The sequence below is a fragment of the Copidosoma floridanum genome, unplaced genomic scaffold (genome assembly GCF_036245765.1).
Source record: "Copidosoma floridanum isolate Cflo_tuat_1 unplaced genomic scaffold, Cflo_Japanese_pri ptg000019l, whole genome shotgun sequence".
Taxonomy (NCBI): domain Eukaryota; kingdom Metazoa; phylum Arthropoda; class Insecta; order Hymenoptera; family Encyrtidae; genus Copidosoma; species Copidosoma floridanum.
The window spans coordinates 3586797-4740229 of NW_028321896.1; the positions used below are offsets into that span (position 1 = coordinate 3586797).

General features: G+C 39.3%; 77 protein-coding genes, 2 long non-coding RNA genes and 1 other non-coding gene across 176 annotated transcripts in view; 41 read left to right on the plus strand and 39 right to left on the minus strand.

Moving 5' to 3' along the window:
* The window catches only part of LOC106636878 (aromatic-L-amino-acid decarboxylase), a 3961-nt gene extending 2115 nt beyond the window's left edge, over positions 1-1846 (plus strand). The window contains exons 3-7 of the mRNA XM_089593341.1: positions 185-314; positions 468-846; positions 929-1019; positions 1128-1328; positions 1423-1846. Coding sequence (XP_089449467.1) covers positions 185-314; positions 468-846; positions 929-1019; positions 1128-1328; positions 1423-1740 — 1119 coding nt within the window. The 3' untranslated portion in view covers positions 1741-1846. The remainder of the gene's footprint in view (positions 1-184; positions 315-467; positions 847-928; positions 1020-1127; positions 1329-1422) is intronic.
* Positions 1847-8821: 6975 nt separating this feature from the next.
* LOC106636915 (peroxisomal N(1)-acetyl-spermine/spermidine oxidase) lies at positions 8822-11126 on the plus strand. Its single transcript, XM_014349466.2, has 5 exons — positions 8822-8911; positions 9179-9406; positions 9490-10358; positions 10473-10751; positions 10860-11126. Exons 1-5 carry the CDS (start codon positions 8856-8858, stop codon positions 11042-11044), a joined length of 1617 nt encoding a protein of 538 aa, XP_014204952.2. The 5' UTR covers positions 8822-8855; the 3' UTR covers positions 11045-11126.
* An 85-nt stretch (positions 11127-11211) lies between these two features.
* On the minus strand, positions 11212-21355 carry Ddc (aromatic-L-amino-acid decarboxylase). The gene is made up of 11 exons (XM_014349468.2): positions 21131-21355; positions 17715-17801; positions 16805-16925; positions 16609-16722; positions 16408-16527; positions 15839-15968; positions 14460-14608; positions 14253-14364; positions 13981-14189; positions 13706-13906; positions 11212-13619 (listed from the first exon to the last, which is right to left on the minus strand). The coding sequence occupies exons 2-11, from the start codon at positions 17792-17794 to the stop codon at positions 13413-13415; spliced, it is 1443 nt and encodes a 480-aa protein (XP_014204954.2). The 5' UTR covers positions 17795-17801; positions 21131-21355; the 3' UTR covers positions 11212-13412.
* A 4001-nt stretch (positions 21356-25356) lies between these two features.
* LOC106636956 (uncharacterized) lies at positions 25357-26088 on the plus strand. The gene is made up of 3 exons (XM_014349521.2): positions 25357-25608; positions 25692-25790; positions 25900-26088. The coding sequence occupies exons 1-3, from the start codon at positions 25357-25359 to the stop codon at positions 26086-26088; spliced, it is 540 nt and encodes a 179-aa protein (XP_014205007.1).
* A 692-nt stretch (positions 26089-26780) lies between these two features.
* On the plus strand, positions 26781-27716 carry LOC106636876 (uncharacterized). The gene is made up of 4 exons (XM_014349423.2): positions 26781-27014; positions 27127-27225; positions 27307-27452; positions 27545-27716. The coding sequence occupies exons 1-4, from the start codon at positions 26781-26783 to the stop codon at positions 27714-27716; spliced, it is 651 nt and encodes a 216-aa protein (XP_014204909.1).
* Positions 27717-31402: 3686 nt separating this feature from the next.
* LOC106646182 (neural-cadherin) lies at positions 31403-128014 on the minus strand. The gene is made up of 35 exons (XM_089593280.1): positions 127340-128014; positions 98369-99918; positions 96747-96938; positions 96343-96589; positions 96049-96268; positions 95676-95952; positions 95008-95603; positions 94750-94896; positions 94463-94654; positions 88459-88649; positions 79980-80169; positions 78468-78650; positions 76848-77037; positions 39515-39658; positions 39063-39178; positions 38613-38777; positions 38308-38445; positions 37869-38055; positions 37501-37734; positions 37212-37384; positions 36973-37122; positions 36592-36897; positions 36244-36517; positions 35963-36171; positions 35557-35889; positions 35275-35481; positions 34907-35178; positions 34615-34820; positions 34389-34531; positions 33400-34312; positions 33136-33325; positions 32807-33048; positions 32490-32705; positions 32264-32419; positions 31403-32184 (listed from the first exon to the last, which is right to left on the minus strand). Exons 2-35 carry the CDS (start codon positions 99849-99851, stop codon positions 32075-32077), a joined length of 9192 nt encoding a protein of 3063 aa, XP_089449406.1. The 5' UTR covers positions 99852-99918; positions 127340-128014; the 3' UTR covers positions 31403-32074.
* Positions 128015-135842: 7828 nt separating this feature from the next.
* Tat (Tyrosine aminotransferase) lies at positions 135843-142637 on the minus strand. The gene is made up of 11 exons (XM_014356775.2): positions 142440-142637; positions 141957-142061; positions 141800-141867; positions 140467-140625; positions 140092-140283; positions 139195-139277; positions 138999-139068; positions 138334-138462; positions 136477-136560; positions 136165-136263; positions 135843-136021 (listed from the first exon to the last, which is right to left on the minus strand). Exons 1-11 carry the CDS (start codon positions 142588-142590, stop codon positions 135884-135886), a joined length of 1278 nt encoding a protein of 425 aa, XP_014212261.2. The 5' UTR covers positions 142591-142637; the 3' UTR covers positions 135843-135883.
* Positions 142638-145196: 2559 nt separating this feature from the next.
* Col4a1 (Collagen type IV alpha 1) lies at positions 145197-158089 on the minus strand. The gene is made up of 26 exons (XM_014356834.2): positions 157513-158089; positions 156935-156977; positions 154768-155223; positions 154555-154689; positions 154373-154480; positions 153783-154004; positions 153517-153702; positions 153316-153432; positions 153077-153241; positions 152696-152998; positions 152229-152612; positions 151917-152123; positions 151685-151853; positions 151483-151610; positions 150465-150903; positions 150256-150390; positions 149667-149881; positions 149308-149574; positions 149046-149217; positions 148681-148926; positions 148220-148585; positions 147924-148145; positions 147468-147839; positions 147085-147256; positions 146695-146809; positions 145197-146608 (listed from the first exon to the last, which is right to left on the minus strand). Exons 1-26 carry the CDS (start codon positions 157530-157532, stop codon positions 146351-146353), a joined length of 5622 nt encoding a protein of 1873 aa, XP_014212320.2. The 5' UTR covers positions 157533-158089; the 3' UTR covers positions 145197-146350.
* A 518-nt stretch (positions 158090-158607) lies between these two features.
* LOC106642150 (uncharacterized) lies at positions 158608-200559 on the plus strand. The gene is made up of 24 exons (XM_014356840.2): positions 158608-158888; positions 174240-174422; positions 189554-189598; positions 190136-190357; positions 190428-190490; positions 191432-191668; positions 192153-192314; positions 192491-192617; positions 192753-192902; positions 193010-193186; positions 193291-193455; positions 193574-193923; positions 194002-194254; positions 194401-194594; positions 194713-195570; positions 195638-195836; positions 196025-196224; positions 196459-196744; positions 197311-197603; positions 197696-197783; positions 197860-198030; positions 198108-198293; positions 198627-198919; positions 199016-200559. The coding sequence occupies exons 1-24, from the start codon at positions 158790-158792 to the stop codon at positions 199580-199582; spliced, it is 5568 nt and encodes a 1855-aa protein (XP_014212326.2). The 5' UTR covers positions 158608-158789; the 3' UTR covers positions 199583-200559.
* Positions 200560-205182: 4623 nt separating this feature from the next.
* LOC106642099 (uncharacterized) lies at positions 205183-322643 on the minus strand. Of its 4 annotated transcripts, XM_089593240.1 has the most exons (22): positions 322195-322643; positions 231647-231760; positions 228760-228910; positions 225771-225881; positions 224261-224438; positions 222181-222689; positions 218862-219094; positions 218346-218424; positions 217224-218276; positions 216981-217100; positions 216683-216855; positions 216160-216529; positions 215833-216010; positions 215614-215753; positions 215097-215510; positions 214886-215001; positions 214694-214823; positions 214321-214609; positions 213543-213845; positions 208247-208435; positions 207540-207607; positions 205183-205980 (listed from the first exon to the last, which is right to left on the minus strand). In XM_089593240.1, the coding sequence occupies exons 1-22, from the start codon at positions 322221-322223 to the stop codon at positions 205909-205911; spliced, it is 5019 nt and encodes a 1672-aa protein (XP_089449366.1). In that variant the 5' UTR covers positions 322224-322643; the 3' UTR covers positions 205183-205908. The 4 variants fall into 4 exon arrangements, with proteins under 4 accessions (XP_089449366.1, XP_089449363.1, XP_089449364.1 ...); XM_089593237.1 differs by having other exon boundaries at positions 215079-215510; positions 215614-215768; positions 215854-216028; positions 216160-216855; positions 217224-218424; XM_089593238.1 differs by lacking the exon at positions 213543-213845 and adding an exon at positions 213846-213983 and having other exon boundaries at positions 215079-215510; positions 215614-215768; positions 215854-216028; ... (1 more) ...; positions 217224-218424; positions 228760-228916.
* Positions 322644-329167: 6524 nt separating this feature from the next.
* On the minus strand, positions 329168-342042 carry LOC111642982 (uncharacterized). 12 transcript variants are annotated; one of them, XM_089592681.1, is made up of 5 exons: positions 338490-338652; positions 335534-335656; positions 334976-335084; positions 334500-334724; positions 330098-330230 (listed from the first exon to the last, which is right to left on the minus strand). In XM_089592681.1, exons 3-5 carry the CDS (start codon positions 335055-335057, stop codon positions 330163-330165), a joined length of 375 nt encoding a protein of 124 aa, XP_089448807.1. In that variant the 5' UTR covers positions 335058-335084; positions 335534-335656; positions 338490-338652; the 3' UTR covers positions 330098-330162. The 12 variants fall into 12 exon arrangements, with proteins under 12 accessions (XP_089448803.1, XP_089448804.1, XP_089448807.1 ...); XM_089592684.1 differs by lacking the exons at positions 335534-335656; positions 338490-338652 and adding an exon at positions 342023-342042; XM_089592683.1 differs by lacking the exon at positions 335534-335656.
* On the minus strand, positions 332394-333616 carry LOC106642116 (uncharacterized). The gene is made up of 2 exons (XM_014356770.2): positions 333110-333616; positions 332394-333025 (listed from the first exon to the last, which is right to left on the minus strand). Exons 1-2 carry the CDS (start codon positions 333603-333605, stop codon positions 332691-332693), a joined length of 831 nt encoding a protein of 276 aa, XP_014212256.2. The 5' UTR covers positions 333606-333616; the 3' UTR covers positions 332394-332690.
* LOC149374492 (uncharacterized) lies at positions 338836-339811 on the plus strand. The gene is made up of 3 exons (XR_016293074.1): positions 338836-339165; positions 339562-339615; positions 339690-339811. It is a non-coding gene; the product is annotated as an uncharacterized LOC149374492 (long non-coding RNA).
* EMC4 (ER membrane protein complex subunit 4) lies at positions 339818-340771 on the minus strand. Its single transcript, XM_014356804.2, has 3 exons — positions 340545-340771; positions 340147-340418; positions 339818-340073 (listed from the first exon to the last, which is right to left on the minus strand). The coding sequence occupies exons 1-3, from the start codon at positions 340598-340600 to the stop codon at positions 339877-339879; spliced, it is 525 nt and encodes a 174-aa protein (XP_014212290.2). The 5' UTR covers positions 340601-340771; the 3' UTR covers positions 339818-339876.
* Positions 342043-343855: 1813 nt separating the features above from the next.
* On the minus strand, positions 343856-345319 carry LOC106642129 (tRNA-specific adenosine deaminase 1). The gene is made up of 3 exons (XM_014356789.2): positions 344658-345319; positions 344330-344581; positions 343856-344253 (listed from the first exon to the last, which is right to left on the minus strand). Exons 1-3 carry the CDS (start codon positions 345317-345319, stop codon positions 343965-343967), a joined length of 1203 nt encoding a protein of 400 aa, XP_014212275.2. The 3' UTR covers positions 343856-343964.
* Positions 345320-345375: 56 nt separating this feature from the next.
* Positions 345376-347844, minus strand: LOC106642130 (uncharacterized). Of its 3 annotated transcripts, XM_089592761.1 has the most exons (7): positions 347781-347844; positions 346589-346747; positions 346400-346480; positions 346217-346324; positions 345861-346147; positions 345591-345792; positions 345376-345515 (listed from the first exon to the last, which is right to left on the minus strand). In XM_089592761.1, the coding sequence occupies exons 2-7, from the start codon at positions 346647-346649 to the stop codon at positions 345376-345378; spliced, it is 879 nt and encodes a 292-aa protein (XP_089448887.1). In that variant the 5' UTR covers positions 346650-346747; positions 347781-347844. The 3 variants fall into 3 exon arrangements, with proteins under 3 accessions (XP_089448887.1, XP_023245647.2, XP_014212277.2); XM_023389879.2 differs by lacking the exon at positions 347781-347844 and having other exon boundaries at positions 346589-346873; XM_014356791.2 differs by lacking the exon at positions 347781-347844 and having other exon boundaries at positions 346400-346506; positions 346589-346659.
* Positions 347845-349167: 1323 nt separating this feature from the next.
* Positions 349168-350272, plus strand: mRpL41 (mitochondrial ribosomal protein L41). Its single transcript, XM_014356802.2, has 2 exons — positions 349168-349566; positions 349782-350272. Exons 1-2 carry the CDS (start codon positions 349407-349409, stop codon positions 350150-350152), a joined length of 531 nt encoding a protein of 176 aa, XP_014212288.2. The 5' UTR covers positions 349168-349406; the 3' UTR covers positions 350153-350272.
* Positions 350273-350795: 523 nt separating this feature from the next.
* On the minus strand, positions 350796-355090 carry Usp30 (ubiquitin specific protease 30). The gene is made up of 6 exons (XM_023389878.2): positions 354467-355090; positions 354124-354282; positions 353879-354042; positions 353374-353796; positions 352934-353272; positions 350796-352859 (listed from the first exon to the last, which is right to left on the minus strand). The coding sequence occupies exons 1-6, from the start codon at positions 354567-354569 to the stop codon at positions 352602-352604; spliced, it is 1446 nt and encodes a 481-aa protein (XP_023245646.2). The 5' UTR covers positions 354570-355090; the 3' UTR covers positions 350796-352601.
* A 2049-nt stretch (positions 355091-357139) lies between these two features.
* dx (deltex E3 ubiquitin ligase) lies at positions 357140-364093 on the plus strand. Of its 2 annotated transcripts, none has more exons than XM_089593556.1 (6): positions 357140-358452; positions 360786-360993; positions 361080-361382; positions 361497-361785; positions 361871-362192; positions 362277-364093. In XM_089593556.1, the coding sequence occupies exons 1-6, from the start codon at positions 358238-358240 to the stop codon at positions 362626-362628; spliced, it is 1689 nt and encodes a 562-aa protein (XP_089449682.1). In that variant the 5' UTR covers positions 357140-358237; the 3' UTR covers positions 362629-364093. The 2 variants fall into 2 exon arrangements, with proteins under 2 accessions (XP_089449682.1, XP_089449683.1); XM_089593557.1 differs by having other exon boundaries at positions 360801-360993.
* Positions 364094-365802: 1709 nt separating this feature from the next.
* LOC149374494 (uncharacterized) lies at positions 365803-374276 on the plus strand. Its single transcript, XM_089592955.1, has 10 exons — positions 365803-366153; positions 370851-371017; positions 371093-371433; positions 371513-371660; positions 371736-372016; positions 372095-372239; positions 372315-372931; positions 373010-373154; positions 373230-373561; positions 373642-374276. The coding sequence occupies exons 1-10, from the start codon at positions 365915-365917 to the stop codon at positions 373687-373689; spliced, it is 2463 nt and encodes an 820-aa protein (XP_089449081.1). The 5' UTR covers positions 365803-365914; the 3' UTR covers positions 373690-374276.
* Positions 374277-375861: 1585 nt separating this feature from the next.
* LOC106642113 (uncharacterized) lies at positions 375862-379878 on the minus strand. 4 transcript variants are annotated; one of them, XM_014356764.2, is made up of 10 exons: positions 379202-379878; positions 378745-378893; positions 378054-378655; positions 377831-377975; positions 377196-377755; positions 376981-377125; positions 376696-376905; positions 376349-376608; positions 376167-376269; positions 375862-376093 (listed from the first exon to the last, which is right to left on the minus strand). In XM_014356764.2, the coding sequence occupies exons 1-10, from the start codon at positions 379438-379440 to the stop codon at positions 375945-375947; spliced, it is 2562 nt and encodes an 853-aa protein (XP_014212250.2). In that variant the 5' UTR covers positions 379441-379878; the 3' UTR covers positions 375862-375944. The 4 variants fall into 4 exon arrangements, with proteins under 4 accessions (XP_014212250.2, XP_014212249.2, XP_089449320.1 ...); XM_014356763.2 differs by having other exon boundaries at positions 376349-376905; positions 376996-377125; XM_089593194.1 differs by having other exon boundaries at positions 376349-376890.
* Positions 379879-380005: 127 nt separating this feature from the next.
* Rpn3 (regulatory particle non-ATPase 3) lies at positions 380006-382418 on the minus strand. Of its 5 annotated transcripts, none has more exons than XR_016293075.1 (3): positions 382078-382183; positions 380218-381828; positions 380006-380124 (listed from the first exon to the last, which is right to left on the minus strand). XR_016293075.1 is itself a non-coding variant. In XM_089592729.1 (3 exons), the coding sequence occupies exon 3, from the start codon at positions 381800-381802 to the stop codon at positions 380303-380305; it is 1500 nt and encodes a 499-aa protein (XP_089448855.1). In that variant the 5' UTR covers positions 381803-381828; positions 381936-381972; positions 382078-382184; the 3' UTR covers positions 380165-380302. The 5 variants fall into 5 exon arrangements, 4 of the variants coding, with proteins under 4 accessions (XP_089448855.1, XP_089448856.1, XP_014212255.1 ...); XM_089592729.1 differs by lacking the exon at positions 380006-380124 and adding an exon at positions 381936-381972 and having other exon boundaries at positions 380165-381828; positions 382078-382184; XM_089592730.1 differs by lacking the exon at positions 380006-380124 and adding an exon at positions 381936-381972 and having other exon boundaries at positions 380165-381847; positions 382078-382184.
* A 6696-nt stretch (positions 382419-389114) lies between these two features.
* LOC106642146 (RNA-binding Fox protein 1) lies at positions 389115-432389 on the minus strand. Of its 6 annotated transcripts, XM_023389886.2 has the most exons (13): positions 431087-432389; positions 422449-422751; positions 421924-422187; positions 421755-421808; positions 415254-415346; positions 404963-405017; positions 404128-404148; positions 396660-396831; positions 394868-394950; positions 394581-394582; positions 394185-394351; positions 390053-390116; positions 389115-389963 (listed from the first exon to the last, which is right to left on the minus strand). In XM_023389886.2, the coding sequence occupies exons 1-13, from the start codon at positions 431096-431098 to the stop codon at positions 389919-389921; spliced, it is 1335 nt and encodes a 444-aa protein (XP_023245654.2). In that variant the 5' UTR covers positions 431099-432389; the 3' UTR covers positions 389115-389918. The 6 variants fall into 6 exon arrangements, with proteins under 6 accessions (XP_023245654.2, XP_014212317.2, XP_089449599.1 ...); XM_014356831.2 differs by lacking the exon at positions 394581-394582 and having other exon boundaries at positions 394893-394950; XM_089593473.1 differs by lacking the exon at positions 394581-394582 and having other exon boundaries at positions 394185-394384; positions 394893-394950.
* Positions 432390-438179: 5790 nt separating this feature from the next.
* On the minus strand, positions 438180-518496 carry osp (myosin phosphatase Rho interacting protein outspread). Of its 2 annotated transcripts, none has more exons than XM_089593585.1 (16): positions 517705-518496; positions 456600-456680; positions 447805-447870; positions 446983-447171; positions 446837-446909; positions 446364-446759; positions 446002-446286; positions 445761-445933; positions 445372-445674; positions 445114-445289; positions 443965-445028; positions 443726-443882; positions 440779-443634; positions 440396-440687; positions 438625-438798; positions 438180-438540 (listed from the first exon to the last, which is right to left on the minus strand). In XM_089593585.1, the coding sequence occupies exons 1-16, from the start codon at positions 517846-517848 to the stop codon at positions 438535-438537; spliced, it is 6435 nt and encodes a 2144-aa protein (XP_089449711.1). In that variant the 5' UTR covers positions 517849-518496; the 3' UTR covers positions 438180-438534. The 2 variants fall into 2 exon arrangements, with proteins under 2 accessions (XP_089449711.1, XP_089449710.1); XM_089593584.1 differs by lacking the exon at positions 438180-438540 and adding an exon at positions 439477-439876 and having other exon boundaries at positions 438668-438798.
* Positions 518497-521087: 2591 nt separating this feature from the next.
* Positions 521088-524196, plus strand: Pmi (Transmembrane protein Pmi). 4 transcript variants are annotated; one of them, XM_014356777.2, is made up of 4 exons: positions 521088-521264; positions 521970-522190; positions 522270-522602; positions 522823-524196. In XM_014356777.2, exons 1-3 carry the CDS (start codon positions 521242-521244, stop codon positions 522554-522556), a joined length of 531 nt encoding a protein of 176 aa, XP_014212263.1. In that variant the 5' UTR covers positions 521088-521241; the 3' UTR covers positions 522557-522602; positions 522823-524196. The 4 variants fall into 4 exon arrangements, 3 of the variants coding, with proteins under 3 accessions (XP_014212263.1, XP_014212262.1, XP_014212264.1); XR_001339060.2 differs by having other exon boundaries at positions 521089-521264; positions 522270-522738; XM_014356776.2 differs by having other exon boundaries at positions 521089-521264; positions 522270-524196.
* Positions 524197-524485: 289 nt separating this feature from the next.
* On the minus strand, positions 524486-526308 carry LOC106642101 (dehydrogenase/reductase SDR family protein 7-like). The gene is made up of 6 exons (XM_014356750.2): positions 526077-526308; positions 525811-525975; positions 525573-525716; positions 525282-525501; positions 524939-525184; positions 524486-524871 (listed from the first exon to the last, which is right to left on the minus strand). The coding sequence occupies exons 2-6, from the start codon at positions 525955-525957 to the stop codon at positions 524672-524674; spliced, it is 957 nt and encodes a 318-aa protein (XP_014212236.2). The 5' UTR covers positions 525958-525975; positions 526077-526308; the 3' UTR covers positions 524486-524671.
* Positions 526309-527917: 1609 nt separating this feature from the next.
* On the minus strand, positions 527918-530561 carry LOC111642743 (WD repeat-containing protein 46-like). Of its 2 annotated transcripts, none has more exons than XM_089592832.1 (8): positions 530401-530561; positions 530110-530339; positions 529705-530032; positions 529276-529633; positions 528885-529201; positions 528469-528793; positions 528279-528392; positions 527918-528198 (listed from the first exon to the last, which is right to left on the minus strand). In XM_089592832.1, exons 2-8 carry the CDS (start codon positions 530120-530122, stop codon positions 527995-527997), a joined length of 1659 nt encoding a protein of 552 aa, XP_089448958.1. In that variant the 5' UTR covers positions 530123-530339; positions 530401-530561; the 3' UTR covers positions 527918-527994. The 2 variants fall into 2 exon arrangements, with proteins under 2 accessions (XP_089448958.1, XP_089448957.1); XM_089592831.1 differs by having other exon boundaries at positions 529705-530047.
* Positions 530562-537015: 6454 nt separating this feature from the next.
* LOC106642134 (cytochrome c oxidase assembly protein COX19) lies at positions 537016-539873 on the plus strand. 4 transcript variants are annotated; one of them, XM_089593563.1, is made up of 4 exons: positions 537016-537671; positions 537885-538017; positions 538730-539162; positions 539303-539873. In XM_089593563.1, the coding sequence occupies exon 3, from the start codon at positions 538807-538809 to the stop codon at positions 539071-539073; it is 267 nt and encodes an 88-aa protein (XP_089449689.1). In that variant the 5' UTR covers positions 537016-537671; positions 537885-538017; positions 538730-538806; the 3' UTR covers positions 539074-539162; positions 539303-539873. The 4 variants fall into 4 exon arrangements, with proteins under 4 accessions (XP_089449689.1, XP_089449688.1, XP_089449691.1 ...); XM_089593562.1 differs by lacking the exon at positions 537885-538017; XM_089593565.1 differs by lacking the exon at positions 537885-538017 and having other exon boundaries at positions 537016-537667.
* An 81-nt stretch (positions 539874-539954) lies between these two features.
* Positions 539955-541392, plus strand: Ppcdc (phosphopantothenoylcysteine decarboxylase). The gene is made up of 2 exons (XM_014356792.3): positions 539955-540720; positions 541100-541392. Exons 1-2 carry the CDS (start codon positions 540241-540243, stop codon positions 541283-541285), a joined length of 666 nt encoding a protein of 221 aa, XP_014212278.2. The 5' UTR covers positions 539955-540240; the 3' UTR covers positions 541286-541392.
* Mmp2 (Matrix metalloproteinase 2) lies at positions 540918-678904 on the minus strand. Its single transcript, XM_014356761.2, has 10 exons — positions 678447-678904; positions 635487-635588; positions 632314-632477; positions 564452-564601; positions 563954-564096; positions 554408-554566; positions 544157-544608; positions 543771-544072; positions 543542-543645; positions 540918-542892 (listed from the first exon to the last, which is right to left on the minus strand). The coding sequence occupies exons 1-10, from the start codon at positions 678549-678551 to the stop codon at positions 542636-542638; spliced, it is 1938 nt and encodes a 645-aa protein (XP_014212247.2). The 5' UTR covers positions 678552-678904; the 3' UTR covers positions 540918-542635.
* Positions 678905-698667: 19763 nt separating this feature from the next.
* Positions 698668-712341, plus strand: LOC106642117 (beta-glucuronidase). 4 transcript variants are annotated; one of them, XM_089592918.1, is made up of 10 exons: positions 698668-698965; positions 707572-707813; positions 708715-708813; positions 708901-709077; positions 709267-709499; positions 709632-709911; positions 710552-710826; positions 710888-711149; positions 711238-711565; positions 711654-712341. In XM_089592918.1, exons 2-10 carry the CDS (start codon positions 707592-707594, stop codon positions 711824-711826), a joined length of 2049 nt encoding a protein of 682 aa, XP_089449044.1. In that variant the 5' UTR covers positions 698668-698965; positions 707572-707591; the 3' UTR covers positions 711827-712341. The 4 variants fall into 4 exon arrangements, with proteins under 4 accessions (XP_089449044.1, XP_089449043.1, XP_089449045.1 ...); XM_089592917.1 differs by lacking the exon at positions 698668-698965 and adding an exon at positions 703414-703670; XM_089592919.1 differs by lacking the exon at positions 698668-698965 and adding an exon at positions 703414-703645.
* Positions 711296-713536, minus strand: LOC106642118 (zinc finger HIT domain-containing protein 3). Of its 3 annotated transcripts, none has more exons than XM_089592920.1 (3): positions 713375-713536; positions 712934-713278; positions 711296-711595 (listed from the first exon to the last, which is right to left on the minus strand). In XM_089592920.1, the coding sequence occupies exons 1-2, from the start codon at positions 713446-713448 to the stop codon at positions 712936-712938; spliced, it is 417 nt and encodes a 138-aa protein (XP_089449046.1). In that variant the 5' UTR covers positions 713449-713536; the 3' UTR covers positions 711296-711595; positions 712934-712935. The 3 variants fall into 3 exon arrangements, with proteins under 3 accessions (XP_089449046.1, XP_014212258.2, XP_089449047.1); XM_089592921.1 differs by lacking the exon at positions 711296-711595 and adding an exon at positions 712846-712860; XM_014356772.2 differs by lacking the exon at positions 711296-711595 and having other exon boundaries at positions 712661-713278.
* A 313-nt stretch (positions 713537-713849) lies between these two features.
* On the plus strand, positions 713850-716245 carry LOC106642102 (uncharacterized). The gene is made up of 10 exons (XM_089593611.1): positions 713850-714056; positions 714136-714287; positions 714369-714556; positions 714631-714708; positions 714751-714787; positions 714853-714946; positions 715298-715807; positions 715869-715940; positions 716012-716092; positions 716159-716245. The coding sequence occupies exons 1-10, from the start codon at positions 713850-713852 to the stop codon at positions 716243-716245; spliced, it is 1506 nt and encodes a 501-aa protein (XP_089449737.1).
* Positions 716246-716443: 198 nt separating this feature from the next.
* LOC149374495 (uncharacterized) lies at positions 716444-717586 on the minus strand. The gene is made up of 5 exons (XM_089593622.1): positions 717568-717586; positions 717252-717496; positions 717040-717180; positions 716675-716972; positions 716444-716589 (listed from the first exon to the last, which is right to left on the minus strand). The coding sequence occupies exons 1-5, from the start codon at positions 717584-717586 to the stop codon at positions 716513-716515; spliced, it is 780 nt and encodes a 259-aa protein (XP_089449748.1). The 3' UTR covers positions 716444-716512.
* Positions 717587-718424: 838 nt separating this feature from the next.
* On the plus strand, positions 718425-719420 carry LOC149374496 (uncharacterized). Its single transcript, XM_089593261.1, has 4 exons — positions 718425-718538; positions 718608-718789; positions 718945-719090; positions 719175-719420. Exons 1-4 carry the CDS (start codon positions 718427-718429, stop codon positions 719407-719409), a joined length of 675 nt encoding a protein of 224 aa, XP_089449387.1. The 5' UTR covers positions 718425-718426; the 3' UTR covers positions 719410-719420.
* A 1151-nt stretch (positions 719421-720571) lies between these two features.
* On the plus strand, positions 720572-724228 carry Rnb (BTB/POZ domain-containing protein Rnb). Its single transcript, XM_014356787.2, has 7 exons — positions 720572-721004; positions 721273-721493; positions 721597-722313; positions 722396-722568; positions 722641-722896; positions 722985-723393; positions 723512-724228. The coding sequence occupies exons 1-7, from the start codon at positions 720738-720740 to the stop codon at positions 724049-724051; spliced, it is 2583 nt and encodes an 860-aa protein (XP_014212273.2). The 5' UTR covers positions 720572-720737; the 3' UTR covers positions 724052-724228.
* Positions 724229-725574: 1346 nt separating this feature from the next.
* On the minus strand, positions 725575-731438 carry sad (Cytochrome P450 family protein sad). The gene is made up of 8 exons (XM_089592847.1): positions 731367-731438; positions 729586-729640; positions 729123-729512; positions 727046-727233; positions 726417-726757; positions 726113-726337; positions 725832-726044; positions 725575-725725 (listed from the first exon to the last, which is right to left on the minus strand). The coding sequence occupies exons 2-8, from the start codon at positions 729597-729599 to the stop codon at positions 725612-725614; spliced, it is 1485 nt and encodes a 494-aa protein (XP_089448973.1). The 5' UTR covers positions 729600-729640; positions 731367-731438; the 3' UTR covers positions 725575-725611.
* Positions 731439-739874: 8436 nt separating this feature from the next.
* Positions 739875-743073, plus strand: LOC106642123 (transmembrane protein 120 homolog). 5 transcript variants are annotated; one of them, XM_014356782.2, is made up of 7 exons: positions 739875-740010; positions 740250-740387; positions 740877-740984; positions 741071-741229; positions 741306-741398; positions 741467-741684; positions 741812-743073. In XM_014356782.2, exons 2-7 carry the CDS (start codon positions 740329-740331, stop codon positions 742231-742233), a joined length of 1059 nt encoding a protein of 352 aa, XP_014212268.1. In that variant the 5' UTR covers positions 739875-740010; positions 740250-740328; the 3' UTR covers positions 742234-743073. The 5 variants fall into 5 exon arrangements, with proteins under 5 accessions (XP_014212268.1, XP_014212265.1, XP_023245645.1 ...); XM_014356779.2 differs by having other exon boundaries at positions 739886-740018; positions 740866-740984; XM_023389877.2 differs by having other exon boundaries at positions 739886-740014; positions 740866-740984.
* Positions 743074-743148: 75 nt separating this feature from the next.
* Positions 743149-744961, plus strand: Tspo (Translocator protein). Its single transcript, XM_014356848.2, has 3 exons — positions 743149-743605; positions 744298-744510; positions 744631-744961. Exons 1-3 carry the CDS (start codon positions 743498-743500, stop codon positions 744826-744828), a joined length of 519 nt encoding a protein of 172 aa, XP_014212334.2. The 5' UTR covers positions 743149-743497; the 3' UTR covers positions 744829-744961.
* Atg1 (serine/threonine-protein kinase unc-51-like protein Atg1) lies at positions 744867-753744 on the minus strand. 5 transcript variants are annotated; one of them, XM_089593613.1, is made up of 14 exons: positions 753068-753741; positions 748960-749196; positions 748789-748791; positions 748306-748395; positions 748142-748192; positions 747983-748052; positions 747720-747896; positions 747414-747648; positions 746671-747330; positions 746350-746588; positions 745869-746285; positions 745626-745753; positions 745407-745542; positions 744868-745324 (listed from the first exon to the last, which is right to left on the minus strand). In XM_089593613.1, the coding sequence occupies exons 2-14, from the start codon at positions 749113-749115 to the stop codon at positions 745251-745253; spliced, it is 2436 nt and encodes an 811-aa protein (XP_089449739.1). In that variant the 5' UTR covers positions 749116-749196; positions 753068-753741; the 3' UTR covers positions 744868-745250. The 5 variants fall into 5 exon arrangements, with proteins under 5 accessions (XP_089449740.1, XP_089449739.1, XP_089449741.1 ...); XM_089593615.1 differs by lacking the exon at positions 748789-748791 and having other exon boundaries at positions 746671-747023; positions 747207-747330; positions 753068-753740; XM_089593614.1 differs by lacking the exon at positions 748789-748791 and having other exon boundaries at positions 744867-745324; positions 745869-746246; positions 753068-753744.
* Positions 753745-753820: 76 nt separating this feature from the next.
* crcp (CGRP receptor component) lies at positions 753821-754967 on the plus strand. Its single transcript, XM_089593621.1, has 4 exons — positions 753821-753973; positions 754072-754324; positions 754384-754651; positions 754735-754967. Exons 2-4 carry the CDS (start codon positions 754317-754319, stop codon positions 754873-754875), a joined length of 417 nt encoding a protein of 138 aa, XP_089449747.1. The 5' UTR covers positions 753821-753973; positions 754072-754316; the 3' UTR covers positions 754876-754967.
* DENR (density-regulated protein) lies at positions 754899-760230 on the minus strand. Of its 6 annotated transcripts, none has more exons than XM_089593617.1 (6): positions 760207-760230; positions 755843-755971; positions 755643-755727; positions 755374-755553; positions 755120-755259; positions 754899-755043 (listed from the first exon to the last, which is right to left on the minus strand). In XM_089593617.1, the coding sequence occupies exons 2-6, from the start codon at positions 755948-755950 to the stop codon at positions 754999-755001; spliced, it is 558 nt and encodes a 185-aa protein (XP_089449743.1). In that variant the 5' UTR covers positions 755951-755971; positions 760207-760230; the 3' UTR covers positions 754899-754998. The 6 variants fall into 6 exon arrangements, with proteins under 6 accessions (XP_089449743.1, XP_089449745.1, XP_089449746.1 ...); XM_089593619.1 differs by lacking the exon at positions 760207-760230 and adding an exon at positions 756370-756416; XM_089593620.1 differs by lacking the exon at positions 760207-760230 and adding an exon at positions 756150-756346.
* Positions 759766-771533, plus strand: clu (clustered mitochondria protein homolog). Its single transcript, XM_014356849.2, has 15 exons — positions 759766-760667; positions 765968-766341; positions 766427-767216; positions 767300-767436; positions 767529-767809; positions 767883-768009; positions 768076-768250; positions 768325-768527; positions 768628-768769; positions 768855-769060; positions 769126-769332; positions 769406-769849; positions 769945-770217; positions 770298-770423; positions 770488-771533. The coding sequence occupies exons 1-15, from the start codon at positions 760535-760537 to the stop codon at positions 771055-771057; spliced, it is 4188 nt and encodes a 1395-aa protein (XP_014212335.2). The 5' UTR covers positions 759766-760534; the 3' UTR covers positions 771058-771533.
* Positions 771534-772860: 1327 nt separating this feature from the next.
* On the minus strand, positions 772861-775080 carry LOC106642135 (U6 small nuclear RNA (adenine-(43)-N(6))-methyltransferase). The gene is made up of 7 exons (XM_089593616.1): positions 775016-775080; positions 774707-774836; positions 774412-774631; positions 774197-774337; positions 773769-774126; positions 773510-773702; positions 772861-773407 (listed from the first exon to the last, which is right to left on the minus strand). Exons 2-7 carry the CDS (start codon positions 774809-774811, stop codon positions 772874-772876), a joined length of 1551 nt encoding a protein of 516 aa, XP_089449742.1. The 5' UTR covers positions 774812-774836; positions 775016-775080; the 3' UTR covers positions 772861-772873.
* Positions 775081-778791: 3711 nt separating this feature from the next.
* On the plus strand, positions 778792-783170 carry LOC106642125 (differentially expressed in FDCP 6 homolog). 3 transcript variants are annotated; one of them, XM_014356785.2, is made up of 9 exons: positions 778792-779478; positions 780561-780680; positions 780777-780983; positions 781186-781301; positions 781386-781509; positions 781591-781953; positions 782046-782247; positions 782334-782489; positions 782570-783170. In XM_014356785.2, exons 1-9 carry the CDS (start codon positions 779371-779373, stop codon positions 782785-782787), a joined length of 1614 nt encoding a protein of 537 aa, XP_014212271.2. In that variant the 5' UTR covers positions 778792-779370; the 3' UTR covers positions 782788-783170. The 3 variants fall into 3 exon arrangements, with proteins under 3 accessions (XP_014212271.2, XP_014212272.2, XP_089448835.1); XM_014356786.2 differs by having other exon boundaries at positions 781591-781935; XM_089592709.1 differs by lacking the exon at positions 778792-779478 and adding an exon at positions 779696-779988.
* A 382-nt stretch (positions 783171-783552) lies between these two features.
* On the plus strand, positions 783553-785668 carry LOC106642138 (dynein regulatory complex subunit 2). The gene is made up of 5 exons (XM_014356803.2): positions 783553-783700; positions 783789-784041; positions 784111-784334; positions 784577-784969; positions 785307-785668. The coding sequence occupies exons 1-5, from the start codon at positions 783560-783562 to the stop codon at positions 785643-785645; spliced, it is 1350 nt and encodes a 449-aa protein (XP_014212289.2). The 5' UTR covers positions 783553-783559; the 3' UTR covers positions 785646-785668.
* An 84-nt stretch (positions 785669-785752) lies between these two features.
* On the minus strand, positions 785753-789184 carry thoc5 (THO complex subunit 5). Of its 2 annotated transcripts, XM_089592764.1 has the most exons (12): positions 789074-789184; positions 788789-788911; positions 788393-788530; positions 788119-788333; positions 787967-788042; positions 787718-787903; positions 787519-787651; positions 787192-787431; positions 787020-787122; positions 786735-786936; positions 786377-786674; positions 785754-786294 (listed from the first exon to the last, which is right to left on the minus strand). In XM_089592764.1, exons 2-12 carry the CDS (start codon positions 788879-788881, stop codon positions 785978-785980), a joined length of 2001 nt encoding a protein of 666 aa, XP_089448890.1. In that variant the 5' UTR covers positions 788882-788911; positions 789074-789184; the 3' UTR covers positions 785754-785977. The 2 variants fall into 2 exon arrangements, with proteins under 2 accessions (XP_089448889.1, XP_089448890.1); XM_089592763.1 differs by having other exon boundaries at positions 785753-786294; positions 786377-786936.
* A 729-nt stretch (positions 789185-789913) lies between these two features.
* TRNAW-CCA (transfer RNA tryptophan (anticodon CCA)) lies at positions 789914-789985 on the minus strand. The gene has a single exon. It is a non-coding gene; the product is annotated as a tRNA-Trp (tRNA).
* Positions 789986-794095: 4110 nt separating this feature from the next.
* LOC106642156 (putative inorganic phosphate cotransporter) lies at positions 794096-798552 on the plus strand. The gene is made up of 7 exons (XM_014356850.2): positions 794096-794222; positions 794346-794646; positions 794715-794953; positions 797107-797256; positions 797323-797595; positions 797683-797784; positions 797873-798552. Exons 1-7 carry the CDS (start codon positions 794139-794141, stop codon positions 798110-798112), a joined length of 1389 nt encoding a protein of 462 aa, XP_014212336.2. The 5' UTR covers positions 794096-794138; the 3' UTR covers positions 798113-798552.
* Taf11 (TATA-box binding protein associated factor 11) lies at positions 795815-796952 on the minus strand. The gene is made up of 2 exons (XM_014356851.2): positions 796809-796952; positions 795815-796724 (listed from the first exon to the last, which is right to left on the minus strand). The coding sequence occupies exon 2, from the start codon at positions 796713-796715 to the stop codon at positions 796116-796118; it is 600 nt and encodes a 199-aa protein (XP_014212337.2). The 5' UTR covers positions 796716-796724; positions 796809-796952; the 3' UTR covers positions 795815-796115.
* Positions 798553-800432: 1880 nt separating the features above from the next.
* Positions 800433-803154, plus strand: LOC106642105 (putative inorganic phosphate cotransporter). Its single transcript, XM_014356754.2, has 6 exons — positions 800433-800544; positions 800712-800839; positions 801805-802105; positions 802181-802428; positions 802493-802645; positions 802846-803154. Exons 1-6 carry the CDS (start codon positions 800502-800504, stop codon positions 803152-803154), a joined length of 1182 nt encoding a protein of 393 aa, XP_014212240.2. The 5' UTR covers positions 800433-800501.
* A 3815-nt stretch (positions 803155-806969) lies between these two features.
* Positions 806970-809519, plus strand: LOC106642106 (putative inorganic phosphate cotransporter). The gene is made up of 7 exons (XM_014356755.2): positions 806970-807039; positions 807128-807249; positions 807755-808040; positions 808374-808615; positions 808674-808823; positions 808892-809263; positions 809394-809519. Exons 1-7 carry the CDS (start codon positions 806970-806972, stop codon positions 809517-809519), a joined length of 1368 nt encoding a protein of 455 aa, XP_014212241.2.
* A 4526-nt stretch (positions 809520-814045) lies between these two features.
* Positions 814046-818187, plus strand: LOC106642124 (putative inorganic phosphate cotransporter). The gene is made up of 7 exons (XM_014356784.3): positions 814046-814277; positions 814671-814968; positions 815688-815935; positions 816300-816449; positions 816519-816791; positions 817068-817169; positions 817250-818187. Exons 1-7 carry the CDS (start codon positions 814107-814109, stop codon positions 817418-817420), a joined length of 1413 nt encoding a protein of 470 aa, XP_014212270.2. The 5' UTR covers positions 814046-814106; the 3' UTR covers positions 817421-818187.
* An 861-nt stretch (positions 818188-819048) lies between these two features.
* LOC106642136 (Phosphatidylinositol glycan anchor biosynthesis class X) lies at positions 819049-838897 on the minus strand. 2 transcript variants are annotated; one of them, XR_016293081.1, is made up of 5 exons: positions 838683-838897; positions 838366-838495; positions 837991-838287; positions 819324-819497; positions 819049-819232 (listed from the first exon to the last, which is right to left on the minus strand). XR_016293081.1 is itself a non-coding variant. In XM_014356801.2 (4 exons), exons 1-4 carry the CDS (start codon positions 838817-838819, stop codon positions 837660-837662), a joined length of 732 nt encoding a protein of 243 aa, XP_014212287.2. In that variant the 5' UTR covers positions 838820-838896; the 3' UTR covers positions 836884-837659. The 2 variants fall into 2 exon arrangements, 1 of the variants encoding a protein (XP_014212287.2); XM_014356801.2 differs by lacking the exons at positions 819049-819232; positions 819324-819497 and adding an exon at positions 836884-837827 and having other exon boundaries at positions 838683-838896.
* LOC106642107 (putative inorganic phosphate cotransporter) lies at positions 821186-824580 on the plus strand. The gene is made up of 8 exons (XM_089593506.1): positions 821186-821231; positions 822099-822205; positions 822304-822601; positions 822664-822911; positions 822999-823148; positions 823327-823599; positions 823722-823826; positions 824100-824580. Exons 1-8 carry the CDS (start codon positions 821186-821188, stop codon positions 824322-824324), a joined length of 1452 nt encoding a protein of 483 aa, XP_089449632.1. The 3' UTR covers positions 824325-824580.
* Positions 826865-835635, plus strand: LOC106642119 (putative inorganic phosphate cotransporter). Its single transcript, XM_014356773.2, has 7 exons — positions 826865-827108; positions 832182-832303; positions 832893-833193; positions 833286-833674; positions 834413-834680; positions 834799-834905; positions 834988-835635. Exons 1-7 carry the CDS (start codon positions 827033-827035, stop codon positions 835234-835236), a joined length of 1512 nt encoding a protein of 503 aa, XP_014212259.2. The 5' UTR covers positions 826865-827032; the 3' UTR covers positions 835237-835635.
* Positions 838898-848488: 9591 nt separating the features above from the next.
* Mhc (myosin heavy chain) lies at positions 848489-899409 on the plus strand. 16 transcript variants are annotated; one of them, XM_089593335.1, is made up of 23 exons: positions 848489-848506; positions 860574-860721; positions 861012-861446; positions 865303-865446; positions 866952-867108; positions 867190-867413; positions 867506-867569; positions 867665-867763; positions 868295-868398; positions 874006-874143; positions 874223-874492; positions 878700-878870; positions 879558-879728; positions 881061-881240; positions 881334-881752; positions 883197-883317; positions 886420-886683; positions 888616-888825; positions 892383-892756; positions 892857-893369; positions 893995-894073; positions 894321-896402; positions 898361-899409. In XM_089593335.1, the coding sequence occupies exons 3-23, from the start codon at positions 861243-861245 to the stop codon at positions 898445-898447; spliced, it is 6075 nt and encodes a 2024-aa protein (XP_089449461.1). In that variant the 5' UTR covers positions 848489-848506; positions 860574-860721; positions 861012-861242; the 3' UTR covers positions 898448-899409. The 16 variants fall into 16 exon arrangements, with proteins under 16 accessions (XP_089449461.1, XP_014212310.2, XP_014212296.2 ...); XM_014356824.2 differs by lacking the exons at positions 878700-878870; positions 879558-879728 and adding exons at positions 875019-875189; positions 896910-896978 and having other exon boundaries at positions 898361-898453; XM_014356810.3 differs by lacking the exons at positions 865303-865446; positions 878700-878870; positions 879558-879728 and adding exons at positions 865082-865225; positions 875019-875189.
* Cyt-b5-r (Cytochrome b5-related) lies at positions 899303-902550 on the minus strand. 3 transcript variants are annotated; one of them, XM_014356829.3, is made up of 6 exons: positions 902268-902550; positions 901059-901307; positions 900599-900866; positions 900224-900485; positions 899933-900148; positions 899303-899857 (listed from the first exon to the last, which is right to left on the minus strand). In XM_014356829.3, exons 2-6 carry the CDS (start codon positions 901287-901289, stop codon positions 899551-899553), a joined length of 1284 nt encoding a protein of 427 aa, XP_014212315.2. In that variant the 5' UTR covers positions 901290-901307; positions 902268-902550; the 3' UTR covers positions 899303-899550. The 3 variants fall into 3 exon arrangements, with proteins under 3 accessions (XP_014212315.2, XP_014212312.2, XP_014212313.2); XM_014356826.2 differs by having other exon boundaries at positions 900224-900515; positions 902268-902545; XM_014356827.2 differs by lacking the exon at positions 902268-902550 and adding an exon at positions 901507-901596 and having other exon boundaries at positions 900224-900515.
* Positions 902551-902945: 395 nt separating this feature from the next.
* On the minus strand, positions 902946-909478 carry yellow-b (L-dopachrome tautomerase yellow-b). The gene is made up of 6 exons (XM_014356759.2): positions 909226-909478; positions 906984-907345; positions 906118-906530; positions 904629-904806; positions 903977-904188; positions 902946-903909 (listed from the first exon to the last, which is right to left on the minus strand). Exons 2-6 carry the CDS (start codon positions 907258-907260, stop codon positions 903604-903606), a joined length of 1386 nt encoding a protein of 461 aa, XP_014212245.2. The 5' UTR covers positions 907261-907345; positions 909226-909478; the 3' UTR covers positions 902946-903603.
* Positions 909479-914615: 5137 nt separating this feature from the next.
* Positions 914616-916964, minus strand: LOC106642111 (uncharacterized). Its single transcript, XM_089592606.1, has 2 exons — positions 916207-916964; positions 914616-916035 (listed from the first exon to the last, which is right to left on the minus strand). The coding sequence occupies exons 1-2, from the start codon at positions 916916-916918 to the stop codon at positions 915422-915424; spliced, it is 1326 nt and encodes a 441-aa protein (XP_089448732.1). The 5' UTR covers positions 916919-916964; the 3' UTR covers positions 914616-915421.
* Positions 916965-920475: 3511 nt separating this feature from the next.
* On the minus strand, positions 920476-934258 carry BuGZ (Bub3 interacting GLEBS and Zinc finger domain protein). 7 transcript variants are annotated; one of them, XR_016293068.1, is made up of 7 exons: positions 933939-934258; positions 933016-933142; positions 932599-932936; positions 932101-932428; positions 930600-931137; positions 924170-925552; positions 920476-922489 (listed from the first exon to the last, which is right to left on the minus strand). XR_016293068.1 is itself a non-coding variant. In XM_089592614.1 (7 exons), exons 1-7 carry the CDS (start codon positions 933977-933979, stop codon positions 925437-925439), a joined length of 1344 nt encoding a protein of 447 aa, XP_089448740.1. In that variant the 5' UTR covers positions 933980-934258; the 3' UTR covers positions 920476-925436. The 7 variants fall into 7 exon arrangements, 6 of the variants coding, with proteins under 6 accessions (XP_089448740.1, XP_089448739.1, XP_089448735.1 ...); XM_089592614.1 differs by having other exon boundaries at positions 920476-925552; positions 930600-930951; positions 931054-931137; positions 932101-932413; positions 932626-932936; XM_089592613.1 differs by having other exon boundaries at positions 920476-925552; positions 930600-930941; positions 931062-931137.
* Positions 934259-937408: 3150 nt separating this feature from the next.
* LOC106642108 (protein SERAC1) lies at positions 937409-941068 on the plus strand. Its single transcript, XM_014356757.2, has 15 exons — positions 937409-937705; positions 937826-937953; positions 938031-938234; positions 938316-938443; positions 938533-938643; positions 938747-938882; positions 938957-939100; positions 939173-939427; positions 939515-939707; positions 939805-939969; positions 940058-940185; positions 940255-940407; positions 940490-940636; positions 940706-940772; positions 940868-941068. Exons 1-15 carry the CDS (start codon positions 937635-937637, stop codon positions 940965-940967), a joined length of 2130 nt encoding a protein of 709 aa, XP_014212243.2. The 5' UTR covers positions 937409-937634; the 3' UTR covers positions 940968-941068.
* Positions 941069-941350: 282 nt separating this feature from the next.
* On the minus strand, positions 941351-947008 carry LOC106642109 (uncharacterized). Its single transcript, XM_089593623.1, has 13 exons — positions 946610-947008; positions 946069-946336; positions 945662-945893; positions 944456-945024; positions 943925-944092; positions 943752-943859; positions 943393-943663; positions 942988-943312; positions 942832-942902; positions 942569-942762; positions 942352-942479; positions 941729-941947; positions 941351-941520 (listed from the first exon to the last, which is right to left on the minus strand). The coding sequence occupies exons 1-13, from the start codon at positions 947006-947008 to the stop codon at positions 941374-941376; spliced, it is 3099 nt and encodes a 1032-aa protein (XP_089449749.1). The 3' UTR covers positions 941351-941373.
* Positions 947009-968451: 21443 nt separating this feature from the next.
* Positions 968452-974241, plus strand: LOC149374497 (sedoheptulokinase-like). Its single transcript, XM_089592615.1, has 8 exons — positions 968452-968877; positions 970223-970727; positions 971076-971323; positions 971682-971950; positions 972585-972722; positions 972813-972950; positions 973038-973233; positions 973829-974241. Exons 2-8 carry the CDS (start codon positions 970509-970511, stop codon positions 974016-974018), a joined length of 1398 nt encoding a protein of 465 aa, XP_089448741.1. The 5' UTR covers positions 968452-968877; positions 970223-970508; the 3' UTR covers positions 974019-974241.
* A 2012-nt stretch (positions 974242-976253) lies between these two features.
* LOC111643420 (heat shock protein 67B3-like) lies at positions 976254-977305 on the plus strand. 2 transcript variants are annotated; one of them, XM_089592618.1, is made up of 3 exons: positions 976254-976634; positions 976715-976774; positions 976980-977305. In XM_089592618.1, exons 1-3 carry the CDS (start codon positions 976422-976424, stop codon positions 977166-977168), a joined length of 462 nt encoding a protein of 153 aa, XP_089448744.1. In that variant the 5' UTR covers positions 976254-976421; the 3' UTR covers positions 977169-977305. The 2 variants fall into 2 exon arrangements, with proteins under 2 accessions (XP_089448744.1, XP_089448745.1); XM_089592619.1 differs by having other exon boundaries at positions 976259-976625; positions 976980-977304.
* Positions 977306-985876: 8571 nt separating this feature from the next.
* On the plus strand, positions 985877-986725 carry LOC149374498 (uncharacterized). Its single transcript, XR_016293069.1, has 3 exons — positions 985877-986034; positions 986362-986567; positions 986664-986725. It is a non-coding gene; the product is annotated as an uncharacterized LOC149374498 (long non-coding RNA).
* Positions 986726-995351: 8626 nt separating this feature from the next.
* On the plus strand, positions 995352-996443 carry LOC111642983 (heat shock protein 67B3-like). Of its 2 annotated transcripts, none has more exons than XM_089592626.1 (3): positions 995352-995752; positions 995833-995892; positions 996098-996443. In XM_089592626.1, exons 1-3 carry the CDS (start codon positions 995543-995545, stop codon positions 996284-996286), a joined length of 459 nt encoding a protein of 152 aa, XP_089448752.1. In that variant the 5' UTR covers positions 995352-995542; the 3' UTR covers positions 996287-996443. The 2 variants fall into 2 exon arrangements, with proteins under 2 accessions (XP_089448752.1, XP_089448753.1); XM_089592627.1 differs by having other exon boundaries at positions 995358-995743.
* Positions 996444-999188: 2745 nt separating this feature from the next.
* Positions 999189-1000280, plus strand: LOC149374499 (heat shock protein 67B3-like). Of its 2 annotated transcripts, none has more exons than XM_089592622.1 (3): positions 999189-999589; positions 999670-999729; positions 999935-1000280. In XM_089592622.1, exons 1-3 carry the CDS (start codon positions 999380-999382, stop codon positions 1000121-1000123), a joined length of 459 nt encoding a protein of 152 aa, XP_089448748.1. In that variant the 5' UTR covers positions 999189-999379; the 3' UTR covers positions 1000124-1000280. The 2 variants fall into 2 exon arrangements, with proteins under 2 accessions (XP_089448748.1, XP_089448749.1); XM_089592623.1 differs by having other exon boundaries at positions 999195-999580.
* Positions 1000281-1003025: 2745 nt separating this feature from the next.
* LOC149374500 (heat shock protein 67B3-like) lies at positions 1003026-1004117 on the plus strand. Of its 2 annotated transcripts, none has more exons than XM_089592624.1 (3): positions 1003026-1003426; positions 1003507-1003566; positions 1003772-1004117. In XM_089592624.1, exons 1-3 carry the CDS (start codon positions 1003217-1003219, stop codon positions 1003958-1003960), a joined length of 459 nt encoding a protein of 152 aa, XP_089448750.1. In that variant the 5' UTR covers positions 1003026-1003216; the 3' UTR covers positions 1003961-1004117. The 2 variants fall into 2 exon arrangements, with proteins under 2 accessions (XP_089448750.1, XP_089448751.1); XM_089592625.1 differs by having other exon boundaries at positions 1003032-1003417.
* A 6800-nt stretch (positions 1004118-1010917) lies between these two features.
* Positions 1010918-1011957, plus strand: LOC111642984 (heat shock protein 67B3-like). 2 transcript variants are annotated; one of them, XM_089592620.1, is made up of 3 exons: positions 1010918-1011262; positions 1011343-1011402; positions 1011608-1011957. In XM_089592620.1, exons 1-3 carry the CDS (start codon positions 1011050-1011052, stop codon positions 1011794-1011796), a joined length of 462 nt encoding a protein of 153 aa, XP_089448746.1. In that variant the 5' UTR covers positions 1010918-1011049; the 3' UTR covers positions 1011797-1011957. The 2 variants fall into 2 exon arrangements, with proteins under 2 accessions (XP_089448746.1, XP_089448747.1); XM_089592621.1 differs by having other exon boundaries at positions 1010920-1011253; positions 1011608-1011953.
* A 2126-nt stretch (positions 1011958-1014083) lies between these two features.
* On the minus strand, positions 1014084-1027145 carry lama (phospholipase B domain containing lamina ancestor). Its single transcript, XM_089592605.1, has 9 exons — positions 1026909-1027145; positions 1020026-1020290; positions 1017569-1017718; positions 1017232-1017478; positions 1016865-1017127; positions 1016410-1016647; positions 1016249-1016329; positions 1015482-1015767; positions 1014084-1015376 (listed from the first exon to the last, which is right to left on the minus strand). Exons 2-9 carry the CDS (start codon positions 1020133-1020135, stop codon positions 1014934-1014936), a joined length of 1818 nt encoding a protein of 605 aa, XP_089448731.1. The 5' UTR covers positions 1020136-1020290; positions 1026909-1027145; the 3' UTR covers positions 1014084-1014933.
* A 3085-nt stretch (positions 1027146-1030230) lies between these two features.
* Tbh (tyramine beta hydroxylase) lies at positions 1030231-1034264 on the plus strand. Its single transcript, XM_014361385.2, has 10 exons — positions 1030231-1030398; positions 1030683-1030836; positions 1030965-1031111; positions 1031528-1031775; positions 1032653-1032806; positions 1032890-1033153; positions 1033240-1033470; positions 1033547-1033675; positions 1033748-1033922; positions 1034005-1034264. Exons 1-10 carry the CDS (start codon positions 1030277-1030279, stop codon positions 1034157-1034159), a joined length of 1779 nt encoding a protein of 592 aa, XP_014216871.2. The 5' UTR covers positions 1030231-1030276; the 3' UTR covers positions 1034160-1034264.
* Positions 1034265-1035618: 1354 nt separating this feature from the next.
* On the minus strand, positions 1035619-1043418 carry RhoGAP1A (Rho GTPase activating protein at 1A). Of its 4 annotated transcripts, none has more exons than XM_089592602.1 (13): positions 1043078-1043418; positions 1042122-1042237; positions 1040870-1041561; positions 1040513-1040786; positions 1040263-1040442; positions 1039950-1040165; positions 1039745-1039864; positions 1039396-1039640; positions 1039053-1039314; positions 1038691-1038973; positions 1038347-1038617; positions 1038093-1038264; positions 1035619-1038011 (listed from the first exon to the last, which is right to left on the minus strand). In XM_089592602.1, the coding sequence occupies exons 2-13, from the start codon at positions 1042233-1042235 to the stop codon at positions 1037592-1037594; spliced, it is 3249 nt and encodes a 1082-aa protein (XP_089448728.1). In that variant the 5' UTR covers positions 1042236-1042237; positions 1043078-1043418; the 3' UTR covers positions 1035619-1037591. The 4 variants fall into 4 exon arrangements, with proteins under 4 accessions (XP_089448728.1, XP_089448727.1, XP_089448726.1 ...); XM_089592601.1 differs by having other exon boundaries at positions 1043074-1043418; XM_089592600.1 differs by having other exon boundaries at positions 1043040-1043418.
* A 3363-nt stretch (positions 1043419-1046781) lies between these two features.
* On the plus strand, positions 1046782-1055837 carry LOC106645486 (uncharacterized). 2 transcript variants are annotated; one of them, XM_089592598.1, is made up of 31 exons: positions 1046782-1046856; positions 1047126-1047460; positions 1048255-1048437; positions 1048538-1048734; positions 1048809-1048824; positions 1049359-1049568; positions 1049652-1049834; positions 1049904-1050017; positions 1050689-1050739; positions 1051238-1051276; positions 1051354-1051470; positions 1051541-1051633; positions 1051961-1052050; positions 1052125-1052250; positions 1052316-1052375; positions 1052482-1052619; positions 1052689-1052784; positions 1052861-1052992; positions 1053075-1053281; positions 1053346-1053480; positions 1053553-1053597; positions 1053686-1053760; positions 1053842-1053934; positions 1053995-1054153; positions 1054240-1054329; positions 1054405-1054458; positions 1054529-1054618; positions 1054692-1054823; positions 1054894-1054989; positions 1055176-1055238; positions 1055348-1055837. In XM_089592598.1, exons 2-31 carry the CDS (start codon positions 1047278-1047280, stop codon positions 1055507-1055509), a joined length of 3429 nt encoding a protein of 1142 aa, XP_089448724.1. In that variant the 5' UTR covers positions 1046782-1046856; positions 1047126-1047277; the 3' UTR covers positions 1055510-1055837. The 2 variants fall into 2 exon arrangements, with proteins under 2 accessions (XP_089448724.1, XP_089448725.1); XM_089592599.1 differs by lacking the exons at positions 1054894-1054989; positions 1055176-1055238; positions 1055348-1055837 and having other exon boundaries at positions 1054551-1054618; positions 1054692-1054773.
* Positions 1055650-1059658, plus strand: LOC106645484 (uncharacterized). Its single transcript, XM_014361360.2, has 15 exons — positions 1055650-1055658; positions 1056176-1056259; positions 1056341-1056484; positions 1056668-1056715; positions 1056791-1056888; positions 1056967-1057213; positions 1057292-1057432; positions 1057502-1057726; positions 1057792-1057872; positions 1058009-1058149; positions 1058228-1058395; positions 1058606-1058746; positions 1058821-1059068; positions 1059161-1059380; positions 1059482-1059658. Exons 1-15 carry the CDS (start codon positions 1055650-1055652, stop codon positions 1059656-1059658), a joined length of 2172 nt encoding a protein of 723 aa, XP_014216846.2.
* Positions 1059659-1059965: 307 nt separating this feature from the next.
* Positions 1059966-1061178, minus strand: LOC106645498 (uncharacterized). The gene is made up of 4 exons (XM_014361380.2): positions 1060800-1061178; positions 1060609-1060696; positions 1060297-1060441; positions 1059966-1060190 (listed from the first exon to the last, which is right to left on the minus strand). Exons 1-4 carry the CDS (start codon positions 1061176-1061178, stop codon positions 1059966-1059968), a joined length of 837 nt encoding a protein of 278 aa, XP_014216866.2.
* A 632-nt stretch (positions 1061179-1061810) lies between these two features.
* Positions 1061811-1076930, minus strand: Rab5 (RAS oncogene family member Rab5). 5 transcript variants are annotated; one of them, XM_014361367.2, is made up of 5 exons: positions 1064462-1064627; positions 1064228-1064379; positions 1063852-1064068; positions 1063612-1063739; positions 1061811-1062236 (listed from the first exon to the last, which is right to left on the minus strand). In XM_014361367.2, exons 1-4 carry the CDS (start codon positions 1064619-1064621, stop codon positions 1063624-1063626), a joined length of 645 nt encoding a protein of 214 aa, XP_014216853.1. In that variant the 5' UTR covers positions 1064622-1064627; the 3' UTR covers positions 1061811-1062236; positions 1063612-1063623. The 5 variants fall into 5 exon arrangements, with proteins under 5 accessions (XP_014216853.1, XP_014216854.1, XP_089448743.1 ...); XM_014361368.2 differs by having other exon boundaries at positions 1063588-1063739; XM_089592617.1 differs by lacking the exon at positions 1061811-1062236 and adding an exon at positions 1076909-1076930 and having other exon boundaries at positions 1063465-1063739.
* On the plus strand, positions 1073782-1076351 carry Kyat (Kynurenine aminotransferase). 2 transcript variants are annotated; one of them, XM_014361371.2, is made up of 8 exons: positions 1073782-1074009; positions 1074261-1074400; positions 1074494-1074644; positions 1074777-1075013; positions 1075097-1075340; positions 1075415-1075581; positions 1075645-1075995; positions 1076076-1076351. In XM_014361371.2, the coding sequence occupies exons 2-8, from the start codon at positions 1074261-1074263 to the stop codon at positions 1076133-1076135; spliced, it is 1350 nt and encodes a 449-aa protein (XP_014216857.2). In that variant the 5' UTR covers positions 1073782-1074009; the 3' UTR covers positions 1076136-1076351. The 2 variants fall into 2 exon arrangements, with proteins under 2 accessions (XP_014216857.2, XP_014216855.2); XM_014361369.2 differs by lacking the exon at positions 1073782-1074009 and adding an exon at positions 1074051-1074180.
* Positions 1074707-1077831, minus strand: LOC106645483 (CIMIP2 protein GA14893). The gene is made up of 8 exons (XM_014361359.2): positions 1077782-1077831; positions 1077574-1077709; positions 1077404-1077500; positions 1077148-1077323; positions 1076909-1077071; positions 1076564-1076816; positions 1076375-1076486; positions 1074707-1074736 (listed from the first exon to the last, which is right to left on the minus strand). Exons 1-7 carry the CDS (start codon positions 1077829-1077831, stop codon positions 1076390-1076392), a joined length of 972 nt encoding a protein of 323 aa, XP_014216845.2. The 3' UTR covers positions 1074707-1074736; positions 1076375-1076389.
* A 40767-nt stretch (positions 1077832-1118598) lies between these two features.
* LOC106645496 (lachesin) lies at positions 1118599-1143202 on the minus strand. The gene is made up of 10 exons (XM_014361378.2): positions 1142965-1143202; positions 1135086-1135175; positions 1129572-1129678; positions 1128700-1128885; positions 1124948-1125031; positions 1123582-1123711; positions 1123127-1123264; positions 1122589-1122708; positions 1120938-1121138; positions 1118599-1118909 (listed from the first exon to the last, which is right to left on the minus strand). The coding sequence occupies exons 2-10, from the start codon at positions 1135153-1135155 to the stop codon at positions 1118608-1118610; spliced, it is 1338 nt and encodes a 445-aa protein (XP_014216864.2). The 5' UTR covers positions 1135156-1135175; positions 1142965-1143202; the 3' UTR covers positions 1118599-1118607.
* Positions 1143203-1153433: the final 10231 nt, after the last annotated feature.

Genomic DNA, 1153433 nt, shown 5'->3' on the forward strand with positions numbered 1-1153433 from the left:
CGATCAATTATTTAAATTACAGATTCACTATGATTGTTCCGATATGAAAATAATGATCAAATGTGCCTCTGGTATTTTTTTTTTTTTTTTTTTTTTTTAATCTTAACATCTTGCGTTAGTAAAAGCAATTTTTTTTTTTTTTAATTCCTTTATTAAATATAATCGCTGATTACGATGTCTACAGGGATCCGCGAGTGAGGCAACCCTCGTTGGTTTATTAGCTACCAGAGAAGTAACCGTTAATCGGATCAAGAAGGAACATCCCGACTGGGACGAGGGAATCATCAGATCGAAATTAGTGGCTTACACATCTGGTGGGTATATACTTTGTGGTACTTGTACATTTTAAGTAATAACTTGCTTAAAACACAATCAACCCAACTAATCCCTTTTTTTTCTTTCCATTCATGAAAAAAGCTCAAGTGACGCGTGTATTTGTACAGTATGAAATAATTTTTATTGCTCAGATCAGGCGAATTCGAGCGTGGAAAAGGCTGGTTGCCTCGGCGCGATGATCATGCGGCTCTTGCCGACCGACGACCACTGCCGGCTACGAGGCGCCACCCTACGGGAGCACATCGACAAGGACATCGAGGCCGGCTTGATACCCTGCTACGTGGTGGCAACCCTCGGCACCACACCCACCTGCGCCTTTGATGACCTCGAGGAGATAGGGCCCATCTGCAGGGAGCACAACATATGGCTGCACGTTGACGCGGCTTATGCGGGCGCGGCCTTCGTTTGCCCCGAGTACCGTCACCTCATGTCGGGAGTCCATTATGCCGACTCGTTCAACTTCAACCCGCACAAGTGGCTTCTCGTCAACTTTGACTGTTCGGCTCTATGGTCGGGACTCCCATCCAAGCCTATGGCACAGAATCTCCTTTGTCCCGTACCCACGTATCAATGATCTTGTGTTTTTTTACAGGGTCAAAGATTCGCGTTACCTAACCGAGGCGTTTAACGTCGATAGGATATACCTGGCGAACAATAAGCAAGGCGCCGCGCCTGATTACAGGGTAAATATACATATATACCTACATCGACTCGTTTTAACTCTTGTACATGTGTAATTTTCATCGTTTTTTTTTTTTTTTTTTTTTTTCTCTTCAATTGAACGCAAGTAGCACTGGCAAATTCCTCTGGGACGGAGGTTTAGATCATTGAAGCTGTGGTTTGTTTTGCGGGTGTACGGAGTCGAAGGACTGCAGAAGCACATACGGAACACGGTCGAGTTGGCCAAGTTGGTCGAGACGTTCGTGAGGAAGGACGAGAGGTTTGAGGTCGTGTTTGGCGCGAACATGGGACTGGTGTGCTTCAGATTGAAGGTGAAGGGAAAACCACGAATAATGAAAAAACTTGAATATTCATAACGGAGGAAGAACGTTTGGTACGATTACGGTGACTGTTGTATCGTTGCAGGGGAATAACGATTTAACGAAGCAGCTGCTCGACAAATTGATGGCGAGACGGAGAATTTACGTGATTCCCGGGGCCTGTGGTGACAAACTGCTCGTGCGATTCGCTATCTGTTCTCGTTTGACCATGCAAGACGACATTGAGTTCGCTTGGGAGGAAATTAGCGGCCGAGCCACCGAAGTTTTGCAATCAAAGTCGCAACCGCCGTTCAATGCAACGGTCAATGATTTCGACGCTTCGAGGAAGAAATCCGGCGAATTAGTCGCCAGAATAAAGAAGCTTGAGATCGAGGATACAAAAATCAATTCAAAGAGCTCGTGAATACAGCCAATTGTCTGTAATCGTCATTTTATTGATCACTTTGCATTTTATATATTTTATCCTTGTTACAAGTAGATTTAGATATAATACCGACGAAAAAACATGTACATACGAATAATTACTAGACGTATTTTGCCTTCAATACTTATTTTGATATATTTGATTGAGTTGTATTACTTTTTCGAAGATATTACGTATATACAAAAGAAATTCATAAATAAATTAGTTTTATCATACGTATAGTTGGCTTATTTTGCATTTTTAATTACATGTTCGCTGTCAGTACGTTATATACTTTACACTATATGCTATCGACTTATCGACAATGTACAGATGCATGCGTATGTATATATGTATCTGCAAATACCGTCTAATTTCGACGGCTCTTACGAAAAACAACGGAACTCAGATTTTCCCGTTTAAAATAACATTGGAATTTCTAAGTTCTGTTGTTTTTCGTAAGAGCCGTCGATTTGATCCACTAAGTAAATAAGCTAGCGAAAAATAACAATTTGTTTATAGTAACACAAAGACAATTTGATTTTTATTTGTCTAGTTAAAAAATCTTCAAGAATTATCCATAATATCGACTGTAGTGTTTCCCTGATGGCTGTATTCCGCAAATGCTGCCAGCTGCAGTTTAATTATTTCGTAAATAATGGCAAAGCAAAGCTCTAATTAAAATTTCAAGACTGTTAACAGTTTTGAATGTAAGTTATTGATGAAAATTTATATTTCAATTTAGTAGTAATCACTACTCACTACTGAGTAGTGCCATATAAAGGATTTCATTAAACCATAAAAGTAGAATATCTAAACTTTTACATGTCGATTTTTGGGTCAAAGATAAATCGTCAACTTGCCGCAAATAGCAAAAAATACGTCAACTCTTTCTCTTCGATCCATAAGATCAGTTGCGGCTGGTTTATAATTAATAAAGCGGATCTACTGTAAGATAGTAATAGTTATTTGGATCAGCGCCATCTAGCGGTCTTCATTTTTGAGCAAAAAGTGGCCTCTAAAATTCTCAATCAGAGCAATCAGGATTAGAGCCATTTAGTCAATTATAAACTAGCCGCAACTTATGGTGAAGCTGAAAAAAGAAAAAATAACGATACATGTGTTTTTGGCGGCAAGTTAACAATCTATTTCCTACCAAAAAATCGACCTTCTATGTATTTATACTTTTAAAGATGAATTTTTGAGTAAAAGGTTTATTGATAACTTGCCGCCAAAAACACATATATTGTTATTTTTTTATTTTATAGCTACGTAAAGAGTTGCGGCTGGTTTGTAATTAACCAAATAGCTCTTAGCTCAATTGCTCTGTATGAAAAGTTTAGGGCCACTTTTTAGTTCAAAAATCCGTAACGCTAGATGGCGCTGATCCAAATAACTATTGCAGCTACTTACAGGAGAGCCACTTTATTAACTATAAACCAGCCGCAACTAATCTTAAAGATGGACAATAAAAAGTTAAGATTTTCTGTGTTATATGCGGCAAGTTTACAATTTATCTTTAAGCCAAAAATCCACATGTAAAAGTATAAATATTCTACTTATTTTATGTGGCTTGTAAAATCAACTATATTCACAAACTTACAATACCTTAGACCTTTTACCATTGACTTTTGGAAGCACAGGCAGTACAGCCCTTTGACTTTATAGTTTAAATCTACAGTTATCTTAAGTATATGATTTGTATTGTGTCACTGAAATCTTGAATAACGATCAAGCCCATACGTGAATTCTTTAGTCTAAGAGACGACCGAAGAAAAAAGGCTTAATAAAGAGTTTCAGTCACACGAAGAGTCTCCGGAGAATGAAGCATTGCATCTCTCATAATCAGAGAATGTTGGGTTCTTTGTTTATTTAAAAGACTTGAAATTTACTTATCTGTATTAAATGTATTTTTTATTTAGTAAGATCCAATGCTCCATTCTTAAGAGACTCTCTCTGTGACTGTGCTTCTTTTTTAGGCCTTTTTTCTTCAGTTGTCTCTTTTCGACTGATTAATTTACGTATATATTTGATCGTAATATAAGATTTGTGTAACACAAATTTTTATTGAAACAAGGAAAAACCAAATTTTAAAGGAGCAAATGCATATTTACAGTATCAACTGTTATGATTAAAAGTTATAAAACTTGAACAATTGCTTTATTCAAACGTTTTATCAAGATTTATGTTTCACTTTTCTCGTTGGTAAATCTTATTAGTTCACAAATTTCTCTAATATTCTTCTATTTGTGATGCTAGTTAATACTTTCAACTTGTGTGTTATCAAACTTTGTTATTGTAATATTAAAACCTCACAACATGAATGTGTGATACATTGCACTGTAACATAACACTGAAAGTTTTTTAAATCAAACATAAACTAGTACATTATTTTTAAGGATTAATCAAAATGAATTTATTATGTATAACAACTCGTTAACTTTCAATATTTAAAATCATTTAACAGTGTACATACAAGGTCATTTTAATTAAAAAATTAATCAAGGTAGGATTGGAAGGATCAAATTCTGCAGACTAACAATAAGATTTAAGAGCTGCTTGTATAATGGACATTATTTATTTGCTAAATGTAAAACAAATAAAGCTCTATGTGTAACTAACAAATTTTTTTTATTTACAAATAAACACAAACCCTTCACACAAAATTGTGAATTTTCACTTTCTTTTTATCTTAAACACCTCTGATTTAGTGAGATTAAATGCTTCATTCTTATGAGACTCTTCTTGTCTCTGAACATAATTTTTGAGCCTTTTTTCTTCTGTCATCTCTTTTCGACTGATAAATTCAAGTAGTTATTTGATTGTTTTTCAAGATTTCTGTAACACAATACGTATCCTATATAAGTAAACTGTTTATTTAAACTATAACGTTAAAGGGCCGTACTTCCGTAAGTTAATGGTAAAAGGCTTAAGGTATTGTATTTTTTTTTCATGTGGTCAATTTTATAAGCCATATAAAAAAATAGAATATTTATACTTTTACACGTCGATTTTTGGCTCGATGATAAACTGTAAACTTGCCGCAGATGACACAGAAAATTTTAACTTTTTATTGTCTATTAACCAAATTAGTTGCGGCTGGTTTATAGTTAATAAAGTGGCTCTACTGTGAGCAATAGTAGTTATTTGGATCAGCGCCATCTAGCGGTCTTGATTTTTTGGCCATTGGTGGCTCCTAAAATTCTCAATCAGAGCAATTTGGATTAGAGCCATTTAGTCAATTATAAACCAGCCGCAACTCATGGTAATGCTATAAAATGAAAAAATAACAACACATGTGTTTTTGGCGGCAAGTTAACAATCTATTTTCTACCAAAAAATCGACTTTATGTGTATTTGCACTTTTGAAGATGAATTTTCAAGTAAAAGATAGATTGTTAACTTGCCGCCAAAAACACACATATTGTTATTTTTCAATTTTATAGCTTCATCATAAGTTGCGGCTGGTTTATATATGACTAAATAGCTCTAAGCTCAATTGCTCTGTATGAAAAGTTTAGGGCCACTTTTTAGTTCAAAAATTCGTAACGCTAGATGGCGCTGATCCAAATAACTATTGCAGCTATTTACAGTAGAGCCATTTTATTAACTATAAACCAGCCGCAACTGACCTCTAGATTAGACAATGAAAAGTTGACGTATTCTGTGCTATTTGCGGCAAGTTTACAATTTATCTTTGTGCCAAAAATCGACATGTAAAAGTGTGGATATTCTACTTATCTTAAATGGCTTATAAAATCAACCATATTCACAAACTTACAATACCTTAGACCTTTTACCATTAATTTATGGAAGCACAGCCGTTTAACTTTTTATGGTTTAAATAAACAGTTAACTTATATGATATGTATTGTGTTACAGAAATCTCGAATAACGATTAACACATACGTGAATTATTCAGACTCAAGAAAAAAGGCTTAAAAAAGAGTTTTAGTCACACAGGAAGAGTCTCCTAAAAATAGAGCATTGGATCTTACTTAATCAGAGAAGATTGGGTTCTCTGTTTATTTATAAGACTTAAAATTTACTTATCTGTAGTAAATTTATTTTTTATTTAGTAAGATCCAATGCTCCATTCTTAAGAGACTCTTCCTGTGACTGTACTTCTTTTTTAGGCCTTTTTCTTCAGTCGTCTCTTTTCGACTGATTAATTTACGTATATATTTGATCGTAATTCAAGATTTCAGTGACACAATACATATCATATACTTAAGTTAACTGTTGATTAAAACTATAAAGTCAAAGGGCTGTACTGCCTATGCTTTTATACGTCAATGGTAAAAAGCTTAAGGTATTGTAATTTTTTTTCATGTGGTCGATTTTATAAGCCATATAAAATAAGGAGAATATTCATACTTTTACACGTCGATTTTAGGCTCAAAAATAAGTTGTAAACTTGCCGCAGATAGCACAGTATACGTTTAATTTTTATTGTCTATCTAGTAGATCAGTTGCGGCTGGTTTATACTTGATAGTATTAGTTATTTGGATCATTGGCATCTAGCGTTGCGGATTTCTGAACTAAAAAGTGGCCCTAAACTTTTGAAACAGAGCTTTAGCGCGTAGAGCCATTTAATTAATTATAAACTAGCCGCAACTGATTTAGTAGCTATAAAATAAAAAATTAACGATATGTGTGTTTTTGGCGGCAAGTTAACAATTTATTTTTTACTCAAAAATTCATCTTTAAAAGTGCAAACACACATAAAGTCGATTTTTTTGTAGAAAATAGATTGTTAACTTGCCGCCAAAAACTTATGTATTGTTATTTTTTCATTTTATAGCTTCGTTATGAGTTGCGGCTGGTTTATAATTGATTAAATGGCTCTAATCCGGATTGCTCAGATTGAGAATTTTAGAGGCCACTTTTCGCTCAAAAATGAAGACCGCTAGATGGCGCTGATCCAAACAATTATTACTATCTTACAGTAGAGCCACTTTTTTAATTATAAACCAGCCGCAACTAATCTTGTAGATAGACAATAAAAAGTTGACGTATTCTGTGCTATCTGCGGCAAGTTTACAATTTATCTTTGAGCCAACAATCTACATGTAAAAGTATAAACATTCTACTTATTTTATATGGCTTATAAAATCGACCATATTCCCAAACTTACAATACCTTAGACCTTTTACCATTGACTTATGGAAGCACAGGCAGTAGGTACAGCCCTTTGACTTGATAGTTTTAATCAACAGTTAACTTAAGTATATGATATGTACTGTGTCACTGAAATCTTGAATTACGATCAAATATACACGTAAATTAATCAGTCGAAAAGAGACAACTGAAGAAAAAAGGCCCAAAAGAGAAGCACAGTCACACGAAGAGTCTCCTCGGAATAAAGCATCGGATCTCACTAATTGAAAAATACACTCAATACAGATAAGTAAATTTTAAGTGTTATAAGTAAACAAAGAACCCAACCTTCTCTGACTATGTGAGGTCCAATGCTCCATTCTTATAAAAGACTTTTCGTGTGGCTGCTTCTTTTTCAGGCCTTTTTTCTTCGGTTGTCTCTTTAATGGACTGATTAATTTGTGCTTCCGCGAGTTAATGATAAAAGGTCTAAAGTATTTTAATTTTGTAAATATGGTAGATTTTATGAGCCATATAAGATAAGTGGAATATTTATACTTTTCAGGGTCCATTTACAGGTAAAAGACATATTGTAAACTTGCCGCAAGTAGCATAAAAAATGTCAACTATCTATTCTCTATTAACAAGATCATTTGCGGCTGGTTTATAACTAAAAAAGTGACTTTACTGTAAGTAGCAATAACTATTTTGGATCATTGCCATCTAGCGGTCTCAACTTTTTGGCCAAAAGTGGCTCCTAAAATTCTCAATCAGAGCATTCAGGATTAGAGCCATTTAGTCGATTATAAACCAGCCGCAACTTATGATAAAGCTATAAAAAAGAAAAATAACATTATATGTGTTTTTGGCGGCAAGTTAACAATCTATCTTTTACTCGAAAATTTATCTTTAAAAGTATAAATACACAGGAGGTCGATTTTTTGGTAGCAAATAGATTGTTAACTTGCCGCCAAAAACACACGTATCGTTATTTTTTCATTTTATAGCTTCATCATAAGTTGCGGCTGGTTTATAATTGACTAAATGGCTCTAATCCTGATTGCTCAGATTGAGAATTTTAGGAGCCACTTTTGGCCAAAAAATAAAGACCGCTAGATGGCGCTGATCCAAATAACTATTACTATCTTTCAGTAGATCCGCTTTATTATTCATAAACCAGCCGCAACTGATATTGTAGATAGACAATAAAAAGTTAAAATTTTCTGTGTCATCTGTGGCAAGTTTACAGTTTATTATCGAGCCAAAAATCGACATGCAAAAGTGTAATTATTCTACTTTTTTATACGGCTTATAAAATTGACCACATGAAAAATAATTACAATGCCTTAAGCTTTTTAACATTAATTTATGGAAGTACGGCCCTTTAACGTTATAGTTTAAATAAACAGTTTACTTATATAGGATACGTATTGTGTTACAGAAATCTTGAAAAACAATTAAATAACTACTTGAATTTATCAGTCTAAAAGAGATGACAGAAGAAAAAAGGCTCAAAAATGATGTTCAGGGACAAGAAGAGTCTCTTAAGAATGGAGCATTTAATCGCACTAAATAAAAAATACATTTTTTACAGAGAAGTAAATTTTAATTCGTACACATAAACGAAGAACCCAACCTTCCCTGATTAAGTGAAGCCAAAACCTTCTCTGATTTTTTCTCTAAGTAACTAAGTATATGTATATCGCGAGAGTGACTCGACCTTTTGTGAATTTTTTTCAAAAGAAATATAAATACTTAGTTGGGAATCAGCCTTGCTACGTGGCGCCAATTATACCGCGGGCTTTTTTAAATTGAAATTGTGGAATTTTAAACATACAATTAATACAATGTAACAAAACAGAATAACATCTAATAGGGCGCCATGATAATTGTTTTGCCGGTTGTGACAGATTATTTTTGAGTGAAAATAGTGTAAGCTATTAAATTTTCACGTGCACAGATGACGCGAAAATTGCAGGAAAAATCTATTATCGCGTAGTTTACACCGTATGAGATGCTCCTAGCGAGATCTCGATTTTCTTGTCTGGCTGCTAAATGTAATCTCAAAAGGTAAACCTCACAGTTAAACTTTGTCGGTGCTGGTGTTACGGTTATCTTCACCATTAATAACAAAAATAAACATACACCAACACTCCAACTGCTGATACTTGTTTTGTGGCGCAAAACGCGTCAAAGTATACATTAAAATGCTCATCAAATTATACTTGTTTCATTTGTGTTTCCGAGTACTTGTAGCCGATAAATCAACTGTAATTAACACTCTTCAAAAGTCACGGACTAAAGAAAAGTATTCCTAACCTCCCATCTACCCTATAGATGGCTGGCATCCTCGACATCAGGTGGCAGCGGATCCGGAAAGGATACACCGCCATGCGCAAAGATAGCGAAATTCGACACCTGCCAACTGGATCCCTGCATGATAGACCCCTGCAACCCGGAGCCAACTGTAGTGATCATCGGCGCTGGAATGGCTGGCCTGTCAGCGGCCAACAGACTCGCCCAGTGCGGCCTTAAGAACTTCATCGTTCTCGAAGCCACAGATCGGTTTGACTTTTTTCTCTTTTCACGTGATCCAGCAAATAAAAACAACTACAACATCAATGTAAAAATAACAAAAACTACAACAGTCCAGGGGGCCGCATCCACTCGTGCTGGATGGGCGATATAGTGGCTGAGATGGGCGCGACGTGGATCGAAGGCGGCTGCTCGGCCAACCCGGCTTTCACGCTCGCTGCCCAGGAAGGCCTGTTGAAGCCACCGCTCTTCAGACCTGACCCGAGCAAGGGCCTCTTTCTAACGAGCGACGGCCGGGCTATCGACCTGCCGGTCAGTATAACGGCCTATCACACCTTCAAGCAGATAGAGCAGCAGGCCGCGGCACTGTTTTCCCTCGGTTGCGGCCGCAATCACGGGAACCTGCTCAACTTCATGGGCGTGAGGATACAGCAGGAGCTGCACAACTTCCCCGAAGAGCAGAGGTACGACGCGGCCCGGGTCATGTACGGACTGACGAATTGCGTGCGCTGCCGGTGTGGCGACGACCTCTCTCTCGTTTCGGCGGACCAGTTTGGGAGCTACATCGAGGTGCCTGGGGGCAACGTGCGCGTGCCCCTCGGCTACGTGGGTATCTTGGCTCCGTTGCTGCGTGGCATAGCGAGCTGCTCGATCAAGTACTGTAAGCCCGTGAGCTGCGTGCGCTGGGGCGCGGTCAACGAAGCCTGTCCCCGGGCCCTGGTCAAGTGTTGCGACGGCGATGAGTTCGCGGCTGACTACGTTATCGTCACGGCCTCGCTGGGCGTCCTCAAGCACCAGCACGACAAATTATTCTGCCCGGCCTTGCCGGCTGATAAGGTCGAGGCTATCACTAGATTGGGCTACGGCTGCGTCAACAAGGTCTTCCTCGAGTACGAGAGGCCATTTTGGGTTTGGCACGAGGGCACTATTAGGCTCGCGTGGTCGGCCGACGAGCTTGCCGATCGCTGTGATTGGCTCAAAGGTATAAACACAGACATGTGTGCTTGTTTTACAAGTACCGTTATGGTAGCTTTCCATTTTATACTGGACGATGAGGTATCAAAGTCAATTATTCCCTATTTGGTACTCCCCGCAGGCATATCGATGATAGAAGAGCTTCCAGGGTCGCAGCACGTGCTTTGCGCGTGGGTGTGCGGTCGCGAGGCAGCAGATATGGAGCTCTGCTCGGACGAGGAGGTTGTCGACTCGATAACCCGACTCCTGCGTAAATTCACGGGTGATCCTACCTTGCCCTATCCGTCGAATCTGCTGCGCAGCAAGTGGTGCACGGACCAGTACTTTTCCGGCTCGTACAGCTACCTTGCCATGGATAGCACGGTCGGGCATCAGTGCGACTTAGCGAGCCCGTTGCCAGGTAAGCGTGATAATTTTGGTATCTGTTATTGTTTTTGTTTGAAAACATTGATGATAAGCATTTTTGGCTGATTCTCGCCCCCCCACCCTCGTTATAATCATGACGTAGGTTCGTGCGAGCCGGTAGCGCCGATTCTGCTGTTTGCCGGTGAGGCCACGATTCCCGGGCACTACAGTACCGTTCACGGGGCGAGATTGAGCGGGATCCGCGAGGCGGATCGTATTGTGCAACTGACCAAGCGTTTCGGTGGTCCACCGAAAAAACTCCCAGGCCCTAATCCAGCTTGTCCGTGAATGATTTGCATTCAAGAATCGGTGATTGTCCTTATGGAGAAATTGTTTTTTGTCTTTTCAATAAAAAAAGGTGTATTTTTGACGAGTATTGTTTCGTTTCACGGGACATGTGGAAGGTGAAGGAAATTGACTAACAAATGAATCGGAATTTCGTGATTTATTATAACTTTGACATACATTTTTTCGTACGGTTGAACGCTTCAATGACACTAGTCAATTTTTAACTTGGATTAACGTATTATTACAACAATTTCTTAACTTGCTTGTTTTATTTATCTTGTTCGTCGATTTGCTTGCATAACCTATTATGTATCGGGTCATATGTATATCCCAGTTACGGATAAGAAATTTTTAAGATGCTTTAACTTGGTCAGTTTTTTTACGAGAAAAAAAAACAGGGGTTCATTTTTATAATAGTCTTCAAAAGTAAGTATATAGACTTATTTAAATAGAAATACTGAATTATTTGAAAATAAAATATTATTCTTGTGTTGTGTCATGAATCAGATTTTTGAGTCGTTCGTAAGTTTTGTTAGTTACAAGCAATAAACATCCCTCACACATCCCCAACAACCTTTACAATTCTAGATACTTTCAATGTTCATTCAAAAATTATGCTCCTATATTAATTATTCATCTTTGAATTAATATTTTATAAGATTAATAATTCTAAAGCTAAATCAATAGGAAAGATTAAAAAAAATAGTACTAGTAATAAGGAAAACTAATTATCAGTTAAGGGTAACAAGTTCAATTATCAAGTAATAAAAAAATTATTTCATAATTGATTTACAACAGTTTTTGCAACAAAACTATGGATAATCTCGAGTGGTACATTTCTTAAATTATGTACTTCCATTGGTCCCGTCGATAATACTTGGTCGTTAAGTGCCCGCGTAGTCAGTATATACACATGACTTATTACTTTTCTAACTTTTAATTCTATTATTGTCCCAACTGCAGCAAATTTTTTAGGCTAAAGAAACCTTTTTTATATTATTAGCCCTGTACTCATTCATCAATGAGAAAATACATAGTTTCCAAAATCTTAGCAATAATTGCTTCATTATACAACATAAGCTTGGGACTCGAGCCGTTAGTACACTTAGTTCATAATATTTATAAACAATAAAGTATTATAAAGAATAACGTTTTCACTTACATTAAACATCATGTTAAAGATGTGATGTTTGTATATCATACGATTAGAATCTTAAATATGATTAACATCATTTTGGCGAATTTTTAACAAGTGATACATTTACATTTCAGAGAATAGAAGCCACAACAATATACATAAAAGAACATTAGCATTTCACTAAAATTAACGACATCTTTTTACAAATGACCACATCATGGCATTTTCAAAGTCTCACTTAGTAACGTTTATGTACATTTTTCAAATGAACAAATATTTTTTAAATAAGAATAGAACAAGAAATATATAAAAGACCATAAAGGTGTGCTTCTATCAGTAAACTCGAATAATAATGATGATTTTTATTTTACGTATTATTCACCAAGCTGTTATATTGTTAACAACAAAATGCACCTGTGGCGACTATCAACAGATTTTTCATGTAATTTTATTTTTCACGCTGTAGTTACACTTTTGATACACGGTAGTAAACCTGTCTTGTACGTCCTGGCTAAAAGTGACGAAAACTGTACGGATCGCACTTCGGTAAACACGGTATAAAAATAACATAGTATACGTCAAATGTTACATACCGACTGTTGCGATAAATGCAATCGATCTGATTGTCAAAATGCCATCGTTTGCTTAACTAAGTAAAAACAGTCGAGTTAGGTAAGACGGACCATATCGACAGTCGGACATAATAGCTTTTAATTAAGTAGAAACAGTCAAGTTAGGTAAGACAGGCGATCGACGGTCGGATATAATAAATTTCAATTAAGTAGAAACAGTCGAGTTAGGTAAGACGGTCCATCGACGGCCGGAGATAATAAAGTATCTTCCACTGATATGCATTACGAATCTGTAATTTGTAATTTGCAGGTACTTACTAAACTGCATTGTCATATTTATGTACTAATCATTTCTGTCAGAAAAAAATCCTAATATATCGCACGAGAGAGACATAACTAAGAAAGATGTATACGACGTATCAAGACAAGCCAGGCGTAAATACTATACTCGCAATTTTATAAAGTTGAGATGAGGGACATATATATACATCTACACGATATTTAAGACAACATGAGATCACAATCAGCAACAACAGCAAAGATAATATATAATCCTAGACAATGCGGCATCAGGTTTTTGTTACATCGATGGGCTTCAGGACTGGTTGCAGGTGACGGGCGAGAAAGCCTTGTAGGTACGGGTTATTCGGGCGCGCCATCACTTTGAGAGCGATTGTTCCTCGATCACTTCGTCGGCGCAACGTTTAACTTCGTTCCAAGAGTACTGAATGTCCCGGGACTCGGTGTAGCGCGAACAGATGGCCAGGCGTAGGAAAAAATTGTCCTTGATTTTCGACGGTACCAAGTGAATGTTGCCGGCTCCGTTTATTCGCTTCAGAAGGTTATCGTTTATTTCATTCGAGCCCTGATGATTCATACAATTGGCTTGTCGTGACTCCATTACGGTAATAGGAAAAAAAACAAAGGCGTACAAAAGTTTTTTTTTGTTACCTTCAATCTGAAGCAAACAAGACCAAGTACGACATCTTCGACGACCTCAAACCGGGAGTCTGACAGTACGAGCGATTCGAACTGGTGGGCAAGAGCCACGTGGTTTCTTATGTGTTTTTGCAGACCTTCGATTCCGTACAGCCGAAGAACGAACCACAACTTGAGCGACCTGAACCTTCGACCCAGTGGAATTTGCCAGTGCTGAAATATGATATCATTGATGCAAATAATTTTTTGGCAAATAAGAAGAAAACAAAATCACACGAGCGTTATACCCTGTAATCTGGTGCAGATCCTTGCATGTCGTGTTTGAGATACACTGGATCGACATTGAACGCATTAACCAAGTATGTGGGGTCCTTGAGCCACATCGGTGAACAATCAAAATTCACCAGCATCCACTTGTGGGGGTTGAAGTTGAAAGAGTCGGCTCGTTCGATGCCCTTCAGCAGGTGACGAAATTCCGGACAAATGAAAGCAGATCCTGCACAAGCGATAATTCAATCGGGTTCTTTTTGGTAGTAGTATCGGAGAAAATAAAACATACCAGCATAGGCAGCGTCGACGTGCAGCCAAATCTCTTCCCTATTGCAAATAGGTCCCATTTCGTCCAGACGATCAAAGGTACAGGAGCTGGTTGTGCCCAGTGTCGCAACGACCTGTCAACAACGTGTACAAGCGTCAATCGTTTTACTCGAATACGCCTTTTATTTTTCCATGATTCGGGGCGTTTTTGAAGCAATCGATTACTCACGTAGAACGGGACGAAGCCCTTTTCTTTGTCCGCCTTGATTGCCTCCTCGAGGGTTTCTCCGCAAAGTTGGTGCTTCTCGTTAGTTTCAAGTAATCTAAACTGTACACCACTCAAAAGGCCGGCTCGTTCAACGGAACTATGAGCTTGAACTGGAATCACATTTTTGTGTAAAAATCGATTTATGTTTACTCCTTCATTTCACGCATTCATGACTAATTTAATGGTTTCACTAGCCTCTATACCATTATACCGTTTTTCCTTAGACTACTTTTTTGCTTTTTCCCCACCCCATCAAAATTTTTCACGGTTTCGGGTATTAAAATTTTTTTTACCAATTTTCTGTCATTGTAGTCTTAATGTTTGGACTCACGTAATCAAAATACGTTGAAAATATTTTGGCAGAGACATGTAGAATCCCACGATACTTCGGGGATCCCCGTATTCACGATCTGGTTATGACGTGCAGTCTGGCCAACTGTAAGCCATGACTGCTTCTTTTTTTTTTCATCATAAAACTCAGTAAGATAATATTATACGATAGACTACTGGATGGCAATCTTTCATATCACGAAAGGCATTTGACGTTATCTTGGACGTTAAGTCAAAGTTCTTAAGGGATTAGGTGACGGAAGAAGAATGGAAAGAATAAAGTGGATCCTCAAAGGCCGTGCACTTCGAGAGACGATGAATGGTATTGAGAGTCAAAGGGGAGTAGAATAAAAGGGAGGCATCAGGAAACAAAGGTGAGTGGCTGCCATTCATCAGTTTTTTATCAAAAAATTAAGTAAAAGAGACACGACGTGATTGTACCGTCTGAAGAGGAGAAAAAGAGATAAAGTAGACTCGATGGAAATCAGACAGAGCTGCGTATTATATATACACATATATAAGCGTGAGAAAACAACTTTTCCGATTCAAGTGAAGCCTGGTATGGTATACGCGATGGTAAGTGGAAGAAGGGGTGGGGAATAAGAGGAAGGGGAAACTGGTCGGTCTGCGCGAGTAACTCTGGCAGTGATTACGCGTTGCCATGACGATAAAGTGCTGCTTGATGAAGTGCCTCAACGTCATACATTTATACACCTACACCGTCACTACCACTGCTCTGCTGTTGCAGCAACTCCCAGTATACCCGTCCACCATCCAGCAAGCGCTATTCCTCCCTTTACTCGTTCCATTCATCCAACTTTTGCCCCCGTGTGTGCTTGTTTGTTCGTGACTAGATTTTCGTCGACAATAATTGTGCTAAAGGTGTGGCTTTTGTTTTTTTTTTTTTTATTTTTAGAAGGATTTGATTTGATTGTGTTGAGGTAGTAACAGATTTTTAATTTTCTTGTTACTTTTTTAATGGGGGGTGTAGTTTATTGATTTTGACTTACCTGAACCGTACGCAACGAGTTTTCCAACAATCTCGTGATTTTTCCAGTCTGGATGTTGTTCTTTCACCTGCTGAATCTTCTTAGCTTTGGCACCTAGAAGTGCAACCAACGTAGCCTCGCTAGCTGTTCCCTGATAAATATGATTTAAATTAGTATTAAAAAACTTTAAATGGCCATAAAATAGGACTGATTAGATGTTTTTTTTTGTGTGAAACTACTCGTATTAAGAAGATATTTCGATAGAACTGTAATACAGAAGATGTTTTAAATGTTAGTTACTTTTTTTACATGGTTATGTAAATAAAATTATTAGTAACTTGTAGAAAAAATAAACGTTTTGGAGTACAACTTTTTTTTTTTTTTTAATGATTTTTCTCACCACTAAACATAAATTTCAAAATTTTATTTACAAATTAGTTTTTGATGTTATAAATTAATGGCTAAGATTCTATTTAAATGTTTTTAAATATATTGATTGGTTTTTAAAAGCTGTTGTTTAAAAATAAATTATCCAGTTTTTTGTTTCGTAAACTGTATTAATTACATATAGACGTATGTTGTCAATTTACCTGAATCACACCTCCTGCTTTGCCACCGCTACAAGCCAAGAACTCCTTTGGTAAATCAATCATTTTTCCTAGCCAATCAAGCATTATCACTTCAAGTTCCGTGCAAGCGGGGCTGGCGATCTAGCGTACATGAATCAATAATAGATGAGCTATAGTCTCTAAGAGTATTTTATTTTAAACATTCAATGTTGAAAGACTTGCCCATGTAAAGCCGATGCAAGCAATCGCGCCACTTAGCATGTCAGCAACGATAGCCGGATAAGACTGGGCAGTCGGAAAGTACGCATGAAACTTGGGACTGTGCCAGTGGGTTACCTAAATTTCACGAATTATATACAATTCAAGGGTTAATCTAGCCATTGCAAATAAATATGATGTAATTAATTGGGTCACTTACTCCGGGCATTATTACTCTTTCCACGTCGTTCATGACGTCCTGCCAATTCTCAGGCTTTTGTGGCGCCTCCTTAGGAAGCAAGGGCTTCATGTAGCCTGGCTGAACAGTCGGTAGTACCCTCCTGAAGTAAGAACAACCATATGAATATCGTGTATAGTGAATCATATAGTTAATTAATAGAAAACAAATAGTTCACGTAAGAAATTTAACACTGCAGTTACTGTGCCCACGCATCCAATCAATAGATATTTATGCTGATTGGTGGTTGTAAAAAATCAATGTAATTAACTAAGGATATCGTATTCATGTGGAAATAAACATCACGTGTTGGATAGTTTTCATGACAACATCGATCAATGACACATGAGGTAATCCATGCATCAACTTTGAATTTTAATCAGATCAGGTGTGGTATTATCAATCGGGACAACGTTCGTATGAATTCTCTAATCACCGTTTTATTGACACTCCATACTTTATCATCCCTTTTGATTTCGTGGAATGAAAAGAAAAAGGCGTAAGTCTTTTCACGGATCTTGATACTCGATCTCTCATTATCGACTTGCGCGTAGGTATACAATATAATTATGCGCAAGACTCAAACAGGAAAAGTTTATAACAGACTAGCTTATGACAGGTGGATTACGCGCTCTCTTTCACTCGTGCACGTAAATCCGCGCGATATCGCGTGTACTGCCAAGGCTGATTTTTCCTTTCTCTCGAGCAGTTTCACCTTCAAATACTCGCACCGTCGTCTGGGCGTAAAGAAATATGCCACAGCCAGCACGTACCTATACCTGCATTTAACAACATTTGCCTTGATCCAAAATGCTCGCATCATTAGCGGATGCGTGTGTATGTATTACTATAATACGGTAAGTTTATTGTACGGGAGATGCGACACACTTGCCTGTCTCTTATGTTTTCCAGGTACTCCACGATGTAGTCCGTCATCGCCTTGGAAAACTCCTTAAAACCGTTTGGATCCATATTTTACCTGAAACAGTTGGAGCAATGGGTTATAGTTACGATTCACGAGAAACTAACGATCAATGTGATAGCGATCGCTCGAGTAAAACATTGATTGTGTTCCTACATTTACGACACATTTTATTGATTCTTATTTGGAAGACGAGGAACTTAATCGCGAAAATAAGTTCGATAAATATTTTGACTGACGCGCCATGCGAAGTCTGATGATTTATAATAGTCTTAGTATTTGTTATGAATATGACGTGCGCGACATTATAATCCAATCATTAAGAGGCTATCAATCATTTTAAAAACTCCAGCTAAGATTTAAAAGGTCGTAAACATATAAGTTTCATGAGCGGATAAATGCAACACTGAAAGTGATCGTGGTGTACGGGAAAATATTTTCCTTGACAAAAGTACATCAAGTCATAGTGGCGAGCGTATATTATGGCCATGAATTATAGTTCAATGCCTTATATTTATAGGATGCTCATTTCTATTCCAAAATAATATGAACTCAGTTTGAAAAATAATGTCATATCCGTTCCGAGTCTCTTGTTAGAATGTTCTAGTACACGAGCATGAAAGCTATAAAATTCTCTAAGTCATCTTTTGTATGATTCTAATTAGAACCACCGAATAATAAGAGACCAATTAATTTGATCGTACTTAATATATTTGGTAGAATTGTAAAATTATATAATTTGAAAAATACAGTCAATCTATTAGGGTTTCTGGCCTGTTACTCACCTTCGAACGTTGATTTGTTTACGGAAACCAAATAGTGTGGGATTATTGGGTATTTAGAGAGTGGAATTTCAACCTGCTCACCTCTAAATATGAATGAATGTTTTTGAGGTCAGGATCAAAAGGTTAAGAATGATAAACATTACTTTCAATTCATAACAAAACGTATACCAGGAGTATCATTGATAAATGGTAGTGAATGACCACTACGCTTTTGCCGTTATTCTAATTGTTTTCTTTGATGATTCGTGTATGTGATCAGTTATATTTTTCATTAATTATGTCGTCACCTGTCACCCGTAAAAATGTAATAAAAGTTCTATATCTGTATTCCTTTGATATCTGATGTGTACATACATCGACGTCAAGGAAGTTCTCAATTTAGATATCTTTCTCTTTCCTTCTAGAAAACCAAATTTGTAAAAAATTTCTTAGCTTTTAATATTATAATACCAGTGATAACAGCAAGAAGCATCTACTAATTACCACTTTTTCAGTTGTCTATTAACTTATCAAGTGACCTTAACTTATCGATTTTAATCGGTGGATTTTCACCGGGAATCGGTAAAATTTTATTGATTCGGTTTACTAGACTATATCGATGCAGTTTAACATCGATACGTCAAATCACCGGAACAAACGTAGACAATAAAAGGGTTTTACAAGATAAGATAAAAGGATTACGTCTAATGAGATTAAAAAAGTGATACCCAAATTAGCACTTCAGCAGCCAAAACTCGATATTTTTGCTCAACAAGTCATGATTATAAATAATACCGCGCAAATTAAGCAATGAAGCAATAAGGATTTTTACTGATGTTGACAGATGTAGTAAAAAAATTGACGAGTCACCGAGTTTTCCCTATGACACTCGAACATTATGCAGCTTTTGAATTTATTTTCAGCACGTGAATAGTGGATTCGATTAGTAAGAGGGTGTGTTTTATTCGGTATTACGTCATTTGTGAATTCCATACATTCTGTAACTTGGGTGTTACGATAAGAATGGGGTTGCATTTTTTCTTGTTCATTCATTGACTACTTTACAGAGTGAAATAAGATTTTTCTCACGTAGAATGATAAGTAATAAAAGTCGAAAGTAGGACAGGTGCACGAAGCGAAACGGATGAAATTAATTTGTAATATGTGTAATTTTATGCATAAAATGAATAAGTCGCGCATAAAGTAAATAAACTTCGTTTTTAAATAGCTTGAGGTATTTAAAGAAAAAAAAATAACAGCTTACGTTATGTTTTCAAATGATTGTATCTCATGAATTTTTAATTATTCTAATGCAATTTAGTTGTGAAATTCTTTATAAATACGGTTTATTACAAATATGATGAGTCATGCACGGTTCATACTATCAATTATACGTAAATCCATATGATATAATGTCAAAAAAGTAAAGCTATAAAAATTCCTCTGGTGATACAGATTTTTTTATTGACATTAATGATACTAGCGAATCCGCTTGGCGACCACAAAAGGCCACCATAAACTCTGAATAAACTGCATGAATCTCATACATACATAGATATTAAATGTGCAATTTATCAAGTGGTTAATGTGGATTACATGGTAAGCGACAGGCTCAATATTGGCACATATTAACGCAAGCTTTCGATAAAGTGGCTGATCTCAAGTGTATAACATAATAATTTAAGTAATCAATAATTATAAGTAAATATCAATCTGTCGAATAATTCATAACCGAAACTTTTGGCTCGCGTAGATGATTCGCTGTCGCACGTACGCAAGTACGATGGGAGCTTGCAGCATTTTCTTGGATGGTTAACTTTTTTGCTACCAGTTTTTGTTGTTGTTTTTTTACAATACTTTCACTAATGCTAACTGCCACGAATCGATCAAGGATACCGATCAGCGATTGCTCAACAGCAAGTAGAGCGTTCAAGTTCACTTGTAACTGGCACGCGAGCACCGGTAGCGTTTCTTTTTGTTTTTTTCCTTTCTCGCGCTTTTTCCTCGTCGAGGCGTGCAGTGAATAAAATAATACATTTTCAGGTCTTACAGTTGAAATATGAATCCTGTAACACTAGAATCGACTGGGTGGTTCACGTGTTGCAGCTGATAATCGCAGTTCAATAGTATTTAATTGTAATGTGCATCATACAGTTTTACCGCCAATCGTGTTTCTTCGATTTGACGTAAAAAGAGACTTAAAACCGCAAGACAAAAATTGTTTTCTTCTTCGAATTTTAACCAATTAAGACTACCTCAAGCTGTTTTTCGTTTTATCTTATGCCTGGATTTTTGAAAAGCAACCCTCTTGCACCGGATTTTTAAAAGGTTCTCTTTTGCACCGAACAAATGATTCACGAAAGAAAAAACAAGTTGTAATAATAATCGTCGCACTACGTTACGTGATTCACTTTTAAGTTGCAGACAAATCCATTTTTTGTTGCAATTTTTCAATTTGTTTAAAGATTTTAAAACAGTCGGCCCTAAACGTAACCTGAACCGCATCCCATCTAACCATGCTTTTGCAAGCAGAGAACAGCAACAGAGAAAAAAAAAATAATAATAATAATAAAATTTGATTACCACTTTATGAAATATACTTTAGCAAATAGATTCACTTACTTTGCTCAAAACAGTCCCAACCGGAATCCCGTAGAGTGAATAATAACACTGTGCGCGATGAACTGCCAGAGTCGAGACTCGATTGCACTATACAAAGCCGTGAGCCAAAATGCAACTCACACGCTCGATAAATAGCACACCAAAAGATACAAAGCGAAAATTGGGCTTACCCAAAAAGTGCGAAGCAAAAACAAAAGCTTGCGGGCGACCGTGCGTACACGAAGGTTCGCGAGTCAGTGGCAGGATGGACGTGCTTGTGCCGCGGATTTATGCTAGCACCCCACCCCGACCGAAGCGTCACTCTCTCTCTTTCTCTCCCTCTGTCCCTACATCGTATGCTGTTGTTATTGTTATCAAAACTAACGCTTGTCAGACTCAAATTGCACAGTACACGATGCATGTACGTACTTAAAATATGGACGAAAGCTCGCGTAATGCTTCAGCAAATTAGTTAATTTTACGTTTACACATTGCGTAAATGGTCAAGCATGAGTTTACTACTTTTTTGGTGTTTGCTCTCGTTTGATTAAATTTCGCTTTGAATCCTCATTATGATATACTTTACATCATGCATCAGTCAGAGCTTTAAATTTTCGCATCGTAACAATGATTTTTTTTTTCAACCATCAATTATTAACTTGATTTGCTGTCAATCCAAGAATATCCTGTAAATTTTCTAAGCATCGCAGATACGTTAATAAGCTTTTGATAAACAATAAAATCAACTAGCAATAAGTGAGCTCGAAAATTCATTGTTGCACGTACAAAACAATCAGTTTTACCGTAATAGTATTAATTTTTTTCCATAAAAAATTACTTAAACAAATCAGCTCTGACAGGTGTTGTTAACCCTTTAAGAAATAACGTGAATCAATGCTAAAATAATTTAGAATATTGGTACGTGACACCAGCCACGTATCACCTTCTCTTGTTATCCAGACTACATCGCACCCACACACACAGCAGGATCCATTGGCTTAGTCAGAACGTGGAAAGCACCTTTAACGATCGTGTCCTTACGTACGCCTTTTGTTCAACTATTACAGTAGCGTGAGCTTTCAATTGATTAAGAAGGAGCCTCGTGCAAAGAAAGTCAGAGCTTGCGGGGGTGCGCTCGAGGCAAAATCGCGTTAGCAACTCCATCCGAGATCTATATGAACGGAGTTCGCGCTTTGTAGGTGCAGGAAAACGCTCGATCGAGTTAACGAGGGCAATTTTCAAGCTGCTGCTTTAAGGGAGGAAAAATCGAGTTGATGGTCGTTGAACACAACTTTGTCCGGATAAAAGTGCATCGATCGAAGACGCTAAGTTTTTTTTTTTTTTTTTTTTTTTTTTTTTTTTTTTTTTTTTTATCTTTACGATCGGTAACGGCAAAGAGGCTAGGTGCCCATGGAAAATCAGCAATCAAGATCTTTTTGATTCTCAAAGAACATCCTATCGAGTAGTGAAAGGCGAATGAGAAGCGCCAAGTGCCGAAAGGTCAAATCCGTACAGTCGATACGGAAAGGGTAATTGAATTTTTTTTTCTCACCCAAGGATTTTTATTTAAGGTGGCTGTCAGGATTCGAGATGTACATGTTTTGTATATAACCGAGGTTGAGATTAACTAAAACATTAGAGCACTTGATTGACACCTTAGAAGTATGTGGTTAATAGTAATAGACTTTCTCACTACAGCTCTACCAGACGTACGATTACAAAGACCAGTCTTGAATTCCGCACTGATTTTTCCTACTTCGCTTGTATAGTATCACCATCACTTTTTCGCGCTACAATGTATACATGTGTTAATATGACCTTTCTTGTACATCACAACTATATTTTTTCAATACACTACATGGATCTAATCTCAATGTGCTAGCTCCATCTCTTACTCTTGCAGTGGCTATACCATTTTAATTATTACAAATGTAAATTTAATTTATTAATTTACAAGAGACAGTACTACTAGAGTCTTTAAACTTTTGTACACACACGATTGTAAATACATATTACATTGAGTGTTAATTATTGACTAGGTAGAACCCCGAGACAATATGACACTTTTTATGCGAAAAAGAGTTAAACGTCTTAGAATTGGTATGTTTGGGCCTTTTAAAATTTAACTATAATAGAGACAGTACCTTTAACAACAGAATTTACTATTAAATTTTTTTTTAAATTGAAAGAAAATCATTTTTTCCGTCAATCACCTTGAGTAACGCTATGCGATCACTCCAAGTAAAATAATTCAAGCAGCGCTTGGTTCGCTGAAAAAAAAAAAAAAGAATAAAACGGCGAAATAGGTGGGTACTCGTGGGAGAAAGCTCTCTTCGTTTCCTCCCAAAGAGGATAAGGAACTTGGGTCGAGCAGATTTTTCATCTCACTTCCACGATTTCGTGCTCCTCTTTTCTTCATTTCTGCTGCTGCAGTCAGTTATAACATAATCCACTCTATCATTTTCCTTTTAGACATGTACATAAAAAAAATAATAAAAATTTACATCACACCTGCAGCTACTGAAACATTAAATCACAAAAGAGCCTCTGCGAGATAAAATAAATCATTTTAATGTAATGTTTTAGAAATTAGTTGAGACAAAAATGCAAAAGTGTAGTTATACAGTAATATATCTGAAAAACAAACCCTAGAATGGTAATATATGTCGATACATCCTTATTCTGTACTAATTTTATTTTCTAGTATTTGCAAATGTTTATTTTACAAATTACCTGTTTAATTTTGATGTTCAATATACTTATCAAAATACATAAAACTAATTATCCATAGCAATATGACAAAAACGTACCAGTGTCGTAGCAATTAGCTATTAGTCTTATAAACATCTCCTACAAGCTAGGGGCTCTTCATCCTCCATTCGTTCCGTACGTCGCCGCTGTTGCCATGGCTACGACTCCTGGTATAAAGGTAGGTGGTAGCAGAAGAGCAAAGGTAATCGGTGCTCTCTCTCTCTCTCTCTCTCTCTCTCTCTCTGTCTCTTCTAGGCTTCCGTTTTCTTTTTTTTTCCTCGTAGCGAGGACTGACCTACTTACTAGCACACAAGCCAGGAGAATCACGTATGAGGGATCGCTTTGGTACCAACTCGCCTGTCACTGGCAATCGCGAGGGGGTCCAGACAATTTCCCCAAGTGATTTGCCCGTGCTTTGTGGACACTTTGGTCTAACTCGTCCCCTCAATCTACACGAATACACTCTGCATGTCTCTGATGTCGCGCGAATAAAAGGAGCTTGCAGAGGCCATTTGGCAATGATTTAATCTCATCTAACCCCTGTATCATATATTATTCAATCGCGTAATCACCAAAGTTACACCAGGTGTTACCAGAGAAACTCTGTAAACTCTGGAAGTACCATTTATTCATCATTAACATTACTTGATGATTTTGCTCTTGTGCGAGCTTGAGGGTTTTTCGTAGTGAGAGAGAAAATCGTAACGACTGGATTATACAGCGTGTATTACTCTCGGACGTCACGAAAACCCGAGAATTCCATCGGTTAATGCAATGCATTATACATGGGGATCCACTGTTCACCCTCGCCAACACCTTAACGGATGAGCTACAGCCCATGCATATGTACATACCCTCCCAACCGAGTGTTTTCTCACTGTTTTAGGGCTACCAGGGAGATTTATGGCGTTCAAGTTTACGTGATAAAAGTCCACAGCTGTTTGATTTTTAAGCTTTTCGTTTGGTGATTTTTCGGCATAGGAGGCGTTAAGCGTAAATGTAAAGTTGAAAAAAAAGACAAAAAAAAAAAAAAAAAAATTGTTAACAAAGATCGGTAAAACGCAGCACTGGAGCAAGAGAAAAATCTCTTGGCACAACTCAACGAGAAACAATTGATTTCTCGCGCTATAGTAAAGGACGGCGGTGTCAAAGCGAAATGTCCTGTATGTAAATCGTTTCCCGGTTTTCCTGTCTAGTATTTTCAATAGCGAAGCGAAAATGGATGGCGAAAATTAATAAAATTCAGACCAGCGTCGAAAAATCTAAAAGATGCGGGACCAACGTGGGTAACGCGTAACCTGCATCATCATCCGACAGACGGCTAGTATAATAACCAGATTGGTTTCTCTCGCTCGCGCGCGTGTGTCACGTATACGGAACAACAAACGCGCAAACAAAATTAACCTCTAAAATCGCGACCGGCCTTTCTTTTCGTACCTTCGTCCCGTAAGATGTTTATCGTCAAGTGATCGGGAGTGTCAAAGATTGATCGGAAAATGGACACGATCAAAGAGTACATGGAGTGCATAAATTTTCACTGGATAATCGTCGTGCTGACCGGCATGTACGTTCAACTGCGCGACATTTGCCTGATCGGCCTGTGCTTCGAAGTTATTCGCGACCCGCCCTTCAATCCGTCTTACGCCACCCTCATCTTCGTCTTTTCTACGGTCTGCCTCTTGGCCGAGTATAGGCTGTGGCCCAGATCGCTCAAGGAGCCGCCCATCCAGCTGCTCATCATCTACGAGGTAACTACGTATTTTTGTGATACTTTTTTTTTTTCTTCCTTTCTTACGATACTTTTGCCGGATCTGAAATGTCAACGTTTTAGATTCTGTTTACCGCTCTGGTCACGGATTTGGTGAAGCGAATCGTGTGGGTGCCGCTGATGCACCTAACTTGGTGTTTGACGCAAGAGTCCAGCAAAGCGGTGAGCCATTTTTTTTTTTCGGACATTTCATTTTGAAGATTACCTATTGTATAAGTATCACGAGTATTAGCATCAACGTTGAAGCATTAATTTTTGTCTCTTATTGCAGTTGATATGGATGAATTCCCAGTTGGAGTTGGGCAAATATTCCCAGCTGATGACGATGGCCTCGTACATGAGGACGGACATTGCAGCAACGCACACGGCCTTTTGTATTTCCGTGCTCTCGTTTCTGTGGATGCTAGACGCCACCGAGACCCTTGATTCGCTCTTGATCGATCTCTGGGCCAAGTATTAAGTAAAAAATCATGAAAAATCCAACTGTTTTTTGATCCAACTTAAATTTTTTGTTTGTTTCTTGAATAATAAACATTGACTTTCAGGGAATACACCAAGTGCCGCATACAAAGAAACAAAAGGATAACTTTCAAAAATCCCGAAGTTACCGATTACTTTGTGTACCGTCTACTGAAAGGATGAATCAGTGTCTATGCTTATGTCTACTTGTCAAATGAAAATTGTTTTGTGCCCCGCAAATTGTCTAGAACTCGTACTTTTGTGATAGTATTTTTTTATTTTTTTTATTTTACAAATATTGAACCTTGTAAATTGGCATCGTGATAAAATTTTTGTAAATACATACATCTGTGTAAGGAAAATTTTTTAAACCTCTTTATTCAACAAAAATTTGAAGCCCATCATTGAAGTACGCGTAAAAAGGCAGGTGTGGAAATAAGCTGGAGTAAAAGCTATTTGCCGATACATACTTACTTAAAATTAGTAGATATTAAAGTATATAGGGTTCTAATGCAGTAGGAAATGAAGTAAAGTGTATCCGACGTTCATATAAATGCATTAACATCGATTCAATTATTTCCTAATTTCCACAATCAACTTCAAACGGCTCTCTGTAACAGTTGCCATCACCCATGCATGTAATCATGGTTAGAAACGCACGAAACTCTGATTGAAACATTTACGGTTAGGAAGATGACAAATTTTATTTACACGATATGGGCGCTGTTGTTGCACTGCATGAACAAGTCTTTGTTCAAAACGTGTTTTGCCGATGCTCTGGAGGACGAGCACGGCAACAATTTCCCCTTCGGACCGCCCATGACGTCTTTCATCTTCGCCGTTGGAGTGTACGCAATTACATCTAACCTCGACTTCTACCCGGCAAAATTTCGTAAACCAAGTCCTCTGTTGATGGGCTTGTACGAGGTAAATATGGAATTGTATCGATTAAGATGTACGATGATTTTCGGGTTCCACGTAATTCGTTAAGTTTTATTGAATTGTTCTGCTAAATGTAAAGCATACGTTTTGTTTTTAGTTTCTGGTGACGTCGTTTATTCTAGAATTTTCGTTAGCCTGCATTTGGGCCCCCATAGACGTTCGTATTTATGTATCTTTGACGCAGACGATCCACAAGGTTTGCATGAATTTTGCCCAAAAAGCCGTTTCGCCGGTACACCAGCACCTTATCGTGTATTTTACATTTCGTTGCCAACAGATTTTCGTACACTTTGAGTACAAGGAAGCAGCCGTGTGGTTACTACACAACAAATATCCCATGGCAATTCTATGTTACGTCATCGCCATTGGATTTTTGCTGTCCGCGCTGTACGTCACCGGATGGTCCGATGTTATCGCTAATTCGTAAGTGTATCGTACAAAATAGTATAAATGTTGGGACATTTTTTTTGGCGTACCTATAAGTGTAAGACTGATTGTGTCGAATGGCGATTTAGGGATTTCAAGCGGAAGCTTTTTTTCAATAATCCCAAGAGCAAAGCAGTGCTGAATCTTTCCAACGAAAATGTGAACTTTGACGAATCTGAAAACGACGATTCTGCAAACCGTAAAAAGATCAGGAAGAAAAAAACTCGAAAGACTGTTATCAAGGAAGCTACGCTCGAATAGGTTACCAGTTGGTATGATTTTTTTTTTTTTTAATCTTGATTTATCAATTAGTTTGTTAATGTGCTTCTAGAAATAAGATAGAGGATAAAAGTTCGATGAAGAAAAATAAAAAAATTCACACACAATTTTATATTAAAAAGAAGGCATTTTTTATTTCGTTCAAAACTGAAAATGATAAAGTACAAATGTTATTGATAATATATTAATAATCGTATATCGTAATCAATCATTTATTAATAATAATAATTAATAATACGTGTATTGAGTATACTGTACGTATAGACTATTATACGGTAATTGTACTAACGAGATGTGTTCAGTGGCAGCGCACATATACATATGTATTTATATTTATATATATATATATATTTATGTATAATTTATATTTTTTTTTCTCATCTATGTTTCTGTACATTACAGCATCCGTGTAACGACGGCTACGATAAAACATTGGGTCCTTTACGATCCCTACCAACTACGCGGTGATATCGCGTTCGGCACTGGGCATCCCGCAGATATTACTTCCCGATTTCTCGTAAACGAGTATTACTTTAATTAACGCCTATTTTCTCGACGCGACATTTATTTATCAACTTTTTTTGTTATTTTTTTGCTTAGGGCAAGGTATGCATGTTTTCGTACTTTTTTTTCTGGGCAGTGTGTAGTTGTGATAATTAAAAGCGTATAGAAAAAGTTTTTTTTTTGTCATTATCAGATATGTGCCTTCGAACATAGTTTAGTTTTTTTTTCTTCTTTTTATTATACTTAAATAATGACTAAATGCTATCGGCAGTCCTTTACATTTCTTCATTGTGAATAGGAAATATTCAGTTATACAAAGTATAAGTACACTTAAGAGTATACGTATTGATAAAAAATGTTCATTATTCGTAATGTAAGTCAACGATTCGTTCTTGAGATCATGTGGCGTTTTCACGATTTTTCCCAGCGGGAAAAAAATAATATATTAGGCATCCTTTAAACGTGACAAAGAATACGCCTCCGAAATTACTTGTCTCTTTGAGAGGCTTTTATATAAATTCGCATTTGCGAAAAAAAAAATTAATAAAAAAGTTAACAATAAAATTCTAAGAGCACATTTTAATTATACAGATAAAAAGTCTTATGTTTTCATTAATTCGATTGTTTGTACGGTTTTTTTTCGTGATTATGATTAATCGATTATTATTGAATGAAAGTATGAAACCGAGAGCGGGTAACGGATCTCGGAATGCCGAGGGCCGAAGGCGGTAATGGAAAGATTGTGAAGTGTGTGGTATTAAAGATTCGTTCATTTACATAGACAACGGTGAACCTCATCTATATATTATATAGTTAATAATTCTCTTATGCCACTGCACACACGCACGACGCAATCCAGTTTTAACGATAAACTCTCATTTCCTAATGCCAGTCTGTGGAATACTGTCGCTGTATCTTAATTTCTACACTTTTCTAGTAAGTAGGTAAAACAGTACGTGTCTTCGAAATTCGCTTAAAGAAGAATACATGGACTGAGAAACATGTTAATTTAACTAAAACGAAATAAATTAATAAAAAGATTTAAAAATTTATAACCATCAAAATGCATTCTACACAACAGGAATAATAAACGTATTTGTTGTTACTTTCGTTGAACAATCTCAAATTTAGCGTATCCTTATTTATGATATGCACTTTGTAATACGATGATTTGATATCGATGCAAGAGTTTTTCGTGCATGCAAATTGAGGTTTCGTAAAATTCGAGAACACTTTAGTGTAAATTATGATTAATACTTTATTATCCGTGAAACCGACTGCATTTTGAAGGTTCGTGCATCCCATTTAATAGTTTGTATTAAGATGGGACATCAAAATAACGCATATAATTACAAATTGACGACGACATAAGTTAAAAAAAAAAAAATATACATACGCCAAGTAAATATAATACAGAAGTTTAATGTACAAAGTCTCTTTCTCGAAGTATGACTGACAGCTTACAAACACAAGACTAGGTCAGCTTTAATCGCGGGTTCAGTGTTACACATTTTGCTTTTTTTTTTTTTTTTTTTAAATTAAAATTACGCACATGTATATTTCTCAAAAATTAATATCACAAATCGCATAAAAAAACGATACCATAATAGTACGAAAACCGGTATAGGACAATCATACAATTACATTAACTCGCGTCGTCGTGCAAAGTTGGCGACGCTGTTGAGCGCACTGACTCCTCGTTTGTATAGTATCTCTTTGTGAGTGTATTGGTGTATGTGTTAGTGTTTCTCGATTATGTGTAAGACTCTCGTCTCATTTTCTGGCCTTCATACGTTTAATTACACATTTCCTCGTATATTAATAATATTTATATATTTATATATTTATACGTTGTTTGTTTCTTTCCTTAAGGATAAACCGTTACGCGGACACCTAACAGGTAAATTGACTATCTTTTTAAATATTCCCATGAAGAATTTTAAACATTATCAGTCGATTTCGAGTGAAAAAATCTATTTCATACACGTACCAGCGACGCAGTCGAGCTATTTATTAAGGTACACATAATTTGGCCCTTCACAGCGAGAGACTCGACGGGACTTTAGGTGCGTGTTTCATACTACATTGTGTATATAGACGCGGCGAGCATCGAGTCGCTTGCATGGAATTGGCTTCATAATTATTTTTTTTCTTCTTTTTATGAGTCGCTGTGAATTCACTCATAAAAATATTTTCTTATCACAAGACAAATACTTTTCAATTTCTCGTCTAGATTAAACAGCTTTGCACTTTTTTTTCAAAATAGAGTTGCATTGTTGGCTCGAGAAAAATAATCTAGATGAAAGTTTAAAAAGTATTCTGGCATCTTACGACAAGTTACTATTTTCATAAGCATCCAAAAAAAACTAAAAAAAAAAAAGTTGGTACAATTGGATATCGACTGTGGAAAAGTGATCTCTTCAACCAAAAAAGTACGTATGATTAAATAAAAATGTTTTTTTTTTTTCATTATGTGGTGAAGTATCGCACGACGAAAACCGAGCTAATTGCTTTGGCGCGATGCTATAGAATTCTTACAGTATTAATGATAAATAGGATGAAAAGGGCGATGGCGACGAAGATGTGATGACATTATTAACACTAGTAATAAAAAATAATATCGATGATAATAATAATAATAATCTTATCTTTGCAACGATGACTTCGATCAAGGTACGACTACAATATTCAATATATATTTCGATAAACTTAAAGGAAATCGCGACTTCTAGCCTCACTTTGGGGATGATCTTATTCTTATAGAGCTACAACGAGACGTTTAACAATGATTATATTATGCTCAATAAGATTTTTGTGTTTCATGAAACTAATTTCATATTTTTATGAACATTTGTCAGTTAAGTTACACATATGTCTGTCATAACACTATGAGTTTTTTTTAATTTTTTTTGTTTTATTTCAATTTAAGGTATGTGTACGTGAAAATCTTGACTTGTGGCTGGATGACTTTAATACGTGTTTTGTGTTTAAAGTTTTTTTTTGTTTTCTTGTTTTTTTTTTTCGTGAAACATGGATTGCGGTCTTTATACTGTGTTTACTCGTCTACTTCCGATCATCATGATCGAGGAGGATAATTAAAAACCTATGACAATAAATGACGATGAATGAACGGTCTTATTTCTTAATTTTACTATATATATATATATGTACGTATACTATAATTAACGAAGGTAACCGGTTGCAGTCGAAATAATTCATAAAAACTAATCCTTAGAAATATTTTACGTTACGTTCGCATGCGAGGGACAACTACGTATACGCGCAACGCACTATAATACAAATAGTTGTTGTATCGTTTTTTAATGCTTTATATATTAATTATAGGTAATGAGTGTTTCTTTTTTTAAACCATTTTTTTTCTTATTTTTGCACACTCTTTCGTTTCTTTATACTTATTGCAGTTTTCATTGCGCGTGGCTTTACGCTTTTTTGTGTTTCAAAGCAAACTTGAAATGCAATACGCTTAACATTACTTTACTAATTTTCATCATGCCAAAGTTACTTTCACCTTGTAATCGTGCGAATCGGGCGTAGTGCTATTAATAAGACTTTCAGAAATATATAAAGTATTTGTTTATCTTATCATTAAGTAAGGACAAAATAAGCCCAAAGTCAATCATGTCTTTCGATTTTTCTCACATCGAAGATTGAACTTTAGACCGTCATGTGTTCCTATTACTAGTCCTTCAATAGCTTTCTTTTTTAAAAAAGAAAAAAAACATGCTCAACCATCATTGCACGAATATGAATTGACGATTACACTTTTCGTGCAGTCAAACCAGTAGTAGTCACTATTATTGGAATCGTAAAGTAGTTTACTCTTCTTCACTCTCATGTCCGTTAGGACCGTACATGTCAGCTAATTTATCAAATCTAGGACCCCAACTACCCAAATATTCGTATTCTTGTTGCTCATCGTCTGTACCTAGAAACAAATTTTTTTCATTTTTATAATTTTCTCTATTACTTTCAATAAACAAAACTTAGATTATAAAATAGCTTACCAGATGCTAAAGATGATAATGAGCCAGCAGTACTTCCACCCCCTTCGTATGCATAATTTCGTAAGTCATCAAATGGAGGCGCATTAGGATCACAATCTGCTCTTTTCTTGTGATCCTCAATGAATATTCCAACATTTGGTTCCGGTCCTAATGGATCTGCGTAATATAAAAATTACATTTCAAATCGTGTATCAGTTTTAACAAATATCTTGTTTTGAATACATACAGGCTACTTTGCATTGCGGTATCTTTCCTCCCATTTCAGGAATCGGCCCTCCAACTGGTATTTGCAAAGGAGTAATATCAAATGCAGTCATATCATCTTCTCCACCACCTTCATCATCATAATTAATGATATTTTCTCGAACATCATCGTCCGGTCCTGGATATTTGATAAGTGACTCACGTCTTCTATTATACACGATGAATACTAACACAAGAACTAAAAAAATGTCGAGAGTCAATAATGTTATTCTCCTAGTTCCTAATACTTATAATTTTTTAACAAAATTATGGTTGTACATAAATGAGTAAATTATTTACCGAGAATAAGTAAAAGACAGACTAAAATAGCAGCAACAGCACCCATTCCTAGCTTTAATGTTTGTCCTTCTTGAACGAGTTCGCAATTTTCTCCCCAAAATCCATCTGGACAAATGCATCGATAACGGAAGCGGGGATCTTGATTTATACATCTACCACCATTTAAACAAGGAAGGTCAATACATTCATTTTTATCCATGCATCCTTTGTTATCTGGAGACGGTACTCTTCCTTCTCCACACCTGTAACCATACCAATATTGAAAATTGTTAACTCAGTTCACGTATATTTTATTTGATATTTTTTACAAGTGTTGAAAATTTACGCACGTGCAGTCATATTCGTTCCAAAGATCAATACATTCGAATGGCTCAGGGCATATAACATTTGCACATGGCTTATTTGAAGGGCAGTTTTTATCAAGATTTCTAGCCATCGTTGCTTGTCCCCATTGTGTTCCGTTCATAGCTGGTGGTAATGGAAGATGTTTACCTTCGAGTCTAATGTCATCCAAACAACCTAATGGTAAAATTTTCATTAGTTATTTCATGTTTGTAAAAGATACTAGTGAAATGATGATAAATTATCATTACCTTTTTGATAATCAGCATAAACTTCAAATGTTCGAACTCCAGTATACTCTGCTTTTCCACCAGCGTAAACACCTTCTTGCTTGTCAACCAGAAGCCACTGATGTCCTTCAAAGGAGAAAGTTTCATTAAATCTCCGTCCTTCGCCGCCATCTAGTTCTAACATTGCAGCAGATCCATATCGAGAAACTCGTACTGTATGCCATTGTCCATCATCCACAGCCACTGCTGTCAACCAAATGTCGCGTTCTTCAGTTCTCAAGCTGTTTAAATTGTATTTGAATCGAAGTCGGCTATCTTTTATTTCTAGTATGGCATATTCTCTGTTATGTTGATCACTAACACGGAAGAGTTCACCGTGAACCTCACGAGTACGGAATCGTAATTGAATTTGAGTTGAATACTTGTCAGGTTCAAACGATAACGCGTATTTAACATAACTTTGGGGTTTGAATGTTGTTGGTATCGTTGGTATCATACAATTTGGTCCTGTCCATCCTGGATTACACTGGCATTTTGCTTCAGAGAAACTTCCAACACATGTGCCATGTTCCCAACATCGGAAAGTTGACTCTTGATTTTTACACAACTCGTCCGCTTGAGTGCACCCTGCTACACTATTTCTAGATAAGCCAGGATGAGCCATATCGTAGAGCTTGCTATTGTGGAATAAGTTTCTGATACAACCATCAAAACCTTTGCCAACCGGCATATATTTCCAACCATATTGATCAGGTTCAAATTGTTCTACATATAAACCACCAATTTGCAAGGGGGAATTGACGTTTAAGTATTCGTTGAAAGGTGGCACAGTTCCTATGGCTTGACAACTTGCGTCATTGAATTTTGGTGCTGTACCATCATCTTGTTCAGATATTTCAGCAGATTTGCAGTAATCAACAATTAATTTGACGGTCTAAAAGAAAAATTTGTATTCGTTAAATTAAGTTTTAAAAATGAAATTTTCAATTTATATTCATAAAAAATTTTACTTCAGTATTCCAGAATATATCTATTCTGTGCCATTCTCCATCATCAAGACCTTTCTTTGTTTGAACTTTAAGTTCTAATGTTCCAGAACCAAAATCTATAAGAAGTCTAGGAACTCCACGTTCTAACTCAACGGAGATAAAATCTGAAAAAATCATACAATTCAACTTATTTATTGCCCTTAACACATTGTATTTGTTTCATCCAGATTTTAGAATCCATCCATACCAGACACAAGTATTTCATCTGATTCAGGAGGTACGATAGGACCATTGTACAAAAGCAATCCATCCCCTTTTCTTGTTACAAATTCAAAGCTAAGATGACTGCTATCGCACATTTCTAGAGCTGGATACCAAGCCCATCCGTTGCCTTTAAAAGTTCTTGTTGTTTGTTGACATCTTGGGCCACTATATCCAACTGGACATACACAGCTGTAACATTAAATAATAATCATTGTAGTATAAGGTTAAATAATTATTCAATTATGGGCAAATACTCGATGGTGAACGCTGTTTACCTTAAACCGTATCGCCCTTCCACACAGCGACCACCGTTATAGCATGGACTCGTTCGACAAGATTCACTTTTACTGAAATTACGAGCTCCGCAAGTACATTCTGCTATAACATCAACTCGAACACCGACAAGAGCTGTTCTATTTGCGTTTACCATGTAAGGCGTATTGCTAATGTCTAAGGTATTAGTACAGCTTCCCTCGCATACTTCATTTTCATAAAAGCATTCATCAATTCCAACCATTGTAATATTAATTCCAACATCTTTCTCAATCTACGTGCAAAAAAAATCAAGGTGAAATTGTCATTGTTTAAAAGTAATCGAATTGTCTTAATGTAATTGAAAAAAAAAAAATTTAACTTTTTATACCTCTTCTCGGTTCATTAAAACGATTCCATTTAGTCGGACAGGTTTGTAATACGGTGATCCATGAGCAGCAAATCTAATATCTGTCAAAGGAGGATATTTTCTTCGTGATTGGACACTAAATACGTCAACATTTTCTCGTTCAACATTTAAAAGTATAGCTAATTTATCTCTTAAGAGATCAGCTTTGCTTCTTGATATGCTTTGAGTCTGAAATAATATCATTGTTATTATTAGCCAATCAAACGATACTTACACTTGGAAATGATGTCACAATTATTTTACCTTATAATTCCACACCCGAATAAAATCTTCATCAGTGATTCCCGATACCCGTATTGAACCTGAATTATAGACTGCTTCATGAGGAATAGTTTTGACTGTCACTGTTACGTTTGCCGGTACATCCGTTTGAGTATGCGTTCTATCGTACACTTTGAATTTCAAATGATATTTTCCATCATGTGTCCCCGGTTTCATAGAAATCATGCCGGTGTCTTCATTTAATTTAAACTGATCATGCTCAAGGCCATCCCAATAGAATTTTTTATCAGGCAAATCCCAGTCATCCAAATCGTAAACATACACCCTCCCAATATCTGTTTCTGGCGATTGTCCCTAGATATAATATTAGTTGTAATAATGTGTTTGCAGCATAGTTTATACATGAAATGTTATAAGGTAAACGTACTGCATAGTTGTAAACAAATATTTCTTTGGATCCGGGTTGCATTTTATTGTCATTAGTATCTCCTATGATCACTGTTAACGTACTTGTACCAGCCATAGATGGGTGACCAGCATCTTTTATGACAATTGGTATGTGATACTCTTTTTGTTGTTCTCTATCGAAGGTACGCAAAGATGAGACAACGGCCATGCCATCCCCGTTTGCACCCTCTGTAATGTTGATGATGTCATTGTTATTATGTCAAAAAAGCCATACCGTTAAAACAGTGAAATTAAACTTACTGTTATCACTTTCAACTTTAAAGCTAACTTTAATAACATCGTCTGCTTTTGGATCCATTCTGAATGTAAACGGTGGTCCATTACTTTTTGAACGATCATCATCGTCAGTGGCCAATATTTCAACTACTTTTCTTGCTGGTAAAAATTCATTTAAAACTGGTCTGTAGTCTTTCAAGAAAGTTGGAGCATTATCATTAATATCTTGAACAATCACTGTCAAAGTAGCAGTTGCGGTTTTGGGCGGTATACCGTCATCAACTGCTAAAATTTTTACCTAAAAAAATAGTCATGATGTAATACACAAGTGAGCCAATACGTACTTATCTAACGTATATTATAACTACTTACTTGATGTCTCGGTGTTTCTTCACGGTCGAGACTTCTTTGAATGGAAACCGTTCCGTTTTCAAAAATATAAAACTGTCGTTTTCTATCTGAACTTCTATCAATGGAATAAGATACTTTACTTTTTCCTCCTTGATCAGGATCCGTAGCCTTGAAAGTTTCCAAAGAATTTCCTACAGCAGCATTTTCTGGCACTGATGTTTCAATATTAGCTTTTTCAAATTGTGGTTTGTTATCGTTTATGTCTCGAAGTTTAACGACAACCCACGAATAAGCCACGTGATATTTGTCGTTGTCGTTGTCTTCGCCCTATCGACACAATACATTTCAAGTCTTGCTGGTAATTATATTTTTACATAATTTTTTAAAACAATTTTAGCTTACCTTATCATTTACTTGTATTCTAAATCTGAAACCATTACTCTGCAATTGATCCTCGTAATCTAACTGTTGAACTATTTTAAGTGAACCTGTGCCATCATTGTTACGCACCATCGTAAATTTATCTGCACCATATCCACTGTTTTCAATGACCTTTGATTTATAAAAAAAAAAAAAAAATTTTTTAAGCCACTTTTAATTTTTAGAATTTTTTAAAAACAATTGTTTTGATTGTATTTTACCTTGTATTGGAATTTATTCGTTTCATCTTCATCGTGAACAGTGACGGTCAGAATGGGCATATCTGGGAGATCTGGTCCATCAGTTTCATCGACCTCAGTAAGCCACTCCTCTTTAGTGAACTGGGGTGGCATATCATTTATATCTTTCACTCGTATTGATGCTGTCCCCGTTCCTAGATATAAATGGCAACAATAAATACGAGCAAAAATATCAATTGTAAAAAAAATAAAAAGGTGTATTATAATAGATACGAATCTTTCAATTTTTTAAAATGATCTCGAAAAATACCTTTTAAACCCCCTCCATCCATTGCAACGACTTGTATCGAATAGTCTGGTGTACGTTCTCTATCTAAACAACAGACTGCGGTTTTAATAACGCCAGTTTCAGATTCAATTTCAAAGATCGGTGAACCCGTTTCCTCTTCGATGACATTTTTTTCTATAGAATAAATCAGCTTGGCGTTCGTTCCTTCTTTAGGATCGTCGTAATCCATTGCCGTCATTGTCATTACGACCATTCCTATTTGATTCAAGTAGTACAAACATTATCAATAACGCATCTTTTTACCAAAAAATAATTATTTCATCCATATTATTTGTATTGTCGATTTTATAAATTTTACAAGATAAATTCTGTATAAACTACGAACGTACCTGCTGTACCATTCTCAGTTACATTGCCAAAGTAAACTCCTTGTGGGAATAATGGAGCGTTGTCATTAATGTCCTTGAGATTGACTTGAACGTCAGCGTAACCAACAAGACCTTCTCCACCTTCGTCTTGAGCAAATACTGTAAACCTCCATTGAGGTCGACCGTTTGGTTGATCACGGTCTAATGGCTGTAAGATAAAAAAAATACGATAAACTCAACTCGTTTATTGTATTCAATTATTTCGTGAACCATTTTTTATCACCATTGTACAAATAAACTTTAAAAATCCAATTTTTCTTCATTCCTATACATTTTACAAAACCGTAAAGCAGAAATGCCTTCTAAACTGATATCATCGGAAATGGTTTAGTTATCAGGATAGCTCGGGAAATAGCTCACTAGCCAATCTCACCGAAAAATAAAAGAATGTTATGCGTACCTTCAGTACATAGATCTCTCCAGAAGTTCTATTAATATCAAACTTGCTGTTTGCCGGGTTATCCGGATCAATGCCCTGACCAGTCAAGAAGTAAACGATGTTCTGCGGTCTATCCTTGTCTCCGTCGGTTGCAGTGACCTGGAACACATACACACACGTTCGGCCCATACTAATACACGAGATGACATGTATATATATACGAATGCACCGCGCGTGCAAACTTCCGATATTTGCTTTGAAATGGGCAACCGATAGCCGGATACATTTGATAAGTCAAAGCTCGAGCCAGTGAACCAATAACTTACCTGTAACACGCGCTTTGGTAGCATCCTGTCGTCTTCCTCGGTAATCTGAGTCCTATAAGTTGGCCGCTCAAAGACAGGTGGATTGTCGTTCACGTCTTTAACGTGGATCACGACGATCGTGTGGTTCTCCTTTAGGTTGTCCGATGCCGTCAGCTTTAATTCGTACTGGAAAATTAATACGAAATCAGTAGAGCTTTCATTTCATACTCGATTTATTCGGCACGTTTATTTGCAATAAATGTTCAAATATTAGGTTCGATTGCAATTTGAATTTGATTCCTCGTATGTTATTTCATCTCAGAGGAATCTACTTCAAAAAAATCAAAATGATAGAATTGAAAATATAGAATTACATGGCAAATCATGCTTGCGACGGTATGTGTTGAAATGTTTTTTGTAATTAAAAAAAAAAAAAAAAAAAAAAAACAATGAAAATTTAATCGTACTCACTCGCTTTCTCGACTCGTAATCCAAAGGTCCCGCAACATAAATGGCCCCTGTCATGTTTTTTACAGCAAAAGCACCTCCTAGGTTACCGCTTGTGATCTCGTATCGTATACGCGAGGCTGTACAAATTTTTCCAGTTGTACACAATAATGTAAAGGTATTTTTTACACTACTTTTATTTATGGAAAAACAACTAATAAACATTTTATCCAGCAAAACGACCTGATTAAACTTTAAAGTTGATTAAATGTAAATAAAAAAAAAATAGTTTAAAATAATTTTACCAAAATGAAATTAATTTTAATGAAATAAAATTAATTCAAGCGTAGAATCAACATACTTAATATTATTCATAAGCACCCACTGTTCAACGTAGTATTAACTTATAATTTGCGAATGATAATTTAATAGACATTGTATAGATATCAGTTGGATAATTTAAATGGTTCACTTACACTCATCGTGATCTTTGGCGGTAACAGTAAGGACGGTATGTTGAATATCTTCATTTTCATCTACCTCAGCTTCGTAAAGTTCTTTATCGAAATAGGGAGGGTTATCGTTCTTATCTGCAATTCCAATGCGGATGAATTTCGTAACTGTAAATAAAAAATCATTCGTACATGATAAGTATTACCATGGATATTCCTGCAATAGGAAAAAAATCAATCTTGCTTTTAATGGGTATGTATGGAAGAACTTTTTATAAAAAAACATTTTGTAAGATTTACGACTCAAACTTTTCCAATTTCACTTCACTGATTAAGATAATAGTCTGAAATACCGATAGAGTGAAACCTCATTCTAACTTTGTGATTTATTTATACTGCGACAAGAAATTCAATCAAACTTTTTGTTGAAAAATTAACTTCAGCTTAAACAGCACAGCTTTAAAAGAAAGATACAATTGGTTGATACAACTTAGTACAATTAAACGGACACGGTGAGGCTATGCTCACAATCGCTGTTGCTGTTGTATCACTTTATACGTACATAATAATGACACCGTAAAATTATGCCGCAATAACAGTCGTCAGTAATCTTAACTTTTTTCGTAAGGAATTTAAATTTTAGTCATACATTTTATGATGAAATTTGTATTTAAATGTCTTGGAGTTGAGTGAAGAAGTGCTTGAATTGCATGTTATGATGCTCATTATCAAAAATGAAAGAACAGCACACCATATAAGTTAAAACAAAATGCCCACCAAGAAAATGAAAATATCATGCTTTTTGACGTATGTTTGGACTACCAGTGTATATCTGTTGCCTTTTTAGTAATTCTGTCAGACTATAACATACATGAATATCGACAGTTCGGTAATAGAACAGCCAATTCATAGTAGCTGTGAAAAAACACGTGGTTGGAAGAAATTTTATGTTTTTGTAGGGAAGTACAGCTATGCTATAACTCGTACCATGATGAATATTAAACAACACCGTTTATCAAATAAATCTAATGCGTTAAAATTATGATAATTTATAAACAAATGACCATTAATTATTCAAATATAATAATAATAAATATGTGATTTCCTTAAAAAACTTTATCAAGGAATCAAGTAGAAATCTGTTGAATATTATATAATTATTCGTACACAAAAATTTGTCAATACTTACAGTTAAAATTGCAACTTTTTAAAACTAACCCAAACTACTGAGTGAAATCACAATTGTAACAAAAAAAACGGTCACTCTACATAATTGGAGTGACTTAAAAACGACTGTAATATATAAAACGAAGGTAGGGTTACAAAAATAAATATAAAAATTCTTCAATTCACGGCATTGTTATAACTTCTGGTTAAAAGCTGGAACCTCAGCAGCACTTGCTCGTTACGAAAGCACTAGTGAAAAAGCTGGGATGGAAAATCAAAAGTTTAAAAATGAAGTTTCAGCCTATACATTTGGTATAAAAAAATACTCGATTCGCATAAATTGACATTAGTTTTGAATAATACATCATTAATATTTTACAATAAGATATTTTATATTATAGCTTGGTTGTGGATTGGTCAATAAGTCAGAAGCAAACTAAGCATTACCAATGAATACCTAATAATGCGAAATTTGAATTACACTATCAACACCAAGTATAATGAAAAGGACCTCCTTAATTCCATTTATTTTATTCATTTACTTTTTTTAATGAAAACCAATTGAGCAGATTTATAATAGTAGTTTTCGTCACAGAAGTATCATCACCAGCGGGGATATTTTGCGGCTCGAGGGACCACAGGGTAGTCCCAGTTGGATGGCACTTGTATGACGAACACTGTATTTTCCGACCGAGGGTGCAGCAAACATCCCAATGTTACGAAAAATGCCACGAGGTAGAGAAAACGATATTATCATCTTTTCCTTTCCACAGTAGCTTAAATCAGTCATAAAGACTTTTTATTGCAATATTTTACGTATTGTTTAAATGAAGGAAATATTTTTATCATAATTTGCATAATTTTTAATAACAACAAAAATACTAAATATATGAATCACGATCAATCTGCATTAAAAATTATGCATCGACAGATTTACTTTTTGCTTTTACACTCGCATTAATTTATCGATTGTCAGTACTGAAAACATGAACGTGAGTCAGCATCAATGTATCGTAAATCATGAATACAGCGTTTTAAAAAAAGAACCACGCGATGTAAACAACAGTCAGGCGATATCAAAAATATTACATTAATTTATCTTTGCATAACAGAGATAACAGAAAGAAGGCCAACAGTGAGGTGGAAGTGCTGGTGAGGTAGTTGAACGAAGCACGTAAAGATAGTATTGTTACTCGATGCACTCTCTCATCATAGGTATCATGGACAATGGGTGAGAATGACGTTTCAAGAATGTATCTATTTTTACAAGATGGGAAGAGTGGAGGATCTCATGAGGTGCAAATGTACAGTGATACCATAAATTGATACGTGTGACAGGCTGCAAGGAAAATAATATAGCAATGAATCGATAGAGTTCCTCCTTTTGCCCCTCGCTTTTGAACTGTTAGCTCTTTCAAAATATGACGCGCTGTTTGTTTTTTGTAATTTCATTTTTCTGTGAAAAATCGGAAAAAGGTATTCGCAAATGTGTGGCGTTCAAGATTGCATCGAGGTATAAGCATGTAAATCTATAAAAATAATAGTAATTTCCATGCGCTACACGTATCAGGTAAGCTGAATTTAAATTAATATTTTTTTTACGCGTTTCTCTCCGTTTCGCAAGCGTAGCGTAAAAAACAGAGTACATAAAAAGTATTCGACGCATGTATGATCGACGTCGCGTAAATTTTTTCAGGAAATATTGATGTTTCTCGACGGAAGGACTGCGTTTTTCAATATTGAATGTTTAGTTAAATCGGCTGGTTGACATGTTTAATTAAAAAAAAGAAAAAAAAAAAAATAATAAGAATAATAAAAGAAGCGTTCTACAGAATTCAAGGATCTCAGTTGGCAACTTTGGCATTTGCAATATGCTGTTCGTTAAAGCAATTTACGAGAAAAATTAATTTACAAAATAACACACATTGTTCGGGGAGAAAATTTATTCAAGCGTATTGTAGAGGACACTCGACTATCGTCACCAGCGTTGACGTATGTACCATACATCACCGAGACTGAATGCAACGTGAAAAATTTCAACACCCTTCAACGATATTTCACGCTCGTTACGTGAATATGTATAGTCACGAATAAAATTCAAGCTTGTTCTACTGTTAATAATTGCAACAATGATAATAACAATAGCAATAGCAACAACAAGAGTCTTTTCACAAAGACGCATTCACAAACTCTTTACTGCTACTTTTCATCCATCGTCTCACATCCACGCCCTCCATGACCATACTTCCGCTGTACACTGGCACATCTACGTAATTATTTTTTCTTTCTCTGTTGTATTTTCACTTTATGTAACCTCGTTGATATAGCTCATGCGTACATTTGTATTGAGCGCTATTTTTGTAAGAGCAGCTCGCCCATACGAGTATCCATGGAGGATTACGAGTCCTTTAGTTGCCTAGTGGAGGTCTGTACCCATTCCCAGCTTTGATTTAATTTATTTACCGAATAGTCCCTCAAACGTCCACGCCATAGGCAAATCAACTCTCATCGAATTCCATGCGACCCTCAACTTCCAAGTCAACTAATGGGTATTAGCTCCGTATGGCCCTTGTCAAAGTAGTCACCGTTCTTCATCCGTATCCTACCTAGCGAATCTTTGTAACAGCTCTCCAAGATTGCGCACCCGTACCCGTGAAAAAGGGGGTCGCAGGATCAGTGTCGAGACAAAAGGGCCAGCTCGAAGCTGTGACGCCAGAGGTGATATCTCCTGCTACATATTATAGGCAGTACGGCAGTTTCTCCATGATTTTTTTTTGTGCTCCACTTTTGTTGTGTTTTTTTTTTTTTTTTTTTTTTTTAGGTCAACGAGATGACGCCGTGGCATCAGGGTCTCTTATTTTCCAATTCCGGATCCCCTTCCCGAGTAATCGCGATCTCTCTTCGCATCCGAGGGTCGCGGCCCTCGAATCCCCTCGAGACCGCTCGAACGGGCTTCTTCTGCCCCTTTTTGCAATTTCCACTCTTCCGATCGACTCTCTATCGCACCCCCGCCATTCTTCGGCTCATCGCTAAACCCCTCGCGAGCGGGCTCTCGCGGATTTTTTTACAAATTAACTGATTCCCGTCCCTTTTTTTCCCTCCCCTCCCGACGGAAATGAAACTCGTACCTCGTTTGCAAAGAATGCGCCAGTAAAGTGATTTCGTAACGAAGACCGTAGTCGTTAGGAAACTTTTCATTCGCGGCAGCCCCCTTTGATGGGCTTACCCCCCCTTGAAACTTTTTCCCTCTGGCTCAGGGCCTTTTTTTTCCTTCCTTTCCTTGTACCTTTTTTCAAAACGACAGTTGGCGCGAACTTACTTGCGTATGATGTATAGCTCGAGTTGTGCGATATTTAGCGCGAAATTTACCCCACCGCTTATTTATTTACCCCCACGCGTCGAGATAATTACCATACCTTCGCCTTCAACATCGTATATGTTAATAAAATTGGCTCCGCGGTGAAATTTTTACTTGAGCTTTGCTTGTGGTGATAAAGCTCCTGTTGTATTTATTTTCTTTTCGGACGACCGTGGTAAAAATAGCGTATTGTTCGAAAACACACTCATTTTATATATACATATGTATGGTTTTACAAAAGAACGAGTAGAGGTACGGTGCTTGAAAATTATTAAATATAATCATAGTATAATGAAAAAACGGATATAAAATATTTCTCATTTGTACGGAAAACGTTCAAGAAGTAGTAAAAAAAAAAAAGTAAATAATCCAGTACATTTCAAAGTACGAACATTTTCAATTAAATAATTTCATCTCTGTGCAGCTTGGCGAAAAATGCCCGGGAAAAAGCTTGTTGGAGCGGCTTAATTTTTATAACCTGCGGGTCGATGGGGTTCTGCACTCGCAGTCCCAGACGGCTCGAGCGCCAAAGACAAAGAAACGTTTCGTAGAGGCGACCGCGGAAGAAAAAAAAAAAAAAAAAAAAAAAAAAAAAGTAGAGGTGAAAAGAAAAAGCGAGTGGAGAATGAAATTAGGAAAAGCCGGCTGTATGAGTTATACCCCATATGAGTAGAGAGAGAGAGAGAGAGAGAGAGAGAGAAGGAGGAGAGGTCAGGGAAGGAGCGCAAAAGAGGGATAAGAATCGCGAAATACCAGCGAGGGCCGGCTCGTTTGAATGCGGGACTAGGCGAGCCCGGAAAGGCGGGGAAAATCCACGGAACGATTCCGTCAGGTTGCCCACATCCCCCCACTGCCACCCAGTTCTTCGCGGAATTGTTGGCGAAGCCGTGCGCATTATTATCCTCTCTTGATGGAGCACATAGCTCCATCCCTCCCGGACTTCTCTCGATGGAGAAAGAGACAAAAGGGGAACAACGAGTGGATGCTGCGAGTTGCATATATGCTTGCGGAGCAGCCTGGCTTTTCGACCCAACGTGAAGATCAACGAGATTAAAAATCCTCTGCGAATTGATTGCTGGAGAGCACCAACCCTCCTCTTTTTTTCCTTTATTGTGCACTTTTTTTCCTCTATATATACGTATAGGTAGATGCAAGCTCGAGCTCTTTTATTTTTTGTTGCTCATTCTTGGGCCATCAGTCGAATTGTTTCGTGCACTGTTGTCCCGGGTAAATCCGTTTTCGGTCTGTTGACTTTTTCTTGGCCTTACACCTATTTCGCCAGGGCTCCTGAATGCCGGATTAATTTTCGCGATGGAGGGATAGAGAGAAAGTTTGCCGTGGATAATAGTGTAGAGCTCCCAAAGGTCGACGCGACAACAAGCGATGAAAAGCCGGGAGGTAAATGCACGCAACAACGGAGCGGCCCGGAAACTTTACGAATTTGTAAACAGCGCGAGACTGGGACAGAGCGCGCACTGGTCGACCCGACGTTTGCAGCACCGTGTGGCAACACTGAAGGAAAAAAAAAATATCCTGACTCAGCTTGGAGTTGGAAATTTTTCGAAAAGTTTAAATAAATTACCCGCTCCGATGATACATGGCGATGAATTCCAAGATTTCCGCCGACTGCGTGTGTACGGCAACACGAATTCCCAACGCCGAAATAAATTTCATCGTAAAACTTCATCAAGCTGAGGCAAGTTTCCAAGTTGCCGGCGAAGAGAATTAAACGATGTTTTCATCCAGTTTGTGTAGTTGCGAAAAAAAAAAAAAAAAATCACCACACTCTTCCACCCCCCACTGCGTTATTTTCTCTCAAAGGTTTAATAAAAGATGCGTTGCCTTTGATCTCTGCGGGTCGCGCGTATTTACCTATTGCGGAACGAGAGGGGTAGTATACTCTATGTGCCAATACATGCGGGGCTGAGGCAAACAGCAAAAGTAATAAAGAAAACCAAGGAAGAAAATGGCTAGCTGGAGTTGATCCGATCAAAGGCGAAGGCGCTTCGCTGCAGGATAACAGCTCAAAAGGGAAAGAGCTCAATAGGTATAGTCTCATCGGTTCTCGAGGTCATTCGAGATCTGTACGGATATAATTTTCATTTTTCTTTTCATCCGACTCATTTCGGCCACTTGAACGCCACAAACAAATGTTTCTTTTTGTCGAGTTTTATTGCTTCTGAGTGATTCTTTTTCTGAACAATTGGAAAAAAACTATGTTGAACAAGGAGTGCACTTTGCGTACTCGTTTCGGAACATTACGTTATTTTGAGTTTGCTATAATAACGATAATAATAATCCTAACAACTGACAGGAAACAAATTGCGATAAAGGAATTATTTTCCCTCGTATTTACAGGATAACATGGTTTTTAATCCGCTGCGGGTCGGGTTGGACTGTGTACGAAAAAAAGGACGAGTCCCTTTCAAATACAAAGCTCTCAAGCATTCGGCTTTGGGGATAATACACATAACACACAAGTAAGAGCATTGGTTGCATCAGCAGCTCGGGTCCAACTACTGTAGGGTTCATTAGATCCAATGGTGTAACGCTGTTACGCTTACCGTTATACGAAATTATCCGTACCCCGAGCGCTAAGTAGCTCTTCTCCTTTACAACGTCCTTGTTATACCTATACCTCGGTATATACATGCGGTGGTAAATGCGAGTGTGTACAAGTTCCCTGTACAGGTACTAGCGGAGCGTGCCTTTGAAAGTTCGATCGTAATTTTCAATAAGCTAGTATTCCCCCCACTCGCTGCTGTTGCAGATGCTATTACCGTGCGAGCTTTCGTCGGGGACGTAAATGATGGTCATAACGTAATCTTCTCCGAGTTCAAAGGAGACGATCAGAAGACTTTTAAAGAGCCTCGGCTTTTCCGCTCGGGGTGAAAAGAGCTCGGGTTCTCCGTCTTTCTCTTTTTTTGGTGTTTAACAATTTTCTCTTTTAACGGCACAAGGGTGCTTTTGAAGAATCAACAAAGTACCCACGTATTACTTATGAGTCAGCAATAACTTTGCTTTTAATTACAAAACGGCGAACAACAAAGTTTTAACTGAAATTTTTCCGTTAAGGTACAGTGGCGTGATTTTTAATTAAAAATTACACTGCTCATTTTAGCGCATGTTCAATTTTTTTTTTTTTTTTTTTTTTTTTTTTTCATCAAATGAATAAACAAGCGTGATTTAAATACGAAAAGTATAAATTACATTTAGCGAGGCGTATGACCCACGTAGGGTGAATCATGATTTATTTTTTTTCACCTGAAATTAAATTAAGCACACGCAGCTGCTGGAGCTCTGTTAACCAGAGACCACCACGTGGTTTTCAACCAGAGAGACTCATGCTGATTTCGAGCTTATGCCGAGGAAATGTTGCAGAAAATTTTCTGGTGAATCGGAAAATCGTAAAATATTCCTGCGTAGGTTATGCATTTTCACCCTTAATTCGCGTACGTTGATTCGTGAAGTCATGAGATAAAATCATAAATTTATATAATCATAACATGCAAATGATCATTCGAGAATTCGTGTGCTTAAATTTATTTCCCACATAATCGTAGCCATTATGTTTTGTCTTCTTCTCTTCTTTCAGTATTGATATTTTACATGAGAACATACTTTTATGCTTATTTACGTAGTGAAAAGAAATGCATGTTGATCGTATATTTAAAACGAGCTCAGTGCCGACGATGCTTTGTTTGATAAGCTAATTTTCAGTAACTCGTAGTTGAAAAAATTTTAATTATATTTATTTTGTAATATTAAAAAATTTAATTTTACGAGAAAAAAGTTCAACTAACGTTTCGAAAAATGTTAATGGAAACTGAAAAACTTAATATCAGATTGAACAGAGCTTTGTCACAAAAAATAATAAATAGCGCTTCAATGCATGGTTATGTAAGACAGTAAAACTCAACGATGTATAAAAAACTGCGTGGAACAAGATCGTGCCATTTAATGATGAAAGAATGTACCGAAAGATCGGGCGAAAACTTTTATGCACAATGAAGTAAACGTTTTCGGAATTCGATATGTCAAGACAGTCAGTCGAGATAAAAAGGGAGATACTTTTTTAAGTATTTCTGGGGAATGTTTTCTTCAGCCTTTGATGTTAAAAAAAAAAAATTTCCATCGCTTGTGAAAGACACAAAAGAGGGTGGGCGAAGATGCTGCAACACAATATTAAACTGCAATGGACTGGCGCATTGTGCGAAAGTATCTCGAATTTCGGAGGTAAGCAGACAGAGCACAAGATGAGCTTTAGCTGTATGGTCTTCTGCAGTTCAAAATTGAAAACTTTTTCCGAAAATATTCGTATTCTCGTCGAATTAAGATTTTTATTTTTCATACAAAACTATAAACATTTCAAGTCCCCTCTGAACGAGCGCAAGAAAAGCTTCGGAAGAATACGAGAAAAGTTTTCCTGGTCTGCTGTCACTTAGTAAAATTCAGAAAAAATTTTCAAACTTTTTACCCCCGGACACCTAGGTAGCATTAAGTTCTTACGAAAAAAAACTTTTTAATCAGTTATGTAGTTTTCCCATGACGTTTTCACATTAAAATTTCAATTTTTTGTAAAACACCTCTGCAAGCTACAGTCTGTCTGTCGAAAATACTCAAGACACGCGATGCAATTGCTTTTCTCGCCCTAAAGCTCTTGCTCAATTCATGATCCTCAAAAAGCTGTACTTCTCTTGTATGTCAAGCCATAGTTGGTCCCATGCATCGCTACATTTTTATTTCTGACTTTTTACTTTTACTTGTACATACTTTTTTCACGAATTGTCAACAAACGAGTACTCGTTCGTATTTAAATCCTGATTCAGTAACGTATGAGTACCAGTAAAGGTTTGAGGTAGGCTTATTGTACACTTGCGGTGTTAAACGAAAGTGGTTTTATTGACATGTAATTAAACAAGATGTTGAAAAAATATAGATACTGGTTTCGTAGATCTCGGTCCACACTCTTATCTCTCCAATTAATTAGAATTTACAGGTTTGATGAATACCAGGGCGAGACTGAAGAGAAAAAAAAAGGACAAACAAGAGCTGTGAAAGGGTAATGAAACAAGAAACCCCAGTATGCACCATACCCTGAAAGTTGAAAAAAAAAGAAAAAGAAACGGGATAAGGGGAAAGGTGAAAAACCAACTAACCGACAACTCAAGCGAGAGTGGGACCATAAGAAGATTGCTGCAAAAACCCCGCGCACATAGCTGTCGTCGTCGGCTCGGTACTTATAGCAACGGAAGAGAAACAAAAATAGAAAATGCGCGAAGAAAATTCTCACCGGCGGAAAAACTCGACAGCAGCAGCAGCAGCAACTTGAACGCAGCTTTATTTGTCGAGCAGTATACGCTACTACTCGTACGATTGCCGACTGCTTCGCACGAAGAGAAAGAGAAAAATAAAAAAAGTACACGCGAGTGTATAAGCTGCAATTGCTGCGAAGGCATTCGCGATAATTTCATTACTTCGCGCGGCAACGCCCACCTACTGCGAACAAGCCATATATATTGTAGTATAGCACTTGACGAGGATACAAAAAGAAAAAGGTGGAACGTAGGAGCTTACGAAAATTGAAAACTGAAATTACGTCGGAGGACAAAACTATACGCATTTGTAACCGCTAATGTGCACGAAAATCTTGAAGCCTCTGTTGGTTGCGTGTAGTGCAGTCTTCTGTTGTTAAAGGTAAGCCTCTATATACGATTACCCTCTATTACGAAGCTGCACAGGCGAGCTTGAGTAAATGAATCATTTAGCTTTCATTGCGCGGAGATAATTAAAAAAAGAGGCACAAAGTGTTGGATGGAGTAACTGCGAAATTTCTCCAAGGTTTTTTTTTTTTGTCGTAACTTGCGGGGCTACTGGCGGGTCATTGTTTTCGTTGAAAATAAAAAAAAAATTGTGCACATGTGCGCCTATAACGGAGTCTTTTCCTTCCCCCAGCCGTCCACGCACCGTCTTTTTCTTTCTATATAACTCCTACTACCCGCACTCCATATACCTATGCTCTTTTTCATTCTCACTGACTTTCCTCTTTTCTCGCGAGAGCGTAAAATCTTTTCAACTTAAATTAAATAAGCAATCAGGGGCTTTTAATGACTGACGCTTACTTCATTTTTTTTTATTTCTTTCGTTCATCTGTTTCTTCTTCGTTTTTGATCAAGTTAAAACTTTTTTCTTTTTTTCAATTTTTTATCTATAGTAATGATGTGGGTATTGAGTAAATCAATCAACTGCATGTATTAGTTCATGAATATTACTGTCTAACGAAGCTACGTGTACATTACTACATACCTAAGGAGCAAAAGTGAAGGTTGATTGAAATCTCATGGATATTGTTTTCAGTGTTGAAGTGAAGATTGAACAATACAAGATTTAAAGTTTGTTTGCTTGTCTCCGTGTATGCTGGAAGAAAGTGGTAACTTCCTTCGTCTCACAGACACGTAATAACTCGCTATTATCAAAGAAAAATTTTATTTATTCAGGAATTTAGTTTGTATAAATTCACCTCGAATTCGAGCTTTTATACATTTATTTCTATAAGAACTCGTATCTGGTACGAAACTATGCTCGGTTACAAGACTCGCACTCGAGCGACTGAACTTTGGACCGGTTGACATACTATTTTTATTACAAATTCCATTTTACTCTGTGGAATTTCATTGAAAAAAAGCTCGAGTGGGAGCTTGCACAAAAAAATGTTTTAAAGTTCCCCTACACACCATGTGAATCGATAGTAATTCGAATCATGGAAAAAAGGGTTGAATGGTTAGCAATTGAAAAATAGTTAGAAGGAGATGAGTAAAAACAAAAGTCGTGTAACATTTTTGAAAGTTTTATGTCACTCGTGGTAGGGGTGCGATAAATATCGTTTAATCGACGAAAGTGCTGGAGTGCATTGTGACTATAGCATATAAGATGGGCAGAACATCGGGAGTCTGAAAGGGAAGAGTCCAAAGAGTGGTGCGGAGAGTTCGAAGCGATAAAAAGCCATTCGAAACGTGGTGTGAAAATTTCGCACGATTCTCTGTCATAACTTTGAAATTTCGCGGCGAGCACGGATTTGCGTGTGCATGAACGTGTGTAGAGAGAATACGTATAGATGCGTCGACACAATTGTGAAAAGCATCGTGTCACCCTTTATACTTGCACCCACTCGGTGTTCACGCAGGCGCTCACATTCAATGAGAGCAAGTTGAATTAGTACAGAGACGCACTTTTCCTTCGTTTCGACGTGATACAAAAACAAATGGGTGAATTATGTGTAAACATAAATTGGGCATAACATTTGTGAGGGAATATTTTCACTCGCATTTATGTCACTTGCTTATCTGTCTGCTTGAATGTAGAAAACACAAGGCACTCTATACATTTGTGCAAGTCACAATCGAATCGGAAGTTACGTTTCCGTTACTTATTATCATGTTGCAAGCTTTGAAAGACGCAAATCTCTGAAACACATGGCTGCTGTAGACTGCTATGAAAAAACACTGCTATAGATTATTGCAAACATCTGTTTTTTTTTTTTTTTTTTTGAAACAATTTCACTTTACACTTGAAATAAAACGATTGTTTTTAATCAACAAAATTATGCTGTTATCATCTTCATGAAGTCTATTGTTTTTGTACTTATACGTCAAGATTTCTCAAAGATAGAAAATTTATTCTAAGAGTAAACTCTTGAAGACCGAACCCTTTGCTCACTAGATTGTAATATTAAAATATCTTGAGTTAAGTGAAACGCACCTATACTCGCTGGAGCGAGGAACTTTTGCTATTAATAAACGTTTTTTTCGAATTCGTAGCTCAAACATAACAGCGTAAGTCAGACCAGATGCTACAAATTGAGGTGGATATTAATGGAGATTTCAGTTTTAACGGGGTAACTCTTATAAATATATATACAAAAAATATTTCCCAAGTCGAGAGAGTAAACGCCAGTACCTAACTGGCTCTCTTGCATGTGGTTTTCGGGAGAAAGGATATTGTTAATTAATGGTGTCCTGTAATGCATACGTGCATGGATCACCTATACGAGTATAGAATTAATCAAGTAAATGCACACCATATCCTCGAGTGGTAAACATCCTGGTCCTGGAAAGGTAATTAGGAATCCGTAAAAGGGTATTGTAAAGGTAACCATACGAAGTATATAGCTCTTTTATGTATAGACCATAGAAAAATACTATATTTTTCCTTGTGAATGTCAAAGACGCTTTTAATGGAACCAATTTAACTTAGAAGTTTGAACCAAATTTAAAATTGCCAGGACGAAGGAGACAACCAAGACAATAATGTAAAGAAGAAGAAAAAAGAAAATTATGTAGGTAGTAACACAAGGGACAGAAAAGGGATGACAACGGCACCCATCAGGAACTGGACAACTGGGGTATTAACCCTAATCATGGAGAAAAAGAATGAAAGAGCATTGGTCAGTCATGCATAAGGGCTTACATTAGCTTTAGAGTGTCCATTATACTAGAGAGCTACTCCAACCAGCAGGAAAAGCTTTGGAGAAAGATACCATGAAACCCTCATGAAAAAGTCGAAACGAGGTATAGGAGGACGGTTACTGTCCCAAGTTCTTGAATAACTGTTTGCCGAGAGTAGTATAAGAAATGCATTACACTGGTTAAGAGTTGCAAAAAACTCATACAAGCTTTAAATGGTTATCTAGATCGTAATGGAGGATGCTTAAATCGATATTTATTTTTGTAAAAACCCACAAAAAAAAATCACGTGATCTGTGTTAATCAATCACACAACGAACAAAAAGGCTTCAGTCCATGACATTCAATATTTCAATAAAGTGTAGTCTTTTTCATGAATGTGTAAGTTACATATCATTAAGAATCCAACAATTATGTTTTCATGAAATATGCTCTAGGTTGGATTCAAATTAAATACGCACGTTGGTAAGATTGAATTTCTGAATATTTCCGTACCCCAGTGTATTAATTCTCATATGATCCAAATATTCGATTATATCTTGTAAATTGATTACTGTACGCGTTCACATAATCTCAATACGAAATCTTAATCTCTCGATCAATACATGCTTCGGTGAGTATAATATAACGATTTCGTAGTTATTTGTTTATAGTTTCCTAGACACATAACCAAACATTGAACTACCAATAACTCAACGAGTCCTTTTTTTGCACCAATTTTGAAAAAGTGTTATTGATTTAAATATACTTTGATGGCATTTAATAAGGAAATCTTCTGTTTCACGATTAAATGTTTTAACGACAGGCTAGACGTGTACCCAACCGTTTCTATTTTGATTAATTACAAGATTAAATTTTCGTACAACGTGTGATGTATTATATATACGTACCTACCTATCTTACGCTCATGCCCACACAATACACACAAGTTAAGATTTAAACACGTGCTTGTTCCGTTTGAAAAAGCTCGGAAATGAGGCTGCGCACGTACGCGAAAACGCTAATTAGAACACCACGCGCTCATGCCTTAAGCTCGTGCATGTGGCCTATATATTATATGCATACAACCTTCGCAATGCATTTTGAGGGTGCGTTTACGCTACGTGTACGTATAATGTAAGTTAAATGCTTCAATCTCCGGATGATCGAAAGGATTGCTCGAGTCGGAATAGAATTAGCGGAGATGGCAAAAACCAAATTTCCGCTTCACTTCCACTTTTGGGCCTGCATGGGACGTGCGTGGATGACCGCTGTGTGTGTATTTCTCATTTTTTTTTTCTCTCACATCACATTTGAAAACGGAAATACCACGTTTGCAGTGGCTAAAGGTTGAACAACGTCAATTTGAGTTATACTCGCGAACAAGCGAGTGACGTGACGTATACACGAGCCGCTTGGATTGGATTAAAGTAAGACGCGAAAAGTTTTGAAAAGTACTCCATCACTGAGGTTACTACAGTTTCAGCGGTACGATTGCTACGTTTTTTTTTTTTTTTTTTTTTTTCTTTTTTTTTCGTTTTATCATTCAAAGTTGTACTATGTTGTGCAAAATTAATTTTCAAACGTCTGGGCCACTCATGCAACAATTCGAAGGGTTGCACCAAACTTTGTTATTAGAAATAAAATGCGTTTGATCGTGTCCTTTGAACTGGTACATTGGCTTTAAACTCACAATGAACTAATTAGATCTCTGAAATTCATCGGTGTACACGCAATTTTAATGTAGGTACAGTTTGGGAAAACCGAAAAGTTACGGTGCACGAAGGTAGAGAAAATTTTAAAAATGTCGATAACAGAGGGTCTGTGTTTCATTATTCATGACATGACGTGGGAATGAATATTACGGAGTGCTTTTTTTTGCGCTAAACTTTTCACGAGCACAATCAGCATTTATTAGTTGTCCTTGATGCAATTGTATATTCGGCTGTTATTGCTCTTTTCGTTGGAAAATTCGTACTAATTGGAAAAACAGAATATGAATCCAGAAAGATAAAAATTGCCCACCGCGGTCAAATATCGAAGTATCGAACGAAACACGGTATCGTAAAATAGAAGGCGAATTTTACCAATGTCTCTTTTTGTTTTCAACCCATCGGTGGAGTTGAAAGTAATGCACGTGCAGGTGCGTTTTTTTTCCGCCCGAGGCAATTAATTCGAGTGGGCGACTGTTGAAACGTCGAGGGAAGTGGCGTCATATACGCTGTTCGACTTTAAAAGGGGAAAAAAGCGAGATTCGTGCAGCTTCCCTCCGCGAGGGTACATACCGTACATTAGTGCGTGATTCATTAATTGGGCTGTGTCGTGTGGAAAAAAAATGTAAGTTTATTACGCAAATAGACCGGTAAGGTATAGAAAGTCTCACATCACCCGAGTACTGTAATTTGTAAATGGACGACCTGAGGCTTGTGCAAGGAATTAAAAAATTGATGTAGTTGGAGGTTCTGTATATGCTATTTAAGAAGGCTAATTGTGTGTTTTCACAAATCTAACGTCCCTCAAAAATATAGCTATTGAAGATCAGCATTACTCTCATGAAAAACTTAACGTGAAGATGCGGTAAAATTTAGCCAAGTGTAAAAATCATAGTTTCAATCGGGTGGTCCCACTATATTGCTTTCGCAGTGCCAACTCCTTTAACTTTTTTCTTCGTGCAGTAACGTTTATCTTTTTTTTTAATTCCTATTTCCAGATGAAAAACTTTAAAATGTAAGGGGTACTACTCGTAAATTTTTAACTTTGAAAATTCACGTTTGATGTTTTGAGTTTGTGAGAATGACTTCTTCGCAAATAATTAACGTATCTGTCAATCCGTTTGTATCCTGATAAGAGTTTGTTCCCTGACAACAACTAAAACTTCTGGGAACAATCGTGAATCTTCTTTGTTTTCAAAATTATGCCGCACTCATTTTACAATTGCAAATAACACATAAAAAATTTTGTAAGCACTAGCTTTGCACTTTTAGAAGCATTGAACTAGAGTATATAATTTCAATGTAGTGCCCTGCGTTTGGATTCGTTTCAAGTTTCGATTGAATTCATTCACACCTCTTTGCCACGAATCAGCGTAATAAATGAACTCTTTGCACGAGCACCCGGTCGTTTGAAGCACCTCCCAAACGAGCAAGCAAAAGATGCTGGCTTCCGGTACTTTTAATCTCAAAGAAAGAAAAAAAAAAGGAAGGAAGGAATTCAAAGCTGAAATAAATACTTTATCCATCGGGGCAACTTGTTAACCTGATTCGTATGGAATTGAAAAGCTTGTCCTACAAAGCACATACAGACGCCCAACTTTTTTTTCGTAAACACTCGATACGAGCATGTAGATGGCTCGAGTGAACGTCTGGCGCCGCAAAGTACGGGATTGTGTCAAACAGAAACGAAAACGCGCGCGTTGAAAAATCCCCAAGCGCCTCGTACAAGGTTTAATACCCCCTCTTGGTGCACTGGGCATATATACGTGTGGTACCCATATACATGCGAGATTCTAGCGTTTGTATCCTGCAAACAACAACACACAACCACTCGCCTGTACGACAAATACTCTCAGACCCATACGAGATACACGGGGAGATACAGTCAACTGCAACCCCCTCGACGAGTGCTTGTAGCTAAATACATACTATTATCCTACAAACACTCTGAGAGCAAACTGGAACGTATCTCTTTGAGGGAGGGAGCTGGCATCATCGACTGGCCCATCGCTGTAGGCCGCAGGCCATGTGCTTATTAACTGTAGTGCTTGCACTGTTTCTCTTACGCTTCATCAACGCGATCGAGAGGTGTACAGGAGTTAGTCCTGGCGTTTATATATGTGGACGTCCGGTCAGGACTTTGTAAAAGTTGGTCACCCCCTACCCCACCCCATCCTTCTTCCTATCCCATTTACAAGTGCCTTAGTGCCCTAAATAGTGCCTGTAGCTGGATGCATAACACTATATGATGAAAAAATATTTTAAAAACTGTGTTGTGATTATATATACATTGTATGAGAAATTTCACAAGAATAATTATTTACGTCACGAGCGAGGAAAATGTGATTTCTCGCCCTAATTGTGGCTTACTACATTAATACTCGTAGCAATTTTTTTACAAGCCCCACAGTTTTCAAGGAAAAAAGTCCGAGTGCAGTAAAAGTTTGCGAATTTTTCACAGGATAAAGGAACAATTACGGGTTTGAAAACCAAAAAAAACTGCGTAACATATTCGTAAAAAAAAAATACCATGCACTTTTAGACCCTACAAATTCATTTTTTTTTTCGTTTTCTTTTTTTTTTTTTTTTTTTTTTTTTTTCTCGAAATTCCGAATGCATAATACACGCGAGTGGGATTATTTTCTTTTTGTTCGGTTCTCGCTAATAGCCGGAGCTTGGAGAGCCGTTAATTACCGCCCACCCTCGAATATATTTTGCACCGTTTCGTCAATGAAGAGTCGGACCGGATGAAGTAGCCGAGGATTGGGCCAGAGAGATTGGTCGGGTGAGCTGGAGCTCAACAAATGGCGCCACTCGGTCACGTCTGTTCCTCCCTCCTTCCGAGAGTTCCTGTGGCTTTGCGCTTGGGAATTGTATAGGGCCACCATTCATGTTCGAACGGATGTGAGCACACGGGCCAACATGCACTACTTTTTTTTTTTTTTTTTTTTTTTTTTTTTTTTTTTTTTCTCTCTCTCGATCGGAGGATTAGCTTGCTTGCTCAGCTTAGGTTGCGGAGACTGTTGTTTGCGACGGAATCGATATTTTTACTCTGGTGTAGAAATATTTATTAAAACGAGCGAGCTTTTGTGTGGAGAAGAGAAGCTTCCGTTCTTTTTTTATTTTTTATTACTCGTTGATGTTTACCGCAGACCTCGAGCTTTCATATATATCTACGCCAGATATTGAAATTGATTTTTTTTTATTTCATGAAACACGTATAGGTTATAAATGAATTTTTAAATCAAAACGTATTTCGCGCGAGGCACATCGACTTTCACTCGTTGCGTACTGTTTTCACAATATTATTTGCATACTGACTCGTGAACATTTTGTATCTTCGGGTGTATCATCGTTTTAAAATCAAAAAAAGAAAAAGACACGTTTCCGCCACTGTGATAAATAATGGTAATTATTGTGGACACTGTTTGGATGATAACTCAGCAAATGCGGAATTCGAATGATTTTATTATTCTACAGCAAATTAAAGCAGCCACCTCGAAACAAACAGTCGTAACTTTGCTCGGTGGTTATTAATTTGTGTCATATTGTCATTTATACGTTGTAACGTCGCGGGGGTTTGAAGTTCTGGTTAGTTACGGAATGATTAAAACATTCCCATTTTGTGGTGGACGAACAAACATCCGTCTAGAGAATGTACTAACCCAACTACTGATGTATGATATTATTCCAAGCTTCTCATTATCGATTTACACATAACAAAGCTTTGTTGTATAGAGAAGTGCATTGTTTTATCAACACAAGTATTGTACGACTACCGTAAATGTAATTAACGTCAAAGAGGAAACTCGATTTCCAGAAATGTGTGCGTGGACAGAAGCTTTGTATACGCATATGTCCAATCAAGAAATTAGTCCATTAGAGTATTGCTTGCGATAAAACTGTAATATTCCTAATTAACGTTGCGACATTTCAACAGAAATGAATTTAGGTAATTCATCAACCTATGCATATTGAACGCCATTTCAAGATATAGTCAACATTGGCTGTGCGCGTTTATCTTGTGGAACGCGCAATACGCAACTAATGTACGATCAGACACAAACGTGACCCCCCAAAGTGATACTTATCGTCAAACTCCGCAGATGGTGGGAAGGTACGGTGTCACTTTGAAAATTGTACAGCAGCTGGACATCGATTTGTTACGCGCCAAATGTGAAATAATATTTTTCCTCGTTCCTTATAGCCGTGTATAAAATTACCCCTCTGATTCGTAAATTTTCAATTTCACGCGTAACGAATCAATGTCCAGTCAGCGTGCCTTTCAGACTCCAGAATTTTAATTAGAATATTTTTTAAAATTCACAAACTGTGTAATCCATCAAAATGCAAAGCTTTCATTGAGAAAAAAAAAAAAAAAAAAAAAAAAAAAAAAAAAAAATCAATTGAAAAGTTCACCGACGCATCCACGCCATGTCCTCGGTTTTAATTGGATTGATGGCTCGAATTGTATTTTTCACGACTCGATTTTTGAATCCCTCGAGACAAAGGTGCCATTGAATAAAGAATCAAAGGGGCGCAATACGCACAAGCTTAGCTTGATTTAGCGAAGCGCTAAAATTTTACAATCAAACGTGGGGTTGGCCGCTGCGCGCGCGATTACCAAACGACCCTCTGGAACAAAGACACTTCGGCACGAGCTGAATGCAACGAGTCTTCTTGCCATTGACGTTTATTGACAAACGCAAGCACCCCAATGGAGATCCGTGGTGAAAAAAAAAAAAAAAAAAGGTCCCTGCCATGGCCGTAGGCGATCGTATACGTGGTGGCTGGATTTTTTCAAAACTTTCACCACAACACCTGCAACTGACGTAATATTAAAGGAGTACTACACTGACCCTCTCGTCTTTGTCACGCTTTTTTTTCTTTTCACCAACGACGCCAAGAGTGGACAAGTGTATGCAGGTGTGTGCTTTGAACCAAAGCTCTTCAACGTCACTAACGCAGACGCAAAGGAAAATATAATTAAAGCCCAGTCTTGTGCTTTAATACAACGTCCAGACGAGATGGTTGGAGAGTATACCCATAGAGTCAAGTTCTGATCATTTGTACGCAGATACGTTTATAAAATGGAGGTGCACATTCGTGAGGAGAATCGAAACTCAGTGAGACATTGGCGACTACCAATTAAGACACACTGATGCAGCTTATATTCATAATCATATTCTGAACTAGCGCTATGCTTCGCGCATAACTATTGTGCTTTTAATGTGGCATGCGCGAGCAGAGGTTGAAATCCACTGATTTTTTGTTTAACGGTAAAGGCCTTTGAAGCGAGGCAAGTTTGGTCGGTTTGACACTAAGAAACAAGATGTGGTTTTAGAGTAAGCAGTGGGTTTGTGTAAGATCAAAAAGGGGTTCTTGTGTTTGAGTTAATTGATGTTTCAAATTAAATGTTTTCTCATAAGCAATCATTTTTCATAATTATTTTTATTGTTATTATTATTATTAAACGTTATTGGCTACAACAAAAATTATGATTAAAAAAACTTAATAAATAAGACCCCTTGTTTCCGTCAACATACAAATTTTCCTCGACAGCTTTTTTAAAAGTTCCGAAAACCCATTACTGTCTTTGCTGTATAACTTATACTGCATCGGTAAGTTCATTTGTCAGTATTTAATTGAATTCCATAAAGTTTCTGGCTATACGAAAAAATCTTCAAACTTTAAAAATACCGGTAAAGTTGCTTTCAAATATATAAAACTGTACAAAATGGAACCATCCAACAATGACTCGTCAGTTAAAAGGTCAATGAATCAAAAACTTTTTTCAAAATACACTCATAAGTTTGCTCTTCCGTTATAACTTGATTCTCTATCAATTAGTACAATTCATATACTTTGCTCTCATGTTTATGATCATCTATTTTATTAGGTCATAAACCCCGTTGCTATGCTGTGATTTATTAACTTTATCAAAAATTGTCCATAAATCCAACCCTATAGTTACAAAAAATCAATTACGTTAAAAAAATGTATCACGAGTATTCCAATAATCATCGGATTAACAGCTAAAGTAATAACTCATCATCTGCGTTATTAACTTACTCTACACAATGACCAGACAATGTTGGACACAAAAAATTAAAACACGAATGCTTATTACAGATTTTAACCATACGCACATCTGAGTACAATTTGTATTAAAAAAAAATTGTATACAACAGTTCCATTGCAATCGTTTTAGAATGAATGATTCAATCGAATAGGGACTGGTTCAACATCGTTAATAGACAACGATTAAATTATTTTCCAAAAACACTCATTAATATTCATGTCATGCATTGTAAGATTGGAAGTCTCTGACAATCTTTTACTGGATATTGTTATAAAATTACCATAAGTTTTTTTTGTGCTTTTTGAAAAAAAAAAAACATTTTTTTTTAATCATAGGTTACGTCAAATTAAAGTTTGTTTTTTCTACAGTCGGGTAACCATGACTATCGGTGGAAAACACAGGAATCCATTCAGTTATTCGTTTACTTACAGTTCATCTACTGTGAAATTCATGATCTCTACGATGTCATTCGCTTGAAAAACATCGAGAGATCAGAAGATCGAAGGCAACGAAAAACCTATACGTGCAATAATACGTCAAATCCAAATAATTTTTACTGTCGTAAAAACAGAAAAATTAAAGTAAAAAGAACCACGTGAGAGACGACGTAAAGATGATTACGTGAAAAAAAAAAATAGGAAACATATGCCAGAGACTCACGTAAGTGTAGAAAAAAGTGCGCACGAAGCAGAGAGTAGTGCTCCATTCCAACGTGGTGGCGCATGTAAGAAGTAAACACTGATAACGAGACACGTGAAACATACCGAGGTAAACTGCCGTTGATTAAGACCCAAACTATTTAGCGCGCGAATCAACTTCAATCAAGTATTTATTGTTAATATTATTATCTTAACAATTAAAAGCTCTTGATCATCATGATCGTCCTCACAACCATCTTGCGTTATACGAAACAACCTCCTGTTTACAATTTAAGAATAAACAAACAAACAAACAAAAAAACATCCACATAATCACAGCCACATGACACAGTCGCGCGAAGGTAGTACAACTTTGCACCTCCGTTGCCTCTCTTATTACCACTGCGATTAAAACAACACAACTGACCAGTGGTCCTTATCTAAAGTGAATCTGTAACTCGCGCCTTTCCTCCCTCGCAAAAGGGGCAGCTTCGAGGCACCAATATCCACCCGTACGCTCTCGTCGGGTACCTGTCCCAGGCGCGTCGCGAGTGGAGACTGCCGTACGTTGGCGCACGAGCCGGGAGTCACGGACTAGCGCTTGCGCGCGCGTGTGGAGCTTGCAGTGCGGCGTCGTCATATATTGGCGTGTAGGGAGGTAGCTCGAAGCACTGTTCTGCAGCTCTGAAGTATCGCGTGCTTGTGAATTCGAATTTCCATCTGCGGACGGGTGTATACGAGCGATGCTCCTCTGGTACCCTCCTCCTCTCATCTCTGCGCACGACGTTTAAACTGTGAACTAATACCCGTACGGCAAGGTGGGTGGCTGGTTCTCGACACCTTCGAGAGAAAAAAATCCTATATTTGGCTTGCCGCGGAGGTGTGTTACATATATCGACGAGTGATCGCGGCACCCGCAAAGACTATGATTTTACGGTCGGCTTTCGGTGGTAAATTTTTATCTCCTTTCCGTGTACAAGCAGGCGCACAACTTTATACGTGCATGTGCCGCAAGCCGAGGGGGAAAAGCGCAGATTGCCTTCGGTTCTCTTTTTCCCCGACTGGCACTCGTCGAAGTCGGTATTATAGTAAAAGCAGCGGTGGTTCCATTTTTTTTTCTCCTCTCCTTTTTCGCTCACATTTCGCGCGTCACTCACCCGCTTTTCTTTCCGTTCTCCGCGTATAAGTAATCGGCACGTGGCTGAAAATCGAAAATTGACGTGGGCTCGCTGGTGGACCAAAAAAAAATACCTTCGTCCGCGGGAATTTTTCAGTAATCAAGGATTTTCGTGATCCTGACTTTAGCCAGAAAATTGATGGTCTGTTTCGTGAGACCAATGTTTGAAAGAAAATTGCGGAAAATTTCATTTTGAAAAATTTAACGAATACCCGGGAAGTTTTGTTTGTACAATCACTTCTGATTTTACGTTCATTAATTTTTATTTTCAGCGGATAGCCATGCGAATTGTGATTTGATATGAATTCGATGTTTGATTGGACTTTATTTGATTTTATAGATAGCCTTTGAACTATTCAGTTTTTTCTTCAGTCAATACTATCGTGTATACATGCCCTGTTGAATGCTCCAAAATCAATATAATTCTTCAGCTTTTACAAAAAAACCAACGAAACGAACATTTCTCGTGAAACCAAAACTCATCTCACTCTATGAAATGCATACGTTTGACGTAGTACTAAAAAAAAAAAACATAAAAATTTTTCATTTAACGAAACATTTTGTAATAACTGCTTTTTGCCTCGTTCTCATCGACGTTTTGATTAAAAATTTACGAATGTAATGTCAATCCAAAGTAATATTGTGTGCTTTTGGTTTTTTGTAACGTAAAAGTTTGTTCCAGAGAGCAAAATAATTCTTGTTGACAAAAAAAAGTAAGTTTACCGCACATGCTCGGCATACATGTAAATAAGCATAAGATACTTTAATGCTCTCTTTTTTATACATAGAAACCTTTTTAGAAAAAATTTATACTCTTTTTTTCATGTGCGTCTCTGATGCTCGACATTATGTAACATACTTTTTTTAGCTCGCCTCGAGAATGCTCCTATTTGAAACATCCATTAGTATTGGTTTGTCAAAAACTCCACGTACAGTAAAAAAAAAAAAAAAAAAGCCAACAGCAACGATGACTATACATTCGAAGCTTTCAAGAGCTAAGCCCCGAGAGTGCAAGCGTAGCCGTGTTTCTTTGCATAATCTTTACCAGCTCGCTTGGCTATATTTATCAATTAATCTAGAAACAATGAAGATGCATACGATTGGTTTTACGGAGCGAATATAATCTCGCATCATTCCGTGAAGTACCCGTCAAAAGCCCCACGTCCACGTCCCCTTCAACCTGCAAAGGTACCTATACATGTATACACGTCGTGGCAGGTACATGAATATGGAAATTAGCAGAAGCGGATTTGGAACCATCGTTTTGCCCTCTCTCTCTCTCTCTCACTGTTACTCCACCCTCCGTTTCGATTATTCCTCCAAAACCACCCTCTCGTCGTTGTGTCACTGTACCACTGCCACGGGCTCTTCAACATGTGCACCTATACCGCTTCCCTATCTCTAGCTCTCTCTCTCTCTCTTTCTGTGTGTGTCACAACATCAGACAACTGTACGACGATTGTACGACTGGGCTGCGACAATGGCAGACTCCTGAAGAGAAATTTCTCTCGGAGAGTAGCGTGGCGATATGGCGCACACACCCCCGTGGCTCCCTCGCGCGAGATACTACGCGAATGCATACATATATATATATGTGTATACATGGAAGACGATGTCATAATCTCGTGTGACATGATGGGAGGAGAGACAAGTAGACGAGTCTGCACTACTTACTTATTACGAGTTGTAGCCAAAGAACGAGAAGTAAGTATATAGAAGTGGAAGAAGAAGAAGATGACGATGCCGTTGTCGGCGAAAGTTGGTCAAGAGGATGCGGATGGGTGGGCGTTTATCTAAGTAGTGTGTATACCTGTAGTGGCAGAACTCCCCCGAAGCGAGAGAAATTGATGAAACGAGCGAGAGCGAATTATTCGTGCAGTCTCTCCTCCATACACGCGCTAAAAACAAAAAGAAACGATGCAACAACGAAGCGTAGTATGCCGCAACTAACAGTTGCAAGGGGTGTACAATGTACATATGCAGTATAGGAGAAGCTTGAGACAGGTGGGTATGTGTGTATAGAGGAAAAACAAATATTATTTCCCCGGTACTCAGTCAACACGTTGCTTACGTAGACACACGTTGGCGCGTATGAGATATCCCGATACTCGCTCCTTTAAATACGTACGTACGCTCTATCGTGTTTTTCCCTTCTTTACGTTGTCCTCATTTTTTTGCACCCCACGTTCTTTCATTCTATTTCACGGAAATGAGGTAGTATAGTTCCATCCGTCGACATAATATTTGCCCCCGTACGCTCATATTGCCCCACCTACGGTGGGTGTATGCCGTGTCATTCTCTTTTCTACATTTTTTGCAATTTAGTAATTTTCGTGATTTCTCGATCCCAGCTCCTACCCACCCGCTCTCTTTTGTCTCGTTTTACTTTTCCACCTCTCCTTCTACACCCCCGTCGAGCTTTGAAGTTTTTCTGATGCTTCACTCGCCGTATTTCTTAATCCCCGTGGATTTTTTTCATCGCCGCGTCATTTTGATCTCTGTCGCTTGTGAGCAATGCTTTTTTTTCATCTCTGCCATCCACACGAAAACAACCACACCTCACTACTTGTCCACTCTATTTCTGTTCGATTGGGCATTAACTCGACTCTCGGCAGTTTATCAAATACAATTGCTGACGCTTTGGCAACGCATTTTGGTATGAATGGGCACGGCTAGCAATATTATTTTCAACCGCGATCCCTAATGGTAATTCACCAGTTTGAGAGCAATGGAGCGATTTACAGGTTACAGGGAGATAAAGAGCAAAAGGGGGGTAGATTAATTTTGGCAGTAGCGGGGGTAGCGAGCTGGGAGGGATAAGAGTTGCGCGAACGATGAGTCAATGGTCTTTGAATTAACAAAATTCCGGTTGCCGTAGATTGGCAGTCGGTGAGAGTTCGATGGATAGTTGGGTACTTCTAACTCTAATTCCTTGCGTTATTGAGTACGTACAAAATAAAGAGGAGTGATGGAAATTGGACTGAAACACGGCCAAAGAATGTCCATCCATTCACAAATACAAATTACTAAACGTTCTGCAAAGTGTTTCCATGCAAATTTTGGATGAGTTTAAAAGTTTACCTATGTGTACCCACACTACTAGGTATAGACAAACTTGGGAATCAAAACCAACAAGTGCCAAAATAAAATGATAAAAAGATGATTGGGAAAAATTGAAGTGAAGCCTCTGGGGTGAAATATTTATTATCCGTAAGCTCCAAACAAACAGAGGTATAGACCGTATCATCATTAATCTTACCAAAACTATAAAAATTGCAGTAAATCAATCCATCCCAAAATCGCTCACTAAACGAATTATCCCCATACCCTTTTTCAAGACCTAATTAAATCAGAGATTTATTTCTATAATCCCTTCTTTTTTCGGGTAGAGGGCAAGATTAATTACGAAATTCCACTTTAGATAAGTAGAGATGTTGAGCAAGAAGTTAATTATTATTATTATTATTATTGCTGAGTTGCTCCGTCAAAAAGTAGGACATTTCTTTTATTTTCCTTCCAATAATCCTTGCTTACAGCTTTTATTGTTGTACTGTTAATTTATGGTTTGTTTCTGTTGTTACAGGAAATTATGTTCTCATAAGCACAAAAAAGAGACATTATTCCGGTAGTTTTGGTTGATTTTTCTTTTCGAGTAGGTACATATTTAATAACCCTTCATTTCTTCAATTATTTATATATTCTGTCGAATGAATGTAATAGCGGAATGTGATGTCCCGGTGGACCACATTGAAATACGCGCTTGAAATTAAAATATTTGAACAATATGACAGTAATTTAATACTAATATACCAGACTGTGCGATGGATATGAAATACGCAAATGTGACATGATACAACGTGATATATGAAAGTATCGTAAAAATACGTCAAAATATGTGTTCATTATGAAAACTCTGATGGTAAATAAAGGGTACTACGAATATTGGTGTAGCACACACGAGTATAAATAATAACAAGTGTAAATGTTGATTACTGTTTGTTTAATGATTCCTGCACTTTAATATCGTGTACTACCGTGGAATAGCCTATTTTGAAAAAAAATAAATAAGTAAAAAAATAAAAAAAATGAAACATTAAATTTTCATAACAGATGCTGTTACGCGCAGCAGCGTACAAGAGCTGCCCACTACAACGAAATTTCGTTTCTATCAAAACGTAAATTTTAATTGTAAAATATTTCAATACCGGAATCCAAAGCGTATATATTATATGCTTCATCCAAGGGTTTAATATTAAAAAGCTTGTTCTCGTGCAAACATTAAAGCATTTAAACTTTATCTTCTAGTTTTATTACCATTTTAGTTATTCGCTTTCTTCGTTATTCAAACTCATGTGAATTTCAGCTCTATACTGAAAAATCTCAGTCACTATCTTCTTGGGCGTGCCCTCAATCAAAACTCTTATAAATAAAACTGCAACCCCTGCAAGCATTGAGAGAGAGATAGCCCGAAGTAAGTATAACTCATTCAAGAAACTCTGTTGACGTTCGACGCTGTTAGTTTGGGGGTAAGAGTAGGAGTCAGAGGTTGTTCGGCCCGAAGGAGCAGTGTGGCGAGCCGAGGTTGGAATATAGAGTGACAGACGGATGGATGGAGCAGCACAGCCCACCACCTCGAAGCCAAGTTCTTGGCCCGTTTCCTTCGTTGGGTTAAGCTGTTCTCCTCCACACCTCCCCTTTTGCAACATTCAACCATCCATTCATCGATTGAATCACTCCATTTGAGGGGAGTTCGTCTACAACTGCACGTACACGTTGATATTAAGTTTTGCTCGTTCAGTGTGTCCTCGGACAAACAGGAGTTTACGTGGCAAAAAGATCTGGTCTTATATACGGAAGACCTCGGTCTTGCGGGTGCGCAGTTTCTGTACGCAAACGCTGTCTTTGAGTACCGCAATAAACCCGAGGGCGTGATTGCCATGAGACCCACGGTTTACAACGTGTACTCGTCATTTCAATTTAGGCAAGGAGTACATTCACTATATATTTGTGTACATGATGTAATCAAGTATGTGAGTAATTTATGTTATTTTGGCCCCCTAATGTATTTTTGTTTTCATGGGTCATGACCAGTCGTGGATAAAATAAATTTTTTTTCTTTTTTACTGAAAATATCCGTGGCTATGGAGATCAAAAAAGCTCCCGTATCTCATTAAAACTACACAAAAATCATAAATGCAGGGAAAACGATAAACAATACGAAACTTCAGTAAAATACATGCCGTGATATTTAATGCTTCCGCCATTAACGCAAATACCTATTTACAAAGCTAATTTCACTGCAGAAGCAAACGAAATCCAGGGAGGGTTGGTGTATATGCACGATAATATCCTCGCAAACACGTGCGTTCAACAGCTAATAATATCAGCCCTGGAAGCCGTAAAACTTTAAACAAGATCACTTTGGTGAAATTCGTCGAGTCACAGCAAAGCTTTTGAAACACCGAGATACCCACTCATCTGATAGTCAAAATTTCTGCGCCATACCATAGTCCATCACATCGTATACACCCACGACCTTTTATCCAAATATTTAGTTGAAACGTAGTTTTTACTTTTAAAATTCAACGAGCAGTGCTAGAACTAACGAAAAATGATAAGTTAGGAGGAGGCGTTCCCAAGCTTAATTTTCCCTTGGAGATTGCACCGTATACGCAAAGTAGAAAGGGGAGCACGTAAGCATAACACGCGCCCTAAGGAACGGGGAACTACGGCTTGAAGGCCAGAACACGAACTTATAGGGGTTGGTCGTGGAAGTGGGCAGGGGGGGGGGTGTATGAGGATGGGGGGGAGCAGTAACTCGCTATCTAGATGCTGCCGCTGGTGTCGTGGGCTTCGTGCGATGTACCGAAGAGCAAAGATTGCTTCCGCTCTTGGGGGTCGGAAGTTAATTTGCAATGCGTCGTACGTATCGTTTGAGGAATAAAATGAAGCAGAAGCACACGGTCCTGCAGATGATTTGTCTGTGAGGAGTAAGGCTTTACATATATATTATTTTTTTTATCATCAAGAAGAAACTCGTATGTTTCCCCCTTTATGGAGTCCTTCCCGTGGTAACATTCCGTCTCGTTACGGTACAGCAATTACTTTGAAAAAGAGACGAGATGTGTCGACCGAGAGGGCCACGCGATCGGAAAATCAGTTGAACAATTTTCGCTCCCTTCCGCTCAAATAGCCCTCGCTTGGCTTCCTCCCATCTCCCATTCAACTGTATTTAGAACTCAGCCAACTCTCCGGGGCGGGGCCCCTTTTCACGTACGTCCACGTGGAAAATACAACTGTTCTGTGTACACATGATATTCCTACGAGAAAGAGAATCCGCAAATATTTTCCTTTTGGACTATTGGAACTTTGATTTCCGCGGGATGAAAAAAGCGGAGTGCTGCTGCTTCGACTAAAAAAAAAAAAAAAAAAAAAAAAAGATAAAAAAAAACTACTTAAACGCAGCACGTTTGTGTAACGAGAGTTTAACTCGTGGCTCGAAGTTTGTTTAATACGATCGGAACGTGAAAAAGACGTAACACGTGTACCTACCTATATAATAACATACATCCCGGTGGGCGCACGGGGTGAGGAGGGTTAAATTTGTAATCCCTTGGCTTGACTCTCGAGGCTATATAAGCGGGACATGACCGTGCAAGTAGTTCCGGAAGCGTATATGTGTGTCCAAGGAATATGTGGCGTGGCTTGCCTCCGGCAAGAACGGCGTGCCAGCCTCCTTCAAGCTGCTCCTTTCGTTTTTTTTTTTTTTTTTTTTTTTTTTTTTCTTTCCTCCTTGTCACAAACACGCTCTCTCCCCTCCGTCTCGGTCGGGAGTAGCCGGTGGGATCGTCGATATGGCCCCGAGCCAAGCGACAGGAGGAAAAGGGTTTCAAGTGTCACCCAGCAGATCTGCAGAGTTAATTCTCGTTGTCGGTGTGCGTGATAATAGGGGGACACGAAGTTTAAGGTGCTGTCGATGCACTCGTCGATACGTATATATACATCTATACAATTCATCGGTAACACACATAGTTCGGGTATACCTCCTGTAGCCCTTGTCTTCCTTCTATTGTCAAGTCCGGCCTCTTCTTCTTTCGTCTCTTTTAATGACACCCCGGCGGAGACTTTTTTTCGTGCTCGCGCGTTGCTGCGCATAAATTACTCTTCTACTCGAAATTCACTCCGCCGACTCGGCCGGAAAATAAGTGTTTGGAGTGTCGAGCGATGGACCCAGTTTTTTTTTTTTTTTTTTTTTTTTTTTTGCACCTCATCCATGCGACCGAGTTCTCGTGCGCCGAATGACTGATGATTTTTTCAGCCCCACTGTTTGATCAATCGTCCAACTTGCTATAGGATACAGGTTACGGGTATAGTTGTGTGAAATATAAATTTTCCAGCGATAGATTGGGTCGGTAGTCATCCCTTAGCTACTAAAGTTTCGTATCTTGGAATAAAGAATTGTACCTTTTTCTTTCTTCATGCATTTGAAAAATTGAAATATTGCAAATACCTTGGGATTTTATGGATACGCGTAAAACGTCCGGCTCGTGAAATATTTATGCTCGTAATTTCGTAAAAATTTATTTTCCCCTACACAGGTGCCATGATTCCTTTCGCGGGAGGAGGAACATTTTATCACTGGACGCATTCGTATGATAATGCGAGTTTCTTGCGAAAACGAGAATTTCACGAAATTCAAATTCGCACTTTTTTTTTTATCGTACAGCAATCAATCCATCGCAATGATTCGCGCATGTGTAAAATTTTCCGTAATAAATAGAACACGGGCTGACGTACCTGTACGCACACACGCATTAATGTACACGGATGGTATACGTGCAAGGTCGTAAAATATACCATCCACGTGCTGTAACTTTTCGAAAATTCATTTATCCGTTATCATGGCAACTCTGGGGCGTATACATATATTTATGCGCAACTTTACGGAGAATCATGTACGCGTATTATACTTAGTTCAAAATGTGAATACGAGTAACTTTGCGTAAAAGCACGTACGACGCGACGTCCAATCGAAAACGATAAGTTGTTATTTTGTTAAACTTTCCATGTATGCGGTGTAAATGTCGAAGGGCGTGTTACGCGTTTCAAACTAAATTCGTACAGTATACGAGAGTTAAAAATTCGTAGAAAAAAAAATTCTAACGTGTACACCGCATGTTGATTTTCAATCCAAACCTATGTAATATATGCGTTATTTTATTGCAGGGGAAAAAAAATAATCAAAATTCGAGTGAATATTTAAATAAAAATAAAGTAAAAATCGCTTATTTCCATCACGTAATACAACAGACCTTCCGAGGGATTATCGATCGACGTCGGTTTCAGCACAGAGGAAAATTATTTTATTTCGCCTCATGGCACGTTAAAAGCACGTTCTGGGCATGGCACGTTCACGTACAGAGTCGAGAAATATACGCATAACAATAAATGCAGGATTTTGCAGCATTAAATCCAACGGAGCGATAATCGCTTTTATAAACCGATTACCTGTACACCGTATAACGGGTGCGGCGAGAAACGGGGCAAAGGGGGAGTGCTCTCCATCCACTTTCACCTGTGGGAATCAATGGCAACGATTAATCCGTTAGATTTATTTCCAATAACGATTTCATTTCGATGTAAATCTACCGAGTTAAGGATTACACGCATAGGTTTCAATTCACGTTCGCGAGGGAATGCGGCTACAGATATATATGTGTTCCAAATGCCGGTGTGCGCTCAATAGGGGGTGATGAATGCCCACGACTGTCCACGAAGAGTAATTTTATGTTTCTGGGTTTATGGCTTTCCAATATTTTATCGAACAAAGAGCCAAGAGTACATAGAACTATACCCATGGGTAGTTGCACTGATAGCTCTTGATTCGGTACTTCTTTTCATGCGCTAGTAAAATCGCAAATATGTAGAGGATATTTCCTACATTGACGAAACAAATAGCTTTGGATTTGTAAGAGTTGTGCCTACTCCAGGAAAAAAACAAAAGACAAAAAGTATGTGGGTGAGTGAAATAATGATGGGGGATTTTTTTTCAGCCAACACAATCGATTCGTTTGGATGGTCAACATCTGAAATTTAATTGTCTTTTGTTTAATTAATTATCCATCATTTCTCGCAAACGTAACGAAATATATATTATTTGCATGAAAACAATGACACAAATAATTTCACGAAGATAAAGTACATTTTTCTGATAATCAACAACAACTCACATACTAATTTAATATTTACAAAATATTAATACTTTTTGTTTATGGATGATTCCGCGAAGTAGCTGAAATTGAGGACATCTCAATGGACTTTAGTTGAAATTACGAAGTTTTAAAATTCTAAATGTATAAAGTTTTGATAATTTACATTAAAAAAAAAAACACATTTTTCACTCATGTACTGTAGCGTTCAATCATTTACATTGCTTAATTGTGCCAGTTTTACATCGTGTATAATGTGTTACAAAATCTTTTGTCTGCTAGTTTTAACTTTATACAATTAAATTTTGTAATAATCTATAAAGTTCCAAGGATCAAACAGTGTTTGATATTAAATAGAGCAGGTTTGTAAAGATGGAATAATTCAACAAGTCATTAAGTGAATTCCCTCCTTATAGTAACACAGATGCGGTTATTTGGAGTAGAAAAGTTTTTTATTGCTAAAAAGATCACGCTAATTCGCCCTTCATCAAACATAATTAGAACTTTGTTCTTTACCATTAAAAGATAAAAAAATGAGTCAAAGGAGGAGGGAGAGAATTTTATAAAAAGCCACTCTATTTTACTTCGCTTGCACAATTCATCGTATCATCATCCCAAAAGCACCTGTTGCACTTTAATTAAAAGCTGAAGAAAAACGTCTCACCCTCTCGTCTCTAATACGAATGTATATTTATATATTCCGGTGAGTCCAAGTATTGAATTAGCAAAACGTGGTTCACTTTCACGCTCAGTCTGGACACGATGATAATTTCGTAAGGTCTTGGGAGAGCCTGAAATTTTATTCGACGCTCTAAGTAAATGAAGGTAAATCAAACCGACATGGCATTTATGGCTGCTGGAATAAGTATAAAAAATATCTTAGATAAGTATCAAAGTTTTGTTCATTTCTTTTTATCAGTGTTTATAGCTGTTGAATAATTATTATGATCCATACAACCTCGAAGCTTTATTCTAATCTCTTGATTCACCATTCGTTTTGTGTGACATGAAAATTGAAATAAAAGCTTTGTTAACAATCGCTTCAGAGAAATACACATTTTCTGTGTGGGTATATTATAAAAAATACTACACGAAGAGTAGGTAATTTTCGTTTGCGAAATCAAAACTTTGAATTCAGAGAATAACAAATTTTATTTCCGCAAAACAAAGGTAGGTATAATTCCAGAAGAATTTTTTCTGAAAGCTAAAAAATAAGCCCTGCATTTTTGCGGGGAAATAAAAAACAAAGCTCACTTGTAATGAATACCAGCGCACACGTAACACTGGTTTTTCAATTAAATGAGATGCAATGTACTTCCCAGAATTTCTGAGCACTTAATTAAAACAGATGGTTCTCCGAGCTGGGCATACGACCCGTAAAGTTCGTTTCATCATGGGCAGACCCCTCAGTGGTCCAGCTTCTTTACGACACTATACGGTGCAAAGTGTGCATGTTTATGTGTCGACAAACTCGTGCAACTTGTTTCGGTGTGCGCCAATACACACGTGAACCCGATTAGAAGCCGCCGGCAGTGGAGGAAGCGAGTAAGGTAAAGGGTTGACCAAGTCCCGTTGCCCCGGGAAACCACAGGGAAGCCCGATTTTGGTCACAAGTAACTCGGCAAGTAAACACCACCAGGCCAAGTTCGGATGTTTACGCGCCATGAAAGTTCGTATGCTATTTTGCACGATTTCTCGATGTATCTCATTTTGTTCGAACTACTTCGCCACTCTTATTGTTAACCCAAAAATTTGCGTTTATGGATTTTTAACTTGCACCTTGTTTATTGAAATTATATTCCTTGACGTTATTGAGAACCGAAAAAGCTCTACATCTCTATTAAGATACAAAGGATTTTACAGTGTATCCTAACATGTGTACCCAGCAAAGGTAACAACCTCAATGATTTCAAACAATTTCAATTACTTTTTTTTTTTTTGTTGATTACACTCAGCAATATTTCAATCTTGATGTTTCGTGTATCATTTACCAATACGTAAGATGTTTTTCATCTTCCAAAAGATATTTCTGCTTGTCCATCTTCCACTCTGTTGTACCGTTCAAACGAAGAAATCCTTTCGACCTTTGCACTTGCGGGAAAACACATCCTTCCGATTTTGGCACGTATATAGTATATACGTGCAATCAAGGACAATACATTTTTTTGAATGAAAATGAAATCGGCTACTTGAAAAAGTCCTTGTACTTTATAGTTGTTTAAACGGGAACGCGCTTGAGATACCATACTCGAAAGCTTTTTGAACAAATGCGACCATCCAGATCACTCGGCCACGCTTTTCTATCCGTGATGTGTTTTATATCTATGATGTGTCGTGATCGTCGATTCACAATACCAGCCCTTTCGAGCATGTTAATGCTTCATGAAAATTGTACGATACATCGTGCAACGTCAGTGAAGGAATTTTCAGAAAAAAAAAATATCCGAGCGTACGACAAAACGAGAGGATCGACGCGCAAAGACAGAAATAGTGCTCGGGTGGAACTATTTTTCCTCTCCGACAAATGCATGTATTTTTTTCCCTGGGCGTAAGTACAAAACAGTCTTCGAAACGACTCGAACGTGTGCCAAAAACCGAAGGCGCCACACACGCACACGAACCCTATATGCATTATTCTCCATTCTCTCACCCCCCAAGTGTACACGGAATAAAATTTTCCGTCTCAGTCGATCTCTAATATCGTATACTACTATATCCCCGAAACTCGAGCTATATACCAACTTCTCTCGCTGCAATTATTTTGCTAGCATCGGCATGCATGCACGTATACCTACATGCGCCCTCGTATCGCAAGCTTCCACTAACCCACACATTTGCCCACACTCCTCTATCCAAGCTCACGTTTCGCCCTTTCATTTATTTCCCTCCCCTAGTGTATTGGTACGTATATACATATACGCAAAGAAAGGGCCCATTGTTATTTGCATCCGTATCTTTGTCTCTTCCTCTTCTCATGCGGTATTTTATATACCAGAGATGTGGATACGCAAATGCGCGCCGGGTAAAGGCAGCTTCCAATACATTTGCCTCATCGGCGTTATACGCGCGTGCGATATCGATCGCCCCCCGTGTATGGAGAGAGAAGAGCTTCTTCTTCCCTATAGGTATGTTATGTATGCGTGCACGTTGAGTCCGGATTTTCTCTGTCTCTCTCGACTCGATGATTCCAAAAGTATTCCAGGTCAGGAATACAAGTACAGAGTCGACGCGCTTTGTTGTCGGCGCCACAGCCGGGCCATGACAGATAAGTACAGAGTCGACGACGGGGATGTACAGGAAAAGGTATGGTACACGCGGTTTATTGCAAGGCACGATTCCCTCGGGGCACTGCGGCTGGACAACTTGTAATTCGTTGTCCCACCCGTAAGTCAAAGTCGATCCCGAGAGATGGAAAAAGTCGGACGGTGGAAAAACGCATCTCCACAGTGTTTCCACAACGAAGCGCGAGACGAAAATCGACAGGCGCGCGGAGTTGGACAGGCAAAAAAAAATAGCATTGGTAAACATCGTTGGGCCACAAGAGAATCGTGCTCATTATTTCCAAAGCTTCTCTCGGGAAGTCGGGAAATTCCCCCCCCCCCCTCTACCAGGGCGTTTTATCTTTCAAACTAAACCAAGTGGATAGATTCCAGGGTAGATTTTACCTTTTTTTTTGCCCTTTACCAATGCTGTTAAAAAAGCGCGCTTAAAAACTTTGCCTTCCAGTCATTACGCTCCTTTAGCTCTGGGTCTACATGTGTACACTGACAAACGAACTAACGTATACAAACAGGTGTCCTTTTTTTCGCTGCACCTCGAGCCTGCTCGGGTTGTTTGATAAAGTTTCGAAAGTGCCGGGGCAAAAGGGCAAACGGGAAGCGATTCTCCTGTGTACATATTACACAAGGGTGGTCCAAGCGCTTACCCGCGAGAGGTAGTTAACTGTACGATTTCCATTTGTTTTCGCCTCGCTGGACGCACCTTTGAGCGAACCTTTGTTGCAGTTGCAGCAGGAGGGTATTAATGAGACCTTCCTCCTTCTTCTACTCCCGTTGTCTGTGGGATTCTATCGTTATGAACGGGTAGCCACCGAAAGAGGGTAAGTCGACCGAGTCCCAGGTGAAGGAGCACAGAGAGAGAAAAGGATGAGGAACAGGGCAAATTGAGGAACGTTACGGTAGTTACGGCTTTGGGGGAAAGTAATACTGACACACCTGAGGGGGAAAGTTTATCTTATGACTTCAAGTGTGAGTGATGGGAAAATTTTTGATATATTTTTTGCTGAATGAATGAGTAACGTGATGTAGTTGATAAAATGATTTTTAATTTACAGTTAGAACTCAAGAAAAGCATCTTTAAACTAAAAACAATTATCTATTTCATTTTTACAGAGCTGGAAAACGTTGTCCTATAAATTTGCTGATGAGCAAAGATGGACAATAGATCCTGACTCTAAATTACGAAAGAACACTGGATTATTCACGGTTCCATGATTTTCCATTTCTGCAGAATTTTGGGATAAAATTACACGGAAGAATCGTCCCTGCTGAAGTGTACCGGTACCCCGAGTTTTGGTGAACTATGTCAAGAGAATTCACATGAAGAGAGTATGGTATCATTACACTAGGAGTACAATGTTAGAAGCTATTCCAATTTTTCTATCGATGGATATTATGTAAGTATACAACTTTTAATTGTCTTTTTGTAACAAAGAAAAATATTATTACTGATTAAATCTTGTATCGATAAAATACTTTTTATTGATACAGATGAATGTATATGTTCTGGACAGACAAATATGTTCACAAGTTAGTGCTTCAATTACACTCAAAATCTCTCTAATTGGTAATTCTTCAATTTTGGGGAGATTAAAGCTCAATAGTAGTATTCCAGAATAATTAGCAATCCTAATTAATTACTGAATTTCAAATGTCATTCCAGTAATATTGCCAAATATTCAATATTCAGTCGTAAAAAATTATTAAATTCACAACTTATATATATATTGATAGATATTGGCAAAGTAATATCATAATATTACGATCGCATAAATAGGAATTTAACACGTATATGTGTGTGAATATATTTCGAGGGTAATACTGTTACCCGTCAAAATAAATTGACATTTTATTTTCCTGCGTTAAATAAGCATATAGATCTGCTACATCCAAAGAATAGGAGTTTTTAATACAACTATACGTCATCTAATGAATGTAAATTAATCTAGTTATAACTTAGAGTCCAACACCGTAACAAAAAATTGACGGGGATATTTTTGATATTCAAGTGATTTTCAAAAATTTACATCAGTGCACGTGAGAATTTTTCACAAACTTTGGTCGTAAATCTCAAAAATATATGTTTCAAAGACATCACTTACCTTCCAATAATGTATATAAACATCAATAGCTCGATAAGATTTATTTTTAAGAGAAACGATAATAAAGGAAACAATATCCAATACTGATAAAGGCAATCATGAACGGGAAAATGGAGAATGGCGAAAGAGATGAAAAAAAAAAAAATAAATAAATAAAAAAATAAACGAAGTGGACAATAGCTGGTGTACGCACCGGAGTTGGGTTGATCGTTGCTGTTCGGCCGTGCGGACGGTGCGCCGTCCCTCGCCTCGACTTCGAGAGCGTAAGCTCCTTGCTTTTCCCGATCGAAGACAATCTTGGTGAAGATCTCGCCGGTCTCCCTGTTGATCTCAAAATATTCCTTGCCCTCGTTCCGCTCGCTCTCCACCACGTAATACGTGACCTGCACAAACAAACATCGTTTATTAGTATTGATTATCAAGATTTTCCGATAATTTGCTTGACATTATTGTCCACAGAAATGACAGTCAACTCAAATGAAGACTATTTCTCAAATCATTCGGAGGAAAACTTTTATTTCTCACAATGAATTATAACGATAAATATATGTCACAGCAGCATTTTGCCCCAAGAGGAGACAGTATTTCAATCTATATTAACAATCTGTCGTCGTAGCTGCTCGAAACTTTCGGAATTTCTCTCCACTCCGACTTTGCTTTGGACGACAAAACGTAAGTTCGCGGAAATTAAGTTAATAAGCACTTTGTCTTGTATCAGAAGCTTTTTCAACTTAAGTAATTTCATGATTGTCTGCTGCTAATTGCACTTGAGCGACTATCATAAACAAACTGCGCCACTCAAGAAGTCCCTTTCTTATTGTCTCGATGAAAAGGAAGCGCTAGAAACTTTTAAGATACAAGCCAAAGACCAAATGAAAAGTTTTTTTATTAAATAATGGAGGGCTTTTAAACTATTTTTCTTCGAAACGACAATGTAATAGCATTCACTTGAAAGTTTGAAGCAGCGATGAGTGCCTACTTTGATGTTAAAACAAAAAATATCTCTACAAATATTAATATTATGCGGAGAATGAAATCTTTTGTTAAGCCTGAACCCCTTAAAAGCTCATTTTAATGTAATGCATGATTCTTTAAATTTTGAGATCATTTGAAATAATCAAGCATTTTTTAAAAGTTACAAGTCCAAAACTCGATAAAGAAAACATTGCACTTTAAATGAGCAAAACTTTTATGACTTCAAATAGCAAAACTTTTTTTAATAAATAATGGTACTGAATCGTTGTGCTAAAGAACGTAACAATTTGTATACTGCATCATGTGGTAACCATCCCCTAATGTAATTTCATGTGGTTTAAAGCTATTCCATACTGATGAAATCAATCGTTTTTCATACTACTAAAGGTATCATAAAAAAATACTACCTCAATCACGTATGACATCGTACATTTTGATGACTTTCATAAAGATAATAAGGTACAGTCATCGATCATGAGATGTTTTAGATGAGTTATTTTTCCTGGCAATTAGTAGATGTACACATTAGTAATTATAATTTTTCATTTAACAAATTTAATTTTTGAAAGCTTGTTTTCCTTAAACGTTTTTTTGTTGGGCCACCGTGAAAAAAAATGTATACAGCCTGTTGGATAAAATCTTTTGTACAAAATCATGAGTTTGCACATGTGGGCAATGAGGAGGCAGTTTGTACCAATTTGGGGAGTCTGGTTTACTCCAAAGATGCTACAACACGTTGTAAATGTTTTTTTGTAGAAACAAACCGAAAAACCCTCGATAAAAAAAGCTCATTAATTACAAGAGAAAGACCATTTGTTACCAAGAAAATGATTCGAACCTTATTATTGGGGAATGTGCCGTCCTTGTCTATGGCGTTGACCTGCGTGACCTTACTGCCGACCGGCTCACCCTCCAGCACGGTCTCCTGCTCGCGCTCGGTGAACAGCGGTATTTCGTCGTTAACGTCCTCCAGCATGATGAAAACCGTGGCCTCCGAGGCGAGCTGCTGCGCCCCATTGTTCTGAAAGAGAGAAAAACCACGGGCCCGCGCGCACATGTTTGTTAATCGAGATGTAGATACAGGCCAATATGTCACCTGACAATTTTATCCGTTTCACGGTATATTGGCGACACTCGTGTGTTTTTTTTTTTTTTTTTTTTTTTTTTTTTTTTTTTTTTCTCTTTTTTAGTGAGCGGGCACTTCGTATATTCGTTCGTTTAAGATTGATACATCGATTGTACTGCTATTCCGAAGGAGAGAACGTGAGTGTTCGCGATAATGAATTTTTTTTTTTTTTTTTTTTTTTTTTTTTTTTTTTTTATGACAACTTTGAATTGGAGCGATGGGTAACGTCTCTCTTTCTCTCTCCGTTCCGTAAAACGATATACACTTTTTAATATTTTTGTTATACGAAATAACAGTTGTAATGAACATTTTTTTCAATCATCAATAGATATCATTCAAGCTTTCGACGTAACTTTGATTTTGTTTTTTAAATTTTAATTAAATTTTATTCATATTTGTACAATAGGTAGAAAGAGTGAGAGAGAAGGATAATTAACCAATATTGAAGAATCGCTGTGAAACTTCTACTTTAATAATACGTGAAGTGATATTTTTTAATTAATTATTGCTTTTATAATTTTATAAAAATTTACCTAATTTTTAGTACTTTCAAAATTTTAATAAAAAATCAATTTACATACAGTTTAAAATTAACAGCTTAATAAAACAAAATTCTACAGTTGAAAGAATTCCCCGTACTTTCTACGTTTTCCCTACGAACGTTTTTTCTATCGGAAAAACTTTGCTGGGATTCATTGTAGTAATTTCAATTGGTGCTCTGTTCATTTTAGATATAGGATCTACGATAATTAACTCGTGGAAACTAAATTCTCGAGTTTCTCGTTACTAACAAATGTTTTTCTTCGTCGTTTCTTACATTGTTATTGAAATCCCAAGAAATAATAAATTTTTCAATTGCATTTTTCAATTTTTTTGTTTCACCCCAGAAATATATCAATGCATACGAAGTCGGATTCTGCGGGTGTTACTGATACCTGTACGATTAATAATTGATAAAACTTATTCCGCTGTGTAGAGTTGATCATACCATAGTTTTGTTATCAGTGCCAAAATTTACTAAACGCTACTCTTTCTCTCTTTCTCTCTCTATACAAATATTTAAAATGAACAAGAATTATGGCATACACATCAATAGTACTATAATTAGAATTTTAAAAAATTTACATTTCTCTTGCAATACTGCAAAATCTCCCTTATCTTAAATTATAATTATTTGTATGGATTGTGTGAACGACATAATATATGTATTTATAAATTTCTTACCTCGACTCTCACGGTTAAATTGTACTCCTTTATGCTTTCGAAGTCAAGGGGATGGTTAACCTTTATGTCCGCCCAGGTGACCGAATTTTCGGGCCGCTGTTGCAGATAAAACGTGTGAAACTTGTTGGTTTGTGCCGTCGAACCGGGCATTAAGCGGTAAAATACGACTGGATTATTTTCGATGCCAGAGCTGTCAAAACATGGAGAAGAGCTTTTAGGTCAAGTGCTGTCCTCGTCCTCTTTGCTTTATGATACATACATATATATATATAATACATACGTGGGGAGTTGTGGTAGAATATAGTGATAATTGGTAGTAGTCGTAGTTATAGTAATAAAATAGTACTAGTATGTATGTATACATATATTGGGGCTATTGGTGCGCGTGACGTGCAAGCGAGAAATTTAATGTAGTATATAATTGTTTAACAATTCATTACGATAGAAATGGAGAACAGAAAAAGAACGAAAAATAAGAAATTAAACCATTACAGGTACGAGGAAATGTACAATATAATTATTATACCTATGTGATATTTTTTTTTTTCAACTGCTTTACCCATACAGTAGTATACCAATGATCGAGGTTTCAGTATACATATTACGTTTATGTATGTGGAGGTAGTATTTAATTTATTGACGATTTTTGCCTGTTTATTTTTTTTGGTACATTAATCATACGTAAAGATTACAGGTATACAGGGTTTTCACGCCCATTCGACATGCATTACGAATGTTGACTTCTATTACTGATTGTCTTGTTATACTTGGTTTTATAATTTACAACGTAGTTAACGACAAAAAAGCAACAATCATCTCTTTCTCGAGCGTATTGCAAAATAAAAAAAAGCAGAAATCGCCAACAAAATTACTGAACAATGGTTCCAAACAAAAGGTCACTGCATGCGCTTTACGTGAAAAAAAAAAAAAAAAAAATTTATAAACATCAAACAAAATCATACATCACGTATGAAGAAGAAAAAAAATTACTTTTAATAATGATTGTATCATGTCAAAGAATAAACATCATCGAGTATTACGATAATGTAAATGAAATAGCAGTAAAAATAATAAAAATAAGAATGTAATACGGGATAAAATAATAATAATAATAGTAATCATAAACATATCTAGCTTACACTAAAATAATAATAATAATAATTTACCAACACATCGTGAATAAATTTTTTACTCAGCGCGCCACAACCTTTGAATGCATGTAAATTTTTTTTTTTCATGTTTCAACAATTTATATGCGTTGGATATCGTTACGATTTATCCATCTACACTGCGACAATGCACCAATTAAGTATCAACGCACAACAACAACATACACAATGACCTTTTTATATATCTTTGACTCAAGCAAAGACTACAACTCCTGTACTATTATAATTATTTACTGCAGTGTGTATGTGTGCAATGGACCTTCCTCTGCTGTACAGCTCACCAATACTCTCTACCATACGCACAAACACAGACACACACAAATTCATTTAGCAGCGTTTTAGGTGTACAAGCACACACACACACCATTCATAATTACACAATGGAGGGGTTTGTTAGCCGGATAACTAGCTATGCATGAAGTGTTCTGGTCTAGCTTGTACAACGCACATATACCTACGCATACGTAAAGTGTTAAATAACCCAGGCGTGGATATTAAAATGGTAGAGCACACAGCGTCAACGTATTATGTACACTTACACGTGAATATGTATCACTTTTCTCGCCGAGCAACCCCTCACCCATCCTCCCTCCCTCGATTTTTACGTATACCCTAACCGGCGTACCACCTCACACGTCGACAGCAGTTTTTCTCTAATACGCGCTCATTTCCTCCTCCCTCTGCACCTGTTTCCGCTTCGAGGCCTTTTTTGTCCGAGGCATACGTTGCATATTGCACACCTCCACCCCCCCCCCCCGAGAGCCCTCGAGCATCCCTTACCCCGAGCGTGTGTTGGACGTGCCATTTACGTACTTGAGTAGCCATTTTTCTTGTACACGAGCCAACTTTAGCGTGCGACTAGCGAGGTCCACGTGCAGTGTAATGCGCGTCCTCGAGTACATTGTATTTTTTATTTTTGCACTAGCTGCAGCGCTATACGGTACGAGGAACAAAGTAAAAGGGGGGGACGCAGCGTATATATATGCACTTAATTAGGAAAAGCTCCCGTGGGTGGCGTTAGCCGGATAAGAGGGAATTATTCAGAGACGTGCCTTTTATCCTCCTTTACCTCCTTTTTTTCTTCATCCGTATAAGCTCGCGTAGCAACTGTAAGTATACCCATATGGACTTGCCCTGTCTTCTTATTGCACACGTTTGCCGGTCTTTCTATACGAGACATATGTAATAGTCCTGTACTCAAATTTTCGAATTTATTATTCATCATTAATTGGCTCCGGATGTAGCTGATGGACCGAATAAATTAATTATCCAGAATTTTCATCCCATTGTTTTTTTTTTTGTTTTTCTTTTATTAATCAATCTCTAGACCGGTACACAAACAATGCCTAATCAAAACTCTGATTAGGTACACAATAAAGAGATAACTTTTGGTAATGATAACAGTATATGCTAAACACTGAAGCGGTAAAGCACACACTCCTTTACCAATGAACGTGCTGTTTAATATCGCTCCAGCGAGTTACTTGATTATACATATATATACCTATACCCAGTGAGAGTTTAAAAGATTAATTGTTTATGTACTGCTGGTATAAATGAAGATTAATTTGTTTTTTAGCTGTAAAATTTATTAACGAGCTGTTATGGTAGAGCAATGGACTTGTATCCGCGTGAGCTGCAATTTTAAATGTCGATTTTTATGTACTATAGCTAAAAAATCTTTGAGCGCGTATACGTACGATAAGTGTACATAAATTCAGTCATGAAACTTTTATCAGTTACAATGGTACATTAATACTCGATGTTGAAAACATAATTTAAAGTCAGAAATTCGGATCAAAGTACAATAGAGATGCGAGAAATCAAATGAATTAATTCAAAGCCAACATTTTATGCTTTTCTGCATTTCGGTTATTGTACGCAAAATTTGTTTAAAGGTTTCGTGGTTTCGTGTTGCTCCGAAATGTTAACGAGTAATTACTATTAAAGTTTCGAAAGTTACAGAGCTTACGGGACAGATTATTGCTTAATGCAAGAACGGCAAGTTCATAAAAGCTTAGGGATGTACAATGCCAATATTATTGTACATTTATAATTAGCTTGAACCGATTTTGGACCAGCGTTTTGAGAGGGAAAATTTAAAAGGAAACACGTGCTTGTTTTGTGTCAGATATTCTTTACACCTTTACCTTTTTACTTAGTTTTTTTAATTTCAAAATATTGCGATGGGAATTTTAAGTCAGATTATCACTTCAAAAATTATTCAAATAAGATTAATTCTGCAGGTACCTATTTAGTCTCAAAATCACTTTTAAGCGTCAACCTACGTACATTTGTATCTTTTAAAAATTTAACCAAACCAATAGCTCAACGTGTCTATATGTAGACAATGTTTATATAATATGCTTTACCTAAAAATCTAAGGCATTCTATCGAATTTTTTTCTGTCTCCGGGCCATAGCGAACCATTTCAGCGAATTGGCATTTTTCTAGACAAGTTGGAGGTTGCGCGGGACCCCTTTACGAGAGCGGAAAAACAGTTTTTTGCTACAATGCTATCGTATCAATCGAAAGGCACGGATTGAAGATAATACTTACATTTGAAAAACCAATAGTTCAATAAAACGCAAGTTTTTCACTACACTGGAGATATATTTTTTTTTTTTTTATTGAAAAAATTCGATTTAAAATTTAATAAAAATCCAAACGCATGGTGAAACAATGCAATAAAAAAATGAAATTCTGTTCTGTAAAAATTTTTAACGGCAAGAATGCGTAGATCAAAAATTGTAGTATGATTGAATCGAATACCGATATCAACTTTTTCTGCCAATAAATCGCTTTTGACTTTTTGAAGAATCCACGACTTGTCGAAACATCCGGTATCCCAGTACTTTTCAATATATACTTATTTACGTTTGATTTTTGGTTCAAATATTCAAGTATAGGACGGATTAAATATATATATTTACTTAACGTTTGATTATTCGATATTGGCTTAAACACTACACTGTTGTTGAAATATACATACTTTCTACCGAAATGAAATTTCGAACAACCGAAGCGATGGTCGATATTTCGCGAGCAATTAAATTATACGCTACGATTGGCTAATTGGGAATCTCGGTTGATTGCAGAATAGCAAATCACGCTTGTATCATAACGGCTCTCAACGAAATGTATTCCAAACACTAAGCAGCTTTAGATGGTAACAATAGCATTCATCAAGTATGTGTATGATTTTAACATGCCAAAACAAACGATTGCTAGTTATAAACCCATTTCTCGTTATTCCAAATCAAAGCCATATCGAAGGTAGATTCGCGTTGTCCTACAGAGTGCTCAATATATTTTCCAACAACAAATATGTGTCTTTTAAAAACCATCCCCCGGCGCATCGTAAAGTTAAAAGCAATAATCCCACCGATTTGGCAGAATATACTCGAGTGTACGCATAATTTACCATTAATTTTGAGGGACGTACGCGGCAAGATCGAATTAACCCTCGGAAAAGAGGAAAAATGACACCAAAAGGCACCTGAAGTCCTTGACGCCAGCAGTTCTCACGGCGCAAAGAAGAGAAGTAGGCAGGTATCTTGCGAGGAAAAGAAAAGATAGCCCGACACGGGGCAAATGACTGTTTCTCCGTTTCAAAAGTTAGCCCCGAGTGCGCGCAGGGCAGTTACGGCGGTGGTGGTGGTGCACACACGCGAGAAGAATCCAAAACTTTTTCCACTAATCATTAATCACCGGTATAAAGCGCGTACGGGGCCGTGGCTGCTTCGCGTGTACAATCATCGCGAATATGTTCGCGTTTGCCGTACGTGGGTTGGCGCGTGTATACCGCGGTGTACCCGCTAGCCCTCAGGGAAATTGCTCGGCAAAGTTTCTTGGCTCTCGGCTCCGATGTTGGGGAGAAAATGGAGGGAGGGAGCCATGGCGCTCCGAGCGAAAAAGCGAGACGGAGCGTACAATATGCGTATACGTATGCGAAAATTACAGAACGGTTTTTCGTTCGATCGCGCATAACGACTGTGCGGATGCATCGCGAACTTGTGCGTGCAACGTAAGACGGGGGCTTATTTAAAATATACATGGGTTCCGCCCATCGGGACGGCAAACAAATGGGTGTACACCGCACACGATACGAGGAAGTACGTGGAAAGTTGGGCGCTCTCGTGTGATGATGATGCGCATTTTTTTTTTTTTTTTTTTTTTTTTTTTTATGGAAACGTCTTCCCATTGTGCATGAGTATAATGCCCGCGTCTCTGGCGGCGAAAAATTCCTTGCCCGTATCTCTAAACTTCGTTTTGACGTCCGCGAACTTTACCTCCACCGGCGCCGAGCTGGGCTTTTATGTGCCTGCCTTTTTTTTTCATCATTGTTGTTTTCCCTTTGTGTTTCATTTTGTTTATTTTGAGGGGCGACTATGGGTTTTCTCGGTGAATTGAATTACGGGAACTGTCTTTCACGCTTTTATCGAGAGAAATTTTTCGGAAAAAAGAAGCTGCTATTTTTTTACAACCTCGACTAGAAAATAGCCTGTGGCGTTTCTGTTGGCGCTAGAGTACTAAAACTGCCCATGTACCCGTGCTCGTACGTCAGACTGATGAAATTGAGGTATCGGAGTATGTACGTTTTATGTTGTCTGCGTGACGTGAAAATCAAAAATAAATAACAGTAATAACGTTACTGGCATTTTAACACTGATATTGATTTTCCATAAAATTCCCATGGATCTGTCTATATGCTACCCAAAATCACCTGTAAGTATTCATGTCGACAAAAAGGTAAACTATGGCAAATAATTTTTCTACAAATGCAGCACAATGTTTTTTAATCAAGAACTTCTTTCGGTCGATTTTTTTATCATACGTAGATGTCAAAACATAACTGAGATTCAATAGCGCAGTTTTTCATAGTGGGCTGTTTTAATTTTTCTCTCCGTCAAAGGTTATGTTTTCTCTTGGAAATTAAAACAGCAAAAAATTGCAAAAGGTCATCAAAAACTGCTCGTAACGATGTTGTGGCACGGTAAAAAATGTTAGGTTTTCAAAAAACAAATCTGACATTCGTTCGTTTACTAAAGAATACACACTCGTTCTAAAAAAAGTACTATTTTTATGTTTGGAAAAAAAATCTTTACGTATGGTTACTGAAAAAAAGATGAATTCTGAAAAAAACCAATCAATCGTACAACATCGAAGTATGGAGGGATATCAAAAAAAATTCCATACATGAAAAAAAAATTGTGTGCTTTCAAAAAATGCATATTTTCTTTCGAAGCATGCTCAAAAAAATATGTTTGTCGTCAGGGTACACACACCCACACTCAATACTTTTGTTTCTAAATTTATAAACAAAAAAAAAAACACCGTTTGTTCGATCGAATTAGTGGTAAAAAATATCAAAAATCACTAATTCGATGTCAGAAAAAAAAAACCAAAAAGCGGTGCGTGCCGAGAAAAAGTATTTTTGAGAGGAAAAAATAATAAGTGGCGTGTTGATTGGAAATACGTGACTGAAGTTTCAATTTTGCAACAAAGTCGGTGAATAAAGTCGTGATTCTGACAGTATCGGAAATAAGTTATACGTTGATTGAGACACACGTCACGCGTGGAATATTTAAAAAAGTGTACGTGCTTCTCCATAGCTACAATTTTATTTTTTCGTCAAGTAAGATGTCAAATATGACCTCACTTGACTCGAAACGGTACCAATGTAAATAATAATTTTTAAAAACTGTTACGAGTGGAGCAAACATTTAAATTATACGTTATGCAAAGATGTGTACTACTATACGTTTCTTATTAGTTTTTCTCTTTTTTCTTGTACTTTACAAACTGCCAAGTAAATTACTAGGCTAGAAAAAAATTTTACTTGATGTATATTACGGTGGAGTCTACATCCTGGCAGAAAGTATATACATAAAATTTTTTCTCCTCATGTAACAGTTATTTGAATTATTAATTACGTAATTTTTACTTTTATTTTTTATGAAGAGATTTGCTGGTTACTAAACAATCCCATTGTTTAATAATTTAATTTTTCATTGCTTTGAAGAATAAAATTTACTTTGATGTTCAAAAGAACTTTTCAATAAAATAATCAGATTACGTTGTAACGAGCGACAAAATCGTTGAAACTACCAATTTGCAGGATTTCTCTTTCACGTGAAAAAAAGGACAGCTTATTCCGTTTTGCACGGCATATATATGTAGCTGTGAGAAGCCATAGTATACGATCTTTGAAAAAGAGAATCAGTTATTAACAAGGGATCGGCTTGGTATAACGGTATGTGAAAATTACTATCAGAGGACACGAAGCCGCTTGTGAATTTTCAATTCAACCTTTAATTTTAGTCAACCACACACGTGGTGGCGCTCGAAAGATGTGTATTATATAGTGTGCTCGTGTGTTCATTGTGTGAGAGTGTGAAAACGAGAGAACGTTCGCATAGAGGAGACTGACGTAAAATGTCACGCAAAATTCAAATGTGTCAAAAAGTCGCTCGGCAAAATTTTCTGTGAAAAGACAGCCGATCAATATTCTGTACCGATAAAACTTGAACGCATAAATGTATCAAAACGACATTGGCTATAAAAAAAAAATCTTTTATTGCCTTATTTAAAAGTGTAAATGGAAACCTTCCACCACATGGCACAACAATATTACTTTCTATTAATACTTACTCGTCGAAAAATTTTACAACAACCTGCGATATTCCAAATGTTAAAGTACACTAGACTAGTCCTATAGTGTATGTGTCATTGTTAAAGGAAAATCGAGGATGCATCCAGCAAAAAGGGAAGCGTCCTCGACGTAAAAAGTAAAACAAAAACCTATATGCATACAAAAACTGTCTATAGAAACAAAAGGAGCGCAGCCAAAAAAGCCTTTTGTCATCGCTTTCCAAAAAGCAAAAACGAAACAGAAGAAAAAACAAAAAAACCAAAACTTGTGACAAATAGACCAGTCTCCTCTAAACGCACAACGAATAATATCGGCATCGTACACAATATCAATTAACGTGCATAAAAAACAATATACTGCCACGAGATTTGCGTGCAGGGCGGGTATAGATAAATACTTTGTATCTTATTAATCATCAAAAACATGTTTGATCAAGTTTGTGGTTGTTTTGAAAAAAAAAAAAAAATAATTAAAAACGAAAAAAGGAAAAAAACAAAAGTAAAAACCAAAAAATTGAAAAATACCAAAAATGAAGAAAAAAAAGTTTGTACGTAGTATAAAAAAAACTATGGTGTTTTTTGAAGTATCGTGCAAGCAGCCTGCACGTATATTATGTAGTATAGGATGATGCATTTTAAATGCAGTGTGGACAGACCTGGCTTTAATCGACAAGACTTTAGTCCCGACGGCCAAGTTTTCTTTAACGAAGATCGGCCCGTACACATTTTGCTCCCACACGGGCGGATTATTCGCACGGTCCACAACATCAATCTGTACCTCCACCGTTCTCGACAAAGGTGGGAAGCCTTTGTCTTGGGCCATCGCCTCCAGCTTGTATGTCTCGCGCTAAACGGCCACACGTTTGTGTTCGTGTGTACGTGTGTGTTTGTTTGCACACGTCAACAAATGGAAAAGAAAAAAGAAAAACAGCCATGGTTAGTCGGGATCATCGCAGGACATCGTCTCTCATTTTTGTGCCTTTTAGTGCTTCTATTTGATTTTTTTTAATTTTTTTTCGGGGATAGGGTAAAAATATCTTTCGACTCGGGTAAAAATACGTGGTTCTGCAAAATTATCGTAGAGCCATTTTTTTTCATATGTAAAGTGAAAATTTCTTTTTTTGCGCTTTTTTGTATGAAACGTTTTTTCTCGTAAGAAGTTTTTCAAAAGAAAAATAAAAAATGTCTTTTTTTTCCATAGTATCAATATGAAAAAATGAAAAAAGTTGTGTTTGTCATGAGCACCGCTTAAATCATCAGCGTGTGGCTGGGAGCTGTAGAAAAAAGAGAGGCTGGAGGTGACGGGTCCCGATGATCACTTAGACACATTCCCCTTGTGTGTTGCTCCCTTGGTACCTATATACATGTTTGCTTTTACTTACAGTATTATTTATAGCATCAACACTATGTTAGCATATTACCAAGCCGTTTTTTACGAGCCACACATTACGTCAACAATACTCGATCGTCGTTCTGTCAACATGGAGAAATCGACTCGTGTTATCAATGATTTTTACGTCTGCAATACACATGTGAAGCCCCATTACTTTCTGGCCTACACATCATTATATAACATCTACAAGAGTTTTACAACTACGTGCTGGGCGTTGCACATTATATTCATGTGACAAAATAATGCTTACTTTTGTACACATGAATGAATGTCGCAACGCAAATAGCATAAGGATTCGTCCATCTGTCCATTCATACATGTATGTGCTTATTAACATAGCTTTTATTTTCGCATAATATATACCTTGTTATTCAGACATATATATATATATATTAAGTATAATGCAAAACAGCTCGCTCGGGAGGATACTTATATAAATATGATGCTAGCGCATGGAGTACAAAATGTACTACTGCTACTACTATACAATAATAATATACTTTTGTTTGGCTCGTGATGAATATGATGATATAGCACAAATAATGGTGTATGTTTACGAAGAAAGATAGGAGAGAGACAGATAGCTGTAGAAAGAGAGAGAAAGAGAGGTAGAGATAAATATAGAGACAAATGAAATGTACGTAATAACATGGGGTATCAAAGTTTACAATAATTTAGCGATGATGTAATCATAATAATAATATTAATATTAACAATAATATAGTTAATGATAACCAAAGGATCAAAGCATAATTATAACAATTATAATAATAATAATAATAATAATAATAACGAGGACGTAAGGCAGTATTAGTAATCATAATAACACAATTTATACGAGAGTAGGATAAACATGGAGGATCATAATAATAATAATGCATAATGCCGAGCAATACGTACCGGCGCGTACACGCCGCACCCAACCATGCGTATGTATATGGAAGCTGTAAGCTGTGAGACTTTATTGTTGTCCGGGTAAAGAAATGTAAAAAATATCCGTATATTGCACTCTAGTGTTCCGTACGTATATGTTAACATATGCATCGAGTTGGCGCTCGAGTACCATAAGCGTTAAGCGGAGATAAGTAGATAATTAAGGTGTTTCAAAAATGCCCTCGTCTGCAGGCGCGTCTATGAGTACATGTATATGGCGGAAATTACGAGATCCTTGTGAACGAGGGCTTGGAAAAAAAAAACGAAATAAAATTCAGGTAAGAGCGTGAACACGAGAAGTGTAAAACCGAGCGTAAAACTGAAAGTTGCACGTGTAAACTCGTATGTGAGCTGAAAGGGGAAAAATATGAGAAAGATGAGGGTTTGTGAGACGAGGATGGGAAATAGGCCGTAAAAAGGTCGGCTCATCGTCAGTTAACGAAGAAAATCCGAGAATCGGTGGAGAGGAGGAGAAAAAGGATGGAGATTGGTGGAGTCGACTGAAAAACCATGTAGCTTTTAAAAACTTTGTACTCTCTAATGATCATGTGTGAAAAACCTCGTGAAAGACTATAGGTCGAATCATTAATAAAAACTGTATTTCACTCATTCGTAATTCTAGTGGTAATGTGCCCTATTAACTACACTTTTTATTAAAAATTTGAAGAAAATTATAATTATTCAGAGCTTTACTTACTTGTTTTTTGTTATTTCAATATTATTGATTAAATATGAAAATGATAAAGCAGTAGAGTTGTGAATTAACGGAATATAGTTTTTATGCTGAATCGCCAAGGGCTTTTCAAAACCGTAACTTTTAACAATTTTGAAACAAAAACTATATGGTTCTTTTTTTTCAACAAAACTAGCATGGCTTGGCGCGGCGTGTTCTTGATTCTCGCTCTGGACATGTGATTTTTTTTTTGATTTTTTGTTTTTTTTGTTTTTTTGTTCATCGTAGCATACAAACCTGGCTTTTATCGACGTCACTACAGTACCCATTGTGACATTTTCTTTGATGTGAATGGGGCCGTATACAATCTTATCCCACACAGGAGGTTTATTGTTTCTGTCTACGACGTCTAATTCAACGTCCACTTCGGCAAACGAGGGCGGTGTCCCTCTGTCGGAGGCGCTTACTTTCAGCCGATACTTCTCTCGCTATTGGCAAAATATTAACGGGCCGTCAAGTAACACAAGTACACTTTGAGCTTTAGAAACACACTGTACAATTTTTTGTTTGTTCATCGAATCAAAGTGAAAACTTGACTATTTATCATATCATTAATTGTGTCTTCTTAGTTCTTGATTTTGTCTATAGTCTCTCAAATTTTAAAATACATATTCATGTACTGTTATTTTTCGTTAAAAGTATTGATTGTTTTTCATTGACAATAAGTAAAATTTTGTTTCTTAGTACTTCGTTATAAACACAAATATAGAGGCAGGTGTGATAAACATAATAAAATATCAAAGTAGATAAACGTTTTTTCCAGCTAAATATAACTATTAATTTTTGCATTATTCGTGCTAGAAAAACTGTTTATTTTAAACTGTAAAAAATACACAAGAAAAATAAAATTTTTAAATGAAAGACTTTACACTAATCCAAACTGAAAACGTCTGCTGGTTCATTGTGCTAGAGATAAGGATAGTCGCAGTTTTCAATTGAAAAATGTTTTGTATTTAACATCTAAAAACAATACTGTTTAGTACCACAAATATTAATGAAGGTTAGAATAGTGTTAACCCAACACCAATAAAAATCGTCTGTAAAAAAAAAAAAAAAATAAAATAAACAAACTGCTATGACTATACTTGTCTTTCCAATTCTAGCACCTGGAACATTTAAATTTGTCTAGTTATGTCTAAATTGATCATTACTGTAATTAATTTTAGAATTAATTTTACAATAAATACCAACTGACGTTTATTAATAATAACTTAAAATAGCTAGTAATAAAAATGTACATAAATAAAAAATAATGTGTAGATAAAATAATGATCGGAAGATATACCATACATATGCAAATAATAAGGAGTTAAAACAAGGTCACAAAGAAATAATTAGAAGAATTAGAATTACTAAGAGATATTAGCCAATACTGTTACTGTGCTGCTTTGATTAATTTTGTTATTTCCTCGAAGCATATTGTCAACACAAAGGATTTCTCCTACTTACTGATAAATAGACCTTTTTTTCATCGTCATCATCATCATCATCATCACCATCATCATCATCATCATAATCAAATCCGAAGAAAGAAAATGGTGCAATAAACACAAACATAAATAAAAAAGATCGAAATTAGTCGTCATTACGAAAATAAAAATTGGCAGGCATTTTGACCATGCAAGCATAATATGCGTCAAAAGGAACAGGAGGCAAGGCTTTTCGGTTTACCGATAAAGGAGTGAATCGCTTGAAGGACACAAGGATTTTATTAGTAAGGAAAATCGCAAAAAAACGTGACGACCCTTCATCCGGCTTATATAAGTTTCTCTTCGTTAACGACACTCAAAAACCGATGGACGTTATGCGTTATTTGTTTCTTTTTGTTTGTTTTTTTTCTGTTATGCTCGACAGTCGTATGCTGCCCCAATCACAGAAGAAAAAATGTCACACCACGGACAAACTCTTTTATTATTGTTATTATCTTACGGTCTATTTTGTTAATGCTCTCTTCAAAAAAATTATTATCTGTCAGTCGTGATGATTTAGGAGGAAAATAAAGCATGAAAAAGACATGACAAACATGTTATATAATGTTAGAGACAAAGAAAAGAAAGTGACAGATGTAAGTAGAAACAAATGCAAAAAAAAAAAAAAAAAAAAAAAAGGAAAGAGTTAATGTTTGTAAGAAAAAGTTGGCTAGAAGTTTTGTAAAAAAAAGTATCAGAAAATTAATCTAGGACAAGTAAAAACATAACAATTGTATGTGAGATTGTAGAAATGAGAAGAGAAGTATATTAGTGAGCGAGTGAGAGACATACGATGAGAAGAAAAAAAGTTAGGTTGGAGAGGGAGCGAGAGCGAGATCCGTTCCTGTAAAGTATTCAAAAAACACATTCATTTAAAATATGCAAGCATTGTTCAAAAAAATTGTTTATGTCTGATGCACCACAAAATGCGTAGAAGTCGGTGTACACCGTATGTGGGGCTCAAAAAATGTTGTTCCCACCTGCTCCTGGAAGTTCAAAAAAACATCACTTCCCTTTTGAAAAAAATCATATTAGTTTCATTTCTTTGCTTACGAGAGAAAACATTCAAGTTAAAAGCACACAGTCTTTCGTAAAGCTTTTTTTTCCCTTTTGCGCAAAAAAGGGACAGTGCGCAAAAAAACAATTACATTCTTGGAAAAATTTTTATGCTGTTAGTAAATACTGCATGTCAAAATATCTTCTTCCTCTTCAATCAACCGTCGACTGAAGCCCGATGTTTTAATTTCTTTTCACAAAAAAGTCAGAAATCATTTGCAAAGGTCCGTGAAACAACGAGGTACAAAAAATATCTACAAATCTCATGACTCACACCATCGTAGACCGTGATTTGCAAAATTATTTCCTTCGTTTTTGCTGCTTTTACTTCACTAGCGAGTTAGAAAAAAAAAAAAAAAAAAAAAAAAGTCGACTGGCAGCGTGCGTAAGTTTTTGATCGAGAGAAAGAAAAAGATGGACAGATCCGCTGCGTCAAAATAGCCCCGAATGGTCGGTCGATTCAGGTACGTGAAGCATTTAAGGAAATCAGGCATAGCTAATAAGTATTTACCATAGTGAACACATTGTGCATGTCAATGGGAATAAAATTCTATACAAGTGCCGTAAAAAAGAAACTTATTTTCGTTGCATATTAGTGATATAAGGAAATAATTAATTTTTGGTCAAGAATATTAGTATATACGAGTCTTTCGATCATGTTTATAAATATTATATAGGCAACAAAATGATTGTGTTGCATGAATGTTTGTCAACGTAATATTCATGTTGATACCTTACCGGCATTACATGAGATACCATAATTTTTCTCATCCCTTACATCACACAATCCAAGAAATACGAACATCTAATGTTATATTCGTTCGGTCTATTTTCTCAATGTAAAGGTTCAACACATCAACCGAATGTTCGTAAAATGATTTTCATTTTCACTGCAACCTTTGTACAACTACAAGTACGAAAAAAGTATTCTACTAAGAATATACGTTGTCACTAATTCCGTTTTTTACTAAAACCAAAATAGTTAGATCGTTCGTAATTCAGAGACTACGTGACGTGTAAGATTCTTGCAAAACATGTATTTCTGCCGATAAGCATCGTTATCCAAGCATACTTACGTCGAGCGGTTTTTTCAGCACGATCCAACCAGACTCCGGTTGGATCTCAAAGTATTCCAAACCGGACTCGTCATTAGGTGCGCTCAACGAGTATACTATCGCTCCGTTGTTATCAGCATCTTCATCCGATGCTGAAACTCGAAGTATATTTGTACCAATACTCGCGTCCTGCTTCACATTTTCGACGTATTTCTAAAAAAAAAACGCAGCAAAATTGTAGATGCTTGATCCTTCAACTCGTCCCAACGTGATCTAGTACTTTGCCATCATTAAGTTGTGTTACTAACTTGACGATCGAACAAGGGTGGGTTGTCGTTGGTATCCGTGATTTCGACAGTAAACGAACAAACACCCTCCAACGACGGCTCGCCCTGATCCGTTGCCTTGACTGTCACCGATACGAATTTGCCATCGTCACCTTCGCGATCGAAAACCTAAAAATAAATCACATAGGTTCACAATTCACCGAATCGTGTCGGAAACTCTGCACAATCATCCATCCGCATTTGAAATGCTACGATAATCGTCACATTGTTCTGACCAACCTTGTTCGTCGAAACCTGGCCAGTTTCCTCGTCCACCGTGAACTTGGTACCCTTTTGATTGGGCTGTTGTACTATCGAATATTTCACCTGTCCATTGACACCCTTGTCCTTGTCGGTGGCTTGCACTTTGATGACTGGACTGCCATTAGTCGCACCTTCTTCGACCTTGGGATAGTAACTCGCGCAATCCTTGAACTCGGGCTTGTTGTCGTTGACATCGGTGATGAAGACGACAACGACGGCCGTGCTCGTGTGAATGTTCTTGGCACCGTTGATGCAACAAGAGCCATCGTCCATCGCGGTGACGTTCAATTCGTACTTGTCTCGATCCAGGGATATTTGCTTGTTGTGGAGACGAATGACACCGGTGATCTCTTCGATGACGAATTGCCCGGACGATGTACCACCTCCCACGAAACCAAAACGCACCGTATCACCGTCCTTATCCGAAGCTACGACTGTCGTCACCAGCGTGTTCGGCCCGGCATTTTCGTCTACGTTCGGGGTGTACACCTGCTGCGAGAACTTTGGCTCCTCGTCGTTCTTGTTCTTCGTGTAGATACGTACAGTAGCCGTACCACTTTTCGACGGCACACCTGTGATTGAAATTACATTGCATCTACATCTTAAGACATTTTAAATCTACATTTCCAGAAAGATTATTATACCTTTATCCTTGGCAGTGACAATAAACTCGTAGTACGCATTGTTATTGTCGGCATCGAGTTGTTTGTTGTTTACTATGAGACCGTTGGAATCGACACTGAAGTGGTCGTCGGACACCAGATAATCTATTTCCGCGTTTACTCCAGAGTCCGCATCCGTGGCTTTGACTTTCAATATACTTGTGCCCAGTGGAATGTCTTCGTCTACGTTGTGGGCTTGATAATCTGGCAATTCAAACTTTGGTGCATTGTCGTTAACATCCGACACTCGTATAGTCAGCTAGAAACAGAAATGGGATTTCATCAGCCATCCGAGTCTCAGTCATGTGGCACTGCTTTCGAGTATACGTCACTCAATGACAAACTTTGTACCCACCTCGACCGAAGTTGAGAAGCCGCCCGAATCTTCGGTGGCCGTGACCAGCAGTTGGTAGATGTGGGGTTGCCGTAGATCTTCAAAGTCCAGTTCTTTGGCCAATTTGACGATTCCGTTGGAGGGTCCAATGTTGAACGTCCCGGCTGCACCTTGTCCTTGGGCTTTGAGCGTGTAACGGATCTCGCGGTCGGCGAACGACTTGGCTTTCACCGAAATGATGCTACGAGTACGAAATAATTCCACAGTCAGTAATGGAAAGCATCCTTAATTACGCGTATTGATATCGCAACTTACTCTGAATCCTTTTTCTTGTTCTCCGGTATCTCGGCCTCGTAAGCCGTGAGATAAAACTGCGGCGCTCGCTTTCCTCCGATAATCGACAATCTCTCTTCGGGGGTGGACTGATATCGCCTCTCGTCGATGCGGCCGTTCTGGTCCTCTGCCTTGACGTAGAGGACGTACTCCATGTCAAGCTGGAACGGATCCGAGCCACGAGTTCGCACGACCCCCGACCGCTCGTCGACCTCAAACCTGCCGCCAGCTGCAATTGACACGGAACACGTGTACAATCTATTTTTTTTTTTTCCCAAATAAATATTGTTCACTTCCTCCATTCAACAATTACAAATCACATGGTGATCTTTGTCCCGACAATCTGCTAATAATTCTAAAGTAAAAAAACAAAAAAAATCTCATACTTCTGTCTCGGACGATGAAATAATGAATGTTGCTGTCGGTGTCGGGATCTCGAGCCTGTAGAGTAAAAACGTGCGTGTTGGGCGGAGCATTGAGCTGTACCACGGCCTGCATGGGCAGCGGCCTGTTGATGAAGTACGGCGGCTCGTCGTTAACGTCCTTTATGCTAATGATGACACGCTGGTTGTCGGTATCTGCGGGGATCGTTTCGAATTAAGGCTGGCACTTTCGGACCATTAACGCACTCGCTAGTGAAAGTGCTATGGGCTTACACGTGTATTCATACACACATGCACTAAATCATGCGTCTTACTAAATCGAAGGATCATTAAAATTACGTCACATGGCGAGTTGCTCAAGTATCCCCGCTTTTCTTCGTTTCTATTAGCATGTCTTTTTTTTTTTTTTTTTTTTTTTTTTTTGACCTTTTTACCGTGAATAAGAAAACTTTGATGCTTTTCTATGTACAAAAATAACATGCTGGGTGCAAAGTGCGCCAAAAAAAAGATGTAAGAAGAAAAATAGTCAATAAATACTGACATTAGAGTATTACATTTATTTTCAATAGAAAATACACACTCAAAACTTTTACAAATTGGTCAAACTAAATGTCAATAAAATAGATTAACCGCAGGCCAGTAAATATATTTAAAAGCCACACAAAACTATATGTTAATACAAGCATTGCGATAGAAACTGCTACTTACATTGAAAACCTTTGGAAGCCATAGAATGAAAAAATAGAAAACAATGGAGTTAGTAAAGCTTTATTGTAATGCAATGTATCGATAAGATTAAAATTTTAGGATTAACTTGGTAATTCCGGCTTTGTAAACTCTACGACGCTAATCATAAGCTCTCGTGTATGTATTCATGTACGAGGACAGATGTCCATAGTTCGCGTAACTGATATTTCACGAGATAGCGGTAAACGCGACGCAACAGACGTCTTTGAACGAAAAGTAACACACAGACACCTTTGTGTACCCCACGAGAGATGAAGAAATGAAAACAGTGCAGAGAAAAGAATTTCAAAGGAGGGAAAATGAACCGTACGTGCTTATGAAGAAAAAAATTTTGTGTTGCGATGGTAAAAAAAAAAAAAAGGGTGAACAAAAAACCTTGCGAACCCAAGAGAGGAGTGAGCGTATTTTATGTGAAAAAAGAGGATTCAAATGATAGCGTAGGCTTTGGCTTTGTATGAAAATTGTACCGTATCCGTTCGAGCAAACGACCTCGTCTGGACAAAAAGAGGGGATTGAATCTTCCAGCGTTGTATCGGAAAATAACAAATACAAGATACTGTTGAGAATGAGTTTTTAGTTTGTAAGAAAAAAAAACAAAAAAAAAAAAAAACAAAAAACAAAATTTCAATACTCCGAACGAAAATATGTATTTGTATTGAAAATTAACAACGTGAGCCTTAAAATTAGATACAATGTTGTTAGATTTGTCCCCATCGCGCCAAATAGATTTGTAAAATATTGCCTCTAGAATATGTCTTTTTTTATAGCTCCAGTTACCGAGATCCAAGTATTAGGACCGACAAGAACATTTCCAACAACATCGTATCCATACAGGTACAGTAGCGTCGTAACGAATTAATCAGCCAGACATAGGTTACCTGGATTTGTGACCGTCACCCAGAAATCGATCGTCTTCTCGGGCCCGAGTTCCTCGTAGTCCCACTTGTGGTTGACCCTAACCGTGCCATTGGCCGCTACGGTGACCCACTTGTTCTCATCCCTTATTTTAAAGGTCTCCTTGTCGTTCTCTTTCTCGAGGTTGAAGACAACCTTTCCCTCGACATCCCCGTCCGACTCGGCAAACTCGATCTTCTTGGTCGGCCTCACCGCCCTCGGAACCCTCCTTCTAATCCTGTGCACCTGCGGCCTGTCCACCTCCACGTTGTCCTCCTCATCGTCGATCTGCTCCTCCTCGTCCTCCTCGTCATCCTCCCCGTTGTCTATCTCCTCCTCGTCCTCCTCGGTCTCCTCGTCCAGGTCGATCTTTTCTCCTCCGGAGGTCAAAAAACGCACCAGGACCCTAGCCGGGGCCGCGGCCATCCTGCTCGGCGTCCCGATGTCATGCGCCTCCACCAGAAACTCACTCTCGGTGTCCAAGTCCGGGGCGACTTCGGGCTCCCCAGCCAGCAGCAGCTCCCCGGTCTGGGGGACGATGATCACCAGGTTGGTGGGCGTGACGAGCTTGTACGCCACCTTGTCGCCGTCCGCGTCCTTCGCCAAGACCCTCCCGATGGTCGAGAACCTCTTCCACCTCGGCTTGACGCCACTGCCGCGCCTGGCCCGCTGGAGCTCGTCCAGGTTGTCCGGGGAGATCTCGAAGCTGTAAACCATCTGCTCGAACACCGGACTGTTGTCGTTGACGTCGAGGACGTTGACCACCCCCTCGATCCTCGATGAGCTGATGTAGTCGCTGTCCGACGCCCGCACCACCACCCTGTGGCTGGACTTGAGCTCCCTGTCCAGAGGACCCGCCGTCACGATCCTTATGCCCTGCTTGGGGCTCCTCAGGGTGAGGTTCAACCCTGTCTGCTTGAAGTGGCTCTCGCTGAGGGCGAAGAGCGGTGGGCCGCCGTCCTCCTCCAGTATGCTGTAGTGCACGGGAAAGTTACCCCGGGCGTGGAGTACCGGGAAGCCGTCGACCGGGGTGCCCGGGGGGGAGTTCTCCTCGACCTCGCCCTCGCCCAGCCGGTCGTGCGAGAAGGTCAGCATGTTGCGCCGGTTGATCACGTACAGGTGGAGCTCGTGGGTCTCGGTGCGGTTGGGCCGCTCCTCGAGGACCACCAGGTTGACGGGCCTGTCGACCAGCGGCGAGAGGTCCGAGGTCGTCATGACTATGCCGTTGTCGAGGACCGTGAAGAACTTGGAGAAGCCGGTCTCGAGGAGCCGGAAGCTCGAGGGCACCTGCTGCTGTTGCCTCGAGGGGGAGCCACCCTCGAACTGCATGACCTCGAAGCCCGGGTAGACGTCGTGGGGCAGGACCGCCTGCATGGCGCTGCCGTTGCTGCTGTCGTCACCGGGACCCCATAGGTCGGCCGAGGCACCGGCCACGAGGACCAGCGCGCAGATGAGTACGCACCGCATTGTCGGGGTCTTGTGTGGCTGGTCGCCGGTGGGTATTACAGCTGCATCAGTGCGGGGGTACGGCCACCTGAAACCGAACAAGCAAGCATAGAGGTGTTATCTGGGTGACGAAAATGACAAATGTACGTGAATTTTTTATTGGAAAGCCAATCAAATTGAAAGTCAAATGGCCACACAATCGCAAAGAGGGGGGCGGTCCATTACGCAATCTGGACAAGCTCATTTTGCCTGAGGTCTTGCGTATACATCGGATCTCCGATCGCGCGCCTCGCGTCTAAAGTATACGTTACTTGGTCGTATAGGTATGCACGTGTAGTGTCGCAACTTCCTTTCACGCCGTGTATACAATGTAATAATGTACGTATGTGCATTGAGAGAAAAAAATGAATCGCAGGGAGATGATAATCGCACGCGCCCAATGCCCACTACAGTTGTTGCAAAAAAGTTCAAGATCCCCTCTGTACGTATAAGTATATTACGATGAACAACGGACCGTTTGTTTGTGGTAGAGGTATTTTTACGAGTGTGCGCACTCATGACACCATCGCATTTCGTACATGGGTGTTCAGCTGTACGGTACATCGCCAAACAATGAATGTCCGGCGTTGCGCTGATACTCGTTCGTTTTGTATACGCGTTGTACCTGTGCAGTTGTCGAGTCCTTGCTGTTTGCTTATAACGTACGTGTACCTATTTTGCCATTACCATCGACATCGTCGGCAACAATCCGGATAGCTTGTAACCATACGCAGATATACACACACGCGTACCGAGGCCGGAAATAAGAACCGGCGCGCACGAAGCCGCTATTGTTAAGTAAGTATAGTATATATTATACACGCGCGTATAGAGCCCGAAGGATGTAGGTATGTACGTAACGTGCGTACGCCCTTCCCTGGTTTCAATTTATTCGCCTCTCTTTGGTTCGATGATGTCGTATGTTTTTACAAACTCTACGCCCATGTGCGTTATGGACCGGATGCCGAGGGGGTCAAACGCGGCTCGTTTAAGTTCGAGGCTATTATGTGCACTTGTGTATAAGGACACATGTGTTGTGTTGCTGGTATACTCCGTTGGGCTGCTTGCGGGATCTTAATATGAATATAATGCCCATACGTATGTTTGATATGTATATATTATGGGGTATGGAGCCCGATGAGATTGCTCGGATGAGATAAATTGTTTTGTGTGTGTATACACTGAGATGTGCTGGACAAACGGACGGAGATGTTTGGCCGGAGGAAATGCGGGACGCCTTTATTTATCGTCACGGAGATTTTATTGATAATTTTTTATGGGATTTTACAAGTGGTTTTTTTTTTGTGATTCTTCATGGTGATAATTTACTGTGATACATTTGTTAAGTGTGTATAATCGGTACGATGGCTACATCGTGAGTTTTCGCTCATTGGTTCGAGGAACAAAAATTGTTCTTTCGGTTATTGGAAACGATGCGACGGCGTTGTTTAATCAGGCTTTGCGAGCGATTATGAGAATTTATCCTTGTCGCCGGTTATGGGAGAAAATAAAAGGAGGAGGATACGTGGGGAGCGCCAATTGAAAGGGCGAGCTCTGCCGACATAAACGTGTTTCCCCCCCCTCCCCCCTTCCTAACGAACGCGTGAGTGACAGTTATAATTTCTTTTTTTCCTTTCTTTAATTGAAACAAGAAAAGGGCAGAGTGAAATGAAGCGCAAAAAATCCACGAGACCGGCGAGCGCCACTTTCGTTAATTTGCGAGTGAAAATAAAAAAAAAAAAAAAAGTTTACTAGTGCGCTAATCGAATGACGAGACTACACGAAATTACACACTTGAGCTCGGAAAGAGGAGCAGATGCTACGTATACGCAACGGCGCATATTAAAACAGCTACGTAAGCCTCGCGTTACAGTCGGTACTTGGCACATGGTGCCGCAGTCGCCACTCCTGCGTTCTACTTTTTTTTTTTTTTTTCAATTATCTTTCTCATTAAAACAACTGATGCACCGTTGAAAAGGTTCGTTACTTTTTTTTTCTCACGGATTAGAAAAAGTCTGAGTTTGATTTTTCAACCGTATGTTCATATCCATACGTACCATAAACTCCATTTAACTATAATTGCATCATGGAAGATGATTTGTATCGTATTTACCTACTCTAAAAAGATATGCCCGTCTATAGTTACTCATCTTACATAGGTATTTTTATTAATTTTCGTCATTTATTCCACAGTGCTGCTTTCTTGTGACTATTGATACAAAACATCGGTTGAAAGTCTAACTGGTCATTCTGCGAGCCAAAAACAACTGTTTCCCCAAACTGCCCAACCATAGCTCTGAATCTCATGATTATTTACAAGCAAATTAGATAAAATGTATGAAATATTATTTCAATCGAACAATGCGTGTAAGCCAATGGTTATGCTGCCAAACTCCGTTTAAAATAATGAATCGGTCATAAGGGTGACTTTGGTCTCAAAAAACGAACTCGCTCACTGCACCTATAAACACTATAAATGTAACGCAGACCCGCCTACAGTTGTTCATCTCTCGTTGCCCGGCACCACGGAGCTTTTGGTGTCGGAACGAGAACAGATGCCTCTGCACGCGAATAAGAGCACCGACACTCCGCCACGACTCAGCCGGGGATACAGAAACGCGACACCTATAATCCCTTCCACCTCCCGTGCTCCTCGTCTTCTTGTTCTTCTTCGAGCGCGTATTAAGTAACTCTGCCTTTATGCACATCAGTCGAGGGACGGAGAACACGATATTCCCGGGGAGAAAACGATACGTCGTCCTAGTCCACCGCTTCCTTATTTGCCTCGACTCGCCCGCCTGTAATATGTCCAACTGCCAACGGGACACGTGGCGCGCAGGAGGGGCTGCACGGAGCCGGGATGGAAGAAGGACAAAAATTACATGTGCTCCATCCACGTGCGGTGAGCGATGCCGGCTTTTGGGTCCATATATATGCTTCGGCATCGTTGCGGAACTTTTGGAAAAGATACGAGAAACAACGAAAGCTGGCAGATGAAAAAAAAAAAAATTCGATTCGATGGCTATACGGTATGCAAATAAAACCCGTCGCGGTGTACCGTATGGATGTATAATTTTTATTCGCACGCTCGATTCCTCGTCAAGGCGTGTCCTGTGATGAGGCTCTCGAAACTCTATATGTAGCGCGTCCGGACGCTGAATGATAAATCTCCTGAGCGCGTTAATAGGTTTAGCACCGCCGTCCCCTGTATGTATAGGTGGCTTTGACGGCGCCTATATACATGGGCCCTCTCTCGCTTTCTTCCATCTCTTGTGTATATATATATATACGTGTGCGCTCGCAAATCCTCCCTCTCCTCGTCATTCGAGAGCACCATCGGAGCGAGCGAATACAAAGTGAACCCACCGCGTACTCTATATGGCATTATTATATACACGCGTCGTACTATCCTCCTCCGCCTGGAAAGCTCTTTCCGCCAATTCAATTCGACTCGATTCAAAGTGTTCGTTTGTATACTCGTGCACCCCGAGCGTACATCGGATCACGGGGTTTTCAAGCACACACCACTCCTCTCTCTTTCCCTATATATACTATTTCCACGTTTTATAGTCAGATTTTCATTTGAATTGCTTTGTTTTTCCCGTACGTGATGTTATAGTATCAGGATAACGTATAGTATGTGTAAAAGGACTCTAAACAAATTTCAAAGGAGCTAGTGCAGGTGTCTCGTGGATAAGGATGAGCCTTCATTACTGACTAGTCTACCAACAGTTTCTGGAAAAACCGAGCAACGGTTCACTACACCGCATCACTTTTAAATCAATAACTGTGAGATTTTGCGCTTCAAGTCCGATGACTGATGTAACACGACTTCACTTCGTAATGTAATTACCACCTGTCTCTTCTTTTGATCGCATAGTTATGTTTTGATTACGCGATCTGCCTTATCCCTGCAATTAATGAGACACCAGACCCATATCATCAATAAAAAACAAACAAACAAAATAAAAGTTCCCCACGAGACATAAAAAAAAAAGCTCATTCCAAGTGGGGATATCGTGTCTGCCCTCCTGAATAAATCACCTCTCTGTCCCGAATGAACGAGTCCAACGCGTCTAGGTCGTGTACCAAAGTCGATAAATCGAGGAAAGGGTTGCTCTCTGCATCCAGCTCCGACTGACTAATGCGTATATAGTAGATACGGTGGAGGGGCGTACGAAGGTACCGAAATAAATGCCCCGAACACGTTATTACTGCTCCCCTTCCCCGCTCTTTTTCCGAGCCCCGGGAGCTAATATATCTGCTCCTTTGATTTAGTTGCCGGTGCGTCGAGTACCACCATTTAAAACAATCGTCCTTTTACATCCAGGCGTTCATTGACGAATCGGCGCGTAAAAACAGCCAGGTGTTTTTATTCGCAGCCCTATCCCAACTTTCTTCCAAAGCTCCGATGTATCGGCTCGTTTCTTATGCGAGACTGGTTAGTTGCCGGGAAAGCCGGCTGATTGATTATTCAACGGGAACTAGAGCTGTGCTGTTTAACGTTTTTTAGCGCCAGGAAAAAAGGTGGCATTTGAAAGTATAATTTCCCCTCCGATTTTCGAGGGACTGGCCTGGGGTAGGTTTTTCCCTTTTTTTAACGTTGGCTCTTTACATTTTCCGAGAGTGGATTGTAATGAGTAGCCGAGATCGAAGGGCTCCGGTGACTACAAAGTGAAATTGAAAGGTAAGGTTACCTTTGGCAGGATCAAGTGTGTTATTTCAGAATCACCGAATCAACGTCCAAAATCTGTTTTTCCCCGTCACGCCTCGTTTTTTTCTACTTCTCGAACAAAAAAGGCACCGTAAAACTTTCTTCGGGGTCCTGTTTGATTAAGATGTGTTCCGATGCCTGCCTCAGTTGTTTATCCGTTTAAAACTCGCTTCACACTCTATACTTAAGTATTATTGACATACACATCTTTTTCCCGCCAGTCACAACGTAACCATCCTCTTGTCATAAAAAAAAAAACACTCGTGAAGCATTGGAAGAACGGAGACCGAAAGAGAAAGACAGAGATAAACACACACGTGAAAGGGTAAGTAGGTATGGCAAAAGAACACCTGTCAGCAGGACCCCTTTCGGACACACAATAAATGGGCACGCGGCTATTATTATCGTGCGCTGATGGGGGGGCAACCAAACAAAACAACGCGACGCTCGGAGTCATAATTTCCGCGCTATACGTGCCGGCGGAAACCGGATATACCCCGGAAGGCACAACGAGAAAGCAACGAGTAGAGCGCGTGCCTGTATACCTACACGTTTTACATGCACTTACATATTATATCTCTCTTCCGAAATAACCGAACGGAACGAGAAATGCGTAAGGTATATTACAACATTACAAGTATACGCTTTGCCATTTGCATAAGGGTATACAGGGTGGGCATTTTTTAACAAGATATACGTGAAAGGGTAAATGTAGAGGGAATCGCCGAGTGGACCCCGTAACGACTCGTGCCGTTCGCGTGCAGCATGTACATGTGTGTATTTAAACGTGTGAATGCCAAGCGCAAGATGATGACAACAGATCCCAGGTGGAAGAGAATAGCCGCGTTGTATCTTCCCATGTACAAATGTAACGCGAGCCGAGAGAGGAGGTAGCACGCACACCTTTTTGCACCCATAGGTATATACATATATCTCCGTGCTCTTGCTTGCATTGTGCCCTTTTCACTTTTGCACTCGAGAAGCCTCGGTACTCTCTACTTTGCATAACGAGACGCCTTTCTCGGGAACCGAGAGATGCCATTGTCCGGCTTGTACTTATTTTTCAAAATGCCCCTCTCCATACAGCTTATTCTCTTCTGGGTTTGACAAAAGTTATATTTTAATCGACAGACGACCGGTACTTATAATCCTCGTCCTACGGGGACGACATCTCACTCGGGAGAGCAACAAAAAAAAGAGCGAATAATGGCACCGATCGGCCGACCAACCAGAGTCCATTGTGCGCCCCATACATCCTCACAAATTAACGGCAGCCAATGACTATTAACACGCAGCCGAACCAAATGACGGGGCAGAGGAGGCCGCGCGACGTCGATTCACGAGACAACTCCATGGGAGGGAGGAAAAAAAAGGACACTGTGTACTGCTCGCATGAGGTAACCGACGAGCGCGGCTTTTAATCAGTCCCCGTCTATAACATATATACACAGAGCGCGTGACTGGTTAATTGGTCGCGCCTCGCGTTCTTCCCAGTGCCACATGTACACGTGCCCACCCTCGCGTAACTACACCAACGATAGTATATAGGAATTGGACGGATAACAAAGAATCTGCTCTCCTCGCCCAGAGTAACATCGTTGTCAACTCGTGCACTGCTACGTTTGTATAATGTAAAATTGAGCGATTGTGCCAACGAGCTAGTTTGGTGGTCGTATCAAACACGCAATGAAAAACATACGCCAGCAAAAACGAGAGCGCGAGACTCCCGCTATGAAATTTGCAAAAAACCTTGCACTCGCCCGCTTGTGCAGCTTATTAATAGAAACAATGTAGGCACGCGGGTCCGTGTATTTTTGTAGCTTCCGCTGTATATGCATGTGGACGGTAACGCTCGGTGCGTTGGCTGAGCAGTGAAACGGGCAAGTTGCACGCGTACAACGCACATAAACGGGGGGCCGGATGCCATTAGGGGACTTTTCTATAAATGAACACGTGCAAGCTCCCGCGCGTCTACGTTACAAGTATCTGTATATATGGTGTTCCCTGCCCTGCCGGCATGTGTCTCGGATATACATATATTCCGGGAATGCCGCGTTTTTCAAGATGCGCGCAGAGCTATACTGTCTTGGGGCATTTTTTTTTTTTTTCTACGTCAATTCCGGCTGACCTTGTACACACGGGAAAAAAAAGTGGTTGGTGAAGGGAGACGGGCGGCACTATTTATCCGGAATGAAATTTAAATGCCTCCCAAAGAGGAGGATGTTTCAACGAGCGGAAAATCGTTTGGCCGCAAGGTAATAAGCGTTGTGTACAGGATATAAAGAAAAAGTGAGTCTCACAATAGCCGGAGATCGAAAAAATACAAGTTTTGATGGGCCAGTCATCGGTGTACAACATCGCCGGAGTCCTCCTTCTCGCACGGCTAATCCCCCGCGAGAAACAGCAGTGTCACGCCGCTCGAGAATCATGTACGAGTGTTGCTTGTTTTCTCCTCTCCTACACGTACATACACGTCTACAATGGAGGTCTCACGCGAAGCGACCATCACCTATATAATCCCTCCCCATACACACACGGCTGTGTAACAACACACGCGCCAGACGGCCACGAACTCGGCTCTTTCACCGTCTCCGTAAGAGCGGAACCGAGTCACCTTATTAAGGCAATCAAGCCAATGAGCTGCAGGAGAGGGCGTCTGGACACCACCACTACCATCAGCCCACTAGAAAAAAAAAAAAAAAAAAAAAAAAAAAAAAAAAAAAAAGAGGGGCGAAAGGAAGAGCGAAAAATAAAAGAGAACTCATCGTTGCGAGCTTGTGTCTGACAATGCAACGTTGCAGGCTCTCTGGATTCGCCATTCGCGGTAACGAGCCAAAGTGAAGGGGGTGAAAGGAAAGCTTGGCCGTTTGAAGGGTGGTTACGCAAAACGTCTGTACCTGCGATTCTCAATGTATATAACGTAGGTACGTGTGATGGGCAACCCGGCTCGTCGACTAATGACCCTCGTTATCCGAGTTCGCACCTGCACCAACGGTCACCGGAACTCGAGGGCTTATTGAATTTTGACGAAGCGATCGGTCGACCGGCTAAAGAGTACACGAGCCTCCGACCAGTGACTGTAAGCTTATTGCGTTCGACGACAATGGTAAGGAAAACCGTCGGTGATGCGAGTGCAAACGAAAAGACCCTAGTGGGACGCGAAAGGGACAAAAGTTCAATTACAACTTGGGGAGGGAGTCGACGCAAAACTATGCGTGCAGACGACAGGTGTCCCACCGAACAAAAGCTCCAAGAAGAACGGAAAAAGCTCCCTGCACGTGGCAAACCCAGGGACGCCTGAGAATCTCCTCGTTTGAATACAACTCGAGTACGTATAGTGCACACGTCGCACTCCCCTATATGCCTCGTAGGTCGTATACGCGCGTGTGTATGCTTTTCTTTTCGTACAGCAGTATAGGGAATCTCGCCCGAGGAGAAGAAAAAAAAAAAAAAAAAAAAAAAAAAAAAAAAAAAAAAAAAAAAAAGAAATAGAAGAGCTCTACGCGGATCTTCCCCATTCTATAAGTATGAAAAAAGGATGAACGTCTGTCTGCGCCCGCAAACGTGTATCTTGTATATAATATACGCTCTTGGGTGTACGATTTCCATGGCGCTTCGATAAGGCCGCACGAGTCATATTATTTCATTCAGTTTCATTTGAAAGCCTCATTTCCGCATCGCGTGATGGGAAAAAAGGTGTGTTAGATGACCCCACACGAATGAGCCTATAATCTGTGCACACAGATATTATATACCCCACCCCCCACCCCCGTATATATATATATATATATATATATATATATACATATAGGTTGGTATGTTACAAGGTACAAGAGAGAGTTTGTGCTCCACAAAGACACGCGGAAGTATTATACGTATGGCCAATCGGACTCTGCGCGGGGATAAATATTGTATGCGGACTCGTGGGAGTCGAGGAGCATCGCGCTACGCGGAGAGAGAGAGAGAGAGAAGGGAGGTATAGGGAACCGGTCGGCTATTGATTATTTTCCCTTGCTCTCTCTCTCTCTCTCTCTCTCTCTCGATGTGCCGTTAGATGAGCTTGTGGGTACTTGAACGCGCAGGTATATATTATATACCTGTACGTACTTACGATGAAACAAAATACCTTTGATCTAAGCACCATGAAAGAAATTTAATACACCTGAGAGGCTTATTACACGTTGGTGGTGGTGGTGGTGTGGTGGCATTGGCGGCGGCAGCGATGGCGGTGATGATAGGCCGTGTGGTGAGACTGCACGCGCGTCAAAGTTGAAAAAAAATATGTAAACACACGGTATTGATTGTCGGGGAAATTGGTTGGCTATTTGTGACTATCAATTTACCGCGCGTACACGCTCATTTGACTCGGTAGTTTCGCTTCTTTCGGTAATGCGCCATGCACAGGGCTATATCGGTGCCTTCGTCGCTCGACCCATTGGTCGGGGCCATTTTTTAATACGAAATTCGCATAGAGTTGCTTCGTACGTATAGTGTTTATTTTCAATAAGGATATGATGGTGTCTCTATGAAGTATGGAGTAAACTATGACTAGACAAGCGCAAAAAACAGATGATGCTGTAGCCATTCAACCAGAACAAAACAATTGACTGTAGAGCAGAGTAGTTCTTAACTTCCTAATGAAGTGACAAGTTGATGTTGCAGGTACAATCGTTCGAGTTGTAAATCTTTAAAAATCATCTATTTCGTTGAAATGAAAGCTAAAAAAACTCGCGGTTGGAAGCGTCATCGGATCACACATAAAACTCAAAAATACAACTCCTCTCCTGATGTGACGGGGTCGCGCGTAGTCCGCCTTCTTACTCTTAGGAGTACATTTACGAATGTATATACATATTATACCAAGGAGAAAACAGTTACCAGATAGGAGCTTTTAAGTAGCTCCAACTGAAAGTTGCATTTCATTTCATCGGACGAAGTATCTCCCCACCGCAAAACTTTCTCGCGGCTCGTGAGCATAAACCGTAGCTCGGGAATATTTCCCATAAACCCCCTCTTCCATCAGATAAATAACCATCAGAGAACAAAAATACGGTAGAGCTAAAAACCAAATCGACCAACCACCGACCTTGACAAACGCCCAAAATACCCCGAGCAACCGAGAGGGGGGAAGAAAAAAAAACGTACAGAAGCACCGTACAATAGCCGAGTACGGGAGCTTCACGTGCGCGCCAAATGTTCGGGGCGTCTCCACAGCCAGCAAAGACTGTATATATACACACGTATATAGATACACACGGCAGGGTCGTCGCGTCGCAACAGCCGCTCGATATTACGCTCGCTCCTTCGGCTCATGCTCCTTCTTCTTCTTCTTCTTCTTCTGCCCTACAGCTCGGCAGTTTAGCTCGTGAAATATTCGGAAGGACGAGGGGGATAGAGAGAGAACGCCCTCTCTTTCTCCTCGAGGTGCGGGCTGGGGAGAATGGACGGGTGCAAGGACGCGGAGGCGGTGGTCCAGGAGAAGGAGTGGGCGTCTTTTGATGCAAGAGGGTGGATGGATGCCGGGCGAGTCCTGGCGCCGGCAGCAGGAAAGTCAGAGGGGCAAGATACGGATACCTTAGTGAGTGTCTCGAGGGGAGGAGGGCTGTGTAGGGACAGGCACACCTATACTATATACTAGGGGTGAGAAAGTGACAGAAGTATATATGTATATACATAACGACGGCTGCGGCAAAAGAAAACGCGGACACGGCTCGTGTAACGAGAAATCCGCGCGCTGGAAATGAGATTTTTCTCTCTTTATCTTTTTTTAGACACTGCTGCATAGGTACACTTTTGTACGCGTCGATCGGATTCTACGCTGACGGGGGGGGGGGGGGAGGGTGAAATTCGGGTGGTATGACATTAAAGGCGTATAACAAGTCGCGCCGTGCACGTTTTTGCGCAGCAATGTGCCAAAACTCGATTACACATGGGCGACGACGCGGAGTAGTCGCAACGAGAGGGCGGAGGCGAGGGAGAGGAAAGAAGGCCGGGGCTCTCTGTCTTTCCTCCCCCTTTGGCGCGGAGGGAGTGGAGGAGCGGGCTCCGGAAGGACGAGTTTATTGGAAGAAAGCGCACGGAAAGAGAGGAAGCGAGGCAGTTAGATTTGTCAAGACGAGGGGAAGGAGGAGAGATGTGCCGACGACACGGTGGCGGCGAGTCTGCAGTGGCGGGCCTCGGGAACGTCGATCGATAAAAGAGGGCTATACTGTACTCGCGTGCACGTAGAAAAAGCTCTTTCTTGCTACCCTAACGAGGACCCCCTCCCCCCTCACTCTCTGTAGTACTACAAAAATTATCATCGTTTTTTCCGAACGGACCATTGGCTTCTTTGCGCATTACTTCGTACAGCAGCTTCCGCGTCGTTTTTGCCGCATATTCTTCGACCGGTCCCACATGGAAAGACCCCCCTTTACCACGATCTCCTGTCTTTGTTTTTTTTGTTGCCTCTTTTTTACATCCGGTGCCTGGCGCCCCCCCCCCCTGTTGATGCGATGTCTATTTTTTGTCGAACCCCTTACGAGCTATCAACGATACGTCGCGATGAGTCACGTGTAGCATTGCCGCTAGGGACAGCCTGGGTCATTCCTGGTTTATTTTTAACGTCGTTAAAACAAACTTTGAATATGTGGAAGGTGGAGGGAGCCTCTGTAAACAAGCTCTTGCAATTAAAAGCCGAGAAAAAGAAACGTTGTAAAAACGAAGGAAGGAAAAAAAGCGACCCGATAATTTTGAATTTCGACGTTGAGGGCCATCGACCCAGCTTTACTCGATGTGTACACGATGACGTTATAAGCGAGCGTGTAATCGAGCCTTGGAACGCTATGGATTTTAAAGTTGACTATTGTACAAGCGTTAATGAACCGTTCGTTGTTTATACGTGATGTATGTGTACATGCCGGTGGTGGTGGTAATTTGTTGGCTGGAGCTACATCTATCCGGTGTCCGTATAGTATATACTCTGTATTGTGTTCCAAAGGAAACACGATAATCGACACTCTCGTACTCAATTATGGTGCACAATCCGTTTTTTGTTTTATCGTTGTCATTTTCCTTTCGTTTAATGATGACACGGGAGTTGAGAGTTGAAAGCCACATTTTAATTGAATTCGTTAAAAAAAAAAAAAGGAGATGGTTGACAAACATTTCATGACCGTGAGATTGAATTTTAGTTGGAATTTTAATTTTAAATTGTGCCACTGGGCGTAGGCAAAATTTTAATGACATTTTCGGACCTTGTTTGTACGCACAGTCGAGGGATTTCAATTAGCGTTTAATGGAAACATCAAAATTCAGGCATTAATCTCGTTACGCGTTGCCAACGGCGAAAGACAATTAATGCACAATGCTGTCCTCACTCGGGAGTCGGACGTCAAAATGTTACTCAAACACATCATGAAAACTCCAAACGTACACACTTCCCACGCCTTTGGATCGGAAATAATATGGATAGAAGAAAAAAAATGTAATGGGGGGAGTAGGGAGGTAATGACCAACCGTCTAGACATTTCGCAGTTCTGCGTTCATGTATGTATACATTAGCCATCGCGAGCAACTATACACTGTAATATCGCGTTCTAGAAACCAAACGATTAGCGTGTGAGTAGGTATACTAGCTTGTAGAGAGAAACGAAAGGGAACAGTGTAATTTCATCGAGTAACGTAACCTGGGTATGCTGGATTCCACTGAGTAGAGACTCGATGCTTTGTTTCGTGTTGCGAAAACGAGATAGTTATTATACTAATGGTAACGGCCGGAGCGAAAGATCAAAAGGAAGATTGGAAAAAGGAGGAAAAAAGGTTTGTTTAGCCGCAAAACGCCCGTAGGCGCTTTATGAATTTTAGGTGCGAGGTCGTTACCGCTAATGGAATCACCGGTAATCCGCGTTTACACCTGTACTTTGTGCGGCGATGGTGTTTTCGTTGTTTTCTTTCAATTCCGTTGAAATGAGGTTGCTATCGCCCCTGCAAAAATACACATACTCACGTATGAAACACGGCAATGTAGCAAAATCAACGAAATTGGCTGATTCTTGTTTACAGATTGCACACGCTCGCGGTGGTTGGTAATTTTTTCATCCAATATACGCTGCTAGGGACACTTAATGATATAAAAAAAAAAAAAAAAAAAAAAAATTGTTAAAATTACTGCGTGAGTATTATAAAAATTGATGTCATTTCGTTGTCCATAGGAACTGTTTGCTCTTCCCACAACAATTTTTAGTGCTCGAAACAGTTATTATTATGATTATTACTGTATCCGATCGAGACTGCACGCAAATTGTTGTTAAACCTTAACGACATCAATCAACAGCGACCCCTTCATTTTGCCCATTTACACATGAACAAACAATCCATATTCATTAGCGATTGTTCATGTACGTGCGCACGTTTGAACCATGTTTGACTCGTTAACATTAAAAAAATGAATCCCTTCCACGTACGCACGACTAATGATCTTTTAGAGAATCGCGCTCACTTGCACCCTACAGACTGCACAGCTCATCCGACAAAAGGGATATATACATTCGGCTCTCGTCGCCTAGCATCGCTGGCGAATCGATACGCCGGCGCTGTGGCTGCTCCCTCGACCCTCTTACCCCCCCCCCCCCCCCAAGGGACTCGCACCATCTCTCCGTTCCCAGTGCCGCCCTTTCACTCCACGTCACGCGTCATCTTGTTCGTGCACTATGCCTCGTTTCGAGGTCGTGAGGAAAAAAAAAATCAACGTAAAACGATGCAGGTCAATGTAGATGGGTAGTACAAAGAATGGGGCTCTGAGGGAAGGTGAACCAAGTGAGATCCAAACAGACAGACAAAAGGGGGAGAGGTAATGGGAAAGCAAAGAGAGACCGAGAGGGCCTTTGATTCAATCGCCGGTGCTGGACGTGGCATACATATATATGTGCATATACAGAGATGGAGAAGCTCTTCGACAATGGATGGAAGTGTATACGTACTTGTACGTGTGGATGTACAATTGTACGCGAAGGATCTTCAGTCCGGAGAGTAATCAAGGGACCGTGTGGCGTTGGTTGTTGCGAAAGGAGGCCTCGGGGGGTCGGGGAACTGTCGCGTGCACCACGCAGCCTCGGGCATTTTGGGAGAAAGTTTCGAGGAGCGCCCTTTGGTACCCACGGTTACCTTGTAATTTGCACGTATGCGGGTGTACTACGACAAAGTTTTTTGCGATCACTCGAGCTGCTCCACGCGACCGTATGCACAATTGATTACGGGTCGTTCAACGCCATACTGTTCTCGAATGAAATGGTTACTCTTAAAGTCTGATGGTACAGTCAGACAGCGATTCATCTATCTATACACATTTCATTGAACAACTCATTGGTCTGTGATATGTACGATTGAAATTTAAAAAAAAAAAAAAAAATGTAACAACCGAGAAGAGCAGTACAAAGGCTATTTGCTGGTAGGACTTATCGGATAGCTGATCTCTGGATAAACCACTCGTAGAGACAAGTTTATTTGTTCAGGTATTGGGTTTGTAAGTCTTACTAGTAGTTCTATCCTTAAGCTAATATCCAGGTCTAGGTTATATAGGCAGATTATAACTGTTGCGTTGGTAGAATTGACTGTCATGACATACATACTAAATCCAACCCTGCGAAATAACTCTTTTTGGTTTACTTTTTGTGTACGATTACAAAATTATTGTGATTTTTTTAACCTTTAGTTACAACAAATTTTTTATTTGCAGCCCAAATTGTTGGTGATTTCGAAACGAATGGACAGAAGCGAAGCTCGATGGAAGATTCAAGTGTAAGTAACAAATTGAAATATCCTTTTCTAAGTTTATTTTCTTGACTTCAATTTGAAAGAATTGTTCTAGATGGATGTAAAATACTTTACACTATTAATAAAAAAAATAATTTTTTTTATTCAACTACAAGTGGCTTTAAATGCTACTTTCAGAGATGGAATAAATTACTTGGATTATTTTATGATGCCGTGAGAAGTTACCTTAAAGTTAAGTGATTTTCATTCGTTATCCACATTTCTAACAGCTATAATTTTCCTTAACAGTGCTTTTGCAGCTACTTACCCTACTTCTCTTACATTTCCTACACAAATTGTCATCTAATGTGATGAACAAATGCACAGCTCTCATGCTACATGGACTTTCTTACCATATTTTTTCATGCTTTCTCGCAAACTACCACATTGCTATTATCACAACTATTTTTTCCACTGATCCTAGTAATTCTTCTCTTATCTTTTTTACCGCTCCTTTTTCTACTAGTTTATCTTCTACGACCGCTATTTTTCTTGTATTGGTATACATTTCTTTAACTTGTCCTACTCTGCTTGTATTTCTCTCACAAACCTCATTGTTTTTTATTATTTTAACTTTACCACTGCTACTTTTTTACTAGTTTTCTTTTCTACTATTCCTACATTTCTTACTACCATGCAACCTGAACTTATCTTATTATTTCAACTTCTACTTGCCTTATATAAATCTTATAATTTCTACACCTTCAAGTTTTCCCAACTACTTCTAAATCCACTATATTTCTTCTACTAAGTATTCCTAATGACATACTCCCCCTACTTACCACATCATGCGTGTGCATTCTTCTTTCAACTACTTCTGTAATTCCTACTGTCCCTGGTACTTTTACCACACCTACTGTTTTCACTACATTAATCTTTTATACTCTTTTTCTACATCTCCTGCTACTCCTAGTACTCGTACTACCCTATACAATTTTCATCTATTTTCATTGTACAATCCACTTCTACTCCTCTTATATATATTATATACTCATAACTTCTTTTTCTTGATCTCCCGACACTCCAGCCTTTCCAACCATCTCTACTTTTTGTTTTTTTTTTTACACAACTCGCACCTTTCCCGCTCCTAAACCTACCGCTGCCCCGCACTACTACAGCAACCACTATAGCATTCGAACGGAACGAACTGAATTCGAAATCCCATGGACAGACCACGGAGTATAATAGCTTTTGAAATTGAATCGTCGGTCGACCGATCGAAATCGAGAGATAAAGTAAAACGAAAAGGACCAAAGGTGCAGTATTGATTCAAACACACGTGCCCCGTACATCACGACCACAGCCGCACAGCCACACCGTCGGCAGCTTTTGGCACTGCATGGCAAAGTCAACGGGTCAGCAACGCCGTACGGGGTGATTTTAACTATATATACACCCACACGACACTGTTGGGTAGAGTCCTTCGCGCTATTTCTCTTTATTCGGACTCGGCCGATGTGCCCCCTTCTGCCCCGTAAAATTTTGTGTACACAGTCGGGCCAGCTCATACACAGGACCATTGCCGTAATTGTCGCAGCTTACACGCGTACTACACTCACCAGAGCGTGGGGGGGGGGCGCTCCAATTCTCCATCCCCCTTCTCGACGCCTATACAAATGCACATAAGAGAGCTGACGCCGACATGCGTCGGGGGGGGGGGAATAAATCGTGTCGTTTTTCAGCTGACTCAGATGTATGTTTCCGTGCGCGCAGCAGACGTGTGACCCCCTAATTAGCCCAGACGCCTGTGAGACGTGGGACCTCCCCTTTTTTTCGTTCCTTTTCTCTCGCCTGCGCGGCCAAAGCAACGGGGACGGATACGCAATCAGACGGAAAAATCACGCTCCGCCCGTCGTCTCGTATTAACGTCGCGTGCGATGAAACTCGCTCTTGTCGGTTTCCCCATTTCGATGGAACGTATTGGTGGTAAGTATATACGCACGTTTGAAATAATGTTGATGTGCACACACGCGCGCAACTATATGTGTACACGTACGAAAGAAGGGGGAGAGGTATGGGGGTGTAAATTAACGCGTGTGGCGAGGATACATGTTATATTGGCCGAGAATCGTGCGTTTCGGAGATTTATCCTTCTGATAGAAAGTGTTCCTGACAAATCAAGTCGACTTTTGGGCTCGAATTTCAATGTTGATTCTGATCTCACGAAGGTCAGGGGATGGGGGGAGAAATACACGTTTCCGAGGATTATTCTTATAAACTATCGGGGGAGGGGGAGGGGGATCGTGAGATACATTTCATTTGTAATTGTTATTGTTATTGTGATTGCCTTGAACCAATTTGGAATCTCACGTACATTATTCATAGCTCCTACTGGTGGAAAAACCACGAAACACAAAATATCTCCGTTTGACGATATGTTTTCTTGAAGGTTAATTTTTTTTTTTTCTCGATCGAGATGGTTACGCACCAACGCGTACTGCTGTACCTTTAGTACTGCATTTACCCGCGATTTTTACGTAGAGTCGATTGAAAATCGTAAGGGTACATCGAGGGTTGAGCGAACAATGGTCTCGCCACTTAACTGCGCGTGTGTATATAGCCCCGCGTTCGAATTGTCCACACGTCGCACGGTACGCGAGCTCTTTTTCTCCCTTGCGCGTTGATGGCAACATTTTCATCCAAAAGCTTTGGTTGAACCTCTGCACACATACCCAATCCCAAAGTACACGGACGAAAAAATAATGAAACAATGGTATAGGGTATACCCCTACCGACTGCCCGTGCCAATGTTTGGGGTTAAGTGGCCAAGGGAACGTGGGGCTATTCTCGACTTAGCGCAGAAACAATATCGACAAGCGAAACTTTCTCCCCCCCCTCCTCTCTGCCTAGGGGTTCGTTAGCCCGCAGTCTCTTTCTCTTCTCTTTGCTCCCGAGAGCAAACTTGGCAGCGGAGCCGAGAGGGTGTACACGAAAAGTGCGAGCCAAATTGCAAGAGCTTATTAATATTCTAAACAATAGCAAAACGGACGAACAACAAAAAAGCTCCCCCCCCCCCTCTACTCCCAAGTGGTTATGACCGAGCGGGTGTAATATAGGGAAAAGCAGCGGGGAGTGGCTGCGTGATCGCGAAATGGGTTAAGTTTTCCGACGAGGCTGCCATTACAGCGCCCCCAGAGGGGAAAAAAGAAGCGGATTAAAAGCTCCCGGTGAGGAGGAGGAGGGCCGAATAATTGAAACGCCAGAACGGAAAGGTAGAAGGGGGTGGGAAGTGAGCTTCCAATCGACCATTGTATACCACAGTCGAGCTTGGCATTGGTATTTTATATACCTGCATGTGGGTAAGCGAGCACGTTTCTGCGGTCGCCGTGACGATACTTGCCCCGAAATTGAAGTGCTCCCGGCCGGCCCGCAAATAGCCGACTAGATTTGTCTCTACTCGCTCTTCTCATCCAGCACCGGCTACTTATGCAACGCTGCGCGTGCGTGTGTGTGCATGTGCTCCGGCGAGTGTGACCCCTTTGATAGCACCACAGCGATGCCATAGCAAATAGGCTCTGCCAAGAAAAAAAAGTTTTCGCCGCTCGCGTGGGGTCAAGTGGGCTCGGGGAGTTTTATGGCATGTTCGACGCGGTGTTGATGACTCTCTTAGGCGGTGCTAATTGACGGACGGGCAGGGGAGGGCACTTTTGTGTAATTGAGTTTAATCGATTTCACGGGGAGGTTCCCGCGGTACGTTTCAATGGGTGCGCGTGCCAGACTGTAGGCCTTAACGCTGGAGTCAAGTACAAACGTGAGATCTAAAAATAACTTAATCAACCGAATTATGGGTTCTCGGGAAACTTGTAAAACGGAGGGGGCTGAAATACTGTGACCAAAATATTTGGAAGACAATTTTGGTATTTTTTTTTGTTTCGGAGCTACATTTTTCTTACAAATACCTCAGCTGGAAGATCATAAATTCAATTTGAGCACGGAATACAATTTAAGAACGCGATTAAATGAACTCGAGTTTGCGACCAACCTCAAGCATGGGTACTATCGGTATAAATATAAGTTTGAAAATAACCCAGAGGCCGTAACATCCGATTAAAGTCCACTCGAGCCGGAAAACGGTATATTAAATTTTCCAGTAGAAAAAAATGAAAAAGAAAATGCAAAAACCTTGTAATCACGGGCCACCCTCGAAACTCATTAATCAACTGAAAATTCACGATAACAAAGTTTGGGCGGCACAATATATACCGGACCGCGCTAATGATGATCTCCTGCAGCGGTGGAGTTAACGGGGTAATTAAATCGTTTGTAAGTACTTCGCGGTAAGTCTGCCGCCTGCACCTGCCCCCACCTATACTGTATACGCGTGTACATGTACATGTATGTATCCCCGGGTGCAAACTTTCAAACTATCATCCATCCCATCGGTGCCTCTCTCTCTTTCTCTCTCTTGGCAAAGGAGGTATATTAACGGTTCAAGACGTGTATGAGTGCAGCGTAAAAAAGATACATCAGCAGAGAAGGAAAAGGAGAGTACAGCCCCGCAATGGTACTTGTATTGCTCGGCTAATCTCTCGTCCCGTGCATACATTACCGCATGCATCTACCCGATCGATCGGTACGGTGTATATACCTCTGCGAGGAGCTGCTTCGTAATTAGGAATGAAGAGCCGCTCACCTGCAGGAGGCACTCGATGGCGCTCCCCGTTCTCTATTCGGTACGACCTAAATACTCCCGCGCGCTCTGACCTAATATTTCGCTGTTTATTATTTCCTCGCGTGGATCGATCGCGCAACCGGTCGGCGTGTGATGCAAACACACGCGCGCGCGTACGAAAAAAAAGGTACGCGATCGAATTGACGGGGGTGAGCGACAGTGGACGAAAGGGAGTAGAGTCGCACGTGGGCAAGGCTTTTGTGGAAAAAAAAAAGAAAAAAAAAAAAAAAAGATGGAACGCATGTATATTTTACCTATGGAAATACGATTGTTTTCTCCCGATGTATACACACGATTCCGATGAAGATAACAGTGTGTGCGTACGAACGCGGTCTCACACCATCCGGACCGCACAAACAGGCCAGCCCAGCGGATCGATATTCAAATAAACATTTCCCTTCCCCATCCGTACCTCCATGGGCACGCAGCAGTCATATTTTCCCGAGAAATAAGTGGCGCCTGCCACATCAGCTTTTCACTTTTCCCTCCAAGGCACATAAACTCGGCGCTTGACACCAAGTAAAACGCGAGCCCGCACACGTTTTCGTGTGTGTATTTTCCCAAGAGGGAGAAAAACCATGCGAGCCTCGTAAGTTTGTGTACAGCCCGTGACGCTGAAAAAACCACGAGGGGGGGGAGGGGTCAGGGTATTGCGCGAAAACGGACCGAAAATAGCTCTCTGGTGATAAACGGAGGGGAAAATCGGGGGACGTAAAAGCGCGCCGCGGCAAAGTTTCGATTGCTGTTTTTGGAAAAGTTTTCGCGAGCTTATTCGTCACGCTGGAAACGAGAGGACCGCAAAACGACCCGGTGTCTCTGGGATTTTGGTTTCTTGCAGAAATATTTTACCCGCAAAACCCATTTGTCAAACCCTATACCGGGGATGAACAATCACCCCGCAAGTTTACTGGGCCGGTATACGAGGAGGAGGGTAAAAAAAAGCGCCGTCCGTATACAACCCGCGAGGGATCGATTTTCTCGTAAAAGTTCAATTTTCGAGACGGGAGGTACGAATAAACATCGTCGTAAAGGAGAGCTGGAAGAGATGGTTTACTTTGGAGCCGAGGAGTGCCGATAGTTGTGCCCGGTCTTCGCGTACCCTTTTGTTCGATACAGCTGCAAACAGGGGGATGTCTTTTTTTTTTTTTTTTTTTTTTTTTTTTTTTTCTCAACACTATAAAAGGTGCGCGTGAAAAAGGTGATCATTTTAAAGCTCACAATATCTTGTGTGATTTCAACTCCGTTTGGCTGTACAATTATTCGCGAGTAGGAGCAAATAATATCCATGAGAAATGAGAAATCCTCCGCGTCATTTTCAGCCGCGGCGAGAGTATAGTACACAATCCTTCCCCCCGACCGTTTCCTGCAAGAGCTTTCGGGTGAGCCGTGAACGACTTCAAAGGGAAGCGCCGCTTTGGGGGAGCATCAAAAGAATCGTGCGTAATTTCGCGACATTTTTCAGACTCGGATTCGAGATGTATCAATTTGCCGCGCGTGATAAATATTCTACGGCAAAAAGTCGAGCGAGTGTCGGGAGAGGGAGGCAACTTCCACCAGAGATGTACATAAGAACCAAATGAGAGAGAAGGAGATGATAATGATGATGATGATGATGATGGGAGGAAGAGCTTCCGCCGTCACGAAAAAGACTCTCTCTGTTGCACGCACTCCCATCGTTCTCGCTCGCGCGTGTGTGTTGATGCATGCGTACATGGTATTGTGTATAGCGGATCGGTCGTCCGTCAGCCTTCAACTTTCGTTTCTCATCTTCGCGCACAGCCGTATCCGATCAAAAAAAGAAAAAAAGAAAAAAAAAACTGAGAGAGTTCAATAAGCCAAATGTACATCCCACATCTCTCGTGTGTATATTACACGGACGATGGTGAAGCAACGGCGCTGGTAAATACGTGTGTTATACGTATATATACAGGGCTCTAGCTCATCGCACAACGAGGCCTCTTGCTCTCCTCCCGTGATTACACGCATTATATGAACTCTGGGAGATCCTCCATCTATCTACCATACCTCTCTGTGTTGTAAGTATATACGGAGAAGCGCTGCACCAACCAGCAGATCCATTCTCTGCGATACATCTTCCTTTCTCTCTCTCTTTTTCTACATGTACACCTATACAATTTTATACTGCATGTACGTGTATAAAAGTATAAATATCGCGGTGAAAGAGGGGCACGCCGGTCATGCTATGTATGCATATATATATTTATACGTACACGCGGGCGCGGAGCTTCCCAGCCCAAAGAGCTATGTAGCGTGGTGGGTATATGTATACGTGTATACATATTATCACGAACACACGTACAACACCCCAACTCAACGCGGTGTGTGAGATGTTTGTGTGTAGGTATACGTACAACCCTGCGTGTATGTGCAGTGTGCGCGTTTTCGCTCTGCGCGGCGCGCGATCGATCGGCCGTCCTGACCTCTCTCTCTCTCTCTTCCTGTTCGTACAGCTAGCATGGCATTGTACGTACGTATATATATATATGTACACGTAGCTTCTACCTCCAAGAGTATACACCCAAGTATAAGCAACCGAGATAAGTAGGAGACGGAAAACGTCCACTCGGGGGTGGCTGTGTATTTTTTATACCCATACGGAAAGGGGTAGTATAGGCTCCGCTGGTGCCCCAAAATCGGTCCGCGTACCGATTCATTGGCGTGCAATGCGCTTTTGAGCTTTTTTACACCGTCTCCCTCTCTCTCTGTGTGTATGTACGTGGCCATGGTCTACCGCGGCTTTCTAGGTTTCCTTCTGTTTTCTTTATACCCCTTGGGTGTTTTTTTTTTTTTTTTTTTTTTTTCCTATTCGCCGATGAATATACGCATAGACGCTGTGCTTGCGCGCTTTAAAGCTCTGTATACTCTGCGCGGGAGAATTACGCGCTACTGGTTGTTTTTGCGCGCGTTTCTTTGTCGGTATGAAAAGTGAGAGGAAAAAACAGAGGGACTTCTTTGTCGGGATGAAAAAAATTTCCATTGTCTGCGGTACGTATACTGTTTTTTTTTTTTTTTTTTTTTTTTTCGCAAAAAAGTTTGGACATCGTTATTGCTCTATTTCATCCCAAACGGGAAATGGGGAATCAGATTTTTTTGGCGTGTGCTTGATTTTTGGCACAGCGTTGTGAAACTTTTCTTTTGATTACGTTGGTATATGTAGCTGGGTCGGTCGGGCGAAGCTGGGGCGATCATTCACGGAGAGTATAATTGGAGCCAGGGATCTTTCTTTCTTTCTTTCTTTTGCGTGTATATCATTGATTCTTCTCTAATGAACCCCCCTTTGTACGCGTACCTGTGCCGTTATAAATTTACTCGTAGATCGTAAAAACGAAATTTCATTTTCATGGGATACGGTCACACATTTTGAGTCACTTGCTGATCATAGTAGATCGACAAAAGACATTACATCGAAAACAATAGCTGTTTCGCTTCAAGTTTGACCTGGACTTCAAAATTTTACGTTAAAAAAGGGACATTTTCACTCATAAAAGCAATAAAATCTACTAACTATTTACGACGGCGAACACCCAAAGCAATAAAATACGTTTTACGACACACTTTATTTCGTCTGTAACGCTAAACGCAGATGATGTATGCTAATTGAGGTGCACTTAAAATGCAGAGCAGCGTGTAAATGAAAAAAAAGTGGAACAAAAAACGAATAGAAAATTATCCTACGTAATTGTTACACAGCTTTTTGGGAGTTATTTTTTCTCCCTCAAGAAAAAAGCGACGATAGAAAATGTGAATACACACGACAGGTGTCATCTACGCATCTTAAAAAGAAAAAAAAAAAAAAAAAAGTTAACAGACACAAAGTGACGCGAAAGGTGTATCCTACACGATTTCGTATAATCACGTCGGGCCATCAAAACATTTTTTACCTTGCATATATATGTACAAGCAAATTTTATTTGTCTCCCAGCATCGTCTGTGAAAAAAAAAAAAAAAAAAAAAAAAACAGTATACACAAGCGACAACAACAAACCATGTGCTCACGTCAAAAAAGTAAAAGAGCAAATCATCCGAAAGACGCCTAGGTGTAGTAACCAAATAGCTTTGTCGTTCGAGTGAGATTCCCTCTCTCTACTTTTCCCTTGCAGCGCCTCACGTTTTCGATTGTCTGCCGAGCCCACACACTGTAAGGCAAATCGAACACACCCACATACATACAGAGACATATATCGACTCCGGCATCGAGACTATGGAATTTCCCATATCGGCAGAAATGTAGACGTAATATTCCGTACAAGTCTGATCCCATAGGCTGTAGAAACTACATCTAAATCCAATTTCTGTTGATTCGGTATTCCGTGGGGTACATGCAAGAAAGTATTTTCTAATAGCTTGTCCTTAGCTGACGTACAGACAAGCGCTTACGTGAAACTTGTATGGAGACGGAGGGACATATTATGGTCCCCTCTTTGATTTGCTAGACGAATGGGAGAGGGTAACTTTTTTTTCTCCCTTATCCTGACCAATTATAATCCCTGGAGACCTCCACATGTCTGACCCTGGGCTCGAAGGGGGCTAGATAAGCTCGAGATGTGTGTTCTGTGGAATCAAAAACCTAAGAGATATGGAAAACGAAGGTGCCTGTGTGTGACTAAACGTATCTTGGGTCTGAGAAAATTCTTGTGAGTATTCTATTTTTTATTTATTGTTTAATGTATCATTTGACATACTTAACTTCAATCATTTTAAATACCTGATTGTGTTTATACAACCGCTATTTTGTGTAAGTGCACATCAGATCTCGTTGCATATTATGTATTGACTGTAGTTGCATTATTTATTTTACATACTACTCTTGTTTTTTTATTTCGCTATTTATAATTTTTTTGTTTTATTGAATCTTTTAGAATTTCCTTATAACTCGAATTTAAGTAATTTTTTACAAAGGCAACAATCGATATCCTATTTTACAATCCAACCCCATTCCTATGGAAAAGTGTGTAATCCTTTGAATGATTTTTAAGTACATATGTATTATTAAATTACCACTGATGTCACATTATGTACATTGATGACCCGCACGAAATACTTTGAAATTGTGAGGAAAAAGAATAGTTTTATATAATCGTTGGAAGAAAATACAATTTCGAAATCCTTGGAAAAAAAAAAAAAAAAAAAACAGTCAATGCATAAATTATTCGTAAAAACAACCTTTCCAATAAGTGTGGAAAACAGTTAAGTACATTTAAAAAGATTATTTGTAAGTAACAGACATTTAATTAAAGCAGCTATTTCGAAATTATTCTCGCGTAATTTCAATAAATGAAAACAAAAAAAAAAAATTAAACGACGAAGAAAAATGTGGTAAACCTCTGTTGTGACTCTCAATGCGTAAGGTAAAGACATAGAAAAAACATTTTTTGAGCTAGCTGCTTTATCCCAAGTATCTTAAACAATATTCACCAAATATATTGCTCTTGAAAAATCTTGTAAGCAAGTTTATATTTTTGTTTAATCAATTGTGGCGAAAAAAAAATTTTTTTTTTTTCATTTTAACGTATACACTTTACATTTCATCAACATGGCAAATATTGTATTTTTAATTTAACCAACATTCGTATTTATATGTAAAATTTTTAGAAAATTTAATCACTTCAAGCATCACCTGGTCAAATTAACCGTTACAGTAACACAAAATAAGATAAAGACAAAAACTAAAATTTTGATGGGAAACTCGATTACAAACCAATTTCCCTGTCATTACATGGTGGCTACTTCAATCTAATTATTTATTAATGTTTGATCAGTAACTACTTAAAAATACCGCTTTTGTCGATGGCAGTGCATGTGCGAAGGTATAAATATTCTAGAACAGTAGAAAAACTGGCTTAACGATTATCATCCGAATATTCTCCATGAGACATAAAAGGTAATTAGTATACCATTTACGACTTGTGTTTCTGCTACTTATATTGGTATTGTCTTGAAAGCTCTGAGCTGCATACCTTGCCTCGATTATTGTTTTGAATTATTATTATTGGCATCTCGCGCAGCCCCTACGCAAAGCATCCAAGTTCTGATAAATACATCAATTCACATTCCACGGAAACAATCCACGTACAAGTGACTGTTTCAAGAACATATACGCGTATGTGTATGGATCAATCGAATGAAATTGAGGTGAAGAAGGAAAAAAATCACCCTGCCAAAAGTAAGGAGAAAAGGGAGGAAGACAACTCGCACGTATTATACCGAAGACCGTCAAACCGGGAAAGAGATGGTGAACCGTAGACGGTGGCTGCGAGGGGTGGAAAGGATGAAAAGGGAAAATACAACGGGAACACCCCTCATTTGGAGGCCGTAATAATACGACGCGAAGAAGAAGAAAACGAGAGATTCCTGCGGGAGGAGGAGGAGGAGGCGATTTGGACGAAGGGTGTGCGTCGGAGACCTTATACGTACACTCGCTCGTTTCTCGCGCTCGACGAAATCAATAATACTCCCCCGGCCTCTTTTTTACTTATGTGTCTCTGTGTACGTCTGCCCACGAAAAAGGAGGTGACGCACATACCACCACACACACACACACACATGTAACACGCTCATTTGCGAGAAACGTACGATTTAGCGTCCACAGGTAACTAACGCGCGCGCGCAGGTGGGGATGTTTCTTCCTTTTTTCTTTTTTTTTTTTTTTTTTTTTGCTTCGCGTTGTACGAGGGTGCGCGTCTGCAGGGAGAAAACAAGGGGCCGTCCTCGCCCCTCATGCCTGCCATCACCCCCCAACTTTACAAATGCAAACTGCACTTTGCGCGGAAGGAAGCAAGTTTTATCGCGTGCACGCGTGCATGTAATTTTTATGTACATCGCGACGGATGTAGGAAAAATACGCGCATATGCGCCCTTTTTTTACGACCCTTGTTTTTTTTTCCCCCTCGCACGCGGGTATGTATCAGGTACTCGGAAAGTACCTACTTGCGGGCAGTATCGTTATTCGGACAACTGTTGTGCCATTTTAGGGTAGTAACGAGAGAGGAAGTTGCCCGAACGACTGACGCCACCTGCAGATTTAGGCGTGCCGTTTTATCATCGGTCTCTCACTGGGTATTATTCGTTTGTTTCCATAGAAATTAAACTTTTTTTTTTTTTTTTTTTTTTTCTCTTGAAAGATACGCAATACAAATTTTATAGAAATGTTAACAAAACCGAAAAATTTGAGTGCCCTTACAAAGTATCCTGCCCATCGTCAATCAATATCGTGTCTCGAAAAATACCATCGAGATGGGGATGGAATTACAAAGCGATCGACCACGAATCTCTTCTTCCTCTGAAAAAAACTCGTGGAAAAAAAAAAGTACATTTTGATACAAATATTGGCAATCCGTGGTCGTGTGTGTGATAATCTGGCACGTACATACAAATACTCCTACGTGGCAGAAAGCACCTGTCTCCAATGTGACAAACAACCACACACACCCGTATACATACGTATACATACGTACCCCAGGATCGCATACAATTAATCGAGCTTATGGAGCAAGCCTCCCTGCTCAGTGCACACCTACACATGTACATCGTACATTATAAAACCAGCTTACTCGACAGCCCGAAGCTATACTCGAACACGAAAGAAAGACAGGGAGAAACTTTGACGACCCCCTCGGACTCGCGTTTGTACACACACATATATGTACCTATATAGATAGGGTCGAGGGTGTGCTGCTGCTGCTGCTACTGTGCCTGCGCACGCCACCCTCCGTATAGGTACTCTGTTCCGCTGTGCTCCTGCGCCGTGCGTATGACCCTGCGCCCGAACCATGGCGCGCCCGCTTATGCTGCCCCGATACTTTGGACGCTGCACACACACGCTTACCCACCCCTGCGGTTAACGAACTACGAGCATCTCCACATGCGTGTGTCTAGATGTACCGTATGCGAAGCTAGGTCGTTGCTGCCGATGTCACTTTGCTTTTTTTTTTTTTTTTTTTTTTTGCTTTTTTTACGTCCCCCCCCCCCGCGTCAGCGTTACGCGTACATCCACCCGTGCGAATTTCGTGCGAGCCCCTCCTGCGGTCATTGATGTTTGGGACGTGAATCGAGAATTTAGGACTCACAGGAGAGAGAGGAGGAGCAGGAGTACATTTTTTACTCGGTAAACCAGGGTTATTCTCGTTGGCAAAGTCCCATTATATCTCGAGGAGGCCGAGCTTGCAAGCACGATCGACATTCCTCACGGCTGTGTACACGTACGCGGGTACCGGAACGAACGTTGACTATCTTACTATACTTAATCATTTGTAACGAAAGTTGGTACGTTACCTCGATTTTTCGTTCCAGCAGCGGTTCCTTTTTCCTTTGATCTTTCATGCGCCGCAAAGCACCCACAAACAACGGAAAAAAAACCCGCACCAAAAAGAAGAAGAAAAAAAAAACCAAATACTCAGTCGTAAGAGTGTAAGGAGGCGATGCACGAATAAAACCGAAACAATAAAACAAAACAGGCGAGGCTTTCGTCACACTCGTCCACTCGTTGTGTTTGCCAGGAGCTTTTTTTACAACAACTCTGTCGCGCACACGCGCCACTCTACGAGCGTCTACGTTGTCCTGGTTGTCGTCGTTACTCGTACTGCAATTGCAAATCCCCTCGTGTCGGTGATGACAGCAACGATGTCACTGGTTTTACACATACAGCTGCGGGCCAAAGACCGTAAGCTCCCACCTCCTTGCTGCTCATCGGCACATCGACTCCGTCCTCGAGCTTTTTCCCCTTTCGGCTATTAACTTACGTTTGTTTCATCTCACTTTTATCCCATTACCCCTTTGGTATTCTATAAAATTGAAAAAATCGATCTCCCCTCGACGACGCGTTGCCAAAAGTTACACTCCTCCCGCAACAGTCACCGATGGCACGCCATGTGGGGCAGCTCGGTCAGTCAATCAGTAGTACAAACTATGCTTCGGACGGCCTGATTTCTTACTTTTTTTCTTTTTCTTTTTTTTTTTTTTTTTTCAATTTATTCTTTTCTTTTGTTTCTCGATTAAAAAATAAAGAAAAAAAAAAAAGTTTCCCCTCACTTTTTCACGCGCACGCTGCACTCTGCTGCTCTTACACTACGCGCACAACGGCACCCGTACAAGCTTAAACGACTCACGCGAGTAGGCATGAGTTTTCCAGTGGCGTACGCGCGCACAGCCGTATGTATATACTTGTGCGCAGGGGCGGCAGGTCCTCCACCTCTGACACGGCGAAGCGAGCACAGTGGCACAGAGCCACGCTCCGGTGATGCTTGTGTAACGGCGCTGCCGCTGCTGGTCGATAGGTGGTCGAACGCAGACTCGCCAGCTCGCTCGTGCCCGTGCTGCGAAGGGGTATACGGCCGGAGAGAACGTGTGTACGTGTATACCTATATGTGTAAAACGCGCGCGCGCGCGCGCACGAGCTCTCGACTTTGCACCGCTGCTGGCGCTGGTGGTGAGGACCACTATCTATACCTATATACACAGCAGCCCGACTCCCAGATCGTTGGACGGACAGAAACGACTCCTCGCGCTCTTCGGCGCTCCCTACGCCATCTGTCCGTCTCCCGTTCTCGCCCCCTCGCCCATCCCTTCCCACCGCTGCCAACGACCCGACTCTCTTTCGCGCTCTCCTGGCAGTGCTGTACACCATGTACACCTATATCTTAACTCCCCACCCCACCACCCCCCACACCAACACACGTGCACGCGAAAGCCGTTCCGTTCGCCGTGCGCTCTCCCCTCCTTTGCACCCCCTGTGCGCGTGCATGGCACCCCATCGAAACGAGCACCCTCTCGCTGTATATATGTATAGCAGTTAGCAGTCGAGGCGCCGGCTACGACGGTGCAGCGCGCCCCTCCACCTTTTACCATGTATATACATATACATACCCTACTGTACGTGTAAAGCCGCAGTCGCGGAAGCGTCTCCCCCTGCCCTACCCAGTTCTCTGTCTGTCTCGCGCGAGCCCTTACTTGTACGCCGAGGCCACCCCCGTAGAGCGGGCCCTTCTCTCGTGTTCCCCTTTAGCGCCGCAAAACCCCTCGACTTCAACCGGCACCGGCGACGCTACAGCACCGGAAAAGCCACCCCTTCCTTCCTTTCCCTTCTGCGCGTATATATATACTATACACATACATGGATATTTATATATATAGACAGATAACCACAACCCCGGCTTTTCCAAGCTCATGCACTGCGTGCGTGTGAGGGAGCAAAGGTGACAGGAGAAACCCCCCCCCCCCAAAAAAAAAGGTGCACGCCATCATCGACGCTTCGTTAATTCGTCGAGTTCCGCGAGTACGTCATCTCGCTATGCAGTACACTTGCGCAAGACTCGAAAAACCACCCCTATAGCTCCCCTGATATACATCGGTCTCTGCTGCTGCTGCACCAGATGATAATGTATGGGAAGGAGGAGGCCGGAAGGCGGCGCGCGTTTTACATATGCATCGGGGGGGAAGGAAGGCACTCGAGGATTTCGGAAGCGGCGGTGCAGAGTTTGGCAATTTGGAAGTTTCGGAGGGTCCTCCTTGCGAGGATGGGGGGAGGAGGGGTGGCCTCTGCGCGTTGTGGCACGGTAAGGAAGGAGCGACGGGACTTTTTTTCTCATTCCTCCTTCACGAAAAACATTGTTGTTGCAATTTCAAAGGGATGTGAATGCAATTTTTCCTCAGACGCGAGACGAGGGAAGAAGGTCCGCGCGTTGAATTTCGCAAGACTCGATCGATCGGCGCTGGCCCTCATCAGGAATTCCAAACGCGGAGCCAACGTCGCCGAATCTGGATATTATGAATCGCCAACTCTCCCCAGCACCTGATTGGGTTTTAAAGTTGCAACGGGGCAGAGTTACGGGCGTTTTGCGACAGCCTCGGCTCCCTGGGACTGTTCGGCTCGCCGATGCTTATTATTTTTCTTCCTGCTTCGGCGCCGTTTTATAAAATAGAGCAATTTTGATATTCCGTGTGCAGGAATCAACATATATATGTATATGTACATAATACATACCATCGAAATAAGCTCGGGGCGTCGAATCGCAACAAATTACGGAGCGAGGCAGAACCATGTGTCGTTACGATGGAATGATTGCTCGTAATGGAGCTTATACTGCTGAGCGTGCAAACTTCCTCTCTGCGCGATACACACACATGAACGTAAACGTCGAACCAAAATAATCATAATAATACGTATGTATGGAGCCATGCTAGAAACGCGCGTGACTAGGAAATTATTCACGATTATATAATATTGCAGTGGATCGCAACTTCCCTGTATAAATGGTTACCTCATCGGGACAAAGGGATTTTTCGGAGGTGTCAATGCCCTCAGGGGAATCGCGATGCCAGTTGCGGGACAATGATTTTCTGCTTCCCCATCTTTTGATTCCGCCAGAGACGGGACAGAGGTACAGGCAAGCAGCACCTGAGGAAAATTAAATTGTCGCCATGGTGAGGGGGAAAAAAGGTAACCGCTCAATCATCGGGGAGGAGAAAAAGGAACCTTCTCTGGCTCTAAGGTGTATGCAGGACACACACACACACATACACACACGGACATTGTAAACTCTCGGACTTTGGATCGAATAGGTGTATACAAGTATCTATAATGTATAGGGGAGAGAGGAGCAGGGCGTGTGCGAGTCGCGTGCAGTGTACACAAAGGGGATAGGGGAGAAATGCCCTGGATGATTTCACCGTGTTACCCCACTTTTTCTCCTCTCTATAGCTCTGGGACCCGCGAGAGATTCGGTCCCCTTTTTGAAGAAGAATCAGCGAGGGTCGATGACTCTCGGCTATCCTAATGGTTCTCGGGTGAGGTTTATCATCGTCGCGTGCAAGCGCGTGCTTGGATCCGTATAGTCCGGGGGAAAAGCTGCACCTCGTGTGTCGGCGATCTCCTTGTTTCCGTCCTTTTTCCCCCTTGGCTGCGGATGTGTATCATCGGTCCTCCTTTCCATTGTACATTTTTATGCTTCTCCTTCTTCCTGCTGAAGTATTTACTTCTCTTACTCGCGTTTTATGCCACTCAAAAAAATCTGGTGGATCGCGATGCCCCTTCTTTTTTTGCTTTGATTTATTGTGTTTGTTATACCTCTCTCTCGTGTCATTTGGTGTTTGTTTGCGATGATATTCTTCAGGTCGTACATGTGATTGCGTTTTGTGGACCAATCGATCGATACATCCTCTGGTATTGTGATTTAAATATGGATACAGAGTTGAGTAGTCCGCTCTGATAATTGAAAACGTGCAGCTTCGCACCCCCAGTTATTTAACGCACATAAAATATAAAATAATGTAATGACAAAAAAATCACATATAAATACTTCAACGGGATGCTAGTGAATATCAATTTCAAGTCCAATCACTGATGGAAAAGTATATAAAAACTAGCTTTTCGATTAGAAAACAAATCATGCTCGGATTGCAATGGCGAGTACATAGCAAGCAGCAACATACGTATAAAGACAATCTACAGTAATACAATAGTCGATCTACATTGATGGTATCACTTGGCCTTGACAACAACTGTATTTTAGTCTTGGAAAACTTTCCACTTCCATTTATGTTACGCAAGACTTGATTTCACCTACGAATCAGCGAAATCTACGCATCACATTGGGGGGCCTCGAGCGTTTCGAATATATTTCCTTCGATCTCTGTAACGTGTAACCATAATAATAGAGCAATTCTAAAATAAAAATTAATAACTGTAGATCAAAGTAAAGATTGCCACAATCTCACCGTTAAACCTACAGCTTGTAGCTTATCGAATAAGACTCGATGCATCTGGAAAACTTCTTTCTTCGGAAGATTCAATCGGATTTTTTTGGTCGACTTTCTTTCTTTTGATTTTCAATCGTGCCAAGTACTTTGACTCTGAGAAGTTACAATGAAACAGAAATAATGTGTATTTGACGTTGAATAAAATTTGGTGCAAGCTACAATTAAACAAAAACAGTTTTGACAAGCAACATTTTCTTTTGTTATGCTTCAGTTTTCCGAGTTGGCTCTAAAGACCTGACATTAAAAAGTAAAGAAAAATAAACAAATAAGTAAATAAAAAAAAAGCAATCACCAGAGTTTGACTTAGTTCGAGGGCGACATGGCCAAGTAGGTGAAGGGTATTTTCATTATTCTCTTCAAAGGTAAAAAGACAAGCCTTGACGACCGCGGCGCTTGAAAAGAACTTGTGGTTTCAACAGATGACACACAGCAAGCCAAGCAGTGTGAATTTTCATCCCAAGGGCTACATTATTCTTTTGAAAAATCGCATTCAGCGTTGAAACGTTTTTTTTTTTTTTAAAGCCCAGTGCTCGGCGTTCACGCTCTCGGCAATGTCAAATGCTTTTTTCCAACCCACTATTGAACTACAACTCCAATGGAAGTTTGGAAAAAATAGTACTATTGCTTAGAGTTAAATTTAGCAACGTGAAAATATTTATCCCCATCTTTTTTTTCAAATCAAAGCTTTATTTTCACGTTTGAAACTGTAAACAAAAGTATTATTTATCTCAGAATCCTATACAGCTGGCGAGAGTTGAAATGGAAAAATGACAGCTGGAACGGCCGCAGTCGCAATAATAGCCAAACACTCGCACAATGGAATCCACAATGGTTTCGGAATGAGAGGCAAGAGGCCAGAGTTTGAACTTACCATCGTTGCGAGGCAGCATTTGTAAAGTGAACAAAGTTGCGGGGAGAGGCCGTCAGTTGCAGAGTGATTAAATTTCCACTCCGTAAACCAAAAAGTACATTTTCTCGGCTAAGCCGTATCTACTTCTGCGATACGCAAAGAGGATTGTCGTTTATTTCGTAAAAACTTATCAAGACGGAGCTAACAAGTTTGAAAGTTGATTTACTATTTGGATTTATCAAATGTAACAATACTCCACGAGTCTTTTATGCACGAGTTATTTTCTGTGAGAAATGTTTTTTTATTCAATACTATTTTATAATTAAATATTTTACATGAGCAAAATGTTTTGTAAGGATTATAAAAACGTAATTAAAAAAGTAAACATGGTCCATTATGAAAGTGAAAGCAAGTTTTTGATGGGCTCACCGTTTTAAAGCTGCCCCAGTATAAGCATTTACAAAAAGGCCTCAAGCGCCCGACGACTGTTATCTTTCATCGGTCTTTGGACTCTCGCAATGTAAGCAGAAAGAGTAGGAAAAAAAAAAAAAAAAAGATTGAAAGAATAAAAAAGCTACGACCGTGCGTCATCAAAAGGATGATTCCAAATAGCGAGTATACCCACACAAAGACACATCTGTTAGTATTTATGAGCGCATGTGGTCTCTTCCTCGTGTAAACGCACACTTGTTACGCAAAGTCGATGATGTATTTTAGCTCCCGTACTCCTCTACTTGACGAGTAAATAATTTGTTAACTTCCACCCTTTCCCCTACATGGGGCCCATCCACAAACAAGTAATCTACGATACGATTTTCAATAAATCTAAACAGCGATTTAAAAAGCTTTGACCACAATGGTTACACATTGTGTTAATCCCATATGAAATATACTTAATTTTGTAATCCGTAATCCAATCGAGGAGTTTTTTGTTTTTGCAAAACAAATGCTTGTACGAAGTAAACGCTGCAATGCAAGGGGACATCGACAACCCCACCAAATCGTGAATTTCACTCCCTATTATCTCCCAACGCGATAGCGCACGCATAAAGCCCAAACACGCGTACTGCACTAGCTCCCGAATAAATTGCAGCCGTCCCCGGAATTATGCAAAAACGGCAGGGCGGCTAACTCTCGTACGCCTCCCTCTTACATTTGTCGAGCTATACACGTATATATATATATATAGCCCTCGCGCGGTGTGGCGTGCGTTGGATTGTAGCCCGTAAATCGACCAGTTCGAATTCGAATCCCCGCAGGAACTCTCCACCAGGGCCCAGTCTGCGGCCTGCACCCATATACATTTTAAATGACCCGCAGTGGAAAATTTCGATGGATGCTCGTGCGATTCTCCCACATTTATTGACTGTACGTGTGTGCACAATTGTGCAAGTTCCCCCGATAAAACAGCGAACAGCGCTTTTTTGATTCTGTGCTGTAAGGGGGATATGTTATATATACTTGGTTTAATGTACATCGAGAAGGTAGTGAAGGGATGGTATACGTCATTAAATGACAATACATCTTGGTAACTACAGATACACCGATAAACACTGACATGGGATTTCCTTGCTTACTCGAGGAAACTCAATTGTCAGTCTGACTTTGATCCGATATTCTTAAATCAGAGAAGTTTCATCGTGTAACTTACTTGGTAAGATAAATCATTACCTCCCCCTTCCCCACTTAAATTTCCATAACCCAGCAGGTGTGGTAGATCTGATGTCAGCTAATTAGGAACATAGGAAGGAGACTAGAGGAATTCAGATCACTGTGTGCAATGGCTAACTTTAGATCCAAGTGCTTGAATGGTAAGTTACTAAAATAGACTAACACATCCCTTTCCTACCTGTGCAGGATAATATTAATAAAAATTAATTGCAATGGTAAATTCTACCTAGGGTGCTACAATCATTTAATTAATTTTTTTCTTTATGCGTAATAAGGTAAAAAAACGTTGATTTGAAGTACACATTGAATATCCTATTAATTACAAGTACGTTGATACCGTAGCTGTACGAATTTCCAAGTAACGCCATGAATTACCTTCTTCTTTGGATAAAACCTCTCTTTTTTTAATGAGTAAAGTCAGATAGATGGCTGACAGACGGTAAAGCATTATTAACGCAGTGACGCTCTCAAACGGCTTCGAACAAAGTAAAGCAAAACTCTGTTGTTTTGCACTGGCGAAGTAAAAGCATAGAAAAAAATTTTAAAAAGAAAAACACCGTGTTATATGAAGGAACAACGAAAGAAAATGTAACGTAGAAGTGACGACAACAACAACAAAAATGGGGAGAAAAGAACAAAAATGTAAAAAATAATGCTGCGGTTGCTTGTTTGTACAGAAAAAAAAACACCATCTCGAGCGGTGCACAAAGGGCTAAATTGGCCGTTTTATACTGAGCCCACGTATAATACACACAACGCACGTATATACGCGAATGAAGCGCCGGTGGTAGACAACACAATGCACGAGCGATAATGAGCCTTCTCTACGTCAACCAGCTGCGCGTAGCTAAGAGAGTCGTGTTTTACTAGCTCACAATGGCTGCCGTGAAAAGCTGTGACTGTGCTTCTTCTGCAGTTACTCGTACACCTGTAAGATGGTTCGAGAAAATAATTATAAAGGCTGTCAAAGGTGTTGCTTGCATAATACACACAAGCTTTTGTGTCGACTTCGTTTGTGCTACTGTTTGAAATTTTCAACAAGATTTTTTTGTTTTTTGTACAATTTTATTACATTTTTCTTAAGAATGTTTTCACAATCGTCAACATAAAATCGCGAAATAAGCATACATGTATTTAATATGTACAAATTAAATTAATTCTAAATTCTAATGCAATAAACGATTAACAAACATTTGAGCTAGATCTTTTTTTTTTTTTTTTTTTTTTTTAGTTAGTGTACACTCATCAATATTAAGAACACGTAGAGACCAAAGCTATGAAAAATTCTCGTTTGAACTTAGTGTGGAATTTTAATAACTCTATTGGTTTCTTTTTGATGTGTGTACAGTGTAAGTAATAAAAATAGCGTACAAAAAAATATTTCCGTAAAAGAAGGAATGTCGTGTGACTTCGCTGCTAAAATTATATAATCAGACACAAATTTACAATGTACATTTCTATAATTATAATCATGTTTTTCTTGGAAAAAAAAAAAAAAAAAAAAAAAACTATACATGTCATATCTTATACACTTCGCAGGCCTAATAAGGAATAACATTTTGCAAACAATTCTTAACGTGGTGCCTCGAGCAAAACTCTTGAATCCTCAGGCATGCTTCCTCCAGTACATCCTGCGGAACCGTGATCACCAATCTCATGTACGACGGATAATCGAAACACTGGATCGATCATAAACACAATTTTGCATGATTAATCAAACATTTTCGTCTCCAAATCGCTATTTAGTTTTGAAAAAAAAAAAAAAAAAAAAAACTACATCTAAATTGCAACAACCATCATAAAGTTGTCAATCAAATTTTACCTGTCCGGGTAAACAGAACACAGATTCCTCGGCAAGCAGGCCCTGAACGAAATCCATCTCGCTGTTGAACCCCGGAAAGCTGGACAGGTCGATGTGTACCTGCACATAAATCATTCGTTTGATTATGCACATGATGCCTCCTCTCTGTCTGCCATCACATAGCACCTCTCCCTTTAGCCTTCACTCGATCAATACTACCGAAATACCTGCGACTACAGTCCTGCTATCGCAGTCTCACTCGTTAAAATGCTAATAAACTTGTGAGATAAAAAAAATACACACATTCTTAAATAATTCAAACAGTGGACTCACCATCATGTACATAGCACCGTCGGGCATAATGGGCTTCAATCCAGGAATTTGCGAAAGATAATTGTAGGTGAGCTTTGCGTGCGCCTGTCAACAACAAACGTACCCGTGTATCAATCTGCTTATTAATTAAACCCCTATAACTCGTACGTACCTGTGACTTCCTCTTTCTTTGTCTCGTATAAAAAAAAAAGTCTACTGTTAGCCACAGCAAAGTAATGAGATTGGCCCCGTAGAAGAGCCTTTTTTTTCTGAATCTCTTCCAACTACATATATATATATATATATATATATATATATATATATATATATATATTTTTAAACTCCCCTTGATATGAAATTTATATCCTAGGGTAGTAATGATGTCTCTACGGGGCCAATTTATTCCAAAGTCGAAACAAACACGGATACCTTTATAAGCACAATCATTTGTCTTGCGTTTCAATCGTATCAAATATTTAATTTGAATTATACATCGACCTACCAAAGGAATGGCATAAAATGGCACTTTTGGTTATTAATTTTTTGAATCGGCCGATAAAATTTAATCGGAATCGCGTTAAAATTGCAAAATTGGTTATTGACAGGATGTGCTCGCCTTTCGTTTGCGTTCGTTTGCCATGCAAACGACGCTACCACTTCTGCCGTTGACGGATATGCCGGAGAGGACGATATACAACTGTGTACGCAGGCATACTGTATACATTGAGGGAAGGATCCCGACGAAACTGGGTTATCTCGCTTATTTAGCTCTTTCGTTCTCATTTGTATACCTGTTTTTTTTTTTTTCTCTCTTTTTTTTTCCTACTTTGATGAGAGGCAAGCAATCGATTTTTACCACATTTTGAAATGAGTGAATTTACTGTACATTTCGCTCTTATGATGTAATTGCACAAGTCTTGTAATTCGGCGTGATATTCTTGTAACAAAATATAGATTCAAATTACACGTAAAGTTTGAAGTGGCCCAGTCGTTTTTAATGTTTGCATTTGATTAATTCAACGCTGCGCAAATATTCACCGAAAATCGACGTGTGCTCATTTTTAGGTCAATAAATCGTTTGGTCGAATTCGTGACCTCAAGCAAAATCAATAATTATGCAGCTTCATTGAGCACAAATAATATTACTGCCTCTTGGTATAAGGTTTGTTCCCATTTGACTTTAAAATTTTATGTGTTGCCATCAAAAGTTCACACAATGAATACATAATGTATAATCACGTATACAGAAATTATTTATGTCCAATAAATTAGAATTTCACCGAATAGATCGAATAAAAACTGTTGGCATCGCACCTGTGGTTGCTCCAACTATCAGCCGTTCTTATTACACGAAGTTAAAAAATAATCTGCTTGATAAAGTTGACAATTAATTATTTGGCTCATATTTTGATGTACGATCATCTAAATTACTATGGTAAAAAAATGTTGTGATTGATTTCCGCTTCTTGGCTGTTAACGAATATCAAAATAATTGTCAACAGTTGAAAAAATCCTTGTTAAATTTTTTTCCTGCATGTAACATTTCCTAATAGTTTTTTTATTTTGACTTTCAATAATTTTATACCCCATTTCACATTAATTATTAAATTTTGCTAGTAACTTTAAAGTAAATTTATCAGACCGCCACGTTGGAAATTATTATTCATCGGAAGGTAAAATCACTCGTTGAATTCAAAATACGCAGGTACAAGAAGAAAGCCAAGCGATTAATTTGTACGTCCGGTACGCATTTGCCGGAGCACTGGCGCAAAACGGAACTGAAAATCACGCTGACATTATTTCGGTGTAATTCAACAAGCATTACTCTGCGTACACAATTGTACATGTTGGCGGACCAAGAAATTTCATGAAACTTACGTATAAGGTTTGCAACAAGCTGTCGAAAAATCTCTGAGGAGTATTTTTTAGGATTTTCGGAAGAGCTCCTTGGACTATCGTGTTACTGCCAATTGTCCTGTGCGTCAAACATTGCAAGCCTTTTCTGATCTGCGAAAATTCATATTTTGAGTAAAAATGTTAAAAATGTTTTTACAGCTGTACTGTTGATTAATCTCGGGTGCCAAAAACTACCGTCAATGTGAATTGTGTAGTTTTTTAAGCAAACAGACAAATAAAAATTCATACACCCTCAAGTGGTAATAATACCATATAAAGGGCAGATTTGAGCAAGTACAGCTTCCACTTGAGTTTAATTAACTATCTTTCCGTAATTTAATTACAGGAAAATTTGAGATGAAGGCTTGACGAAGCACTTGACTCTACTTTTGATCCCCATGAGAGACTAGACATATACAAGTAGAGAGAAAGAGGGATGGGGAGGTAAAATAAAATCATGCAAAGGTGAAGGCAAAATTTAATCCCAAATTCAAGTTTTTTTACAAAGTTCGCTTTAATCTGTTTATTCAACTTGTTCTTAAAGCTCATGATGCAACGTGTATTTTGTAAAATGCAGAGTTTCATATTTATTTCAAAATTGCAGCTGTAACTTGCTTATAGAATTTTCTTCTTTTAATTTTACTTACCTCTTTATCCAATATGTTCTCGCGGTCGTGGATGACGATCCATCCCATTCTCCAGCCGGGTACCAAAAACCTATGGAATAATTCATTATATCTTTACAAAAGATTACAGATTAATTTAAATACTAAGGTTTCTAAAATGCTATATACGTGCAGCTAAAATAAAAAATTTAGTTTACACGAGTTTAAGTGGTGTTACCTCTTTGCGAGTCCGCTGCACGATAATATAGGAACTTCGGTCGATAGAGACGCTAGCGAGTAAAATGTTCTCCCTGGAAACACCTGTGAGTAGTCGTTTGCATAAAAATCTTCGCCATCTTAATAATAATAATGATAAATGGTATCTTGTACTTGCAGGTGAAAAATTACAAAAATTACGATTTGCGTCATGAAAGCTTTTTTTTTTTTTTTTTTTACATGCTGCCTTTGAAAAAATTGCTTCTTTGCGTGATGTATTATGCATGCGCATCGTAATTGATCCGCATCACAAAGACTACACAGTAGATTTTATTGGAAAGTACAATTTATCGGCTCGTGTAACATTTCATGCACTCAGAGATCATCATCCACTCAGAGATCAAATCAATGAGAGAAAATGTTAACGTACTTCAAAAATACTTTTGTCCCTACAAAACTTGTAAATTTAATCCAAAAAGCATATCAACAAATGATAAGTATACCACAAAGACATTGAAACACAAAAAGGTCGTTATAGTTTAGCGCTGCCTGTATATATTATCAATATTTTACTTTTTAAAATAATTTTCAATTGCACATTTCTCTAAGCGCGCTTGAACTTGAATCTCCATGACTAACTCACAGAAAAAAATAATGAAATTCAATTTCCTTGTTACGTTTGAAACCAAAAGAAAAATTATAAATTCATGAAACGCTAAGTATGCAAATGCCGTGGCATAACTCGGTGTTGGAGCAAAAGACCCGACGAACGCAGTTCGTGGCTCGTGAAAGTTCATTCATTGATTTTTTTAAAACAAAATCCTCAAAATCTACCGTGTACTGTCAATCAAACGAATTGCTTTTTTTTTTTTTTTTTTTTTTTTTTTTTTTTTTTCTAAAAAAAATGAACAAACATTACCAAATACTCGTAAATCTCGTCAGCAATGATCGGAACACAGTACTTGGCAGCGATGTCGAGCACATCGAGCAGATGCTCGCGGCTGTACACCGAGCCGCACGGATTCGAGGGATTGTTTATAACAATGGCCGCCGTGAACTCGTCGATCTGTGCCTCCAGGTCGTCCAAATCGATCTCCCAGCCCAGCTCCGGCTGAACAGAGGATAACAATTAACATTAAAATTGGCTTTGCAGCGCAAAGTGGAGATGATGCGTATACATTGGTGAGTGTGAGAGGTGGAGGGGAAACATCGTACCCTCTGCCTTGGAAGGGCCGAAACAATGGGCGCAGAGCTAAGGTATAGCCCTGATGATTGGTTTACACAATATACTCACGCGAAGGTTGTAGGATTTCACGGATATGCCCAGTCCTACGGCGAGCGTTCGGTATATGGAGAAGCCGGGCCGTGGCAGAAGGATGTTTTGGCCCTCGCGAGCCAGTGCTGTGATGCAGATGTCGAGAGCACTCGAGCAACCGCTGCACAGTATGACGTCCTGAAAATTCATTTACATGACAATTGTCTGAGTTTCCATTGCATCGACTGATTGTCGTTTATTTGGTAATGTCATTGATGATTCAATGAAAAACTACTCGTTTTTACGTAGCGACGTTTCGTCTGATATTAGCAAACCTTTTCAGGTTGTTATTGTTGTGAAAGAACAACACTATCGGTGATAACGTAATAACTCGTGCAACGATGTGATTCTGTCATCATCGGTAATGTTGTCCCTTCGCGGTAATAATAGCACATGTCAAACAAAGAATTGTGGTATTTGAAAAAAAAAGGAAATTTTATTGTATCAAATGGCCCTGACATGATCAACTACATAATAGTATCAAGATGAAAAATAAATCTAAATACTTGGATTATCAATTATAACGAGTGGTAAAATATACGTACAATGACGCTATTAGTAATGAATCAAATGAATCGATGCGATACACATAATTCATCAGTTTATGTTCATATTAATTAATTTGCTTGATTACCATAAGTGTCGTCACATTTTACTCGCATGAAGATTTAAATAAGCATTGGAATCGCAATTCATGGCGAAAAAAATTTTTTTGTTGTTGTATTCGATATTTATATTTGCAGTGATACACTGTAAAACACAATACTTAGTTCGTCCAACAAAAAAAAAAAAAAAAAAAAAAAAAACCTTGGCAGACGTAAGCCGAATTTCATCTTTGAATGTACAAAAAAAAACAACCAACGAATCCTCTGAGCTCGTAGAAATAAAATTTGCCGTCTACGAGTGGGTAAATTGCTGGCTTTGTCTTAACTCTTGTATTTTCTAGAACTATAAGGAATAAAGTCTCGTGCAGTGCAAGGGGAGTCGCTTATTTTGAGTATAGCCGCCACAACCGTATTCGAGCCTATATCTAAACGTAGAGTACCTTGTTAGTGGTTATATTCGAGCAAAGGAGACGAGAAGGAGTGCGTTTGTGTACTTAATTCCTTTATCCTTTGCGCGTCGTGCGCCGATTGCCCCTCTCGTTACTTGGACGCCTTAACAATGCTTATTACGAATGTTCGGGGAACATTATATCGTCACACGTCAAAACTACCAGCTTACACTTTTTTACCCACCATTTGATGCTAATAAGAAATTATCGGTTCGACGAGGTATTGGGGAACAATGTTGTTTCATTTTGAGTACTTACACTTGGATCAATCCGGACGTGTTGGTCCGAATAATATTCTGCCACCGCAAGTCTTGCTTCTTGGAATCCTAAAAATTTCGTTTGTTTTACATGTCATGAAAATGCCATACTTAATTATTTGTTATTACTCGCATCAAGCATTTTTGTTTCAACTTACCAGCGCTTGGTGCGTAACCGTTGTACGCCTGAGACTCGACGCTCTCTTGTACAGCTTCGATCACTTCTCTCGCTGGTTTCAAGTTTCCAAAGGTCGTTGGATCACCTTGAATCGTATTTTTTTACGGAAAGGTTTTATCAATTTTAAGTTGAATGAATATCAAATTCTGGGGCATTTATTATTTAAAATTTTTTTATTAATTTACAATGACTGGAAAATTTGTAGATGTGAGTAGAGTCATGACGTAATAAACACCTCAGAGAGCGCGAAATTGAACTTAAAATTCATAAAACTGGTTCTTACATCTTGTATGAAGCTTAAAATTTTCAAGATACCTCGATTTTTTCATTAAAAAAATAGTTTTGACAAAGTATTGCAGTTGGATTTATGTAAGGACCACTATTGGAATCTTTACAGAGTTTAAATTGGATTTTTCTGGTCTAAAAAAACAAAAAGGTTACAAAAATAATTCAAACCACTCACCGATTGATAATGCTATCACGCATTTTTCTGGATTCGGCTCAACCACAATACTCTCAACGATACTCCTGATCGGATTGTGAGTGTTTTTAGCGATCAGCGACGCCTGAACATTCCATCCGCTACGTGACGTTTCACCTACGTTTATCGACATCACCACGGAGTTTGTGAACGCGGTCGTAAGTGCTGTACGAATGTTGATTAAATAATTAGACTTTTTCAAAAAATAGTCGATCTTCACTTTATTCGTTTTTGAAAACTTTACGGCCAGTATCACAGTACCTTCTTCAAACAATACATGTAAAGGTGAACAATTAAGATTTAACACATCATTAATTTCAACAATTTAATAAGGAATTGAAAAGTACCAAGGAAATAGTATACAATAATGGCTGTGATCCTACCATTACTGATGACGTTGAATAAATAAAATATCAAATGGCTATAAAATACGTTTTTCCCTCGCCTGTAAAAGAACATAATTATTTCGTTATTACATACAATGGAGAACTAAAATAAAAAAGCATTTTAATCAGTACGATATACAAATAGCGTTCAAATCTAATGAAAGCTTACAAACAATCATGAAAAATATCAAGGACAAAACAGGAAAAGAAAACAAATCAGTTGTTTATGAACTTCGTTGTGGATCTTGCAATGAGAAATATAGGGGACAGACAGAAAGAGCTTTTAAATGTAGATTAAAATTACCGAAAGGGCCGTAACGTTTTCAAAAACGAATAAAGTGAAGATCGACTATTTTATGAAAAAGTCTATTTATTTAATCAACCTGACATGGATCTTCATCAAGTGACGACCGATACTATCATTTACCATACGAATGTATCAAGAAATTTCTTTCGTGGCACCTTTTCCCTCTTTAAATATGTTTTTTTTAACAAAAATCTAATGCTAAAAGCTCCGCACAGGACCTACACCGCTTTTTTTGTCTTGCTCGCGTCCTTAAGGCATCTTTTACAAAAGAATAAGTGAAAAAAAATCGGCCAATCGTATGCACACGAAACTTCGAGAAACTTCTCTCGATCAGAATGAAAAAAAAAACCGTACGCGCCTTTCGACGGGTGCACTTTCTCGAAGCAGCGCGCTCGGCTGCGTCTTGTATTTTCGTATCCCCTGGTTTACAAAATTTTTTTGTTTCCTTACTTCTATCGATCCAGTGTCAACGAAATACAGCAAAGGTTCACGAACAACGACGCCAACGACGGCGAGGATAAAGCGCTCGGTTGGGATTTTTTGAATCGACTGATATCGTCAGCCCGTGCGCGCGCGAGTGTATGTTCGTTGAGATCGCGCTAGAGAAGCTGGAGGCTCGAGGACGAGCGAACCGGTCTGATTGGTCGGATCGGCTCCACGCCTTCTTTTATAATTAGTCGCTATGGTGAATTAAATTTTATTATTCCGTTTTTCTCCTACGTGTACATATCTCTTTCCTCGATTCGGTTTTATTTCAACAAACGACGAGAAAATATTCCAGTCATCTCCCGTGTATGCATAATTTCAGTTTTAAGGCTCACGGGTATATATTCATAAGAGGACTAAGCGTGCGATCTCTGTTTTCGTTCCGACGATATTAGCAGCATCTTGTATTTACACGAAACTTAGGATTGTTGAGACGGAACTCGAAAAAATATCTGTACTTCTACGGTCTATGTTGGCTAATTGTAAATGATATTTGGCTAGCATGTACTTTGTTCGTGATAACATTTTTCCTTTTTATTTTTTAAGATTTTTGTTTGCCATTCTATTTTATCGAGGATTCTTAGTGATGTAGTCTATTGCCCGGTCGCGAATACACGTTATTGGACGTTCAAGTTCAAAAGTGAATTTTAATATTGTGGAAGATGCGAAAGTTTTTGGTCTTGGAATGTCACCGGTCCGGATTTCGATAAGCTGAGTAAGTTAAGAAAAATTGAGAACGCGTTAAAACGTTTTCTCGTAAGTTCCGGAAGCTTTTAAATGCAGTAATACACATCGCGTTGAAAATCCTGATACTTTTTTTTTTTTTTTTTCATAGTCTTTAATCTTTTTAGTTCCTCGCCTCTTGATAACATTAGTAGACAATCAAAAAAATAACAATGTTTACCTCATTTTTTTGTGATCTGTTGTCCTTTGCGCGCACAAGTTAATGAAAGACTTCGTATACTACGATTTGAATGCGTGTGACGTATGAGCCAGCGTTATTGGAAAAATAAAATGCTAATCAAGAGGATTCGTTCTGCAAACTAGGCGTAAACAGAGCATGTGCAAAAGTTGTTTGTACTGGCGCGTGTGGTAGCAAGTAAGTACAGTGTGTGCGAAATGCTAGATCACCTATTTGTTAGCTTTAATGTCACTATGGAGAAATCATGATTTTTACTTTTGCCCTTTTTATTATTTTTATAATTAATGACTTCAAAACTTTACGTACATTTGTTTGACTTTGTTTTACTTCACAAAATAGTTAAGTGTAATCGAAGGATCTGTAAATGAATCAACACAACTTTATTATTATACAACGTTTAATTTACAAGTTCCATACATAACATTGTTTAAAAAATCTAAAAAATATTGTCTTTATAGATGTCCAGTTTACATAAAAAATAGCTTTGTCACATAAATATCTTCAGCGATCGAGAAAACCGAATTTGATCAAGCAGTACTCAATGTATTTTTACTGATAAATAATGTAAAGTTGTCAATGTCGTAAAATTTGTATTTTCTCATCATACAAAACACTAATAAAAAAAAAAAATTAAAATCCATTTAAACATGTGTGTATTTTTTTTAACAATTTCAATTAAGAAGGTAAATTGATGATTGTAGATTGTAAATTTTCTTAATATGTACATCAAATTTATGATCTGTAATGAAGTTAATGCAAATGGCTCAATTTTTTAAAGCGTTAAATACATGTTTTACTACTATTAATTACAAAATATTGATTCTTTTGGCAATTTGGTTTTAATAAAAAAATTAAGTTTAATAACATAAAAAGCATAAAAATTTATTTGAAATAAAAATAGGATAATTTTAACAATTGACCATTGACTATCAACAATTACGATGTAAAGCAATTCTTTATTTAAAAATTATGTCGATGAAATCGCATGGATTTGCTTTTATATTCGTACATAAATAAATGTTTTTTTAACTGTCTTTCAACACGCATACGAAATGTACAAATACAATAAAAGAAAGCAATGCAAGTAGTTATAACACTGTCTAAGCTTTTATGACTATGCACATTTCAAAATTAAATATAAAATTAGAGTTATACACTGACACTGACTATAGTAGAAAAATATCTATGTATTTAAATATTTGGTTTTCATTATCATGCTTAATTTTATCTCATTTCCTTCTGTATTGAAATATACAGTTCGTATAGAAAGTGCCGTATCTCGATAAAGGCAGTGATTATAAATTGATAACGAATACGTACGCAATAAATAAACAAACATACATACAAATACATGTATGTAGTTACATTTATTTATATAAATATATATTTTACTTTACATACTAGGTAATATGCTAAGGTACTTATAAAAATAGCAAAAGGAAAAAAGAAGATACCGAAAGGAATAGATACAGTGAAACAGATTAAAGAAGGTTGTGGTAAAATGAAAAATAATGAGGGTAACACTTGAAGAAACCACAACATTTTTAGAAGAAAAAGAAAAAATAAAGAAAGGTAACGCTGAACAGAGCTTTTATCAATGTACTTATTTCTATAATGAGTTATTCATTTTAATAACTTTTCTCGTGTTTTCGCTTTAAAGAAGATTTATCGTTCGTAACATAGTATATCGGCAGCTTTTTTATTTTTTGCGTAACGAATGAACAGCAATGCACAATCGAAATGCATTTGGCGACGTGATCTGTCACAATCACGCTAAGGGCACGTGGATTTATTACGTGTTTTTCAGGCACACTTGGCAGCGACTTATTCTGGAGCGCAGACTTCCTGCCTTGAGGGTCTGCTTATTTGGTTTCTGGAACTGATCACGATCTTCAATCGTGGCCATCCAGAAACTGAACTCGTTGGGATAGTAATGACAGTGTCCCTTGCCTCCGTTACACTCGATGAATGGAGTTGCACGGAAGTCCTCTAGACAAGACCCCGGACTAGATAGAGACTGTCCGCCACCCTGAGAACCAGCTCCAGTATGCTATAAAAAAACATCATGTTTCAATACATTATGATGCTTAAATAAATAAAAAGGTCAAGTTTAATATTTAATAAAGATAAATTTACCATAACGAAACTGTATCCAATCCAAAGACCGGACCATCCTTCAGGACAATCAGGAATTGTGACCGATTGACTGTGCACAGCTAAGACATTTGCGGGAACTTCACATACGACGCACCTGAAAGTTTACATAACATATCGTGCAGACTTTTTTTATTAGTGAATAATTGTATTTTTTATTTTATCAAATTACAAATTTTTCAAGTACATATTAAACTTCAAGGATTGCTTTTTATATTAAAAATCATTTTCTAACTTTTTTATATAACGCATTTGGGATCATTGCAACTAAAGTGGGTATGATTTTTATTTTTTTAAATTTGTTTAATTTTATGACAAGTTTATCAAATACACCTTTGCTAGGTGCTTGAATATGTGCGTAATTTTTCATACCTAGAAATGTATTCCTCTATCTCGGTTTCTTCTACTGGCATCATAGGAATCGGACTGTTTGTTGACAACCAATAAGATCGATCATTTCTACTGGCATAGTGACACACACTATTTACATCACAAAACAGGAAAGGCATTGTCGAAAACTTTCTTACGCAGGATCCAGCATAACCTGTTTAGCAAAATCACACTTGAACTTAAAAATTTACGTGGTGAATAGGATACACATGCTTTCACGGAAACGATCACTTTCATGACAATGTCTGTATAGATGTGAAAAACTTTTGATGAATGCAATAGTCATGAACACTTAAAATAAATTTTGGAACGTGAAATATGATAAAAAATAATATTTAAGGATCAATTAAATTTTCAATACTAACCTAAGTCTTGGGAATGCGCTCTTTCATCGCCATCGGTATATAAAAGACTGTAACCGTCCCATAGCTTGAAATGTCCTCGATCACATTCGGGAACTGTTTGGCTTTGACTGTGTTTGACCAAAAGTATGCCAGTAAGGTAGTCAGGAGTAGTTTCACATGGTGCACCAGATTCACCTGGAATACCTGGTGCTCCAGGTGGTCCTAAAAGACCTGTTGGACCTTGAGGCCCTTGCAAACCTGGCAATCCTCTTAAACCTGGAATCCCTGGAGGTCCAACTAATCCTTGGACACCTTTAGGGCCATTAACTCCAGGATAACCTGGAAGTCCTTGATCTCCTTTTTGACCTTGTGGTCCAGGAGGCCCAATGGGTCCTTCAAAAATTGATTGAATGTAGTTACTATTGTATATTAATCATAATTATTGCTGTCTCATCCTCTTAATTTTTCTCTATTTACCTGGGAAACCCCTATCTCCTTTTTCTCCTCGACCAGTAGGAAGAGCTATGCAAGCTTCTCCCTTATCTCCTTTCTCTCCTTCTAACCCTGCAGCTCCAATAACACCATCCAATCCTGGGTAACCCTTGTCTCCTTTTTCTCCTACAGACCCTGTTAAACCAGCGACTCCGTCCCAACCTCTATCACCTTTCTCTCCTTTCTTACCATCCAAACCGTCACGACCTGTTCAAAAAATATCAATTCATTAGGAAACTTAATAAAAAGTTACTTTGAATTAAAGTAAAAAAAATTTTTACCAGGATAACCAACTTCTCCTTTTTGACCAGGACCCGAATATAATCCAGGTGGACCTTGATCTCCTTTTGGTCCTCTTTCACCTTCTAATCCAGTCATGCCATCCAATCCAGGAGCTCCATCGCGTCCCGGCAAACCAGTAGGACCAGGAAGACCCATGTCTCCCTTGGGTCCAGCTGGCCCAATCGGACCAGGTACACCAAGTTCTCCTTTCATACCTGGAAGACCCGGCAAGCCTCTATCTCCTTTAGAGCCTGCTAATCCAGGGAAACCGTCTCTTCCATGTTTACCAGGCAACCCAGGAAGGCCTTTTTCTCCCCTAATAGTTAAGCCAGGAGGTCCCATAGGTCCAGAAGGTCCGCGATCCCCTATGAGTTTGAATCATCACATTATAATAAAAATTTAACATTATAATTTTTGGTTGGAATCATAATTATTTTTATTTCTTTCCAAAAATTGTTACCCTTATCTCCTGGAATTCCTGGTTGGCCTGGGAAACCTGGACTGCCAGACTCGCCCTTATCTCCTCTTTCTCCGGTGAATCCTGGTGGGCCAGGAAATCCAACATCGCCCTTTTCGCCATCACGTCCTGGATAACCTGGTAGTCCAGGTTCTCCTTTTTCTCCTTTTACATTCACAATCAACCCAGGAGGACCATGATCTCCTTTTTCACCTGGTTGTCCAGGGTAGCCAGTATGCCCCTCAGGTCCTGAAAATTGTTATGAAACTCGATTTTATGTATTAATTTTTTTCTTAAAATTAACGCATTAAGAACAAACTGTCTAAAGTTATTCAAATAACTGCTTTCATTAAATTTTTTCTATTTACCTTCTGGACCTCTTTCTCCCTTTAATCCATCGAAACCAGGTCTTCCAGGGGGACCCATTTCTCCATCCAAACCAGGAAAACCTACTGATCCCATTGGTCCAATATCTCCCTTTGTTCCATCTATTCCATCTATTCCAGGTTCTCCGGGTTCTCCTGGTGTTCCTGGGAATCCCTATATATGACATATTCAATTATTGATTTTTAAAAGTATTTACTTGTACTTAAAATTTACACTATAAATCATTATAAGTAATGTATTTACAATATCTCCTTTCGAACCAGGGAAACCGCGAATTCCCATGTCTCCTTTATCTCCTCTAAAACCAGGTGTTCCATCTCTTCCTGGTAAACCTGGCTCTCCCTTATCCCCTGGAAGGCCATCTCGGCCATAACCTGGTTGACCTGGCTCACCTTTTTCGCCATCTATACCATCTCGACCAGGTGGTCCTTGAGGCCCTCTTATACCAGGCATTCCAGTTTCGCCTTTTTGACCTTTTTCTGATACCTGTCCAGGCTCTCCTTTTTGACCCTGGCAATTGTTAATAAAATACATGCAAAATTTACTCTGCTATACATGTGAACTATTTACTTGGAATATAACAGTTTAGAAATCATTATTACTTGAAAACCTAATTCTCCATGATCTCCTTTTTCCCCTTCGAGACCAATCGGACCCATTCTTCCAGGCTCTCCGGGAAATCCCACATCTCCCTTAGGACCAGGCTCACCAAGGAGTCCTGGTTTTCCATCCATACCAGGCATACCAGGAAAACCTTGCAAACCTTTCTCGCCTCTTTCTCCTTTTAAACCTGGTGCACCATCTAAACCGGGTTGCCCTACAGAAATAATATAAAAAATATAATATAAATTCAAAATATACATTTTGATTCTAAAAAATTAATATGCATTATAGAATAAATTATTATTGATGATTTCAGAATCACGCAATAATTTCTATGAGTAAGTTGTGCATGTTTATGACAGAAATATTAGTTGAGGTGCAAGTAATTGTCTTGCAATAAAAAGATGAATATTAAGCTTTCTGCTTTTTTTAAGAACTGCATTTCATAGAGTTCAAATTTGTTACAAGACGTTCCAATAACATGAATACTTTTTTACTGATTATAAAAACAAAGTTACACTTGTTCAAATAGTAGGAGCCAACATCGCAAAATGTTTTATAATCATTATCTTCTTACAAACTCGTTACCTTGCAAACCAGGTGGTCCTCTACGTCCAGGAAAACCTTTCGGACCGTCGATACCAGGAACACCTATATCACCTTTCATACCAGGTAATCCAGTTAACCCGATTCTTCCTGGTTCTCCAGGGGGTCCCATTTCACCTAATATCAATATAATTTAATTTTATTAATGCCTATTATTCCTTTGCTCGTGAATATTGAAATTGAATCCTTACCTTTGTAGCCATCTGTACCAGGCGTTCCTGTGATTCCAGCTGGACCTGGAGGGCCCATGGGTCCAGTATCACCTTTTTCACCAGGGACTCCTGGAATTCCATTGAGCCCTGGTTCTCCTATATCACCTTTTTCCCCTGAAAATCCTGGTAAACCTGGGTAACCAACTGGTCCTTCCTCTCCGACTAGTCCAGGTCCTCCTTTATCTCCCTTTGGACCGGGCGCTCCAGGTAAACCAATACTTCCTTTGACTGAAATGCCTGGTTCTCCCTTGCCACCTTTCGGCCCGTTCAAACCAGGAAAACCTCTCTGTCCTAAAGCACCATGCTCGCCAGGAAATCCCATAGGACCGGTGTTACCTTTATCTCCACGAGGACCTGGTAATCCTCTGGGACCTGTTGGTCCAGGTGCTCCAATGGGGCCAGGTGGTCCTGGTAAACCCTAAATTTAAAGCATGATATACTTAATTTTCATACCTTCACTATTCAAGAAAAAAAATTCGAATAAGTCAATTTATTTGATATATTATTTGGTTATGACTAATGTAATTCACGATAAAATTTTTAAATGATATTCATCATTAATAACAAAAAATTGTTTTTGCTTAACAAAATAGTTACACTAAAACAGTTGGAATAATTGATTGTACAACGTAATAAAAAAATTTTAATATTCATTATGAGAATATTATTTGTAAATGAATGTAACAAGGTTTTTAAATCGTAGTTAACATAATAATTTGCAGGTGAAATAATAAATACTTATAGAATTACTTTGTTAAAAGTTATTCATATGAGTGGCTTTTCTATTCCAGTACTAAAATTTCCACCAACGAAGTGGTAGTTCTTTACCAGTGTTTAATACTTTGAAATACTACAATTTATAAACTTGGACGATATGCAAATTTCAACAAATCGAGTGCAAAAATGATTGAATTATATAATAATCAAAATGCCAGTAGTACATCTAACCTTAATAATAAAAAAAACTCAGAAACCATAATTTTTTTCTATAACTTACTGGTTCACCTAAATAACCTCTATCACCCTTCTCTCCATCAAAACCACGAAGACCTGGTTCACCTTTTTGGCCTCTGTCTCCAGGAGGCCCAACAGCAGCGTGTTCAACATTTAAGGGTGGACAAATTCCTTAATGAATAACATAAAGTTAGTCGGTTTACAAGTATTTTTAAACTAATTACAAAGTAATTTCAATTGCACACCTGGATCTCCTTGCATTCCAGGAAATCCTGGTTCTCCCTTTGGACCAGGATATCCATCACTACCCAAATCACCCTGTTCACCTTTAATGCTTAAACCCATTTCGCCTTTTCTTCCAGGGATTCCAGGTCTTCCAGGCGTTCCACTTTGTCCTGGAAAGCCTTGATCACCCTAAGGAAAATGGCATTAAAAATAATAATTACAAATGTAACTTTTAATAATTTATGTAAATACCATGTCTCCCTTGGGACCTGGAAAACCTGGACTGCCTGCTATGCCTTTTTCACCTGGAGGACCTTCAAGACCTCGAGGCCCTGGTCTTCCATCATCACCACGATCTCCTTTCATGCCTTTTTCTAGTTTACACTGATCTTTTGTAATTAAACAGTCTTTTCCCGATTCTCCTTGTGGTCCTGGAGCACCAGGCACTCCATCTGTACCCTATTTTATTTAAAAATAATGTAATAAAAAGAGTTTAAATACATTTAACATAAATGTGGTATTTTCTATTAATTTAAAACTTATTCATTAATAACAAATACGCACTCGTTCGCCAGGAAGACCACTAGGACCTGGTAGTCCGTCAGCACCTGCTTCACCAGGAAAACCATGTTCTCCAGGTGGTCCTCTAAGACCTGGTAGCCCATCTTGCCCATCCAGGCCACGATCTCCTTTTACTCCTTTTTGTCCAGGAAGGCATTGGGAACATTTACCACCAGCTTCTCCTTTCTCACCAACTAATCCAGGGAACCCAGGACTACCATCTCTTCCTGGTACTCCTGGCTCTCCCGCAATGCCTGGTTGACCTGGAGGACCTGGAATTCCTTCTAAAGAATCACCTGGGCGACCTCGTGAACCACCATATCCTCTTTCTCCCTTCTGGCCTTTGGCACCATCTCTTCCTGTAGCCCCATCCATTCCAGCCGGGCCCTTACATGTTTTATTTAAATTTGTACCTCATTAATATTGAACAATCGATCAAAGTTAAATTCTTTTTTTTTAACACTACTTACGATAATCGATAGTCCTTTTTCGCCTTGCAAGCCCCTTGGACCAGGAGGACCCATAGGTCCAATAAAACCTTGAGGACCGGTTTCTCCAGGTAAACCGGTGAGTCCGGCGTCTCCTTTAGCTCCTTTATCACCAGGAGCTCCTTCTATCCCAGGAATACCAGATAATCCAGGGCCTCCAGGTGGTCCAATAGGACCTCTAGGCCCTGGAACACCAGCAAGCCCATCTGACCCTCTCAAACCTACTGGTCCAGGATATCCTCGTGGTCCTTTTTCGCCTGGTGGACCTGGTTGTCCTTTCCCACCCTTGACAAAAGTTTGTTTTTATTAAAATTTTTATTATATTATACTTATCAACTGTTATAACAACATTTATCAACTTACTCCTGGGGGACCTGGTGGTCCTCGTAAACCTGGAATACCTTGTGGACCATCTAATCCAGGCTCTCCTTTGAATCCTGGCAAGCCTGATAATCCATCTGCACCATCTAAACCTCTATCTCCTTTACGTCCGGGAGGCCCGGGAGGACCAGAGTGCCCTTCGCGTCCCTTAAAGTAAAAGAGCATTCATTTAAAATTGCTTGAAAACTTTAACAAAATTGTTGAAATGTAAGTAAGCATACTCGAATCCCCGGTGCACCTGGCAAGCCTCTTTCTCCTTTAGGACCATTAAAACCTGGCAAACCATTGTCTCCTTGGAATCCAGGGTCTCCTTTCTGACCTGGTACTCCCATATCTCCCTGTATGTGGTAAAAAAGTTTGGAATCAATGTATTTTAAACAAGTTTTAAATAACTAAAAAAAAAAAATTTATTGGTATTTTACCTTATCACCTCTTGGTCCTTCTGCTCCCCTAGGACCCACTACCTCATCTTTTCCCGTGAAAAATGATGCATAACTTTCACCTGGTGGGCCAACTTCTCCTTTAATACCTTTATCCCCTTTAGGGCCTTCAAAGCCAAGTCCCATATGACCCTTTTCTCCCTTTAATCCTGGTGATCCACTGAATCCCTACCAGTTATAATTAGGTAATGTGCTGTATCGTCATAATGAAAATAATATTGACCGTAACTTGAAAATTATGTACTTACAATTGGTCCCATTTCACCTTTCTGTCCATGTGGGCCTGGATAACCCTGTGGACCAGGTATACCTCTTGCACCCTGTACTCCGTCTATACCAGGTTCACCTTTCTGGCCAACTGAGAGCCTACCACAGTGACCAGCTTCTCCTTTATCTCCCTTGCTTCCAGTGATACCAGGTAATCCTCGTGGACCAGGTTCCCCAGGTAATCCAGAACGACCAGGAGTTCCCTACATAAATCAATTACATCACTGCACGAATTTACAACTAAAAAGCGCAATGTATCACTTCGAAGGAGCAAGCAATCTCTTCTCAATAAAATACAACTCTCAAATTTTTGGGAAGAATTATACAACTCTGCTTGATAGAAAAATAATTTTTCTCGCAAATTATTTGTCTCCTTTTTCCGGAAACCTAATTTATCTTATATGCAAAGTGAAATCGTGAGATTCTTTGACATAGGGCTAAGTTTCCTATAGCACAAAATGCAAAAAACTGAATGGTAATCTGTCTTCTCTCCGACAACGAATTACTTGTATGATGTTAATTATTTATGCTATGAATATTATAGTTATTATTATTATTATTATTAGCTTACATCAGTTCCGTTGCAACCATCCCGACCAGGTAAACCGGAAGGTCCTGCAGCTCCTGGGCTACCAGGTACTCCATTTTGTCCGGGATGGCCAGGTAAACCCATTTTACCCTAAAAAGTTAATGTTTTTACAAGATTAGAAGATAAATAAGATGTCGAAAAGGATTTTTTTAACATTAACTAACTCTTTCACCCCGAATCCCACGCTGGCCTTGGGGTCCGGGATCTCCCTTGTCACCTTTTGGGCCGATAAATCCTTCTGCTCCCGGAAAACCGTGATCTCCTTTGGGGCCAACGGGACCCATCAGACCTGGTGGTCCCTGAAATATATGCACAATTGGTCGCATCATTTGAATATTGTGGGTCTGAACAAATTATTTTGTTACGTCAATACTCACCCTCGAGCCTTTTTCAGCAAAACATTTGGGATAGCAGCAGCCTTGACTAGTACAGTTTTTATTTGCTCCTGGAGCCGGATAAACTTTGTAGCTGCTGGGATATCCCTGCTCACCGTATCTATCGTGGGATTCTTGTTGTGATCGGCCAGATGTATCGTACCCGCCACCTGAAGTCGAAGACACCGAGAGACGGTGACTTTCGTTGTACCTCCTTCGTTCCTCTGCCTCCCATCCGTCCCAGGTTTGTTGACCATAGCCGGTATCCCACGAGTTGGAATAACCACGATGAACTTCATTTTTATTATGTCCTATCGGTGGTGGGGCCGGCGTGTATTCATCTGAATAATTTTCATCGTCGTAGTCATCTTTTTCGTACGATGTACCGGGCAAATCGCCGCGTTGCGGTCGATTTTCATCGGTATCTGGCCATGAGCTATTATATGGGTAGGCGTTTCTCTAAAAAGAAAAAAAGGACTTGAGTTATGAAAAAATAAACAAATGAAATGGTTAACGTGATGCAACACCTTCGACAAAAATTTTTATTTTCATCACGTTAGTTTCATTTATCTCCAATCAACCCAACAAAATTGCTGCACATCTTTATATGGTCTTTGAAATAAACAAATCTATGAAATTTTGAAATAGCAACATTATTCAGTATACATGTCAATAGACCTGTAGGTGAATTCATTTTATTTTTGCATTTCATTGGCTAGTAAAGTAAAATGTTCAAATCTATGCGAGTCTGATCCGTGTATTACAGTAAAATGTTTTTGCTACGATTTCAAAAATATAGAAAAGATTTATGTAAGTAAAAATGGTGATAAAGAATTGAATCACAACATTGATGAAAAATTCATGGGGGTTTTCATTACAAAATGAATCTAAGAAATGTAATAATTATAAGGAATTCTTATTCCTGCCATCTTGTTTACAAAGTCGTTGTTTGAAATTGAATGCACGTATTTATTGATAAAAATAATGTTGTCGTTAGTGCCTCCATTCTTTATACACTACATTTGGAAAAATCGTTACACTCCGTTTTTAATTTTATTCGGGGTTTAGTATTCGGTATACGTTTTAATGCTCTTATCCATATCTATACCTCGTTTTCCGTTTCATAGTGGATACGAAACTTCAATCTACCGTTAAAGTTTCACAAATTGAGGAAATAGGAAGAGCGAGATAACAGCTACGTTTATACTCAATATCTAGGGCGCGTGTGCCGCAAAGTTGAATTATCACATGCAGTTGAGAGTGTGTCTTAAATATTGGGTCAATACCATTTCCTTGATTGCATTATCTCCGACATTTACTCCTGAGTATGTGTACTTTTCTGTGTCTATGTTTTTTGCAGGATATACGTTTACTTAACTTTGTCAAATATATCATAGCTTCTCAAAGGATATGTTTTTGTGAAATGATAAAGGTAGTTATTAAAAATATTTTCTGAATAAATTCGTGCAAAAACTGACATGCAGAATTCATTAACCCCTTTTTTTGAATTTAAGTGTGTTTAAAACACTGTCTGTTATATTTGAGAGTAATAGTACCATAAAGAAAACTAAATGCAAACACGATAAAAAATTGTACTTCATATGATGTGAAAAAAGTCAACTATCAAGATAACTTTTGAAATTAATAAATTGCATATCTATACTCTTTAAAAATAAAAATAGTAATGAGTCGACGGACGAATATTCTTCACCGCTGCAATAGAGCGCGAAATCATCCCCTAAAACACGATATACCAAATAAACGGGGAATCCCCTGGTGGCGTAGTAGCGCCTGCACTATCGCGACCATCCAGCCAACAGTATACCGCGACGTGCAACCGGTTGCCTCGGCTCGGGAAACTATAGGCAACCGAAATCTGATACCGTATAGGCATGCATATTCCTCCCCCGCTTGGAAACGGAGAGCCGCCCTATATGTACGTGTACGACTCGTGGTGGGGCACCTTGGCAGTCCGTGCGCGAGTTCTCGCTCGGCGATCTTTCGCCACTCGACGCGCGGACGGCGAGCTGCGCTGAGCTATCACTAACTTGCCCGTACGATTGTCAGACGCGAGATGCTCGTCCAGTATAGCATTGGTGCTTCGCCACGTGTGCGATTTATCATGCATGTGTTGGTTAAATGATTAAAATATTGTCACAGGAGAACTTACGGCTTGTGCTGCGACGACCAGGCATGCCAGGGATGCGATAAATCTGTCAACAGAGAAAAAACAAAGGGAAAGGGCAATCGGTCAATCAAAAGTCATACCTGCATCGGGGAATGTATGTTTTTGAAGCCCTTAGCCGTATTTTCCGCTCCCAAATTTATCACGGAGAAACACACTTACCGATAAAGCTACGATCATTAATTAAAGCTGTACGCGAGATTTTTTACTGAACAGTACGAAGAAATAAAAAGAAAAAAAAATCGACCGATCTTGCGATAAATGCGCGCGTTTGGGCCTCGTTTTCGGGAGCGCGACAGACCCGAGAGCGCAAAAAACCGATCGCGCGGCTTCCCCAAAGAGAACCAGTTTGAATCACCTTAGGATTATTTCCGAGGATCGCTCACCCTAAACATTTCTGTCGAATAAACGAAATTTCAATCTACATTGTAAAGCCAAACGAGCCCTGATATCGGTAATAGATAAGTCCTCCGACAACAGGCAAAGAAAGAAAAAAGCTCCACGAGTAATATTGTGAAAAAAAAAAAAAAAAAAAAAAAAAAAAAGAAGAAATCGGTACTCACCGCAATCCCAACCGGGTCATGTCGATCGGCCAGCGGCGAGTCCGCGCTTGTGCGCGATCGCCCCGTGAGCTCCGATCCTCGCAAATTTGTCCTTTCTCGCGAGGCCTTTCCAGGAACCTCCACCCTCTGGAGCAACGAGGCACCACCGCGCTCACACTTCCGGGCGCGAATAGAGCTCCTCCTCGTTATACCGACCGTCGCCAACGGGCAAAAAACTACGGAGAGAACCGTCCGTCTTGGCCGTCCCGGTTGGGCAAGTGCGCCTCGATCGGCCAGCACTCCCGCCGAGAGAGAGAGAGAGAGACTACGCTCGGAGGGCTCTCTCTCTCGCTCGCTCGCTCGCTCGGTCTGGCTCTCGCTTTCGAGAGCACGGTCGTCCCGTCCTGGAAGCTCCCTCGGTGAAAACTAGCTCTCTCTCTCCTCGCGGGAGGATCCGCAGCAGCAGGGTCCGGTGGTGGTGGCGAAGGTGGTGGCGCCGCTCAGAGGGGGAGATACAAAAAGCAGATCCCTCCGCCGGAGCGGGAGATGGATGAGCCCCCGCCTCCACCGGGGCACCGAAAGAGCCAAAAAGCGCCGCGGAAGGAGGGAGAGAACGCAGGGGCCAGCTGCCAGGAGATGAGCCGGCGCGAGCCTCCGCGGTACACCCAGTCCCGAGCGCGCATCTCCTCCCGACTGTTGCGCGACCGAAGAGCGCGCTCCCGGCCCTATCGGTCGCGCTGCGCGTCTCCTCCCGTTCGCTCTCGCCTTCTCGCTCTTTTTCTTCCCACGTAAGTACGCGCGATACCGGATAATCACGCGCGCGATCGGCAAAAGCGCGCAGGGATACACACGTAATATTACGTGCAGGCAAAGCCGGCTACGCGAGGAGAGAGGGCGAAACAGTGACCCAGTGGGGAAGGAAAAAGAAGCGAGGTGGTGGTCGTCTTTTGGGCGGCAAACGGGAGGCCGGGGTTTTTCTCCCCCCCCCCCCCCTTGTGGCGAGCGCCCCCGACTTCTCGACAGCCCCGTCGACGCCAGGAGAGCGAGAGGGAAAAGACGGACTCGGTAGGCCGAGAGCGGATCGAGGCGCGCGCTCTCTCGCGCGGCTGCTGCAGCTGCTCCACAGACAGACCGACAAGGCTCGCTTTCCGTGCGCCTCTGCAGCTGCTCCTCCTCGTCGACGGATAACACGGTCCACCCGGGTGGTTGTACACGCGGGGCGGCCTACATTTTTTCGGTGAAGAGGTCCGGCTGAGTTTTCCAGGGCTTAGTGGGCCCGGGGCCCCCCCCCCTCCCCCATGATGCGGCCCAAGCGGTGGGAGCCCACGGTGCCGGTCTACCTGCTACTGCTGGCCACCTTTGCCTGCTGCTTCTGGCTACCGATCGCCGAGGCTGTCGTGAGTACCGATCTTTTTTTTTTTTCCTTACGATTATTAGAGACTCCTTCTTTTACGCGATTGCGTGCGTTGCTCCTTTCATATTTTTTTTTCATTTTTTTTTTTTTTTTTTTTACTCTAAAAATTTGTGGCTGTGGGCGCCCGGTGGTTGTCAAAGAGATCGGTATCCCCTTGTACACGATCTCTTAGGGGCCGATCGGAGCGCGGGCTGTTGCTGCTCGTTCAAAAATACGCCCCCGCGCGCCTCCACGCGAGAACAGCCGAACTTACGGGAGAGCGATGTAAAAACCGACGCGCACACACATAGGTTGCCAAAACAGAGCTATAGCCGTCTCTTGTTTCCCTCTCTTCCGAGCGATGATCCGCGTACGATCGGAGCAAAAAGATGATACGCCGAGGGGGGAGGGAGGGGGAGACCAAGAGGCGCTAAGAGAAGGGAGGGCCTATCGAGAAGGGGGGTGGAGGAGAGGGGCATTGGCAGGGCGATCAGCTGCACATGTGTGTAGGCGTCAAGGGCCATTATCACCTTGGCTCGTTTAGCGTAATTATGCTGAAATTCCTGGGGATTCGGCCCTTTGGTACCCGGACAAAGCCATCAGCTGATTGCACCCGTGGATAATTTGGTGGTAGGTCGATGGGTGTTGATTTTACTGCGCACTTCGTTCAACCGATCATCGGCATGCTCTTTTGGCACTTGGGAGTCTAGATTTGCAAACGTGTAATTTTTGCCGATGACCGTTGAACGAGACTGAAACGAAAAGGCCGATCGGATGCACATTGCAGCCGGGATTCCCCAAATTTCGCGTTAGTGGCGCGAAAGAGTTAATCGAACGCGTTATCGCAGTCGTGACATTAATTCTCATTGTAAACACAATTGTCGGAGGAGGAGGAGAGCGGGAGGGTGTAAGCTTGCGGAGATGCATCGTACCCGCGCAGCCAAGAGGCTTCCGCGTTTTTATTGCCCGATCGCGGGGCGAGAGTAAGGAGGAACTTTGATTCGAAACGATGATTGATTGTTCTCGGGGAGGATGAAAAGAAGATGATCTGTATCGCGTTCTTTCGCACATTGAATATGACTCATGGCGAGCGCTTGTTACATATAGTAAAGCAAACGTGAGACCATAGATGCGTGGAAGGAGAGACGTTGGCTCGACGGTTTGTTTCAATTTTGCCACTGTCGGGTATGTATCGACCATGTGCTGGGGTTGATTAATTGACGGAAAATTACCGATCGACAGAAATAGTTACATCGTTAGTGCGTCGACTGTTTAAACTGTACAAATACCTGTCCGATTAATTATCGGAATTTCAATAATACGTCCGCTGATTATTTTGCCCTTTCACTCCCGATGTCGCATGTATAATTACGCATACACATGAACATCGATCGCTTGGTCGTAGTATGGTCCCTTATTCAAAATTCAATCCAAATCACATGGTCATAAATTCATCCAAATCACGTGGTAGGTAAATCGTGGAAATCGAATAAAAATGGCACACTGTATGTTAATTGCAAACGGGACGTTGATACAACGTTTTACATACCAGAAATCGAAATAACAGCGACTCGCGATCTTATAAACAAAATGTTTTACGAACCAAACGAAAAAATCGCAGTATGCTTTTACCGATCTTTTGTAAAAAAAAAAATGTCTTTTTTCGTTGAATCAAAAAATTACACCCTTGGCCGATTGTCCGTCCAATTAGGATGAGTTCGCATAAAATTAACCGGTACGGTTGTGGGTACAAGATCGTTTACCACCTTAATCGACATCCTCAATTACATTGAGTTGTTAAAACCAACACCACGTCCATCAATTCTCACCTAGTGAGTGTAAAAAAAAAAAAGGAGGGAGGGACTTTCTTATACACGCGACTCTCGTCCGGACAAACTCGTATTGCGAGAAGCTAGAAAAGAAAAGCCAAACCAAAAGGCGCTTCTCGACTCGACGGTTACCCTTCCCTGTACATCTTTCGCTCTCATTCAACTGTACACGGTGCACGTACAAATGGGCACTCCCGCTAGCGCGCACACACAGAGAGGGACTCGCGTGACAAGTTGCCGTGAAATCGGTAGCAATTCCTCCATCCACCGGCGCACGCGAACGGAAAACCCACAGCGGTTGAAGTCGCCAATAGTATAATATATACACCTACACTGCATGTGCTGGGCCAAAAGTAAATCTGCAATGGTGTGTATCTCTCAGGGCTACAATACAGATCTCTCGGGCGCGCAAGAGCCAGTGGTGGGCGGCTCGGCGTGCATGCCAGGAACACGAGAGGGGGGAGGACGGGAGGGAAGAACCGGTGCTGCGACATAACAGAATTTAAAAGCACGTGCACGCCGTGTCTTTGGCTTGGCTCTCATCACGCGACCGACCCTCTCTCTCTCCCTCTCTTGGAGAGCGACAGAATGGAAGAGAGAGAAACAAAACCGAGGCACGCTCTCCTCTCCTTTGACCCTGAAGAATGATGCCCTCATTAGGGATGCTTTCTTCCATCGTTCCTTCCTCTTTCTCTCTCCCTGTGTAAAACAATACCCCTGCCATTTCTGCTCCTTCGTCTTCCTCTTCCCTGTAGCGCTTCTTTTTTTTTTTTTCTTCATTTTTTTTGTTTTTTATACTCGTCTCGGCAAGTTGCACGGACTTTCTCGATCGCCGCCGAATAACGTTCGCCTCGTTCATCTTCTTCCTCTTCGACAGGAGGTACATATACGTTTGCTCTCTTGCTTCCTTTTATTTTATTTTATTTTATTTTTTTGTTTTTTACTTCTTTCCGAATTGCAGCCCCCCTTTCTGTAAACGCGGACCTAAAATTAATCCGATTGATCGGGAGGCGATTTTGTGTGTGCCGTGCGGCCCAAAGATTGAACGCGCGCGTTACATCGGTAGGCGGAGTTGGAGGCAGCGCGATAAGGGCTACTTCATGAAGAAAAAATGAGGGAAAAAGAGGGTCCAGCTGTGCAGCGTGCAAGATCCCTTTTTTTTTCTTTCTCGACGCATGATTCCCGTCTCGTTACTTTCCGTGCATTTGTTGGGTGCGGCGATCGGTAGGGATCGTTAGGGTTACGCGTATAGAGTTTAATGGCGCCTTGGCTCACGTGTTATTACGATGGATAGCGAATTTTTTCTGGTCTCTATTTTTTGATAAAATTAAAGGGTTACGCAGAAGAAATAACAATGTTGTTTTCATTCGATGTTTATTTCTCATCCTGATGTTCGGCAGGGTCCGAAACTTTGCCCAAAAGCGCCGTTTTAAACACACGGAGCTTTGAAGTTGGCATATTCAATATTGTACCTACGCCTACAAGCTTTAAAATACTTGTTTTTATAGAATTAGAATTTGTTTGGTAAAATCGGGGTAAAATAACGTTCTAAAGTGTCAAGTAACAAGTATAAAAGACGAATTGCACGGAATTACAATAAGCTCTGTCGATCTTGAAAAAAAAAAAAAAAAAAAAAAAAAATACCATAAAATTTCGATGCTAACCGCTAATACTACAAATAGACGGTAAATATAGAGGTATAGACTAAATTAATGTACTCATGGGTTGAGGAACCGATTTTCATACTCCGATTGAATGAATCTGTACACAAGGAGGTGAATCTCTAACGATTTCAAACATCAAACGTACATTGAAGTTAAGGAAGATCGTAAAGTCCATCTTCAATAAGCCGTTCCCCCCAAAAAAGCACTTGTACCCACACAAGTAGCGTGATTTTTTTGTTTTCACCCCGTAAATAAGCCGAGAAGAGCTCACCAAGAGGCACCCACTCCTTGTATCAAAGTAGCAAACAGCCGCGCCTCTTCCTTCCCTCCCTCCCTTCGTTTTATAACCCGCAAATGAAACGAGCGCGAGAGCCAATTAAAATCTCTGTTTATCTGAATCATAGCTCATCGCGCGCTCTCCACATTATACATGCGCATCGCGTGACGCGAATACATATTACGTGCTTACAAATCTCTATACTTATATACTTTTTTTTTTTTTTTTTTTCCTATACAACGAGCTCGCGATCCCGAGAATCGTACGTCTACGGCAAAATGGTCATGTGACGCGTGGCTGAAGCCCAGAAGTCTCTCGTTGCAAGTCGACGTCGGCATGAGAAAAAGGAACGGAAGGAGGTTCAAGTGCGCCGCGCATTCGTATAATTTATACCCGTCTTACGTTGGAAGGCGCGCGTGCGAAACTACTTTGTCAGGCGCATTGAAAAATACGCTTGTCCGCGGTAAAATAATCACCGTTACGGCTCAATGGCCAAGCGACCCCGCGATGCCAGCCTGGGTACAAACGAACTGCGTGTGTGTACGCGGCTCAAGCGGAATCGATGAGCCACTGGGTTCATTGGCAAAAAGCTCCTGCAAGCCCGCAAACAATGACGATCCCAATTTTTCGGATAATTACATGTATATAGGTACGACGCCCCTTGAATTTTCGTTAATGAGCCCAATCGGTATGCGAGCGATAACTCACCCAACGACCGTCACGTAAGTGGTGGAAAAAAAAAAAAAAAAAAAAAAAAGCACAAAGATCAAGTGAACCGGTGCGCCGCCGAGTTATCGCTTCGCTCGTGTGCGCGACAGAGAACAGGGAGATAAAACGAGGGCTGTCGTTGGACAAAGTGTGTATATATATATGCCTGGTGGAACTGCTTGTCCATCCAGAGAGCCGATTTCTCGTGGGATCGCCACGACATGGTGCGTATGTATAATGGAAAAAAGCGTAGCGACGAAACTCCGTAGTTTTCTAGGGATCTTTTGCCGATGTATGACGCGGTTGAAAGCTTGCGATGTGCGTGGATGAGAGGCGGCTCTGTGTCGCTCGTGTGACCTCTCGGTTGAGATTAAAATACGGGCTGTAAGTTGTCGAGCGTTACATATTGAGAGAGACGGGTCGCCGCTCGGAAAGTTGATCTATGGTGTCGACGCGTTTTGTGCTGATTCAGAAAACATGGACTCTCCTCTTACTTTCACGACAATCAGAGTAGAAGCAGCTGGTGACATTGGTATCTTTTTTTCCAACTTTTTGATGACTATAGCGTACGAGCGGATGCATGAATGTTATAGGGTTGCAAAAGTGCAGATGTTTTTTTTTTTTGCAGGGTACATTCGTACAAAAGGCTCTTTGTGATTGATCGCGGGTTCGAGACGAGAGGGAAAAATGAAGTGTATGCGTATTTAAAAAAAATGTCGTTTCTTCAATTCGTAATGATGTATCCCAATTTTTTTTTTTTTTTTTTCCTCCAAATCATCCGTGCACAGACCAGATGAAAGAAGCTCCTTCTTCTTCTCGCTACAGGCGCTGTCATCGCGGTATAGCGAATCCTTTTTATGAAGAGGAAAGAGTCATCCATTGAAGGCAATCGGTGCATCGTGTTCTTTCTTTTCTCTCTGCTTTCATATCTCAAAAAAAAAAAAAAACTTGATAGTCGCTCAACATTGTCTTCCGTTTAATTTCTGTCACCACTTTCATCTCCTTTATATTGTACAGACCCTTATACGTATCACAGTACGTTTTTTCTCTTAAATGTTTTGTCGTAGAATCGAAAATATTAGCTCGATTTCAATGCAGAGAAAAACTTTCTTTTTTACTCGAGTTTATGTCCGTTAATTATTTCTTTTACTTTAATTTGAAAAAATTTACTTCAATTTCTTTATTTACCTCTGGCTCGGTTCTATGTATTAAATTTTATCTTCGTATTTCTATCACCCCACCCGTAAATCAATATTTATTTATTTGTCTTAACGCGTTCGTCTTCAAGTCTAAGCGTAATTGCATTCATTAATTGCTTTTTTTTGCATTCGTCTGTCTTCTCGTATCTGTTTTTGAGTCTTCGTCTTTATATTTATATTTTCAAACCTATACAGCTTTTTGTAAATTTTTTCCACAACTCATTTACTCAAACAAGCACTTTATAGCGGAAAATAATCTTTGACAAACACTGTGTTTATGTCGTTGTTTCTGTACATAGACATGCTTTGATTATATTTTCGTACAGACAAAAGGAGGCTAGATTATTGGAATACATCCACTGTCTCCAAACCTTTGACCCTTTGTCTCTGTTTTAAGGTACATTTTACGAGTTGCACAACATAATTTTGTTTTTCATAGGGTGAAAAATATTTTAATGATGATGATGATTTTTGTTTGGTTGTCTTTCTGATTTGGGCAAACTAAGAGTTTCACTATTTTCCGCACTCCACTGTACATACTCATCAGGAAGTCTCCCTTTATATCTTCTCTTTTTTAGCTGATGAATGGGCTTTGACGTTATACTTTATAAGCTATAGCTGCGGCGCTACTGCCCGTCGTCGTTTATTCTTAGACCATCCCGATTTCCATTTGTGTAAGCTATCGTACCTAATCTTTGTTTTTGAAAGGGGGAAGTGGGTGTGCAAGTGTATATGCGCCGACACAGGGATTATACTACAACCACGGGTAGGTATATAGCACTGGAAACATTTTTATACCCACGTCTCCTTATTTTCCCAGCAGATTTAAAATCTGTTGCAGGAAATAAAAAAAACCTCCAAGCTTCGAGAGCTTTCGACTAGACTTGGAGTAGTTTGTTTGCAGTTGATGGAGTTGTGGTGAAGAGGTTGATAAGAGGTCTTGATAAACTTACTAAGAGAAATTAAATCGATGCTTCGTAAGCTATTGCACCTATTCGATCAAACTAAACAATTGGTTTTTTTTTTTGGCAATGATTGGCATAAGCAATCCGTAGAAAGTAAAACGTTTCTTTCACAGATTTTTCACACTTGTAAACGTGCTGTAAATGTGTCAACCTGTTCCTACATTGGGTTTTTCCATTCAAACATGTCCAATTTAGTGGAACTGGTTAACCACTTGGTGCACCATAGATTTGGTTGTCCTTAAAATTGTTATCCGCGCCATCAAGATTCCACGATGCAATTTATGAAAAAAAAAAAAAACCAAAATTTCAACTACACACTTCCAACGTGTATTTTAAGAGAGATATTTGATGAATCTCATGTAAACTTGGAGTCTGCATATTATAATACAGTGCAGTGATAACCTGTTGCTTGGATGACGATTATTTATCAAGTCCCAAGAGCTCATTACGTGACTCCGTATGAGTTATCATTGCGGTGGGATAGTCTCTCGGCTGTTGCGTGCATACTATACTGTAGAAACTCCGAAAACTTGATTACTAAAATTACTGCTCTTCCCCTTCCCGTTTTTCGAGCACGCACATATGTGCTGATCAACGCCGCAGCTGGAACGAATTCTCGATCGGAAAATGCAAGCCGAAGTGAAATAAATCTTCAGCTTGTACCGATTTCAGCCATGGCGTCATTAGTGTCCCAGTAACGATAAGAGCTCTCGGAGAACGGGAGTTTCGGAAAAAAGCGTCTCTAGCTTGATAAGTGACACGTATGACGCTCCAAATGGGCTCTCTCTCGGACAACCAGCACATAGACGAAGCCGATCTGTCGTTTAATGCTCCGATTTGCCCGAAAATCCGAGTCGGCAACATCGGTTCGAACGTATGTCTATACACGAGGAGAGTTGAATTATCTCAGCTGGAGGGATAGTAATACTTTGTCGATTCTCGATTGTGTCTTCCGAGAAAACAAGAGGCACTTGCTTATCGTATATTTTTTCTCTCAGAGCTTTTTGCCCTTGTACGAGACTTGACGAATAAGAAAGGCATAACCATTCGATCACCAGACACGCGTCAAGCGAATTAGTTTAGAAGACTCTTCGACATCCCAACGGGCTCTTTATTTCATCGAAAGCTTCAACTATGTTATTCATTGGTCTCGACATCGTGAAACGCTCCTAAATAATATCAACACGTAGATTACGAAAGAAAAAAAAAAGACACGATGAGGGAAGCTTTCTAATGAATGGCACCTTGTTGTCATTTCGCTATTATTGTAACTGGCCTTTTTTTCTCATTATGATAAGCAATGCATCGTCATACAGACCTCGTGGGTTTGTAATATCACAACGATAATTAGGTACACAAATATATATGTGTATATACGACGATTTCGCATCTTGCGCGAGTCGTTTGTACCGATGGCAGTAAAAGTTATGTGAGCGCGCGTTACGTCATCTCGTGTATCAGCGCATTTGCAGTGTGAGCTTATCGTCCTGTGCTTCCGCGACGCCGCTTCTTCGTGCAAATGGGTCTGATTTAGATTTCCATAACGAGCCACGTCAACAGAGCGAAAGCTATCATTCGGAAACATCGAGGGCGCGTCATGACGTTTTATTGGCCACGTAGTTCCAACGTCCCGTCAGATAAGGTCAATCTTGGATGTAGCTCGCCTTTTTTTGACAACGAGTTCCTCTGTGCTATTATTTTTTCCGACGCATGAAATACTTTGATACTTTTACCACCGATGTGGGAAGCAACAAACACCGTCACATGTATAATCGACCGAAAGGTTTCGTACTCAGTAAGACACGTTGACAAATGATCCAATGCAGTGCGGCGCCCTCGACGAGATCGATCCAACGACTGAGCCCGTGTCTCACCACTTTGCAAAGCTCAAAGGGAAGATGGGGCGGGAAAAAAGAAAGGCGTCGTCTTTGAAGCGCAATCGGTTATATCGTCCGAAAAGCAGCTTTGACGCTCTGCTCGAGTGTATATTCAGCTCATCCCGGCAAAGTTCACGTAATGGCCAAACTTGACGCTTGACGTTTTACGAGCCCCTTCCCTCCCTTTCCCCGTGGACGGACTTTTCAGCTGTTCTTCCCTGCGATGAATGAAAGTGCACACCAGAGTCTTTTTTGCTTTTGAAGTGATACGGAAAAGCTCCTTCTGGGTCGATGTATCAACATTTTTTGCACGCGGTATATTGCTCGAACAACACGGGTGTATAATATACTCGTATAAGGTTGAGGTAGCCACCTTTAATAATAGAATCCGCGTGAGAGAGCAATAATGCAGTGCTGCGCTGTAAAACGAGAAAATGAAAAGCCGCGTATATATGTCGCGGGGAGAAAGGCTTTCAAAAGAATGGGAGGAAAAAATAAGCGTTGAGGTACGCGTATAAAAGTTTACAGCCCTCCTACGTGTACCAACTATCGCGTTGGTGGTGAAAAGCCGATGATGTAACCTCTAGCCGAAAACTGCACACATAATTCCCAGATAAATCGGGAGATTACGGGACGGACTTCCTATTAGCTTTTCCAGACACTTGACTCGCTTGGCGCACGTGTGCAATACGATCGCTTTGAAAACCGGATCGGGCGAGGACCAGAAATAGCTGCTGCCCTATGGTTGTTGAAGTGTGGGTAGCTCTGGAGATTTGATATATCCGACTCCAGTTTACGAGCGTGTGGTTATGGGGTACGTGTGCGTTTGGGCGTGTTCCTCTGGAGCTTTCGTACGATTTTTTTTTTTTTTTTTTTTTTTTTTCTTTAGCTGCGTATGCGTTTGTTGGCGATTGTCGGGAAGCCCTTGGAAACTCACTTAGCTGCTGCAATATCGGGACTTTGAACGTATTCTGTTGAAATTAAAATTTTTGGTTTACTGTCAAGAGGAAATAAACACCATGTATATCGGTATTAAAGCGATGTACCTTTATTTTTGGGTGAAAGCTTCCAGCGTGTTTCAATCAAACGACGTTTCGGTACCGATCTTCGACTGAAGAAAAAAAAAAAGTTAAAAAAAAAAAAAAAAAAAACAACACACATTACGCAGAAAAGCGTATAGTTTAATGGAACCCCGCACGGTCGTAAACCGCATATCTTTGATCTGGCGCAGATGGCGCGTGAAACAACCCTCTCTCGGCACCTCTCGCGCGTTTTCAAAAGAGCAAATTCGATGCAAAAAAAAAAAAAAAAAGAAAGCACGTCGCGTAAACATGTCATCCAGTCCTCTTCCGAATACTTTATTTTCAAAAGTAGAGGAAGCCTCTCGGAGAGGGGTTGTCGCGAAAAATCCCCATCCGAACAGGCACAGTTGTACCGCGTGGAAATGAAGCGAATCGCAAGTGGCTCTTTTTCAACTCTGGGAGGAAGGGAAAAAAGGCTCTTCACTTGACCCACTACGCGGGAGGGAACAAAGAGACGCTGGCGTATAACACACGCGCTCAAAGTGCGATTTAGAGGTGTCGAAGGGAGGAGAAAACAAATCTCGTTCGGGAAAAGAAACGAAAGAGCCACGAGGATGGAGATGAGAGGAGAAGAGGGTAAAAAAAAAAAAGACCTCCAGGCACGAGCGAGAGAGAAAACGGGGACGCGGCGCGCCCGGTACACAAGTATATAGCCTACGTAGGTCGGCTGGGAGAGAGAGAGAGAGAGCTTTAATGGAGGTCGCGCCGCGAAATCAACAGATGCTGCGGGCTATACGGCCGGATGATGTGCCGCACAACGCCGCGTATATAATGTGTACAACGCGTGCTGGTGGAAGAAGAAGAAGGAAAAAAAGGACACGTATACGCGCAACGCTTGTACGTAGCTATAATACGCCCACGACGGTATACCCCACAGACCCACGCCTGTACGATTTTGCACTTGCGAGTCGAGGTCACGAGTTACGTGTCACACTGCTTCTTTACCTGCATGCAGTGGTGGCTAATCATTCATCAATGACGCGTCTCGTAGGTACATTTTGATTTCGCGATTCGAAGAATGAGCGCATCTCTTTTTTCTCTCTCTCTCTCTTCTTCGTTCGTTACCTGCGACTGCAACGGAAGAATGACGATTACAATATGATATTAGGTGCACACTGCGCGGACCGAGGGCACTTTTTCTTCGATACGTGTACACCCGTATCCTAAAGAAAGTAGGTCCCTCCGATAAGGGTTTTAAAACGCGTATCTGCCTACTCGTCGCGCGAGAAAGTGATTCCTCAAAAAAGTTTCGAGGCGAAAGCTCTTTCACTGTATCATGTATATATACGGACACCTACGAATCGTATAGCTGCTTGTTCCGTTCAGCCAACAAGTATTATGGTAAAATGGTTTCGCGTCAAGGAAAATGGCTTGCTCTGCCCAAAAGTTGATTGGTCGATGGACGTTTTTTTTTTTTTTTTTTTTTCAAGCCTGGCAAAAAAAATGAGCTTTTTTTTGGCGTTGAAAGTGTTTTTTATGCTTCGATTTGCTCAAACGAATAACGTAGAAACTTTGTTATCAAACCATGGAGATAAAATTTCAACCAAGTATCACGAAAATTTGATATGTTTTTTTGTTTTTATTTTTTTATTTTTGGCAGAAACACTCGACCTTGTTTGGTATATGTTTCGTAAGGACAAAACGTAACGCGGCGACGAATGTAGGGTAATCTCAACACACGAGCCACACAAAGTTCGCGATAATTTTGATACGAGTATCTTTCAAAAGCTACAACAACAAATTCGTGTGTTTACTCTCGTATTATCGTTAGAGAGACTACGCGTTGAAACGAGCACTTTACGTTGTACTTAACAACAAACCTATCAGTTGAAGCAATAATCTTATAGGCTCGCACGTCTCGTTATTAGTTCGCATATCGGCTGAAAATGTTTTAATTAGTTAAGAGCACCGTTCGATTGTTGTGTTTTTACTGAATTGTTGTTCGAGGAAAGGTCGAGAGAATCAAGAGTATTGTTTTCGTATGGCCAAATAGGACGCATGGGATTGATTACATGAAATCTTGGGTTTTTACCGGAGTGACCTTCGTTAGATTGACCGAGTACAAAATAAACGAATCGATAAACTTTGTCTCGAATCAACGTGATGCAAAAATAAAAAGAAAAACATCCTCTTACGCGGGTGATGAAAGTAAAAAACCTCTTGAACAACCGCGTCATTTGGGATTCGACGGAAGCGTACCATCGACCATCGAAGCACTTTAAATGTCGATAAAAAAACGAACCCTCCTAAAGGGGGGTGTACTTAACGGGTGGAGGAGCGGTGTTTCGGTTATCGTTTCGGCTAATCGAGAGGTGTATACGTATAGATCACAGGGAGAATCGATGAAAGTATGTGTCTCTTGTAAAGATATTTCTCTCAAGCCTGTACTTACCACATTTACGCTGATCGCGTGGTTAACTAGGAAATCCCCGTCCTTCAACGTGCAATGTCGCGAAGCTTCTCGAATGTCACGTAAACAACTGAAATATATATATGTTGTCAATTAATTATCGGTGTACTGTTATTTTCGTCGGTTTTCAGGAGATAATAAATGAATAATAAGTTTGCAGCATGAAAATCAACAAACAGTCGTAAGGTACGTGGGTACTGCAACGGTGAAAGCACTTGTACGCATGAGTAACGAGGACGAAAGGGGCGTCGAAATTAACCCGTGCTCGTAAAACTTTATACAAACGAGCTTGGAAAAGCCGATTGTTCCGCGTCGAATCTAAAATTACACTTTATGTGTGCCGTCGTGCCGTGATATCACAGAGAGATATGGCCCCTTGGCTTTCCCGTGCCCCGCTACACCGAAATGGTTTTTTGTACGGACATCACGACTCTAGGGGAAGCCCATAACTCCAAGACCGCGCGCCCCGAGCGTAATCACACGCTGAAAAGCTCCTCGAGCTTTTTTAATCTCACTAGCGCTTGTGACTCACGTCTCTTGACGTTATATTCTTTTTTTTTTTTTTTTTTTTTTCCTTTCCTCTTCACGAGCATCACTAATCTTTTTTTTTTTCCCCTCCATCCCAAACGTGTGCGCACGATATTTCGAGCATTTGCTGGTGTGTATACGTGTGAAATTTAGCCGTTTCGGTCACGTGACGGAAAGCCAAGGGGCGCGTGATCGTGATTATCGTCGCTATCGCATTCGAGCGGAATGTCACGAAGTATGTAATAATGTTCAGCGTTTTCGGACACTTGAATTATATCATCGAACGCACAGATGGTTCAACGAGTGACTTAATTTCCATGCCAGTGTACACTCCCTCCTCGGAAACAGCTCAAATGACAATACTACAGGTGTAAATCGTCACGAATTCAATTAAAGATTCCCTGCACGCACCATTCGGGATTATTCGTTTTGAAAAACGACGATTCATAAGCTCTGATATGTTTGATGGCAGCCCATACTTAAGCTGCACCGATTCAGCCCGAGAGCATTTACATCGAAGTGCTTTTTCATTCTGTTTGATGAGGAAAGATGACCACGTGTCGGGCGCGTCACGCAGGAAATCAAGCTCGATTGGATCGTTGAAAATTTCGCGATCACCGTTCCCTCCGTCGTACACGATCCAAATGATAACGGCGTGCTCGGGTGGAAGAAAAGCTGAAAAGGGGGGTTCCCCCAACCGTGTCGCCCCCGCGGCTATTTTTACGGCTCTTTTGGAAAAACGCGTGAAACAAAACAACGAAAAGTACGCGCTACAAATTGGAATCCCAAGCGCCTGCTTGTAAAAAGAAAGAAAGAAGAACGAGAGTCGGGTATCAGAAGAAAGTGAGCTCGTGTACGAAAACACACGCCGGTGTGGCGGTGTATACCCGCGCCCAAATAAAATTCCCTTCTATTTCGATGTCTCGGGCTTGATCACCCACGCTCCCCCCGAAACTTCAAAAAGCTCAAGCCGATTGGATTTCCATGCGAGAGAGCCGTGTAAAAGCCAAGGAAAAGCTGGGCAGAGGGTCGTATTTATAAACGCACGGCCCGCTCATAAATGATTTATTCGTCCCTCCTCCTTCTCTCTCTCTCTCTCCGCGTTTTGTCGTGTCACCGGTCCGGAGTTACTCGCGAACGAATACGTTACACCAAGAAATTGAAATTGTCGGGCGCCGGTTCGAGGTCGCAGGGAACACGTTACGCGCGAAATTGGGCAAACGTCCCGTTCATGGGGAGCCGTATACACGCGGGTACATCTTGTACTTGGAGGATTTTCTCCCGTATCTGTCACCACCTGCGGCCGAAAGGGTGCATCTACCTACCCAAGCCTTTTTTTTTTCTTTTTTCTCGCCCCTCCCGGCCATCTATGGCTCTTTTTTCTTCTTTTTTTCCGTGCCTTCGGGAACGACTCGTCTCCTCGGAGCGAGACGAGTCTGCGAACAGGGGGAGATACGCGGTGCCTTTCTTTCGCTCCGCCGAGACGTGCCCACCAAATAATGTGGATGCCCGTAACATGTATACCTTTATCCTTTTTCCATATACGTAAACATAAGGGTGCGCGTAAACAAGTCCGACAAACTTTGCAATGTGTTACGCATAAAAAGTGTACACGCGCGGCGAGATTGAGATAAAGGGTGTATAATGGAGTGCAGTCGATGCATCATCATCTGCCCCTTGGCCGACGACTCGCGGTATTTTCCTCTCGACGAACGAGCGCGAGAAGCGCTGATTATTTCACTTGCTCCCTACATTCATGCAATATATGTATTTATTGGGGAAAAAGAATAATCGGTATTTTGCGCGATTGCGATGCAAGTTCCTTATCTGGTGCTCCCAAAAAAAAAATAAATAAATAAATAAAGTTTGCGATAGGGGCTCTTTCGGGACAAAAAAAAGTATCGCGTAAGTCGTTTCGGGGAAGCTTCGACGCCTACTTATCGATGTTCCGAAGGCAGTCGGCGATGATTCGGCAGTCACGGGGTAATCATATATTACGCGATGCGCATGCAATGTATTCTCACCAAAAAGCAACTTTGGCCTCGAGCGACATCGCTTCGCACTGTTGTTGTTTCAAAATAGACGGCGAATTGTTTGTCTTGCAGATAGTTTTGGCAAACGGCCAGCTTTTCCGAGGTTGTTGTACCCCGGCTATTTAATCACGTTCGAGGTATTTCCAATGCGTGTACCGCGTGCGCTCTCCCCCGTTTGGACCCCTTGTCGCCGAGATCGTTGACTCGCGGCTGATGCGCCGCGTCGCTTCTATCGCGCGTTTATTGCAGTTGTACATGCTTGCGCAACATCTCTCATTGAGCCGAAAGCTCATCTTCGATCAATTATCGAGATCTCGGAAAATATCAGTTATGTGCCCGAGATGCGAATGCGTCGACAAAGAAGCTATGTCAAGGGTGGTGTATTTCTTTGTTTAATGAGCGCATCACGCGAAACACAAGGGAATAACTCAATATTAATAAGTACGCGAGTTCTCGGAAAAAAAAAAAAAAAAAAAAAAGAAAAAAAAAAAAACATTTTCACGTTTATAGTGACAATGTCAGACGCAGGCCATTTGAATACTCCGATATGACACGCGCGTATGTTGTATAATATACCTATGAGCGAACCGTTCAGCCGCCGATCTCCTTACGCAACCGTCGAGCCTCCGATTCTATCTGTTTCGACTTTTGATTTATCGCCTCGGCGAACTTTAAGAGCTTTTTTTTCCTTCAACTCTCGTCCCTGATGTGCTTGACAACCAAATCCCCGTGAAATGTACGAGAGTATGAGGTAAAAACTATGGTAATGATTTGTTGTTTCAGACGTGCAAGGACTACAAATGCGACTGCAAGGGAATCAAAGGAGAAGTGGGCCACATGGGTATCCCCGGAGTGAGGGGCCCAGAGGGGGAGCCTGGCGATACGGGCCCGGACGGCCCCGAAGGCCCCAAGGGCGAAAAGGGCCAGTCCGGTGAGTTCGGACTTACGGGCGAGAAAGGACTACGGGTGAGTTTTGCACGAGTTATATATAACGCGTCATACGTGGGAGGGGCCCTTTAACCCGGTTTTGCGGGCGAAAATAATTTACGAGAGAGAGAGTGGGCGAATCGATTTTTCGCGGGAATAGTGATGATAATAACACATTAAATTGCAGGGTAGTACTTTGGTGTTTTATTTAAGGGTGAGCCACCACTTTTTTTTGAAGCTTTAAAAATTTTGTGCTTTTTCGTGTAAAGATTTCGAAGAAGGTAAGTGTGTTTGCGATGGTGCACGGCGTAGGTGATCAGAATGAATTATACGTGCAGGATGGAGTTCTTATGCAATACGTAATATCAATGTATTTAGCAATAAGAAAAATAAGTTGTTTTTTTTTTTTTCCCATTCATTCTTCAAGAAAAGCTCGTGGGTGTCAAGCCTCCGTTTGAAATATTTTTAATGCGCGTACCCACCCATTTAATACGAAAGTAAATTTTTATTGCGAGGAATATTTTTACCTACACGTAACAACCCAGGCTCTATATGTATTAGAGGTATGCCTACCTACTAGAACTTTTTTGTTTTTTTGTTTAATTTTAGCTCTTGTGTTTCTAAGAAAACCATGGGCTTACGTTTCAAGAATTTATTAGCCGAGATTTATATAGTGGGTACGTGACCGTTCGGTACTAAATTTTGCAAAACAATTTCACAAACATCTCGAAAAGTCATCGTGATTTCTGAATTGGTACATCAAGTAGGCATCCGGTAACTTTTTTACTACCTCCAAAGCATTCAGCAAAATCTAAAAACCTAATTTTTTGCCAAGTACCAAAAAAAAAAAATTTTAATCCCTGCCCGTAATGACGTGCTTAGCAAGATTTTTTGCAGCAAAAACAATGCATTTCACTTAGGAAATAAAATTTTATTATTTAAGCTCTTAAAAGGCCTATAAATAATTTTACCCAAGTATGTGGAATTTTCTCGACGTAACAGAAAAACAACCCAACGATAAGTGGTAGGTCAGAATGAGGGAAAGGAAACGCGTGAGTGAATAAAATGTGCACGCTCGGATGTACAACATCTGCCTCATTTTAATTGCATCTACAGCGCGTTAGCGAAAAAAAAAAAGAAAGTTGGAGCGCGAAATTCGTCGCACGTGTTGCGTTCCAAATGGAATCTTCAAGACGAGGTGGTGCCCGTGTATAAACGATTGAGATCGGATCTCGGAAGATGCACGTTTGACTTGGGAGAGGAGAAAGTGCCATTTGTTTGGGGTAGGACAAAAAAAAGGCAGAAATATATTTTTTTTTTCATTTTCATCTAGTTCAAAGCATGAAAAGTATTCTGTAAAAACTTTTAATTTCATTGTCTGACTTAAATGTTTTCATTCTGCCAAGATAGGTTATTTCTCAGTTAGTGCCATTTTCGAGACTTTTGGCCTGAATGGAAACAATGATCTCGTCTATTTGAAAAATCATTGAAAAAAAACATCGAAAAGAACTTTTGTTTGGATGTGTATATATATGCCTGTCTAAGAGCTCGAAGAGCTTTTGATCGTGTTTCCACGTGGGTAATCTTGAAAATCCTTAAAATAACAAAACGCCCGTGATCGCAAGTGATGCGCGTTTAGTGGCGAATTAGGTTTGTGCGGCGTAGGTGGCGCGCGTCCTCAGGTTCACCATAGCTTGTGCGTGGGAGTTTGTGCATACGCGGTACAGGACCCAAGAGAGAAGAAGACAATCGAATGCAAAAATGATGATTAACGAGAGGCTGTGAAAAATGCCCGTCGACCTTGATGAATGCGTTATTGAAGAGTACCGATATTCATCGCGGCTATTTCGAGTTGAGATTTTTCAATTTTGAAAGGAATAGGCGATTTTTCGTTACCTGCCCGTATACGAAAAATATATCACGCTCTGGCCTCAATGAAAACTGGTTCGCTCGTGTGCGCGTACTTTCGGGTTTTCTACAATATTTTACGTCAACAACAAAATTGTTCAAAGTGATGAAATTTTTTGAATGGAATTTCATGTTTTTTTTGCTCGTCGTGTTGAAATGCATAAAAGTTAACTTGAGTAGTGTCTTTAAATATTTTCAACGCATTAAAACATACAAACACGTGAAACACAGTGAAAAAATAGACGTAATTAATGGCCCTTCTATTATTACGACATATATTTTCACAAAATAGATATTTCTCAAGGCCTAGGATGACGTGTGTGCTGTAGACGGAAGTTTTATCCGCTTCTCTGGAAAAATAAATACAATTATTAATTTTTCAACGTGTTTGTCTTATCTGAAAGACGTGTATATATATATATATATATATATATATTTCGTTGCTTGCCAGCCCTGGAAATAAATTTAAAAAATCAAGAAAAGTTCTATCTCATAAAAAAAAAAAAAAAATGAAATGAGGGAATGGGTACTTTTTTCCCAATCTTACGGAGGGAAACAGTTGAAGTCTATTTTCGTGATTTCAAAACAAATCCCAGCAATTTTTTTTTTTTATACAGCCGTATCAGGAATTGTCGTTTTTTATAACGGAGTTTAAAATTTTTTCGTCTGTACGTAAATAATAGGGAAATCTAAACACTGGCACGATTCCAATTTACGATTTATGGTTTCCGAAGCTCGGGTAGTCGTAATAAAAACGGTATTTTTAACCCACGCAGCTTGGAAAGAGTATACACGTATGTATCCGCCTCTCGCGTTAAAGGCCTTTACAGTGTCAAATAAAAATTGTTGTAAATAAACAAAATTTCAATCCTCCGACTCTTTTAATCTCCAAAAATTACGTTTTCTCATCAAAACCGTGTAATTTCAGTCAATGGGGAATAAACATCAAACACTTGACCGAGTAAATATTTACACCTTCTTTGGAGCCATCTCCTGCATAAATCACAACGGCAGCTCATCTCATTAGAATGGCCACACGAAAGTTCTTTCTTTCAAATTCCAAACAATGATTCAACGTCCATTATCGTAACACCCCTTGAAAAATATCGATTCTCCATCAACCACTCGCAAGCATCTCGATTTAGTAATTTAAAAATTTCTGAAATAAATAATCGTGTCCCTTTTCAACAAAGTTAGCGACATCTGATAATGTGACCATGTTCAAAACCGCGATGAAAAATACATCTCGTTTAGGTCGTTGTGAAGGAAAAACGTCACTTAAATCGTCTCACTCTCTCCCCAATCAATTATCCCGAGCGCTTTTGATAGAGCTTTTCGGACGGAAGAGAAAGTATTTTCGGTGGGGAAAAAAAAAATGAATCTAAAAGTCTATCAGCCGTGATCAGTCGATTCGGTGCCCAATACCATATACGTGTCACAGACCCGACTACACATGTTCCACCCTCGATTTTGCTCGCGTGTATGCTTTTCGGGTCACACACTAGGCGGACGCCAATAGAGAGCTTGCGCAAGCTCTCCGGGCCGAATATAATATGTGCCACAGAGCGGCCGCGAAATTGCCTAGCAGAGGAACAAAAAGAGAGAGAGAGAGAGAGACGGAAGCAGATAGTAGTATAAAGTGTGGCAAGAGAACAACGCGCGCGACTTGACAATTTGTACGGTGGGCGTTTAATGATAAATTATGGCGCGTACGAACACATACATATGTACATACACAACCTAGTCGCCGTCCCGTTGGCATTGATCCCTATCTACGTAACAATTACCCAGATATACGCGATGATAGCACACTGACCAAGCGCGTCCTATTATCGTGCGCACAGTCATGATATATAGGTGCAGTGGTTTATACGCGTGTATATACATATATATACGTACCAGCTGTTTCTCTCTACACGTTTCGCTTATGTGCTGTAAACGCGGTCGCGCGCCAGAGGTATTAAGACACATGATGTGCAGTCAAGTGCAGACCTCGTCTTTCCGTCCCATCTCCTCCTGCCCTCTCTAGGAGGTGACATTAAGAGCGTTTACGCGGCATATGTGCCGTGCAGCTGATTACGAGCCGTCGCGGACGCGACAAAGGAATTTTTAGGGTGTAGGTACATAAGTGTGTATATACGCTGAAACTTTGACGAAATTGATTGTAGACCATCTTCGGCTTGTAAATGTAGATTTCGACGATAATTACCCGCTGATTAAATCGCTTATCAGACAAAGTTTTCGCGTTGATTTCGCGAAATGAAAAAAGAAAAAAAAAAAAAAAAAAACGAGCCAAAATGAGATGGTTACGCAAGCATTCGCGTGCGTGTGTGTAACATTCAGGAAAAATTTGACGTCATCTTCGTGTCGCAACGCACCGCGTAACATGTACATAAATCTTACAACATCGGGGACGACGTACAAAGAGTACACGACCTGGAAAATCGTTGCCATTGTATATACTTCTCCTCCGGACAAAAAGTTTTTCATCCTCATCCCCTTTAACATATCCACGAAATTTCCTTAGCTCTAAAAGGTGCATTCACGAGCAAGCACCTTCGGCTCGATGTGAAAAAGTAAAGCACGCATTATACAGGCAACAATGACTACTCCCCTCACAATATGTGCAGTTTATACACGTACATAAGTGCAGAAAAAGCAAACATCTCTCTTCTGGGTATAAATCGTGTTTCATCCACTTTACGTGCACCACAATATACGCGTACAAACAGACGGTAAGCTGATGCTCTGCGTATATTTGTCCCAATATGTGTAGGTACTGCTGATGCCCAGGGGCAGGAACATTTTTCGAAAGTCCGCCTCTGGTGATTTGCGGCCCTGGTGCCTTTTACATCCTGCACGCGAAATCAGATTAAATCAGATACTTTATTGAATGTGGAATGTGTGCGTGTATGGATTAAATGGGTATTTATGCATACTGTGTGTCCATCCGACTGTCCCACTGTTTGCAGCGATTCGTTAAGCGCTGAACCGTTGAATTGAAATTCGGGGCTTTTTTGCAGCCAAGGGATCCGATGATAAATTAATTAATTTTAAACGTTAAAAATAATAACGCAGTCATACGGGGAAAATCATCCTGGGAAACGGTCCTGCAGCGCATTAAAATTCAATTTGGTCTTTCCGTCATGTCACATTTTTCACTTGTTTGTGAAATACTCCAAATGTTGATTGTTCAATAGCTCAATCCCGATGAACAAAAAAAAATACCATGAGATTATTAAATCTAAATTACAAAGTTCAAGCCTTGCGTGACAATAATTTCAGGATTAAATTGAGCTTTTGCGTGCGATAGCGTACCTACAAGTAGTATACACCGAATTGCCGTACCCACAAAAGTTCTGATACGTTGAGAAGAAGTAAAAAAACAAGATTTAAATGTTTTTACATACATTTACAAATTGAAGTGCATGCAGCAAAGTTTTCATCGTTGTAAAAGACCATCAGCTTCGTTCTCCATTACGGAGCTTCGCTGAGAAATGAATTCGTCCCGAATTTCTTAATTGACTGCAATTCTTTGGTATCTTACCATAACGTGCAGTTGGCAAATTACTGTGCAAGCAAAGAAGCCCTGCCACGAGACGTATACGAGTGGCCCAACCGAATGTATCATTGCGTACTTAATAAAATGAAAAACAGCGCTCCCTTCAAATTATTTTTGTTACATCACATTTCAGATCTACATTACTCATGGAAAACTTTAAAGATAAAGTAACAAACAATGGCTTGCTCAATTACATAGCAGACTCGTGTTGGTTTAAGGAGGAGAATATATTACATAGTAGATAACGCAACCACAAAAATTCGATACTCCGATAGTAGTTTTCGCGTCGGGGGTGGTTACATTTTTGGGGTGGAAAGTCGTACATACGCAACCTGGAACTATTTTACTGCTTTTCGTGTGCAGGCGTGGACAAAAGACGAGTGCCAGCGTTTTTGAAAAATTTTTTTTTTTTTTGCGCGACGATTCACTCGTCGGGGAGCTTTTTTCGGCGCGCACCGCTGACCCGTTTGAAAAACCGGGTCAGACTAAATTAACCGGCGGAATTCGTTATTTTTCGTTTACTTTTTTTTTTTTTTTTTTTTTCGATGGGAAATTTTCACGCTTGTCACCTCCGAGCTCTCCATTTTTCTCGAAATTCGCGTCCTTGACATAGTACGTTCCAAGTACACTCTATTTCCCTGCAAGTTCTATTATTAAAATCTATTTACCGAGCAGAATTTCCAAGTTTCAAAACAAATTCCACCCGAGTTCCGCGTAAAGATCCACAAACGTAAACTCGATCGTACCGGGAATACACGCGGATCACAAGTGATTCCCCAGTGATTTCATCAAAAAAACAAAAAAAAATCGCATTTTGCAGTGAAATACCTACAGACTCGACGAATCGTGAAGAGCAGCAGAAACTCGGAAGACAACTCTTTCGGCGCGTGCGCGTCCACAAAACCCCCTGCCCCGCCCTTAAAACAATAACAAAAGGGAGCGTAAAACTAAAAAAATTGAACGGCCTTTTGCCCATCCCTGTTCCCTGCACACGTCATTTTGAATAAAGTTTCAATCACGAGCTACCCCACGCTATCGCGACGCGGGCCATATAGCCGAATAATTTTCACAGGCGTACAAAATGCACCTACACACCCGAGCGCGCGCAATCGGGGGACCCGCCACCGCGGAACTTCCCGGAAGCTGTACAGCCTCGCCTCGTGCACGCGCACAAAAACCGATACCCACGGGGCTCGTATAAGCGTGGGAGGAGAGAGAGAGAGTGCACATACATGTATATTTTATGCACGCGTGAACTTACAGGCGCCCCAATAACTCGCGGCCGTATTTTTTGATATCCGTGCACAATATAGCGTCCACGGTGGTTTTACATTATGCATATACTCGAGCGACCGCGTTAAATTTAGGCCTAAGGAAATAAAACGGAGCTTCCGTCTGCGCGGGTTATTTCGATGACTCGGATTTTTTTTCTTCTCTCTCTCTCTCTATCTCTATCTCCGTCGACGTTGTCTCATCTCTCGAAGTAGGCCATCGCGGCACATGCGGCAGATGGGCCTCTCTCGATGGAGGCAATTTTCATAGTGTGCATAATATGTTGCACGCGCGCGCCCGCTAAACAGAGCATCCTATACTGATATGCATTGTGCGCGGGGGGACGCGATGCCAATGACCCCGATACGGCCCTTCCATAGCTTTCTTTCGGTGGCTATCATGTATACGTTCTTGGGGCATTTTGCGCCTGCTCTTGCAGAGTATATCGTATCCTGGGGGGAGGGGACTTTTCTTTTTTTTTTTTCGGGTGTACGGGGAGTTGCGGATGTCCGGTGATTTCCGTGGATTTTTTTAATGCCAAGATTCGGACGTGCCGATAGTGGGGACCCACGCGACTCTCGCGTTGTATTGTATTTTTTGGAGAAAAAAGGACATGTGACTAATGTATAGGATTGGGTTGGGGCTTTCTGTTTCATACACGCGGCTAGTTTGCAAATGGAGAAGTTTCGTTTGAGGGGTGAAAATTTTCCAGCCCCTTTTTCCGCTGAACTCCGAAGAAGAGAAAAATTAACTTTCTTTTTTTTTTTTTTTTTTTTTTTTTTTTTTTTTTTTTTTTTTTTCACGCCAACTTTGCAAATTGACGTTTCGCACGGAAGTGCTTTCAAAGGGGAGTTATTAGACTCCATTGAATGACAACTTTTTTTCCTAAAGTACTTTCTCGGCCATTAACAAGAGCCGTGCACCTTTAAAAAGTACGACTATTTTGTATATTTCACCCATTCTCTTTTAAAATGGCATTTTAACTAGAACAGTGCATTACGTATAAAAAAAAAAAAAGAAAAACACGACATTTTTCGTGCACATAGAGAGTACTATTGCATGTTTGCAATTAAACTTATTTTGTTCCGTCGATGAATGTGCGTGCTTTGTACGCAAAAGCTTGTTCTTTATTTTCACAAACGTAGGTCATGTAGTTGATTTCTATTATTATATAAAGCTCCACTGTTGGAAAGATAGGACGTATGGCCGTACTCGCAAGTGGTCGAAGGCGTCTCTTTTCAGGGGAACGAGTGAGCCGCGATAAAACGCCATCGACGAATGAATCAAGCTCTGTTGGACATCGGCGAGCATAGTCAGTAATCTCGAAAGGACATTCCGCTGCTGTGGAATGGCTCTTTTGGCCCATACGTGCGGATTATCGCGAGAAAGTTGATTCATGATTTTAAAGTATAACCATGACCAATACTCGGAGTATTTATTTTGATAGACCATTGATCATCGTCTCTCAATCCTTCAAGATTACATTGTAAAATAATTATCATAATGATGAAATGCTTCCGCTTATTCCTTTATGTGAGGGTATTAATATTTCGCTGCATGAAACAGCCTCTTCAGGACCCATTGGCCTATACGAAATATAAGTTGTTAAGCTGAAATTGCGCGTAAGACTGAAAAATATATTAAAAAAAAAAAAAAAATTTTACGTACTCAGACTCGTTTCATCAAACTATATTGCATAGCATTTCTCTATTATGAAGGAAATATATAAAAAATTTATTAAGAAAATAATAAATAATTCCAAAAGAATCATCACATGACACAAAAATTTGTCATTCTACGTTTGATGTAGACAATTCACGCCAGATTATTTATAAAAACTAGTGTGTTATTCTTTTCATCCATGCATTGTTTCTTTCTTATATTGGGTACTATGGAAAAAAAAAAAATCGTTGAAATCCACCACGTTAACGTCAATACGCAGCGTAATAAATCAAAATTGATTAATCCCATCAGTCACTACAGGTTGTGCGTATGTATGTATAATGTATGCATCCGTAAGAGAGCGAAAAAATTGAAGGGAAATAAAAAAAAAAAAAAAAAGTCTCGTGGACTCGGTACTTGAGCGATAAGAGGGAAAAAGAGATATATGTATACATATATACATGCATTTGTAAATATATACACGCGCGAGCGAGCGGATACGAGAGGACTCGTCGTCGCGTCGTCAACTCCGCTCTGAAGTTACAGGCTTATCTTCGGCAGATGCGGGGGCTTAGATGCATTTCCTGCGGTGCTTTTTCACATCGATCGCTCGCACACGACTCGCGTTATATTAGCCGCTCGTTCGTTTAATTATGTACTTTTCTTTTTTTTTTTTTTTTCTTTTTTTTTTCTTCTCTTTCACAATACACGAAAAAACTATTACAAACAAGTATCCGCCAAAACTCAAATATGAACCTGAATATACAGCCAAAAGCGTTAGACTTTGATCCTTGTGCATGGGGTCTGGTTTCTCCTCGCCACTTGAGTTGGCATCCCCCGTGAAATCACTTCCACGCATGTTCTCTGCGATTGCAATCCGATGGGAAGTTGTGTTAATTGCCGGTCCACATATCTGCGCAAGTGATTTTACGAAAAAATCACGATTCCCATTCAGGAATTTCTTGAAAATACGATTCCGTTCTACCGATATCAAACCAATTTTTCTTATACAATTACAGTACAGCCGTGAGTGTTTGGTATGTTAATTCTCAATAATAAACGTTCAAATGAAAAAAAGAGGCAAAAAAAAAAAATTAATTCATGCACGTCGAACGTAACATTATCATATCCGTGCAACACAGTGCGACTTCCGAAGAGGACAAGCAACGACAGAAAGAGAGGGAGGGGCTACCCTTATCAAACTACGGAAGAGTAGGCGATGCGCTTCCTGTTGTCATCTCCGTTAAAATTGTGCAAGTATATAATTTCCCTACCGCGAGTTGAGAATCTTTGGGGTAAACAATACCTACACATCTCCATAACCATATACGTATCATTTATGACTTTCGATCATTTTCCACGAGACGAGCCAATAAAACCCCCAATAGATGACCCTATATACAACATACCATCACGACGGACGTAACAAGTGATTCAATTCCACGGGTCTCATGGCGATTGCATAATCCACGTACGAGCGAAACAATCGGCTTATCAATCGCGTGCCACCCCCCCCCTTCCGGCACATACCACGGCTGTCTTGATAAAAAGAGCATTAACTCCAACGTCCGTTTTAGCGGACCAGCTTTATTCGTAATCAGATCTCTACGTGTGCGCGTGAAACAAATCGGGGAGCGTTAATGCTCGCAATCGTATAAAACTATATAGTATCTCGGGCTCGCGCTCTTGCCAAGAAAAGAAAAGAACACAAGCTCAAGCACGTAAACCGCGCCAGAAGAGAGGGGGGAAGCAGAGACGTTTGAAATTGCGCTTACGAATAAGTCTTGGGTCAATCTCGCGGCACACGTCCGGACGACTATCACTTTTCCAGGTTGTTTCGCAAGCTCTGGACGACCGTTTGCTCGGATTAAAGCCATTATTCAATTTTCCCTCGCTGCTCGCGTGCCAACGTGCATTCTTCGACTCGCCTATTAAACGTATAGGTATAGCCTGATTTTGTGCATCTTATACACTTTGGACTCTTCCCCCTATCGTAGCAGTGAAACTTTGTTCAATTGGCCCTGGCACCAATCATCCCCTGAAACCGTAGAACCCCTATATACCTGTGCCATGGTGGAGGGTTGATTCTTTTTTCTTCCACTCCTTTGCTTGGCACCGTGAAAATTCGTCCTACGCGCCGAGGACTCTCGAGACTATACAGTCCGTAAAAAAAGATCGCCTCCGTAGGGGGAGGGGCTGCAGAGGGGATTAATCGAATTTAGCTTCCGCGGAGCCGGGTAATCGCCGCGGTCGTACAAATCGACGGAGCAGCTACACGCAGCTTTGTTTCTCTCTCTCTCCGGGTGATGGATCTTCTCCCTGCCGGAGCCTGTGAGTATAAACTCGGGGACTCAACTCGTTCCTTGTTAAAAGTTACAAATTGCTCGGTGTTGCGTTGCTTCCCTCTTTCTCTCTCTACGTGCAATATATAATGTACACTCGAAAGTTTGAGGCGCGCGTGCGAGGCATCCGCGATTGTCGCGTCCGAGTGGACGGGCGGGGATGGGGGAAGAAAAACAAGGGTGTGCCCCGTGATTTATTTCGATCGCGGAAATTGATGATCATAGGTAGGAGGAGCTGCTTCTGGTGTGCGTTTTCGAGGTGAGCTTTTTCCCCCTTTTTGACGAGCTCGCAGATTTTTTTGCAATAGTTGTATACATGCAGGCTTTGCGTGTAAATTTTTTTTTTTTTTTTTTTTTTTTTTTTCTTCACAGCCCACCTAACGAAATTCTCTAATTAGCTTGGCTGTAACGTTTCCCAGCTGATTTCATTAGACCGAAAGGGCCAAACTCGAGATGTTAAATGTCATTACAAAAATTGTGCTTTCCTTTGATTACGCAACGTAGATCTAGCTTTTACGTTGATTGTCCAAGGTAATTAATTTACAGGTTGCTTTCGCACAACCCTTATTTTTTAGTATGACGTGCCCTGGAGTAAATATTTACCGTAAAAAGAAGTATCTCGAAATCGCTGTAGTTTTTTTTCTGCCCGCTTTTAGCAATATATCGCGCGAGATTGCTTTTTTTTAAAAAAAGCTCCCTCGTCATCGTGAAACAAAAAAAAACAAAAAAAAAAAAAAAAAAATATGAAAGACCCAAACAGCGCTTGACACGCCTGTCGATTCACCCCATAATAGCTCGTCAGTCGAACAAACATGTTACGCTGCCCCATCGAAAAGCTCACCCGCGTCCGTGTACACCGATGCCACGGCAATATAGGAAGGGGAGACGGAAAAGCAAAGAGAGCGGAAAAAAAAAAATAATAATAATTCCACGCGCGCGTGTTGTGGGTAATCGGTGCTGTTACTATTATCGAACGGCAAACGACTTCATTGTGTGAAATTGGTCAGAGATGACGGGAAACAAAATGAAAAAATGAAGAAAAAAAAAATACAAGCCAGCGCGTCGTGTGAAAAAAGGAAGCCGCGTGCCCACGTATTTATAATAAATATGAAACACAGTACACTGGGGCCTCTCGATAACGCACTTCCCATTCGACAAGTGCTGCTGCGCATCATCGCCGTCGTCATCCTCGTGGAAGCCCATCTCTGACCGGATGCTGCCGCGCTCGGGTGATCTCACATTTAGATATCGCCTTTTTCCCTCTTTTTTCTCTCTCGCTTTTTGCTCGCACATGTGTATACATGCATCACACACGACTGGTGGCACTGCCCATGCAGCTCCTTTCGCGAGTCCCCGTCTTTTGGCTTTTCCGACGCGGCTCTTTGTTCGCTCCTGACAGCCGAGCCCCGATGTATACGGGCGCCTGTATCCCACCGGGAAAAAAAGTATATATTCCCGGTACCACGATGCTCTTGTACCCTCCTCTCAGCCTCTTTTTTTTTCTTCCTTGGCAGAAAATTTCCCCAAAACTAGGTTGGATGCTCCGCTGATGTGATGTATACTCTTACTTTCCCGGTAAGTATTACGGCCTGAAATTTCGTCGCTCCTCTCTTCCGGAGTTATTGCGCGGAACGTCCGAACAGCCCCTCGCGTTATTTTAAAGCTGCAGAAGTTTGCATCCCTCGCGAAACTTTCATCGAAACGTGTGTTTTTTTTTCTTCTCCTTCTTCTTCTTCTTCTGGTACTCTGTAACATGTTTACTGCGGATCATTTTCTGGTTTTGCAGTGACTGTGGGCGTTAAACTGTTTTCACGTAAAATTGAACCGGCAGTGTAACAAATATACGAACAGGAAATGACGCAATTGTGAACCAACGTTTTTTGAGAATACAAATACCCAAAAAGTTTGAGTAATCTCGACTTTTCGAGCCGCTGGTCCCGCTGAAAGGGGGCTAGTTTGCAAATTCAATTAAGGAAAAGAGAGATAATGGAGCTTCCTCGTCGCACCTTTACAATTTGAGAATCAAAGCCTTTTTTCATCCGACCCTCGTTTCCAAAATCTCTTTTTCCGTCGAGAGACAATCGCTATACCGTTGAGCGCGAGTCCAAAATCCCAAAAGCACACGCCCCCCGTGAAACTTATTTAATAAAAAAAAAAAAAAAAAAAAATGACAACAAGTGCTCGTGTCCCATTTAACTTTCCCTCCCAAGTGCCCCGCCTTTGAGGAAAGCTTTCTTCCGCGCGCCTCGCCTATCTCCCTTCCTCATCTCTCTCTCTTTTTTCCCCCGCGTTTCTTACATCTTCCTCTTATTCGTTTTCTCGCGTCTCTGTGCTTCGTGAATTTGCTACGGATGAGGCTTCGCTAATGTGAAGCCTGCCCTATCATACGCGCCATACACGCCGTGGATCAAAGATACCTTGGAAAATTTCACGAGTGTATATCCGAGGCGCGTTTTACGCTCAAGATATACAATGCTTACATCTCGTGCAGGTAGGAATCCCCATGTATCAACGATTAAAACCTTACTGCAATAATCAGCTGTATTTTCCGTGAAATTTTCATACTCTAAAGTATCGCAATCAACAAGCACAAATTAAACTTAATCTACTCGCGGGGGTAACAAAAATAAATGCGCTCCCACAATTATGGCACTCATCGATTTCGTAAGTACGCATTAGAAATCAGCGTAATGGCTTACACGAGAATCGTAGCATTAGCTCGAGGGCAATTTTAGAATACGGGGTAATCGAGCAATAATAGCTGTACAGCAAAATCAATGCTGAGTTTGTAGGTACGGCTTTTTTTTCTTTCGTTCGTGAAAAAGAAATTATTATCATGTCGACGAGGCATACAGAGTGGGAGAAACAACAAAAATTGAAATCTTCAAAATGAGAAATTAAAAAAAAAAAAAGTGATTATCAGTCTTTCGTACAGGGTATCGCAATTGCACACGCGCTCTTTACATAATTCCGTCAAAGAGGGAGAGGAGTCGATTAATCCGATACCTCGAGAGCGGAGATGAGTCAACGGGATGATGGGTTTGAAAGGAAGAAAAGAAAAAAAAAATGGCCTCGAGGGCAGTATCGAGCTCTCTCTCCTTAAATGGCCCTTGATCCTTGCACGCAGTTACCCGTGTCGGAGTAAAACTCTCGCAAACGCGTTACGTCGTGTTTTTTTTTTTTTTTTTTTTTTTTTTTTTTCATACGTGTTACAGTGGAATTGTTTCGAAACGAAATCGTTACGAGTCGGGCGAGCTTTTGGGGTTTTGGTCCCAACTATGACGCAACGTACCGACCTAATGGATGAGACGGAGTTTGATCGATACGACGCATCAACCAACTCGGCTTTCCGAAAGCCACAAGTACGCTAATTTTGCATGAGACCCTTGGACACTCCAAAGCTACCGCTCAACTTGTATCGGCTCGCACACTCTCGTCAATCTATAAAATCGATCGAATCTATTTGCAATGGAAAACTCGATTGGTACAATAAATTCAGGGGCTCCCTCTGTAAAGATTATAGGTCGAAACATAATAACGAGTTGGCCGAAATTTATCGAAACGAGTTTCGCGGCTGCGACGACGAGCGATGAAAATCTTCGAAAGCAATTAACCCAGAAAGACCAGCCTCTTTGTATATGTATATCGCCATGGAGTACATGGGATCGAAGTGAAAAATTAGCCGCTCGAAATCACCGTCCCGAGGTTGTGTCACACGTTTTACAACGAATCGAAACGAATGTCCCCTACCCGCAAACTCTGCCCAAAGAATCCGGAATTGTTTCCAGAATTTAATTTAAGTCCCCTCGCTCGTGTTTCGTCTCTCGATAGCGAGCAAATAAAAAAAAAAAAAAAAAAAAAAGGCTCGGCGCTCGATTGCAACGACGGGCGGGAAAGAAGAAGAATAAAAAGGGCAAAGATCCCTTGATCCGAGATAAGAGGGCTACAGGACCATGTAATCGGGCGTTAAATAATCGAGCCTCGAGTGAAAAAAAAAGCCCATAGGTGACGCGTTGGTGCGTATTTATTATCGAGAACGAGTGGTAAGGAGTGCACGCGTACACCAGTCCCAGTTTGTCTATAGTCTCTCTTTCTCGGAGGTGCAGCGGTGAATTTTCTACAGCTGTAACAAAGATTATTTCGCTAAAGGACGATGCATCGATGGAACAAGCGCGTAATATCTTTTATTGTTGCGTTTTTTTCCATCGCAAGGTTCCTCCTCCCGTGAAAGTTCGCCGCACGGCTCGCTCGTGTAATTACGTCGGGCTGACACCTTAAGCCGGCCGGGAAAGTCCGCTGGTGTGCGTCGCGGACCGATGATTTATTTTTACCTTTACGCTTAATAATACGTTCGAGGATCGTGATTTCTTTTTTTTTCTTTCAGCCAGAGTGTGAATGATGCAACGCTGTTTTTTTGATTACAGGGCGAGACCGGAGATCAAGGATCATTCGGCAGAGCTGGCGAATCGGTAAGCTTGACGATACTTTGGTCATTCGGGTATTCACCGTTTTTATTCGTCCTTATGTAGATAATATAATATACATGTTCATGGAAGATATATATGTGTACTTATAGGTATCATTGAATGTGCGTAATCGCGCAATACTCATTCAAGTGGTACATCCGTGATTTCCGCAAAGTAATCCTTTGCTCATCCACGTGATGCAAAAAAAAAATGTCCGGTCATAAAATCGGTTCGGAACGGCCTCGCCAAGAGGGCAATGAAACGTAATCGATACTTGGGAGACCGAGACGAGTATCCAGAGCTCTCTGCTGAAAAAAAAAAAATAAAAAAAAATAAAAATCTGACTAGAACATGCACGATCGCCGTTTAATAACGCAGCGGTAAAGGGGGGCCGTTTTACAGTCGGTGCGCGCTCGTGCAACTTTTCGAGAACCTCCTCGTATTCGACGAAGGCGCGAAATCGCTCGTTACCGGGGGCGAGAGAGGAAGATAAGAGGGACGAAAAAAAAAAAGGCTAATTACTGCGGTGCCGGTTCACAGGGAAGAGCCGGGTTCACCGGGCCCAGAGGGCCTGACGGTCTCGACGGCTGCAACGGGACGGACGGCCGCCCCGGAGTTCCAGGCTATCCCGGAGTGCACGGCGAGAGGGGCACCTATGGGCCGCCCGGATTCAAGGGCCCGACCGGAGACGCTGGAGAGGGTGGCGTCAACACCAAAGGCGTCAAGGGAGAACGCGGCGACCGCGGCTTCGACGGCACCCAGGTACCTGTTCCGTTGCGCATGCGTCCATTACCTTTGTGAATCCCCTTTTCATTTACAAAATTTGTTCCAGGGGCCCCCCGGTCTGACGGGACCTACCGGCGATACCGGCTATCCGGGTGAAACCGGTGACATGGTTCGTACGAGATCAATTGCATACTTGTCTTCTATACCATTTCAGAAATTTCGTCACCGCTTTCAAATTGTACGTAAACAATATATGTATATTGTGTATGTAGGTACACAACACGTATATATACAACAGCTCGTAAAGTCCAAAAACCCTAGCTATTTCTCCCCCAAGGTCTTTGCAAACAATTTGCGAGATAATGTATACATATATATACACGTATATTCCGAGTTTACAAGACGAGGAGAGTCCCTCGTTTGGTATCTAGCGCCAATGCACGTCTCGTTAAATTATGCTTGCGCGTGAAACTCGAGTCCCACCCTTTGTGTATGTGTGTGTGTGTACACACACGTCACACCAGTCGTTTGCTGAGTGTACGGACGAGCCGATCGAGCGGTGCTCATGGAAAACTGCTTACACGAGCTTGCAGGGCTACGCGCTGTATATGTGTGGCTTCATGGGTGCCTCTCGTCTTGGGAAAAATTCCGGTAGGCGCGCGTGAATGCGTATATATATAAACATATGTATGATACAAGGATATACGGAGGTGGGGTCGAATTTCGAGAGCAGCATGCCTGTATTTTAAAGTTCTCTATTTTCTCACTGTCGAGTGTTTCCTCTGAGAATGTTGATTGTGTTTGCTCGAAATAATTTTACAAACGCAAGTGAAAAATATACATTTTACCCGAAATTACTGATCAGGCCGTACCCGATTTGAAACTGATCGAAGCTGTGATGAGCTTCGGTTGGCTTGTTTCGTTCCTCCGCTTTCTCCAAAGTGGGTACATCTCGTTATGACACTTTTTTTTGTGTAAATCGAGATTTTTTCGGAAATAATAAGTAACGATGGACACCGAGGTGAGAAAATTACCGAAATCTGTGGGCGAAATTTCTGAAGTGTAGGTAACCACAAGCGCTGAGACATAAACGCACTGTGCCGCTACCAGGGACCGTTGGGGATGATGGGCCTGCCAGGTTTCCAAGGCGACAAGGGCGACGACGTCATAGGACCGAAGGGTGAGATCGGCGAACAGGGGGAACGTGGTCTGAAGGGCTTGCCAGCCGTTGGCGACAGCACCAGGAAAAACACGACAGCTCGAGAAGGACCACCCGGGCCCAAGGGTTACAAGGGAATGCCCGGCGATCGCGGCCCCAAGGGAGAAATGGGCGAGAAAGGACCGCTCGTGAGTATAATCGTCTTTTCCCCGACTCTTCCTTCCGATGCTAAATTAGAGGGGACTCGTTTTATTCTGTGTATACTTCATTATGTCGCTTCTGTGGATGCGGCGCGTGTCCAATAATAGTTTTGGGACCGACACTATTGGAATTCCCTCTAATTGGCCTACGGGTCTTTTTCCAATTGTTACGCATGATGCCGCCGTGGACTAGACTTGTCATTTTGTGCGTGTTTTGTGTTACTAAATTTGAATTTTTATAATGATTATCTTGAATCTATAGCCAGCAAACCCAATGCTAATTTCACGATAAAATAATGTAGGCCAATCCTTGAAGTTTTTTTTGGGACTATGTATAATTATTGTAGTTTCATCTACAAATAATAACGAACTTACTATACGCCAAAGCTATTACAAATTTTGTAGTGGTTACACCTTGTCAGTGTTTATTTAAAAATCCAAATATTGTAATTGACGATGAAATATAACGTAGGGATATCCAGGACGCGATGGATTGAAAGGTGTAAAAGGTGAACAAGGCGACGACGGGCCTCGAGGCCAGCAAGGAATAACAGGAGTTGCTGGACCTGCGGGGGAAAAAGGAGAAGAAGGAGATGCCGGTTACTTCGGAAAACAGGGACCTGATGGACCAAAGGTAATCAATTATATGCTTGTGATAGACATATTCTTTTCAATAAATTTGTCAAAGTACAGTACAATTTGTATAGAATTATTTGAAACTGAATGAAATATTCAATAGTATTGGATAATTTAGCATTTTCACAGTATAAAGTTATTTTATAAATATAATTTTGTCATCCCTTATTCCAGGGTGAAGCAGGAGATATGGGAAGACAGGGTGCTCCTGGTCGGCAAGGAGCTGCAGGTGTAGTGGGCGAATACATTCCAGAACTCGATGAAGTCGTCTGGGGCAGCATTGGCATACAGGGCGATGTCGGTATGTTGTATTTATTAATTATGTGTTAATCAGGTTTTGAATGAAAGCAAGACTGTAAAATTACCCACTTTCGTGCAAAATGCACACACGTACGATGTATCACGTTGACATATATCATTTTTTTGTTTTTCATAGGGTTTCCTGGAGAGCCAGGCCCTCCAGGTATCGACGGCGAACCCGGGAGGATAGGGTACATTGGACCAACAGGACTCCCTGGTCCACAGGGTCCGCCTGGATTACCAGGACTTAGAGGATCTTCTGTAAAAGGAGAACGTGGCGACGATGGTAAACTACATTTTCTTCAACACGAAAAAAACTCGTTGCATTAAAAATTTCAGTTATGCGTTTTGTTTTATATCACGAAGAGACGTTTTAAAATAACGTTTTTATAGGAATACCCGGTCCAATTGGTTCACAGGGACCAATCGGTCCCCCGGGTCCAATGGGACCGCATGGAGAAAAAGGTCTTCCTGGTATAACTATTTACGGGCCACCCGGTCCAGATGGTTTCCCAGGTATTGATGGTCTTGATGGACCACCTGGAGATCGCGGCGAACCTGGACCACCAGGTAATTTCTACTTTGCAGAAACGTAAAGAAAAAACTTTTAATTACAAGACTTGCTTCCATGATAAGAAATAACGAAATATAAAAATGATTCATGTATACGATAGGTCCTAAGGGTTTCCCTGGAGTCGGCACTCCAATAGTTGGTCCACCCGGAGAGCTGGGCCTTCCTGGCGTGCCAGGTATTCCTGGTGCTCCTGGCATACGAGGTATGGATGGTCTTACAGGACCGAAGGGCTTCAAAGGTGATGACTGCGGCGTATGCGATTCAGGTACGCCTTTAGCTAAATATTTGCCCAATATTTATAAAAACAAAAACCTGTTATAATTTTTGAAATAAATTAAATGGCTCGAAATCAGTTCGTTAATCATAATTATTTTTACACTTAGGTGGACTTGGTGAAAAGGGTGACCAAGGGATGCCAGGTTTCGATGGTTTCTTCGGCGCACCTGGTTTTCCAGGCTTGCCTGGACCGCGCGGGCTCAAAGGTGTAATTGGCAAAGATGGACCTCCTGGAGCCCCAGGTATACCTGGGGAAAGTGGACGACACGGTATTGTTGGAGTTCAAGGTCCTCCAGGTTCACCAGGTCGAGTTATACTTCCTGATGCATCTCGGGAACTATCGCCACCTGGTGACAAAGGAGACAGGGGTTTTCCAGGACCAGAAGGGCCCCCAGGTCTTCCTGGACGCCCAGGCCTTATTGGAGATTATGGTTTTGATGGCCCAAAAGGAGAAAAAGTAAAGTTCTTCTTCTTTATTAATTACTTATTCAATAAGATGTTCTTGAAATTCTTATTGCAATAATCACAATCAAAGGGTGATTTCGGCCTTCCTGGTATACCTGGATTCGACGGCGAACCAGGTTGGGATGGAATGGATGGGCTAAAAGGAGAAGCTGCAACTACTCCCAAAGAGTACCTTAAAGGCGATCGAGGTTTTGATGGTATGCCAGGACGCAAAGGCGAAAGAGGTAATCCTGGACTTAAAGGATCCCGGGGTGATTCTTCGCAACACGATTTCAAACTACTGAAAGGACCAAGAGGTCCAAAGGGATTTGTCGGAGATGATGGTATGAATTTACTACTTGAATTACGAATTTACATTTTTCGTTGATTGAAAATAATAGTCATAATAGATAATCACAACACATGATTTAAATAAAAATTGAATAAATTAAACGGTCATTTATAACAAAAAGTATGTTAAAACTTACAGGTCCCAATGGTTCAAAAGGAGAAATGGGAGTTCGAGGTTTTAAAGGTACTGAGGGACTACCCGGTGAAAAAGGACGTGAAGGTTTTTCAGCACAAGGACCAGAAGGCTTAAAGGGATACCCTGGAATACCAGGAGATGAAGGTCCACGTGGTACTCCAGGTCTTCCGGGTATGGAGGGTCCTGAAGGTCTTCCAGTAAGTATACGTAGCTAGTAAAAAAATCGTTGGATGAAGAAAAATTTATTATTCTAGTAAAATCGTAGCCAATTACAATTTGTTTTTAATAAATTTCGCATACTTTACTTTATTACAGGGGCTAGCTGGTCCTAAAGGTGATCGTGGTGACATAGCCAACAACTTTTATTACGGTGATCAGGGTGTTATGGGGGTAAAAGGTGAAGACGGAGATATAGGTGACTCTGGGCCACCGGGATTCGTAGGACCTCCTGGATTGAATGGAGAAAAAGGAATTAAAGGCGAAAAGGGTAACAGAGGATATGAAGGGTATTCAGGAAATTCTGGAGCAAAGGGACCAAGAGGTGATAGCATTCAGGGTTGGAGAGGGGAACCAGGTCTACCTGGAATTCCAGGACGTCCCGGAATGATGGGTGACAAAGGTTTCAAGGGAGTTGATGGCTTACCCGGCTACGATGGTTTGAAAGGTATGCGTGGTGATGTCGGCCTACCAGGTAATCGTGGACTCGAAGGTGATGTTGGCGCACCTGGTTTTACGGGAATGGACGGGCACATGGGATTCCCGGGTGCTCCAGGTGAAGATGGTGAAATTGGTATGGAAGGTGACTTAGGACCTGTTGGTTGGCCCGGACTTGATGGGGAACCCGGAATGATTGGACACAAGGGTGAAAGAGGAGATTTTGGGCTTCCAGGCCCTGAAGGTCCACTGGGACCAAATGGATGGAAAGGGCAAAAGGGTGAACGTGGTTTTGTAGGGTTAAAAGGAGAAAGAGGTGAAAATTCGTTCAGTGGAATACAAGGTGAATTGGGTGAACCTGGTTTTGTTGGAGAGATCGGAGCACCTGGCATACCCGGTGTAGATGGAAAACCTGGTCTACCTGGAGATCCTGGACTTTCGATAGACGGTTTTATGGGTCTTAAAGGTCCAAGAGGAGAACCTGGCTATGCAGGATTTAATGGAACATTTGGAGAAAAAGTATACTTCTGCAACAACATTTTTTTTATAACATTTAAAAGTTACTTTATAACCATACTTTGTACAGGGAGATCAAGGTGATTTCGGTTTGGACGGAATTAAAGGCATAAGAGGGGATCATGGCCCACCCGGTCGTAAGGGTTATCCAGGAATGCATGGCCGTCCAGGATTCAAGGGAGAACGAGGGCCTGCAGGTCCACCTGGAATTAATGGTCCGAAAGGAAAGATAGGATTAGATGGTGATCCTGGGCGAATGGGACGTCCAGGTAAATTAATAAATTCTTTCAATTATGATGATTTAGAAAACACTCTCATAATAAAAAAAAAAAAAAAACTTAATTATCTTTTATTGATGAAAAAAATAACAGTAAAATATACATATTTTTTTTACCTTGTGTACAACATTACATAAAATTGCTTAGAATAAAATAACAAATTTTATCTCCTACATCAGGTATGCCTGGAGATATGGGCCCTCCGGGTTTAACTGGTCGGCCTGGTGCTCCTGGTCCAAAGGGTCTAGTAGGTGATCCTGGGTATCCAGGATTTGGAAATGCAACTGCAGGAGACGAAGGTACGCCAGGGTTGCTTGGTATGCCAGGCAAGAAAGGAATGAGAGGGGAGGAAGGATACATGGGAATCGCGGGAAGAAAGGTATTGAAAAAAATTGCGCAACTGAAATGTGCTTCGTGGATCAAGATAGCTTTTATGGCTAATAAAAGTCTATGGCTTTGCTAAAAAATTTTCTTCAATAGAATCAAGATACTCAAAAAAAATCTATATGTATAAATAGTACTACTGTTTCTAAAAGTCTCCTTGATCTGCGATCGTAATATTTTTCATCTTCCATTCGTCCAAGCTCAGGAACTCATAAGTATATGAAAATAGGGTGACAGAGGAGATTATGGCATGCCTGGACTGGATGGATTCCCAGGTTTCCCGGGTGTGAAGGGAACTATTGGAGATGTTGGTCCAGTAGGCCCACAAGGACCACCAGGTGAATATGCAGAAGCAGGAGAGCCTGGTGAGCCCGGATTTGACGGAATACCAGGCACCCCTGGTCAAGCTGGTCCCAAAGGAAGTCCCGGTGATTATGGGTTTGATGGACCGGATGGTATCCAAGGAGATCCTGGCTACAGTTGGCCAGGGCCTAAGGGAGTAAAAGGAGATGCAGGTATTTACGATACTACGATATAACAAAATACTAAAAAGTAATTTTAACTGTAATTCTTGTTAATAGCTCTGTAGAAAATTTTAGTTCAATTTTTAAGTGATCGCAAAAAAACGGTTCAGCGCGCTGTTGCGTTAATTTTTCAAATCTATTCCCAGTTCGATTTCCGGTAAATACACTCGCAGTTTTTTGAATCTATTTTCAACGAGAGGTTTTCTCCTTAAACCCCTTCCCGACCTAGAGTAAACCTGAAAATGATAGCGAAACAGTAGTGGTAGTATAGGTATAGGAATCTACGTGAGTAGGAGGGTTGCAGGTATAAGATTATCCCTGGAAACACATCTACAAGAAAAGTATAGTAGTTAATATAATACCGGGCACTACTTCATCTACACTAAACACGTTTTTCTCTCGATAATTGCTGAAAAACTATAATTGTTTATATAAATTTACTCGATATTTCAAACTAGATTTGAAAGCATTTCGGCTCAGTTCGATTTTAAAAAGACGCATAGGTATAGTACGTATTTGATGAAAATAATTGATAACTAAATCCTGAAAACTTTAAGGACCGAGAGGATACATAGGATATCCTGGGGCACCTGGTTTCGAAGGCAGGCCAGGAGAAAAAGGGCGTATGGGGCCCAAAGGTTTCCTTGGTGATGTTGGATTACCAAGCTCAAGCGTCAAAGGAGAACAGGGTGACTATGGTTTTCCAGGGTTAGATGGAAGGCCCGGAATGAAAGGAGAGATGGGCGATGAGGGATTCGCTGGTATTATGGGATTACCAGGATTGAAGGGTGAAAGAGGTGACTACGGCGATAGCGGTCGACCTGGTCCTCAAGGCAGAAGTGGCCGTAAAGTAAGACTCCACTTTTACCATTTAAAAAGTTTGCTATGTTGTGGCAAATATTCGTAGTCTTTACATTTTTAACTTTTTGTATTAATCAATAGGGTTTGAAAGGTGAGATGGGCACGTATCTCCCTGGTCCGAAGGCCGAAAAAGGAATGATTGGGGATGTCGGTTTCATGGGGCCTGAAGGTAATACACTAGTACTACAATTTTTTTTATTTGCACAGTTTTGCATCAAATTTTAAACTGCATGAATGACTATTAGGTCCGCGTGGAATGCCAGGCATGGAGGGTGAGCCCGGTGAAGATGGTTTACCAGGTGAACAAGGAGAAGAGGGAGAAGTTGGCCCTGCTGGTAATCCAGGTATCGACGGACCCGATGGTCCCGATGGCTCGGAAGGACCACCTGGATTAATGGGCCGTCCTGGACCAACAGGTTAGCTCGAATCATGTTTGAATAATTAAACTGAGTAATCTCATACGATTTTGATTTTTTTTATTAAACTTCCCCAGGAGTTCCTGGACTCGCTGGAGCACCTGCGCCTCCCGGACCGGGACCGCGAAACCGAGGCTTTTATTTTTCCCGACACTCCCAGTCAGCGATGATTCCCTTGTGTCCGAAAAACACGGTGAAATTGTGGGACGGGTTCTCACTTCTGCACATAATGGGAAATGGTTATGCACACGCTCAAGATTTAGGTAAGCATTAGATTTTTCATTACGACCGATCCCGTAAAGCCAAAAATTTAACCACCTTAAATTATTTATATTTTTGATGTTCAACAGTTTAAAAACTATTATCTTAATTTTTTATTTTTTTCTAAAACTCAACAAAACTATAAAAATGGTATGTATTGAAGAATCAGTTACCCCGTTGATATTGCTATTTGATGATTAAAATCCATGTCTTAGAAAAACACTCTGGTAACAAACGTAACAGTTGCATATATTAAATGCAAAAGTTTGATTTGTCGCATATAAATTGAGTCACTTGTTCAAAATAAACTTGAATACCAAATGCAAAAACCTCAGGCGTTCCCGGGAGTTGCGTGAGAAAGTTCTCGGTGATGCCGTTCATGTTCTGCAACCTGAACAACGTGTGCGACTACGCGAACCGCAACGACTACAGCTACTGGCTGAGCTCGAACGAACCGATGCCAATGTCGATGACGCCAATACCATCTCGCGAGGTGGGCGCCTTCATATCACGCTGCTCCGTCTGCGAGGCACCCACCCGCGTAATAGTCCTGCACAGCCAATCCATGGCCATACCCGACTGCCCTGGTGGATGGGACGAGCTCTGGACCGGATACAGTTTTCTGATGGTATGCCTTTTCTGATTATTATCTCTCTCTCTCGCATGCCATGCATATGCCTAAAAAAAGAAAACGATAAAACTCGAAAATTCCGAATCCTCGCAGCACCGCGACGCAGGAGCAGCCGGCGGAGGACAACCCCTCTCGTCTCCAGGCTCGTGCCTCGAGGAGTTCAGAGCGCGACCATTCATAGAGTGCCGCAGCCAAGGGACCTGCAACTTCTTCTCCACGGCCGTCTCGTACTGGTTGGCCACCATCAAGGAGCACGAAATGTTCCGCAAGCCCCACCAGCAAACCCTCAAAACGGACCACACGTCCCGCGTGTCGCGCTGCTCCGTCTGCATAAGACGGCGCATCAGCGAGAACCACAACAATCAGCACTACGTCCACGGACACCAACAGCCGTCGTACGCTTACCCGCACGCCAGACAGCCGACGGCCAGCATACACTCCGAGAGCGAAGCGAGCAATGAAATCGAAGGCCCCGCGCACAGCAATTACTACCTCCAGCATCAGCGCAAGCATCCGGCTGTCAACTACCCGAGCGGGAATAGCCAGCATAGCTACTACCCACGGGCCAGAAGGCCGAACCAAAGAGTCCCGGCGCAGCATCTCAGGCGACACGATAGGCACCACAAGGCGCATCGCAAGACTGGGGAAGTCAGCGAGTAAGATTTTTGTCAAATCGTCATCGTAGGTGATCGAGAGGACGAACTTTTTCATTGTCTTGGACGGCATGCGATGATATGCATGGAGAGTAAATAAACGGTGTAATTGGTGGCGTTCATTCGAAATGAATCGTCGCGCATAAATGAAAGCAGTCGGTGGATGATATAGATTTACCAAATCAATCGTATCATGCGTTGATTTGCCATACCAGTAGGATAATTTAAGTTTTTTTTTTTTTTTTTTTGTTTTTTTACCAAACGTTGCCCAAAAATGTTGCTCGACAACAACAAAAATTTTAGGTGAGACATAATTTTTCCAAGCTACCCTATTGCATCGTAAATTATCGTTAAATGTATGTTTTGAAAATTTGCGAGTTACAATCGACATGGACAATTTATTGAAATAACACCATGTCATTAAAATATGTGTTTGATTTTAAGTCGCTATTTTTATATTAAGTGCAAGGCAAAATAGCTGCTATCAAAAAAATTTTGTATTATAATATTATTGTATATCTACCAGTTTCGTAGTTTATAATGAAACTTTTAAATGTTGATTTTCGATTGTGTTAAGATTAAAACAAATTGTGCTAAGCTTTCCGAAAATTGTACTTGAAACATGTTCAATTTAATAAACGATGATACCTCTTCGTACGCGACGAATTTTTTTGAATAAAATAATTAAAAAACGAAAAATCCTAGTTATGTACATAAGTGAAGCCAAGTGGTGTTTTCGATCGAATGTATATTTATAGACACACTGCCGGGCTCTGCACTCGCTAGATAATGAAAGAGCTGCTTGTGCTGTGCCATACCGCGATAATTGTATCCTTTTTCTCAACAACTGCCAAATACAAATGATCACTCGCCGTTGTAGAGTGTCTAATAATTTATGGAAAATCAAATTAAAACATAATTATAACTTTTTTATCGTTAAAATAATGTTATTGCTTAAATATATTTTTGTGTATTAGTCAATAAATAAATAAAGTGACAAAAAAAAAGTTTCATTCATGTACGAAAATTGTACCTTTCAACGTTCAAATGAATTTTGTTGTTTATCTAAAACAAATATGTATCAATGAAAAGGGCAGGGAATAACTCAGACAAAAGAAAATTTTTTTTTTTTCTTATCAGCATATTTTTTAATTAAAATAGATTGATCAAGTGCGAAGCAATAGACAATGTATCTTTTTACACACGATGACTTGGATCGATCACAAAAGAACGTCGCACGCCTCTGTGCAATATACAAAACCTACTAAAACTTAAAAGTGAATCTTTACGAGTCTTGGCATCTACAATGAAATCTGCATCGAACCCTCTTATACATTTTTTTTTTCCTCATTCTTCTCGTATGAACATTTAACGAATGCATGTTTTGCACGCTCACTCATACAACCATCCTCTAAATAACGTATCGTGTTAACAGCGAATAGGGACGTATTATAATTCGTCGATACATAAACTTTCTTAATTTTATTTTACTTTACTTTATTTTTTTTTATTTGTTTTCGTTTTATTTATCTATTTTTTGCACTCTCTATTTTGTCCGTCTCTCCTCGTTCTCTCTATCGATATCAAAGCTCTTTTTCCCTGCTCTCTCGTCTGATATCCCAAATAAACTTACTCTAATCTGCCCTTGCCTTCTTCCCGATTTTATCTTCGAAATTCGTCTCTCCCATCCTCCCATCGCGCACACACGCGCGCGCGCGCTCAAAGTACAAAGAAAACAAAAAAAATTTAACGTACACATCGGTATAGAGTTATATTTATAAAATTATCCGTCGTTCTCTGTTTTAGAAAGCACATAATATTATGATGTATACGTGTGACAAATTATCCATGCGTACGTCGGGCAAAGGGAGGGATGTACATTATCAAAGAAGGCGCACGAGCACGCGCTCGCCTGTAACAATCCTTTACTTTTTTTTTTTTACATCTTAAATATCTTTTTTTTTTTATTATCTCTTTCTCTTCTCATTATTTACCACTCGTTTAAATTAAATACACGCAGGATAATTAAAAATACTCGTGCTCTATGTATATATATATATATTCATATATTTGTTTATATATATTTATATAAATAAGGCTGAGCATATGCTCGCGCGCTTGTACACGTGTATACGTATTTGTTGTAATTTTTATCCAACCATCTTACGAGAGACTTGCCGAGGAGTTTTTCTAATAATAGTAGTAATAATGATAATCCATTTGTAATCAATTTTTCGCTGGAAGAAAAATGCAACCGAACGCTCGATGTACGTTATTAATGTATGAAGGGTCGAGAGGAGGAGTGCGAAAACTCATCGTCACTCGCGCGCTCATACATATATATTATATATATGTATATGTGTAAGAAAATATTTACACGTGAAAAGGAATTATCGGTAATCCGGGGGTAATATGGGAACTGTTGACGCGAACGCCGTCGGTTTACGAAGTCCATTATGATGTAACGTAATTAATAATCGAGAAATGCTAGTTTTCAGACAGAAAACGCCCGACTATTGTTTTACTTTATATTACATATAAACTTTACAACGTAAACTTAAAGTTGGAGCCGAGATCCGATTGCCTCTTGTGTTACTCCGTTTTTATTACTTTCTCCTTCTCAAAGAAAATTGTCAATTATTGCACAGATTCACTATTCATTCGAGTCAAGGAAAATATTTTTCAACAACCGTTTGTTATCATAATAAATGTAAAAAGAAAAAAATTAAAAGAAAAACAAAACTAAACTGTCATCCGACAGTTCCTTACATTGTAACACGTCATCGCATAATTTCTTTCCAGTACGCGATTCTGTAAAAACATATTTTTTGTTTTTTTTTTTTTTTTTTTTTTTTTTTTTGTCAATATAACCAATCAAAGGATAACTAATGAGTCTCGAGAGCGAAAATCTTCATACTCTTTCATCCGTGGCTTTTTCCGTCCGTCGCCATCGTTAAGATAATTATTTTCATTTGTTTCGCAAACCCAATAACGTTTGGTCCTTGGACAACAAGGTGTTCCATTCCTTTCATGTATTCGTTTTCATCAATCGCAACGAAGGGAATCAATCTTTGAGATCAAGAGCACATTAATATATTGATGATTTTTCGAGTCTTAAAACTAGTTCACAGTTAGAGGTAATAGTTACATCCCGACGTCTTTACGTGACTGAAGTTACTTCGACTGTGCGTCATATAAAAAAAAAAAAAAAAAATAATAATAATAATAATACAAAGATCTTTGTTCATGAAACCAATGAATTACCCTCTCTTGTTTTAAGAAAAATTTAAGATTCGTGATAATTAATGTAGTTCGCATATAATATTACAATAGAATATAAAAAACTAACTGTATAAAAGAGTAATGTAACATCATCAGCTTGTTCAACAACAAGTTACTTTATTTCTCAGAGGCACTAACAGCGAGCTATCAAACTTCAACGAAAAAAAAAAAAAAGAAAAAATGCTTATTTTATTAAGTAACAAAGAGGACAAGGAGTTTCAGGGGATTGAGGAAAGGTGGCGACATACGACGGCCCATTCAAAAGGAAAAAGAAACACACACGCGATGATGATTATGCGAGAAAACGAGTGCACGAGTATAGCGTTTTCTGTCTGAAAAATACATCCAAATAGATCTTCTAGTTAACTTGTAAGAAAGAAGAAAACGAGTAAAAAGAATATCGAAAACTTGAAAAGCTTTAACAATCATAATCCGTCTATTTGTTACTTTGCCTAACATGCATTTTCGTCCATTGGTATACGTAATTATGAGTGCAATCGTCAAGAAAAAAAAAAATATTTATATGTATATTCCGAATTTGCGTAAGTATATACAACATAATATGCTCGACTCTCTGTACAAACTGATGTACAATTTGCAAACATTTCAAAGGAAAACAATTTTTAAAAAATCACACAATTTTGAGAAATTACAATAAATAAATGAAAACAAAACAATTAGAAAATTTTCGACTTTTGTCTCACGTGTTTTGGCTTTTGTATCGTCCTGCATATACGTTATGTGTATTATAATTAGAAATTCATATATAATTGAAAAATTTTTCATTCTTTGTAACAACATATCTTTTTTTCTTACGCTTTTTTTGTTCAGGTATAAGTAATTTAGTGCGCATCTAAGACCCGAAAGTATATGGAGCTATGCAAAATAGAAGGTTCATTTTGTTTTTTGTTCCGTTTATATGTATCTATGTATACATGTATATATATATATGTGTGTATGATTTGCATATATACACTTAATACGTATACATCCGGTCTTATGTATAACATACCACACGCTCGTATTTAAGTTACATACATACGTATGTGAAAATATTTACAGGGCGATTCGTTTCGTGCGTGCTTACAACCTCGTCCTTATTTGCTTTGTTATACGCACCGAAAATCGTCTACAATTTTTTTCATGCTTTATTTTACAGAATAAAAGTTAGTGTAGTGTCTTGGCTAGACACGTTCTCCTAAGAACAGATTTTTTTTATTTATCTGTGATTGCAAATACGAGAGACGAATCGCTCGGCATATATTCGCATAAAGTACCCTTCATTAAGAGTAAAAATATGCATACGCCAGTATCAATATTAATATTATAATCGTTATAATTAGAGTAGAAATAGCAATAATAATTACAGTAATAGTAGTAGAATTATAATAATAAAATAATAAATCTTAATATTATTATTATAATATACAATGTAACAATTATGTTTTCGGTAATAATGATATAATCAAGATGTCATTAATAATAAAATAATTGTTATAATATGTAATAATCATAATAATAATAACAACAACAAGTATTCTTTGTCACAATTTGGTTGTAGATTCTTACAATCACAATTATATTATTTTTATAATAATAATATAATTTATAACTCGGGGGATGTTAAATTAAAAAAAAAAAAACAGAAAAAAAGTTATAGTGCTCTATTTTTTGTCTTCCTGTGTACAATAATTAAACCTATAATTTATATCCTATGTTCAACAGCCAGTAGTATAATAAAGTATACCTTTGAGGTACCTACGTAGTTTTTTTTGTTTTATCATTAGTATTGTTTTAGCATACCAAACGCAACGGAACTTTTTCTCTCAGTCACAGCACGAGAGTGCAATATATCTGTGTATACATTTATATTATACACCTATCTTGCAACGCCATCGCGGATCAACTATGTGCCTCCACTTTGGGCTCGTTTTCCATCCTTAACTCCATCTTTTATTACCATCACCATCGTATTTACAACATCTCAGAGGAATCTCGCGATATCTAAGTGATTGACCGGCAAAAAGTGAAATCTATATTTATTTATACATGTACATCTATATATATATGTATATTTCTTTTAAATTTATATAATAAATTCGTTTCTCGAGACCTCGTCCGATGGATATTATAATAATCATAATAATATTATGTATATTAATAATAATAATCAACACTTTTCCGACTTTGTTATTTATTTTGTTTCATTGTAACCCTGTCACAGCTTTGTATTCGTGTATATCAATATACTAACACTTTGTTCCCATGCCCCGTTAAAATACAATCCTGCTTAAACATTATGACTCTTGAATCTTCCTTTAATTATTGTTTTTCTCTCTCTCTTTTTTTTTTTTTTTTTCTTCTCGTGTGTACTTTAAATGCCAGAGATACAGTGCGGGGGAGGGAGAAAAAAAATAGGGCGAGTCTCGAGCACGATAGGGTTCCTATGTATAAAATCCATGTATCGCATGCAATGCCTCGCTATTTGCAGCTCACACGTATTCCTTGACACATCAAATGTGCAACGTCGAAACAATATAAAACGAATACACGCGCAATTCGTATTCAATTAAATTTTTTCCTAATTCGATTATCCCTCGTCACCGGAGACTTCGATAGCCAAATCCGCGAGAGCGTCGCGCGTCTATAACGTACATACTTCCCTCTTCCTTTGCTTGCACATAAATATATAACAGTTACCGATTGCGTTTGGCCTGCGCGAAAGAGAGAGTGACACACGATTTCATATATCCTCTCTCAACACTTACACGACTCCCATATTCTCTCTCAACATGGTAATTACACATTACATGTATATTATATAATACATCAGTATCCGTTACGTATAGGGCGTTTTTCGTTTTGTCGTTTCATTTCTTTCCCGATGATCATCGAAGCTTCCTTATTTGTTTGCGATACGGCGACGCGGTTCATTCCCTTCGGGGTCCGGAGGTCCTCGTCACCTCATCATCGTTTACTCGGTATGAAACTCATACTCCCAAAAATGGACATCACGCGGAACTGCTTACTGCAGCGAGTCACGGCCACCAGTCACTCCGACAGTAGCTTCTGCAGCAGCGACGCAGACTTTGGATCACCTCGGGCCGCCTCTTCCATAGTAGTCTGAAAAACCATGGTTTTCATTTTTTTTCCTTATATTTCTTTTTTTTTTTTTTTTTTTTTTTTTTTTTTTTTTTTTTTTTTACTGGAGGCGAGAATTTGTAAATACAATTTTCGATTACTTGACCAACTTGAGGGTTATTGGATGGTTATTGGTGAAACTTTTGTAAGTGTCTAAGGCACAATAATATACGCTTGCAAAGTTCCGCGTGAGAGGGAAAAAAAAAAACATTCCAGTTAATGTCCAACGGTTAAAAGATTTTATATGAAAACGAAAAAAAAACCGAAAATAAAAACGGCACCTCTCGTCAATGGAAATTGTTATTATTATTTTTATTTTACTTTAGACCTCACGTTTGTTTGGTCACCTTTAACCACGAGTTATCGATACGATGACTAGTGTTCGAATTCAAGAATACCTTCTTGAATAATGGATAATGACAACTAAATACTGAGCTCTCATGCATTAAACAAGAGTTACTTGAAAAAAGAAAGAAGAAGAAGAAAAAATGAAATTTATATGATATAATATATTATAGACAGTAAATACAGTAAGCACAAAGACATTGCTCTGCTCAACTGTGAAAAAGCATTACAACCGTATGTAAATATAGAAAACAAATTATTCATATCTAGTATGCCACATAAGTATTTCCACATAGAATCATAGAATAGAATATAATTTAAGCGATACATATCATGTTGCTATATACGTATATCTAAATACACCATCACCATCTTTGAAACAGAAGTGAAAATAACATTACAACGTTATTAGTTCTCTAAAAACAAAGTCTAATATACACTGTATTATAGAAGTACGAGTATTATAGAAGAAAATATGTAAGTATATAAAAAAAAAAAAAAATTACAATGACAATATAGATTTTAGTAAAAATCGTTCAGCAACGTATAAAAAGGGGTGCAGCTTCATACGTGTCTTCGCAATGTCGTCCAAACACCGAAACTCACAAATAATGCAATTAAGTAGAAGAAAGTTACGAGTAAAAAGCTTAAAATGTACTACGTCAAGTTGGTAATTTTTTATATCGTTCGTGGATACTTTTATTGTTTGATGTAAGATAAATTTTGACCTATTACACCGACAGTACAATTATTATGAATATATCAAATACGTAGAAAAATACATACATATATATATATATAAAAATATTTAGCAAAAATCACGTCGATAAGGAATAAAATATTTTTAAAAAATACTCATAAACATGCACAGCAATGGGCATATGTACGTAATATTGATCCTCTACACAGTTCGAACGTTCGAAAATATTTTTTTGTAACATTTACAAGTAAATGATAATTTTTTTTTTTTTTTTTATATTTATAATCGTATACCTAACGATCAAAACGAGAAAACTAAAAAGGATATTAATAATAAAAAGTAACTTGAATGAATATGTCGTGCACAATAAAGTATGTTGTTGAAGCCAAGCAAGAAAAAGGGTAATAGACAGAGAGCATACAAATAAAAAATTAATTAAAAAAAGTAGGTAAAGTATATATACGTAAAGTATGATTGTCGGAATGTGGGTTCTTACCCTGGAGGACGAGGGGGTACCGCTTCCGGCCCAACTTTTGGCAGAGCCATCGCTAACCAACGCATCACCTATAGCAGGGACATCGACAACGACACACGTGTTACCAATTGTATTTTTTAATTTTTTTTATTTTCTATTTTAGTTGTTGTTTTGTTCAGAGTACGATAAGCTTTGTCTCGTTTCTTTCGTTTATTTCTATTTTTATTTTGTACAAGCCGAATAAACACCGCGTTTGAGTGACATTCAAAAAAACCGAAGCACGGAAGAATAACAATGCGTGTTATTATCATTATTCTCATTGACACTTGGTTTTGCACAAAAAGCCGGCAATGTAATACTTTTTCACAGCCTATATATGAACGTACGGATCCTGAGTTTGGTGATTTTATGGTATATTCGACTCATCAACTTCATGAGTTTCATTGGAAGGCTTGGAGAAAAAAAAAAAAAAACTGTCTCATCATACTGTGATGGAAAATGAATGTGAGTGTCGATCGCATATTACTTAATAAGTGAAAAATGGATGTGAAATAAATTCCTGACTTTGAAAAAAAAAAAAAAAAAAAAAAAAAAACTATTAGTATATTTATGTGTTATACTGGTGCGCATCAGGTAAAATGAAAACGAATAAAAATAACAGCACAAAGTGACAGAGAAAGTGAGAGAGAGAGAGAAGGGGGGGATAAATGGGCTGTTCATTCACAAACCTGGCGTCATGTCGTAACTCAGGCCAAGAGACTCCAAATCTTCCTGCGACACCTGACTGGTCAGGTTGTTCTGAAGGCTATTGGGTATCCTTTGCTGCTGCTGTTGCTGCTGCATCCGCGCGTCCACCACCGTCCTCAGCTCTTTACGCACGTACTCGGAATTAATACCACCTGTGCTACTCGTGTTACCTGCAATGAAGGACAATACACACGGTTTGCATGATTAAACGTGAACGAGCGGCGCAAGGAATTTAACGTATGACGGATGACTTCTCGATCAGTGCAACAAGAATAGAAAGAGGGGCGGGGGGCAAAAGATCAGAAATATTAATTTACAAAAGTCAATGGTGGTGGCCAAGACCATTGTTGTAGCGATGCACCCATTATTTTACAGACGTAGAGAGGCTTCAGCGATGTTTTAATTATGGTGCACACACACAGGCGATTGGGCATTTGCAACATATTTCCTTTTTTTTTTTAACTTTTATTCCTTATTATTTATAGGCTGTACATTAATTCACACAGACGAGGACGTTTAGAGAACACGAGGTAATGGTGACCACGGATGAGATGTAATAAACAAGCTTCAGCAGGCATTTGCTAAATGATAATGGTTTTCTACTTCTTCCTTAAGTGCTTTTTCTTTCCCTGTACTCTCGTATATATTGTTATGATTTTTTTCTTTCTTTGCTCCTTGAGGAAGTAATGGAAGACGACCATTATTATCACGAAAACAAGCAAGACATTCAAGTTGAGCGAATATTTGGAAACAACATGAATTGAAACAACAAGAGTTGTGGTTAATTTTTTGATCACACCTATAGAAATTAAGTCTTGCGTGTTTTTGTGATTACATAAAAAGTAATGTAAATTAGTTACGCTTAATAATTATTTCCACAGATAAATTTTGCACGTTCTCCAACTCTTTGTTAAAACACCTTTGATGACAAGCTTAATGAAACAATATCTTACAAAAAAATTTTTATCAACAGAATAACCAGTTATGGTTTTTTTTTTTTTTTTTTTAATTACCTAATAGTAAGATTTTGCTTCATAATATCGTTATTAACACTGTTTTATGTACAGAGAATCAACTGTTTTAAAAAATGTCCAGATGCTCGAGTTATTTACAATGGAAGAATCGAACAGGCCAATGCTGATTGGATGATTGAAAAAGTTGTGAACTCTACGGAAGCCCGGTCACGACATTTACATAAAAACGCAAAAGCGCGCACGAAAACACGTACGAGTGCACGAAAACGCGCACACAACAAGTTGCAAAGCAGACGGTTTCTATTTCATTTACTTAAGTACAGCTTATAACTGTTACATCGTTACGTGAGTAAGAGATTTGTTCAAAAAAATATAAATATATATGATCTTTATTCAAATATTTACTTTGGATATTATCATTCTGGTAAAGAGAGCACGGTGTAAGATGTACGTAAAGTTATGTGTTATGTGTAGTAATTATAGTAATCACTACTACGTACTGCCATTTAGTCGATTTTATTAAACCTTTTAAGTAGAAAATCTGTACTATTGGCAGTCGATTTTTGGGTAAAAGAGAAATTATAGATTTGCCGCAAACAGCACAAACAATGTCAACTTATTATCTTCTATCCATAAGATCAGTTGCGGCTGGTTTATAATTAATAAAGCGGCTCTACTGTGAGATAGTAATAGTTATTTGGATCAGCGCCATCTAGCGGTCTTGATTTTTTGGCCATTGGTGGCTCCTAAAATTCTCAATCAGAGCAATTTGGATTAGAGCCATTTAGTCAATTATAAACCAGCCGCAACTCACAACAATGCTATAAAATGAAAAAATAACATTACGTGTGTTTTTGGCGGCAAGTTAACAATCTATTTTCTACCAAAAATCGACCTCCTGTGTATTTTTGCTTTTTAAGATGAATTTTCGAGTAAAAGATAGATTGTTAACTTGCCGCCAAAAACACATATATTGTTATTTTTTCATTTTATAGCTTCATCATGAGTTGCGGCTGGTTTATAATTAACTAAATAGCTCTGAGCTCAATTGCTCTGTATGAAAAGTTTAGGGCCACTTTTTAGTTCAAAAACTCGCAACGCTAGATGGCGCTGATCCAAATAACTATTGCTGCTTACAGTAGAGCCACTTTATTAACTATAAACCAGCCGCAACTAATCTTATAGATAGATAATAAAAAGTTGACGTATTCTGTGCTATCTGCGGCAAGTTTACAATTTATCTTTGAGCCAAAAATCCATATGTAAAAGTATAAATATTCTACTTATTTTATATGGCTTATAAAATCAACCATATTCACAAACTTACAATACCTTAGACCTTTTACCATTGACTTATGGAAACACTTATGGATAGTCTACAGAAACTGATCCTACTAATCCTACCTTGATTAATTTTTTAATTGAAATGACCTTGTATGTACACTGTTAAATGATTTTAAATATTGAAAGTTAACAAGTTGTTTTATATAATACATTCATTCATTTTGATTAATCCTCAAAAATGATGTAATGGTCTATGTCGGATTAAAAAACTTTCAATGTTATGTTACAGTGCAATGTATCGCACATCCACATTGTGAGATTTTAATATTACAATAACAAAGTTTGATAACACACAAGTTAAAAGTCTCCACTAGCATCATAAATAGAAGAATATTAGAGAAATTTGTGAACTAATAAGATTTACCAACGAGAAAAGTGAAACATAAATCTTGATGAAACGTTTGAATAAAGCAATTGTTTAAGTTTCATAACTTTTAATTATAACAGTTGATACCGTAAATATGCATTTGCTCTTTTAAAATTTGGTTTTTCCTTGTTTCAATAAAAATTTGTGTCACTGAAATCTTGAATTACGATCAAATATATACGTAAATTAATCAGTCGAAAAGAGACAACTGAAGAAAAAAGGCCTAAAAAAGAAGCACAGTCACAGAGAGAGTCTCTTAAGAATGGAGCATTGGATCTTACTAAATAAAAAATAGATTTATTACAGATAAGTAAATGTTAAGTCTTATAAATAAACAAAGAACCCAACATTCTCTGATTATGTGAGATCCAATGCTCCATTTTTAGGAGACTCTTCCTGTGTGACTGAAACTCTTTATTAGGCCTTTTTTCTTCGGTCGTCTTTTAGACTGAAAAATTCACGTATGTGCTTGATCGTTATTCAAGATTCAGTGACACAATACATATCATATACTTAAGTTAACTGTTGATTTAAACTATAAAGTCAAAGGGCTGTACTGCCTGTGCTTCCAAAAGTCAATGGTAAAAGGTCTAAGGTATTGTAAGTTTGTGAATATGGTTGATTTTACAAGCCACATAAAATAAGTAAAATATTTATACTTTTACATGTGGATTTTTGGCTCAAAGATAAATTGTAAACTTGCCGCAGATAGCACAGAATACGTCAACTTTTTATTATCTATCTATAAGATTAGTTGCGGCTGGTTTATAGTTAATAAAGTGGCTCTGCTGTAAGCAGCAATAGTTATTTGGATCAGCGCCATCTAGCGTTGCGAATTTTTGAACTAAAAAGTGGCCCTAAACTTTTCATACAGAGCAATTGAGCTCAGAGCTATTTAGTTAATTATAAACCAGCCGCAACTCATGATGAAGCTATAAAATGAAAAAATAACAATATATGTGTTTTTGGCGGCAAGTTAACAATCTATCTTTTACTCGAAAATTCATCTTAAAAAGCAAAAATACACAGGAGGTCGATTTTTGGTAGAAAATAGATTGTTAACTTGCCGCCAAAAACACACGTAATGTTATTTTTTCATTTTATAGCATTGTTGTGAGTTGCGGCTGGTTTATAATTGACTAAATGGCTCTAATCCAAATTGCTCTGATTGAGAATTTTAGGAGCCACCAATGGCCAAAAAATCAAGACCGCTAGATGGCGCTGATCCAAATAACTATTACTATCTCACAGTAGAGCCGCTTTATTAATTATAAACCAGCCGCAACTGATCTTATGGATAGAAGATAATAAGTTGACATTGTTTGTGCTGTTTGCGGCAAATCTATAATTTCTCTTTTACCCAAAAATCGACTGCCAATAGTACAGATTTTCTACTTAAAAGGTTTAATAAAATCGACTAAATGGCAGTACGTAGTAGTGATTACTATAATTACTACACATAACACATAACTTTACGTACATCTTACACCGTGCTCTCTTTACCAGAATGATAATATCCAAAGTAAATATTTGAATAAAGATCATATATATTTATATTTTTTTGAACAAATCTCTTACTCACGTAACGATGTAACAGTTATAAGCTGTACTTAAGTAAATGAAATAGAAACCGTCTGCTTTGCAACTTGTTGTGTGCGCGTTTTCGTGCACTCGTACGTGTTTTCGTGCGCGCTTTTGCGTTTTTATGTAAATGTCGTGACCGGGCTTCTATAGAACTCTTTAGATTATGGAACATGTTTAGTGGTAAACACAGTTTGGGCACTTATCTAAACTGAAAATGCAACGATGAGCCATGCAACACGTGAATCGGAGACTATGAAAAGTTTGTCGTTTGTCATTGAATTAAAAAAAATAAAGCCCAACACAAAACCATCACTGTCCTTCTCTTTTATTTTCAAAATCTGATGAAAAACACATCTTCTCCTTATGAACAAAAAGTGACGTGCACACGATTAATGAAAAAAATGATGGAGCAAACACATTATTTACACAATAATTGATACTAAATTATGGTCGTACTGTTTTGCACATATTACTATATTGTACAATAAGATTCAAACGATGATTTAAAAATGCAAAGAAGAACACTGAGGACGTTGTTGTTAAAGCACGAAAAATGAATGAATACACTAGCAACCTCCAAAAACAGATCCCCTTTCAAAGTCAAGCTATGCGTGCTATACATGATTGTCTGATTTCCAGGGTGTGTGTACGTGATAATGGTGCATAAGTTGTGCTGCTAGTTCAAAGATGTAGATGTGTATAACTTGTCGATTGCGTCCCGTAAGTTTAGGTAGAAATAGAAGGCATTTTGTCTCTGTAGTAGGTAGTCGATTTTTTATTTTTTTTTATTTTCACACAAACTAGGAAAGCAGACACTTGATTATGGTAATTAATAAGGTAAAAAAAACAAGGGGTAGTGGTTTCATTGGTGCTGGTGATAATGGTAAACGGTGACAGTGAGGATGAATGAACATAAATTTGGTTTTTGATTGAAAAAAAATTTTTAAAAAGAGAGAGAGAGAGAGACAGAGTGATGGTCACATGACATGAAGAGGTCACATGACTTACCACCGATTTGGTGACTAGCAGGATTACTGGAAGGCGGATGCCTAATGTCTTGCGCATCCCCGGGTCCCGACTGATACAAATTAACCGACGTCCGATCGTAACAGTACTGACTACTCGGTACGCCAGCGGCGTTGTGGTATAACATAGATGAGTGTTGTTGATGGTTTGTAAAGTGTTGGGTATTGTTGGCGTTGTGTTGATTATGAGTCGGTGTCGTGGGACAACCCGTTAGGGGATGACTAGGCGATAATAAAGGTTGCTCCTTGCTCACGCCACCATAATGACAGGGCGAGCCGACCCCACCTGCAACATTAATCTTGTCTAGGATCTTGTTCTTATTCCTTCTCGTAACGCTTAGCTTGTTAGCTTTTGCGTATGGTGGCGGCTCTCGGCTCACTTGCGCTGCTACAAGACCAAAATTAAACTGACAGCTGATTCTTTCTTTATGTGCGCCGTTCATTGAAGTAAAGACACATAAAATGGCAAAAAGATAAAAGATTGTTATTAAGTCGATAAACAAACAGCCGATCAGCAGCTGAATGGTTAACTTGAGCTGAGAACTGTTATAGCGCCAAAACTAGCCGGTCGCTGATTACAGACGTGTTAACTACTTGATCAACACTGCGTTTATGTATGTTTAAACACTTATAAAAGTCGTTTTTCATACGAGAATGAAAGTTTTAATAACAAGTACGGTTTTACGTTTTAAGTAACTACGATTTAATAATAATAAAATTAATAATTTAAAAAGGCGTCTTCGATTGGCACGCTCAATTACCTGATAATTGCGTTGCGGAGGATGGCGTGGAAGATGTGCGCTGCAGCCGATACTGCGCCGGGGAATTCGTGGCAGCGGCGTTGGGCACCGGGGAGAACTGACTGGCCGTAGGAGACGCCGGGGGTGGGAAGGGCTCAGCAGGGAAGGGAGATTGCCGCGAGATCGGTGTACCCGGAGACGACATCGACCTCTGCTGTTGCTGCATACTTGGCGGCTGTTGGCCTGACTGTTGTTGCTGCTGTTGTTGTCGCACTTGATTGAACATCCGTGGACTGGTAGCGTAATTACCCTGAAAACAAATTGTCCATTGTATTGCTTTGTTTTCAACAGGATGAGTCTTTGTTCAGTTGTTCGACATGGCGTGCGTTATTACCTGTGACGTCACCCTGGGAGACAACGGTTGTGGGTGAGAAAACGGTATCACACCAGCTGGGGAGTGCGGCGACAGTCTCGACGATGCTGAGACTTGTTGGCCACTGGCAAAATTGTTATTTACAGCGGGGCTACAAACATTATTAGCGTTCATTGGAAACACGAACTTTTCCTAGATTTTGCTTGTACTTACTGCTGAGGCAACGTGCTGGGATGGGAGTACGAGTGTGTAAGGCGGTGTTGCCCTTGTGACATCTGGACGGATCCTCCATAATTTGGTGATACTTGTGGTTCTGGCACACTCGATCTCTACGGTAGAAAAAAAAAAAAAAAAACAATTCGTATTTGAAATAAAAACCGTGAGAAAAACAACAATTCAAACCAACCTTAGAATTGCCCCATACCTGCAACGTAACATTCGGCGCCACGGAGTTCATAAGGCTATCGATATTTTGAATGCCGGTCGCTATTTGCTCCGTGGCCGTTGCATTTGACGGTATCAGCAGCTGTTGCTGCTGCTGTGCTTGCAATAGCCTCTTCCTCAGTTGCTCCTGATGCTGTTGCTGCATCTTCATCTGCCGCATCTGCAGTTGCTGCTGCTGTTGCTGCTGCGCTTGTGCCGTAAACTGTGCAGCAGATTGCCGGATTCCAGACTGCTGTTGCTGTTGCTGCTGCTGCTGCGACGCGTTCAATCGCATTCGCGCCTGTTGTTGCTGTTGTTGCTGCTGCTGTTGTGATTGAGATTGTTGCTGTGGCTGCTGCTGATACATCGGTGGCGGCTGGTAATTATGACTCGACGTCACCGGCGTACTCGTCAACTGTTGACACAAGATTTGCGTATAAACAATTGTTTTAGAGTTTTATACATGTTTTTTGTTTTGTTTTGCTTTTATTGTTTCTAAATGTAAAAAAATAACTCACCGTAGACGAATAAGCTGGAGGAGTACCAGTCATTGGGAGGTTGGAAGACGTAGAGTTAGTAGATTCCCACTGCATCAACGATTTTTGTATGGCATTTATCACCAGTTTTTCATTTCGCTGCGTTTCCTCTAATAAACTAACTATCGCAGAATTATCTGAAAAATCATCCAACATTGAGTGATTACATCAACACAATAATTTTCCAACAATTTCTTTCACTATATGTAATCTTTTCCATACCTTCTGGTGCAATTTCTATGACTTGATCTAAAATCTCGGAAAGATCCGGATCTAGAGTAGATTGAGGGCCCCATGAGGAAAGATCCGTATTTTGCTGACTATAACCCTGATTGCTTAAGAAATCCGCCTCCATATCCATTTGCCTCTGTTGCTGCTGCTGATGCTGTTGTTGCTGCTGCGATTAGGATTTAAAGATGAAATTATGAATGAATAATATCTAGGGGAACAAACTTTTTGTTTCACCTGAATAAAACAAATGAGAACAAACAAAAAAAGTTTTTATAACCAAGTATTAGTGTAACTTACCAGATGATTAAGGTACATATTCGTTGGTTGCCGAAGCATTTGTCGCGACTGATTTTGCATGGGTCCCCGATTGGACATGGTGGTTATGGGTGTCGACGCATTACCGCCAACCACCGACTGCAAACTCGTCCACGCCTGCTGCTGTTGAAGCTGTTGATGTTGCTGCTGTTGAACTTGCGGTGGCGTTGGCGGTGCCGATTTAAGCATACGAGGCAATTTCGTTTGAGGAACAGCCGATATCACATCAGCGGGCACGGAAGGCACTGACGATACCTGCGGGGTGTCCTTGGCTAGTAACGACGCCAGCATCTTGTTCTTTTCCCACAGTTTACTCGTCGACGTCGTCGTCGTCGTCGTTGACGTCGTTATCGTCGTCGTTGCTGTCATTGTCGTCGTCGCCGCCGTCGTCGTCGTCGAGGAGTTACTGTTGTTGTTGTTGTTGTTGTTGTTGTTGTTGTTGTTGTTGTTGTTGTTATTGTTATTGTTGTTATTGAATTTCGCGTTTGCCTTATTCATCGTCGATTGGCTAGTGACTAGCGAGTTATCGATCAGCCGTTTCGCCGACAACCCGTGATCGGAATCCTCCGCTGGCCTCTTGTGTGCTGTGCTCGCTACATTGCCGTGATCCATCTGCGACGTCGTCGGCGAAACGTTTCGAAAGCCGAGACCTCGCAAAAGAGGATCTTCCTCTCGTTTCTGTTTGGTAGAATACAAATCAAAATAAATGAAAATCAGACATCAGAAAGTTCACGACGAGTGTGATAATTTCACGCGCAAAAAAAAAAAATTTCTCCTAGATAAAAAAAGCAATAGCTCATTACATTTTGATGTTTACTCGCGTCCTCGGAATCCTTCAAAAGTCGCGTGAGCAGCTCATTCCTGTTTTTCATCGACTCCCGTGCCTCCTTATCGCCGTCGTCATCTGACTTTTCGTTGAGCAGCTGTTAAAAACAATCGAAGTGCATTGATTAATGATGCCAACAACCAAGATATCGAATAATAAGAACAATTAAGGTACATAAAACTGCAGCCAGTGTGTGTGCAAAGTTGGGCCCTAGCCTTACCTGTAGGAGCATCGTATTGCCGGGCTTGGAGTGCTCGTGTTGTACGGGTTTGTGCTGTGATTGCGACTGCACCTGGCTGATCGGTAACCGACTGCGCATGCACTTCGAGCCCGCGTGCTCCGGCGAATGGTAACCATCCTCGTCCGGTTTGAGTAGGATCTTGAGTATCGTGTTCGTCGACTTTCCCTCGTTGGCCGTCGACGAGTTACCGTCATGTCCTCCACCCGCCTCGTCGTTGGCGCTACTGCTACTACTGCTACTATTGCCCTTGGTCAGCAGATTTCGCAGCCTACCCGACTCCATGCCGGCCTGCGGCTGTGGTTGGGACGACGGCTGCTGTTTCTGCTGCTGTTTTTGCTGCTGGTGGAGCTGTGACTGATGCTGCAGCTCGTCGGGCTGCAGCGGCCCGTTTGGCCTGTGCTCCATGGGGCTGGGCTGGCCCGCGTGCTGTAACGCCGAGGGCCCCGACCCACCGAGGCTCGCACTCTGTGTCTCCTGCAGCGGACTGAAGGGAAAGGAGTTGCCGAAGGGATGAGCCGCGCTACCCGGACTAAAGGCGGGCAGGGGGCTGCAGTGCGAGGGCACGGCCGGGGCGGTCGTTTGATGGGCCTGGGGCGAGGCCGAGGCCGCGTTCGGTTGCGAGGGCGGCCGCGAGCCGGGCTGCGACGGCTGCTGCGACGTAGGCGTCATCGACTGCACGGATTGCTGCTGCGTCGTCGAACTGCTGCTGCTCGGCTGGATACCGCTATGGTTGCTGCTCCGCGAGTCCGGGCGCACGCTGTCGACCGAGTTCCAGAAGTTCGCGGTGCTGTCGAGCTCGAGGCTTGAGCTCGGGAACAGGTCAAAGTCGAGGTCCATTCCCGACGAGTTAAAGTGGTTGAAGGACGTCTCGGCGCTGACTCCGAAGCCCGAGTTCACCACGGGATTGCCAGAGCGCACGGAGCCGGGGCCCAAGCCCACGCTGGCCCCTAAACCGTTCAACTGGCTAGCCACCGACATCAGTGGCCCCCCTACGTTGTTGTTATTGTTGTTGTTGTTATTGTTGTTGTTGTTGTTGTTATTGTTGTTATTGTTGTTGTTGTTGTTGTTGCTGCCACCGCTGTTGGCACTACCCGTACTGATCGCGTTGCGCAAACTCGAGTGTCCCATGCAGAGTTTCGAATTGTTTGGTATTTGGCCACCCTCGTAGAAATCGGAATCCCTGCAATGATCACAAAATAAATCTTTACTTAAGTATAATCTTTTACGTTTAAACGTGACGAACTAAGTATATCTGTCTAACTGAGACGATGTGTTGAATTTCAAAAGATCCTTCACCGTCACACGGCTTGTCGACGTTGATAACATGACACGTATTATCCAAACAGTTTGTCGCCAAGATAACCATAACCGTTTTTCTCTTACACGTACGCATTACGACAAGCGATAAGCGATGGCATGAAAAAGTACTTTTCAAACAACGCAAGGTATTCATAAAATGTTCTCATTACAAAAATGACCGTATGTGGAAAAACCGAAATACATACTTCTGAAAATAATGTGCAACACGAAATAAGAAAGACCGATTAGGAACTAGGTATTCTATAAAAATTACGATCAATCGCGTATCCTCGCTGTTTAGAGAAGTATTGTACTTACCTGTAAATCGAGCTAGTGGCCATTATAAAATCCGCGCTCCTGTCATGTTTGTCCTTAAAGATCTTCGACTTTGTTCGTACACTGATAAGCGTGTCAGAGCCGATGGCTATTCGATAACAGGCGCTGACAAGGGCATCGTTTTCGTTGCCCAGTACATTTTGCAAGTGCTCATTCAGTTTGTCTTGATCGGGCGGGTAGCACAGATCTTGTAAATTCTTGCCAACCAGGATATCCTGCGTTTTTTTTTTTTTTTTTTTTTTTTTTTGAAACAGAAAACAAATTTTCACATTTAATGATCAGGTTCGCGGAAAACCATTTTCTTACACTTATCAGGTAAATATCAACACAACAACATGTCGAGTCTATCAGTTTTTACGATTAATGTTAAGTCACCAATAATTTTAGGTAAGTAGTCAATACAGTTCCTCACATTCGTAAAAATCGATAGAACTCGATCGAATGAACAAAAAAAATAACGGCAACAATAATCATCATAATAACAACGAGCACTTGATCAGATAAAACTCCGAGAACGCACATGTTAAATTGGTGCACTCTAAATGTATAGTCGTGTATTAAAAATGTATTAAGAAACTATAACGTAATTGAAAAAAATAAATAAATAAATAAAAATAAACAAAAGAAAGGACAGATTAGTATCGTTTGAACAAAATAAGAATTACACAGTTAACAATGAAAAATTATATAAAGTTAGTGGTATTATACGAACATCTACGTGACACATATTAGTCTCACCGAAACCCTACTAAATTACGTTAATTTTAGTGTTTTTGGTCTCACATTACCATACAACCGTGTGAATTAAAAATTAAAATGTAATCTTGCAAACACTTTGACTTTAAATCGCATCATCATACGAATTTAAATTCTAAAGCCAATTTTACAAATTATCGTGTCCTTGAGTGTACGTGTATTGACACAAACAAATGACAACAGCAATTTCAGCCATTCTACTGTACTGTAGGAGTAATTGTAATGCTTGTTCGTTCTTTTTCTTAAAAATAGTTATTTAAAAAAAGGCGCACACAACTAATAGAAATGCTAAAAGAAACTTAGATACCCGTGGAAAAAAAGTTATCAGGTAAAATAGAAGAAAATAGGAAGAATCTTAATCGACAAGACCAGTATCAACGACATTAATATTGCACGATATTCTTAATTCCTGAGAATAAAAACTGGCCCTTGTTAGAATCCGGATTTTGAAGAATATTACCTGCTCTTAGCTAATAAAAATAGAAATGGTGAAAATCGCCAATATATATTCGTACAACGTGTGTTATATTACTTTGCGCTTCAGAGAAAAGTAGTATTCGCTATGCGCCTATGTCAGGTGGCGCCGTCGAGTGAGAGACATTGTCCCTCGCTAAGATCGCCAGAATGCATGGAGCCTTATGGGTAATTTTTTAAATAAATTTAAAAAAAGGTTATTAAGAGTGGATTGACCAAATGAATCAGTGATTTGAGTGTGTATTATGTCAGTGTACAGTAATAAATTTAGTTTGGTGTCGTCATGTGTACTACAAGATTGGAAAAAATAAAAACATGGATTGCGACTGTGCTAACGCAACATATACATGTGTATACACATGCTTGCACTTGTATGGAGCTTGAGAAACACAAGTACTGCTTACATTTATCTATTTCTCACAACACAGTGTTCAATAAAAATTAATACTAATGACAGGTTAGGTAAACTTTTACACATTTATATTACGTTTCCGTGGATTACTTGTGTCCTTTAATTAAGCTGTACACAAGTGTAAGCATGTAAAAGCACTCAAATATGCTGTGTTATCACAGTCGCAATCCATGTTTTTATTGTTTCCAATCTTGTAGTACATATGACAACACTAACCAAAATTTATTACTGTACACTAACATAATACTCACTCAAATCACTTATTCACTCGGTCAATCCACTCTTAATAACCTTTTTTTAAATTTATTTAAAAAATTTCCTATAAGGCTCCATGCATTATGGCGATCTTAGTGAGGGACAATTTCTCTCACTTGACGGCGCCACCTGCCATAGGCGCATAGCGAATATCAAGTAGTAGAAGAAATGTGTGGAGTGTCAAAAATTTCTAGGCCAATTTTGCTTTTTAAATTATAAACTTTATTTAAAAAACTGTTGTTAACAATGAACAACGAAGAAGATTACAATTCGTGTAATGACATGTAACTTACGTTAAACACTAATTGAACAAAAAACAAAATGACAATTTTCGTAATTGGTGCGAATCTTTGGTTATTGTTGTTTTGGTTGTGCACCAGTTACGAATAGCATGTATAATTCTTGGTTTTTTCCTAACAAGGGCGCGATAACAGCGTGCGTCAAAAGTTCGCGAAAAACGCCCGAGTCAGAAAAATAACTTCAACCAGTTTTAGTAAAATACCATTTTACACTTATTTGACATATATATATATGTACAAGGAAAACTACACCCAGTTTTAGTAAAATGCCATTTTACACTTATTTGACGTACATATATACAAGTACACTAAGAAAAAAAAACAAAAAAAGGGTGCAACAATGAAACCAGCAAAATCATCGTTGTACGTGTCTTCCAGTTCAAAATTCGTCTTTTCAAAGTAACACACAATCAAACGCAAATACGAAGTAAGAAAAAAAAAGTAGATCTATGAGGTCTCAGGTACATATTAAAGATCAGGTAAATAACGAGATGACGAGACAGACGGAAAGAAAGGACTGCTGCGACTTTGCTTTGGAGTTGCGGTTCGATCGAACGAGAGACGGAGGAATAAGGGTCGTGTACACGATCCAACGAAAAATTGGTAAATATCATCAACAACACAACGACGACATCAATTGACAACAAAGCCCGTACAAACGGTGTAATAGTGCGAAGAAAAAAACAGACAAACATCATAGAATAAGATAAGTTGCAGGGGTGAGCGTGTGCGTGTATGCGTGTAAAATAATGACACACGCTTAACATCAAATAAAACGATATCGTAAAAGTGTCGTGTGTAATGATAATAATAGTAATAATATTATTAATAATAATAATCATAATAAATAATATGCATATTTGTATATTTAATTATAGCAGAGCGACCATAAACAGCAATAACACAAAGTCAGTACAGGTGTGTAGATAGATATACGAGGTAAAAATAAAAAAAAATAAAAAAATAAAAAAAAAGTAGAGGTGTTAAGGGGGACAAGGGTTGAGGGTTGGAGAGATGAGATGGGTGATTGAGAAAAAATAAGTAAAAGCAATTGGGTGGTAAAGCGTCGCGCGCCGTCCTCCCTTTCGTACTCTCGGTCTCTCACCTTGGATAGGTAGGTTGCGTAAGGATGTCCCAGCTGGGAAGCGTCGATGCTCAATATCTTGAAGTGCCGATCTAGCTTGAGGATGAAGCTGCCGACGCGCCGCTCGTCGAGGCTCTGGCGCTGGGCGATGCAAATGACGCACGGCCCGAGATCGGCGCTGTTGCTCAGATCGTCGAATATACTGCCAAAGTCGTCCCGCGACAGAACGTTCAGTGCCAGGTCGTTGCTGCTGTTGCTGCTCCCGCTGATGCTGCCCGCACCACCGATGCTACAGACTCCTCCACCACCACCACCTCCTCCCACACCTTCGACGCCTCCTTCGATATTCACTCCGACGCTGTCGTCCTCGCCGTCCGCGTTCGGATAGATGACGATCGAGGTCACGTGCATGAGTTCGTACTTTGAGACGCGTTGCTGCTTCTCTTCCATAGTCGCGTCCTTGTCATCGGGAGGCTTTACCAGAAACCGGCATTCGAAAGAGTTGCGCTTCGTGTGGTCTCTTGGCCAGCCTGTTTCGACGCGATCATCGTCGCACAAATCAGCGTTTCGGTGGTTGTTCCAAATTTTTGGTTGGTTGGATTTTCGTTTTTTCATTCAGTTTTGTTTTTGTTTTTGGTTTTTGGTTTTTGGTTTTTCAATTTTCAGTGGAGATTGGAAGATCATCGTTGGTCGTGACGGTCATTCATTGATCACAGATAAAAACACACACGGGAGCAAACAAAAGGTTTGTTTTTTTATTACGTACATCACTTGTAGTATGGATGGATGTGTACAAGGAGTTGGGGAGAGAGAAAAAAAGAAAAAGAGAGAAAGATATATATATATACATATATACATATTTATATGTAAATATACATAGAAAACACAAACACATGATTTTTGAACAAGGGAAAAGAATAAAAGAGAAAAGGGGGAGGAGAGAGCAGACACGCAAGACGAGAGATGACACTGTAATGTTGAGATGAAGCTCTGTCCTTTCTGAATAAACGATTCGAGTGGGATCAAGTAGTAAAAATAGTACACTTTATGCACCAAGGAGATGACTGAATCATCGAATAATATGTCTCAGGTCGCATGTGCCTCCTACCATGACTCGAAACTGTTTAATTAATATGATCTATTGTTACATTATATATATATGTGCAATTTAAAAGCTTGGAAATACTTATTGTACATTTTTAATTTGTGTTTGAACTCAATTATTCATTACTTTTGTTATTTGTAATGGACAAAAAGGAGTTTGGCACATTATTGGAGAAGGTAATAAGCTCATGTAAACGACCAATCGAGAGTGGAATCGGTATTGGGTGATGAGGGTGTAATTGAATTAAAAATGCAACAATCATTTACAACACTGAAACCCACATGGCCGCAAAAAAAAACATGCAACCTGAGACTTTTTTACTCACTCCTGGGCTATAGGTGTGTACGATTTTATTCACTTTAGTTGACAGAAAGTGAAAAACTTTAGACGCACGTGACGACACGGGCAGAAATTTACTACTCTTTGCCAACGGGCACATGAGTTTTCATGTCTTCTGTTTTCACACTTTTTCAAATTTTATCGAGGACAGAGGGGAATTGCGATTTTGGTGATTTAGCTTCAACAATATTTTAATTTTGCAAACTGCGCCCGTCTTTCGACTTCGTTTCAAATAAGATATCTCCGAAAAATCGGCCCATCAATTTGAAAGATTAAATTTTGAATTTTGTTCAGTTAATGAGTCCCTAACTATTGTTTGTTGCTGAATCGTAATATTAGAAATGATGTAACGTGTAAAAGAGTGCAGGTGTTAATATTGTTAATGCAGAGATCTGATGATTGAGTTTCCGATCACATTGTTCGAACCACTTGATATTTATTATTGAATCATAGATAATGGCGCGCGTCGACCCAATTAGTATAAGTATTACCAAGAAAAAAAAGCAAAATTGAAAAAAAAAAAAAAAAAAAATATTGATGAATCTCGATGTAAACCGTCTTTGAAAGCCAAATGAGTGTATATTGAGCGTTAGTAAAGTAGAAAAAAAAGAGTAACATACACAAAAACAAACGTGGTGGCAACAGTGTGCGACTTACCTACTGACATTGGAAAAGCGTTCGGTAAGAAGGACTGATGATCTCCGTGATGAATAATATTGTAAATATCCTTTCCGACCACATCTTCCTTGGTAAATTTTATGTAATCGGCAATGTTGTCCGTCACGTGTAACAGTCGCCCTTCACTAGTCGATATGAACACAAAGCCTTTTATAGCCTGAAAATATCGAAAATAGTATTAGATTCACTTTGATTTCATGTGTCGATCGTTTGCTTGGATTGTTCGTAAAATGAAGGATTAAAAAAACTTTCTACACGCATAAACTGATTAAATTTCGAAACCCACGTTGTCATGTAATAATTACCAATGTTTCCTAATTTTTACACCAGCTAAAAAAAACATCAAAAGTGATGTACTTTCCAGTTTAAGTATCAAAAGCTGAATGTTTTTTTCTTTGAAATTGGTATTACAGGTCCGAGAATCCTTTTACGCACATTAGAAACAACTATTCAATTATTATGCCAGTAATGATAATATATATACAAAATAATAACATGCAAGGGACCAGCAGACTTCATTGTTGTTACTGCGATGCGTAGACTGATTCTTCGGGCGGTAATGGCAACTTTGACAATAAATAAATAAATAAATACATCGAATGTCCAAAATGGAAGAAAACTCGAAACCTATGGTTAACCCGTATATGATGAGACTGAGCTTCTTGTAGTAAGTGTACAAAGCATTTTCAGTTATGCGCAAGTGAATTTTGACTCTCCTAATCGTAAAAATCATTATGATTTTTCATTTTTCCCACTATAGGAGTCGTTTGACCATGAATCATTATCGCCTAGCATACGCGTCGGGTTGAAGGGCTTACGAGGCTCACCATGTTACAAAGACATGCACGCTAAGTGACTAATATTAATTATTTTTGTTTAAATGGTTATATGTAAGTCGAAGAAAACTATCGGTTACATATTGCAGCGGAAGTGTCAAAGAAAGCCGGGAAACAAACAGCATAAATGGAGGATAACCTGAAAGATAATTCTCAGCAAATAGTATATTACAATTATGGTGAACTAAAATTGAAGAATTCTTTTTTTTCCCTTTATTTAGTCACCATTTGAAATCTTGCGTTGTGTATACAAATAATAAGTTTCTTTTTGATTTACCAGTGAATTCTTTGCTTAATAAATATATTATAGAGTATCTACGTAAACTATATGAAGCTGATTAAATTTTAAACCTCGTTTGATAATTACCAAGTAATATAACTTACATACACCACCATACGCGAAAATGAACAAAAAAAAAAAAAATAACGGTAAAAAATTAGAAAAATGCAGCTCTTTTCGTTTGAAAAAATTTGGAAAAAAAAACGTTTGTTTCAATTAAATATAAAAAAATTTTTAGTAGACTTGTGTTTTCATTTTCATTTCATATTTTTCATATAATCAAGGATAATCAAGTTACGAATCGATCAAGCTACAAAAATTCGATTTTTTATGATCTAAAAATTTTTACTCCATTCTAGAATATGATACATACCTCAAGTACAGCACGGGTGATCGCATTTCCAAAATATCTTTTAGGAACAGACGAAGATACTTCTCCTAATTGCACAGCCTGACTATCCTCGTAACCTCTAAGATCGCCGCACTGCAAACAAAATTTTCAATTGTATTCTACAAGTTTAACAAGAATTGTGATCGTTTAAAAAAAAAAAATTACGTAACTGGAACACGAGAATTTCAACTAAAGTAATTTTTGTAATATTTATAATGGACCAGTTTTCCCGTTTGATTTGTTATACATTCGTCATTGTTTTCACTGATGAAGGCAAAAATTAATCGCTTCAATATTCTTGACTTCCTAATTAAATCCTCCACTAATTTTACTCGAAATAAATTTTGGATCTCTAATCAAAATATTCATCATTAGTATTTAAAACATATTTAAATGCTTATAATTTTTATCATTCAAAAGAGGTTTATGCATGACTCCAAGGTCAAAATGGCTTACAAGGAGAAATTATTTTAAAAAGGTACGTAAATTATACCAGTACGTGTGTAATGAAAACACTAAGAAAAACTAATAATTTTTTTATATGCTCAAACTAATGAAAGCTATTTTCATGAATACATGAGTTTAACTAGAACAACTATAATTAAATCACTCAAAAATGAATCATTACCAAAACAAAAAATGAACCCTCATTACCGAATACTAAGTTGTGAATAAGTGAAAGTCATAGATGTTCATGAATACAAATTCATTGATTATTATTATCGTGTAAGATAGTATGTTATCAATAAGTTGATGTAATTTTTTTTTTAATTTTTAAATACAAGCTCCTCAAACATGCTTCATGTCTAGACGCTTTGGCAAAAGAGGTGACAATCTGAATTTTTATATAACTTATTTCAGAAGTAAAAGACTTTGAATTTTTTTTTAATTAAATAAAAAAATTTTTGTACGGTTTTCATTCCTTGCGAGGCAGAATTTGTATTTGCCAAATATGTATTTTTTTCAAAAATGGTTCGTAGCAGATATAACATATTAATCAATATATAAACAATTTATTGAATCATAAAATAAATTAAGTGGTAGTTAATTAAAGCAAGTAAATAAATATAATCATGCATTGGTTAAGAAATAATAAAAAATCGAATATAAACATTGTGTGGTAGACAATATAAAAAAAAAAAAAAAAAAAAATTGTAACATTTTAAGAAAACATCTCAAATATAAAATTATTAAAATTAGGTTTTTTTTCGTATGAAACAACAAAATGTTCTGAGTTTGGTGAACAATACATATTCAACCACATAGATGTTTGCCTAAATTAAATGCTTGTTTTGTTCATCAATTCTGTTATATAAGTCAAGCAGGGCCAAATAATGATAAAAAATGTCTTGAAATTTTTAATACATTGTATTGTATTTTTTTTTTTTTTATTATTAGCTGTACAGCCGATTGTAGCAAGTGTATTGCTCTCGACACTGCAGTGCAAAACGATCATCACAATAAACCAAAGCCTATAAATGTTTTAAAGTAGTATCTTGATTTATGTTCAAAGTGTCGAGAAAATAAACAAAACTTCACTTGTTCAAACTTGAGTCGGTGGTGATAACAGTGCATGTAAATGTCCTTGACGGAAAACAACGATTTTGGAAAAAAAAATGAAAGACACGAATCTCAAAAACGCATATAAAGACCCTCCCTTTATTTGAAAAAACAACTAATACTTAGTAAGTAGGTACCAAGAGTTCTGGTCTGATTATTCCGACGACGCGCTCTCTACCGTGCGGTGCCTATTTTTATCGATTCACCGCGAATGAAAGGAGAAGACCGTGAACTCGGGACGATGCGAAAAATGCAAGTGTTTTTCTCGCGATCGAGACACAGAGACACAGTAGCAGCGGCGACGACATCGTTTTTTAAAAGCTCGTATCGGCTTCTTCGCGACCGGCAGCATCAGTATAGCTGACATCCAAATACTTAGAGAGAAAGAGAGAGAGAGAGAGGGGGTATTCTGACCCTCTTGTTCTCTTGGATGCAGCAAAAGAAGGAAAGGAAGAAGGAAGGAATCGACGAGGAAAATAAAAGGTCTGCCCTGTCGGCTACACGAAGCACAAGAAAAAAAGAAGAAGAACGAAGCAGGGCATGTTATAGTATAGTAGCAGCTCGGAAGTAAGTAAGTAGAGGAACACGAGAGAGAGAGAGGAGGCCGTTAACGGCATTTCCTGCGTTACCAACTGGAGTTCACGGTCAGACGAGAGAGCGAGAAAGAGTGGCACACCAGTCGGCGAGGAGGAGAAAACGACCTTGAGCTCGTATTTCCCGCGGCCGACAGATCGCGTCGTAATCGCAATGAGTTAACATGTGGCCTCGAAAAGTCGGTGACTCCGAGAGACAGAGAGAGCAAAGCCGCTGATATATGCGACGTTGCCGCTCCGGTGTATACGCTAGATACATATTCGCTCGTATTCGCCCTCTTCTTCTTCTTCGTTCCTCCGAAAGCGAAACGCTACAGGTACGTACATTTGGAGCTCTCTCCTCCGGATCCTCTTTCATTTCGCGCACAAATCCACACAAGCGCTACTCATACTTCCTTCCTCTCTCGGTTTTCTGCAACTGCTCTCGTTTTCTCCAGTCACTACATCAGGCCGTTTCGTGCTTCCCCTTCATGACTTCTCATCCAAGAAGGAAAAGCCACCTTTCTTCACCCGTTTCCATAATTTGCCCCTCCGTGAAGTTGTACTTCAGGTGATGCGCGAACTCAACTTCAAAAAAAGGATGTTGGGCTATTTCGCGTTTTCCCCTCTCGCGCGCACATTCGTTCACTTTTGCTTGAAAAGTTCGAGCCGCGAGTGGGGAGGGGTTCGTTGAACCGAGGGCGACCTTACCCTCCCGGGGACACACTCTCGCTCGAGAGCGTGTTTTATACACTCGTGTGCGTGATTAATAATACGTTCGGTCGCGGGCATGAAGAAGAAGAAGAAAAACAAAAAAAAACAATGTCATCGTTGCTTACCCGAATACCAGCCTTCTGAAGAATCTGACATTTGTCGAGTTTGGCGCGAGTGTTCATATCCTCGGGAAACATATAGGTGAGCAGCTCGTAGATCTCCTCGATGTAGTGGTTCTCCGTTTCCCGGCGCTTCTTCTCATTAAGGCACTTGTTGCTGCGACAGAAAACGGAAGGAAAAACAAATCATAACAGCAGTACTGCTGATACACAATGATGGCGATTCATTGCATGGGTGCATTATAATCGGGGCATCGCAAGGGATGACACTGGATAACCGAGGGCCATCGCGCGCCGCAGCTGTTGGGGGAAGGAGGCCGGGGAAAAAAAGCGGACAGTGTCCTCCTCTCGCTTTACCATTCTTTGGAAGAGCGGAAAAAAAAAAAAATAATAAAAAAAATAAAAAATAAAAAATAAATAAAAGTAAGCCAAGCTCAAGGGGGAACTACTGAAAGTCGCGTGGCGCATTCCCACAGATAGATCCATAAGAAAGCGAGAACGAAAAGTGAGTGAGAAATGAGAGGCTTATCTTATCTCGCGCGCGCGGCCCGCTCCTCCTTCATTCCCGTCATTACTCCGCTTGTTATACTGCTGTTGCTGCTCCGTGGCGTCGCCGAAGCGCAGAAAATGCACGTTTCATTCACGCGAATGCGCGCGAGCGTCTCTCTCTACTCTCGCTCTTTCTCTTCGGACAGCAGTGCTTTCTAGGCGGCCGTGTACACGTATACGTATACCGGTACATGTATACCGATCAAGTTGCCGAAAATAAGCGTGCGGTAGCGCGAGATGCCGCGACAGTTGGGTATATAGCCGCGACGACGAGCTGCTTTTGCGAGATATTTGCCTTTACGGTGTGGAACGCCGAGACTTAAATCGAGGACTGTTGCACGCTCGAGGATCTGGTTTATTTCCGTGTACGGTTTTTTGCCGATTTCGATCTTTTTTTTTTTTTTTTTTTTCCGCGCGAAAACAACATTTTAAACCTCGCCGTGAATTCGGCAGGCTATTAACATCGGATAAAGTGCATTCTTCGCTTTTGACACGACAGAGAGTGTATTTATACGCGCTGAACTGTACATGCCCATACTCAAGGAATTTGAGAAATCCGACAAGTACGTATACGTACAATATAATATGTTGTGTGCGTACACTCGTCGATACCGATCTCTATTCTCTTTAGACTTGCATGGGCAAACAGATTATCTCCGTCGCACGCAAGTGTACGTGTGTTTGTGTTGACTTTGCGCGCAAACGTTATAAGCCTTTCTCAAATAAAAATTGCAAAGATATTTAATGACGACTCGAAGGTATTGAGAGCAGGTTATAAAACACTCAAGCCAGAGAAACACCCATGTATGTATATATTATGAAGAATTTATGTAATTCAATTTGTAATAATTGTTGTTTGAATATGAGGAGGTAATAATGTATACGTATAATCTTGTGTACGATTAGTTAAGGGATCTACGTATATAAATGATAATTGATGCGATTGCGGTTGTCATGGAACAAACAAATAAGTAGTCATTGTGGCAGTCGAAAAAAAAAGCATCGGACACTTATTTTTGAGGACATCACAGGTATTTATAAATATTATTCAATACAAACTTTGCACTATCTCTTTTTGTGGTTTTTTTACGAATAAAGTTTAAATTATTACAAAGTCAAACAGACAACATGTCTTTACCTGCAATTATAACTTTATAAATAAATCATATACATTACCATAAACGCGGTCACTGTCAGCGCGATTTTAATTCGAGAAAATTTTGTTCTTATCCATCGGGTATACGGTTGCTGTTTCTATGAAGACATGCAAATGAATGACAGAAAAGTGACTTCGAAAAGAAAAAAAAATGTTCAAAATAATTTTGAGTGAACTCAATTGCTTATAATTAAAGTAAGTAAAATGATGAAATTTAACGCATTACGTAAGATCGAAGTAATGAATGCTTTTAATTACGAAAACTGTATTGACATAAGTTGTGCAACATTTGTACAACACTTGTTGATAAAAAAATAATTGAAAATCGCAAGAAAATTAGCAGACACTTGTATTCAAATTCTTTAAAAGTATGAAATATACTTGTCTCTATGGAAACTTTTACGAAGGACCATTGCCTGACCCGAAATAGCTATCGGTAAAAAATCATTGCATGCTGCACCTTATTCCCCAAAAAAAAAATAGTTAATCTTATTTTGGACAAAACTCTTTAGCTGATCTAATTATTAGCCCATTAAATAGGCAGTTGAATAATTTTTTTTGTGTCATTTATTTTGATTTATTTCAAGGTGATGTGGTAGGAAATAATTTAAGAAAATTGTTTTTCTATTTAGATTTCGAATGACTAGAATAATCATTTTCGACAAAGATGCAGTTTTTTTTGTTTATTTATGACATCAACTGCTAGTAAAAACAATCAAGTTAGTAAAAAGTTTGTTGAAAATAATTTTCTTTACTATTATTACCTCCTCTGAGAACGGACCACGTATGCATAGGTTGAAATTTACTTTTTTCTTTAAAATCACTATCATTGACGATTCAAATTATTTTGGAACGGTAGGAAATAGATGTTTCAAACTCAACGCAGCCTTAAAGAATTAAAAAAGCTATTTAATGGCTAAATAATTACCACAGTATTATCACACATCCAATAATGTAAAATCTAATAATAATACATCGATTGACGCTGGTACGTATACTATTTTAATGCTGAAGTAATTTGGTAATAATGACGGAAATCATGATATTTTAATGAACAAAAGATTTTAAAAAAAAATTCAAGGAAAACTGATTTCATCAGATTCTTCACGCTGGAGTGTTAATACGCGCACGTTTTAAGATAGAATTTCAACAAAATCAAACACGTTGGAAATATATTTAAATACTCACATTTGCGATTGAGACTTGGCATCTGATTTCTTTCTCTTTTTCGTGTTGTTGCCACTTATTCCGCTCATATTGGCCCAGTTGTATGGGTCATCACCCAGTTTATATGGGCCAGGCCTGGAATGACAAAAAATAAAACATGTTAATACAGTAAATATTATTTAAAGCACGAGAAACTCATGAAATCTTAAAAATATATATCAAAAAAGAATAGATATTTTTTGTTTGTGATATTTTATGACAATTTTAGAATAAAATTGTACCTTAAAAGTGGTTTAAATAAAAAAAAGTCTGCAGTAATATTATACAAACAAAATCACTAGAGAAATCTAATTTTTTTTTTTTTTTTATTTAAAAATGAGTAATTTTTCTCCTATAACTTCTATTTTTGTAACATTTAATTATATTTACAACAAAAAATACTTCAAGTAGTTTTATTTACTTAAAAAATTATTATTTTACAAAATATGTGACTTTAAATATTCATTGCCTGAGAGTACCTTTCGTACCAACTGTATAAAACAAAGACCAGTCAAAGACATAAAATTATCTTAAATTTCTTAGTCTTGTAACCATCGAAATAATGCGTTTAAATATATTTTTTTTTTCTTTAATTAAATAATCCATAGGTATTATTTTTTGTAAGAGTTGTAAGATACCATGTCTACTCAAAATACTGTGGTTAGGTATATTTTTTTTTTTCGTTTACAAATGGAGAAGAATTTCCGAGCCAAAATGACCCGAAGATTCTTCTTTCCTATGCACGATCAAGTCCATGTGTGCGGCACAGCAGAAAAAGAGAAAGAGTTTCGGACGAGTTCATGCCGACCGCCAGCGATTTACTACCCGCAATAAAAATCGGCCTAACCCGTCCGTCGGAGATTTTTTTATACTAATTAATGCGACGGTATCTTCGATCCAACGATCTATTCCAACCACTCGCTTCATTTTACGTACACCCAAATACAATGTTCTCATTATCTACACTGTTTTTTTTTTTCGGTATTTTGAATTTTCCTTATTTTTATCCACTCTATGCGCTTGCCGACTCTCGGACAACAACAGCTGGAAGAACCGTTCCATCAGATTCCCCTTTTCCTCCGCATATACGCCAAATCATTTGAATAAGAACCCGGAGACTTGGGACACACGGTTATACGGCGACGACACACGCTTATCTTGTCGGAGTTTTATTTTGTTTTATTTTTTATTCACCAGGGACGGGGATATATTATTTAAAATTTAAATGGCACGCTCGTGACTTTATTAAAGGTAAAACACGGTGACGTTAATGAGCGATTTCGCTACGAGGTACAAGTTTTGGGGTACTATCCAGGCAGCAGGGGAAATAATTAGCCCAAAGTTATACCTACGTTGGCGGAGACAATGCTCGCCCATTACGCGGCTAAATTATACACTACTGCTTCTAGGCTTCTGCTTTTTTCGCTTTATCGATGATCGCCGGCAACAGCTGGGTCGAAGATTTTTTTTAACGAGCAGTCTGTGGCTGCTCTATACACACGATACCACCGTGATATTCGTGTTTTCGTTGCTGTCGTAATTATTGTAATCAAGTATATCACCGGACGACTCCGTTGTATCATTTTTTCGGTTTTAATACTACTACTGGTAAATAATTATAAATTAAATTAATACAGGTAAAATCGATCCTTGGATTAAAAATTATTCGTTGGAAGCAAATACAGGGATTTTTATTATGAAAAATGTCAAGATTGGCCATTATAACAGGTAAGATTTCGTATTTGACGAGACAAATCTATGTACGGAAAGATCAAACTATAATACTCTTACTTGACGACCAAAGAAAATTTTGCTAGTTTTCTTGAGAAAAAAATGATTAAAAAGGTGAGTACGAGGCGTGATGAAAGTAAAATTGCAAAAGAGTTTGCGTGTTAATTTAGATGAACAGAGTTATCGACTGCGAGTCGATCGCAACGTCAGCAAAATAATCATCGGCGAGGAGAGAAATATGCAATCTCCGGATCGTGAATTTTGATTGGATTTCAGGTTTTTTTAGCGCAGATATAAAGTGATTTAAAAAAAACCCAAGCTGCGTCCGAATTCCTGCCGATTTCAGACTTTCTTTTAATCCTACACGAATTATTATCACGCCATTCGTTTAATTAATTAAGTGGCATAACTTCATTTTTACGATGTTTTTTACGAATTTCTCGAAAAACCCAAATTTCTAAAGAATGTATAACTTAAAAAATTCAGTCCTTCGAAGTTTACTAAGTTTAGAAATTAAAAAAAGAACGGTTTTCGTAATAAAAAAACTAAATGTCAATACTATTGACTTCGGTAAACTTCGAAGTCTCACGAATATTCAGTTCCACCACTGAGCATAAAATAATTATCTAGTATACATTCGCCAGTTTTTCAGAGCACACAGAGCAACGAAACGTCATCTGATAAAATACGACCGATAAACATCGTATCAATGCGTGTGTGTATATATATATATTTAAAGTGACGTTTCAGCACATTAAAGTAAGTAGGTTACCGATAACCTCAAAGCTTTTCTAGATAAATCACAGCAATTAATTGTAACTTCCTAATTTTCGTGCTTAATATATATTTATACTCTAGTTTTATAAGAAACGATTCATAAGGTTTGTGTAGATAAAACTTCTTCCGGATCTTTAATTTCATATCTTAACATCACAACATTTCTCCACCTAAAATTAATTTATCATTACATTTGTACTTATGTTTTACTGAACAAATTTCTTACTATGAAAAAATAGGGACAAATTTTGTGTAATAAACTTTAATTCACAAAAATGGTCTACTACAGTGTCAAATAGTTTTAAATAGTAAATGAAAAAACTACAAATTATGCATCAGCTGTATAAAAACAATGTGTATATTAGGATAATAAATAATACAGTAACTTCAATGTTAAAAAAAATAATAACAGTTTTTTTTACCAACAGAGCTTCAATAGTTAAAAATAAAAATCTGAAAATCGACATTGATTTTTAAAGTGACCGATTAAACCTCCAAATTACGGGTGAATGCTGTACATATTTTTCATTTTAAAAACGAAGGAAACACAAGTAAATCATTTTTTTACTTTACTATTGTCTTCAATATCAAACATGGAATTACTATTAATAACATACTGAAAACAGCCGATAAGAATCCGTTTACTTGCTAAAACATGAAACGTGTTTTCAACAATATCAATAATGTTTCAATATCAGTCACTGTGAAATTTCCCTCGAAATTTCCTGTGGAAACAAAAGCGCAACAATATGTTTGATGTCGGAACTTGTCGAAAAGTCAATCTCGTAAAATCCAAACGTCCATAGTACTACCATTCCGTGTAGCGCTTCAATGGACAATATAAAATTTTATCCGCCAAATGAAGCGAACGACTCGTGTATATGTAAATTCAGGAAAGAGGGAAAAAAAACAGGCAAGAGGAAAGCTCTCGTATGGGTGCGGATGATCCAAGCAGTGGTTTAGGTTTATATGACACGTGGAAGGAGGAATAAAGTATGCACTTTTTCAAACCATCTGATAGAGCGCTTCTTTCGATCAACAGCCATCATATTTATCGCCCATCCACCATCTCTTTTCTCTCGTCTTTTCTTTTGATTCACCAGACCTTCAAAGAGAATTGTATATTAAAATCACCCACACAGAAGATGATTGTACAATTTAAATATATAAACAACACTTTTGTTCAATTGTAGATCTTGTTTTGAAAAATGTATAACTAAAAAAAAAAAAATTAAAGTCGCACGTTTTACTTGTTTTATTGTTTCGACTGACTTCATAACTCGTGATGTTTGTCTGCCTGTCCATGGTAGCTTTCATAAAATTGAAGCTCGACAAATACAAGCTAAAATTAAATTCGCACGCGTGAAAAGAATATAATTTACCCACAACTTATTTTACTCAGGACGAAGGAGGGCAAGTATAAATTTATCACAATAACGATCGTCAATGGACTCCTGTATCCCTATCTCTCTTTCTCTCTCGTGGCATGTATTACAGCAAATATCGCTACCGACAGCCCATAAAACCTGCGAGTCCCACAAAAGTTGCAAGTTTACGTACTGTGCACATCATATAATACCGTAATATGTATGCACAAGTGACCGGCAAGCGCATGAACATAATAAAACAAGAAGAAGACGCCCGAGCGAACCTATGACGGGTGTGTACAAGGGCTCTAACGAAGCAAGCCCTCCTCGTGCGTACGCCGATGATTACGATGCGGCGGGCCCGGAAATGACGCCAATAAAAAAGTCAGAGGAGATTCGAGGATCGAGATTGCACTGACTCGCGGGCACCAGCGCTGCTAGAAAGAGAAAGAGGGACTGGGCAGCAAAGGCAAACAGAGCCTCGCTCGACTTTTTATACAAGGCTGCAGCACCACGTCGATACACCAACAAGCGCGCCGTCGAATAGTTTCACGGCTGCATTAGCTCGGTATCGAGAGAGACAGAGATGATGGCGCATTTTTTTTTCCACGATAAATCATCGGCGAGCAAAAAATTTACGAGCCTGCCCGCCTCTTTTGTACATCTTATTATCATTATTACGACCAATACGGCTAACTGTACGTATAATATACAGGTGGTACAGCGTATAAAAATCACACAACGCGACAAAGGGCGCTCCGGCGCGAATTATTTTGTTTTAAAAGCGGTGACTCGCGGTTTTATGCTTCTCCGCACAGTTTGTACGTATATCCTTATTTTGTTTCAAAGCCGATTGCGTCCGATGTTCCCAAAGATTGTCCCGACTGTCGTTGACGGCCGGCCCGCGAAAGGGATTGTTTTATTGCGCACGTTTTTATGATGTAAATGAAGCCGGGCTTCCCCGAATCGTAATTACCTCCAAAAAAAAAAACAAAAAAAACGGCCGTTCTATAAAGTTTGCCTCCTTCTTTGCTCCGCTCTCCTCGATCTAGTCCTGAGCGTGTGTGTATATATATTTACGCGCCAGAGACAACAAACCGGTTATTCTTTCTCCGCAAAGGTTCTCTCTCCCTCTAAGCCGAGCTGATCTATGCGCGCGGCGTTGTTATTTCGGATTATTATGCGCCGCGTACGGCTGTTTCCATACTTATCCCTTGGATCTATCTTGCGAGCGTTATCGTCCAAGAGGGATGCAGTTTATTTATTCGGCGAGTTTTTTTTTTTTTTTTTTTTTTTCCTTCTTTGGAGGGGGAGATTTTAATTGTTCAATCCAGCCACTCGGGAGTGGATTGGAATTTTCGATAATGAACCGACTGTTTATTATTTCTATCTGGATTTTACAAACAAAAAAAACATGGATGTATTGTTTCAGTTGTTTGCCAGAGATACGTTAAGAAATTTGCTGCCCTAAAACTATGCATCTACGACAAAGTGTACAATCCAAGGTTTTCTGTACATAGGCTGCTTCTCAACAATAAAATAATAAAGTGCAATGGCAGTATTTGTACAAATTTGTTTTTAGCTAACCAAATTAATGATGGATTTGATTGAATGATGAGTGTCTGGCAATGATAGTTGTGCTTGAAGAAAGACTATTCCAAATGGAAGATAGCACGCCCAAGAGTACACTGCAGACATCGAAAGAGCCCCCTAACAGTTCAGTATGGTATATTTTTTTTTTTTTTTTTTACTTTCACAGTTTTTCAATAAGTTTTCGTAATTTCCTTTTATATAAATATATTCTATTTCAACGAAAATAGGACGTAATTTATCACTACTTCGTATTTGATACAATTGAATTAAATTCAGTGGTAATTATTTATTAAGTAGTATTAAATTAGTAATTTGTATACAGAAACAAATTTTTGATATAAAATGTTTGTTCAACTAAGTAATGAATGATAATATCAACAAGAAAACCGCTGTAATAGTTGTCACAAAACTTTCTCATACTCAAATTTATAATTTACTATTTTATGATTTTTAAACAATTTATTTATTCATTAACAGATTTTTCAAAGTAATAAATGTAATCTCTTTTACACGAAACTATTGTAATAAAATTTTATTAATGTAAGTGAAATCACAATGAAATTCTAATTATTATGTTTTACTATTATCTCTAAGTAGTTGAAATGACCCATAGTTCTTATTTTTAATACACATTTTCAAGTACGTTTCAAATAAATGTATTGAAGAACATACCAAGTTGACATGAAACATTTCACACATAAGGAGCGAAAAAATAAAGAACGTCTTAACCTCATGTATAGTACAGCGAAGCCAACGGTAAGACATACTACTATAGTCAGAATAAAAATTTCTTGTAATTTTTTTTACTCAAAATTTTAGGTCAAAAATGCAGCTAAGGCAAAAAAAGAGGTGAAAGTACAAAAGTGAGGTAAAATCCTTGGGCACTATAATACGTTAGCAGCAATTTTTTACTGTACGATGGTTTTCGCAGAAAAATCACTGTTAATGTCTATCTTGCACAAACATATAATTCCTATTCACAGAAAATATGCATTTTTCCAAGTCATTATTTTTTATTGCTCAAAACGTGTATTTAATGAATTTTATTTCTACTCTAAGTATTTGTAAAAAAATGAACCCTGTAACACTTATTTTAATAAATGTAGAGTACTTATAATGACAAATTTTTTATCCTTGTACAGACTAATAAATTATATGTTAATAAAATGATAATAGCATTAACAACAACAATAATAATAATAATAATAATAAAAATAATAATAATAACAACAACATATGATAGGATACATCAATTGACGCGTAGATTATGTACTACACTAATTACAATAAAAATACTATCAAAATATTTTTTTTTAATTCTGAGTGCATTTAATTTTTTTAAATGCAAATGCAAATTCTATAGGTGAATTGGTTTATAGTATAATAATAAATATATTTCGACAGTTGGATTTTTTTTATAATGTAAAGTCCTTATAACTACTACTATTTACATTAATATTACCATTATTATTATTATTATTATTAATATTGTTATTATCATTATTATTATTATTACCATTTTTTTTATTATTATTATTTATAAGCAGCCTTGATACTTTTGAGTACTAAATGTATAATAAATAATTTTTAAAATTACTTATTATGTTCCACAGCAAAGCAGCAAAGTATTACAATATTAATTTTCAGAAACAGTCGATAGTTAACAAAACTATTAACCTTGAAATGATAAGTCAAAAAAAATCTGAATTACTGTTAAAATTGTGTTATCAATGTCGGTTTAAATAAGATTTCAGGTCATAAAATATCATTTATATTTTATCATTATGACAATAATTGTCTCATCAAGTTCTGTCGATAAAATGATATGAATATTGAACTCGTGAGCGTAAATGATTGATAAACCACTTTACTTCGATATAAGTGAATAAGATAATGTTGTGTATGTGTGTGTGTGGGTGTATTTGCTTGACCGAATCATACCGAGCATTAAACAATTACCAGCATAAATGAGAAAAACCGACGACAACGTACTGCGTACGTAAAAGAGAATTTTTTTTCTCAGTTAACCAATGACACCTTAAACAATTTATAATTCATATGTAAATCTAAATATTTTCGAACTAAACCGAACTAAACATTAGGAAATTTTGTCACAGATTTAAAGAACTTGAACACTTAAAAAAAATTCAGAGTTCTATTGTAACCATCGGGTATACTGTTAAGAGTTAATGCATTTTCAAATAAAACACTTAAGCCTTGACAGTGAAATATTTCAAATATTTAATCACCAAGTGATTAAAATTAAGTGTCTGAGCGTTTCAATTTTAAACCGATAGTTGATTAAATTCGAGGTTTAGTTTAAAAAAAACTTGAATTTGCAGTGTAGTCTCCAAATACCTCAATGTACAACTTTCTACACGAAGAAAAAAAAAAAAAAAAAAAATACCATCTTTTTACCAGTAGTGCTAAGCTTGCAATCTGGTCCAACAAAAGATATCTATTGAACTTGAATGGCAGGGAATTGCTACACTACATCCATTGAAAAGAGAATTAACATCACTACGATTAATATGTTGATAATAAGATTATATAAAACTATAAAATTACATCCTCGGTTTTAACACGAGATGATAACGAAACACAAGGTGAAAATTGAAAAAACTTAAAAAACTGTACCACCTCATCGCATCTTGGACTGATAGAGCCCAAAAAAATAATAGTAAATACAAAAATGATAATAATAATAGTAATAAATAAACCTAAAGGCAGATGCAGACACAAAGTGTTAATGACAGAGAGTAGGAGTGGTATAGCTCGATAGTTCGCGCACCTTGCATCTCACCAGAGCCGTAGCATCGATACGTAGTCATGCATCCAGCAGCAATATACGAGTATATACGCAGAGAAGCGAGAGCTATAGTCACGGCGTCAACGCCAATGCACGTGTTCGCTGTTACCCAGTTTTGTGTGCAGCCAGCCAGCCAGTCGTCAGGAGAGTATAGGTACAGTGTTGTGTCAGCACCACCGGAAAGAGAGATGATGCTGCACGGCTTCGCCAACACACACTAAACACACCCACACAAACGCACGAACAATGGTGCACGTGAACTTATATAACACACTCTGCTGTATCACGCACACGCGGACCCACGGATGGACCCTAGCGACCCAGCGGTCGCAGCGCAGTCGCTCTTCTCCTTCCCACCCTTGCGCCAGCTGCAAAGCAATATAATACAACCCCCCTCGAGCGCGTGGGTTTGCTTCTTCTATTGACGCGGAGCAGAGCACACACCGCGTTGTCGTTGACTTTCGAAGACACTTTTTTTTTTTTTGAGCTTTCGAGCTTGCGCTCGCTGGAAGGCACTGGCCACTGTTCCGCGTGTGTCAACTGTCACTCCAGAAGCGACGACGCGTACTTATCACATACACACACACAGACCACTCGGTCTCAAACGTCACACCCGCAACACAGAGACAATAAACTCGTTATTTTCGTACGCGCGAATTTCCAGTGGAACAATAATTGCACAACTGCGAGGAAAAAACACAAAAGAGCATCCAACGTCGCATCCACCGAGCCAAGAGACAGATAGAGAGAGAGAGAGAACGGTATTTTCGGTCCCTCTCGCACTTGCAAAAACTTTCACCTTCGCTGTGGGTATTTATGTTATATACGCACAGCTGCGGCAGCCCCGCGGAATAAGTAATATCGAGCGGCCCCCGTATATACGTATAGTTGGCGAACGGTGACACGACTACGGGCACGTGGCTTGAGCTGGTGGGGTACAGGGATGACACATATACAAACGCCCATACGCAAAAAAGAGCGTCCTCCTCCCTTGGTTCCTCGTCCCGAGGGGGCGATACTCGCAGGAGTCAAAGTCAGCGGGTTGTCCGTCGTCTGCGTCGACGCTGCTGCTGTAACTTTGCGCGATCGTGCTGGCGGTGTTGTTCCTCGTCTTCACTGGCAACCGACTCCATATTACACATCCACCACTAGGCCAAGTTTAATGGTGTGGGCCACCCTCCCCCCCCCCTACTGGTATACGCGATGTGGGTATGCGTAAGGCTGTTGTTGAACGTGGGTGCGCGGGCGCGCGCAGCCGATGACGTTAGCGAATGATTGTGGCCCACGCAAGCTCGTACGCATACATGTACATGACAACACGGAGCTTTTTTTCCCCTTGTGTAGTAAAATGACACGATGGCGAGTGGTGCTCCCTTGGCTTCTAACAAGGGTCGATGGGACGCGGGAAAAAAGCTCGCCTCCTCGAGGTACCCGGGCACTTTAGCGAGTGTAAAAGAAGCATATAGCGCGCTCGCACGGCACCGCCAAGGAGAGCGAGAGCGCGCGCGAGACTACCAAGACGTGTACTAACCGCCGTGCGTGCAACATCGGCGACGGTACCGCGAAACGAAGACGCAGGGCGGGTGTGCGCGCGCGCGAGCGCTGCATGCTACTGTAGCCGCCTACCTCCGCTCTCTCTCTCTCTCTCTCTCTCCCTGTGTGTGTGTGCGTCGCGAGGAATATAGGTCAGTGGGCCAGGGCGATCTCTCTCTCTCGCGCGCGCGCGGTACTCTTGCTCGCTCGCTCGCGGACATGCGCGCGATCGCGCCTCCTCGCGCTGTTGTACTCTGCGTGGCTGGGCCGTCGTGGACTCGGGGCGCGTGTCTCATGTTTTTATGGGTGGGGAAAAAAAAAAATATTCACACGGTGCAAAAAAAATAAAAGAACATTTTTATATGGCCAAAGGAGAGCAGTTTCGTTGCAACTAACGCGTTCTTCGACATCCTCGAGCACCATCGTACCATTCAATTTTAAATTTATCGAAATCGCAGCTCAAAAGAAACCCTTGCCCTTGTGCCCCTGTAGTCTCTGCGTAGCGAGCCGTACTAGCTACTCTCATACTGTACACGTTATACTAGCACTGAAGCTACGAATGCAGCTTGGAAAGAGGAGAGTCCCTCGGTCAGCGGCATAGATGATCTAGAGATCGCTCGCGTACGACAACCAGTCAGCCAGCCTTTGGAAATATATAAATATTACCCACTGCCTTCGTAGCTCTATTCATTCTCGACACGAGTGGACACACATATATGTATTATATACTGGTGGCAATATAAGACGGGTGTCGAGGAGTGTGGGCTGGGCTGTCTGCCCACTAGCCTGCTGTTTCTACTGACAGTAGATACGGCCGCGGGCTTACCGCTCCCTATCTACGTGCGAGCATATAATATACATGTAGGGAGCAAAGATGAATGCAAAGGGAGGCGACACACCGTCTATGAATAAACGAGCTCTCCTCCAAGCGTTACTCGATACAAACATATACGTACACACATATTATACATGTGTAATGTACACCTAACTCGCGCGTAATTTTCTCCGATCGTGTGCATGCGTACAGGCATACATTTTTATGTGCGAAATATCGATGATTGCGTGCATGCTCATTTACTACTCGTGTCTATTGTATGTGTGTGTGTGTGTATGTGTGTGTATGTGTGTGTATGTAATATAAACGTTCGTGCGCCTTTGAACTTTCTCGGTCCCGTTATATATAGAGATGGATGCACGTACCGTAATAGCTATACATCAACGCGCGGGGGATGCTGATGATGATAACGATGATTCTTTTTTTTTAGTTTTGGGTCCAACCTACGGATTCGATGGCCTACAGTTTATAAAATGTTTTTTTTTTTTTTTCGCTTTCGGAGCGCACAAGGTGCGAGCGACGAGTATGGACTCGCCGTCATGCGAGATTGTTTTCCGCAGAACTATATACTTACACCGTTGTAACGCCAAGTGTGTCAAGATCGCCGGTTTCTCCGCGAAAAGAGCAAACATGGAGTTATCTCCCTCGCGTTCTCGCTAAGTATACTCGATGATTCGGAAGGAAAAAAAAAAAAAAAACAGCCGTGCACGTTTTATACCTCTCACGATGCATCTAGTGTATATATATAATACTCGCACACGTAACGAGAGAGCGCACACACACGTATCGATCAAACTTCCTAATTCGAGCGGTAATATGTACACTTAATTACGCGTTGGCGAAAAAATTCACGAGCTCCCGGCCGATCTAAAGCGCATATATATGTTGTACACACGTTGGGCAATTGCTCGTAGCGTAAACGCGAATTTTTCGGATTATTTATTACCACACAACAAATTTGTACACACGTATCGCTGTTCTACCCGTATACGCCACGCATCCGTGCTTGCTTGGCCTAATGATACATTACAATGTAGCGGCGAAAGTCGCGAGCGCCCGTGAATTATTATCGTTATGTCATCGTAATTGTGAAACATACATTGGCTATATGGAAACGTACGAGGGTATATTTGTATGTATACATGTGAAAAAACCTGAGAGCCCGGCCAACATGTGGGCCAGTGTATCCTGACGCGGGACGAGTCACTCTCGCGCTCGACCGTCCGCAGGTGAACCGCAGCTGCTTAAGATTTATCCGTCCCTTGGAGCGTAATATTCTTACACATAATTTAACAGAAGCGAGAGTGTTACTGCACAAGTGACGTGTACATTATGTGCGCGCACTTACGTCGAGACAAATGTATACGAGCGAGTCCGTGAAAAAGAAACTGGAGTCTCGAAAAACAACATTCAACAATACCTGGGAGAGTGTGGATGAAACAATGTAGTGACAAATACATTACGAAATATGATTGAATAAACTTTATATCGTCGGACGTGTTTTACTTATTCCGGTTTATTTATCAATAAAAAGTACTACTCACCAGCTCACCACTCTCCTAACGATTGATAAAATAATGCCGATTCTTTGTAGAAATAATATACAAGCAACTCTCTTTTTCACTCGTCGTCGTAGTACACCTCAAGTGAATCGCACGTAAGTAAGTACACGTGTATGCAAACGCGCCCACGTACTTATGCACAGATGATCGTAATCGCGGTCGCGTCGTCGGGTCACACTGTAGCAGCTGTGTTTCACGGACTAGAGTACCTGCCCTGGTAGCTTCCCTCTCCCCTCTTTTCAAGCGTATAACGCTTGCCGCTGCAGTGCTATACACTATACTTACTCCTGACAACGGTGTGATTCACGGGCGTATACCTATACCGCCTATACGTGTTTATAGATGTGTTTACGTACTTCACTCTCGTCTATTGACCACTTTCTTTTACGAGCAGTGGTAAGAGGGATCAGTCGTAAGCTGAACTTTTGAGAATTTCGTTAACTGAATTTCAAGTAATTGTGCCGCTCATGGGTCGTTAGTAGGACCGACTTTATAGATAATTTGTTTTATCTCTGGTGCACATCTGTCTGGTGTCTTCGCTCGCAACAGCACGTTTCTTTGATATATCACAGTTGTTTATCAATGTAGTTAGCGAGATAACGTCCTATATATATATATTTTTTTTAATTTTGCTACCCTTGGGTTGGAGAAACTCTCTAAATTTAAAATGGTGAAAATTTCACTATTCGGAAAAGTGAACAAGATTTTCACTGGCAAAGTAGTGAAAATTGAGGATCGCTTATTCGCGCCCAATCGCTACAAGTTTTAAATATTAAAATATATCCGTAATCCAATGTGCAATCTTAACTCGAATGAAGAGAATTGTACGTCCCATATACATTATTTCGAGTAATTCCAACGATAAGTTTACTAACTAATTTAAATAGTGGAACATTAACTTGATAGAAATAGTGAATATTCACTAGTTCCAATAAGTTATAAACGTACAACTTTGAAATGGTTGAATTGCCCGTTTCACTGTTTAAATAGTGTAAATTCACTATTTTACAGTGTATATATGCACTTTTTTGAAAAAGTTGTATACTTATCACTATTTCAAATTTAGAGAGAACATCATTTAGGTACTTAACCTCGTCGAGTGCGTGGCGGCACGACTAATTTATTGCGTAATAGAGGAATTATCGTGGAAAAACACAAACACTGGTTTTGACCTAAAAAAAAAAAAAGCGAGAAAAAGTGTCACACCACGATGTAAAAAAAAAAAAAAAACAAAGGCGATTCCTCAAAAGAGGGGCTCCCCCAGAGTATTAATCTTGGCGTTTGGTGGGGTAAAAATTTATAGTGGTGCTGTTATCTCTGTTTTTTAATTTTTGAAAAATTTGTACAAAGATCACGTTTTCTTTTGATAAATTTAAAACTAAACGCCCGTAACTTTTTAAGCCGCTTGCGTATAACATAAATACCACCAGCGGCTCTTTTTTCGCTTGAATAAAAATTATTTAACGTTAGCTGTACCTTCACAAAACGTCGTACTCGTGTGGAGCACATTAATTCCAAAGACTTAAAAAATTTAATGCCAACTATTCGTTTCGTTTAGTGCAGCTAATTATACGAATTGCATTACATTATGATTGGTTTGACAAAAATTTACGTGGATAACACTTAACAATTTTGTAGATTGTTACGTATGACGCGCGTAAGCCCGCTGGAATGCGTAATATCAACGTCAACTAACGATGGTTAATTAAGTTACGAATCCTTTCGCTGATTACGCGATTGCGTATTGGAATAAGCGTTGAAAGTCTTAGAACTCGTAAATTTTGTTTTTCGGACAAAACGCCTGGATTATGTGAATCTATTCAGTAATAATTTGTGTGAAAGATATTGATCTTGTTTTTTTTCTTTAATGTACGGGACTTCTTATAGGTAATCACTATTTTATCGTTGTTTTTCAACATTTATGTTCCATTATTGAAGTAGATTAGAGTTTTGGAGAAACAACGATTGGCATCTCTCTTTGGGGAAAAGTACGTGCTGATATAACGTGAAATACACGTGCAAACGATTAACTCACGTGCGACATCTTTACGGAACACATGGCTCGAATGATTTTACTCACCTGAAACAGAAAGAAAGCAATTTATCAGCCAATGTTTACCATATGCAGTTTTTCAATTAAAAATTATACAAAAAAAATTTATGCGCGATAGCGAAATCATGAGTTTTGTTAAAAATATATATGCTAGCCCAAGATTTAATAATTTATTTATATATATATAAGAGCCTTCGCTGCCCAACAGTGTGGTATCGATAACTACAGCCACGTCGACGTTATCTAATCAAAAAGGCACAAGCCAAGCTTGTATTGTATGCACCTCGACGACGATTTCCGAGGAGCTAGTATCGAATTTCATCCTCCTCCTTCTCTGTAGTATACGGTGCAAGCCAAGCAAGAAAAGATCAAGTACATCGTTGAGAAAGAACGAGGAGGGGGGATGTGCCACCACCTTCTTCTCCTCTATTTTTTTCGCTCGCGTGTCCGATTCACAATTTGCGCGTATTGAATGTCACGAGCGCGCAAAAACTATGTCGTTTTGTCTCTCCATCTCTCTTGAGCTAGAATATTTGAGCTAGCGATGGGAAGTGAAGTAGTTTTTTTTTACTCCAATTGTTTTTCATCGTCTTTTTTTTTTTTTTCTTTTTTGTTTTTTCGCCAAAGGTTTGTGTGTACGGGAGAATACGATAATGAAAGAGAATCCGTCGTATTGAATGATGGAGGGAGATCGATGAAAATAATCCAGATCGAATTCACGTGGGTACGCCTATACATATAAATACGCGTCTGGCAAAACTCGATCGGTTTCTACTTGGAAGAGAAAAAAAAAAATGAATGGCGTGTCCCTAATTGATTGAGAAGAAAACGATGATCATGAAAAAGAGGAAGGCAAGCCTGTCCCTCTATTGATTAGCTTGGGCGCAAATTAAGTTGTAAAAATACCCACACCAGAAAAAGAAGAAGAAAAGGACGGCTCGAGACTCGATACTATTTGACAATTCCACAACTCAATATACTATTCATCAAAAAAGGAATTAAATTTTCACGTTTACTTCCTACACGCGGCAATAAATATTCTTGTTACTTTACCACGACGTTGGTACTATTTTTTTTATTTTGAACCATTTCAAATTTACTTTCAGCGAGTAGCTTTACAAAATGTTTGTAGTAAGGTTACTAGGTACTAGACTGGTAGTAATTCGACTTTTTTGACAGATAATGACTATCCAACCCATTGTGGTCAAGGTGACATATCACAAATGCTGGTAAAAAATTTTAAGATAAAATTAGTAAAATAACTCTATACTAGGAAGATTTATTAATTTTACTCACTGTTAATTTCAAATTAGGATCGTTGCTAATGTAATAAGTAAATGGTAATCATTGGATGGATGCAAACGTGTACAACGTGTACATGATGCATTTTGTAAAATGACTAGAGAGGTAATAACATTTTCACAAATCCAGTATTATTTTTAGGATACTGGTGGTAAAGTTACTATTTTTAACGTATCACGATTATGTACCGTGAAAAAATTACTGAGTTTTGAAAGGCCATTAAATACCAATTCAAATTACGGACGGAGTGGCTATTTGTCTTCAAAAATATTGCTTCAAAATGAAAGTTTTTTTTAAAAATTACAAATACGAAGACTAGGTAAAGTAGTAGCAGGAAATATGATATTTCACATTTGTACAGCCGTGTATGATATTGTAATGGCCCAACTCCAATTAGGCATATAGATTACAAAAGAAAACAACTTCTTAGCTACGATTCGACACTGATAAAGTTGTTATCTTTAACCAAGTCCCAATTTGACAACGGCCTTCACAAATATTCGTCAAACTACGATACTAAAAATGGCTCATTTTGAAAAAGTTTCATTAAAAAAGGACGGAAAATCGTGGAAATTTTCCCACACGCAAGATCACCAATTGATTGTTATCACGACAGAGATAGGTAATCATTTACTGCAGGTTTTTTTTCGAGAATTATAATGGCCATTGGCAGATTTTACCAATGAATATAATTGTCATTCCGCATTCAATGAGACAGTCGAAAAGAGGATTAAAATATTCACGATTGAAAAATCCATACGAATATTCATGAAATTGCTACATACCACTTTTTCCAATACACAAGCTACGCACTGCCCCGAGAGAGAAAACCCCGAAGCAGCCACATTTCGGGAGGTATAATACAAAAGGTGGTGGAGGACTGCGATCGATAATCCACTGTACTTCGACGAGAATTCGTTACACACTTATTGCGCGCGCATCGGTTTTCCTCCATATACACAAGCCCGATGGAAGTTAACGAGGAGGCTAAAAGAGCCACGTACAAGTTTGTATATACACTCACGACAACGTTCGACTTATGATTTATTTACCAATTTCTTGTAACCTCCCACTGTAATTAATTTTGTCACGGTCGATTAGCTGCTTTCCCTTAATTTTTGTCGTTGCACTGTAACGAGCGAAATTACTTTATCACTGACAAATTCTCGTACGTTATTACAAAAGCATGAGCTCGTTTTTAACGCCAAGTCCAAGGATTACAAGAAAAGAGAACGTCAGCAGCGTAGTTCGGTATAATGTAGTGTACGAGTGACCAAACTACTCACAATATTATGTACACTAGCGCGTTTATTATTATCGCAACGTGCGTCGTCGACGAGTATATTTTGCGATGTATATACATACAGCCTCCCTCTGTACGGATCATCGTCGACGTCGTCTATACGTCAAGTCCACACGCTTGCGTCGTCGTTCATCGCTAGACGCACATACATATAATTATGTACCTATATAATATATTGTTAAGCAATGCACAATATGACGTTTTGTTGTGGCGCAGCGATGGATCGTAATATGTGCCGCTATATACTACACTAGACCATATATAAATACACAAGTGTGTGTACAAAGATAGCGGGATACACGGAGAGACGAAAGAAGGTATATAGGAAAAAGGAGAGAAAAGCGAGCGCGCGACATATCAGCAGAGGAGGCGCGCGCGAATCAAACGGTATATAGAGTTGAGGAGCGAGAGGAAGGAGAGAGGAAAGGGAAAAAAAGGAGAGCCGTTGACTGGCCTTTCGGAGGTGACTTTTTACCCGCGAATTCGTTTGAAACAATAAAAGCCAGCAATACATACAAGTATAACGTATATACGTAGTCGTCCCTGCAGCGCGTGGTGCAAAGGAGGAGCATCAGAGGAGCGAATAAAAGGAAGAGGAGGTGTATACGGGTCGAAGTAACGGGTTGGTCTAACTGCAACTGCGCTGACATGTGAGAGCGCACACACGTGCGCGCGCGCGCGAATAAAAAAATCTGCAGACGTGCGTATATATGTATATATACGGTGGTGGTGTGTGCTGGACGACGTCGACAACGATGCTGAGAAACAGAGAGAGAGAGAGAGAGAGAGAGAGAGATTGGCGATGCATTAGAAAAACTATTAGAGCGTCGTCGTTGGAGCACTGCCAGTGATGGTGTTGGTGTCGCGCGTGTGTGCGCGTCTGCTACGGATGCTTTGTTACTTCAAAATTGAGTCATCGACCATTAGCGAAATTGCTGGCTCTCTGACGCTACAGTTGCAGAGATATTGTACACGTATATTTATATCAGCATCAGTTTCTCCCTTCATACAGATCCCTCTTTTTCTCGCGGATGATATTATTAAGTGACTTTTAATAACAATACGACCAAGTCCAAGACCGATGATGCTATCGAGTGTCGTATAGTTCGCCAACGCGTTACGCGTTTCCTCGGGTTAGTTGCGTCTTTGATTACTTTGTGAGATTTTATAGCGTTGCTTGACAAATTAATAATAGACGTATTATACAATGCACATGGTTGACAATTTTTTTTTTTCTTCATCACCACTGGTTAAATACTAGATCTGCGATAACATTTCGTCCTCCATCCCCAAATTGCGCCTTTGGTATATTACAACTCATGAAAACTTTTAAAATGGACCGAAGAGTCCGTGCATGGGTAGCACTTTGCATGCATGCATCGATCCATTTTACGATGAAAGTTCAGCAACTGTGTGAATAAACATTTCATTCTCCGGCTGACCGATCAACTGTACTTTTATCTTTTTTCTCGACAAAATGTAGGTAATCGAGCACTCATTTTTCACCCCCACCATCTGTTACAGAATCTATTGTTTTGGTCAGAGTTGGAGGTTTAATCCGAAAATAAAGCAACTAGATGACGCTCTGTAAGCATAAGCACCAAGAGCAAAGGAAGTAAGTATCGTCGTTTTATTTTTGTTTACATATACCAAAAGTAAAACACTTAGCCACTGCAAAGAAGAACTGCGGTTAGTAAGAGTACACGCTTGTGTGTATACGTTCACTCATGAGCATCGAGTATTTAGGAACTGCTCATTGGCGTAGCAGTGTGGAGGCTAACCACCACCACTGATGCTGCGTACATTTTTTTTTTTTTTTCTAAAACGACGACGTGGAGGATGTAATTCTGAAAGTGAAGTCACTGCCGCGTCTCAAGTGGCATGCACAAATATATACCTATGCAAGCAGGCCTCTTACAAAGGGGCAAAGCAAAAGCCGCGCTTGTATATGCCTGAAGCAGCGGGACAGTGAACGTGACACGCTGACCAAATTCAGAGTCGAGAGAGAGAGGCCCTTCTTCTTCTTCTACTCTTTTGGTCTTTGTTTTAAGGCTCGTATTCTTCTCGCTTCAACATCTTTTTTTTCTCTTCTTCTTCTTCTACTTCTTTGTCCTTCGTTTTCTTGTACCCACATACTCGGGGAATAGCTCTGTGATGGGCCAAATTTCGTTGTACTGACGCTACTTCACTCGTTGCGAAAACTTAATTTTTTACCTGGGCTTTTGAAAAACACGTCTCTGTTGAATATTGTGAGAAGAATCGTTGTGCAACGCTTCGAACTATGACTTGATTTTCATGCAAGTAGCTTTGGAAATGTCAAAACTTTCGCTTTTCAAGTTGTAGCTGTGGTATAGTTATGATAATTACAACAACAAACGTCATGGTACAATACCTACAAATATATATAGTAATTAATTATACTAAATGCGTTGCGTAAGAGAAAAATGAAATTCACTTGAGATCATATCTGGACCGAAGTTATACGCATACAACTTTCTATTTAGCTATAAATTAATATATGTATCCTCTCGGTGAAAAGCCTTGAGCTCGCAAGAGGCACATCTCAGGACACTCCTTCAAGAAAAGCGTTGTCTCTCTGTTATTGTTACACGAGGTAAAAGGAAGAGAGACAGACCTATTGACGTATTCGCTTTAGCTGAACGACTTTCTAGTTGGACACGAAATTTCGACGACTTATTTTTTCGACTGACCTCATTTTCTAGTTACATTTTTTATCTTTTTCTTTATTTCTCTGGTTAGCTTGCACATGGGACAAATACTCCACGACTTTGGGGAGACGCAGCTTTTGCCACTCTCTTGTCCAGCAATCTGATCGTTTTCCAGATAAAACAACGAAACGATTGCCTGTCCGGATGCTCCCTTACGTCCAACGTTAAGAACCAATAACCCAAGTTCGTTTATTACAAGTACTCCGCACGTATTATCCATTTGGCACTGCAACTGAGACTCATCCCACTGGTACAAGTTAGCATTAGAAATGAGAACAAGGTGGTAAATCTCTTGCAGTCCTTTATCAACTTTCAAATGGAAACTTCTTATCATCGCACGAAAAGTAAACTTATCTGACCGTCGACAACCTATTGATAACTTTGTGCTTGATTTGCACTACCATCGTGAGATCCGAGGAACAGTTAGTAGTTACTCTTCAAGTCTGGTTCCTTAGCCAGAAATGTATGTACCATGAACTGGTATCATCTCCAAATTCTTTTGGCTCCCTGTCACTGTATTGAGGTTTCTAGATTTGGATTGTACCTGTTCCACCTGTGCCATGCACCTGGTCAAAACATCTTAAGTACTGCTGCACGGTGTATTTAGAGTTCATTTGAGTCAAGAAGACAGCTGATTGTGAATCACGATACGTGGATAACTGTACCTCCTATTATAAATAATTGTACTAAGAAATATTGCCTCATGGAATCGTAAATGATAGAAAAACACACTTGTCATCAATGCTGCTGAGAATTCAAGGTTTATAAATGTGTACGCGAGAAACGACAATAATTCTGCATTACGCTACAGCTTTTATGTTCATTCGAATTTTACCGCAGCTGAATCTTTGGAATCCCTACTCGTTAACAACATTAACAACTCCTTTTTTTTTAGTTTATCTATTTCTGAAGATGCATGATAATAAAAATATATAACAGCAACAATCGGAAATGTCCACAAGTACAAAATCCTCGTTAAATTTTGAGAAAGTACGTAGTTTTATTTTTGAGTTTAGAGTATTATAAACAAAACAAAAAAAAATGGTAGTTTTCGTCACAAAAGTGCCATTGCCTCCGGAGCTATTTTTCGGCGAGGGACCTTGTGTGCCCAACACCGTTTTTCCTACCGAGAGTACACCTGTCCCTAAAAACGCCCCAGGTATGGTGGCGATGGCGCTTATCCGACGAAAACTACCATTAGTTCATATTTTGCTTGAATTTACGTAACTAAAACAGCTTTAAAGTTTTATCACGACCACTTATGTCAGCTCCAGCACCTTACTTTTGTGAATATGGGCGATACATTGGTAATATATTGGCAGGTATGCCTTAGCAGCTATCGTCCCCGTGTCTATATATTGCCTATAATTTTAATTATTTCCCAAGTAATATAAATGAGATAAAAAAAAGAGTTGTATCGAGTGATTAAAAACAGAGTTAATACTTGATGTTACGTAAGGTAAATACTTAATAAAAGTATCGACAAAGCGGCCGATCGACGACTGATAGTCATCGTCTGGAGTGTTTATATATAGAACAGATATACGAATACGCACGAAAGCTACTTTGCATGAAATTCGGGTCTGCTGTTCCGATGGAAACACATACTCATGGCTTGCCTGTATAAATCAGCTTCGGATTTTCCGTTGATGTTATCACAGCTATTGTTCGACCTACAGCCAAGACGAATTCGTATGCAGACGTATCATAACTAATAACAATAATATTTACTGCTCGAAGAAAAATGGGGACTTTCACTTTCTCGCGCGCAGTTGGTCATATTTTTTTAACCAGGAGATTTTTATGCGGAATGAACTCATCGTCAGTTCAAACTTTTACCACTGACACACAAAGCCCAGAGCTTTCGAATTTAAATACAATTGTAAACACCGAGCGATATCCTTACTCTCAAAACTGCTGCCACCAAATATCATAATGGTGCAACGAAAGAAAATTCATGATTTGAAACCCCCACTAAGATACCTCACCATAGAACAAAAAAGAAGAGAAAAAGAGGATTGCGCAAAGAATTTTTTGTTTAGGTGTTTAATTAATATTTCCAACTCGTTACGTGCTCATTATCTGATTGCTGCCTTGCCATCCCCTTCGGTGCTGCTGTTATACAATGATTATACGCTCGTGATATCGAGTCGAGTTGAAATACCACGTAAGGCAGGGGACAAGCAAACTAGATGGATTTTATTAATCATCAGCCTTGTCTCCATCAGGATTCTTGATGAGAAGAAAAGAGATCGAATGGCCAAAAAGGCAGAGAACTTTATGAAAAAGTGCGATCCAAGAAAAATTTTCTATTTTTACTTGGATGAAATAAAAAAATAAATAAATAAATAAATAATAGGCTTGTAAAAAAAAAAAAAAGAAAAAAGAATAAAGAAAAAAAGAAAAGAAAAGTGTTTTAAAAACATAGACAGCGTAAAAATGCAGACACAGGAAACAGAGATACTTCAATGAGTACGGTGAGAAAGAAAAAAAAAAATAATAATAAATAAGTAAAAAAACAAACAAACAAACAACGCGAAATGAATGTTTTTGTTATTTTTGTTTCGTATACAATAATAACAGCTCGAGAGAGCCAAAAAAGCTCCGCAGTCTCTCCCTGTCTCTTCGGCTCGCGGGTGTAGGTGTCCTCTCCTAAACCCAGCACCAAATTCCCTCATCATCGGCCGCTATACTTTGACTTTTAAATGTTACGAAACCTTGACAGAGAGAAAGTTAGATCGAATGGGCCAGCCAGCGGTAAACTGTTTGTACTACAGCAGCTGAGGCAAAGCAGGAAGCACATATATAGACAGAAAAATATAATTACTAGTGCGCATATTCGATTGCCCGTGGTGTAGTAGTAGTCGTAATAAAGCATATGCAACACGCGTTACGTGTATATATATGTGAGTGTGTGTGTGTGTGCTCGGCGATGGCGCTCCGTCATCATCGGCGCCGTGCTCAAAGCGATCCTCTCTGCGAGCAGCCACGCTGCAGGTTACACGTACGTATCATGACAACCCACTGCGATGCCCCACTGACCTCAAAATTCGAAAACCTCGAGGGGAACTCACTCGCTTTATTGTACCTATATAGGTGCCCCTGCTACTTCTGGGCTGTACGCGTGGAAAAGAGACAGAGATACCGTGACGACGTTCTTTTTCAGTCCGAGAGACAATTCTTTTGAGGGATACAGAGTGATTGAGAGGGGGAGGGGGGAGAGGATTGTTTGCGCCTCATCAGTGGACTTATACTGCTATACAAGTATATATGTATATACACACGCATACACCTTAACGCGTTTGCGCGATGACGACAGGTTGCATTATGGTCGGATGATTTCTGAATGACGAATTTTTTTCGTTCCAGTACTTATTCAGTGTATGCGCGATTTCGTTGCGATTAAATGAATATGTATGCTGCGATGAAATTAATTTTTACCTGAAATAATGTAACACCAATGTTTTCACCTGCACCCAGATCAAGTGGTAAAGAAATTCCACTGAGAACTTTAGTGTTTCAAATCGTGGAACTTTTTTTCAAAGAAAATTACTATAAAAAATTGGTACCAAAGAGTCAGACATGATATTTATATTTTATACTGTTTAGTCAGCTGGCTTATCTTCTCGTGTGATTTTGTGTGGTTCAGGGTTATTCCATTAGAAAAAAAATAAATAAATAATCATTATGATATTACGTAAAGTATAAAGTATAAGTCCCATAACAGTTAGTTGTAACATCGCGTATTTCAATTGCACTACATTATTTTAATTGTATTATTTTTCTAGTTGTATACCATCGAGAGTGAAAATTCTGCTCCGTTCGGGGACAACCGAGATGATGTGGGCTTTTACGGCACTAATATGACAAGTTCTTGTAGCACCGTTTTTTATTAGTTTTACTACGCGAGCTCTCGAGGAGTCATATTTTCAACAAACTGTAATTTTTTTACGCACTTAAAACATGTATGTGAGCTTGTTTTGGCAAAGAGATCAAAGCGATTACATTGAACTTGAATTTAACTATCGATTGAAACTTGTAATTTTTGTTTTATCAACGAGCTCGAGATTATTACTTCGTTTGACATTTGCCTAGTAATCGTGATAAAGTTGCACTGTAATTGACCGATTTCAGCAGTAATTTTACTTTCACAGATTATTAGTTCTTTGAAGATCTTACGCACAAGTACACGCACAAACGAGTAGTGCAATTATTTTACAAAAATCATAAAAACTCAGTCAGCGATAATAACGCGCTGTGTGATTATTGTTGTCGTTTCAACTGTAACCGACAGTCGATTCGTTACGTAAATACTAATTGATTCAACTGCCCGAAAAAAAGTTGTTGTCTGTGACTGTTGTGTTCTTTTTGTACTCGGCGTGTCAGAAAAAGGTATCTCGTAACGTCATCATGCTGATTTTGATTGACACGTCAATAAATCGAACAAATGAAAAAAAAAAAAACAAATGCTCCAACTCAACATCACAACATAAGAATTTGATCAACAACTCGCGCACTGAACGACTACATGAAATCGGCAAGAAAAGGCCCCAAAAGAGACACACTCACAAATTGCTGCTGATGTTTCGGTCATGTACATACCTATGTATATGTTTCAACGCAATACGTGCATTGGTACTTACGTATAGATAATTGTATGATAAAGAAGTAGAATTTATTTCGTATTTAGCAAGTCAAATCTTTGTGGTAAGAGTATAATACAATAAATCTGATTAAAAATAATATGACATGGAATAGCATTGGGATTTGTCGACTTGTACAGGGAAATTTTGTCGTGCGGACGACAATTTTTATAGGTGCAGACGACAATTTTTACCGTGCTGCACGGTAAAATTTAGTGGTGGCTCGGTAAATAGTCCGACGCGACGTTTTGTCCCACGATTACCGAACTGCACGGTAATTTTTGTCCGTACTGTCACTATAAAATTTCTGGTTTTTTTCGCTCAGTGCACTGTCACTATTTATTGTTTGACGAAAAGTCGCCGAGACGGAATAATTGAGGGAGCTTCGATGGAGAACAACTACGAGTTGGGGAGAGACAAAAGGGAGATATCGATCTATTATCTGTCCATCCCCGTCAAGGAGAGCGGGTGTTGCCATACGGTGGCATTTAATTGTATAAGGGGGGGGGGAGAGAGAAGTCTATCTTTCTTTGCTCGCGTACCCTCGAGTTCATGAAGTTTTTGGCAGCCGGCGTACAGCGGAGGCGGTACACGCTGGTGTGTATTTACTCGTTACTACGTGTGTAGCGGTTCGCCCGTGCTGTCTTGAAGTTTTTGTTTGCATACGTGTTCACGGGGGGGTTGGGGTCAAGAGAACTCCAAGTTGTTTCTACCTCTCGTTTTCTGGCGTTTAATTCAATTATTGAGAGAAGAGGAGAGTCCGGCGGAAAGTCCCAAGGGCTTTTTACTTTAGAGGGAAAGGAGAGATGTGTCTAATGCGATCGAACCGGTAAAATTATGATGCTGTGATTAATATTATACTTATGCAGACATAATTACGACGTTGTAACTACTGCAGTAAATTTTAACTGACCTCTGTTTTGCCATACCCTTCAGATCCGATGTTATTGGGGACCTTGAGTTTAGGCGATTCAATCGTTTGCGATGGTTGTGATCATATGAGGAGGAAGGGTACGGAGATGGACAAGAAAAAGAGTGTAAGATACGATGAATTGACGTGAAAAGCGACAAAAATCACTAAAACAGGACCTACGAGGAGTAATTTACGGTAGGAAAGGTGGGGCTGAAGAGCTGCACAAAAGACAGAATGAAAAACAACAGTGAGTGGGAGGAGGGGCACAGGAAGAGGAGGTGGACCTGCTCGGTATTGTGGAAGGACAAGGGCAAGTACGTATATTATATTTAGAACGAAGGCGGCGATTAACGGGACGACGGATTACCTCGAATAACTTGCGAGGAAAAAACGAATACACACGAGCAGTGGTGTGTATTATATCGTTTTTCAGTTTATTTTCACCCACACTTGTGGAAAAAAGGACTTTTATTGCGGACTGAACCGCCGAATTTTACTTTTGTGTGGGTCGCGACAAGATAAGTGTACGCAATCAATGAAAAGATATACATAACATATAAAATATATCCTTTTAAAAAGAAAGGATGCACGCATTCTATTCATCTTTAATTTCTAATAGCATTTATTTATACTATGGCATCTCAATTTTATCGATACAATGGATTTCAGACAGAGATATAGGCATAAAGGAAAAAAAGTTTATCATTTCTCGTTCAAGTTATTTTAGATGTGAGCAAAATTTCTTAATCTTTTTCTGCGTGCGTGCATGAGGTAAGGTTTTTTTTTCATCTTTTCGCGTTGCATTACCGTGTGTGAGTATATATAAATACGTGGATTACTTTTACGAAATTATGATAATCAATGTTACTCATCGTGGGTCGCGTATTCGTATGTTAATACGTTCTCGTGTGTGTAAATGCATGTACAAGTACATATTTGAGTTGCGTTTTTGTGCTCGAGGATAACGAAAAAAAAAAAAAACAAAAAAGAAAAAAAGAAAATCTTGGAGAGGATCTCTCGTGTAATATTTGCACTTTTCTTTCATAATGGATGTACATGTCACATTGGCGCCAAGATAAGGGGAGAGAATAAGTGGCCGCGAAATTGGAGCTCTCGAATAAATCAGCTGGTGAGGGATGGAAGGAGGAAGGTTGACGTGGCGATTTATGCTTCAATTTAATTAAATGTTTTTTTTTTTTTTTTTTTTTTTCATTTATTTTATTTTTCTTGAAAATAAGCCACAAGAGTTTCATATGCTAGTACCATATAGCTTCGTTGGTATACTTGATTGCTGTGTACACAAGATTTATCTAGATTTATGTAGGGTGCTTTTTTGGAATTTTTTTTTTAGCTCTTGTTAATTTCAATTAATTGCAAAATATAAAGTAATTCATGGATTTTAAATGTGTGTCAACTCCAGGTTATTTTAAAATTGATCTAATAATGGATAAAGTTACGGAAACAATGTTTTTATCGCTTGTTCATTAATAATTTAGATTTTTCCTGTCATTCAATATCCACATAAAATGATTAATGTGACTTAACTTTGTGTGAGTCAGCCATTATAGTAACCTATTGGTATATGTACGATAATTACTTGATTAATCTTATTATTTTTTAGATAAGAAAAAAAATGTATGTATGTATAGGTTCTAATTGATAAGATACGAGTAACAAGAGCAAGGTCTGGTGGAGTAGAGTGAAAAATTTAAAAAACCTCGCTCGTTGTATCCCGTAAAAATTCGAAGAGTTTCCGCGTTATGGAATAATTGAATGCTCGAGCGCAAAACGTGCTTACAGCCTTACGGTGTACTGTAATTGCAAACTATGTAAATTCGTATACAATACAAGAAAGAATTGTATTAATTTTTTTTTCTCGGCCTCGTAACTTATAGAGTCAACAACAAAAAGGCACACCTCGAATTCGCGTTTATTCCTGTTAAGAAAAAGATTGCGGTTCGTACGAACTCTCGCGAAAAGACGAAAGCAATGACCCAGATGCTTCTATGGGTAAAGTCACGATGTATTTTTTTTTTTTTTTTTTTTATCATCGCGAACTTCTCTGTTCCGATATTGGAGTAATACATCGTAACGATCGGAAACACGTTTTAATTCATTTTATTTACTGTTTATTCAATAATATTTATTATTTTCAACAATGACATGGATTATTTCGTGGAGTGAAGAGTAAATTTAAAATAATCAGTAGGCAAACTTAAAAACCAACTTTCTTTTTTTTTTAAAATGTATATTGTAGTAAGAGATTAAAGAGTCAAGTTTACATATAGTGGAATAAATTTAGCTGTTTCCTTTTGATCTTTCGTTCGTTGAATGTTGCTAATGTTCCCGTTGCTTTTGATCTATTAGCTACACTACGGTCGACCGAAGCAGCACTGATTGTATGCTGTATTATATAAGCGAAACATTAAATGACATCGCACTGACATACATGTATGCATGTACAACCACTAATTGCTGTTGTTTAACGCATTACATCATTTTAAACTATCGGTCACTTAATAATTAATGTATCTCATAAAATGAAATATGAAAACTCGATATCGATGAATCGTTAAAAATAGTGTAAAACCCGTTCTTCATAAAAAAATAAATTATAATCGAACGATGACCTTCCCATGAATTTGATCATTTGTACTTTCACAATTTTCGTTTAGTCTGTAAACTTTAGAGAAAATTGCCTCTCGAGATCCTCCAAAGCGTAAATTCAATCGAACTATCAAGCATCTCCCCGCTCTTACATGAAATTTCTTTACCGCTACACGAAGATGGTAAGTAAAAAGATCTCGAGGGAGTTTATCTGGTCAGTAGTGCGAAGAAACAGAGAGAGAGAGAGAGAGAAAGAAAGAGGTAAGCGCGAGCACGGCAAATCAGAAACTCGCGGTCACGACATTGAGAGCTTTGGAGAGGAAAATACAGAGAGAGAGAGAGAGAGAGAGAGAACGGCGGAGTTGGTACAGCATATTTATATCAGAGCCGCAGCTGCACACTGCACAGTATGGACTCTCGAACGCAATGCGCGAGTTACACACGTACGCGCCATGGAGTATATTATTATGTATGACGGACTACCCTTAAACGGAATTCCAAGCGCAGAAGAGAGAGAGAGAGAGAGAGAGAGAACGCCGCGCAATAATCCGCGCTCTCACACACGAGCAACACTAAGTGACTTACACCTGTGCGTGAACAGTATACCATATAGTATATAGCATATACTGCTGTCGTTGTTGCAACAACAGCATCACACGGTGGTGGCATATGGTTATAGCATGCATGCGAGGAGAGTAGCTTAGCGAGCGACCCATTAGGATAGCAGTGCAGTCACGATTCTCGCATCCCGAGGCGCAGCGATTAATTGCACGGTGTATGCTGGTAGCTGCTGCAGCAGCCGTGCCTTTTTTGTATACCTGTATGTCGGAGGGCTGGCGTTGCCACAGGCTTCCCTCATTTTGTGCTCGTTTTCTTGGATAAGCGCAATTGAAAAAAAAAAAAAAAAAAAAAAAAAAAAAATATACGGGGAAGTTCGCTCGTGTCTTGTGTAAACATAGATGGTACGTGCAGGTTTTACAGTCGAGGGGGGCGCGCTGATTGTGACAGTTCTTTCCTTATTACAGTTTTCTTTTGTGTCCGCAGGTTCGATTGGCAAAAGTTTTCGGATGAGGGACACGAAACTATGGGAGCGTTTTTAACGGTGCCATTTATATCTATACATACTACGAAATTCAACAATAATTAATTATTCAAATTTATTTGTTTTAGCAAACGTATAAATGTACCAATGTTTGGCCTACAAAACTTCTCATTGACTTTAACCACATACAATTTTATGCCTCGTCATATTTTCGGAGAGGCACACCAATTTGGTTTTATGACTTGTAGTTTCAATTGTGATGTTATCTTTCGTTTTCACTTGTGACAATCGATTTTTTTTTTTTTTTTATAACTTTATCTACTGTTGGTTGTCGCTTGATCAGCTTTCAACAAAAAAAGCTCAATTCATTAGTCATTAAAACTACAGATAGCAACCACAGAATAAAAAAACACAGACATTTGCCATTTACTTGACGAAAACTTTTCATCATCACATTTTTTTGTATTTATAACTTGCGTGAAAATACCTTGGTTAATCATTTCATGGACAAGTTGTAATAGTAGTAATCAAACAATCATGATGGATTTTTTGTATTTTAGAATTATATATTTACGTATTAGTGCCGTTTTTGGTGTATTAGTATGCTCTTAAAATAACGTACCGTCAATTAAAATAAAAAACCAACTCAACGATGAAATTTAGTAACATTTCAATTGATTTTTAAAATATTTTATGACATAATAATAGAGAGAACGGTGAATATACGTACTGTTAAACGAATGGTATGAAGTAAAAAAATTAGTATAAATTTGAAACTCGCACTGCAGATAGGATCTTGAGATTTTACTCGCGAGGATGCATCAAAGGGTATACAGGATCAGTACTACTTTCATCTCGACTTTCATTAGTACTAGTTGCTAAGGTTAAACGAGGCAGCTCTCTAATGGTACCATCAAGAAAAAACGTGATAAATCTTTGCACATTCCGTCATATAAAAATGTATACGTATTTCGAGGTATTTGACCATTTACGTGTGAGAAAAATATTTTAAAAATCCAATAGCTTGAATTAAAAAAAAACATATGCACTTTGTAAATTCGATACATAAAGTTCATCATGAGATGATTGAGCGACGTCTGTAAAAAAATTCGTCATAAAGTTACTCAAAAATGGCACTTCTTTCGTCAGAAAAACCAGTTTCACTTTGCTGAAAACACCCCGATCATTTTTAAATTCCTTTCCTGTATCAGTACTCGACACGAAACAGACTGAAAATATCAAGATTAAACCTACTGACGAAACTAAGATGCTGGAGTAACCACGAGAGCCCCAGCATCAATGGGTCATGCACGTGACCCAACCTACCCCAAAAATCATGAGGACAAATTGAATTTGAAAAAAAAAATCTTTATCAAGCTCCCAACGAAGCAGTTCGGGGGAAAAAAGCATACAACGCGCAGATGGCAGCGCCACGTAAAAACTTGCGCGCACACCCATATATGTATGAAAAGCATAGGCAGGCGGATGATGAAGAGTGAAGCAAGCGCGGAGGAGGAAGGAAGTCGTAGCCGCTGCTACTGCTGTTGCCGTGGCGGTGTATAAGAGAGCTGGGAGGCCGATGTTCAGGGCCGCGGCCGACGAAATCGATTTTACGTGCTGCGCACCGCCCGCCCGTCTTTCTCTGCTTCGTAGATATACGGCGTTCCATTCTTATATGCTTCTTTTTCCTCTTGGCCACCGTCTTTTTCTTCTCCTTCGCCATGGCTCCTTTCCTTTGCACCCCTCGCTGCTCTTCTCCTCTTTTTTGTCTCCCAACTTGTTTGCATGGGCATTTTCGTTTTTACAGCGTATAACAATTTTCTTCTTTCCTCCTGTCTTCGAAATCCTCTTTTGCATTGCTCATCGAAGTGATAACGCAATTCGATTTTTCGTCCTACAGAGGCGTTTGGCAGAGAGAGAGAAAAAAAAAAAAAAAAAAAAAAAAAGGTTTTGGTTTTTGTCACGAGGCCATGGCATTTTCCATCCACGAAGCTTGGGACTACTTCATTTTGCGCAGCAACAGCAGCAGCGGCGGTCGGTGGCAGTGTAGCTCTTTGGCCCGTCGATGTGCGAGCGGCAGGGGCGCATGAGCGGGATTCGCGCAGGAAATCGTTGAGAGGATGGAAAGAAAGAGAGCGCGCGTTTGCTTGGCTTGTTGCCCTTGCTTTTTACTTGTCATAGGTTCAAGTTTTTTTTTTTTTTCTTTTTTTTCCCACCTTATAGTTTGCAAAGAATGTTCGGTGGATTTATTTGACATGAGAAGGAAGAAATGGTTATTCCGACAGGAAAAAATCATTTTTCGAGAATTGTATTTTTTCTACTGATTCATTGGGCAAATGTAAATATAATAAGAGATTCGTTTCTAATTGTTGTGACCAACCTTGAAGTGACAACAAAAATTTTTGTGACGATAACGCTTTGGGCAGTTAGGCAGCTATGATTTATTTATCAGTTTTGAAAAATTTCAGCTGTAGATAGTCTAATTTTAAAATTATCAGTTCATTCTTATTTCTGCACTACTGGTGTGGCCCAATGTGTCTCACAACTATAGTTAATTAATAACAATAATGACAAATACGTGCTCGTTTGATAACATTGCTTTCTAAAAACCCTAGACTACTTAACACTTATGCAATATCAACATGAAGGATTTATGAAAATGTAAGTTTAAATTTTAATAATTACTTTAAGTGGTAGAAAAAGACACAAAGGGATAAAATAAAAAGAAATTTTTTTTTTTTTTTTTGCACTTTACACAATTCAATTCTAGAGAGGTACAGTCTTTTAGGTTACGAATCAAGTTGTTAATTAACGAGTGTTTTTAAAAATATAACATGTAATTCTTCATTGAAATCATTTAAAATTCAAAATTCAGTACAACGAAAAAAATTTTAAGTAAATTAGTGGTTTGAGAATCAAAATTGATTAAAAATAAAATCTTTATCGATTATTTTACATTATTAATGAAAGAAATTTAGTTTTCTTTTGTTGTAAAAGGTTGTTTCCATAACAACCCAATATTAAAACATTAAAAACATAATTGCTGGTTCACGTATGTTATAAAATATAATCCGTTCTTCATTACTCAGTTACAATAAAACCTGTATATTTTTACTAATTGGTATCATTATATACAATAACCTAATAACCAATACTGAAGATTAATTTATTAAAACTGATACTCAAGTCTCAACCATCCAAGAATATGTTAATTTAAATTCTACGGTCAGACAGTATAGATACGATGAAGTTTTATTGTAATTTTCTTGGTATTCTGAGAACTGTAATAGATAAAAAAAAAAAAAAAAAAAAAAAAAAAAAAAAAAAAAAAAAAATGTAGAAAGGTGCTTTCAAACCTGATTTTCATTCTTTTGCTAGTCAATAAACTAACGTGAAACATCACAAATGCCACTAAAATTTTCCTTTGACAGGACAGGAGTTATTTGTTACAAAAATTCTCCATTATTTCCATTATCGAGACAAATCCCTGATCAGAATCTAAAAACTAGGAGTACCTGCTGAATTTACTTAAATACGATTTTTAATTATTTGTAAGATAAAAATTGACGAAAAAATTAACAAAAAAAATAAAAAGTATGGTATGATAAGATTAATAAAGTTTCTTTTAAGTATCTCTATTTTCCAGACAAATCCACGATGGACATTGAAAACTCGAGGACAGGAGGCCTTAGACACCACTCCTAATTTATTGCAACATGTTTATTATCATAAACAAAGTAAAAAAAGTAAACAAAACATCCAAAGTAAATAAGAAGACATTTCGAATAAGGTTTTTTTAGTAATATGAGCCAGGGGCATGGTAAAGAGAGTGAATGTAAAAAAAAAGCCCAAGCGGCAGCACCGTCCCACGGATTCATTTATAAAGCTTGCGACTTTAATTTGGTTCATGCAAAGAGTGAGTGGGTACATTGTTTTGCTCTTCAAAACAAGTAGGAATGGTACTCTCGCGGATTAAATTATTCTTATTCTTTTTTTTTTTTCTCTGCTCAACCGCGTTATCCTTCGGGATTAATTTACCAAACTTTCTGGGCCCCGCGGAGCGAAACGATTTGTATTGATAAAAGCTTCGGCAATCGGAATTTAACAGCGAGCAACAGGAGGTGAAAGATGAAGTGGAAAGCAATTAAAGTGTACAGACGAGGCAAAAAGTTGTAGGAGGGGTAACTTTAAACAAGCCTCGGGGCTTTCGTGACCCGTGTGTACAGCCCAACTTTTCTTCGGGCAGCTTCCATTTTCGCGAGTCATACCTCTGTTTGCGTGTTGCTCCGCTCTCTCGGCTGGTCTGTAACAAAGACGCCAAAGAGTCCGCCAGAAGTTCGGCTGCGCAGTAGTGTACAGGAGGAGGAGGAGGAGGGGAAAAAAAAACTGCACGCACCGAGGGTTGAAACGGGGGGTACGAACGGGTACGAAACATTGATAAAAAGAGTATAATCCTGCAGGTACTGCGGCGGTGTTTTCTTCTTTCTTTCTTTCTTTCTTTCTTGGGCAGAGAGCGAGTGAAAAAAAAAAAAAAAAAAAAAATTAAATAAAAACAAACAAACAGCAAAGGGAGGGAAAACAGAGACGAGCGAGCCGTAGGAGAACCCTGAGAGGTGGCAAAAAAAAGGCGAGAGGAAGGGAGGGAAAAAAGATAAATTGCCACGGTGTTGTAGTAGCCGTATTCGCATTTGTCACACGTCGTTTACTCACCCCAACTCTTTTTCGCTTCTCCTTCTTTTGTACCGCGTTAGGATTGTACACAGTAGGTATAGCCAAAACCCGCGTGGGTTGGGGGGGGGGCGTGTACCGCTGCTAGCTCGAGGAAATCGATAACTCGAGCCTCCTCCCTGTACCTTTTTCCCTCTCTCGTACGAAATATGTAATGAGTGGGTGTGGGAGAGGGAGCGCCTACGGCGTGTACCACGCTGCCCTTCTTGGTCCGCTCGAATTTTCAGGAACGAGAGGAAGAGAGAGAGAGAGAGAGATAGAGAGGTCAAGCTATATAGGCACACGTTATCGTTGTATACTATACATTTATGTGTATACGCGCTCGATACGATATTGCTCCGAATGAGTCAGATGTAGCGGCGTCGAGCCCGTGAGTATACAGCTCAGCTGTTCGTTAACTCTCCTAGCCCGGGCAGAGAGAGAGAGAGAGAGCTGGGGGGTTTTTTTTTTTCTTCTTTTTTGGTCTTCTTTCTGTAGGATGATGAATAAACGCGATGGATCAAGGCGGGAGGTTATGGTTCAAGTTCAAGGCGTAAGTATTTTTTTTGGGGATACACGAAGAGGAGACGGAGAAGGTGGTGGTGGTGATGATGCTTTCAGGGACGGATGGAGAGAGAACTCGATGTTTGATATACTTCACGTGGCCATATAGATACGGGGGAAAAAGGTGATGGAGGGGCTGCCCGAGGCATCGTATCCTTTGCTGATCTTAACCATTCGAGCTTCTTCGGCCGAGACGTTGTATGGACACTACTTGGCCGGTGAATCGCAGTCTTGAGACGTGTATAATTAACTGAGGGTTCATACTCGTCACATCAACAACGTGGTTGGAGCAGGTGCAGCTTTGCAAGTTTTCCGGTACTTGAAATACCAATAGCCATTGATTGATTTTTTACTTTCCAAGGCATGCCGTTGTTTCTTTTAATTCTAAATATTACAAAGTGTTTCACAGTTGAATTACTTAGGTTTCTCATGGTGTAGTAACGAACGCAGGTACAACTACTTATCTCGAAATCATCTCGACCTGAGTAACTGTGTTCAATGTGCGTATATCAATCAATCAAGGTTGTCAAAAGAGTTCTTGGACTTTTTTTTTTTTTTTTTTTTTTTTTCCAAATTCAAACAGGATTTAATAACTTCAACAAAATATCCATTGACAAATATTGACGGGTATTGAAACTCAAGTCAAGTTCAGCTGGATAAACTGGATTTTTCCTTTTTTTTTACCCTAAATAATAATAATAATAATAATAATAATAATAATAATAATAATAACCTAGACCCTCACAAAAATGATGTCGAATAATAATGATAATAAGTATACTTTTGAATTTGAGTGCTGCTGAAAAAAAAAAATAAATAAATAAACAACCGTACAGACGATGATCGGATCAAAAGTTAATACACACACATGCACGGGAGGCGACAGGAGGCTTTCCGAAAACTTGTACGGCACAAGCAGCAGCCCCGAGAAACACAGCCGACGAAAGAAATGGCATGAACCGCGCGCCTCAGTCAACGCGTGCAATACTCCAGCCGCTGGAGACGACGCCCCTGAAATTTTCAATTCGCACACGAGCTCCCCGAGTAAAGGCCCACGCGTCGACGGAGAGAAAAATGAGTCGAGACACGCGTAAGGGGGGAAACAAAAGGAAAAATAAAAGAAACGGGGAGAGGGAAAGCAAGCGGAGGTCGATAAACGCTGCAGCGTCGTATCGGAGTCCTGGTGCCTGATGGTTGTTTTTTTTTTTTCCTCCCTCTGCGCTTGGCCTTTCCAAGCTGAGGCGCAACTGGGTCATAACTGGAACTGATGGAAGAGAGTGCAAAGGACGCGTACACGCGCGTATACATTTTTTTTTCGTCACCATCAACGCCGATGCTGGATTTAAGGCTTACTCGACGAAGAGAGCCATACCGGCGTCAAGCGATCTCTCGCTTCGTTGACTTTAGGACAAGCATCTTCGACTTGGTATAGGGAGCGTCTTTCCAATTTTACGTGTCAGCAGCGATTATCCGCGGCTTCGGGGCTTTCTCGATACAACAGCAACGAAAATCTCCCCTTCCTCCCCAACGCGGGTGTAAATAATAACACACCCAGGATACGCGAGGAGGAGACAATTTCTTTTCACGAAAAATCCCGGGGCTTGTTTCGTTCCTTTCGTCATTAATATCCAGTTAGTACCCCACTCGACTACTCTCTCTCTACCCCCCAGTCGTCATCCACATTGATAATGTTCCACCCCTGTCGCTGGCAAAGGGGGACAAAATTTAATTGGATCCAACATTAATTACAGAATTTCCTACCAGTAAGAAGAAGAAGAAGAAGATTTTCAAGAAAAAAAAGCCACAGAAACCAGGGGCGCGTGGTATTCCTTTCTGGAGCAGAAAAGCACGCCCCAGAAAATCCAGCGCTCAGAGGGACGAGGAGGAGGGAAGGAGGATCGTTAGCTCCGTCCATTGTCGGGGCGGTAGACGTCGATGAGTGAAACAGGCGCAGTAAGCTCGCCCGAGTTTAGCGCGCGCTCGGAAAGTCGCACGGGGCGAAAGAGAGAGAGAGAGGGAGGCCCCGGCAGGAGCGCGCCACACGGTTATCGATCAGCCACCGTCCCCTCGTTTCTGTGTGAGTGGATACACGAGAGAGCACACAGGTGTGTGTATAATAATATATATATATAGGTACGCTCTGACAGCCAGTTTGGTGCAAAAGGAGCAGGCAGCAGCAAAGTTTCTCCGGGGTGGGATGGAACCCTCCCCCCCCCATACATCCTTCCAACTTGCGTGCATGTGTGCCTGGGCTGAATGTATCATATACGTATACACGAGCGTATGTGTGTGTGCTCGGTGGTAGTAACATGGACGCCAAGGGGTCAAGGTCGCGGGGGGGGCTATCCTACTGCTGCCAGGCAGATACGCTACAAGTTACACCGGTGGGCCTGTGCCCGGTACTGTGGTCGTCCATACAGTTGCGGAGCGCTTCCCGTATCGTCTTTGTTGCGCGTCTTCTTTTATCACATGTTTCGTGTGTATGGTTTTTCTCTCCCCCTCCTTCCCTCTACTTTGTTGTAATATAGCGACGTGTTTCCTCCGCGACAAGTAAGATTCTGCGACACGACAAGTAAGATTCTTCTTCTTCTTCTCCAAACTTTTTATTGTAGGCCTCCATCCCTTATATACTTTTTCTCGTGGGTGTTGTTCGAGGAGGTCGGACGTTCCTTTTACTTTCGGCGGGTGGTTGTGGAAAAGTTTGCTGGGCACGTATGGGCGCGCACGCAAACTCGTGTATATATACGCTCATGTTTTTCTCGAGGAGAATATAATTTTCCTCTTTCCTTCCGTGGAGTAATCCTCAAAAATAGATCTGAATTCTAGCGCTCGCCGATTATCACACGCAAACGCGCGTTTGTACATAGGCTAAATGATTATTTAGGAAAGCATCGACATTGAGCTTATACATATCTAGCTAATGACATTGACATTTCGGTAAAAGCAATCAGAGAATCCTATCTCGTTTGAGACATCGACGTGCGTCGTCAAGTTTCGATAAAAATCCCGAAAACTCGATCGAACGAGTTTCGTTGGATATAAAACGAAAAACGAGCGCCACTGCCTATACGACGGGCGTTCCGAGAAAAAGTATCGCGCGTCCAATCGTCCTGTGCGAAAAAAAAGCCTCAGACGATGATGATCCATGACGATACCACCTCGAATTTTATCGCCCAATGTTTTAACACTCGATCAAGCGCGGAGGGAAAAATCCATCACTTTGCCGACGGAAAAGAAGGAACGAAAAAACCTGCGAATGCTTTTCGTGCCGGTTAGTTAGTTTTGACAAACGACTCGGCTCGTCTGGTCGACGACAGGACACGTACGTTTCGCCGAATAATAACGGAATAATTTTTTTTCCTCCGCCAAACAAAAAAAAAAAAAAAAAAAAAAAAAAAAATATGAAAAAACAGCCACAATTTCTTCGTTATACCCCCGCCCGCCAGCAAAAAAAAAAAGAGGAGCGAATGAAGAAAAGTGTCATTTAAAAAAGGGCGTATTGTCACGAGGCCTAAATAAATCTTGCGCCTCGTCTCGTTGGACCTCTCGTATATACATTTTTCTCCTCCCTCCCTCATTATATCCCCGGGCCACTCCTACGCGCTCGTTTTTATATATAGAACCTACGCGCGACGGAGGGGTTAAAAACTGGGGAAAGTCCGAACTTCTGACGTACAAAGGGGGAAAGAAAAAAAAAAAATTAATTCTTCCTCGTCGATATCATTAACGTCCTTCCAATGTACTTCTTTCTTCCATATCCACGTACGCGTAGACGTATGTGTAAATGCACATGTATGCACGCAAGAGTACACAAACAAGTGAAACTCGGTTAACAGTCCCATGCACCGAGAGGCAGTGGAACCAGCTATTGTATATGCATAACAGGTTTACCATATATTGCTGGTGGCTACGTATAAAATCTCTATGTATTGCGCAACTATATAAACATATATGTATACATAAAGTACATTGTATCGACAGCCCTTCCTTTTGTTTCTTTCCTCGACTCCTTCTTCACTTGGTGCTAGGTATGCTATTAACACCCCGACGTCCTTGTTAGGGCATACTTTTCTGTGTCCGGGTCCATCCCGGCCGAAGCTCGTTCATTTTCATCAGGCCTCTACTGGTGCTAGGGCAGTCGATGTAAATATAATAAATAATGCCAATAGTTTTTCTTTTCTTCTTTTTTCTCGTGTACAATGTCTTCGTAAACATGTATGTTAATTTATTTAATTTGCGTAGGAGAGGCTGAGATGATGTATGCTGTATTCTCTAGAGAAAAATGACTTGCTGAAAGTCAAAAAGTCACGAATATTCATTATGATCTCTTTGGATGAGTTGATTGATTTCTTGGGTGAAACAAAGCAGAGAAAAAAAAAAAAGAAACAAAGCCTCCGATGACCCGAAACTACCTTCTCAGAATGGTGTGACAATGACATGAATCACAGGTGACGAATGCAACCGCGATCGAGCTAACAATGTGCAAGAAAATTGCAAGAAAAGAATTGATCAACTCGATAGAGACGAAAAAGGGAGTCTAAAAAAAGATGAAGATGAGAGTAGCAACGACGCAAACACCCACAAGCCGCTTGGACGTTTGAAATGATTTTGTATAAGTGGAGATTTGAGACATTTTTGTTATGTATTTTTCAACTATTGATTGTATGATTCAAGACAAACTGATGTGTTTGCAGGTTATTATAGGTGGGATGGTTATACTCAACCCCGAGAAGTGTAAGTGTGTAATGAAAAGGTCGGGTAAGTATACATGAGTTGAGGAACTTATTGCAGTAAACAGTACACATTGACTCGTCTCCAAGATCACTTGGTAGCTCGTTTCGTGAAAAAAAAAAAAAAAAAAAAAAAAAAAAAAAATGTAACGAAAGTGCTATACCTTCCGTAAACTGTACATGGGTACATTAATAGTAACCATCTAAGCTTCAGTACCAATGACCATCAGGTTACAACAACCAATTCAAGTATATGTACCAATCAGACAGTTGACCTTTCGCATCGGTATTAGATCAAAGGTCCAGGGCATCAATAATTCAGAAACGCATGCTAAATGTTTTAACGAGACAAGGCCGGCGAATATTTACCTCTTCAATCGAATAATGAACTTTAGCAGCATCAGCATCCCGAGGAGGTGAAGGGCGTTCGGAGAGTCTCCCCCTTTTTTCGTACGTGGATACGTGTATCTACATCTCCGAGGTCCGGGGGAAAAAAAAAAGATAAATGAAGGGTTTGCGCTGCCCCGACCCCTCGACAAACACACACACTCGGCAACTTTCCTCGTTAACCTTTTCCTCCACCTCTCGTGCTTACAACCTTTTGCCCTCGCGCGAAATTCCCCATCAGCCGCACGCCACCTCCCCGGGCTCACACTTCATTATTACCCCGTGCGGCGTCCGTTGTTGATGACCCTCAAACGCGGAGATGACTGGAACCGTGTTTCCATACCACCCTCCTCGTGCTCACGGCTGCAACAACAATCGACTGCGTCTCCAACAACCTCTCGGCTCTCTTCTTGCGTCACCCTCCCGATGGACTCGTGTACCTACGAGCGAGAAAAGCTCTTGCGATCAACTCTTTCTCCCCACGAACATTGGGCAACCATTAGCAACAACTCGTTAAGATCTAACTGGGTCGTTAAGGAGGATTCATCCCAACTGTATGCTATACACGCCGGTTTTATCATCCATCGTGTACGGTAATACATAACGCGGTCGTCGGTCGCGAGAAACTTGACTTTCACTCGCACGCCTATATATATATATATATTTACGTGAAGATACCCCAAACCAAGGCGCTCTTCTCTCTCTCTCTCTGTGCGCTGCACCTGTTCCCCGCGATGTGCTCTCGAGGGACGGCTGGTTTATCAATCTAGATTTTTTTTGTTTTTCTTTCATCAATATAGTATGATGTGCGTCAAGTAAGATATATACATTTGGGAATGAGGCGACTCCAGGAGTGTGTGTCGTTACGCACGGCCAGTCTGACGTACGTACACGAGATGAATGGCATCATCATAGTCCTGCCGGAGGGATAAACATCATCTTGATTAGGAAAGCAATTTACAAATGACGGATTGTGCTCTGTATTATCCGAGAGGCGAGAGGGGGATGTGAAATTACACACTCAGTAGCTGGAATGACGAGTTAAACGACTAATTTGTGAAACACGTGGCTTACGCACGTATTGTGCCCACCGCCAAGGACTTGGTTGATTGAATTCGCCAAATGGGGAACTAAGAGGAAAAAGAGGAGCGCGGCACACCACGGGGGGCGGGAGTAAAGAGGCGCATATCGGAGCGCAATTTTCAGTCAAGTCGTTCGGAAGGGGTAATCTGAGGCAAGAGCCGAGAGTAAACCCTCGTGATACGTATCCTTTTGCCTCACCGAAAGACGATTTTCGAGGTAGATATCGCCATTATCATTACCACCATCATCCTCTTTTCATTTTCTTTCCATTCAGAGACAGCACCAATTTCCTTCTACGGCTGTTGTTGCTGTTGTTTTTTTAGTGAGTTTTGCACGCGAGTGTGTGCTCGTTATAAAAATAAAAAAACAGACAAAGAAGCGGCAAGCAAGTTAGTAAGTACAGAGATATCTCCCCAAACATTCTCGAGTGGTCCGACGCTGCTGCAACTCCCCCTCCCTTTCTTTCGCTCGGGCGACTTTTCTCGCGACTCATTTTGGCGCGATATCTCCTTTCATCCGTCTGGTCCCGTGTAGGTACGCGTGGTTCCCCGAAATTAGTCAGCCGGCTGGGCTCGATCAACTGAGGGGCGGATGAGAGACGCGCAACGTACGAAAAATGGCACTTTGCTTTGCACACCCTCTCCCCGCGCTATCTTTCGGGTTGATCTGCTTCTTCGCGACTTCTTGGATTTCGCATGTGGTCCCTTGATTCTCTGCACCCGTTTAATTCGATAGGCCCATTTTTCCGTACTTTTGGGCAAAGATAGAGGCAAGGGTGTCGGGTTGCGAAGTTCGCTAAGGTTTCGTTTGAGGAAGACGGGGATATAAATATATATATATATAGAGAGAGTTGATTTTTCGAAGATCGCGGTGACTCGGTGCACCTGGTGTTCGGTGCTGGCTGAAGTTGCGACGGATTAAATGATTCCTGAACAATTCATTGGTTCAGGAAAAACGTTGTTACTTGCATTCAACACTTTCTTCACTACGGAAAAAACAAACGCGAGAGCAGCAGTGATTCATGAAAATGACCTCGAAAATATAACTGTGTAATGCAGTAACCGTTCGTATAAAAATACTACAAATGAACATGATAACGTGCAACAGTTCCGTTGTTACATGACATTGTTATCAGTAAAAAAAAAAAAACTTTTTATTCGTGTACTAACGCTTTAAGAATTAATTTTTTTATTGACGCGAATTATTTTTCTAGCTAAAAATATATACCGTGATGAAATTTTCTAGTTCCATGCACCACAAGATTTTTGATAGAGCGGAATGAAAATAAACCCCCGCACGGGTATCTCGAGATATCATTAAAATGGTAATAAGCTCGACTGTACGAGACGTATTTTCATGCATACTCGAACGCACGAGAATATACACGTGCGAAAGCCATATCCCAATCAAAATTTTCATGATGAAGTTTTACATTACCATTGCAGTAGCTCTGTGGTATATTCATCAAAACAAAGTACTCACCTGAAACACAAATAAAAAGCATTTATGAAAAAAAAGCAGGTCAAATCCACCTTAAACAATGTGATTTATTTACAAAAATGTTCACACGCACAAAAAAAAAAAAAAAAAAAAAAAAACATGAATAAAGCGCTTGTACAACCACGTCTACGAAAAGAAAGATTATTCCAACACTCCTTCCCAACCTACGGCAAAAAAAAAAATGAGTAGGATCAAGGGAGCTCGAAGCCACAACCCGAGGCTTTAATTAAAAACACTAATCTTTTTTCCGAGAAGCCAAAATGAAGTTCCCTCCGAGTGGAAGAGGGCTAATCTCCGAGTGAAGAAGAAAAACAAGAAGAAGCAACAGGAAAGCCGGCTATTTCGGCGCAAGTACACCAGCGACCAGCAGAGCATACACACGCGCGCAATTATACACCCAGAGGAGAGAGAGAAAAAGAACAAAGGGGGGGGGGCGAAGGAGAGGAGAAAAGCGCTACCGAGCAAGAGAGGGAGGGAGATGCATTTGTCACTCGCGGGCGATTAATAAAGTCCACTTCTCAAAAATGCCCTGACAAATATCGCCTCGCGAGAAATACTCGGCATGTCTCGAACAAGAGCGCGCTCGGAGGGCCAAGTCTATACGGAAAAATACAAAACGCAAGACCGGCTCAAAGTTACTCGAGTGCAAAAGGTACACGCATACACGCGTACCTACACCATGTAGTATACACTTACGCGCATATAGGGACAAAGAAGCATCGAGCCAAGTCGTGCAGCTTCCAAGATGTAAAATTAAATATCCACGCGCGCTTCTTTGTTCGCTTGTGGTGGAGGGCTGCTGTTGCTTCAACTCTCGCCCAACCCACCGCCTCGATCTCTTTTGTCGATTTTGCGGGGATTCCGGCTGAATCACCTTCGAACGCGTTCCCGTAACCCGATGTCGTTGGTTTTAGCAAGGATCTCCCGCAAATGTACGCTTTTACACATATTGATAGCGAAAGTCGGAAACGGGTGCATAAAGTACCAGTGGTGGGCCCAATCAAGTAGAGGGGAGAACATTAATTTATGCTTCCATAAACGAGGTGAGTCTATATAATATTGTTCTAGCGTGTCTCGTTTCTCATCTCGTGCACGTGTTGCTGCAATCGGATCTGCGAATCAAGAGTGGACCGTTAAGTATACCTTTTGTACCTGCAATCAATTGCAACGCCACGAGACACAACCACGTCACTGTAGAATGTGTCATATACTGTCCATATTTCGTTAAATTAAACTTACATTGATACCTTGATACCGATGACAACAAAGTACTGTGGGTAAACAAGTTTGTATGAATAATTTTTCAAAGTTCCCAGTACAACATTCGCTCAAAACTTTCTTCGATCGTATTTGGAGGGAGAAAAAAACCCACCGATGGGTTACGGCTACTAAATTCTTGGATAATTTACAAAAAGCTCTTACCAACTCGTACTTTCAATTGTGCTGTCTATAAGTATTTCGTAAGTTTACGTGTACGTGACAACTCACCAGAGGCAATAAGCCCCTGATAATGCCTCCATATGTATATGAATTTGAAAAATGGTAACACTGTCAGATCTGATGTATATTTCCTCAACTGTCGCACGTTAAAATCAATACAATTCCCACCAGCATCGGGTCTTGCAACGCGATTCCCGGGTCTCATTTGCACGTATACGGGGGGCATCGTTGAGCGGTGATATATACATTCAGAGAGAGAGAGAGAGAGACTTGGGTGCGAAATTAATATGAAACAACGCACATCCAAACATTTAAGTAACAACATCGGGCGTAGGTATACATATTTCTATATGGAGATTTAATGCCGAATAAATATGATCTACTGTATTTCTAAGCAGGAGGGCCGATGATTTATGGAAGAGAAGGAGACGAGAGGAGAGCGAAGGATCATCGCCCAGAGGCGTATGTGTACACACAGTGGACGGTTTAGATTTTCGCAAGAGGGGCAAGACGGCCTTTTTGTGCCATTGTGTCATCGCACGTACAGTAATAAATGAGTGATCGTAATAAGAGAAAGGAGAAGAAAAAAAAAAAAAAAAAAAGAAATAAACAAGACGGACCCGGCGCTCTGGAACTGCTGCTTTTTCTTCTCTTCCCGTTGTGTCATACATATATAAGCGGATGACAAACGTCTGTGCAAATGGTCATGCGTACACGTGTACACACGTGCACTTGGATAAAAACGCACGACCCCCAGCAGCAGAGCATCATCCTCCTCTGGACTCGTTTTCTCCCCAGACTGGTCGTCCTCCTCTTTCCTTTACTACTCGCATACATTTACCAGCGCGGGCAACCAGTTATGTCCACATATATAATATATTTATATTCGTCTCTCTCTCTGTATCTATGGATATAAATTTCTGCACGTGCGAGTGGCTTTTTAAACTTGGTATTACGTAGGACAAAGGAGAGCAAGGGTGAGACGGTAAGTATAAGCTCGGACTCGTTAGAGGTGGACCTCATTGCTACTCCTCTTCTTCTCAGCCCTAGACGAAGCTGCTACTCCGATGTAGGTGCATTTTATCGCTTCTATATACGTATTTCTTTCGCTCTCTTTGACGTGCTCTCACGTTTGACACACATAAATGTATCCTAGTGTACATACAGCAATGCAAGTGGTTAAAAGGGATGGGATACATGGTGTGTGTGTGTGTGTGTGTGTGTGTGTGTGTATGAATACTACGTATGCTCTTTGGGATCCCGTGGGCACAAAACCGCGGCTACGGTGAGTCATAAAAATGGTCAGAGGAATTTCATTATGAGATTAGGACGCGGCGTCTTGAAATTGCATGAATTCAAGCTGCCGTTCTTCGTTCCCATCCACCCCTTCTCTGTATCTCTTACTTTTACGCGCTTCCACGCTCGTTTCATCTCGAAATACCGTCCATTACGAAATTACGAGGCAGAAGCAAGAAAGATGTGTCGAGTGCATAAGATCACTAAATTTGTATAGACAGAATGGCTGGTCTGGTAATCATTGTGTGCAGATAAGGAGTAATGAGCTTACTTTTTCTGATGCGCTTACTTTTTCTACAAAGCAGTGAAATGAGCGCTCCAGCAGCTTTGGTAATATATTTATTATGTTGTGGACAATTTTGTAGATCCTTTTTCCTGGATGAGACGAGGTGTTTTTTTAATGTTTGTCTTGGTTTTTTCTTATAAGTGCTTCTTTCGGTCTTACCAATGAAAGTCAGTTTTAGTAGTAAGCTCTTGGCATTAAAAGAGCTATAACTCTTTGTTTACGTATACAAATTTCAGAATTAAGATAAATCCCTCGCATCACCGATAATCATGAATTTTATATTGATTAACAACCTCGTACGCTGAAGAGCTTGATTTTTGGCGCGGAAAACACACTTTTCCACATTGAACACCAAAAAAGCCTGGAGGTTTGACAGCAGTTTTTCACAATATAGTATGATTAAATTGCTGGATGACGATATGAAACATAGGCATTACCGGAAGGAATCGTAGATATATAACACAAGGTCATGAGCGACGAGACAGAAAAAGAGATAACACCGTTGGCGAGCAACCCATCTAAGAGAGACTACTGCTGCGAGGAGCCTTAGCAAGACACGTACATGAGATAAAGACGTCATAAAAACGGTGTAGCGAAACCTTGTCGTTTCGATGGGGAAAAGTTGGGCATTTAAAATCATCTGTTTCTCACGTGTATAGGTAGCAGTCGCAGCTACAGGTTTTTGACGTTTACCTTTTTTCTGGACGTCTACAATCTGATTTATTAATAGGTAAGGTACCTTGATAGCCCATGAAATAAAACTGTCGGCCTCTTCGTTAGTTTCCCACCACATGGTTTACGATCATTCGTTCCATCTATTTTATCACCATCCCAAGAATATTATATGACACAACGGCGAACACATCGATAAAAGACGAACGGGCGCGTGTATGTGAGTATAACGCGATTTATCATGCACGCGGACTCGTATACGTTTCGCGGACGGCTAATAGGACGAATTGGACCCCGGCGACTCTTTGATTGTAGCTGCGTCTTGTTGCGTTACGCGACTCCTATAGAGTCGACCATTGAGGAGCGAGAAACTTTTAAAGTGAACTGACAGCGCGTCACCACCACAGTATATAGGTACAGATACATTAAAAAAATGTTTTTATCCTAGTCTAGATTCCTACGGTGGTTAACTTCAAAAGTTGGAGGAAAAAAGATTGTTGGATACCAAAATGTAATATTGACTCGTCAAGGAATATCGAAAAGCACGGTGGAGAGACTAGAGAACATTTATTTCGCAAATACCGCTGTCGCGAAAAAAAAAAAACGAGCACCAAGTTGAAGATGTTGTGTCACATCTAGTGGAGAGCTGTAGAAAACTTCGTTGCTCTACGGGTTTTTTGTTTTTTTGTTTACAAAGCAGCTACTTTGCAGTTGAGGAAAGAATTTACGTGTACCCACTTGGTAGTCGGGCGAGGGTACGTCTGCTGTTACAGTGTATAAGCCTCAGAGACACTGGTATCCCGTCGATATTGTAGGTCAAGGTTCGAGAGCGTATCACATACAGTACCGCTGGGCCCCTGATAGCCGTTTCTCCTAATCTACTTTGTACGCACTCACACACCACGCGCACCCTCTCGGCATATATTGTATTGGTGAATCGGACTTTATTTTATGTGTTTCTCTTCTTCTTCTATATCTTCTCTTCTCTTGTTAGATCACTTTATTAGACACTTCAGCGCACGGCGAACACGATAAATTACATTCGCCTAAGGAGTTGCTTGTTTGTTTGCGTATGAACATATACGTGTGTGTGTTTTAGAAGATGCGAGAGACAAGAGAAAGAAATAAAAGAACTTGACTAGTGGGTTATACGTACGACACACTGCTCGAATCAGCCAAGGTGTGATGTACATGTTGCGTTGATATTGACGGAAAAAATCAGATGATTTTGCTCTATCTTTAAATGTATACTAATTTACGTCACGTTTTTTCATCCCTTACGGTGACACATTAAACTCAGAATGAAGACAACGACATGATGCGTGATTATTTTTTTATCATAAATATCACAATTACTACAATACAATTACTCGTATCTTATTAAACGGATGTTTAAAGATTGAATCATTAATTAGCAAAAGAGATATAATATGGATAATAATAAAAAAACGCTATAACATGCAACAATTGTGGAGCATGATGTTACGTTAGAATAATGGAAAGAATATTTTTTCAATTAAAGAGAAAAATATCGAAAGGTTAAAGAACATAAAAATATATGCCAGCTGTTGAGGATAAGGGTATTAATGAACCCTTTAGTGCAGAAGTATTGAAAGCAGTGGTAGTAATAATGAAACATCTGGAACAAGTGAAATTCAAGAAAGTTTTCAAAAAAAGATACCATTTTTTATAGGGGAAAATTCTCTGAATCCAATGTAGGTCTTATTTGTACCCCCAGTTGGTCAAAATCTTATGAAATTTGAGCTCAAAGATGTGACTGTTGGCATGTATCCTTATGGGCCAGGATGGAAAGTGTGAAAAAAAGAGCGACAGATATAATCATGAAAAGAAAGGCTTATAGAAAACTTATATATTTTAAACTAGGTAATGCAAGTTGCAAAACTGAAAAAAAAAACAAAAAAAAAAAACAAAGTGTACGCAGCCTTTGTGGACCTGACAAGTGTCTTTTATATACGGCAGTAGTAGTAGAAAAAAAAAGTAGAAAAGTATAGTAACGATCAAAATATACAACGAAATGCATAAAAAATTTTGTAGCACGCCAGGAGTCAAGCAGGATTGTGTACTAGAAGAGGATTTCGGGCTGACCGATCATAGTGTACGAGTAAGTATTTGATCTTTCTTTACGCGTATACAATATTAAGTGTCTTTTGCGAGCATCCCCTAGTTCCTTTGTCAAAGGGGTGTTGATCCTTATCCTAAATCTCCTTTCATCCGTTTTCCATTCTTTCTCCTCTCCCTTCCCAGAGACCCGATAGTTTAACTGAGCAGTAAAAAAGCATCTTAACTGATACCATATAAGTAAATATGCTATAATACAACATTTTTTTTCGTAGATTTTCATACCACAGATTTGAAGAAATACTCAGATGATGAGACCACCGATTACAAAGCTTGCTAAACAACTTGACCATTTGTCTTACTGGAAAAAATTCATCGTAGTAAAACGATTGTCTAAAGCACACTCCAGCCATTTTTCCAACTGAGCTGGACAAAGGATCTGATTGAGGACTTTGAAATGTACGATTGGGTTCAGAATTTATCGTTACCTTACCGGGGGTAATTAAAACAATTAAATTTCGATTCACGTTTCCTGAAATCAAAACTTTGGCGTTAACTTTTCCCTCGGAAACCATTAAATTTTCTCAAAAAATCTCGAAAAAAAAATCCTCAAAAAATTTTTTAGCACGATCCCTCGAGTTCCTCAGGATAGAAGGGCACATAGCTGTACACTAGACCATTTGAGCTCTCATATGTATATAATATGAACCCGAAAGCCTCCAGGTGTGCAAGCAATGATATTTTCACACTCCCGCGATAGGGACTACTAGATGGGAAGGGGTACCTACAAACACACTCCCAGAAGCGCGAGTTTCGCAAGTGACTTGGTTCTCTAATGCCCGTTTACACACACAAACGCATATATATCAGCCAGCCCACGCGAAAAGACAAAAGATGTCTATCTGTCTCCCAGACGCGCAACCTGCGAGCATAAATAAACATTAAGGTACGTGTGCGCTATTGTGCGCCAACTCTGCATGTGATTCCCGTGGTTCGGATAGTTATTCCGAATAGCTGTAACTTGCCGGTGTGATAACTCTGGTGGAATACTTTCGTGCCTACACTGCGAAGTTAGAAGTTCGAGCTCGCACCTCCGGGCTCCAGTGTTTTTGTAACACTTGGACTAAAAAAAAAAACAACAAAAAAAAAAAAAACGGACAAATTGCGATCGAGCGGGGGATGCAAATTTTTGCCGTCAAAGCAAACGACACGTATACACCGAAAGCCAGCCAGCCCGTGTATACTCATGCATGGGGATTGTCTTTGTGGAGGTACGATTTGCAATATACTGCAGACCAACTTGGAACTCACGACACCCATGTGCGCCCTATGCACGGCGTGCTTACAAATTCCGCGACGCAAACAAATGGCTTATAGAGGCGTGCGCGTGTATATACAACATGTACACGTACATAATAATATATGCAAGAGAGACAGTGCTCGCGGCTATTAATTTCGCGCTAAAAGAGTAACATGTACCGCTGTACCAATGTATTATGCCTTCACCTTTACAAATAAGCGTGTATAGTGATACACGTGCTTGTGTATACCCCGTGCGAGTCGGATCTCACCTTCCCCGTGACCGTTATCGCCGTTAACGCTTCAAGAGAGAGAGAGAGAGAGAGAGAGAGAGAGAGAGAGAGAGAAGTAAAGAAGGAAGAAAAAAAATCTCTCCCTTTCTCTCCCAAATACACACGTACACGCGTATATACACACGTACACCAACGCAACGCAAGGAGAGTACGTGGGTACGTATATACGTATGATATTATACCTCGAAAGTTATCGACAACAAAGAAGGGAAATAGCGGCGTGTGTACACCTAGAGTCGTCGGCCTATCTACCTCGGTATGGCTAATAAGAAAAGTCCTGTTTGATGAAGGAAGGAACGAGAGATCCGCGCGAGCGGCGTTGCTAGGTTACTTAACTCCACAAGCTGGTGTGCGCGTGTATATGGATATATACCTTCGACTGGTACGTATGCCTGTAACAGTGTAAAAATAATGTGTCGGGGGAGAGAAGATCCGACGTCAATAAAAGAAAATAAATATACGTGGCTCGTTTTTCTCCTTCGTGTATATACGTATGAGATATAATATACTCTCGGTTTTTCTTCCACCGTTCCGTATCTCACGCGTGCAGTTGTTGTCGAGCAAACTGACGAGAAAGCACCGAGCGATACCTGCGAAAGATCCTTCGGTTACTCTTATGAATTTTTTCTTATTTCATTGGTAATATCACACGATTGATGCGAAAAATCCAAACAATCAACTAAGACTCATATCGCATGACTTTCCCCCAATTTTTCGGAAATTTAACTTAACCTCTTGAAAATAAAAAAAAAGAAACAAAAAAATTTGATTAAAAGGTAACCATAAAGCAATCGATGAATGTGGAATTTCTCGTACACGTACAAAAGCTTGAGTAACGCGCAATCATTTTCAACGGCCTTCTTCAGCTTGTGACCGCTGCTACCACGGGACTTTCTAAACAAAACTACATAACTGCTGTTACGCGTCTAATATATAAATATATGCACACGAGGATTCTTACGAGTATAAATTTTTCATGTCTTATTTAGCCTAAAGCTTAGATGTAATACCTAATCATGATTATGTCGCTCGCGCATTACATCCTCGATTTTATGACATGTGTATGTTACACAAAACGGGCGTCACCAGTAACATAATGTTATTTATGCATACTTCGATAACGAGGATTGTCCTCGCAAAACTTGACTGGGTGGCACTGGCAGGTACTTATTTCAGCCAAGATGGCGTTAAAAATCGTACCAAACTTGATAGAGTGAGAGAGATGGTTTAATCCCTCCATGCATCTGGAAGAAGAGTGGTATTAACTATATGGTCTATGGTTATAATTTTCCATTTTTTGCGATGCCACTTTGGTTGAAGTACAATCAGCGCCACCACAGTCATAGTCATATATACCACATAATAATGTACATGACTAATAACCGTAGAATGACTGGTGTGCAATGTCTGCTGGGAGAATCTCTCTTTAGGGGGTGATTTGCTGAAGGTTATATCCAACTGTGATGTTTATTAGCGAAATAACATAGAAATTCGATGATTATTGGCATTTTCTCCTCCACATGCCGTCGGTGGCTTTTGTCACATTCACAATCCAGTTGGCGAATCTAACAGAATTAGTTGTGCATTCAAATCGTCGTTATGGATCAGGAAAAGAAGTGCTGTGGCAAAAAAAATATACAAAAGTCAGTTGCCGACATATTTAGAAGATTTGAGTAATTTTTTTGGGCAACTGAATTTATTTGCATAATTTATGGTAGCTCAATATTATGGTACGGAAAAGTAGTTTTTTTCGTGTTGGAGTTACCGTCAAAAATGTCCATGGAAGAAGTTGCAGATATTCTAAAAACCTACAAAACGATATCGATCTCGCTCTTTAAAAACCAATTGAGGTAAAAAAACACCACTGACATCTTGGCGTCTACAAGTCGTAAAAATGACCATTTTTTTTTAATTTTCAAATCGAGGAAGCTCGCGAAGACATTACGTTCTGTGTGCACTTTATTTTACATTGTGAGGTCATCTATAGCCATTAATAATCCTTCGTTTGTAAATAATTTTAAATTTTTATTTTTTAGCTTATTTTTCTACATTGCAAAATTTAATGAGTACTGTTATTGGAGCACTTCCCGAGCAATGAGTTAATTTTTCTTCAAATGCAGTTTTTATAATCAACGACTCAACAAATACATCGTCCTTCTTTGGGGATCTTGTAGTGACATACAAGAGCTACAATTTTTGAGCTTTTTAAAACGTTGCCAATCGTTATTGTTAATAGTTATGGATAAATTTTTATTAATTATCACATTTTTATCGATTTTACGCAAATTGCAAGTACTTTTTGTTGCAATCAACAGAAAAAAAAACATTTTTCCGAGCCGTAATTGGGCCACCATAAATTATGCTATTCTAAACAATCGAGGTATTATTGATGCACACAACTCAAGGCTTCGAAATAAGTTGGCAAACTAATTTTAATACGTTTTATTTTAAAAACATGGGTCTGGACATCTTCTTTTCCTGGTTCATTATGCCACATTGTAATTTCGAATGAGGTTTTTGAATTATATGCATCGCGATTAGGATCTACCATGACTTTTCGCTTTTCCCCCTTTCGCTTGGCATTTTTTATTCAGATCTTCCAGCGCACGAACTACTTACGTGGCATATTTCTAAAAGATTTCTTAGTGTTTTACTCAATGACGGTGCACAGAAGATGATCGCTTATCGAATTTTCAAAATGCTCACTCTACGTGTACAACAGTGCAATTATTACGTGTACAATTAATTATGTTGTACACTAGTAGAAAGGATTGCTTGTGATTAATGAAGATTCGAGACTTGACAATAAAAAGAAAAATATCGGTTAGCAGTTAAATTACGTCTTTGATTGTCTTTCCTTTACAACCTCTGATACTTCATTCAGTATAAGGACTTGATCGCTGGCTTGTATTTAAATCCCAATTAATCAACAATTAATGAACGTACAAGTCACAATAAAAGAAACCCTCTCCATCGGTATGAGAAAAAAAAAATTACATTGGTATACAATTTTTTATTAAAACACATCGGGCTCTCAAGATGAACGAAACCAGACGTACAGAATAACATCCTCGAATCAATCGCCAGCCAACAACAAAAAAAACTTTTTCATATCCACACGGCTCCGACTTGGTAAACTTAAACAAACCGAATATACTTATTTTTTCCACCAACCACTTATTTCACAAAAGAAGCATCATTTTATACGATTTCAAGATACATCTCAATCCCCCCGCCTTCCATATCTTTCATGCAATTCAAATCAGTTATGACTAACACCGCACCTACACCGGTACAAGAATAGAACCGAAAAAATCCCCTCACTCAACGAGCACGGCATATACAATACAGGGTACACGCACGTATACTTTTTTTTTCTCTTCGTCAAACTTTCCTCCCCCCCCCTCCTTTTTTTCATCTTTTTTATCCATACATGCCGTGCCCAATATAATCGAAGCCTACTTACGGATTAGGTTCTGGCTCAAGGAACAGCCTACGCGTCAGCCTCGAGAAAAACAAACTGCCGACGTTTATATTCAATTTTTATGTATTCGAAAAAGAAAAAAAAAAAAAAAAGCAGAAAGACGAACGAAGCTACGGGCTCAAAAACAAAAACAAGTAATCAAGCTGTCCAATAGAATTAGTCCATTGAGAAATCGTAACAGCGAATAAGCTGTACTTGTACGAGACATTGTATGTCTCGGATGAAAAAAAAAAAAATCAAACGAAACTGCAAGAGGTACAAAGTGAAAAAGACACCGAGCCGAAGGATTGCTAATCGCTGCAGCTTACCTCGCCCTGCATGCACCAAATAGATGTGCACGTGGTCATCTCTGAGAATGAAAGTCGAGATTCACTACATGAGCGCTCATCGCTGTGTTTTTTCACACATACGTATTCTTTACCATTTACCACCGTAAAAATATGTTCGATGAACCTCGAAAAACAGCTGAAACATATTTTTCACTTCAGATGTACAATATTAACGTGTATCCGCGTACGCGCGCTCGATAAAAAGTCAGCTGAGCGCAAGCGGGTGCGAGCGAGTGATCCAAGTGAACAGAGAGAGAGGGTGGGGGTGGGGGGTCTCGACGACTATACGTATACTTGCTCGCTCTCTTTCTCCCTCGATTCGATTTATCTTTACAATTTATCTCGGGCGCAAACGAGCGCGCGATGATGTTGTATAATGTGTTGAAACACACTGAATCATTAAAGACAATCACATTAGGTCCGCATTGTTGGAGAAACAAACGGACGCTTTTGCCCATGTATACATTATCCGTGTGTGTATGTATGTATGAGAGAAAGAGAGAAATTCTATGTGCTGGTTGTAGTATTGTCTATATAGGTGCACACTGCCCTCCTTCTCTCAGCTGCACTCACGAGTGTGTTGCGTCCGTAGGTGTCTTTTATATTTCTCGGTGACATAATTGACTGTGACGCTGATGTGTTATTGTTGTTGCCTCCCCCCCCCCCTGTATCTCTCTCTCTCTCTTAGCTGTGGTACGTAACATGCCTGAATTTTTACCTTCTGCTAACATTTTATTGGCAACGGTTGTGATATTTTTTTTTAGGTGTGTATAAACGCCAGGGCACAAAAAAAAAGAAGGTTGGATATGCAAAGTTGTTGCTAACGCACTTGATTTCAAATGTACATACGTGAGGGTGAGCGTTTGGAGAAAAAAATAAGGGCAGGGTTGAAAAAAAATATGAAATTCGAACTGTCCACGAATTGGTATTAAAATTAGGTTATCCAAGAGTACAACTGCTAATGGGTTGCCACGTGATCGTCAGAGGACATAAGTTGTTGTTTTTTTTTTTTTTTTTATAGCTTCCAAAATGCTTTCTCCCGTTACATTTGCTTGCACCCTTTTTTTTTCTCGTGAAAATACTGTTTGACTTTGGGTAACACCTCTAAGCTCGCATTTCGATGCTTCTCTGTGTACGGCGTTTGCACTCAAACGAGCCTACATCAACCACATGCGAAAAGCGCTCTCCGTGTCTCCTTGCTATCGTGAAAAATAAAACTCACCCTGTCCGAGCAACGGACAAAGATTAATCGGACAAACGTTACGAATCGCGCTGTGGATGAAAACTCGTGACCGTATAAAAAGCTGGCAATCCTTTAAAATCAACACACGCGCCTGGAGGGGTCGATAGGGCCATCACCGAGGCTTGGCGTGGGAGACACGGACGACAAATCAAGTAGAAACAGCAAGTCGGCGTACGAAAATCTAATTCGACGTTGCCTCCAGCGCGTGTATGTGGCCCTCCATGTGGCTGGAGGTCGACGAATTTTCCGAGCCCCTCGAGCCAAACTGCGTGTCAACAAGTAACCGAGAGGCGAGGAGGGGAAAAAGAAAATTTCAAAAGCTCCGACGATGGATTTAGCCACTGCTCCTTTTTTTTACACCATAAGAAATTCTGTGGATGTTTACAGCCACAAGTAGATTGGAGTTATTAGTGTAGGCTTCGATATTTGCAAAAGCAATGATAGTTTTTGTCGTCGGATCAGTGCGGAACAGTTCAAGCAATTTTTATGGATCGATCAAGTAGATTAGAGTATTAGCGTCGACAAAGGTAATAGTTTGCTACAGTTTTGAAGTCTTGTTAATGTACAGCTTTTGACTCAAATTTTATTTACACGTTTTTTTTTTAATTTCAGAGTGCATCCATGTACTTGCAGTGAGAGACGGTATCACATATATTATATCTCGAACGGTTTGACCATCAAATTGAGAGGAACAAAGACTCGCGAAACGTCAGGAGCACCGCCCGCGATATTTTCGACGAAACTGCGCTTACAATCATTTACGGAGCACCTTATGTGGCGTTTTAAAAATCGACACATGGCAGAGCTGCACACAACGCGTTCACGAATTCTCCAAATGCAACCAAAGGCCATAAAAACTTTATCGTCCACGCAAACAAATGTTTTTTCAGTTTTTTTTTTTTTTGTACACGAGGCCACACTGTATTACAAGATCATTTGCCAGTGCTAAAAATCGTTAAAGCCCACAGCTTGGAAGCCTTGCTAAATGATTGTACATGTATATGTATTTGACACAAAGGAGCTTTATCCACGATTATGTGCACATTCACAAGATACATTAATTTTACGCTATTGCTTTGTTCCAATGACTGTTACTTTTAGACGCGATTTCTTTGCTGCTCTTGTGCAACAGTTCAACGATAAAGAAAACACCGAAGGTAAGTGCTCCATTCCGTATTCCATTTTTTTTCTTCTTTTTTTCCCTTTCAATTGAAATAAGTACACATTCGGCATGAAAATATATACTCGACATCTTTATAGTACTCGTGACAGTGAGAAAAAATGCTAAACGAAAAAAAAAACTCGTTACAATGTTCTTAGGAAAACAATCGCGATAATGGCATATATACTTATTATCGAACAAAGCCGTAAAGTACAAAGAGGACGCGTCAGTAAACCTATCATCGAAAGTACGGATTTCCACGAGGATGCAATAAAAATACCGAGTAACATGTTTAAAACGAAACAGTGGAACACAACGCGCATCGGAGAATTTTCAGTTTTATTTTATCCTTCTCCCTCTCTTCTTTTGCTTCTAAGTTTCTCCCAGAAACGAAATCGAGAGTTTCGAGGCTTGAAATGTAAAACTCGCGGTATAGCGTAAAATCCGAGGTAAAATCGTCGGTCGGCCATGGTAGCTGGCAGAGAAAAAGGATTAAAGAAAAAAAAAAAAAAAAAAAAAAAAATGAAGAGCCGCTCGTTCAGGCTATTCGTGTGTACGTATATGTGCGATAGTCTAGCAGGCGAGTGGGCTCAAAAATTTCGATCTAGTCGAAAATTGTTTCTGAATAAAGGAGTGCGCGCAGGTGCGACCTTGAAGTTTCTTTCTCTCCTTCATCTTTCTATCCAAGCCCGTTCCCTCCTTTGCTAACTCTTTACGTTGTTTTTTTTTTTTCCTCCTCCTTTTTTCTCCTTCGCCTCTGGGTGTATCTTTTCTTCTCTTCGTTCGCTCACTTTTTCTATTTACTATGCCATACATACGCCTGCAGCTATAACGAATACGATTTTTTTTTTTATTTTTATCTTTTGCACTGATCGGCCAAATATTTATATGTATTTTTTTGGCTTTGTCTATTTTGCGCAGAAACCTGAAGATGAGAAATACAATAGGACGAGTTGAATTGTTCAAGGAAAATAGTCTTATTCGAGTGATTGCATCAGAGGACCTACCGTCTCCATCTATCAGTCCGTCTCCCTACAATCTTTTTGGTTTATCTCCATCCTCTCTCTCTCTCTTTCTGCTTTTTATTTTATTTCGATTTCTCAAGTGCCCGTGGCACAAGCCAAAGATCTCGTAAGCAACGCGGTAAACAAAAATCATAGCGTTAACAGGTCCTCGGGAAGTACACAGCTGGTACACTATTTTTTCATTCTGTACGAGAAATACATTAGAGATTGTCTGGACTGTGTATGGTGCATCATCCATTTCGTGGACATATTGTAACTTTAACCATACGAAAAGGCTACCGGTATGACGTCCGTTTTGCTGCTCAGTACCTGTATATACATGCGTGATTTCGATGTACTTCGCGAAACAAAACGATTTGACGCAAATTTGGACAAAATGAATCGGAGGATGCGTTATTGCCGCTGCGTTTAGCTCGGCGAAATAACTCTTGAAACGTCCAAAACCCATCGCCTCGACATTGATTCGGCAATCTATGTAGCGGCAAAATGCAAAACCCATTGAAAAGTGAACGTGCCGAGGAGCGTGGATTCTCATCTTCCCTCTCCACGACTATACATATACTATACGCGACGACGACCGTCGTAGTTACCACACACACACACACACCATCCTCCTTCGTCAAAATGGGACGAGCGCGTCTAAAGAGAGAAGGAGTAGAGAGAGAGAGAGAGGAAAAGAAGAAGGGGGAAAAAAAACAACCACAAAATCTGTCTACTCGTCTATACACAAAAGACTCGGACGAGAGGAGGAACGATCAAATTTTTTCGCCGGCCCTGATTGAACTTGCGTGCGTGGTAGTGGTGGTCGTATTGTGTTTTAATCCCATATCGCGCTAGCCTCGAGTTTACGGATGAGGGACAACGAGGAGGGGGTCGAGGGTCAGCGCCATTGCTAGACCGCTCCTAGACGAATTCGCGCGCCAACGTGGAGAGAAAAAAAAAAAAAAAAAGAAAAAAAAAGAAAATTAAACGAGACTCAGACAGGGACGAATTCTTCTTCTTCTTCTTCTTCTTTGCAGCCTGCGTTGTCGAGGTATACATCACACATATGTGCGCACAGATTCGGTCAGCAGCAGCAGCAGCGGCGAGGGAATCCGGTTTACACGCTCGCTCTCAGTTTGGCAACAACACACGCGCACATTTGGTCTCGTATGCGCCATAATTCCGTTTGGCGTGTATATATATAGGGCCGAGGGAACTCGAGCGTTCACGTGAGTATATAATATATGTATACATCCCCTCGCCCAAGATGATACAGGCTGTATAATATGTGTATATACCCCAAGAAGGAGGAGGAGATGGTGAAGGTGGAGGAACGGATATACGAAATATACATGTATATATTGTATTGTATAGGTAAGTTTGCGCCAAGCCTCGCGTGGATACATATATATGTATACCTCGTGGTGGTAAGTGCTTGCTCGCTAGCCTGCCTGCTGTTGACCCTGAGAAATCCTCTCGCTTGCTTGCTCGCTTGTACCTATTGCTACGCGCGTGTGTGTGTGTGTGTAATAGTAACGCGGGGTCTCTCTGGTGAGCGAGCGCCTATGATATAACGCGGCGAAAGTTTCGTACGAAAGAATCCAAAGTGGCAGCAGCGTGGAGGTGCCTCCAGGAGACTGGCGGACACCTTGCGTTCTCGGGAGAGCATGTAGAGGAGGATGATGATGATGGTGGTTCTCTGCCGGTGCCACTGCTGCTTCGGCAACATGTATAGAAGCACCGTCGGGAGCAAGAACATTCATCTCCGTTGCTGATGATGATGATGCCTGCTGGCCTAAATTTTTTTTTTTTTCCCCTTTACCAACGGCTGTGTATACAGTTATGTTATGTAAATTAAATTTCCCTTCGTTTTCTGTTGTTCGCCGCCGCGAGAAAATACTCCCGTGAACTTTCGTAGGTGAATACGGGGTATACCCTTCGTGTACATGTGGATCATTTCACGATAATAATCCGTCCCAGTCATTTACAACGTTTTATACTTCGTTGCGGGATACCCTTTTTTTCCAAAATTCAGTTGACCCAAGATCGAAATGTCTCACTATCGTATGGACTGTCCATTTTGAAAACTCCACTCTTAGCAGAGTACTTTTTCGTACTTTTTTACTCTCCAAGATCCGAAACATACTTATGTGGATTCTTTTTCTTTCCTCCACATGGCATAGGCGATGTCGGATTTCCATTTGGGGCTTCGGAATAGCAATTTCACTCTCGTTTTGTCATTGCCATAAGCTAAATAAACGTGAATTTTCTAAACGTGGCATCAGAGTCGAGTCAGGCCCAAAATATCCAAGCTCGTTGCTATTATATAGAACCGATGGCTCTAAAAAACATACGAGACATTCCAATCACTGAATTTCGGAAATCCCATCCAACTCATCGGTGGACCGCGTATACTTTGGGAAATGACCCACACACGTGTATCCATAATGAATTTGGCTGTAGAAAAAGAGCCAAAGGACGCTCTCGCGCGCAATTAGCCTTTTCTTCCTCGCCCCAAGCGTGAACTTCTCTGAAAACTGGCTGATACCCGCACACACCGGTAAACGTCGATATATCTCTCACACGGTGGACTACTCGTGCTGAAAGTAACTCGACTTTGCTTTTAATGGTTAATCCGATCACAGTCCAATTTATCAAACTTGATGTGTGCGCGTATAATATGTATATGCGCAACCACATTGAGGGGCAGTATCGCCAACAAAACTAACCTAATGCGCAGCAAAACCTGATTCGTCTAATTTATCGCGCGAAACTAACGAGCCCAACCGCAATTTCGTCCATCGTACAATCTAACCCGTCACGCGTCCATGAAATTTTTCCAAACGATATATTTACATCCAAGCTGGATTGTTTTACACCGCGTCGAGCACAGGTGGATTATTGTGTTAATATTCTCTCCATGAGAATTGCAAAAAAAAAATAAAATAAATAAAAAAATAATCAAGAAAACCACTGGGTACTTCACGCGAGGGTTTGATTGTCTGGCATTGCCTTTGGTTGTACTTCTTCGGAGAAACGCGCGGTGGATAATAGCTTTCTTGGAGGACACGATACGTAAGCCAGGCGCTCTTTTTATCAGCGCATTCCCTACCACGTGAGCGCCAGCGGTTCTCTCTCTCTCTCTCGGAGGTCTAGAATTTCCGACAGGAAGTGCGAATAATTTAACGCGCACGGCTATAATCTGCGCGTGTGCTTGTAATGAAATTTCGCTATCTCCGATCTTGCGATGTAATGATGTGAGTGTAATAAAGCGAATAGTGCTGCTGAAGCGGCTTGCCCATTCTGATCGTTATAGGGGCTCCTTGTTAGAAAAAAAAAAAAAAAAACGGAGCCAAGATTCATCCCTCTTTTTTCAGAAGAATCATTCAGAATCACAAAAAAAAAAAACTACTTTTGAGTAGGGGGGAACGTGTTTTCAAAGTGTGGATGATGTTACATTAACAAGTTATTACTTAAACTTACGTGGAATTTGAGAGGATCAATCGTATGGTACTCACCTGCAACAGAAAAACAATTGTACGATTAGATATAGTTTTCTCTACTTATGGAATGAAAATTTTTGAATTACCATACACGCAGTGGTGTGAAATACTCGAGAGAGCAATTAAATTCAATTATCACGCAAATACGTTCATATTATCTCGTTAGAATGAGGAAAGCGAGATCAATGGCACTGGCTTTGATCTACATTTAGCGTGGATCTTACCGTTTGTGTGTGCATACGTATGAACGTATACGCGCGTAATATGACTGTGTATACATACTTAACACACACATGGGAGCAATCAAAGCATCCTTTCCGAGGTAGAGAATTTTTATTTTGAATTTGATGTACGATGGGTATATTATCTGAAAACTGGTTTGAGAGAAAAAAAAAAAAAATTATAGAGCAATCAAAACAATTAGTCAGATCGGACGATTAGAAAATAAGTAGTTTTGCTTGAAGAAGAAATGTATATAATACAGATGGTTCTATAAACAATCCTTGCAATCTCTGCAATTCCGTGCGAAATCATAGGTACAGAGCAACAGCATGAGGAAAACTGTAAAGGGATGCATTAATTACGTTCCAGGAATCTATCACAATACATTTAATGAAAAAAAAAAAAAAAAAAAAAAAAAAAATTCTCTAAAAATGTCACGATGTCAGAAAGACTTGGAACCAGCAATGTAATGTGTGTGAGCGAGAGAATGCCCGTGACGTATACGACGAAACTGGTCGTCAGCAGCACTGCCTGTCTACTGTCGCGTGTGTGACGCAATTCTTCGAGGTGAGGTAAAAGTGACTTCACAAGCGTTTATATTATTTGAATACATAATTTTACGTAATAAAATATCGGCGTTTACACATACGCGTGTCGTTTGACACACAAGTCAACGAGCACACCGATGTACGTGGGTTTCTTACGGCATCATGGAAAAGCCCTTTGAGCCTGTCGGTGCGGTGCTATTTCCGAACGCAATAGCGTCCAAGAGCCAGAAAATAATTTACGATAGCGCACAGTGTCCAAATATATATACGCACGGCTTGGCGGTGCAGGAATACGCGACATTAATGTGTAAATATATACGCGTACGTACATGCATACACATACTACGACACGACCACGCCATAGCCTCGCTCTACACACCAGCTGCGGCGCCCCACCCATTCTTATATACATCGAGAGCACCGCGCACGACGACGACTGGCGCTATTGATCGTGAATTTTATTACGCGTTTCCCTCCTCTGTTCTCCTTTTTTTTTCCCCCCTCAGACTTTGTTTTATTTGTCGCTTCGCTTGTTTGCTTGCTCTAAGTGCTTTTAGTTATAAAATCGCCTGCAGCGCCTCTCGTTTGCTTGTTTACCAATTGTCGCACGTTTTTGGAATGTACGTACACGTGCAAGCTAACGTCAATGCAGCGAGCCTCAACAGTTTCGGCCAAACTCGAGATAAAATTAAATTACGCCCTTTTAAGCGCCTTGTAAGGTAAATTCCTCCCCCCCCTCCCTCCCTTTCTAATTGGCTTGAATAAGGGAAATTATCTTTTTGACGGCGTACGAGATCAGTTGCGGACGGAGCGACGGTATCGAGAAGCCAGGATATTTTTGCAACCAAATGGCGCAGAATCTCAATATATTTGAATTGCTGAATCGCGCGCTCTGGTGAACGGTTGTTTGACTTCGTCGGGAGATTACTGTTCGGTACAAATGGGTTTACTTTGAGAAATTCGTTTGGGTAAAACATTTCTTTCTCCGCAAAAACTTGCTAAAATTGTCCTCCACAAATTGGATGTAACTGTTCGCAAAAAAGTAGTAGGAAACATTTTTTGAAATAGTTATTATCGATTTAGGTGGTTTGTCCTGTGTTTTCTCTCTTCTATAATACGATACGCCCACGAGTTTGTTCAAAAATTTACTTTACAAGTATTTACGACTCCAAATGAATCTTAATGACTAGCAATCGAAGCAACACTTGTCGAGACAAATGCATTTTGTGGAAACGAGGTGATACAATTAAATGCGGCTATAATGCATTATTTGTGGTGTAATGTGATTACCGAGAAAACTAGTGATATTAACTTGAGTTTGGATATTAGGAAGCGGTGCTTTACGTATTATATTATCTTCCACATTGTACTGTCGTACCTCGAGGTAATAGATTTTAGTTTTCAATTTTAGTTGTAACTCCTGAATTTATTCATTCTAACGTGTGACAATCGTTCGACGTTTGGATTACGTTTGACATAGATAGTAGATTTGTTTGGTGATATACCACTTTGGGCGACAGCTTTGGGTACCTTTAGGCTATTCTAACCGATGTATCTACACGTAGATCTACGTTTATCAGCACTTGGGTAGGCCAGGGCTGCTTAAAATAAGCAACGTTTTAAAACTATGTAATGTAAAGAAACTGTCGACTGTAATATGTTTTGTTCAGTCTTATCTTATTAGAATATAATTAACCAAGTTATTTGAATATCGTTATTATACCGTGAATCGAAATGTTGTAAAACTGAACACTTAAGTATTTAACTTCTGGGGCATATTTTGGACACTTTAATTCACCATATGTTCTTCGAACACTTGGATGTTTAATTTTAGACAGTTTAGTATTATTATACACTTGAAGCATTTAGTTTAAAACGCTATGTTGTTTTAAAACTTTTAAAATTATTAATAACTAGGTGTTTAAAATGAAGTGCTTTAAAAGCTGTGGAAGTGCCCGGATGGAACTATTTAAAGTCTATGATGGAAATTGGGAAGATTCGAGTTTCTAGTTTTGAAACATTTGCTTCTTCGTAAGTCTTTTGTTCTCGATGAAAAAAAAAATTGTTAAAAAAATTTTACTGGAATTTTTCGGTTACATGAACGAATAATCGATAAATTGATTCTTAGATAATTTTTACAGGTGTAATTTATTTTATATTTAATATAGACAAATTAGTTTCCGAGTCATTAGAAAACACAGACAGAGTGGCTTTCAGCTATTATATTCCGATTTGGGGATAAAATACATACATGCATAATACGTCTGCATGTATATATTTGCACACACGTATAATATACCTATACTATATATAAATAAGCAGGGTAATATTTTTTATACGTATCTGTGTAATATTTTTTCTATATCACACTTTATTCAGGCGTCGGACTTGCAGTCGTCTTTACCTTGTCACATTTAAAACAATAAAATGACAACTATTTTTATTAATAAGGACAAAGGGTAATTAAACTATTTTTAAAAAAAACCTTGACTAGCAAAAATTTTCTAGAGACTGTTGTATTTGTCGTAAGAGTTGTTGGGTACAACAGCTACTAAAAGTCATCAATAATTCCTGGTTGTAAAATAGGTATTAAATTTTTTTTTTTTTTTTTAGAATTCGCATACTTATCTGCTACTTATTTTCACTACTTCATCCAAGTTACTGAATTTCACTTAAGCAACTCTGACCCACATGGAATCAGCATCCTCTAACGTACGTTGCCAGTAGAAATTCGAGCAATAGCACTACTGATTAAAACATGTATATATCGATTCTGCAAACATTCTTTTAAAATACTAGTAAAATACCAGTAGAATTTCAATGGACTGGAAACCAACTTGAAAATGTTTCTTTTTTACGACCTTCCAATAAATCTGACTATTTTCTTAATTTTCGGAACAAATTTAATAATGGCTGTTTAACTATTCAACATTTTGAGTAAAAAAACTATAGAAACGAAAATTTTGTTTTCTAACTTAATTCTTAATTCGACGTAACGAAATTTTGAGCTATTACTCAACTTCTAGTGCAATAACAATAAAAAAAAAAAAAATAAAAAAAAAAAAGAAGTTTGGGATGTTTGTGTTTCAAACTGTTGAGAAACGCTTTTTCAAGAGACACCATCATAGTTAACGAAGTAAATTAACTTCATGTAAACTCTGTTTAACTTCCGTTGAAAAAACTAATTGTAATTATTCTTGTAGCATTTTCCTCGCCCAATCCTAAGAAATATGTACAATTACTTTGTATCGAACATGCTCTTACTACGTTTAAATATATAAAACAGGTTAAATAACTAATTTAATACATGTGTGACCTCAACTCGATGTATACATTCATTTTTATTTTTATTATCTCAAAGTGTTTTTTTATTATAAGAATAGTCAACATTATTGTGTGATGCAATATTTTTTACTAAAGACATTTTAATAATTAATATGTATAATAGTAGAAACGATGATGTATATTTTTACTTTTTTTTAATTTTTAAAAAGTAAGATATATTAATTTTACTAATAGGTACCAGATATGCGTGACGATAAAAGTTTTTTATATAGATCTCAAAAGATAATATCAGTAATTATTTAAAAAAAAATAATGTCACCAAAAAATAAAATTTCAATTGTTTTTTTATAATAGGCGTTTTACGCAATACACGGATAGGACCCCAAATATTTTTCGTATTACTAATATCTAATAAAAATGTTTTAAATAAATAACTTCAAAACATTAAAAATTTCAAATACATCGAAAAAATAAAGTAACTATTATTGGTACCGCTTAACCCCATTGAAATTATGTCCTGTATAGATGCTATCATAAGTTTACATGTCCTTGTAAATGAAAGAGTATATTCAAAGAGAATAATCTTCCTTCTTGCAAGTAAGTATGTCGAGGAATGTATTTTTTCAACCGATCCTGTAATTTTTCTTCTTTTTCAGTTTCTCTTAATTTTTGTTCTGTACCGTACAAGTGGCATAACACAGCTGCATATGTGATCAAATAACCGGAATATTGTTTAACGTTGTACCCAAGAATTATTAAAAAAAAAAAAAAAAAAAAAAGTGCCAAGAGGCTTGATAAATTTTGAATAAAACGATCATACAACGGTGATTTAAAGATTACAGAGCCGATGTAAAGTAAAATGGTAATAAGGCTTTAGGAGAAAATCGGTTACCAGACAGAGATTACGTGATAATGCGTATATATTTTCGTACTCTTACGTGACGACAACGACGACGAAGCGCCTACATGTACATCTTTTTTTTTTTTTTTTTATATTATAGTGCTCTACGTCCGGCTCCTTTTTAATAAGGGCACTACTATGGGCACTTAGCACTTTGGAGAAGGAAGGGAAGAGGGATGGGAGGCCTCCCATTACAGGAGGGGGGTAGGGGGAATTAAGGCAAATTTGCTGCGAGAAGGTCGCCTAAACCCTCCTCGAGGAGCATTGCGTGGTGAAAAAGCACATGTGAAAGACACAGAGGTACTTGCCCGAAAAAGTCGCACTGGCCGGGAACTGAACCACGGTCTCCCGCGTGCCAATCCCCGACCTAGCCGACCGAGCCACCGCGCGCTCAACATGTACATCTCATAACTAGAATTCAAATTAATTAGTTTTCATAACACACTATCATACTTTAGCGCAGCAAATCATTGAATACATAGGAGTAGCGGCAAACTTTGATTGGTTACGTAAAATAAGTGCGATAACAGTTTTACAGTGAGCCTCTCTCGTAGCAGCTGCTGTTGCGCCAGTACTTTTATCTACCTGCTGCCTCTCTTTAAAATTTCGGAAGCCTACATTGACTCTCTTTTTGTATGGACAACAGCTGTTCTAATTTAAATCCATAGAAATGCTTAAAACCAAGCCAAATACTTACTCTCTTGAGTGAAAACTAAATTCTTAATTTACTCGATGCAAAAAAATATTCTGCCGGTAAATCATTACGAAGCTCCCTCGAATTTTTAATTGTTGCTATTGCGCTTTATTAAACTCTTATTTCACACTGTAATTTTATCAATTCTGTACTAACACTTTATTTGTTTACTTAGAGGCACTTTTTATACGATGTTTTTTTTATCTTCTTTAAAATTCGCAACCCATTTACTTTTAAATTTTGTTGTGAACTATCTTCAGTTTTTTAACAGCAAATTGTGCGCTGTTTCATATTTCTCTCTTTACTTTGAATTTTCATTTTCACGGTATGGGCATAAGTGTTCACGCATCCGTTAGTGGTTACTTTACCTGCACGTATAGGTGAGAGTATGTGCGTTAAGACGTTTTCGCCAAACTGACGAGTATTTTTGCGCGCGCACTTACACACACCTTTTCCAGAGGAAGTGCACACGTGCATTTTTTTCTACTGTCTCTTTTCGATGGTTCGTTTAAGCGGAATTGCATTTTGTTTTATTACATGTCCGCGCGTATATACCACAGTTGAGCCCAACGTAAGCGTAATTGTGGGTTTTCGACAATGGCTCTCGCTCCTCTAGGAAAAACACCAGTCATCAGCCGCTTTTCGAGAATTCGTGCGGCATATGTAAGGAAAAGGGCAAATAATTATTTTCAAGCTAAAAATTACTACCGCCTATAATGGTATGGATTTTTGCCTTTAAACAAAGTTGTGCAAGTCGCTTTCGAGAAAATAATTTTTTTTTTTTTTTCATAATAATGGGTTCTCTTATGGTAAAAAAGAATTTTTTTTTTTTCTTCTTTTCCTTTAAACCTGCACTGAAATACACAGAACATACAACAAAAACATCAGTGTGCATGAAATTGTTGCTGGGCTTTGCATGCAAACAATAGGGGGGGGCGGGTACCAATAAGACGTGAGAGAGAGAGAGAGGGGGGGAGGGGGAGGGGCTTTGTTGAGAATCAAAGTGTGCATACAGAGGCGCAGAAGAGAGAAATGGCATTCTTGCCAATGACAGAGTTTCCCTGGCGTAACCTCAATTCTCGTGATTGATGCGTGATGCAACGTCAATGGTAACGACGACAGCGGTAGCGGCGATACTAATCGTTTTTACTCGCGGAGAACGAGGAGGATGGATGATATTTATGAGAAAGACTCTCGGGTTGTTTCTTTGCTATTACACATATACACACGCTGACACCGCGGCCGGCGACGAGAGGAAGAAGGGGAGGAGGGGGAAAAATGTATCGCGCCCGCTAATTTAATCGCGGGCTCGCGTCGCTCTCCGTTTTCTTGGCTCATTGTGATACTTCACTCACGACAGTCAACAGCCTGACGGTGGATGACTTGCGTCGAGATCGGATTACGGGAAGTTATCGCCCGTTACTTACACCGAATATACAAACAATGCAAGTAAAAAAAAAAAAAAAAAAAAAAAAAAAACAATGATTTTGAAGGTTCGGCCGAGCCTGTCTGTACTCCATCTGTATCTTCTTGTTGGTGGAAAAATGAAGTGAGAAATGGAGAAACAGTCAATGATTTATATTTTTTTACAATTCTCACGCAAGTACGTATAAATCAAAATGAAGGTGCCGGATGGAAATGGACATTAGTTGAATCAAACGACCAGATAAGGCTACGGAGACACATTTTATTAATTCGATTGGCACGCAAAATAGAGACATGTCCATGTCTGGGTGTTAATTGGATGCAGACCTCGTTAAAGGTCGACCAAAGCGTCGCTAATAAGTTGTTTACTACGAGAAGAAAAAAAAAAAAAAAAAAAAAAAAAAAAAAAAAAAAAGAAGTGAGAGTCAAATTGCACGCGATGTGAGTACAAATTTAGTCGGGCGGGAGAAACAATAAAGTTGAGGCCGCGTAGACACATACGTTCAAAGGACCAACGTTGCGTAGCATTATACGGGCGTACGAGTCATGCGAATGCTGGCAGGAGAAACTTTGAGCAAAAAATTAATCATCCACGCCTACAGTGCCCCCGGGAAAATTCAACGGAGAAACAAATTCGTAGCGGGCCAATAATTTTTCGGCTCAGCTCTTCTTTGCGGGAAAACTGCAATTATTGTAGCCGTACAAGAAAGGGGGGGGAGGAGGTATATCATCGAATCGTGCGATGATATCCTCGAAGGAAAAAAAAGCGCCTCGATATTTTCTCATTACACCCATCAGCGCGAGTGTGGCAAGAGCCTCGCTTCAACCGAGATTTAAGAGAAAAAAAAAAAAAAAAGAAGGGGGGGGGGGGAAAGAAAAAATAACCGTGTACAGCTCACGGGTGTACACTATACATAGAAAATAGCCAGCACACGACTTTGTACACTTAAAAAAAACGTCGACGTGACGAAGCGTCCGTAGGTATATATACACCCGTAAATTCTGTACCTACTAACGCCAACCAACGTGCACCACATGGATACTTATATACATATATATGTATACAAAGACAGACAGACAACAAGCAGCACATACAGGGACATTGCGAAAGGAATTTTCGTGTCGGTAGGTACAGGAATAGTTATAGGTATAAGCAAGTAAGCGTAAGTATATGTGTGTATGTACACGCTACGGTGCGCACTCTCTGACTTTCATCGGCGCTGCCCTTCGTCCATGAAAGTCGGCCGATGCTGTTGCCGACGTAACTATGTATACACTCACTCTCTGTACCGAGTATATTCTGTGGTAGGGGTAAAATTCGAGGCCTCGCCGTAGTTGGACAAAAAAAGTGTCGCAATCGCACTCCTCCTTTACTCTCTTTCGCTGTTGTAGGTACCTGATTCTACATCACAAGTGGAGAGGAGCAGCAATAGACAATACAACGTACATATTATTGTACAGTATGTCCGTACGAGCCGGGGCGGTCTGTAATTACATAATATTATACAGGCTTGCCAAAGAGGGAGTAGAGCGGAGAAGTCGAGCTGAAGTTAATTCAGAGGACCCACATTGCGTCTGGGCTATGATTTCAGCAGAAACTTTTTCCCTTGAATCTCTCGTTTTGCAGAACAAATACAAATTTTTTGTTTTCTTCGTAATACACATTCGCCAGTCATGGTAACTTTTCGACGCATAAATTCCTAAAAAAATTATGTAGGTCTTTCGTATTAATGACAATAATCAAATAACGTCAGGTAAACTTCGATTACATTATTTGTAAAAATAAATAAAATAAATCATGTGATTTTTAATTTGTTTTACTGTGAGCTTTAAGAAATCATTCTACAGTTAAAAGGATATGAAAAAATTTTATTGACAAAAATACAATTTCAGTGTATTAATATGTATTTAATATGCATTTAAAAACCATAGTAAACAGTACTAAACAGCTATTATCGCATTAATACAGCTGAAAAATCAATAGGTTAACATTTTTTTCTCTAAAAAATTTATTTTTAATTAAATTTACCATAAAATTATTATTCATACAATTTTTTTCATGTCCTTAAAAATTGGCTAGCTTTTCTAGAAAAATATTGAACATTAAATAAAGTATCATAATTAATTACGATAAAAATTATTACAAAATCATTAGGTGTTTATCAACTATTAAAAAAAAATTTTCTTGATTCTACTTTAAAGTTTAAGGGTCTCACTAGCTGAAATTAAAAAAAAACTTTTATACGTTGAAATAATTTTTTTTTGTTTCAGTAGCAACAACAACTCTCAATTGGAGTTTCTAGTCAGTCTAATTCATAGGTATTCATTTACGGTTGATAGAAAAATTTGTTTTTTAAAAACATATCTTGTCTCTTAATACTATCGATAAAATGAGTCCAACTTTTGTAGAAAAAAAAATTCAGGCTTAGACAATATATGCAATAAAAAAAACTATTGTGATTGTAGCTTTATGATACTTAGTAAGTTAGTAACATTTATAAACCTTTTATGTACTCGAACCTTTACGAACACACATTTCATATATTCCAATCCATTACAAAAACAAGAAAACAATTTTAAAAACTTTCGCAGTTACTTAAAATAGTTTTCAGATTTTTCCCGTCACTGCTACATTTACAAAGAGGTATCGGCTTTCTCTCGAGCAAACTGACCTGTTTCCAAATAGAATCGATTTCTGTGGGATTGGCAACATTCCTTTTATTTACGTAAGCTTTCAAGAATTTAAGTTATTTTTATTATACAAAATTCTAACGATCGTATAGAAAAATCTCTCAACATTTGTATGATTTAAATTCAGTTGTTTTTTCGTATTTATGGATTACTAATTGCAACAATTAAATAACCGTGACAACTTAAATATTGTAGAAAAATCAAAGCTCTATTCGACTCGAAAAAGGTAATAACTATCCATTATCTGTCTCTAATGAAATTAATTTTAAAGAAGCAGCACAAAAGAGAACTGAGAGCAAAAAAGTGCGACAATACAGCAAGCAAAGCCAAGAGTAAACAACACAACAAGCGTCGCTGCAAGGCGCACAAATTATAAAAATAATAGAGTGCGCAGCAACTATAGCAGGTAGGAGAGCTTATGATGGGGCACGAAGCGGGAGAACGTCAACAACGACGACGACGAAGTCGCTGTCGTTAAGCTGATGGCGATGCCAATCTTTTTTGTCCTCTCGCGTGTGGGTGCACACAGAAACGAGAGTATATACGTATAGTAATGAATATAAGAAGGAGAAAAGAAAAAGATGCGTGCATGCGAAAAAATACGAGGTGAGCAGCAGCGCATCACTACGACCATTGGCGCACTGTTCTACTGACAGACAGAGAAAAAATATAGTTAGACTACTGCTGCTATTTCCACTAGTTTGACCGTCAAAACGGTCAATGGATTTTTTTTTTCCTTTAAAATTCACGTTTGTCTTTGGTTATTGGTCCTATTTTTCATAGATAAGGAGTAAGTAAGGACAAAAACTAATTTTTATCTTTATTTTGTAGAAAAAATCACAACTCAATAAAAGTTTTTTTTAGCAAATTTTTGTTTCTCGTTGGCTATCCCACTTGAATAAATAAACATCTCCAAGTATTTAATACACGAAATATTGTTCTTTATCAACGTATATACTAATGTTGCATTAATAATCATGCTAAATAAAATCTTTTATACCTATTTGCACCGAGCTCATTTGTATACATAGGTATGGTGAGGGTCAGGTTGTTGTTACAGTTTTATGTTGTGGTTGTAGTTTCAAGTTCGTAATATAAAACGTTAACATTCACTCAGCTGCTTTCTACGTAGCATTGTATAGACCTACCTTTGTATACACACGTAAAAAGCTCTTTTCATCTCGGACAGGTACATAAGTACACCTACGGACGAGCGTGCATATTATGTGAACAGTCCATCTGGGGCGTGGGTATACCTACACTTGCCCTGTTCGAATGGAGGTCGAAAGAGGAGTATGGTCTACCGTATACGGGGTGTATACAATGTATATTATATTGTACACGTGTGCTTCGAAAGAGAAAGATGAGAGAGAGAGAGAGAGTCAGGCCGGAAAAGCTTGATTTGGTTAATTTTGCGGTACAGCAAGGCATGTACATTGTATACGCCACGTGTATGTATGTACACGTAATGGGTATATACGTACTTACGCGGCAGCTTGATAAAGATAGATTGAAAAGATGATACGACTACTCCTGGCCTGCCCTTACGCAGCAGCAGCATGATAATTCTGACCTTTCGACGGCGAAAAGCACGTAATGTGTATTATTATTATTATTTTTTTTTTCATCGCGCGTGCAGCAGCATTGGTCTTTAATGCGCGTTTAATTGCTAATGGCGCGGTTGGGGAGAACGGCGATGTAATTTTCTCGTACGATTCTCTAGAACGACGCTGAGCCTACAATTTTTTTCGCATACCATAAATAATAAATCGAGTCTTTCTTTTTTTTTTTTTTTTTTTTTTTGTTTCCACTCGGTAATCTTTTAACTGTAATTTGGGGTAACGTTGAGCGATGGGCTGAAAGCTGCGTGCATTATTTATTCGCTGTCCCACATCGATTTCGGGCGAGTTGACGTTCCATTCGAACATGTTGGTATTTCTAGGGACAAGGATGGCTTTTAAAAAAAAAAATTTTTTTTTTCTTAGTCACGACATTATTGCTACTGATATCGAGATCTTTCTAAAAGACAGTCTTCGTGACTACATCGATCTTATCACAAAAATCACGATTTCGAAAGTGTTCGGCGAGTCAGGAAACCTTACCGGATTTTTATATCAATTTTATAAAAACGTGAAATACATCCGTGACAAAATTCGAAATTTTTTATTTGTTTTTGCATTTTCAATGGTACTATTTATGTTCAACTGCTCTGTTTTTTCGAGTTCCATAACCATGTTATGATGCAAAATATATAATGATATTCCTGGACTTGAATAGTGGACTATAAAAAATTTTTTTTTTGAAAAAAAAAAAAAAAAAAAAAAAAAAAAGCAATTAAAAAAAATCTTGCAAAAACGGCATATTAAATGTTATTGACCGATAAATTTAATAATTTTCAGTGTCGTTTTTTGCTTTTAGTACTGAGACAACCTACAACTATACGACAAAGTTACCAAGATTTGTACAACCAACGAAAGAAATACGTCACCACTGTAAGCAATAACAACATTTATTGACAAGGGGTACATGGGAGAGTCGTAGTCGAAAACAATTACGAAAAGTGCATGTAGAGGTTGGATGTCCCGGTTCGGCAAAATTTACGATCGTATACGATTCTCAAAACCGTATTGTATCCAATAATTCATCGTTTCGGTTAGGTATCGTATTATAAAACGAGGCCGATGAAAAATCGAAGACAGGCCAGATTAATCCGATAAATATATTACCCACGGATAATCGATCAACGGGAATCTGTAGAAAGAGAGAGGACAAGGTATTAAGAGAGAAATTCGAGAGAAAAAAAAAAAAAAAAAAAAAAATTTGCCATGCCTGCACAAAGTTGTCTAGCCATAAAACTGTCTCGATTCTCGGCAGCAGCGACAACTTCAGTCATAAATTGATGCACCGAGAGGTTTAAATCTTTTTGTACAATACGGTAATCCCCTCGAGAAACGAAAAAACCAACTCCATGGGAGAGACGAGCGCTAATGTAACTATAGTGGGAATGTTTAGCAGAAAGAACAAAAGAGTCCGCGGGAGGAAAAGTTTCGACAATAAGAGCATTATTATTGCTGAAAAAAGGGAGGGGAGGGGGGAAACAACAACTAACGCGAAGAGTCGAATTTCGGCCTTAGAGTCAAGCGTTGAATTGAATAAAAAAAAAAAAAAGAGCGAGGAAAGACGACGAAGAGAAGTTGGATCGCAAGAAAAAGAACGAGAGAGTGGGGCTGTGTGCACGTAATGTTGGCGGGTTCGATGTCGTGACCCAGGTTATCGCGCAAGTCTAATCGACGATGCTGATTTCGTACTCATTCACTCACTGCGCTTGCCGACTCTCTTTTATAATACTGTACGTGCACTTTGCTTTTGCCTTTTAAATTAAACGCTAAGAGTATACGTGTGTGTTTGTACAAGTGTCCGTTGGTTTCAACTTCGTATAGGTATAAGTGTGTGGTACTTTTTTTATCTGCATTGCTGATACCTTTCGCGTGTGTGTGTGTGCGAGCGCACGAATGGGATTGTGTTACGTCTTTTGTGAGATTCGCTAACGGAGCTCTAATGCATTATTGCGATATTTGTTATAATGTGAATCGATGTGAATATTTGGCGAGTCTTGAGAAATGCACGGAATTTGAGTATACGACCGCCACAATGACAACGACGACAAAGTTGATTTTTTTGGTATTAATGAACTATATAAATGAGCAAAATTGATTGCTTTTCTCTGACATTGTTCATCTAATCTTATTTCATAGAAATCTCGTATTGAAGTTACTATTTTTTTAAATTTATTTAAATAGTACGTTTCATAATTTTTAACAATAATCAGAAAATGGTGCAACGTATGAATAAAATGTGTTTTAAATTATTTTAAAAATTATTCAAGTACTCGTTTTATATATTTCTTTTCGTCTCTTTAAATGTATTGCATCATTATTGCCAGAAAATATTAATATTCAGTCACATGTAAAAATTAAAAAAAAATTTTTTTAGTGCAAATAACGGACTGTATTTTTGGGAAATAATTACATCACTAAATATGTTAATAATATGCGTAACGTTAAAAGGAAAAAAAAATGTGAATCAATAATTTAAACGTCGAAATGTTGTTTAAAACCGTACAAAACCACCTTTTTGGTCCGAAACCTTGGAGCAAAAAAATAAAATGAAGCAAATAGAGAACTCGCTCGTGTGCCAGAGGCAAGTCCGACAAGTCAAGATCGTGGAATGAAAGAAGAAAATGGTGCACGCTTACATAGACGTAGGTAGGCATGTGCATAAAAAGAGGAAAAGGAGCTGTTTGCAAAAAAAAAGAGGCCCGCGGAGAAGTAAGAGAAAAAAAAATAAAGAACGAGCGAAGCGACTAAAAACACAACAAAAGCAGAATTTCTCGAGCTCATCATCGCACACACGTATGGACAACCGGAGCGAAGTTGAAAAAAAAAAAAAAAAAAAAAAAAAAGAACCGGCAGCGATGTAAAGATGGCATTCGCGCTTTTGTAACATTTTTTCGCAACAATGACAATAAGCTCTGTTGAGAGGAAAAAAAATCAAGACTCTCGTCTATACTGTGTACCAATTACACGATCACGTTGCCATGTATTTACTTAATATGTATTAGTCAAGCACGAAATATGATAAGTGGTAAAGTGCATAAAAAATAGGCGCACGAGGTCCAAGGTGGGCCAGGATAAAAGAAAAAAGTGAGCAAGAAATACGCACAGGCGCCTCTGTGTCGACGTCGTCGATCCTGTACCTATATGCTTTTCGGCTGCATGAGGAGCACAACCGAGGAAAGAAAGCTACTGGATTGAGATTTGCACAAACACGCGACTAACCGAAGTATATGGTGGAGAGACGGGGAGAGGGTTAAGACGTGGCAACATCGCATACTTTGCGTATACGTGTATGTGTGTGCTTTGCTTATCCTTCTGCCGCTTTAGCTTCATATTCGCCAAATAATGCGGCAGTTTTGTGTCCACGTGACGCGATGAATTTGATTGAAAATATATTATGCTTGATGTTCCTCACCAAATCGCTCTCTGATTGAGAGGAACTTTGTGTTAGACGTGCTGACATTGTACTTATTGTCGCTTTCTGTACGACAACTCTTTCATTTATAAATATTGACGAATCAAAATCGTAGTCAAAACCGAGGTCAAAACTATTAGTCACGAAAAAAAACAATTAAATTTTTCTTTGCTATTTAAAAAATATAAAAAAACCTCTGTCATTAGGGTAAAAAGTGGAAAAAATCTTCATTTTTTAAAGATTTTGTTACTCAAATTTTAAACTCTTAATATTTTTTTATTCTTTATTTCTCACAATTGATCATGAAGCTTTAAAAAATGACATACTGATAATTTAGACATTTCTAGTACGTAATTAAACAATAAGTCAATTATTTCCTGTCAGGGCACAAAACTTTACTACTTATTTTACTCAACTTGTTAATTAAAAAAAATAAAAAAAAATAAATAAATTTGGTCTGACTCAATAAAGTAATATATTTAATAGTTGGTGATTTAATTTAAACGAGCATCGATTATATTTTATAACACGTTTAGTTTTCTTAAATAAATATTAATATTATTAAAGATAATTAATTTTTCGACTGATATTTATTAAAATTACGATTAAAAATTTATAAAATATTTCTGCAAAGTTATAAAACCGTAAATGAAATAAAATTTTTTTAGATATAAATCATATTTTTTTTTTTTTTTTATTAAATTAAAAACTTAGAACATATCGAAAACGAAAACGTTTTTACTCTACTTATTGCATTTGCTAACTTGATAAATATTTACTTGAATATAAAATTAGAAATTGGAAGTATAAACTTTTCTTAATACAAGTATCTGCAAGATGCATGTTTACTTTAGTAATTATTCAAGACTATGCATCTTGAAATAAAAAAGTAAAATCTTAAATTCGAATAAACATTAATGTCTTTTAAAATAATAATTTCAGTTAAAGGTGTACATGTAGAAAATGGGTATTTTATAAAAATCAAAAATTGAACTGGCCAAATCAAGCTAAAAATGATCATTAATATGCTCAGGGAACGTGACTTTCATTTTCGGCCTCGAAAGCGTGACACGTCAAAACATTTTTGAAATTTCGATTCTATATCCAGCTCAAGATATTTTTTTAAATTTTTAGTTAAAACTTCAACACAGTAATTATACACACGTGTAAGCCTAATTTTCACTTCTCAGTTCCCCCTTTCTACCTATATGCTCAACTATCTACACTGCACAGTCGGTTCTTTCAATGACCGCACGTGTTACATGCACACTACGTACCACTGAAAAAATGACGCTTACTCTATTCTTATTTTACACTGCAGCAGCAGTAGACTCCTCGATAAAAGGAAACATTGTGCGTCTGTGTCAAAAAGACAGGAGCTACATGTATATAATGTACACTGGAGTATAGGCACGCTTTGGAGCACAGCTGCGAAAAAAGGAAAGAAAAAAAAAAAAAAAAGTTGTACCCGAAACAGCTGTATCCAAGTATAGAGAAGGACTGCTCTGTACTAAATGTGTGTCCACGCATGTGTATGGAAGCTCGAGCTAGATATACGGAACCCGGGCAGGAAGAGGAGAGCGAGAGAGGAGTATATATGGACTGAGATTATATTTTGCACGCCCGCTGCACGATTTTCAAAAGCTAGCAAGGGGAGCCGAGAGATTTGATGCGCGCCGGTTGGCCGGCCGGCCGGCTCTTCTCTCTCCATTTTTTTTTTCCTTTTTCGCTCTATCTGCAAGTGCGTGCACATGTGCTTCCCTTTTCCCCTCCTTTCTTTCTCTCTCTCGCTCACTCTACTGCTCGTATTACGTGTACGTTCCATTCCAATGTGCATGTGTTTACTGCTTTACCTTGTGCGATTCACCTTTCATGCTATGAAATGTAAGTACACGGAGTACTTCCCATTCTGTCTGTCAATGGTATAATACCTATTTGGTTGCTGCTCATTTTTTTTGTTTCTATTGTATGAAGGTAATATAGGTTTTGCGTAAGGCATTCAGTCGAGTCTTGTACACTATATTGCTGGAAAAAGCGAGGGTAAATGTGTAAAATTAGCAAAAAATAAGTTAAAAAAAAGGTTTAAAAACTTGTATATGTAGGTACACCTTTGTCAATAGATTCCTACGTATTTCAATGTCAAAAAACGTAAGGTAAGTGTACCAATGCTTGACCACCTTAGTATGCCAATGTACTTCATAAAAAAAAAAAAAAAAAAAAAAAAAAAAAATCAATTTGACACTATCCTAAGCTGTACCCAGGATAAATAATTTTTGCAAACACAGAAATAAAGTTTTTATTTATTATTTGAGACATGATGGAATGTCCCAAAAAAACTTGTCCCTGTGTCCGAAACTTCAAGTCCCAATAACTGGCGTATGAATTGTACACAATTAACATTGGCCAGTTTGAAAGCATACAAATTACTAAATATGTAATATCGATAGAAAAGCTTGATAAGAAAAAAAAAAAAAAAAAAAAAAAAAGTTTGTCAAAGCTAAAAACTCACACACCAAGGATAAACGAAAATTGCACTTAAAAAGTTTTATCATCATGTAAGCCAAGTGCATTCACATTCGATAAACAAAATCAATGTTATGCTTTTGAAGAATAACAAAAAAAAGTGTCAGTGGCACGCATGTAAATAAATAAACACGCGCTGCAATAGTTTCTCGCAAGAACGCATTATTTCTAGCGCGCGGAATATAATTTTTGCTAAATAACTTTACTATTGTCTTTCTATATATATATATATGTATAAATACAAGTGCTTTCGTCAATTATTTAATCGAAACTCGCGCTGGCAAGCTTCAACTCGAGCGCGTAAAACGCTAATTGCTAAGAGAAATGCTGACACGTACAAAGAATATTATTTGAATTCAGTCGAATAGGCAAAGAAAAAAATCTTATTGTAACGGTGTCTTGCAAGTCGTTCGTTGTCACGTTTCAGAATCAGTACGTGGCCATTGATTTTCCGTCAAAATGCGCGCTTTCTACGGCAAATACAACAACGAAAGTTGTATTGGCGTATAGGGGTTCGTAAGAAACTTGCTTGCTGTGTCCCTATCCTTAAAACAGCGTACGAGGAAAAAAAAAAACGTGTATGAAAAAATGGATAGTCATCGGGAAAAAAAAACAAATCATGATATATCTGTGTGTGATCAGGTATAATAAATAAACTCAAATTGATAGGAGGTAGAAAAGTTGTTGGACGCGTATATGTATGAGATACAAAAACCAATAACAACTACGAGGATACTACGCAACGTTTATGAGAAAAAACCGCGAATGTATAAATAACGTCCGTTACAATAGTAATTTCTTTCGCTTGTATCAACACACGAGATCACACGATAAATCCAAAACGAAACGGACTAACACACGGTGTCTGCAAATATGCCAGCTAAACACAACAGATCGCTATTCCTTGATATTTTTATTGCGGACCAAAAAAAAAAAATGTATAAAAATCTATTAAAATACATAGAAATAAAAAAGAAAATAACAATAATAACGAATGAATAATCAAAATCAAGCCGTGCAATTCGTTAACGCACTCTTAGGGTCTAATCTGTAATCGCGTCAATCGCAAACTCTCACGGCATTCGCACACACCGTGTCCATACGATGGTACTCGTACACGCGCATTACTGCGGTTGATCGTTCAAAAGTGTTACTCGGTTGCGGCGTCTCAAATCGATTACACCCGATATACCTCCTCGAACACGGTACATTATTATTACAACACCCACCTCTGGTTTTCGCAGCTGCAACAAACTATGAAGATCTTCCCCGGATGATGCCGATGAAACACACTCACACGCTCGTCTTAGGCATAATCATCCTTTCCTCTCTTCTGTCGTGCCACAAACGCACACACACACACACACACACACTGCTGTGTGTCATATATATATATGCAGTCCAAAAGTGGCCGCGGCGGGAGGGAGGGAGAGAGGAACAAAAAACAAAAGAGGACGGTTTGGGCGATTGATAAGAAGCAACGGCAACGGCGTCTCTCTGTTTTTACCCCTCCACTCAGTAACATATCTTAGTTTTTTGTTGAGCAGCGGCTCCAAAGAAGGGGAATATTATTCGAAGCTGGTATACGAGTTTGTATTTTTTTCTTTTTGGGGCCCATCATATTATCGAGTATTTAGATTTAAAAAGCGCAGTGGCGTACATACATCTACCATAGGTGCGTGTGCGTGGAATCGGTAAGTGGTGACAAAATCACGGGAAGAGAATTTTTTTTTTGTCAGGTGGGTATTTTTTCGGAGTGCAGAGCCGCCTCTCGGCAACAACTGTACGACGAGTCGCCGGATTTTAATTAGCTCGACGCACACGCCTCGGCTTTTGCGCCCGAAAGAAAAATTGTTGCATCATTCTACGCGCTTGCATACATTAATTGCGTTAAAATTAAACTCATCTCTGCCTGTTTTTTTTTTTTGTGTATTTGCTTTCTATAAATGATTTTCCCCTCGATAATGCTGTTGATTGATGTGCTGGAATAGAACACGCTCGCTCGAACGCTTGTGCAGGGATTTCATGACCTCTAGAATATTATTTCTACGCTCTTTATCACTCGTCTATCGTTGCTATTATTGAATTGTGTTGAATATCAAGTACATAATATGTGCATATATTTATTCGTATTAATTTTTACTCACAAGTTTTCGACATTATGCATATTGATAAATACTGCACGTATTTTTTTAACGTGCATCTTTTTTTTTTTTTTTTTTTTTTTTTTGTTCAAACTCCACTTTCTTTTAATATCTTATAACTTGATGGACAAAGTAATGTTACCTGTCTTTGTACCTTGATTTTTTTTTTTTTTTTTTTCATTATTTTTTGAAAGCAGTATTGCCTTTTTAAATTACCTAATTCGTACAATCATCGACGTATAGTGACAATTTTCTTGTCGTGTTACAATACAAAATTTTTTGGACAGTATTTTCTAATATTTTTAAACCATTTTTGAAGGAGGCCCAAAAAACTTATATTATAAAAAATAGCAGTTTAGATGAAAAAAAAGTTTGATAAAATTGTTAAGACAAAAATTGTTAAAGTACTATGTCAAAATTATAATACCCTATGTTAACTAATAAGTGATAAAATTGAAGCCAACACTTTCTGAATAGACAAGTATCTTGAATTGTGTGATTATCAAAATTTAAAAAAATTTTTGAGAAAAGTGTAAACAAGAAACAGTGTACCAGCCAACTGAAATAAATTATTTCTTAACAATTTCTACAGCAAATGAGGACTTTAAGTTTATTACGCATCTTTGTAAAAGTTTAACATTTTCGAGAATTCAAAACAGGCTCTTTTAGCAGTAATTAAGTGCTAAGCTCGAACATCTCTCACTTGAATCTCTTCTACAATACTTATCTACTTCTTAAAATGGAATCTAGCAAGGATAATCTTACTGATATGGGTTATCTATATTGCTTTTTTTCTTGCAACCAAAATCTCTCGTAAGCTCTTACAGATAGAAAATTTTCTAACTTCGAAATTCTTATTTTTAGGCATGATCAATACATAGAAGTGTTTTACGGACTTTAGTATTTAGAACCCTAATTTGGATTTATGATTAAACCTGATGGTTAAAATTTTTAATGAAATTATACACTACACTGTTATAAAAAAGTCATAGTAACAAATTATTTTTTACTGTAACTTTTAACTACCACCCATTTTTTACGATCTTCTTAAAATACAAAAATATAATTCTTGCAACACAACCCTTTTGTCGCCTTTTAGTATAATTTATTACGTTTCATTAAAAAATAAAATGCACATGATCTATAATGCATAAAGTACAAAAATATATAGAACATTTTTTCACTAAGGAACAAAATTTGAGATTCTATTACAAAGGGTGGAATGAATGAATTATACATCTCAGGGACATATCTTTTCGGTTTTCACATTTGATTCCTTTAATGTACTGTTCTTATCTATTTTTGATGCTGTAAAATGCGAAAAAATAGTATTGCAATGAAAAAAAAGTTGTATTTAAATGACAAACAATCGTCTATTGTATTTCTTAACTCTTTAATTTGGTTTAAATACTTGAATATTCATCACACCAATGTAGTCGGAAAAAGAATTTCTAACTCGTCAGTACCGCACCACAGCTCGTTTAGTGTACAGGAAACCAGAACCTAAGCAGAGCCGTGAAGTTTACAAATCGTTCATACATTACAAAACGTCCATGCGTATACGCATGGAACATACATATTTCACATGGCTGTAAATAGACTTATCTAGTTGAAAGCTTAGAATGTTGTTTCAACACTTATTAAAAATATTTTGTTAACTTCATTAAAAAAGACGTAATTTAAAACAAATTCATGAATACTACAGTACCAAACGTGTAATGATAATTACTTCTTCACAATGTCTGTTAAGCCAATTATTTGCTTACCCTATTGTTTAATACTATTAAACTTCCTCGCATCGATTTAGTTTTTTTTTTTTTTTTTTTTTTTTTTTTTTTTTTTTTTTTTTATCATTTTCTTATCACGAAAATAAGAATAATGTAAATCGTTCCAGTAGTAGTAATGAAATTTTTTATCGTAATTATTTTAATAGTCACCTCACATAATAAAAATATCTCATTACATTACCGATGTAATTCAATTTCGTTGAAATAATCTAAACTCGCGAAGGTTATTTTAAACGAGCTTCAACGATATCTGCTCGGATATCTGGGTAGATAAAACATTTCATAAGATTACAGGCGAGTACACGACAAAAGTATATATTTTTGTGCAATTCGATTATACTTATTCACATGGAAAAAGTTTTTCGTTAGAACAATAACATTTGACAAAAATTTAAAACACCTGATTAAGTAATGCATATTATTATAAAGTTGACCGTAGTTTTTGCAAATGATAAACAGATATTTTAGAAAACATAAGACCTCCATTTTCCACATACCCTTTTTGCTGTACCCGCGAACGTGTGACATTAATCGAAGGGCACGAGCGACGCGTTTTCGATTTGATTGTAGTAGAAAAGAGGTATTTTCTTACTCTAGGTATTTATTCTCACTGCTGCCATATTATTTATTATACGCAATTTCATATTGTGTATCAAGGGAGGAGGAGCAGAAGGGCAAGAAACTCGAATAAACTCTTGGCAAGCTGTTAACCTTTTAACGGCCTTCCCTCGTGAGCCAGTCAGTCAGTATACCTTAAACAGTCTCTTGACACCAGGACCCCCCACCATCATCTTCGGCGGCCGTGCGATAATATTTCATTGTCCGGAGCGAGCTTTATCAGCGTAAGAATTTGAATGTTCACGGCGCAATGGGAGGGAAAGAGAAAAATATCTATCCGATAAAGCTGGATCTTTTGCTTACGAGCTAATGTAGCTACTACATTTTTTTAAACAGCTCGTATATCCCTCTCTCCCGTCATCTGCGTTGCCGTGTAGATACATGCATGTGAGGGAGAGGATAGAAGGAGAGGAAAAAAAAAATGCTCGGAGGAGAAAATAAAACTTTGGCTGCAGAGCGAGCATCATTGACTCAGCGCTTAAAAATTTTTCTAAGCTACGCGTAGATTTTGTATCTGCTTCTCAAATAAAATCTCGGTTAAGCATTTCATTGTTGTCGGCATGAGTTGATTGTTTGCAAAGGAATTTTATCATCTACCAGAAACGCTGCACGAGTCTATGGCGGAGTATTTAAAACGACTTGGTATTGGTAAATTAATAACTAATTTAAATTTCTGAACATTTTTTTTTTTTTAATATTATAGATATACTCTGATTACATTGAATACGTGGATGTATTTAACAACAACATCAAGTTTTGTATCGCGATAAGACTGATGTGTGTGGTTACGCAAGCTCAAACAAGAATCTTACGAAAATGAAAGTTGTGGGCTACTGAGCTGAATGCTTCCCATGACTCAAAAAAATATTTCGATATATATATAACCGTATAATATAACGCAACAGTGTAATTGGGAATTTAATCGTATCGTGATTTAATTGTTTTTTCTTTTCTTTTTTGTTTTTTTTCAAGTAAAAACTCTCTCCAAAGCTATATTTTTAAGAGTCTTCTCATTGTTTTACTATCAGACTAAAATATTATATTAATTTGTTATTGTAGAACTCCATTTTACCATTAAACAGGTTAAAATTGAAACGGAAAACTTTCAAGTAAATGTGGTTGCGATGATGAAACAAGATGTTCTCAATTCGGAATGCAGAGATTTAGTACTCCCTAAAAAAAAACACGGTTTTTCGTGATTCCCATTTTTAACGACAAATAAAAATCACGAAAAAAGTTTGTGATAAAAAATGTGCGCGACAAAAATACTACTAAAATGTGCCCTAGCGTTGAATTTAATTGACCTATTTTCTAAATTTAATCACGGAAAAATAAAGTAACTAGAAATTAAAAAGTGGAGTGGATCACTCTTAATGGAGGTACCACTTTTGAGGTTTCTTTGGCTGGATAATTTTTGTTTATTTAATGACTTTCTTTAACAAAAAGATTCAAAGGTTTTTACATGTTTTTGCGAAATTTATATTTATACACTAGGGCTACGTGAAAGGTTACCTTTGTCTTCCAATTATACTTCAGGTAAAAAAACTTGTTTTGAGGCTATGCTATGCTGGCTATCACACGGCTATCATATACGGCTATACACCAAATCACCTAATTGATCTAAGCACAGAAGTGGTATTGGCGAATGAAAACACTTAATGTTACACTGGATTACACTTTATTTTTGCCTTATCGATTAATCAACGCAAAATACGGCATACTCAGAAATATTTTTATTGAACAATACCCGCGTATATGCTAATACTTGAGCACGATAACTCTCTATTTGGTGGCAGTCGAAGCTCCCCTCATCCGCAGTACCCGTTTTCAAATCTGTAGTTCAAAACAAAGAAAAGAAATGGGAGAAAAAGGGGAAGTTCATACGTCGAGCTTCTAAGCTTTTTCAAGTTTAAAAAAAAAAAAAAAAAAAAAAAAAAAAAAGAGGAACCGTTTTTAAAACATCAAAGACAATAGCCTGCATTCTCACGCGTCATAGTATACGCATTTTTGTCGCCTAGAAGTGTTATGTACTTACAAACAAAGGAAATGGAAAGGATATCTGTTATTTTAGCACACTAGTACCGAGCAGTGCAGCTAAATATGAGACAATAGTATATTATACATTGCGGGGAGCAAGAAACACACTTTTTCGAGCACACCAAATATAAATATATTATACTCTTCACACACTTATTACAGTCACTCATGGTACTTACAGTATAAAAATTGAATAAGCTGCACAACGTAATAAGAATTCGCACATACTTTTAGTTATACTTATACAAAACACATATTCCCTAATAGACAACCAAACATGCTGACGACGATTATGTCATTCATTCGATCACAGTTTGAAATAAAAATGTTGACTTATACCAGCCATGGAATTCTCGAGATACGAGAACAATGAGTTATCTCTCTATTTCGAGTACGGCATTAATTTCACGTTCTCTCCAGTCCATTGCACACGAAATCAATCGTGTGTATGGATAACTCCAGATTAGAGAAGGAAAAAAAAAAAAAAAAAACAATAGAGTTAGAGGAACGCAAAAGTCGCTACTATTACCCAACCCAAGAGCGCAAAACACGTATATATCCACATAAAAGAAAAGATATATTAATATAAGTATACGAGTTTATGTGTGTGCTTGTATTACTATGCATATAGGTATATTCTCTCTCGGGATGGATTCAGGAGCACCAGCTGAGGCCTATAGAAAGAGAGAGAGAGAGAGCTATTAGGGCAGTGGAGATAGAGAGAGCGAATTACAAGAAGGGGAGTAGGAAATCAGTGTATACACACACACATAGTTGTAACGACCCTATATACACCGGCCATTGTGTGTGGGATAGTCTGGCGACACGTCTAGGCGCTTGAATATAATACCTATACTATGCTTACGCGACGACGACGACAAAAGCGCCAGCGAAATAGTAAAGTAAGAAAAAAAAAAAAAGGCTTAACGGACGCTCGTGTATAAAGCGCACACTCGACTCGGCGTGCATGCATATATATATATATACAACATAATAATATATAATACGTAAGGGAGCATGCAGCCAGAGCCTGCAGTGTGTAACAACAATTCACGCAAGAGAGAGTGTGTGTAGAGCAACAGCAGCAGAGTCTCAGCGCCTAATAGGTTCAAGGACGAAGGAGTCGTTCACACCGCCGCTGCTGCTGCGCTGTTGTTGCAGAAACCGAGAATATACCTACATCGCGAATGCATGGATACACCAACGGCGTGCACACATGCACGTGGTCTCTTGTCCTCCTCCTCCTCCCCGGCTCTCGTTCTTTCATTTTACTTTTTTTTTGCACCGACGAACGCCAAACCGCAACACGTATGACGCTTTGCAAAAGCTACGTTCCCCAGAAATTACTCGACAAAGACACTACACGAGTCAGACCTGCCTCGATCCCCTCTATAAGCTCGAGAGTCACAGTGACTAATACCTGATGCCCTGTCGAAGGAGAGGACGGTGTATGCAGCCGAAGGAGGAGGCGACAGAGGAAGGAAAGGAAAAAATGGAGGAGGCCCTCCGAAACGAATTTCAGGCCCCGGTGGAATTTCCGCTCTCCCGGAGCTGCTGCTTGACTTTTGCGAAAAAAAAACTTCCGAAATTTGGGGAGCTTGCAGCAGCAACGATAACTAGGACTCTCATTTTTTTTTTTTTTCTTTTCCTTCGCTTCTCAAGAGTCTATGTATTTTTGTTCGCAACCTGTGACGTGTGCGTGGCCTATCGTTGTTATTGTCATTCGCAATAAGGACAAGTGGGCTGGGACGAGAGAGAGTGAGAGCTTGAAAACAAATCGAGTGTCATCGAAAAACAGACCAAGTACAAGTACGTCTGGAGGATTTTTTTTTTTTTTTTTTTTTTTTCGGAGTGCTCAGAAAAACAGAGAGATGGGTGTCTTGTCCCTGCGCAGGTAAGATTTATTTAGAAAACAAAAGGAAAATTTATTTATATATTTTTTTTTTATTATAATTTAACCTTGAAATCGGTCATAAATAATAAATAGTTGTATACGTGAATAACGAGCGTTTTGACGTGTATTTCAAAGTTGTATCAACAACACCAGTAAGAAACAGCGATGACGAAGTGAGAGGGAAAAAAAAGAAGTCAGTCAAACTCAGCGAGACGTCAAGCTGCAGTGTATCTTTTACACACACATATACACGTATATGTAATAGTAGATCGGCAGAACAAAGGTAACGAGAAAGAGTATGTATAAGTATACGGAGTTAGAACCTCGTAAGGTTTCCACTATCGAGCAGCCGGATAGGTAAGTATACCTATAGAGTGTATTCGTTATGGCTTGTATACAGGGTGTATATACCTAACATTAACGCCTTGTACTTATACATGAAAAAAAAAAAAAAAAAAAAAAAAAATTTTACTGCAAAACGTAATATCTTTAGCGACACGTACTTTATTCACGGATACACCGATCTGCACACCCGTAGTACTAATTTTAAGTATGTATTTAGTATCCTTTTTTTTTTTTTTTGTTTTTGTTTAATGACTGACTTTAATTTACTTTCTCGGGGGGTAAGTACCGGAGCAGTGGCGGCAACGGTGATGCTTTTATTATTTTCCGAGGTTATTAATTAATCTCGAGAGCAACACTTTAGTCATCGCCGAGGACGTATAGGTACATGTATAATAAATATACAAGCATACAGTCAGCATGCACGCAGCAACATAGGATATAGCCGCCGGTTTATATATACACACCTTCTTCGAATCACTTTGATACTTAGCACACGATGTCTTGTACATATACATGTATATATCGTGCACGCAGCATAAAGCCGGTTACGTAACGGAACACCTGAGTTGAAAGCTTCGTGTGTATACCTACATGTACTTGCACTCATGCGCGCACGTATATATTATATGCGCGTACCTCCTCCATATAAATAAGAAAATAAGTATACACGTGTGTGTGTGTGTGTGTTGTGCAGAAGCCAAAGAGTTATAAGTATGTATATGGGCATGATACAAGTATAGGTACAACAGCCAGCAACTCTTGCTCTCGGCATGATGCCACTCGAGCGTGACGACGTGAAGGGCATGAGAGGGAAAAAAAAAAAATTGATTAAATGCGTTTTTTTTTTCTTTTGCATCGATGAAAGTATCATATTGTTGTAACGAAGTTGAAAGTTTTTCGAAACTGGAACAACTTTTTATGTAAAATAATAACTTTTGAATGTGGCTGAGGTGCCTAGTATATTTTTATTGTATAATGAGTAACACGAGTAATTTTCGTTAAATTTTACGGAAGGAAATGGACGATTTTACAATGAATTCTTGACCATAAAAGTCATAGATATACCCCCCACAAAATATGATGTACCTTTTTAGAGTTAAAAACTACGAAAATCGTTTTGAAATTGCAAATACGTATATTGTACAACAGTATTTTTTTGTTACGCAAATGTGATTAAACTTTTTGCTCTGGGATAAAACACTCACAGTAGTGTAAGACACACACGTTCATTTTTTTCAATATCTCGACGTCACATCGGTTCGCGAAGAATCTTTTTCTCCTCGACGAGGTTTGTATGTACAAACGTGTGCACGCGTGTTGTTAATTATTGCGAAACTGTAACTAGACAGACTCAAGCGTAAGTAAATGTATGCGTAGAGAGAGAAAAAAAAAAAAAAAAAAAAAAAAAGAGAAGTGCGAGATAGGGGGCTCGATAAGGATCTAAGGATGTCCGCGGTGCTCACGTTAGCGTTAATGAATTGAGAGCGATCGTGCATGTGTGTACGCATCGCACACTCTCACTGGGACTCGATGATTATATTGCGTGTACAATAATACAAAAAATAAATAAAAGTTGAAAAAAAGAGAGACCAGGGCGTTCGTTGGGGTAAAGTTCATTTGCTAAAGTCATGCTGCAACTGTACCATGTACCTACACTTAACATTTCTGTAAAAAGAAAAAAAAATACATTGATAACAACTGTCACGTTAACAATCACATAACAAGTTTGATTCTTATTTTTTATGAAACGTAATTTTTTTTTTTTTTTTTTTTTTAATTTTGCCACACAAAATGTAACACTACCTCGAGTGTATACGTGTATAATATAATATTGTAATATGTTAAGTATGCTCAACACCCAACTCTACGTAAGTACGTATACGAGTAGAAATGGTTATGGCTTCTCTCGTAAAAATCGAAATCTCTCTCTCGAGCTTGACGTATAGTTAAACTTGAACAACATAAAGCGAGAAGGAAAAAAAAAAGAGAGAGAAAGGAGGAGAATAGGTATAATGGCAGAAGACGAAGGAATTTCTTTCATTGTTTGGACACACATGCACGTTGCAAAAACGCGGGCCAGCAGAACTAATATAAAAGGGTGGTAGGCGCACCTCGTAAAAGCGAGCGAAATTGCGGGGATGTATGTATGTGGCAGTGGCGGCATAGTATAGGGGTCATGTGCATGTATGTATATGCACATAATAGACACGGAGAGAGGGGAATTCGATAGACGCGTTTGAAAAACCAATTGGCTGACGGGGGCTCTCGAGGAGCATGCAGTACAGCAGAAAAGGGAAGGAACGAGAAGAAGACGCCCACGGGGAGAGGAAACGGAGAAGGATCCACAACGTTCCCTCTTTTTTTTTTATTTTTTTTTCTTTTTCTATAGGTACGTACACTCTCGCTTGCCTTTGTGGTAATAACAGGTGCAGTCACAGAGAGAGAAACGAACAAGGTGTTACAGGTATAGTATACGAGAAGTCAGAACTGAATTCGCGAAACGTGACGGAGGCGACCGACACACACACACGCGCGTGCTCTTATGTTTTATTCTCCTCTTTCGTTCCCATTTTTTTTTACAAACTAACACGTATGTAAAAGTGTACCTTACACATTGGTAGGAAGGAAAAAGGTACGAGGATGAAAGAAGGAACGAGGAGAGGAAAAAAAATAATTCAGCACTGTCAAGGCCATGTTCGCGAAACTTTCAAGATCGAGAAGATGAGGGAGAAGCGCGCGCTCTCCCATCCTTTTCCGGCAGGGCAGTGGGGAAACTTTAAGATTTTACGTGAACTCGAGTGCACACAGGTACTTGTGGAACGTATATTGGCAGGGTGAGAAAAAAAAATTGGGGCTTCTATTTTACCTCGCCACGATTCGACATGCCTAAATTAGGGATATTTTTTCTAATTTTTTTTTCATGGTGGAATAGATACATGCAAAAGGGTGTACAGCAAAAAAAAGGATAAAATGTTAATTGTAACATGGACCAAAGCATTGTCTCATCAGTTTTACTTAATGAATTGAAGTAGCGCGGTTATTCAGCGGTTACTGCTCTTGTTGGCTGATGAAATGATAAAAAAAAGAGAGCTTGAAAACGCGCTAAACTCACTCGTGTGTTAAAAATTGGAAAATTTGTAAAGGCTCAATTGAAACACAAATATATATATATATATATATATATATATATATATATATGTGCGGTAATAACAAAATTCCATTTTTTAAGCGAAACTCTTTAAACGTAAGGAGCAGTGGCAACTGCACGTACTTTGTTTATCAAATAATGAAGACGTCGACGACGACGTATCAATAACTTGTTTATCCCGGTCATATATATGTATAATCAAGTCGAGCGAAGCGATCACACATGAATGCAATTTCATATGCCCGTCTATCTCCCCTCGTTCGCTCAGATTAGCTAATCGAATCCGCAAGCAATTCCCAACAACAGCGACGCCCAGTCACACTGCACGAGGAGAGATGTACCATAAAAAATAAAATGTGGTGCGTTCGCATATAGCATCGTCATCATCTGGAGCAATTTGCACCAAAGAAGAAAAAAATAGAAAAGAGTCGTAGGGGGGGGGGCACCATGACAGCCGCCGCGAAATCCAGGGTTAAGTCATCGGAACGGCAGAGCGCGAGAGTACATTATCCGGGCCAAGGCGTCCTCCTCCTTAGCCCCCCCCCCCCTACCTTCCTTCCTTCTCACCTTCCGTTCTCCCGTACCGGTGTGTAAGTACATTCTCACGTACATATATTATATACACTGCTACACCGATTCTCGCGCCCAGGTGACCTATACCAAGTATACATATAATAAACGTATAATACGCACAGTAAGGGTATAATATAGCTTTTTCGCGTTTATCATAGAAGTCGGTGGTATGGTAAAACTTGGTCGTCCTGCATGCTCTGTTTGCAGAGCCGGCTTATCCGTATCTCTTGTCCGAGGGGTTTGCGGTGCGACGACAACACCGAGAGATATAGATAGGAAATCGGTCAAGCTCGGCAAGGGAAAGAAAGAATAAGGAAGAGGAGAAATGGGGAGCAAAGAGAAAGAGAAAGCCCCCTCCCCGAGTGTATGGGTGTGTGTACATATTTACGGCGGTGCGAGCGAGAGAGAGAGAGAGAGAGAGGAGGGGGATTTAAAGGTACAATAAAAGCCGAGCGCGTCGCTTACGTATATTATGTATACATGTATATTGGCTGTACAACGTACGATGTATATATAACATATATATATACGCTTGTAACATACGGGAAATCAGCTGACTACCGCTCTGCTGCGACTGATGGCAATGGGGCGTCGCGTGGTGGTGACAACGCACATGAACAGTAGGTATTATAATAATAGGTAGGTATATTGTGACATCAAGTATGTGTATGTATTTATGGGGGTACCACGTGCGTGATGGTGTCATACATTGGCGATCGAATAACCGAATTGGGGGGATGATGATGACAATAATGATATCATATGAAGTTAATACACAGTACAATGACGCGAGAAACTTACCCTGCATTGTTGGCAGTAGCAATTGACATGTGCCTCCTCTCATCGAGGATAGACGACGGATCGAAGAGCTTGCAGGGATGACCCGTCGTTGTCGACGTGGTAGCGGCTTGTGGTTATTTTTTATTGTACGGGGCCACACCGAGTACGCGATTGCCGTCAATACACTTGTAATGTTGCAGAACACCGGCAATCGCGACTTCTTCTTCGACTTTTTTTTATATTTTTTACTGTCACACACACTTTGCGTCCTTGGCGTTATGTATGTAGGTATATATCAGTTATTGTGTCACACCACCACTTTCCTTATTTGTTAACTAGCCACAATCAATAGTCGACCAATTTATATTCGCTCAACCATCGGCTCACCAAGTATAATCGTTTGCGCCGCTAACCGCACCACTTTAACGATCTCGAGTATTTTCGCTGTTGCCGATACTGATAGAAGAAGAAAAAAAAAAAAAAAAAAAAAAGAAAAAAGAAAAAAAAACAATCGCAAACGAACGTACAAACACCACCAGGCACTTTTAGCACACTGATTTTCGTAACGTCACTTATTATTACGGAAGATACCGCGCTCCGCAGCTTGTGCTTGACCGTGAACTCGAAGCTTGGTCGGATCGAACTCTCACACAATCGTCGCGGGGCGGTTTCGTTTTTTTTTTCTCTCCTCTCGACTACAAATTCGTCGATCCTTCCCTACATGTATATAAGCTGCTCGCTACCGTTGCTCGCGCAGAGGTATATATATATGCACGTAGACTGGCGCTCGGGGATGCGAGTAACAATACAATAAAACGAAGACGGAAGAAAGGCTTTTTGTTTCGTGGACTCCTTCCTTGCAATTTCGGCGATGTACCGTACACACGAGTCCGACAGAAAAGGGCTGGACTCCTTTTATTTTCTTCTCTCTCACTGCCTCCCGTGTTATTTTTCTCTACGCACATACACACACGCACTTTTTTTTTGTACGAGCCAGCCTTTTGTTTCACTGAGGCGGGCTGCACAGCTTCTTTTCTTCCTCTTCTGCGTGTAGATAAGTGTACCGCGATAGGCTGCTGTTGAGCTTCAGAACCCGACTGGACGTTGGCTGTCGGTGTCTCGGCGCCGGCTCGGTCGATAGGTCATTTTGCAAAGCTGCACCCGGTCGATCGCCCCATTTGGCCGCTGACGTTGTTACACGGTCGTTGCATCAACACCTGCAATTGATAAAACAAGCCGGTCTTACAATCATGGCAGATAATATTTTCAAGCTAGATAGCAAAAATAAAATTTAAAAGAAAAAGAATGGCGAGGAAGAGAGAGAGAGAGAGAGATCGGTGCGTGTGTGTATGAGCATGCACTGCACACACACGTGCACCGGGCGATATTTTCGTTTCGCAACCTTGACGCGAAAGCGAATCTGCGGGGAGTGAAGAAGAAGAAGAGCCTCTCCTTTTTCGAGCTCTGACGAATTCAATCTTACAACGTACACCAATGAGCGTTTAAAAAAGAAATGAACGAGAGTTTACGGGTTCTAATGTCAAGTTCCGCGTGATTTTTTTCTTTCTTTCTTCGCAAGCGCCAGAGTACTCCCGTCCATATATATAATCCTGCATAAATATAACTATATGTGGGTATATGTGGTACTACATGCATGGAACTCGATTTTAGCGGATCAGTGCTGTCAATCGACGGTATTATAGGTTAATACAGGGAAAAAGCTCTCTCGCCTGATTGATTGAATAATAGAGTGTCACACGCTCGGCGCCGACTATTGATTCCCAAAGCTCTCGGGTCAGTACGGCCGGCGTTGTGTGCGGTAAATTATTGCACTTTGCCGAAAACGCAAGCTCAGCTTACGCGAATAGCAAAAAAAAAAAGAATCGATCGATCGGTACAGGACGAAGTGCAATTTTTTCAACGGCGCTCGACGACCCGAGCTTTACTTGTACGCTATAACATGGGAGAAAAACATGTTATCCAGCTCGGCGGTTCTTCTCTTATCTTGCAGCCGGCTAAGAATAAAAGAACGCGAGCGTTTCGAGAACATTCGACGCCGGGTACGAATACTTACGCTGGAGCGAAAAAAAAGAAAAAAAAAAAAAAAAAAAGAGAGAGAGGACTTGTCTTCACGTCAATTAAAGGTGTGAATCACGATAACAACAAAAATGAGCGAATGGGAGAGAACGTAGCTCGATAAAGTGCACCGAGCCCGCGTGACATTGAGGGTTTTGAATTGTAAGTATGGAGTATAATAATATGATTATGCGTTTTGTATATGTGTACCACCTACATCAAGCTTTTCGTGAAAGCTTGCATGTCGAAGGAGAGGACCGGATGGCTATTTAGCGGTGAAAAGAAAATACCGGCTGGACCACGGGAGACCATGCAAATCCGTAAAGCCTTCGATACTCTCGAGTTTCCAGGAATGAGCTATCCAACAGCACAAAAGAGAGAAAGGGAAACAGTAGGACCCTATAGGAGCCGAAATCTCTACGCCGGTCGAGCGAAAAACATCACGAAAAAACAACAACACGCGAAATAAAAACGAGCGACTCGTTCGTCACTCCGAAAATTTGTGACGGTGTATAAATATATACATAATTATGCCGGGTTCGCGTTCGCGAAAAATAATAATGATAATATAAGATAGAGAGGCAGAAGGAGAGAGTGAACGCATCAGCGAGGATGTTGAAAAAAAGAAGGAGCGGCCCCCTGTGCTCTCCAAAATGGTTTCCGGCGAGAAACCGATTTTTTTCGTCAATCATCATAGAAGTGCACGCAGAGACATGCCCCCGCTATACGAGAATATTTATTCTTGCGCGGCGACGATCGGATGTTTATCTGGGGCTCTCATAACCTTATCCAGCAGCTCCTCTCTTCGCATACATCTACACATATACACACCAGCCGAGTCAGCAGCAAAAGCGGTGTGCGCGCTGCGGAGTGTACCGGCTCTTTGCAGCTTTTTTTTTGTTTTTTTTTTTTTTTTTTTTATCACGAGGCTATCTCTGCAGTTGAATGTTGTGGATTCCTCCAAGAACAGCTGTAGCGGTGGCACAGTCGTAATATATCACGTATCCACGTTCAGAACACATACACACACCGGTTGCAAGTACATAGAAGTAACAAAACAAACAAAAAAATATGTAAAAACAACAAAAAAAAAAAAAAAAAAAAAAAAAAAAAAAGTAATAATCGCGAGAACGCGAGTGGGCAGCGGAGAGGGGCACACACACCACACTCACTTGACCTCGAAACGAAAACGCGGCGCGACACCACGACGACGACGACGACGCACCGGACCGACTTCTCTCTCCCTCTCTTCTTGTATAAGTATTATTTTATTCCGCCGTGTGCCTAATGCCTATATATTCGCGAGCGAAAGATAATAACGATATACGTGCGTGACGAATGTGTATGTATTATGCAGAATACATGTATGCAGGCAGGTACACCTACACGTATAAAAATGCAACAGAACGAAACCGTACGCGCAAAAATATATGTTGTACATGTATCACATGTGCGTATTCTGCGAAAAGAAAGAGAGGGATGGAAATTGCGGAGAGAAAGAGAGAGTGATGTACTCTCGTCGCGTCGCTTCTGTGGCACAGCGCTCCGAGGACTGATCTCTTTTTCGTACGCGCAGACCGAGGCTAGCGAGCCTCCTACTCCTTCTCCTCCTCCTCCTCTCTTCGCGATCCTCTCTCTACACGACGATCATCACCATCATCATAATCATCATCATCATCATCATCATCATCGTCATTAGCATTGTTATTATTATTTTGATTGGGGTTAAGTTAGGCAGTAGTCCCTCTACTGTCTGTATAGTATACTTCTTCTCAACTCCATCAGCATGGTATATATTTTGTACTATAACACGCCTCTCTTTCTCTTAAAGAGGTTAGGTTCGCTCCGTCCTCCTCCTCTCTTAGTAAGTAATAAGTATGCGTGTTCGCTCGACTCTTACAATATGTAACGAACAATCGGCGATACCGGCGTATGAAATTGTCGATTTTCTACACCCTATTTCATATAAATATTATGTCGGTTTTATAAAGCAAACGGTTGGGCTTCAACAACAACATTTACAGACCGAGCAGATTTCGCTCTAGCCCTCGTGTATTTTTCTTTGCTCCAAACTTCGAATTTCGGAGTCTGTAAACACACGCACGCAAATATATAGATATATAGGCGAGTGTGTAAACAAGCAGTAAGGACGCATGCGTATCTTGGCGATGTATGTACCTATACTCTAGTGTTGTGTATACTTAATGCCCATTAGGTACAAAACAGAGAAGAACACTCGAGCATGCACGAGCCGCAGATTTCATTAAAAACGAGTCTTGGAGAGATTGTTAATTGTTATCCGCGAGCATAGCTGAACTACGGATCACGAGACGAGCAAGCCTCCAGGTCGCGGCTCATCGTTTCTTTACGTGGCGCTAGCGCGCCGTCCCTTTCTCTCTTTCTCGCACGCGTGTTTGCTATATAAGTATACTCTGCTGGCCGTGTGTGTCCCTATAAACAGTGCACTTGATTAAGAGCAACCGCGTGACGTCAGAGGCACACGGGGACAAATCACTTATCACACACGCATGCAACTCGCGAATCGTGCACTATAGACAGTATAGACAGGTGTAAGTAGAGGCATAACTGTGTAAGTGTGTATTGTACGCAATACGCATGTTGCTATACCAGCAGCTAACATAACATGTATAGGGAACCTACTTGTATCACTGATTCAGATCAGAGCTCCTCGTTACATTTGAGGACTATACGGTGACGCGGTTTACCGAGCATTGATTTTTAACGTTCAAGTTCTTATTCTTATTCTGCGCATGATAGGTACGACAAGCAGTCGATGCCATACCTACTCCTTGACACACTGTTCTCTTCTTGCGCTCTTTTAAAAGAAAAAGACAATTGTTATTTATCAAGCTACATAATGAACTGTGTCGCCTCGTTTCTTTCTTTGCGTTTGAGACAACATTATAGAAATCACACCTAAGCGTCAGCAGTGTGTATGTACAGTTGATGCATCGAACAGCTTCGTCGCGTTCGTTGTTACGCTCTCGAGAAGGTGAAATTATGGTGAAATCATCGTCAGCGCCGCTATCTGGATAGGTACTTATACAGGTATTTATCTGCGTTTACAGCACCCGAGGCCGTCAAATGTCAAAAGGCTCCTTGGCGATGCTCGCCATCACCATCCACACGACAATATTACTTATAATTACTACCAACAATCACCCCCGCAGTATAGCAACAACACTAAATATATACAGTAAATACTCGCGTATAGCTACAGACGTACACACACACATATACATGGCATATACACACGCGGGCGCGCGCGCGCGGACGGGCGGACGAATGACGATGAGCAGTAACGAGAGCAGCAAACTCAAGAGAAAAATCAAGTATATAGGTAAGTATATGGAACAACACAAACACTACAACGAGACACGACTCCAAACGAGTACAAATTGCTTGCCTGCAGTTATAATTCGGCGTGTAGAGAAAATGCTGTTGAACGAAAGGTAACTATATTACCCTGTATTACCACAGAGCAGACAAACTACTTGCGACACTGTACACTTGAGATTAAGTATATTTTCGAGATGATGTAGGATACCTATGTATGTATTTTTGACGGAAGGCACTAACACTGTACACACTACCTATTTAACGTCGATCGATCGTACACACGTACACGGGTATATAACATATATCTTTTGTGTGTTTTTTTTGTACTTTTTTCCATACCTTACGAAATGTTTAATTCTCGTGCGCTGTGTACTTACTATACTTAAATGTACACAACACACGACCACGATACCACAATGATGTTTCTCTTGTGCAAAATAATATCTCGTGTGACCGACGCGCGGCCTGCCAACTGCAGCAGCAGCATACGCACTGCACTCTCCACTGCGGTATACACACAAACACAGTACAACTCTACACCCATATATCTACGCTAGTAGGCACTAGGTGGCAGCAGCGCTCGACAATGTACCGAATAAACACAAAACTCTCTCTCTCTCTACGCTCCTCCCCACCACTGATGGTATATACATGTCGTGTATATCTATTTATATACTTGCCCCTTTTCGCAATACCTATCGCGCATGTAGCAGTGAGAAACTCTCGCGGAAACTGCGCCGTTCCCGTTTTCGGGCCGAACCGAGGCGTGCCGTGACCGTCCGAGCGGCTCCGATGTCGCCCGAACTGTTCAATATCAAGAGCACGACCTGCCTGTTACTACACACACACATATATATATACACATTCACACACATATTATACCGATGATGTTTAGTGTACCCTATTGTCCTGTAGAGCGCAGCACAGCACGGCAAAAAAAAATTCGGGCTGTCTCTCGTGCTTGCAAGCTTTTCTATTACTTACATCGAGTGTAATATCACTAATATCTGCATGATACAACATATAGCTCTTTATTTTTGCTTTGTCGCTTGGATTGTACGTGCATTGCTTGGATTTATGGTGCATCGTAACGTAATAAAAATAATGATGGCAATGACGACGAGGCAAGGCAAATGTTATACCTACCAATTAAGTGCGGGTTCCTGCACTCATTGGTACACCCATCTTATTGACGTTTTTTCGACTTGCGCAACGTGCTTTTGTCCGTTTCTCAAAGCTCGAACTCTCTGTCTCTCTCGACTTTGCTGAAGGTATAAGAATACCACCTTTTCTTACTCGTTAACTTCAATGCCGTGATACGACCATTATGAGCACCGTAGGTAAGTATTTTAAATATCAAAAAAAGTCTGAATGCAAGAATACTTGTACGATGCAAAAGATACCGACTTTTCGAAAAAGTATAAATGCTGGTAATGCACTTGCATACAAACATTCAAGGGAACCAAGATATTGTTTAGGGTGGAAGTAACAGCGAGATGTGGATCGTGCATATTTTTTTTGTTTTTCATGGAGATAACACAAAGAAAAAAGATTCCTTTTGATTTTCACGTTTGATCAAAATAGTTGCATTTGTCTCCGCGAATCCTCAATTTAGAGTACAAAAAAGCAAAACTTCCACAGAACTCCCACGATGAAATCATTATTCCTTGGAAAATCCCCGTGACACAAAATCCTCGACGGTCCGCCCGTTCTTGTCCTTGAGAGTCGCATCAGTGATGGGCCGCAAAATCCCGCACGCGGCCGAATCCCCGGCAATGGCAGCCCGATGCATAGCCGTGTACCCGTCGTCGTCCTGGACATTCGGGTCGGCCCCTGCCTGGAGCAGAATCTTCACGACGTCCAGGTGCCCTTGCACCGCAGCTCGTTGCAAAGGTGTCGCTCGAGCGGACCGGGTCCTGGTGTTTGGGTCGGCTCCGTGGCTCAACAGCTCCTGGCAGACGTTCGAGTGGCCGTTGCGGGCCGCGTAGTGCAAGGACGTGTAGCCCGCCGAATCGAGCACGTCCGCGCACACGCCCTTGCCCAAGAAATCCCGGACTCTGGATATGTCGCCCGTTTGAGCTGCGGATCAGTGCGTTTTGAGTTGAAGGTATATATGTATATAAGTAGTGCGTGGACAATCGGTTGGAAGGGTATATACAATTTCGGAGGAAATCAAAGGGGATATAGCTGCTTTTCGATTAACAAGCTAAGCAAACATTGTCTTGGCGAATAACTGTGATGATGGGGGATAAAAACCGACCACAAAAAATAACAAAAAGCAGATTGGAGACTAAGAGTAAAAAATTTAATGACTGTTACTATTCGTTTTGTTTTTAATTAAAGTCATAAATGACATCTTGAAAAGTAAAAGAAAAAAGTAGCAACGAAAACAGGTGATGACTGTTATTACTTGTTTTCGATTAACATAAAATTTTGAAGTAGCTGATGAATGATTATTTATTTTTTATTTATGTACACTGACCTGCATGCCATATACCACGTTCAAATTCTAATTCATCTAATGTTTGGCTTGTGGAACCTCCGTGAACGCAATTACAAGTCTCTCGGTGCTGATGCTCTTTCGAATCCATGTGCGAAAGAGTTTAGGTATCTGAAATTCACTATACCCACGTATATTTGTAATAAGTAGAAACTTGTATTTTTTTTTTTTTTTCTTTTTCGTGTTGTTTGTTGGGATACGTGAACGGGAGAGAAACAATGTACAATAAGTGAAAAAAACTTTAACATTTAGACAATTTTTTTTATATCATTACAACAACTGATAACATGAAACATTGTATACATTACACAAAATTCGGTTTAAGTCATAAAGATATAGAGTAAGTAAGGTTTTTTTCCTTTTTTTCTTTTATTACAAGTTTACGAAACGGTAAAAGTTTTCTTTCATAAAATATGATGGACAGTTTGTTAACATACAATTTTATAAACGGTAAAACATCAAAACGAGTTTCTTGTTTAAGGCATCGAGTTAAAAACGTTACATTCATTTTTTGGTTTGCTTATTTTTTCTGAGTCGGTTCACAAACACGCTACTTTATTTTTTTTTTATTAATTATTTAAGTACACAATAACAGTACCTAAGCCGCGATTCCACAGATACAAGTAAAAACAAAACGTTCATCAGAAGCAGTTTTAATAAAAATCATTTTAGGTGTAAGTATGGTATAATGTATCATCAGTTGCAGACAAAATATCGAGGAAAATATTTCTCTGAATGCATATTGAAACAAAACTATAATTTACCATTTTGTACTATGCAACAATTATTGCACAATTTCCGTTTGATTTAAAATGTTAACTTGATTTCTAGTAACTTTTAAATATATATAATGTATGTGTATAAATTACTTATGAGTGTATGCATATATTATATTTGTATATATTAAAATAATATTAGCTACGTAAATATCTTTGATTTATAAATCACTCTTTTTTCAATTAACATTACATTTAATCTAAAAAGTATTACGAGCTTATGTGCACGGTAAAACATCTTATGAATAAATATCCCGTATTCAAGTAAACAAAGAAAAATCTTGATAAAAAAGAGGGGTAAAATTATCAAAAATATTCTATCCATGTGAAGCAAATACAAAGTTTTATAGTACCGGGTACAATGTCTAAAATCTAACGCACCTTATATTATTATTATAAAAATTTTCCAGTCCATTGTTGTATTGATGATCATTTTTTGTTATACTATGTATTGGAATAAAAGTGTAATAAGACTTGGTCCTCAAAAATGTATCATTTTTTAAAATGCTACCGTTGTAAAGTACATACAAAATGTATACAAAACGATGGATACATACTGTGTAAAAATTCAATTTTATAAGATTTTTCGGAATACAAAATATAAATATAAGAGTTAAAAATTACAAAGAGGATCGACTAAACATGAATATTTTCGGCGATTTCACCGTTTTCTTTTGTATAACGATAAAAGCGACATTTCACGATACATTGGTTTCGACGCCCTGCAGGGTGGGACGACGTTGTACAACGAATTAAGATCTCTTAACGACAGGTGCAGAGGATGTATTTCTGGCTAAACTTCTCTCTGGAGAGTCCACAAAATTTCTGCCTCACCAGTGCTGCAAACGACTCTGTAGCCCAGCTCGGACAGAGTATTTATGACGCATAGTGGTGACCCTAAAATTGTTACCAATTTATAAACCTTATTGTTCACCATATTATAAAGGAAAGGATAATTGTTTTTTTTTTTTTTTTTTTTTTTTTTTTTCAACCTTTGATGACAATGCCATTAACAATTTCAGCTCCCGTGGGAGGGAATCTTTTAGAAAGGGCCAAAACTTCGGCACTCGTCAAGCCAAAGACAGCACAGTCGACCGCAAAAGGAGAGCCTTTCACAGCAATGTAATAGTAGCTTTCACTACTAATAATTTGTGCTAATTTTTCTGTCATCTTATTCTCGGTATCCGACATTTTTCTAAGCTCGGTTACAGTTTACTGCGTGAAGTTCAGACCTCGTTGTCTTTAAGCTCTAAAACGAAAAGTTTTCTTATGTTGTTGGTTGTTTCATGTTGATACAAAAAATAATTATGGATGATTTTCATGTTACTCATGTTTCTAGTTTCATCATGTTTATAGGTGTTAAAATAATGCAATAACACAAATATATCGTATCAATTGTATTTTCCAGTAAAAAAGTACATTTGTATAAAATTTATTTCATATCTTATTCTAAAACTATACTTGAAATTAAATATTTATCAACAACGTTGTAATAGGATATTATTCTTGGTTAACAGTCTTATGTATCTTATTTTATTGGTTGCTGAGAGAACTTTGTTTTTATGACTATAGAAACTAAACCCTACAATCTCAAAATATTTTTTTTACAAATCTTAAACTAAGTTTTAAATAGCTATAAGTCTATGATTAAAAAAATATTTATATGAAATGTAAATGATTAAGTGAGTTTCAAATTAAACATTTCCCAAGTACATTGATGCACGAATTTGAGATGAATGTAAACATTTACAAGTGCTGCCAAACTTGCAAAGTATAAGAAATCATTTATTTACACTCTATGTTAACTACTTTTCAGTTGTGGGCTTGCTATGAATTTGCCCTGTTAATTGCTGCTGATGCAGTTCTTTGAGTTGCATCATGCGACACTCATGTATCCAGCGAGCTTCAGATTGAGTTTTTTGATTTTCAAATTCCCATTTCAACTTTTCATACTCTAAAGTCTTGTGCTGCAGTTCTATTTCCGCTACACGCCTTAAGGCACGTTTTTCCAAATACTGCTCATGCTGGATTTTGTTCTGTACTGCAGAATTAGATGTCGTACGTACAGGCGGTTGTAAGGATCTCCTGTTTGAGCGAACTCTTCTGGTATAAGTGACTTCTGGTTCATCCTCAATTTGCTCTAAATAATATAAAACTTTAAGTCAACAAATTCTATCAATTTTACAAGTTCATTAAATATATAAAGCGTTAAGTCAACAATTACCTTCTGTGTTTTGTTCCACTATGTGATTACTACTACCTTCATCGTCATTATTAGGTTCCCAGTTTACATGAGGTATCACATACTCATTCTGTTCATCTTGCACTGACAAGTTCTTATTCCAATCCTTGGAGTCCTCAACTTCATTAGCATTCCTCGTACCATCGTTGACTGGAGCATCATCCTCATTATACTTCCATTCCGGTAAATTGACCTCGGTAAAGTTTTGCCTCGTGTTGTTCTGTTTTGTTACTGTGGGCAATGACCAGTTACCAGCTAGTCTCAGGGCCATCACCGAATTGGCTTTTTTGGTTCTCACGGCTTTTAAAAACGCATGCTTCACGTCATCCGGGCACTTGGGACAGCGCACAATGTGTTTTTCCATGCGAGTGGCATTTTGAATGTACGATTGGTCGCAAAAATTGCAAAAGGCTGTTACTTGCGCTCCGTATATCTTTTTCGTGAAGTAATTCCAAACGATTCCCTTTTTCTTCACCATTTTGAAGTAGGTACGTCGACAATTGTAGGCAGTAGTCTTAGTTGCAGCGCGTCACAGCGGAACTTTTATTCGTTCGAGCACAATTTACTCTCTCGCAAACACTTACGAGTATAAGAAGAACAAAACGTTTAAATGTACCTACAGTCCCACGCAGCTCGTTCATATCAAAACAGTTACTTTTTGCGTTAAGTGTTTTTTTTCCCACATTCCATAACCTAGTGGGAAATGAGCGGATCCACGTAACGCACCATTATTAACACCATCAAACTTTTTCTCTTACTGTATGTTGTAAGAAAGGTAATACGATCTGCCACTACACCTGATGATTTTTTGTAACTACTTTGATGGACAATTTCACATCGATTAATGATGAGTGCTAATGGATACTTGGAATAGATCTATAGTTTTAAGCAATAACGTAACGTTTATGAGAATAGTGTGAATACAAGCGTACACGTATGATCAATACCTGTATGTGTTGTATGAAATAAGTTCGGTGAAACTTTTTTTTATGATATACGTACTTAAGTAAGTACCTATACCTATAACTTATCTCGATCTCGCAGATCCGCAGATGTCGTCATGTCGTGTAGTTTGGTAGTTTTGACTTGTGACGTCATTTACGTTAGTTACAATGGTCAAGAGGTTATGTTTACGTCACATTACACATCGTCCGACTTTTCGATGTATCGCATATCGTGATTAGAAATACTTAATTAATTAGTTACCCTGTTCCCTTCAAGTGTACATGTAAGTATGTGTAACAGAGAAAACATAAAAACGCGAATGTTCGCAGCATCACTATCAATCTCACGAATTCGTAACAAAAAAACAAACTAATCTTGGGTTACATACATTGAAGGGCTATAGAGAAAAGAAAACAAATATTCTCACCTGTTTTGATAACAGATTCGGGCTCAGGCTCGGAAAAATCCTTTCTCATAGTCCACATGTACTCATTGTAATCCTGCTTGACACTTGTGCTCGAGGAGGCGACGACCTTGTAGCCCAGGACCTCGAGTGCCGTCAGAATGACGCACGGATGTTGCAGGTAGACGATCGTCGAATCGTCGCAAAAGCCGCCTGAAGCGAACCGACTCAATTGCTCGATGTCCACTGCTGTAAGCAATAATCGAGAAAATATATCACACTGATGTGGAATACCATCATGTAAAATGTAAAGTCAAGAAAAATGCAAAACTCGATGAAGTGATGGTAATGTGGTGTTTAACATGTTAGTCAAAATAGAGGAAAAAAATGCAAACGAACAAGTAAACAAAATGCAAGCTATGGTACACACACAAACAAAAGGATATGTGGAAAAAATTGTAAACAGAGTATACGTGGATATTATGGGGATGATATAATACCTTTTAGGCCAGAAACGAGGACTCTCCAAGGATACCTGTGACTATAGGACGCGAGGTTACCGCGAACCAGAATGTATGGCATCTGTGATAATCGGGCAAGCACAATGATCTGTAAGGAGATATACGCACAAAGGTGTCTTTTTCCTTTTCTTTCGTCTCTTTTTTTAGCATTCTTAAGAATTAGGTACGTGTATTTTAGATTAAAAGTGACGCTTTAACGACGATTTTTTCAAGAAGCAACAGTTTGATCACTCTGTAGCGTATGAAATTTAAAAATAGAATCACGAAATGTTGTATGCATGTAAAATATTGGTACAGATATACGTCATATACATGCAGGCAAGCATTAACACGAGTTTATTAGAGAGTTAGTTCAAATTGATGCTTATAAGCGTATTTTGCAATAAAAACATTGCATATACGTTCGCCACTTGCGGTTATGTGATATATGTGCGACAAACGGCTGTAAATATGCCATAATTTACGTATTATGTATAGGTGATACAAGTAGATGTAGGTAGTATAACGTACAAAAGCAACAAACATTAAACCCATTACCGTTCACGAAACAAGTCAAGTATCCTGGACGTTCTTTAACTATTATCTCTTGTGACTTCTCTGGGACGCTTATACGCACAAACACGCATCCACATTACACGCATATACAGGAGCACGGCCCTTCTTTCAGAAGGTTTGTTCAAGTCAATTCTTTATTCTTGGTGAGACTCGGATAGACTCTGGGCTGGGAGCCTCCGAGAATGTAATGAACAAGTGTTCTTCTTCGAGTCCCCGAGAGACTCTGAACTCTGACACGTCTCTGACTGTCCCCGAGAATGTATATGTACACGTTAGGTTAGATAAGTACAAAAAGTAAACAGAATGTCTTAGTGTTAGAGTGAATCTACATAGGGTTTTAATTTATCTGACCTATAACGTGTGCATACATACATTCTCGGGGACAGTCAGAGTCTCTCGGAGACACTCGAAGAAGAACACTTGTTCATTCCATTCTCGGAGGCTCCCGGAGTCTCTCCGAGTCTCACCGAGAATTGGCTTGAACAAACCTACTATATGCTTGTCTGTTTATGTTTGTCAAATTATCATAAGATTCGTTCACCTTACAATCCAGGGACGGTCGGGGACGGTGTGAGCGAGTCGGAGACGAAAGTGAACAAGTGCTCTTCTCCCAGCGATGGGATATAGTTCCGGCCAGATTTGGGAATTCTCTAGGACCCAACCTCTCTGACGTGGGAAATCACTAGATCAAAAAAAAATTAGTACCAAAGGTGACGCGCGAGATTCAAATAAGGTCCAATAACACAAGCATCCATCATCTGATGACCCGGGGCGCTTACTGGCCACTCTGTTAAATAAATAATTATTGATGACACAAGCACCTATCACCTTTTGACCCGGGGCGCTTACTGGCCACTCTTTTAAATAAACAATCATTAATAAATAACACAAGCGCCGTTCACCTAATGACCCGGGGCGCTTACTGTCCACTCTGTTAAATAAATAATTATTAACAACACAAGCGCCTATCACCTGATGACCCGGGGCGCTTACTGGCCACTCTTTTAAATAAATAATTATTAATAACACAAGCGCCTATCACCTGATGACCCGGGGCGCTTACTGGCCACTCTTTTAAATAAACAATTATTAATAAATAACACAAGCGCCTATCACCTGATGACCCGGGGCGCTTACTGGCCACTCTTTTAAATAAACAATCATTAATAAATAACACAAGCGCCGTTCACCTAATGACCCGGGGCGCTTACTGTCCACTCTGTTAAATAAATAATTATTAGTAAATAACACAAGCGCCTATCACCTGATGACCCAGGGCGCTTACTGGCCACTCTGTTAAATAAATAATTATTAGTAAATAACACAAGCGCCTATCACCTGATGACCCGGGGCGCTTACTGGCCACTCTGTTAAATAAATAATTATTAGTAAATAACACAAGCGCCTATCACCTGATGACCCGGGGCGCTTACTGGCCACTCTTTTAAATAAATAATTATTAATAACACAAGCGCCTATCACCTGATGACCCAGGGCGCTTACTGTCCACTCTGTTAAATAAATAATTATTAGTAAATAACACAAGCGCCTATCACCTGATGACCCAGGGCGCTTACTGGCCACTCTGTTAAATAAATAATTATTAATAAATAACACAAGCGCCTATCACCGTATTACCTGGGGCGCTAATTGCAAATCTAGTAAATAAATAATTTATCATAAGTATGTCAAGCACCTTCTTTCTGAGGATCCCGGACACTTGTTTGCAACACTATTAAATGATAAAAAGTTGATCGATAACATATTAATTATATCACAATTTTGATTGCCTATTTAGTACGATAAAGATCTTTTTAATTGGCGCTCTTGTAATTACTTGATAATTTATTATTCAATAGTAGCTAGTAAGCGCCCCGGGTCATTAGGTGATAGGCGCTTGTGTTATTAATAATTATTTATTTAAAAGAGTGGCCAGTAAGCGCCCCGGGTCATCAGGTGATAGGCGCTTGTGTTATTTACTAATAATAATTTATTTAACAGAGTTGCCAGTAAGCGCCCCGGGTCAAAAGGTGATAGGCGCTGGTGTTATTAATAATTATTTATATAAAAGAGTGGCTAGTAGGCGCCCTGGGTCAATAGGTGATAGGCGCTTGTGTTATTTATTAATAATTATTTATTTAACAGAGTGGACAGTAAGCGCCCCGGGTCATTAGGTGATAGGCGCTTGTGTTATTTATTAATGATTGTTTATTTAAAAGAGTGGCCAGTAAGCGCCCCGGGTCAAAAGGTGATAGGTGCTTGTGTCATCAATAATTATTTATTTAACAGAGTGGCCAGTAAGCGCCCCGGGTCATCAGATGATGGATGCTTGTGTTATTGGACCTTATTTGAATCTCGCGCGTCACCTTTGGTACTAATTTTTTTTGATCTAGTGATTTCCCACGTCAGAGAGGTTGGGTCCTAGAGAATTCCCAAATCTGGCCGGAACTATATCCCATCGCTGTCTTCTCCGATCGTCCGCGATCGTCCCTGACCGTACGCGATGCGCAGTTGTACACGTTAGGTTAGATTAATGCAAAAAGTAAACAAACTTGTTTGTATTTGCACTTCTTTAAATTCTTTATTTACAAACTATTGTTTACATACAGCATTAATCTAACCTAACGTGTACAACTGCGCATCGCGTACGGTCAGGGACGATCAGGGACGATCGGAGAAGAGCACTTGTTCACTTTCGTCTCCGACTCGCTCACACCGTCCCCGACCGTCCCTGGATTGTAAGGTGAACGAATCTCATCATCCGTTCTGCTCCAAAACTCCGAAATGATCCAAAATGTATGCACCATTCACAGTTTTACCTGAGGTGTATACCTTAAACTCACGCGTCGATGCAACACAACACGTCACACACTCTGCTGTACTCCGAATTTCCAAAATCTGAATTGTATTTAAGTATTTTTCCGTACTCACTACTTACTCAATAAGTACTTGTACGGCTGTTAAAACAGAGGCTGAGAGCAAGGCAGCAAGTGTTGAATTCTGGTAAGTGGCATGTGGCAATGGCAAACACAGGCGTGGAAAAGGAGTGGGAGTGGAATATAAAGAGATCGAGCCTCTGTGTATAGAGGAGGCGGTGACTTAATGGAATAAGTAAGCTCTACAGAAGGGGCTTTTACAAATATAACTTAGGATGATTGCTTTTAATTCTAATTAATTGCTGTCGTTGATTATTAGCAATTTCATTACTAGTAGTAATTGTATTACCACTCTGTGTATTTACATTATACAGGTATATTAGGTGTTTTGTGCAACTTCACTCAATACGATGTAACTGTGCATGTATACATGAAAATGGAAATCGATTCGTTCTTGTCATTCAAATTTTCCTGTCGTTGGTTTCATTTTTCGTAAATTAAATTTCTAATCGATCATTGTTAAATCTGTCTTAAATATTTTGAAATTTGAAGCTCAAAATTCTCAAGTTATAAGTACGCAGACGCGCATTTATTATAAAATTGTACACGTTTGCAATATGCATGTGTTGACACTGTTTACGTGAGATGGGCACTACTACAACTGCATCAGGCATTATAACAGCTCCGTTCGTTTTGTTATGCTCTCTACCGTTTTGGATAGCCATGATCAAATTTTTGGTAAGTCATACCTGTAAATAGTCAATGAAATTTGTAAAAATAAGGCTGAAATCCATTCTATCAGCTTTTTGGTTTAACTTCAGTGTCAATAAATCAAGTTCTTGTACGATTGAGTTATTTATTTTTATACTCATCAAGAAGTTGGTGATGTGTTCATGTATCCTAACCGCATCTCAATTTTTAACTCATTATTTGGCAATCTGTCACATGACCTATATTTATTGTTTGATGTACAACACTGTCGAAAGACTTATAATAAACGTTATAATTGAAACTATTTTTGAATTAAATATATCTAAATTATGCTTATCTGTGAGAAAAACATCAAAACTGAGAAACAACAGTGAAATTCAATTGATATTTTGAAATGAAATAACTTATTTTCCATTATCTTAGATAACATTCAGTCTTGGTATATACACCGGCATGTATCTGAGCCAAAATTATGAGGTAAAGGAATTTTCAAGATACGTTTATACCAATGCATGGAATGTCACTAACTTAATCATGTACTTTTTTTTTAGATACCACGAGTTGATGAACCATCAAAAATTATTGAAAGAATAAAAGAATACGTTGATGATAACAAAAAAAAATAAAATTTTTGTGTGTAATTTAAACATATTTTTATAAAATAAACATCAAAACAAACATTAAAGAATATTTTATTTTCTTTTATCACGAGTTCATTTATGTAAACCAACAAGAACATTACAAGTATGAGAAACCACCACCAGAATATTCGAGACTGGTTTGAGGTTCTACAAACGCAAGCCAATCGGATGCATGAGTTGGTAAGAGACCCATTGATTGACATTTATAGAGAGCTAGCATTATGTTCACAACTTGACCCAAGCCAAATACAAACTTTTGACCAAATGCATTTGTTCCTTCGATAACTTTAAAAGCTGCATTAAAATTTTAAACAGATTAATATTAAATATTCGAAAAATTAAACGAAATAGTTAATAGTTTGCATACTTTGTTGGAGCGTGAATAATGCTTTGACTGGCCTGATAAGAAACATTCCAACCATCATGATAGGAAATATCGATATAGAATTTCCAGCCATATACATGATAAAAAGATTCATGGGCACTTGTTTAAGAGGCCCGATTGCCAAGTCCCACGACTTTTTCATTATCAAATGATTTGAATTTGAATCCCTGGAATGATCTGTGCTGTAAGCTTGGGCAACTCCATGCATGTATCCTGGTGGCGGTGCTATGTCTACGTTTTTTTCCAGTTTATTTCTAAACATTGAAAAATGTTTATTTTCCCATGAGCCACACACATTAAGAAATTCATACAGAATCGTTTGTTTATATCTAAAATCGTATAGGTTATACTTTTTAATATAGTTCATAAAAAAGACTTACTTGTGAGAAAAATCAAGTGCCCATTTCAATCGCTTTGAGCCTTTTGATGAAGCCATGACAAATAATATATCAACCTTAAATAATCACAACTATATGATATGTAAACAAATGAAGTGTCAGTAGTGTGTCAACAGTCAACTTGGGTGTTTTCCGCAATCGTCACCAGCAAGTAATTTAAGGTTGCGCTCTACGCTACCATCAGGTCAATAAGTTAACTACCTTGAATTAACTGGCGCTCTGTTCCGTAATCTGGCCAGTTAAAATAGCAGACGACAGTCAACGGCGATGAAATCTTCACTTTTTTCTCGACTTTCACGTCGTCTGCTGTTTTAACTTGCAGATTACGGAATATATTTGTTGACTTACTGACCTGACGGTAACGTATAGAGCGCAAATTTAAATTACTTGCTGGTGCCGACGATTGCGGAAAACACCCCAAGCGGCGTTACCACCACGACCTACGTAACTTGAAAGCCTCTGATTTTATCATTCTGGTAAAGAGAGCACGGTGTAAGATGTACGTGAAGTTATGTGCAGTAATTAAAGTAATTACTACTAAGTAATGCCATATGATCGATTTTTTTAAACCATATGAATATCTCTATTTTTAGAGGTCGACTTTTGAAAGAAAAATAGATTGTAAACTTGCCGCAAACAGCACAAACCACGTCAACTTCTTATTATCTATCTATAAGATTATTTGCGGCTGGTTTGTAATTATCAAAGTGACTTTGCTGTAAATAGCAATAGTTATTTGGATCAGCGCCATCTAGCGGTCTTAATTTTTTGGCCAAAAGTGGCCTCTAAAATTCTCAATCAGAGCAATCAGGATTAGAGCCATTTAGTCAATTATAAACCAGCCACAACTCATAACAATGCTATAAAATGAAAAAATAACATTACGTGTGTTTTTGGCGGCAAGTTAACAATCTATTTTCTATCAAAAATTGACCTCCTGTGTATTTATACTTTTGAAGATGAATTTTCGAGTAAGAGATAGATTGTTAACTTGCCGCCAAAAACACATGTATCGTTATTTTTTTATTTTGTAGCTACAAGATGAGTTGCGGCTGGTTTATAATTGACTAAATGGCTCTAATCCTGATTGCTCTGATTGAGAATTTTAGAGGCCACTTTTGACCAAAAAATAAAGACCGCTAGATGGCGCTGATCCAAAATAATTATTGCTACTTACAGTAAAATCACTTTATTAGTTATAAACCAGCCGCAAATAATCTTATAAATAGACGATAAATAGTTGACATTTTTTGTGCTACTTGCGGCAAGCTTACAATATGTCTTTTACCTGTAAATAGACCCTAAAAAGTATAAATATTCCACTTATCTTATACGGCTCATAAAATCTACCATATTTACAAAATTAAAATACTTTAGACCTTTTATCATTAACTCGCGGAAGCACAGCCCTTTAACTTTCTAGTTTAAATAAACAGCTAACTTATATAATATGTACATACCAAGATTTGTGTTACAGAAATCTTGAACAATGATTAAATAGATACGTAAAGTAATAAGTCCAAAAGAGACAACTAAAGAAAAAAAGTTTAAAAAAGAAGTTCAGTTACACAGGAAGAGTCTCCTAAAAATGGAGCATTGGATCTCACTTAATTTAAATTGCTTTACAATTTATCTTTTACCTAAAAATCGACCTCCAAAGCTATCAATATTCTACTTATCTTATATGGCTTATAAAATCGACAATATTTATAAAATTACAATACTCTTGACCTTTTACCATTAACTAATGAAAGAACAGCCCTTCAACTTTAGATTTCCAATAAACAGTTAACTTATATAATATGTACATATCAAAATTTGTGTTACAGAAATCTTGAATAACGATCAAATATACACATAAATTAATCAGTCGAAAAGAGACAACTGAAGAAAAAAGGTCTTAAAAAGAGGCAGCCACACGAAGAGTCTCCTAGGAATGGAGCATCGGATCTCACTAATTGAAAAATACATTTATTACAGAGATGTAAATTTTAAGTGTTATCAGTAAACAAAGAACCCAACCTTCTCTGATCACTTTTCGTGTGACTGTGCTTCTTTTTCAGGCCTTTTTTCTTCGGTTGTCTCTTTTGGACTGATTAATTTGTGCTTATATGAGTTAATGGTAAAAGGTCAAGAGTATTGTAATTTTGTAAATATTGTCGATTTTATGAGCCATATAAGATATGTAGTATATTGATGTAGAAACTTGCCGCAAGTAGCACAAAAAATGTCAACTATTTATCGTCTATTTATAAGATTATTTGCGGCTGGTTTATAACTAATAAAGTGATTTTACTGTAAGTAGCAATAATTATTTTGGATCAGCGCCATCTAGCGGTCTTTATTTTTTGGTCAAAAGTGGCCTCTAAAATTCTCAATCAGAGCAATCAGGATTAGAGCCATTTAGTCAATTATAAACCAGCCGCAACTCATCTTGTAGCTACAAAATAAAAAAATAACGATACATGTGTTTTTGGCGGCAAGTTAACAATCTATCTCTTACTCGAAAATTCATCTTCAAAAGTATAAATACACAGGAGGTCAATTTTTGATAGAAAATCGATTGTTAACTTGCCGCCAAAAACACACGTAATGTTATTTTTTCATTTTATAGCATTGTTATAAGTTGCGGCTGGTTTATAATTGACTAAATGGCTCTAATCCTGATTGCTCTGATTGAGAATTTTAGAGGCCACTTTTGGCCAAAAAATTAAGACCGCTAGATGGCGCTGATCCAAATAACTATTGCTATTTACAGCAAAGTCACTTTGATAATTACAAACCAGCCGCATCTAATCTTATAGATAGATAATAAGAAGTTGACGTGGTTTGTGCTGTTTGCGGCAAGTTTACAATCTATTTTTCTTTCAAAAGTCGACCTCTAAAAATAGAGATATTCATATGGTTTAAAAAAATCGATCATATGGCATTACTTAGTAGTAATTACTTTAATTACTGCACATAACTTCACGTACATCTTACACCGTGCTCTCTTTACCAGAATGATAAAATCAGAGGCTGTAAAGTTACGTAGAACACCCCTTGTCAAGTCAAGTGATGGTATGGTGACACGCACATGCAACCGCAAGTTATGCGAATGAGGAATGAGTTACGTTTTACGTTACTTACTGTTCGATCTTCGATATTGTATCGATATTTTCGAGGACACCTACGTGTATATAAATTTAAAAGAGAATCGTAAGGAACTTTGAAAAACGAAAAACAATAATATAAAATGCTACATGTAATTTAAAAAATTAAAAATTTTACGTGAACCAAGAAGTAAAAAAAAGTTATATAAGTGAACAACAATTTATTGTATACTTTTTTCATACAAAATAATATATATTTTTATAAAGATAAATATAAATCTTGCGGCAAAAAGCTCTTGGATAAAATTTTTTATAAAAAAGATATGCATTCTTGTAAATATAAAGGCTTTACAGGCCAAGTTGGAATTATTTTTGTTCGTACATCTTTCCATAAATTTTGATAAGTTGTAGAATACTGCTTGTAGTGATGATACATTGCTTTTTTTGGATGCTGTGGAATTTTCTTATCATAAATATATTTGTTGTAAACCCTTAGGAATGTTTTAAAAATTTCCTTTCTGCTTGCTAAAAGACTGCAGTTTTTTTTTTTTTTCTTTGTTGCTCCTTGCTTGTAGCCATCTACCGCTATTTCAATTGGCCTAAAAAACAAGCTTAGTACTTGTTGATGTTCATAATATTTTCTTACACAGTGACTTTAAATTCATTAGTACTCACTGCTCCGAGACTGCACACCAGATAATACTTGAAGGGCACGGTCTGATTCTCAACTTTCCTTTTTTGTGTGCAAAAGCTAGTTTTGACTGCTGGATTATTGGAGCTGTTTGATCAGGTGAGAATCTTTTACATAATCCACGCTGCATAGATTCGAGCAAATATGGACAATCTCCACCAATAACTATGCTTTCAAATTTTATTGATGGGATCATCAAAGACAAAAGTGCTCCTTGTACTCCCAGTAAATTCCATCTATAAACATTCAATAGTTTGTAATTGAATAGACCCGCTAGAGAAAGATTATTTTCTACTTGACTGTTATACTGACTTTGCAATTTTGTCAGAACACGATAAACTCAAAGTTCTATCTCCTCTGCCTGGTTTCGTTCTCAAAGGACCAACTGTATGATAATGCACTCCATCTTTATGAGGATCCTGTCTTTCATCATTCTTTATACACTTAGCCCCAGTTCTATGAATATCGATTATTTCTAATCCAACTATGAAATCTAATGAATAACTATATTCTAACTTAATCTTTTTACGTGAAATCTCTAAATCAGCTGGTTCTTTCTGTTTCGGAATTATAGAACAATCACCACAAGGAGTCTGACTTGAAAAAAAGTGGAAAGATACATCTTTTAATTTTATTCGGCCATTCGTTATAAAAAATATATCACTGTTTTTATCATCTAAAGTTAATTCAATTTGATTGTATAAATATCGTAGAAATGCTCTTCTTGCAAGTATTTCAGCATGAGAATCGCTTAATCTGTTACCATGTTCCTTATATTTAGTATTTTTTAATTCCGCACCGCTGAGGCATTTTGTACCAGTACATAAACTCACAACATTCAATTCTTGTGAAGAACTTTGCAACACTACACCTGACAAAACTGTCCATTCCGTTTCTGTAGGCTTACCGGTTTTTTTCAAAGAGTCATATTTATCTAAACACAACTTTGCCACTTTGTCTTCCAAATTAATCATAGTTTTAATTAGTAAATATAGAGCAATTGAATTGAAATTACAATTGTTTCAATAGTTTAAGCAACATTATCTGGATCCCAAGCATATTTATTCTGAGGTAAATTCGATAATTTTTTTATATGATCTTTGCTTAATTCAAAATCTAATTTGATGTTATCTTTGATATGCTCACTTTTAATAGCTTTTGGTATGATCCCTGAAAATATAGAAAAAGTGTTTTACTCAACATTTTTGAATTAATTAATATCTATCATTTGTAATGAAAACTCACCTAAACCCTGCTGTACTGCCCATCTTAATAAGACTCTTGCAGGTGAAACATTTAATTCGGAAGAAATTTCTTTTACCACAGGATCTTCTAGTAGTGTAGTGACATTACTAGTTCCTAGTGAAGAATAAGCTTGAACATGAATACCTTTTTTATTGCAAACATTGATGAGCTCCTCTTGTTTGTAATGTGGATGGCATTCAACCTAGAATATTGTTAAACTCTGTTAAACTTTCAGTTCAGTTAGTTTATAACTAGCTAAAAAATATCTACTTGATTGACATCTGGAATGACACCCCTGCAGTTTTCCAGCAAATGTTCCAAATGTTTAACAGTATAATTAGAAACACCGATTGATTTTAGAAAGCCCTTCTGTTTAAGTTCCACCAAAGTTGTCCATGTGTCAATTCTACGCTTAGGATTCTCTGGTGATTGTTCTAAAATTCTACTAGCTCCAGGCCAATGTATGAGATACAAATCTAAATAATTTGTTTTTAAAGCTCTCAAAGAGTTTTCTACAGATTTACGTATTGCTTCTGGATTACCATTATCAGATGGAGCTAAAAATAAAGAACATTTAAGATAAGTAATTGTAACTGCTGTAAGTTGTCCAATATTTTAATAATTACCTAGTTTACTAATTAAAAAAATATCTTCTCTCTTCAAATTATACTTTAGTAGTAGTTCTTGCAGAGCATTACCTATGTCTTCTTCGTTTCCATATACAACAGCAGTATCTACACACAAAAATTTTAGTATCAACTTAAAAAAAATCTAAACTTACAGGCATTTTATCATAATTTTTTTCTTACCAATTGACCGAAAACCAGCTTCTAGACTTACATCGACGACTTGTTTAATTGTATCATAACCTCTGATTTTGTACGTTCCAACTAGATAATTCATAAATTAAGAAGATCTTCAAAAAATTATTACAAAAAAAAGGTTTTTATATCAAGAAAAAAGAAAATATAACACATCTTCGTTGTAAATTAACTTACTTCCAACAAGTGGCATATCGTATCCACTCAGTAACTGAACAGTTTGTTTCATAACAGACATTTTTCAATAATAAGTAGCGCTGATATAAGAGTCAGAGCCGTCAGAGGTCAGAGCCAGGAGTGGTATGTGGTCGATTTTATTTGCCAGGTGCATTTTTGCTTAATTAAGGAAAGAATAACAGTATTTCGTCAAATTTACAGATGTTATCATCACATACGCATAAATAGTATAAATATTATGAAATTGCAGTTACACTAATGTAAGAAAATGAACTATGTGGTGCCAAGAACAGTTGTAAAAGGTTTAAATGTAACAACATGACATGCATGACATGCACCTGGCCAATAAGCCATTTAAAAATTTTATTTTATAATTTTATAATAAAATATATAGAATATTTATAGTTTTGGAGGTCGATTTTCGTATATAATATATTGTAAACTTGCCGCAAATAGCACAGAAAATTTTAACTTTTTATTTTCTATCTATAACATTAGTTGCGGCTGGTTTATAAATGATTATATGAATCTACTGTAAATAGTAGTAATTATTTGGATCAGCGCCATCTAGCGGTCTTCATTTTTGAGCGAAAAGTGGCCTCTAAAATTCTCAATCTGAGCAATCCAGATTAGAGCCATTTAGTCAATTATAAACCAGCCGCAACTCATAGAGAAGCTATAAAATGAAAAAATAACGATACATGTGTTTTTGGCGGCAAGTTAACAATCTATTTTCTATCAAAAATTGACCTCCTGTGTATTTATACTTTTGAAGATGAATTTTCGAGTAAAAAATAGATTGTTAACTTGCCGCCAAGAACACATGTACTGTTATTTTTTTATTTTATAGCTTTATCATAAGTTGCGGCTGGTTTATAAATGACTAAATAGCTCTGAGCGCAATTGCTCTGTATGAAAAGTTTAGGGCCACTTTTTAGTTCAAAAATCCGCAACGCTAGATGACGCTGATCCAAATAACTATTGCGTACTACTTGCAGTAGAGCCACTTTATTAACTATAAACCAGCCGCAACTGATCTACTAGATAGACAATAAGAAGTTGACGTATTCTGTGCTATCTGCGGCAAGTTTACAATTTGTCTTTTATCCAAAAATCGAGATGTAAAAGTATAAACATTCTACTTATTTTATATGGCTTATAAAATCGACCACATGAAAAAAAATTACAATACCTTAAGCTTTTTACCATTGACGTATGGAAGCACAGGCAGTACAGCCCTTTGACTTTATAGTTTTGATCAACAGTTAACTTAAGTATATGATATGTATTGTGTCACTGAATCTTGAATAACGATCAAGCACATACGTGAATTTTTCAGTCTAAAAGACGACCGAAGAAAAAAGGCTTAATAAAGAGTTTCAGTCACACAGGAAGAGTCTCCTAAAAATGGAGCATTGGATCTCTCATAATCAGAGAATGTTGGGTTCTGTGTTTATTTATAAGACTTCAAATTTACTTATCTGTATTAAATGTATTTTTTGTTTAGTAAGATCCAATGCTCCATTCTTAAGAGACTCTCCCTGTGACTGTGCTTCTTTTTTAGGCCTTTTTTCTTCAGTTGTCTCTTTTCGACTGATTAATTTACGTATATATTTGATCGTAATTCAAGGTTTCAGTGACACAATACACATCATATACTTAAGTTAACTGTTGATTAAAACTATAAAGTCAAAGGGCTCTACTGCCTGTGCTTCCATACGTCAATGGTAAAAAGCTTAAGGTATCGTAATTTTTTTTCATGTGGTCGATTTTATAAGCCATATAAAATAAGTAGAATGTTTATACTTTTACATCTCGATTTTTGGATAAAAGACAAATTGTAAACTTGCCGCAGATAGCACAGAATACGTCAACTTCTTATTGTCTATCTAGTAGATCAGTTGCGGCTGGTTTATAGTTAATAAAGTGGCTCTAATGTAAGTATAAGTAATAGTTATGTGGATCAGCGCCATCTAGCGTTGCGGATTTTTGAACTAAAAAGTGGCCCTAAACTTTTCATACAGAGCAATTAAGCTCAGAGCTATTTAGTCAACTATAAACCAGCCGCAACTTATAATGAAGCTATAAAATGAAAAAATAACAGTACATGTGTTCTTGGCGGCAAGTTAACAATCTATTTTATACTTGAAAATTCATCTTTAAAAGTATAAATACACAGAAGGTCGATTTTTGGTAGAAAATGAGTTGTCAACTTGCCGCCAAAAACACATGTATCGTTATTTTTTCATTTTATAGCTTTTCTATGAGTTGCGGCTGGTTTATAATTGACTAAATGGCTCTAATCCGGATTGCTCAGATTGAGAATTTTAGAGGCCACTTTTCGCTCAAAAATGAAGACCGCTAGATGGCGCTGATCCAAATAATTATTGCTATTGACAGTAGTAGAGCCATATAATCAATTGTAAACCAGCCGCAACTAATTTTATAGATAGACAGTTGAAAGATTGCATATTTTGTGCTGTTTGCGGCAAGTGTACAATTCACCTTTTATCCGAATATTGATCTCTAAAACCATAAATATTCACTTATCTTATAAGTATGGCTTATAAAATCGACGTACAACACAAGCTGACACGGTGAAAATATGTTACAATAGGTACCAGAATACCATCTCAGAGGTCGATCGAGCCAAATCTGGCCAGATCGAGCTACAGCTACTTTACGAACAGTTTGATATAGTCTGACGCTGAACTGTCATTGAAACTAAATAATGTTTATTAGACTACGTTGAAAAAGAAAAAATTATATTTTAAGTACCAGAGTAATAACGAAAAGATTGGCTTGTGTTATTAGTAAAATGTCTGGGATAAATTTAGTTTTCACCCGAAACGTATCAACGAGCTGTGTGCGTCATGGAAAACGTAATTTTCGTAAGTTTGACCTAATCAACAAACGAGGTAGCTACGAGTTTAAGAAGGCGCAGGTGGAAAACCCAGACCCGAAGTACCCTATTGATGGTAAGTTCTCCATTGTCATTATATTTTGTCACATATGATTTGCATTGATTGTGGAAAAATACTAGTTATATCAGTTTGTTCCAAAAGTATGCTCACAATCTTACTCAAAAGAATATTAAATTTTACCGTTATTTTGCCACCGTATTAAACTTGATTTTCTTTATCACATAAATTTAAGAGCATTTTTATCATAACTCTCGTTCTACTATTTTCAGATCGTGGGACAAGAAAAATAGGGTATTTTAAAGGTGACAAATTTATAGCCATCCCAGAAATGATTCCAGAACTGATTGTACCCAACTTGGAGGGTTTCAAGCTCAAGCCATATGTTTCTTACAAATCAGAAGATGTTTACCAAGAGCCATTCACAGCAAAAGACTTGTTTATGGCTATCTATGCATCAAAAATCAAAGATGATTTTGACAAAGGCAAATTAACACCAGAAGGTGAACCTCTTGAGCCCAGTGAAGCAGAAAAGCTAGCACCAAAGGAGGCCAGGGACTTGGCTTCTAAACCTGGTTCTGATATGTTTGTTGCTCCACCAGCACCCTTGGGTACAATTTATAATCATGATATTAAACGATAACATATTTTTTGCTGCATAAAGAATTTAACAAGACTCAAGCAAGCATTGTTTTTCATTTTGATGTTGATAAAAAAAATGTATTCTGAAATCATTAGCATAAGTGTGTTTTATAAAAAAAATTGTATATAAAGAATAAAACAAGTCAAATGTTATAAAATAAGTTTTATAAATATTTGAGAGTTTCTGTGTTTCAATCCTTTGTAAAATACTGTTTTAGGTTCTTAGTTTTCTAGTAATGGTAGCATTTCACGATATCTAATGAAATATTTGTATAAGATGCCATGAAGTAACTTTCAGCAAATATACTTGAAAATTAAGAAAACCCCTCGTTCTACATTACCAATACATGTCTAATACTTGACATAATTTCATTTGTCGCTACTTAAAGTTGAAAATACTCATAGGAACGCAGAAGGACTGTGAGGAAGGCAATTAATAAATCAAAACGTTTCATTTTTTCGGTAAAAAAAGATGTCAGTATATTTTAAAGAAAAATTTACTTCAATCGATCTTTGTTTCAATACATTAACAAAATAAAATAATATTAATAATAATAACAATAATAATGGTAAAAGTAATAAATCATAGATACATTGTACAAGACGCAACATTACATGTTTGAATTGATTACAATTATGTTTGAAAATACGTAATATTTATGTTCTTTATTTTATGACTAAGTTAAAAACTAAAAAAAATTTTCTTACATTGATCTTAAAATCTATTCCATGAATAATAAGTAAATCGGCTTTACCTGAAACTTCGGCAAAACACCATTATCAGAGCACACCTCTACTGCCATAAAAATCTACATTTATATATTAATCATAATCTGAGATAAACGTTACCCGTCTCGTTTTGAGACTTCTGTAAACGAATTTTTATGTTTTTCTAGTAATAAAATGTAAAATTGAAGAGACGAAACAATTAGAAGAAATTGTTCATATTTTTTTCTTCTAAAATTTAGAGAAAAGAGCGAGTACGTAAAAAATTATCACTGATTAAGCACACGCGATGTAAAATTGGAAACTCATAGAGGAGTCAAGTCTTATAAAGTTTTCCAAACAAGCTCTTCAAAGTCTTTTGTTAAAATTTTTTTTAGTCTTTGAATGAGTGAACTGATATACGTTGCATCAGGACCGAGCGATACATATCAAGTGTTGCTTTGTTTCGTCAGGTCAAGGGGTTTGCAAGCTCCTCGACTTGACAGTTCTGTTCTGGTTAGAAAAAAGTGTGTTTAAAATTTATTTAAAATTAAAACCGGTTTTCAAGATAAATTATACAGTAATATACAGTTATAACAAAAATTAACGGTAGTCTAACTGCCATTGATTGACAAAAATTTATTAAAACAGTATAATCAGTCAAAAAATTTTTCAGTCGTGGTAAAGAAAGTGTATTTGAAAAATTTCATTTTTGGCACAGAGTTGTTACTCTACTTTCAAAGATTTTTTTACTGATACATTATAGGAAGATAATATTGAGTCACTACCTACTTTGAATATGAAATGTTTTTGATCTTAACAATGAGCACAGCGTTATAACTCAATGACAAAACAGTTACTATACGTATACTTGGTTTTTTATATCTAAAGACGTTGGAAAGTTTCATAATTTGGTTACGGGCATCGTTACTTAAGCTAGAGGCCTATTAAATCATGATTTTGTAAAAGTAGACCAAATATTAAATATTACAGCTCAATATACTATTTTTGATTCGCTACGTTGAAATATTTAAATTTTTTTCCTTGGATCATGTAAATAAAGTATAAAACGTATTTTAGTCTGTAGAGTATGAGCTTCATATCTAATTAATTTCAAAACATAATATACTTAATATACAAAATCGAATGAAGGGACAGCAACTTTAGTTGAAATCACTAAAACTAAGACATAATGCATGTTTATAAATATTTAAAAGTAAATTTAAAGATGTAAAGAAACTGTATGCAAACATGATGTGGATCAAGTTCATCAGTTGTAATGCTAATATCACAAAAAAGTTAGCGACGCCCTTATTTCTTAAGATAGTTAAGATATTTGAATATGTTTATGTATTTACGTTATATATGTATGTGTATACGAACACACTATACTATCAGACTAGCAGTAATGCAAATATGTATAACTAGTTTAAGTTTGCTTGCATTATGTTTCTTTTATAGGCATATTATATTTTCATCCTATTTTAAACAAGTGTCTTTAAAGATTATTAGTGTCATGAAATTTCACTTGAAACAGATTGTCCCTAGAAAAATTTTTTTTGTAAACCGAGCTTTTTAAAACAAAGTGATGCTTAAAAATCTCTTCTTCATTATATGAATCTGAGTCTTAATAAAATCGAAACACGTTATTTCTCCAAGTAAACCTTTTCAAGGTAAAGCTAGTTAAATTCTTTTTGAATTTGTATAAAAAAGAAAAAGTTCTTTTACAGCAGTTCTAAACCTGTTTAATTTTGTTCTCTGACAACAGCTTTCTCGTAAAATAATAGGTATGGATTAGCGTTTAGAACATCTTCTAAAGAAGCTTTTTGCACAATCGTGTCTGACGTGTACAACCACTGCCCTGGACGATTCCCTCTTCTATAACAAACAAAATGACCAGCATCTGCATGACCCTGGTGTTCAATCACGGCATAAAGATAATATTTGTGTCTGTTTCGATACATCGATTGTCCATTCACTGGTAGCACTGTCTGTAATTTACCCTAGAGTAAAATAGCAATAAATTAATATGATGAGCGGGAGTTGAAAAAATTATCAATGATAACTATGAATGTACCTGTGTACCCCTCCTTTTAGTTTCTGTATAAGTAAATGGATCTAATATCAAACACTCGTTGAATATTACGGAATCATCGCGTTTTATTAACTTTCCAGAAGAGATCCAGCCTGTTCTCTGAATATGAAGACACAGACACTTTGGCAGCTTGCCAAACGTTAATGTTTTATAAGCAGCGCAACGATTGTTACAGCCATCGCATTGCACATCGTTAATTTTTTCTCTGGACACCAATCGAGATAATAATTCAACAAGTGTCACGCTTTTGAGTATAACTCCATCACTGGCTGGAGGTAGTGGTAATGAAACACTTTCCAATTTGTCGAATCGAACCGGACCCTATTATAAAAAGTACAGTAAAAGAAAAAAAAATTGCGGTACATACACTACAGGAAAAGAAAATTGTCACAATAAATTAAAAGTAAGTAAAATTTTTTTACCTTCCATTCACATTCAGTGCATATCAATTGACTTGTCAACAAACCCGAAAATGGATGGACTTTGTTGGGTAATGTTGGTGCACAGGATTGGAAAGGAATGGTACAAAGTGAATTCCATGGTCTCAGAGAGTCACCTTCTGCACTAGGTTCACCATTCTCACCAACCACAGATACGACGTCTGAAGATCTTGCAAGAATAATTCCAGGTTTCACGGATGCCATTGATGCAGTTAATACGCTCATTGTAGACTGAGTATACGACACAGCATGATTGCCAACATTTTTTTGGATTTCACTTGGAATATTGCATTCATTGGCAATGTCATTACATGATACACTTCTTATGTTGACTGGCTCTCCAGACCCTTTGATATCCGTAACGACAAGTGGAGCTTTTGGTAGAGCATCAGACAAACACCCCTTCTATAATTTACAAAGTTGTTCATTGACTTTTGTTTCTGTTTGAAACTAAAGTGGTGGTAAAAAGTACATATTTTAAACGTACTCTGCACGAGGTTTGAAGTTCAGCCTGAAGAGCACTTAAAAAAACGTGAAACAATTCGTGTGCATCTTGATGTCCAGGTGCAAAGTTCCAAAGTGGACCCAGAGAAGTTATAATTTCGACAGGTCTTACATCGTCAAATACATCATCAGTAAATCCATTAATTTCTGTAAACATTGAATTGCAAGAAAAAAAAATTTTAGTGAAAGTACAGCAAAATAATTTAATGAAACTTGTAGATTACTTACTGTCTATCACATGCATCAAGTTGGTAGTAAATGATTCCGGTTTTCCACTTTCTTTTCTCTTGTTAAGCCACTCTATAAACACCGGACAAGCAGCCAAAGCTTGGAGCAACGAGTTCAAGAAACACGTGTATCCTAAATTCTTGACACCGACTACTTGACCTATAAATAAAAAAACGCAACATTGTACTGCTTAAAATAATAAAAGTAAAAAAAAATGATGCTCTGTATATGACAATATATGTTACACCAAAAAGGGTGCAAGACAGCTTGTAATTAAATTAAACGAATACAGCTTTAATCCATATAGACACATGTCAGTAACGAAATACCTTGACCTACAAACCTTTTCGTCTTGGCCGAGGTGAAGGACCCCATAACACAAAAGCTCCAACAGCCAGAGCTAAGCCCAGTGCTGTGAAAACGCTGAGTTTGTCCATTGAATCCATGGCACACACAAACAGAACCTTCTTTATACTTGTAAACTTTTATGCTTATCCTCTCAAGACAAGAGGTTTAAACTAATGAATTACGATGGTCCTGGATAAGTTAAACTTTTATCATTGCTAATGTAAGATTCTGTAAAAACTTTGAAATAACGATTATCCAGCGACTTGACCGGAATGGTTGCAAAATATTTGCAATAAAGTGAAAATGCACACACGCATGTATTTACGACATCGTTCGTAAGCTTGTAGTACTGTCCATCAGAAAATCAATGTTTTAGCGTTTAAATTTGCGAACACAAGGATATGGATGTGTCGTGAATCAGTAATTTTGTATGAAAATTATCGTAATGATTCACTAAAATTTTCTTTCAAATGTTTTTACATTAATTGGATGGAAATTCTTACATCATATTATACTCTCTTCTTTGTGTACCTCTGTACTTAGATAGTTATGTTATATCTACCATCTACGGCTCTGTTTTGATACACATGCACACGGAACCGGGACAACCGAGTAAGTACCGAAAATGAAAGGCGACTACGTAACTTTGCAAAAGTATGCCAACCATAGACATATTTGAAAAATAGACTGCTCGTTCTCATGTACGGCGTTGAAGTAGAAGGAGACACAACATCGAACGTGGATATCTATCTCGCTCGCACATTCCCACCTTCGGCAACGCACTTGCATTTTCAAAATTTTCGAGCTTTAATTATTGTGTCTGAAATGTGCTAAAAAATGTATCAAAGATCGTAATTATTGCGGATTAATTATCTTGTACGGTATTGGTTATTTCTTTTGTCGCGTTATTTTGTTTGTTCATGTAATAATAACAACAATATTTTCGATAGAAGAAAAATAAGAATTTTTAAACGTATGAATGCATACATATGGAGTAGTATGTGCGATGTGCAACAAAAAAAGGGATTAATATAAGTATTGCCGTTTTAGCCGTTTTAGGGACGACTTTTTGCAAAGAAATGAGAAAATCAATACCGCTAGATGACGCTGATGCACCAAAATCACACATAGTCTTTTTTTTTTTTTTTTCATTTGTTACTGTAAACGAAAATTTCTGTCTAGACATTCAAAGATGATGGGAGGCCAAGATCACTTATCTCTCTGGCATAGATATTTTTTTCCTTATTTCTATCAAATTAGTGTGGAAGAGCTAAATTGGCCAGCAGTAGATAGGATCATAAAGTGCTTGAAATCGCGCGTAAAAAATCTATGCACTGCATGATAGCTCCGATGTATATACAATTCACAAACAAATGATCCTTAACTATATTTTTTTTTGCATCTCGCAGGTAGACTATTTTTACTCGTGCTTGTTTTCGAATGATAAATTAAAAAAATATACTATTTGTTATCAAAAAAAGGTTTTTTTTTGCTAGATAATTTTTTACAAGTGTAAAATACAATGATTTCTGTTGCGAATGAAAGCACTGAAAGTTTAATCTCTCTGCTGCATTTACATGTGCAATTCTACAAAAAAGTATGGAATGTGTAGAATTGTTGGGAAAAAAATTAAAAAAAAAAAACTTGTAAAAATATAATTAAACTCAAGAACGGGTGCGAAATAAGTAAAGCTTAAAGAGCTTTTAAATGAAACTTGTTCTCCACCCCTTTCCCCTCAAAATCGAGTAAAAATATCAGCTATATTATTCGAATGATTGGGATTTTTGCGATTCGCCTTATTCAGTTTACATGCAAAGCAAGTAAATACACGATCGATTCCGAAATCGCGCCACAATGAAGCTTCGTTCTTCAATTAGATATTTTTAAGATGATGATTTTCCGTGGAACTCCCCGCAACGTGCGCGTACGGATGACCAAAGGGAGGACTAGGAGGAGAGAAGAATATCCAGCTATATACACCGCGGGATCGAATTTTTTATCCCCCACCCCACCACCAGCGATGCTCTCTTTGCCAGCCCATCTGCGTATAATATGCAGGTTTTTCTCTTCTCTCTCTCTCTCTCTCTCTCTCTCTCAATCCGACACCGACACGATCGTGCTTTCATGTAAGTATATGTATATTAGATGGACCCCCGTACCCCGTATATATACTGTATTTTACACAAGTACTTCGATAATGTAAATAATATATATATATACCATAGAGGGGTGATCAGCGCCATACTGCGTGGATTTAAAAGATGATAGGGACATGGGATCACGGCATACGGCTAGTGCAACAAAAAAAAGAAATCGCACATGTAACCAATGTGTAAAGGGGGAAAGCAGAGAGAGAGAGAGAGAGAGAGAGAGAGAGAGAGAAGAGCGTTTTGAGCGTATAGCATCCACCAGAGATGTACATGTATATATAAATATATACAAATATAAATATAAAACCGGAGTATACGTAGGCAGTGCACTTGCTGCAGTTTGTGATGGTACTTCAGAGAGAGAGAGAGAGAGAGAGAGAGCGGCAATATAAAAGAGAACCAAAACGTGTGTATAAAGGGGAGACGGTGCCGATTTTTCTCTGTCTCTCTTTTCCCAAGAGCTAGCCCGACTGTTCTTAACATCCTGCAGCTCAGCCAGTTGTGCTGATGTAGTCTCTCGAGTGCTTGGCCTCGTTCGCGCAATGTAATAGTACATGGTGTATCATATCTAGCGCGCTTTTGCACAACCAGTGCGCATATATGTAGTGCAGTGTACCTATAATTTAACAATTATTCGACACGACAAACCACGAAAAAACAAAGTATATATTTTATCTTGTGTTATAATATCCTCTGTCGTGTTTGTTTTTACGCGACCTTGGTCCTTTGGTTTTGACGTATATGTATATATATAAACCGTGACGATAGCAATTATGAGATAGAATGCGTACAACATCATTCTGGAGTTACCGATCTCAGATTATTATAATATCAGACCGATCGCGAGTTGATGCATTAAACTACCATAAGATAACACTCGACGTGCAAGAGAATAATAATTTCAGAGATTATACCCGTGCATGTATGTATATATACGTGTAGGGAAAAGATTCTTCGGATCCTTCCGCGGATTTCGCGCGCCCCACGAGAGTAGGAGACGAGCCGAGAGGATCAGAGGAGACCGAGAAACGAAGGGGGTATACAACAAGGAAAGGGTAAAGCGGAGAAGAAGGAGAGAGAGAGAGAGAGACGATTTAATTGAAGTCCCTCTCTTGAACGGACAGACGAGAGGGAGATAGCGAAAAAGACAGTAAGAAGAAGCGAGAGAGCGAGAGAGCGGCGTGGGAGAGAAGAAAATGTTCCCACGATCCGGCTAGCGCGACCTGCACGGCCTGCATCGCAGCACCGAGCGGCTACACAACAACACTCGTACACGAGTGACGAGGACGACGAAGAAGAAGAAGAAGAAGAAGCAAAAGAAGGAAGAAGAGAAATCGGCTTGGAGACTCTCTCTCTCTTGCTCGCTCGCTTGGTCATTTCAGTGCGATAACAAATATCACGCACAAGTGGGTGCGTGCGCGTGTGGTGTGCGGATACTGCGGATGTACCCATACTTCCAGGACTCGGGGAGCACAAAATATTTATCATAGATACAAGTATATAAAATACATATATGCCCAGTGTGTGAGATACGTGGGTCTCGGTGCAACGAGTCGAGTGTAGCAGTGATAAGAGCACGTAGAGGGTACAGCAGCAGGAGGTGGTGCCGATACACCATGAACGGCTGCCAAGGACAGCAGCCGCCGCCCCCACCTCTGCCGCCACCACCACCGATCAATCAGGGTGGCCACGCGGTCGTCGTCTGGGAATGGGAGAACCGCCAGGGCAGATGGAGGCCGTACAGCCCGGCCGTGTCGCAGCACCTCGAGCGCGCCCACTGCAAAAAACTCACCCGGGTCTTCCTCAACGATGCCGATCCCAGCCTCGACAGGTTCGTCTTTTACCTCGATATTCTCTCTCTATGTTTTCCATATGCTCGTCAAACTATGTTCCATTCATCCACCCCATCCTCCGCTGCGTGAAACTCTGTGGGATACTGCGTCCGGTTGATCCGATTTCTCAAGTAGAGATTGCTTGCGTGTATACCTATACCTGCTGCATGCAAATGTCCATTTCGTTCGTTTTGGAGCACAACTTTTTCGCTCCGTTTCGGAGGAATAGATAAGAAAATACAACATATACATACATTGGTATATATGTAACAAAATTAAAAGGATTTGATTTTTCTGTTCACTCTTTTCCCTATATACAAGTACTTGCGAGTATATGTATACGTGGGTAAATCGGTTTTCGTTTGACCCCATTATCAAGAAGCGATAGAACGATTATGTAGGAGAGAAAGGAAATTAAAGGCTGCGTGCAGAGTATAAGTATAGGTATATATGTTTTGAGTGCAACACACTTTACATAGTTTACATGCATATATATATACGTGCATTAGATATACATATATATAGATTTATGGGATGTACGTATATATATATATATATATATAGGTTCCGAACAACGCCACGAGTGCTGTCTAGCGAGAGCTTCTGTAAACCGGGATGTAAGGATAAACGCGCGCTTTCACACATTGCCGTTTATGAAGAAGAGGCATAATTATATTTATTGTGAATAAATTTTTGTTTCATTAAATTTCAAGTTTATCGGACTTGCTTGATTGGAAATCAACAAGAGTCAAAAGTATTTTCCTTTTTTTATTGCACTTTCCTACCTATAGGCACCGCTAATTTTTACGGGTATACCCTCTATCACCTCTGTGTGGGGAGGGTATTGAATCTTATCTTTGATTAGTAACACTCCTCGTACCCCATCTTACATTACCCAACCACTTGACTCATAAACTCCTATATCCAACTAATTCCTTGTACCCCCTTGTATTTTACCCTGAGCCTACCCCCGGATTTTCTTGTGGTAGAGAACTTGCCGTAAACCTTGAATATAGGAATACTAATCACTGTTGAAAAAAAAAAAAAAAAAAAAAAAAAAAAAACTAATTTCCGAGCCGATCCGATTGGGATCTGAACCCATGTCTAAATTTCAGTTTGAATTTTTCATGAACAACAGTATCTTGAAATGTAAATACTCGTATAAGTTGTACTAACAAAAATTGCGATGCATACGGCATTGTTTTTCATGATATCTAAAATTTAAATTTCATCTCCAACATAGATCCTTCTTTCCAGGTTCGCGGAAGCTCTCACCAGGTAGTGTTCGTGATGTCATTTGGACCCAAATATACCAAATAAGTATACCCAAACCCATATGCAAGCAGGTTGCTTAAGCCGTAAGGAAAGAGCGTGCGTGCGTGTGTAGTGTAGAAATGGCTCCAACAGGTAGAATTTTCGTTGCAGGCCGGTTTTACTTGGTACCAGTAACTTATTTGCTGTGGTGTTTCTCTTTAACTTGATTCTTTCTTCACCATCGATTTTAATTGCGCTGCAGGAGTATCCACGTGAATGGATGCCTTTTATTTTTATTCAAAAAATCGTTTAGTGTGGACTCCGCGTGAAATGCATAAACAAATTATTTATTTATTTTTTTATTGGATGATAAAAAAAAAAGTTGTACTTGTTTTAATTTTAATGTATACTGCCTCGTGATTCCCAGAGGTTTTATAACTTGGAATTCCTTCGCGTCGTATTATAGCTCGTCACTCGATCCGAACTTTGATACGTTGAAACTGGAGACTAAAGATGAACACCAAGAATTTCGATAGTCATATACAACCCTATCTTCATAGGTATCTATATGGTTTCTTCGTACAGTTGTGAGGTGTTTTTTTACATTTCACTTTGTACCGCAAGAGAAGGAAAATTATTCATAAAAAAAATTTGTTTAAAGTAAAATAAAAAAAAAAAAAAATTACCACGCGAACTCTATACACTGCGTAAATTAAGATGTATCGATGTGCGTTGGACGGTCAAATCGTTAGATTGTTCTGATGAAAGAGCTCAATCAGTTAAGCCGATGAAGCCACTGACAATCTTGAAATATCTTAAAAGCGCACTTCGCTGCACTAAATAGAGAAGGTAGTAAGCATAATCCGTGACAACCACTTTATACACTTTGTAATCTATATACAAGACGAAAGATGGACACTTGCAAATGACAAAAAAGTGATTAATGTTCTTCCCCATTAATAATTACATGTATAAACTTTGTAAGCTCAATAAAATAAATGCGACGAATGGAACGAACAACGAAATAATAAATACGTGTAAAATTGCTACTGGTCCACCGCACACGATCGGTAAGCAGTTATTTTTGCACCAGGTACTACATAAACCTGAAATCGAAGACCCAGTGTACAGAGGACGGAGACGAGACGCACGGGGTCAGACGGATGCTCTACACTCCGGGCTCGCCAGCCGGCAAAGGTGCCAAATGGGAATGGGCCGGTGACACGGACGACTGGCACACTTACGACATGGAGGTGCAATGCTTGATCGAAGAGGCTTGGGCCAGAGTGAGTTTGTCCACCATCTATCCGATACACATGAAAAGCGATTGGTAAAAAAAAAAAAAAAAAAAAAAAAAAAATCACCATTTCAGGGCGACAAGACGATCGACGTATCGAAAACCTACTTGGGCTTTCCTTACATCATCAATTTCTGCAACCTAACGCAAGTCCGCTGCTGCACCGGTTACGTCAGGCCGATAAGGCGTATCCAACAAGCGCCGTATCCCCTCGTTAAAGTCACTCTCGAGGAGTTGCAAAACGCGGGAAGAACAACGTCACAGACATCTAAAACCATCAACGCTAAAACTCTGCACAAAAAGACACCGGCTAACAACAACAACAACAACAACACCAACAACAACAACAACAACAATCCAAAGAAGGGCAACAAGAAGGTATACTTCATTAAAATCTTTCATGTATTACCTATAGTATCGTTAATTATATGTCTTGTGTATTCTACTGTTCATGTATTAAAACTGACGTTAAAATTTTTTGCCCTTAAACAGAACAAACACGGCGAGCACAGTTCGTCAAACATCGCGCGCGTCATACTGAGCAATTTTAACATATTCAGTAACAAACACGCGATGGAGAACAATAACACGAACGAAACGATTCACAATTCGCAAAAGAAACGATCTTGGGAAACGGTCTTGGACGTCGACTCGAGTAGCACAAAGAGCGGCCGGAGGCCAAGCGTCGACACGGTCTCGACGTACCTCAGCCACGAGAATCCGGTTGATCTACTCGACACTAGCATGAGCAGCGACGATGCCTTCAAGGATTCTGTTGTTGGTAGGTTGTATACAGTCACACACACATACATATAAAAAAAAAGTATAATAATAATAATAAATATGCTCTATTATTACGTTTACAGGAGTCGATCCAGCCTCTAACGTGATATCGCAGTACGTGAAAGTGGTGGAGAGTGACGGAGCGGATTCTTGTCCCGTGTGCCTTGGGGATCCGGAACCCCTGACCGTCGAGTTGACTCGCTGCCGGCACAGACTACACTTGGCCTGCCTGAATGCAATGCTCAGCGCCCAGAACCAGCCCTGCATGTACATACAGTGTCCGGTGTGCCGCATGATTTATGGTGAGAAACGGGGCAACCAGCCGGCTGGCAGCATGAACTGGACCAGATTGCCCAGATGTCTTCCCGGCTATCCCAACGTCAAGACCATCCAGATAACTTACGAGTACGTAGATCGGCAATCGCCGAGTGTGTTTGTTTGTATATGTTTCTTTGCTGGTGATGATTGATTTGCTTTTTTTCTTCGTAGTATTCCGTCGGGAATCCAGGGACCGGAGCATCCACACCCGGGACAGACCTATTACGCCGTGGGCTTCCCGCGAGTCTGTTATTTGCCGGACAACGAGATGGGTCGGCGAGTTCTTCGACTGCTTCAGATTGCGTTTGAGAGGAGACTGGTATTTACGGTAGGGCGGTCTGTTACCACCGGCCGCGAGGACGTCATCACCTGGAACGGCATTCACCACAAGACCGAGCTTGGACCATCGACCTCTGGCCACGGCTATCCCGACGTCACGTATCTCGATCGTACCATCGCCGAACTGGCGGCTCACGGAGTCTCTGATGGATACTCGGCTCCCTTGTATCAGGAATTGAACTAGCGAGTGCCTTTAGATTATTGCAGCGTACAGAGCAGCATCGATAATATTATATATATATATAATCTAATTTAATGGAATTTTTCATTTTTAACGATGTATCGTGATGTGAAGAAAGATGTTTCATCGAGAGTACCTATATATGGTATACTTTCAAATGTAATAGCCCTAACTAACTTCGTCACCACCACCATCACCGCAACCACTGTTGCATGTTGAACATACATATTATACTTACTTAGTCGAAAAATCAATGTAAGAGATGGAACATGTTGGAGGTGGAGTTGTCGCTACCCACGACGGGACGAGTAGGCTTCTTCGATTCTAATATTCTGTGTGAAGACGATTTTTGAAATCATTTGGTATTTATTTAAGTTTTTCTCGGGGGAACAAGAATGTACGGGTAGTAGAACCTAACATATCTATATCGTGTCTTATACTTTACATGTCTTATGCAGGAATGGAAAAAGATTATTCGTATCCGTTATGATTTTCCTTTACATGCAGGTTTTATTTCTATGCGGGCATTAACTATTAATCTACGGTTCAAAGTTTACTAATACTCGCGACTTATGCAATGGTTTAACTGGATGTTATTAATAATTTCATTTGACTAATGATTCAGCATTTCAACGGTTGAAGATGGTTTTATTTGTTAAAATAAGCTTAGCAAATCATAACAACCATCATTCATTTTCTGATGGAACCTTGTATTCATACAGATGTTTTGATTAAGTTCGTTCATTAGGTCATTAAGTAATTTAACTATTTAAGTACTAACACGATGTACGTACGTCAATGGGATTTATTACATTAGATTAATACTATTTCTTGGTGAGAAAAAAATTTGATCTTTTTTTTTATCAACTTCATCATAAATCTTTGATGGGAGTTCAAATGCATAGACAATTTGTTTTTTTAATTTTTCTACCAAGAGTACAAGAACTAACAAAATAAGTATCACAAATATTCCGATTGTACTGTAATGAATAATAATTAACACTAGAAACACATGTATTCCGGGCGTAGCAAGGAACTGATGCGGATTATAAGTCACTAATGAACTCTATAGAGTTTGACTGTACCGACTTTGCCAAGAGAGTATTTTTTTTAGGCATTTACATAGTCAAATACTATAAAATTGATAACAAGTCACAAATACATAGCGTATACCTAACAAAGTCGTGCAGATCATTCTGATGCGGTATTTTTTTTATACAGATATATATCCCATGTAGGGAACATTATAGGTATAGTATCCAGTTCTTCCAGTAGAATAAGTTTAGAAGAAAAAAAAAAATCTAAATTTAGTCCGAAACAAAAAAAATAACGAGCATCTTCATGTGTTACGAAATTTATATTATTTTATGAATTATACCTTGTTTGAAGAAAAAAAAATTCTATATATATATGTATACGTGTCTACTGTGTTGTTCGTGCAGCTAAAAAATGTGTATGCAATAAAAACGTTTCCGTCACACTTTCGAATTTTCATTTTCATAATAGTAAGACCATGTTAGTTTTGCTTCCTCTAAAACAGCTCTACTATACAATATAAGCTTGACTACTTATTAACCTGAAAATAAAAATTCATGTTATTACAAAAATCGACGTATGTACGTATCAATGGGGGATTAATATTAAATAACGTACTTGATAACGTACACCCTAACTCAGAAATATTATACTTCTTATGTCCTTCAAAACTGTAAACACGTATAAAGTAAATTCAGGTGTATCGGAACACTTTTGACGGTGTGACATTATTATCTTCGGTTTTTCAAAAAATAAATCACAGTATGTATGTACGTTTTCAACCGTTGGTGCACATATTTTCTATCAATTAAAAAAAAAATTATTGTTTTTTCTTTCCTCAGGGTTTTAACATCAAATTTTGAAATTTATGACTGATTCAGCTGTAAGTAACGGTAATTTGTATCGAGGTGATTCGGGACATCGCTTAAGCTAATTCTGGACAAACGCCCAATTTCTACATCAATTACATACAATCGATTTCACATTGCCAGTGATTATTAATACATAAATTTACTTTATATAGATAAAACAATAAGAAATAGAGCTTACTTTAATTAACTAACTAATAATTAATGGTTGATTGAAACGAAGAGCTTATATCCTTTCTTGCAATAAGAAGTATTGTCACGTTCTGAATCCAAACTATAATGATATGCGGTTGAAAAATGTGAAATTCAACTTTTTAATTGGTTTTTATGTCACAAATCCATATATTATCTGTCACTGCATCGACGAATATCAAGCACAAAAATTTTGAGATTATGATTTAAATTCTCTATATTTTAGATAACTTTGATCGACAATTCTACCAAACTTTAATATTTTTGACATCTCTAACTTCGGTAATATTAGAAAGTAAAAAAAAGTTCCACATTTGTTGAATTATTTGAAAAAAAGTACAAAACAATTGGGTGCGAATACAGTTTTTTCCGCTTTATCACTGATTGAGCCCGGTCTATATCTTAAATAGCAAGCACACGATAAAATAATGAAACTTTTGTAAAATAATTCATACCACTGTAAACGCCAGATTTCCAAAAAATTTTATTGTTTCCTTATATTTATAACTGTTGTACACTAATGGTAATAAAGTATTTTTTGAAGCTCACAAAATAAACTCTTTAATATACATAGAACTTGCATACATTTAATGGTTGATTTTCTTTTTACTCTTTGGGTTTTTCTCATTTAAAATAGAAATGAGTAGAGATGATATGTTCTGAACGCTTACTGGCAAGTGTGTTTCTTGAAAATTTTTTACGAATAACTCGTGAATTTTCATCAAAAAGTAAGCAAGTACTGCCTTATAAATTTTCTGACAAATTAAAATTATTGCTTTGTAAAAAAAAAGTGGTCTTTTTTTGTTTTGTTTAATCCTAGTGATTATTTTTTTTCTTCTCTTTCACTTTTTTTTTAGTAATCGATATCTACTCCTAACATTTACAGATTCACAAATCGACATATTTTCAGTTGTTACATTCATATCTTTCAAATAACTATTTTACATTTCGCGGGTTCCGCTGGCCGTCATCCCACTCCGGCACGTTGTACACGTGGTGTCGTGGTATCGATGAAACCTAACTTAAACTTGATACACTATATATATCGGACACGTACGCCGGGTCGGGAGCATAGATTAGTCTTTGTTAGGAGAGAAAACACCGGTAAAATACGCAGTCAGTATACGTTAAGTACCGGTTTACATTTACTCCTGCAGATTTCCTGAATATTATACGAGTTGATATTTGAAACGATGAGGCGCGATTTCCGAGTGGAATTGGATTTATCCAGAGTTTATCAAGATTCTAGGAGAAAAAGTTTCGTATTCGTCGAAGGTGCAAAAATCTTGTACGTCCGACAGTTGGCCGATCATATCCAAAGACTGTTTGATGTGACAAGACCTTTTCACCTTCTGGCCCGGTCTAAGGACAAGTATTTCTTCTTGCCCTTCGAGGAAGATGTCCGGGTCCTCAAGAACGACGACACGGTTCAGTAAGTACATTTCCCTTTTTCCAAGAGTGGTATTCCGTATCTATACTTTTCTGTACATTAGCCGATGTTATAACATAGGCACACACGTCGAAAAAAAGTTACGGAATACTATACTCCAGTCTGTCAATTTTTACGCTTAGCTATACCATATAAATATATGCATACTATAATATATAATATATATACTGTAAGATATACATTATTATATACACTCTATAAGTAATATCTCGATATGGTTCATACATAATGTGCTAAAATTTCCGGCACTTTTTTTTTTTAACCAAAGGTATGCGGTTCGTTAAAAAACAAAGTCGTTATGAATTTCAATTTATCTTATAAATAGTTTTAAACTCAACGAAAAAGCAGTAAGAATGTTAATGAGCACATTTTTTGAGAAATCATGACGTCGATGTTCTTATCACATTTTACGAAATATCAAATAGATAAAGTTACGAGTTAGTAGTTTCACCAGAGAATATAGAATATATCTCTTTACGTATAAGGGCTGTCCTGTCGCTAGGGGCGCTCGCCATTACACGAGGTACTCGCGTATATTTCGTATATCTATTTATTACAATGCGCACACACTTATATAAAATATAGATGTATTAAGACGTATTAAGTACCTCATTTTTTTTTTCTCAACCAAAGGTATGCGGTTCGTTAAAAAACAAAGTCGTTATGAATTTCAATTTATCTTATAAATAGTTTTAAACTCAACGGAAAAGCAGTACAAATTTTAATGAGCGCATTTTTTGAGAAATCATGACGTCGATGTTCTTATCACATTTTACGAAATACCAAATAGATAAAGTTACGAGTTAGTAGTTTCACCAGAGAATATAGAATATATCTCTTTACGTATGAGGGCTATCCTGTCGCTAGGGGCGCTCGCCATTACACGAGGTACTCGCGTATATTTCGTATATCTATTTATTACAATGCGCACACACTTACATAAAATATAGATGTATTAAGACGTATTAAGCTTAAGTACCTCATGTGATGGCGAGCACCACTAGCGGCGGGATAGCCCCCGAGAGAAGGTCACATCGCTCAGATCTGCCGTTTTCTTCTTAAGAGAAATTTTTCTTTCTTGACTCCAAAATCTCACGATCCCCCAGCGTAGTAGCCTCCTCATATAAGGCAGGTAGCGTTAGTTGAAATATCATTGCAGTAAGCATTGGTTATCATGAAAGATGAGTTGTAACCATCCGAATAGACATTGCCGATAAATCAACTTAAGCCCCAAGCCTATAAGCACACTTTACGTATTGCAAAATTACTGACTTACAAAAAAGCGCCTGACAATTATTTTTCCTTTGACCGATCGATTTTTGGTGCCTTTTTTCCGTTATGAAATATTTTGAAATTTTTTTTATTGATCAATTTATTGATAAAAATTAATTTAAATATTCGTAATGCTGGTAAGTATAAAATTATTAACATTATTCTACTGCTCCTAGCTAATGCCAATAAAAATAATTGACATTATTTTCGTAATATAACTAATAAATTTATGCATAGGTATTGCAGAAAAATGTTAAATGTTGACGTTATCTGTAAAATAATGATTCGAGCGTTACCTTAATAGGTAAATCTATTTTTTATTGGCATTATTCAACAGAAACCAACGGGAAGGTGGCCGTCTCTTCCATCAGGATAAGCTATACAAGGGAAAAGGAAGAGTTGAAAATGATGAATAGTTAGTCAAAATTTAGGGTGAACTTTAAACTAAAGGTTAATTCCAGGTATAGCGAAACAAATACAGGTCACACATTCGAGGTCCAGTTGTCGATCGTATAATACTAAAAATTCAGTCGAAAATCTAACAGTTCTTATATGAAAAATAATTCAAGATGGTACTTAAACCTCATCTAAAAATATCTAAGGGCTTAAATAAGCATTCAGTCTGATCAGGTTTACATAGTTAATTCCGTCAGAGAGGCATAATAAAGTTGTAACAGCGTAATGCTGGAAACTTTTATGAAATAATAGTGCAGTAGAGTAAAAGTCGAATCCACATAGAGCTCTAATCAAAGCGAAAAAGTTATCTAATAAGTCTTGGTTCAATTTACCTGTCAATAAATAATACTTATCTTTTTTCCGCAATAACTCCCACAGCGTTAAAAAGCTCTTAATTGTTAAGTGCAAAGTAGTGAAACAATCGACAACTTTACATTTTTTACGATCAAAAATTGAAATTTTTTCTATATATATATATATATATATATATTTAATAGCTTAACGTAAGGTACTTTCTATACTTTTGGATAATCATTACATAAGCCTCGTTTCAATTTGACGTTCATGTTTTCAAAAGGATTAGAACTGAAGTGTCTATCCGTTAATTTTGGAGTCGCTTTACAAGAATTAAACCACTCAAGATCACGTAACTCTCGAATCGCGCTCTAAGATACACGATCTACCATGTAATCGTTACTAATGAAATTTTTATGCCAACTTTTTTTCAAATGAGGAAGATCATAACCGAAAAAAATTTTCCGACCGTGCCTTTCTATGAAAGGTTTGTCGCCGGTGTGATACCTAACAAAGTTATCGTTTTTTGATTACCAGATCCTTGGTCTGATAACATAGCAAAAATGTTAAGCCCCGCTTCTTCGACAGCATCAATAATATAAAGTATGATAAATTTTAATAATTCTCTGACGATAGGTCCACTAGAAAATAAGAGAGTTTTTATAGCTTATTACTTACCACTATTAAGACAGTCCCGCAATACCATTGCAACAAAAACCGAACTCGCCATAGTGTTTGACCGTCCATATTAACCCAAATCTAGATTTCACAGTAACCGCCCTCAACTTCGCCTTAGATGATTATTCATGTGAAATCTGCGACATCCTAATCTCGCAACTCTTCAAACCATTCTTTCAATAAGCTAACAAAGACTGATATATAACATGATCCTATAGTTGCACACATCGATTACATTTTTTAAATATCCCTACAAGCATTTTTAAATTTGATGGGATTTAAAGAAATATCTCAATCAATACATACGTAGAAGATGCAGGAATCAAAATTATAGTATGCACGACGTATAAAAACGAAGTTATATTATGCACTTGATATAATGATACATGCGTACATACATGCATAAATACATGTGTACGGCATACGTCATCTTTGTAAAAAGTTATTAGCTGTATTATTATTTTACCTCTAACTCGTAATGGTAATTTCAGCTTTAATTAACTATAATAATAGATATGACCACCTTACATATGTAGCGATAAGAATGGGTAAAAATCAGCCATGGATATAGGTGTTTACAGCCATAAACTTTGTGGTAAATTTTAAAGCAGAAAAATTGTAATTAAACCTTATTTATTCAAAAGATGTTAACGTTAGTACAATAACATCAAAATCAGAAGTTTAAAATATTTTGAATCAATGTTTCAGTAAATAAAACTATTCCAAAAATTTAGTTTCATAATTTGGCTAAAAATATTAAACCCCTTTGTTTTAGTATCAGCATACCGACGATAACAATATAATTAGCTGAAATATACTCTTTCATACTTAAATTATCTTTTACTTGCTTTAATTAAACTGTTTGTAGAATACAAGAATATTTATTTCTTATGCAGGATGGTATACCATAGCAAAGACTCCTTAACTGATACAGCAAATATAATATATTATAGACATGCTGATATGATAGTTAGGCAATCTACTGTGCAGTATATGTATAGATATCAGTGATCGTATATGTAGGATTGCCATGTACAACGGCGCATCGTGCATAGCATCAGAGGCGGTCGTTACTTTATCGAAAATTTAATATTTAAACGTAAAAATCACAGTAAAACAAGATTGTACCCATCAGAAATTTGTATGTGTACTACAATAAAACCAAAAAAAATACTGTAAATCAAGGATTGAGCTTTCTGTCCATTTGTTACTATGAATTTAAAAATTCAGGTTTTATGACTGAATAATCATTATGGTAAATTTAATGTTAAATGAATTCGTTAATACATATTATTCAATAAAAAACACTGATTCGTGATTGAATTTTAGTACTTTGTGCATACATTTTTCTTGTATCAATCGTGTAAAAAGTATTTTGCTCTCTGTCTTCATTTTCAGAGTAAATAATAAGTGACACCGTTTATTAGAATTTCGTAAAAACATTTAACAAATGAGTTATCTTGTTGGAATAGCTAAATTATAAACCGAGTATACAACCTGTACGACCCAACTTTCAGTAATCAAAATTCAAACTTGCGACACGTTGTCCTTCACTAGAGAACATTTTTGCAGGTACTTAATGGCCACCAAGGCTCTCCCCGAGAAATAAACAAAGATACGTTAGCAATAAACAATAATCTAGTAGTATTCGTTACTTTCGCTTACTGATCATGCAGAGATGAAGGTTGAGAATTACCCGCAAACAAATTGCATACAGCAGAAGTTAATTGATGCACGCGCATTTAACTTTTTCATGGCAATATTTTTAATTGCACACATCAAAATTTTTTTTTAACTTCCGGAAGTATTATTGAATTATCAATGATTGTGTATTGCTAGTAATTTCAATTAAAAATAATGAATTTAATTAATAAACAAAATAAATTAATACTTATCTAAGACAACGGTAGATCTGGCTTTCTATACATTAAGAGATATATTCTATATTATCTGGTTTAACGTGTTTTTTAATTTCTTAGGCTAATCCCTGGTACTGGAATGGAAAATAATAATGAATTTGATGGAACTCCAAAATCCGCTAAACATCAACTGATTGAAGACATTCATTCCGAAGCAACAATTAATCAAGATTCTGAAAAATCTGTATCTAATAATTCTATGGCAACGGATGATAATAATGCAACTGGTAATCTCATATACATTTCAAGTGAAAACATATAATGTTAAAGTATCATTTCTTATTTTATATTCAAATTCGTAGCTTTGATGTCGGCAGATGATAATGCGTTTTATGTAACGGCTCACCCTGCAGCCAGTACAACTGACCAAAACCGTAAAAGAAAGGCAAACAAGGCAGCTGATGAATTTGTTGAAAATGAAGTGTCTTTCGTAAAAACTTTGTCCAAAAAACCAAAAATAATTGATTCCGTTATAACAACTGGAAAACGCATCAGATTCCAAAATGTTTCCACCTTCCACAGTATCAGCATATCAATAGAAAATACACCACAAAATTCAAGCTTTTTTGTGTCTAATGGTTCCAGCATCAAAGATTGCCCACAACCTGATGTTATTCAAAATAATGATGATGCTTCTATCAAGGTAAACCTACTATAACTTGATAATTCATTGTAATACCTATGTATTAGAAGTTTTTATTCAAAATTAAATTTTTTTATAGGTCTTAAGAATTTCTGGAGACTGTGATCAAAAAATTTTGAGTCATCAACAATGTGAAGAGATTAATTCTGGAAAAAAAAACTGTATAGATTCCGAAAAATCTTTATACAATACTTGTGTGGCAACAGCTAATAATAATAATACAGCAGGTAATCTCTCATAAATCATAAACAAAAACATTATAAGTTAAATTATCGTTGCTTATTTTGCCTTCTTATTCATAGATTTTAACTCGGTGAATAACACGTTGTATGTAACGGCTTACCCCGAAACAATCGTACATGCGACTGAACAATCTACAGTATTCGAAAACAGTACCGCAGATTCTAATTCACAGCTCTTGGGCGATGGCACAGAGCCTGGTACAGCTGATGCAGTCATTATAAGTATACGAAATAGTAAAACAAAGGCAAACAAGGCAGCTGATATATTGTCTAATGTTTCAAGCATCATAGATTGCACGCAATCTAATGCCATTGAAGATAACGATGATGTTTCTTTTAAGGTGACGTTACTATCACTAGATAATTTATTGTAATACCTTTGTATAAGTAGTTTTCATATAACTTTGAATTTTCTATAGGTATTGAATACTTCTGAAAAATATGATCCACAATTTTCCAATAATCAACAGTTCGAATCGACAAAGTCCAATGAAAAAAAAGATGAAGCTTCCGAAAAATCTTTATACAATACTTGTATGGCAATAGATAATAATAGTACAACAGGTAATCTCTCACACATTTCAAGTAAAAATATTTTATGTTAAAGTATCATTTCTTATTTCACCTTCATATTTGTAGATTTTAAGTCAATGAATAACACGTTGTATGTAACGGCTTACCCCGAAACAATCCTACATGTGACTGAGCAATCTACAGTATTCGAAGACAGTACCGCAGATTCTAATTCACAGCTCTTGGGCGATGGTACAGAGCCTGGTACAGCTGATGCAGTCATTATAAGTATACGAAATAGTAAAAGAAAGGCAAACAAGGCAGCTGATATATTTTCTAAAAATGAAGTGTCTTCCGTAAAATCTGTGAAAAAAACCCCAAAAATAATTGATTCCGTTATAACAACTGGAAAACGCATCAGATTCCAAGATGATGATTCCGTCTTGGATAGCTTCAATGAAAAAAAAAATAGTATTTTGGTGGCTCAACGTAGTGATTCAAACAAAAACCTTAATGGCGCTAAATTTTCTGCACTCATGAAGCTACGAAAAAGTTCAACGCCAATGACATTTTCTCACAAAAAAAATAAGAAAAATCCTAGTTTAGAATACAAAAAAGAACTAGACTTCACATCAATGGAAAATATATCAACAAATTCAAGCTTATTTGTGTCTAATGTTTCAAGCATCATTGATTGCACGCAATCTAATGCCATTGAAGATAACGATGATGTTTCTTTTAAGGTGACGTTACTATCACTGGATAATTTATTGTAATACCTTTGTATAAGTAGTTTTCATATAACTTTGAATTTTCTATAGGTATTGAATACTTCTGAAAAATATGATCCACAATTTTCCAATAATCAACAGTTCGAATCGACAAAGTCCAATGAAAAAAAAGATGAAGCTTCCGAAAAATCTTTATACAATACTTGTATGGCAATAGATAATAATAGTACAACAGGTAATCTCTCACACATTTCAAGTAAAAATATTTTATGTTAAAGTATCATTTCTTATTTTACCTTCATATTTGTAGATTTTAAGTCAATGAATAACACGTTGTATGTAACGGCTTACCCCGAAACAATCCTACATGCGACTGAACAATCTACAGTATTCGAAGAGAGTACCGCAGATTCTAATTCACAGCTCTTGGGCGATGGCACTGAGCCTGGTACATCTGATGCAGTCAGTAAAAAAAGGCGCAGTCGTAGAAGGAAGCAAAGGAAGTCCGCTAAAAGTCAACTTGAAGTAATATCAAAAGAAAGAGAATTAGAAAATTCGAGTTTACACTCATCAAATGTTTCAAACATCAAAGATTGCACGAAACCTAGTGTCATTCAAAATAATGATACAGTTTCGTTTGAGGTAAACCTGTTCTCACTTGATAATTCTCTGTAACACCTATGTGTAAGTAGTTTTCATTTAACTATGGATTTTTTTTATAGATATTCAAGTCTGGAGACTATAATCCACAAATTACTAGTAAAATATAGTTCCTAGGGCATGATATTTGTACTGTAAAATTCATTTATCAGTTATTGAAACGATTCCATAATCCAAGAGGTCGTAAAAAAATATAAAACCCTCTGGTGTACCTAGACCCTTTTTTAATCCTGTAAATATTGGCTTGATGGGCAACATATTAAAATTGTTTATTAAATAGAGTATCGTCTTTGTTATCAACTTTGCATAAACATTTCTGTGACAGAACCAGGTGGGCATAATCACTGTATATAGGACCATGAGATGTGTAACTTGATTTTGTAATTATTTAAGAATTTAACTATTCGTCCAACGAACGAAGCGTTCTGTAGAATTTTCGGGTTTCCTTTAAAACCTGCCACCAACAATCTAGAGGCAACGTTGCCGCATTATTACCTTTCAATGAAAAATAACTTATTAAAAAATATTCAACTTACTGCATTAAGATAGCCTTCGGCTAAATTGCGTACTGTACTTCATTATGACAAGGAAGCATATAACGTCATCCTGAAAATATTTATTGTAATAAAAAAATAAGCTTCAAAGAAAAATAAATGTAATAAATTATAATTTACGATATGTTGAAAACACAAGTAACTACCAGTTGAAACTTCCACTGATCTATTTTTTGGTAAAGAAGCCATGAAATATTCTAGATTTGTTCTAATACATTTTACAAAAGTTAATTATAAATGATATATATATATATATATATTAACCTCCTTTGGAATTTTTACCCAGTTGTATCGATTGTGAATTAGAATGATGATTGACTGAAAGGAATAATTTTTCACGCATACAAGTAATATTCTTTCTGTACAGTAACAGTATCTGCATGTGTAAAAATATCTATAGTACTAGGTACTAACAAAGCAAGGGCTGCTTTACTCAATTGAAGTTCACTTTTTGAGTTCATCTTCTTAAAGATGACATAACGTGTAACAACAAATTTTCGAAGTTCGTTTTATTTGTTTATATACTTATTCTATACATGTTTGATTGCTCATTGTGGTGTAGTATTTGTATATACAAGTATACTGCAGGTGTATACTTACATAGTTGTATGTGTAAATTAATATGCAAGGGGTTCTGATATATTGTGCGTAATAATATTTCACGCGTAGATTACAAAAGGAAATACTGAAAAAATTAGGTCCTTTCCTTTTTTCCGACCTCACAAAAAATTTCAAAATTAAAATTGAAACAGATACTATTGTTCGTAAGATGCCACGAGAGTGAGAGTAGCTTTTGTTTTTCAGCTTTCGCACAGCGCTCATGAGTTTTCCAAGCTCAACAAAAAGTAAATAAAGGTTAAAAAAAAACAACAAGTTTTTTTTTCGTTTTTCATGATTCCCTACTGATTGGGCATAACCTCAAGTTAGGGTATTTTTTTTTATTTTTTGGTTTATCAGTGAGAACTTTTCTGCTCTTCACCGATCAAGATCACGTTTATCGTACCTTAACGTCCTTATTTATTTATTTAGATGACTACTAATTATAGTTTTTCACTTACTTATTTAACAATATGGATTTTACTCCATTATGTAAAACTGATAGTAAATAATTATTAATGAAATTCAAACAGCAATAAATTGCAAAATCATCCGATTTTTCGCCAATATAGATTATTTATCGTGCTCATTGACATTATTTTACGTTGCACTAACCAATTTTTATCAACTGTGCCCAGATTCAAATGCTGGATGTTATGAAAAAGATTTTATAGATAGCAACAAATTACTGGCGTGGCTCGATGATCACCAGCCGTTTACACGACGTACGATGTAGATATCAAAATGGTTTGAAAACAGCTGTAATTGTTTCGCAAATATCGAAAACAAATTTTCAAATCTGACGTTGGAAGGTATACCAACCATAATAGCCTCACAAAGTCGTGCATAAACAAAATAACTAACTGTGATAATTTACAGGATATGACAAACTGGGTATTTGAAGAAAATCTTCACTCTTTGAATTATAAAGAAAATTTAGACAGTGTCCTTTTAATTAGAGCTTCAATATAATTGTTGATTGATTTGCATAAATTATATAATATTTGCAGTATAAAAGATTTACAGTACAAGATTTTATATTAATAGTTTACAATAATTAACAAAATAAAACAATAAATCTATAAAAAATATATTTTTTACAAATTACATGATAAAATTTTCGAAGTCACGCTCACGCTTATTAAATATGCTAATAAGTACGTTACATTGATCAGTTAACGTAATCTAATAAAATTAAATGTAACACGCTTAACTTATGCAGGAACCAACTTAACTTTACTCAACTCAAAAATACTTGATTCGTCAATGGTGAACACATCGTTGGCCTCTTCATTGTGACTTTCTTCATCATCATTTGGAAGAGAAAACTTGCCTTCTGGTTCTTTCAACTGATCTTTGCCATCTATAAAAGATAGTATATTATGGTACTATTGTCACTTTCACATGACGAAATGTTTTTAAACATGTTTGCTTACCAATAATTTTAAAGGTGTAAGAACCGTCTACTCTTTTTTGTAACACCTTTGCTACTATTTTACTGGAAATTTGTGGATTATAATCTTCAGTCATTTTAAGTATCTATAAAAAAATCCATAGTTAAATGAAAACTACTTACACATAGGTGTTACAGAGAATTATCAAGTGAGAACAGGTTTACCTTAAAAGAAACAGTATCATTATTTTGAATGATACTTTGTGATTCATTTTCTTTTGATATGACGTCAAGTTCGTTCCTTTGTTCTAAATTATCATTTGTCTTATTTTTTTTACAAGCAAAAGTCATTGGTGTTAAACTTTGTTTCAAGTTCAAGAGTGCAGCCAAGCTAGAACCATTTCCGTTTTCATTTGACTGACCATTTTGAGTCTCCAAAACACAAGTTTGTTTTGCTGTGATGCTATCCCAGGTGGAACCATTATCTTCGAGTCGGATGTGTTTTCCAGATGATGTAATAGGATCAATAATTTTCGATTTTTTGTTCAAAGTATCTACAAAAGATGGTTCACCTTCAGAAAATGTTTCAGCTGACTTGTTTTGCTTTCTTTTACGGGTGCGCTTTCTTTTACTGGTTGCAGCTGTATTAGGCTCGATCTCATTGTCAAAAAAGTTAGAGTTATTAGCTGTGATGTCTTCGAATTCTATGGATTGTTTAGTTTCATTTAGGCTTGTTTCTGGGTAAGCCGTTTTATAAAATATGTTAGCTGCCAAAGTTAAATCTATGAATTTCAAGGTAAAATAAGCAATGATACTTTAACTTAAAATATTTCGACTTAAAATGTATGAGAGATCACCTGTTGTATTATTACCATGCGTTGCCATAGAACTATTAAATGAGGATTTCTCGTAATCTTTTTCTTTTTTTTCTTTGGAACCAGTCTCTTCAAACTGTGGATGACTAGAGGTTTGTGAGTTATAGTCTTTAGAAATTTTTAATACCTATAAAAAATTCCAAAATTAAATGAAAACCCCTTTATTACTGAGAATTATCAAGTTAGAGCAGGTTTACCTTAAAAGAAACAGTATCATTATTTTGAATGATACTTTGTGATTCATTTTCTTTTGATATGACGTCAAGTTCGTTCCTTTGTTCTAAACTATCATTTTTCTTGTTTTTTTTATGAGCAAAAATCATTGGTGTTGAACTTTGTCTCAAATTCAAGAGTGGAGCCAAGCTAGAACTATTTTCGTTTTCATTTGACTGACCATTTTGAGTCGCCAAAACACAATTTTGTTTTGCTGTGATGCAGTCCAAGGTGGAACCATCATCTTCGAATCGGATGTGTTTTCCAGACAACATGACAGAGTCAATAATTTTTGGTTTTCTGTTCATAGTATTTACAAAATACAGTTCACTATTACACACTGTCTCAGCTGACTTTTTTTCCTTCCTTTTACGGGTGCGCTTTCTTTTACTGACTACAACTGTATCAGGCTCAATGCCATTGTCCAAAAACTCAGAATCATCATCTGTGATAATGTCTTTAAATACTTTAGATTCTTTACTTTCATTTAGGCTTGTTTGCGGGTAAGCCGTTACATAAAATGTATTGTTCGCCGACGTCAAATCTATGAATTTAAAGGTGCAATAAGCAATGATACTTTAACTCAAAATATTTTTACTTGAAATGTATGGGAGATCACCTGTTGTATTATTACCATCCGTTACCATGGAACTATCCAATAAGGATTTCTCGTAATCTTTATTTTCTCTTTCTTTGGAACCAGTGTCTTCACACTGTTGATGACTAGAATTTAGTGGATTGCAGTCTCCAGAAATTCTAAATTCCTACAAAAAAATCTTCATTTAAGCAAAAACTTCTAATACATAGGCTTTATAATGAATTATCAAGTCAATAAGGTTTACCTTGAAAGAAATATCATTATTTTCAATGACATTAGGTTGCGTGAAATCTTCGATATTGGAAACATTAGTCGTGTATAAGCTTGAATTCTGGGAATCAATTTCTGTTGGTGTTACATCAAGTTCGTTCTTTTGTTTCAAACTTGAATTTTTCTTGTTTTTTTTATGAGCAAAAATCATTGGTGTTGAACTTTGTCTCAAGTTCAAGAGTGCAGCTAGATTATTTTCATTTTCATTAAACTGACCATTTTGAGTCGCCAAAGCACAATTTTGTTTTGCTGTGATGCAGTCCAATGTGGAACCATTATCTTTGAATCGGATGTGTTTTCCAGACAATATGACAGAATCAATAATTTTTGGTTTTCTGTTCATGGTATGTACAAAAGATAGTTCATTATTAGAAAATGTTTCAGCTGGCTTCTTTTGCTTCCTTTTATGATTTCGTTCACTTGTACTGACTGCAGCTGTATCAGGCTCAATGCCATTGTCCAAAAACTCAGAATTATTATCTGTGATAACGTCTTTAAATGCTTTAGATTCTTTAGTTTTATTCAGGCTAGTTTGCGGGTGAGCCGTTAGATAAAATGTATTATTCGCCATCAAATCTATGAATTTGGGGTACAAAAAGCAATGATACTTTAACTTAAAATATTATTTAAAATTTGTGAGATATCACCTGTTGTATTATAATTACCTGTTGCCATAGAACTATGAAATAAAGATTTTTCAGAATCTTTATCTTTTTTTGCTTTGGAATCAGTCTCCTGAAACGGTTGAAGATTAGCGGATTTCGAAGTTTCATCAAATCCACTATTATTTTTGATTCCAGTACCAGGAATTATCCTTAAAAAAATTAAAAACCACGTTTAATTACTAACACGTTAATTTGGTATTTCGTAAAGTATGATAAGAACATCAACGGGATGATTTATCAAAAAATGCGCTCATTAAAATTTGTACTGCTTTTCCGTTGAGTTTAAAATTACTGATAAGATAAATTGAAATTCATAACGACCTTATTTATTTAACGAACTGCATGCCTTTGGTTAAGTAAAAATAAAAATACCGGAAATCTTAGCATAGCATGTACATAATACCTACGGCTAATCGAAAAAATTGACAGACTCCTGCAAAAAGGGAAATATACTTACTGAACCGTGTCGTTGTTCTCAAGGACCCTGACATCTTCCTCGAAGGGCAAGAAGCAATAAATATCCTCAGACCGGGCCAGAAGGTGAAAAGGTCTTGGGACATCAAACAGCCTTTGAATATGATCGGCCAACTGTCGGACGTACAAGATTTTCGCGCCTTCGACGAATACCAAACTTTTTCTTCTAGAATCTTGGTAAATCCTGGAGAAATCCAGTTTCACTCGAAAATCGCGCCTCATTGTTGTCAAGTATCAACTCGTAAAATATGCAATGTTAAAATGTATGTACTATCTCTGAAGTAAATGTCAACTGGTAAGTAACGTGACGATTACGATTGCCGGTTTTCTCTCCTGACAAAGATTAATTTCTCATGCTCTCGTCGTTCCAACCTGACTCACCCGACGTGTATGTGTCAGATATATTTATATATACATTGTATCAAGTTGAAGTTAGATTTTAGCGTACTAACTTCACCTTTCTGAACGGGGTGAACGTGAACCCGCGAAACAAGTTAAGTAAAAGATTTGAATGTCACAATTGAAAATTTGAAGAATATGTCAAGTTTTAGGAATCTATGAATATTATGAGTAGGTAGGTCGGTTACAAAAAAAAAAAAAAGAAAAAGAGAAATGAAAAAAAGAAAACATGTCCAATATCAAGCAAAACAAAAAAATAGCATTGTTGTCCCGTGTCAATCATTATTGTAAGATTGACAAAAGATTAAGTATATGTTATAAGAGTTTTTGATAGTAACTTTTGATAAAGTAATCATCTTGGTTTAGTAGAAAATTTATGAGGCAGTATTTGCTTTTTGACTAAAAATTTACGAGTTATTCATAGATAACTTTTAAGTAATATATATGCCAGCAAGTATTCATAAAGTATCATCTCTGTACACATTTGTATTTTGAATGAGAAAAATCCTAAAAGTAGAAAAAAAATTAACCATTAAATGTATGCAAGTTCTATGTATATTAAAGAGTTTATTTTGTGAGCTTCAAAAAATACTCAATTACCATTAGTGTACAACAGTTATAGATATAATGAAACAATAAAATTTCTTAAAAATCAAGTCTTGACGGTTGTTTAGTATCTTCCAGTTTAAGGAAATCCATCATCATCCTCTTCAGCCATTTCCTTAGCCAGTTCCAAGTCTTGTTGCTCCCTTTCTCTGCGCTCTTCAGCTGATTCAAGATCCTTACCATAAGATTTGGGCGGGTATCTCATTGCTTTGACACTCTGGTTGTGTAAATCCAGGCAGAATGTTATTCTCTGATGAAAAGCAAGAAGAGGCTCTCTGGTGCAGTAAATGTCTGTAGTCTCTTTACTTCTCATGTATCCATTTTCTGGATCAAGTGTGGCCTCAATGACACCATCTCTGATAGCCTTGGCCACGATAAATTCTGCATCTACTCCAGAATCAAGACCCAATTTTTTGGCAATATCTGCAGGAGATATACGAGAGTAGGAAAGCCCAATGGAACGTATAGCAGTTTTGATGACATTGTGTCTTAATCTTAAAATCAAAGTAAAAGTATGATCTGATCTGAACTGTGGTCCAAAGTTCTCTAGTACTTCACCAAAACGTTGCAGATTTCCAAGCCTCACAGCCTGTGTGAGCTGAAAATAAGGCGACAGAGCTTTTCTTAGAGCTGCCTGTCGGAAAATTTGTCTTTCTGGTATATCACCTAGCAACAACTCGACAGTGACAGCAAGCTTCTGGACTGTTTGCCTAAACCCAACAGCAGTGGTTTGCGGTGCTTTGCGTAGCGCCTGCACCAAATGCTTATGTGCAGCAGAATATTCTAATCTAGCAGACTTGATTCTACCCAGGTAATACAAAAAACGCGCCCACTCGTTATTACTAGCAGTCTCTGGAAAAGTTGACTTTAGCACCAACTTGTCAGCCTGATCATAAAGATTGTAGTGTAAATAATTTCTCAATAGGCAATTGATCAAAACAGCCTGTCCCTCGAAATCATTGCGCAAAGTGGCTGTTCGCAATCTTAGATGCAAAAAGCCACGAATCTTATCCAACTGATCTGTCAATTCGTAAGCTCTTGAGTGGTAAAAGTAACACTTGGCAGCAATTAAATCAATAGTCCTGCGATTTTGGGCCATAATCTTCTGCATGAGAGCCTCAGAACACTGAACTGCTTCAACGTACTTTTTCGTATCAATCAATCTCACAAGAATCAACAAATGAATGTACGCATCAATCTCTGGCAACAATGGAGTGGCAGAGCTTCTAAACCTCTGAATAGCGGCTTGGGTGCCTTCCATATCCATGGGCTCTTCGACCCAAGCCAGCAGAGCTTCTTTATCGGGCGAAGACTTCATGTAGAAGCCACCGATGATGCCACGCAGGACGATAGGATTAAGTTTTCGTCTTGTGTTGGGCAGTGCTCTCAGAGCTCTAAGGATGAATCTAGGCTCTTTGCTGGCTACGGCCTTCTCGATTTGTCTCGTATGCTCGCGAAGATCATGAATCGTAACAAGATCGACATCCTTCTTGTCTCCAACTTCGTTTTCCGCGTTGGTCGTCTCGGAGTTTGTAACCTCGACCTCCATAGCCTCTACGTTCTTCCCTTGAACACCCATTGCGACGGTTGTGCTGAGTTAGACACCTGCATAAAACAAGAGATTCTGTTCATATGTTTTGTCAAATGATAGCAAAGGCAAGTAAGTAATTTTAATTATCATTTGGATACAAGTGAGTCAGTCACGACCTAACCTCTAAGGCATTTGATTTCAACTGATTTACTAAGTTGCTGTTTTAAATAAAAAGTAAGTTAGTTTTATCTAAAACTGTTGATTTTTTGTTCAAAAATAAACAGAATATGATGTTGACGATATGAGTAGGCCAGAAAACTCACTTTGGGCTCAACCAAATCCAAACGGCTTCTGAAATGACACAAAGTACTGCAATGATGGTGCACTTTGCATTCGTTTAACGGGATAGTGTGTTAAAACGTCACGATACATACGCAAACTATACCTATATGTAAACGCAGACGACACACAGTACTCCTCCCAGCCTCCGCGGCCCGCGAAGGCGGTGACTTTTGGCTTCGTTCGGGTGTCTTCGCCGTCGTCAGGTCGTGTCGACTGCACTCACTGTTATAAGTGTTATAACAAGTATACTTTATATTATAAGTATTCCCAGGGACCGTACCATATAACTTTTTTTCGCTTCGCGGGCCTATGTTACAACATAGGCTGATGTACAGAAAAATAGTTACATGGTACGGCCCCAGTAAACATGTTTTCTCTAGATTTCTTGTAGATGTCAAGAGTCAAGATCCCAAGATTTAGATAGTAAATAAATTGTAAACTTGCCGCAGTGACCACAAACAATTAGAACATTTCAATTTCTATCTATGAAATCAGTTGCGGCTGGTTTACAATTGATTATATGAATCTACTGTAAATAGTAGTAATTATTTGGATCAGCGCCATCTAGCGGTCTTCATTTTTGAGCGAAAAGTGGCCTCTAAAATTCTCAATCTGAGCAATCCGGATTAGAGCCATTTAGTCAATTATAAACCAGCCGCAACTCATAGAGAAGCTATAAAATGAAAAAATAACGATACGTGTGTTTTTGGCGGCAAGTTAACAATTTATTTTCTATCAAAAATTGACCTCCTGTGTATTTATACTTTTGAAGATGAATTTTCGAGTAAAACATAGATTGTTAACTTGCCGCCAAAAACACATGTATCGTTATTTTTTCATTTTATAGCTTTATCATAAGTTGCGGCTGGTTTATAAATGACTAAATAGCTCTGAGCGCAATTGCTCTGTATGAAAAGTTTAGGGCCACTTTTTAGTTCAAAAATCCGCAACGCTAGATGACGCTGATCCAAATAACTATTGCGTACTACTTACAGTACCACTTTATTAACTATAAACCAGCCGCAACTTATCTTATAGATACGTAATAAAAAGTTGATGTATTCTGTGCTATCTGCGGCAAGTTTACAACTTATTTTTGAGCCAAAAATCGAGATGTAAAAGTGTAAACATTCTACTTATTTTATGTGGCTTATAAAATCAACCATATTCCCAAACTTACAATACCTTAGGCTTTCTACCATTGACGTATGGAAGCACAGGCAGTACAGCCCCTTGACTTTATAGTTTAAATCAACAGTTATCTTAAGTAAGTATATGATATGTATTGTGTCACTGAAATCTTGAATAACGATCAAGCACATACGTGAATTTTTTAGTCTAAGAGACGACCGAAGAAAAAAGGCTTTATAAAGAGTTTCAGTCACACGAAGAGTCTCCTGAGAATGGAGCATTGGATCTCTCATAATCAGAGAATGTTGGGTTCTGTGTTTATTTATAAGACTTAAAATTTACTTATCTGTATTAAATGTATTTTTTATTTAGTAAGATCCAATGCTCCATTCTTAAGAGACTCTCCCTGTGACTGTGCTTCTTTTTTAGGCCTTTTTTCTTCAGTTGTCTCTTTTCGACTGATTAATTTACGTATATATTTGATCGTAATTCAAGGTTTCAGTGACACAATACACATCATATACTTAAGTTAACTGTTGATTAAAACTATAAAGTCAAAGGGCTGTACTGCCTGTGCTTCCATAAGTCAATGGTAAAAGGTCTAAGGTATTGTAAGTTTGGGAATATGGTTGATTTTATAAGCCACATAAAATAAGTAGAATGTTTATACTTTTACATCTCGATTTTTGGATAAAAGACAAATTGTAAACTTGCCGCAGATAGCACAGAATACGTCAACTTCTTATTGTCTATCTAATAGATCAGTTGCGGCTGGTTTATAGTTAATAAAGTGGTACTGTAAGTAGTACGCAATAGTTATTTGGATCAGCGTCATCTAGCGTTGCGGATTTTTGAACTAAAAAGTGGCCCTAAACTTTTCATACAGAGCAATTGCGCTCAGAGCTATTTAGTCATTTATAAACCAGCCGCAACTTATGATAAAGCTATAAAATGAAAAAATAACAGTACATGTGTTCTTGGCGGCAAGTTAACAATTTACATTTTACTCGAAAATTCATCTTCAAAAGTATAAATACACAGGAGGTCAATTTTTGATAGAAAATAAATTGTTAACTTGCCGCCAAAAACACACGTATCGTTATTTTTTCATTTTATAGCTTCTCTATCAGTTGCGGCTGGTTTATAATTGACTAAATGGCTCTAATCCGGATTGCTCAGATTGAGAATTTTAGAGGCCACTTTTCGCTCAAAAATGAAGACCGCTAGATGGCGCTGATCCAAATAATTACTGCTATTTACAGTAGAGTTATATTATCAACTATAAACCAGCCGCAACTAAACTTATAGAAAGATAACAAAAAGTTGACATTTTTGTGCTGTTTGCGGCAAGTTTATAATTTATCTTGTATACGAACATTCACCTCTAAAAGTATAAATATATAGGAGGCCAATTTTTTAGTAATCTTTAAAGCCTAGAGCCATTAATTTATTTCTAAATCAGCCGCACTTAAGTTATAAGACGTAAATTCAAATAGTCGACGTTGCTTGTTCTGTTTGCGGCAAGTTTACTATGTGTTATTTACCTAAAAATGCATAAATATACAAGTAAGTGAAAAGTAAAAAGTATAATCACATAAGATGTCAATTTTTCGGTAAAACACAAATTGTAACCTTGCCGCAAATAACACTGACATCATCAACTTTCTGTTTTCTATCAAAAAAAATTGTTGCGGCTGGTTTGTAATTGATAAAACGGCTCTAGACCTTAATACTCTGTTTTAGAATTTTAGAGGACACTTTTCGCTCAAAAATGAAGACCGCTAGGTGGCGCTGATCGTAATAATTATTGCTATGGACAGTAGAGCCATATAATAATATCATAGATTATTAACCAGCCGCAACTAATTTTGTAAATAGACAATAAACAGTTTTACATTTTATGTGCTATCTGCGGCAAGTTTACAACCTATCTTGTATCAGAAAAGCGACCTCCAAAACCATAAATATTCTACTCACCTCATATGGCTCATAAAATCGACCATATTTACAAAATTAAATTACCTTAGACCTTTTACTATTGACTTATGGAAGCACACATTTTTTAACAATCGTGAATGAAGACGATTTATTGAAAAAAATTTTATAAATCCATAAGTTAAGTATCAGATAAAATCACCAGGTGTAAAGGTAAATCTATGTATTAGATGTGAAGCTATCGTAATAAAATATAATAATAAACAACAAATGATAAGATAAGTATTGTATTTGAAAAATATTTAATAATAAACACTGACAATATACAGAGAAAATACGCCATAAGAATTCGCTATGGGTGTTTTATAAGAACCTTATAACTGGTCCAAAATTACAAAGTATCAAATCAGACAATGATTGGAGGTTTTCGCTTGTTTTCTTTACAAGGTAACACCTCATGATTTTTCCTTTTTCAAATTTTTTTTTTTATAATCATCAGTATGCTACGCAACTAAAGCTAAGAATGGTTTATTCTTTTTTGATTACATCGAATCTCGATTACATCAAATCTCTTGTTTTCGTGGTTATTACGGAAGGGATGCTACATTTACATATAATATTAATTTGATACGCAAACATTGCATGTAAAGAGCGATTGGCGAACTCGCTCTTTACTGCTTACATTTTTTTTCTTACAATCAATGATTCCAAGCGCTCGGAACTTTGACATCCTCGACAAATGTTCCGTTTTATTCCTTGCACAAAACATTCTCAGTTAGTCATTGTTTTACTTTTTTTATACACTGCAAGAAGCGAAAACACAGTAGCATTTTTACATTCTACAGTAAATATGTATTTTGAAACCTGTTTTTTTTTATAATTCTGTTTTCATCATTTAATGCTCACCAATTTTTTTTTGACTGATCGCTGCACAAATACATTGTACTTTATTTTACACACGCACCCATTCTAAGTAGTACAGGATGTAACACTTTAATGTCATGGAACATCCTTCTTTTTCTTAAATACACTCTCAAAGCGTTACCCATACCATGCACAGCAAAAACATCAAATGTTTTTTAACAACATTGAACGCGATGGATGTCATTTTACATTAATCGTTAAATAATTTAGAGTAAACATAAAACAGCAAACTCACAAGCCATTTTATTTCTAATGTGCTGGTTTCACATTTTATTTGTTAGAGAGCTTATACGACTTCGTAATCATAAAATATCAAAAAATTACTCAAACACGAAAATTACTCTTGTTGAAAATACATTCTAAAAAAACTACTTAATCCTTACATTAAATTCCAAGGATAACTGGGTAACGCTCCATCAGCATCATACACTAAGATATGTAGATCGCAAGACGTATTACTTAATAGTTGTATTAATGATGGTTAACATAAGTATTTAATGATCGTCTAGTTACCAAAAACTTCATTACCGCATGGTATTTTTTTTTTAATTTTTGTTTGACTGACTACATTACGTAATGCATCAACAGATATTTCTATCAATATTATATTATTACATTATGATGTTAATTAATAAAATGATAAATGACAGTACTCAAATGATGGAAGAAAATTTAGAACTATAACAATTATTTATAAAAACTTCTCATGTAAACTCAAGTTGCAAAAAGTTAGTAACTTATGTTAATATTGTGACAAATAATAATTAGTTTCATAAGACGCTTATATGATCGTTTTATTTTCTCAAGAATTAAAGAGACGCATGAGTAGATAAATCAAGAAAATAATAGACTATTATTGTGCACGTGACAAAAGTACAATAAAATAATTCAAAAAATAGTATCTCCGATTTATCGTTCAAATCGATGGTGATGTAAATTAATTCTAGGCTTAATAGTTTATATCCATAAAAGTATTAATATTGAGTAATATAAACCGTGATTACAGTATGCTGTATACCGTAGGAGGGTATTCATTTTTTACTACTATTTTGTAAACTGTCTAAGAAGTATGCAAGACTTACGTATATGACACAACTGCGATTGTGTTGAAAAACTTTTATTTTTACGATTGTGACAAAAAAATGTATAAAGAAAGTAGGTGACATTCATCTGCTGGTATATTTTTCTTCAGGACATTAATGATTTTGAATTAAATAAAAGTTTTTCTTCACAATTATGGCCAAAGAAATTTCTTTTTCAGTAATGAAACTTTACAACTATTTATGTCTGAGTAATCTTTGGTCTATAATAAAAAGATGTACTTATCCTCGTTCTGTTTGCTGGTTTAAAAATACAACCTTGAGGAAAAAACCAATTTAATCCTCGAGTTGTTCATTAGTTATAGTCCTACAGTTAAGTATATCTTCATCAGATGATGTAATACATTTATAGATTTTACTTTTAAAACTCATCTACTGTTTGTTATTTTATTTTTTTTTCTTATTTTACTGATAGAGTCTGTAGTCTCATAAAGAGGCAAATTAGAATTTTACCTTGGGAATTGAGAGAATTTCTATTTGATTCCTAGTCAAAGTAAGTGGAAGTTCAGTTACTACTCAAGGATTAAATATGATATAATACGAAATGAGCATACTTGTAACTATTACACGACACCTGCAATGTTAAACAGTCATCCACCCCTACTTTCACATATTTTGACGATTTGTGCTTGATGCTATTTACAGTTCATGACGTCTGTAACAACGTTCTCTTGGCATACTAATTTTTATTTTTATTTTTTTGCATAAAAAAAAGAGTATTGTTTCATTTTGATACTATCCTAATAGAATTAGATTAAAGAATAACGACGGAACTATTAAATATAGTTAATCATACTTTCTAACATCTTTGTCATATTTGGCTATACCGTACGACTTTAATAAATTCCCTGACTTGTTACCTGTCTTCGACAAAACATCGAAGCTTGTGTGTATCGTATATTACTGTTGTAAATAACATACCAAAAGAGTTGAGCATTTTTGGTATTTATCCCCAGGTGTTTTACATAAACTTAGGACAACACTTTTCTATCAAATTTAATTTAAATGTCCAGTATTATTAATTACTATGCAATTCTCTTCATGAAAAGATTCGGCAAATTACAATTAACAAAAAATTAACCAGTTCAAAAATACATCATAATTTTCCCAATCTCAACTCTTTTGGTTAAACATACTTAGACTATTTCAGATCACCACTTAGTTTATGTGCGTACCAATTAAAATTCATTCTTAAAATTTACTTCGCAAATATTCTACATTGTATATTTGAATGGTACAGCGAGTATTAGGTCTTACATGGCATCCACATGCGTCTTGTAGACAAAATACTTTTGCCTCGCAGAATCCATCATTTACGCATTATATGAAAGTTAATTTATAATTAAAAACTACTGTTATTCATAGCTCAAACTGTTTTTTTAAACCTCAACTAGTAAATTAAAAAAATGTTTGTCTTGAAAGTGTGCGAATTGCTTGAAACAGTATTGAATGGGTTCTGCCCACTGTTCATCATACATAAACATTCTTTCCCTCAACTTGTGCATTTTGTGAAATATGAAAAATTATGCAGTCTGTCATGTAACATACAACAAGCAATTATCAATTACTTCAATTTTGGGCTATATTTTGTGTTTTTAATATGCGTTCACGTTTCAAATGTACGTGTACGCGACTGATGAAGAAGAAAATCTATCAAATACACGAGGCAGAATCCACCACGCGTCTAGAGATCAAATCAAGTTTCATACCTTGTTTTGGATTCTTATGCACGTTATAATAGAGTAGAATTAGTTTAGTATGCATTTTCATATACAATCACATATTATACACGTGCATCGCTATGAGTCACGTGGTTATTACCTGTTAAACCCGAGCTGTCATGGTAATTTCTTGTCTACAAGCTTACTTGCAGAAACTATTTCATATCTGCCAAAAGCCAATGACGAATGTAAAAAATCCACGCTTACTTACAAAATAAAGAAATTTTTTATTTCCAAGACACTCATAATTATAATTTATCATGTTCTGATAAAGTTTTCATCAGAAGAATCACTTTGATTGAATACAAGGTACATTCATTGATCAAATCCTTTTAAATTTTGAATCCATGGGCATCTTCATTGTACAGTTCACTTGTATTTACAATATGTACGATCATATTCAAGCCTCACATAAAATACCCCACCAAAACACCTTTTACTTTTGTTCGAGTCTAATTCATCAGATGCCCAAGTTTTAAAATACTTTGCGAAAAAAGAGAAACAAGACCTCTGTGAAACCTGACCTCTACATCTCAGCAAGCTCGTAATTTCATCCCAATTTCAACACAAATTTGCTTAAATATTTAGATTGCTCTTTAAATTGAAAAAAAAGTATGATCACTCTATAGTTACTGAGTGCTCCTGGATTAGTGAAGAAAACGTCATGTGCAAATATTTTACGAGAATCGGGTAAACTTTTTTTTAAAGGAAAATAAAACCTACAACATAAGAAAAACAGTCAAGCTTTTCGGTGATTCTTATGGTGATAACTGTCATGGATTCGCATAAAGTAGAAAAAACAAAAAACAAAAAATAATAATAATTTACGATCGATTTGGTTGGTTGAGAAAAAAGTGACGTGTTTGTCCGTAACGTCGCATACGATTATATCTGGAAAATCTTGGTTTAGCGAACGGTGATTTATTTGTGACTTGCATTATTCGAAGGTACGACGCGTCTTCCAGTTAATATCATAATCGCTCATCGCTTCTTCAATGTAATATCTGCGCTTTAATAAGGTGTAAACCTGTTGTAGCCACCTCTGTATACCGTCGCCTAAAACAATTTATCGATTTAATTAGTTGATGATTCTTTTGAAAATGTAGGTTATAATGGACGTATCATAGGCATCATTAAAATCTTACCCCGTAACCTGCAACTGGACCGATCCCATGGCTTAGGTAAGGATCCGCGTATTCACGTCCATATCTGTAAAAATCAAGAAAAAAAAAAAAAGAAAATGGAATTAATGTATTAATAATATACATACATAATTTTAAAATATTTTCATTTCATATAATTATTACCAAAAGATAATTATCGATGTAAAGATCATAATTTTAATTTTTACATTTTATTTTAGGTGTCTCATCTCTAGCTTTATAACTTTCAAAACGCAATAAACTTATAATTAATAAAGTTGAGACATATACCACCACGTGAAATTTTAGGTACTGTTGAAGAGTAAAATCACGATAAACATCTAGTTAAAAGTCGACTTCTCAACACATAGTCTTTTACAGAAAGCAGAGTTCAAGATCTGGGTAGTAGCAAGACATCATAAAAAACAGATTCACGGGCTTAATTAAACAAAATATTCAGTCAAATATAAAAATGTATCCAAAGGTATTGGGCTGAAATTCACGAGGTGCGATATTACATATGCTGCTTTGCCGAATAAACAATACTATATACAAAACAGTTTTTGATCGTAATTTTTCGTCACATCATTTTTGGTCATGTTTTCAACATATCTCATGTATCCTATGTAAACTACTGGCTAATTGAAAATCATCCCCAGCTACAATCGCGCCTTTGATTTAAGAAATGAGCCACCTTGGAAAATGATTTCTCAACTTTTGCCTCTACGAAGTACTTATTTGACGTGAAAAAAAGTTGTAGTCTCTAAATTGGTATGAATCATTTTCCAGCAATAAATTAATTGGATATTTTTTGCTTACACCTTTGCGACATGTGTCATCGTTTCCTCTTTTATGTTGACTTTGATATTAAAAGTCTTGATAACCTTTGTAAGTGTATTATATTTCTTACTGATGTATACCTTGCTTTTTTTTGCAACATTTGTATTGCATTTAAATGCTAATTTCAAAACTGATGAAATTTTTTTTTTTTTTTTTTTTTAATAAATATGTTTTAGTCTTTGATTAAGCATACTTTTATTCGAGAACAAAGATAACGAGATTTTATTTTTTAATGAAATGTTTTGAAGAAAAAAAAAAAAAAGGGGGTTGAAACTCGAGATCGATAGCGGCGGGTAACAAGCTCGTCGTCAAAGCAATTAGCAAGCTATCAACGCGCGGCGTGAGAAGTAGAGCGGAGGGAAAGAGCACGACGAGGAGACCCTTTTTAGATTCACGTGCAGTGCCACGAGAAGGTGACAACGAGTCGACCTTCTGCTGGGTAATTGACATTAATTAAAATTCATTTCGATTGTCTCTGAAACTCATTTCGATGAAAGTTTTACCCGAAACGCGATTTTTTTTTTTCACACGAGATTTTAATTTAATTTTCTTGTAACTCTAAAAAATGTGTCGTATCGTGTAGCTCACAGATGAATAAAATTGGGTTTTCCGATATTTTTAAGCATCGTATAAGGTAACCCTGTATTGCGTTACTCTCACAAATGAATTCGTTTGCATTTAGTTTCAGTATTAGAATGGCATATTGATTTATCGATGCTTTACTTCGTTTGTATTAAAAAGGAACGAAAAAGCATTGTCTCTTGTGTGCAATGAAAAATTAAAATTTATTGACCTTAACGTATGGTTTTGTAATTAAATTAAATGATAAGAAAACAAAGTATTGAAAAAAAAAAAAAACTGATAATCATGAAAAAAAAAAAAAAAATCAAGAGTTAAAATAAAATAACGAATAGGATAGGATGAGGGGGTTCTTACGTCCACCTAGGAATTATTAGATTTATCAGAAGATGTTAAATTTTCAGAAAATTCCAGATCGTCTCTTCTTTTACGAAGAGCCCGACCACGACGTCGACTTTTTCTGGAAGAGAAAGGAATAATAAAAGTTAAAAAAATTAAAAAATGAAAACAATAAAATATCATCAGTCCGATGAACACGCAAATAAATAAATACATAAATAAACAAATGAATGTGGAATGATTGAAACGTTGTGTGAAAAAAAAAAAAAAAAAAAATTATGTTTTCGAAGTTCCTATAAGGAAATGACATATTCCAAAAAAATCAAGAATCGTTCCACCCAAGCGACAGATGCTCGAGCGCGTCTGTATCATTACATCCGCAATAACTCCAAAGCACAAAGTATAACGCGACCCTTGGCACATTAGCCCCTTAATAATAATCGAAATTCTCAGGGAAACTGAAATTGGTTGCCAGATGGCTCTCTCTTTCTCTCTCTTCTCCATTCCCTCGACCGCCAGATCCATTCGAGAAAAGCACAAGTTAGCTGGGAAAGAGGAGGAGGAGAAACCCATTCCAGCCAAGTGGAAATTCCATTTCCTTGTCTCGGTGATAACCAACACTCGAGAGCCCGACCGCCGCAGCCGCTGAATCAAAAGTGCACTGGCTGCGTTTGACGATACAATTACGCGGACCCCATGCACTCGAGCAGCCCCGCCTATATTTACACTTTGTTCAACGTGCATCTTGACTTTTTTTTCATCTCCTTCGAGCTTTTCTCTGTTTTAGACTTGCTATCGTTTTTTTTTGCTCACCAACAAAACGAAAGGTGAAGCATGCACAGGTACATAACTCACGTCTCATTGTCCCAGTTGTTGGTGCTCTTGTTGCCCCAGCTAAATTTGGCTCTGCCTGCAGTTACCCATACTACGTTTTTTCAGCAATTATATTTGAACGAAAAACATGACAAAAAAAAGGCCCAGAAGCAGTCACGTACGAACACCTGACCTGCACACCGTGTACGCGATTTTAGTGCCTTGTCGACCGAGCGTGAGTACATATACACACGTATAGGTGTAACGAGACGAATGAGGCCCGTTCGCGCGAATCCAGCTACCTTAACGAGCTAATAATGAATCCCGAAGAAAAAACCGTTCAACTGCCGTCGTCGTATTGTATACATGTATAAACTTGCCTATGCATACATGGCAAAAGTGGTAGTCGCTCGGGGGCTGGGGGGAAGGGGGGGAGCTCTGCTGGAGCTTTTGTGCCCGGGTTTGCCTTTGATTTAACGAGGAGAGGCCGCGCGGAGGAACAATTATTTTTTCGCGACTCCCGCGGCATTGTTACCCTTTTCTTTCGTTTTTTCTTTTTCCCAACTCGAGAACCGACTCCATCGGGCTCAATTAACTTTGCATGAAAACCCAGCCGAATAACGACACACGGTTTGGCGGTACTATTTTCGTTGCTCAAATGAGGTCCTGCCTACATTGTGCGTTTCCCCTCTGTTACCATGATTTTTTTCAATGTTTACACAGCGGAAATACAATACATATTGTACACAAAATTAAAGTGCCAAAGGTAAAAAGGGGTAAAATATGAGTTGAAGATTTTTTTTTTTTTTATTTCATTTTAGTGTAACGCGCGATAAATCCTGTGTGGCTTTGGAAAAAAAAACAAGCTCGACGAGCTTACAAATTGAGCCACTTCAAAGCTGTTCGAGGCTTTTACAACAATTTTCTTTTGCAATACGTATACTTATAGGCACTGCTGCAAAGAGGAGAAACGCGTGCAAGCTCACGGCCAATGAATATATACAGCATCGCGTATACACGGTGGGTATACAACACGCACATGCAGTGCATACATGCCAATGCACTCTTGTTCAAGCTCGTCCATCATCACGCGAGCTTACTTCTATAACGCGTAAGCCACCTTCGGGAGATCAACGCACCGAACACAAAACAAACATCACAAATAAAAGTCAAGTATATATATATATATCGTATAGTGTATATCGACATCTCGATTCATAAGAGTACCGCATCCTCGCAGGTTGACGATTAAGTAGATATTATGTAATGCACAATTGAATCCGAGATGGGCAAACGAAACAAAAGATAAAAATAACATTGAGTGGGTGTTACAAGTGGGAGGGGGGAGGGGGTGGCGCGTGAAAAATCGCGAGACAGAAAACAAACGGTGCGAGTCGGGTGTAGATATATTATACTTACGTGCGTATAAATAAATATATATATATACATATTCAAGTGTGGGAGAGAGAGAGAGAGAGAGAGAGAGAAAGTAAAGTCGAGATAGGCGCGTTGTATAGGTGTGTATACATGTATAGGATGGATGGTCGATTTAACGATTATTTACCCGGCCACTGCTGCATATCCGGCGACTGGCTGGGCCGCGGCTGCCGCTGCTCCGTAGGCGCGCGCCGCCACGGCCGTGTAGGTTGCCGCGGCCGCGTAACTAGCCTGCTGGGCCGTCGAGAGCGGTGTCTTTAGGAGGGGCGAGGCCGCCGCCGCCGCTGCCGCTGCCTGGAACACAACCAATTTTACGTCACGTATACGCTTTTGATAACAATATCCATATGTATATGTATGTGTAGATGTATCGTGTGATACGCGTGGGCGTCGTTCGATTCGATCCTCCGTATATACACACGCGGAAGCAGATACTACTCGCCGATCGCCCGTAGATATATTTTCGATAAGATTACCTCTTCATCACTGGTTATTTGATTATTGCTGTTGTTTTTGTTGTTACATCTATTGGATATTATATCGTCACGAATTTCACGGATACGCACGCTCGCGTGGGTGGTAATCGGTACCCATACACTACACACGTCAACACGTGTCTGGAGAAAAAAAAAAACAAAAAAAAAAAACTTCATTTCTATATTTGCATGATTGTTGTTGAACACTACAAGTATAAATACACAACAGAGTTTACGTAACGATTTATCATTGGATTACCCGCGGATATTGTCGCGAGGATTAAAAAAAAATTGCGCGGCTCAACAGACAATGGATATTGTATATGTAATATACCACGTGTGTGTTTGTCGAATCTTACCTGTAATCTAGGATCTTGTGACGCTGCGTGTGCCGCTAGGAAGGGATCGTAGTAGACGCTGAAAAACAAATCATTGAAAAAAAAAAAAATAATAATTATTGAGAAAACACTGTTGTCGTTGGCGCCACACCTCGCGATAAGGCCGATATATGGAAGATCTTTCCGAGGATGATAATCCTATTGGGCGCATTATAATATTGGGCGTTCGTTTTTACGTTGAATTGTATCATTTTTGGATGGACGATGTGTTGATGTAATCTATATATATATATATGTATGCAACGCGTGGTGACGCGCGACCTTTAACTCGAGTATTAGTTTCCCACGTGTTTCGGACAGAGTTACATTATAGCTGTCTTGCTGGCGTAGAAAACTTTGTTGAATATTTATAATACGACATGTATTTATTGTAAATAGAGACGGAATTTTAATCATTTTTCCTTCTTTTTAAAGATTAGCCGAGCCAACAGTTAATCGGTTCGCATGAAATTTTCGTAGCTTTGCACAATGCAATATCAATTCAAGTTTTGCTATTCGACGAAAGCTTAATTGAATTTCTATTTTTTTTTTTTATAATATTTCCTATACGTAGAACTTATGAAGAGTGTAACAAACTGTATACAATTTTATAATTTTCTATCAAGTATTTTCAACGAATCAGATGATTTTTTTTTTTTTTTTTTTTTTTTTTTTTTTTTTTTTTTTTTTTTTTCAAATAAAAATTAAAAAGAAAAAAACGAACTCCCTAGAAACGTAACATTTTTTCAAAGTACCGTACTCAAGGGTTGCGTTAATCAAGTACCTGTCTTATTTTCACCTTATGACTGGCTGCAACGGATTAATAAAAAAAAAATTAAAAAAAAAATTAAAAAAAAAATTAAAGTATGTATTGAAATTATTTTGTTTAAATAGGTACACACGTAATTCCTCGATGACATCTAAGGCTTATGACTATGGCCGTTGTGTGTGTGTGTTCTTAAATTGATGAAATTTTTTTACACAATCATGTCGTGACAGTAGAATAATTCAGTGGCTTGGAATTCAAGTAATGTACAATTTTGATGAGAGTGCAGTATGGCGATAGCGAGAGTGATGATGCAAGGTAAACAAGATATTACAAGAATTAAAATAGACTAAAAAAAAAGATACACTGCAGTATCCATATGTACAAATGTATACGTGTGGCTACTGATTGTATAAGTACTATCAACTACGTTAAAACCATTATCGAAAGGAAAAGCAAAAAGGTAAAAAAAAAAGCCACAACAGTCGTGTAAGTGCTATAAAAACGGTGTGTTAATGTATAAAACGCCGCGTAAATCGACCAAAGCAGCTCAAGAGCAAAGAAAAAAAAAAAAAAAAAAAAAAAAAAAGAAAAAGTCAGTTGGGGGCGAGGTACAGAGAAGGTGGTGTGAAAAACAAAGCGATAGAAAAAGAGAATGCGTGTACAAGTACGTGCAGTATCCGTAGCCGGGGTATATCAAATGACAAACGCGCCCGCACTGCACGTGCCCTCTTGATTCTCCGGATGGTGAAACAAGTACCGAAGTACCGAAGATCACGTACATTTGTCGTCATCGTCTCCGTATACATAAGTACTGAATCCTTGATCGACAAAGCCAATCACATACATGTATATGTAAGATCCTCGTTTGTGGTACTTACTCGATATAGGCACACAAGTACGCATAAACAATTGTAATGTATGGGTGGAGGTGTAAGGTAAACGCGTATAGTAAATCATGATGTGTGTACGTGTATACTTACGCTGCCTGTGCGAAGGGATGAAGAGCCGTAGCGGCGGCGGCCGCGGCTATGGAGTTCGGGTTACGGGCGAGCGCTAAAGCCGCGCTGGCTGGAAAAGCGGCCGCGCGAGCTGCCGCCGCCGCCGCCGCGCCCACCCTGCTCCTCTGTATGGCGACTCCGCGTAGGGCCGCAGCTGCTGGAACATTACGGGTGCATCATGCCAAATAAACGGCCTACCTTTTTTTTTTTTTTTTATTGCATTCGTACCACTCGGAATACTATTTTTCTTCCCCCCCCCCTTTCATCTCCGCTCGCGGGGAGATACATTTTTCACCCATACGGACAACATTCGCACACCACTCGGATTCTCCTCTCTTCTCGTCGTATCGGCACAGCACCACCAGCACTCGCAGTGGTTGGTTTCCTTTCTTTCTCGCTCCATATCGACGTAGCGCACGCACCAGCCACCCGTGCTCCCCACCCCCCTTTTTTCATATCTACAGCGACTAATCCAGCTCAAAGTTACGGGTAAGATCGGCGTTGTTTCTCTCTCGTGCAATGTGTGTGTGTGTGTGCGCCCGGGGAGAGAAAGTTTATTTTGATTAGAGAGAACGGCTGCGAGGTTGGAAAAATCATACGTGAGCGCGCGGGGAGGGGCCGGTAATGAGAAGTTGTACCAAGTTGTGTGTTATATTGCGGCCACATCTGGACGGTTAACTTGACGGAAAGTGAAAACAAGTGAGAAGATTTCCCTCCCTCCCCCGAGTCAAGTGGGTGGTGGGTTGATTTTTGTTTTTCCCCTCCGCATCGAAGCGAAATTGCGGGCTACCAGGTGTCGACGCCGAGAAAAGACATAGAACGCGGCGGCCTGTGCCGAGTGTGTGTGCAGGATGGGGCTTTTCCACCGAGATTTTATTGATTTTGGCTTGGAAATTTCTAATGTGGAAGCGGAGAAGAATGTTCCGGGTGTGCACGGTTTTCGTAGGCAATGTCGAGTCGTTCCGGCCAGGAGCTGACGAAAAGATATGATGAAAATGCCTTGGTACTTTGATTGCAACAATGGTTTTTCAAAATACACCTTCCGCGGGATGATGACGAATCCTTCGCCGTCCAAACGACGCGTGCGGCTGCCCGGTTCAATAAATAATCCATATTGCGCGTAAAAAAGTATTGAAACAACTTTTCAAAGATCCACACTTATATGCATGGTCTATAAATTTCACCTATTTATCTTTTTCATATCGACTTTGAACAAACTACGATTTAAAAATCATGCTGTGTGATTATTTTCAACGTGGAAATAAAAAATTTTATTTATCAACGTGTACATGTAATATGGTGATCGAAAAACTATGAACTACGTTATAATGAAATTCAAGATGACAACTGCTATCTATTGAATAAAAAATTGCTAAAGCGACAAAAAAAATAGAGTACAATTATAGAATAAAGTATAAAATTGAAAACTTACGGGTACTTTCGTTGATATTGCTGATTTCGATACTCAGTTGGCACTTATTCTTTGAGAAGACGAGTATTAATTTACAGTGCATCGAAACTGATTCGTTAGAGAAGCTTGGTTAATGTAATACAAGGAAACATGATACAGATGCGAAAAAGAAAAAAAAAATCAACATAAGATAATTGCAAGAGTTGTTAGGCTGCAATACGTAATCGATAATGTAATATTAGTAGTACACACTGATAACCGGTAAGAGGAGAATTTTCGGTGCCGTAAGACTCATGCCTTGTACAGGTATAATATATACTCGTGTAAGAACTATATTATATAGTGTCTCTATTGAATGATATACAGGAAGAATGTGGTGGTTAAAAATTAAACAGCATGAAAGAACACACAAAAACGCAGCGGTGGTACAATACACAGGTACAATGGAGGATATAATTATTACCAACTAATTGTCCATTACGATCAAGTATGTGTAAGGTACAGCCGGATGAGGTGGAAAAAGAAAGGGGGACGGACCAACTCTATATGTGTAGAGATGGAAGGAAAAAAATACACACAGCCATCAGTTGGTGCGTGAGTGTACAGGTACTGCTACTGCCATACAGAGTCTTTGATGAAAAATGTACGTGTATATATAATATATATGAAACGTTGTGGACAAAGCTACTATATATTATGTAAGATGATTGTCATTGGATTTTTAGCAAGCCTCATGACATCGTAGGTACAAGTGTGTTCGTGTAAAACGGTGTTGGCCAGGATTTTCTACGCGTAGTCGCGCGCAGGCGCGCTCGAACCGATGAAGGTTTAGGTATGGCAAGGAGGAAAAGGACAAGATGAGATGGGGGAGAGAGAGAGGAGTGAGAGCGAGAGAGAATCTATACCTCCGTCTCGTCGCAGCTCTGGGCGCGAGTACGAGCGGCGTGGCGGCGGGCGACGGGGTGACCGAGGCCGCTGCGACTGCTGCTGCTGCTGCAGCCGAGGGGGTTGCTGTGCCTAGCCAGCTCCAGGGCATCACCGGTAACCTGTATCCTGTTTTTTTTTTTTTTTTTTTTTTTTTTTTTTTCCGCAACGACATCAGGGAGAAAGAGAGATAGTACAGAAAATAAAAGGAATAAAAAAAAAAAAAAAGAAGAAGAAGTAAAAGAAACATGTATATATACATGGTTACATTTGGTCTGCACGCTGGACCGCAAGCGTGATGGTATATACATATATAATGTAGGTATAGGCACGGGCTCGGTTCTCGATCCACTCTTTTCTCGGTGCGACCATACTGGCAACTTTCTTACTTTTTTTTTGTTTTTTTTGTTGATTACAATTTTTTTTTACAACATTACGCTTTTATCGCGGACACGGACATGGTTTATCGCTCAATGATGGCTTGGACGAGGTTCGCTGCAAACTCTGAATGCTCATTTATTTTTCAAGTATGCCCCCAAAAGGGCTTAATAACTGAGTACCTATTACTTAACTTTTTTGTATGCGAGTTTCCTTAAATATTCTATTCCTTTTTGTTTGAGGTACCAGATTAACACAAATCCCTGTATAGCAGTACAAGAAATTTTTTTTATCCGTCAGTGTTGAAATAAAAAAGATCGCATGATGTTGCTCTCAAAAAAATGTTTAACCTTATGCAGAAAATTATATCAATGGGAAGCTAAAGCCGTATAGGAAATATTACAAGTTATAAGAATGGCAGGATGCATGGAATGAAATAGTAAAATGTTAATAGTTTTAAACTCTGAAGCGAAAAAAAAAATGTAAAATTTAATAATACATTTGTTAAACAAAGAACACTATGTATAAACGAAAAGAAAAGTTTTAAAGGAGACTTTTTCCATTCCACAAATTTTTACCCTAACTGCTTAATATGTGCAAAGACTTGGCAAAAGCTTTAAGATGAAATAAATTTTTTCAACATTTTGAAAAGGTCATTCGAGTTATTAAAAACCATAATTTTTTTACCGCGTGTACAAAAAAAAGAAAGAGCTTTCGCATTCAAAGAAAAAAAAAAAAAAATTTACACTGAAATGCATCAAATGTAATTGTCAACAAATAACAATGACTTAAAATTTATTTTACTCTAAACTCAAGAATTTTAAAGCTAAAACGTGAAAAAATTTTGTGCAATCCATCAACGAGCTGACATGTTGTATTAAATGATATATTGTAACATCTGGCATTAAGAAGAATTGCAACTCTTAGGTACAAGTTTCGTAATTATATTTTTGTACACATTCATATGTGAATGTCAGATGTGCGTGTGAATGTGCCTGTGTTATGTGCGTGTTAGCCCACGTGTACACATGTGTCTACAATCTTTTAGCTAAATTTATACTTCTTCGAGAAAGAAATTTATTACGTTTAATAAGTAATTGAAAAAAAAATTTTAATACAAGATTCTAAACTAAATTTTAAACTATATCGTAAATGAATCTACTTGGTTAGAAAATTACTCAATCATGAGGGTTTCCGTTTAGTACAAGGATTTTTTTTTTTTTTTTTTTTTTTATAGTAAATTAATAAAAAAACAAATAACTAATGCGTTTAAATTTGCTGAAACATTAAACTCTGCATTGCACAGCACAAAAGAAAATACAAAATTTTTCAAAACTATGATATTTGCAATTTTTTTACTAGTGTACTAATAGTGGAGTCTTAACACGATAACAATTGTTGTGATTCTTCTTCTACACAGTTCATCTAAAGCTTTGACAAAAAACATACCAAAGTGGGAAAAAAAAAACCACCATTAACAGACAAAATGGTTTGGGTGTATAGGAAAGGTAATCGTAAAGATAGCTACGATTCTGCCAGTTCAAGTAAATAATTATTTTTAGTTGTATTTTACACAATGACGTACGAAAGGTATGGTGATCGATGACGTTCAAGACTCGGTAAACAAATCAGTTAATATTTTGAGCATGCAGCAACCTCGCTTGGCCACATTTTTGCTAACTAACACACCGTGCCATGATTATTAAACATTTATCAGTGATAATCAACATTTTCTATCAAAAAAAGTACAAATTACACAAATTCGTGGCGGCTACTTGGCAGCACATTACTTTTCTCTTTTTCCATCAAACAATTTTCCAAATGAAGCGTTTTTTTTTTTTTTAGTCGTAACATGTATAAAAATTAGCGGTAGCTTTAATAAGCTATTTACACTTTCCAAAGTACTACTTTCCATGCGTGTTTATTCAACATTTGCAAAAAAGATCACTTATTTCTAGCATTCCGAGTTGGATAAAACTAGGGTATCGGAAACGTCAATCTGAATGGGTTATTGAAATAGAAAAAATAAATAAATAAAAATAAGGTGATTAGAGAAAGTTGCTAGTAGAGCCACGACGGACCAATAAAATATTATGATAAATTACAAACGAATGAATGCTGTTGAAGCATTTAATAAATTTGAGCGTGTGAGTGTATGAACGTCTTTCCATACACGTGCACGCACAGTGAGGAGAGAAAGAGAATCATCGCGCGCACTCGCACAATCAAAATCAAAAGATCAAAGAGTTACATTTCCACACAGGCATACGGACTCTCTTAACGTAATATCTTATGTGAAGGCAAGCCAAGGCCACGATATGAGACGTGCAAATTAAAAAATAGGTAATAATATTAAAAAAGCCATTAAAAAATAAAAAAATAAATAAAAGATTTCTCCTCCAAAACCGCTCCAACCACAACCAAGCACAACCACAGGCAACGGTACAGGCCTTTTGCAAAATGACAGTTATAAATATCAGTAGATGCTTAGTATTATGTATATGTATATATACCGTGTACTCATGTACAGGTACAGTCTAAAAACGCATACACGAAATATTATATAAATAGGTATAGGTAGGGCATGTACTTTATTAAGGTGCATCAAATAAGCCTAGGGTATTTTAGCGTGTACAAATGAGTTACCATTTGGATTTCGCTTATTCATCAAACTATATTTAAGATGCAGCGATTTATTCCAGGAATAGTTATTCTACGACACATTTATAAGTTATCATGTTACGTTAGCTATGTGATTCATTCTAACATGTAACAAGTCACATCGGATATTAATTAATTGTCACTGTATGAGGATTGGCTCAGTAAATAAGAAGCAATTAAATCAATAGCGATTAACAATAATGTATACATGATGATGCACAATATACAGTTGGAGTTGATAATTTCTAAAACATTTACTGTATCAATGATCGTTTTTTGACAAATAAGCAACAATACATATCATTCATTTGGTTAGTTCTAAGATCATGTGCAAATTAAATTTATAATAAAAAACTTTTCTATACTTGTTCACCGACACCCCAAAGCCCTCAATCATGAACTTCATTTGATATTTTTTTCGTAAACAGATTTCAAAATTGGTTAATCAACAGAAAAAATCGTCTACAAGTTTGTACTAGACTATACTTATGAGTGCATGTGTCTACAAATGACAAATGGAACGCAAACAAATCATGCGTAAATTTCTTTTTTATTTCTACTGTTGATGTGATGAAACAAAAAAATGTATGTTCCTGTATCCTATGAGTAACGTTTATCACGACTGTCGGGTAACTTATTTTTTTGTCATAAGTTTTAGGACGTGTAAATGCGGCACAAATTTCTTTATCAAAATAATTTTTCCACGAAGACAGATTTTAATATGAAAATTTATAACTACATCGTATCTGCGCTGTTGCGAGTAAGGTGTCCACCAGCAGCGGCGTCAAAGCACATCGATCCGATTGGCCGATTCTGTTCGCTGACCGCAAAGCAAAATGAAATCAACCACTCAACCGAACGTGCTTTCTAGAAAGCTTGAAGAACTTTAGCACGGAAAAGCACAGATTCGATGCAGCGAGAGTTTTAAAATTTATCGCGATTTAATTTTTTGGCTCTAGACTAACGACGTCTTTTGTTTTCGCTCGCTCTAAATTATGTTTAAACGTATCGAGTATAACTTGTGTTTTTTTTATTTTTTATTATTATTATCGTAATCAAATGAAATGGTTCCGATAAATCTGTCCAAAATCCTTATGATTTTTTAAAGCCATTCAAGTACAATTGCATTTTACGTTCAAGCCTTTTTACTCACAGCACTGGTACCTTAAAATTCGAGTATTTTCATGAGATAACGTATTATGTTGCTGATGTATAACCACCTGAATCTCGATTTTATGATTTTGTCATCGAGCTAATGTTATTTTAATGATTCTTGTTTATGTGAAAAATCGCGTGGAATTGGTGATGATGTAAAGGAAAAATAAAAGCTGGCAAAAATGACCCACCTTTGTAGTGAAGAAAGTGCAGCGTTGAAATAAACTTATTAAAATTGAAACGAGTTACGGATGGCGATGATATTATATACACATCACAGCCTGAGCATTAGGCAAAAGGATGGCACGGCTAAGTGGAAATGCAAAGATCCTCGAAAAGCTTCAAAGCTTCGCTTTCTCTGCCAGAGAAAAGACGGCTTGGCACATTTCGAGGGGCTTTGCCTTACTTTGCCGTAAGTCTCGAAGCACATATATACGTACTCGTGAATCTGTTATCTTAGCTAATAAGGCTTACTGTCAAAGCCTACGATACCCCCCTTATAAGGTGGCTACATCGATGCTTTGAAATGTTTTACGAAACTTAGCAACAGCATCAGTCGTTTTCATCATGAATTTAACAACAAATGTAAGACTAATATTTTTATTCGACTAATCAGTTCCTAAGTAAGAAATAGAACTTTTGTCTACTTGGCTTGGTTATGTTGCAATGGATGTGGAGAGTTGCCATGGAAAAATACACATTGGCGCATCTTGCGATTTTTTTTCGCGCATAGTTTAGTAATATAATAATTATTAGTAAAAAAGTTTTTGAAAAAAAAAAAGTGAAATAAAACAAAGAAAAATCTAAAGGGCAAAGGTACCGTATCGTTTGGCCTTGGAACACCTTTTTTTATAAGATCTCGTGATTGTTTCTAACTTTTGAGTAAATAGTCACAATGCTCTATAAGCATCGTACACGTACCCTCAGGCCACTGGACGCACACTGAAACAGAAAGCAGAAACGATGTTTGTTATTTTAACGCATCTTGCAACAGAAAATGTTAAAGGGATGAACGAAAGAGAAAAAAGTTTGTGCATAAAGACGAAAGAAAGAAAATACGCGGAAATTTATAGTTCTTAAAAGTGTACTTATTTTTCTCTTTTTTTTTTTAGATTTCAACTCGATCCACCGAAAGCGAGCGAAAAGAAGTTAATCGCGTCGATACCTACAAGACCGTTTAACGAAAAAAAAAGCCGGTGCATAATATTTACTCCTCCCGGCGCCAAGAAGAGAGAGAAGTATCCGTTGTTATCGGTACAGTAGTAACGCGGGTGTTTCATGAATAATGTTGATAATAGCTGTGCATCAAAAATACAAAATTTCAGCCAAGAACAACGGTGGAGCCCAGTTGCTGGCCCATCACGTGCAAGCGTATTGGTTTTTCCAGCGAGGAGGACTACACGCTAGCCGTGAACTGATTTACTTTGGACAAGAGACGTCGGCGACGACAACTACGACGATACGAGCGTATACGGTTGGGACACACAGGGTCAGTCTCGGAATAATTCACTGCCCGGCAAGTACTCCTTGGAACACGTTTCTCACTCGAGTGGGGAACGGAGAATCCAATGGCCCAGTGGCACGCGACCACTCGATCAATTTTCCCTCGCGTTATCTTGAGGGTCCGAAATTTTTTGGAGGATACCACTCGCGGCTGGGTATCTCTTTTCTGGGTTTCCTCGGCTTTCGTTATCCTTTCTCGTGGAGTAATTGCAGTTTGGAAAAATTCTTTGGACGATACTGAAGAGGGACTTACCGTTGGGTACTGTTGGTGGTTTCTTTGTCTGGACTCGTGCGGTAGCATTGTTAACCTGTAGAGTTGAAAAAACAAACAAACAAAGTCGATTGTAGAACTTGCCCTCGCGACTTTTTTTTTTAGTGTTAGTAGATGATCCAAGATTCACACGCGAGTACTCGAACAAATTGAAGGTATATTTATTGGAAAACGCTTTCCGTCAAAATCATGTTACAAAATAATCTTATTAGTTTGCAAATAGAAAATTCGAATGAATTTATAAATAATTAATGAATCCGAAAACTAGATCAATGAAATTCAAAGGTAACACACAATACGACGTGTGTGAATCTTGCCGGGGTTATAAATACGATGCACAATTTACGCCCAGTCACGCTAGCATTTTGGGTAATATATGCTGCTGTCTAATAAACATTGAAAAAAAAAAAAAAGAAAAAGAAAAATTGCTCTTTAAAAACTACTTTGCTATGTAATAAACAATCAACAAACAGAAGTAAAAAAAAAAAATGTAACAAACAGGATATAACGTCGTAAGTTGCAAATAAGAGCTAAATTCGTGATTGCGCGTAAGGTATGCAAAGTCTACACTGAAATTCAAGTAATGTCGACTAATTAGTCTCAAATCTACGTGCTTATTGCACGACGAGCTTGCATCCGACCAACATGTCGTTATTTAACGAAAAATTACAACAACAACAAAAAAAATTTCCTTACATCATTCTTGTCAAACGTAATATCCAATGTAACAAACTCAAAGTGTTAAAGAAACCATTAGAACTATAAATATATATGTAAAAAAGGTAATGGTAATAATAATAATAATAATAATAAAAGCTATGCTCGACGTGCAAATGCTGGTGAAATTAATTTTACAATTTTGTTCTCGAAACACCTAAAACGCATAAGCACTGAATTTGTTTGTAATTAATAAGCGCAAACAGAATATAAAACAATTTAAATTTCATGCTTAAACACATTTAACATTTACAAAAGGATTTTACAGTACAGTTTCTCATCTGTTGGCATTATTTAAAAACTATATGTATATACATATATATATTTACAGAAGGATAATATATAAATGCATGTTTATTCTGTTTACGTTTTGAAAACAAAATAAAAAAGGTACAACGCATCTGTTTTCGCTCTTGTCTACACATCGTTTTGAATTCCCTCGTTAACGTTTTTGCTTTTTAAATTCATTTTTCCAGCGCAACCGCGGTTAAAAACATCGCCCCTGTGCCGCAAACGCAGCACTTTCACTATCTCCTTTTTCAAGCACGGAGGTTCATTCACGTGCTAGACGCTATTTAAAAAATGAGTAAATATAGAACGCAATGATGCCTACTCGTCTCTCTCTCTCTCTCGTAAACCGCGCGACCTTTTCAGCACCTTCCATCGAGACAATCCCCAACATTTAAATTAGCTCTTGCGATAATTAATGACGGCCTTAAAGTGCCATTACCGTTGCTTTGATTAAACAGGTTTCCGTCAATTGTACAGTTGGGCGTTGTACCGATACACGTGGACAACAAAAGGGGAATGAATAAATTAATCCGCACCGGAAACAAAGCGCGTAACGCAACAGGCTGTTTCGATACAACAAATCGCTTCCCGTCGAGCAATACTCTCCACAGACATAATACGGGGTCGAATTTATTTGCGCAGCCGAGAGCTCTGATCGCCCGTACCAACGTGCGATATCGTTACACGCGGTGTGGATAATCGTAAAATAAAACCACTTTATTTATAACGTATAATCTTACCAGGCGACTTTAACATAAACAACAGAAACAAACAGGGATAACGCGATCGCGTAGAAAAAAAAAAAAAAAAAAAAATTGAGTTACGAAAAATGCACATGGCTGTGTATCGAACGCGAATTAACCGTTAACACGCCGTTATTCAAATAGGCGGGGATTCCCCGGATTTTGTGTTATCCGAAAGGCATTTTCTCGAGCCTTTGATCGACTCTTACCTCCGCGGTTTGTAAAAAAAAAAAAAAAGTTTCGTGGATCGCCAAGCGCGTAGTTGCCCTTACATACATAATTATAAAATCGACATGCGGCATTGAAAAGTCGAAAAAAAACATAGTATAGAAATAGATAGGAAAAGGTGACTGCAGTGTTTACTTCCGAGTGTAATAGATTTCAATTATACGTATGCAGTCGGTGTTTGCGGAGGGGTAAGAAGAGGGTCACGCAACAGTAAAATGTATTCAACAATATATTCAAATGTATTCACGGAGCGTATATTCAGGGCGCTCGCTCTTGTATTCGGCCGTGCCGATTTCCCTCTCCACATGCATAGTATACCCGGCCCGAACTGCGTTAACGATAGATTTTTTTTTTGCCGGTTGAATAAATGCATGACTGGAAAACGTCGAGGACATGCTTGTATGGGCTATCGATAGGTATATATAACCGGCAGTCGCCCAAGAGATATTCGTGTACGTATGGAGCGTTCGATCGAGCGTGCTGAAAAGAAATAAAAAAAAAGGTCACTTTGTTTTTTTTTTTTTCGACCATTATTTTACGACGAGACTTTGGCGATGCGCTAGAATCAACACCGAGTAAGATTTCCACCGACTCGATTGCGCGCAGCATATATATATATATATATATATATATATATATATATACACGTGTGTATTAAAAGAAAAAAAGTTTGTCGGTTCGAGAGCTTGCGTTACATAAATTTTCGTGATAAGAGGGCATGGGGGACTATGTTTAGGGAATATCGCAATCTGCGCTGCTTCATCTACAAGCTAGTACTCCTTGTACTTCTCGCACGTGTTCCAGATGAAAAATATCCACTTCTTGCCGATAACAACAGTTTAGGGATACATGTATGCACTGATGTTCCGACGACACGCACGAGTGTCACTATATACATGGGTGTGCTATTGTGTGCGTGGACACGTATATATATATTATTATATGCATATGCGAGCTGGACGGGCACTCGGGAAACGAGGCTGATGCAGTGTGCATTACATACAGGCCGATCCTTCCGTCTCGTTTGCATCTTCGAGCAATATAAACTCACTTACTTGGCTGGCTCGCATTTAGCCTTTGTTTCCGTGCGTATCGATGACTTTTTGTTTTCTCGGGAACTGTAAGTACTCGCATGATTGTGCCACTTTTTTTTTTTTTAATCTTTGAACTGCGACCCGTGCATTGTTTCTATTTTTTTTTTTGTGTTTGGAAAATGAACGAGAGCGTTAAAAATAATTGTCTTGCCGGAAAAGCGATGCATTTCGTTGAGTACTCGAGCTTCAAAGGTTAAATTCTCGGAAATAATTGCCGTCGTGATTAGCCTACTTGGCATAAGGTTGCTTTGAAATCGGCAAAACGGGACTGATGCATCTCTTTTCCACAAGGTATTTATAGGTGTATCCAACTCGTTGACTATGCGCGGCTTTCTCACACTTTTTGAAGCATGTCATTCTGCGTTCGATTTTTAGCTGTACTCGAATGTTCGACAATAGAAATCTATCTTGGCAAAAAAATACATAGGCTTCCCAAAACTATTTTTATTCATTCTGAAGATATCAAAGATTTCGTTTTTACACATCGGGACATTTTGACTTTATCGATGCTTGATATCATGAATACAATAATTTGGAAGAAGGTTGAAACATTCTCACATGATATTAACAATAATTTTTTTTGACCATTTGCTATTGATTAAAATCGAACTTGGTACCGTAACGAAAAATCAGATCTGAATTATTTCAGTGTAGGAAAAATAAATTTCAATGAATTTCGTTCAAATTTATATGGGGTGCAGATTAATAAAACTTGATAAAAAAAAAAAAAAAAAATTTTATTGAATTTCAGAGACGCGTTCAATAAAATTCTATTAAAAAATCGTTGAACGAGTTGAGTACAGATTTCCATTTTCCGATACAAATCACGTGTTTTTCAACTCGTAAAAACAAAAATCACGCAAGTGAAATGGAAAATAACTAACACTTTCCATTGTGACACCCCAACGATATGGTGTTTTAGAAAAGAAGAAACAAAAAAAAGCTCAACATCCATTTGATCTCTGCAAAGTAGGCTATAGAGACGAAAACGAAAAAAACCCCTCTAATAAAATTATCCGAATGTTTTCCTCGACGCCGAGTTATTTCACCATACGGCCGGTCCGAACGCAGACACCCACACACCGATCGATACCCTCACAGTCTCTCGATTCATCAAGGCGTGTATTCGCCACTGCCGGTCTCTTTTTTTTCCATCTCCCTTCTCTCTCGTCCCCCTATTTCTCGTTTCACATTTTATTAGACCACACTGGGGAGCTGCAACTCAATTTTCCTAACGCTACAGCAACGCCGCGTCTATAGTATATTGCATCACGTCAAATGAACGTATCCGTATGGATTCTGTTGGGGTACTATGAGTAGACGAGGCCACTGCTTGTTGCTGCCACCGCCACTCAGCTAAATGGATTTTTTTTTTCACAAGCTTTATCCGCAAAACTCTGCTACTGCTGCTACTGATGGCGGAATGAAAATCCTCTGTCATTTCTTTCACGTGTTTTTCTTACTAATCCTATGCCAGCAACGGGACGTGATTTTTCTTTGCTCACTTTTTTACTCCAACTACTCCAGAGCCACTTTTTGGTACATTTTTCATTCAAGATTTATTAAAAAAAAAAAAAATTTTAGTCCTGTCATAGGTACCGCTGGGCAACAGTTTGATATTTTCACCTCGTTTTCATGGTTGTTACTAATTTCTTTCACACCTACGCCTCTCTATAAATCCAAACATCCTTTTTCTCGCGAATTGCCCTGCCCAGCCCTATGCGGCCCTATGAAATGGTCGCAAGCTCGCAGCGACGGCATATATTTCTCTAAACAGTTTCCCCGAGCCCCACAACACGTTCTTGTATACTCGGGAGTTTGAAATGGATCGTGTGCAAGCTGCGGCGCACGAGCAGCTTTTTACAAAGCTTTCGGTTTTTATTAAAACAGAATAAACCCACAGTTTCGACGAAAGTTTTCTAGTGGTGGTCCATCATGAGCTCACTCTAGACGAACACTCTTCTATTTTTTTTTGTTTTTTTTTCAACGCTAAAAACTCATTCCGGTCAAACGATTAAAAATATGATTTTCAAAATACTCGCTGCGAGCAAAACAAGCATTTTTTTGTAGGCGTGTCTTTGATTACGGTGTTTGGAGGAAAACAAGATTATTTTTGACGCGTCGAGTATTTTGAGAACCAAATTTTCTAAGTACAAGTATAGAGATGTCCACGTTCCAAGTCGGACATTGAAACTATATGTTATAGATATATAAAAATACATAATGCAAACAATCTATCACATTTATGCATATATAATTATAAATAATCTAAATAATATGACATTTCAACTTGATGTGAGCTTTATGTTAAGTGTATACGTGTCTATAGATGATGTAGATATTTAAATAAATACGTACAATATATTCATAGGCCAAGTAAATATTGTTACATAAACACGCGCACAACTAACTTGTAAGCTTTGTTGTTAATAAATCGTATACAACATGTTGTAAATCAGCTGACATACGAAAACGCTAGTAAATTCATAACAAACATTGTACTGATGGGAAAAAAAAAAGATAAAGGTTACAAGCGGTACGCGAGTGCCTAAATGAATTTGATTTCGTATTAGCAGAAAAAAAAGAAAAACAAAACGCAAGACATTAATGGAAAAAAAAGTAAGTGGTAATTTACAAACGAAATTGTTACATTAAAGTGGATCTCGTGTGGATATGCAAAGACATTAAAAGAAACGAAAAAACATGACCGAATTCAGCTGCATTCATCATAAACATCGACCGTTTCTTTCAAGAATTTAAAGTAAAAGTACGATGCGGTTTCAAAAACGATAACAGCTATATGTAAAATCAATTAAAATCTAAGAGAAACGATCGATTCGCCGGCGTGAGGAACAATAATGAAAAAAAAACAAAAAACAAACAAAAAAAAAACCAAGATTCGACATGAAGTCGTTAAACAAACTGTTAACAAAACAAAGTGTAAAATTAAATTAAATCAGGACCGAAAAAAGAATCAATGGTGGTATTTTATAGAGAAAACAAGAAAGAAAGAAAAAAAACTAATTCTATATGATATCAAAGTTAAGTCAAAAGGATTTTGCAATAGGAGGAAATGGTGAGAGCTGCTATATTTAATATGAAAAATGCTGTTAACGTGTGTATATTATAATAATAAAAAAAATAATAAATAATAAATAAATAAAAGCCAGACGATAAAACTTGTAAATAACAATACGGTGATAATAAAGTAACTTTAATAACTGTCAACAACTACATGGCAGCATAATATTAATGTTATCATGTAATGGAAGATTTTATATATGTATAAATAAATATGTGCTCAACTATACATATACAAAATCTCAAAGTCTAAGAAGGTCGGACGGGGTGGTAGTAAATACAAAAAACCAAATGATCAAAGAATCCAATGACACAGTAAGTAATGTACGTGTGTTTCTGTGAAAGAGCGGGCAGTGCGAACTGGTAATACATATGTTATTGATTCTTGGCAAAACTTTATTTTTTTAGACATAGTTGATTCATTAATGATCATTGTTAATTTTAATTATTTTTTTTTTCTAATACTTTGGTTTTGTTGTTTTGAGAGATTCTTGCTTTGGCTATGCTGTTGTATAATCTTACCTTGGGCGAACACTTCGAGAGGCAACGACATTATGAGATCTGAGGCTGCGCGCGCTACTCTCCTCTTAATGTCCATCGTGTCTGTGCGTGAGATTTCTCTGCCCGTTTTAGCTCTAGAATGCGAGAGAGACGAAATTTCATTCATTATGGCTGGGCGCGTGTAAAAAAGACGAGGAGTTCGTTTTCGAGATGTTGGAGAGCCTCTTACTTTTTCTTTTATTTTTCATTTCGTTTGCCCTTTTCTCTCTCTCTCTTTTTTCATTTTTTTCCCTGTCTCGCTCTTTCACTTGTGTATCCATACATATATGCTTCGCGCTGCTCTTTACTTTCTCATCTCCTTTTCTTGCGTACCCTCTGTGTCTCTCAGATTTATATTATCTTTCTCTGTCTCTCTATCTCTATGCACGGTTACTCGCAACTCGTATCGTCACTGTGCTTCTCTTGGCTTAAGCTTTCGTGTATGCTCTTTGTTCTGCGCCTCTCACCGAAAGATACTCCCATTCGTAACACGCTTCGCGAGACGTTCCACGGCACGTAAGTACAGAAGAAGCACGACGTTTAATATCATCATCATCATCGTCATTATCACCACCATTACCTCAAATGCAAACGCTTCTGACATACATTTTTTTTTTTTCATCACCACGCGAGCATAAATTAATGACTTTTTTTTTCAAACGCATCAACTTGTTCGATGCGGACAAAGGCCGTGTCAACAATGGAGCTACAACAATGTGCGAAAGAGAGGTTTGTCAATGATTTCTGGGCAGGTGAAACTCAACAAGACAAAAACTGCGGAGCTTCGCAAGTGATAATTACGAGGGAGATTTTTCGCGCGTGCAGTGTTAAAAACAAATGTTCTTTGGTTCATCATTTGTTTTTAAAGCGAGTATTTCAACGAAATCCCGAGTAATAACACCGGATCCTTCCAACACGGTGGATATATATAATTTAGTTGTTATCTCCTATACATGTAATTCTTTGATGTTACGCATGGACGCTCCCGTTCTCGTATGCGAGTGCGCACATTACGTACATCCTTAGCGTAATAAGCGTAGACTGGTTGTTCACTAATTTATCAATCTCGAGCCTGTTTTACTACTATTATTATTTTTTTTTTTTTACCATTCAGTGCCAAAACTTTAGAAAATTGCTGCTCATTATCTAATTGTGTTGTAATCGTTACAAAATTGCATCGTTTAAGCCGATTAATACAAAGTTTTTTGAACTTTACGCTTCATACGGTACTCACATGTGCAATTGTATTTATTCATGTTGATATTTATTTTTAGTGCGGCTCGGTCACGTAGGGTCTATTATTTTTCATTCCCTCGTTATGCAAGAATTAATTTAATTGCTCCGTCCGTTTCCGAGAAATTCTAGCCATGCTAATTCGAGTCAAGCGAGCGTAACCATCTCTTTTTTTTTTTTTTTTTTTTTTTTTTTTTTTTTTTTTTTTTTTTTTTTAACCTATCTAGACCAAAACGAATTTAATTCATAAATCAACACGAGGGACTTGTTGCATCAGAGCTTTATTGAAATTCTTCACCAATAACAAATTATAGCAATTCTATGATTCGCGAAACACTGACTGGATGCCTGACAATCAATAATCTGAATACAAATTTTTTTTTTTTATTGTATCTCTAGTTTTAATGATTTGCATGAGTAACTATTCCAGTGATACTATAAGGCCAAGAGTGTAAAATTCGGCCATAAATAAAACTAGACCGGAATCGTGCTTGTAGAGGAGGTCAGCTCTACTAAGAACTGTAGCTCAGAAATCTCTGGAAAAAAGCGAGACATTGCAAGCAATTTTGAAACTTTGAGCGCGATGATTAAAAACCTTTTAGTCCATTCTAATTATTAACTCTGTTGTTGTGGAGAAGCTGGTATCGTGTTGCCCTACAATCATTTTTTTGTTTGTCCCTTTGTTTGGAGCACTGAGATAACTTTTTTCGGAGGAGATAAAAAGGTCACTCAATTTACTTCTCGTTGAGCCAGGGTTTCGTCGTTTGAGGTTTTATTCATTGCCCTTGTTGTGGCGTCTCATTGAATTGCAGCGACTTTGTGGAGCTTTTTCGCTACAACACTTTGCGTTTGAAAAAAAAACTAGTCGTTTTGGCGTTACAAGCAAATGACAAAATAAGAATTTTATTAATGCCACATGTCTTTATTTTCAACTCAGTCTATCAATTAATTTAAATTTTATGTTTAAACAATTTAAATAGAAAAAAATAAAATAATACTGTATCGAGAATCACTTTAAAAAACCAATAGCACCATTTAATAATCCTTTTGTTTTTCATTTTATTTTTATCTTTAAACCGTACAGCTGTAGGACGGGAAAGTTCTGCTTTTGTTCCATTACGTGCATTTACTGATTGGACATGGATGGTTGGCTCTAATGAAAAAAGGTCATCAATAGTTCGATGAAATATCAATAAATCAGTAATAAAACGTTTTAGAAAGATAACGCACTTTCACCAGATTGACTTTTACGTAACAGTAACAACCTTTACTATGGATTAATGTAATATAAGTACAATGAAACACAAAACTTTGGCGCGATCAAATAAAACGTCATTACAAAAACAATTCAGTTGAAAATTTTTTTGCTTTTTGATTAAAAGTTATATTTATTGATAAGTTTATTGATGCAAAACAAGGCATATTTCATTCGATTGTAACGACAGAACGAGCAGTCATCAGTTGTTACCAACAATTGAATTCGTTATACGAGCATTGTTTCGAATTTACAATATAGTATTTGGTGTAATGATATTTAGCGTCGTGCATCTTGCAGATACTTGGATATAAAAAAAAATAAAAAAATTAAAAAAAACTTTTTATCATCGTACCGATCAAATGTTATGTATTATTTAAACATAAAATATTAGTCCCTGAAAAAGTAAAATGTATTTGTTTTTTGTTGCCTTTTTAGTGGAGGGAGGGAGGGAGGAGATAGTAACTTTCCAGAAAATTTAGTTTCATCTAGTGCCAGACAAGTGCAAGCAGCATAACTCGACAATTGATTATTAAGATACTTAAGCTCTACTTACGGGCTACGTAAAATGATTATTAGTAAATATAGTAAACTAGAGTAGTGCGCTTCATCAAAGCATTTACTTAATAATAGGAAATGATGAATGATCATATTAATACAATTTCTTACAAACTAGGTATGATTGAAAGAATTTGTGAATTTCCGAGTTGAGGGGTTCGCAAGTCGAAGACGGGCGAGCCTTAGATTTGCGTACCCCAAAATTCTCGTGCGTAACTTTTTTTTTTTTTTTTTTCAAATCAATTAGTTTGATGCCTGTAAGAAACAAAATATTTTTCACAATGTTTTATGTATAACAATATCAGATAAATCATATGTATATATTTAATATATTAATGTATAATAAATATTATTAAAGAAAATAAACAAGGTAAATAATAGTAATACACATGTACGTATAGGCATCCGCGTATACGTTAGAGACACATAAAATTTGTGATGGTTTACTCACACAATTACGAGTGATTAATTAGAAATACGTATATGTACATGTATAATTATGCATATATAAGTATAAGAAAGTTCATGCACACCTCAATCTTTCTGCCCTCAACCACGGTGCCGTGTAGCCTCTCACGTGCCCGGTCCGCGTCAGCACTATTTGCGAATGTTACAAAACCGAATCCCTGCATGCAAGGACAGACAAAACAACATGCATTAAACTCAACTTACAGACTGTTGCGCTCCACATGCACTTGCACATCGACATGTGGTACACAATTTACCCCTTTTTTTTTTTTTTTTTTTTTTGCTCTTTTTATCATTATGCGCTTAATTCTCAATGGTCAAGTAACTAACACGAGTGGTGCTTGAAATTTTTTAGAATGCAAAAAATTTAACAACACCAAATGTGCGTGACATTATCATAATTTTGGGTATTAAATGCTAGGCGTCTAAATTCTTTCCTTCTAAATTTTCAATGTCAGCAACTGTGTGAAACATATAAGAATAAACTCATGAATTGAATCTCAATCTAATAATTTAAAAGAAATTCTATAAACTCGTGGTGCGTTGCAATTTTTATGAATTTTAACGTATTGTTACTTTACAATAAAAATTAAATTTTGTGGACATTGTAGAGTTGCTTAAAAAAAAAAAAAAAAAAAAAAAAAAAAAAAATATGAAGCTTGAACTACTTTACTACAGTGATCGCTAATAATAATTGTTATCATTTGGTACGAATGGCCTACGAATGTCGATGTACAATGCTGCAAGCGCGTACTGCTTACGAAGACGCACCAAACAACGTGCAACAAATAAGTAAATATAAAATCATGGTAAGAAATCATGATCATAATTACATTAATCATCTCATTATCACATAATATCATATATCATATCATATATTATATTGGGTCAAGTCATTATAATCATCAATACATCGTTGAGACTAAGAGATATAATATGTATGTTATTTTTTTTATATTTTTTTTTAGGAAGTGCATAGAAGAGGATATACAAGCTAGCGCGTACATATGCGTATTTATGCTCATACACATAAATATAAATATATACGCGCCTTTGTACACACAAACTCGTGTGCATGTACGCATGTAAGGAGTAATTAAAGAATGAGTATTCAGTTTAGGATCGATGGTGACATTCGTTTTCAAATGTCTGCGGTGAATTTGTGAAAAGAGGCACCGATAAACGCTGGGGTAAAATGGAATCGCGTTTACGACATACGCGAGCTTTCGAGGATGCGTTTCATTCAAGTTGTCGAAAGTAATTGTGTTTTGAAATAAATAGGTTGAAATTATCGAATTCGTAACTTGGGAAATAAATAAAGATGGTGCGAAGTATTGTTTACGGTCGATAGAGTACGTATTTAATTTTAATCAATATACATGTGTCTGGAATTATATAATTTATCTTATCAAAAAACGTTTGGAGGATGAACAAAAAATATCAACATTTATTCGCAAAAACAAGATGTCACAAGGTATATCAATGAACAAACGCAAAGAATATAAGCTTGATCGGAACTCAAATGTGTTGAATCGATGGTATATCTTTGATTTGGCATGATTAAATTAAATCGGATCGAAACCGCTGGAAATATTCGCGACGCGAGAGTGCTTTTGTTTCATCCCTCACTTTCCGCGAGTAGAGACGACGACTCGAGCAATAATGGAGCCAACCATGAGAATTGATCCGCACGCACTCGAGGCATTACACGCATCGGCGACATCAATCTTCGATGAAACCTTAAGAACAGTATCGAGTTGCCGTCGTCGTCGGGATTTCGAGTCTCGTGACAATCGAGAAAGTCGAGGCAATGGTGCGGGTTTTCCTTACCACTACCGCAAATACGACATTAGCGAAGAAGAAGAAGAAGAAGAAGAGAATCACCGAAGCATGCGACCGTACAGCCGCTGTTATTCTCGAGTTGGCTCTCGTTCCCTTTCGCAAAGACGAAAAAAATACGCACGAGGTTCAATTGGAAGATTAGTCACGGCCACTTTGTTCAGCCGCGTGGTGGTGGGGTTCGATGGACTTAAAAGCCAATTTAAACGCAAGTCCTTTCGCGATTGCAATTTTTGGCATTTGAGATGTGTAAACAGAAGCATCGGTAATTCGATGATCACGTCGTGTTTTTATTCGTTTCGCGGTTAAAAATTACGAGGTACTTGTGTGTTGAAACATCATTTATCTTTGTGATGAATTTATACGATTATATTGGACAGTCTTTCAAATGCAGGACTAAATAATAAGGTTTTGATGTTGATAAAATTCATTGTGACACGCACACTGCACACGTGGAAAAATGCTTACATGCAAAACATGTACGTTAACTTTGAAGCACACGTACATAAACACAAAATTCGTGAGATAAATTGTCCGTAGGGGGGTAAACGATGTGTTTTAATATTTGAAATGTACATGTATGAATTACGAGATTTGAGATATACATTTATGTATTTTTTAGGAAGTTCATAATCATAATTCCTATTGGAATCAAGTCTAAAGAAGAAAAACAGGACATTCAAAGCATTTCTATTGATTTCCACAATAATTCGTTAGCTATACGTTCGACTTTTGTTTAAAGAATCAAGTAAATTACCAGATAGCAATGCAGAAAAAATTGCACAAATTACTTTCCGAAGCAAAGTGAGATTAAAAGAAAAATTAGAAACTATAAACATTTGGTTATTCTTTCATGACATATTTTTTTCAATTAGATGACATTTTTCAATCGAAGATAAACTTACAAGTCCACAAAGTACCAAGCATTGTTATTTTATCAACAGCATTCACATTCTTATTAGGAGAAAATTCAACAGAACAAGACTTTTGCAATAGTATACATTCTCTACCTTGTTTCATTTTTTCTTCGTAATACAGGCTATGATTAATTTTTTTTTTTTTTTTTTTTTTTTTTTTTTTTAATTTCTTTCAGAGCACAGCTTTTAATCTGTTAAACAACGTCACAACTAGTCAATCATAACGATCAAACGTTTCAACGTGGAACGAAATGAGAAATAAATATGCTGATGAGAATATAAATGTACAAACTCTTCTAGGCATGATGAAGGATCAATAATTTGGTTTATACGAGGTAAAAGGAAAATTTAATTCATCGCTGGGTAAAAGTTACTTCTTGAAACGAAAATGAAAATTACGTTATTTTTCTTTCAAACGTGCACTGTAATGTTCATCGCGATTCATTATTACTGAAGGTACATTTTGCATTAATCAACTTTAAAACATAAAGAAAAAATTGTCAATTAAAACCTTTGTCCTCGATATGTTACCATAATTTTTTTTTAAGTTTAATAAGCAGGTAAAAAAAAAACTAACACGGACAATGTTTGTTTAACCTTGTTTATAATTCAAGGTAGAAAAATGTACACATCAAATGTTTTGCAGTGAGTATTTTTATGATATAAATATTAATAAAAGCAAGGCCCCGTGATCTCCTCGAACATTACGATACAAGTGACCGTACCATAAATGCATTTATCAATCTATAGAAGCTGTTTAAAAATTAATTTTTCCATTTTGAGTTCAACAAATTTCGAGTTAGAAAAGACGTAGTGTGTGAATCGGGTCAAGTTATCAAAATAAAAAGGTTCAATGCGCGTTAAACAGTGCATAAAGTATTGAGCCTTCAAAATGTCCTAAAATAGCGTGTAAATCATTACAACAAAGAAGGACCAATAATACAAGTGATACATGTATAAACGTATGGCTTTCAAAATGGTGACAAGTTAAGCAGTTTCTATATGCTAAACACATACGTGAGTATATAAGAGAAAAGCATGAGCTTTGTTTGGTTAAGTACCTGACTCACCTATAACGAAGCGTGCGTCTACTATTTACATATATAGTATGTACGGATAATATAAAATATATATATATAAGTACGCAATGGTAAACTTTTGGATGATGCAAGTATAAAGAGTAATGTAATATATATATATACGAAATTTTCATGCGATTTCGTTGTCATAATTATGTAGGAAATATTAGTAATAAAGTCTCACGCAATAACTGGCGTATAGTTACAATAAAAAATTAGCATCACGCGTGTAAAATAAAATGACAAATTAACACGTTTAACGTTGTGATTTTCGTCAGTTCAAATTAATACCCCGTGCGTAAATAATCAACACCAAGAGGAAATATATATGACGTAATGAATAAAAGGAGGCAGCTGTAAAGAGCGTAAGGTAAGTTAAGAGAAAAACAAATGCAAAGGACACAAAAGCAATTCGTTGAATATAGGACTTTTTAATTTTGAGTATTGAATATCATGTCATTTTAAAAAATTTAGATGTATCAAGGAAAATCGAGGCCAAGGCAAGGATTAATATAGTAGGTTTACTTGAGTAGGCTTGAATATTTGTACGATGGTAAAATATGTGGTAGCAGCGTTTGGATATATTGAAATGTTAAAAGTTTCATCAAATAAAATGGGCAGCATCTCTCGAAAATATACACTTTCATTTAATTTTGCAAAGTTAATGACCGTTCACGCGTCGGTTCGCCGCATGTTCCCGAAGTTCATCGCTGATGCATAAAAGTAATAATTATTTAAGTTAATTTTTTTTTTTTTTCAATAAAGTATTATAATTAGTGGCTATACGTATAGAGAGGAAAAACCATAAATAAATAACACATTGTTAAATAGGCTTAGTGGAAATGTGCTGTTTCAAATGAACACATAATTAACATAGCATTGTTATAATTTTTCAAATGTTAATTGTACCAAAGTATATATTGATAATCTTACGAAACAACAATTAGCTTGTACAGCGCTTAATTTATATGGTGAAAAAAGAAATGCGAAAGCGAGTAACCCCACGGGACATGCGGACGAAATAACCATCTCGTCACTATAACCAATGGGAGCTAAACATTGATTAAAATGCATAAAAAAGGCTAGCTAGTAAAAGTGCAACAGCTTGTCTAATCAACTACAAGGACTAATACCATTGGTTATATTATACTTTTTTTTTTTTTTTTTTTCAGGTATATGATAGTGTCAATGGCATTTGCACTATACATGGTGATGTATGTTTTGCACGAGTGTACATGAGAATTTCAAAAGCTTATATTTATGAAATTTTTCATTAAAAAGATACAATATTCATAGCAATTTGCCAATAATCAACAAAATAGGTATATAAAAAAATGGAGATTGAACGATTGAATTGTTGAAAAGCAAAAATCACGTAAGTTTTGAGTGTTCCCAGTACAAACGTTTGGTTATTATATAAAAGTTTACGGATTAATATAAAAAATATATCAATGCAAATTAATAGTCTGTCCTTTTACACAAAAAATATACTTCAAAATGCTGCACTTCAATCATTATATAGGGATGCTACATTCCATTTACATTGACGAAGCTTTCGAGAAAAAAAATTTTTGTTCGATTGGCTGAAGCACAGTGCTTTTTCAGAATGGAAAATTCTACTTTAGTTCTAATAAAGTTGCTCAGCAAATATCAACATGTAGTGAACCACAAAAAAGTTTATATATGCATTTTGCAAAAGCAACATAGTGACTGAAAACTGGATTATATCTATTATGGGTCAGAACAAATTTTTGTAAGAAGGCTTTTCTCTCTCTCTCTCTCTTTTCAACAATCTATACTTCTCTATTAATTTCGTTTTCAACTTTGACATGACAGTATCTTTTCTGACTTTGGTTCGATTTTACATATTCCTAAAATTTCTTAAAGTTAAAGTAAGCGCTGGCAACACTAATTCATATATTCGTAGCATCACGTTTTTAATTCGTAGCTGATGAAATATTTTAATAAAACAAAAGTCTCGTGTAAATAAACTAAACGATGATATAAGTGGGAGTAAGTAAGTTTGATTACAAGGATGATAAATCAACGTAAGATCTTGGCGTATAAAAACTATATTTGTAAGTGCATTACCAGTATTTGCACTTTGATACGCTTCAAAGATTTCCAAGTCGTATATTAAGCAATCATGTTGGGTTACTTCTATTTACAAGCTCTTTATCTGAAGAAAATATTTAGTTAAAATTTTTCAATGACAGATTTTTTCTTTTTTAATTTGCCATTCAATTGTTTTTGATTGTTAACCGTAAGTACATCAGCATTTAAATAATGATGTATTTTTTATTAGTGTTGCTAGCGCGCTGAAAAGAAATGGGGTGTGCGAAGGTAACATGAGTACTTTCTGATAAATAAATTTGGTTTGCTACAAAAAATCTTTAGTGTACCAATTTAACATAATTAAAACTTCAACAGTTGAATATAAAAATCAACAATAAAATAAAATCACGATACCTTCGATTGATTATTAATATTAAACTCTGTGTCAGGATACGATTTGACTTTTCAACAAGATAAAACTCACTTTATAAAAATTTTTTTGATCACAAGTCTAACAACTCAAACGCAATACATATTTTATTACTGCGTGATTAAATTACATCTTGAGTAAAAATAAGTATATCCTGAAACAAGTTAACTTAGTACTACTTAAGCCTACTATGATTATTCAAACGTATTGATTTGCGTAAAATATAATTTTGTTTGGTGATATTACCTTGCTTCCTCTTTCGTTGAAAATTATTTCCACGTCAAGAATTGGACCGTATTGCTGCAACACAAATCATTATTCCATTTTGTAAATTGAACAGACACCTCAGAGCTTTTCACGCAAAACCTGTAATGATGAGAAAAAAAAAGAAAAGAAAAAAAAAGGTAATACTCACGCCAAACATGGCTCTCAGATCGGGATCTCTGAACCTAAACGGTATGTTGCTGACGTGTAGCCGTTTGGGCTGTCCTTTGAGGTCTCCCCCTTGGCTCTGGGTGGCAGGCGTTACGGCTCCCGAAGTCACCGGCACAAGACTCTGCTCCACGTTGTTCTCGGAGCTGGCCTCGTTGACTACCTGGCTCGGCACGCTGGGCTGTTGGCCGCCGTTGTTTGCCGCGGCTGCTGCAGCTGCCGCCACTGCCGCCTGAAACACTTCCGACTATCGCCGGAACGACGCAAACGCACGGATAAGTTGATGACCGTAATTTTTTTTTTTTTTTTTTTTTTAATGTGATGCTCGAGGTGATGCTCGTATTAGGTACACACGCAAATCGTTTTATTGACTGCGTTTTAGCGATGCTAGTAAAAACGTGTACAGAACGACAAAACGTTTTATTTTGCAATTTTAAAGTACAGTTGTTGTAAGTATGGAAATAAGGGTGAAAGTGTGAGGGGAAAAAAAAAAAAAAAAAAAACTCACGATGGCCTGTGAATCAACGCCATTGGGCGCTGGGGGCGGACTGAAGGTGGTCTGGTTCTGTTGGGCCTGTACGACAACGCCCTGGGACTGGGCCACTTGGGCCGCGTTGGACTGTTGTTGCTGTTGCGCCGCGGCCACCGCAGCAGCGACGGACACTGGCTCCTCTTTGATGGACACGGACGGCGGTGGTTTGACTTCGCTGGCTGCCCCCGTCGAATTAACGATTCCTGCGCTCACGCCGTTCACCGGGGGAGGAAAGACACCCCCGGCGTAGGGCGCAGCCATTCCTGTCTGCACCATGTGCTGCAACAGAAAAACAACAGATTGGAATTGTATGGATCTACTTACTTACTACTTTTTTTTTTTTTTTAAGCAAACGTTCGACGCGTTATTTTTAGCCGAGTGCTCAGTTTTTAGACGAGCCGTGACGTGAAACATCGCCTCACACGACACGATATTTTCGCGACGTAAATATATATATATATACACCTGTATAATAAATAATACGTATGGTAAGCAATAATCAACTTGAAAATCTTTTTCATTTTGCTTAAATTTTTTAGTCAGCCCACGCGAGTAAAAGTAAAGCATGTTGTCCGAAATTCAATTCATTTTGATTATAAATATCAATCGTCGTGTTAGTAGCGCTGAATAATTGATCGTATACACACGTAGCGAGGGTAAAGTTCCAATTCAGACCGCACTCTAATTCAAGGCATCGTAAAAAAAAAAGTACACAGCTACACTATCAGCTCGTGTTTACAGATACGTACACTTGAACGCGTACATTACACCGAGCTAAAATAAGAACATTACAGCCTCGGGGGAGTGGAGAAAGAAACACGCCAGCGGATACAAAAAAAGTTAAGCTCGCCCAGAGGTGGAGAGTAAGAGGGAAAGTCTTTATTTTTCCTCCTCTTACATTTGCATCGGAAACAACGGGGCAACCGCGATGTACCCAACGCCGGTTAATCACATTGCCCGACATTGTCTCAACCGTTAAAAGCGAGTTAAAAGCTACGGGGTGTGCAACGGCAACCACAACAACAAAAGCGACGTGCAGTAGTTAACAGCGGCAAGTCTCAAGTTGGCGGGTGGGCGGGGGAGTAAGTATAGGGAGGGATGGATAAAAGACGAAAGCCCTTTAGTGGTGCACACACGTTGTCTCTATAGGCTGCACCGTAAGCAGAGAGAGAGAGAGAGAGAGAGAGCTCCCAATGCAATAAAACCCCGGTACAGCCAAGTGCCAGCGAATTACGTTCAATTAAGCCCCCTCCGGTAAAGACTCGATTCCAGAGATAGAGCCGACGCTCCCGTTGCTCAGAAGGGAGCCGGGTATGCGGCATAGAACTACTACACGGAAAACATCAGCCAGCAGAATAAGAGAGAGAGAGAGAGACACCCAGCGTTTCTGTCGCTAGAGCTCACACTCCGCGGGAGGAAGTTTTCGGGCGAGGGGAGCGACCGTGTAAGTATGATATATATAGGAGCTCTGCCCCTCTTTGAACCGTGTACCCATGCGTGTGGGTGGTTCGGTCAGTCAATCAGTACCTATACTCCACCTAACTATAATATAATACGTAATGTATGTACCCACCTGTATACAGGGTATACGTTATATGATAAATGTTGTACGTATGTATATACGTACACAACATGTAAAGCTCAACCAAGTGCAGATGATGAGGGGTCGAAGGAGGGAAAAGGGTGTACTATATATAGGCTGTACTGTACGTGCCGCTCTCTTCCGATGCTGCCCCCGCGACGTGCTGATGGGCTCTGATTGGCCGGAAATTCAAAGTGACGTCACGCCAGCAGGCGGCAGTAAGTGTACGCGGGTGTATATACGTGCATGTACAAATATACCTTTTGGAGACGTTTGTAGTTGAGATACGAAAATCGCGTTATATCTATATAAATATACGTACCGGCAAGTTTCATGGTGACAGTAAAATTTTACATTTCCCTCGAGCTGTTACATCCCTCGAAAATTAGATTTTGAACACGTCGCATCGATTAAGTATACTTAGGTATACGGTAATATCCGTGAATATCATTTGTAACACTGTCGAGATTCTATAGTACGTGGTTTTCTAAAGTCGCGTACCTACGAGGGACTTTTGCAGTTAAAGTACCTACTTATACATAAGCGAACTAAGCGACATAAGCATCCGAACGTGAGTAATACAATTGCGCGTGTAAGCTCAGAGTAGCTCGCGTACACGAGCGTAATATACGGACATACAACAGGCAATGACTATCGAATTATATACCTAAATACCGTAGAGTCCGAAAATCACTACATTACTATACGTTCACCCGTTACTTGGTATATTTCCCACGCACGTGTATGACAGAAAATTGTATTTTCGGACAACGACTGCCCGCAGGGGATAAACCCACACGCGTTCCCACGAGGAAATATTATATACTATATGTTTAAACGCGGGATTCCGGCGAAATTAGTAATTAACATATTTTCAACACCGATTCCCCCCGTCAGCTTTCCTTCCAGTGCGGGCATCCTCTCCTCCTCATATTTTCCGAGCGCAATAACTCTATCAAAATAAGTCACGGCCCGCATGCACGCGGCCGTTAGACGTGACGTCTGAAAATAGACCTTTGCCAGTCAAGAGCGAGAGAGAACGGTACTTTTGGCAACGCGAGGAAAGAAATATTTGTTTTCTTCTTCTTTTTTTAATTCATGCCTCTTTAAGTACATTTAAATAATTATTCTGGTACATATTCGCACCGAGAGGGGAAATTAGATGGCAACGAGTCTGTTGCGAAGAGAAATCAAAACGTCTCTCGTGTATATAAGGTATGTGCATTATACTATGATGTGTGTTTGTATACCTACTACGCGACTACTACTTTCTCATGTCCGCGTATATATAAATCAAACGCGCGGGAGGATGTAGAGCGATGACAGGAGGAGGAGTAAATACATTGTAGCAGTGGCGTCTACAACCAGTAATGCGTGTTTAGTGGAAAAAAGCGACTAGAGCAAGCAAAATGGTACCCTATTCTAAAAAGGGACTAAGTAGTAGATGTTGGAGGTGGAGTCATCAAGAAGATGTAATCAAGTGTTACAACATTGTGCAAACGGGCACTATAATTTCTAATTAATCAGAAAAATGAGAGAGAGAAAAAAGAAATATTGAAGGAAGATGGGAGGGAAGAGCTGTTTCTAAGAGCTACCCGAACGTGATAGCCTGCGCGGTGACCTCTTCGTTATTATCAATGCGCGTCTTGCACTCGGTAACTCCTCCTTCTCCGCCACCACCCCACCGTTACTCTTGGCAACTACTGCTGCGTCTTGTATTTTACTCCCTTCCTTCGTACCGTGAGATAATCATCTTTGGGAAAATGATACTTTTCATTTTATTACGGGATGTGAAAAATTTAAATTTTAAATATTCAATTTAAAAAAAAAATATTAATAATAATAATAATAACAATAAACAACTCTGTTTAAGAAGCGTTTGTTGGAATGTTTTCTTTTGGTAAAAAAAGATGTTCAGAAAAGTACACACCCGAGAGCCGAGCGAAGCTAAACTTTGCGCTTCGAATCCATTCGACCAGGCCGCTTTTTTTTCCGAGCTTTCGTTACATATCCTCCACGAATCGTTATGAGCTTTGAGAGGAAGTTAAATTCAAAGCTGGTGCGTCAAGGCGTGTAGGTATATATACGAGGGGGAGGAAAAATATAGAGGCAAGGCTGTTGCTCGGTTTCAAACAATGGGAATCAAGACAGCAGCGAAATTTACATTGCCGATTTGAATCGTGTGCGTGAGCCAGGGGCCGCCTTGCGACTGTTGATGTGCTTTCTAGCGCAAAGCTCGCCAAACTTTGCGGCAAACTAGTTTCATTCGGGCTTTTCTTCGTTTAGATCGGACATAAAAATTCCTCTACCGAAAAACTTGGGACACAACAATTGAATTAATAAGGTTCCGTGGGTAGAATAGAGTGTATTAAAAATTTTTTTACATTGTGTTTTACAAAAATAATCCATCCCATACAAGTAGGGGTTTTAATTAAAAAAAAAAAAAAAACGTGATCCATCCATACGTTCGATTTTGATTTACACTCCGATAGAATATTCAATGCAAGCTTGTTCTTTCAAATTTTTTACCATTCTAGTATTTTCTTTAGTTTGAAATTCGAAAAAAATTACCATACGTTTGCTTAACATGCTTCCCTTGCTTTGGTACTGCCTACAATCAGAATACTAATTGAATTGCACCAAGGCCAACTTGAAAAACGATTCATCATTGTGAATCGATTTTATTTCATTATCGCACTGTAACTGGGCTTTGTACAAAAATTTTTTTTAGGCACAAAGAAGATTAATGATTTATATATGCAGGGGTGGAAAAAAAAAAAACTAATCCACGTAACTTTATTTTTCTCAAAAGAAATACGATATGCATTGGAGGGTTCGTGGTGGATTGAAAGGATAATTGTAAGTTTATTTGATCATGATTCGTGAGCTTACATCCAAAGTAGAGCGTACAAATATTTATTTTCAGACGTCAGCGTGAATTTTAGTCGATCGATACTCACGCGTATTTCAGGAGAGGGTACATATGGGGAAGAAGATAAGGGGCTTCAGACTTCGATTGGGAAAGCCAAAGTACTGAAAAACTGAAAATAAATCCTTTACAACAAAAAAAAAAGTCTTTTTTTACCTTACTCTGCTATTTTATGGAGAAAAATGAGTTAACGACATCGAATCACACAATAATGATTAGTGTTTCTGAGTCATAAAAAAGACAATGTAATCACAACCGATTTTTTTCTTTTATAATACTTATTAATTTTCCTACGTGTTAATAGGCACATTGGCTTTAACTATTTTCACGATGTTATAATTTTTTTGTGCAGAGATCACAGACTCTATCTTTTTTTATGATGTCAGTTGCTACAGCAATTTAGTTGCTGTAACTTATGGTGATAAACTTTAGAATTAAAAGCTTGAACTGTTACTTTCAATGTTTGACTGTACGTTGGTAGTCTAATGAATACGTAAAATGACGAGTTACGTGTGTAAAATATTAAACAATTTTCGATCGATTGTATGACGTGAGCACCGATGACACTTATTTAATTCCATTCGAAACTTTATTTTTTTACCCTACATGAGATACAGTTAATAAATACAAAAATTTATATTAATTTTTTAATCAAATAATATACTTACATGAATTACAATTAAAATACAGGTTGTACATAAATACCATTAAAAAAAAAATATATATATATATACAATAGAAAGCAAAAAAAAATCTATTTAGATAGAAGAAGTTTTACGCCAATATAAAATAGTCAAATAGAACTCCAACACGAGATCATCGTTTTAGTGAAAGAAACTAAGGAAAATTTTCAATTAATCACCTTTATAGCAACAAGTTTCACAGCTGATAAGTTTTTAGATCTTTAGCCTAATAGTAGATAAAAAGCTAAGGGGTAGTTATCGTGACTTACGTATCTAGCATGCAGATGTCATAATATTATTAAATGTAATAAAATTTTTTTTAGAAAGTACACATTGAAATTTATCATCGCGTTTGGATAAATTTTGTTATTAAAACGAAGAAAGATAAATAACTGAAAACTATAGAATCGATTTTATTTTTTATGCATAACTTACTTTATGGTTCTTACTTAAGTACAGAGTAAATAATTTTAAAACTGTTTTACAAAATCTCTGATAAAAGAAAATATTGTTAAATACTATGTGCAACAGATTTGTACTTTAGAAATTGAATAAATTGATCCTTGCTCTTTAAAAAACTGTATTCATAGAAAAACATGTAGCTTTACGTTAATAATCAAAAACAACACAGTCTCGTTTACTTAATAAGTAAGATTAAGTAGGATGATTGCTCATAAGATTAATATAGATTTGGAGCACGAATTAATGGTAAAATCAACGTACAATACAACATTACCAACAGGCGGTCTAAAAATATATTATTCGAGCATATATACTTATTGATGCCAAATCATACTTCGATCAGCTAGCAATTTGCAGAGACGGTAAAAAAACAAAAGTTAGACAAGGGCTGAACATTAAAAAAAAAAGTCTCTTGAAATTGAGCACAAAAAGTAACAATGTGGTCTGTTATTGAAACCAACGTTGGACTGAATCATTAGGCGAATACGGCCCAGCAGCAGAGCTGATCAATGGGTCGGGCGGCAAGCTTGCCGAGAGTAAAATTACACACTAACATTACGAGGAGTTTTGTATGTGTACACTGCACGAGTACAGCCAGCATAAGGAGCAGGAGATCAAAATAGATGGATAATTTCTTTTTCAGTATCAACATATTGCATTGAGTAGAATACGTCGGTGTACATGTAGCGCGTACGCGTACGTGAAACATGCCAGTGTAAAAAGTAAACTTGGTGTAGAAGACTACAAGTTTAGTATTGCAGGACAAGGAAGGAAGGAAGGAAGGGAGGAAAGACAGCACAGAATCTGCTTATATCGAATATGTACTTATGTATGAACCTAGGCATGTTGGTGCTTGTGACGTGTAACACGCGCATATACAGTGCACACACAGTCGACTGCAGGGGTTAATGAAATTCACGCCGGACATGCAAAGAGAATAGAATTGCCAGGTGCATTGTGAGTATACATAGTATATTATTATATACGCATACACATATTGTACAAGCTTTTGGAGTTGTTGGCTATGGGCAAAGCTTCGTATAAGTACGCACGAATATAAACTCACTTACACGTGAAACAAGTGTTTCAAAGTTCGCGCCCGCGCGCGCGCGCGCTGCCTGGGGTTTTGCGTCTAACCTAAACGTAAAGCTCGCAAGGCCCATTCTCGATATTTTTTTTTTGTTTTTTTTTTCTTTTGTTACTATTTATCTATTTCCTTTGGCAAATTATTTACCTGCTCCAAAAGATCGAAGCTGCAAGTAATTGTGATCCCGTTGGAATTTCGCGAGCGGAAACGAAAAAACAAGAGCTAAACACGCGACGGGGATGATAGTCGCGAGAGATAAATTACGAGCTTACACGATTATTATGTAGGCAAGCTTGAGGCAAGCTTCGACCTTGTGCTTGTGCCTCAAGGACGCCGTGATTAAACTTTTTATCTTCTCATACAGGCGTAACATGCCAATGTGATACAACCAAAGTATATCCGGCGTGTCCATCTTGTTTGTATTCACGATGTACAGAAAAGCTCGGTCGCAAGCTCAAGAACGGAGAGACCAAGTGCAACATACATGTGTATATAGGTGACGAGCAATATTTCGCCTCGTAGGTATACATATATATACCGATGTTGCTCCTTCCTCTCTCTGCGGCTCTTGTGAGCACGCCCCTCTCGGCCCTCAGCACATGCCAAGACCTAGGCCACTAGACTCTGGAGAGAAGGAGAGAAGGAGAGATGAGACAGGGCGCAGCAGCTCTCTCTTTCCGGCCGTCCAAATTGCGCGGCGCATCCGAACGAACTCGCTGATCGATTTTCTTCCCACTAGCGCTGCTGGATGCTGTGCTCCGCTCCTGCGTCTCTCGTTCTCTCTCTCTCTCTCCCCCCCCCCGGCCAATGCTTGTGTACAACCTTATACCAATGCCGTTACTACTACACAACACTGCGTATGAAAAGGAGTTCGTGCTTGTAATGCATACGTAAAAAAGGGGCATTAAAAAGTGTAAGGGTACAGAGAGCACATTGGAGAGACATGTATACAAAGAAGAACAAAACTCCAAAACTCTCGCGCTACACAGCAGACGGGAGAATCAATGAGGCTCTCTCTCGCGCTTGTACACACACATACGTGTGACCCTCTCCCCTCTCGCACGGGTATCTCTTTTTTTTTATATTTATCTCTGCCTGGCGCTCTTTTTCTTTCATTCGTTCCTCTCTCTCTCTCTCTCTATTCTCGGACTTTGGAGTGCGTCTTGGATTATTCGCACACAGCAAGCACATAAGAAGTGCGTTCGAAATGGCGACAAGACGACGACGACGACGACGACGACGAAGAAGTATGTATGATATGGATGTGTGTATATATGTTTGTACATCGTCGTCTTCTCCCGAAGAGTATTCCTTAGGCGTGCAAGGCACGTTAACTTTGGAGCCGTCGGCGTCGCGTGCTTGAATACAGATAAGCGCAAGTACACGGTAGGGAGAAAGCACACGAGCGGAGGAGCGTCAATACAGTACTCAGTAGGTAGAGTTATTAAACCCGTGAAATTTTCACGAAATACTGGACCTATAAGTGAAGAGAAAAGAGACATGAAGAAACATTAAAACAAGATACGTCTGTGTACCCCTCCTCATGCATATACATGCTCAGTGCGAATAACGAAAGAATAATATGTATAGAAGAAAATGAAAGAAGCGGCCTAGCGTTTAGACACACATGCTCACACATGCATGCACATAAACGTTGAGACGCCGGAGATAAAGAAAAGGCTGTGTATATATATGTATTTTTAGAAGCTATAGCGGGGTAGCGGCGAGCACATGTGCTACTGTACGGTATGCAATCAGGACTCTTGTATGCTGTTGTGTTACACAATTACTAATGTTAATGTTTTTTGGCGTGTAAAAAAAAAAAAAAAAAAAAAGCAGAAGATAATAAATTGTAATAATGCACGACTTACAGGATAGTACATTCCTTGAGGAGGAAGAAAAAACGCCCCAGAGCCCCACAGTTTGAGGCCGTTCTGCTCCACCGTTACGAAAAGAAGAATTTATCAATCCCCAAGGTATACACTCTCTCTCGCTCTGTGTTGGTTGGTGCTGGTATATACTGGGTGCTCCTGTTACTGCTACTTGTACTGTAAATACACTCTTGGCCGCCTCCTCCCTTCTCGGTTCCCTTTCTTTTATTCACTCTCTGGTAGAGCAGGAAGCTCTTGTTCCTATTCGTTGGCTTATTTTTTATTATTCATCAATGCTATTGTTGTCTTGGGCAACAGTCATATACAGGCAGCCGCACCGAGCTGACGACACAAAAACGAGCCCGGGATTTTATTACTTGCAAGGACGCTTCGCGCCCGACCGAATATCACTTGCACGTTCGTTCTATGTTCAATGCACGTCCTCTGGTTTCACTCGCTACGTCGCTAATTTTTAGCAATCCTTACTTCGAGGCCTCTCGGGGAGTACTGGCAGCGTGAACGTGGAAACACGCGCGCGCGCGCTACACAATAAGTAAATTTTTTTTTTCGGCGGGGAGCTGCCGCTCTTGCTGCTACCTACTGTACCGCAGCTATATTACCGATGTATGTACGTGTGTGTACCTACACACCTCAAACCTCATCGACGAGATTTAAAATATGAATAACATGACTCTATATTTACACCAAGTACTTAGGTACACGGTAGATAACAGGGAGCAGCTCTATCCAACAGAGCGCAAGATGAAAGAAACGTGTACCTACTTATGTGTGAGTATACTTAATGCACGACGCACGGCAGCGGCACGACCGAGCCCTTGTCTTCTTCTCTCTCAGATGATGATGAGATTAAAGTATATACTTTTATGCACTTACAGATACTTGTACACACCAACAGCAACTACGTACTTATGTCTCTTTCTTTTTTCTCTCTCGGTACAGTCTCGGAGTAAAAGGTATTCGCGCACTGCACTCTACTGTTATACTTATCCTTACTTGCAGCTTGCAATTGCAGCGCGATTGAACGATGATGGAACAGAAGGGGGAGAGAGAACGAACAAACGCACACACAATCGCTATATAGAGCTATATATTACAACAATAACCTCATACATATAATATACACACACTTGGTGTGCAAGAGCAGCAGCTATCTCTCGCTCTCTTTCTGTTAGATCGCTGCGGATGCGGAAGGAATATACCTATTCCACTTTCGAAGCGCGCGCGAACACAAAAGCATGTATATAGGTATATGACGTGCGAATATGCAAACGAAGCTGCAGCAGCCACACTGTGCGTGCCTCTTGTTGCGACTGACGACTGTATGTGTGACAACAGAGCTCGACTCGGATTATCGGATAGGTACCTATTCTATTCTGCTCCGATGTTAATATAACACGCCGAAAGCCGTCTTCTTCGCCGATCGAGCGACTTCGCTTACCTACTGGCTTTTTTTTCCGACATCAGCGCGCCCTCGCGGATTGTCATGAACTTATCATACAAACTCCACTTGGTGTCTTGGTTCGCGTATATGCGCAATCGCGCATTCGTGTGCACCGTGTCTCTCTCTCAGCTCAGCTGGCCGGTTGCTCCCCTTTTTTCTTACGGATAAAATAATAATAATTATATAAGGATACTAAATATTTTAATATATAGTTATGTGTACTTGGGTGAATGTCTAGTAGATACGTACCTACACCTATGCAGCAGATATCAAGTCTCGAGACGCTGATTTTATGGCTCTCTTGATTTGGTATGAATACAAGTATACTTTTACACACATATGCCTATACCTACTAGTGTACAGGTTTAATTTTTTTATCTTGCAACGCATTACTAAGTAGCAGTGCGCGGGTTTGCTCTCTCTCTCTCTCTCTCTCTCCTCCTACCTCTTATAATATACATACATTACCGGAACTGGACAAACTAGTACTATAGAGAGTAGAGTGTGTTTTCTAGTCTCATGTGTATATATATTATACACATATAAGTAATTATTTTCAGTTCTCCACCCAACTCTCACCTCGCGCCAATACTTACCTCTATCTCTCAGACGCGTCGCTCCAGTTTTTCTGTGCCTTTGAGAGTTTAGCTTATCGCATTGGTTTTGCACTCCACATACCTGCCCTCTATACTTATAAAATACAATGATGCACTCTTTATCTTGCCCATGTTTATTTACACGTTATTGATTTTTGATTTAAAGCTATTTCAAGCTCAAACTACGATTATTGGAGAATGTGGCTTACAACCATACATGCTTTTACAGTTTATTCGTTGTTTTCAATTTTCAAGTACATCCGCGTTACGTGCAACATTTCAAATAGATAATTGTGAGTTTAAAAATTTGCTCGCAGGAATACATAAAACACGTACTTATATACTTATCGCATCGATTAGTATTCCGAGTATTTAGGAACGTGGAAAAATCACTTCGTCGCTCTCGCGTTCGAGGGAATGTCACGCCGACGACGATTGAAAATCCAGGCAGGAATCAATTATTCAGAGCCCAGACTGCAGATATATTGAACGGGAAGCTCTTCAAAAGAGGACGCGCCGTCCGATGGTCTGTTGCAAAATTATAAGCTTAACTAATCCTGCCCATCTCAAGAGTATAAAATTATGCAATTTGCATAAACGTGCAACTCAAGATTATCACGGAAAACCCGAAATACTCATTTCATGTGTATTTTAAGTATAAAATTGTTGTACCTGAAAATGTCCAAACAACGAATAAGTACGAATTAACAAAGTCTATTGACATAGTTTGCATGCGATCATGACAGCCAAACGTTGTGTCGCGCAAACATAATGGTACTACTTATGCGTGTACATTACTGCACGTGAGAGAAAGAGTAACGTTCAAGAAAATCCATCAGAAAAATATATTATCTCGAGGGTGCACGCGTATAATGTATGTATGTATGCAAGAAAGACCGGTAGTATAGGTATATACACGCATATTACCTATAAATAATTTATGGACGCGAGTCCGGAAAGTCGCTGAAGAAAATACATTATGGGAAAAAGTTCCAGTCGCGCGGGGTCCGAGGCGCGAAGTAGAAAGTCCGCGGACGAGCGCCAACTTCTGCTCCAACTTTGCGAGAAGTCGTTTGTAAGGGGAGATCGGAGGGTGGAGGAAGGGGTGAGATGAGCGACAGAGAGATTGAGTTACTAAAATCAGTATTCATAGCTCCTCTATTTATCATTATCTGATCTCCTTTTGTGTGGTATTAAATATCTTTTTTTGCACTTTTGGCAGGGCAAATCATGATATGATGATCATGTACCATCATAAGGCACAGATGATGGATTATAGATTAAAGGAGAAAATACTGAATTTTTCTAATCAGTGTAATCACGAAAATCACCGAGACTCAACGAAAAAATTCCAAACCAATCAGCCGACGTCCTTGTCATGTTTCGAAATGATGGTTGACACGCACGCGCGACGTTACTATTCTCAGAATAGTATTCTGTTACTATGTGTGTACCTATATACATTAGCCATTCATGCTTAATAACAAATAGATACATACAATTACACCAGCTACACACTTTTTTTAAAAACGTTCCCAGACAAATGCAAATAAATTCACCTGTATGCATCATAAATATGAATCTCGTGTATTTCAATGGCTTATAACTGATTGAAAGTCCTATACTAACCAATACTCATTGTTCGAAATTATTATTATTTTTTTTTTTTTTGTTACTTCAAGATTCAGGAACTGCAATTTAAAACCAATACATGTAACAACACATTACGTACTATTCAATTATGATCGCAAAAAACTGCACAAAGTTGTCTTGACACTGCGTTTGAAAATGTGAATCACCGCGCAGAACGCACAAAACGCGACGGTTAAATATTTCAACAGATTTCCGTTTTACCTACTGACGGAGAAATTCGAAATCAACGTACACTCACCGTACTTTGATTCGCAAACCGCGAAGTTTAAACATAAAGCATGATTTTAAGATTGTTCAATAGTTGTTAATATGATAGTTGTTTATCATTATATTTTTATTTTCTGGTTATGGTTGTTCCTCGTGTTTTAATACGATAAATTACTTCAAGAATTCAAACTTCGCGGTTTGCGAATCAAGGTACGGTGAGTGTACGAGTGTACAATTTTCGCGCGACACAATTCTGTCAAAGTAAAATCACATTTGTTACTTGACACTGCAAAACCATTTATGCAAATGCATATAAGGTACCGGAGCACCTAATACACAACGTACACATTAAATAGGCCACGAGAAAAACCATCGACGCCCGCGATAGTCGAACCGCCGAATCAGGCCGGTTAGAGATTACGGAGGGAAAAATTTAACAGATACGAATTTGCGCGAAACGACATCGTTTTTTGTAACAAACAAGCGTGAACTATCGCGTATCGCAAAATTATTGCGTCAAGCGTGCCAATAGTGTTCAACAATACCCAAATCCTCCGGTTGATCGACTCCCACTCACGGTTGAGCTCGTTCCTCAGATGAAACACTCGCAACTGCTCGACGAGTTGATTAGACATCTAAACACCTCCCCGGTGATAGATTAGTCCTGGTGGGTGGCACTCGCAACACGACGTAAAATTAATTATTCGAATAAGTACTCACAAGTCGTTTTCGCGACGCACCCCCGCACTGTTCGATACTCAACTTGATTATGTATGTACTGTGCGTGCATGCATACGTTGTCGATAAGAACATTGTTCAAAATCTCTCTCCTGTTATCGCTCAACGGACCTGCTGTTCCACGGCTCAATTTGAACGTCTCGATTTTTTTAGATTTCCCGCCTTCGAGGCCAATCGTTGAAATTATTACTGAAATAATATACATGGTTGCTTTCGTTCGAAATTAAAGCTCAAACTTTCCTGTAATTTCAAATTATTGAAAAAAAAAAAAAAAAAAAAAAAAAAAAAAAAGCATGATTAATTTGTATTGATTGCATTGCAAAACAGGATTGTAGGGAACGTAGAATTGAAAATTTTTCTCGTCAAGTGATACCGACGCGTCGCGCGTGCCATAAACATTAAATTAGAAAGCAGCCTCGTATCAAAACCGGTTGCAGTATAGGCGATGTTATGGGAAACCAGGAAGAAATACCGATCTTATCCAGGTGCTGAACTTTTTAAATCGTGCGAAATCATATAGTTCAAAGCATCCGTGAATCAATTTAATTTTTACTATAGGGGATACAAAAATAATTTTTTTGTTTAATGTATACATTTGTCAACAACTTCATTTATTGCAAAATGCGTACATCTATATTTTACTTGTAATTTAACAACGAGTATTTTAAACATTGCCGATTTAATGAATTGAATGAACGATTTTTTATACTAATTCGTACATATTATTTAAAATTATGAAATTTTGAGTTAATAAATCGAAACATTTTTTTTTAATGGTTACTACATTTTATTTCAAACGTGTTATAAATTATAATACAAATGCAATAATGAAATAATAATATTTGATAAAACGTTAAACAATCCTGGACGTTGAATTATCCTACATAAGTAAGACAATAAGTAATCGACATCGCCACTGGAACGGATCGTGCTGATTTAAAATACAACAATTTATACCTATTGGTCTATAAATACATATGTATAAATATTTATACCTGTACATATGTAAATAGACGAAAGTTGAAAAACGAAAATATAATAGAGAGAAATTGAGTGCGCGCGTTTGTTAATTTATATATTTATAATTATAATTATACATTTAATATTTGACGATAAAAATCATAAACTATACACTTTATTAACATTAGATGATTATATAACCAGTGAACGTTTGTTTACGCTGTGAAAAAAATATACCAGTGATAATAATAATAATAATAATAATAATAATAATAATAATAATAATAATAGTAATAATGATTACAATAATAATAATAATAATAATAATAATAATAATAATAATAATAATAATAATAATAATAATGATACCTGTATGATACAAAAAATATGTGCATAATCTATACATAACAAAGGCATTTCTTTCAAACAAGTATTATACCTAATCATATAATTAAATTATTTTTTGATCAACAGAAAGAAACTCAATATAGTTCTTTTAAAATTTGTTCGATTCTCGCACGTCAAGTTTAGTCATCAATAGCATAAATAATTATTCATTGATGTCCATACAATATTTTCTTGTAATAATATAATACTATAACCAATCGTAAAAGTATAATTTTCCTTTACAACTTTATAAAAATTAACGCACATTTAAAAGATAATGTCAACGAACATTTAACAACATCAGGGAAAAAACATTTTTACACCATCCAACGACAAAACTCAGATGATATCAGCTATTTGGAAGTAAAATTAGGCTTGTGTACATGACTTGTAACATTAAAAAAAATTGACATTCTTTTATTTTAAGATTGAATATACGCCATTCTACAATTAAATTCATGATTTTTCCCTATTTACTTTGACTTGCATGACTTACAACAAAACATGATGAAATGCATTAAAAGCTAGTAACGACCATATTGTAAATGCTGCAATAATCGTCCAACAAAAGCAGCAGAGTAACAAGTAATGCCCCAAAATATATTATTTAGAAAAATCAAAGTACCAACGCGCTGAAAAAAAAATTACGTAAAAAAACTGCTGTGACGCTTGTTTAAATATTTTTTTTTTAATAATTAGCACACAAGCAGTAGATTAAGAGTTTTTGAAAAACTCCAATATAAACTCAACATTGTACTTAAAATTTGTTGTTTTTCAAATATATTGAATCAAGTTCACACGATAATTAAACGTAAGCATAATAAACTCTTGATAATTGTGATTGTACAATGATTATACTCAATTGTTCCTTCTTTTTCTTTATAACATGATATATTATAGCAATCTACTGAAATTCCGAATTGACCTTATCGTACATATTGCAAAAAACGAGTAACATTTATAAACCCTTTCAGTCACAACTTTGCTTGTTATTACTTACACGGTAAATTTAGTATTCTTCAACGTCAATGAGGATTACACTTAGTAGCAGGCATATTAACTCAACAAACCTATCTAAAGATGTAATTAAAATTTTCACGATTCAACAGACACGATCTATCTTGTATATTAAAAAAAATAACATTTTTAAATACTCAAAAAAAGTATTTAAATAACATTTAATTTGTCAACACTTTTACGTTTCTCTATTCAGGACTGAAAGGATTTGAACAAAGACTTGATCGGTAATTTTTAACATTCTCGTCTCATCCATAGCTGTGGTTTTAAACTGGTTTTTAAATTGCTTACAAGCCAACCAAGAAAAGTAGAAAGTCCAAATGTTGTTTTCCTCTAAACAACTATACCCACTGCTATAGGAGTGAGGGGCAGAGGAGACGGTGGTTAATTTAATGCAGATCCTGATCACCTCACTTTAGGAGACCACATCAGCTCTGCAATAAAAATTTAAGTTTTCTCCTTTAAACAAAGCCACGCAGTGCATCAGAAGTGAATGCTAATTGAGTCAAATTGCAAACCTGCAATGGAGAGAGCTGGGGGTTCCGAGGTGAGACGGTATGTGTGACGTGCGTCGGTACAGAGGCTGTGTGCCTCCGGTAACTGGTGTTGCTGCTACTACTGCCTTTGACTTTACTGATGCGCCTAGTGATGTCATACGTCACGCTTGCCGACTCGCGCCGTTGTTGGGTCACCTTTTTTTTCGCCAAAATTGTTTACATCCCAAATTTTAATTTTTCAATCATATAACTTTTAACGTGTCGAAGCACGTGATTAAAATACAACCACGATTATTCGTGGCTTGAGTATCAAAATGCTTATAAAACTATTGTAAGTGTTATAGAGAATATGGTACTTTGCTATTTGTCTACTAGAGAGACATTTTCAGTACAATGTAATTTTATAAAGGGAAACTAGATTATAAAATTTTATTTCAAAACCTTTCAAAGTTGTTGGGTTTCGTACAAAATTTTTCCATCGAAAAAGTGTATATAACCACTACCTTAAGAACCCTATATTACTTTTGATTTTGATTATTTAGCTATTAAATACTAAAAAGTGTGTACATTGCGTAAAAAGTGTTTAAGGAAGACAGTATAGCGCTAAAAAACAGTTAGTCTACATCACATTTACGTTAAGGCTCGAGGTATATCATGCTTTTAAGCTTTTTAAAAAAGTTTTCACAGTAATGAGCACACTTGTAGCACTGATTGGTTTTTTTCTATAAAAATTTCAGTACTACACCATCCATCATAAAAAAATTGATTTTAGTAGAGATAAAGCAAAATCAATATCCTAATCACTTCTATATCGATCATTTTTTGAAAATATCTTCAATGACAGTTCAATTGATTAACAGCTCTCTTCTGTACCATGATATTGTTGCGACAGAACAGCAGATCTAGGCCGAAAACTATTCCAAATCGATGTCATTAAACCATTTCGTTCAGTTACTTTTTGTTGCTTGTCATCTTTCTTCTCGACTATATTACTCTCAGAGGACAGTATATTACTTGAATACGGCAATGACACAGATTTCATTTTTTCAAAGCTGTACAAAAACGAAGACCTAGTCTGATCGGCTGATAGTGATTTTTTTAAGTTAGCAGAGCTCTTTGGTCGCTCGCTGAGCAGTACTCCATCCACGCTCTTGGATTTGTTAATTTTCGATTCAATGCTGTTATGCACTCCTTGCACTGGATACACTGGCACGTAATTTAGCGTTGCTGATTTTTTCGTTAAACCCGCCAAGTCACGCATTACGTCCCCATGCTGTTAGTAACATATCAAATAGTGTGTTAGTTCAAGCGTTAGTTTATTTTGCCTTTAATAGTAATTTTTTGTTATTTTCAAAGTAAAATGCTAAAAAATTCAGTGACAGAATAATATGAAAATGTTATTTAAGTTATTAAATGTGATGATAGGCTAAATGTACCAATTATTACTGGTTCACATCAAGGTGATGCGTGAAAAAATTGTTTTTCAATGGATATAAAAATTAGGGGAACTTTTATTGAACAAAAAGAAACTTCAATGATTACCTTAGACTTAAAACGGTTGTTGAAAAGTATATTTTTATATTTATATTGTTGCAGACGAACCAAGTAGCTTTATAAATATTAGCTTTACAATAAAACTGTAGTATCCCACCAGTAAACCACTCTTTCCATAAAAATTAATGACTGTTGGCGTATCTCAAGCCTAACAGTAATAGGTACAATTATCCTATAAAACCAATAATAACCAGCTTTGTAAAAATGCATCCCATTACAGAGACATCTCTCATTGTACCTTTAATTGTTGTTGCAAACGATGTATTTCTTCTCGTTGCTCGGCTATTTCGCTGTCTCTACCTCTTAGTAGCTGTATCGTGTCGTTGAAAGCAGTGTCGTTCGTCTCTAGTACCAAATGTGCACGCAACTGTTTATTTCTAGCATCCAATTGCATAATGTGTTGTTGAGCTTGAGTTACTTGTTTCGTCAGTGCTCCGACTTTTTCCTCCAGAGCAGCCGACTCCACGCACTTTTGAGAATATTTGGCGGACAGCGAAAGGATTTCTTGTTTAATCTCTTCCATTTCCTCTCTGCAATTAAGACAATCAGAAATCACAATCAGTCGCAGGAAATATACTCAAATAAACAACTCGCGAAATGTAAAAAAAAAAAAGTACTCACTCGTGCTCTTTGTGAAGTATACCAATATCCTCGCGAGCTTGTACTTGCTTGATAAACTCTTGTTTGAACTTGGCGATTTCTTTCTGTACCTCGTGCTCGTGTGCCTTTCTCATAGCATCCAGGGCAGCTAGAGTAGCCTGAGTCTCCTCCGAGAGAGCCTGCTCTTTTTCGATCCTCAAGTTCTCCAACTCTTGCCGGTGCTTTTCCTCCAGCTCGGCAATGATTCTCCTGTGCGAATTTTCCATAGCCAGCAAGCCCTTCTCGCACAAGGCGCGCAGCTGCTTGATCTCGTCCTTGTATCGCTTGCGTGTCTCGGCATCGGTATCTAGCTCGGTGCTGATCGATCGCTGATAAGCGGCCCGCAGCTCGTTCACGTGGGCCGAGTACTCCGAGTCCATGGCGTTCAGTCGATGCTCCAGTTTCCGGGCTCTCTCGCGTAGGGAAGCTGCCTCGTGCTCGAACTGCGTCTTGAGGCTGTTGCGCTCGTTGTCCCACTTACCCTTGATATCGATCAGGTCTTGCTCGTGCGTCTTTTTAAGCTGTTCGAGCTCCTTGGCGTGCTCGGCCGAGAGCCACGTTATTTTGTCTTGTAGCTGCTCGCACTGCTTGCACGAGGCACTTCTCACGTTATCGGAGATTCGTTTTATTTCCTCGCGAATCTCCTTGCACTTTTCGCACACGCCCACCCAGTCGCTTGCCGATGCAGTTTGAGGACGCTTGAGGATGTCGATTTTATCGCGCATCTTGTCCTTCACGCATTGCTTCAGGCCATCGATACCACTGCTCACGTCAGCCAGAACCTGAGCCACGTTCTTGATCTGCTCTTGAGACTGTTGCCTATTGGAGATTTTGTCGTCGCACTCGTTCGTAAATTGCTGGTAGAGGTGGATGAATTCCGCATCGTGGATGGCATTGTTCTCAAAGGTGTAATCCTCAGCAAGTAAACTGGACAGAAGGTCTTCATGCCGAATTAGACTAGATACGAAGGACTGTCCGGTGAAAGCTGTCTTGGTCCTCGCACTCTCCTGCAGCACGCTAATTCTGGCATCTATCAAGGCCTTTTGCGCAATCACGTCAGTATAATCCGACAGCAACTGCTTCGAGTCGTACTGAGATTCTACGTTGCACTTGCTTTTCTTCAGCTGATGTAAGGTTTTCTCGTACTCCTCTACCAAGTAATGGATGGTGTTCTCCATCTCCTGACGCAGAATCGTTTGAGCTTTATCCGCCCAGGATTCAAAATCGACGATCTGCGCGGCGTCAAAACTCAAACAGCTATCCGCAACGGACGAGACATTTTGTTCGTAAATCTGACCACACCTCATGATGAAGTGGGACACCTCGACCTGAACCAATTCCTTATTGACGGTCTCTTGTGCGATGATCCACGCCTCCCGGATCCTCTTGTCTTCGACCAGTTTGTTCGTGGCCAGAGCTACTTGCTTATTGATTTCTTCCGGCTCGGACATGCTACAGGTTTCGGCAGCCAGTGCCTCAGCTAGACGCTTGAGCTTGTCGTTTTTGTAATTATCGACGATCTGATTGACCTCCTTCTGCCTCTGCAGCAAGAAATTCAGGGCTTCGGCTCGCGCCGCCGAAATTTCCGTCGAACGCTCCTTTGTCTTCGGTACGCCCCCTATAAGTACTAATTTAGTAGCTAACACCTTAGTTAGATATTGAATATAGCTTGTGTTTTGGTACGTTTTGGGCTTAGTTCCATTAACCTTAAGTTTTAAGCTTGAAATAAGCTGACTAGTTTCGACCAATTCACTCAAAATTGCGCCGCGCTCCAACGTTCCGTTCATTGCACACTTGATCTGTCTCAGAATGACAGACTCAAAGGCCAGCCTTTCCGCTGCCAGTTTAATTTTCTCTTTGTCATCGAGTTGGCCGGCTTCGGAGAGTTGCCGACGTCGATTCACCAACTCGTGCATTTTATTACTAAGAATAGCTTCTAGTTTAGTCACAACTACGCCTACTGACTCTGTGATTTGACAGCTAGCATCGTTCTTCTTGCGTTGATGCTCCACGCACGCGTCCAGGATCTCGTTGACCGCCAGCAGACACTTGTGCGCCTTCTCCTCGGCACGTGTGGAGCCCAGGTAGCTGTCCAATCGCCTTTTTGACTTGGCCACCGCGTGCTCGAGCCTCCTCAATCGAAGTACGACTTCGGCGGAGACGTCGTTGCGAGACATCGAGGACGCACCGCTGATCTCACTGCACTCGCTGGAATCCTTCTCGGCATCGCTGGCCGTGGTTTCCGCCGTTACGTTAGCTACCTTGGATTCCAACGTGCTCAGTCGGATCAGGACTTTCATTGGTTCCGAGCTCGTAGCACTATCTAACGATTTCCTTCGCACTCTACTTCTGTCTAAGCTACGGTTCTCCTTCTTGGTACGCTCCTTCTTTGTGGAAGAACTCGACTCTTTGGAAGTGGTTTCAGGCGCAACCACTGATCGGGCGCCCTTGCCCCGCTCGAGCGCACTTATCTTCTTCTCGAGGTCCACCAGCTTGTCTTCGACTTCTTGAGATATTTGGAAGGACTCCCGGCCCTTGAGCGAGAGCGACCTCCGCTTATCTCGACTCTCCGCCTTTGTCAATTTTTGCTTTAACATTCGCACCTGCTTCTCGCTGCCTGCCAGCTTGTTCGTCAAATCCTGGATCTTTGCGGCCATCAGTTGAACTTGGGCTTGATTAGACTCGTTGGTTTGCGTCGATTCTTGTTTATGGGCAAATATCTCGAGCTCGAGGACGTCTTGCGTGGCGTGCGCCTCGCGCAACTCTTTGCGCATGGCACGAATCTCGAGAACTGCTTTTTCGAAACGACTCCTCAGTTCGTCGTATTCTTCCATAATGCTGTGTTGTGACGAGAAAAAGAGAAAAATAAGAGTTTATTTTATGAAATTAATATTCGATTGCCAACCATGGAAAATTCATATATAGTTACCGTTCTTTATCAAACGCATTCAAATCCAAGTCTAGATCAATATTGGTCAGATCGCTCAGCGAATCGTAACTGCGGCCCCGTTCTCTCGACGACGAAAGACCATTTTTACCCTCCAATTCCCTTACCCGAGCATAGAGTCGTTCGTTCTCCTCGATACCTGTTGAAAAGCAAGGGTATTTAGACATTTTGCAATTCCATTTGATTCTTATTTGGGGAGGAGTGGGACAATTGTTTTCAACCTTGCGATAATCTGTCGGTAAGAGTCGTGACTTCAGCTTGCAAATGCTCGACGGTTGTGTGACTAGATTCCAGCTGATTTGTAAGCATTTGACACCTCTCGCTCGTCTCGCGCAGTATGGCTTCGGTCTCGAGAAGCTTGCGCTCAAGCAGCTCCTTGTCTCGACTGTAAAGTTTCTTCATTTTGTCCAGTTCGTCGAGCTGTTGTTTGTTGCGCTGCTGTTCGTTGCGCTGGACGTTGCCCAACACCTGCTCGAGCTGTTTCTCGGTCTCGGTCTTTTGCTGGCCGAGCCTCAAGAGCTCCGAGTGAGCGCTGGCTAGCTCGTTGCGCGCCACGTTCAGTTGTGACTTTAGTCCCTTGATCTCGCTCTCCTGGCGCTCGACGATGACTAGCAAAGAGTTAGACTGGGTCTGGCTGCCGTTACTGTTAACTACAGTGCTGCTGCTAACGGAGCTCTTGTTGCCTGTGACGCTGCTGCCACTGCCCTTGTTGTTGTGGTCCAGTATCGACTGGTCTCTAAACGTGCTCAACTTATCCTCCAGCAACTCGACTATTAGGTGCGGGTTGTCCGAACCGTTACCAGAAGACGATGTCCTGCAGTCGTTGATGGAAATCTGGCTGCTGCTCTGTCCCATGTCCTTGTTGAGCTCGAGCTCACAGCAAGCCATCTCCAAATCCTCGGACTGCACGCTGTCGAGGGTACTGCGCCTGGAACTTGGTGGCGAGCTGCGGCTTCGTTTGTAGACGCGCGATCTCGAGCTCGAGCGCGACCTCGCCTTTACCCTCGATAGAGCTGTTCTGGTGAGAGGCGGCGAGGGCGGCAAGTCCGACCACTCGTGCTTCGACGACGAGGTTTTCGGTGTGGACGTGCCCCATTCACCGTTGACGACGTTGTTCGTCAGGGGCGGTGAACTCGCCACTTCGGACCAGTCGCCAGACTCGCGCCGACCGCCCTCCGATGCCGTGCGATACTCCTCGTCCGACGAAAAAAGGACCGAACGCCCCGTCAGACCCGTCAGTCCCGTCGACGTTGCAATAAAGTCCCTTTCGTGTTCCTCGATCGATCTGAAACATTGATCGATTTTTTTTTCTTTATTCATTTATCTTAACAATACATATTACTGTTACGAAAGAAAAAAGAAATACTCACGCCGTGGGAGACTGAATACTCATTTCCTCCTGCCTCTCCTGACAAATCGTGTGCGAATCGAGCGGATTATTGTCAAGATCCGGCAAATTGGTAGCCTTTCTGATGGCCGACATCCAGTTTGCCCTTATGCCAGCAGTTACTGCCGAGAGAACAGTTGTACCTCTATCGTCCCAAGTCTGTGCACGCAGTTTAAACGAGATTGGTAGAATATTCCATTTGGACTCAATGGGATGAGACTAAAAAAAAAAAACAGCTTACTATCGTTTGAAAACCGTAATTCCGAGCCACTTGGACCGACGTGACAGCAGTGACGGTGTTCAAGTCGATAACCCCGTCCATGATCCCCTTGTCCTCGGCGCTGGGATCTCGATAGTACATGAGGCCACAGCCACGCAGGACGAACCAGTGTTTGTTCCACTCCTTGTTAGCCCCTTGCTTCATCAGCCAGCCCTTTTTTATGTTCAACAAATCCTCGGCTGGCAGATCGACCCTCAGCTCGCAAGTCGGAGAGTACCTGTTGCCCGATATGTCGAGCACGCAGCCGTCCGGATCTCCCCTGATCTGTTGAGCCAACAAATTAGACGAGATACATTTTAATGCCCGCCCACTGCACGTGTTATACGAGCGCGAGCACTTCGTGCACTTACGAGCTTATCCTGATGCGTGACGGCCGCGGTGTCCACGACGTCTCGCGTGGGCTCGGAGGCTCTCGGCTTGTTGCGCCTGACCCTGGGCTGCGTTAGCGAGGCCGCGATGTCGCGCAGCTTACCCTCTCGTTCTCTCTCGTGGTCCAGGAGGATCCTCCTGCACGCCTCATCGTCTGAACACCAAACGTCAACGGTTTTAGAAACCACCTGTCCCACTATCTCGGAAATCACGAGTACATACCTAATTTGTTGATGGTCTCGAGGGGCGCCGACACTGTGCGATCCAACGGTGGTTGCTGCTGCTGCTGCTGGTGCTGTTGGCCGAGCACCCGCCTGCGCGCCTTATCTTCGGCTCTGAGCTTATCCCTCGTGGGTGGTGACGCACTGCTCGCCGGCTGGTCCTTGTATGATCTGGCACTCTCGGCGCAGCTCGAGCTCTTGCAAATCGGTGGCTTTTCCGAGCACACGCTGCCGGCCAAACTCGTCGTCGCTGGGGTTGCACACGCAGGCGACGACGAGACAGCTGCTGTACAAGCGAATGCAGTCAAACAATATAGTCGCGAAACCGACCGAAATAAGTAATGGAAAAACAAACAAAAGTACCGATGGGGGGCATCGTGCCGTTGATGGTGATGGACGACGTCGTGTACGCGTGCACGCCGGTGCCGTTCCTAAGGGGAGACGAGTTGTTGTTGTTTTTGTTGTTATTGTTAACACTGGAGTCCTTGACGGCAAGCTGGTCGCACGAAACGTTCTCCTTGTTGCTGTGTCCAGTGTAGGTAGTCGCGAGGCCGTTCGTCGTGGAATTTTGCGGGGTAGTTGCCGTTGGTTTGGCGGTCGTTGTTGTTATTGACGGCGACGAGGCTAGAGAATCGCTCAGCGACGAGAACGCAGAATTGCATAGGCTGCTCGTCGCTTCTGGTATCCACGAGGTGCTCGATCCTCGCGGCTCCGAGCGGCAACTGTTGAACCGCGGCCTCGAGGGATTCGGTGTGTTGCCTGAAAGCATCGTCGTTATATGATTGTTCAAGGTGTCGGGAGAATCGGTGAAGCTGGCACGCAGTGGTGGCACTTACTTCGCACCGCCGGTGTGATTTGGAGTATCGTTGTCTGACCACCTGGAAAGGTGGCGTTTCGCTTGTGCCGGCCCTTAAGAGAAGCAGCGATTAAGTATACGTACAGTTGGAATGAAAAAAAAAAAGAAAAAGAAGAGATGGGCAACCTTGTTTCTCGAGTAGACTTGAAGCACGTCGGCCCACCATCTCGCCTCCTCTCGGCAGGTGCCCTTGATGAAAGTGACACCCTCGGGAGACGTGATGGCGAGGCTGTAGGGGTGGCCGGTTACGTCTTCCGCGGCTGCGACCTCGAGGACACGGGTCATGTCGATCCTCGCCTGTGGTACCGTTTCCGGCTGCAATTTTTCACACATGTTTGTATATATACCTACGTCGGACATTTATTCGTACACGTACAAGGTATATGAACGCGAAAGCAACGCGTATACTATTCACGGTTGTTGTTGCTGCGCGTTGCTTGCAATAATAATGATACAACAACCGTGAATAGTATACGCGTTGCTCGCACCGATATCGGTTTACCCCGTGTGCGCTCTACTGGTGCATAGTTACATACTTGTATAATTATATTGCGCAGTTTCGATTGTCATAGGATATTGACGAGGATATTGATTTTTTTTTAGTGATGTATAGCTCTGTCTGTATTAATTATCGCTTGCAATACATTATGATTAAACGTGACAATTTATTCGAGGCCAAAGACCGGTAAATTCGTATACTTATTTTTATAAAATAAAATGATTTGGTGAATTTTGTTTTCCAAAAAATCGATGATAAAAAAAAAGAACACAAAAAAGGTAAAATCTAAATCAGCAACGATGTTACACGCGGATGAAGAAAAAACAAAAAAAACTTTGTTTCAAATATCGTTGGCTCATTTTGACCAAATGACGTATCGTATAGCAGCGGAGTACGATATTTCACGGCCAACGCGGAAATTGAAATATCAAACACAGCGCGTGACTTACATGTTCGTCCACGGAGTACGTCAGCTCGCCGTCGTCGTACAGAACGAACCACCGTCGTTGCCACCTCTGTAAATTTATTAAATACACACGTTAATGGCTCATAACTTTACAATTTTTTTTTTTTATCAACAGATCACTGTGCACGGCACAAATTTGCCTTATCCTTTTTTTTGTGCACTCTATCTATTTTAGATATCATTTTTTCATTAGATCACATACAAATTTTTTATTTCCAACCATTACTCCGTGATTACTATCCACCTACATGTACTTAACTTTTTCAAATTTAATCTAATTAAATTCAAGTTTTATATCTTATATTTAAAAAATAGATTAAATCGAAATTGTATTCTTTATCAGTAAAAAGAATATCAAAAAACGAAAAAAAAACTTCCTCTATGTACGAGGAAGAAAAAACGTATTCATCATTGGCTGACTAATGAATTATCAGATGTTAGTATATTAGGGTATGATAGGTAAGATGAGAAAAATGTAACGAGTATAAAATAAAAACGTGCTTTGGTACTGCGTATAAAAATACTCGATGGTTAAATATATAGAAGAAGTAGCAGAGGACGGTAAAATAACATGCGCAGTACTAAAAAATCAGGTAAAATATGAATATTGCAATACGATTCGGGACTACGGGATTTAAGATAAGGAAAATAGTACAGCAATGAGAAGGATCTACACATCTGAAAATGGCACAAGAATCGAAAAGTAAAAGCGCTCCGTGTACGCGTCCTTTACACCAATGCACTGCATTATCAGGCAGAAAATCCGCAAACAAGCTCCCACAACCGATTTCACGATTGATATGACGAAAAGCAAAGGTCGTCGGGAAGAATCGCACACTTGACTGATCTTCAAACCTTCAACTTCCTATCGATGATGATGATGATGATATATGTAGGTACGGATGGACAGCGGAGGCGCGTAAGTACACGTTACAATGGACACGTGCTCAAGCCTCGTCGTGTATACACATACACGCACATTTGATTCGAAACAGCCTCTTTCGGACTTGATTAACCGACATCGTTCACAACGACCACAATACAATATCCTGTGTGCAGAACAACGCTTTTTATTATTTTACAAGTGAGCTTATACTTATCAAAGCAAAGCTTATATGCCATCTATAGTGTGGAAAAATAATTAGTGATGAACATAATCTGATCTGGTAATTAGTATCATTAGCATTTTTCAGTCGGTCGGTCAGATTTCCATCGAGTTTTGTATATCTATATACCAGCGCAGCGTCGCGGCGAGTTGTTATGATAATATATAATAATAATTATGTACGTATAGGTATACTCAACACACGGAGGGATCCAGCTGACCGACAAATGCACTTGCTATACCAACAAAACACGAGAGGCGCCAGTTTTTGGTAAATTTTCAGTTGGAGATCAAAGATTCATTTTCTTTAACAAATAAATACGAAATATCCGCTCATTTGTCATTCAATAGCGCACGTCATACGCTTTTAATTTTATTCAGCTTCAATGTTACTCACGTAGACGCTTTGTTTTTCTCACGCAAGGGGGCGTAGAAAATTAAATTTATCATCTAACATGCGACGCTATTAACATCGCGTTGGCTTTTTGTTGCCACTTTTCTTCCAGTGTGATACAATATTATAAGATGATACATTGTAATTATTTTAAGCAAACACCCACGGCTACGTTTGCACATCATTATGTGTCAGCTGGGCCTCAATCGCGTTGCAAAAACGGCGCCCTCCAACGAGAAATTTGATAACTATGTGGGCCTCGCATGATATCAGTATATCTGTATAACCGATTACAGTCAAGTTGGTCGGGCATATAGATATACTTACCGATACGCCAAGCAATCAACACATACACAAGTATCTCACTTACAGGCATTTTGTTATCTATACCAAACTAATGATTGAAATATACTATTAAACAAGCCTGACCGCAAGAGCTCAGTAGCTGCGTGGTTAAGAGCGTATGAAAGCTTTAGCTATCAGATATTGAGTTGCCAGGAGGTCCGGGTTCGAGACCCAACCTTCGACGTAGTTTTTAAGCGGTGTTGGGTAGAAATTAATTAATCTATAAGCCCTAGTCAGTAAGCAAATAGATTTTAATGTAGAATTAAAAATCGTAGATTTAAGGTAGAGTAGTAAGACTAGATGTAAGGTAGAACAATAAGAGTAGATCTTAAGGTAGAATAATTAGAATAATAATTAGAAATAACGTAGAATAAAAAAATAGGTGTAAGATAGAATAAGAAAAATAGAAATAAGGTAGAGTTAATCCTAGATCTAAGGTAGAATCATAAGTAGCACATTGAGGGTTGAAAAGTCAGCTAGAAAGTAGGATAGGGAAAATGAGCCAGGAGCCTCTCACTAGGGTGTTAGAAGATTGTAATAACAACTATACTAGGGATGACAGGTCAGCTAATACCTGGCTCAAGCGCGGTCGTGCGCAACCAAATTTTTGCAATTTTTTTTTTTCAATCCATACCATGTGCTTAATAAACTTATTGATACCATGAAAATCTATTTGGCGATGGTAAAAATATGTTTTAATCAGATAGAAGTCTTTAAATCAAGGGTAATGAAACAAAACTTTTAGTTAGCAACTGGATACATTTTTTTGACTTTAAAAAAATCTCTGAACAAAACATTTAATATTATTTAATTGTACATTTTAAAAAGGATCACCGAGATCGTTTTCAGGCATTATCAGTACACAGTGGCTTTTATTTAAAAATAAAAGTAGTTAGACGCATTACATTACTATTTGACGGGGTAAAAATAATTATTAGCATAAAAAGTCAAGTTTGTCTTGTGCTGCGTATGAAAGTGATTATATACTTGATCATTTGGTCCATAAGAAGAAAAACAGCTTTATTTGTATATTTGTACACAAGATAGTCCTTGAATTAAAATCTTTGGGCTCTGCAAGCATAAAAATATTTTATACATTGCGCTGTTACGTGTGATGATGGCCTTATAATTTATTATATATGACTTTAACATTTCGGTAAAACATAAAAATTTATACTCGAGGAAGAACCATCATTTTTATGCATTCAGTTCATCTAATACATGCATGATTTGACAGACAATCATACTAGAATTATTTAATTATTTTCGTAATAATCACTGATCATTAATTAAAATATTTATATGCCACTAACGTTCTCTGATACTTCTTTTTCTAGATGAAAATTGATACTCCTGAATTGCAGAATACCTTGATCGTGCTGATGAATGACTCCGAAGAGATGAAACAGTTTCTTAAAGTTAGCATTGTGTTAATTTTGGTTGTTTTTTTTTGATAAAAAATGTTTGTAGTCGTGAACTTGATTAAAGAAACAAGAAGCATTTTTCAGATTTTACGATCTGAAGATAGTTTTTGCTAAGCAGTTTTTATTTATTTGTATACGTTTTTATACTACTTTTGTAATCACAGTAATTGAGTGTGCGATACGCTTTTAGGAAATATCCTTGTGGTTTGTAACGGACAACATTCAATGGATGATTTTTTTGAGTGAAAAAACAAAAGCTGATGAATTTTTCTCCAACAACTACATTCCTTTCAACTGCCTATTTCTCGTAGTGCAGAAAATTACGGGTATAAATGCTCGAGAGCTTAGCGAAGTTTACCAAATTGCAAGGTATCGAGAATTGATTAAAAGTCATTTTGGAACTTGGGATGAAAAGAAAGGATTAAGGGCAACTAATCTGGCTTTTGATCAGCGCAGAAATGATCTTCAAGGACAAATAATCCGAGTTGGTTGCTTCAAGGTATTTTACCATCATAAAGAGGTAGAAAATAATGAAATGTATTTTTTGACGAGAAATTCTTTAGTATACAAGTTATTGTCGATATCAATAAATGTGTGTTTGACCTTGTTGTGGAATGATGCATTTTATTTTTTACACCTTTAAATATGATTAAATGTAACAGCGAGTAGTTGAAATATTAGAATAATTTAATTTGGACTATTTTCAACAGAATAGGAGTTATATTTTATATGCAAGGTTGATTAAATTGGTATAATTTATACAATTAATACTGTACTTCAACGCAAATAAATAATTAAAATATGAAAGAGTTATACAACAGTAATATAGAGATCTAGACATGCTGTTTATCTTGTTCTCCCATTTATGCGTGTTATTAGTGAATACCTGGAGATAAGCTTGTCATGAAAGAATCCTAATTGTTTTTTCTTGTCACGGATAAATTTTTCGTTGTCCGAGCGAGTATACAAACTATCTGTTTGACTTTGTTGCAGATTCCACACATTCTTGAAATAGATACCGATGCCACTGGCAGGATAACCGTACGGAATATCTTTTTACGAGCAGTACTGGACAATTTTCAGAAAAACACAAAGTGCTCGTCAGTATTTGTCAATTGAAACTGCAGTTTGAATTTATTAAACAAAATATCTGATTATTTGTTGGAAAAATAATTTTAGTTTGACGTTCATCAAAAGAGATACCCTATCGGAGTGCAAGAATAATTAAATCAATAAAATAATTAAATCAATAAAATAAAATTAAATAATTAAATCAATAAAAGATTATATTATTAATTAATCCAGTGAAAAACAGTTAGGTTTCTTATCGCCGATGCTCACTCGCCTTAAAAATTAATTTTTTAATTAATTGTCAAATAATTAGTTGGGTTTCTAATCGCCGATGCTTACTCGTTTACAAGATTATTTTATAAATAACTCCAGTGAAAAACAATTGGGTTTCTAATCACCTATGCTTACTTGCCTCAAAGATTAGTTTAATATTTAATTCCAAAAAAACAGTTGGGTTTTTAATCACCGCTGCTTACTCACCAAGGCAGATATTGTAAATAAATATACTGATAAACTATTGGGTTTCTTATCGCCGATGCTTGATTGCTTAAAAGGTTATTTAATTAAATTAAATTTTTTTTTGTGATTCAAGATTTAAATCTTAATTGAATCGTTATTATTTCTTGAATCTTTGAATCCCGTGGACAGCCCCTCGCTGGTGAGTATGTATGTTGTACACGACGTGCAGTTGCAGTGATCATTTATGTCTCCGTTTTGCGGGGAAATAATGGAATTGTATGGATATTGAGATCGCGGCTATGAAAAATCGGTAGGGCCCGTAACGGGTTCCAGCGCGAGAATGTAAGACGCATTTATAGGTATATGAGCTGTTCCACGAAAAATCATCCACCACGTAGCTTTTAGTGCGTTAAAATGATGTTAGTAACTGATTTTTTTTTTTTTATACTGTCTGATGGATCAGAATTACGTGGTAATCCCGAAAAGCCGGTGTGACACACTTGCCTATTCCGGATTGTTCCAAAATATAGTGATTACACAGTTAAAATTGTGAGAATCACTTCGGAATTTCTTCCAAAAGGGTTTGAAAAATTATGTTTACATGAGGATGTCGGATTAAATTGTTACGTGGATGACCAGATCCAAAATTGCGAAACCAATTGGTTGATTCCCCAAGTTATTTTTCTGGCACAACATGTCTCACTTGAAAGCTCCTTTTTTTCATTAATGTGTCATTTTTTTCAATTTATAATCTGCCCGAATTGGACATTTACCGGAACTTTGAAAAAAATGTGGTTTTCAATTTTCAAGTTCATCCCAATCAAATAATCAACCAAGTGTGTCACTCTTCACAAACACTATACGATTTTTCAATGGGTCATTGTTTAAAAAAAATATCAAACAGTTCCAAAAACGTACTTCAATTTTTTTTTATAATTCTTAAAAAATGCAATAATTTTTTTTTGAAAGAAAGGACGAATTAATTAGAGAGAAAAAAATCTTTAAATACAATGAAAAAATGATCCTGTCATCCAGCAAAGTTTTAATCTTGATAAAACATTTTCCACACCCTCGAGAACGAGATAAAAGTCGAAAAAATGCCCAAGTTTTAAAAAGTTTTCTCTCAACAGAACAGCAGCAGTTGCGGTGACGCTGTTCGGTTAAAAAGAAAACCCTGCCCCAGTATTTTTTTTTTTTTCCCCTCAAGTCATCGATACTTGTGTACACACATATTATATGCATGATATACGAAGAACATAAGAGGAAGAAAAAAAGAAGACACGTGAGAGCCCATACACTTCTAATTCTTTCTCTCTTCTCGACCTTTACTTTAATAAAAACGGACAAAAAAAAAAAGAAAATAAATAAAAATATAAGCCGAGCAGAAGAACCGTTACGTACATCAGGTAAGTACAACATTATGGCGTTATGCGCACGTGTTTTATCCCTATACATATACTTATATGTGTATACTCATGGAGCAAGCAAAAAGAAAAAAAGAAAAAAAAAAACACATGATATAAAACAATGTACACGTGTACATTGCACGGAGGTGTATCGTAAGTGTGCGCAATAACTTTGTGGTTTATCTAAGGCACTAGGCCAAAACCATCCGCTGCTAGAAAAGACATATGGATATATAGATTTATACACACGTGCACTGGTGGTATTATACATGTGTATGCGGTCTACTAAAGGTATATAGTACACGGTTCGCTTCGCGCGGGAATCCGCGAGACCGCGCGGAACCAGAGTGTGTTGTACGCGCGTGTGTGGGTGGGTGTTATGTCCGACCCCGTCTAAAGTGCATGTATGTACATATACATGCAGATTGCGGGCAAAGGGAGAGAACGAACGACTTATATCGCGAGAACCGCATATACCCTCCTCCCGTCCACCACACCATCTCTTGTATATAATAATGAGAGATCGAGATCTTTATGCCATGTATACACATGTATATACCACGAGCCGTGGGACAGGCCTTCTCACACTCTTTCGCTGCAGCGGCTCGGTCATACGAAACATATGAGGTGTATGTGTAACATTATACACGTGCCGTCCGTTGGCTTTATCGGCCGCGTCGACTCCCCGGCGGTGAACAACAGCCCGCCCCCTCGTGCTTCTCACTGCTGATGCTGCTAATGATTTTTTTTTTTCTCTTCTTTTCTTTTCTTTTCCTTTTTTCTTCAAAATTAGCTCTCCCCCGAAAGATCGCAGTGAAAAATAATTAGACAGACACGTAGGTGTATGTGTGCACCATCGAAAATTCAAAATCATTGGTTTTGTTTTCGGACTTACGCGTCAATAAGTACGTCAATAACGGGATGCTCTAGGAGGAGTTGTATGCAAGATAAATGCCGATTTTTTGCCGGTCACCGGTTTTTTTTTTTTTTTTTTTTTTTTTTTTTTTTCATACAAAATAATACACAGTGTTTTCGAAGGAAAAAAAAGTATTCATATGGTACTTCATCGAGTATCTTATTGAACACTTGTCTTGTTGATTATTATTTTATAAGTAGTGAAACAAAATTGAACTGAAATTACGTAAAAGCATTTAAAAATCCATAAAATAGTTATGCCAATTTCCGGAAATGATAAACACTGCAAAATAATATGTGTGACGGTGTACTTAAAACTTCTTTTGCTCCTATGACGATGTATTTAGAACAATAATAATGAAAAAGGGACAACTTAATGATGATGGTAGGGGAGAAAAAATTTTTAAAACCATAAGAAAATAAAATCGTTAAGAATTATGTACTTAGGGCGGGCAAACTACGATTGCCCTGTAAAAGTTGACGTCCCCTCCTCAGAGAAGCTCAACAAGACCATGTAAAATCGATTTACGGATTTAAACACACGCGCATAATAGGAAACTCGACGTACAACAGTATTATGTTGTGCATATTGCGGATACGTTACTTTCTCTCGAAAATCGCGCGCTAAAGATAAATTTGAAGACACCACCTCGAGCAGCCGTCGTTGAGTACTTTTTCTCCTAAATTTTTTTTTTTCTTTTTTTTTGCTCTTTCAAAAAAGATTTTTTCTTCAAGAAAATAAAGAAAGAAAAACATTATCTCGTTTGTACATAGAAAGTAAATTTAAAGATGTAGAAATCCAAGCGACTCTCTAAATAATCATGCGTGACGTTGAAAAAAGAAAAAAAAAAAAAAAAAAAACCAGCCATCGCGCATATATTGAGTATATTATATTCTAAACACGTCTCCGGATTTTTTCGCAATTTTTCTTTTTTCTCTTCTTTTCTTTTCATTTTTGCAAGCCAATGTATACATTTTACGCACCACACACACACGCGAAGAAAATGACCGTCACCGCCACGCCTCTCCGTATACAACCGCACGGTCCGAGTCAGTCGCATCGCGCCTACTAGGTATTATACATATACACCGTTGTTGTATACCTCTTCCAACGGCATCCACGAGGTTTCTCATCGTCGTCGTCAAAGTGCAGATAATATTATACCTCCGCGAAAGCTATGAGCAGCCTCTACGTTTCTCGCGCTATGTTTTCTTTTTTTTCCCCCATTTTGTTCTTTTCTATATACCTGCGTAAACTGTGACTCCTTTCTCTTGCCGATTTCAGAGGGAGAGAGAGAAAACGCCCGGTTCAGGAGAGGACGGAGATTGCATTCGCGGTTCGGAAATTAAAGAGAAAAGTTGTATAAGCAAATAGAAATCGAAAAATTGCTACGCCGGCAGTTAAGTATTTTCACGTAGCTGACGAAGAGGCCGAGGGGGGAAACGGGTACATCATACTTAACGCCCCAAATGACGCGCGAAGCCATGACGGGGATGGCGACGTGCAATTGTTCAAAAAGGATTTTGAATTTTTAATGCAAGAATCGTGTGCGCGTGTGTTTACGTTTGGGAAATTTTTTGTGTGACGGTGACGAGGGAAACCTACACGCGAGTCCCTCATCATCGTGTGCATGGAAAAATTGCGAAAGCGTTGCTTACCTTTGTTCGGTTCAATGGGTTTGAAAAGTCCCATCCTGGTGCCACAAACAAATATCCGCACTTGGAGATCTTTCGAGTGGCCTGGAACAAAAATTACAAGAGGGTGTTACTATTGATTTTCCATCATAAACGTCAATTTTGTAACGTCAATGTTGTACTGCATTTGTTTAGTAATAGCTTTTTTCCATGAGACGCGCAATGTTTGCTGATGGGGTTGTTGGGGATTTGGTTTTTCGACATTAAGTCTTCGTCGCGTCGGTTGTATGGGCTTTAGCAATAATTGTGTCTTTAAAGAAACGGTGAGAGATTTCCATGTATTTTAGAAAAAAAAGGTCAGTTGGTAAGTACTCTGTTGATTCTGAATTATGGGTAGGTAATTCTAATTTTTTTCTTATTTCTGCGTTGCAAGACCATACAAACGTTTCTTTTCATTTTTAAATGTTTTGCAAGACAGCTACACAATACAAATGTGATAAAGTTGTGGCCAATGTTTTATATGGATCCTGCACATATGTGTATATATTATTATGCAGTTGTTAATTAAAATTAATAAAGGAAAGAACACGACCAACTTTAGTAATACGGAAAACTGCTTTTCAAACATGATGACAAAATATACATATATACGCTCTAAAAATGTACAGGTGAAAACCAACAGCGAAACAATCAATTTCCTAAACAGAACGATACAACGATTGAAAAAATCCGTTGTAACCCGTAGCTACACGCTATTTATAATCCACACCTTTAGTACTAAAATTAGCCTTAAAGAAAAAAAAAAAAAAAAAAAAAAAAACAGTATTAATGATATCTCCAAATAATTCGGGCCAGTTAATACGAGATAGACCGATTTATATGTTATACTGTTACTGCAGTGGACCACAAAATAAATATAGGTATAAGAGCTTATACATAATACGCTTCGTCGACAATATTGTATACAATATATAATTATGTACACACCCGATGCGCGAGCTTACACGGCGTGACTGATTAAAAATAAGTGGGTACCTAAATATAGCCACACCCACACGATATGCGCAGTTCATCCTTATTATATTATACATTTACACGCGTTTATCACACCCCCATACTCCGCATGTACATATTTTATATGAAAAGAAAATTTATCTCGCGTTCACGCGCATATTTATACACGAAAGGAGCAAAATCATTTATCCTCGTTTCCGATGATACGGTAGAGGTATCGAGTCCATTGAATCCCCGATTCCCTCTAATAAACTCTGTTACAGGCGTCCATACACAATAATTGTGGGTATACCCATGCTCCGTTTAACGGTTTACCGTCCGGCTTCGAATGATTTCCTGTCGCCCATCGCGGTCAGATTCAACTTCCGGAACGCCGCGCTCTTTGCTTGCGCGTTGCGTACAATGTATGGGTATATCCTACGCGCGCGTGAGCTACCGTAATATTATTATATACTGCACGGGCATGCTCGAGCTGTTCGCTATTGTTATTGGAAAAAAAAAAAGAAAAAAGAAAATATAATCGATACCCCACACTTTGTCGGGGCGCGAGCGAGTGGGTATACTTAATCAGGCACACCGTATCGATTTCGCGTGTCCCGTATTTGACCGCATAGGTACACGTGCCCCTCCTTCCTTCTTCCGTGAGCATACGCCGCTACTTATACGTATAATAACTACTTAAATCAGATGCCCTCGTGTATCAAAGCGTTCCACTACCATTCGCCATAGCGACAAAAAATTCTCGCTGGGGGGAAATTGTTATTATTTCGTCATAACGGTCCATACTCCTTTTTTTTTTTTTTTTTTTTTTTTTTTTTTTTCTTCTTAGCCTGTATCGTATCGACTTTCCAAAGCAAAACGCGTACCTGCAAGTGCCCCCCCAATACGCGGGCATTGTTTTTGTCCCCTCGCTTGGGCGCGCGTATATTGCACGTCTGCCCATTAAAATTAATAATGAGAATGTAATTTTTACGAGACAAAACGAGAACAACGAGCGGACCCCCCCACACCCGTATTTCGCGGTATGGTTATATGCGGTACTATTATACATTGGAGGGTCAGCCTATTATGTTTATTTGGAAAGTCTTTCTTTCTTGGTCGAGCGATACTTCGGCTTACGTTTTGCATTTAATTGAAAATTTGTTCCAACAACGATAATAGTGCCCAAAATTATTCCAGATCTTGCGCAACAACGATCGCACACAAACGCGAGCTTTAATTTCTGGAAAAAAACTGTTTAATCAAGCGAATGAACCGATCCGACGCCTTTGTAACACATTTATTTTGTTTTTTGCAGCACCCACATATTTATCATCGCTTACTCGCCCATATCTAGATGTATTACCAATACGCGCAACTGACATTGGAAAACAAAACAATGTCTTGTATTGTATGTGGTGTGTACCTGTACTCGGAAAAGAAAGGCGCATCTGTTTTCCGCGTGCGAGGAGGAATTTCTGGCCCGGAAAATACCACCCGCCCCCCTTCCGCAAATATGTATGTGTATACGCACACTGGCAACCATATACAAACAATAACGGTCATTGTATGCGTGCGTGCGTGTGTATATATATACTTTGCGTGCATCATTTCACGAGTTTTGCTGAAAGTTGTCGGGCACACCTACACTCGGCGTTTGCGTAGGATTTTTTGCCATCGGGAGCACTTGATGTTTCACGGCCAAACGTGCAGCAACAAATAATACACTCGTGTGTAGGTATTTGTTCATATCGATGAAACCCTTTTGGTTCGTGTACCGTCGCTGATAAGAACAAAAGTGGATCTCGTTATGCGCTTTCGGCTCGCTGTATGCATGCGGTATACGGATTCAATTAGGAGTGTTCGCTTGCCGCTGCTGCTCTCGTTTCGTACGTAAGACAAAAATTAGAATTCGTGAAAATGATTGAGTTTTTTGTTCTTTCCTCCTTCCGAGGAGTAACTCTGTACGTATACGTAAATGCGGAACAGTCATCCGTCATGTATATCACGCGTACTTTGCACGTAGACGGTGTATGGTACGGCTGACGTATACAAGAGCTGTCATTGTATACGTACAACTTGCGAAGTCAAAATATCGAGGGAAAAAAAAACAAAGTACGTGTACTTTTCCTTTGACGCGATAAAAAATCCCTACTGTAAAAAAGCTTACAGGTACAACTCAGTTCACGGCGTGTATGCAAATATGCGGCAGCATGTGCACACACGTACACTGCACGTATTGTGTGCCACGAGACGAGAGGTATAAGTAAACCGATACCTATATTATACTACAGTTGTTTATTTAGTTATTCATTATATTCAAATAGAAAACACTTTTACTGGAATTCCATTATTTCTCTTTTTTTTTCCTCCCAATAAACGTCGAATGTGCGCATATAATACGCGTGTGATGGTACATGGTACACGTACATTAAATTATATGTATACGTGTAGAGAGAGAGAGAGAGAGAGTGTGTGTGTGGTACCTACATGTGCATAGTACTGTTGCGGAATTATAATGAGAACGGGAGCTTAAGCTGCAAAAGCGGCACGTGTGTCATGTGCACACATTATAAAAGTTGGTACGTGCGCGTTTTTCTCTCTCCTCTCCTCTGCAATGCCATGCGTGCTCCAGAATTCGGTCGTCCGGATTTCCGTTTCTACACCCCGTTTGTCTCTCTCTTTCACACGCATACCGTACACGCTGTAAAACACAAAATTCACCGAGAAAATCCTAAAGGCAAATGTAATCAAACAGTAAAATGTGCACGCAAAATCGACGTGTGACCAAGTTTGGGTGGAAATGTTTCCGCACGTGGGCAACCCCGTTTGCCTCCATTGTTAAAGAAACAAGGAAAAAATGGCAAAGGAAAACGCTGAACAGATGTAGATGTAAGGATTAGTGCTCCATATGTTATACCTATATACAATAGGCTTCAATGCACACGTATACGTGTTAGTGCAAACAACTTCTGGCAAAGTTATATACAAAGTGCATACGTATACTTAGCTACATTGTAAGTAAATTCTATAGGTAGTGTGTTAAAGTACGCATTTTAAGGAGTATATACCTTGTTGAAATCGCTATATTTTATCATCACGTGCATTACGATGGCGCTGATAGGCATTTTACGAATGACACGATATCGATGGTTCGTAAGATTGAAACAGAACAAAACAAAAAGTAGGAAGTAAGTGGTTGATAAAAATATAGTTATGGACTGGAGATGAAAAAAAAAAAAAAAAAACAATCAGCTCCTTTCAGATATTTATAATATGCAGTCGATTAAAAATCTATAACATTGCTGTAACAAGTACAAAATGACATTGCTTTAACATACATACAAAATAATTCACTTTAGTTGGTCATTTAAATTTTAGTTAAGATTTTTTTTTGCGTTCGCCTCAAAATCTAAATAAGTTTGTGATTATTTTGTAAGTGTTTATAGATCTAATTTTAAGAGTCTCTTTCTCTCTCTCGCTCTACATTTATGTTTATAGGTATTGCGATGTACGTGTTTTTTTCTATTTTAAAGTTTTGCTTTCTAAGCACACACGTCACGTTGTCCTTACTTTCTCGAGACTGTATTTCTGCTTTTACGTATCTACTTGTACGTCCACAACCATGTATTAGTATAGGTAATAATAATTATTAGAAAATATTTAATGTACTCGGCCTTGGTCTCTCACCTCCGCAGTGTCTTTATACTTACGAATCTTTGTTAACTGTATCTCTATAGCTTGTATTCATATTTGTCGCTAAATGGCTATCGCTTTTTTTCTACGTAATAACTCTTTTTTTTATGTACTGCATGCAGCTGTAAAACATGCGAATATCATAATTGATAGAAAATATGATTAATAAATTAAGCTACTCATTTTGACCTCTCCTTTTTTTTTAAGAAATAATTTCTAACTCTCCAATTATAATGATCTACTAATTTTATCATACTAAATTTATTTAAAGTTTCCTTGTAATGTTACCGTTAGAGTTGTTTGATTTACCATTTCATTTACTTTATTTTCAGTGATGGCCTTATCATGTTTTATAATTTTTATCGATAGCTTTTTACAAGTATCAAATAAACGTATCTTTTCAAGTTATTATGAGCCACATATTATGTTTTCTCAGCATCTTCGCATTTACATTCTCGTCAAACTTAAATATATATTTTTATACCCCATTCCGTTTACATAACAATGCTTTTTAGCAAATAGCTTTTCTCTCTCTCTCTCTCTCTCTCTCTCTCTCTCTCTCTCTGTCTCCCTACATCATTGAGTCAATTTTTATTTTCAATCCATCTAAATTGATTTATCTTTTTTTTTTTTTTATCTCTCCCGTCTACACTTTTTACTCTCAAATCCGAAAAAAATGCAAGAAAGGAATAAAAAAATAAAAAGAGGCACGCATACAAGAGGAAAGCTCCAAAGGTCAGAGCGTACTATAGAGTAGAACAGTGGAAAAAGTCGATGGCTCCCACCAAACCTTGAAATTTTTTTGTTTCCATCGATGTTATTATACCTACATCAGGTATAAGGTACACAGGAGCACATAATATATATATATATATATATATATATATATATATATATATATATATATATATATATATATATATATATATATATATATATATATATATCTATCTTACCAGTATATTATATACCTATATTTGTTCTCGCTCGGAGAAAGAGGAAATAAGATTCCCACACGCGTGCGTCTGTTCTCACGCCACGATATCGCTGCGGTACCATAACATATATGTATATACAAGTGCACCTTTAAAAGTATTCGCGTACAGGTAGATCGTGCCTGCGCTCGAGTACACCTATACAGTGCAGTGCTGGTGGTGTTGGTTTGTACGGCAAGTACTTATCTCTCTCGGAAGAGAGACTTTTTGCGGGCACTCCACACCATCACCAGATGCGTATACAACAAGATGCGAGTACAGGTATATATAATATATAACATACGGAGGTCAAGGTAAGGTAGACGAAGCTCTCGGCTCGCGTGCACTGTTTGAGTCGGCAACTCTCCTCCTGGTGCACTGGCCAATAAGCGCCATGCATATATAGATACACGTGGTACACACTGGTTGGGCATGTATATGTATTATATACTGTAGCCTGCTGCTGTAGCTGCTGCAGCTCTTTGCCAAAGGAGAAACAGTTAGTGACACAGTGACACGCTTAGCGCTCTCTCTCTAACCAGCCAACGGCTGCAGCGGCGGCGGTATACCTACCAGCAGGTACTTTATATACTGCTCTCTTCTCTCTCTCTCTCTCTCTCGATACACATCCGCTCCTCCGCGTCCTCTACTCGCGTCCTCCTCCTCCTCCTCCTCGGCTCTGTTGCACCTGAGCAAAATGTACACCTTCCTGCTCCCTATAGCTCTCAACCCTCCCACACCTTCGACTAACCGCGCGTGTACACGTGCATGCATGATTTGTGCCACGCGGGCTGGGAGGGGGGTGAGATTTAAAGTTAATGCCGCCAAGCCAGCCGCGCGTCATTTGCTACCTAAACTAGCTCTCGAAGATATTCGTGATGACGCTCGTGACTCCAATGTGCACACGTGTAATGCCTATATTACAGTTTAAAATCCCCGACAAGTAGATAGAGATAGAGAGAGAGAGACAGAGAGATTTGTTGGGCTGAAAAGAAAAAAAAGTAAGACGCACGAGTTTCAACCGCGAGCGATGTGTTTAACGTTGCCGAGCACGAACATTTTCCTTATTTTCCTCCTTTACGTGTATATAGAGAGAGGGCTAAAGCTCCGTAATCCTTATTTCACTTTTTATGTTCTTTCAAAGCTTTTACGCATGTACCGCGTCCCGCGTAATGTTACGAGGAAGGAATACGAGATTATTGCCGTTGAAACAACGAGGACAACTCATCTTGTCGCTGTTGCGTCATCATGTTGCATCTTGGGATTTTTTAGATTTTCCAAAGGGCAAAAAAAACAAAAAAAAACACAAATGAGCACAGTATCGTTGCAAATACCCCCATGGTCCAAGTATGAAATGTTACTAGAGTTCAAGTGCTGATTATCTTGTGAGATAGAATCGAAAAATATATATACCACGCTTCTTGATTGTTTTAACGTATTATAAGACGTACAACTTTTATTACGCTCACCTGCTTTTTCCTCGTCCAATAAAATTAATTTCAATGGAAATTACATGGTCTTTGAGCAAAACAAACGAATGGCGCTCATTACTTTGTGCTTGTGGATGTGCACACGAGCTTTCTATCATCGCAACACCCATATCGTATAATAATGAATACCCATACCTATACGTACGGTTATTCTAATAATATGTATGGGCTGTACGTATAGGCATTGGCTAACTGTTAATATAATTTCAATATGCGAGCTGGGGTATAACAACTTTCGTTTTTGTCGGCTATTATAGTTACGGTAAAAACCTGCGCTACATACACGAGGGACCATGTGTTTTCACCAATACCTATTTTGTACACATATGTGGATACTTTGTAATAATTTTCGGAGAGAAAAGCAATGGGAGTTTAATGGTTTAAGATCACGGAGATTTACGTTTACTGTTTAAATATAAAAACAAAACAGTAAATAGCTATATAAATATACGAAAAAAAAACCATACTCTGAAGCTTAAGTGTGTGCATTCGTGTATAGGTATCATCAGTACAGTTTTTTTTGTCAATTTATTTTTTTTTGTTTTGTTTTTTTTTACCTATATGACTTTATTTATACATTTAGAATTTTATTTTAAAACCTCTAGCTGGTATATGTTATAAATATTGTTCAATGTTCCTTCAATTTGCAAGGCATAAAGGTGACAATTTCGGTTTGGGAGACAAAAGTGCATAAACGGCCCTTTTCAAAGTAACAACCACGAACGAGCTTTAAAAAAACGGTTTGATAGGTGTTTCGAAGCTTTTGGGGTGAAAAAACAGAAAAAAGGATGTAAATTTTTGTAGTTTTTTTTTTTTGCTGTAGATGTACTTTCTCGACTAACATATTTTTTTGGACACACTTTATTAAAGCTCCTGATGGTAAACACACACTTGTGGCATGGGCGAAACAAAGGAGAGAAAAAGCACATTCAAAGCTACCTTTGTAGACTAAACAGATATAGAGAAACTCATAAAAGTGCTTAACCTCTCGACGGCACACTTCACCTTTTTTTTCTCCCACCATCGTATAAATATCATCATATATAAACCGCACACTATTGTCGCAACACTACAATCACAAATAGTTACACCGTATATTTTAATTGTCATCTTCTACCAATGTAAATGCAGTACATGATATAAATATAGGTGTGCGGGTAAAGGTAAAAAATGTATTTCACAGGGATACAACTTTGTTCACAAGCTCGGTGATTGGTCGAGAAATATTGTGGTTTACCCTGAACCGGTCATACTTGACTCGTGAATAAGTTACAGTTTGCCATCTGGTACAAAATTGCCACTTTTCCTGCCCAGTAAGTCGGAAAATTTTTTTGTTTTTGGGTCAAAATATAAAAGAGAAAGTACATCACAAAGTAAATCTTTTTTCCCGTACAAGGAAGAATCATAAAATATTTAAATTCATCCCCAGCAATGCGTATACTTCTTGGAAGTATTTTATAAATTTCCACCACCAAATGGCCACCACCTACATAATGTGCTTCGGTAGTGCTTGTCTCGGAGCGCGTTGCATGACTGGAGATGAAAAAATTATGATTTGCGTATACATCTACATACTAGAAAAAAAAAGACATGTATTTTTATGTATACATAGGCACTGTACCGCAGAGTATACGGAGACGAGAAAATCGGGCAGTAAAAAAAATCGCGCACCCACGCAAAACACACCCACACCTGAGATTCTCGGAATAACACGTTGCAGGGGGCATCAAACGAGAAGCAACAATACCATTATATATATATACATATACAGTTGTATGATATACCACCATGTAAGTATTGTGTACAGTGGTATAATATACACATATAGAGTAGAGAAAGAGAGCAGTAGCAAAGAGACGGTAGCAATGATTTACCGGTTCAAGTTCAGGTTTTATTAGACTGGAAGTCGGGGAGGTGGTGGCGGAGGAGAGGCCTCCGGGTAATCCTCTATAACAAGGCAAAGCAGCAGCCCACTTAAATTTCTTCTCGGGGCGCTCGTACCCGCGGGTCCTATACGCGGAGATGTAGAAAAAAAAAACCCCAGGGAGATTGTAAAAGCAAGATATAAGAGGAAAACAACGAAAAAAAAAAAAAATCTTTCCAACCGAAGCGTTTAGAGATGCGCGTTGTTTCTTGCATTATAATGTTGGAGCCGCAGAACAACGTTATTACATTTGCAATACGGAACAATAGCTCCTCCGTTGCCGCTTCTCTTACAATGTGTGTATATACGGTGTAGGATACGGTCTAATTTGCGGTTCGAGAGCCGCTGTCGTGTTATATATACACAACGACAAGCGAAACGGGTCCGCTCGATCGTGATGAAAATAATACACATATTATATAGGCGCCGTGGCATTAAGAATCAAACCCGCGGTGTATATTATGCTGCGTGTATACATCGAGAGTCGGTTTTGCCAATAATTTCCTCCGGTTGGCGCGCGCCTTGTGGCCTCCCTCAATCTTCGGCTCGACAGTTCATTTAAACTTCTATTAAATTCCTCGGGACCTAATTTTGCTGCGACCGAGGTATATATCTGTAGGTAACATGTCGGGGGGGATTATTAATAATAATCGTGCGGCGGCTGCTACTGTTGTTTGTCAACTAACGTATAGTAAGCCGATGGTTGTTTTTTTTTTTTTTCATCGGATTCCATCAGAGGAAGGTTGTCGAGGAGGAGGAGGAAAAACGCAGGTTAAAATTAGAATACAGCTGATCTGCGCCTATTGACGCTCTTGTTGCGCAGCAGCAGCAGCTCTTCCCCGTAATTGAGTTACCTAATTGGATCCGCTAAGAAGATTACATACTTGCACGGTAATTCAATACCGGTTGAAAAAAAAAAAAAAAAAAAAAAAATCGAAAGACGGAGAAACAACTACTGTATATTCGAAAATGATGAAAATCGAATTAAATTTTGGTGATTCGTGTTGCGCGCAAAACGCGAGTTTAGAGTACATGTGGGTAACCGTCTCTACGTACAATTATTTTACGGTCGTTTGGAAGAGTTGACGATACCGATAATCCCTTGTCACGTCCATACGTTGCGCAACAGTCGCGTGTTTTGCAAAGTTGTAAGAAAAAAAAAAAAAAAAAAAAAAAAAAAATCGTCAAGAGCTAGCCTCGGAGCTACCGCGATCAGTTTTTTGTTAATCGCGTGCACGCGGCGACTGCATAATTTGTCGATATAGAAAGCACCGCTCAATACCGACTTTCACTCGATAAGATACATGTGTGTGTGTGTGTGTGTGTGTGTGTGTGTGTGTGCATATTGTAGAGGAGGTCCGCAAGACAATCTTCTATAAGTATATACACACGCGCGCGCACACGAGTGCAGCAACAGCAGGACCCTCGTATCGCCAATTCTGTCCGTCAGCGAAAGCTCAGCAATTGTGCGTAGGCATACGTGTAATAATACGCGATGCTTTCAGTTTTCTTTTGTACGTATATATATATATATATATATATATATATGTAAGTACAGCATGTACACGCTGCGCTTTTGTAGTTGTTCCTTCCAAATGCACGTCATCACCATTGCCTGCGACATTCGAGAAAACAGATTCGCACAGTCGACTACTACTCTGTAACTATATCTTTCTCTTTTCTTACTTGTACTTGCTTACATTATACATATATATACACTTTTATGCGCACAGCGGCTTGACAAGAGCTAAGTTTAAACTGCACTCCGCGTCGTAGTCGTCTCTTCGTTAGGTATGTCGGGAAAGAGAGAACATCGGCGAGGAGGTTGACGCTCGATTCGATCTTTCGTTTCGCTCGTGCGTATTTTTGAACGGCGGCTGTACATACACGGCGCAGTACTCGACCGTTCCTGAGAAGATCGCTAAAATACGTTTTTTTTTTCTTTTTTTTTTTTTTTTTTTCTTTCTTTCGTGATGAATAATGCCGAAAAAATAAATGTTTGTCCTGTACTTTTTAGTCCAAAAACCGCAAAGAGCCACCGTAACGTAGAAAAATAATTTTATAATTGTACATGTCGCTCAGCCTATAATATACTCTTTACTTTTAATCCACGTCAAAAATGCACGGGTGCATGACTCGATTGTTAATACTGTACTTAGTATACATACACCAGAGTAGTACTTTGATAACTCTGTCACGCGCGTTATATGTAAAACTCGTACCGACAAGTTCACATTTTGTTTTGTTCTCTACTCCCTCGCCGTCCCTCGCTCTATACGAGTTGCTGTACCAAAAAGATACATAAAACACAACAATTTTCCGGTCGACCTCACGAGTTATTATTTTTTATTAATTTTTTTTCTTCTCCCCTACATACACTTGCCTGCGTCCCGATCACGCGAAAGACTCGATTTATCCGTTTACGCGATTCATACGTTTACACGCGCACATTTGGCGATAAAAATTCGCGTAGCTGCACCTGCGCGAACCACAGCACACACACACACACAGTCCCGTGCGCGCGCGCGTTTATGTTTTACACGCATAATCATTAACCACTTAATAGTTTATGAAACAGCTGCAGGTGTATCGTAGGTATTATATAGGAGCAGCTACTGCCGTTGTTGCGAAAAGCGTCGTTAAAACTTGTTTTCCGTCTCGTTGTGCGTGTATAAGCACACCTCGGTTCTCTGTCTCTCTCTCTGCATGCGTACAACATATAATATGTTATACCTGCGGAAAAAACGCGTGCAATTTTTTTTTGTCCTTCTGTCTCTCTTTCCCGCGAACCGCAAAGTTGTACTTATCGGGCGCGCAGTTTAATAATCAAACGTCGTTTAATAGGCAGCAGCAGTAACACGAGCTGCTTGGACCTATATGTATATTATGTACTATACACGCAGGTTGGAAAGTGTAGTTGAAAAATTTAAGTACCTGTACCACGAGTAATGTCGAATATCGTAAATCGTATAGTCGCTGGTTATCGGGGCACGGTACATATTATGGTATACAAGTACAGCTACGGTGTAGCTGATCGTGTCGCATATACCTACTCTGTTGGAAAAAAAAAAAAAAAAAAACGATGTACGGATGAGAAGTGAAGATCATAAAGATCGAGGGGTCGTGAATTTTCTTGTTACATACACGCCTAGTTGACCTTACGATAATTCGTCTACATCTGCCACGCGTAAATAGGTAATAACACTAACAAGGCAGCTACCGAATTATCATACCGATTCGCGAACCTATATATATATATGCGTATATTCCGCGCTATACTTATGCGTGTACCTGCTATTACACACTACTTATTTTTATAATGCCCGTACGCACCTATGACTTACCTATATACGTATACCATACCTACGTTCTCCTATACATATGCACGGGATGAAAAAGGAAGGAAGGAAGGAAGGAAGGAGAGAACGGACAAGTGTAACGAGGAGCAGCAACGGCAGCGGGGCAATGACACCGCGGTTGGCTCGCGCTCGCTGCCATGTATGCGAGCAAAGCTCGGCGACGGCGTCGGCTGTAATATAGGTTGTAGGTATACGAGGCATCCTCCTCCTCCTACTCCTCGTCATCGTATATATTACAAGTACAGGAATAGCTGCGCGCTTATATTATAGGTATATATACCTACTCTGCATGGCAGTGCATGGCTCACGGCTCCACCATACTTATACAGATTTAGTGTATGTAGCTATACTTTGCGTGGATGATGCACCTTGATTAAGTAGATGTATGAAGGTATATTACAAACGCGTGTGTATCTACCTATATGTTGCTACTACACTTTTTAAATATATATATATATGTATATGTATATGAAAACGCGAAACGTTATTCGTGTACACGTGTAAAAATAAATGAATATAATACGCGTGGACCCTTGGATCGAGTTGGAAGCTGTGGATGCTGGAGGCGCCTTTTTATTTTTTTCATTTATCAGTTGAAATCGGGCGAGTCGCTAATAACGGAGAACCCGAGTGATCCGCCGACGACAGCTCGATTCGTATACGTAATTAGTATAACCTCCGCGTAAGAGCGCGCGTGTGCGTGTGCGTGCGTGATAAACTAGTTTTTTAATGTTATTCAAAAGTATTTTTTTTTTTTTTACCTCTTAGACTCCGTTGGAGATATACGCGACTTTGAGTGAATACCTGTATACGGTATTAATTAATCGTGCACAGTAACGCTATGTAAAACGAGTTTCTGAACGTCACTGGCGGGGGGCGAATCAAAAGTGGACGACTCGGTGGCTGCACATGTACGTACCTACGTTGATGATGTATGCAAAATCGGTGTGATACGTTACGCGTACGTACGAGTGACCAACGTGACGATTAAGATCGGCGTAATGGATTCTTTCTTTATTGATGATCGATAACTGTTTGGAAGTAAAAAAAAAAAAAAAAAAAAAAAAAAAAAAGAATCGTAGTAACGATAGCCCGGGAAAAATCACATCACGCGTGGTAGATGGCTATATATACTTGTCTGTACGAGAAATTTTACAAAAAAAAGGAAAATAAAAAAACTGTATTTCAGAGTCCCGTGAAATTGAAAAAAGGTCCATCAACTTGTCTTAGCTCCACGTGTCCCCTGAGAACGACGTGAAGAAATAAATGTGACACACTTTTTTCCTCCCAGCATTTTTGTGTTTTCCAATGTACTTTACACCAGTTTCTTGGAAAAAAGAATTTTCAGGTTTCATCCAACTTCAATATGGTACGAAATTAAAAAAAAAAAAAAAAATAGTTTTTTTTTAGATTATCTGGCAGTGTGTTCTCATTTTTAGTTATTGGGCCTCAGTTTTCAATTCAAAGATTCTTTAAGTTGCAAAAACATTATGACGAATTGTTCGTAAATCTAAAAAATTACCTACTTACAAACAACATTGGCAACATAATAAATTACATACAAAAAAAAAATTCAAATTGAATCAATAGAAAAGTACCACACTTCATTGTGCATACATTCGCAGGCACGTGGCAGATGTAAATATTGTTGTCCCAAAGGTATATCTATTAAAAAACAATTTTTTTTTTTTTTGTAGCTACAAAGGATGACTAGCTGTACTTTTTATTGTGAAATTCTTCGTACCTTCTCCTATACTCTCGGCATAGGAGAGAGTCGCGTTTGATTGCGCGTTTCCGCTTACACCCACCCACATCACATTATGTGTATGTAATACAATACGAAAACTGAACGAACGACTGTGTCGTCATAATATGCTATAGTGTTACATTAGACACACCACCTATGCTCGATACCTATATAAAATTTGGATGCAATCTACAAAGCGTAGCAACTCTCGTTGAGAGTACTTATACACAATACACGGGATAACGTCAAGAAAAAAAAGGTACATTTAGCCCCCCCCCCCTTCCCTTAGTAAGTATAAACACCAAGTCAGTAAAAATACATGACACATCCTGGCTGTACTTTCGCGACTTGTGCAACAGCTCGCAAGAGCTGCGCTGGTAAGTATATTAGAATATAATATTATACTTATTATTAAGGTAGCACCGCAGTACATAATATATAATAGTCAACTGTGATGCGTCAGCACCAGCACTACTGCATTGGGTATGTACAGAACATTCATCGGGCACTTTGGATTTATGAGACGGTACATATTAGCGTTGGTACATCGTTTGTACTGCACGGTACGTGTACCTACTGGTGCCATTCAAGAAAGGAAAGTTTGACTCACAAAAATGAATATTATAATATGTATTACGAGATCTGTAGTACTCGTAAGTCGCTGTTACATAGATATTTGGAAAACAGATGAGGAGAAAAAGGACACGATGAAAACTGTATAAGCACAAAAAAATGGGGGGTGGGGAGGGGGAGAAAGCATCACGACGACATCGGGTGACGCAAGCAAGGACGAAAGCCGGCGAAAAGGTGTACAAGTGTAACGGAGCCCCCCCCCCCCCTCGCTCTCGGTTTCTCGCTCGCGGTGCACCGTCTTGTATATATGGGCACTGTATGTATACCTACAATGAGTGAGAGTGAAAAGTGAGCCCCCTCCCCCACCCCTTCGTGTCGAGGACACAATAAGTGCCGCGTGAGAGAGCCCCGGAGCGGTCACCTCCGTGATGTCGGTGGCGCGGCGTTAACACCGATGTGTACCTAATCTTGACTCGACAATGATGCTGCTCTCTATGCACATGTAGTTACAATATTATAAGTACTGCGTGACCCCACTGTTTGGCCATACGAAGCCTCGGTTGAGAAGGGGCTTAAGCCTTTTTTTAGAAACGCGAAAAAAATCATCTCTCGCGCGTGTCACGAAAGTCAGCCCTATGCGTATATGTGTACGTCAACGTTGACAGACATCTCTCTGGTCAGCTATACATATATGTTTGCAATCTCCGAGACACGTGAAGGATATAATATAGGTGCACACCTGATATTACCTGTATGTACTATAAACGACCTATCCCTTTTGGCTAGTCTTTGACGATGACTATAAAACGTCTGGAGCTCTCGTCGCCTGCCGTGTACAGCTTGAGCCTGCATGCGCAGCAATGTTGGCACACTCACTTTCTCTCTCTCTCTTTTTTTTTTTTTTTTTTTTTGCCATCTCTCTCTCTTTCACTTTGTGACTGCACGCGCGCGTGTTGCTGTTTTGCGAGAAGCACCTTTCACGCCGCGGGTAGGTATACGTATAGGGGTATCGGAACACACACCGCACGTGTACCTATATATATATATATATATTTACAATCGGTGCATTATATATATTTATTTTGTGTTCATACTTCTCATGAGGTCAGAACCTTAAATAAAAAAAAAATACATATATGTATATTTATTTTAAACATTGTGATAGAAGCCACGGAGGTGAGGTGAAAAGTACTTTAGTATCCTAAAGTTATGGATTTTTATGATTTCTTTTTTTTTTCGTGCACCCTCGTGATGTAACGTGTACAATTAATATATTAAGTATACGCGTTATGGCTCATTGTTGCGTGCACTGTAATAGGTGTGGAAAGGGTTTCAAAATAAGGTTTTTAAATGTATAATTTGTGAGAAAAAAAAAAAGCACGTTGGTGTTGAAGTGTTTCAAGAGTGTATGTGTCGCCAAGTAAGTATACAGCAAACTGCTCGACTATACTTATGGAGAAAGTAAATTACGAGCGAACCGGCATCATAGGAGTCGACTCTTCGTAGTTTTCCTGCGGTCGAAGGCGCGATAAACCCAATGCCCATTCGCCGCGCTTCTTTCTCCACCTTGGCGGCTCTCTTTTGGTTTCTTTTCTTTTTCGTTCTGGCAAAATTCCACTACAAATGTCCCAACCGTACGTACGACCGCCGCGAGCGCTTTGGAAAGTGACTACCACTTTTTCTTTTTTCTTTTTTTTTTTTTTTTTTTTTGTTGCATTTCTCGCCCGACCATTATAGACCGACGACAATCGAGCACCGCGAGCCGCGTCTCTATTCAATTTCTCCCACACTAATTTCGTCGTCGCCGCCGCGAGAGTCAAGTATGCATTATATACGTGATCGATTTTACCTCTAAAATATTTTTGGTTGGGTATATACACAACCTGCAGGTAAGTATTCCCTATGATGTACGCACTCCTGCACGAGCGTGACCGAATTAAAACAATATGCACGTACTTGACTGTACGCTTTGCTTCTCGAACGAGCTGCGAGTAAGTTTGTATGTATACGTATAAATTGTTCAGGATCATCGGGTGGATGGTTTTTCGAATCGAAGCGCGTTAAAGTGAAATCGATGGAAATCTGTCGACTCACCGACCAATTGCGTTGTTTTATCTACGGATACAGTGTTGGACCGTGTTCATGATAAAAACAAGACTCACCTGAAACAGAAAAATAACATAATTTTCATTAATCACTTTGTGAGAGAAGACATGATTGTTTTAAAAAATTTTTTTGTTTTGCCACTCGTACTAATTAAATGTTGTTTAAATAAATGTAATCACAATGACAGCAAGGAATGAGTATTTCTTAAAAACGAGTTTACGCACGAGAGCCTTTATGGATTAGATAAGAGCGACAACTCAGTGCGATGTAAGGTAAAGGTGTAGGGCGACAAAAAGACCAAGTGGCCGTGAAAGTGGTCAACAACTATATACGTAATTGAGGATGATGATTTAGTTGGAAGGCGTGACGACGCGACTGATGTATACATACAGCCTTTGAGTTGCTTGCACAGCCCGGGGGATGCACCTGTTGTACTCGACTTTGAGCTGCTTGTTTTTTTTTTGTTTTTTTTTTCTCTGCCATTTCTTTTGGCCTATTGCGTTACATTTAAACGTCACGATTGACGCGCGAGTGACAAGTGAAATACCCTTGGGGCATCAATCTCGATGATGATCAATCATTGGCTATTTCTTAAAGTGCGTCTCGTGTTTCAGGCACTTTGCCGAGTATTTCTGCAGCTAATTAGTATAACTCGTGCGTTCATTTTGTAATGAAAAATCAACTTAGGTGTGCTTTTATTATTTTCCTCGGCTCTCCCACCAATCTGAATACTATCAGAGTCCGCATAGCCCAGAAATAAGATTCTCGATCCCAAAAAAATATAAACTGTCAGTTTTTTATTGATTTTGTCTGTTAAACGTTTGTCTCACTATTGGAAAAAAACAAAAAGTTATCCATTCTTAACTTGCCAAAAATTCACGAATCGTAATTGTAGACGAAAAAAGCGAAAAGAGCCGAGAAAAATATTCAACTTGGCTAATAAGGTAAGCTTTAGCTAATCTTGCCAACAAAATACTAGTGAAAAATAATAAAATATTAAACAAGTAGCACTTGGAAGTTGAATTTCTTTGCGAGATCTAATACGTGGACGTAAAATGCGTGCCTTTAGCACGAATCTCAAAGCGCCAACCAAAGTAATTCGAAAATCCTTTGGAAGAGCAAAAAAAAGGAGCATCATCATCATCATCATTTACGGGTAAAAGCGAGTAAAAGCGTCGAGCGCGAAGCTCCACCGAGCGAAACTATACACCACGACTTATACCGCTCTGCTAAATAAATGACGAAACGCTCCACGATCTCGCCTAATAAAAAAAAAAAAAAAAAAAAAAAAAAAAGGAGAGCGCGCGCGACACGCTTCGTTAAATGAAACTCGCGGCTCGAGCAGCAGCATCCAAGTGGTCCAGAGCCGCGAGAAAATATACTTAGTCTCGCCAAAAGAGAGGGAGCAGGGAAAAGGCTGCTGCGGTACACGTATAACAACAATAACGACGTATAGGTAAGTACAACAGCATCGGGATCGGGTAAAAGTCTATATATCCTATCTGCCGATTCGTGTACGTATATACAATATATACGATGTGTACGTTCGTACGACGTAGAGGTATAAACCCTCTGTGTATACTTTAATAGAAAATAACACGATCCCGTGGATTATTATCTGCGCCTTTGGCTTGGCGATTTTGAGCTGCGCTTTCTAAGGATATAGCTGCGCTGCTGCGTTGGCTTGTGCAAAGCTGCATCAACCATCCTATATATATATATGAGCACCACATAGACTGCACACACGTGTACAATCTATACCTAGGCAATACCTATACTCTGTCGGTCGTCGTGCTCGGCTCCTATATAATATGTAGGAGTAGAGCACGCGCTTGCTGCTGCTGCTGTACCTATGCAGGCTGCAGGCGTGGGCACCGCGTGGAATGTCGCGCTCGCGCGGGAAAACCTGAATTTCCTTCCACCTGGTCTCTCTCGTTCTCCCTCCCATACCAACGTTATATATAACCACAAACACCCGTATATAGCAGATACATATAATTATATTATACCTCGTGTATATATTATATACCTACAGTAGGATATGCCATCCTTATGATACACACGTATACTTATGCATACGTTGCTATGTGATTCCTATAGAGTGCATGACAACAAAATCTGCATTTATATATGCAAATATTGTACCTACTCACGAATTGTGCGCCAATCCCTTGCGATAGAAAAATTAATTACTCATAAACGAAGCTGAAACGCGAGGAGTTATTGGGCCGTTTACAGCATACACGCGATATAAATACATATATGCTCGATAACGAGCTCGATAAAATGATATGTGCGCAAGGACGACGATAAAGCAGCAATAACGACAATCAACAATCCACGTATGACGTAAGTATAATATGCAGTAGGTGTACATTATTATAGTACAATTTTATTGAACTTCGTTCCGCACCACCATCACCACCCATGAGTGGGGATTTATATAAGGTTCCACATTGATTATCATAAATTACCTTACCTATAATAGTTACAGAGGGCGATCCGATGAACAATGTGTGCGCTAATAAAGTTGCGCGTTTTTATCTTTCGCGGTGCTGCTCCTGTTGTTCCAGCGAGAATAAATCAAATTCCATCATCATTCCTCCGCACACACCTACACCCGAGTACTTAGTTTTTATTAGTATACATGCATACACTGGTGTAAAGCGACACTGAGCCACATCGATAACAACAACAACGCGTTTAACAAATACGTATGTGCACGTATTCATCCTTTAAACTTTTTTTCTCAATGACGATTTTGCGCGACAACGTTCAACAAAGTGAGCGCGAGGGACCTCCTCGTCCACTCGTTCCTTATCGTCCTGCATACCACGCGGAGAGGCGCATAGTTAGCGCAACAATGCCATAATCGGGAGTACAGCACGGCATGTACCTACTCGTATACCTTATACTTACATAATGTATTGTATGGTGCCGAAATAGGACATGGAACAAACGAGATGTGCGCAATCCCATGCCTGCGCTCATCTGCCTATGAGTATATCCATGTAGTTTTTTTTTTTTTTTTTTAAATTTTAATTTAGTGAAAAAAGCTCATAAAAGCACTCGTTTTTATTCCCCATCAATGTCATACACTTTTCCATACGATGAAGGATAGGGAAATGTTAAAAACAAGATAACAAATACACACCAACGGGTAGGTACACGTACCTTTGAAGAAAAAAAAAAAAAAAAAAAAAAAAAAAATCTTGAATCTCGATCTTTTGAACCACTCGATAGTTCCGTTGTTAATTTATTCACAACTGAGCTCACGAAATACCGAGACTTGGGTATAATGAGCTGACGCCCGGACCGAGCTGTCCCTGTAACGACGGGTCCTATTCAAGCCACTCAAGTACCAAAGTATATATAATCATCAGTCGTAGTGTTATACACGTACATTATACCCACTCGGTCAGTCAATCAGACAAGTAGGCAAGGCAAGTACATCGCATACCTACACAGCTGTGACGTAATACTTATCTAACGTACGGTAGTACATATATATATTATACTGCAGATAATTTTTACCACCTATCTTTTATACATAAGTATATAATATAGGCACATGTATAGTTTAGGTACGTCACATTATATTCATGCACGTACTTATATATTTATAATTTATAATATACATATAATATAACGTGTACACTTACTCACGTAGATGAATGTACATAAACATGCGTACGCAACATTGCTTGCCCATGAGGTGTAACTGCAACTCTCAAGCACAGTGGAATCTCGTAATCACGATTCAATAAAACAATATTTCTCTCCTCGTGGAACGTCATCGTCTACATACATACGACGTAATGATGTGTATACACGTAGTCACGTGGTGATTATTTTATTTTATGTTTTTTAAATAAATTTAAAAAATGATTACGTACATACAGTATGTATTTGTTTTAGGCTTCGTTGACATCTTATGGTGCATTTTAGCCTTGGATTAGTGTTGATCGGTTACAATGGAATACCGTTCCGGAGACAATGGGGTAAGTGTCACTTGTCTTTACTTGTAACTTATAAATGCAATTCCATCGTAAAATTCAATCTTATCTTAAAAGTTGTCGCCACGTAAATTCTCCTTCTTGGCTACTTGGAATCCTCGAGGGGAAAAAAAATTTTGTCAGCTATGACAAGAAACTAAAGCCACGACGACACCTCGAGACGAGCTACGTGACGCAGACAGATAAAAAATTGCATACCCACGCTGATAAGAGAAAGAGAAGAAAAAGGAGCAATCGGTGCAAGAAAGACAAGAACGAAGCTGGCACTTGTGTATGTGTATTTATACTCGGCTATGTTTGTGCCAAAATAGAAGAAGAAGAAGAAGAAGAAGTGAGTGGGATTTTTGCTACGCGCCTTACGCGCCAAATTACGAATTCAAGAGACGCGACGAGGACGCAGCAACACAAGAGGCGAAAGAACACGAGTTTTTCCTCTCTTCTTCTTCTTCTTCTTCCCCAAGCGATGCTGAATGCATGCCCCCGAGCCCCCGCGGTAGCCGTCGTTGGTACAGGGTGCACAGCGTATAGTCGTGCGGCAGCTATAAAATAACCCAACAACGGGTGTACCGGCTGCCAACTAAGTACCTACTGTGTACACCGCACTCGTCGTACACGCGATTCCGCGAATCGGACATTCTCATTCAGAGGACGAGCTCGCGCCTATATATATAGGCACATAAAACCTCACGAGGGTGGAGGAGGAGGTGGAAGCAGGTGAATTTGCACGTCCGTATACCGTACAATAACATGTATATGTATATACAGGCGGTGGAAACTAGACGCGGAAGTAACGCTCGGTACCGTGTAAATTATAGGGTATATAGAAAAGAACGTTTATACGCGTGACGATATATTTTTATGCATACGTGCGTATAATGGCTGCAGTGACAATGACAGCCGGTGGCGAGTCGTGTTGTGCAGTTGTTGCCGAGGATCCGGGGAGGAGGAAGAAGTTAAACACTTACGGGATCGGGCAGAGAAGAGACACGGGGACAACAAACCCTTCCTCTAACTATACCTATACGTTTGGAGAGGCGCAAGTTCTTGCATTATTTCCTCCCCATCCCTGACGACAATGACTAAATTTTGTTTTTGTTTTTTTACTCATTCGGTATTTTTTTATCATTTGATACAAGTTGCGTTCGTTGATTCTTCATTTTCACGAGCTAGGTGCAATTATATTTTATGGTAAGGATGGAAATTGATCGGCAAGCCAAAGGATTCGCGTAAGTACCACCGTACGAATGTTGTTTTACTAAAAACGGACACAAGCGCGCAACCCTCCCGAAGATTTACAGAGTCGTTGGATCATCACGCTTTTATGCACCTTCCTTCGCGTGACGTGTTTTATTATTTTCAACTTTTTATTTTTGCATAAACGCACACGATTCGTTAGCGCGGCGCATAAAACGCTAGCTTCTGTAAATTAATGATGGGGAGAGAAAAAAAAAAAAAAAAACCTAAGTGGAAAGACAGCCGGCAAATAAACCAACATATCGCGCACGTGCGACAATATTTCGAAAAGTCAGTCGTAAATCGTGCTAGGGGGGGGGGGTACCTCGTAAAATAGTCGAGGAATTTTCATTTTATATAGCACGCGAAGGCCAGCAGCGCGCGTCCAAGAGCAGCCAGCGAAAGCGCATGATCTCTTGCGTGTGTGCACTTGCAGCGGACGGACGGACTCTCGTGTGTGGAAAAGTGGAGCGCCATCGCTAAAAACTACCATATTTCTCTTTTTGCGTCTCCTCCTCCCCCCCCCCACCTGTCCCGTTCCATCACCCTTTGAGCTGCTACACGAGAAGAAATCGCGCAGAGTTGAAGAAAAACAACCGTAATTGACGAGGGTACATATAAGTAGCCTTTTTTTTTTCCTCGATGCCATACAATGTTTTTTGTTTCGCGCTTTTACTCCTATACGTGTATAGTCCTGTTCAATGTATTTCAATCTTCAGCCGAGGCAAAATAATATTTTCACGAATTGCACGCAACGTATGGGGTACATTTGAGAAATTTTAGCTCCGTAGTCTCTTTATCGAGGAGAAATTGTTCGATTAACCGGTAGCGCGATGATCGGCAATTATAAGTACACGTCTAATTAGCGCAAACAGACGTGAAAAAAAAAAAAAAGAAAAAAAAAAAAGCATTTTCTCTCGCCATCCGCATATACAAAAGCGCGCAAAAATTTACAAGCACGATGCACATGTGTATATTGGTGCACACAACGTGTATACACATTTAAATATGTATGCGGGGTGCGCACTCGTTAAAAGAATCAAACGAGCGTGTGCGCGCGCGCGCGTTTCTCTTTCTGCTCCTCTTTCGCTATGTATATGTATATAATATGTATGTAGGTAGGTGAAGCGCAATTTGCGCATAGCTCTATTTTTTGCCGGCCGCGCGTTATTTTATCGAAATAAGAGTCGGAAGAGAAAACGTCCATGCATGTGTGTACACAATGTACACACACACACACACACGCGCACACACACGCGCACACGATATACGGGAGAAAGAAAGATGCGCGCAAATAAGCACGTATATGCATATAGGTACGTACACATATTATACAGATAGACAGAGAGAGAGAGAGAGAGAGATGCGGCGCAGAGAAATTGAAGGTATGCTCGTACAGAGAGAGGTAGGTGTATACCTGTATACTTTTCTGCGGTGCTCTCGCGGGCTGATGGAAAATGCTGAAAATGCAGCTTTGACAAGCCAATCATACGGCTCTCTCTCTCTCTCTCTATCTCTTTCTCTTTCGTGTTCGATGCGGGCCTCTCCTCGACTTTCTCTCGTGTTGTATTACAGGAGAGGAGATTCTTCGCTAATTGCGAGGCGAAAAGAAGGAAAGGGAGACAATTTGCTACGGGGGGTCCTCTCTCTCTCTCTCTCTCTTTCTCTCGGATTTTTTGTACTCTTTGAGCCGGGATGGTCTGTTAGCTTTATAGTCTCGCATTGTTTTGTCCATACATTAACGCGTACATTACGAGAGAGAGAGAGAGAGAAAAAAATCGTTTTACGTAAACACGCAACTACGGGGAAAACTACTTGTATTCGAAATATTTTCCAAGATAACGTTAAGTGTACGGATGCTTGAGGAGAACTCAATGAGGGACGGATAAAGACGTAACGTTTTATACCGCTGTACCTATAATTACCTATAATTATAATACATGTCCACATTTTTATTGTCTCGGTTTATTTTTTACACCATATAAAAGTACCCATCTCTCTGCACTGACAGAACTCACGTGGAAGAGGTTTTGGATGGAAGCCGACACATGCAGGGCTCTGTATTTTATTTAACTTACGAGGTAATATACAAAAGAGATCATCAAATTAAAAAAAAAAGAAAAAAAGAAAAAACAAATCAAAAGCCCATCCCGTCGCTTTTAAATTAGATCGTAGGAAAGTTTTACCGATTCGCCAATGACAACCGAGATCAAAAAAGAGACAAAACACATAAAAACCAAGAAAGTTGAGCCACTGATGTCAATATCAGTAGGTTTTCCGAAAAAATCGCGTCCAATGCCGCGTTATCGGTGTATAGACGTTTCCCACGCGCGCTCGGCCAAACAGATAACATGATCGGTAAACAAACATCCAGCATATGTTATATCCTCACGCGTAAAAGTACCACCATCATTTTTCTAACGTGCATCCAAACGCTGCGCCAAAAATTATATACGTACACCCCCCGGCTCATATAAATACATAGATATAGTCGCGGTGCTTACCACCTCCTCGTTAAAATTGTGTTATCAAACGCATACCGATCATTGATTGACGCAACGGCTCTCGATCCGTTATTGCCCGTAAAAATGCGCGCGCCTCGCGAGAATCCATCGTAAAAGTCGCGCACCACGCGGCTAATTTACGCACATGCAGCCTTTACGATTGATCCACCTAGCGCTCTGCAAATGAGATACTCGGCGCGTGCATAGGATCTTTATGGGAAGGGGGGGAGGAATCGGATACGTCGCGCGAAAGCGATCGTAAAACGAGGCGTTTCGAGGAAAAAAAAAAAAAAAAAATACGATACACCGGAGCCGGGCTCCTTTTACGATGATGTTTGTCTCGTCGTCGCGTCGCGTCGCGGATAGGTGGTGTGCGTATTTGCTGTTAGGATTCGCGGGTCGTTTTGTTTGAAGGTATATACCTGTGTACCTATACGCGTCAGTGCTCGTATTTATGTGATTATACGTGTTTTTTTTTTTTTTTTTTTTTTTTTTTTATATAATATATGGCGACACGATTTTTCAATAATAATCGATAAAGTATAAATGCAGGTATGTAGTAAAACGAAGAAACGAGAAATCTTGCATTGGTATACAATCATACTCGCATAGGATTTGTTTTTTTTTTTTAATTTCACCGCGGAATCGAATAAAATTGTGCCGAGTATCTCCGGCGAGACGATTCACCATCATCATCATCATCATCATCATAGGAATGCATCCATATATACACTATACGTAAGTCTCACAGTTATTAGGGGGAACGTATCGACGACGTGATTTTCTGGAAATCGCGTTATACTTATTATTCCTCTGTTACGTGACACACTGATGAAAAAAAAAAAAAAAAGAAAAAAAAAATCTGTACGTATTATGTAGGTAAGTATGGATACACGTACGTCGCTTTCACCGAGAAAATCAAGGATTAGTATATAATAATATTTGTAGGCGAAAAATCATGTTTCCAACCGATCGAGCATCGGTAATTGTCGGCGGAATCGATGTTCCACGACTCGGAGAAGAAGGAAGTTGTACTTTTACGAATGGAAATAAAAATGTACCATCACGACTGTCACCTACTCGTGCTCGGAAAATAATATGTAATAAACAGGATGCTATGCGTGATGGTGGCCAATTAATGAGGAGGAGGGGGGGAGTATAAAATTATAATCTTCGCGTATTTGCCGGGATATCTAAGGATTTCCGTCTTCCACGTATTGGAAAATCATCGCGCACCAGTGCAGCCGAGGGGTCGGCTTTCCTTCAATTTTCGCAGAGAAAAAGGGGGAAAGCCCCGTCATTTGGCAAGATCGAAAAAGGGAGCATAACGAGCAGAGCATCCGGACAACTTGCACAGCCAGAGATCTCGCCGAGATTAAATACAAAAGTGGACCCTGGGCGTTTTTCTCTTTCTGGCTGCTACACGGACATGAGAGAGCAGCTTTTACTTCCAGCCGGGCTCTCGATCGCGTGATCGAAGAAAATAGGCGGCCTCGCTAGCTCCTCCTCCTCCTCTTTCTGCCAATACCACCATCATACATATATCTGCTGTTTATAAGCTGTGTGTATAGTAGTAGTAGTATAGGTACACCCAGATACCCTCGCGCGCGCACTTACGTGTGCATGAAGGCAGTTTCGCCAATTTCTCGTGATTGTTGTGCACATTTGAATACGAAATCTGCAACATTTATGTATATATGTACATGCTCTCGTGTACGCTACGCATATCGATACTTATACATGTCATGCGCATAATATAGTATACACGCGTGAGTGCGATAAGCGTTTCATTTTTAATATTATTATAGATGTACGTGTACTTTTGTTGTTCGGTGTAATCACCAAAAGGGTGAATATTATACGCATGCACACGAGAGGTATACCCACGTAGGTATGAACAATACCTACCTACGTGCAATCCGTGTGTAATCGGGAAAAGGCTGCGATATATAGTTACATGTAAGTGGGTATACAATAGTGTCATGAGAATCAAGAGTCGCGAGGGCAATAATTGCGCAGCAGTCACTGTATGGTACGTCGCCGTCAATGCTGCTGCTGTGCAAATGCAACTTTTTTTTTTTTTCTTTCCACTCCAAGTACATATTATGTGCACGTATGTATAAAAGCACAGACAGAAGCAGTGCGATGGCAGCAACCAACCAACCAACCAAACGAGCGTAAGTGTATCCGCGCGGGATCACAAAAGACAGCACGACGTTGGGCTATTACAGAGGAACATTGCAATATAATTACGTGTATACATGAATTGACGGTGGATCAAAATTTTTTTCCATCCGATTCGTCCCCCGCTTTCCATCAACTCCTTTAGCGGTGACCATAACAATAACAACAACAACGATGTATTTATAACATATATGTACACTTGAGCACGTTTTCTTCTTATTCCCCGCTAATTTGACTAATCCTTTCACTCGCGGAGGCAATTTTCCGCTCGAGCTCGTTATATTATCCGCGTTTGGGCTTCCATACATATATACGTATAGATATCCCTCTCTCTCTCTCTCTTTTTCCTTTTGGCGTTTCATTACGCGATTCATCGAATATCATTAAGATACGTTTTCGCCAGGAATATAATATGTACACCTATACCTGCAAGTTCAATTTATGCGTGTATACGTAGATGGATATTGTGTGCATGTATATTTTTATTATATAGTGTTGTTACTCCGTATGACTTTCTGTCAAACCTACCCTTGTATAAACTCACTCTCTCCCCATTTGAATAAGGTCAAAGTGTGTATAGTACCTCAACTTACTCGAATTTGTTGTTGTTAAAAAAAAAAAAAAAAAAAAAAAATACAACGCAACAGAAAAGAAAAGGTATATCTCACATACCACTACATACCTACACACGTGTAGTTATACATAGATTTGTTCGCATGATCGTCTATACGTATACCTACATAAACATACAACGTAACGCCAATAACAAAATCTTCGGGTATACATGTGATGTATAAAAACACGTTTAGAAAAGAGCAGTGCTGTACTCGCGCCCGAGGAGGCAATGAGATAAATGTGTATGTTTATGTATGTGTACATTTGTATGTATAACCAAGGTATACGTATATAGATAAGCCGTATGGTGCGCTTACGTAATTGTCGTGTCGCGCTACTATACGCTACTGTCGTTACCGCTGTGCGAATGGTTTTTTTTTTTTTTTTTTGTTTCATACTCTTACAGAAGGAAAGAGGAAAAAAAAGGGACGAGACATAAAAAAAAAATAAAAAATAAAAAAAAAAAAAAAAACAACTGCAACTTACAGCAACACAGGTAATACATTATTTCGTCAACGGGGTGAGGAGATCGACCGATAAGTATAAATATAGGCAAGTAAATGTACCTGTACCGGAGTGTAGTTATATATACGACCACGGCGTAACTTACGTGTATATAATATACTTATATACGATTCCGCAGAAGCAGAGGCAGCGCCGGCTACATTATAATATAAACGCTTTGCAGATTTGACAAAAGGAGTCAATACGGTATACGAAACAATTTGGTGACTCGCGAGAGAGCGCGTGCCGATATTTTATTAATAAACGCGCGAAGGAAGAATAAAGTGAATAACCAACAGCATAATACGCATCAGGACGAAATGAGAAAGGAGGAAACATCATCGGGTATATAATGTAGGTGTAGTTTTGAATGATGAATACGTATATATATATATATATATATACTTCTTACCTATATATATGCGCGCTAGCGAGATGTCAAACGAACGAATGAATGAATAAAGCATATACATACTTAAAAACGAACGAGCGAGCGAGTGTGTATGTATGAATGAATGAATGTGAATGGAGAAAGAGGGAAAGAAAAAAAAAAAAAAGTAGGCTCATGTAATAAGCGGGTACGTAGGTATACCTACTTTTCGAGAGTCGGCGGGGGTACTCGCATGGATGTACAGCTAAAGAGTATAATATACGCATGTCATACTTGTAGTGTGTCGTGGTGGTGGTTGTAACAATGGAACAACGACGATTACGACAAAATATAGCTGAAATCTTGCATATTTAGTGTGCCTACGTGCATCTTTCGCAATACGCGAATGGGCGAGCGAGCTGTAATATATACATATACCTACTTAGGTGTTGGGTATGGTTGTACTTTTGACTGGTATTTCATTTCGCGGATTACAGGTATGCTTTGTATAGGATAATATATTATAGGGCAAAGTGTTAATGAAAAGTGGTGAAACGAAGAGACACTCACAGATTTAAGTACTTTGCAGTCGTGGGTCCATTGATTTATCTGCAGACGAATTTTTTTTTTTTTTTTTTTTTTTTTTTTTTTTATTTAGTAGTGGAACTACGGTCCATTTCATTATTATCATTAGTATACTATTTTTTTTTTTTAATCATTACATCAAATAGGAGGCCTCAATCATCAGAGCGAGGAATTATTTGCGTATATCGTATAACGATAATATATATGTTTTGGTCATTTTTTGCCACAAGTATAATTTCTGAACTTAGTCGGACGATTAAGTTCTTCGTTTATCTGTACGATTGATGAGATGATTAAAAGCCTGTGTCTTTTTAATTGTTGTTTCCTTAAGAAATATCGAAGACAGCACTGCCACTACAAAATTTTAGAGAAAAAAAAATTTCTCCAACTTAATGCTTCCTGCCACTCTAATCTGAGTTAGCGCTTTTTTTTTTTTTTTTTTTTGACCGATGAGGCGTCGAATGTGAGGAGTATACGCGAGTCTATACGTAGTAGCAAACGAATACCATAGAAATAAGCTGCGTCAGTCCAATATAATGTTATACGAGGCCAAAGGGCACATATTACAATAACAATCATAATACAGGTACAATACAAAGGAGCTGAGCTGCTGTGCCGTTGCTGACGACAGCGAAATATTAGCGCCCGAAGCAGATACAATTTTTATACATATACGTATACCCTTATACAAGAGAGACGCGCGTCACGCACAATTAGCGTCGCCTTTAATTAAGAGCCAAAGAAGAAGAGGAGAAGCGCGCTCGACCATGCAGAGAAACTAGGACGCAATTATTGTCGCCGAAGAAGCTTTCTGTGGACGGCTCTTCGGGCGTTTCGGTCTCACCTTTTACCACGATGTGAATGTTTAAATAGGCACGTGTTTATATATATATACATATACACACATGCATGATATGCCTATACGGTTTCATAAGCGGTATTTTAGTTCCCAGTCCTCCGAAAAGAGCAACGATATTATCATCTGTGACAATTAATCCTCTATATGGAAATATCATGTGCGGGAAAGCCAAACTGATCAAAGTGCGATGCTGCGGTTAAAACACTCGAGCTTTGTAGAGGGTATATTATTTTTTTTCACTGAATTTTGACAAGTACTACCACACGTAAATTTTCGCATGCACAGTTGCTGTGAGATGTATATTCTCAAAGCATCAGTGCGAACCCCATAATACTATATAAACTGCTGACAAACACACGCACAACTTATCGCGTAAGTGTAAAAAAATACACACAAGGGGGCTACTACAGATAATATAAGCATACCCTTGCGCGAAGGAGGGAGGGAATGAGAATGCCGGGGCAAGGAGACAGGCGTCGTTGTGTTGCGCAAAAGCTCTTGGCACAGCGGGCCTTATACGTTGAAAGACCTTTGCCGATTGCGATTGAATGCGACACTCGTGAACGAGCGCGGCGGCGGTGTAATATAAGGGAGCGCGAGAAACACAAGAAGAGAGGAGGAGGGAAAGGCGCGAGAAGAGATATACCGCGCACCAGTGAGGAGGAAATTAAAAGACTGCATGCATACATGCAGCGCAAAGACCAACACTGCTGCAGGCATCACGTATTATATGTATATATGATAATAATAATAATATATCCGTCGTCGGCGTCTGCCGGTTGCGCAATGTTTTTCGTGACGCTCATGTACCCTAGTTCTGATGTACACCTTCCTACCTATATTCCGCTTTCCGTTGCGACTCAACTCTCTTTGCAAGTGTATCCATGTATACATATACACACACAGATGCAGATGCGATGCGTACAGTGTATATATTATATATATGTACATGCAGGGTACGAGGTACGGCGGCATATATTATAACATATTATGCGTGAATAACCTTTTATGAGGTGCAGCAGCAGCTCTGGTTCGCTCACCATAATATCATGTGGGAAGTCGTAGGCTCGACGTACTCCACGCGCGCCCTGTCCATATCATATATAATTATACATACATACATAATAGGTACACAGGTATATCTCAGGTAGTTTGATGCTTGCAAGCTTGAGCATAAGCATGATATTTAAACCCCTATACATTTACATATAGATATATATATATATATATATATATATATATATATATATATATATATATATGCATGAACGCACGTAGGTATATGTATACTAATAGCTTACGTGTATTACACTCGTACCTTCGCTGCGTTTATGTAACGTAACGCAGGGATTTCAAATGTGCAGCTTACGTCCATACATTCATATCTAATATATGATACGTCTCTGTCGGTCTATTACATAGTACGATATTATGTACCATACACGTGGAAAATCATCGATATCCCTCTCTTTTGCTGCATCTATACGTACACGTAAAAGTGCAAAAGTCAGTCCAACCGTATAGCCTGTATCTATACGTATGTATAAGGTACACGTGTACATATTTGTATGCATATATATATATACACATATGAACTTACAAAGTACATGTTATAACGAGTACACCTCTATACATGTATGTACGCATGCAGAGGGAGAGAGGGGCGAAAGCTAGCCGAGTGTCTAGTGTCTACTCGTGTAGGTAATACCTACTCTCTCGCGCACACCAAACCCAGGCGAAGACCCCTTTCGTCGGACGAAAAGGACCGCGAGAGAAAACTCATGCACGGTTGATGTCTGTATAGAGACTTATGTAACTCCCTTCCTCTCTCTCTTTCTCCCCAGCCTCTCTCCTTCTTCAATGGGTGCATTACCTTACACGTTTCTCGGTGAAATGCCTCACTTGTTACCCGATGGATACATTTTTTTTTTTTTTTTTTTTTTTTTTTTTTTCCATTCTCCAGAGATTTTGGCAGAGTAAGTGTAGGTATACGGACTACTCTTGTACACCATGAAATTCATTTTTCTTCCAAATATTATCCATGATGCCCATACGTGTCAAACACCCATACTAATAGACTCTATAATAATAGAAACAGAAGATGGGTTACCCGATGCATTGCGAAATGACAATCGTTCAAGAAATATACCAATACATAATATAATATACATTGTATCGAGGTGCGCTCGTGTGACTGCTGCTGCGATTTATAATTTACATCAATCCAATAATGTCGCAAGCACCAATGCCGACCAATGCAGCAGATTTTTTTTTTTTTCGTACATTTGTATTTATACGTCTACTTGCAGGTATTTGGGGTTTGTTTTTTCTCTCCTCCGTGTCCTGTAATCTTGATTTTCTCGATGGTATACATATTTTCCTCCTCCACACCACCGGAGGCGAGCGAACGATTCGATTGCACAATCATTTGGAAAGAAAAATAATAGCAAAGAGGCCCTCTCTTTTTCCCTCACTTGTACAACGCTCTCGAGACACTCACTTGGCGATCATAAATTTATAGTGACATTTTCAATTAAAGCCGCGGGTGCGACGCCAATACGACTCGTACGTAGCTTCGAAATTGCTTATTTTGTTTATTTAGCACGAACTGAAATATATATATCAAATCGATATTATTAAATATACCACCGCAATGAGGGTAGTTAGACATTTGTATATGTGAATTAAGCATCAATGTTAATAATGTGTCTTAGGTGCATATGATACGTTAAAAAATCTATATTCTGAGTATAACATATTGTGTGTTATAAAAAAAGCTCAGTTACTTTTTCAAGTACATCCACAATGTGAAAAGTAATTGAAAAGCATCTCCTGAACTAAGTAACCGATATTTTTTTTCTTCCTCCTCACACTTTTCTTCTCTTGTTCTCAATACCTTTGAATACGTATAAGTACAACGAATGAAGTCGCGGTGCAGCACATATAATCCTTCTTTATCGGGCGCGAAAGACGTGCCTCTCCTTCGTCTCGTGGCTGGTGTAGAGAAAGAAAGAAAGAAAGAAAGAAAGGAAAAAAAAAAAAAAAAAAAAAAAAAAAAAAAAAAAAAAAAAAAAGTTAGACGGGTTTAAGTATAAGTAAGATGGGTATATGTGTAATAATGTATATGCTGTACCACATAAATACACATTGTATATTGTATATATAGCCACGCGCGATCGTCGCTCTCTTAATCACATTATACGCACGCATACGTACCTATATTCCTTTGCATCGCGTGGTACCGCCACTTCCGACGCCTCCGCAATGATGTATATATATATATAAGAATAAAAGAGAAGAAGAAAAAGATGTACGAATGTATGTGTGTGCGTGTGCGTACCTGTGTACAGAACGCGAGAGGTGTCTCAATTAATTATTATCATGATTCCGAAATCTCCGGCTGCATGCGCGACTTTTTTTTTTTTTTTTTTCGATTACGTTGGGAGTGTGCACACAGGTACATACAAAACATATTTAAATGATTGTTATTTGTCATCGCGATGATGAGTCGTTCTTTCTTTCTGTTTGGCTGTTGTACTACGGTGTATCGTTGCGCAAGCCATTTTTCCTCTCCCTTTTCTTTTCACACACATCAATTTTCGTCGCGTCTTCTCCCCCCCGCTTCTCTCACTCTCGGTAGTAGTGCTGTGTTTAAATTGAGAAGTTTTTAAAATTCGTAAATCCATCACTGTCGAATTTTGATGTTTACACTGACTATTACAAGTCACGCCTAATACGCTTGTTACGGGTTAAAGATCGTTTAAAAAAAAAAAAAAAAAAAAAAAAAAAAATTTCATGTATTCCGATATCCTGAGAAGTAAGTATAGTTGTAGTGCGTAGGGCACAGTTTGCAACAGCATATTCATCCGACAAGTGCGCCCCCGTGTCACACGAATGGTAAGTAGGAGTCGAGGTAGGAGTCTTAGTAAATATTGAACTTATTGAACTTAGACTATATACTTTTCGCACCGGCAACACGCATAAGTGCACAATATTACGTACGTGTATGGAAATGTACATGTGCTGCACGTGTAGGATTTCTTATGCTGCTCACGCGAAAGAGAGATACGGAGCGCAAGTGTGCACAAGCGAGAGAGTTCGCGGCGGTGGTGGCGGCGGCGAGATAAGATCGGAAACAGGTGGAAAGTCCTCGCCGGCGGTCCCACGCGAACGCCCCTAATGACGACTGCGGTGGCTTCCTATACGTAATATATAGGGCACGTGTAGGTATATATACCTTATACCTATTACTTGTAAGTTGTAGCATAAAAGGTGTGCACTTAATTTTCTCTCGACAACGGCAACTATTTATTGTTAGTTAAATCGGCGACAGAAGCAGCCGAAATACGTGCTATGGACTTGCGAAATTTTCGATTTCATTTTATTCAAGTTGATCGACGTATACATGCGTTTTTCATTTTGTTTTGATTGAAACATTGATCGGTAGTCTTATCATGATGTACGTCTTTGTGTATATTTTCATACCGCGTGTGCAAGTATTTTTTAAGCAAATTTAACTTTATTGCGAATGTAAATATAATTTTATGTATAATGCTCTTTTATTTATAAAACTGGTTCGTCTATCGGCAATAGTTTCTCAATTAAAATTACTTTAATTGTGTCGTTTCGCTGTTCATTGTTTCATCAATTAATCATATATTTGAATCTTGAGTCAACTGATTGTTGAATTGGAAAATTGTTAAAAAATACGAGGATGGAGATTATCTATTATTTTTACCTATAATAATATTTATGTATAATTTTATTCATAACACGTGTTATTGATCGGGCTATTTTGGCCTTTAACAAGACAACCGTGAGTTACGAGGACATTTTTTAAACCCCACTTCTACAAGGATTCAGAACGAAGGAACAAGAACGCAGGTACATGAACGCGAAAAGAAAAAAAAATGTTTTTTTTTTTCCCTCGTACACATAAACATAGTAAGTCAAAACAACGAATGAGCTCAAACAGTCATAATTATAGCAACAAGCAAAAATATATGCAGGGAAGCAGCAGAACTAATGTGTACATATACATAATATTGTAACGTAAATACACGCAAGAGGGGGAGAGAGCATAGCAGCCAGGGATTAAAATACGAGTGTACACTTTGTGCTGTCCATATTTGTACATTATTAAAAAGCAGAGCGAGATATTATATGCATTACGGTGTGATCATAAAGCACCTACGAACATCACCTCCTCTTCTGTCTTTCTCTTTGGTGTATGTGTATTGCATATGTAGCTTGTCTTCACGTGTATACACACTCCCCCTTTTATTTTTAAATTAAATTTTAACATATTTTATGTAACTGCGTGCACCTCCCGTGACTTTAAACTATAATGAGAGAACTCGCACCTATCACTTATATTAATGTTAACATATACTTATATGCCTGGCAATTATTTCCGTGGATGGTATCTTACCATTTTATTAACTGCAGTGACAAAAATTTATACCGACTGATCTATAATTATCAACTATTTTACCGACTTTAGACTATTTTTGACTGCAAGTCCGTTAAATGTTTTGTTCTCTAAAAATCGGTTAAGTTTAGCGCAGCTTTTTTTGTTAGACTATCGATTTGGTTGACTCTAAAATGCTCAACTGTTGAAACACCGATGCTATGCGTTAATTGATTGAAAATGAAAATCGTAATTGCACACTTTGAACGCATCACTTGAAAACTCTGGCAGAGAATTTCAGTATGGGTAAAAATTTTTTTCCAAATGGCACAAGCATCACACACGCATCGAATAATCTTCCTTCACACTACTCGTGCGTGCACGTATTTCCCTACTATTATTATTAATAATAATAATAATAATAATAATAATAATAATAATAACAATAATAATATTGATCACAAAAATGATAAAAATAACAACAATCGATACGAATTGCCGGCAGTACAACAGTACAGCGGATATCAGAAGAGAGGAGGAAATATTATATATGTGTTCACGAGGAAGGGAAAGAAAAAGAGAGAGAGAGAGAGAGAGAGAGATAAGATCGGCCGATCGCTCGAAATCGAATAAATCGAGGACATCAGCAACTCCGCCTGGGCCTCACTCCGCTGCACTTTTCGCACACTCGCGCGCACACCCATACGTGCAAGTAGGTAAGCGCATACCTATGTACGTGTTGTGTACACTTGAGCTTTTTTGCAGATTTACACGTATACGAGCACGAGACACCGCGGGACTCCTTTCTGTTGAATGCCAGCAACAACAGCCGCATTACAAATAAGGTCATCCCTCGAGAGAGGAGAGGTGAGATTGCCGAATACGTACTTACTTACTGCACGCGTTGAACGAGGTAAGTACATCATATACGTATACATGTATGTATGTATATGTATACAGGTACATGTACGAACAACAAGCAACGTGTACACACGTATACATGTATACCTTAGCTCCCCGTACCAACTCTGGTCTTTCCTTCCGCCCGTGTCAAAAAGTAATTGCCGGAGGGACCGATTGATCAATCGGGCGTCCGCGGAAGTCCGACGTTTCAAGGAGGTGCGCGCGGGGAGCCAAAAAACCTATCACACGAACACCTGTACGGTACATAACATGGGTACGAGTTTCCTGCTCCACTGAACGAGAGAAAAAAAGAAAGAAAAAAAAAAGGAATCTCGGTAAAAAAGAAAACCCTGAAGAAGAAGGAGAGTGGAAAAAATAATAACAACAATTCTTAGGAGAAAGAGATTTTTTTTTGCATGGTTAAGCGAACAATGCATGTGTGAGAGGGCACATGTAATGTATGATCGTATATAAGAGAAGGTAAAAAAAAAATGTAGCGTGTTTTTTATGGAAGTTATTTTTTTGGAATGAATATTGCATCTTATTCGTGTGATGTTTTACGCTCGCAGTCTCTAAAATACACAAAAATCATCGTCGTGGGCACTTTCTGGCGAGTCCATGTTACCGGAGTGTTTGTAAATATGAAAAACAATCTTTTTGAAAATAAAAAATAATTTACAATCTATGAAATTTCTAAACGAGACTTGTTAAAAAAAAAAAAAAAAAAAAAATGTCTGGTGCGATGCGTTGATTTCTACAAAACGTTGATAAAGACTATACATTGAAAAGTAAATGCCACATGCAACTATCGATCTGGATATGATTTTTTTCCCAGCAATAAGTCACATTAGAAAACTCCCTCTTTTTTTACGTGTTTTCAATTCTCGCGAGCAGCCCGCGGTGCTTCGGTACGAAAATTTGCTTTCACGATTTCAAGGTTATCTCTAAAAAAAAGTGTGTCACACACGTCGAACACAATTTTTTCTGATTCCTCGCACAATCTACTCGTAGGATATCACGAAACAAGAAAAGATCGACTCAAAATTAGCCGTACGTAAAACACACGGACATACACTTCCACGGCAATATTGTAGACGCAGACAGTGCAAAGTAAGGGAAATCCGTTCATTGGCGGTGCCCTACACGAGCATAAGTAGGTAATATTATAAAGCAAAAACAACCACGTGTGTATATATATATATATATATATATATACACGCAAAGGACGAAATGTCGCTCGATAAGGCAGGAGCAGAGCGGCCTCATTAAAATTTTCTTTCTCTCTCTCTCTCTCTCTCTCACTCACGTGCCGGGCAGTAAAATATATAAGTATGTATATGTGTACATATATTTATAGCGTTTTTCCTCGTTCGCCGCAGCAGGGCAGTTTGCCGCTGTCCTGCTGCTCTCGTTTGCGCAGCTGGTGCTTTTTTATATACGTATATATACGGCACGCATCAGGACATTTTCAGATACAGAAAGAAAGAGAAAGAGCTTAAATCGAGAAGCTACTGCACATCGCGCGACTACCTATACACCGGGGTAATAAACTTGGATGAAAACGCGAACTCTTATACATACCTATTGCCGCAAGAGTGTATATATGTATATACCCTTGCGTACATGTGTATGTATATATGTATGTATTACGGCCGTGGTGCATTCAAGAGCACGCGGCAAATCAATCCGTTGCTCCCTCCCTGCTTCTCTATCCCTCGTATACATTCATTGGTGCGTGCTCTCGCGAGCTTTATATTTATCGAGCTGCTGCCCTTTAATTAAAAGCCTGCTGCTGCTGTTGCTCTTCGGACCAAAAATTATTCCGCAAAAACAGATCACCCCCTATAACTAACTATACAGCTGCCACAACTCTACACACAAACTCATAAGTATGAGCAAAAAAAAAAAAAAAAAAAAAAAGGAAAAAAGATGCAAGTAAATTTGTATATACAAAATCCGAAAGAAATGACGAGAAAACACGCGTGGTGTGTGCTCTATAAGTATATACACTAAGTACACGATTGAAGAGGGAGGCAAAAGACAGCTCAAGGGTATATATATATATATATATATATATATATATATATATATATATATATATATATACACATACACGTGTGTGCGTGCAATGTGTACAAATTGTTGTTAAAAACAAAACGCACCATTATTTATACAGCCGCGGTTCTCCTTTGGTAGAGGAGAGCTGGGATGCGCCATCAGACACAAAAACACGAGAGAAAAGAGCTGCCGCTTCGTAGGCTAATTTCGACCCGCAGGCCGGGAATAGCGTGCGGGGAGCGAGCCAGCGAGGGGGGGGGGGTGAAAGACTCGCCCGGGAACATCATAACGATCGGGAAGATTATCCGCGCCGTGAGTGTATATGTATAGGTAGGGAGCCCATCCAGTCTTACAAAGAGAGAGAGTTGGACGTACGCCCGCGCGATCATCGGGGTGTATCAAGTATTAGAGACGACGAGAGAGAGAGAGAGCTTTACGTGCGTGTGTGTTTTCATATGCACATGTATGTATATACGCACGTATGGACTGTGTTTAGCTTATCACGAAGTTGTCCTTGTCGTGACCGCGAGAGGCTAATTGCAGCCGCGCGGGTAGAGAGATGATGCCGTTGTAGGTATATTACCGATGCAAGACTCCCTCATATTTTCTTCTCCTCCGTACACCAGGTAGTCCTGCACCACCTGTATACCTATACCAACTATATATATAATTTATGATGTGTATACGTATATATCTGTATGCATATGTAACGCACGCGGATGATGTATACGTGTAGTAATGGAGCTAGGCCTCCGCTTTATGTAGTATACATGTATTATGTCGGGTATGTATATATATATATATATATATAAACTCCACGGTATAATATATACCTGCAGATCGCGTTCGCAAAGGGCCGATCGCCTACGCCTGTACGAAGAGAGAAATCAACGCTCTGTCGGTCCTCCTCCACTCTACGGTCCCGTGCATGTGCACACCTATATTAAGTATATAGTGCACATATAGAAGCACATCATTCATCCTTTTTGCCTTGGACCAAGGAGGAGTACCGACAGTATACTGTATGGTAACAGAATACGTACATGGAAATAAATTTGCGTTTGGTGGTATGTATACAAATACAACATGAAAGAACGTGTAAGTAGCTTTACACCAACTGTGTGTGGGCGGTGTTTTGTATACTTAAATCTGTGCTTTCAGTATGGATGATAAGTAGGTAGGGGTTTCCCTCTCCAACACGAGACACGTAGGCATTTAGAGAATATATATATATATGAAATATATTGTACCTCTTATATTATATATACACATAATAGACATGTACGCGTGTGTTTCTCCTCGTGGGGAGCTTGCGCAAGCTCACCGTCGAGACTATTTGTTTAACTACGGTTAATAGTATGATGTAGATACAGCGGAAATGATCCGTTAATTCTGAACGCAGAAGAAGAAAGTATGGGCGGTGAGAAGTATGTACACTTATATTATGTGGTTTGTTCCTTTTTGAAACTGAGAGATGGTGTGTTAGTATAGTCATGTAGACACTGAACATTGACACCCAGCCTGGAGAGGAATGTTTTGATAAGAGACAAATACAGATTCTTTTTCTTTCATAAAAAATGTACAAAAAGTATATCAATAGTTACGGTGTAACACATAACAATGCTTTCAACAATGGGTCCTTCGTTTTTTTTGTCGTCATAAATTTTCGCGGATGAAAAGCTATTTCCCTTTTTTTTTCCCCTAGAGCTGGATCGTCCGGTGGCGGAGGTGGTGATTTTTTTCCTCCTTTCTCTCCCATTCCTATTTATCCAGTTAAGGTGCACCGTCAGTGGTATACGCACCATCTTTCGATGGCACTCTCGAGAATGTATGGGCATCCGTGGTTGGTCTGGACAAGTGTCCTGCGACTCGTCGGGTTTCAACACCATGTTAATTTATATATGTACAGCTTTCCCTCTTCATTCTCTTTTTTTCCTGCCTTTTATCGCAAGGTACGGATCCTGAAATAGGCTCGAGCTTTTCGACCCTCGAGTGAATCCGTCGCGCTAAAAATACTTGCGGACATAATTATAGACCCACTGCAGACTTGCGCGCGATTGATGATCGGAGTCTCGGGTGCCAGTCCAAAAGACACACCAAAATACAAAATGCCACCACCACCACGCATGATACGGAAGGTTTGTCATTTTTCTCTCTTTCCCCCTCCACCTCCTCCTTTTATACATGCAGGTGTTTTATGGCACACACAGCGATTTCATTAGCAAGGATTGTTTTTTTTGTCCTTCCCCCCCCTGACCGATGATCGACGATCGACGTACACTTGGAATGCAACGCTCTTACTCGCGCGCCAAGTAAACGCGACTGGCCAAACTGGGGGAGGAGGTTTTGTCCTCTCTCTCTTTATTATTTGCAAAGAAGGAGAGTCGTCGTCGCCGATACCTATATACGGGATTTCCTAGCTCGTTCGCAAGAGAGAGAGAGAGAGAGAGAGAGATAATGAATTCGAGGGAAGAGCACTTCGAGGTAGCCGGACAACGCGTGTCTTCTTGTCACTTTGAACTAACGACTTTTCGAACGGGTGTGCATATGTATATATAATGTGCACACAGGTGCTGGCAAACCTGGAGCAATGCAATGACCCTAGACGGCACTTTTGTTCTTTTTGCACGCGCATACACACACACACACACACACACACACAACCGGTATGGAAAAGGAAGGAGCCTGGCTTGCATATGGAGAGCGAGAGAAGAGAAGAATGGCCGCAGAATGGGAAAAAGAAACAGCATATAGGAGCCATCAGGCAAGAAGAAAAGAAGGAGGGCTCACTATAGCTGAGTAAAGCGAGAGAAAAGTGCGAGAAAAAGAAGAAGAAGAATAAACCTGAAGCAGCAGCAAGGGACTCTCTATACGCGGAAATTGCATTATACCGCGAATGCGGATTTCTTGCTAAAGGCCCCTTCTTTGCTGCACCATCAGCTGGATGCGGTTGTTGTTGTTTTGCTGCTGCGTCATTCATGTGATGCACCTATTATATAGAGATAAAGAATAAAGAAGAAGGAGGAGATGAAGAAGAAGAAAAAGAAGAGCTGATGTATACACCCGCGCCATCGCTGTATATATACCTAACACGTGGCTCTGGAAAAGCGTAATATACGGCTGGTGGCTATACAGGCGCCTATAAGGATTTACTTGCATGTAAATGTATATATGTATATATACCATATTGACTTTCGATCGCGGGACCGAAGAGTCTTTACGGATACGTGATTTTATTTTATTGCGCGCAAATCTATGCGTCTCTACCCCTTCCCCCTTTTTTTCGGTCTTTTACTGTCTTTACGCATCGAGCTTCGGTAAAACCGTATATTATGAATAATAATACGCTGCTGTTGGGCGTGTTTAATTACCCGAGAACTCGGAGATGGCCTATAGGCATCGATCATCCCATTACCTGGATGATAAAACGGGTAAAAAGTATCTATTTTTCTAAGACGGATGCATTATCAAGGTTACTCTCTGACACATTTCGATTTCAGCTTGATTAAAAAGACCATCCTATTACACCCTTACTAATATTGTATACGTAATAATAATTTTTCCTAATTATCTATCAACTTGCAGTTACGTAAGTATTTTGGCACTGTGTCATTTTACGACTGTATCGATAATAATAATAATAATAATAATAATAATAATAATAATAATAATAATAATAATAATAATAGCCTTCAATAACATTTTTTATACCGAAACTGTAATCTCAATGATTTCCGTTTCCATAGCAATCGAGCACACAACATAAACATACATCACCCACAAGCGTACCGTCTCGCGTACCGTTGATAAGTAAATCCCAAATCAAATCACTTGATCGGATAAACGCAATACGCATCTCCCATATTTGCCAACGTTTATTATTGACAAGATGATTCACGCACACACATCTGGAGGTTACACATTTGTACCACTTGCTGTTCTGTTAAAGGTAAAAAAAAAAAATTTATTTTCATTCCAAAATAAACAGTAACCTAGAAAGTCTTCAATGATATCGAGTCTATCCACTATTTTTGTGAAACAGCGCTGTGCGCACACACACACACACACACACACACACACACACACGGGAGTATATATACATATCAAACGGAGGATGATCCAGTTACATGTATACGGGTAGCATATTGTCAGGTGCTTCGTGACAAAAAAGCAGCAACAACGCCAAGACACGAATGGTGTAACGAAGCGCGCTCAATCACAGAGAATTTTATGGGTATATACAGTATGCGAACAGCGCGTACAAAAATATCACACACATATAGTTATACATGAATGTGTATACACCTATAGGTATGGGTACGCGATGACATCCTCGAAATTAATGATTGAGCTTTACAGCTGTGGAAGCAGCACTACACAAAACAAGGTGCGCGCGTGTGTCCGATGATAATGTACCCACTGTTCACCTCTCTCTTTCTCTCTTGCTCGCTCCTATGTATGCAAATATAGTTACATGACGTGTAGTTCGAAAGCATCTGTGTAAACGCGCAGATGTTCCGGCTAGATAAGGAAATTAAGAATATATACGCGGCCGCATAATGTAACCATACGCTGCAACATACTTTTCTCTCGCAGTGCTGCAGTATCATATCGCACGCGTACACGCACGCATATACATTCGGATGGTCCTGCTTTGAATATTCGATTTGACTCTCTGTTATATTGTAACTCTTGTTTGCTCGCTAAGTACACTGCGCTCGGACCATTTATCAAATCTCTGTCCCTCCTGCCTCCTTCTTCCTACAGCTTCGCGATTTTTTGTGCATCCGTGATTTTATTAATGATGAGCAATTTATCGCTGATAAGCGAGGGGATTGTACATGACTGATTCCACAAAACACATTACCAATCAAAGTTCCACAAAGTTGGAAGAATTTTTTTGTTTTGAGGCACGCCTTGGTGATGATGAAGATCTATGAAGAATATCACAAATTTTTAGGTGTGTACAGAGGGACAATCGTTAACTTTAATCGTGCAGCACGTGTGTATTGATTTCAAGTCCTTAATTTTGTTCCTTTCGTAGTTTTTTTTTATTGACAGTATACCTATACATCAAAAAATGTGAGAAAAATGTAAAAAAAAAAAAAAAAAAAAAAACACTTTTTCATGGGATCGAACAAAGAATTTAAAACAACCATCACCTCAAAATTCGAAAAAACGATTGTAGTGGTGCCTTTTCAATCAACTTTCAACCAAAGTTTTAGTGGAATCGCTCATGTACACACGCACGTGAATGTGAGCACAGTACTCTTCAGGACTGAACTTTCAAAGTCGCGATGTACAGTTGGAAAGCAGAGGAAATAAAAACAATAATAACCATCACGTAGTGTATAACTATGATAAATTGAACGAGTAGACGAAGAAGAAGAACCTCTCGCGTAGGCATATTATCTTTCAAGAGCGAAAACTTTGTCACACTGCAACGCTTGATCTGTATATGATAATACGAGGTCTTTTTTTTTCTCCTCCCCTTCACCCCTTCCTTGGAATATCATTGCTTCGGAGCTATACAAGATACCGATGTGTACCCTTACGCATACGTATGCATACAGATAGGCCCTGGCTATACGATATCCCAGGAATGGTTTCATTAATATCACGCGTTGTAAGCACGCGCAAGTTAAATATACCCTTCTTAGAGCTGAGACAATGGGGAAAAAAAAAAAATTTATAAATAAATTCTCCCCAACAACAACGCGCGCTAAGACTCACAATTGTAGCACATAAGAGAGACAGATAAAGTTGCCTCTTTCGCGAGAAAAGCAATCGAGCTGTGGTCGAAGGCTGTGTACAATATATATTATAAATATACTATTATAGGAGAGGCTGTGCCAACTCGTCAAGAAAAGAGAAACCTTGCAAGTGTATAGGTATTAGGTATACATGACTAGCAAAGCAACGACGACTATAACAACTGCATATATAATATATATACACATATGGTATATAAACGCGAGAGAGTCGTCTCAGTCCGACAATCCATATACGGAGGGAGAAGAAGAAAAAGAAGCGGCAAACTACTAATCAACGATTTAATAAAACAAATTACCATGCACACCATCATCAGTCGCTTTGCCTTTAACACGTATACGTTACCTGCATCATACATATACATTATAATATATATATATAATATATGTCTTCTGTGGTATAGCGAGTCGAGTGAGCGCGACGGTGGTGGTGGCTGCACTGTCCTCGATACTCGCGCGCCGTTAATTCTCTATTCACGCTCTCGATTCTCCTCTCTCTCTGCTGTCTCTCTTTTGCTCCCCTTGCCACCCCCCCCCCCCATCTGCATGTGCATATTATAATCACGTATACAATTTACCGAGACAATTTATTATGTGTGTATATGTGTACGTATTGCAAAAAACGCGTGCGAGCGCCTCTCTCGTATACCTTATGATACACCGCTCCCCTCTTCCTTTCGTACCAATTCCCTTCTCCTCTGCTCTCTTTCTCTCTCTCTCGGACTCTAATGTCGCTCGAGTGCGTTTCAATTAATTACCGATGAGGTATGCGCGCGTGGCATGAGCTCCACAAATACACACATATTTGTTTGCACATGTATCTATCGATGCTTTCGTCTTGGATTTTCACCGGGTATCGGGACAATCTTGCTATTCGAATTTTAATCGCTAGAAGGATTTACCTAACTGTGAGTAGTTCAAAGGCAAAAGTATAATCTAAGAGCAAAATAGTATACATTTTTTTCAATAATACCTATCAATGCCGTACACCACTAGAATTTTTTTCTATCCACCAACCAAATTAATGGATCATTTGTCTTTTATTGTTTTTTCTTGCAGGTAAAGGCGATTAAATCAGGCTGATCTTTGAAATGATCTTTATGGTGAATTTGGAATGATTTGAAGAAAACTTGATGAAAAAAGAAACAATTCCCTCTATGTGTCTTACAGAATGTAAGAAAAAGCAATAAAACAATTAATAAATACTAAACACGTTCTGAATTTTGGTTATGTTTATACGAAAAACCAAGTGAGAGTTATTTAGATGTATTAAATTGTGGAGAAAAAATTTTTTTTAAATGTTCAAGTAGAATTCCATGTTATGACGGTACGCTTTCGTCTGTCAAAGAGACACACTCGTAGATAATTATTGATTATAGATGCAAGAAATTAATTTTTTTATTGACGTTTGTCATAAATGTAAACTGTATAAGGTAGAGGTGGCTCAAACACTTGCGACGACTACTGATAAAAGAACAAATAAACAAACAGACGTGTGCGATGATAAATTACTGATTAAAAATACAATGAGCTTAAAATTTATTACTCAATAAATTTTGTGGAACTTTTTTTTTTTTTTTTTTCCACACCACGGACTGGTCCTGCCTGCAATAGCGCGTGTACAATTTAAAAAACCAATACTTTGATACTACAGACGATGGTTTACATAAAGAATACATAAAAGTCGTCTCAGCGACATTATGATAGTTGATTAAACAGGACACCAAGAATAGTTTCCCCTGTCAAGCCCATCACCTATTCCAAATGGTTCTTATACCAACGCTAAACAAGTAATGAAAAGAAATATTAAATGGTCATTAAATAAGTGACAATCATCATGTTTACCTGTATGTATTATGTATATATAATTTTTTTTCAAGCGTTGCATGGCATGTTACGCACACAGAGACTCTCTTGACAATAGTTTCCTTCATTTGTTGCAAAATACATTGTGATGTGGCTTCCATCTAGGATGCCCCACATTATCGCTGCGTGCAACAGACACAGGGGTCGCCGAGGGGTCGCACTACGAGGTGTAAATTAACGTTTTGTAATGTACACTACAGTTATACAATGCCGAATGTTTGTTTTGTGCGACGCACGAAAAAATGATGCCACTGGGTGGGAAGGGGAAAAAAAATCGTCAGAAGACACTCGGCAGTGAGCGAGTTATGGGTGTGCACAGGTATTAATAGCATACTTTATTCTCGATTGCGCGGTACATAATATAGGAGATAGCCGCTACCGCAGCTGGATTAGCAGAGAAAAACAACGCGAGCCCGAAGAATTTAAAGGACGATCGAGGCGCGGAATTATCTCTCTCTCTTTCTCTCGGGTATAACGACTGTACTACAACAGAAGCGTATACACGACGTATATATATCCTCAGCTCGATTCACCTTGGCTCCATTTATATATATTTATATACATGTGTATTCATAAATGTGCGATAGCTATACGAGCTATGTAGTCGATCTGTATATACATATATATACTTGTGCATACATACACACAAGAGAGAGAGAGAGAGAGAGAGAGAGACGGGCCGCACGCACCTATTCAATCCATCAATCGATCGACCGATCGGTCAACTGCAGAGAGAAGACCTGCATCTGCAGCAACTGCCGACAGATTTCTCCAGCCGTCTCTTCACTCTCTATACTCTATTCTCTCCTTTTCGTTTGTTTTTTAATTCTTTTTTTTTTTAGCTACTTATAGGATACACAACATATACATACAATATATATATATAACAGCTCGCAGATTTCGCGGAACTCGGAATACGTAAGAGGCTGCATGGCTCGGGTGTCCCTTTCTATTCCGCGGAGTAGGTATAACCTTTCTACTCCTCTTGGCAGTGTCTCGCGCGCGCGAGCGATCGATTAATCACGGACAACCTACCGATCGACGGGTATATATACCGTTGCATGGTGCAAGAGAGGATGGATGATACGGATATGCACCGGCTGCAACTGTACCTATATGTATGCAGTGTACGTAAGGGGGATCCGTCCGCCCCCCCCCCCCCCACTCCTCTGTCATGACTGCCGATCACCATCCATACATCATATAATCTCATCCGTATGATGAATAGCTGCTCTCTCTCACTCCCTCTGTTCTCTTTTTTTTTTGTTTTCCCTCCTTTTACTTGTAGCTGCGCAATCAGAGCAGTTGGCGAAAAGAATATGGATTCTAGTGCTCCAAGTAGATTTTGAAACCTCTCACATTGCTGGACGCTCCATCTACCTTGTAGTATAAACTCTTCGTCACTGGTGTCCATTTGTCTCTCCACAAGGTGTTATACTAAAAAAAAGTCCTTTTTTTCCTCTATACCGCGGGTGCAATCAATCAATTACCCATTGTTTGTTAACTCGATCGAGAACTATATGTACATTGTATGAAAAAAAACGAAAAATATAGTTGGGGCAACGAACTTTTACGCGTGTCCGGTAAATTGAAGTGCTTATGTTTTTGCGTCAAAAATGTCACGGCCAACAAATGATGTATATTTTACCGAATAATCGTGCCGCACAGCCATAATATACCTACTCCCATTTGACGTCACGTCGGATCTTCCATATGCGACTCTATCCCTGCGCTCCTTCGCTAAGGATATTAAGGATTTCGTCGCTGTCGTACACGAGATTGGCATCAAGAATCTTACTTGTACATACAGAGTTCGTTTCATTGTATGGTGCGTGGGGGGAGGGTATACGCCTATTATAATGCGTGTACGTGTGTGTACGTGCAGGAGTTGCGCTAAGAATTTTGGGCTTGCCCCTTTCTTTTTCTTGCGCATAGCGATTACGTGCCGCTTGAAACAGTGTGTGTGTGTGTGTGTGTGTGTGTGTGTGTGTGTATTATTATTATACGTGTGCGTCCTCGAAGAAACCAAACTTAACGATGCCGCTTGTAAGTAAGCATACATGCCTGTACGTATAGCAACTTTGCTATACGCCACCGCTAACATAACAATACTTGACACACCTCCAAAAACTTGTGTAGGCAGAGGTGTGTGTACGGTGTGTACCGTTCCTTCGCCAGTTTCGTAGTATACTTAATTCCTGCGCTTGTACAACTCAACTTTACTCATACATAATTATTATGAGCTTTTTGGTCCCGTACCTTGTGATAAGTAACACTATGACTTATCCTTTTGCTTATTATTCTAAATAGCACATGATTCGCTCATAAAGCATCATATATTATATACCCGACAGTGGACAGATAGATGCCTTTATATTTTTATTCATCGTTGTAATATTTTTTTTTTTACTTTTCATCGTTTTAAAATAAATTTAAAAATAGTGTAAGTACATTGCTCACCTAGGGAGGAAAAATGAAGAATGTCATGCGATCTGAGGGATTCCTTGCTTTCTCCCGTTAGTTGTACCACCCGGTAGAAGGAATTTTCGTCCTTCCTTCTTTCGGTGCAATATACACGTTATACTTTTCGCATGAGCAACTAATTTGTTTATTTTTTAAATAGAACACTCCTCCACCTTCGTTTGGTTGGCTGTGCAAAATCAATCTTCCAAGCAGCCTCGTCGTCGTACATGACCAAAGTAAGTAATGGTATAGTAATAACATGTAGTGGCGGAGCCACTTCAATAATGTCTCGAGATTATAAACGTATAAACTATCAGAGCGTTGCAGTGATTTATTTTGACCTACAACTCATGCGATTAGGTTTCCTCCTCCTCCTCCTCTTCCGTCTTTTTTCTCTTGACCACCCACGCAGCGAATCCATAAAAGAGCGCACTATCTAATTTATCACGATGTGCATCAAGGGTGGGGGTGGTGCGATTCGAGGGCGATCAGGGCCGAGCAAAAGTGGAATTATTATTTTCATCGATTCTTCTTGCTGCCGCGACTCTTTCAAGGAACATAGTCTCTCTTGTTTTAACTGTTTCCAATGACAACTCCATTTTTCAATGATATTGAAAAAAAAAAAAAAAAAAAAAAAAAAGAAAAGAAAAAAACTTTGTTCCAACATGTAGACAGTGGGTACTGAAATTTTTCAGACGTCTGGACGCGGACTCCTTGGCTCGGAAATAAACTTGCACGCGCGTTCCGCGACGGAAATAGCCATGAGGGTTCATTTGTACCTTTTGGACTGCCATCCTTTGCAGTTCCCTCCGATGAATCTCTCGCGTATATGTTATGCGCACACGAGAATAGCACACAGCTCTCGGGATATACATTATGCTGCTTTAGTGTACTCTTGATACACAAACAATTAAAGCTCTCCATCAGCGTGTGAAGTAAGACTTGACACGTGAGGAGAGAGAGTACACAATCTTATACGCAATTTCCAATCCATTCGTGAGATTTTTAATGCGGTATTGAAAAAAGAAAAAAAAAGTACCACTATTTGGTGTAAACATCATTTGAGGGGAATATAATTGCAAGGGATTGTGCGTTTTAGTGGGTACACTTTTAAAAAGTTGATAAAGACTCCGACGCTCCTGCCCTTTTAGATGGATTTACAATACTTTTAGAATTGATCAAACACAACCTCGACGATATTTGTCGTGAAAAACAGTAGTACAGAAGGTAAAAAACATCGTGACACAACATCGCGTTTAACATCTGCAATTACATGTAGCCGTTCTATACGAGCGCGAGCACACAAACAATTATTCTTCAATCGGTGAATTTTAATAAGTATAGATAATGTAGACCTGAATAATATATCGTACGCGTGTGTAACCGGTGCTATCTGATTCTTCTTTTGTATCGCGGCTCAATTTTCGAATTACGTCAATCCTTTATGATAATAATCGTACGCGGCCAGCGCGATTTATCTTTCGTGGAACAACGAACGTTGTAAAAAGAAAAAAAATTAAGAAAAACACATTGTGCGCGCAAAAAAAGCATCACCTTAGAAAATAACACGTATGTATGTATGCATATACAGAGAGACATTTATACGAAAGAAACCGATCGTCGCCAAGGCGCGCATCCTCGCCGACGCGGCAGCAACTATGCGATACTTATCGCGGCTTCGATCTCTCGCGTACGAGGGTTTCCCGTTACGACACAAACAGCGGCGTCGTGTGTACACACTTACTCGGGGCTTTGCATATATAAACCGAAATAAACGTCCGGCTTGTACTTATTTCTCTCTCTCTCTCTCTCTCTCTCGCGTAAGTTTCGTTTTTTATTTTTCACGTGGGTAGAAAAAGAAAAAAAAAAGAGAGAGATATTATACGTGTACATAGAAAGAAGAGCTGAAATGTTTTACAACCGAGCAATCGCCGCGTTTTCTCACGTGGACGCGTATATACGTGCACACACATATAGAAGGAGGACGTTTAAGAGTTCCTCTCTCGCGTTTAGAACTCGCGGTTTATATGATGCGAGTAGTGCACGCACGTGGATTTTACGCGCGCACCTCCTCTTTTTTCTACGAGTACGTGTATAAGCGTACAAATACACGGGCTATCGAGAGCTTTGGTTTTTTTTTCTAATACAGAGTCTCAAAGCTATTGTTTCGTTACGCGTGAGAAGCCGATCCTACCATCGGCTGTTTGGTTGTACCGAATAACCACGGGTGGTGTTTGTCGTTCATAAATTAAAAAAAAAGAAAATACGTTTTTTTTCATCATCAACTGTTTGCTCTCTCATACGTACCCATAATTCAAGAAGTACCCATAAAACATGATTAACTGTTGAAAAGACGAGCTGCAGTACAGAGTTATCTTTATGCTTTCCTTCCCTCCCAACCACTGTTGAAATATAATTATCCGCGCTCGTTACAAACGGTAAATGAAAAATCTTTAATGTGGAAAAAATACATACGCGCAGGGTATACGCGAGCATTCTTCGGCTCATGTACAATAAGAAATGCACGAGGGGGTTCAACGTACGGTTAATTTGCGCGTTGCCTTGCCACACACGCTAATTCGATTCGCAAAAAAAAAAAAAAAAAAATGGCAGAAAATCTAAGAGTTTTGCGTCTTGAATTAACATAATATTTAAAAAGGTCATACATTATACTCGTTAATTCTGACTTTTTATTATTACTGTCATTGTGAATGGACTCATTTGTAATATATTAATCGATAAGTTAATTCGTTCGAAAGAGATAAAACTTTTTACGGACGTTATTTCATGTTAGTCGTACAGCTTGAAAATAATTAAATTGATGATTTCGTGAATTGTGATTAAATGCTTAAACAAAGGAAAAAAAGAAAAAATTAATTTAAATAAAAATATATGTATTTAAAATTCAAAAGAGCCATTATTTGCCTACGTAAGATTTATATTTGTAACAACGAGGATAAACGGCACGTAAATGAACAGTACTTATTATAATTTATTGTTCATTAAATCATTGTTCGTCTAAAAATAAGCGAGAGTAGGTACATCTGCGAGAAAGTCAACACTTCCAGACGAGGTGCATGGATACGTGTGTGTAAATGCATGCAGGACAAACGTTAATAATCAAGACGTGATTTATAGTCCATTTTATTATATTAGCTATTATCTTATTTAAAAGTGAGTTATCAACTGCATCGATCCACTCGGTCTTCCGTTCGAAATTCAACACCAATATAAATTTACGGTCAATTTCAATATTAAATTAATAATGAAAAGTCCAAAAAGATAAGTTAACGCAATGAATATATTATTTTTTATTGTAATCGCTTTTCGGAAGTACAGTTAAAATCAGGGGAAAAAAGCTACACAATGCATTTTCTGTCACAGGCTTAATTCAACTTCATATAATATCCTGTGGCTTTTCTGCATTTATATTGTCTAGGTATTCAAAATTTAGTGATATAGTACATTGACAAACGTTCAGTAAGATAACTGTATATTTTATAAACTTATTGAAATTGAATGAATAGCAGCTATACTAAAAGATATATGAATAAAAATGAAACGATAAATTGCAAGACGTTTTTGATACTTAGTAAAGTGATTTGAAAGAGTTTTGTCTGCGTCGCAAAATTTTCAGGAAACACAATGTAATGTTGAAACAAAAAAAAGGTCTATATCGCACTGCTCTTCGTATGTATGTATGCTAAACCGAGAAAAAGATATGATAAAAAGCATCAACAAAAGAAAAGAAGAGAGCCATCATAAGTCACGTATCCGCAATTACAGCACGAGTCGAAAACTAAAAGCAAAACATCGCTGTCGTTATTTGTTAAGACGCCACGTTCAAATGATTCATCAATGGTTGTACGCTCGGTCTCTTTCGATAGTTTTAGCATTAAAAATTTCACGTGTGGAATCCCCACACACAATTTTTTGTGGAAAATTTACACGCATGTGTACCTTAAATAACTGAAAATTGTCTAACGTTACGTAATTCTCTGGATCTTGTGGCATGGGTACTTTAACGATTATCGAATAATCGAAATACGCTGTAGACTAATCATAATTGCCAAAGATCGAAAATCTTGGCGTTATTATACAGCAGGGATTAAAAAAAAAAATTTTGTTATTCAGAGCTAAGGTTACATTATACGTATAACAATGGGTCATCCATTACGAGGAAAAAATTGACGCTGCTGTGGGACAATAATTTTAACACCTTGCAGGTGTACCAAATATGATTGTGTACGTAATATGTTATGATCGAGAAATCATTGAATTCAAACGAACAACATATTTATGACACGTCAAAAAAGAGGGGGAGTATAGGTATACAGGGTACGAAATAAAAGAGCGGAGAAGTTGATCGCGCTAATGCAAGTGCGAATAAGAAAAAGAGAGGGAGAGGAGGTACCAGGTAACAGGTATAACAGCTCCTCGTGAAGGTCTTTTGCGCAATGTACCGTAATTGAGGGTAATCAATGCGCATCCACAGTATCCACACATGGATGCTCGTGCAATGAATGTTTGTACGTGTGTGTACATCTGGTATGGTAGAGGTGCGTGATATAAGGTATAGAGAAGAAGGGACGGGGCTAGCCGTGCCATCCTCTCTTCTATATAAATATATATCATATATATACGTTATATACATGGCTCCTGATGCAAATATAATATGTGCATGGCAGTATGCATCTGTATCGGCTCGGGCGCTAGAGATCCTCGCTCTGCTGCTCCTTTCTCTCTTTTAAATTGATCCCCCTCCCCTCTCCTACCCTTTTTGCAGCAGTTGAGCCATATATGTGTTGCACTATTTGTTGTTACGGTGCACACCCACACCTACACTAAAAAAGACTAGCGATGTAGCGATTGACGGCCGCGGTTCAGCTTATACATATATAGAGATGTGCGACCATCACCAGCTAAATATATGTACAGGAGCAACTATATATAATATATAAATATGTACAGCAAGATCGGCAGGAACAGCTGATAAAATACACGAGCCGTGTCCGTCTTGCAGTTCATGTACCTATGTATGCATACACGCATACACGTATTGTAATAATGTATAAGCTACCAAGCTTGATGCTTACTTTATTTTTATTTTATTTTGTTTTTTGAAATTGCAGTTCTCCGTTCGCATTCTTTCGTCTCTCTGGCTATCTTACCACCTCACTCTCATCTTCTTCTTCTTCCTTGAGTTTCTCTCCCTCTCTCTCTCTCTCTCTCTCTCTCTCTCTCTCTCTCTCTTTCCGTCGAATTACCGTGCGTTCCTCTGCAGTGCACTGTGTATAATACCATCATCCAGGATATGTGTGAGTTGAAGCGCCACACGGCTGCGGCAATGTTCACGCTCTTTCGCGCGTGAGAGAAAGAAAAAGCGAGGAAGACGAAGAAGAAGAAGAAGAAGAAGAAGCCGCGAGTGACAGAGCTAGAGAGAGAGAGAAAGATGGTAACGTGCGCGTACGTGTTTGTTAGTATAGCGTATAAGGTACGCAAGAGAGAGAGAGAGAGGTGGAGAAAGGTGCGCGCTCGCGTATAAATACCCTGTACACACACACATACATTTGCAGCAAGGAGCGCGAAAAGAGAAAGAGAGAAAGATAAAGATAGAAAGAAATTATGGCCGATATATGCCGCGGCGTGTAAATGTATAGAGCAGATCGTAGCCGAAGCATGTGCCGTGCCGCTGCTATGTATATAATGCTCTCCTCCTCTCTTTCGTAAGCTATGCTCGCTCGCAAAAAGAGAAAAAGGCTATTGGGGGGTTACGGGGGTCCAGGGGGGTATACTATACACCTCAACTATGCAGTGGAGCAGAGAGCTCGACCGACAACTCTCTGCGCACCGGCTGCTGCAGGCGAGAGAGCAACCGCGACGAGGAGCTCCTGCGCGCTATACATGTATATATGTGTATATATGTGGTATGTATGTGTAAGGGGGGACCACAGTTGCTGCAAAAGTGAACAGAGAGAGAGAGAGAGGGAAACGAAACGCGCTGCTGCTCCTGCAAGAATGCACTGCATGCGAACTGATGCTGGAGAGGAACAGGTTGCACACACACAGAAAGACGCAGGGGGGATTGGGGGGAAAGGAGCCCCGGCGACGACTCGATCTCCGGCTCTACATGGCCCTCTGAGCCCTCTCTTTCAGATGAATATACACGCGCACGCCAAGTTATACCTTTATATATATATATATATATATATATATATATATATATATATATATATATATATATATATATATATTGACTACCCTCGCGGGGCGCGTATGTTGCCTATACATATATATTGGACCGACATTCCAAAATTTGCAACGCCTTGGGCCCCCCTTTTCAACTCTCAGCTCCATTATTATTTTTCTCTCCGTCTCCCTTCTCTTCTCGGCTTATTGTTGTGCAAACCGTGTCTTCGTACATATACATATATACAAAGGTGGAGCACCGGATGTAAACACAAACAAGAGCGAGTGCCTTCGTATAAGTATATTAACAATTGATCGATTAGCTGCTCGGCAATATAATACACAATCGAAAAAGTCAATGACGTATGATTCATTGGCTTATCTATACAGTTCTGATAGTCTAGCTTCCTCCGAAATCGAAAAGTGCTTTCGTTCGATCGGGAATATATACAATAAAGAGTTATTTAGTCCTCCTCGACTGATAAACCCCCCCTCCCCTCTCTTAGATAGTGACACAACGTAGTACTTATGGGTTTCTATCAAGGGAAGCTATTCAACAATCACGTATCCCATCTTATCGCATCCTATTGGTGTGAGCCCTATAGCTAGGGCATCCCAGTTTGATTCCATTTAAATGAGACTTGGACTGTTCGTATCTTTTTTATTCACAAACGAAACCGTTCAACAGCAATTCTTTAATCGAGGTTAATATTTCTTCTGGTTGGAACCAGCAACTCAACAGCTATTCTGACATTTCTAACGCCATTTGGAGTGATCTTGATGCATTAGTCAATTGGTCCAGTATCTATTAGATTTCTTAATTCCTGCAGTTAATATTTAGAAATGTCTTTCATGCATCATATTATTATTATTTGTAATTTAATAACTTTTTTTGATTACTCGATGGACCATTTATGTATGTTGGAAAGTTGACGAAATTCCAGACACTGATTTTATTTTTACAAGCCGTTGAACAAATGTAATTTTGTAAAAACAGATTCGCCAAGTCATTTGTTTATATAACATCGGTGCTCGCAATACTAATGTGTGGGTCCGTAGTTTGGTGATTGCACGACTACTATATAATATGTATTCACTCAAAGGTATCCAACACACTTGAACTTTCGCGTATTCTCAAATATTCAAATCAAATCAAATGTACACCTGTGGGTCACGATTACGTTGACGTTTTTAAACATTATCTACATAATAAATCTGGATTTATTACTTATAACGTAAGGTATTTTTTTTTTTTTTTTTTTAGCTCAACTCATTAACGTAACATAAGTCTGTCACGTAAGCGCCAACAAGAAATCACGTGATGGTTCTTTTAATTTTACTCAGCTGTCTAGTTTTGCTCATTTATTCAACCAAATCTCTTCTAACTTACGTGATCTTTCTTATTTTATGAGTGTTTCGAGAGAATTTTTGTTTAATAATTGTATGCATTGATCGCTGAACAGTTTCAAGTTGCAAAATAAAATAGAGTATATTTCCTCTGATACTGATTGTTATTATTCTTACAACTAGATTAGACATATTAATCATAATAAAAATATAAACAATAAGAATAATAGACAATACACACCGAACTCGTCAACCTGCAACAATTGACAAATGCTATAAGCAAGCGTCTTCGCGTGAAACAATTCGAGCAATAATTAGTGCACTTATACTACATCAATTGGTACACACTTAACACTTGTGTGTTGTTGGTGCGATAATTAGTTTTATTTTCGCTTTGATATGAAATAGGACGTCCCCTTCGACTTCTTCATGAATATTATTTTGTAAACGTGATGTATGGTGCAAGAGCGCACATAATATCATGTTATCCTTGTAGTATGGGTATCCTAATGCTATTGGTATGGTTACTTTTTCTCCTGAATAGACATCAATACACCTGTTAAAGCACCCATTTAATGGTACGTATGTTTTTTCAATCAAACCCAGATATAATGATTAGTACACGTAGTTTTCGAATAACAGATCACTATGGGCGTTATGTCAAAATCACGTTTGCATTTTTTTTTATTGCGCGTTTTCTCGCTAGCGAAAATATTTTTATCCACGTAACAGAGAAGGAGAGTTACGTGTATGTGTGGTGTGACGGCTCTTACGTGTACGTACTAGCTCGAAAAAACACACATCCGCGTACACGTTTTTAGAAGCTGCAGCACGCGCTACTCCTTATGTGCTCTTGGCGAAAATTGACATGTTTCTTCAGCAGAGAGAGAGAGAGAGGGGGGGGAGAAGTTGCGTAATTTTTGTTAAATGTATTGCACGCTAATTAGATCCAATTAGCCTATTTCTTGCTCAACGGAAAATTAACGCTAACGGCACGGCGCTGCTGCTACACTACTGATGCTGATGTGCGAACGTGCAAATTTTCTTTCTTTCTTTCTTTTTTTTTTTTCTTTTCTTTTTTTGTTGATTCGAAAACAATAATATCAAATTTGTGGTGTCAAGGACAGCTCGATTGGTACACCATAGTCATGCATCATAGAGTCTACGGTCTCCCCTTGGGGTTTACAAATATATACTCGAGATGTACCTATCAGTACTCGATCTGCATGGTCGTTTCACAAGACTAGTTTTAAGTAGTGCCCGTCTCTTGCTGCTCATGACGATGATTATATTATTATACATTCGTCGTACACGTCGTCGTAGTTCGGTTATTTGCGAGGCACATGATATAAATATGTATACGTGCCTATATGCATAAATATATACACGCACATTACGGTATCTTCCGCATCACACGGAATACATTACGTGAAAGAACACCGCCTCCTCCTCCTGGTCTCAGAGTGACGACTTGAAATTATGATTTGGGATAACTGTAAACTGCACTGATTCCGTACGAAGTAAACATGCCCGGGTTCCTCTCCCCCGCCCGAGAGGAGCGGAGTAAGTGCCGCTCCTTCCGATAAGCGCTCCAACCACCGCGGGTTTCTAAGCCGCGAGGAAAAGAGAGTGTTTTTAAGCCTGCGCGTATTATGTCGCGTAAATGCGTGATGAAGAATAATTTAGATCGCGGAATGCGATCAAGTGCACTTGAGTGTGGTAAGAGAGAGAGAGAGAGAGAGAGAGGGAAGAGGAATTTTCTTTTTTTTTTACTTAAATGCTGAAAAAGGTAACAATTGGGAGGGGGTGCGCAATTAGTCGTTCGAGGCATCATAAACTGGAACGATGACTTTTACGTATGAAAATGTAAAAAAAAAACAAAAAAAACGATTATTATTATTATATACGGTAATAAAATATGATGCTGAAATTGAAGCGCCCATAGTACTCAATAGAAGTTACCCTTTTAAATGGCCGATCTACCAGATTCGAGATCAAAAGTATAAAGTTAAATACAAAACGTGTATATATGCAGAAGAGAAAATTTTTCAGGTTTTCCTACACCTTTTCATTTTTGTGATGGTAATTAGGATCACAGCATTTAAAAAATACAAAAATGTAATGCCTTAACGCACCAGTTGAACATTAAAAAAAAAAAAAAAAAAAAAAAAACAAAGTAACAATAAATTCATAAGTCACCTGTACAGGGTGTGGTGTATATCGTGCACTACTCGGTGCACCAGGTATTAGACAAATTAACGCGCTCAGGTGAGCTCTCAAATGATGGTTCGCGCTGCTGTTGCAGAAGAGCGCAACGGAATAAAGTAACGGAATCCGAATATAATAATAAAACGCAAAGAAGAAGGAGGAGGCGGAGTTTCTCCCTGACGTCGATGATTTTTTCTCTCTCTCTCTCTCTCTCTCTTCGCTCGAGACCTCGTAATTATAACTTTATATGACGTCGGATTGGATAAATAAAAGAGGAAAATTGCGCGCTTGCGTACGTTACATACATACATACATATATGTGTGCGTACACGGTCCACGAGCTTGCCCGATAAAATCGCGTTTGAGAACCGCACGCGTGCACGCGCATCAGGTGTACGTGTATGTGTGCGCGTGTTTTTATTGCATTCCGGTGGTGATACGAATTTTCATTTACGCGTGATTAGAGACGCTGTCAATCAGTGCGAAATGAGATTTTCAAAAACTAATTTGAATTTTTTTTTTCTTCATTAATTCATCATTTGTTTTTGCCGTTTATGCTAAAGATTGCGCCGCAATCGAGCCCGATTAACTGTATCGAACGTTGTTTGATAAATAAGTCTCTTTGCGCTTGAGTGCATTTAATTGCAGCTTTTGACAATCAAAAATAAATGTTGACACAAAAATTAATTAATGGACGTAAATTTTGCATTTCGTTTTGCGCCAATATAGTGTCATAAGTGGGTTAAGATTACGTTGATGATTTTTCTTTTCTATGCCAAGGCCATTAATTTCGCTCGACTCGTGTTTTCGTACACGTATGTGTACGCTCAAGTACGGAACCAATGGCGAGCTCAGATGTTTTAATAGGATGGAGCAAATGTTTGAATGTATCTCTCTCTTCTTTTTTTTTTGAAAGTCAATTTTTTTTTTTTTTTTTTCATGTATCTCTTTGAATAAATTTCGAAGGAAAAAAGAGAAATGCAAAACTTGGCGATTTCCACGTATAGCACGACTAATGAGCTACATGTTGTTAGGCTAAATAACATGAAAAAACACGTGCGCCAAAAAAAAAAACAAGCAATTCTCATACTTCTCGGTTTACATTTGAACATGAATTATGTCACCAAATGAACACACGCTAAGAACATTGTTTACCATCTGTCATTCGCCCATAAATCTTGGGTAATGCTCGTTTGTTTTTTAATAGCCTACATGAAGTCTCTCTCTCGCGTGTTAAAAAAAATTTTGCTGCAATTTTCACCAAATGGTAAAACAAAATTTTCTCTCGTTTGCCAGAAAGTTGGAAAAGATAAATTATTACGTATGAAAAAAGCTCTTGCGACAGACAGCTACACCTCGGCTACACCGATAATTAAATTGTAACGCTTCTATCGAAAGAACAAACGATAAATAATGTGTTGCAATCCCCTTGCTCTTCGTCAATAAAAAAAGTCTGCTAATCTCTGTCTCGCTTTCGCGTAGATACAGAAAATAATCTTTTAATTGGGATCAATTAATGCTCTCCAAAGCCACGGGCCATATTCCGTTACGCGCTACACTCGCGAGCAATACAAGGGAAAAATATAGCTGAGCAAATTACACCACCACCATCACCGCTAATAGCAAAGGCGGCAGATAACAGATAGAATTCCAACATGTACAGCGGCTGCGGTAGTAAGCGTCATTTTTCGCGTGTCCGAGTCCATAAGCGTGGAAATGTAACGCGCGAAACTTAACAATAATAGTATAACGACACAACGAGAAGTAACGAGCTCGGATGGATGTAAACCGTACATATACGGAGAGATAAGAGAGACACGCACTAGAGAGAGAGAGAGAGAGGGGGCTTATATAAAATCAGCCGGCGCCTTCTTCTCGGGGGAGAGAAATCTTACGCGCGCGAGTCGAGAGATGATTCCGGTGCGATAAGGGAGGGAGGTAGAGGCGAGAGAACGACGAAGCCCATGCGAGAGACCTATACAAGTGTTAAAAAAGAGCGAGAGAAAAAAAAGTTGTTTTTTTTTTTTTTTTTTTTTTTTTTTTTTCAAAGCCAAGACGAGCGACGAACCAACAGCTGCTTGCGCGAGGGAAAAAAATCGGAGCGTCATTGAGAAACTCGATTGCAGCATTTTTGTATTTGCGATTTATGGACGCCAAAGTGGCACGTATTTTTCGCTGACGATGCATCAGCTGCGACAGCGATCGGTGATCGAAAAGACAGTTTTATTTTTCCGATAACATGCATAGTTTCTGCTTCGTTGCGCCCGCGTGTACATATAGGTGCACCTGATGCTTTCTTTCCGTACATACATGAGCTAGTGCATGTTCTTTGGCTCTCGTATCCCAAGCTCTTATACACACATACGGATATGTATTTTGGCTTTAGCTATTATACCTACGCCTCTAACTACGTTCGCTCTCTCCTGTACCAATATAGGTACAGATATACTGTTCAGCTTACAACAGCACCAGTGTGTGTATCCACCATCATCATCAGCAGCAGCAGCCAACTAACTCTCTGATGTCGAGGCCGCCTAACGGCGATCTTTCACGTTTCTCTCCTCTCGAGCTCGAGCACGTTCACCCATACGCGACGACTATTACTACCATAGGTGCCGTGCGGCTGCTACCCCGTGTCCGACGATGCTGTCTAGATTTTCCAGCAGTGCGAAAAAAAACAAAAAAAAAACAAAAAAAAAAAAAAAAAGGAGCAGTAGCCACCACCACGCACTGGCTTACACGTAGGTTTACCTATATACCTAATACCGATCTCCTCGGGACGACACAACATGACCTGCAGCTTTTCTCTCTCTCTTTCTTGCGATCTCAGAGCGGCAGCTTCTCCCCTTATTTGGTAAAGCGGTTCTCGCTCCGTTTCGCCCTGCTCTCTATATAAGTATAAGATTGTTGTACCTCTCAAGAAGCACACGCACATTTAGCCACACATAGATTCCATCTTTTGTTTTTCTTTTTGCAAACAATATCCACCGATCAGAGGGGCTTATAAGTGCAGGTATGTGCACACGTAGGTACTACATGCTGCGTAAGATCCTATAAGAGTTGAAAAAAGAAAGAAAAAAAAAAAAAAATTAAAAGTATACTCATCATGTGAATACATGTACGTCATCCTGGGCTACTATAAGGCATATGATTGTAATGTATAAATACGTAAAGGTACTAACCCTGTTGCTCTCGAGAGCCTCGGCACTGTGTTCCTCCTTCTGCTTGAAACAGCTGCTACACTTGCTTTTGTTGAAGATGTTGGGCGCGAACTTGCGACATTCGGCGCCGGTGCCCCTCGCACCGGAGCCCGGCCCTCCCGACATTATCACCGGTATACTCCGCTCCGGGTTATCCTGCAGCTGGTGTCCTCCTACACCACCTTATTCACTGATCCTCTGTACTATGGAACAAACAGTCGGTGGTGCTGCTGGCATCCTTGCTGCTGCTAATGTACAGAGGCACACATAGCAGACGACGAGGACAATTCAAGTGTTAGCTCTATAGCGGTACTATACGAGGTACTGTATATGGGGTATATCTCCAGGACGAAAGCACACTTGGGTGTTTTATATAATTACCGACGTATATAAAAAATTAGCACCAACGACGTGCTGTTGGACGATTTCTGAATAAAAAAAAATAAAATAAAATAAAAGGAACCGTCGTCCAATAACCATCAGCAGCTAAACTCTATCTTCTCATTCTTGATGTGGTAGTTTTCTATGATTGCTCCAAACCATACCTCCAAAAATACGGAGTCAGCCGTCTTCGGGCGAGCCAATGCACGACGATGACTCCTCGCGCACTGCACGTACCCCGAGAAGGAGACCCATGTCGCAGGTAAGACGCACACGCACCGGTGCCGCTTTGCCGATGCCTGACGAGCCTGTAAGAACACCGAGTATGGTGAGTCCCGACAGATCAGCAGAGGTTGTAGCAAAAGAGATACACATGCAGCATCATCAGCATCAGGCCAAGAGCACCCACCGACAACACCATACGTAGCTGGCTGCAGGGTATATATTATAGTATGGTGAAGGGAAAAAGGGAGACGGAGAGAAAACGGTGCAGACCTACAGATTCTCGTATACGTGTGTAACCACACCACTGGAGCGTATAATATATGCAAGGCTATATATTATATACGCATACACTTGTATCAACTTTTAGTATATATATATATATATATATATATATATATATACACATATGTTATATGCTTATTGAGGTGGATCTCTTGATCTTGATGCCGTGATGCGAAGATGGATATCATATATATATTACCTATGTACACACGCACGCACACACACACACACACACGTAGGACTTTGATGAGTGCTTAATTCCGTCACATGTCCGTATATTTTGACCAAGCTTGTGAGTTTTTTTTTTTAAATACGATCACAATGAACGAGAAGACATGAAGAATAGGCAGGTTTATTCAAACGTTTTCTGATAAATATACGCGGTGTGCGTATGCGCGAGAAGCATAGATATACGATAGGGCTGACCGGGCTGACACGCTGCTATACCGCACGGATGCAAGCCAATAAGTCAACAGCATTGCTCTCCCCCAAACACAAACAACAACCCCTCTTTTTTATATATACATGTATATGGTGCACGGTATATACTTGAAAGTATGCTTGTCCGTAAAATACTTTTATCTCGCACACAACACAACAAAACAGAAGAGGGTTCGAGGGAAAAGTGAGACACGGACCGACGACGATCAGTCAACGACTTTCGGAGCACTACTGGGCGAGAGAGCGCCTCGATCCTCGATCGCCGCGCTGCCTCCCACCACCCACCGATTCATTTCTCTCTCTCTCTCTCTCTCTCTTTTGCCAATTTTGCCATTTTCACACACACGCACGCACACCGCAGCTTATACAGTTTTCCCCGCCATTCCCTCTCGCGGCTTCTCGCGGTTCGCGATACTCTCTCTCTCGCGTGATCGGTATATATATATATATATATATATATATATGCAGTACCTCACTGCGCGACCGCGTATTACACTTGCACACACGGACTCGCCGTCTATATAACGCACACCGATCCTTAGATTCGTTCACCTTACAATCCAGGGACGGTCGGGGACAGTGTGGGCGAGTCGGAGACGAAAGTGAACAAGTGCTCTTCTCCGATCGTCCGCGATCGTCCCTGACCGTACGCGATGCGCAGTTGTACACGTTAGGTCAGGTTAATGCAAAAAGTAAACAAACTTGTTTGTATTGGCACTTCTTTATTTACAAACTATTGTTTACATACAGCATTAACCTAACCTAACGTGTACAACTGCGCATCGCGTACGGTCAGGGACGATCGCGGACGATCGGAGAAGAGCACTTGTTCACTTTCGTCTCCGACTCGCCCACACTGTCCCTGACCGTCCCTGGATTGTAAGGTGAACGAATCTCTTAATTCGCTCGTGCATGGAATTATATTATGGGATGTGCGAACTTGCGAGAGCGAATAAGTGTGTCTATGTTGCCTGGAATTCCAAAAGCCGAGGAGCCGGTGAGGTCTACGAGCTTCTGCAGAGAGAGCTGGTCTGAGCCGTCTGAGCATAGGCCTCTCGGTGATGGAGATTATATGCGACAATGCGACGCCGGTCGCGAAATTGACGGTGCTTCCATCTTTGATTTGCATTCCAAGTTTGAAGTTTCGAAGAGATTTTTTTTTTACTTGCACTGCACGTCATACCTACATTTGTTTATCACAATCATGTGCATCTTTTATTGTATGGAAACCATTAACAATATACATTATTATTTTAGCGCACACGTCGATATCGGCAAGGGCGGGTGTGAGATGCGCTACGAATTTTCGACCGTTCTTTAACCGATTTTGGTGTAGTACCTATCAATGTAACACCAATATATGCATGCTCACGATTCACTGTTGTTTTTGTTGTTGTTGTTGTTGTTATTGTCGGTTATTGTTGACTGTGTTTTGGTGCAAAACATACGACAAATTGTCCAAGTTAATCACTTGATTGTTGATTAATGGATCGATATAAAACGGACTGGATCCAGATGGCAAATTGATAAATTAGCAAAAAATACTTGCGAATATTAAAAATAAACAGTGGTTTTTTTGTTTATTACAGTGAACCTGTTTTTTTTTTTTTTTTGGGTATTCGAATCTCCCGTTCACGTGCGATCACTGTTTTTTCTTTATTGCGTTATTTTACGTACGGTTTTCGGGGCTTTTAATTCTCTTTTACATAAACTTATCTTGAAATAAAAAATTCTCACCATATATTTTCCAGTGATGCTTCGAGTAACTAATAACGTCGACGTTAACTGTTCATTCGATCAGCTTATCATACTCTTTTTTTTGATAACCAAACCAATCAATTTTATCACCATATTTTGTAAAATTTAAATCGCGATTACAACGTAAGTCAAAGGTATAAATAAAAATTAAGTATATATGTATACATTACTTATTAGAATACTGTCTGGCCCAGGGCTGATCTGCATATCCAGTCCAGTTCTTACAAAATAGGGATATCTTGTATACCTATTATATACCATACCTATATGCATGTGAGCTGCAGAGTAGCCGCAGCAGCAGCAGCAGGCAGCAATACCTACAGCAGTAGTACAGAGGATTTGTGTGTGAATCGTGAATGTCCGAATTCTCGCTGCCGCTGTCCGGTTCGCGGGAACCGTGTTGTTTCAATATTTATACGGCCGATTATAAAAATGGTAGATGAGGCGACTGACAGGTTTGTTTTGTTGATTTTTCAACTACTCTACTCGCTTTCGTTGATCATCTCCCCGGAGTCCTTGGACCTTCCGAGAGATGTGTGCTGCTGGAATTTTTATTTTGCGTTTGGCCTAACCTCAAAGTACTACCTTTGTCAAGCCCATTTCACCTTCCGCGAGTCACACGTACAGTCCATCTGATTTTTGACCTTTTAGCAGTTTTAAACATTGGATCCTGTGTACATCATAATTCTTTTACACGTCATTTGCGGTTATAACTGAGACTGAAAATTACCTAAGGATAAAATACACTTGACACCAGTTAAGAACACACTGCACCAGCAGAAGTCCTCCCTTGTATTGCATTATCTTGACGCCATTGATTTTTCATTAAATATTTCAAGTGGGTGCACAATATATTTGAGCCTACCATTAAATACTGATAAATTTTACCTTGCGTCCGAGAGTGAATCTCACTGTTGCAAAGTACACCCAATGCATCTCGAAGGGTTGAGGTATGATAAATTCCACTCAACGTCTTACATAACACCTGAATGAAACAAAACATTACAGAATCAGTGGCTATTTTAAATGCAACTGTCGAGATTAAGTCTGTCGCGAGAAACTAACATATTTTACTTACTTTCTGATACGATTTATATTATTACACGAAAATTTCATTAAAGTATCAATACATATATAGTAATGGAAATTGTATTTTGCAGCGAAGATCACAAGAAGAAATTTGCCATCATCCGTGAAGTGTACAATGACGAAAATGCGCACGACCACTTTGAATACGAGCTTGAAAAAGCCCTGGATTTGGAATGCCAGTTGATAGTCATAGAACCAACTAAGTTGGGAGATGAAACAGCTCGATGGATTGCAGTTGGAAACTGTCTTCACAAAACTGCAGCCTTGTCCGGTCTAGCAGCTATTGTTACAGGTATTAGGATTTTTTTTTTTTTTATTATTAGTAAGATGATTTTTTTTTGCCGACTGTATGTGTTTTCCTGTTTCTAAAGGACTAATGTGTGACGATAAGCCATACTTGTGGGCTTCTTTTGGTCTCACAGCTGCAGTATCTTGTGGTTTATACACTGTTTCTTGGCAGTTCGACCCATGCTGCAAGTACCAAGTTGAAACAGACACAAGCAAGCTGCCGAATGCAGAAGTTCTAGCTGTTTTGGGACCTTCATCGCCCACTTTTCTTGTCAGAAAAGATGACAGCAGAAGGAAGATTTTGCACAGTACAGTTACAGCATTAGCACTTAGCATCTGTGCTTGGAGATTGTATCAAGTCTTCAAATGAAAAAATTCCTCTCTAGAAATATGTCACAAAATTGAAAGGCTTTAAGGTAGGCCACAGTGGAGAATTATATGTGATCATAGACCAATGTAGACTACAAGTATAAGAATTAGGGAAATAGCAACTTACAAAAAAACAAACAAACAAAAATTCTAATACATCGAAAACCTCCCAATAAATAACACGTAATCGTCTCCTTTCATTAGTTATTCAACACTCCTGTATTTTTTTTTATGTTTGTGATATTTACGTGTGTTTACACCTTTTAGGATTTCAAGTTGATGTGAATGGTGTACATGTATGTAATGTCATCCACAGCTAACCTGGCGAAAATCAAGTCATTCAAAAATAATGTATTTTTAAAACTGTACAGAAATACCGCGTAGATACACTGTATGCAGCAGCATGAGTTATGAAAGGAATAATATTGCTCAAATTCTTCCGCCTGTTAATTTATAGTTTTATTATGAAATGTTAGAGAAATAACACTAATTTGAAGTTGAGCTTAAAATTTATTCGTTATGTAATAAATATAGCTATTGATTTATATCGAGTCGACTTTACATACGCACGTAGTGTGCACCAATATTTTATTTACCTTGAAACAACCTTTTTTTGCATGCAATTAACTTTGTATTACACTAATCCTTGCTTCCTGTTAATGCACTCATAGATCCCATCACAGTACATTTAATCTCTAAAAACCAATTACACTGTTTTCAATTGTATTTTGTGAGAAAATTAATTGTATTCTTCCTAATTCTTATCTTGCAAGCACAGAATCTCTTAATCAGAAAGCCATTTAATGGCTCTCAGAAATAGAATTTTAAATTTAAGTTGATTCAGTTAAATTACTTTATTTGATTTTTTTATTTTTTCTGACGTCTTACAAAGTTTTAGTATGATCCTATACACACGTCTAGCACAAAGTCAAACGTTAATTTTTGTTTCAACTCAAGCAGTTGAAACCGTACACTAACTTATTTGTTGTGAACGTAAAAAAGTTGTGCATATCAAAATTTTGAAACTATTTAAAAACTTTTTTTCTAAATACTTAATTCTGTCCTGAAATAGATTGAAAAAAAGTAGCCATTGCAAGAAATCGTCGTTTTCCCTCATCCTAATTAATAAGCATGATAATAGTCATGAAAAAAATTTATTCACTTCATAAAAATACATCATTTAATTATTCTGCAATTGTAATCATCAGCAATTACAATTGAAAAGGATATAAATACTGCTTGTATGGAAAGTACCTAATCGATATAAGTAAATTTTGTCACTGTTGATCAGTCAAAATTGAAAAGCAAAGTGTTAATTTGCATATATTGATTAAATTGAAACAAAATATTGTTGAATTACAAACATCGCTTGTACCTTTAAAAGGTGAAGTCTGTTTATACATCTAAACCAACATATTTACAGTACTGCCGTTTTATTTATGTTAAAAAAAGAGTAATGAAAGTAATACAAGTTTTGTTGTTATTATTATAATTACTTTGCTCAACATGAATTTTAAAAGATGTTTAACAAACTTCACCATTGATACTCAACTTGTAAATAAAATTGTTATCTGATATACTTTCAGAGTTGGACCATTATTTTTGTGCATTTATATGGAGCATTTACTTTGAAACGGATTTTTTTAATAAAAAAATTTGTTTATGAAAATAATTAATAAAATATTCAGAGGTCCCATGTACTTTGGAGGTATAGAGGAAAATTGCAAGCTTCAAGAATATTCATATATATATTTTTAATTAAATCATACTCTAGAATGTAAATAATGAAAACATTATTGATTCCACCTGTTAAAAAGAAATGATAAAAATAAAATTTAATTTAGGAGCAATATGAAAGTTTAATTATTTCCTTGTACCAAAAAAATTACAATAGGCTTAAAAGTTACATAAATAATACTATTTGACACATTGACATTATTCACTTTTTTGTTTAATAATAATTGTACCTTTTTTATTATAAACTAAATCACTTATTTATCTATAGTAAAGTTATTTATATATAATAAAATAGTTCCTTATGTATAATGACATCATTTTATGGTAGTATCCAGTCACATTGTTCCACTAGTTACAATTAATACATAAAACAAGTGCTTCACTTATTTTTTCTTAACTTCTTAGCGCGGTATTTCATAATCCAGAAATATGCTGAAGGCCACATTACTCTTATTAAGATCGCAACCCTTTGTGAGAAATTACCAATAGTTAATTCCTCATCTCCTCTCAAAACAGCATTTAGTATTTTTTCCGCAACTTCTGAAGGTGGATAGCCCTTCTCGGTCGTCTCATCCATAACTAAAAACGGTTTATGAATATACATTCTACTTGAGCGAATTATAATTTTGAAAAAAAGAATACTAACTTCCGTATTTTTCACCACTTTCTGTGACTGCATTTAAAGATAAAGAAGTTTTTATGTAACCAGGATTGACAACGGTCACTTTGATTTTTTTTGTGTCAAGTTCAGCTCTTGCAGTGTCACACCAAGCTTGCAGAGCATGTTTTGAGGCCGCATAAGCTGATCTAAATGGAATAGCTATCTTTCCCTGTATACTACTTATACAGACAACGTGACCGCAATTTTGTTTAACCATTGACGGCAAAACGGCTGAAAAAACATAGTTTGGTTCATTAGTATGATTTCTTGCTGCTTAACTGCTAATTTAGCGTCGTAATAAATTATTTGTAACAAATTATTGAAATACCTTTAGTCAAAGCAACTTGACCAAAATAATTAATTAACATTACTTTGACGTCGATATCGGTTTTGGTGTCAAGGATTTCACCCCTGTACGATATGCCAGCATTATTGATAAGAATATCTACTTTTTCATGAATTTCCAGAACTTTTGCTACCTCAGATGGTAATGAATGAATCTCAGCTAAATCTATGGAAATAATGATAGGAACATGGGTCGGAACTGTCTGTAATTAATAATTTTATTTTTGAAGTGGAATTCAAATACAATTTGTTGATTATTGTGCAAATTACTTACATGATGAGTGCTTAACAATGTGTCCTTGACTCTTTGTAATTCTGGTTTTCTTCTTGCAACCAAAATCAGTTTACAACCATAGCTGTAAAATACATGAGCTAATGCCTCACCTAAGCCTGAGCTTGCACCAGTTATCAAAACAACCTGTTGACATTAATATAATTTGTATTTGATGAATTATAAAAGTATTGTGACGTACAGTATCAGTATTTATTTGTATGATAATTAAGTAATCTACCTTTCCATTAAGAGCTGCTTTTTTTTTCTTCATTGAAATAGTATTCATAAAATTAAAGAATATCCAAGGGAGAGCTACTGGTAGGCCAATTATTGTAAACATCCACCACACTGCTTGCCAACTTACAAAACTATCATTGTGCTTCATTGTGTCAAGATTTTATTTCTGAAAAGTTTTACAGTTTGTACTAATAATGTAATATGAATAGTATTTTTCAAAAATTAACGGGGCCCTTCACTTTTATGTTGTGGAAATCATGTACTTACCTTAAATTTTCTTAGAACCATAGAAAAGTAGAAAAGTAACGCTTTACATTTGATATGACATCTGACATTGTTGCGAAATTACTATTACCAACTATAAACTTATAACTTTCGATTGCAAAAAAGTTAGTTATGTATACCAATACTTTAGGTTCTTGTCTACATTCAATTATGTGTTACATAAGTGCACATTAGGGGAGTCGGAGGAGAATGAAATAAATTAAAACCCAATGATAGCATCATACATTATTGGGTTTTGTTTAATATTGTCAGACTCCATACCACAAAAAATATTTTATCATTTAACGTATAAAACTAACGTTAAAAAAAAATTTCTACACGAATAAATGCAACGTCTTGTTCTTTTAAAACAAAATTATCAAAAGCTTGATACTTTTTGATAAGTAGTGTGTTGTTTTGCGTGCAGATAAATTGAACTTTTTTTCATTTGCTCAGATAACACAACGCCGATAAAATATTTTAATGAGATATTGTACCAAGTCCGAATAACACGATATTTTACAATTCACGTACATGCAATTACTGCTTGCTGTACACTTCCATCACATGTGCGTAAATATAGGTATATGCTTGAACAAATATAATGTAAACTAAATTTCACACGTTTATCGCATGTACTTATGCTGCAGTAAGTACTTATGTACACACATTGTCACATGCTACTGTACTTAGTACTACTATACAATATACAAGGTAAAAGTACGTAATATGAAACGTGCCCATGTTATGAAAACTCAAGATTGAATAATCATGAAAATTCTAATAATAAAAATAAAATATACTGAAGAATCTCTATAATACTACCATATCAAATTAACAAAAATAGTAAACAATTTCAAACATTATTATATTAAAAAATATATTATTACGAATCCGGTTTTCATAATACGGACAGTTTGAAACATAACTTGCAATATGTGATGTTCCTATTTATGAAACGCACGAGCCCATTTAATTAACATGTAAATTTCATAATTGGGACTTGTGTCTCATAAATATGGACACAACTTTTTAGCTATTCCATAGTTATGGACATTTTGATCGTGTCAATATTTGCTTATAAAATTATTTTTTTACATCTAAATTTAATTTCAAAAATGTCAATTTGTTCAGAAGAGCATAGCGCTTCTATTAAAACCAAAAATTATGGACATATGACTATTTTTTTATTTAATATTGGTCGATGAAACGTAACAATCGAAATTTGTATCCATAATACGTACTTTTATCTCATATAGTACAGTACAGTGCAATACCAACAGCCAACACTGAACACAGTGTGTTCAACACACTCTTCAATTCTGGGACCCATATTAGGATTCCTGGGCCAGGAATGTGGGTTCTATATATAGGTATATTTATTCCGCAAATGCCGACAGCGGTAAGCGTAAGCTACGTACCTGTATAGTATACCTATAGGTCGTGGTAATCCGCATATAGTCAGCAGGTGGACTCAATTTTCACCAATAGGTACTATTTCGCAGTTTATTTGTTTACATTTTGTTTACAAATGAAGAAAAAAAAGTAACGTATGTTGGCCCAAGCCATCTAGCGGTATTAATTTTCTCGTCTCTTTGCGAAAAGTCAAGTCCAAGTGTTTTTTTTTCGCGTATGCGTATGAAAAATACTTATAAAATTAAAACTTTCAGACTGAATCAGTCGATATCGATGGGGAAGGATCATTAAAATATATCTATGGAAACTGTTATTAATACAGCAGAATCTTACTTCTGGCACTTTGAAGAGTATCATTATATGAGACAAGGATTTGCTAATCATATATTTTTTTAAAGAAATATATTTTATTTTAATAACAGGTGAACAGGTGTAGTTATTTAACAAAATGTCATTCACACTGTTTAGTAGAGTTACACTATCAGTTACAAATCGAGTATTATATTCAAGTAACGTTGATTGGTAATTTCTTTTTCATAGTTACTTTTTTCTTTGTCATCTCTCTTTTTTCTTTCATAGATCCTGTTTTTGGTTTACGAACAAATCGGTCAAGAGCAACTCCGAAAGACTTTACAGGTTTTGGCTCCTTGACCGATGGTGTGAATCCATCCACATAAACGTTGGACTCGCGCATTTGTTGAATAAATTCCTAAAATTCAAAGAAAAACAAATTTTAATTGAAAGTTTGAAAAATTTCTGAAAGCACAAGTATGCTGAAACTGTACTAACTCTTTTAGCTTGTTCTTTAAGGGCCTTTTTAGACTTAACAACTTTGGCAGTACCACCTCTTCCCTTAGCTTTCGTTCTTCGCGGCTTAAAGTCTATCTTCTTTGGCTTTACGAACTGAAAAAAATCAAATTATTTTTTTTTAACTCAATTGTTTATAGCGATCATTACGCAGTCTTGAATATAAACTTACAAGTAATTTCTTTTTAGCTTCAACTTTCTCCTTAAGCGTGGGCACATCTATTTCTGCTATCGTAGTGGTGTCCAAATTAATGAGATCAGACGGTATTTTATCAAGAAGTGCCTTAACTTCAGCTTCTTTTCTTTGTTTTTTAGTCTGATATGGATTAGATTCGAACGCATCAATGTTAGCTTCTCCGCTTCCCGGTACTAAAATCGATGATAATCCTTTGACAGTACCAAATCCTAGGACATCCTCGTAAGGGCAAAATTGTAAATTCGATATGGCCCAGTTCGTTTTGTGTCGGGTATAAGCTTTGAATTCGTTGCCTTTGTCACTGCAAAAAATTACGTCTGAAATGATTTACGTTGATTTCGTCTGGTTGGAAATGTATTTAATTAACATAGTGTAGAACTCATAAGTTGTACCTGAACACTTCAACGACATTGCCCATTCCTATTGCTAGCAAACCTCGTTGACTGTAAGATAAGTGTTGTGCTGGAGATCGCAAAATTGTATTGTGAACTGGTCCTGACAGTTGCCTAATGTCCCATACTTTGAGTGAACGATTAGGAGCACTTGTTGCCATGTATGTACCATAAGGATGAACGGCACAAGCACTTATTGCTTGATTGTGACAAAGCATTTTAGCCAATGGCTGATCTGAATTGGGTGACCACATTGACACCACGCCCTTTGAATCACCAATGCATAGTAATGCGTTACTGGGATTTTGCGTCATTACCTGTTAATAATTAAAGAAAAAAAATAATGATTCATTATCATTCAGCAATTTGAAATCCGTATTGTTTCACTTACATCAATTTTTCCTGTTTTTGAGTTGTATCGAGATATTATTTTTCCAATGGACACATCCAGCCATGTTAGACCACCAAGTGCTGACGAGGAAGCTAATAGAAAGTGATAGGGTAAAAATTCCAAGTGTGTGGTTTGATTCATTCTCTTTAAGCAATGAAGTTCTATTCCCTGATTATCGTAAATATAGACCCATTCTTTTTGAGCCACTGCAAACATTGTTTCAATGTGTAACCAGCAAACATCGTGAACAGTTTCTAAAACATTCATTTCACATGCTAATTTTTTTGTGACCCAGTCAAAGGCTGCCACATGTCCCTTTTTACCACCAACCACAAGGTGTCTACCGTTGCGAGAATATCTTAAAAAATGTACATACATATTACATACCACATAACATATATGTATTACTTGATTATTTCTTAAAGTTACCTTAACCAATATGGCCCAAATTCCAAGTTCAGCTGAAAATGCTTAGCTACACTTGTAATATCGGTACTAGATACAATATCATTTTGTTTAAATTGAGTCGTTGTTTCTCCTGGATCATTTTCCAAAAAACCATAGTCTTCGGTTAGCAACATTTCAGTTCTTGCAGCTTGTTCAGCCATAGTCTGGATCATCTTTTCCTTTTGCCGTAACCTTTGTCTATGAATTTTATTTTTTATCCCTTTTTTAAGGTCCACTCCTCCACCCAAATCATATCTTTCAAGCTTTGCCTTGTCAACAGGAACCTTCCTCCTGGACATTTTATTCTCACCTTGAAACAAATTAACTGCTTGTCATTTTTTTTCATATTTTGTAACTATAAAAAAATCAAACAATAAATTTACAAACCCTCGTCTTTCATATTGATGAGGAGGTATATGAATATGAACGTCAGTAATTGTTACAGAGAAAAAAGTCGATGCACTGGTGCACACCGCATTGAACAATTAACACGTGTTTATCTAAACTGATGTCCAGAAGAGTCCTGTCAGCAGAACTTACTCCAATGCTGTTTTCCCCTCCGTCGCCAGCCAACGCTATAATACTCACCTTGCACTTGCCACTTGCACGATCTTTTTCTTGAAAACGAGCAGCGTCATCTAGCGTGGCTAATTCCATACATACTTAAAAAGTACTTACCATATTTCTTGTGAAAGAAATTCACTAAGATAACCAGGTTAGTTTCCGTAGCGGAGGGTCATCCCTGGTAAATTCAATAGGAAATCTTACTTGGCCAAATGTCCGTAGCGGAGGGTCTAATTCGGTCTATATTGGAGATTGGAGTCGATCTATTAGACCCTCCGATCACTTCCTATAAATTAACTAGCGGAGGGCCTATTGGAGCCGATCTGTTAGACCCTATGCTCAACTCCTAGAAATTCACTAAAAACTTTTACTAAGCTACTGTCTTATTAATCAGCTGCAACTGATCTTACACATATTAATTAATAATTTGACGTTGTCCGTGCTATTTGTATAAATATATAGGAGGCGAACTTTTTTAGTCAAAGATTGATTGTGAACTTGCCGCAAATAGGACAGAAAATGTTAACTTTTTATTATCTATCTATTAGTTTAGTTGCGGCTGGTTTATAGTCAATTATGTGAATCTACTGTATAATATAGTAATTTTTTGAATCAGCGCCATCTAGCGGTCTTTATTTTTTGGCCAAAAGTGGCTCCTAAAATTCTCAATCAGAGCAATCAGGATTAGAGCTATTTAGTCAATTATAAACCAGCCGCAACTCATGATGAAGCTATAAAATGAAAAAATAACAGTACATGTGTTTTTGGCGGCAAGTTATCAATTTACATTTATTAGAAAATTCATTTTTAAAAGTACAAACACATAGAAGGTCGATTTTTTGGTAGAAAATAGATTGTTAACTTGCCGCCAAAAACACATGTACTGTTATTTTTTCATTTTATAGCTTCATCATACGTTGCGGCTGGTTTATAATTGACTAAATAGCTCTAATCCTGATTGCTCTGATTGAGAATTTTAGGAGCCACTTTTGGCCAAAAAATAAATACCGCTAGATGGCGCTGATTCAAAAAATTACTGCTATTTACAGTAGATTCATATAACTGACTATAAACCAGCCGCAACTAAACTAATAGATAGATAATAAGAAGTTAACATTTTCTGTGCTGGTTGTGGCAAGTTTACAATTTATCTTTAAGCCAAAAATTGACATGTAAAAGTATAAATATTCTCCTTATTTTATATGGCTCATAAAATCGACCACATGAAAAAAATTACAATACCTTAAGCTTTTTACCATTAACTTATGGAAGCACTTATGGATAGTCTACAGAAGCTGATCCTACCAATCCTACCTTGATTAATCTTTTAATGGAAATGACCTTGTATGTACACTGCTAAATGATTTTAAATATTGAAAGTTAACAAGTTGTTTCATATAATACATTTATTTTGATTTATCCTCAAAAATGATGTAATGGTCTATGTCGGATTAAAAAACTTTCAGTGTTATGTTACAGTGCAATGTATCACACATTCATGTTGTGAGGTTTCAATATTACAATAACAAAGTTTAATAACACACAAGTTAAAAGTCTCCACTAGCATCATAAATAGAAGAATATTAGAGAAATTTGTGAACTAATAAGATTTACCAACGAGAAAAGTGAAACATAAATCTTGATAAAACGTTTGAATAAAGCAATTGTTTAAGTTCTACAACTTTCAATCATAACAGTTGATACTGTAAATATGCATTTGCTCCTTTAAAATTTGGTTTTTCCTTGTTTGAATAAAAATTTGTGTCACTGAAACCTTGAATTACGATCAAATATATACGTAAATTAATCAGTCGAAAAGAGACAACTGAAGAAAAAAGGCCTAAAAAAGAAGCACAGTCACAGGGAGAGTCTCTTAAGAATGGAGCATTGGATCTTACTAAATAAAAAATACATTTAAAACAGATAAGTAAATTTTAAGTCTTATAAATAAACACAGAACCCAACATTCTCTGATTATGAGAGATCCAATGCTCCATTCTCAGGAGACTCTTCGTGTGACTGAACTTCTTTTTTAAGCCTTTTTTCTTCGGTCGTCTCTTAGACTGATAAATTCACGTATGTGCTTGATCGTTATTTAAGATTTCAGTGACACAATACATATCATATACTTAAGTTAACTGTTGATTTAAACTATAAAGTCAAAGGGCTGTACTGCCTATGCTTCCATACGTCAATGGTAAAAAGCTTAAGGTATTGTAAGTTTGTGAATAAGGTTGATTTTATAAGCCATATAAAAAAAGTAGAATATTTATACTTTTACATGTCGATTTTTAGCTCAAAGATAGATTGTAAACTTGCCGCAGATAGCACAGAATACGTCAACTTTTTATTATCTATCTATTAGATCAGTTGCGGCTGGTTTATAGTTAATAAAGTGGCTCTACTGTAAGAAGTAATGGTTATTTGAATCAGCGCCATCTAGCGGTCTTCATTTTTGAGCGAAAAGTGGCCTCTAAAATTCTCAATCAGAGCAATCAGGATTAGAGCTATTTAGTCAATTATAAACCAGCCGCAACTTATGATGAAGCTATAAAATGGAAAAATAACAGTACATGTGTTTTTGGCGGCAAGTTATCAATCTACATTTATTAGAAAATTCATTTTTAAAAGTACAAACACATAGAAGGTCGATTTTTGGTAGAAAATAGATTGTTAACTTGCCGCCAAAAACACATGTACTGTTATTTTTTTATTTTATAGCTTCGTCATACGTTGCGGCTGGTTTATAATTGACTAAATAGCTCTAATCCTGATTGCTCTGATTGAGAATTTTAGGAGCCACTTTTGGCCAAAAAATAAATACCGCTAGATGGCGCTGATTCAAAAAATTACTGCTATTTACAGTAGATTCATATAACTGACTATAAACCAGCCGCAACTAAACTAATAGATAGATAATAAGAAGTTAACATTTTCTGTGCTGGTTGTGGCAAGTTTACAATTTATCTTTAAGCCAAAAATTGACATGTAAAAGTATAAATATTCTCCTTATTTTATATGGCTCATAAAATCGACCACATGAAAAAAATTACAATACCTTAAGCTTTTTACCATTAACTTATGGAAGCACTTATGGATAGTCTACAGAAGCTGATCCTAACAATCCTACCTTGATTAATCTTTTAATGGAAATGACCTTGTATGTACACTGCAAAATGATTTTAAATATTGAAAGTTAACAAGTTGTTTTATATAATACATTTATTTTGATTTATCCTCAAAAATGATGTAATGGTCTATGTTGGATTAAAAAACTTTCAGTGTTATGTTACAGTGCAATGTATCACACATTCATGTTGTGAGGTTTCAATATTACAATAACAAAGTTTAATAACACACAAGTTAAAAGTCTCCACTAGCATCATAAATAGAAGAATATTAGAGAAATTTGTGAACTAATAAGATTTACCAACGAGAAAAGTGAAACATAAATCTTGATAAAACGTTTGAATAAAGCAATTGTTTAAGTTCTACAACCTTCAATCATAACAGTTGATAATGTAAATATTCATTTGCTCTTTTAAAATTTGGTTTTTCCTTGTTTGAATAAAAATTTGTGTTACAGAAATCTTGAATAACGATCAAGCACATACGTGAATTTATCAGTCGAAAAGAGACAACTGAAAAAAAAGGCCTAAAAAAGAAGCACAGTCACAGGGAGAGTCTCTTAAGAATGGAGCATTGGATCTTACTAAATAAAAAATACATTTAAAACAGATAAGTAAATTTTAAGTCTAATAAATAAACACAGAACCCAACATTCTCTGAGTATGAGAGATCCAATGCTCCATTCTCAGGAGACTCTTCGTGTGACTGAACTTCTTTTTTAAGCCTTTTTTCTTCGGTCGTCTCTTAGACTAATAAATTCACGTATGTGCTTGATCGTTATTCAAGATTTCAGTGACACAATACATATCATATACTTAAGTTAACTGTTGATTTAAACTATAAAGTCAAAGGGCTGTACTGCCTGTGCTTCCATACGTCAATGGTAAAAAGCTTAAGGTATTGTAATTTTTTTTCATGTGGTCGATTTTATAAGCCATATAAAATAAGGAGAATATTTATACTTTTACATGTCGATTTATGGATAAAAAACAAACTGTAAACTTGCCGCAGGTAGCACAGAATAAGTACGTCAACTATTTATTGTCTATCTATAAGAGTTGCGGCTGGTTTGTAGTTGATAAAGTGGCTCTGCTGTAAGTATAAGTAGTAGTTTGTGGGGACCCTCTCATGTGGATCAGCGCCATCTAGCGTTGCGGATTTTTGAACTAAAAAGTGGCCCTAAACTTTACATACAGAGCAATTGAGCTCAGAGCTATTTAGTTGATTATAAACCAGCCGCAACGTATGACGAAGCTATAAAATGAAAAAATAACAGTACATGTGTTTTTGGCGGCAAGTTAACAATCTATTTTCTACCAAAAATCGACCTTCTATGTGTTTGTACTTTTAAAAATGAATTTTCTAATAAATGTAGATTGATAACTTGCCGCCAAAAACACATGTACTGTTATTTTTCTATTTTATAGCTTCATCATAAGTTGCGGCTGGTTTATAATTGACTAAATAGCTCTAATCCTGATTGCTCTGATTGAGAATTTTAGAGGCCACTTTTCGCTCAAAAATGAAGACCGCTAGATGGCGCTGATTCAAATAACCATTACTTCTTACAGTAGAGCCACTTTATTAACTATAAACCAGCCGCAACTGATCTAATAGATAGATAATAAAAAGTTGACGTATTCTGTGCTATCTGCGGCAAGTTTACAATCTATCTTTGAGCTAAAAATCGACATGTAAAAGTATAAATATTCTACTTTTTTTATATGGCTTATAAAATCAACCTTATTCACAAACTTACAATACCTTAAGCTTTTTACCATTGACGTATGGAAGCATAGGCAGTACAGCCCTTTGACTTTATAGTTTAAATCAACAGTTAACTTAAGTATATGATATGTATTGTGTCACTGAAATCTTAAATAACGATCAAGCACATACGTGAATTTATCAGTCTAAGAGACGACCGAAGAAAAAAGGCTTAAAAAAGAAGTTCAGTCACACGAAGAGTCTCCTGAGAATGGAGCATTGGATCTCTCATAATCAGAGAATGTTGGGTTCTGTGTTTATTTATAAGACTTAAAATTTACTTATCTGTTTTAAATGTATTTTTTATTTAGTAAGATCCAATGCTCCATTCTTAAGAGACTCTCCCTGTGACTGTGCTTCTTTTTTAGGCCTTTTTTCTTCAGTTGTCTCTTTTCGACTGATTAATTTACGTATATATTTGATCGTAATTCAAGGTTTCAGTGACACAAATTTTTATTCAAACAAGGAAAAACCAAATTTTAAAGGAGCAAATGCATATTTACAGTATCAACTGTTATGATTGAAAGTTGTAGAACTTAAACAATTGCTTTATTCAAACGTTTTATCAAGATTTATGTTTCACTTTTCTCGTTGGTAAATCTTATTAGTTCACAAATTTCTCTAATATTCTTCTATTTATGATGCTAGTGGAGACTTTTAACTTGTGTGTTATTAAGCTTTGTTATTGTAATACTGAAACCTCACAACATGAATGTGTGATACATTGCACTGTAACATAAGACTGAAAGTTTTTTAATCCAACATAGACCATTACATCATTTTTGAGGATAAATAAAAATGAATGTATTATATAAAACAACTTGTTAACTTTCAATATTTAAAATCATTTTGCAGTGTACATACAAGGTCATTTCCATTAAAAGATTAATCAACGTAGGATTGGTAGGATCAGTTTCTGTAGACTATCCATAAGTGTTTCCATAAGTCAATGGTAAAAAGCTTAAGGTATTGTAATTTTTTTCATGTGGTCGATTTTATGAGCCATTTAAAATAAGGAGAATATTTATACTTTTAGATGTCAATTTTTGGCTTAAAGATAAATTGTAAACTTGCCGCAACCAGCACAGAAAATGTTAACTTCTTATTATCTATCTATTAGTTTAGTTGCGGCTGGTTTATAGTCAGTTATATGAATCTACTGTAAATAGCAGTAATTTTTTGAATCAGCGCCATCTAGCGGTATTTATTTTTTGGCCAAAAGTGGCTCCTAAAATTCTCAATCAGAGCAATCAGGATTAGAGCTATTTAGTTAATTATAAACCAGCCGCAATTCATGATGAAGCTATAAAATGAAAAAATAACAGTACATGTGTTTTTGGCGGCAAGTTAACAATCTATTTTCTACCAATAAATTGACCTCCTATGTGTTTATACTTTTTAAAATGAATTTTCTAATAAATGTAGATTGATAACTTGCCGCCAAAAACACATGTACTGTTATTTTTTCATTTTATAGCTTCATCATGAGTTGCGGCTGGTTTATAATCGACTAAATAGCTCTAATCCTGATTGCTCTGATTGAGAATTTTAGGAGCCACTTTTGGCCAAGAAATAAAGACCGCTAGATGGCGCTGATTCAAAAAATTACTATATTATACAGTAGATTCATATAATTGACTATAAACCAGCCGCAACTAAACTAATAGATAGATAATAAAAAGTTAACATTTTCTGTGCTGTTTGCGGCAAGTTTATAATATATCTTATACCTGAAAGTTGACCTACAAAACCTTAACTATTCCACTCATCTTACATGGCTTATGAAATCGACCATATTCACAAAATTTCTTATTTTAGACCTTCTACCATTAACTCATGGAAGCACAAATTAATCAGTCTAAAACAGACAACTGAAGAAAAGAGGCTTAAAAAAGAAGCATAAGTAGTCACACGAAGAGTCTCTCAAGAATGGAGCATTGGAGGCTCCACTGCAGCTCCATTCACTCCTGCGGTCCGAAAAATGGAGGCGTTAGTCACCTCATTCATACTCTTAGCACAATTCTAGCGAGGCAAAAGAGGCATGCAAGACTCTTGATTCTTGGTGTGTTGCAATTTTTGCAACTAAATAAGTATTTCTGTTGTACTTCTATACCTACCTACTGTGCATTTACTGTACGTTGCACCTACTGAGTATAAGGTAATAAGGGTGCAAAGAGGGCGAAAATATTGTGTGAGGCTATTAGTATACTTAGTATACTACAATCTGAACACACCGTAACACACCGAGGTGAAAAAAAGTTACGGAATACTTACCACCCCCCCCGCATGAGCGCATATCGAAAGAGGACTGTTCTTCCTCCAGCTATTGGGGCCTTGGGGGATCTTAAGAAGACATTCGTAATTCGTAATACAAGTGCAGCGTTTCAGTGTGTACATATACTGTATAACATACAAACTACGTGAGCCCTATCATATGCATCAGGGGTGAGAGAAGAAGAGTCAATCGAGCCGAGGGAAGTTGGACGTAGGTATGTATTTTATTTACCACTGATAGACTTACCTCTTGTAAGTGACAAGTACTGTTTGCCACCTTCTATTATGTGTGTATGTATCCTTTTGCTGCTACAGACTTACAGAGTGCTATTCTCCAATTTTTGACTCCAGATTTATTTTTTCTAAATGAACACCTAGTTTATTCGAGAATGAAAGGTTGTTTAATTGACTTCTGCTAAATCCGACAGGGTCGAATGTGATGTTTTTTTTCTCTAAATTCCATCGTCTGTATGAGGATGTGTTAATTGAACAGTAATAATCGATCAACTTAATTAACCGTGCAAGAGAAGCTGATGTTTTAGTGGATGGTGCCTTGGAAAGGTTAGTGGTGTGTGTAATAGGATTGATAAATTCATGCAAGTTGACGCTTTGAGGAAACTGATTGGCTTATTCATGATTATGCAGAGTATGTCAAGGCTTCTTTTACTAGCTGAGCAAGCCAGTTTGTTATTGAAATTTCTCGGTCTTGCACTTGGTCTTTGATTTATTTTTGCTTTTCCTTCTTTTCTCTCTTTTTGATAACCCTTCAAGAGTATACATATCTTATATTTACAAGTGCTAGTTTTTAACAGCAGCTAGTTAATTATCAAGTGGTTGAAAGTTTGTGTAAGAAGATTGCAGGATTCATTCTATATTTTTTTTTCGATTTCATGAAAGTCAAGTTGCTTCAACCTCTATCATATGAAATGCCACTGAGGCCAAATCTATACTTGTATCATTATCTAAGTTTGCATGTAGTAAGTAGTCAAGTACTTTTACTCTGAATGGAGAAACAAAGAATGTACAGTATGTGCTTCTTCAAATCTAGATCTTTATTTATATATTCTTCATGACCAATAAAGTTACATTTAGTATGTATAATTTTTAATTGGTAATACAAATATAGAAAAGCTTTACCTGTATGCATGTTCTTAAGATCAAACGATATCAAATAATATAAGAATAATACCAAAATTTTTACTGCAAATGATAGCATGATAATTTGTCACAACAGTTAAATACCATTTTGATAAAGTTTCATTTTCATTTTCAGCAATTGAATTCTACTTATGTCTCTGCCTAAATGCATCCTGATCCAAGCACGAGTTGATAGAATCATAGAAGCACAGGATGTCTTCTGTCACTTTTTCGCAAAAGAAATTTATACCAGTACCTCCTGAAAAGGGTAGCTTTCCTCTGGATCACGAAGGTCTCTGTCGCAATCTTATGGTCAAGTACATGCGCTGTCTTTATGAAAATAAGAACGTTTCCTCCAACTGCAGAGATATAAGTAAAGATTATCTTGCTTGTCGTATGGAAAATGGATTAATGGCCCAAGAAGACTGGACAAAGCTCGGATTCAACGAACAAGAAATTGAAAAACAAAAGGAGCAATGAGAAAGGTTTTCCGTCTTCGTCGTAGAGTGGATTACCTGGAATTGGCCTCAGCTGCAGAACAAAGAAATTCTTCAAAAACCATTATCCTGGTTAGAAAATTTTTTTCAACAAACACATGATTTTTCTGCATTTAATACTTTTCATCATAATTACCGTTCTACTTGAAAAAGCTAATTGAAAAATAAGGTAAATCCAGCTTAAAAAGTTTTTAAATTTATTATGTTGTCAGGGTTCTCTTTGATGTATCAACGACGAGACGAGCACACACGTTTCAATCCTAACGGATCCTGAACAGATTAAGTTACGCGATCTCGTGTTTTATATGAATATATACAAACAATATATATTTACATGCAAAAATATATATATACATTAAATAGAGGAAAATATCAGTCATATTAAAATAAATATATGTATACAAACAGATAAAATTATATGTATACAAACGTTAATGGGGTGTGTGTCGTTGAAAACGGCTTGAAAGCTCGTACTAGCCACGGTTTAAAAAACTGAATTTTCGATACAATTAACATATCATTTTAAAAAAAAAAAACTAAAGTTTACAATAACTCACGCTTGAAACAAAAACTACAGTCTAACCGATACGTTATTATTGTTAAAATCCATCGCATAATTCATGTATACAAGCTTCAGCCAAGAAAAATAAATCATTTGCATAAATTGAAAAAACAATAATATTCATAGCTTTCGCATATTTCTCCTGCTGTCGTGAGTAGCGTTGGGATTTCAATTAAAACCTTAAAAAAAAAAAAAAAAAAAAAAAAAAAAAAAAGCCAAAATACAAAGACTTATACGTAACGAAAGAGAAGAAAAACAATACTATCCAACGGCCTAGTTGTATCAATGAGTCACTTCTTTTTGTCAAGTTCGAAAATCAATGCTGTGTAGCGCAACTGTGTAGAACATCGGCTGTAGATGGTCGAACGCGGTAGTTTATATAGAAATATACGTACATGAAATAAAGCGGAGTCAAGTATTGAGTACAAAATATACTTCACTTGTCCTATTGTTAATAAAACCAGAAGGTTAAAAAAAAAGGCAACTCACTAGTTAAACTAAATATTATAAATAAAGTTATCGCAAAAAGCCGCGACTTAAAGTAGAATATTGATTTTTAACAAAGGAAAAAAAAAAAAAAAAACAAATATGAGCGACATGTATCACAGTCATAGGCCGGCATCCCGCTGCATGGATAGATTGGAAGATGAGCGATTGAAAAAGCGTGTACTAATAGGCTGCACGGGCAGCGTGGCAACGATAAAAGTGCCGCAGCTGGTGACCAAGCTGATTCAGCGTGGAGCGGACGTACGTCTTGTTGTCACGGAGAGGTCTAAGCATTTTCTGAAGGAAGCCGAACTACCATCCGATTGTCAGGTACTATCGGACACGGTTGAGTGGGCCGCCTGGCAGGGCCGGGGTGACCCTGTGCTCCACATCGATCTAGTCAAGTGGGCGGATATCTTTCTTATCGCACCGTTAGACGCCAATACGTTGGGCAAGATGGCTTCAGGCATCTGTGATAATATACTGACGTGTGTCGCAAGAGCCTGGGACACCTCCAAGCCACTACTCTTTTGCCCAGCCATGAACACCAGAATGTGGGAACATCCCATTACGGAAACCCAGGTATCTATGCTTTCTTTTGCGCTTTTTATATACTTGTCATTCCAAACAGAATCCAATTTTTTTGGCCTTACACAAGCAAAAGCTCTGTAATTATTTCATTATTAACCAATCAATTCAAATAGTTGTGTTGCATTGGAGTACAAAAAGTGTAAGTGAATGGAGATGAAATTTAATACAGTTGCAGTAAACGTTAATGTTTTTCAATCCTTTATTTGCTTAAAATATACAATGTACCAAAATTATTATAGTTACATTCATCCTCGTCCCATTTAAATATTTTCGTATAAAATAAGTATTTCGTTACAAAACAAACTATTTTGACGATTCTCGTATGATTTCGGCTTTAAAACTAATCGTTTTATGTTCAAAAAACAACCAGGTAAAACAATTAAAATCCTGGGGCTACAAGGAAGTGTCATGCATCTCCAAGAAGCTCATGTGTGGGGACACGGGCATCGGTGGCATGGCCGAGGTCGACAGCATCGTTCAGATAACGCTGCGTACTCTCCACCAAAACTACAATCCGATCGCGTACACGCCTCATGGTTTAAATTTGGATATATAATATATAAATATATACATATGCATATATACATTATAAAAGACGAGAACAAAATGAAAAAATTGTGCGTCATGTTACTGTAAAGAGAAAAATAAACACTGTTTTTTGAAAAAAAAAAAAAAAAAAAAATTAAATATGTATCTTTATTTTTGCACGTTGCCGAAAACATTCATGCATAACTAAAATTTTCTCAATAAACATTAATTTATTATCATCCTATTATATACACATAAAAAGCGTGAGCTTACAAAATACGGCTTATTAAGTTAAAAATTTGGTACGCTAGTCTGCTCAAACCATTTGAACGGGCTCATTGAATTGTTGATTATTAAGACACTGAACAGTCGGTTCATTCAAGTTAATTTTTTTTAAGTATTCAAGTATCGAAAAGTACACTTGTATAAGGCGGTTCCCTTTTCAGACTAGCAATACTTCAATACAAATATCACAGTTTAAAAAACTAACTGCTCGCTCTGTATAAAGAATTCAAGTATAAAAGTTCTAGTACTTGTTTATATTTTTGTACATAAATAATTGTAGTAAAACAACTAAAAATGCTCCATCTCGTGGACTCACAACTTTTTCCTATTTTGGTTTTTCCTTAATCTAATGAATTAACAAAGTAGAGTTTTTTTTTTTAACTCGTAAAATTAAATTACTTTTATGCTGTATTTTATCTTTTCAATTGAACAATAATAATACAACGTTTAAATAATAATACAGCATAAGTAGTATAATGACGTGAAGGAATGTAGATCGTTCCTCACGATGAAGGCAGTTGTATAGTTCATTGTCTTGTTTTATTTATTACTATAAATAAAATAAGAAATCATTTCTATAGCGTTTCCATCGATAAATTACAAGTAACAAATAAAAGTAGGTAAAAATTTTCCAACACTTGATTGTCCATAACTTAATTTAAAAGATATTTCTCTAGATATATATTTTTTTTCGATCATAAAGCATAAGATGTAATTATTTATAATCAACAATGACATTTATGCAAAAAATGTACACCTTTGCTTAAAAATAATAATAATAATAATAATAATTATAATTATAATAATAATAATAAAAATAAAATGGCCCGACTGTGGACGAATCCTCCAGTTACGGCAGTACACGAATTGTGAAAAAAAAAAATAAAAATCATCACTGTACTCATATTCGTGAAAACTAACTTGAAGAGAACGAAAATTGAAGGCGCAAACTCGAGTGCTTTTGGTATCATATACAACAAAACTTGGCGACAGATACACAATACACAGGAGTAAAGGTTTGGATTGTCATCACTACGTCCAGTTTCGGCTTTAGTAAAGAACGGTACGCAGGAGTAAAGTCACACAAACAGAGCTACAAGGCAGCATGCCGCGTAAGCAGTTGGTACACCAGTCCCAATCCCAGGCCGAGTGCGATTGTGAACGAGGGCGCCTCGGCGGCCGAGTTCTGGGAGTCGTAGGTCGGATCGTTGGAATCGATCTCGTTCGTGTCCACGCCCCGGGGACAGCCCATCCAGTAGTGGGCCGACGATTTGGGCTTCCTGTTCACGATCTTCATGCGCGCGTCGTCGAACTGCCAAAAGTTCTTACCCCGGAAGAAATACGTTGTGCCTGTAAAAGGGGGGGGAAAAAAGTTATAATTACTTTCCGTACGTGTGCACACACGCACTTGTTTCTTTTGTCCATCCCTCCGTTATAATACAGGACTACGGTATATTTGCGGAATTCAATTTGATCGATATCGCGAAACTTCTCGTCGACTCGTCTTTCATTTCGTTAGCGCTCTTCCGTTGAATACCTACCGACCGTATTAATAAGGTCGTATTGTTCCAAGAATGCCATATTCAATTTACCCCGGCACAAAATATTACGCGTTCCTCGGTGCAGATATGTATACCTATAACGGCGTAATGAAATGTAGGTACGCTATATCATCCATTGTCATAATAATTGTGCCTCGTCGGGAATGAATTACATAAAGGAACAATAATAATAATAATAATAATTAATTCGAATAACTCGACGCGCGGCTAATCAATCATATATTTTTCATTTGATACTTTTATTATTATTATTAATTTAATGAATAACGACTTATTATGGTCGAATAATATTCATGTGCTAGTGCATTATGTATATGTATACCGTTTAAGTGCACATACATAGATCGTCGATTAAATACAAACGGATTCGTTAAAATGAAAAATTGTTGCAACTGGGAAATATAAAGTATACCCACACATAAATACACAGCACTAACCGTTTTTCGTGTGAAAGGCAGCATCGATGTTTGGGCCGACGTTGGTGAATCTGCTTATGTCCCTCGGATAATCCAGCTCCACGTTGTTAGTCTTCTCGTCGAACCTGGAAAGGGTTGTAAAATGTTAATTGTTCTGGACACTGCTCCGGTATGAATAAAACTTCCAATTCACGAACGAAGGAACACAGATATACTTAATAATAATAATAAAAAAAAAAAAAAAACGTACTTCCAGTACTCGTGGCCGCTGAAGAAGTAGGTCCCTTTGTTGTACTTCCAGACCATGGCGGCGTCGATTTTCATGAGCTCGCTGGGCAAACCGAGCGCTGCCAGTCGCCTGGGATACCCGGGCCTGAGATCGTTCCCATCAAACACGTAATACTCGCGCCCTATGAAGAAGACAATGTCGCCGTCCGAGCGCTCGTACACCGCGTCCACGCGCTCTATGCTTCTGTTGAACCTGAAGTACCTGTCGATCTCGACCGGCCTGTCGTACGTCGATTTCCCGGTGTCGCTCAGCATCCACAGGTACTGCCAACACCATCACATTGTTTTTTTTGTTTTGTTTTGTTTTCACATTTTTTATACCTACACAAAAATTGCAATACAACTCACCGGTCCGGCAAACACAAAGATCATCCCGCGCAGGAGGCTCACGGCGTCGTAGCTCGCAAGGTCGCACCCCTGGGGCTTTCTCCTGGCGGGCGTCTGGCGAGCGGTCGTCGTCCGGCTGGTCACACCGACGGTCGCAATGCTCGAGTAACGCCTGTAGGGTCTCTCGGTCGTTGTCGTGGTCGTGGTGGTTGTGGCCGGTGGTGGTGGTTGCGTCGTTGGGTACGGGTAGTAATGGGGCCAGCTGGGCTTGTACGGCTCCTTGGGGGGAGGATGGTAGCTCGGACGGTTGTGAGGATAGTCGCTGTTGGGATGCCGGTGCGGGTGCCTCTGCCTTGGTGTTGGCCTCGGTGTTGGTCTCGTCCGCGGCCTCGTCGTCGTCGTCGTCGTCGTCGTCGTCGTCGTTGTCGTTGGTGGCCGAGGGTTGTAGTCCCAAAGTTTTTTGGTTGGCGCACCTGAAATACACACATTGTTTACCGTTGATATCCATGTCTCCTTTTTTTCCTTGATCTTTTAACCGAACATATATATTTTCATGACGTAATTATATATCGTTACACGTGACACCTATCAACAATCGATGTAGATAAGAGCGCGTCAAGTTATCAATGGGCGATCAATTATGCAGAGATACATGAAATTTTCGAAACAGTTGAATCTAAAATTCATATCCGATCCACGGGCACTGCGGCACGCTTATATATGTTTAGCGGCAAAACTCCATAACGGTACGTATCATTGCGTGTCATCCATGGAGATATTTATATATAATTATGTATGAAAGCCAACTGGCGCGTAAAAATTTTTACGTTTGGTCAAACTTTCGCCAAAGTTCATGTGGTCAACGTTTGGCCAAACTTTGGCCAAGCTTGGGCAATGAGAAAATCCCAAACTTGGATTTTCGTTGGAATATTTTACTCAAGCTTAGCAAATGTTCTTCCAAACGTCTAAAAAATTCATTTGTTGCGTCAGGATATTAGTTGGTCTGCATTATATGACTTACGAAAAATATTGAGTAAAATATTCTAACGAAAATCCAACTTTGGGATTTTCTCATTCCCCAAGCTTGGCCAAAGTTTGGCCAAACGTTGACCACATGAACTTTAGCGAAATTTTGGCCAAACGTAAAAGTTTTCACGCGGTTGTCGTGCACCTGTCGAGCTCGAGGGACCACACAGCAGTGGATACATACTCATATACCTGTATCCATACTGATATGGATAACAGCGCGAGGAGTATACTTTACATAATATTTGGAGGTATAAGATGGGGTATCTTTTCCAAAGGTCGGGAGGAAATGGATCTCATCTCGTCCAACACGTACGAATATTTCATAACGGCACTCGGTGGTGCAGCTGTTACATAAACGTAATATCCATGGGCTGTCTTTTCCCGTGTCGCACGTAATTTCGCGCTCACTGCAGGATTCGATCCTTTTTTTCCTAACGTCAGACTCTGCAGAGAAAAAAAAAAAGAAAAAAAAAAAAAAAATAGAAGGACACGGACGGTCGTCCCACGGATTCAACTGCACCGACCGCTGTGTTATGCACATGGGTGTAACAGGCATAAAGCTTATACGCGAGTTGGAAATCGTTCGGCCGTATGTATAATTATGTATCCGTGCGCGCTTCCATTCGAAATACCGTGCGTGAGTGGCAGCTATGCTGGGGATATAAGTAGTCGAGGTCAGCGATATGCTCCGACGCGTATACCTGTTACATTCAATCATGTACGTACCTATGTATACCTATCCTGTGGTCACACACACCCACATTTATGTGCACAGGACACAAAGAGCGAATAAGGCATAGGTACTCTGTAATATAGTATATACAATAATTTTCGCCCTTACGATCCTCGGAGCGTCTCGATCGAGATCTCAAGAAACCGAAGCATAGATCGCGGCGATGATGGACGTGGAGGTTGTAACCAATTGGTCGATGGATCGATATGTCGGGTACGGCTAACGGTCCGAAAAACGATGATAACAAAACGCTATTTTCACTGCAAATGGGGTTGCAGTTGTGTGTAAAAACGCGGGTGCGGTCGTGCTCGCGATATTATCCACAATTTCCAATAACGGAAATTCCACGGTTACGGTTGGCCGGAGGTGCCTATACGCTGCTTTGGGGGAGAGGAGAGATGCGCCCGAGTCGAGGTAAATGGCCATCGGGAGCGATGATTTCGCGAATGGATGGATGGACTTGTGTATTTAGCGTCACTGTTTGTGCGCTCCAAGTCTCAACGGCATTGCGATTCGACTGTATATTTCAGCTACCCTTTGAACATTGAACAGTACATAGAACAAAGTTGCTTCGGCATGAACAAAAAAGTAATAATGAAATCAGTCGAAAAACGCTCGCGACGATAATTCCGATTTTCTTTCAATCCGTCTCTTCATGGTAACAAACGTATCACTGGATTATCCCATACCTTAAGAACTTGCGCGTACACGGCCAAAGAGACATTGATCTTTGTTTTTTTTTTTTTGTTTCCGATCTCGCTTGTATCATCTGGTAGTCGAGTCGCGACACGTGGTGCTTACTCTGTGTTATTATCATCCGTTCTCATGTATTCAAATGAAATATCTGGGTCGTTTGAATAAAAAAAAAAAATAATTAAAAAAAGCCTCGGATGACAAGTTGCGGGGACCGGCGATTGTTGCGACCTAATTTATAGAGGACGGCGCCATCGTGACGCTATACGTGATTAAATACGACGATTGGAGCATATATAATGTATACGCTGCTCTCGGTTATGATCAATTAACGAGACAGCTGTGTAAAACTCTGATGCTTTTTCGCACTGAAAGTACTAAGTAGTTGGTTTGATAAAAAAAAAAATAATAAGTACGTTTTTTAAAATAAACCACGAGCCAACGTCAACTGGAAACAAAAAAATAAGAGTAAAGTTTTTTCGTTCGCAATCTCGTGATCTTAGTAATATAAAACAAAAAAACTTGCCTTTGGCTATGATCAATGAAAGGCAAGCCCCGTAAGCTGTAGCCCCGGCATCTCACGAAAATTCACGTTCGCCCATTTGACTGGCGTGTGTTGCAAATTCTGCCGTAATCCGATGGCGAGCAGACCGTAAAAACCGCCCCGACTCCCTTGGCCTCCGGCATTAAATCCCGTAGAAATACCCATCGCGTATCTAAACTGTTTCGACAAAATCCCTGGCACATCCAAAATTTGCTTCCATAGCCTCTAGCACTACGCGTCATCGCTCATGTGTGAGCGCGCGGTAGCTGTGCTTACGGTCCCCGCGCGCGCAAACAATGACGACGAAGCTATAATTCAGTGATTTTAGGCTCCGGGCCCATTGTTTAATGCGCGAAACGTTCGATAAGTATACGCTCGCGCGCCCAACTCGACGATTTCACACGAAAATTACGCGAGGATTTTGGTATGCATAAGTACACGTACCAACATAACATTATACATGTATGTATGTATGCACGTAACAAGTGAGTGCAATCATTACGAGGGATTTATGGATACCGGGGAAGCATCGTCCGGGGCCCTTTCATTCGATTAGACAACATTTTCACAACTCGAAAATTAATATTACTGCCGAATGTACGTATACGTATACGTTTGTCCGAAGTATTGTTTCCACGCGAGTTCACGCAAATCCGAGAAAATTTAATCCATCCGCCAAACGATTTCACTGTACGCTAAACAGAGTAGTATTTTGGCACGGAACGATGACTTTCGTTATTATCATTTGGCCGCGCGATGATATGTTTTCCGCGAGCGCTTTTATTACTTCCGATCGAAGCAAATATTTGAACAAGATAAAAATAAGCCGGGCCACCGTGAGACACGTCGCGCGCGCGCGCGTGTATATACACTCGCAAATATTGACTCGAGCTGTTAGGGGCGCGTGATCGCGAACCCAATCAGCTTACGCGATGCGCGATAAAACACCGTAGGTATATATACTGTACACGAGGCAGGTACTGTGCAGCGTCAAAGTCACGTGGCTCGGAGCGACTTGAAAAAAAAAAATCGATCGAGGCCTCCGTCCCTTCATGCGTGCCTCAATTATTCAATCCTCGGAGTTAATCCAAGCAACCTCACTTTCCTCGATACACAATCGACGCGGAAGCAGCGGTAGGTCTCATCGGATACGATTTTTTTTTTCCCTCTCCCTCTCTGCCACTCCCGTATCGGACCCTTTCACGCGAGTCCACGCCTCATCGGTCTGAATCGACCACACGCGTCACTGCGATTCATTCTCAGGTGGTGCGCGAACATACATATATAGTATATAACCGTCAAAGGATACCTCAAGGGATATTTGAGAGTAAGGATGACTCGTCGTATTACAGAGCCAATGTAGCTTACAGCGTCGCAAGTGAAAGTATGAATGATACGCGTGGGGGTGTTTGTGTCGCAGGTGAGAAAATGAAGATTTTCAGCCAGTTCGTAAACAAGCCTCTCCAGTTTGAGTTCGGGGAGGGCAAAGGTTGCAGAAAATTCACTTGATTAAAAACAAAGCAAGAAAAAGAAGGGGGAGGGGTAGGGAGGGAAATAAAAGAGGAGAGATGGAGAGTCATAATTCACGGAATTTAATTCTGCGCGCAACGTATTTTGCTCGGAGAGTTACACAGCACGAGCGCTCCGCGTACAGTATGCTTCACCGCCGCTTGGGGGAGGGCAGAGTGAATAACAAAAGTCGAGAGCTAATTTTAATTGCAACAAAAAATAATGGTTATAAAGAGCGCCGGGCTTTTCCTTCGAGTTTACGGGAAAAGTTTCGCGGGAAATGAATTTCGTTTGTAGGGCTCGCCTCTCGTGTATAGGTATGTGCAACGGAGGGCGGGAGGAGAGAAAAAAGGGAAGCGGTAGTCGTACGCGTCGGGTGTAAGGGGAAAAACCGCGGCTACTATGCTCCCGGTTTCTTCTTCTTTTCTTTCAACTTTGCCCTCCCGAGGCGACCGCGAGCCGTGCCGAGAAAACGAGAGTTTTACTTCGTTTGTGGACAAAAGTTTGGTAACAACTCTCAAATCTACATCTCCGCGAGAGGGGAACAAAAATTTTGCTGTGCTCGGAAACGGAGCCATATGCTCGGTACGATGCTCCCCTCCCCCAATTACAGGGTGCAACAAACGTAAAAAAAATTATCCTGGTACATTCGATCAATTTTTCATTATTATCCCGGTAAATTTTTATTTAATATGCAAATAATGTGATGATAAAAAAGTGCCTTTGTTTACGATGAAAAACAAAAAAATTCAGCCGAGATAATCCTCGCGCTATCTACAGTGAACTCGAAAATTTGCCGTCGGTAAAAGGTCTCCACCCGCACCCTCGAATGATTAACTTTTCCGGCCAGCGCGTTCGCAGCATGTGCTCACCATCAGACGCAGAGCGTGTGCGACTCCTTTTTTCTTCCCTCCGTTTTTTCGTCCGATTCCCTCATCGCGCGCCCCATGAATACCAAATACCGCTTCTGTTTTAGCGCCACTCGCGTTCCTTTGTCCCTCCTCCGCCCGCATTCCTCCGCGTCTTCCGCCTTCTCGTGAGATTCCGGCCGACGCTCGTGTACCTATTTCTAATTTTTGCCGAGTACCAAAGTCGAAAAAATTCCAAGGGGGGCACGGGCCAAGGAAAAAATGTGATTATCTCTTGGAATGCATAACTGGCCCCGTATTTGCGTACACCGCAGCATATAACTCAGGAGATTTCGGTTGATTGTTACACGAGTATCGATTTTTACTATCTTTTGAGCTACGATTAATCCGCGAGATCTGTTTGATGCCAAAAACCTAAAAAAATAAAACCGAGTCCTTTCTTCGAACATAAAGAATGAAAAAACAACAAAGCAGCTGTTTTTGCCTGCACAAAACAGCGTCAGAAACGGCACTTTAGCATTTACATATGTTTTCTCGCGATCCAATCCACCTGAAAAAATTGCCACAGTACATGTAGCACTTTCACTCATGAAAATGGAGGAAAAAAAAAAAAAACCATTTCATGTACTTCTACCGGTAAAGTGAAAAAAGAGATTTTAAAAGTAATCGATGAATATAGCCCCATGATTCATCAACTACCAATTAGAGGGGCAATCGTTCAGCCGCAGCTTTATACGCTGAAACAACTCGAGTGATTTCCACGTAATTAAAATATGCCACTAGCGTAGCAGAACGGAAGCCCCAATCAGAAATGCAATACGAGACCAAAGAGGGGAGGGGCAACGATACTCGGAATAGAGAGAAATAAGAGAAAACGTGCCGGCAAAACGATGAATTAATGCTCCATGGCACGCGACGGTTTTTTTTTTTTTTTTTTTTTTTTTTTTTTTTTAATGAAAATGAAAAGCTACGCAAGAAGCTCAAGTTTGCTTGCAGGGGAATCGGTTTACGTATCAGTTTTTAATTACAATGAAGCTTCGTTTACAGCCTCGGTCACTCACACACGGTGTACAAAAAAGCTCCATCAAGTATTTTAACAGGGTATAAATGAAAAATCAGCTTATTTTTCACTCTGTTGTGTATAAAAAAAAGAATTATATCGAGCTTTTTTCCCCCGTAAAACCTTGCACTTTGAAAACCTTTCAGTGTGCCAATAATAACGGAGAACGAATTCAACGTAACTCTTGTGATGAATTAAAAATGTACGGTGCTCCGAGAGCTTAATCCCGCACTCGTTGCGCGTATATATACGCGTACATGGTTTCCGGCAGGTACTATTGTAAATCATTTTTAATCCAATTCCCATTCGAGCTTTTGCCTCCCCTCCCTGCGCTCGCCTCCGTGCACGTATATAGCACTGCGATTCGCACTAATGCAGCCGGGTTATTTGCGGAAAATCGTATTTCACTCTATTTCAGGGGAAAATAAACGATCGACCTCCCTCTCGCGCTTACACAGGAATGAATTATCCGGCTCGGGCGATAATTAGGCGCAATTATTTTTCGCAATGGCTTTTCAGCGCGCAAAGAACATTTGTCAGCTAAAAATAATACCTTCGATCATAATAATCGATAGTCGAATGTTTTCCGAGATCGGATTAGCCCAAGTGCCTTGATTTCGATACGCGAGCCTTTGTGTATAATAGCGCCGATGAAGCTTTTACATATGCATGAGCGATTAATCGCCGCAAGCCAATGTATAATTGCCCCAAAATATAATATTATTCGTACCTCCTCGCGCTACAGCATATCCCAGCTGTTGTCGTAGGGAAAACAATTACCGCGCGATGATTAAATTTTGCATACGGTAATCGAACGATTCAAATTTCAGGGATCAACGGCGCTTTGCCGTTGCCGGTGATGAATAAACACCCGAGTGTTTATATTTTCACCCAGTTTCTCCAAAAAAGTTGAAAATTCGGAGCACGAGCCTCTTTCGGATCCCCTCGAACAAGCTTTGCGCTATTTTTCCCGATTCCCAAAACTCCTATTCGAATTCATGAACACGCCTGATGTAGGTGTATTTGTTTTATGCATGAGCGAGAACCCGAGGGCTCTCTGCGACGCAAAAGTGGCCAATGGCTAGCTCGACTTTTGTTTTTTTGTGTGTTTATCCATAAACGTAACACCGGATGGGCTAAATTTATCAAGTCTGACCAAACACGGATACTCACTACTGCGAGTGGGCCAAGAGCATAATTAAGAAATCATTAATCACGGCAAAGCCAACTCGTTAGGGGGCAAAATATCGCACACGATAAATATAAGCTCGCTTTAGAAAACGCGGACCTCTGGCAAGGTTAAGACTCTCGTTACCCTATTTACGTGTATACGTACAAAGTAGGGAGGGTTCGAGGTGATAAATCGATGAACGGACGGGACATACCGGGATTCTTCCGTGCTGTAGAGGGTAAGTATTTCGTACAGCTATTCCCCTTCGTGCGGCTAATAATAGGAGCGCCGTGGCGCTATTGCCGTATAGGTGGACGCGGGGGCAGAGGGTGTAATGACAGGGTCCTCGAGAATTTCGAATGATTAAGAGCTCGTGACTACGGTACAGAGGAGCCATAGCCCGTGATTTTGAGTGCCGGTGGGATTATCGAGACCCAAATTCATACACACTTTACGGCTAATTTATTCCCTTCGTTGGCCACGGTCGGACGCAATTGCAAATTGCACAACTCCCAGCTGGATTGTTGGTGCTCTATTTTCCTCGATACGATATCACATGTTCTACAATTGATGTTGAAAAACAAAGGAGCAACGTTCCACCTACGTAACCCTTAGTTTTTACAAGAAATTGTCTTTGCATAACCCAATACAGAAGCACGATTTTTTTCCCTTGTTCTGTCCCCAAGGGACGCAAGACCCTCCCCTTTTTCTTTTTCTCTCGCACGTACGGAAAACGTGTACGCGCGTACAGTGGCTTTCGATGCATTTTTAGGGGCCTCTAGCCTCCCGAGAGCTCTGGCAAGGGTTACGAGGAAAAGAGCAGGGAAGCGTCGGAATGGGTAAAGTGCACCCTACAGAGCGAACCAGACGAAGCGTCCGAAACGCTTGAGAAAGAGGAGGAAGACTCCTGGGAACTGAACTGCAAGACTCTACATGTGCACCGTGAAGGCGCGCAGTACTCTAAATCATTCCTCGGCCCCCGCGAGATATACCGGTTTGGATCCAACTACATATATACATACACGCGTGCAGGATGAAGTAGCTCGAACGTGACTTTCCGAGCGATGATTCATGCGAGCGCCCGTCGATTGTCTCCTGTTTGACTTCTTGGACTTTTGTCTTTCGGTTCTTGGCGTAGAACTCGTAAAAAGGGATGAAAGGAGGAACAGCGTTTTCATGTCCCCTGCAGCAGCATCCAATGTTCGGCAAATGTGTCTCTGTTCGTTCGAGCGAAAAGGGCACAAAAGATCCTTGGCAAGCTTTGAGCGACAGGAGAAATGAAATGAATGTCACCGGCATATACTGTTACAACGATAGTCCTGATGTTGTTTTCAGTATCTACGATCGAAACTCGTTCGACGTCGAGGTACAAAAATCAAATGAACGGCCTTTGGCGTGCTCGGCGATACGGATTCCACTTAGCTGGGAGAGGATGAGCATCTTTGTTTTTTCCCATCTGTGGAGGAAAGGTATCGAGGAGAAGGAAAGCAGGAGATACGGTGAGAGAGCGAGAGGGACCGGAAGCTGAGGTCAGACCGGAAACGAGGACTTCCTGCGATATTCTCTATCGCGGGGTTGAGCTCCAATTTCGTTTGCGAGAGAAAAAGAGATAACGAGGGTCGGACGGCTATTGTTCTTCGTGCCTCTGCGTATATTGTGCCTATTATGTCGGCTTATGCGGGTTATTTATGCGAGCCTTTTCACGCTTTTTTCAAAGGGGCTCCTTTTCCCTAGGGGCTCCTTGCGTGCCTTCTTGGATACCATCGTGGACTACGCTCGAGAGGGCGTGGGTTTGGAACTGAGGTAGGGAGGGGACGATAAAATTTGCGTACACGGTTATCTCTTCTTTTGCTCCCATTCGTTTTGTGATTAATTCTTTTGAAATAGGGGGATTATACGCGAAACTCGTTAAAATTATCGGGTTGGTTTTTCACGATTAAAACGTTCGCACCGCCTGCGGTCTGTAGTATTTGAATAAGTAGATGGGGTCAAGCCGTGGTCAGACAATCCGTTAATGGGTACTCGGTATTCGCATTTGTGCATGATCTCTAGAGTTTCTTTTATTAAGTAGATGAGATCAAGCTATGGTCAGACGATTGGTTAATAGGTACTCTCTGTTTGCTTTTGTGTCCCGTAATGTTTAAATAAGTAGATGGGGTCAAATTGTGATCAGACAATTGGTTAGTAAGTACTGGATATGTTTGGTTCCTCATTTCTTTATTATTAAGTAGTTAAGGTCAAGCTGTGGTCAGACAACAGGTTTATACGTTTTCTGGCCCCCTACGTTGTTTGAATAAGTAGATAAGGTCAAGCTGTGATCAGACTTTTGATTAATAGGTACTTGGTATGTACGATTTTGTGGTCCCTAGTGTTTCAATAAGTAGATAAGGCCGTGGTATGGCCAGACAGTCAGTTATAGATTATACTATATATACTTTTAAGATTAAGAATAAGTTCACGTACCATATTTACAACGTTGAACATCTTTATGTGCAATAAAAGAAATATCCAGCAAGAATTTCTTAGTTGTAAAACGATCGAAACAATAGTAGCGTTAAACTACGTGATTCGAAAGCTCTAATACCCACACGCGCCCAGAGAGCGAGATATTATCGAGGAGGTGGCAGGGTGGGAGGGTCAAGGAGAATGTCACACTCTACTCACCGTATAGCTGTTGGATGCCGTACTTATCGTCATTGGGCAGCTCGTAATCCCTGGTTATCCCCTGGTACCAGGGAAACATGAGTGAGCCCTTCTCCGAGCTGTGCGCTAGTCCAAGCGAGTGGCCGAACTCGTGGGCTGCAACCGAGAACAGATTCGTGCCTGCAAACAGAAAGAGAAACCGTGTTACAGAGGCACACGTATAGGAGCTTACCTACTCGCTTATAGCCACCCGGCTGGAGTTCACTCGAGTGCTCCCGTGTGCGGCTCAGCCGTGTACAGGTAGATTCTCATGTATATGTGCATGTGTGTGCGCGCGCGCGTGTGTGTGTATGTACGTGCTGGTCTAGTTGGTGCGTGCGTTTAAGAAGATTATTATTTTCCGGGTAGCTTTTGCTGTTTTCACTATGGTTTGAGCTTACGATCACCCTGTCAATGCGTTTTCCACGGGTAACGCAAAAATAACAAATCCGATTATCTGGGAGATTTTTTACAAACGGATTTTCCTTAAAAAATGTGGAAAGGTTGGTTTTGCACTAACGGAAATAATACTCGCACCTGATGGTGATTATTCCAAGCAGATATCATGTACACTATTTTTACGTTAAGGCAGGCTGCTGTAAAACTAACGAAATTCGCTTTAGTGACTTTTCATTGACTCGGGGTAATCTTATACATCACTTACGTGTAATTAAACCTGTACGAGCAAAAAAAAAAAAATAAAAAAATAAAAAATACGTACAGTACAAGTCCTGCATGGATTACTTTTCCCGTGAGATTTAAAGCGCAATATTCTGCGTAGCGTTTATGCCCGCCATAAAACAGCTGAATGACACTTTTTTTGGTGTCCTATTTTCATTCTTTTGAGCTTTCCCTCTTTCCTTCGTCACAATACCTGCGCCGTAATCTGTTTTCCCATAATATACCTGCAATCATCTAAAAATGAGTTTTGAAACCTTCTCGCTGAAGAGTATCCTGATTTATTACAAGCTCTCGTAGGAGATTGAAAATGAAAACCGAATCGTATATTCTAAAAATCTATTCCACACCTTCCCCCTGATAATAGAATACATCGACACACATCGTACGTAAGATTAATCGACATCGTCAAGCTCCATTCCCCCCAACTGTCGCACGGCTTATTACTCGAGAACCGCATCAATTGAATCTTCACGCCAATTAAGAGGGACGGAGAATAAGCGACGCTACGTGTCTCGCGCGGGACAGTCCATCCTCGTCCCCCGTGCGCGTAAATCCATTACCCCGAAACGTCTCCCGCACGCCCGAAAGATTGTCAAATGATCCTCTTCTTCTTCTTCTTCCACGTCAGCAGGTACTCCAGCTCCTCTTTCATCCCTTCCCTCGTTTGCTTTTTTGCCGGTTCCCTCTGCACCCGATTACCTGTGTGTACACATACATATACACGCTTCGCGACCTCGTTTTTCTTCTTCCTCCCCCTTCCCTCCCTTCTTTCTTCGGACTGAATTAAATTTGCTTCATTAATTTTGAGCCTTTTTTCGGCTCCCCTCGACGCGCCGGCTCTCCCGTTTTGTTCGCTCGGGCTCGTAGGTAACAATTTCAACACGAGCTCCCTCAAAGACAATTAAACCGTGACCTGACTTTACACTTTTTGTCACCCACGCACGTGCACGCGCTTTCGACATAAATCAATTCGCAGCACGGCTATCCTAAAAAGGATACCCCACAAATGAATCTAGGGGGGGGGGGGGGACAAAATCTCCAATCAGCCGCGCTCGCGTTATCGGAATTCCAAGTCGTTAGACGAGACGAACTGTATACCGAGACCTTGCACTTGCCCGTAAAAATTCGGGCCGGAACTTTGCCCCGGAAGCGCCGAAAGCATATATACATTTGTGTTGCGAATTTTCCTTTAGCGCGGAGAGAAAAGAAAGGGCGAGCAGCGCCGGGAATGAGTCGGAGGTATCGATTCCCCCGTTCATGGGTTTTCCACTCGCGAGCGACTGCAGGAGAAACTTCTCCGGGGTTGGGGGTGTCGTCCTTCTCCCTCTTCCTCGCTCGGAAAATTGCGCCCGGTTAAACCAAACTCAGCTGCGATGCTGTGTGGCGTACAGTGGTGTGTATGTACGGGCGCCGCTCTTGTGCAGGAGGAACACGGCCGTGACGTCGTCGAACACGCGATTCGAGTGGCTCTCGTGCGCTATAGCTCTCTTGCTTCAGACAATTGCCACCGGGAATTGGCTGGATTTCGTTCCGCGCGTGCGGCAATGTATAACTGTAGCAATCCCCATTGTACTTGTCTTTTTTTTTTCACCCCCCACCCCTTCCTCCTCTCTGTGAGTGTGTCTGTGGAGTTTTTTGTCCGTAGCCGATAAGAGAAAAGGAGAAAGACCGCTTTGTCGAATGGCGATACGGATGTGCCATTGTTTCGCTTTTAAATGTATAGAATTAGCCTGGGACTCCACGGCTTGTACATCGCGCTCAGAGCGAGGGAAAAAGAGATAAGTCCAACGACACGCGTATTGTCTGTGCTAATGGAGTCCATTTTTTTTTTTTTTCTTTTTCGGCAGCACGTTCGATTTTTAAGTTGATTCTTTGATTGCATGGATGTTAAAAAATTACAATTTCAAATCGTGCAGGCCTTTCAACCTCGTTTCTCTTGGTCAGAGCGCTTGGCTGCAATACCGTATCGATTCACTGACCCAAAAACCATAAAACGCTTTATTTCGTTATGTTGCCATTCCCACGTCTCAGTGCCCATTTCGGACGTGTCAACGATTCTCGAATCTAACAGTGATATTACACGGTCGCCAAAAAATCGATGTCGCGAGGACTTCTCGAGACAGTATGTGTACAGATACACCTCGCACATGCACGTGTATGCAAGCATGTCCTCTATTGGATTATTTATTGCTCGGTCGTGTGTTTCAATGATGCCTCACTCTCGTGACCTCGAAGCTCCAAGTATCGTAATGTTTTCTTCGAATCTCTCGACCGGTTAGCCACTTTTAAGAAGAAGCACTCATTTTGCGGAAGCCTTTGGCGAGGGTGAAATTCCCCTTTGTTGTGAGTATGGTCCAGCGGGTGTTTTCATTGGTGACCCACACACCGGCGTCGTGGGTCAGATATTTAATCCTCCACTTACTTTCCACACGTTAGCCAATATGTACACGCCTTCGCATACTTCGTATACTCGCCTTCGCATCAAAGTTCCCGATGGTCAAGCCACAAAACGGAGGGGTGCCAGCGGGGAGGGCGAACTTTAGTTTCGCATACTCGACACATTCCGCGGGCTGTAGGTTAAATGACGAGCAGCCGGCTCCTCCGTGCTCGCGGAAAGATTGTTGCGGGGGATTCAGGAGGGCTCACTGGAATCCGGAAGATTCTTCGCTCCTAATCTTTTGTGATTTCACGCGCTTGGCTTACCATTTCGATTCGATTTATCATGAGTTTAAGGTATACTCGTGTACTGCTTATACATAAATAATACCTACGAAGGTGATATTCGACGAAAAATAAGGGACCGAAATACAATATGCGATACACACACGCTCGGGAATCTCACTGAAGAAAAAATAGGGGAGGGGGTAAGAAAAATTTATAGGGAAAGAACATGTATATATATACCCACAGTTGATTTATACGCGATGAAATAACGTATTGAACGCAGGAGTGTGACACGTGTACGTCGTGGGAAGCGTGTGCGCATACAGCTTTTGGAAAAACGCAGGAGAGAGAGAGAAAAAATCGCAAACCGAACGTGACGTTTCGCTGTAAATAATGGCAAGGGCGTGTATCGCGTACCTCCCGAGCTCTATAAAGTAGCACGATTTTTTTTCGATTCTAGTTTAAATAATAAAAAAAAAGAAGAAAAAAGTTTTTGTTGTTCTTACAGCGTATTTTCGGTAAAAGTTTGATTTATTCCAGCGAATTTGGAATCGCAATCGGAGGAAAAACAAATAGACGAGATATTCGCGATTCGGGACTTTATTTTTTTTCCACAAAACCAGAGAGTCCAATAAATTTCGAGCCGATCGTGCAGCGAGTGGTATAATAATGGCATTAACCGAACGCGACGCGCAAAAGATTTACTCGTGTATACCCATATCATGTGAGTGGAAAAAACTCACTGGCTGCCTCGTACACCCATCCCCCTGGAATGAAATAATTGACGACAATAGCGGGACTAGGCTTTATTGCGGCTGCAACGCTGCTCGAACGGTGTACTATTAATCATACGCCCGATCGGAGGTGTACCTTTAATGTACCTGCGAATGTGGTCTTGATGCGCATGCATTTTCAAACTGCAGGTCACGCGAATTTATCCTTCGCTCCGAAGAGCTTTCTACACACACCCGCAGTACTAGCAAATACTTTGCTCGTCAATGGGAAAAAAAAAAGAAATTAATTTTTGCAAGCTCCCCCAAACGGCGTGAAAAGCACACGTAGGTACATGGGTACGCAGACCGGGTCTGTGGGCGAATGTCATGGGAAACTTTTTCAAGCGGTACAAAAAAGCCGCTCGCTTCCGCATTCCCTTTGGGAAAAAGCTCGCACGCGCGCGAACCCGTCACGCCATTCATCCCCTGCGCAATCATTATCGCGAGGGCGCGAGTAAACGCGCGTCGGGTGGCGTTCTTTGAGCTCCCGAGCAGAGAGAGAGAGAGAGGGGAGAAAAATAAAGAAAAAAAAATTCATCGCAAAGTGGCACGCGCGTCTCTCGCGTGTGCGGACGCGTACGTATAGACCTTTGAAACCTTGCTCGGTCTTTCAGAGGCGCGTGCGAGAGCTTGATGAAAGGGAGAAAAAAAAAAGATGGCACCAACTCCCTCGTACGGAATTAAGGCGCCGAAACGTACACGCGAAAGCTAATCTACTTTTCCCTTTGCGCGACGCGTCGGAGTAGCTATTCATTATTCCCGCTCGCGTGTCTTTCCCAGTCAGAGGGGAGTGGGGAAGCATCTCATACGGCGTCCAGGGAACAATGTCGCTGTGTTATTTACTCGCGTGCGCGGCCGAGTTGGGAGACGTCTAATTGTCGGATGAGGGGGGGGGAGGGAAGAGGACACGTGCACGCGCCGCTCCGTCTCTCCCTGCTTTTCCATTCGCAGCAGCGGCGCGAGAATATGGAAAGCACGGGGCGGATTGTTTAGCCGTGGAGGCGCGCTCGTAATGCGAAGTTAGTAGGTAGTTGGGAAGTTTCGCTGCCGGCTTTTGGCTGCAGCTGTAAAGAGCATTCGCGGGGAAATAAGTGCCGGGGACAGACTCGGGCGCACAATTGTTATTACACGGGCTTTATGGTACTTCAACGAGAAATAATGCTACGTATGTGATTTAAAAAAAAAAAAAAAAAAAAAATAGCAGTAATGATAAAAAAAGGAGACGCGTAGTACAAAGTATATTCATGCCCGAATCTGGACAAAGGAGACACCTGAGTTTCCACTCGCAGGCACGGCTAATGAGATTTCCAGCCGAGAATCTTTTGAAAGCTCCGAGCCTTCAGGAATTGCCCCGTGAGAGAGAACTCGTTACCCCCTCGGTTGGGCGAAAAACAAATCGGGCACGGCTGAAATCCGGAGGGCCGAGTGTTTTACAGCTGGCGTTGTTTGGTTTTACGCGGGTGCATTCACGAGCCCGAAAAATAACAGCGGCGCCCGTGCTAATCCAAACGTATTGCACTGCTCGCTCGATTCCTGCAATGGTTTCGCGTTAGGGGGGAAAAAAAGAAGAAAAAAAACAACAACAGATACACCGCGTGCGCAAAAATAATAAAGCCGCTCGTGTTTGTTTTGTCGTACGTGAAATCGAAATCTCGCCCTCTTTCGGGGAGGATGGGGTGGGCATGCACGATTCGCTTCGAGGGCACGTGTGTGTGTGTGTGTGGCTCTGTGCGCACGGAAATTGGAAAGAAACGAGAGCAAGTGGGAGGGGCCGAAGAGAAACGTCTCGCGGGAGATAAGGTGCAGCGTCGAATCGAAGAAGAAAGAGGCGGATGGGGTTGGTGATTGCAGGGGGTTAAAGGCGCGATCGTGACGTACGGAATGAAAGAGCCGGGGGAGATGCATGTATGCTTGTGTGTGCGAGAAGTAAGTAAAAGAGGGGGAGGGGAGGAGGATTAATCAACGATCGAAGAATACGGTGAATCGTGATCCTTGAGGAACGAACCCGAGGAATCTTTGAAAATGATGGTAATAAAAATCATCACGTCTGACCAAAAAATGCTTTTACTACTTGGCTGACGCTATAGACGAGATTAGGTCTTGTAGGAACAGCGGTCAAAATGAGCATTTGAAGAGATCCCGAAAGAGTAAATAACGTCGTGCCGCGAAAAGCACAGGGAGCTCTCCACTCTCGCGAGGGGAAATCGAGTATTAATGAAGTCGCCCCTTACACCTGCAGGACCCGCGGGTTGGCGAGTGTGCGACGCTATTACATATTACCTCTCCTTTACGCGAGAGAACGATGAAAGAGATAGGAAAAGGAGGGGACAAAGTAAAAGTGCGAACGGGACGAAGGAAAACTCGACGGGGCTAATCGGTTTTTTCTCTCCCCCTATCTCTCCGATCTCCGGGTTCGGGAGGTAGTTTCGAGACCCTCGGCCAACTGACGGTGAATAAGAAAATAACTTTCCAAGTCGGAACGGTAGCGGCAGCAGCACACTCGCTTAATTCTAATCGCCTCTGACTGTACCTCGAGCTCTGCTTTTTTTTTTGTTCTTGTTCCCTTCGAGCAGGCGCTACTTTGTGTTCACCGTTTTTCCACCGCTGCTACGTTGCCGTTGTTATTTTAATCGGAAAATACAGTCTCGTCGCGCTCTGCAGGTACCATTAGGGTGGAGAACACGGCTGCGAGTTTCTCATTGAACTAGACGACAGCTGGCGGACAAAGTACATCATGACACGAGCTCATCTTCTTTTTGATTGGGGTTGCCATATACTACACACATTGGAGAGATAGTTTGGTTTTAATATTTTCATCAGCGAGAAAGTTTGCATCGAAAATATTATATCGATTTCCATCAGTATCCAACGCGTTACACGAGCTTATCCTCTCGAGGTTCTGCGACAGCTCGAATTTCGGCAGCAAAAGGGTACAGACAGGAACGAGGCAGTTCGCCGTCGTCATCCAGCACGTCACGCTCGTCTAGCAATATTTCGATCGTTGGCCAAAGTGTCCCCACGCATATACACGCTACGGCGGACTAAATTGCCTGTCAGTTTTCAAGTTTTAGTCACGCAAGCCCCACGTGACAAGTGTTCCGCGTTTCCACACCCTGTGCACCTGTATTCTCGTCACTGCGTCGGCATGACAGCTTTGCAGTTGAATGACAGCCCAAGGCTGTGCAGCCTCACGGAAGAAAGATCGGGTCGGGTGTATTGTACGTGCGAGGTGAATTTGGTTGATTTTTCGGATTGTTCTCTCGCGCTGGTTGAATGATTTAAATTGGCCGCCTGTCTGAACCTCACGAATGTGGAAATTTTTCGTGAAAACACCGATGGGTGTTCTACCTTTTAACGTGCGTGTACGTGGAAAAAATCTCGTGGTTGGCTGCTGCGATTGTAATTAACTTTTCGGGCGTTGACTCGACGACAAGCCCATGGGGGGGTGTGACATTTATTTTTTCGACGGCGCAACGAGACGAAGGAGACGCGGAATCGTAAAAAGAGAGAGCCCTGCGTCCCTCGTTTCAGCAAATTAGACTAAAAGAGCGGAAATAGTCGTTGGTAGGGAGAGACTAACGCTCAAATCCATGTCCGAGTGGGCGTTACTTTTTTTTCACCATTTTTTGTGTTTGCAAAAGCTTGAAAATTACCAGGGCGTGAGTAGTGTAGGAACTCTGTCGTCTTTAATCAGCTAAAAATGGCGTGCAAGGACAAAGAAGGGGTTTTTAGGTTGATAGGTTTCTACAACTCTTGATATTGTTAAAGCTGGTGAATCCATTGGTAAAGCTTTTATCAAAAACAAATATTTGCTTGATAGAGAACACCAATAAATAATCAGAGTGGTGGTATTTTAATCAATCGACAAGTGCGATGGTTATCTTTTAAACGGTTTGTATCTCTACAAGTCAATTGAAGTTCCACTTGAGAAATTTTGTAAATTGAATTCTTTTTTTTTTTCATAAAAAAAAATAGAAACTGTTATTTGATCGAATGTAAAAATAATATCCAATGGAACAAATGAAAAGCAAACCGAGTTAAACGATAACTTTGTGAGCGGTTGAATTGCTTTCGAAAAATAAAAATGTCAATACCGGTACTTACGGACAACTTGTAGATCCAGACGGGCCGCGCGACGAAACTTTCAAAATGTGCCACTAAATAAAAAAAATCACTTTAAATCAAGGACAGCGCGTTAATTACCGCGAAAAACTTTTGGCTCATCTTCTTTCGTCGGTGCAATACCTCACTCAATTGAGAACTCGTCAGTCGAGGAACTGCAAGGAAATTGCACGTCCGACTTTCTTTTTTTTTTTTTTTTTTTTTTATTCCACACCACCGGGCTAAATCGAACGGACCTCGTTCCTCGGATCGACTCGATTGTTCTTAGCACGCCCGCGTACACAGAAAAGGCGTCGAGAATAAATAGTCGGGCTGTAGGGATACTCGCGAGAAAGAAGCCGTGGGCTAATTGAATCGGCCGTCCCGGAATGGAAAGAGACCGTAAATCGAGGGAAATTCACGGGCGCCCTGTTTTTCGACTTTGTTTTCCATTAACTCACCCCTTATTTCATCCCCTCTATCCCCCCATTGACCCGCTTCGAAAGTATCGCATTCGTTCGCTGGATTGGTTGTGTATATACCGTATAACCTATATACGCATACACACAGTTCCAGTAGTAGAAAAAGGGTCGATTTTGTCGTAGCGGTTGTTTTGTTCGCGCTTCTTTTTCTCGCTTCTCGACGCGGGAGACGATAAATCCGTCTCAATGAAAGCCAAACATTTGTACACCGGCCGATTCTCGCTCTAGCGTCCCAGAGCCCTGGGGCTGCAACCCATTCGGCCGGCGCTCGCGCCATTGTTGGCTCCCACTCTCAGCTTGGCTATCCTCCTTTTTGCCACCAGCTCGAAGCGGGGCGTTGAATTAGCGGCCGGAAACTGCGGGACACGCCGGGTATTAATGGGTGGCGAAACACGCGTGATTAAACGAAACGGGGGACGAGATTCGGCGGGGCATCTCTCGCTCGACACGCCCGGATCGTTTTTCATCGTTTTTGTGTGCACGAACTATTTGTGGGTATACAGTGTTAAAATGACTGCAGTGGGTTTTCGTGCACCGTTTTTATATTTTTGACGACTTATACATTTACGTTGATGTGCCATAAAAATGTCAAAAGAGATGGGGACGCATCCGCGTAAAGGCAAATCATTCGCGAGTGACCATAATTCTTTGCATTCTTTGCCATTCACAGCTCGGTACGCTTAGCTCAGCATTATTCAACGGGAGTTAAAACAACGTCGGCATACATGCTTTTGTACATTTTTTTTTTTCCCACTGTCAGTCATTCGCAAATGTGTACAAAGAGATTGAAAAAAAAAAAAAAAAAAAAAAAAAGAGGTCCTGCTTACCAGACTCGATGTCGGTGTTTCCTACGGTCCACTCCTCGTCCTCGTCAAAGTGGGCATCACCGCCACGGCCCGAGCCAGGAAAGAAAGCATGAGCCAGTATGCTCCCCCTGCCGTCGAAGGTGTATCCATCGCCGTGATTGCCCCTGAAAAAAATCACACGAAAACGTTAAATCTCCGATCCATTACTCCATTTTGTTTGTGTCTCCAGCATAGCTGAAATTTCATTGTTCGCGGTAAGGAGCTGCTTTTTCCGAAAAATAGTCTTTGCTACTTTCGTTGAAAAGTAGAGGTCAAAAACTCGTGACGGGAGGACTGAGATTTTCCAAAAATCCGCGTCAGAGGTGGGTATATAATACACATACGCACAACGTAAGATAGCCATTTATGTACATTTATTTTCCAAAGTTGAGAAAAGACTGCGGCTCCCCACCTTGGCTTAAAAAACTTTGAAAGTAAGTTGGGAAAAGGGGTGTGTGGGGTGGGGGGGAATTGACTTACCTGTGGAAGGAGATGACGATGTCGGCGTCGTCGCTGTCTGGTAGCTCCCGGAACGTGAGGTTGCTGTGTTTCTCCCATAACTGAAGCGCTAGGTTGAACTCGTTTCTCGCCTCGTAGTATTGGAGTCCTCGGGGAGTCGGATACTTCAAGCTGCACGAACAGGCAAAAAATTCGATTTCAGTGTTGATTTATGGTTGTAAAAGTGTATTCCTATACAAATTACATCTCATAACTCTGATGGTGAAGAATGTAAAGTACGCGTAAAGGCTATACACTTGCAAGATCATGGAAATTTAATAAAGTATATCGTGAATCGTTTCGATAACGAATACAACAATAATACACGAACGTTTAAGATATTTGTTTAATAATAACCAGAGACGGGCCCTCCCTCCAACACTACGAATATCCTCGAGTAGGTATAACAAACATATACTATGTGTGACAAATTAAAATCTCTATCGCTAAAAGTGTCCTACGCTGTCTGAAAACTTCCAAGTAGAACAAGCAAAGTATGGTCAGGCACGCACGTCAAATACTTTGATTTTCTCAAAAACTTGGAATTGCAAAGCCTCTTCAACTTCTTAACCAATGAAAAAAAAAAAAAAAAATGATGTGATAGTCACACATAACAGTAGGAGTCGCAAAAAAGTACGGTGCATCGTATGTAAGTAGAACAAGCAAATGGGGTCAGACACGAGCGTCAAATATCCATTGTACCGATAACTTGGAATCGCAAGGAACTTTCAGCTTCTGCTGCGCTAAAAAATGGGTAATAATTAACGTTTCACTTTACCAGCATTTATACACACGCAGCACACGCTCAGGTCGAGGGCTCGTGCTAGCGGACAAAAGCGCCATTTCCGGCTTGTTCGCGGAAACTTTGCAAATTCATCATCCCGCGGGGGTATTATACCGAGTCCTCTCTTTCCACATCTCAGAGTTTGCGCCACTGAAATACGAGAGTTCAGCAACGCACGTAAGCAGCACCGGGGACTGTGTAGTCCCGCGACTACAGACGGGCAGGGGCGTACGTAGCATCCTGGGGCGAGGCGTAAGCCGAAAAAGATAAAACCTCACCGTCCGGCCGAGTAATTAGCGGGAGAGAATTAATTAGAGACAGCAGATTGAAGTAATTGCATGCCTGGACTTTGCAACAGCCACGGCCATTAGTATAGTTGGCGCTTAAGCGGCGACTGAGCTCAGGTCCGCGGTCTCTAGCCTTCTTACTTCTCCTCTAAATTACAACCACAAATCCGAGGATCGCGAATGGAAATTAATTGCCTGCGGTGGGAAAACAGTGCCCGCTGTTGCCGCCCGCTCCTCTCCAAATCGTCACGTCGCAACTTTTTACTTTTGCTCTGCGGACTTTTGTCTTCATTTGAATCACCTAGCCCCGCGTGATGCTATCTCTTTATTACTTGCCTTTAATCGTAAACACTGTGATCAAAGTGCATTTATTCGGTAACGGAAGTAGAAACAGAAATGAAATTCGCTCCCTAGCAGGATGTAGATGGAAAAACAGGAATCGCTACGGTGGGGGGGGGGAGAAGGAAAAATAAGGAAAGGTCGAGAGCTGAATATCCGAGAGATCGCATCAAAGGAGAAGGAGGATCACCAGGGCAAAAGCTGCGGGCTCCTTTGCTCTCGAGACGGTGCGTGAAATTGACGGCGCGGAGACTAACGAACGCTACCCTTGAGCAGACGAAGGAGGAGAAGAGGTATACATGTATACGCCTAATGAGACGGAAAATAATATCCACGGGGAATCTTGCGAGGCGGAGCGTTATTACGACGCTGAATAAATTCGCTCTCGGAAGTTGTATCCCTCTGCAACGATACGCTTGTTCCCCAGCTCCTGTTAGCAATTATTATACTTTTTTCGATGTAGGGCCAACCTTTATTTTTTTCATTTAAAATGAATCCATAAATTCATCGATTGGATTCGTTGGTGATGAAAGAAAAAAAAAAAAAAAGGAAAAAAAAAGGAGAAGCAGAACTGTACGCTACGTATTGTTGGCTTGAGTGATCGGGTGGAGAGCCCTCGAGAAAATCAAGCGGAAATGAAAAAGTAAAGAAGAAAACGCGAGATGGAGGGGCGAAGCGGAGCTCGTGTTCGTGACGGCTAGGGGGCTCGATGAATCGACAATCAGGCTCGAGGATGAGGCTTTCGACGCGGATATTGCGCTCGCACGATCGCACAATGAGAATCACTCGTCGGGGGCTCGATCGGAGCCAAGCCTCGATGCGTTCTCGAAGTGACGGCAAGCCCCGAGCGTAATCGAAGCTTTTTATTTATCAATATTATTTCTCATGTTATTTCGAGAACGCTGATCCATATATAAGGTGTGCGCAAATTTACATTTCCCCGCTGCGGAATTCGAGAGCCAGACGGGGGGAGGTGCGAAAAAATTTCAATTTGTTTTCGACAGCCAGGGAATTTGCGAAATGCCGATGGAACAAAAAAAAATTCCAATCTAAAACGTGTCGCAAGTAAGAGCCTCAACGAGCACCGAAATCAGGATTGTTCCCAATTTTCGCGACTTTATCCCGAAAAATCCAATACCCGGGTCCGCGCTCGAGGAAGATTTATCACCAGCCGTGCGTGGACCAGAAACAGAAGATCGAGTCCCGGGCGTTGGTACAGTGGTATGCGGAACAGCAGGGGCTCGTCGAAAAATACAACCCTCCCCTACAGTGTACCCGTACGTCAAAAGGCTCAGGGGCTCTGCACGCCAATCGAGTTGATCGTCGAACAATAGCCGGCGATTGATCGAGAGCCAGCCAGCGCGTGTACGGTCTTGGTGGCTGTCCTCTATGTCATGTCTTTTGTCACCAGTATCGTCAAACACACGCGCTTGTTTTCATTTTTTTTTTTTTTTTTTTTTTTTTTTTTTTTTTTTTTTTTTTTTTTTTTCCTATACATAGCTCCCCCTCCCTCCCTTCACTGCCAGTTTGCGCGCGATTTTTCCGCACGAGGGCGCCAATTAACCCAGATAATACAGCTATCAAACTGATTTGCAGAAAGACAGGAGAACCGAAAAATAAAACAAAAAACCGGAGTGCTGTATTTATTTTTCGTTTCAGGATTGACGCGCCTAGCCCTGGCGGAGTAGTCAGTGCCGTAGAAATGCTTTTATATCAGAATTTGCAGTAGATTACCGAGCCAGACCACTGTCAGTCTCGCACGACAGGGCTCTTGGCCACGAGCGCGCTGGTGAATAATTCGCACGGGATCTTGTGCTGGTACACGCGTGGGTTTCTCTCTTTTTTTTTTTCACTCTTTTAATGCTGGCGGAGGGGAGAAGGCTAGATGGAAGGGCAGGCTAAGCTCGAGAAAGAAACTAAATTTTTTGTTTTTCACCCGGATGAAGGAAAATTATTGTTACGTATCATCAAATTTTGTCGAATTTGAGATTATTGTTTTGATAAGATTCATCACGTTTCACGACCATAGATGTACAGACCTAAAGGGAGAGCTGTGAAATATGATTTTACAATATATTCTTCAAGATTTACTCCATTGTTTTAAACAAATAAATAAAAACAGTGTAAAGGTTTATTTTTTTGAGATCTGTAACGTTACCTTCGAGGCCGAATGCGTAAAATATCTTTTCAAGTTGTAATGGTGAAAAAAGAACTTTATCGATATTTCAATATCAACTTTTTGAAAGTAGAGAGTATGGGAAGCTACATTATTTTGAGATCCGCAGCTTTTCCCAACTCAATATTCGTGGATCTACAATTCAACGTAAAAAGTTACGTGCTAAAATGTTAATTAGAGTTTAAAAAATCAACAGTACGATCATTCATGAAGTCCGAAACGTGCTTAGTTTGGAGAAAAGAGCGGTAAAGTAGAACAGCTCAGCGTTCGGTCAGACGGGCACTGAATTTAACATTTCGTAGGTGTTCATTAAAAAATCTCAACTGAAAGGAGCATTTGAGAACTGGAACAACGAAACCCAACTCCATCGATGAGCAAGGAAGTTTTTCAAACACTCAAATCACTGTGATCGACCGGTAACTAAATATCAAGAAAAAAAAAAAAAAAAAAAAAAAAAAGATCCAAAGTAACGCGTGTAACGCTCGACAAGCGGGTCAAAGCTAACTTTTGAAAAACGCCAGCCTATCACGCTCCCGCCATGCTCACGTACCCTTACCTCGCTTAAGCTCAAAGCAAATCTAGAATGCAGCAGCACGCTTCGAACAACCGAAACACGTACTGCGTATACCTATACGTAGGGTGAAAGCTGCAACATACACGGCTAAACGCACAAAGAGTAGGGTAGATACCGCCGCATCGTCACGTATAGGTAGACGTATGTACGCCGGGACGACGAGCACGAGCTACTGCTGTAGGGTATGTGTGTATATGCTTTATCCGGCGATTTGCACGTCAGTAGATAAGACCGAGTGTAGTCAGACGACAGCGTTCGCGTATGTATCTGGCGCACGTGCGAGGCTCTCGCGAGTAGATACTTGTGCGTAAGCGGGCTGGTTCCCCATCGTTGCCACCGGTCCTCTGATTTTTGGAGGTTCACGGGGAGCATGTATAAGCGCTCGAGTTGCTTTTCCACCGACGTGATGCCGTGGGTTACTCTTTGACTAGTGTCCCGGGCGACTCTTTCTTTTTATTTCCTCGTTGTCGAAAACCAATATCAAACAAACAGCAAAACAAGCGTCCTCTCAGCTCGAGGCTTTCAATTAAAAATATCTCTTTTTTTCCTCTCTTTCCTCCTCTGCAAACTCGCTCCAATTACAGTAGACGACGGGCGACGACGACGACTCCCGTGTTTACTTGTTTTTCAGTGCTCATCGTGTACGTGCACTCACAGCGGCTCTTAGATCTCGAGTATACCTCCGACCCTAAGTCACACTCCTCGGCTGGTCCATTCGTTCCCTTTGTCTCGGTTATTAGGCGACCTGCTTCGGGAATTTCAATCCAGCCCTTGATTACTATTGCGCACCGCGCGTCCTTTATTTGAATTTGCGAGGTATTGTTTTTGCCTAGTGAGTTGGGCTGCGGCGTTATTGGATCGATCGGAGAGTGTATCGGTACGGTTGCCACGGTTGTATAGCGGTGCTGATCCACAATACAGTGACATTGTCATTCGAGCTGTTTTAGAGTGGTTTTTCAATTAATTTAATTCCTCTCTCTGTGTTTGATACTACCAAAAATCGTTTGCTTGACTCGATCATCTTGAATTTCATCATGAGTTGCACACAGTTCAACTGTTAATACGTTTATTGGAAATCCATACTCCAACTTGACGTTCATTACAGTAGTTGCAGGATCAGCTATTACGTTAATACATTCCACAGAACGTTTGAGAAACAATTGCAATTATGAACGTGTACAATCTGTGATGGAATTTATTCAGGCTTCTTGTATTTATTACTTGTAAAGCTGATTGATGAATACTCGATGCACGATTTATGGACTTGGCTGGTTGAAAACAATTGTTAATTCACGTCGACGCAAAACACGTTAAACGGGAAATTTCAACGATACATCAACAACGCGTTCATCAGCTTTAAAAGGGTGAAGGGGAAGCAGTAAAAACTTTGAGCGGTTATGCAAGCGCAAGACAAAACGAATTGCTTTCCTCAACCGAGGAGAGGGAGAGAGAAAAAGTCTCGTTATACCTCGAAGTAAATCTTATTTTCATCCGACGCTTAAGGCGCGCTAAAGCTGCATTTATCGACTCATTTTTCTCGCGGAGGAATGATGATCAAACGAAACGGAGAAAAATGAAAATCCTCGGGTAACGCCCGGCAGTCGGTTTCTCTCTCGCTGGTCCTCTGTTTCTCGACAGCCAATTTCAAAGTGTCGCAAAACGACATTGCGGACAGTTTCCGCGAGTTCCCTTGTAATCGACATCGAAATAGAGGGAGGAGAGGAGGATCCTGTGGAACAAGAGCTCCTCTTAATTTCGCCCGGGCTAATCGACGAGGAAGCGATATCACGCCATAAAACGTGTACCACTCTTCTCTTGGCCGCTGACCGCACGGAAGCGGTCGACCGAGGCAACAGCCGTTGAGAAAATAGAGGATGATCCGTAACTGCGGCAAAAGGACGAAGGAGGAGACAATGGACGGGAGGAGAACAAGGACGTATGTACGAACCGATTGATGCGCTCAATTAAGGTCTGCGGCTCTTTACTTTGATTTAATTTTTTTTTTTTTTTTTTTTGGGGGGGGGTAGAGAGTTTGGATTTCAAAGGAGAAAAAACTACGACTACGCTGTATGATACCTTTCTTCCTCCTTCTTCAGTCTAAGGGCAAACAAGGGACACTTTGTCAGCCGAACGGAAAAACAGTCCGAGGAATCCGAGCTAGCACTGTCACGGCAATAGAGTTTGGATGAAATTCGATAATAGCCCAAAACTGGGCCAAACAAGTCGCAGTGGCAACTTTTCGTAACTCCTTGAAGGGAACAACAGGAAGGAATCAAATAAATTTACCGTAGGAGGGAGAGGAGGGGACGAAAAATAGGTGGCAACAGCAGCAGAGCACATGTCCTGGGCACGTACGCGAGCTCGGGATATATATTGTTGGAGCGCAGCCGCGTGCACTTGTATGCTTCTTCCTTGGGCCGAGCTACTCCTTTCGAGTTGGAGAAAGACGGTCCGGAGGCGCTGTCGTTACTGCCCCGCTCTCATGAAGTACGTACGGACCGCTTGCGTTGCCACGAGTTTTCCTTTCCTTTTTCTGCTGTTTCACGCTCGGCTCAACTCTCCGTGTGCAGTGTCACGCTTCGATTCTCGTTGCTTCTTTTTTTATTTTTTTTATTTTTTTTGTCTCATTTTTTTCGATCGAGTCGTGCAAACAATAGTCGCTTTTTTTCCACAGCGGGTACAGGGGCTTCTGTATACTGTCTTTCGTTTGTTTCATCCCAAACTGTGTTACTTGTGTTTTAGTTTGTTACACTAACCGTACGGGCTGATGGAGTTTTGAAAATTTTATCATTTCGTGTTTGATACTACTTTTGTAACTTTTTTTTTTTTTCAACTACAGAGCTAGTATAATTTATGGAATCTGTGCTCAAACTAAGAAATACATTAACGCAAAAAGCAACTTTACGGAATAACTTGCATATAAAAGCTGATAAAGACTTCCGTCATTTAGAAAAAATAAAAAAAATAAAAAATAAAAATAAAAAAATCGAAAATCCTAAATTACAGTGCATTTATTCTAGTCGTCGATCAAGGACTTTTTTGCCCCGTTTGCCCGATACTTGGTTTATTTACCTTTGCTACCCTCGTTTTTCGCGCAAAAGCCATCCCTTCTTTTTTTCTGTGTTCCACTCGACGTGTTTGTTCCTGGCAATCGCTAGATAAAGCTCGAGCTCGCAGGAAAATACTCGCTGCCGAGGTACACGCACACATCGCAACAGGATATGAAAACGTAAAGTTACCTTTTATTTATTTATTTATTTATTTTTTGTTTCACTGCAGTTACCTACCATTGTTCAATACACGAATTTCAGTGCTAGATAATTGAATGACAAAAATACAAACGTTTTGGTGAATGTAAATAACGTTAATTATGTACCCCAGTTATATTAATAATAATAATAATAATAATAATAATAATAATAATAATGATGATGATGATGATGATGATGATGATGATGATGATGATGATGATGATGATGATGATGATGATGATGATGATGATGATGATGATGATGATGATGATGATGATAATTTTCTTACGCTAGAGAGCCCCCCCTAAAACAGGATACGAGTTATTACGTGATTCGACGATAGTAAGGGACTTTGATCATACCGTAATTAACGCCCGAGCAATTACAAGCCTTCCAGCGGAGTTTGCCTGCGTTATACACGTGGCAGCTGTAACGCAATTTAATATTAATTTTACACCCGTACTCGGGGTCTCGTTGAGCGCGCAGGCTTGGAACGAAATATCCTAGCTACGGTCCTTTTTTTTGCAGGACGTTGACTCGAGAAAAACATGAAGTTAAAGAGTAAGGGGTTTTTTTTTTTTTTTTTTTTCTAATTACCGAAATTACGAAACGACGAAAAATATATACGAATTTGAACTGGTCGCCAAAGCGCGTGATTACGTAAGGAATATTTTGAAAACCCTCCATCTAATCGAAATGTAAAGTTGGCATTTGCATGCAAACGGGAATTTGCATTCATCTGAGATGACGCGGAGAAAATTCATTTTTCATTCCCACAAATTATTCATGAAGAGTTATACGCTGACGTACTGCAAAATTTGAGATGTTAAAACAGAGCGAGTTGGCTTTTTGTTCTGTCCCTCTGTTTCGTTCTGATACGATGATCTTCGTTTGACTTATTTAACTAAAAATTAGAACACGTAACAAATAACTATACTCCTGGCGAATCATACACGGATGTATATACGTATATGACATACGACACGAGACAGCACCGAAAAATGGCTATCGAAAGAAGGGCATGAATAATACGTCACGATTCGCAAAATACGGGAAATGTGGAGCGCAAAAAAAGCCGCCGTACGAGAGCTGCGGATGAAAAAAGATACGCGGTATGATGCATCGCTCCCTTGGCCTGCCATCAGCCAAATGAGCCTTTCTTTCATATACACACGTACACTTAACTGTATACATACTTATGTATCCATATGCATACATTAGTAGTTTCTCTTTTGGGTCTCGATTAATCATACCCAGGCAGTTTTTTGCACATGGAAAAAAAAAAGAAACCACGAGTATAAACAAGAGAGCGAGACGTGCACGAGAAGGAGGACATGCAGGAAAAAAGAACCAGAACTTACTATGCATGAGCTTGCATAAAATCGAAGCTATACCTACTACACGCGGCAGCAAGAAAGTCTGTAGAAGAAAGAATAAAGTTGTTGTTAAAAATGAGCGATGAATCGGTAAGGCGCATGTGTTTGTACGGCCAAGGGAAGGTGGAATTTAAAATTGTTCGCTGAAATAAAAGCCGCGAGACTTGAAAAATAGAGAAGAGCCGAGAAAAGACGTCGCAACCGGAGGACTTTATAATGGCATGAAAATGGAAGGGGCTGTACTCTCGACTCGAGAAACTCAATTATTCCGACGTTGAAGCCACTCCCGTCAAATTGGCGAAGCTACGATTTGATTTTCTACTACGGTTAAATGTTTGTGGTACACAAAGGATTGTCTTTGAAAAATGTGCCATTTACGCGATAAAAATACCGCACTTGTCAAAAGACAACGTATGTATGTGAAAAAAAAAAAAAAAAAAAAAAAACCAAACCGAACGAGCGTGTACGACGATTATTCAGCAGCGCGATCGAATTAAAACGAGCGGCAACTTAAAATTCACGCATGGCGAGTGTACAACGGAGGAAAGGGGAAAGACTCATTCATCCGGGAGGAGAAATAAAAGGCGATCGTTCGGTCGGAATACACCTATATATTACGTCAGCAAATCCCTAGCAGAGGCTGAAAAATGCTCGGTAAATTTTTCCTCATGCATATGTAGATTGAGGGCTAAGGGGGGAGGGAGCGGGAGAAGCGGAATGGGGCCATTGCGGGGCGAGTGACCCCCGCAGTGTTCAGGTGAGATCCTCGGACGATTTAAGAGCTCTCGTCTTTTCCTTCCTCGTCGCTAAATCGTTAAATAAATCGCGTCGAGTCCTGCATGGCACCCAAGCGTACTCAAAATCTCGGAAAATAACGCGGGGATGTTATTGAAGGTGCAGCGCGGAAATGATTTCTCTCTCCTTATGGCTTTTTTTTTTTTTTATTTATTTTCAATTTCGGCAATCGCATTATTCGCAGCATTTGCACGTGATATTCCGTTGAATGGATTTTTATCGCTAGGAAAATGGTAGCACCGCGAGCTATTGGGGACGAATTGGGATTCATTCGAGCCGAAAATTCAAGTTTCTCAGCGTGAAATCCGTGGGAAAAAAATTTTTCGCTGAAACTCACAACACCGACTGAAGCGCGCAATAAAACGTGGAAATGTAAATATACCGGGGGGAAGTGTAAACACAGCATCTTTTTTTTTTTTTTTTTTTTTTTTTTTCATTTGTTTCGTAGTGCGCATCAGCATGTACATACCCAAGGTAGACACACAACGCAAGATTGCACCAAGAGGAAAAATACATGTTCCCAGCGCTACATATTATGAACGGTACGATTTACATTTTGCCTCTGAACAAAGTAAACGTCAGGAAATGCGTCTTTTATCCGGTAGATATTCAAGCGAAAAAGAGCACGAAAAATAGGAACATAACAGAGGCACACATTCGTATCGAGTTCAGTTTAGCATTAAAATGAAAAAAGATCAGAGGTTCTCCGTTCGAGCTCTTGAAAACTTTTGCCAGCGTGTCGGTAATTCGGTATATGTATATTGTAAGCTTCGAAGTCGGTGTGCAGCAAACCAGTCCTCTCCCGTGCACTTGATTATACTCGATACCGATCAGTCGAGTCGAATCCTCCGTACACCGTACACTCTTTCGTCCGCGTAACTCCAGCCCCTTATCCTCGACCACGGGGCACATCCGCGCGATCGTCTCGGCGTACCTACGTAAAAGACCACCCCCTCCCTGTCCTCCCTTAACCGAGAGACCGCAAGGAAATCCACTTCGGGTCGCTGTGGAGGAGAGGAGCTGCACAAGTGCCGAGGTTCCGTTGTTTGCCCTCGGAGGAGAATCTCTTTGCCGATAGTTCAGCGCGACCCTGTACAATATTCCGAAACAGCGACGGGGGGGGGGGGGGGGGGGAGACGAAACGATTGCTCCTTGTGGAAAAAACTCACGCTTACTCGCGATGGGGCGTGTATAATCGTCACGGGCCGCTTGTACCAAAGTTTCGAGCTGCTTACACAAGCACGCTATATATATATGCCCCTATACGGAACAATGTACCGGTGGTCATTTGTCACTGCTCGGGGCACACTTGCCGATAAATTGCGGGTGCCCTCAAGAACAGCTATTTACAAAGTGAAACACTAACCCAGAGCCGCAGCGGTGCCCCCACGGAGCCGAGAAAGTTGAGCTGTTGGTTGTAAAGAGGCGCACGAAGAATCCAATGTATGGGGGTTGATGTTCGCGATCGAGTTTGTTGATCGAGCGATAAGCCGTATATAGTCGCGCGACATCCCTCCCAAGTGAAAAATAAGGGACTACGGGGGTGAGTCGAAGAGGTATGGGCGAGATGAAGAGGGGTCTGGGTGAGCTACTCGTCAAGAATTGGCTCGATCAAAGTTTCGAAACTCACCAGCCGGCTTAACGTGTGTATGTATATCCTGCAAACCTACAAGTTTTGCGATTAGTTACGGGCGTCCTCGAAGGAGCCGGTGCGGGGTTGGTGAGCGCATCGGGAAACACCAAGGGGGAGCTCGAGCGCTAAATTTACGGCGAAGCTCGTCGTGCTATGAAATTTTTCTCCTTTAGTACTTTGTACGAGCTGTGACTATATTGGAAAAAAATAAAATAAAAAAATAATGAAATCGTGGTTCGTTTGTAAAAGTACGATTTAAATAAACGTAAAGATTGCGGAGATCAACAAGAGTCACAGAGGCAAGAGGCAAATCGACGCACACTTTTCCCTTTTACCGTGACTCCGATAAACCTCAAAGCGGCAGCGAGAAGGGAAGAATCGCCCGATGCGCGGATGGAGGACAAAGTTGCACGGGTAAAAAAAAAAAAAAAAGAAAAAAAAGAAAAAAAAAAAAAAAAAAAAATAGTTTGTTAGCCCGTGTAATGCACCCCGTGCACAAGTTGTACCGGGAGCCCTCTCCGATACGTTTTATCGACAAGCGCTTCGGGGTCCGATGGAAGAAGCGAGCAAACAAAAAAGAGGACGCGGACAAAAAAATACCCGGCAATTGCCGTTTAGAGCTCGATTTTTGTTTTTGTTTTTTTTTGTTTTCCGAATTCCCTGATGGCTCTGAAGGGCCAAACAACCTATCGCGACTCATTTTTCACGGGGGCTCCAATCAACGCTTCCTTGCATTCGCGCTATTATCTTTTACTTTTTTTTTTTGCTTTTGTTCGTAACTTTCAAGTGGTAGTAGGTACGTATGTACGCACGGGAGAAACATAATCTCGCCCTGAGGGTGATAATTACCGCAATGAAGCAGACGAGGACTGAAAAGCTTTGATGCGCGAGTGTATAACGTGTCTGGAGTGTCCAATTATAATATAAACTCGAGCGCGCACTCGAGCGCGCCTACATTATGGCACTTGAAAATGAAGAAGCGGACAAAAAAGAGAAAAGTTACGAACCGGGAGCAGCTCGAGAGCAGAGAGGGGTCATGATAACTTTTGGATGAAGCAACGACCCACTTGTATTAATTTAAAGTTCATGAGCCACGTTGGGGGGGGGGATGAGGGAGTTTAAGCCGGGAAAATGATCCGCTCAAGGTGAGCGTAAACTTTCGCTGCGAGGCGTCCCGAAAAAAAAAAAAAAAAAAAAAAAAAAAGAAAAAAAAATGTTGCAGAGAAAAAAGGACCCGCACGCCGCAGAGGGCAACAAAAGGCGGCGTATACCCCTCGTGCGCGCAACAACCCAAACTAATACAATAAAAACACACGACGACGACTCGGCAAGTTCCTTCATCTTTTTTTGCGTTGTCGAGTAGCTCAACAAGCGACCAAAGACACGGGGGAAAGGCGGGGTCGTTGTTGTTGCGCGATGCCCCGAGAGACTAATGCTATTATGCAAATTCCCATTAAGGCTGCAGCGGCATATACATGCATACGTATATCCACGTCGGGTCCCGGGGAAGCTCTCAGGCCGCGGTAATCGTCTCCCTCCAGTAGACTCGGACGAGCCCAAAGAGAGAGAGGGTGTGAGTAGGTGCAAGCAGATGGGAAGAAAAGCCCGGTGTTCCCGGCGCCCCATCCTCTCGAGGACACGGCTTGTGTACAAGCTTCACACGAAATATACGAGATTAATGCGACGTGATGGGGATGCGATGATACGGTCGGGGTTTAATCAACTTGTCCACGCGAGCAGGGAATAAGAAATTCGGGAACGCGTGTTTTGGTTGGCGAAACGTTGGCTTGGGGTTGCTTGTTTATCAAATTATATCAGTACTGCACATTGGAAACGATACATTTTGAGCTGACGTTTCTACAATAGCTTTGTGGTTTTACTTACTTGAATACAACAAAGAAATTTAATCAAAAGTTTAAGTATTTAAGCTTGTACGAGCCCCCTAACATCGTACTTCATTCGGAGGCTGTATCCATTGCCACGTTATCTGCAGTTGTCTGAATAAGTAATGCAAACGCCACATTTGGGTCACGGTAATTAGCTTCATTATCTTAAGGATCTCGGCTAAAGACCCACCGTAATTACAATTTTTCCTTTTTTTCCATCTCTAGCTCGGAAAGATGCCTTAAACTTTCTTGTCTCAGTCTCACGGGGGAAAAAAATGCAAAATAGAAGAGCAAGAGGGGATGAAAGGGTAAGGAAGGGTGAAAAAGCACTGAACGCAGAAAATACGAGAAAAAGATCCAAGACACGTTGAGCTTGCGAGCAGCGTTCGCGTGGCTGGGCGCGTTTCTGCGACCTTTGGAGAGAAAATTACGTGAAAAAAAAAAATAAAAAAAAGAGGCAAGGCACGAGAGTGAGCGAACGAGCGTGGTGAAATTAAAAGCGTCGCGATGAGCTATACAGGGGGTGGTGGATGGGGGGGTGGATGGGAGTAGTAACGTGAGCGGAATGTCCGGCGAGGGTAGTTACCATAATCGCGGCCGGGCCCTGCTTTGGCGCGAATATCGCGCGAAGCCGCGGCAATTAGAGCAATTAAAACCCTCTGTCTGCGTTTTTGCGCCCGGGAGAGCGCGAGAAATTCGATTTGGCTCGGCGGATGTGAAAAAGTTGCGCTTGCTTTCATTTTTTTTTTTTTTTTTTTTTTTCACACTGAGTAAAAGGTTTACGGCGGAGCACAAAAATGATGACGACGATGAAAAAAAAAAGCCGAGCAGAGTCTCTTTGAGCTTTGGTCTATGTGCACGGGAACATGGGAAAGACAGCTTGGTAGCAAAAAAAGCACGAAATAGTTGAAGCACGAATTTTTCTTTTTTTTTTTTTTTCTTTTGTCTGGGATCATTGAGAAAATTTTTTTAGCAATAAAGGTACCCATAGCTCTTTACGGAAAATCGTATTTTCACTGGTTTTTGTAGATGACATGGCTTTTCTCGTTCACAGCAAGTATGATTGAAAGTTAGATTTTTTCTTACAATCTTTATAACCTTTTTATGACCCAATATTACACGATGCATCGTATTTTTAAGCTATCAAAAATTTATTTTTTCATAGTCAGGTCAGGATTGAGTCAAAAGCGAAAAAAGTAGAGCACAGTTTTCATTAACATCTCTTTGAATTATTTTTCTCGTTGTCAGCAGACAAGACGAAAAAAAAAAAGGGTACAACATGAAAAGAAATGCTATTACAGAGGAAAATACAGACGACTCATAAAAAGTTATTTCAGAAAAAAAAGGATAAAAATTGTTGTGCTAAAATGGTAATCTATTACGGTTTCGTCATTTAAAGACTTTTCACTGTTTCAACAATCATTTTTACAGTTTGTTGATTTTTATCGTAACTGCAGTGATTTTTACTGTTTTTACAATAGAAGTTACTTCTATAAATAAGGTTGGCAAAAGTAAAAAGTTTGTCGAAGACGAAATGACATCAGATTACCATTGTAGCACAGTGATTTTTGTTATTTTTTTCTCTTGGTGAATGACAAAAATGAGCAGCAGATACTTTTGATTCATTAGAATTTGTAAAAAGTTTCTAAACACAAAAATGTGTTTTCGTAATGAATTTTCGGTCTGTTCCAACCAGACGTACGGAGAAAGAGTTCTCTCGTGCATTCATAACAGGGAAAAAACCTCTTCATTTCGAGCCGAGAATTCGAATAAAAAGCTCATAAAACGCAGAGAAAAAAAGGGAGAGACCGAAAAACAAATTCTCCCCTTCCCCGCTCGTCCGTGTCGGCGGTAAAACTGCACGCTGCAGCAAATCCATTATTTAACCCCCGAATAGATCGCTTGCCGACTGGTCTGCTGAAAAAAAACTCGGGGAAAAAAGTACGCTTGGACGAAAAAGATGTAACGTAGTTAAAAAAAAAAAAAAAAAAGCCCAAGAGTTTAGAAGGAGGAGCTTGACAATAGTACAAGCTGAAACAGGAGGACACGTTATTTGGTCCATTACCAAAGAGAAGCGCTTATAAGTCGTACATGGGCGTGCCGTGAATTTCAGCGGCGCGTAGTTGACCTGCTGACGCACCGATACCCGTTTGGCAGAAGCCAGTAGCGCCAAGGCAAATTCGCAGTGGACGCGGTCGTAAATACAGCCACTGGGACGTGGGCAGGGAGGAGTGACGTTATTACCAGCCTTCCCCGGGCGAGCTTTACGACAATGACGAGCGGCAGTGATGCTCTCTGTATACGACTCGGGTTGGCGCACGGAGTTTCGTTGTTATTTTTTTTAGAAATTGCGTTTCACGGGCTTTGAGAGGAGGGAAAAAGCTAATCTAACGTGTTTTCATTCACGATGTCATTCGTCGAATTTATCGGCAAACTCAAGGTAATAAAATTGAATCCATTGAAAATACCAATTACGTTGATGAGGGGGAAAAAAGCTATGCTTTAACACTGTAAAGTTTAATCAAGCTCAGTGGAGTGAGTTAATATAGCTTCTATTTTTGCAAGCATCCGTTCCCGTACACTTGTGCTTGATAAGCGACAGAACTGTTGACCCAATTAGTTTGACCGAAAGGACTGATTCCCGCTCATAATGAATTTCATTTTTGTAAATTGCACGGGGCGACACTCGCGATGGCTCGGTCTCGATAATCAAACGTAGTTTTAATTAATTATGCATTACCTCCAGTGATTTTTGATACCATTTATGTATACGTGTACTAGTCGATCATGATAATTAAACGCGAATACATAATTATAAGTCCACAGTTTCCACTTGTGTTCAAATGATACTCGCCCGCATGCTAATTTAAATGGAGCTCGTTATGCAGCTTATAATTTAATTTCCGTCTGATTTGAAATCATCCGAATCGTCATGAAACATCAAACATCCGAACAAAAAGGTAACGCAGAGGTGCATTGAAAGTAGCAGGAAAAATGCGAGGCACCGAAAAGAAAACTGCAGCATAAACGAGCCGGTGGATCTTTTCAAGTACAGAGAGGCAGCCGCACCCTTCTCTTGTACCAACGCGGGTTGGCTCTGCTTGTGCGCAAGAGTCAGAAAAAGAGTGAAAGGGAAGCGCCCCGGTGGCACACACTAGGGGGTTAAAACTCACACTTGAGATGGTTTCTCGTGCAATCCAAGACGGATGAATCACTTTGAGATGAGAAAACAAAAAGAGATAAAGAAAAAAAAAGCTGTCGAAAGGGGGCAGTGTATACGTTGGTAAAGCAAGAGGTGCCCTGAGGTAGTCTCCCTTTAGCCTTGCAGGAAAAAGCACATCGCTGCCAAATGTAGGTAAAGAGCAGATCAAATTAACAATGCGCATCGGACGGTTTGTGTTCGCGTTTCGATTAATTTTTTGCTCGAGCTGTAAGAAAACAAACGTAGCAATCGGTAAAGTACAAGATCTCAAAAACGAGATGGAACAAGAGCAAACAAGAGCAAACGTATGGGACGCTTGTAGACGATTATTACACAAAGTAAACAAAAATTCATCCTTGACGATTAAATAATTTTTTCAACTAAATATCCAAAAGTTACTGCATGACGTCTCTTATATATTCACCCGCAAACGAACAAACTCGACCGTGATTCGAAATTGTGATGCACAGCTTGCCACTGCAAAACGACGAGAAACAATAGAGACGGGCGCGTTGGCGAATCGTAATTTAGTTTACGATGTATTTCAGCCCAGCGCAGCGAGCAACGTGAAACACGAAAGTTCGCAAAAAGATGACGATCATATTCCACGGTGCACTCACGCATTTCCGAGATTAGTTCTTCAAAAGCGCATTAATAATACCGTACGCAGAGGTAGCCGCGAGCTCTGCCTAGCGGGAAAAGGGGGCCAATCCGTCCCAGTGTCTGCCCAATGCCCAGGGTAACCATCGGAGTCTCGAGGGGAACGACTTTGAGGCGGGCAACTCCCCGGATACATATACGTATGCTTGTAGCGCCTAAGCTGTTTCATCCCCTCCGTACATCAGGCTATATGACAAACGTAGCACCGGTTAGGTCCTTCCCGGGCGCGCGATCCGTTTCGCAAGTTGCGGTAACTCGATGCGAGCTGCTCCGACAGTTTGCCAGGCCCGGGAGTCTTTAACTATCGGTCAGCGGCAGCTTCCGCTCGGGTGTGTAGCCTGTACCACCTATACGTGCCTAAGCGCACTTGTCAGAGGACGCAGGGCGAGGGATAAACTTCTAATTGCCGCGCTACTGGACTAGGTGACCACGGCTTCGGTCCGCCCGCTCTCATTGGGGGCCCTTTCCAGTGCTTCTCTCGTGTTTACGCCGGTATTGTATATGTGTGTGTGTGTGTGTGTGTGTGTGTGTGTGTGTGTGTATATACACAGGTGTAGGAACTCCATCCGGTGGCTCTGTTATTATGTACTTGCGCGTATACCAACGTGAAAGTTGAGCCGTTGAGGTGTACCCAACATGCGATGATGAGGCTGGTGCGCTGCTGCTTGAATAGTTTGCGGCAGCCGCTCGTTGTTTTACTTGCGGTGGCGGCTACTGCTTTCGCGCACGCTGTTCCTACACTGACGTTATCTTTTTTTTTTTTTTTCTTTTTTTTTTTTTTTTTTTTTTTTTGTTTCTTTTTTTCCCATGTGCATTTGCGGAATGGCTGACCAAAGTCGGAGCTTGACTACTTAAAATGAAAAAGTGCGCTATAGCGTTATGACTCTGGCAAATGATACTATTGGATGGCGATGAAGTGAACAAGAGAAGAAGTTTTAACAAGTTGTGAAATGGTACGTTTGAGTGTGTTGGAATTGGAGTCGAGGCGAACACGTCTGATCAAAGTCGGGTCTTGACTACTTGAAACAAATAACTGGGGAAAGCCGCATTACACCGTTGGAATTAGAACTGAGCAGCGTTGAATGGTGCTTTAGTAAACATTAAAAAAAGTTTGGGAAAAAGAAAAAAAAAAAAAAAAAAAAAAAGAAGAGAGAGAAATAACAACAAACGCGTCACGGTAAACTCCATTCAATTTTCGCGCGTGTACGCGAAACGACCTTCCGCAAAGCCAGCGCATCCGAGCCGGTTATGTACGTACACAAGCTGGAATTTCTGGGACAGGAAGCTGCGTACACGGAGGCTACTGTCAACGCTGGGTTAGCGTTGAACGAAGAGCACTGGGAAAAAAAAAAAAAAAAAAAAAAAAAACAGCGCGAGAAACAACAACAGCGACGACGAGTCTGGGGGACGGGAGAGAGAAGGCAAATCATGCTTTCTGCTCCCGCCCTTTTTTTTCTTCTCATTCGAAACGCGGACGAGCGTGCACCAAACGCACCGTAGCGTGAAATGGAACGCGGGAAGAGAAAGACGAGGAATGCACGCAGCAGCGGGCGGATCTCTCCGCACCCGGAATCTTGATTTTGGGGAAGCGGAAGATGCCGGGAGCAGAGGTGAACTTTCGGCGCGGGAAATACTTGCGGCCGGGAGTCTCTTTTTTTTTGCGTGCTCGCGTTTTTCCCCTACCACCCTCCCGGGATCTTTTCTGCACCCTTTAATTAGAAATTCCACGTTGAGGTCAGCCCTCGCTCGTTAGTTTTGAAGAGCTTGCGCTTCGCTCTGACGTCCGGAATTTCAGTTGGCTCTTTCGTGCATGGTCGATAGTTTGGTCTTTTATTTTTTACGTTCAACGTTGGTGCTTTTTTCCATGGCTGTATACTCTTTATTTTTATTTTTTTTTTTATTTTTGGGAACGAATTGGGGCAGTTGCGCTTTTCGTTGGAAAATTTCGAACGAGCTGTAACGAAAAAGTTTCAATACACCGTTGCGGCGAGTATTGGCTTTCGGGGAAAAAAACAAGGCGGAACTCGTGTGACTAAAAGCGAGGAGTCGATGTTCCAGCGTGCGCGCAAATTTTAATGCCCCTTCGTCTGTTTTGGATGCTTTTTTCGCGGGTCCCCGGGGCACGGGGAGCGAGTTGTTTATTTATGGCCTTTCAGTTTTTACAGCACGGAACACAAGAGGCTCCCGCAGGGAATGGGAATTTCGCTTCGCTCGTGTAGCATCACGAGTTTACGAGATGAAGCACGAAAGAAGTTAATATTTATGACAGGGGTGAGGTACATCCCAGCGTTTGAATTTCGTTGCAGGGCTCATCGTTGTTTTCTTTCGAAAAATTCAATTTTAAGCGTATCATGCATGAACCGAGGTAGAAACAAAATGTTAATTTTTCCCTTACGTACTTTACACTCCCTCGCTCAAAGTTAACCATAGGCAGACTCGAACTTTACCTGAAATGATAAAAAAAAAAAAACAACTACCTTAATTATGGTCAAAGTAAATGTAAACTTGGTTAAATTATCACATCATACAAGTCAAACGTTCAAGGTAATATTTAAGTAATTAAAGCACAAATTTTCATAACATTTCTCCCCAATCTTACACTCCTTTGTTCGAAGAAGTTGCGCTTGCATTTCATCATCACATTATAGCGACTCAAGTGGATCAAGCCAGGAAGTAAGGGAGATTTATCAATTTTAAAATAACTATAATTATAATATTGCCACTTCTAGTGCAGGCTCGAACTTTGGGGAAACAAACTTTGCGGAATCTCCGGCCCAAGAGCACACAGAGCGAGATCAGAGCGAACGGAGGTGAAACAACAGACGGCCTGCTAATGAATCCCTCGTTTCGACGGGGGTATAGCTTGAAAAACCACGCAAACAGAGAAGTAAAGGAGAAAAAAAGGGGGAAGCACCTCGAACATAAAAAAAAGCACGCCACCCTCTCGGAGACGTCGCTTTCAGAACTAAAAACCCTCGGGCCCCCCCGTTACGCTAGAAAGTGGGTTACCTCCTCCTTTTCTCTTTCCCGCGTGTATAGACGCGCTAGAGAGTAGCCAGCCGAGTGCCCTCCAGTCTTCCCCCTGCGGCGAAACGTGTCCAGGCTAGGCTCACACCTGCAGGTGCGCCCTCTTAAACTCCCGCGTGCAAAAACGAGGCAAACGTGCTGGCTGCCGGTGAGAAAGTCAATGGGATGCCGGGAATGAGAGTGCGCGTGGGTTCTTCCCTACTCCCTACCCCTACGAGAAAGGTCCACCGAAAGGGGTAACGCGAGGCGCGATTAATTTTCCCAATTCGATTGGCTGAATCAGCTGTATCGAGGAAAAGGAAAGCAGCTCTGTTTTCACGAGCTCGCGTTCAAGTGGGCTTCTGCATAAAACAAACAAAAGAAAGGCAGAACGAAGGGGCACAGCTGGCAAGGTAGAAATTCAAAGCTGCTGCGTCTCTGTAACCGTGCACGTTTGTTTTTAGGAGTGCCGAGCGAAGAGGGGGGGGGGTGCAGGTATACAAGGGTAGAGCTATAGTGAAGATAGATCGGCGGGCACCACCCTCCTCTAACGTGTCCTTAGGGCCAACTTGGCCGGGAGTAATGGGAAAGTGAAAGTTATTTATTTTCGGTTATTTGGACGCATCTACGATGCACCCCTGATAATCGAATCGAAGACCAAATAGGTAGGTACACTTTCTCGTAAACAGCGCGTGTACGTGCACCCGAGTGCCCATATCCCACGTTTTTCCGGCACGTGATGTTATGCACGTACAATATACATACACAAGTGGGTGCACGTATATTTATGATGTATGCAGACGACGTAGGTATGCATATATAGATGTGGTGTGTATTATACACCTTGCACGTAGACTGTATGGTATATACCTACTTGGCTTCGGTGTCACGTTAGGATGAAAATGGCTCTTCTCTCTCTCAGCCCGTACACACATATAGATATACATCATGGAGCATTGTACGCCACACCTATAATACTCGGTATGTACGATGTTGTATATATATCCGCTACGAGGGCGTAGGTATAACGCTAGAGTAGAGAGCGCGAGTGAACCGAAACTCTCTAGCTTCAACTATTAGCCTTAAAAGCACCTTGGGCATACATATACACACACGTCTATACTTACGTCTAGCTATTTATGTATGTGCAGCGCGTAGCCAACTACTTATAATACCCTAGCTGTTATATAAGGGGGGGGGAGGGGTGTACACGCTGATTCAAGTGAGCTCTCGGTGTGTACACAATAACAGTAATAATACCTAATGACGAGACGATGATAATGGCGACGCGAGGGTAAGAGAGTCGGGAACGCAGTTGGCTCGGATAATACGCTGCAGAGAGGAGGAGGAGGAAACTCGACATCTTCCTCTGGGTATACGGCAGTATAGCAGCGTGCATGCAAGAGACGATTCCATGGTGAAATCTGGGCGGGGGTACTTTGTGAGCGTAATAGCCCGGTGATAATGCGAGGAGGGTCTGGCACCCCAGGCTAAAGAAAGCTCCAGCATTAGCGGCTTTACTTACTATACACTCCCGGCAGGATGTCCGCTCTCCTTATTGTCCAAACAATGAGATTCTTTTTTTTTTTTTTTTTTTTCTCGACTTTGACGACGCGTATTCACGGTGTCCAGTATTATATTTTGGGGGCACGTTGGTCACCGCTGGTATTACGAGCTAACTGGACCGTTGATCGCCCCCCCCCCCTTTTGTGCACTCATTTGTTTTTCTCTCGTCTGCCGGCCAACTTATCGGAATATACGTACATATACATTTTAAAGGATCGCGGGATAGAGTAATCGTCTAGAAGCGAAATAGGAGCACCGAGAGAGAGAGAGAGAGAGAGAGGGAAGACTGATGACGCCGGGAAGATATTCCGCCGATGCAGCGGAGCGTTAATTTTTCATCCTGCCGATTTTTCTCCTCCACCTCCTGCTCCTCTTCTCGGTCGATATCGCGGTTTTATTGTCACTGACAAACGTCCTCCGGACCCCTTTTTTTTCTCCCCCGCTTTCCTGACTCCGTACTCAATACGAGCTCAAAACAATATGCGCACACCGAAGGTGTAATATCCGTTTGATTTATCGTATACGACATTGCGACGGCGGCGCTTTACTCGAACGACAATAATAATAATAGTAATAATAATAACAATGACAACATGCACGGGTCAATTAACCAGCCCAATAATTTGCAAAACGAGAGCACGGGCTTGTTTCTCTCTATAGTCGTTCTTGGTGTACGACGCGCCAATTGAGTGCACCGATTGCGAAGTAGAGTAAGAAAAAAAAAAAAAAAAAAGGAGGGAGACTACTACTTGCTTCGCTTATTCGATGAGGAGCTCAACGACGCGCTGATCACGCGAAGCCCGTGTAAGTCGAGGGGAAAAAACATAAGAGACAGATGAGAAGGAGAGAAAAGAAAAACGGCGACGCGGATACGCGCCACGCCGGAGCCTATGCGCCACTTAACTCCACTTGGCGTCCGTTTTATTCTCTCGTGTATTTCATAAACGCCACGAGCGACTGTCTGCGAGAGTATACGGAATACAAGGAAGAATCGTTCGCATCTTTGTCAGTGTATATACCTTCACTCCCCATAACGCAGGGACACCCTCGCGTGAGCTATATATTTTTCCCCGATATGGTTCTTACGTCGCTGATCGAGGAGCGTATACCATGTATACACCCACATCCGCGAGTAATGATTCGTAAGCCAAATAAATCCACGGACACGTATATTGTATCCCTTTGTACCTAAGCCATTGGTTACGGTTGCGAATGATGGATAGGTACAGGGTTGCAGGGTGCCAGCGTACACATCTATCTATCCATCCCTGTTGTACAGCCTAATTCGATAGGTGTCATTAATCCATTTGTGTGCCGGAGGAGGTTAAGCATATTTGGGTTGCGGATCGATGTAACTCTAATGGGATTCGTTTTGGACCCCGGACGTGTTGTATAGGTACAAACTCGAGAAAGCGTATAGCTGTGCACTCCAATGACGAACTGCGTTCTGGCATATAAATCGGTATCGATATTTCTCGGTGGAAAGAAAAATATAGGAGTACACGAGGGTTGTCGATCTGCCTTGATTGAACGATTCACTCCCGGAGCATCGGGGCTAATCCATGGGAAGAAGTGCCAGCTCTGCGCACTCGGGCCAAGCTAAAGGGACGGAAAAGTGTTGGAAGGTGGTGATGGAGCGCGTCTTATTTACTGGCTCGTTGATGACCACCGGGGCATTTACTCGTATTGGGCACACTATGGCATGTAATTAAAGTTCGAGTGCGCGCAGATGATACATCGAGACGCAAGGGAATACGAAACGTGTTAAAGGAGAGCGAATACGAGTCAAGGAGCGCTGGAAGGAAAGAGCCGCAGAGCACTTGACAAATATACCCTATACCGGCGCTTATACACGGAGAAATTGATCGTAAATCCGGAAAAATGGTACGTCGTTACATCTCGCGCACCCCTACTGCGGGGCACTACATTCACGCAGACAAGCATACACCCTACGCACACAATATATACGTGTAGACTCTAGACTCGCGGGAACGAAATTTATTGGGGATTATTCGGTACAAAGTAGCTGGGACGCGCCGCGAGGATGAAAAGCCATTCGTGCGGGTTACAACCATTAATTGTCGGATTTAAGATCTTATTGTGCTTCTCTTTGTTTTTTGTATTTGTTGTTTGCGGCTTGGCGCCCAGAATTACCGTTTTATCTGCGGTATGGAGCCGTGCTGGCTCGAGCTTTTCCTCATCTCCGGGAGTTTGTTTGTTCTACACGCCTGAGTTTAGACGAGAATAAGGTTTTCATCGCCTAAAAAATGGACAAATTTTTTTAATAATTCTACAACGAATGGTCATGACATTTTCATTGAACGAAAAGTACGAGTGAACGGTAAGTCAAAAGCAATATGTGCCTTGAATGAAGTTTTAACGTAGTTTGTACATGATTTTTTTTTTTTTTTTTTTCGCAACACGGCTCATCGATGCCTCAAACGGGCGTACGATGAAATCGGGGGCACATATTTTCCAGTCACGCTCAAGTAATCAAGGAGCTCTTTCCTTCCTTTAAATTCACTTGGCAAAGTTTTCCAAGCCACGACGTTGTGCATAATACTCAGGCTACTGGTTTCGCGGTCGACGTTCACATAGTTTTCACTTCCCGCTAAAAACTTTGGGATCATATTTTACTTGCGCTCCGGTGATCTTTTTGGGTCTTCCGAATTAAAAGTGTTATGAAAACACAAATTTTCAACGCGATTCCACCGAAATCGGGCTTATCGAAAGTTCCTTGGTCGCTCCCTCTTATTTAAAACAAAATTTCAACTTTCACACGAATAAATATTCAATCAGCCATTCCAAATCGAAAATCGGCCCCGTCCCTTCCGTAAAAAAAAAAACAACGCTGAAAATAAACGAAAACAAAAAAAAAACCACTTTCAAAGCAACAGCGAGAGCCGAAAAAAAAGTAAAGCTGGCCCTTGGCACGCCCTAAAAGAGAAGCTGCAGCTGACGCTAACAAGCAACACACACTCGTGCACGTGCACGAGGGTCTGTCTGCTTCGATCCAATTAGTCTCGGCCTGTTTTTCAAGAAGACGAGACACCACGGGGTTGTAGCTCTCCACCACAACCGCCACTGCTGAGAAGAGAGTGATAACGGACTCGATGCTAATAGTACTTACTTGCCGCGAAAATTGGGTCGCGGCCCCGTTGACGACAATGCCGCGTCCGGCTCGCTCTTATTATTATTGCCTCGAACAAGTCTTAAGCACGACCTTTGTGAATTCGAGCACGTAATTATACACAAATGCATGCACCGCAGTTGCAGCGGGTGATCCAACGCGGGGGAGGCTTTTTCCACTTACTTGGATCGTGAACTCTAGAGCTCAACTCCAAGGTGTTGTGTAACTGTCGTCCAAGATTATTATACTTGGCGCACACGAGTTAAAACGTGACAATTATCGAATTTCCTTCGCCCAAGTAGAACAAGCGCGCGTGTAGTCAGACACGTCCACTTCGAACTCTCGATGAGTCTTTCGACGATTCGAAGACAAAATAGATAAAAGCGTGCACCTGTAAGGGGTAGTGGGTGGGCGTTGAAATTACCCGCCACGCCTCGACGGAGCTTGTCTGGCGTTAAAGCGAATCGACGGGGGAGAGAACGAGACTGAATAAACTCGTCGAGACGATGGAAGGAGAATTAGCAAATAAACAAGCTCGGGCCGAGTACCATTCGTCGCGGCGAGCACACAAATGAGCTGCGCATCGAGGTCGGTCGGTGCCTTAATGCATTCGCGAGAGCCCGCGATGTGAATAAATATGGGGGAGAGCAGTGGTCGAATGTATCGGGGCGAAAGAGATTCGAGGTAAAATAAGCCACCGCGAGAACTTTGCTGAGGAGGCCGAAGTGCAATCGGGACGCAAATGATGGGGGTAGGCACTCGGAGAGCCCTTTTGCGAGAAAAATAGTGGCAGAGGAACGGACAAACCAGCGGGAAATTAAGACGAGGAGACGCTGCCTAGTGATTGTGTACATATATATTCCAAAGTGCTTGGAAGAACCGCGACAGACAGAGGAGAGGGTAAGAAAAAAAAGGCGAGCTGTAGATGGTAAAAAGTTGAGTTTGAGCAAAACAATATGAGAGAGATGCGGGGAGGAAAAAACGGATTCACCAGCGGCTTGGGACACAGAGAGTAGGTAGCGACTGGGTAGTTCTTGGGCAAAAAAAAGCGACGGAAGGAAGAAAAAGGGGAGAGGCGGTAGGTAGGCGCTCTATTGGTTTTTTCAAAGGGAAAAGAGTGCGGTGGTGCCTTTTTTTCACATGCCATGATATTGGTGCCACTGCCTGACGGAGAAAGGGCTTCGAAACGGATTTCCGAGAGCTCGAATGAGGGGGAGGGCGAAAAAAAGAGGAAAAAGAATGGAAAAACGGGAATGCGGAAGTAGAGGTGGGGCAGGGGGCTTAGAATTAAAGGGGAGGGACATCAGAAGGTAAAAAAAAAGGGCGGAGATGGGGGTCTTTTTTTCTTTTTTGTATTTTTATTTCCCGTCTCCTCTCGACAGCAACTCTTCATTTGCCAAGCCGACGGAATTGAAGCGATATGAAAAGAGGCACGCGATGAGACGGCGGAGTGTGTCTTTGATTCTCGGAAATTCGAGCACGAGAGCAGGGGATAAAAAAGGGAGGCGTGGGAGCTTGGTCTTTCAACGACTCGCGAGACAACGACGGGACTCACATGCATCATGCTTATACATAGTATGCACTTTGCTCACCCGTAGGCTCTATTGTCTCTTGAAATAAAGAGACAAAGGGTCGCGTGTTAGGAATCATTGTAAAATAATTTTATACTGTTTGCTGATTATGGGTGTACCTCGTAAATGAAGAATGGTGTTATTGGCTTGCGATGTAATAAACTTGTCGAAGGTGCCTTTGGTTGGCCCTTCTTTTTCACGTTTGTTTGCAGCAACAAAAATTGTGATTAAATTTTTTTTAATGTGCCTTTATACTCCTGACTCCACAAATTTCTGATGACTCAAGATACGGTACAATAACATTTACTTGCCACAACTTGAAATTTTATCACATCATACACGAAACTATCTGTATTTTTGTTTGGTACCCAACTATTCGTGCATCCATCATTAATATAATAACAATCATAATTTTTAGTTGAGTTACGCCCAACATTTCAATTAAAAGTACACAGTACATCCAAATAGAAATAATTTATACTTTACGAGTAACATGAATATTTTCTCTGTTTATAATAACAAATCGCTCAACAGTACAGTGCCTTTTCATATCATGTATCATTAAAACACACTTTACAGTTACAATAATTTTTGGTGGTATTTAATTTACAATGTGCTTTTAATCCTTTTACGTATGAAAGCATAAAGGGGCAATTTTAAAAATACCAGGAAAATGTAGCAGATGGCAAAAACAAGAGAGAATAATTGAAAAATTTTTTCCACGATACATTCTGCTCCTTTTGTTTTTTCGTACCTATATTTCCACTTTGTATGATATTGAAACTGATGCTTGGTACATGCGCTTTAATTAATTTCACAAAGTAACTTCAATCGTATTATTCATTTTAACAATATCCTACGTATCGCGTGTTGAAACGAGTTTCACAATGAAATATGCGCCCAGCATGAATTACGTTTTTTAATATATCGAGGATCAAATTAATACTATACCATGTGAAGTATGAAATTGATTGAATAATTTAATGTAATTTTTCATTTGTAAAAATATTATACCGTACATTACGTTACAACCGGAAAATTTGTATTTATTTACGAACAAAACAACAAACAACATGTCGTCCTGCGCAAACAAGGTATATCAATAATAGTATTAAAAAAAACCACGAAGATGAATATCATTGTTGAAACGTGGAAATTTGATTCACAAGGGCGCAATTGGAAAATGCATAATAAATAACGAATGAAAATAACAATTACACATTATTTGTCCTTTCGGCTGTAGTTGTCGGGGTGAGGATGGAGCGACGTTTCCCTGCCAAATCGATGATACTGACGAGCGCGTTCGCTCACTCAAAAAGGTTGTGATGACCGCTAGGGCCCCTTTGTATAGTACGGGCAAGCATCACACCCGGGTTGAGTGAGCGAACGCGGTCACCATTGGATTCATACGTCGTGTCCTTTGGTCCTTCCATCCGTCGACATCTTGATGCTGAAACCTTGAGCTGTTTTTGCACGATTTTAAGAAGTAACGAGATCTTGCCGACATAAATTGAGAAATTACATCCGCAAGTAAGTACAGAAGGATTTGCTTGTAATTACAAAATTTGTTGCGAATACATATTTTCGGAAATTGTTTTTTTTACAACTATTTGAAAGCGTCAGTGTATCGTCCTGTTTATCACGATTATTGAATTTAAAAATTCCATAATTTTGCACGAGTAGCATTACATCAATTTTAACAGGATTCTTTACAGCCGATACGTGCGCTACATCAACTTATGTAGTACTTTTATTTTTTTCCTTTACAGACTTCTGTGTAATACTCGTTTGAACACGATTATTTCTTCGAAACATGAGAAACCTTTAAACGAACGTAAAAACTTTAAGTTCGCCTTTGACGCGTGCGATCCCTTTTAGTCATACGGGCACTAAAAGCTAATTAACATTTTGCTGTTTGGTTGAAAACTTATTTTAAAACGCTCGCCTTTATGCTTGTGTAAAAGACGACCAAGTTTTCACAGGTAAGTACGTTTAATGCTTAGTTCACGGTAACGAGCCCCTTTTGATGTATCGAGTTTCACATTAGTTTCGACGCGTGTGATAAAACTTTTACTTTGCTTTGCTCGCGATAAAAGTACTGCACTGCAATTACTTTCTCGAGTTAAAAAAAAAAAAAAGTGTACTTAGACCTCTAACTACCTTAATAAAAACTTGTTATCGATTGGCCTACTTTTGTACATGTATTTTACAAAACCATTAATTAAATTTCATGATTAATATACTTTGAACAAAAAAAGTAGTTGACTGATACGACTCTGGCTTTCTAGGATACATCAAAACAGCCCCTTGCTCGCAACAATAGGTAAACATCAATACACGCGAGCGCACTACCACAACCCGAAACACTAGTGCCGTGCCGAACTTGATCTCCGACCGAAGCCATAAAAAAAAATTCTGTTTCTGAACAGGTATGGGGTAACACGATTCTTTTTCCTCCCCAAAGGGATAACTCGGCACCTGTTCTCTCCCTCACAAGTTACTTTGAAATTCGAGAGATCCTCAATTTGAGGCCTTCCACCCCCCCCCTTTTTTTTGCTACAGAGCCACTTTTTATTTAAAACATGATCGTGAGTCTGAATATTTCGCTCGGTACGACGTGTGGTAGCCTTTTTCGTACAACGGAAAGTGCGCGCTGAGCACAGAGGCAGTCACCCGGTCCTGGTCAAATACCCGAACTTTCGGCCGGTGTATGTACATGTACTGGACGCTCGCCACGGAAAAGATAAATGAAAGCTTTCGTTTGCTCAGTTGGGCAAACGTATTGGGCTTTAAATTTAAATTCAAAATAAATTTGAGAGCTTCGGCGTATGGCCGAGTACGTAGGTACGGGGTGTGTAACTTTGCGTTCGCGTTTTAGGCTTCGGTGATGAAGTACGAGGATATTTTTTTCTGCTTAGTATGAGAGAAAAAGTTTTTTACAATGTTTTTTTTATCGTAATTCATGTACTGACAATTTGCTTGCTTTAAATATTTGCAAAGGTATAAGAAAACTTAAAATAGCCTTATTGTTATAGGTATAAAGTTTCTTATAAAAGCTTAGAGCAAAATTTCACATTTTTGCAGCTTTTCAGTCCAACTTTTGTGAAACACAAGGCTTTACAAAGAAATTTGGATCTCGTAGGTGCAGGCACCTTGCAGGTCCAAAGCGTACACTGAGCTTGCAAGCTCCGGGGCCATCTGGGCGAGAATGGCTTTTATAAGTTGTTTTTTTTTTGTAACGTTTTTTTTCTCACAACTTTGATATCAAATACGATATTCAATTTTGCTATTCGATTTGTTCAATTTGCTGCAATTGTTTCTTTTTGAATGTAGCAACGAAAAATTGATGAAAAAAAAAAAAAAGTTAGTTGTTAGACGACGCTTTGACGAGAGATACCAACCGTATCATTCTGTTGGAAAATTTCCTGTGTTTTTTGAGTTAAAAATAAAAAAAAATGAAATCTGATTTGATTACTTTTTAATGAATTGCTTTCTTCCAGGCTTTTACAACCCTCCTAGCATATTCGACTAGCCATTACGCTCCTGATAGAGGAGATCGTTGAGCAAACACCTTTAAAACAACATGTCTTTCAAAGAAGCTTTCGCAAAATATCAAATCTGTTATCGAGAGCCGAGCCCTGAAAAACTTTGAGGAACTTTTAAAAACTCCACACACAAATAGCCCGATCTATAATTAGAAAATTCCGCTTCAAGTCCCGTAAGACTAACGCCCAGAGAGGCGACAGCAAGTCATCCTTCATCCAGTTCCTTTTCCGAGCAATTTTTGCGGAAATACCTTAAAAATCTCTCTGACCTATACATGGATGTATGGGCATCGTACACGTGCAGCTCGTAATTTTCGTACACACCAAACAGCCAAGTGCCGCGTACAAAGGATTACGGCATCGTGCGCACGCGAGTACCGCTCGCTCGTTGAGTGCGATAGTGCTAAAAGTGCGCGCTATAAGGGAAATCGAGAGTCGCTCAGGCGAGCGTTGGGTAATTGAGCAACTCTCGCTGCATCGTACGAGCACTCTGTAAAACAGGTGGGACGATAATAAGTAGCGCATCAGCAGTAGGCGAAACTGGTGGGTTTTATGCTGTCACTATTATTTATAGTGCTCTTGTTGGGACTTTTTGCCAGAGTGAAAAAAAGAAAAAAAATATTGTACTGTTTGTGATGAAGAGATTTTTCCAAGTATCACCTTATTTTTCACTATATTTCTATACTTAGAAAAAAAAAACATGATTCTTTGTTACATATATATTTTTGAAAATATTTTTCAATTATTCTGACTCTCTGGCGATGCAAGTTGTGGTGTTGAAAAAGTAAATGAAAATACTAAAAAATTTGTTAATTTTCGACATGGATGTAGAATTTTTCTCGGTTGTAAAAAAAAAAAAAAAACTCAATGGTAATTGACACGTAAGAAATTGGTGAACCATATTTAGAGGTCAGCAGTCTTGAAGCTATTTAAACTTTTCCACGTGCAAAGTGTTGACTTCGCACGTTAAAACGATGTTGTGCAGTACGAACTTCAACTTAATTGGACATTTTAAGGGACAATCCAAATACATGTGTTAACGTGCATGTGTGGTGTACGCAGCCAACTCGGGTAAATAATGTATTATGTAAAAAATGTATTTCAACACCGCACCATTTCCATTTGAAGCGACAAAACCATGCGCCATTCGTTTTCAACGCCATTTCCTTCTTCCCTCTCCTGCGAACTCAAAGACGAGAGAAATCAGAAAAAAGGAATTCCATTCGAGAGGACAATTACGACGACAAAGAAACTTTTTCGATCGCGAGATAACGAGGCATCACTCAAGCGGAGGAGAAGAAAAAGAGTTGGCCTCGCTCGCGATTTCCCGGCGGCTTGGCGCGAGACACACGTTACAGAAGGGCAAAAGCGAGCACGAACCCTCCGGGAGTACCCCGATTGTTCTCGTCAATGGAGAGACGAAGCTCGAAACTCGGAGGATTAAAAATCTCCGGGCCACCGCGAAATGAACGGGGGCTTTCGCAAGAGACAGCGATAATTCGATGACATCCTCAGACGCCGGCGTCTCGACCCGTTTTCCATCTCGCGACGCCGCGCGTCATTTAATTATCCCTCCTGTCTGATTGGCGTGGGGGGGATAGACGGGAGTCACTCTGACGCTACTGTCGGTTAACGCACTCTGCTGGCAAGTGATTAAATAGCTAATTAAGTCGACAGCAGCAAACCTAAACGCGCGACCACCAGCGCGATTCATCCACACCCCCGAGTATACGTATACGTACACTGAGAGAAAAAAATAATAAAAATTACTGTCCTAGAATGGTAATCTGGTGTCATTCCGTCGTCCAAGGACTTTTTACTTTGGCCCAACCTAATTTTTACCATTTCATTGCTGGGCAGTGACTCCTATTGTACAAACAGTAAAAATCACTATACTTGCAACAAAAATTACTGTTCTAAGCATTAAAAATTATTGTTCCAATAGTCAAAAGTCTCCAGACGATCGAACACTACCAGATTACGATTTTCGGACAGTAATTTTTATTATATTTTTCTCTCAGTATAGTGTTCAAAGGAGGGTCGCAGGTGCATATTATACGCTGATGGCTAGTCGAGGTTTGAGTTAAAAGGGGACGCGACCGAATGGCTGTCTTTTTTTTTGCTCTCGCCAATACGGATGTTTCCGCTAGGAATCAATGAATACCGGAGTAAAGCTGTTTTTTAATTCAAGAGTAGTAGGATTGTAACGTGGTGCTGGTGTTAAATGTTTTGACAACATTTTGCTTGGAGCGCCGGAGCGAGATTGACGCGTCACAGTAGAACAAGTCCGCGCTATGGTCAGACGTACAATTGGCGAAGAACCCGAGGGCGAGCTTCTATACGTTTCAACGATAAAAATGACTAACACGCACCAGGAGAGTAAGCAAATAGCGCATCTCGTTAATTCTCGGTAAAGTACGAGGAAAAATCGTGGATGGGTGGGAGATGAAAAGAAATCGTGCATCAAGTTGGATTCGCATTTCGAGGGAAGAATAAAGTAGTGGGTGGGTAAGTAGAGAGGCACGAGCGTGACTCCTATGGCTCTCGTATAAATCGGGTCTCAAGGAAGCGCGTTACGTATACATCCGGAGCTTATACCTGGGCTGGCGCCGCGGAGAAGGGGGGGGGGGCCGAGAAAAATCGGCTCTCCTTTCGGGAGAGAAGAGCTCGCGTCGAGAGCGAAAGGAGGGAAAAAAGTTGATGGCTCTCTAATATATGAAATCGCCTCCTGCCCATCCTTTATGTAAATCATCCCCCCGCCCTGATGCATCCCCTTTACGCGCGAAAGTTGCTTCCGGAGGAGGAGAGAGGAAAAAGGTCGAGGCTTAGGAGGGGAAAAAAAAATAGAGATAGACGAGGATGGGGAGAAAAATGCAGAAACGCCTCCTGCCAGGGTAGACAGAGGAGAAGCCGAAGCGAGAGATTTTTTGTCCCGTAATAGTTTTTAACCCCCGGGGCGAGTTTCAATCTCGGGAATGGTGGCTTCGTACACGGATTTCAGAAGCGACGACCAAAAGCCAGTCGCTTGAAGACCCAGAGGCGCGCTAAGCTCCTAGTCGACCCCTCGTTTTTTTTCGATTCAGCCACATCCTCGTGTACATACTCGAATTCGTGGCTCATCTCTCCCTCTCTCTCTCTCTCTCTCTCCTCAATCTAACTTTCAGGCTCCGCGTGCAACTTTGAGCTCGTATGCAGCTTCTTTTTCCCAGAAGGCCATGAAACTCTGGGATCAAATTCCAGCGAGCGTTAGATTGAGGGGCACGCTCGGTTCGTTTAAAGTAGCCTGTTATCGCTATTTGTTAGCACAAACTAGAGAATGACTAGTGAGAGGATTGTTATTAGTAGTACTATTGTCTACGCATGTATTTCCGTTTTATTCTAAATTATTCTTATTTATATTGTTTATACAAATTTATATTGTTATACATACTTATATATATTGTTTATATTATACTGTTATATTATATTGGCTTTAATATCTGTAAATACGCTGTATTACTATGAGAGGAAATTAGGTGTTTATATATTACACATTACTGCGCACTATTTGCTCTGAAAGCGACTAGAGAGTACAATTTAAGATTAAGGCCAAGCCAAGTTAAGTTGAAACAGGAGCGAGAATTGTGCGCAAATTGTAAACGAGTTATATTGTGTCACTAGTTCCCTGTACTTCTTGCCAATGTAATCGTGCATCTAACTTGCGTTCAAGAAAAAATCAATGTAATTTTATGTATTTTTCTTATTTTCGTTTTTGTAATAATTGCTTCTGCCATACGGATGTCTATCATCCTTGGCATTTAAATAAATCTTGTTAAATTCAAATTCTCTCTCTCTCTCTCTCTCTCTCTTCAATCTTGTAAACTCTGCGATTACTCCCCGTAAAGCTGAAGAGATAGATCAGCGGTGCACGACTGAATTAAACGAAGAGCGCTTTTTCGTCCATGTCTGAATTCAGCGGCTGATTTGTTTTTAATCGCTTTATTCCCTATCAAGGCGAAAAAAAACCAATGAGGCTTAAAACAAATGCGATTTTCGTTGGAAACTAAATTTAATTTTCATCGATCACTCGGCAAGTCTAGCTCCACGCCACCGCCTCCTACACACAATGTACGCTCTGTAATTGAGTGAGTACTGCAATTATTTGTAATTACGCGCTCCTGTTCGGGAGATCTAGTAAACCGACAACGAAGTACACCCGAAGACCAAAGTATCGATCGTACAAACTATGCGCTTCGAAACAGCAACAAATAATATAAGAGCCGTGTAAATAATAGGCCAACATAGCCGACGAAGCGAGTGTAAGCCATACTTTTTTGTTCTCCCCCACATGATTGAGCACCAGCTACTACTGGCCTCCTCGTAAATATTCAAACTCGCGAAAGCGGTGACACTCGAACCTTCCAGCACGTAATACGCGCTCGCGTTATTTCCTTTATGAAACTTTTTCGCGAAACCACGACACACATTTTATTTTTCTTTGTTCCCCCTGATGAAAAACGACTTTTGCGATAAACTCCCCCGTATAGAGCACGAGTTGCTTTAACTTTGCGCGGTAGCGGCAGTAGCAGCGTAGTAGCGCTAGTAGTCCGCCGAGTAATAGAGCAAAGTGCTCTAACGCGATTTCGACGCGATGAAAATGAGCTTTCAGCATCGGCACGGGGATGCACGCACACACGGTGTAGCGGACTAATGATCAAAGTGCTCCCACCAGCCCAAAGTATCTCGGGTACCGCTGACACTTTGCTCCTTCCATACCATTAGCATGATTTTCTTTTTTTCCTACATTTCCTCCCACACGCGTGAACACGTATCCGACGTTCAATCGATGAGCAATTTTCCCACGGTGATTAGTGCGCGAGGGTGCACTTTTTTTTAACAAATTCACTAGCGCTCGCCTTTCAGCGGCAGGAATTCAATTAATTTCGAAGCTACGCTCTATTTACTTGCTCTCTCGTTTAAGTTGAATTAAAGTTTTTTTTTTTCCATCACATTTTTACTCTCTAACGTGGATGGCTTAATAAACTACGCGTACACTTGTAAATTTAGTATTACTTTTATGAAATCCAATCTAACCAGGGAAAAAACTCGTCCTTGTTTCCGTTTGATAATTAAAAAAAAAAACTCGCGAGCAAACTCCCTTCTTCTTCTTTTTTTTTTTTTTATGTGAAAAATGAAATAGAGATTCCATTCGCGCAAGCTGGGCCTCATCTATATGCGAGAGGCATCGGGAGGGAGAAAAAAAATAGCTCAGTGCCCTTTACACGCAGCGATTCACTGACCAGGTTCCTTGTGCTCGAGTGGTTGGGAAAAAGCTCTCGCGGAGATTTCATAAATTGCACGTAGAGATTTGTACATCAACGAGGTGTAGGCGCCGGCGGGTAGTTTGAAAAGCAAAGGAGATGGAACGACTCAAAGGACGAGAAGGTGACGCGGGGATGGGGGAGGGAGGGAAGAAACTTCACGCTCGGTTTAACGTCTTATACGTGCCACGGGTAATTAAATAACAGAAATCCCTGGGATGAATAATTAGCCGGTTACATCGTGGGGGAGGACGACTTAATTGCGAACTCACTTCCCCCTTTGTACCGCGTGCTCTGGCTTTTCTCGAGAATTAACCACTTGGTTCGTACTTTTCGGCGCGGTTTAACAGGGAATTTTTGCTTTTTCAAAATGTATTTTTGGAGGTGTAACGTGTTAAACTGTGTTTGAAAGTTATTGGTCTTTTAAATGTGCAACTCACTCGTATGCGGCTCAATCTGTAAGTACTATAAAATCTGGAGTTGATGGCCACTTACCTGAAACAAAAGAAAAAAAGACAATCGTTAAATTTGAGTAAAATTTTATTTTTATATCTCAATGGCTGCAGCAATGATAAAAAAATAATAATAATAATAACCGCGGGTGTGCACGTCTCTCACGCGCGAATGAACGTCAATACCCGTCGACACTCGATCGCGCTCCCCAGGCTGCTTCGAGCACACAAATCCTCTCAAATGCAAGCCTTCTATTTCTACTTTTTTTTCCCCTCTTATTTCCGAAGACGCGCACAAGTCCCGAGTCCGTAAGTAAAGTCAAAATCGATGATTCAATTATCGAAGGGAGAAACGCAAGCTCTTGGCTCGACGTTTTTTCCGTCCGACTGGATCACGAACGGCGCGCGCCTTAAGATTTCCCAGGAGGCCGAGTGCGCACGTAAGGGCCAGCCAAAATTCGACGTCTCGTGTGTACGTATGGTTATTTTACAAAGTTTTTTTTTTTTCCTCCACAGCACTAAACTGGGATGGTCTCAAAGGTACACAGAGGCCAACAGCGTGCACGTACGGTTTCGTCCCTCGCGGGTTTGTTACGCGCGAAACTTGGCACTTTTCCGGATAGGATGTTTGAACTGTTGTTTCAGGGAGAAAGAGAGGGAGAAAGGACATTACGAGGCGAATTTTTGAAAGGAATCCTTGCTCGCGGACCCGATGGGGAAACAATGAATGACCCGCGTTTGCGCGATGAATTACGCCTATAAATATCATACGCGCAGGGGATCCGTTGGGATGTGCAAAAAGGCCGGGGACGATTTTAGGACGCGGAAACGGTCACTGTGGCTTTTGGCACGGCGGATATTATTACACCGCGCACTTTTCGAGGAAACGAGCAGAATTCTCCCTTTTTGGGTAAATTCGAGGTGACATGGATTCAACTTTTTCTCCGCGACACTGTTTCAGCTATAATAATTATTGATTTGAGCCGAATAACGTGACGCAAAAAAAAACCACGATTAAAAGATGGCAGCTTCGGTATATCTTTAAATCATTTAAACCGCAGCATTATACTAAATTAAAACAATTCTGATGCACGTGTGCCCGTATTGGGGCGCATATTGAAAAAGTTTCGCGAAAAACCAGTAATATTACATCCCACGCGGACACGGGCAGGGTCGTAATCCACGGGAGCCCTGGAAGGTATATGATGTACCTACGGGTACAGGTCTCGTATATGTACGCGAACAAAATCAATAGAGATCAAAAAGTTCTTGGGCTCCGTCTATAGGTACAGTGAACGCGCGAGTAAAGCGACTCGCAACTTTATGGCCGTCGATACATATAGAAATCCCGTACCCTTTTTTCTCCCCCCCCCCCTCCTCGCTGAGCCCACATATTTTCAGGCTCGAGAAAGTAAATAACGGCGATCATAATACATACGTATATACAGCCAGCCGTCAAGTGGCTGGCGAGTTTTTGCGGGCGACGGGAAAATACGACAAAAGCCTGGGCTAAAGTGGGCGCGCGGATGGAGCTCGGCTAGGCGACTTTAAAGAAATATCGATCGGACCGAGTGTGGAATTCCTTGGAATATACGGGGGTTGGTTATTTCTCACTCGGAGAACATCGGGAAATGTCCTTGGGAAATCTTTTCGCACAGTCGAGGCTCTATTTCGGACGGAGGAGGCAATATTTAATTCCGGAAAGTTGCCAATTTTATTTACATTACATTATTCGTTGAATTACATTTCAAGGAAAAATATTAACTATCTGCCATTAATTTTCAACAGGACGTGACTGAGTCTTTGTTGAATGCAATAAAAAAGTTAACGACTAAGGATGTGAGGAGCTTAAGGAGCTCTCCAAAAGAGACGTCCGTCTCTGACGGCTGCCCGAGCCGAACTCTGTCTCTCAGTTTTCCGTTCGCCTACACGGTTCGCCGCACCTGAGCTGCCTACTCGCTCGTCCATTCTGTAAATTACTAGAACTCGCCCGAAAAATGTGTGTTATAACTGTCTCTGAGTTGTTAAGGTTAGTAACCCATCATATTGGCAACGCTGCTGATGTCACACTTTTGTCTGGGTACTGGTAATATTGAATGGCCTGGGGACTCGATGGTAATTGAGGTGCCGGTATGCCATTAGTAAGGTAGTCGTTCCGTATGGCGATGCAGTAGTATATTGACGTTCTCTCAGTGTAGCTTTGCTGCAGCTTAAGTGCATATTTTTATTTGTTTTAAAGAATAACACGTCTATCGTAAAATGGTGATATCGAGTCCACCCAACTTTCAAGGATTATAATTAGCACTGCAGACTGATGCAGGTTTGACCTGACAATATGCAATATCGATGTAATAAATATTTGTGCGTCATTTATTGTTACAACTGGAAAAACTCACCCCTCAAAATGTAAGGTCTTGCTAAACACTTGCAACAGTCAAGTAAATAGACAATTAGATGCAACAAAAAGATTTTCCCAAACTTTTGTTTTTTTAATTAAAAAAGTATAACATAATAACCGGAGACTTCCCTATGGATTCGAGTAACCTAATAGCATGGATTTTATATACCGTGACGAGCAGGATCAACTGTCCATTATTTCCGAGCCGCGTAAAAACATCCGTATAGGTACACCACTGTTTGGAAAAATCCTCACGACGGGCGATATGCATTTTTTTTTCTCTCATCTCTGGGCGGATCGAGGCGGTGGAAAAATAAAAGGAGCACCAGGATTATTAGAGAGTCCCGTCGGAAAAAAGGGGAAGGGGGGATCGTCGGGCTAAAATGTTCGAGGTGGAGGGATTTTCGCTGTCGATAATTCGCGGGTCAAAGTATCGGGGAGCGGGAGGGTATTGGCAAACAGAGAGAGGAAAAAGGGAGTCGGGCGACGATTTCTCGGGTTTTATCGAATTACGGGGATATTCTCGGCAAGCTGACGGGCCTCCCCCAGATTGCGATTTAATTAAATTTTTCGCACGGTAAAGGCCGTGGTTGTTGGCTTACTTTCAGCTGGGACACGTGCCGTGCAATATTAAAGGAAAGACGCGGGGTACAAAGAAGGATCGTATACAGACCGAGACGCGAGTGGCCTGAATTATTGCCGATGCTATAGCACGAGAGTGCGAGCGAACTTACACCCGTGTCCTGGTAAACAATTGACGACTGCCGTATGACGCGAAAAATTCGCGAGATGGGAAAATAGTTTGCCGAACCGAGGCTTTTATGACCTGATTATAGGAAGCAGAGTCCTATGGTGTATCATCCAAAAACTTACGACCATATAATATCCACACGCGGGCGTCACTTGCGGGCAACTAAGCTCCCCTAGGTACATGGACGCGAGGATGCGACTTGGCTTCTTTACGAGAATAAAGCGGGACTGCGACGGGGTAGTGTCTTACGTAAACCAGTGTGTGTGGGTGCACATAATATGTATTATAACGTTTGCGCACGACTATACGTGTATACTGCGCATCTCCGTCCTCGTATTTGTGGCATCTAATACGTGTGGGGATGATTATCCGCTGCTGCTATAAGGTGTATAGGTACACACAGGGTAGATAGAGGGACGAAGAAGGGTCAGATGGTTTGCGCTTGCGAGGATACGGTGACGCTGCGCACGACATAATTGCGGACGGACAGTGGTGGTGGTGGTGATGGCACCTGGTATATATACATACCTAAGATGGCAGTGGCTCGAATAGCGTCTTAGAAATTATGTTCTTGTGCGCTCTCCAATATTATCGAGGTAAATGTTTAACAAGGAAATAAAAAATAATTTACTGCGTTTGCGATTCTTTTACAATCCCAAAAAAAGCGACGAGCCTCGAGTGACATTTCCTTGGGCGAGCACCGAGCAATAGAACTGCAATTCCTCCCTCCCTGTCTTTTCCTGCATATCGGAGATAACACGAGAGCACTAAAACCACGAAACTGCATTCCAATTAGAGTAGAAGCGACACCGACTGCACTCAAAGCGGGTTTGTGCTACGTCGTTTCAACGATGCGATGTACACCGTGTATATACTATACCACCACCCGAATATACATTTACTTTCTGTGCCGTGTATCCAAGTGTGTTATTTAAATTTCTGCAAGTTTATGCATAAGCGTTTGAGAAACAACCAAACCAATTGTGGTGCAAGATAGAGGGGCCACTCGAATACTACATAATCAATTTGATTCAATATTGTTTTTTTTTTTTTTTTTATTGTCAACGAAATAACAATAAGATTACCAAGTGCTACTTCAACAAAAGGATCAGTGGATCATTTTAGGTTTAAAGATTTATTATAGGTGATTTCTTTCATCATCCATGAAAAGTGTCTTGACGTGACATTTTATGCGTACAGTAGTTTCCATGAGACGTATAGCACAAGTGCGAACAACGCCGTAAAAGGAAAGGACCGTGAGTACCTGGACCTATATATACCCAGCAGCCGCTCGTAAGTGAAAATAAAATCGAAAACCGTCGTAAAAATCGGTCTCCCGTAGTACCGGCGAAACTTGAGGCATCCACTCCAATATCCATTGCCATTTGCGAAGATAACCAAACTTTTCGAGAGTTCGCGGGAAGGGAGGGACCCTTGAATACACCACCGGTCGCGAGAGTGGAAAAAAAAAAAAAAAAAAAAAAAAAAAAAAAAAAAAAGAGTTGTCGAGCCTTTAACGTGCGGTGCTCGGAAAACGAGATACGTGACCCCCCTCACGGTGTCCTCGTCGCGAATTTCACATCCAAACAAAGTCATATATACCAATCCAAGCGCTGCAACTCCTAAAAGTACGCTGAGCACTTTTGTTTTCTCGACCCTGACAACGTGTAATTTGATTTCGCGATGCATAAGCGCGACCGCTCCAAAGTGAGGAGCTTTCAAGTCACCACTCGAGAAGGCGAAACACGCCTCGGTACGCTGCCACCGAATACACGGTCGAGGCTGCTAAAAGCTCGTCCCTGCGGTGCCGATCGATCGCAGAGACGGAAGGTTGGCTCCTTCCTGTGAGCCTCGTTAAGTCAGCCACTGCTATCGCTCTGGCGTGATAGAGCACTGCCGAGGGTGCGGGGACACGCGTATATGTGTTTCTGATGGGGCTCTTTGCCTAAAACAGCCGGCGTTACCTGAAATTAGACCACTTTCCCATTTTCGCGACTCCAATGGAACAGCTATACCATTGATAAGTACGCTAATTTTATTGCTCAAGTATTTTTTTACTCTTTAGGTTTTGCTGTGTGCAACTGTTGAATATCGAGATCTGTCTCGCATCGATTTGCATGATGCAAAATGAAAGGGCGTGGTGATTTGTGCTGTTGTCAAGAGAACCGAAAAAGGAAAAAAAAGTGCGCTGGTTATCAGGTCAAACGTTACCGGTCGAGTCTATTGTTCTGCCACCCCATCGTATCTCTTTAGCTATATTGAGAAAATAAGAAGAAAAGTCACTTGTCTCCGATGAAAAAAAATTAAAAGTGAGACTCCAAAAAGAATAAAAGAAATAATGTCGTTGGCTGTACGCGCTTCCTTATCTCTACTGGAAATAAAAATTCTTCGAGAAGTTTCAAAATCTGCTGAAAACACCGTTGGGCAAATAAATTCCGTACCCACGTGGAAAATAATTTCTCCAAACAGAGCCTTTATTTCACAATGCACTCGCCGCACAGAGTTTCGGTTAGCACTGATCAGCGTTGAATTTGCCTTTTGAAACCTTTGAATTTATCTCCTCCAAATAAACACCTCGAAACGCAGTACAAAACCACATTTGCGACAAGGACAATACACCACACAATACCGAGGGATTCGCAAACACCAACGGTATAAAATTCAAAGCAAACGAGTAGAGCTGCTCGTTAGCCTAATTATTAAGCACGAATTCGCAATCCCGACGCACAAAATTCATAAGCTACGCGTATACGGTGCCTGCAGTTGCATCCCGTTTGTACATTCATCCCGGGTCGAGAGCTGTTTTTCGCCACCCTCGTCGTCGCAAATGATATTCCGCTTTTACGGAGGTATACAGGCGACAAGGTACACACGCTAACTGACGGGTGTAGGAAAAATCCTATGCACCACTGATCGCAAAAACAACGAGAAAATGCTTAACTCGTGCGAGTACGTGTAATCTACATGAACTCGCTGTAAAAGATTGCGATGTACGCTTGATCGGGGGTACGGGAGGACAAAGACATATATCGCGCGAGCAAATTGCTTCTGCTAATGCACCCCGAATACAGATGGGGCGATAAAAACGACTTACCCTGCATGCACTCAATTTTACTACAGGCTGTACAGTTATCGGAAAAATGACGTAGGAAAAGAATATTGTAGCGGTGTAAAAACTACCCCTTGTGTATCTCGATGGTAGCTCGGACGCATTAACAACGTTCAGTGCCTATGTAACAAGCGACACGCACGTGAAATCTTATACACGCAGCGGGTAACAAAGTAAACTCAAAAGCCATATCATCGTTAGCGGGCGCGCGCGTCCCAGACCTATTATTCTCTTCCGCTGATTACTGCCCGTCAACGCTCCAACAGGTACACTCATTTGGCCTCCGATAACCCGAGTCGCGCTTCATCGGAACGAAGCACAGGAGGGAGCCGATACGGGATCGAAGAAGCGAACCAGCTTGCGAGCAATCAACCCACGCGACTTTAATCGTGCACGCAAGGGCCATTAAAGTCTTCCGCGCTGGTACCTTTTATTACCACCCCGCCCCCGCATTTGGCGAGCGATAATGGCGCACACGCGCCCGTATATGCATAACACGTGCATGGCTGGGGTCGGGACTCACGGAGCATTCCCCGTCTGGCGGAATTTCCGAGCGTTAATCGAAATCACTTAGCACGGGGTGGGCTGATGACGGGGCGACCGGAGTTTCCTTCATTTTTTGCGAACACGCAAAACAGAATGTACCCGAACTTCACTCTCCTTTTTCTTCCCAGTGGTAGTGCCTACACGTTCCTCTTTGCCGAGTCGAGAACCCTAATAGCAGCAGTCGGCGGCGAAAAAGAGAACGACAGGAATTCCACTTGCAATCGCTGGGGGTCCTTTAATAGCAAGGAACTATGCGTCCCTTTATGCTCCCTTTGTACGTAACGACCTCCTTATTTAGTCACGTCTGATTGAACTTCCGGCTCCTTTAGCTTACACTCGACTCGACTTTGCTGTGAACACTATAATATATATACGAGTATGCTATATACAGCTCCGTGGGTTGTATTTGGCGATGCGCGGCCCTACAGGGAGAAAAGCGCGCCTCTGACAATCGGATTATTTGCATGGAAATCGAACTCTCGCTCCGGAGTGTGGATTACCTTTTTTCGCCGAGCTTCCGTATAGTACGTACTTTTTTTTTTTTTTCATCTTCTTTTTCTTCTTTTGTTTGCCTCGTCAATGGGCGAAATACCATTATAACATTGAAAGCGCTCGGTGATGACGGGTTCATGATATTCCGGGATCCGCCGAGGTGATAACAACGTTCCATTGTTCGGGCAAGCAAATCTTTTGTGCTACAATGAATGTCATTTGCTGACGAGCATTAGCCAGCACCGGTTTTTTTCCTCATTCATCCTAAACAAACGGACTAGCGCCACCTTTATTTGTTCCTCTGAGCAATGTACAAAACACAATTGAAAAAAAAAGGGTAGTTGCAGCCAGTTGACGGGGAAACAAAAAATTGACAGAGTCCGTACACGTCTGACCAGACGCGCTTTGTTCTACTAGCTACGCGGCGGCACTCTCGAGCTCTCCAATGTCTGATTGGGCAAATCAAACGCCAGGACTGGTGAGGTAGAAATGACCAACACGTACAACGGACGACGCTGGCACCGTCACCCTTTGCTTCGAGACAACGGAGCGTGTACGACAAACACGCACGGTCCGACCAAAACTGGGTTGTACTACTGGAGCTCGCTTCGATTATCACACACGGGGGGGGGGGGAGGGAGGACAACTGCAGCTGAAAATTCGAGGAGGCTACGGTCGCAGGGGCACCGGGAGACAGGTGCGGTTAATTGGTAATTACCTGATCGATCGCTTGGAAGGTGGCTTCTCACCCTCCGCGACGTGTCTCGACGCCGTCCGAGAGGCATCAAACGAGAATGCTCCCCCGCTTCGACTGGCGCCCTTGTGTCCCGACGCACCCAAGCACCTGTACGTAAATTAGCTTCCGGGATAGTTGCACGCGTGGAGTCGGGCAAATTAGATATGAGCACGGGTTGACCACCCCCCCCCTCCTGAACTCGGACGCGACGGATGAATGATGCTCGTTAAGCGCTTGAATGCGCTTCGACACGAGATTGTATAGGTATGGTCGCATTCCCTGCATGGTTTTTTGCGATTCTTTACACATCTCTCTCTCTCTCTCTCTCTCTCTCTCTCTCTCTGTATGTATTTTTTTTATATTGATTTCGTTTGACTTGTCGGTGGGTGATTGAGTCAACCTTGTAGCAGCGTCGTAGCTGCGAGTTCAAAATTAGTTTACAAAGCTGAAAGCTTTTCGGCTTCTTTGGCAACTATTTTTTTTTTTTTTTAATTCAACGTAGCACGTACATCCCCCCCTCGTTTGTTTGACAGCTAATTGAACTAGCGATCATTAACAACGTCAACATTTGCTTTCGATGTATGAAATTATAAAGTTGTCGGTATGTATACCTCTACTCTCGAAGGACGATTAAATCAACGATAATGTAAAATTAAGATTAAAAAAAAAAAAACATCCGGTTTGGGCGGATAATTTCTCAGTTGGGAAAGTTTGAAATTTCACGCGTTGCACGTCGTTACACGCGGGAACAGCAGCACTTGAAAATCACTCGAGTACATTTCCGGGTAAAACAGTCGCACACCCCCCCTATACACCCGTTGCCTTGGGGAAACAAATTAAACTGCAATTACACCGTAATCTGCGCGTGATTATAACGCGACGGAAAACGAGAGTCCATCTCATAAATAACAATACGCGTACCTACGCGTGTCGCGTTATCTCTCGCTGCGGTGGCGTCACACACTGCAGGTTATTATGCGACGCGGGCTGTATAATGCAGCTGTGCGCATAATTTCACTACCTCGCATTTCGGGGCCGGTGGTATAATACATGCGCGTGCCACATAAAGCCCTTGGCAAAGCTTTCTTTTCCCCGAGCCAAGATTGACTCGTACCCAGGACAAAGAGAAACGTGTATAATAACACATGTACATGCATGCACAGGCACACACACGCATGCAAGTTTGAACGTGCTCATATATCTCTCGTGCGCATCGATTCGTGCGGTTAGTATGAATCCTATTCTCGGGCTCCATGTACGTTTTGCGACCGCAGTACGTGGCGGTCGGTTGGACACGCACGCGACGCGACCCTTTGCTTTCGACCCGAGCACCCCGAAAAACCAACCGAGCAAAATTCATCAACAGCCGTCCATACGTCTAGATACACACCTCCTGGCCCACACAAGCTTCACCGGAGTCCTGTTTATGCGCACGAGCCTCAAGTTGATTGGACGCGCGTGCACACAGGGGGAGAGAGAGCCGACTGTCGGACAATACCGTTGCGGCTCCATTTCGCGTCACTTGGGACGAAACCGCAGCCCGCAGCACAATGTCCCTCTCTCTATATACCCTTGTATCTCGGTGCAGGTCCGCGTACGCCGTCAAAAGAGGACTATGCCGGAAATCCTCCCGATGCCAATCAACAGGTGGATTTAATAACCGCGGCGATTTTCTCCTACTTACGTGCAAGGAGGGCCCGAAAGGGGTGGAAAATATACGTGCACAGCTGAATGGGCAAACGTTGCGGTTGCGTGTATCGTTTGTTCTCACCGTCGGTGCACACGCATGGAACGGGGGATCGATTTCCGCTCAGCCGCTCGACGGTACAACGCGGAGATAAAGGGCATCATCCGACCCACACATATAAATATAGGTACACAGACAAGGGGGCGATACGTCCAAGTGTGACCTGGATTCGACCTGTATGTTATAGTTAGGTATAAGTAGATAAATCGTGTGGGTAGCTCGACGATGACAAATAAAGAGGTGCAGGGACACGCGCGAGTATCCCAAGTGAGGAGAGTGCAGGAGACGATAGTCAGCTCGCGCGACTCCGATGTGATTCCTCTAATGGATGAGAAGGATTATACGGTTCGCTGGGGGGGGGGGAGGTTGGCAGCGATCACTCGTAATGCGATTGTCATAATCGAGAGAAAGAGTTGGCGCAGACGAGGGAACATCGTATGTCGCGTGCAGCACGCCCGATGATTCCACCCAGTGGTGATCGCGGTCGATTTAACATTGAACCGTGCGCGAGCGGAGAAAATATTCGGGGGATTCTTTCATCGGTTCAACAGCCACGCGTAAGTCACGATGGAAAATTGTTGAGTCATATATGTTAATCTCTTTTTCATTTTGTTTAAGATAAATATATTTACTGACTTATTTTATGAGGGCCAGACATGGTATCAACCACAAGGCCTCAATAAAGTTACAATACAATACAATACTCTATATAAAGATCGCGGCGATGCCAAACCCAATCATCATCCGAGCGCCAGCGCTGTGTTGCGCAACAACCCGGGTACACACGCATAATTGCGCAACCAAAGTTGTACATGTATACAAACGCGCGGCAATTGACGAACCGACGTCGGATCGTTTAAGCTTGTTGTGCGTAAATACACAGCCGTAATTTTTGAAACCTTCGGTAGCAATTAAATTGGCCGTCGTTGAGATCGTCAACAGCCGGGAGGACCGCGAAAGAGAACGATGACGGCTGTAACTCGCGAGACGACATCCCTCGCCGTTATCTATTGTTACTTTTAATTTACGACTACTCGAGTACATATATATATTTACAATTCGCTCGTCTCTTGGTCAATTACGAAAAACCTACTCCAAAGCGATGGAACCTCGTGCTTGTCATTGCCGGATAGACTCGGCGTTGAATAACAACTGATTTGCATGGTAGGTACAGTTATATAATGGACTCGAAACTAATGTATACTTTTAGTCTCCAAATCAATGTAAATGTTCCAGTGGCGCGTCAACGAAGAGCCGAAAGGGGGGCAAATGGTGGTAGCTCCTGGTTACAGGTATATAGATGCATCAGAGCCTCGTCCTCCCTGCGCTTGAAGGGCTTCGGAAGGGAGGGAAGAAGCGCGTGCCCGTAAAAGGCTTCGCCCGACCAAAGTTTCCTTGCCCCGTGCATGCACGCGCGCGCGTTTGATTAGATTGAAACCAAGCGCACAAAGTTGGGTGGGGCGACATCCGTGTAAGGGGTACATAACGTTCGCACGCTGATCGAAAACTAATCAACAACTCGACCGAAGGGAAGACTAACCCGTGAACGGTGCACCGGGTGGGATTGGCCTTACCAAGTGCAACTCCGTACCAACAGACACGGGGTACCTCACGCGAAATGAAAACTTATCCAGGTGTGGTTTACTGCGTCCTCGAAGCAAGTGCTCGTCCCCGCGATGTAAGTAGCGCGTGAATGGCAAATGAAGGCGCGCCTCGCCAGTTGGAGTAAGTATATATTATGTTCTTGAATCAAAATCGCTTTATTGCTAATTGATGTATATATATATAATATACACCAAGTTGGGCAAAGTGCATCGGTGCAATATGTATACACCTACAACACGGGGGTGGATGCCCTGTTCGGCCGGTGATTTATCGTTCCTCCCGGGGCGTGAGTTATTCCTTGTTTATCCGCATTAAGTTTGCGCCTCGTATATTTTACATCCCTCCAGAGCGTTTCTCTTCCACTTGCGCCCGGACGTATACCTCGTACGTGTTGGATTTTAATCCAGGACTTTCGGACGTTTGTTTAAGTGAAACGGGGCTACGACCGAGAAAATTCTTGTTTTTTTTTTTTTTTTTTTTTTTTCCTTCCTCCCTCCTCTTTCCAGCGGCATTATATACGCGTTTTTGACACTAAACGCAAGTTTCATTGCTCAAACGATGTGGCCCCAACTCCCTGGAAGTTCCACCATGCATACGACAAAAGCAGGGTGCAATTTTTTGTTTGTTTTTTTTTTCTTTCACAAGTAGCGTTGCCCTTGTCGCGAAACGATTCGCGCACCCGTGACCTACATTTTCGGCTATGGCATGGCGTTTCGAAAAAGCGATTTGCCGTTAAGTAAGACAAATTTTTTTTTTGGGGGGGTGGCTGGAGCACGCGCGCGCGAGAGAGAGCACTTTTGCTCCGAAGGGAATCGGGACAAAGTTCTCGCGGGGGCACGCACGGCTTTGGTGAAATTTTCTGTTTGCAACAACGCCAGTCTCTGTATGCACGTAACTTGTTGGCAATGGGCGGGCATATTGTTAGTCGAACACGGAGTTACGACGGAGTGCACCACGGCGAGACCCTCTTGATGCTAATGGGAAGTATATGGAGAAACGCGAGCAGCGAATGAAAAAAAAAAAAAAAAAAAAAAAAAAGTGGGTTCGGGCGCAGTTCGGTCAAGGTCGCGTTGCATCTGCTGTTACCGCGTCAGCTGGAGAGCGAGTGTTAATTCGGGGGAGGATAGGCGCCCGGTGGGTCAAATGAAAAAAAAACAAAGTGAGTGTCTTTCGGTTTTAAAGTGCGGTTGGTCACTTTGATTTACTTGCGTGGCGCATAGGGGCAATTCACCAAATGCAAAAAAAAAAAAAAAGGAAAAGCAAAAGCCAAACAATATCTCGCCAAACTCTACTTGCCGTTTAGTTTCAGCCAATGAGGTGACCTCCGTGTCCGGGAACTCGCCAATGATCCGGCGAAATCGGCCAAAGTACGAGCTTCGACTTGGAGCGGGTGAAAAACGCGACCGAGTGCAAAGACGGCCATCCTACCGTTTTTTGCGCGAGGACGGGGCAGAGCGAGCCAAGCGAGAGCCACGAGGGATGGGCAGTGACTGTTCGGCGCTGCGGCTCCACGGCCACTCTGTAGAGGCTCCTCGGTGAGAGCGAGCCAAACGTGCTCGATGCTCGCCACGACGCGCATGCGTTCCCTCCTGTGCTCCTCTTTCTGCTGTTATTCCGCGGGGAGAGGGAGAAGACCCGAAAGACACTAGCTGGGGATGAGAAGAGAATCGGGTGTCGCTGCAGCTGCCGTGTATACGTATACACGTACACGGCTGTATTACCGACAGTGGCGACTGTGCAGTACCAACACTGTGGCGCACACGTTCTACCAATTTTGGGGGCACAGCGGTCCCAAACGGTACAGCGTGTCCGTGACAACGCGCCCGACAGTGGCTATGCTTTTTTCTTTCACACGGACACTCCTACTCTCGAATAGTACAGCTCCCGATGTAGTAAAGAGTATATACATGTATTCAGTTTCTACACCCTTAGTTAGATAAGTCTGCATTACATGTACGACGATTTTTAATTGGGGGGTCAAAAGTTGAGACTTGTACTCACTGGGGGTGAGAAACTCAAAGTGCAAATTTTTTATTTTTGTTCACCTCGTTGTTTCGGATCTCCGACGAGTCGGGGTAATGGTATTGATGCAAAAAAACAATAACATTTCGGGCATATTTTACAAGAGTATAGCTTACTTTTTGCGTTCCATTGACTACCTGAATGTCGAAACAAATGAATTTTTCAAAACTGTTCAGTCGAAATCCGAGTAATTCGCGCATAATTGCCAACTGTGTACAGAAAGGGTGGTTTTACGTAAATTTGAAGTTGCAACGACTCTGCCAAACCTCGTTAAATTTATATACCACGGCTTCTCGTCTGCAATGGAAAACAGCAAAAGAGTCGACGCTGCACTGCAGCTCTCTGGAGCCAATGTTTCGAGGGGTGATAATATTACAACGGGCTTGCGATGATATCGAGTTTCGTTTTTTACCGATTATATATATATATATATATATTACTTTTGTTCCCCGACGTAAAGCATTATCCGTTTTTACTATTGTTATATTTAACCATTATACTGATTATAAGTTAATTAGTTGCGGGGTGGTAAATGCTGGAAAATACGAGTGACCCAGTGTGAAATAATCGGAGAAAATTATCATCAAGTGGATATTATTGCTCGTAACAAGAACCTGCACCGCCAGCAATACCACCTCCAAGTTCATCTCTGCATGTATGTACATACGAACAACTGGTGGCGTTGGGTGTACGTGTGTATAGGTGTATTATCTCAGCCGCAGCTCCCCGAGGGGCGTATTTGCGCGGGGCTCGTCATCGTTATCGTCGCCTGTTTACTCCCGATAACGAGAGCACACGCGAACGCGCTCGCCAGGAGGAGACGATGTAGGAAAACGAGGGCACGCGCGCACGCGAATCCTGACGACATTTGAGAATCGACTGACACACGTGTGGATGAACAAACAGAAAAAAAAAATTCGAGTCAGCTGGTATCCGACACGCCCCGCAATACACAAAGAGAGATACGTAATGTGTGATTTTTCTTCACTAAGTGGGTGTTTGACAATTATGTCGTTACCGTCGATTGACAATCGTCGTCTATATGAACTTTATTTATACGATAAATCACCGTATAAGGCCACAAGTTAGCGACCATTTACTTTGATCCAGCGACTATCCTGTGCTTAAAGAAAGAACGAAGGTGCTTGAGAAAAAAAAGTAACTTTAAACTTGGTGCGCAAGCAAAAAAAAAGAAAAAAAAAAAAAAACAGAATAGCTATGCAAAATGTATTCACGCGTAGTTGGCCGAGTGGTAAGTTAATAAAATTATCGACGATTATGCGCGGTAGATTAAACGCAAGTGCGAAGCTACGTTGAAACGTCCATTACGTGCAATATTCACTTCCGGGCCTCGAGCGGAGATGTTATAAATATTCATTGAAAAGTCATCGAGGATCCTACGGTGTGTACGTGTATATGCACACGCAAAAAAAAGGGGGGGCGGGGGAAACAGGTATATATTCCCTCAGTAGAGGAAAATTCGAGTAATTTGCGCTCTCACGGCTCCAGTAAATCGAGCATCGTTAATTTTATCACTCGATCAAGTTTTCGGGCGCCAATTCCGACGCGCACTTGTTAACCTCATCCCTTTGTCATCGGGTTTTTTTACTCCCCTCTTTGTATTTATTTCCCTTTGGATCTCCGTTCGGTGAATGAATGTTCTATCTCTCTCATAATTTTTTTTTTTTTTTTTTTTTTCTTTGCCGACGAGTTAAATGTATTTATCTGGGAAAAAGCGAAAAGCGTTCTCTGACCCTTTAATCCGAATGCTCTGAGCCGGATAAACAAAAATCGTTAGTCCGAAAGAGAAAACTAAATTTTACCATACAGTTCAACATCGTTGGTCATGTATGATATTCATTAGGTCACAACGCGTGTTTCATTCGTTAAATCAACTTTGATCTCGCTCATCAGAACTATTACCATAATCGTTGCCAATTTTTTTTTCTCCATCTCGTCGTGTGTATATATATTTTCACGAGAGGTTGGGGGAACGATAACTTCTTATCGGAAGCGCAAAGAGGAATCATAATGGAATCAAGCGTCGGCAATGGTGTGGTAATTAAATTTATCGGACTTGTAGAGTACGTGGCATTTTTCTCGGAAATAAAAAAAATCCGTTTTATTGTATTGATATATTTTGATGTCAAATGGATGTTAACTTTTGACTACATTAATAAAAACGCATGGAATCACAATAAATCCAGAGCAGTGAAGTTGTTTTTCAGATGGAATCAGAGTAGAGCGAGTATAATAACAAACGTGTACGTGCAATTAAGCCGCTATACAGCACAGCTTTGTCTCCTTTCCATATCCCCTTTGATAAAACTCATCAGCTCGCTCGCGTGCACATACACGCGTATGTATACTGTACCTACCTGCAAAGGTATTATAGAGCAAGGGAAACTCTATAGGTGGGGTGTGTATACAAGCCAAACAACCTGTCCCTCACAAGAGAGTCAGTGTTGGTATATGTAAAGCTTTTTCCATGCACATTCTGGGCAGGTGCTTTTAAATATTACGTGCACGTAACTTTGTCCTTCGGAGAAGAAATACCGACGCGCGGTCGGCAAATTACTCGGGCGACAAACCGTATATATAGGTTGCTTGAAACGCAGTTTTTAATTATACGTCGAGGAGCAAGGAAACCATATATAGTATAGTGCCACGGCATAGTTCTTTTTTTTTGTTGACGCTAGATCCTGCGGTTGAACAACCCTCCTCGACTGCTGTCGTAGCTAGCTTTTTGGATTAAAGTACTTATTTATCTTTGGTGCTGCTGCACGTGCCTTTCTGATAAACCTGTCGCTTGTACTGTGTCGTGTAAGTATAATGTTAGGTTTGAGGATGCGAGGACACTTAAGTGTTGTTCGATTTGCTCGGGTGTGCGTTGATTGCTTTTTTTTTCTCCATTTGTTTGCTGCAAGAGCAACGAAAAAAGTATAGGCACCCACTGTTAAACTGTTTACGGTGAAATTGCGATGAAACCAGCTGGACGTTGACATCTGACAAAGCGACATTGATATGTATTTTGTGGATAAAAAGTTACATCAAGTGGTGGTAATGAAAATATTAATTTTTTTCCTTGGAATGACGAAAAAAGTTTCAATGAGTAGATCAAACCAGGTTATGGTCAGACGTGCCGTGCCGAGGCGGCGAAATTCTTTGATCGGTATACGTAACACTGAAACGCAGCTCAATCGAATTTCCAATTGCAAATGTAGTTTTCAACAATCCACCACCACCGTAAGGTTTAAAAAAAAAACGTACACTTGGATCGTTCGGTGTCCAAATTATTTCAAGGATTGTCCTTCACGCTCCAACTACCGGGTGAGGAAAAAAAAGAAAAAAAATCACCTCACCAAACGAAAAAATTTCAACGTCGACATAAAAGAAAGAAATGGAGGGTCTCGTCCTCACGCGGTATCCTTTTGTTTCCCGAAACCTTTTCCCCGCGATACTCTCGAAAGAGACAGTAAAAAAAAAAAAAAGGTGGGCTGGAGCAAACATCGACATCGCCAAACAAACGTACGGCCGCGCAGCAACGGCTCCATTCATTTGCTCGCAGCAGCGGACGCAGCCCAGAAAAAGACCCCGGGGCGTTAAGCATCGGAGAAATGTGCATACGCACTTATCGCATCGCTGCGCCGTATCGTCACGCCCGGCCACTGCTGCAGGCCTCTTTGCGAATCGCAGCATTTGTCCTCCTCCACCCCGACCCACGAGCGAGAGAGCACCCATGAATAGAATACAGTATGGTGCCGATTATGGAGCCGATCACACGGTAGACCGGTCGGAATATCCGTGTTCTTTTTTTCTTTGAAACGCGGAAAATAAATTGCGCGAAAGAGACACATCGTTGAAAATGTAGGAGGCGTGCACAATCAATATACACATACAATCGCACAGCAAATATTTGTTAAGCGGAGATTTTAGAAGTGGAGCGCGATACAAAACGCAAACGCTGATAAAATGTAGGTACACGCGTAGAGGATGATGAGGAAGAGGAAGGAAGCCAACCAAGGAGAAAAGGAAGCAACGCTATCACAGGGTCGAGGCTCCCCTTCCTATTGTATTGTATATTATTGTTCTTGCGATATTCGGGGGTTGTGTACGGAGAGGAGCGAAATGAAAACACGTGCCAGGGCTGCGTGTGAATTTTAGCTCCTTTGTCGAAGGAGAGCAGGAATTCGCGTTACATGGGTACACGTTTACTCGTACACGAGTGTAAATTGTGCTGCTTTTCACGAGAACGGGAGAGATTTATTTGTACACATATGGATTTGCGTGCGAGTGCAAGGGACACAATGACTATGGGCCAATTATCTACTTACGCGTGTTCAGCTCCGTTTGCGTGCAGGGATATTTTTCTCCCTCGTACGTACCTATAGCACACGCGCACTTTATTGTTTCTTTGTTTATTCCTTTCCCCATCCTACTACTCGTCCACCAAATAATGAGATTTCCTCATTTTGAGCCTCGTACTTTTTACTTGAAAAAAAAAAAAAAAAAAAAAATTCAGACAACGTCCATCGTATTTGTTAGTGAGTACAAACATCGAAACGATGACGCAACGATCGTTGGGCGAGGAGGCAGGGGGAGGGAGGCTTCGTCGTTGCATCGGAGAGTACTCATTATCCGAGCAACCCCTGCATTATAGCAGCTAGGGTATAGTCCAGTTGCCGCCCCACCGGCAATCGAGTCGTGCTAAACAATCGCGATCATTATCATCATCGTGGGCCATAGTATATAGCGAGTATATGTATATAGGTACACTTATATTTATACCTTTATACATTTCCCCCCAACACGCGCGTATATACAGCTTCCCGTGAACAACGCAATATCCAGTGCCGATGAATCTTTGCATCAACCCGGTGATATTGCCTCCAATAGCTTCCCAAAATCCTCGAGGGTCCCCCCGTAACTTGTACGCGCTTGTGCCTGTACCCACTAGCCGTTCATAGAGGTGTATGTATATATATGCGTTGGTGCACACAGAAAAGGTGGAAGAGCTTTCGCGGAAGCGTGCCTTGGCAGTAGGTACTCTTGCGGTGCAGTATACATACATAGAGGTAAGCCTGGGGTCAAGCAGGTCTCGAGAATATGCATACCAGATAGGCTTCCCCGCTTTGGCGAGCGAGTACCTTACTGGGGAGCCGATGCTGAGGATCGATGGTTTTCAAAAAAGGGGTGGGGGGAGGGTGATCTCTACTTACCCCTCAAACACAAGCGAGCTGGGCTTCTGATGGAGATCGACGAGTCCTTTGATCGGCCACACTCCTCTTCTGTTTCGTCGCGTGCATGCTGGAGAAAATCGATATCTACTTCTCTGTGTGCGGCTTTCGAGGACTCCTCGGATTAATTAGATTGCTTGGGTGTCTGTGGCTTTTTTTGCACTTATACCAAGGGGGGGGGGAAGAGAAGGTCCCACTCGACGTTCCTCTCTCTCTCTCTCTCTCTCTCTCTCTTGTTGGAAATCTAACGAAACCAAAAAAGTAGAAGGAAAAAAGGATCGAGGGGCACACCACAACGCGGACCAAATTAACTGTGTTACGGAGTATAGAGCTCGTTTTCCAAGGTGTGTGTGTGTGTGTTTGGGGGTAAGTAAAGTATACAGAGAGAGAGAGAGAGGGGGGTCGAACTGTAAGTATACACATATACAGCGTGGGGCACATGTAGAGCCCACGGTCGAGGGAGAAGATGGAGCGAGTTGGCTTAATTTACAAAAGTTGAGAAGGTAGGGTGGGTGTGAAAAATGATATTGATTAAGGGGAAGTTCGATCGTTCGCGCGAGGCCTCGCCCGAACTTGAAACCATCACCACCACCATTGCATTCGCACCGTGTACATGCGTGTCTTTCTTTCCAAGGGGGTAAGAAAAAAAAAAAAAAAAAAAAAAAAAAAACGCATGACACAATACATGTATACATACCGGAGTGAGCACTGCACGACAGAAACTCGAGAGGGAAGGTGTAAGTAGGGGGTAGGAGGTACGTCGCTCTCGAGTAAATGGAGAATCAGGTGTATCGTAGCTAGTTACAGTATGCATAGGGTGCGGTGTGCAACCGACAGGTCTATACTGCAGCGCTCGGGGCTGTTTCTTTTTCATTTAAGGAAACTACATGGTGAGGCGGATACGAGGAGGAAAATGGACACGCTTATGTCTTCCCGGCTCTACTGTGACTACTCGCACGACCACCTGATGTATATTATCTCATGTATACATACGTCCGTGTTCTCTTTCATTCCATTGTTTGGTATATCGCGTGTACGTGTGTATAGGTATACTTTGACATGGTTGTTGTTGTGCACGAGCAGAAAGATAATAATTTTATCGATGTACATTAGTTTCATCGTATAAGGTCACGGGAATAAAATGCACGAAGAACACACACATGTATAATATGGTAGCCATATGGGGATGACGTAAATAATAAATTTTGGAACCAACCGCGACAAAGAACGAGTCGAAGTAACATTACCCCCGTCCCAAATAAGGTGCACCTGTGTTAGACGCGCACTGCAGTTTCATCGGTATCAGATGTACACCCTGACGTACATATATTATGTACACATGTATCGCGATACATATGAATCATGGTTCAATTTCTTATCAATCGAGCGGCTGCAGAAGCGCATTACAGTGGCTAATCCGAAGCACGGGGGCAATGGTACGTATATACCTACCCCCGCATGCATGAATTAACATCTCGAATTGGCGAGAGGAAAGCACAAGCACCGCTGACGCGGCCGCATCCAATGCATTTCTGATCAGCCGTTCGGTCTGGGTCATTGGGATGTATGTGCATATACATATATGTACGTTTACGGGTATACGTATCGTACAGTAACTATATATACTACTGTGTAGTTATTGGGGTGCATACCTGTGTATATGTAAATGTATTTTCAGTCGCACGCCCCAAGTAGGTGCACACATCATCTTGTATTGCGGTACACAGGTGCATTACGTAGATACGCGACCATCGTCTTGTGAACGCGAGTGTAACCATCATCACGGCAATGATAATAATAATAATAATAATAATAATGAATATCCCTTATTTCTTCATAATGTATACGGTATGAATGACAAAATCGCGAGTAAACAAATAAACAAGGGCTTATACAGGGGTACGTAGGTACCCCAGGAGGAAGCGCGCGGCTTTGGCTGGACAATGGGAGCGAAGGGCGTGTACAAGAGCCCCGGCTACGTGTATAAACGCGGGGGGGGGGGGGGGGGTCGCACCGAGAGAGGAGAGAACGCGGGCTTTTGTTCCCGAGGTCGAGATCGGGCCACTGTATGCGCCGCCGTTGTTCAACGCTAACGCATGTATACACCCACGCACATACGCGCAAGTGAAGAGTAAGGCGAAAGAGGTGCAGGAGGGGGGGGGCGAGTGACAATAGCTGCCAATCAAGCGCGATCTAGCCCCCACCCCCCCGGGATTATATACGTTGTCGGTCCTTGGCCTTCGTAAAAGCCGAAGCGAGATGCTGGATGATGATCTTGCGCGCCGTCGCTTACGTGTATATAGGGGTATGGCTCTTTTGTCTGGACGATGCCTACATGGATGCGCGTATACATACACAAAGTAAGGCAGGTGCACGCACGCGTACGGGGACGGGATGATTTTTCGAGCTTGCAGTTGATAAGCCTCGCCCATAGGTATGTTGGGTTCATTTTTAACTTAATAGCAACTATAAACAGTACATAATTATGTATACGTATTTTATACGAGACCCGATGCGAATTGGCTCGATTGTTTGTCAAAAGAATTGATTTAAAGTGACGCATCCAGCGACGTATATACATGTACAAAGCCGCGTGCAAACGTTGCGAGAGCAAAGAATAATAATAATAATAATACAACAAAAAAAAAAAAAAGGAAGGAGGTCGGTGCTTTCCTATCTCTCGGATGACGTTTGAATCTACGGGGAATAGATTTTTTTATTTGTTTCCCCCTCCGGAGGTTTTTATCCTTTCCTGTACAGTTTTACTAGAGACCCTCTTCCTTGACTTTTTTTTTTTTTTTTTTTTCCTTCTTTCCAAAGAAGTATTATAAATGTAGGTATAGCGACTTTCCCACTTGTTCTCGTGCCGTGTGTATATTCCTTTCAGCGATAAATGAAGATGGAGGAGGGAAGAAAAATGTACGTATATATATACACACACACACACACAAGTATCTACCTCTTTAAATACAGAACCGAGGAGGAGAAGAAAAAGAAAACGCAAAGCCAGCACTCGTCACTCGTCCTCTCGACGACGGGGCGCGTAGTCGGTCCTTTAATTTCTCATCACGAGAACGTACGGGTACACGGTGCTCATGCAATATTCTCCTCTGCCCTGATGTACGACAGCCGCGTATAATATCATAATATATTCTCGCTCGTTTTCCCCCGTCTGTCCCGAATAAACAATGTATTGTAGTCTCGCGTTTTATTTTTACCCCCTCCGGCCCCTACACGCATTACCGTGTGTTTTGTTATACCGTTGACTTTTTTATCCATCGGTGCTTGAGCGAGATGTAGCTAATATACATATATATGTATATACAGCGTTGAGTCCGTGTAAAGACGAGTACACGCAGGCTTGTTGAAAGTCGATCGCAAACTCGGAGCGAACGATGACTGCAAGATTATGTGATACGACAACGCCTCCAAAGTGTAGCCCGAAGCGCGTGATCAGCGGAGCCGTCCAAAGGGGCCATGCATCACGGGTATATCCCTCCAACTGTACGTCATTAAAGCTCTCCCTTGAAGCCGATGCCTGCACGGTATTATACGCAATGTGGGTTATTGCACGTACCACGCGGCTGACGTAAGCTCTCGGACGATCCGGGACGACGAAGCTGGCGGAGGATATTGAAATTTCCTCGTTGATAATGTGCTTTTGCGATCACCATCGTTACCCCATCCCCCCCCCTTCCTCCCTCTTCGAGTAGGTATATAGCGGTGGTACAGAGACGCCACGAAAGTTACAGAGAGGAGTGTGGGGTTGCACGGAGCGTATTATATTATGGGTGTAGGTACATATGCAATGTACTCTACTGACGCGAATTCGTGCTGTCTGTGTGCGCGTGCACGACAAATATTTATGTACAGGTATATTATACATGCATCGTATGCGACGGGACTCACGTGACAATAAATAAACCCTTTGGCACGTCAAGCAGGACCTCTTCCCCCGAGTGCACTTTACCTCGCGCGGATTAGCTCCAAGCTTGTCATGGAAGGAGATTTTCAGATTTTCATCCATTACGAGCACGCGCATAGGCGTGTACCATACGCGTGTATAAAGTACACACCCGACTCGCAAGCTCGGGTACTTGTATAGGATTATGCTATACCATACGAGGAGGCGACGTGTTTTTTCATCCTCCCGCTGATGGCACACGTTTTTATATGCGCGAATAACCGCGAGATCCTCGACGGATGCTCGTTTCAACATATTCTTCCTCCCTCGGGGTAACAAATGATCAACAGGACGAAAACAATTGGGCCATCGTCCTCATATCCTCCACCCAATCTTAAGGTATCGCTGATATAGATAGACCGAACCTATAGTGGATAAACAACAATCCATCACATTATTGTAAAAGTTATACATTGGGGTAGCGGTATAAAATATATTGTCGAACCTGCTTTGCCTCTCAGCCCCTCTATGTTTATATACAGGATCAGCGGCACGATTACTGTAGGCGAGACTCACTACGCACGCACAGTCGTTTTAATCAAGTATTACGAAGGTGTTTTTTTTTTTTTTTTTTTTTTTTATCTTTCTTCGTGGATGGCTTCGATCGATCAGAGTATATATGTACATACCTACGCTTGAAAAGCACAGCAGGCCCGACTACCATCGTCTCCTCGGTAAGCGATGGGATGGATGGAATGGGGGGGGAGGGAAACTTTTGAGGAATCAGCGAGATCTTAGCTGTTCCTCCCTCTACATGTATATACTCTTCAATTTTGTCCCTTCGCCGTTACACCAGTCGTAAAATATACGGGAGTAGGTCAAAAGTTACTCGAGCTCGCTCTATCGAGGTAGACACCGAAACAGTAAGCACAGATCCTTGGTAGAGGGGGAGGAGGAGAGAAAAGCAAATCCAGCGTGAAGCTAAAAAAACGGTAGGGGGGGAGGGGCTGAAAAGGTCCCTCTCGTATTTGGATTGATTCGGTTTACTCTTAATGCAGAGCACTTTGGTCGTATATAGGAGGGAGGGGGGCTTATCTCTATAAAAGGGGGGGGGCGTGGAAATATATAAGTGACGAGGGATGGTGGAAGCAATGTATACCTATACACGCACGACAGTTTGGCGCCAAGTTTGATGTTTCTGTTTCTCGATGACGGAGGATTCAAGCAAAGAGGAGAGGAATTGGGTTGTTATGTATGTATAGCTTGTTTGCACAAAAAGGGGAGAGAATAAACACGTTTTTGAAAGTTGGCGCGAGAAAGTGGTGTCGGTCGCGAAAGCAGAAAGGAAAAAAAAAAAAAAAAAAAAGCGTGCACCGTTTCGAACAAACAGTCGCGTCAAGAGTCGAGAATATGGGTAGAAGAAGCATCCCAAGTGGAGCCGGAAAAATGACTCCATACAAAAAGGGGGGGAAGTAAGAGGAAAGAAAGATAGCTCACTCGGAGCACCTTCAGCAGGGAAATAATTGTATTTTTGTCCCGTACAATTGCTCGAGGACAGCTTCGAGTAGTCTCCGTTTGCAGTTATTTCTCCGGGTTATTTTATTTATTTATTTGTTTATTTTATTCGTGTTGACTTTGCGAGGCCTCTAATGGCCCGCTCCATTATTTTTATTCTCTAGTTTTTTTTTTGTTTTTATTTTCCTCTTCGGTTTAGTTTTAGTAACCTTCGCTCTTCCAAAACTCTCGCGCGCTCACTTGTTTTTCTCTCCCCTCGATAAATATTACAAATTACAAAGTTGGCTACAGCCACTCTAACTTTTTGAAACGCCCGGGTAAAGTTTTACGCGGGGGAGTGCTCGGTTTGGGCCGAGCTCGGGTTTTTCACTCGCGAAAAATCCTTCCGCCTTCCGCGCTTTGCCGAAGGGGAGGAGGTAATTAGCTTTGAAAAATTTACGAAAACCGTAGCTGCAATTTTTGTTGGTACTCAACAACCACCACCAACTACCTACCCCTTGAAAGTAAGGGACACGTATAATTATGTTTTCGAATGAACGTTATCGTGAGTATGGCGCTAAAGAGCAAAATCGAGCGCACGAAAGACGATGAGGAAGAATCGAGGAACAAAGAAGTACATTGTACAGCTGGAAGATAAGTTCCCCGCATTGGAAGGAAAAAAAAACCATTAGGTGCGGCCGTTGGAAAAAATAGACGATGGAAGAGAAGCCCTGTGAAGCCCTGCACTGTGGCTCACCCCCGTCTTTCTTCTTCTTTCTCTCCTCCCATCCCCCCGCTCTTTGGCAAGGAAGGGTTTCTCTTCTTGTCCATTTTTCTGTACAGCTCCCCGTGCACTGCTTATTCGGCACTTTTTCCCCTCCCCCCCCCTCTCCTCTCTTCGGTACAAAATTAGCTGGCTTGTTCTTTCCTCCTATATACACCACCTGTGCACTACTTACTTCCTTTCGATTCTCCGTGGCGTGGTGAACGGCACAAAGGGAGTTTTCTTTGCGTGCAACGGTTTATAACTCACCTGCATTGTCCACTTTTCTTTATTCCACCCCTTTCCACCCCTACAGCCAACTGTACTCCATTTTGCTCTTTTTCCTGCTTATGAAAGTTTGACTGTACATAGCTATGGACTCGTGTGAGCGTAGCGCGCGGGCATTTGCATTCGCGCGAGTGGCGCGATAAAAAAGTGAGGGGGGAAAGTAAATAAAAAAAAATAAAAAAAATAACAGTAGAGAGCTACTTTTGACTCGAGGACAGGAAAGAATTTCACTAGAAAAAAGTGAATCGAGGACCGTGATTTTTTTTTTTTTTTTTTTTTTTTTCGGCACTGAGAGGCAAGTAGGCACGACTATTTGCGAGACTTTGTGCATGTTTCAGTGATGCATTTACGCGTCATTGTGCTCGTTTATTCGTCTTTTTTTTTTCTCTCTCCCTCTCGTTCTATTTTTGTTTGGCAACGTGGAAATTGTCGTCGTTGTTTGCATTAGATGCTTTGTGACGGCTACGATGCTAATGTACAATGGCATTATTCCGGGGTACGGTGTATTTTCACCGGTAAAAAATTTATTGCGTGCTTTCTTAATTTGTTTTACGCGAAAAGCCACTTCTTCAAAGTGAGTATTCACTTATTCACCAACGAGTGAATAGTATTTGTTTCATCGATCAAAAATCGGTCATTTTATCATATTTACCATGGTTTTGTGATGGAAATTACGTTTCCAGGCGTAATCGCTCGATACTGTTTTAAAAATCGATAATAATAATAATAATAATAAAATGTTGATCCTGTTCGAATAAATTGGAATAAATTCACGTGGAATCCACAGCATCACGAAGGTGCGACCAAATGGGATGGATACGCTTTTTTCTCTGGCGATAAACGTACAGCAGTCGTGCCTTGTTATAATATGCTAAGGTATTGCTCTTTGCATAAATTTAAAACTACGTTTTTAATATTGCAATATCCATGTCCGACTATAGAGTAAAATTATCAAACTTATTTTCATGATGTATCCTTTATTTTTCACCTTATTACGTCTAAATTTAAAATCATGCAGCCAAGTTATATCGTAAACCAAGACAAACTAACGTTATTGTAAAATATTTATACGAAATTCTACGAGTCGTGCTTGCGTTTGATTGAAAACAATTTTTTTTTCACTAAAGTTTTTTTTGCATACATCCACTGACCTTTTGTTATTTTCTATTATTAAATTAAACAAACGTAAAATACATACTTTAGTTTTGAAATATGGCTAGCTCTGATGGAAGACGGAAAATTAATGAACTAAATATTTTTTGAAACGAACGTATAAGATAGAAAACACAATAAGTTATAAAAAAAAATCGGTGTATAAACTGGCACGCGCCATCTTCATTCAAACAATTTTGTCTGCGATCGAATATAATAGCGTATCTAGCTGACCGACTGCCCGACGACCCCTCCACCAATAAAGAAACTCCCAGCCGCAAATACCATCCTTATCGACGTCTCGAAGCTCGAGTGATTGAAAATTAAAATTTAATTTATAAACAATAATTGGGCAACAAAATGTATACTGCCATCTTTAAAAGTCAGCAACTGATCATGCAATGGCGAATAAAATTTTATACAAAGTACATGAGTTTCGATAGCTAATTTTCCTCGTCATCGGTTCCTAACAACAAACAAGCACATTAAGTTTAGTTGAAGAACCAAAAAAGCAACCAATCCAACTACACGATTGAAAAAATTTAAAACAAACGAGGGTCATCGTATATTCATTCAGAGATGAAAGTTGTACGATAAAGTAACAAAAGTATGTCATTCGACGAAGATATTTTCATTTTTACTGTACTAAAAATAATCCTAAGTACTGTAGAAAATAATCCTATTGAAAAAACACGAGAGCAAACATCATAATTTCCAGTTCAAGCGGAGATAGCGATTAGAATCTTGTCCGCTGTATTTCTGGGCTCGGATCAATACCGCGGTATACACCTACTGGCAAGACAACACGTGCTGCGTAGATACAATTATTTCAATGTATTACAACGTAAGTGACTAAATTATGGAAATAGTCAAAAATTCTTGAACAAAGTGCGATTTTTACTGATGCAAAAATTATTATAATAATATAATACTTACAATACAACGCAGATCTTAGTTTTAAAGAATCTTAATTTATGTGAGAAAAATACCTGTTATATGTTCCAAAGACTCTGTAGCTTCAGCATATAAATCTACTCTTGATTTTGTAACATAAAAAACAGATCATTCGAACGTAAAAAAATTTTAAAAAATTATTGCAGCGTCTGCCAATGAGGTATCACTAATGAACCGTTGAACAAATTGGGGTGAGCTCGTTATATTGTCAAGCCGATACTTTTGTGGTAGCTCTTATATCAGAATGTTTTTAATGATACTGCGACAATTGATCATTACTGCTACGAAACTCAGCAACATTGACCGAGTTTCGTGGTTGAAATACCCAGAAATATTGTGGTAGAGTTTACCACAGCTCGTGATAGAAAAAAAAAATAATAATAATAAATAAAAAATAAAACAAAATATGCAATTACCAGCGAAAACTGGAGGAAAAGCTCACCAAACTCGAAACAAGCTTTAATAAACCACTGGCTTCTCGCGAGGAGCACCGCAACTGGCGAACTAAAAAAATTAAAAGGAAAAAAAGGTGGCAAAGATGAAAAAAAAAAAAAAAAAGTCGAGCACCGCCGAGAGACGGGCGCCACATAATAACGATTCCCGGAGGGCCACGCGACGAGAACCGCGCAAAAAGGTCTCGATTAATCGGTCCATCGCACAGCAGCCCGGCACAAGAGAGTCACGTACCGGCGAGCTCCCCCCCCCCTCCCCCCAACCCTCTCACACACACTCACACGTATATCCCTTTGGAGTGCGTGGGCGCTCCTTATCATCCCTCGAGCAGTGTACCCGACGCTCTCGGCAACAGCTTGCAGAAATTTTCGTTCTCGTGGGGGGTGTAATGTATAATGGCATTCGTCGCACGTTTTCGCGGTCTCCACATACTCTCGTATATTACATCCCGCGGAATCCGCTTGTCCGCGAGCTTTGGGGTGGGGGGGGGGAGAAAAAAAAAGAAAAACACGCTTTCCGGAGCTTTCATCTCGGTTATACACTCGGCGGTCGGGCGCGATGCGACTATCCCCTGTGGCTTGGCGTATATTTTAATTTTCGAAGCGAGTCCTGCTGTCTGCGCGTGCTAAAAGAAAACAAAAAAAGTGAGGCCGCGGCCCCGCGTGCACGTACAATCTGATGATGAAAACGGCGGCGCTCACGTACAGGGGCATCATAAACCAAAAGTGCGCGTGCCCTCGTCCGCCGAAATGTTTATCGCGTATGCGAGGGGAAAAAAAAAGCGCACATCAATGTGCGGCTGTTATTGGTAAACCATTCAACCGTGCATCGTCGTGGGAGTTAAAATTCAACCGTACATATATCTCTGGGAGATCACAGTCGAATAAATATTACCAACAAATTAATTAACGAAGAAAGAGAACGTCATATACACCTACATACACCGATGTATATATTAACCCACACGTGCGACAGCGATTCGTGCCAATTTCTCATACATCGGAGCGGAGCGAGGGAGAAAAAAAAAGTAATTACCATCGAGGACTTAATTAATGTAGGGTCGGCCGTCGTATGTATACATATACATATATATATATATATATACGGTAGAGCGGGCATTAATAAGATTGCCTATATACGTATACAACGTAAGTGTGTACATGTATGCATAGGTACACACATATATATATAGTCTGCCAAACGATAGAATGGAATAGTATACACTGCAGAGGCTCCGAGTGGGTTGTACGTAATATAGGCGCTGGGAGCCAAAAGAGAGAGGGAGAGTCGACTTTGCCAACTCGACGGCGAACAGGGCCAAATGTAAATTACGTAAGACGCCGACGATGCGCCACACAACTGCGGCAGTGGCGACTCGGTAAGCTACGAAAAGAAGAAAAGAAAAAAAAAAAAAAAAAAAAAAAAAACAAGCCAAAGGAGTGGAAGAGAGGAAGGAAAATCGAAGAGCTGCTGCAGTAAGAGAGAGATGAGTGGGTAGTCGAACGTGAGGTGAAGGGGGCATTGTTCCTCGGGGCATGTCATTATTGTCGGAAAAAAAAAAAAAAAAAAAAAAAAAGTCGGACGCCCGATGCCTTTGGCACGGTAATATAGTGCGGCGCTTGCTGATGTATATACTTATATACCTGTACATCCTGGCGTCTTATTCTGTGGGCATATATACACATAATATAATATATACGTGTAAGCATGGGTCTCTATCCGATTTTCCGAGCATCGCAGTTGTGTAACACTCCTCTTTTTTTTGACAACGCATGATTACCTGCGAAGGACCTTTCTTTCTTTTTTATTTTATTTTTCATCATCCGCCAACATTGGACGGGCGACGCACTGACGTAAAAAAAAAAAAAAAAAAAAAAAAAACTGTCTCAAGCGACAAAAAAGCGCAGTTTTCTCGAGCACGTGCCGAAATGAAGTGACCAGCAAGCTTTCCTAATTATAACAGGCACGTCACATCCCCCCACGAGATAACGTTATAAAACACTTTTCTACCGCGCAAACTACTTCATTTTCCACTGCAAAAGAGGAGATGGGGAGGGTAAAAAAAGCAGGGCAAAAAAGTGAGACGGAGAAAAACTTGAAGGAAGGAGATACTTGACGAGAGAAAGGATAAGCGAGGGGGGAGGGAAAGAAAAATACAACATTAGCGTGCGGGAGTGGAGGGTGAAAGGGGAGAGGATAAGTGAGTGAGGTCTGGAGGTTTCGGCTCGACGTGCGAGGAATATTCCACGTTGGAATCGTATAAGCTGCCAGCGGGGGTGGGTATTGGTCTTCTCGGCTACGTGACGGGATTTCGGTGCACGTGTGCGGGAGGGCTAAGAGGGCGAATCGCGATTCTTCTTTCTTTACCTTGGTGCGTCTCCTTTGCATTATTGCCTTTTCTTTTCCTTCCTATAAAAATATACTGTCCTATCGACTCGCGTTTGCTTTTATTTTTCTCGTTTGGTTTTATTGAATTTCGGGAGGAAGGCGTTGATTCGATGGTAAGCGTACACTGTAAAAAATGCTGTAGTAAAATCACTAGCGGATAGTAACTTTTTTTACTATCCTGAGCACAGCGATTATGATATCTGATAGCGAAAACTATGTCTTGAGCATCGTAATTTCACTAGCAATGTATTGATCGAGGTATTGATATTACTATCCGCTATTAAAATTAATATGCTCAGCATAGGTAACAGTGAGACCTATGCTCAGCATATCAATTTTACTAGCTGCATGATAAATACAATCGGCTATTAAAACTACAAGACAATGGAGATTCTACGTTCCGATAGTGAAAATACGTTTAACATCCCTCAGAAAAATACGAGATGATACTAATATTGCGCTCCGATGGTAAAAGTACAGTGATACAAATTACACGGGATAGTAAAAGTAATATCTAGTATTAAAGTTACATGCAGCTATTACTCTTGATGGGGGTAAGGGAATCTCGCATTGACTCCATTAATGTACATATAAATTTCTACCTAATTTACGGTTCGTGCTTCGTGCTCTCGCACTATAATCAATAATTGTGATAAGGATTAAAAGTAAATTTATCATCAGTGCTCTTACAAATTCGTAATCAGTAAGTATTAGGTATATTGTTTATATAGCGAAAGCATTCTGGAAAGTAAACACTTTTCAGGTTATGTATCATTTCATGACATCGTGGGTATACACCTTAGTAGACCAATAGCTAAATATTTCGGATCTCTACAAATCATCTCGTTTCTCAATTGTATGTGAAGATGTGTCTGTGATGTGAAGAAATAATAACATAATCCTTGTAGTGAAAATGGAACTATGAACAGTACAATAGTGCTTCTCATATCCAAGATATGACTTTTACGCTTGGGATAGTAAAATTACTACGCGATCGCAAAAAATTTCTGATGATTTCGGCTTTCCTGAAAATTACTATCTTGACATTTAATTTTACTATCCGGGAAAAAAATTTTACGAACCGATGGTAAAATCCCTATGCTGAGCATAGTGATTTTACTACAGCATTTTTTACAGTGTATACACATCAACCCATGTGCCACGGCTGAGTTGTTGGAGTTGGAGTCGATATTGCGCTCTTGGATCTTTGGATTACGATTTGTCCTATGGATGTATTTATTTAGGATTCACGCGCGTGGAATGTATGTGGAATCACTATACAGGAGTAACTGGGTTTACATCTTACCGTGTATAGTAGAGTTACGAATCGATGTCAATTTAAAGTACGCATTTGTCCCGCTAGAATTTTGTTTATTGGTTCGGGATCTTTTTTTTCTTCTAATCGTGTATTTTCCGCAGATGGTTGTATTTATGCTACAAATTTAACCATTGGTTGCACGATTAGAGATTTTTCTCGGAGAAAAAAATTCGATTGTAGTATACGTTTCATTATACGCATTATATCAGGTATAGTTTTCTGCACATCTACTTTCATCTTCTCAAATCGATGCAATTGTAATTATGATTCTTTTTTTTTTTTTTGTTCGCTTTTGTTTGTGAACCTTTAGTTGTTTTTTTTTTTGTTGGACGAATTTCCTAGCACTAAAACTTCTGATGTATCAAGATAAAAAAAAAAAAAAAAATTATTTTTAGTTTCATGGCTCAATCGACAATGGGGATGGCTCATGCAAAAGTTGCATGTCTTTAGAGGCAAATATCTTTTGACGATTATGGTTCGGTGAGAAAACATTAAAAGGGAGGACATCTCAAGCTCTGTACGCAGATCAGTTACGCTAAAAAGTACGCCTCTTTGACAACGCAATAAATCCCAAACCTTCACCCAAGCGATAAACATCAACAAAACAGCGATCACTTTTTTTAAATAACGAAGAAAAGGTAAAGAGGGTCGGGTAAGTATATATATATATATATATATATATATATATATATATATATATATATTGCGACTTTCGGGCAAGTATCTCTGTGTCTTTCACCACGCAATGCTCCTCGAGGAGGGTGTAGGCGACCTCCTCGCAGCATAATTGCCTAATTTCCCCCTACCATACCCCCCTCCCAGTAATGTGAGGCCTTCCCATCCCTCTTCCTTTCCTTCTCCAAAGTGCGAAGTGCCCATAGTAGTGCCCTTATTAAAGGGGCCGGTCGTAGAGCACTATAATATAGAAAAAAAAAAATATATATATATATATACCTCCACGTAAGGTCGTACTTGGTCCATCGGCTGTGGATGACGAACCTCTTGACTCGTCCTCTGTGCCTGTCCTCGGGCTCGTCTCGCATTCCGCACCGCTTTTTCCGTATCAACTCCTTGGTTGGCTCGTCCACTTCCCCGGTCTCGGGGATCCCGCCGTACCTCTGCAAAATACACACAAGTTTCCACATCAAACCGACAAGTGAGACCTCCACCGGACGGGGACGATCTAAACGGTGTGTATTATGTATCATAAAACTGCTCCCCCCTCCCCTACCACGAGTAACTCCAAAGTTTCGAGATGACGTCGCGGTGGCCGTGCGAATGCACAAGTCCACCGGGAAACCCGTCCGCTCGGTCGAAACTTTATAACGAGAGGGACCCTGGCAAAGTTGACTTTTGACGCGCAGAGGAGGGGGGAAACTCGGCTGTTTGGTAAGTAGATTTCGCGAGGATTTTCGGTTCGAGGAAGAAACCAGGTGCACGTATGTGCATAATACACGTTTATACGGACCAAAGAATCTCAGAGGGGAGCTTTTAACCGCGAAACTATATATACCTGGAACCCCGAAAAAGTTGTACCATGATGGGTTTTTTCTTTTTGTCGATGCGAAATTTCAAACTGCGAAACGTTACTGGAAACTACTTACACGGGGCGGGTGAACGCGTGCGTGTCGGGAGCACGAGGTATATATATGTACTCCGTGGGAAATCGGCCTAAACGACGTTAGGTTTGCGGATCGAAGACGTGAGGTAACATATACACGCGTACACAAGCGGAGGGTGTCGTGAAAAATGTATGTGGTACGATCGGCCGTTGGGTAAAATAGCAGTAAACGCCGGGGCAGGGAAAGAATCGACATCGCGTGTCGGGGTGTTATTATCGATGGGAGAGGCTGAGGCAGCGGCGAGAAGTTTTCTTTCGATATGCTACATGTTTGCGTTGGAAAAGATAACCCTTGTTTTCGGGTGCGATGTCCGATTGGTGGTTCCAAGTCGCGTGTGTATGAAACAGGTTCCAAGAGGGTAACGTGCTCGGTTATAGTCATCGCAATGGAGAGTCGGGCTGTTTTTAATTGAGATTCCATAAAAAAAAGAGATATTAATGCAACTATGGATTTTTTTTAGCTCGGTATGGGGTATTTAATTAAAATACTAGATATACGTGATTGAAAATGTATTCGAGCGAAATATCGACGGGAAATTGAAAAATTCCTTCTAGTGAGGGCGCACTACGCATTTCGCGAGCCTTGATTGAAAATTCATTAAATTCTAACATACGGGTGTGTACCAACAATATAGCTTACAAAAAAAAAAAGATTGACGCTGTAGCTCTGTAGTAAAAAGCTTTTGGAAGAAATTAAAAGACCAATTGATCGAAAGCACCGTAAATCCAAGGATAAGAATTTTAAGGACAACCAAAGCTATGGTTAACCAGTTCCACCAAACTGGACACATTAGAATGGAAAAAATCAATGTAGGAAATTAAACGTGTACTTGACTCACTTCAAAATTCACCACACTTGAATTTTACAGTGAGGTGTAAAGGAGGTGACTATATTAAATTAAAATACATGTGAAGCGCATGTGCATCATTGTAACTTCACCCTTATTATAGAGTATATAGTCGTCGTTTTACCGATACCACCGTTTCACTCGCAAAGTCGAAAAAATGCTGTCGAAGCGTGCCTATCGAAGTGCAGTGTAAACATATGTGCAATGATGAAAACAGGGTCGAGCATCCTTTATTGCCGAGATACGGCAGGCTTTGCGGGCTTCTGTTTTTTCCTGTCTCGGGTACTCGAAAATTATTCTCAAAATTCAGGCTTAAAGCTTTTCGAGGGTTTTCGGCCTATACAGTAGAGGGAACATGCACCGACTCCTTGTAATTTAATGCAAAAAAAAGAAAAAAAATCCAAGCTACAGCAGCTTACTCGTATGTAATATATTCCGTAAGGGCCAATCGAGTGCTACGTCCCGGTCGTGGGGCATCATCAGATTCGCATCGAATTACACCGTAGTGCATTTGCATTATCCAAAGTACGATATTGTGTACATCCCCGACTGCCGCTGCGAGGGAGAAAAAAAGAGAGAGAGAGAGAGAGAGAAAGAAAAAATTGAATTAACATTGTCGGAGGGTGAAAGCGGGATCGATCTCTTGGCAAAGCCGATTGAAAAATGTGCAGGCGGGCGCCGACGGCGCGGCTCATCGAATATTTTCTGATCCGTTCTTAACAAGCACAATGGCGGGCCTGTGCTCCGATTCTCAAGAGGAAGGGGGGGAGAGAGAGAGAAAGTATTGTGTTTTATTATTTACAGTGACGAGGACGGATTGGATGGATCGACAGCGCGAAAAATGGAAAAAATGAAAACTGGGCGAAATATAGGTACGCGCGCTACTTTTGTTTGGCAAGCGTGCGGAGGAATTTTTTATATTTTAATTTTTTTTTTGTTTGATGATGATGGCTGACGGATATTTGAGTGTTCCATGGATGAGTACCTTCCCTTTTTTTTTTTTTTTTTTTTTTTTTTTTTTTTTTTTTTTTTTTTTTTTTTTTTATCAGACATTAATGAAAATGTGTACTTGTTTTGTGTATATGTATAAGGGAGGTAAACGTCGCAGTCAGCAAGATAAAAGTTGGTACATCGAAAGGTGTCTCTGTATTGAAATTTTTCTTTCTTTTTTTTACCGTATTGTTGTGAAAACGCTGCGTGCACGATGAATCACGTGAAAATTTATCAAAAATTGTGGAAAATGGACTTTTTCCATTAAAGCTTCTGCCAACAGAGATGATTAATTAGGAGGAGCTTTTAAATATGAGACTCGTTCAGTCAAACAATAAATTGCTCATCGGAAAAGTCACGCGTGCGATTGAAGCTCATTCTTTTAATTTTGCTATCTTCAACAAATATAATGATGATGTGTATATATATTTTTCTTTATTTTTCTTTTAAATTTACAAGTAAAATGTATGGATCCAAATAATGTGCCTGGACCAAAGCTACAGAGTTATTTTTCGTAGTAATTATTTTACTTTTTCAACTTTTGGTACAACATATCAATTGGGTCTCGCGCCAATTAAGTCCCCGTCAGGTGTGACACTCTAGCGAATCGGGTGATGGGTATACATCGCGTTGCACTACTTCGATCAGCAAAAAGATAATACACTAACCTGCAAGCTTCGAAGAGCCTCGGTCACCTGGTCGTTGGTCCTGAGATTCCCGATCTCCGTATCCTCCTTGGGCAGATAGCCGAAATTCATGAGATACCTTTGCTGCAACAGACAAACCAAAAGCAGGAAATTACATCACCGAGCTCCTGTCCGTCTCCCGCTCAACTTAGCCATCCAATCTCCGGTATGCAGAGAGAGATAGGAAAGAGGTTGCGGGTATATGTACACATATGTATTACATGAATCGCATTTCGCGCGTCACAGTGCCCGCGTAAGGAAGCATGACGTAACGCCAATCTCTCTCATCCCTTGGGTGGGTACATAGGTATCCATCCCCTCCTGTACAATTTCCGTGCCGCGCCACCACCGCGTGCATAATGAATCCCGAGTTTGCTCGATCGATAGGGCGTGCATGGATATAACGCGGTACAGCGGAACCGAGCAAACGCGCGTACTTCTGCCGTACGCCACATTCATTCGTATCAATAGTTTTTTAAACCCTAATTAAATTAAACGCTCTAAAATGTCTGTGTCGGAGAAAAGGTGTAACGTTTCCACCAGTTGGCGTATGTAAGTTTGAAGATCTAAATTATTTCACGGGCGCGTTTGAAAAGTACGTAAGCGAGCTTGAAGTGGATTCCGGGAGCAAGTATATATTTATAGCAACGTGTGCAGTAGCGGATCAACCGGCTCCTTTTTCTCCCGAGCTTTTGCCCACGCCGTGCGCAACGAGAGCTCCATTCGCCTATATACACATATACGTCTGGGATGTACGAAGGAACTAGCATCAGCGACCGAGGTATATACCGTGTAGAGCGTCAACAAGCCATTAGGTAGGTACTCCTGCGAAAACAGCTAGAGTCCTTAAAAGCAAGATAACTCTCTGGATTCTCTCGGCACTGCTTGCCTAAACTTTCAATAAGAGTGTATATATATATATATATATATATATATATATATATATATATATATAGTCGGAGCTGTCGCCTAAACGTCTCTCGGCTCAACTTTCCTCCTCCACTTCCTGCGATTTGTTGCTGGTTCTACGGGAATTCGCTTGGTATACTGAATGAACGCCATCGACAACTCAACGACTCTAGGCATCATCATCATCATCATCATCAATATTTAAGCGCAGCTTTGCAAAGCTCTGCTGTGTACAACATCAGGGGGAAAGAATAAATCGGCGTAGAGCAGCGAAATAATAGGAATTTTCACTTGGGAGGGAGTCACATGATGGTTATTTTCGTACAGTGCAAAGTGTACAGACATATATATGCGTGTATATATATATCCGATTGGTGGGACAAAGGGGGAGGGGGGGAGGCCGTGGAGGAGTCCTTTCTGCGAAATAGCGCGCCGCACCGGAAGCCACCCGGACGGAATAACAATGTCGTCGTCGCGCTCTCTGATATGGCTCTTCTCATTACTCGTTTCGCAGGCGATGGGTGTTGTACGCGCGAGACTCGAAAATTTAATTTGGCAATCGACTCCTCGGTGCGTACAGCGTGTGTGCGCGCTGCTTTTTCCAAGTACTCGTAATTGCAAACGCGAGCCAACGCGCTTTCGCAATTAAAATGACGCGTCGGCACGAGCGTCCACAAAACCCCTGGAGAGGAGAGGGGTTGTTTTTTTTTTTTCTCTTCTCCCTTTACTTTCCTCCCGCGCACTCCTCTAAATGCGTTTAATTTCAAGAGCAGTTCCCCCATTACGACGAGGGGACTGTCAAAGAGTTGAAATTGTTATTACATGTCGCTTTGGAGCGTTTAATCGTATCCCGAGCTATTAAATTGACTGGATTTACTTTTTAAAGGTTACACCTCAAGTGGTGTTCAAGCTCAGCGGGTGGCTACTGTCTTATGATTATTATTATTTTTTTTTTTTGGGGGGGGGGGAGGGGGTAAGGGGTAAACAAAATAAAAAATTATACCTGAGAATCTTTGTTGTATCGACACTACCACGAGTAATACAGTAAACATATCAGACAAAACACGTTGTTTGTATGTTCACGTGTGCATGGACAATACACCTCAAAAAAGGTATCGAAATTTTAAGGGGTGCGCGACGTTTCAGATCACAACACGCACCCCCCGCGGACGCTCGGTTGGTGCTCATTGCACTTTGCCCCGAGACAATACACCTACACATATGGGTAACCGATAATAAACGATTTACCGATCATTCGCGATCATCGTGGGCATCGCAAGAACGCGGATACCATCATTTTTACGATCCAGTACGTGTATGAGCCGAGAAAAACTCATCAGGAACACGCCAATGAGGGATGAGCTCGACCATCCCTCACGCGTCATTCACCGGGTCCATCGGCATCGTGATTAAAAACTATCAGTACGCTGCAGCGCTAGCATCCAACTATCCGAGAAATTTCCAATTAAGTGCTCGGAAGAGCAGATCTTGACGGCATGGTATACTTTTTTCCCTTGATGACCCGCCGGTGTACACGGCCGGCCATCGATTATCTTCTCCCCCCCCTGCACTCCTTTGTCCGAATTGCTTCGGACTTTGCAACAGTTGCGGGTAATTTTTTTTTTTTTTTTTTTTTCCTTTCACCCACGTTTTGGTCCAAAGTGCTGATTAATCAATTTCCATTGAATTCAAGCTCCGGACGAGCGCCCGAGAAGTACCTTTTCCCATCAAATCATCCTCGATGGGCAAAAGCGATACAAGCTCCGTGCGCGCACGTCTCGAGGTACACCGTACGCCTTTACCATTAGCGTATACATCACCCAGCCACGAGCCATTTGGGCGATTAGGTACGCGCGCCCGATATATAGGTATCATCACCAAATCTGCTTCTGAAAGCTTCGCTTGGATACATTTGCACGCAGCGAACCCGAGTTTTCGGATGAATATGCAAATAGAAGAGCTTGCAAAGGGTGGAATATCCAAATAGCTGGCGACCCCCTTTTTTTTGCCGTACACACACAGAGTTCGCAGTGAGCTACAGAAACGAGGTTGAAGTTGCACCTCTCTGGTATGCGGATAATTATTATTAGATTCGCGAGGAAAAAAAAGGCAAGGGACCCCGATCGCGCGAAATATGGATTTCGCGTTTTATGAAATCGGCTGGTGGTGGCTGACTCTGGCTCACACGGTTATTTTTATTTTATTTTTTTTTTTTGGTCAGTCGAGTCGAAAGTCATTGCTTTTCCGTATAAATGTGGTTGACCAACCCTTCCTCCCATCGCTCCGTCGGGGCTGTATACTCCAGCTCGGGCAGATATTTGCGAGACAGCGATTCATCATTCCACCGGTGCGGACAGTACACGCCTGTCAGGAAACACTTTGGCAAGCAAATCTCCCGTGAATGACTCTGGCGTATCGAGAAAAAGAAAAAAAAACACCCCATGCCCGTCGCACGTGTCTCGTCTCGACTGGATGAAAAATGTGCTCCTCTCGCTCTCTCGCGTTGTTTCACTCTGTATGACCACCACCACGAGCTCCAGCGCGTCCTTTGAAAAACGATCTTTCTCCCTTCGATAATCCTCTCGTGTGCTACATGTAATAGTTATACCCTACTCGCGTCCGTCTTGCTAAAACGTCGTTTCGTGGAAAAGGGCTCTATGGTATTCGTGCAGCCATGCACGCGAAGGGAAACAGGAAGAAAGACATGGCACACGTGTCAGTGGGCCAGACAACGACGTGTCTCTTTAATCTATAGCCAAGCACGTTCCTTGATATTAAATAGGCGCTTGGGATTTTTAACTTTTTTGTTTCCCTCTTTTCTTTTCGGGTCGAATTATCGTTTTGTTGATTCATCACGAGCACTTGAATGGTGTTTCTGAAATTCATTTTTCAACCTTAGCCAATGATTGTTTGTAGAAATAAAGAAAAAACAAAAACAAAAGAAAGAAAGAAAGACACTGTGGCCTGGTGTACTCCGAGACAGAGTGACTTCAGAGTCGAGTCCGCTTCGAACTTATCCTGTCCCCTCGTTTGAAAGACAGCGAGGAAGAAGAGTAAAAAGTTGCGGTCCACGGCAAATTCTTCCCAAAGTGGTCGTCATTGTCGTCTCCCCCCCCCCTCTCTCTCTCTCTCTCTCTCTACGGACTGTATTATACTCGTGGCAGATATCCACATTATATAATGATACTTCTGTCTGGTGAACGAAGTAGTCCCGATAAACAAGCGTATACGTAGGAAAAGCGACGATACGCGCTATTTTTTCGTGGAATAGTGCACGAGAGGGAGATAACGCCGTATCGAGGGCTGCGGGACAGGAAACTTTGATTTAGGTCATTTCTGGACACACACAAACACACCCTCATCGCTACGGTACCCATTTGTCACGAGGGAGTGTACGTTCGTTCCAAACATGCGCACGAACAATCCACGCCAATTGACCACACATACGTGAGGGTTCAATATACATTTTGCACTTGATGGCAAAAGTAGGGGGAAAAATGTCTTGTTTCCCAGCAGCAGCTACATCCTCGGTATGATATTACTACACACGTACATAACAAAGCAGCCTTTTCTTTTACATCCTATATCCTTTTGGATACAGCTGTATATATACATGCATCTGCCGTAAATGGCCAAACGTCCGCACACCAACTCGGAGGAGAAACACGAAAGATCGGTATTCGTTGACCAAACGTGGCTCAGCCGTATACATTAAACGTATACCCCCCTCTGTTGTCTCTGCTTATCTCTTTTTTTTCCCCAGTATATGTATATAAATGATACCGACTACCGTCTCTCTCTCTCTCTCTCTCTTTGCGTCTCTTTCGTTTTTTATCGTATATACAGAGTCCGTGGCATGTGCACGCGCTCGGATCGCTCCCTGTTATGCTGCACTTATGTATATGAGCACTGACTCTGGCTTCCCTTCATCGGCGACGACGATGTGTGCACGTACAAGTGTGTGTACTTTCGATTCGCGCTCCTGCTCTGCAGACGCGGGGGAGAGAGACGCTCGAGAGATCAAGATGCGAGCGCTGGAATAACAAGTTTGATTCAATGAGGTTACACAAGATAAAAACTCGTTTGTTTGATTTTTTTTTTTTTTTTTTTTTTTTTTTTCTTCGTATTTTACTTTCATTTACAATAATCAGAGACGTTGAAATCACATCTTTACCAGTGCTCAAGTCAAAGTTGAAAAAGAAATTTTTCATAGTTGATAATATGTTTAGCGAGCAACGATTTGTTCGTTATGTTTACTGTTTTTAACAAGACGATTGGATGATTTAGAACATTATAGGTCGATGCCCCAATTAAATTGTCGAAACGAGTCTTTGAAGCACGAACGAATTTTTACAAATACAACCAACACAACTAATTTGAGGAAAATTCACGTGAACACTCGGTGGAATGGCAAAGGCGGATCTTAAATGAAAAATTGATCTACTGCTGTGACAAAGACATTGTGTGGATATTAAATGTTTTTTTTTCATAATTACATGTGATAATGCATAAACTTTTGTAATAATGAACAGATAATAAAAAATAAAAAAGAAGAAAAAAAAAAAAAAAAAAAAAAATTGAACAGTAACGAAAAATATTAAAATATTTGTTGAAAATCTATAAAGGTAAGAAAATACATAGCGCTCGAGCTCTCGCACGCCCGTCCACTTATTCCCGATAAATAAGCAGCATAGGGCAATCGACACACCGGCTTCTTCTCTATCCTCAATAAAAACCTGTCTTCCGCCACGTGACCTTAGCGGCGCCACAAATAAATTCCTCCACCGCGCGCGTGTAAATAATCGCATTCACTACCCCCCCCCTTCCCCCAGTCCTCCTGTCGTAGCGACTCTCCAGGAAATCGAGCTCCTCCTCAAATCCACTCCCTCCCGCCCTCCGACCGCGTCATTGGCATTCCACCGCGGCTCCGCGAAACGTCAACCTCCGATCTGCCCCGGATCCGGAAACCTGCAGACGCGACGTTCCATTTCCCGAAAAAGAAGGGGGATATGATGGTGCGCTTAGCAGAGCCTCATTCCTGCCACCGCAAAATCTTGGTCCCCAAAGTGACGACTCGCGAGCGGAATCGACAATTTCGCGCCTCCCTCCGCGTCCTACGGCCAAAGGGAGCTTTTGGGGATGCGAGAGGGGAGCTTGCAGGTGCCGGAAATAATCTGGTTGGTCGAGATGAAAACGGGGGAAGGGGGTCGTGTAAGCCACTTCTGTGGGGGACAAGTTATTTAGCACGAGCGTTTCTAGACGAATTGTCACGATAGCAAAAATCGTAATTATACCCACGCCCATTGCAGACATGATATCGTACAGGGAACGCATGTAAGAGTCAAACGAAAATTAATGTAATAATGGTAGTTCTGAAAAAGAAAAAAAGCTCCGGGAAAGAAAAATGAAGCACGTTGGCAAGGGAATCCAAGTAACTCGTTGGCTTTGCAACTACACACAGCGGCATCGCGACATCGAGAGTCAAGCAGCGACGCAATATCACGCGAGACGCCGCCGTCTCGAGGATACAACATATTTACAGCGCCCAAGAAGCGCGGATTCACGGCATGGGAGGGAAAAACGCATGACAACGGGAAATTGTGTTGAATGGCGAAACGTCACTGTACACGCGGCAAAAAAGGAGCTAAGGGGTATGTGATGTGTGCCCTCCACTCGCATTTGATGAGTCGAGCCATGAAGATATTCAATGAATCCAGATGAGAAATTGAAAGATTTTCAGACAAATACACCTGCTCGATTTTCTCTGATTAATTGTTAAACAAACTCGATCCAAGAATGTACGTAAAATCACCAAAATAAAGCTCAATTTAAAATCCCTACAGTTCCAACCAAGGAATCTCGAGAGGCATCGAAAAAGCACACACGTACAAGAAACTCCTCGAATACACGAGCTCCGGGCGCGTAATACAATCAATCCCATATCGTTCCAACTCCGCCCACTTCCCAGAGAGGAAACTCGAAAAGTCAATTTCCACGTATACATACAGATTCCACAAAAGCGCGGTAAAACACGTCGCAAACTTTTACAATCGACCCATCATCCGGGGCCGCGCTCGGGTATACCACCCGCGAATAAACAAAGCTGCATGGCAGCACTCCAAACAAACGGTGGATAAGGCAGGTACATGCGAATCACGCAGGAGCCGTTTCTTGGGATCCCGAAAGCTCGAGGGGATGATACGGTCCCATTCCATTTTTGTTCTGACCTACCCGTGCATAACCACGTGCGCGAACACACACACACACACTTGGAATCAGTTTTTACTAGCTTACAAGTTTTACTATCCAGCAGAATCCGACTCGGGTACAAAGTAAGGATCTCGCCGGTGTAGATGTTGGGTCACGTGCGTCCCCTTTCCGACACATCAAGTCTTCGGGTCATCCCAGCGACTCTTTGGACTCGGACCAAAGCATACATACCCCTAACCGATACAATCACGTATAAATCACAAAATGATCCCTCATAGACTAGAAAATATCTTCCGATATACACGTGCAATTGTATAGACATTTATCAACATTCACTTGTGATTTTCCCCTCCTCGTTTCATCCTTGTGGGGATACAGTGTTGAGTAACAACAACATTCAACGTGTTGGGGGAGAAAGGGCCAGACAAACATCACAGCAACCACATCACCGAGAGAGAGTGCACTGTGCGTCGGCCAGCCGCAACATTTCCGTTGCGTTACCGCTTGTATTTGCGCCACACTGACCATACACCCGAAACAGAGAGAGCCCTCGAGAACTCGCGGTAGGTAGCGTTTAGGTTCAGCCGAGCGAGTCGGACCGGAGAAGGTGGGGGGTCGCGGTCGGTGGCTCGGTCCAACCTGTGCGTGTACACCTACATAAGGTATACACGGGAAGCTGCTGTCGACGACGCGTTGTCACCCGTACCTATGTACCAATTGTCCACGGGCCACTGAACTTTTCCCGGTCGCAATTCCTCCCTGCTTCTATACTCTCCTCGGACGTATACATATAGGCATTACTTACATGCTTCCGATTGTACCAATCTTCGATTGGTCTTTGAGCTTGCGTCTATGGCTTCAACTGCAGCGCGTTCGGCCGTGCTGGGATTTGACACGAAAGGGTGATTTCATGCGCGTTTGCATTTTGTTGGGACACCCACGTGATCATGTCGGTTGATTTTTCCAGGGGTCCCACAAACTATATATCCCAAGTATCCGTACACCAAAGTACTTGCACAGCCTAAGCCAAATGGGTCAATTTTCGGACGCTAACCGCGAATCAGGACTCGATTGAGTCAATAATGATTGAGTACATAATTAAGTGCACCTGTACGTATTTTTGTTGTTTAAAGAAGAAAAAAAAAAGTTTGTTTTTCTGGTGCTCGTGTGCTCGTCAACTCATACACGTACGTCGCTCTGCACGATCACGATTGATTCATAGTCACTCAGAGTTGATATCGTCGAAATATACAACGAAAATGTCAATGAAAGTGTCTAGTCTAAAAACTACGTAATTGAAAACCCGAGACCTCGTGCGCTCACGCCACACCTTCCTGATGCGCTTATAAACACAAGTATGCATATACACAATAGAGAAGGGCAGAGCAGAACTTGGGAAATAGCTCGGCATTGTGTCGGAGACATCTCGTCGGCGGCTTCCCCGGGCTCGCGCGCGTCTTATTAACGCCGATTTAATTAATCGCGCGAACTTTACTCCAACCGCGCCGTGGCTGCCGCGTGTATGGAATTCCGTGTGTATATGCCCCGGCTATGTCGGGCGCGGATGTGCGCCATTGTGCGGAACTCGACTCGCTCGAGGCACCTTTGGGAGTTTCTATGGGAGAGGCACCGCAATCTGAATGAAGCGCCAAATCGTCGGGCATCAGTTACACTCGGTCGAGTTTTGCAACTTGTGCCAAATGTATTGTTTAAATGCGTGTACATACCTTCCCAATCGCGATTCCTTAATTATCAAGTTGGGGGTTTGAATGAAACCTTTTTTGGACGGAAGTTTTTCTATGTCAAAATGTGGGGAAGAAGCCACGTTCACGTCGTAATCCTAAAATGATACCGTAATTTTGTTACCAGGTGTAAATAGAAATTGAAGGAACAAAAGAAGAAAAAAAAAAAAAGTAACAATGATTTTTTTTTTTTTTTTTTTTCATTCATAGGGTTTCATAATGGCTTTGTCTATATTTAAAACGTTATATTTTTGCACGGGATTGAGGAATAAACACCCGGAAAGTTGTGCCGGTAAAATGTTACCGGTAACTGTACGTATGTGTACTCCAAACACAGTTTATACAAGGAAAAGTCAAGTTAAGTGAAACCCATGATAATACCTAAGATATTTCGTGAAGGTGAAAAAGAGACGCGCAAAGAAAAAGTTATTCTTTTGGAGTTTCATCGCAACCCTCTTGGTGGAAAGAGCGAGCACGCGCGTACACTTATACCCAGTCGCTCTTTGAAAGCCAACGGAGAAAGAAAAACAAGCCAAAGTTGGAGCTGCGGCACACCTAATCCCCGAGAAAAACTTCTCCATTCGGTTCTCCTCGACTGTGTATACCTCGGCACATATCTATGAGTATACATATACATATATGGAAGCATATAATCGCGATAACGAGCGTAAATTGGATTCTCCCTTTTTCCTTGCACGAACGCTCTTTGTCACTGAGCTATTTTTTATTTTATTTTTTTCTCAGCAACCGAGGCTTTCTTATCGCGAAAAGCGAATTACTTACTCCCACTGACTTTAACCAACTCCTTTTTTTTATCCTTATTTGAAGCAATACCTTGTACAAACGACCCAAGAAATTGTCACTCAAATTTAAAATTAATAAAGTGTACACTTATGTGTAGGTTTGCATTAAATTCCCTTGATTGATGTGACGAGAGAAGAGAAACAAAATAAACCACCGGATACATCGATCATCGATCAAATCTTTTGTATCTTTGCTATTCTAAGCTTTTCAGCGGCGTATATAGCGCTCGTGTAAGGAATAGAGAAAAAAAAAGGAATTAAATGATAAAAATTATCGACTCCACCGGTAATGACACTCGGAATAAATAAAGCCGTCGACGAAACAAAACCCACTTCGCCACGACCAATCGATCAACGTCGCTTCAGCTGTGCGGCCTCTCGCTTCTTCCTCCTAACATCATCCAGCTATACAATATACCGGGTATGATTAATCCTTTCGACAGTGCGCGTAGTTTACTTTCGCAAGTGTCCCATGCAGTTTTTACAGAAAAAATAAAAAGGATGTCATCGCGTGTTTTTCAAAATTCACTGTCTGGCTCGGCAATGCCAAACGCCATCAATTTTCGGGGGGTTAGATTTCTTCGAACGTCGCTGTTCTGCATAAAAAAAAAAAATAAAAAAAAAAATAACAATGGTATGGTAAAGAAGGGTTATTTTTGGTACGTTTTTAGGATTCAAGTCCGAATTCGAGGGCGAAACGTATAAGAGAGTACTCCATTTTTTGTTCATCAAAGCTAGTCACAACTGGACGAAAAAAAAAGCTTTAAAAGTACGGTGATTTAAAAATAATTGAAGAAAACAACACTCCGTGATTGTAAATTGATACATTGCCGACAGCCTGCGAGAAAAATCCTTTCCTCCAACTTCCGAGAAAAGGACTAATCACTACGGCATCGGGAGTAATCAACTTTGCGACTTTTCCATTAGAAGAGGAAGAAGCCCAATTCGAAGAGAACTCGATGGGCCGTTAATTACTGGCAGTGCACGATGATGACTGTATATATATACCTACTCGTCACTTTGGTCGTGTGTTCCAATCAACTTTGCCGCCATTAACGCAATCTCGCCTATGTGGAAAGGGAAAAAAGGTACAGTAAACAACACACGCCGTCCAAAGGCCATTATCGGCATTTACCGATAAAAATACTTAAAGGCCTCTCGATGGCTCAAGTTATTAGTTGAAAAATCAATACCCCCTCCCGATGCGCTTGTCGTCCGATTCCTCCCTCGTCATAATCCATAAGTGAAGCGGAAAGTTGTTGCAGCGTCGTAACGAGCCTGTACCTACGTGTCACGGTTAACGAGGCCGGGAACTGCGCGAGGGAAAGGGAAAATAATCCGCTCTGTTTGCGACGTCGTTGTGTGTTCCAGCGATGGATGAGGCGACTCGGTTCCACCGGGGCCGTATAGGTATACGAGCAGGGAAGAGACTTTGGAGGAGGGAAAAAAAAAGGAAGCAAAGCTCGGGCGATAAGGACGATTGCGTTGGCACGTAACGAGAGAGTTATAGGGCGGAGAAAATAGAAGGCGAAAGGAGAGTGATGAGTGTATCCTTACGTACACTGGGTTGCCCCTAGCGTAGATAAAGCCAAGGGAGTCGAGGCGAATATATATTATCTATGTGGCTATTTAAGGGCGATTCCTTCGATAAAAATCAGCGTTCCAATCAATTTCACGGGATTTTCGCTCATTATATAAAAAAACTCATTACTTTCCGGCCTTGGAGTTTTTCATTTACCCAATGCGAAACGCGGAGATCCAGTGGATCAGATGATAGTGGAAAAGCCGGAGCTCTCCGTCCCTCTACCTCCACAAACACGTCGCCGTTATAGTACGGTACACTGAGAGAGAGAGTCTATGTCATACCTTTGCTCGTCTACTGCAGCATCAGTTGTGCAAATATATACTCTCAAGCGACCTCTCCCGTAGAATGGGATGAGAAAAAGCTCGCACTAGCTGTTATCCCGAATAAATGAGTCGACAATGTTCTGCGCGTACGCAGGCATTCTCAGTTTTCTTGTTTTTTTATGCTATATTGCTTTGTCTGTGGATCAGGCTTTGACATCAGAAAAAAAAACAAAAAAAACTACGTACTTTGTAGTTGAAGTTCAAGTTGATTGAAAAAAAAAGTGAGATTGATTGAAATACATAAAAAGTATACAAAAAAAGGGAGATGAAGGCGCTTGGCGAATTTTTCACGATTCATCGCGCGAAAGAGCAACGCATGAAAATATAACCGCGACTCATCCTCCCCGTCCGTACCGTGGATAAACACGTGGGCGTAAAACGAAGAATTTTCACTCTCGTGACGTTGTCATAACACCGGGGAAGCCCAAAACGGTACGAAGAAAAAAAAGAACAAGTATATGCCCTCGGAAAAAGGACGAGCGCGTGTACAAGGGAAAGAAGAAGAAGACGTCGCTTTAAGAGCTCCTCTTTTGGGGACGTGCACCAGCGGAGGTCGTAACTAGAAAAAAAAAAAAAAAAAAAAAAAGAGGGGGGAAAGGTTCATATAGAAACACCCGATCAACCCCATCTTCAAAACCCCCTAGTATACTCTATCGAGGCGCGTATGACAGGGATGTTTCGTCCTCGGCACAGACGATGGACGCGAGGATGATAAACTTTGGGCGAACTAGGGGAGAGGGAAGAGCGAGCTCGTTGTTATCGCGCGATTAAAGCGGGAGCTAAATATACGTCTGTTCCTCCAACAAAAATTCTTTTTAGTTTTCATTGGTATACTGTACAGGTTAGAAAGTATGAAATTTCTCTTGTACCTGTAGTATTTGATACTTCAGACCTCCAAGAAATTGTTCCTTTTGCATCCAAAGCTGGAGATTAGGGAGATGGGAAAAATGATATATTGCGCTCTCGTTGAAATTTCTCGAAAAATCTCGAATGCAGTACTTTGTATTATACCCGTGCATATTTTTTATGTTTTTTATTCGTAAAAAGTAAGACGTGCTTGTTCGAGGTATACTTTACAGGATCGTAGTTTTTCAGAGCCAGGAGTTTCATAAAAAAACAAGGATCATGTATAATATATGATGAATGGAAAAAAAGACAACATCCGAGTAAAAGTACCCATTTCTCGAGAAAAACAAATATTTATGTATAGGTAAAGTTCATACACGTATACATGGCGGGGGTAGAAAGAGAATGCATATGTATATATTATAATGTCGTGAGACTCTGCGATAAGTCCAAGTCTCTCCACCTCCGTAAGGACAAGGAGATTTGGAAAAACAAGGGAGACGAGAGATAACCAAAAGTTAGAACGACAATTGATATTAAAAAAAAAAGAAAGAAGGAAAAATGAAAGCCAAAAATTAACAGTATACCTTACACCTGGGGAAACCGAAGATACAGAGAAGAGCATCAACCTACACAAAACATAATAGTGTGAGCTCCAATCACATAGTATACGTGCAGCAAACAATCTACATTACAAGCACGTCATACGCACACGTATGGATTATGGGTTCGTTTTGCGATGCACAACACCGCGCATATATAACGGTTGGTCATTATTTTTGTTCTCTTTTTGGCTTCCGAACGTGAATGGCCAATCATTTTGAGCAACGAGCGACGTGAATGTTAAAAAGCCGCGGTTGTTTTAACCCGATTGATACGTATACGAGGCGAGCCGGTGGGCATTGGCTAATTACGTGATTGAATCCACATGAATAAAATGCCCTGCACGTTTACAGGTATATGCTCGATCGGATTTTTTATTTTACTTTTGCTACACGCAATTAATCGGGGATTTGCCGATTTTCATTAAAATCGTACGTAATATCACATCACAGTAAAAAAAAAAAAAAAAAAAAAAAAAAAAAAGAAACTCCACCGGGATTTACAATTTTATTGGATCCCCTGGGCTTTGACGGATAAAAAATGTATCGCCAACAGCGCAAGAGTAAAGTACTCCCGACGTGCCTACTTCCCATGGTATAAGCTCGTCCTCGCGGTGAAATCGCAAACATCGGTAAAAAACCGACAGTAAAAAAATTCAATCGGAAGTTGCACATCGAGCCCCACCCCCCTTATCCTTTATTTTTAGAAGGGAGAAGAAAAAGCTCGCACAAATCGTCACAGCACCAAGTACTTACTCCGCACTTTTTATCCACAGATCGGCACACTGTTGTACACACGTCGCATCGGGCACGTCAACACGCGTGCACCTACATTGGGGTGAATATGCAGAGTCAGGGGGGAAAAAAACAAAGAAAAAAAAGTAACGCACTCGCCTTTGGAGTCAAACTCGTATATACGCGCGAGCTTTGGCTCCGGCTACGTGGGTTTACACGCCAAAAGCATGGAAAACAGCCTTGCCCGCGTTGCAGTGGGGTATAGACACTTCCTCCTGGCGCACAAATATATACCACGTGCATTCATCCGCGGAGAGACATGCACAAACGCATAGAGACGGGTCGCTTGAGTTTTGCTCCGGGTATCAAACGCAAGTCGAGCTTTCCGTGCGAATGAGCAGGCGTCGAGCGCCGAGTCACGGGGCTGTGTCAAACGCACTGGCGTGGATATATTTTCCCCTGCGGTATATCTATACATACATACATATATACACACGAGCGCACAGAGCGAGCCTTTGTCTGCTGCGAAAGCACGACCCATCGCTCGCGTGCACTTTGGTGAACGTATAATGACCATCAAAAAAAAAAACTTTTTCTCTCTCATTGTCTCTTTTAGGATTAAAAAATATATGCGCACCTGTTTGGTCGATTCATCGATACGTTGCCCGTTAACAAATACATTCAGTCTCACAGCTAGAGCGCAAGCTTTACGTATTTATACACGTGTACGTGGATATCAAACGAATGATATATTTACCCACATCAGTTGTGACCCAACTCAAAGGTCTCTATACTATATGTAATGATGAAGTAGACGATAGGTAACGCAAAATATCGCCTCGTCCAAGTGGGACTGTGCACTTTATGCGTGTCCTTCACAACAGTAAGTAATTGGGAGCCATCGCAAACGCTTTACTCCAAAAATGACAGCAATAAAATTACCTTTAACTATAGTACCGCCACCTCTTTATGGAGACGAACTCGTCCATCCGTGTTACGTATCCATCGGGGGGCCCAATCAACAATTTTGTTTTCAAGACGAGCCACACGGAAACACACGTGTGCTATCGCTCTTTAAACTCTTCCCACTCCACACATCGCGAGACGAGCTTTATACCCTATATACATATGTGTAACGTATGCGTGTGCTCGTCGTAAGAGCCTCGGAGAGTAGATATCCGCGTTCGTTGATCTCTTTATGAATTCCCTTACGCCCGAGTCCCCGCCTCCTCCTTTGCTCTCCGCTGCACACCCACGACCACCACCGCCGCCGCGGGTATCGATCGGCGCGTAATATATATATATATATTTTAATATCGTTTTCGGAGAGCAGCTCCTCTTTCGTCTTCACTTTTGCCCCGTTTTCGGTTTTTTCGGCTCATTATATCCGCCATCGTCAATGTGGATAAATCGATCGGATGAACGAACGAGCGATCGATCACAGAGTTTTTCATGGAAATCAATAACTCGATCCGTATAGTCATGGAGCGAACGCGTATTGGGTACCGTACGATACATCATCGAGGCGCCAATGCGTTGGATTGTAATATCTGAAAAGGGCTGGGTATACGTATGTATTTATAGCATATTGCGCGGGCCAAAATAGGGTTTTGTCGCTGCTGGCATAGAGTTGACGCCGTCCGATTGGATCTAATGGTACGTGGGACATACCGCGGGCATAGAATCGAGCGGGGAGTGCTTGTATATCGCCGAGCCGCGCGAAACGATCGGCGTTTAATGTTGTAACGCCGGTGATATGGGGACCGTCGGCGATCATATTGATTGTGCCGCGGGTGGAAGCCAAAGGATTGCGGATTCTGCAGTTGAATTTTGGTTTGAGTTATCCTTTGCTTTCCCGTTACATATGCATGTATCGAGGCGTTTGATTACTTTTCATAAGAAAGGAGGGAAATCCTTGTTCGGCGAGACTTTGTTATTTAAAAAAATAAAAATAAGGAAAACGAAGTAAATTGTATGTACTTTTGACAGCAGAATAAGAAATATTTGATTTGGGACTGGGGAACAATTTTCGTGCCGTGCCTCGTTTCCCCCCCCCTCTTTTTTTTTTTTTTTTTAAGCAATGCCCTCCAAACGCACTCACGGTCGCCCGCGCAGCCTTGGTCCACTGTTCAAGTGCACGCGTCGCGTGTGTTTCGAATGCACATCGGTGTCCCCTATCTAAGCCGAAGATTGTCGGCGCGTCGTGTATCATGGACAAAACCCGCGGGAGGAAAGGGACAGAGAGTTGTGGTCATAAAGAGGGGAAAAAAGAGAGTCTAAAGAAAAGAAATATCGTGGCGGAGACGATGGAGAAGGTACGAGAGAGAATTTGAATTTAACAAGATTTATTTAAATGCCAAGGATGATAGACATCCGTATGGCAGAAGCAATTATTACAAAAACGAAAATAAGAAAAATACATAAAATTACATTGATTTTTTCTTGAACGCAAGTTAGACGCACGATTACATTGGCAAGAAGTACAGGGAACTAGTGACACAATATAACTCGTTTACAATTTGCGCACAATTCTCGCTCCTGTTTCAACTTAACTTGGCTTGGCCGTAATCTTAAATTGTACTCTCTAGTCGCTTTCAGAGCAAATAGTGCGCAGTAATGTGTAATATATAAACACCTAATTTCCTCTCATAGTAATACAGCGTATTTACAGATATTAAAGCCAATATAATATAACAGTATAATATAAACAATATATATAAGTGTGTATAACAATATAAATTTGTATAAACAATATGAATTAGAATAATTTAGAGTAAAACGGAAAATACATGCGTGAACAATAGTACTACTACTAATAACAATCCTCTCACTAGTCATTCTCTAGTTTGTGCTAACAAATAGCGATAACAGGCCACTTTAAACGCACCGAGAGAGAGAGAGAGAGAGAGAGAGAGAGAGACTCTAGACGGAAAAGAGACCGAGCCGCACACCCGTAAAATCCAAAGCTCGGTTTTAATGCTTCTTCCGGCAATTATACGGGATATCGTGGCGTGTTGGGCGCCTTTGATGTTTCCCCTTTTTTTCCAGGGGATCACTTTTCAAATGCCTAGTCGCTAGAAAAGGGGGATACAGGTAAGGTAAAGGATCCCCTCTTGAAGCGGTTTTGGTCAGGTTGTTTTTTTTCATACTGAATATCAACCTTGATATTGACAGATTGGTTATATTTCATGCGCTTAATCTTCATGAATAATATTACATTTTTTAAATTGAATTTGGATGCTGTAAAATAATTTCAATGATAAAAACATGATTGTTTGATCATGTCCACCATTAATTTTTTTTTTCTTTCTTCTCAAAAAAAAATCATCAAGAACTTGTTTACTATTAGCTGTTGTACGCGAGGGGAGGGGGATATAATTTTTTAAGGGTTACCTTTACCCTTACCAATTGCCGAACTGTACGCGAATACGAAACAACGTGAGGTCATACAGTCACTTGTGAGGTGTACACCCAACCGCGACAAATCTTGGACACTTTGTTTGCAAAATTTACATATTTCATAAAATGAAAACGACAGATCACTCCCGCTATGAAAAAAAAAACTTTTTCCCCACAATGGCGCTCGAGATTCCGAGAAAAATAATCTCATCGCTATACAATAAACCATCACCATAGCGGCCTCAGCAACCCCATGCAATAATGACCTCCATCGGTATAAAGCTCAAAGTTGAAAAATGTGTCTCTTCCTCGTCCCGCTCATCCGTCCATCCGTATCCACCTAGTCTGGGAATCTCACCGGATTACGCATATTTGTCCTCCTCGAGCCCCTCTCATCCACCGATTTCTCCTCAGCTGATGGTGTGTCCCCTTGACTGTACGTACACGGAGTACAACAGAAGAGAACGAGCAAACCATCAGCCAGAGGCTCCTCCGTTTCTTCCTGCACAAATATAAATCGCCTCTAAATTTAGCCTCGCCTCCTACGTTGTACATGTACATATATGCACACACAAGAGTATTTCCCGTACATATGTTAGGAGCCATCGCCTCCGACTCGCCCGTGAGAGCTGCAACTCGCACTCACTCCCCCACAGCTCGTCGGCCAAACCTATACATATAAATATACTTGTGCGCGCGCGTGTGATGTGTATGGTTCACGTGTACGAGTGTACAAGCACGTATGGTGCAATTTTAGAGGCTCTCGTCTGGCCCGGCTCGGGAGAAAAAGGAGAAAGAGCCAAAGCTCGGCGATAATTGCCACGGAGAGGCCAGACGTACCGCGCCGCGGCAGCAGCAGCTAGGGCCATTGATCTTTGGTGCGTGCTCGCTTGCGCTTGTGTATATATATCGTGTGTATGGTACGTATAGGGTGGAGTAACTCGGTGTTTTCTCCATTCATCGGTAGTGTCGAACGAGGGCTTTTTGCTTTTTGGGCGCGAGTTGCCGGGAGTGTGGCGAGACTCGCAAGGTCATTGTCGTTTGGCTGCTGCCGCGTGCGAGATCCGCCGGATGTTGGACGAGCAGGTGATTTATGCTTTGTTTCGGCATCTCTCTTTTTTTTCCTTTTTTTTTTCTTCAAGAAAAGATGGTTTTAGAGCTAGATCTTGCGGGGAAAATAAAAAAATTCGGCATGTATGGCTTTTTAAATGATTCAAAAAGGTATTTTTCAAAGAAAAAAAGGAAAAAATTTTAATAAAAATCACGAGTTTCTTCGAAGCTGTAGCGATAAAGCTTGATGAGTTTATTTTCAATCCAATGAAAGCTCTCGTTCGACGAGCGATGCGGGACGCGGAGCATTACTTTTTTCTCGAGGAAATTCATGTAGGTTCACAGAAACGTATCGAAATGTGACGTGACAGCCAGAAAAAAAAAGAAAATCATAGCGTAGATACGCGCAATAATTCTTTTGACACTCCTTAACAAAGCAAAACTCGACGATCAATGGTAATGGAGTTTTTCCTTCTTGCCCACAACGTGGGTTTGAAGAGCTTTTCAAACAAACCAGAAGAAAAGAAAAATCGAAAGTAAGGGGGGATCATCTACACCATCGCAGCCAACAAACACCAATTACAACGCAGCCTCATCTATCCTTCTCATATAGACAGGCTCGTGCTATCTTGAAAGATGGGAGAAAAAAAAAACAAACAAACAAACAAGAAAAGAGAGGAAAAGAAAACAAACCCATTTTCTACGCTCGTTACCCGGTATATATATATAAATATCAAGCTCGTTACGTGCTTCGGTCCAGCTCAGCCGTGTGCAACGACCTCAATTAACCCACTCGGTGGGCTCCAGCCTTCGCATCGAACGCGAAAATCAAGCGACGAGCTGCGAGAAAGGTTATACACCCATATGTTATATATGTATACACACTGGAATTGACGCGCGCGTACCTTATACTCACGCAGTGACTAATCCCCCGAGACGCCGCAGCCCCCGTTTTTTTTTTTTTTTTTTCTTTCTTGGACACGACCTTCTTCTTCAGAGCTCGCTGTACGTTGTACGCGAGCACAAACGCACTATATAGATGCGTGTCAAAGTGTAATTACGCTGTGGGTGATGTATTTATAATATACCTGCGAAGACGTGGGAATTGGAACGTTGGGCGAGCACCATGTGGGGCCACTCGAGAGATTTTTCCATCGTTTCGGCAATGAATTCTACCTCGCCCTGCAAGCTCGTCCAATCGCGCGACGTATAATCTTATCGGCAGCAAGTTGCACGGGAGAAAGAGAGAGAAAAAAAGAGGGACACAATGGTCCCCCCCGGGGCGCGGTAAATGAATAATCAATCGATTGAATTTGGAGGGAGCGGGGACTAATCAATTGGCTCAACTTGGCTCGGGCACGCGGAAGCTCCTCCTTTTACCTATACGCGAGAGGGGACAAAGGGGGAGAAGAGGCCGGCGTAATCCAATAAAAAAAGAAAATTACTCGAGCGTCCGCGCGAAAAATCCCGAACAAAAAGCTCATTGTCCGCGGAAAAATCCGAACTTTCGCGCGACTCCCATCATGTACACATTTTGTACGTTGGGCGTGCGTGTGCGCGCGTACAAGGCGCTTCTTTGTTTTAAAAGCGAGAGAGTGTAAAACCAGGGGGGGGTAATCGTTTTATGCACCTATATAACTAGTCTACTCAGCCCCCAAAAAGCCATACGAGGCACCTATGCGCTTCCCCTATAACGTCGGCGACCGAAATTATTCATCAGCTACTGCTCTTGGTTTTTTTTTTCATCTCGTGTAACTACATGTCTCAAAAGTCTTTGTTGCCACAAAAGTTTCATTAATTGGTCTTGTCGTCGCATAAATATGGGAGAGCCCCGGGCCGAGGTAACGTGATAAATATGCCCGCGCTTCAAGTCAGCCGGTCGACCGGGTTCCCTTTGTCGTTTTTGTCTTACCCCGAAACTGGCTCTCCCTCTCTCTCTCTCGTTATTTACGTATCGCGATAAACGTCCTGTGGCAGGTTTCGTTTGGTCGCTCGTGACAATTTATGGTTCGTTGGATGGATTCCCAACTATTGTTCGGCTCGTTTGTTTGCGTTGACGGTCGAATCCCAGCCTCGATCGGGTACATTAATTTATTGACGCGAATAAAAATTACAACCCAGCGTGCTGAAATCTGTGCACACTGAGCCCCCAATTTTGTCAAATCGAACTAGGTTTCATTCAATCGAGAACAAAATTTTTTTTCAATTGTTTAGAAAACATTTTTTTTATATATATATTGAATTAACGAAACTTTTCAATAATAAGGATTGATTGAGATTAACAAACAAAAATTATTGGAAGAAAAAAAAAAATTCAAAAAAATATTGCTACAGAAGAATAATTTAGCAAGTCATAACTTAAAAACTAATATTAACAACCCAATAAAACATCTCCTTGCTGCAAGCATTTTATTTATAACATAAAATTTTAGTTAAAAAATTGCCTCGTATACAAGTCTTCTTTTAGTCAATAACATGTGTTTTTGTATAAACGAGAGCACGTTTAAAGAAAAAAAAAATTTTCGCTTGGTCCGTATTGTGGAAAAATTGTCTATATGAATTCATTTTTTAATTTTTTACATGTACCTACACATTTTTTTATAGTATTTAATTGTATTTCAAAAAAAAAACCGTTTCAACGTAAACGACATCTCCGCTAGTCCAGCTTTGATTGCAAGCAGGTGTGCCAAATCCATAAACTTGTCCAAGAAAAATATTTCATTTAGCAAAGATAATAAATTAAATCTTGGAAAAAGAAGGAGGAAAAAAAGCCAAACGCGTTAATGACATGCGGCACGAAAACCCACCGTGGAATTTCAAGCGCCCGGAAGTGATTCACTTGTTACGATACTGTACAAAACACACCTATCATTTTCCCGTTGCATCGCCATTTCTTCCCATCAGGTTTAATAAGTGAATCATCTCGGTTGCGACACACAGTAACACAAATATGAGGAGAAAAAAAAATGATCGCGTGCGAGTTTATCGATCCAATACCGTATCATACACGATTGGTACACACAACTTGCGCAACAACGAAACAGAGAGCACAAAAGAAGGGAAAAGAAATTTGCCAATCAGCCGATTTTAATTGCGAGCCTGCGAGACGTCCTTCGATACTTTTGTCATTAAAAATCCAAGGGGACGATAGCTGCGGGTATATACGATTACCATCCTTATTCGCGCATAATTTTCACTCGGTTAGCCGTGGCATAATCACGAGTTTTTGCAATTTGTTCCCGCGTCGCGATTAACCGATAATTGGATGCGATCGTCGATGCGAGAAATTGGTCGACGTGTACAAATCACAAAATACAAACAAGTATATTTCCGAAAGATAATTTTGCAATTTTTCACGCTACGCGCGCGATGATTATTGTTGCAATTTTAATCACATGGACGGAAAAACCCATGTGCGCGCGGAGTGGTATGCATAGGCGGTTCACCTAAAGGGTTGAAAATTCCACATCATGAACATACATGTACACAGTTTTTAATCACACCTTCTAAATCGTGCAGCAATGTAATAAATATATTTAAAAGAAACAACGAGGTAAAATACAAAAATATGACACCAAGGCTATACCGATCACACCCAATATAGAGTCAGTCTTTGTTTTCGACTAACCAGAGAATTAGCAGTGTTTTCGAGGAATCGAAGGAGGAGGAGATCTATAACGAACGTGCCGAGGAGCCGTGATTCATCAATCAGTCGGATGACCGAGCTAAGCCACGTGCAGTTTCGCAACCGATCGATGGGACAATTTCAGCTGCTCGAAATTGAATGAGTGAGTAAAAATCAATATGTTTTTGGATGAAGAAAAAAAAAAACATAAATAAATAAATAAATAAAAAGAAGCATAGTCACGAAATGAAAGTCATCGGTTACTTATTGCTCCCGAGAACCGGAAACGTGGTGCGTCAATATACGTGCAACGCAAACAAAAGGACGAGACCAAAAACTCGTCTGCGACACCAAGCGTACATAGCACGGCGACAGTCACCCGAAAGCTCGAGATCCCCGCGAAAGCACAGACATCCATCCATCTATTCGCGCTCCGTTCATTGTGCTTGTTTTCCACACATACGTACAGAGTGCAGGGCACACTTCATTCAATTTGCTCTCTCACGGATGGGTACTTCTCCTCCTCCTCCCACTGGATTCTGTCACACTGTATAGCTGCTGGTACATACAAATATAAGGTAAAGTACTAGCTATTTCCGTGCATCTTGACTAGCGGGGCATCATCGGGGGAAGAGACAACGCGACATTTCCACAGATCCGGATACGTAAGTAGTGCTAAGCCCACGCGGCTCACAGGCGACGTCTCAACTAGCCTCCTTCGCGATGTCTTCTCCCCCGTTTCACTCTCTTTTTCTCGCGATCGCTCATACACTTGTATGGAAAAATCTCCACAAAAAATATCCTAAACTCTCCCCCCCACCGTTTTTTATTAAAATAAATTTTTTTGCAGCACACCCTCGAGATGGGGTTTGTTTTTTTTCGCAATGTCATGATTTTACTGTGAGTGAAAAATCCTGAGAACGCATTACAGTCGAGGTGACACCGTTTTTCTGTCATTTACCTACACGTAAAGATAATACATAATCCTACTTTTGTGTGATACATAAAGATGCATAATGATTGCATTAAGAATCGAAAAAAGTGTGTCACCTCGACTGTTATGCGTGTTCACGATTTTTCCCTCACAGTGGAATCATGACATTGCAAAAAATATAAACCCCATGTCGAGGGTGTGCTATTAAAAAAATCAGGGGAGTAATTTTTGGATATTTTTCGTGGATTTGCTCATTCGCGCACACGTGATACATGGGAAGCTGCAGCTAAAATGCACACTCCGACACGCACAAGCGCACCGCGAACGACGTGAGTCACAGCCACAACACTGCTGGGTCGCCCATGTGTATAGGTATATATAATTAAATTTATAACCAAGAGAGAGAGAGAGAGAGAGAGAGAGAGTTGGCTATTAAGGGCACATGCAGCTACTTGGCGAAACCTCGCCTGTGCCACATTACAGTCTGATATAGGGTACATGGATCGATATAATATAATTCATACACGCGGGGTGGATGTGGATACCTGTACATGTGGTACCTATATACAATATCATGATGTGTACAACACTACAAGGGACGGAGTTTATTGTATACCCATATGGGTTTCAACTGAGAGCTACAGCTGTTGTTAGTATATCATATGTGTTGTATCATGGTATACCTTTTGTACCTTATGCACATATACGTATACCTACTTGAGGCCTCGCGAGTGTTGTTTAGAGAGTTTTGTACGTACAAGCAGGTAGCGTTTGTAGCGTGCACATTGTCGAGCTGGTCTTGTAATCATCATCGTCGTCACAATACGCGCGTGCGTGGGTGTGCTTATGTGTTTGTTTTGAATAAGATTATAAAATATACTCATTTCCACGCGAATAGCGTCCGAGTGCTAGTTTTGCGCGTTTGTTTGTTGTTATAGAGTGGAGAGATGGGGTACTCGAGTATATATTATACCTTACTTGTTTCGCTTTTAATGGTGCAATTGAACAATATATATAACAATATATACTGCACATATACGTCATAATGATGGTTAATCGATATTTCTATCCGGAGCATGTTTTTCTTTCGTTTTTTTGTTTGTTTGTTATGTACTAGTTCTCCTTGGCCGCGAGGTTTAGTCATCACGAGTTCATTCGAGGGAGGGGACACGTGATTCATATCTGTATAGCCCGAGAATAGGGGCCCATGTACGTGTGTGCATTTGGGGTTGAATCATAATATCAACCTCATCCAATTTGTTGCATGCGTGCCCATTTAAAAAAAAAAAAAAAAAAAAAAAAAAAAAAAAAAAAAAAAAAAAAAAAAAAAAAAACCCAAGACCAAATGATCGATTTCTGTATATATACTCCATCCTGCCGTCAATGACTCATCGGGCAGTATATACAAAACGACAACAGTACCTCATCCCATAATCGAGTACGCGCGAGCGTGTTGTTAGCTCCCTCGTTTATCCGACTCGCAGGGACTGCTGCGACTTCTAAACGCGCAATCAAGGTAAAAATTGCTTCGAGGAAGCCTCTATCTTGTACCAAGATGAAAAAGAGAGAGAGAGTGAGAGAGAGAGAGGTTGAAAAAGCGTCCTTCGGATCGAGTAAAATTCCCTTGGTGCACTACACTTTTACACACCGAGATATCCCATCTATATACGTATATGTGTGCATGTACGTATATATATATATAACGTACTGCATAAAGAGTCAGAGAGGCTCTCTCTCGAGATGACCCGCATCATAGTTGCGAAAGTTGCAGTAGCCAGCTCTTGGACGACCGGGGACGACCGGTTTCGAGTTCGTTATACACAAGCCAGAAAACGTGATTTTGCTGATGAGGCGCGCAATACACATGTATACACGAGTATACAACATATAGTTGGGAAAATTCAAGCTCAACCGACCACGTCCGCATTAACGAGCCGCACTTTACCACCGGATCACATGTATAATTATGCAGCCAGGACTTGTATCCTCCCCCCCTCTCGTGTGATTGCACAGGGAGTTGGGCATGTGTACACGATTCGTGTGGGCATATTATTTTCAAGCTGGATTTTGAGTAAAGTTATTCGTGCGAATATTGTATGCAAGAGGGTACAAAGAAAATGACAACAATACACGCGAATCTGCCTCCAACAACTACTGTACATAGTATAAACGTACGTATGGGTACCCAATTAGATCATGGGATGACTATTGGGAAATGAGAAAAAAAAAAAAAAGGAGGCCAAAGAATCATCGCGCGTAACAGGGTTACCGTGAATGTATGGGAAATAATGGAGTGCGCCCACGGTGCTTTGAGAAGGGGGGGGGGGGGAAATGGGGTTCAGTATATTCGTAATGGGTACGCCTGTAACACCTAATTTTCCGCCCGCACGTACGTACCAAAATGTACTTACTCGGGGGGTCCCTTTTTCTTTTTTTTTTTCTTTTCTTTTCTCCCTGCGTCGCCGCGAAAGCTCCTCTCTGACAAATTGGGCTAGTTGCTGCAAAAAGCGCTCCTTTCAAAGCGCAGGAGCTCGGGACTCCGGCGAAATGTTGGAGGTAACGCGCGGGGAGCCCCGCTTTTCGTTGGGTGATAATCATTTTTAAACCACCAGGCGAGTCCTTTGTACGATGGAACTACGTTCGTGTATGCAAGTACACTTCATATTACTTTTATTTATTTTTTTTTTTTGCTATTCTTTGCGTGCTTCGTTTCTTCTTTTTTATTTTGGAATAAAAAACCAAATGTTATTCAAAGCACGAGTATCAGGGGAAACAAAAAAAAAAAGAAAAAAACTGTAAGCGCAGGATGTAATTGTACGCATGCCATTGATCCTCTATCGATAAATCGAGCGATAAATTTTCATAGTGCTTCCAGACAATTAGGTCTGACAACATTGACTTCGGGGATTCCACAGCATCGAACACCAGGCATGCACTGCACAGGCTCACAGCTGTCGCACCTCCGAGGTAACATGTTTAATAAATAGGCGTGTATATATAACTGTATGTACAATACACATAACACATACAGACGTGCATATGCATATAATATACACCATATACAAGAAGCTCGACGAGGCACGATCGCACTGCGAAAGGCTAAACACGCTCGTTCCTTGACCTCGGCCTCGCCTCCCTCAGAGTACGAGGTAAATATACAATGTATATAAGTCGAGCTGGACGTGGATCATATTACCGCTGCGCAACAGAAGAGAGAAAACTCACCCGCCTGTCGGCAGCGAGCTTTTGTTTGGACGAGAGAGAGAGAGAGCGATATATGCACCAGACACGTGGTGTGTGTGGCGTATGGAAGAGGGTAGCAGCACGGAAAAGGGTGATTGTGCGTGCAAGCGCGGTTTAATCGTTATCCGCGTGATGGATGAGCTTGGAAGCATCGGCGCGCTACACCTCGACGCGGGCTCTGTACGGATTCCGGGTTGCGCACCAGCGCCTGCTGTACATATGGATACCTGTGCATTATACACTGTTATATAGTTTATAGTGGCAGGTGCAGGCTATACCTCTGGTGTGTATACAGTACACCAGCTACGGGGTGACGATGAATAGGGGACGACGACGCGAAAAGTTGCTCGGTATACCGTGTAGTTTTTTTTTATGGCTTATACATGGATAGTATAATTTATAGGCTTACCCTGTAAAGTTTAGGTGGTATCATCTCACCGAGAAGAGCAGGGGAAAAAACGGCGACAACTACACCATCATCGCCGCCTAATAGGTTCCCGGAAAAAAGAGAAGAGCCGTGGACGAGCCCTTGTTTGTCGTCCCTCTCCCCCGCTCGTGTAAAAAAGCGTACTCGAGTGTCTTTTCGAGGAAGGGGTTTTTTTTTCTTTTTTCCCGCAAAGATGACACATGCGCGCGCTCTCGAAGGAGGAGACGTCAACCAAACGGCGATTTCTCCCCCCGAGCGCACGGCCAAAGGGCAGTACATCTCAACCACGAACGCGAAAAGAGGAAGGAAGCGGCTCCCGCAAGTGCGTACAGCTGCGCGAGACGAAGGGGGAACAAGTGATGGCGCCAGGAAAGGCTGACGTCACGGCTCATGTGTATATACACATCCCCTCGTCGCCCCCATACATACGTACACAAGACTGCGGTCGAGAGAGACGGATGCAGCGGGGACTTTCTCGCGCTTAATGGAATTCTCGAGAATCGATTGTCCGCGCGTGTGTATTACATGGTGAGTAAGCCTTTTGTGCCCACGCGTGGCCTTTTAGGTGAAAAAACAAAGCAACGAAAAACGATACTCGCGCAGGTGGGGAGTCGGGGCTGACAATATGGAAACTCGAGGGGGGGACGTCCTGCAGGAATCGAGGAGTCGGTGCTGGCAGGTACAACTCTCGATTCGCTTATCCGCGGACAATATGTCGAGTGAGAAGGGAATATTTTACTTTGGTCGAGGCTGATGTATTTCCCACACGTGTGTGTGTGTGTGCCCATATCTCTGCGATATGCCTTATCGAGAGGGGCGACCTTTTCCTACGATATCCCTCCTTGTAAATATGCACTTGTATTGTGTCGAGAGAAGGCGCGAGAAAAAAAAAAAATAAAACCTCTCTCCGTCCCCGTGTACCACTGCATGTGTACAACGAGAGCGATAAGTCGAGCTCGTACTTTTTTTTTGCTCTGCACGCCGACTCGGGACTGGCGTATATATGTGTGTATACACACGGTGTGTGACTACGTGCGACGACCGAAACGAGATTTATCGGTCAGTCTGTGCATTATTTCCTCTCGCGAGGAAATATCATTGTTGGGAAAAATATTGGATAAAATCAATTTGTGGATTTTTCTTTGAATCCATTGTTATGGGACATCAAGCGGCCTTTTGTACTCGACATTCATACTTGCTTTTCGCACGGTAAGGTATAATAATGAACATTTACGTATTGTTTTCCTTTCCTTTTCTTTATTCTTTTGGTTTCAAAGTAACCTTGGCTCAATCAACTGAGCCATCGGAACGAACAAAGATTAAGCTCGAGATTAAATGCCGAGAAAATAATTATGCATCATCCGGCTAAACGGTCCCCAAGTTTTTTTCTTTTTTTTTTTTTTTTTTTTTTTTTTTTTATGTGGGTCACGCTCGATGTCTCGATTGCATGGAACAAGAAAGAGTTTTACTTTTTATACCATCGGTGTAGCTTTGGTCACAGTAATTGAATGGATAAAGACAATGTCACGTACCAATAACATACATACATGAGTCAGAGGTGTCGGGTCTCTTGAAAATGAAAAAAAAAAAAAAAAAACAATTTATTCAATAATCAGCTTACGCTCACGACAATGGGCGCACAAGGCTCGACAATATAGACCATCCAAAACACCCGCTTTGTCAACTATGCATCAACAAAACTAAGGGGAAAACGTCAATTTTTTTATCTCATTAAATGAAATTGCACAACGTCCCTACCTCTTTATCCGGCGCATCATCTTCGTTTCAAAGTTTGAACTCCGAGAGCTCCCCGGAGTCACGAACGTTCCGATAATAAGCCACAAAGACGCGCGGCCATCGTCACGTCCGATCGCCGTCGTTTTCTTTCGCTTTTCCTCCAAGACGTATTTAATTTTTTTTTCCCCGGCCAAGATTTCGGGCTCGAAAATCGCTTCTTTGTCTTGCCATTGGACCCTTGCCTCGTCTATTTCATCGGCCTTTCTTCCCCTCCCGCGTTTTGGCCTGTTCTCGCACGGCGAGCCCAATGGGGGGATTGTTTTCGTCAAGATGGAAAAAGTATACCTTTTTGTCCCTCCGTCGGAAAAATAAAGGTAATTAATTTTCCGATCGATAACAGCGCTGGCAGGGGGACGCTGATAAATAATATTCAGCGTCGGACGCGACGGCGTCAACAAGTCGTAAATTTGCCCGCTCGGCGAAGCTTTTCCGCGCGGAGCTTGCGAGAGCTCGTGAATCTCTCTCTGCGATGACGTGGACCGTGAGGATCTGAAACGGCGCGCCGTACCGGCGAGATGGAGGAAGCAGGCATGGGCGCAATTATTTTTTTTAGACTTTCAAACATACTTGGGAATAAAAAATGCAGAGCGTCGTTTTTGTTGGAAAAACGTTTCTTTTTCTCTTTTCCCCAGAGAGAAACTCCATATGCCATACACTTTCGTTACAACGTTTGAATATTTTTCCCATATTTTTTTTCTCTCTCCCCGTGATGGAAAAACAAAGCAAACGACGCGTCCTGATAAACCACAAGTGATGCATGCACTTTGCGAGAAAAAGAAAAACAATTGAACTCCCAGTGACAAGTTGAGGGGACCCAATCTCCTCGACACCGAGAAGCGGCAAATTAAAGATCAATCGACGGCTAATTTGTCAAGTTATGGCCGATCTCACCTGTACCTATGAATCGGCTCGTCTGGCTCCGGAGACCGCACTAAAGATGGACCCAAGACAAGACACAACACCGACAAAGCCCGTACGACACTTGGTCGTAAAAGTTGGCTCTCGATCCCCAGTGAGCCCATATAGCCCAAAGTTCCGATGGAAATATATGGAAATGTCGCTAACAACGTACAGTCATGTAGTCGCGCGGGCGGTAGGTGTAAGTTCCGCAGTGGCCCCGAGTTTCCCGGGAGTCGAGAGAGGCTCTCTTTATGGATATACGTCCGGGAGGCACAATTTATTGCAACAAAGTCCTCAAGTTCGCAAAGAGCCGTGCGGCTGTTCAAAAGTGCCAAAGTTAACGGAACTCGGCTTCTCTTCCCGGAACTTGAGGTTATTACGCCCACGACTGAAATCTGGCCCCCCTCGGTTTCGCGGTGCTATGCGAGGAAAATCAATGGGCAAATCCCCAAGCGAGTATGGGAGCCATCACTTTTTCCGGGACAAACGACGGAATTTCACGATAAAAAACAACACCCAACCCTCACTCTCTCTCTTTGTTTTCTTGATTATAACTGCCCCGCGGATATCTTTTCTCATGTGGATCCTCAACTCACCTAAGAAGACGTATAACCCGAAAACTGAGACTGTCAATTGTACTTTATGCATACATTTACATCTTTGAGCTCCTGGTGCTTATAGTATACTATAACTGGGTCATCGAGTAGTAATTATATGGCTGCAAAGTTATACAGTAAGTATTAAAACTGCCGGTTAAGCTCCCCGGATCCTACGGAGCGCCTCTCGGCGACAAACAACTTTGTGCCGTCGCAAAGTGCGCTAATACGAGGGGAAAGTGTTGCGTAAGCCTTCGAAAGTCTTGCCATAATTTACTGGGCTACTATACTTTGAGAATTGCGAGTCGATCGCGGAGAAAGTTCGCATACACGTAGCGCTAAGAAATGATCAGTGTCCCGCGGAAAACCATACGGATGCGTGGGAGTGCAGAAGCGCAAAAAAATGAGAGCAGGAGCCAGTAGAGGGCGCGCAAAAGGAAAGGGGAAGTGGGAGGTGTACTTTGGATTAGGAACTTCCAAAGATTGCACGCAGAGTACTGCAGGGGAGAAGCTTCCGGAAATATATACACATGTATCCAGCTCCGCGTTACTACTCGAGTTTCCAATAAACCACGCGAGCAGCCGCTATTGACAGGCGGTATACTTATCGAACTGATGGTGGGTTGTGTATCTTGTGTACACGAGAACCTATATAATTATAAATGTGTTAGTTTATTGCGCGTAGGTATACTCGTCAGTACACGTGGCGTATGGTTCTCTCGTCATATTTCACAAACCACCTTAGATACGTATATTATTTCGAAGAGATCGACATCGCCTTACATTCAACGTGACTCGATGTGTATCAACGTGGAAGCTGTTCACAAAGACTTTTACTGATTGAAAAATAATTAACGTAAAATTCAAGTATAGGTACGACTAACAATTTGGCCAAACTGCCATCGTCCATCACATTGTTTGTGGACGCGTATAGGTATATGTAGCAACTTCCCACGCACTTTATCCGTAAATAAGTCAGCAAGTGGGCAACGTTTTACGTAGACACTAAAATCATTCGTTAAAATATATGTATACATCGCATTGTACATCTGTCTGTCCCTCTGCGAGCTTATACATATATGCACATCCATCCGACCAGTCTACATGATTAAGCCGTTGATGAATATTAAATGAACTTCCAAGCGTATAATACAACGCGCGTATGGGGCGTGTGAGAAACACTCCCCTGAGGATGAGAAGCAAACTTTTCTTGCTCGGTCGGCTGGAGCTGAAGGCTGCGAAATTAAGGAAAGTCATCGTCTGCGCTAATAGTTCGCGTACGCTGCTCATTGCTTATGAGAGAGAAAAAGGGTGGGGGAGGAGGGGAGAACAGACTCTTTGTGTGTGTTTATCTCAAGGAGGGGCTGTCTGACGGGGTAATATAATTTAATCAAGCGAATGAAGAGACGACGAGGACGACGTATATTACGGGGTAAGCGCCAACTTTGCAGTATATATAATATACATGGAAGCTCGTCGCGGAAAATCCAATTTTGCACGCCACACGACTCGGGAAATCATTTTCCACTCGCTCCCGCACTTACTCGATCTGCGTTACGTTTCATTACGGCTCATCTGCCGTATACGTTATACACATGTATACGTGTCTTTCTCTCTATTTTTTTCTTTCGTTGTCCTCTCCTCTTTCACTCGATGATTAAGGACCTATACGTATATACGTTCCTACACGATTCATCGCTCTCTCGCTCTCCCTGATACCTTTTATCCATAACATGACACGTCTATAATTATATACATGCGAGTAATTTGTACACCACCGGAAGCACCATACACCTACTTACTTACCTGTTGTAGCGCAGTCGGATCCTTTGGCTGAAGAATATTTTTTTAAGAATATGTGCCAGGCTGTCGTTAGTTGTTTCATCTCCCTTAGTCTGGCTTTGAAGCGAGAAATTTTTTTATTTTTCCATGTAAAGACCCTGTCTGTATGATTAAGTTATGAACAAGAATGAGAAGAAAAAAAAACCCTGAAAAATTTCAATTCGAGTATATGGTGTCTTTTTCTCGCGTTAAGAATCGAGCTTTGTGAGAAGTGAAAAAAAAAAAAAACCAGCGACTTGCCGACACTTGCAGCCAGACGATAGGACATAGCTCTAGCTGTAACTCTTGCGGCAAGGGGAGGAAGGGAGGGAAAAAACACGGACGCGTGTAAAGAGCGACTGCAGACACGAGTGCACGAGAGGAGAGATCCCGGAGAACTTTCCTCACCCGCGGTCTCTAATCTCAATTATTCTCTATCTCGGTCAACACGCGTATACTCGCGGTGTAGATGTACATCCAGCGAGTGGCGCACAAGGGCTCTTTATCAAACGCAGCCGACGCTACCGCACCTGCGTCGCGCGTAACAAGACGACGTACTTTAATTTTGTGTCTATATAGCACGCGGTGGTATACCTATGCTTACCCCCCCTCCCGCTCGCGGGTACAGTCTCCTCAACCTCGGTACAAGCGGACACAGAGAGCGCCCGCCAGGTGCTTCTAACGCGAGAGCGATAAGGTTTACGCCACACGCTTACTTTGTTTTTTTTCCCCCCTTTGTAAGACCAGACGAGTAGGTGCTCTATATCAGACAGATACGCGAGAGAACGTCATCCGGAAACATCTCGGGGGTTAAAAATCACCAAGTTTTCAGACGTAGATATATATATATACCTACGTACAACAGCAGAAGCGTAAGTTCGCGTGATTAAATTTTACGTCCCAGTTGTAGGTGATGCTTTGTCGTTTTACTACGCGTATCTCATAAAAACGCAAAGGAGATGCATCATTTACCGTCAATTTTGTGATAATTAGTCCAATTCTCGTGCAGATTGTAAACCGAGAACTCTACACATGATCCCCAGAAACGCGATTAACGTAAAGCAATGAAAAAATTCTTTGTGAGGCGCACAGGTATTAATATATAATTGTTACAGGTGCGCGTACCTAGCGCTATTTATTCAGCCGTAAAAGTAATTTACAATGCTTCTACAGGTACGCGCGTATGTATATATATCACACGGTTCGTTCAAACAGCGAACAGAAAAAGCCATAACATCACTGAATACGAGCAACCTTGCCACCATCTCGAGCGATTTTAAATCCACGTGTAAGTATACGAGGAAAATACGCGGTGCAACATTAACACAGGATCTCGCATGCGCACAACATAATCGCCCATTTCGATGAAAAATAATTTGTGAAACTCAAGAAATGTGCGATAATTGCACGCGTGGGTCTATATGTTTCACCTGCAGCAACCCGAAGAACAACTAGTCATCAAACGCAAGACATAATGGCAGTTTTGTTTTACGAACTATAGCATCTTTAGTATATACATGTGGCATAAGTGTACCTTTTTATGACATATCTGTATGTTAATTCATTGGTGATCGTTATACGTGCCCGATAAACCGTGAAATTGCACGAGAGAAATAATTCACAATAGTACATGTACTGCGCGTATGTGAGTATGTGTAATATATACCAAGAAAAGAGACTCCCCTGATTGAGGAACGCGTACACCGGATTAGTCAGACGCGACTGGTTGATCAACGTTAATCGATTGGGCACTAATTACTTACCCATCTCCAAGCCGTACATGAGCTTTCTCTGCTGATTCACTTTCATATTGGTTAAGTACTGATGGAATCATGGATCCCGTCTACATATACATTTGTAAGCCACATTAATTTAATGTCTACTGATTCGAACCCCCCCACGTCTTTTCGTGTTGATTCGAGCTATAATTTGTTCGTAAATATAATTCAACGCGAAGCAAATATACCTGTATACAGTTGAAAAAAATTTTAGCCCTTTGATTTGCTTTGTAACTGCAACGACAAAAAATCGCGAGTTGAAGAGCTCTCGAGTTTCCACCCCGAATGTTTTATTTATATCCCTAAAAAAATAAAAATAAAATACAACTACTGGTGGTAGAAAATTCATTTCGTTAGGGGGTAAAAGAAAAAAAGAATCATATGCAGAGAGCCCGAAATACGTCGGGCGGAATGATGTAATAAAAAATTTCGTTCTAACAAAAAAACTTTTTTTGAATCGAATAAATTATTTTGAAGGATACAAACAAAAAAATATTTTTTTGGAATTAATAAACAGATTTATCTGAATTATATAAATTTATATTTTGCCCTAATAAATATTTAAGTGCAGAAACTATCACTCATTTTTGAAAGTACTAAATATTTAATTGATACCATAATCTATTATTTGCTTTAACTATATCTAATAATGATTTGAGTAAGAATGTATTAAAATTTAAAAAATATTTATTTTTTTTGAAAACACATCAAATATTGTTACATAAATATTTATTTATTATAAAAAAAGAGTTATTCAATACTAATACATATTTATCAATTTTGCATTAATATTTTTTAAATGAACATGTCAATTTACTTGGAATTAAAAAAAGATTTATTTTAATCATTAAACACATATTTAAGTCGAAAACGCTTGTACTTAAAATTAACAAATATTTGTTATCACGGAATAAATATTTCTTCAACTACAGTGAATATTTATTTGTTTCAAATAAACATACCATATAAGTAAATACATATTTATAAAGTGTGAAGAAATAGTTATTAAGCATTAATAACTATTTATCAACTTCGCGTGAGTATTTATTACATTGACAAGTGCATTTATTTGAATTGAAAAAAAAATTGTTTGTGACAAATGAATAAATACTCAAATCTAAAAAATGTTTATTTGGTTATAACGATATTTTATTTGTATCAAACAAATAAGTAATTAAATTTAAAACTTTTATTTAAAAAAGCTTACAGCATACTAAATATTTTTTTCTTTGTACTAAATATTAATCAGTGTGTAATACATATTTCTTAATGTTTACAAAATATTTATTTGATCTAAACCCATCACATTATTATAGAAAAAAAGTTTATTAGAAATAATAGAAAATTATGCCTGACTACATACGTTATTTATTTGATATTATTCAATCATCCTTTATGTATATAGGCATTCATTTATTAGGGATTTACCTATATATACGATTAGCGTATCCATATTTATTATAGCTATATAGAATTATAGTATTATATATTGTAAGTTATTGTATTACTACTATCATTTTATTATCATCATTATTATCATTATTATTATCAATACGATTATATTATCTATTTATAAGTGGACGAAGATATTAAATTATTAAAGAACTGAAATATTTGTGAAAAAATCCAAAGTTGACTGGGAATATTCCGCGTGGAACGCTGACACGTAGACCGCTGACCTAAAACCTGTTGTACCTCTAGGAAAAAAAAAAACTTATACAATAGCTTTAAGGTACTCGAGTTTGACACCAGAAAATATTTATGAAGAATGAAGCATTAGTTTATTCGAATGAAATAAATATCTATTTATACACAGCATCGCATATTTCTTTAGTGCTTAATAAACATTTTTTTACTTCAACTAAGTGTGTATTTAAACTGATAAAATGTTTATTTGTATGAATCCAAAAAAAATTATTTTGAGGAATACAAACAAAGAAGTTATTTAGTTCGATCGTATGAGTATCGATATTGAGACTTGTGACGCTCACTATTTTCTCCGACCATCTTTTGACCAGCAACCTATTGATCGTGTAGGTATGCTTTTTAGCTAGAATGATGGTGAGTTGGTGGTCGGAAAGATGGCCATTCGTCATCATTTTCACCATAAACCGGTGTGTTTATGGTCGAAATTTCTACCAGTGTAATATATTTAGTATTTATTGCACCTTTACCTTGAAAGTTTTAATACGCGAGTTATCACCACTGTATAATCAAACTTAATGTTCAACAAATACATTATTTTTATAATTTTAAAATCAGCTAAAATACTCACAAATATTTATTTATATGAAAACCAAGTTCACTAAAATTTCGTCTAAGAAAATAAATATCTATTTGGACCAACTAAATATTCAAATCTTCTGAAGGCCAGTACTTACTCGATCTACGTAAATCATTTTATATAAATAAATATTTCATCAGTTCAAATACACACTTAGTTGACTAAAAAAAGTGTATATTTAGGATAACAACAAACGGGGGTAATACTTACAAAAAAAATATTTAATCGAATCAAGTAATAAGTTTTTTAGTGTTTAGTCGAAGTAAATGAATATTTTCTTATTTTAAATATGAAATTATTTCACTTAAATATTTGACTATGTAATAAATCGTATTCTCTCATCAATTATTTATTTAATCAATGCTAATAAATAAAATGTAATTCAAATAAACATTTATTCGGTTCAAATAACTTGAATTCAAATAAATACATTTGTTTCAATTGACGAAATTTTTTTTTCAGTGTAGTTGTATCTTTTTATGGACTCGACGAAAAACAAGATCAAAGTTTTTTCGGGAAAAGAGAAAACTTTCGTCAAGTAAATCAAACACAGCAGCTGGATGTGCTTACGACACACTGCCAAGCTGCCATGTAATATCGCAGCTGGATCCCACGATGTTTTTCAAAGAGCCATTTCAATGAGGTGTAAATCTTGGGGGTGCAAAAAGTGGTGCTTTTGTGAAGAAAAGAAGAAGAAAAAAAGCCTCAAGAAATTGAAATATGTGACAAACGATTACGGGGCACAGGTAAAACTTCGGGTGTTGGTGCAAATATAAATCACAAGCGAGGAACAAAAGCCAATAATTACGTAATTCATCTTTCCCTTGGTCCACCACAGCAGAGGCCCATTAAATCTTTCGTACTATCGATCAAGCCCCGAGTAAATTAATTCCGCAAATCCCGGGTACACAGCATCCACGCAAGCCCACTCGTTGTTGGCGTTCAAGGTGCCGTATAACGAATACACGCACGAAAAACCCAAAATTTCTCCAAGCATATCCACACTGTGTACATGTGCAAGTGTAGTTAAATACATACACGAAGCCGGGCGAAGAGCATTTGTATAGATGGGATGAAAAAGTGTATACGTGATCGTCGTGGGCGAATTGCCATTTATTTTTTTTCGTACAATCAGCGCGTGTATGTGTGTGGGTACACGTGCTAGCGGCGCTTCCTGCAGTTAACGACCTCGATCGCATATATACGTTTATACACGTACACCTACACGTGAATAACTTGCAAATAAGTACGCACACTCGCGCAGTATAGGTCTTTATATTATACGTATTCACGTGTACCGCGCTACCGATCGGTCAAGGTATACCTAGGTAGTTGGTTCGTATAATCCATCGTTTGCAGCGGGGGCTGGGGGAAAAAGAAGTGTATATTTTGCAGAAACAAGGATATACAATGCATGTGGCTTCTATCCATTGGTGTGCATGGTCCTGTTGTTATTTTTTCGTTGTTTCAAAAAAACGCAGGAAAAGCTTTTCTCGATGATTTACGGCTAGTTTTCTGAATCTGGCCGGAAAAGGGGGAGGTGGAGCACGTCGAAGCGTCCGTAAATTTCATTCTGGCACTGACAGCTGGTACCCATTTAAACACACACGTTTTTTTTTTTTTTTCTTTTTTAACGAAAAAAGGCAAAAGATGCGTGCCCATCCATGGTTGTTCCGTTCCGCCGATCGATCGATCATTATGTTTTAATCTCACGACGGCAAAAAAGACCCTCTTTTTCCTAAATCGCGTGAGCATCGTATGCGCTCATACGAGAAAAAAAAAGTCAAGAACAAGTCATCGCAGCGAATAGTGGGCGATAAGAGACCGAAGGGACGGGAGGGCCGAGCGGGGTGGGAGTAATTGACGAGCCTCGTCTTTGGACCGGTCGATTAGGATTATATACTCTACTTCTTTTGTATCTCCCCCTCCCAACCCCAAGCATCTGTACAAGCCACGAAATTACTAGTCAGTAATCAACCGTACACGACTCCAAACCACCACGATATCTCAACTCCAAGATCCTCCAAATGGGAGAGAAAAAAGAGGAGTAAGTCTACGCGATTGTTTCGGGAAAATGAAGACGAGCCCTATTGTCCGGGTAGAAGGAAGCGCCGATTAAGGTAGTTGGTGCGTTCGTATGATTCCCAGCCTACGCGATTTACTAGGTGATCCATGAGTTTTTTTTATCATTGTTGGTAATTCACGTGACTCGTTTCCAAAAGGTATCCCATAGGACTTTCAAATTTTTGTAAGATCCGAAAATAATTGAAAACGTCTTTATCTCTGTGTATAAATGTCTCATCTATTGTGTAATAAATAAATAAATAAATAAATATTCACTGCAAAGGAGAAAAAAAAAAGAAAGGATCAAGGGTACGTGAGCAGCGAATTCATGGCACACAGTATTTAGTTTCCGAAATGGTATGAATCACACGTAATGTCATGCAACGAAAAGAAGAGCAAAGCAAAAGAGCAGAAAGGAGACGCTTGTAGAGTCAGGATTAAAGTCGAAAAGGAGGAGAATAAGAAGGAGGTGTTCTTCCGCGCCTTGCAATTTTTTTTCCTCCGAAATTGAGAAAAAGCTTTTTCGAGAGGCACATTTTTGTTCTCCCTCTCGTGCTTTAACGGTGACGTAGAGGAAAATTTGAAAATGTGAATGGAGTATATATAACGCGTGATATGCGCTTCTTTTGAAATTTTTCATTGTACCCACTTATTTGGGATGCTCCTAGAAGGAGTTAAGTTTTTTTTTTTTTTTTTTTTTTTTTTTTTTCTTTTGGGCCAATTATCCAGTACAATTCGTGAGCCGTGAGCCACAGTTAAAAAATTTGTTTATTCTCATGCCAGTGCGTACACCGTCCGAAAGAAACAAATGTTGCACGAGGTAAAATCAAGGGTGTAAGAAAAAAAAAAAAAAAAAAAAAAAAAAAAAAAAAAAAAAAAGCGCACACCACCAGCTCTCTTCCCTTCGACGAAACAAAAGGGGTTGAAAAGAGATGTACGTATATACTTAAGTGTCCGGAGAAATGAGAAAGCCACTCAAGTACGACGAGGGGGGGAGGAGAATAATGGGTCAGTCGGTGTAGTATTGTTTACTTTGGGTATACTTACGAGCCGTATAGGTACACTCGTAATCATCACTTGAAAGCATGGCAGGGGAGAGAAAAGAGCGAACCAGGGTGAACGCGGGAGGTTTGGTATTGATGGACACGCACATCTCACGAGACCTAAAGACACCGGAGTGCAGGCTCATAATGTATATATACATACGCTACAAGCGAGACTGTGTCACTTTTCATCGAGTCAAGGAGGGAAGCGCAAGAAGCATCATCAGGAAAAGCTCCAAAGAGACTTTAATATTTGCTCCTTCGCGTGCTCTTTGAATCCATATATGTATACCTACTTACGGGGTCGCGCGGCGATGCTTATGTATAAAACAATGCCAATCTCTTGAGTGAAAACAATATAACATACATGGGAGTACCCGCGAATGTGCATAAATATACGGGTATGTGTATACGTATACGAGTGGGATCGGTGTGTTTTGCCGGTGCAGAGGAGAATACGGTAGAGTGGCGATATCGAGGGAACTAGCTGATGTGTGTTCTCGTTTCTCTTCTCCCCACTTCTATTCCGACGTACGGAGCGAAATAATGTGCCACGGTGCGTGGGAGGCAGATTATAGCAAGGGGTGTATATACATACATAAATAGGTGCATTTGGAGCAAGTGTCGTTGGTTTTGGAGTTGAGAGGCCTGCGGCTGTTCGGGTGTTGTTTTCGTCAGGCTCGCCATTTGATACGATAACCCGAGTATGTAAAATATGTACTTAGTCTTGGGGTCGAGTGATCGTTTTATTACTGGACGTTATATTGATGAACAAGGATCACAAAGGAAAGAAAAAAAATGGCACGTGTCTATACAATGTTTGGATCTTCTATCTTAGGTATACACTGTAAGGTGTGTGTATCTTTTTTCCCGTGGGTACAAATAATTGTTGGATTGTCGCGAAAATTAAGTGGAATTTCACACCCATTTGTCAAAGATGCGATTGCAAGGCCATATAAATTTACTAAAAGAAAGCCATCCAGTGCTAAACAATGAGAAAAGAACTCGTGTACGCGTTGTATAGGTATATATACCAACAATGACTTTACCGGTACGCTACAGTTAAGTACCAGAATAAATGAAAAAAAAGGAAGAGGTAAGGGGGGGGGGGATGGGCACCAACTAAGACGCAACGTCGGAACTGGAAGCAAAACTTTTTCTCGTTTCACTTCAAGTTCCTTTAGCTCACGGATTATAGAAAATACAACGACGCGGAAATAATGAGATGAAGATAGCCTACGAGGCGAGGGGAGAATCATCCCTCCCCCCACCATTACTCCCTCGAGAGAAAAAGGAATAATAACCTCTGCGACGTTGTTACTGCTTGAAAGTGTTGAAAAAAAAAAAAAGTAGTTTAACATCGTCGAAGTAATAATGTTAATAATACTCTTCAACAATTGGAAGGAGTAAAAATTTCATTCAATTGAAACAGTAGGTAAACTTGAGCTTTTTAAATAGGTACGAAATAACACAACGACTTATATAATGTTCACTGATCGATCCACGACAATGATATTGCAAACATTCGATGAGTAAACTTATTAATTTAAAATAAGTTGTTTTTTCGATCGATTCATTTATCTTAGCGATATTTGTTATACCATACACGTGCCACGGAGTTGAGCTATATATTATGCATGTAAAGTATAGGGTTTACGCACACGTACAAAGACTAATATATACACGATTTCTAGTGTGTCTACGTGACACAATGGCTTATTGTATAGGCGTCTTGTCTGCTCCCGATAACCCTTCAATGGGACGTAGCATTAAAAATGTCGAAATGGCAAAGAACGTTTTTGTACTACGAACACTTGTATCATATCTCTCCTTTCGAACTTTTATTTTTCAATTGCACTTACGGGACGATTGCTATCTGCATCTTGTATCGTGGACAATGCCAAACGTAGTAGAAGTACCTCGAGAAGTACGCGACTTCCAATCAACACGTCGTGCAAGAATTTATCCTACATTACGGCTACATTACGGTGTTGGTGACAATGAAATGATTCGCGTGCGTGAAAAAAAATGATAATAATAACGGAAGAGGGAGGTAAGTACCAAAAGGTGCCGAGGTGTTATTACATTTTTGTCGACCGATGTCAAGTATAGCCGAACAAGTACAAGTATACCTACAGTGCCGCAGACCTTGCAACAATGAAAATGTCAAAGATGCGTATTTTTTTTTCCCTCTCCTGCCTATAATATAATATTTTTGCATCAAACCGAGAGAAGGTGATGCTTACAGGTGCGTGAATTTCATTTGGCAAGAGTACGATCAAGTCAATGATTTTTTTTTTCCCGAGTCACCCTCTGCTGCCACGACCTCTTGGCCCCGATCGTGCGTGCGCGTTTTCAGAGGAGAAAAGCCCCGCGTTGACCTTTTTTCCTCTCCCTTTCTTCCTTGCCCCTGTGACTTGTCGCCTCCAGTTTTCCGACGCTCGTTAATAATGAACGGGCTTGCAAATGGTTTTGAGCACCCCAAAGGGCGGAAGTTCGCCTTGTTGGACGTGTAAGGGTATGGGAGTTTTTTTTTTTTCAGGGGTAACGACTCGAAATGGAACGGCGAAAAAAGGCGTCGAAGCTTGCGCGAGGTTATATATTAATTGCGAAAATCGTTAAAATTGTTAACAGTACTTAACAACAAAAAAACATTTTCGTAATTGCCGAGAAATACTTTAGCAAGCGCGCAGTAGAATTTTTGTGTGGCCCAATTATTTGTCGGGCGGACAAGTTTTAATTGGATCACGCGTAAATATACCATCGTAACGCACCTGCGATATTCTCTCTTATTCCGTTAATAAAGTGGAATAATATATTACGTTACGAGGCCGTATACAATTTTTCGTCATCCCGTATAGGAAAGTTTGTTCAACAGGTTGATTTGGTTAACGCAGGGAAAAATGAATTGCTCAGTGAACCGTGCGTTCCTTATAAGCATTGATCCTATACACCGAGATCCTAATGAAGTGCGAACGAACGAACGATAAATAATCGAACGTTCCCAATAATTGAACTGACCGATCGATCATAAAAAAACATACGCATAATTCAACAGTGAATGCTAGAATACATATTTTTTTTGATAGTTCTTCAAGGTACACTAAAGAAGAAAAAAAAACGTTAAAAAAAAACATACAGCAAAAGTCAGCGAAGGTACAGCAGCTGTCAGTTGTTTATTTATTTTTTTTAACATTTAGGTGAAGGTATAAATATTATTTCTTTTGAAGCAGCGACGGGGAAAAATAATTCGCTCTAGTGTCATCTGGTTTCTCCCGCACCTGCGTTGATGTGCCTCGAAAAAAAGACGCACACGTGTGAGTAAGAGCAGGGACAAAAACTCTCTAAATCAAGTTCCTGCGTCGTCAGCGAGCGCGGCAACGAGGGAGGGAATGTTTCGCAGAGTTTGGTCTCGTGTGGTTAGTTAGCGGTTGAACCTCTTATTATTACTATTGTTTTCGCTATTTTCAAGTATGAATCACGTGACCACGCCCCCCCCCCTGTAACTTTTAATGAGCTTGACAGGGTAAATACGTAACTTTTGCAACGAGAAGAGGATTTTTCATTAGAATTGCCGTACTAATTCCTTAATCCAAATTTTCCAGCATCAAAGTTTATTTTTACATTTTGCTCTCATCCACCTTGGATTTTTTTTTTCCTTTAAGCTACTCTCCACCGCGTACTCCATCAACTACTTGGCTCATTTTTACCCCCCCAAGGTATAACGAGGGGGAGAAAAAAAAAACCATTCGAACGAAAAGTCGAAAACTCGAATGATTTTCTGAAAAGGCGGTACTTACACTCCAGTTTGTACGAGTTATCGCGAAAGCTTTTTCAAGTATACCAGAAGTAAGTACGGGCAATATATATATATATACACACATAAACTTGTCGGGGCACTAAAAACGCGAGATGCTGGACTCGTCCTTCGAGACACAAGAGCCATCGTTCCAGCGGAAAACGGGCGCTCAGTTGACGATACAATTTCCAGGACGAAAGGATTTCCAGCGGATCGGCAAGTGGCTAACCTCGTACGGAGCTTTTAGCTTTAGCGCAAAGTGTTACTTCCGAAACGGCGCGAGAATATCCGTCTAAAAGCTTTCGTAAGTTTTTACGGAGCTAATAGCTGTATATATAGGATCGAAAAAGAAAAAAGGAAACCTAGTGTAGCTACGGTCAAACATTAATGTTACGAAACTTTGTATGAAAGTGTATAAGGTACTCACCGTTCGGTCATCGACGTACGAGGCGGAGGAGGCTGCAGGTGCTGAGGGTGCCAGCGCCAGGAGTGCCACAAGGACGAGCCCCCCGAGTCTTGGACACTTGGCCATCTCTGCCGCGCGCTGCACCACAACGTAATCAACGTGTAGAAAACAAAACAAAAAAACTCCCCACGTCACTTTGGCCGATCGTCAACAGGAGCCGGGCAAGCCATCGGTACCTCTTCACTTGGGAGGGAAGAAAACTGCTGGTTGAGTACTACACATATGATAGATCGGGCAACGATCTCCCTCCTCCCGAAAGTCGGGTATACGCGTTGAACCTCTGGAAATCGGTCAGCCCGATCGGCGTATCGGCATTTCGCGGCTCGTTCAGCCAGACTGCACGTGTGCACGGCGCGTTATCTGTCGCGAGCCGCGATCTTGTGCTCCAAAAAGCCTTTGTCCGTTACCCAAGCGTGCAACGAGCCGTACCGGCTGGTACCGCGGCGTGCAGGTTGCGAAATGTCCGCGCGCCTTCCCGATGGTATCGCATCGCGGGGCCCCAACCGCGCTCGGTTGTTTTATCGGGCCGAAAAACGTGTCCGCGCGACCGCAGAGTTGGGAAGGAAAGAAGAAGAAAAAAAAGAAGAAATTCCGTCTGACGCACGGAGAACCGCTTGCTGCTTGGAGTGACGAAGCCGGCTCTCCCCGTCCCCTCCGCTGTGGCCTCGCCGACTCTGTTACTCGGTTACTGTGCACCCGAGGGAGGTCTGGAACCTGCGAAATAATCATAAACAATGGTGCGATTAGTCGAGTACATTTTTACGGACTAAAGATAAAGTACACAAATATATAAGGCATGGCCACTCGAGTCAGGATAGGTACATGCAGTCATGGACTTTCACAAAAAGGATGAATGTACTATATGCATACTTTTGAATTTAAAATTAACATTTGCGGATGGTGTCTCGCAACGGTGTTTTGATTCTTTCGAAATCGCGACACCCCGTTGAAGTACAAACTGAACTGGCGAAGCGAAAGTAGGTATTTGCACAAAGTATCATCAGATCTCGCGAGGCTACGCGAAACAAGAAACGTCCTCTCGCACCTTAATCGTGTATGAACTGTAGGTTTCCCGCATACAATCGAGAGCCAGTTTACAATGAGGACGGGACAGAAGCTCTAAGCCGAAGGACACTCGCGCATCCACAGTCTCAGCGGGCGACGACGCGAGTGTCCCTGGAAGACGTCGACAGCGATAGGATGTGCAGAGGAGGTTTCTCGCGTCATTAGCTTAACGGGGCGGGGGAAGGGAGCCGAGGCGAGATTGCGGCTGGCGTTGGCCTCTCGCCTCGAAACGGGGGATGCATATACAAGCGAAGCTCGGTATCGTTCCCTCCCCTCTTTTGATACCGTTAAGGCTCGCCCTCCGGGTAATGGCTGTTGGAAAATGCATGAGCCCCGTGCACACGGCCCCTTCGCGTTTCCTCCGCAGGGAGGAGAAAACTTTTTACCTGTTCTTAATTTGTAACGACGACGAGCAAACGGAGCTGAGATTGAAATTAATAGACAGTCTTGAAATCGAGACTGCAAGGGTAGACCTCGGATGAGTAATTTATATCGCTTGTTGGTAGGTGCGTGCATGGTCGGTCGTGGCTTTAATACGCCGTGGGGCATACAACTAGAGAATTTTTCGTGTTTCGGTACTCGAGTTGACGACAGTGCAGGAGACATCGCCCACCTGTACACCATCGTTCGATCAAACGATTTCATCCCACAGGTTGTAGTGTTGCGACAAACAAAAGCATCGTGACGATAAAAATACGAAGACGCGCACGCAGGTGCTTCCGTTGCGCAATTGTGTGCAAACAATCTTCCGCGCGGATACACGGATAAAATTGATCAGCCGGCATTGATGAGTCAAGCTTGAAATTCCCGCAGCTGTGGATACACCTGAGATTCACACCGACGCGTGTACACCGCAACTCCCTCGCCGTGTATGTCTTTGATATGTGTACTTGCAAGAGAGGATGACTTTTTTTTTTTTTGGTGCGTCAAAGCACAGAGCAGTGACACCAAGCGCACCCGGATGGATGTTACACGATTCAGGGGGTTTTAACTAGGTTTTTCATTTTAGTCCAGAAAATTTTCCGCAGAGTTTCATCCCCGCCTGTGATGTCGGTCTCTTGGAAACTCGTCAAGTAAGTATCCCGATCGGATGACTGCGCTTTTTTTCCATCAGCCGGGGAATCTCCAATAGCCAGGACGAACTTTGGTCCCCGGGGAGAGAGAGAGAGAGAGATCCAATTAATCTCGGAAAAAACTTGAAATTAAATCCGTCTCTGGTTACCGCTGCTTCTGCTATTGTGTTGACTCAGCCGGTGGTTTTTTTTTTTTTTATGGAAAATTCATCCAGATGTAAAGAAAAAAAGACTTTTTTTCGGATGTGATACATTTTAAAAGATTCCTCTCTCGTGGACACGCTACTTGAAGTTTATAGAGTTGGCTGAACCGGAATCATACCTACTCGCTTGATACAAACATTTTCTTTGTTCATTGAGAAGCCAACTCGCAAATTTGCCCATTGCGTGGTGTATACGATAATATTCCCTTCGTTTGACTTCTCGCGGGACCATCGATCATTTTCGCGCGACATCTCACCTCTCTCCCTCTACCTCGTGATTCTCCGTTAACGTGGACCTTTTGTATACGCCGTAATGAGAAGGAACGGAGGACCAAGAGGATTTGTTACGGCTTTTTTTTTTTTTTTTTTTTTTTTTTTATTTGGACACGTGAAAGAGGAAGTAGACGAGGGGAGAGCGTTGTTGTTCGCGTTCCGTTGATGGTGCAGAGTCGCCATAAATGATTGACGGGCTCACGAGCTGTTCCATATATAGTCACGGACGTTGTGACTCGCCGGACTGCGTGCCGGTTTTTTTTTTTCTTTTTCGAGGGAAGATCGTGAATCGCTTTTTTTTCATGAACTTGGACGGTTTTGTGGTTTTGGTGTATCAAAGTACATCCTGCAGGAGAAAACAAGTTGTTTCAAGCTCCCACAGCCAATAGCTTTGAAATCGTTTGAAAATAAAAGCAAATTGTAAAAATAATATCAATGTCGGATTTTTTTCTGTCGGTAATATATATACATAACTCGTTTTTGGTGCAACAATGATGAATGTTAACGTTTGACCAAAAGAAAAGTTGTGACCACGAAACTATTTGCTGTTCCAAAATAATGGCACACAAAAACAATCATGTATACATACCTCTCGAGAGAACGTAAGTATACCCAACCCTCGTTATCTATCGGCATAAACACAATTTACTAAAAAAAGAAGGAAAAAGAAAGAAAACTTCTCGCAAATCGTGCAATAACCTTTGGTAAATGATTTCACGCAGAGCCGTCTCGATTAAAATATCACTCATCGGACCAGCTGCTGATACACAACAGCTTCGGTCGTCCGGAACTCTCAGTAGGTCAGCCTATCTACGAATGTTATTCACGTTAATGTATAAGCCGAAAAAAAGAGGCCCTGAAAAATATATAAATTCGTCCGTTAGGCACTTCCTCTCTTGAGCCATCGCGCAAGCCCCGAGAGAGATATATCTACGAGTTACTCGCTCGATCTTGCTGGGAATTCACGAAAAAATACGACGCTCTTATCTCTCGGGCTTTTTTTTTAACGCTCGCGCGTACACGCTTCTACTACGTATTATCCCTGATGTTTATGGTAAAAATCGTCCGAGGCACGGAGCATTAGTACCTTTTATACACACGTTACACGCAAACTGCGTGAATATACCGGTCAGCTGCAATCAACTCGCGCGTACGAGTGTACAGGTATCGAATTTCGCTGGAGGGAATATGAGGAATCGAGAACAAAAAAAATTATAACTCTTGCGTGGTGCATGATAATGAGAGAAAAGTTGAGCTTTGGCGACACGTTCGCTCGCGGAGGATATCACGACACTGTTTTAATTTTTCTTTCTTTGAGAAAAAGGAAAGAAAAAAAATATACGCTTCGTCAATATTTAATTAATGCACGAATCATTGTTTAAGTCTCGAGGCTCTTTCCAGCGTCGCGTCATACATAAACCAAGATGATTCCACGATCTTTGCTATTCACTCTAGTCATAGTAACATACGATGTTTTTTTTTTTTTTTTTTTTTAGATTTGGATAAAATCCACCCGACAAAGCCGATAATCCGAGACGAGGGAGCGTCACCCAAAAACGTACACGTATATCACATACATATACATTTCCCAGAACGACCCACTCTCGCACAGAGGACCTCTATCGTGACTTTAATATATATTATATCACAATTAGCACTAAATCCAAGCGGGTCGTTCTTCATTTGGTGACGTCAGCCGAGCCACTCGGAGCAGGAGCAAGATAAGCTTTGCTCCTATATGTATATAAGCCTCCGGGAGCACGTGCGCGCTTCAAACTTTAATTCCACTATTTCAGATACACCGGCGACATTCATCTCCGTCTTCTCCTTCGGACCCTCGAAAGAAAAAAAAAAAAAAAAAAAAAAAAAAAAAAAACCAAGTGAATGAGAGAGAAGGAGATGAAGCTGCATATTTTTGCCGTTTGATTTGCATGAGAGCACGTTTCTGGGAGCGACTGCTTCCTCCACCCAAGTGATGTTTCCTGTCGTAAATTTGGAATGGAGGCCCCAAAAGTTTAAAAAGTTAAAAGATGGATGAGAGGGACAAGAAGAAGCTGCGCATTTTTTTTACTCTTTTTTGCGTGTACGCACATGTTTTGTATTTAGACGCAGGAGCAGTTTTGCGAGTGGCGCGTTGAAACAAGGTAAAAAACCATCTGAGAAATCGATGAAAAATTTATTCGTCAAGTTTTTCTTCTAACAATCTGTGACAAAAACTTTTTCACCACCTTGCTGTACCTTTTTCAAACTGAAAATCGGGATGTCACCATTTTTTTTCCCACCCACAGGTATCGATATGGTACTTCATTCTGAAGCAAGTGACGTGCAACAAACATACGAGCACGGGGGAGCCAAATTTTTCCGTAGACCAAAAAGACCTCATGTCTAATGCGTTCCCCCTTTGATTCTATTTCAGTAAAATTTCCTCTGCGGTGACGTTGCACGCGCCCAGTCATGTTTATGCATGAACGTCGCATCGAATCCACCGGATGAAAGTTTAGAGAAAGGAAGAAAAAAAGAAGAGATAAAAAAGATCGTCGTTTGTTTTGGACAAAGCCCTCGATCGTACCTTCTCTTCCTCTTTCTGTCCGTCCCTTATTCTTTCTCTTCCTTTGTCGTGTACCGTAAAGTCATACTGTGGGACGTTTGGGATCGACAACACGAATCTCGAACCTCTTCAACAGCTCTGTGTTATTTCTCTGTTATCTGCGAGGCAATATTTTTTCCCTACATAGTTTCCACTGTCAAAAGTCATTTGCTGTATCATACATCTTACAGACTGAATAATCGGGGTCCTGATCGGGTAAAGTGATTTGTAAACTGCTTTGATGAAATTTTTCATTTAAAGTTTACTTTAGTTATTTGTTCAAAACTATTTGATTGTTTTCCAATAAGAATATTCAAAACCATTTTTTTTAATCAAGCTGCCAACCGTCTTGAAGAAATCGAGTGTTCAGTGGATTAATAAGTGATCGATAAGAATCTCATAAACATTTGATCATTTGGAATATTTTTTGTACAGCTAAAATATTGTTTTTTTTTATCGTTTAATGTTCAATGGGGCTCTGGGAGCCATGAATTTCGGGACCACATTAAACGTTACGTGGTTTTTTGTATAGATACCACTTGAGAAGGTATCAATTACTTATTCAAGTCAAAATTCCATTCAATGTGGCCATTCAATTTGGTTAATGGTGCACTGACATTGGGATACTTGACGTTTCTTCGAACTGTGGACGCTTTTTACTCATTCAGAATAGTCTCGACTTTTTTTTGAGGAGATACATGTATGTATATACACAAGTGTATGCGCGTCCCTTTGGTTGCTTCGATGTAAATAACATTTTTTTTTTTTTTTTCTTCAACAAGTACAAAGTATCCGTGTATACAGAAAATAATACTTTTTCTTTGATTTATGGTATCTTTTTAAATATCATAACTTAGAATTTAGATAAAGTTGTAAACCACGTACTTTGTGGTGATTCACATGAAAAATAATCTAGAACGAAAGAAAGTGTTTTTGGCTCACTTATCGGTAAAATAATTAAAGTTTTCCATTGAAACGTACGAAACACAATACTTGTACATCTCAAAAAACACACTTTTTGTTGTGCTACTAGTCTACTTTGTGATACATCACATGACTTATAATAAGCTTGGACGCGCAAAACTTAATACATAAATACTTTTAGTTTCTGCGGCTACATCCGAAATCTTCCTCGCAAGTCATGACCAAAGTTTCAAAGTGTCGGGGCTAATTAAAATCAAGCCGAAAGTAAGTGCAACTAATTAAAGTTACCTGGCACATCACGGGGAGCTATGCGTTGAAGTCGTCAGCTAATTTTGTTCAAATTTCACACCCACACCTCGCGAAACTATATGTGCATCCATTGTAACTCAACCCAAGACTTTTGATGCCAAAAATTAAATCCACCCTCTTTCCGAACGCATTAACCATACTACTAACGTCCACAGGCGTACAACTCGGCACAATTGAATTTCACAATCAGAAAAAAAAAAAAAAAAGCAATTACAATAGCCGGCACTCATATTGTAGTAGACAATGCTCGCGCCACGGGGAAGGCTTTTAGTCCATCTAGTTTGTGTTATATTACGATGTGTATACGATAAAGGGACCCGGGGCTCTCCCCCTTCTGTGATTCAACACAATCGGCCGTTGGCCCCTTTGCGCCAGCGGGAGGAGGGTCGTTTGTTTTCATTTCGAGGGTAAAAGTTGTTTTCGCATGAAATATATTACCCGCCGCGAGGGATATCGAATTTATCTCTCGGAAGTTTCTCTCCCGTTTTAAAATGATTTAGACTGATGGTCCGAGAGGTGCACGTGTATGATCTCTTTGTGTGATTCGATTGTGGAGAGTTCGCTTTGGTGCAAATGATCCGTGATCTCAAGGGGTATTACCTCCTGTTGTCAGTTTCGATGAAAAAACTTGCTAGAACTAAAACTTGCAAAACTAGGATTTTGCTCCAATTTCATAGTATCCGTACTCGTTTCCACAGTCAGACTGGGTCGAGGACCCCTTTTGAATTTATTTTTAAAATATTTCATTTTGCTGAAAAACTTCAAGTACTACTGAAAACACAGTACTTAAGTAACTAAATTTCCTCTCGTTAAAACAATGCATTACAATTGGAAAAAAAGAAAAAGAGCAATTGAGGAAACAAAAAAAATATTTAAAGTATTTGAAACAATAGCGAAATTTTTTGTTTTAAAATACTTTACAATAGACTTTAATACGTAAAATGTATAGTTGCACTTATGTGCTAAAAAAAGCACACATTTTATACAAAGAAAAAGAAAACGTTTTAAAATCTATTGAATAATTACACCCAAGTCTGTCGATATCGAACTCCAGAAAAACTTTGTCGTGCGACTAAACGAGGAATACTTGTAAAGAACCCGCAAAAAAAGGCCAGCTGATCGCGTGCACATGTACCACCCACACGTATATACTTATACCTATAGCTAACGCACAAGCGAGAGACGCGGAATAAATGCATTTTCATATACGTGGGCGCCGCATCGGACGTCGACGAACGGTATACCCGCGATAGGTCCACTCTCTCGGCTATTTAAAATAGATTTTGGTCGCGCGCTCGTTGTATTGCACGCGCGGCGGATAAATGGCCAAATACAAACGAAGACTACGGCTTTGATTTACGTAATTGATTGATTTAATTACCAAGTATCGTTTGGCCAATAATAATTAATTGACCTCTCCACTCGAGGCCCAATCGCGAGCCGAGCTTTCGTTCCGTTCCCTCAATAAAAATAGTAATGGTGGTAATTGTAGTAGCAATGGTGTACAATAAGTAATATGGTCTGAAATGACCGATGTATATATATAATGGCACGACGATTAATCTCATCGCGCCGCAGGTATCTTTCCAACGAGTCCCTCGTCCTCTTAATTATTTCTTACGATCGTCCATTAATTAAACGTCAGCGATCGGAAACTGAAGAGCGAAAAGAGGGGAAAAAAAAAAAAAAAATTAATGGAAAGTAAATAAAACAAGAAAACAAGCCGCGTTCCTATCGTCACGGGTAAATAACCGATACTTCTTCCATCAATCCCGAGGCTACGACCGCTAATTAAAAGTTTCACCCGCGTCGAGACGAGCGAAAAAAGCTCTCGGTGCTGCAACAAAGATCCTCGCTCCATCTAATTACCGAAAAAAAAACAACAAAAAAACATCAGAGAGATAACATTGAAACACGTCAACGTGGAAAAATCGAAAAAATGTCGGGTCGGAGCGAAAAGCCGCATTTAGAAGCTCGAGCTCGAGGAAGGGAGAAAAATTTTCGCGCAAAACGTCAGAAATAAACCAGCTGTAGCAGTCTCCTCCTCTAAAAGAGAGCATATAATATATATAATATTCTCTCCGAAAGTGCTCGCTGTAATGTATACACATATATGCACGGAGGGACAGCAGAGCGAGGCGACTAACCTCGACCTCTGCTCTCTCGCTCTTTTTTTCTTCCCCGCCCGTATATATAGTATAGAACCCTCTCTAGCACCCGCGAGCTTGTAGCACGTACATTTATAGCTGCACCACCACCATCACCACCTTCAAGTACAATGTACCAGGGAGCTTTTTTAATATACAATCCATGGACGAGTCTCGTAAAACATCTTGGGGGATGTGGGGAGGGGAAAAAAAAAAACAAACAAAAATCACTTACCACGTTTTTTCGCAGAGGAGAGCCCGGAGACCGTCGACTCCGAGTTTGAGTAAACAAACACGACGATGTAATCTCTCTATATATCCACGTGCGGGCGTCGTGAGCCGCTCACTCGGATGGAGGGGGGAAAAAGTGATGAAAATTTTTCTTCCCTTATCTTCGCGTCAGCAGCGATCGAACACCGAGTTTCCAGCCCATCAAAGATCGAGTACAACTAGATAAAAAAAAAAAAAAAAAGAACCAACTCCCCCACGGCGGGCATACGAGATAAAGAGTTTGAGACACAATTGGTACACCAAATTCGGAAGCACAGTATACTGTCGATTGTACTCGTAAAGAAAAAATAGGTAGGTATACAAGTCACGGGGCGAGGAAAGGGAGAGGGTGAGAAAACACAGTAAGGGTGAAAAAAAGTAAAATTAAAAAAAAAAAAATAGTAAAAGCCAGCACTCGGTGAATCCGCGGGGAGAGTGGAGCCGGCGCGCCGTACGCACGTTGCGCCGCGTGCCGCGCGACTGTCGCTCTCTGGACGGTAAGTATATAGCCGGGGGGCCCCCATCGAGCACGAACGCGAGGGGGCTCGATGGAACCTCCATCCTGTATAGCGCGCCGCCGCCGCCGCCAAGCGCTCTCTCTCTCTCTCTCTCTTTTTCCTCCGTTTTTTCTCTACTTCTTCTACCTCTTCTCCTCTTCCTTTTCACTTTCGTTCATTGTACCTATACGCGTCGTACGTGTATACATAGCACGTCTCCATAAATACGTACGAGAAGAGCTTTCCTCGATGTGCAGTTCCGATGTGTAAGTATAATAGCCGCGGCTACTGGGACGCGTGGGTGTGCTAGCCTGTGTACGTTATTGCTTGGATGTATCCGCGCTTGTGCCTCGGTTAATACGAGCATACGTCCCTTCTTTTGCTCTTCTCGTTTGCTATCACTTCGAGGGTTTGTACGAGCGAGTCTCCGTAAAATCATCCCTTGCCGTAATTCTGGAAGGGTTGATTGAAATGTCTTTTTTTTTTTTTTTCTTTCTTACGCCATAACAAACCGATGTTCCGGACTTTTTTTAAGATACCTTTTGTCGAGCTTACGTAAATGGGACTTTGTCAATCAAATGTTACGTACGAGTCACAATTGCTCCGACAAAAACCACCTTTTTCTTAATTACCTTTTCGATGACCCTACAAGTATCATTTCAAGGATTGATCGATTTTTTCTTTTTTTTCAATTGACTATTTTTAAGTAAAAAACTGCAAGCAGTAAAAAGAGATGTTTTTCTTCTTTTTACGTGGAATCAGTCGTGTATCGATTATAGTGTATACACATGTGCGCGGGTGTTACAGCTGTGTACAGGCCAGACCACGACTCCCTAAAAATGTCAGTGCACACACGCCGAACCGACGCGCCACTGCTGGGCCACACCCTCGTCACTGCTTCCTCCTCTCTCCTTTCCTTCGCGTTTCGAGTAGGTATATATACATATATTATACCCTACCTACATATGTGCGTATAACGAGGAGTCACAATGTACACTATACACATCTACCTACGAATTTTATTCATACCGCACGGGTGAACGATGCACGTGAATGGGCGTATGTAATACATAGGAGCGACACGCGTTTCATCGGATATACATATACCGAGACATCGCTATCTTGGATGCACTTTTTACTTATACGTGCGTGGTTTTTTTTTTTTTTTTTTTTTTTTTTTTTTTTTTTTTTTTCTTTTTTTTTTTCTACTCTCTGGGGAGATTATACTGCGCGCAGCTGCTGATGCGTATACATGGATGAGGAGGATGGGTATTATCTCCATCGCGCGTTACGGAGGACGATACATTAATTAAATTGCGACAGTTTGTCTTTTTTTTTTTTTTTCTTGTTCTACAACGATTGCTCGGCTGATTGATGCTCCAGTGTTTAAAGTCATTCTCGCTTATAAGTAGTTCGTTATAAGCTGTGTGCGGGAAAAATTTTTTATTTCTTTCAATGTTTTTTCAATGATGGCCACACAACAGTTTTCATTCAATTATTATTTTTTTGCATCTCATTATCTAATTGTTGTCAAATCTCATCCAGTAACTTGACGAGTGTTGTTACAAATGAAAAGATCTTTTCTCTACGGCAAAATCCAACGTATACTCTTAATTGAAAGTTCTTACATCAATTTTCCAATGCCCCACTTATCTCATTGATGAAACTTCAATCTTTTCTTTTTATAAGAAGCCTCGTGATTTTCAATGACGGTAATTACCCCTTTTGCCCGTCCTCGATACGAGATTCACCCCATCGAGCATACTTTTTTTCATTCGCACACTTGTATCTATTTTATTTTATTTTATTTTTTTCCAGCAACTTACTTTACGCCGATTTGGCTTTTGCGAAAACCATTCAGCAGTGCATCTTTGCATATCGTCGCTCCGCATGCTAATACGCGCATCGATCCGATCGCTCTCGATTTTATTTTTCTCGTTCCCCGTTTCACTTCGTTTCCAAAGCCGATCGATGCCCACATTCTCATTTGCAATCACGAGTGCTATTTTTACGGCTCTGGTACACTAACTCCTTAAAAGATCCAACTAAACACGTGTAAAACGTAATTCTCAATGGCACGGCCTAATGAAACAAGTCAGATAGACGAGCGTTGCAAAATTTTCAAGTATACCTCGGGCGTTCAATCGTATCGTATATTACGTATGCAGATGTAACCGAATAAATGCCGAAACAAAATTAATAAAGTGTTTGAATATTATACTTGCGCATGAATATTTTACCAACCTACTCTCGTATAGCTGCGAGATCTCTGCATCTAATATTTTCTTGTATCTCTCGTGCATGCATATTCCAGCAGACGAAACTTTCATACATTACCGATATACGTATATATAGAAAAGAACAATGTAACAAGAAAGAAAATGCATCTTTCATGCGGAGCAGAGTATACGATATTGGGTAATACCATCTTTGATGTTATCATTTTCTACAAAAGTATTTATTACTACGAAACCGATACTGCATCTGTTTTACCAAACTTGAATGAAAAAAAAAAAAAAAAAGGTAAAATGTGAAAAACTGAAAGCATCCCCAGCCTGAGTTTCACGGGTTCGCGACGACCGGTGCGGTATGTTTTTTTTTTGGTTCCTTTCCTTCAACTACCATATTTTCCTGTTCCAGCAACGACACTGGCGTTCCCGTCTACCTTTCATCCTTTTTTTCCCCTCGTTTCTCTCTGCCACGCAGTTCTCGGTTATTATCTTCCTTTGACCAGTGCACTTTTCACCCTTTATGCACGCGCGCACGAAGCGCGTTAAATTTATCTTCGCGACACTCTGAAATTTTTATTTCTTCCCGAGGCTTTTCTTCATCTTTTTTTTCCGCTATCGTGCAGCTTTATTTTCGTGCTGTTCCGAGTTTGGGTTTTTAGAATGTTATTTCTTTTCCCGTTTCGCGAAACTTCCGCTCTCACTTCCGTTTTTAGGCACGACTGCTCCACGGGAGTGCCCCACGTTTTCACTACAGCAAAACCAGTGTGTAACCAGCATGTGTACGAAGACACGCAAATCGACTAGCTCCAAAAGTTTTCATCAAACTGGGCTCAAGTGCTTGAACACTTATTAAATAACACACATTTGTGTGGTAAATCATTTGTTGTTTAATATTTATGTGTTTCGGGTGCAGGAATGCCTCCCTCCATGAAAAATAGAGCGAGAGCTGTAGCAGCACTAAATAAAAATTCCCAGATACGGTTAGCAACAACCAGAGATGTGTGTAGTATTTAGGGGATTAAAAAATGTTTTAAATACTTTCTTTGTATTCTAATTAAACAATTTAATCATTCAATTGCATAATTTGTAACACCGTGTCCAAATAAAACACGTTAATTGCTGAAAAGTGTGTACATACAATTGCAATTGTAATTCTCATTGTTTGAAATAAATAATTAAATTGTCTTCTTTCATAGTAATTTAAACAAAGTATCCATTGTTGTTATTAAAAAGTACCTTTTATACCATTCGTTAAAATAACCTTAAACACTTGTACTAATAGATTACAGTGAAAAATTGTCATTCGACTTTAAACACAATGTTGTCTGATGCTAAAAAAGCATTTGTATGAAAAATCTTTCAATTGTCCATCTCAGGCAACAAACACTACAAGCCCAAGCTTTGACGAGAGTTTTGGTGAGCCGAAAATATTTTCAAATCGACAAAAGGAGGCTCACGTATGATAACGCGATTACATCAGTTTCAAAAGCGTTAAACGACAAGTAGGTAAGGCGGTCCATGCTTTTTAAAATTCTCATCGGACACCGCGAATGTAGTTCTCGTACCTACATACTAAGCTCGACCAAACGAAATAAAAAGTAGCCCGTACCCCCGCAGCATTTGGGTATCACCAGCAGCAAGTAAACACGCTGAGCCTCCACGCCAGAGCCCTTTGAAGACCCTTCCTCCTTTTTATCCCTATTTCCTTTCAATCCTCCGAAAAACCCGCCCGTAAATCCGAGCTTTTAGCCAATATAGACACGCGTCTCTCGCCATCGGCCACACACGTGCATTATACACACCCTTTCTGTCCATCGGAACACGACCTGCGGGTATAAGAAGACGAGCCGCAGAGTGCACAGCTGCCGCGCTTCCGATTGCGCCGAATCCAATTTCCAAGGCCCTGTACCTTACACGTGTAGGTATAACAGATCGTATGTGTGCAAGCTGTGCACCTGCAAAGCTCCCGTATATCGGATTCTCCCGCTCGGCCACGTAGCCACACAAGCTTTAAGCCGGACTGCCGGGAGCTTTCGACGATACACCCGCGCTTGTACACCTAATATACACACACGTGCCCGGCACGCGAGCCGTATTAATCTCGCTTGCATGCAATATGTATACACACAACAAATACCTCCGGGGTCGCTCTCGGCAATTGCCGAAATTACAATTCCCCCACCCTCCGTTTTGCCCTTTCCTTTCCTTGCATATATATAATATATATATTGTTCTTGGATTGCTCTTATGATTTGAAGAGAGAGAGAGAGAGAGAGAGAGAGAGAGAGCAATGTTTTACCAAGCGGACGTGTATGTCGTGCAGGTCGCATCGCCCACGGTCAAACGCTTTAATGGCCCGAATAATTGAAGTCTCGAGCTTTGATATTTCTACGCGCGTGTTTACCCGATGGCCTGTGTGCGTGTTTTTTTATTCCTCCCTTTGATCCGCCATTCCGGGAAAAGACGAGCGCAATTACACGCCAGAGAGCCCGTTCCGGGGTGGCGTTTTTGGAGGATTATCTTCTTCTCCGTTTGACAATGTTTTAGTTTTTCGTGGCTACGATTATACGCCCCTCTGTCGCATCGATCAACTTTTCCACACGGTCGAGCTTTGCTCGAGACGAATGCTTTTTTTTTTCATCGAATCTCGGGGGGGTGGGATCAAAAGCTCATTGGAACTGCTGCGGACGACCGCGGTGATCCCCAACGATGGGGCATCGACAGAGCTTTGATAACCCAAGGTCGAGTTACCCATACTCTTCTGACCGACTGATCAGCTTGGAACATTCATGTGAATCCTGCATCAATTGCATTCGACGCAACCCACCCATCAATTGAAATGTATTTATCAAAAGGCAAAGTATTGATGTTGGTGGGATTGAAAGGTAAGATCGACCCCTTACACGAATGCAGAAAGTTTAAAATGTCGACAAGTCCAGGATGATGATATATGAAATTGAACAAAAGAAAAAAGAATCAACATTTACGCATGACATACGAGGGCGTGTGGAAGGAAAAACTCCTGGTTGTTAATTTTCACCGTATACATTCGTTTATACTACGAATGATGGAGTCGCACCCAGAGCCATGAGTAACAAACAGCAGAGCAGCTTATCATCGACAGGCGCAAAAAATAGTGTACAAACGGACATACGCTCGTCGTACAGCTGAGAGAAAGAAATGAAAAGAGAAAAAAAAAGGATGCGCGCTCGATTTGCAGCAACAGCTAGCGCCTCCCGGCTACGCTTGATACACATGTACGAGCGGCTAGGGCCAACGACCAGCAGCTTCCCCCTTGGGCAGATAAAAGCTCGTATATATACTCTCGTTTAATATACAAAAACGCGCGTGTGTGCGCACGCGAGCGATAACTCGAGAAAAAGAGCGGACAGGAGAGACGAGTGGGTGTCGGTGCCGCGACGAGTTCCGGAGCCAACCTCCCGTCCATCTTCTCTTTTGAGACACACTTTTGTATACACGCGTGTCGCTATTTGTTGACTTGTTACATTTTTTCTTCCTATTTTTTTTACATTTTTTCCCTCCTCCCCCCTGCCGTACTATTATCAGTGTTATTGCTATTTTGGTAGCCGGAGGGAGGAGGCTCGAGGAGGATGACAAGCCAATATACGCGTCAGAGTCGGGAGTTTGCTGACAAAGGGCCGACAGTGGCTTTTATTTGTAGTTATATTCCGTGGCGTGCGTGTACATCATACGCAAACGCACTACTCTACGTGTTTGCACGTCGAGACAGAAATTGGACTTTGTTTTCCTGCCGTTTGAAACATCACGGGGCTCTTAAATGCTATTCCGGCCGTGGTGATTGCCGGGGGGAGGAGGGGGGAGAGTATTTTTTTGGGCCAAGTCACCTAATTGTACCTACTTAGAGCGAGGTGCTCGAGTGGATGTTGTTTTTCGTCGTTTCATGGTATTGTTATCATGATACGTGATAATGTTTTTCCATCATCAATGTTTACGTCGTGAGTAACTAAAAATATTGCACCACAATTATAATGGCAATGAGTATTTTCTTTTTTCTATTTTTTATGTTAGCACTAGTTAATAATGTATCTAAAACGTACAACTGTTCAATTGTAAGGGCAATCTAAAAAGTCTTTGTTTTCACATCTCTACGTCGAATGAAAGCTTGCTGTCAAAGTTTTATGCTTCAAGACTATATGGCTTCTTTATGTTTTGGTACAAGTGAAACAGATGTTTAAAAGAGTTCGATTAACTTTCATGACCAAAAAAACATGGTCAAGCGAATTAAAAGCTCTTGATCGGTTTTCCTCGGGTCACGGGTCCGCGTTTTTTGTGGTCGACTAGTTCAGGTTTACCCCTCCAGCTTACTTCTTTGGGAACAACGTGATCTATCGACACCTCTTGACTTACATACTCAAGCTTTTGAACTTTCGTACGCAAAGTAGGTATACATATATTAAATAATATGATATAACTTTTAACAGCAACAACAAGATTCATCACTTACCAATAGGTGATCCTTGGAGACAATGTGAATTTCACTTTCTGCCTGCTTCGACGCTCTCCAACTCAAGTGGCACCTACAAATGAAATATAAATCATAAATTAGTGTGAGTGTGTTGCAAAATAAATTTTGTTTAAATATTAATTTTTTATCAGGACAGCCGAAATTTTTTCAAATTTTTTTTCCAGGATTAAATTCCAAGTGGGTTGTTCCAAAACTGCCTCACTCAATCGAGGATGAATGGAACCTCAAACTCTGACATTACGAAGGTTGGCCAAAGTTTTCAACTTTTCAACGCTGCCCTTGCGTACACAAAGTATGGTACATCACCCAATTGAAAGGAAAAAAAAAAATGATGCATTATTTCACGCAAACATTCAAGGCTCATCGTTGAACGAAAATTAAAACTCGTTCGTATGACATTGTAATATTTCTAACCCAAGTCAAGTTAACGGCTGTGGCTTTTCTTACGAATCCCATTCGCAATGACAATCAACTCGCAGGAATTCACTGCCGATCGGCCAATAACTGTAAATTCGGTACGTAACGAGCTCGGCAATACCCATCACCCACTGCATTACGGATCGTAAAAACACAAACGCGCTAACGAGCGTCATACATTGATCGACCCGATATCGTATAAATATATAGTCGGGGGGGACAATATCAAGGACAATCGTTGCAAGTATCCTTTTTTTTTTTGCAAACAGCGTGTCCTTATTGGAGACGCGCGTGTATGTGTCATTCGAGCAGTATATAACGGCGCCCCAAGTACAATAAGTCCGATGTGACTAAACAGCAGCTGATCAGCCTTACGGGCCTCTGTATCAAAAGTATATGATTCATACGAGGCGCGTGTCACCATACACGAATACAAATATATAGGTGTGTATACATATTGTGAAGGATATAAGGATATGCGCGTGTACGTGAATACATGCAAATGTGATGGCTGATAATATAGTCGGCCGGGGGGGTGGTGACCCTACAGTGCCGCCGGACGTTTCTTTGCAGGTCAATATCTCCTCTTTACAAAAATCGTCGTCCTGTTTTCCACCATGACTCTGCGCGCTTAATCACTGGTCCCCCCCCCTCCTCCTCTTTATTTTCCTTCTTTTGCCTCCGTTTTCTCTTTCTGGATAAAATAAAAGTTCATTCATCCGCGAGGACGGAGGGTATATTCGCGATTTGACGGGTATAGTTGATATTGAAAGGGGAAAATTGTAGGCTGTCGCGGTGTTTTATGAATAGACTGTTTTTTTGCTTTTTCGTGCTTGTCACGTGGACAATCTACAGAGCTTGCTTTTTTTTTTTTTTTTTTTTTTTTTAAGTATGTTTCTGGACTAGCACACGCGCGATTGCGTGTACTAAAACGCTCAGTCCAAGGGGTGGTGAGTAGGTATGTATTATTAACGATGCATATATATATATATATATACGAAATTTTTCCTGAGAACGTACAAGTGTTGAGGGAGAGGAACGAACGATGGTTTCGATGATTGATCATTGAGATTTTGATGATGGTCGTTTTGATTTCGTATTGTTTTCATGTAGATCGAATGGTAGCATTCGTGTACTAATATTTATCGTCGAGTCTCGACAACTACCCCAAGAGGCGAACATTAAGGAAAATAGGTTAATTAAGACCTTATAAGGTACAAATTGATGAAGATTCAGGAATAGAATATTTTTTCCGATTGGGGTTATGAATAATAATCTGTTTTTTTTTTTAACGTTACTAAAAAATTGTTTTCCATTGTAAAACAGCTTTTAGTTTTTTTGACGCGTGTTTTTTGGCCAGACTTTAAATTTTTTACCAATCCATCGATACAAAGCTTGCAATAATTTCAAAATAATTCTCATTTTTTAGCATAGTCTCAGGAAAGTTTTCAATCGCTTTTGAAGAGTCACTAATCTATTTTTAAGTCAGAGTTTGGTTCTATAGAGATACAATTTGCGGAATAATAACAATCAATTTATAGATCATCATAAAACGATTCTGTCTGATATAATCGTGAGCTTTTGATTTCAATGACGACATCGAAATGTTTTTATTTTTTTCATATTACAACTGTAACGTACTTTTTAAATAAATTATCTAAAAAAAGACAAAGATAATAAAGTAGGTTCTTTGTATGTACGTCAAAGCTATCAAAAAAATTTTTTTGTTGATTGGTAAAAGCATGTATACAACTACATTTATATAAATTGAGAAAATAAAAATTCGAGCTGTAAATGTTTAAAATATAAAAAAAAAAAAAATACTCCATCTACATTAAATCATTTAAATTATACAACCATACATACACCATCGCTTTTATAGTGCATAAAAGAAATTAATTAAGTATTCATATTAATCACTCTGTCATTCATTCCATTCATGAATCACTTGCATTGCATAATAATTCATTAGTAAATTATCATTTAGTTTCATTGTTCTTTATTTAAAAATTTTATAATTCTCCTTTAATAATCGATAAATAAAAAAAAAACAAGTTCAAAGCTTATCGTGAAAAATTGTTTTGAAAAATCGATAAAAAAAAATTAATATCAATAAGTATCTATAATTTTGTTAACGTAATTAAATATATTTCTTAATTTTCATAGCTGTGCAAACATAGAAAATAAATTTTTCTTATTTTCAGTTAAAAAGTATGTATAACGATAATAGGTAAAGTAGAAAGTCATTGAATCGACTTTTGTCGAGTATACATGGTATGTTTTACAAACTCACCGTACTCTGGCGCCACTTATCAATAGTTATAACAAATCACACAATAGAAATATTTTTGTATCAATTGTGCAATATTCGTTACCCATTGAAATATCATCAATGAAATCGCACTTACGTATCGAGTTTCGACTTTTTGTCTGAGAAAATCAATGAATGTCATTCGGAGGAAGTACGATTTAAAGACTCGTACCTATATGTATAATGTACTCCCTCTCATTGATAAAAAATTGCGATTAAAAAATTAACTACCGTGCAAGCACTTGTTACAGCAAATTAACATTAAAAATATTTCACGTCTAACGCATTGTACGAGATACGCCATGACGTTTCCTTGCTGATTATCAAATAACAGTCTCGAGAAAAAGTCGGTTTGAACTAGGCCACAAGTGATGTACTTAATTTAACGAGTGGAACGTGATACTGATAATGTATGTAAAACACGTGTATCATCTATCTCACGACATACAGTACACGACAAGATAGCAAAAATTATATATACGTTTGGAACAAACGCAAGATTTCATTCTATGAAATAAACATTTACCACCAACATATAATATCTATGACATGACGTAACATCAATGGTAATACCGATAAATTGACACGTACCATTTAAACATTTCCATGAATCTCGATACTCCATTAATTTATGCGCTTTAAGATTGGTAAAATACCACGATAAGCAACACATGCATTCCTACATATTTGGCCATTTAATCAGGACGCAGGTATCTTCAATCGAACAATCCGAGTCGTAAAATGAAATAAAAACAGCAAATTTCGCATGCCAAGAGGACTTTTCGTCGATAATCGACCTCTTGCATGCCATCAGCAGAGAATCTGTTGATACGTTTATTTTTTCTTTCTTTTTTTACCAACCTTAAGAATAAATTATGACGTTAAATATATACATGGTGCACGAGACGAAATAAGGTCAGGCTAATAGGTATACGTACGTCAAAGAGATCAGCTTGATACGTTGTACCTTGTAGCCATGTATACGTGTAATTTGCGCTATTTTGTTTGCGCGGCAGAAGAAGAAGAAGAAGGAAGGAGGATAAGCAGCGATTTGGAGGTACCATTTTACAAGCACATACACACATATATTGGTATAGGTATAGTCACGATAACAGACATTGACAATTACCAGCTCTTACCAGACGCGAAGGGCTCTCCTCCTCCTCCTTCTCTTGTTCTGCGATTCGCCAAGCGAGCAATGTCACATAATAATATGCAGCAGCCCCACGTATATATGCAGATTAGATATCTCCGCATGGTCGTCCCTACTCTCTTTCCCCATTCTTCTTTCCTTCCCTCTTTCTCTCTCTCTCTGGGTCAACAGAGCCGTACGTCGTCTATGGCACACATTAGTTGTTCTCACGAGAGCATACCACAGTGACACACTCTTATATATAGGTACTATCCGTTCGCCGATCACTATACGGGCTCCGCGCGATGGGTACCCCGTGTAAATAAGCGCGGGCCCAAAAGGCGCCCTTTTACCTTATCAGTATTTCAAGTATACAAGGGGGGTGGCTAAGTGCATGGTATACGTATGTGGGTGAAATATTGAGTCTCGTATCTTTTCCCAACCCCCCCAAAGGAATTTTGATTTCGTTTGTGCATTGGGAAGACGACAAGAAGACGGGTCCACTGGCTCTGCTGCTACGCTACGTACTAGAGGGTGAGTCGGCGAATCGGTGCTCGAGTTGTAATTACCGCCTGTATTTCAATGTTGCTTGGCGAATTTCGCAATCGATAATCTGTATCTCCTTTGTTTCTTGTTTTTTTCAAAAGTATTATTATGTTTTTTTTTTTTTTTCTTCTTTTTCTTTTTTTTTTGCGAGCGTTACAAGAGAGAGTTCTTTGAAAAGCCGAGATGTGATTTGATTGCACGGACGATCTAAACGGGAACGAGTGGAACGAGATCATGCAAAGTGTCATCGGCCCGAAACAAGGGGGCCCACAATTTTTTATTGGCCTGCACGAAAAAAAAAAAAAAAAAAAAAAAAAAAAAAAAAAAAAAAAAAAAAAAATCAATCGGTGATGGTACGCGTAATCAAGCTAAAATTATCGGGTAGTTTATTTCTGATCGCGAGCACGAAGGGATGCGTTCAAATTTTTCATGACGAGCAACAAGTATGAATAAAACAATTGAAAAAAAGGAAGAAAAGGAACGCGGAGCTGTAATTCATGAGCCAATGAAGCTCGTTCGTAGAGGAGGGCGATAAAAGAGAGCCGGTGGTATCGCACGCGACGACGATAATTGAGATCAACGCTCTCACGAATTTCCAATTGATGCACTTGCGCAGCCGCGGTGAGATAAAACGAGACGACCCTTTCTGCACGACAAATGCTTGTTTGGCAATTGTATGCAGTAGCCGGGAATTTTTTCCGCTGAACATTGTTACGATGAGACAAAAAAAAAAAAAACAACTTAATAATGTATTCAAAAACACGATTCAACCATTGAACTAATTTGATATGCGCTGATGTGATTGAATTGCGAAAACGTAAATAGTGTAAGAGGAACGTGAAATGAAAATAATTACGTGCGTAGAAGCATTGTTTGTGTGAATCATTTATCCAACAAAAATAATGTCAAAGAGCAGCAGAAATTCAATAACCTCTAGAGATTTTTCGTTTTTTTTATGCAAACACACGTGCTCGAATAATTTTCGTGAAAATAACTTGATTCCTCTGATTATGTTTTACGGTGGCAGTTTGCGCAAAGCAATATGAAGGTTAGTATGATAAAGTTAAATCAGTTAATGTATGTTTGCACACGTATAAAGTGCTGGCAGTGGTGTAGCCGCTAGACGGATGTTGCTCATGTAGGAAGCTCTAAAAAAGCTGAAATGGACCAAGCAATGAGCCGATGTGATTTTTGATTATAAGATTGGGCGGTGGATGGACACTTGTTATCATATTCCAAGTCACAAAGCGATCCGAGTACTTTGTTTATTTTAAATGAACATGTAAAATCTTTTGTCGATAAACATCAAGTTAATCAGCAGTAATTCAATAATAAATCCGATTATAATTTTTGCTTTCGTTATCCAAACCGATGAAATTGATAAAGTAGATAGGCTAAGAAAGAATCAACTTGAGTGATAATACCATTGATTCATTTGTTTTTTTTGGTTTTTTTTTTTTTTTTTTTTTTTTACTGACATTCTGACGTACTGTATACTTATGAAATGATACATTGGTTATTTCTCAAATGTATCATCTGTTGTCACTGAAGCCATCACTCCAAACAACTCACTCTTGTGAGTAAACTACAACAGTAGTCGCATTAAAAAAAAAAAAAAATTATTATGATTTAACGTATACAAAAAACATATCTGCCTTTTTAATACGACTGTTTCAAATTTATATAAATACTTGAAATTTTTTTTTGATAGTTATTTGTCATGAAAGATTTAGTGTTTCAAATTTTTCATTGGTAGTATAGGTAGATTTTTTTTTTTAATATCTTTTATCTTATGAACGAATAAGTCTTTGAAACAAACTGACTCAATAAGAATTTAAAGTATTAGTAAAAAGAAGTTATTACTAAACAATTTTTCAGTAATTTAAAAAAAAAAAAAATAGTAATAATAAGAATAATGATCTTAAATACAAAAAATGACTAAAATTAATATTATACAATGATAATGATAATAGTGGTAGTAATGGCAATTGATTATAAAAATTTAACGTACTAATTTATTGTACTCTACTTAATTTGGAAAAATAAGCGTTCGGCATAAGTGACATATTATTATAGATGTTCTTATTTTTCTTTGTACTTTAGCTGAAAATACGTGCATGTTACTTTGATTTCGGAACATAAACTCTGCAGTCGTACCTCGTATAATTCGTATTTGTACTCGAGTCAGTAGTTATTAAAAATGATCTGATTTACCACGAATTTTTGAAAAAAATTTTAAAAGGATCTATAAGCGCATAAGCTAATAACGTATGTTGCGTAAAACAAAGACGGAACACGTGCGAACGCCAGTATTCATAGTTCAGCTGATCTACGTAATGTACACATAGGTAATACTTGATAGTGTGCATTTGATTTGCATTGCTTGATAATCTCCAAAGGATCGACCGATACGCGAACGAAAGGTGCACTGATACACAACATGTCATCGACTTTGCTCATGATTTTTTATCTCGATTTTTATTTGCTTTACAAGTTATAAATAAGAAGGAGGCGTGATTATTTTGAAGGAGGTGTTAGAAAAAAAAAGTATATACGTACTATTGCTATAAAGTGAAACTATTGCTAATTATCACGTGGTCAGTAATATATCCCTACTTTCTAACCTGATGGGTCATAATAATACATACTATTTCAATTGAGCAACGATCAATGACACACTGAATAGAAAATTTTGTCGAGCGAAATAAATGTTTATACGAATAAAAAAAAAAAAAAAGTTTATACTATTCAAATAAATATTTATTGGAATCCATTAAATATTACGTTGTAAAGGAAGTTGTTTTTTTGTTTCAAGTTAATATTATTTGATTACAATAAATATTTACTTGTTAGTAATCTTGTAAACGTTTTTTTTCCAGTGCATATATTTAAAAAAAATCCACCATCTCCTATACCATCTGGTAAACAGTGTCCACAAAGAAAAAATATCAATAAACCCAATCGTTGTGTAACATCGGTGTATCCACATTAAAAATTTTTTTGTTCCCCTTTCTTAAAAACTTTCCGTACCGATTTTATAACACTAAACGCAGGGGCCAATGGGTATCTGCAAAGAGGTGAATCACCTACAAGATTGCTCGTAGCTCAGGTACTACGCCCATGCATGACTCACATACATGCACGCTGGCCCATGCTGACCGGAAAAGAAATCAAATGAAATACTTTTCAAGGCGTAAAATAATAAAATAACTTTAAAGAAATAACAGATGCAAAAGGTTAACTGGGAACAGCTGCGCTGAGATTCAACATTAGATATTAGTATATATAGATTGAGTATGTTAAAAACTAGGATAACTTAGAGTTAAGACCCATAGACTATGGCTAATACAACCTGTACACGCTACACCATTAGCCAGCAACAATATTCCATAAACCTACGAAAGCAATCTTATTGACTTTTAAAGAATTATCCGATTTTTACCATTCATGTTCGCAGGCTCATGGTTTACTGTACAACCCTTTTGTATCGCGTTAATAATTTCATAAACATACGGCAATAGCCCCAATTGTAATCTTGTTAAAAACTGTCACTGTTTCAAATGTAAAGGACAACGGGAAAGTCATGGCACTTCCCCCTTTTCCTGACGCAGAGATGTCGAGAGAGAGTCCGCACTCTTGCTCCAACACGGGTAACGGAATTTCCGATTCCCCAGGGCACTCTGAGCCGACTTCCTCTCCTACGACAAGCATAGAAAACCATGGTTGACAAAACGCTACTAACATTTCGAAATACATTTACAACTAACAACGAATGGAAACTATTGGTAAACCTAAGTAAGTTAACAATATAATAGTTCACTAATAAAAAAACAATAGTGTTTTAACCACAGAAACTGCTGTTGTTAATTAATCATTCATGATTATTTATTAGTCCGATCAATGCTCACGTGTACAGGTGTAACTAGCGGAAATTCTAGCAATTATTATAGATATTAATATCTAAAATTAACTACTACTAAGACTATTATTAATACCACGAGATGCTGAACATCTATTCAACCAAACCTAAATATTAAGCGATTTTCACCACTCTTTTTGCATTGGGCTTGATTGAATGGGTGAACAATGGTTACTATTCGTTAATAATGATAATACCACATCTCAACGTTAATATTAAGTTATGATAAAATCTTGTAACTTTTTGATGTAAAAGAGAAAGGAAGGGCATGAGTAAATGAATCACCTTCCCTTCTCTTGACGCATAGAGGAGAACAAGCCGGATGTGGGATGTGCCAATTTCTGAGTGGCTAAACTAGAGCAGTTCTAGCTAATTAGATTTTCGGCTGTTATCTTTTCTTCAATATTTTCCCCCGGCAAGTTTTCCTGCGATTTTCGAGCCAGCGCGTGACCGAGGTCCGCTTCTTGCAATAAAAAGGCCCGGAGGCCCAGAGGAAAATCAGTTCGCAGTTCGGAGTTCGACTCGACTCGACTCGGCTCGACGATGGCCCTTCAAAGTAGACTGAGTAGTAAGAGTCCGTCTCTGCTACAACCCAGTCTACTGCGAAGCGAGGTACAGTCAGTACAGTTTAATTTTCACCCTCGAACGGTTGACTAGGTAGCTAGAGTCCGCCTCTGCTATCTCACGGTCCTCCACGAGTGCGGTTTTCAATCTTCGATCTTGGACACCTCGCGCTGGTTCATTCCGCTGTACGTTGTATATAAAAAAATAAAAGTAAGTCGAATTCAAATGCAAAGTGACAAGTTATTTTTTTTTCTCTCGGTTCCAAACGCAGACGTGTTTTTGTTAGAGTTTGAAATTTGGTATCGGTAAATACCACGTTACAAGATTATATAGACAAATAAGTCCTCACGTAAAGTCTAGGACAATCACATTTACTCCGGATGGTACTGGTGGATCCTAGACCGGTCGTGAACTTAAACCATTTTTGCCCCCTTGCGTAACCTCTAGAGTATAACTACCTTTGCTCGTTACGGTACTGGTAACCTTTAGATTGCGAACGGGATACCGTACGTCACGTCACCCCAGGTATCCTCGATAAATCCGAGGCGCGCCGCGAACAAGTGCATCACATTATTGCTCGAAAACCGCGTCGATTTAATCAAAACGGTCGCCCTCACCTTCTTTCAAATACTCAGACAAGAAAAACAACTACCTTTTAGCCCCGCGTCCCACCCATGCGCCCAGTGCGAGTCCCAAGCTATTAAGCGAAAGCTTAGGCTTGAATGGTACGTTGCGCCGACGTAACAGTTGGAACCATTTATTTAATACGAGCACAATCATCTGTATATTTTATTTTGATTTCTAATAAGATTCGCATCCTCAATCACGTCGATCGACAATTCATTGGATTGCATAGCTTGACTTTTTATTTGCGCAATGTAACTTTAAAAGTCTCCAGTTTTACAATTGATGATATCATTGATTTGTCACGATGTGTATAAAATATTGCAAAGTCCTTTCCAATGGACGAACCATCGAATTCCAATTTCACGTGATTTATCGCATTCTTTCTTTTATTGAGCAACACACACACACACACACATTCGTATATAAAAATAGTTGTCCGGTGTATCGCGCATAAAAAGTCCATAAAGGCGCCCCACTGATGGATACTATAAGCTCTTAGACAATGCTGAATCCTAGGTAGCCTCGCATTCCACGAATCGGACTCGCACAAAAGCCCCTACTTCGCCATCACTTCCGTTTATCGCGCAAGAGGTAACGTTTACCTGGGTATAATCACTGCTTCACTGATCGGGGGGGGGGGGGGGGGAAACTTAAAGGAAAAGTTTTAATAGCTCACAGTCGTAGTAGCACCAGCTCTCTTCCCATCCCCCCCTTTTTTTTCTACTTTTTTCCATGTCCTTTCTTTTACTACCTTGATAATGTTAGAAGTGAAACAGCACCGTCAAAGAGCGCAGTATACGCTTTGAGCGTGTCAAAGGAAATTCCTCTGTAATCTCGCGTTCGCAAATATTGACTTTGGGGATGCCACAGAGATTTTTTACTCCAGATAATAACCCTTGGCGAACTTTCTTGGACGAGTGGCGTTCGCCAGGGAGGATGAATCTGCCGAAAATTTCATTGGAACCTGTCCAACGGTACCTAATTGCTTTCAATTACGTTCCCGCGCGTCGATGGTGGGGTTGTCGCTTCAGGCTTCCCACCTCTTGGTTGTCACCGTTCGTTCGTCTCCTTAACGTAATGTAAATTAACGATCGGTTTTACTTATGAATAAGGTCGCGCCTTCGTGTATTAGGTGTGACTACTACGTTCATCACCATCAGAGAAAAAAAGAGTAATTACGCATACGCAACAAGTTAGACAAAGTCGAATGGTTTTTTTTTAACAATTTGGGTCCTTCGGAGCATTGTAGGATTGTACTTTGTAGAAAAAAAAAACTTTTTTTAAAGAATGGCACTTTTTTATACATACAATGTAGAAAGTCAATATTTTACGGAAACAAACGTATACCTAACTGGTGATTTTTTTCGCGATTACTAATCACTTTGGCTGCCTGATGCGTTCGACTTACTTTAAGGAAATAGTATTTACAATCTAAAAAATTTGTAGTTCAATAAAATCAAAGTGCAATGGATTTTTGGATTGTATAATTGTTTGGGACATAAATTTGGAAATGTGTTGAATGGCTCAAATGACAGCAGATGATAAAAGTAAATTAATTGTTTGAACAATACAATTGATGAATTTGGAAAGTTATATGGTTAAAAACAGTTCAGTTATAAAAATGCAGGATATTTTTACCTCCCAATGAAACTTCTCCAAGTACAAACCATCACGTTTCGGTATAAAAATTTTATAAAAATTACTAAAATCAGTCGTAATCATAGGTCATGCATTTTTTTCATAAAAATATTAAAAAGCGAAATATTTATTTCCAAATTTTTCAAGTAATTGCTTATAGTGTTTTTTTCTCAACGAACAATTAGTTACGTAACGAAGAAATCAGATGCGATCGTAAACACAGTATCATAATAGAATACAACGATACGCAATTAGAAACTGTCCAATGCGAGTTTTACTCTTAAATGTCACAATATTTGATTTTTTTTTTTGCTATCTACATCCCATAAAAATCAATTAAAACATTGTCTACCAGCTCGTTTGTACGAGTGCATCGGCGTATCATCTCCCGTTAATTTGCTATACTGCTGCTATATTAAACGTTGAATGGAGCTGTTGTGCGATTTTAATTGCACACCGATGTCCGAGAAAGATAGTCCAATCGATCGACAGCAGCACGGCATTGTACGCGCGCGCTTGACTTCTCTTGCTGCAAATTGCACGGGCACTTTGTTTCCCCAATTGGTTGTTGTCCACGGATTCAGGAAAACAAAAACAAAAGGAGAGAAACACTTTATACCACGTTTGAGCGCGTTTTATCGCCCGGCCGAGTTTTTAAGCTTTGCGTAACCCAGTGTCCTGCACAGTCTCGCGCGAGCCATCGCCTGAGACGGACGGAAGCGCCAGCACGTCTGACGTTTCGTCTTCGCTATAGTCTTTCTGATACCCGTAAGTCTTGATTTTTTTTTTCTTTTTTTTTTTTCTACATTTTTAACTGCACTTACTGTTTAATACTTTTTACGTGCGCTTTAATTTTATCGTTATAGTGAATTTCTGTCTATTCTGTCTTGATTTGCGCACGACAAATCTTTGCATTAAATATATTATCTAGAAATCATTACGATTGCGAAAAAAATAAATTTTTGTCGGTTGTTCTAAAAAATAGAGGGTTTGTTGCAAGCAGTTTTCGAAATTTATGGATACGATTGATACTATTAAACTTATTATTGGTATTAGTTGCATTTTTAAAATACTGATAAACGGTTATTTGACAAAAAATAAAATAAAAAACAAGTTTATATTTTACTAAAAAATGAAAACAAAAAAATTACACAATAACGGAGAACTGTATACATGTACCTGACCATGAACGCAGTTATGGTCATAGGTGTAGACGCTCTATTGATTGGACAGAACGACGGTCACTGACCCACGCAATGCTTGCATTTACATTTATTCGCGATAAATTTTTGCAGAAAAAAAAAATCTTTTACCCTTCGGTAAATGTAAAACTTGAGTAACCGTTTTTTTTTTATTTTGTTGTTGCCTAATCTCAGTGTTTTAATATTTGACAATATATTTTAGTAGGGCTATAATAGGTGGTTTACTGTCGTTTGAAAGTGAAACCGCGAAAACCAAATTAATTAATTTTGAACGGGATCACGTAATTGTTTGCTTCCCTGTAAGGTATACAACGCCTTGAAGAGGTACGTTTTTAAAACTCTTGGATTTTTTGGAGCATACTCCATTCGACGATCGTGTCTAAGAATAATTAATTACAAATTCATGCAGTAACGCGTAAACGAAAAAACTTATTCGCATTACTTGGACATGAAATTAATACTTCTTCTCTACAGCACTGTGGCAGGTATAAAGCAATAGCTACGAGCTATTGTAAAATGCCAGCGCGCACATAAAACAACGGCTCTTACACTAACCACACGCTAATGACGGAAACAAATAAAAATATATTTACAACGATCGGTAAAATTTAACAGGTCAACTTGACTTTTACGTTGCTTCACAGGAAAAATAGAGGGCTGAGTAATGTGGCTACTGCGTTCGCTGCTCGTGGCGGCTACGGCCGGCTCGCTGGTCGCGGGAAGCGAGATCGAGATCAGGCCATCTGGTATTCCCATCGAGGCTGTCATCGATAATTTCGCCGCGCCGGCTACGGTGACCATAGCTGCCCCCATCAGCATCACCACCGAAAAACCCGTGATGCCGCTACCGGGACTGCTGTATCCGCGGGAGAGCGAGTCGCGCGAGGTATCGTAACTTTCGAGATGTTTTTTCGCACCTGCTTGTAATTTTATATGGTTAATCACCGATTACACCTTTCCTTAAACATTTTTACTAATGTTTTTGTAGAAAAATGAGAGTGATTTATTCATTATTGAGCAGTGATGTTTTTCCTGTTGCGATGTGTAGGGAAAAATGAAAAAAAACCTGTGCAAGGGTAATGCCAAAATTTTACGAGTTGTCAAAGAAATTTTATTCATCGGTTAGTCGTCATGTAATTATAATGATACCCATATTTTTTCTTATATTTTTAATGGTATGAACTGTCGATTTTTCTTATGGTTTTCGATATAGTTTTGTTTATCGATTATATATTCAAGACAATTATTTTTTTACTTTTCATTTGGTTATAGAAAACTAAGGCTAGTTTGTTTTCTTTTTCAACCGAATACCTCCAAATACAGCGTCAGAAATTTTTGGAAAACTATAGAATGTCATGAAAATATTAATTAAAAAAAAAAAAAAGAATAAAAAAATTGAAATAAGAAAACCATCTTTCGTTTATTCGAACCAAAAAATGTATCCCTACAAATTTTTTAATTCCAAATAATATCATCCCTCAAAGAAATGACGTGTATCAGTACATCAATCAGTAAAAAATATTTATACTCAACCCATAAATATCGCAATAGTATACACATCATGATTGTCTAAATTGTGGAAAATTTAATAGAAACATCGACTTTTTATTTTTTACTTTTCCGACTCGGTAATCAACGTGTCAAGTGTATGCGCGACAAGTAAATCTGATATATATACACCTATAAATCAATGAACAGTACAATACGAAAATGTACAATAAATTGAGCAAAACAATAATCTCGAAGAAGTGTCAGGTGTCAAATAAATTTGTTTCGTTTATTCACAGATAAAGTCTCTGGATGGCTTTTGGGACTTTGCTGTGCCGCCTGTTAACGATCCTCAAAAAGGATTGCGCGAAATGTGGTACGCAGAAGATATATCAAAGGTACCATTTACGGAAATTGACTTTGTCATGACAATAGAATTTTTTTTTAAATGAGAGAGAAAAAAAAAGAAAAATTTGTTAAAACAGGTCGCCAAAGTGATGCAAATGCCAGTGCCCTCGTCTTACAACGACATCACAACCTCCAGCGAACTACGAGATTACGTGGGACCAGTTTGGTACGAAAAAACTTTCTTCGTGCCCCAGTCTTGGCGGGACAAGCGAGTTTTCTTGAGATTCGGCTCCGTCAATTACCTAGCCCAAGTAGTAAGTATCATCGTCATCACCACCACCACCATTCATTATCCTCCCTCCCACTCTAGAACTGTACCTGCAGCGGTAGCCAGCGACGTCATTATCTTACCGCGAAATCACGGTAATAATTTACTATTGCAACGTCGTTTTTCTCGTCTGTTTTTTGCTTCGCCGTGTATACCACCTTGATTCGTGCACCAGTGGCTGAACGGCGAGTTGTTAACAAATCACGAAATGGGTCATTTGCCTTTCGAAGCCGAGATCACGAAAATGGCTATGTTTGGGGAGAAGAATCGTGTCACTGTGGCCGTGGACAACGGTCTTTCGCAAACGAGTGTACCTCAAGGTAAAATTGCCAAAGCCGAGGCTGATAATGGCACGGTCCGGGTGCAGAGTTACACGTTTGACTTTTTCAACTACGCCGGCATACACAGGTATTATCATCACTACTACTTGAAACTCACTCTCTTTATGTAAACGTTTAAATCCTCAAAGGGTTTATCACCTTATACCTATTGAAACTACGGGTGCATGTAGTAACGCAGTTTATGAGCTTTATTTTGCAGGCCAGTGTTGTTGCACACAAAGCCGAGAGTCTTCGTCGAAGACATAGACATCGATACTGGAGTCGTGAGCGAAGTGGGTGTCATCAAGTACAGCCTGAAAGTAGCTGGGATGAGAGATAAGGAAATGCCTCTGTGCGAGGTGCGCGTCCTCGATGCTGAGGAGCAATACGTCACAAGTGAACCAAGTGTCGGGACCCACGGGGTTCTGAAGATTAAATCGCCCCACCTTTGGTGGCCCCGGTCGATGAGCGACAAGCCCGGTTACATGTACACGATGGAGGTGGGTTTTTTTTTTGTTTTCGTGTTCATTGAAACGTTTAAAATCACAGTTAGTTGCTTTTTGGTTCAAGTACGTTTTTAAACATTATATCGTTGGATTGGCGATCAAAAGTTAAATTTAATAGGTTCAAGGCCAACCGCGTCGGTAGGAGGGTCATTTTATTTTTTTAGATATGTGTACTTACGTACAGACTCGGGCACAATTATACTATGGATTTTTAAAAGCTTTAAGATAATTTTATAAACAATACAAAACAATTTTTTTCCCCAGCGGTGGGATTAATTTTAAATATCAAGGTTTATTGCAAAGTATTTTTTAAATGAAATATTTAAATATTTTGACATGAATTTTTTCAATTTTCTTTTTTTTTTTAAATTGCAATCTTAATTCTACGTAAAGTTCAGACAAAAGTAAAGTTGCAAGTTAAAAACTTTTTTTCGTACTTCAATAAAGCAAATTGACGTTATTTGAGATCTGAAACATGAAACATGAATGAAACATAATGAAGCGATTAACTTGAAGTCATCACGAATAGATTGGTATTACTTGAAATAATAATAATTGTATTGAATATAAACTATAAACTGCATGGGTTTAATGAGGAGTATCGAGTGGTGAGGAAAAATGTTTTACTTCACAGGTGAAAGTTAAATTGCCCAATGTCACAGAGCACGACATATACCGACTGCCCGTGGGTATACGCACTTTGAGATGGACGAATACGTCCTTTTTCATAAACGACAAACCAATTTACTTCCGCGGCTTCGGGAGGCACGAAGACTCCGCGATAAGGGGCCGTGGCTTGGACCTAGTCACAACAGCCAGAGATTACGAGTTGCTCCAGTGGGTCGGAGCCAACGCCTACAGAACCAGCCACTATCCCTACAGCGACGAAGTTCTCGATTTAGCCGACAAGTAAATAAAAACGTTGCCTCCATCCAATCAATCGAAGCTGATCTATTGATCATTTTTCAAGGCTTGGATTCATGATCATCGACGAATGCCCATCGGTGGACACGGAAAACTTTTCATCGGAACTGCTGCACAGGCACAAACTGTCTTTGTCCGAGTTGATTCGCAGAGACAAGAATCGCCCGTCGGTCGTCATGTGGTCCATTGCGAACGAGCCCAGGACTCAGCTGGCGGATGCCGGGATTTACTTCGAAAAAGTAGCGTATCACACGAAAAGCCTCGATCGCACGAGGCCCATCACCATTGCGCTCGCACGCAGTGTTACGGTAAGTACATTATTTTTAACCCACAATCACTCAACAATAAATGTATATTATGCATGAATTCGAATGAACATTTTCAAACATGGATTAGGAGGATAAAGCGGGCCAATATCTGGACATAATAAGTTTCAATCGTTACAACGCCTGGTACTCGAACACAGGGAGACTCGACATGATAACCAATCGCGTGATGTCCGAAGCCCAAGCTTGGCACGACAAGTACAACAAGCCAGTGTTGATGTCGGAGTACGGCGCGGACACGATGCCGGGGCTACACGAGCTGCCGGAGTACGTCTGGAGCGAGGAGTACCAGTTGAAGACCATGTCCCGTCACTTTGAGGCTTTCGACCAGTTGAGGGCCGAGGGCTTTTTCATCGGTGAATTCATATGGAACTTTGCGGACTTTAGAACGGCGCAAAGTACGATGACTCCCGAGTTTTTATCTTTATCTAGGACAAAAAAAAAACAAAGATGTGACTCTTACTGAGGATTGAAATTGTTTTTCAGCCTACACCAGGGTAGGTGGCAACAAAAAGGGAATCTTTACGCGCGACAGGCAACCGAAACTGGTGGCTCACCACGTGCGCCGAAGGTACCACGCTCTGAGCGCTGAAGAGGACAGTGGGGCAGAACTGCCGTGCAATCTAGAAAACTACATCTCGTCGTCGTACAATTTTTAAACTTTGCAAACTGAAGTTTTCAAACATTTATTTGGAACTTTGACGCACAACGTGTCGCTTTTTTATTTCACGAATCCTTTACTTTTCAGTTTAAAATTAAGTAGTTGGAAAAAAAAATTAGTCGAAGCGAGATGGTTCATATTATTATCCAAACCTAACTGACAACTTGTATTCGTTGCCTCCTTTTTTTGTGTAGTTGTACTTGCGACATAATAGAAAATTTTCATACAAACACTTTTTGTGATAATTATGTAAGATGTAATATTATTTTATACTCTATGAGTAAGTATTACACTGGCATTTTATAAAAAAAAATACACGTGTAAATAAACTATTTAGAATATATGCATGTTTTTGTATTTTTAAATTATCCTATTAGAGTGGCTTCTATAATATCGAAGTGACATTATGAAGTTATGCATTTGTCCAATTACTTTAGAAATAAAGCTAGTTCAATAAATTACTTAATTATCAAAAATATACCTACATTAGCTCATATATATCCCTTAATGAAAATTAATAGAACCTTTGTTGCATAATTTTTGTAATGGAACAAGTTGTTCTCAATAAAAAGAAATCGTGTCACTATTATAACAAGTAGTTATGTCTCAGGGAAGATTATTATAGACATGAACACCAGCAGTAGAACTAAAAAAATTTTTTGTATTTGACCACTTTTAATGATGCCAGTAATTTATTTAACTGTATATCTGTATTGGTGGTCATAAAGCATAGGAATCAACTTTGTGTACATCCGACAAAAAGATCTGTTCACCTCCTTATCTGCTTGAAATTAAATACCAGTATATGTTCATCATTTATTGCAATGTTTTATGTTGTGAGGGAAAAATACCTTTCTTTGAGTCAGAAAATTATATATTTACAAAAACATTTTCATCCCTTATAACGTATCTTAAAATTGTATCTATTATTTCAAGGGTTATCAACAGTATTAAATTTTTCTTATCCTAATCGGATAAGCAGACTCATTTTTTCCAAGTCTTTACTTTACACCACACACAGTATGTACTTGTCTATGAGAATAGAATATAAATAAAAAATCTAAAAAGAAAACTAAAAACACTGTTCATCGTTCAAGTTACTCACTTTCAACACGGTTTATCATCATCCAGTACTTCCACAACTTTCAAGCACTCATCTGCTAGTTCGACAAACACTGGTTCTGTCATAGCCTCTGCGATGGCTTTGGTAGGATTTTCATTCTGCAGCACAGATGTTATGATGTCTCTTACTTGGGGATTCCTCAGACAATTTTTTATTCCTTCGCTGTATCGCAGTTGTTCCAACTTTTCTATGGGAACTGTGTCCTCTGTGGGAAAATCATACTCCAACTGCTCTTTATTTGACGAACTCTGATCAATTTCGTAGTCTACAGATTCCGTGGGACCAGAACATTTTTCTTTGTGTTTGTTGCAGCAAATTGCAGAGCAGCTAGAAGTGAAATAGAATGTTTCAAATGAGTATTATATATACCGCCTGTACGCCGCAAATAAATGAACCTAAAAAACTAAATGTACGATTACTCACTAAAGTTTCTTGCATTTTGGACACTTGTATTTAGTACTTTCAGATGCACAAACGCAACAGGCTTTGACACCCATTGTGATCAATTGATTACTATTATCAAATCCAATAAACTAAATGAATATTTTATCGAATCAATTGCCAAAAACCAATTTGTTAATAGCGGGTCCACACAGCGCGCGGTTGATTTTGTTCATACTTGTAACCTAACCTTTCCTCTCTCTCATTTCCGTTTCCCGCGTAAATTTTGAATATTTGGAATTTTTCGTTCTTTTACTTGTAACGAACTTTTTGCTTTTTACTGAAAGAGTTCTTAATTCGATCGAATTTAGTTTTAAGTAGTGTCCAACAACAAAGCAAGTTTCTCACCACACCAGTCGATGTTGTTTTCGATCATAATCTTTTTTGTGGATAAACACATAAAATCACTCTCTGCTGAACATTGACTGATGAGCTGTATGAACAGCGCAGTAGTAATATGGAGAATCGACCCGCGCAAAAAATTTCAAGAACAAATCAGAATGCAACATTGACAAAACTTCCACCTCAAAATATGGCCAATCCATCATCTACAAAACCAGAAAGTGAAACTGTGCCAGTGACGAGGGATGTCAGAATGAACAACGCTGCAAAACTGAGGCAACAGTTTATTGAAGAAATCAAGGATATTGTCCTTTCACTGAAAGTTGGTAGAAATATATGAGTCAGTTTCATAGTGAGAGCTGGGAAAATATACCAACTAACTCTCTCTCTCTCTTTTTCAGGATTCCATAAAAAATTTGCAAATTAAGATTGCTAAAATTAAAAAGGAAGATGAAATCATCAAGCAAAAATTGAGAGATGAAAACAAACTTTTGTGTAAACAGAGTAAAATCATGTATGATAAGGAACAAGAGAATAAGGTCCTCAGATTAAAGTGGGTACCACTGGGCATACTTAAAAAGAAATTACGTTTATACTACTTAAATATATTAAAAACACAAACTTTTTTGGGCAGAGTTGAAGAGCTGTATGGGTATCAGAAAACAATTGTTGAACACTTGGAAGATATTACAACAACTCTTGGTGTACATGACAATCTTTCTGAAAAATTGACAACTGTGTACGACTCTGTAGTTGTGATTCAACAAAATGACAAGACATCTTTCGAGGAAGAATTAAATAAAATAACTCCGGATAAAGACCGTTAGAATCTGTTATTGCTATTGTAAAACTTATTTTTCATACTTTTTAATTTAAGTATCTACATACTTTATTAGTTTTTCTGGAGTTGAGTAAATTAAGTTTGAGCATTGATGAACAAAATAAAGAAAATAGCAAATTTGAAGATGAAATAAATATTTTGAATACCAAAATCAATGAAATTAAAAAACAAAAAGAGGAGGATCAGAGCAAACTCAAAAATCTTGAGAACAGGTACCTACAAATTTAAGTGATAAAGTTAAATAGTTACTGTTAATTTATTTATTACATTATTTCAGAATAAAGGAATTACAGACAGAACAGAAAAATTTTGCGGAAGATGCAGATAAAAAAAAGAACGTCGTAATTCAAGACCTGGAAAAATTAAAACAAGTAATTTGACTATCTTTGTTTAACAACCATTTCACCTATTGTATCTACTTATGCATTTAATTATACGTTTAGGATATTAATACTAAAGCCAAAGAAGTCACAGAATTAGAAAAGAACATTTCCCAATATAATACTCAACTTGAAGAAGCAAGGTAAGGCAGTATTTTAATAAAAACTTATTTTCGCAAGAAAGTAATGGCTTGCAATTAAAAAATGTTTTAAGAAATACTTTCAAGGGCATTGAAGAAAAAATCAAAGATGTTAACAACGAAATAGTTTTATTAATGAAAGAGGTAATTTTTTTATTAATCTTCAGTATTTCAAGATGCTTATGTTGGAATTGCATTGTAGAAAGATCAATTGGACCAACAGTGTCACGAGGATAAAGAAAACACAGCTAACTTTGAAAAACTTCAAGAAAAATTAAAAGCTTCTGAAACAGAACTGGAATCTTTAAAACAAAATGAGATTAAAGTCACTAATATTTTGCAATCAAAGATTTGTGAGTTGGAAGGTAAATTAAAAGGCTACCAAGATACGGAATCCCGCTTAAGAAAGTTGGAGCTGGAAATAAGAAAGGAAGAAGAAAGTCTTATGCATATCACACAAGAATGTGAAAGAAAAAGAAAAGAAAGCAAAACCAAAAATAAATCAAACGATAAAACAAATGAGATTAAAACTAAAATACGCCAAGTTGACCATGAAATTTCTGAGGCTGAGGTAACAATTGAACTGATGCAAAAAGAAATACGTGAAATGAATGGAAGATACGAATCAAAGCTGAAAGAAATAAAAAGTAACAAGGATAAAATGACAAAAAGCATAAGCCAGTACAATTTACCTAATCTGTTTGTCTCTGAGGTATGAGTAGAGCTTAACGTTACGCAAGTTGGAGGGAGTAATTAATTGTTTATTGTTTTAGGAAGTAGAGACTGAAGAAAAACTAAAGTACAGAAGAAAACTTTACACACCAACTTTTGCAGATGATGAATTGGTAAACACGTTCATATTCATCAATTGTATTCTGTAGATCAATTAAATACTTCCAACTAATTTGTTTTAAAGGAAATAGATTCGTTACCCATCGATGAACAGTTCAATCATTTAACTCAGACATCAAATTCACCCTCACAATTAAAATCTCCAGTAAGAATTTTGAATAATCCAATAAAATTTCTTTGAAGTATAGTTTTATCCAACGATGTTTTCTAGGAAAAACCAAAACGATTTTTCAAACGAACTTCAGAAATAAAAAAAGGCAGCACACCTCGAGGTAGAGGAAGAGGTAAAAAGTACTGAGGTTTATAGTTCTTACCAGATTTTTAACAAATTTCAGTATGATAAAATTTATTTTAGTTTCAATATTTTAAATTACATTACAATAAAACTTATTTGGCTTAAAAATAAAATAGACGAACATCATACTTCCGTGCGTTACATTAGAAATAATACTTTTTTAATTATAATTTTGAATTTTTAACTAAAATTTTCATCGTGAAGAGGAATAAAACTTCCACTAAAATATTTTTCAAATCCTAATAAAATTTTCAATGACAGATGTTTTGTTTAAAATTTAATCCCATACACGTCTAACAAAACTTTCGTTGCCACACTTTGTCTCGCACCTTTCTTGGACTTACAGACTGTAAAAATATTGTTAATCCAAAAGTTAGTGCTCATTTATTTATTATTTTTTAATTAAAATGAATTAAAAACAGTTTAACTTACGTTCTCCCTCGTATTCTACATTATTTATTTTTAAAACAGACTTGTAATGTTCTTTTAAATTATCTATGACGACATAGTCTGTGAAATTCATATTCTGTTTAGCTAGGTGATTCAAAAAACTAATTGGATGGTCGAATTTCTTTTTATAGTTTTTTTGAACTCGAGTTTGCAAGTTACGATGAATGTAGTGTTCATATTGTTGTTTGTAAAGCTTATCTGTTTTGTAAATCTGTAACCATTCTTTCATCAATTTGAAAACTGCAAGGGAAGCCAATGATTTCCAAGGCTCTGTATCGTACTGTAAAACAAAAATTATCAAACAATTTATTTTTAAGACTTGAGATACTTCCATATAGATGGTATACCTGACATTTATCAGCATCATTTGTAGATAGTGCCGTATTTACAACTACTTGAAAATAGAAAAATTGTAATGCTTTTTCAGCTGTATTTTCCACAGCACTTTTTATATTACAACCTTTGCCAAAGAAAATTTTTTCATCAACCTTTAAAGTAAAAAATCTAATGAAATGACTGAAAAAAAAAAAACGATAGAAAAATGTTCTTGTACAACTACCGCAAGAGAAGCCAACACTACGTTGTCACATTCTTGAGTACTAAATCCCGCCAATGGTTTCAATTCTAGCAATACTTCAAAGGCAGTTTTGGGACTGAGAAATAGGACGTTATTCGTATTTTTCAGAGAACTTTTATCTTCTTCCTTATTGAAGCTCTCATGAACATTTTTGGGTGACGTATCAGAAAGCAGGGATAAAAATTGACTACGAGATTCATCGGCTAATATCAGGCTAGCAGAGGAATCTTAAAAAAAGATTTCACCAAGTATTATACTATTATTTTACAAATGCCTCTGCACATATACTTATCCATACCTTCGTAATGATGAAACATGTTTAAGCTGGTGTTTATAGAGTTTAAAAAATTACCCATAAGTATATATAATTTCCATGCAAATGTGGTAAAAGCAAAATAATATTTCTACCAAGAGCTGGAGGGCAAAAAACAATCGATTACAATAATCACTTAAATAATTAATAAATAATAAATGTAGCAAGCTTACGGATCAATTCCCCAGGATCAGTACCTAACACTTTTTCACATGCAATACTTAGTCGTCCGTGCAGATTAAAACAACGGCTAAGTATATTTTCTCTTCCAAACGTGTGCGCAACAAGACTGCATGCATTGACAAAAGAAAAGCTAACGCCGGCGAAACAAAACAGCAGGTTATACAACTTTAACAAAAAAAAACTAATTGAGGCATCACTGATGAAGAATTTAAGGCAGTTTTTTAAAATAATACTTGATGCACTTCTAATGAATATTTGCTCTTACCTAATTTTTTTTACCTTTAACTAACGTGTATCAATAAATGACAGTACTTTAATGGTTTTATGTTGGTAAAACTACTTTGTACGTAGGCGCCTGGAAGTGCAACGCAACATAGCCTAGGCAAATGAAATGTAGGTACAACGTTTCACTGCAACGCGGCCGGTTTACCTGCATCCTGCATCATCAAGCACAAAACAAAACAATAAAGAGTTTATAAAAGCTGCAAATTGCTGTTGCTGTTAGGTAGGCCAAAAGTAGGTAAGTACGTAGATAAGCAGGTAAGTATACGTTTTTTTTTTTTTATATTTAAGTGTACTGACTCCATCTGAAGCATGTACACCTTGGTGTAGGTATACGTAAGCGGTATACTTGATAGGTAAGTAAACAATAGAGGAGGACATGGAGTGGATGCGTTGCAATTCTTGCTGGCTGAAATATGAAGCAGTAAACTCAGTAATGTTTCACTTGACACAATGCGGCCATATATTTTGCGACAAGTGCATCGGAAAAGGTAGGTGTAGATTGTCTATTCATTTTCATCGATATTTTGACGCTCCCTCAATTTTTTTGTATTGTTCAGGAGAAAGCAGATGTTGCCAATGCGAATCTACAGGTACAATTTCGCTCCCTCTTAAAGAGCCTTTGAGCCCTCAAATTGCTCATTTTTTTACTCCTCCCAGTGAACTGCTTGACAAAATTATTCAAGCCGAGCAATTCCAGCAAGCTCAAATGGCCCTTTGTTTGAAACGAGCTGATGAAAACGTAAGTTTATTTGTATTTTATTTAAGTTTTCTCATCTCGGTTAATAGTTTCAATTATTTACTATATTACTTATCTTTGTGATTTTGGAACTACTTACAAATTCACCGGAGGGCACTGATATATACTAACAAACTACTTGCATAATGTGTGTGTAGGAGAACAAGTACCAGTCTTTGAAAGAAGCATATTGGGTCAGTGCTGAAAATTTGAAAAAGATTTACCATAAGTACAATAAGTTAAAAATCACATTTATTGCTATGCAAAAAGATAGATCGAATACTTCTTTATGTTCAATGACTCCGTAAGTGTCAGATGCTGAATACGTGATAACCAAATTATTGTATATGTTATATGTTTAATTACATTAATATATCTTTTACATCAGATCAAAATATTATTCACCAAAAAATCAAATTAATCGTGCCGATAGTCGAAAGAGTTATTCTCAATACATCCAGGGAAATCAGAATCAATTAAAGAATACTGAACAAATTTTTCGGGTGCCGACTACCACCAAAGTTCCTCGATCAGCAGGTTCGGGTTATTATTCAGCTTCAGCTAGTTTAAATTCATCTCACTTGGGCTTGCATACTCCAAACTCTCATACTTCTAAATGTTAGAATTATTTTACTTAAAGAATCTATTTATTTTTAATTTAAATTTAAAAAAAAAGAGATTTAACTCTCATTCAAATTTTAATACAACTGTCGCTGTAAGGTGTGTTCATATTTCAAGGTGAACATCTCTTGTGGCTTAACAATCAAACTTTTATCACTCAGGAAGGAAAATAAATTATTGTTCATTTAGCCTAACGTAATTAAAGTATGTCTATATCAAATAATCATCATTACCACTATTTTGCGCTAAATATAAACTGAAGAACAAGTATATTTTGTTAGAAAGAAACAAACACTTATTAATACCAAAGGTTTTGGTATACAAAAGAAACTTAAAATTTTTTGTTCAAAATAAATTTTTTTTTTTATTACTGTTGTAAATAGGTCATTTCACAAATTGTTACAATGATGTTAATCTAGATTGTTAAAATAAAGACTAAAAAAGTGTCGAAATAATTTTGGATTTTTAAACATTTTATAGCAATCTGAGTTATAATTTAATTCCATCAAATATCAGCACCTTGAAGAAAATTTGCTCACATAAATGAGTACAAGATCCCGAGCTCCTTGATTTTTAATTTAAATTTTGCAATTCATCTATCATAGATGAAATTACTTCTGTAATGGAAAGTACAGAAAACCCCAAAATTATGGATTGACCAGAAATTCTCATAATATCGGGAAATCATATTATGTATGTTGTACACCTGCTTGTTTTCGACATAAACTACGAATATTATGTGCATAATTGTTAAACGTCTCGTAAAATGTAGGCCATTTGTGAGTATAGGTGTGCAACAGGCCTTTTTTAAGCTTTAAACATTTTAATTTTCACCCCAACGTTTGTCATACATTTTATTTACAGTATTTGCGTTGTTGTTGAGTTACATGTGCTTGTACTTGTCACACACGTGCAAAACATATTGCAGTACACGTTGTTTAAATAAAAAACGAAATTAAGTGCGCTTCGCAAATAACTTTTTTTGTTACTAAAATCGACAAGGGGTACGGTCGTCTACTTTGCCCTAGTGAGGTTAGGGCAACCCTATTTGCATATGTGTGTAAACAAAACAGAAGAAAAGGATAGTACTCAAGTCTGTCACGGAGAGCAGCACCGGTTAATAAAAAAAAAAAAAAAAAAAAAAAAAAACACCAAACACGGGGACCATGGCAGGGGCCCGGACTCGAGGAAGCTAGTTAGCTAGAGCGCGATATGTTCGAAGAGCCAAACCCGACCGCGAGCGAAAGGGAGATTGCAAATCGCAAGCAGGAGGCGAACATCGCGGGCAGCATAACTGCAAAAGTTGTTGCTGTTGTTGAATCATCGATGTATGCCACGAGATATGTCCGATGATCTCGAAAAGCCGTTCAGCCACACGCTGAACGAACTCAGGAAACACTTCAAGGCCAAAGCCAAGGCGAACATGCTTGTCTGCTTGAACCGTCTCAAGAGCGACGTGCAGTCGAGCAAGCGCTTCGTCAAAGCTGGCGGCCTAGATCTGCTTGTCCAGCTGCTCAGATTCCAGGATGTCAAGATCATCAACGCCTCGCTTAGTTTGCTTGCCAATTTATGCATGAACTCCGACGTGAGACAGCAGGTGAGTTCCTATACAGGTAGTTACAGAGGAATTTATTGGTACCTAGTGTGGGAGTGTCAACATTTGGATTTTGTAGCTAGTGTTTGGTATATGTTTTATGAAGCTTTATGTGGATTGTGTCAGTGTCATGTTGATTACATCATGGGGTCATTGACTTGGCCCCATTGGTATCAAAAAAAATATTACGATTTTTGAAAATGATGCCCAAACGGTGTTTTTGTGTTGGTATTCTTATGAGTTATAATTATTATTATTTTTTTTTTTACAGGTCCGAGAGACAAACATAGCTACCAATACCTTATGGGTACTAGATAATTTGAATCCCGGTGATAATTTACACTGCAGAGCTTGTAGGCTCATAGGAAATTTGTCAGACTGTAGCTGGCATGCTAAAGCATTCTATGATGCTGGAGCAGTACCTATTATGCATGATGTGTTACGTACAAAAGCCAATACCCAAACTTATTTGATGGCCATAAGAGCAATAAGGTATCTTCAAAAGACAATTGCTACCATTATCAAGTTTATTTTCAATTTTTCCTATAATTTCAAGATTTTAATGCACAATCTATGGAATTGAATTATTTTTTAGGAATATTTGGAGCATGTATGATCAGAGTAGGGATAAAATCGTTTCCAGTGGTATCATCAAAACAATAACGACGATCTTTATTAGTGCTGGTAAGAAATCCCAGGATATCAGGTATTTGGACTTGGCAGAAACCTGCATGAAAGCAATGGGAGCCTTTCTTGTTGGTTCAAACAACGATCACGCCCAGCAGATGGCTGGTGAAAATCTGGACGGTTATCGTACTTTAGTTACCTTTTTGAAGGCTCAAAATAAATTGGCCATACGATGCATGTACAGTTTGTCAGCCATAGCCGAGTGCAGGCCACTGCTGGGTAACTGTGGCGCTGTAGACACTACGGTGCAACTGGTCGAGAATCATGCTGCTCCTTTTGGCGAAATCGTGGCAACGTTATGTTTGTTTTGCCGCGAGGCGGTCAATCGGATTCGAATTCGCTATCGTTTAGGACTCCAGGCGATGATGGAGTTGATGAAAAGGAAGGACCACGAGAGATACCATCCTGTATTGCTTCACGGAATTGTTCAATTCGTTTACGACGACGACAGTATACAGATTATGCTAGAAAACGGCTTGCTTGATATTTTGACGGAAAAAATGAAGTTGATGGCCGTTGAGATACCAGAAGAGCTGGATGAAAAATTGACGCCAAAAAAGCGCATAGGAGATCGGTCGCCACATAGGAAACCTGATATTAAATACAATAAGACTAATTCAGGAAGGTAAGCAGTTTCCAGGAGTTTGTCAAAAAAAAGCCATTGGTTCATATCAATTGTTATTGAAAATGTTTTTTTACTTTTTCAGGTTTAGTTTAGATTATCAACAAGATGACTGGAGCCCAAGGAGTTCTAGGAGTGGCTCATCCACTCCACCTAGTACGCCTCCTATGAAATTGTTTGAGGATAACAAAGACTCTATTGAGAACTGTGAGGAAAATTATAGTCCTGTTTGTAGTGATGATGAGTGGGCAGATGAAGGTGAGCGCAATAGAAATTATCAAATAAAAAAAGCGTACAAGAAGTTTAATATCATAAATATAATTATTGCAGAACTGCAAGAAGAATTAGGATCGTTGAAAAGTTTTTCTTCTGCTACAGTTGAAGAAATCCAAGAAACAAATAGAGTCACGAAAATGGAAGTCAATAAGCATGCTAATGTTTGGACATTGGTGCTGCTGAGTAAATTGAGTCACTTGAATAGTCCAATCGAAAAGCTCGCCGATCCGGACATGATTAAATCTCTTGTCACATACATTAGACTTGCAAAAAATCCAAAAGCCTCTCGGATACTCAGTAGAATTGTCAAGTAAGTGTTACTTAATAAATTGACTTTAAACAGTTGGAGAATTTTTAAATTGGTATCAGTCAGTTAAATTTTAAATATTCGTTTACAGAAATCAAGCTTATTTGATGCCGTTGATCAAACAAGGTTTTGTATTTGAAGCGCAGGATCTGAGTGGCATTGACTCGTACGCGCGCGATTTGAGTGCCCTAGCCGAAACCGGTCCCGCGATGGGAGAATTCAGGTCGATTTTACTACGTCTCCAAGAGCCTCATCGTTTCATGTTTGCCATTTCCATTCCCTTTCTTATAAAATCGAAGGATCAGTTACGTTGCCTGCTCTGTACTTACGGCGCAATGCCTCTCATATTCGAAGTGCTATCGGACAGCGAGCATCAGTTGCATAAAGAGGCGGTGTGGTCGATATGTCATCTTGCTGACTCACTCGACATCAAGCCCGAAGTGCTTGACAAGAGTCAGATAAACGATAACGGCCTTGTAGCTCACCATGAGACTAGTCTAGTAAGTGACGAGTACATTATTTTAGAACATTTTATTACTGTTATTGCGAACGTTGGTAATATTATTTGCTACTTTAATTTCAATTTTTTTTTTTTTTTTTTTTTTTTTTTTTTTTCAGAACTGCAGTGTAGATAATCCTGTAAAGCCAACGACGGTTACATTCGAACTGGACGATGGGACGACGGTAGACGCGTGTCGTCGTGTGCTGTGCCAACGCTCGGACGCCTTTTCAGCTATGTTAGAAGGCAACTTTTCGGAATCGAACAAGCGTCGCGTCAAGCTAAGGAATACTACCAAGGACGGTCTCACAACTCTGCTGTTAGCTGCCAATGGTTCTGACTTTGACGACAATCAAATCGAAGCTCTGCTTGATGGTGCTCTACTGGCAGACAAGTTCCTTATGGCTGAGATCTCGGATCAACTAACCGAGAGTTCGATATCCAAACTGAATTACAAAAACTATTTCAGAGCGTGGATGTGGGCGCGCAGCAATGCATGCCATGAGCTCAAATCCTGCTGTGTCAAGAGTTTCTTAACCACGAAGATGTCTAAAACTCAGAGACTCAGGGCCTTTAGGGATTTTGCGACGAACGATCATTTTAAAGAGTTTCTTGATGAAATCCAAGATATCATCAACACTGTTCTTGTTCATCGTTGAACTTTTTAATGCCATTTCATTATCAGATACTTAACGAAAAAGCATAATATAATTTGTAAGTACGTTTTGTACAAACTAATATCCTAAATAACGTACGTTTAACTTTAAATTCAGGTGATGAAGTTACTGTGACTGTGTACCTGCTTTAAATAAAAAAAAACGTTTTTATATTCTTCAGACGCAAGTTCTATTGATAATTTCTTTGCTCTAGTCGTCTATTAATTTTTTAATATTGCACACGGGAGTATAATAATCAAAATACGTGTTTGTGTCATAAAATATTTTAAAATATTTCATCACTTGGCTTCTTTACTTGCTTTTATGTTTTACGTCGAATAATGTTAAAGTAAATGCAAGATGAAAAAATTGTAAAAAGTACAATTGTGAAACTTACTTTTGTTACGTTATACAAATTTCAGTGTAATTTGTAAATTGTTTTTAAAAATTATGCTACGTATTGGCAATAATACATGAAATTTGTAACTGTCAACGAAGTTTGTGATTGTAGATTATAATTGTCATTAAATTTTTTTCTATATATGCAAGTTATCACATTTATTTGTATATGAATCGAATCTTTTATAATGTGTAACTTGTATGATCATCGAAAATTAGTCCAAAATAATATTTGTTATTAGTTGTATAGTTAATCTTTTTTAGCAATTAAATATTAAATCAAAAGATCAAAAATAGAAATCTCTGTGATTCCAGTGATGTATATATAATATAATGTAGACCTTAACTATCGTTTTTACGATTATCACACACAATTATCCTGTGTGGGTAAAAGCATTTTTAAATTCAAATCCACCCGTTGGTAAGTATACAGGGTTGGAAATGTAATAAATTTTTTTTTTTTTTAATAAATTTCTTTTAAACCGTATTTCAAAATTGTTAACATTGAAAAAATAAACCACGTAATCTTTAAAAATTTTATCTACTTGATCAAACACTTCATCAAAGTATTAACTAGATACAATACATTTATCTTTTTAAAGATTTATGGCTCCGATCAACAATGTTGTTAGGAAATTGTAGAACAAATTGACGAAAAATCCTGCGACACATGCTGAATAATAATTAAAATCGTTATAATCTATTTATTATTATCATTATTTACACATGAAATTGTACCATACATCCATAAATAATAATTTTACTATCGAAAAAATGGAAAAATTACTTATTAAACCTTCTCCTGAAAAAAATAAAAGTAAAAAATTCAATTACAAATAACAAACCATAAGCACCCTCTCGACAATTATCGTTTTTATGAACAAAATAATCGTAAAAATAAACCGCAGACTATTATTAAATGCAAAAGTTGCAACATCCGTCCGTGTACTCGTAAAAATTAAAACGACACGTATTTACAAAAGGACGTGATTCTCGTAAAAATGATACATGCGCAATATTCCTGTTAACTGATGAACTCGCTGTCGATTGTAATAATCATAGAGGGGATATTTGTACTGAAAGAGATGAGACACAATCATTGATAATAGCTGTTGGGGAAAAAAAAAAAAAAAAAAAAAAAAAGGAAAAAAAGCTCGAAAGCTCTCAATTCCTGGCTGTCAGCTGCAATTGCAGTGGCTCGGACGGTGCGGTGATCAATCGCAGCTTTATCGCTATGTTCTCCTTATTCAGACAATCAATCTTAAAGTTCTTCAGGAGCTGAAAAAAGGGGCAAAGGCACAAGCGTGAACAAAGCGAGTACAAATATAGGGTAGATGTGTACATATATATATGATATATTGCATATGAATGGGGGAGTACTCACCTCCGCCGTGACGAGCGACAACTGAGTCTCGGCGAGTTTTTTCCCGATGCAGCTCTTGGCGCCCATGGAAAAGGGCAACGATGCGTTGGGATTCCTCACCTCCAGGTACTCGCCCTTGTCGTTGCGCAACCACCGCTCCGGCCTGAACTCGTGCGCCCTCGGGAAGTGACTCTCCGAGCGACCGCACGTGTAAATCGACATGGCGACCAGCTCCTGCGGGACACAGCCAATGGAAAGTATAAACAAACAAAACAATCAAGGGGAGAAAAAAAATCGCTCACTCCTCGGTCGATGAGGAACCTGTCGAGGAAATCGGTATGCGGCATGACGCGGCCGATGAACGGGGCGATCGGGTAAAGCCTCAGCGTTTCCTTTATCGTGCCCCGGATGAGCGGGTCTTGCAGGACCTCCGTCCTGTCCAGTTCGCGCACCGCCTCGTGCAGCCTGTCCTGCGCCCCTGGATTGCTCGCCAGCAAAAACAGCAGCCACTGCAGGGCGAACGCCGTCTACGAGGTGATCGGTAACGACACGACGATCACACATATATATATAATAAGGGGTATAACGTATATTACATATACCTACCGTGTCCCCGGCGGCGATGATCAAGTCGGCGACGATTCTGCGCAGCATGGGCTCGTCGAGGCCGTCGGCGAGCATGCGACCGAGCATGCCGTCCTCGGCGTCCCCGAGGCCCATCATGTCCTGGACGAGCCGGTCCACGGTGTCGAAGCAGTAGTCCGTGGTTGCGACGAAGCCGCGCCACGAGGGTAGCCGCAGGGTCTCGGCCAGCCGGGCCCGGACCCGCGACAGCTTCACCGAGTACTCGAAGATCTGGCTGAGCTTGCGGGAGAAGAGGTCGAGCTCGCCGAGGATCCGGGGTCGGTAGGACGGCCAAGACTTGCCGACCAGGGTCGCCAGGATCACTAAGCGCGGACAAACCAAGCTTGCTTTATTTTTTTTTTTTTTTTTTTTTTTTTTTTTCATTCACCACATCACCCTCGATTTATGATACTGGTTACCGATCTATGATCGATCGTCCCTTGAACCGTTAGTTTTTAAAATATCCGGTGATTTGTTTCGTCGATCGGGAACGGCAAGTTCTCTCTATATAAGGGTCCGTTCAAACGGAAGGTTTAGCCGATTGTACCGATCGATTAAAAACACACCAGTAGGTCAAATGGTCAATACTTAGGTCACGCTCTTTCTCTCACCTTCGATCGACAACTGGTAGAGCTGGTGCTCGAGGTCCGGGACGACCTGGCCCGTGGCGTACTTTTTCCATTTAGCAACGAGGTCCGATGCGGCATCGTAGCAAGGGTCGATCATAAAGTTGACGGAGTTTTGGGCCAGCATGACTTTGTTCATCGTTCGGCGGTTTTTCAGCCACTCGTCGCCGTTCCTGGTGACAACAACGCCAACGAACGTTTTCATTCACGTACACGCCTCAAGTATACATTTACACGTGCATTACAGGGTGGTACGGCTAATTATATTTTCTGGTAAAGTTACAAGGGAAAATTTTCTCTTCTTTTTCTTTTCACTGTCGATTCTACTTACTATACAATGATACAATATAACATACTCTGTATAGCGAAAACACAGGGCGGTTTTGTGTTTTTGCAGATTACAATTTAGCGATTAAAAGGAACATAAGCACCATCAAAGTTAATTCTATAAATTACAGACTCTGTATATATATGCTGTGTCAATTCCGATGATGAATTCTTTCTTTGGTATTTATTACATTATTTTTTACTCTACTTACAACAATGCACTTTATCATCTGTACTAGAAAAAATTTCCTAAAATACTGTATTGTAATATAGTGTTAATGAAAAAATAATTTTCTTCCGGCACAAATAGAGTATATTTGTATTATATTTTTAGAAGAAAATCATACTCTAATAGTATTGCACAGTATATTTGAAAAAAAAAAAAAAAAAAAGAAAAAAAAAAAAAATCGTACGTCTAACTTTGCGCCCAGACAAATTATTGCTGGGAAAAAACAAAACAAAATTCGGAATAATTTATCTTCGTATCATAAAGATTGAAAGATTTCAGATAAAATTAAGGTACGACGCGATGCGACGCCAGTAATCCGCGACTATATACGATGAAACACACAAAACACACACGCTCGCCCGCGAGATGTGGCATAAGTAAAAGTTTGAATTAACGAATAAGTAAGTATGTAAGTATATATTCTTTGGCGTTGGATTGAGATTGAAGGAGGGACGATAGAGGCGAATGCACCGGCAACAATAACGAGGTCAGTCACCCCCTTCGAATGCGCTTGTACCAACGCTGAACTACTATAAGTACACGCGGTGAGAAAGGAAGCTCAATTATTATATGGAATGATAAACGAACACGCCCGCGCGCAGCTCTCGTTGTTTTGTTACACTCCTCACGCAGCACACAAAATATACGTCATACGTACGTCCAGTTTTTTTACAAGTAAATACATACATATATGTATACTATATATATACATGCATGGGCCTTTGGTGTAAGACTATGATAAAATTACAGTAAAAATGGTATTGATTACAAATATAACAAATAATCATAATAATTCAGATGCAAGCTTACATGGCTTTATATATACATTTGAGGGGCCCTTATTGCGTAATTGCGTTATTAAAAATATTATCATCGATACATATATACGTATTTACACTTTATTGGTGACGCGGATTCTTTGGGCGAGAGATGAAGTAATAAGTATATTCGTTTCAAAGCGTACACCGGCACGCGCGTTTATTTATCAATGAAATTTTGTGAACGCGAGGTCACATGAATATGGATGAATGGAGAACGGAAAACAGCAGTAAAAATAAAAAAAATATATATGTATATACGTATTTTATTGATGCCGCGGTGATGTATATACATGTAGGGATATTATCATTTCTGTCTTTAAAAAGTAAAAAAAAAAAAAAATCCGTTTTCTGTACACTACAAAAAATGTTTGAAATTTATACATCCGCACATTCCCATGTACACGTATGATTAATTGTTTTTGTTTTACGAAAGAGCGCGTTATTAATGATGAGCATCTTAAAGTGCGAAGAAGAGAAAAAGGAAAGGCAAGGAATGATGAAAGTTGAAATAAAATGAGAGAAAAAAAAAGAAAAAGACCTTTGATTAATCGGCGCATCTAACTTGCTCGGCCCCATCACTTAACTTTTTCCTCCAATGAGACACTTACGCAATCAAGAGATAAGTACGAATAGTTGAAACGAACCGATAATGGAAAAAGAGAGATGTGTGGGCACGTGTACTCACATGAAGAGCAGTCCCCGAGCCCTCTGGCGTCTCTCGTTGTACAAGAGCCAGGCCTCGGGTACGACGCTCTGGGGCGCCAAGCCCTCGAGGCTGTACAGCTTGCGTATGGCGTCGGGGTCGCTGACGAACACCGCCTCGAAGGGCCCTATCCTGCCCCGGAAGAGCGGCCCGTGCCTCTTGTGCAGCGCGTCCACGTACTCGTGCAGCTCGGCGCCCCCCTTGGACTTGACGATTGACGCCACGGTGCCGATCACCGGCGGGCCCCGGGCGTCCGGCAGCGTCGACGACAACTCGCTCAACTGGTACAACTGGCAGTACAGGCAGTGCGCCGTTTTTTCATTGCGCAGCCTCACGTCGGCCCTTTTCATCAGCTTCCGGGCGAACCTTGAACTTAATTTGATGATTTTTTTTTCTCTCTCTCTCTTAATTCTCTCGCGATTCCAGTCAAGCGATGTATGCTTACATTGTCGCTGCCATGGCCGGTCGCTCGGGAAATGCATTCGCCGCCGGTGTCCACGCTGCATGGTGGGTGTCAAAGAAAACAACAACAACATATATATATATATATATATTCTCGCGGTTGGAGGCGAAGCGCGGAAGCTACTCGCGGAGATAAAAAGGAAAAGTCGACTCGTCGCTATATTGATTACACGTACTTACTTACAATGTGTACTTATAACTTGATCGTTGCAAAATACGTTAGTCAATGAAACAAAATTACTCTTTGACAGTCGTCTTTTTTTTTTTCCCTCTTTATCGCTTCACCTGCTTTGTTTGTTTTTAACGATCAAGAAGAAAGCATTTCTTCGCCGATTGTAATCGTTTCATTCATATTGGTCAGCCAGAGATAAGATTCTCAAAAACGGCTGGTGACTTTTTTTTTTTTTTTTTTTTTTTTTTTTTTTTTTTTTCTTGCAAACAAAAAACTCAAGCGTCACTCCGAAGTTTCAGGAAATTATGAGCAACGCGACAATTTCAATTATGTGTATGGATGTGCCGCGTCGTTAAAATTTGTCCGTGGGAAAAAAGAAAAATTTCTTCCGTCAATAAAACATATACATCATCGTCGTATTTCAATTAGTCGATAAAAATTACGCGAGTAAACGAATAAACGATGCAGTAGACAAGTACAGCAAGAATTGCTGGATCGTTGAAATTACATTCCGAGTCGTATAGTCAAAGGAGGCGTATCAACTATCAAGAGCTCAAATTTTTTCGGACCTACCCGTTCGTTTGAAACGATAACTTGGCTTTCCTTGTTTCTTATCTTAGTAGCTCATTGTTTTGCCAGTTGTAAATTATCATGCTGTTTTGGCTTGAATTTTTACCGTACCGTTTTGAATTTTTAAATTTTTGAAAAAAAAAAAAAATCAAAAATCAGTCTACTCATGAAGAATTATTTTACTAGTTACGGGAGTTGAATCTGTGACAGTATATTTTGATTCTATACTCGGTTTCTACGACAGTTTTCCATGAGTCGATCGATTATTTTGTAACGTGTATATTTAAAATTGACAAGAATAGTACATCTGCGCAAATAAAGAAGAGACAAAAGATATAAACACTTGAAAGAAGCGATCAAGAGGCAGAGATCAAACTCAGGCACGGATGTTTTTTCCAATTATTTCGCGACATAATTTTTGGTTGAAAATTTAATGCAAAATTTAATGAAACAACGTAGAAAAAAAAGAAGGTCAAACTATTTAAATATATATTTTTCAAATATACATTACGTTGTAAACTTTGGTGCAAATAATGTACGACTATAGTGACGAATAGAAAAGTCTATCAGCGAAAAATCTATAAAATAATAGTTCCCAGATCGAAATGACAAAAAGCCCGACAAACGCCACGGAAATTGTAATTTCGTGACGCTATGGCCTTACAGTTACAAACTGCATTGTTAGAATAGTGTATTGCCACTGCATCCCGTTTCTCATCACCCGCCGATTCGAAACGTAAACTTGAGAACACCAAGTAATTTCCCAGAATCCGCGAATTTTTCTCGGTGCACAAATCGCGCCGAACTTTACACCGAGTGTACATCCAACAATTGCCTACGTAGCAATTTGTAACCGCTGAAAAAACGTGTGTTGTGGGGATTTAATTTAATTCTTTTTTCTCCTCCGTCGCACGGCATTTGAATTTAAAGAGAAGGGACGGCCTTTTTTCTCAATTTCTACAAACGAACTGTGACAGTCGGTGTCGGTGTAAGTAGCGCGCGTGCGTTCATCAAGTACAAACCTCGAGATCGACGTCGTCCGGGAATCAAAAGCTAAACACGGGAAAAAACCCTCTTCGTCCTCTGGTTCATTGGCACAGGAATTTTGCTGTAAAACGGGAGAAGGGGGGGGGGAAGAAAAAAGAAAAAAATCACAGCAAACAAAGAGAGCGATCGAAAGACGCGTACCGATTTTACGCGCTGTCGATTTTACAAAAAAGAAAACAAAGTCCCATACCGGTCAATGGGGGGGGGGGGGGAAACGCGCGATCGGTTATTGTTTTTTTCATATCACCCGTAAACTCATCGGCACTCGCGAAAACAGAGAAAATAAGTATGAATGGAAACCGAGATGAGGACGTATACAAGCGCGTGGAATCGGTTGAAGGAACAAGCAGCGTCCGACTCTTACGCGCCGCTCGGCGATACTGTGCTGGCCGCGCTCGGGAGGAGCAACCGATGCAGCTATACTATACACGACAAACGGTATACAATATATAAATATAATCTTGCGTACGATGTTGTACACTGCGTGTATATACATAAATGTATACATGTGCGTAGAGTGAGAGAGAGAGAGAGAGGAGGCTAAGGGGGCAGCTCTTTCTCATCGCGCTCCGTTGAAAGAAAAACGAGGATTATATGTACAGAAAGAGATAGAGAAGGAAGAAAGAAGGTCCCCTTTCTTGCTCTCGCCCCCGCGTGAATGTGCGCACTTACACACGTATAAATACGTTATAATGTCACGTATGTGCCTTTGCGCGATGCTGCTGATGCTGATCTTTACAAGGTGGAAGGGTGGAAGGGGGCGAGGAGAGAAGTAGTTTTTTAGTAGTGTATTACGCATATAGTGTATACAGTAGTATATGGTAAAAGTTTCGAGTTTCTTCTTCCTCATCTTGTCTGTAACGGCCGACGTTTGGTGTGGCATTTGTATACGGATTAAATAAAAGAGAGAGAGAGAGAGGAAAAGAGCCAAGGCTTCACGGTCAGGGTCGTCCTCTCGCCTCTATACCTGCAGTGCGCCTCTCTATACTCGTTGTGTGTACGTGCGCCTCTTTTCTTTTTCCTCCGTCTCCTCCCGCACTTTGTTCCTCATTTTCTTCCTTTTTCAGCTGCTCCTCCTCCCGATGGCTTTTCCCCGTGCGATTTCACACCTATACATACATATTCGCCCTTTTAACGCGCGCTCGCGCTCTCTCCCCCAATGGGTGACGATTTTCGGGTGTGGAATCGCTCAGACTCTAGTACCATGTTTTTTCTTGCGCTTGAGCGATTTTGCTGTTTAATTAAACGCGTTGATGTCGCGCCTGTGTTTTACAGACAATTACATATTTTTTTACCCAAGAGATCGGTATCATTTTACCGACTCTATGGCGTATTGTTATGTGTATTGTAAAATCGGCAAAGTTTTTTCTTTTCTTTTTTTTTTTTTTTTTTTTTTTTGTTATTTCTCCAAACCACGTCACGAGAAAACACTGTACAATCAGTGTGGGAATAATAATGAGAAAAGAAAAAATAATAAAAAGGAAAGGTATGCCAAGTTCAATGATCAAGTAAGAACGTGACGTCTATAAAGCAACACGTGAGCGGCTGCATGCGAGTGAATGGACCGAAAAAAGTCAAAATCCGATTAAGTGTGCGTGGGGGGGGGTAGAGGTGAACTGCCGTCGGTTACTTATGTAATATATTACCTGCTTCTATGGGATCGGTAAGTTGTTTCTTTTTTTTTTTTTTTTTTTTCGCTCATCCGGTATTTATGATAATTAAAGTGTCGCGGAGGTAGGTGCACAGGATACAGTGGTACAACAGGTTGATTTATTTTTATTTGAGATTTAGGATCGGGATTTATCGAACTGTAATTGAACGAGCACGCGCTAATCGAATCCAGTATAACGATTTTAATGCTTTTCGAAGTGAAGACAGAAAATAATTGATAAATAAATAAATATATAAGTACAAACGTCAAAATCGGATGACAAAAAGTAGTGGGCACTGGGTTTGGATTCCATCAGTCGAACGAGTGCGAGGCCTTGGTAACGTAACGCCGCATTCTAATGACGAAATCGGTAGTGAGCTCCTCCTCGGATGTGGATTAGTCATTAGATCTTGTAAAAAAAAAAAAAAAAAAAAAAAAAAAAACTATTTTGGTCGACTACGCTATGCCGATGTTACAGGTTTTTCCAGTGCATTTGAATAATTTTATGTGATGTGCGTAGGTGACACACAAAAATATACAATTTGAAGGAAAAGCTTCGTACGATCCAAATCGTCCGAGTTACTTTTTTCAATGTTTCAACGATCGCGTAGTAACTTCGACTTGACTTGACACCTGACTTTGAGTTATACGATACAGAGAGACCACCAGCCGAACCTTTTGTACAATAGTCGACCGACTATACGTTCCGTCAGAAGCACGAGATTAACGCGCCTGACAATCGGCACACAAGACATACAATGAGACAGATAAAAAAAGTAAAAATGAGATAATAGTGCAACATAAATTAACGATGCCACTTCCATTCGAACAAAAATACGAGCCGTCAGAAGTTTTAATGCCCAGTGCATATGGGCACCAAATACCCTGTGAGTGCTCTCGTGCTGTGAGCAGAGCCTTGAGTGGGAATTCCACAACATAAATTTGATGCGACCTGTGTTATTATAATTATTATTATTATTACTATATCCGATCTTCACTGTAAGGTATATGGTTGGTGGCGACGAGGCTGGAAAAAATCGGCGGGAGCGATTTCCAGAAGCTTCTAACGATACTCACGGCTAAAAGCTTTCGTCCGCCGAGACGTGGAGTCTTTTTTATCTTTGACATTCACGAGTGGTGCACTTACACCGTCAGCTTTTTTTTTTCTTCTCTCTTGGGCCCGACTCGCTTGCGCCGTAAAAAAGGGACCGAGATTTAATCAGTTTATTTTTTTTAAGGCTATACTGTGTATATATATATATACCTCTAGACCCCGCTGAAAACTATACCAATGCAATTCTCTACTGTCACCAAAAATATAGACCATTGGTAAGTAACAAATGGTGCAATTATATGTACTACACGCAGCGACTGGTTAAGCAACGAATTTTTCAACTACAGACTGACACTGTTTTCTACGAATTGACGTATCTTCACCGACGAGTGCCACGAAAGCTGAGCTTCCGATTCACTGAATGCACGTACCTATATTTTTCAGTTTCAATAAAGTTTATAATGACGTTGTAATCAATTGCGATCATTCTAATGATCATATTTGAAATAATCGCAGTCAGCACCTCGATAAACATACAAAGGTATATATACCAATCATCGGTGCAATCGGTTTCGAGCCGTACAGTATAAATTTGAAAGTAGAATCACCACGTGGTTGTTTTTCCCAAGTGATGATTTTTTGTAACAAAACCACAAAATACATTATTAACAATGTAACAACGTAATATGGAATACGAAGTATTGTATAGAATGTCGTACGTTTCGTACCGATCCTTGTGTTAACGCGATCGTAAATCATCGTACCACTTACCATATATACCACAAAATGTAATCAGAAAAATTAATTATTGAATTTTTTTTGCACAGGTGTTACGACGATTGTGCCCGATTACGCGATTGAAACCAAAAAAAGTCACGTAGCTTTATTGTGTAACGATCGAGGTAACGATTATTCAAATCTGTCAGTCGCGTGATAAAATCATATTTATCAACGAGGGCCATTATAGGGAAATGGCAAAAATGACCACATATCAACGAATCGCGCCTATTTTCCATTTTTTTCCGCCGGTTTTTTTAAATTCAACCTTTGTGAGGTCCTTTTTACTTATTTTGTATTGTTTTATAATGGTATGTATAGAAAGTTGGTATTTCCTGCACTGTTTTTAGGGCGTAATATATAATATACTTGTCCAATTTTCTACAAACTGGTGTAAAAAAAAGTTCTTGACTCGTGGGGTAAATCCTTTTCCGCATTTTGTTCTTCAACAACTATTAATCACTTTTTTGGTCTGAAAATTATACTTGAAAATAATTGTAACGACAAGTTAAAAATGTAACGTTGTGCTTGATTCATAGCACCACAATATTCTTTGTTATGGCGTATATTAACAGAACTCCAGCCGGTTTTTGAGATTGCGTTGAAAAAAAAAAAAAGAAAAAAAAAACATCTCTTGGCCGTACAGAGTAAATGTAATGAAAGCCGAGTTGAAGAGTGAGAATAATAATTGATCGCAAAAGGCTACTTAAAGCTTATTTACATGTTATTGTGGAAAGAGAGCCGATCGGGACAAAAACTATAGTTAGGTATAAATAAAATTTAATATTCTCTCGATCTTTCTTCCGTTCTCCTTACATATTCATATATTCATGATATCAGCGCTTAGTTACCAGAGGCGTTGACGTATCTTACTATTTTTCCCCCTCTCGATCCATTAGTATGACAGCTTTACTATCTGTTGACTGTGTAACAAGAGGAACTCTATATTTGTATCTACGTCAGTGAAACCCTGATGATCTGACCACTCGGTTTGTCAACAAATGTTATCACTGAGGTGACATCATGTATTATACGGTTATACCATTTAGTTATAAAACGTGTGTCGACAAATCGGTTGACGAACCGAATGGATCCGTAAGTTTCAACGAAATCTATACCACGACTAGGTGTTATTATCTCGATTATTTTACAGCGTATATTATATTATGCCGTTAAAATAAAAGATGCTTAAGAACGAATTTTATAGAATCACATTCATCAAAATGCTAATTCAACAAGAGAAATCGGAATTTATCTGATATGTCCAAAACAATCCCATAAATTGGAGTCTTGTTGGCTGAGGGTTTATATTTTGATGGTATTTTGATAAGACGTTATAAAACCATGATAATTATTCATATTGACTTCGGTCAAGGCTATACGACTTTTACAGTTCATTAAGACGCACGTGTACTTATGCTTTATATTTTAAAATCTTTTGAAATTCGCAGACAGACATGGCGGCGCGATGGAAGCGTTCCTGATTGGTCAATCAAAATGGATGCGCAACGCTACTTACGCTACACCTTATGACCTTATATATAAGTATTCTTGCATCATAAATCATGAATGTCTCTAACAATTAACATTTATATTTTGAGTACTGAAAAAAAGTATAATTTCATATACCGGTAAAGTAGATCCCATTCTTACAATCGGCATTGCAGCAATGCGTAAGGCCGGCGGTAGGCATGATAGGCAGTTGTACCTACCACTTTATCCCAAATGTTCAGAATAATAATAAGATATAGGTATGAGAATGAGAGAATTTGTGATGGAACAAGCGTATTCGAAGGTTATTACACCAACACTAGGGTGCTTTCCGCAATCGTCACCAGCAAGTAATTTAAGGCTGCGCTCTACGCTACCATCAGGTCGGTAAGTCAACTACCTTGAATTAACTGGCGCTCTGTTCCGTCATCTGGCCAGTTAAAATAGCAGATGACAGTCAACAGCGATGAAATCTTCACTTTTTTCTCGACTTTCACGTCGTCTACAGTTTTAACTTGCAGATTACGGAATATATTTGATGACTTACTGACCTGACGGTATAACGTATAGAGCGCAAATTTAAATTACTTGCTGGTGACGACAATTGCGGAAAACACCCCAAGCGGCGTTACCACCACGACCTACGTAACTTTACAGCCTCTGATTTTATCATTCTGGTAAGGAGAGCACGGTGTAAGATGTACGTGAAGTTATGTGTAGTAATTAAAGAAATTACTACTATAAGTAATGCCATATGGTCGATTTTATTAAACCATATGAATATCTCTATTTTTAGAGGTCGACTTTTGAGTAAAAAATAGATTGTAAACTTGCCGCAAACAGCACAAACCACGTCAACTTTTTATTATCTATCTATAAGATTAGTTGCGGCTGGTTTGTAATTATCAAAGTGACTTTGCTGTAAATAGCAATAGTTATTTGGATCAGCGCCATCTAGCGGTCTTAATTTTTTGGCCAAAAGTGGCCTCTAAAATTCTCAATCAGAGCAATCAGGATTAGAGCCATTTGGTCAATTATAAACCAGCCGCAACTCATGATGAAGCTATAGAATGAAAAAATAACAGTACATGTGTTTTAGGCGGCAAGTTATCAATCTACATTTATTAGAAAATTCATTTTTAAAAGTACAAACACATAGGAGGTCAATTTTTGATACAAAATAGATTGTTAACTTGCCGCCAAAAACACATGTACTGTTATTTTTTTATTTTATAGCTTCATCATAAGTTGCGGCTGGTTTATAATTGACTAAATGGCTCTAATCTTGAATGCTCTGATTGAGAATTTTAGGAGCCACTTTTGACCAAAAAATAAAGACCGCTAGATGGCGCTGATCCAAAATAATTATTGCCATTTACAGTAAAGTCACTTTATTAGTTATAAACCAGCCGCAAAAAATTTTATAAATAGACGATAAATAGTTGACATTTTTTGTGCTACTTGCGGCAAGTTTACAATATGTCTTATACCTGTAAATGGACCCTAAAAAGTATAAATATTCCACTTATCTTATACGGCTCATAAAATCTACCATATTTACAAAATTAAAATACTTTAGACCTTTTATCATTAACTCGCAGAAGCACAGCCCTTTAACTTTCTAGTTTAAATAAACAGCTAACTTATATAATATGTACATACCAAGATTTGTGTTACAGAAATCTTGAACAATGATTAAATAGATACGTAAAGTAATGAGTCCAAAAAAGACAACTAAAGAAAAAAAGTTTAAAAAAGAAGTTCAGTTACACAGGAAGAGTCTCCTAAAAATGGAGCATTGGATCTCACTTAATTTAAATTGCTTTACAATTTATCTTTTACCTAAAAATCGACCTCCAAAACTATCAATATTCTACTTATCTTATATGGCTCATAAAATCGACAATATTTATAAAATTACAATACTCTTGACCTTTTACCATTAACTAATGAAAGAACAGCCCTTCAACTTTAGATTTCCAATAAACAGTTAACTTATATAATATGTACATAACAAAATTTGTGTTACAGAAATCGTAAATCACGATCAAATATACACGTAAATTAATCAGTCGAAAAGAGACAACTGGGTCTAGAAAAAAGGTCTTAAAAAGAAGCAGCCACACGAAGAGTCTCCTAGGAATGGAGCATCGGATCTCACTAATTGAAAAATACATTTATTATAGAGATATAAATTTTAAGTGTTATAAGTAAACAAAGAACCCAACCTTCTCTGATCACTTTTCGTGTGACTGTGCTTCTTTTTCAGGCCTTTTTTCTTCGGTTGTCTCTTTAATGGACTGATTAATTTGTGCTTACATGAGTTAATGGTAAAAGGTCAAGAGTATTGTAATTTTGTAAATATTGTCGATTTCATGAGCCATATAAGATATGTAGTATATTGATGTAAAAACTTGCCGCAAGTAGCACAAAAAATGTCAACTATTTATCGTCTATTTATAAAATTTTTTGCGGCTGGTTTATAACTAATAAAGTGACTTTACTGTAAATGGCAATAATTATTTTGGATCAGCGCCATCTAGCGGTCTTTATTTTTTGGTCAAAAGTGGCTCCTAAAATTCTCAATCAGAGCATTCAAGATTAGAGCCATTTAGTCAATTATAAACCAGCCGCAACTTATGATGAAGCTATAAAATAAAAAAATAACAGTACATGTGTTTTTGGCGGCAAGTTAACAATCTATTTTGTATCAAAAATTGACCTCCTATGTGTTTGTACTTTTAAAAATGAATTTTCTAATAAATGTAGATTGATAACTTGCCGCCTAAAACACATGTACTGTTATTTTTTCATTCTATAGCTTCATCATGAGTTGCGGCTGGTTTATAATTGACCAAATGGCTCTAATCCTGATTGCTCTGATTGAGAATTTTAGAGGCCACTTTTGGCCAAAAAATTAAGACCGCTAGATGGCGCTGATCCAAATAACTATTGCTATTTACAGCAAAGTCACTTTGATAATTACAAACCAGCCGCAACTAATCTTATAGATAGATAATAAAAAGTTGACGTGGTTTGTGCTGTTTGCGGCAAGTTTACAATCTATTTTTTACTCAAAAGTCGACCTCTAAAAATAGAGATATTCATATGGTTTAATAAAATCGACCATATGGCATTACTTATAGTAGTAATTTCTTTAATTACTACACATAACTTCACGTACATCTTACACCGTGCTCTCCTTACCAGAATGATAAAATCAGAGGCTGTAAAGTTACGTAGGTCGTGGTGGTAACGCCGCTTGGGGTGTTTTCCGCAATTGTCGTCACCAGCAAGTAATTTGAATTTGCGCTCTATACGTTATACCGTCAGGTCAGTAAGTCATCAAATATATTCCGTAATCTGCAAGTTAAAACTGTAGACGACGTGAAAGTCGAGAAAAAAGTGAAGATTTCATCGCTGTTGACTGTCATCTGCTATTTTAACTGGCCAGATGACGGAACAGAGCGCCAGTTAATTCAAGGTAGTTGACTTACCGACCTGATGGTAGCGTAGAGCGCAGCCTTAAATTACTTGCTGGTGACGATTGCGGAAAACACCCCACATAAGCATCACTCTTAGCATTATTCAAGACAAGATTTATAATTACTTAAGCTTCGAATCTGTAACTGTAACTTCTGTACAAGTAAGTAAGTAAGTATTTAACGTACGTGTTGCGCACATTAATGGCATACGCGTAATCACGACGTAATTTAGTTGTAGTGCCTAACTGCTCGACGCTCGTATAGCTATTTATACTCTAACTTGGATCTTACCAAAAAAAAAAACTGTAACTTCTTTATAGAGATATACCTATTAGTTGCTTTATATACATGGTACAACTGTACAAGTACAGGTTACAGCTCTGTTTGTTTAATTTTACAGGTCACTACATGGTTTTATTAACTAAGAATCTCCACGCCCAGTAAGTGTCTCAAAAAAAGAAATTAAAACATGGATCTAGATGTCGAGTCTTGTCTTAAAGATTGGAACGATCTGCAGAACGAGTACAAAGAGCTCGAGGCAAGTGTATAGTTAATTAACTCGTTACTACAATTTTTTTCCAACGGTCTTCTTGATAGTTTGCATTGTATTTTTTTACGTCGAGTTTCATATTTATTATAAATTTAATATGACCTTAGTTGTCAAAAGAATAAAGGTTAGCAATCGGAATGATCGAAATCAGCACACTTTAGTGTACATTTTATGTATTTTCTTTAGACAATAATCAATTTTGCGATAACAGCGTTATCGAAAAATCGCAGTTACTGACAAATGTTCTGCCTTAGAGGAAGCATCCACCGTCTTTTTTTTTCGTTTATACAAAGCTTAGTCTTTAGTTTATGCTTGGAACAAACAGTTTATTTTGTTACGTTTCTAAATACTGCTAGTTATTTTATCTACATATTTATGCATGTACATTTGGATTTTCCTACATTTTAATTTTTTATCTACCACGATACTAGATAATTGGTAACCATTTTTAATACTAATTTTTTAGGCATTAAACAGGTCTTACTTAGCAAAATTAGAAGAACTCAGTGAGTTACAAAAAAAATGTGTAAGCGGGATATCACACCAAAAATACCGAATGGGAGTTATAAAGAAGTCTTTAAATCAGTAAGTATTTTTGTACATTTGTTTCATTTATCAACACGACTGAGAATAATAAAAAAACATTGATGAAATGTGATGTCATATGTCAGATTACATGCAAGCAACACTCGCCAAATGCTAGACAAGGATATGATTAGGAGGGAACAGCAGATACACGAAATGGAACAAACATTGCCTAAACCAAATGGCACTTATCTTTCTATTATATTAGGTAGTGTTAATGTCTCGATATTAAATAAGAATGATAAGTAAGTAATATTTATAATTTCGTACACAGGATCTTTGGCAACAAATTAAAGTGATAGTTTGTTATATTTATTTTAGATTCAAGTACAAAGATGAATATGAAAAATTCAAGCTCGTTTTATCTGTGATTGGTTTTTTTCTCTCTGTTGTGAACTTATTTACTAACATAAGGTTTGTATTTTATGATTTATTTTTTTCTTTAATTGATCTCATTAAAATCTTTTTAACATTTTTTTTAGAACACTGGAGCTGAGTTTCATGTTCTTGCTAGTCTGGTATTATTGTACTTTGACTATAAGAGAGAGTATACTTAAAGTAAACGGTTCAAAAATTAAAGGATGGTGGCGTTTTCACCATTTTCTATCAACTGTTGTATCTGGTGTACTTTTAGTTTGGCCAAACACTGGGCCGTGGTATACATTCCGGCAACAGTTTATGTGGTTCAATGTTTACATTAGTGAGTTGAATAAAATACTTGTGATTATAAAATAAATTTTTTTCATTAAAATCTACATTTTTACACAATACATACGTTTAGGTTCGTTGACACAAATATTTAACGTGACTTAAAATCTCTTTTTCAGGTATAGTACAATATTTGCAATTCCGCTACCAAAGTGGCGTACTTTATCGATTAAAAGCACTAGGTGAACGGCACAACATGGACATAACGATTGAAGGCTTTCATTCATGGATGTGGCGAGGCTTGTCTTTTCTTCTTCCGTTTCTCTTTATTGGTTACTTCTTTCAACTCTATAATGCCTATGTGCTTTTCAAGCTTGCTTGGCATCCTGAAGCAACTTGGCATGTGCCTGTTCTGAGTGCCATGTTTTTGGTGCTGTTTCTGGGAAACACTACAACAACGATACTAGTGATACCACAAAAACTCAAGTCTACCGTGATAGACCACTTTAGCTCTGGTATGGGATTCAAATCTGCCTCTAAAAAGGATGAAAAGATAAGTGAAAAGTCGGAGGAGACCAATGCGACAAATAAAATTGATTAAAAGCCTAGTTAAACAATTCTATTAGAGAAGAAATTCTTGTGGAATCACTAACCAAGATTTTAAAATCATTAAACAAGTGTTTAGCATGTTCACATTTATAATCATGAAAAAAAAAATTAGAATAATTTGTAGATAATTTTTTCAAGTACTTATGCATTTTGATTTTTGAAATAGCTATAACACTTTAAAAAATTCAGTTTTTTAGTTAATTGTAAAATTCAAAGATGACGATTGTAAGAGTCTTAGCCTATTTAGCTTAAAATAACGTGGGCCAAAACATACAAGACAAAGAAGACGGAGAAATGATACAACGTTTTAACGCTCATCTAGTCCGAAATCTAGCTCTACAGTTGACTGTATGTGAATCGCCACGCACAAGATTTTTGCAGAATCGTTGCCATGCATCATTCCAAGGTGTGGAGGAAAGCGCTCACTAATAAAAAAAGGAAAAAAAAAAGAAAAAACGGTTCTACTTTAGTATTTTAACCTTTACTGCGTGTATGTATACGCAACTAATGGCAGTGACAGATTTATTTTTGTATGTACATCAAAAATTGACAACTTTGTTTTATATTATCTAACGTTTGTGTTATTGCAGCTATGTTTTTCAATTTGAATTTAATACTTGTCAATTATGATTTTTTTAATGGCCGTTGTATTGCAAGTGTACCTTAGAGATTTTTAAATGTACTCACAGTTTAAGCTAATTTTTGATATGTTAAGTGTATTTTGGTTCCTATATATTTTCTTATCAATAGTTTATAATTTATACCACGAATAATTTCATTGTATTTGTGTTTTGTTAATGGATTATCATCTTAAGCAGTAAAATAAAAATATATTCAAGGAATCAAACAACGTTTTGTTGAAAATTTACGAAACCTTGTGTTAACTTGAAGTGAAATTACGCAAAAATCAACTTTTAAAAAAAATCTTTTGTTCGTACATTTAAATTAAAATTAACAATTGTTATTTAAACCGTTGAAACTTGAAAGATAATTTTTATTGAATATGCGCGCACTAGTCATTCGTTATTTACATTACGTATTAGCTATATATATATACGCCGATATACTACACACACATGTTGCTGATCCGCAGTGAGCTGTAAGCAACGGTATCTTGACAGTGCGGTATATAACTCGCTATTTAGCTGCAGGCGATGTCTCTAACAATAATAAGTGGTTGAATATTTCCACTGTAACAAAGCGACGCGCTCTCTCTCCCCACAAGGTAGTTCAAGTATTCTATTCGACAAAACAAAATGCCGGTACAAATATCGTGGCCTGTGGTCGTTGCCACCGTTCACCCCAATATTGGGGGCTGGATTGGAGGCTATATAACTCAAAAAAACATTAACCCGTGGTACCAGGTGAGTTGTGTATTTTTTTTTTCCTTATTCTTCATTTCTTCCTCCCTCTTGTGGTACACCCACCTATATATATGCGTGTTGACGCGTATGACGTTTCTCTTTTTTGGAGCACACCGTGTAGGGGATATCGTCTGCTGGAATCAATGACAGATATCTGTCAATGTTGCGGTTCACTAAAATTTTCTTGAATGTTTTTTTTTTTTTTTTTTCAATAAGTACAATTCTTTTGGTAAGCTTATAAAGGAGCCACGTAGTTTTACTCAAATGTGACGTCTCATGAGCTTAGTCGCGATTCGTAATATTTGATTTGAATTTTTAATACCAAAACAATTACAAGTCATGACATTAAAATTTTTTTTTTTTTTAGTTTGAGCCGTACACGACCTGATGTCGTGTAAGCTAAAATCATTTTAGTCCACGCAAAAGGTACAAAGTTATTAAAAATGGCCCACTTATATTTTTTTTAAGTCCTGACAAAAGAATTCCTCCAATGAATAGGTACTTACTCGTGCAGGGAAATTTGCGGCATGTAAGCTCTTTTGCTTACATAGTTTCGTGTATGCGATGGATGTGTATGTACAAGTACCCATACATTTTTTATGTTTACTAAACAATATCTAGTGAGTGTGTCATCACATAAGTGCGTTGGCACAGATCTGCAACTTTATAAATTTGCACGATAATACTTTTAGTCCCTGAAGAAGCCAACGTGGACTCCACCCAAGTGGGCCTTTGGTCCTGTGTGGACGACTTTGTATTGCTCAATGGGCTATGCTTCTCACTTGGTATTGCGTGATAGTGGTAGCTGGAAAAATGCTGCCCTACCGTTGTCAATTTATGGAGCTAATTTGGCTCTTAATTGGGCTTGGACGCCCATTTTCTTTGGAATGCACAACCTCAAATGGGTATTTTATCTATCAAAATCTTAATCTTTAATTTAATGAAAGAAAAAAAAAATTTTTTTGATACATGCTGGAATTGTTAAAAACAATTGCAAAATTATGTACAGCTGTAATATTTTGCAGGCGATGTATGAGATAGTCGCTCTTTGGGGTACAACTGCTGCATTGGCTGTAACATTCTACAGAGTAAATTCCACAGCTGGGCTGTTAATTGTTCCATACCTGGCTTGGACCACTCTGGCAACGGCTTTAACTTACGTAATTTACAGAGATAATGAGAAAAGTACATCCACTCCTGCAATTGAGGAAAAGGAGAAGTAAATGTTTTCATGTTACAGATGTTTATCTTTGCAATTGTTATATTATAATATTGTAATTTTCGTACAAATCAACTTGTCACAAACGCTTTTGTATCACGTTCTCATACAATAAAAGAATTTTGCACTAAACTAGCAACAAATTCGTTTTTTATACATCTACATTAAATAACATACGCGTATTTGTTACAGTATAATATATGTGATGGATTTAAATTTGTTACAACATTGTTAATATGTTAATAACAGATCATGAAAAGAAATTAAAAAAATAAATCTTCGTCATGCTTTTTGCTTTCTTTACATTTCATTCGATTTCGTAGTCCTGATCATTTCACGTTGGCTCATAAGAAAGATAGCGTTAATCGAGTACGAGTAAGGTTCGCATAGGAAATTACATTCTCCGTCAGAACTTCGTCCCAAGCGCTACGTCGGTTCCGTTGCGTAAATGTGACCGTTTTGTTGCAAGATATACAAGCGTTTTTCAACTGATTCCTTATCTGATAAAAAAAATCGAAGAATGTGGTTATCAGTATTGTTTGTTGTTTGATTTCCAGAGTACTTTTAAAATGATTAACTTACATTTAGTCAGAAGTTCCTTGTCTTCTGTATGAGTAACATGTTGCGATAAAGAATGAAGAAGTATCTGTGCGGTGTGATACCTGTGAAAGCATTCGGCACCTTTGTCAAATAATTCATCCATTGCTGCAGTCTGGCACTGTCAAGAACCACAAATTTTTTGTAAAGGTTCATATTTTTCTCGGTACAAAAATACTTGTGAATAATCAATTTGCAGCTTACCATTTCTATAGCGTAGTTATAAAGCAATTTATCAGCTGAAGCCGGAGTTTGGTTAAGCAATCCAGCACTATTTAATTGTTTGCATTCCGACAAACAAGTTTTAAATTTTTCGTTCATTTTTTGTAGAACTGTAATCATAAAATATTCAATGGCCTATGTGGTTTTTTAAATTGTATAATGCATATTTTTATTGTTTGCGGTATTGACTCAAAAAATTGACAAAGTTTATGTTTATCATCTCACCTTCCTTGACGCTGGTCGTGGGCTTGAGCTTGTTGGCCTTTAGCTGCTTCGTTGCCAGATTTAGCCCTGAACTAAGCCACTGCAAAGCTCGCACTAACAGTATTACTTGCTCTGCCCGTCTTTTCATTGCACTATTGGGTCCCGGTTGATCGTTACCAAACGACGACACGGTGGACAAAGGTCCGCCTCGGGCACGCGCGACTTCGTGCACGCATTCACACAGTGCCATCACAAAGTTCAGTTTGGCTAGGATCTCATTATGCTCACGCTCCAGCAGAGTATCCTCGGGCAACTCGGGTGCGATAAAGGTTTGTGAATCATCATCATTTGACGACGTAGTAACACAACCACCTGTGATTATGTTATTGGTACCACCGCCTATGTTTAGATCCGAGAAGAGATTGTGAAGATTGCAATCTTGCAAAATTAAAAACAAATTATATTTTATTATGAACCGAGATTCAAAAATGGTTTGGCTTACCAGAAATTTCGGGCAGAGTAAAGGCTCGCGTGCCAAAAGGTATGACAGGCGATGGTCTCGTTGGATTGTTGTTGGCTCTACTAGTTGGTGAACTAAGGACTGACAGTGGCCCCGTGAGCAGCGGTGATGAGGCACTTTGCACACCTGACGATCGTCGCAGTGGCGAAGTCGTCAACTGACTGGGCTTTGCCACAGGACTCAATTGCCATATGTTTGGTGGTGGAGGAGTTTCGCTAACTCTGCAAAATAGTATTTTAAATGTAACGATCGTAATTGTGCAGTGCCTGTGTTTTTTTTTTTTTTTTTTATATTTGCACATACCTCCGATTTGGTGGTGTGCCTATGACAAATTGCACGCTCGGCGGACTCAGAGAGCCGATCTCAACCGTTTGATTTTTGTTATGCGTTTTGGTGCGCTTGACGTTAATAGGTTGAGAACGCGGCACAACGCTATTGGTGCCGGCACTGTTGTTGCTGCCCAAAGACGTTCTACTCAAAACGTTACTTGAAAATGCCTCAGCAGCACTGCGCAACTGCCCTCTTGACACGGGAACCGGTTCCGTGATCGGTAGGTAACTCGGCCGTGGTGGACTGGACGCTGCCTCTCGACTGGGATTCTTTGCATACTTGATTTGTTGCTGTTGCGGCTGCTGTTGTTGGTGTTGTTGTTGTAGCTGTGGATTAGTGTTGATGTCAAGCTCGCTATTAAAGTTATTTGGCACGATGACAAAGTCCTCCTCAGGACTGGAGCAGGGGCTGTTGCCCTCTGGCGCTAGCCTTATGCCACGAACATTTCGCTCAGGAACACTGACTATTTTCGGAGACGAGGTCAGTTCTGCGGGAATGGGACTCGGTACCTGCCGTTCCTCTTGTAGAAAGGAATGCTTGAAGAACTCGTCAAACGATAGACGATGCTTGGCATCCCGCTGCAAGAGCCCCATGAGAAGGTGCACCAGTTTTGCAGATGTCCCTGCTGGTAATCTAAAATTGACAATTTTTTTTTATTAACAACCGATAATGCCGCGCGGATACTTTAAATTGGTGAGAAATAAGGATTCACTTACTTTGGTCGAATGTTGATGTTTTGTTCGTAAAACGCCTTCAACTTTTGAGGAGTAGCTGCCTGAAACGGAGCATACCCAGCAATACACTGGTAAATTATTGTACCAATAGACCAAAGATCAGCTTTTGCATCATACGCGTTTGACATGATGACCTCAGGAGCCATGTACATAGGCGAGCCGCAGAGGGTTGCAGCCATCACGCCGTCTTGTAAGAATCGAGCAAAACCAAAATCCGCTGAAAATTAAATACTGAATTGGTTAGTAAAGTCATATGAATAAATAGTTGTGTTAAACAAGAGTACTTGCCGATTTTTAGGGTAATTTCGTGTGGTTCGGGCATTGCGGTTCCGCAATTGTGAGTGAGTAAAATATTCTGGGGCTTGAGGTCTCTGTGCACAATGCCTTTGGTATGAAGCGCTTTCATTGCAGCAGCCAATTGCTTTAAAAATATCTTGGTGGTGTCTTCAGAGAGTGTTTTCTTTGCTGAAGATCGCAATTGAAGTAATGCATCAGTCAAAATCATTGAAAATATTGTAAATAATAATTCCGTTTAAGAAATTTAAATTTACCTATCAAATAATCTCCAAGATCACCACCATTGCAGTACTCCATTACTAGGAAGACACATAGATCAGATTCCTAGAAAAAATTTAAAATTCACCTTGTGAAAAATATAAAAATATAAATAATTTACCATATTACAACGTTGAACATTCAATGGCACTGACCTTACAATCTAAAAGAGCTACCACGTTTTCATGATGCAGTTCCGTTAGTTCCTGTTGAATATAAATTACGATTGGAAATATTTTAGGAATATGTAGAAAATTATTCAGTAACTGTCAACGATCACTATTTTGATTTTCTTCAAAAGGATTCTGTGAGTACCTACCTTTAGAATTTTTATTTCTTTGCTCAATAGATTCTGCGATTTGGCTAAACTTTTCTTCTGCACTCTTTTAACAGCCACAACGGTGTGTGTCTGGAAAAAAAAAAAAAAAAGTATAATCTATTGCAACAATACAAAATATAGGTATCTTGACGCGATGTAAAATTAAATTTTTTTATAAAAATGTAAATGATATTTTTTAATTTTTTCGGTTCAATCAAACACCCATAAAATAAATGAATACTGATGTACATGTCAAAAAGTGGTACTAAACAAAAAATAATAAAAACAAAAACTCATCAATGTTTTAAAGAACTTAGGTATAGCATAGCAGGTAGATTTCCCAAGTCCATATATGTATACCTACTTTCAGCTGTGTATTACACACAAAGTAAGTATGTATATGAAATTACTGACATGTCAAAAGTTATTCGAGCTTCGAGCAAGCTCTAATATTCAGCACTGACACTGAAGCACTATACTTACTTTCTCTCATATCAACTCGAACACGCATTCATCATATTCAGGTTCGCCCACGCGACAGGGTCATTCTTTTTCAACAAATAAAACAAACAAACCAACAAACAAAAAAAACAAACAAAGACTGACTGCAAAAATCGAGCCAAAAATGTCAGACCAGCAGGTGTGTATACTCACTGGGATGTGCCAGCCTTTGTAGACGATGGCAAAGGCGCCCTGGCCGATGAGCTCCTTTGAGTCATACTCGTACTCCCCAATGATCTCCATCCTGCTCTCCTTCTTCCTAAGTCCGGCGCTCATCGCGGAACCACTATTACCGTCCCGGTCACACATCACGTTAATGATGATGATGGTAATGATAATGATGATGATGATGATCCTCCGTCAGGTGACGAGGTTGCATCGCCTGGACGACTTTAACACCCAAACATAATGACGACGACAACACCGCCGTCCCCGAGGTAGAGAGAAAGATATCAGTGCGCGCGCAAGAAAAAGCTCAACTCAAGCCAGCGATGGGATATAGTTCCGGCCAGATTTGGGAATTCTCTAGGACCCAACCTCTCTGACGTGGGAAATCACTAGATCAAAAAAAAATTAGTACCAAAGGTGACGCGCGAGATTCAAATAAGGTCCAATAACACAAGCATCCATCACCCAATGACCCGGGGCGCTTACTGGCCACTCTGTTGAATAAATAATTATTAAAAACACAAGCGCCTATCACCTTTTGATCTGGGGCGCTTACTGGCCACTCTTTTAAATAAATAATTATTAGTAACACAAGCGCCTATCACCTAATGACCCGGGGCGCTTACTGGCCACTCTTTTAAATAAATAATTATTAATAACACAAGCGCCTATCACCTGATGACCCGGGGCGCTTACTGGCCACTCTTTTAAATAAACAATTATTAATAAATAACACAAGCGCCTATCACCTGATGACCCGGGGCGCTTACTGGCCACTCTTTTAAATAAACAATTATTAATAAATAACACAAGCGCCTATCACCCTATGACCCAGGGCGCTTACTGGCCACTCGGTTAAATAAATAATTAATAATAACACAAGCGCCTATCACCTTTTGACCCGGGGCGCTTACTGGCCACTCTGTTGAATAAATAATTATTAAAAACACAAGCGCCTATCACCTTTTGATCCGGGGCGCTTACTGGCCACTCTTTTAAATAAATAATTATTAGTAACACAAGCGCCTATCACCTAATGACCCGGGGCGCTTACTGGCCACTCTTTTAAATAAATAATTATTAATAACACAAGCGCCTATCACCTGATGACCCGGGGCGCTTACTGGCCACTCTTTTAAATAAACAATTATTAATAAATAACACAAGCGCCTATCACCTAATGACCCGGGGCGCTTACTGGCCACTCGGTTAAATAAATAATTAATAATAACACAAGCGCCTATCACCTTTTGACCCGGGGCGCTTACTGGCAACTCTGTTAAATAAATTATCATTAGTAAATAACACAAGCGCCTATCAACTGATGACCCGGGGCGCCTACTGGCCACTCTGTTAAATAAATAATTATTAGTAAATAACACAAGCGCCTATCACCTGATGACCCGGGGCGCTTACTGGCCACTCTTTTAAATAAACAATTATTAATAAATAACACAAGCGCCTATCACCTGATGACCCGGGGCGCTTACTGGCCACTCTTTTAAATAAATAATTATTAGTAAATAACACAAGCGCCTATCACCCAAGGACCCAGGGCGCTTACTGGCCACTCTGTTAAATAAATAATTAATAATAACACAAGCGCCTATCACTTTTTGACCCGGGGCGCCTACTGGCCACTCTGTTAAATAAATAATTATTAGTAAATAACACAAGCGCCTATCACCTGATGACCCGGGGCGCTTACTGGCCACTCTTTTAAATAAATAATTATTAGTAAATAACACAAGCGCCTATCACCCAAGGACCCAGGGCGCTTACTGGCCACTCTGTTAAATAAATAATTAATAATAACACAAGCGCCTATCACTTTTTGACCCGGGGCGCTTACTGGCAACTCTGTTAAATAAATTATCATTAGTAAATAACACAAGCGCCTATCAACTGATGACCCGGGGCGCTTACTGGCCACTCCTTTAAATAAATAATTATTAATAACACAAGCGCCTATCGCCTATTGACCCGGGGCGCCTACTGGCCACTCTTTTAAATAAATAATTATTAGTAACACAAGCGCCTATCACCTGATGACCCGGGGCGCTTACTGGCCACTCTTTTAAATAAACAATTATTAATAAATAACACAAGCGCCTATCACCTGATGACCCGGGGCGCTTACTGGCCACTCTTTTAAATAAATAATTATTAGTAAATAACACAAGCGCCTATCACCCAAGGACCCAGGGCGCTTACTGGCCACTCTGTTAAATAAATAATTAATAATAACACAAGCGCCTATCACTTTTTGACCCGGGGCGCTTACTGGCAACTCTGTTAAATAAATTATCATTAGTAAATAACACAAGCGCCTATCAACTGATGACCCGGGGCGCTTACTGGCCACTCCTTTAAATAAATAATTATTAATAGCACAAGCGCCTATCGCCTATTGACCCGGGGCGCCTACTGGCCACTCTTTTAAATAAATAATTATTAGTAACACAAGCGCCTATCACCTGATGACCCGGGGTGCTTACTGGCCACTCTTTTAAATAAACAATTATTAATAAATAACACAAGCGCCTATCACCGTATTACCTGGGGCGCTAATTGCAAATCTAGTAAATAAATAATTATTCATAAGTATGTCAAGCACCTTCTTCCTGAGGATCCAGGACACTTGTTTGCAACACTACTAAATGATAAAAAGTTGATCGATAACATATTAATTATATCACAATTTTGATTGCCTATCTAGTACGACAAAGATCTTTTTAATTGGCGCTCTTGTAATTACTTGATAATTTATTATTCAATAGTAGCTAGTAAGCGCCCCGGGTCATTGGGTTATAGGCGCTTGTGTTATTTATTAATAATTGTTTATTTAAAAGAGTGGCCAGTAAGCGCCTCGGGTCATCAGGTGATAGGCGCTTGTGTTACTAATAATTATTTATTTAAAAGAGTGGCCAGTAAGCACCCCGGGTTATTAGGTGATAGGCGCTTGTGTTATTTACTAATAATTATTTATTTAACAGAGTGGCCAGTAAGCGCCCCGGGTCATTGGGTGATAGGCGCTTGTGTTATTTACTAATAATTATTTATTTAAAAGAATGGCCAGTAAGCGCCCCGGGTCATCAGGTGATAGGCGCTTGCGTTATTTATTAATAATTGTTTATTTAAAAGAGTGGCCAGTAAGCGCCCCGGGTCATTGGGTTATAGGCGCTTGTGTTATTTATTAATAATTGTTTATTTAAAAGAGTGGCCAGTAAGCGCCCCGGGTCATCAGGTGATAGGCGCTTGTGTTACTAATAATTATTTATTTAAAAGAGTGGCCAGTAAGCACCCCGGGTTATTAGGTGATAGGCGCTTGTGTTATTTACTAATAATTATTTATTTAACAGAGTGGCCAGTAAGCGCCCCGGGTCATTGGGTGATAGGCGCTTGTGTTATTTACTAATAATTATTTATTTAAAAGAGTGGCCAGTAAGCGCCCCGGGTCATCAGGTGATAGGCGCTTGTGTTATTTATTAATAATTGTTTATTTAAAAGAGTGGCCAGTAAGCGCCCCGGGTCATCAGGTGATAGGCGCTTGTGTTACTAATAATTATTTATTTAAAAGAGTGGCCAGTAAGCACCCCGGGTTATTAGGTGATAGGCGCTTGTGTTATTTACTAATAATTATTTATTTAACAGAGTGGCCAGTAAGCGCCCCGGGTCATTGGGTGATAGGCGCTTGTGTTATTTACTAATAATTATTTATTTAAAAGAGTGGCCAGTAAGTGCCCCGGGTCAAAAGGTGATAGGCGCTGGTGTTATTAATAATTATTTATTTAAAAGAGTGGCCAGTGAGCGCCCCGGGTCATCAGGTGATGGATGCTTGTGTTATTGGACCTTATTTGAATCTCGCGCGTCACCTTCGGTACTAATTTTTTTTTGATCTAGTGATTTCCCACGTCAGAGAGGTTGGGTCCTAGAGAATTCCCAAATCTGGCCGGAACTATATCCCATCGCTGACTCAAGCCTCAAGCTACTGGTTTAATAAGTATAAGATAGAGAGAGATAGTTGAGAGGACAGATGGATGTGGATCGATAACAAACGAGGCTGTACTGGTGCTCGGTAATCTCGGTATACCTCGGAGGACTCGGAGCTCAGACCTCGGACTTGGAGGCTCGAAGAGTCACATACAATAAACGCGATAAAAATACTATTATAAACTCATAAACACACACTCACGATGAAGGGAATGGTAATGTGCCCATTATGTATAACTCACAAGACGACGGTCGACACTCAGAGTGGAATCTCCTTGCATGATGGAAGGAATTACATGGTCTTTATGGTCTGTCGAATCCAGAATTTAACGCAGATGTGATGCACCACAATCTATGCTTTTTCTTGTCGAAGCACTTGAGACAGCCTTTGTGATTCAATTCAGACTCATATATTCTTAGATGTCCTTGTCTTATTACTAAGCCACTTGCACACACCTGCACCTACAGAAAACTTAATTTCGGCCTACTCTTGATTTATTTGTACCCAGTTTGCACGAAATGGAAAAATATAACTATCTTTAATTACCTATACATTTCGTCGCGCAATTTTCGCGTGGATTACATTTACGCCTGATAGCTGTATGCATATAAATATATGATACTCATTCTCTCATTCATCTGGTGTATACACATATACATTTTCTATGTTTTTGTTTATATTTATAAGCAGACGATTACCGATGTGCAGCGCCATCGCATATTTAGGTCGTGGATTGGCACGCGGGAGACCGTGGTTCGATTCCCGGCCATAGTTCGACTTTTTCAGGCAAGTACTTACCTCTTATTTTTCACAAGTGCTTTTTCACCACGCAATGCTCCTCGAGAAGGGTTTAGGCGACCTTCTCGTGTAGCATAATTGCCTAATTTCCCCCTACCCCCCTCCTGTAATGGGAGGCCTCCTATCCCTTTCCTTGCCCCTTTCCCAAGTGCTAAGTGCCCATTTAGCAGTGCCCTTATTAAAGGAGCCGGACGTAGAGCACTATAAGTAATATATATAAAAAAAAAAAAAAAAGTATATACGCTTGCAACTCACGAGTCACGAATCACGATTCACGGTATCACGAAAATCATGATGTCGTATAGTGCATCAGCGCCATCCAGCGTTGCGGATTTCGCGGACTTACCGTAAACTATTTTCTAGGGGAACCGTCTTGGAAAAACCCCTAGATTAATAGTAGGGTTTTCTGCCACAAGTATATCACTAGATATGTATAGATATAGTGTAGGTTAAAGACATTGTCAATTTGGCAATTTGGCATATAACAATTGAGAACTACAACACAACTGCGCTATATAGGATATAAGTGTATTCTGTATATTGCATAAAAATGGAAGTGTAAGTATTAAAAAATGAAGGTTATAATTGTCGATTAAAATGTGCATTTTTTGTTGCAGGGTAAATGAGTGTTCGGCTTTTCTTAGCAATTATGAGGTGTTAGATATTCTTCAAAACATCAAGTCAAAAAATAAACCTAAGGGACAAAATCAACTGGCAACTATAACTTATCAAACAATTAGGTATCTAGAAGACACACCATGTAAAAGGCACACGCCGGAAAAGATCAAGGCATTTTTAACTGCTTTGGGACCTTTTAAACTTACAAAATGTGAAAAACTCACACTACTTAATCAATGCCCGACCAAAGATGTCGACATACAGTTGGTAAGAAAGCATAATTTATCTTTTTTCATCAAAAACTAAAATTTTACTTTGCACGGTTAAAAAAATTTGTCTTCATTTTTCAGATTGTTGAAGACAGCGAAGATAGGTTAACTGTTGAACAAGTCAATGAATTACTCCAAATAGTTGACAAACATTTGGGTGAAGATAAGATACAAGAAGAAGAAGAGGAAGAAGACGAAGCAGAGGAACAGGCTGTGGAATAAGAAACAACTATTGTACAAAGAATGCTGTTTTTTGATCTTATTTTTGTATATACATTACTTTATAATAAACATCCATCAGTATATTCTAAATAGTCTTGTGTAAGAAGATTTTCAATTAGCTCATTATCTCTTTTGATCGCCAAGATCATCTATCGAATCTTCATCAATCTGATATGGAAGATTTGGGTATTTAAAACACAAAAGAATCAAGTATATTATTCAAACACATTATGATGTATATTACCTGAGGCCATTTTTCTGGAATAACATCAAATAAGTCATCCTTCACATCACCCTGTATCACAATCTCATCCTCTCCAGTGACACTGGATCCACATGCAAATTTACTGCCAAAGAACTTGGCTGCTACTTTGAGGTCAATATCTAAACAAGCATAATCAATGAGATTTGGAATAGAACATCGAAATTTAAAATTGATGTACATGATGCCACATGGGTGAATGAACAGTTAGTTAATTCTTTGATATCAGCACTTACCAAAAGTACTCAGTCCTGTCACAACTGTGACAGATTTTTTTTTTCCTCTTGGGGCCCTAGACACCGTGACTAGTTTTTGCACTTCCTCTTTCTTCTTAGTCTTGAGCATGCCTTTTCCACCACGCTTTTGTCGCTTCTTTTCATCTTCAGTACCACCAGCTTCTGAGTTTGCATCGTCAACTAAAAAAACATTATCAGTGCAAAAAAATTATGCCAAGGAAAAATAAAATTAATGCTACAAATGCATCAAAAAATAAACGTATACTTGCCTAGCTTAAATTTTTCAAACTCGGTTGGTAAATTCTTTTCTAGCCATTCTTTGCATTTGAGATAATCTGGGTAATATTCACAGTACTGCAATAAAAAAATTAAAAAAAAAAACATTAGAAAAAAGCCCAATAAGCAATTGAGAGTGCTTGATTACTTAAATAATCAGATGTTTTATCAGAAAATAAAAATGTAGCTATACCTCAATTGGAAGGGAACAGTTGCCACAATATTGAACTTTAATTGGGTATACAACATTTGGATCTGGCCCTACACGTAATTCGGGTTGTTTTTCACCCTCAGCTGACATCTCAAAAATAAAACCTTTTTCCTGCTTCAACACATATACAATGATAATTTTTCAGTTTTTCGATATTTCAAAACTCGCAAAATGCAAAATAGTAAGTATTAATTTTTGTTCGCCAGTAAAATTTCAAAAGAAGAAACTTACAAATGGTTTTGTTGAATGTTAACGTAGGTTATGTTATGGGTAAAGTTTACATACTCACACCCCTCTCCCTCGTCCCTCCCGGCTCCGAAAGTTTACTTAAGCCCCGCAGAGGCGCTCTTGGCACGTTTGTTTTGTTTATTTTATGTTAATTACGTTTTACGTTACTTTTTTTTAAGCAAAAACAATAGTTTTCTGCACGAAATAACAAGTAAAAATCTTTAAATTTAACTGTTGATATGAAAAACTCAACATCACGAATTAACAGCTTTTTAACTCACGTGTATTCACTTTCTTTGCACACCCTCAGGGACCGTACCATGTAACTATTTTTCTGTACATTGGCCTATGTTATAACACTGGCCCCCGAAGCGAAAAAAAGTTATATGGTACGGCCACAGCAATAGTAAAAAAAAAAAAAAAAAAAAAAATTATCTTTATAATTTTTATTAAAGAAAAACAACATATGTTCATGTAAACACGTAGTTGCAAGTACACTCTACGAATTTCATAGAACTGTCTTTAAAATATGTACTAGTTTGATAGTAGCGCGTCAATAATAAATGTATTGTAATAATAAATGTATCCCTGATTTCGTTATTGATTTCTCATTTAATATACATATGCGAAGTACGTATTTGTTGTATGTACATGGTTGAAACGAAAAATAAAATTTTAGCGGCATTATTTTGAATTAGGAATCAAAGTGGTTCATTTTTTCTCCATAGGTATTAAGTCATAATTTTATTCCATTTTACATCGTTGTTCAAAGGTTCAAGTTTCAAGTTTTCAAGATCACACATATCACCAAATAAAAATATATACGTAAATTAATCAGTCTAAAAGAGACAACTGAATAAGGTTTATAATTAATAAAGTGGCTCTACTGTAAGTAAATAATAATAGTTATTTGGATCAGCGCCATCTAGCGGTCTTTATTTTTTGGCCAAAAGTAGCTCCTAAAATTCTCAATCAGAGCAATCAGGATTAGAGCCATTTAGTCAATTATAAACTAGCCGCAACTCATGATGAAGCTATAAAATGAAAAAATAACAGTACATGTGTTTTTGGCGGCAAGTTATCAATCTACATTTATTAGAAAATTCATTTTTAAAAGTACAAACACATAGGAGGTCGATTTTTTGGTAGAAAATAGATTGTTAACTTGCCGCCAAAAACACATATACTGTTATTTTTTTATTTTATAGCTTCATCATAAGTTGCGGCTGGTTTATAATTGACTAAATAGCTCTAATCCTGATTGCTCTGATTGAGAATTTTAGGAGCCACTTTTGGCCAAAAAATAAAGACCGCTAGATGGCGCTGATCTAAATAATTATTACAACTCACAGTAGAGCCATATAAATAATTATAAACCAGCCGCAAATTGTCTTATGAATAGGCGATAAATAGTTAACATTTTTTATGCTACTTGCGGCAAGTTTACAACCTATCTTTTACCTGTAAATCAACCTTGAAAAGTATAAATATTCCACTTATCTTGTACGGCACATAAAATCTACCATATTTACAAAATTACAATACTTTAGACCTTTTACCATTAACTCACGGAAGCACAGCCCTTTAACTTTATAGTTTAAATAAACAGTTAACTTATTTAACACGTACATACCAACATTTGTGTTACAGAAATCTTGAACAACGATTAAATAGATACGTAAAGTAATAAGTCCAAAAGAGACAACTGAAGAAAAAAGGCTTAAAAAAGAAGTTCAGTCACACAGGAAGAGTATCCTAGAAATGGAGCATTGGATCTCACTTAATGGGAGTTGTTTCAGATATACAGAATGTGAAAATTCATAGTTTTATGCTAAGGATTTGTGTTTATTTGGATAATAAAGAAAATTTGTTAATCAAACATAGAGCTTTATTTGTTTTACATTTAACAAATAATTGATGATGATTATACTATCAGCAAGTTGTTTTATATAAAAAATTCATTTTGATTAATCCTCAAAAATGTTGTAATGGTCCATGTTGGATTGAAAAACTTTGAGTCGCTGAAATCTGTAATATTTTTTTTCTTATGTACACATGATTTATGTTACTGTGCAATATACCACACATTCATGTTGTAAGGTTTTAATATTACAATAACAAAGTTTGATAACGCACAAATTAAAAGTCCCAACTATCGTCAAAAACAGTAGAATATATACGTGAATTAATCAGTCTAAAAGAGACAACTGAAGAAAAAAAGGACTGAAAAAGAAGCACAGTCACACAGGAAGAGTCTCCTGAGAATAGAGCATAGAATCTCACTAAATAAAAAATACATTTATTACAGAGAAGTAAATTTGAAATATTATAAATAAACAAAGAACCCAACCTTCTCTAAATAAGTGAGATCCAATGCTCCATTTTTAGGAGATTCTTCCTATGTGACTGAAACTCTTTATTAAGCCTTTTTTCTTCAGTTGTCTCTTTTGGACTGATTACTTTACGTATCCATTTAATCGTTGTTCAAGATGTCTGTAACACAAATCTTGGTGTGTAAGTATTATATAAATTAATTGTTTATTTAAACTATAAAGTTAAAGGGCTGTGCTTCTGTGAGTTAATGGTAAAAGGATTCAAAGTATTGTAATTTTGTAAATATGGTAGATTTTATAAGCCGTATAAGATAAGTAGAATATTTATTTACTTGTAGAAGTCGGTTTTTGGATAAAAAAAAATAGATTGTAAACCTGCCGCAAGTAGCATAGAAAATGTCAACTATTTATCTTCTGTTTATCAGATTATTTGCGGCTGGTTTATAATTATTAAAGTGACTTTACCGTAAATGGCAATAATTATTTGGATCAGCGCCATCTAGCGGTCTTTATTTTTTTGGCCAAAAGTGGCTCCTAAAATTCTCAATCAGAGCAATCAGGATTAGAGCCATTTAATTAATTATAAACTAGCCGCAACTTATGATAAAGCTATAAAATAAAAAAATAACGATACGTGTGTTTTTGGCGGCAAGTTATCAATCTATTTTCTATCAAAAATTGACCTCCTGTGTATTTATACTTTTGAAGATGAATTTTCGAGTAAAAGATAGATTGTTAACTTGCCGATAAAAACACATGTATCGTTATTTTTTCATTTTATAGCTTCGTCATAAGTTGCGGCTGGTTTATAGTTGACTAAATAGCTCTGAGCTTAATTGCTCTGTATGAAAAGTTTAGGGCCACTTTTTAGTTCAAAAATCCGCAACGCTAGATGGCGCTGATCTAAATAATCATTACTACTTGCAGTAGAGCCATGTTACTAATTGTAAACCAGCCGCAGCTAATTATTGTTAATAGAAATTAAAAAGTTAACATTTATTGTGCTATTTGCGGCAAGTTTACAATCCATCTTTTATCTAAAAACTGACCTCCAAAACCACAAGATGTACTTAAGTAAGTAAATGAAATAGAAACCGTCTGTTTTGCAACTTAAGTTGCAACAATTGTTGTGTGCGCGCTTTCGTGCACTCGTATTACGTATATACGTGTTTTTGTGCACTCATACTTGTTTTTGTGCGCGCTTCTGCGTTTTTATGTACAACATACAACATAGATGTCGTGACCGGGCTTGCGCGTATGCGCGTGTGCGCATATGCGAACTTTGCGAATGCTAAAGAGGAAGAGCAGAAGAAAAGGCAGAGGAACTTTTGGCCTGCAAGCACGTGGTGTGCTGCTCTCTCTCTCTATATTTGTCTAAGTCTAAAAAGTTGCATTTGTATGACATATAATCATACAACATTATAAAATAAAAAGTTGAACATTTGATTGCGTGACTCGCCAGCACTTTGTCGATTGAATGGTTGAAAAATCAGTTGGTACTTTTGTATAAATAATAATAATAATTCTTAATAATCAAATAGTCACGAGACAAGTAAAACAGAAGATCGAGAGAGAGGGGGAGTATGCGCATACGGCTACCGGGCTACGGCAAGTGTTTATAGTGTGTTGAAAAGTTGAGAAAAAAACAAAGGACGACGAGGAAAAGAGAGAATAATAACTGTAGGTAATAAGAGAGCGTAGTTAAAAGGAGAAACACCCAAGAATGATACAGGTGTAAGGAGAAACAAGCTCTGTGGGAGTAAAGAAGTTTTACATACTACTTACATTAATAAAATTGGTGTAGACGTTCATTCGGAGTTTCGGAGCACAGCTAGCGCATAGATAGAGAAAGAGAGGACAGAGAGGAGCAAGCGAGCAAGATAGAAGAGCAAAAGTAGCAGCAGTCGACCGCCGCGCACTGGTTACGTATTAATGTGAAAAGAGAGTCGAGGGGCGCGTGTTCGCATCAAGGAAGATAGAAAAAGAATTAAACCGAGTGTGCCGCAAGTAACGAGGTATAAAAACTTTTTGGAGCAGCAAAGATAATTGTTGTGAAAGCAAAACACAGTTTGGAGGGAGACTGTTAAAGACCGTGAAGAAGCTCGAGAAAGGCATGGCACTGGGCTCTCAGGTCGAGACCCCGCGGGAAGACACGGGCAGCAGCGCCAAGCCCCAACAACCCCCCCAGGTCAATGGCACGAGCACCGCTGCTGACACAAGCACCACCAGCGATGCTGCACAACCCGGTACGTACAAAGCTTTTCCCTGACAATAGTATGTTATGTACCTCCGGCCACCCTTTGGTATTTTCTTTTTATTTCGGCTGTGAGACCGACGACAACCCGCCGAGTTGGTAAATTTTTCCTTAGAACACATTGTTCTCTCTGGAGAAAAATTTCCAATGCCTAAAAGTTAAGAGAGCTAGTTGTTGTCTAGTAAATTACCCATCGGACCATCTGATCCTTCCTGCAGCGCGTGCAGCCGTCGTCTTGGTCGCGGTGTGTTACGTAAGCCCCCGCGCGGCTTTGAAAAAGTCGATATAGTACTCTTGTACCCTAATACAAAGCAAAGCGCGCGAGCTCGGAGCGTTATCCACGCGGTCGTCGTGTCTTGGACGAGAGAGAGATGGAAGAAAAACCACCCCCACGTTTTTGGAGCTGTAAGGGTGCACACCGGCATCTATATAAATATATACATGCACACCTTAACTGTTACGATTGGGCTTGGGGCTAGTGCAAAGTTGTCTTTCATCATATGTCATAAGATTGACAATTTATTCTGGTAGTATAATAGTGTTACTACTCAAGGGTTAGTTGGTTGGGTCTTTTGTTTATCATGAGTAGTCGATAATAAGCCGGGGAGGCCGACCGGTGATGCCTGAGGCTTTATCTCGCTGCACGATGCCGGTTATGTAACATCGATGGTGTGTGTTAGTGCAAGCACGCGACGATCGACACCGATACGATGTTCGTTTGGTTGTCGTTGTCGTCGTCGTCGTCGCCGGTCGCCGTTAGAAACGAGGTAAGAAACGGCTTGTGTAGGTATTCTTATAAGCACTTACCTATCTCCATTGTAAATTCTAGAGAATCGGTTCACAACAATCGTTTTGATATATAATAGGTATATGTGATAAACTACTGATAACGAACCTATGGAGTTTCAATAAGTTCAATACTGTTGATGCCAACTCCTCATTTATATGTATATACAATGTTTATTATATATTGTTGTATCACTGAGTGGCACGATCTGTCAAAACGATATTACACGATCGATGTTAGAAGATTATCTTTTTTGCTCGTGAATAATAATGACAAAAGTAAAAGCATTATCTTTGATGAATGAATGATTTTGTGAATGAGATTATTGGCGGTATTTTTATTGTTACTATTAAAATATAATCATCAAAATACAACATCAAACACAAAGTCGATCGCTTGTCTAAATTAAATAATGCCGAATGTGCCAGAAACGTTTATTCGTAATTTATAGTTGCGTGCACATGTATTTTTTGTCTAAAAATTCAACTCAAGTGCAATGTCTTGTGATGCAATCACTCTTGGCCTCTTTTGAAAACGCATATTCACGTGTTAAACGTTTTCCTAAAAATCATAAGTATCTAAACTTTCGAAACGTCAATATTATTTTTTTGGTGTATTATACCTGTTAAATTTTAACGAGCGTTACGCAACATAAATCTATTTAATTGATTTGACAACATGTTTCTGACACACAAAAGATGGTAATATAGCTTTTACAAGAGTAGTGTATGATATAATTTTGCTTGAGAACGAGAGAATGTAAATGCGTTCTCCTGCGTAACAACTGAATGTCAGTGCTCGCATAATTGATTGTTTTCCTTTCAACAGATATATACGTAAACGTATATATTATATATCAGGATATTCCATAATTGCACGATTTTTTAAACCGCATTATTATTTTCTTTCCCTCTTCAACCACACCTAAGTATTTGTTGCACATATATAAATATAGTTACATGCACTCCTGCACGTGATCGCGTGCAACACATAAACATGTCGTCCAGCCGGTTTGCAGGATAAATCATTAACTCTTGAACCTGTATACACGTAATAACAAAAAAATCTAAGCAATCACCGATCGAGGCGCGTCATTAACGACTCGAGTCGAAATCGATCGCAACGCACAACGCAATCCGGTGCATACCACATGTAAATATACACGTAAATAGGATACAATTGCACGACGTGCACTTATCACGAATGGGAGTGTAAAGCTTGTAATATATAATAATAATGAAATTATACATGGGCACCGAGTTACCATGCAGTCACACCGAGCGTCGTATTGCATCACCCAGCGCGGGTCTTTCATTGTTTTCCTTTGACTGTCACCTCAATGTCGATTATTTTATTATTCGGGCACACAATAAGTACACACTTAATTGTGCAATTAATAATAACGCGTTGCTTATTAGGTACACTCGTCAGTATTTATTGTATTATTATTCTCTTCGTTTGCTACCATTTATCAATAACGTCGAACGTTTGTAAAACTTGCAAATCAATGAATGAGGAAGGTGTTAAAACACGAAAAAGGTTTTTTTTTTTTTCACCTCGGTGCGGGTGTGTGGTGTGTGCTTAAGCGTTAAACACCATAAATGAGCAGCTATACAGATAGTTCTCAGAAGTGAAAGAGAGAGAAATCGTATAGCAGGTATGTGTAGGGATGCACAGTTTAGCACCTATGTGCGCGGTACTTGTTTAAGGCTATTTGAGCGCGAAATGGAAACAAATTTTTTAAAAGATAAAAAAGCTTCTCAGCGGCGATAACTACATTACATTACTATACACGTGTATTATTTTATCATCGTGCTTTCGTTTCGCTTTGTTTGCTCGGAAGTTCAAATTAACGCAATTGCGAGTCTCGAAAGGAGGTAAAATGTTGTTAATCACGTGTATTAAATAGGTATATACACATGATAAACATGTACCTGCACAGAGCTGAATTTTTCAATTTGTATTAATCAGCCAAACACTTGTTTGGTACCTATACCTATGGGTATTTTTCGTTGCGCTCGATCCCAGGGACTGTATAAATGTATCCAAGATGTATAAATTCATATACTCAACAATAAAATTGTACAGTGATTTAGGTACATCAGTATTTTTTAGTATTGCCGCGTAATCATAATTATAAAAAAAAAAAGTATAGGGATAAAGGTATGAAAAAAAAAAAAAAAAAAAAAACCTTTCGCGAGCTGTATAAGGTAATGCAAATCAAATTAGATACTTATATGCGCCCGGTGGAAGAGGTCTAGTAATACTTGCATGTAATAGGTCTGAATCGCCATGTATATACTGCACTAAGTATCAGTATTATATTATATTATACTCTTGAGTAAACGGATAGAGTGCGAAGATTCAAGTAAACGAGCAATCAGGCCGTGCTTAAATCGAAATCAAGTCCGTGTAATTGAATCGAGACGATAACCGTGAGTCGTTTGCCGAATCAAAAGCGCGTGAAATTCACGATTAACGGGCCGTTTAGCCGCTCCGTTGTTGCCCAATACACGTCCCGTATATATTTAATTTTTTTTTATGAAGCTCATTAGCACTATGGCGGTATAAAAAAATCTTGTCATGTACCTATTTGAAATAAAAAAATGTTATCTTCTTTTTTAATAAAATATTGGGATTCTCAAAACAAATCGCGATCACAAAGAAGTTTCGGCATATTTTGAAACTTTGCGAGCTTTGTTTATTCTCCCGTAGTCGTTTTTTTCTTTAATTCACTACAGTCGAGGCATCTATCATTTTTACACAAGTCAATGCCGTATAATAACAACAACCACAACAATAACAACATCAACAAGACTCGTTTGAAAGAAGGAATAAAAATGTTATTTTGTCAGAGCGCATCTCTCTCTCCCTCGTTCTGATCTTCGATCTTGTACTCACTTTTATATTTATTGTTTTGCACTCAACCCAAAGGAGAGCGTGGAAGTGGTTATCTCTCGAACATTAGTGTGTGCACGCGCAAGAGAGAGTAATACTTAATTTCGATCGTCTCGGTAAACCGAAGTAAACGTGATATTTTGCACGTTGTGGTTTCTCCCCGTCGATTATATATATAGTATCAAAAATCACGCCCGTGTCAATTGAATATTTACACATTTTTTCACAAATCATGCCACTTGCCGACATTCACGTGTGTTTGCATTCTTGATATCAATCATTCGTCTTTGCGTTTGCGTCTCGATTCAGCGCTATTTGTTTAATGTTGTGCCGGGAACGAATTAATTTACGTACATAATAGTTTGTTTTTTTTCCTCCAAGTGTATACCGACGATTAGGTATTTAGGTATTTACCTTGTGCACGTCTAAATGTATGTTCTTTTAGTTATATTTACTATTAAATGTAATAGTATACTGCGTCAATGACAATCTTTCAATCATCGCAATCCATGTTTATTACGCACCCAAATTTTCGGGCACGCCTCATGTACTTATATGAGATCGGTGGCGGTGTACTGCTTTAGCCCAACAATAAATCCATCCCATGGTACTTGTGTTACTCAACACCCTAAGCCGCTGAGGGAGTACAGGTATAGCGAGACGAGGCCTCTGTACCACGCGATGATGTCGAAACGAGATAAGCTGCACCGGAGAGGGAACATCAGCCAAAATCTCCGGCGACGACGACGCGCGTCAACTTCTTCGTTTCTTTGACGAGTCCAGATCTGGTCCCGATGACTGAGGGGTGAAAGGAAAAAAAAAAGAAGAAAAAAAACCTCCCAAAAAAGGAGCAAAGGGCTCGCCGCGGGAGAGCCGATGCATCAGCAGTTTAGTGACTCTCTTTCCGTCTCTCCCATACATGATGCACTGCATCGGTCGATGCTGCACGCGGCTTTCGGTGTATAAATAAACCTCAGCGTGTGTAAATAAGTGCACGTACACTTGGAGCAATCACGAAATGCCAGACTATTTCTATCGATCTCTAACATCCACACTACACATGTGAGATTACTTGTATGTGACTGAGCGTGACGGCTTTATACCAATGCTGCATATGGTTTATTATCGGTTTAAGTATGTTATAGGTATAAGCTATGAATCGACATTTTCTTCTTCCATGGTCTACAATGTATGTCGTGTTAGATCTCTCTTTGTTATCGATTATTCTTCCAAAGAGAGATGATGGAAATTTTAGCTTCACGAGGTATCATCAGTTAAGCCAACAAAAATCGGTACTGGAATTGGCACACGATTCGAGCTTGCTATCATTCTTTGGTCCCCTTGAAAATGTAACGTAAAATAAGCCATCTGTGTAATATGTACGTATACATACAAAACTATATAAAATAACTACCGATCATGGGTACCGATTTTTTGCAGGTCATAGTATTTAACATTAAACATAGCAAGGCTCGTTATGGAAAGGTAGTGACTCGGTTAGCATGGAAAAAACATGCGTAAAAAGTTGTTGGAGCCGTGTTAATGCTGGTTATTGACTGAGTATATACTTATACTGAATTTTCGAAATTTCGTCTGCGTGCCAACAGTGCCAGTGGAAAAGCAAAACGGCGAGAAGAGCGTCAGCAGCAACGACAACAGTAACAACAATTACAACAAAAACAACAACTCGGTGGAAAATGTCCTCGAGAAGGGCGAAGTCGAAGCTACCAAGGAAGGCGAGAAGGAGAAAAAAAAGCACAAACAGAACAAAGTCGCCGAGGACGAGGACGATGACGTCGACGGTGATAACAACGTCAGCACCAAAGGTAAAAATGAAAAGATGAGCGAGAGCGACAAGGACAAGGAGGCTTCCAACGAGCAGGAGGTCGTGTTTATCCAGGACATGGGCTTCACCGTTAAAATCGTCAGTCCGGGTGCCGAACCCTTCGACATCCAGGTGTCGAGCATGGAGCTCGTCCAGGTTGGTAACATTATCATTTTTTTTTAATCTTACCGTTGTTGTGCATTTTTTAACACGCGTTAATATATACTTGTTGCTGACGCAGGAGATTCACCAGTTGCTGATGGACCGGGAGGACACGTGTCACCGTACCTGCTTCTCGCTCCAGTTAGACGGCAATACGCTCGACAATTTCGCCGAGTTGAAGAACATCGAGGGCCTGAAGGAGGGCTCGATCATAAGAGTGGTCGAGGAGCCGTATACGATGCGGGAGGCACGGATCCACGTGAGGCACGTGCGCGATCTTCTCAAGTCAGTCGACCCGGCCGACGCGTACAACGGGGTAGAGTGCAGTAGCCTGTCCTTTCTGAACGTCGTCACAAACGGGGACATACTGGAGAAGAAAAAGTCGCGGGCCGATTCGGTAGACTGCACGCCGCCCGACTACATAATACCCGGCTGCAGGGAACGGCCCCTGCTGCCCCTCCAGCCCCAGGCTAAGGAGCAAAAGTGCCCCCCGTGCATCAAGGTGCTCACTACTTCGGGCTGGAATCCCCCGCCGGGCTATCGCAAGCTTCACGGTGATCTCATGTACCTGCACGTCGTCACGCTCGAGGACAAGCACTACTACCTGACGGCTTGCGCGCGCGGCTTCTTTGTCAACCAGTCGAGCAAAGAGACCTTTAGTCCCAAGCCCACGGCACCAAGTCACCTCTGTCACAGTCTGATCGAGCTGCTCAATCAGCTGAGTCCGGCCTTCAAGCGCGGATTTGCTGCCATGCAGAGGCGCCGCACGCAGAGGCATCCCTTCGAGCGCGTCGCCACGCCTTATCAGCTCTACGCTTGGAGCGCGCCCCAGTGCGAGCATACCATTGACGCCATACGAGCCGAAGACAGTAAGTACACCGGGACTGTATTATAACATGTTATTACGAATTTTTGTACCTCATCAAGGGTATCTTTTTATTTTGTTTTACAGCTTTTTCCTCAAAGTTGGGCTACGAGGAGCACATTCCCGGCCAGACCAGGGACTGGAACGAGGAACTCCAGACGACGAGGGAGTTGCCGAGGAAAAATTTGCCGGAGCGCCTGCTGAGGGAACGAGCTATATTCAAGGTATACCTACTTTCGTTTTGTTTTTGTTTTGGCACGCATTCGCATAAAATTTATATCCGACGAATGTTTGTAATAAAAAAAAAAAAACTTAGGTGCACAGTGACTTTGTGGCAGCGGCTACGCGAGGTGCAGTGGCTGTGATCGACGGCAATGTTATGGCCATCAATCCGGGCGAGGAGCCGAAAATGCAGATGTTCATTTGGAACAATATTTTCTTTTCGCTCGGTTTTGATGTTCGTGACCACTACAAAGAGCTCGGCGGAGATGCCGCGGCCTTTGTCGCGCCGCGCAACGATTTGCAGGGCGTCAGAGTGTACGCCGCCGTCGATCTTCCGGGCCTCTACACACTTGGCACTGTTGTTATAGATTACAGGTGCGTTTCGGCTGTTTTATTAATACGAGTGTATTGGATTTTTTCAATTTATTTTATTTTATTTCCAACTCAGGGGGTATCGCGTCACTGCACAATCAATTATCCCAGGAATTTTGGAACGTGAACAGGAGCAATCCGTTGTTTACGGTTCCATAGACTTTGGAAAGTCTGTCCTTACTCATCCGAAATACCTTGAATTGGTAAATAAACACATTTTTTTTAATGCCTATACAATTAAATTTATCCGACAATGTTGTTACATTTAGCTTAATAAAGCCGGCCAGCAACTTAAAATTCTTCCGCACAAAGTTATCAACGACGCTGGCGAAGAAATCGAACTATGCAGCAGCGTGGAATGCAAGGGCATTATCGGCAACGACTCTCGTCATTATGTTTTGGACTTGTTGCGAACGTTTCCACCAGACGTTAATTTTTTAAAATGCAAGTCTTGTTCAACTTTGACGTTATTGAGAATCTAAACGTTATTTTGAAAAATTATTTGTCTTTGTTTTCAGTGGAAGGCGTTGAGTTGAGCAAGGAAGCCCGAGCTTTAGGTTTTCCCGTTGAACACAAGCACAAACTCGCCTGTCTACGCCAAGAACTGATTGATTCGTTCGTAGAAACGAGATACGTACAGTTTATCCAGCACGCCGCGGTACACTTGCAACAGCTTACATCAGCAAAGCGAGTCCAAAAAGAAAAGGAGAACAGCGCTAAAGTAAGTGCATTTAAGAGTCTATAAAGATGAATAAGTGACGGCGAAACAATGCATATGTATATATATATGAACGCATCAATGATTTTGCTCGTAATCGCAGGAAGAGAAAAAAGAGGAGCAAAGCTTTGCAATTGTCGATAGCAATAAAGAGAACTCGGCGCAATCGTCGATTGAAGCTGACGAAGCGAAAAAAATCGTCGAAAGCATTACCGATTCCATAACAGGAGGAGAGAAACAAGAATGTAATAATAGCATATTATCGTGTTAATTACTGTTTTTATTAACAATTGGTTTCCATACTTTTATTTTTTAAAAATAATTTTACAGTAGAAGATAGTACAAAGGAAATAGTACGCAAAGCAGCCGCTGCCGTCGGTAGCTTGCGCGAGACGGAATTCGATGTGAAATTTAATCCAGATGTTTTTTCACCGGGTGTACGCCATCCGGATCCCAGTGGACCAGCTTTGAAGAAACAAAAACAGCTCATCATAGACGCAGCAGACTTTTTACTTACCGTCCAACTGCCGACTTTTGTAAGTTTTTGTTATTCATAAAAGAACACTTGGGAAAAGAAATGATTGTCGAACTTTTGACGCAGATACGCGAATGTTTGGACCACACACCAGCTGCCATGGATGGCACAACCTTAGTAGAATCCCTACACGGCAGAGGCATTAATGTTCGATATCTCGGTAAGCTAGCTGCTATGCTAGCTGCAGTTCCTCATTTACAATATCTTCATCGTATAGCTGTTTCTGAGTTAATACTTAGATCAGTTAAGCACATTTTCACATCCTACATGCAGGTAAACAACAATAAACAATATACGACTAAATTGATGGTTTTTATAAAGATTATAAGAAATTCTCTTAATACAGGGTACCGAACTCATGAGTCAATCTGCAGCCATCAGTCACTTTTTAAACTGTTTCTTATCATCGGCACAAGTCATCCATCCACAACAAAATCTCGAAGAGTTACAAAGCAAAACGGCCAAGCGTCGCAACAAGAGGAAGGGCAGGAATAACGGCCCTACTCAGTCCGAAGTAGAATGGGCATCTCTGACATCCAAGTCGCTCTGGCAGCAAACGAAGGCTGATTTAAAGAGCTATTATGACTGGGAGTGCCCTACACCCGAGTCTGTGGATGCGGCAATTGAACACTTCAAATTACAAAAGATCTCGTTACTTCGAGCTTTCTGCGTCAAAACAGGTATTCAAATCCTGCTAAGAGAGTACAATTTCGAGAATAGAAACCGAGCTACTTTCTTTGAAGAGGATATTCTCAACATCTTCCCAGTTGTCAAACACATCAATCCTAGGGTAAAATATGCACAATTACTCTCATTTATAAATATCATCTTGTATGATAAACAATAAACGAGTTTCATCGAATTAATTGAAATTTATATGAACAGGCTAGCGATGCTTACAACTTCTACACAACCGGCCAAAACAAAATTCAGCAAGGTTACTTGAAGGACGGTTACGAGCTAATCAACGAGGCCCTAAACTTGCTAAACAACGTTTACGGGGCCATGCATCCTGAAATCGCACAGTGTCTTAGAATGCTAGCCAGACTGAACTACATTATGGGCGATCACGCGGAAGCTCTTGCGACCCAACAGAAAGCCGTCCTCATGTCAGAACGAGTCAACGGCATCGATCATCCTTACACGATAACTGAATATGTTAGTGCACTATTTAACATTGTTCTTACTATATTGTACTTTTAACTACAAAAATACCATGTAACTTTTTTTTTTTTTAGATTCACATGGCCTTATATTCATTTGCCAACGGTCAGGTTTCGGCGTCGCTGCGACTTTTGTACAGAGCCAGATACCTCGCATTACTCGTATGTGGTGAAGATCATCCCGAAGTAGCGTTACTCGACGTAAGTATACTTTGACAACCTTCCATCAATGGTTGCTAAATAAAACAAATATCATAATTTCTAGAGCAATATTTCACTTATTCTGCACGCGGTCGGCGAGTACGAGCTGTCACTTCGCTTCTTGGAGCACGCTCTCGTCTTGAATTTACGCTATCATGGGCCACGATCGTTAAAAGTCGCCGTCTCTTATCACTTGGTCGCGCGAACTCAGTCGTGTATGGGCGACTTCCGCGCGGCCTTGAACAACGAGAAAGAAACCTACGCCATTTACAAGCAGCAGCTCGGCGAGGAGCACGAGAAGACAAAAGAGAGTAGCGACTGCTTGCGCCATCTCACCCAGCAGGCGGTCGTGCTCCAGAAGAAGATGAACGAGATTTACACGGGCAAGACGGGCGTAAGCTTGCCACCCATCCAGATTCAACCACCCAGCATGGGCAGCGTCCTGGACATGCTCAATGTCATCAATGGAATTCTCTTTGTTCAGATAAGCCAACAAGATATCGAGAATTTTAAGGCGGAGATGGCGAAACGCCAGCCTTCAGCAACGGTCACGACCTTTGACATGATTAACGCCGCACTCACGGCTAACGACGAGCCGAAGAAGGAGCTCGCCAGTAACGTGGCCGAGAGCTGAGCTTCATGTTTCTGGACTCGTGCCAATCGCTGCCACTTTTATCACGATTTTTTAACAAACGTACATCCTAGTCTTTCTCAGTAGGGGGGAACTTGCGATCGCGAGCTAGACGATGATTACTACTAATGCTATTATTACATTGCCGGTAATTTTTTTTTTTTTTTTATTACAACGATACGTAGTTGTTAAATTGCTTCTTTTTTTCATAGAGATGAAGCTTTCGTAACTGTGCGAGCTTTGATTGGATTTTTGAAAGGAGAATGAGAGAGATTGAAATAAGTCAATGACTGTTTGATACCTAATTTTTTTAAATTTACTGAATAAGGCTGCTTTATTGTATAGCTATACTTATACAGAATCTGTGGATAAATACGTATTTTGATGCCCGACTTTTTCTTGTTTCATGACAGGGTTGCTATCAATCCTGATCACACTCACAACTGGTCAGATTCTTGTGCAAGTAATCAAATATGATGAATTACTAAAGTGATATCTAAGACGGCTAAAAATATCACCCATTATCAAATACACGCAATTGGCAGTTATACTGTTTTTGATTTAACAAAAGTTTTACTTGTCAAATTATTTCTAACGGAGTACGATTCGCGAAATCAGGTATATATTATTTCTAAACCTTGAATCAATTATCATCATATGAAAAATGAGACAAAAGCTGTATGAAAATAGAGGAACAGTTGAAATGTTATGAACACTGTTTTTTGTCACTATAAGTTTATTTTAATGCGTTATGTTATTACGCAATTTAAATTGTCTTAAAAAATAATCCCTAATCAATCCATAATTACTTTCAACATGTCAAAATACATTTTTTGCACTTAAAACAAACAAAAATTGATATTTCTAATTGTTAATTGCATTGGAAAAAATCTATGCATTTCAAGAGTTAAGCACTATCATTATACAATACACCTTGAAGTAGGTGTATTTGTTCAGCGTGCTTTAAACAGAGAAACGTTTTGATTACAAAAATATCAATAATTGCTTAGAAAAAACACCAAAGTGCTTCCTTCAACGTGGTTAAATATATAATAATTTTTAAAAAGTTTTTGTTCCTTATTTACACAGATAGGATAGTTGTTCCAATTGTTTTGCGTTTGATTATGTATAGGTTTTCTTTTACGATCAGCGGAAATATGATACAATAAGGTGATGTAGTTAGGTTGGTAAAAAAAAAAAAACAAAAAAAAAACAAAAAAAAAAAAAAAAAACGAAAGACATTTTATAAGAAAGAGGAAAAACCAAATAAACTATAATTAGCAAAAAGTTACTTCTGATTTCTCGTAATGTTCAATTTTTTTAGAGATAAGCGTATCGTATTGTAATTAGTTATAGTTGGTTAAGTTGTTAATTGAATTGTTACCAAATGTTAATTTTATTTTTTGCACGATTTCTTAAAAAAATGAACAAAGACTTGTAAAGAAACTTGCAAATCGAATGAAAAATAATGCATAACGTAATCCTGACTAAAATGTCCGAAAAGCGAGTCTGATATATCTCACCTATCAATCAGACTGGGTATTAAATTCGAGATTTAAATAGTGCAAAGATAATGTTAAAGCTGCGTCAGCATTTGGTGCGTCAGAAAAAAAAAGACCTCACTAGTTGTTGCTGTTTTACTTTTGTTAGTCACATGAAACACTTTGTGTTGCACTTGTTGGTTACAAATAACATTTTACGTAATTTAATTTTTTTTTTACCAAATTACATAAAATATCATTTGTAACTAGCAGTTTTATATATACAAAGAAAAAAACAATAAACAATTTTATACATAAAAAAAAAAAACAACGTAATTTTATTTCAGGTCTACAATTGTATTCCGTGCTGTTTTACCCATCTTTTTTTTTCTCCTTTTTTTCTTGTTTGGTTTACTTGGTTGTTGTTTGCGAAAAAATTCACGAATATTTAATTTATTAACTAGATACTGACGCAAAGTCTCAAGGTTTAATTTACCACCAGTGCCGCTTTCAAACACCATACAAATCCTAAGCATTTTTTTATTAATTGTGCTATCACTTTCACTGTCATCTTTATTTTCGTCTTCTTTGTCATTTTCGTACTTTTCTCCAACAAGAAGAGTACAAACTAAAATTGGCTCCTTAGTATCTATAGCCGTATCTTCGTTTTTTGTTAATTCTAAATCAGTGCCTTTTGATGATTTAGTTGCGTTATTTAAATCAGCACTTTCGTCTAGGCATTGCTTTTTTAAAGGTGTTCCACACATAAACATACGTCGTTTTCTTCTCGCATGAGTCCATGTGTCACTATAACTTTTGAGTTGACAAGCCCAACAATCATCATCATCTAATTCTATTTCTTTGATTTCAATCTGCAATAAAAATGACTTTAATTGATGATACTCTTAAGAAAAATAATAAATATGTTATATCATAAAAATTGGTTAATTGCACACTTTTATAAGTAAACTTACTTGTAATTCTGTTATCCATGTTTTTAAGGAAGAGACAACTTCATCTAGACAACTCATGTTTTCTTTGGCAGGAAAAACTATTTCCATAGATTTGTTTTTCTTTATTTTCTGTACTTCAGTCCTTGTTCTTATCACAGGTGCAGTCTTTAAATTTATTTCTTCTTGCAGTGCAAATGTCCAAGCTATCCCCCATCTGCAATAAAACCACGGTCGTTAAAAAAAAAAATTTTTTTCGTTCATTGCAGAATATACCATGTACCTTTTAGTAAAACCTTGGCAGAACTCTGTCCAAGTGCTATTATGAATGTTACTTTTTGACAACTCAGCCCTTAAAAAACCTAAGGTACTTTTTTGGCCGAACATGGTAGTGTAAATTTTTACTTTGTTCTTGTGCTCAAGGCTTTCATTAATTAAGCGTAAAATAAATTCTCTTTCACCACCTTTAACTGATAGTTCCCCTTCATTACCAGTGGGTGCATTCCTCGGTGGTTCCAGTTTGATTTTCTTTCCCAAACCTTTGTCAGTCTTGAAAAATGGCGGATTACACATTAAAAAATCATATGTATCATTTTTTTGCATAATCTCTTTAAGGATTGATTCTTTATTGACCAGAACAACTGCAACGTGAAAAAAATAAAGTTGAACATTCTCTTTTGACTGTAAGTAAGCTGTTTGTATATCGAGTACCTTTAATGAGGTCTTGTAAATTGTTGTTTACAATATTTTTCAATGCAGAATCAACACTTTCAGGATCTATTTCTGAGGCAATCATATTGCTTTTATAAATTTGTGCAAAAAGCAAGGGATATATGCACAAAGCACCAGTACCTGAGGTGTACGCAAGAATTTTTACTAAAACTTTTTAAGCATGACACAGAAAAAAAAATCTTTGCAAAACATACCAATGTCTATTCCATGAATAGATGTCAGATCATCAATACCAATATGTTTTAAAAGATCTTCAATCCATAAAATATAATTCAATCTTAATGGCAGCGCAGGTACTAAATGCTTCGGAGGTATGTCTACATTTAACTGGAAGTCATGGGCCAGCAGCGTTTTGGTCAAAACTCTTAAACTTTCTACATCTTTGAAATTGATTTTTACCTTTCCTGACACATCCTATAGAGAAACAAAGGATTCGTTATGTGCTATTATCGTTTTGAAACTAGTAAAAAAAAAAAATACTTAACTTACAGTAATAGTAATCTTGCGGAATCCAGGATACAAAATAGCAAGTTGCTTGAAATTCGGTTCCTCTTTGTACCTGTTTTTCTCATGCATAAATCGTCTTAAAGACATTTTCTGTACAAATATGTCTCTTTCACTTAAACACAAACAAAACACTTAATAAATACGTATGAGTTATTAATTTGGTAATCATTAAACATATACTCTAATTGTTTTTTTTCGCGAAAAGTACTGTACGTACTACGTTTACATATGCTGACAACTTGCAACAATACTTATTTGACAATATTTTAAAGAAATTGAGGCACTACTTACTATGAAAGGGATTGGCCAATGGCTAATTCAATTTACAATCAGTACTTATATCATCTGTAGCGATGCTAATTCAAAACTAAAAAAGTACCATACTTATTTCTTTTGAAAGAAATTCACTAAGAAAACTTACTAGGGCTGAATATCCGTGGCGGAGGGTCTATTGTAGCCGATCTACTAGACCGGTAGACCCTCCGATCATTTCCTATAAATTCACTAAGGGTGTATTCCGCAAATGCTGCCAGCAGTTAAGTTACGTAGGTCGTGGTAACGCCGCATGGTCGGGTAGCGCTAGCGTCAACCTGTACTAACTGTCGGTGGGTTCCGCATGTCAACAAACTTTGATATTTTTTACTGTTTTCTCTCCCATGCCATCTGATATTTCGGAGTTTGTTGACATGCGGAACCCACCGACAGTTAGTACAGGTTGCCGCTAGCGCTACCCGACCATGCGGCGTTACCACGACCTACGTAACTTAACTGCTGGCAGCATTTGCGGAATACACCCATAGTCCGCAGGCTAAGTATACGTCCTTAACCGCCTTTTTCACTAACGTTTAGAATAATGATTGAGACAATCAATGATTGTATCATGAGTTTTTGTATAAAGTTCAATTTATACAAATAAGTTGGTAAATATAGGCACACATGATTAATATTTAAACATTTTAAGCTGTATAAATATATAACATAGATTCCAAATATGCATTATTACCGCTGGAATATGCTAACAAAACCAAATATCCGTCTTTCTCACCCAGCAAAATAATAGGTATCTGTATAATCCTGTATCAATTTATTGCACACATGCGAAATGTTCAATGACAGTAAACAATGACATAATTTCAAACTTTACTTTTAACTCTTCATTTCACACGTAATTTTACAATGCAATTGATAAATTATTATTCATACAAAAGTATTAATATTCTTATAGGAGGTCGATTTTCAGGCAAAAGATTATTTGTAAACTTGCCGTAAACAGCACAGCCAATGTCAACTTTTTATTTTCTATCTACACAACTAGTTGCGGCTGGTTTTAGCGTTTCAGATTTCTAAACTAAAAAGTGGCCCTAAAATTCTGAAGGAAAGCTTTAGATATTTTAGGCCCCAGAGCCATGTTGTCAATTATAAACCAGCCGCAACTTATTAGACAGATACAAAATGAAAATTCAACATTTTCTGTGCTGTTTGCGGCAAGTTTACAATTTATCTATTACTCGAAAGTATACATATATAGGAGGTTAATATTCGTATAAAATATACACTGTAAACTTGCCGCAAGTAGCACAAACATCGTTAATTATTTATTTTGTATCTATTTCAAAAGTTGCGGCTGGTTTATAAGTGACTAAATGGCTCTAGGGCTAAGCTGCCTAAAGCTCTCCTTCAGAATTTCAGAAGCAATTTTTGGCCAAAAAAATCACGACCGCTAGATGGCGCTGATCCTAATGATTATAACTACTTATAGTAGAGCCATTTAATCAATTATAAACCAGCCGCAACTAATTTCGTAGATACAAAATAAATAGTTAAAGATAATTGTGCTACTTGCGGCAAGTTTGCAGTGTATGTTTTATACGAATATCAACCTCATATATATTTATACTTTTGGGTAATAGATGAATTGTAAACTTGACGCAAACAGTGCAAACAACGTAAACTTTTTATTTTATATTTATGAAATTAGTTGCGGCTGGTTTATAAGTAATTAAATGGCTCTAGGGCTAAGCTGCCTAAAGCTCTCTTTCAGAATTTCAGAAGCAATTTTTGGCCAAAAAAATCACTACCGCTAGATGGCGCTGATCCAAATGATTATTACTACTTGTAGTAGAGCCATTTGATTAATTATAAACCAGCCGCAACTAATTTAATAAATACAAAATAAAAAGATAACATTGTTTGTGCTACTTGCGGCAAGTTTGCAGTGTATATTTTACACCAATATCGACCTCCCTTATATTTACACTTTCGGGTAATAGATGAATTGTAAACTTGACGCAAACAGTGCAAACAACGTAAACTTTTTATTTTGTATTTATCAAATTAGTTGCGGCTGGTTTATAAATGATTAAATGGCTCTAGTATAAGTATAGTAATAATCATTTGGATCAGCGCCATCTAGCGGTAGTGATTTTTTTGGCCAAAAATTGCTTCTGAAATTCTGATGGAGAGCTTTAGGCAGCTTAGCCCTAGAGCCGTTTAATCACTTATAAACCAGCCGCAACTATTGAAATAGATACAAAATGAATAATTAACGATGTTTGTGCTGTTTGCGGCAAGTTTACAATTTATCTATTACCTGAAAGTGTAAATATAAGGGAGGTCGATATTGGTGTAAAATATATACTGCAAACTTGCCGCAAGTAGCACAATTATCTTTAACTATTTATTTTGTATCTACGAAATCAGTTGCGGCTGGTTTATAATTGATTAAATGGCTCTACTATAAGTAGTTATAATCATTAGGATCAGCGCCATCTAGCGGTCGTGATTTTTTTGGCCAAAAATTGCTTCTGAAATTCTGAAGGAGAGCTTTAGGCAGCTTAGCCCTAGAGCCATTTAGTCACTTATAAACCAGCCGCAACTCTTGAAATAGATACAAAATAAATAATTAACGATGTTTGTGCTACTTGCGGCAAGTTTGCAGTGTATGTTTTATACGAACTTGCCGCCCAAAACATATGTATCGTTATTTTTTAATTTTATAGCTTTATCATGAGTTGCGGCTAGTTTATAATTGACTAAATGGCTCTAATCCTGATTGCTCTGATTGAGAATTTTAGGAGCCACTTTTGGCCAAAAAATAAAGACCGCTAGATGGCGCTGATCCAAATAATTATTACTACTTACAGACCTTACAGTAGAGCTATGTAGTCAATTATAAACCAGCCGCAACTGATGTTACAGATAAACAATAATAAGTTGACATTTTTTGCACTGTTGGCGGCAAGTTTACAATTTATCTTTTGTCCAAAAATTGACCTCCTATATATTCATACTTTTGGAGGAAGATTTTCGGATACAAGATCAATTGCAAGCTAGCTGCAAATAGCACAAACACTGGACACTATAGACCTAGTAAATTTCTACCAAGTGAGTGTAGGGTCTAATAGATCGGCTCCAAGACACCCTCTGCTCCGGACACCAGTCAAGTAAATGTTCTTAGTGAATTTTCAGGAAGTAAGCGTAGGGTCTAATAAATCAGCTCGAATAGACCCTCCGCTGCGGACACCATAGCCTCGCAAGTTTTCTTAGTGAATTTCTACAAAGTGAGCGTATAGGGTCCACCGGAACTGCTCCAATAGACCCTCCGCTACGGACACTGTAACCTCGCAAGTTTTAGTGAATTTATAGGAAATGATCGGAGGGTCTACCGGTCTAGTAGATCGGCTACAATAGACCCTCCGCCACGGATATTCAGCCCTAGTAAGTTTTCTTAGTGAATTTCTTTCAAAAAAAAAATATGGTACTTTTCAGCTGCTTTTCAGTTTTCAATCAGCATTGCTAGATGACGCTGACCGTTTTTAATACCACCAATTCAGCGTTGGGTACCAATTACCAATACCAATTCCAAACCCAACTTCTGCAATTTCTGCATACAGTTTTTCTTTGTTTTTGTCTGTGACCTGAGGCACTTGCTGCCGTTGCTGGGCACTGCAATACATGTATCAACTAATAAAGATTTAAATAATAACGCATAAGCGTCAGGTGTCAGATATATTTACCACTTTTTTTTTCTATTTCACGACGAAAAATAGTTTTGTCGAGTAAGTATTCATCAGGTTAAAAAATAAATCTTAGCTACATCAGCAGTATGTGGACGAACTCACCCCGTTCTCCCCTACAAGTTGTATTCTGCTATTATTTCTGTTCTCTTATGATGACAATGGGCGTTAGCTAAGTATAAGAAGTATAGCTTAAGCCTATATATAGGTGTATCGGTGTATGAGAGTTTTCCAGCTCTCTTTCTCTTTTTTGTGACTACTGCAGCCTGTTGCTGCTCAATTGCTCATCAGTACGGCACGATACATCGCACCGATACGGTCAGTTAATAACTTGGTACTTGATACCCCGTGTACTTAACAGCTAACAACTACTCGGTACTCGGTACGCTTATTTAAATTATATGTTTAGTAGTGCCCCAATTATGTGACATTATGTGACATTATGTGACAATATGTCCTAGATCACCTGTTGCTCCCTCGTATACGGACAATAGCTACAGTGTTTGTTATCAATATACCTTTTAATAACGCGGACGAGTGTGTGTGCATTAAAGCGAGATTAACAAGTGCGCGACATCGGATAGAAAAAAAATAAAACAAATAAGAAATTAAAAAACAAAGGGAGGAAAGATGACCCACTTGTTGAAGAACATGTCGAATAGCATCTGGCACGCATTTTATGCACTACAGCAAGACGGTCAGATGCAGCCGGGCATAGTCGCTAAATCAAAGCTCAAAGTAAGTAAGAAAAGTTGTAAAAAATACTTATTATTTACCATCCGTTAACTCCCCTTTCATTTTGATAAATCACACTAAAGAAAAAGAAAATCGAGCTATATCGAAACTCTGATGAGAAATCGTGTATCTACTATTAAGTATATTGTTACAAGGTAAGGTAAGAACGTTAGTATTTAGTATACTTGTAAGTTTATTTACAATCAAAGTTGTTTCGTTTATTCATATATGTATATATGTTTGCCTATCCGTAAGTGACTCATATCTTGTAAAAGTAAGTACCTAGTCGTTGCGACAACAAATGAGTTTCACGTGCGCTTTTTTTCAAACGTCCGATGGCCACAGAGACAACTACTTTATTCCTTTATATACTTACTTACCAAATGATTCATCTCTCGCGTTTACGAAGAATCATGCGCTAGGGAATTACATTTGCGCTGATGCTGCTCTCCTGCACCAGTCGTGTTATCAAGATTGATCGTCCGAGGCGCGAGTTATTATGATTATGCGCGCGTAAGTAGTATTATCACTGTAGTCCCACTAGTCCCCCTTTTCTAGGGTACACCACGGATATTATTGTTAATCCGGTGACACTTGCTCATGGTACATAATATATAACTATTATGGATGGAATAAGTAGGTACGGAATTTTCCAGGCTAACGAAACGCGAGCGTTTCAATGAAAGGAAGGTCATGAGAATTCGGGAAAGCGTGCGTTTCGATCATAAAGGCTTTGATAATTTAGATAAGAAAGGAAACTTTCATGCTTTCCCCTTATCTCTGTAAAACTTGATAATATTTTTAGAAATATATAATACCGATCGATAACTTGGGTCGGAGCTGTCACTGACATTTGTCATACTTATAACATGTTTGTAGACGGTTTTTTTAACGATACATTAATATTAATGTGCTGGCTTTTTTGATGATATGTTAACGAAAACGGAAGCATTTTCGAGATGATGTTTTGTGTCTATTTATTTTTGTTTCACATTTGATTCCAAGTTGGTTGAATCTAGGATAAATAATCTTTTGCTTTTCTTTTTCATTTAAACCCGATCAAATCACACATGTGTTTATTGCAGGTTTTAACAGCAAACATTGGAACCCTCATGGATCTTCACGGTGTAGAAAAAGGTTTGGATCATTACCGGAGCACCTTAACTTTGAATTTTGAGCAATTCATCTACTACTTACAAGAAGAGGTACATATGCATACGTGCTACACAATCACTCCCTCTTAAAAAAATCTTTAAATCGATCAATTAACTACGATATTATTGTGCACATAACATTTTTAGGTATTCTCATCGTTGACAGATGCAACGACTCGGCAAAAGTATCGAAACTTGCAGGGAGGGATCGACGAGATATGTTGGCTGGTTTGCCACAAAAGTTACTTGGACAGGCCGCAGGCAATTTTCCGTGATAACAGCGTTTACCAGTTGTTCAGAATATTCTGCCTCCTTGCCGAAATGGAAGCCGACCCAATGGACACCTCTCATCTCGTAAGCTCGAAAAATTTTTCTTTCACACGATTGTTCATACGATGAAGTTTACTTATCGGGGTAAGATACATAATTTTCATCGAATTGCGTTTCTACTGGAATTGTATGTATAAAAAGAAAAAAAAAAAATCTGCACATAAGGGGTGCATTATAAAATTTCTCTTACTACAGATAATAATTAATTTTATTTAACGCGTTTCAGGTAACTATGCACAGCGACGAGTTGTCTCGAGTCGCTTCGCAGTTGGTGACGTCGTTGGGACTTCATTGGGATGCTGAGGATTTTGCAGCGCTATCATCGTCGATCGGAAGGTTTAGGTATGCTGCAGGAAAAAAATTCCTTTGAAAACATTATGGTAATGGATTTGAGCATTTTATTAATAAATGCAGATTTTCCCACAGATTTGCGATATTTTTGGCAGTTCTGGAATCAAAGTACAGCGGTGGAAGTTCCTCGGACATTGACGGCCTGACGGAGGCGATCGACGATTTGTACGAAACATATGTCGAAGACGTGATTAAAAAGGTCCTTTATCTCCCGCGTTACGTTCAATTGAGGCCATTTCGCAATCACTCGCAGTTATACACATGTACATTGTCATTGTAGGGTTACTTGGGAAGAAAGAGCTTCCTCCTTCTGCCGAGCCAAAAGTGCTCGTGGTACGTTTTGCGTCCTGGCGAGTTGTCGTACTACAAAGATTCCCATCAGAAAGAGCCCTGCGGCGTGATATCGCTCACCACGAATTGTTGGGCGGACGCGGTGACAATTAGCGGCAAGCCCGACAGGCGATTTATCCTCAATATGCCGGAACAGAGGTGTGTCGAGCTGATTGCCGAGGATCATCGGGGTAGGTTGCAATGGATGTCGGCTCTGCAAATTGCCATCCAGCACTCAAACAAGGAAATCAGCTATCAGAGAAGTTTGGCCAATCAAAGGAGGTCGACGCGCCAGGTACTTTTACAATTTATGGTATAAATAGCTTTCTTTGCGTTTTTTTCCCCTGTTTTTCAAGCCGTTGGCTCATGACTTTGGGATATTCCTGGTGTGTGTTGCGCAAACAGGCGAGCAAGCAGGAAAAGGAAGAGACGCGACTGGAGCTGCAGCAGGAGCGCCAGGCGAGAATAGCCGCCGAGGTTCAAGCGAAAGAACTAACGGAACTGTCGAAGCAAGAGTTGGCCAAAGTTCAGGAATTGGAGGAGCTTAAGCAACAACTGGAAATACGCTTGTACGAGGAGAAACAGGCTCTTAGAGACGAGGAAATTGGTAAGTTATTGAACTTTTTCTTTGTTTTTCATTATAAATATCAAAGAAACAAATAATGTAACGGTTGATCCTGCGTACGTTGGCAGTCAGGAGCTTACAAGGGAGATTTTTGCGCGAGGAGTGGGAGAAGAGGGAAAAACTGGAAATTTTGCAGCAGGAACAGCAGGAGCTTTTGGAATTGGAAAAACTCAAGCGACAGGAGTTCGAATTGAAGCAGCAGGATAACGAACAACGATTGCGAGGTACAAGAAAAACAAACAATCTAGTGTATAATGAGTATTTGTTTACATTGTATATAATACCTCGATTTTTTTCCCCCAAGATGCCGAGTTGCGTCTCGAGCAGTTGGAGGCGGAAAAACAAAATCTCAACGTTGAGCTACAAACGGCTATACAAAAAGCGAGGCGAGCCGAAGAGGCGCAGATCCTCTTGGGATCACAGCTAGCCACGACCAAACGAACGCAGAGCTTCAAATCCACGGTGAAAGAGAGACCACTGGTAATAGATAACAGGATGATGCCGTTGCAGAAAAACTGTTGACAATTGGTGGTTGTTGTGTGATTGATTGATTGATTGATAATCTCGAGATTATCGCGGAAATTGATCATTGAAATTGAGCTCGAATAATTCAGGGTAAATGTGTTCAGGATGGGAGCTATTGTTCATCGTTATATCGATATATTTTTGAAATTGTTTTCGCACACCAAATCAATATCAACGACAAGCAAACATAGATATATTTTTAAGTGATAAGAGTATTTAATATAGGAAGTACGTGTACTATTCCATTTTGTTATACACCTGTAGCGATTAATAAATATTTTCGTATGCATTTATAAGGTATTGAACCTACATGTAGATACATCGATGTATCTGGATTATATTGAAACATTTGATAAAAGTCATTAATAAACCATTTTTTATCATGATTATTATTATTGACGATTATTATTATTGACGAAATGCGTTCCTACATTACTGTAACCAATGAAACAACAATGATCGACTGATAAAGACTGAAGTATTTTGTAATAAATATTGCATTAATAAATAATTGTGCTACCCATTATTTTTCATCCCGATGTATGTATAACGACGTTTTGAAGAAATCACGTCAATTATCTTCAATGCGAGTTAGCGCGCAAACGAGCTAAAGTCATGGAAATCGGAGTATTGATCAAACTTGTACTCGTGAGACCAAAGTATCTTGCAAGACACATTTTCCAAATAAAGCATTCTTGCTTTGAAAAAACGAAAAAAAAAAAAAAAAAGAAAAAAAAAAGAAACAGAAATTTCAGAATTAACTATTTAAATGCCACCGAAAAAGAAAGGCAAAGTTTCAAAGCTTGCTCGGATGAGCGATGAGGAACGCGCGAGGTATTTGCAGCATCGCGCCGACCTTGAATTGGAAGCTCGACGGCGCAAACAACAGCTGATAGCACTCTTTGCCAAGGTACTATGCATAATCACGAATAAAGTTGAATAATATTTCTATTGTTTGTTAATACTTATTTTTTAAATTACCATTATTAACATCGTAGAATAAATTAAAACGCGAAGAAGCTTTTGCGCGCATCAACACCGCAAAGATAAACGAACAATGGCGAACGAGCTTGCGAAAAATGAAGTGTATCGAGTTGAAGGACGAAGTGAAACATCTGTGCCAAGATTTCGAGGAGCAACTGAGGACAAAGGATGACTTGATCAAGAAATTGTACGACGAGCTGGTGGACGCGGATTTCGATCACCGCCGATTTCAGGAAGCTCACATGATGGTTCTGGACGAGATCATAGGTCAGTCGATTTGTCGAAGATCGTGTGATTTACCGTAAGTATGAATTAATTTTGCGAGTTTCTTCGTAGAAAGGGGCAAAGAGCGGATCAATTACCTGCACAACAATTACACCAAGGCAGTCGAGAAGGTCCGAACGGTGGACTTGGAAGACTTGAAGTATCACAAGCTAAACATGAAAGATTCCATACTTCAATTGAAAACTATTATATTTGCCAGAAGTAAGAGCATAGAGAAGGAATTGTCAGAATTGCAAACGAAAAACGCCATCAATATTCACAGTATTGTGCATTCGGTGAATAGCCTCCGATTTTTTTTCTCTTGTAGCTGTCGATTTGTAGCTATAAAATTATTATTCAATGATTAAAAACTATCTATAATAAAAGGGCATGGCTATTTTTTAAAAAATTATAGCATAGTACAGGATAGTTCTTATCATTGAAATTTTACCAAAGAACAAGTGAAAGGGAGATATTACATGTATACATACATACACACCAAATATAGATTGAATAATTATATTTCCCTAATACACAGAAAGAAGAATCGATACAAGATTTACGGCGCAACATATATTCAAAATTGGAAAGACTGTGGCAGGAGTTGAATAACACCATAACGAATTACGAAAGATCGACCGAGGCCAAACGAAAGCATTACGAATGCCTGAAGGAACTCGACGACATACATCAGAACGAAGTTTCGCTATTTCCTCGAACGTTTGCACAGCTGAGAGAGACTGCGGAATGCCTGAGAAAAAACAACCTGAGATTGAGCCAGGACAGTGAAGAGACCATTGAAAGTATGAGGTTGCAGTCGGAGCTGCTGGCCAGACGCTTGCAGAAGATGAGACTGGAAATCAAAACGTGCCAGTCTTTGGATTCGATGCAGCTAAAGCGCCTGAGTGTTCTGAGTGCCGAAGTCATCAAGGTAATCTTCCTTTTTTTGCATACCTCCGCTGAAAGCTTGTGTGTTTTCTACCACATAACCTTGACAATTCTAACAGTAAAACACAAACTTTCGAGCGTATTTACGAAAAATAAAACGTTTACGCATCTTGGTCGGAAAGTAAACTGTAACTGCCCATATGGCCGATTGCTGGCCGAGCCCAATTAGTTTACCTCCCGACCTATAGGAACGTAACTAGGTGTTTCCTTTTATTTTTTCTCACATATGGCTCATATACAAAAGCGTAATCTTTTTAATGAATTTAGCCATGTTATAAGTACATCTAACTAATAGTGCTGTACTGAAAATTTTGTTTCAGAACTTGGAAAAAATAGTCAACAAAGCTGAGGAAATTCAAGTGATGGCAAAATTGTGTTCCGATTTAGAGCCGGATTCGCTAAAGATTAAAAAATATTCGTTAAAACATTTGGGAGACTCCACAACAGACTTGATGAAATTAAATGAAGAACCATTTGGTTTTCTTCGTAAAATCGAAGGTTTTCGGTACAATGTGTGTTGCATTAAAGAAGACAACATATTATTGAAGCAAAAACGCAATCACCTTATTGAAGAAAATAATCGGTTGAAGCATTACTTGAGAACTTATTTGTCGTCTGTTTCGCGAATACCAACTATTAGACCACGTACACGAGCTTAGAAAAAAGTGTTGATTATTGATGTTTTTGTAATCATTAGGCAAATTACAAATGAAAAATCTACAATGTAGACATAATGTGCAATATTTTAATGTGAATTATTTGCAGTTATATATATATATGTGTTTTAATTAAAATATGTATTACAATCGAATAAAAAAAAAATCAATCTCAAGTTATTTATTACAAAGTGTATGATGCAAGAGTACCAATGATAGATTAAAATCCGTTGACATTTTAAAACTGCGATCATCCGATTCGTAAAAGTGGTTTTGACAGAGCCATGAATTGATTAAATAAATTTCTACATTTGCATGTGTACAAAATTACATGTCTAGCGATGAGTAAAAATACCTCCACCAATCTCCACATATTTGTATGGACGTTCTCGCGTTCTACCTCTAACAGAATTAAAGAAGATCTTCTCCTTGGTCACCAGGTTCTCTGTCTCTAAATATATATCAAAACAGGACCTGAGTCGTTGAAGTTGAGCCGATAACGTAGGTAGTTTATCCCACATTACGTTAACTTCACGCTCCATGTCACGTACTGCATCCACGCTTGCGGGTACTTTTGAGTTGAATTTTATGCGAAAGATTGAACTGACTTTTGGATAGTCTGGTTTAATCACTATGTATACTACCATTTCATCTGAAAACCATACCATATTGATTAAAAATATTTCAGACAAGCTGTCAAAAAATTAAAATTAAGTAATTGTGGTTAAACTTACTACTTTCTCGCCGCAAAATGGCCTCATAAAATATATCTGAGGAACAGATGGTGTCGAGTCCGAAAGATTCCATATTCCTGAATGTGCTACAATAGTTTTTCCATGACGAAATCATAAATTTGTGCAGTACTGTCGATATTTTTTGCGGCATTGGCTCAGATGAATCTGTCAAAATGGGTAAATTACCAGATTCCAAATGCCGTATTTCTGCACACAAGTCTAGCCTTGCTTTAACTCGTTTTTTAATGTCTTTTATCACACTTTCAACGATGTCTCGACCGCTGCCAGGATCTACAGACTGAAAAAATTGTTTAAACCAACTAGTATGAAATCCCGGTATTTGCAATAAAATAAATACCTTTTGCTCTCGGGCGTCAACGGGAATGAACTTCAGGTCAGCCATCCTTTGTGCCCACTTGTATGGAGTACCTAGATTAAGAGATAAAAATGTTCCAAGTTTTTGCTTTGCTAACTGATAGGAATTTGCAGGATTTGGACTTTCTATTCCTGTATCTCCTGGATATAATTCACGTAAAACAGATTCGGAAACAAGCATGTCTCTAAAAAGATGAAGTAGTAAATAAGTATGATGAATTTTATTTGGAGTAATTTTATTTGATGATGCATTAAGTTAGATGCTTACCCAGCACTGATTCCTCCCAAATTCACAGTTAGTAAATCTGATTTTACTGTTATAACTTTCAATACAGTTAAATAATAAAATTGTAGTTTAAGTTTTGTATCATCTGTGAACAGAAAATATTAATATTTATCCTAATGGTAAGATATAGTATTAAAACGAGTCTTCAGCTTGCCTTTGAACGAAACAATAATTTTAACACTAAGAGGATGTTTGTGAAGTAATTTAAGTTTTTTCTCTTCTTGTCTAGCTTCTTTTGAAATTCTGTGATGCCGTTTTTTATGTACAGGAGTCTCAGTTTCTACGATCTCTGGTTGTGTATCAGTTTCAGAATCAGATTCTACATTATTCTCTTGATTAGAAAAACGTTTGGCTTCTTCCTCGTCACCTTCTACAGAAACAAGTAAACTGGAATCTAAATTAAAAAAAAGAAAAAAAATAAATAAATTTTTTATTGACAGTTTTATTAAAAATACTCGAAAAATAAGGACTAAAAAATTACCACAGGCACTCTTGAATGCACTTGCTTTGGCATACAGTATATACAATGGAGGTGCTAGTAGAGCAGCTTTTTGATGTTCCAATTTTAGTTTGTCCAAAGGAAGGCCAAGACTTTCTTGTAATGGCTTACTGGCCTAAAATGTATTTAAGAATTAATTTTTTTTCTTTTATTCGGTATTATGAGAAAAACCAAGTGTAACCTCTAGTATGCTGCGCATCTGTGGTGCAAGATTGTCTAAACGCGATTGTTTGGATTCTATACTTGTAGCAACAGATTTTTTATTTTCCGTAAGTTCATCACACAAAACAGCTAGTTGTTTTCTTTGAGTCAACTCCCATTCAAGTCTAGCTAATCTTTTTTGGTGAGGGTCATCTTTAGTTGCATCCTAGAAAAATTTGATAACAAAGTTCATTTAATGCATAAAACAACTATGTAAAAATATACATACAGGCCTAGAAATAGATTCTGGTGCTTCTTTATAAAATTCTTCCTCTGGAACTAGTTCTATACTTTCGTCCTTGGACCTGTAACAAACGGATCAACATTTAAACGTATTGAAAAATAAGAAAAATAGTTATCAAAAAGTATAAAGACACTCACTTAAACTGCAAGCACTTCATAACTTCTTTCTTCAAATGTATTACCTCATACAATAAATTTTGCAGTTGCAAATGCCTATTATCTACATTACTTTTAGCTAAAGTTAAAGAATCACGAGAAGACTTGGTTCGAAATTTTTCCATTCTGTTTAGTTTTTTTAACTCCATGAATGCCAATGCAGTGTCAATTTGTAATTCTCTAATTTGCTCTTTTGCCTGGAAATCAAAATGTTGCTTTAGGGATAATGACATATGTGTACATTAAATCTTCTTACATTAGCTTCGCTGCCAGATTTGAGTTTGGCTATCTTGGCCATGTTTCTGCGAATCTGATTGCAAGTGTCGTAGAAACTTTCTGCATCTTCTTCGGATGAGCGCTGAAGTGCTTCGTCCTCTTCAAAAGTAATGATGGTCTACAAAAGTCAGATAAATTGTTAATGCTTGTTTTAACATTAATTACTCAAACAAATAATAACATCTTTGTATATACATATATATGAGAGCACATATGTACATACATGTTTTAACCTCAATTAAAGTTGACCAACACAAAAGTTGAATTGGTTTTAAAATTTAATGTAACTATTTTTGAAAGTACTGAGAGCTATTGAAAATTGAACGAAGAATTCTCCACTTAATTATTTCATAAATGATTATATTTGTAAACATACTTGATACATATCCATTTCTTGAGACATTTCTTGTTCAATTGGTTTAGTCGCATTGGACTTTGGTTTACTGTCTGTTTCTTCTTCTTTCCCCATTTACTTTTATATTCATCAATCAAAATAATCCTTAAAAACACAATATTGTCGATTAAAAAGCCGGCAACAAAATGCGAATATTCCTACAGTAAATTAAGGTTATGTCTGACGAAGTCTTGAAAAACAAATTATCTATTGATGAAAATAACTTTTACAAAATTAAATGCAGTGAGGTTTCACAAAAGTACTTACAATAAGTTCTTACTCTACTTTGAATTATTTTCTGGTGAAAATGTCAATTAATTACGTTATCAAAACGTGAATTGCCTGATCGGCAGGATCGGCTAGTGTGTATATTCACAGTTTCACATACACTGTGACACGTTACAGTATGTAATATGTATATGTACTAAATATGTTGTCATTGTAATAGTAAGTGATATATACAAATATACATTATACAGCAATAGTAGCAATCTATAGCAATACACAGCATTCGAGACTGTCGAGTACGAGTAACGATCGATCGATGTGACATTCGAGGATTCGAGACATCGAGACATTCGAGACTCGACTAAAGACTAAAGACAGTAAAGACTAATGCCAAGATGCCAACTTACCAACACGCCCATCAACATTAAAAGGTTATATATATTAATTAATTTGTGTTAACATCGCACAGTCGGTCAGTAGGGTCACTGATGTAACCTGGTATGTACTTATAACAATATGTAACTGTGACAAAACGTTTTTCGTCGCCTTTTTTTTTTTTTTTCTTAAACTTCATAAATATTAGTTAATACAGAAATGCAAATGTATCACGATAATTATTTCTTTGCTTACGTAACAGGTTTTAAATATTAATATTGAAACATATTTTAAACTTGGCACGATTCTGACAGTCTGCAGACTGCCAGACTCCATGATTGTAATCTCACCCTTATATTAGCAATGATCACAAATTTACTAGAAATTATTTCGGATGAAGTTGCACCAAACTTTCAGGATATTAAGTAAGTACTACTTATTCAATGTCGGTGCAAAAATTTTTTTATTAATTGTATGAATCATTAATGATTAAAAAAAATGTCATGACCCCGACGTGATTTGAACACGCAACCTTCTGATCTGGAGTCAGACGCGCTACCGTTGCGCCACGGAGTCTCATAGTTCGGAAGCCGAAATAAGCAGTAATTCAACTCACGTATAGATGTATAAATATAAAAAGAGTAAAGGAGAGTATAAAATTTATGTTATGGTCCGAATGATTTCAAAAAACTTTTAAATTCCGAAATAATTACACAGCGATTTCAATGGCCACCGAATGAACAATAATTATTTACCACGTGTGTTTTTTATTTTGTAATTATTTCTATTCATTTCATAAATATGACTTTTATGTTGATTTCGGAATAATTCGTAACAAGACTTTATATATCTTCATACCTCTAGCGAGATTTTTACTTTAATTTTTCACTCATATAGTTGAACGTATGCTCATGGAATACTTGAATTTTAGTTCCAGACTGATTTCAATTGATTTCATTTTCAGTATAGGATTTCTAATATAATAATAATAATAATAATAATAATAATAATAATAATAATAATAATAACCATAATTTTCTACTTGTTATGTTTGTGCTATCATACTTTCTGCGAAGATTGTCTGATTGAAACTTTAGTCCAAGTATTTTTAATGTATAAACATGTTGAGAATAATCATTTATCAACTTGTGTATTAAAAACAAATTCTCCAACGTTTGATTTTTAACGCGAGTGGAAATGTAAATTTTTTATTATAAATTATCACGACGTCATTTAATCGAATGAATATGTTTGAAGTGCAATTACATATAGGTACGTGATTGGTTATCAGTTTTGATTGTACAGTATTTTATCCATTTTTCAACGATAATTTGCGTTTGTCGATGAAAGTAAACAACAATTTTAGAAAAAAATGTAAGTTTCTTCCGAGATAACCGTACAGTCCCCGATATATATGAAAAACAGTTTATACAAAAGAGAGTGTTAAGGGAGTTGAAATAAGTGCAGGTAAATACTTTATGTTTTTTTTTTATTGTTCAACCTTGAGATGAGAATTTGTTGAGTCTGGACGATTTGTTTCAACTTTGAAAATACTACAAAAATAGATTCCTCCGTTAGTGTGCTTTTAACTCAATGTCTAAATTATTTAGATAAGATGGAAAAAAAAAATTTTTCAATTTTATGCGACAATCAGGTATTTATTTATTCATGGTATTCGTAAGTATGGTGTCAGATAACCAAAGCTACGACGGTTAAAAATAATAAAAGATTCTTATCGTACTTGTTTATGTTTTTACTGTGCCATTGCATGACACGATTGTTTGTACAAAAGAGTGCTGTTCTACCGTACACATACCGTAACGCGTAATTTCCAGTTCTGGTTTTAGATGGTAAAAAATGATTTTTCAACCTCGTACTTAAGGTGCGAGGCTAAAGAATGGACTTCCGAATGGAGTTGGAAATTAATGTTACGTAATGCGCGTAATTGCCATCACTCCAATGCGTCCTCCTCGCGTTTGTTATTTAATTAGTATTTTATAATGCCAGGGTGATAAATTTCGCGATCCCGGAATGCCATGTTTTTTTCAGAGCAATTTTTTTTTTTTTCCCTATGATTTCCCTTTGACAATATTATCGTGTTTAAAAATTGCACGACGCATATTTTTTAACGGTCATTTGAGAAATGTTTATTTAAAAAAAAAAAAATACGATTCATGAAAAAGACTCGCATTGGAAATGATAAAATAAACAATGAATACAAGGATATGTTAATGTTTTCAAAAAACAAACGAGTGCAATTATTCATGACGTACCTATACGTAATATCATCAAAGTTAAGGGAGAATTGTACTAAACAAGTATTTCGCTATATCTTTGAATTAAAGAACACGAGCCTTGAAAAGTTAACCGAGTCAAAATGAAGAAAAAAATGACAACAATTACACGAAATAAAACATTATCTCGTATGTACTATCCAGATAGTAGTACTTACACGTAAGAATAAATCACACGTGCATTTGCGCTTTAAAACCAAGTCAGACAAAGTACTCGAGAATTCACGCGAATAACATCCAAAGGGAGGGAGAATGCAAAAGCGCAGGAGGACAAAGAGAGCGGAGTGATAATCGCGGAGGAGGAAAAGGTGTCTTTATCTAGTGTGACCACAACGCGGACGCGCAACGCTTTACTCGGCAGTGGTGTGCGCGCGAGTTTTGGTCCCGTGTTTGTTCTCGAGCTCGCGGAGTGATGATTTAATTTTTTGCCACCATCGTTTGTTCGTGCGCGCAAACACCTAGGGTATACCTACGACATAATCGACAATGGGCAGCGAATTGGGAGACAAGCACGAGAACGGCCTCGACAAGATGGAAATACAAAAGCAGCAACAACCTCCAGGTACGCGTGCATGTCCGTTGCAATTAAAAGGTCATTGACCCATATCCGTTGAAGCAACTACTACTTTGGCCACCGTCGATTTTTATTCAGTGCAATCTATCGGTATTTCATTTCATTATCCGACGTCCACTGTGGAAGTTGTATAATTTGTTTGATGAACGAGATAAGCACTGATGATCCTCGTTTAAGTGACGCTTATCACGGATATTTTACGTGCTTGTAGAATAATCATCGGATCAGAATCGATTGGTTCACGATTTTTTTTGTTTTTTTTTGTTTCATCAAGTCTTTGTCAAAAGTTTTTTAAATGATTGATTATCGGTATAGTGGAGGAAAATTAAAAACTGCTCGTAGAGAGTTACAAGAGAAACGTATGATGCCCAATCGGCATACGACCAACGGGATAGGAGTTTGCTTGTAATCTTAAATAAATCGGCAAAATACCATCTCAAGCTTTGTTTTTCTTATATTTTTATCTGAACTTTTAAATACAAGTTAATCAAAAAGCCTTAGAATTTTTTAAAATCCATAGCATAATCCAAAAATAAGGTATTCATCCCGAGGATCTTGCGCGAAAATCCTTTTCAAGTCCAATGTTCATTAAATATTCCTTGAGCTGAGCCAACCAAGTGATGAGCGCAAAAAAAACTTCGTTGATATTGTAATTAGTACTGGTTTCCATTTCACCTGTTCAGTCAACAACGTATACACGCAAAAAAAAAATAGATACCCGATCGATTTTTGTCGTACAGTTCGCTAAATATGCGTTAAAATCTGCGATGCGTACATTTATGGACCTATGTGATTACATATTGCTCTCGCGTTGTTGAGCGAGCGCGCAATTATCGCTAAGAATAAAACAGATTGCATTTTCCGTCTATTTGTCAATGCTGTCATTTAAAAAACAGCCAGGAGTTTTTATTGATAAACCGATGCTCGCTATTCTCAACAGCGTCAAGCCTTAAATACATATCCACAGTTGTGTCGTTAACTGTTTTTTATCGTCACGATTTGAAAAAATAAATGCTCAATTTTCCTAAACCTAATAGGCGGAGGCAAAAAAAAACAATCATTTAATCGGTAACCAATCGAAACTGTTGAAAAGTCCAATAAACATTGCAAGAGCGCAAGTTCAATGATAGTTCAAAGTATAACCCGAGTTTTTACGCTCTTACGTAAAAGTCGTGCAATATGTTTTTGCTTATAGAAAATATGAGAAAAACGTTTGTATCCTGCTTTTCTTTTACGTTCCATCGCACGGATGTTTGACATATTTTTCTATTTACAGCGAGGGATCGTTAAAGTTGAGAGAAAAAAATACAAACAATCCAATTTTTTTTAAAACGGAAAAATTGCTTTTCAGTCTCATCGTTACAAATGAAATGTAGAAAGAATCATTTATAGATATATAAGGTCAAGAGTGACAAAAAAACCTTGGAAAAACATCAGGCATTATTAGGTTTAGTAGGTAATTAATAAAGGCTTGTATACGCGTTGTTTTTACAAATTTTCACAGAAAAATATCAGAGGGTCATTCATTCACATTTTTATAATCGCAGAATAAGCGAATAATTATTTATAAGATACGTAGTATGCTTTGAATAATGTGACTATGTAGCGTGCCTACGTTGCTTTGTGACGTTAAAAATGTCTCGTAAATTGTGATTTTTAAGTTTCACACTCAACGCATACCGATTTCTTAAGCGTGGTGTGTATAATTTATGGGCACTTTATTATTATATTTTAAAACGTTAACAATGATTATGGTCCAAGATAAAAAAAAAAAAAAAAAACGCATCAGGTGCAACATGATTATTTTTCCATAGGCTGGTTTGGCACACGTCACTTGCAAATATTTCTCTGTTTCCTCGGTATGATTTTCGGTTACGGTCTTCGAGTCATCATCTCCATAGCCATCGTCGCGATGACCAACAAAGACATCAATCCGGAATTCACGGTTGGTCATATTAATTCGTTTACGAACCATAGAAAAAAAAAAAAAAAAAAAAAAAAAAAAAAAAAAAAAAAAAAAAAAAAAAAAAAAAATTGACTCGCATCCTTCCAAAACATCGCATTACAGACGTACAATTGGAGCACGTCGGACCAAGGACTGATAAAGAGCGCCTTCTTCTGGGGCTACACAGCCGCTCAAATCCCGAGTGGCTACATCGCCGGGGCCTGGAGCGCCCAGAAGCTGCTCTGCCTCGGTATCTTCGTCAGCAGCCTCTCCACGATGATCGTACCTCTGTTGATCGGTACCGGAGGCTGGCCGATTTTTTGCGTCTTGCGCACGATCGCCGGCCTCAGCCAGGCTTGCCTGCTACCCGCGGTCCAGACCCTCCTCTCCAGATGGGCCCCACCTTCCGAGAGGGCCAGACTAGGTGCGCATGGCTCATACACCACATTACACTTATATTAATTACTCTCATTAATTGACGTGATCGCGCAGGTACGTTTGCCTACGCCGGTGCCCAGGTGGGCACTGTGATAACGATGCCGATCTCGGGCTGGCTCGCGTCCTCCCAGTTCGGCTGGCCGAGCATATTTTACGTTTTCGGTGCTTTGGGGGTGGCGTGGGCCGTCCTGTTCCTGATCCTGGGCTCGGACCAGCCGGCCCACCACTCGTCCATCAGCCCGGCCGAGCGCCTCTACATCGTGGAGAGCCTCGGCAAGAGCCGCAGCAATGCCGTGAGTTACACCATTCGCCGAGCACGTTTTCATGCTTGTTGTATAATGTTTTGTTGATGCGAGAGCGCATCCTGATTATATTTATGCGAGAGAGGAAAATTGCGGGCTCGAAGATTTTTGCTGACCGCGCGCGGAATGTTTGGGAGATAAGGCGAGATTAAGCGCGCGCGGCTTTATTTCAGCTGCTTGCTTTCACACGGTCGTGTGTAAGAGTACGTGAGAGAGATCTTTTTTTTTTCATTGTTTTTCAATTGATTGTTCGAAGCTGGTGCGGGGGCAATCGAGGAAAAACACAGTCTTTCGTGGAAATGAAAAATAAAACAACAACAAAAAAAAAAAACGTTTAAAACGAGAAAGCGTGGAAATTACATTTTTTCCCCTTTATTTCTTTTATTAATGGGCAGTGAAATTAATTTATTGATTGCCATATTGTATGCATACGAAGATAAAAGAGTCAAAATATTCCATTCACATCATAAACAGTGTTGGTGGATCGCATGAAATAAGGGATATTTATGGAACCCTGAGTCATTATATCTTCACATTTATAACTTTGTATGCACGACAACATACTACAAACGCGAAAAATAAACAAAAGAACCTACATTGGTTTGCTAGTCTACATCTTTTGTACTTAAAAATTGTTGTTACCATCATCACCTTATCGATTTTTTTTATCAACCAATAGTGTAGTTTTATTTATATAACGAACTATTTGCAGATAATTTTTTATCAGAAAACGTATCGCCTAAGAAAAAGTTTATAAAGTAACTTGAATCTTACAAAGTTAAAATTCAGTAAGCAAAGCCTGAACCTCTAATGTGAATATAGTAAAATAATATATTTATTTCGTTTACTGCGTCCTACATTACAATAATTAATCCATACTAATGAACATAGTTTCATTTTAAAATATCAGTGTTCGTAATCTACATAAATTTTTCATAAAATCTTGAAATTCATCAGATAATTTTTACACTAATTACTCGACAAATCATTTGATATATCTACATTTCTGTCACCTTATAAATCAGACGATGTCTGTAGATTTAGTGACACGTAAAAATTTCCTCAATTGAATATACAAAATTAGTCTTAGGTTGAGTCCTCATCGTCTCAAGTTGTAGATGTATGTAATTACATTTTTGGTACAAGGTTAACTTTATATCCTAGAGAACACTTTTTTCGATTTGCCATGGGGAATCTGGCCCTGCAGTCTCAGTCTTCTGACAGCTTCTCTCAAGTGCTTTGGCTGCAGTGGCCCACTCTCATTCCACTCTTCCATAACGTCCAGAGCCTCCTCCACAATTTCACCAATGAACACTTTTGCAATACCTGACATTGCTATTACGACGTTTTGCGACACAGAACATCCAGTTATTGTCTGCATGATCCTTTTGATCGCTGCTTTGGGAAAAGCAGCTCGTCTGTACATCTCATACCTATCCAATTGATCTTCAGTGAAATTGGACACAAGGACTTGCATCTTTTCTCGTTCCTCCTCTTCTAGTTCTTTTCTGCTCTTTTCTTTGCCATCTTTACTCTCTCGTCGCTCTTTCATAGGTTGCACGCTTTGAACACTCGGAGCTGCTGACGATGGATTTGGCAAAATAATTTCGTTGTCAAACAATTCATCTCTGCTTTCTTGCTCCATTGAAAATTTTGACTTGCCATCGTCATCTTTGTTCTCGTTGAACGTTTCTGATTTTTCAGTTGTTGGCAATGTCAAAGAATTCGCATCAGCAGAACTCATTTTGTCCATTCGCCTTATCTATCAACGAAATTTAAATAACAAATGTTAATAATGATAAGAAAAATACTTGTAAACTTTGAAAATTTCAAAGTGATATTATACATAATAAATGACGGGGCTATTTGCTTATTGAATAGTTTACAGTTTAGTAATCCTCTCTAACACTTTTTATTAACAAACTTAACATAAAAATTACACGTCTTGTGTACAAGCAAGAAAACATAACCTCTTTAGGATCACAACAAACAACTGCACTACCAGGCATATACATATATACCGCAGTAACGTATGCATGGTAAGAAGCAGCGCCCTCTCACCCAGTTGTTCAAATTGGCGCGGTTTTTCAAATCGTTCATAATGTCATAGATGCATTGTTGAGGTCGTAATTTTGTTTTTATAGAAACTCAAAACCCCGTGGTTAAGCATAATGACATCGATACCAATGTGGGCCCTAATAGTTGCCCATTGCGCCCAAAATTGGGGTTTTTGGACCTTACTGTCGGAAATTCCTTTTTTCATGAGCAAAGCCATTGGATTCGACATCAACAGCGTAAGTCATTGATTGGAATCAAAAACGTGAGGGGGGAAAAAAAAACCCTGTACTATTATGTCTCAGAATGGTTTACTGTCAGCCCTGCCGTACCTGCTGATGTGGCTGCTCAGTTTCCCGGCCAGTTGGCTCTCGGACTACGCTCTGCGTCGCGGAGTGCCCCGCGGGTACATCCGCAAGTTCAGCAACACCATTGCTCACTGGGGTCCAGGTTTCACCCTCATAGCCCTGACGTTCGTCGACGCGCAGAACAGCACCCTCGCCGTAACTCTGCTCGTCATCGCCGTGGGCCTCAACGCCGGCTCGCTATGCGGCTTCCAGATCAATCACATAGATCTGGTATCATTTATCGATACAACCACATATACATGTATATACATTGTACATATCCGTGGTGTACTTATGGTAGCCCAAAATATTTTACAGAGTCCAAATTTCGCTGGGACAATGATGTCGATCACAAACTGCATCGCCTCGGTCATCGCCATCGTCGCGCCGATAGTCAACGCCGAGATAGTCTCGGACCAGGTGAGATTTCCTTTGTTCAATCATCTCTTTTTCTCGTTGATACCGATTTTTGCTCGAAACAAATGAAAACCAACGAAAACATTGACAGACCAACGTGGACCAGTGGCACATTGTGTTCTACGTCTCGGCAGGGATCTACTTTCTGGGCAATTTGGTGTTCGTTGTGTTCGGAAGCGGTGAGGTCCAGTGGTGGAACGAGCCTGGGCCCCCTTCGTCCGCGTTAAAGGCCGATCGCAGTAATAAACGCTCCTACAACATCTCGACGATATCGGCGATTTACGAGCACTCGGATGACGCCACCACCACGGCGTACCAAAAGTCTGCCTGAGCCCCGTGACTGTACACATTTGCGAGAAATTCAGTTTCGGAAGATCTTCATGTTTGGGCCATTTTTGATGCCCATTGCGTTTCATTTAATACGAGAGACTGCGACTAATATTAATCTAATTATAAATTACAAAAGTAGTGTACGGATGAATAACTTAAAGATGATTTGTGAAGGATAGGGGGGATCCGGTTACGATGAACCGATTGAAAAACCGAATGAAGAAGTTATTTTAACACACATAACTTGTAAATACTGTAAATATGTTTTGTAAAAAAAGAGGTTTTTTTATTCATTAATTTACTGTAGTCATGAAAAAATAACTTTCAGTTCTTTTAATGCAATGAACTACAAACCTGGTAAGACGAGGATGGAGCGATCCCGAAAAAGTCTATCTATGAGTGTAAGTATACTTAAAGAGCCAAAAACTTGGATGAAGGAAAACCAAGCGATGGCTTCATATCAACCTCCACTCATTTGTGACTCGATTCATGTTTGAACACACATACATAAGTCTTCAGCAGCTTTGTGTTCAACCAATGAAAGTATTATGATACTGTTTTAAAAACTTAGTTAATAATCATAATTATTTCATCGGATAATCATTGGTATGGATTAAAAAATAAAGAATAACATACGGTTACACAGTTGCATTGTGAAGAAATCATTTCAAAAATTTTCCGAAGGAAGCACTACTTTCTGAAGTGTGTTACAAAGCATTTCACGTTTTTTTTACCATTTTTTCTCAAGTTACTTGAGGCCCACATTATCAACAAATTTTTGGGCTCGACTCTATACTCACTTTAATTTATTTGAAACACATAAGTACGCTCACTTGGCCGCATTCGTACACTATAATCGCCTAATTGGTGATTTGAAACTGCACCGAGATGGACAGCATGACGATAATGACCGCTTATTTTACGGAGACCAATTCCGCATATTCATGACAATATATCTACTAGTCAAGTTTGTACGAATTTTGGATCGCAAAAGAATGAAAAATGTGCCCGTTCACTCTCAAAAACAAAACAGTTCAATCTAATTCTACAACACTATATGTCAGGTGTAATTTAAAAAGTGAAAAATGTCGTAGACACAATTAAAACGTCAAGTACTTGGTCAAAAATATTTTGATCCTTTTGAAGTACAAAATAACTGTCCCACATGAATAAATTTTAGATAGAATGAAGGAAGATTTGAAAAGTTGGCATACTGGCCTCATACACCGCTAGAAGTGAAATTTTAACAAACCCACGAATGATTACGGTAAAGATATTACAGTTTTTTCATTTTACGCCCAAGCAATTAGTTTTTTGTTTAGCATTGTCGTGAAACATGTATTTAATAAAAAGTCATACACAACACTTTTAAAAAAGCTTCTTGCTATAAATTATATCATATTTTGCTATATCTTCGAAAATGCATTGATTTTTAAATGACAGGGCCATGCGTTTTCATTCCATAAAAGTTATTGTTTTGTGTTAATAAACGAGTTCACGTATCACTTATCAGATTGAAAAAATTATAATCGTTGCTTATGTCATTCCCACTCGTCACTTAATGCAGGACTTGGTATAATATATTTCATTACTCTTCTTTCAATCTACTGGTACCTCTAAAAAACTGTTGATTCGAGTTGCAACAGTTAAAATAGCTGTATTGATGGCAAGTTACTGCATTTAAGACAAAGAAATCTCACGTTCCTTAAAGTCAAGATGACGGGGTAGGTATTACACAATATACACTTATTAACACAATGTTGAATTTCGAAAAAAAACTTGTAAGTTCAAAACAAATACAATAACACTTAATTGTTGAAAATTTAATAATAATAAATGTTTAAAGTTCCAAAAAAATGTTTTTGCAAACATTGTTAACATTACTTCAAATAAATAAGTGATGAAATTATTGAAATGAAAAATAAATATCATATCATGTATTAGGTACGTACATGAATAATAAAAATAAATTTTGCATACCTAGACCAACGATCTGCTGAGAGATGATTAGGGAGCACAAAAAGAAAAAACTTCCGGATGATCTTTATATTGAGCCAGATGTTTAAAAACGAAAACATCTGGAGTTTTTCTTATTGTGCTCCCTCGCCAATTCTTACTAGATTGTATGCCCATGCACAAAACTGATTACTAAATGAGTAATTGTAACATTGCACATTCGCACAGTATTGACGTAAGAAATAATGTCTCGTTAAAATTTGTTATCTAATTTTCACAGCATAATAAGTTGGCATGAACATTTTTCATCTTAGTTAAAAGTTCCGGGCAGTTACTTCGACAGTTGCGTTTGGCGCGTGTTGTCATGAGGTGTTTTCGATTAAAACTTTCGTCTAAATCAAGTAGGCTATCAGAAGTTTTTTTAGCAGCACAATATGATTAAAAATAATTCAAATGTTCAAACGAAACAACCTGAAGGTATGTAATTTATTCGTATAATTACTGTTTGTAGATACTGAGTAAAAAAAAAATATTAAAAATGCATATGTATATAAATCAAAGTTAAAGCATGTAAAGATATAAGTTCATACATAGATAACTTTTTATCGAGGTAAATAATAATCCATTATTTTTATGTATTTAAGAAAAATTTGGAACAAGGCATTTTCAAGTACTTTTGATATCCCTGTGTCTTATGACCGCAGGTGCTATAAGCTTATCTATTTCGTTGGCTATTATACCTATGACTGATCACACCAGCATAGATTTTATGGTAAGTTTTTATTCTTAACTCAACCATTAGATCGTCGAGCGCTTGATAAACCATTAAATAAAGGGATAGTTCAAAAAAAATTTCTTATTGAAAAAATTTTTCAAAGAAAAGTTTTAACATGAGTATGTTTTCTAAAAAATACCAATAAAAGAGACTAAATGATAGCTATTGTTGCATTTTTGCGAATTTTTATGAAACTTTATCATTTATTTTTGCCATTAACTTATAAGTTTATCATTATATTATAAAAACGTTACTCGTTGTATAATTAAGCAAAACAGTGACAACCCTAGACATTGTGATATCTACTGTAACATTATAAAGTTATGAATAGACGCGAAGTTGACTGAAAATCACGAAACTGACTTCCTCTTAGATAATACTAGTCATTATGTGACTAATTAACACTAGTCATGTAATAATTTATTTTCAAGTCCAGAGGCATTATAATATATCGACGAGAATAATCTAATAACAACATCACATTAAATACTTTAAGAAGTATTACTGTGTTTTATCATGCATTGTTTCTATAATTATTAGCATAATTACTAAATATAACATAAGTATTCATAACTTTTTAATTATTTTTTAAATTCATAATACATGTAAAAAGGCAAAATTAGTATTTATCTAAAACAGAAAATGCATTAATGTTAATTTCAATAAGAAAGTTACAAACAAGGCTGTTATTAGCAGATAATGTTAATGATAGTATAGTAAAGAAATCGGATGTTTATGGAGACAACCATTCTTTAGTTCAATTCATTATACAATCGTGTTTTGCAAACATTGACTTTAGAGCCAACTATATTTAATCGTTCAACTAATGTCTAATGTAAAGAGCTTCATAATAGGTATTCAAGAACTTTTGGCTATATAGTGATAGAAAAATGTACAATAATTGTAGATGATAAATGTACTTAATTATTGTATGAAAAATACGACAAAAACGTTTTTTAAAGTACTTTGACTGGACAACTTCAGAAACGTCACTTGTCTTAAGTTCCTACTTATGGGGATATGCCCTATTCCAAGTTCCAAACAGTTACTTGGCAAGCAGATGGAGTGCGCAAAAACTGATGACCTTATCGTTATTCATCAGCAGTGCAGTAAATATGTTTTTACCGGTAATAACGTATGCTGGTGGCTGGATAGCTTTATGTATTGGTCGAATCACCATAGGTTCGTGCCAATCAAGCTTTTCTTCCTGCAGTATCGTTTTACTATCGAAATGGGCACCAACTACGGAACGTTCCAGAATGAGTGAGATATTAATGATTTTCCTTTGATACGTATAATATTTAGTATATTTTTTGTTATACAATGTTTTGGTCACAGGTGCTTTTGTGATGTCTGGAAATGTTCTGGGAGCAATTGTTGCAATGTCACTTTCTGGCTTGATCGCAGCATCGAAGCTCGGTTGGCCCGGCATATTTTACATTTTTGGAGGTAGTGGTCTAATTTTGAGTATCATTTGTCATTGTCATGTTTGGGATTGTCCAACCTTGCATAAGACCATATGTCCTATGGAAAAAGAATTTATTGTTAAAAATCTCCAACAAGTGGAGAATCACTGTGAAATTGATGTGCGTAAATTTTTCGGTTAGGCTTGATTGTTGTCAGACTTGAAAAGAAATGATTCATTTGCAGAAGACAATTAATCCTCCTTGGAAAAAAATTTTGACATCGATACCCGTGTGGACACTTATCGTTGCAGAATGTGGTTCTAATTGGGGCAGATGGACATTCAACACGGAGATGCCCAAATATATGAAAAACATACTACACTTTAACATCGCAGAGGTAATACAAACTATTGTAAATTCTACTTAGTGATTTGGTATGTAAAAAGTAAACATGGATCCCAAATCATCACATTTTCAGAATAAAAAACCACGACAAATTGAAATAGTTTTTTATACACAAAAGAGTAATTTCTAAGGTCAAATTAATGTACATGAATCTGGAATTTCAAAATACTGCATGAATGCTTATAATTTCAGAATGGCCTTATCTCAACTTTGCCGTACTCGACATATTGGATATTAAGTTTTGCATTTAGTTGGGCCTCTGATTACGCGATGCGTAAGAATATCTCGATCAGTAGGATCCGGCGGACCTGCAATACGGTAGGCATGTGGGGTCCTGCCTTAGCACTTGTCGCTTTATGCCTCATAGGTACGTCCAGCAAAATTTGGCCAGTTGTTCTGCTTATTTTGGCGATTGGACTCAAGGCAGGTACATCATCGGGATACGTGGTCAATAGCCTTGACTTGGTATTTATAGTTAAATTTGTTTTTATCATACGCTAATGAAATTTTTAACATTAATTAAGTATAAATTCAATCAGACTCCGAATTTCGCCGGTACTGTGTATTCCTTCACAACCTGTTTGAGTTCGTTCGTAAGCATGCTGGCGCCAATCGTCTGTGGATTAATTGTTACAGACGAGGTAAATATAAATAAGCAGCTTGTAGATGTTATACAATAAAAAGCTAAAGAGAGTTCATTTATATTTATATTACAAATTTTAACTTACTGAATCCAAAAACTTACTTTGGTTTGCTGTTTATTTCGTTCAAAAACTTTTTAAAACAATGGTTCTGCATCATAAAATATCCGTTTTTTCTCCATACTCGTTTCCACCAAGAAATGTAGATTCAAATTGCAAATTTGCTTAATAATATTGCAGAAATATACCTTTTTTTCATAGACTGATGTTCGTCAATGGCACACAGTGTTTTATGTCACATCTGCCGTTTATTTCACCACGAATCTCTTCTACGTTTTTTTTGGCCGTGGTAAGACCCGATCATGGAATAATCCATTGAGGAAAACATCTGTCAGCACAATTTACGATCCAAATGCAATAAGAGTTCATGGTTAGCTGTGACTTCTTTTTTTTGGACAATGTATTAAAAAGTTTTTTTTTTCAAGTGTGTAAGACAGATAATAAAATTTCATCCATTGAAATGACAAAATACTTGTAAGTATGCGTACATGCTTTGAATCCACAATACGGTAGTAAATTCTTGTGTTTGCAGACGTTCTAAGATACTTAAGATAACTTTAATGACCTAACCTTCAAGTTTTTAAATTTTTTTGTTATTTTATACAATATTTATGGTCAAATATGGTATTTTAATAAAAGTTGAAAAGTAAATTGTGGTGTGTAGAAAAAAGTTAATATTACATTAGTTAATTTCTAAGTGAAAAAATATGTATCTATCATGTGATTTATGCATTGTATTGTTAATTATTTTATATTTTTTTTAAGTATTTCCATAAGCCCACTAGAGTTCTCATGCTTACAATAATATAAGTTTATATTGAAATAATAGTAGTTTTTATGAAATTCATTGATATGTCAACATTTTTAACACAAGCATATTGATAAAAAAGAAACGAAAATTATGAACTACTGTGTCTTACGAAGTACTTAACAACTTTTTAATTTATGATGTCATTTCAAGATAAAATCTCTTTGATACTGTTGAAATGGCAAGCAGAAGTAAAGCAATGTATAACATTAATGTCTTTATAACAATATGAATGCCAACTTTTTTGATTGTCCAAAGAAGGTATGTTTATTTTATAAATCATAGAACTATTTTCAAAATTGCTGTTGTGTAAGAATGGTAAGCTATTTCATAATCCGTTTAAAAATATCGTTAAAATACAATTTACTTTTTTTAACGAAAAAAAATAAAAGTTGGCTGCCTGAACAAAAAAATTACACTGTAGCTTTCCTTACAAAGACAGATATGTATCAGGACTTGTTTACAAAAAAAACTGGCATGATTACAATCCATGCAGTAATTATATGTTTCTATGAATGATGATTGATAACCAGCTAGTGTTGAGCCCGAGAGCATAGGTTGACATTTGCTTAACGTCAGTATTTTGACACACCGTATTACAAATTCTACAGCTCTCACGCTCTTAACTTGCAAATTATTCATTATAAAATCATACTAACTCGTATAAGTGGTAAACTATATTTTTCCTCTGGAAGATAATAAATCATAGTTTAATGTGAGATGTATCATGGTGAACATTTTTTCGGCAAAAAAAGCGAAGTTCTTCGTTTTTATAAAAGGTGACGATAAGATCTTTTTATTTTGACATAATTTGCTCTAGAATCGCTGATCAGGTATAAAACAATATCTTATTTGGCATTGATAAATATCGTTTAGATAGCTGTTTACAAATTTTTTAATTATGCAACTGCCAACCTTGTTTAAATATCATTTTTTTTAAGACTTCAGTTAAGCTTAACATGTTCTTTTGGATGTAGTGTTCCTACGATTAATTATAAAATTAGAGTCAGGTGAGTCAAAATAATTTATACTAATTATTTTTTCTTTTCATTACAATAATTCACTTTAACCCAAAAATGGGAGAAATACATATAATATTCAGAAACACTTAAGATGTTATTACCAATTATGTAATAATAGTACAATTTTTTAATTGTTTGAATTTCACCTTTTATGTCAAATCCTTACGACTTAAATTAAAATTTTTCATTTCTATATTTTCTAGACTCGAGGAAAGTTGTTGTTATTAAAAAAAATGTAATACTATTGTTCTTTGACCATAATAGTATTATATTTAGTAGAATAATCAAATACTATTGTGTTTTAGATGAGTCACTAGTAATAACAATGAAAATATCAAACTTTCAATAAAATAGTTTTAACAAAAAGCTTTCAATGCAACAGTTAACAACCAATGTATTTAAAATTATTAAGTAAGATTTTTTTATAAAACTTTACTTTACTTTTTAAATATAATATTTTAACCAAAAATAAATGAACGTATGTAACTAATAGACATTTAAAAAATTTTTATTTAACATCATTGCCTTATACTAACGATGCGTCTAAGTTTTTTAAATCAATTGATGGGTTTTATTTATCAATATGAAGTAAAATTATACAAATTATTAATGTAGATACTTTTGATACGTTTTTTCAAGCTAAACTTTGGACTTAATAGAGGTTATAAAAATTGTAAAAATCAAATGTCAAGATAACATATTAAAGGTGCATTGTATAATATATTATAACATTGTAGTAGATTATACTTGCAAAATTATTTTTCTGGAGAGCGCAGTAGTTGCTTACGACATAATTTCATTATAATCAAGAAATTATCAGTTTATTTTATTGAAATAAATATGTGACCAAACATGCTTATCGTATGTAGCCACATCTTAAGCCCCTATATATTGCATATCATATGGATACTATGTATTTGTATGTGCAATAAATTAAACTCTCGAACGCACGACTTTTTCACGTTACCTTTCAGGTAAGAGATATAAGTAACTGGTTATAAAAATTGAAGTCATCATCTGCAAATTACAAAGTAGGTGTGCAGTCATTATTTACTGGAAAGTCGCGTATACAATTTTCTTATTCAAAGAGAAAGTAGTCTTTTACTTCCAATGACTTATATACGTTTGATACTGATATAAAATTTGTATTTTTCATACTTTCATTTTGTTAATTTGAATCATATGCGTTAAAATATACACAGTCGCATATTACGTGCAGATACATAAATCTCCCACATATCTTTGTTAGGTTCAGGTAATAGGATTTAAAAGCATTTTTTATTGCAATCTTACGAATTTGAGCGAATACTTACGGAAACGTGGAATCCGCTAATGTAAGAAGTGAAAAATTTTCGTTTGATAGATTCAACAATAGGTATTTATTGTTTATACTGAGGAGACGTGAAAATTTAGAAGTGAATAGCAGCATGTTTATCGAATTACTTCTTTCATATTTATTGGCGATGTCTTGTTTTTAAATTTTAATTTATTTTCTATGGAACAGTTTATACAAACATTTTTTCTTGTTTTATAGAAAATATTCATTTTACATTTTTTTCCATGAGAAACAGAATGTTTTACTGTCATTTTATAAACCAAGTGTAGTACGTTTTGTACGCCATATTCATGAAAAATATTATTTTGTGATTGATATATAGAAATTGACGGTGAACAACTCTACTATTTGACCCAAATAAATATACTACATCAGTATTTGTTATTATTATTTTATGACAGATAAAAAGGTTTTAGTTACGTGAGTATAAAACCTTCAAAAAAGACATAATGATTGAGGATATCAAATGTAAGAATATCGAAAATGGAACACCACAAGACCCAACGAAAAAAGTCAATGGTAAAGTTTACGTTTGTAAAAAATGTAATGCACACAAATATGAAAAAAAATTTTTAATGAAAATTTTTTTATGTCTTTCATAACGCAGAAAAGTTTGGTATAAGACATTTGCAAGCTTTCCTACTGTTTTTGGGTATGGTATCAGCATTCAATACCCGATCCAGTATGTCTGTAGCGTTAATTGCTATGATAAATGAAGAAGTACTTCCGGTAAACATTTTTCATTTTATTTCAAGTATCATACAATAATGATATATGTAAATTTGTTGTTAATAATATTTTTTTTATACTTAAATATTTTAATTTTTCATTTGTTATGTTCATGAGTATTATCGAAAATAATAAATGATTTTAAATAAAATTTAATAGTAATACAATTTTGACGTAATTTTTTTTATTTATGAGCAGTAATTAAATATCTCGTAAGATAAATAGGTAAAATAATTCAATGCTTGGTAGTAAAAAAATTCATAGTTAAAACTTGAAAAATTTGTTTTTTGACAAAGGAATCCGATACAAATTATGTATGTGTACGTGAAATTCAACTTATTTGTGTGAAATACACAGTAAATTTTGGAGTCTGTAAAAAATATCATTTTTTTTAAATATAGCATTGATTGCAAATAAATTTGATTTACTTTCACACTTATATAAAACTAATAAAACTTATCTTAGGTACATAACAATTATCTAATTATATTACAAATATCTAAAGGTGGATAAATTCGGTTTGGTCTCGACTGGCTTTATAATCGGACTCGTGATCATGGAAATACCATTTGGATATTTAGTCACGTTAAGAAGTCCAAAAACCATTCATTCAGTATTCATGCTGTTGAGCGGTATTATGCACATGTTGGTACCTTATGCGGCTATATATGGCGGCTGGATTACTGTTCTAACTGTAAGAATCTTAATGGGAGTTTGTCAAGGTGGACTTATGTCTTGCACGCAAGCACTCCTGTCTAAGTGGTGTCCACCTTTCGAGAGAGCAAGATTAGGTACGTGATAATCAAGTTGAAAAAATAAAGAACAATTTCAAGCTATAGCATCTCTTTCAAATTTTCATTGTATTTACGTAATTTTCTTGACGTGCGGTAAAATAATTAATAAGAATCATCATTTTAGTCAATAGATTATTGCGTGCTATAATTTAAAGTCCAGACGAACATTCCAACGGTGATGCATTTATTTGACACGATGACATGGGCAATTTTAATAATCAGCGTAGAGTAATTAAATGCCTGAAGATCACCTCGTCCTTTTTACGAAAATACGTTATTGAATACAGATGGCACATACACTCTTATTTAAAATTATTTTTGTTATTCCAGCTATGTTTGTGTTCAACGGTGCGATATTAGGCAACATGATTGCAATGCTGGTTTCCGGAGCACTGTTGAAATCAAATTTCGGCTGGTCGAGTATTTTTTATTTATTCGGAGCGATGACTAGTGTCTGGGGAGCTGTTTTTTACGTTTTTGGAGCAGACTCGCCAGCTCAACATCCAAAAATAAACAAAGACGAAAGAGAATACATCGAAAGTAGTATCGGTGAAAGTACAGACGAATCCAAGGTATTTTTCACTAATGAACAAAAAAAAATGTCACAAGTCTAATTTTTGATTTAATCAGGTAACCAAAGTACCATTGCGTCAAATATTGACATCCGTTCCCGTTTGGTCCCTAGTCGCGACAAATTGTGGCGATGTTTGGGGCTTTTTCATCCTCCTGACACTCCTGCCAAATTACATGAGCAACATCGTCGGTTTCAACATCGAGGAAGTTAGTAAAATTTTTTACATTTTCATGACCGAAATTTTGCAAAAATTCATGATATAAACTATGGTCAGGGTGCTATTATATCAGCTCTGCCGTACCTCAGCGCCTGGCTGCTGGCCTTCCCCTACAGCTGGATGTCCGACTATTTTCTCAAGAGAGGCGTTCCTGTGACGCTAGTGCGAAAAATCAGTAACTCGATTGCCATGTGGATTCCAGGGCTTGCATTGGCGCTACTGTGCGTGGTCGAAAGGAGCAAAATCGTTACCGTCGGCATCATGGTTGTTGCCGTGAGTTTCAGCTGTGGGACTTTTTGCAGCTATCAAGTCAGCAAAATGGAAATCTCTCCGAACTACGCGGGGATCATCATGTCCTTTACCAATTTCTTTGGAAACGTCATGGGCGTGCTTGGTCCGAACGTTTACAGTTTTGTAGTCGAGGACGTGGTGAGTTTTTTTATTTTTTTTCGTCCTTGCTGATTGAAACTTGATCGGAATTTTGTTTATCTTAAAAATAATCTACAGATATTTGTTATCCGTAAATATTTATTCACCATCGCGATTATTTGTATTTTAGAAAAATCCCCAGCAGTGGGATGTTATATTCCTCATCACGGCGTCGCTTTACTTTGTGTCGAACGCCATATTTGTTGTCTTTGGAACATCAAAAAAACAGCCGTGGAACGAAATTGAAAACACTTAAAAAAGTTTTTATGGCTTTGTGACATGCATGCTATCATAATTAATTTTAAGTATTAAGTTGTGAATAAATCAATTTGTACAAAAAAAGTTTGTTTAAAGCATCGAAATAAGTATTTATGCACCTGATGGGTGATTATATCCAGTCTAGTATAATAATAAAAAAAAAAAATAAAAAATAAAAAAAACAATAAATAAATAGAAATTACTTGAGTTTATACACATGTAAGTTTTGTTTGCGTACAATAGAAAACATATTGGTAAGATGATAAATGTAACGTGCAGCGATTAATGAAACAAAAATCTTTTAAATGTGCATTTTTGTTAGTAATACAATTTTTTATTTTTTAATTACCACCACAAAAATTTTTTATATTTAGCCATTTCACTCATACCTGTTTTTAGGTGTTGAGTACTATTTACTTGTGTGTGCACAAGTGATGGAGTTAGGTACAGGTAGAGGTACGGGACATGGGAGGATCCACCAACTTTACAATGACGCATGTACGATTGACAGTCGACTCGGGACTAGCTATTAATTACAATCCTCTACATGCGAGATTTTTCGTAATTTAATTTTTCCTGTTGTCTGAAGGTAATTATCGAGACTATTATAGGTTTTTCGCTTTAAAAGTACCCGTAGTAGAGGAAGAGCGTTGCAAAAGCAATATTTGTAGTATTGCGTCAGTAGTTACGTGTCTGCGTATACATGCAAATCACTATTTAAATTTATAGTAAAAATAAAAATTTCAAATTTATAAATATACAACTAGAGAAATAGTGGAAGCATACAATACATACCTACCGTAAGTTTAAATTAATAAAAAAATAACGCATTTACCTGTAAAAAAAAAATTTTCCACTATTTCGTCTACTTGCGTATTCGTAACTTTGAAGCATAAGTTGTAACAATAAAAAGTACAATGGCGCGATCGATACCACAGCACCTACGTGCATAAAAACTGACACTATTTTTGGAGAAAAAAAAAAAAAAAAAAAAAAAAATCATCATATCGCCGCAACACAATCGGCTCTAATTACTTCAATTTTGACAAGAAGATAATCCCAAGCTGGGCATCCGCGACTCATCCGTGATGCAACGAGGATGTATATATATATATATATATATATATATATATATATATATATATATATACATAAAACGAAGGCACCCATCAGCCGGTCGCACCATTCGCGGGCGAGTCGCACGAAAAAATTACATAATAAAAATCTTGCACCGCGGGTCCCCCCTTAATTGTATACTTATGCACACAGCTTACTCGACGAACGACTCGCTTCTTTTTCGAGCGCACATACGTACCTATTCACTTCCGCGCACTACTTACTGCCCGGCAAAGACGGTCCAAGACAACGCATCGTCGTCGTCAATACAAAATAATAAAACCGGCGTCCGCTCACCCGCATTACAGTCACTGCCGGTGGATTTTTCAAAGCACTCCGCGAATCTGATTCTCGGATTAGAGCTCGGATTTCCGCGCGAGAAAATTCCCTCCTCTCCTCTCTCCGTCTATATCGTGCTGCGCGTACTTTTTCAACATATCATCCGGACTCGCGAGACTGGTCACACTTGACTGTGCCGGTCGCCGCGTCGACCATCCCGGTCTTTTTGATTTATCTCTTTGAAGCCGATTTTTTTGCAGCCACGAAAATCATTTCCGTTGTTTTCACTTGTTATTATTCCCTACTAATGGTAGGCAAGTCGCCAAAGGAGGTACGCCGGATGCGGCGACAGGCATTGTCGTCCTTAACAATCTAATGGTAGTGAACGCACGTTTGCATAATCGGCTACCGATCTCGACGATTCATTGCATAAGGGACTTCAACTTCGCATCGAGATTGAGTAATTTACCTGCTGCAAGTTGCAAGGTATGTACATAAGTCACGTTTTATACATTGTGAGCTTAGGTTGCACGCGTTTAAAATTAGGTACATGTAACGCACACACTGTTTAACAGTCGAATAAACACGGACGTGTTTTAATTCAGAAGTAATGGGAATTGTCGCCCGATCGAGTAAATTATGAGTTGTCATGTTCAAAGTATACGAGCATCTACTCGGTTTCATATAAATTGGTGACTTAATACATTTGTTTATTTATAAACAATACTTGTAAAAAAATAGTCATAAATGAAATCCGATAAAATTCACCCAAGAATTTTGTACATTAAACATGTTTTAACTGCTGATACGACCTTTTGTTAACGTGTTTATAAATTTAATTGTACTAAATACAAAATTTTAAACCATACATATACCTAAAGACAAATTTGCCGGAAGTTATTACTTGGTCCGTACGTGCCCATATACGTTATTTTTTAAGGCAATAAAAAAATTAATTCACATTTGAAAAGAGAAAATGAAAACTTGAAAGTATTTGAATTATTGTAAAATAAATAAAATTAAAAAATTCGCAAGAACATTAAATTTTGTTGTTATCCATTATGGTTTTGTATAATTTTCTCGAGTGATGAAAAATACTCGAGAGTTTCATTCGCGTTGCATGAAATTGGCAGTTTTGTAAAAGATAATCAAGCACAGCTCTAATAGGCATCTCTGTATTTCCAAAAAACTGTAATTATCCTTTAAATGAGCGATCACGCGGCATGCGGTTGAATAACTTTTATCAAAGATTACTCCGATTAAGTAATGGATTGATGCAAAATTCTAAAAATTTTCCGAATATTACGTAAGCACGAGATAGTTGATTAGTTTTGATTTTGAAAAACAATTGAAAGAATTGTGATAAATGATAAAAAAAAAAGTGAAAACAAATCGTTAGGATTCACGGCATTTTTGTTGCGAGTAAAATCAAAACAATTGCATTTTTCTTGTCACAATTAAAATTGCAATGATATAATGCATTATAAAATAGTTACTTGCTAGCATTATAAACGTGCGAAGAACCGTGTGAATAAGTGCTAAATGTATTTTCGATCCTAATGGTCGGTATTTATCATTATAAACTAACGTATATAATTGCGTGTATCTTTATCAGGTGCATAAATCTGCACACATGGGAATATAACAGTTTGTTGATAACTAAAGAGAAAATTTAGAAAATTTTATTGTGAGGACGATTTTATAATGACAAGTTATCGATCTTGTGTTGCCTTGGGTATTAGGGTATTTTTCAAATACTTTACATACCAATTAATTTCTCAAAATACAATAAATTTTTTTGTTGGAATTTTTTTCACAACTATTTATTACTCAGTACTTGCATGTATATTGTATAATAATAATAATAATAATAATAATAATAATAATAATAATAATAATAATAATAATAATAATAATATGTTACACTATGAAAAAACAAACATTTTGAAAGAACAAAGTGTCCCGGTATTTAACAATTAGTTTTAAGACTAGACAATTGTAAACTTTACTCTCTAAAAATATGTCACTGTCGTTTGTGATTAAAACGTTTTTTTTTTTTTTTTTTTTAGTACTATGTTATAAGTATTAGTAAAAGTAAAAATTTCCAGTAGAAAATAAGCATTGTATTTGAAAAAAAAAAAAAAAAAAAAAAAATTATTTGAAAGCGTAATAATAATTGTGCTCAAGTTTGACGTTGTGTATGTACTTACGTGTGACATAACATTTTTCGCCGCATCGGAAAATCAATCTTCAAAACTTTAATGATGAATCAATCTCGTGTTATCGGACGTGCAAAGTAGTATAATTATTGATGTTCGTTAGCTCGATCTAGTATAATGAGGATAATTCGCATCATGACCTATCCTACACGTAATGAGGTTGTTGAGTAACGCAACGGTGTTCGTCAATTGAACATTACACCATACAGTGCAAAGTTCAAGATCAACACAACACACTCCAGAGTATTTACGACATCTCGCGTTGGCAACAGTAATATACCCAACACAATTAGATATTTAGAGATAACTGCATGGGGAGTAACCGTTTTATCCATTAAGAGCACCAATAAAGCTTTGTAAGCACCAAATGAAAACAAAGATGAGAAAATATTTCAATAACAACCCAACGCATAAGTTATACATTCGTGTAAGAGTTTTGCTGTCAACGAAACACGCAATATTACTAACATGTGTATATTAACAAATCGTAACATTGGTAGGTATATATAATTCCTCTGCGCACGCTTTTTCTGCAAGTTATGCTGAAAATTGATATGTTTTGCACAACCAGTACTCGCACGCCGCAAACGCACGAATCGCGAAGTAATATCTCCATCACGAACCAGAAACAAAAAGCTTTAAAAAAAAAATTAAAAAATTAAAAAAAAAAACAACGAGCGTATTTGAATTTTTCCTCCGTCTCACTGCACGTCTCGATGTTTTTAAGCAACAATGACGGAGATGCCGCAGCTACGAATCACGAAAAGTATGTTGCTCCGATTTGTTGTCACCACCACTGCTCTCACCGCCACTGCTACAACCGGCACAACCATCACCGACAGCACTCGATGCACTTAGAAAAATAGATAAAAAAGTGAAAAAAAGAAAAAAAAAAAAAAAAAAAAAAAAAAAAGAATTAGGGAGCATTAAGTAAAGAAAAAAAAGCCGAGGAAAAATAGAGCACCACCGTTATGTTCGTAAAACTAAGCCGATCGCATCATGCCGCAGACAAGTTGGGTTCCCGGCACGCCCAGGTTCTGCTGTTGTTCCTGGGCATGGCGACGGCGTTCGCGCTCAGGGTCTGCATGTCCGTCGCCATTGTTGCCATGAGAAACAAAAACTCTGCCAATCCGGATTTTCCGGTAAGTACACCATTTTCTCGACTGTTTTATTAAACACAGCAAAATACCCTTTTTTTTTATCACAGAGCAAATACGTCTCTATATACTCAGATAATTATAAGCATCACAAATTTACGTTTTTCTTAAAAAGTCACTTGGGTTGATTGATTTTTCGGCACATCGTTTACGCGAGTGTAGGATTAAGCCCGCGCGAGTCTATGAATAAGATTGCAATTATAATTTTTTAATCAAAAGCCAACGTCATACAAAAAAGGGGCATATAATCGGGCACGCAAGTGCTGATTCACGTTTAAAAATTGGCTGACACGTGTCCCGAGCAAAAAAGAGTCAACTCGAGTAAAAAATAATAATAAAGAAAAGATACAAAAAGCTCCTTTGCTTCTCCTCCCTTAGGACTACAACTGGACGGGCCAGACAAGCAGTTTGGTAATGAGTTCCTTTTTCCTGGGCTACATCGTCACGATGGTGCCCAGCGGCAGCCTGGCGAGCCATTGGAGCGCCCAGAAGCTCCTTGCCCTGGGCATGCTCGCCAGCTCGGTACTAAACATGCTGATACCACTGCTGGCCGATTACGGCTCTATTTACGTGATGACGTGTAACGTGGCGATGGGATTGTCCCAAGGATGCCTGATGCCCTGCGTCCAGACTCTTCTTTCTCGTTGGGTACCGCCTTTGGAAAGGGCACGACTAGGTGAGCCTTTATCCGCTTTGGACGTGCATTCGCGTGTTAAAGACTTGTTGCTCGCTGTTTGCGACAGTTTACGTAACTTTTTTTCGCTAAAAAGGCCGCGCTATTTCGATCAGGTTGTTGTTCTTGGAAGCGAAACAAAAAAAAAGAACAGCTCGATTACGGCTCTTATAAAGCCTCATTCCACCGGATTAGTGATTTTTACGGCTCAATTGGAACTGTAATTTTGTTAACAAAATTGGTCAATTTCGGTATTAGCGCTCAAGTTGTTAGAGCACGCGTTACGGCCTACATGCACCAACACTCGAGAAAATTTCGTTTACACGGAAGTATCTCGGCAGTATTCTGGGACTGAAAATCAAGTACACCTTGAGCAAATAAATGTTTTCAATTTCATTTGAGAGATAAAAATAAGTTGTGCTTGGGTTTTCAATCGTAAAAAGTACATACATAGTATTCGGATTGGCAACTCTATAGACTATTATGTATTCAGTTGAATGAGCTCATTATGGTTGTTGTATTTTAATGAAAAATTATAGTTTGGACCATTAATTAAAACTATTATTCAACGCGTTGGAGAGTAAATAATATTTCGTAGGATGGCCAATGAAATCGTTGTAAAATGCTTTCGAAAGCATTAAAAATTTCTACAAATTTGAATTCATGTAAGCTCCTTGATTAAGAGTGAATAGCCCACGGATGACAACAACAACTTATTGCAGGTTCTTTTGTGATGAACGGCCAGCAATTCGGAACTGTGGTGGCTATGCCAGTTTCCGGTGCGTTGGCCGCCTCGAGTATCGGTTGGCCGAGCATTTTCTACGTTTTCGGCGCGATCGGCATCATCTGGAGCTTAATTTTCTACTACACTGGGGCAGACTATCCTTCCGTTCATCCACGAATCAGTCAGAAGGAGGCGGAGTATATTAACAGTAGTCTAGGAAATTTAATCAAAGCTAGCGAAGACGAGGTAGGCATGCACATAATTAGATCTATAAATTTCACAGGCGCGTAACGTGATGAAATTTTCGATTGTGCAATATCGCGCTCAGTCTGTTATGAGTACAGAAACTACTTGATTGCCGCGTAAAGTATGCTTACGCGGGCGTATGCCAATTTTAAATGTACTGGCACGATTAAAGAATAAAATTACAAATCTTTGAAGCATTGTCTGAATGAATCAAGCGTGTTGCTACTTATTTACACAACGGAAATTTTTCACAGCGCCAAATCAATGCCTTTTTTCATGAGACAAGGATAAAGTTATGGCCTTAATTTTATTCTTTTCGTCATCGCCGTTTCATGCATCAAACAATGATTTATTTTGCATACAGAAACCAAAAGTTCCTTGGAAAGAAATATTAACATCCGTCCCTATGTGGGCCCTGATTATTGTGCATTGTGGACATAATTACGGATTTTACACACTCCTGTCAGAATTACCGACTTACATGAAATCAGTTTTAGGGTTTGACATTTCACAGGTAAATAAACAGTTTGTTGGTGAAATTCTCCTTGTATTAATACTGTCACGTTAAAACGTATTTTTCCAGAGCGGAGGTATCTCGGCTCTGCCTTACTTGGCCATGTGGGTCATGGGCTTTCCAATAAGTTATTTTTCCGATTACGCGTTACAAAAGGAAGTATCTGTCGTGACGATTCGTAAGGTCGCCAATTCGATCGGACTTTGGATTCCAGCCTTAGCTATGGTGACTTTGTGTTTAGTCACGACCACCGACAAGACTGTACTTGTAGCAATTCTCATCATTGCCGTTGGATTTAATTGTGGAACCACTTGTGGCTTTCAAATAGTCCATATTGATATGGTAATATTATTTATGCATCCACGGTAATTTTTTTCAAGAGATCCCTTGTGCTTATTCTGGTATGAATAATAATTTCATGTAGAAAGAGAAATTAAAATTATTATTGTCATATTAGTGAATGCTAACTGAAAATAATTTAACAAAACTGTTTTTTGATAAAATAATCGTACTTTCATGTCATATAATATTACTGAATAATATTGGGTTGAATGGTATAATTATAAGTTCGGAGCATTTCTATAAATTTTATTGATTTGAAAAACTTCTTTTCATAAGTCTCCCAATTACGCTGGAGTAATGATGTCAATTACCAGTGTGATAGCCAACATCGTGGGCATCATAGCTCCAGTGGTCTGTGGCACAATTGTTACTGTAGAGGTAATTTGTATTTATTGTAACACCACGATAAATTTGTGCACAAAATTTGTTATGACACTTAATAAACTATGTTTTATTAGGACAACGAGAATCAATGGCATGTTGTATTTTATATTACGGCAGCGATCTACTTCGTGACGAATCTAATATTTTTAATATTTGGCAAGGCTGACATTCAACCGTGGAACGACCCAGTTGAAAAACTTAAAGAAAGCACCACTCAAATCCCTACAATATCTGATCACGTGTGAAAACATTTGTATCTGTATGATATAGTTTATATAATTATTAACTATCATTGAATATTTATTATGGGATATAATTTATGTTAATGGCTGATCAGGAAGAACATCAAACATATTTGAAATTGAAAGATCAGCAGTTCAGCTAATTTTGTGTGGTCATACTGTTGTATAAAGGGCACACAAGTGTTAGCAGAACAAAAAATTATGTAATAATGTGTAGTTGTATTTTTAATTTTGTATTATCACGCAATAAAAATTACTTTTAAAGTATTTTTATAAAATAAAGCAAAAAATAGTATCTAAAAACTACTACAACGTAAGTCAGTTACTGTCAAGATGTTTTCAATCAATTATATCTACGAAAATACATGAAAGACAAATACTCTCAGCCACAGTTTTGAACGGAGACGAATTAATTGTTTCAGTAAGAAGACACTTGATTTTCACATTTTTTACGTAACAGAGGCTATTTAAAAAGATAAGCTGAAAATACGTAATTATGTAATGGCACGAACATTTTTTTCTTGTAGCTTTACCATCACTATACTGATATTAACAAAGAGTCGAGATCTCAGTAAATTTTGATTTGTTGTAAAATGATATATACACTTATGAATCTAATGCAAGATTTAGTATTATGTTTTAGTTGTTATTTGTATTATAAGATCCTTCGACCAATTTAAATAAATATAACAACTTAAAAATATGCGTTTTTAATAAAGTTCTATTATTTAAAAAAATATTAATATGTCTAATTTCTCAATTAACATTATTGAGCCATTTTAATTAAGTTTTAAAAATTAAAAACTTGTAATTACAACCTAGTAAATACGTTTTGAGAAAAATTCGTAGCTAAAATAGTTTCAATCTTAATGTTACTAGCTTCATTACATAATCTCAATTAAAAAAAGAAGTTTAAAAAAGAATATTAAAAAATAATTTAAAAACTTGAACTACTTAGATACATAAAAAGTGATAACGATATGTGCCGTTTATGACTAACGCGTATAAGGCAGTTTAAAAAAATATATAGTATTATTTATAAAAAAAAATTCGTTTTTGGAAAACAGAAATGGTTCGAAAATTTTTGTGTAACAATTAGTTAAATTTTTCTCTGAACTTAAAAATTTAAGAAAAACTTTTAACATAAAAGTCAATTCTCATTAAGCATTTTTGAAAAGATAATTTTTATTTATTTAATTTATAATGTGACCGGTAAGCGCTCCCAGTTACTTGTTGATAAGTTTTGTGTTATTATTTAATGTTTCATTAATCAAAAAAGTGACCAGTAATCGCCCCGAGTTACCTAGTGATAGGCGCAATAGTTATTTATTATTTTTTTATTAATAGAGAAATTGGCTATTAAGCTCTCCTGGTTACTTGGTTATTGTTGCTTATGTTATTAATGTTATGCTTATAATTCACAATTCTATTTATAAGGTTTTGCAACTTTGTGATTATGACTAAATCATTCATTTATAAATTGAAGGTATATTTATAATGTTGTTAGGTTAAATACGTTCGGAACATAGGGTTGTGGGGTTTAAGATGTTTGGGGTACAGAGTTATTGGGTTTAATAGCTTGGGATTTAGTTGTTTAGTTTTAGTATATTTGAATTTGTCATTTGGCACGTTAATTTTGGTCGCAGGGCGTCAGTTCCGATGGCGGTACTATGATCGTCACATCATCGATTTTTTACCACAGTCTCTGCACGTGTATACTGTATAGTCGTGGATCCGGTATATAATTGCCGACCGCATATCTATCAGCCTGATCTTCAAGGACATTTGTAGCGATCAGAATAAATTTTTAACAAGCTGTAACAAGAAAATTTAAGTTTGGCGAAATTAGCGAAGTGACTGCTTTTTTCAAATCATATTTCAATGCATAATTTGGTGTGAATATTACATTAAATTTTTATTGTTTTTAGGTGATCAGCAGGATCAGGTGTGCGATCATCAAGCGAATGCTTTAGGTCTTTCTGATTTATCATAAGTTCCTGTAGTTTCTAATCCCAAGACTCAATGTCCTTGGCCTGAGTGCCAGTTTCCATCAAAAGTCGATGAAGAGGTTAGAAGATATCTGTGGTAACATAGCAGTTTAGATAGAATAAGGAACGGTTATCATATTCAGAATAATGACAACAAACCATATCTTTTTAAGCCTAAACGAGACATCAATAAAAAGCTAAAACAATCTTTTCAATACCATTTACGTCACATTCATCGTGCAGGGATTTTACATATGCAGTGTTTGTCATGTTAGCTTTACGTTACGTTTAACATGCGATGACCATCGATGGGTAAAGCACGCCTTGGGCTCAGGCTTGAGTTGCAACATTTGTTAAAAAAGGTATTTCCATGATACAGAATTAAGACATCACTGGTTTCGTGTACATGGTAAAAATACGTATGGTAAATTTTCGACATGTGATAAATGTAATTTTTCATGCATGCAAACAAAGAAACTGACGTGTCACAGGGAAACACACCACAAATCTACAACATTGTCATTTAAGAGCAAGCTTAAGTGTCCTTGGAAAGATTGTAAAAGAGAAAGCGAATCTCTTGAATTTTATCAAGATTATTTATTAAAGGCATATGCAGGAGCAGTTGACGGCATACGTCGAATCTTGTATTGTATAGAGAAAAGGACAAAGATCTAGCGAGGCGTTGAATTCGTGTCTATTCACGAACAAAATTCAACTGCGACACATGCCGACGCAAGTTTTTGACAAAATTTATGTTAGTTATATATATAGATGTTCAAATCGTTTACCATGAAAGCTGTTCAACATGACGGGAGAAGGCGTTGTTTATTTTATATGGTGCAAATGTTAAAAAAAATTACGCACAAACAGGGAATTTTGTACGTAAATTAAGAATACGAGAGACTTCGACTAATAATAAATAGGAATTACAAAATTAGTATACGGATGTATAACTTAAAGATGATTCGTGAAGAATCGAAGGGATTACTATGAATCGATTGAAAAACGGCAGAGGCTCGAGTTTTAAGCCATCCATATTCTGAGGCCTTCAACGTTATGCAAGAAAAAATAATCAAAGGACATTACATAAAAGAAATAAAAACAATGATTATAATCAAAAGATATATTATTTAAAAAAATTTAATCTTAAATTTTTTATCCAGATTTGTATATATGTATATTCACGCTTAAAACTAGAAGGTAAATACTTATTTTCTGTACGCTATTAGGCAATATTAAAATATTTGAATCGAAAATAAGCAATGACTTACGGAAAAAGTTTAATCCTCGGATCTCACCATATATTTGGTATATGATAAATAAAAATGGATTGAAACATTTTTTTTGAAAGATACGATCATTTAAATAGTCATTTTTATTTTTATTTTGACTTTGTGTCTTATTAAAAGTTTAAATTAAATGGAGTCCCTTCAACAAAAATGTTGATAAATAAAAAAATTTTGTACTAATCAAATTTATGTGTGTAATTATTTACTTTCACATTAACTAAATTTTTTTGTCGTCAATTGTTAATAAAAGTAACAACATTTTTTACGTTCGAAATAAATAGAGGCATTTTTCTTAAAAAAAAGATAATGACACTCATAGATATAATGCACTGATATCGTGGCATTACTTCTGATAAATCGAAAGTCAGTATGCTTTCGCAGCTCGAATCACTTGAACGTTAAAGCAATATCGCGCAGTCATAGTAAATCAGTAGTAAATGAGGTGAAAAATTGATTTTATGTATATTCAATAAAATAAAACACCTTTTACCATGGAAAAGCACAAAAAAGATCAAGCCACATCGAATACATCATCAAGTAATTATCATTTCTCTAATTTTTACAGTATAAACAATTACAAATAATTATACCATATTTTATTTGACATGAATCCTACAGAATTTCTGTAAAGTACGACTTGAAGTGATGAAGAAAAAAAACAAAATTAAATTGTGAATACATCTATATTCATTCAATACTTTTTATATATTTTCATACAATTTTTTCTCTCGTAAGTAATTGTTTATTAGTAAAGAAATTTTTTCGAATTTTAAAAGAAATTATTTGCTGTAATGCAGCTTTTGTTTTAAATTTTTATAATGCAGTATTTTTTATAAAATTTGGTTGGATATTTTTTGAACGCTGTTTTTATGAAATGTAACGTTAAAAGCTTTTTTTTGTTTTTTTTTTTTTTTTTTTTCTTAATTTTGAAAAAAACAAACAAAAAATGGTTAAATATAAACTATATTGTAAAAAATACACGTAAATCACACTTTGGAATTGCACTGTGTCTAATTAGTTATTGAAAGTATAGAATTTATGATGGGTAATTTTTTCATAACACAAACACAAAATAATACTAATATAGTAAAGAATTTTTAATAATAATTTTTATTTAAATGTAATACCTTCAAAAAAAAAAAAAAAAAAAAATTTTCTCAGAAAAAAATAACAATTAAACGACAATATTAAAATGTTGGTATGTATAAACCAGAGAATAAATGTTAAGCGAAGAATGTTAAAATATTTGGTAATAAGAAATCAGAAAACAATTTCGTTAAACAAAAATCGATTTACAATACTTGCTTATCGATTGAATTCGGTTATATTAGTGAATTAATGTAAGCAAGCCGAACAGTAAAGAATATTTTTACTCTTAATAAATAAATATTCATATTTCCACAGGTAAAATGGGTTGGAGGCACATACAGATTTTGATGTTATTTTTTGGCATGGCCTTGGGATATATAATACGTACATGCGTGTCGGTGGCTGTGGTTGCCATTCGTCAGGTAAGTTTTCAATTATTGAGTTAAAATTATCAATTTCATTACGTTTTGTATCAATTTTTGAATTTGTACTAAGTAATTTTTTGAAATTATCAATACAGGAGTATGAGTGGAAAGATGGTGAGGATATGCTGGTTTTAATATTCTTCTTCATAGGATATATAATTGGAATGATGCCAAGCGGTTATCTCGTGGGCGTTTGGAGTGCTCACAAAATCCTGACCTTCAGCATATTGTTGAGTTCAGCGTTGCATACATTGGGACCATTTGTAGCTCAGTACGGTTACATAGTTTTTATGTGCAATCGATTTATCGTAGGTGCAACACAAGGTTGTCTAGTGCCGTCGGTCTATACACTACTGTCTCGCTGGGTACCACCGTTAGAAAGAGCACGGCTGGGTAAGTCTTCTCATCATTACTTGTTTTTATTTTATCAAGCATACGATGAAACAAAATTTTAGGAAGTTTTGTGATGAATGGACCTCAGTTTGGTACCATTATTGGCATGTTAGTTTCTGGATTTTTGGCATCCTCACCTTTAGGTTGGCATAGTGTTTTTTATATTTTTGGCACAATTGGAGTCATCTGGAGTATTATATTTTTCTTCGTGGCTGCTGATTCTCCGTCTAGTCATTCAAGAATCAAACCCAAGGAAGCTACCTACATTAATGGTAGTCTTGGAAATTTGGATAAAGCTGGCAAGGCCGAGGTTGTATGAATTAAATTTGTTTTTTCCCGTTTCTATGTAATTGTTTCACAATGTACTAACGAGATATTATTCTATGTTGATTTTCAGAAACTTCCGATACCCTGGAAAGCCATATTAACCTCTAAACCACTGATTGCCTTACTAATCGTGCACTGTGGCTACAATTGGGGTCTTTACGTTTTTTTTACTGTCTTGCCTACCTACATGGATTCTGTTCTGGGCTTCAGTATTTTACAAGTTAGTGGTTTAAAAACTGTGTGATTTTTCTACAGCAATTATTGTATTATCGATGCAATAACGTCAATTACGATTATTTAAGATGACATAAGTATCTTATAAATTTTTTTCACGGGACCTTTACAAGACATGCGATTAAGAGTATCGTACAATATTGGTTATTTTATAATGTTGATAGGGTGGTGGTTTATCATCTTTACCTTACGTGGCCATGTGGATTCTGGGATTTCCGATTGGTTACGCATCAGATTGGGCCCTCAGTAAGGGATACAAAGTCGTTACTGTGCGTAAAATCGCCAACTCTTTGGGGTTATGGATACCTACTGCAGCCGTAATTTTGATGTGTACGATACCCACTAGTTGTTCGGCCCTGCTAGTTGTGATAATTACAATCGGCGTTGGCTTCAATAGCGGAGTTACATCTGGCTTTCAAATCAATCACATAGATCTGGTATTTATTAGTTTAATTATACATTGTACGGATTTTTGGCATCTAATTTTATCAGCGCTTTTAAAAATCACGTATTGTTGATAAGAATTGTTTTTCACTTGTATGTTATTTAATTTTTATAGAGTCCAAATTTCGCTGGGACAATGATGTCCATCACAAATTTATCAGCTAACATTATGGGTGTTGCCGCTCAATTTGCTTTTAAATACATCGTTACAGGAGACAGGGTACGACTTATTTTTGTTTGATAGACTCTGATAAGTGAAGACACTTGAGTTACATCAAGTTGATTGATTAGGCAATGAATTTTCATGTTATATCGAATAATTTTATCAATCTATTGGTATTGAAAAGATTAATCAATAGGATAAAAGCATTGACGTAAAAAAAAAAAAAAAAAAAATTGCTTGATAAAACTGAAGTTTATTTTACGTAGTGATTGCAACACTTTTGAAAACATTATTTGTCTGTTCTACCATACAATTCAATTTTATTTACAGAAGGATGTGAGCCAATGGAATACCCTGTTTCTGCTTACTGGTGGTATTTACTTCTTATCGAACTTAGTATTTCTATTGCTTGGCGAAGCTCATATTCAACCATGGAATAATCCACCAGGCCAACAGAGGGTTAACAAAAGAGTTTCAATCATCTCAATAACTGGTGAACCCACAACTTTATTTTTACCGGAACAAATCGAGGAAGAAGAAGAATCATCTTGTTGACAAAAAAAAAAAAATAATAATAATAAAAAATAGGAAACTGTGTAAATTGATACATCGAGCGTTTTTAATATTTATTTAAAACATTAGTAATTTATTATAATTTAGGGATCATCTATACAATGTTATTTAATTCTCTTGAGTAAGTTTAAAAATAAGGGTAATGTCAACCAAGAGCAATCACACGTTATGTTTTGTTATCGACGCTTGTTGTAGATAATACTTCATTAAAATCTATACTTGTTCATAAACGGTAGATTACGACTTTTGATACATTCATCATCACGATCAGTAGCAGAAACAGCGTAACCCTGAAGCCATTTGATAATCAAAAATCTTTTCATAACTGCTAACAATAAAAAATAAGAGCATTAAAAAAAATGATACTGTAATATGTTGTTAAAATTGTACACGATAAGTACATGTTAAGTATAAGTACATGTGTACCTTTCAAATATAATTGTGATTGGAATTATCTTAGAATGAAAAAAATTATCTCAATTACAATTTCCATTAACAGCAGCTTAACGATTTTATAATTTTATTTGTTTTTGTGTTAACCGTAGCTAATTTGTAACAAAACTTTTGTATACATACATATATACTTTATTATATCGCGTAATTTTTAATTGTTAATCTTGCGAAAGGTTAATCTCATGTCTTAACTGATTATGTTTCTTATCAAAAGCCTGACCTCTTCCTTTGTACTTATTCAAAATCTACTTTATTGTCTTCAATAAAAATTTCAGTGTAACTCTCAATTTTTTCTGATGGATTTTATTTTCACATAGTTGTACGTTACGAACTTCTTGTTATTGAGATGCCGGTATTTATGACGGGAAATACTGTTGTATTAGATTTTACATATATAGGGTTTTTACTTATCCTAAATCTCTACCTCTACCATCTTATCCCTTTTTCCTTCGTTCCCCTTCTCGTGCCTCAAGTATGCAAGTCTCTAGTGCAAAGTTCCCCTCAGATAACTCGATCATCCATCCTACTGGCTACTACTTGTGGGATTCAGCGATATAGCGAGAAATACTATTTTTTTAACAATAAATTTTGTTCATAGACACACGATCTGTTGAGATCTAGTAAGGGAGCATAATAAGAAAAGTTTTTAGATGTTCTCAACGTTGAGAAATATTTTAACGGTCTTCACATCAACTTCGTCCGGCTGACTTCATTTAAATAAATCAAAAATTAAAGTATTCTCCAGGTAGAAAAATACAGTAGATAAATATAAATAATAATAAATATAAAAGTATATTAATTACTTACAAATAGAATTAAAATTTAAAACTTGTCACATTGCCAGTACTATTTTTTCTCAACTAAAAACTTTTTGTACCTTTTATGGTAAAAATGTGCCAATCAGGTTTATTTTTATCTATAAAATCTATGAAACATTACCAAACGCGATTTGAACAAGAGTTCTTCGAGAAAAATAACTAACATAAATTAAAGAAAGAAATTATAACTGTAGCTCATACTGCAGTGTATATTGTATTAAGAGATGTATTAATAAATACAGCGAGGCAAAAAAGCGAGAAATCTCGAATCTTACGCGAGCATGTCACGCGTATACTCGTATAATTGAATTTACGCACCTCTTACGTGCGTTGTTATTCGTAATAGGCGAATTCCAGATAAACACACAAAAAAATGAGGTATTTCATGTGAACACGGATAAAAGTAGACTTTTTAAAAAAACAAAAAACGGACATGATATTTGATTTCTATTGATTTAATCAATAATTGCAAAGTAGTAAGAATGATTGTGCTGGTTATTTATTTACAGTTTAAATTCAAAATTAGCTTGGAAATGGTATTAAAAAAAATTTTCAAGAATCTGCAACATTTTAGAAATGCCCCTAATTTTTCATTAACTAATTTACTGACTATTTTTTTCGTACTAATATTTAATATTTTAGGTTCAGAGTCTCTAAAAACTAAGTTTGTAAGTAATGAATTATCACACATATTTGGTGGTAATGAATACTTATTAAATCTTTGGTTTTATATATTAACTATTCCTCTATTCATAGTTTACGCTTGATAAACAAGTGTCATTCTAAGGCATAAATTTTATTGGAAACAAATATTGTAAGTTTTCAAGATCAGTAACAATAGCTAAATTTAACAAGCAGGTCAACAGATGTCAATTGTATCGAATAGTCAATGATCTTGCAACCAAACGTGGAAAAATAAAAAAAAATAAAAAATAAAAAAAATGAAAAAAAAAAACCTAAAAAAATAATGCTAATAGCTTTCATATCTCTGCGAATCGTCCACGAATCAACGACAAAACCGATCCATAATACGGCACTCATGTCCCGACATTGTAGTCCCAGACGCAGCTGGAATGGCAAAATAGCTCAACGGCCTAGAGCCACCGTATTTAAATACACGCACATAAGCACACATAAATTGCGCACAAGAGAGCACGCTAAACCTATGAGGCACCGTCTCGTGTGCGCGGCTTTATTCGAGAGCATAAAAACTCAGCCGGACTGCAGCAGCCGATCCACAGGATTCTCATTCGTCGACCGGACGCGTTTACACGTGGATGCGTCGTCTACATATACACCAACATCCGCGAAATCCAACCGATTGTGATTTTTAACTGTGACCGCTTCATACTGAGTTCTGAAATTTTTTTTTTTTTTTTTTTTGTTAATTTTGAAAGTGAACGCAGAAGATCGGTAGAGATGTCACACACCGGAAGGAGAGTTTCGAGGGTCTCCCTTGCGGAGAACATGAAGCTGTCCCCGGAGAAACCAAAAGGTAAACTGTGTATTAGACATGAGAATTTCTGTTGTGAAAACTAGATTATTTGGAGTATTTTTGATGAACAAAGTGTCATTGTGTAAAATTTATTTTCATACCATGGTGAATGTTTTCTTATAGGGATACATTTTGTGCTTCGCATACATTACAATTTATTCATCATCAAACAAAATACTCATTTGTGATTAGATATAATAATATTATAAACGTTTATTAACTGACTATTGTTTTTATTATTTTAAGAATAATTGCATAAGTAATAAAATATATAATACCTCTTGTATATGTTTGCGTAGAGCACAGTCATTGGAAACATTTCTACAACAGTTTGTCTTTTCTAGGACAAAAACTTGAGATCGTAGGAAAAAATTTTAGGCAAAAATGTGTTTTTTTCAAATTTGCTTTACAGTGTATTACAAAACAAATTAAAAAAAAAAAATTTTATCTCTCAAAATTGTAAATTTTGCAGTTATACAATTTTTCATAAAAAAATTAATAAATACAAAAGCATGGATAAAAGTATGTGAATTTCAGAATTCTATGAAGTAACTATTGTGTAGAGGCGAGACAGTGTAGTTATTGGCCTTATTCATGAAAAAATACGCTAAGGTATATATAATGATAAAAGATAATCCTGCAGATAACCACTATATTGTTTGATTAACTCGATGTAAAATTCAAAATATTTGTTAAATAAGATCATTTCTAAGAATACATTCTTTGGTTTAATGAAACTAAAAATATGTAATTTAACTCTAATGATGATTATTTGGATCTAATTATAGCAACAAGGCGACGACTTTTGAAAGATTTTAATGATCATGTAATTACTATGTCACTTTATTTGCCCCACGATTAACAGCAGACGGTGAAACTGAACTCCAAATATATACACCAAAAATTGGATTCGTTTATGAGCAGTAAAACTTGAAAAGTTTTTTTTCATCCATAGTTGGAAACGTCAAACTTCCTCGAGACCATGAGAGATTGTGGCAATGAAAGAAAAGCTAAACGGAGTCTCTCTATTGCAATCGGTAATACCCGTTTAAATCATACGTGCCGTGGCATTGTTAAAAATAGGCCAATCGGTAAAGGTAACTGCACCACGTGACTTTTCCGAGTATAATAATGAACATTTTTTTCGTTTTTGAATCTCGTGGATTCACGTGGTTGCTTGTTATTGTTTTTGTTCGGGTTTCCAAAACAATAATCGAAACAGCGAATTTGGTACGGTTGTGTTTAATAATGAGATAATACCTCTACGCGCTCAGGTAGTGAGGTCAGCCACGCTGGAATGTTGTGATTTTTATGAACGATAACGAACGCACGAACGACTTGTGTCTATATATGCGCCACATATACATTTACCTATGAGACTTTTTTTCGTGCAACTATAACTACCATAACTACCTGTAAGTGGCTACTTACTCGCTCAATTTCGTGTGGAGTTTATCCTTTGATTTTTCCACATTTTTTTAAAACTGATATTGTAGGAAAAGTGTACTTATTACAGTTTTTCGTGTCAAAACGTGATTTATCCTATAAGTTATCTACACATTACTCAATCATAGCCATTTCTTATCAGCTTAAAACGTGTTTCTCTGGCTTTGGCTTAGATTACTTTTTTTTACGATGGAAGCTAGTAAAATTTTTAATACTCCAGCAGTGTAATATAGATAAATTAAAAAAATTAATGACTTTTAGCAACAAGTTTTACATTTTTCTATATCTCGTATACATTACTACAATTTCGCACTATAGGATTATCTCTGACTCTTTTTTCTGACAAGCCAACTGTTTCATACACTGCTTTCTTTTTATCAGCTATCTCAAAATTAAAAATTAAATATTAAAAAAAAAAAAAAAAAAAAAAAAACTGCCATGTCCCTGAAAAATCTCCATGTACCTAATGGTTCTACTCAAGACGCCATGAACAAAAATTAGTTTCGCTGTTAATTTATTATATGGGGAACAAAAAAGGTGGAAAATAAATTAGACAGATAACTAAAGTTTTTTCTCTCTTATTTACAATTGCTTATACATCAACGGTTTTCATAATAGCAATTTTCAGGCAATGGGCATGTTTTAACAGTAGAGTTTAGTACCATGTATTGTCAAGAAAATAGTATGGTACCGTGATACTATTTAAGTGCCCTTTATAGTAGTCATGTTGCAACTCAGTACTATTTTTGTATGTAGTATGACATGTGTTCAAAATTTCTCAAAATTAATTTTTCAGCTTCAAATTAATTTTTGTTATTTAAAAAGTTGAAATCCACGCCTGTCAGAATTTCATTGAATTTTTAATGAATTTAGACAATTTTTTGTACCTTTAAAAACATTTATTTATCACAATAAAAGCTTTCATCTACTAAAAACAAAGCTTAGCTAAAAATTAGGAAAAAAAATTTTTATGGTATAGAAGATTCAAAGTCTGTATATATATTTGTGTTATGTCTCAGCATTTTTTTTACCAATTTTTTTACTTCCCGAAAATTGAGTTTTTTAATCACTGATAACATTTTATTTGTATTTATTGAAAAAATTATAAAAAAACTACTTTCTTTCTTTTTTTATTGCATGTCATACAGAACCCAAAAATTTTACTTTTAATTCCTAAAAAGATACAATTGCTTTAATCGTTTTTCAATTATTTAAAGACCGCTGCTTTAAGAAAATTTCTATACGTAGAATACTCAACAACACATATATATTTTTACTAAATGCTTGTGACAATAAGAACTTTACTGTAGCACTTTACTGTAGAACTTTACTTAAAATTACTGTACTTGAACAATTGAAAATAATTTTATTAACAACTATCGGAGAATATTTTTTGAAGAAATAAATACTATTTGAGATTTAAATCTTTTTTAAATTATGTTTTGTATCGATTTAATAATGATTGAAACGATAAAAATTTTTTGAGAAAAAAGGAAGTGTATTTTTGATAGTATATGTTATAAAACTTTATGACATAATTTTAAAAACTATTATTTGTGATTTTGTCATTTAGATTAGTTCAAAGTAGCAGTTATAACAAAATTATCTCCTGAGCCATTCGATATATGACTATTTTACTAGACGTTCGTGTACAATTTTTATTTTTGATTCGGCTAGCTGATAAAAATACAAAAGTACGTTTATAAACTTAAGATTAAAATTAAAGCAGACCCGTACTAAAATCAAAATTTCAGCTCACTAGAAATAGTGGTAACAACAATTTGATGAAATATTTGTGCTAATTAGGTGGCAGTGTTTTTTTGACTCAAAAACTGTACGTAATTACTTTATTCGTGCTATTTTATTAGCAGTGTAGAGTAGTGACGTATACTTCCTATGTCTATAAAAATTATGTAATTCTCATTTACGACAAATTAAATAGGATTTGCGCTCGAGGCATAAGTCAATTTTTGAGTGTTGGAATTTTCAGAGAGAAAATCTTAACATTAAATTACAAAGAAGCCATACGTGCGAATCCAGCGGTCATATTATGTTGATTTAAAACACTAGTAAACACAAAAAACGACAGCACATAATCTTCATTGGATGAAAAAAAAAAGAAAAAAAAAAAACTTCAAATACGATTACAATACACATGACGCGCTCAAAGTGTTCCGCATAGCACATACCTGATCACGTGCGTATGATATGTAAACAACTCCAAGCTCACATACCGCAGACGTTGAAACAAAAAAAAATATCATCACGAGAGCGTAGTAGAGTTTTTAAAATAGGAGCAATTTTCTGATATCGTACTAGCCGCTCTCTCTCTCTCTCTCTCTCTTGCTATCTATATCTTAAAAAAAGGTGTTTGGCATGCTCGAGATGCACGCGTCTATATACGTTTGTGCCACGATCTGATCGACACATTTTCCGTCCTCGAGGTCATTGATCAATGCGTACACGTATATATGTATAGATTGTTCGTTTGGAAGCGCGTGGTCATGAAAATAAGGCCGTTATCGCCTTGCCCTCGCTACTGTTTATCGGTTCGACATCATCGATACGTATTTGTGACCCAAAGAAAAAAAAAAAAAAAAAATGTTAATTTTGTTTTAATTTGAAAAATGAGGGAATTCGTTTTTTTAACTATGTCACTAAAGATTGAAATATCATTTGAACTGATCTATGTAATATTATACAATCACAATATTTGTGTCTTTTGTCGATGATTTTATCATTCATATTTCGAGTCTTACAAGTTATCAATGACGGATAAGACATGTAATCATTTGTTTGACAATTGATCATGGAGGAAACCATTCAGTTTTTTTTTTTCTTTTTTTTTTTTTTTTTTTTTAAACTAGTAAAGAAGATGTTGTATTTACATCTGACGCACTGAGTTTGAGAAAAAATACCAACACCAAAATAATGAATAAACTCAACTAGTGAGATCTTGTAACATAAGTTATAATATTATTATTGTACAAAAGAGATATATTGTATACGTTGGAACGATCATTCTTCAAAATTGATCACGTAGCGTACTTATAATATGTAAATACAGTTGGTTTTTATTCAACTGCTAATTTTTCTACAATTTTATCTCGTAAAATATCCAAATGGTCTACATAATATGTTATAAAAATAATTGAAAAATTAGTGCAAAAAATGATTTTTGTGCTCATTACACTAAAACAATAACCATTATACAACAAAATTGTAAGCACAACAGATGTAGAATTTAAAATAATAAATCTTTTGACAACTCTGTCTCGGGGACAAATTATTTAAAAAAAAAAAAAAAAAAAAAAAAAAAAAATCACCTTTACGTATCCGCACTGAGAGAAAAGTGGTGCGCCTACTGCTTTGCGCGGTCTCACGGCGTACTAATTAAGTATCCATCTCCTGATCCAGATGATGGATCAGCTGGTGCTCTATTTTTTTGTACTTTTACAGTGAGACGCCAGCGATCCACATGTATGGTAGCTTAGCTGCGCCACTCTATAACAGACAGGACATGTCACATTTTTCTCTCGGTGCGACACGTATGATATTCGTCTAAAAAAAAAAAAAAAAGGAATAAAAAGGGAAATAAGTAGAAAGCCGTTTAATATGTGTTCACAGCTGCCATTGGAGCTCGGCACATTCAGACACTCATGATGATGGTAGGATTTCTGTGCTGCTATGCCATGCGGGTGACCATGTCAGTTGCCCTTGTAGTAATGACAGACAAGAAAAAGCCCGAGGTACGCTGAAATTTTGAATAACTCGTCTTTGTGAAATACTAGAAACGGTAGCGAGGATACTCGGGGGATGAGTCACGCTATATATTTCTGAAACTTTTTTTTTTACACGCATGATTTATAAAGTACTTGATGTAATTATTTTTTATTTACCAACTTTTCTTGTGGTTGCACAATGTCTACAAGGACACGAGCAGTCAACAAGTGGCATGCAACGAAAACAATACATCAAAGTACTGCGGTACACGGATAAATATGTAACAATATTATGTTCCAATTAAAATGTTTAATTCATACCTACATCGTGAAATCTAAAGTAAATATGTTTTCGATCGCAGTAGAGATGTGAGATAATATTATGACAGATACCTATACATTACATTACACGCATATGCATTAAAATTTTAAATGAACAGCGTGTTTTTTATCTTGTTTATCAAACAACGTAATCGTAAACAACAATTCCAAGTAGGTCATGATCAACATTCGACAATACGTGGCTCATAACTATTGATCCTCGCGTCGATTCTAGCATGGCACAGTCAAGGACGCCTATAGAGTAAATTAAAACCTCATATTTGCACACTTGCAGTCCTACGACTGGGAACCCCCGATACCGGGCTTCATCCTGAGCTCCTTCTTCTTCGGCTACGGGATCACGCAGATTCCTGGATCCATGGCGGCGCATCGCTGGGGCGCCGCGCGCTTCCTCGGGCCCATGATCGGTATCTGCGGCCTCGTAACTATCGCGATCCCCGCCGCGGCACGTTACGGCGATTACCCTTTGGTTATAACGTGTCGAGTTCTATCTGGATTCTGCCAGGGGGTCGTGACCCCGACCCTCCACACGCTGTTGGCCAAGTGGACGCCTCTGCCTGAACGGGGACGTTTCAGTGAGTACATGTTATGCACAGCCCATCGTTAAAAATCCAAAACGTTAATGGCGCTGTGTATACGATTCATTTGGTCCTGCGTTGATTTTCAGCAACCTTTGTCTATTCGGGTGGTTGGGTGGGCAACGTGGCAGCCCTCCAGAGCTCGGGTGCGCTCTCGGCATCGCCGATCGGCTGGCCGAGCTGTTTTTACTTCTGGGGCGGCGCGTCTCTGGTATGGACCGCGGTTTGGTACCTATTCGGCCGGGAGTCGCCTGCCGAGCATCCCAACATACCGCTCGACGAGAAGCTTTACATCGAGAGCAGTCTTGGAGTCGTTGAGACCGATGAGCCGGTTTCGACGCCTTGGAGATCGATACTCACCTCGGTGCCGGTCTGGGCTCTTCTGGTCACCCAGTGCACCCAGGCGTGGGGCTTTTGGATGCTTCTCACAAAAATCCCAGCTTACATGAACGACGTACTCAACTACGACATACTCAGCGTAGGTTGCTCTCCCTCTCTCTCTCTCTTTTTGTTTCTACTTGCATTAATTTTTCCCTCACGGCATCATCGTATTTCGCGTGAAATGAAATTCTTAAAAAATCCTACCACGTTCAAATATCACAATGACCAACCACCTCTGGTATACATATAAGGTGTAATTATCCTCGCGACGGGTAAATCATGCAGGATTATGTTGCACACGTCCAAGTACATGTTACGTCTTTGAATCATTGATCCGACGTGAAACCCCGTACGTGGGTGTTTTTTGATTTCCCGATCAAACCGCGTGGGTATAATACCGAGTAGATAGTGTAATAATCAAATACTTGCTGGTGCACGTTGCCAACCAGCTCACGCATATATTATTATGTGAGCACATTACGTGTATATACACACATTAGCGCTGGGTCACGGTCGAGGACAACAGACTTTGGTCCTATACTTGCATCATGACATACCAAATAAGTACATGTGTATATACCTATAACTATACGCAGTAAAAATTGCAATTGAGAATTATTATGCCTTATCTGTTGCAAATGAATAAGTAATTGAACTTTGATGTGCCTTAAATATGATATTCATCAAGCATGAAGAGCACAAGATACATAGTACAAGTTGAGAAAGAATTTCGCTTGTCTACAATAAATTACTAGGCGGTACTACTTATGTGATGCAGCGCGCTCGTACTCTCGACAATGATTAAATACTTGTATGCTCCTGCAATGAACTCCAGAACGGTTTCATGTCGTCACTGCCGTACCTGACTGCCTGGCTGGTCAGCTTTCCCGTGAGCATAGTCTCAGACTGGGCCATACGCACGGGCAAGGTGAGCACGCGCGCCTCGCGCTTCTTCTGCAACACCTTCGGGGAAATCCTGCCAGCCGCGGCACTTGTTTGTCTGGCCTTTGTCGAGAACGACCAGATCTTGGCCGTGGTCATACTTATTATCGCCGTTGCTTGCAACATAGCCGTCTACTGTGGCCACCATGCCAATCACATGGGTAATGTACACAACTATATTGTCATGTTCGCCCCCTTTTTTTTTTTTTGCTTAATTTTATCAAAACCAATTTTCCATACATTTTCCAAATTGACTTTGATGTTACTTTCAATCGTAAGATTTGTCGCCGAACTTTGCCGGTCCACTCATGGGACTCACCAATGCCGCGGCTACGCTCTGCAGTATACTTGCGCCAATCGCTCATGACTTTATTGTCACGGAAAAGGTGAGCAGTGACCCCTAAATTGTACACACTACTTGCTACTGATGAATCTTACGGTGCGATTTTGGTATTTTTTGTTTTGCAGACTAGTTTATCCCAATGGAGGACGATTTTCTTCATGACGGCGGTGTTTTACATCATCGGGGCGAATGTATTCGTGTTCTGCGGATCTGTCAAGACGCAGCCATGGAACGACCCGATAAAAACGAGAAAGAACAGTAGGACGTACGGGATCCCGGAAGTTATTGGCTCGGAGTTGCCAAAGGAGTTGAAAAAGATCAACGAAATCAAGGAGGAAGTCAGCGACGAGAAGGAAGAAAAAATCGAGAGATGAACCACAATACGGGATTCACGTGAATCGAGCTAATATTACATTTTTCATACAAGCATTTAAACCACTCCACATGTGAAATATGAATCGTGAATACATTCCAAACCTATTAGAACATAAGATCTTATCGTTTAAGGCAGTATGTAATAGTCATGTAAGGGGAAAATGATGTTGTGATATGTAAGAGTCCTTATAGGTTTAAGATTGTTGATGCAAATGGAATGTTGTTCAAGAAAATTGAACGAACGTAAGTCACACAAAATAAAATTGCGTGAGTTACATTACATACGCATGCACGAGTGCACTTAAAAAAAAACAAAAACCAAAATAGTTAATTGCATAAATGGAAACCTCAGCTCGGCTATGTAGCCTATGTCAAAAAAAAAAAAAAAAAAAAAAAAACACGCATACACTCACTTGGCTGTCTATATTATGTACACGTACGGGGTCAGGTCGGTCAGGATCTGGAGGCCACCCTTAGCACACACGTAACACGTATGTATGTGTATACCGGTGAATAATGAACAGTGAACAAGTGAACACGGTTACACAGACTCGTTCTCGTGTGTTTGTATAATATCGCGCGGTGCGGCCTGCTAGTTAAAACAACAAATTAAGATGTATCTCTGAAATTAAAAAAAAAAAATAATAATAATAATCCTATGAGAAAATTCATTGCAGTATTCGTAACGCTAATTTTGTTTTATTTTCATGAAGGTGCTAAGAAAGTTTGTGAAGAATATTTAATGAATAAAAAAAATGTCAATGTTGATAATCTACAAAATATAGAAACGTTTGATTTAATTTTACCAAGCCACAGAATACAAATGTACTTTTTATTTAAACAGAAACTTTAATCACTCAGTCTTTTCATTTCTAAATAAAAGGTTTAATTTAAAGGCTTTGTAAAGCTTTTAAGTAGCTCTCTGAAATGTACACTCTAATCTCAAAAGTATTCGCAATTTCGCAATACCCATGAAGGATCTTTGTTTGCTGGAAATAATGCTGTACTAACACTGACGGTTGCATACGCATAGGCGCATACAATGTGTGCCACCACCGCGCTGGCTCAGTATGACGAGAGTTGTTTCAATCGAGGAAGGTGACTCTTTGTACAAACTCTGTAGGTACAGTATTTTTTAGAAACTTTTATGAAGATATTTATTAAGTTTGTCGTTAATAAAGCTCTTCAATGTATATTCAGGCCAACAAAATATTTTAATAAACCTACGAGTTCTACATTTGTATTATAATTATGTTTTTTGCACATTAATTATGCTTCTACCACATCATCACTTATTATTTATATTAATATGAATGAGCTTGAGTCAAATCAACATAGACTTATCTGGCATTTTTCTTATAGATTATATATGCCAATGCACAGATTTGATCATGATTGTGCTGATTAAGCAATGCCTAAAACTGAATTATAATAGTATTAGTTATTTAAAGCTGTATAATAATATACAATGGTATAATTTTAAATTATTTACATAGTATGGTAAATTTTAAAATTAAATTATACAATTTTACGTCACATTAATAAATAAAAACACATCAATTGATCTAAAACGCTTATAAGATGCATCATTAGTATAACTCAAAAATGTTTGATAAACATATTTTAAATGTTTGTTTTAGTTACATAGGTTTATTTATTTTTGATTAAAGTATTATATTTGAAATAGTTTTATGAAATGCTCTTGCATCCTTCTAATTAATTTTAAATACTTCGACTGTAGTTATTTTATGATAAATTTGTTGTTTTAATTGTTATCACTAGTGACTATAATTTTAAAAAGTTGTTATTTTATCTGATATAGTATTTGATTATTCTGCTAAATATAATACTATTATGGTCAAAGTCAATCAGGGTTATAATCTTTTTCAATATTAATGACTTAACTTGAGTCTAGGAAATATTAAAGAAGTGAAATCGAACATCTATAGCTTTGAGTGCTTGACAAACTTTTAAATAGTTCTGCCACAATATTTAAGAATAAAAATGAAGTAGTGATAATTGAATAAAAAATGTTATAGAACAATAAGAAAATCATATAAGTAATATGCATTTTGTAATAATATCGTAGATCTTTTTGGTTATTAAATGTATCTCTCCCATTTTCGAAATATTTTACCATTTACTATACACAAGGTGATAAAATTTCAAACAAACTTTCACAAACTATATATATGTACAATATTTTTTTTAGAAAATTTTGTGCAGACATTATTGAATTTTTAAATTTACTTATTGCTTATGATAATGCGTGGATTATTGTTATTAAATAGTTATATCACAAGAATGAGGTACGTTCTATGTACAATAAATCGAGAAGTGTCAACCTATAAATATTATTTACAAAAATAAAGACAATGTGCTGACTTTTCGAAAATTAAAAAATTGTCCTTTGCTAATAAATTTAACTGTCCTTGATTTTTTTCTCTGAAGGTACTTTGAAAGATTTGTGGATCGACCAAAGAACGTAAGCACCACCCAAAAGAGTTACAAGCATTGTAACACCTGTCACTACATATTTTCTAGACGTGTTACCAGCCGGTATTTTCCAAACAAAACCACGATCACCTTCCTGATAAAAACACAATATCAATAAATACGTTTACTCTCTCCATAGGAAAGGGAAATTTACTGAAGATTAATGATGGGAAATATAACAGCAATCGATGAGAGGAAAATTTAGAAACTGTTAAAGTATTCTCTTAAAATATGTGTGAAAAAGATGTATTGCTCACCCAAACATAAAAAACGTCCCTCCACTTCTTGACAAGATCAATACATGGCCAGCCTATTCTAATCTTGGAAACACGATGCTCTTTTATTCTATCTTTACATCCTATGAATAAAAGAGGTCGAGGTATTGACACGTGAATTGGTTGGCCAGTATCAGTGGAAAATCTGTAACGCTGGTGAATTGGAACTGAAAGAGTAGTTTTTGTACTTGATAATTTCGAGCAAACAGTGAGGTTCTGGTAATGTGCCTTTTCAGCAAACAATTCAACATCAATTTCTCCCTCAGAGCATGCCATAATCTATAAAACAATAAGTAAATTGTCAATTTCTGTTTGAATATTCAATTGACTAAGTATCAGTTAGCACAGTTATTATACTTTGTCAAGACGCCTGAGGTCGGCTAATTCGTCTGCGTTGACGTACAGGAAAGGTGGCAATTGTACAAATACTGCAACGTAGCAACTCTCATTCATAAAGGTTCCAGTATCTACACGGTACTTCAATGTCCTAAAAAAAATTCAATTTTGATTGGAATAGTATGAAGTACTTTGTATTTTACCACTGCACTCATCAAATACACAAAGCTATTTGATACGGTACGTGTATCAACACAATTTAAACACTGTAAAGTCACATACAATTGCAAACCAGATAAAAAATCATCCAAAACAAAAAATAAACAGAGCAATCTAACCTATGAAATCCTTCACCCTCGACTTCGGACCTAATGCTAGCAGTTATGGCAGTGACGGACTGCAGAAAACTTAATAGTACAATCACGTAGACAATTTTTTTGACAATGGGAATTGAAATGCGTTTGATCACAGTCATTATTAACGAAATTTCGGTGTCTCTCGCTGCAAAGATAAGTGTATAAACAAGGGAGAGACTCCGAGAGTGAGAGCGCGGGGTGTTTTCCGCAATCGTCACCAGCAAGTAATTGAAGGTTGCGCTCTACGCTACCATCAGGTCGGTAAGTCAACTACCTTGAATTAACTGGCGCTCTGTTCCGTAATCTGGCCAGTTAAAATAGCAGACGACAGTCAACAGCGATGAAATCTTCACTTTTTTCTTGACTTTCACGTCGTTTGCTGTTTTAACTGGCGAGATTACGAAAAATAGCCCCAGTTTAATTCAAGGTAGTTGACTAACTGACCTGACAGTAACTTAGAGTGCAAATGTAAATTACTTGGTGGTGACGATTGCGGCAAACACCCCAAGCGGCGTTACCACCACGACCTACGTAACTTTACAGCCTCTGATTTTATCATTCTGGTAAGGAGAGCACGGTGTAAGATGTACGTGAAGTTATGTGTAGTAATTAAAGAAATTACTACTATAAGTAATGCCATATGGTCGATTTTATTAAACCATATGAATATCTCTATTTTTAGAGGTCGACTTTTGAGTGAAAAATAGATTGTAGACTTGCCGCAAACAGCACAAACTACGTCAACTATTTATCGCCTATTTATAAGACTATTTGCGGCTGGTTTGTAATTATCAAAGTGACTTTGCTGTAAATAGCAGTAGTTATTTGGATCAGCGCCATCTAGCGGTCTTTATTTTTTGGTCAAAAGTGGCTCCTAAAATTCTCAATCAGAGCATTCAGGATTAGAGCCATTTAATCAATTACAAACCAGCCGCAACTCATGATGAAGCTATAAAATGAAAAAATAACAATACATGTGTTTTAGGCGGCAAGTTAACAATCTATTTTTTACCAAAAATCGACCTCCTATGTATTTGTACTTTTGAAGATAAATTTTCAAGCATAAGACGTATTGTTAACTTGCCGCCAAAAACACACGTATCGTTATTTTTTTATTTTATAGCTTCATCATGAGTTGCGGCTGGTTTATAATTGACTAAATGGCTCTAATCCTGAATGCTCTGATTGAGAATTTTAGGAGCCACTTTTGGCCAAAAAATAAAGACCGCTAGATGGCGCTGATCCAAAATAATTATTGCTACTTGCAGTAAAGTCACTTTATTAGTTATAAACCAGCCGCAACGAATTTTATAGATAGATAATAAGAAGTTAACATTTTTTGTGCTCTTTGCGGCAAGTTTACAATATGTCTTTTACCTGTAAATGGACCCTAAAAAGTATAAATATTCCACTTATCTTATACGGCTCATAAAATCTACCATATTTACAAAATTAAAATACTTTACACCTTTTATCATTAACTCGCGGAAGCACAGCCCCTTAACTTTCTAGTTTAAATAAACAGCTAACTTATATAATATGTACATACCAAGATTTGTGTTACAGAAATCTTGAACAATGATTAAATAGATGTGTAAAGTAATAAGTCCAAAAGGGACAACTAAAGAAAAAAAATTTAAAAAAGAAGTTTAGTTACACAGGAAGAGTCTCCTAAAAATGGAGCATTGGATCTCACTTAATTTAAATTGCTTTACAATTTATCTTTTACCTAAAAATCGACCTCCAAAACTATCAATATTCTACTTATCTTATATGGCTCATAAAATCGACAATATTTATAAAATTACAATACTCTTGACCTTTTACCATCAACTAATGAAAGAACAGCCCTTCAACTTTAGATTTCCAATAAACAGTTAACTTATATAATATGTACATAACAAAATTTGTGTTACAGAAATCGTAAATCACGATCAAATATACACGTAAATAAATCAGTCGAAAAGAGACAACTAAAGAAAAAAGGTCTTAAAAAGAAGCAGCCACACGAAGAGTCTCCTAGGAATGGAGCATCGGATCTCACTAATTGAAAAATACATTTATTACAGAGATGTAAATTTTAAGTGTTATAAGTAAACAAAGAACCCAACCTTCTCTGATCAAGTGAGATCCAATGCTCCATTCTTGTATGAGACTTTTCGTGTGACTGTGCTTCTTTTTCAGGCCTTTTTTCTTCGGTTGTCTCTTTAATGGACTGATTAATTTGTGCTTACATGATTTAATGGTAAAAGGTCAAGAGTATTGTAATTTTGTAAATATTGTCGATTTTATGAGCCATATAAGATATGTAGAATATTGATGTAGAAACTTGCCGCAAGTAGCATAAAAAATGCATAACTATTTATCGTCTATTCATAAGATTATTTGCGGCTGGTTTATAACTAATAAAGTGACTTTACTGCAAGTAGCAATAATTATATGGCGATCAAGTTATGCCATGAGAGGAGAGAAAAGATTATTAGATGTTTCGTCCCGGGAGCACGCCAGGACTCATCAGTAAGGCTGATGACGTGCTCCCTGCCTTAGGCACCTATATCGGTGGGGATACCCTAGGTCAATCTTAAACGCCCTTATATATTAACCAACATGAAATCCGGGCACTTGCGAGAAGGTCGAGTGACATGGTTAGACGCCTAGCGGATGGTTGGAGAAGGACGGAGAGCCGAAGTGTACGTACATGTGTGTGAGAGGGTCCCCACATACTCCCCCTCCAGTTACAACGCCGGATGAAGGAGTGTAGACGATATGTAAGAAGTGCGCAGTGACGCATATGACGTGCATGACGTGGTGTATTAGCAGAAGGCAAGATAGGGGAGAAAGAAGTCGATAGTTGATAAAGTAGATCTCCGAATCCTCCACGCTCTTGTAGAGTCCTAGAGAGAGGCGAGCAGAAGCTCTAGCCACGACCGAGACAGAGGTCAAGTCGGAGAAAGAGAGGGAAGCTAGTTGCTGTCCCGAGGCGTAGAGATTACGGAGATGCTATTAGAATAATTAGAAGAAGGTTGCGCATGTTCAAGTTTACGGGGTCACCAATATGGCGATCAAGTTATGCCATGAGAGGAGAGAAAAGATTATTAGATGTTTCGTCCCGGGAGCACGCCAGGACTCATCAGTAAGGCTGATGACGTGCTCCCTGCCTTAGACACCTATATCGGTGGGGATACCCTAGCTCAATCTTAAACGCCCTTATATATTAACCAACATGAAATCCGGGCACTTGCGAGAAGGTCGAGTGACATGGTTAGACGCCTAGCGGATGGTTGGAGAAGGACGGAGAGCCGAAGTGTACGTACATGTGTGTGAGAGGGTCCCCACAATTATTTTGGATCAGCGCCATCTAGCGGTCTTTATTTTTTGGCCAAAAGTGGCTCCTAAAATTCTCAATCAGAGCATTCAGGATTAGAGCCATTTAGTCAATTATAAACCAGCCGCAACTCATGATGAAGCTATAAAATAAAAAAATAACGATACGTGTGTTTTTGGCGGCAAGTTAACAATACGTCTTATGCTTGAAAATTTATCTTCAAAAGTACAAATACATAGGAGGTCGATTTTTGGTAAAAAATAGATTGTTAACTTGCCGCCTAAAACACATGTATTGTTATTTTTTCATTTTATAGCTTCATCATGAGTTGCGGCTGGTTTGTAATTGATTAAATGGCTCTAATCCTGAATGCTCTGATTGAGAATTTTAGGAGCCACTTTTGACCAAAAAATAAAGACCGCTAGATGGCGCTGATCCAAATAACTACTGCTATTTACAGCAAAGTCACTTTGATAATTACAAACCAGCCGCAAATAGTCTTATAAATAGGCGATAAATAGTTGACGTAGTTTGTGCTGTTTGCGGCAAGTCTACAATCTATTTTCCACTCGAAAGTCGACCTCTAAAAATAGAGATATTCATATGGTTTAATAAAATTGACCATATGGCATCACTTAGTAGTAATTTCTTTAATTACTACACATAACTTCACGTACATCTTACACCGTGCTCTCTTTACCAGAATGATAAAATCAGAGGCTGTAAAGTTACGTAGGTCGTGGTGGTAACGCCGCTTGGGGTGTTTGCCGCAATCGTCACCACCAAGTAATTTACATTTGCACTCTAAGTTACTGTCAGGTCAGTTAGTCAACTACCTTGAATTAAACTGGGGCTATTTTTCGTAATCTCACCAGTTAAAACAGCAAACGACGTGAAAGTCAAGAAAAAAGTGAAGATTTCATCGCTGTTGACTGTCGTCTGCTATTTTAACTGGCCAGATTACGGAACAGAGCGCCAGTTAATTCAAGGTAGTTGACTTACCGACCTGATGGTAGCGTAGAGCGCAACCTTCAATTACATGCTGGTGACGATTGCGGAAAACACCCGCGATGTCATATATATATTTTGTTTGTGTTTTGTGTGTCTGGTTGTGATTCCCCTTTCTGCTGTGCTGTAAGGATTTGCCGTAAGATGGCTCTGTTGTTACTTTCGAATATTATTTTTGAATTATTGTAAATTTTAGCATTCAACTAACGCAAGATTTTTAACTATTTTAAGACGATTTAAAAAGTACACTTTTTCAGGAGAGTTACAACTGTATACTGAATTTTTGTATGCATTTTTTACGTCCAAACACTTAAGATAATTCCACAGTTTTTCAATATTTCTTTCAATTTTTTTTTTTTTTTTTTTTTCTTTAAATCGTATAAATTATCTTACCAAAATATTTAGTTTTAACAGCCTAAATAAATTCAGTAAATATTTCCAACTCTGCTCAATAAAATGTAATTATTTTTAAGCATATTAAATGTCATTGAAACAGTAAAAAAAAGATTTAAAAAAATCTGTAGAAATCCCATATACATCCTAGTCCAAATTCCAGCTGTCAGTACGTGTTAATTTGATTGTTCTTCGGGTTTTACGACTAGGATTTTCATTTCAGTGGGTATGTGTTCACTAAAAAATAAAATTTGTGAAATAACGGGCACCCTCGCGTATGTACCAACGCATATATATACCTATGCATGCGTGTGAGGTAATTCTTTCTCTCGTTCTTCTGTACCATTGTCCCTGGGACACGAAAATAGCTAGCACGCTGGGGCCTCGAAAACGAACGTTGGTGGCAAAATCGTGGAAAGGAGTCAGTAAGAGCCGCAGTCAAGGCGAGTAAAGAAAAAAAAAAAAAGATTGACAGCCACACCAAGGAGAAGGAAGGAGGTAACATAATTGCATTGTACTCTTTTTTATTACGTAATACATGATACAGGAGTAGCCGATCGCTTATTTAATCGCTACATAATTATGCACTTGACGATGCTAATTAATATTGGCTATACGTTATACGCGTGGGTGTTAAAATAAACACATTATTGAATGAAACGCGAGTAATCGATTTTTGTATATTGGTTGTTATTATAATATATGTATATGCGCTCACAGTGATGGTTGTGCCAGAAGTGGGTTTTTGACGAAATTTTTACTTTTTATTTCGAATTGAAAATATATAGTCATTAGATTCCAACGGAGGGGTATTTTTATCTTTTCTCTCTCTGCTTGCTAAGCCGAGCCGAGGGAGAGAGAGAGAGAGAGCTTGTGCGTTACGGAATTTTGGAAGCCGGGGGAAAACGTTATTTTATATACTTACTTACGTGCCGAGCCGCGTGTGATGTATGTTATTGTTTGCCGGCTGACGGCTCCGAGGGGGATTTGGTTTCTTTTTTCGAATTTTATTTCTGCGGTTAATTAAGTGGATGACCTCTATGGGTGTTGTTTGCAACAATTTTAAAACAAATTTCGTGGACTGAAAAAACCGCTGTGAATTCCTAGTAAGTTTTCTCATTATTATAATTATTAATGCAATTTTTTTTTTTTTTTTTTTTTTACGCCAAATCACACTCTTTGTATGTATTTTTGTTGTTGTACATATCTTTTTCTGACTAAAAGTATTTTGCATGGATAATCATTTAAATACGAGGCACTGTGAATTTTTTTTTTTTTTAAACTCATTTCACTATTTGTGCTTTAGAGTTTTTCTGTCTACCACTTTTTAAAATGCATCACTTTTGAACAACAACAAATAAATGTATCACATTAAATGCAAAGGAAAAGTTACTGGAAAAACTATTTTAATATTTGTTCAAATACTTTATTACTAACCGTACTTCCTAAAAACATGGAAACAGTTTGATTGCTGGAAAACTGTCGTTCCTGAATGTTGTTTGTGAATGCATTACGTTTTCTCAACAAAATAATTTCTCAAAGAGTTATGAAATCTGTTAAAAAATAATTATGCCACACCTGTACTTACTGGATAAAGTAGGAAAAGTTATGACGAATTATTTGGCATTCAATTTTAAAATGTGAATTAATATAATTATTATCGAAATAATTAATTAGCTGCTTTGAATTAACTAGAGTAAATTTTTGAGAAAAAAAATTAAAAAAATAACTTAAAAAATGGTGCTTTAGAAATATTAAAATCATTTCATGTTATAAATTTGCTTCGAAATATCGTACAGAGTAAGTTAAAAATATAAAATGAAGCGTTGAAAAAGGTTACCAGTATTAAGTAATGTTAACAGTACAAAAAAATTGTAGATTAAAAAATTTAATGGTAATCGTAAAAAATTGGCTGCTTTGATGTTTGATATAAGAAATCGCTTTTTTTCAACAATATAATTAATTTATTCACTTATTTTTTCATTTTGACACACAGAAAGCTTTTTTTGGAGCCAAGTTATGAAAAAATAACAAAAAAACAGAAGAAGGCCTGAACTACTTGTTTAAAAAGTTCTCCTTGCTCCGTATACTGCTTCTCTAACAATAAAAAACGTTTTTTTTTCTAAATGGTTACTTGAAAATTTTATCTCCCCGTTGATGAATATGTTATAAATTTATTTCCCTGTAACATGAAAGTAAGTACGAGTATTCATTATAGCACTATTAAATTAATTTAAAAAATTTTTCTATAACTTTACGTTATAATACATATCGACGGCCAGAGACAACATATCGCATCGATTTAAATCCAAAATCCATGAAAATTAAAGAGATGCAATAAAAAAAGATGTATTTTATACCTCACGCAACATAATTAAAAACAAATGAAATAAAAAAGATGCGAGTCTAATCCCAAAAAAAACAGCAACGTATACACTGTAACATAACGAAATAAAGAGACACACCAGCTATGCTCGTATAAGCGAAAATTCTCTCAATCATTCGCCACGAAAAGAACACTGTTTCTCTCTCTCTCTCTCTCTCTTGGTTGGCAGTTTTAAAAATAGCCACGAGACGTGCTCGCTCTCGCTTTTACTCGTACACAGTATATCTTGCTCCTCCACGTTATATAAAAATAAGTGATTAGTGCTTGCCGAGACTCAAGATTTTTGTCTTGGGCTTGTCTCTAAAGTCAAGACCAAGACTCTCCGAGTCAGTCTTGCCCCGTTGTATTTTTTTTTTGTTGCGGGCGAGGGGGCGAGAGAAGGGCAACGACTAACGATACTTTTAAAAGCTTTTTCAAGCGATACGCGTACATACATATATGTACCATGGACATACAGTGCACCCCGATTCATCGGCATTTCGCAGATATAATCACACCTGCGTTATTGCACCATTCCATCAAATTCATCAAGTCATCTCGATAAAACGAGACCTGTAAACACATTAAAATACGCACATGAATCGGCGTGCGTATGGATTAGAAACGTACCTGGGGGCTTCCAAAGTGTGCAAGCCGTGTACGCGTGTCGAGGGGCAGGCGCGACGAAACGGGAGACGAGAAAATGAATGAATGGACCAAAAAAGGAGAGACCGCGACGATGACGCGTATACACACGCGCAAAAAGATGGTCCATCACATCGGCTCCCCCCCCCCTTATAGCCGCTCTTTGCTCCGTGTAGATCTTGGCGACGGATCGCGCTCCCGGAAATTCATATCTACTCCTTAATAAGCGGGTGAGCGCGGTATTAGTATACCTACAGGGCAACCCGCGAGGGGTAAATCTTGCGCGACAGATGAGAGACGACGGCTGTATACTATTACGTAACTGCAGGCTAGTTGTATGTCGCCTCTCCTTCCTCTTCTCCTTTTGTAAGCTCTTGTGCCGCGTACAGTATTGCGATACATCCAAATATATATATATATATATCCGTTACACGCGCTATGTACGTTATACACACGCATATATACGTTTATTCAAGGGAGACGCGGAAAAGTTGTGCATCGCGGAAGTTCCACCAGTTTGGAAATTAAGTAGTAACAGTCAACGACAAGTCGTCCTTGGATTCTCTTGTTACATCCTTAACGGCAAATATTTATGTGTAATTATTTGTTTTTTTTTTTTTTTTGTTTTCCACAACTTAATCGTATACTTGGGAAACATCCAGTCAAATAACGTTATTGCGTCGTGGGTTCACAGTTTTTGTAGTACCCGACGTGTAAACTTGCCAAGGCCAAAAAACTCGGGCAGAGATACCATTTTTTTCTTCCATTCAACGTGCATTGACTCTGATAAATTTGGGATTAAAAATATACTCAAGAAACGCGACTATAATCAAAAATAAAAGCCAAGGATGCACATAACCGCAGGTATAATCGTAGAGTTTTCAGTTCCGCCAACGAATATGTATTACGCATTCACGAGGGATGGAAATGAAAAAAAAAAAAAAAAAAAAAAAAAAAAACCGAGTACTCTATTAGCGTCGAATGGGCGGGTATTCGACAAACACGATTAGAGGACAAGTTATTTACTGTACTCGCGAAATTCGCCGTCAAGAGCCCACGCGGACCGCTATGCCACGCTCGTCGCCAGTAGCGTCACGGTAAATCGTTTTACCTTCGAGCAAAATGAAAGGCCGAGGTGAAGGAGATCCGACAAAAAATACTTACGTTACGGTTGCATATGTACATATATTATTACATATACAACCCTCCATCGGATTCGTATACGCTGGTGTACAGCGATCGATGGACCAGAAAAAAGGGAAATACCGCGCGCACCTGCTCGTTTCTGTCAATTATTCCGCGTATTATTTTTCCTCGTGCCAAATGGGTAAGCATAATGAATGGAAATCGCGGCTCCGCTGTATATATAATATATATATACCGGACACGGTGTTCCGGTCTGCTTCCGAGCGTTGCACCGAGGGTCATCGGTGACCTCGACTCGACCTCCGATTCTTACCGCTGATGCCGACAGGTTTTTCATCGTTTCGCCCGAACCAACTGCCCGCGCTCAGCTTGCAAGCTTGGGCATGCCAGGGGTAACCCCAAGTAGGTAACATCGGGATGGTAAACCACGCGATACACGAGATACAATCGCGAACATTTGACAATACAATAAATATGTTGCATTGGACGCGCGATGTTCGGGATCGAGAGGAATGATGTATAGCCATGTGTATGGGTAGCGTATAAAGGAATCATCGGTAGCGCGTTGGCCGCTCGGATTTTGTGTCCCTCGGACGACGGCGCGAGTTTACCTCTGCAGCACACACTCCCATGTCCCTCTGCCGTGCCAGAAAGTCACATCCTCTCTCCCTCTGCGTCCGTGTGTCCCAAATATTTGCGCGAGTTAAAAATATGATTCGCGCCTGCGAGTGTGGTGGCCCGTACTCACAAGTATATATACCAACCGACTCTCTCTATCTCCGACTGTCAGCTTAGGGAATACACATTGTGCGCAAGTGCATCATCTAGTCTGCAAGAATTTTATGTACGCGTTTAATTTTTTTCTTCTTCCTCTTCTTTGGTTTGTCATTTTTTTTGAAAATGTTTGCCGCTGCGGTTAATAAGGTCTGTATGGGTGGAGCAATAAGTGGGTCAATTTTCAGAGAAAAGGAGAAGGGGAAGAAAAAGAAAAAGAAAACGAGTCCGAAAGCTCGTGTGCGGTGTTGTCGAAACGAGAGTTCTATAAATGGAACTGTTGGAGCTTTTTCCTGCGTCCGCGCGCGGCTACCGGTCGGTTGACGCTCGCGTTTACGCGCGTAACATAACGGGATGGGGGGTGGCGCTCGTGATATGGAAGCAGCTTGAAAAAGTACAACTGCGAATTTCCCTCGAAACTCCCAACCCCTCTCTCTTTTTTACGCGTTCCGAAATGTGGATACCGACAATATAAGCACGTATATAGGCGCGAGAGAGGAGTCGCGATGATTTCACGCGTACGTGTATTTTTAAGCTTGAAAAATGACATCTAGTTCAATGCCGCCCCTAAATCATATAGGATAGTTTCTATTTTTTTTTCTTTTTTTTTTTTTTTTTTTTTTCCAATGAAAGCGACAAAGAATTCGTTGGACTCTTCAACCGAGTGAGGGCTCATTTGCACATTGTGTGCAGTATTATGTGCTTATCAGGCTTTCTGTTTTCTCTGGCTCTCCTGTACTCAAGCGCCAAAAACGAATGGCTCAATTAGCCGCGGTAAATTACGTTTTATTCTTGTTTTCGTGCACATTAGCACGCTCCACCGGGGTATACCTACTATTTTGCACAGCCTACTTTTCTCTTTCTCGAAATAAAGTATGCACGTTACCAAGAATATACCTACACCCCCCCCCTCGCCCCTCTTGCACTTTTATGTTAACAAAGTGACAAATTTAAAGTGGAAAATTAACTCTTTATCGAGTGTAATTGAGCCGAAGAATAAGCTCGGGAGGGAGAGAGTTGGGCTTGCGCAACGCGTGTGTACTTTGTTTGTCCGTGTCCGCATCTCAATGGAAAGAAATGTAATTTGGAACGCCCGGACGTTTGGAAGAGTTGTAAGCGAGTATATGTAACGGTAACGAGACCAAGGGGGAAAAGTATCGAGCTTATTGTTGGCATGCCAATAAGCAAACTTCAGGGCGCACACACGCACACGCGAAGCAGAAAGATTTTAATCGCAGCCGTCCGACCATCGCTCGTGTCCCTCCACTTAATTTAAAGCCGTTGTCCGCTAGTTGATTTTTCTTTTTTACTTTTCGTCCCGCGACTCGGTCGTTGGAAGCGCATTGCCGGCACAAGTGTCGCCACGTCACCGCGGAGCCCTGGGCTGCGAGCTCTCTCGCCAGAGAGACCGAAAATTGGGGCTCATCGCATGCCTCTCGCTCTCCTTTCTCCCGCCCCGCCGCTCTATACGCACGTATGAACCGAAGCTCAGACGATGTTGTGAAAAATAAACTTCTTGCGAATCGTTCTTCTAATTTTAGTCGCCCCTTGGTCTTTCTCCCGTTCGGTGCGCATCGACCGGCTTCTCGATTAAAATTTCAAAAACCTATAGTAATGAGCCCGTCACCCGCGCTCCCTCTCTATACATATAGGGGCACCTCTACTTATATCGTCTGGCCACATTGTCTAAATACAAAGGCGGCGTTTCGGTGACTTTTTGATAAATGATCCGCACCAAAGCTACCTGCGTTATAATATATACCCTCGCCAAAGGCCATTTTTTTTAATGGCCCGAACCCACTCTCTGCGTGTCTCTCCTTCTTCTTTTGGTCCAAGCTATTTATTTCACGCGACTGTTGCCAACCAAAAATATACATGTATGCACCAGCGTGGCGCTTCGCTGCACCCCAGGTATTACGTTTTACAGTACGTATATACATATAGTTGGGGTATTATAATAGGTGTTCATCGTAGGTGTGTATAGCCAGCGGTCGGGGTTTCTGGCTGCGGCGCGAGCGACAATAAGCTACTGCCAGGTAGGGATACATTGTCGGTATATGTATAACAGGGGGAGAAAGAGCACGGATAGCGGGTACAATTAGGTCGGCGCCCCCTTCTTCTTCGTCTGGTTCTCTCTGGTCGTCAAAGTATGTGCTATGTATATAATATACACCCTCGTGACGCGACACCGCGGCTCTCGTGTCCATCGTTTGCCATCCGATGCTGGTCGTTTTGTCGTCGCCTCTCCCTCCCCACCGGCTATTGTACCTCTCGCATCCCCTTGTAACTTGGCCAAATCGCTAATATATAAAACACAGCGTATCGGCTGGCGCTACGGTGTACAATCCTGCCCCTCTCCATTTCGCTGTTGCGTGTTAATTCTGTCAGCCGACGATCTGTTGATACGGCGGAGGAGCTCCGTTGCTAGCAGAGGAGGGGATCGTGACTTTGTGATAACGGATTTTGTGTTTTTTTATTTTTCATCGCGAGACGGTCGGGTAAGGGTTGTTGATGTGGTTTTTCAAGATTTGCAACAAATGAACCAAGTTGTAGGTACACGTGAAGAGTCTCTTATAAGAATAATAATAACAATAATAAGGATTACTTCTATTGGGGGAAAAATATCGATCTAAAAAAGGGCTGTCAGGTGTGACTGGTTGGGTTAAAAAATAAGAAATACCTATATTCCCCCCAAAAAAATGTTTTTACCTTGTTTTGGAAAGATTCGTTTTTAAATTCCATTTTTGTTTCAGTGTGACCGCAATTTTTCTGTAATCAATCGCCAAGTGCGAAACTAAAATAGTTATAACAGTTAAGCTTAACTTTACAAAAAAAAGCACATCTTTTTTTCGGTCAAATTTTTACAATGAACCTTCAAAACTCTCTGGAAAGTTACACTGCATCACTTGTTTGTCACCATTTTCCTCCTATACACACTTGGGTCATCAACAACACACAGTTACGTTTTGAACCGTGAAAAATCTGCTTTTCCGCGGATTTCTCCGTGTAGAAAATAAATATTTCGCATTTTTAGCACCCACGTTAAATTGTTTTGACTTTCGGCATTCAAGGAAGCACTCGGTACAACTCAAATTGTCCGTATCCACGTGCAGCTAAATCTATATTTTTCTCTCGAGCCATAATGCATCGATGCCAATATTTAATTCCTGCTTCTCTTGTACAGCTACACGAAGGACGTACGCGTCTCGATCATTTCGCACTGCGTACGTTCCTTTATTTCTGCAACTTGCTTCTTTTCGCAAATGAATTTGCCTTTGAAGACCCACTTCGAGCGCTCCACCAAATTCCTTATTCACAAAAGGATGATGCGTAAAGATACATATTGTTGGTTGTTGAACAAAAATTGTTGGCACTATTGGCACGATTTATATTACATCATTCGTGAAGCAGTTGAAAACATCATTCTATTACGTGAAAAAAAAAAAAAAAAAAAAAAAAAAAAAAAAAAAAAAAAAAAAAAAAAAGATTGTTGTTTTCGACAGTGATAAATATTGGTAAATGCAAAATTCCAGCCTACGAAATGGGCAATCCGAGTTAATTATCAAATAAATGGTCAAAAAAATCCCTAACGAAAAATCTCACATTCCCACGACAAATTTATCCCGGCAGGCGCTCGCTAAATCTACAAATTTCTCTTCCCCGGCCCTGCTATATGGCTCTACGAAATTTATCACCGCCCAGTCGTCGAGCTAACTCATCATATAGATGGACCCCACGTATGGCCCTCCCTACCGTGTACACCTATAGCCACAAAAATGCGATTGGTTGTTTAGTCGAAGCTTGTTTTCACACGAATATATATATATTGTATATGGATACACTCGACGCACGGCAGGGTAACGCTGATGCGCACGATACAACATATACACGCGAGTACACCCGGAAGTACGAAACGGAGAGCGAAGCATGAAATTCATAGTTGCACGCGGGTGCTTTGCGCGTTTCCGTAATAAGGAGGCGCTTGTACGCGTAATAGAGCGACTCGTCGCGATCCGCGTCGCCGAGATGCAACCGCTCTCCCTCTGCGCCTCTGCCAATTCTCTTTTCAAGGAAAATCCACTCAATGTTCGTACAGAGGGGGGACGTCAAATGTGTAGTTTTGTTTATTTATTTATTTTATTTTTTCCTTCAACATGCGCACACGTACTTACGTACAAGTAATATTTTTCTTTGCCTGGCGTATCTCTTTTGCATCCGAAGATGTCGCGATAATCGTGTAGAGAGAGAGAGAGAGAGAGAGAGAGAGAGAGAGAAATCTGATGAATTTTGAGTCACGCGAGATTTAAATAGTTTAGCCGCGAGGCTGGTGCAGGCGGTGGAGTAATGAATTTATTTAAGCCTCGAGAGATTTATTATGATTCTTGTTTGCTGTTTAAGCTAACTACGCTTTGATTATTTATCTCCTTTCTTCTCGTGTATACGTACAAGGGTAGGTCATACCTTGGCAAAAAAAAAAAAAAAAAAAAAAAAAAATCTGTATTAAACCATCATTTTTTTTTTCTTCTCATTTACAACTCGCAATATAGACAATGTCCGAAGATACATCAGGCAAACCGTGAGGTATATCAAAGCCGCGATCTCCGATAGGACGTAAAATTTATTATGCAATAGCTCGCGCGGCATTCTTCGAGTAAACAAGACGTATGAATCATCGCAATATCGCCAATAAGCGCGGGGGTATTTTTAGCACCCCGGCAGGCAGCGGTGGCCTAACGTCTTCTGTTTCGCGGGAGTGGGGACTTGACTTTTTCAAGTCAAATTTTTGGTCATTCGTAGAGGAAGGGTGGAGGGGTGACAATGTCATTATTATTATTAGTTCTTTTATTTTTATTCAAATTTTATATTAATCATGTTTATACTTTTTTTTTTTTTTTTCTAATTTCCTTGTTAATTACAAATAGCGCTAAGTTAGATATGCAGCTTGAATCTTATAAACTCTGTAAACGGGCTGACGTGCCCACTATTTCCGCCTCGTGAAAGGCAATGTACGTAGCTTTGGCTATTAAGGACTCTGACTCCTTAGCCTGAATAAACTACTCATACTCTTACTCTTATCTTGTTGGTACTGCAGGTTGTATAGCCCCTGTATACACCGTTGTGTGCCGAGCCAGTGAGTCAAGCCTCAAGGCTCACACGCCAGTCGCGCGGCGCTTCTCTCGACGTGTACGTCTATATATATATACATGTGTGTGTGCTTCGGGTCGCCGCTGGCCCGGTTTTATCTTCGGCCGCATCCGAAAATAATCTCCAAGACACGAGCACGAGAGCGCAAGAAAGAGAGAGAGCCGCTGCTTACTTACACTCTCTCTGCTCCGGGAGTAAGGAATGGTTTACCTTGCTATACAGCGTCCAGGGGACGCAGCTCCGTTTCTTCTTCGTTTTTCTCGTTTCTCCGGCTGATTCATGCTGGCTTCGTTCTATTTTTCGGGGCTCTCTCCTGCTTTTGTGGGTATTTTTACTTTGGGAGCAAAAAAAAAAAAAAAACCAAGCATTTTTTTTCCAAGCGCTATCGATGTCCGAAACTGCAGGATAACGCGCACGAGCCAAGGATCTCATGCATATTTTATCATTTTCCGGAAAATCCCTCCAAAATTATTGCGTGAGATTAAAAATACCAAAAGCCCCAGCTGAGAGAGATAGAGAGTTCACGTTAAACGATTTTTCCTTTCTAGTCTACCCTCGTTCTGGCAATTTCACCCCCATCGACTGGCGATCGATGTTTCGTTTCACGCGTGGGACTGTATCGAGTAAAAAAGATTTTCATAACACGTATTTTGGTTGCATTATTTGTCACCGCGTGAAACGAAATCTGATACATCTACATTTTTCGTCTTTCAAAACGTTACGAATACTTTCCAACTACGATTTTTCTTCGCGGTAATCATCTCGCGAGAATATTCGATTTCGGCGTCAATGCACTTTGCACGTTTAGGCATCGTGGAAGCAAGAGACTAATAAGCCTATATGTATACTACCCGAGATTATTTTGCGCGATTTCGATGTGGCTTTTGGAAAGACCACGCGGTGCAGGGAATGGCACGTGAGAGATGCCTTCGCAGCTTGGACCACAGGTGAAAATCGTCTTTGCGCTGCTGCTGTACTAAATGGTAATAATTTTTTGTTTCAATTCAAGAAAGACGCAGTTGAGCTGTCGTTTTTCTTTAATTGCACGTGTAAGGATAAAACGTGAACTTAACACCCACGTGTACGATGGACTATATGTATACATCGATTGGGCGGATGAATAACAAACACCTATACATTACGAAGTTTCGGTGAATTCGAGCGGAGCTCTAACTTTACGCTGGACCCTACGGAAATAGACGAAAGGGGAAACTTTCTTTTTTTTTTTTTTTTTTTTACTCGAGTTTCCGAAATCTATATATATGCGCCCGCGTGCTCTATAATTGTAAATTAGGTGCGTCCAAGTTTGTTTGGATCGCGGATTCGGGCAAGTGTTTTTGTACTTGGTCCATCTGTGCTGGGAAAAGTATTATATTTTGTTGCAAGTATACCTACTCGACGATTTTACTCTATTTATGAAATTTTTATTCCAGATCAAAGTGTCTTTTTCACTGGAATCTCGTATTTCACGTTTTTTCATTCCGCTCGGACGTTGGGCTCCGTCAAAACAGTTTTTAAGTAGAACCGTTCCGTTTATGGTCAGACGTCGGATATGCAGGGGATATGCGAATATGATCAGACGGAACGAATTTTTTGTTTTTGTTTTTTTCAGTACCCGTAACAATTTTGCAAATGAATTTCTTTTTTAATCGTCTAGCTCATGTTTTATCATTTCATCCCCATTCCCGAGTTTCTCACGTGTACATGTAGATTGACAGTTATCCTTTTCGAAATTTTAATTCTTGATCAATACTTCCACAGCTGTGACAAATCCTCTTTTGCCTCCTTGCCTCCGAACAAAATGTGTAAATCTACCGAGATCAAAGTTGGAAGATTCTCGCGAAAAATCTGGTGATTTAACGCCAGATTGAAGGCAAGTAAAGGTGTGTAACGTTACGCGTGCGATGCCAGGACCGGTGATGTCCTCACTTTGCCCCCAAAGCCCATGTTAAATCTTATGGCAAAAAATATTTCAAACGACCGTCATTGACGAATTTACCCCCATAGCCCATAAGACGCAATGTTCAAGTGACCCCAGCCCCCCCCCCCCCCCACCCTCATGCACCCAGCGTATACGTGCTTTCATCCTAAGAGAGAGTTGAGTTGAGTTAAGTTGAATTTATTTAATCGACAATGGACTCAAGGTCCTACAACGCCGAGGCATAGTATATATATTATAAAAAAAAAACAAAATGACTGAACTAATACAATGGCATCAGCCTAACAAAATTTGCATTAATAAATCATAAAAAAAAGAGAGAGAGAGAGAAAGCCGTGATTTAAATTTCCCTTGCTTTTCAGGGCCGCGGGTACACGTATGCAATGCAATGGTGTCGGCAAAGTGTCTGACATATACACCCCTGTGATAACGTGCACGTGGGAGTAGGTGGAATTACTGCGACGATCGGTAGGTCGATGATGCCCCTCGCCCCTACGGACCAAACAGAGCTGGAAACAGTCCAAGTCGAGGACGACCTTCGCTGTTCGGTCGATCGGATGGGCTTGGAAAAGCTGCCTTTTTATTTTTTGCCCGATGCAGCCCATGCACTCTCTTTCGAGCTAATTGGCCAAACGATCCCCCTCGGCGCGCGCATTAAACACATCGTAACACAATGTCCGATCGAGGAATTATTCGTCGGGTGGTGTGCCCAAGCGCCCTCGTGTTGGTAGATAAATCAATATCCCTCGCCGTTTGCGCATTAATCAGAGCCCGTATCTCAATTAGAGCCAATTATTCGGCTGTTAATCCAAACGTTAGGACAACTGGTGCACATGTGTAACGCGTATAGCGCGCGGCCGGGTAATTATGTGCTTTCGCGTATAGTTGAGTTTCGGGCATAAATTATCGTAATAATAATAATAATAATAATTATTATTATTATTATTTTCGGTGTACGACTACGCATGCAGTCTGTGTGAATGACACCTCGAAAGGTAGTCGTGCAGCGTATGGAAAAGACGATGAAAAAAACCCCGATCGAGCGAGGAGAGCGTGATCATCGACCCTCCCCCACCCCCTGAGCTAAAGTAGGTAAATATTATCCCGCGGAAGCATCGACCTGTGGGAATAACCCACGCGAATCGTGACGCTTACACGTCACACCGAGTGCGCGTGCTTAATGCACTTAAGGGGAAATACAAGGCTCTCTATATGCTATATGCCATATATATATATGCCATTACGCGTGTGTGCACGTGTAGTATAATGAACGAAAGCGTGTACTGTATACCTAATATCGTCTCTGTTTTTCATTGACAGCACGAACCGATCGAGCGGATAAATGTACTCGAAACGGCTACCGTGACTCAGTATTATTCTACCGGTCCAAAGTTCGGGATTCGAAGAATGTAAACGTGCACACGCGTATGTATATATGGGTTGTTCGTGCAGTGGTGGAGGCGTATATTTGCTCAGCCGAGCGCGAGCGGTTCAACTTATCGGATGCCCCCCTCTTCGATTTCAAGGTTCTATAGGATCCCCCCGATCGTATAGCTTGCAAGCTCTTCTCTCTCGCTCTAGCTTTTTTTTTTTTTTTTTTTTTTTTTGTTACTCCGATATCAATGGACGATGCGAGGTGAGGTATTTTACTAGAGAGCACGTGAACGCCACCATTGGTGAGAGCTTGATTTGTACTTACTCGCATACTGAGCGGTTTTATAAAGTCATCCGTATACAGTAAATACTGTTTCGTGCCCGTGGTATAACATACATACACGTTGCGTAGAGGCCGATAATCGGTGCAGTAACAGACGTGTTGCGGTCAGACACGGATTTAAGTAGTAAAAGTCGGGATACGTTGAAACAACGAGTTACGACCCACGACGAAACATTAATCACTCGCAAGGCGAATTTTTGGGCAAATACCCACCCGGTAAATTATTTTTCACGTCCAAATGGAAAATGCATGAATCTCGGCTCGGGTGTTACTCGGTGTGTATCGTAAATAACGCAACAACAGCGCAACGGAGAGGCCATCAGGACCCAGTAAAAAAGATAGTCAAAACAACGAACGGTAATATTAATAGTAATAATAATAATAATAATAATAATAATAATAATAATAATAATAATAATAATAGTAACAATAGTCCATGGTAATAACGAAAATATAACAACAATGTAGGCGTAGAATGCGGCTCGTGGCAGAGTAGAGCCGGGAAGATGGTGCTAAAAATTATCGTTGCGTATACCCAAAAACGATTCACGCGGCGGAGTGAGAGAGAGAGAAAGAGAGAGGGAGAAGTAGGGTAACGGTCGGGCGAAGGGGTAAAGTGAATTATGATTGCCAACCACGAGCTCTACGAGATTATAAAACTGATGGGTACATTCTCTTCTCGCTGGTGGGGTTGTACGTATCCGCTTGATTCTCATTAAAACCACGGGGCCAGCCAAAATGCCCAGGAAATTTCCATCCGATCGATTCGCCATTGGGTACTGCGATTCATAAAATAGTATGGGGGAAAACAGCAACACCCTACACAAGCCCTAGGAGCCGGCAAGTGCAGTCCTGACGTATATACAGTCAAGCTATCCACAAGTGTCCGATCGAGGCGTGGCCTCATCCACTGTCAGTAGAAACGGCAGGCATTACCCTCGTAAAACCAAACAACACATCCAAATTGTCGAGGGATCAAAAAAAAGTAGCTTCCTCGAGGGGGGTCGAAAAAGCTCGGACATGATCGAAGCGCCGACTATGGGGTCTCTCGGCCGCGATCCTGCGCGTCTCCACCCTCTTTGCCCCTTACGGAGGAGAAAGGGGGAGGCCTCCCACCAGGCCTGCTATTTTCATCTCTCGTTCGCCCGCTCTCTGTCCCGGGTTCGGCTTGTTCGCTTCTGCGCGTAAGCTCACCAGATATGAGGGAGGGAGGGTCGTAGCGCGTGCGATATATATATATACTTTGCCGAGTGCAACACCTGAGAGAGAGAGAGAGAGAGAGTGGGAGGAAGGGAGAAAGTTCCATCTAAAAGGGGAGATCGGCCCGGGAAGTGGCGAGGGCGCCGATTGGCCGAGCGAGTTTACCAATGATAGCTCGCTTGCGCCGCTGGGATCGCGTCGCACGTGCTTATATTGGGTGGCCCGGCTCGGCTGCCCGACAGAACGGCTCTCTAACGTAAGTGCGCAGCAACCACGTCGGTACTCTACCTATCTATCTATCTATCTATCTATCTATCTATCTCTATTGCTATCGTCTATCTATCTATCTCTACATATAATGCGCCTCTCTCTCTCTCTCGTGTACCTTTCTCTTATGATTTTTTCAATAGAGTTTCACCTCCTATCTGTCCCTGATAGTGCAAACCTTGGATAAACGCGCGTGCGCCTAACCAGAAAAGAGCTTGCGTAACGTCAAGTTTTCTTTCTTTTTTTTTTTTTTTTTTCTTCTTCTTAACAATAAGCACGGGTAAAAAAATTATTACTTTTAACTCTCTTTCTGCTATTACTCACGATACAGCTATTCGAACAATCTTCTCCTGGACTCCTCTCTCTCTCTCTTTCGCTTTGGCGCTCCTTCGTGTTACGTGGGCGAAAAATAATTGGCAGACATTACGCGAAATTCGAGAAGAGGTCTCTCTCTCTCTCTCTCTCTCTCTTTTTGTGGGGGAACGAGGAGCTTTGGCAACGAGTGGAACGAGAAGAATGAGCTCACGTTGCCTTTTTTTGGAAACGACGACCCGGAGTATACATATACACATACATATATATACATCTACACGAGTGTTGTAACATATACCCACGTGTGTGTGTGTGTGGGTGTATATATATTTAGACATTTATATATATATACGATACGTGTATATCGTTACCGGAAGTTGATTGTCAAAGTATTTGGGAGAAGTGCAAGCTTAAGTACCAAAAGTGAGAGTGAACGAATAACAAGGAGAACGAGGATAATCGGGGACAAAGATAAAAAAAACAAAATCAATTGTGTGTTTATATGCAATGAAAGAAATTTGGTGATTCGTAAAGGACAATAAAACATTTTAAAAAAAGAAAAAAAAAACAAAAAAACAAATTTGTGCCATTTTCGTGGATATGATAAGGGCGCAATGGACTCGTAAAGTGCGTTGACTGATGTAGTTCGAAGCAGAGGAAGAAGAAGAAGTGGATGCATCGACGATTGGAATTTCTCGGGGGAGCTCTCTCTTGTTGGTGAACCCTCTTGAACGTCCTTTTTCTCGGCCGGCCCGCTCGTGATAAATTTAATCTGGTGATATTTTTGGTCCGGATGGCCACTTACATACGTATGCTCTCGTTCTTATTTTACTCTGGACGGTATATTTTTTTTTTCCTCCAACCCCTCACCCCACACTCACGAGTGTTTTGATGTTTCGATGGACATTTTTGAAAAAAGTGCCATTACTCTCGATACGTTGCTTTTGATCAAGTTTTTTGTTTTTTGTCAATTGTCGAGAGTGACAATGTTCCATTGACGCGATGCAAAATATATTGATCCCGTTCATCGACCAAACTCAAGTGTTCCAAACAAAACGTTTCAATACCGATGAGTAACGACCAAAACTAATAAAATCGTGATGACCAGTTCTCATCAAAATAAAAAACTCATGCCCACCCCCGATGGAAATCAGGACGACCGAGCAGCTGGGGGTCGAAGTGACTACTCGCCCCACCCCCACGGTACTTACACAACGGGCAGTTTTCGCATTCCGGGCGTTATACGTTCAAACTTCCGAATGCCACGGGGTGGCAGAACCTAGTTTCGGCTTTGATGGAGTCGGAGAGGGGAGTGGGGGGGAGGGGGTGGTTGAAAATCGAAAAGAAGGAAAAACAGGGAGAAAAAGAGCAGCTCCGTAAAAACGTAGGGGGGGGGACGAGACGAGACGAGGAGAGAGAGAGAGAGAGAGAGGGTGGGAGGGGAGGAGGGTGAGGATCTAAGATTGATCCGATGCTCCAGCACAGAGGAAGGGAGGGGGTGGGAGTGCGCGCGTGAGTGGCAGCAGCGGTGGCGGCGCCATATTGGTGTCCGAGCGGCGCGTTACCTATATTTACCTATACGTGTATATATGTGCATCCACGTATGTATATACGGGCTGTTCTGTCTTGGTCCGCAGGGCCGCCGAGTTCGTGCCGCCAGAAGCAGTCCGTCCGCCGCCGAAGCCAGAGAAAAGGAGTGTGAAGCCGAATCCGGGCACGAATCGCGAACAAACAAAAGAAAAGTAACCACGACACAATAAGCACACGCCGACACACAGCATTTGGGTACGTGGGACAGAGCAAACGGGACGTAAGGAATCAGAAAGGAAGGAAGGAAGGAAGGAAGGAAGGAGGGAAGGATAGAAAGAAAAGGAAGAAGTGCGAGAAGCAAAGCACGAGTGATACTTTGCACTACCCACCCTCTACGCTTCTTCTTCTTTTTTTTCCTCCTCCTCCTCCTCCTCTTTTTTTTTTTTCTTCTTCTTCTTCCTTTGTATCCTTGCACCGCAACCGCTACTACTTGTTCGACTTTGATATTCTTCGTAAATAATCGACTTTTGTTGATCGGCCCGCAGGATTGGGACTACTCTGCGCGGGGCCTTGAAAATTACCGCTCGAGGGACACAAGGGGAGAAAAGAGAGAGAAAAAACGACGACGACGACAACGACGACGTAGTGGATTGATTTCGCGGTGATCGAGGAGAGGAGCAGCTAGAGAGACGAAATTATTGTTATCTTCGGGCGAGGAAAAGGAGGGAATAAACGAGGAAGGAAAGTTACAGGAGCGACCGTAGAAGTTAGCCAAGATGCCGGCTCCACCGAAGCAGGACGAGGATGCGGATCCAACCCCGTACCTGTACGTCTCGCTCGAGCAGAAGCGAATCGACCAGACGAAACCCTACGATGCGAAAAAGGCGTGCTGGGTGCCCGACGAGAAGGAAGGCTACCTCCTCGGTGAGATCAAGGCGACCAAGGGCGACGTCGTCTCCGTTGGCCTTCCCGGTGGCGAGGTACGTCTCTTTTTTTTCCCCTCACCCCCTCTGAAAAAAAAAAACCCATTTTTCTGCTCTTCGATACTCGTGACAATTCCCTTACATTTTTATTATTTCGTTTCAACTGCACTCACGCGTCGCCTTGTTTCATTATTTTTTTGCTTCAAGCCCATTAAAGAGGCCAACGAATATTATTATCACGTAACGTGACTTTCCAGATCTCGTCTGCGTTTTGTGCGCGTTAGACGATTCAATGTACCGCGATGTTGAAAAAAAAAAAAGTATCGGGTAGCCTCGCACGAAAGCTTGGAACGATCAGAGTCGGTGTTTTGAGCAGCAGCTCGGGCTCCATTAAAAATAGACTCTCCCCCTCTTTCGAGGAGAGTATCGAGTAGCGCGGTATCGACGAGCGGAAATTTTTTCCTCATTTTTTTTTTTTTTTTTTTTTTTTTTTTCTTCATCCCAACACCTCCTGTGCGTGTACAACGCGTGAGAGTCCCCTTGGCGCGACGACGTTTCCTGCGGAAAAGCATCCGCGCACAAGACGTTTCAATTCGTAATAGCAGATACAGAGAGAGAGGGAGGCATTCGACTCGTAATAGCACCCAAAAGATCTCGCCAAATGACACAACAGCCCGACACCGTCTACGTCACGTCGGTCGCCAACATTTGTCGCCCGGCCAATTTTCTCGGCTTCCCCACTCTCGCTACGCCCCATCCGCGTTTTCTACGGGCCATCAAAGAACTCAAACTTTCACTTTAAACCGCGCAACTGAGGTAAAGTAAAACAACGAGCCTCGCAAACACTTGACGACACAGCCGGGTGATTAAAAGCCCAAAGATCGGGAGATCAGGGGTGCGCCAAGTATGTAAAGCTCGACCCCAAAAGGGGAACAAAGGGGCTTACGTCACCTCGTCTTTCCGAAAATTCGCACTCGGCGATTACGCAATCGAGAGGGGGAAAAATGGCCCCAGAGAGTTGGTACCGCGAGGGAGAGGCAGTTGCGAGGGCGACCTAAAAGCTCGCGGTGGAACGCGAGGAAGGTCGGATCGGAAGAGCTCCTCGGAAATTCGAAAGGGGACGTCAGCGGAGGGGGAGGCGTCGGCGTTGTTTAACAAATTTCACGAGCAGCGGGAGAAAAGCAACGCCAGCCAAGCCGTATCGGGCGCTCGCGTTTTCTATTTCAAGAGCCACCGGAGAATAGCCAGAGAGAAACGCGAAAACGCAAAGGGGAAGCAAGAGAAAGAAAAAAAAAAAAAAAAAAAAAATGCGAGCAACAGCTGATTTGTCAACGCGTCGTCGATGACATGTACCAAACGCTTTGCCGTTACGTCGAGTAATGTGTTTGTTTTGAATTACGTGACTCGCCTCATTTTCACGATGGATGAATTAATGTCCTTTCGATCCGGTCGAGTGTCACACGCGTATAGATCGGCATTAAAGCGGGTGACGAGATAGAGAGTAAATATCGCACGAGAAAGCCTCCACTTGAACAACGAGTCTAAAAGTAATCACTGGGATCTAAAATTAGTATTGCCTGGCTCGCGCCCGAGGCCCTATTATGTCTCTCGGCTCCCGTTCTGCGGCGCGAAATCGCGGGATTAGCAACGCGGACGGAAGCGAATCACAATAAAATGGATGACCTTCTCGGCCGCGTCTTCCAGGGAATCCGTTCACGGACAACTTGTTGCCCTCATCGACGTTCGAGTACAACCGGGACAAGTACGCGCGTACCCCCTTTAGTTGGACGATTTTTTTTTTCAGAGAAATTATTTCTTTTTTTTTTTTTTTTTTTTTTTTTTTTCTTGACTTAACCATACGTTATGCAACCCAGTTGTAAATGAGCACTGGCACCGGTATTTTATCGAGTGAAAAACACCCACCCGGATGTATGGAAAAAAAAAAAAAAAATGTTGATCCGATGTTTCAGCGAAAAGAGCAAAAGAATAAAGTAAAGCTTGGCGAGCCGGGCGGCCGAAATTTTTTCTTCGAACCAAGCGAGTGCACGGCAGGGAGCTTTTCTCGTCGATTACGCAATCGAAAGCTCGAGGCGAGCAGGTCTCCCTCTCTCTCTCTCTCTGGTTCAGCAAACCCGATCTACCAGCTCGGCTCTCGCTCCGACGGTACCAGCGCGCTCTGGCTATTGTTAGCTGCTCGTGGCTATGCCTGTATACGCGCCCGAAGCTGGGCCTTACGTAGATGTGTGCATATACACGTACATACATCTGCAGCTGCGCACACACGCCCGCTCGGCTATAATAATAAAACTCCGAAATGCCGCATCTCGAAACGCGGGTCATGATAAATATAGATCGCACGTATGCGTGTGTGTGTGTGTATCACCTATTCGCGCGCACGTGTGTTTGCGTGCGGGCGAAAAGGTGTGCGTGCACGAAACGCGAGCGTCCAAATGAGCCCGAGCTTTTCTTACGCAAGGGATTCCAAAGTTACCACCGCCTTGCGCGGCGGCCGCCTTTTCGGAGCTTTTTCAATTCGATTTGTTACACTCTCCCGATGACGATGATTTTACAGCTTTAAAAAAAAAATTTTTTTTTTTTTTTGTGAACGAGCACTTATTTTGGATCTCGGTTCTTTCATCGCTTGTGCAATGGCACAACCACGGGAAAGGAAATGAGACAAAAAATAAACTACGACCTCGCGATTTCAAATCTCAAAGTCTCGATATGGCAGGGGAGAGTCTATTTTCGTATCGGTTACAAGCGGCCCGTGGAATTTGTTGAACCGAAGGAATGTATTTTGAAATTGGATCCGGCACGTTTTTGGATCGGCCGAGATACCGCCATCGGGTATTTGACGGAAAAGAAAAGCGTATATATTGTTTACGCTCTTGTTCGAGGATGAATGAACGCAAGCTGTGCTCGCGGGAATCGATGCGCGAAGATGAAAGTTTGATGGCCATGGCGTGAGCAAAAATAAATTTTTACACCAAACGGACGATCGAGCGTAAAATAGAGGGGGGAGCGAAAAAATGGGTAACATAAATTTTGCCAAATGAAAATAAGCTTCCGAGAAGACGTTTCTCGCATTTGCGCGCACGAGCCGCCGTCTATATTCGCATATAGGCTTTTATCCGCGTGAAACTACCGTTGGCAGAGACTCAAGGCGTCGTTGTCGTAGTTTACCGGGAAATGCGGTCTTTTTCCAAACACCTCGGAGCGCAAAAAAAAAAAAAAAAAAAAATCAGTTTCCATGGCCCGTCTGACCATAATACGCTTGTACTACTGAAAACAGGGTTTTTTCACCGTGGTCGGTTTCTTCTTGGTACAATTAAGTCACATAGGAGAGAAAAAGTTGTTAAAACGAAAATGTTGTTGAAGAGTCGATGGCCTGCTGCTCGCGTGTGCAATCGAGCTCGGCCGATTTACCGATCGACAGTCAAACTGAAATCACTCGACAGGTATATGTACAGACGCATAGATCAGAAATGCTGCCTATTATGACTATTGTGTTTTTTTTTCTCATCTTCGTGTTTGAAAAGTCATAAAAACCTTTAAGCACGAGTCACGTAACTCTCGGAATGCCGAGAAAAAGTATATATACGGTAAATAATTAACATTGGAAAAAAAAAAAAAATTAAAAAAAACGAAAAAAATCGAAAATGATTGACGTACGGCTCACCCATGCCCTTCAGAGAAAAGAGTTCAAGAAGGATCAGCTGCTCCAAGTGAACCCACCTAAATTCGAAAAGGCCGAAGACATGGCCGACCTAACTTTTCTCAACGAAGCTTGCGTCCTGCACAATTTGAAACAGCGCTACTACAACAAATTCATTTACGTAAGTGTCCAAGGTACATTGCCACGACTAATGCCGTTTGTTTTTTTTTTTCTCTCTTTTCCACTCGGAACATCTAGACCAGAGACTTCAAGAAGGACCTGCTGCAGCAGGTGAACCCGCCCAAGTATGAGAAGGCCGAGGACATGTCCAATTTGACGTACCTCAACGATGCGTCCGTACTGCACAATCTTAAGCAGCGTTACTACGCTAAGCTTATCTACGTAAGATCCATCTGTCCCCTTTCGGGGATCACGATGACTCCCCCACATACTGTTTGTGCAGCACAGACCGCTGATACGTTTTCTTTTTACCCTTTTATTTTGTAACGTGGGCGTCGCACAACGCACGTGGACTTGCAGCGACGTCTCTTTGACTGCAGACACGAGCGATATCTGATCGAAGTTGGGATCCTTTTCACGCTTCAAATAAGCAATTTATGTACAGGATTCTCGATCGATCGGAGATCGTTGGTTATTCTTTCCCCCCGCAGATGAACACATTTTAGTTTACAGCAGCGCATCACCGAGGCCCAGGAGCAACAGACCTGCCCGATCCTCGACACCATTCTTTTTTTTTTTTTTTTCACTCGTCATAATATACGCCATTTAACAATCATTTTTCTACGTTTCGAGTGTCAAAAATCTATGCTCATTTATTACGAGTTTGGTTGTGACTTTTGGCACTTTTCAAACGTAGCGAGATTATACGTGGAATAACTTATTTTTCAAGACGAATAAGCTTCCTACGTGAAATTACATTAACACGTACTTTGAGAGTTTGTTACTACAAAAGCTTACGAAAGATGTTATTATCAAATGAGTATTGTTTTTTATATACATGTATAAATTTTTTTTTTCTAATTAGTCAAATAAAAATACAGAATATCATCGAGCGTAAGCTTTTTGTATAATCGATCGACCAAAGAGATGAAAATGACGATGATCGACATCTCCTCTATGATTCCTAGTTTTAGTACCTAATTATTAGTAGTTAGTTGATATTTTATAATCTTCAACGTTACCTTGAAGATCCATTGTTGCGCTTGCGATTTGAGTTCTTTGAAATTCCATTGAATATCCACGTTTGAAAATGACGTTTTTTTGGGCATAACTAGTTCAAAAATAATTTGTTTTTTTTTTTCAATCCTGCATGTAATTGAGAACAATTGTCAACCTCTGCTTTACAGCTGATACTTTGGACCTTTATACACGTGGTTGGGAAAATACAACTTTTCTATACTGCATACTTTGATCCTGACAATGTAAAAGGCAAAAAAAAAAAACACTTAAAAATCGTGAAAATAGATTTCGTACCTAGTGTTGCATGCTATTACGACAAACACCACCCCCTTGTGCTTTCCATGGTTGATTTTGTGCCTTTTACAATGACAAAATGTAACATTCTACGACGCGAAAGTTGTGTACCCCTCAACCACTCGTGTTGTCCAAAATTAAAAAAAAAAAAAAAAAAAAAAAAAAAAAACAAACGTATCAGCTGTAGGAGTACAAAGAATCCAAGTCACCAAGCCGCGAACGTTTGGCATGATTTTAATCACACACCCGCCAAAATGGACAATGGCACCTTTTCGGGGGGGCAGTCGACGAAAATCGCAACAACCGATCGTTCGACTGCCACCCGGGAAACCACGTTTTATTTTTCCGCGTGTAAAAACATCCAAGTTAACAAACCACGATCCATAACAACGAAACTCGGTTCGGCTCCACAGACTTACTCGGGTCTTTTCTGCGTGGCCATCAATCCTTACAAGAGATTCCCGGTGTACACGCATCGTTGCGCCAAACTTTACCGAGGCAAAAGGCGTAGCGAAGTGCCACCCCACATCTTCGCCATTTCCGATGGCGCCTACGTCAACATGTTGACAAGTACGTAACCGCACCCCGCGCTCCCAAGCGCTGTTGGATGAAAAGAAAAGAAATAAAAAAGTTATTTTGTTTGTCGCGTAGACGCCGAGAACCAGTCCATGTTGATCACCGGGGAGTCTGGTGCCGGAAAGACTGAGAACACGAAGAAGGTAATCGCGTACTTTGCCACCGTCGGTGCCTCGACCAAAAAGGACCCTGGCTCCGAGAAGAAGGGATCCCTCGAGGACCAGGTCGTACAGACCAATCCGGTACTGGAAGCCTTCGGTAACGCCAAGACCGTCCGTAACGATAACTCCTCTCGTTTCGTAAGTATAAGCCCTTGTTGTACCGCCCAACTGGGCTCATTGTCCACGTTTATCGTGATCATTGGCAATTATTGACGCTTGCGTATCTTCAGGGTAAGTTCATCCGTATCCACTTCGGTCCCTCTGGAAAATTGGCCGGTGCCGATATCGAGACCTGTAAGTCGCTCAATTGTTCACCCATTTATGATATTTCTATCGGAACTTGCTGGAAATCGGCAATTGACACGCCTTGTTTTGCCCGTAATCGACAGATCTGCTGGAAAAGGCCCGTGTCATCTCCCAACAGTCGTTGGAGCGCTCTTACCACATCTTCTACCAGATGATGTCCGGCTCGGTTAAGGGTCTAAAGGGTAAGAGATCACTGTTCATTTGCTCGATACGCGCGAGCCTATTATTCACGCGTCATTGTCACCTTCATTCGTATCACAAAGTACGATTTAGTTTTTCGGGTCGCCCCCTTTTTCAACACAAAAATACATAAGCCGTTCTTGGAAATCTCATTTGATTTCACAGTAAAGTCTCTAAAATCAAGGTGCAAATATGTATTTTTGGACTGTAATGTTTGCCTACTAGCAATTTTGTTATTGTGATACTTTATGTGCCAAATCATAAAATTAAAGTTGAAAAGAAAAAAAAAAAAAAAAAAAAACAAGGTCAGCAGAGTGATATCGGCAGGTGTGTCGAGTTTGTCCAGCCGCAGAAGACAATTTAAAGAATTATAAGAACTTATCTAATTTTAGAAAAAAAAACAATTTTTTTTCGTATCCATTCAATGTTTCGCACTGATGTAAATGAGTTTTCTTTTTTTTGTTCTCTTATCTGAAAAAAAACAAACAAAAAAAAAAAAAAAAAATGAAACAAAAAACAAACGGTGCGCACAGAGATGTGTTTACTGTCGAACGACATCAATGACTACTACTTCGTCGCGCAAGGAAAGACGACGATTCCCGGCGTCGATGACGGCGAGGAGTGCGATTTGACTGACGTAAGGAGATACGCGCGACCTTAGCTCTTTCTTCGATTAATTAATTTTTTTAATGTATTATTAATATTTTTTTTTTGTTTGGAACTGAGAGAAGTTTTTGGTGTTAATTGTTGGTTCAACTTTCCTAAACAGTCGTGTGGAGTATTTTGACTTTGACACTTCTCTCGGTGCCAAGCTTAAAAAATTTTGATTTGAAGCTGTTTCGTATCGTCTTTTTTTTCGTTGAGTTGCAGTTTCTTTGTACTTATCAACATTTTAATCGTCCACTATAATATATTATATTACGCAGTTGGTACACGTGAATTTTCGTAACAATCGAACCATATATATGTAGGAAACCGCACGTGCCCTCGAACCCGTGAATGTCTTGTTTTGTTGCGTTTTTCTCCCCTGTGACTCACATACTGTCAAATGTTGAGTATGACAGATAAAAAAAATTACCATCAACAACAACCTTTTACAGAGCAAACGATTAAAAAAGCCTCTAGAACACGAGCACGTGGTAGAATGTAGTGTAGAGTTAGTATCGATGGTTATGTACCCATGACTGATGACTATACCGATGTGAGCATTGAATTTGCCAATGTGTTATTCCGAAAATAAGTCCTCACATCGGTATAAAAATCGAATTTCAGAGGTTGTGCATTACCTTGTGTGAATATTGTCCTAGACAGGCGATATCTTGTGCTGAATGGGCTTTTTCAAGTTTTGAGTATGTAAATGTGGACTTGTCGATACTCCGATGAACTCCACACCATCAATGCCTAGAAAAACTGGATTTCTGCTGACAGACTCGAACTGTATATTTTATGAGTGAATACCCCAGCTGTAGAAGACAATTACACAATTATTATAATAATAATTTTTTTTTTTTTTTTTTTTTTTTTTTTTTTTTTTTTTAATACAAAATATGAAAATCCTTGTGAACGGGAATAATTGGCAAGACTTTCGTCATCACGAAACAGTCAGATTACATATACACATATTTTTTCCACCGCATCTTCCTTAGATTAAGTAGTTGAATAATTCTCATCCTTGAATAAAGCCCGACTTCGGGAGTAAAACAAAGTGCCGAGTCGTATTGAAAAACAACTAGGAAGTGAATTGCAAATTATCCGTGGAAAAGTATAAATAATTTTAAAAAATTAATTGATAATGGATTTTATTTAAATACGACTCGGTAATTTGAGCCCCTGGTAAAGCCATGATACGACCTGGCCGCCAAAGGTACCGTTGGTTCGGCCAAGCATGTTATTTTTCGTTTTTTTCCAAAATAAAAAAAAAAAACACCTCCAGAAAAGTGTCTGCTGTCCAAAAACATCAATGACTACTACTTCGTCTCGCAAGGAAAGACCACGATACCCGGTCTCGACGACGGCGAGGAAATGCTTGTCACCGACGTAAGTGCACGTCCCGATCGGAATTACGACCGAAGGGAACGCTGCCTTATATTTTCTCTCTTGGTGTTTTTTTACACTTTCCTACGCGCACGACTTAACTCGAAACCACACTTCTCTGATGCTTATTAAAAACAATTTTTCGTTTCTCCTCCTCCCTCGGATTTTTGAATCCCTCGCTCAACCATCGAACGCATACTTTTTGGAGCGAGAAATTTAATTGAAAACGTGTTTAATTGAAAAAAAAAAAAAAAATAATAAATAAATCAATATTGATCTCATAGAAATATCTTGATCCGAGATACCGTTTTTTGCTTCGTACAATCAGTTTTTACCAAAAAGCGGAAAATCGAAAAGATAAAAGTAGATCGGTAAGGAAGAATCGGTTGATGAAATTTCAAAAGTTATTTACTCACATGTGCCAACATTGACGTGTACTATCTGCCTTGGTAGATCATTTAATACATAATAAGCATAATAGTTATGTTATTTATATATTACTACTGTGTAAGTGTGTCTCTGTCTTGTAATTTTTTTCACTGTCTCTTGTCTCGATTTTTCTGTCTGTCGACATATTTATATTATATATCACATCTTCACCTAGCTATTGTATTGTACACACAGTTATTCATCACTTTACGTTTTTTTTATTTTTATTTTTTAAAAAATTTTTTTATCTATTGCACACATGACTATTTTGTAACAATCTTCTTGGCCTGTACCGTTGACTGTCGCAAATCATCGCAATCATCTTTATACTCAATGTAACCTCTTATATTTTAACCTTAGCCTAAGCACAGCGCAGCGCATCAGCACAACCGCAGACTTGACTGATTTTCAACCACATGTACCATTAAGTTGTTTACTTTTTTTTTGTTTTTCCATCATAATATAATTATTTTTTTTAAGCACTCGTATAGGTTTGTCGTTCGTGTTGTGCACACGATTTTACTGCAGCATTGTTATCCACATTCTGACCCACCCCAAGGACATTTAATTCTTACTTTCCAAATGACAGATTCATCTTTCCTACGTTTAGGATTGTACTTGTAATAAAAATTGTGATACTGGCATTTCAAGGTTACTTTCAGATGCACCTAACGTTTAAATTATCATGTCATTTCACAACATATCAATCGTCGACAAAATTTTGACGCAAAAAATATTAAAAAATGCATAAATTGAAAAAGAAAATTAAAAATGAAACACGCAGTATTTATATTTTATGAGAGTTAAAAGCAGCTTATCTCGGTTTGGCTGAGATGAATCGAGTCGTGTAACGTACGAGCGTGCAGGTATATACACGGGCACCGATTTCGTTGGTCGCGACGAGTGACCGCCTCTGCGAAAGATAGCCGAGAGGGACGTGGCTGTCCGTCTGATGTTCGTTTTTGCGTGGCCCCATTACGCGGGTTTATTATTAACAGGAGGCCACACCGCGAGTCTTACGCGAGAGCGCGCGGCTTACGTGTATACATACACGGGTTGGGCGCGTACATACACATTATGTATATTCATGGGTGTGGAAAAAATGATGAAAAAAAAAAAAAAAAAGAAGGCTTAACGCAATATGCAGAAATGACGTTGCTGAGCAACCGGATCGGCGACTACTACTACGTTAGCCAGGGTAAGACGAGAATTCCCGGGGTCAACGACGCGGAGGAAATGGAGTACACGGACGTAAGTCCAATGTGCAGTGTATAGTCCGTCGTTGCCGCCATACCTCCCCCTCTGTAATATTCTGCTCCTCTCTCTTTGCTCGTTTTAACGTGTTAATTCTTTTTTTTTTTTTTTCATTTTCTTTCACAACCACGTGAATCGTGCCATTTTTTTTACCATTACAACGTTTTTTGTTTTACAGAGTTTATTTATTTTTTTCCAACATCATAAAGCACACTCATTACTTTTGTAATGATTAAACGACGCAGAATAAAGTAAACCCATTGTACCAATAAATCACATACATATGAATAAATGCAAGTATTTTTTTTTCCGCAAAATAAAAGCAAAAGATAAAACGAACGAAATAAAAATCGAGCAGATGATAAACCAAAGGTAATAAAGTAAATTGATTTCTTTTTTTTTTATTTCTCTAACTATTGTTACGCATTCGAAGAAAGAAGCTGACACGAGCGACAATAGAGAAGCAACGAAGGGTCGCCCTGACCCTCCCCCGTCACGCGCGCAGCTTCCTACTTCGAAAAGGATGCGCAAATAACTTGAAAAAAAAAAAAAAAATATCGCATAGCGCATGCAGCTGCCGCTGTCGGGGGGCGGGAGCGGCGATCTTAGGGAGGGGGGCGTATTTCAGGAGGAGAGGATGGCCCGCGATCTGTATCTAATGACGGCTATTGCATTACGGTTCTTATTAATTTTAAGTAAAAAAAAAAAAAAATTAAAACATGGCAGGTCCCGCTCCCCGATCAGCTCTCCACGCATAATATCGTCCCTTTACGCATTTGTACGGAACCTATATAATATCTACTGTTATACCAATGGAAAAATGGACGCGACTTTATTGAACTGACGGGACGTTACTTTTTGGCGATGATGAACTTTTGGTGCTGGGAACGGAAAATATAAAAAAGAAAAAAAAAATAAATAAAATGACGGCGCAGAGAGAGTTTTTTAATTCATCCCGAAATTTTTCTGCAGAAATGTGTCACTTATCGAACAACATTTACGACTATTACAACGTGTCCCAAGGAAAGATCACAATTCCTGGCATCGACGACTCTGAGGAAATGGTCCTCACGGACGTAAGTCCCGTTCCTTAGGAGAAATACCTGATTTTTTTTTTTTTTTTTTTTCATTCCCCTCCCCGAAAACTGTCCTTTTCTTATATACTTTTTTTTTTTCTTCATTATACTCCTGCAAGATGTAGAGATTTTTTTACGAGTTGTATGAATTTTCCATATTCCCTTTTAAAACCACATACGGTCACCACATGCATCTTGATAATAGCTGAACCCCTTTTTTCTTCCTTCATTAGATGAAAAATAGTAGTTATCGGAATATGACGTCAACTACTTTTTCTTTAACCATTGATTTATGTAAATTTTTTTTTGTTTATTTCCAGTATACTTCAATATTGAGTTTAATAATTTGTTCTTTTTTTTTCTTTGAATCGTTGTACTATTAAGGATTCAATTGCAATACTCCACTTTAGCCAAATGGTTTTTATCTATGCTTTTTGTTTTAATTTTTTTGTTACCCCATTGTGGTCTTGAAAATTTTAATTTATTTTTGTTTGCTTTTGATTTTAGCGTCACAGTATTGGATTATTTTTCCCTCAACTTTAAATTCCGAATCCTTCATGACCATTGAAAAAATCTCCAAAAAAAAGTACTGCAACGGTCTAATTTTCCAGGTTACAAGATAAATTTATAATTGTTGATTAATTTTGGATATCGTATTTTCCGAGTGATTGATAAAATGGAAAATTTGACCGTTGACAATGCAAAATGGAATTTACGAAAAATTCTCGATAAAATTGCAACAGAAAGACCAAAAAAGCTGGAACTGCGAATAATGAAAGTTGTTTTGAGACTAGAGTTGCCGGATCTCCAGTACAATGTGGAACCACCGTGAATGGGAGCACCGAAAATCTCTTTTCTTTTTTTAAGAACCGAAAAACCAATGGTTCGAGGTGATAATAGCGATACACATCACCAAAGAGGCAATAAAAACCTCATTCTCTTTTACTTTTACCACTTTATATCCATGCAACTTTTCAAACCTAAGATCAGCTGTACAAAGTAATATCAACTGTCAAAAAAAAAAAAAAAAAAAAAAAAAAAAACAATTCTCGCTTCGCTGCCTTGCCATCTACACTCTTTCAATGTTGCTTATATATTTGTTTGCACCGCGCAAATGTATCTGTCGTTGCTTTTGATGGCGCATTTATTTTTCTCGCAGCTTAAAAAACGTCTATACTGTCTTGGATTGTTCGTAATCGAACAGCTTTTCGTGCTTTCCGTCTATTGTACATTGTGCCTGTGTGTTTATGTTTACATGCTTTTTGTACTATACACAAATGTTTCATAATTTTTGCCAGAGTCAATGTATAAACGTCAAATCTGTGATCCACGCACCGCACGTGTCCCTCCCAACGTTTCCTCGATATCCATTGTACAACTGGCAAAAATTATTTTAACGTAGCGTGTTTGAACGCGGCCGTGCTAATCGATGGTACTTTTGGAACATGTAGAAAGCCTTCGACGTGTTGGGTTTCACTCAAGAAGAGAAGGACAACATCTACAAGATCACCGCCGCCGTCATGCACATGGGTGGCATGAAGTTCAAGCAGAGGGGTCGCGAGGAGCAAGCCGAGGCCGACGGTATGGAGGTAAATGACCGAAATTCCGTTAAAATTGTTTCGTTAAAATTCGCCAAATGTTGTACCAATGATGACTGATGAACCGTAGGAAGGTGAGCGTGTGGCCAAACTGCTCGGCGTCGACTGCCAAGACATGTACAAGAACTTGCTGAAGCCGAGGATCAAGGTCGGTAACGAGTTCGTCACCCAAGGTCGTAACAAGGACCAGGTTGCGTACTCCGTCGGTGCCATGTCCAAGGCCATGTTCGACAGGCTGTTCAAGTGGCTGGTGAAGAAGTGTAACGAGACCCTGGACACCAAACAGAAGCGTCAGCACTTCATCGGTGTACTGGATATTGCCGGTTTTGAGATCTTCGACGTGAGTAACACAGACACGCCACAAACGCCCCCTACTCTCTTATATATAATTATATACCTGGCTAGATTCGATTTTTTTACATTCTAATGATCTTACGAAGAAAATCTGATGTTTTATATTTTGTTCGTTGTACGCATTGAAGTTGTAATGCGAACGGTTTGAAGAATCGAATCTAGTCTCGAGGATAATCAAAAATACCAAGAATAAAGTTGAAAAGTCTAGCAAATCAGCTAGATGGGGTAATAATGTTGCATTTGAGAAACTGTATTTTCGGTGCACGTGTGCATATTATGTATACTTGAGCCCCCAAACAGTTGAGGAACACTTCCGTGAGCCAATTTAGGAAATCGTCAACATCGTCGTCCAGACCATTTTATCAAAATAACACGTAGATTTGTAGATAAGTAAAACAATATCACCGACAAATCTCGTCATCAAAACCATCATCAAATCATCCAAAGACAGAGATACCCCCACCCCACACTCAACAAAACACCAAATCTATAATTGTTTCGTGAAATCTTAGTACAACGGCTTCGAGCAACTTTGCATCAACTTCACCAATGAGAAGTTGCAACAGTTCTTCAACCATCACATGTTCGTACTCGAGCAAGAAGAGTACAAGAAAGAGGGTATCAATTGGACGTTCATTGATTTCGGCATGGACTTGCTCGCTTGTATCGAGTTGATTGAAAAGGTAGACGTTTCCCCCTCGGAGCCCTCTGGTTTTTCTTGTCCTTTCCATTTAAATATACTTCTTCTAGGCCCTCAACAAATGAGATTGGCACTATCTATTTTCACACCTTGTTTACACCCCCGTTTAATTGGCATGACAACCAATCCACGAACGAAAAAAAAAAAAAAAAAAGTATCTCCAATAGTTGAAACTTCAACTATACCTCATGTATCTCTATATAATACATGAGAAACAGTGTTGTGTTATCTCGTGATGAATATATACATGTATATTGATCAATGTCAGTGAATTACCCAACTCATGTCAAATTTTAATGTTTGTCCTTAGTTTATTTTTGTGCTAAAGTCAATAAGTATAAACGTCTACTAAATTGTCATTCACCTTTCGACGAACGTACTTCAAACGAATACTTTCCATGATTTTGTGATTTATAATTATTTCACTCTATTATTATTATTATTTTTTTTTTTCCTTTTTTACTGTACCCACATCATCAGCATGAATTCTCGATTTATGTCGTCGAGAACACCCGTTGTACCAACCCTCCCCCTCACGCAGACGTGTTTTGAGTGTAATCGATGTTATAGATGTTAAGAACGCCAAGCTCCAAATGAGAAATTATCGTCAAACTTTGAACGTCCATCGAGGTAATATAGGTCAGCAGGTAGATAAACTCTAAAGACCAGCAGTCGTCTACGAATGACTAATCAGAAGGTAAACTATGTTTTGTGTTACCCCCTTACATATATATATTATATACATTCCACGATGAGTGTGTTTACTCCCGCTCCGAAAAATCCTGTACAAAAAATTCTAAATCGAGGCACGAAACAGTGGACTTTTGTATGTTGTGATGAACCTGTACCCTAAAGTTCTTAAACTATCTCTCAATGAACGAGACTTGTTATTCACGCAAAGAATGGAAATTTCTAGCTGATTTTATTCATCCTTGAACTGAATATTCTTTTAATAAAGTACTGCGCGTTACGTTTTATTACCTCTGATATACATCGGAATAGAGATTTCCATATCTGTTGTTCGCAATCCTACTGGTAGTATTATTAGATGTAAACCATGTGTAAAATTACCTTGGAACTACAAAATTGTTGCATGCCACCTATGAGCTTTTAGTGAAAAAAAAGAAAAAAGGTATTTACAATTGTGTCGATAATACAAAAAGTACCTACCAAAAAAAATGTAGTATTATAATACGTTAGAGGAAATCCTGAGGCAGACCCTTACGATTATACAATGGTCCTTAAAAAATAAGGACGACTTCCTAAAGCAACGAGGTGCAAAAGAAACCAAAAGGAAGGAGTCCCGATACAAGCAAAAACATCACAGACAAATTGCTAATCGGAAAAATCAGTAAAAGATCTGAAAACCCGTGTTGCCCTTTGCTCTCGAACAGTTCAACAGCTTCGAGCAACTCTGCATCAACTTCACCAACGAGAAGTTGCAACAGTTCTTCAACCACCACATGTTTGTCCTCGAACAAGAGGAGTACACAAAGGAGGGCATTGAGTGGGCCTTCATTGACTTTGGCATGGATCTACTCGCGTGTATCGAGCTCATCGAGAAGGTACTTTGCGAGCTCCCTTGCCAAAGATCTGGCCGACCGATAAGGGCCAGACCGTAAAAGCCGGATGAACGCGCGACAAACGCCTGCCTGACTTGTGAACGAGACATTCACTCATTTACGAGCTGAACCGTTTAACCCCACCTGCACATGTTATGGAACACGACAAGGGCTTGATATGTCGGCTCCGCTGTTTCGTTTCGTTCACTTCGTTGTTTAACGCTTTCAACCGGGTTTTACAAAACCAACGAGCTGTGAGATTGAAAGAAACGTGATCGTCCACTGTTTTCACTTTTTATCTGTGTCTGTCCTCGTGTCCTTTTTTTTTCAATTTTATTTATTTATTTTATTTTTTTCATTAATGTACAATCCAAGTGTTATGTTGTCTGCTTTACACCGTGTCCCACTTTCATCCCTCGCAACTTTTCAAAGGCAACAATGTTTTCAATGATCCTCAAACGAGCCCATCCGACTTTTAAATCAAGGACGCATACAATTACTTCACTCGTGCACAGATCATTTGCACTACTTCAAAGTCGTTCAGGATAATAGCCATCATCTCCAAATTGCCACTCTATCTGTATACCTACTCAAGTGCGATTCATTGCGGATTAAGGACTCACACGAGTCGCAGTGATTCGGTCGCACGCAACAATGGCCCCACATCGAGAGATTACGTCCACGAACCACCTTAACATGTGCCTCCCGCATAAATCATCACGAGTCCTTTTCTTTTTTTCTCTGCCGCTGCATTATGTGTCTCGTGCTACTTCAAAACGCGCAGTTCAACGGCTTTGAACAGCTCTGCATCAACTTCACCAACGAGAAGTTGCAACAATTTTTCAACCATCACATGTTCGTGCTCGAGCAAGAAGAGTACCAGCGCGAGGGCATCGAGTGGGCGTTTATCGACTTTGGGATGGACTTGGCGGCTTGTATCGAACTTATAGAAAAGGTATCGGTAACAGATCGGCGAGGGACGAAAATAAAGAGAGAGAGAGACCAAGAGCCTTCAGTACGACGAATCGACGTTGTACACCCGATTAAAATGGCTTGCAACTTTTAGCGATAGAGAGAGAGGAGATTCTCTCGCGCCTGTATTTTTTATTTTGTAAGAGTGCAAAAGAAGCTTCAGCAACGTTTTTCTCAATGTATGCGGCACGTGTGCATAAGTGCTGATTAAGGTACGCGATACCAGTACCTACCCTGCTATGGCTGTTATTTACGAAAACTCTCTTGTCCTCGTATCAAAAACAGAGTTGTTATACTTGCGAAATGTTTTCTCGATACAAGTGGGCTTGTATCAACGAGGGCATTTCGCAATCGATACTCGCTCTGTTTGCGTATGAGATACGACGTTCTTGTTTCCATGTATACCTTCTGTTCTATTCGCTTACTTGAAACAGTCTTGTCTTACTATTTCTCGTTGTGCCGTCCACATCCCCTTATCAAGGAGCCGACGAAAATGCTCTTTTCTTTCTACCCTCACTCACTTACCAAAGTCTAAGATCAACGGCACCGATAAACGTGTCTGTTCCTTCCCACTTTTTCGCACAAAAAGTACAATACCTTGTGACGTCTCAAATGAAAAAAAGTGTACCTATACTGAGATTGAAAAAAAATGTCAAGTTTCGATCCTTGGTCTGTCTAGTTCCTCCAAAAACAACAGTAACCATTACAGGATTGATGGTTTTTCCAAAAACCCCCGGGAATCAGGAGTGACTACGACATCGCACCTCCTGACGAATATTAACCCTCCACCCCCCCGCCCCACGATCACACGATGACACCTCCCTTTCATTACAATCATTAACAACCATCACCACCCGTCTGGGGCAAAAGCAGTCATTTGACCACTGTCTTGCCTTTTTCTATGTTTTTGTTAATCGTCATCGCACTGCACGAAATTTCGAACGCACACACGCACACAGTACAACAGCTTTGAGCAACTCTGCATCAACTTCACCAACGAGAAGTTGCAACAGTTCTTCAACCACCACATGTTTATCCTCGAACAAGAGGAGTACCAACGCGAGGGCATCGAGTGGACGTTCATTGACTTTGGGATGGATCTCCAACAAACGATTGACCTCATCGAAAAGGTACAGCTCGAGAATGACGGACGGCCTCGATAGTAATCGGAAGCTGTAGACCGAAAAAGAATGTATTTGAAGAAAATGAATGATGCGAAGACAACGAAAACGTCACCGGTGGCTGCATGACCAAACACGAAGAACAGAGCATGCCATCCTCCTCCTCCCGTATACTGTTTGAAGCGCAGCGTTTAATTCGTTATAACAACCTTGTACCACTCATTTCACAAGCATGACCATGACTATCGTAACCGTCTTATCATCTCTTTTTCACAGCACTTAATCCTTCCGCCATATCTCGTTCAACAAGTGATCGCACTCTCACCTCTGTCATACGAGACCGCATCAAGTTCCATTACGTCATTGTACCATTATAATAACAACAATTACGTGCAAAATATATTAGGTACAACTCCAACGTTGTCACCTATATGTGCTTTGTATGTAATAAAACAAAGTTCACAATAATGTTCCTGTTATCTTGGGCAATGGCCGGAAGTTGTAATGCGTAACGAGACAACGTGTTCTCCAAACTATTGTCTATATATGTATACTTCTGTTTCCAAATTTCTTTTCTTGATACTTGCAAATCTCCCCTCTAAGCGTTACTTTGATGCAATGCCTATCTTGATCTCTGTGCTCCGTGTGTTTCGCGCAATAATCGAACCGCGACGATCCACTTAACCGGACGTCCAGTTCAACAGCTTCGAGCAGCTCTGCATCAACTTTACGAACGAAAAGCTTCAGCAATACTTCAATCACCACATGTTCGTGCTCGAGCAAGAGGAGTACGAGCGCGAGGGCATCAGGTGGACATTCATTGATTTTGGTATGGATCTCCAAAAAACAATTGAACTCATCGAGAAGGTAAGCGCGTGCTTTGGCGATGGGTTTTGCCGCAATTTTACCTATATACATCGCTTTCAAAAACGCAGCAATCGGCAGCAGCTTTTCGTTTGAGCCTCGCTCTGTGTTTCACATTGCCAAGTATGTATGTATACCACGTTACATTTGTGTTTTCGCTTTTTGTGTTTATCCACGTTCCCATTGTGTACATATTTATGTTGTCTCTATATTTTCGCCAAATATTTCTCTGTCTGAGAAACAAGTTTTTTTTTTTCTTTTTTTTTTTCTTTCTTTTCTTATCATAAGTAACATTTACACGGCACATCCAAGGTCCAATACTTTGGCAAAATTGGGAATTACCAATGACAAAAACTCACGATTTTCTATCGTATACGTGACACGGGTGTGCGGTGTTTTGAAATGGAATATGTGATGGTTTGTGTGGAAAAGTATATCGTATACAAGGATGCTTTTTCAAACAAATTTTTCACGTACTCGGATAATTATCGTATGCCAAGCAAAAAATTTTCATCGAGTAATTGAAGCATTTTTTGAAATAAATGAAAGACATTCGTACTTTGAATGCCAAATGGTTACTTGACGAAAAAAGCACTAAGAGTAGCGGTAACAAATCAATTGCGCGATTGCGATCATCGCCGTTTCGTATTTTATCACACATAAAGTTTAGAATCGCATCATCATTTGTTTATCATAAAAGTAACAGTAATGTCTTAAAACTTTGAGCAGCTTTTAAGCTCCAATGATTGCAGTAAAATTTGTTTTTTAATCGATTGTTCCAATTTTCAAAATATTAACCCTCGAACTGACGTTTCATCCCTATCAAAAATATCAATGCTGAAATCAGTCGTAGATTTCATCGTTGATTCTGCATTGATTCCCCGTTGATTCAGTGTTGAATAAGCGTTGATTCAAGCCGATATTAGTAATTGACTTCAAAATAATCCCTTGTTTAAGTCAGCATTGCAGCTGTAATTCAAATAAATTATATTGTCAAGTTTACAATGAGTCAACGTTGATTAAACGCTTATTCAGAATTGATTCAACACGAAATCAACATAGAATCAACGATGTAATTTATGGCTCATTTCAGCGTTGATTGAGCATTGATACTTTTGATAGGAATTGTAAAAACTGTAACGGTCTCGTCTATCCATACGTGTATACATCGTAGACATGTTGCAATAGTTTATTGATGTGTCAAATTTCGTATGTTTGAAAAAAAAAAAAAAAATAAAATAAAATAAAAACACGCTACTCTTGGAGATGCTGAGAACTCACTCGGATTCAATGCATTCCCCATCTGACGGGCGTAATTCTCTTTCTCTTGCACAGCCCATGGGTATCCTCTCGATTCTCGAAGAAGAGTCTATGTTCCCGAAAGCCACGGACAAGACCTTCGAAGAGAAGCTGAACAACAACCATCTCGGCAAGAGTCCCAACTTCCTGAAGCCCAAGCCACCCAAGCCTGGCCAACAAGCAGCCCACTTTGCCATTGGTCACTACGCCGGCCAGGTATGTTGGTTTGCCCCCACAAAAGTAACACTACATGTTTTGCCAAATCATCAAAGATTTATACGTACATGTATTCGCTTGCGTCCCACTTAGGTGCCGTACAATATCACTGGTTGGTTGGAAAAGAACAAGGACCCGCTTAACGATACCGTGGTCGATCAGTACAAGAAATCCAGCAACAACCTGCTGATCGAGATCTTTGCCGACCATCCCGGCCAGTCCGGCGCGGCCGGTGGCAAGGACGCCGGTGGCGGCGGCCGTGGTAAGAAGGGAGGTGGCTTCTCCACCGTGTCGTCCTCTTACAAGGAACAGTTGAACAACCTGATGACAACCCTGAGAGCCACCCAGCCTCACTTTGTCCGTTGTATCATTCCCAACGAATTGAAGCAGCCGGGTGTCATTGACTCGCATCTCGTCATGCACCAGCTGACCTGTAACGGTGTGCTTGAAGGCATCCGTATCTGCCGGAAAGGTTTCCCCAACAGGATGGTCTATCCTGACTTCAAGCTGCGGTAAGTGCTTTCTTTTCGATTATTCCATTTACGTCTGCCGACAATTCTACGATTCGTTGAACATTTCAATTTAAAGCTGATACAAGTTCACTCAAGTGACATTATACATCGAAACATTCAACTCTATGTACATATAAAAAGGACTGTTGTAAAATGGTACCTGGACCATATGTATAAAGTCACTCGAGTGTACGTAAAATGTGTATTAGTAGAATTGTCTGGATTATTACTTTCTTAATACAGGGATATAGAGTACAATCATCATAACCTAAAATATGAATACAATGCATTTAAACTGTAGGTTATGAATAATTTACAGTTAGGATATCCCTTAGTTTTTGGCTATAGATTACGAAGGAATAAATTAAAAAAAAAAAAACTATAACTTTTGGCATATAGTTACATGATCTTAGCGCCAGCTGCAATGGCGGCGGAAGCTGAACCAAAGAAAGCAGCTCAGGCTTGCTTCGATTCGATCGGTCTAGATCCGGACAGTTACAGGATTGGTCACACTAAGGCTAGTTGAAATCCTCTTGTGAAAAAAAAGAGTCGCAATAATTACGTATACCCACAAAAACCATACTCCGACCCTCTTTCTTTCACCGTATACTTCCTATTGTCTCGTATATGGATTATGTGTTTCCAAGTTGACTTACTCTTAGAAGTAAAATACTTAATTAATTAATTCCGATTTGGTAGATGTACATCCAGTTTTGTAAAATTTTGTTGAGTAGACGATTTGAACTCCCCTCGTCACACGTTTGAGATTTTAGTAGACAGAGTGTGTTGGAAACCCCGTATTGTTATTTAGATGATTTTTCCACCAACGTTGCATAAGTGTTTATCCAATGAAGCGGAGCGTTTTTCTCGTTCAGTTTAATAAAAATCGAGAAAAACGAAGAAAACCTGTACTTTGGCAAGTGATTTTTCTCAATTTTATCAAACTATATATCGTGAATGTGGAAAAACGCGCCCCGACTCACAAAGTTTGACCCTTTACTGCGAGTAGTTAATACCCATCATCGTAGACACATTTGTATTGGTTTTACCTTAGATTTGTTGTTGTAGTTATAACTACCTCCCTCCCCCTCGATCTTTCAAGCAGAAGCAGCAGTTGACGGAGGAACTAATCATCAGAGTGGCAGCGAACATCATCAACGTGGCCATCCTTTTTTCACCTACCACATCCCCGTAGTATTAAAAATAATTATGTATTTACACCCTTACCATCGTATCGTTGAAGTAATATTAGTGAAAAAAAAAAAAAAAAAAAAAAAAAAAAAAAACGTAGATAAAGCAATATAGTATTGTATGATAGAAAAACTAGAGTAGAAGTTGTTGTTCCCACTACTAATCTGGGTCTACGATCCGGACCCTCTCTTCTCTTTTATGTGCGTGCAAATATCCCCGACCACACACCGCCGACCGACCAAACAACCTTTAGGTACAAAATCCTCGCGCCAGCTGCGTGCGAGAAGGCCGGTGGAGACCTGAAGAAGGCTGCCGAGGCTATCCTCGAGGGAGCCCAGCTCGATCCCGAGCAGTATCGTCTTGGACACACCAAGGCACGGTTTATCATGTCTAATATGCCAGCGGAGCCGCTCTACCATTGTTTTTTTCCTTTCTTTTTTTTCTTTTTTTTTTTTTTTTCGTTCTTAATATCCAATTTAATCAGATCATATGGACACCTTTTCGAAACGACGCAATTTTTCTTCGCTATTTCATTCACATGTACCTACCTGCACTTGATGTCCGTATACATGTTGAGAAAAGGTGTTTATCGTTGTCAATTAATATTCAAGGTTTGATTCAACTTTGTGATGTCTAGTGTTCTGATGATTACATTTGATTGTGCAAACCATATACTGATGAGTCACACATAAATTATGATTATTTGCCTCTTCACAACCCGAAAGGACCGGGATAATGTTCCAGCCTGCTTTTTATTGTCGATCCTCCCGTAGTCATATGTGTAGATTATACAGTAGAATCTTGTACGCTGATGGAAAAAATAAAAGTGCCGGATCTCTAATTTTGTGGTATAGTTTACGAGCACAACAACCGTGTTATCTCCGTGATGACAATTATACGGAACTAAAACAGCATTAACTTGGTAGTACGTCGGTTGGAGAACACTGGCAGCACATTTTTTCATTACTAAGACTTGGTTGGAATTACGTTTGACATTATCAATTCGGGGCGCTGTACTGTTCACATGTTTTTATTTGCGAAGGTGTAGGATGAAAAAAATGTACCAAACGTTTGTAGGATTACCTTGTATTCATAATGTACAATCGGTGTATACAAAAGTTTATTTTGAATCGACTTTACGCGTACCTTTGGTGATTGAGATTTTTTTTATTTTGCAAAAAAGTACATAAAAAAACGAATTATTTTCTAAAAAAAATAATGGTGGGAGTCCCTTATTGCCCAAATGTTATATTAAATTAATACGTGTCCCAATAAGATGCATTCCAATTTCCAGATGCCTTTTAATTAACTTACAGAAACCGTTTTTTTAAAAAAGTTTTTGATGATTTGTAATCTGCTTGAAGATCCTTAAATCACATTCGGTAGAGTTAGAAGTGTCAACATAATTTTCATGCAAAAAAAATTTAAAGGCAATTTTACAATTAAAAAAAAAAAAAGTAAACTAAGTCAAAAACTGTACGACGCAGAAATTATACAGTTAATACATGTTTGGAACATATTTTTTATCCTAAACTCTGGCAGTGAAAACCGAGATAAAAATAAGTAAGAGGTATGGAGCTCGAGTATTTATGCACAAAAATCATAGTCTCGCTACTTTCAATGTATTTTGAGAACTCTGCACTCCGATCTGATGATGCCGATTTGCAACTAAGTAGTGGTATTGAACAACGCGTTGCCAGAATTTTCAAACTGAACAAAATACTTGTCAAACGTAAGAACACAGTGGGTGTTCAAAAATAGTATACGGTGAGGCGAGAGATCCCCAAGTTCAAGGTGTCGCACTTTTATTTTTCCTTCAGCGTAGAAACGTAGACATCGTAGTTCATCTAAGCATCTTGCTCACCAATAACGATGCCTCTGGACAACGCGACGCAACAAATTAAAAGCTTTACCCGCTTTAACGGTAAATCTTTCAATTTTTCGCAGCTCGTGAAAATCACCACTGTCCAGTAGACGTGCACTTGCCAACCCTAATGTTATGCGTAACTACCATGAGAATGTGTTTTGTAGACAATCTTGAAAAACACATTCAAAGTACGTTTTACCAATTAAAAAATGTATTTGTTTATCACCAACAGCATCACGTGGATTGTATGGAAACAAAAAGTGATCGTACGATACGGTTGAAAAAAAATATTCACCTGGTGCTCAACACAATTGTCCCGTAATCTCGTAAACCAGACGATCGAGAATGCAAAACAAACATCTCTAACAGCCTTGTTGTTGTTTTCTTCTTTTTTTTTATATGTACGTCCAATTATTCCACTGTGTGCGTATCCTAAAACACTACTTACTCTGCGACGCAATGCAGATACAAAATTCTGTGTGCCAAAAGAGTGACAGACAGCATGGATCCAAAGAAAGCCACTCAAATCATTCTTGACGAAACTGTATCTCCTGATCAGTTCCGCATGGGTGCCAGCAAGGTACTTCATTGCCTGGAGAATGACATTTTCGACATTGTTTTGGGTACATTCAAGGATACGATACGTTTTTTTCGTTTCCTCTTCCATGCGATATTCACAAGGAACAACGCGTTCACTGATTTTTACACTGTCGTATCCTTGAAAGGTACAAAACGAACGAAATTACGTGTTTTGCTTGAATGACGAGTCACGAAACTAACTCCCTGTGAATTTTACCATTACATGCCGCTATCATGTGAACTAACGAATGGCTCGCTTGAGAAAAAAAACAAAAAAACAAAAAAACAATGGCGACTAAAAATCCAAGAAACCAGCTAAATTAAAAAAAGTGTCCTGCTTCTTTACCGAGAAATCCAAGCGCCTTACAAGACCCCAAAAGAGATTTAAACCAACCCTCGTTTCCTCCATGTAACAATCGCGTTTAGCGGCTAAACTATTTTTCGCTCTTTCTAAGAAGTTCAAGGTTGTACAATCCAAGTTAACGCGTATTTTCGGAAAAAGTATGACTATCGTCGGAAACAGTGTTTAAGTCTCTTTTCACGCACCATCCCCGCTCTACTCCCGACTCCTGTAATGTTCGACAGTTAATTTACAGATAATAATCAACGTGATTAATGTATTAACACGTACACTACATGTATATACACATATATTCCCACGGAGAAAGGTGTTTCGAGGAAAAATGGATTGTTACTATATACTTGATTTTTATTTTAAATGTAAATTATACTCGTACACCTTATGTCACTCAGCTATGCTGGGAGTAAACAAATTTTTTTGAAAAATCTTTTTCCGTGTCGATTAACCCAACTGATTTGATTGCAAATAGGAGATTCGACAGTTTGTCGCTCGCTGAATGGCACAAAAGGCCCCAATCGATTGTGGTGGAAAAAAAAGACAGCTCGTCTTCCCCCTGGGCTATTGTGGCACTGGTCAAACTGTCGAATGTCCTCGCAAGCCGAGAAAGCGTGGATTTGGGGGGTTCCCCCGAGTTAATCGTGTCGTGTTTGCACTGGCCCGCGCCAACAGGTGTTCTTCCGCGCCGGAGTCCTGGGTCAGATGGAGGAGTTCCGTGACGAGCGCTTGGGCAAGATCGTCTCGTGGATGCAGGCGTACGTGCGAGGTTACCTCGCCCGCAAGGACTTCAAGGCCCGCCAGGAGCAGCGCCTCGCTCTACAGGTCATCCAGAGGAACTTGCGCAGGTACCTCAAACTCCGCACCTGGCCCTGGTGGAAGCTCTGGCAGAAGGTCAGGCCACTCCTCAACGCCACTCGCATCGAAGACGAGCTCATTGTGAGTCTACCTTGGTTTTGGTGCAAAACCATCTTCTTTTTTTCCTCTCCGTGATTTTTGGAATTTTTCCCAAACTCTGATGGCACTTTGAAATATTTCCCGATCTCGTATACGATCGCGCATACCTGTGCCATTTCATGACTTTTATTTAAAAATATTCATTCACCCAGATATTAATAACCTTAGCGAAACAGTGTATCAAAAATATACCCGCGCCGCACGCGCGGTTTGAACGATATTCCCGACAAATTATGATAATTAAATCGCCATTCATTTCTAAATCGGTATGTATACGCGGTATGTAGGTGGTGAGAAATACGATTCGTTCGCGCACTCAAAAATAATCCAGACGCTTGTAAATCCGAGGCAACCGATGCGGTGACGAAATTTCACGCGCGTATCCGAGCCGCGTAAACAAGATGTATGTGCATACACGGCGCTTGGGGGGTGGGGCAGTTTTTCAAAAAAAAAATCGCTTGGTGTATCCTGGACCGCGGCCCGTATATTTTAAGCAGCTCCATCTCCTCCTCGAATTTGTCACCGTGCAAACTTTTTGCCTCGGAATATTATTACCGCGCTCTGATGTATGCCGGGGATCAAAAATATCGGGCTGTACCTCGCGAAAATCGTATACGCGCGGGAGAAGAAGAGAAAGAAAGTGTCGTATTTTCCTTCCGAAGTTGTGAAAGTAAATTTTTTTTTTTTTTTTTTTTTTTTTTTTTTTTTTTACGTATCCTTGGCTCTAATTTTATCGTTAAAGAGCTCCATATTACCAATGCTTGCCCTCCTACGAGGAAAAAAAAAAAAAAAAAAAAAAAAAAAAAGCGATCGTTATTGAATTTCACTTCTAAAAGCGTCCCTCCTCGTCGCGGGAAGATCGGTATACAGCTCTCCTTTCCGAGCCGCTGGAGCCCGTTGTTGTCGTCGTCGCCGTCATCTTTGGCTCTGGAGAACATTCTTCCCCTCCAAGCGAGCCCGTCTCTCGATTTCGCGATTCGCCCGGTATTTTTAGCCGTTCCCTCGGATCGTCCGGTTTATAAATATTTTCACCAGAAAAATATCCCCTCGTTAAGTAGGGGCGGGAGGAGGAGGAGGGACACACGGATACCTCATCTCCCGTTCCTGCACGCTCCCGTGGTAGGGGGTAGAAAAGTTCGGAGTCGCGTTAGCCCCGACGCAGTTCTCGCCTCGCTATCGAGCGACTCGCGCGCGCGCGCACCACCACGATTAATCATTACTACACACGCTCGCTCCACCCCCCTCTCCAACCTCTATTTCTTTCTTTTTTTTTTTTGCCTCTTCATTTGAATCCGAACGAGACGACGCGCTCTTTTCCTTCTCTCTTTGATTCCCCCCACCCCGCCACCCTGGGATCACGGGGCACCCTCCTACTCCCGCCTTCGAGCTTCGATCGGTAAAACCTCAGAAGCACCGGAGCATCGGCTCCGAGTACAGTTGGCGAAGACTCGGGCCGCGCGCACCTGCCACACGACTTGAACGACCAAGGGGGAAGCAGATAGACGAAAAAAAAAGAAAAAAAAAAAAAACGACGACGACGACAACGAGTGCATGTACATATATACATATTCCGCGGGAAATCGCACGAATATCCGGGATCTCGGTGTTTTTCTCTCGCTGGAGAGAACCGGACGGTCCAGGGTCGCGGCCCCTCCCTGTTGGGCATAATCGACGATTTCCACGGAGTTGCTCTCGCCACTCGGCACCGCGTGCGGTTGTGATAATACATATATTTTAATCGCATTCCACTGTGAGAAAAGACTGACGGGGTACAGCGAAGAAAACCCACCCTACGCCCCAGACTCGTCCCCTTGAAAGAAAAAAAAAAAAAAAAAAAAAAAAACTAGAAATTCCGAACGAAATCGGCGGGCAAAGATAAACGGAGCAATGGCTGACTCGAGCGAACAATTGCAGGCGATGGAGGAGAAGGCCCGCAAGTACCAGGAGGCCTTCGAGCGCGAGGAGAAGATGCGCATAGAGCTCGAGGCGCTCAACACGAAGCTCCTCGACGAGAAGACCAACCTGCTCAAGGGCCTCGACAGCGAGAAGGGAGCTCTCGCCGAGTACCAAGAGAAGGCACTCAAGCTCGGGGCCCAAAAGGCCGATCTCGAGTCTCAGCTTGCTGTAAGTACAAACCTCTAAATATTCCTCTATCAATTTTTTTTCTTTTTCTCCATCCAATCGCCGACGGAGTGGTGCTTAGTACACCGTGTACCTTGGCGTGGGTGACGCGCCACGGCTTCATTATGAAATTCCGGTGCTTCGTCGCGCGCTCGTTTTCGCCTCTCTCTCTCTCTCTCTCGGTCTCGAGGAAATATAAATATAATCCGCGATACACGGAATAGAGAGGGGCTTCGTTAGCGCCGAAGCAAACTTTTCCGTTCAATTAGCCGTGCGGTATTTTACGCGGCGCTTGATTGGTCCAAAGCGGAGGCCGCGCCTCGTTAAATACCACTTCTATCAACAAATTTTCAAGTCTCCCGAGAATTGCGTATACTTATTTGCACTCGACATTCATCCTCGCTTTCGCCGTATACGTATATTATATATTTATAGATTCGTGCCAACTCGGCACGAGTAAGAGAAAAAAAAAAACGTTCCAGTGATGTAAAAATACACATCAGTTCGCGCTCGAGGAGATGAATAAAATAGATCTCGAGTAATTAGCGTGTAAAAAGCCACTGAGTAGAAGTAGCGCTTAAGTGCTGAAATGTAGTATACAGATAGAGACAGGCGTAGGTACGATAAAAAAAAAAAAAAAAAAAAAAAAATGGGGTGAAGGGCTCTCTCGCAAGCTCGAGGGGCAAAAGTGCACGGTTGCACCAAGGATATGTACCAATATTGTTGTCGAAACCCAGCGCCGATGGTCATTTGTTTCCCAATGCCCGACTTGTGCGTGTACAATAAACGTATAGGATTCCAGGCGAAAAAGCTATTACTCACACAGAAGCGCGAAAAGTGCGGGTGTTATTTAAACACCCAACTAGTTTGCGTTTTATTGTTGGTTTCCAAAAACCCGGCCGAGCCGAAAAAGCATTTGGAGGCGGTAACAGTCCCGTTGTTGCGTCAGAAAAAAAATTAAGAGCTCTCTCGATGATTGCTCATTACGCGCGCGTTTGCCTTTCAACCGAGGCGTTTTTGCCCATTTGTGCACTCGGGTACGGTTGTAAAGATGCTACAAGCCTACTACCATCATCTATTTTATTTTTATTATTTTTTTTTAAATTATTATTATTGGAGGGAAATCAGGTAACCGCGAATGATTAATCGGCCATAAAGCGGGGACGTGTTAATAATATCTCGTTTAACGATTGCCCCAGTTTCGCGAGCAATCTCATAAATCATCGGTACGAATCGCGTGAGCTTGGAAAATATGTACACTCATATATTATATATACACGCGCATCGAATGATTTTGCGCGCATTTATAAATTTTCAGTAGTACGAGTCGCCCTGTCGTCAGACGCGCGTGTAATTCTCCGGTAAGGCAAAGCGCGCGTCCGCGGTAAGTGTGTAAGTACACCTGATGATTTATATTTCTAAACGAGAAAATTTGACGGGAGACTATGGTGTACGGTACAACCGAGCGTGTTTTTTTTTGCCCGGATAAATCTCGCCCACGCGCATCTATTTCAGCGCGGCTCCAGAAATTCCGGTCTTTCTAAAAATTGCTCGCTCGTTCCAGCATCGCTGTGTTGGGGGGAAGGTGGCGAGCACCGAAAGAAATAACGACGGTCTCGAAAGAAAAGGGCAAAGAGGATTCGCGGATGTATAGGAGCTTGGGGTGTGGGAGGGGGGGGGGAGCTGCAAGGATGACACACGGGTGTATATATATAAACATACACAACAGAAGCAAAGCTGCTCATGTACGGTTACAGCAGAGTTGGTGCTCGCGTAACACATGTGGAGCTTTAAAATTAGCTCCAACGCCGAGTGTTGTTTTTCACGCTCGTTCGTGGAAAAAAATAAAGGCTCCAGCATCCGGATGAGTATGTGCTGTGATATATACGTGCTGCTCGATTTCTCAAAGAAAAAAAAAAAAAAAAAAGAAAAAAAAGGGACTCTCTTGCAAAAGTCGAACCTGCTCGATAGGGATGTACGTGGTGTCGAGATACCATCAGATCTTCTAAATTTAAAATGCTCGGGAATAATTTCACTGCACACCGGAAGGTAACGAGAACAGGTGCGGGGAATATTATGTATTAATAGAAAACGAGGCGATCTTCACGAGCAGAGAGGCGTAACAATTAGGTATAGTAATAAAGACGCGCATTTTAAGTACGGCCAGCTCTTTTGCGATGACTTCGATCATAGGAGGAAAGATGGAAAAAATAGAGGTTCCGCATTGACGAGAAAAAAAAAGAATCTCCAGCCCGTCCGTGTCCGTCTCGATGGAGACGTCACATGCGTCACTATACGTAAGTATACGGACGAGCTTTGGACAAGTGATGGGTTTACATATACATCATTATCATCCCGTTGACTCTTGGCTCTTACGCGAGCACGCAGCTTTTTTTTTTTTTTTTTTTTTTTTTTTGTTTTTTTTTTTTTTTTTGTTCACTTGACAGGGCAGCTAATATTAGATCACTTACATACAGGCGAGCTTGACATCACACGTGTACATGTACAGTGTACCTGTATACTATAATATGCATGCAGTGTGGAGTTCTCATTAATATTAGGAAGGAGGAAGGGGGAGCTAACGTTTTCTGATTAACGGGCCGGCGCGAATTTTCGGGCAGCTGCGCGATCGTTGAAAGGCCTCGATTATTATAGCCACCTCTGAACATTACCACAATAAGAAAAAGGCAGGGGCCCAGCTTTAGGGTTTATTGCGATAGTATAACTTTTAACGGCAATCAAATAAATTCCGAACTAATGAGCAGTTTGTACAAAGGAGCCATCGGCTAATAGGTGGTACGGCGAGAGATGGATAAATTATAGATACGTGTATGTGGCTCAGAATTATATGGGTATTATCGGCTAGATCCAAAACGGGAAACCGAGCACGCGGTGGGTATAACATATGCGCGATTTTATGCAGCTGAACGCCGATTAATTACGCGGCTAATGATGCGCCACCGTTGCCTCGCGGCAGCCAAGAAGTTTTGCGGTTTTTGGTCCCTCGGTATTCGCATAGTTGGGAAAACTGGAGCTTTCGTACCTACAACTTGGTAGGTTTATTTAAAGACCTGCAGGTGAGCGGACTACCTATACCTGCTTTCCGCTTCCGATTTTAATTAATATACGTTCACGCGAGACGCGTACGTTTTACGCGCAGCGTGTATTTTTACGCGTCGCCGGGCGTTGACAATTTGTAACGTTTCTCCCTTGGTGTACACACGGACAAATATACGTTATGGTGGCACTCTCTGCGGGCGATTTATCCTCACGAGCTGATGTAGGCCAAAATTTTTGATACGGTGTCAAAACGATTTATTTTTAATATCAGAGTTGGTATAGGCGTAGAGAGGGACCATCGGCTATGGCCAAGTGTTGCGAAAAAACGGCCCACAGGCAATGAATCATCGATTAAGAAAACCCGCGACCGAAATTGCGTACACACACACTAACTATAACACCACTCCGTCGCGATCTAATGAGCCCGACATGAGCTCGAAAGTGGCCGATGATGCGTATATGGAAAACAAAATAAAGCACGCGTGGTGAATGGCCCGCAGGACATCACCGACAGATTCCAGCAAGAGGAGGAGGCCAGGAACGCCCTTTTCCAAACCAAGAAGAAGCTCGACCAGGAGATATCCGGTTTGAAGAAGGACCTTGAGGACCTAGAGCTGACGATCCAGAAGAGCGAACAGGACAAGGCGACCAAGGACCACCAGATCCGGAACCTCAACGACGAGATAGCCCATCAGGATGAGCTCATCAACAAGCTCAACAAGGAGAAGAAGAACCAGGGCGAGATCAACCAGAAGACGGCCGAGGAGCTCCAGGCGGCCGAGGACAAGGTCAACCACCTCAACAAGGTCAAGCAGAAGCTCGAGCAGACTCTCGACGAGCTCGAGGACACGCTCGAGCGCGAAAAGAAATCTCGGTAGGCCCGAGTGGGACTTTGTACACATATGTATATATATATATATATATTTTTTTTTTGTCTAACTTGCAAAATAACGTGTCTGTGCGTGCGCTTAAAGTGCCGACGTCGAGAAGACCAAGAGGAAGGTGGAGGGCGACCTGAAGCTCACCCAGGAGGCGGTGGCCGACCTCGAGAGGAACAAGAAGGAGCTCGAGCAGACGATCCAGCGCAAGGACAAGGAGCTAGCCTCCCTGACGGCCAAGCTCGAGGACGAGCAGGCCCTTGTGGGCAAGCAGCAGAAGCAGATCAAGGAGCTGCAGGCCCGCATCGAGGAGCTCGAGGAGGAGGTCGAGGCCGAGAGGCAGGCGCGCGCCAAGGCCGAGAAGCAACGGTCGGACTTGGCCCGCGAGCTCGAGGAGTTGGGCGAGCGGCTCGAGGAGGCGGGCGGGGCCACCTCGGCTCAGATCGAGCTCAACAAGAAGCGCGAGGCCGAGCTGAGCAAGCTGCGCAGGGATCTCGAGGAGGCCAATATCCAGCACGAGTCGGCCCTGGCCATTTTGCGGAAGAAGCACAACGACGCGGTGGCCGAGATGGGCGAGCAGATCGACCAGCTTAACAAGATCAAGGCTAGGTGAGTCTATGGGTTTCCGGGGCGGAGGGCTTTGGGGAGAACCGATGGGCAGGTGATGGACGTCGACGAACGGAGTTGATTTTTTTATTTTAAAATGACACGTTGTTTTTGATAGGGCCGAAAAAGGCCGTAACGACATCCACGTCGAGCTGAACAATTCCCGTGCCTCCATTGACGCAGTCGCGAGAGAGAAGGTAGACGTTTTGCCAAATGTTCCCAAACATCTTTCCCTCCCCCCAAAAACCCCATGTATATACTCTTCGAGAATATACACCATTTCCCCTCATTGTTTCCCATTCGTGTTAATCTTTTACATTTTTACGATTTTTTTTTGTTTCGTTTGTCATGTTAACCAAACCCCCTTCCTTTTTCAACGTTGGATCCACATCCAAATCGGCGAAATTCCCCTTTTTCGGCTCGTGATGATGGTTACAGACAACGCAACCTTGACCATTGAAAAACACAACATAGCTACAATTATCACAGTTGTAAATTGATAGGTGTAATTACCTATACATTGAACTACAAAGTAATAGCTTGCGGTACCTCGATGTGGACAGGGGTGCGATCAAACAACGCATGTTCCGCGTGTCCTCGTAAATGTTATAATTTCCACGTTCCGCAGGATCGAGAAGGAGAAGGTTCAGTACTTCAGCGAACTGAACGACCTTCGCGCCACCGTCGACCATCTCAGCAATGAGAAGGTACACGACAACACGAAAAACTTCTATTGCGCGCTATTTCAGCTGTACTAACGCTATTAACGCAGATATCGCTGTGCCCGATGACCATGTTATGTGGGGACGGAGCTGAAACACCTTCAAACTTTACCCCCGATTCCCTTGCATCTTGCTTGTGCTGCTTGCTTTTGTTTGCCATTTTTGAATCTCAGAGTAAACAATTAACTAAACGCATCGTGTGTTTGGGGGGGGAAAAAAAAAAAAACCATAGGCTGCCCAGGAGAAGATCGCCAAGCAGTTGCAGCACCAGCTGAACGAGGCCCAGGGCAAGATCGAGGAGCTGACGCGAACGGTGAACGACTTTGACGCCGCCAAGAAGAAGCTGTCGATCGAAAACAGCGACCTCCTCCGGCAACTCGAGGAGGCCGAGTCCCAGGTGAACCAGCTGTCCAAGATCAAGATATCCCTGACGACGCAGCTCGAGGACACCAAGAGACTAGCGGACGAGGAGGGCCGCGAGCGAGCCACCCTCCTCGGCAAGTTCCGCAACCTCGAGCACGACCTCGACAACATCCGCGAGCAGGTGGAGGAGGAGGCCGAGGGCAAGGCCGACCTCCAGCGGCAACTGAGCAAAGCCAACGCCGAGGCCCAGCTGTGGCGCACCAAGTACGAGAGCGAGGGCGTCGCCCGGGCCGAGGAGCTCGAGGAGGCCAAGCGCAAACTCCAGGCCCGGCTGGCCGAGGCCGAGGAGACCATAGAGTCCCTCAACCAAAAGGTCATAGCCCTCGAGAAGACCAAGCAACGGCTGGCCACCGAGGTCGAGGACCTCCAGCTCGAGGTAGACCGGGCCACCGCCATCGCCAACGCCGCCGAGAAGAAGCAAAAGGCCTTCGACAAGATCATCGGCGAGTGGAAGCTCAAGGTCGACGATTTGGCGGCCGAGCTCGACGCCAGCCAGAAGGAGTGCCGCAACTACAGCACCGAGCTGTTCCGGCTGAAGGGCGCGTACGAGGAGAGCCAGGAGCAACTCGAGGCGGTCCGCCGCGAGAACAAGAACCTCGCCGACGAGGTGAAGGACCTCCTCGACCAGATTGGCGAGGGCGGCCGCAACATCCACGAGATCGAGAAGGCCCGAAAGCGCCTCGAGGCCGAGAAGGACGAGCTCCAGGCCGCCCTCGAGGAAGCCGAGGCGGCCCTCGAGCAGGAGGAGAACAAGGTCCTGCGCAGCCAGCTCGAGCTGAGCCAGGTGCGCCAGGAGATAGACCGGCGCATCCAGGAGAAGGAGGAGGAGTTTGAGAACACGCGCAAGAACCACCAGCGCGCCCTCGACTCGATGCAGGCGAGCCTGGAGGCCGAGGCCAAGGGCAAGGCCGAGGCCCTGCGCATGAAGAAGAAACTCGAGGCGGACATAAACGAGCTCGAGATCGCCCTCGACCACGCGAACAAGGCCAACGCCGAGGCCCAGAAGAACATCAAGCGCTACCAGCAGCAGCTCAAGGACGTGCAGACGGCCCTCGAGGAGGAGCAGAGGGCGCGCGACGAGGCCCGGGAGCTCCTTGGTATAAGCGAGCGCCGAGCCAACGCCCTCCAGAACGAGCTCGAGGAGAGCCGCCAGTTGCTAGAGCAGGCCGACAGGGGCCGTAGGCAGGCAGAGCAGGAGTTGGCCGACGCGCACGAGCAGCTTAACGAACTGAGCGCCCAGAACGCGAGCATCAGCGCGGCCAAGCGCAAGCTGGAGGCGGAGCTGCAGACCCTGCACTCGGACCTGGACGAGCTGCTCAACGAGGCGAAAAACAGCGAGGAGAAGGCCAAGAAGGCGATGGTGGACGCGGCGCGACTGGCGGACGAGCTCAGGGCCGAGCAGGACCACGCCCAGACCCAGGAGAAGCTTCGCAAGGCCCTGGAGACGCAGATCAAGGAGCTCCAGGTGCGCCTGGACGAGGCGGAGGCTAACGCCCTCAAGGGTGGCAAGAAGGCCATCCAGAAGTTGGAGCAGCGGGTGCGCGAGCTGGAGAACGAGCTGGACGGGGAGCAGAGGAGACACGCGGACGCCCAGAAGAACTTGCGCAAGAGCGAGCGCCGCATCAAGGAGTTGGCCTTCCAGGCGGACGAGGACCGCAAGAACCACGAGCGCATGCAGGATCTGGTTGACAAGCTCCAGCAGAAGATCAAGACGTACAAGCGCCAGATCGAGGAGGCCGAGGAGATCGCGGCCCTCAATCTGGCCAAGTTCCGCAAGGCCCAGCAGGAGCTCGAGGAGGCCGAGGAGAGGGCGGACCTCGCCGAGCAGGCGATCGCCAAGTTCCGCACCAAGGGACGTGGTGGCAGCGCCGCGCGTGGCATCAGCCCGGCGGTAAGTCGACCGTTTTTACCGTACCAACTATTATCATTTTTTTTTATTTTTTTTTTTTTTTACTACGGATACTTACTTTCCGTGGGAATTCCAGCGTGTGATTTCACTCCCGTGATCTTTGGCGATTAATCTTTTGTTCGTGGCATCGGTGAAACCGAGACTTGGGAAGATTCAGAGATTTATATGGTTATAATTTTTTTACCATCTGTGATTCGTAAACATTTATTTATTTTAATGGGATGAATTAAGTGTCGAAAAATTACGAGGTCATCGTGCCGTTTTTACCGATGAAAGTTTTTCACGAGATCAGGCAGGAATTCCTACGGAAGTTTTACAGTATGGAAATCGGACGTTGTTTTACGTCCATTATGTACGGTAAAATACGTACGCGTATAGCTTAGTTTAAGCTGAAAAAATTGATACTTAAACGATAGCACCAAAAAGCAAAAATTCCGTCACATGTGTCATTCATTCGCTCTTTATTGTGTCTCTCGATCCATACTATAGCCCGCTGGACAGAAAGGCCAAGCGCAGCGCAAGGCACCCGCGCACGAATAAACCGCCGCGCCGGTACATGTAAGTCTGACGTTGTCCCAAAAAAGTGGTGAACAAATTAAAAAAAAAAAAAAAAAAGTATACAAACAAACCAGCACGTTCTGTCTTTTGAGAGCAACAATAAACTAAAATTATGTTACGCCCAACAAAAATGGATGAGGCCATCAAGGGGGACGTTTTTATACGTATACATATAATATGTGTCACCGTGTGATTTTAGTATCATTACAACGCAAAGTGCAAAAAATAACGTATTTATGTGTTTATCAACAACTTCAACGCAACCGTGTAATCTGCGCACGTGTCTACATGTAGTATTTGATACTTCCGTATTATATATCTTTTTTCATTGACCACGTTTTTTTTTTTTTTTTTTTTTTTTTTTTTTTCATTAATCGTCACCGAATATTTTGCGAATTCTGATATAATTATAGATATGACTTACCAATTGGAATGTAACATTATGATTTCGCAAAATGTACATCACCCCGAGAACCGCGAATATCAGTTTATCGTACATACTCCTAATTTCCTCATGGTGAGATAAATGTTTACAGCACTTGTTTACATAATTGTATATGTTGCCTCATACGATTATTACTCCGTGTATTCACTTGTATCCAAAATTTTTGTGTTCCATCCACCCCGTACGTGTTTATCGTTTTAATTGATTGTTACATACAGTTCTCATGGCTAGGGTTACAGTTTCTATCATTGAAGGTACACTCATACCGACAGACCCTTGTTTCTTCATCTCATTTTTCGATCCATGGAAAGAGCACTTAGTTGTCACAAACATCTTTTTGGGAATACATCTGAGTCCGTATTCTCTACATGAAATGTATACTAAAACAAGTGTATAATGGGTGATTTTTACCGAGTGTTAACCAAAACGAGTTTTGTAGTGCTTAAATGTACCCCGAAAAAAAAAAAAAAAAATGAAAAGTGCCATTTCATTTTGAGCATAAGTACTTTGAAAAAGAAAAAAAGAAACCCCTCATACTGTCTGTTTATAATGATCCCCATAACTTTGTAACAAAACATATTTCATAAGATCAAAAGTTCATGTTTCAAATCCAATATTTAAATATATAAACCTCAGTGTACAACTAATATTTAAGAAAAATATACATACACAAAAACAAAAGTCGCGCAGAAAACACTACTGAATTTTACTAGTGAAATTATTTTGACAAAAGTTATTTATTATATAGTTTGTCAAAGATTAATCGGTATATTATTACCCACAGTGCCTGTATTAAAATTAATTTGAAAAAAATCATATTATTGCTATATATTAAAAAATTCAGTGGTCCTTTCCGTGCACTTTAAAATCCACTCCATTAAATGAAGTAATCAATAACTAAGCTGATTTTTGTTTGTCAATTCTCGAAAATTTATAGCCACACCGACCAGCTTTCAATAAACCACAGTTCGACGGCTCATCGTTCCCGCCGAGATTCGACCTCATGCCCGACGGTGATCTGTAACGAGCGTCTCATCAACATCCCATACGTTTACATTATATCCAAGAGCGGACACCACACCATCATCGTGAGCGGCCCAGCATATATATAGATATAGATACATGATTTATATTTATATATACAAAACAGACAAAAACAAATCGAAAAAAAAAAAAATATATATTATTTTACGATAAATAAGATATATATATATATATAGCACACGCAGTCAAGTCATCATCTCTCAAGTTATTATTACTATTCTTACTATTATTATTTCTATTACATTATTATAATTTATTATTATGTTTTATCAATGAATCGCGATACATGCACACTGACATTTCAGCACCGGGGCCTCCCCTTTCATTTTTCTCTTTTTTTTTTTTTTATCAAAATATCTAAAAAAAAGGGGGACTCGTTACGAAAAAAAAAAAAAGATATATATATATATGAGATACAGTAAACGAAGGACTTGTGTCCTAGGACGAAGAAGGGGTGAGATACAAAGAGAGAGAGAGAGAGAGAAAAAAAAACATTTAAAAGAGAGGGAGAGAGACAGAGATATGTTAAAGATGAAGAAATATATAAATAAATGTTAAAATGAAACTTAAATATGTACGAAGATGAACAAACAAAAAAAAAAAAAAAAAAAGATTTACTAAAAAAATGAAATAAAAAGTGCGTGCAAACGAGCAAGCCGAATTATAGTTGCGAGTAAAGAAAAGAGAAAAAAAACAATTAATATTAAAAATAAATGAAGAAAATCAATTATATCAATCATAATATTTACGTCGTTGATATGAAATGACGCACACATTTACACTCACATCGCAACATTATTATATTTTACCTATCTCAAAGAACTGCGTCGTCAAATGCTATCCTATAAAGTAATTTTATTTATAAAGAAAAGCGAAATATGTATTTATTAAAATAAATAAGCAATAAATAAAATTAAGAACTTGAAAAAAAAAAAAAAAAAAGGAAAAGAAAAATTTCAATCATCTTACCCAACATGCCTTTTTGCCTTTATTATTATTTTTTCTTATTTTATTCATTTACAACAAAACATCGGCATTTGAGTTTACCCAAGACACTAAAGTCGTACATCATCTTCCCCGGCTTCAGTTACATTTTTCCTTGATGTGGAGGCCGCCCCTGTGATTGGCCTTGATTTGATTGCGAGCCAACTGCTGGTACTGGCCCTTGATCAACTCCCACGAGCTGAACTGCTTGATGTCGACCCCGAATTCACGACAAGTGTCCCGAAAGGCCTGCTGGCAGAGCTCGAGGTAGTCATGGTCCACAGTGGGCAGCAGGTGGTGCAGACCGTGTAGACCAAAGTTCGTCAGGGCGAGGAAAGTCGAGTCATCGATGACGTAGCGGTCGCGCACAGCGTCCAACTCCATGAGGCCCCAGTCGGGATCTTGCCTTGAATCCGTAACCATTTTTTTTTTTTTTTTTTTTTTTCAAGGTTTATGTTCTCGAAAAATAAATGGCACCAACCGACAAATGTCACCGTCGTGGAAGATATCGGGGTGATGATGAGCAGCCGTCAGTCCGATAAAGTGAAATATAAAACTACTCAAACTCAGGATGCACAGCCACAGTTTGACAGCCTCCCACGGCGACGAGGCGAAGAAGCTCATCAGTACGGGCAAGGCAAATGGTACGACGTCCCGGAATTCCACCTTCTTCCACTCCACCAACAGCGAGTAGTACCTGATTGCGGAAACACTTACTATTAATTCTTTCCCGAATCCCCAAACGAGTGGCATCAGAGAATAAACGCTGTACCGTTTTAATCCTTGGAGGAAACAAGCGACCAACATGGCGATAGGATTGAACAAAAAGGCCCATATAATGTACAGCGCGGACTTGTTAGTTCCTGGCAACCAGTTTTGGAAAGGCTCGAATATGTAGATCTCCATGTCCCATAGTGTGTTTGGGTACAAGTGATGGCTCAGCACGTGGGATATTCTCCAGTCCTTGGACGACATGAGGCTCAGATCGAAGTAGTACATGCGAAAATTGTCACGCATGTGGAAAAAGTTGTGGGCTATTATCGACAGCCACGTGAGCAGGAGGGCTGAGATGAATAATGTATTTATTTGTTTTTCCCTTTTTTTTTTTTTTTTTTTTTTTTTCAATCAGTTGACTTGTTTGATTTACCGCAAATGACGAGCGCAACCCACGATTTGAATATGGCACATGCAATGACCGAGGCTATCGTGAGTGTCGCTATTCCATCGGCTATCAGTTTGGATTTGACACTGGGGTTGTGGTAGTCCACGTTTTTCAGGGCCTCGCGGGCTCTTTCTTTGAATTTCTTGTAAAAGCCATTTGGATCGAAGGTGTAGGCCATCATTCTGGGCGCCACTGCTTTGCGAACGAAAAATTTTGGCAAAAGCCGCTCAGGTTTTTCCGACAAGTGATGAACCTGAAAATGTGACAGTTTTCGCTTGACTGAATAAAAAAAAATTTAATGGCACATTAACTAACTCTTCCCTCAGTCTTATATTTATTGAAAATGAGCATGTAAATAATATAATTTGACACACCTATACGGACTTGTAAATATCTAACAGCAGTTGTAAGGTTAAAAAAAATGCATGAATAAATAAATAAAAACCTCGAAGGCCTCCGTGATGTCGGTGCCTTTGGTCATCGATATCCACTCAGCTCCACCAGGATGTTTTTTTACGAAGTCTTCCAAGTCGTAGAGATTGTCTTGAATCCTCCAGAGGCCCTCCGCGCCATCGTCCTTGCGTCTGCCCTCCAAGAACTGAAAGGTCGTTTTCAGGAGATTGTCTCTGCCGGACGGGTATGCCAAGCCCGGCACTGTACTCTTTAGTTTGCCCATTTTATTCGTAGTTTCGGACTTGTACATGAAATTATTTTATTTTATTTTTTAAAACATGTTATCTGTACAGGCTCGAGCAAAAAAAAAGTTTAAATGCTTCTTTTTTTTGGGTTTTGATAAATTTTATTACTCTCTCGCGTTATCATGATTGCTTTGATGATGCACCGATTAAAAACAAACCAGTTTTATGTCAATAGCGCATAAATTATCCTCGTACCTGAAGAAGCTAGTGTTGGTGGATTCGAGATCAATATTTCATTTCCAAAGTCCTTGATTGGATTAATAATACTTCGAAAACCGCAAGTTTATTCCGCTTTAGAAAAAAAATTTTATGGATTGAAGGATGAAAAAATGAATCGAGAAAAATTTTTTGAGTTTTTTTTGTTTGAGGAAGGTCGAAAAAGAGAGACTGAACAACGTGTTTACAAGGTAAGACGACTCGTACTTTGATATGTGCGTTTTATGTAATGCGATCCATTTTTACAAGTAAAATGTTGGTGCAGTACAATATGATTATAAAAGAGTTCGTATTCTTTGACGTACGGTATTTTTTAGTAATCGAGAATCGACTTGTTAAATCGAACTATAGGTAATTCACGTATCTGTACCATTGGGATAGTTACTAAACAAAAGTTTTTTCGATTTTTGTTCAGTTGACTTAATGTTGGAGATAATATACTGATGACATGTATGTACTTTTCACAATTTATAATACTTTTTATCTCCAAATAAATAAGATTGTTTGTATTTGTTTCTGCTTGCACTTGCGCATACTTATATTTGTCAAACAGCTTTCGTTCAGCAAACGAGCTCGATAAGCCGTCAAACAGGAAAAAAAAGAAAATAATGACATAAATGTTTAACATTTATAAGTGTAACTTTCGATGAGCGCGAAAAATCTCATCGAACACAATCATGGGGCGATAAAAGATGTAAAATGTTGAATCAGCTCGTAAAGTGTATAATTCTTGTACTCACTTAGCCTAAATTCGATGCTCGCAAGATCTCCTTGCCGTAGCAATCGCCAAGTACTGCTTTCAAAAAATCCTCCTTTTTTCAAAACGAGAAAACATCCGCGAGAGCGATTGCAGTCAAAAAACAAATAAAAAAAAAAAAAAAGGTCCGTTGGAAAAAGTAGTCAAACCACTGGTAAAAAAAATGCGACGCGTCCCGGCTTTGAGCTGAGATTCAACTGACGGGAGAGCGCTGATGCTGAGACCTCATCTCATCGTGCAACAATATCACGCATACACGCGCACTACTCCCACCCTATACGGCCCAAAAGCGTTTATGAGCCCAATCGCTTCTTATCAATTCGGTCTCTTGTTGGCGACTCGCTTATCTCCTCCCGTGCACGGCACTGCACCATAGTGTGTGGTGATGATACGGGCGTGTGTTGCGATGGCACTTTTTTCCTTCACAAGGGCAGTGAGTGTAAAATTTCGGGGGCATCTATGCGTCATTTTTAACGCGGCTTATCGGAACTAGTGCTCTTGTTTTTATCAGACTTTGACGCCAAAGTTGACGTGATTTACTGCGTCTTTCACTCGGCTGCTCTCTTGGAAGCGATTGGTTCTACGACCAAGCGAAAGTTATCTAAGAAATAAACGGCGCACAACAGTTATTTTTGTATCCATGTTTCTTTTTTTTTTTTTTTTATTTACTGTAGCATTTCGATAAAAACAGCACATATATTTTTAACAAACGTTTACAAAAATAATCACTACAAATTAGAAATTGATGAAACAAAAAAAAATTTCACCCAGCATTTACAAGGTGGATTTAACATTACTACTTATAAATTAAGTATTTGGAGTTTCAGTAAAATCCACTGTTTGCGAAGCAAAAATGACACATTATATGGATGGATTAAATTTTGTTTTATATACGTTTTACGTATTTGTGATTACGTGTAGACACAAAGTAATGACTGCAAAGCGTTTGATGGAGTAATAATACATTGTGAATTAAATATTGGTAAACTCAATTCTTCCTAAACTACATCACAAAAGTAAAAAATGAATAAATTATACCTTAAATGCACAAATTTTCCATAAATCTCGTACGCTCGTCACATTTACACTCCCTCGAAATACTATACTATTAATTTATACGCTGAATATTCTCGTACAATTGACGAAAGTCAATACATATATTTTCACCGACTTAAAAGCTCCGTGGGATGATTTTCTTAATTGATAAGGAAAAAAAAGCAGAGAACACAATTCACATTCTTCGCACGCGTTCCCAATGACGCGCGAAAAAATTGAAAATCGGCACAAGCCCGACGACGTACGGGACGACGCGCTCCAGCTCACGCTCGCAGCTGGAACATGGCCATCGCGAGCCCGCCAAGCACGAGTGCCGATACAGTGCTACCCAAGACACGAAAGGTGGACTCTGCCGCGGCGCCTTTGCTCGACGGCAATCGGTTGGGTCTGGTGTCCTCGTCCTTGGACGCAGCTCCGTCGGACATGCCGATCGAGCACACCGTACCTTGGACCGCCTCGCGCACCGTCCCTGTGAGGACGCGGAAATTGTAATCATTCGGGTCGAGGTGATGGTACATGAAGGTCGGCAACCGATCCGAGAGCACCCAAATCCGGCCGCTGCGGTCGATCTGAAAGTATCGGATGTATATCGGCGAGTTTTGGGAATCGTAGTGTAACAAACGAGTGTGTGTATACCTTGACATCGTTGGGAAAGATCATCGTGACGTTGTCCATGTAAACGCGGCCCTGCTGTTGCAGGGTGTAGTTGGTGCCGGTGCGCCAGCACGCGATCGCGTTGAGGTTCGTCAGGGCGTAGATGAGAATGCCGGTCTCGGGATCGAGGAAGCTGGCACTGCTTTGGCCATTGGTGCCGCGCGATCCGAGCACTTGGAACTGATGGAAGGCTTCTGTTGATGCAGAAAAAAGTATGCGCTCAGTATGGTGCATATCTTTTATTCATCAAGTGTAAAAATCGGTTGGGCGTTTTTTTTTAAATTCCACCTTACGCTGTGATCAAGTAATAACCTTATTTTACAATTTGTACAGGGCAATTGAAATAACGGTGACTTTGTTTCCAAACTATAAATAAATAGTCTTCCGTAGTGAAAAAATAAAGGTAAATGGTTGAGAGAAAAGAAAAAGTGGTATTTCGCCGCGTCCTCGCGTTATGCCGGTACACACCACACACATACCCAGCAAAGTAAGTGGGTCAGAATCGAGCAAGCCAAGCGAGAGCGCGATATGCATGATTTCATTAAAAACCACGCATATATATATCACGTCTTCAATAATTTGCTGCACACGTGAGAGAGACATGTATAATTGTTGTGCAGCTGTAGATGCTTACCCGAGGTGGCCAATCTGTCGGGATCGCGCAGGATACGCGTGCCAACCGAGAACTCCATAGTGCTGGTCAGCGGGTGGAAGTAGAGCGTGCTGTAGCCATCGTTCGTGGGAGCCAGGGCTAATCCGAAAATCCCGTCCGACCAGTGGAACACAACACCGGCCACGTTGAATTCACCTGCCTGCAATTGCATCGTATAAAGCATTGCGTACAATTTTTGGGATCGGGTTGCCCTCGGGCTCTATTTACCCCCTTTGGGTACGAGGTGTTGGTTGTCCAGGTGTAGCCGAAGTAACGTGATATTATATCAAGCAAAAAAATACTTTGAAACAAGAATTAATTAATCACTTTTTATTTCCAATCGTAGGGTGACTCGTTGTTACTGCTCTAGATATGCACTTTATGCAAGTCTCATTTCTAAAGGGTATTTATAATTAGAAATACAACCGATGGTGGTACATAATGAACGAAGCATCGAGTCATGCATCGATATATTGAACGTACGATCTGTAAGCATCAGATTTGATTAGGTGATCCCATTGGCGTAATTAATTGTAAGTGCCCCTTTTAATCCCTTCCAAGTGCAATACTCTTTGTATTTTTCTCCATCCTCCGACCAAATAAAGACCCTACAGTTTGAGAAGGTAAATTTAATGAAACTATGTAAAGTATACTTTTTTTCTCAAACAGCTCATCTCAACGCGTTGTTTACAAAAATGCTTTGGATTTTTAAATTAAGTAGTGCAACACCACACGACATCCGTATAATACACCAATAGCAACAACAACAACAGTTTAATGATCTTACGTAAGCGTACATATATAATGCAGTTGTAACAAACGATCGCCGTTTCTCAGAAAAGTAAGCAGTAGCTGCACTTATATCTCTCGTCACTCATCGACCTCGCGAGCATCCTTTTATTCTTTACTCTATACGTGTTCATATACACCGTGAAAGCATCTACGTCCACAGCATCGGCTTCCATGAGGTAATTATAAATTCAATTTACCCCAGAGATCGTCAAGACTCCAGGACAGAATTGAAAAAAGCAAGTAAGCCCTGCAATTCAGATCTGAGATATAAATAAAAGGTTGAGTGACACTTAAATTGTAATCAAACGAACGACGTAGAGCTATAAGGAAAAAGTACGTCACGCGTTTTTTAGAGGATAATCATTCGGAAGTTTGTCCAGTTTCGTTCGGACAATGAGCACTCATGTGTGTGGATATATACCTGCCTATTATGCTCATCACGTGTGAGAAATAAGCAAAGAGAGGGTACACCGAGTGCCATTGATCGCGATATCTGATAATCCTACTTACAAGGAATTTCAAGGACTCTGGAGCGAGACGCTTGATCTATCCATCGGAGCTTGTAATTAAACCGCGCGCGTGTATTATTGTTGGTTGGTGATTAAAGATACTGAGAAATGATTGTTGAAAAAAAAAAAACAAAAAAAACAAAAAAAAAAAAAAAAAAAAAACAACCTACCAATGGATCCGGATGAAAGTAGTGATGCTTGACGAGCCAGGACTTGCGGAGTTTCCACGAGTAGACGACGAGGCCGGGCCCCCCCAGGTCCGCGAGGTAGGCGTACGAGTCGTCGCAGTCGTAGTCCTCGACGGCGATGTTGGCAAAGAGCGAGTCCGGCGTGCGTTGTTCCTCGGGGACGATGTGTTTGCGGAGCAGCTGGTCGTTGGTCAGGTCGTAGGCGAGCAGGGCTGGTGGACTCTGCTGCTCGGGGTTGCCGAGGATATCGACGAGGCCCGTGTCCAGGACCCACAGCCGGTTGCACCGATCGGCTCGCACCCGGAAACTCGACACTATCTCGGGGTGCACACCTTGGCTGTACTGGTGGGCTTCCCACGACGGGAAGGGCGTCAGTGGCGGCGACGTTCGAGAATCTGCGCCAACGCTTGCCTTTTATCATTTGATTTCACTCGTGGATACCGATTTCTTTCAAATACCGAAGATCGCATTGCGTTGGGATTTTTCGTACTTGTTACTGTGATGGGCATTTTTTACCTTACGACGCGTCATCACACCGCGATCTCGAACAATGATTCTCTTCTCCCGGTGACATCACCGAGAGATTCATTGCAGCTGCGTCGGATGCGATTCTTTGAAGTTGTTTGAAAGTACACCGACGAATAAATAAATTCCCCGACTCCGAGCGTATGGAAAAGATAATAATAATGGGAGGGACGTTTTTATTCGATTCGCGAGTTTTTTTCCGAGCAAACCGGTTGAACGAACCCCCTTGATGAAGAAGTAAGCGTAAACTCGAGTCGAATGTTTGGAACAACTCAATCGCGAGCAAAGCAAAGAAGAATAAGGCGATGCTAAAACGAACGAACCATTAATTTTGATGTAATTGAGACTGGCGACGATCCCACGCCTCCAGCGGGGCACGGTGATGAAGAGCCGATCACCCGCAGCCTCCAATCCGAGCGGCAGATTGTCTTCCTGCTTGTAGTCGGGAAAGAGTTTTTTCGTATCCTCGCTCGGCCAGTCGTAGTCTAACTGTTTCCACTGGTAGGCGACTCGCAGGTGATCGACCGCCGAGACGCTGCTCTTACCGATCGCGCTTAGGATCAGGAGCAGTGGCGCAATACCGATTCGACGTCGAGACATTTTTTCTTTTCTTCTTCTTTGGTTCTCGTTTTGAAATATTTTTTTACCCCTTCCTGCCCCTCTGCTACATTCAGGCTGTTTTACACTAAACGAGGAGAAAAAGAAAGTTTGGTGTATTTAGTTTTCGTTTTTTTACACCGCTCTCAACGACTTCGACAATCCATACCAATAAATGTTGCTTCAATTCGTTATCTCGTGAACAGATTTTTTTAAATCATATCAATTTTTAATCATTCCATCAAAATGATTATTAGATTTTTTTTTTTTCTTATTCAAAACTCATACGAGTATAGAAACTTCTGGGACATCAGAATTTATTTATGATCAATATTTCCATACATATGTTTATAAAACTCTAGATACCGTTCAATTGTATAATGGCTCGAATAATTGTTATACAACTCAAAAGTACCGTTAGATGAGAAAAAGAAGATGGAAACTCATTACAATGTGTTTCAACAGAATTAAATTGTTTCGAAATTCATTGATAAGACGTGTCTTTTGTAATTAAAAAATGAAGCGGCTGTTAACTTTCCATTTCCATGATTCAGCGATTTCGATGTTTCCTATGTATTGTTACGTTTTTTACACGATTGATGGATAAAGCCATTAGCTAAAAAGCAGTTGCAGCAGCCATAAACAAAAAAAAAAGCCTCAAGCTCGTGAAAGCGACAGTCACCGTTCGTTTAACACTTGCAGCGTCACGCTCGCGCAGCTCGAGCACTTTTATTCCCTGCGAGCGTGTATGCATGGGAATCGTTTATTTCAGCCTTTTTTTAAATAACAATCAGGTCGCTAACCGCGAATTTTTCACCCATCGTATAGACAGCTATTGCGAAAGAAAGATCGGTCATCTCGCGCGAAGCGAGGGTATGCGTTAAAAATCGTAATCAACGATCGTTACGCCGTTCGGTATAGAGTCGTCGCGCGCAGTGAATCGAAAGGAAGTAAAAGGACGCATTTTCCAACGACTATGCACGTAGACACGTGTACAAAGGTACACGTATCGAAGCAGTGGCGTGAATTAAAAAAAACGCGAGACTCGCCAAGAGAACCGGCCACTGGTGTACACTTATCAACCATCGAAACAATGAAAAACCGCGAGAGACAGCAGTTTTAAATCACATTTGTGTAACAACGATCCTGTACGTATGCCAACGATCCTGTACGTATGTTCATTGCAAAAGTTTACGTTGCGCTCCTCTCATTATGTACCAGGTAAAGTGACCGGAACTGACTGCAGAGAGTTTATAATATATATATATATATTATATATGTGTCGCAATGTAGCATGCCTAGCTCGTGAATTCGGGAGATTTTATCTTTCACCACCGGAGTATATATATATATATATATATATGTATGTGTGTGTATATTATACTGGCCGACAGTCGCAGAGCACGTATGCAGGAGAAAGCCGTGCGTGCGTGTGTATATTTACTATTTCCCTCTTTTCTCCCTCGATTAGTCGTTCACTCCCTATAGATCGTTATTAGCGTTGGACTAAATAAACGCAGCGGTGTATGTAAGTACTTTTTTTACGCGAGAATAAGAGCGCGCCAATGGGCGTGGAGTATATATGTGTGCGAGAGCGATTCTGCGGATTATAATATACGTGTGTATATGCACAAGAGAAAGCGCTCGCCGGTCATTTTTCTCTGGCCATTTTTTTTTTCTTCCGTTTTTCCAACGCATGCTCTCTCTCTTTCTCTATGTGTGCGTGTATGTCCCTTCTCCGGGTATCTTTGGTTTGAGTTGAAGGTACGATATAATTAGAGGCTCCGAACTCGATTTAGCTTTTTTTTTTATTTTCACTGCGAAGTAATATACTCTGCGCCTTTAGGAGTACATACCGATCTGCCAATTTTGTTTTACATGTACTTCCGCGCAAATCAAACTTTGTTGTACATGTACACTATTCGACGGGTATATTTGTTGTTTTTTGATGAATCGCACGTTTTTTACCTATTTTAGAAAAAATATTGAAAAAGTAGTAGACCCGCACCATAAGATACTCCAAAATAAATGTCCTCGTAGAGCAGCGGCAGCAAATAAGGCACTCGCGCAAATTTAAATTAAACAACTGTACTTACGATAAAAAATTTTTAAAAAAACACTGTAAAATAAAAAATGAAAAAAAGCCACTGGGGTGTTTCGAGCACGTGCGCGCTGATGGAGAAAGCGAGTTTACGGGATAAACGAGTGCTCGCGCTCGGGACCGGCGCGCTACACTGCGTCGGACTCTGTATCGTCGCCCACCGCCTCTATGGCTTGTATTATGCGCGCATGCCACAGAGGAGGGGCCTCCCCACTGTGCCCCACTCCGCGTACGTGCGATTTACTCCATATACACGTCGTATCAATCGGCGATTTTTCTTTCGATCGCCGGTGTTACAAAAAGTCCTGGCTATAAAGGACGACACAAAGATGGTAAACCGTTTGCTCTATATTTAAAACCGATCCTACAGTATTTGGATGACGAGAAAAAAAAACCGATTTTTTGATTCGCGGAGAAAGTATGGCGCTCGTTACCGGTTGATACGTATATCTGTACGCGAAAGGCCCGCAACTTTCAATGAAATCGCTTGCGCAATTGTCATCATATTTCGAACTATTTCGAATCAAGGTAAACTCTTATTAAATTTCTAATGCTCATTCGTGGCTTGTACATCGGTATAAGAGAGCGGAGAAAAAAAAAGTATACGCAAGTTGAGCAACAATCAAATGGATGATTATTACCGATCGGAGGGACTTAATTAATTTAAACGAAGCTACATGCAGGCCGACGTACGGCTTGGATTTGTTAAGTGAGAATCGTTAACTGTGTGTAACTACGAGTACCAAGGCTAAATTTTTCAGCCATGCATTAAAATTACTTGAATCGGCGATTAACGTACGTGATTAATTTAGTTGCTTTGGTTTTCAATCGATCAATTTTCAAAGACACGTATGGACGGTCTTGTCGATTTTGTGAAAAGAAATTTTCCTCCTATATGCAGCTGCACAGGTTAAATCGATCGACACTTGAAGAAACGCAGTGGATATTGTACGATGATACGAACCAGCGAGGCGGAGAAATTTGATTCCGCGACTCTGATTACGTCCGAACGGAAAACAATTTCAAATGCACCTTTGTAACGATAGTGAAAGTACACCCACTTCCGTACTTATTTGCCTCCGCGACAGAAATCGCTCATCTTTCGGCACCCTCCAAAAAAATAAAGACGAAAAATCCTCTCGTGAGCGATTTGGTATACATGTAAACCCGAGTCCTACTCTTAATTGGGGTTTTTGCCTGTGGCATTCCACCCGCCAATTGATCCCGGTATTGCCCGTCCGTTTTGCAAAGTGGCGTCGTCATCATGTCAACCACGGCATTTCGAGCACGTGCTGCGACTATTCGCGGCTTGTGTGGTTGAGCAAAAAGCTAAGGCACATGTATACATAATGCGCAGTTGGGTAATTTACGTATCGAGTGATATCTTGCGCCGCTCTCCCGACAACCGGTTGCCGATCGAGAGACCCGCTCTCCGATTTTCGTTTCGGGAATATACGGAATAATATATACGGTACTGTTGCGCAATAATATATACACCGTGTAAGGACACGATTTGCATGATATAATATTATACGTTGGTCCTTTTCGATGAAACTAGTGTCGATGCAGACGTGACGTAAAAAGAAAAAAAACAAAAAAAACTTTTTGACCTTATATACAATACCAACTGATGTATTTTTTAAACCAACGCCAGCAATCAGTGCATATACTCTTTTGAATGTTCTGTGCAGATGCGTACGTTCCGAAAAGGCAGCGATACAATGGTACCGATCATCGGTGCACGCTTGTGTCCATACATTTATGCACGAAAGGACAAAACACGTGCGAGTGCAAAAAGTCACGCTGGAAAAAAGCGCGTCGAATCGGTATGCGGAGCAACGCAAGTAAAATGAAAAATGAATAAAAGCGGCGAACCGAGTCGAGCGCGTAATACGTGTGTCGCTCGTCCTGTTGAACTATTTAATTTTTGAAAATATATGAGATTCACGCGTACCTACTTGTGGCTGTACGCTCTGCCTAGATAAATTTATCGGCAGCATATGGAGTCCGGTTCGAGAGAAAAGTGCGCGAGTAATCGAGGAACGATCATCGAAGGACATACTTACATGTACCTGTACTATTACAGTCCGCCTGCGTTCTTTCACTTCTGTCGTTGAAAGTGTGTGCGTGTACAATGGACACTTGGCACTTGGCGCACTCATATACATATAATATACATATGCACAAGTATGTTATAAGAATCGGCTGATTTTACAATGAAGAGTGACCTTACGCGCGAGTATACATGTAATTTTTCTTCTCCATTCCGCCGCATTGTATGGCATCTGTACGGCATAGTGGTCATGTTGTAATACAACACTCGTTTTGATTCAACGATCGGTTGTTATTCCTTGCAGGATAGCTCGTTTTACGAACGTGCGTTTTGAAATCAGTCGAGTTCCTTTTTTCATCCTCTTCCTATTCTTTTTCTTCTTCTTCGACAACAAAGAAGGTGCATGGAAATTTTCATCGCAATCGGTGACAAGAAGGTCTATCAAATATTTAAAATAGCGCCTTCTACGTTTTTTAGATGAATAAGAAAGAAAAGGTTAAAAATAGCTCAAATCGGGAAAAAACAAGCGCGAGCCTTGTAAAATGCATCCGCTTTGATTTGTACAATTATCGAAGGAAGGAAAAAAAATAACCGCAGCCAGTTTGCGTATTTACGCTGCGAAGTAAAAATAACGCGTTATTAACTCACAACAAACTGTACCGGGTAATATGTTTGTATATGTATAATAAATATACAATGCACGCATAACTTTACGTAATAGATTGTAACATGTATACAAGGCACAAGGGTAATTAGAAAGTGTAAGGAAAAAAACAACAACAACTACCTCATTCGCTTGGCGAGCAAAATCATCAATGTGGAGTGCGCATTTGAATTACTTTGCAAAAAAATGTCGATAAAATTCACCAAACTTTGGTGAAAGTCAATTATTTTTTTTTCCTCTTTAGCTTTCAAACCCATTTGGACATTGTAATACGTGCGTTACACGTTACATGTACAGTCAAATTGAAGAAACAATATTGCAATAGAGCAAAACTACGATTTACGTGATTTTGCACAATCGTCGTCTCCTACATGGGCAAGTTGATAATATAACGAGCCGCAACGGAAAGAAAAAAAACAACCATTGGTGAAAATAACCGAGAGCGTAAAAACATCCAGGTACACGTACGGTAGCCTTGTTTCTGCACTCGCTCGTGTGTGCACGCGAATTATAACGATCGACTTGCCGATCAAAGCAGGTAGTCTCCTTTTCGAACGTGCAGTGACATTTACAGCCAAGCGAGCGCAAAATGATCGGCCGGTGAAAAGCTTGGCTCGGAGCCTGCTTTGAGTACGTACGTGGCGTTAAAAGTCGTTTTTCAAGCGCATGATTGACCGCGGTTGACTTTCAATTACCGTTTGTATACATTGTTGCGGATGGAAACAACGCGCGCTCTCTACCGTTTAAAATGTAGTAGCTATGACTGTGCAAATACTTGCGATTTTGGATAAGACTTTGCACTTTTCAAAAGAAATTTTTTAATAATTCTATTAACGTGTATAGTTATTTTCTTGTTCCGAGCAACTGCTGCCCCTACACGTGGAGTAAAGCATTGTCGATGCCAGAGAAACTGTGGAAAAGAAAACTAGACGCTCGCAAAGCCCTCGGCCAAGGATCGCAAATTTCAGCAAAGCCATACGTTAATCGAATCGGGATCTGAAAAAAACCGAGCAAAGGTACTTGTATGTATACCTATACGTAAACACTTGGCGATATAATTACCCATTTGGCTGCGCAACCGGTCGGTAGTCGGCATTTTAAACGGCAACGGGGAAAAAAGAAACGTTGCACAAACCTACAGATGACAGGCATACCCTGAATATATTCCTAAACACGTCCTCTTGACTCTTGAACTGTTATACCTGTACATGCATCGTTTATAAAATTGACCTCATTTTTCTTAAATTATCGTCACCTATTTCAAGACCAAGTATAGCTATACATGCATTTATATCTTCTACAACCGATTTTTTTTTTGTGTCTCTTTCAAGGTATAGATGTATAGAGATCGTTAAACGGAAATTCTCATTTTGCGATAAAAGGACATCAACAAGTTCCCAGATCTCTGGATGCAATACTTATAGGTAACATGTATCATGTACGTGTAAAGAAAGGTGTGTGGGTATATTATACACATTGTATATAAAAAGACGAGTGGATTGTTTATTTCACAAAAGACTTACCGTTAAATTGAGAGTATACGTGTCGCTTAGGTATGTTCATCTATACATCGTACACGTACTATTTTATGGGGTATTTTTTTTTAAACTTGTCTCTGTAGACAGTGTCTCGGGTGTCGTTAAACTTTTGCTGGTGGAAGAAAAAAAATTAACCACTGCCCTCAAACTCTGCCTCTGAATATATACATGCATCTTACCGATCGGGTGACCGGTATGACCAAAAGACGAGCGTTAGTTTAATGACTCGATCGGATACATCTGTTGCAGCTATTGCGTGAGTAATAAAAATGCTAGGAATGTCATCTGTGACGATATAGAAACGGGAGCGCGATCGCCGGCTAATATACACAACACACGTAGTAAACACACATGTAATTATACTTATTTCCGTTCGCGCGTGCGTTTTCTTTTGTTTGGCGTTGAAGCCACGTGTGTTTATGAAAAGGAAACGCGACGTGCGTGATGACCTGAAAGTTTTTACTTGACTGTCATGCGACAATGAGTATACCCATATGGGTGCACGTCAATCTTAATTATGTTGTTTTTTATGGGGGAAAAGGAAGACCTTATACATTATAACTAACTGTACTCTCTCCATTGAAAATCACTGTTTCGAATATGTGTGTCATATACAAGACGATATACTTTCGAATTTGTGAAAATTTTACTAAACAGTTGATTCATACTTCTTTATAAGGTAAAATCATATCACAAGATGAGTATGTATACACCGTTCGATTAATATTTTAGTATTTTTTTTTTTTCTTCTAGAAGGACCAGAAATTTTGTTTACATAACTATTCCATTGGATACTGTAATTTTTGTGTATAAAATAACATAACGAGATTGACAATATACTAGGCAGTAAGAAAAAAATTACTATTTTAAAAAAGTAAGAACATGTATTGTTTTCTAAGGTAAGAAAACTTTTTACAGGATGTTGGGTGTGTCAGAAATAAACTGTTCTCTCCAAAAATTGTACAAGATGTTTTTCTCTTTATTCATTCAATAACATTCGTTCATTCGTGGAAATTTTCAGATAATTCTTAATATTAATGTTCCAAACTTTAAAAAAAATTCTCTAAATTGCTGTTCTGTTGAGAAAAAAATACTATCGATTATTTCCAGAAGCGCTACATAAAAAAAGTTTTACAGTTAGTTAAAATCAAAGAAAATCAATATAATCTAGATATTTTTGTCAAAACTTCTATCTTTTTCGTCAATTTAAGTTTAAATGTTACATCTTCTTGAGTTATTAATTTTTTCGTATGGGCAAATAGACTCACACAGATGTATCAAGGTTTACATCTTTACAAGTATTTCAATTAAATTTTAACCTTTTACTTTGTCGTTTTCCAAATTTTCATGTAAAAAGTATTTTAAAGTTGGAGTTATATGCAAAAGTGAAAAAAAAATGTTCAAAATAACTTTGAAGTGATACTCTCGCTAGTATGTGAGCGAATATGATTTACAAGATTGTGTTTTTTAACCTAAGATTTATTGCACTTGTGGCATCTAAAGAGTTAACCACTGCTGTAAATAATAGTATACCATTTTAAACTACGCATACAAACAAGTAATATATTTATATTTTACTTGCACATGATTTTTTTGTGTCAGTGTGAACTTGGTGTGTTTATTCAGATACAAAAGACTTTTCGCAATCATAGGATTGTTCTTGTATTGTGATAAGCGTGCGCATCGATATAAGATTGGCGAGAAAAATATTTGCCTTAAATTTTGTGTGTTGGCTCTTTGTCAGTATGAATAAGAATGTCTTTTAATATTTCAGATTTAGAGAGAAAAGATTTACCGCAATCGTTGCATTAAAAGTACCGATGTTTCTTATTATGGACTAGACTATGTGATTTTAGATGAGACGATTGATTGAAAGCATTGCCGCAAATTTCACATTTAAACGGTTTTTCGCCTGTATGGATGCGAATATGCTTGTTTAGATTAGCGTTTTGAGTAAAAGTTTTGCCACAGATTTGGCATGAAAATGGCCTTTCGCCTGTATGGATGCGAATGTGCTTTACAAGTTCTTGTTTTAGAGAAAAACTCTTACGGCAATAGTCGCATTGAAAGTACCGATCTTTCTTATTATGGAGTAGAGTATGCGATTTTAGATGAGACGATTGATTGAAAAATTTGCCGCAAATTTCACATTTAAACGGTTTTTTGCCTGTATGGATGCGAATATGTGTGTTTAGATTAGAGGTTTGAGTAAAAGTTTTGCCACAAATTTGGCATGAAAATGGCCTTTCACCTGTATGGATACGAATGTGTTTTACAAGTTCTTTTTTTTGAGGAAAACTCTTACGGCAATAGTTGCATTGAAAGTACCGATCTTTCTTATTATGGACTAGACTATGTGATTTTAGATTAGATGATTGATTGAAAGATTTGCCGCAAATTTCACATTTAAACGGTTTTTCTCCTGTATGGATGTGAGTATGCTTGTTTAGATTAGCGGTTTGAGTAAAAGTTTTGCCACAAATTTGGCATGAAAATGGCCTTTCGCCTGTATGGATGCGAATGTGCTTTACAAGTTCTTTTTTTTGAGGAAAACTCTTACGGCAATAGTCGCATTGAAAGTACCGATCTTTCTTATTATGTACTAGACTATGTGATTTTAGATTAGATGATTGATTGAAAGATTTGCCGCAAATTTCACAATTAAACGGTTTTTCTCCTGTATGGATGTGAGTATGCTTGTTTAGATTAGCGGTTTGAGTAAAAGTTTTGCCACAAATTTGGCATGCAAATGGCCTTTCGCCTGTATGGATGCGAATGTGTTTTACAAGTTCTTTTTTTTGAGAAAAATTCTTACGGCAATAGTTGCATTGAAAGTACCGATCTTTCTTATTATGGACTAGAGTATGTGATTTTAGATTAGATTTTTGAGTAAAAGATTTATTGCAAATTTCAAATTTATTCAGTTTTTCGCCTGTATGGATGCGAATGTGCTTGTTTAGATTAGAGGTTTGAGTAAAAGTTTTACCACAAATTTGGCATGAAAATGGCTTTTCGCCTGTATGGATGCGAATGTGTTTTACAAGTTCTTTTTTTTGAGAAAAATTCTTACGGCAATAATTGCATTGAAAGTACCGATCTTTCTTATTATGGACTAGAGTATGTGATTTTAGATTAGATTTTTGAGTAAAAGATTTATTGCAAACTTCACATTTATACAGTTTTTCGCCTGTATGGATGCGGATATGCTTATTCAATTCACATATACTAAAAAATGATTTGACGCAATAATTGCACGTAAAGCGACGCACTTTGGGCTTATTCACTTTCATTGTAGGTGTCAACATTCAACGTTTTCTCAGCACGTATTAACCAATATATATATATATATATATATATATATATATATATACAATACTCCAATATAGCTCATGAAGAATGAGTACAGCTATCGTTGTATTCCGTAAGTACAGTATGTATCTAAATACTCTGGTAAGACGAAGCACAGCCCTGAAAAAAATTAAAATTTAATTATACGTTAAATGTTTCGCTGCCAAGTATAGTGGGAAATAAATGCTCATATTCATAATAAACGGGCATGAAGGCTTTTAAAAAATATATTAAATTATTTTTATTTCTGTATGTGTCATACAGAAATAGAGCGAGTTTAATTAGCCGATTGCGATATCGGTTAATAAAAATTGATACTTTGGAACTAACTGTTGAATGATGATAGATGTTCTTAAAAGTGGAGAAAATAAAATTCTTGTGTAAGAAATAAATTTTTTATTTCTCCATATCTACGGTGAAAATACGACATTTCCCTTAATTTCAAAAAGGAAAGGTGCAACATAATTTCTCAGGTAAAAATGCAACCTCTGCTCATTTTGAAGGTATTTTGGTACCCTCTGCGTCTAAATTGCCTCTCGAGACAAAGGCAGTTGTAATTTTTTACTCAATGGGAAATGTACGTGGTAAGTAAATCTGAGCAGAGATGCGTATAAGTTATAATTATTATGAGTATAGGAGGCCCAGTTATATACAAAAATCTTGAAGTTAGTTTTGAGGATACCCTCAACTATAGGCCGGGGTGCTTCATAAACTGGCTTAGTAAAGGACCTGGCCTTCTGTACATATGTGGAACTGAATTCTATATACTCTGGTCATAGTCCCACCAGAGATATGGAAAGAAAAATGTTTATATAATGTGTATATTATGTAATGTAAATAATAGTAATATTTAATAATTTTTTGCCCAAAAACAATAATTATTTAATGCGATAAACAATATGACTTAGTTTTAAAAATTTAAATTGGATTATGACAAATACGACTTAATTAATTTCAATAGAAAGTTTAAAACTTATCTTAAAAAAAAAAAGTCTTCATAGGAGTGCATGAAAAAAAAATTTGTATTAGCTTGCCATTGTAACTATCAAGTATAATTATGTCTTTGTATAATGTACTCCCGTTTTAGGGCGATCAGTTTTTTTAATTTCATACAATTTCTCGAACTTACGATTTTTACAGGAAAACAGTTGATGTTTGGCTTTATTTATCTTCTTGAACAGTGACGCAAAATATTTTTAACTCTATATGCGTTGTATCGAACGACTACAGTAGTACTAGGTTCACCTTGTACACAAAGAACTCTTGTATGTACACCACAATATTTCCAACTCTCTACTTTGTCTAATGTTTTGGTTTTATATTCGTAATGTATCTATACACATTTTGTATAATTGTACCGTTATTGTATGTAAACACCACGAGCATCTTACAAGATGTAAATCGATTTAATGTTTCGTTTTGTTTCTTGCACTGTACACTAACTGGAACAAATTTGGCGATGCGAAAAAGGCTTCAACGTTTGTGAAATAACTAAAGTAATTCAACTGTAATGAACTTGCCTTTCACAGACGAGTTCGACCTTACCGATTCCAACTTGGTTATGTAAATGATTCAAGAGTAAGCCGGAACTTTTCGTTGGCAAATTTAATGTCACACTCTAGGGAGCTATGAACGTCTGAGCTAGATGAATCACTGAACGTGCAGGAAAATACGTTGCACGAGACTGGCCGTGTCATATTTTAAAGGAGAATGACAAGCTCTACAATGTCATAGCCATAAAGTATCGTTACTTACCTTAGAAGCAACAATATTTTCCACTGTATACTCTGTGTTTGAGTTTTCGAGAAATTTAAACTTTGACTATCCATATTTGGGGGGGTCTCTGACTTCAAACTTCGAAATACGACGTTCCCAAGCATGGACTCTATATTTTAGTGGTTCGTCGAACTTCTTGAATTATTTAATACCCAAGATTGTATAAATAGCGGTAGATTTGCGTAAAAATATAATTCTTAAACTCACGAAGGACTAACAGCTCCAACATTGAGTGATATAGAAATACAAAATTTTTTTTTCCAGTTCTTGAATGGAATTTTCAATTTAATTCTTATGTCGTACAAGCATTAAGTTTCTATTGTTCATCATTTGAAATTTAAAAAACTAATTTTCAAAATAAATACTATTTTGCCGAATACACACAGAGCGAGAGAAGAGCTCGACTTGTAACGCAAAGAGAAAAATTAAAGAGCTGCAGTCGTCCGTGTTAAAACTCGGCGGGCTTTCACTTTCGCCCCGAGTCCTGTAACATTATGCGCTGCGCCACGTAACTTATAAAGTGTACGGATCAGCGATTGCGCGCACAAGTGGATTTTCGATTCGAGGGATCGGTCATGGGTAGGTATAAGTAATACATCAGAGTGGCACGTCGACGGTGACGAGGACGAACAGATGAGCCTTTATACTCGCGGGGATCAGTGCACCTTCACTTTTTCCATTCAAAAGACCCTCCTTTCTTTCAAGTATATAGCGAGAGGCTAATGCTGCACCTCTATTTTGGCCCCGGGGTCGCGAACTGCCGAAAGGATGAACCTGCGAGGGCACGAATGTATACGTACATACGTGTATAACTATATACGGTGCTAAAATCGGTAGAGCCTCTTTGCTCTTTTTTGTCATTGCTAATTCAAGTACATATATATCATGTTCGAAATATTGGGAAATTCAACGCTTGGCTTGCTCTAGTAGTGAAACTATGGTACTTATAGATCATACGGCTATACTTACTTTTTGTTCATTGTGTAAAACGATACTCGTTATTAATGCTGCCTTTCTTTTTTTCCATTTTCTTTTCTTTTGCTTCCTCGTTCAGTTGAAATGTGGGTGATGGTGGGTTGCACGATGTATCCGAGTGACAGAGGTAAGTATTACCAAGCTGATTTAATTAAGTCCTTTTTAATGGATTCCAGTGAAGTTTCTTCATTTTTTTTTTTTTTTTTTTTTTTTGATACTCGTGTTATAAGGATCTGCACGGATTGTGAAAAAATAACAACTCGATACTGCTTAACAGAATTAGAAAGTGTCTCTGTTACTTTAAGCTATGACGTTTTCGTAATACTCGAATATTCAAGTTATGCGTGATGGCTCGCGATAATTTTTTTTTTACAGTGTGCTCTTTTGCAACATTTAGATATTTTCGTTTCATTATTACTATGATTTAGGCTGACAACATTAAAAGAAACATTTAGGAGTAACGCAATAAGTACGAAGTGATGTAAAATAATTTTACCGTAGGTAAGCTTCTTTTTGTACATGTAGCAATAATAAAACAAAATGAAAATTGTCGTTATTAAAACAAAATTTACTACAGGATAAAAAATACTTGACACGGTGGTTGCTAGGATAAAAGGTCACAAGATTAAAGAAAATATACGACACATACGGAATCATTACCTTTTTTGCAATTGCAAAATAAACGAGACTTATATTAAGTCTTTGATTGTCAGATGTAAGGTGACGGGCAATGACTTCGTAATACACCGCATATGGCGTCATCTCGCAACAAATCAATTTATTTATTCGTCACGTCAATAAATACACGTTCAAGTGCAATACACTAAATCAATCAATCAATCAATCAAACGCTCTCTAAAATTTTCTGTCAAGCGTTCTCTCATCAATCGTGCCGTTTGTCGATTGGTTTATTTTCACTTGATGTCCTTTATTCTGAAAATAATTAAATGATCCGTTTTGTGTGTAAGTGTGTGTGTGTGTGTGTGCATATTTGTCCGTTTGCAGAGTTCATGAAAAATTTGTAAAGGTGATATTAGTAGTAATTAAAATGAAAAAAAAAAGATAAGGGCAATTTAAGAGAGAAATTAGCCATATTTTAGTTTCTGTTCACGTGAATATAAGTGTATTTTGCATCGAGTCGTGTTTAAATAAACGTGTCTCCATGTGAGTGTTATTAATTTGTCACTTGAATTTTTTGTTTCATTTTTACTTAAATTTTCTAATGTGAAAATGTAAATATATGAGCGTTATTATAATAGATAAGTATAGCAGCTTTTACAGATCAACATACTTGAGGCTTACAATAATAATATTGTTTCTCAGTCCAGCCACGCGTCTCCATGGACCGCGAGGCTATACATTTTGCTTTGCTCATTCCCGTCTTAACTGCACTGCGTGTATGTACAAACAAACAAAAAATACACGGCATCGCTTCAAATTTACAAATCAGCATACTGAGCTTGATGCCGGCAAATTCATCAGTTTGCCAAGGCAGTAGGTTTTATTTTAAAAAATTTTTATGTCTATTAAAAAGTTAGTAATAAATTTTCTTAGCTAATTAATTATTCATACAATACATTTATACAATTAAATTACTACGACGGAAATCAATGTTACTCGTCTAAAATTACAGTCTATCGTATTAGTTGATAGTTTAAATTCTTAATTGTAATTTGTAGAAAGAAATTAATGCGTACGATAAAACAGCAAACAAAAGAAATCGGACGGGCTACGCGCTTCTACGATTTTTTCTCTTTTTTTTTCTCATATTGATTTATTTTCAATAAATTTCTTTTTTTTTGTGTCGCTTAATTAAAAATTAAAAATAGCCTCGAGACCCTATAGACGGTAGGACCAAACAATCGCCTGCCTGAAGTGGCAAGGGACCGGTTAGGTCCAACAGCGATTATAGCTGTGATTGGTTGAAACAATATGCAGTGGCTCTCGCGTGCCCGCCGCCTATATGTTAAACAACACATACGTCTCTGTATTACTACGCGAATGATGTTCAGGTAATGTATGTACACATTAAATTACAAACGTTATAATCATTATCCTCAACGAAGCCGCGTTTTTGATGACGGCAACAATTAAGGATTGGTAAAAAAAAAAAAAGCAAATAGGCGGCGAACAGCAAACAGCCCATGAGAGATAATAGAGATAATCCAAAATCGAGCTTTCACTTGGATATATTCCACAGATATATTCTTAATCTATTCCGAAAGAAAATAGTCGACAGATAACCAATAATGTGTGACACTCAATAATAAATATATATATGTATAACATAATCTTACTACAAGTCCAAAAAATTAATATGTTAATACAACTGATCGCGCCGACGCTCGCGCTATTTAGGATACATATCAATAATATTTATAAGCTAGTGATTGCGCGAGTAATAAGTTTAGCACGTATTGCATTTAGGTGTGCTTGTATGAATTTTAGAATATCATCGGAAGCAAGAGCGTAAAACGAGATAACGATAACGCGAGTGTCGAGCGACAAAGAGATTTTTGATAATTTATTATTATTCTTATCATTATCGTTACTTTAATAATAATAATAATAATAATAATAATAATAATAATAATAATAATAATAATAATAAATCTAATAATATAAACAATGCGTGGATTTAAATACGTACAGGTATGGCGCGGTTCGCTGTATTGCTTTCAAAGTGTCGATTGAGAGCGTGGACTATTTGATTTTTTTGTTCATTATTCTTTTCGCTTCTCAATGTATCTCTGTCGTGTTTTGCTTTTTCTGTCATTCTGAGGAACAGAAATTTTATACGGTGACACTCGTATTTTTTTCTAATTTTTTGTTTTTGTTTTTATTTTATTTTTATTTTTTGTGGGGAGAAAGAGAGAAAATTAAAAGGGTGGCGTAGGACGATGCTCGTATGTAGTCTCGATCGTTTGAAATAATGTCATTCTTTGCAAAATAATCCTTCGTGTTTTTGTTTGCATGATATTTCAACTTTCGAGGAGGATGCTTTTATTGAGAAAATATATAGAGCTAGTGTACGATCGAAACTTAAGGCCAAAGAATAAGAGAGAAAAAGTATATTATGTGAGTCCAGTGCCGAGAGTCGCTGTGCTTTTCTTTCTTTCTCTCACTCAAAGTTATACTTTAGCAATCTATGAGTATTTTTTTTTTTTTCATATTCATAATCGTTTTGTAGTTATTTTTTTTTCTAAGTTTAAATTTATTTTACTCTACGCTCTGTACTTACCACTCACTCATACGCTGGCAAACAATTGTTCCTTGCAAGGAAAAGGACTTTGTTTTTCTTGCAACGAGTAAGTCCACCGACATGTTTTTCTTTTCAACTAAAATTGAGTTTTAGCTGTTTCACTTAAAAATTATCATAATATGCATTTTTAAACAACTATTATGAAAATTAGTAAAATATGTTAATAGGTACTACTACTCCAGCAAACTATGATATAAAGCGCTTGAGGCTTGCAAAACAAAAAAGAGCTGTTTAGTTGTGCTCGCAATTTGAACAAGGTGTTTTTGTCTTTGTCAATATAATCCAAGACCACACTATATTTTCTTTCCAACAATCATAAAACAGTCAGTGATATTTTTCAAAGAATAAGAAAAAAATAAATAAATAAATAAAACGTCTAGTGATTACAATGCTCTCGGCGATGATGGAAAAAATAAGAATGCTTGACTTTCCTCTACACTGTGCACAACATATACATAGCCATTCATTGATAATTACATACCTCGCAGCAATTCGTAAATATCTCGGCACATTGCTTCCTTAAAGTAATCGTAAAAAGTATATGTACATACGAGCACAATCACTAAGGATGAATAAAAAAAAAAAAAATAGCAGGATAGAAAAAAAACGTTAACAACAACGTTTTCAACAAAAACAAAAAAAAAAAGTCACATGAAAACTGATTACTCTAGCCTCCGTCTATTGTGAATAGTATATCGATGAACAAACTCGGTGCAAGTTGCATAAGAGGTAGTTTTTCTTTTTGCTTTTTTTTTTTTCATACGTTTGGTGAAACATAAAAATTATGTATATTAATCGACAGACAAACCTGAGACGATTGCAAACCCATCAAGCATTACTGTTAAATGTTAACAGTGAAACGAGTTGGGATGCATCACCTTTGCGTCTTACATTATCGTCTCTCCGAGACGGGATATAATCAGTACAGCTGAGAGAATCGAGCTAACAATCATTAATTTGCCGTGAGGATTGAGACAAATTTGAGTAAGTACTGGTGTAAAATTGTCGAGGATGTTAAAAAATTGTAGAGCAAAGAAAAAATGTATTTTCAAACTGCAAAAAATGGCCAATAAAATACATGCCACTCGAAACTCTCAGACATATTGACGTGGCGTGTAATATTATAGTCAACATCGTCAATTGTTTCGATAATTAATAATTATATTATAAAGTAAAACAAATGAGTTTTGCTAACTTCGGATTGTATCTTCTGTTGTGCCGATGCGATGCGATGAGATGACGAATGGCAGCGTTGGCTTCAGTGTTGGGGGTTCAAGCATATGCTAGGTTCTTCACATGAGTTTACTTTTTTTTTCAGTGTAATGTTTGTTTTATTTTTGAAACACCGATTACAACATAACAAAATAAGAATCCTCACTCTCACTCTGCTTTGAAAGTTCTCGCACATCAGTTCTGTTGTCGTTGACTTGCCTTTCATCTCTTCTTCTCCCCTTGCTCTTTTTTTTTTTTTTTTTTTTTTTTTCTTAGGTGCCGATTTTTAATTTCAAAGATTGTAAGATTCGTAAGTCCGAGAGCAGCAAAGCATTACAATGACCATAAAATTACGTAAACGTGCTAAAGCATAGTCACGTCAATTTATTCATATGTATAATTCACTAAATGTAATTCCAAACTCCTAATCTAGTTGACATCTGCTATTAAAATGTTCGAAAAAACTTTATTATCTGAACTTGCACCGGTTGAAGGAATCGAAAAAAAATACTTTACTGGCAGAAACAACAAGCTCGTATTTTTTTCACGCCATAACGTATTAAGTCGTCGTCAAAGTTTTACTCGTACTGACCATATAATATCTACAATATCAAAGACCATGAGAGACTATTTGATTATGTTACAAAAAGTCCGTGATTTATTGCAATGGATGGATTTGAAGTAATGCGTTGGAACAAAAGTACTCAAGGGAGATTTCTACGATAAATTATATATATATATATCATACGGCACGATCTTTGCCACAACCGGGTGAGGCAAACGAGACAAGAAAGAGAAGGGAAAGAGCGCAACGGGGGGGGGGGAGCGAGCAGGAGAGAAAAAAGAGGCAGACTCGTCTCACACCAGTTGTCTGTTCATTGTTACTACCCAACTGTATGCGTTCAATTCACTCTCGAACGAAAATAAACGTGTTACGTGTACATGCGAGTCCTTGTACCAGTAGCATCAGTATAGCAGTGCAAGTCTTCCTCGCTGCGCTCCGATTTTCTACCGACGATAGTATAGGTACATATCCGTGTCCTTTCCCGTTTTGCTCCCTTGCGTCGTACATGTACGTATAGGTATATGGATATTGATTGGAGGGACGAAAACGATCCCTCTTTATCTTCATAGGGTCTTTAAGGCCGGGCCCACAGCACAAAGTGCAACGGAGACGGTGGCGGTTGTCCGGCTGCGACTGCGGAGCTCGTGGCCACGGTGGGCCTACCGTCCGCGATCATCGGGGGTGATCATCTGAAACGTGGATGGTGCATCATGGGCGCCAGCATCGGCGATCCGGGGAAGCCCATGGGGCCAAAAGCCGGATGCATTGCACCCGGTGGCAGGGCCGCGGCTCCCAACATACCTGCAAAGACAACGGGACGACTGTCAGTTGGGCTTTCTGAAGATTCGGCTTTATCTTTTTTTTTTTTTTTTTTTTTTTTTTTCCATATTGCTTGCTTGCTTGCTTTGTTCTTGGTTCGTTTCAAGATCGCTTTGATCTAAAAAAAAATAAATAAAAAAATACCGAGCCGAAACGTCCGCTTTTTGTGGCATAATGTCGGATGCACACGATACTCGTCGTGGCTTCTTTTCTTCATTTTAAGGGGGTGTGAAAGGTTTTTTTTTTTTTATGTCATTTTCAACAAATTGGTGCGCGCTATCACTTGTTTCTCCACGTCTTGTAGTGATCTAGTATTCAATTATTATTGATAATACATGGAGAAGTGAAAAAGTAAATTATTGATACTTGACAATTATATAGTAGATTAGTATACAAAACGATGAAAAAGACGGTTTTTCAATGATTTGTCAGAAAAGGACGAATTAGTCAACGGCAAACGAGATGGGACGGTAAATATATGCACACACACGAATATTGAACGAACATTAACATACAGAATCAACAAAATAAATCAATAATAAAGTTACCATAAACGTGAATAAAATAAAAAAAGTCAACATTCCACACCCTCTTGGTCAAAAGAAATACTTTGCGTTCGTGTTGTTTAAAGTTTTTGATTTGTACTTACGTCGCGCGATCGCATCGACAAAACGATGCAAATCTTCCTTTCGGTCGACTCCTTGAGGTCGACCGTCTGCAACATCGTTTTGAAGATGCGTCGACGCTTTTGGGAAGGGACTCGAGTGACAGCCGATTTTTTTTTTTACAAATGCAATTTTTTTTTTTTCATCAAATTTATATCAATTTATTTGTTATCATTTGCATCTATTGATATCCGCACAAAAGTATTTAATGTTTGTGTACTCGATGAAATGTACAATCTTTCAAAAATTTTACTGAAAAAAGTTGAAGAAAGTTCGACGAAAAAATACATCGAGAAAAATATTACAACTTTCATCCAAATCAATCTATATAGGAAAAGAGTTACAATGAATAGATCAGTGTATAATTAAAAAATACATGCAAATATGGAGTGCATTCAAAACCAAAGAACAGTCAAAACGAAAAATGACCGAAATTTCAACAGACTACACACACAAACGTATGAAAAAGGCAAGTTGTATTAAAAAATTCTCATGGAATCAAAAAACAACTTTCTGAGCTCAGCTGTCACCCAAGACTTCGCTTCCTACCTTTTTTTTTTTTTTTTTTAAATTTTTTTTTACTTTGTTATCTATCTTAAGAATTAAAAAAAAAAGTTTTTATTTCTCAAAAATATACTTATAAGTGTGTTCTAAAAAAAAATGTCTAAAAGGCACAAACCGAGCACAAGACGTGTGTCGAGGCCGCCGAAAGCAGAGCTATGCCAAAGTTCAGTGGGAAAAAAATAGCAAGAGATTCACAGGGAGAGAAAGGCTAACATGTATATCATACGTGTAAAAGTTGCGCATGCAATCTAAAAAAGATTACTGCAGGGACTTGGGTACCGCGGAAAAGTTCGTTAAGTGTCAGTGCTGCGCGATGGCTATGAATAATTTGATCAAATATTTAACATAAAGTGGAAATACTCCGGAAATGTCATAAATGGTGGTCTAGACATTATTTGTAAACAATAAATAATTATTTGATCGATTGAAACTGGGTGGTTCGCGTTATAATAATCTCAAACTGTTTCGAATCGAAGATTTTTTACTCTCTCAAAATAAGCATTTCGTATATGATTTTCAAGAGACTCGGATTGAACTTGTGGCATTGTTCTGCCGTGCTAACACCACGTTCAGCTCGCCTCGCATCGATGATGCTACTTTGCTACTGCTGATGCTTATGTGTGCACAAAATCAGCGCGTAACAGAAACACGTAATAATATATATATAGATAAATACCAGCATTATATAATAAACAATTACAAAATAGGCTCAACCCATCCGAGTTAGTGTTAATAATATGCGTATATATGTATTTTAGACGACTATAGAAACAACAAATAATAATAATAATAATAGTAGTAATTAAGATATAAATATTATGTATATTAAGAAAAAAAAAAAAAAAAAAAAGTAAGTAAGTCTAGGTAAATAATACTTGGTTATAACGTGAATTCGTTTACTTACTGTCGTTTGGCTCGACTTATTGTCTACAAAAATCTTTTGCTCGCTTTTTGTTAGAAAACACAAAAAGCTATATCTCATACATGAGTTTATAATATATATATAAACTTATATATTCATATACTAATTTTTATAATACATGTATTTATGTAGTGTATGAAAAATCTAGGATGTTTTTGTAGTAAATAGAGTAGTAATAGCGTGCGTGAAAATAATGATAATTGGTCAAGAAGTGTACAGTGAAAAATCTTTTCCCGAAACGTACCGTGTTTGTATAAAGTTGTGCGAGTAAGTTAAATATGCCATCTCGTTTTTTAACGATCCAACTTACTTAGACAACAAGCAGTAATTAGTATGATTGTTAAGTAAACTACTTATTGCTATTAGTATTAGTCGTAAACATGAAGCTATGTATTAATTCAATTGCTGATCTGAAAATCGTCATCCTTTATATATATTTATAAAAAAAAAGGAAAAAAATACAAATAGGAACACATAATTCTCCTAAAGAAAGTTTGCCCAGTCTTTTTCCACTTTACAATGAGTAAACAAATTTATGAGCAAAGTAAATAAATAAATCTACTTACTAACAAGAGTGTCATTTTATGGGAACAAACCTGCATCGACTCATTTTTGCAACAAAAAAAAAATCAAAGAATAATCACCCACTCTTATGAGTCCACTGAAGTCACGTCCAGACTCGTGGTTTAGCCACATACAAATGACCTGATGATGAAAGAGACGACAGACCACATTACAACATAAAAAAGCATGTGTGCGCAAATTCAAAAAATTGTATTAACATGACTTTTTTTTCAAACAAAACAAAAAAAAAAAAAAAAAGAAAGAAAGAAAAAAACGATGGTTAACTATCTTACTTGTTACAAAAGTCACCCTCACTGCCACTAATTATCTGGATAAAAGGGAGGTGAAAGTATCACTGTTGCTAGATACATACATGTAAGCAAAAAAGGTAGGTACCTGTGATTTCATTTAAAAAGTGCCACGCTCTAGACTCTCGACAAACAAACTTGAGGTATAGAACCATCACAGCGGAAAATGGTACACCAATTCTCGTAATGAAGATCAGTCGATGAGAACAAAAATATAGTAATTTATAAAAAGTAAGGGAGCAACGGGAAAAACATTTTTCCTTTGCTTGTAATCAATAAGGTACAAAAATACACGGAGAGCTTCGTATAGTGCCCAAAAAGCGCTTACAACTACTCTTATAGTCACAACACCAGGAATTATCAAGCTACCAGTTATAGAAAGTGTAAAAACAGAATGAAGACAGACAGTGGAAAAAAAATAGTCGTACAAAGAAAAACCAAATTAATCCAGATTAATGAATGGATGTAAAAGATACATATATATGTACGTACGTACGTGTATATGTACTTCACGTTGTTTAAGTATAGTTAAAATGAAAGGATGAACGAAAGATTGATGTAACAAATGAAAAATTAAATTGGTTAATAAGTTATATCAGATGTGTAAATTAGTATTGTAATGACAAATGCAGCAGTCAAATAAAATGAGCATAGGTCGAGCAACAGTGAGTGAAAAAAAAAGTTGTTAGCATTAATAAATTTAGATAATTTACGGTTAACAAATGATTAATAAGCAAAAAATAATCAATATTTGGCAAAACATCAAAACAAAAATTATTGAAAAATATTAGTCGCTCGATAAATTATTTTCGTACCAGAGTAGTAAATAAATTATTAAATAATTATTATCAATGCGGCAAACTATTAGGATGATGATATTAAAAAAAAAAAAAAAAAAAAAATTGATGATTTAGAAGTAATGAATGGTAATGAAAATGATATTAACAGTGGTAATAGTAGTAATACAATAATCATATGAGATATACATAGGCCATTTCACCGCATGCTAGTTGCTAAGGACCAACCTTGTTGTACTTGTCTAAAACACGGGTTTTAGTAACCAGAGACTGGGTTCGACACTCATCAAGGAGTGACAGGTCGCCCTGCAAACGCACCGTTAAAAACGTAAAAAGTTTTTCAAAAAAACTTTCTGCTTAGGATGGTCGGGTTTGAAATCAATGATTAAGTATTGATTTTTTTTTAAAGATTTTTGATTACTTATGGTAGTACAAAGTATATGAGTCCCTAACATGCACGTATACCATGTTGGAAAAGAGGTTTATTATATTATATTTAATTTTTTTTTTTTTTTTTTAAACTAATTCCGAATGAAAATTAAATTAATAAATCGTCACTTAACATCTTGACAAATTCCCCCCCGTCCTTCCCTTACACAAGTATTTAATAAATCAATTAGGTAACAAATTGGTTTTAATAATTTTTTTAAATAAACGTTTTAATGAATGTGTAGAAATAATGCAAGAAAAAACAAAAACAAAATTCGTTCAATTGAATATGTAAAGGTAAGAGAAAGATAAGGAGGTACTTGAGTATAATAATGACAAGCACATTGTTTTTATGTATATGAACTAACAAAAGTGAAAAAAAAAAAAAAATACAACCTAGCTACATACACGAGAATCTGTTGCACAGAACATACATATGGTTCGTTGTATAGAATATGATGATCATATGTATATAAAAATGTTGTAAGGAAAAAAAAAAGTACAATAACAAATACATATCACGCGAATAAATAATAATATATAGATAGATATATATGTATGTACGAATAATGTACGTAAAAGTATATAAAAATTTGTATTTGACTAGAGCAAAAAAAGATATTGAAAGGAGAGGAATAAAAGGATTGATCAAAGATACATATGTAACGAAAAAACTGACGTCGTTAAAGAGTAATAGACTTAAAAAATTCGGGTAAAATGGACAAAAGTCTTAGATCAAGAGAGGTAGAGATGATCGTCAGGATAATTGTGGAGACTTACCTGGAGGCAGGCCCATGGGGGGCGGTCGCATCATGTTACCTCCGTGAATGAGCGCGGGCGCGGCGAGCGTCATGCCCGGCCGCATAAGCGGTGCCATGAGAGCAACCGAGTTCACGGGCATTGGAGAGGCCGAGACTTGAGGCATCGCCATCACTTGAGGTGGCCTCGAGAAGCGTTGTTGCTGCTGCTGCTGCTGTTGCAGAGCGTTTAAGGCCGCCTGCTGACGTTGCTGCTGGTCTTGGAAGGCCGCGACTGCTGATGCGGCTGCTTGCTGAGCTTGCTGATGGGCTTGCTGCTGTTGCTGCTGATGTGCTGCCACTGCTGCTGCTGCTACAGCCGCCGCTTGCTGCTGCTGCTGTTGGTGGTGTTGTTGTTGTTGTTGTTGTTGTTGTTGTTGCTGCTGCTGCTGCTGCTGTTGTTGTTGTTGTTGTTGTTGCTGCTGTTGTTGCTGAGCCGTGTTGCTCGACTCCAAGTGACTCGAGCGAGACTCGTCAGGTTGCTTACGATGATACCTCGGCAGCCTCGCTCGGATTTCCTCCTGCAAGTCGAGTAAGAATTGAGTTTAAAATTTTTTTTCTGCTATCAACATGGAAACGATTTTTTTTTTTTTTGATAAAAAAGTTGAATACTTTAAGATTCATAACATCAAATTGTAACCAAGCATTCCCTACATTATGTCTATATTTCAAGAATAAAAAGAGGTTTTTTTTTTTTTTTTTTTTTTTTTGACAAGCTTAGTGCTTTCAAAAGAGCTATGGAGCAATGTAATGCTACAAAAGTAGGTAAGAATACAGAATTCTCTATGGACATCTGTGTACAAACAAATTGAATTTTCTATTCAGTCAGATTACATATTATGAACTGCAAAGGTCACTGTATTAAAACAATGAAACTAAGATATTTTTTCAAGGTGTTGGTTGAATCTATAAGAGTGAGTTGATGAGCTATGTTGTTGAAATAAATTGGAAATCTTGAATTAGTATTCTCCCTAGTATCAAAATATATTCATAAATATAAGTAAAAATCTACATCATAATTATAAAAATACATATTTAAGACAGTTACATCTATGACTCAATTAGATCTACATTTATTTGATAACACAAATGACAAGATAAGCTTACAAAATTATCCTTTGGTAGATGCTATGTAACCAAAAGAAAACCAACAATGTTTGCATTATTATTTGTACCTAACTTTTTTTACTTTTAATTGTTGTATTAGTTAGGGATTAGGTTTTTAGCAAACGTCTTTTACTCAAGAATCCATATTGTAATTTGGAAGAAGTTTACTGCAAGATAAGTTGATTAAAAAAACATTTAAAAGGTATGATAATAATCATTATCACTATCTTATACCCAATCGCATGAGCCAATAGTAATCATTCGGTACTGATGAAATAAAAAAACTACGAATATTAAAGTGTACGAATCCAGTACTGTTTTCTAAGAACTATTTGTCCAAACAACGTATTTTTTAAGGTTAAAAAATTAATGCTTACCAAACTGAGATCCTCTGGAGGATGGATAATTTTACTAGTTGCACTTGTAGTTGCAATCATGTTTACTTTAGAATCGCTAGAGGTAGAAGTTGTGGAGGTCCCATTGTCACTGCTGCTGTAGGCTGGGAATGTGGGTTTGACTGGCCCTATCGAGCTGCCTGCCATTGATGTGATAGGCTTAAAATCAGCACCGAGAGGCGTTGATGACGCAGTTGATGCAGCTGAAGAGCCAGCCGTGGCACTAGGAAATAATGGTCTAGATGGCACCGATGCTCCACTGGCGGGAGGTTGCATGCCTGGTGGCATACCGTGCATTCCTGGCACAATGCTGCAATCATTAAAAATACATTAAATATGATAGTTAACATCTATTTACAGCAGATGAACTTTATTGTTATTTTCAAACGTGAGATACAATTACATGAGAATAAATATGTATGACAGTAATAATTAAATTCGAGTGGTAATATTTTTAACAAATTTAAGTTAAATATTTACCTTTGTCCCATGAATTGAGGTACATGTCCCATGTGTCCCATCATATGGTGCATTGATGGGGGGAACTGATTCATAGACATTCCTGGCATTCCATGTGACATCATACTGGAGCCTCCCAAAGCTCCAGGTGCAGAACCTAACAGCCCTTCTGGCTTGCTCTTCTTTGGTGCTGGTTCATCTTCACCGGAGCTTGGAGAACCAGGTCTACCTCCATTCCTCTGCCTTTCGTGCTCTTTAAGATCTTCTGGTGGAATTCCTTCCATACCATAAATTTCTATTTCTATGTTACTTCGATTTGGAAGTGAATTTGGAACTTTGTCTATTGTCTCTTTGTGAACCTGATGTAAGAGTACATTTATTGAGTTCAAGTTTTATAAAGCATTCAAGTAATAATCATAAAATCAATATATTACACACCTGCATACAGTGTATACTCAAGCCTGGGCCTGTGTAAAGTTTTTTGTGACAGATGTGGCATTTGAAATGCTTTGCTTTCTGGTGCTGTATTAAAATCTTTTCATCGTCGAATTCCCTGTTACAATACCTTTATTACAATACAGTTAAGAGAAAATAGTTAGCTCTATTGCATTGAAAACACATTTTTTTTCAATTATCAAAAGACAGCGGAACCACCATTATTAGATACTCCAGATTTGATTTATTCTCAAGATAATTTAATTAACAGTGTCTGACATGAAATGGATAGCCAGCATCAACCTAACTACACCCAATGAAAATTATAACACTTGAATGGTCTTTGCAATAATAAAATTTACAGATAGGTGGAACCTTTGAATAGTAAGTGGACACCATTTAAAACGCACCCATTTTATAATTACATTAATAACAAAATAATTAAACCAAACACCTGCCAAACAGAAGTAAATATACCCAGTTAGCAAACTAGTTTGCTGCAGAAGTGCAAACACGGCCAAGATAACGCATTGTATCGCATCTCTAAGCTAGTAAGAATATATCATGTAAAAATCGATTTTCATCAGGGCAAGTAGGTATTATAATCTGGAACGGTGTGTCTAGAGTCTCGTGTGCATATCGAGGTGAGGATTGTGTGATGAGAGAACGGCGTGGGCGACATCGTAACATATACTTTGTCAATTTCGCGCTAGAACGTATACTTATATACATACACACGTATTGTACGATTGTACCCACAGCAAAACGGAGTTAGAAGAGAGGAAAAATATCAAACAGCGAGCGTCGTAAAAGGCAATGTAACGACCTCTAGGGTGAGAGCTAACCCCAAACGTTGTGCGTAAGGGGCGAGTAATATTTTCAATGTTTTTTTATCATGACTTTTGTTTCGCTAAATAAAAGGATACCAGCACCAGGGTCTCGACTGCTTCTTCTTTTTCCGTCCCATACTGTTGAGTTAAAAAACACGACTAGGCGACGACGACCTTGGATTTGTAGCGCGAGTCCACTGTTCCGCTCCAAGGCCTGTAACTCCTAGGAGTTCTCAGCTTTAAGTCGATTGGAAATGTACAGACTCTTCACTTTGAACACCTCTTCAACGATTTCCAATTACTTGTCGTTTCCTTAATTAGTTATTGACAAAACGTACGACTCCTCGTACGTCTCATATGATGTACTGACTTTGCTACGTCCGCACTTCGCGCATCACCTCTGCAGTTCTGCACCATCTCTGTGCCTCTGCAGCTGTCTGCAGCAGCATTATATATATATATATACACATATGTATATATTGTATAGTAGTATATATGAATATATTCATCTACTTTTATATATATAGTAACTCCTCTTCCTAGAATATCTACACTTTTAGAGATCCACTTTAAGATTAAAAATAAATTGTAAATTTGCCGCCAATAACACAAAAAATATAAACTTTTATTGTTTATCTGTAACATCAGTTGCAGCTGGTTTATAATTGACTACATAGCTCTACTGCACGTAGTAATAATTATTTGGATCAGCGCCATCTAGCGGTCTTTATTTTTTGGCCAAAAGTGGCTCCTAAAATTCTCAATCAGAGCATTCAGAATTAGAGCCATTTAATCAATCAAAAACCAGCCGCAACTTACCTTGAAGGTAAAAAATAAAAAAATAACGATACATGAGTTTTTGGCGGCGAGTTAACAATCTATCTGTTGCTAAAAAATTTATCTTTAAAAGTATTAAAACATAGAAGGTCAATTTTTGGTATAAAATAAATTGTCACCTTGCCGCCAAAAACACACATACTGTTATTTATTTATTTTATAGCTTTATCATGAGTTGCGGCTGGTTTACAATTGACTAAATGGCTCTAATTTTGATTGCTCTGATTGAGAATTTTAGGAGCCACTTTTGGCCAAAAAATAAAGACCGCTAGATGGCGTTGATCCAAATAATTATTGCCATTTACAGTAAAGTCACTTTACTGATTATAAACTAGCCGCAAATAATCTGATGAATAGACGATAAATAGTTGACATTTTCTATGCTACTTGCGGCAGGTTTACAATCTATTTTTATTATCCAAAAACCGACTTCTACAAGTAAATAAATATTCTACTTATCTTCTACGGCTCATAAAATTTACCATATTTACAAAATTACAATACTTTGGATTTTTTACCATCAACTCATGGAAGCACAGCCCTTTAACTTTATAGTTTAAATAAACAATTAATTTGTATAACACGTACATACCAAGATTTGTGTTACAGAAATCTTGAACAACGATTAAATGGATACGTAAAGTACTCAGTCCAAAAGAGACAACTGAAGAAAAAAGGCTTAAAAAAGAACTTCAGTCACACAGGAAGAGTATCTTAAAAATAGAGCATTGGATCTCACTTAATCAGAGATGGTTGGGTTCTTTGTTTATTTATAATACTTAAAATTTACTTCTCTGTAATAAATGTATTTTTTATTTAGTGAGATCCAATGCTCTATTCTGAGGAGACTCTTCCTGTGTGACTGTGCTTCTTTTTCAGTCCTTTTTTTTTAGTTGTCTCTTTTAGACTGATTAATTCACTTTTATATTCTACTGTTTTTTATGCTAGTTGAGACTTTTAACTTGTGCGTTGTCAAATTATTGTAATATTAAAACCTTACAACATGAATGTGTGACATATTGCACAGTAACATGTGTAATATGTACATCAGAAAAAAAATATTACAGATTTCAGCGACTCAAAGTTTTTCAATCCAACATGGACCATTATAACATATTTTTCAGCATTAATCAAAATGAATTTTTTATATAAAACAACTTGCTGCTGGTAAAATCATCATCAATTATTTGTTAAACGTAAAACAAATAAAGCTCTGTGTTTGGCAACAAATTTTCTTTATTATCTAAATAAACACAAATCCTTAGCATAAAACTATGAATTTTCACATTCTGTATATCTGAAACAACTCTCATTAAGTGTGATCCAATGCTCCATTTCTAGGATACTCTTCCTGTGTGACTGAACTTCTTTTTTAAGCTTTTTTTCTTCAGTTGTCTCTTTTGGACTTATTACTTTACGTATCTATTTAATCGTTGTTCAAGATTTCTGTAACACAAATGTTGGTATGTACGTGTTATATAAGTTAACTGTTTATTTAAACTATAAAGTTAAAGGGCTGTGCTTCCGTGAGTTAATGGTAAAAGGTCTAAAGTATTGTAATTTTGTAAATATGGTAGATTTTATGTGCCGTACAAGATAAGTGGAATATTTATACTTTTCAAGGTTGATTTACAGGTAAAAGATAGGTTGTAAACTTGCCGCAAGTAGCATAAAAAATGTTAACTATTTATCGCCTATTCATAAGACAATTTGCGGCTGGTTTATAATTATTTATATGGCTCTACTGTGAGTTGTAATAATTATTTAGATCAGCGCCATCTAGCGGTCTTTATTTTTTGGCCAAAAGTGGCTCCTAAAATTCTCAATCAGAGCAATCAAGATTAGAGCCATTTAGTCAATTGTAAACCAGCCGCAACTAATGGTGAAGCTATAAAATAAAAAAATAACTATACATGTGTTTTTGGCGGCAAGGTGACAATTTATTTTTTACCAAAAAATTGACCTTCTATGTTTTAATACTTTTAAAGATAAATTTTTAGCAAAAGATAGATTGATAACTTGCCGCCAAAAACACACGTATCGTTATTTTTTTTATTATATACCTTCACGATAAGTTGCGGCTGGTTTATAATCAATTAAATGGCTCTAATCCTGATTGCTCTGATTGAGAATTTTAGGAGCCACTTTTGGCCAAAAAATAGAGACCGCTAGATGGCGCTGATCCAAATAATTATTACTATTTACAGTAGAGCCATGTAATCAATTATAAATCAGCCGCAACTAATCCTATAGATGAACAATCAAAAATTGTCATCGTTTGTGCTGTTTGCGGCAAGTTTACAATATATATTTTTTACCTGAAAATTGACCTTCAAAAGTATTAGTATTCTACTTATGTGGTTTAATAAAATCGACTAAATGGCACTACTTAGTAGTCAGTAGTGATTACTACAATTTTTTACACATAACTTCCCGTATATCTTTCATCGTGCTCTCTTTACCAGAATGATAAAATCGTGGCAGTATTCTGCAAATGCTAATAGTCGGCTCTATAATAGACCCTCCTCCGGCCCCTCCGCTCCGGACACCATCAGTCAAGTATATTTTCTTAGTGAATTTCTTGCAAAATAAATATGGTATTTTTTGTTTCGTCGTTTTGAAATTTGCCTCGCTAGATGGCGCTGATTGTCAATTAAAAAGATGAATTAGATGAAAAAAATAAAACACCCAAACATAAGTATTTTCTCTTATCAATTCTGATTGTCGTTTCGTACCTATAAGTTTTCTTCAATTCAAAATTGTCGTCGTAAGACGTACGTGTGTTGAATGCTTTTACAGAATAACAATTTATTTTCACGACATGTTGTGTATAGGTGTACCTCTAAACTTTAACTTTTAACGTGTAGCCAAGTAATGTATCAAAAAGATAAAGAACCAAGTACTGAGCATTATTACGTTTGATGCTAGGAATCTGCACAAATATTATTTGCAGAAATGATAGTTCAAACTTATAAAAGAGCAGTTTTTTATTTCAAAGCTACTGGTGTTTGCATTGTTGTAGTGAGGTGATTTTTAAAAATGACACGTAATCTTTTTGCCTCATATCTAGATTAAAGTATCAACAAATACGTTTGTCAACAATGAATAACCAGTATAAATAGTTTTTGTTATTCTTTTTTAAATAGTGGTGGATGGCTATTCTATCAAATGAGGCAAACGTCAGTGTTGCTCAATTCTGTAGTGCCAAAAACTATCCCTGAACTTGAGCGTACCAAAGCCCAGTATATTTACATCGATGATCCAAGATTTAATGGTAGATTAAACCCTATGATTTAATAATACAAAAATGTAAGGTGCATTTAGCAATATACTATTATGTACGTATTTCAGATATTTTGATGCTCCGGCATGCTAATAATTTGCATTTATCTGTTTCCTTGGAGAAACCAAAAAACTTATCTTATATTCTAACTAAATGGTGGAAATCCTTGAATCGCAAACTAGCTTTTCATTTCTTCTATGTATCTCAAATTGGTGACAAAGCAGAGAAAAGAAGAGCTTTGCAGTCTCTAAGTTCCTTAAAATACTTACAAGGTACTTAATTTAAAAATATCCTTCATACTTGTAACAACTGTAACACAGATATTAATAATGGTAATGAAATTTAATATGTAGACTGGCACTATCAGCAGATGGCTCAAAAATTAGATGCACAAACTGCTGTTGCTTTAGCACGATTACCTGAAGCTGATTTACGCTTTTTCTTAAAACCTCTTTACTTTCATCAACAATCTCCTCTCAACGTCAGTTGAAATATTTCTCATTTAAAGAACAATCATAATGAAATATGTCACTTGAATATATAAATTTAAAATAATTTATCACTATGCAGGATGTTGGTGAAGCAATATACAATCTTTTGATAAAATTGAATGCATTGTGTGGTGGATGCCATCCATGTTTATTACAGTTTTTGCATGAAAAGTTTCAAAATTCTCAGCGTGTAAGTCGCAGTTGTTAAGTGAACCTTTACTTTCGAAAAATTATTATAATGTACATATCTCAACAAATCATGAAAAATAACACTCCATAAATCTTTGATACAGGAAACTTCTATTTTCGAACATGACTTGACCAACCTTGGACTATCTGTACCTCCACCCATAAATTGGGATCAGGACTTTCTGATAAACTGTGTCCAAGCAGTACATCATCATTCATCCTTGGATGAACACAGCAAAGGTAGATAAACGTCTTAGAGCTCAGTATTTTCAGCCATACATTGTATTTTAAATAAAACGTATTTGATTCTTTAGAAGTAGCTGATGCAGGGGGACTACAAATTTTAATGAATGTCTACAAACTAATGAAAGATAATATTGAATTGTGTTCATTGATAGCTAAAATCTTGTCAAATCTTTCTTTACATCCTGAATACTTACAAGACATTTTCAGATCAGGTAGAGGCATGATTTTAAATTCATTTAAAAAACTGAGATGTCAACAAATATATTATTGAAATGTATTGAAAGGCTGGATTGGAATTTTGGCTGCGTGGTCTCGTCACGAAGACATCAAACTCGCGGCTCCTGCAAGTCGAGCCTTGGCAAATTTGGATTTGGACGATGTTGAGAACGAGAAGTATCACCAAAGAATTTATCCCCTCTATCCATTGCATAGAACGTCTTTTAGAAAAAAGTTGGACGTTATTTTTGTACACGGATTACTTGGAAGTGTGTTTGTTACGTGGCGACAACGTGACCTTGATAAAACCTTAGTATTACCAGGTAAATTTTGAGGTCTTGAACGATTACCGATAAAACTCCAAACTCTAGATGAAAAGAAAAAAAAAAAAAAACACCAACTGATTATAGATCCAAAAGACGAAGCTCAACCAATAAGCTTGTCAGCAATGGTAGGCGATCATCCCTCAGAGTTTTTGAAAGACTTGGCTCGTGACTTGGAGCATTTAGAATGGCAGCGCGTCGGTCACGACTATGAGGTGGTACTGCACGATTGTCCAGTCAACATGGATTACGAAATGTCGGGCCCATTCTTCTGTCAAGGGTGAGCAAGCCATTATACGCAATAAATGTATCCTTGCTTCATTCGCACCGCAACAATAGCACAATCGAAAACCGACTTACAAATTTATTTGCAACAGCGACGCCGAATGCATGAAAAAAAGCGTAAAGGACTGCAAGACACGCACGCAATGCTGGCCTAGAGACTGGCTGCCCGAAGACGTGCCGCATTTGCGAATAATCGGAGTTAATTACAGCTCCAATTTATCCATGTGGACGCCTTTGTGTCCAATCGAAGGAGTCAGGTGAGAAAAGTAATGAGTAATGATAATGATCAATTCAAGCGGGGCCTCGCTCATTTTCGCTCTTGCGTGTATTGTACTTGCATGCCAGGAGCACGTTGAAGGAGCGCAGCAGCGAGTTTACACGAAAGCTCGTAACTGCCGGTGTGGGAAAAAGGTCGATTGTTTGGGCGTGCCACTCGATGGGCGGACTACTCGTGAAAAAAATGCTCGTGGAAGGTACACAATTAATGCAAATGATGCGTCATTGTCCGTTTGCTAGTTGTGCTTACGTTTCGTCATTTTCAGAGTGGAGAAACGGGGATAAAAATAATTTGCTGCGCAAGACAAAGAGTATCGCTTTTTACAGCACGCCGCACAAAGGAACTCGCGTCGCTGCCTTGAACCAAACGTCGCAAATGCTGCTCTGGCCTTCCATCGAAGTTCAGGAGCTGCGAGAACGTAAGGGCCGAAATTTATACGCGCATGAATTTTTTTATATCTACAATCTGCCTAATGAAATAATATGTGTGTACTGTCATAGACTCGCCGCACCTGCTGCAACTTCACGAGGATTTCTTGAAAATGCTCCAGGAATACGATATTGACATTGTTAGTTTCGCGGAAACAAAACCAACGCGCTTCACCGCGCTCAAAGTTCCGTTCAGAATTGTTTCTTCCGAGTCTGCAGGTATTGGATCATTTATAAATGATGGAATGTACAACTTTTGATTTTTTATGATTTTTATTAAACTTACAGATCCTGGTGTGGGTGAATTTTTCGAGATTCCCCAAGACCACGTATCGATTTGCAAGCCCGCTAACAGGTAAGATTTTTGTGATAATCGTTACTGTTATTATTTTTTTATTAAAAAAAAAAGTAATAATGAATAAAAATTTATGGTTTAAAATCATTGTACAGGCAATCGTTTCTCTATCAAAAATTTTTGGCTGTGATCAAACGTCACGTTCAAGCAACCGACAAAAAAGGATATTACTGGAAAAAATTGTTTATTTTCTAAAGGTACCGTGAATAATATTGTACTGTACTACACTTGTAAATAGCTGTACTTGATCGACCCGAAAAGAGCTTTAAAATACCTGCGACTGAAGTAAAACTATATTTTTTATTAAAAAAAAAATAAAAATAAAAATAAAATTAAAAAAAATATACATAAAATTAAATATAATTAATTAAGAGCATTACATTTTATCACGTTAATCATAATAGACATCTATCAATAATTAAAAAAATTATTTACAAACACATTGCTTTCACATCTGATCTAGTAACAAATACACTTAGACAGTTATAAGTGAAAAAAAAAAAAAGATTCGCGATGGTTTTTTTTTTTATTTTTTAAAAATTGTTTGCTTGAAAAAAAAAAAAAAAAAAAAAAAAAAAGGAAAGAAAGAAAATAGTGTTGTTCAAAAATTAAAGTCGTAGTCAGGATGATGGCGTGAGTAACTCGAGCCACTGGCGTGCGTCGGCGGATAGTAATATCCATTCCACTCGGACTTCCAGCTGTCGTACATGTTGTACTTCCTCTCGTAGGGCAGTCCGTCAACTAGAATCTGTAATTATATTCCACCCCCGGTGTGAGTAACCCTTATTTTATCCCTCGCGCGCACAAATACACCAAAAAAACTCGGTCGTTGCACACTCATCGTACCCCCCCCCCCTTAATCCCCAGCATATTCAATCTCATTCTCTGCGATTAAGCCTGGAGCGGTCCCCACTCCTCGGCCCGCAACTTTTGCAATAACACAAAAATAAAATTACCTTGTGGGAGGTCGACTCGTAGGGCTTGTCGTGCCAGCCGGAGTCGTTCCACGTGCCGTGGCTGTCGCTGTTTCTCTGGTAATCGCTGACCGGCGCTGGCGGCCTGGTGCTAGGGGTAGGCGCGGCCGCCCGGCCCATCGAGGTGCTCTTTGTCACCTCCTCGTCATAAATAGTGCTTATCGAGGGCTTGAGCTTTGAGCCGTGCTGTCGGTTTATGAGCTGCGAGTAAGTAGAGACCTTGTATAAAGATACACAATACGGCAAAAGGGGATCGTTGATAGTCTAAAAGGCGGAAGTGGATAATATATGTTTGTATGGGTGCGGTAATGGCTCGGGAAAATTTTCGATAGTCATCGTTGCGTGGGTGAGGGGGATGACGACGAATTTTTACGGGGCTCCCTCGAGTGTTGGCTTATGAGACTAATCGATGTTTGTTGTCGACGAGGAAGAAGAGGGACGTTAATCCTATGGAATTATACATCTAATATGCACAGTAAGGTGTCTAGTAGATAAGGTCACGTGTTGGGCAGACAGGAATTTTTTTTTTTTTTTTTTTTCAATCCTATTTAAAACAAAACCATGATGTGCAAAAACTCCAGAGAATATCGAAACACTGTACTTACGACAGAGACACCGAATATAACGATGAACAGTAGTCCCCCAACGCCCATGACTATCATCGCGATGGCCCACTGCGGGATGAACCTGTCGTCGTCTTGGCTGAGCTTCGGCGCAGTAATTCTTGGTATCACTATGAACAATAACAACAACAATAACAGCAAAATAGAATCAAGCGACGCCGTACAGATATTAGTATACACAGATATTTCATGTTCATACCAACAAAGTCCGTCGACGTGGGCTCGATCGTGAACCTGCCGAGTTTCACCGGGCCCTTCGGCGTCGACTCCATCGGATTGTCCAAGCTAAAGGTCTTGAGCGAGTCGTGGAAGATGATCTTCAATTGCTGGGTGTTGATTTTTTCCTTGAGATCGGCCAACTCGACGAAGTAATCCACGAGAATGCTGCCCTGACTGGGACACCGTAAGCATGTTACACATGGTCCGTAGGAATGCCGAATCGGCCATTAAAATACTACTCACCTGAAGGAATCGATGCGAATGTTGCGGAACCACTTTCTCAGCAACGGCGACTTGGCAAACACCAAGTTCATCTGCGAAACGCGAATCGAACAAACTTGCGTGACGTAATGTATAGAGGAAAAGAAGAAGAAGGAGAAAAAAAAGAACCACACCGACCTCTCTCTCGATCTCCTCGGCGAGGTCTTGCCACTCCCTGGTGTTCCGGTTGAGCAGCTCGGGCACCCAAGTCGCGTTCTCGACGATTCTGATGGTGCCCGCGACCTCGCACTCCTCCTCGCAGGTACCGGGCGTCGTGGGCCTCATGGTCGTCGTGGTCGTGGTCGTGGTCGTGGTCGATTCGACGCTCGATATCTCGCTCGTCGTCGGCACGTGCGACGCGTTGGACGACGAGACGGTGGCCGTGCGCGCGGCCTCCAGGAGCTTCTCTATCGAGATGGGCGTCGTCGACGAGGTCGGCCAGCCCGTGAACTCGGTCGTAGCCCTTGAATATTTTCACACGTATAAGAACCACAAAAGCCATATCTACGCCAACTCGAGTCGAGCGGGGGGGGGGACCAGTACCTCGTGGGCCAGCCCTTGTGTATCTTGGGCGAGGCAGTGTCCGGCCCGGCTCCCCGGTTGCTGGGTGGCGTCGTTATCTTGTGCACGGGCTTGTTCCTGCCCCCGGGCCTGCTCGGGAAGACGAGCTTGAACGAGCCGGCTTCTCCCGTGGACTGCCGCGTCGCCGGTCCTCCCTTGGCCGATGGGTCAAAGCCCGCGGGTAGCAGGGACGCTATGTCGACCTTGGATTTAGCCAGGAGCTCCTCCACTGGGTTGACGATGCTTTGGTTTTCTGCGCGGGACATCACGCGAATTACGGGGTTTTATTTCGTGGAAAGCAAAAAAAAAACTCGGCTATACATGACTATTGTGAATCGTACCTAGCTTGTATCCGGGTGGTAGGAGCGCTGACACGTCGACCGACGATTTCGCGAGGATCTTCTCGACCGGGACTATCGAGACGTTCGGTTTGGGGCTGCTTGTGGCATCTGTGGGGAAGGGAATCGCGTGAGCTAGTTGTTTGTATCTCGGTACGGGTCGTTAAGTCACATACCGGGCTTGTAGCCTGGGGGCAGGAAGGCCGAGATGTCGACCACGGATTTCGCGAACAGATCCTCGATAGATTTGGGTTGCTGTACCGCGGGTGGCGCCACGGCCTCCTTGGGCTCGCTGGTCTGGCCCTTGGCTTCGCCCTCGAGTCCTTCCTTTTCCACCTTGTGGCCTGGGTTTGGACACGAAACAATTTTCAATCTATTGTTATAAATGGCTCCTCGTACCATGTATAATATACGTGGCAAACGGAACGAGTGATTCAAGGCTTGTTTGTTTGAGTTGAGTAATACTATCGCGTGAAACGTACGCGCGCGTGCCTGTGGATGTGGTTCAAAAGTAAGAGTAAATGGCAACTTGCCCACAGTCGCGCTTTGAGCGGATTACGCGATCCGACGCAACAACGGAGCTTTGCTCGATCCCGTAAGTGTAAGATGGATCATTAGGGATCAAAACGAATGTACATGTATAGAACATTTTTTCCCTCCGGCCAACTGCACGAAAAGTATCATTTGTACGTAGACCTATAACTCACCCGGTGACTGGATGGCACTGGTATTCGCGATGTTGGCAGGAGCCTTGACCCGAGTTCCCTCGGTCGAGGCCACCGGGGCAACTTTGGCAACTGTAGTGGTCGTCGTGGTGGTCGACGAGCTGACGGTCGTGGAGGTCTTGTACGACGGTCTCTTGTTGTACGAGCTCCTGTAGCCCTTGTAGTCCTTGGGCAGGAAGGCCTCGACGTCCTCGAGGGTCGTCTGGAACTTGGGCCTCTTGGTGGTGGAGCTCGTGCGGTAGCCACCGCCCCGGGCAAAGTCCTTGGGTAGGAAGGCCTCGACGTCGTCGAGGGTCGTGTGGACGCGTGGCCTCTTGGTCAACTGGGGCGGTGGTGTCGTGCTCGTCGTACCGTTGATGCTCTTGACGTAGCCCTTCGGAAGGAAGGAGGCGATGTCCTCGAGGGTCGTTTGGACCTTGGGCCGTTTCGTTATGCTCGTTATGTTGAGCGGAGGTATGGGCGGCGAGGTGGGCGCCACGGTCGTCGAGGTCGTCGGTATTGCGAAGGACGCGGGCGAGTAGGGCTTTTTGTTGTAGCGCCGAGGCGTGAATCTGAGATCGATATCGGGTATGACGTTCGGTTAGAGGTCGCGCACATTTATCATTGGGGAAAAATTAGATTATTCGGGACACGGGCAGTATACTGTAGATACGCATATATTTATACACGAGCAATGGGCTCCAAGCGGGTGAGCTCTGAGGCGTAAAGATCGGCACACACAAAGTTTAGATTCGGGGAGCAATTCCCCTCCTCCTCCTTCTTTATAAATGCGAAACACTGCCTGTGCTCAAGCAGATGTTATCTTTGTAATTAATCAGCGAGTATGGCGAAACAAGAAATTACAATAATCTCGCGGTGTGCGTTTATATACACATGGCTGGTATATGTGTGTATTTATCGGAATGTGCAGGGCTGTGAATGTATTATTCAAAAATCCTATTATTAGGCATGTTTTTATTGTTTTAAATTTTGTTTCAACTTTGTTACTTGGCAGTAAAATTCTTTCAATAAACACTTGGAGGAAAAACAATACCAAGGCATCCATCATCTCAGTAAGTGGCACACATTAAGTCATTTTGGTGACGTGTTATGGAACCAAAGTTTCAATGGATGACAATGACACCTAAGACTGTAAGTGCTCACGGCAAAAAATAAAAACGAAGAAAAAAAACCATCTCTCTCTCTTACCGTTCATTGACCAAGAACCCACTGGAGAGTTCGGACTGCACCCTGTCGAGCTTGTCGATGATACTCTCCGTGGAGTCGAGCTGCTCGGCTTTGTCGACCACGGACGGGAAGGGTAGGTATCTTGCCCCCGAGACGCTTCGGCCAGTCTGCACGGATTGATGAATCGTCGAAGTGGGCGTGAACTCTGTCGTCGTACTCGTCGTTGACGTTGTACTCGTCGTTGACGATGTATCTGTAAGCAACGTATGGCGTATTATGTGTCACCGAGTCTGACCAAACTCGACCCGTGACTACCTAAATTCGTCGATCGATCGCAAAATAGTATATATAAACCCGGTTACAAACGAACCAACCATTGTCATCGGCAGCAGCTTCATTCCCAGGGTCGGTCCTGGCAGTGGTGGTGCTCGTGGTGGTGCTAGAGCTGTCTACCTCTTGCTCCTCCTCCTGAATCTCCTTTTCCGTCGACGGGAGCATGGGTGTCGAGCTGGTCGTCGTCTCGGGCACCGAGTACGTCCCGTTGACGACGCTCTTGGTCGTGACGACACTAACGATCGCCTCGCCGATCAAAATCGAACTTGGTTTGCTGCCGTTGTTCGCCTTTTCGCCGGCCGGCTTATCCGTTACCTTCGACTCTTGCGAGTTTATTGGGATATCGGCCGACTCCGAGGACACCTGCGCAACATCACGCTCGAGTTAACAAAGAGAGAAATGCCGATTTACTGGCTAAGCGCGCGAGCGAGCCCGGTACATGCGTGTGTATCACGTAAAAAAGTGGCACACACGTCTCATTTTTCCATTCCACCCAGTTCTTGAGTTCATAAGTAATCAACATTGTTATCCCCTTTCTCGAACCGTTTGTTTATTCCGTGTTTTTGTTCCTTCGGGTTTAAATTTTTATTCCCAAATAATCGGTGTCGCGTGGACAGTCGAACAAAACCAGTGTACCTTCTCCGATTGTTGCTCATCTTCCTCCCTCGGCTGTTCCCGACCACCATCCTGGGCTCCGATCGCTGCCCCGGTAGCTTCACCCGAGTCCGACTGCGCCTCCCGACTCGGCGACGGCTGTTCCTCATAGTCCTCGTCGTAGTAGTATGAGTCCTCGTTAGCCGCCGGCGCGCCACCAGCGTCGGGCCTGGCGATCAGCTTGGGCTCCCGGCTATCGGCCAACGGCTCTCGGGCCGGCGCCTCGTCGTAGTACTCGTCCTCGTCGTAGTACTCGATCGATGCGGACTGCTGCTGGTTTTGGGAGGGGAGCGCTCGCGGATCGGCCGACAGTTGCTGGAGCACCGGGCTGTAGGCGCGCACTGCCGGTGAGGTCCAGGTCGGCTCACCTGCAATAATCATCACGTGTTTTTTTTTACGTATAGAGAGTTTTTGAGACGCGTGACGTGCATATGCACTGCACCGATGTTAATAATAATCGCCTGTGGGTTATCTAGGATGGCATGGAGGACGTCGTCGTGCTCTGTATAACACACACTGGAGGCGCGTGTTTGTACAGCTCTCTTATTTTTCTGGCGCGCGGCAGTTGCAACTCTGGTGTGGTATAAGACATGTACCGGGTTTTATGCAACGAGAAGTGTGAACTGATTACCTACTTTGGTTTTTTTTTCTTTTCTTTTTGTTGAGTTAGGTAAGAGAGTTTCGCACGCGCGCTCGAGTATCTTATACATTAACGCTTCGCGGGTCTCGCGAGTTGGGTATAGGTGTTTCTTATACTGAAAAAAACAAGGAAGAGGATGCCAAGGTTTACAGTTGGTTGTTTACGAATACGGCATTCCGAGTTTTGTGTACACGAGGGGTCATTTCGTATTGGTCGGAATCTTTGGGAATAAATCACCATACATATGTTGTAGTATACCTGTAAAAGTTTTCGACCAAAGTATACCTATCGATACATTGAGTAGGAGCACTGAGTTTCCAATTTTTGCGCGCCAGTAACTCAAGTTTGGACCAAAGTGAGAAGTCGAGTTTCGAGAACCATCGGTGTGGAGAAAGAAAAACGTTAAGAGATCCGATCTTTGAATAAAAATCGGTACAGTTTAGGAAACAAAGAGAAGCAAGTCATCGTTTGATACGTGACTTTATTCTTTATTCTCATTTACTTAAGGAAATCTTGTTATAGGTAACGTCCAAACGTTTGGCGTTTCTTAAAATCAAAGTTTCATCGCAGAGTCGCGTTCCCTTCCTGTTATTCCCATAAAACGCCATCGACACAATATAAACCATCCCAACCGATGTCTGTAACAAAAATAAAGAAAAAAAAAACAAACAAATACCGGATACGTATATATAGGTACAACGACAACGTTATCCCGTCTCATTTCGGCATCTCAAATTTTCCCAAGGTACATTTCCTAAGCACGCCCCTTCTCAGAGAGACCGCGACAGCATTGTCCGCGCGTGCACGCGAATACAACTCCATCAAACGCTGTTGCGACAACTGCGCCGTATATATGTATACTTTCCGCAACAATCGCATGTATATAGGTGGTACTTTGATACATCAGTGTATCTGTATACTATATGCGCTTTTAAGTGCACTAGTAAAATGGACCGGTATCACAACGTCAGAGATCGGCATGGTTGCGTGCCCACACGCGGGAACTACATGAATCAGTGGCAATGTCAGTTTTACCATTTGATTGACCTTAATGACTTGATTATCGGCCGTACCCCCTAGGGCTCGTTATATGTATAGGTACGTGGTGTTGTCCGTAGGTAGGTGCAACCATACGTGCATGGCCTACAGAATCTATTGCTCAACGTAACGTGTGTGTCTGCTGATTCATCCGCGCCTCGAGTGGGTGGACTTTGGAGGAGAAAAAAAAAACGACACATATACGTATCCATCCACCTATACAGCTAACGTTGGCTTTGCTAAGCTATGTATAGGGTGTACACGAGCAAACGCGCGCGTTTGTCTCCCCCTCCTCGGAGTTCGATGAAATTTCGTAACTGTACCGATGTCTGTATCCTACATCCATATGCTTCGAGACGCGAGCCGAGTTGCGGTACGCCGTGTTATACGTATATATATATATATATATATATATATATATATATATATATATATATCTATAATGTACCACATTATGAGTCTCTACTTTTTTTGTTTCTTCCCGAGGTACGTAAAAGTTTCGAGAAAGAGATAAATTGCTCGTGCGGTTTATTGGCACAGAAATCGGTTCTCGTACACTTAGGGATTACGTCTCGGATTCGATTTGCGGGCGACACCTTTTTTTTGTTTTATCATTACGATAGGGTTTCAACAACTGCCGGGAGACCCGGTTTCCCATCGGCGGAAGAATATATACTCCCATCCTCGCCCATGTACTTCGATGATCAATACTCTTATGGCCAACAGTATATAATATACCTGTAGCTTCGTTTTCAGGTATTTTTATTGTTGCGCAACGCGCGCCGACTCTATCAGCAGAAGTGAAAGCACTGCACACGCTTGTCTTACCTACGAGACTTTTTTGGAATTTTTAAAAACTTTTTAACGTGCATTGATAATTAATAACACATTTACCGCTAAGCTACTCTGACGCAGGTTCTTAAGAACACTTCAATGTGGTCTTGTTATCTCAATGTCCATTGCAAACGCGTGCATCATATAAACGTACCTATATCATAGCTATCAATTTTGGTTATTAAAACGATCTATTTCCCAATGTATGTAGTGCGGTTTATTGGCCAGTTGAGACTTTATATTGTAATGGGAGTTGTACTTATATATAACTAAGGCAAACCACATCGGTATAATTAATTTGGTCGATAATAAGTATACGGTATTTATACCTTAATAGAAGCGGCGCGTGTCCCGTTAACGAAGCGCACGTACGCGGATGTATATATACGCGTATAAATTAACATGTCACATATATGTACTATATTTTAAGCTTTTCGTCAAAGTAACGAACATAATTATACGAACGACACATTGTGTACGAATTATCCGATTGCCATGTTGTCAACGTGCCGATTTTTACTAATCGTAACGATCAAGCTGGTCTTTTCAGACAGGTGCATCATCAATCATTATCTTAAGGAAAGAGGGACGTTTACGAATACGAAAAATCTCTACCTCCATGATTTATGAAAGTATGAAAGATAAATCATAGTATGTACTTTATACATATGTGTAATGACGGAACATCGTTTTTGTTTGTTTTCTATAGTTTAAAAACGGAGGTGCAACGTGTGGGACTATGCATGTTATGTAATAGGAAAAAAGGCCCTTTTAAAGTCGCTTCAAATTTCGTTAGGATAACAGGACTCTGCCCAAGTATAATAAGTTATCACACGGTAAGTATTTACCGTCAAAACGAGTGAAACGTCGCAAGTTGCATTTAATTTGTAAAATTGGCCGAGAAACCCCGCGGAAAACCGGCTAATTTGTCTCTGCGGTGAAAACACGAAGCACCGAAAAATTACACGAGATCTTAAATTTTAACGCCGAAATTACACATCACGTATACATTATGTACACATATACAGGTAGAAGATTAAGTGCTCTTATGCATACACACGTAACGTGTATAAAGTATTCAAGCTTCGAGAAAATAATGGCACAAACCCTTTTTCTCTGTTTTCGAAATTCGCGTAATGAGTGCTACACGTGTATACATAGGCGTATCTTCACACCGCGAGCAGCTTCTGAGAATAGAAACACTTGGCAATAACCTCGTAGCATACATTACATACCTATATGGATCGTGGAGTTAAAAATTACTCGTGCTTACGGTAAAAAAAAAAAAAAAAAAAAAAAAAAAAAAAAATTCACGTTTTAGGAATTCATTATACGCGGTCAGTAGCTATACAACGTGTAAAATACGACGCAACGTGACAATTTGTTCATATAAATTAAGTTTTTCTCAAATATAGGACACGAAAGAGATGCCTATATCCACACCCTTTGCAAGATACACCGTGTTTTTATACAGGTACAGTAAAGAGATACACGCCTACCCTTCTGTATTATTAGCCAACAAATATATCCGATCGCCAAGCATAAAGTTTGAAAATTAAAAACAAATTACATATGGCTATGCGTATAATCATACATCGTTATGTGTATGTATAATAAACCGAGCAATCAATCATCAACAACTCCCCTTCGTTGGGCATTGTAATAACGCACATACCGCATTTACATTCCGTCGATAGCTCGATCCTTTCTTTATTGCCAATCACCGACGCACTTAACGAATGGAAAGTGCTCGTGGGTGTATTTACAATATACACTCGCACACATGGGTGAAACCCGTAAGACTTTCAGGCCGCTTGTTGAAATACCATAGTATATGGACGAGCCTTTGTGTCTCGGCTGCACATATTATACACTGCTATACTGCTGCAAGTGAGTGCTGTATGTGCAGTAAATACATTGCACAGAGGCATATATTATACGCACACACATAAACGACCACCACAGCTATAGCTGCTCTGGTGTTAATTTATAAATAATCATATGTATAGGAAAGGCATATGACCATCGTTAATGGAAAAAAAAGAAACTTGTACCCTTTTATTATATGTATTACGTGCAAGGCACGACTGGTGTGTTCGTTACCAGAGCAAAAAAGTATGATACGAGTAATTGCATCGTGCATGATGTTCTCTATGCAAATTTTGTATTTAAAATAATCTTGAGGGATAAGATTTACGATGGTAAAAAATTGATTTTCATTTCAATCCACAACCCTTGTATTTGTCACTTTGTCGTAGTACATCAATATTCCCTATTGTGATGCGTTAAAAAAGCTTATGCGATTATTTAGTTGTTTTCTATGTTTGTTGAGTTATATTGAAGGAACCGAACATGTTTTTCTACGGCCCTCGCTGTAGTGAAAGAGCCACGAATTTGTTTGACGTTCTACGATGACAATAAAGACAATTTTGGTACTCGAAACTGTAGTACATAAAACGCTCCTTGTGGTGTACTGCAAGATTTTTTTTTTTTGGGAGGATCAAGAAAAATAAGAGTGCTAGCCCTTTCGACCGGTGCCATTCCATCATCTAGAGATTTCTCGCTCTCATTGCGCAACAAACACTCGGTTCGATATCAATTTTTCTCGAGTCCCGTGCTCTTTCGATTTGGACTAATGATTACAGTCCTCTGGAACACCGTACTCTACAATCACGTTTCTGTAATATTTATGTAACGAATCTTCACCGGGATGTATACCACCGTAAAAGCTACCTGTACAATATAATCCACCCAACTAATAGCTACATCCAATTGTCTGGCCTGAAAAAAGGTGGGCACGAATTTATTAGGTAATCGAAAAAAACAACAACAAAAAGAGTACCCGGTGTACTCCTGTACAAGAGCTCCTACACTCTGTTGAGATTTAGATTTTCTCATCTCATCAAAGATACAGGAATTAAATTGTGGAAAATATTGCCTTCGATCCGTTACAAGTATTATTATATTACATATTTTTTCCTTTTTTTTTTTTCTAGAATACAAGAACGCGCCGGCATGTATACCCATGCACCAGAGTCGAGTGAAAGTGAAGTGCTGCATCGACTGCTCCTGGTAAGAACGGCAATGTACATGTACAAATAAGCTTCTTGGCCGAAAATTATACTAATTTCTTTCTCTTCCGATGTGGATATAATCATTTTTGATTACACGTAACAGTTGTAGTGCCTCCATGGAATAAAATTAACAAAAGTAACTGTGGATTTTTTATTTCACAGGTATAGGTGATACAGGATGCATTGCAGATAAAATATCGAGTGGAACAAGCATCACGAGGGTATATCTGTGCAAACAATATATATTTAAAACGCCATCGAGTCAGAGAAAGTCAACGAGACTTGCCCGTTAGGTATACGTAAAAATACTTGGCACATATACGGTGTTGTGCGCCGTACGAAAATAATCCACGAAGGTGCACTCGAGATGGGTAAAAAATGGCTACTTATGTAAGCGTATTGGCCATAATAAGCATATAGTAAGCAGCCAAGACTTTCACGAGCAAAGGGACACGCGAACGGAAGTAATGGGACGGGGGCCTTAATTGTTGGGGGGGGGGACGTGACATTGCGCTTCGATGTAGGTATAATATAAACTTGAGCGCGATGGTATACTTATGTACTTATGTAGCGGATAAATGGAGGTAAGTATTGTCCATTCTGTGTTAGCCTATTTACGTAACTAATTTAACGACAGGGCAATCCCGCGCTTGTTTCAACATAGTCATATATGTATATATACATACACGTACCTCTGTGGTGAGCGAAAATTTTCGTATTTGCATACATTATGTATGTTGGGGTCAGAATGGGCTTCCATTGACTTTGTTATTACAGTTACGGTTTTGTACATTATACCGTTGATATTCGCAGGCGGAAGAAATTCCACATCTTTTGGACGATTACAGGAGTTGTCTTGCGTAAAAATACTCTAAACTGTTATTTCCCGTATGTTATCCCGGAAAGGGAAATTATTTCTTTCAAATGCAATTTAGGTTGAATAACCACAGTGAACTGATAAACAAATAACTCATAATGACGAGGAAATTGGACCAAAGACAGTGCAAAGGCGTGCTATTTCTTTGGGGGGAATTAAAAGCCAATGGTATGTTTATTTAACGATATATATGTATCTTTAAGTGTACACCCAAGGGGGAACAAGATAAAACTTTTATTGCGGCCACTGTACCAGCAAAATCGTTAAAATCTAATTTTCTCATTACCACTCCGAAAGTAAGGCCGTTGCGCATGTGTGTACGAGAAAAACAAATATTTACCCATATTACTTCAAAATCTCGTTACTCGGCGTGCCACTGAAATGCCTTACGAAATGGCAATCCGCGAAAAACGCTATACCCATTTTTAGACCTGCATAATTATGTCGTGTGCGTGTGTGTGGGCTAAGGAAAATATGGGAATCTGCAATCGTTTCGTTCGAATGAAATTACCCACATTCCTCTCACTTGTGTGGGATACAGCCATATGGTAACAACAAGTTAGATTCGTATGCTATGTACGAAAAAAAAAAAAAAAAAAAAAAAAAAATTTATTTGCATTTGGTAACCATAGACGTACTTTACCGCGTTGAGTTGGACACACTTATTTGACTTTCAAATAATGCTCTTCTGATGGGTTCAATAAGTATTTGCGGATTCCCTGACATTGCTTTAGCCGGTGGCTGTACGTATTACAGGTACTGCAGACAAGCGAACACAGGATTGGTATTACCGTAAAGTATTTCCAAAACGTTTGTTCACATTGCAAGGGGAAACTTTTTTTTTTTTTTTTTTTTATTTTGATCGCGTGAATAACGTATCACAGTTCCACTAGTACTTAAAAATGTGACAGACCGAACAAGTCGCTAAGACTCGAGAAAAAAATTTGATACTCGTACCGCGTGCTCCGTATGAAGAAAATTATTACTTTCCTACCAAATTGTATTAATTTTTTCGTAAAAAAATGACAATCAAAAGCAATTAACCACATCACCAATCACGTAAAGACGAGTCGGGCATTTTTCAAAAACGAGCATATTCCCATCCACGCACCAACGCTTATTTAGTATACACCCATGTACTCGAATGACGTATATAAACCCCACATCCATCGGATTCCATCCCCGTGCGAGCGCATAAACTTTCTAAAGCGAAATTCGTGCGTATACACACGTAAGGTATCATACAAATACGCTCGTACTTGCGCTGTTTTTACGATCGCGTCGCGAATTCGCGAGTCAAACGAACTTTACATGATGATTGAAGCGCGTTATTACATACTCCCGTTGCGATGCTGCATCAACTTACGTTTTTTTTTTTTTTTTTTTTTTTTTTTTTTTTTTTGAGGGGGGGGCACAAACAAGACGTACAAAGGAAATTTAGCGAGATGCTGTTATGATTATGTACTATACCTTTAAGTACGTGCAAGCCGCATACCGCCGGAGGAAAGTTTTCGCGTGTCTCGGTGTATGTATATACGGACATGAACAGCTGGCACGCGCTGTACACCCGGTATACACATACAGGCGCCCATCACTTGCGAAATGATTTTTCACTCGGTTCACTGCTGTTCTGGTCTCGTGTATGCACGAACACGATTAGGATTCGATGAAATTGAATTTATGTGTGTTTGGTGGAGAAAAATTGCGCGGGGCGAATGTAATTTCGGGGAGCTCGAGGACGGCCGAAAGATCGATAGCGAAATAACATTACGCGAGCACTTTTTTCTGCGACACTATGTTTTATATAACGTATGTATACATTGAGTGTTAAAGTCGATCACGCTCGAGGAGGTATCGAGAAGTGGAATTTGACGACGAGGTGGTGTTTTTTTTTTTTTTTTCACGCCTACGGTACGTGTACTCGACGTAACTCGATGTACACGTATGTACAAACATTGCGCAAGAGGCGAGAGGTTCGGTATATAATATACCTGCGTTTTACAGCACTGGGTGGAATAATGAATACTTATGCACCGGTGGTTATACGTAATGCGAGTGTTTGCCAAACAAATGGTGCTGCGCTATTGATTTTTTTATTGACGCTCGTTGACATTGCAAGGCACAAGCGTACAATCTACCCCACACTTGTACTCAAACCAAGTCATCCGGTTCATTTAATTTTTGTTTGGAAAAATAAAGTACAGCTCGCGTGAACGTGTCCACGCAATGACATACGAACCTCCTGAGTAATCTATAAGTGTCTCTATTCTTTTATTTACCCACGTATGTGTACGCGCGTAATCCAAGTCCTGATTGCTTCATAACATTCGCGTCGATGTAAATTTTCTATTTCAAAGGATAATAGGTGATTCAACGTATCATTAGCACGAGGACAAAAGCCAAATTTAAGTATCATTAAAAGCTGCATAAACTCTCCTCTTAAAATAGAGTTTTTTTTTCTGTTTTTTTTTTTTTTTTTACAACTTGATAGGTGTGGTAATTATAAACAGCCATAGGTACTTTGATGAAGACGAAACCGTGGGTAGAGGTTTCTTGGGGCCCGTAAAGCCTGCAATTCGTTGGAAACTATTTTTTACAACTCTCGCTCCTCGGCTGATTTTCTAAAATATTCACTAAATTGCTGTATACGTTCTAAAAGGAAAAGAAAACAAGAAAAATACAAAGAAAAGAGCTATATAGGTATGGGGCGTGAAAACTGTACATCCCAAGGTTTGATATCGATCGGCGCCGTTGACGCAGGGTTCAAGGGTGACCGGAGAACAAACAAAAGTTCAAGTGTCATTTATCACCCGCCACACCCGCAACTCCTATACATACACGGACTCGTGGCCGAGGCTATGTAGGCTTGATTACTTTTACAAATATTTATTTGAGGTACTAATTTTTTCTGAAAACACGACGAATAGTCTTTTTTTTCTATTTCCACTTGTTACGCGGTACTTGGACAAACATTTTCTTCCAGCAATCATGGCTCCGTCACAATTTTGGAAAAGAGAAAGGACGTTCGTTTCCGTCTCGATAAAATGTATGAGAAATTTACCCCTGCATCCTCGCACCCTCTAGGCTCTCTGTTGTCACTCCCCTGTCCGAGAAAGAGTCCCTTCATCCCCAAGAAGGAGGAAAACAAAAAAAAAAAAAAAAAAACAAAAAAAAAAACATTCAAGCCGGAAAGAGCCATCAAGTAGCGGTCCATTCGTCAAACAAACAGAGTCGACAACCTGTCCCCGCACCTTAATCTGATTCCGGCTCTCTCGATGTCTCGTTTTATCCCTCCCGCAAAGCCACCCCACGCGTTTGCTCCAAATAGAGGGCTGCACGCGAGTAGTGCGCAGAAAAAGGCTCATGGAAAAATAATACGGCACATTTTGCTCCGTAGCTCGCGCTTCGGCAAATATATCGGGTTTTACGTTCCGTAATAAGCATAGCCAAGGTTGCAAGCCAAGGTATATGCTTACACAAAATACACATACACACTCGTGTAACTTGGTAAGGGTAACCGAGTGTATACGCGTTATGTGTATATCTATATATATTATAAAAACGCGCATCCGTTACCCGGATGGAGACACACGCAAAAAGCCGCGCACGCACGCATTTCTTAAGTGTATGCCGTAAAAGTAACGCACGAAAGCCCGCAGCAAAGAAAGGAGGATGTAAGAAAAGTGGACGCAAGGCCGCCGCCGTCGCCTCGCATACTGGACGCTCGCACGCATCGACGCACATCCGGCTCGCTATTTTACGTTCTTGTATAGGTATACTACTTATATGTGGTGAAAAAAAAAAAAAAAAAAAATTCCCGTCCCAAAAGTATCGAAAGTGACGTGTATATACCTTGGCGCTGACAGACCGATGGTCCCGGGAACAGTAGCAGCAGCAGCAACAGCGGCAGCGGCGCCAAAAGGCCACGTGCCTCTCTCCTCATTATTAGATCCTCTTCTCTTATTTCACGATTTGCAGTCACAATTGATCCTCTTTTAGCAGCTATTATACCGTTACCGATAACTGTGAGTGTCCACACAGCGACTCACTTTTTTCACCTGCACTTATTGCGCGATGCAATTGAAACTCACTGCCGAGCACCGAAATCTCGTTAAATCAAACGGCCAACGAACGAAGAAACAAAAAAAAAAACAACCACCCGGACCGTCATTGCATGGTCCTTTAGCCACGATTTCGGCAACAGCGGGAACAAGTAGGAAGCCGTGTCCGTTCCGCGAACGGCGAGCAGGCCCGTGGCATAATCGTATTCCGCGGTGCTCTTCTTTTTCTTTCGTCTCCTTTTCCCCGCGAACGGGCTCTCAGCAGCAGCGTCTTCGTCGTCGCTTCTGGTGCCGCTGGCGCAGGGCATGGAGACCGGGCTCCGGGCGCGTTGATCGGTAAATATCGGTAAGAGCTATCGCACCCACGGTGCCCCGTAGCAGCTGTTGTTGTTGGCGGTGCCGCTGCCGATGTTGTGCACGGGGGGCCATGCACACATGTACACGGGCTGTGTACCTGCACCGCACTGGCTCGGTTGGAAGAGCGCAGCCAACTGCCGATTCCGCCGTACAGGGCACGGGAACGCGGAGGCGAGCAAAGCTGTTGTTGCACGAGCCGCGCGAGAGGTGGTGGGTAGAAAGCAAAATCCAGAGAGACTTTCACTATACGAGCGAACCAGCACCGGGGAACGGGGCCCGTTTGTGCTCGCGTGTACGTTATATACACGTATAGAGTATGCGGGAGAGCGTGCAAGGCCCCCGCGGCCAGCCGGGGCACTCTCCGTGTCATGTATATAGGTATATGCCAACTCTTCTGGTGTTAAGAAAGAGAGAGAGAAAAAGAAAGACTCGTGGGCATGTCGAGGCCAAAGCAAAGACGACGACGACGACGGTATGGGTGAGCTGTACTTTTCATACTTGTGTGCGATGCTGGGCACGGGATCACAGGAGTTTGCGTTTTTGATTGTTCGCGGAGCTAGATTTCTGATGCGGTGACTCTGTGCAACAATACACTCCTACGAACTTGTACGATCGTCAACTTGGATATTTTTTGTTTTCATTTGTTTCAATGATCTGGAGAAGATCGGTATCGGTTGGGGTACGGTTTTAATCTTCTGCTCGGACGATTTATTCATACGAGTATAATATGAAAATTAGATGATGATGACACTCGTACCATTCAGCATACCTGACGAGCACATCACGCGCGTTTTTGGATGACCGGTATTTTTAGGAGCAAGAGGAATTCCAATCGTGAGGAAAAAATTGTATTCGCCGCTCGTCCTTATCTCCCTGCCGAGCTGGCAACGTTATTTATATATTTATGCGCATAGCTCACGGCTCTCTAAATCCATCTTGGATTAGTGAAACAAAAAAATTAAGCCTCATCGAGAGAGCGCGCGTGGACGAAACCGATTTTTCGCTTCCATACGGAGGAAATCGGTTTTCGTTTTCGTTTGCTTCGTCGTCGAGAGAAAACATAAATAGTGTCGATGCCAATCAGGTTTACTTTTATCTTGATGCGGACTTGTATTAGAAATCGCCAAGGAAAGACACAGATCGTTAACGGAGAAATTCAAAAGACCGGGTGTATTGGGGGGGAGGAAATGCCGCGTGTATGTATCAGATACGAACTCGAGAGATTTTCGACAAAAATCGATTTCTCATAAAAGTTCCGATCGCACGGATAACGTATATATAAAACAATAATAATCCTTTGACCTTATTTACAATGCAATATACCTTTGTCGTACATTTATACCAAACGCAAAAGCGCTCGATCGTCATTCCTTTGTTCTTTCACAACGAGAGAGAAAAATGGATCTTGTACATATACACTTACAGACACAAAATAGACTATGCGGTAAATACACTGCACTAGAAATTGCGAAAAATAAGCCACTCGATCGCAAAACACACACGGTCATTCTTGCGTGGCATTTGGCTATAGCGATCTCGAGCAGCACGCGAGCCGCGCGATCGGCAGCAACACGCCCTCTCCACTATACATGTATACACGCGCAGGTACATTTTCCCGGGTGGCTCGAAAAAAAAACGACGAATATCTATATACACTTTCACTCCCGTGAAAGGCACGCGTACATAATAGGCTACCGGCCCGAAAGCGCGAGAAAGAAATTGTACGTTCAAGTACCTATATACAAGAGCGGAGAGAAAAGCGATGAACGATTTTTCCGGCTTCATTTTTCCTCCCACCCCCCTTTGAGTATAGGTATATAAACACTAACATAATGAGCTCCCGATGTCAGCCGCAGTGCGCGAGAAATCGTCGTTCTCCTGTTCGACAGTAAAATATGTATGCGCGCACCCGAATGCATGGAGCAATAAATATATATACCCTGCGCGAGTCTTACACGTGTTTTTGCGCACAAACATATGCTTGTCTCTCTCTCTCTCTCTCTCTCTCTCTCTCTCTCTTGAAATGGCAATTGAATAACCCCTCGTGCGAGAATCGTCTCTAATTTATCGCTCGATACAGCTCAAATATTGGAGAAGGAGGAGGAACAAATATTCGCGAAATATATGCATTAGGATGCAATCTCCCGTTGGACACGTGTGTAAACCAAAAGAGAACGTGGAACGCGCAAAAACACGTAGAGTTGGCCTGGTAAATGTATACATACGTGTATACCGTTGCGGGCAATTAGCGCAATATTTGATGCACGGGGTACATTGGTGAGTGACGAAATTGAGGAGCCACGTAAGTACACCTTTGAGGTACTTACAATCGGATCGGTATGTACATATAGTTGGGGGAGAAGATGTATGTAGGCCAATGTACGAAAAGGAACCATATACCATGTTGCAATGGAAACACCATCGTTACGCGTGACGTGTATGGATGCACGTACCTACGTGTCGTTAATAGTTACCGATCTCGAATGAAATATCAACCACACCGTCGATGGTATCGGGGGAATACGTTTTTAATGCGCCATCACTGCACTTGCCGTTTCCCGCAGGGAAAAGAATGCTCACCAACGATCGAGTGTGCAAAACCTACTTGTATGTATGAAAACGAGAGAAAAGTTAGTCTTACGTTCCTTTTTCTCTCTCTGTGCTACGCGACTTTTGTCTATTTCGCAACAAAGGCGCTAGGGTTTTGCTCCTCGCCAACGATTAATAACCGATAGTGACGACGATCCAACGATGATATTGCGAGGTACAGGTAATTTTGGTACGTTTTTTTGGGCTTAAATGGTGCCATTTGGAATCTGGTCTCGTTAAGGGGACGTTCGTTGATTATCCATCTGTGGTGTCTTCCCTTCCCGGTAAAGATACTTTTTTTTTTCTTCCTCCTTCATTCAGCGGCAATGCATGTGGAAATGAAATCGCGTGAGTCACGATTAAGCGTGTATACTGGACGTAATAGGTCTTTACATATAGTTTGTACAACGGCAAGCTTCCTGACGCAAGTATATGGGATCGAGAAAAATTTCATTATCCAGGGGAAAGAGAGAATCTGGCCAAAAAAATTCCAAGAGCACGGTATGCCTATTATGGCTCTTGTCCAAGGTATCTCGAAATTCCATTCGAAATGTGTACAGTGCTTCTATCTCCTTCGTCAAACGAGGGAATCAAAAATGTCGATTCTGCATTATTTACGACTTTGTTTACTCGCTCATTGAATTTACCTTTTTTTTTGTTGTTCCGGACACCACTTCTTGGACCGTCCAGTTCTCGCAAGAGCGCACAATTATAATATTATATGCATACACGAAAATATGTAGACTGTATCAGTCTTCCAAACAATTACCGATACTCTTTCTCTCCTTTTTTCCGTCTTGCGTGATAATTTGTTTCATTACTTGCACGTTGGTCACTTGTAACAACTCTAACGAGCAAAAAGAAATTGCTCGCGTGTAAAGGTATACGTGCCCGAGGTGACATTTACTTTTCGTTCCAAGTGATAATTGCTTATTTTAATGTACAAATGGGCGTAGAAACTCGTTATTTGGAAAAAAGTAAAAAAAATAAAAAGAGGGACAGAGAAAGTACAGCAACAACAGGCCTTACGCAGTGTTCAGTCCCATCGATTTTCTGTTAGCTTTGGACGCTATTTGTCCATCTGAGAGGATAGTCTGGGATCGTCAAGTAAAGCTGGGCCAAACAATTTATTGCCAGCGAAACCAGTGGTCGCACCTTCGAACGGAAAAATAATGATACGATACACGTAAAAACACAATTTCCCTCGTTCGTCCGCATGTATTGCCCATCTCGTAAGAGCGCATATATATATATACGGGTGCACGTGACCAATCATTGCATACCTATAGGTGTATGGTTTAAAAGACACGCAACGCTAATTCGCGCGTGTACCATATCCCCATCGGGTATATGGTGAAAGAGAGCGCAGCGCGCATATGTGCCTGGATTCATTTAATTCCATTCTAATACTCGAGAACAGCTGCATACCGTATATCTCTTGAGCTTCGCGCAATCGAGACCTTATTATATATATATACATATGTGTGCGTACTTTACACATATATAGGTACAGATGCGTGTGTATTTCTCATCCTTACATCATGTGAAAGGCATGTCATATATATACTTACTCGCGCGTGCTCGCGAGTTGCGTATAATTAATCCGAAACGTAAGTATTAGGTATTCCAGTGCGCATATTGTCTATTGAGCGATGATTATGCTTCCGCGTTACCTATATATTATTTATACATCTACACCCTTACACATATATGTATAGGTACGATACATGTCCATTTTTCTTCTTGTACATCCCTAAAATCTCCGAGGGCTCCAAGGCTATATAATATATACTCGCCGCATATGGACGGCACGATTTGGGGAAAAACAAAGGGGGTTGGTCGCGTTAGTGGGAATGTATTACACAGCCACCACAAGATCGGCACAAAGTTTTTTGTTTTGTTTTGTTTTTTTCTTGACGGGCGATTTGCGGTGGGATATTGATGAATGCGTATAGACTGCGAGGGAGAAAGGACACGTGAAGAATGAGCTCGATGAGGGATTATGCGTGTATATAAATATAGAGATGCGCGTGCGAACAATGATATACCATACTGAGGCTTCGCCCCCCGTGCGCGTGTCGACCCTACAACCCCCTATTCGTAATCATGTAATGTTTATTGTGTTACGTATTAATGAAATTGAAAAGTGTGGTCTCACTTTTGTCTTTATTATGTTTCAACTTAAAAACTCCTGTTATTTAAATGTAGCTACGTCATACAATATTATGTACGAGACGACAAATTTTACAAAGATACAAATTAATCATTTATACAAGATTTACATCGCTTGTGAGTAAAAATCAAGTAATTAGAAAGGCGTAAAAGATTGGATGAAGTTAATAACATAATTAATTAACAAACGTATTAAATAGTGATAAACAAAAATTAAGCCCCAGGGGGGTATTGTGGGGTCTAGCAACCTTTGAATTACTATAGGTGGGGCTGTGCATGGGGAGTTTAACTCAAATTTAGTTGGGTTTGAATAACGGAGAAATTAATCGAACTCGCCCTTACACGTTATCAACAGAAAAATTGATTTTTATCGTCGCATCAGTGAAAACGGAATGAAAAAACACGCAGATGTATCATCGTGCACGACCAAGAGTCGCGGAACTCGAAATTGATTATTGTTGTCAGGCGACAGCCCTCGACGAGTTTTCCCCATCTGCTTTATTTTTCTTTTCAGCTGGACGGCCACACACCCAGCCAAGATTATCTGTAAAATATACATGTTATTCCAAGGCCGGAGGGGGTTGTGGCCGATCGACCGCGCAGTTCTTTGGGGAAATACGCGGAGCCGGGAGTATATCCCACTGTGTTTGAGAAGAGAGAAAAAAAAAATTTCATTTCCGAGTTGGCAGAGTGGCTTGTACCCACAGTTGTATAATACACGTGTACACCCTTGAGTGCGCGACTTGTATAACGCCTTATCCTATCGGGCGAATCGGACGATCTCCTTTCTTGCTTCGTGTTGTATGCAAAAACAGATTTTTATTTCTCACGCTTTTCGTTGAACACGTATGTACGTATAAATATATCCGCGTGGTGAGATCCTCGAGGGCCATTCAATGTGATCAGCCGTGATAGTCATTTTTTTTTTTATTCTCGTACTATACTTGTATACATATCGCAATTAACACGTGGACACCCCTGATTTTTTGTTTTTAATTTTTATTTAACACTTATTTCCCCCTATCCATACGGATTACACATCAAAGTTCCAAATGAGTCTTTACTAGGTCGCTTCGTCATCAACTCGGCCGATACTTACTCCCAATTTGTATTCATGAGCTCGAAATATTAGGTAATTGCTCGACAAACGACGAGACTTGGAGCGCTTCATGTTGCACCAAGTGGCGGATGTACGCATATGCAATATATGCAAATAAATACAGCGCTAATCGATGAAAGTGACGTCAACAATGTCGTTTGTTAAGTTTTGAAAAGCTAACATGTACTTGAATCACCAATTTATCTCCAGCGTTCGGCCTTGCGGTGCACGAAGCATATCGTCCTCCTCCGGTCACTTTGCTTTTTTCTGTTGTCCCTTTTGCTCGTGTAAGTGAGCTTGAAACTACCCGAAATTGCTCAAAATGACTGCTGTTTGGCAGACGCGCGATGGCTATGGGAGTTAAGATGCGTACGGATACTTTGAACGGGCTTTTCTTTGAGTGTCTCTCTAAAGAGCGGCAATCTTCGCTTGGGACGAATTTACTCTTGGGAGCTGAAAAAGTTTCTCCTTTTTGTTGCTAAAGTGCATTAAAAGTGAAAATTGAAAAAAATTAAATACCAAAATCACAGTGGGTACATTATACATTTGCCATCTTGATCCGAAAGAGCAACCTTGAAATGAAGATTCATTCACCTTAAAAATACTTTTAAAAAACATGTATAATCATTAAAAATAAAATAAATCACTAGTGTTCGATAAGTAAAAGTACTTGTTTCCTGTAACCAAATCGAATGCGAATCAATTACTCCGCGACGAGAGAAAAATCATCACTTGCAGCTCGTCTGTTGCACGTAAATTAAAGAATGCCTTGTACACTTTATCACCCCTTGCCTCGCAATTATCATAAAATAAAACCTCGTCCTGTCTGCACATTAATAATTATAATTACAGTACCCTCGGCGTATGAGCAACATTACCCTAAAGAACGTAAATAATGTCCTTGGAAGGACAAAAAATAAAAAAATTTAAGCAATAGTGAATACAAACGCAATTGGATTCGTACAGTCGCGTAATGTCGACACCTCAAGGAAGAGAGAAAAAAAAAAAAAACAGCGACAGTAACAATAAATCCCGATAACCCCCACGAAGCAAAGGAAAAGCTTATTACCCAGAGACTTAATAACTATCAAGCCAACCCTCAAAGATTAATACTTACTCCCTCGCGTATAGGTACACGAATTTGTGTACCCACATCGTGTGGTGGTAAATCGTTTATTGCGCCTCGCTCCGCGACTAGAGCAAAAGAGGGTTGTACGTATGTAAGTGTGTTGTCTAATATATTTACACAGCCACACCTTAAACACGTCATGTGCCCCTCTCTCTAGTACATGTAAGTGTTAATTATGCCTACGAGGGTTTTTTTTTTTTTTTTTTTTTTTTAATAATAATAAAACAGTCATGCTACAAGTAAATTTGATCCTGCTCAGGTGCGGTTGGCAGGGTATTTATAATGCATATGTGCCTATACCCTATCCCGATCAATCGTTGATTTATCAGTGATAATTGTGGCGTATTAGTACATCATATATACCTTCACGGTGATCCCCTACTTATGCTGAATATTCGGCTTATACTACATAATATGTGGTGACAATCGAAGGAAAGCTAAAGAAAACCATAATTCCCGTATATCTTAATCCTTTTTAAATTATGTTGTTCCGTAAAGCCTGTCCAACGAGTCACGATCAATCACGAGACGCAAACAACAGTGTAAAATAAAGCGAAAGAGCACAGGCCGATCTTTTATTTATAGTATCCATAGTTGCCGTCGACACAACGCGCACCCAAAGGTATATCGCAAGGCAGGAATAAGGCGCCGGTCAACCTCACATCCTTTTCGATCGTTCATGTGTATGTATAGGTACGGTATACATGTATCCTTCGTTGCTCACTACATGCACAAGTTTACAGGTATACAGTATGCATGGATTATCTGCATCTCGGGCACGGGCATGGAAAGACCTTTTTTACGTATATGCGCCCAGCATGTACATACACATACCTACACTCGTGCGTTCCAAGAGCGGCTTCTGAAGAAAACCCGTTGGCGCGACCTTCACCAAAAAGTCATCGACCGACGGGTGTGTATATCCGACTCCCCCGTATTGTGTGTGTGTGTGTATATATATATATGTACAATACTCTGCACACGCGTGCAAGCGCGAAATGCAGAACAACCATGCACACGGGGAACGGCTTACAACCGATCCATCCTGCACTCTGTACCTCCTTACCATTGTTTTTCCCTTTTTACATTATTTGGTTTTTTGTTTCTCCATACCCGCTTGATCCTTCCCTATAAAGCTGTTCTGCAGCTTCGCCGATTTTTGCGAAACCTTTTTACGAGGTGGTGGGTAATGAGCCCACGCGGGGCTGGACGCGCCACCGTTTCTTTCTTTTTTTTTTCTTTTTTTTTTTTTTTTTTTTATTGTTCTCACGCGGATCGTTGTTTTGCATTCATTCGAGGTTTATTGTCACGATTGCGAGGGTCTCTCGCGGTATATACCTACTGTACACGGGGAAAAGTGAATGGGGCCAACCACTGCTGTGGTATGCCGCGCGCGGGGGAGGTGGAACAGGAGAGCCGAGGAATTTCGCGAGGCGCGGGAATTCCCCCGTATACAGGACATGTCTGTATCTCCGTTGAATCATTTACCGGTTTTATCGTCACGCGAAATTCCAACTGCGTAGGAAGCACTGATTCCTGTGACCCCCGGAAAGCGTATACTCAAGGTGAACTGTAACAATATATCTTTGTGACGATGAGCGTACGATATGTCGTCGTCGAGGTAGGTTTACTTCTTTTTCACTTTTTTTTTACCCTGATCGTGTCAGAAGTGGGTATAAAAAGCAAGTTTGGCAATTATATTTTTAAATAAACTTTGTCCAGTGAATATAAGGAATAGATAAATTTTTATAGCGGTGCCAAACTCAAAAATACAATAACAGTAGTGAAAGGTGATCAAATTGATGGTACAGAAGGGAACAAAAATAAAGTCCACCTGCGTCGTTACAAAGTAATTTTCATCCCGACTTTTTAACAATACAACAAAGCATCAGTCGCGCGAACAAACGAGCGGTAACGAAAATCAATTGTACCTTCGTCTCGTTGTGCACGATCTTGCGACATTTTCTTTTTTTTCCCGAGAGACGCGGTGGATGACGATGCCATAATTACCGATTTTGACCAGGGGAGAAAACTTATTTTTCAACTTTCTCCTTTCGAAAAAACAGCCTGTCGACGACTTTCCCAAGGCTACGAACTTACGTGGGCATATGCTTGGATTCGAAAAGGGAAAAAACTTTTATCGAATTCCCGGTCGTGTTCAAACGATGCACGTGCACAAACTCCGCAACGAGGAAAAACGATGGCTTATTCACCCAAAACACGCCCGAAAAAAAAAACGAAAGGAGACAATAACGATCAAATCGACCGGTAGCGAATGGACGTACCGTGTAATTTTTGGCCGCCAGAAAGAAAAGTAAAAAAGTTTTTCAATTGGTACGAGAGATCGAAGGCACCTGGCAAGGGACATTTGGATGGAAAACACCGCGGAGACGGTTATCGATCTTCTTTGTGGCTCCCCTTTTAATCAACCATTTGTATTCCCCTCCCAATTCAGGCTAATTAATAAGTAAAGAGTCTTAACTTCTGCGTCTCTTTCGTGGACAGCGCGAGTACGTATTTAATAATGCATAGTAGGCGGAATCATCAAAGCGAGCCGAGCATTAAGTATAACTACGTGGAGCCTCCAAGCGATGGAGACTTTTGAGATCTAATTGCTTAAATCCCGACTTGAAAATGGTCTCGCTGTCGGGGATGGTTATAATTACTTCTGCGTACTACTGCCTTATACTCATGTCTCGAAAGGCTGGACTAATAATAAAACGTCACATATATATCTTCTTCCCCCGTACCAAAAGATGTTTTTCAAGTTTTGTGAAGTTGCCGGTTGAAAGCTTTAATTTCATTCAGGAAAACATTTATATGTTTTATCTTCATTACGAATAAAAGAGTACTAGAAAAAAAAAAAAAAAAAAAAAAAAAAAACATTTGGAATTTTAAATTGTCACGTAGGAGACTGAAAATGGCCCATAAACTAACTTACCTCTGATCAGCTTGACGACTAGTCAATGGTGCCAATTTTGAATACTATATAGCACTCTTCCAATAGAAAACACAGTTTTTCCCGGTCAGTTGGTCACTATCCGGGGTCAATAATCACATTTATATGGAACTGAGAAAATGTGATCCCTACTCTAACATAAACATTATTCGGATGGATATGTTTATTCGTACACTCGCCACTGCAAAGCTCGTCCTTCATCATAGCAAAATAAAAAAATCGTCGACTAATGAGACCTTGTTTAACAAGTACAATGAATAGTCAATGCTCTCGTGTTGCTTTTAGGTATACACACAATTTTCACATCGTAAGTATGTATGAGTTTCCAATATCCCGCGATTGCACGGCTACAACTTTCCACGTGCCGTAAATAACGTGTAGTGTCCGGAGACGAGTTTTTTTTTTTTTTTAACCTGCCTTTTCTTAGCTCGATCGATCGAGATTTTTACCTGACACGTGAAAGGCGTGCGGAGAAAGTTCGATCGACCAAAAACCCTATAGTTACAAGTCTCCCTCCCCAATTTCTCTGCATCTTGTTTTTCTAAAAAAAAAAAAAACATTTCCCTATTTCGCATTGATATTACCACAAACAAAATATACAAGCCGTCGATTCATTATTGCCCTCGACAACAAAACAAATACACATACGTACAACACGCAGGCACACCCGTGTATCGGTACTGTACGATTATGAATATTCGAGCGGTTCCGAAAAAGCTCAGCGCCATTGGCCGAAAGCTCCCAGAAAAAAAGGGAACTTCCCCTACGTGTGCTCTGCTGGGGGCGATCGACGGGCAACCTCGACTTCCCTCTCGCTCTTTCCAATACACTTGCCCTCCCCTCTTTCAGGAGTCGCAGGGGGGTGGGGCCAAGAGGGTCGCAAGCTCTCGAGACGGTATATACGTATAGAGCACTTGCTCGGCTGTACTACATGTACGTACAATAGTACACAATATACGGAGTAGGGCACAGCCGCGAGCAGCTGCTGCCGCGTGTGTTATGTCATAGACGAGCGCGGGCCTCTGCGCCGACAGCATCGAACCGACTGCGTTTTCCTGCGGCTGTTTTTCCGGCTATTGTTGCCGCGTATACCATTACAATAGCCAACATATACGCGAGCTTCATATATTCTTATTCTTTTTCACCTTTCGGGTATAGCAAAAGCTCGTAACGAGAGTATATTTTTTGTAAGCGCAAGAATTTGCAAGGTGCACGTGTTTTTGAGTCAGCGCGGGCAAATACGTGCGTTCACGCGGGTGTGCGGCGTCGACCGAGTGGAGCTTTCGCTTGGCATCGGAGGAGCTTTTTCCTCAGTGGTGGTGCGGCAGCCTACTATAGCGCCCACCTGTACGTGGTGTAATAGTGTTGTTCCAAGTGCACAACCACCTAGTGCTACCAGGTCGTCGTTTGGTGAGCGAGCGGTGAGTTTCTTCGTTAAACGATCTTTTGCTTCTGTTTATATCCGAGCACTCGCGGTTTCTTGGCATCAAAGGCACGTGGCGTTCTGGCATTTGGATTTCGCAAGAGGCTGCTTGGACACTAATTGATTTTATCGCCGCTTTGCGTTGTTCGTCTGAGAAGAAAAAAAAAAAAAAAGTTCACGTTGCTTGGATTATCTCGGTTACGGAGTTGCACGTCTGCCTGGGAATAAAACGTTGTTTACGGCCATTGGAAAAATTTGTAATTTTCGACTATTTTTAATGTGCCGTTTGACTCACGCCAAAATGAACAGGTTTTTTCTTTTTTCAAAATTTTCAATATAATTGTGTCCAATAAACTGTTTTTCGGTACGTATACAAAAGCTGTAATATTAAGCTCCTCGGCTGTTTCGACAAATTGCCCAAGAGTAGCGAAACTTGACGCAATTGCGATTAATTAATCGCACATCAGCAGGCATTTACTTGACAATGGCATTGTCTCTTGCCTATATTATACAATAGCTGTGTGGCCGCTTCAAGCATGCCAATCGTTTCTCCCAAGTTTTTTCAAAAAACTTTTTTATTTCCAACATATGGTTTATTCAACTATTACTAATACAACTTTCCGTAAAATGTGCAGGCACGCGAACACACGTTCCTTCCACGATGCGTGTTTATATAACACACCGGTGGGAATAAACGAGGGGGAAAGAAAAAAAAAATTACAAATTTGATTACGCTTTGGGCAAACGGAGGCAGAGAGCCGACACGCGTATATATACAATCCGGACGAGCGATCGCGAATTCCTCCGCTCTCCCACCGATGAGTGCGATGATACCTTACGCTCCGGGTGTAATTAAATTTTTTGTTTAAGTACAAACGCGCGTTTTCCACTTTTTTTTTTTTTTTTTTTCTTTTCTTTTTACACTATACATACGCTGGCGATCGAAAATTACTAAGGTTTCAAAGACTTTTTGTCGCAAATATATATATAATTTTCCACAGCGAGAATAACGTACAGAGCACAAGTATACAGACATATAAGTAGGGGGATGGGTGAGAAAAAGAAAAAAACGATCCCACACGCGATTTCCTGCTCATCAGCCTCTCGTGAAACGATCGAGATAAGTAGCGCCGAGACGTGTAATAATAACAATATCCCGCGGTTGTGTGTATACCTACTACACACATCCGCGCACGCGTGCTCCGACATATTTCCCAATATTGCGTTGGATACCCCAGAGCTCTCGTTTATTTGGCAAAAATACCTGTACGTATATTATCTTTTCAACAGAGCCCAGTGTTCGTATACATGGCCGTTTTGAACCCATACATATTGTTTTTCAGCACTCGAATTCCACGGCAAACGGAGAGGAGCGGGAGTACAGCGTAACACCCGAGTTCTCTGCTCTAATCTACGATAAACCACCACGGGGTCAGATAACGCGCGTTTATCTGGTCGCAAGCTAGTCTCGTCGGAGTCGATAGACCGTGTATTTTTTTTTTTCCTCTCGACGCCCGCTGTTGTGGAACCAAGAGCGCGCGATTGTGTCCGATGCTTACCGATCTACCGGTCGACTGATCGTCCAAGGTTTCCCTGGATCGGCGGTGCGAAACAACGGAGGAGTAGACCATGGCACCGCTGGTGCTGGGGATAGACGTGGGCACGACGTCCGTGAAGGTGGTGGTCGTCCAAAAGGCCGGCCAGCAGATATTGGCCAACCAGTCGAAGGACACCCAGGCCAACGTGCCCAGCGACCTGGGCATCGAGGGAAACAAACAGGACGTGCCCAAGATACTCTCGGCCGTCCACAGCTGCGTCTCGAGGCTGCCGAAGGATCTGCTGAGACAGGTCTGATCCCTTTTTTTCTTGTGTGTTTCTTATATTTTTCATCGTTTTTCGCGTGCAACGTGTATGTGTTGTCTTTGAACAACAATTTACGTCTCAGTTTCCTCAAAAGCTTCAATATATTTTATTTTAATCGATGCACAAATAGTACATTATGTATACGTGGACCGGTGGGTTTATAATTAAAGAGCTCAACCCGCGTACGTATATAGAATACCGATATTTCGTTGAACCCTGAATATTTAAATGAGATTTGAGAGGGCGAAAAAAACCCGTGTTCCACATTTGATTTTCCACGTTCAAATGCAACCTGGATGATAAAAATAGTAGAGATAATGATATAAAATGTAGGTTGATGGGATCGGGGTATGCGGACAAATGCACGGCGTGACGCTGTGGAAGTGGCCGAGGGAGTGTCCCTTGAGGGACAACGGCTCGTTCAAGCTCGACATCAACAAGGACAGGGTGTCCCACTTGTACACGTGGCAGGACGGGCGCTGCGACCTCGAGTTCCTGAGCTCTTTACCACCGAGCACGAGCCACCTGCCCGTACACACGGGCTACGGGTGTGCCACCCTATTCTGGTTTGCCCGGAATAAGTACGTAATACACACAATTGTTCACCGTACTCATCACGTGTGTGTGTGTGTGTTGTGGCAGCTAACTCCTTTTCAATTGGTTCACACATATATATACCTGTAAATTGTAGAAGAAGTTAAGGACAAACAAGGCACGATCGGTATGCTTGATTTTTTTTTCTTTTTTCGTTAAAACGTTTGCGATTATTCGCCCGAGTGTAGTATAGATCACATCGAGACACTCGAATTCGACTGAGGCTCGAGCTAAAAATACGGGTTATATGGTGTTATTCGGTCATCCCGCGCACATACACGTCACATTTTCTATAAAAAAAAAAAAATCTTCTTCTCAAATCATCGAATGTCACAACGCACGTAGGCCCGAGAAGCTGAATAAGTACGACAGATGCGGCACGGTGCAGGATCTCGTGGTGAGCCTGTTGTGCGGCAACGAGCAGGTCAAGACGAGCACGCAAAACGCGGCCAGTTGGGGCTACTTTCTCACCGAGGAGCGTCGGTTCGACGTCGAGGCGCTTCAGGCCGGTGGTTTCCCGGTCGATCTCCTGCCCGCCGACATACTCCAGCCCGGACAGTCCGCCGGTACTTTAGCGCACAGCTGGTTCGGCATACCCGCTGGCGCGAAGATCGGTAAGTCTTTCCTTTTTTTTTTTTTTGTTTTTTTTTTTTTTTTGTTTTTATTGCCGGGGTTGGAAGTTCAAAAGTTAATCGGGAAATCAGAGACATCCAAGATTTAAAAGGGGATACACAGAACGCATTGGTGCGTTCAGGGAATTTGCAGCGAATGCCGGCCTGGCTAATTTATTACCATCAAGTATACTGCCAGTACTTGGTCTATTATACACCGCTGCAGGAAAAGCACTGGTGTAAGACTTCTTCTTCGCTGATACAATTTTTTTCAGTTAACAAAGGAGTTGCTGTTTTCACCAACATGTATACGCATAGTTTTTTTTTGCCTATTTACAAACAAATCAAACCTCCGTTGTAGGAATGAACATTTTCAAGCCATATACTAAAATTTAGTGGACCTGTTCGTACTCAAACAGCTAATTTAGCTCATTAGTTTAAAACTGTTGAAAATTGTTCAATACGATAAAGTTGCTAATCGTCATTAATATGGCTGCGATGAATTTTATAAATAGATGGCACTTACAGTTATTTGTAAGAGTTACGGTGTACATAGTGGGCGAAGCTGGTCGAGTACAACGGAAAAGGATGCCTTGATGTAAGTGGATGTAATATGCTTGTACCGTACGGATTTCAGGGGTGGCGTTGGGAGATTTGCAGAGCTCGGTGTACGCGTTGTTGAAGGAGCCCACGGACGCGGTCCTCAACATCTCCACGTCGGCCCAGCTTGCCTACGTCCACTCGTCGTTCAAGCCAGACGTCACCGAGGAGCCACGTGAGATAAAATTATATTAACAACAACCAAGCCACGACAAACGCTTCATTGCCTTTAATTGGTGTATATATTTTTGCTCGACCCGCGCAGAGAAAATTGAGTACTTTCCGTACTTTGGCGACAAGTATTTGGCAGTGGCCGCGTCCCTCAACGGGGGCAACACCTTGGCCACCTTTGTCAAGTCTCTCCAACAGTGGACCCTCGAGCTCGGCTTCTCGGTGCCACAGTGTGAGTCGATCTATCAGTATTTCTCAAAAAGATACAAGAGATCGGCATATATTATTTATACCGATGGACGCTTCTCAATTTTTTCAGCCAAGGTTTGGGACAAGCTGATCGCGCTGGGCAACGACGAGTCCTCCGTTAGCGAGATGACCATCGTTCCCACTCTACTGGGCGAACGCTACGCTCCGGATCAGACGTGCAGTGTCACTGGGATCACACTCGACACTTTGCATTTGGGAAATTTGTTTCGAGCTCTGTGCTCCGGCATCGTCAAGAATATTCACGAGTAAGCTTTCGATGCGCACAATAGTAACATCAGTCTATAACTTTGTAAAAAGTGACATTATTTCAATGGGGTAAGCTTTTAAAGGTGTGGTTTAGTGTTTCTTTTCTTTTCAAAAGTTGGTTTTTTTTTTTTTTTTTTTTTTTTTCCATTCGTATACGGAACAGCATTTAGAAACTTTCAAATGTTTACAGCCGAATCTCTCTCAAGCTACAGGCAATACAATTATCGAGATAACTTTCAAGCCGCAGATATTGATCACACACCTAAACAATCGATGTTTCGACTAGTGTTTCGAGGTCAATGAAAACAATATAATCTAAATACTCCCATGCTTGTCGATAGTTCGACCAAGTTTTTGTATCATTTTATGCACGAGATGACCATGATAAGATCATCATGCAGATGCTCTGTAAATTTCAAACCCACTTAAAGATATAGATGATCAAACCAAACGCGTCTAAAAAAATCGGCACGAATTGCGTTGGGACACCGTTTTTCATCCAAACAAAGCACATCTACTAGAACAGATGCTTCATCTGTAGAGACAATTGAGAAAGCATTTGCATTCACTCCATATTTTTTTTATTTGTCGCAGTATCATGTCAAAAGAAGAGCTCGAGACGGCTGGGATAACGCGGATCGTAGGCAATGGATCGGGGCTCGTGCGTAATCCGGTGCTGCAGAAGGAGGTCTCGCACTGGTTCAGTCTCCCGCTCGAGCTCGGCCATACTGGGGACGCGGCACTTGGCGCCGCTCTGGCCATAATTAGAAGCCAAGATGAGTGACGGTGAAGACGATTCAAGAGGGATGAGGCGTTCGGAGGCTGAGGTTTTTCCAACGGGCATGAGAACATGATTTGATTCCATAATACACCCACACTCTCTAGTCGGATGTAACAGTTGAATACTTTTGGATGTACAACTTGCGCGTATTCCGTGATAAAAGTATCTATTGGTTCTTTGGAGATGCCCACAAAAGTGTATGATAGATTTATACTGGTATGTAATTAAATGAACGATATTTTATTGATTTTTGGTTTTGTCTAAAACGTATTTATTAAGCTTATAAAGTATTTTATGAAACCTCTAATAAGAACAAATCGGTATTATATATACTGTAAGGGTGCCTGTACATGGGAGACTTGGACTTGAAGGTTCAAGTCAGATCGCCGTAAGCCCGTGCGAGTGCGAGAGAGATAACATATATTCTTGCATCTCTCTCGCACTCGCACGGGCTTATGGCGATCTGACTTGAACCTGCAAGTGCAAGTCTTCCATGTACAGGCACCCTGAGTTGCACTAAAATTTGCATATTCAAGTAAACAGTACGTAAGTAGTAGCTGTATTCGTAATTACTTTTTACTTGCAGGAAATCTTTTGTTGAATAAAATATTGCTATTACAATATAATACATAAAATTTTATTACTTTATACAATGCTGAGTATGAAAATATATTTTAATCTGTTGGTTTACTTGTTCGTAATAGAAGCATTTCTGGAACACATGCTTTTTTCGACTCATCTCAATTACATGTAAAGATTTTTGAATAACTTTAATGTCATGATAATGATATATTATACGTAAACAAACGTTAAATCCTGTAAATCGAAAATAAAGCAATGGATTTTTTCTCGTCCGATGGACATGTAGAAAATAAGCTGTAGGTTTTCTATCATAGTAGAAAAGCACGTAAACTGCTGTTGGTAACATTCAACAAATCATGTAAAGAATTTTGTTACTTTGTCAAAATTTGTTTGTTCTACTAATTGACAGAAACATTTTGAAAAAGGATTTACTCAACCATCCAACTGTTTTTCGTCTTATTAATCAATAACACTTAAAATTTCACCACAGTCAGCGAGGTAAACGTCTTTTTCAAATTCAGAATTAAAAATTGATTCAAATTTCAAATAATTAATTGTTAGAATTTGGAATTTAGATTTTTTAACTCAATCTTTCAAATTCGCTTGACTATGATTATTGACTGGTATCATTATTTAGCTAATTCACCCATTTGACGTAACAGTGCCTTAATATAGAATAAAACCATTTCACTGAAATTAATATATTTTTGTTTAGTACTTGAAAATTAATAACGAGAGATTTAAAAAAAGGATCAGAGTAAATTACTCTAATTTTTTTGCGTGCCGTTCGATGGCTTGTCTCATCTAACTCGTCCAACTCTCCTGAATTTTTGAAACGATCAAGTCTCCGGTTAGAAGACAAATGTTCTGTGGACGATTTTGAGGCAAACCTTCGAGATAGGGGTCGTTTTACTCGTAATAACATGTTCCAACAGGAAAAATTTTTTTACATGCGTTTCAGTGGAGGTGACACCTTTTTTCCATGATTAACATATTAAAATTAAATCTATAAATATTATATATTTAGATACAATTTTAACATGTAAATTGCGGAAAAAGGATGTCACCCTCAGGGTAAAACTTTTTTTTGAAATTTTGTTATGTTGTTTGGGATAATAGTATCAAATTACAGCTAAATTTTTGAAGGGTTTAACCACACCGTTTTCAAGATATATTGACCTGAAAAAACAATATTTTAACATGTAGGCTTATGGAGAAATCACTTAAATTTCACATAAAAAAAAACGGCTAAATGAACTTGCTTTTTTTTTTTCAAATGAAAGAATATTGTCAAAATAATATTTTGTCAAAGTTTGAGAGAGCCCTACCACAAATTTCTATTAAAAAACAGCAAAAAATGTGCTCGCAGCAGACGACTTGGCAACGCTGCTTTTGGCGTGCGCTTTGAAATGTAATGAATAGTAAAAACTCCTTTTGTAATTGAAAATTTAATTATAAAAAATTCAACCGAATACATAAGTACACTGTCATCAGTAGACGACGACAACAGTAGACGACGTGCCAGCAGCCGAAAAAATTCACAACGTTGCCAGACGCTCTCCCTCCCCTTGCCTCTCTGAGATTTCCCCCCGCTAACACTGCCGAACCTCCTTTACTGTAAATTAAATAGCAATAAATATCCCCTTCCTCTCGGAGTTGCGCACTGCATCGAATTGAACAACACTAAACTCTAAGTATACTAAAATTTCTTATACAGTCGTCAGTTATTCTACGATTTTATCGAAGTGGCACACAAGTAAAACGTTGATCACTTAAATCTTAGCTCGAATTATTGGATAGTCATTAAAAAAATTTTCATTAAAAATGGGAGACGATGGGTATGAAACATTACTTCCAGGCTATAACAAGGCGACAGAAGAACTCATGGCCCATATACAGGCCCTAGATAAACTAGAAGAAAAGATGGCCTTGGATAAATCTCATTCCGGTATTCCTTGCAAAATCTCTCAAGAGTCGAGATCCTTGACCATAAGGCAAGACAATAAACCTGCTTCATCAGCCAAAAAAGTGAATATGGTGAGGCTATCGAGAATAGAGTTGTAACATAATTTATCTTGTGTGGAACGTGTTGGAATTTATAGGGATATTATTTTCAGGGTACATTCGTAAGGGGCATTGATTGCAGTACATTTGCCCTTCATGAAATAAATGTTAGCGTAAGTATTTGGTTTCTTTACGCTAACAATAAATTTTGAGTTTTTATTGTTCCGAATCTTAAGAAAAATAACTTGTACGTTTTATTGTCCATTTGTATTCATATATGATGTCACCGACCATTTTTAAATACCACGTCATAATTTTTAAAAGGTTTCCTTTGTAAGAAAACGGTACGTTAATTAGTTTTACCCGTTTTATCTACAGGTCATTAGTAGATCAATTATAGTCGAGGCGAAACACACGGGAATGCAGGACAAGGATGACAATAGTCATTCTGATTTATTCAAAATATTCGACGTTTTGGAAGAGTATGACATAGAAAAAGCCATGATTACATTGCACTCTGATGGTATTTTGGAGATTAAAGTTCCTGAGATAACAGCAAACGAATAAATAGCATGAAGCCAACATCTCGAATTTTATTAACTAAATAAAAAAAGGACCAAAAAAACGAAAAGAATCGATAAACAGCATGAAAAAATTAATACATTTTGTCAACGTGTAAGGAAATCATTAAAATGGTTTTAAATGTCTAATGGCTATTTAGTAAGTGTCTTAATGTGTTTTTAGAAAAACTTATTTTGCTGTAAAAAAACTCGAAAAAAAAATAGGAATAACAGTAGTTGTTCCAGCAAAGGTATGGTAAAAAAGTCGATACGCACCCAGAAATAGCTGTCTCATCCTACTTTCCCCAAAATACGTTAAACGTGCGTGCGTTCGATCAAAGGCCCTAAATACTTAATAATAGGAAAGCGCTTGTGTATGTCGTTGAGGACAACATCTAAATATTATAAGCAGAGCCACGAATTAAGGGGTGGACAAATTCGACAATCATGTACCTCGTAGGTGGTATTTATACCCAGTGGAAGACAACCACTTTACTCCCTTAGATTGAATCTATAGGGGCTGCAACAAGGGGTGAAAAACAAATAGGTTCCATCAATATGCAGGTACTCTTATCTGTGTCCATTGATCGCAGAGCAGGGTAGATGGGTAAAAATATAACTTTTTTTATTTTTTGTCTCTTCGTTCTCTATATTAACATAAACAAAAATGTATTTTTTCTGACATAATGTATAACCATGAAGTCGAAATAAAATTTTGAACAAATCAATTTTTCACAAGTACCTGCATTTTTCGAATCAGTTCAGTCTTTTCGAGCTATTTTTCTTATTTTTAGTTATTTATAAACATAATTTTTTTTTTACTATCCATTTTTAAATCATCATTCGACAATATCTATTAAAAAACTCGCTGCAAGTAATAAATTATTTAATTATTATTAAAAACCTTTTCTCGTCTACAGCATTAGGACACTAATGCCCTGTACCTACAAGATATTTGCATTTTAATTAACTGTATAATTTAACTGCACATTTGCATTTCAACGAGACCTCTAACTTCGTCATTTAATTTCAATATTAAAAGCGTATTTGATAAAAAAAAAAGCAGTAGAAATGGTTTATTTTTACATGCAACACTGCAATAAGTATTTTTAGGACTATTTTTTTTTAAGTTAATATAAAATCTTTTTAAGTTGTCGTAAAAATATAACCTAATTGGATGATAAATATTCGAGTCAAAAGAAAACGTGTTCCCCTTATACAAACATCAACTATGGAAAATAGTTATATTATCCTTGAGTTAGATTCAATAAACTTTTTTCATTAGAAATAAACGATTTATCAATGGTATACCTTTTCACTTGGAGAAAAACGTAAGTCACTCTTGCAGTGCTTTTGCCTTTAGGATTTAAAACGGATTCTGTTAACTCTTTTTTAATGTGTAATAAATAGAATAACAAGTGTAATCAAGTTGATTTTTTTTTTTTATATATATAAATGCATATAAAGTGAGGTATAAGATTGCGTATTTTTCCGTGACATTTATAAAAAATAATAATAAGATGATTATATTTTTATACATTAGTACACAGATTTTTTTAAAAAGCCATACACCACTCAATTGCTATTACCCTTTTGGCAAATTGATTCGTTATCTCTTATATTTTCTATAACAAAATCGAAGTACAAAGAGGAGAAAGAAAAAAAAAAAAAAAAATAGCTTATTGATTTGTCCTCAATCAACAGTTGGATTTCCAAAAAGAGGGTACGAAAATAGTTGGCTCTGCATTAATATATGGTAATTCGTAATTTACTTACCTTTACACCTGATAATTTATTAATTTTTTTTAATTATTTAATTGGTTAATTGTCATTTAATATCTGATTCTATAATGTACATCAAAAATAACTCAGGTGATTTGAAATCGACCAAGAACTTAAAAAAATGTATAGAAAAGAAAAAATTTTGAAATTAAACTATTAATATTCATATATCCTTGAAAAATAAATTTTTTGACAATTACAACTTAAAAAGAACATCTTTTTAATTTGCGTATCGATTAAATAATTATAAAGGCTGCATTCTGTATCCGTTCATATGTATTTTTTATTCCAGTGAAAAGTAACGTACGATATGCAAGGCATATCATACTGACTCTCTCTGGTATCAGCGAGGCTACTTTAGCAAGAAGGCATCGACAGGTGGGGAACAAGGTAATATAAGGCCCAGCGAGCCTCAAATCGCGACAGTCGGGCATTCGGGGATTCATTTGCGCTCTCAGCATTCGTCAGTTGAGCGCTGTCAAGAGAGTTGGGCGTTAAAGTATTTACCAAGGGACTCGAGCGTTACCGAATCAAGACGCCGCGCTATTACTACGGAAGGACACGACAAGCCTAGAATGGAAACACACGCGCAACTTTGCCTTATGAATGTGATATTTTAAGTAAAAGTGTTCAAGGCAATAACTATTGATCATTCTCGCAACGCACCTCCTTACGAATCTCTTTCCCACGAACAATCACGTTAAAAATCATAAAAATTGGCTTTGAACACATAAACAAATTAAATTTAATAGAGTTTGCCGTTTTTTATCATTTTTATTCAGCAGAAAGTTTACTCAATGACTTTTGATGATCATTAAACTGTGAAAGAAGACTTTATTCACCAAATTTCTTTCCATCTTTTAGATCAATACAAGTAGAAATTTTAGGAGTAGATGAGGTGTACGTATTTTTTTACAAAATTCAGAATGGTAAATAATTCAAATCTAACAGTAGATAATTTAGAGAATTTCTGTACCTTAAAATATTTCTAACAATACTTTTTTACTTTAACGTAATTATAATTTATATACCAGTCGCATTTTTCAGGTATTTCACTCATTCAAAGTAACAATGCAATATAGGGAAAAAAACAACAAGTTTGAATTATTGTCTTTTTATTTAGTAATTGCAAGTAGATAATTGGAGATTTTAAAAACACAACAAGATAGATTACTCTGATTTTGCCGTGTGTACGTCAGGGGTTCAAGGCACACTACGTCACGCATACGTCAGAGCAGGAGGAAGGGAAAAAAGTGCGTAAGTTCAAGTGGATTGGCTGCAACGTTTGGAGGGTGCGTGTAAACGTGCGTGGCTCGTATTTGCTGCAAATAGATGCCTAGCCTCGTCTAGCTCTGCAATTGGTCGGAGTTAGGAGCTTCCCGTGGTGATTGGTAGGCGTGACATGGAGACGACGATGATGATGTGGACGACTCTGATTCTCTCCTTTTTTTGTTGGTGATGAAAAATTCTGACGTACATGGATTGTTCGTGTGAAAAAACAACGATGTTGCTGTATGTCGAAGATCGATAAGCAGTTTATGATGGAAAAAATAAACTCTATAGTTTTTTTATCAAGTGAAATGCATCGTATTGTACAAAAACTTTATAGCAAGGAAATTGAAAAAATCTTAAAAAAAAAAAAAAAAAGAAATCTACATGTTGATATGTGATATTTATTTTAAAGTGTTTGTTTTTTTATTTTAAATATGTTCACGCTTTACCTTTCGTGCCCCTCCTATATTGAAGATTCTAACTGCAAGCTCTATTAAAAAATTGTGTATAGAAAAGGGCTCGGGATTTACTTGCATATGCAAAAACTAATACTGCGCATGGTACACCAGTGCGATGAACCTTACTTTATTAATGAATAACGTTTGTATTGGTTGGCTGTTTTAAAGAAAAATGCATGAAAATTGCTAGAGTCACGCTGAAAGTACTTGAAAATTGTCCTGTTGATGCTTGAATTTTTATTTTATTTTACTCCTGACGACGTCACTATGTATAAAAATGCCACCCATATTTACTTATTCATGTTAGCAAATGCAACGGATGATAATTCGTGAGAGCAATAATAAGTACAACTATTGGCGAAGAGATATCGGCAAACAGCCTAGTACATTACTTTGAAACTTCGTTACGTATTATTTGATTTGCAATCTGTCTTAAATAGATTTGCTTGAAACCGATCTGTTTTTTGGCTTTGTTAAAACAAACAAAAGGAGGGGAAATTTGAGGAGGGTCAACTTTTTTGTGTATAAGTGTTGATGGGCGTCACTTTTCTCCCACTTGATAACCAGAAAAGTTTGGTAGAGGGAGGCACGATTTCAGGGGTGAAAAGGGTAGCGCGTCACGGACTGCGCGCTTTGTTTCTCGCAGTGCGCCAACTAGACATCAAATCAACCTGCAGTTAGTAGCCCAGTACGAAGTTCTCGCGCCAGATAGGTACTTAAACGGCAAAGCCCAGAGTTTGAATCGGTGATACCAGCTCAAAGCAACCTGTGTTAACTCCAAGGCGGTTACATTTCCAGTATCCATTAAGGTACTCAATCGTAGCAGTGCCCAGCCTAATTAAAGGATTAAAGGGATAGTAGACGTCATTATTTCCTCCACAAATATTCAGCCGTCAAGTAGTAAGTGCATGTATCTTTTATTCTATATAGAAGGGGCTATCCAGTTCTTTTAGTTAGCAAAACTATTTTATTTTTTATTTAGTAAGTGGCATATTTAATTATACGGGATTTTGGATTTTACGAAAAGAGACTTTAAGTTATTATTCGTTTTACTTGAGCTTACTTCACTTATGTTTATTATTAACTTACAGTATATTATTCCCATTTTTTTAAACTTTTTAAATAAAAAAACACTTTTAAAAAATTTTTTTTTCTATTTTCATTCGCACCAGCTGAAACGCATGAGGTATCAAGTATTCTTTTTGGGAATATCATTCAGAGAGGCGCGGAACCGGGAAGCCCCCTGCCCGCACATCTGGGCCTTCTTAATTTCAACTAAAAGGCAAACCTTGCTCTCTCATAAGAGACCTATCTATCAATAATCTATCAATAATTCATAATTTTTTTTCGAAAATTTCTCCTGGTGTAAAATCTGGAAAAATTCATGTGCACTCCTAGAATGCTCAAGTATAACATACATTTTTTACAACGAAGTTCTTTATGTCGCGTTACTCGGGGGGCTGGAATTTTAAAACCGACAGATTTTTTTTTTTTGGAAACGAAAGTGGTTTCACCCGAAGTCTCTGCCTTTCAAGTTTCCTCCCTTACCCCGTCCCCCTCACCTACTGTTCTCTACACACTTCCCCTCTCCCCACTATATATCTATATCTGCCAACCGTGCCCTGTTACTCTTCTCCACACCTTTACCCACTGTTCCCCCTCCCACTACCAAGCACCGAATTTTGAAACAAATTTCAATTTTTTTTTTCCACAATAATTTTTTTTTTTAGATTTAAATTTTTTTCCTCTACAATTCTAAAAAAAAAAAAAAAAAAAAAAAAAAAAAAAAAAAAAAAAGAAATGAGATATGCAAAAAAAAAAGGGAATGAAAAAAAAAGATTAAATATGAAAATAAGAAAGAAATTAAATAAAGGAAATACAAATAAATGAAAAAAAATGTAATAAAATGTAATATGAAAAAAAAAACAAGAAATAAAAAAAAAAATAAAACAATAAATAAAGAAAAAAAACGAGAAATGTCAAAAAAAAAAAAGGGAATGACAAATATAAGATTAAATAGAAAAATAAAAAAAGAAATGAAATAAAGGAAATAGAAAAGAATGAAAAAAAAAAAGTAATAAAATTAAATATGAAGAAAAAAAGAAATGAGATATGAAAAAAAAAAAAAAAACAACAAACCAGGGGGGGATAAATGGGTCATGGGACCCACGGTAAGAACGAAATTTTTTAAACATGAGATGAGTATAGACACAATTTGTCAGGTAACAAGGGGGTCGCCAGACCCACAGGAAGAACGAAGCTCTGTAATCGTTAGTACTGCATTCATGTTGTTTACTAAAACAAAAACTTGAAAAACGAATAAAACAAAACAAAAAAAAAATAGTTTACTACTGACGATTGTTTAACTTCGTGAGTACTGTATTTATGCACGAGGCTCTCATGAAGTTAAACCATCGTCAGTAGTAAACTATTTTTTTTTTTTTTGTTTTGTTTTATTCGTTTTTCAAGTTTTTGTTTTAGTAAACAACATGAATGCAGTACTAACGATTACAGAGCTTCGTTCTTCCTGTGGGTCTGGCCACCCCCTTGTTACCTGACAAATTGTGTCTATACTCATCTCATGTTTAAAGAACTTCGTTCTTACCGTGGGTCCCATGACCCATTTATCCCCCCCTGGTTTGTTGTTTTTTTTTTTTTTTTGGCACGTTTCTCCATTTTGAACTTTTCTCCCAAACCTCTTTAATACAAGTATATACCTTTGAATTAAATGGAAATACAGAAATCAGTTTCTTATTAACTCTCTTAGGACCGATTTTTAAAAACTTAGATAATGTTATGTTACTCTTAGATAATGTTATTTTTTGCAAATGTTGACGGTTTGCAAAAATTTTACAACAGTTCGACCCAAAATTTAAACTGTACTTTAAGAACCATGATACTGACAACATATTCGAATTTGAGCACTAGCATTCTTAAAACGCGAGTTATTAAATAAACAATTTTTTCAAAAAAAGGTTTCCTTTGTAATTTGCAAGCGAACCACTGGTTCAATTTTGTTTATTTAGGGCTCATTCTCTTTGTTTTTTTATCGCGTACATTTGTTATGCAAAACTTTTTTTGTAGTAGCTGTATTTATAGCTGTAGATGCAAAAAATTGGTTCTGGATATTATTCCCATTTATTGTCATAGTAGCTGACATGCATGATTGAGCTATCAAAAGTATTTTTCCGCCTTCTAACCTCAAAATAGCACCTTCGCCGCTTGATTTTGGGTTCTCAGACGGAAAAATAGTATTCGAAACTCGTTCAAAAAGGCTTCGTTACGAACCTCGCCTTCGGCTCGTGCCGTAAACCTCTCGGTTCGTAAATCGAAGCCTTTGCAAACTTGTGCGCAATATACTATTAATCTATTTTTATGGCTTAGGTATTTAAAAAAAATTTTTTTCGCGCCAACAGGAATTATTGGCAATTTTTACGTTATTTCAACTTGTTTGACATATCTACTTTTTCAAAGCTGGTTTTAACGGAAAAAGTATTTTACACCTTGGTTGTTGTGGCGTGGATTTATCCTACAATTTCCGTTTAGAAAGATTCTAGGTTTTTCACTGGTCCCCCCAGCCATAGAAGTTTTGACGGAACACCGAAATAGTAGTACCTGAAATGTAGGTCATAAATAAACGGACCAGTTATTGTACGTGAAGTATGTGAGATTCTCTGAACCTTTCAGCAGAGGCTAACGGACTCAAAACTTATCCCGGTCATGAAATAAGTTTTATAGGATAGCAATGATATAAGAATTGGCTGTACTACTACGGAAGTATGATAAAATAACGAATAATAACGATAAAATAACAAATTTATCTTTTACGATGTGTTTACATGTTTCATATTTCTAGTATTAGACCCGACAGTAAATACTAACGTATACGTACATCTAATCATTATTGCAGTAGTTTTATAGTAAACCGTTCCGTGTTTAAATAGGTGTATCAAATGATTTATTAATAATTTTTAATGTTAAGACGCAAGTCATATTAATTTTCTATTTACTTATTTTCAGTAAAAAATGATCAAGTTATCTCAGTTGGTTTTACTGTTTTCCATCATTCTATTTGCTTCGAGTAACTATTCGACGAACAATAGAAAACACAATATTAAATTGATCACTGATCTTCAAGAGTTTTATGACATCAGCAGTGCTATTATCATTTATAATGGTAACGAAAGTAAGTGAAGTCCAGGAATTGAACTATGAATGTTTATTACTCTAATTAATAATTTTTCTTCTAATACAACAGATAAGCAAGTCGTAATGGAAATGATTAAAGATCTCTCTCGTAACCAGCGATACTCCATAGGAATTTCCTTATTGGACATTGATGATAAATATTTACAAATGAAAAATCATCCAAGATCACTCTTTGTAATTCTTTTAAACACCATTTCAGATTATAAAACGCTCACATATTTTTCAAGAGAGAACAATTTGCTCCCACATGTGTGGCTTTTACTGTTTAAATCGGAAATGTATAATATCTGTAACAACTTAGAGGAAAATGACCTAAATTTAAACATAGCTAGTACAGTGCTAGTTATATGTAACGATAACTTAGAGGTAATGGAGTGGTACGCAATTTCATCCACATCTAAGTTGAGAAAACAAAAGTTATTTGAGTGGAGGGAGGAGAACGGATTAGATCAACTGGGACATCCAATTTTATATGAAAGGAGACGAAATTTAACTGGAATTTCCATTAGAGTTCCTTACGATGTAAAAAATATTTTTTTTAGCATACACAAGAAATTTTTTTTTTTTTTAAATCTAAAATCAAAGATTATTTTTATGCAATTTTGCAGCCAAAAAAAAAAACTAATTACTACCGTATACCTTTGGAAATCTTGAATATGTTGACCTCCGCAATGAATATAGTTATAATTCAACAAAATGATTCAGAAAGTTTAGGAATTTGGAATAAAGAAGAGCAACGGTGGACAGGTGATCTAGGAAGATTATGGAATAAAACGATTGATGTTATCCTCAACATACCGATACACAACATTCACCAAAGTGCTTTTGAAATTACAACCCCTATTATGGATGTGAAAGCTACATTATACTTAAAGTTTCCTGAGTCTACAGATGTTCCTTTAAATTTTGATGCGGTAAAAAAATTTTGTAACTGCATGATGATAATTTTCTTCAACTATTGCTAACGAAAAATATTTCTTAATAAGCAGATTTTCAGCAAGTATATCTGGGTTTATATGATCTTTCTTATTATCATCACACCTTTAGTTTTTACCTTTATGAGAGTAATTCTGGATGGACATAATTGGAAACGTCACATATCAGACGATTATTTAAGAGTGTGGAAAATTTTTTGCCGAATGGAATTTTCAGGTAAGTTTATAAAGCGCTGCTTCGCAGATCGCTTGGGCCGCAAAATAGCCCCGAAGACGATGGCACTTATCCGACGAAACCTACTATTTTAAATACTCGTGTTTATAAATAAGGCAATTTAGGTAAACTACCCTTGTCTTTTTTCTATACTGTGCGTAATAACGCCATTAGTTTATCATAATTTTGGTAGTTCGATCGCTAAGTAACCCAAAAACTTTTATATTTCTGATACTGCATTTTTTCTGCATTTGTATAAAAAATTTATAACTTTCACAATTTAAGTACCACGACAGCCTGGACTTTCAAGCTTTTTTTCACAATTTACAGATAGTCATCCAACTTCTTCATCTTTAAGGCTCGCACAATTCTCAGTGTACATCTCTGCATCCATACTAACATCCGTATATGCGGGATGTTTCACAAGTTTCGCAGTTACTTACTCATTGCCGTTTAACGATCTACGTGGATTCGTGGCGGATGGCTCCTATAAATTAATTCTTTTAAAGCATGATCCCAGCAAGGAGTTTATTTTGGTAATTAAAAACAGTTCCATCAATATATATGCATAAGTAATGTGTGTATACATAAATTATAAAGTTCTAAAAAAAGGCTTCTGTAATTTTTTTTAGACCTCTGATGATCCCTTGTATCGCGAGATGGGGCTACTTCTCAAAGATCAGGAAAACTTGCCATCAAATATTCAGGAAGCTTTCGATCAGGTTAGTAATATGTAAATGTGTGTATATCTATATATAAGGGTCATTCTACGTATTTTAAGGGCCAGAATAGATAAATGCTTAGAAAGGAATTTCAATTGTTCAAATATTTTTTCATATTGTACGAGAGCAAAAAGAGCTAAGTTTTATTTGGGACCTACTGGATTTAGACAAGAAAAATTTTTACGATGACTTTTTTGTTTTATTTTTAAAACAGAGGAGCATTACGGGCTCTTATAAAATCTCATTAAAACCGAAATAACTGCACTGTTATTGACAGCATAACTTTTTTCTTAATATTATGTAATTATCATCTATACAAGTCACTATCCGAGTTGATAATATATTATTAAACGAAGATACAACGCATTACGGGATAGCGTCGTGGGCTCTTAGCAAAAAATAAAGAGTTACGGGCTCGTATAAATGATTATTACTCTGGACATAGTACACATAGTAAAATGAATGATCACGTTATCTGGGGTATAATTTTCAATTGGAGCCCACACAAAAGACTCGCATGTGAGTATGCGTACGTCAGGAAGAGAGGTATCATGAAAAAGTAGGTGAAGGTGGTTAAGATTGAATGTAACGATGTAACACATAAAAACCTTTGGGTAAATGTTGAATTTCATTTACTACAATACAATATTATAAAATCACCCATACACATGCTGTGGAAAAAATATCATACGTAACTCGTTCGGATCATTTTTATGATATGTCCCATTTGTGAGTATCATGCATAGGACTGCATAGGGTTAAATAGAATTAACCAGCGGCTAAATTTATGCAAAATACTTTGTCTGGCATGTGAGGCACGACTAATCTACGAGGTGTAGAAGCAAAAAGTGTTATTTAAATAATAGGATTCAATGTTGATGTTATTTTGTTATCATATGCAATTGAGTTTTAATACCAGTATGCTAACTTTAAATTCAACCTAACAAACTTTCATGCTCTACAACACTTTTCCAGCTATTTTACAACGTGTTTCGATGATAAGTGTATTATAACAAAACTACAGATGAAATTTGTCAATACAAAAAAGTGTCTTTCAGTAGATCCGTAAATTAAAATTTGATATGATGAACTAAATTTGAGATGTACAAAAATTATATAGTGTAAAACGATTTTTTGGCAATTTTGAAACGATTTTTCTCGATAGAATCGTTAAGGAATTTTAGAGAAAAACTTATTTCACAGACAAGCTTCATTTTATCAAACTTTACAACTTTTGTATTCAAAACTTTGTTATAGAATTTGAATTTATTTTTTTAACGAGCAAAAAACGTTTTTTTCACTATTTTTGTATGTATTTTGCTCTACAGAGCGACTGCAATGCAATTTTGAGCAAAGTGCATGATACAAAAAAGTTGTATTTTAACGAGATCTGAAATTTTGTCTCTGAACGCAAACGTGTTAAATGGATGTAAAAAACGTTATCTCTGTATAACTGATTTTTTCGTCTCAGAGTGCTGAACTCAAAATTTTTCTTTTCAATGAAACTTGTCTAACAGCAAACGATGTTTTAGTCATATTAGACATCCAACTTGAAACTACTAACCAAATTTCAACTTATTTGGACCATAATTACTTGAGTGAGTCGGAAAATTTGATAAAGTACATACAAACTTCTACACACACACACACACCATGTGACTAACTTAGATCACCCTCAGACTAGGTTCAAAATTTGTTTTGCATTAAAAATAGACGGTTTAAAAGTGGTTACACTTTTTCCTCTGGCAAAATTATAAGACACTTCTATATGTTAATCGTGTTTAGAAATAAGACAGAGAACCAAAATAATCAAAGAAATTATAGAAAAAAATTGAATGTTTTTAAAATGTACCATTCTCTAGAGTATGCATTAACAAAAGTTTTTTTTCAATTCAGATATGTAGTGAGAGAACGGTTCTTTATTTAGCATCATATATACCGTATCGAGTGATGCGCCCGAAACCTTGCAAAATGGTCGCCATTCCACTGAATACGTTGAGACATATGGGTATTGGTTTGAGAAGAGGAGATCCTCTTCTAGGGTTTTTCAACTATTAGTAAGTATCTTTAAATGAAAATAAATAGTGAAGAATAATAATCACTATAAAATATTTTTTAGTCTGCAAAAATTTAAGGAAAATGGAATGCTCACTCTTTTAAAATATCGTGAGAAAGAAATAAATGATAGCGAATTCAAAGAACAAGAAAATCCAGTTTATGCATTCAGTATGCAGAATGTCTTTGTTCTTTTCATCATTTTTATGATTGGACTTGGCATAAGTTTGGGAATTTTGTTCATAGAGTGTTTATACAATAAATTTAAACCGATAAAAATAAAGAAAGCCGAATCCAGCAGAAAAAGAAAAATGTCACCCCTCCACGAAAATCGGAGGGACCCATCTCCGCCACCTTTTCCTTTTATTCTTTAAAAAGTTTACAAAACATATGCCTGCAAACTTCAAATTTGAATGAAGTACCTGTAATTTTATTATTTTACTATGTTCAATTAAGATATGACGTCATTGATGATAAATCAATGCATATTAACAGCCTGCACGCTATATATTTATACTGGGCACCATAACCATCGGAGCGCATATCATCCTTTGCGGAGACTAACTTGCACTTTTCAGTGTGACACTTGTTGCGCACACTGACCTCTGGAATTTTTTGTTAGCAACTTACTCTCCATAGCTGAGCACGGACTCCATGGTTTTACGATAGCACCTGACATTTAGATGTTCCAGTGTAGATTTTTCTTTAGCTTAAAAGCTGACAACTTTTTCAAGAGATTTTGCTTCACTACCATAAATGACTCTCAACAAAGTGAAGAAACAATAGAGAGGTTTATTCAACTTCTTTAGTGTACTCTCATGGATAATAGACTTGGTCAAACATTCACCGTGAAAGAAATTCCTTTACGAAAAAAAATCTTTTATAATATTTTATATTACACCAGTTGTGTGAGATGTGTACCTTGTAACCCCAATTACTGTGACTACTTTAATAGTATTTCATAAATATTTGTAAAAGTAGCAGCAGTAGCATAGCATACTTCCCAAAGAAAACATAATCTTTCTTACAGTTTTTAGTTCGTTTTAGTTTGAAATTTTATGATGTAAATCAATAGATAATAATGTAAAAATATTTTTCTTATCGAATTATGCAGATTGTGAATGATCATCGTAAAATTACAAATTGTAATTACGTATCATCAACAAATTGTAATATGTATTATGTATTACTTATAAATTGTAATTATTATGTATTACCTACAACTTAATTGTGTATCAATATTTATGCGATAAGATTATTTGTTAGATTATTTTATTTAAGCTACCAAGCCAATAGAGTTTTATTAACTTTATGACTATCATATTAAATTTTTGTTGCATTCAAAATATTACTAAGTACATTGTAATATGCCATTGATTCTTTTGATACCTGACCAAATCAACAATTTTTTCTTTCCAAACAATTGTATTACGAACAAATCGGCTCCAGTAGCCCAAATATAACGCCTTTCTCTCTCCTTTTTGTCGTTAAAAAAAATTTTTTTTTGTTTTTTCGTTTTTTTTTTTTTTTTTGACACTGACATATAAATATATATGTTCTTTAGCTCGGTCTCCTTGGATATCGATATAATTTCCTTGATGATGATAAAGATGGCCACACAAACACTTACACCCGTCGTGGTACGTCTTTTCAATGTATGTCTTGATCAGAACTATTCAATTCCTCTGCTCCATTGAGAACTGCATTGTTTATACCACTGGCAAAAAGCATAAGGATGGTAATACCTGGTGACACGCAACCGGTAGCACAGCTTTCATCATTTTCAAAGCCGTTGGAGAAAATCTTTTACCAGCATATAGTGCAGTACATTGTGAAACATAATTGCTGGATCCATTTTGAACTGGATTTCAAGAGATTACTATGCGGGTTATAGTGAAAAGCTGATCTCTCACGTAATGAATTCTTTATTTATCGATTTTGATGTTGCTTTCATCTCCAGAAATGTTCAGCGTGATTTTCTTGACGCCTAAAACTGTATTCGTTGGATGCATTTAAAGTTTTTCTTCCAATTTGACTTTTTGCGACTTTTGGCATGCTTAAGACTTTTGTGAGCCCTAAAGGCTATTTTTTTTAACTTAATTAGGTTGTAATATATTTGTTGCCAAAGTAGTTCGACGTCCGATTGCCCTAAAAAAGACCGGTGAGCTTTTTAAGTTAACTCTTTCTTGACTGCAGTTAACAGCAATTGTGACTGCCTGGATACCTCAGGGTGATCTTCTCTGGCTTGCTGTTGAAGACCCAGACTGATCGGGAGAAAAATTACAAAGTCCGAAGCTTTGGGGCTAGTTGTAGTGCTCTTTTCCAACGTCTCCCGGTATAACGTCGAAGACGTTGGTGTCTAAAGCACCATTTTTTTTGCAGATTCGGTTGTTTTGGTGATCTTAGATGGGGAGATTGGTTAGTTATACGTGTCCAGTTTTTTTTTTTTTCATTTTTTTTTTTTTTTGTGGAGAGAGGGGAAATACATTGAGGCACACCGCAGGAACAGCGGTAGTGTGGGACTCGGTGGATTTTTTTTATTAGACCACCCATACCCACTAAAACCCCCCCCCCCATGCCGCGTGGCTTTTGATCCACCCCGGAACCGCGTTAGCATTACTTCAGGGTGGAGCCACCAGAGAGACCATCGCGTCTCACAGCATTAACGAGCTAACTCGCCACCATATGCTAGAGGTGCTGATGCTCTCGAGTCCTGAAAAAGACTCGGGGTCCCTGAGGACCAGCACCTTGTCTAGCGCTTCATAGTAGGCCGCCTACTTAGCCAGCACCACTATAAGTTTAATGCTTTCCCTTGCTGATAGGTAAAAAGTATCCAGCGCAGCGTGGGTCCACATGAGCCTGTCTTTCAACTCCAGGCCTTTTGGCCTTATTCTGATCCTGCTTAGGCCTTATCCCTGGTCTCTTTCAGGGCTTTTCTAAATAAAGGGCAGCTCCCGCTGCCTGCTTCGTGCTTGTTGTCCGTTGTTGGGCAAAGGAAGCACCGTGCTGGGCCTGGACACTCTTTTTTCCGGTGGTTTGAGCTTCCACACCGGAAGCAAAGCTATGATCTGTTTTCGTTCTCACAGTTGCCCGAGACGTGTCCATATCCCAGGCATTTGTAACATCTTGTTACTTCGCTTCTTCTTCGAATTCGGCAGCTTACAAAGCCAACTCGTAACCTGCCTTCCTTTTCTACTTGTCTGACAGATGCTTCGTCCACCTTTATTGAAGCCAGCCTCTGTCCTCTGGCATTTGGCTTTCAGAGAGCAACTTCTGGCTCCTGGCTCTGATGTCCAAAAGTCCTAGCGAAGGCCTCTTTGACCTCATCTTCCTCTACAATGGCATCCAGATCTCGGACCTCTAATGTCACTTTTCTGTCGCTCATTTTGACAGTACCCTGTCCGGCTACCGACTTTTCAATTTGCTGTGAGAATGCAGTAGCATTCTCTACACCTTTGGCTTTAATAAGTACGTCTCCTTTTTTTGTAGTGACAACACTTTGGACTGCCACTTTAGCCTTATCGGGGTCAAAGTTCGCCTTCATAGTCTTCAGCACCGTTGCAAAGGTCTGTCCGTCAGCCATCTTCACTACTACTGTTGTTGTGGCGTCCACTCTTTTCTTCCGGCTTGTTTTGTCATTCAGTGGAATTTCTTCTTGTTTGCCACTGCCTGTTTTCTTTTTCTTTGAAGACATAGCCTGCTGGTGTTTCTCAGAGCTGTCCGATGGGCTCCTGTTTCTCTTACTTCGTTCTATTTCCTTTAAGGCAGTGTTCAGGGTTCGTTTCTGTACATGCCGTCGGAAATTATCTCGCCTTTTTTCCCTCCACTGCAGGGATTCAAATGACGACTTCCAAGCGTTGGTATACGAATCTTCTTCAATAAGACAGCCTTTTCTTAGCATCTCTGCCTCTTGAAGATGCTTAAGCGCCGCTTTGAGCCCATTTTTAACAGCGTTCGCTGTGTTGCCGTACTTATCATTAATCAGTTGTAGCGTCTCTGTAATGTCATTCGTTGCTGATTGGACTTTATCAGCAACTTGCTGTCGCTTTACTCCGAGCCTAGTGACACTTTCTTCTAAAAAGGCAAGCTCTTCCTGGGTCTGGTGGCTAAATACCGACACGTTGCTAACCTCGGTGTCGTTAGTGCCTATACTCGACAGGTTTCCTCTTCGTCCTTTGTCTGTAAGGAAAGGCCATGGAACATTTAGCAGTCGCTGTCGGCCATTAGACATGTCTTTGTGCCCCCCCCCCAGAATCCGTGGGGCCTGCGTCAGTCACCCGGGCTTTCACCGGATCGGAACTGCCAGCGGATTCCCTCAGAAAGGTATACCGCCTGGGGTACTTGTTTTGCATCGACGTTTTTCATATTGTCATCATTTTTAATATCGTACTGACCCGCGAAGGCCAGCACTACCCTTTTTTCTAGAAATAAGTATTCGGAAAGGGTTAAAACCAGGGCAGCAGCCCTTTCTGTTACCAGAGAGGACCGCTACTTGCTCAGGCCGGCCGGGAGTCGCCACTCTCCCTCAGTCCCACCCACGGAGACTGCCCTGGTGTTGAGTAACAAGTGTAAGAATGGTGTTTTTGTGTAATGTATGTATTTGTTGGTACACAACGGTCATTCCAGCGAGACGAGCGGCAGGTGTACAGTCCCGAGACCGCGCAGACAACCCAACAAAACGGGCTTGCGTAAGGCACTAAGGTGCCGCCATATAGCCTCCTCAGCGGTAGTAAGCCTAGATTAGTCGGCCCACCACGTCTTTTTTTGTTTATGAGGCGTACAGCCATATCAGATGGGGTTACCCAGACTTACCTGGGCCTCATCATCCGGCTTCACCCGTCGCCAGGCCTCCAACGCAAGCCCGGAAAAGGACCCGCCACACGCAACCCAGCACAATCCGTAAGTGTCCCTGTGTTAGTTTAGGGAGAGTGTGTGATGCATGTATCTGAGAAGAATGTTTTAACCGCCGCTTACTTCTATACACGACATCCACACCGATGGAAGCACGGGGCACTAGTCCCCCGTCCACATCGCCGCAGATACACACGCCAACGCCACACACGCCCCCCGATCCACGCCCCCAACCACCACCACAGAGAGCCACCCCAGCTGCCCATCGTCACCTCATATTTTAAGAGGATGCCCCTATCCGCCACCCGGGGAAGCGCCCGGTATGGAGAAACTAGCGAAAACCCCACCCGGGATACGTGTCCCGTGGAGGCTGTCCCGTTGGCTCAAGTTTTTTTTCCTTCATAGCTGTTATAGGTTTGCCCAGCGCAAACCTTAGAGAGTATCAGTGATTCCTGGTTGAATGCTTAGAGTCGAGAGGGTGATATAGGGTCGTCAGTCACCGGGTTTTCCAGCCTTGCGAAGAACAACTCCGCAGGTGACGTCTGCCAGTGAATGGCTGACTTGGTTTAATAGTGGCCTTCTTTAGTTAACATAATCTTTTAGTCGACGAATAACATTTCCGGAAATGGTAGTAAAAATCTATTTGTTGGCAAGGTAGTTTAAACTTAAGTGGCCCTTGAAAAAACTGATTAGATTAATGGTAAAGTAGGGAACATAAATACTTTCAATAGCCCTGAAAAGAGCAAGTGGTGAAATTTCAAGTTATTTTTTTATTATTATTCTTGATTATGGAGAGCCAGCTGCTGGTAGCTTAACTCTTATCCTTAGAGTCGCTGTGTACGGAGACCATACAGGAAGAAGGTACGCCACTGACCAAAGAATATTTCGTCTTCAGGTTGTTCCCCGGATGACAACCGCTCCATGTTAGTCGGGAAAATGAGCCTGAAGAATACCTTCTCTGTAACTGTTACTCGCAATGTCATATGTTCCAAGCGGAAAAATTTTTTTACATGCGTTTCAGTGGAGGTGACACCTTTTTTCCATGATTAACATATTAAAATTAAATCTATAAATATTATATATTTAGATACAATTTTAACATGTAAATTGCGGAAAAAGGATGTCACCCTCAGGGTAAAACTTTTTTTGAAATTTTGTTATGTTGTTTGGGATAATAGTATCAAATTACAGCTAAATTTTTGAAGGGTTTAACCACACCGTTTTCAAGATATATTGACCTGAAAAAACAATATTTTAACATGTAGGCTTATGGAGAAATCACTTAAATTTCACATAAAAAAAAACGGCTAAATGAACTTGCTTTTTTTTTTTTAAATGAAAGAATATTGTCAAAATAATATTTTGTCAAAGTTTGAGAGAGCCCTACCACAAATTTCTATTAAAAAACAGCAAAAAATGTGCTCGCAGCAGACGACTTGGCAACGCTGCTTTTGGCGTGCGCTTTGAAATGTAATGAATAGTAAAAACTCCTTTTGTAATTGAAAATTTAATTATAAAAAATTCAACCGAATACATAAGTACACTGTCATCAGTAGACGACGACAACAGTAGACGACGTGCCAGCAGCCGAAAAAATTCACAACGTTGCCAGACGCTCTCCCTCCCCTTGCCTCTCTGAGATTTCCCCCCGCTAACACTACCGAACCTCCTTTACTGTAAATTAAATAGCAATAAATATCCCCTTCCTCTCGGAGTTGCGCACTGCATCGAATTGAACAACACTAAACTCTAAGTATACTAAAATTTCTTATACAGTCGTCAGTTATTCTACGATTTTATCGAAGTGGCACACAAGTAAAACGTTGATCACTTAAATCTTAGCTCGAATTATTGGATAGTCATTAAAAAAATTTTCATTAAAAATGGGAGACGATGGGTATGGACCATCAATTCCAGGCTGGGCCAAGACAGAAGAATTCATGGCCCAAATACAGGCCCTAGATAAACTAGAAAAAGAGATGGCCTTGGATAAATCTCATTCCGGTATTCCTTGCAAAATCTCTCAAGAGTCGAGATCCTTGACCATAAGGCAAGACAATAAACCTGCTTCATCAGCCAAAAAAGTGAGTATGGTGAGGCTATCGAGAATAGAGTTGTAACATAATTTACCTTGTGTGGAACGTGTTGGAATTTATAGGGATATTATTTTCAGGGTACATTCGTAAGGGGCATTGATTGCAGTACATTTGCCCTTCATGAAATAAATGTTAGCGTAAGTATTTGGTTTCTTCACGCTAACAATAAATTTTGAGTTTTTATTGTTCCGAATCTTAAGAAAAATAACTTGTACGTTTTATTGTCCATTTGTATTCATATATGATGTCACCGACCATTTTTAAATACCACGTCATAATTTTTAAAAGGTTTCCTTTGTAAGAAAGCGGTACGTTAATTAGTTTTACCCGTTTTATCTACAGGTCATTAGTAGATCAATTATAGTCGAGGCGAAACACACGGGAATGCAGGACAAGGATGACAATAGTCATTCTGATTTATACAAAATATTCGACGTTTTGGAAGAGTATGACATAGAAAAAGCCATGATTACATTGCACTCTGATGGTATTTTGGAGATTAAAGTTCCTGAGATAACAGCAAACGAATAAATAGCATGAAGCCAACATCTCGAATTTTATTAACTAAATAAAAAAAGGACCAAAAAAACGAAAAGAATCGATAAACAGCATGAAAAAATTAATACATTTTGTCAACGTGTAAGGAAATCATTAAAATGGTTTTAAATGTCTAAAGGCTATTGATATAATTTTGATGTATAACAATAAATATCTGTAAGTATATTCTATTGGTATTGAAGGTGCTAGATCCTACATACGTCCCTCTCCATCTGGCATAAACGGTTTAGCCATTACTCTCATGTTGTATGGCACATACCTTCTTACCGTACCGAAATAGTCACCATATTTACGTGCCGCGAAAGAGATTCGCACGTTTGTCTAAACAATTAAATACGCCGCCATTGAAGCCACTCCACTCTGTTGTAAAACACGTTGTAACGTTTACAAAATGACTATTGTAGTTCCTTTTTAAACATATATACAAACAAATCAACGTTATTCACAGGATGTAATTAAAAAGAGCGTAGTATAAGCTTAAAAAAAGATTATATTACTGGAAAATTCACTTTTGAGTAACTATATATCATACCCCGTAGTAATACAAAGATTCAAGTACATAAGTACATCTAAGTATTTCATAAATTACACAGGACCACAAAAAAAAAAAAAATAAGTGGAAGGGTCCCTTTCAGCAACAATGCATTTCTTGTATATTTTGAGGCGCTGACTTCATTCCCATTGTTCAAATTGCTCTATCACATCACAATTTTTTACACTTGTTAACATGGGGACTACTTTAATTACCAAAATAAAAGCATTGCCGCTTATGGACAACTTTTTCGTTAATAAAAAAGAATTGTAATGCGATAGAGCAATTTAGACAATGGGAATGAAGTCAGCGACTCAAAATATATAAGAAATGCATTGTTGCTGAAAGGGACCCTTCCACGTATTTTTTTTGTGGTCCTGTGTTATAAGATTAACACTCACATCTTTAAAAAATTTCTAGAGTTCATTATTACAATTTTGTAAGATAAAAAAATTAACTAAGTACCTATTGGCTCTTTGCAGATGCCGACGAAAGTGTATTATATTTTTATACTGATACGTAATTAAATGAACGATATTTTATTGATTTTTGGATTTGTCTAAAACGTATTTATTAAGCCTATAAAGTATTTTATGAAATCTCTAATAAGAACAAATCGGTATTATAAATATACTGTGAGTTGCGCTAAAATTTGCATATTTAAGTAAACAGTACGTAAATAGTAGCTGTATTCGTAATTACTTTTTACTTGCAGGAAATCTTTTGTTGAATAAAATATTGCTATTACAATATAATACATAAAATTTTATTACTTTATACAATGCTGAGTATGAAAATATATTTTAATCTGTTGGTTTACTTGTTCGTGATAGAAGCATTTCTGGAACACATGCTTTTTTCGACTCATCTCAATTACATGTAAAGATTTTTGAATAACTTTAATGTCATGATAATGATATATTATACGTAAACAAACGTTAAATCCTGTAAATCGAAAATAAAGCAATGGATTTTTTCTCGTCCGATGGACATGTAGAAAATAAGCTGTAGGTTTTCTATCATAGTAGAAAAGCACGTAAACTGCTGTTGGTAACATTCAACAAATCATGTAAAGAATTTTGTTACTTTGTCAAAATTTGTTTGTTCTACTAATTGACAGAAACATTTTGAAAAAGGATTTACTCAACCATCCAACTGTTTTTCGTCTTATTAATCAATAACACTTAAAATTTCACCACAGTCAGCGAGGTAAACGTCTTTTTCAAATTCAGAATTAAAAATTGATTCAAATTTCAAATATTTAATTGTTAGAATTTGGAATTTAGATTTTTTAACTCAATCTTTCAAATTCGCTTGACTATAATTATTGACTGGTATCATTATTTAGCTAATTCACTCATTTGACGTAACAGTGCCTTAATATAGAATAAAACCATTTCACTGAAATTAATATATTTTTGTTTAGTACTTGAAAATTAATAACGAGAGATTTAAAAAAAGGATCAGAGTAAATTACTCTAATTTTTTTGCGTGCCGTTCGATGGCTTGTCTCATCTAACTCGTCCAACTCTCCTGAATTTTTGAAACGATCAAGTCTCCGGTTAGAAGACAAATGTTCTGTGGACGATTTTGAGGCAAACCTTCGAGATAGGGGTCGTTTTACTCGTAATAACATGTTCCAACAGGAAAAATTTTTTTACATGCGTTTCAGTGGAGGTGACACCTTTTTTCCATGATTAACATATTAAAATTAAATCTATAAATATTATATATTTAGATACAATTTTAACATGTAAATTGCGGAAAAAGGATGTCACCCTCAGGGTAAAACTTTTTTTGAAATTTTGTTATGTTGTTTGGGATAATAGTATCAAATTACAGCTAAATTTTTGAAGGGTTTAACCACACCGTTTTCAAGATATATTGACCTGAAAAAACAATATTTTAACATGTAGGCTTATGGAGAAATCACTTAAATTTCACATAAAAAAAAACGGCTAAATGAACTTGCTTTTTTTTTTTTAAATGAAAGAATATTGTCAAAATAATATTTTGTCAAAGTTTGAGAGAGCCCTACCACAAATTTCTATTAAAAAACAGCAAAAAATGTGCTCGCAGCAGACGACTTGGCAACGCTGCTTTTGGCGTGCGCTTTGAAATGTAATGAATAGTAAAAACTCCTTTTGTAATTGAAAATTTAATTATAAAAAATTCAACCGAATACATAAGTACACTGTCATCAGTAGACGACGACAACAGTAGACGACGTGCCAGCAGCCGAAAAAATTCACAACGTTGCCAGACGCTCTCCCTCCCCTTGCCTCTCTGAGATTTCCCCCCGCTAACACTACCGAACCTCCTTTACTGTAAATTAAATAGCAATAAATATCCCCTTCCTCTCGGAGTTGCGCACTGCATCGAATTGAACAACACTAAACTCTAAGTATACTAAAATTTCTTATACAGTCGTCAGTTATTCTACGATTTTATCGAAGTGGCACACAAGTAAAACGTTGATCACTTAAATCTTAGCTCGAATTATTGGATAGTCATTAAAAAAATTTTCATTAAAAATGGGAGACGATGGGTATGGACCATCAATTCCAGGCTGGGCCAAGACAGAAGAATTCATGGCCCAAATACAGGCCCTAGATAAACTAGAAAAAGAGATGGCCTTGGATAAATCTCATTCCGGTATTCCTTGCAAAATCTCTCAAGAGTCGAGATCCTTGACCATAAGGCAAGACAATAAACCTGCTTCATCAGCCAAAAAAGTGAGTATGGTGAGGCTATCGAGAATAGAGTTGTAACATAATTTACCTTGTGTGGAACGTGTTGGAATTTATAGGGATATTATTTTCAGGGTACATTCGTAAGGGGCATTGATTGCAGTACATTTGCCCTTCATGAAATAAATGTTAGCGTAAGTATTTGGTTTCTTCACGCTAACAATAAATTTTGAGTTTTTATTGTTCCGAATCTTAAGAAAAATAACTTGTACGTTTTATTGTCCATTTGTATTCATATATGATGTCACCGACCATTTTTAAATACCACGTCATAATTTTTAAAAGGTTTCCTTTGTAAGAAAGCGGTACGTTAATTAGTTTTACCCGTTTTATCTACAGGTCATTAGTAGATCAATTATAGTCGAGGCGAAACACACGGGAATGCAGGACAAGGATGACAATAGTCATTCTGATTTATACAAAATATTCGACGTTTTGGAAGAGTATGACATAGAAAAAGCCATGATTACATTGCACTCTGATGGTATTTTGGAGATTAAAGTTCCTGAGATAACAGCAAACGAATAAATAGCATGAAGCCAACATCTCGAATTTTATTAACTAAATAAAAAAAGGACCAAAAAAACGAAAAGAATCGATAAACAGCATGAAAAAATTAATACATTTTGTCAACGTGTAAGGAAATCATTAAAATGGTTTTAAATGTCTAAAGGCTATTGATATAATTTTGATGTATAACAATAAATATCTGTAAGTATATTCTATTGGTATTGAAGGTGCTAGATCCTACATACGTCCCTCTCCATCTGGCATAAACGGTTTAGCCATTACTCTCATGTTGTATGGCACATACCTTCTTACCGTACCGAAATAGTCACCATATTTACGTGCCGCGAAAGAGATTCGCACGTTTGTCTAAACAATTAAATACGCCGCCATTGAAGCCACTCCACTCTGTTGTAAAACACGTTGTAACGTTTACAAAATGACTATTGTAGTTCCTTTTTAAACATATATACAAACAAATCAACGTTATTCACAGGATGTAATTAAAAAGAGCGTAGTATAAGCTTAAAAAAAGATTATATTACTGGAAAATTCACTTTTGAGTAACTATATATCATACCCCGTAGTAATACAAAGATTCAAGTACATAAGTACATCTAAGTATTTCATAAATTACACAGGACCACAAAAAAAAAAAAAATAAGTGGAAGGGTCCCTTTCAGCAACAATGCATTTCTTGTATATTTTGAGGCGCTGACTTCATTCCCATTGTTCAAATTGCTCTATCACATCACAATTTTTTACACTTGTTAACATGGGGACTACTTTAATTACCAAAATAAAAGCATTGCCGCTTATGGACAACTTTTTCGTTAATAAAAAAGAATTGTAATGCGATAGAGCAATTTAGACAATGGGAATGAAGTCAGCGACTCAAAATATATAAGAAATGCATTGTTGCTGAAAGGGACCCTTCCACGTATTTTTTTTGTGGTCCTGTGTTATAAGATTAACACTCACATCTTTAAAAAATTTCTAGAGTTCATTATTACAATTTTGTAAGATAAAAAAATTAACTAAGTACCTATTGGCTCTTTGCAGATGCCGACGAAAGTGTATTATATTTTTATACTGATACGTAATTAAATGAACGATATTTTATTGATTTTTGGATTTGTCTAAAACGTATTTATTAAGCCTATAAAGTATTTTATGAAATCTCTAATAAGAACAAATCGGTATTATAAATATACTGTGAGTTGCGCTAAAATTTGCATATTTAAGTAAACAGTACGTAAATAGTAGCTGTATTCGTAATTACTTTTTACTTGCAGGAAATCTTTTGTTGAATAAAATATTGCTATTACAATATAATACATAAAATTTTATTACTTTATACAATGCTGAGTATGAAAATATATTTTAATCTGTTGGTTTACTTGTTCGTGATAGAAGCATTTCTGGAACACATGCTTTTTTCGACTCATCTCAATTACATGTAAAGATTTTTGAATAACTTTAATGTCATGATAATGATATATTATACGTAAACAAACGTTAAATCCTGTAAATCGAAAATAAAGCAATGGATTTTTTCTCGTCCGATGGACATGTAGAAAATAAGCTGTAGGTTTTCTATCATAGTAGAAAAGCACGTAAACTGCTGTTGGTAACATTCAACAAATCATGTAAAGAATTTTGTTACTTTGTCAAAATTTGTTTGTTCTACTAATTGACAGAAACATTTTGAAAAAGGATTTACTCAACCATCCAACTGTTTTTCGTCTTATTAATCAATAACACTTAAAATTTCACCACAGTCAGCGAGGTAAACGTCTTTTTCAAATTCAGAATTAAAAATTGATTCAAATTTCAAATATTTAATTGTTAGAATTTGGAATTTAGATTTTTTAACTCAATCTTTCAAATTCGCTTGACTATAATTATTGACTGGTATCATTATTTAGCTAATTCACTCATTTGACGTAACAGTGCCTTAATATAGAATAAAACCATTTCACTGAAATTAATATATTTTTGTTTAGTACTTGAAAATTAATAACGAGAGATTTAAAAAAAGGATCAGAGTAAATTACTCTAATTTTTTTGCGTGCCGTTCGATGGCTTGTCTCATCTAACTCGTCCAACTCTCCTGAATTTTTGAAACGATCAAGTCTCCGGTTAGAAGACAAATGTTCTGTGGACGATTTTGAGGCAAACCTTCGAGATAGGGGTCGTTTTACTCGTAATAACATGTTCCAACAGGAAAAATTTTTTTACATGCGTTTCAGTGGAGGTGACACCTTTTTTCCATGATTAACATATTAAAATTAAATCTATAAATATTATATATTTAGATACAATTTTAACATGTAAATTGCGGAAAAAGGATGTCACCCTCAGGGTAAAACTTTTTTTGAAATTTTGTTATGTTGTTTGGGATAATAGTATCAAATTACAGCTAAATTTTTGAAGGGTTTAACCACACCGTTTTCAAGATATATTGACCTGAAAAAACAATATTTTAACATGTAGGCTTATGGAGAAATCACTTAAATTTCACATAAAAAAAAACGGCTAAATGAACTTGCTTTTTTTTTTTTAAATGAAAGAATATTGTCAAAATAATATTTTGTCAAAGTTTGAGAGAGCCCTACCACAAATTTCTATTAAAAAACAGCAAAAAATGTGCTCGCAGCAGACGACTTGGCAACGCTGCTTTTGGCGTGCGCTTTGAAATGTAATGAATAGTAAAAACTCCTTTTGTAATTGAAAATTTAATTATAAAAAATTCAACCGAATACATAAGTACACTGTCATCAGTAGACGACGACAACAGTAGACGACGTGCCAGCAGCCGAAAAAATTCACAACGTTGCCAGACGCTCTCCCTCCCCTTGCCTCTCTGAGATTTCCCCCCGCTAACACTACCGAACCTCCTTTACTGTAAATTAAATAGCAATAAATATCCCCTTCCTCTCGGAGTTGCGCACTGCATCGAATTGAACAACACTAAACTCTAAGTATACTAAAATTTCTTATACAGTCGTCAGTTATTCTACGATTTTATCGAAGTGGCACACAAGTAAAACGTTGATCACTTAAATCTTAGCTCGAATTATTGGATAGTCATTAAAAAAATTTTCATTAAAAATGGGAGACGATGGGTATGGACCATCAATTCCAGGCTGGGCCAAGACAGAAGAATTCATGGCCCAAATACAGGCCCTAGATAAACTAGAAAAAGAGATGGCCTTGGATAAATCTCATTCCGGTATTCCTTGCAAAATCTCTCAAGAGTCGAGATCCTTGACCATAAGGCAAGACAATAAACCTGCTTCATCAGCCAAAAAAGTGAGTATGGTGAGGCTATCGAGAATAGAGTTGTAACATAATTTACCTTGTGTGGAACGTGTTGGAATTTATAGGGATATTATTTTCAGGGTACATTCGTAAGGGGCATTGATTGCAGTACATTTGCCCTTCATGAAATAAATGTTAGCGTAAGTATTTGGTTTCTTCACGCTAACAATAAATTTTGAGTTTTTATTGTTCCGAATCTTAAGAAAAATAACTTGTACGTTTTATTGTCCATTTGTATTCATATATGATGTCACCGACCATTTTTAAATACCACGTCATAATTTTTAAAAGGTTTCCTTTGTAAGAAAGCGGTACGTTAATTAGTTTTACCCGTTTTATCTACAGGTCATTAGTAGATCAATTATAGTCGAGGCGAAACACACGGGAATGCAGGACAAGGATGACAATAGTCATTCTGATTTATACAAAATATTCGACGTTTTGGAAGAGTATGACATAGAAAAAGCCATGATTACATTGCACTCTGATGGTATTTTGGAGATTAAAGTTCCTGAGATAACAGCAAACGAATAAATAGCATGAAGCCAACATCTCGAATTTTATTAACTAAATAAAAAAAGGACCAAAAAAACGAAAAGAATCGATAAACAGCATGAAAAAATTAATACATTTTGTCAACGTGTAAGGAAATCATTAAAATGGTTTTAAATGTCTAAAGGCTATTGATATAATTTTGATGTATAACAATAAATATCTGTAAGTATATTCTATTGGTATTGAAGGTGCTAGATCCTACATACGTCCCTCTCCATCTGGCATAAACGGTTTAGCCATTACTCTCATGTTGTATGGCACATACCTTCTTACCGTACCGAAATAGTCACCATATTTACGTGCCGCGAAAGAGATTCGCACGTTTGTCTAAACAATTAAATACGCCGCCATTGAAGCCACTCCACTCTGTTGTAAAACACGTTGTAACGTTTACAAAATGACTATTGTAGTTCCTTTTTAAACATATATACAAACAAATCAACGTTATTCACAGGATGTAATTAAAAAGAGCGTAGTATAAGCTTAAAAAAAGATTATATTACTGGAAAATTCACTTTTGAGTAACTATATATCATACCCCGTAGTAATACAAAGATTCAAGTACATAAGTACATCTAAGTATTTCATAAATTACACAGGACCACAAAAAAAAAAAAATAAGTGGAAGGGTCCCTTTCAGCAACAATGCATTTCTTGTATATTTTGAGGCGCTGACTTCATTCCCATTGTTCAAATTGCTCTATCACATCACAATTTTTTACACTTGTTAACATGGGGACTACTTTAATTACCAAAATAAAAGCATTGCCGCTTATGGACAACTTTTTCGTTAATAAAAAAGAATTGTAATGCGATAGAGCAATTTAGACAATGGGAATGAAGTCAGCGCCTCAAAATATATAAGAAATGCATTGTTGCTGAAAGGGACCCTTCCACGTATTTTTTTTGTGGTCCTGTGTTATAAGATTAACACTCACATCTTTAAAAAATTTCTAGAGTTCATTATTACAATTTTGTAAGATAAAAAAATTAACTAAGTACCTATTGGCTCTTTGCAGATGCCGACGAAAGTGTATTATATTTTTATACTGATACGTAATTAAATGAACGATATTTTATTGATTTTTGGTTTTGTCTAAAACGTATTTATTAAGCTTATAAAGTATTTTATGAAACCTCTAATAAGAACAAATCGGTATTATAAATATACTGTGAGTTGCGCTAAAATTTGCATATTCAAGTAAACAGTACGTAAATAGTAGCTGTATTCGTAATTACTTTTTACTTGCAGGAAATCTTTTGTTGAATAAAATATTGCTATTACAATATAATACATAAAATTTTATTACTTTATACAATGTTGAGTATGAAAATATATTTTAATCTGTTGGTTTACTTGTTCGTAATAGAATCATTTCTGGAACACATGCTTTTTTCGACTCATCTCAATTACATGTAAAGATTTTTGAATAACTTTAATGTCATGATAATGATATATTATACGTAAACAAACGTTAAATCCTGTAAATCGAAAATAAAGCAATGGATTTTTTCTCGTCCGATGGACATGTAGAAAACAAGCTGTAGGTTTTCTATCATAGTAGAAAAGCACGTAAACTACTGTTGGTAACATTCAAAGAATCATGTGAAAAATTGTCACTTTTTGACAAGTTTCTTAGAAAAGCGTAAAATCTCTTCAAGTCTCTCTATCAATAATAATTTAATTAGATAGTAATAACTTAACTCAGTATGAAAACTTAATCCCTACACACATATATTCATCGTGTTCAAAATACTTTAATTACTCTTTTGTTGGGTTAAGGAAATTTTTTTACAAAAAATTAACGATTTATGATGTCAAAAATGTGTAAAAGTTGCGGTCAGAGGGAAAAAAGGCGCACTTGGTCGTGCATATACGTCAGGACAGGAGGAAGGAAAAAAAGTGCGAGAGCTCAAGTGGATTGGCTTAGACCAACCGAGAAACTTCTGAATTAGAAAGTTGTTGGAGAAGAAGGCGTTTTTGATATTTTATGTAATTTGACCTGCTGATTACGATAAAAATAAATAAAAACTTGCTGATAGGTAAAAAGTACCCAGCGCAGCGTGGGTCCACATGAGCCTGTCTTTCAACTCCAGGCCTTTTGGCCTTATTCTGATCCTGCTTAGGCCTTATCCCTGGTCTCTTTCAGGGCTTTTCTAAATAAAGGGCAGCTCCCGCTGCCTGCTTCGTGCTTGTTTTCCGTTGTTGGGCAAAGGCAGCACCGTGCTGGGCCTGGACACTCTTTCTTCCGGTGGTTTGAGCTTCCACACCGGAAGCACAGCTTGGATCTGTTTTCGTTCTCACAGTTATCCGAGACGTGTCCATATCCCAGGCATTTGTAACATCTTGTTACTTCGATTCTTCTTCGAATTCGGCAGCTTACAAAGCCAACTCGTAACCTGCCTTCCTTTTCTACTTGTCTGACAGATGCTTCGTCCACCTTTATTGAAGCCAGCCTCTGTCCTCTGGCATTTGGCTTTCAGAGAGCAACTTCTGGCTCCTGGCTCTGATGTCCAAAAGTCCTAGCGAAGGCCTCTTTGACCTCATCTTCCTCTACAATGGCATCCAGATCTCGGACCTCTAATGTCACTTTTCTGTCGCTCATTTTGACAGTACCCTGTCCGGCTACTGACTTTTCAATTTGCTGTGAGAATGCAGTAGCATTCTCTACACCTTTGGCTTTAATAAGTACGTCTCCTTTTTTTGTAGTGACAACACTTTGGACTGCCACTTTAGCCTTATCGGGGTCAAAGTTCGCCTTCATAGTCTTCAGCACCGTTGCAAAGGTCTGTCCGTCAGCCATCTTCACTACTACTGTTGTTGTGGCGTCCACTCTTTTCTTCCGGCTTGTTTTGTCATTCAGTGGAATTTCTTCTTCGAGCAGGAAATGAATTAGGGGTCTGATCAGTCCCTGATCACGCTATCCTTTTTAGTGATCAGGTCCTGATCACGCTTGTAACGCTTATCTGACCAGGTACTGGTCAGACAGCATGATTTTATCCTTACTTATTCTGACCGCACATGCGCATTGCTTGATCTATGAATCTTTGTCATCTAAGTTATAACCATCTAATATGAATATATGATTTTTATTTTCTTATCTTTATTATAAATATAAGTATTTGTAGCAAAAAATTTAATTATAAGTATTAGTTTTTAGCAAAAAATTAATTTCTGTTATAAACTGATCTAAATACTTTTCTACTGAAAATGGTTTTCCTTTCCCATAATAAGTTGCAATATTAAAAGATTTATAAATGTTTGATTCACACTGAACTCTGCATAAAATTGGCCAAAACTCAACTGAACTAGACTTGTACAAAGGAAGACCATCGACATTAAATTGCAGCATCAGAACTTTCTCTTTATGTAAGTCTACGTTTATAATTTTTTTCAGTTGGTTTTCTATCCCGAAGTATACAAATTCAGATTTGTCACGTTCATTTTCCTCATTAAATTTTTCAATATTATAAAGAGAAGCACCAGCAGTTTGCAGCAATGTTTTTGAAGTTTTAGGTAGGCCAGTTAACCAGTCAGCATAATTTTATCTGGTTTGTTTGTTTTGATGTTATTTTCAAAATTATCACTGTCACTGCTATCACTACAAGAACCAACTTTTTGAGTTAACCTATACTTACGGACTCTATATTTGGTAAGCAAAGCCTTTCTTTTTTTGCTGTCCATTTTTTAGGAATTTTAGTCAACTTAATAATTTTTATTTATTTATATTATAGTTATCTTAGTTTGCTTTTACTCATATATTTATAAAAATTTGACTTATTTTGGAGCAGTACCTTGGCTTTCTGCTAGACATATGTGAGTATGCATACATATATATGTATATATACCAGACGCTCTAAGGATGAAATCATGCTGGCTGACCAGTACCTGATTAGATAAGCGTTACAAGCGTGACCAGGACCTGATCACGATGACTAATCAGGCCCTGATTTGAAATAAGGACGTCCTCATTTCATTTCTGCTCGGGTTGTTTGCCACTGCCTGTTTTCTTTTTCTTTGAAGACATAGCCTGCTGGTGTTTCTCAGGGCTGTCCGATGGGCTCCTGTTTCTCTTACTTCGTTCTATTTCCTTTAAGGCAGTGTTCAGGGTTCGTTTCTGTACATGCCGTCGGAAATTATCTCGCCTTTTTTCCCTCCACTGCAGGGATTCAAATGACGACTTCCAAGCGTTGGTATACGAATCTTCTTCAATAAGACAGCCTTTTCTTAGCATCTCTGCCTCTTGAAGATGCTTAAGCGCCGCTTTGAGCCCATTTTTAACAGCGTTCGCTGTGTTGCCGTACTTATCATTAATCAGTTGTAGCGTCTCTGTAATGTCATTCGTTGCTGATTGGACTTTATCAGCAACTTGCTGTCGCTTTACTCCGAGCCTAGTGACACTTTCTTCTAAAAAGGCAAGCTCTTCCTGGGTCTGGTGGCTAAATACCGACACGTTGCTAACCTCGGTGTCGTTAGTGCCTATACTCGACAGGTTTCCTCTTCGTCCTTTGTCTGTAAGGAAAGGCCATGGAACATTTAGCAGTCGCTGTCGGCCATTAGACATGTCTTTGTGGCCCCCCCCCCCAGAATCTGTGGGGCCTGCGTCAGTCACCCGGGCTTTCACCGGATCGGAACTGCCAGCGGATTCCCTCAGAAAGGTATACCGCCTGGGGTACTTGTTTTGCATCGACGTTTTTCATATTGTCATCATTTTTAATATCGTACTGACCCGCGAAGGCCAGCACTACCCTTTTTTCTAGAAATAAGTATTCGGAAAGGGTTAAAACCAGGGCAGCAGCCCTTTCTGTTACCAGAGAGGACCGCTACTTGCTCAGGCCGGCCGGGAGTCGCCACTCTCCCTCAGTCCCACCCACGGAGACTGCCCTGGCGTTGAGTAACAAGTGTAAGAATGGTGTTTTTGTGTAATGTATGTATTTGTTGGTACACAACGGTCATCCCAGCGAGACGAGCGGCAGGTGTACAGTCCCGAGACCGCGCAGACAACCCAACAAAACGGGCTTGCGTAAGGCACTAAGGTGCCGCCATATAGCCTCCTCAGCGGTAGTAAGCCTAGATTAGTCGGCCCACCACGTCTTTTTTTGTTTATGAGGCGTACAGCCATATCAGATGGGGTTACCCAGACTTACCTGGGCCTCATCATCCGGCTTCACCCGTCGCCAGGCCTCCAACGCAAGCCCGGAAAAGGACCCGCCACACGCAACCCAGCACAATCCGTAAGTGTCCCTGTGTTAGTTTAGGGAGAGTGTGTGATGCATGTATCTGAGAAGAATGTTTTAACCGCCGCTTACTTCTATACACGACATCCACACCGATGGAGGCATGGGGCACTAGTCCCCCGTCCACATCGCCGCAGATACACACGCCAACGCCACACACGCCCCCCGATCCACGCCCCCAACCACCACCACAGAGAGCCACCCCAGCTGCCCATCGTCACCTCATATTTTAAGAGGATGCCCCTATCCGCCACCCGGGGAAGCGCCCGGTATGGAGAAACTAGCGAAAACCCCACCCGGGATACGTGTCCAGTGGAGGCTGTCCCGTTGGCTCAAGTTTTTTTTCCTTCATAGCTGTTATAGGTTTGCCCAGCGCAAACCTTAGAGAGTATCAGTGATTCCTGGTTAAATGCTTAGAGTCGAGAGGGTGATATAGGGTCGTCAGTCACCGGGTTTTCCAGCCTTGCGAAGAACAACTCCGCAGGTGACGTCTGCCAGTGAATGGCTGACTTGGTTTAATAGTGGCCTTCTTTAGTTAACATAATCTTTTAGTCGACGAATAACATTTCCGGAAATGGTAGTAAAAATCTATTTGTTGGCAAGGTAGTTTAAACTTAAGTGGCCCTTGAAAAAACTGATTAGATTAATGGTAAAGTAGGGAACATAAATACTTTCAATAGCCCTGAAAAGAGCAAGTGGTGAAATTTCCAGTTATTTTTTTATTATTATTCTTGATTATGGAGAGCCAGCTGCTGGTAGCTTAACTCTTATCCTTAGAGTCGCTGTGTACGGAGACCATACAGGAGGAAGGTACGCCACTGACCAAAGAATATTTCGTCTTCAGGTTGTTCCCCGGATAACAACCGCTCCATGTTAGTCGGGAAAATGAGCCTGAAGAATACCTTCTCTGTAACTGTTACTCGCAATGTCATATGTTCCAAGCGGAAAAATTTTTTTACATGCGTTTCAGTGGAGGTGACACCTTTTTTCCATGATTAACATATTAAAATTAAATCTATAAATATTATATATTTAGATACAATTTTAACATATAAATTGCGGAAAAAGGATGTCACCCTCAGGGTAAAACTTTTTTTGAAATTTTGTTATGTTGTTTGGGATAATAGTATCAAATTACAGCTAAATTTTTGAAGGGTTTAACCACACCGTTTTCAAGATATATTGACCTGAAAAAACAATATTTTAACATGTAGGCTTATGGAGAAATCACTTAAATTTCACATAAAAAAAAACGGCTAAATGAACTTGCTTTTTTTTTTTAAATGAAAGAATATTGTCAAAATAATATTTTGTCAAAGTTTGAGAGAGCCCTCCACAAATTTCTATTAAAAAACAGCAAAAAATGTGCTCGCAGCAGACGACTTGGCAACGCTGCTTTTGGCGTGCGCTTTGAAATGTAATGAATAGTAAAAACTCCTTTTGTAATTGAAAATTTAATTATAAAAAATTCAACCGAATACATAAGTACACTGTCATCAGTAGACGACGACAACAGTAGACGACGTGCCAGCAGCCGAAAAAATTCACAACGTTGCCAGACGCTCTCCCTCCCCTTGCCTCTCTGAGATTTCCCCCCGCTAACACTACCGAACCTCCTTTACTGTAAATTAAATAGCAATAAATATCCCCTTCCTCTCGGAGTTGCGCACTACATCGAATTGAACAACACTAAACTCTAAGTATACTAAAATTTCTTATACAGTCGTCAGTTATTCTACGATTTTATCGAAGTGGCACACAAGTAAAACGTTGATCACTTAAATCTTAGCTCGAATTATTGGATAGTCATTAAAAAAATTTTCATTAAAAATGAAAGACGATGGGTTTGGACCATCAGTTCCAGGCTATGGTGCCAATACAGAAGAATTCATGGCCCAAATACAGGCCCTAGATAAACTAGAAGAAAAGATGGCCTTGGATAAATCTCATTCCGGTATTCCTTGCAAAATCTCTCAAGAGTCGAGATCCTTGACCATAAGGCAAGACAATAAACCTGCTTCATCAGCCAAAAAAGTGAGTATGGTGAGGCTATCGAGAATAGAGTTGTAACATAATTTACCTTGTGTGGAACGTGTTGGAATTTATAGGGATATTATTTTCAGGGTACATTCGTAAGGGGCATTGATTGCAGTACATTTGCCCTTCATGAAATAAATGTTAGCGTAAGTATTTGGTTTCTTCACGCTAACAATAAATTTTGAGTTTTTATTGTTCCGAATCTTAAGAAAAATAACTTGTACGTTTTATTGTCCATTTTTATTCATATATGATGTCACCGACCATTTTTAAATACCACGTCATAATTTTTAAAAGGTTTCCTTTGCAAGAAAGCGGTACGTTAATTAGTTTTACCCGTTTTATCTACAGGTCATTAGTAGATCAATTATAGTCAAGGCGAAACACACGGGAATGCAGGACAAGGATGACAATAGTCATTCTGATTTATACAAAATATTCGACGTTTTGGAAGAGTATGACATAGAAAAAGTCATGATTACATTGCACTCTGATGGTATTTTGGAGATTAAAGTTCCTGAGATAACAGCAAACGAATAAATAGCATGAAGCCAACATCTCGAATTTTATTAACTAAATAAAAAAAGGACCAAAAAAACGAAAAGAATCGATAAACAGCATGAAAAAATTAATACATTTTGTCAACGTGTAAGGAAATCATTAAAATGATTTTAAATGTCTAAAGGCTATTGATATAATTTTGATGTATAACAATAAATATCTGTAAGTATATTCTATTGGTATTGAATGTGCTAAATCCTACGTCCCTCTCCATCTGGCATAAACGGTTTAGCCATTACTCTCATGTTGTATGGCACATACCTTCTTACCGTACCGAAATAGTCACCATATTTACGTGCCGCGAAAGAGATTCGCACGTTTGTCTAAACAATTAAATACGCCGCCATTGAAGCCACTCCACTCTGTTGTAAAACACGTTGTAACGTTTACAAAATGACTATTGTAGTTCCTTTTTAAACATATATACAAACAAATCAACGTTATTCACAGGATGTAATTAAAAAGAGCGTAGTATAAGCTTAAAAAAAGATTATATTACTGGAAAATTCACCTTTGAGTAGCTATATATCATACCCCGTAGTAATACAAAGATTCAAGTACATAAGTACATCTAAGTATTTCATAAATTACACAGGACCACGAAAAAATGGGGACTACTTTAATTACCAAAATAAAAGCATTGCCGCTTATGGACAATTTTTTCGTTAATAAAAAAGAATTGTAATGCGATAGAGCAATTTAGACAATGGGAATAAAGTCAGCGCCTCAAAATATATAAGAAATGCATTGTTGCTGAAAGGGACCCTTCCACGTATTTTTTTTTTGTGGTCCTGTGTTATTAGATTAACACTCACATCTTTAAAAAATTTCTAGAGTTCATTATTACAATTTTGTAAGATAAAAAAATTAACTAAGTACCTATTGGCTCTTTGCAGATGCCGACGAAAGTGTATTATATTTTTATACTGATACGTAATTAAATGAACGATATTTTATTGATTTTTGGTTTTGTCTAAAACGTATTTATTAAGCCTATAAAGTATTTTATGAAATCTCTAATAAGAACAAATCGGTATTATAAATATACTGTGAGTTGCGCTAAAATTTGCATATTTAAGTAAACAGTACGTAATAGTAGCTGTATTCGTAATTACTTTTTACTTGCAGGAAATCTTTTGTTGAATAAAATATTGCTATTACAATATAATACATAAAATTTTATTACTTTATACAATGTTGAGTATGAAAATATATTTTAATCTGTTGGTTTACTTGTTCGTAATAGAATCATTTCTGGAACACATGCTTTTTTCGACTCATCTCAATTACATGTAAAGATTTTTGAATAACTTTAATGTCATGATAATGATATATTATACGTAAACAAACGTTAAATCCTGTAAATCGAAAATAAAGCAATGGATTTTTTCTCGTCCGATGGACATGTAGAAAACAAGCTGTAGGTTTTCTATCATAGTAGAAAAGCACGTAAACTACTGTTGGTAACATTCAAAGAATCATGTGAAAAATTGTCACTTTTTGACAAGTTTCTTAGAAAAGCGTAAAATCTCTTCAAGTCTCTCTATCAATAATAATTTAATTAGATAGTAATAACTTAACTCAGTATGAAAACTTAATCCCTACACACATATATTCATCGTGTTCAAAATACTTTAATTACTCTTTTGTTGGGTTAAGGAAATTTTTTTACAAAAAATTAACGATTTATGATGTCAAAAATGTGTAAAAGTTGCGGTCAGAGGGAAAAAAGGCGCACTTGGTCGCGCATATACGTCAGGACAGGAGGAAGGGAAAAAAGTGCGAGAGCTCAAGTGGATTGGCTGTAACATTTTGAGGGTGCATATGAACGTTTTAGTTAGAAGATTTTCTCGTGATGATCGATGAGCGTGACGTGGAGACGACGGTGATGATGTGGACGACTCTGATTCTCTTCTTTCATTGTTGGTGATGAAAAATTCTGACGTACATGGATTGTTCGTGTAAAAAAAGACGTTGTTGCTGTATGTAGAAGATCAATAAGGAGTTTAGAATTAAAAGAAAAAAACGCTATAGTTTTGAATCTAATGTCAATGCATCCATGTTGGAAAAAAATTTTTATGTTAAAATCTATAGTACACTAAACAAAAAATACGGGAAAAAAGATCATAACAGAGATTGATTTTTCAATACTAAAAATTAGTCTTTGTTAAGAAATAAAGAAAAACTTAGTCTTTGTTATGTGGCATACAATAAAAAAAAAAAAATAATTTATTCATCTAGATTTTTGAATAAAAATAGCACAAAATTAGCTTTACAAAGATTTTATTGATAAAAATCCATGATTGGGTAGCTATCGCATGAGCCATAGTAATACAAAAAAATTAAAGGACATACATACACAAGTAGATTGTAAAATATTTGATCAACACTGATCCCTTGAAAAAAATTCCTAGAGTTCGCTTGTACAAATTTGGAAGATTCAATATGAACTATCATTTCTTAACAAAACGAATCAAAAGTTGAATGAAACGAGTTCTTTCAATTAAAGTACTTTACCTAGATAAAAATTAAAGAAAAAACGCGAGCGCACTCGTGACTCTTGACTCGACATATCAGATCATGAACAGGAGATATCCACGAAGACCAGATAATATTTTTATTTTCTAGGTCAATTTAATAAATTTAGTTACCTAAATGTCTATAATCATCGAAATTTAACTAATAATTTATGACGCACGTGATACAAGTAATTTACTAAACGTTAACGTCAAATTTTTTCAAATTTTAATCGCATCATCGACATTCTAAAACGCCACACAACTTTTCGCCGTTTGCAATTGGAGCTATAATATCTTACCGAGTACCTTGCAAGAAAAAATCAGACCACTGGACAATTTTTTAATCTGATGAAACCGACACAATCGGCCCTACAATATGGTTGCAGTAAATCACTTTAACAAAATAATTTCAGTAGAATAATGGCGATTGAAAACAACGTTCTCCAACCAGCCAATAAAAAAATTTTTTTTAAATGAAAAACTACCAAATATCCGACAATGTCGCAAAATATCCGATTCGTATACGTCGGAGTCATTTTTCCAGAAATCGTTCAGCGAGACAATTTGAATTTCTTCTGGTCATTCGATTGTTTTGCCTCAAACCCAGACCCACTCGGGCACATGGCTGTCGAAATGAAAGACCTCGGGCTGGCCCATGTGCGAGCTGTTGGGGAAGCTCTTGGCCCACGAGTAGGGGACCGCCGAGGGACGTCTCGCCGGTCCAGCTCTCGCGTCGAGCATCTGCACGCCCTCGGGACCAAAAATGAACAGTTTGGAGTCGATGACACCCAGAGGGCGAGGGATATCGGCTAGTTCGCCCCGGTAGGCCAACAGTTGCTCCAACGCAAACAAGTTGTCCGGAAGATTGATAGGTGCTACTGTGCTGGTGGTGGTACTGGTGGTGGTACTTGTGGTTGACGTAGTGGTCGTATCGATAGTGGTAGGGTCCTTATCGTCTGGTGTTTCGGATACCTCCGTAGCTTTGTTCCTCTCGGCTGTATTGTCTTCGATGGTGGTTCTCTTCTGGGCTTGACTCAATACTATAAAAGGAGAATCGATACGCAAAAGGGTCATGATAATATGCTTATGGACCAACAATAAATAACCATTGATAAAAAATAGGAATAACTCAAACGATGGCCCACCTCTGATGTTTCCACTCATTAGGTGCTTCAAATCCTCGATGCTGGTAACGTTGGCCTGGAGAAGCTGCAGCAACTCAGCTCTGTCGACCGACTCGTCGCGCTCACCACCCACGAGTTTCCTGATGGTCTGTGAAAAGGGTGCTCCGGTGCAGCCGATGTATCCCGTGGCCCGGAACTCCTCGGTATGGTACACGTGGCGAGTGAAGCCGGGGATCTGCTCGACGATGCTGACTGCGGTGGTGCGCGGCTCAACGACTATCCATTGGCGGTTCGAGGTGCCACTGTTCTGTATATTTCCAATGCGTTGATAAAATTTGTACATTTTAAGACATATATATGTATATCTTGATTGACCTCATTATTTTGCAAGCACAGATTTTTTTTTTAACATTTCATCATATTTGTTGAATTCCCTTTCGAAAGCAAAATAAAACTGTTGCGCTCTGTAACTGCTGTGATTTTCAAAAGGTGGATTCTGTATAGTCCCTGTGAGTTAGCTCGAGTCTGACCAAAGGCATGTCGTACTACTGAAACGCCCATATCGAAAAGTGATGAAGCACATATACTTAATAATAAATTTGTTAAACTAGAGTCTGGGACGCTAATTTACCGTATTGTTATGTTTGAGTAACTTACGCTGCATTGCGTTAAACACATATTTATGCTCCGAGAAATGTTGCACGCGACATCTAGATCAAGCGAGCTTGTAACGTTACTTTACGCGTATGAGAGATTTGGATTGAAGTGCAGTGTATGATAATAATCACCTTTTTCTGCAACCAGTCACTCCAGCTAAGGCCATCGGTTGCCAGACGGTTCGCTGCCATTATCCTCCCGGGCGACATCACCTGTGCACCAGATCACAAATATAACAACACACGCAGACGTGGATGGTGGCGGCAATCGACAACAAGTACACGTTTTTTACCCGATCTTCCGTTTGCAGTCGGCTCCAGAGACTGTGGTTGTCGATGATGAGCGGCGTCCCCGCGACCACCAGCTCCCTGTTGGGCTCCGAGATGGCGTAGCTCTCGTCTTGCGACGACAGGGCCCCGGGATACGAGGTCATCACGATGGAACGCCCCGGCACTCGCACCGAATCGAGATCCGGCAGCACGCGGTACGAAAACTTGTACCTTTTTATCAGCCTCAACATTCTGGAGTACCTGTACACATGTATATATATTTATTTATTCCATTAGCTTGATTCTCCTCTTTCGTGCACTCCAAGTGAGTGGATAGTTTTAGGAATATATCTGGACACTAATTGAACGACTCTGTTTACCTCAAAGTCCGGTCCTTGGGTAGGCATTAAAAATAATCGTAATTATCGTTCGATTGCTCGAGTTAATTTTAATGAACAAAGTATGGATGTGTACGTACGGAGCGGCGGTGTTGTGCGCCAAGGCGATGAGGGGCTTGTAGGGGGCGTGTTGTTCCCTGGCGATGGCCTTGAGGACGATCATGCCGTCGGAGGAGATGTGGTGATCGGTGCCGTTGTTGGCGCGCTCGAGGTCCGGCAGATCGGAGGCCATGGCCAGCCAAAGAAAGTCCTCGGGATCGATTTCCGCGTTTTGCCGGCTGCGAACCACAGCGAACCTCCAACCCTCGGCCAGGCCGTCCAATTGCACGTAGTACAGGTGAACCTGAGTGGTTTTTTTTTTTTTTTTTTTTTTTTTTTCTCAACGCATGATTTTACGGCTTAGGTGAAACGCTTACGAGGGGGAAAAAAAAAAAAAAGAAAGTATACCATGTGCCAAAAGGGGTCCTTGAAGCGGCGCAGAGCCGCGTTCTCGCGCGTGTTTTTGACGTTCTCGCGGAGGTATCGTCGCATCTTGCGGCAGAGTGAGGCTCTCGGGGCGCACGCCGCTCTCACGGTGTTGTACCAGTGATGGTGGATCAGTTGCCAAGTGAGGCTGCCCTCCAGCAGTCCAGCCGCGTACGCCTGCACGTCGTCCGGGTAGTCTGGTGACGTTTCGATCTCCACTGTTGACCAGCTGCTCGTGGGTAAATAACATTGCGTGAGCATCGGGCTATACTTGAGGGTATGAAAAATGTTATTTTGGAAGAAAATCAACATCACCTACCCGGATTGGAGGATGGAGGTCTTGTAGTAGGCGCGCGCTACGCCCAAGGGCAGTGCTGTTAAATCGTTGCCTTGGCCCCAGAAGTCGATACGGTATCCGGTCTTCAGTTTCCACCAGACGGTCGCCGAGTATGTACCATCGTTTTCAACCCTGCGATCGTCATCATTATTATTATTATCATTGTCACAAAGAGGTATGAAAATTTGCGGTGCTTATTCCCGGTGCAACTCGGACCACAAAAAGATACTTTCATTGAGGGGAAAAAAAATCGGCAAAGGTCTCGGTAATTTTATAACATTGAACGAAGGACGCTGAGCGTAAGTTGTACCTATGTGCTGTCACTGCAAAAACTTGTTTGATTCGATTGTTACCGCACTGACAGAGATACTTTTGTCATCTGTTTTTCTTCTCTACACAACGAGGATTAGTGTATAATTGTCTCGCAACGATTTATATACAGCTGTAGTTGTTTCGATGAATAATGATTTTTTTTTTTTTTTTTTTTTTTTTTTTTTTTTTTTTTCAATTGTCACTACTAAATTACTTTGCATTTGTGTACTTTGGACGAGTTTCAAGAAAATTTTTCATCACGCACTACACACGTCGATAACTACTGTTGATTCGACGCACGAGTTGCATATCCACAAACGATCAAACAATATAATATGGATACTAAAAAAGTGATAACGGTGAATTAATTTTTCAATTAATCTTATTCATAGCAATAAATTAAGCCTTAGCTTGAAAACGTGTAGGACACAGGCAACCTACATCGCATCCTAGTTTTCTACAGAAATTGCATTAGATTCAAGGTCACAAAATATTGCTACTCTTTTTTAAATGTGATACTCCAAAAATCGGCAAAATTTAACACACAATGAAAATAATGATTGAATCGAGGAAGATTTATTATAAAGTTACAGGTATTGTTGTTGTTGTTTTTTTTCCTTTCATTTAATAGTACACTTAAGAAAAAGAATATACATATACTCAAAATTTAAAACATCGGATATTTCGGGATATTTAATAAACTTTTTTTCAATGCAAAAAAACACAAAATCTCACTACTTTTATGATTATTTATCACATCGTGCATACATGTATACAACGTATCTGTTTGCTTACATGTTGCATTATTAGGAGACATTGAACCCGGCACGTTCGCTACCCTCGACCGATGAGTTTAATGGCCTTTCCCCCCCCCCCTTCAAATCTCCCTCCTCATCAGCATAACAATTACACCCTTCGAGCCCAGACGATATGAATTCTTTGAAGCCGGCGAAGCGAAAAAAAAAAAAAAAAAAAAAAAAAGAAGCAGAGAACAACACAGTAGGTACGGCCATCGGAGGAGAGACGGGCTGCAGCTTCGTAAACAGGGGGATATCGCGTGTCGGGGACCACCGGACTCCGTCTCGCACAAAAAAGAAGTACCAGCAAGACGCGGCAAGGAGTCTGGTCTGGTGGTGTAGCTGCCGTGAGTATATATGCGTCTGCCTGCTACGGCGGGCAAAGATAAGACCGATATATATATATATATATATATATATATATATATATATATATATTTTTTTTAAACAATCATCAGTCGCATGCGTACTTACAATATGTTACGCGTGCAAGAATAACATCGTGGGTGGTCTTTTTTTTTTTTTTATTCACGTTGCTGCACCCGCGTGCCGTAAGTTTATACGCACTGTGGCAGTGCTCGAGCGGGAAATCTGACACTATACACTCGCCATGTGTTACCTATGTACATAGAAATCGCTGAATCTCAAACTGCGGACGCGGAAAATGTAGCATGAAATGAGCAATGTACGATATCCGATGCCCCTGTAAGGTTGACGATTTCGTGTGCGTTTTAGATGTGTTACCGTTATTTCATTTTTTTTTTTCTCTTGCACAGGCATACTTTTTCATTGAACTTGTTCGAGGTTGATTGTTGACTTGGTAAATCGATTAATTGTACGACGTTTGCTTTCGGCCCAATCATTGGCCTTAAGTGCACGCACAGAATTGAAATAAAAATGTATGCGGTCTGTAAGTTTTGCGAAAAATGTAAACGGTAAAAAATGTATCCGAAAATGGCACTTTATCATAAAATGTAGTTACTACTTGTGTATCTACTTTTTACTACGCTAAAAAAAAAAGTACAAGTGCTGTGTGAATTGGTAATTTTTTAAAATGCAGTTTCCAACTAGAAGATTAGGGATTACGTATGTATCACACACACACACGTAAAATGAACAGTTGTTCGGTATCACTGCTGCGATTGTACCGATGCCACGAAGATAAAACGAACTGATAACGCGCGATTTGCACACACATCGTGTAATGAGAAATCGGTATGTGTCAACCGAGTACATTAACCGCGTATCCACCTAACGCTAAACGTGAATTTTTCGGTGAATGTCATCTACCGTGACAGTAATGTATGACAATGTCCACAGGTGTACTGACCGTCCATACTCGCCGATGATGACGGCGCCGATGCCGATCAGGGCAACGGCGACGAGTATGTAGGTGGATATGCGAGTCTGCAGCCACGAGGCGCCCACGACCTTCAGCATGGCTCATCGATAAGCTACACCCTTTATGGATTTAAAAAAGTGATGAAGGAAAAAACTCGCCCCCGCTTTCTCAACCCATCGATTACAGGCGCCAGAGCCCAGTCCGCGGCTTCTGATGCCCAGAAGCTGCCAGCCTCGCCCAGTGATGCTAGATCCTGCAACATATAACATATAATATATATATATACATAAATGATTGGGTGTGAGCGTTCATCATCGACAAATGAATGATTGTTCAATGTCATGTCTTTGTACTGTGATTATCGGTAGCAAGAATTTTGTTGTATACAATATGCGAGTATCTGTATCTAACACCTTCTTTATGCGAGCTAAAGTCAAGGCGAAGGTCCATCGGACTCTTGGCACGATATACACTCACCTCTCTGTCTCTCTGCTCTCGAAGCGCGTGCCTCGTAAATTCATCAAGCCGCGTTGGCGTCACGCTAATTGTTGTGTTAATTTTCACGTACGTGCCTATATTGACTCGCGGATGCGTAAGATTTCGATCAGACATACATATAAATATACACGCCATCAGTGATTGCAAGCTATTGCAAACGATCTCAACAGTCATGTACGTATACATAGCATGACTCAACGTAACATGTTCCCGGTAATAGGTTGTACAAGTTGGAATTCCTTCTTTTGATTGATGAAACGACGTATCAGAAAAGTCGAAAATAATCGGGTATGTATGTGTATTTTATTCGTTATGGATAGCTCGTGCGAAATTTATTGCACTTTACTGGAAAAGTACATCGGTGATTGTATGTTGTATAATAATATTTTTTACGCAAATCCAAGCACGATCGGATACTAAAATAAACTTCTTTGTTTTCACAGATGCTTCATTGAAGACGATCTATCAAGTGAAACTGAAATAAAGCCCAGTCGTGATCGTATGGTTGACGCATTAAGAGATTTGCGATGGAATTTTTCTCATCAGTGCCAATATTGTGCTAAAGGTATTTACAGATCTCGTGTGAAATCAACGTTACGTGTACAATTGTCACTGCAACACGATGTACAAATTAATGCAATACGTTTAAGCACAAATTCAATTCCAATTCCTTCTTAACGTAACCATTTTTTTTTTTTTTTGCTCACAGTATAGAAAAATTTGGCTTCAACTTGAAAATATTCAAGAAGCTATTTTATTAGAAACTCAACGCATAAAGGTTCCCGTCGTCTACAAGTACAATTAATCGGTATGACATTGGCTCGTCGCGAAGGAAAAAAAAATATATATGTCTGCACACACCTACTTGTTTCCTGGTATCTAAACGACGAAATTCGTCAATTCAAAATTATACGGTCATAATGTGTGTACGTACCAGAAAGGTTAAAACAAAAGGGAGAAAAATTCCTTGAGAACCCAATGAAAAATGAGCTCGTTGACGTAAAACTTGTTTCTCTGGAGCTCCGAGTAAATATCACCCGTAAAGCTCCTCGCGCCGATGGTACGAATAAAGTCGCTGACAAAGCACCACATGATGTATTGTGAGTATAATATATGTATAACACTATGCTCCGAGCGTGCGAATATATCACGCAACGCCTCGCGAAATAGGTATGCACACAATTCGATCAAAGAGTCGTTAAGATATGTTGCACTTTGAGTGTGATCGCGCCGACGACTGTCGCGACGCGACAATGCGGGCTCGAAGGAGAAGTGCGAGGACCAATGGATTATAAATAAATTTGGCCCGACTGCATTCATTTGTTGTAACGTTGCACTACACTCGTCGCTGCTTCCGCGCTTTTTCTTTGTGAGCACGATATCGACCACGCGTGCAATGCTTGCACATTACCCGAAACAAACAATTTAATAAAACACCAAGTTACGTGATTCACAAATGATGATGCTGTCATTGAGGATTAACTTTTTGTTTTGACCATTACTTTGCTCGAAGCTCCTTCCCCGCGGGCTGGTGTACACATTTACTTTATTTCCATTGTTGCTGCTATTGGAGGAAGATGTTTTTTTTTTTTTTTTTTTTTTTTTTTATAACCCGGTGAAACAAGCTGCGTTGACAAGTTACCTCAACCCATAGTTCTACGAATAAAGTCAATCTTGAAATAAAAGAACAATCGATGGAAATATTGTACCTATACTAGCTGGATTGACGAATCGTTGAAGGAAAATTTATGTGCTAGATTTTTTTTTTCGTTCTTCGTGCTAGCTTGCAAAAATATTTGTAAAAGCTTTTGTTTATGATGTTTATTATGAATACAGCCGTCAATTCTCTATGAGTGATGTACTTGAAAAATAAAAATTGTATTGTGTGCTTACAAGTCGGTTCGCAGTGAGCTTAAAATAATATGCTTTGTTTTCGAAGAATCGCTCAATCATCCGGAAGCAATGAATTTTTATTATAACAAAGTGTATGAGTTGATGGCAATGCAAAGTTCAAAGGCCCACCGGCAATATCTGAGAGATAATGTGTTGGGAAAATTTTACTTTAATTATGTAAGGAGGCGTGTCGTTTTCGTTGGTTTTGTTTTTTTAAAGGTGTAGTATTATTATACTATTTAGAAAACAAAATTATTTCATGACAATTTTTATTTCATTTAACAAAAAAATTATCTACTTCAAGCCAAGAAACGTACAATTAATTCCAAGATGAATGTCAGGAATGTCAAGATCTTTGACGCATCTTATCGATCGATTTAATTATGCAATGATGACAAAATTATGAACCAATCCTCTACAAAAAAACTAAGGCACGATTTTTATGCTCATCACCAGAGCAAAAAGTGTGATTACAACATAATACGTAATATCAAAAAAAAAAAGTTGTATTTTTTTCCTTTCAGTTTTGTTTTTGACACTTATCGAGAAAGGTAAATTGAAAAATAATAGTTTTCGTGATCAAAGTTTTTTTTTAAATTTCAAAACAATTTTTATGTTCTAAAGTTCTATGACAGTATTAAAAAACAAAACGTACAATATTAAGAAAATTTTTTTGTCAACGCTTTGTGGTAGAACTACAATTTTTTAAATATTTTTGACAAAAAAAAAAAAAAAAAAAAAAAAAAACGTTTTTTAGTATTTAAAATAAATGTTCATCCAACATATAGTATTCGTCAGATGTGGCTACAATTATTGAATACTTAAAAAAAAGGCGCTTCTCTATTAGAACAGTTAGATCTAAAAATAGATTTCGTTGTGGCATTCTCCCATTCATAAATAGGATTCAATAGAAAAGCTACACAGGAGAAATGATTGGGCGTTCACCACTAATCAGGCATTCGCTCTGTACCCATTATGGCCATCTAAGATTGAACGTTACTTCGATAGGGGGGCTTTGGTATTAAAAATGTAACACTCAGCTTGCATTACATTAAGTAAATGATTATTGATTTTATAACTATTTTATCGCCATAAATACGTTAGTTTGAATTGCCTGTGCAAAAAGTTTTTTTTATTTTACTAAAAAATTTTGTGTATATTTTAAGATAATAACTTGAGGTACTAATATCTAAAGGTAACAAAATACTGTTGTATGAGTTTTAACCCGTAACAACTTGAAAAATGAATAGATTAAGTGTGATTTGAATTTACTTACATATACTTGTATAAATTAATACTTCTAATATAAGAAGAATATAGCGTCCGTTGGTAAAAATGAAATGGAAAATTTGTTAACCCGATAACTTAAATTTGCAGCATCTGCAAAATTACGTACCGCAAAACCACTGAAAACAATTTTTTTCTTTTTTTTTCATCATAGGTACGTTTTATTCTTAGTTTTTGGATCGAACTAGTTGGCAGTAAAGACTATTGCACCATTATGCAATCTAACGCGATGTTTCGACGAACTTTTTTTCGCGAGAAAAAATTTATGTTTGCATTCGATAACGAGCTGCTCAAACTTGATGAATAATACTAGTCTTTGGTTATGCATTCATGTGTATGTCATTAATGTATATCCTATGATTGCCCCGTTATGGATACAAAAACTGTCATTTTTCATTATTTACAGTTTTTGTTATATAATGGCAGAAATAATTATTATGAAAATTTATACGATATCAAATATAACTTTTGAATGATTGTTTGATAATTTTTATTTGCAAACTCAGGTTTTGGTAGTTGAAAACCAAAGTTACTAATACCACTGTCGTGTATTTGTTAAAAAAAGATAGCGCGTTTCTTAGTATTCATGGAAACTTACCGCACTACTTGAAAACAAAGCTTTATTCGAAAAAAAAAAAAATGGCAATATTACATCGATGCAAGCGTAAATTATCCGCTCGCTTGAATAATCTTGAAATCAGTGGTGGAAAAACATTGTTGTGACATCTCGATAATTTTCCATGTACTATACGCACCATCGGATCCCTGATCGCAATTAATACCAGCGCTTGAAAAATTAAATTAAAATCACATAGGCGCATGCTTTACGTAAAAAGTCCGTAGCTGTGTACGTATTTTCCGCACTTTGCTTTATTATCATCTAAATAACTGATAAAACATTTCGAGCGCGCTTGCGTATCGTACATCATTACTCATTACAGGTACACGTGTACATCACGTGGTAACCGCATATTGATACACGCTCATTTATCCCAGCTCTGCTTTATTTCGTAATTGCATCCAACTATTTTTGTCCCTTCCAAGCGCAAACCGATTAAAACATCGTCATCGTGTCGAGTGATTTTGTTTTTCTAATATGTACCGACATTTGGATGACAAAAGAATTATAAATCAAATAAAAATAACACTGGTTAGTACATTCATCACGTGGTGCAGTGATATTTTAATCAAAATTAAACATTAGGCGTAGTTTAAATATCTTTGTCACTACTGTGTTTGTACGGATCACGAGAGTTATCTTTTTTTTTCTCCATCGTAGAAATACTTGTGTGCGTCCGACTTTGTTCAAAAGGGAAACGCACTGTTTACTCGTGGAATCTTCTATATTTAGACGTGTGGTACGTGTAGTGTTATTGTTACATACGATTCGTCGGCAAGTTTGCAAAAAAAAAAAAATAAATAAATAAATAAAATTATTTAGTTGTTGTTGCATTACTCTGAAACGTCGCGCAGATATCTAATGAAAATTTTTGCTCCACTTGATGTCAAGTAGAAAACTTGCCCGAAGAAATGTGATCCACGTAATTGTGTTGATTTAGTTTTAAAGTACCTCGTATCAAAGAAAGAAATATTTATAAAACTATTTAGCTACAAGAAACTAAAATCAATTAGTGAGTTGACTCTGATACGCGTGTGAAAAAACTAACAATTCAACTAAATCGCTTCCGTATTTCAATGGGATAAAAAAAAAGTGACGTAACCACTGTTGTAATCAATGGTATTACAATCACATCGAAGAATTCAAAAGCTTCTCTGTTAGATTTGTATAAGGTTTTAAAAGAAGTACAAACTGAGTATCGATAGTTTATTCGTAGATAAATGAACAATAGGCGATACTGAAAATCTCGTGAAGTACGGGCTTTATACAAACTCGTGTTATTCTTTGTGAAAATTTTCTGTTGATTCTAAACAAACGATAAATAGTTCACAAGTACGTAATTTACTTGTGACTTAATGCGTTAGTCAAGCCTAATAGTTATTTACCGCAGTCAGTCATCAGTATACCTTCAACGATGTAAATTTCATGGTCTGGCTTCATTTATCTCACGCATCAAGACTCGAGTTATTAAAATTAATTTATGTACTGGTCATTGATTTTAATGTATAGCTTCGGGTATTTACTCAATGTGCACTATAGGCATCTAAACCACACATGGTACAGCAAAACTGGGCTATAATATTCGGACTCGCTAAGAACTAAATCAGTCAGCATATATTTGGAAGCACAAGCTATAAAAGTATTTCAATGAACGCCAAAAACGTGTGATATTGTGGCGAGAAAAGTTATCGTGAAAGTTACGAGCCGCTGTGATGGAACGTGCAATCGGTTCCCATGTAGAATGGGAGGCTACTTTCCACGCCGTTTTTGATTTTTAACGCTCGTTAACGCCTCTTTTACATTCATCCAGGTATTACTTTCCCGAATTTTTAACGCTGGGTTTTGCGCGTCACATCAGCCGTAGGGAAAAATAAAATTCGTTCTTGCCAAAGCCGTCATGGAAAAAGTGTATTTTTTCTCGGCAACAAGTGGTCGCTATATTTGTAAAAGTAAAAATAAAACAAAGAGGAACAAGCGAGAAAGAATGAAAAACATAAGAAATAATAATGATAAACGGCGTCTGACGCAAAGAGAGCGAGAGACCCGCTGTATTATAGCGCGGGCGGTCACTGTGTCAACGCACACGCGCTCACTCGTCACGGAGTCGCAAAACGCGACATAAAATAGCGGAAAAGCGGGAAAAACCGTGTTGCACCATCGGTCGTACACAGCGAAGGAGGCGTGAGCGAAAATCGGCCGATCGATCGGCGGGCGGACTCGCGCATTGCACAACGCGAGGAGAGAAGAAATCGCTATCTTTGGTGCATTCATCGGCTCTGGATGGTGCGTGAATGGGAAAGAGGAAAATGGGAAAAGCGCTCCCGCAGGGATGCTACTTTCGTCGGGATGATCTGTGGCGTCCACGTGTTCGCGCACAGCAACAGAGGCGAAAGACGAGGGAGCGAGAGAAGCGGACTGACGCTCTTGAGAGATCGGGGATCGAAAAATCGGAAGAAGACTACGCTATTGTGCTCAACGAAGGATAAACTCGGGTTGCAAATAAAAGAGCCGGAATATGTGTAGTAAATGGTTATGGATCTCTCTCGGGTGTACGAGCAATATTGTGGTGTGTACCTCAGGCGCAGCGGTCCACACCCCCTCGATCGGCCCTGCTGATGGTGCTTAAGCTGGCGCTCGTTGTAGGCCCGAAAAAAGTCGGAGGGCTCGTCTTAGAGATTACATTCCTCAAGGCGAATTGGGGTCGGCGCGTCTTTGCACTCGGTTGCTCCGACGCTGAAGTTTAACACCGCAGCTACGGATATCACAGCGACGCGCTCGCTCCGATGGCAGTACCGACACTGACTGCTCTGGTGTGCTCTCTCTCTCTCTCTCTCTTTCTTTCTCTCTCTCTGTCGTGGTGATGCCGATCCGATGGTGGTGGTCTCCGCCGCCGTCGCCGCCACCGCCTCTGCCCCCCTTCCTTGTTCTGTCGCTCTCTGTCTTTCTCTCCAGTTTTTTTTTTTTTTTTTCATTCTTTTTTCCTTTTGACACATAGCCGCGTCTGTCTCTCGCTCCATATGCAGCCGAGCTCTCGTGGCACTACCGATTTCGAGTGTATAAGCGCCGTCGCCGCCGTCGTCAGGGAGAAAGAGAGAGAAAAAGGGAGGATATTCTATATAGAATCTTTGTCGTTGCTCGCACACGCGCGTGTTGGGACATCTCGAATCTCGATGGCTATCTTATTTTCTTTCTTTGCATCCTCGTTTTTGTACACCAAGTTGTGCTCGTCGAGTCGTTCTGCCAATAAATACTTACTGCCTACTTGTACTCTGGAGGCTCTCTTTAGCTCAGCTCCTCGTCATCTTCTTCTTCTTCTTCTTCTTCTTCTTCTTCTTCTCTCCTTTTTTTCTGATTTTTCCGATCTGTTCTCTTCATCTCCTCCGATTTCTCGTGTGATGTCTCTCTCCTCCCTCCTTCCCCACATTTTTTCGCGATTTGTTTACGCTCCCTCGATTGGCCCTTTACTTGTGCAAGATTAACCCAAGGGATACTTATATCCTTTTGCTTTTTCAGTCACGCGTATCCAATCGAAATCGGTTGACCATCGCGAAATCGGCATTTCGTAAAGATCCGCCGACCGCGGTGATAAATCTTGGGAGATGAAGGATTTTCAGGACATGGTCCTTTGGTATGCGGAACAGCGGTCCTCGGAAGATTCGACGAGCTCGCGCGCGGAGGAATTTCCGTGGCACACCACGACGCAACGTTAAATATATTACTCGTGTTCGAAGTTGTACGTAATATATTCTTACATATATCCCGGCGGGTGTTTAGCATAACTTTAATGGGCGTGAATTCCCATTTTAAAAGTGTGCGATTCTTTGTAGTCTCAATATCGCATGTATTGTGATACCCATTGTCGGGGCACACGATGAAAACCCTGCAATCACCCAGTGAAACACCCAGTTGTTTGTTCAGCCTCTAACGGTGATAATCATCATCTTTTTTTTCCCCCAAACTAAACAAAAAAAAAAAAAAGGTGTGATAGTAATGAAAGCACAAAATTTGGGTTCGTTTTTCAACGACGAGCAAGAAAATCGTGCGTGATCGGTAAGCTTATACGTAGGCGAGGAAAACTATCGTATACCGGTTACGTAAGAGCAGCAAGCGTTCCAGATAACCATCCGTCGCATCGAATATTCGGAGATGGAAGCGCTGTATAGGTGCGATCGGTTACGGATCGCCGCGGCTCGTTTCACCCGATCGAGTTGGCGGCAGGTTTTCTTTGTCCCTCCTCTGCCGATATACAACGAGCCGGAAGAGCTGTTGCAGGTGATGCCGCTGCAGGGATCGGTCGTGCGCGGTGGAAAAGTTTCGCTCCCAGCACAAGTGAGTAAGTGCATTGGGTATATATTATAAATGAGTCATATATTAGATTCGCTATGTAGAAGTATACGATGCGGGTAATCGAGACGATCGAAGTGTGCCGGACGACGCGACCGAAGTTGGATGATTGACGAGGGTTGAAATTTTCAATCAACTTCAATCTATCCTCGTATAACGCCGCTGGGCATACGCATACACCGTGCACGCACACTCTTGTATAAAGATAGCCCGACAAACTTGTTCCGATTAAATCGACCCACTGTCACGTCCACGGTATATAATTTAGATGCCCGAGTACGCTATACGCTATGACACTCGTAAAACATTATCAGAGTACTGTTGTAATTATTTTTCAAGGTATACATATATACACTCGTGGCTATATGATTCTAATTTTAAAATTTGTCCAATGGCTGCACGAACGTTTTAGATGGTAACATAAAAATAGGAAAAATAACCAAACTTACGAGGGTCACGTCTGTCAAATCCAAGTACGACTAAAAACAAGTCCTACACACTGGCGTAGGTACGGGTTTGTAGAGGCGTTTTTGTTGATGAAAAACTTCATATTTAACAATCAATGGTTTGGAGAAACGTATGTATTTGAAAAAAGATTTTTCGATGTTTTTTTCGTACCTCTCAATCGGCCCGAGACCTTCAACTGGCTAAGAAGCACAAATAACTGTGTAGTACATGGGGGGGGGGGAAAGAAAAAAAGATAGCTCGGTTCAGCTGCGGTTCTGGTTTTAAGGACGAGACAGCAGCCAGACGAGAGCCTATCCCATTGTGCGCCAGTTTACCTTTTTCCCCCTCCTGTACCTATATGAATCACGGACGCTTAGACAAGCAAACATAGTCGCAGGTCAGTTTTTCGAAGCGGAAGGTTAATGCACCCCAGGAAGTTCGCTTTCAAAGTTACAAAAATGTGCGAGTTGTACATGTTTAAGTTCCGAAGCTCATATACTTAATTTTATCAAATTGAAGAGAAATTTTTGTTCGATATGAACCAAGTAAGTATACTTCAAAATGACGAAAAAGATAAAAGCATCAAACGAGTAGGCGTGGGTATAAAACATATAGATCTATTAGACAAAAGTATGTAAAGCGGAATGCGGACCCTTTTTTTTTTTTTTTTTTTAATATACACGAGCATATCGCGCGAGAAGGTCGTCCCTCGGGCGTCTCAATAAAACTTAGCCAGGAATTTCTTGATTGCGCCTCGGGGGGTCGCGGTACGCGCGCCTCCGCGGGAATGCAATATGCGATCGTTCCGGCGCGCCCCTACCGCATTCCTCCCGATGAGCTCCCTTTTTGCGATTGCCTCGATGGATAATTTCCCGTTGATCCTCGTTGGGACGAAAATTAAGGGCAAAGCAACACCCTCCCCCGCGATGCGCGACAATCGTTGCTCGATTTATTCGGGGGATCATTGTACTCGAGCGAAAACGATGGTGGTACAACCCTGCAGTGGTCCTTTCACTGTATGGGGGGAGAAAAAAAGGTCCCCGAGCGCGGAGCCTGCGCAATGGAAGGTCCTGCCGCTAAGCTGCTCCTCGAGCTTATCGGTACATCAGTCCAACTCGAGCAGTGGCCCCTTGAGCGGAAAACCCGTCAACATGAAGTGGTTCATCGCGCTCGTGGCGATCGTCGCCAAGTTTTTCATTTTTGCGAGGGGCAGGCAGGAGGAGGCGGACGTGCACTCGGTGCCCCTTGGCTCCGAGGCTCGGATGAGCTGGAGGTGAAGTGCTCGATTTTCTTCTTTTTTCATACGTACTCCGTGGGATGATGGATCATCTCGAGTCTGATGTCTTTTTGTCATTTAATTTTTCCAATTGGTTCTACGTCTGTCGTACAATGTCCTCAGAAAGATATTCAATTTCTTCAAGTACAATTCACCGCGCGTCGTACACATCATTATTTGTACAGATAAAAAAGATGTTTGTCGTCGATTTCCTCGTAAATCGGCGCAATATTTTTAAATCTCGCGAGTCTCGTAAATACGTTTAATTGCTTGTCAAATAGGATTGACTTTACGCCCGAGGAGATAGCAGCGGAGGTACATTTCAGCGGGGAGGAAAATTCGTGGTTTGCGGTGGGCTTTTCGAACTACGGCGAATCCAAACCGGCGGATTATTGCGTTTTGTGGGTCGACTGGCACCGCGAGACGCATTTGCAGGTATAAACACTGAATTTTTTTTTGGAGATACCATTTTTCAAACTAACGCAACTTTTTGTTTGAGGGGAAAAAAAAAAAAAAATTAACGACTCATCAAGCAGAGATTGATCGATGTGCACTTTTTAAAGGACGCCTGGAGCGACGAGGCCGGTAAATTGAATCTCGACGAGCATCAAGATTGCAAAAGCTTCAAGTGGAAGAAGCATGGAAATTTAACCAAGTTCGCGTTCACCCGAAAGTTCGATACCTGCGACGAGCACGACTACGTGATCGAGGTAACGCTACTTTTTGCACGACCCCGTAACAAAAGCATATTAGAAAAAAAAAATTAAATTAAATTTAAAAATAAAAAAACAGTTTACGTTTCGTACAGATTTTAGCACGTGATATGGTAATGTTAAACGAGTCTCGATGCGATTTATCACGCTGAAACTCAATCCGAATCTTCTCGATCGCGATTTGCAAACAAATTAAAATTAAAATAAATTTAAAATACAATAAAAAACTCACACACACGCGTGCCTTGAATATCAGTTATGATCTCCGAGCGCGATATTGATCCAAGTGTCAGAGGAGGCGCCTTTGTGAAAAAAAAAAAAAAAAAAAAAAAAAAAAGAATTATCGGGGAATGTGCCCCACCCCCAATGGTTTCGAAGCAAAAGAGCCAAAGGTGCGTATTTGCCCACCGCAGAGAGGCACGACTCACCTGGTGTGGCTGAAAGGCAGCGGGCCCCTGACCTCCCTCGCTGGCCTCGGGGTGGCCAACGCCAAGTCCTCCGGTATGTCGAGGACGGAGCTGCTGAGGTCGCGCCACCCGAAGCCCCGCTATCCCGCGGACGCCTGGGCCCACGAGGTCAGGAACGACAGAGTCCAGGTGCCCAACGCCGAGACGACCTACTGGTGCCGGGTGTTCAAGTTACCCTCAACGCTAAGAAAAAAGTAATAGTCACGCACACCACCCACCTCCACTCGTACCTTTAGTTCTCGTTGCCATGTATATAAAGCTCTGATGCACACGCGACGCGCTAATTACCTTTCTTTACAACTAAGCAACGAAACTTGCGACTAATAAAAAGAGCACACGCCCGCGCTTATATACCTGAAACTCCAGAGTGTCAATCACGTACGTGTACTTATAGCAAAGTTTAAAGATTCGCCGTAACTACGATGACAATACAAACGGTTATTGCATTGTTCCCGGTTATCTTGATGACTTCCCCTCCTCTTCTCTTGCACCTTTTTTTGCTTCACGCTCGGGATAAACTACCGATCATAAAGAGAAAATACTATCGTCGCGGCGTTTCACGTACACCGTACGTGGATAATAACGTACACGAAACAACGTCGCGGAGCTGTATAATGGCGCGCGGTTTAGTCGCCGTCGTCGTACTGGGCTCCTGCGCCTATCTGCGCGTCAAACACTCTCTTCTTCGCTATCTTGGAAATTTATTTAAAAAAAGAGAAGAAGAAGAAGAATCCTCGTCGCGCTTTTTGTTTGTACGCGAGTACAATCAACGCGACGACGCGCCGGCCAAATTGATAAAAGCCTCGGGCTGCGCCGGGACTATCATTATCGGCGCGCACAATTTGCTCTGCAAACCGATCACGTCGGATATCGATCATACCGCGTTAACGCCGATTAACTCGGGTTTATTTCACGAAAAAAAAAAAAAAAAAAAAAAAAAAAAAGGCAACAGAGGCACACTTTCACCTTGATTGCAAAATTCACACATCGGCAGTGTAAAAACAACAACAACCCATTTTGGAATTACGCGTACAAAGAGTGGAATGTTTGAATGACCATATATTTATACAGACACCACGTTCTCCAATTCGGGCCCGCCATTGAGAGCGGCAACGAGCACTTGGTGCACCACATGGAGGTATTCCACTGCGCCGGACCTGCCGATCTCGAAGTGCCGTTGTACAACGGGCCCTGCGACTCGCCCGATCGCCCGCAACGAACGCAGGTCCGTCCGGCATCTACATATATATATATACATAAAGAAACGCATTGGCGATCAACACGAGTAATCGTCCATTTTTCAAACAGATCTGCAAAAAGGTGGTGGCCGCGTGGGCCATGGGCGCCGACGCCTTCGTCTACCCGGAGGAGGCGGGCTTGCCGATCGGCGGGGCCGGCTTCAACCGGCACGTCATGCTCGAGGTCCACTACAACAACCCGGAGCTGCGAGCCGGTATCGCCGACTCGTCCGGGGTCCGGTTCGTCTTCACGAGGAACCTCAGGCGGTACGACGCGGGCGTCGTCGAGCTCGGGCTCGAGTACACCGACAAAATGGCCATCCCACCCGGACAGGTCTCCCCGACAATCCACTTTTTGCATGCCACTCCCTTTTGTTGTACACCCAAGTATACCCGGCTACAAAGTAACCGGTCACGCAGGAGGAGTTTGCGCTGTCGGGCCATTGCATTGCCGAGTGCACGGGAGTTGGCCTCCCGCAGGCAGGGATCCACGTGTTCGGCTCGCAACTGCACACCCACCTGGCCGGCCGGCGAGTCGTTACGAGGCACGTCCGCGACGGCAAGGAGCTGCAGCCCCTCAACTACGACAACCACTACTCCACCCACTTCCAGGAGATCAGGCTGCTGCCGCGCCCCGTCACCGTATTGCCGGTACATACGTTTCATATCTCGACCGTCGAGTGTAAATATAATATATTATACATTGCAAGCAACTCGATCGTTTCAGGGCGACTCTTTGATTACCACGTGCACATATCGGACGACGGACAGGCAGAACGTGACGACCGGTGGCTTCGCCATTTCCGAGGAGATGTGCGTCAACTACGTGCACTACTACCCGAACACGCGGCTGGAGGTCAGGTGTAACGAGCTGTTTTTTATATGCATATATACATAATGACGAATCGCGGGGTGTGTTTTCGCGCAGGTTTGCAAGAGTTCGGTGAGCGACGACGCGCTGGCCACGTACTTTCGTTACCTACGCGAGTGGGAGAACCAAAGGACGAGCGCTGACAAGGGAATCTCCGACAATTACAGGAGCATCGAGTGGACCAAGGTTCGCGTGGCAGCGCTCAACGACATCTACAAGGACGCCCCTCTAGGTAAAATCGCGTGATTATTGCTTGAACGGTATATTATTTTTCGAGAGGTAAGAGATGGCGTGGAAATAATGTGTGGTTGCAGGAATGCAGTGCAACGGGTCGGATGGATCTCGGCTTCCCGGGCTGTGGGACAATGTCGCGGCGACGCCGGTGAGTCTTCCTTTGGCGCCGCCGGCGCGCAACTGTCCGGACTCGGGGTACCAAAACGACGAGGGAGAAATGATCGGTAGAGCCTGAACGGACGCAGTTACCGCAAACGGAAAGTCACGTTAGACCAAACGAAAGTACCTTCCGATAACAAATAAAAAAGGTACTTCATTACATAGACAGAAGGATAACAATAATATATTTTAGTTGTACCTGATTGTCATTCAAATAAATTATATGTCGATGTGTGTGCCAAAATACAAAAAAAAACAACAACAACTACTAAAGTCGTCAGGCATCGATAGAGTTGCGTATTTTTTAAAAGATGTAAACGGTTTACGAGTCAAGAAATGAAAAAAATACATGTCAAGAACGTTGATGTAAGTGTTGAATGTTCAAAAGTTTATAAATTACCTCTTGGTTTGATGTAAAAACTATTTTTGCACCCCTACTTGTAGCTAAAAAATGGGGTTGTGTAAGTGAATAACACAAGTTTGGCTTTTGAAATAAGAAATGAGAATAACAAATGCAGACACCCAAAATTGCAAATGCAGGCCACTTTGCACACACAAGTAGAGTATTTTTTGAAAAGTCCATGTTACTCAACTGGAAATGATAAACTATCATGTATGAACTATTAGTTGTGCTATAAATGTAAAATGCTTCAAATAAATATAAAAGAATTATGAAAAGATAATGTCATATCAAAAGTTTTTTTATTAATACCAAATCTCTTAAATATTTCATGGTTTTCATTTTTAATCGAAACCATTGATCATAAAGCAAATGTACAAAAGAGTTGTTGATTTTTTCAAGGTTTACAACTTCAGCGAATGTAGATGAATTTTCAATGGAAACTTTTAATGAGTGGATATCTATATATAAATATATATATATGATTGTTTGTGTAATGATAAAATCGTTTTCGCATTTTTGACTAACAAATACTTCAATTTCACATCTTCCATCGCATCAATAATCATTAATATTACAATATATAAAAAATCTATTTATATATAATCTAATAATGCAGCAATCTAGCGACCGATCGATTTCACATGCCGTAACATTCGTATCTTTACAGATAAAAGAATAATGTACAAAAGACGAGAAAACATTGCTTTTAACCATCATAATTTGTTTCTCTTGGCATTGCGTCATGTAAATAATGGTAATACACTATACATACTACATATATCGAGCGCAAACTTAATCGTGATATAATTATGTTGCCATAAACATGTACTGTTCGCATGGTCTCTTAACCTAATGATACGATATAATAAAGGTGCGGACGTCGAATTTGCACGCGAAAAAATTCGGTACATGCATGAATACAAATAGAAAAAAAGATGATTAAAGGAGAACAAGAAAAAACCTATATAAAAAGAAAATACTTCGCTATGATCGATATAATACATAATACAGGGCAGGTCATTGCGCATAAGTATACATATTTTTATATATCTAAATATATATATTTATATTTTTTTCAAACACACATACGCTATTCGCACATTACGCGTGCATGTTTGCGTGATGTCGAGAAAACTATGCACTTATTGACTTAGTTTTGTAAAAAAAAAAAAAAAAAAAAAAGACGTTTCGTTTTTTAAAAACGGCACTCGCATATTTTACTTATTTCATCGTCGCTTTATTGCCAGTGAAGTAGGTAAAAAATTTGATTTTTTTCCCCCAACAAAACTATATCATCGACGAGCAATATGCGTACACTTTGCAAAACATATATGTATATATAACGTGGAGTAATATAGTATTCCGAGCTTTGTAAAAAACATCATCATTGCATTCATTTTTTTCCCCTTTTGGTTCAGGACATTTTTAAAAAAATTTTCATGTTCATGCAATTTAGTTAATTAAAAAAATAATATTATCAGTAGTAATAATAATAATAGTAATTTGTACTGCCGAATATTTCCTCGGAAGTTAGTGTTTTTCCCCGCGTGGCGCGTCCACACGCGGTCACGAAGGGTCAGAGATCAGCTTTCTCTTTGGCGTCGCGTTTATCTTTAGAACACGGACATGGGCACATTTCGTTACAACTTCAACAAGCAGGCACTTTTTTATTCATCCCTCGTTTATATCTTTTTTGAATTCGTCTTTTACTTTTTTAAACGCGTTACTCGTCAAAAGTTTACCAAAACGTTAGTTGCATAAAAGCGTGAGTTACAAAAAAACGACTGTGCAGGAATTTTTTCTGAAATATAATGGTCCAAAAATGCCCACGACACAGCTTTTACATTTTACCCCATTTTGTAATTTTCTTTATCCGAGTGACCAGAATACTCACACCGCACATCCGCCGACTCGTTGAAAGAAGCGACTCGAAGAAGCACGAATTCATTCTTGCTCAACTCATGTCACATGCTTCAGAGAGAATCAGACGACTTGCAAACGAATTACAATGGACGATATAATATGTGAGCGAGTAAAACAAGGTGGTAAATTGTGAATATTAAAATATAAGTTGCTCCATTTTTTTTATATTGAGGTGAGGTAAGATCATTTTTTCCTTGATTTTCAAACATAATATAAAATTGTACAGTTCCTGCACGTGTGAAAAACAATCAGTGTTGGAATGAAAATATAGTTTGTAATCGTTAAAAGGCGTCGAAAAATCTACCTGTTGCAGTATTTCGCATCACTAGTTAGTCAATCGTTACTCTACTTGAAAAGAGTGATACGCGAATAGGATCAGTCGGCTGATTTCCGTAGGAACAACTTTGCCCGATTCTTTCAGTTACCACTGCTTCGTTCCATTATTTTTCGTATAAAAAGCTCGAGTTATTATTCCGGTGGATCATGGAGTATAAAATATATATGTATATCATCTGGCGAATGAGTGCGAATTTCGTCTACGTTCGTATTTTCATCTACTTCAATGAACCTGAATTTTTTTATTATGGTACGGTGTCATAATTCGGGTCAAGCTGCTAAAAAGTGTCTGCACAGACTATGTATATAAGAAAATACACACTATTATTGAGAAACATCTTAGATTAAGTCCTCTTTGAGTAAAGCTTAGGGGAAATAGACATGGTACTTTGTCGCTTTAGAAACTTTTGTGTTAGCACGAGCCATATTTTCATCTAAAGTTACGATTCGAAAAAATTTTTTTTACTTTTTGCAGGCTTTGCGCAAAATTCGCTATAACTAGATATATTTTTATTCAAGTTAATATGAGTAAAAGCACTTGGCATTTTGTGATGCATTACGAGCACTTGAATTCGATTAACAATATACATCTCTCTAATCTATCTCAACTACTTTTGAGACATTTGTTTGTAAAAATATGTAATTAATGAAGATAAATAAAAAACAATTACATACATCAAATGATTGAGAGCCAAAAAATAGAATAGAGTGACAAAAATACGGCACGCGCAACGATCGGATCATCGGTTTAAAAGCTAAAAAGGGCTTACTCTTTACTTTCGAGATTTCGAGTATCATCTCTCGAATTACGTCTTTGATAAACACGGACATCGTCAGACATGTCGACTAGAGTGAGGATGAATTATTCTGGTGCATTTGCATTTGCAGAAAGCAGTATAGTATACCGGCTTGGGCCATGACGTCGACCGTGCCCGCGGCCAGAGGGTCACGATTTTTGGGGTCGTTTTGACTGCTCATGCCAGGACGTAGCAACGTAGGCCCAAAAACTGTAGCCAGATTGTGCAGTGACATTTTGTTCTGGGCCTCGTGCTTGTTGACTCGTATGAGGTGGGCGAGCAAGAAATCTATCACGGCCTTGTTGACCTGCGGCAGACTTTCATAGACGCGGCGAAAGGCACAGCCTCGCGAAAGCTCACCCGATTGAAAGGCGTCCAAAAAAGCTGGATACAAGGCGTCCGTGAACAGTGCCTCGGGCATATCGCGTAGGTAGAGCTTGAGGACACCCGTCACCGAATGGACATCCACCTGAAAACCGATTAATAGTTGCGAGTTGAATTACACGTGTAATTAAACTTTGTACACGACAGTGGGGATTTTAGGACTCACCTCTTTCAATAATTGTTCGGCTTCGTAGGAATTGCTTTCAAATGATTTGCGCAATTTTGCAACGTCAGATGCTGAACCAGAGACACGATACAGACCGACTTCTGCCATACCTCTCTTTTCGACTTCGCGTACACATGCTGTTATTATAAACGGTACATCTCGCTTTTCTCGTCTGCAACAAAAACCAGTTCAAGTTGAAACACATATCCAAGAGTTTTGCACTATTGCTTAAAGAAATAAAGTAAGTTCCTTACTTGCAGACTTGTTGAATTTTGGCGCCGAAAAGACCTTGCGGTTTGGCAGAAGGTACCCGACGTAGTGTAACTTCACTCGGAACGAATTTGAATGATACTTCGAGATTTGCAGGACCCAAGTTGAGTATTTTTTTAGTCTGATCTCCGAGTAACCAAGACCTGCTCAAATGTTGGGCATTTTTTCCTCTCAGCACCGAACGAGAGCCACATTCCTCATAGAGCAAAATCCTGACATTTAAACTTCCTTCCAGCTCGAGGATAAACATTTGTCCTAAAAAGCGACATTAATATTATATAATTAAAAATGTATTGTTTGAACTGATAGACAGTATTTCCTTACGTACCCCACGACGGTGCTTGTCCACGGGCTATCCGACTCTTTGCTTTTTTGAAATAGTGTCCATAACTGTCTACTTCTATGACTATATAAAGATCACATGCCCTGTCCAGTCCAGGTGGAACGATTTCTATCAACGTGAGCTGTAAGTCTCCTTGTAACAAGCTCTCATCTCGATTCGAACGCATCAAGTAACTACCCATATCTGCTTGCAAATAACTTCGACACGCAGCTATCCAAGCTTTTAAATCGTACATATTAAGGGGTAGTGGTCCAGGAGGCTGTCCACCCTGATATGATTTAATATGTAACGTTACATTGAGGAAACTTTAAGTACATTTAAATTTCAAATCATGGAATGATATTAACCTGTTGTAGTGCTTCAATGGCTTCAATCCATTGAGATCTTTCGAATTCGCTGGAGAGGAAGAATGTGTAAGAATTTTGAATGCGATTTTGACTTTTTTGTGCAATTTTAAAAATTAGATTCGGCGATGCCAAGATAAGTTGAGCTTCCAGTTCAGCCAATTTTTTTCGATTTTTTTCCGAGCCTCTACCCCCTAATCGAATTTTCTTTTCCTCGTTCTTTTCTTCCCACAAAATTTGGTCTCTAACTGTGCAAGCTTGCGATCTTTAAAAACAATTTGTTATTAATTGATAAATCTTTGTGGAAATATTCAAATGAGTGATATAGAATGAAAATTGTGTTTACCTAAGTACCACAACATTTGCTGGACTGTTCTCTCGCGGTTCAATGCCATCCTCCATGACTACGACTTCGCTCATTGGGATGAACCACTTTAGCTCATATGTGAATTTGTCTTTGCCAGCTGCCTTGTACTTGGCGCATGAAATGACATCATTGAAAAGAAATAAGTGCCTCAATTTCCTGTTCCCGTCTGATAATTCCACAACGAACGAGTTCTTTACGAGCCTCCTTTGAGCTCGATCGTAATTCTTAATAAAACATACACACGTTACCAACTTTTGTTTAACATGTTCAATTTGGAATTTTTATTGAATTATAGTGATTATAAAAAGTAATAAAATAAAATGAATACCTTGAACATTGACTTTGTCTGAATGATATTGAATTCGTCGAGAAAATTACGCGTCATAGCCAGCGCTTCCGAGAGTGGAACGTGATCTGCATGATTTTGCGGCGTATGTTTTAATAAATCCTGATAAGCAAAAAATTATATATACATTTTACAACACATGTGAGATTACGATTCTAAAATAAAGTGCCAAAAGAGCAATTATTACATGTAACACAAGCGCGTTCTTCTGGACGCGAGCGACAGGCTTGTGCAAGAGATCCTCTAGCGTCAAGCCCGGGCCTTTGGGGTAGCGCCTCAGAGGTATGTCTCTCGTGATCTCGGCAAATTGCGGCGACTGCGACGAACAGCGGCGCACGGTGTCGGTGGCACGAGCGTAATTATGGAGGAACGCGCCGTAATCTCGAATCTTGCTAGCCATCACCTGCACAAGTATCATGAGAAAATGTCGTTTATGAGGTCAGGAGTGATTAACCTGAAAATTAGTTATGAGACGCTAAGAGGATGTGTCTCTCTCTTACCTTGAATTGCTCGCCGATCGTTGTTTTACTGTCCCAGTTTTCAAGTTTTTTTCGGAGATCACTCAAAAAATCTAAATGCACTTTGTGCAAGTCTGGAATTTTGTAAAATATAGTGTTGAAATCTTCCTGAGATATGACTGGTTGTGATGTGTTTACAGTCGCGTTGATAGCTTTCATGTACTGTAAAATTTAATACTGGTTAATTTGGTCAATCATTTAGAAAGTAAATGTCATCAAAGTATATGCCTACCTGAACCATGACGTCCAAACAATCCACGTAAATATTTTCACTCTCAACCACAGAATTAATAATACACTTGACCATAGACGTTCTATCATCTTCTTGACTTTTGCTCTTTTCTTGACGGCGTGGCGTCGTCGGCGTTGGCGATTCTAAACTGCCTTCGCTTAAACTCAAAGGCTCAGCATCACTACTCCCTGTTTCATTGTCTGTACTTAGAGTACGCAAAAGAATTGGTGGAGCAGGATTCTCTTCATCCTCACTGTCTAACGCTGCTCTGTGTCTGAAAAAAAATTAAAGTAGTTTTTTAGACTAATGCTTATGAGAAATAATTTTTTTTTTATTTTTAATAAGTTCAAAATTTACTGTATAAAGTAATCAATATTGACATAATTTCCTTGATTTCCTGGCGAATCTGGAAGCGAAGGTGGCCTTTTCAATTGCACTTTACCACCATTATTACCTATAGCAGGTGCATGCGCTTCTATATAAACATACTCTCCAGTTGGATCAAGGGCTACGGAATCATAATATGGTTCTTCTTCGGATGCTTCGGCGTCACCATCTTCACTACCTTCTGTAGCTTTTTCAGAATCTTTTTCATCTTCCTCTTTAACGGAATCTTCATTCTTATCTTTCTTTGAATTACATGTGACTTGGATGACTGTGACATAATTACTGGGCACATCTGGATCACTGTTTCTTCTACATTCAGGCACTTTCTCAGGACTCTTTGGTATCACACTTTTTGATCTCCTACTTGAATTCAAGGTTGAACTCAATTCTTTAAGACATTTGTCTTGCAATTTTGTGAAATCTTCTCTGGCAGGAACTGGTGGGGCAAAATCCTCAGTTTCTTCCAGCTGTGTGTTTGAACCTTGTACACTGGTTTCTACTGAGTGCAAACTTTGTTGATTTGAAGATTCAAGGCCAGAATCTTTGGCTTCAGATGATGCAGATGCATTAGCTAGTTTGTGTTTCTCAACATCTATCAAGAGTCTTTCCAAATATTCGACATAAAATTCCTCTTTTTCTAGCTCTTCTTTTAGCAAAGTAACCTGAAAATAGTTTATAAATAATTATTAGTTAGTAGTCAATAATTATCAAGAATAAAATTTGAATTAAAGTGAAAACTAGCTCTATTGTTTACAATAATAAAAAAAAAAAATAATAAATAACACTGTAATTGATTTGCTAGACATTAATGTAAAAACAATTACATTTGGATTAATTTTTATAAGGCATCTATATTACATTTAAACTTGAAATATTCAAAACATGTGGGGTAGAGTTGACAACTACATCTATCATGCTTGTATGCTACTAATAAACAGTGCCACCGCCCAATTAAAGCTTCTTTGAAACCTGATGAATCATCAGAGAACAAGTAACCCATAAAATTTAAAATGCTTTGTACTCTTGCGGTCATTCTAATAACACTTTTTCACTTTTTTAAAATCACAGAAGTAATACAATTTATAGTAAAGTCATTATTTATTTATTTTTATAAAATTAAGATTGATTGAGAAAGATAAAAATTCTGATGAGACCTTGATATTTTTCCTCCTCTACTTGAGTCATGCTTAACACGAATAAAACAAAAATAATCACACGCTACCTTATGCTTGTGCTTAATCAAATTTGCCTTGACATCCTCTTCCCATGCAGCTGGCAGAGCGCTGTCTGGGAATCTTTCCACCCAGACTCGCTGGAAGTCTCCAAACACACTCATCCCTAAAAACACCAGGTTTGATTACAACTTCGAGACAAGAGCACCAACACTTTAGTGTAATAGCGAGGATGAAAAAAAGGAAAGATTGCAAGTGGGTAGATAGGACAAATGAATGAAAAAGAGGAATTAAAGGTGCAGTGTGCAGCCATAACAGCAGTTTTATAGCTTTAGCAATGCCACATGATGAGAAGACCAGTACAATATCGGCTCTTCTTTACTTTTATAAAGAAAAAAAGAATAAAAGTAAGAAAGAAGGAGAAAAAACGGACGCGAGTGGGTTTCACAAGCACGAGCGAGTCAGCCAGACAAGTGTATTGCTTTCACAATATGCTCGTGCGTAAGTACCTCACAAGTGTAAGTATATTATGTATGTATAATGTGTATACGATGCGAGATGCGATGAGTATCAATGGTCATGGTATGATATGAGCCTTTTTTTAAAATTTTTGAAGCGAAACCTTATCTCCGAGACACTATACAGCCACGGGTGTATGAGGTACATCAGATGAGATGTCAAAGAGGGTTCTAGGTGTATACCTATATCTACCCAAATTCAATTATATTCTGTATGGATGGACGATAGCTCGGACGATAGTGCATTTACACGAATAGAATAGGGCTAGGGCAGTAAGTAGAAAAAAATCTACATTCGAGAGGAAAAAAAAGGATGTGGCAGTGTGATGGGTGAATGTGAATGCATATGGACAGTAGAAAGAAAAGAGAAAGTTAATAGAGTCACGTAATGTATGTGATGTGACAAATGATTGTTGTAAACATGTAATGCAAATAAATGAAATAAGCCACCTGCACGGTGCACTGCTTCTTTTGTTTAAACTACCCACTCTTTTCGCTTCTTATTTTACACTTAATTTCTTCTCGGGGCCTCTGTACACACACGCAGCGTTGGGTTGGTTGGGACGTTCGGAGGAAAATAAAACACACACACGCGCGCCGCGTCGATGCTTTTCACTCCACGTCTCGTAAATAGGTATCTTTATTTATTTGTCATCCTCTTGAATGCATGGCTCATCGCTCCGGTGATTAAGTAGTACTTACACCTATAGCTGCCTATAGGTATTAAGTAGTAGGTAAAATTAGACATCAGCCGATGACTGATGTCCAAGTGTCCAGACTTCTTGATGAGCGCTACTCCCAGAGCTCAGAGCACACCCACGTTATCTGTCTCCTGTCTGACTCTAACTGACTCCTCTTTACTTTTATGTTTATCAGCTTTTATCCAAGTATTCTATATACATATACAGATATACAATAATGTGACAGATGGAAGTACGGGCAGTATACGGGACAGACACGGCAGTCCCCAATGCGGTGGCGGCGCTGTAGTAGCGATGCGCCTCCCCCCCCTATGTGGCCCCTGACTGTTGCCCTACTGTCCTGAGTATTGCCTGAGTCAGGAATCCTGACTACTGCACCAACACGTGAATAACAGCGGCTGTGCTGACATACTTAATTACTGCTAATCAACTTATGATTAAATAATACGCAATGTAATGACGCACCCTTCGTTGAAATGAGTATCTATATGCAGTAGTGGGATTTTGCATAGGTAACGAAAGAGTGAGAAATGGCGAATTTATGGGGATAGGAGGTTTTCCAAGTTAACTTGAGCGTGTAGGTATATAAATATACATGATTTATTGCGATACCAAGCGCACGTGAACAAATTCAACGGAGAGCGGGCTTCTTCTTTATGACGATGCTCTAGCTTTACTTATCTCTTAATTATATTATCATCTATGTAAAACGAGTATGTTTTAATAATATATATACTATAAACTTCGATTACGCCAAAGTTCTGCGGCTCGAATTTTTTTTGCAATCAATTTGGTTACTTGTACGCTGTCGTCGTGTTTCATAAAATAAGTTGCTTCATCTGACAGCTGCATAAGGAACAGCTGCAACGCTTGTAAGTTTACATGGACTGAGTCACTATAACGACAATCACATATACATGCATATTTGTGTTTTTCGTATCACATCTTTACTATCATATTCCGATATGTATACATATTTATGCATTCTGTGTACGGTTGAGGAGGTTTCGCTCCGCGAATTCAAATTATTCCGCTCCATTATCTCGTCCCTCATCTCTCCAGCTCATCATCACTCCCCCGCATTTCCTCTCTTTTGCTTGCTTTGGCCATTTTTAGACGATTTACTGGAGCAAAATTGATGCCCGATCATTTTCCGACTCCGTGGTTTTCCACACGCGCGCGCGCACACATGCAGTTTTATTTAAGTACTTGTAAAGAGAGTGACTGCATCGAAGACTCATACATATACGAATTTTTTTTTTATATGCACTTTAATAGCAGCCAAGCATCAACTTTATTGCGCGTTTTATATACATATTATAACTGGATTAACGTTTTACGCATAAATACGTTTCGTTACACGCGTTATTAACCAACACTTCAACTCTAATGTATACTCTTTTTGTGATCTACCGTTTGGAATTTTTATCAACGGAGATCGAAGAATTATAGGAAAACAAATCGGTAGAACATACAATTCAGATAAAGAAGAGTGAGAAACTTTTGTAATTCCGAATTTCGGGAATGCATAGTCGAATATTTGAGTTCGAATTATGAAACGCCTTATCTAAGAACTGTCTTGTATCGTTCGATTTATCGAAAAATTTTGGTCACTTTCGTTCGAACAGAATCAACTGAAAACCTCCATACGAGTTATTCTGTTTATACTTACTTTCTAATTTTTTATTCTGCAAACTTTTTTTTTATTTTTTCAGTTCCGATAGTTCTGCGATTAGAGAGCAATGGGAGCATAACATTTTCAGAATAAAAAGTATACATTTCAAATTAAAGTATAACGTGAAACCTCGAAAGCTAATATTAACATTTCAAACTCCAAGAAACTCAAGTAGTCTTTATTCGACTTGAATAAAATTATGCGAAACCCACGAATGGCGTATTAAAAATTGGATTAAATTGAAATGTAGAACTCGCATTTGATGCGTAAGTACAAATATTCGTGTACGTAAGTACGTTTCCACATGGGTAAATATTTTCTACCGAGTGAGAAATCTCTCTGTCTCCCCTCGGACGGAACGGATCATAGACCGCGTAAAAAACTGTAAAACTTTTTAAAAAGTATTTTTTTTTTTTTTTTTTTTTTTTTTTTTTTTTTATATAAATTCAGAAAACAAAATTAGAAATGAAAATATGTCAATGAAAAAATAAACACACCGAGAACCATCGCGTGAAATTGTAATTGTTTTATTGAGTTTTTCTTTTCATTTAATAAAAAAAAAAAATAAAAAAATAAAACCCTACAGGTATACGGTGCGTGAAATTTTTTTTACTGTGGAAAAAAATGTAAGTATATATAAAAGACGTGGCATTTTAGAGTGATCTGGGTGTATGTACCTAATTGAAAAATTGCTCTTATTTTTCACTAGCGACGCACACAGAAATCATTAAATAAACTTGATTCAATAAAAGTTCTCTTATCAAATGTCTTCACAGTCTTTTTATACACACTCACACACGCACGCAATTTACAGTTGAGAGAACAACGTACGAGCAAGTAGTGATAAGAGCCGTAACGAATACTATTATATCTCGTTCTTGCATAGTTTTTTTTTTTTTTTTTATAAAAAAATTCTATGCTCTTCTCATTCATCAATTTAGCTGCTACAGTGGATTATTTATTGAAATGATACTTTTCGTTGCCATGCATCGCTTCAGAGAAAAAATTATTGTTCAAACAAGGACCTTCATGAACAACCGCATTTTTGCAAATACTCTCCAATAAACAAATTTTTCCTTCGGATAACTTCTCATGTTGTGCAAAAGTATAATTTTTCAGTATTAGTTTGTTAGTAGTATAATTTTTAGGATAATTATCAAATCGTTAACAAACTGGGCTCATTTTGTAGATTTTTTGTAACGCTTAAAATTAATTTTACGATCAATTTATTAGTAAAACGAATAGGAAAAACTCAACAACCGAAAAACGGTTTTTTTGTTTTTTTTTAAATCCAACCGATTTATTACTGACATTTTAAAATTTGTATTCAATTAGTTTACGATAAAAGGATCGTTCAAGTTCTTTCTGAACCTCTCGAACCTCGTGTATGTATATGTACTAGAATCGAATAGTCACACCTGTGACGTGTCAAATAAAAATTGAAAAAAAAGAAGGAACAAACACATTTTGTACATAAAATAGTAAAATATCGATATCGTATCGCGTTGTTGTGTACACAGTTGTGTATACACATATATGTGTGCATAAGTGTACGCGCGACCCCTCGTAACTCGTAACCTAATCCGCCCGCTCGGTGCGACCAATCCCGGCTCGGTTGGAAAGAGACATCGGGGTTCGGGGGTGGCACCCAAAGTCGGTCCGTCTGCCTTCCGTGTCGCCGATCTCGTTCGTCTGCGCTATCCCCCCTGCAGATGAGTACACGCTCCAAGAGAGCGTTAAATATATACTTGGTAATACTCACGTATCGCGTTATATCGCGTTGTTGGAGAAAAAAAGAAAAAAAAGAATTGTTTTATTGTAAAAATTTAACGTTATATTTGATACGGGTAGCATGTACACGCTGATATGCTGAAACAGCTCTCCAGAAAGGGTAAGTCGAATTATTTACAACGAGCGAATAATACGGTTTTATAACGATTTTGTTGACCGTACTTCTCTTCTCGGCTATGACGTTGCTACTGTTTATTTCTTTTTTTGTTTTTTTTTGTTTTTGTCACAATTGTCGGCTGATGAATATCATGAAAAAAGTATGCGCATCAGCACGAATGCGCGTCGCGTCTGTCTCTGTCCGCTTGTGTTCCGTCTCGCAAACCGTAACAACCGTGTATTCTATTCTCTCTGCGTATACTCTCCGTTCAGCCGAGCGTGTATGCGTGCCAAATATAGCAGCCTGCCACTGCAAGGAAAAAAGTGCAATGGCCGAGAGAGCCGTGCCGCTGCAGCCGTGTGACGTTTGACGCCCACGCACGTACCCCCCCGTACACGCGCGGGTCCTCTCGCGGTGCCGCAAAATGTCCCAGGGCCCAGCCGGCTGCCCGGACCACGCGGACGAGGATGGGCTCGCCCCTCGGCGCTGCCGCTGCTCCGACAACGACGCGCTTCGGATACTCGGGGAGTTCGAGAGCCTCTACGAGGGCCGTATCGCCGAGGTCGAGGCGGACCCCCGGCCCACCACCGACGCTCAGCGCACCGAGGTTCGTCCTCATATCATTTTCTTTGCCGTTTTTTGGCCTCCCAGCTGGAGCTTTAGACAACGCGGCTTTTGTTTACACGCGTTTCGGAGTAGTTTTTTTTTTTTTTTTTTTTTTTTTTTTTTCTTCCGTTATTGCCGATTACAGCGACAATAGCAAGATAAACGGTGATAAACGTCACACGTTGCGCGCTTACGTAAATTATCGATTATCTCCGGCAATTAGTATACACCGCGGGGCGTTAATTCTAATTTTAATTTTAATATATTATACGAGCTTAAATGTGCGGTAATTTAGTGTAGTTCAGTGATAGCCTCCTATAAATAGATGATGTAAACAGTACATGCGCCGTTACATTGCAAGGATACCTTGTAAATGTAAGGTCTGTTGTTTAAAACGTAAATTACATTTTAATGGTTTTTTTTTTTCCTAGTATTTTTTAAATTTTGATAAAAGCTTTGAATTTCTGCTCGAACGATCGTTTATTTTGTTCGATTGCTTATAAGTTGTGCTCGATCGTGTTTGTAAATTTAATAGAATAATTATTTAGAAAGCCGCATCGGTTACTCAAAATCTATAAATAAATTCATTCAGCGTTTTGCTGCTGTACGAGTATTTCCTTGGCTGCCATGAAAGTCAGAGAATATTGGAGCAGACTGCATTAGCTAAGAATAGATCACTTAAAGATTTAAATAGAAATAATGCTCTGGAGGGACTTTTTGGCCCCGTTTGCTACTTACAACACAAATAGATGTGTGTACAATGTTCGTCAACGTTGATGTGGATTTTGTTTACAGTTGAAGTTGAAAATCATGACAGACTGGGTCAAGGACTTGGGAGAGCAAAATGCCATGCTGGTACAAACTGTCCATGATCTTGAGCAGGCGGCTGTTTGTCGCGTGAAATTGTTGGAAAACAAATTACAAGCCACTTCGACTCTGATATCCCACAACATGTCCCACTCTGACAAATCCGAAGAGGTAAGCAAAGACGTACAGTGTTTTTACGTGAAAAAAAAAAAAAAAATAAAAAAAATAAAATAATAATAATAATAATAATAACCAAAAATATTTCAAGTAGAATTTGAATGTGCTGTCGAATCGCATTTGCCATTTGGCGAGCGATCAAAACGATATGCAGGACAAGATTGATCGTTTGCAAAGTGACATTGGGAGCTTACTCAAACTCATAAAACGCGGTAGGACAGCTAATAATTGGGACTTGGATGGAATCACATTTTATGAAGTTCAACCCTCCGACATCCAAACGCCGGCAGAGTGAGTTGGAAACTTGAATTGTGTCACGTACTTATTGTTACAAGCATTTCATGAACGTATTTTTGTGTTTTCAGCTGTACTTGCTACCAGGTAAACTTTCATTTTAGATTTAGGAAGGATTTTTATGATCTGTACATACTAGAATTAAGCTTCGAGTTATTAATAACTAGGAAAAAATTACTAATCTAATGCTTGTTGATTACTGCTTTGGTTGCATTGTTTTGTTTGGCACTAATCAAAAATGAAAACTTTAATCAATGTTACAACAATACTAAAAGTATTTTATTTTATTTATTTATTTATTTTTTTTTTTGGTTGTTTTTTTACGGACGAATATTTTCCTATATCAAGTTATACAATTAATTTTACTTCTTACCATGGGCGCAAACGCTTTGCGCTCTAGAGTCTCACTTTATACCCACGGATGTGGGTAAATGTACTTTTATTTTTAATGAGAATGATGGAACGCGAAGACATAGAAAATTGAGCTTATATATATTATTATACTGCCCAGAAGGATTTATTTGAAAAATTTCAATACAAAGTAAAAATTAAAAAAGAAAAAAAAGATAGTAATCAAGAATACCAAAAAAACTTATCTCAAGAAATTATATTGCTGTTCAGATAACCAATGAAATTAAAAACGAAGAAAGTGCATGTGACGAAAGGGATTTTAAAATTAAAAAACTCAGTGAACAACTACACAACACTGAAATGAAAATAGAAAAGCTTTTGCATGAACAAAAGTGTAAAGAGTCTGCACATGAGATGAAAAGTTTGGAAATGCGCCGAGAGTCTGAATGTCTTAGAAACAAACTTGCATGTTTAGAAAAAGTTTGTGCATAACTACTTAACTGCTTTCATTACAATTGAAATTTTTTTTAAATTTCTTATGTAATTTTTTTAATAATTTTTAGGAGTCTTCAGAATCCCGACATGCTTTATCTTTGGAAGTGGCTCAAAAACACGACACTATAATGAGTTTGAGGAATGAAATAAAGAATCTTGAAACGCAGCTTTGTGATTCGGTTCAGTCGCTTCGTTACAAAGATAAAGTGATGAATCAGTTAAGGGAAGATTTGAGGAAAAACAGTGAAAAAGTAGGTGTACTTTAATTTTTTATTCATCATTAAAAAGCTGAGTACTAATTATTTTTTCTAATTTCCAAGGAAACAAAAATAAAGATTCTTGAAAATCAAGTGGAAGAATTAAGGATGAAACTACAAACCAAAGATGATATGATAAATGAAATGAAAAACTATGAAAAAATCAAAGGAGATGAAGTAAGTCTTGTATTAATTATTTTTTTTTTTTTCAATGTCAAATCTGTTTGTTTTTTTTTTGTTTTTTTTTTGTTGAAACAAAAATTGATGTAGATAGAAAATTTCTGATTGATTTTGGTATTTGTGTGATATTATAAAACTTTTTTTAGCTAAAATGTTTGGACCCTTCACGTAATCAATACATTCAAGTTCCTTCTCCTTCCTTATATTTGGTTGCTAAATATCAAAATGATCCTATTACCCATGGCCACATTGATAATGTGTCTCATTATTCAAAAAAATTATGTGAAAATCATTACAATCAGAAATTAGAAATAATACCGAATGGTTCTCGAAACAGATGTCCGAACAAATCACAATATGTGGATCATAGCAAATTAGAAAAACAACAGATTGATAAAATTATTATCAATACACTATCGGCAAAAAAAAAAGATCGGAATTCGGGGCAAAAATGTAAAATAAACATAAACTACATGAAATATTATTTTCAATTCAATTTTAAAATTAAATGTAAAAAACTAAATTTTTTTTAATATTTTCGTTTAACTCAAGTTATTAAAAAGTTTTTAAAAAATTACGATTTCGAATACTTGCAAAATAATTTATTTATTCAATTAAAAGAAACTAAACAAGTTTGTAAACGTATAAAAAAGACCTTATATTTTCAGGTTCCAAATACAAAAAAGAAAGTCAGAATTAGTGAAGAGCATAGCGAAAAAGTAAGTAATATTATTAAACTATTTTAAAAAAGGGTAGCAATGTCAAATAGTAAAAATTTTTCTAAAAAATACTTTTAACTAGTAGATCAAGTGCATCATATTAAGTATGGCAATAATATCATTTTTGAACAATTTTTAAGTACATAAGGTTGTTAAGAATAAACAAATAAAAATAAATGATGTAATTAGGATAAAAAATGGAAAAAATAACAGATAACCAGTGGTTTCTTAATCCATGTACGATTTTTAAAACATTTAATATTTTAATATTATGCTTTACGAGCAAAAGATCCGAAATCAAGTTGATAACTAATTTAACTAACTTTTACGAAACAGCGTGATTTTTTAAAATATATACCTTATCAAAGCCCCATCTAATAAACTCAAAAAATCTAACAAGATGCACTTGATTGAGCATAAATTTATTTTATCATCTTAGCCAAGTATGATTTAAATAAAATATATTTATAATGTTTTTTTTTTTTTTTTTATAATTAGTTGGAAGATACTTCTCAGAATTCTTTTTTGGAAAATCAGGTGATAAAAGTTAATATTTGTTACGATAAACATGAATTACAAATTATTTTTTACCGAAAAGAAAAAAACTATTTCAGAAAGAAATTGTGCATTATTTGAGTAATCTAAAAACTTCAATGGAAAAAGATAGTGAAATTATTCATAATCTCAAAACAGAATATGAAACTGTTCTTAAAAGTTTAAAACAAACTAAGGTAAACATATATTTAGTATAGGTACTCAACCAATCAGTAAAAAAGATTTAATGATTGTTAATAATTTTAGAATATGCATGAAAGAGATGTATCTTTAGCTAACGAAAAATTGTTGGACATCGAAAACTGCCTTAGTAATTATAGAACTGAAGTTATAGAACAAGTAAGTAATGTGCTAAATTTACAGCGATTGTTCGTTTGAGAAAAACCGTTTTTTGAAGCTCACTCCTTTATTAGAAAAAAATATGCCCGTTGAGTTACTTGAGCTGAGAACAGCAGTAAACAAATGTATCAATCAATTTTTAATCCACAAGAACAAATACCATGAAGACTTTAAGAAATTTTTTCATGGCATTGACATGAACCTAATTAATCAATTATTTTTGGAAAAACATTAAGAAATTAGTATTACGTATATTTGTCAGTAATAAAGTTACAACATTTTTTTTAAATCATTAAGTATTGCATGTTAAAAAAATAATTTTTTTAGGATTTCAGTAGAGATGGTGTTAAGGAATTTATTATCACAATAGAAAAAAAAATTGTTTTTGTTGAAAAATTATTCCAAAGCAATTGCAAAGTAGGTACTTCAATGTTTACTTGCATAAAAAATTTTGTTGAAAAAAAATTAAAATTACATCATCGGTTTTACAGAAGTGCATGGAAGAAAACGTTCAATCAGAAATAAGAGACATGATCTCAAAGGTCACGTTGGGTATTCAGAAATTATCGGAAATTCATGAAAACAAGCATAAGATAACATCTTCTATTAGAAAAATTGTATATAATCTTTTGTTAGAACACATTTTACATCGAATTTTTGTAAATAACATTTTTTTCTTTAGATTTCCGAAAACAATAAAAGGTGTAAGAAAAATAGCATGAACGAAGAAGATCAAAAGGCTGTAAGTCTGAATTTCGTACCTCTATCAATATTGAAAAATTGAAGTTAGTAATTTAGTGACGTTTCGGTAAATCATGTACTTTCACTAAATTAAATTTTAAATCCAGATTTGTGCCGCAATATCGAAACAATATCGCTTGATGGAAGAATTCCGGTTATGCACTGTTGAAGTACAAGCAGCAACTGAAGACTTACACGAAGAAGTATCAGAAGTAATTTCTAATTTAAACTCAAGACATTGTAAAGTATGTATTCGATTTATTGAACAAAGGTTATTCACTATAAAATATAACTAACATTTTTCATTCGTTCAGTACATAGAACTTAATAAAATGGTATGCCAAGTGCAAGATTGCCTCACAAAAACCAGAGAGGACATGGTTGAAATAATACACCATTTAGAATTACAAGTAATTTTTTTATAGATTGCTTTATAATTAAAAAAGTTTAAAATGTTAATTGAAAAAAAAAAAAAAAAATTTGCAGGATGGAGAAAGGGTTAGACATAGTGAGAGAATAACAAATAATAGAATTAGGTTAAAAGATGTAAAAAATGAATTTAATAAAACGCAAACAGAATTATCGAAATGCCTTAATAATGTACATAATAATATTCAGGTACATAATATATATATATAATTAATTTGATATTCCAGCAGAACTTTTATCAAAAACTTTGAAAAAAATTTTCTTTTTACAGCAAAATAATTTATTAGGCTATGTAGAAATGAATACGTGCAATGATTTACTTATATCCGTAGCAGAGGAAGTAGAGCAAATAGTTAATGATTTACAAACCTTCCAAACTCAAGGCTGTAGTACGTTAACAACGATGAATGAATTAAAAAATCAAATCACGGTCATGGAACTAAGTGTAAAAGATTTAAAAAGAAAATCCGAAAATTTGGTACTTATTTCATTATATTTAAAATATTTTTTTATTCATAGTTTAATTTTTAATTTTATTTTAGTTAAAAGAAAATAATGTTGCCGAAAAATGTTGTGAAAAGAATTTAAAGCGTTTAGAAAAATATGAGTGTGAAGTTGACAATTGTCATTCCAAAATGCAAGATGTTCTTGAAAGTATTGTTAACGTGCAAGATCAGGTACATTTTATCATTTTATCGTTTACAAAATAAATCCGAGCTAACAATTTACATAATTATTTGTCTTTGCAGATGAATGAATTTGGCTGTATTCAAGAATCGGATGATTCTCACCAGGTATGAAAAATACATATACTGTAACACCCAATTATTATTATTATTTTTTTTTTTTTTACATATACATATACATTTTTTCATTTTGCAGAGTACAAATGATACAATAAAACTTAAAGATGAATTACGGAGGCTACATAAGGAATGTAAGGAATTAAAACAAAAGGTAATTTAAATTTATTTTTTTTAATATTTGTAATAATTATCTTTTCGGAAAAACTTTATTCCAAAAGTAAAAATTTCACAGGGATCTCAAGAAGATGAAATAAATCAAAAAAGCTTGGAATGGGAAAACAAAATCACGGACTTACAAGACCAAATTCACGTATTACAAAATGAAGTACGTTCGTATATGTGTAGTAAAAATAAATACATGTTAATTGCTTAATACATTTTACAGATAAAGTGCAAACAACAATTAAATATTTTTTTAAAACAAAGTATAGAATCATTAGAAAAAGAATTGATTTCTACTCGCGCAAAGGCAGAGGAGAATCGAAGATGTTCGTCTGTAGAAAGTATAGATTTGAAGAAAAAAGTTATTGAGTTAGAAAATTTGGTAAATATTTTTAGTTATTCATTAAATTTTATAGTCAACTGATACTGAGTTCTTGATGATAAACAAATTTTTTTTTTGTTCTATAGTTAAGAGTACAAAAAGATGTAGAAAATAGTCTTAAGGGCTTAGTAATTAATGAAACACATTCGAAAAAGTCACAACATCTTGACTTTGTGGTGAGCTCATATAATTGATTTGTTTTCTTAAAATGGCTAGAATAGGTAAAATACAATAAATAATTTTAATCGTAGAAAGATCAACACTACGGTAGTCCATCGAAATCAATCCTACAGGGAACGAATGAGGTATGAATTATTGTAAGTTGTTACGTTATTTTCTGATGAATGAATATCACCTGATTACAATGTCTTTTAGAACATATCTCAATTGTTCAAAGGCTTACAAGATACCATTCAAACGATAAAAAGTGGCCTACAAGCGCTTACTGAGAAATTCAAAAGATTGGTAAGTTTAATTTTACAGCTGTTAATGTATTCTGGCACAAACCAAATACATCTATGCTCTTATAAAATTACAGGTACCTGAAGGATCACCCCACCCATGTGATCAAAATATATCAGAAATTCTAGCGAAACATATAGGGAGTATAGATTACTGTTTTTTTGAAATGGAAAAAATTAAGGCAGCTTGGTACTCGAAAGATAAACTGGTAATTGTCCAATCAGTATGTAAATCGAAAAGTCTTTGTGTGTTGTTTAAAATTTGTATTATTATTTTAGATGGAAAATATGGATGAAATTATAAGAATTCAAAAAGATTCCATAACAATATCACAATCGGAAGTGGAAGATGTACATAAAACGTTACAAGAAAGGGTAATTTTTTTTTGTCAAATTTTATTGTAAGGCATTCAATTACGTTAAGTTTTACATTATTTTTAAGTTTTTAATTTGTGTTTTGCGTGATACGTTGATTGAAGTAAGTTATGTTCAGTATCACTTCATTTAAATTGGTATTTAATTTTGTTACTATTTTTTTTTCGGTGTCTATTATTTTGTTAGATCGAAACTCAGGAAAAAACAATTGCTCAAGTAGAAAAAGAAAAAAGACATTTGTCGAAACAAGTGAGTATACGTTTTCTTTGTTTGTTTCAAACTTGTGTATGTGTACAGATATATTGACAATGTATACTTTTGGTGATTTTTCTCATATTTTTTTTTTACAATTTTTTAGATCGAGTTCCAAGTACAAACAATCAGTCACTTACAAAACGCCGTCGTTGAAGCCAAGAGGACCTTAGACCAATTAACCCAAAAATCGGCGACCGACGTGAGTGAGCCATGGACTCCCGTCTCTTCCACTGTTTTTAATCACAGCAACGTGCACGACGTTTAATTAAAAAAAAGCCGTTGTTTTCTTTTTTTGTTTTGTCGTTATAACTAAAAAATGATGAAAGCCACGAGCAATCGAACCCTTTTTTTGTTTTGTTATTTTGAGATTGCGTTTACGTTGATTGTTAGTGATTTAGTCTAATCATGGAATTGGTATGTAAAACAATGGAGACGCAACAGAAAACAAAAATAATTATTGCCCAACACGATGATTTGTTGGCGATAAAGGAGGAATATAACATAATTGTATAAAATTACGACTAGACGTTGAATTAAAGGAACTTGTGAGTTTGTGCAACTCAATGGCAGCTAATCGACAAGCATGTAATTTTTTTTACTCAACCCTAACACACGCTCACACCACCACCCATCCGCGATTCCCGATCGCCATCGGCGTTTTTACCCCGTACTCCTACCAGCTTGAGGCGTTTTACTAACAACGTGTGCAGTGTGCGCTACGTATAATACAGTGATTTGATTTTTTTTTTTTTTTTTTTTCTTTTTAACAAATTTTGAGTGCTGAAATAAAAAGAAATTTGCGAAAAAAACCCCGCAAGAGAATCGAGCATGGTTTGTGCATAAAAAACGAGTAAGTTGAAATACTTCCCGCAAAGTGTGAGAGCAAAAAGTGGTCGTCCAACAATGAAACGAACGAAACTTTGTATTTTAGAGTTTGAGCAAAAGTCGAATGATCAAGTCGCTGAGGTTGTACCTGAGCGAAACTCGGAGCCAGTACAGCGACTGCTACGGCGAGGTGAGCAAACGATCGCGTGGGTGATGTATCCCGAGATCGTGTGACGGGGTGGTTAATGCTTGGGCGCTTCTGGCTTTGCAGGCGAGCGAGCAGGGCGCGCTTTTGGAGCGGCAGCGGGACGCGATAAGCGCGCTGCAGAGGAAGATCGGCCACCTGGAGCGCACCGAACTCGTCCATGCGTTACTCCTGCATTTTATCTATTACGTTTTACTGTACAAGTATCAGGTAGGCTGCACGCGACCCAACGTGTACACTGTTTTGGCAATAAACCACTCGGCAATCTGTTGTTTCGTGTTTTTTATTCTCGACTGTTTGGTTTTTTTTTTTTTTTTTAAATATACGTATCGTCGTTTCGCGTCTAAAATGATATCCCGGTTGTTGTACGCTTATGCACTTTATTGCTTTTAGGAAGAGCTGGATGCGCGAAATCGGCAGTGTGCTCACGTGAAATCGAAGGTAAAGGGAGTCGTTACTACTTCGCGGATCGGTTATTCGCATGCGATGGTTAAACTAATTTACTTGATGCCGTAGGTGAGGGAATTGGAGGTGGCGAAAATCAATTTGGAAAAACAATGTGAGCATTTTAAATGCAAGTGCCGAGAAGCCAACGGAGAGATGGAAAAATTGAGGTGAGAAGAGTGCACGGTATAGATGTGGTGAAAAAAAAAAAAAAAAAAAAAAAAAAGAATTATCGTTTTTTCAAATAGGTGTGGTTTCGAGGATTCGCGCAAGCGTTTTACTTTGGAAAAGAAACGAGAAATTGACGAGTTGCTGTCCGAAAATGAGGATTTGAAGCAACAGTTGCAAGTATACAAGTTGGACTTCGATATCATCGAAGAAGAGATGAAAAAGGTGGGCGTTGCGGATCATTCTGTTGACAGTTTCAGAATAGAGTTGGAGTCGTTGCACGCGGAAAACCAACAGTTCAGATACGACGTGAAAAATTACACAAAGGTGAAATTTCAATTGTTTTTTTTTTTTCCTTTTTTTTTTTCATTTATAAAATTTAATGCTCAACGATTTTTCCATTAGATTATCGATGAGTACAAGTGCAACAACGAGTGCTTGTCGAAAAAATTATTAGAATTGCAGCAAGTCAAAGACGCCAGCGTCGAAAAGTACAAAGGGAAAATCGCATCGCTGCAAAAAGAAATCGCGTACAAACACGAGCAGGTAAATACTCTCAAGTTTTACTCCAAGCATCAGAAATATTTTATCAATGATTTTTTTTTCCTTCTTCAGATAAAACATTTAAAATGTGAGCTAACTAAAAATGAAACCTTGATGGGTAACTTGTTGCACGTCATCGACGACACGAAGGACAAGTTGTATCACTCGGACATGCGCTTCAAAAATTGTTCTTCCGACATTGATTCTTACAAAGACACGGTTCGCGCGATGCAGCATCACATTGACTCGTTGAAAATATCGTTGAAAGAAAAATCCGACAGTTATCAGGAACTGAAGGTGATTTTTGTACATTTTTTTTTCAGCCATTCTATATATATTTAATTATAAATGTTACGTTTTAGGATGAATACTGTCTCTTTAAATCCAAAGCTACAGTGAACGAAGAAAAGTTCAGAAACGAGTCATCCTCGTTACGGCTCAAGGTACGTATGCTTACAATTTTATTCAGCATTGGTATATTTTTCGAGTGATTGAAAAACACTGCATTTTCATCCAAACTTTCAAGTGCGCCTTTACTTTTACGGTAACGCAAAGTAATAACCACCACATGTTTTACAGTTGAGGCAGGCTCAGAACGATTACGCGGAAATTCAAAGGTGTTACGACAAAAGTGTCCAGAGTTTGAACAAATGTAAGAGCCAATTGGCCAAGTTGTCAGCGGAGCGACGTCCACCGGACGATTACCAGCCGTCCAGTTCGGTAAGAGTCGATCGTTTTTGTGTATAATACGTTTGATCTGCCGTGTAAAGTAATTTTGTATAACCGATGATTTTTCAGTCAACGTGCCATTGCGACCAATTGGGCGGGCAACGCGAAAGCAATTCCGAGGAGGTGAAAAAATTGACAACGGAGCTCGAGGACTGCCAAGAGAAATTAAAATCGTTGTCGGACCTCCAGAGCAAGTACCACGCGATGTCGAACAAATGCGAGACCTTCGAGCGTAGTGTGAGTATCCGAGGTAACGCATTGAGGAAAAAATGTCTTTCGAGAAGCATCAACTTTATTAACCAAATACTAATAGAATAACATTTCCTTGGACGAAAAAATAGATATCCCTTTGATCAGAAGTTATTTTTTTCTCAATGAAAGTTTCTTTCGGTATAATCACTCGAGCTTCGATGCATTTAAAAAGCAGATGTTCATCAACAGTGCCAGCACCAGAGGAACGAAGTAATGCTGCTGGAGAAGAAATTGGCCTGCGTCAACCAAAAGCTTCAAAATTGCACGGACAAAAACGACGAGCTGATTCGCCAGAACAAATCGTTCGAGGACAGCAACAACAAATGCATGGCAGAGGTGAGTGTATATTGTATTATGAGGAGAAAAAAAAAAGAGAGATTCAAACAGCTCTTGAAATCCCTTTGCTGCAGTTGGAGGACATAGTGCTGCAGCTGGAGGACATGCAAAGTTCGCTCGTTGATCTGAGGACGGAGTGCGACGCAAAGACGCAGTCGCTGGAGTGCGTGTCGAGCGAACTCGTCAAGATGAAGATCAGCAGGTCCGAGGTGTGCGAGGAGTCCAAGCACGTCCTCAATTGGCTACGGCGCTGGATGCGCGAGCAGAAGCTCATCGCCACCGAACTCCGGGAAAAGCTCTTGCGTATCAGCTCTGAAAAGAGGTGAAAGTGCTTTTTTTTTTTTTTTTTTTTTTTTTTTTTTTTGCTGTGTAATAATTTTTCGATGGTTAAGAAAACGAAAAACTAAATTTCAGGGTGGCGGCGAGCGCTTTGAAAATACTCAAGAGGACAAACCGAGTTCTCGCCAAGAGGCTCAAGTTCATTCGCTGCAGACCACCGGTTGTCAGGCAGACCGTTTATTATTCGTCGCCCGCGAGTTTGGCCGCGAAATCTCCGGTCAGACAGAGGAACGGCTTTCACTTGTACTCCCAGCCAAAGGAGACGTCGAATGGCACTTACTCTTATTTCAGAAGGGTGAGGGGATTCCTATGACTTTTTTTTTTTTTTTTTTTTTTTTTTTTTTTTTTTTTATTGCACGCGATGCGCAATAGAGTCATCGGTAAAAATAATTTCAGGAGTACAGGGAAGACCCGGTAAACAATATCGCTGGACAGGGGGATTGCACGTGGTTCGGTACTATGGAGCACTTGGCTAAAGAAGTGCCGAGAACACCCCAAATCAACGAGAGTACTTTGAGCGATCAACGGGTGTCGGACAAAGACTACGGGTATCAGACGTCCGGTAGTAAATAGCCGCACGAGCCACCACTCGCATATTTATACATTTTATTTGTAATGACATCTTTATGTATGGAATTTTTTTTTTTTTTTTATACAGAAAAGGATCGAGTGGTCCTTTCGTGTGTTTAAACTATATTATATTCGATGGATTCAACTGGTATACCGATATTATATTATAGTGTACAAACATTATATAATACGCGGTACAGTGAAATTAACCACACGCTACATTTATATTTATGTATTTGTATTTATATTTTTATGAGTGAATATATACTTATGAAATATAACTTTTTTTATAAAAAAAAACAAATAATGGTTACACTTGCTGTTGCTTGGAGTTGCGCGATTCAAGCGAGTTGTATACGCATGTATCGTCTTCCTGTTTCACGCCATACTTTTTGTTAATTTTAAGTACCAAGTTATACCTGGGTAGGCACACCGCACGTACAAGCTCTAACTTTTGGATGTACACGGACCGAAACATGTCACGTAACTTGTCACATTCGGCATAATTGAATACCAAGTCGTGATCCGGGGGTTTCTGTAAAACGTTACAAAAATACGTTCGCGTTTGTACGTATTATGTACTCGTACTGTATAATATCATGTAATTACATAACACGTGCGTATTCAGATTTACAACTCACCAAGTGGGCATGAAGCTCCACTCCATGGCTAAAGAAGTTAAAAGTCTCGCGAGCCGAGTGCCAACGATCGGAGAGAAAAAATCGGTGAGTTAAATAAAATAAGCCCAATATCGAGGATATCGCTTCACCGGAAAATTCGTTATCTCTGGAAAAATTATACATGCGTATATTTACATGATGCATCACTGTAAATACATAATACAGAAGAAACCAGTCGAGTACACAAATATATTGTCCTGCGAAATAAATCAAATAATTTTGCATGAAAAAAAAAAAAAAATGCTTTTTCGGTGACTTTTATTGCATGTATACCTCATGTATTTAAAAATCTCCCAACTGAAGCTCAAAAAGACCTCTTTTCCATCGCCTTGGAACAAAACGTGATTGGGTAACTTTTTTTCTGAAAATTGAAAGAAAGAAAAAAACGAAAATATTCTTTCCTGTCGCTACCTAACATTAGTAGCTCGATCATCACTGTAAATTTACAACCCTTGTGCATGTACCGATTAATCGTTTGATGACATCTCTGTCGAACATGTGTTCTCTCATACACTTGGCGTCCCGCTTTGTTATGAACTTCCAAGTGCAGAGGGTGGGTTTAAGAGTGGCATCGTCGTACTGCTCGAACACCGGGTTATCAGGTGAGGACCAGGGTCCGCAAAGATCGTCGTAGTTGACGCTGTAGGCTATATTGGGCTCCGATGCTGATAGTTTCGGTGACAAGGAGGAGCTTCGAATCAAATTGCGTTCCGACAAAAAGTTGCTGCCGATGACGTTGATGATGCCATCCTCGTCTGCCTCGGCGAGCGTCTCGCTGCTGAGATTTTTCACGGCTCTCTTCAAACACGAACAACGACACTGAGGGCTAAATTTTTTGGGCATTTTTACGCGTCTATGTATTTATTGGCTAAAATAAACGATGAACAGTTGGACTTTTTACTTATTTTTCGTTTATTAAATTATTACAAAGAGACGCAGATAAAAAGAAACCGGCCGAAGTTGGTCTCGAAGAAGAATAAACATCGTGACATTCACAAAAGCGCAATCGTTTGGTTTCCTGTTTTTTTTTTTTTTTTTTTTTTGTTTTCTTTTAATTTAATATTCACAAATTCATCATTTTCTCTATTCTCCTGTAGAGATTTCCAGACAATGGCCATTAGCTCATCAATACATTTTTTTTTTGTCGTTTAAATTATTATGCTCTATAATTTAGAGTAAAATTGTTGTACACAGTATAGTGTCTAACAAAGAGAATGCATAATTAATAATCATAGCAGCAGGAATGGCCTATCTTACAATATTTTCGTGCCAAAATTTTTTTCCGAATAATTATTACCATGTATTTATATTTATATATTTATATATATATTTATATACGTTATTCAACGAGTGTACATGTATATGCAAAAGTATACACGTACACGCGTTCATCTTAAATGTTTAGTTATTCTGCATACCATAATAATCATCATTATCATTACTTATAACACAAATCATATCACCAACATAATTTTTTTTTTTTTTTTTTTTTTATAATAGTATTGTGTATTTATATTATTTATAACGAACACCACTCACTTTTCATTTTTTGTTTCTTCACCTTTGTTATTAACATTACAAATGGGACCACTTCGTGCACACAATCATATCATTACGTAACAAACCTTGCAACTTTATCTGTACTCAACTTCCTCGCGTACTCAGAAAAAAAAAAAAATTAAGAACTTTGATGATAAATCGTCGAGTCGTAATTTGAAAATGAATACGCTTTTACCAGTGCGCGATTTACAATCACGCGTGTATGTTTGATTTCAATTGTTCATCATAATGCACGATTCACCTTCTACCACTTTTTGTAGTTTATTTACGGTGTATGATCCATTCAAATTGGTTGTGGACACGTTTGCGATGTATTTACTTTTCTTGATTATGGTACAAATCTGAAATCAAAGAAATATTGATATGAATGTGCATGGTTTGGCGAATTATTAAAAAAAAAGTCTGTTTATTAACTCTTTGAAATAAAACTTGATTAATATATGTGTAATAGTGATAAACCACGCTGAATTGTTTAATCCCCATTAGTAATCGATTGAAACGATTATTTGCCAGTCATTTGATTTTTAATCGTTCTGTAGATGTTACAAAAGCAGTATAATGCGTAATAAGTACTTACCACACCCAACTTGTAATAGTCAAAATATACAAACTATATATATATATATATATATATAGACATATTTATATTTATGAGTTTAAATGTGATTTATCTCCATGATGTAAAGAGAAGTTTGAATTAGAAAACAAAAAATGCAAAAAACGTGTTTTGATAAATAAAAATTTAATTTCGTTTCAGCAAGCTACAAATGAATTAAGGATACAAAATTGTTTGGTTCTCACCTCGTGGATATAATATACAATAATATCAGGATAGAGGAAAAAAAATAACAATCAACATTGATTCGACCCGACAAAAAGTTCATCATTAACAAATGTATGTGACGAGTACAATAAAAATATTGCGTGCATCATTACTTTCTAACCGGCTCGATTGCCAATATGCACATGCATTTACAGACTCTCACGTTTACAAAATCTAAGATACTTATATCGTTCACGTCGCATAAAATCAGTTACATTTTACAACAAATTATTCATTCATATGATCATTTTTTCTTAAAATTAATTATCTATGGAATACCCTATAGTAATGTGATAATAAAATTAAAATTATAATATGTTAAAGCAAGGCTTGCTTGCCTTGTAAATCTGCAATACATTTATAAACGTAATATACTCTGATAACTAAACTTTGCAATCCCTGCTTGGTAATACTAATAAAAAATTGTTTATTATAACCTTTCGATTTTTTCTTTCCGCATGATTAATTTTCTAATATATTTCAATTTGCTTTTATTTTTCTTCATCTAATCAATTGAGAACTTTGAGATCTCAATTAGGGTATAAATGCGCAGGCTACATGCATTCGTCTGCTATCACCGTTTTATAGTTTATAAAAATACATGTCAACGGTGCTCACAGAGGAAGCACACGGCACGTTATTTTCAAATCGCAAGTTTCGCGAGTTTGTTCTGTTCGAATGTTTTTTTTTTTTTTTTTTTTTTTTTGTATTTTCTTGTTGGTTTTTTTTTTTTTATTTTATTTTTTTTTTTTATATGCATTAATTTTTGTTGTTTTTGTTTATAGTTTAAACTTTCAAATCCAATGATCTTATTCCTCTCTTCAATTCGTTTATGGGATCATAAATTTAACTACTGCAAAAATAGATACCAATTTAGTGTGTGAAACACATACGGATTTAGTCAATCACTTGCAGCAGTTGCCGGTGGCTGGCTTTTGCCCATCCGATTCGACTAGTCGACGAGCACCCTGTCCACTTGTACTCGCGTTTCCTGCTTGTTCGTTCTTTGGAAGTTTCTTAGCTGTAACCACCGAATGATTATTTATACAGGATGAGCCAAAAATAAACATCGATTGAAAAAAATTATTTCAATTGTGTACTGCAACGAGGAATGAGTTATGAATCAGCATTACCAATAGCCAGGAATATATCGTTGACGTTCATCGCTGTCTTGGCAGATGTTTCCATGAATAGAAGGCCGTTCTCATCGGCGTACGCCTGGGCTTCCTCATACTCGACCACTCGCTTGCTGCCCAGATCCGCCTTGTTTCCAGCCAGCGCTATCACTATGCTCGGACTGGCTTGTCGTTGGAGTTCCTTCACCCACGTTGTCGCTCGCGTAAATGTGTCCTGTATGATAAAAGGACAAACATGACAATTATTGGTCCTTTTCTGTATCAATCATTCATCATTTCAAGTTCCATTGCTAACAAAGACCATTTGACACATCAACAAGACGGTAACAATGAAAATCAATCAGTCGAAAAAATGACACGTGTAACCACGGACCTGATTTGTTATGTCGTACACCACAATAGCTGCCTGTGCTCCACGGTAATACATGGGCGCAAGACTGTGATAGCGCTCCTGGCCTGCGGTATCCCAGATCTCGAATTTCACGGTCGTCTCGTCCAGGCACACGGTTTGCGTCAGGAATGCAGCTGAAAAAACGTCATCGTTGTAATTTTTTTCGTACCAACATTATTTGGTTAACGTATTTTCGGCGGAAAAAAGAAAACATACCTCCAATCGTACTTTCTTGGTACTCATGAAATTGGCCCTTGACGAACCTCAGTACGAGACTGGATTTCCCAACGGCCGACTCGCCGAGCAAAACCAGCTTGAACTGACATATTTTGCCCTGTGTGCCGTTCGGTCTCTGGACCGTACCCCGGTTAGCCATTTTGACCTAGAAAACGCACAACAACATGGATTTCAGACAATTGCCAGTTTTATTGAGAACAAAAAAAATGACTTATTCGTCGGGGAAGCATCTCGGTATACGTTAATGATCGAAATTTAATAAAAGAATCGAGGAGACACGTAAAACATACACTTTGGCCCGGCGAAAGATTTCACCAAGAGTTAATGCGACAAGATAACGGGCTTTTTGCGACGAACCGGTGTTTGGCAGATAAGCCAAATTGTTTGCGCTCTGGAAACCGAATAGGGCCATTTTCACGCATGTAACATGCACATTGACGATGAAGAAGTGAAAAATTTGGTAAACTCTCTTTCTCTTTGGATACACGCATACGCACACACGGTGTCTAAGTGTATAAATAATAAGATAAAACGTGTGTGTGTCGTATTGCAACAGCACTGACCAAATGAAATGCCTCTCTCTCTTTTATACACACCGGAAATGTTAATAATATGTAACGACACAGAAGAGAAAAAGAGTAAGGGGGTATAGTCAATCTCCTAATTGCATTAACAGAGTGGGTTCGACACAAACACACACACACACACACACACACACACACACACACACGTACACGCGTATTAACGTTTGCAAAAAATAAAACACTGGAAATCCCTTACTGCGAGAGACTTGAGCTGCTTGTTTTTCCTTCGCGTATCTCCTTTACGTAAATTTGAAATATCGCGAGTGACGATCGATTAGCTTCCAAGACGGTAAAATCATTGAATTATTCAGTGACTCGAATTGATAAATCAGACGAACGCTCATGCAGCCATGTACAACAATTTGAAGTACATGTATATGTGTACGTATAAACGATACTACACGCCTCCTGCTTTACTTCTGTTTTTTTTTTTTTTCTTTCTTTTTAATCGAATGATAAAGGCAGGAAAAAAAAACAAAAAAATTATCGTTGACCATTTAGGGCCTTTTTTTACTGTAGGTTTCAAGACCTGCTCTTACTTAAATTGAACCAACGTAAGTATCCCTCGAAAGAGCTTCGGATGTACGAAGCATTTCACGCTGTATTATCTAAGCAATGAAAATTTTGACGCCATCGGTACAAGGAAACATTTACAGTCAATGACAACTAAGCGAGGCGTGTATATAACGTATACACCCTGGGTCACACTCGCAGACCACACGTTTTATTCAACAAAAAAAATAAATTACAAATTATCGCGAGAGGTTATAGAGATTCGCAGCTTACACGTTCAGGTTGGTCAGTATTATACAGTGAAAACCAATGCGAGTGGACAAAAAAAAATCACACACCCTGTTTGTTTGCGCATCATAAAAATACCCGAACAAAGTTTTCCCGTCGTTGTCATTTCTATACATAAGTATATCTTATACTGTTGAGGCTGAGAGAGGGAGCCCTGAACTTGTGACCGCCCCCGCGCATCCAACACATCAAGCGAGACGTCACCTCCGCCATGGAGCACATATATATAATGTAATTACATATAGGTACAGCTGTGTACAATGACTACTTGACAAGTGTTTAGCTCCCAACTCCCGACTCGCGAGTGTATTAATACAAAAGCACTCGTGGTTTTTTCAACTCTACAAGTAATTCTTCGACTCGTCGTTTCATTCATCGTCGGTCCTTTCGCGTGTCTTTTACATATATTTTTAAGTACCTGTGCAGATACGCGGAAATGCTCTTTCCAACCGATCCTCCGCGATATTGCTGGTGGAAAAAAAAAAAAACACACGAGACATTGTCATTGATGGCAAGTAATATTGCAAATGAAGAGATACAAAGTTATTGTTACGATGTAACTATATATATACCCTTACGTTGAGCTCTAATATCTATACATGTGATGCATAATAATATGTATAATTCTACTGGCAAAAATTTTGATCGGAACTGTATATATCAACTGCAACATTAAGCTCGATGCATATAATAGGTACATACAGGATCTGATTGGTATTTTTTGTTAAGTGCCCACTTTTTTTTATAAATATTCGTAATAGTGAACATATAACATAATGTGTACGATTGCAAATTAAGATTAGAGAGAGATAACTTGTCGATATTAGGCGTGCACGAATAACAATAATATGTTGTTGCTTGCGAATCGGCCCTCATATTAACACTAAAGGTGCTTTTTGTCCAGCAACGAAAAAAAAAAAAACGAAATCATTTACCATAAACAATTCAATTTATAAAAATGCTGCCGACGCATTCGTTTAACAATAATAAATAGTGAAGGGGCCGCGTGTAGCGAGAACAAAAAGCCACATACCATTGAGCTCCAAATACTTTGTTTACAAATGGTGTATACATTGTTGTAGCAACTCGCGGAGCGCATACGAGCGAGAGAGATTCACTTATAAATACTCATAAATCTCGAGTGTCGCGCATAGCTCCGCAATTATACTTGCACACATACACTTTCTTTCCTTTTTACTTCCTCTCTCTCATTCATTCTCCTTTTATCACTCGTCACTTTTCACGCGTTTGCACACACACGCGCCTACGCTCGGTTCGCTTGTTTCGAGTTGTGTTTGCACACGTGCGTAATTAAGTATTTTAGTTTCGAATCGATGCGTCGAAAGAAAAAAGAAAAGAAAAAAAGAGTATAGACAAAGGAATACGCGAGTCACGTGTCGTGAGGCGCAATTATTTTATTTTTGAAGGACGAAAAAAAAAAAAAGGAGTGGAATCCTAAATTTTGAACCGTGTACTTAAATATATTATTTTCTTGACTTGTAGTTCTTTTTCTTTTTCATACGACGCCAGCGCTGGGTTTATTTAATTTCTACCGAAACAACGTTTTACGCTACAGAGGCTTTTTTAATAATTAACTCACAGTTCAATGTACTTTGAACGAATTGTGTAAACATTAACTTTTACACGATTTCGTAGTTGTTGGTATTATTTTCATGATAAAAAATTCTATGAATAAAAAAAAAAAAACTGTATCAAACGAGCTATAAACTCGTATAGCGGCCTTCGCAATGTAATGTAGGTACAAGTGATGCGCTTTTTCACCTTTGCAACTGACCTACAATTCGTCGGGTGCACTTTACACACAAGTTAGTTTAAATATAGTTTTTACAGCCACGACTGGTATAAAAGTATTGTCGAGCTTTTGTAGTTCCTCCAACGGACACATAGGCTTGAAAAACGTTCGGAGGAGCAAATTTGCTTTTCCACTTGTTAAAATTACGATTACACCAGGTGTTGGGTATACTTGTACTGTATACAATAAACATAAGTGCAGTGTACGCGAGCATCGGAGATTAGATAAGAACAAATTCCCACTAGCCCACCGCGTTCGATCCTGACAAAAACAAAAGCTTCGGGGCGCGGGACAGGAGTTCTGGATCCGTGAAAAAGAACACACACACTCCGTCGTGCGATTATCGTTAATTATCGTCTCTGCCCGATGACCGGAGAAAAATGACGGTTTGTTTGAGCCGTTGGTGCAGCCCAACAACGACACATTTATAAATTTACGCGCGATTAAAAATAAAAAATTGCGCGAGAACCTTTTTTTGCTCGCGTCTCCGCCTTTGGGACGGAAAGATAAATAGGTCGATTGTAGCAGCGTCGAAGTACAGAATATAATGTTTATTACCGCGACCATGGCTTTTTTTTTCTCTCTCTCAGCAGGGGCAGCACGCCAGAGATGAAAGTTCACGCGGCACCGAGTCAGCAGCGAAATAAGTAGGTACGTTGTAAACTCGACTGAACCAAGGAAACATCACGCACCGCAGTTTTGCGAGTAAACTTATACCGTACAGAAAACCAGAGTAACTTGGTTTGTGACATTTGGTTAAACTATCGAGCAAACAAACACCGAGGCGATAGAAGGACCCTCAACAACGACATTGTGTACAATAGGATAAGGAGTCGTTCCCGTAGTTCACAGATGCATAATATTGTATACTTGTAGGTGGGTGACAATGACATCAGGGAAAAACCGGGGCTCCTTAGGCGGTTCCACCACTACAATCACGGGGAAATCTCTGAGAATCTCCGTTCATCTCTCGCGATGCATGTTAAGCATCCTGCTTGCTTATAGTATTTGAGGTGTGCGCGCGCGCTCTGGAAACAGGTGACTTTGCAAAAGGTATGTGTGCACCTAGGTGTATTGGAAATTGGAGAGGCGCGTGAAGGGGAGAGGCTGCGTGTACCTCATGTGTACGATTTACATACACCTGAACTGCTCCTGGCTCCGTACACGTTATATCCAAGTAATACCTTTGGATGAGAGAGCAGCTGCCACCGTGTTTTGGAGCTTTTTATAACCTCGTGCGAATCCCTCTCTCGTTGGTAATGTGAATACTGATATGAAAAAAAGCATACAGAGACTAGTCGACTTTGACACTTCCTTGTGAAACGCGAACGCGACACAGATGACAGATCACTGCCAATTATTTACGTATTATACCTATACTATGGCTACATCCAGTGCACCGCGATGGATTATCGACACCGATCGCGTGGAGATAAACTATTTCAAGTACTCCTGAACAAATAAAAAAACACAAATACTTATCACTGCCAACTAGCATGTATATATATATTTCTACACTTATCATATCCACACACACGCAGAGAAAGAGAGAGAGAACTGTACTAATCGGGCGTCAGTAATATGATGTCAGTACGTGCAATGCAAGTATTCAGTATGCATGATACGTCCTACTCGTGTATAGGTGAGTATATGCATGTGAAAGACAAGAAGATAAAAAAAAAAATTAGTTTTAAAGAGAGAAAGACAGAGATAGAGACGGAAGTCACGCAGAGGAGACAGAGATAATCCAGCAGAGCGCCTGCAATGTGTATAACTAACTCTGCCTGCGCCACTTTTTCCTTCGTCCCTCTCTCTCGTTCTGCTCCGTTTTTTTTTCCTTTTCTGTATTCATGGCATGATACAGAGCTGTCCTATCCACTCGTCTCGTTGTCTACTGCTATTATGTGTCAACAATAGAACTGTTGGTGTTATGAGACCGAAAAATAACTCAACCGTGTATTTATTATTGATAACGACAAAGTATACTCAACGTGAGTTTTTCTGAAATATTTATCACAGTGTATGGATATAATATGGAGATACCTACTCTGCTCCAAAAAAACTCATGCCATTAATGAATATTATATACATGGTATGGTACACAGAGCAGAAAATATTGCACGCACAGAAAGATGATGCGTTATGTATATATTACAAGTGCAGCACGCATTGCACACACTGAAAAGACCGAGTGATAGATAAAGATACAACAGTATAACATGGGCGCCGCCGACATTATTATCGCGTGTAAGTCGTCCTCGTCATCTTCGTCGTCAACTATACGTATTAGGCTTCAATTTGCACGCAATACAGAGAGATACACGTACGTCCAAGGATGCTAGCTTATACGTATCGTCGTCATCGTTTTCCTGACGAACGTGCACACAACTTACCTAGCTCCCCGAGTGGTCCAATGTTTGAACTTTCTTCTCGCAATTAACTAGGAGCCACTATATAAGTACAACTTGTGTGTTAGGTGCAGCATACAAAAACACAGTCCATTGGAACAGCTGCAACAACACTTCTTTTTTTGCACTGGCTCCTCGTCGAGGAAGTCAGACACACACGCGCGCACGCACACACACAAACACACAAAGCGGGGACGAACCGACGAAGAAAACAGCAGGGGGAAAGCAACAAAAGAAACTAAGTTTTCCTTTTTCGATCGCGAATCGCGAGTACGTACTCCTCTTCCTAGCTTCTTTGAGTATCTGTCTATGTACGTATATTTTACGCTACATAAACGATTGAGTGATATAGAAAGAGAGGAAGAAAGAAGAACAAAACCGCGACGACGACGACGACGACGACGACGACGAACACACACTTCTGCTCTGCCAACAGCTCCCTGCCCTGCTGCTCCGTTCTGTCCGCCACCACAACACGAAGGCGCTGCTGCTCGTTTTCTCTCACTCTCTCACCTCTGTTTATACCTATATACAGTACGTTTTGGAGTTTAAAGTTTGATGAAGGCATTGAAGGCACGATGCACGATCCGTACTTACTCTACCAAGTATACCTACATCGAGTATTCTTGTACACCGACCCGCAGATTTCTCTACCAATCATAGCGCAATTATACTGTTATATATACATGTATGTGCATATGGCATTGACAGCATGAAAACGATGCATTGTGGGTGATAATGATAAATGATAACGATGATGAAAGTGAACTTCACCGCCCCCGTAGGGCACTCAACGTCACTCTCGCGCCCGCGCACTACCTTCCCTTTACACTCTTGGACACTTGACCAGTGACCATATGACGAGACAGCGTACGTGAATTTAAATTTAGTAAATAAATGACACGTAGGTAACATAAAAAAATATACAATAATCGTTGTAATTTAAATTTATATAGTTATACCTTGTCATAGCTGTTGGAATTGTCAATAATCCGAGTGGTATTCTTGTTAATATAGTCGTGCGAGTAATGTTAGAAAATGATTTCAAGTGTTAGATATACTTAGAGAAGAGTTTAGTAATTTATTAGCTGATTACATTGGATTGCAGTATCGTGTATACTGAAAATAATATCGAACAGCAAAACGATGGATTGTTTAACAGTAATATAAAGGTTCTATTACAAACAAAAACCTTTATGAGTTTCAAATTGATGTAAATTTCTAACAATGATTAACTTGTTCAAATAATCGTCCAAATGTATACAACACAACTTTTCACAATATGAACAATACCTGGAGAAACAAGTTTTGTATTGCCAACAAGTTTTGTGTATCCATTACTACTGTCATTGCACATGTGCATTGTAATCACTGAAGAATTTCTTACAATTGTATATCACGTATGTGCATACATGTAACATGTACCTCTCTGGGCCTCAGTAAGGCCAATGAGAATTTACACACAGAGGTATCAAATGGATCTACAATTGAATGTGGATACACCCACAATTACAGCAGTTTTTGGGTATTAATCAAGATACGAAATAAGGGGGTGCATGTAAGCATGACGTAGTTGTAGATGGGAAACATTGCTACGTATTGTGTACCTACATCATTTATATCTACGTGTGAAAATTCGTGTTACAATAATTCGTAATTGTAACTTATACTGTGTAAGCTCATATGATTACATCTACTGTGTATAAGTATATAGGTATGTACTGAATTTCGGCGCAGCAGAAAAATAACAGGCACAACACGAGCCAACCTCTCTTTCTAATGCCTTCACCTCCACCACTCCATCGAGAGGTCAATCCCTAATTATTTGTTACTTTATTATCATATAGAAAATAAAAAAAATACACATTCCATAGTACCACTCATGCACGCTATGTCTGGGGCGTGTATTATTTATCTTATATATACACCAGCGCAGCCCCTCGATCCTCCTCTTCTTAATTTTTTTGATGGTTTAAAATACGCACCCGGTGTCACTGTCACTCGTAATGAGGCCCAGGAAAGCTGCAGCAGCACCGCCCGAAGATGGAACCTGCAGGTTGACGTCGCCGTTGCACCTAATGTAACAATAGCTTCCGTGCTGGACTATCCACCAATCTGTGCACTTTGTACTCGAGGATGTGATGTTTTTTCACTTGGTTATCCAGAACCAACAAGCACTACCTATACCACTTTTGCGTCGTTTGCACTACTTTTCAATCCAACTTGGTTGATAATCTTCAATTCTCTGCACTGACTCTCCACTGACACTGGACACTGGCCTGTCGCATTCGCATGCACACACGACGTCGTTGTCACAAATCTTCCTCGATCTTCTTTTCGAGTGTATTCCTACTTACTGATATTTGGGTAAGAACAGAAGATACGTAAAAGCAATGCACGGCAGTATATTCATGTATAGTGTGTACAAGTATACGTATATGCATACACTGTGAACAATTCTAACTATTCCGAAACACGGCAAGGACGGAGCCACCGAGGATGATGATAAATCGACTGATTACATTAAATATTTACTAAGTAAACTGACTTGCTCAAATTGCTTAGATCTCCCATGGTCTTCTCTCTCTCTCTCTCTATTCTGTAATTTCTGTTCGTCGTTCCTTGTTCCTTGCAATTGATTCGGTTCGTTCCACCTGATGGTTAGCGGATTATTTTAAACACAAAATTTGACAGTTAGCAGTAACTTTCCCTATTATTTAGTTCAACAAAAAGTAGATAGAGAGAATCAAATTGCCTTTACGTCAAATGATTCGCGATAGGCGAAGATCGTCCAAAAACTGTATTCCATAAAAATGTGCAGGAACTTATCTTTGTTATGTTAGATAACTGCATGAATTTCCAAACAATAAGAGTTGACGCACATTCTTGCTAGACACTTCAAAATAAATGAATTAAATTCTTATTCGTCAAGGTTATGGATTATATTATTGGAATACCGAAAATCTAAAATGTAAATTTTTTTTCAGCTAAGTAGTTGTGATCGGTAACGTAGAAAATCTAAGTAGTAACGATTGAAAAAAACACGCATGAAACACAACTCTGTTTTAATGGTAATAAGAATTTTAAAAATCGTTTAAAATATGTTAATTGTAACTTTACCAAATGTTGAATCTTAAATATTACATCTGTTGCTGCAAATACCTAATATTTTTTACCACGGACTTGATCTGACATTCAACAAGTTGAATACAGGCAGGGAGAGGGGAACTGTAGATGAAGGCCAAAGCTAAAGGGCTTTAACTATCCAAAGACTTTTAAAAATTGCGCAACCGATTCTGTCGAGATCGGTACTTTCGCTCAAATATGTCACGCAGTTATACTATACTTTCAATCGACCATGCATGTCACAAAGAGAAATAGCTTTTGTTTTTTGATGATTTTCGTAAGAGTAATTTTAAATAAAAATTTTTTATAAACATAAGTACATATTATTTGTTTTATACTTTCTACATTATTATTACAAAAATGTACTCTTGTTCAAATTGCGTTGGCTAGGTACATATTTATTTATTAAATAAACAACTTGGAAATAAATAAACTTGCATTTAAATTTTCTGCCAAGTCATCTACAACGTCGATTATACCTCGTGGCGTAAACTAATTTTCCCTACGATTACAAGCACGATAAATGTATCGATAAGATATAGCTTTTATTTAACTCAAGCACGTACGTCAATACATATGTATGTATAAGAGACACGTTGTACCACTAAAAACGTCTGTCTGCTTTATGGAGCTTCACACGAGTATTTACAATCACGTGCGACATTTGTGCTCAGTTAAATAAATACCTATGCTGACGCGAGTATTTGCGAAAAACCGATCAAGGAGACATTTAATTTTCCCGGCTGCGCAAGTGCCACTGCATGCCATTTTCATTAATAAATTGTCTTAACTTGTGTAAGTTGCATATTGGTTTCTTCATTTTTTCTTCTCTATTGTTCATTTTCTTTCCATGAATTTTAATGCAATATAACGTGAGACTACCACTAGAGATCGACAAGCAATAATTTAAGTGTTATTTTTGCTGATTTGATACTGAAGTTTATGTTGTCTAAATATTATTGGAAGGCTAGTGATATACACATCACGTTTTGCTGGACAATTTCATTTAATTATCATTTTAAGTGTACTCTGTGTTATTTTCCTAGATGTGGGCTAGGGTTCCATTGCTGAGAACAGCTGCAAAAGCTCAGTTGTTGAATAATTCTCTAGGGACTACTTGCAAAGTTACAACCATGTCTAAGTTTGATTTGCCTGATCGTTTCGTGGGAAATGACAAGTCTGTCTGGTTCGTAAATATCTCATTTTTTATAAACTTTACTAAGTATGAGTTTAAATCAATCTTCATTAAAAATTTTTTTTCTTTCTTTTTTCTTTGAAGGGTTGAGTATATTGAGCTTTCATTGAAGTACAAGCCACTCAATCTTGGACAAGGATTTCCAGATTTTCATGCTCCAGAAAGTGTGAGGCAGGCTTTGGCTAAAACTACTCTTGGTGAAAATCCTCTTCTAAATCAATATACAAGGGGTTTTGTAAGAATTTTAATACTTCATATAGAACGCTATTTGTTGTCAAGTGTTGTGTAACGAGACTTGTCTTGTACAGGCGGTTTTCCCAACATTTCCTATTAACAGAAAATTTTTTAATGATTACTTATTTTGCAGGGTCATCCAAGATTAGTCAATGCTCTTGCCAAATTGTACTCAAAGCTCATAAACAGAAATTTGGATGCAAACAGTGAAATTCTTGTCACAGCTGGAGCATACGAAGCTCTGTATGCCACACTTCAAGGTCATACCAATCCAGGAGATGAATGGATTGTTATTGAACCATTTTTTGATTGCTACGAACCTATGATAAGGGTAGCTGGAGGTGTCCCTAGGTTCATACCATTAAAACCGGTAAATATAATTCACGATAATATTTCACGAAACTGTTTTTTATAACACTGAAATGTAGTTTGATACCTATAAATAAATTTCAGACAAAAACCAGTGGTAAAATTTCGTCTAGTGATTGGAAATTCGATGAAAAAGAAATGGAAAGTTTTTTCAATGAGAAAACAAAGGGTATCATTGTGAATACTCCGCACAACCCCATAGGCAAAGTATTCACGCGTGATGAATTACAATTCATTGCTAATTTGGCAAAAAAATGGAATACACTTGTAGTATCAGATGAAGTGTACGAGTGGTTGGTTTATAAACCATATGAACACATAAGAATTGGTAGATAAAAAAGCGTTGACTATTATTTTACACAGTATTGGCGTAAATAAATAAATTACTATTTGTTTTTTTAGCATCACTACCTGATATGTATGAAAGAACAATTACAATTGGTTCCGCTGGCAAAACTTTCAGTGTTACTGGTTGGAAGACTGGCTGGGCTTATGGACCAGCAAATCTTATGAAAAATTTACAAATCGTTCATCAGAACTCACTTTACACTTGTACAACTCCACTCCAGGTATATATTTAAATTAAAATTAATTAAAAGTGTATGTTTTTAAAACTTGTTCTTTTTTTGTAGGAAGCAGTTGCTATAGGATTTGAAGAAGAGCTGAAAAAGTTTGGACAACCAGACTGTTATTTTACAAGTCTTGCAGAAGAATTAATGCCGAAACGAGATTACATGGCTAAGTTTTTATCTGAAGTTGGCATGTATCCCACAGTACCTGAGGGAGGATATTTTATGGTAGCAAATTGGACTGCTTTAAAAGACAAAGTCACGTTGGAGGAAGAAACTGATACTTACAAAGATTACAAGTTTACTAAATGGATGACGAAAAATGTTGGAATTCAAGGCATACCACCCTCAGCATTTTATAGCGAGGAACACAAGTATTTAGGAGAAGATAACATCCGGTATTGTTTTATCAAGGTGAAGTTAAATGAATATAAATACTCAAGAGTTAATCTACGTTTTGCACAATTTCAACTAATTTTTTTAATACTTTGCAGAAAGATGAAAACCTCAAACAAGCAGAAGAAATTTTAATGAAGTGGAAATCGCAAAAATGAAACAAGTTTACAGGTAAAGTACAATACTGCCACATGTTTTGTGATTAAAGCTACGAAAAACTTGTACAGAGCTTACTTACAAAAAATTTTGAAAGTTTTTATTTTTTTACATTGGAAAAATTATTTTCCTACCATGTAAAACCTTTATCCCTTATCAACAGAATTATATTGTATAGGCAATTTGTCAAAATGTTAATAAAAAAACGATTATAGTAATTGAATGTTGTATTATGAATTACCGGTAAATGTTTAAGTTAGGACATCTTGCACTTTCTTAATTCCAAAAGAAAAAGATGATCTTGAATAAGTCGATGCGCGTCTTTGGAAGAGACTCCATAAGTAGCACCGATTCTAGGAATTATTTTTGTTCAAATGATATGAGACAATTGGTTAATACGATAACCATACAAAAGAATGGAATTATTTACTTTTCTTTGGCTCCAGGAACGTGGCCAGTATAAGATGGCATGAGGGCAGTATCTTTTCGATAAACTTCATAGCCCTTAGGGGAAACTTGGTGAGAAGTTTCTACTTTTTCATCCGAAAAAATCGCCACAGGAGCCCACTCGGTTCTTTTCTTATAGAGATAATTTGAAGTAAAGTCGCGCAAACCGTCATTGGCCATAGCTTTTCTCGTTTTTCCGAAGTGAACGCGGCGATAAGGTATGTATCCCGTGTATCCTGATGATTTATAAATTTACCAGTGTTTTTATATAATTGAACGGACTATAATGTTATCAGTTGCGCGTAAAAACAAATTTTTCTTTTTTTACCGTTTATGAAATATTTCTCCGGATTCAGATTGTCCATGAAGTAAGGCGAAGCATTGTAATCTTTGGGTTTCTCGTATCTTTCGTTCACGGGCTGGGACTTGAGAAAACCAACGCGCTCAGGCCGAACCATTATCAGGGGCAATTTGAATTTACTCCGAAGCAGCTATAAGGTGATGGAAGGTAAAACTTAGTTTTGCATCGTACTCACTAAGGAAGAATAAAATATTCAAAGACTCAACCAAGCGTTCCTCAACATTGTTGGGATGCCTAACGCCACTTTGGAGTTCGATGGTTTTGCGCAAAAGCTCGCGCGAGGCTTTCTTCTTGAGTTGTTGCCGCTCAAAATCTGCGATACCTTGAATTGCCTGAATTTCGAAGGGTTTGTCTCGTTCATCGCCCATTTGTGGCACAAAACCTGAGAGCGAATGTTTGTAAATGAACAAAAACAGAAAAGTTACTTACGAAAAAATAGCTATTTAATACCGGTAACATTACCTGTATAACCTGAAAGCATCGGATGTGCGTAGATCGGATCTGTCCTCTCCGATCTGGACCTAACGATCTGTAGGTCGGCTTTCGTTGGTTTTACTGTCTGAATAACGGATAGATGATGGTTTTTTATTAACATGCATAACGAAAAAATTTCATACAATGAACGAGTGTACTTCGTGCGTTGTTTCCCTATCAACGAGAACAAGTTCCTCCGCGTGATCAACTGCTGGGTCAAGTAATGTTTCGTGAGTGAGATCCCCGTAAGTTTTACCGTAGACGTAACGATTACGCGGTACGTATCCGGTGTAACTGAAAAGTAACCGATAAACAGACCCTAGAGTCGAGAGCGGGGCAATAATCACCGTCGAGGAATCCTATTACCCGGGCAAATAGTAAGGCTCGTTTTTCTGGAGAATTTCAACGCCAACCATTTCTGGGGTTTTAACTGGTAATTTTGCGTAAGAATAAAGGTGCTTCTTATTCACATTAAAATTTAGAACAAGTACGATGAGGTTAACTAGTAATTTTGACCCTCAAAAACAAAAAACGATCGATAATATTCCGTACATTAGCACATATATGTATATATAAATACATATATACATATTGCATAAACATTTACAGTTTATAGATCGACCATCAATTACCTAACTTCTGAATTGGAAGTTCAGTAATTCATACTACTTACATACAATTTTAATATAACATTGTTTTTGGAGTTTGTTGACATGCGGCACCAATCATCGACATGTCGCGACCGCGACAGTTTTAGTACAGGTTGACACTAGCGCCGCCCGACCTTGCGGTGTTACCACGACACCACGTAACCACGACCTATACGTCACTTAACTGCTGGCAGCATTTGCAAAATACAGACACGATATTGGGTGTATTCCGCAAATGCTGCCAGCAGTTAAGTTACGTAGGTCGTGGTAACGCCGCATGGTCGGGCAGCGCTAGCGTCAACCTGTACTAACTGTCGGTGGGTTCCGCATGTCAACAAACTTTGATATTTTTTACTGTTTTCGCTCCCATGCCATCTGATATTTCGGAGTTTGTTGACATGCGGAACCCACCGACAGTTAGTACAGGTTGACGCTAGCGCTACCCGACCATGCGGCGTTACCACGACCTACGTAACTTAACTGCTGGCAGTATTTGCGGAATACACCCATAGTCCGCAGGCTAAGTATACGTCCTTAACCGCCTTTTTCACTAACGTTTAGAATAATGATTGAGACAATCAATGATTGTATCATGAGTTTTTGTATAAAGTTCAATTTATACAAATAAGTTGGTAAATATAGGCACACATAATTAATATTTAAACATTTTAAGCTGTATAAATATATAACATAGATTCCAAATATGCATTATTACCGCTGGAATATGCTAACAAAACCAAATATCCGTCTTTCTTACCCAGCAAAATAATAGGTATCTGTATAATCCTGTATCAATTTATTGCACACATGCGAAATGTTCAATGACAGTAAACAATGACATAATTTCAAACTTTACTTTTAACTCTTCATTTCACACGTAATTTTACAATGCAATTGATAAATTATTATTCATACAAAAGTATTAATATTCTTATAGGAGGTCGATTTTCAGGCAAAAGATTATTTGTAAACTTGCCGTAAACAGCACAGCCAATGTCAACTTTTTATTTTCTATCTACACAACTAGTTGCGGCTGGTTTTAGCGTTTCAGATTTCTAAACTAAAAAGTGGCCCTAAAATTCTGAAGGAAAGCTTTAGATATTTTAGGTCCTAGAGCCATGTTGTCAATTATAAACCAGCCGCAACTTATTTGACAGATACAAAATAAAAATTCAACATTTTCTGTGCTGTTTGCGGCAAGTTTACAATTTTATCTATTACTCGAAAGTATAAATGTATAGGAGGTCAATATTCGTATAAAACATACACTGTAAACTTGCCGCAAGTAGCAAAAACATCGTTAATTATTTATTTTGTATCTATTTCAAGAGTTGCGGCTGGTTTATAAGTGACTAAATGGCTCTAGGGCTAAGCTGCCTAAAGCTCTCCTTCAGAATTTCAGAAGCAATTTTTGGCCAAAAAAATCACGACCGCTAGATGGCGCTGATCCTAATGATTATAACTACTTATAGTAGAGCCATTTAATCAATTATAAACCAGCCGCAACTAATTTCGTAGATACAAAATAAATAGTTAAAGATAATTGTGCTACTTGCGGCAAGTTTGCAGTGTATGTTTTATACGAATATCAACCTCATATATATTTATACTTTTGGGTAATAGATGAATTGTAAACTTGACGCAAACAGTGCAAACAACGTTAACTTTTTATTTTATATTTATGAAATTAGTTGCGGCTGGTTTATAAGTAATTAAATGGCTCTAGGGCTAAGCTGCCTAAAGCTCTCTTTCAGAATTTCAGAAGCAATTTTTGGCCAAAAAAATCACTACCGCTAGATGGCACTGATCCAAATGATTATTACTACTTGTAGTAGAGCCATTTGATCAATTATAAACCAGCCGCAACTGATTTTGTAAATACAAAATGAAAAGTAAACATTGTTTGTGCTGTTTGCGGCAAGTTAACAATGCATTTTTTACACGAATATTGACTTCCTATATATTTATACTTTTATGTAAAAGATAAATTGTAAACTTGCCGCCAATAGTGCGAACAATGTTCACTTTTTATTTTGTATTTATCAAATTAGTTGCGGCTGGTTTATAAATAATAAAATGGCTCTACTATAAGTATAGTAATAATCATTTGGATCAGCGCCATCTAGCGGTAGTGATTTTTTTGGCCAAAAATTGCTTCTGAAATTCTGATGGAGAGCTTTAGGCAGCTTAGCCCTGGAGCCGTTTAATCACTTATAAACCAGCCGCAACTTTTGAAATAGATACAAAATAAATAATTAACGATGTTTGTGCTATTTGCGGCAAGTTTACAATTTATCTATTACCCGAAAGTGTAAATATAAGGGAGGTCGATATTGGTGTAAAACATACACTGCAAACTTGCCGCAAGTAGCTCAAACATCGTTAATTATTTATTTTGTATCTATTTCAAAAGTTGCGGCTGGTTTATAAGTGATTAAACGGCTCCAGGGCTAAGCTGCCTAAAGCTTTCCATCAGAATTTCAGAAGCAATTTTTGGCCAAAAAAATCACTACCGCTAGATGGCGCTGATCCAAATGATTGTTACTATACTTATACTAGAGCCATTTAATTATTTATAAACCAGCCGCAACTAATTAGATAAATACAAAATAAAAAGTTAACGTTGTTTGCACTGTTTGCGTCAAGTTTACAATTCATCTATTACCCAAAAGTATAAATATATATGAGGTTGATATTCGTATAAAACATACACTGCAAACTTGCCGCAAGTAGCACAATTATCTTTAACTATTTATTTTGTATCTACTAAATTAGTTGCGGCTGGTTTATAATTGATTAAATGGCTCTACTATAAGTAGTTATAATCATTAGGATCAGCGCCATCTAGCGGTCGTGATTTTTTTGGCCAAAAATTGCTTCTGAAATTCTGAAGGAGAGCTTTAGGCAGCTTAGCCCTGGAGCCGTTTAATCACTTATAAACCAGCCGCAACTCTTGAAATAGATACAAAATAAATAATTAACGATGTTTGAGCTACTTGCGGCAAGTTTGCAGTGTATGTTTTACACCAATATCGACCTCCCTTATATTTACACTTTCGGGTAATAGATGAATTGTAAACTTGACGCAAACAGTGCAAACAACGTTAACTTTTTATTTTGTATTTATCTAATTAGTTGCGGCTGGTTTATAAATAATTAAATGGCTCTAGTATAAGTATAGTAACAATCATTTGGATCAGCGCCATCTAGCGGTAGTGATTTTTTTGGCCAAAAATTGCTTCTGAAATTCTGATGGAAAGCTTTAGGCAGCTTAGCCCTGGAGCCGTTTAATCACTTATAAACCAGCCGCAACTTTTGAAATAGATACAAAATAAATAATTAACGATGTTTGAGCTACTTGCGGCAAGTTTGCAGTGTATGTTTTACACCAATATCGACCTCCCTTATATTTACACTTTCGGGTAATAGATAAATTGTAAACTTGCCGCAAATAGCACAAACATCGTTAATTATTTATTTTGTATCTATTTCAAAAGTTGCGGCTGGTTTATAAGTGATTAAACGGCTCCAGGGCTAAGCTGCCTAAAGCTCTCCATCAGAATTTCAGAAGCAATTTTTGGCCAAAAAAATCACTACCGCTAGATGGCGCTGATCCAAATGATTATTACTATACTTATAGTAGAGCCATTTTATTATTTATAAACCAGCCGCAACTAATTTGATAAATACAAAATAAAAAGTGAACATTGTTCGCACTATTGGCGGCAAGTTTACAATTTATCTTTTACATAAAAGTATAAATATATAGGAAGTCAATATTCGTGTAAAAAATGCATTGTTAACTTGCCGCAAACAGCACAAACAATGTTTACTTTTCATTTTGTATTTACAAAATCAGTTGCGGCTGGTTTATAATTGATCAAATGGCTCTACTACAAGTAGTAATAATCATTTGGATCAGTGCCATCTAGCGGTAGTGATTTTTTTGGCCAAAAATTGCTTCTGAAATTCTGAAAGAGAGCTTTAGGCAGCTTAGCCCTAGAGCCATTTAATTACTTATAAACCAGCCGCAACTAATTTCATAAATATAAAATAAAAAGTTAACGTTGTTTGCACTGTTTGCGTCAAGTTTACAATTCATCTATTACCCAAAAGTATAAATATATATGAGGTTGATATTCGTATAAAACATACACTGCAAACTTGCCGCAAGTAGCACAATTATCTTTAACTATTTATTTTGTATCTACGAAATTAGTTGCGGCTGGTTTATAATTGATTAAATGGCTCTACTGTAAGTAGTTATAATCATTAGGATCAGCGCCATCTAGCGGTCGTGATTTTTTTGGCCAAAAATTGCTTCTGAAATTCTGAAGGAGAGCTTTAGGCAGCTTAGCCCTAGAGCCATTTAGTCACTTATAAACCAGCCGCAACTCTTGAAATAGATACAAAATAAATAATTAACGATGTTTTTGCTACTTGCGGCAAGTTTACAGTGTATGTTTTATACGAATATTGACCTCCTATACATTTATACTTTCGAGTAATAGATAAAATTGTAAACTTGCCGCAAACAGCACAGAAAATGTTGAATTTTTATTTTGTATCTGTCAAATAAGTTGCGGCTGGTTTATAATTGACAACATGGCTCTAGGACCTAAAATATCTAAAGCTTTCCTTCAGAATTTTAGGGCCACTTTTTAGTTTAGAAATCTGAAACGCTAAAACCAGCCGCAACTAGTTGTGTAGATAGAAAATAAAAAGTTGACATTGGCTGTGCTGTTTACGGCAAGTTTACAAATAATCTTTTGCCTGAAAATCGACCTCCTATAAGAATATTAATACTTTTGTATGAATAATAATTTATCAATTGCATTGTAAAATTACGTGTGAAATGAAGAGTTAAAAGTAAAGTTTGAAATTATGTCATTGTTTACTGTCATTGAACATTTCGCATGTGTGCAATAAATTGATACAGGATTATACAGATACCTATTATTTTGCTGGGTGAGAAAGACGGATATTTGGTTTTGTTAGCATATTCCAGCGGTAATAATGCATATTATAAAATACGGTTACGATATTGAAAAACTTTAGGTTCTCAGTCCTGTCGAGCTTATAATTGTAAATATAGTAACTTCTAAAAAAAAAAAGTTTTCTTTGTATTATTTACTTCAATTAAACTGATGTCTCTATTTTTTCAGCTCTACACGTGTATTGAAAATCAAACGTCGCACGAGTATGATTTTAAAAAAGCCTCGATTTATTAGATTACATAGATCAAAAAAAAGAAGAGATATCTTACAAAAACAAGATTTGGGCTCGGGCAACATTAAATAAACAAATCAACTGTTTTTATTTCTTTTACAGCATTATTGAACACAACACGAAAATAAACACTTAGTTGTGCAGTTAATCAGTCTCAAAAATTCTAATAGTAGATATACAGCACTTTTTACCGGATTTTTGCGGATGCAAAATTGCAAACTCATCGAAAATTTTTCTCGGCTTCAATTGCCACACCCCTAGTCTATACTTGTACCTAGAAATTATTTGACCTGGAAACATAAACAGCTTTTATGTTAAGGGAAAGTTGCCTGATTGGTTGATGATATTCAGATTGTTGTAAAATTTTATTTTTCACTTTCTTATGTAAATATAGTGTTGTCAGAGTATTATTTATTAAAATATTGAACAAAGTGAAAGTTAAACTCTACAAATGTGTTTAAAACGTAGTGTTTATGCAGCATAAAAATTATTATGTATGTATTACATAGAAAATAAATATTTTAAAAAATGTATACAGGAGTTCTAAAAATTAATTGACCTTAAATTGGATACAAAGGGTTTGTTGCTGATTTTGCAATTCAACCAATCAACATGCACATTATGATGGTCTAGATATTTTGTCGAAAAATAAAGAAAGCTAGACGTTAATTGAGATGGTTAAGTTTCTAAAGTATAGAACAATGCATACCTAATTAAAAAAATTTTAATTGAATTTTTGTGCTTTTTTTCATGTGTAAATACAAATAATGCCGGGGTAAATTTGTAAATTCAATTGATCAAAGCATAGTTTTTAAAGCCAAAAAAGTGATTATTCATGTCAAAAGTATATTTGCATGATACATCTAGTCCTAAATAAAATTTTTTAATTAAATCTTTACATATTTTTCAAGGAATCATCTTTAGTTTCAAAACATATTTGTAACTTCTAGATGGATAAAAGTTTTTTTTAATCTTCCTGTATATATATAAAAAAAAATAAATACATTAGTTATTGGGTTGTTGGAATTCAACCGTAATACTATTTACACCATCGGTAATGTCGGTGCACTCTGCATTAGCAATGGAGTGTATATACACACATACATACATGTTGTATCCATGGATAACATGACCCATGATCAATAATATTTTTCTTGTTATATTTATTTCTATAAAGATTATTTAATTTCTGCCTCAATGTTATCCAGATTTGCTGCTTTCGTTGTAAACATGTAGTTATACACACATACATAGACATTTCTATGTTTACATACAAAAGGACGATTACATTTACGTTAATAATATTTTGTAAATACCCGCTAACGTGCAAGTACTGCAAGCACACTGTAACGCACATGATTGGCCAATAGTCACGCGCATGCGCAGTAATGCACAACAATTTACAGTAGAGCTACGACATTTAGTTTTTATCGATTTATTAACTAAATAATGGTGTGCAATTACAAAATTTGAGTGTGCAGTTAAGATCGTGTAATGTGCAGTTTTTTTGAGGTGTGTGCAGTTCAATACAAGCCTTCATTACGAAGATATGGACCGTTTAGTGTCCCCCTAAAAGTGCTGATGTTTATTAATTTTTTTTTGCCCATTTCAGACGTGTGCAATTAAAATAATTTGTACAGGCGAAATGTGCAGTTCAAAATACGTGTACTGATATTTTTTTTATTGCAAATTTTAACATTTTGTGGGCTAGGGTCGGGGTGGTCTCTCTTTAACCTTAAAAGCGCTTAAAGTGCGCCAAAATGTGATCAGCTGATTAACTATTGTTTACATGTGCGAACGCACGGTCAGTTAGTTAAGCCAGGGTGGGGGTAGGTACCAACTTAATACTTAACCAACGTATCATTTCCGAACAGAGCCTGTATTACTGACATAGTATATGAACATTTGCGGTTTGGTTTTTGTTTGGTTGTCGTTGTTTCTTTATTTGGCTTTTGGGTACCTAAAGCTAATGGACTCCGTTATGCCATATTTCATGTTTTTTTTTATGAGTTTTTAATTTGTTGCCGTTTTTGATAACTGACTGCGGCGCGGTATTATACCGTAAAAGTCAAGGAGCAGTCACAGTGATAGTGGAACATGTGGAGAAAAAACCTCACAGAGGTACCGTGAGTGGACCGAGCGGCGAATCGAACTCGAGCCTCCCAGGTAGAAGGCAAACGCTCTACCACTGAGCCACTGGCAGATCGCCGATTTTTTGAAAAAAGTTGAGAAGAAAAATATCCACTAGATAGAGCTGATCTTCATTTTTTTCTTTATTGTTATGTTATGTGGCATTGCGTCTTAGCATTTTACATACCGTATTGATGGCGTGGTGATGGCAGAGTTTATGGAATAAGAAGCATATGTTTGTTTGTAAGTTCATTCGAAGTTGAAAATTTGGGTGTTTTCCGCCTCGTTTTCCGCAATCGTTTTACCAGCAAATATAATTTTGGGTTGTGCTCTATAGGTGTGTGACGATTGTGGAAAACACCCGACAAAATCATGACAAAAATTTACTATTCTACGATAGGGTGTGCATGATAGGGCATATATAATAGGCCCTCATATTGAGGGTTGCAAGTTCCCTTCTTAGTATCGCACTTGTTTGACACTAATAAAATATCAACGAACGAATTTTCTTTAATAATAAGAAACGATATTTAAGAATACAGATTTATGAATTCAAATTTTTGTAACTTTAATAATTCAATCCTTAGTGTCTAGGAATATGCAAAAATTGATGTATGATGAAGAACGTACGGAAATTTATAAAATTCAGACCCTTTTACTTTGGTAACTTATTTTTAAGTGAAAATAAAAACGATCATACAATTATAGCCAAATATAAATGCAAAATCGAAAAACAATATATGATGCATGCATTTATTAAACCCAATCAATCTTACTTTTCGATCTATTGATGTAACGTACCCGTATGACTTTTAGTTATAACTACATGTTTTGTAATGTATAATATATGTGAATGGTAAACGTATATTGTCCTATACTCATCTTTATTCATTGTTGACGTATGTCCATATCATAATGTTAATAATCCTAATAGACTTAATAAAAATGTTGACGCTGACTTATCATGTACAAATACCTCTACTGCTAAATTTTCATTTTCGGTATCATATGTACTTATAACCGTTGCAGACGTCTCATTTTTTGTTCATAGCAGTATGTAAAATTTATTTAATAGAATTCGGTGAACCAAGTAAGAAGTAAAGAATAATATTCTCTCGAGCCGTTTCGCATATATACTTACATCGTATGTCTCTGGTTTCAATGGTAACCACAATTTTCATGGTAAAATCAGTAGAAATAACAACATTTTCTTATTTTTTAGAAGAAATCTATGGTAAAAGCAGTGCAGTGACCATTGACCGATCGGCAGTGACCTAATTTGCACTTATTCAATAAACGAATATCCGTTTTGTACATGCATGTCGAGGGTGACGTGCATTCCCAATAAATTAAAACTGAATTAAAAAAAAAAAAAAGTCATAGGTAAGTATGTACCTACTTTGTGAGCATCAGAGGAATTCCATGTTCAAGAGAAGCGATGAATTTCAGGGATTATACTGTATTCTGTATAATATATAAGCATTTCGTCGTTATAAGTATAGGTAATACCGTGGCATAGATTTTTTGATTCAACAACCCGATCCTTGGGCAATAAATAATACAAACGCATGTACCTACGTACACATACAGAGCTCGCACTCCCGGCAAAAGTGTGCAAGTATACACATCTGTATGGGGTGTGCGGGTGTTTACAAAAGTGAGCTTGCGCAATATAATAAGCCCCGCTAATGACCGTAAAAGCTTTCACCGGACTCTCCCTCCCCCGAAAGCTTTACGCCGTGCTTTTGAACCTCTTTTTTTCTTTCAAAAGGTCCGTCGCACGCTGTACACGGAAGCTGTGTACGCTTACTCCTCGCGGGTGTCCGCAGTTTTGCGCAGAGCAACTCTGAGTTTCGCCTTAATTTTTGCTATTCGCTTTAATTTGTTTCCCGCACCCACCCGGGCTGTACGTAACTGTACCCACAGATACAGGCACGATATATTTGTGCACATGATCGCGAAAGCGGAAGAAGCACGCTTGGGTTTTGCGGCGTTGTTGTATCTTTATGTGTACAGCTCCGCGAGCACGCGCTCGGAATAATCTTGGCTGCACTGCAACGGAATTATTATCATTTCCGGCTTCGTTTCGTTTGATATTCGTACGCGTAAATATATTATACAACAAACAGTGGCAATGGCACGTAAGATCGGGGGATAGGAGGGTGTGGTATAATTTTGCAATCGCCAACGGGGGACGATATATATATATATAATATATGCACGCTGTTGCTGGAAATTTGGTTCGTGAACTGTGAAATTTGTACGTTTCAACTATTTTATAACAATTGTACATAACCGTTTGAAATACAGGTAATTACAAGTACAGGAACTTTGGTGTTTCTGTTTTTTTTTTTTTTTTTTCGCTGATGTTTTCGGCATTGGCTCCAACGATTGTGAAATCGGACCTCTCTGTTGCTCGTGCACGAGTCCTTTTTTTTTCTCGGTAAAAATAATTCATTAAGCTTTGAGCAAAAAATTCTTGCAAAAATCCAAGTCCGTTTGAAGAACACCGTATTCGATAGTTGTGCCTCTGAATAACATAGCTTGCGGACTTGTCTAAGGGCATACCGAGGAGAACAGTGCACATATGAGTCCGGGGAGTTTGCGTGGCCATTGGGTGTCCAGTCACCATACGAAATTTTTGTTAAGTATTTCAACCCCTCGAATCCGAACAGTGAGAGGGGAAAAGTCAAAAAGTATTGGAGTAATTTTAATTTAAAAATTTCTTGCAAATAAATCAAACAAATCGTGGCATTTTTTTTTTTTTTTTTTATGGTAAAACAGACACTTAACTGATTGAAAAATATCTTACTATTTTTCCACGAGCACTATAGATATTTCTCGCAAAAAAAAAAAAAAAAAAAAAAAAAAAAAAAGTGCCTAAAAGTATTGTCAATTTTAACGTCGTCGCGCCCACAGCTCTTCACACGCAGGAATGTGCATAAACAACGTCGTACAAATATATATGTATGATTATACAGAAACGCGAGGAGGAGCGGACCATCTATATGGTTGGGTAGATATATTGCCTTTTGATGACGCGGCGTGCCCGCCTCGCTCGTTCCACGTGCATGATACCTTATAGGTGTACCCTGTACATTATACCTATCCTTTAGAGCTCTCTCTTTGGCCCGTAGCGCGACGAAACTTATTCTATCTTCGAAATTAGTTGAGCCGCGCCTTGCCGCGTCTTTGTTGGTGATAAAGTTTACTATGCTAATTCCCATCGGATAACAGCTGCACTACACACCTATATATAGACGTATAGACGCCAACGTAGACGTGTATGTATGTATGTTGTGTGTAAGGTACAGCCGCAAAATACCTTTAAAATTATTGAATTTAAATTGCTGTAATTATACGGTATTAGTCTCACTCGCTCGCCAAAGGAAGAGGACGCGCCCACCCTTGCACACCTATAGCCCCAGAGTTTTCGAATTGCTCTCGTACACAAGCGAAAGAGGTGGAGGAGCTTTTCTTCTCGTTTGCATCGAATTAGAGGAGGCTCTAGTTTTAAAATCAATTTTCCGGGACGCGTGAGTTCTGCAACGGATTGTTCTGCTCTGTATTGCCTTTCTTTATCCCCCCACCCCTCCCATCTCGCTTGGCCTCGGTGAGAGAGCGCGCTGGTGCGCAAATCTCGCAAACGCAACAAGTTAAGTAGATTTTCCGTGGAGCTTTCCCCCCCCCCCACCCCGGAAACTTTGCTCGGCCGGCCGATTGTTTTTTCCGGGGATGTGTATTATACATGCAGAGGGGGATTTTTCTTCTTCTTTCGCCCCGCGCGGACTTTGATTAATGCAAAATTGGTTTGAAAGGAGCGCCGGTGCGGATGTATACATATATGTGTGTATGTACGAGGGAGTGATTCGACGTTGTGGAAATTTCGAAAGCGAGCTTTTTTTTTATAAATCGTTCGGAGAAAGTTGGTGGCGAAGAGGAAGGGGCGCCGGGGGGTAATGTACGTATATATACATTTTATAATCGGATTACCGCGTGGTCGAGCGACCGGTTGGAGAGAAAAAGGAGTATAATCAAACTTGGGTTGCGATGAGTTGCGTTTGGTATAAATATATAATTAAATAAATTTCGGGGGCGGGGGGAGGGTTTTCTGCCGGGTGGAGAGTTTTAATTTATTTGCTTGAGACTTTTTTTTTTGTGAGCCGATCTGCAGCGTCAGATGAAAAATTGCTTGAGCACGACATTTGCAGGTTTTACGATTTTCATCGGACGGAATCGAACTGGAAATAATGCTGGGTTTTTCTCCCCCCTTTTTTTTCATGAATATAATAATTTACAGGTGGCCACGTGAGTAATGAGTTTTTAGTTTGAAATGTGGAAATGTTGAATCGCACGTGGTCCTCTACCCTCAAGGATAATTGATACCAAAAATTGCTTCGATCCGGTAGGTTTTAGTCCAAAATCGTCGTATTGTTTTGAATTTTATATGATTACTACGACCTACGTCGTATTGTAACTCCTGATGCGTTCAATGGAGATCGAACCAATGGAATTATTCAACACTACAGATCAATAACACAATTTTTAGAGATTGGGTCTTAATTTTAACATCGACTTGTTTTCCATACGCAGGAACATAAATTTTCGCATTCAGTGCCCAAAAATCGATTGAATTGAAACGAATGAAGTATATAATTGATGAAAAATTCATTTGAAAATGCAACGAACCAAAAGTCCGTAAACTTTTTAAAAATATATTTTTGAAATCTGGCAATGATAGTTTATACTTTGATTCACGGATTTCTCTCGAAAGATTGGACGACTTGCCGACTCGTCTCAAGCGGCATAAAGCCCTTGCAAGTGCTCTTTTATCAAACAAACTACCACTACTGCGAGAAATGTAGAAACTGAAGTTAAAAAAAAAAAAAAAAAAAAAAGGGAAACGTAGACAAGCATATTAACGATAGGCCAAATAACCACGCACCTCGTCGTTTGTACGGCATAGCGAGCGGGGATGGGGTGGCGCCGGGGCGCTTAATCGCTTCCTCGATGCACTTGGCCGTGTCCATTGTCACGGCTGCTCCGTCGCTACCGCTCTATAATAATTTAATGCCAGATATAATAAGTTACTCGCTGTCTGGCGGGCCGCCAATGTCGGACCATTCATCCTACGCCATATCCCGCGGCCTCGGCCCCAGCACTGTGTTACCTCCCTACGTACATATACACCGTGTACTCGACGCCTCGACTATACACCCGTGAAAGCCGAAAAGCGCTGATGGGCGCAACAGCGTGAAAAAGAGCGAAAGAGATAAGTTTATTTATGTCCAGCCCTTCGTCCCTTGCACCCCTGTGTCGATGGTCGCGCGTCCATGCACGCGTTTTTGAGGGAATTGTTTGCCAACTTTTGTCCAGTGCCAAGCCAGCGTCAAGTGAATATCTGCTCGCGCGCGTCCAATTTATTTCATTGGAATTATTACCGCGTGACCCGCTATTAGCCCCATTCGCGCTCGTGGGAGGGACGATGAATTTTTGTGACACGTCCGAACCTTCCATTCATTTAATTCGTGCCCTCTGTATTACGTGTACGGTGTTTTCCAGGGCGGGGGTGAACTTGCATTTGAAGATCATTGACAAAATTGTACAAGAGTTGCGCAAAAATATATACGCGGATGAATTCTGGCTCGGTGGCGTGTGTTTTTTTCTTTTTTTTTTTTTTTCGAAAGTAAATTTGATAAACTTGTCGGAGCCCCAGACGCTGCGCCGATGAATATTCATAAGGGCGCATTCATCTGGTGACGCGGAGGGAGACGGATGGATGCAAATGAAGGTCGAGCGAGTAATGTAAATAAAAGCGTGGCTAAAAATACAGCGGGGTTAATAACGCGGCCAATAAAAGCCGAAAACAGAAAGTGGAGCGCGAGCGCGAAAAACTGCGAAATTATATCATTGGGGAAAGACAATCGTTGCTATATATGTTTGAGTATAAATTAATGAATCGGTATTACGTATCGTTCAACAAACCGAAAGGGAATCGATGCGCATTATCGTGCGCATGACGTATTCGTAGGGGGGGGGTCAGTTGGGCGATGGTGAAAAACAGGAGGCAATGGAGGTTTAAGTTATTACAACGGCCGAGCATGCAGAGGACAAAAGACGAGGGGCATAGAGGAACTCTCGAGTGAATTAAAGCTCGACTAATTGGTCAGACCTAATTGAAAATGCCATTTGCGCTCATTACGGCCTCGTTATGAGGGAGGGACCAGCTGGATTTTGTTCCAGAGCATAATATACCCCTCTCCCTGCTCGTTTTCACGCCTTTGGCCGCGCTCGTATTGCATGCGCAAAAATTGTCCATACATTAGTTTCATAACCAATTATGGTGTCTGTTTTTCTTTTACCCTTTCTCTTACTATATTTTTACAAAACATCTCCTTAAACATTTCCTAAGGATTAAAAAAATACCTTTGAAATTAAAATCGAGTCGCTAAAGTCTATTTGAGCTGGAATAACATGTGTTTTTCAGTCTACAATAGCAATATTTGGCGCAGACTTTTCTCAAATTCTTACTTGTTACAATTTTTTTAAGTATTTATGGCAACTATTGTTTTCAACAAAATGATGATTGAAAAAAAAAAAAAAAAATGACTCAGGGGAAGTAATGCCCTTTGACATTATAAGGTACGTATTGAGACTGCTTCTAAAAACACTTTGAAAACCCTTTCCCAATACGTCGAAGGACAAAAAGGGGAAGATCGGAGCTTATGAAATCGGCGCTCGCAGTTGGTTAGCCGCGATCTCGATCGGCCTCCGCGTTAATGGCTAATCGCTGTCGATCCGATCGCTCCGACTTCTGAACTGCAGTTCGTCACGGATGCATCAATTATTTTGCACCGCACGATCGCTGCGGCGCAATTGAGTTATCGCGCAGTACACCGGCTGGTGAAATTCCCGCGCACGCAAAGAGCAGGGAGACGGAGAGAAAGTGGCGCGGACAGCACCAGAGTGGCAACGCCGACGGAGGTTGACGCCGAGATGGGAGACTTTGCAGGGCAAGTCCTGTCCGCAACACGTCTCTGCTCTCAAGCATCGGGTCGGCCCCGCGCCGTCTAAAGAGAGAGGGAGAGGCAACGCCTCGAGGCATCCAAGTTTACTTACAACTTCACTGGCCAACTTCTCAATATTCATCCCAATTATATACATGTGCCTGGCTTTTGACCCCTTCCTACGGTACGTGGGCCATTTTACGAAAAATTCATCGTTTCACCGCTGACCCAATTAAACTACATAAATCCGAATGACAAATAATAATGCAACCTGTATTTCATATTAAAAATAAAAAAAAGTCACTAATATTGGTCAATGTTGGTTACACACGGCAGTAAAACCAGACCCAACACTAGGGGGGAAGAAAAAGCAAACATGAAAACACTTTAAGCATACTAAATATCATAAATCCCATCCACCTATCGAAGTATCGAATTTTTCATGAAACGTCCCACATACGTCCCGTGCACTCTGCTTGGTCGCGTTGTCTTGTAAAACGTATGCAACGTGGATACATGTATGGCACCTTTTCGCGCCAACCAGTGCCCAAGTGTAAATATTCGCGTGGTTATGTTTATGACACGCGTCAGCGTGACCAAAGGTATCGGGGCACCTGTTGTACCCAGCTCGCACGAATATCGGCACACATCGAGGGGGCTCGAAAAGATTTCGATCGACGCTAAAAAACAACCCTCTGTTTTTTTTTTTTTTTTTTTTTTTTCGTCATCGCGGGACAATTGTCAAAAGTACGATCGACAGGGTCGGTGTAAAAGCGATATCGCGCTGTAACGCGTCAGTCAAGCGATTGTTGTACTGAAACTTGCAAGTGGTTGTAGCAAACAATTGCAACGTGTAAAACTCAAAGGCAAACGGTCCAACGGTTGCATTACCGTCTCGCCTTGTAACGACCCTTTGACCAAAAGCTCTTTATCCTCCTCTTGCTGGATTGTGCACTCTAACGTAGAGAAAAAAAAAAAAAAAAAAAAAAAAAAAAAAAAAAAAATCACACCTGTGAGTTACGAAAGATCTGCGCGCACGCCTCGTCGAAACAACGGGGCCGCTATATATGAATATGCACGCGCTTTTTCAAAGGCCCACCATCAGCGAGCGCGCACGTGTTTACTTTGGGGCTGTGGATGAGCGCGTGGGTACATATATACATACATACATATATATATATGGATACGTGCAGGACCATCCTTCCTTTCCTATACCTTCAGCCGGTCGTCAAAGTGACCCGGTGAGCGCGTCCTCTCTTCTGTGATTAAAGAAAATTACGGGGGTCGCATAATTACAGGCTAGCGCTGCTCGTCGGAAGAGCGAAGGAGAGCTTTTGGGAAAGCGAGGGAAAAGCTACGTGTACGTCGATGGCAGAGGAGTGGCGAGGGGGAGGGGCGTGCGGTTTACGAGCTCACGGGAGTCTGATACATGTGCAGCCGGCAAGGAGAGACGCAGCTCGAGTTTTCGGAGGAGGAGCCGGTAATGGGGGTCGCGTATGCATATATACAAGCTACGAGAAGAACGTAACAGTCGATGCAAGGTACACGCGTGTACACACTTGTACGGTACAGGTGAATATGTACATTTATATCCTTGATTCGGTCGGTTACTAATTTCATCTCTCATTTTCTAGCACGTATGGCGCAAGCAAAGCTGCAGGATGCGGGAGGCGCATATGACGTATGGGTGGGTGCCTCTATTTACATCACCCTTATACCTACTGTTCTACCTAAAATATCTGCGAGCAGTATAATTGAAACGAAAAGTAATATTATCACGACGTTTGAGTCGTGGGATATTATTATTATACGATTTTTTACGAGTATACAAGCAATTTGCCCACAACGAGCTCATCGTTTCAGGGCGCGAGCTCTGAGCTCCTCTGTATATTAATGATATTCTTTGTAAGAATACCGTGGAAATCGATCCAAACTCACGCACGTTTGGCCGGATGATCGGCGTGTCTGACCAAACTCGGACTCTCACTACTTGCGATTATAATCAAGGGTCCACGTGTATACGCTCCTCTCGAAATATCCGGTGAAATGTGAGTACGCGTGTATATGTGCATCACCGCAAGGAAGAGGGGAGGAGGAAAAAAAAGGGTATATAGTTTTAGTCGCGAGCCATCGACGAGGTGCCCGGGAGGCTACAAGCAAAAGCGCTTATAAAATACGGCATCTGAATTTCAAAAAGCAGGAGGAGGCGAAGCGCGAAAGCCCGGATGGAGCGTTTCCCCCTGCAAGGGAAGCTACAAACGCTCGGGAAAAGTTGTGCGGGAGAGTTCGAGGGGTCGTAATTGACGCAGTTGGACCGAGTTGGTTGGGCTCTCTCGGCCCTTCTTCTGAGATGGCGAAAAGCAGCAGGGTTGGAGCGGGGGGAGGCAAAAATATGAGGAAAATGGCACGAACGCCAGCAGTGGGCTAATTCCTCCCGGGTGGGCGTCCGTCAAAGCGCGCAAATATTTGCCATATACTTTTCGAGCCCGTACCTTATACACTCGCTTGCGCTCCTTTCGCCTCGTCTTCGAACTACAGCATATTGGCTCGGTGCTCGTGTATATATACGTGTACCTTTTTTTTTTTTTTTTGTTCTTCCGTTGCTCGATTTTCCAACCGGACAATTAGCTAATACGTTCGGTTGAACCCCCCGACTGACATGGACAACGACGCCCCCAGCCTCGTTTACTTTTCATCGGTTGTGCGCGTGTGTACACAACTCGCGTTCCAATATATCGATGGTTAATTGAATGAGGGCGGATGCGCGTGCACCGAGGATTTGTAAATAATCAGCCGAGACGCGACGCGCTCCCTTAATCGGGAAACAGAGTGAGGTGACACGGCGGTTGGTAGGCCGCTCTTCCATCGCGAGATGTACTTTAATTACTCGATTTGTACAGACAAACTACCTTTTTTTTCCTTTTTTTTTAACCTACCTGATGTCGTATGGTCGAGTTACTTTTGTTTACATCATCACGTGCTAGTGACCGCGTATTTAATTAATTAGGTGCGATGTATGGATGGATGGTTTTTTATGGTTGTAGTTATTAAAAAAAAAAAAAAAAAAAAAAAAAAAAGAACACGACACAGATTCAGTATCTTTTTTTTCCCTCGGCAAACTTCATCCTGGAAACTATGACTCTTTCGGGGCATTGGAAAGCGCCCAAAGTCCAGCTTGTAATTAAATAATCCGAGCCATTTCGGTTCGGCCACGCGCGCGTTTTGTACGACAAACCACGCGGTCGCGCGCGTTTGCCGGTTTTTTTTTTTCCCCGGCTTTGTTCCGCAGCACTCGCCCGGGCATGAACACGAATATCACGCAATTATTCCCCGGGAAATTTCACTTTGACAGAATCGCATGGTTGGCGAATTTGCGCGTCCATCTCAATTAGCTCGCGAGTGCACGCACTGCCCGATTTTCATATACCTTATATACTGGCGCCACACGCGGCCGACCTAAGCTACTGCTGTACTACTGTTGGACAAGCTTCGTGTTACATGTATCACTGTTAACTATTTTTACTAGGTTTTTTTTTTTTTTTTTTTTTTTTTTTTGTTTTTCGTGCGAGAATTCAAGTAACTAAAATACATACGTACTTATTTTAACTCGATCTGGACTTTTTTTGTTTACAAGACCGCGCAAAGTTTTCGCCGTTCATCATTTCGACTGTGAAAGGATAAAATACATATATACCTACACAGGGAGACACAGCACGAGCTACCGAACGAAAGTTCGAGCGCTGCAGTCGTCAGAGATGCGAAAGGGGAGGGTAATGAAAATAATTAATGCGGGTCTCGGTATATATTTAGCAGAAACGAGAAGGAGACTATGAAAGGGGGGGGGGTTGGGGCAAAGATAGATGTCAAAGGTGCGCAAACGCCGCGATTTCGTTTGAGCTGTCGGACAGAGATGAATTTTTCCCCGTAAACGACCCAAGAGTATTATACATTTGGTGTGATTAAGATACAATTTCGTAAGTGTGCACGAAGCGTAACTCTATTCGCAAAGATGGCTATGACGCAACGAGATCATAATTTGAGCTTGTGCATTACTTAATTTGATCATCCGTCCTTAAAGCTAATCTGACGATTGAAACAAGGTGCACCTGTTTTCACGATGGATGTTCAAAATCACATCTGCTCTTGTTTCGGGAAAATTAACAATTACATGCCCCCGTGTTTAATTATATACTTGCATCAAAGTCATACGCCAATTAGATTGCCCTGGACGAGTCAAACAGTTTTGCCAGAGAGAAGAAAAAAAAAAAAAAAAAAAAAAAAAAAAAAACAACAACAAGTGTAAATAACACCCTTGCAAAATCATAACGAGCACTTTGAAATTTATATTGTCACGTGTACGAAGCGGGTACCGCGTTAGCGCCGCTAACAAAGTTGTACAACCAACGCGTGCACGCGCGAGCGCGGGCGTATAAGCTGCGCCTCCTTCTTGCACCTCCGGAGCCAACTCTCCCAAGGTACAAGTACCGCTCTCTCTCTCTCTCGAGTTGAGCCGTACGTCTTTGGAGTGCCTACGGAGGAGGTGGCAGCCTTTAATAGTTAACGCCATTACCTGCGACGCGGCTCTAAAGTATTTAAGCGCCACGAACTGACGCCCTTCTCCTCCTCTCCTAGACGCTTTCGGGGGTCGCGTAAACGCCGGATAATAAGTCACTTACACGGATCCGTGGCCTCCCATGCGCCTCTCTCTTCATCCCTCGGATGGAGAGCATCAGACGGATGGACGGGGAAGCCAGAGGGATGGAAAGGGCATCGGCGGGAGCTTCCGGCTTGGCCCCGCGCCAGTTCCATTCGCGCTCGGCTTGTCCCCCGATCCATTCCACCCCCCACCTTCCTTCCCATCGTATAGCGAGTCGCGTCACACGCATGACGCTCTTAACTAAATTATGGACAAAGTGCGCCGATTCTCCCCCCACCCCCTTCTCTCTTTAATGGCGTTGCGTATCCATCTGGCTCTTCCGTGTGTTACGTGCACACGTGGGCTGCCGTGGAGCGGCCCTGAATATAATTCGTGAGAGCCTTATCGAGCCTAGTGGCGAGTCCCCTTCCTACAAAGGAAAGTTTTTATCGTTATTTCATTTCTTTTTTTTTTTTTTTTTTTTTTTTTTTTTTTTTTTTTTTCCTTTTACCTTACCAATTGATTACATGATGGAAGTAAATTGTTGGCGCACCTGCGAGGTCTGATGCGATCGAGTTACCCTTTGATTCACCCATACAGAGAATCAGTGTTGTCGATGAACGGGAATGTATTTTTTTTTTTTTTTACTATAAACCAATTGGCTTTCGGATGGTTTTTTCTTTTTCAATTCCAAAAATACAGAATTTCTTTGCCAAAGATACTGGTACGCCGAAAGCTCGAGTTTTCCACGGATTTATTTTTCTGCCAACTTTTGCGAATTCACGAATGTTCATTCGAACCGTTTTTTATTCCCCCCCCCCCCTGTAAAAATAAACTCCCAAACGGTTATTTCGCGAAAAAAAAAAAAAGGTCAAATTCGCGTCCAACAGTCAATCAATATCACCCGAAACGTTGTTGTCGCAAACAATGATAGGAGGGAAGGGGAAGGAAAAAAAAAAAAATCTATTAGCCCATCGAATCACCGCGTCCCTCAAATCGTCACCCATCACCGCCGGGGTGCTCCATCAGCTCTATTCCAAGGGGAATTCCTCCCAGCCCGTGGGGCGAAGGTCTTTCAGCCGTTCAACCGGTCCCGGGCTCCTTGGAGTCCTTCAAACCTCCCACGCTTTGAATAACTCGACCCAACAATACCGCTCCTTCGAAAAGGCCTCTCGTTACGATTTTTCGTCGCGTGGCAGACAGGGCTTTTGTGCGCCGATGCACACAATTTCATCGCCTGCTAACCAGGGAGCTTTTCCATCGGCAACCGTTGCATTCATGCATATATTATATGGATCTCGTGCATTGCCAGTGAAAAAAGGGGCTTTTGAAAATGCACGTGCGACTTTTCCCCCCCCCCGCAAAAAATTTTAGCGTCCAGCGTTAATCACCTCGCGGCAACAGCTCAGAATTTTGCCATAATTTGTTATTCCCCGTGTGCTTTAAAGGCTCGCCCAAAGGGTTACTGCGAGTGCATTACGTGCGCGCGCGAAAGAATCCTAATCCCGTTTCAATCGTAATGAGCGGGTCGACACGGAACAGAAGGTGTGTGGGGGGGAAAAAAAAATTAACAACCGCGCGTAAGAGGAGAGGACACGCGTGCAAAGGGGACGGACTGGAATTACCGTCGGAAAATTATAGCGCGGCAGATGTGTAGTTAGAGGGTTAAGGGGGGGGGACTCGAGAGCCGTGGGCCACGTAGGTACACACCAGATTAACTATTTAAGGGCAGAAAGAACTCGCGGCACAAAAGCGAGAGAGGATCCCTTTTCATCTCTTGTTCCCCTAGTCTCGCGTTTTTTTTTTTTTTTTTTTTTTTTTTTTCACTCTTTCCGTCCCTGCCTTCCCAGCCTTTTACGTACACGGTAGGCTTGAATTCTTACTCGTCTCTCGGATTCAGCGCCCCTTGATTATAACACGCGCGTTTACGTCCGCTGATGCCGTGCTTTTTCCACCAATCGGATTTCAATGGACCGGTAGCCTCTCTGTGCTTTTTCCCCTGCACTTTCGCCCCCCTTGGAGCTTGCGGTTTCGCGTTGCACCAATTTCACGGCAAACATGAGAAATCCGAATCACCATATTAAGTATACAACGCTGTATAGGTTACAGAGCGTGAAATTTTCAGGTGTGGTGCGAAATTTTCAGGCGCACGTGCACGCGGGGTGGGTTATTGAATAATTCAGAAGATAACGAGCCGCTCCGCCCGCGCCAAGCGAAAGAGATGATACTGTACGTCAGGGGGAGGAGGGGGGGGGAAGACAATTACCAGGAAACAGCTCGAGATAACAGCACAACAACGGCTACTACTACCAGCACCGTCACGATGGGAGGGCAGGTAGTCAGGGTGACGATGAGCTGCGAAAGAGGGGAAAGACGCCTGTGCGTGCGCCCAGAGAGTCCCTTTCTGTACCTCTCTCTCTCTCTCTCGGCTCTTATCTTTATAGGTGGCACCTATAGGGCGGCAGCGAACGAATGAGCTCTCCCCGGTGCTTATCGCGATCGAGCGAGTACACGTCGAGATCTTTGAAAAACCCTTGGACCGAAGTGATGCATTTGCCGAAAAAAAAAAAAAAAAAAGAGATTTGTATGTTTGTAAAATGTCGATCGGATCGTTCATCAAGGACCCGAATCGTCCGTGATCTACTGGGACTCTCGAAAGAATGAATCTTCAATTTGAGCTATTGCTTTTCAACCGAATTAACTTACATTGTAACATTATATACTCGGCGTGATCACACGAGTCTGGTTGTTGTACCAAAAGCAAACAACTTTGAGTGACTTTTCAAAGATCTCGGCGTGTATAAGTGTGTGTATATGCGCTGCCCGAACTCTCGCACCCTCGCTCCGTCGTTCCATCTTGTTTGGGAAGTCTGATTCTCTCTCTCTCTCTTGAGTTGCTTCTTCTTCTTCTTCCGTGTTTCCCTTTGCCCCTCGCGCTCCGACGCTCTGTGTATACATACTCCTCGCACTTGATATCTTGGTCTCCGAGTGGAAATTAATTTTGGGGAGCAGCTCCCTTTATTTTTGCCCCACGGGGAAATGATGTACTTGCTTCATTCTTCGGATGATCGAGTGTGTCACACCGGCGAAACGATAATGCCGGTATAATATTGTTTTGCCCTGAACGTGAACGTATCTTTTTTTTTTCTCTTTTTTTTTTTAGGCCACCGCCTGACCACACATTGACTTGATCTACTTCCAGCGCGCAAACAGTCACGGGGTATTATTGCCATCTCGTTAGTTTAATCTTGAATTATCCTTTCACGCTTTTTTTCAGCTATAGTATTGCGCAATGATTGTCCGACGATCGGATCGAAGCACGCAATAGGTAACTAACAGGTACGCGCGCATCCACGTCTCTTGTCTTTCTATTTTTCTTCTTCTTCGTAGCTGCCTGCTTTGTATAGCAAAGTGTATTTATACTACACCTACATCGGATGGGGGGAGGAGACGCAAATTGGGGATTAGCAAAGCAAAATTAATGGGCGCTTCGTCTACTTGCACCTGCTAAACGCTTTTGTACCGATTGTTTATACGGGTGGGGGGGGGTACGGGGGTTGTAATGCTTATTTATTCGTTTGAAACCAGTGTAACGATAAATTAAATTCGACGCGAGGAATAATATACGCAAAATTCACTTACTTAAAGCAAGTCAACACCAATTAAAAAATAACTACTATTTTTATTTTTTCCTCCACTTTACTAATTTTCTTTTTTTTTTTTTTTTTTTTTTTTTTTTTTTTTTTTTTTTTACCAGTGTTTCGGGCTAACTCTTTTATTTATAACGATATGTTTTTACACACGTTATTTCAAATGAATTTAATTTGATAACACTTTATTTACATCGTCATACCCGGCAAGCACCATCAGAAGCACTCGTTTACAACCCAACTAATTGTAGGTCTCATAGAAATTAAATTGAACAACTGAATTTAATTTATACAAACACTTGATGCACGTACATTTGTAACTACTTACCGAGTAAATATTTGTAGATATAATTCAATGACTGTCAACTTGGCTCATTTTTAACGCAATCGTCGAGAAAAAATAATGAAATTTGGAGTAAGCTATGATGAAATCCTGGTGATACTTTTATTGGTGCGGACGCAATGAAAAGGAATAGCTGAATAATATTTCCACGGGAATATCTTCCTTTTTAATTAACTCGAGTATATCACGCTCCCCGGGGGGGGAGGGCTTTTGTCTCGGCAAGAATGGAAACTCGAGATTTCCTCGGACTGATGACGACGACGGCTGACTCTCGGCTTTTCTTTGAGAAAATCGGACGGATTCGTCGCGCGAAAAACGCTCATAATCATTTCTCCCGCCGGCTCTGATAAACGATCCGACGTGTCGCGCTCCTCCTTCGTAACTTTAAGTACACCCACCCCCCCACCCCTAACCCTCTATATCTTCCGAATGTGTTTCCATTCGATGGATTCTTCTTCGTGTCCTCGTTTTTCTGGCAAACCGCGTTTTTTAGATCATCCTCTTGGCACATCCACCAACAAAATCTCCAACTTTATCTATAATCTATAACTACTATATCATACAATCTAATGATTGTATATTAAACGTTTGGCTCGCTCAAAGTTAATATACTTTAATTATGAAACAAATTTTTCAACAATAAAGTAGCTTTAGCCGAGAAAATTATTATTTTAATATTTGACGCTTTTTTGCACGATGGATCGGTATGTTTGGTGCAGCGGTATAGCGCCTATTAAAAAATTCACGCCGAAACCTTTAAAGTATTAAAAGACTATCGCATTCTTCGTACGTTTGTTCGCTGTTCTGCGCGGCATTCAATTTTCCGCTTCGAATCGTCGGCGAGTCAAAGCCAAATTAACGTTTCACTCTTTCGTTGAATGAAAAATTGTTAGTGACAACTAAATAATCGAATAAAACAATATACGACGTCTCGACGAATCGGATGGACTCAAAATAAACGATAAAAATGAAAGTAACGTACCGATGTACTTTGTTAACGTGCTCAACAGCCCCTAATTTGTTAACGTAAACTTACCCCGAGAACACGCACTCGTACAACGCGCGTAACACGCATATCTTCTCCTGTACGTCCTATATGCGCCTATTTACCCTCTCGCAACTGGGTCCAAAGGGTATTTTTCCCCCTCCCTCGTTCTTGGATACATATACACCGCTGAAATATTTGGCCTCTAGCTTCTCCCGTCAGCCAAGCGTAAATCTCATTCATAATAATGCCTGCTCGTTGCAGACCCGCGCCTTTCTATGCATACACGTATACACACGAGAGAGATGGAGAGAGCCTCTTCACACTTGAAGCACCTCTTCCACGGTACTTGAGTACCAGATGCACCGAAATGGACATAGCTTTTCTGCTTGTGCTTGCCACTACTGTACTGCGCCTCTCCCTCTCTCTGTTTGTCATTTTCCAAAGGACACTCTCGCACTTTGGCTACGACAATCAACACCTTTTCGGACCTCTCGTTCCTGCACTTTTAAGGCATCTGTCGTCCTCCTTGTTGGCTCGGGCGCGATACTTTTTTCCCCCCTATTCCCGTTACGGGGGTGAAAATAAGAAAAGTTTCCCCGAGAGAGTCGCTCTCGTCTTTCCAACTGCAAGTGTGTATATATATATATATACGTGAAATCCAATGAAATTGCGAACGTACGGCACGAAACGATGGAATATTCATTTCACGCCAATGAGCTGTATACACCCAGGCGTTTTGTATTACTTTAATCAAAGCGTTTGTATATCGTTAAATTCTCAATTTCGTATGTTTGTACGGTAATATCAAACATGACGAACAATAAAAGAGATAACATGCCTTAAACTGTAATGTGTGAGCTGCGTTTTATTGTGACCGAAAACTACGAAACTATACAAATGAGTTCAACCTACCTTTTACGAGAGGGGGAGACAGAGAGAAAAAAAGGGTTAGTTACTTTTCGAAACTCGACTAGTTTTTCGATGCTCCGAGCCTTTGTGTACCACCGGCCATACGGGAAGGCATTCACACGGTCGGCGCGTTATTCTAACGACTTCGTTATTTTATCACACTCGGCGCGCCGTACAAAAAGAAACGCGTTAAAGAGCCGCCGGTGGCGAGCAGCTGTACGCGTGTACGTATAACGAGCACACCGTAATAGGGAGGGGGTACCCTTCGGTCGGGCAATCGTGTATCGAGAGGCTGGTGCGAAAATCGAAGGGAGAGAGAGGATAAATAAAAAAACAAGATACCTAAAAGGTGGTCGAGAACACGTGACCATCAGGAAAATGGGGGAACCCCCCCGAAAAGAATTCCCGGCGCGCTCCTCTGTGTACAACGTGTAAGCGCCGCTTAACGAGGGATGACGTGCGCCGTGTATACACACATATAGAGGAGCATGTGGGCTTTGTACGCACGCCGGTGGTGTATGTCTTTGTCGGAGTGTCTTTGTCTTTCTTTGGCTTGGGCTCTCCGCGCCAACTTTTCGCGACTGTGCACCACTCCCACGGCTCTCTGGTACACTGCGCGAGAGCGTGATATAATCAAGTGTGAGCCGTGTAGGGTGCCGGGCAAGGGGTGCGGGGGGGGGGAGTACGTGCGCTAACCCACTCTTTCTCTCTGATGGTGTCTCTCTGCAGGCGCGCGACAAGTTTATTTTGTCACCCGGCCGTGCTCTGTATACCCTGCACGGATTTCGTCCTTTGCGAACTTACGTCTTCCCTTTTAATTTCGTCCCGCGGTGGAGAGCTCGTCTTTTTCAATCTCAATTAAACGGGGCAGCTACTTTTCGTTTGTTTCTATTGTCTTTTGACTATATACCAAAGTCCATCAAACGCAATATGATCGCTACTGAGTCTTGCACCCGAAAAATTGTTTAATCCAATCCCTTTTGAAATAACAGCGATGTTGATGAATAATTATTTTTCGACCAACTCTATCTAATAAAAACAATATGATTTACAGGATGAATTTCATATTGGCGCTCCAGAGTAGAATTGGTGATCAATACTTGATGAACGAATTATTTGGTTACATCATTAACACTATTTTTATGACGTAAGTACATCCGATGAAAAATAAATGAGCTTGTGAATATACTCCTTATGATCTCTTCGGGAAATACGTATATTTAAAGGGTTAACCAATGTGATTTCACTCATTTGATTTGTCAACCTAAATAGTTAGTTTTGGATTGTACATTTCCTCATTAATTTTATTTTGTCACCTGCAAAACACTGTTATTTATAAAATTTCTCCTTGTCATCAATTTATCCCTAAACGTTTTCTTTTTTGCTTCGAGATCGAGATGAGCGATTTTTCAACGAATGTTATTGAACAAAAAAAAACACCATAGACCTATCGCACTCTTCGTTCGGTCGTAGATGGCATTTCGCGAAACAATGTCGTGATGTATACAATAACCATCCGCAGTATCATTTCGAAGCCCAGTGATAAAGACACCAGACGACACCGATAAGGCCCACTCGATTCAACAACTCTGCGTGTATGTAATATATACATGACGCCGATCGCGCATGCCGATTCATGACCTTTAATTAAGTTTCGCGGGCAAGGGTGCAGAAGTACCTTCTTGCGCCCCCGAAGGAGCAAGACCTTCCTCTCTCGTTCGCGTGTCTGTTTTTCCCCCATCTCCTCCCCCGCGTCCGCGCATGAAACTCAACTAGCTCGAGAGCAACCTCCATCTCTTGCCCGCCTGCACTCGGCACCTTCCGCGAGTATACATACGTGTACACCTATACCACGCACACACCAGTCCCATTGTGTCGAGAAGGGCTCCCCAGGCGCCGAGCTTGTGTTTCAGATTTGTAATGACGCGGAACCGCGTGTCATTTGAACTTTCCGCGGCGCGTTTCGGGGGAAACGCCGGAGGTACACGTGTGCCCGAGAATTTAAATCAGCATCCGGTCCCCATACGCGACTGACAAATAAAATCCATCCGTGTTTCATGTAGTCACCATGTATATAGGGGTGAACCACATACGTAGGAGTATAGAAAAATGGTTAGCAGTAGGGGGAGCGCGGCGTACATTTTACTTATCTCTGGGGTCGCTCTGACGCGCCGTTGGCTTGTCGAAGGAATTTAAACGTACTGCTTCTCCGAGGGTAGTTAGCGGCCGATCCAAAAAAGAGAGGGCTCGGGGAGATATAACGAAGACGAAGAAGCATATACATAAACATGTACAAGGGGAGAGTCGAGGGAGTCGATTCGTGTTGAAGGGGGAGGTTTATAGAGATGCCTCGCGCGTCACATTAACGCCGAAATGGATCACGTTCTGCTGGACTCGTAAAGCAATGTTGGACTTTGTTTAGCCGGCTTTCATGGCCCTCCACTGCAGAAGAAGAACATTTTTCTCTCGCTCCTCCCGGATTCGGTTTTTTTTTTTTTTTTCCCCTCCTCGCGCCACTTTCTCTCCCTCATTGCCACCTTATATATACCCGAGTGTACATGTACTCGCCGCGAAAATAAATCTTTTACTCTCTGGCTTTGTTCTCCTAATTGTTATCGCAACCTCTTTTAAAAAAAAATAAATAAAATCAAATAAACTTTTCCTCGTTGTAAAGCCTCGTGTAATACTCTACGACTGAAAATTACCTTTCATCCCCGGACACAACTTCGATACCAACCTACGTCGCAAATCAGATTGTCAGCAAACAAAGTAAGGGAAGAAAAAAGAAGAAGAGGAAGAGGTTTTTCATAATTAAAGTACAAAATCCTGAATGGAGAGGAAAAAGGGCAAATTTACATAAACACTCCAATTTACTCAGACGGTATGTATAGCCCGATCCTCGGCTTCATCCCCCCGACCCGAGTTTCCCGTCGCAACAGCCCTTCGGCGAAGGCCTCCCTTTTTTCTCCCTCTGAGTCCTCGACAGTTTCATCAGTCCTCCTGATACCTCCCCCCCCCTCCCGCCCGAACTCCCCTTCCATCACTTTTAAAGCAGGCAAAGCCATTAACCACGCACGCGACCGAATAAACGAAGGAGAGCCAAAAGAAGTCGTCGTACGGGGCGTGAAAAGGGGGCGCGGGTGTTTACAGGAAGCGCTGACGGTGCCGAAACCGACCCTCCTCTCCTTATTTTTCTTCCTTTCATCCCCTTTTCGCACCCACCCGCGCCCGATTGTGCGTGTATCTTGGCGCCCCCGTGCGTTCGTCCCCGAGAAATTAACACCGATTCTAGAGTGCTGAGTTTCGTTTCTTCTCTTCTCGTCGTTTGGTTGTTTTTTTTTTTTTTTTTTTTTTTTCCTCCTCTTTTGGGAGACACGAGCGCGTGACTTTCGTTATTGGCCCCAAAAAGAAAGTATATACCCACCTTGGGTTCTCTCGTCTTCTTCTCATGGTTATTGTGTCTATTAACGTGTCGGAAAAAAACCTCCATTCGTTTCAGTCCGCGTAGATTAAACGAATGCTGGACAAACCTTCACGTATACATTTTTTTACGCACCTGCTCGTGGTTACTACGAGAAAAAATTGAAAGTAAAAGACTGAAATTATGCGTGCTTAAAGTATCCGAAGTTAAAACGCGACCGTAGGTACGTAGCATTGCGGGCGATGGGAGATTGAAAAAGGGTAATAGAGTTTTAAGGATGAATTCGTCATGCGTACCGAGAGGTGTTGGGCTAAGGAGCGACAGGCGATGGGGGTCGAAGAAGAGAGAGAGCCGACAAAAGTTTGATTAGTCGCCAAAAAAAAAAAAAAAAAAAAAAAGGGTGTCGACTGGGCCTCTGGGGAAATTTCTGAGGACGTTTGATAAGAAGCGCGTGATGCCATTCGCGAGTGCCGTCGAGGTCGGCCGAGAGCCTCCTTTGGTTTACATTCGTCATCGCATTCCGATCGAGGCTGGACTTTATCTCTTCCCCCCCCCCCTTACTTTTTCTTTGACGTGACCGCTCTAATATCGAATTTTTTTTTTTTCGTTTATTCTGTGGCACACATGGGCTCGTGTTTGTCCTCGAAAAATAATTTTACTGAAAAATAGTATCGGGGTGGTAAAAAAAATAGCGAGCTATAAAAATTTGGTTGTGGGTGTTTGGCGTTCAGTGTTTTCGAGAAGAAATAAAATAGCTCAATGCGTGTGTAACGCGTATCGACGATCAATGGCGGATTGATTAAAATCCAACTGGAAATAGGGGGGGGGAAATACGTTTTTCACCATCTACCGCGCGAGTAAACATTCCCAGCAGCGCGAAAGAGAAATCTGGATAAAACGGGAAATGTTGAACACAGAGAGAATTTATCTGCTTTACTGCCTGAGTCAAAGGTTTTGGAAGGGAGGAGTTTGATAAGGGTTTCCTTTTGCAGTTTTTGACGTTTACGGGGTAACCAGTTTGGATCAGAAAGCAAATATCGGGGCTTGTTATTTCTACAGGGTTGATTCACTCGGGGAGAGACGGTGTTGGCTTAGTGGAGGAAATTGACCGATTTACATGACGATTTACATAACATGTTTTCGTATCAATGTCTCGACTTACTTTGGAACTGATATTTTTTTCACATTTATATTTTTTCAATTAAAATTATTTCTGCTTCAAAAGCGAGATTCTTCTTTTTTATTTTTCTTGGTTCAGTTGGCAATGAATCGGTAAATGTTGGGGAAAATTTTTTATTCAAATATACAAATTATGTTGTACGTTTTTTTTTTAATTTTATTTATTTTTTTTTTTTTTGTTAGTCATTAGCAAATCTCAATAATTGCCATCAATATGGTTATCTTATCGAATCAGTATCAAATACTAGTGTATGAGAGAAAAAAGAATTGTCTAAATTGACCTTAATAGTTGGATGAAATCTTAATAGTACCATCGGTTTCGTTTAAAATGTATTCCTCGTTCACAATCTCTGTTGCCTTTAAATACTGTACTCTAATGATCCAGTAGTTTTGAGACTTTAATGCAGGAACTCATTATTTATTTTCATTAGAATAAACAGTTGGTCAAAACCTCTTGCTATGTGATTCGAATAATCATTATTTCAGACATATTTTGGCGTTGACAAGTTTTTCTTAAAACTTTCCGGTCTGAAAGTTTATAATAAATGCTCGGTGCTCGTAAGTTTGGAACATAATGCGCGCAAGTTATCATTCCTAAACAAGCTGTTGAAACTTTTTGTACTTAAGCAGATAAACTTGAATTCAAAGGAAGAGAGATGATAATTTTACATCATTTCGAACAAAGCTCGGCTTGTTTAATTAATTACAGTACGCAAATCAACGCGATTCTTTGTAAAAAATCATAAACACGAGATAACCTTTTACATTACTTATCAGGTGGACAATGATTCTTTCTCACTTCCAATTTCGCGATTGTATCGAAAAATCTCTTGGATCACCCACTACACAAGGGCGATTAATTTCCAATCGGTTCGGGCATCCCGAGCACGTAGCCAGCCTAACTAACGACTCCAGGCGTGCTCTCGCGACGAAACAAACAAACTTTGCTCCCTCACGTTTGCTGTAGAGATCCATCCCCTTTTGGCTGGTCCTCGCGAAAGATTCGATCTCTCTCTCTTGCACTTTTTCCTTTGAACGCTGCTGCCTTTTGACGCCACGTCTTTTTCAATTTCAATACTTTTTCCTCCCATGCACGAGTCTATCATCCACTGCTCTACTTGCCCCCTCCTTTTTATAATCTCACCCCTGCCGATCTCACGCGTGCGTTTTTGTGTTTTTCATCTGATTTTTGTCGCGCGATCGGCTTCGGGTTCGACTAGTTGGGTGGTACCAGTGAAGCGATAGACCTGCAGTCCTCTGTGAGATCGGAGTGCCAAGAATCTGTGGACGATTCCCTTCCCGGAAAGTGAGATATACCTAAGCAACAAATTTTCCTCAATCCCAGTTTTCATTCGTTCTCTTTCCATTAATTGAAAAACAGAAAAAGTATCTGCCCATTCAAATGGATATAGACAAGAGGAACTTTTTAAAATAATTTTTGTAAAAGCATTGTATGAATGATGTACAAGAAAAAAAGTGGCAATACAATAAAAGAAACGTCGTTTGTATCATTGACATCCAAGACAGTAGTATCACTGTTAGTTAAAAAAAAAAAAATAATAAAAAAATAGTACTTACGTAATATTTAGATGAGTAACAATTAATTTCGCGTAAAGCGATTTTTATTATTCGTTCATTATTTTTTTTCCAAAGCCAAATGTAATTAATTTAGTTAAAATGTCGCCACAACAAAAAAAACCGACGACTCTCACTTTGTGCTGAAAAATACACGGCATCGATCCTTTTTTCATCCAGTCAATCTACATTGGGATCCCAAAATACCTGTTTGGCGAAACAAACATTGTTGAATAAGGAAAAAAAAATCGAGCGAGCTTTTATAGTTGCACTTCAATTGAATTACCAACGATGGACCAAACCGTGATATCGAATTAGGTGCTCTTCCTTCCTCAAGCGAAATCTCCCGGGCGCTGGGAATAGTCTCGAAAACGTGTTTTTGGTGTGTATACTCCAACACCCAAAAGCTTAGAGTCACTTTTAAAAATCAAAATCCAGCACCAAAGCGTGGAACCTCCGACGGCAACGCGATACTTTTCGATAAAAAACAATAAAAGCCCACCCTCCCTTCGCTCCTCGTTATCCGCGAAATCGTACTTTCATCAAGTGCCCTACTCTACGCGTTTTCCTGCTGCCACTGCATATTTTCTAAGCCACGTGCACCGCCCCTCGATCTCTCTTGACGTCTGTCTCTCTCGCAAGTCTCATTTTTCATCCCAAGGGATGATGCTTTATTGCACCGCTCTCGGCAAGGTAACAATAAATCGCGAGCCAGGGAAAATTCGCGTACGGAGTCATCGACTTTTTCCGACCCAGCGAAACAACTCCGTTTACCCTCGATCCATTAACTTTTATACATACGTGCACGCATTAGCATTTACCATACAGAGTACTTACACCTTGTCGTTGTCGTCACCCGAGAGTCCTTGTTTTTCCTCTCGTCCGCACAATAACGCGTTACACGCATTACACGCCTCTTTCGTCGCTCTTGTCCCACGCCCTCCTCCGGTGCACTCGTTTTCCCTCTCATTGGATGAAATTAATATTCTTCTTGCCCGCGTCTCTCCCATTCGGGGTAAAATAAACTACGAGTATACCCTTTTCCTCGCGATGTCTCTGACGTCGAGAAGTATTTGCGAGCGCGGACGGACAAGCGATCCTTCGTCAAGCTCCCATGGGCAGTCGTTGTTTTTCAGGTAACGTACGGTCGGTTGTTTTCGTTTGGGGCCAGTCGAGCTTGGACTGTTATTTTAACGCGACGCATCTTACGTGATTCCCGCACAGAAATTTCATTGGACTCTGGAAAGTTTTGTTAATTTTGAGTTATTACCAGCAATAAAAAAAACTCCCCGTCCGGAGACCAAAGCCTTTTTCAATAAATTTGTATGCTCGTTACATTTCGATTGTACATCAAATCTTCTTCGCGGTTTAACGAAATTTATTTCTTTACTCGGCGAACCGTGCAAAATTATTTCCACCCTAGCGCGCCAAATAACCCAGAGGCTCGTCTCTGTATTTGGCTTTACAAATGCGCGAGTTACGGCTTCAGCGGTGAAAGCATAAACAGACCCAAAGAGAGAAATCTCGAGTGCACGGCAGTCGCGTCGGGGATCACGATACCACTCAGCCGCGTCCTTACTCTCTTTTCTTTCGCCTTCGGTATGCCCCCCTTTATCTTTTTTTTTTTTTTTTTCGTACCGGTGATTCTCGCGCCAGGAGTAGCCGTATAGACATCGTTAAAGCCCCGCGCTTTTATTTCGCGCTCACCTTTTTCTTCCCACCGCTCTTTTCGCACTTACCGCCGCGCGCCGAATTTTCCCCCCCCCCCGGTCCACGCGAACATTTTATTCAAATTGGAATCCCAAACTGGCTCTCCACGGCCTCCAAACGAAGCCAAAGTCGCCTCGGCAAGTAGTAACGTCGCGTTATGGTCAGACGCGCGTCGAGTCGACCAAACAAATCAACGACCAGAGCACGAAGGCGAGGAAAATTATATAGATCGTGGGTGATATAAAAAAAAAAAAAAATCCATACGGCTAAAGAGTCGGAGCGCAGCTAAATGAGGAAGTTCGTTCTCGGCTGGTGCGGTTAATCGCTCTGGTGTATATCATTTTGGGTCCTCGGGACAAAGTGGTACGTTACTCCTTCGTTTTTTTTTCTTTCTTTCTTTTTTTTTTTTTTTTTTTTTTTTTTTTTTTTTATGAGAGAGAGAAAAAGAGAGAAGTAGAGCTACGTGGGGTAAATGGCGGGCAGAGAGTGTACGGCGCTTATTAGAAACAAATATTCATGTCACATAGCTGGCGGCGGCTGGTGCCAAGTGTTTGACTGGCTGCACGTGCGTGTAGGGGTGGGGGGGTGGAGGGAAGAGGCGAGTAAGAGAACACGAGCATGTGGGCGGATATATATATATAATACAGCACGGAGATTACGCATAGCTACGTGTGTCTGAGGCTAGTACGGCCACGGACGGGAAGGAAGAGAGGCGAGAAAACTTTCGACATAAGCCGCGCCTGTCTTATACGCGCCGAACTTTAAAATATTATTGAACAAATTTCGCGTGACACGGACGTGTGCGGCCCCATCCTCCCTCCGATTTCTCTCTCCTCTTTTTTTTTTTTTTGTTTGTTTTGCTTTCAACTTCCCACACTTTGCTGCAGCGCATCCTCGGCTCATCTTTGGTTTTTCGCTATTTTGTGGGTAGCGAAAACACTTTGAGGGTCTGCAAATACTATATACGATTCGTGGAATAGATATTATTTTTCCCTTTCGAGAAATCATGCCGTGCGAAGATCAGTTGATACGATACCTTTCTACGCCTGACCATAATCGATCTTTACTACTTAAAAAGTTGGCTCATGGTTACCGTGATGGTTTTCATAGAATCGGGTACTCTCGATTGTAACCGTAAGACGATCGGAAAACGGAAGGGGTGGAAATCGACTCCATGGGAGCGCAAACACGAAACAGTAGGTACAAACAGTCAAAAGTTTCGCGGAATGGGCTGCTGCAGGCGCACGAGAGATCTCCGCCTCGATGCAGATCCCATCGTCGCGACTTGGCGGAAATGAGCTCACGCTCCTCCAGAGACGTTTTGATGCTCGTCGCCTATTCTTCGGAGCTCGTACACCTTCTCCACCCCTCCCCCTATTTTTTATTTTTACTCCCTGTATCTAAAGGAGGCTCTTGAAGAGCACCCTGTGCTTCCAACCGACGAATTTTATTTCGCACACGTGCGCGTGTGTTCTTGTTACTAATTTCTTCTTTTTACAAATGAAAAATCTTGCTCTCTGTTTTGCTGATGGCGTATCCGCGGAATCGACCACGTACAGTTCGTACGTAAACATAATCGTAACGCGAAACGAATAAATATGGAAATGGTTCGTCGAGAAGATCTCGGGGGGACACGCCTATCCAAAAAAAAAAAAAATAATAATAATAATAAAATAAAAAAACCCTCCAAAGAAGATGAAGGAAAAACAATAGGTCGTGGACAGAGAAAATAATTCCCAAGGAGCAAGAGTTCACCACAGATAAGTATATATGTATACACACGTAAATGCGGAGGAGCGCGATCGTGCTCGAAAAGTAAGGAAGAGCCGCATCGGGGGCAGAAAAAAAGAAAAAAATAAGAAAGAAAGAGCTCGGATGGGAGAAAGAATATATGCTCCGCCGGAGAAAAGAGAGTCCGAGGAGAGGAATCCGAAAGGGGAGGCGCTATTTTCCATACGCGAGTAGAGTAGGAAGGATGGGGGGAGGGGTGGGAAGATTCCGGGGCCAGTTCCTTCATAAATAAACACAACTACTCGAGCAGCTGGCGCGGACGTAATTCATCGCGAATTAATTTAAGGGTTCCTCCCTCGGTGCTTCTCTCTACACCACCCCCCCTTGCCCCTCTCTATGGCTGCGCATGCAAGCCCCACTGGTACCTGCTTTCATTAAGGTTCCCTGGCTACGCCATTTGGGCCGAGGAGTCGTGTGCGGGGCTTGGATGGAGACCGCTGCAGGAGCTGAAGGGATTTCGAAGCTTAGGATGGAAGGGGGGAGGAATACGCGAACGGATCGTGTATGGGGGGAGTGAGAGACAGAGTTACGTCGAGGGTGCTTGGTTTTGCTCTTTCGAGTGGCTGTTTCGTTGATGAGCCGTTGATTCGTGCGCATCACGTGAGAGTATCCTGTTCCAGCTTGCTCAGTCGAGTGGACGTGCTCGGCAGCCAGTTGAAATACCATTGGTGGTACTTGTTTTTTTGAAAATGATCAATGATTATCACGGCCTGCATTCGCACGTTGACTCTATACTAACATTCAAGTTTTCATTTCCTCAGACTTCATTTCTTCACTTTGAACGGAACACTTCCTAGTTTTGTTGAATGTCAACTGTTACAGACTTCTCATACCAACGTACAATTATTTTCTTCTTTTTGAACAGGAATATATACCTTTATGTTATATATTCAACTTTAGTATACTGACAAGAATGTGTACACGGATTTAAACGGTAGTTTATGGCAAAAAATATAATGGAATTCGATTCTTATTTTCTGTAAATGTCAAAAAAAAAGTTTAGCTTTTTAACATTTGATAAACGCCTGGTGGAAATTAACTTTGCATGAACCTTGCACTCAAAGTTTTCGCTCAATTTCCAAAGATGATGATTTCAAGGGGACCAATAGATCCTTGTCCCAGTAAATGTGAAAGAGGTGAAGAGTACCGAACAATGACAACAATGAGGCCATCCAATGATTGAACTACATACGGTAATTATTTAAAAAAAAAAAAAAAGTAAATTGAAAAAGCGCGAGAAAGAGTGTGTGTGTGGGTAGTTGGCATTTTTTTAGGTGCAGTCTCCGCGTCGTGGCATCGCGCTGCATGATATTTACGGAAGGACGAGCCCTACGCACAGCGAGCCTCCGCCTTAATTGTCGGTTCGAGCGGAAAAACCGGAAGCTCGGCAAATTAAATTGGACTTGATTGGATTGCGTCGGAGGCGCACGCGCGTGCCTAGTTTTTTTTTTTTTTTTTTTTTTCAACTTTACGTTTACATTATTTCCTTCCTTTAACGGCACGACTCAAGGTACATGGGATGTCCGGGCACTCTCGCTTTGACCCGCGAAATTTTTCGTTTTTTACCGGCGCGTGTCGTGTTGCGATGATTACAGAGACTCGCATACCCGCATGCGTATATATACGTGCACGGGGGAACGTGAAACATGCGCGTGACGGAATTTAAGGATCCAGTGTTCGACATATCGGAAAATTTTCCAAGTGATCCTGCAACGCGGGAAAAATAATTAAATTTCAATCTTCATAAAGGCTTGTAGAAAAAAACAATATACTGCACAGAACCTGGTATTCTTTTTTCATGCCCCTGTAAAAATGGAACCACGAAGACAGGGAAAAAACAGCGAAAGGTGATGTAAAACTCGGAAAAGTCGAGAGAGCTGGGGGGGGGGGCGGAAGAACAATAAGTAATTAGCCAATCGCATAAATTTTCCTTAAGTAGTCGGAGAGCGCGCGACAGGTGCAGCCGCCAAGGCACGTGTAGAAGTTACGAGAGCTCTTCTCCAAGATGGAGGAGTAAACCGTGGAGACAAGGAGGAGAAGAGGATGGAGGGGGGGGGGAGGTTGCGAGGGTCCGAGGAGCGAATTCGCGTAATGGGCGCAGACGTGTATAAGAGAGAGGAATGGAAGTTTCGGGGAAGATGGCTGGAGACGGAATTGGAGGCGGCGAAAGGCTGCACCGCACCAGGTAACCCACCCCCTCCTTCGAAGCCCGAAATTTCGCTCGCTCGGCAAAGTTTTGACGGGCGGTGCCTGACGCGTCCAGGTCTGTCATTAAGCCGCTCGGCTTCTCTATACGTGGCGTTCCGTTTGTTACTGTTGCTCCATTTTCTCCTCTGCCATTAGCTCCCCTATCTCGCGCGTACCATCAACCACAACGAGATCTGTTTTACAAGGTAATAGCACCACCCCTGTGGCATTGTCTCTTATAGAGGTTTTTACAAGAGGGAAGGGAAGAAAAAAAAAAGAAAAACGGTAAAGCGTCGCTTTTTATCTAGTGCCGGAGCTACTGTTGCTCCCCATCCCTCCCCCGTGGGGAGGAGGGTACATTTTTTATGATAATGGCTCGCCACTCGTACACACTTGTCTCCTCCTCCTCCTCCTCCTCCTTTTGCAGGGAGCCGAGAGAGAGTAGCCTCGCGCTGCAATTTTACAGCGCCACCTGCTGTGAAAATTCTTTTAACGTCCGCGCTCTTTCCTTCGTTTCTCCTTTTATACGCGCGAGAGCGTGTGTATTAACTCCACATCCTCCTCCTCTGCGGCGTATATGATAAAAGTAGGAAACTGATGTAAGTACTTTTGAGCACGAGTTTCATGGCTCTTTTTTGCACTTTCCGGGGAGGGACAGAGCCATATAAGAGAAGACCAAGGGGGAGGAGAGAAGAGGAATACCATGTACTCGCTCTCTCTTTACCGGCTATAGGCGTAGGTACCAGATGTTAATTATGTTATGTCAGGGAAAATGATATGTAGCCCTCCACCCCCACCTTTTCATTTTGCTGACTTGACCTGTACACCCCCTTTCGGAGAAGAAGAAAACTGCACTGCTCCTATAACTTTGGATTTGACGCAGCTGTGTGATATATACTTACCTTGACAATTTGCATGAAATTTTTTTTTTTTTATTACTTGTCAATTTTTTATAATGGACGTATACATCTTAAACACGTATACTTTTGGTGGAGGGTTAATTCAATGAAATGAACGTAACAACAATTGTGTATGTTCGTGCGTGTATGATACATGCGGTATACTCAACTTTATTTGGCAACAAATAGGTTTTTTTCTTTTTTTTTTTTTTTTTTTTTTTTGCTTGTTTTTACACAACGCTCGCTCAACATACGCAGTTACATCCATATCGTCATTGCTTTTTCTCCGTCTTCCCGTTCCATCTCTTTTTCTCACCCCTTTTCATCCCTCCGCGTCGCTTCGCTATGTCCATTGGCGTTTTTTCTCGTCGTTATTACTTTGCAATATTTATACATATATATTTATATATCATTCTCTATATGTTAACAATGAACAACTCAATTATACATCGTTAGGCGTATTGTTTCTATATGCATATTTGGGTACGTATATATAAATGTGTGTATCGCTTGTATATATATATTATATTATTGTTATACGTATCATTGACGCGCGCGAATTCTTGCTTTTTAGTTTCTACACCTCTCAATCGCCATTGCATCGCTCGTCTGAAGTAATATATATATATATAGAAGCGTTGCGTCGTCACCTTGAACTCGATAAATATACTGATTACAGTTCATACATGTATTATATACTTGTCTTCTTCGTGAATATATGTATACACGTGTATTTGGTGTAGTCGTTTCAACAGCACACATTTATGGTTTTTTGATTTTTATATCAACGATTTTTGAAAGTTGTCCGTACGATCATTCAAGGAAAACACTACACGCAGTACAGGTGTATAGGAAACCATTGAGGATGCACTCGTTCACAAGTACATGTGTGTCAAGCATCGCGAGTCGAGTGTCAAAATAAACGGTGCGTACAATCTTCGTTTCAACAATCGGTGCATTTTGCCACACCCCCGGATTTCCTGTGTATAAAATCCACCTGTCGATACTTTTTAATCTCCAAAGCACCTATCTTTCAACAAAAAAAAAAAAAAAAAAAAAAAAAAAAAAAAAAAAGGCATAAATCAACGCATTCGGATATCTATCGCTTTCTACTCAATCCGATCTACCCCACGCATAAGTACAGACAACTTTACACCTGCATCTTACGATTCATCCCAACACCCACTCCACCGCTCTAATACGTATATCATCGGGCACGCGATGTATTATATATTTCACCCACTGCTCGTTACACCCGTAAAGCTTGGTCTCCCTGAAGTAATACGCGCCGTAAAATACACTTGCTCTCATCTCCTTGGCAATCGCATTACCTTATAACACAGTAGCAGCCGGCGATACAAGCCAGTATGTATATAGTACCGGCATACAAGGTATGGCGCATGCGGTGCACATGGCGAAAAAATCAACGGCGAGGTCCCATTACGGGGGTGCCGCGTCTCACATTCATGCCGTTTAACGCGCAGAATTTTTCGCAGAGATACGCGAAGCGCGTAACAATTGATGCATCGTTTTCTCTCTCTCTCTCTCTCTCTCATCCTTGAATCCTCGAATATAAACGAAAGAATCGCAATAATACGCGATTCGCACCTCCCGCGTTCCATGAAACGAAGAGAGAAGGACCACTGCTACCCCGTTTCCCTCCAGCTTCTTCGTATTTTTGCATAAAACGGAAAAAAGCTCGCGATCGCGAGGTATGGTCGTTTCGTTCAACGAGTACTTTTCAAGCGAAGCTACGACTACATATATTTACACCCGAGGGCACGTTTTTCGTAAAAATACGCTTATTGGTCTATTGAACGATAGTACAGGTCGATGGGGAGTGAGCTATACGCTAACTATGGTCGAATCAAACGTCGGAAGGGGATCTAGGTACAAAATTTATTTGGTCTCGGTGCAACGAGGGCTAGTTTTTTACACTCAAGCTCGTGGTTTGTAAAAAGTCTTTCTAATCTAAAATTAATAATATACCTATATTCTCGCGTTTTGCCTACAATGGAAGTATAAAAAAGTGTGAGGGTACCCTTTTTTTCTCTGAAACGAACGTACATGAATTGCTCTACGTCCAGACTCGGGACACGATAATCTCATGGATTTTTCAACATATTCAAACAAAAGTTTTTTTTTCTTTTTATCCCAGTGCAAAGTGCAATGTAATACTTATTACTGTACTTCATACGTTATTTTGAATCAAATATTTAGATACTTTTACAATTTTTCTTCCTCCAAATTGTAATTTATCCTTTTAGTTGGAAATTTTGTCAAGCACTGTATTGTAAATATGGGGGTAGTTAGAAAAAAAAAGTTTCTTAGCATAAATAAAGCATTACACTTTTAGCGAAAAATTAGCTTTTTCAATAAAAGTATGTCCGTGCCCAAGTCTGTCCACATCAAAGTAAACGTCCGAACGAGGTGACGAAATTCAGTTCAAAAACGTTACAAAAAAAAAAAAAAAAAAAAAAAACCGCATGAAATAAACAAGAGTGCAGGAATTGTTGTCGTGTAGCTGCATTTCGAGGAAACGTCAACGTCAACATTCTCGTAAAAATTCATTGGATCTCCCCAATTCTGGTCAACCGTTGGAATTAAAATACAAAAGGGGGGCAGGGGACATTTATTCGATCACAATGTTATATTCGTTGAAAAAGCTCCGACTATAGTGCACCTCCTTTACGCACACAATACTCTACGACCGACCTACTCGACAGACTTTTTTTATATACGCGCACAAAAATATTAAAACGCTTCGCCGATCCGTCTCAACCGAAACGTCATGAACAAAAAAAAGCTTCGCCCCACAGAGTATTGCACGTCACATCTTGCCATCCCCGCCAAACCTACGCAACATCATCAATACGTGATTACCGTGATCACCTGCAGTAGAGCAAAAGCGGCAGCAGACTTGCCAGGAGGGCCTTGCAACACGAACCGCTGGCCAGCGAGTGCTGGTGGTTGGGGTGGCGCCTTATGACCCGTGGCCGTTTTGTCCCCGAGTTACCATTCACCGGGGCTTTGGTGTTTGGGTCCATGACCGCATTGTTGTCCAACGTGTCCCAGCGCTCGATCTTCATGGACGAGTTGTTGTTGCCGTACTCGCCGCTGAAGCCACCCGACTGGTGCTCGACGTGCGAATACTCCCCCGGTGACTTTTGCTTCACGACGCTCGTTATGTCTGCAAACAGATATCCCGTAATTTTTATTTTTTTCCCCGACACCCCGTCAAAGGAGAGAACGCAAACTTGCGGAATATCGCGAGAGGTAGAGGAGGGACAAAAAAAGGTACACGCTCCTCCGAGGGGTATTCAAATGAGTCCCCGTGCCCGTATCTGCTTAGCCCACTTTGGGGCGAAAGTGGACAAAGCAAAATTTGTAATTGTAATCCCCGGGGAAAACGTAATTAGTGAAAAATCTTTTCTTTTTTTTTGTCTGTCCCCCGACCCCCTATCCGTACAAATAGAGGAAAGGGAAAAGAACAGCGAAGTAATGAAGCGGAGAGGAAGCTCAAGGTAAACACAAAACGACAAGGAGGAGGAGGGGGGGGGTCAGACGCCTGATTCTGTTAAATCCTCCAACAATCCTCTCCTCGGGAAATAAGACGACTACAGGTGTATACTCCCCGCTGCTGCCGTGATGGTGGTGGTGGTGGTCCAGCGCTGGGGGCACGAAGGGCGGCTCGCAACGTTAATCAAATGAAGCGAGAGCGAAAGCGCCTTGCATTGGTTTATCAAATTATTTCGCGTCTACGCTGCAGAGCCGTCTGAGCCCACCCCCCTGCGCTTGGTTGTCTGATGAAAAATACTTGGTAGGGTAATAAAGGTAATTGTTTGCCGGGGGAGGAGGAGTACGGGGGCGACAGACGTGTGTCGGTGGACAAATAATTTCAATGTTTTTCGAGCAATGGCAGGAAATTCAAGACAAGAGGTGAAATATCGAGATGCGACGACAACGACGCGACCCTTGCTCGGTGATTTTAATATCGGCCTGTGTAATAAAGTCCCGCTTGCCCCGCCTGTAGGTATATTAACTTCTGGTCGCTCCTGCCCCCCCATCCCCCTACAGCCCCTTTCGACGTTAACGTTGCGCCGTTCGCTGTACACGTGGAGAAAGGGATAGGAGGAGCGAGCGACGCTTAATAAATTCGCTCGTCGGCAAATTAAACATGTAATGGAAAATTCTACGCTGTATTCTTTTTTTCGGAAAATTGGTAAAACTTGATTGACTCTTTGGAAAAAAAAAAAAAAAAAAAAAAAAAAAAAGTAACAATAATAACAATTCGTCATTTCATTTTGATGGTGCAAGTATAACGATGAAGCTTGTTCGTAAGACGCAGCGGTCGGGGTCTTTTAATTGCAAAATATCTCGGTTTGTGTGGCAATAAGGGTTTCTCATCCATCGCTGCCGCAGCGACATTACTATTCATTCTGGCAAAGTGAAACGAAAAGTTGTGCTCTTGCAGGTAGGGATGTACACACGTATGTTTGGCTGGTAAAAGACAGACAGATAGGGCAGACAAAATTGAAACAAGTCACACGGCGTGCATGCGCCACCACCACCACGGCGCTCGAAGGGGGAATTCGAAATATAATTTCGCGCCAGAGTGTGTCTGTACTTTTTACCCCCTTTTTCTCTTTCCCTGCCTATATACATCCCCCCCTCGTCCTCGACACTCTGCGCCCGGGCGTCTTATCTTCTGAAAATCCCGGAAGGCTTCATCCTCCCGGCGTCCCAAAGTGAGGATGCATGTACACGGCCAAACGCGTCTCTTTCTCCCTTCTTTTGCTCTCTGTTTATTTACTTATTTCTTTTTTTTTTTTTTTTTTTTTTTTTTTTTTTTTTTTTTCCAAGAGTATCTTCGAGCAAATTCCCTTACGCGTACGACCATGGATTCGCCTGGATGTTCCACACGAGAAAATTATGGTTTGGTGAAAACAAAATTTCATTTGCACTTTTATTTCGTTTCACAGTTTACCAGAACGCTGATCGCATTAGCCTGAAATAACCCCCCCCCCAAAAAAAATGGGACACGTTCGCGGTTTCCCTCATACTTCCGAGGGAGATGAGAATCTTCTTCAGCCCACAGGTGTGCCTCGGAACATTTTCTTCTCGATCCCAGAGGACTCCCAGCAAAAATTTGTTTGCGAGATCACTCGCTATAAGACACCTTTGCAGAAAAAAAAAAAAAAAAAAAACAATAACTCACCGTACAGCCGTATGCTGCCCTCGTTTTCCCCGTTGGAATTTTTGGCGGCGCACTTGTAGTTGCCGACGTCCTGTTTCGTGAAATTGTGTATGGTCAGCAGCATTTTCAGCTTAAAGCTCGGATGGGACGAGCCGTGGGCCTTGGCCGGCGCCTTGGCCACCACCTGCACCTCGTGCCGGCCGCTCGATATGATCATCGTATCTTTAATAAAAAAAAAAAGAACAGAGCAAAACTTAACACTTTCCCGTAGCACCGAAGCCCCTTCCCGTGGCTCATTCGCCGGCCGCAAACTCAATAAACATCCATCGGCGGAGTTTATCGGCGAATGACGGGAAGCCACCGCTGAGCTGTGCAGCCAAAGATAAGCTCGGTATATCAGCTTACGGGTGTCCAACTATTCGGCCGCGCTTGAGCATCGAGGGCGTTCGCTCTGCAGCCGCGGACGCGGAGAAACGAGTGGCTTGCGCCAACAGTAGCACGACGAAGCGAGGGGTCTACCGTAGTTTGGGTGGGATCATCGATGTTGAAACTTGCTCGATCGACTGCACAGGGGGAAAAAGGATCGGTAATGTGCTTATACCGATACGACGCGGCGGAAAACAGCGCGATCGGGGTCTTTTTGAATGGAAAAACAATGTTTGGGGGCAACGGAGCTTGCCGCGGTTGGGGGCGTGCCTTATTTTGCCGATCAGGGAAATAGCTGCCGTGGAGGGCGAGTTGATGAACTTGGACGCGGCTGTGGGGTTGCGGTCGGCTCCTTCGCTTTCGGATCGTGTCTGATGCGCTTGGTAATGCGAGCCAACAGTTACCGAAACTGATCCTCTCTCTGTGCGGATACGTGCGCATTTTTGCGGGCTTCCGCGGTGCCGGTTATCTTTTCGCGGTTTCTCCTCCCTCTTTTGCGACTCACACGCTTTTTGCTTTTGATATTCTTTGCCTTGTCTAATGGTTTACTTTTTTTCCGTTTCGTTCAAACTTGGTGAGGTTTCTCTTATTTTCAGTTAGTCAATCGGACGATTATCTTGGATTCGTTTTTCATCGTCGAGCAACAGATGGAACTTGATTACGCAAATTTTTTGCCAGGATTATCGTTGAAACTGCATTGTCATTCCAAACAAGTACTTTTTTACATACAAAAACCTTAACTGATGAAGTATATTGTCAACAAATACGTACAGTCTTGTAATACTTGTAATTAATAAAAAAAGTCACATAAAATAAAGAAATGCTTAGATTATATTTTTTTAAATAGTGTTGAACGAAAAACAGTTTTTTCACTTTGTTGCTTGGAAATATTTCGAGGTTTTCCGATAAAATAAACAGCTAATTAAAAAAAGCATCTTCTTTGAAAAAAAACAATGTATCTTTCAGTGGCGAATCATAGTATAATTCTACAAGAGAACAAGCACAATTCTTTGAACTATAATTTTTTCTTTAACAAAAATCGAAATCAAATTATTTATTTTCACTGTAATCTCGTGCTCGCTTTTTCTTCGATCCAAATCTTAATTAGCTATGGTACTAAAGTCAAGCACCTCTTCCTAATGAACGAAGCAATTTTTTAACCGATGCACCATATTTGCTTCCTACGTATTTCATCAAATGATTGGAAAAAAAAGGTACAATCACGTGATGTACGTAGTGAACTTACTGTTATTGTTCCGCCAGAAGTTAATTGATTGCGGAAAGGCCTGGACAATGCATTCGAGGACGACGTCGGTCCCAAGGGGCGCGCCGACCAGTTGATTCGGCACTTGTATTTCCGGCTGAACTGTTGACACACATCCGTCCCCCGCAAATTGTCAGTTAAAAAGAGCAAAATGACGCGGTAAAAGGTTCATGAATCGAAACTCCGACAAACATTCGGCGCCAGACGTATTGATTAATCGATTTTTTTTTTTTTTTTTTTTTTTTTTTTTTTTTTTTTTTCAGGTATAGCAGCATTTGTACGAGAACAAATAAATATTGCTGTGTCATGAAAAATAAATTTTCTCCAATTGGAAAAAAAAGATGCCTGATAACTCATGCAAAATCATTTAGATTACGTTCAGTGACGCGGAAAAAGATTTAATTCGTTGAAAGGAAAAGAAAAACCCGCCAATCCGCGTAAAAAATCAATCGTAAACTCACGATGACTAATGATATCAAAAAATGAAAAAAAAAGCTTCCACATTTGTCATGATACGAACAGTGCACGTCGACGGTGATGCGTTTGCTGATGCTGGGGGGCACCCCGTTACTCGCTATGCAATTGTAGACGCCCATCTCCTCTCGTTTGATCTTTGTCAGATTGAGGTCCTCACCGACGTACTCGAAGACTCGGCTAACTGTAATGACAAACAACAACAATAAAAACCCTGTACGTAAGAGACGAGAGAAAAGCGACGTTTTCCCGAGCACGGGCCCTCGACCCTCTTTTGATTAGCGTCCTTGGGCCGGTGAAATGAGATTTGTGATCGTAAAAGTTGAATATTTCATTTTTTTTTTCTCGATATTAATTCTAGAAATGGAAAAAAAAGAGGTGAATAACTGGATCCGGGTTATTGTTAATAAGGATGAATTGCAGGAGTTGGATCGCGAGGGAAACGGGTGGGGGGGGGGGGGGGCGTTTTCAAGAGGTGCTGCCAAAGTTTATAGTACCAACCTCGAAACTTTTCATTGGAGCTCGGTGATTTATCGTGACTCGGCTCCCGAATAATTATTTCCTTTTGATCCTCCCTGCGCCAGCTGACTCGCGGGGGAGGGATGCCCGTGGCTCGGCAGCGCAGATGCGCCTGAAATTACGTTTACATTTTCTAAAACGCGGGTCCAAGTGCCTCATCTCCTTTTCCCCCCCCAACGTTCGCTCCTTGGAAAAAGGGGCCGGGAAAAATTACCGCGTCTGCTGATTTGGCGTATTCAAAAATTAAGTGTGACACGAGTACCGTTGGAATCGTTTGCTTGATTTTTTTTAGCGTTAACATTACTGTTAAAGGAACGAATCGTTGCTAATGTGATTTTGTTGAATTCCAACAGTCGAGCGTTTTCCAGGTATTTTGAGAATTTTCGCTAAATGGTTTTGCTGAAAATTATACAATTGCGTATTTAGCTCCCGAATTCCATTGCTATAGTGTACACTGGAGTTGGAAACAGATTTTTTTAAACATTTTTACCCCTCATACCTGGCATTTTCCACATTTCAACGCAATTTCATTAAATTGTAAAATACATGGACTATATTAATCAGTTTTGGATACATCAAGCTTCAATCATTTAATTTCGTTCACTTTGTTATTTGTACTTTTTTGCTCCACGGTATATTTTCGAAAGAAAAAAGCGCTCGCATGCTTCGTTTGTCTTTCGAGTAAGCCTTAAAATCTTGACCGATATTTCCGAATCTTTACTCGATAATGTACAATAGCTCCCCTCGGAAGTGTTTTTACGTGAGTAAAGACGAGTTTTCCAATTTCCTTTGGAAACCCGTCGCTTCGCGTCGAGCTGAAGCGGGTGATTTAATTTGTTGGAAAACAACCGACGACACCGTTGATACGGAGCGAATCCGAAGCTTGGACTTTTAATGAAGCACCTCGGCAAGGCATCCAAGTGCATCGATTCGATCTGTTTCTTTACAAGTGACTCATCGTAGGGCCAAGCACGATATACTGTATCGAAGTGTCACTTTTATTTTTTTAACACGTATAGGTACTTTCTCAATTTTGTATATCCATTTAATGCCCCGTCGCGAGTGAAAAAGTCACTGGGTATACATCGTGTAAAAGTTGCATCGTTGTTTCGAGGACAACAGCGTGATGACCCTCGATTCAGCGTTCACGGGATTGAAAATAAAGCCTGATTTTTTTTGTTGTCTCGAAAAGCTGCCCAATCATACATGACATCTTCGAGAAGGGGTGTAAATAAAAGACGCCAAGTCATCGAGATGCACACTTTATTGATACCACCGCGATTGACTTTCCACGCGGGCGAAAATAGACAATGGGAGAGGAGGGCGCTTCGGGAAATGCATTACTTACGTGTCGTCCTTCGGCAACAACCATGTCGCCCGACGTCTCGCCAGGGATGAAGTCGGGGGGCACCTCGACCGTCAACATGCCCGTCTGGAAAACACACCAAGTATATTTGATTTATACATTTCTATGGATACGCTTACACCCCGCGCGCTGTTGCACCCTGGCAGGTGCGCCCTTCGATATGACACCGTGACTACGATACGCTCTATATACCATCTGTGGGATCGTCACGTCGGTGATCCCGAGGGAAAAGGTCTTTTAAAGAGAAACAAATTAACGATACAAGAGTTGCCTGTGTAGAGTTGCGGAAGAACAAAAAAAAAAGTATGAGGCTGATGCTACAGCTTCGAAGATCGGTTGCGGTGTGAGGGGAGCACGTGTACTTCCACACCCCATTGTACAACGCCACGGAGCCCTTTAATTGGATGCGGGGCATCTATACGGTTTTGAGACGAGGAAGCTGATGCGTGTACCATTAATATGACCACCCCAGAGGTGAGGGATTACGTTGGTGCTCTGCACTGATTGAAATATTGTGTGGATACGGCACTTTATCGATCGACTCACGGAGATTTACCGCAAAATTGTAAACGTATAGGTGTACGCTTACAACGTGGTAATTGAGAATCAACGGTATTAAACAATTGTCCATTGTTCTCGAATTTTACTTTTATTCGACCTTGTAATGCGGCACTGGGCACCCCAAGTACGAATGAGCAAATATTATGCTTTACGTAGAGAGAATACATGCAGGTGTACCTGTACACTTACAAATACGTTGGATTTGTTTGACAATATGTATTGATTAAAAAAAAAAAAAAAAAAAAAAAACAGTATATCCACCCCGTCGCTGAACAAACGGCGAGGCTCGTTCAAAGTCACGCATTTGGCTCGATTTCCAACATCATGGCAAACGCGAGTGCGGAAACACGTGCCGCGGGAGGCATGAAGAAGGGGCGGTGGGGAGAGTAGGGCAGCAGAGCAAGCGGTTCTGTACAGGTCACAGGCGTATATAGTAGCTGTAGAGGCGAGCACGACGCTACATATAATACATATTATGTACAAGGATGGTACTTACGCGTCCTCGCGCTGATGCGCCCTGATGGCTTTGCACTGCGTGCACGACCGCGACAACTCACTTGTACACCGTGGCTGGGTAATTATGGCATATTAATATTAAAACGCTCGCTGTCCCTCTAAAAGGACCCTCTCGTCGGCCTTTTACCCCGAGTATGCGCTAATTGCACCGTACAGTGCTCACTTTTTTTCTTTTTCTTTCTTTTTTTTTTTTTTTTTTTGTATTGTCTCTTTTCATTATCTCGTGCGAAGGTTGAAAAGACGTGTTTTCAATTTTTCTGGCGAAATGAAACATTTCCGCGACCACGAGGGGGGGGGGAGAGGAAGACGGAGTCCTCCTGCAGCGCTGAAAAAGTTTAGCCGTCAAGGCAGGCTTTTTTTGTGAGAGCGCGACTATTATACCACTCGTCGAGGGTGAGCTTTCGACGGAGTTGGCGGTGTAAAAGCTAGCCTTCGATCGGGTACACCGGTAAAAGCGGATTTCGAAGGGGAAAACTTATACTTTTCCGCCGGTGGGAGAAAAATCGAGTGCCCTCCCTCCTAATGAATTGCCAGGAATGCTTCATCAACGAAGCGCATGAATTTTACGTGATCGACGAATAGTTGTAAAAGCGCGACCACACCCCTCGAAAACGTAATATATATATATATATAGGATCCGAATAAACAAAAAAACTGATAAACTAAAGAGAGCACGTACAAATATACAAGTGAAACAATCAAAGTGACTGGCCGTTGTTACAAAGCGGGAGCGCGTATCGGCCGCGAACGTAATTTTAAGTAGTACGAGTCAGCGTGTGGGCCGGCCGACGCATACATCGCGAGAGGGCGGTCCTTCCGCTCGTTCCTCTGACCCGTTTGACCAAAGAAAAGTATACAGACACAACGAAAAGCCAGAGAGAGGGTGGCTAGTGGGAGAGAAAAGACGATCAAACCGCCGACGGTAGGAGCCCCGAGCTTTGAAACTCCATCGAACCTTTTGCCGCAAACTCTGGCTCCCCGTTCCTATATACCTTAAGCCACCCGTGGTGGTGCTCGTACTTTGATATTTTCTTTTTTTTTTTTTTTTTCCTACGTTATAGCCCTTTTTAGGTGCAACACATACTTATACACGAGTAAACGCGGGAGCAGTTGAACGCGCGCGAAGCGGCGGACTTCATTAGTCACGGGAGAGTCTTTTCCACCTCCTCGCAGTACTGCCGAGAGGGATAAGGGGCTCCGAAAGAGGGACGCTCTTGACGGGAGAGGCGCCTTTCTTCGTTCTCTCGGGATGCCGACGTTGGAGAGCCCGTGGGCTTCGTTAGGGCCTTTTCAGACGGAATAATTTGTTTCATTCAGCTGCATATATTTGTTGATCAAGATATTTCTCGGCTAGCTCTCTCGCTGCCACCGGGAATTACTCGACGCCACGCTTATTCACTCGGGACTTATTTTATTCGCTCCCTTTTTCTCTCTCGCTCGCGTCACGCGTCAAAACGTAAAATTTGTCGAAGCCCTCTATCCCTGCATGACAAAATTAATCGATAATAATGACGCGTGTGTCCCTTTGTACCGTGCATACGCACGGCGATGATATCATCTGCATTATAATGCGCCCCCATTTTGGGGGGGTCATATTTGCACGAATGACTTTGTCAATTGACGAATTTAAATATAAATATCCCCACGGCAATGGTAGGGTGGACAACACTTTGCGATATTGCTTCATGGATTTGAGCTCGAAAATTGCTCGATTGAACGAAAAGAATCGTGAAAAAACGCGAAAGCTGCCAACCCTTCGAATGGAATAAAGTTAAATTCCCCAGAGCCCAGCAGTTTCTTTTCAATTAACAAAAATGTTTGTACGCCCCCTCTCCCTCCCAAGTGCGGCGCTAAGAGGGACCAAGCGGAACGTAACGCCGTGGGGATATTGTCGCGCGTAACTGGAAAGTAACAACGACGACTTATGCCTTAATTATTACAGCTCCGTCGCGTTAATTAACGAAAGCCGCCCGAAAGCGCCCGACTTTATGTATATATATATATGCACACAACGTTTTCACTCTCCATTGTTTCCTTTTTTTTCCCCTCCCCCCTCGTCTAGATGGGCTTTCGCGCGGCGCCGACTCTTTGTGCACCCGCATGCAGGGGATACACGTAAGTATCCCCCAACACCTCCGCGGCAGAGGGAGTATAATGGCTCTATCAAGTCCGCGCTGCAGTGAGTTTACCAAAAACAACGTACATGGGCGTACGCTTCGACGCCCCACCGACATCGGCGCGGTGCGGCTTGATGCACTTGCAAGTGTGCATGGTACGTGCAACAATATGCTTGTTTTGTTTCGTGCGTTGTTTTTTTTTTTTTTTTTTTTTTTCTTCCTTAATTAAAGCTCCGACAATTAAACTGCGCTAATGATCTTCTTGTCGCGGTAACGCGGAATTTTGAATCGCACAGCCTCGTGTACGTGCTTTTTCTCAAAGGAAAACTCGGCTGAAAATTAATTTAAAAATAATAAAAACCACTCGTTTCGCACACAATTACGCGAACTACGGCACGCACTGTTCCTCGTGCTCTCTCCGCCGAGCAAAATATTCTCGACTCTATTTAACGTAGTTTAACCGTTTCAACTCGCGCTGTAGGTGAAAAAAAAAAATTATGAACCAGTTATGGTATAGTCGATTTTTTTTTTCTGTCGTACCTGGCTGTTCATCGGGTCCGTGTTGATCTGGCACATGTAGAGGCCCTCATCCTCCTTCTGTACGCCCTTGATGCGGAGGTTCCAAGCCGTGTGGTCGCCGTGAAATACCGAGACGCGCGGGTTGTGGGTTATCACGCGCTCGTGGATCGCCTGGATCGCCTTGGTGTCTACCTTCACCCAGCCCACCTGTCGAGCAAAGCCAATTCCCCGTGTCATCAATACCTACTACTTACATTATCTATTCTCTAATATTTTTCCTCACTTATTTTCATACTACCCGTATACATTTATTCTTTTGTTTCTAAGTCGTTAATTAAACAGTTTATGCGCCATTTTTAAATTCTACGAACCTTGTTATAAATATTCATTGTACCTTTAAAATTTGTATCCTTATTTTTATTTTTACACTATGTATACTTATTGTTACTGTTTATGATTTTTTCTGTGTATTTTTATCTGAGGGCCAGACATGGCACAGCCACAAGGCCTCAATAAAGTTCTAATCTATATATCAAGTGAAAAAAATCTATATAAGCGATCGGTAATCGCCACCTTGACCATGGTATCGGTGAGAAAAATTATCAGGCTGCTACCGATGAGATTACCTTTTAGATCATCGCCGCGATGATAAATTGACGGGGAGAGCAGCGCGTATACGTGGATGAGTCTTCTATCCTACAGGGCTCATTATCGCGTGGATGGTGAAAAAAAAAAAAAAAAAAGGAGAAGAAAGACCCAGGGTCTCTGTCGTCAAGCCGGAGATTTAATGGGAAACTCCTGGGAAAGCGGAGCTCGACGAGAGATCGATACACACACACGCGCGGGCGAGAGCGATCGAAAATAAAACGAGTGTAGAGGGAGGAATGGCTCACCTTGTAGCCGCCCAAGTGTTCGACGTGGCACGTAAAAACTGCGTCCCTGCCGAGCGGCACCGTCAAATTTGCCAGGGGCTTCGTGAATTCCGGCTGAAAGGCTCCTCCTGGAAAAGAAGAGACAATTAAACTCGCCGGCCCGCTGTTTTATTTACACGCCGCCATCGCGACGCACCTATAGACCAAACGGAACGAATGGAATACCGAAAAAAAAAAAAGGAAAAAAAAGGAAAAAATAGAGGAGCCTGCACTGCATGGCCGCGAGGCGCAAACACTTGTACGCGCGCGTTTCCATCGGCTTTGAAGTACACTCGACACCCGTGAGATCGTTGATCGTTAACTCGAAAAATTTCGAGCGTGTTGTAATTGTCGGCGGCGCCGCGATGGAAATCAACTGGCCATGGAGGGCCATTCCGATCGATGGACCATTTTACACGTATAGAGGCAGGGGCCTTTTGTGCGATACGCTTGGAGCGCGCGCGTGAAAAGGAAAAAGGCACAAGGGGAAGGGGAGAGAAGAATCACAAGATGAACGAGCCTCGCACTCGTGGAACGCGGACCTTTCCAGGGACCTTGCCCCGTCTTCGCTCATTATTGCAATTTTCATTTTGCCCGGCAGAGCATATATATGGACGACGCCGCTGCGGCATTCCACATAAATAAGTGTGGTGGCCCAAGAATTTTAATTCCTCTCCTACGGCTCTCGGGGATTTTTATGCCATAACTGTCATCAAGGGGAGCAGCTCGGTTAGACCCTTCGAGATAATATATATATATATACGTCAGGGGGTCGTGTGGTTTTTGGATTGGAATATTAGATGCAGAAAACATTTTTTGTTAAACATTTCCCAAACCAAAGCTCACGGGATACATTATGTTGACGTTGATGGTCTCGCGTACGTCGAACAGAGACTAGAAAGTCATCACGGCAATCAATTGCATTCCTGTAATAATTACGGGGGCTAATCATCATTCGGTTTTCGCTAATGACGCATCGATGCCACGTGTATATTTGTGCATACTCAACGAATATGATGAAAAAAAAAAAAAAAAACTACGGGTATAGAAGTACCCTTTGATCCAAACGCGTACGTTTTTTTTTTCGAAAACGCGCGCTCCCTCGTCGAACGAGTGACATGAAAACTGGCAACTGGCGACGAAACCAACGAAACGACCGCACAATCAGAGCCAACAGCGGAATAATCCATCACCGGGCCGAACCCGCCGACTGGCCATTCACCGAGCGTTTCGACCACTCCGATGGAGAAAGCCCGACTGCACACCGCATCATGTACGCACTTATCGCGGTGAGAGAGCCGTTGATCGGCACCGATAGAATTTCGCGGGAAATGCGAAGGGAGGAAGGAAGGAAGGGGGTGGGAAGCCCCGCACCTGCTAATGCACCGAACCCCCGTCCCGTGGCGACCGAGTCGCCGAGCAATTTCATCCTCTCCTCTGTACATACACGCTGCACTTTTGCCCCGATATTACCGATATCCACCAACATCTCTTTACTGCACCTGTATGGCGCGTGGAATGCGACGACGAGCCGTTATGGGTGCGCCGTAACATCGGCGTTGGTGCAATATAACAGGGGCTGCTCAATGAAACGAGAGCGGCATCAGCGGCAAATGGCGCGTGCGAAATTAAGAACTCACCCCCCATCGGCGGATATTATTAAATTACTCACTTATAACCGCGCGCATCGTTTCTTTCTTTTATCCCCTGGAACTATTGTTTCCTTCATTTGTTTTCCCCCGGACAGGTTGTACTGCATTTGACGGGTGTAACTCTTTTTTTTTTTTTTTTTTTTTTTTTTTTCATCGTTCGTTCGTTCACTCGAGGAGGGAGCGCGCGTTTCTCATTGTATATTGTGTTTAATTAAGACTTTGACACGGTATATAATATATGTATGTGTATATACGTGGAAGGGGAGAAACTGGGTTTATTATAATAATACATCCTCACGGGCCAAAAGTTACGGCGCTGATATTCCAAAACAAGCAAGGAGAGAAGCGCGCTCCGCGAAACTTCCCATGTATATATGTATATAAACGTACCAGCTGCTCGGCTGTTTGATTTGTCAACGGTTCGGGGGAAACCCATGCGCTTTTTACCGGGCTTTTCGACAATTTTGTTTGACTTGTTGGGACGTTTCTTTTTTTTTTTTTTAACAAATGCCATCCGAAAATGGGGGATTTTCGCCGAGTGAAAAGTTAATTTTTAGCGCGTCTACTCTTTTTTTTTTTTTTTTTTTTTTTTTTTTTTCGAAAGTATCACGGGTTCCGCGGAGCATTCTCAAGACGGAGGAAGTGTTTGTTTGCTTGTTTTTTCATTTCTCTTTAATCCAAGCTGCTCGGCAGCGGGGCCAAGATAATTGGATAAGAAGATCACGAAAATGAAGACCGGCCCACTTAACACGTAACACTGATAATGCGATACGACGGGGTGGGGGAGAAAAGTAATCTCGCGATAATCTCGGAGGATCTCTCTTGATGACGAAATAATTTCGAGTGAACGAGTTGTGTGCGCCAAACTCGGTATACTGTATAAAATACATTATATTTCGCTCGAAGGAAAATAGCCGGGTATTTTTTTTTTTTTTTTTTTTTTTTTTAGAACCACCGACTTGTTTGAGGCCATTTACGTCGAAAGGATGCTGTGCTCGCATCCTCATCAAATTGCGATGCTGAGGACAATGACAGATAGAGGGAAAAAAATGAAAGTTTTCGGGCCCATCTACGAAAGGAGAACAGCGGATCTTGATATAATTTTTTTCTTAAAAACCAATGACTTTAAGCAACAAAGTGTTTATTTTACTTGCTTTTTACTTTCCTGAGCCAATAATCTAAGTATTATACAATTCTATTGGAAATTTAATTAATTTCGTTCCACGTCACGTATCCCAATGGCATTACGTTTTTTGCATTTGTACTCGTCATGAATATCGAAAGCCAAATCCAAATGATCCTGACACGTTACGCATTTCGTGTGTGGCTATGTACTTGTTCGCCAATGGTTATCGTTTTCGAGCAACGAGGAGTTATCTTCAAAGTTGTGGTAATCAGAGCAAGAAACCCCAACGTGTATACGCATATACACAGCGAAGCCGTGCATGCGATGGAGACTTTTCTGCGCTTGGGAAGTCGACGACTACAAAGAGGCGTCCGAGTTTTCCGGGCAATCGCGAAACGAAGAGTCACCAGGACTAATTCCAAGTTAATTTATTCGCAAAAGCTTGAATGATCACTCGTTTTTGCTCCCGAGGGACGCGGTGAAAGGCCGATGGCAGCGAAAATTCCCATTGGCCGAAAGTTCGACCCTCCATCCATCCATCGACTCTCTTATCTCTTTTATACACCCCCTCTTCGAAGGGGAGCTGCATTCAATTCCGCGTTAATATTTTCGATGGTAATTAGGCGCTGCTTATCAGCCGGGGAACCCTCTCCTGTCGCACCTCCAGCAACAACGACGGATGGACGGAGGGGAGGGACCATTTTAATGGCCGCTCTCGACAAATACACCCGCCGAGCACTCGAGACGCGAGTGTCAATTAGGGAAGAGTGCGCGCTCTCTCCTCGTCACCGGCTCTCTGATGTCGATCGAGCAAAACAAAAAAAGGCACAAGAAACATCTTTGGCGGGTATTGGATTTGCAACAGGTAGGTGGACGTATAAACAATTGGGGCCACGTTGTAACGATTTGAAGGTATTTTATCGGTCGATCCCAGCAAATGGGACACGCGCTTTCACGGCAATGCCCCAGCCGCGCGTCTACGGGGGCGACGGTACTTAACGAATTAACGTTGGGCCTCTCGTGTGTACTGGTAACGAGGTCCTTTCGTAAACAGTGAAAATTATTCGAGCATCGGGAGTTGGAGGAGCTGTTGTACTGTAGCTCTCTCGGGCCTTCTCTTGCTGCAAGGATTCCGACGTTAGCGGTGGAAAGGGGGGTGTTTTGTTCCACGGAAAGGCACATGTCGCGTAAAGTTTTTCCTTTCACAGGAGCAATTAATAATACAAATGAGCATGAATAAAAAAAGATGACGATTGAGCTGTCAAGAGATGTATACTTTCTGCAACGCACACACACACGGTCAAGATATATGTACGTAAATTCCACGTGCGGGGGTATACCCATAAATGTAGGAGGAGGAGGAGGAGGACGTGTTACGATTAAAGCGTTAGTTAAAAATCATTTTTTTTCGCGCCAGCGAGTAATCGCGTTTATCCCCCCTCCCTCGAACAGGAGCGATGGCATTTCAACCCCTAGGTGATTCCTCCCCCCACGAGCATTGATAGCGAGCCATCCGATGAACTTGCGGTCAACCACCGACAAGTCGAGCGCACCGATCGGGCGAACGTGCTTTTCGTCAACACCGAGTGGCACACAAACATATTACATAATACTTACCTACCCGGGTACTCGTGTAAAATGCACACTTTGCGCTCTGACGAGCATCAGTACATACAGGGATACGATTGGGGGTACCCTGCAATGGGGGAAAAGAGGGATGAAGTGACCGTATAGGTACATGGTGCTCGGCTGGCAAAACTGGGCTATATTAAGCGCCATCACTCGTCCCCCTCCTGCTGTACTACCGAGGTATATAATATATGTCATATATTACAATACCCCCACGTGCATATATTTACGATATTTCGTCAACCCGCATTGTATGTACGAATACGTGTTGTATGCCTTCATCTGCATATCGCGCGAAACTTTGCCGTCACCTGGCAGCGCTTCGTTTCTGTCCGTCCATCTGTCCATCTGTCGCTCGTTGACCCCACACTACCGGTATATCATACACTAGCTCCGTTGCGACTGTTTGGTAATTGAGAGTTGAAACGACTCCGCCAAAGGGACGCTTGCGCCGTTTGACACGTATTTTGTCCCGCGTATGACAACTTTTTGTCGATTGCTCCGTCAAATCGCTGAGTTGCGGACATGCAGTTCCCATCCCCCCGTTTGCGCGCAAACTATCACGCAAAATCAAAGTCGCTTCTTTTGACTCCGTACCGAGAGCTTTTTTGATACAACTAATCTTGCACGACCCGTTTGTAAAACGCAATCAAGCGTCATGTAAATCATCGAGCGTTTTTAACTTGATTTGCAAAGTAATTACACGTTACGTTTTTTTTTTTTTTTTTTTTTTTTTTTTTCGGCAATCCTTCGGTTGGTAAGGATTTGCGTTTGTCTTGATTTATAACATTCACGACAGCGGCTGTGACATTTTTTTTTTTTTTTCTTCATAAAATGTTACTGTCACTTCTGGCGAGTGAAAAAAAAAAAAAAAAAAAAATCAAACAGCGTTTGGAATGTAATTTAAAAATGTGCTCGGGAAAAGGGTCCCCGTCCATCCACTGTCTTACAAAAAAAAATGTCCAATATATTTCCAATATTCAGAGTTGGATGGTCTTGCAACGTCTTACACTTGCACTTGAGACACGGGGCTTTCGAAAAATCTCGGAGGCTTTCGGACTTTTGAAATGTATTAAACACCAAACTCACCTAAATTATCGCGAGGATAAATCAGCAAAGCCAGTAGTACCGCAAAAAGTGTCCTCTCCCAATCGATCATTCCGTGTCGATAGAGTTGAGCTGGAAAAGAAAAGACAATCGTTTTGAATGACGTTAAAATTCAATAGGTACTACAATTCGAGGATATACACACATATGTGTACATAAATATTTTCTTAGGGTTGCTTGTTAACGGTACATTCAAGAGGAAAATCGGTACGTCTCGTGTACCGAACAAACGAACAGTGCGATCGTTTACGAATGTACCGAGATGGCGTGCAAAACCGGTCGACTGTACCATGATCTACGAGAGATTGGTTTCCGGGTAGCCGATAACGGCCGATCAGTCTTCACTACACGCGAGAAAACAAGATCTAAGACGCAAAAGGCTGAAAGAGCGCGAGGCTGATTGGTGTGCAAGTAATATGTGGGCCACTCGGCCAACGCGACCTAATGGTGGTAATTTGCCGTTAAAAAAATCTCGTTACGATTGCCTCCACGATCGATCGTTCGGCGAATCGGCGTACCGATCTTACTTTGTGCCTCGATATCGCGCGCCACGCGAGTGTAAATTAATATTCCAATCACGCGAAGAGGGAAACGAAATCGTTTAGGGAGCAACCGCGCAATTGGCGATCATTAAGAATCTTCCCCGAGGCTCGTGGGGGGGCGTTTAAAGACGGGGGTGGTGTGGGTGAGAATACATGAATACACGAGGAGTCAAAAAAGAGGCATTACGTGGCGAATCTCCCTCGATGATTCACGTCTAGGCTCTCGCGCAATCGTTTAACCCACGAGGAGGAGGGGCATGCATAACCAAAGTGGCCGCGGTGGTGAAATTTTAATTAGAAACGCCAAGATTGCCCCCTTCTCCTGTTTCGCTCTTGCCACACGCGCGGCGGAGCAGCGGTTTCTTTTCCCGAACCGAAGCTGTACCGCGGAGAACCAGGTGCCCCGAGAGAGAGAGAGCCCGGGCTAATCTGCATTTGAAATTTCATTCATGTCGAATACGTAATGGAGCGCGGGCACCGGTACAAGCCATGCACCCCCCCCCCCTCCTATACCTCTGTTATTTATTTCTCTTGAACTTTTTGTCCGCGGCTCCGTACGTGTTTATCATTCCACGGGGGCTGATTGCGCTTTGATTTGCCGGGGTGCGATTTCCTCTCTCGCCCCACGCTATACGAAGCGTCGAGGCTAATTTATCGCGACCAACCCTGCCCTTTTAGCTATTTTGAGGAATCATTTGGTATATTCACTAGCATCGTAGTACCTTCCTCCCCCCCCCCTTATTAAAGAGAGTCCAACACTCGAGCCGATCGAAAGTCCCAGTGGTGATTGGACGCGTCACTCGTGGAGTCTCCCAATCAACCATCGACATGTATATTTTTATTTAAATGCACGCGGGAAGGGGAGGGGGGCGACGTTTGATCCTGTTGCGCGAGCGTCGTATTTTCGCGCGTTTTCCGTCCCTTTTTTTTCACCACCCGCGAACAGAGAGAACGGCAAATTCCATTTGCATAGTAATGCGCCCCGTTGGAACCTCCCCCCCTTGCCCGGAATTCCCTGTAGTCGGCGATTCAATATCGCCCCGCGATGCGTGCTATTATCATTATTGTTATACCAAAAGAGGACACTATACTCCGGTACTCTTGTGTCGGGTGTGCACGAGGACGTGTGTGTGTGTGTATGTGATTGGCACATGGAAGCGCGCGTCGTCACACCTTCCAATCGAGCCGAGTTGAGTGGCTGTATATGCATTATGTAACGATTTTGCTTATTGAAAAAAATTAAGTGGTTTTTCGCCCTCGGTGCGCCATTGTGTGTACCGAAACTTCGTCAAAAGTATGTGTATCGCTCTCTTCGTGCATATACGTGTGTGTGTGTGTGTGTGTGTGTGGGTCGAATAATTAAACGTCGCGCAAATTGGATCGGTCGTCGAGTCGGTGCCGAAAAAATGGCAATGAAATTAATTACCCGTCGATGCTTGATTGGGGTTCGCTTAAATTGTACGTATAGTTGGAGTGGGGGGGGGGGGAAGAAGAAATTTTCCATGCGAGTGGTTGGGGAAAAATGATGCATAACGCACAGGCGGGTGCACACGCAACTGCGAATCGAAAACTTGTTGAATTAACTTTACGAGCAATATAAAAGGGGGGTATCCGGAGCATCCCCACGAAACAATGAGCGACGGAAGAAAAGAGGCGCGGGGGGTGGTATCATATTTTCCGGCAAAAAATAACGGCGCTGCTCCTCCTCGGTCGACCGACCGGCTAGCAAGTTTTCGCCCCTCAAGTTCTATAACGACTTTCGAGTTTTCCCGGGGCTCGCTCTCGCTCTCTCTGCTTTTCTTCGATTTCCCGCTGAATTTCAAACATTCAAAAGGATTCCGCGCATATTAGAAAACTTCCGATTCCGCTTTTTGACAAAAGCCCGGAGAGTCAAGAGCCGTGTATAGGAAAAGGCGGAGGGAGGGGTTGGGGTGGGAAAAAAACATGCGGTCGCCTTACGCGCGCGGCTAAGTAAAAGCTTTTCGACGTTTACGTTGGACTCCCTCTCCCTCTCTCCGTGCACGTCTGTCTTTGGCCTCTGTGCATCCCTCGGAGAAAAGAATGTGGCCTCTCCAACTCTGAACAACCTACGCGGGAACTTTGTGATTTTTTCTTTTGCCTTTTTTCTTCACCCCCCCCCCTGCCCCCAAGTTTGGCGTCAACAAATAATGATGATCGGTAATGATTTGTTTTGGTACTCGTCAGCGACATGGCGAATAAAAAAATTACATTCACAATAAATGAACTTGTTAAAAACACATGTACGCGAAAGAAGGGGGGGGGGAAAGAAAAACCTGTTGCGGGCACAAAGGTGTACCCTCCCCTTTTCTTTTTCTTTACAACAACCGCACATTTTTGGTGAGGCAAATTCGCAAACAAGGGGCTACTATTTTACTCGGGGCCTTTCGCATTTATCTTTGATTGAGCAAGTTTGATCGGTATATGTATATACGCTTTAATTGAAGTATCGAGATGAGCGACACAGCGAAAAAATATGAGCATAAGAGGACGAGGAGTGGGGGAAGAAAAATCTGTTCTGGGAACAAAAGCTAACCCTCCCCCTTTCTTTTTCTTCACAACAAACCGCAAGTGTGTATATATACCTACAGCGGGTGGGCACGACTCCCCGGGCAGGCGGATAATTTATGGGCAAAATTGAAATGTCGATATATATACACACGCACGCGTGACAGCTCGCGCGTAAAAAGTTTTGCCCGCGAATTTTTTCCCGCCCGGGTCCGCGAAAAGAGGGGATGAATATTATATGCGAGTTCTATATGCTCGGAGGAACCGGGGTCGGGGCGAAGATGAAAAAAAAAAAAAAAAAAAAAAACACCGGGTTCCTGTCTTTGACGGTTTAACTAATGATTTTCCGGGCTCGCGGTGAGTACGGGCTGCACCGATATCCTCCAAGAAAATTACCTCCCTGGCGCTCCTTTTTCTCCACCCCTTTGCACGCGCTCGCTTCTGTAACTCGATAAAAATTCCCCTGTGTTTGATATCATTTGGTCCTGTTTATTCCGGAAGAAAAAAAAAAACAAAACAAAAAAATAGTTTAACGCATCCCCCCGCGTAGTTGGTATATCAAAGTTGAAGCACTCGGCCATCCGAATCGACCTTTTTTTTCTCTCGGCTCATCGGCGCGGAAAATAATTTTCACTCGCCAAAGTGGCCGCTCAAATTCATCCGAGTTCTGAATGTATTTTGCTGTAAAAAAATATACTTTTCCCACGGCGAGTCTATATATATTTACACGTAAAAAGCCTTGAGCTAATTAACGAGCTGTTGGCCGAAGAAGAAAAAAAAACCAAGATTTGCGCTGCCAAGGAAAACTGCACCATCACGCGAGATTATTAATCCCGACGTCAGGTATAGGCATAATAAACCTGGAGCTACATGTATATTTTTACCCCGTGGATTTTCCTACTTGCGCGTGGTATATGCATTAAATCGTAATGGCAGATGAACAAACCTGTCACGTTTAGCCGTTCTACACGTAAGTCCTTTCTACACGTTAAAATGCAAGTTAAAACTTGTGCTCCCTACCAGATAGTGTGCGCTCGAATTTGGTCGAGCTAATTGGGCGATGAGCTAAGCGCCTTAGAGGCAGGACAAAAAGGAACTTGCATCCGTAGCAGGTGCGAGCGGACGTTTGTGTTGAAAGCCACACGCTTGACCTACCCAGCACATTGGACCTGTTGCGGTTGGATACCGATACCGTACCGCTAACACCTCCTCCTCTCTAATATCGCCGATACCAAACAATAATTCCACAGTGACGAACAAAATACATTTATCGTATCCGCTGAGTGTCGTCGCGCACGCGTTTTTACTCGCCCCCTCGAACAATTGATTGGATTAGTTTGGGAATGCGCATGTGGCCCCGGTGTGTACAGGGTCGCAACTTCTAATTGGTAATTAAACTCGCAAAAAACATAGAATTCCTTTCTTTTTACCTTTTGATTTTCGCTCGAAAACTTCTCATATTCAAGGGTGTCAAGTGTACATCAAAATCGGAGGAGAGAAAAAAAGGCAGTCGAGATTCGTTCCGCTCCGTTGCAAGCCTGTACAAATTCGCGCGTATATTTATATACACAGTGCGGACACAAAGTTGGGCCCCGTGGTATAACGTACCTCATGACAATTCGAGCCGAGAGCAACGCGGTACTGCGGTTTAGCGGCCAAATTATCAAGTAAAACAAAGACTCTCCGTCGCTCAGACGCCCTTCCGCGTAAAAGTTTCGCGTACCACTCTAAACTCACCGTCGGTAATCGCGATCTTTACGCGCGCGCTCGTGGCCTGTGTGGCTCCCCGAAGCCGCGAATCCAGCAACAGCCCGCGACTGTACGCTACAATGATAATAATTGCTCGGATCGTGCCGGAAAAACTTTGGCCGTTGGCGCTTTTTTTTGCCTTGCAGCCTCGCTTGAGATTCATAACGGAGGAGATCGATCGGCCCTGCACCAGCTCGTATCTCCTTTTCATCCTTGTCCGCTTCCAGAGGGACCAGTCGATAATCATCGGCGTGTTTTGTCGAGATTTTTTACTATATTTTATTTTTTTTATTTTTACGTACACGTATAGCTCGTATATAAAAGGGGATTACCGATTTCGGTGGTGAGGGATTTTTTTTTTTATCTATCATGTATTCCGCAAAGCGTGACAGAGTGCATTTCAGGGCGGAGGTATTTTTTTTATTAATATCGAGTTTGATACGCGGATTAATTCGACCAGAGCGTGATTTATACACACCCTTTGTTTTATTTACTTTTTTTTATTCTCACGTTTGCTCGTACACCGGGTGAAGAGAGAAGTACTTTGCGTGTAAAAGAATCTCCAAACCAAATTGCTGCGTATCGCCCGGAGCGTCGAGTTTTTTTTTTAAGTTGTACCTCCTTGGATGCGCTGTACAGATTTTTTTTTTTTTTTTTTTACCGATATGATGGGTAATATTGAATAAGTTTAATAACCCTTCACTGTGTAACTATAGGTGAGCGATCGGAAGCAATTTATAAATACTTAACGAGAGTACATGTATACACGCGCTACAACGGGCTGACTAAAAAAACTAAAAAAAAAGGGAAAACATTAATACCCGCAAAAAAAGGATGAAATTGAAAAATCCTGTCCCCCCCCCTCCCAAAAAAAAATCAGGATCATAGAGCAATCAATTAGTTACACCCATACATCAACCGGTGGTGCTTCTTGTTCGCGAGTAATTTTTTTTTTTTTTTTTGTTTTCGGGAAAACGAAGCGGGGCATTAAAAACCCAGCCTCATTTAAACGCCTGATGGACGCGCTATTGGCGTAATACCGGGGCATTAATTCACCACGCGCTCCCCTCCTCTCTTTCGCCGCGGTGTGTATATATTATCCTAGATTGCATCGTTAGATTAATCGACGCTTTGAGAGCGCTATCAATTTCACAAAAATCCCGCACAACGATCGTGTATACAAGCGCGCGCACACAAGCCGCAATAATTAAGCATACGCGGTTTTCATACCTCGCTCTCTCGAGTGATTAATTATCGGCCGTTATCTCGTTGAAGCGCGTCAATTTTGAATCGCCGACACTTGATTTGGAAGAAGAAGAGAAAAAAAGGGAAGAGAGAAGAATATATCGATCCTTTGTTCAATCAAAGCACAAGCGGGAGCGAAAAAATCGGTACTGCAGAGGCGCGCGTATAGATGGGTGTATACAAGAGGCCGCGGGAGGAGGAGGACTACTCGTCCCCTGAATTGATGGCGTAAATATCGCGGCAGACGGCAGCCCGCAATTTATGGCCATTGTAATGACCCTTAATGTTCGTGAGTAGTTTGGCTGCACAAAGCCCTCATAAAACTCTCTCTCTCTCTCTCTCTCTCTTTCGCTCTGTTACGGCGCGCAAAAGTCCTGGCGCGTCTTTCGTCCGTTTTTTCTTTCTTATTTCCCGCATACGGATTGCGCCTACGTACTCATCCGAGCCATTGAAAAGTACCTTACGGAGGGAGGGACGATTATTTTGTAACAATTTTTCTCTTCCGCGTGTATATGTTTTTACAAAAAATGCACGCACACCGGCGCAGCGCATCTTATTTTCATCTCGTTAAAATTGATAACACGCCGGAGAAAAGTTTCGCCCGCGGCCGCGAATTTTATTACCCACGCGACTGACTTAACGAGGCTTAATTGCATTGCGGTTTAATTAGGCACGCAGGGAAAAGTACAAAAAAAAAAATAGTAGCTACTTATCCGACAGAAAAAAGTTTGCAGTACACCACCACCACCACTGTGGCAATCGGGCGAGAAGCAGCACCTGGGGACGAAAGGGCCTCGGGTAGGGGGGTGCAATGAAATATTTATCGAGCTACTTTGAAGCGCGACGTTGTTGCTCCGATTAAACAAGTTTTTTCGCCCTGGCCCCGGCTGTGGCTCGTACACGGCCTTTATTGTTTTTCACTGTGCGCCCTTGTCCCGGGAAACGGGGGGTAAAAATTTTTAATTAAAACCAACCACACACCAACCGCTTTTGAATCATCACCGTCGTCTTTCGACACACACGCTTACATAAATATAGTCACTGTAACCATACGCATACCTAAACATTTAGAAAAACCAAGGACTACTCAATGACTATACTATTCGCGCATACTTGACTCGTGTGGGGTATGATAGGCAAGATCGACACGTGCAATCGGCGCTCCTCTCGGTGCAATGTTCCGTTCACGAGGACCAACGGAAGTCACGAGGGGCCATAAAAGTTACACAACTCGCGGTTGTAAAATCCAACAAAAAAATCGCGCTCTCCCACACAAACCATTTCTTTATTTGTTTTTCACCGGTGCATTCTCGCGCAAATGCAAACAAACGCGACTTGCCCGCGGAAGCCATGCGTATAAATTCCTATGTGCGCGCGTGTACCTACGACCTGAGAAAACGAAAAAAACGGAAAGAAAACGCACGCGGCGACTTTCATTGCCGCCCGCGCGTTATCGTCCTCTGTTATATACATATACGTAAGCCGGAAAAAGAGAGAGAAAGGCACGTGGAGTTGCACGCATAGTGGCGCGAGAGAACAAACGGCAAGGGGTAAAACGAGCGTCCGGGTCGCTGCGAAAAAAAGAGCCGTAGGGGAGTTAACAGGTGGCGGCGAACGGTGGAAATAAGAAAAGAAATCAACAACAAAAAATTCAAGCTTCGGTAATTGCGATATGTTAGGTGGGATACAAATACAAATGTGTGTATATATTGATTGTATGTATCAAAAAAAAAAAAAAAAAAAAAAAAAAAAAACGAATGATTATTGGAGAAAATATATTGTAATAGTAAGGAACGCACGGGCGGTAGTCCTCGAGAAAGGGCGGCGAGTCAGAGCGGCGTATCGGCTTGGTGGTCGATCGGTTGGTGATGCAGTCGCGGCGACATCGGCAGAGGTCGAGCACGAGTCATTTCCTCGCGCACCAAGTGTCCGCGCGTGGGCTCCTTTTGGTATTTTTGGACAACGCGCGTTAACGATTTCAAGGGGCCAAGGATCGAGGAAGGAGGGACGCGCGCGCAGAGCCGACAACCGCGTCGGTCGGTACGTGCCGGCAGACTGGCTGCTCCCATCGGTGGCGCGATCGCACAGCCGGCACCAGCCACCGGCCAGACAGAGATCCTGTCGCCCCCCCCCCTCCCCCCGTACACATCCTTTTCGAATAGCCGCGCGCACTGTGTACAGGTACACCCTCCTCTCGGCTGTGCACGCGCGCCTCTACTTACACCCCTCATTATAATACACGCCTGCTATGCTTTTCACAGGGAATATGACCGAGGAGGGTATTGGTACATATGTATACACATGTGATATCTGCTGTACTTATAAAAAGATCAAGGGGCACCGGCAGCTTGATTTAATCCTAAAAATTACTGTATCTCGGGTAATTTTGCTCGATGAGTGGCTTGTTTTCAACGTGATTCTGTTTTTTTTTTTTTTTTTTTTTTTTTTTTTCTTTTCTTTCCACGAGATCTTTCTCGATTTAATCGTTTCGATGACTATATTGTGTCAAGTATCGGAGGGAGGGAAAACATAAAGGGCCCTCGTACAGCCGTGGCAAATTTAATACATCACTTGGTTATACACGACGTGTGCCCGAATGAGCGAGCGTATATTTGATTTTTTTACGACTGAAACCGCACGGGGCGTTTATTATTTTATTGAATCGCGTTCGTATACCCACGTCTTATGTGTGAAGGATAGAAGCGAGCGATCCGATTGCGGAAGATCTGAATTTAATTAACAAAATTATCGAGACACTTTGAGTGAGCTCGTAGGTACATTGATTAAGTAATATCGGTATCAGTGAGAGACAGCCGGTTGACTCGATCATTTAAACTCACTGGACGAGCTCAAAATGTGTATTTATACGTACACGATTCGCGTATTGCTTATCAATTTCTTTGACGTATCGAATTAAATTTTAAACCGATTATTCATTTTTTTTTTTTTTGTACAAGTGAAAGTTTAAAAATATTTCAATTCAATAAAACGATCGGCGCAACAAATCGAAGCGCGCGGGACACAATTATCCTACAGTAAAACAACAGTGTGAACCAATAGGTACATGTGTATCACAAACGTGAACATTAACAACAACAATAACGAGCGTCATCCACAGTCAAATGTCCATACAAAGAAACACCGCTTAGCCGTATAGCCAGCCATCTCCTTCCGCGAGATACCCACCCCCGGCCCTCGCTTGACACCCCGAGCCCGATAATTAGGAGCGTTAATTACCCCTCCCGAAAGTTCGTATCGGCCGACGCGTCCGGCTACCGTTACATCAGAGGACCCCGTCCCGCTGTCTCTGGTCCGATTGCACGACGGGGCTCTCCTCCCATCCGTCGTCTCTCTCTCTCTCTCTCGTGGCCGAAACGCCAGCGTGACAATGGCAAATGTGGCCGAGCGAGCGGGCTAATACTCTCCCGTTGGCCGCAATGCGCGATCACATCGCCGACGCGGACCTGACGGGACGGTAGACGAGGCGCGACACCTTTGTTGCACTCCAATCCCGCCCTCTCCTCCCACCCCCCGCGCGCGTATTAATGTAATGGAGTGCCACTGCAGCCTCGGGCCGCTTATGTACCGGTGTTGCAGCGTCGCTAGTGGACGAATCATTGATTATATTTATACCTGTACCGATGTGTGTTACTCAATACTTTTCATGCTAAACGCATGTGTGATTTCTTTGAAAAACCATATCATCCGATACCGATCATGCAAAGTTCCCTCCCAACAACACAACATAATATGTGGTTTTAATTGCCAAGCTGATTAATCAGCCGTGCAATTGAACTCAACGACCCGCCCTACGTGTACATTTTTTTTTTTTTCTCGAATAACACCTATATACGCACCTACACACCGTTGTGTGGGGGTTCCCTCGACGAGAGCCGAGCCATCAGCGGCAGAATCGGGAACAAAATATACAAGCGACGATTTATCGGGGGCGGGGGGGGGTCGTGCTAACGCGTGCACCCGAATATTATTTACTGCTCGCAGATGGCTGAAATTTTCATTGCACGCGCCAACGACCACCGGGATACGGCTAATAAAATCTCACTCCCTCTCTCTCTCGTGGACGATTAAATCCACTAAATATTCTCAGGTGTGATGCGACGTACGCACTTTTCCTTTTTTTTTTTTTTTTTTTGTTTTTTTTGCTTTTTGTTTCTCTTTCGCGCGACGATAAGTGTGGGGGAGAAAAAAAAACGTATATAAGCTCGCCGTGCTCCCCAGGGAAGGAGTCCATAGTCATCCCCGATATACGTTTCCTCCCTCGGAACGATATTTTATTATTCCACCCTCTTTTCGACCCTTCACCACCCCACCCGTTATTCTTACGTATACGACCGTATATATATATATATATATATATATATAGGTACGCGCGCCCAACGAGAAGAAGGTCGTCCACAGTCACTCGGTATCAGCTCCCACACTCCCGAAGCTTACTCCTCCTTCTCACCCCCCGTGACGCGTGTACGCAACGACATCAATGAAGTTTGTATCCCAACACTCGCACGCACCCACCCCCTCCTCCTCTTCTCTGCGCGTCGTTACATACATATATATATGTATATATATATACGTATATACTTCCGAGCTGAGGACTTGAGTTAGTGACGGGCGAGCTGTCGCGGCCCGCATGGCTGCTCCCGTTACTACCGCTACTACTGCGTACAACGGCCTTCGTCATACTCGGCTGCCAGCGCGGCGTGTGGCAGCAGTTGTTTTACCGCCAGGATCACAGCCACACCCCCTTACGACAAAGTACAAGTGCAAGGAAAGGTGAAATTGCAGCAATAATCTTCTTTCTCTTTGTTTTCCCATACGATCGATGTCTGACCAAACGCGGATTTTTCTACTGATTCCGCGCGCAACACGTGCATCCTACGTAATTGCGTATACGTACACATCAGGGATGGCGGGGGGAGGCATTCTCTCACTCCTTCTCGAATGTATAAGTGTATCAAGGAATGAAATTACCTTAGCTGTCGCGGCCCGCATGGCTGCTCCCGCTACTACTGCGTACAACGGCCTTCGTCATACTAGGCTGCCGGCGTGGCGTGTGGCAGTTGTTTTACCACCAGGAGCTCAGCCACGCCTTCTTGCGACAAAATACAAGTGCAAGAGAAGGTGTAATTGTAGCAACAATCTTTTTTCTTTTATTTTTCCCCCGTACGATCGATGTCTGACCAAACGCGGGTTTTTCTACTGATTCAACGCGCAACACGTGCATCCTACGTAATTGCGTATATGTATACATTAGGGAGGTGGAGGGGGAGGTGAACGCTTATTTCGTCTCGAATGTATAAGTGTATCGAGGAATGAAATTATCTTCGGGCACGGTAAAAACCGATTACGGGGGGCCAGACGGTCCTGAGAAGGGCCGAGTAATCCCCGTTAATGCGCTCGCCCAGGGGGGAGGGCACTCTTAGTGCGAAGCGCTGAGGGGGGAGGGCACTCTTAGTGCGAAGCGCCGAGGGGGGAAAATTTCCTTATTCTATACAATGAAGGCGTGCAGGGAGGAAACTTTTGCGTAGAGCCAGGCTTATTTAATTATCCGCGTAATATATACATATATTTAAAAGTGTTCGAAAGCCAATGGGGACCGGCTTTTTTACTTTACCAAGGAGTTGCAAGAAATAAGTAAGGGAAGAAAAAAAAAATAGGGGACAATGCCATACTGTGCTGTGGACGAGAAAAAAGAATAAATGAGTCGATATCCGTGCATGTGTGTATTCTTGAGGTCCCACATTGTGTGTCCACGCGTTTTTCCGGGATCAAGTTTGAGGGAGCCCGCGTAAACACGTCAAACTCGACGGTGTCTATTATTCTTCTCCTCGTCGCCTTCTCTCTCTCTCTCTATTCTTCGCGCAACTTTTAAGAAAAAAGTTCTCCTCGGCCACCACCCTTGTTCTCTTTTCTCGCACATAATGTTTATATATGTACGCGCACGCAGCATCCGCTGTCTTCGCCCCGCGAGTACACGCACAAGTCCGACAGTGTGACTTTCTCGCGTCCGCGACTCTTGGCCTTTTTTGAACACGAGGAAAACAAGTTGGGCGCATACACGACTTTTCAGGCCCACAGGCTGCCAACAGCGAATCCTTATTTATTGTATATATATATATACTCTCGAGGAGGGTGTTGGGGCTCAATCTCTTCCCGTATGTATTTTAGACATCAGCTTGAGCAGGGGTGGCGCACAGAGAGGATAGTGTTATTTTTTTATTTTTTTTATATATACGAAACACACGCAATGAATAATTAAATATATAGTTAGTTGGATACGTCTTTTTCCCCGATTGGTCGAGGGTACTTTGACGCCTCTTCGTTTCAATCGTTTTTTTCCAACCGTTGCCACATTAGGATTATTTATGTAGGTATCGGTGATAATTGATTGTTTTGTTTTGGTTTTTCAGCTGAATTCCGGAAGTTAAACGTTCGAGTCGAGGAGGCAAACGATTTGTTTCGACAAACGAATGAACGAACGGATTGGATAGAAAAAAAAAACGAAAAAAAAAAAAAACAACAGAATCGACAGTTATTCCGCGACAATGCCAACAATATAGGCGACAACGCGCGCGAACGGACCCGCAAATCGTCCCCGAAAGTTGCAATTTCAGCCCGACTCGCGTGCTTTGCACACGCGCGGGCATATTCCACTAGAAACCAGCTGCTCTAAACAACGTGGGGGTGAAAAAAAGGGGGGAAGGGGGGAGGGAAACAAAAAACGCAAATCCAGCGTCAGACGGCATATGCAAGCAACAAACATGACGCTCCTCCCTCCTCGCGCGTGCAGAGTCGGGGCGTCGACGGCATTGTATACCGGAGCACCTGCGCCTCCGTGTGTGTGTGTGTATATATATACATATACATATACACACATACGGGACAAGAATAAGCGGTGCCTAATAAAAAAAACGCTCCATCCCCTCGGTTGGAGAGTATACCTGCTGCCACTACTTACCGCGAGCTTTCCCCCACATATAAACGTTTGACTCGGCTGCACCACTGCCATATCGGGTTTTCCCATCAGACCGGATATTTTTTAATACCCACCCCATCATGCACCGAGATTTGTTTGCCGATGACAACTCCCCGGGCTGCTGTTACACGCGCACAATGGACGGCTAGTGAATTAATCGCTGGAATCCAGAGGCCCCCCCCCTCTCCTTCCTCCCGTGTGTGGGTGTGTATGTAAAAAAGCCCGGCAAGCTGCTGGGCCTCCGCTTTCCGGCTTTTATGAAGAGAGAACCGCAGCGAAGAGGAGTAGGGGAGGGGGAGGGAAAAAAGAGAAAGAAGAGAGAAGGAGAAAAGGTACGATCGTCATAAGTCAGCGATTTCCTCTGCTACATTGACTCGCGACCTCCCCGAGCGCGCATTCTCTATCTGCCCCCCCCCCCTTTGAATCTTCGTACACGCGTGTATATATATATACACATACATACATGTACGTGTATAGAAAGAACGAATGCGCGCACAATGAATGAGACGCGTCGCGTATGTCATTTCTCCCCACCCCAACCCCCACCCTCTCTTTTTTTATCGCGCTTTATCTCCTCTAAAATTCCCGGTCGAGCGCTTACGGGGGGCGTTGGACTCGAAAAATTAGGAGAAACCTTGGGCTTTCTATCACCTCCTCCCGCGGAAGAAATCTAGGCCCTTCCGCTTCGATTGCCATTTATCCGTATACACGCGTATGTGGTAGGCACTTTCTTCCCCCCTCCCGTCCCCCAACTAGTTTGAGGCGCAAATATCTTTTTTTTATTTTTTTATTTTTTTTTTGAACTCTCGGAGTAAAGGGAAAGAGGTGCCATGCACTTATTTACTTGAACACGAGCTCGAAGCAGCAAAGCGTGTCTTTCGTCTCGATTGAAATTGAGAATCAAAGATATTTAAAGATTTTCTTCGCATATTTTCGCACGAAATCACGAAATCATCGATCAATCGAATGTATTTTATGGGGCATCGTTAAACGCGAGGACCTGCATATTATATTGAGTCCACGAATCGAAGTTGGGGACAAAGTTACGAGGCCTCGTTAGGACGAAAAATTAATGCCGATACGGATAAACATGGAGAGCCAAAGTAGCGATTCCGATGCCCCTTCTTGGGTGCGCGGGCGAGGGTATATAATCACAGGCCGAGCGAGTAACGAGGGAGGGAAAGTTTGCGCCGCTTGTTACGTGCGCGACAAGAGGACGGGCCTTTTTTCCCATGTACGTACACTTGTATACACACACTGGGCAAAAAAATGGGGAAGCCCAATGATGAAAATAAAAGCATATACAGTCGCTTATGCTCGCTTTCCCTTCGTTAGCCCGACCGCCGCATGGCTGTGTGACGTAATTTTTAATTGGAGCGTATCCCGTGTCAGTCAATTAAATTGCACCCCCCCACCCTTTCACTACCCCTCGCGATAACTAATAAGGACGAGTCCCCCCCTCCCCAAGCGTTGAGTTACGCGGCATTGTTTTAACGACGCAGTTTGCACCGGGAAGTTTGGGTTGTGCACGCGCAGTCAAGTTGGAAAACGTGCTGATGATTTTTCAAAGAAATATACATCGCGAATATAAAATATACCTACCCCTTCGCTCTCCAAACAATGGTCCCTTTCGCCAAACGGATACGTAATGTATACGTCGTCCTTCAAGGTGAAAACAAAAAAAAATGAAGAGAAAGATCGCGGGAGTGTGTGCAAAGCTTCGCGGCAACGGAGAGCAGAGTTTTCCTAGACTTTTGTCTCCGGAGCGCCGAAAAATCTGGCATTCGGGGCTGCGTCCCGTATCTTTCATTTGCGGGGAGATAGCGCCCCCCGGCGCGTCGGGGTTTATATTTACACGGGAGACGGAGACTTTCTAAACAATATACACACACCCGCACTCCAAGGCGAGGAAGGAAACAAAGAAAAAAAAAAAAAAAAAAAAAAAAAAAAAGAAAGGGACGAGTGAAAAAGCACAGCGGCGAGGTGTAAGAAATAGCCCCGGGTGAGGGAGTAAACTCGTGAAAGGCGCACGAGAGGACGGGCTAAAGTGTGTAGTTCTCCGGTATGAAACTGACGAGGGGAGCTTTCATTTTCTCCGTCGACGCATTTCGATTGGAAATAAGCCGCGACGCGGTCGGTTATCTTGGGAGGAAAAGTGGAGAAACACACACACACCCCCGTATATACCCGTTTTGCAGCCGTGAGCGCTTCGTCTTGCATTCGGCTGCACCCATTGTTTCGTATTCTTTATTATTTCGGCATTACACGGGGAACGGCAACAATTTTCCGTAGCTGCTCTCGCTTTTCTTTTCCATAACCCCCCCCCCCAACCCCCGTTTCCTTTTTTGCTCTCGCAAGAGGGAGAAACGGCCGCGTGTTTGCGCGCGCACCAGCGCCCTCGAGTTATTCAATTTGGGGGGGCTTAAAGTCGGATTAGTTTTCGCGATTCGTTATGGAACGTGGGCTGCTTTCGCAATTTTGCCCCCCATTGTTGCACGCCGTACCCGTACGCCGCTGTTGTCAACGCAGATTTACGTGATCCAATTAATGATGCCACCTACATCGGATTACACCGCGTGTACATGTACACCCACTTGAGACGAGATTAACTTGTTGTTCAACTTAAATAACTTTTTTTTGCTCATTATTTTCATGCTTGTGGTATACATGTAACACTTGGATTATTCTTTTCACGTGCACACGGGGTGATTGGATTTTTGGCGCTCGTCGGTTTCTTTGCTAATTTCAGACGCTTATCAACACACCTGCATTCACGATGCACCGCTTGTGTCGGGGAGAAGCGCAGATGATATTTTATTAACAGCCTCATTAAATTTTCGTCACTAGCGCGTGAGTATCTGCCAGTGGCGACGTTTTATTGCGGGTGAAATTTTACGTATAAACGTTTGAAATATTGCTTCATTAGCGGAGATTACGTTTGGAATGAGAATGTTTAAAATTCGACAGGAGACGGGCGCGCAGCGTATAGTGTAAATAAATTATGATTGATTTCCGTAATTTACCAAAGACAAGATCATCGCAATTTTAAGAGTGTATGTTTTAGTTTTTCGTGAAATGGACGAAAATGGCCGCATCAAAGGTCAAATGAGTCGGGGACTTTTAGATGCGTGCCAAGTTCATTTCTTTGGGCAAGAAATAATATCGGCGACAGAAGAATGGAGGGGGGGGGAAGAGAAAGGGGCACAAGTGATTATATATTACACTTCCATACGTATATATATATACGCGAGAAGTGCCGCGAAGAAAAAAAGAGATTTTCCCGTTGGCTGGACTATAATGAGAAAAGTAATTTCAATTTAAATAATATTCCGCGTGGGAGAAAAATATCATCCCTCCACCACGGCACACGCCAATTCCAACTCGACGTCCTTTTTTTTTTCCTCTCCAGCTAATTTTCCGATGCACCCATTATATACCTCCGGTCGCGACGCTCTGAAAGCGCCTTCTCGAAATTTCGACTTGTGTACTTTTTTGTCTTTTCTTTCGACACTTTTCACTTCTCCGACTCTTCCTCGGCTCGAGCTAAATTTCCACTCTCCGAACCACCACCGTTTCGCCGAGAGCTCGAATAAAAATATGTAACTTGGCTCGAAAAGTAAAAGGCAAAACCCACGGAGAGCAATAAATTCTGCGCCCAAAGTAATATTGCCCTGTGCTCTTTTGTTCGTATAACTTCATAATTCCTTTCGGTCGAGAGAGGGAAAAACAAAAAAAAAACAAAAAAAAAATCACATCGTTTCGTCGGACAAACAAGCGAGCGTGCCCTGATGAAAATATCCGGCGGTGAAAGCTCTACGCGTGCGTACAACAGCCGAAGAGGGGGCCTTTAGATAAATCGTCCCAACGAAATGCATGTTTTGGGGCAAAAAGTGTTATGCAGCTCCCAAGAAACGGGAGAGCTACAGGAAATTAAATAGATAACATTTGCCACCCCTAATCGGACGATATACATTTGGCCCTTGTTTGCGGTACCGTGAAAAATCTCGTTGGGATGGGAGGGGGGTTGCAAGTTTTGAGAGTTTAAACTAAAAAAATTTCCTTGTACATTGTTGCTTTTTACATTGTTTAACCAAAAACTCACATCGAAGCGCTTTTTCAACTCTTTTTCCGGGACAAAGGCTGTTCGAACAATTGATAACGTACAGGCAATGTCCAACAACGCTCGTGTTAGGTTCAAAGAGCTTTGACGCCAAAATTAGACGGTTTTCGCTCTCGCGAGTCACAGAACTCAAAACCCGAGAATTGGCCAACGAGCGTCCAAAGCCCTCCTCCATTTTAGGCAACAAGATATTGCTGCTGGCTGTACTTATTGGACACGTGAACAACCCACCCCTGCACGAGAGATTTCAGGTGTTTGGTATAAATGTTATACATACAGTGCCTGGCATCGTTTCACGCACATGTGCGGGCTCCGTACGATAAAGCGCGTGGATCGTCCGGGGTATAGGTATGGGCGCGAAAGGGGACACGGGCGCATTTAGCATAAGAAGCTTGCAGGGTATATAGCTCGATGCAGGGTGACACACGCGACGCAACTTTCCTTACCCGTGCACACACGCGGTGGGGGTATCGCCGGCAGGTGCAACAGGTGCAGCCAAGTGGTTCCGAGAGTCTGAGGTACTCTAGGCACGCGTGGTCCCGACTTTTTCGCTCGTTCGCTTGACTGTGTATGTATATGCATACCGTGTTACATAGCGTCAAGGCACCTTTTTCTTTTCCGACATCCACTTTTTCCCTGGCAAATATGAGACTCCCATCACATACAACATATACCTGTACTCTTTTTGCTCATCTTTGTACAACGAAAGGTGGCTCTCCTACCCTCTATTTGCGTGTAAGCTCTGTATAGGGGTGTACACACAAGTGACACGGCATGACCCAACAAGTGCTCGTAGTAAATTAAAATCGAGGCATCCAAAATTGTATTTTCATCGAGTTGGGTTGTGTATTGCTATACCTACGTTGTATATATGCACGGAGCTACCGGTATAACATATATAGGCGCACGTGCTCGGGTTTGGACACCCATACGCAGTCAAGGATGAAACAACGCCCGCAGCCCAACTGATGCACGAGCTTTGGCCACTTGGGCGCAACGTAACGCGCCAAAGGGGTGCAATGTGTGTGCCTACGTATATATACGTTCACTTGTGCCTACAACCATCAGGATACAGAGGATAGGGTGCTACCGAGCGATAGGGCTTGACCGCAAAACGACGCCGGTCGGCTTATCTGAACGAGAGAGAGGGTGTG

Bases quoted from the DNA above. Each gene is read 5' to 3' on its own strand.
- LOC106642156 (XM_014356850.2), top strand. From the start codon at position 794,139: ATGATTTTCGGTTACGGTCTTCGAGTCATCATCTCCATAGCCATCGTC. The intron at 794,223-794,345 runs GTTGGTCATATT...ATCGCATTACAG, and splicing joins ACATCAATCCGGAATTCACG to ACGTACAATTGGAGCACGTC. The intron at 797,785-797,872 runs GTGAGATTTCCT...AAACATTGACAG, and splicing joins CCGAGATAGTCTCGGACCAG to ACCAACGTGGACCAGTGGCA.
- RhoGAP1A (XM_089592602.1), bottom strand. From the start codon at position 1,042,235: ATGAGTGTGTTTGGAGACTTCCAGCGAGTCTGGGTGGAAAGATTCCCA. The intron at 1,040,443-1,040,512 runs GTAGGCATATAC...TAAATTTTACAG, and splicing joins GTTTGGACGTCATGGTTCAG to TACATGAAAGCTATCAACGC. The intron at 1,038,012-1,038,092 runs GTGAGTCCTAAA...ATCGGTTTTCAG, and splicing joins CCGAACAATTATTGAAAGAG to GTGGATGTCCATTCGGTGAC.
- LOC149374500 (XM_089592624.1), top strand. From the start codon at position 1,003,217: ATGGGAGACGATGGGTATGGACCATCAATTCCAGGCTGGGCCAAGACA. The intron at 1,003,427-1,003,506 runs GTGAGGCTATCG...TATTATTTTCAG, and splicing joins CAGCCAAAAAAGTGAGTATG to GGTACATTCGTAAGGGGCAT. The intron at 1,003,567-1,003,771 runs GTAAGTATTTGG...TTTTATCTACAG, and splicing joins TTCATGAAATAAATGTTAGC to GTCATTAGTAGATCAATTAT.
- sad (XM_089592847.1), bottom strand. The intron at 726,338-726,416 runs GTAGGTATATGT...ATCACCTCGTAG, and splicing joins TCATCGCCGCCGGGGACACG to ACGGCGTTCGCCCTGCAGTG. The intron at 725,726-725,831 runs GTGAGTACTCCC...CCCTTTTTTCAG, and splicing joins TGTCGCTCGTCACGGCGGAG to CTCCTGAAGAACTTTAAGAT.
- LOC106642109 (XM_089593623.1), bottom strand. From the start codon at position 947,008: ATGATTATTGCAGGTGAGCCGACCTGGACCTCACCGGCAGTGCGCGCC. The intron at 945,025-945,661 runs GTAAGAGAGAGA...TATCGATCTCAG, and splicing joins GGGTTCTTGGTCAATGAACG to ATTCACGCCTCGGCGCTACA. The intron at 943,313-943,392 runs GTACTGGTCCCC...AAAATATTCAAG, and splicing joins CACAAGGGCTGGCCCACGAG to GGCTACGACCGAGTTCACGG.
- clu (XM_014356849.2), top strand. From the start codon at position 760,535: ATGGCACTGGGCTCTCAGGTCGAGACCCCGCGGGAAGACACGGGCAGC. The intron at 768,251-768,324 runs GCAAGTCTTGTT...CTTTGTTTTCAG, and splicing joins AGACGTTAATTTTTTAAAAT to TGGAAGGCGTTGAGTTGAGC. The intron at 769,061-769,125 runs GTAAGTTTTTGT...CTTTTGACGCAG, and splicing joins CCGTCCAACTGCCGACTTTT to ATACGCGAATGTTTGGACCA.
- Tspo (XM_014356848.2), top strand. From the start codon at position 743,498: ATGCCGGTACAAATATCGTGGCCTGTGGTCGTTGCCACCGTTCACCCC. The intron at 743,606-744,297 runs GTGAGTTGTGTA...TAATACTTTTAG, and splicing joins ACATTAACCCGTGGTACCAG to TCCCTGAAGAAGCCAACGTG. The intron at 744,511-744,630 runs GTATTTTATCTA...AATATTTTGCAG, and splicing joins GAATGCACAACCTCAAATGG to GCGATGTATGAGATAGTCGC.
- LOC149374499 (XM_089592622.1), top strand. From the start codon at position 999,380: ATGGGAGACGATGGGTATGGACCATCAATTCCAGGCTGGGCCAAGACA. The intron at 999,590-999,669 runs GTGAGGCTATCG...TATTATTTTCAG, and splicing joins CAGCCAAAAAAGTGAGTATG to GGTACATTCGTAAGGGGCAT. The intron at 999,730-999,934 runs GTAAGTATTTGG...TTTTATCTACAG, and splicing joins TTCATGAAATAAATGTTAGC to GTCATTAGTAGATCAATTAT.
- LOC106642117 (XM_089592918.1), top strand. From the start codon at position 707,592: ATGTGGCTACTGCGTTCGCTGCTCGTGGCGGCTACGGCCGGCTCGCTG. The intron at 707,814-708,714 runs GTATCGTAACTT...GTTTATTCACAG, and splicing joins GGGAGAGCGAGTCGCGCGAG to ATAAAGTCTCTGGATGGCTT. The intron at 711,150-711,237 runs GTAAGTACATTA...AACATGGATTAG, and splicing joins CGCTCGCACGCAGTGTTACG to GAGGATAAAGCGGGCCAATA.
- LOC106642107 (XM_089593506.1), top strand. From the start codon at position 821,186: ATGGAAAAGCACAAAAAAGATCAAGCCACATCGAATACATCATCAA. The intron at 823,149-823,326 runs GTTAGTGGTTTA...TAATGTTGATAG, and splicing joins TGGGCTTCAGTATTTTACAA to GGTGGTGGTTTATCATCTTT. The intron at 823,600-823,721 runs GTATTTATTAGT...TAATTTTTATAG, and splicing joins AAATCAATCACATAGATCTG to AGTCCAAATTTCGCTGGGAC.
- Rpn3 (XM_014356769.2), bottom strand. From the start codon at position 381,802: ATGGGTGTTCAAGGGAAGAACGTAGAGGCTATGGAGGTCGAGGTTACA.
- LOC111642982 (XM_089592677.1), bottom strand. From the start codon at position 330,200: ATGGATTCGAAAGAGCATCAGCACCGAGAGACTTGTAATTGCGTTCAC. The intron at 329,689-330,091 runs GTCAGTGTACAT...ACTGATCCGCAG, and splicing joins ACGTGGTATATGGCATGCAG to CTCAAACGGGCGACATATCC.
- LOC106642113 (XM_014356762.2), bottom strand. From the start codon at position 379,440: ATGAGGCGCGATTTTCGAGTGAAACTGGATTTCTCCAGGATTTACCAA. The intron at 378,894-379,201 runs GTAAGTATATTT...AATTTTTTTAAG, and splicing joins GAGAACAACGACACGGTTCA to GATAATTCCTGGTACTGGAA. The intron at 377,976-378,053 runs GTAAACCTTATT...ATTTTTTTGTAG, and splicing joins ATAATGATATTTCTTTCAAG to GAATTTAGAATTTCTGGAGA.
- Pmi (XM_014356777.2), top strand. From the start codon at position 521,242: ATGGTAGATGAGGCGACTGACAG. The intron at 521,265-521,969 runs GTTTGTTTTGTT...TGTATTTTGCAG, and splicing joins GTAGATGAGGCGACTGACAG to CGAAGATCACAAGAAGAAAT. The intron at 522,191-522,269 runs GTATTAGGATTT...CTGTTTCTAAAG, and splicing joins TCTAGCAGCTATTGTTACAG to GACTAATGTGTGACGATAAG.
- LOC106642111 (XM_089592606.1), bottom strand. From the start codon at position 916,918: ATGTTGACACCTACAATGAAAGTGAATAAGCCCAAAGTGCGTCGCTTT. The intron at 916,036-916,206 runs AGAAAGATCGGT...ACATCCATACAG, and splicing joins ACATAGTCTAGTACATAATA to GAGAAAAACCGTTTAAATGT.
- LOC106642136 (XM_014356801.2), bottom strand. From the start codon at position 838,819: ATGACTGTGATCAAACGCATTTCAATTCCCATTGTCAAAAAAATTGTC. The intron at 838,288-838,365 runs GTATAATAACTG...ATTGTTTTATAG, and splicing joins ACCTCAGGCGTCTTGACAAA to ATTATGGCATGCTCTGAGGG. The intron at 837,828-837,990 runs GTGAGCAATACA...TGTTTTTATCAG, and splicing joins GGGACGTTTTTTATGTTTGG to GAAGGTGATCGTGGTTTTGT.
- LOC106642123 (XM_014356779.2), top strand. From the start codon at position 740,319: ATGGATCTAGATGTCGAGTCTTGTCTTAAAGATTGGAACGATCTGCAG. The intron at 740,388-740,865 runs GCAAGTGTATAG...CTAATTTTTTAG, and splicing joins ACGAGTACAAAGAGCTCGAG to GCATTAAACAGGTCTTACTT. The intron at 741,685-741,811 runs GTGAGTTGAATA...TCTCTTTTTCAG, and splicing joins GTGGTTCAATGTTTACATTA to GTATAGTACAATATTTGCAA.
- LOC106645486 (XM_089592598.1), top strand. From the start codon at position 1,047,278: ATGTCCCAGGGCCCAGCCGGCTGCCCGGACCACGCGGACGAGGATGGG. The intron at 1,050,018-1,050,688 runs GTAAGTCTTGTA...TTATATTTTCAG, and splicing joins AAAAAATCAAAGGAGATGAA to GTTCCAAATACAAAAAAGAA. The intron at 1,051,634-1,051,960 runs GTAAGTAATGTG...TAATTTTTTTAG, and splicing joins GAACTGAAGTTATAGAACAA to GATTTCAGTAGAGATGGTGT.
- crcp (XM_089593621.1), top strand. The intron at 754,652-754,734 runs GTAAGAAAGCAT...TTCATTTTTCAG, and splicing joins AAGATGTCGACATACAGTTG to ATTGTTGAAGACAGCGAAGA.
- Ppcdc (XM_014356792.3), top strand. From the start codon at position 540,241: ATGAGCGACATGTATCACAGTCATAGGCCGGCATCCCGCTGCATGGAT. The intron at 540,721-541,099 runs GTATCTATGCTT...AAAAACAACCAG, and splicing joins ATCCCATTACGGAAACCCAG to GTAAAACAATTAAAATCCTG.
- Rab5 (XM_014361367.2), bottom strand. From the start codon at position 1,064,621: ATGGCTAACCGGGGTACGGTCCAGAGACCGAACGGCACACAGGGCAAA. The intron at 1,064,380-1,064,461 runs GTATGTTTTCTT...ACGTTTTTTCAG, and splicing joins CCAAGAAAGTACGATTGGAG to CTGCATTCCTGACGCAAACC. The intron at 1,063,740-1,063,851 runs GTAATGCTGATT...CGGTGGTTACAG, and splicing joins CGATATATTCCTGGCTATTG to CTAAGAAACTTCCAAAGAAC.
- Atg1 (XM_089593613.1), bottom strand. From the start codon at position 749,115: ATGTGTGACCGGGACGGTAATAGTGGTTCCGCGATGAGCGCCGGACTT. The intron at 746,589-746,670 runs GTATGTGCAAAT...ACTATTTTGCAG, and splicing joins GGCACACCACCAAATCGGAG to AGTTAGCGAAACTCCTCCAC. The intron at 745,325-745,406 runs GTAAGTTAATCA...TTTTTTTATCAG, and splicing joins CAAGGAACTTCTGACTAAAT to ATAAGGAATCAGTTGAAAAA.
- LOC111643420 (XM_089592618.1), top strand. From the start codon at position 976,422: ATGGGAGACGATGGGTATGAAACATTACTTCCAGGCTATAACAAGGCG. The intron at 976,635-976,714 runs GTGAGGCTATCG...TATTATTTTCAG, and splicing joins CAGCCAAAAAAGTGAATATG to GGTACATTCGTAAGGGGCAT. The intron at 976,775-976,979 runs GTAAGTATTTGG...TTTTATCTACAG, and splicing joins TTCATGAAATAAATGTTAGC to GTCATTAGTAGATCAATTAT.
- LOC106642119 (XM_014356773.2), top strand. From the start codon at position 827,033: ATGTCACACACCGGAAGGAGAGTTTCGAGGGTCTCCCTTGCGGAGAAC. The intron at 827,109-832,181 runs GTAAACTGTGTA...ATGTGTTCACAG, and splicing joins GTCCCCGGAGAAACCAAAAG to CTGCCATTGGAGCTCGGCAC. The intron at 834,906-834,987 runs GTGAGCAGTGAC...TTTGTTTTGCAG, and splicing joins ACTTTATTGTCACGGAAAAG to ACTAGTTTATCCCAATGGAG.
- Col4a1 (XM_014356834.2), bottom strand. From the start codon at position 157,532: ATGACCCGGTTGGGATTGCG. The intron at 154,690-154,767 runs GTGAGTATTGAC...CATATATTTCAG, and splicing joins TTGCTGAAAAAGGCTCGAGG to GGACCACCAGGTCTGATGGG. The intron at 150,904-151,482 runs GTAAGTTATAGA...CTTTAAATTTAG, and splicing joins GAGGTTATTTAGGTGAACCA to GGTTTACCAGGACCACCTGG.
- dx (XM_089593556.1), top strand. From the start codon at position 358,238: ATGAACGGCTGCCAAGGACAGCAGCCGCCGCCCCCACCTCTGCCGCCA. The intron at 361,383-361,496 runs GTATACTTCATT...GCCCTTAAACAG, and splicing joins CAAAGAAGGGCAACAAGAAG to AACAAACACGGCGAGCACAG. The intron at 361,786-361,870 runs GTAGGTTGTATA...TTACGTTTACAG, and splicing joins CTTCAAGGATTCTGTTGTTG to GAGTCGATCCAGCCTCTAAC.
- LOC149374496 (XM_089593261.1), top strand. From the start codon at position 718,427: ATGGAGTGGATGCGTTGCAATTCTTGCTGGCTGAAATATGAAGCAGTA. The intron at 718,790-718,944 runs GTAAGTTTATTT...ATGTGTGTGTAG, and splicing joins TGAAACGAGCTGATGAAAAC to GAGAACAAGTACCAGTCTTT. The intron at 719,091-719,174 runs GTAAGTGTCAGA...CTTTTACATCAG, and splicing joins TCTTTATGTTCAATGACTCC to ATCAAAATATTATTCACCAA.
- LOC106645483 (XM_014361359.2), bottom strand. From the start codon at position 1,077,831: ATGGTTGGCGTTGAAATTCTCCAGAAAAACGAGCCTTACTATTTGCCC. The intron at 1,077,501-1,077,573 runs GTACACTCGTTC...TCCGTTATTCAG, and splicing joins ATAGGGAAACAACGCACGAA to ACAGTAAAACCAACGAAAGC. The intron at 1,076,817-1,076,908 runs GTAAAAAAAGAA...ATAAATCATCAG, and splicing joins GGAGAAATATTTCATAAACG to GATACACGGGATACATACCT.
- LOC106642150 (XM_014356840.2), top strand. From the start codon at position 158,790: ATGATGCGGCCCAAGCGGTGGGAGCCCACGGTGCCGGTCTACCTGCTA. The intron at 192,903-193,009 runs GTAAACTACATT...ACGTTTTTATAG, and splicing joins AGGAGAACGTGGCGACGATG to GAATACCCGGTCCAATTGGT. The intron at 194,255-194,400 runs GTATGAATTTAC...TAAAACTTACAG, and splicing joins GGGATTTGTCGGAGATGATG to GTCCCAATGGTTCAAAAGGA.
- LOC106642102 (XM_089593611.1), top strand. From the start codon at position 713,850: ATGGAGAATCGACCCGCGCAAAAAATTTCAAGAACAAATCAGAATGCA. The intron at 714,057-714,135 runs GTTGGTAGAAAT...TCTCTTTTTCAG, and splicing joins ATATTGTCCTTTCACTGAAA to GATTCCATAAAAAATTTGCA. The intron at 716,093-716,158 runs GTAAGAATTTTG...GATGTTTTCTAG, and splicing joins CCTCACAATTAAAATCTCCA to GAAAAACCAAAACGATTTTT.
- LOC106636915 (XM_014349466.2), top strand. From the start codon at position 8,856: ATGCTCCTAGCGAGATCTCGATTTTCTTGTCTGGCTGCTAAATGTAAT. The intron at 9,407-9,489 runs GTTTGACTTTTT...AAACTACAACAG, and splicing joins GTTCTCGAAGCCACAGATCG to TCCAGGGGGCCGCATCCACT. The intron at 10,752-10,859 runs GTAAGCGTGATA...ATCATGACGTAG, and splicing joins CTTAGCGAGCCCGTTGCCAG to GTTCGTGCGAGCCGGTAGCG.
- EMC4 (XM_014356804.2), bottom strand. From the start codon at position 340,600: ATGGCTTCATCAAAAGGCTCAAAGCGATTGAAATGGGCACTTGATTTT. The intron at 340,419-340,544 runs GTAAGTCTTTTT...TTCAATGTTTAG, and splicing joins GCACTTGATTTTTCTCACAA to AAATAAACTGGAAAAAAACG. The intron at 340,074-340,146 runs GTATGCAAACTA...ATTTTAATGCAG, and splicing joins ATTATTCACGCTCCAACAAA to CTTTTAAAGTTATCGAAGGA.
- yellow-b (XM_014356759.2), bottom strand. From the start codon at position 907,260: ATGTCTCGACGTCGAATCGGTATTGCGCCACTGCTCCTGATCCTAAGC. The intron at 904,189-904,628 runs GTAAGCATCTAC...CTGCATCAACAG, and splicing joins CGACAGATTGGCCACCTCGG to AAGCCTTCCATCAGTTCCAA. The intron at 903,910-903,976 runs GTATACACACAC...CGATACTTTCAG, and splicing joins TCTTTCCCAACGATGTCAAG to ATCGACCGCAGCGGCCGGAT.
- LOC149374495 (XM_089593622.1), bottom strand. The intron at 717,181-717,251 runs GTAGTTGTACAA...TTTACTTTAAAG, and splicing joins TAGTGTTGGCTTCTCTTGCG to GTTGATGAAAAAATTTTCTT. The intron at 716,973-717,039 runs GTATACCATCTA...TTTGTTTTACAG, and splicing joins ATGATGCTGATAAATGTCAG to TACGATACAGAGCCTTGGAA.
- LOC106642138 (XM_014356803.2), top strand. From the start codon at position 783,560: ATGCCACCGAAAAAGAAAGGCAAAGTTTCAAAGCTTGCTCGGATGAGC. The intron at 783,701-783,788 runs GTACTATGCATA...TTAACATCGTAG, and splicing joins TGATAGCACTCTTTGCCAAG to AATAAATTAAAACGCGAAGA. The intron at 784,042-784,110 runs GTCAGTCGATTT...GTTTCTTCGTAG, and splicing joins GGTTCTGGACGAGATCATAG to AAAGGGGCAAAGAGCGGATC.
- Tat (XM_014356775.2), bottom strand. From the start codon at position 142,590: ATGTCGATAAACGTAGGTGAAACGTCACGTAGCGGATGGAATGTTCAG. The intron at 138,463-138,998 runs GTAAGTAAAATT...GAATTTTCGCAG, and splicing joins AGAACATATTGGATAAAGAG to ATCAGAAAAGGCTTGCAATG. The intron at 136,022-136,164 runs GTAAAATTTGAT...TGATCGATCCAG, and splicing joins TGTTCTGTTTACCCGGACAG to TGTTTCGATTATCCGTCGTA.
- LOC149374497 (XM_089592615.1), top strand. From the start codon at position 970,509: ATGGCACCGCTGGTGCTGGGGATAGACGTGGGCACGACGTCCGTGAAG. The intron at 971,951-972,584 runs GTAAGTCTTTCC...TACGGATTTCAG, and splicing joins ACCCGCTGGCGCGAAGATCG to GGGTGGCGTTGGGAGATTTG. The intron at 972,951-973,037 runs GTGAGTCGATCT...CAATTTTTTCAG, and splicing joins CGGCTTCTCGGTGCCACAGT to CCAAGGTTTGGGACAAGCTG.
- LOC149374494 (XM_089592955.1), top strand. From the start codon at position 365,915: ATGAGGCGCGATTTCCGAGTGGAATTGGATTTATCCAGAGTTTATCAA. The intron at 371,661-371,735 runs GTAATCTCTCAT...TCTTATTCATAG, and splicing joins TAATAATAATAATACAGCAG to ATTTTAACTCGGTGAATAAC. The intron at 372,932-373,009 runs GTGACGTTACTA...AATTTTCTATAG, and splicing joins ACGATGATGTTTCTTTTAAG to GTATTGAATACTTCTGAAAA.
- LOC106645484 (XM_014361360.2), top strand. The intron at 1,058,150-1,058,227 runs GTAAGAGTCGAT...ATGATTTTTCAG, and splicing joins ATTACCAGCCGTCCAGTTCG to TCAACGTGCCATTGCGACCA. The intron at 1,058,747-1,058,820 runs GTGAGTGTATAT...CCTTTGCTGCAG, and splicing joins ACAACAAATGCATGGCAGAG to TTGGAGGACATAGTGCTGCA.
- LOC106642108 (XM_014356757.2), top strand. From the start codon at position 937,635: ATGATAGTTCAAACTTATAAAAGAGCAGTTTTTTATTTCAAAGCTACT. The intron at 937,706-937,825 runs GTGATTTTTAAA...TTTTTTAAATAG, and splicing joins GTTTGCATTGTTGTAGTGAG to TGGTGGATGGCTATTCTATC. The intron at 940,408-940,489 runs GTAAGGGCCGAA...GTACTGTCATAG, and splicing joins AGTTCAGGAGCTGCGAGAAC to ACTCGCCGCACCTGCTGCAA.
- osp (XM_089593584.1), bottom strand. From the start codon at position 517,848: ATGTCGGGAGGGCCGGGCTCCGGTGCGAGGGGCACCGGCGCCGAATGT. The intron at 447,172-447,804 runs GTAAGTCACGCG...GAAAAATTGCAG, and splicing joins CGTACTCCGTGGACGAACAT to CCGGAAACGGTACCACAGGC. The intron at 440,688-440,778 runs GTGAGTACTTTT...TCTTAATTGCAG, and splicing joins ATACTTCACAAAGAGCACGA to AGAGGAAATGGAAGAGATTA.
- LOC106642125 (XM_014356785.2), top strand. From the start codon at position 779,371: ATGACCCACTTGTTGAAGAACATGTCGAATAGCATCTGGCACGCATTT. The intron at 781,954-782,045 runs GTATAAATAGCT...TTGCGCAAACAG, and splicing joins AGGTACTTTTACAATTTATG to GCGAGCAAGCAGGAAAAGGA. The intron at 782,248-782,333 runs GTAAGTTATTGA...GTACGTTGGCAG, and splicing joins TCTTAGAGACGAGGAAATTG to TCAGGAGCTTACAAGGGAGA.
- LOC106642105 (XM_014356754.2), top strand. From the start codon at position 800,502: ATGATTAAAAATAATTCAAATGTTCAAACGAAACAACCTGAAG. The intron at 800,545-800,711 runs GTATGTAATTTA...TATGTATTTAAG, and splicing joins TCAAACGAAACAACCTGAAG to AAAAATTTGGAACAAGGCAT. The intron at 802,429-802,492 runs GTGCGTAAATTT...ATTCATTTGCAG, and splicing joins AGAATCACTGTGAAATTGAT to AAGACAATTAATCCTCCTTG.
- mRpL41 (XM_014356802.2), top strand. From the start codon at position 349,407: ATGTCTGGGATAAATTTAGTTTTCACCCGAAACGTATCAACGAGCTGT. The intron at 349,567-349,781 runs GTAAGTTCTCCA...TACTATTTTCAG, and splicing joins CCCGAAGTACCCTATTGATG to ATCGTGGGACAAGAAAAATA.
- Mhc (XM_089593335.1), top strand. From the start codon at position 861,243: ATGCCGGCTCCACCGAAGCAGGACGAGGATGCGGATCCAACCCCGTAC. The intron at 867,109-867,189 runs GTACGTAACCGC...TTTGTCGCGTAG, and splicing joins CTACGTCAACATGTTGACAA to ACGCCGAGAACCAGTCCATG. The intron at 881,753-883,196 runs GTAAGTGCTTTC...AACAACCTTTAG, and splicing joins TATCCTGACTTCAAGCTGCG to GTACAAAATCCTCGCGCCAG.
- LOC106642134 (XM_089593563.1), top strand. From the start codon at position 538,807: ATGTCTTCTGTCACTTTTTCGCAAAAGAAATTTATACCAGTACCTCCT.
- LOC106642124 (XM_014356784.3), top strand. From the start codon at position 814,107: ATGTTCGTAAAACTAAGCCGATCGCATCATGCCGCAGACAAGTTGGGT. The intron at 814,969-815,687 runs GTGAGCCTTTAT...AACTTATTGCAG, and splicing joins TTTGGAAAGGGCACGACTAG to GTTCTTTTGTGATGAACGGC. The intron at 816,450-816,518 runs GTAAATAAACAG...GTATTTTTCCAG, and splicing joins TAGGGTTTGACATTTCACAG to AGCGGAGGTATCTCGGCTCT.
- Usp30 (XM_023389878.2), bottom strand. From the start codon at position 354,569: ATGGATTCAATGGACAAACTCAGCGTTTTCACAGCACTGGGCTTAGCT. The intron at 353,797-353,878 runs GTACGTTTAAAA...TGTAAATTATAG, and splicing joins AACTTCAAACCTCGTGCAGA to AAGGGGTGTTTGTCTGATGC. The intron at 352,860-352,933 runs GTACATTCATAG...ATTTTACTCTAG, and splicing joins CTAAAAGGAGGGGTACACAG to GGTAAATTACAGACAGTGCT.
- LOC106642130 (XM_089592761.1), bottom strand. From the start codon at position 346,649: ATGTCTGTTATGAAACAAACTGTTCAGTTACTGAGTGGATACGATATG. The intron at 345,793-345,860 runs GTAGATATTTTT...ACAATATTCTAG, and splicing joins TCATTCCAGATGTCAATCAA to GTTGAATGCCATCCACATTA. The intron at 345,516-345,590 runs GTGAGTTTTCAT...CTATATTTTCAG, and splicing joins GGCAGTACAGCAGGGTTTAG to GGATCATACCAAAAGCTATT.
- LOC106642101 (XM_014356750.2), bottom strand. From the start codon at position 525,957: ATGAAGCACAATGATAGTTTTGTAAGTTGGCAAGCAGTGTGGTGGATG. The intron at 525,717-525,810 runs GTAGATTACTTA...TAATGTCAACAG, and splicing joins AAGCAGCTCTTAATGGAAAG to GTTGTTTTGATAACTGGTGC. The intron at 524,872-524,938 runs GTTAGTATTCTT...AACCGTTTTTAG, and splicing joins AAGTGGTGAAAAATACGGAA to TTATGGATGAGACGACCGAG.
- Kyat (XM_014361369.2), top strand. From the start codon at position 1,074,157: ATGTTGTCTAAATATTATTGGAAG. The intron at 1,075,341-1,075,414 runs GTAGATAAAAAA...TTGTTTTTTTAG, and splicing joins ATATGAACACATAAGAATTG to CATCACTACCTGATATGTAT. The intron at 1,075,582-1,075,644 runs GTATATATTTAA...CTTTTTTTGTAG, and splicing joins CTTGTACAACTCCACTCCAG to GAAGCAGTTGCTATAGGATT.
- LOC106642129 (XM_014356789.2), bottom strand. From the start codon at position 345,319: ATGATTAATTTGGAAGACAAAGTGGCAAAGTTGTGTTTAGATAAATAT. The intron at 344,582-344,657 runs GTCAGTATAACA...GAATGTTTATAG, and splicing joins TGTTCTGACAAAATTGCAAA to ATGGAATTTACTGGGAGTAC. The intron at 344,254-344,329 runs GTGAGTACTAAT...CTTGTTTTTTAG, and splicing joins TGGTGTGCAGTCTCGGAGCA to GCCAATTGAAATAGCGGTAG.
- LOC106642146 (XM_089593473.1), bottom strand. The intron at 404,149-404,962 runs GTAAGTCCCTCT...TTTCTGTTTCAG, and splicing joins ACCACCAACAGTACCCAACG to TGTGCGTCCAGTGGCCTGAG. The intron at 396,832-404,127 runs GTACGTGTACGA...ATGTTCCAGCAG, and splicing joins GTGCGTCCAGTGGCCTGAGG to CTGCGGCCCTACGCGGAGTC.
- LOC106636876 (XM_014349423.2), top strand. From the start codon at position 26,781: ATGACAAATTTTATTTACACGATATGGGCGCTGTTGTTGCACTGCATG. The intron at 27,015-27,126 runs GTAAATATGGAA...TTTTGTTTTTAG, and splicing joins TGTTGATGGGCTTGTACGAG to TTTCTGGTGACGTCGTTTAT. The intron at 27,453-27,544 runs GTAAGTGTATCG...ATGGCGATTTAG, and splicing joins TCCGATGTTATCGCTAATTC to GGATTTCAAGCGGAAGCTTT.
- LOC111642743 (XM_089592831.1), bottom strand. The intron at 528,794-528,884 runs GTACAACTTATG...AATTTTTTGCAG, and splicing joins AATGTCGTTGAAGTGTTCAG to TGACAAAGGCAACGAATTCA. The intron at 528,393-528,468 runs GTAAGTTTATAT...GATTTTTTTCAG, and splicing joins AAGCTAAAAAGAAATTACTT to TTCGTAAAGCCAAAGAAGAT.
- LOC106642106 (XM_014356755.2), top strand. From the start codon at position 806,970: ATGATTGAGGATATCAAATGTAAGAATATCGAAAATGGAACACCACAA. The intron at 808,616-808,673 runs GTATTTTTCACT...TGATTTAATCAG, and splicing joins AAAGTACAGACGAATCCAAG to GTAACCAAAGTACCATTGCG. The intron at 809,264-809,393 runs GTGAGTTTTTTT...TTTGTATTTTAG, and splicing joins GTTTTGTAGTCGAGGACGTG to AAAAATCCCCAGCAGTGGGA.
- LOC106636956 (XM_014349521.2), top strand. From the start codon at position 25,357: ATGGACACGATCAAAGAGTACATGGAGTGCATAAATTTTCACTGGATA. The intron at 25,609-25,691 runs GTAACTACGTAT...TCAACGTTTTAG, and splicing joins AGCTGCTCATCATCTACGAG to ATTCTGTTTACCGCTCTGGT. The intron at 25,791-25,899 runs GTGAGCCATTTT...CTCTTATTGCAG, and splicing joins CGCAAGAGTCCAGCAAAGCG to TTGATATGGATGAATTCCCA.
- LOC106642118 (XM_089592920.1), bottom strand. From the start codon at position 713,448: ATGGGTGTCAAAGCCTGTTGCGTTTGTGCATCTGAAAGTACTAAATAC. The intron at 713,279-713,374 runs GTGAGTAATCGT...TTTCACTTCTAG, and splicing joins CCAAAATGCAAGAAACTTTA to CTGCTCTGCAATTTGCTGCA.
- BuGZ (XM_089592608.1), bottom strand. From the start codon at position 933,979: ATGGGACGGAAAAAGAAGAAGCAGTCGAGACCCTGGTGCTG. The intron at 932,429-932,598 runs GTAAATATTTAA...TAATGATTGCAG, and splicing joins CCTCAATTCATGGGACAAAG to CATTGTGCCAGGAATGCACG. The intron at 931,138-932,100 runs GTAAGCATTAAT...CTCGACTTGCAG, and splicing joins CTCCAGAGGATCTCAGTTTG to GAGGAAATCCGAGCGAGGCT.
- LOC106646182 (XM_089593280.1), bottom strand. From the start codon at position 99,851: ATGCGGTGCGTACTCATCTGCGCGCTGGTCCTCGTGGCCGGTGCCTCG. The intron at 94,655-94,749 runs GTTAGTAACACA...TTTTTTTTTTAG, and splicing joins CACCCTTGTTCGATCGTCAA to AAATACGTCGAAAATGTGAA. The intron at 35,890-35,962 runs GTACGTTTACCT...TATTATATCTAG, and splicing joins TATTTGTTTACAACTATGCA to GGACAATCGCCAGAAACAGA.
- Taf11 (XM_014356851.2), bottom strand. From the start codon at position 796,715: ATGGACAAAATGAGTTCTGCTGATGCGAATTCTTTGACATTGCCAACA.
- Cyt-b5-r (XM_014356826.2), bottom strand. From the start codon at position 901,289: ATGGGCAAACTAAAGAGTACAGTGCCGGGCTTGGCATACCCGTCCGGC. The intron at 900,516-900,598 runs GTAAATCAAACA...TATTCATCTCAG, and splicing joins GGTTGCGCTCGTCATTTGCG to CCCTCCTGCTCACGTGGCTG. The intron at 899,858-899,932 runs GTTGGTGCCATT...TACGGATTCAAG, and splicing joins CACGACGGTGACATTTGTCG to GCAAGATCCCGACTGGGGCC.
- LOC106645498 (XM_014361380.2), bottom strand. From the start codon at position 1,061,178: ATGCCCAAAAAATTTAGCCCTCAGTGTCGTTGTTCGTGTTTGAAGAGA. The intron at 1,060,442-1,060,608 runs GTATACATGCAA...TAATTTTTCCAG, and splicing joins GAGATTTTTAAATACATGAG to AGATAACGAATTTTCCGGTG. The intron at 1,060,191-1,060,296 runs GTGAGTTGTAAA...AACGTTTTACAG, and splicing joins TGGAGCTTCATGCCCACTTG to AAACCCCCGGATCACGACTT.
- Ddc (XM_014349468.2), bottom strand. From the start codon at position 17,794: ATGGATCCAAACGGTTTTAAGGAGTTTTCCAAGGCGATGACGGACTAC. The intron at 16,528-16,608 runs GCAAGTCTTTCA...CATGTACGCTAG, and splicing joins CTTGCATCGGCTTTACATGG to ATCGCCAGCCCCGCTTGCAC. The intron at 14,365-14,459 runs GTGAGTAATCGA...CGTTGTTGACAG, and splicing joins AGGGCTTCGTCCCGTTCTAC to GTCGTTGCGACACTGGGCAC.
- LOC106642099 (XM_089593237.1), bottom strand. From the start codon at position 322,223: ATGTCAATTGCTACTGCCAACAATGCAGG. The intron at 231,761-322,194 runs GTAAGTTTCTCG...TTGTCATTCCAG, and splicing joins GCTACTGCCAACAATGCAGG to GCCTGGCCCATATAAACTGG. The intron at 224,439-225,770 runs GTATGTATCATA...CGATATTTTCAG, and splicing joins TCACCCGTGCTGTACTTGAG to GCTATAAAAGGCTTTGTGTT.
- LOC106642135 (XM_089593616.1), bottom strand. From the start codon at position 774,811: ATGTCTTTAAGACGATTTATGCATGAGAAAAACAGGTACAAAGAGGAA. The intron at 774,632-774,706 runs GTAAGTTAAGTA...GTTTCTCTATAG, and splicing joins TCCGCAAGATTACTATTACT to GATGTGTCAGGAAAGGTAAA. The intron at 774,338-774,411 runs GTATGTTTTGCA...CGTACACCTCAG, and splicing joins TATTCATGGAATAGACATTG to GTACTGGTGCTTTGTGCATA.
- LOC106645496 (XM_014361378.2), bottom strand. From the start codon at position 1,135,155: ATGATCGATTGGGAGAGGACACTTTTTGCGGTACTACTGGCTTTGCTG. The intron at 1,129,679-1,135,085 runs GTGAGTTTGGTG...CTTCTTTTCCAG, and splicing joins TTATCCTCGCGATAATTTAG to GAGGAGCCTTTCAGCCGGAA. The intron at 1,122,709-1,123,126 runs GTTCGTATCATG...GTGTGTCAACAG, and splicing joins CATCACCGTCGACGTGCACT to TTCAGCCGGAAATACAAGTG.
- LOC111642983 (XM_089592626.1), top strand. From the start codon at position 995,543: ATGGGAGACGATGGGTATGGACCATCAATTCCAGGCTGGGCCAAGACA. The intron at 995,753-995,832 runs GTGAGGCTATCG...TATTATTTTCAG, and splicing joins CAGCCAAAAAAGTGAGTATG to GGTACATTCGTAAGGGGCAT. The intron at 995,893-996,097 runs GTAAGTATTTGG...TTTTATCTACAG, and splicing joins TTCATGAAATAAATGTTAGC to GTCATTAGTAGATCAATTAT.
- Mmp2 (XM_014356761.2), bottom strand. From the start codon at position 678,551: ATGGCCAAGTGTCCAAGACTCGGGGGGCTCGTCCTTGTGGCACTCCTG. The intron at 544,073-544,156 runs GTGAGTTGTATT...TGGTGTTGGCAG, and splicing joins TCTTTGTGTTTGCCGGACCG to TACCTGTGGATGCTGAGCGA. The intron at 542,893-543,541 runs GTTAGTGCTGTG...CCCCTTTTACAG, and splicing joins TGCCTTTCACACGAAAAACG to GCACAACGTATTTCTTCCGG.
- Tbh (XM_014361385.2), top strand. From the start codon at position 1,030,277: ATGAAGTGGTTCATCGCGCTCGTGGCGATCGTCGCCAAGTTTTTCATT. The intron at 1,030,399-1,030,682 runs GTGAAGTGCTCG...CTTGTCAAATAG, and splicing joins GAGGCTCGGATGAGCTGGAG to GATTGACTTTACGCCCGAGG. The intron at 1,033,471-1,033,546 runs GTACATACGTTT...CGATCGTTTCAG, and splicing joins GCCCCGTCACCGTATTGCCG to GGCGACTCTTTGATTACCAC.
- LOC111642984 (XM_089592620.1), top strand. From the start codon at position 1,011,050: ATGAAAGACGATGGGTTTGGACCATCAGTTCCAGGCTATGGTGCCAAT. The intron at 1,011,263-1,011,342 runs GTGAGGCTATCG...TATTATTTTCAG, and splicing joins CAGCCAAAAAAGTGAGTATG to GGTACATTCGTAAGGGGCAT. The intron at 1,011,403-1,011,607 runs GTAAGTATTTGG...TTTTATCTACAG, and splicing joins TTCATGAAATAAATGTTAGC to GTCATTAGTAGATCAATTAT.
- LOC106642116 (XM_014356770.2), bottom strand. From the start codon at position 333,605: ATGGTGAAGAAAAAGGGAATCGTTTGGAATTACTTCACGAAAAAGATA. The intron at 333,026-333,109 runs GTAATTGTTGAC...TATATTATTTAG, and splicing joins AGTGGAACAAAACACAGAAG to AGCAAATTGAGGATGAACCA.
- Rnb (XM_014356787.2), top strand. From the start codon at position 720,738: ATGCCACGAGATATGTCCGATGATCTCGAAAAGCCGTTCAGCCACACG. The intron at 721,494-721,596 runs GTATCTTCAAAA...ATTATTTTTTAG, and splicing joins ATGGCCATAAGAGCAATAAG to GAATATTTGGAGCATGTATG. The intron at 723,394-723,511 runs GTAAGTGACGAG...TTTTTTTTTCAG, and splicing joins CTCACCATGAGACTAGTCTA to AACTGCAGTGTAGATAATCC.
- thoc5 (XM_089592763.1), bottom strand. From the start codon at position 788,881: ATGGGGAAAGAAGAAGAAACAGACAGTAAACCAAAGTCCAATGCGACT. The intron at 787,904-787,966 runs GTATGTATATTT...AAATTTTTCTAG, and splicing joins CAGAATCTATTTCTAGGCCT to GATGCAACTAAAGATGACCC. The intron at 786,937-787,019 runs GTAAGCATCTAA...TCATCTTTTTAG, and splicing joins TTGGGAGGAATCAGTGCTGG to AGACATGCTTGTTTCCGAAT.
- lama (XM_089592605.1), bottom strand. From the start codon at position 1,020,135: ATGCTGAAGGTCGTGGGCGCCTCGTGGCTGCAGACTCGCATATCCACC. The intron at 1,017,719-1,020,025 runs GTCAGTACACCT...TGACGATCGCAG, and splicing joins ATCATCGGCGAGTATGGACG to GGTTGAAAACGATGGTACAT. The intron at 1,017,128-1,017,231 runs GTATACTTTCTT...AAAACCACTCAG, and splicing joins AGGACCCCTTTTGGCACATG to GTTCACCTGTACTACGTGCA.
- DENR (XM_089593617.1), bottom strand. From the start codon at position 755,950: ATGTCAGCTGAGGGTGAAAAACAACCCGAATTACGTGTAGGGCCAGAT. The intron at 755,554-755,642 runs GCAAGTATACGT...ATGTTTTTTTAG, and splicing joins GTTTGAAAAATTTAAGCTAG to TTGACGATGCAAACTCAGAA. The intron at 755,260-755,373 runs GTAAGTGCTGAT...ATGCTTGTTTAG, and splicing joins GACAGGACTGAGTACTTTTG to ATATTGACCTCAAAGTAGCA.